The sequence below is a fragment of the Sus scrofa genome, chromosome 5 (genome assembly GCF_054392235.1).
Source record: "Sus scrofa isolate SSC_HxYL_T2T_F1_AM1 chromosome 5, Sscrofa_HxYL_maternal_Yorkshire_Landrace_v2.0, whole genome shotgun sequence".
Classification (NCBI taxonomy): Eukaryota; Metazoa; Chordata; class Mammalia; order Artiodactyla; family Suidae; genus Sus; species Sus scrofa.
The window spans coordinates 39630969-40784401 of record NC_139387.1 but is presented as its reverse complement, the minus strand read 5'-3'; the positions used below and the strand labels follow the sequence as shown (position 1 = coordinate 40784401).

General features: G+C 37.7%; 5 protein-coding genes, 2 long non-coding RNA genes, 1 other non-coding gene and 3 pseudogenes across 30 annotated transcripts; 3 read left to right on the top strand and 8 right to left on the bottom strand.

The window, feature by feature from the left end:
* Positions 1–70836: 70836 nt before the first annotated feature.
* On the bottom strand, positions 70837–70974 carry LOC146403337 (U4 spliceosomal RNA). The gene has a single exon (XR_014804664.1). It is a non-coding gene; the product is annotated as a U4 spliceosomal RNA (small nuclear RNA).
* A 114135-nt stretch (positions 70975–185109) lies between these two features.
* TRHDE (thyrotropin releasing hormone degrading enzyme) lies at positions 185110–769076 on the bottom strand. Of its 8 annotated transcripts, XM_084956344.1 has the most exons (22): positions 769028–769076; positions 767956–768103; positions 692701–692765; positions 689625–689682; positions 556496–556769; positions 455538–455664; positions 373829–373983; positions 370669–370782; positions 349047–349184; positions 304728–304793; positions 285777–285842; positions 284944–285131; positions 279303–279391; positions 272312–272445; positions 271687–271742; positions 238087–238234; positions 236083–236180; positions 235513–235620; positions 216863–217030; positions 215924–216064; positions 196488–196569; positions 185110–187636 (listed from the first exon to the last, which is right to left on the bottom strand). In XM_084956344.1, exons 4-22 carry the CDS (start codon positions 689675–689677, stop codon positions 187493–187495), a joined length of 2349 nt encoding a protein of 782 aa, XP_084812470.1. In that variant the 5' UTR covers positions 689678–689682; positions 692701–692765; positions 767956–768103; positions 769028–769076; the 3' UTR covers positions 185110–187492. The 8 variants fall into 8 exon arrangements, 7 of the variants coding, with proteins under 7 accessions (XP_084812470.1, XP_084812471.1, XP_084812473.1 ...); XM_084956345.1 differs by lacking the exons at positions 767956–768103; positions 769028–769076 and adding an exon at positions 745790–745892; XM_084956347.1 differs by lacking the exons at positions 689625–689682; positions 767956–768103; positions 769028–769076 and adding an exon at positions 733349–733505.
* LOC146403336 (large ribosomal subunit protein eL21 pseudogene) lies at positions 254206–254664 on the top strand (annotated as a pseudogene).
* Positions 588313–608898, top strand: LOC110260707 (uncharacterized). Its single transcript, XR_002344045.2, has 3 exons — positions 588313–588442; positions 605352–605482; positions 607064–608898. It is a non-coding gene; the product is annotated as an uncharacterized LOC110260707 (long non-coding RNA).
* A 58234-nt stretch (positions 769077–827310) lies between the features above and the next one.
* On the bottom strand, positions 827311–932311 carry TPH2 (tryptophan hydroxylase 2). Of its 3 annotated transcripts, XM_084956353.1 has the most exons (12): positions 931302–932205; positions 925064–925158; positions 923105–923257; positions 920119–920302; positions 919908–920008; positions 914680–914747; positions 892815–893011; positions 888742–888877; positions 869059–869185; positions 837450–837545; positions 828823–828956; positions 827311–828692 (listed from the first exon to the last, which is right to left on the bottom strand). In XM_084956353.1, exons 4-12 carry the CDS (start codon positions 920285–920287, stop codon positions 828518–828520), a joined length of 1203 nt encoding a protein of 400 aa, XP_084812479.1. In that variant the 5' UTR covers positions 920288–920302; positions 923105–923257; positions 925064–925158; positions 931302–932205; the 3' UTR covers positions 827311–828517. The 3 variants fall into 3 exon arrangements, with proteins under 3 accessions (XP_084812479.1, XP_084812480.1, XP_020947662.1); XM_084956354.1 differs by lacking the exon at positions 925064–925158 and having other exon boundaries at positions 931555–932311; XM_021092003.2 differs by lacking the exons at positions 925064–925158; positions 931302–932205 and adding an exon at positions 925617–926394.
* LOC100522253 (E3 ubiquitin-protein ligase RNF114 pseudogene) lies at positions 931633–932433 on the bottom strand (annotated as a pseudogene).
* Positions 932434–937161: 4728 nt separating this feature from the next.
* Positions 937162–1016768, bottom strand: TBC1D15 (TBC1 domain family member 15). 5 transcript variants are annotated; one of them, XM_003355517.5, is made up of 18 exons: positions 1016723–1016768; positions 987875–987973; positions 987115–987189; positions 984190–984328; positions 977903–978113; positions 969749–969851; positions 968680–968730; positions 968193–968390; positions 966755–966883; positions 965357–965460; positions 964030–964124; positions 955243–955359; positions 948573–948673; positions 944414–944513; positions 943572–943669; positions 940065–940181; positions 939446–939532; positions 937162–938488 (listed from the first exon to the last, which is right to left on the bottom strand). In XM_003355517.5, exons 1-18 carry the CDS (start codon positions 1016750–1016752, stop codon positions 938267–938269), a joined length of 2076 nt encoding a protein of 691 aa, XP_003355565.2. In that variant the 5' UTR covers positions 1016753–1016768; the 3' UTR covers positions 937162–938266. The 5 variants fall into 5 exon arrangements, with proteins under 5 accessions (XP_003355565.2, XP_001925371.2, XP_084812477.1 ...); XM_001925336.7 differs by lacking the exon at positions 968680–968730; XM_084956351.1 differs by lacking the exon at positions 977903–978113.
* LOC146403335 (uncharacterized) lies at positions 1003326–1007677 on the bottom strand. Its single transcript, XR_014803644.1, has 2 exons — positions 1007343–1007677; positions 1003326–1005587 (listed from the first exon to the last, which is right to left on the bottom strand). It is a non-coding gene; the product is annotated as an uncharacterized LOC146403335 (long non-coding RNA).
* Positions 1010972–1011472, top strand: LOC102159286 (nuclear nucleic acid-binding protein C1D pseudogene; annotated as a pseudogene).
* Positions 1016769–1055492: 38724 nt separating the features above from the next.
* RAB21 (RAB21, member RAS oncogene family) lies at positions 1055493–1086937 on the bottom strand. The gene is made up of 7 exons (XM_003481659.5): positions 1086524–1086937; positions 1074290–1074349; positions 1073012–1073119; positions 1071328–1071391; positions 1064084–1064138; positions 1063484–1063572; positions 1055493–1058827 (listed from the first exon to the last, which is right to left on the bottom strand). Exons 1-7 carry the CDS (start codon positions 1086671–1086673, stop codon positions 1058685–1058687), a joined length of 669 nt encoding a protein of 222 aa, XP_003481707.1. The 5' UTR covers positions 1086674–1086937; the 3' UTR covers positions 1055493–1058684.
* Positions 1086938–1089344: 2407 nt separating this feature from the next.
* On the bottom strand, positions 1089345–1152005 carry TMEM19 (transmembrane protein 19). 10 transcript variants are annotated; one of them, XR_014803637.1, is made up of 10 exons: positions 1151601–1152005; positions 1148682–1148795; positions 1132992–1133129; positions 1132379–1132633; positions 1131063–1131272; positions 1128121–1128167; positions 1126274–1126326; positions 1121171–1121254; positions 1092218–1093360; positions 1089345–1090872 (listed from the first exon to the last, which is right to left on the bottom strand). XR_014803637.1 is itself a non-coding variant. In XM_084956357.1 (9 exons), the coding sequence occupies exons 1-9, from the start codon at positions 1151794–1151796 to the stop codon at positions 1092376–1092378; spliced, it is 1101 nt and encodes a 366-aa protein (XP_084812483.1). In that variant the 5' UTR covers positions 1151797–1152005; the 3' UTR covers positions 1092218–1092375. The 10 variants fall into 10 exon arrangements, 7 of the variants coding, with proteins under 7 accessions (XP_084812484.1, XP_084812485.1, XP_084812483.1 ...); XR_014803636.1 differs by lacking the exons at positions 1089345–1090872; positions 1092218–1093360 and adding exons at positions 1114617–1118609; positions 1120030–1120254; XR_014803638.1 differs by lacking the exon at positions 1121171–1121254 and having other exon boundaries at positions 1092218–1092379.
* Between the last annotated feature and the right edge of the window lie 1428 nt (positions 1152006–1153433).

Below are 1153433 nucleotides of genomic sequence, written 5' to 3'. Positions count from 1 at the left end.
TCTTTATCAAACACTTCAAAGGGTGACCCATCAAAACTGAAATTTGAATAAGTCAGTGTTTCCTTAAATCACTTCTCAACCACTTCTTAACACATTTTTACCCAGAATCTTTTACTCAGAATCTTACTTGCTAATGACCCTAGAAGCCAGCATGCCTTGACCAGGCAGATGGACTTACGTGTGACTGAGAAGAGTTGCTGATTTGATGACAGTCCGATCCCTTCTAAAACAAGTTAGCCCAATGGTAAAACTGAAAAATATGTTCACATTTCTCAAAAACAGTATTGCTGGCCAAATTGCCATAATTCTTACTTCCTAAATCCCATGAATATAATTTTTGACATATTTACCTTAGTGAGTGGGATCTTTCTGCAGAAAAAAAAATATGAAATATGATTCACTGCCCTTCTAGGTAAAGGTGATCAGTGGTAATTTAAGAAATTCAATATGAGAAAGGGTTATGGAAGAGGGACTAGTGGATACAGGTTAAAGTTGTCTTATGTAACACAAAAATGGTATTTATTTTTATTATATTCTCATTCATGGGCAAAGGTAAGAGAAAATCTGGGGAGAGTCCTAAACCTCTGACCACTCTCCTCCCAAATTGCTGTTGGCTCTAACCATAGATTAAAATGCTAAAATGTTTTGAATAAAAATCATAACACAACCAGAATACAAGTACTAAAGAAACTGTAATTTCTGGCTGGTGAGCTAGACCCCCCAACACACCAAGCACTGGCTGCAAATTTCTTAACCCTTTCTTCCTAGAATATTTGCAACCAAGAAAGTTTTTGCAAACCCATTTTCAGATTTTATGCTAAGTTAAATGACAAATTTTCCAGTGTGGATCAAAATTTAGACATGTGACTAATTTAATAAAGGGCCTGAAAACATCACATTTCATCAGCTATTTTGGCTGTTAACAATTTTGTGGAAGGGGGAATAATTAATATCATGCTTAAAATACTAATTCCATAGTTTAGGAATTGTGAGGGAGGGAGGAAAACAGGATTGGTCAGAGGAAAAACGTGGTGCAGCCGCAACATAGTCTTGGCCAATTCCTCAAAGAGCTCAAAGGGAATAGCCCTTCAGAGTACCAAGTTGAAGGGAAAAGCTAGTAAAATCCAAACTTTCATATGAAGAAGTCCCAGGATGTGGTGTCCCTGGGGAAAGGAAAGGACAAGGTATTTTACTCTGATCTCAGGCAATTCCTGGGAAGGATCTCATCTTTAATTTCTTGCCAGGCAACACTCCCAGCAGCCAAATGACTATCTTAGTCTAAAGGAGCATCTACATTTTTCTCCGATATAAATCCAAAAGCATTTATTTGAAATCTCATTTGACAATGAAAACCCATCAAATGCTAGTTTCTAATATTGGCCATGCATTAATGTGTAACCCTATATGGGTTAATAGATTGAGAATATTATTGATTCTATGACCATAACATCTTAAATGCTTGCAAAGGTTTGTGTATGTTTATTATTGACAGGATGGACTGTTTACCATCATTGATTTCTTATTAGAGATCTTTAAACATAGATTTCTGACAGGACACACAGTTACAAATAGACAGAATTTATGTCAGTGTGACTGTCACAGATGAAAAGAAAGAACTTTGCTTTTGTAGTTCTACTTTTCAATCAATATTTGTTTAAGGCTCAGATAAAAGGGGTTGGTTCCGTGAACAGGTTGCAAACATTTGTGCTGACATAAATCCTGTCTATTCGCAACTCTGTGTTGTGCCAAGTCAACACCATCTCTCAGCTGGATTCTTATAATAGCCTGCCAGCAGGTTCCTCAGCATCCCACCTTTATCTCCTGAAATCCATTCTCTATATAGAAGCCAGTAAAATCTGGTTAAAAGGCAAATCAGACCATCACATATTCCCCTGCTTAAACCTCTTCCATGGTTCCCCATTGCACCCTGAATATATTCCAAAGACCTTACCATGGCCTAAAATGGGCTTCGTGATCTAGCTCTTACCTCCTTCTTTCAAATCCACTCATAACATCAGCCACAGAGCCAACTAAGATGAAGGAACTCTGACCTCGGTTCTGTTTATATAAGATAAAAAGCTCTTATGACTCAAGGTATTTGCATCTTTTAATATTTGTACCTGGAATACTCTTTTGAGTCTTGGCAGTTGATGTCCTCTCATTTTTTAACTAGGCTATCCAGGGATGCTTATATATTTCCCTCCCTTCCTTCCTAGGCTTCCACTGTCTCTCTGTGTACTTCTGTACACCTTCTCCAACCTGACCAATATCTTTCCATAACATTATCATCGCAACCATCCAGAGCTAACTTGTTTGTTAATTTGATAACATGCTTATTTTCTACCACTACCATAAGAATGCAAACTGAATGTTTTATTCCTTCTAATTTTAATAATGTATATGATCTCCCCCCAATATTTAGTAGACATAGGACATAGAAGGAAAGTACGTGAAATGAAACTTGATAGCCGAGGACTGGATTAGACTTAGGAAGTCTATTAGGTCCTGTTAAGATTCTGGAGCAATGGAGACCATTGTTAAGATTTTAGGAGTACAGAGATAGAAGACATGAATGTTTCTCTCCATTTGATGCAATAACCCTGGTCACAAGATAGGCATTTTATTTTATTCATATATTTATTTAAATGATGATTATTTGTCTTCTTGTTGATGATCAACACTAACATCACCTAGGTTTTTAAAACAGTTATGTTGAGCCATTTTTTCACAGACCTTCTCCATGTGTAAAGTATATGTAAAAAAATTTATCTTGATTCCAAGAAAAATCATTACATTACCATACTATTTAAAATAGCACCTCTCCAGGCCCTCTCCAAATTTGTAACCCCTTTAATTTTCTTCCAGGTTCTTGTCTTGGGCCTGTCTATTTAGTTATTTACCTGTTAGTCGCATGACTGCAAAGACTGCCTTTTATTCTCCTCTATCTCTGTTCTTAGAATAAAACTTGGCAAATAGGAAGCTCTCCACAAATATTTGTCAAATTAAAATAGATGAATCTGTTAATCTAGGAAATTCACATATATGAAAGCTTCTACTTCCCAATGAAGCTGAATAAATGAGATCTCTTAGTCACCACAGTCCTTTCATTCTGAAAAGGTCATAGAATTAATCTTTTCTTTAATTCTCTGTATTTATGTATGCAAAATGACTGCCTAATCCAAGGGGTTCATCATTTACTAGCAAGTAATAAAACCCTTTTACAGTCTGTTCTATGGCCATGTAAATAATGCATATCTAATTGTTAATTGATAACAGTTGCATTGATATTTATTATTTGCTATATTTCTTCCTTGTTATCAAGTTATCGCACTTAAGTGAGTTTTACTTTTTAATAGAATCTTATTTACTTTTTTAAAGAAAGAAACAAAAAATATATGTATCATATATTAGAGAGAGTGAGAGATTTTTGTCTTTTTCATTCACTGCTCTATTCCCAGTGCCTAGAGTAATACCTAGTAGATACAGCAGCCATTCAATAAGTATTTGTGATTAATAAGTTTACATTTAGCCAAATTGAATGAAGACTCTTCTCTGGGGGAGATACCCACCTATAGTTGTTTAGTTAGATTTTATATTTACCATAAATTTTTACTCATATCCTTTTACCAAGGACATTAGAGAAGAAGAAGCAAGCACTAGGTTTTGAGTCAGTATCATCATATTTCTGGTTCAGACCCTTCTTCATGTAACTGTGTGGAAACCGTTGAAGTTATCTGGTATTCCAATGCCTGAATTATTCAAATAATGAAAGTGATTTTTGACACTCTGAGGTTCCCTTTCAAATCTAAAATTATTTTTTCTTTAACTTTCACCACTAAAGTCCATTTTAATATACATCTATTTTTTTAGAGACCATTTGTAGGCCAATATATATTTTTGTCTCTTTTGAAGTATTTTCAAGGAGAAAACCTCTCAATTATTCAGTCCTTCTCTTAATTCCCCTCCCTTATTTTATTATAGTCAAGACTATATGGCATGTCTCTAATTGCATAATTAAAGGATAATTACTAAAGTTATTAATTCTTAGAATTAATAACTATTTGAGAGGAATATATGACTTGACTAACAACTGAGGAGCCCTACGCATTTGGATGGTGCTGAAGAAAGCAAGAATCAGGTAAAACTGCTGAAACCAGATTCCATTTTATATTGAAGGGCTCACTCCAACAACTACTTTGAAGGCCAGTGATACATGGATATTCTGTTGGGTACAATAGCTCCTATCTAATTTTAGAAGGGAATTTTGAGTCAATTAATGCTCTCCATTAGCCAGTTGGATTGGTGACATTACTTAGCAACATTTTATTCAATATAGAATTACCAACATCTTTGCAAGTGAGATGGAATGTGTTATATATTGCAGCATTTAAACTATTAAAGACTCCATTAAAGAAGAGTTGTCAATAGAAAATTATATTCCTTATTATCAGTTATCTAAGAAAAATCTAATGAAAGAATCAGTACATAAAATAAGAATGGTTTTCTTCTACATCTCAAATAAAAAAATAATTAAGGTTTTAATCTTTTTTTATCTCTATGATATAATCTATGAGATTGGGATAAGAGGCATCTTAACTACATTCTCTACTATAGAGGGCATAGTAAGATCAAATAGTCATATGATTTCTCCTATGAGGCTTTCTCTGATTCGCCTAAATCTTTTTTTGTGGGGGGAGGGGTTCTTTTTTTGCCTTTCCTAGCGCTGCTCCCATGGCATATGGAGGTTCCCAGGCTAGGGGTCTAATCGGAGCTGTAGCCACTGGCCTTCACCAGAGCCACAGCAACGTGGGAGCCTAGCCGCGTCTGCGACCTACACCACAGCTCATGGCAATGCTGGATCCTTAACCCACTGAGCCAGACCAGGGATCGAACCTGCAACCCCAAGGTTCCTAGTCAGATTCGTTAACCACTGAGCCACAACGGGATCTTTGGGAGGAAAGAAACTCTCTCTCTCATCCTTGCATATTATTGTGTTTTGGCACCCTAAAACAGTCTCTGCTTCCTTTGTCTTCCTCCCAAATGTGATTATTAGAATTATTTAAGTGGACTATTACCAGTTGTTTACCTGCAGAATTGTTTTCAGGGACACTTTCTAGCTCCTGTGACAATAAAAAAATGAAATCATCTCCAGCTCCTGGGTACATTTTAGTCTTAAGACAATCACAGTAGTCCAATTCTCTGTACCAATATATTAGCTAATGAGTAGGCATGGGATGAAATGACTCCTTCATTCATTCGTTCATCTATTCAACATTCATTTTTGAGTACCTCCTATGTGCCAGGCACTTTTCAAGGACTTGAGGATATAAGAGAAAATACAAGTCACCACTCTTCCTAGAGCTTATTTTTTAGAGGAAAGAGACAAATAAAACAAACATAAATCAATCAATAAATAACATCTCAGAGAACAAAAGGTTCTATGAAGAAAAACAAAGCCAGGTAAAGTAATATAGAGAAACGTGGGATGGATGCTGTTTTCAATAAATGTAATCAACAAATCTCCACTATGTTTTGTGACATAAAAGTTGTGAATGCAAAAGCTAGAATACAATTGGAGACCATTTTGATGACTATGATTACTTTCTGATCCTAAGAGAAAAGAGTACATGGAAAGAATATAGAATTCTGTCATGAACAATGACCTTTACATTAAGATAACAAGTGTATTTGCATATCTCAAGATACATACAAGAGAGAAAAAAGAGAACTAACTCAAATGATACAACCATCTGGCTAGAGGTTATAGACTCTCATCTCACAAATGAGTGACGATTATTTAAAAATAAGGGAGGCTTATATGATCACATTCTGCTCTGTACCATGAAGTCCTTGCTCTGGATTGTGAACAGATTTCATTCAATTTCAGTCACTTCAGGTTTCAAAGCTAAGAAAGTTACCTCAAAAATTCCTTGGGAAAATATTTCTGAAGAATGTGTGATACATATTTCCTTATTATATAGTTATTTTTAAACCCTCAATAGGTTGCAATTAAGTTTAAGAATGTAACAATAAAATAAACTCATTTTATTAATATTTTATATTAGAAAGAGGTACATATTTGGTAATACAAATATTTGGTTGTACAAATAATATTAAAGAGAATTGAGACTATGAGAGATTAGTCAACCCTCTGACTTATTTAATAGTTAAAACTCATTATAGTTATGACAACCATTTTAGTTTGGAAGTATTTGTTACTTGAGTTAAATAAACATAGTACTTGGGCAAATTAAAGGTATAAAATCTGTAAATTTGGTTTAATATCTAAGGAAACTTCACTAAGGTAGTAAAAGGTGACAAATATTAAACTTTTTTAAAGGAAAGTATTAAAATTAATAATCTTAAAAACAGAATTTTCAAATAGGCAAATTGTATTATTAAAAACAAGATTTTTAGAAAGCAATAGCTTTAATGAATTGAATAGTTTTTAAAAACCTCTGAATAACCTTTGGTATAAAAAGTACCCATGTGGGCATGATAAGACATATTTTTCATGAGATTGATTTTTAAGCAGAGACCTGAATTCACCGAGGGGATTAACCTCAGAGAGGAGTTATCTCTGGCAGAAGGAATATTAAGTGCAAAGGCCCTGAGGCAGGAACATGCCTGCTTGATGTTTGTAGCCAAGTGTGATTCCTAGAATTGCTGTCTTGCTCCCAGACAGAAGGTAAAGCCCTAGAGCTCAGAGCTTGCTCAGAGCCTGAGATTAATGTGAGTGGAGGCAGAATCCTGGCATACTCACCCCATCCTCTTACTTCTTGATGTATAAGATAACAAATGCCCTTATTTTTTAAGCCAGGGTGAATTTGCAGTTATATGTTATTTCAAGGTAAAAATAACAAAACAATTCAAGTTACTGTACACATTTTTTCAACCTTCAAATTGTCGGGCAATCTTTATTAGATGGATATGCTACAGGACTTTATTTTCAAGTTGATTTTCATTTACAGGTTAAGATGTTCTTTATGGAGTTAATTATCGCTTAAGGATTTAAATGTATTTGCCACTTCCATTTTACATACATTGTCTCTCTGAGCTTCATTCAATTTCAGCTTAAAGTTATCCTCAGTTTATAGTGAAGGAAACTGAGACTCCAAGTGGTGAAATCACTTGAACAGAAGGCAGATTTAAAGGGCCAAACCTATTGCTAATTTCATTATAACCAACTCTTAAAAATTGGTCTTTGACATAAAACTACAGGCAAACTAAAATTCTAAAGTCATAAGTTCAGGGTTATTGCTCTCTAATAAGGGAATTAAGGGCAAAACAATTTAAAGAATGATTTGATGGAGCAGCCTTCTATAAATACATTTATTAAAATAAATCTACTTATATTCAAACTGACAAAGTTCAAATAAAGCAAAGAATTTTGTTATATCACATTATCATCCATATTTTTATAGAAAATATCACAATTAATTTTTATTCATTCTTTAAAAAATACTATATATTGGCAATTATAAGGAACACTTTGTTAAGCGTAAGATCAGGTAAATTGATTATCAATTTTAAGCCCTAAGAATCTAATTTTTTTCACAGCTTCCCGTGAAAATTTCCTATCTCTTTTAAGAGATTTTCTTTGTGTTATTTGCCTTCATTAAATTATCTTCTCATGATTAAACTTCCAGTAAAACAGCACCCTTAAAAGCTGATTCTGAGAGTGTAAGATGAGACTGAAAATGTTAAAGAGAAAAGGTGCTAATTAGGTGGCAAATTAGTCAGTAAGGGAAGCACTCATAGCCTAAGGAAGGTCACAGGAGCAGTGTCACTATGGCTGGTCCTTTCTATTGCTAAAGAGTAAGTAAATAACATTAAATGGCCTGGATGTATTCTACACTCAAGTCATCACCTTGGGCAGTGGTTTCATTCAATCATTCAGTTAATGTATATTGAGCATTCACAGAGTCAGGTGGCAGGTTATTTAGAACAGTATTGTGAGAACACTAAAAATCCTCATGGAGCTTATGTTCTAGGAGGAGACAGACAAAATGAAAATTAGTTAAGTATATACTATGTCTGCTACTAAGTGCCTTGAGAAATGAAAAAGTAGGTTTGGGGTATACAAAATGTGGGATGTAGCTGATTGGAAATTTTAGATATGAGCTAGGAAAAAAATTTCAACGAGACAGCGATTTTGAAATTAAAAATCTTGAAAAAGAACAAAAACTAGTCTTAAGGACTTCTAGAAGAAGGGTATTCTTGGCAGAGGGAAGTACTGGTGCAAAGTCTTGGTAGTGAGAGCACACCTGAGGTTTTCCCATGAACTCAGGAATTTTATTTTTCAGTTTGTTGAGGTGGTGTATAACATTGATTGATTTGTGTATACTGATGAAAAATTCTTGCATCACTGGGATAAATTCCACTTGATAATGGTGTATGATACTTTTAATGTATTGTATTCAGTTTGCTAATATTTTGTTGGAAATTTTTGCATCTATGTTCATCAATGATATTGGCCTATAGTTTTCTTTTTTGTGCAGTTTTGATACCAGGGTGATGGTGGCCTCATAGAATATGCTTGGGAATATTGCAATTTTTGAAAGAGTTTCAGAAAGATAGGTATTAATGCTTCTCTAAATGTCTGATCGAATTTACCTGCGAAGCCATCAGGTCCCAGACTTTTGTTTTTTGGAAGTTTTTAAATCACATTTTCAATTTCAGCACTGTGACTTGCCTATTCATGTTTTATATTTCTTCCTGGTTCGATCTTGGAAGGTTGTACCTTTCTAAGAATTAGTTCATTTCCTTCTGGGTTGTTCATTTTATGGAATGAAGTTGCCTGTGGTAGTCTATTGTGATCTTTTGATTTCTGAATGAACTCGTGGAAATGAACATCTAGGACAGGCCCAGGAGATATTCAAGAGGTCACAGGCATACTACCTTCTTAAGTCTTGCTTCCTTTTCTGCAAAATTGGTATAAAAATGATGTTCCATGCCTGGTTGTAAATATTCCTGGAGATAATTCTTACAAAATATTTAGCATAATGTCTGGCCCATAGTAAGTGCTTAATAAATATTAGGTCGTGTTATTTGTTGCCTCACGAAATGGAGCCAAAGTCTTATTTATCCATATCTGATCCACTAAACATTTGCATCATTTAATGGATTCCCTTTACTTCGATTCCATGACCACTTGGAAACTATCAGATTAAAATTTCCTGTGTAGTTCTGCCTCTAGGAAAATATGCCAGTTTTACTAATATAGGTGTTCCAAATTAGTTACTAATAAGAGTTACCTTTCTAAACTGACAAATTTTCATCTTTGCAACCAAGAGCCTAATTAATGGGAGCTTACCCATGAGAAAATGATCTACTCTCAAATATTTTACTTGCAAAATCAGGTTTCTCATTCAAATCATCAGACTTTCCACCACAGAAAATTCCCTAAGATGATTCAGCTCAGTGTTGCAGCCTGGGGGACAGCCAGCAAGTATCTCCTGACAGCATTTATTTCATCTGCTTTTCTGTTTAAATGTTGCAAATACCTCATCGCCATTTACCCTTACTCTATACTGTCACATCTATTCTTTCTCATCATCCTCTACATATTTTTCTGAGTATGCAAAACAGCTGCTACAACTCCTATTTTGTAAGTGCAGAATCTGTGATATAGAAAGGTGAAAGAGAGACCTAGGTCCTGAATCTAGGTGTTGAGACTCCCCAACAGGTTTTTCTTCTATTATTAGAAATAAGAAAACCCGGGTTTTATTTTCAGATTGTCTGCTAACAGATATGTGATCTTGAAAATCCTTCCTTTGGGGAGTCTCAGTTCCCTGAGGGAATTGTAGTAAATGACATATAATATGCTTTTTAGTATAAATATCTTAAAATTCTGAAGCAATCATGAAATGAGCAAATTAATAGAACCTGTAGGGAAAAAATTCAACCAGACAGACCACAAGTTAGCAAAGAATATATTTTAAATATGAACAGAAACACTTCTATTGGGTATAACATAGATAGTAGATAAGGAGGTAGAAGAAACGGAGGAAGGTCCTAAATATTTATATTTGGCAAAGAGAGACCAGGAGCATTGACAGATGCTTATTTTAATATTTTCCCCTTGAAATTATTTCATGGAGAATTAATACAATTTATGAATAATAAATTTGTAAAGTTAATTAAACAAATACTTTCCAAGCAAGCCTGCCTGAACACTGCAAAAGTACCTATTTAAAAAACTTTTTCAGTTCCTTTTTTAAGAATTATGTGTACATAATCATGCATATTTTTGAATGGGTCACCACAACAGTGCTGTCCTCCTAGGACGCTGCCATGCAATCCACAACGGTCTGTCTGTGTTGGAGGCTTCTGTCTATTATCTCCTGGTTCACTGATCTGTGTTTTTATTGGACATGTTGGAGAGGTCTGGAGGGCTTTGGCAGTCCAAGTTCCCTAGTGATTTTCTTCCCTGTCATCTTAAAAGGAAACTGTGCTGCCTCATACAAAATCACCCTCACTAGTGCAGTGAAGTGTCAGGGAAAAGGAGGGCAGTCAACTCACCTCAACATATTTCTCAGAATAGGTTCTGAAAAATTGCCTGTCCGGTTTTCTTAATTTTGCCACTGAACCCACACTGGCCATTTGAATACAACAAAGATTTCAAGAAACTACAATTTTCCTGCACCATACTTTACCAACACTTCAGTTAAATGCATGCATTAGGGGCAAGATAATTGAAATGATAAAAAATTAATTGCACATGTTTGGAGCCACCATAGGATAACTCTTTAGTGTTCTACGGATCAAAATGTCTTTTCTCACAGCAAGTATACTACTGCACTTAAAATCAGGTTAGGACCCTTTTACTGTGGTTGGGAAAGGAAGGAAAGAGGATCATTTATTCCTCAGAGAACATATACTTCTATATCTGCACATAAAGCAACCTTGTCTTTTGGTAGCAGGCTTTTTAGTTACATCCCAGGGAGAGAGTGACTTACATTGAATATTTACGGGAAGAATGCTGAGAGTATAAAAGAATGTGATTCACTCCACTACAAAGACTGACAGCATTAATGCCTGTTTGTGCTGGCATTTGAAGATTTCCTCCCTCCCCTTCCTAGGATGCAAAGTTCATTAAAGATTCATTTAAGGATTCTTGACTTTGGATAATCAAGATAGATTTAAAGCATTCATTTAATAAATGAGCCTATGGAAGCCACAGAGACTAAATTAGTCACTTCGCTGGATTCTACTTCTCTGTCTACTTCCATGGTTTACTGAGGATGTAAGTTTAAATGATGTTATGGCTTGAATTCTTATACATCGCTTTAATATTTTCACTACAACTGAGTATCCGTAGATATTATTATATCTACAATTCTTCATTGCCCTATTTGTTCCTCAAATAAGTGAAAGCTCTTTTCTATCAAATTTCCTTTGAAATGGGTTACTAATAAGTTTTATATATGTGAACAACATAGATACTGCAAAGTAAAATGAGCGAAATATGTTCGAATAGTTTATAGGTTAATTTATTTTTCATAAAAACAAATAAGAGAATAGCAAAACAATAAAACAGAAATGTCATGTGAAGACTAGAAAACATTAGAAAGAAAAGCGAATGGCATTCACAAAGTGTATATGTACTCAGAGAAGATATAAGTGACCTAATCAAACCTCACTTGCCTGAATCCAGGTGAAAGAAAACTGCATAAGAGTTGAATTAAATAAGAGATCAAATATGTGGTGTGGATGATAATTCAGACACATGTATTTACATCTATTGTCAATACTTACTGCAAAAGGAACAGATTCCAGTGTCCAGTGCAATGTCTGTCACAGAAGGAACTCACCTGAAATGAGCATTTGACATCATCTCCTTTTCTAGAGTGATAGCATAAAGTGATATGTCCATTGCAACTGCCAACAGAGAAAAAGGAATAGAATCAGAATTCACAGTATCCCTAAATTTAGAGTTGATGAAATTAATGGGAACACCTTCATAAAGGGGCGAGGTGATTATTTGATTATGCAAACAGAGACAGCTGAAGATCTTATTTCTTTTGGATTTCAATATTTAACTCAATCTCTTTGCATCTGGGGGACAACAATCATGTGTTAAATCAACACTTCCTAAATTTTTTGGAGTTGAGCACTATCATTGTTTGCTTGTTAGATCATCCCCCTCTCCAAAAATAACCATTTGTAGAGCCAATTACAAATTTTCAGGGAATTAAACATATTTGTTTTGAATATTTGCAATTTCTTTTAGGCATTTCAAGAATCACAAAACCAAGATTAAGATTTACTGTTTTATTACTTTGAGGAGGTTAAACATATCTACACTAAAGATGAAAAACTAATTCTCTTCTGCTAGATTATCACTCCAAATATTCTCTTGCTTTCCATTGCAAATACATTTGGAAGCCATTAGGTATTTATTTCTAGACTATATGCTTTCTTTGGGAGATCATTTTTGGAAGACTAAAAAATAATTCCTGGTTTTCCTTTCACTAAAAGCCTTTATTTACAAACCACAAGCGTAAAGGGATTGAAATCAACTAAAGAGAGATATGTGCTACAAAGAGGACTTTACCTCATGTTCTGGTCATTTAAACAAGATTTATTACCACCATTGATTTACACCATGTATTGTAGTTAAGAGTAATTGCTACATTACAGTTTACAGTATCTCTAGTCCCTCTGAAAGATGTTCTTTTTAAAAACAGGATTGTACACTAATAATGCAGTAGGCCATTACTGTTTTGGTTGCATATTATTTTTTACAGAGTGTTTTTTTAACAAAATGCAATAATTTTCCCAGAGTGTTAATAATCTCAATGCTTCTATAGAATCATTTCATAGAGCAACTAACAGCTTATGTTCTAAATATCACTTGGTCCTGGCATGTATGTGCCGCAGGAATATATAAAATATATACAGGAAAGTAAAAAATAAGACATGACTCTCCTGTCCTCAAAGAGCTTAGAGTCTCTTTGACTCTAAGTACAGATAAATAACCCTATAGTTATATTATATTTTGATAAAAACAGTAAGTGAAGTAAGTGTCCTCTAGATGAGTAGGAGTACCAGAAAGAGTTGTAAACTGATGGTGGAAGCCTACTGAAAGTATTTATTGACAGAAGTGAGGAGGAGTGAAGAATATTTCTGAAACAAGGAAGGACATACTCAAAGGTGTGGTCATTTGAGGAATCACAAGTTCAGTCTAGGTGGTGCCTAGAGCATGGTAATAAAATGCTATTAAATGAGGTTGATAGTTAGGAAAGACCCATATTTTAAAGGGTTAAACTTTTATACTGAGAGTAATGAGAACCATTAAAGGAATTCATATCAGACACTTCCTATGCACCACTACAGATCCATTTGGACAGACCTGTCTCTGGAACCCCTAGCTATGTGTTTTTTGGGTTTTTTTTTTTTTTTTTTTCCAACCTAGCTGCTAACCCAGAGACCAACCCTACACTGGTTTAGAACAACAAATTTATGCAGGGATATGAAAATCTATCTAGTTTCAAGCCTTCACTGAGTGCTTCTAGCCTTACACATCAGGACTTCCTTAATGCAATTGAAGCTTGACACTTCACAGGACCTACTTGGTGCCCCTGCATGTGTGACCCAGGAATGTAAGGAAGTTTAGGTCCATCTGTAAAAGACAAGAGTACATACACATGAATGTTTTATTGCATGCATCTAAATATGATAAATATTAAGAATTAAAAATCAGTCTAACAAGCTGTTAATAAAATATGTTCCATCATCTTACCCATGATCAAAATCAAAAAGGCCAATTTGAAATTAAAATTTTCAGAGTCTGTAGTTTCATGTATCAGTTATCTATTGCTTTCAGAACAAATTACCCCCAAATTTTGCAACTTAAAAGAACAAGCATTTATTATATCACAGTATGAATAAGACATTCAGAAGCAGTTTAGCTGTGTGGTACTGACTCTGGGTCTCTCATGAGTAAGTCAAGGTGTCAGCCAAAGCTGCATTATCTGAAATTTTGACTAAGTCTGGAAGATCCATTTCTGAAGTGGCTCACTCTCATAACTGTTAGCAGAAGGCCTCAATTCATTGCTGGTTTTGGAAAGAGGACTCAGTTTCTTGCTATAAAGATATCTCCTTGGGGCTACCTCATTGTTTTCACAACATGGCAACTGGCTTCTCCCAGAACAAATGATCCAAGAAAAGAAATCAGGAGGCAGCTACACTGCATTTTCCATACTGCTCTTAGAACCCACACACCAGCATTTCTACCTGATGGTAGACTGAAAGTTAGTCACTAAATCCAAACCACATTGAAGAAAAGGGGAATTAGGTTCTACTTTTAGTATGGGAAGTATCAAAGAATTTGTGGATTTTTAAATTTTGAACCATCAAAACATAAAAACATGGGAGACTTGTCCATGGTCATGAGCCTACTCCCATTCTCTCTCTACCTTTGGCTTGGTCATTCACTGCGAATGACCTTCTATGTACCTGTAAGAACACCCAAATCACACATTCAACCTTGGTCCACACACTCCACCATCACTGCTTCCTGGCCAATTCTCAAGCTTAGAAGTGAAGACACAATCTTGTGGCCTGGGAAAACCTTAGAAGAATACTGGGCAAGAGTATTCTGGAATCCCAGTACCCAGTGTGTGGTCTAAAAATATAGGCAAAAATTTTGCGAGGACAAGCATTCTGGTTGGGAAAGTGCCTCAGATTCCATGGATTTCTCAACTTACGGGTGGAGGTACAACCTCCAATGAATGAAAATGATATGAAACCCTATAAATTTCAGAGCCCAGAGAAGGCCCTTATGTTATAACTAAGAGTGAGACTAGGACAAACTTTGACCCATGGAATGCAGAGATGGAAGACAAATTCTCCCCCCTCATTTCCCTAGAAGGATAGCCTTGAAATCTATATATCATAAAGCCTCTGAAATCCATGAAGTTAAGTAGACACTAAGATGCTTAATAGTAAGTGGTAGCTAGCTTTTACACTTATATTGGGTCTTTTTCTTCACTTCAGTCTTCTTTTTCCTCACTTGAGCTTGACTATCATGGCATTTCCTAATAATATTATAGCAGATATTTTTGCCTCAGTTTCTGCTTTCTGAGACCCTAAGCTAAATAAGCTTTAGGTAGAGAATAACATATCAAATTTTTTCTTGATGAGTAAATGTAATCATTCAGCACATATCTCCTGAGTAGCATGTAGAATAGAGGTAATATGCAAGGTACTAAAGATAAATAAAAGACACATACGGCCCTGGCTTCCTGAAGTATATAAGGGGGGAACAGAACAGTAAACCTGCAGTCATGATAGAATGTGGTGTGTGCTACCATGGAAAAGAGCAAGGCTTTACTGGAAGGCAAAAGAAGGATTCCTCACCCATTCTTTTAGGTCAGTGGCAAGTTTCCCAGAGGAAATAAGGACTCTTGGTTGTAATCAATGACTGTGTTTGTCCATCACCCAACAAATTCCCTTCTCCTTTGTCCATTCATATTTACATTTTATTATATCTTCCAATGTTTCAACTTCTCTATCTCCCATATTGTTCTGTGATATGAAATATTTGTGCCACCACCAACCCCCCAATACTAATTTCAACTTCTCTGGTCTCTAGAGTGCTGATAAATGATTCTAGAAAAATGCACAGAGGCCATGTATAGAGAAATTTGTGTGCTAATGCAAGGTGTTTGGACCAGAAGTGTGAATGAAATCATAAGATTAGATTTGTACTTCAGAAGGTATTCTGGTTGCAGTACAGTGGAAGGAATGTACTGGGGTAAGCTTGGAGGCAGAGTGAGTAACTGAGAAAGAACAATAAACAAAGTGAGAGATTATGACAGTTTGGAAGAGGATTTGAGTAGTGGGAAAGAGAGAAGTGAAGGCATTTAAAAGTGAGTTTGATGGTACAAATAATAGGAATAAGTGAAATAAAGGAAGAAAAGCAAAGGGCTAAGAAAAGGTGAATAGTCATACTCAGCTTGGGCTTTAGGAATCTGGCTAGTTGGGCAATTTGATGAGGTTTACATTGTCAGATAAAATATTTTTGTTTGATAAATCTGGCAAGTCTAACTAAGTGGGAAACAGGGATCGCAGGAGAGAGAACAAGTTTCTGAGAGGTACTAAAAAGTGTTAATCATCTCCACCACCATTCTAAAATGCAAAGATCCCTAAGGACTGACATCAGATTAGGAAATTTGGGAAGTTTCAGGGTCTTATCACTCATCTCTCTCTGTGTTTTAGCTAACTGAAGACAAAACAGAGTCAACAGAAGGATAAAATATGACCTCTGATTAATCGATTTTATAGTGTAATAAAGTACACAGTAAGTAGCAAAGTATAGGTTCCTAAAGGAAAGCAATGAAGGTCTGAAACCAAAAAATGGGGCTTCTTATTCAATTTTTACTTCCTGGCCATTTTCCCCACCTGCTGTAAGTGTAGACCTTAGAACTAATTTGCATTAAATTAGATCTACAGGGAAAAATACTTGCAATTTCAGTGGCAAGGAAACTGCATTCTACTCCTGGTAAAATCCAACAGATGAAAAGACAGACAGATATATACACTCTCATCCATTATCAGATTTTTCTTTTAAAAGTCACTATAGTTGTGATATAGATAATACTTTGAAGGAGAAAAATGACTGGAAGCAGAGAGAGTTTTGTAGCAGACAAGATGGTGTTCAGACTGAAACTGACAATGGTGACAGTGCTAGATAGATTTGGTAAGAACAGGATAGGCAGGACTCAAGGTCAGGTTTAGAGGGCAGAGAAATGTCAACTATAGTGCCAAGACTGGGTTGCAGATGTGGGTGTCATCCTTTGAGAAAAGTAACACAAGAGAAGAAGTCTGGGATTGAAAGATAGAAGTAAATCGGTTCCCAAGGGACATGATGCATTTAAAGTGTATTGGTGGGAGGCAAATGAAGGCGTTGAGATAACATATAATGAGTGATTGTAGCATGTGTGATTGTGTGTGTGAGTGTATAATCTAGAGGACATGTATATACATACTCTGGAGGATGGATGTCTATATCTATCTATATACATGCATACATACATACATAGACACACAAACGGGAGGGGGGAGTCAAGTGAGTGGGATAGGTCAAGATATATATATATATATATATATATATATAACTAGGAGAGTATCAAACAATTGAAATTAGCATTGAACCAAATATTGAAACCCATTTCGCCATGATTTGCCTCTCCTGCAGAACTATCCAAACTAAAGCTTGATTCATACCAATAAAGGTATGAATGAACATGTTTCACACTCAGACTAGTAAGGCATGAACAAAATTCTAATGTGCCTCCTCTTCCCTTTCTTCCATTATAATGACTCAAACTTAGACACTGGAATGTGGATTTGTGGACAAAACACAGAAAAATAGAAAAAGAAATTGAGAAAGTGGAGCAACCCTGCCTTGTCTCCTTCCTACACTTTTTATGTAATAATAATGATAACACAACAACAACATAATCCTTTTACTTAAACTGCTGTAGCCAAAGAATTTGTAAGGAAATGCATTCCTGACTGATAAAGAGACTTGCTAGAAAGAAATAATGATTGAAGCCCTAGGAATAGATGAGATTTCCCAGAGAGACTTATAAAGTAAGATAAGAAAACTAAGGCAGAATCCTGTGGGAACTAATATTTAAGAAAGAAAACTCTAAAAATGTTAAGTAGGAAGAAGGTGGTAGAAAGTGGCACTACAGAATCCTGGGCAAGAAGGCATTACCCGGAGTGGGGAAGGTTCCAAGGAGACAAATGGTACAGAGAACTCAAGAAAGAAAATTAAAAAAAAAAATCGTTTAAATTTATCAATTAACAGTGTACTGGTAACCTTGGAAAGAGCAATTTCAGTGGAAAATAGGCAGTGAAAGCCATTTCACAATAGTTTAATGAATAAACGGATGGTGAAGAAATGGAGAAAAAGGGTGTTCACACTTCTTTCAAGGGATTTTTCTGTGAAGGAGAGAAAGAAGTCAACATCTGGGCCCTGTTGGTTGCCAAGGACTATCAGATCTGTCATTGCTGCCAGTCCTGGTGCTGCTTACTGTTTATTTGAAGGTGTTTAAAGGCTGAGTATTGATGTTGCTTCCACAGGAAGGCAAAGATCTTTTAAGATATAAGAGATGTGGACATCTGAAGTAATAATGAGAAAGTCAAAGAGATAAATAGTGTAAAAAATGAAGGTTTGAAATAATCTTGGGGAAAAAAAAGCTACTAAGAAAAGGAAGGGGAATTTGTGTGTGTGGTTGAGAAGTTAATCAAAATTAGAGAATGTAAAATTGTAGTAGCAACTCTTCATATGATTATAAAGTTTTCTCACTATCCCATGGAGGAGAGGTGACTAGACTCATCTGAGTTGTGGTTCTGATGGATGGAAAGACACACTGAGGCAGTGATGTTTGGAATATTGTAGGCAAGTAGCAGTTGTTGTGATGGAGTATACTATAGTATCTATATTGGAAAAGAAGGGCTGATAAGAGATGTGAATGATAATAGAGATAATAGAGGATTTGAGAAATGATGCTCTATAATTCACAACGGGTTGAAAGAATAGGTGCAGTGGAATTAAAGTTAGTGAGAAAAGAGGATATATAGAAGTGTGATCATGAAGGAGAATATTTTTATATATGAAAAATGACGTCATCTTTAAAAAAGAAGAAAAGAAGGACCTTCATAGTCATCCTTAAGCAAGGCTGTTGTGCGCCAGGAATTGGGCAAACCTGTGCCCTGCTTTCTATTTATAATTACATAAGATTGTGTTATGTGATTTTTCCTAACTAGCTACAAATGAGATTTGAACTATATCCAGATTGTTCTGCATCTATATACACAAACAATAAGGGAAATGATTTCCCAGAACGTCTTGGTAATCTACTGATTGTATTTCACAGGTTTTGTTTAAGATACCTAATTTTTGATTAAATGATTTTTTTTCTCAACTTGACTTTGGGATATGCATAGGTTCACATTAAGCATTCATGAGCAATCAATTTTTGCCTTTGTATAACCTTGAAATAGCTTATTTGGCACCCTATAGAAAAACTGTCTGTTGGTTTTCGACTTGGATGTTTTATTGTCATAGAAAGACGGCCCCAGAGAACTTTCTCCCCCATCCTTGGTTCCTCCAACACTTTCATCTAATTACTGATAAGCATAGTCAAATAGAAAAGCAATTCGAGCCCAGCAAGACTGTTACTCCTTCTATCAAGCCAAGTTCGCCTAGGAATAATTGCTGTTCTGACAACTGCTATAGCTTTCCTTCACCCCCTGCAGTGACCTCTCTAGCATCTAACTTCTCCAGCATTACCAAAATGTATTATCTTTCAATGAGAAAAATCATTGATTTGTGAACATATAACCAATCTAAGCTTGTTTGAAAGCCAGCCCTTCATTTTCGCCTATTATACACCCAGCATTTTATCAATGCAGCCACATCAAGACCTACAAATTATGTGTCAAGGAGGGAAATCCACAGGATATGACTCTCTGAATTTTTTTTTTTTTTTTTGCTTCTATTGCTTTGGAAATTCACAGATTGAAAATAAACAACATGTGTGCAACCTACATGTAAAAATCAGTCTCTATTTCCATGGAGAAGCTAAGGTATTAGAACCAATGCTTGATTAGTTCTAGTTTTACAAACAATTCTACAAATATTTTTTGGGCACTAAAACCCACTTTTAAAGATTTCATTCACTTTCTAAGTATATTAGATTATGTTTCTGGGAGGATTAAGTTTGAGGCATCAAACATTCCAAATTTCACCACAAGTAGTGTTGAATTGGCAAGTGCTTCAATGTCTTATCAGATGCAAAGAACCTAAAGTGTATAATCTAATTATTAGCTTTAAGTAATTGTATTACACAGAAAATGTCTACACTCTATGAGCAAAGTTTTATCCACAGTGTTGTATATCAAAGAGATTCATCTACATTTCTGCTTTTATCAGAGATGTTTAAATATTCTTAAGTGAGAACACATTTAAAATAGTTTAATTGTATGTCTGATTTGAGGCTTAGAAAATTCTTTAATAGTGATGTACTATTTGGCTTCCCCTTATACTTCTTTGCTCTGGTGCTATTTTCTACTACTTTGCTATATTATTTCCTTCATAGCCACATCAAAGAATTTTTATTTTAATTCCTTTACCTGAAGTTAATCAGAGGAAATCATTTAGTCCATTTATTAAAATTTATTTTAAAAAATGCAACTTGTTTTTATAATAACAACTTTATAAGGAAGACTTTGGACTCTCCATATTTAAGAGCATATTTAAAATCATAGCTGTTCACTGATTTTCACTCTAAATGAGACAGCATTTCTACAGCATCAAAGGACTGCATCAAATAATGGATCAATTCTTCTGTTTGGGGTTAAGGAAGATTTTTTTAAAACACCAAACAAGAATAAGTGTATTATATGTACATCAATTAGTAGGTTGTTTTAAGACCCATAAGAAAAATAATACCCATTTTGTTTAATACCCATAAGAAAATAAACCCATTTTACTTTTATATAGATTGATCAATCTCTAAAATCCTCATTTCTTAAAAATCTAAAAATTAAAATAGTAAAAATTTAAAATCTAAATAAGGGAAACAATAGCGTTATCCCCCCACCACCACCCCCAATCCTTTTGTTTGAGTCACTTTGCAAAACAAATAAATAAAGCCCAAGCTACTTCTCTGTCTTTTCAGTCTCACTGCATCTGGGGAGATATCAGAGCTTTCAATCAATACCCTCCCAAATTCCAGGAACAATTACTTTATTCTCAAGGGTCTGTAAGAGGGGTGAAAGGGCTTTAAGATCTCCAAATCACAAATATGATGTGAATTCATAAAGATTTCATCTGTTGCAGTTGTGACTGAGCTTACTCTTTGTTTACCAATTACCCATTTAAAGATGCAAAATAGAAGACAATGTGAAACAAACAAAATAACATATACAAATTAGACAGTTTCCCTGAAGCTTTTTCCCTGAGAAAATGTGTACTGGTTAAATAACCTACCCAGACTGATTGTTTTTAAACTTACGTCATTATAATACTCTATGTAACCAACGAATATGAATTAAAACTGTCACTGTAGTGCATTAAGAAATGCCTTTATTTATTTATTTTTTGTTGTTGTTTTAGAGCCGCACCCGCGGCATATGGAGGTTACCAGGCTAGGTAGGGGTCCAATCTGAGCTATAGCGGCTGGCCTATGCCACAGCCACAGCAACTCGGGATCCGAGCAGCGGCTGCAACCTACACCACAGCTCACGGCGACGCTGGATCCTTAACCAGATGAGTGAAGCCAGGGATCCAACCCACAACCTCACGGTTCCTAGTTGGATTTGTTTCCACTGCCTCATGATGGGAACTCCAAGAAATGCTTTTAAATTGTGTGTATGTCAGTATTTTGATGTATCTTTAAAAGAAGCACATACCACATGAAACTGTTCTTACTTCTTAGAGAGAAAAGTAGCATATTCCCAATTTTATAATTTGGCAGAAAAATGAAATATTTTTCTTCTCTTGAATATCAAGGAAAAACTAAACAATGGTTTTTGTAAAATCTTGGTTCTGCTATAAGAAAAGAGCTTGCATGAATCAGACATTAGATATTTTAAGTGACTCTACAGTATTATAACATCCATATGAATTTTACATTTTTACCCAGTTATTTTAAAGACATAAATATAATATACTTTGCGCAGGGGGGAGAGCATTTTCTAGTAATGGACTTCATATAAAAGCATGTCCTCTACAATGTTCAATAATCTTGCCATTACAGTGAGATGCAGAATTTAATCTATATTGGAATTTTTGTTTGATCACAATTGCTGTTTATAAATGGCTAGTGAAAGGTTCTATTTTATTATATAAAACCCACTTATTTCAGGAAAACATACAGAAATGTGTTATGTAATATACCCATACTCCAATAGCTAGCTCCTCTTAAACTTGTTGCAATATTTTCCTAAGAAAGTAAACATTTTCCTCTCTACCCTTTCCTCAGTGCAAGAGTTAAGGTTTTCCTTAACCATCTGCACATCCTATTGTCATGTAATAAAACCCTGGGTGACTCAATGAATTCCTTCCTTACTAAAAGCAATTCATGACATCTCTGTTGTCACTATAGAAGCATTAAGAAAGAGTCTTAAAAGGATGGAGCTGCTAAATATTTAATCCTGACTATTAGCTGCACTGAGGTAAAACAATTAGCACATTTATTAGTCAGGGTTCAATCTATAAGTCTATTTAAAAAAAAATCTTTGTGACAGTATAGCTTCTGTGTTCATTACAGAGGTCAGAGTATGTAAGTAGTGATTAAACAAGGTTTCTTCTGTGAAGTGGAAGGCTATGAAATTTTAAAACACCTGCATAGATCAGATAAATTTTCATTTTTACAGCCACTAACAACCTTGATCAAATTGATACATTTTAATGAAAACAAATGGTTTATATCAATAACAAAAGCAAAAATCAAATCATCATTCATGAACATCCTTATTATTATTTCCTAATTTAGACATTAATTAATAATTTGACCTGTAGACTTGATGTTTTATTGTCCTAATATCTTATGACTCAATATTTTTAGCCAAATGAAAGAATCATTTTCTTGTCTTCTAATCTTTAATGTTAAGATTATTTTTGGAAAGGGTGGGGGAAAAATGTAATTGTAATGTATACATGTAAGGATAACCTGACCCCCTCGCTGTACAGTGGGAAAATAAAAAAAATTATTAAAAAAAGATTATTTTTGGTAAATATATCATTGTCATAAACTATTCATTATAAAGATGGAACTATACAGAGAGAATTTCTTCAGTATAGCAGATACAAATAAATTAATCTCACTACATCTGTTTCACAAAAATAGCATCAACTGAAATGACTGTCAACTGAAATGACATCATGCTATTAAGTTCTATAACCTAGACATGGGTATGGACATGGAAATTACATACAGATAGATAACACGTGTATAACAGTAGAGATATTATTTAAACTACATGGGTTTCCAATTCTTTTCTCACAGTTTTTACTGTCCTCAAATCACAGGAATGATAACTATAGGAACCTAAAGATGATGGAATACACAGTTTATTGATCTAAGAAAAATTTTGTTTGGGGTGTCTGTTAGAGGTCCATGGAGATTAGGAGTTTCCTTTTGAAAATAGTTCCCTTAGTGATTAACACTGTACCTGGAATCAAAGAAATTTCCTGTTGTCTCTGCCAAAGAGGATGATGCAAGCTGAATCAAAAAGTAAGGGGAAAGTATGAGGAAACGATGGCAAATATAAAGAAGGCTGCCAGAGCATCAGGAGTCCATGCTCCCTGGAAGACAACATAAATAACAGGTGACTCATGCTTAAGACTCACAGTGGTAGATGTAGGCTGAAGTCTTGGAGTCGGAAGCACACACTATTGAAATAAAATTGTTCTTTCCAAAATAGGGAGATTCACCTTGTGAAAACACATATTAAATTTGAAAAAATAATGTTAAATTATCTAATTTATTTTTCTTTCTCAGTAAAATGAAGCTTTTTGGAAGGCGCATTCTTATGCACCTCTTGACCAATAAATGAATTTGCATTTTACTGAGAAACTCTGAAAAACATAAGGTTTACTCTTCACTGCATCATTTAAATTGCAGAAACAAAATGATTTATTTTCAAGTGTTTGGGACAGATAGCTGAAAGCTCTACTAAACATAAAAAATATATTTGAATTATAGTCACTGTCAAGGGAGTATCGTCTGGAAGTTTCATATGTTAAATATGAGCTTAATTTGAGCATTTCCATTTTTCCAATTTAGGTTGAGATAAGTGTTCTTATGACAACTTATGTTAATGAAGCTAAACCCCAAAGAGTTTATTCAGTGAACCGTGAAGCAGTGAATATCACCAAGAGGAGATGATGTCATAAGTGACATTGATTACTATTGTTTTCTCGGGTGTATGGAATTTTACTGGTTACTTATCTAAGCGAATAATAATTTTTAGCATCACTGAATTATTTATTCTATGAATGTTGACTTCCACAGATATCTCTTTGGAGATACTACATAGAATTTCACAGCAATACTCCAAAATCACATTGGAAATTGATACTTACATGCTGATTTACATGGCTTCTGATACATTACCTCTTGTTGCCTCCAAAAGTTCCATTTATATAAGCAATATACTACACTCAGAGGCCATAAAATGAGTGACAGCTATACACTACAGAGCCCCCTCCTTGAACACTGATTTTACAATCAAGGCTGTATGCCAAAATCAGCCACAGAGACTCTAGATCACAAACCACAGTTCTCTTGATGCTTAGTGCAACTGAGCAGCTTGATAATAAAAGTAAAATACATGATTTTTTCAAGTGAAATATAATCTAAGAATATGTAATATTCTTTATTTTCTATTACTATTTTTAATAGTTATTTCCCCAATACATTTTTTTTCCTACTGTACAGCATGGTGATACAGTTACACATACATGTACACATTCTATTTTCGCACATTATCATGCTCCAACATAAGTGACTAGACAGAGTTCCCGGTGCTACAGAGGAGGATCTCACTGCTAATTCTTTCCAAAGGCAATAGTTTCTATCTATAAACCCAAGCTTCCCAACCACCCCACTGCCTCCCCCTCCCCCTTGGCAACCACAAGCCTATTCTCCAAGTTCATGATTTTCTTTTCTGTGGAAAGGTTCATCTGTGTCTTATATTAGATGCAAGATATAAGTGATATCATATGGTATTTGTCTTTCTGTTTCTACCTGAACCAAACTCAGTAGGAGAGTCTCTAGTTCCATCCATGATGCTGCAATTGGCATTATTTCATTCTTTTTATGGCTGAATACTATTCCATTGTGTATATACCACATCTTCCTAAATCCAATCGTCTGTCCATGGACATTTGCATTGTTTCCATGTCTTTGGTTATTGGGAATAGTGCTGCAATGAACATGAGGGTGCATGGGTCTTTTTGTTGTTGTTGTTGTTGTTTGTCTTTTCTAGGGCAACTCCCACAACATATGGAGGTTTGCAGGCTAGGAGTCTAATTGGAGCTTTATTGCTGGCTTATGCCAGAGTCACAACAAGGCAGGATGCGAGCCATGTCTGCAACTTACACCACAGCTCATGGCAATGCTGGATCCTTAACTCACTGAGCAAGACCATGGATCAAACCTGCAACATCATGTTTCCTAGTCAGATTCGTTATGCATTGCACCACGACAGGAATTCCCGCATGTGTCTTTTTTAAGGAGAGTTTTGTCTGGATATATGCCCAAGAGTGGGATTGCTGGGTCATATGGTAGTTCTATGTATAGATTTCTAAGATACCTCCAGACTGATCTCCATGGTGGCTGTACCAGCTTACACTGCCACCAACGGTGCAGGAGGGTTCCCTTTTCTCCACACCCCCTCCAGCATTTGTTATTTGTGGACTTATTAACGATGGCCATTCTGACTGGTGTGAGGTGGTACCTCATAGGAGCTTTGATTTGCGTTTCTCTAATAATCAGGGATGTTGAGCATTTTTGCATGTGCTTCTTGGCCATCTGTACATCTTCCTTGGAGGAATGTCAATTCAGGTCTTTGGCCCATTTTTCATTGGGGTTGTTGGCTTTTTTGCTGTTGAGTTGTATAAATTGCTTGTATGTTCTAGAGATTAAGCCCTTGTCAGTCGCATCCTTTGAAGCTATTTTCTCCCACTCTCTAAGTGGTTGGTCTTTGTGTTTTCTTTTTGGTTTCCTTTGCTGTGCAAAAGCTTGTCAGTCTGATTAGGTTTCATTGGTTTATCTTTGCTCTTATTTCTGTTGCTTTGGGAGACTGACCTGAGAAAATATTTGTAAGGTTGATGTCAGAGAATGTGTTGCCTAATGTTCTCTTCCAGGAGTTTGAAGGTGTCTTGTCTTATATTTAAGTGTGTAACCCATTTTGAGTTTATTCCTGTGCATGGTGTGAGGGTGTGTTCTAGTTTCCTTGATTTGCATGCAGCTGTCCAGGTTCCCCAGCAATACTTCCTGAATAGACCGTCTTTTTTCCATTTTATGTTCTTGCCTCCTTTGTCAAAGATTAATTGACCATAGGTGTCTGGGTTTATTTCTGGGTTCTCTATTCTGCTCCACTGGTCGGTATGTTGGTTTTGGTACCAGTGCCACACTGCCTTGATGACGGCGGCTTTGTGATATTGCCTGAAGTCTGGGAGAGTTATGCCTCCTGCTTGGTTTTGGTTCTTCAGCATTGCTTAGGCAAATCTGGGTCTTTTGTGGTTCCATATCGTTTTTTTGGACTGTTTGTTCTAGTTCTGTGAAAAATGTCCTGGGTAGTTTGCTAGGGATTGCATTGACTCTGTAGACTGCTTTGGGTAGTGTGGCCATTTTTAAGATATTAATTTTTCCAACCCAGGAGCATGGCATATCTTTCCATTTCTTTACATCTTCTTTAATTTCCTTGATGAATGTTTTATAGTTTTCAGCATGTAAGTCCTTTACCTCCTTGGTCAGGTGTATTCCACGGTATTTGATTTTTTGGCGTACAGTTTTAAAAGGTATTTTATTTTTGTATTCCTTTTCTATCATTTCATCGTTAGTTTAGAGAAATGCGAGTGATTTCTGAATGTTACTCTTACAGCCTGCTACTTTGCTGAATTTGTTGATCAGGTCAAGTAGCTTTTGGGTTGAGTCCTTAGGGTTTTCTCTATACAGTATCAAGTCATCTGCCTACAGTGACAGTTTTACCTCTTCTCTCCCTATTTGGATGCCTCTTATTTCTTTTGTTTGCCTGATTGCTGTGGCTGGGACTTCCAGTACTCTGATGAATAACAGTGGTGAGAGTGGACATCCTTGTCCTGTTCCAGGTTTTGGTGGAAAGACTTTTGGCTTTTCTCCATTGAGTATCATATTTGCTGTGGGTTTGTCATAAATGGCTTTGATTATGTTAAGGTATGTTCCCTCTATACCCACTTTGGGAAGAATTTTTATCATGAATGGATGGTTGTCTTTGTCAAATGCTTTTCCTGCATCCGTTGAGATGATCACGTGGTTTTTGATTTTTCTTTGGTTAATGTGGTGTGTGACGCTGATTGATTTGCATCTGTTGAACCATCCTTGTGCACCTGGGATGAATCCCACCTGGTCATGGTGTATGATGTTTCTGATATGATGTTAGACTCCGATGGCTAAAATTTTGTTGAGAATTTTTGCGTCTATAGTCATCAAAGATATTGGCCTATGGTTTTCTTTTTTGGTGGTGTCTTTGTCTGGTTTTGGAATTAGGGCGATGGTGGCATCACTGAATGTCTTTCGAAGTGTTCCTTCTTCTTAAACTTTTTCCAAAAGTTTAAGGAGGCTGGGTATAAGTTCCTCCTTGTATGTTTGGTGGAATTCCCCTGTGAAGCCATCTGGTCCTGGACTTTTGTTTGTAGGGAGTGTTTTTATGACATATTCAAATTCATTGATCTATTTCTTCTTGATGCAGTTTTGGCAGGCTGTAAGTCTCTGGAAAGTTGTACATCTCTTCCAGGTTGTCAAATTGGTTGGCCTACAGTTGTTCATAGTATTCTCTCATGGTTTATTGTATTTCTGTAGTATGTGTTGTGACTTCTCCTTTTTCATTTCTGATTTTGTTTATTTGGGTTTTTTCTCTCCTCTTCTCGGTGAGTCTAGCCAGAGGTTTGTCCGTTTTGTTTCCCTTTTCAAAGAACCAGCTCTTGGGTTGATTGATTTTGTCTATTGTTTTTTGAATCTCTATTTTATGGATTTCCTCTTTGATCTTTATGAGTTCTTTCCTCCTGCTGGCTTTAGGTTTTTCTTGTTCTTCTTTTTCGAATTCATCCAGGTGGTGGATTAAATTGTCGATTTGAGGTTTTTTTCTTTCTTTTTTTTTTTTTTTTTTTGAGGAAGGCCTGTGCTGCTATGAACTTCCCTCTGAGCACTGCTTTTGCAGCATCCCATAGATTTTGAGTGGATGTGTCTTCATTATCATTTGTTTCGAGGTATTTTCAAATGTCCTTCTTGATTTCCTCATTGACCCATTGGTGTTTTAGTGGCACATTGTTGAGTCTCCATGTAGTCAGTTTTTTTCTCATTTCTTTTCCTGTGGTTGATTTCTAGGTTCATGCCATTGTGGTCAGGGAAGACACTGGAAATAATGTCTATGCTCTTAAATTTGTTGAGGTTAGCTTTGTGCCCCAGGATGCGATCAGTTCTTGAGAATGTTCCATGTGCACTTGAGACGAAAGTACATTCTGACTTTTTTGGATGTAATGTCCTGAAAATGTTGATTGATTAAGTCTAACTTTTCTGTTGTGTCCTTTGGGATCTCTGTTGCCTTATTGATTTTCTTTCTAGAGGGTCTGTCCATTGCTGTGAGTGGGGTGTTAAAGTCTCCTGCTATGATTGTATTCCACTGATTTCTCCTTTTATGTCTGTTGGTATTTGTTGGAGGTATCTGGGTGCTCCTGTATCAGGGGCATATATGGTGGTGATTGTAATATCCTCTTCTTGAACGGATCCTTTAACCATTAAGTAGTGTCCTTCTTTGTCTTTCATTACGGCCTTCATTTTAAAGTCTATTGTGTCTGATATGAGTATTGCAACTCCTGCTTTCCTGTCTTGTCCATTGGCATGAAATATCTTTTCCCATCCCCTCACTTTCAATCTATAAATGTGTCCTTTGCTCTAAGGTGAGTTTCTTGTAGGCAGCAGATGGAAGGTTTTTGCTTTTTTATCCAATCTGCCCCTCTGTGTCTTTTGATTGGAGCATTCAGTCCATTGACATTTAAGGTGATTGTTGATAGATACGTACTTAGTGCCATTTTAAACCTTGTTTTCCAGTTGATTCTATGTTTCTCTTTTCTTCATTTCTTTTTGTGGTTGGACGGTTTCCATTTATTTTATGCTTGGGTACTCTTCTTTTCAGGTTTTGTGAATGCAATGTTCAGTTTTGATTTGTGGTTGCCCTGTTTTTTCAGCACGTTAAGCCCTTCCTATATTTGCCTGCTTGTGCCTGATAGTCATATAGGCTCAGGCACATCATTAAAACTAAAGAAGAATCTATATTTCCTTACTTTCCTTCCCCACATTGTATGATTTTGATGTCTTCTTTTTTTTAACATCTCCATATTTAGATTTGTATGCAGACTTATTTAAGCGACTGCTTTCCAGTTGTGGTTTTGTCCATCCTAATTCTTCTTCTTCTCCTTCTCCTTCTTTTTATTTTAGAGAAGCCCTTTCAGTATTTCTTTTAGAATGGTTTTAGTATTGCTGTACTCTTTTAGCTTTTCTTTATTGGAGAAATTCTCTATTTCCCCTTCTAATTTAAATGATCTTCTTGCTGGATAGAGTATGCTAGGTTGCAAATTTTTTCCTTTCAGCACTTTAAGTATATCTTGCCACTCCCTTCTGGCCTGAAGTGTTTGTGTAGAGACATCTGCTGATAGCCTTATGGGGGTTGCCTTATAATTAATGCTTTGTTTTTCTCTCGGTGCCTTTAGAATCCTCTTTATCTTTAACTTTTGCCATTTGTATTATAATTTGTCTTGGTGTTGCCCCGAAACACACAGATACTCTCTGTGTTTCCTTTATCTTGATATCAGTATGCTTTACTTTTGGAAAGTTTTCAGCCATAATTTCTTCCAATATATTTCATTCCCCTGTTTTTTTCCTTCTCCTCTGGGATTCCTATTATGCATAGGTTGGCCTGCTTTATCTTATCCCATAAGTCTCTTATACGGCTTTCATGTTTTTTTTCATTTGGTTTTCTGTCTGATGTCCCAATTGGGTGATTTCCATTATTTTATCTTCCACGTCACTAATTGGTTCCTCTGCACTATTCATTCTCATCTTTATAGCCTTAAGCTCAGTTTGTATCTCTGCAAATGAAGTTTCTAGTTTTTCTTGGCTCTTACTATTTTTTTCTAGTTCCTTTCTAAAGGAATCTGCCTTACCCTTCATATCCTCTCTTAATTCCTTAGTATTTTCACTATCTCCCTTTTGAATTCAAATTCTGTCAGACTGCAGAGGTCTGTTTCATTGTTGACTGCTTTATGTGAATTCTCCTGTTGTTTTAACTGGAAATGGTTTCTGAGCTTCTTCATCTTGCTTGTGTTTTTTTTTTTTCTTTTTCTGTGAATTTGGGGAAGCTAAGCTGTAGTCTTGTAAGGCTATTTCTATTCAAGAATACCCCGTTGTATTTTTGGGGGTGATTACTGTTTATTTTTGGTGTGGGAGTTTGAATATTTGCTGTCTCTTTCTTTGGTGCGAGCAGGCTGTTTTTCCCAGGATGCTCAGTGTGTTTTCAGGGAGAAGGAGGCAATGAGTAGGGCCAGCAGTCAGTGCATGTTTGTTGGACTCTCAATAGCAGCAAGGACCTGCAGGAAGGTGGCACAGGCCACTCGTAGTTGCCGCACCCTGGGAAGTGGTAATAAGCTTGAGGCAGATCTTCAAGGTGACCAGAGCATTTTGCGGTAGCAACAGCAGGGTACATGTGTTCCCAGGGGAGTGCCAGCAACAGGAGCTTGTGTTTGATTGCAATGCCCTTCTCTGAGGTGATTGGAACCACGGATGTTGCCTGTTCAGTGACCCATATTGGGAGCAGGCCATGACCATCTCTAGAGTCAGGTAATAACTGCAGTCGTTTCCCCCAACAACCTGTAGACTATGCATGAAGCAACCCATCTCACTTATCTCACATATGAGATGTTGTAAAGGGTGCTCCTAGTTGCAGGATCCTGGGAAGTGACAGAGATCAGGCAAGTTGGTATGCCCCAGAATGTTTGGCAGTGGTGGGAGCAGGGTGGGTATGTTCCTAGAGGTGCAAGAGCACCAACAGGTGGTGTTCGGTCACAATGCCCTCCTCTGTGGTGCCCTTTAGGTGAATGGGGCTGCAAGTGATTTTTGTTCAGCTATCTCCAATGGCAGTGGGCCACATCCACCTCTGATATCTGGGATAACTATGGCAGTTTGCCCCTACCACTTGCAGACCACGCAAGAAGCACCCTATCCCACTTAGCCCACAGAGATGGTGCTGTACCAGTTGCTCCTAGCTGTAGGATCTGGGGAGAGGACAGTGACCAAGTGTCTGGGCATCACACAGAGCATTTGGCAGTGGAAGCTGCAGGGTTGGTGTGTTCCCAGGGGCATGAGAGCAACAGCGTACAGTGCTTGGTTGCTATTGTCTCTTTTTCTTTTTGCCAACCCTTGAGGTGACTGAGGTCAGTAGTGAAGCCCACTCACAGGTCCCCAGTGGTGGCAAGCCACACCTCACTCTGGCCTCTGAGATGACTGCCACACTGTCCCTGCCACCTGTAGATCATGGAAGAGGCACCACATCACACTTAGCCCGCTGATGCCCTAAGCCCACACAATAGGTGCCTAGTCGCCGGTAGTTGGCACAAGAAGCACCTAATCTCCCCTAAACAAGCAAGAGGCTTCTCACCACCCATAGCCTCTGCAGAGCTGCCCCATCCCCTAAGTGCACAGGCATGTGCATGCGGCTCTGGCGCAGGGAGTTTTCTATGGTGGTGCACCCCTCCTCCTCTCCCCTCCCCAACAGGGCACCTTGCCTCTCCTGTAGGTCCAGACCTTCTCCTGGGTTCCCTCTACCATGGTGCACTGCTCCTTAGCTTCTAATGCCATCCCCAGTTCTCTCCCAGGGACTGACCTCTGGAGCCTGAGTCTCAGTGTCCAGCCCCCGCCTGAGAATCTCAGGCTGTGTTGTCCAGGCCAGTGGTTCAGATGGTCTCTTTGGCTTTCACTCTGCTTTGTTGTTCTCAGTCCAGCTGCTGCACTTTTCTTGGCAACTCTGAGGTACTGCCAACTCAGCCAATCATTCATCAGTTAGGTGGCTTCCCAGGAGGTGGGTTCCTTTTCTTCTTCATGGTTCCCTCTTGGGAATGCCGGTCCCATCCTTATTCCTTTTCTCTCTTTTTTTTTTTTTCTTTTATTCTACCCAGTTATGTCAAGAGTTTCTTGCCCTTTTTGGAGGTTTAAGTTCTTCTGCCATAATTCATTTGATGTTTTGTGGGGGTAGTTTTACATATAGATGTGTTTTTGGATGTGTTTTTGGGAGAAGGTATGTGAGACCTCTTACTCCTCTGCCATCTTGCTCTGCCTCCAAAATTGTTTATTTAATACCTATATAACAATATCTAGCATACATAATATTACATAAAAGACATTCTGTATATCAATTTCAGATTTTATTGTTGGAAAAAGCCTTAAAGGTCACCTAATCTAACTCTGTAGTAATTCTTTTTGTTATTATTTTTTAACAATAAGAAAACAGTTGTCTTAAGGAAGACGAGGCTTTAATATCTTTTTGCTGTTGTTGTTGTTTTAGGGCTGCACTCACAGCATATGGAGGTTCCCAGGCTAGGGGCTGAATCCAATCTGTAGCTGCTGGCCTATGCCATGGCCACAGCAACGCCAGATCCTTACCCACTGAACAAGGCAAGGGACAGAACCTGGGTCCTCATGGATAATAGTTGGGTCTGTTACTGCTGAGCCATGATGGGAACCTCAAGGCTTTAATATCTTAAGAACGAATTTAGTGCACATATATTTGATATCTTAAACAAGCAAATGATATGCAGAGAGAGACACTTAAATTTATTGGTTTTCATTTCCTTAATTTTATTTTGCATCTATATTTGCTTTCTACCTCCCCCAATCAGATTTGAATTTTTCCTTGAGAAACAAATCTAATAACTCTATTTTGGGTCCAAAAAGAGACCATGATTTCCATTAGGAAAAAAATGGGTTAGAGACAAGGAAACAATTTTCAACACAGTTTCTTCTTTTCTTCTTTAGCTTCTAAAAAATTGTTCCTTTGTTACGTGCTGTTCTTCTACGGGATAGTAATCTTCGGCTACTTACAGATTTAAAGGTTAGGGTAAAACCATGCCTTCTCCCAAGAAAAAAGCCAGCAGGTGATTTTCCTGAAAGCTCAATGCTGGTGATTTTGGCTTCCTGTTTTATAAGAGCACAGTGAACCATGACAGTTCTACAAGCCCCTTGGGTCTCACAGAGCTTTCCTTTCCGCCCTGGGTTCTCTAAGAGCCACTCTTCTTTACTGTTCCTGTCTGCACTGAGAACCTATGCTCAGAGAGTTTGGCCTCCTTGTTTGTTTGGGCAGAACTAACAAAAGGAAGACCATTTTGTAGATCTTGACAATTTTTAGACATCTAGCTGTGGATACTTGAGCTGTAAAACTGAATGTGTGTGCTTGCTTTGCACAGCGCAAATAAAAACTGCTTATCCAAATTGTCATTAAGACACCAAGATTTTCTAGTAAGCTGTATTCTTCTTAAAATATGGATAGTTTATCTTTGAGAGTCAATGGCTGCTTTTATTTAGTAAAAATCATTTCCTCGTTCCATTTCTTTCTGTCACATTATTCAAGGTAATAAATACTCTATGGCAGAAACTGTTCCTAAGGGAAGCCTGTTTATACCCAATTGGGAAAATGCTGAACTTTATATATTCAAAAGCTCTCTATCATCCAATGTTGTACTGTCTTGGCTGATTCTTGTGAATTATATGTTTCCTTATAGCTAAAAAAAGATGCTAGTCAAAAATCTATTTGAGAGCATATCACATTTCACATACTGGGAATTTGAACATTTTGCCAAACTCTGATATATTTTTTAAATATCATACTTAACAAAATATAGATGTACCCAGGCAGGATGAAATGTATGATTTTACACTTTCTAAATTCCCTTAGTTGGCAGCTTTTCTGGTCATTAACCATTTTTTACTGACCTTTATGCTTTTACCCTGAGTGTAACTGAACAGTGAACTGAAAAATCCATGATTCCCATGAAATAAATTAAGTGCATAGATAGGAGTGAAAAATTATGGATTATTAATTCTCCTCCACATCCCATAAGAATTAGTACTTTTGACTAGGAGGTTGTGAATAACATTTTCTAAAAATGAAAGCAAATGTAAGACTTAATACCTGATTGTCATCATTAGATCACCAACCAATTAAACCAATTAAAAGAATAAACATATATTTTTACAGCAATATAAAGATTAAAACTGAAAACAAAGAAATATCATTGAAAGGGACCCTTCTCTCTCCTGAGCTAATTGCCTGCTATCGCCCTCAGCCTTGTTTTCCCAAAGTTTTGAAAATCACAAGGGTGAAATTAAGCATGCAAGAGTGACCAATAACTATTAGGAGCAAAGCCCAGTGTTGGTGATTTTCCAACAACTTGCAAATGTAGAGTGATCTTATTTTCATTTTACAGTTTTACAATGAGAATGTGAAACTGTTGTTTGTGGCAGGAAATACACTTTTAGGATATTATACTTGGAAAGAACCTTAGAGTTGTCTGATCTAACTTGGTGGTAATTCTCCAATTCTATGCAACCATAAAAAATAGGCAGAATATTGTATTCACCAGACTGATAGAATATATCACATTGTTCTTAGATTCATTTCTTATTAAAAAATTAAAGAGTTCCTTTTGTGGCTCAGTGGGTTAAGAACCCAACAAGTATCCATGAGGATGCAGGTTTGATCCCTGGCCTCACTCAGTGGGTTAACGATCCTGCACTGGTGTCACTGTGGTATAGGCCTGTAGCTGCAGCTCTGATTTAACCCCTAGCCTGGGAACTTCTACATGCCATGGGTGAGGCCCTAAAAAAAACCCAAAATAAATAAAAATTTTTAAAAATACATTTTAAATTTTCAACACAATAGCTCTAATCCTTCACTTAAGTAAACAAAATATTTCTGACATTCTGGAAATCAAAATTGTTCTGTCAAAAATGAGATATTTTGTCCAAAAGAATGAATGAGGACAGCTACCAAAGAAAATAGCTAAAAGCAAATAAATAAATAAAGAAGTTGAAGTCTTTTTAGCTTAAAACATATAGTAAATATTAAATAATTTTACCAAATGGTACTTAAATACATGTAGATAGATAGATGATTAATAGAATGGTAAGGAAAATATAGAAATAGATTTTATAGAATATAATATACCTGAAACAGGAATAAAAAAATCAAAATTAATTACAAGAAAATGTTTTCAGTAATTAAGTGATATAGTTACATTCAATAAAAAATATAAATGTAACTATTTCATATGCATAATTAAATTACAAATGGATTGATGAATTTTAAACTAAATTATTGTTCCAGTGACTACTGCTGTGTAACAAACCAAACCTAAATCTAGAAGCATAAAAATCCCCAGAATTCAGGGTCTTATTGGGAAGATTTGACACCTGACAGTGGTTCATCAGATAAGGGGCTGGAATCACCTCAAGGGCTCTCAAGTGGGACTCCAGCTGGTGCTTTTTATTTATCCCTATGTGTGACCTCTCCATATGTCCTGGGTTTAATCACAACATGGCAGCCTCAAGCAGTTGGACTTCTTACATGGAAGCTTAAGGCTAGAAATCAAGTAACCCAGCAAAGAACGTACAATTGCCATTTGCTTCTATGACCTAGTCTCAGAAGTCACATAGTTCCATTTTTGCCATTCTCTATTTTGAAGGAGTCAGAAGCCTACCCAAATTCAACAGAAAGGGTTATAGATTCCACTGTTTGATGGGAGAGTGGCAAAGTCGTATTGTAGAGAGCATATGAGACAGAAAATATTATTCCTACCATCTTTGGAAATTAAAATCTGTAACAATAACAACAATAAAAGAGAAAGTATAAATGGAAACAGACACTTGTCAAAACACTTGCTAAAAGTATTAAGACTAACACTGTGTTTATGTATATTCTAGTTATCAATTAACTCTACTTCCAGAAATATACTCAATAGAACTGAATTTACCAAAATACATGCAAGAGAATTCTGGAAACTTTATCCATAACAGTCCAAATTTGGATATTCCTCCTGAGAACTGGCTTCTAGATTGATATTGGGCCCTTGTGAAGTCTAAACACAGAGTAACATGAAACCTGTGTTACCACCTTGAACTGGGAGTTGTCTGATCCATTAATCCATAATGTTGGCCATGTGTAGATACAATCCAACAAAATAGAAATGACATATATAGGACGAGTGCTGTGCAGACCTTAAAGGCACAAGTAATTGGCATGAGCAAGTAGCTCATATTCCCATGATACATAACCCCATTGCATCACTGCACCTTTCAACCCGTATGTATGGTCTCATGAAAGTTTCCTATGACTAGTGAAAGAAAAATAATGACTTTGTTTATAGATGTCTTTGCAATAAGACCTGGTACTAGCTTAAAGTGATATGCTGCTAACATATCCTAACTCAGGGATGATCCAAAAGACAACAGCGAAGGGAACTCCCTACTTTATCCTTGCTAGGCAGATTTTGAACTATAAATATGGATGTATTTTTTGCCTGGGGAAGAAAATGGTCAATAATGAGTTATTCCTATTCATGGATATTTTGTAACTAAGCAATATCCACTTCTAATTTTTTATAAATATAGAAAAAAAAAACACTCCTAAAATTTATATTGGTAGTGAGACCCTGTGAAGTACCAAGAAAGGCCCTGAATAGCCAAAGAAATCCTGAGAAAGAAGAACAAAACAAGAAGCATCAAACTTCCTAATTTCAAGCTATACTCTAAAGCTATAGTAATTAAAACAGTATAGTACTAGCATAAAAACAAATAGACCAGTGCAAGAGAATAAAAGATCAAAAGTAAACCTTAGCTTTTAGAGCCAACTAGTATTTGACAAGGGAGCCAAGACACCTCAAGAGTGAAAAGACATTCTCTTCAATAAATGGTACTGGGATGATTGTATATTCACATGTAAAAAAAAATGAAATTTGACCCCTGTCACTAGGGGTTAATATCCAAAATATATTAACCCCTAAACATCACATACAACTCAATAATAAAAACAATAAAAATAATTCAATTAAAATTGGCAAAGAACCTTCGCAGATATTTTTCCAAAGAAGATATATGAATGGCCAACAGGTGCATGAAAAGATGCTCAAACTCACTAGTTATTAGGGAAATGCAAATTAGAACTTTATGCCTGTTAGAATGGCCATTATCAAAATGACAAGAGATAACCAACGCTGGCATACATGTAGACTGAAAGGAATACTTGTGTACCATTGGCAGGAATGTAAATTGGTGTAACCACCATGGAAAACAGTATGGTGTTTCCACACACAAAAAAAATTAAAATAGAACTATCATATGATCCAGCAATTCCACTCTGGGAATATATGCAAAAAAGACAAAAACACTGACTAGGAAAGACACATGTATCTCCATGTTCACAGCAGCATTATTTGCAATAGCTAAGATATGGAAGGGGAAATTTTTTTCTTTTCTTTTTATTATATCTGAATGAGATAACATATGTTAACCAAACCTATTGTGGTAATCATTTCACAATACATATAAATCAATGATGTACACCTTAAACTTATGTGGTGATGTATGTCAATTAGTTCTCAATAAAATTGAAAATAAATGTAATGGGAAATAAAAAAACAATATCCACTGCTGAGTAGGCTCTCAATAAGGAACATCCAGTTGGTCAACTTTATCTCCAGTTACCCTAGTGGATACTCAATGGACAATGTACAAAAATAATAATGCAGCAGAAAAGGCACTATGAATGGGCTCCATGGCATGCACTATTCGCTGAAGCTGATTTATTTTCTACCACTGTTAAGTATGCAGGCTGCCAAAAGCAGAGGTAAATATCCCTCCCCCAAAATAACATGATTTCCTAGGAAGACCAACCACTTATTTTCTATAAGTACCTGATAGCAGCTTGTTGACTTTGGAACCTTGTTTCCTGGGGGAAGCGATGATATATTCTAGTGGAAAAACACCTATTCTTAGTACAGATTTTTCTTCACTGCCTTCTGTTTTTCTTCCAGCATCATCCCTCACAGACTTATAGAATGCTTTATTTACCATCATAGTGCACTACACAAATACTGCTTCTGCACAAGAAATGTGACAAAGGGTTTAAGTCCATAACATTTATTTATCTTACCAAATATCTCATTGCCCAGAGACAGGTGGCCTGATAGAATAATGGAATAAATTTCCAAAAACTGTTACAGTGCCAGCAGAGAGGAAATACTGCAAAGCTGGAATGCTGTTCAATTGGATACAATATATACTTTGATTTGTCAAGAAATATATGGTGTGGTTTCTCCTATAGGCAGATCACAAAGGTCTTGGAACCAAGGATTGGAAGCTGGCATGGCTCTTTTTACAACTTGACCTACTAACCCACTTGAAGTGTCCTAGTTCCTCATCCCTATAACCTTGAGCCATTAGTTCTCAAGGAAGAAATCTTTCTCCTAGAGTCTCAATGTTTCCACTGAATTGGAAATTGAGATCACCATTTTGGACTCTCCTTGCTACAGGACCAGCTGGCTAAAAGAAAATAAACTATTGGGTTATAAGGCTAGGGTAATTATTCTTGTGAGTAATTATATTACCAAAGAGAAATAAGGTTACTACAACACAATAGAACAAGAAGGATGATTATGTCTGAAACTTAAGGTATTCATTAGGACACCTCTAGTACTTCCAATCCACTAGGAAAACTTAATGGAAGACTGTGGAATCGCAGTGCTACAAAGACTTGAAACTTTAAGATTCCACTTCCAGGTAAAAAAAACACTGCCTTTCCCATCAAAATTGGCTTACATTCCAAATTGGGAGTTCTAAAGAAAAATGAGTGATAGGATGAAGGAAGAAGCCAGGATACATCTTTCAGACCTCTCTGCTTCTGGTAATTCTGTAGAAGTTGTTGCATCTCCTTCAAGGTGTCCAACTCCCACTAAGCAGTATTTGTTGTGGATGCAGTTTCTCTTTTTGAATCCTAGTGATAAACTTTGTTCCTCTCTCTCAAAAGATTTTGGTGATTTCCTACCATGAATTGTTAATCTCTGAATTGGAATGCTATTTACCATTAAGTTTTTAAGGTCTCTGAACTTTTTTTTTAGGACTGGTTCTCCATATTAAATTTCACCATATTAAACTTTTTTTTTAGGACTAGTTCTCTATACTAAATTTCACCTTCAATTATCTGGCATGCTCTTTGTCTTCCTTTCTGAAATTTGACTGATTATGCACGTTGTAGAATATGGAATGACTGGCCAATTGGGGACCTACTATACAGTACAGGAAACTCTACCCAATATTCTGTGATAATCTATACGGGAAAAGAATCTTAAAAAGAATGAATGTTGTACATGTGTAACTGAATCACCTTGTTGGACAGCAGAAATTATCACAACATTGTAAATCAACTACACTTCAATAAAACTTAAAAAAAAAAAAAATTAGAGGTGAGGAGTTTCTTTGGTGGCCTAGCATTTAAGGATCCAGCATTGTTACTACTGTGGCTCAGGTAATTAGAAGTAAGAATGCTCTCATGTTCCTTAGGCAAAAACTCATTCTTCAGCTTTATCCAGTGCCTTATGGCATACTCTCTTAATATAATCAGTACTTTACTTCACATTTTTAAATTGGTCTTTTTTTGTTTACTAGCTTGGTAGGGGATACCAAAGGAGCAAGTAAATGAATGGTAAGAATCAGAAACAAAACCTAACCACAAACCCAGTCTTTAAAACTGATGGTTGTAAAGACTCTGCAGTTACAAAGAAAAGTGCTTAAGATAAAATGCTCAGGGGTATAAAAAAGAACCCAAAAGAATAACATATAGGTTAATTCAAACTTATGAATTGGAATTACTTAAATAATGCTCCTACTATAAACTTAAATAGAAACAAACAAAAATGACTTAGTAGTAGAATTATGGATATTATTTGGTATTTTGACTACCTTTCGAAATTTTTCTAGTGATCATATTATATTTACAAAATATTCATATCAAAACACAATGATAGAGGCATTCAGCTTTTCAGTGCTTTATTTTTTTCTTTTTTGGGTGGGGGGGTCCACACCTGTGGCACATGGAAGTTCCCACGCTAGGGAGCAAATTGGAGCCACATCTGCAAGCTACACCACAGCTCATGGCAATGCTGGATCCCCCGACCCACTGAATGAGGCCAGGGATCAAACCCTCATTCTCATGTATACTAGTCGGATTTGTTTCCGCTGCACCACAACGGGAACTCCCAGTGTTTTCAAATATTTATCTTACCTGCATTTATTTTTATAAGTATTTTTTACTCTATTATTTTTGTTTCCTTAAAAATATCATAAGTTACAGGTACATTTGTCACATTTGTTAAATATTTATAATATCTTATTTTCACATAATTTGAATAAACTTTATTCAGTGTTTAAAATATCAGTAAATTTGTGTTATTGATAGCATAATTACTAGTAACAGTGATTATACCTGCTGCTTTCTGAAATCTTGAGCCTGCAGTATTTTAGCTATAGAAACTATAGTTTACAAAAAGATTCACAATTTTTCAGCTGTGTTTTGGTAAAAAATATAAACTTACAGATAAGAATTTAGAATATGTTCTATAAAGAAGATATCTTTTATTAGAAAAGATTTTTGAAAAATTCTGTAGCCTTGGGAATTATCCCTTTTCTTGAGCTACTGTTTGGAGCATGTTAAAACTTCAAAATATAAAAATACAGAATATAATTCCTTTTGCTTCAAATAAATTCAATATAAATTTAATAATACAGTTTGAGCAATGCACTATTAATTGGAATAATTATAAATATCTACTATGATATTTTAAAAGTGTTATCTGAATGTGTGTGTATTTGCTATGTATTAAGCACAATGGTTTACTTTGTGGTAGCATTTTTCCTAATACTTAAAGTATAAAAAAGAGTGGATTTTTTTAAGAGTGGATTTTTTTAAAGGTTAAATGCCTACCAAGAAACTAAGATTATAATATATTCTTGTGCTGCTAAATAAAGTGTCCATCCAATACAAATGAACCTCCTTCTAGAGATGGAATTCAGCCAACTTGATATTCAAAATCTAGCTTAACGTTCAGAATAAATATTAATATAGCTAAGAAATGATAAGTGATAGAAACAGAACATGACTGCCTGTTGCTTGTTAGCATTTGATAAGCTACAGAATAAATAACCTGAGTCATTATTATAGTTATTTTCTCCATCTTACATGCACACATGCAATGTGTGTGTGTATGTGTATATATATATATATGTATATATATACCAACACATAAACAAAGCCAGAAGAACATCATTATATTAATTTAGAAATCTCACCATTTTAAAGTTGAAGTTAAATTATACATCTTCTTCCTGAGAACTGATTTGTCTGAAACTATTTTAGTTGACTTGAACAGTTTAAGATTTTGACTTTTTGAACACTTTTTTACTTAATCCAGAATGTTTTATATATATCATATCTAGATTGGAAGTATATTAAGTGCAAATTGTTGGAAAACAAATTATTGAAGAAATATAATGCTAAAATAGAGACAACAGATATCCTTACCAGGTGCATAGTAATTGTAATTGCCAATACCTTGTCATTTGTATAGATACTTTTTTCTTTCCTTTTGGTTCTGTGTGCTTGCTTTTTACATTGCACTTTAAAATTTTTTTGGCTATAAAAATAATATCTTAATTCTGGTACTATAGTCTGAGCTGACTGCTTGAAGATTATTCTGGTATATTTTTATTGTGTTTGTGGCTAGTTGACTATTTTCAAACACAGTTCTCAAAAGAAACAAAATATAATTCACATTGAAAAAATATGCTCAGGGACATATTAGTGAAATAATAATCTGCTATCTATTGCTGAATAGCAAACCATTCCAAAACTTAGTGTGTGAAATGGCACCTGTTGGTCAGAAATCTAGGTAAGACACTGTGGAGATAGTTTGTCTCTCTTCCATGATGTCTAGGACCCAAGCAGAAGGAACAGACACACTGATTTTTAGATAAAGGAAAAAACTTAGAAAGGTGCTATCAGTACTCTGGGAAAGGCATGCTGTGGTTCATAAATCTGCTCAGTTTTGCTCACATGTCATAGTGCAATTCAAATCAGCTGGTCAGTCCACCCTTAGTGGGGAGAGGATGTATGCATCCCCTGCAGAGGCACTGCAAGACACATGGTAATGGGCAAGGATGCACCATTACTCCATCTTCTATTAACATCTGTATCTCAGACTCTCTCTCATTAACATTGTTATTATTTTTTTGTGTATGTGTTTTTGCCTTTTGTAGGGCTGCTCCCAGGGCATATGGAGGTTCCCAGGCTAAGGGTCTAATCAGAGCTGTAGCTGCCAGCCTGCACCAGAGCCACAGCAACACAGGATCCGAGCCATGACTGCAACCTACACCACAGCTCATGGCAATGCCAGATCCTTAACCCACTGAGCGATGCCAGGAATCAAACCCGCAACCTCATGATTCCTAGTCGGATTCGTTAACCACTGAGCCATGATGGGAGCTCCAACATCTGTATTTTTTTAATCTCTCCAGATTATTCTTAAAATCACAGAGTTTTAGAGGCTATTGTTCTAGGCTCAAACTCTAAACAAACTGAAAAAATCACAGATTATGTTTTACAAGGCATTTTTTTAAGCCAACTCCATTTGCTATCTAAATGATACCCATAGATTCATGAGTAAGCCTTTGCCAACAAAAACAATAACATACAAATCATAAATCTTTCAGAATGGAAAGTGATGACTGATGTTGACTGCCACACTCACCTCTCTGGTGAAACAAGCGATTACCACACAGCTGTCTCAGAGCACTGCAAGTTTTCAGAGGGAGAATTTCTATGTGTGTGTTTGTGTGTGTGTGTTTAAGCAAATATTTATTTATGGCTTACTTACTTTAATTGTAGCTCTTTATTCCCAACGAGTGGTTGTTCAGCTGAAATGCTGCTGAAGGGCTGTAGGAATGAAGTGTCCAGCTCTCTGAGAATGTGAGTAACAATGGAAATGCAAAGTATTCTTCACATTGAATGATGACAATCTAATGAAAGATACTAATGATGAGGTTGTCCACAATATTGTTTGGTTTATCATTAACAAATCACATTATCTTCCACTTCCACTGTAGCAATCAGTCTCCTGAAGCAAACTACATAGTAAATTCTTTTGACAGAAGGCAATTCCTTTTCTTCATCTCCTCCTTAACTCTATAATGAAATCCTAATGAATACTAAAGGTTTCTGTGAGTAGTACAATAATCATCTATTGTATTACTGATTGAAAAGAACTTGCTGCATATTCAGAGAGATATAAAGGACCTGATTTTCAAACAAATAGTTTTGATAGGCAGATTCAGGACAAATCTAAATTGTATTTAATTATGCTTCTGTGCAGTGTTCTTATAACAGTTTTTCACATGTCAAATTAATTTCTTTAATATCTTTAAGAACTATTCTAATGTGTAGAGTCTATTTCTTGATTAGCCACATCAATTTTAAAACTATTTCCACATCTTAGCACTCTGGGAATAATGATATAATGGTAGTCTAGGAGGTCAAAATATTGTCCCACATGAAACCTTAAGGGATAACATTTCATTTTGAAACATGTATGCTTATAAGGAAGGAAGGTCTTCTAACATTAATATAATGGCCTTTCTAAAAATGGTTTGTTTTCATGCATGCAATTGCCTACAGGTTTAAACACAGTTGTATAAAGGAAGTACATAGATATTATGAAGAAGGTGCTGTTTTAAGTATATTTGGTATGGCATCCCCAACCTAACAAATAACTTCCTGTAGCTAAGAGCTTGAGGTCCCTAACCTGAGCACGTGTACATGTTATTTCATTATACTCACTGTATGCACTCACTGTACCTTTATAATGTTACAGAGAAAGACATGAATGCTTTCAAAAAGTTTGACCTAGAAGAGAAAATGAAAATGATTTCTTAAATTTAGATTTCAAAATAAACACAGTTGAAAAAATTATTGTTAATAGCATGAAACTAATAGTTTCCTAAAATAATTTTGGCCTAATTGCAGTCTATGTCTTTGCAATTCAGTAACCTCAAAATATAATTTTGTTGACTTTTCTCCTTTTGGTGTTATTTTCATTTCTTCTTAGTTAATTTTTTAATGCATCTTATATGTCTGACTAAATATATGTCTGATTCTTCCTTAGCCTGGCATGGAAAAATACCTTTTTTCCCCAAACAATTAACAAGGTTTGGTGAAAAAGAAAATAGGGCAAGCTGACACAACAAAAGATCTTTGAATTGTGCTATTTGCTATTTCACATTTGTCAGTTTCTTTAAATTGCAAATGAATGACATTGTATTTGAGTTCAGCTACTGATATAGATTATCAATACTTTTTACCTTGATCTTGTAATTAATCTACTATCTTGAAACCACAGGTCATTCAATTAAAGCTTTAAATGGTGTAATTTCTGTGATTACTCTGATTTTATTCCATAACTGAAAAATCCTAAGATCAAGTGATAGGATGGATTGGAAAAAATATATATAACTTTCTTTCCAAAGCCATTTCTCCTAAATTGCCTTTCCAGATTTGCATACTTGTGTAGAACATAAACATAATATACATAGAAAAATTCTATATGGTACACTTTGAAGAAATAATGATCCCCTATATAATTATGAAGTCAATAAAAGCCATCTCAAGTTGGTTTTGGATTTTGAAGGAATAAAACTCACTATACAAATACATGAATTATCAGACACTCAAAAAGAAGAGGTTAATCATCAGTAAAACATCATTTTTAAAGATATGACTGAGAACTACAGAAACACTGAAGTATAATCACAGTGATGAGGGCATAATCTCCCACAGTCAGTACTAGAATATAATTGTAATTAAGAAAGGTGGAACACAATCAACTATATTATGAACTGTCAAAAGAAAGAATGTGTCTAGAGTAAAACACATGAAAAGATAATTTAGAGGTGTGAAAATACAAATGACTAATGAAAAAAGTTTCAAGTTCAGCTACCAACTTAACAATTAAAATAATAGTGAGATGTCATTTTTACCTATCAAGTTGTCAAAGATTATGAATAGAATAATACCAAATGTTTGCAAATGTTAAACAAGAAAATTTATCTTATACATTTCTGGCAGAATGTAAATTATTGCCTATTCTAGAATGCAATTCATAAAAGTGTATTGTTAACTTTTAATATATTTGTAATATTTGTATTAAACCCACTTTTTAAAAGTTATTCAATGAGTACACTGTCCTAAAGATATATAATAATGTTAAAATTTATAAATAATCAGAATATCAAAAATAGGAACTTGATTAAATTTATTTTCTAGTATGATGGATTATTAGCCATCTTTAATTATGTTTTTGGAGATCATAATGACATGTTAAGTAAGAAAAACAGTGTATAAAATGTGCATGTATTATTCAATTATGTTTTTCATTGCATATATCTGTATGCTTGGAAGAAATGCCAGTAGGAAATACTAAAATGTTAAAGATTATCTTTATATTCTGAAATTTCAGTTAATGTTTGCTTATTATTAAAATATATATAATGGTTAGGTAATAATGATTTATATTTGCTTAGTATTGTTTACAAATAGGTTTTCAAACTTTATATCTTGGGGATTTGTTTTTTAAATAATATATCAGTGATATTATCCAATTATTTTTGTATGTAATTGTAGTTCATCTGTTTTTATTGCTCACACCAGTTGGTTTTTCGCTCCATAATAACCATCTCAAAACTTATTGGTTTCAAAGAGCAATCACGTATTACCTCACAGCTCTGTGGGCCAATCATTTAGGCTGAGCTCAAATGGGCAGTACTTATGCTGGTTTCACAGAACACCCACTATGAGCTATGTAGTCACCTCATAGTTTTATATGGAGAGTGACTGTTCGAGGGTGCTATTGCTTTCATGTCTGATGATAGTGCTGGTAGTTAGTAGATGGCCATCAGCTCAGTGTGATAGAGTTAACTGGCATAAAATCTCCAACAGGTTAGCCTGGGCTTAAACACATTGTGGGAGTTGCAAGGTTTCCATGAGAAGCACTTTTTAAGTTTCTGCTTTCATCACATTTACCATCATCTTATTGGCCAAAGCATATGGCCAAGATTCAGTATACAAAGGTACTATACAAGGGTGGTAATTTAAGGAGGAATAAATAAAATCAGGGACCATTACTGCTAAAATGTACCATACTCTTCAATTTTATTCCATATATACCACAGTTTACTTATACATTATCCTGTTGACCGATATTTAGATGGTTTCTAGGACTTGTTATTATGAACACTGTTATTAGGTATGCTTTTATATATGTCTCCTGTTCATAGATGTATAACTAGAAGGGGAATTGCTGGGGGTATATGTGAATGGTCACTTGTATAAGATAATGCCACCTTTTCCCCATTAAGATTGTTCCAATTATACTCTTACTGGCAATGGGCAGGACAGAAAATTGAAATACAGCATTACCAACAATTATTACAGTTTAAAAAAAAATAAGATTATTTTGTCTTTGATATTGAAAATTAGCAATCAAATTACAGTGTAACGAGTATAATTTTAGTTAAATAGGAAATAATAGGCTATGCAAAATTTAGAGACTGTAAATGTTAGAGTATATAATTGTTTGCTCAGTTATTATTTATTTATTCACAAATATCTATTAAGTAACTTACAAGACACTGGGTTAAGGGATAAAGATATATGTGTATTTTAAAAGGAATGATCCTTGCCTTCAAGTATAAAAGGTTAATTTTATGTGTCAATTTGATTGGTTTAGGGGTGCTCAGATTAAATATTATTTCTGGATGTGTCTATGAGGGTGTTTTCAGATGAGATTAGCAGTTGAACTTGCGAACTCAGTAAAGCAGATTTCCCTCCCCAGTGTGAAGTAGGCATCACCCAATCCTTTGAGGGTCCAAATAGAACAAAATCCAGAAGGAGGAAGAATTCACATTTTTTTTGCTTCCTGCTTGCTTAGTTGAGTTGGAACATTTCATCTTGACGTCATCTCCACCTTCAGAATGGGATTTTTTTAGACCCACTTTGATGACTGTTTTATTCATACTGTTTCCATGAGAAGAAATTACACCACCCTTCTTGGGTCTCCAGTTGCCTACCACAGTTAGCAGGACTTCTTCGCCTCCACAGTGGCATGAACCAATTCCTCCTAATAAATCTCCAAACTACTATTTTTTTTCTTTGGAGAACCCTGACTAGTACAAAGGGCTTGTGGACTTAAGCATTTGGGAAAACAGCATTAGCAACAGCTGACACTTACATAGAGCTTTCTAAAAACCAGATGTCATCGACAAAATTAACTCACAGAATCCACACAATATCCCTGTTAAATGGATTCTATTTTCCTTCCTTCCTTCCTTTCTTCCTTCCTTTCTTCCTCCTCATCTTTTTTTTTTTTTTTTTGGCCACACTTGCAGCCTGTGGAAATTTCCTGGCCAGGGATCAAACTCATGCCACAGCAGCAGCCAAGCCTGCTTCAGTGACAACTGCCAGATCCTTAACCCACTGCACCACAAGGGAATTCCTGGATACTATTTTTATTCCTATTTTACAAATAAGAAAATGGAAGCAGAGGTCAAATATTTTGTGTAACATCTACAAGCTAGTATGCAGTGAAACAAGGGTTTAAACTCAGACAGCCTGGTCCCAGAAGCTGCACTGTTCAGTTTCCTTCTACCTTTCAACACTTCCACGAATTCAGGAAGATAGTGATAGCAAATATGGAGGTCAATACATCCACTGGATTAACATATAATAGATGTTTGTTTATTTGGGGTTGAGCATGACTTCTTTAAAAAAATCACAGATGTTTCTATTTTTTTTTTGTCTTTAATTTTTTAATTTCCCCAATACTCAATTGTTTTTTTCTACTGTACAGAATGGTGATGCAGTTACACATACATGTACACATTCTATTTTTGCACGTTATCATGTTCCATCATAGGTGACTAGACATAGTTCCAAGTGCTACACAGCAGGATCTCACTGCTAATTCATTCCAGAAGCAAAAGTCTGCATCCATTAACCCAAAGCTCCCAATCCATCCCACTCCAAACCCCTCCTCTTTGGCAACCACAAGTCTATTCTCCAGGTCCATGAGTTTCTTTTCTGTGGAAAGGTTCATCTGTGTCTTATATTAGATGCCAGATATAAATGATATCATATGGTATTTGTCTTTCTCTTTCTGACTTACTTCACTCAGTATGAGAGTCCCTAGTTCCATCCATGTTGCTACAAATGGCATAATTTTGTTCTTTTTTATGGCTGTGTAGTATTCCATTGTGCGTATATACCACATCTTCCCAATCCAATTGTCTGTTGATGGACATTTGGGTTGTTTCCATGTCTTGTTTATTGGGAATAGTGCTGCAATGAACATGCGGGTGCATGTGTCTTTTTTAAGGAGAGTTTTGTCTGGATATATGCCCAAGAGTGGGATTGCTGGGTCATATGGTAGTTCTATGTATAGATTTCTAAGATACCTCCAGACTGATCTCCATGGTGGCTGTACCAGCTTACACTGCCACCAACGGTGCAGGAGGGTTCCCTTTTCTCCACACCCCCTCCAGCATTTGTTATTTGTGGACTTATTAACGATGGCCATTCTGACTGGTGTGAGGTGGTACCTCATAGGAGCTTTGATTTGCGTTTCTCTAATAATCAGGGATGTTGAGCATTTTTGCATGTGCTTCTTGGCCACCTGTACATCTTCCTTGGAGGAATGTCAATTCAGGTCTTTGGCCCATTTTTCATTGGGGTTGTTGGCTTTTTTGCTGTTGAGTTGTATAAATTGCTTGTATGTTCTAGAGATTAAGCCCTTGTCAGTCGCATCCTTTGAAGCTATTTTCTCCCACTCTCTAAGTGGTTGGTCTTTGTGTTTTCTTTTTGGTTTCCTTTGCTGTGCAAAAGCTTGTCAGTCTGATTAGGTTTCATTGGTTTATCTTTGCTCTTATTTCTGTTGCTTTGGGAGACTGACCTGAGAAAATATTTGTAAGGTTGATGTCAGAGAATGTGTTGCCTAATGTTCTCTTCCAGGAGTTTGAAGGTGTCTTGTCTTATATTTAAGTGTGTAACCCATTTTGAGTTTATTCCTGTGCATGGTGTGAGGGTGTGTTCTAGTTTCCTTGATTTGCATGCAGCTGTCCAGGTTCCCCAGCAATACTTCCTGAATAGACCGTCTTTTTTCCATTTTATGTTCTTGCCTCCTTTGTCAAAGATTAATTGACCATGGGTGTCTGGGTTTATTTCTGGGTTCTCTATTCTGCTCCACTGGTCGGTATGTTGGTTTTGGTACCAGTGCCACACTGCCTTGATGACGGCGGCTTTGTGATATTGCCTGAAGTCTGGGAGAGTTATGCCTCCTGCTTGGTTTTGGTTCTTCAGCATTGCTTAGGCAAATCTGGGTCTTTTGTGGTTCCATATCGTTTTTTTGGACTGTTTGTTCTAGTTCTGTGAAAAATGTCCTGGGTAGTTTGCTAGGGATTGCATTGACTCTGTAGACTGCTTTGGGTAGTGTGGCCATTTTTAAGATATTAATTTTTCCAACCCAGGAGCATGGCATATCTTTCCATTTCTTTACATCTTCTTTAATTTCCTTGATGAATGTTTTATAGTTTTCAGCATGTAAGTCCTTTACCTCCTTGGTCAGGTGTATTCCACGGTATTTGATTTTTTGGCGTACAGTTTTAAAAGGTATTTTATTTTTGTATTCCTTTTCTATCATTTCATCGTTAGTTTAGAGAAATGCGAGTGATTTCTGAATGTTACTCTTACAGCCTGCTACTTTGCTGAATTTGTTGATCAGGTCAAGTAGCTTTTGGGTTGAGTCCTTAGGGTTTTCTCTATACAGTATCAAGTCATCTGCCTACAGTGACAGTTTTACCTCTTCTCTCCCTATTTGGATGCCTCTTATTTCTTTTGTTTGCCTGATTGCTGTGGCTGGGACTTCCAGTACTCTGATGAATAACAGTGGTGAGAGTGGACATCCTTGTCCTGTTCCAGGTTTTGGTGGAAAGACTTTTGGCTTTTCTCCATTGAGTATCATATTTGCTGTGGGTTTGTCATAAATGGCTTTGATTATGTTAAGGTATGTTCCCTCTATACCCACTTTGGGAAGAATTTTTATCATGAATGGATGGTTGTCTTTGTCAAATGCTTTTCCTGCATCCGTTGAGATGATCACGTGGTTTTTGATTTTTCTTTGGTTAATGTGGTGTGTGACGCTGATTGATTTGCATCTGTTGAACCATCCTTGTGCACCTGGGATGAATCCCACCTGGTCATGGTGTATGATGTTTCTGATATGATGTTAGACTCCGATGGCTAAAATTTTGTTGAGAATTTTTGCGTCTATAGTCATCAAAGATATTGGCCTATGGTTTTCTTTTTTGGTGGTGTCTTTGTCTGGTTTTGGAATTAGGGCGATGGTGGCATCACTGAATGTCTTTCGAAGTGTTCCTTCTTCTTAAACTTTTTCCAAAAGTTTAAGGAGGCTGGGTATAAGTTCCTCCTTGTATGTTTGGTGGAATTCCCCTGTGAAGCCATCTGGTCCTGGACTTTTGTTTGTAGGGAGTGTTTTTATGACATATTCAAATTCATTGATCTATTTCTTCTTGATGCAGTTTTGGCAGGCTGTAAGTCTCTGGAAAGTTGTACATCTCTTCCAGGTTGTCAAATTGGTTGGCCTACAGTTGTTCATAGTATTCTCTCATGGTTTATTGTATTTCTGTAGTATGTGTTGTGACTTCTCCTTTTTCATTTCTGATTTTGTTTATTTGGGTTTTTTCTCTCCTCTTCTCGGTGAGTCTAGCCAGAGGTTTGTCCGTTTTGTTTCCCTTTTCAAAGAACCAGCTCTTGGGTTGATTGATTTTGTCTATTGTTTTTTGAATCTCTATTTTATGGATTTCCTCTTTGATCTTTATGAGTTCTTTCCTCCTGCTGGCTTTAGGTTTTTCTTGTTCTTCTTTTTCGAATTCATCCAGGTGGTGGATTAAATTGTCGATTTGAGGTTTTTTTCTTTCTTTTTTTTTTTTTTTTTTTGAGGAAGGCCTGTGCTGCTATGAACTTCCCTCTGAGCACTGCTTTTGCAGCATCCCATAGATTTTGAGTGGATGTGTCTTCATTATCATTTGTTTCGAGGTATTTTCAAATGTCCTTCTTGATTTCCTCATTGACCCATTGGTGTTTTAGTGGCACATTGTTGAGTCTCCATGTAGTCAGTTTTTTTCTCATTTCTTTTCCTGTGGTTGATTTCTAGGTTCATGCCATTGTGGTCAGGGAAGACACTGGAAATAATGTCTATGCTCTTAAATTTGTTGAGGTTAGCTTTGTGCCCCAGGATGCGATCAGTTCTTGAGAATGTTCCATGTGCACTTGAGACGAAAGTACATTCTGACTTTTTTGGATGTAATGTCCTGAAAATGTTGATTGATTAAGTCTAACTTTTCTGTTGTGTCCTTTGGGATCTCTGTTGCCTTATTGATTTTCTTTCTAGAGGGTCTGTCCATTGCTGTGAGTGGGGTGTTAAAGTCTCCTGCTATGATTGTATTCCACTGATTTCTCCTTTTATGTCTGTTGGTATTTGTTGGAGGTATCTGGGTGCTCCTGTATCAGGGGCATATATGGTGGTGATTGTAATATCCTCTTCTTGAACGGATCCTTTAACCATTAAGTAGTGTCCTTCTTTGTCTTTCATTACGGCCTTCATTTTAAAGTCTATTGTGTCTGATATGAGTATTGCAACTCCTGCTTTCCTGTCTTGTCCATTGGCATGAAATATCTTTTCCCATCCCCTCACTTTCAATCTATAAATGTGTCCTTTGCTCTAAGGTGAGTTTCTTGTAGGCAGCAGATGGAAGGTTTTTGCTTTTTTATCCAATCTGCCCCTCTGTGTCTTTTGATTGGAGCATTCAGTCCATTGACATTTAAGGTGATTGTTGATAGATACGTACTTAGTGCCATTTTAAACCTTGTTTTCCAGTTGATTCTATGTTTCTCTTTTCTTCATTTCTTTTTGTGGTTGGACGGTTTCCATTTATTTTATGCTTGGGTACTCTTCTTTTCAGGTTTTGTGAATGCAATGTTCAGTTTTGATTTGTGGTTGCCCTGTTTTTTCAGCACGTTAAGCCCTTCCTATATTTGCCTGCTTGTGCCTGATAGTCATATAGGCTCAGGCACATCATTAAAACTAAAGAAGAATCTATATTTCCTTACTTTCCTTCCCCACATTGTATGATTTTGATGTCTTCTTTTTTTTAACATCTCCATATTTAGATTTGTATGCAGACTTATTTAAGCGACTGCTTTCCAGTTGTGGTTTTGTCCATCCTAATTCTTCTTCTTCTCCTTCTCCTTCTTTTTATTTTAGAGAAGCCCTTTCAGTATTTCTTTTAGAATGGTTTTAGTATTGCTGTACTCTTTTAGCTTTTCTTTATTGGAGAAATTCTCTATTTCCCCTTCTAATTTAAATGATCTTCTTGCTGGATAGAGTATGCTAGGTTGCAAATTTTTTCCTTTCAGCACTTTAAGTATATCTTGCCACTCCCTTCTGGCCTGAAGTGTTTGTGTAGAGACATCTGCTGATAGCCTTATGGGGGTTGCCTTATAATTAATGCTTTGTTTTTCTCTCGGTGCCTTTAGAATCCTCTTTATCTTTAACTTTTGCCATTTGTATTATAATTTGTCTTGGTGTTGCCCCGAAACACACAGATACTCTCTGTGTTTCCTTTATCTTGATATCAGTATGCTTTACTTTTGGAAAGTTTTCAGCCATAATTTCTTCCAATATATTTCATTCCCCTGTTTTTTTCCTTCTCCTCTGGGATTCCTATTATGCATAGGTTGGCCTGCTTTATCTTATCCCATAAGTCTCTTATACGGCTTTCATGTTTTTTTTCATTTGGTTTTCTGTCTGATGTCCCAATTGGGTGATTTCCATTATTTTATCTTCCACGTCACTAATTGGTTCCTCTGCACTATTCATTCTCATCTTTATAGCCTTAAGCTCAGTTTGTATCTCTGCAAATGAAGTTTCTAGTTTTTCTTGGCTCTTACTATTTTTTTCTAGTTCCTTTCTAAAGGAATCTGCCTTACCCTTCATATCCTCTCTTAATTCCTTAGTATTTTCACTATCTCCCTTTTGAATTCAAATTCTGTCAGACTGCAGAGGTCTGTTTCATTGTTGACTGCTTTATGTGAATTCTCCTGTTGTTTTAACTGGAAATGGTTTCTGAGCTTCTTCATCTTGCTTGTGTTTTTTTTTTTTCTTTTTCTGTGAATTTGGGGAAGCTAAGCTGTAGTCTTGTAAGGCTATTTCTATTCAAGAATACCCCGTTGTATTTTTGGGGGTGATTACTGTTTATTTTTGGTGTGGGAGTTTGAATATTTGCTGTCTCTTTCTTTGGTGCGAGCAGGCTGTTTTTCCCAGGATGCTTAGTGTGTTTTCAGGGAGAAGGAGGCAATGGGTATGGCCAGGAGTTAGTGCCTGTTCGTTAGGCTCTCAGCAACAACAAGGACCTGCAGGAAGGTGGTACAGGCTACTCTTTGTTGCAGGATCCTGGGATGTGGTAATGAGCTCTAGGAAGATCTTCAAGGTGACCAGAGCATTTGGCAGTAGCAGCAGTAGGGTGACTGAGCTTCCAGGGGAGTGCGAGCAACAAAAGCCAGTGTTCAATTGCATTGCCCTCCTCTGAGGTGATTGGAACTTCAGTTGGTGTCTGTACAGGGACCCCTAGTGGGAGTGGGCCATGACCATCTCTAGTATCTATGATAACTGGGGGGGGGGGGGTTGCCCCTGCCACCTGTAGGCCATGCAAGAAGCACCTCATCCTCCCTAGCCCCCACAGATGTGCCTAGCCCTTAGTTGTAGGTTCCTGGGAAGGAGCAGTGGTCAAGCATCTGAGCACTGCCCAGAACGTTTGGCAGTGGCAGCTGCAGGGCAAGTGTGCTCCCAGGGGAGCGGGAGCAACATCAGATGGTGTTCCATCATAATATCCTTCTCTGTGGTGCCCTCTGACGTGGTTTTGGCTGCAAGTGATTTTTGTTCAGGTATCCCCAGTGGCAGTGGGCCACGCCCACCTCTGGAGTCAGGGATAACTGCGGTATTTGCTCCTGCTACCTGTAGGCCACACAAAAAGCACCCTCTCCCACTTAGACCATGCAGGGGGTATTGCACCAGCTGCTCCCAGTTGTATAGTCTTGGGAGGGGACAGTTAGCAAGTGTCTGGGTGCTACCCAGAGTGTTTGGCAGTGGCAGCTGCAGGGCGGGTGTGTTCCCGGTGGAGTGAGATCAATAGTGGATGGTACTTGGTAGATACCATGTCACACTTAGCCCCCTGATGCCCTTCCCCACACTAGAGGTGCCTGGCCACTGGCAGTCTGCACAAGAAGAGACCAATCTCCCATATACTAGCAAGTGGCTTCTCTCCACAGGTGGCCTGAACCAGAGATGCCTGGTCTGCCACAGGCTAGCAGGTGGCTTCCGGCCATGGCTCAGATGTTTTCATACCTTAACGGCCAAAGAGCTCAGCAACTGAAAAAGGTGTGATCATGGTAAAGAATTTTTTTCTTTGGTATTTAGTCAACTGTGAGTGCCAGAGAACAAATGTTTTCCTATGTTAAATTAACCCTGGCTAATTTAAATAAGAGTCATTGTTTTTCTTTTCCATTAGGTGAATCAAATATGATATATGTATATTATTCTTACACATATATCATATATTACACACTACTTCTTATATGTATTACACATTACATCTATCATATATTCTTACACATTCTATCATATATTTCACATTCCATCTTAACTTGCTATATATACTATATATTACATATTATATATACATATACACAAAACTATATGTGTTTTATATATATATGTATGTATATATATACATATCCCCACACAGTGAGGATTTGTCATTTTCCATTCTTAATCAACAATTTACCTTTTATTTATTTATTTATTTTGCTTTTTAGGAGCCCACCTTGTGCATATGGAGGTTCCCAGGCTAGGGGTCCAATCAGAGCTGTAGCTGCTGGCCTTCACCGCAGCCACAGAAATGCAGCAGGATCCAAGCTGCATGCAGCCTACACCACAACTCATGAGCAAGGCCAGGGATTAAACCTGCATCCTCATGGATTCTAGTCAGATTTGTTTCCACTGAGCCACAATAGGAACACCTATATTATTTTTAATACTCTGTACACAGAACCAAAGTAATACAAAGAATATTGAAGTGGATAAATGATTATCAGGTATTGTACCTGAATATCAAAAGACTTCATATATAGTAAAGAGACTATGAAAAGTGAAATCCTTACAAATTAAAATTTAAAATCAGAATTATATATTTTTTAGAATAACATAAGTATAAGAAGACATGAGAAAAAAATCCTGCCATTAGAAAATAGATTTAGGATATAAATGGGAAAAAATAACCTGAAAAATGATGGAGAATAATTATAGGAAAGTTCAAAGAAAGACTGGTTCAAACATTCCTTGTAAATTATCTCTATTTTGATTAGCTAGTGATTCTTGTTCTGTCAAATGGATTACAGAGCTCAAAGAAAGGGGAGGGTGAAAAAAAGAAGTACCAGACACTTAAATTATAACCCAGTAAGGAGGTCAAAGAAATGCTAGTTAAAACTTTATTTTTTAGGGTAGACGAAATATAAAAAGAACTACAAGCTCAAAAACAGAAAGAAGAGCCTTTGCTATGTAGGTGCCAAAATCAAGTGGGTGTCCAGAGGAATAATAAAAAATGGCCTTCTGCTGTACAGTGGGAAAAAGAAAAAAGTTGGTCAATAAAAAAAAAAAGCCCTTCTTTTAGCAAGCAAAACATTCAGATATAAAACTTACTAATACAGATAGAAAAAAGCCATCAGTGTGACTTGGTGTCAAGGTTGTGGGCCTGCCTATCAGTTGTTATGTTTCCCAATAAGTTAATAGTGTTAAATATCAGGAAACAGATTAGAATTCAGAACAGTTCCAGCTAATTTGAAATTAGTCCGTGATAATGAGGAGAAAAAGCTTCTGGACAGATCTCAATCTTCATTCACCTGCAAGTTTTGAATTTGTGAATCAAAACATTACAAGGAAATTAAAGAAGATGTAAAGAAATGGAAAGATATGCCATGCTCCTGGGTTGGAAAAATTAATATCTTAAAAATGGCCACACTACCCAAAGCAGTCTACAGAGTCAATGCAATCCCTAGCAAACTACCCAGGACATTTTTCACAGAACTAGAACAAACAGTCCAAAAAAACGATATGGAACCACAAAAGACCCAGATTTGCCTAAGCAATGCTGAAGAACCAAAACCAAGCAGGAGGCATAACTCTCCCAGACTTCAGGCAATATCACAAAGCCGCCGTCATCAAGGCAGTGTGGCACTGGTACCAAAACCAACATACCGACCAGTGGAGCAGAATAGAGAACCCAGAAATAAACCCAGACACCCATGGTCAATTAATCTTTGACAAAGGAGGCAAGAACATAAAATGGAAAAAAGACGGTCTATTCAGGAAGTATTGCTGGGGAACCTGGACAGCTGCATGCAAATCAAGGAAACTAGAACACACCCTCACACCATGCACAGGAATAAACTCAAAATGGGTTACACACTTAAATATAAGACAAGACACCTTCAAACTCCTGGAAGAGAACATTAGGCAACACATTCTCTGACATCAACCTTACAAATATTTTCTCAGGTCAGTCTCCCAAAGCAACAGAAATAAGAGCAAAGATAAACCAATGAAACCTAATCAGACTGACAAGCTTTTGCACAGCAAAGGAAACCAAAAAGAAAACACAAAGACCAACCACTTAGAGAGTGGGAGAAAATAGCTTCAAAGGATGCGACTGACAAGGGCTTAATCTCTAGAACATACAAGCAATTTATACAACTCAACAGCAAAAAAGCCAACAACCCCAATGAAAAATGGGCCAAAGACCTGAATTGACATTCCTCCAAGGAAGATGTACAGGTGGCCAAGAAGCACATGCAAAAATGCTCAACATCCCTGATTATTAGAGAAACGCAAATCAAAGCTCCTATGAGGTACCACCTCACACCAGTCAGAATGGCCATCGTTAATAAGTCCACAAATAACAAATGCTGGAGGGGGTGTGGAGAAAAGGGAACCCTCCTGCACCGTTGGTGGCAGTGTAAGCTGGTACAGCCACCATGGAGATCAGTCTGGAGGTATCTTAGAAATCTATACATAGAACTACCATATGACCCAGCAATCCCACTCTTGGGCATATATCCAGACAAAACTCTCCTTAAAAAAGACACATGCACCCGCATGTTCATTGCAGCACTATTCCCAATAAACAAGACATGGAAACAACCCAAATGTCCATCAACAGACAATTGGATTGGGAAGATGTGGTATATACGCACAATGGAATACTACACAGCCATAAAAAAGAACAAAATTATGCCATTTGTAGCAACATGGATGGAACTAGGGACTCTCATACTGAGTGAAGTAAGTCAGAAAGAGAAAGACAAATACCATATGATATCATTTATATCTGGCATCTAATATAAGACACAGATGAACCTTTCCACAGAAAAGAAACTCATGGACCTGGAGAATAGACTTGTGGTTGCCAAAGAGGAGGGGTTTGGAGTGGGATGGATTGGGAGCTTTGGGTTAATGGATGCAGACTTTTGCTTCTGGAATGAATTAGCAGTGAGATCCTGCTGTGTAGCACTTGGAACTATGTCTAGTCACCTATGATGGAACATGATAACGTGCAAAAATAGAATGTGTACATGTATGTGTAACTGCATCACCATGCTGTACAGTAGAAAAAACATGTACTGGGGAAATTACTATTAAAAATAGTAATAATAAATGTAAACAGACTTAGTGCTCTAAAATAAAACTATAAAGACTAAAAGCATTTTTAAAAAGGATAAATATATAAAATTTAAATAATTTTCACCCTCTTAAAAATTACCCATTTCTTTTATAATATAGATACAGATATGGAAAAAAGCTATATAGTAGGGCTTGGGATGAGAAAACACGGGGAAACATATCTGAATATCTGTGCAATAACCAAATATTGACTTTTTCCATGTAATGCTTGTATCAATCAACGTAAGCCCACTTTACCAATATAATAACTATCACAATCTCAGTGCCTCAAAGCTGTAAATGTTTATTCCCATGTTACATATCTACTAAGGGTTTGCTAAAATTTCTGCTGTGTGTGATCCTCATGATGAAATACCTACTTGAATGAAGCCACAAAGGCAATAATCAAGGCAGAAATAGAAGGTAGTAAATCATGCGGGTAACAGATAACATTTCTGCCTATATTTTATTGGTCAAGTATTTTATTGGCCACACCTCACTTCACAATAAAGGCATACAATCCAACCATGCACTAAGAAAAAAACTAGAAGTATTTGTTGGATAGAAATTGCAAATACTACAATGAGCATAAAAACCCATTTGAATAATGAAACTAAGCCTCAGGGAAGTCTAATAAGTAATCCTTGACACAGGTGGAATAGTCAGTTTTGAAATCCAAGCATTTCTTACTGTGAAAGTGAATGTGAAATTAGTAGAATGGCTTCTTGATTAATCCAATATTACTAAGTCCTCTGTGCTGGAAGTTGTCTTGTCTGTGGAACAGCAGCATTACCTGAGAATTTACTAGAAATGTATAATCTCAGCCCCACCCAAGGTAGTGAATTAGAATCTGTCTTCTAACAAGGTCTCTTGGCAATTCATCTTTATTTAAAGTTTGAGAAGCCCTGTCTTAAAATTATTATTATTATTATTATTTTGCCTTTTGTCCTTTTTAGAGCCACACCCATGGCATATGGAGGTTCCCTGGCTAGGGGTCTAATTGGAGCTGTAGCTGCCGGCTTACACCAGAGCCACAGCAACACGGGATCTGAGCCATGTCTGCGACCTACACCACAGCTCATGGCAATGCCAGATCCTTAACCCACTGAGGGAGGCCAGGGATCAAACCCGCCACCTCATGGTTTCTACTTGGATTCATTTCCACTGCCCCATGACGGGAACTCCCAAAATTGTTCGTTGAGCACACATTGCCTCATTGGAAATAGCCCACAGCTGTCTCCTGCTCCAAGCTTACACCTATCCATTTAGGAATTTTATAATTTCTCCCAAATTTCTCACTGCCACTATCATCACCCAGCCACGTCTGGGATCCGCCTCTCTTTAACCTCTCCACTGTCTAGCTCCAGGCACAGTGACCTCTCTTTCCTGCCTCTATTAGCCCTCAGGATAACAAATTTGTCCTATTATCTATGTCACAGCTGATGGAATGGATGAAGAATTGACCTCTCTGGAAATCACACTACAACTGACTCTCTGGGCCTCTGATCAGCACTGCATATGCCCAGAATCACACACGTTCATATACATACACAGCTTCTACAGCTGTTCCTATGAACAGCACTTTTCAAATAGCTCAAGATCAGTCTATTGACCAAATGGAAGCAATAGTAGTCAGGGTGACAGATAACTTTCTCTCATTTCTATTCTGCTGGTAGCTCTCTTTTATTTTCCTAAGAATATCCACCCCCAAAGAACTATGAACCTCACACCCACTTCAGCCAAAAAAAATGATACTCTCTTGTGCATACTATTAATTCATGTAAATAACACTTGAGGTCAGGGGTAATTCAGCAGAAATTATCTCTTACAATTAACATATCATTTCTAGGCTACTAAATAAGAAATAATCATTTCAAATAAATCTAAAAGCCTTCTTATTTTGACAAGTGGTACGGCTTCATGCCACTTTCTATTCAAATAATTTTCATAGAGAATATTATCCTCGAGTGACCTGGAATCTTTCTGCTGTTAAAAACAAGACAACAGGCTGCAAATGGAGTTGCTTATGCTAAGTCTCCCATCACCAAACCAAACTTAACTTAATTAGTTTTTACTATCCCAGAAATTGACTGGAACCTTAAACCAGTCAGTCAGGACATATCTGATCAGCACTAGTTCAGTAATCTAGCTAACAGACCCCTGCCATCACCTAAAGGAAAAAAAAAATCAATCCACTTCTTTTCCAAGTATAATTTCCTTGTCCTTACTCCCTTCTGCCTATAAAAGAATTTCATTTGCTACAGCTCCTCAGAACTCCTTTCTATCTGCTAGATTCAGTACTATCTGATTGGAATTGATTTTTGACCAAACTCTTAAAAATCTTTAATATGACTCATGAAGTTTATCTTTTAACATTGTTATACATAATAAATTAAACCTTTAAAGAAAATAATCTAGGAGTTCCCATCATGGCTCAGTGGTTAACGAATCCGACTAGGAACCATGGGGTTGAGGGTTTGATCCCTGGCCTTGCTCAGCCCCGGCGTTGCCATGAGCTGTGGTCTAGGTCACAGATGTGGCTCAGATCCCGCGTTGTTGTGGCTCTGGTGTAGGCCGGCGGCTACAGCTCTGATTTGACCCCTAGCCTGGGAACCTCCATGTGTCGCAGGAGCGGCCCAAGAAGTGGCAAAAAGACAAAAAAAGAAAAAAAGGAAAAAAAAAAAAAGAAAATAATCTATAACTAATAATGGCATAATGATAAAGAATGAAAAAAGAGGAGTTCCCGTCGTGGCGCAGTGGTTAACGTATCCGACTAGGAACCATGAAGTTGCAGGTTTGATCCTTGGCCTCACTCAGTGGGTTAAGGATCCAGCATTGCCTTGAGCTGTGGTGTAGGCTGCAGACGCAGCTCGGATCCTGCATTGCTGTAGCTGTGGCATCGGCCAGCGGCTGCAGCTCTGATTAGACCCCTCGCCTGGGAACCTACATATGCTGCAGGAAGTGGCCTTAAAAAAGGCAAAAAAAGACAAATAAAAAATAAAAAGAATGAAAAAAGAAAGTCTGTATCCTATCAGTAGGATAGGGTGTACTATAGGAAATATAAGCAGACGTGGATTTTCTGACATAGGACTATGCTTATTCATTATAATTAGCAATAATTATGCCTTGGATATTGCCTCTGTGCAAAGCTCACCAATTATGTTTGAGTTTCCCACCTAGATATGACATTTCCCAAACCACATGACTAAGTGTTAGCCAATAGGATGTGAGCAACTTTCAGGTCATATTCTTAAAAGGAAGCAACTTGCCTTCCACTTATTCTTTTCGTTTTCCCATGCCTAGGAAGTAGCAACGACTGGAGTAGTCACCTTGAATTCAGAAATGGAATCTATACTGATGATGGAAAAGTAACTCTTCCAAATCCCAGCATCTTAGAATTTTATGTAGAGGAGACATAAATCTTCTGTCATGTTCAAGTCACTACTAATTGGTGTTTCAATGTATTTGTATCAATATTTAACTAATACAGGACTAGTATAAACAATTGAGTTTTTTCAAAAAAATCCAACCTCATATAAGAATACCTGCATAACTGAGGATCCTGCTTTGTCTGATGAATGAGAACTAAAAACCACAGAATTATTACAAAAGAACAGAAGGAAAAGAGCTGTATTTAACTTTATAACAGTAAATAGCTTTTGCTTTAAAAAAAATGAATTTGGAAGAGTTTAAAATTTTCTTAGGTATAATATCAAATGTAGTTGCAAAATATTGTTTTATGAAGTAGGCAAGGATCTTTTAAGTCTACACATTGTATTTATGTTTTTATTTGACTAAATGCACCCTGTGGACCTTTAAGTCCCCTCTTCCTAATTGTCCTATTTTTGTGAATGAGCTCCTCAGTTTCTTTGGCTCCAAACCATCTTGCTAGCCTTCCTCTCTCCTTCTTCTGCCATCTATTAGTCTCTTCTTCCTTTGTTGTAGAGCCTTCCATATGAATTCCTTCTCTTTAACTCCACTGCTCTATCCAAATCCATACTCACTTCTTCCAGGGTTCTTGATACCCTCCAAGTGGCCTTTACTCAGCTTCCTCTAACCCCTTGTCCTTTATCTTCTACCAGTTCAGAATATATGAGGAATTTTTTAAAAACTATCTTTACTGTACATAGCATTCCCTTCATCAAATACTTTCAAAAATTACTGTTTAAATTTCAAGCTTCTTAAATATTTTATTGTTTAAACTCAATCAATCCTTATATCCTGAATACAAATCATGTAATAGACACACCTCCGTTTGCTCAGTTCATACCCTGCCTGAAAAGTACTTTTGATGAAAAATCTCCGGAGGTCTATTCTTCCTTCAAAGTTTACATCATGGCCTGCCTTTTCATAAGTGCTTCAACTGTCCTGGGACTCAGCCTCTCTTCTGAATTCATCCGGTTCTTAATGTTCTAATCATCTTGATCCCCTATTATATCTCTTTCTTCAAGGGCCAGTAGAAGACACCAATAAATCAAAGCATATACTTACTGTGTGGCTGGCCCTGTGCTTGATGGTGAGAATTCAAAGAAGATATATGATAGCCACTGCCTTTGAGACACTTACAGACAGTTTGCAAAGACTCATCATAAAAATTTAAAAACCAAATCATAATACCATATTATACAGAATTATTAAAATTCAGAAGTTGGGCATATTTAAGGTTGTAGCTTTCACCCCAGCTCCTGGGATTTTATCATCTAATTTGCCATCTGTCTCCCCCCAAGTTAATTAATTTCAAAACCACCTCCAAGAACTTTTATTTATTTATTTACTTCGATATTTATTATTTTTATAGCCCCATCCATGGCATACAGAAGTTCCCAGGCAAAGGATTGAATCAACACCAGATTCTTTAACCCACTGCACTAGGCCAGGCTGGGATTTGAATCCACTCCTCTGCAATGACCTGAGCCACTGCAGTCAGATTCTTAACCCATTGTGCCATAGGGGGAACTCCCCAAGAACTTGTACTTAAACCTCTTTGAATCAGTAAACCTAAAAAGACTGATAACACCCATAAATTGAACAAACATGTTTCTCCCACTTTTCCTTGAAATTGTATCTGTTTGGGAAGATTTTTTTCCATGTGTCTGAGTGAAAAGTGTGATGATTCCATGCTTTCCTTTTTATCCTTTAACAACAACAGCAAAATCCCATCATCACTTAAATAACAAAATAGTATTTTTCTTAACAAAATTATCCAATCCCAAATAGGAATTAACATTCTAAACCTGAATACAAGTTGAATATTCTCCCTGGTTACTACCCAGAATCACTGAAAGCAGAATATAGACAAAAAGAGTGGGACAAAACTTTCTTCTCTCCTTCTACACTTCATTATTCCACTTTCCCCTCTTTGATTTTAGCAACCAAAGTTTCTGAACCTGCCTACATCAAAAAAGAGCAGAGATAAGTGGGACAGGACATACCTTACTCACTCTCATGAGGGCGTCTCCCATGCTTTTGGTCAGGTGGGTTTAATGCTAGCTTTCTCCTTGCTAAATTTGCAGATTCTTTGGAAATCTTGTTTATTACCCTATTACCTGAAGTTTTCTTGCCAACACAAATGCACAATATGTTGGTGTTAGCTCACTCACTCTCTTTTTAGCTTTTAAACATTGATGACCTACCTCTGGATTCTCCTCTGCTGAGTCCAGTTTACCCATCTTGGAGCATGTCTGCATAGGACACATGTCAATATTCCTTGCCCACTTCCCGCATCTGGGAAATGGGAGGAAACATTTATTCTTTGATGAGACAAATGATGAGTGCAGGCTAATTCCAGCCTAAGCAGGCCACTGGCCAATCTCTATCCCTCTAGATTTCTCAGACATGTGTGAGACACTGGTCGATTGTGGTGCCTTAATTTGGGACATCAAGCTCTCTGAGTTAGGATTGTCAGATTTAGCAAATTACAGTACAGGCATCCAGCTAATTTGAATTTCAGATCCTCAACAGATATTTTTAGTATAAGTATGTCCTCTGCAATATTTTGGGTATACTTTTTACTAAAAGATGATTTGTCGTTGATCTACAGTAGCAATTTAACTTTAGCTTGGGTGTTCTGTATTTTATCTGGAAACTCTACTCCTAATAGTTCTGTTGATGCCACTCTCTTGACCTGAAGTGAGGACAGGCCTCCCTTAACCCATTACATTGGGTACGGCCACATGAATCTCTCAGTTCAAATTTATACAAAGAATACTTTCTACAAGTCCTCTGCCAATCTCTGTTGTTGGAAACATTTTTAAATAATCTCCTTTAGAGATGATAACCTTTCTTAATATTTGATTTGGAAATTTGCATCTTGATTTGGTGGGGATGTGAGGTTAAAATGACCCTTATCCTTTTATTAATGTATTGCTGGTAAAAATCTTCATCGTTACAACTGTGTTTATCTGCAACCTGACAAATTCCATTAAACTAAAAATTACATACACACTTTGAAGATACTTTTCCTGAGAATCATTATACATATATAAAATGACACCACTATAAAATATTTCATAACAAGAATATCGTAGTAGTATTGGTTCACAGAAGCAAAAAAGAAAAAAAAAAACAGTAAAAGAAGAAATCACCACCAATAGGGGAATAACTGAATAATTTATGGTACAAATCTCACTCTAAAATATTAAAAAGAATAAATTAGAACTATTTTAATTGATTTGGAGAGATGTCCATAAGGTATACTTGAGTGAGGAAAATTTTTAACTTCACAAAACACATATTTCTGAAAATAAATGAATGACCACTAATAGAAGTATCCATTTATAATTTTTCCTATAACTATAGAAAAAGGGAGAAAATGCATAAGACTACATACGATAGTGTTTATGATGAAATGTGGGGAATAAGTATTTTAGGGTTGGGGGTCTGGTGGGAGGGAAGATTATTTGCTAAAAATAAACTCTTTTTCAGTATAAAAATTCTACTTTTGAAAGCTCTTTACAAAGTATTGATCCTTTCCATTAAACCAGACCTAGATCTAGCCTTTATTATTGATTTTAGCATACAACCTTTACCCTAAGGCTTCAGGCTAACTTTGTATAAGTAAATTGTTCAATCATTAAAATAGTTTAAATACCACAGACAGTAGCTTTAGTCATTTATAGGCACACATGGTACCTATAATAACTTTCCCGTAAAATTTAAAAGGCAAAGAAGCTGATTTTCAGGGAAACAATAGTAAATAGAGAAAATGTAAATCATCCAACAGAAACTCCCTCAGTTTTCTCCTACAAAGCACAAAATTTACAAACCTACTCATGCAAACACAGAATGTCTTCTTCCCTCCCGTGACATTAGAAGAGATTCTGTCTCTCTTCTAAGCACAGCTCTTTCATCTGAGCTTCGAGATCTGTTCTTTTGTATTCTAAGGGTGCTTTTACTATTAATTATTACTTTTCATTCCAATTTTTGAAACCAGTCCCTTTCAACTAGTTCTCTCTCTCTTACCTGCAATCACATAAAATCATCCTACAACCCCATATTTGCCTCCAACTTATCACCTTACTTTCCTTTACCTTTAATCTACTTCTAGAAAGAACTGTTCATAGTCTCATCTCCTTTTCTTCAGTTCATCACCCCTCAATCTATTCCAAATTGCCTTCCTTTCTCTTTCCTACAGTGAAAATTACACCAATCTCATCACTGACTTCCCTATCATGGAATTCAATGAATATTTTTCTGTCCTCATCTTATTTGATGTTTCCATAGTACTTGACAATGTAGACAACTGCATTATTTCTATTATTCTTGATATTTCCCTTCTCTTTTCTTTGTTTCTGTGACATCATCCTCTCTTGGTTTCCCAACTATGTTTATGTTCAAGTCTCAATAATATCCATCTGTTCTTCTAGTCCTGGATATTTAATGTTGTAATTTCTCGACTCAGATATTTTTTCTTCTCTCTAACTCTATCTGAAAACTTATATCCATGGCCATAATTACCATCCATGTGCTGATGACTCCCATCTTTTCATGTTTGTAATTCTAGGTAGACCTTTCCTTTGGGTCATCCATCCATCCAACTGCTTTCTCAACATCTTTACTTGGATATCAAAAGCATTTCAAACTCCTCATATCTGTGATTGAGCACATTATCCACCTTCAAAACCTTGGTTCTCTCCAACTGTTTGAATATAGACTCTCCATCCTCCAGAGGCATTAGCCAAAAACCTAGGAGCTATTCTTATTATCTCCCTTCTCTTATCTTCTCATATGTAATGTAATTGATTATTAAATCCTCTAAACCAATCATCCAGTATTTCAAAACTCTACTCTTATGATTATCTTCTGTGCAATCAGCCCTTATCCAAGCTATTATCATGTCTTTCCTGGACAATATTTATAATAAATTAGAATATATAAATTATCATTATTATTATTTAGACAACAAAATTCTTTTTCTTTATCCATACTGCGTCTCTTCCCACCAATCTCCAAACAATGATTTTTCCAATAACAAGTTTGATCAGCTCACTTTTTATTAAAACTCTTCCATGACTTTAATTTCTCTTAGGAACAAGATTAAGGTCCTTAATATTGCATACAATGTTATCCAGTTCTTGTTATCATTTTTAGTCTTACCCTTTTGATCTCCCCTTCCCAGGGAAGTAGTTTGAAATCTCACAATCTAGGTGAAGTTGGTTTACTTTCTCTCTTATGGAATTATACTTCCTTCCTTCTAAGGACTTATCTAAGTTTTTAATTAAATATCTATTAATAACTTGGACCTCTTATTTGTAGCCTCCTTTAAAAGGAAGAGAAGTTAAATTTTTTCATCTGCATTTTCAGTGGCCATACATGGTCTTTGGTCCATAATCAGTACAAAAATATTTATGAAATAAATGAATAAAAATGGACACAGAATAATGTAGTGTTTGAGAATAAGCTCTAAAATCAGACACACGGAATTTCAAATTCTAATTCTTCCACTGCTAATTCTATAACCCTGGGCAATTTATTTCTCTCCCAGTTTCCTCATCCCTTCAAAAGGTGGTTTTTAAAAATATCAGTAGCTAGGAGTTCCTGTCATGGCTCAGGAAAAATGAATCCGACTAGTATCCATGAGGATGCAGGTTCAATCCCTGGCCTTGCTCAGTAGGTTAAGGATCCAGTGTTGCAGTGAGCTGTGGTGTAGGTCACAGATGCGGCTCAGATCCTGCCTTGCTGTGACGGAGGCGTAGGCTGGCAGCTATAGCTCTGATTGGACCCCTGCCTTTAGAATTTCCATAAGCTGTGGGTGCAGCCCTAAAACGCAAAAAAAAAAAAAAAAAAAAAAAGCTAATATTAAGGGCATTAATGGCACTTAGCACTGGGCTAAATGCTTTAATTTGCATTATCTCACTTAAAATTAATACCATGAGGTAGATGTTAATATTATTCTTATTTTAAAGGTGACAAAACAGAAAATTAAGACAATTAAGTAACTTTCCAAGGTCATTAAACGGAGGAATTATGAGTAACACAGGTCTATTTGATACTGAAATACATGTTTTAAGCCTTATTGCTGTGGCCGTCCTTCTCCTCATAGTAATCTAACGTGAGGTTCCACTGAGATTGTGTATACACTGCTTACCACAGTGTCTGGTACATGTTATATCCTCCAGCAATAGTTCCCAGTCTTCGAGTTCTTTCCAGATTCCTTCACATCTAAGAGACCTGCCCAATACCTTCAAAACTCACCTCCTCTAAACTCAATGCACTCTGAACCACAAGCAAGTAATAAGATAATTAATCATAGGCCATCCAGAATAATTTCCTTTTTAATAGTATTTATCTTTTAAGTTTAGAGGATCCGTAGCCCTCCATATGCATTAAAATATTGCTCAACTCCAGCCTCTTACTACTTTGTATTCCCTGGGTACCCAACCTTCATTAGTGAAGGAATAAATATTTGTTAACTGACTGATTGAAAAGGTACAGAAAATATCATAACTGAAAAAAATTCCTTATACCCTCTTGTGAGACCAAAATGTCAGGGTTCAGATGTCAGCAAATCATGCGAAGGATGTTGCAAGCTCAGAGAAAGTTCACTAAGAGCAATAGTTTCTTCAAAGGCTTCTCACTAGATAGGCTAATTTCTCAAAGACTACTGATTTTCACAGAGATGCTATCATAGCTTACAGTGATATTTCTGTATTTTTTAATTCATAAAATTTAATAACGTCTTCATAAAGTTTTAAAGAACTGACTTTCCAAGAGCAACTGACATTATTTATATCTGTTCCAATTGTAATTATAGCCTGTACCCTGACATAATCAAAAAGGTGAATGTAAAATAATGAGTTTTGTGTAGATAAAAATATAGAAGTGATATATCCAACTCTTAGATGCTAAAGATTCTGGGATACTTGCCTTATTAATAAGTAAGCACTAGGTTTTTCTAATTGACATCAGTAAATATATAAACACACAGAGCATGCTCATATTACAATGTCAATAAGATTATTCAATGTACCATTCTTTTTTTGGGGCCACACCTGTGACCCATTGTACCTTTTAAAATTTAATTAAATTATTTATTTATTTATTTAAATTTTTGGCCATGCCTGCGGCATGTGGAAGTTCCCAGGTCAGGAATCAAACGTGCACCACAATTGTGACCTGTGCCACAGCTGAGATAATACTGGATCCCTAAACTTGCTGTGCCATGTGGGAACTTCATTGTATCTTAGACCTACATATATTTCAATTTTTTTTTAGTTGTTATTTGTTCTCATTGACTCTCCTCACTGTAAGAATTGCTATCTTAACAGTTATTGCTGTCAGGTTGATATGTACATATCAATCCTATAAACTGACAAGGTCATTTGCCTCCTTTTGAGACTGATTTAAAATCTTATAATCAATTCTAGGCTCCAAGATTTCCTTATAATAGTGGTTTAAGGATAGAAATCTGTTGAAAAGAAGAAGGTAGGGGAGTATAGACTAGGTCTGGAGAGTGTTTTGAAGCTGCACTTACATGACAAGTATAGTGATTTGCTTAAATGAAATGATTTCTTGGATTGTCTTTTGAGTGAAATGATTGAGAAGTGACTGTGCTCCCCTCCTCAGTCCCTAATACTTTCACCTTATTTTATGGTGGCAAACCAGGATCACATTGGCTAAATAATTGACAACAGGTATTCATGTGTTTTTTTAATCTTGCTCAAATCAGTAAAACAAATACAAATAGCAATGTTAACTTTCTGTTTAGGTAGCATCTAATTTACCAAAGCTTTCCTTGGAGTTTTGTTTATCCTTAAAGAGCAGCCAAAAATATATTTACTTTGAACTACGAACGTGTGTTAAAAAGTTTGGAGTCCTAAATTTTAGATAAAGAGCTTTTTTGCTGACTTTTTTTCCTGATATATCAATATGTTCTCTAGTCATGTTGCCAATAATTACATGACTAAGCCTGAGGGGAGGGGGATAAATATCTCCTTTCTGCAAGGTTATCTTCTAGGAGATTAGCCAAAATAAATTTTTAGAAACTTACAATTTGGCTTATATTTTTCTGTTCTCATGAAAACAAGTTTTCTCCAGAAATATTTTCCACCATATTGTTGAATCAAAAAAACTGTGAAATGAGTAAGTCTGTAGAAACTAACAGAAACTAATAATAATGACTAATAGTTAAAACTCACACAGCTTTTCAAAGGTACAGAAACATTATGTGATAATATGCAGCAGAACCGGCAGTTAGCTCATGATAAAGCTGATCTTTTGAATACATCTGATCACACAAAACACAGACACTTTGATTTGTAAACTATGTTGATGAGTATCTTATTCATATTCATAATTTTTCAAATGAGATAAAAAAGTCAAGTTGCTTCTCCAACATCAGCTAGCCACATACTGAATTATTCACCCCTAATATCAAAATTTCTTAATACACTTCTCACTAATTCCACAAGCATTTTCTGTACAACAACAAAAACTTGTTATTCTTTAATAATATTTTAAAGAAACATTAAATATTCAGGTTTTTAAAAGAAGTCCATGTCTTGCTCATATTAAATATTTTATTTAATGACTAAGCATTAGATAACCTACCAGCAATTCCTTAAGTGTGTGTACATTTTCTTAACTTCTTAACCTTCAAAATACAATCTGTAGAAAACCGTGGGAAATTAACTCAGGCAATAATGCAAAAATGAAATAGAGTCTTATAAAGCATACTCTCTAAGTTATATAATAATAGAACATTAGTCTATACAATTTAGTAGAGTGTAAGTATTTTATTTGGGTTTCTAGCCTGTAGTTGCCTAGAGGTACGATATAACATTCAGAGGAAAAGCAAGGATAATTTTCAGTTTCTGATAGTATGATAGTTCACAACCCTTCCCCAAAGCATTACTCATATTAAAATATCTAAAAATTGTATTTTTAAAAATACACAACTACTTTTGTGAAAAGCTGAGGGAAATCTCCAGGAACCAAACACCAAAGAAGAGGCAGGGAACTAGAGTGACATGAATGTGAAAGGAAATTACAGTAGGCTATTTTGCTAAGAAGGGAAAGGCAAGATAAAAAGAAGAGGAGGAAAGATGGAAGTAAGAAGAAAGAAGAAAGCAAGGAAGACAAAATAGTATACAGAAAATTCAAAGAGTGATATGGCAGAACAGTATACAAAATAGTATACAGAATAGTATATGACAAAATAGTATACAGAAAATTCAAAGAGTGATATGACAGAATGACTAGATTTCTATGTTAATTGGGTGGTTAAAGTCTCAGCATGTTGACATTTGCTGGAAAGTTAATAACATAAAAAGAAATAGTTATGTGAAAAAAACAGGAAAATATAATTTCAGGCAGCACAAATAATAATAATAATATCATTATCCATAATTCAGTAACTAAAGAGATCATAGAAGATTAACCAAAGAAAATGTTCCAAATAAATTAAATTCCAAATAAATCATGTTTCAGAAATCAAAATATGTATGATAGGATGCATTTCTGTGGAGAGAGACATACAGAAAAAAATTAAGAGAATAAACAAACACAGCTTTAAGTGGGACTACATCAAACGAAAAACCTTCTAAACAGTAAAAGAAAAAATTTAATGAAATGAAAAGGGAATCTACTGAATGGGAGAAAATACTTACAAACCATATGTTATGTAGTTAATATCCAATTAGCAATAATTGCACCTCAAATAAACCTCATTGGCTACAATATTGCCACTGCACAAAGCTTAGGAGTTAATATCTAAACTGTATAAGAAACTCATAAAACTCAGTAACAACAACAAAAAACTAATTTAAAAATGGGCAGAGGAACAGAATAGACATTTTTCCAAAGAAGACATCCAAATGACTAAGAGGTACATGGAGAGGTATCAACATCAGTAATCATCAGGGAAATGAAAATCAAAACTGCAATGAGATATCACCTCGCACCTGTTAGAATGGCCATCATGGGGAAGATTATAGATAGCAGATGTCAGTGAGGATGTGGAGAAAAGGGAACACGAGTACACTGTTGGTGGGAATATAAATTTGTTCAGTCACTATGAAAAACAGTCTAGAGGTTCTTCAAAAAATTAAAAAATAGAACTACTCTATGGTCCAGCAATCCTGCTTCTGGGTGTATAACCAAAAGAAATGAAAAGAGGATATCCAAAAGATATTTGCACTTCCATATTTATCGTAGCATTATTCATGTAGCTAACATACGGAAACAACCCAAATTCCCATCAGTGTTTGAATGGATAAAGATGTGTGTGTGAGTGTGTATACACCATGAAATATTATTCAACTGTGAGAAAGAAGGAGATCCTGCCATGTGCAACAACACAGATGAATTTTGAGGGCATTACACTAGTGAGAGAAATGGGAGGAAGACAAATTCCTTATGATATCACTTATATGTGGCCCCTAAAAAAGCCAAACTCACAGAGACACAAAGTAAAATGGTGGTTACCAGGCATTCAGAGGTAGGGAAATTGGGGAGATATTTCTAGGAAACAGGCTTGTAACTAGTGGATAAATGAGTTCTGGAGAGCACAGTGATTACAGTCAATAATACTGTATTATAAACTTCAGAGTTTCTAAGAGACTAGATCTTAACTGTTCTCCCTACAAAAAAGAAATGAAATTAAGTGACATTATAGAGGTGTTCATTAATACTAAAGTGATAACCATATTGTAATATATAAATGTATCAAATCAACATATTGTATATCATAAACTTATACAGTGCTATATGTCAATTACATATCAACTTAAAAAAGTCTAATATCTGGGATGGAATTAGGATGGTGTTTATATCATTTTTGTTTATTTGTATTTCTTAAATTTTTACAAGGAACCTGTATTACTTTAAAATAAGAAAAAAATAATATTAATTAGCATCATCTCCTCTGATATTATCATTGAAAGACCACCATGATCACTACACTCCATTATGTTCATCCATTCACCCAATCAAAACAGTGTGGCCTCCATGTCAAAATGACAAAGTATTCTTTGACAACTCTTAATTTGCTATAAAATGAACTAAATTAAAATCACAGAAATGAGGGGAACGGATATATTCTAGTATCAGTTATCTGTTATTCGTTGTCCACTATCTGTTCCTGACTCCCATCCTCAGCTTTCCAGAAATTGATCTCATGGCAACATTAGCACCAGTGACTCAGAACCAAGTGAAGTGGGAGTTTTCACCACCAGCTGTTTTAAGGCCATGTCCCCAAGTGTGATATGCCATTTCCCACATATCACAAGGCTCACAAATGACAGTCATTAAGGATTTGCTTCAGATGTTCTAATAGATACCTTGTATTTTCAGAATCCAAGCAAATCTGCAATTACCAGGGAAGCATGTGCTCAGGCTGATTGATACTGGAGCACTAGGTAAAGAAATCCAGTCTTTCTTATTCCCCTCGGGTAATGCAGCTGGTTTGCAATCTTTCTTTCTCTCTAGTCTAAAAAAAAAAACACTGACCCAGTCTGTTACCTAATCCTGGCTCTTTCACAGTCCCATAATGTTCTTAGGAGTTATGTCTACAGAGAAGTGACAAAATTGCAGAATGACGTCTACAGCAACATAGAGAACATCATTTTTCTAGATAAAGGAGATTATTTGCTACTGGTGAGATTACTTATTTGGAGCTATAGTTCACTGCTGTTTTCATGGGCTTTACCCAAGCTTAGAAAATGAACAAGACTGTGAAATAGTAAATCTAACCACTGACAGAATCTCGACAAAAAATGTTACTGTTCTTTTCATCATTAACAAAAGTTTTTTTTGTTTGTTTGTTTTTTTCCTCTTGAGGCTTTCCTACAGGCTATATCAAGTCCTGTTTTCATGAATTTATAACATTCCTATTGCCTTAATAGAGGTGTCAGACCAATATATTCTTACTTTCCTAAGGTGGCAAAACCAAGTTAGATCCTCACAATTGTCATTGTCTCATCAGGGTACAAAGATTTTATTTCCTAACCACTTTTGCTGTTAGGTTAGGGTCAAGATGCCAATGAATCATGACCAACATCAGGTGCATATTTTCCTAACTCAGCTCATAAATTTTCCAGTGGCAATTTGACTTCCTTTCTCATCTCAGGAAATGAAGACTGAAACAGCCCAGCCTCACTATGACAGGAGCTTATATCCCAAAGTCTCTTTTTGGAAGAAATCTGCCCAGGACAGACTCCTGAAATACTTCAAACTTAAAGAAACTGGGAAATAAATTCTTATGATTAATGTGTAGGTTACTAAGTTTAGGGGGGTAGTTTGGATTTAGCAGCCTTCAATAATTGTCCAAATACTGAGTGTGTTTTCCCATCTATAACAGATGCAAATGAGAAATCATTGAGCAGCATTAAAAATATCTAGACTGGTATACTATCTTCACTAATGCTGTCCAGTAACCTGTTCTTCGGGAGTTATTATACTGTCTGGCTTGGCACTGGCTCCACTTCTCCAATTTGCATCTCCCGTTAGAACTCCTCTATGGTTCACAACTTTCATATCAACCAAGGCACCCATCTCATCCCTTGGTCTTTTTGCTGAATATATTTCCTTTCAGATATCTGGTCCATTGGAAGCTATTATTTACAAGGAGTTAAAATCAGTTAAAAATATGGTAACCTTACCCATGGTTCATTTGCACATACTAATGAATTGTGCTTACTGATCGAGTGGTCTTTAAGACAGAAAAGATTAAGGTTTTAATTATGTAATTAGAAAGAAGCTAGAAACCTTTGAGTACAAAAGTAACTATAAAATTTATATGTTAAATACTAAATATGCACGGGGCTCTGAACTAAACAGTTTATATTTATTATGGCATTTCATCGTTGTGGTATGCCTATGAGATAGGCACAATTAAAGCCAGCTTTCTAAGTGAAGAAACTAAGGTTGAGTGTGGCTAAGTGGCATCTCCACGGTCATAGAGTAAGTGGAAAAAGTAAAAAGAGAAGCTTGCTTAAACTGACTAGCTGGAGCCCATGCCCTTACTTCTCTTACTATGCTACCTTCTAAGATGTGGAGTTGGTTCACAGTAAGCATCTGATAAATGTCAATTTCCTTAATGTTCTCCCTCAAATCATATCAGATACAAGACCCTCAGTTCTGCCTTGTAATGAGAACAGTCCTGATGCCTGACGAAGTAAATTTAGACCTATTGTTGCTGCCAGGTCCTGAAAGTTATGGGGTTTCATCTATTTCTGTATAAGACACTTGAGCATTGTTTTTGACCAAAGGTGCATAAAAACATGCCTGTCAAGTTTTAAAAAGCAACTGCCTAGACACAATTGTTGGGGAAAAAAAATTAAAAACAAAATTATCTTCCAGCTCAGAAAAGCTCCCCACACACACAGTAGAGAAAGAAAACAAGTTTGTTATTGAATAAGCTTTAAACCAGAATACAGTGGGAATCTCATACAATGTTCTAAAAAATTGCAAAGACAAAAAGAAATATCACCCATTTATAGAGCTGAGCAGAAACAATTCATTACATACCTGTTCTTAAGATAAATAACTAGTTGTCAGGTAGGAGGGCTTGGTAGCAACATTCGTCACACATAGTTCATCATAAATTTACTTGGTAATTGGGGCAACTATCTGTGTAAGTCAATTGGCTTTATACCAAAAAAAAGTCTCTTATGTTTATAACAGGTTGCACTTTGGGACAAGAAGCCCACTGGAGGTGTGTTTCTACCCTCCCACAGAGACGCTATATCCCTGAATGTTTACATTTCAAAGACATGGTTCCAGATCCTGGAGAAAGACATTCCTGGGCTCTAAAACTGGCAAAAGTCTTATTAAGCTATTTAAAACATATACATGTATTTCTAAGAAAGGAAGGAAGGACTTATAATTTTTCTAAAATAAATGCTCTGAGAAAAGGGAGTTGAAGGAAATCTCTTCCCTTATTTGCAACAGGGAGCATTAAGCCTCATCTTTTTAATGTGTGTTTGCCCTCACATCATTCCCTGTGAATTGATTCATTTTTTCTGAGTTGAAACCTGGGACTCTATATCCTCCAGGATGTAGTATCTGAGATCAGAGCTAAAGTATTAGGTTTATCACTGTTTACAGCAATTCCCCAGATATGGATGTGAGTACACCCCACTGATGAAAATAACACATGTTCTGTGGCAGGAATTGGGGAAACTGAGTCACAGAGCAATTTGAAGGAACAGAATGTAAACTCATAATTTAATATTGTTAAACCAAACCATTCTGAGAACCACTGGCACCAGAACAACAGAGTGGAAGAGAGAATCACATGTCTATCAGGCAAGATTTATTTGACTTTGAGAAACAGAGTCTCTAATTCTAATTATTGGTAGAATCCAGGAAGGGCTTGAACAAATAGGAAATTGTAGGGTCTGGGGTGCAGCTGCCAGGATTCATATCCTCTCCTTCTCTTGTCTTTTTCTTTCTCTTTTGTTTCAGACTGTTATTTCCCTGCCCTCTGGAAGAGGCATAACTCTCAAGCACACGAAAGGCAAATGAAGGCCAGGGTGAGTGTCTGACTGATTTGACAGGTAAGGATACAAGGACCTGCTTTTTGATTCAGACAGCTTGTTACTTACATGGACAGTTGAAAGGAAGAGTAAGCCAAATATGCCCACTCCCCAGACTTTTGTACCACCCAGCAAAACTCGGAACATGGAAACAAATGTGGCCAGATGACTGCAATGAGTTTGGGATAACCTGGTGTTAAAGGACTGATTCTAAACTGTAGTTAGATGTCTCCCTGCCCTGCTCCTCTGTCTCGGGGGTGAGGCAGAAAGTACCCAACCTCATCAGAAACCAGGAGAGGATGAGAAACTATTCCAGGACAGCCTCCCAGGCAGAAACCTCCCAGGACAGAGAGCTCAGGAGACTCACAAGGGGTTCTTTATCCCGAGAGGATTACAAAAAATCTTCTAGGCTCAAATTAGCTGCAGGTCAAACATTTATTTGCCTGCAAGGTCTGAACTAATATGTGAAGGTCATCAGGGTACTACTGTGGAGCCACTGGCCAGCAATAACCACTAATGAGCCCTATTTCTATAAAAAACTTACATACTCACTTGAGGGAAACTGACTGAGACCCATTTTCTAATCCATGTTTTAAAGAAAAATGCCAGGAAATGGACTCATTTATCCAACATAAATTAAATGCCCAGGAGTTCCCATTGTGGTTTAGCAGATTAAGAACCCAACTAGTATCCATGAGGATGCAGGTTTGATCTCCGGCTTTACTCAGTGGGTTAAGGGCTCCATCATTGCTGAATGCTGGGCAAAAGTCACAGATTCAATTCAGACCTGGCATTGCTGTGGCTGTGGCATAGACCAGTAGCTGCAGCTCCTATTCTACCCCTAGCCCAAGAATCACCATATGCCACAGAAGTGGCCCAAAAGGTTAAAAAATATATATTATGTCCACATTTGAACCAATCAAGAATCTCACACTATGGGTATATTTTGCTATTATTTAAAGGGATTTAGGGGGAAAGATAGATAGATAGATAGATAGATAGATAGATAGATAGATAGAGATATATATACACTACATCCAGAATCCCAAAGTGCTCAAGGAGAGCATTTTGGTCATTGGCACAGTAGAGGAGTCCTATAAAGAAGATTCAAGGAAAAGACAACTCAGAAATACAATATTAAATGTAATAAAATTGTGAAGGGTACTTTTCTTATTGTCTCACAGTTCCATTGAGGTCCCCAAACTGAGAACCACCAACAATCACTAATTCACTTACCATCTTCCCAGAAGCACTAGATAAGTCGCCATAGAACTTGCAAAGAGGTGCCTACATCCAATCCTGTGATTCCTGCCAATCCCACCTTTCATCCATACAAGAGTTCCTAAAACATTTGTCGAACTTAAATAGACTCAGAAGATCTTCCAAAAGGAATTAGTAGTTTTTTTTAAAAAAACTGCTTTCTTTTATTGCTTCCCCAGCTCAGTAGCCAAATTGGAAAGTCTTCATAGAGATAGGACTTGACAATCAGCAGGAAAGATTGTGACACTACTTTCCAATCAGATAATTACTGAGTTTTTGAACCTCATAAACTCTCTCAGTGCTGGGATACAGTATGACGGAATTCTTCCAAGAGCCTAACCTGAGTCTCTATGTTTGAGCACCAAAGAGACTGGAACATGGCTTTTATCCAGAAAAGTCTGAGAGCGGGAAACTGCATAAGAAAGTTTGCAGTAGAAGCAGCCTGCATGTCTATGCTGGCTGGGAAAGTGCAGATAAGTCCCATTTGCCCAGTGCAACTGGAAAGAACCCTGCTAGAGAGGGATGCCTGTTACATGAAGAAGCCCCAGGTGCACCCCCAGAAGTCAGGAGCCAGGACGTGATAAGGGGTTGACAGGGGAGTGTGTCATCCAAAGAATGAAATGAAGAGTGTCCCATGGGAGGTCTCTGAAGAGACCAAAGTCATCCCATTAGAAAACAAGCTTGATGTTCCAAGAACAGCGGGTGTTACTCCAGCGAATTGAAAACCTTTTTGATCATAACCTATGGTATGAAATACAGTTTACATGGCAGTTACATGCACACACACACACAGTCCTGTCTACCTTGATAGAGAGAGAAGATAGAGGATCAATATTTCACATAATCCTTCTTGCACAAGATGCATTCTGAAATATTCTAGTTTGGTCTGTATTCTACAAAGTTATTATATGTCCATAATCAATTAAGTTCAATATATAAAATATAGCCTTCTAGAAGCCAGAAGGAACAAAACTAGTGGAAAAGAGGTGTATCAGGAGGATGGTAAAGCAAAATTTTTAACCCTGTTGTTAATCTGCAAAGCTTGAATTCAGGCCTTAAAGTAGACAATAGATGTAAGTGATGGTTTTATATTTGATTACAGTTTTCTCTGTCTGTTCTAACATCTTAACATGCTTGGAAAACTATGCTATCTGCCTGACAGAGACAAGCTCCTGACCTAACCCGCTGAAAGAGAGGATTTGGAAAATATTGATTTTTCCTTTATTCCATTGAGTTAACATATGCAATAAACTTGGTTTCATAATAACAGTTACTCTTAGCTGTAGACTGAATGTTTGTGTTCCCTTAAAATTCATATATTGAAGTCCTAACTCTCAGTGTGATAGTGTGTGGAAGTAAGGGCCTTTGGAAATTGATTAGAGCTAGATTACATCATGGGGGTGCTCTCAAGATCACATTAATAGCCTTGTAAGAAGATTTTCTCTCTCTCTCCTCCTCCTCCATCTACTTCTCCTTCTCTTCCCCCTCCCTCTGTATGTGCGCCCTGTAAGAACATAAATGAGAAGGCAGCAGTCTGCAAACCAGATAGTAGACCGTCACTAGTAACTAAATCCACTAGTACTTTGATCTTGAACTTCTCATCTTCTAGAACTGTAAGAAATAAGTTTCTGTTGTATATAAGCCATGCAGTCTATGCCCTCTTGTTATAACAGCAGGAACTATGATGCCTATTCTAAAGACTTTAAGTATTTACCAGATATTTTCAAAGCCATTATCTTGTTTAATCTTTATAATAGCTAGTGATAAGGTAGTTATTGAAAACAGTTTGTTTGCTGTTTTCAGCTTGAGTGCTTCAGTTTTCTGATCTTCTGACCCTTGAAGGACATTACTCAATGTCAGTGGTAGAGATATTTGTCTTACGAACTCAGGAAGAACGGAAAGGGGATGACACTAATGCCTTATATTTAAGGGCTCAAAGAGGATCTTTTTTATGTAGGTGGACAAGGAAGAGTCATTGAGGAAATAGCTTGAGGAGCAGCTCCTGTATGTGAAGACAAGGAACTGGAGGAAAAAATGGTAAGAGTATTGCTGATGGATATGTAATTTCCCTCGTAGAATTCAAGGAACTGATAATGGACTTGAGTGCTATTGATGTTGTTTTTGGTTGCATGGAATACTTCACCAGCTAAAATGAGGTCGAGCTGAGATATGAGTTCAAACTAACTCTCAAGGTCTTTCTATGTCATTTATTTTAGATCATAGATATCACTGAGTATCTTCTTCAGGGTTCTGTGTCTGGAATTTACATATCAAAGAATAAGGCAGCATTGTCAGATTAAGTAGAAAAGAGAATTTGGAATAGATAGGGGCTTAATTTAGAAGGAGATTAGCTATGGATGGGGATAAATAGTGAGATATATTTTTATAGTAATTCCCTCCACCTGTAACAATAACAAGGGAAAACTACAGGAAAAAGCATTCAGTATCTCTCTCAAATCAAAAAGCACAGAGTGATACAAGCAAACATGAATAGAGAGCATTAACAATACCCAAATCGAAATAAGTGTTCTAATTTCTGGAAAGAATGGAGACCTATATTATACGACTATGAGGTTTATAAACTTGTCTTTCCCTATTACTTAAAACTGTATTATGTGAATTCATTTAATACTTTGAAGAATTCTAGAGAGCATTTTTTTTTCTAACAGTTGCTCTCCCCTGGAAATTACTAGTATGTTTTGTAGCATAAACTATAGCAACAGGCAAACTATTCTTGGTAAGAATATCACAGTAGGAGTTCCTGTCATGGCTCAACGGGTTAAGAACACAACATAGTGTCTGTGAGGATTCAATCCATGGCCTCACTCAGTGGGTTAAGGATCCAGCATTGCTGCAAACTTTCATGTTGATTGCAGATGAAGCTCAGATCTGGTGTTGCTGTGGCTGTGGCATAGGCCTGCAGCTGCAGTTCTGATTTGAACCCTAGCCTGGGAACCTGGAACTTCCATATGTTGCAGGTGTCGCCTTAAAAGGAAAGTTACAGTATTGCACTGTTTGTTCAGATCTACTTAAAAGATTATTAGTGGCCCAGAGCACTAATGGTCTTTCTTAAGAGTATTTCATCCTCTGGTATGTTTTTTTAATTGTTCATGTCACTATGATTAAGAAATAGAACTCTTAACAACACCAATATTTAACATATTATGTAACTGGCTTCCCCTTTACTCAGAAAAAACTAAAAGTACTTCCATGTCTGTAGCTCTATACCACCACTATATAACACTGAAATGAGAAACAGGAGACAATCTCTACAGATATTTCTGGGATATTCTGTGAATGCTAACAGAAAGAGAAAGAATATGTTGGAATAACATAAAAATGGGTATTGTTAATCAAAACTCATAGAACCACTTTGATGGCCAGAGGGGCTCTTTCACCATTTTTTTTTTGATAAAATAAAATGATACAAGTGGTTAGTATGACATCTTCAAAACTGCCACTTCACAGGCTTCTATAAAACATTATCTGTGGCCAAGTTGAACTCAGTCACAAAATTAGAATTTTGACCTTTGTCAACCTTAAAATACAGGTTGTGTCAATGTTGACAGCATGTAACAGTCATCACAAAAACCCAAACTTTATAAAATCCCAACAAAAAAGTTGTGATTTTAGGGCTGTAGGCAGATGAAGAATATAAGTCTTTCATGAATTTTGTTACTTCTTGGAAAGAGATCATCTTTTACTTGTCATTTCTTCTTTAATAGGGCCCCTCCCCACCCGCCAACTACAAACAGAAGAGATGAAGCTGTTAATTTCAAATCTTTTTCCAATGAGCTAAACTAAGGCAGCCAAAATTTCCCTATGACAATAAGCAACCTTCAGCTATTTTATATCAAAAGATAGATAGACTAAGGATAAAGATATGGTGTATGTACATAATGAAATATTTCTTGGTTGTAAAAACAAATGAATTCTTGCTGTTTAGGAAAACATAGATGGAGCAGGTAAGTATTATAGTAAGTGAAATAAGGCAAATTGAGAACAATAAACACTGTATCTTTTCACTTATCTATGGACTCTAAAAAAATAAAACAAAAAATAGACTCACAGGTACAGATGATAAGCTAGTACTTGCCAGAGGGGACAGGAGTTGGGGAGATGGGCAAAAGAACGGGATTAGGAGATACAAACTATCAACTATAAAATGAATAGGTCAGAGGTGTAATGTACAGCACAGGGAATACAGTCAATAATATTATAATAACTTTGATGAATTATCTATAAAAATATCAAATCAGGAGTTCCCGTCGTGGCGCAGTGGTTAACAAATCTGACTAGGAACCAGAGGTTGCGGGTTCAGTCCCTGCCCTTGCTCAGTGGGTTAACGATCTGGTTTTGCCATGAGTTGTGGTATAGGTTGCAGACGCGGCTCGGATCCCACGTTGCTGTGGCTCTGGCGTAGGCTGATGGCTACGGTTCCTATTAGACCCCTAGCCTGGGAATCTCCATATGCCGCGGGAGCGGCCCAAGAAATAGCAAAAAAATAAAAAAATAAAAAAAAAATAAAATCACTTTGTCGTATACCTAAAACTAATATAACATCATAATCAACCCTTTATTTAATAAAAAATAAATAAAAGGAGTTCCCATCGTGGCACAGCAGAAACGAATCCGACTAGGAACCATGAGGTTGCAGATTTGATCCCTGGCCTTGCTCAGTGGGTTACGGATCCCGCGTTGCTGTGAGCTGTGGTGTAGGTGGCAGAGGTGGCTTGGATCTGTCCTTGCTATGGTTCTGGCGTAGGCTAGCAGCTGTAGCTCCAATCAGACCCCTAGCCTGGGAACCTCCATATGCTGTGGGTACAGTCCTAAAAAGACAAAAATAAATAAATAAATAAAATTTAAAAATAAACAGTGAAATCCATTATTCTGCCATTAAGCCATGCTGGTTTACTTTGAATTATTTTATATGTTATTCTGTCAATTTTTGAAGAATTCGATTAAGTTTTAGGAAAGGAATTATTTCTTGAACTATCTCGAGATTTTATCAGTATTGTGTTTATTAGGATTCATTGTTTCTCATCATTGTAGAGATGCCTGAGAAACACAGGACATAAAGAATGAAAATATATCTTTTGTGAAATAGTAGCAAAAATGAGTCAGATTGAGAAATTGATGATGTGCAAAGAAATTTAGAGATTATTTGGTTCAATTGCCTCATTTGACAAATTAAAAAGGTGAGGTTCAAAGAATTAAGTTAGCTCACCTCACTCATCCAAGATGGTTAGCAAACTACATGAGTTCAGTCCTTTTTCACTACTCCACATTGTGTTTCTTCAGGGAGAGATCCTTTTTGAAAACATTTTTTCCTTTAGTTATTGAATATATCTTCTGAATAGAGAAGTCTTGGTTGGTTAAATTATAGCAGATAACTGCCCCAGTTGCCTAATGGATAAGGCATAGACCTCCTAAATTATAGCAGATAACTACCTTTTCAATTAGATTGTAAATTAAATAGCTATCCAATTTGAGACCAAACACTATTTTATTAAAGTCGCTTGTCATACCTGACCTTCTATAATGACAGATATTTTTTGTTCCAAATAAAAATTAAATATTCATGAAAGTGTTTTTGTAAGTAGCTTATTACCTATAGAGGTAAAGCCTTTAAGACATCCTTTTGTATAAAATATGTATAACTGCCTTATAGATTATTAATAGGCTCCCAGAATGTTTAGCACACTAGATGTGTTAAGAAAAAATTGGAATTCTGATCCTAAGTTTTTATTCAAATCTATAATTTTAATTGTGGGAGACTTTTTTTAATCATTCATTTTTAAATGAAGACTTCCATATACATTCATACATTCCATTCTTATTTTCAAATTAGATCAGCTAAAATGATTTCATACCAAAGGGGAAAATAAGCACATGTGTAATCAAGAGAACAATCTTACTTAGTTTAGTGATTCAAGTTAGTGATGATATATAAATATGTCATGATTTGTTAGACTATAGTGTAATGCAAATACAATAAACCATTTTTTGTATATGGGTGAGGGTTCTATTTTAGATACAGATGTCCAGAGAAAGACTCTCACATTAGATAGTATTTTGAAGGAATGAACCATGACTGATATCTGGAGAAAAACAATCTAAGTAAAGGGTATATCAAGTGCAAAGGCCCTGAAGGGAAAGAAGCTTGATTCTACTAGCACAATATCAAAAGGACATGTAGTTGGAAAGGGTGAGTAATGGAGAGAATGGCATAGGTGAGGTCAAGGAAATAGCTTGCTCAGATTATGGAGGGCTTGACACCACTCTAAAGACTCATGTTATTCTGAGTTAGTTGGAAAGCACTGGAGGAAGAGTGATTGAATCCAAAAGTAATGTATATCTGACTTCTGTGTTAAGAGATGAACCAGGCTGCTGTGTGGAGAGTAGTCAGTAGAGGGCAAGAATAAAGCTGTGACCCGTTAGAAAGCTAATGCAATAATCCAGACATGAGGTGATGCTTCTGGGCCATGGGTACAGCAGTGGCGAAAGGAGAAGGTGGGTGGGGGGGTTGATATATTTGGAAAGTAAAGAAGTGTTGCTATTAGTAGCAATGTACTGTGTGAAAGACAAAATAATGGTCTCCCTAAGCATCCATATCCTATTAGTATTTTAAGCTACATGGCCAAGAGAAATTAAGTTTGCAAATGGCATTAAGGTTGCTCTTAAAACATGGAGAACATCCTGGACTATCTAGGTGGGCCCAATGTAATCATAAATGTCCTTAAAAGTGAAAGAGGTGTCTCGTCTTATATTTAAATCTTTAAGCAATTTTGAGTTTATTTTCATGCATGGTGTGAGGGTATGTTCTAGACATGTATGTGTAACTGGGACACCATGTTGTATAGTAGAAAATTAACAGAACACTGTAAACCAGCTATAATGGAAAAAAAATTAAAATCATTATACAGAAAAAATAAAATAATTGCTAATAAAAAAAAAATGAATGAGGGAGGTAGAAGAGTGTGTCAGAGGAAGATGTGACTGCTGAGGAAAGGCGCAGAGACAGAGAGAACATTGTTGGCTTTTAAAATAGAAGAACTGAACCGTTTGCCAAGGCGAGGGGCAGCCTCTAGAAGCTGGGAAGGATTAGAAAACAATTTTCCTCTAGAGTCTCCAGAAAGGAATGAAGTCTTGGCTAATCTTGATGAATCTACACCCACTGAGACTAATGTCACACTTCAAACCTACAGAACTGTAAAATAACAGATTTGTGTTGCTTAAACAGTTCTGTAGTGATATGTTGCAATAGCAATTAAATAATGATACAGATTAATATGATGTATTAGAGAAAGAGATGAGTCAAGGGTCACTTGAAGTTTAATGCAATTTGAATTTTATAACTTTGGCTAATAAAGTGTTGATTCATTGTTTTCATAGCAAAATACGTTTTTTTAATAGCTTTTGAAAATATCAGTAAGTACATTTACAAATGAAGCCTTTGATTCAAATGGTGCCTATCAGTGACCTGATCACCGCTACTTCATTTTTCATTTTCAGACTATAAGCACAGTTTTTTATTGAATTTGATCATTTAACACAGGCACTGAAGTGTGATTGTAAAGCACTGAAAATATTTTTTAAATTAACATAGTAATACCTAAAAAATGAACATTGTCCTTCTACGCTGTCAGCTTACAAAGCTAAACCCTAATAGCAATTTGGTACCATGTCAAAACAAGTTTGACTCTTTCTTTAACATTGCCTCCAGAGTCTGGTCACAAATCCTGCAAGCAAAGCGTATTGTGAATTACAAAATTTTTCTGAAAATAAGCTAGCTAAATGTATCACACAGTGGAGTTTGTTTTTTATTTAACTCCCTCCTATCACAGGAAAACCAGTTGAGGCAGGATCATGCACCTTTTTCATCCATTCAACAGATATTTATATGTGGTTCTCTTGACACATTTGTCTGAGAAACCATAACATAAGCTGTGTTATTCCCATAGCAGTAAGTTCCAAGGCAACCAATCAACTCAGAAATCCAGGTATTAGCCCAATATGGGGGACCCCAAAAGACAAAATATGATAGTTGTCACTCCTAGGGATCTGGGCATATATCAGAGAAACTGCTGATACTTGAGAGATGAGGCAGGATTAAGCCCCAAGAAAAACCAATAAGAACAAGATCAAAAATAGGGCATAAGGCTCAAGTGACAGATGTAGTTTACATTGAAGCTTTGATCCTTGAGGCAGGAATTGGTGAAATAGAATGAATCAGTTCACAGTAAGGAAAGCGTCAATTCTCTGGACTTATAATTGGGACTATAGTAGTGCTAAACTTAGTGACCAGTTGAGCATCTGGGGCTTAAATCTGACACACATGGTCCAGTGTTTTGTTGGCAGCTAAAGAACTACAGGGCAATGAGCTACACAGAAAATTGTGGCTCTACAATCTCAAATTCAGGACAATGACTTGATCCAAAGCCAATCAGACTGGGTGGAAAGGGCAGGGGTGTTAAGAAAAAGCCAAGATGGTGTTTCTGGCTGCTTCTGTGGTTGACTCAAAAAGTATGCGTGCCTGCATGGAGCTGTGTAGGAAAATGGGAAGGCATAAAAACATAAAGCGTCGAAATAGAAAAGTGTTGGTTGAGTTAAAATGGTGGAGTTTAAAAGCTTAGTTCTAAAAGATGAAAGAAGTAGAAAGTTTAAAAGGGAAAAAAATGTGAGTTCCCAAAGGCTTCCTGCTTTTTTCCTCCTATGGCAAACTGAAACCTTCACCATTTGTCTCATTCCAGTAGGAGCTTTTTTGATTGTGTACCTCTCTGTCCTATGTCTTCTCCATTGTTTACCATTCTTAGACAAGGATTAACTTTCTAAGATTGTTAAATGAATCTCCTGATACACTTTTAAAGAAATGTACAACCTAGCAACACTTTAAAAGCATCTCTTTTTTTCAGATGTATATCAGGCACTGCCTTGAGGCATACTTTCACTAAACTGGTCTTGTCTGAAAGTAGAGCTTATCCCAAAAAATTAAGGAAATTTCTAAAATATCTTAAGCAGTTCCTCCAATTCTAAGCACAAATAGTTAATATTGCTCCCACCCAAGGTGGGGACCAGGATGAGAAGACAGAGTCACTGGCCTTAGGTCCAAAATTTAAGAGGGCACCAAATAATTCAGTAATGAAGATAAATAATATCAAGTGCAGTGTATTTTAAAATCTAAGTTAATACAAAATTATATTGAGCAAAATACCAAATTCATGAATAAAATATCAAAATTTTAAATTTTACTTTAATTATAAATTTTAATCAGTTCTTTAAACCTTTTTTGCTTCTCTGATGAAAGATTATTTGGTTTAAGAAGTGAGGATGTGCCCTAAATTATGTGTGCACTAATATATTCCCTGCTGGAGTTCCCATTGTGGTTCAGTAGGTTAAGGACCCAACATTGTCTCTGTGAGGATATGGGTTCAATCACTGACCTTGTTCAGTGGGTTAGGGATCCAGTGTCACTGTGGCTGTGGCATAGGCCAACAGCCCAATCGGAGCTGCATCTGACTGCCTACAGCAGAGCCACAGCAACACAGGATCCAAGCTGCATCTGCGACCTACACCATAGCTCACGGCAATGCTGGATCCTTAACCCACCGAGCCAGACCAGGGATTGAACCCTTGTCCTCATGGATACTGGTCAGGTTCATTAACCACTGAGCCATGATGGGAACTCCCCAGCAGCTGCAGTTCTGATTTGACCCTTGGCTCAAGAACTTCCACATGCCACAGGTGTGGCCATAAAAAGGAAAAAAAAAAAAAAAAAGGAAAAAAATATATATATATTCCCTGGCAACGTAAACATGAGATTTAGCTTATTGATCACTCTTTGTATAAATGTGAGAAAGTTTTTTGTTTGTTTGTTTGGTCTTTTTAGGCTGTGCCAATGGCATATGGAGATTCCCAGGCTAGGGGTCAAATAGGAGCTCCGAGTTAAAGAGAATCTTTAACTAAGATGGTTTTCTCTCATGTGCTAAAATTGTCATCGCTCCAGCCCATCTCTCAGTTTCAAACAATTTTTATACCAATAAAAATGCAAAGTCAGAGTTCTCCTGATGGGTGTTCTCTCTCTCTCTTTCTCTCTCTCTCTCTCTCGTTAATCCCACCCTCATTACAACCCTCCTCTTTTCTATTTTACTTGATTTTAACTCCTTTATGTTCTCTGAATCCACCCTCTAATTCAACTTGGGATCCCAAGGTGCTAAGGCCTTGGTAGGTAGATGCAACTGCTCTGTTTGTGCTAATTGTGGGTCAGCTGTGCTAACTTGGGAGCCAGGCCACTGGCAGAGTCTCTAGTGAGATCCTAGGGTATCTTGAGGAACTTCCCTGCCAAGGGTGATGGCCTGCTCACATTCTTTCCGCAAGACTCTGCTTCTCTGTAACTAAACTCAGCATAACCGTGCCAGCGTCAGGGTCAGCTCCCTCAATCTGAACTGTGCCTTCAGTTGCAGAACAAGCCCACTATTCCAGCTTTGTTTCTTTAGGAGTGTTGCCTCTCCATTTCCTCTAGTTTAATTTGCCTAGCAGTGAGAAATTGAAGCATCTTGTGGACTTTCCTGGAGGCTGCAATTCTCTTCATTGTGAATAACTGCAGCAGCAACTTGCACTAACTGGACATAATTGTTCACCCTGAACTCCTTGCCACCTCTATGCAAAAGTCCTTCAAGTCTTGATATATATATATATATATATATATATATATTAAGGTACTTTCAGTGATGTGTGTTCATACACTTGACATGCCTGCATTCTTGAGTAACTTTTTGACTGATGTCAGACATTCTGCTATAGAAAAGGAGGCATTGTGGCTTATCTATGCTTTTGAAAGCATGCGTAATTCTTAGTGCCAGACTCTACACATTTTCTATTAATATCTGTTGCATCTCTGCCTCAGAGATTTTGCACCCCACTAACACTTCAATGGTGTATCTTCCTCTAAATCTCCTGGCATTGGACTCCTCCCCTCCCCACCCCCACCCCACCCCCACCGCTGCCGAAGCCTTTAGACCCTGTGTTGTTAGTATAAGCACCCAACCAAGAGCTGGAACAATGGTCTTGATACAGTGTTCAATAGCAATCCAGTGGCAGCTAATAAAGCTGATCGGATCTCTTAATAGCCCACGCCTGTGTGCAAAATATTCCCTTTCTTCTTCCGTGACACATTCCAGTTTTCTGAAAAATGATGCCAAGTTTCATTGAAACACAAATGTAAAGCTAGATACTTCATGAAGGAGGTTTTTCATTTTTTTTTTTTTGTTTTTTTTTTAATCTCTTCCAATAAGCTCACAAAATACTGGGCATGTGAGATTCACCATGTGAAACATTCAATACCCAATCATACATTGTTCCAGAGGCTTTTCCACAGCACCCCTCTGACTTTTACTTTCTTTACCAGAGACCAGCACTGCTCAGAGTAAATCAATCTCTAGAGCCTGCACCATTAGCCATGGGGAGCAGGCACTAGAGGTCCATTAAGAGTGACGTTTTAATCTGATAGGCTTCGAGATGCCCTCTACAGATAAAGTGTCTCAGAAAATTCTCAAGGCCCAGATGTGAGATACACCTCTTATTGGTACAGGTTATCTATTTCTTCTCCAAACCAACTCTGATTTAAAACATAGCTAGTCCTTTAGTTTGCAGAGAATAATTCAATCACATTGCACTTATTGTAATCCTTTTTTTTTTTTCTTTTTTACAGGACTATTCAAGTTTTGTGGAGACATGTCATTTATCTTAATTTTATTCCTTAGCTTCATTCATTAAGACTCTTCCTTAACCTTAATCTTACCCACATGCTGAGGCTGAGTGGGCGGTTTGCTACATGTGCCTAAAATCCCAAGAGGCCATTTGAACTTGAGATGTACATTTGGAGTTCTGAGAATGTATAGAGTAGGGAAAATTTTGAGGTTTGAGCTCTAGAGAATCCCAAATTTTAGAAGTTAGAGAGGTTAGAAGGAATCAACAAAAGCAATGAGGAAGAAGTGGAAAGAAGAAAGCAGGTACATGTGAAAGCCAAGGAAATGTGTAAATGATGCCAATGGGTCAAATAACCTTTTTACTTAATGATAGGAGAGTATGTCACTGGTCATTTTGACATGAACAACCCTAGTAGAGAGGTACAAAGGCCTGATCGAGGTAAGTTCAAGAAAGAACAAGAAGACAAAAAGAGGGAAGCTGAAGCCTGTGTGTATAGACAATAGTTTTGAAGAGTTTTGTTGCAAAAAGGAGTAGAGATAGAGGGGATAAAAGCCAGCAGAGTAGGCAGGATCAATGTAACCAAAAAAAAAGTATTTTTGATTGAGGAAAAATAGCCGTTTGTATGCTTATAGGGAGAAAGAAAGAAAATACACGAGAAAGATGGAAGATTTTCTAAAATACTGATCTGTAGAAGGCAAGAGGGCCTGGGTAAGTGTACCAATGAAAGAGCTGATCTTTACCAGCAGTGGAGACAGTTCATTTGCAGTAATCACAAAAGAGCCCCAGTATATGGGTGGCTAGATACCTGGAAGTAAATTTGGTGATGGGTTCTGGTGGTCTTTTTCTGATGGCCTCTTTATTGTCAGTAAAATAGGAAACAAGATCATGAGCCGAAAGTGATTATGGTGATAGGAGGTTGGCCATTTAAAAAGAAAAGTAATTATCTAAGACAGTAGGAGGGTTAATGGACTAGGGAAAAAAAAAAAAATATATATGTAGTTTGATAGCCAGACAATATTAAAGGCTCACTTGAGATTAGTAACCATGAATTTAAAGTGAGATAACCATGGAGTCATCTAGCTTTGTGCAGTTGCATAGATTCAGGCATACATTAAAGAGAGGATTCAATTTAATTAAGCTTGTACTTTTGTTAAAAAGAGATGTAACAAAATAAGAAAGGAACCAAAAAGTTGAATCTCTGTGCAAGAGAGTGACAATAATGTTTGACAAGGAAATTTAAGCAGACAAAAGAAAGAAGAAAGGGCAGGTAAGAAAAAGTATAAAGTGGTGTAATCAGTGAATGAAAGGTCCTATTGAGTATTATAGTTTCTCGATTTGAGATAAAAATAAAATGAGATCAATTCCCCAAAAAAGGGTAGGAGGGAGGGTCTTTGAAATTCAGATTAAGAACTAAGTGTGGTGTTCACTAGTTGTAGCTTAGCAGATTAAGAACTAGACGTAGTGTCCCTAAGGATGTGGATTTGATCCCTGGCCTCACTCAAGGATCCAGCTCTGCTGTGAGCCGCCCCATAGATCTTAGATGCAGCTCAGATCCGATCTGTTGTTGCCATGGCCTAAGCCTGTTGGACGCCTTTGCCCAGGGAACTTTCATAAGCTGCAGGGTGGGCCATAAAAAGGAAAAAAAGGAAAGAAAAGAAAGGAACTAAGTGTGGTTTTAGCAATAACAAGGTTTAAAATATAACACTGGGAAAGACGGGCAAGAGAAAAGTCACTTAGTAAAGAAAGATCAAAGTACTAAGTGGCCACATCATTAAAGGACCATCTATATACTGAAATTACCAAGAATTATGAATCGTGTAGGAAAGAAAGTATTTGCCAGGAGCAAAGTCCTTCAAGTAAACATTTACTGGAAAACCTTTATTTCTCTCTGGCATCCACTAACAAAAATGAATGATTTTCATATCATTTTAGATATAAGGACAAAAGCAACAAGTAACCTGATTCAGAGCAAGGTGAACTGAATGTTGTTATTGTTGGTTGCCTATCCAGTATTTGTTTATCCCTTTCTCCTTCCTCTGTGAACCTGATTTTGTTCTGGTTTCCACATCTTCCTATTGAAATTATGTGCCAAAAGGACAGTTGACATTAGCCCTCATCTTCAGATAATGCCTGGTTATATTAAGAATTGTATTGCCCTTACCAGTGATTGATTAAGGAATGACACATGGCTTGATTTGTACCAGTAAAATATAATGATTTTCCCAGAGCTTCTGATTAAGTTCCTCCTAGAATTTGTTCCCCTGAAAGAACTTAAGAAATGATGGTATCTTTCATCTTCAAGTTATCATGTATGGATGTGAAGCCTAGGCTCCCCTTGCTATTAGCCTGAGAATAAAGGAAAACAAGGGGAAGGAAGAAGTCATATAACCACTGCTTAACCTGACCCAGTCCTACCTCAGCACTTCCATTGCATTCCAATGCATTCCAATGCATTCCAATACATTCCATTACATTCCAATGCATTTCCTCACTGGACTAGGATAAACTCATTTGATGGGAGTTTTATTTTTTTCCACTTGGATAAAGTAGGTAATCAATTTATACAAAGATGATTAGAAAATGTTGGTGATTATTTTTCATTAAAGTCATAGAACTATAAATGGAAGCCCTGAGAAAGTTACTACCTTTTTGAAGTAAGATAGATTTTTCATGGATATACTAAATTATTGGTTGTGATAATTCTTCAGACTATCCACAGGTATCATGTATACCTTCCTTTAGGGAAGAAAAGACTCTTTTTATAAATTAAATTGAGCACATTTTATTGCCCACAATATGAAATAATAATAGTGATGAAAAAAATATTTTGGATAGTCTGTAATGAGAAGAGATTGATTGGGGGCATGGAGGTAATTGGAAGCTGGTACAAGTGATCAAAACATGTCAGAGAATATTAAACAGTTTCAAGCATATATAATAATCTCATACAAAAGAAAGTAGTTCCAATAATAAGAAAAATTATTACCATGATATTTAAAAGACTAAAACCTGTTCCTTAAAAATCAAAAATCAGTTGAAAATAGACTTTTGGCCATGCAGTTCTCAAAGTAGCAAGAAAAATTGAAGGCACAGAGTCCTAATAGAAGACTGTAACGGTTATGATTTTTCTACCACACTTAAGCGACCATTAAAATAAAGAAGAAAAACAGCCATACTGATTAGGAAACAAAACATGACAACACACATACTCAATTAAGATGTATAGGAAGGGGAAATAACACTTGGGAAATAAAACAGATTTTTTTGTATAATTAAGAAAGCATATAGATTATTGCTACTGCTCTCAGTTATTTTTTGCAAGTGCAGTGAGATTAATCATCCATACACATCACCATGAGATTGGCAGTATCCCTCCATACAGATACCAGGTAGACCAGTCCAATAATAGCAGGTGAAGTTTAAAAGTTTAGGGATCATTGCTGGGTTTTGCATCATTTTCTTTTGCTTGGCCACAGGGCAGTGCAAATAATAATCCTCAAAAGGGGCTTATTCTTCAGTCTGGATCCTAGAATGAAGACAATGTGTATAATACAGTCAAAGATAACTCAGAGAAGACATATAAATGAAAAATAAGCCTTTTTTACCATAAGCCAAAGAGCTTTGTGGTTGTTCGTTATTGCAGCATAATTTTGTACACACCGACTATTACACAGCATTCAAACAACATGTACACTTATGGGATATAAGTAAGGGATTTTTAACTCATTTAAAGAAAATCCACATAAGGGTCAAATAAGAAACACATGTATGAAAGACTTGGCATTGTGTATATAATCATAGATTAACGCACACTGGAGATCAAACTAGATTCATATTAGTAAAATTTTCTTTCCCTCTGTCCCCACCCTCTCGTATATTCTTGATCTTAATACACAGATTTCTTCCGGACATTTGTAGAAATACGTTTGTGATATATCAAGGGAGATGTAAGATCAATCTTCTTGGTTATCCTGCAGCACTACCATTCTCTTCCTTTCTGGCTCAGCTTGCTGCACAGATGTCTTCTGTATCTGCCAACATGAGAAAGATAATTTTCATAGCTAGCGCACACCAGGGGCACTGTTATATTGCTATTGATCACTCCTGGAGTTTGTGCTCAGGCTTCTGATGCCAGATAGCCAGGGAGCTGACGTCTGCAAAACAGCATGGTCTATGTCCCTGCTAAAGTATCTACTGTGAACTAAACTTCTATCACCAATTCTGTTGAGCACTTATGCCATCAAGTGCCTCAAAAATTTTAGTAAACAGCTCAATTACTTTAACACCCCCTCTTTCCCCTCCCCACCTCTTCCTGTCTATCTCACTCTGTCACTCTCCCTCCCCCTCTTCCGCTTTTGCTTTGATTCATGGTACTGGCCAGATGACTTTTTAATTAATTACATTTCATATTCAAAGTGGTCCCTTCTCTCCCTTGCTAGCCTATTGCCTTTGAATCCAATATATTTAACTTCAGACTGGGGCAAGATCTTTTTGAGGTGGGTCTACAGTCCCCCGTATATCTAGATCCCTGCCCCAACAACCCTCCAGAGAACACACCCTGAAATTTATTCAACAGATGTGTGTTGAAGGCCCACTTTATATCAGGCCTGATGTTAGATACCAGAGATGAAATGATGAATGAGAACACAGTCTTGGTGTTCCATAAGCTTAAAGTCTGTGAGTAAAACTAAGAAGTAAATAGAAAATAGTTATAGAACTGACTCCATTGTACCACAGGAGATGAATGAGGGGAAATAACTGAGTATTAGTGGTCAGAGAAGACTTTACTGAAGAAAATCATGTCTAATCTCAAACCCCAGGCATGAGAGGAATTATACCATCAGGAAGAAAACCAGAAGAGGAAAAGAGAGCAGTGTTTTCCAAGATCTGGAACTGTGAAGGTGTTATCAGTTTGGAAAACTGAGAGTCAGACAACATGGCTGGTTCCATGAAGAACATAATTTCTGTGAGAGCAGAAGAGGGTCACTGCATCCTCCATGCCTGGTAATTACCTAAAGCATAGTAATTACTCAGTGGTAATGAATGACCCCAGATTGTGAGGATCAGAAAGACTAACAAGATATTATGATTGGAAAGGGAACAAGATCATGAGGTTCTTTTTAGGTCTTGTATTTTGGATCAGAGAGCAATTGACAAAAATCAAAAGATTTTAATAGGGCTAAGGAAGGGCAAAATTGCATTTGCACTCTGTTGCAGTGTTAGAATAGTTTAGACTGATGATTGAGGAAAAGAAAAGAGTCCTACTTAGGAGACTGTGGTAATCGTGAGCTAATTGGGGTAATAACTACTTCTTTTCTGTTTATAATGAGCCTAACTCTATTCTAAATGTTTTACTTGCCGTTATCTCACTTAATCTTGTCGAAAATTCAGTGAGGGAGGTAACATCATCTCACGTCTTTTACAAAGTAATAACCTGAGTGGCTAGGCAATAAGCTCAAGGTCACATGCCTAATAAATGGGGAAGAAGCAAAACTGGAATTCAAAACCAATTAGTCTCTTCAAGTCCTATACTCTTAATCTCTTTCTTATCTTCTACATCACAAGAGAAATGATAGTTTGTTTGTTTGTTTGTTTGTTTTGTTTTTTTATTCTAAAATGTGGTATTGGTGGAGGAAAGTGTCCTGGAAAGAGAGATATTAAGGAGGGAAAATTGACAAGATTTGGAAATAGGATGAGGTGGGTGCTGTGTGGATAGGAAAGATAGACTCAAGGATGCTATCCTTAACTTGGGCAAGGGAGGAAGTACACAAGAAGGATTTTGAGAATGGGGATTAATTGTCATATGACATGTTATACTATAAGTGCTCAAAAGATATGTCATAAGATGTCAAATGGAATTGTTGAACAATTTGGTAGCTGTTGTGGATGGCGGTTTAGAATGGAGATTTAGATTTCAGTTTTCAACTTAAGATGGGCATTAAAAGCAGATGCAGGCAGTCATTCAAAGACTATGCATATTGAAAGAAAAGGACAAAGTATGGAATCCTGATACATGTGAAAATTAAAGGACATCGAAAGGAAAACTGTTTCATTTAAAAAAAAAAAAAAAGCCAAAAGTTGAGTTAATAAAAAGATAAGAGTTAATCCAGAAGAGTGTGATGTCACAGAAGCCAGAGGAATCAAGATTAAGGGAGGATAAAGACAGACACAAAGACCTGATTGTCCCAAAGGAGAGTTGTAGGAAATCACAAAATGGTAGAAACAGTTCAATGGCAATTTTGACAAATTGCTGGAGGCTCAGTAAGAAATAGCATGAGGCTGAAAAGCCTCTGGAGCCACAGCCTCAGAGAGTACCAAACTTTTGTGGTCATTCCCTCCAGGAACTCTGACAGGCTCTCATGGTGAGGATGCAAGAGGCTCTGGATAGGGAAAGGCAAGCGTAACCCTAGTGAAGCCTCTTCTTGTTCTCCTCCTCCTCCTCCTTTTTCTTCTTCTTCTCTCCTCCCCCTCCCCTTGCTCCCCCTCTCCCTTCTCCTCCTTCTTCTTTTCCTTCTTCTTCTCCATAGCAAAGGCTAACTCCTCAAGGAAAGAACTTTTCCTGAGCCTGGAAAAGGCTCCAGCCTTCCTGTCTGTTTAGGGTGGAAAAGCACAGAGTGAACAAGGAGCATGGTTTCAAGGAAATAGGCTGGAATCCAAGCTACCTCCCTGGAGGAGAGACAGGAACTCTAGTCAAGTCTACAGGCCCTAACAGTTCCTCTCAGCTTGATCGAATATTAGAGAGGGATCTTCCTGACTTCCAGGCCTCTGACTTCCATTTTCTTATTGGATTTACCTTATAAAATATGTAATTATAAATTATCCCCATGTTTCTTTAAGATGTAAATCTTTTTTCAGTCTCTTGCCAGAACTTTTTCAAAGACCTGGGAGTCATCCCTTTGAAAACATCAAGGAAGAGAGTGCCCTTATTTCCCAGATTTTGTGGGAAGATAGGAGTCTAACTTTGGTACTCCAAGTTGCACAGCAACCTCCTGTCATGGAGATAAGAGGATTTTCTCTTGAGTGAAGCCAATTAAAAATCCGATTGCCTAAGGTCCACCCACCTCAGCTTTTTAAAAACTTCCCTACCTCTTGTTAAAGTGGAGCTTGGGTATCCAGAGTTGGCCTGTGCTCTCTCCCCTATTCCTGGATTAATGGCAGTAGTATCAGAATAAAGAAAGTTCTATGAGGAGTTCCCATTGTGACTCAGTGGTTAATGAACCTGACTAGTATCCATGAGGAAGTGGGTTCGATCTCTGGCCTTGTTCAGTGGGTTAAGGATCCAGCATTGCCATTAAGCTGTGGTGTAGGTCGCAGACATAGCTTGGATCCAGTGTTGCTGTGGCATAGGCCAGCAGCTACAGCTTCGATTTGACCCCTAGCCTGGGCACTTCCACATGCCCTGGGTATGACCCTAAAAAGACAAAAGACCAGAAAAAAAAAAGAAAAGAAAAGAAAAGAAAGAAGAAAGTTCTATTTTGAAAACAAAATGCAGGAATAGCTAATAGTATCAAACATAGTAGTGGTTAACTAAAATAGTCTGAGTCTTTCCAGTGGACTTTAACAGCAAGGAGGTGACTGAGGACTATGGAAAGAAAAAAATGTGGATAGAATCTTCTTGATGTTGAAAAATTTTCAACCTATAAGGGACACTTCAAGAAAGTTTGACTTTAAGAAAAAAATGCAAGGAAGGGATAAGAAATAATCCAGTTTAAAAACAGAGAGGTTGGACTTAAATGACTTCTCTGTTTCAAGTAGCAAAAATGAACTTCAACTTTCTTAAAAGCAAAATGGGAACTATTAAAAAAGCCTCAATATAATTCAGAACAGAAATGCTGCAAGACCTCTAGAAGGATGTGGTAGGCAGCCTTCAAATGGGCCCCCAATGATGCCTGCTTTTCCGTGTTCATACCTTATTAAATCTTCCCCTCTCAAGGGTAGTTTGGACCTAGTGACTCACTTATGATGAATAAAATATGACAAAAGTGATACGGTGTCATTCTCAATATTAGATTACAGAAATACGTGACTTCTGTCTTGATCACTCTCTCTCCCAGCTTTTGCTCTGGGGGATTTAAGTAACTGTAGTGTGGTGTGTGAGGCATAGATAACTTGTCTCTTTAGTTTCACAGATCTCAAGATAAAAGGAACTGTATCCAAGAAGCTATACTTAAGAAACTATATCTGAGGATCCTCATTTGTACCTGAAGCTGGTTTTGTATAAAGTGCTTCTGGGCTTTGAACTGATGTTGTATTAAGATATGACTTTGGAGGACCTTAGGAAAGGCTGAGCATCTTTTGAATATGGTAGGAATATAAATCGTTGGAAGCTCCAGGGTAGACTATAGTAGGCAGCCAGTAAAATAGCCCTCCCTGATCCTTACATCTATATCCTCACATTCATACTCTTCATGAATGTGAGCTGGTGCTAGAAACCCTTTTCTGATGATTAAAATTTAGCAAAAGTGGTGGAATATAAATTTCAAGCATAGATAACAAAAATTCTGTGACTTTGCCCTCTCCTTTTCCCTCCAAGCACTAGCTCTAGACAAGCAGCTTCAAAGAAAGCAAGTGGCCTTTTGGAGAGGTTAATTGCACAAGGAAGTGACAGGCAAGGACTCTAGCTGTGTGAATGACCATATGAGTGACCGTCGAAGTGGATCTTCTGCCAGTCACGTCTTGAGATGGCTATAACCATTGTAAATACCTTTTTTCAAAAAATTTATTTTATTGAAGTAGAATTGATTTACAGTTATGTATTCTTTTCCATTATGGTTTATCACAGGATATTGAATGTAGTTCCCAGTGCTATACAGTAGGATCTTGCTGTTTATCCATCCTACATATAGTAGTTTCCCTGTGCTAGTCCCAAACTCCCAGTCCCTCCCTCCCCTACTTTTCCTCCTCCTTGGCAACCACAAGTCTGTTCTCTATGTCTGTACCACTACCAACATCTTGAGTGCAGATTTGTGACAAACCCTTAGAGGCACTCAGTTAAGTCCTATTTGGATTCAGAATCCACCAAAAACCATATGATGATAAATGTTTATTTTATTAAGCTACTATGTTTGGGGTAATTTATTATACTACAATAGATAACTCATGTAAAGAAATAACTTCCAGGGAGCATAATTAATATAAAGAAATAACTTCCAAACATCTCCATCTCTAATCTCTGTTTTTCTGCACTTCCCTCACTGAGAGCATCATAGCAGAAAACACAGGTTCTCTTGGGGCCCAAATTCCCAGGGAAGTGACCACATTGCAGTCTGTTGTTTCCTAATAATAGCAATTATGGTCAAAGGAGCAAGATCTTGCTGTGCACTCACCACAGCCACCATTTGCTCACGGATGAGGGGTAGGCTAGTTAAGTGAGGTCCTAAAAAGCTAAGCACACACAACTTCAGCATAGATGTTAAAAAAGTTTCTGTTTTGAGTTTCATAAAATCATGTTTTTACAATTGATATGACAAACATCTCCAAATATACATTATGTTGAAATGTCTATATTTCCCCAATCTGATGACTTCTATCATGAATTTTAATCATGTTGGATCATTCAACTATGTGGGGTTTTTTTTTTGTTTTTTTGTTTTTTTGTTTTTGTTTTTTGTTTGTTTGTTTGTTTGTTTGTTTTTTGTCTTTTTGCCTTTTCTAGAGCTGCTTCCTGAGGCATATGGAGGTTCCCAAGCTAGGGGTCCAATCGGAGCTGTAGCCGCCAGCCTACGCCAGAGCCACAACAATACAGGATCTGAACTGTGTCTGCAACCTACACCACAGCTCACAGCAACGCCGGATCCTTAACCCACTGAGCAAGGCCAGGGATCAAACCCGCAACTTCATGGTTCCTAGTTGGATTCGTTAACCACTGCGCCACGACGGGAACTCCTACGTGGGTTTTTTTTTTTTTTTTTTTAATTGCTTTTTGCATGTCCAGGGAAACTCTTGAAGTCAGGAATTATTGTCACTTTCTAAAATATTTAATACAAAGGTATACAAGTCACTCCTGATTAGAGTTTCAGAGCCAAATACTCCTTAGGTAGTTCAGGTGAAAATAATGGTAAAATTAAGGAGGGAGATGTGACATTCTCCATTCCACAAGTGAGCGATCTGAAACCATCTCATTGAATAACTCAGGGCAGTAAATGAGAAGCCAACATACCTATTAAGCCATTTATTTGTAACTATTTTAACAACATAAAGGAAAAATGGAAATGTTGCTAGATAATTAAATCAAAAAGCACATAGGTTTAAAAGGAATTAAAAAATAACCAATAAGCTAATTTTAAACTTGGCCCTATTAAAGTATTAAAAAGTAAAACATACTAAATATACCAAAATAATTATAGTGTAAAAATATGAGTGGAGGCAGAAAAGGGAAAGATGTGATTTGGATATAACCTTGCTTCAAAAAGATTTGTGATATGGTACAATAAAACCCAAAATGTGTGGCTAAAGGAAAAAAATAAAAGTAAGGTGAATTCAAAGGCCAAAAGGTAGATAAGAAAAATGAAAATATTAAGGATAATTTTTTTTTAAATTTAAGCTTGATTTTCATTCATTCACAAGTCACACATTAAGTCATTCATTCATTAGGTATATATCAAGGCTCATTTTATGCCAGACCTTCTGACAAATTCTGAGCACTACAGATGCTATAGTTGTCCTCTTGGAAGTATTGTGAAAATTTTTTTTCTTAAAATAATTATCTAGATTTTTGACAATATGCCAGGCCAGATTGAGAGAAGGAAAATGAAATTTTAGGCAATGAATTTTGCAAATGGTGAAACATGACTGGGCATCAAGAGTGTTTTTCTCATGTTATATCACTGACAGCAAGATTTTTAACACACAGTAGATTAGGGAGTGTGGATACCAGGACTATTATAGAGTTATTTTTAGGAATTAAGTATGCAGGAAATGCTGCAGCTTATACTTGGATACCTTGGGGATGCTCTGGTGTTTGATAACCTCATTAAGCTGACTGTTATTTAAAGAGAGCAGACAAAGCACTACATTCAACTTCACATTCACAGATAAATTTTTACCCAGTCTCTTACTTAAAAGATTTCCCATTTGTTTTTAACATAGAAGTGTGCTAACTTTTTAACATAGAAGCACATACACACAGAGAAAATTAAAAAGGATCAAAGGGGATAGCTTTCTTTATAATAAGTTCCTTCCTATTTGGGACCCAATTTTTAAGACTTTCAAAGACCCATAAAAATAGAGAAGTTGTATGTTTTCCTTGTCTGAAACAAGTAAGCAATGGAAAAGCAAAAATGTAAGCCATGAGTAAGTCTTCCCAGTTACCAACACTAAACCTAAGTGGAGGTTATTAGTATTAGATGCTTCTGCCACTCATTTATATGTTCTTTGTATAGTTACTGCTCACTTAGTATATGTTAGACATTAAAGATATGATGACATGGTGATGCCACGACAAAGCCTTTGTCCTTATAGGCTTTATAGTTTAACAGAAGAAACATACGCTTAATTAGTGCTAACCGCTTTGAAGACAAACAAAACAAGATGAGGGGATGGATAGTAACAGAGGGCAGAGCAAGGTGGCTTTAATAGAGTCATTATAGTGGGAGATCTCTCTGAGGAGATGGTTTTTAAAGAGAATCAGCCTACGATGAGGGGGAATCCATCCAAAGATGGGGAGAAGGAAAATTCTAGGAAGAGCGAGCTGCCTGTGCACACACTATAACAAAAACAGCCTTGGCATAACCATAGAATTGCAAAAAAGACAGAGGTATATAAGAAAGGGAGAGAGAAGGTCAGAGAAGGAACATATAATGCAATATACACAGATAAAACACAGTTAATACAAAATTTTGTAGGCCATTTAGAAGGCTTTAGGTTTTATTGTTAGTGCAATAAAAAGCCATTGAGCATGATATGGTCATCTCCATTACTACCTCGTGGCAACATTTCCAGTTCAAGTTTCCTGAAACTGAACTCATTATCTTTCCCAGCCTTTCTCTCCAAACTATTTATTCCTCCAAATCCCTCTCTGGCATTTAGAAATCAAGGTTCTGTCCTTTATGCACATAAGAATATTCTGGTCAACATTATAGTTCCTTCTTCTATGCCTCCCTTGTCATGTGGAAAGAAAGCTAAGCTAGATAGCTGAGCACCTGAACTCTAGTTATTGCTTTGAATCTACTTTCTGAATGGCATTTAGCAGGTCACCCAACCTCTCTGAGCCTTTTAGTCGAAAACAAAAAAATATATATATATATGGCTTTCAGAATTATTATTTATGTTGTGCTTGTTATATGCCAAGTTCTTCAAAAACAACTGATTTATAGATAAAGAAACAGGAACAGGTGGCAAATTAAGTTGCTCAATATAAGGCATCTACTAAAACAGGTAGATTGAGTATTTGAGGCAATTTTCTCACTGCAGAGGCAAGACGCTTAGTAAAGATGCTATCCTGCCTTTAAAATAAAGTTATGTACGAAAGTGTGCTCTGAAATAAAAATAAAATTGTTCCCTTCTTTACCCACTATTTAATATTTTATAGATCTAACCTCATCAGGACTTGTTCTAACACTTATGGTGATTCATGATCTTTTTTTTTCTTTTTATGGCCACACCTGGAGCATATGGAAGTTACCAGCCTAAGGGCTGAATTGGAGCTGCAGCTGCCGGCCTACACCACAGCCACAGCAACTCTGGATCCTTAACCCACTGAGCAAGGCCAGGGATTGAGCCCACATCCTCATGGATACTAGTGGAGTTCATAACCCGCTGAGCCACAACAGGAACTCCCCATGCTCTGTCTTGAGGATAAAGGTATGGAAGATACCAATCTTGCCCTCAGGTAGTGTGAAATTTGACTAGATCTTTACAGTATCCTTTAAGAGCCTGATTTCAGTGAGGAACAGGAAGTAGAGCAGGAAGGTTATATATGTAAATGGCCATGTAAGTAAGTCCTTCAAGACTTACATGGCCACTTACATATTTACATATCGTGGTATATTTAGCAGGTTGTCCAAGCAGGATAAGTGAGAGACAAGAAATTCTCAAGTTTAAAGGTTAAGGAATTTCCCCTTGCTTTAAAATCTTCAGTTCTGTTTTAAAAAGGGAAAGATTTATGAACCTGCATTTAGAGTCCTATCTTATTTTTCAGTACTTTATTTTGCTCTCATGATCTAAGATGATGGTTGATATACTGGCTATTCACTCTCCCCATTGTCAGTTTTGATCATCATTTATATGTGTGTATGTGTTATTAAGCATGAACATAAGTACCATAAACATAAATTATTATTATTGATCTTATAAAGTATCTGTGCAACCAACGTAATAATTCCAATAGCATAAACTTTAATGGTTCACTGCTTACTAGACATGCTTATGACCAGAATTCCTTCCTGCCCAGTACCTGAACACAGTGGATTTCTCAAACTATTCTACATTCCATAGAATTGGTGTTTTTGTATAATATTGGGGATAATACCACTGGCTGCATATTCTATCACTTTACATGCTAACTTACTGATTTCCTCCAAAATACATGTTCCACCGAACCATCAATGACTATCTCTATCAGAGGAGAGGCATCTAAAAATGACATGACTAAAAACATGTGATCTTACCAAAATATTTCTTTAACATCTAAAATGCTGTATTTCCAAAATATGATCACCACCCTACAGGCATGAATTCTCTAAAGCAATGCAAATGGATGGAAGATTTTTCCAAATGGTCCCCTTGGGACTTGAGATAAAGCCTAGTCTATTCTGATTTAACCTCTTCATTAATGACCTGGAAAAGGGTGGGAGTCAACAGCACATTAATTAAATTCACAGATGTTTCTTAATTGAAAGGTATAGCACATACCAGCAAACAACAGAAGCTCTGAAGTTAAAAACTGGAGTATGAGAAAAAAAATAGGTCCAGGATGCAAAATCATCTAAACACCAGATTTGATTGGTTGAAGATGCTTGAGATGCTGTTCATAGCTCAATGACTCTCAGGCTGAAGATGACAATATAGAATATGACAGTACTATAATCCAGTTTAAATGACCTTCGATCCAGTTTAGAAGAAAAAGACACATAGAGAGATAACATACAGCACACAGAAATGCAATAACCCCTTAAAAGAAGAGTTAATCTCAAGTTAGCATAAATGTAGAGGCATTAATTTTAAAAAGGAGCAAGAACAGATAGCTGGAAGAAATAATGACTTGTGAAAATACGAATTTATGTATGGACCCATAATTAAGTTGAATTTGCATGCATCAGATCACAAGAGCTTTAAAAATGCTCTCAGTGTATAGGTAAAGGATATGACACCAAGAAAGCTTAAGGCACTAGCTCGCATTCCTAAGGCAAATATTTAACACAACCTGAGCTAAAGTTTAAGTCTGATGATTACTGATTTCTCTCCTGGATCCCTGCACTGTTGCCAGATCTGACTTTAATATCAGCATTAGGACTGTGAAAATATCCTGATTGTAATATAGGCAATTCCTTTTTTTTTTTTAAAGCTTTAATAGAAAGTTAAAATTCCACACCAATTTCTTGGAAGAATAAAAGAAATCAAGAAAGGATCAGTACAGGGTTAAGGCAAGAATGGTTGTTTGTAGTGTCATTTTTTCTATGCAGACCATTTAGTGATAGGTTCCAAACTGACTTGTGAAAAGTTGGTAAAGAACACCTATACCAGGAGCTAGAAGAATTTTGCTTGAAACCTAGAACATTTATTTTATTATTGTGATTTTTCAGCTTCAGAATTTATAAATTAAGTCTCAATATAATCCATTAATAAGTTCATTAAATTTAACAATTATTTTTAATAACTATACTAATCACTTGACAAGGCTGTCATAAGAATCAAAATTTAAAAAATATATATATATAGGAAGGATTTTGTAAAAAAAAAAAAAAAAAAGGAAACGTAAATTAATATAAAATTTGCCTGAATCATGACTTGATAACATGCTCTAACATCCTAAGCAGAGTCCATTTTTTGGAGGCCATACAACTGCAGCAATTTGTTTGGAAAATCCATCCAGTAAAGGAACAGATATTCAGGGGACATAGACTAAAACAAAGCTAAAGAGATTGCTTCACTGAGTGAAAGGTTCCTGCACTTAATGTCACCTGCAAGCAGGAGGTTGATGCTCTATATGTGTATAATCTGTAAGAATACTAATGTTTTCCATAGTCATTGATTAATAAGAATGCCCAGGAGATGTCAGCCCAGACTTAGTGCCTAAGATCAAGGGAGATGGTGAGGAAATACCAAAACTGGAATTAGAATGATCTGTGTTTGTAATCTAGCTTCACTGCTCATGGGCATGTAATTTGGGAAAGTCGCCCAGCTTTACTTGTTTCACTTATGCAAGAAATGATAATGCTGTTTAGGTCAAAAAGTTGTTGTAAGGATTAGAGAAGCACATGTAATTTCCACAATAGAGTGCCGTACCTGCAATATAATCATTTTTTTTATTTCCCCAATACATTATTTTTTTTCTACTGTACAGCATGGTGACCCAGTTACACATACATGTATAGTTTCTTTTTTCTCACATTATCATGTTCCATCATAAGTGACTACACATAGTTCCCAGTGCTACACAGCAGGATCTCATTGCTAATCCATTCCAAAGGCAATAGTCTGCATCTATTAACCCCAAGTTCCCAATCCATCCTGCTCCATCCTCCTCCCTCTTGGCAACCACACAAAGGAACCTTTCCACAGAAATGTAATCATTTTTATACCTTCCAAAATAGCAATGGAAATCTTCTCCCAGATCAAGCCCTACTCTATGGACTGCAAGTCAGACAACTTCTGTAAGATTTATTTTTATCACCCCAAGATATCAACAGAGCTGTCAGTGTTAATGAAAATAAAGACACTGGCCACTGAATGCACCTAGCATTCAGTGATTGTGTACACAATCATACTGTGGGAAAATCTTGCCCTCACAAGATAAAATTTTAGATGATGATTTCAAGAGTCTTTTTTATTTTTAATTTCTCTGCCTGTGATTTTTCTAAGTTAAATAAATTAAAGGAACAAGTCAAACCTAGGTTGAGATAACTTGGGGAAAGATTGTTCAACTAACCTCTTGCTGTGCCATTAAAACCAACTTATTAAATATAGGCTGGTCAGGTCCAGGGAACAATGAAAATTAGAAATAATGTGTCAGGTCTTTTAGGTAGTCTGAGCCATGAAATAATCACAGCCATGATTTTCCCAGAGCTAACTATTCACTTGCACCCTAGCACTTATGAATCATTATGTTATTGTTTTCCTCTTAATGTCTGCTCTGCATCAATGGTCATAATGGATGGAGATTGATGGGGAATTGAGACTTAGCAGCAACTTAGCAATTAAAATGCTCAACTGGTCTTTGTTCTAGTGTTCCCCAGTGGATATGGCCCTGTTCATTAATCTGCATGTTGATTACAGCCACTGTGTGCTATCGATCTGTGTTTCCCAACCCTGTGATTGTAGGAGTATTAAGTTGCCATAGGCGTTTATAACACCTCACACATCTGAATTTAATGCTGCTGACAATGATGCAATGAAAAAAATTATAGTCACTTTTTGTGCTGACTTAAGGATACCTAAGGAAATTTTCAAAACCTGCCTACCTTAAATTATTTTAATAAGATAAATTGAAGCCATATTTCACTTTACACCATAGAGGTGGTTCTAAAGTTGTCTAGATAATAAAAACATATTTCCTCATTGACTGACTTTATACACTTCAGGTAAGGTTTGTTTTTGCACCCAATTATTAGTGATTCCATTACATTAGTTCTAAATTTCTCTCTTCTGTTCCCAACCTTTTACTCCCTGTCAAGTAGTTAATGATGTGTAAACCAGCACTTAGGTGTGCTGAGAGAGCATGTGATTCAAAGAATGTGATCATGAATCTTTTTATGAAACAGCTTTTTAAAATTTAAACAACTATCCTGAAATATATGTTTCTGTTAGCTTTCTTAAAGCAGAGTATACTTCAAAATAATTGTAATATGAAGAGTGGAGCTATTTTAATAGATCTGTAATGAAGCCTTGCTATAGATTACAGTGGTTGAAAAGAATGATTCTATGAGATTTATATTTAGTAAATGTTTAATAATAACACAGGTATTAAACATGAATATTTCAAACACTGTGGAACTCATCAGCAGGATCTATAAATTCTTTCACTTAGATGTTAGTTTAATCGCTGATGCATTTTAACAATATAGGGAATTTCCTAGGTCCTGTTTTCATACCAGTAGTAATAACTACTAACTTTTAAGCATTCAAATTTCCTAGGGATATAACATGGCCTTTTTACATGTAACTCTGTTAGAAAGATGAGAGGGATGAAATGATAGGTGATCAGTTTTTCAAAATAAGGATGATTTTAGATTGAAGTTAAAATGCTGAACCCGTATGAATGGGAAACTTGTTATTATATAAGTAAGTGTACTATAAATTTTGAATTTCACCAGAATTTAGGTATTACTGTCAAGTTTTTAAAAAGTGAAAATAAATGATTAACACATTTTTTTTAATCTACCGAAAGCATAGAGGCCAGAGGAACAGAAATAAGTTACCATTCAAGAAGCAGCATGCTCTTCTGAATATTGCCTGTGAACTACTGTTAACCTAACAGCTTATTTCAGTGATTTTAGAAGCCATTCTGCCAAAGTCCAGCCCCTACATCAAAATTCTCTATTAGACGTAAGGTCACTTTATAAAGTTAAGGCAGCACAAGTCATACTTCACATTATTTGATATCATTTCGTGTTTGGGAATGACTGGTCTAATTCATCCCGCTGAATCACTTTATATTTTTAAAACATCCCATATGTTTTCTGTTTAGTCTTGACTATGTCAGAATTATTTTTATTAGGTTTTAAATTACATTGTAGTATATGCTAAATTCTAGGTCGTTATTATGACCTGACATTATCTGAAGTTCAAAGACTTCTGTTGTAGATCTCTGAGATAAACTCACCTGGAGAACTTGCAGAAGCAATGCCATGCTGATTGAGATGCAGCAACTGCTTCAGCGAGGTATAATTGGACAGGCATCTTAAAGCCTCCCTTGTCAACAACAGCAAAATCACTTGCATGACACTGCTTGAAACTCTCCTTTCCTGTCACCAAACTTATCATTTCTTTGGGTTAAGAACTTTTTCTCCTAAGACTCTTGATAAAATTACAACATCTTCCCTGGCAGAGAACTAGATTCACTCTCACACCTGTCAGCCTAGGAAGAGAAGAGGGAATTGACATTGGTCAAGACTGTCCAATCCACTGCAGTGACTCGGTTGCTGTGGAGGCGTGGGTTCAATCCTCAACTCAGTGCAGTGGGTTAAAGAACCCAGCATTGCTACAGCTATGGCAAAGGTCACAGCTAAGGCTCAGATTCAATCCCTGGCCCAGGAACTTCCATATGTCTCGGGTACAGCCATTAAATAAATGAATAAATAAATAAATAAATAAATAAATAAAGTACCCTATTGTCATTGGGAAGAAAGAAGACAAGGGAATTGGAAAGATTAGACTATCAGAGGATAGATGTGAAGAGCTGAACAGAAAAGAGAAAAGATAATGAAGGCATAAGGGGCTTAAAGGTCAAGAGGAGCAATAACTAAAAAACATAAATTTATGCCCTAGTTAGAGCATTTCCATTATTTGTAAAATTTTTTAGGTCCTCCCAAATTTGTGCCACCCCTTACTTCCAATTCTTTTCTTTTTACCAAGTAATCAAAATGCGAAAGCCCTAATTATCACTTAAAGCATAGAACATTTATTCCTAATTTTGTTTACTTAGTCTTAAATTATTCTGATGATGTTGGCTTCATCTTTTAACTACTAGTGGTAAAGCTACATCTTGGCTCCTCTGCTTCGGAGCTATTTTAGTTTGAGAGTTTGGGCCAATGCTATGATTTAAAACGAATGTCTTCTTTTTGTCTATAAAGTAATACAGATTTCAGTAATATTTTCAATTCTGAAGTAAAACAGATAAAAATCTTTATTATTTCCTATCATTACTCTTATCTAGAATTTTCTTTATGTTCATTTTAAGAAAAATAAAACTGTAATTATTTTTAATTTGCCCAAATTCGATTTTATTATTTCTTTGCTATGGAATTTGAACTACCCTGTTTAGTACATTGCTTACTTTTCATTCTTATGTACTAGTAAGAAGCAGGTAAATATAAGTTAAAAATATTGTTCAACTCTATTGCATACTCAATTTTATTTATAGCAATTGAATATACAAAATTAAGTTGTAAGAGCAATTCTTATCTGAGAATCACAAAGTCCATCCAGCAGCATTTACTTGCCTTTACCCCCATCCTTAACTAGCTTTAGAGTGCAACTGAAAACCATCCTTGCAAGGTCTTTTTTGAGATTCCCATCGCTTAACAAGAATCAGACCCTCTATTAGTCATTTTTCATCTGAAATCCCCATAGTGTCTTCCATCATCATGTCCTGGTAATCAGGAGCACATTACCTCTTCCTCGGCCTTTGAGACCCAAAGCTCAAGGACATTATTCCTTCCTTTGAAAAAAATGTTACAATAACAATTATTTCTAGAATCTCCTTGGCAACAGGAGCCACTGTAATTGTCCCCAGTACCTTTTTTCTTTTTAATATTCTTCTATAGGTCCTTATGGCATCCAAACTGTCCTCTTGGGTGCCTAATCTCTTAGCATAACATCACATAAAGAATAACTGATTACACTCTCATTTTTCTGTATACTATAGAGACCATAGCCTATGAGCCCCTTAGTGTTTTTTCATGTTTACTGGCTAATAAATATGATTTGTACTGCATCTAACATTACCTTAAGCAAAGGAGAGATATGAACAAAGTTTAATAGGGAATGACAAATGGATCATTAATGCCCCACACTTTTTTTAACCCCCTACTTTATGTCATACATTATCAATGCAACCAAGCTCTTTAATTCTTATGAACCTGACTCTGCATGTACAAGTTGTAGCTGTGTAATGTAGCTTTTCTTTTTAGTGATTGAGTGTGAGCTTTAAAGCAGAGTCATGAAATGTTGAGAAAATAGAATCTGAGTTATGTAACTGCAAGTACTCAGATAATACAATTCATACAAAATTCACAAGAGGACTAATATAGCTAAAAGATACAAATCAGATCTCAGGTATTCTGTATGGAATAAATTTTTTCATGGAACCCATTTTTCAAAAGACATTAGGAAAAGATTTGGTCTCTTAGCAGAAAAATCCAGAGAGAATGGAATAATGTGTGTTGAGAACATAGGGGAAGGGATCAGGGAAAAGGAAAGATAGAATTGACTTATGATACCGTTTACCATGACATTGGCAAAGGAAAATAAATAGAAATAAGATCTGGGAAGTAGACAAGGTAAGAAATAAATACAAGACAAGAATTTGAACACGTTTTAAAGCTTAGCAAAGCATAAACTGGCCAGGAGAGAAAGTTGATGATAGCTTTTATAACAGAAAAAAGAATGATTAAAATCAGAGGCAAAACATTTTGTTTGTCAGGATGAGAAATTATCCTAATGCTGAACAAATGATTTTAACTGTAGAGGGAAATGAAGAGAGAGTGGATAGGATTCTACCATGATTTGAACAAAAGCAGTAGGTAATATGAACCCAAAAGTTGTATTTTGAGGTGATAGAAAATAATTAGACTTCAGAAGTGGAAAATATTTGTCAAGAAAATATCATAGTGCCTATAGGTAATAATATGTATTATATAGGTGAAATTTTGCTATGAGGATAGGTCTGGTGTTCTTATACAGGGCAATAAGAGTAAATAAAGAGGACAGGAAGAACCTTTTAGAGGTAATGGATTTGTTTATAGCTTAGATTGCGGTGATAGTTTCACCAATGTATATTCATCATTTCCAAACTCATCAAGTTGTATACATTGAATGTGTACAGTTTATTGTACATCAATCTTACCCCAATAAAGTGGTTTTAAAAAAAGAAAATGTCTTTAGTATGCAAAGGTTAAATAAAAGATATTTGTTATATGGGATATAAACTCTTCAATTAGATATTTTTTAGCACCAATGTGAATTTGACATGGTCTGTTAGTTCACTATTCCAGCAAATAAACAACTACAAAATTTAGTGGTTAAAAATATATATTCATGTAGCTCTGTGGATCAGTTGATCCTGCATATTGGTCTGGTCTAGAAACAGCTCATTAAACCTCCATGCAACTCTATTTGGGTGGTAGATCAGCCACCTGGCATCCACTGGGATGTGTTCTGTATTCCAAGCGGCCTCTCACCCTCCAGCAGGCTAGGCCAGATTCATTCACAGGTATCAGCAGAGCTCCTAGAGAAAGAGCTGAAACACATAGTGCTTTGTAGCCTAGGTGTAGAATGAGTAAACCATCACTTCTGTCACATTCTATTGTGAGACACAAGGCCATGATAGATTTAAGGAGAAGGAAATAGACTCCACCACTATATGTGACCAGCTGCAAAATAACTTTGGAAGTGGAAAGGACAGGGTATGATATGTGTTAAATCATGGTGACCTAAAGGAGAGTGGCATTCAGGGACTAAAACATAGATTCTAATGGCTTAAAAATTAGGCTAAGTGGGAAAGAGATACCATGTTAAGATGGTTTGAATATATTTTATAAGAAAGGTGGAGTCTATAAGAAGAGAGGGCCAGGGACATGGCTGAAACAGGGAAATAGAAAGATACTTTCAGGATGCTATTAAAATTGTTGTTGGAAAAGTTAGAGAGTAGATATTATATTTGAGAATTTTCAGAAGTAAATGGTTGATAGATTGGTATTGGCATGTATGCATAAAGGCCAATGAATGAAAATGAGGAATTGAGGGTAATACCAAGGTTTAAGGCTTAGACAATTGGGTTTGTGTAGCATCTTTTGCTCAAGAGCATCACAGGGTAGTTGATTTCTCCTTTTTTGTGGGGAGCAAGTGGGGCTGTTGAGAATTAGTAGAGGTTTGGAAATGTTAAGTTTTTAAACCTCTGACAAAGATGCACTTCAATGATGTATGAGAAATAGAAATCAAACTATAAATTGAAGAAAGAATAGGAAGTTAAGAAGAGATGCTTTTTTTGTGAATAATTCTTTTTATGACGATTTTCTGAAAAAAGATAAAAATTGTAGAATGTAGCCAGAGAAGGATGAAAGACTGAGGGAAGGTCTTGTTTGCTTTGTTAGTGTTTCTTTGCTTTTGTTTTTAGGATGGAGAAAGCTTCAGTGTTTAAAAGGAAGAAATTAAATATATAGGTAGTGATAGGTTTGGGGATAGGATTAGCTTTTGAAAATAGAGGGGAAAACAATTTCAAAGGAGTGTCATTAGATGTTTTTATATGTGTGAAGATGGGGAGAGGAGAGTTAAATGCCTAGGTTTTTTTCTCTGTTCAGATGGTTTTGGTTAGTAGAATGGAATATTTAGGGAAATGAATAAGATATAGAAGAGCTCCCAGGGGAAATTTGGGGAGAGAGCAGGCTGAGGACACATAGGACTGTGAAGGAAGGCTGATGTACTCCTAAGGGAGGGAGCTTATTTGTGTTGCCAGGAATTGTGCTTATAGATGTTACTACATTGAAATATCTCATCAGCTCCTCTGCAGGCAAGGAATCCCGCACTAGACTGGAGAAATGAAGTCTCTGTTACCTGATCATCCTAACACTGAGGGGGAAGGGCCAAGGATTTCAATCCAAGTCTGTTTGGATACAAAGCAGATATTCCCACACCATACTTCCCCCAAATTTCAATTTTATAGGTTGTCTGCTATCACTCACCCACAATTTATGACTACTCAACTCCCAGCAGTGGAAAGAAATAGCTACTCCCTTTTTCACATGTACAAGCTAAGGGTTGGTGCCTCCTGAGGAAGTATTTTTAAAGGTAAAGTCCTTTCTGCTGCAAGGAAAGAAACTTTGTCTCAATCCCAAGGTAGATGCCCATTCAGGCAGCAGACTTGTCCATCTGTTCTCTGATTGTTTATCCCCACTGCACCCCACTGTGGGTACCGCAAATAGAGGGTGTTTCTTTTGTGTTAAGGGGTTTCTATGGAAGGTAGTGGGACTTCTACCATCATTCTAGTAACTGCCCAGGAAAGCTTCCTTTTGTGCAAGAAGATCCTAGCAAAAGAAAACTGAGCAGGAGATTATGGAGAGTGTCAGCCCAGACTATTCCAGAATACTCCTCCCAAATCCAGTGCCTGTGCAGTAGAGAGATCTCATCCAGGGCTTACAAAGGAATCCACCCACTCATACACTCCATGAGAAAGATAGGCATTAGGCAGGTAACAACTAAGGAAAGATGACATATCATCCAGAGTTAGTGCAAAGAGAAAAAGGCCTTAAAATGGATTTGAAATTGAAATAGTAGCCTAGACTGGACTTTTCAGAACCTAACAGAGCAAGAGAACTGAAAGATTTTTTTTTTTTTATAAGATGATATTTAATTGCAGAAACAGGAGAAACAACAAATCCTGGTTAAATACAGTGATTGGAGAAAAAACATAAAACCACTTCTTATTTATACCACACTAAAATCCTCTTGTTGATAAATATGTTATCATGAATCAAGGAGTCATGAAAAATTGGGGTTTATAGGACCCAATACACTTAGCATTTGACATGTTTTAGAAACAGCTTCAGAGTGAGAGGCCTGAGGATTCAAACACATAGAGATGGTGTGCATGGCATGCAAAGTACAAAAATCATGGTAACATTCGTAAGTGACATTTTTACTTGTTCCTTATTTGCATAATTAAAAATATGTTTTTACTGTAAATGTTATCTTCACTTAAGGAAACAATTCCAGCATCTTGTTTACTTTTCATCTTCTCAGTGTTTCATCTCCATAGCCAGGTGCAGCTCCAATTTCTGCCTCACTTAAAAATAAATCTCCATTTCGTTTATAACTTCTGGGTTTTTTCATTAAAAAATAAATTTGATTATCTATTCTCTGTTCACAATAAAATCCTTACTCTGATTTTTATTTTCTGGTCTTAGTCAGTCGAGGTTGAGAGGTTTACGTGGGCTGAGAGAGTCCTTCAGAGGATTCAAGAACACCAGGTATAGGCTCAGGGCCACTGTGTCACTAACTGTGTGATTCTGGTTTACACCCATCTGGATTTATTTCCAAATGCAAGTGCTCTGTAATTTATTCTCTTTTTATAATGTACTATATAAATTAATCCTAGCTGAAGGTCTAAAGATTTTTAAGGAGCATAGTTCTTGACAGGAATTGGACGCCAGTTCTTTTATTGTGTTCATGATGTTTATTACTAGATATCTGGAGTTTACAAAGACAGAGATTCCTCAAAGGAAATACAGGTGCTTCCAAAAAGATGGCAAAATAATAATGTGGGACCATGGAAAACCAGTAGATCTTGGTTCAAATCTGTATCCCAGTGCCTTAATTTTATCAATTATAACACTGAGACAATGATTCTTACTTCAGAAAGATATAAGGACAAATAAGATATCAGTTTAAAGTCCCTGGCACTTAATATGTGTTCACTTTCCTTCTTTAGAATTTACGAAGGGGACTTGTTATATTTATGCATATGCTAAGTAATATGTTATGAACATATAAATTTAGAGCCCATGAACACATTCACTGAGAAGTGAAGTAACTTTGCTCTGTGTTTTTAACCAGGACAAGAATAGGAATTGTCTCAAATGTGTCATTTAAATCTTGCTGGAATGCTTTTTTTCCATATGACTCCCATGCCTTTTCCCACCTTTTGACATTGAGATGCCTTCTGTTTTTCATTTTCCTTCCCCTAATGCAGGTCTGTACTAATATCCTGTATACCTATAAACACAGTCACACCAATAGTGAATTCTCCCATGATTTGTATTGTAAGCTTTTTTTTTTCCTTAGCTATAATTTTGTGGAGGGTCATGTGTTACATAGCAATTTCCTTTAAATTGTTTTTTAATTTAAAAAATAAGAACTACATAGAAGAAAAAATTACCTAAACTTTGAGTACTTACTATGTGTCCAGTCTGTGCTAAGCACCACATAGATTATCTCATTTAAACTAAAAACAAGCCCATGAAGTAATTAAAATTATTATTGCCATTTTATAGAAAAGGTAACTAAAGCACAATGAGATTAAGTAACATCATTCTGTCACATGGGTAGGATGAAGTAGGCATGAGGCTCAAACACAAGCAATCTTGTCCTTGAGCCTATGCTATCATTTTATTAATCACTATTTTCTTTCTCTCCCTTCCCACCCTTTACTTCAAATTCTGTGAGAAGAACACTTCAATAGAAACATTTATAGAGTTAGGTGGCTTTTCACAGGCAAAATACACATTAGAACATAATACATTATAGAACACAAAATCACATCTATGGCCTCACTTAGTTAGTTGCCTATTACTATTATAACAAATACCACACACTTAGAGACTTAAAACAACACAAGTTTATTTCCTACAGGTTAGGAGGTCATACATCTGAAATCATTTTCACTGGACTTAACTCAAGGGATCAAGAGGCCTATATTCCTTCCAGAGTCTATTAGAATTCATTTCCTTGCATTTTCCAGCTTCTAGAAGACACCTACATTCCTTGGCTGTGACCCCTTTCTCTACTCTCAAACCCAGAGGTACAGCACTTTCCATACTGTCTGAAACCTGCTTCTGTTGCTTTGAATAAACTAGTGTTAGAAATTATGGGTGTTGAAGATGCTGCAGGTGAGGGGTCAGAAGAAAAGTGAGAGAGCATTGTAGAGAGAGCCTTTATTTTCTTAGAAAACAAATACATTTTTGTAAAAAGTTGGTATAAACCTGAACATCAAAGGCACTTCTGGTAAGTGCTCACAGGGAAGTAAGGAACAGGTTATTGGAAACTGAAGGAAAAAAAGTCCGTGTTAATGATGGCAGAAAACTTAGTGGAATCGAGGCTTTTAGTTGTATGGAAAGCAGAACTCGGAAACAATGAACATGGATATTCAGCTGAGATTTCTAAAATACCGAAGGTGCGACTTGATTTCTTCTTAATGCTTATTCCAAAATGCCACTAGAAAGAGAGAAATTGAAAGAAGGACTGGTAACCAAAAAAGCAATGAGGACTTGTTTGGGGAAATGAGCTTATCCAGATTGCAAAAGCTAAAATTAGGAAATCTACTTCAATAAAATGTTCTCTGAAGTGAAAGCCAGAGATATGTGTAGCTGGACAATCTTTTCCTAGCACCTCGGAAATATCAAAAGCTCAAATCACACAGAGGCTCTTTGAAGAGATTAGGCATGTGACTCATAGATCCCCTTCGTCTTCAGCAGAAGCCAAAATAAGAAATACGATTATCCAGAAAAGATCTGTGATGGAGCCTCTTGTCTAAGAGAGTGAATTCCTGTGATATATACTTGAGACTCACAAGTTTCTGGCAATGTTATAGCAGCAAAAACACTGACAGTTTGAACCCAAAGGGGACAAATGAAAACCAGATGAAAGAAGGCAGCCGAACCATCGAAATTCTTCAGGCAGGACACTGGTTTATAGACCTACTCATCTGTAAAAATGTGCTACTCTTCATGAAAAAGGAAGGACAACTCCAAAGAACTGTATACCCATAGGGTAGAGCACAAGCAACAGATGATTGTCCCTAGTCTTTGGAAGCTAATGGAATCTGACTGCTGGGATTTTAAAATTATACTTAGGACTAGTAACACCTTTCCTCTTCTTTTTATCCTCCTCCTCTCCTTCTTCTTCTTATTTTTAAGATTATCACTTTAGAGCAGGTTTAGTTCTACAGCAAAATTACAGGAAAAACAGATATTTATGTATTATAGAGATAATCTCTTTTTCTTTTCATTTTCTCTCTTTTCAAATGAAAATGTCTACAACTGTTATCCCTTATTTACCTATGTGCATATGGGAAAAAGATAACTTCTTTTTTTTTTTTTTTTTTGTCTTTTGTCTTTTGAGGACCGCACCCACGGCAAATGGAGGTTCCCAGGCTAGGGGTCTAATTGGAGCTATAGCTGCAGGCCTATGCCAGAGCCACAGAAATGCCAGATCCGAGCTGCATCTGTGGCCCTCACCACAGATCATGGCAACGCCGGATCCTTAACCCACTGAGCAAGGCCAGGGATTGAATCCGCAACCTCATGGTTCCTAGTCGGATTTGTTTCTGCTGAGCCATGATGGGAACTCCAAAGATAACTTCTTTGTATTTTGGAAAAAGATAACTTCTAGTTTTACAGGTCTAAAGATGTAGAGGAATTTAGCCTCAGGATAGATTACACTGAGAATCTGGCACATACCTGATTTAGATGATGAGTTTAGGGACTTTCAGTAGATAAGGCTTAAGCAAAATTTAGGACTTTAGTTGATGCTGACTGGGTTGAGACTTTTGAGACCTTGGGATGGAGTGAATGAATGTATTTTCATGTGGGACATATATGAATCTTCGAGGGCCAGAAAGTGAACTGTGATCGGATAAATAACAGCCTCCCAAGATGTCGCCATCCTACCCAATATAACTGTATACCATGAATATAGTACCTTACAAAATAGAAAGGTCTTGGCTGATTTTCTTAAGTTAGGATCTTGAGATGTGAGGGTTATCCTCGATCGTCTGAGTGGACCCAATATAATTATAAGTCTATTAAAGAGAGAAAGGAGGATAAAGACTCCAAAAGAGGAAATGTAAGGACAGATGTAGATGTCAGAGAGGAGAAAAGATGCTACGCATCTGGCTGGACTTGAAGCTGGAAGAAGGGGTCATAAACCAAGGAATGTAGGCAGCCTCTGGAAGCTGGAAAAAGCAAGAAAACATATTTTTCTAATGGAGCCTCTAGAAAAAATGCAGGCTTGCTAATGCCTTCATTTTAGCCTAGTGAAACTGATTTTGGATTTCCGATCTCTAGAACTATCAGATAATAAATTTAGGTTGTTTTTAGCCACTAAAGTTGTGATACTTTATTAAAGCAACAATAGCAAACTAAACTATGGTTGACAACTTGTCAGTTTAATTTGTTCTGCAGTAATATAACATTGTTTTTTCTCTTAGGACTGAAATTAAAACAAAGATAAAACGTACACTCCCATTAATGAATACATACAAATATATAGAAAACAGTTGGGTTTTTGAAAATACATAAATTTTTCTCCTAGAAACTTGATAAAAATTATGTTTTAGATCTAGTAGACTCTTCATAAATTCCTTAATGATGTCATCTGTGAATAAAGACAGTTTCACTTTGTCCTTCACAACATATGTATTTTTGATCTTGTTTTATTTTATTATTATTTTTGACATTATATAGCTGCCTAGGATATGCAGTACAAAATTGAAAAGAAGTAATGAGAGCGGATAACCATGATTTGTCTCCAATTTTAGGGGAAAAAAATAATTCCATTTATTTTTTGCTACTGAGTTATAATATTTCTTCACTTAATGTCTTTTATAAAGTAAAGTGAGTTCTCTTCTATAGCACAAATATATGTTGAATTTTGTTATATGTTTTTCTTTCATCTACTGAAATTATTTTATAATTTTATTTTTTTTCACTTCTGGCCTGTTTATATGATGAATTGTATTGATTGCTTGTCATTGATTAACCAACAATGCATTCCTACATAAATTACACTTGGTCATGATACATTTTCATTTTTATATATTGGTAAATCAAGTTGCTAATGTTTTTTCAAGAGTTTTTGTATCTATACTCATCAAAGACACATAGATCTGATGTTTTCTCATTAGTAATGTCAGGTTTTAGCTTAGTGGAATGAGTAGGACAGTGTTTCCTCACATTGTATTTTCTGGAAGAGTTTGTGTAAAAGTATTATTTGTTCCTCAAATGTTTAATAGAGTTTACCAATAAATCCATATAGGCCTGAAGTTTCCTTCATTAAAAGAGTTTTAACAGAAGTAGGGCTATTTCTTCCAGAATAAACTTTGGTAGTTTTTTTTTTCCCCCTCCTCCGGAATTTGCTCATTTTATATAACTTGTCAAATGTAGTAATGGAAAATTGTTGATAATATGCCTTTATTATCCTGCTAATTTTATAAGAGCGGTAGTGTTATCACTTCTTTAACTCCTGATATTGATAATTTTTATAACTTCTTTTTCTTCATCAGTCTGGCTAGTTTCATCAAACTAGTAATCTTTTCAAAGACTGAGATTTTTGACTTCATTATTTTTCTCTATTGTGTTATGTGTTCTGTTTCTTCTTTTCTATTCTTATCTTTATGCTTCTGCTTACTCTGGATTTAATTTTCTTTTTTTCTAGCTGGTTAAGCTGTAAACTTACATTATTGATTTATGACCTTTTTTAGTTTCTTATGTAAGCATAAAATGCTATAAATTACTCTCTAAGCATGTCTACATTCCAGATTTGGAAGGCCTTTTTTTTCCTTAAAAACATTTTGCTTATTATGCTCTCTCTCTCTCTTTTTTTTTTTTTTTTGGAACCACAGGTTATTAAGAAGTAAGTTTGTGAATTTCTAAATATTTGCAGTTTCTAGGGGAGTTCCTTGGTACTCCAGTGTTCATTTTCATTGTTGAGGCTCAGACTCAATCCTTGATCTGGGAACTGAAATCTCACATCAAGCCACTGCACTCTGTGGCCATATAAATAAATAAATATTTATGGTCTCTTTCCAATATCTTTCTGCTATTGATTCTAGTTCAATTCTGATGTGGTCAGAAAACATGCTTTTTATTATGGCCCAGTATATGTTATATCTTGGTGAATGTTCTCTGTATACTTGAAACAAATGCTTTCTCTTGTTAGATAGCATGATATTGATGTCAGTTATGTCAATGTTAATTATGTCAATTTCTTTGATAATGTTGTCTTCCATAATGTTGTCTTCTAATATAATGCTTATATTTTTAATCTACTTGTTCTATCAGTTACCATCAACTATTATCAATCTGCTATAATTGTGAATTTTTCCACTTCTTAAGTCCTGACAGTTCTTGCTTCATGTGTTCTGAAACATTATTAGACATTTATATTTAGGATTTTTTTTCCTTAATAAGTTCAATCAAGGTTTGAGACATAAGAAGCAGAAAATGAAATAGGATTTATTTGACAGGAGGTCTTTTTTTTTAAGATTCCTTTAAAATAATACATAGCAATATTCTGTCAAATCATCAAGACAGAAATTTATTTCACTTGTTAGGATGCAATTCATTTTAAAGATTAATTCCCACTAATTCATGAATAGCACAGAGCACTATACAGAGGAAGAAGCAGTGATGTTTACTGAGATATCTCTGGACAGGTTTTCTTCTTAGGCATGCTTCATTTGGGAATTCTCCATGCATAAACTGGCTTTATTATTCACAGCCATGAGTCTGATTTGGTGGGAACGGCTGAAAATATAGCACTTGCTTTTAGAAAAATGGTAAATAAATTATATTCTCAAATCTGAGCCACTAGAAAACACTGAAGAAGGGGATCAATGAGTAAGTTCTCGGTTAATATGGAACACAGGAAGTTTCCCAACCTTTACAAATAATCTTTGTTTGTTTGTTTGTTTGTTTTTCATTATATATAGATACTTCTCTGCCATACAATATTTTTATTTATTGTTTGAAAATCTTCAAAGGCAACCTCGCCTGTTTTACTCCCAGGAGGTTGATTCACCATCTGCTCAAGCAGTAAAACTTCATAGCACTTGGTAAATATCAGTCTCAGGCTATGTCTACACAGCACCAATGAAGGAGAGATTTCATAACACTCATTGTTTTTGGTTACCAAGGAGGATAATTTGGGAATGTCTTCTTGTTTCCATTTCTTAATTGATAATACTCCAGGTAATTTAAACAGTAACTAAAATTTGACTTTTAATGATGTCATCTGATTAAAATAGATTTATGAGAGGCCTTACCCTGAATAAGGTTTATGCAAATAAAATAATCCCATTGTAGAAATTTCATCCTTTCATTTTTTTCATCTAACAAACCTTTGCTGAGCATGTATTTTGTACCAGGCACAATTATAAACACAGATAGTAACAATAAAATAAAATAAAACAGATAAAATGAAATAATAAAATAAATAAAAAGTGCCTTCTCTTACATGTCAATGAACAGATGAACATATAATGTCAGTGATAACTGCTAAGGGGTTAAATGTGATGAAGATAAGCTTTTGAAAGATGGTCAGGAAAAGTTTCTCTGAGGAGGTGACATTTTAACAAAGGCATGAATAAAGTAAGAGCATGAACAAGGCAGTTATCTAGAGGAAAATCACCCTAAGCAAAAAGAAAAGCTGGTTCGAAATCCCTGAGGCAGGAGCAAGCAAAGAGGTAGGTGTGCCTCATGAAAAAAAAGTGGGTCGAGAGAGAGTGGTGGGAGATACACTCTAAGGTGGTGAATGGGGCAGGGGTCAGATCATGTGGTATTTTATTTTATATTTTGCATATTGCATTTTATTCTAAGCGTGATGGAAGATCACTGGAGAATTTAAACAGGGAATTTATTTGATCAGGCAGTTATTTGATGTTTTGAAAGGATCCCTAAGACTGCTGAGTAGAAAAGGAAACAGACTTTATGTGTGTGGACACAAAAGGGGAAGTAAATAGACCAGCCAGGAAGACCCTGCAAAGATCCAAGAGAGGGAGGGAGGTGGCTTAGAATATGGCATACCCAAAATAAATTAGAAGTAGCAGGATTTTTTTTTTTTTAAATCTCTTTTGAAGAGCTTTTGCTAATGGATCAAATGCATGAAAGAAAGAATAGTCCTTGTGTCTCCAGGGTTACCAGGTCACCACAGGGTAAATGGTTGGGCCAATTACTGAAACTGGGAAAGAATCAAAGACTCAATTTTGAATAAATCAAAAGGGATATGGTTATTTACATCTAAATGAAATGTTGATCAGGCAATATGTAGAACTCCAGAATTCAGGAGTAGATGCCAAAGCCATTGAAACAAATTTGGGAGTCACCAGATAGCATTTAAAGCCATGACAATGGGTAGAAACAAGATCTGAGATTGGAGTCTTAGATTAATCTATTTTGGTTCCCTGGAGTACTCTGTCACAGAGATAAGAGTAACTGGTGACCAGAATGAACACAAGAATGTGTGGTCTCCTGGAAGTCTAAGGACAAAAGCGTTCCCCCCAAAAAAGAGGAAGTAACCAGTTCTGTATATTTGCTTCTTAATGCTTTCACTCATTTTATCCCAATCATAGCCAATGCAAGTAGGACAAAATAATCCCTTTTTATCCGTTGGAAAGCTAGAAAATGAAGTTGGAATAAAAAATTCATGAAATTATAGGGTTACAAATTCTATTTTCTGATTGTTACACCAAGGATCCACACTCATACACCCCTTCATCTTGTGTATAAGGTCAGCAGCACTCATAGTGTTCTTGGGTGGCTGGGGGGTGAGAGTGCAGAATCCTAACCACTTGATGTAGGTCCCCAATCCTTGTCCCTCTGGAGAAAAATTTTGGCAAAGAGACAGAGCTAGTGAACCAAATAAAGTGTTTATTAAGAGAGAAGATATGCTGGGGAAAGCATGGGCAGGCTGGTGGGGGCTGTGTAGACAGCCAGACAGAAAGAAAGAGAGAGAGAGAAGACAGAAACATGTGCTTTAGAAGTGGTTTAAATCACTTGTATGAGGGCAGCCCTTCCAGACTTCCTCTGGCCAATCATCTTGCTTCGTTTGGGGCTTGCATCCGCACTTGGATTCAGGGCCCTCCAGTGTGTGGGCACATCTTCTAGCCAGGATGGATTCTAGTGCAAGGGTCTCTGGGAAGTTGACAGGTTGTATTACAGTCTGGCACTCCTCCTTTCTCTGACCCCCGAGGAAACTTTCTGAACTTGTATTGTTCTGGAGGTTTCTGTAACCTCAAGAATGAGAAATATGTGGTCTCTTTATCTTTTATCCAAACAGGATGCAGCTCCTCCTTGCTCTTGCCCTAATCTTAATCTTGAAGTATCTGTCCACAGGGAAGATTCCAGTTGCTCAACCTGGATAGGATAGGATTCCAGTTGCTGCCTCAATAGGACAGCACCAATGAGCAACACACACATGAATATACATCTTCATCCTTGCTATGTTTAGTGGCAATGACAGAATCATTTTCTTTCTTTTTCTTTTTTTTTTTTTTTCCATTTTCAGATTATCAGTGATGTGGGCAACCAATATATTTAGAAATGAATCATTCACCGAGAAACTAAAATAACTATATTGGACTCCATTCCAAATCATCTATTCTTTAGCTGGTTAAAGGGGAGAAAAATCACTGAAATTTTATCTATTACTTTATAATTCTAAGTATTATTTTGGCACTGAAATTATTCCACGACTGTAAGTTTGTAGTGTTTTTGTCTACATAGAGCATAAGTGATATAGTACTTGTTTTTTTTCTGACGTTAAAAGAGCCAAAACTAGTATATTGCCCTGATAAATACACTGTCTATCTATCCCCACAGAAACGAGTATGCACAAGCTAATTGCTTGGACCCAACAGTGCAGAGAGCAACATTAATAAATGGGGTGTACTGGGTTGTAGAAAGAACAGATGTGAGTTTTCTGCTCCACCGTACGATGAATTAATTCTCTGTCCCTCCATTTATATACTGTGGTCACCACTGAAGACCTGTGTTTAAAGACTCTGTGGTAAAGCACTCTTCATATGGTCTCTACTATTTCAAAAGTCTCCAATGGCATCTAAAATTTCTCCTTTAAGATATAGTCCTTTTTTTACAGTGTTGGGAAGGAGGGACTTTTACTTGAAATGCCACTGAAATATGGTTTTGCTTTCTGGTTGCTCTAAAAACCTCTTGCTTACAAACCTACTGCCTGGAGAAACTAGAATTGTGCAATTACCTAGGACTTTGTCCCAGTGGAAAGTGTAGTTGAAATACATTTTGTAATAAATTTTGCCATTTTATTTTTTATCTGACTCAAAGGATGCACATATTTAAGTTCCTAGGAATGTAACAGTAGCTTAGGATTCAGAAGATTGATCCATGAAAAGAAATGCACATATTTAAATATCACGCCTAAAAGTGGTTTTGGTCATAGATTCCATTATTTAAGCCAAATGTCATGCAAACCTCATGTGTATTTATTGCTTCTCTGGGCACTGATCAAACTCTTGTGGATGAAAACATTCTGAGAAGCTATCACTAGATAGAAGTTTGGGATGTGTGACTATGTTTCATGCTCTTGTATTCCAAGTGCTCTGCTAGGGAATTGTGCAACACTAGCTCACTCAGTAGTTAAAATAGTCTAGTGTAATGTTAAGTTCTGCTTCTGAAGGGTTGCTTCTCTTATTAAGATTAAGTTTTCTCATCTGTGAAGAATAGACAACAATTGTACCAGACTCATAAAGACTAAGAGAGTTATGCCTCTAAATTGCTTCCCTCAGTCCTTGCACAGAAAGCTCTCTGTTGGTTACATACATCCTATGAATTTAAAAATTTGGTAGTAAAGAAACAAGTTAGTGTCTATGTAATGTCGCACAGATCATAAAATGAAGAAATAGAATTTAAATCTAAGTCTGTCTCCAAATACCTACAACCCCCACACTTATTAACTGCTTAACTCTATACTCTACTAGGAATTTACATGCAGTATTTCACTCACTTAAAAAACAAATACTTGTGGAAAAGGTAATATTATTTCCATTTTACAGATGAGAAAACTATAGATTGAAGGTATTAAGGAATATGTCTGAAGCTGCCAGAGTTCATAAGAACAGCAATCATAGCCATGCCAGCTCTCTTTGGAGGAAGGACTCAAGATCTGAGTCTGTAACTAGTACCTAAACAGCATCCATTAAATGGCTGTGGAATGGAGGGGCCTGACTCTAAATATGAAGCTTTTTACTGTATCATCACTCTACTACAGCCCAGGATGATATCTGTTAAAAGTCATACATCACAGAGTATGGCTAGATATAGCGCTTCAAACCATTAATCTAGCTGCCAAGCCAAGCTGAGCTTGTTCGAACTGCCACCAGTCCTGCAAGTGTGCCAGATGAATCCTACAATTTCACATTTATAGACTATTAAATAGCTTGTTTAGAGAAAGGAAAAAGCCAACTGACAAGAGTCAGAAAGACAGAGCTATAGAGAGCCCCCTAGTTTCCTCATTTATGCCATGGAAAGGGGCAGGGCATCTGCTGGATATGATGTGGGTTCTGACTCAGGAGTACCAGGTAGACTAAGTGTGAACTTACCAATTTGTACAAATTGTTTAGAAATATCACTTGCCAATCACCTGGAGACTTTGGGACCTGATACATACTGTGAACCTCTATCAGGGAAAGAAAATATCCAGAATGCATAAAATCTACTTGGTTACAGATGATCATGGAGTCATTTCCTGTGTAACATCAGCATATCTAATCATGGAAAATTTTAACTCCAATCCTAATAATCATTGAATGTTCACAAAATATAATTGGCTTCAATAAATTTAGTACACTATATTTGACTCTTTTTTTAGTGATCAATAAATTTAAGATGATATTACAATAGCATGAATATAAATGCATATGTAACACAATTCTACATTATCAGCCTATAATACCAGAAATTTCAAAAAATATTTCATTTTGTTTATTTTCCTGGCATATGTCATTAGTTTTTCCAAAAAAAATTCAGAAAGTTATTTTTAATGTTCTTGAATGCAAACATAAAACGGTCTCTAGAGCCAGATGCACTGTAACTTCCCACATAGCTTTGCCAAGATACCTCAGCTCTTTTATTATTCAACTCAGACTCTTCACTGATAATTTGCCAAATAATACTGAGGCAGAAACAAACGTAAAATAAGACAAAATAAATTAGAGCTATAGAGATAAAATTAGCTCTCCCACACTTATAGGTTAGCCAGGAAAAGGCTTGATACTCTTAAAACTCAAATTGGCTAATTCCAAGAGATAGGGTGGATGAACTAATGTTCCAATAAAATGTTATGTCGATCAAGATATGGGCTTTTTGTTTACACATTGACATTTAATGTAAAAAGGAAGCTAAAATAAAGCAACAAATTCATTAGCATGCCTGACCTAAGGAAAACATGAAACCCTATTTGCTGAGAAAATATCTCTTGAGGAAAACCCAGAGACATTATGGATGTTAAAGAAACAATGAAAGTTTCACGGTATTTATATTTCTAATAATCACAAGAATAAAGTCTTGCATTTGCACATGTCTTTTATTTTCATGTTTTGTTTAAATATGTTTTTATGAAAATTCCATTCTTGTATGTGGCCAGCATCATTGTCGTACAAACATATCACGTTCATCCCTGCTTCCACATTCCACTCTCACTCCCAGTCATAAGAAAAGTTGGGGCATGAGAAGTCAGCTCTAGAATGAGAGAGGAAATAGGACAGGAAATAATGTGATGATTACATGGTTCAGAACAGAGGCTAGACAGTAAGACAGACTTGTAATTGAGACTTAGCTCACCACTGCTGGCAGTACGTTCTTGAACAAATTATTTGATTTCCTCAAACTGTTTCCTCACCAGTAAAATGGGAATGATGGTTTCTGTCTAACAGAGATGTTATAAGTTTTAAATGAGATCACACATATCATTTTTGCAGAATCTCAGGCATAGAGACACTCAGTAATTTTAGCCAAAAATGTGATTGTAGCTATTATAAATTACCAAGTAGTTCTTAGGAGTTACTTCTGTGCTAACGTACATGTTCAAAAAGATGCTATAAACTGTTTCAATTTCTCAGTTCAATCCCCATTGATCTTGCACATAATATTAACCTAAGACTTCCCTCCACTTAAGGATGAGAATTGAGACTACTCTTGCTCCAAGTCAAGGTTGTCATTAGAAGATGTGATGAACTGGTGGTCAATGATTGCCTTTTAGGTTTTAAAAACTCCCAACATATGTGAAAGTTGGTTTAAAAATTTTTTTTTAAAAAATAAAACAACTTTTAAAGTTTATCTGGCACTCTTCCCACCACTTATCACTCCAATTCTGTGCCTCTGAACGGGGCAGAAAAAAAAAGAGAATTGTAGGAGTTCCCTTGTGGCTCAGCAGGTTAAGGATCCAGTATGTCACTGCGGTAGCATGGGTAGCTGTTGTGGCATGGGTTCAACTCCTGGCCAAGCAACTTCCACAGGCCAATGGCATGGCCAAAAATAAAAAAGAGAGAGAGAGAAAAGCGAATTAATTATAAAGAAAGAAACCCAAATTTGAGTGATTAGCATTTGATATGGAAGCATTGAAAGTGAGGTAGGACATGCCTCTTTAAATGTGAAAAAACAAAATTCGAGAACATTTGAGGCCCACTTTCTGGAAGAGCTTTGACAGGCCTGTAGATGTGCCCTGGTCATAGTGATGCCGGTGCCAACTGAATCAGGATGACTGTCTGGGATTTCAGTGGCAGACAACTGATGGGGATTCAGTCTAACTCAGTCTCAGGAAGGTTTAGGAAAACAGTCGAGCCTTACCTGAAGGTAAAAGAATCACAAAAAATTAATCTCTAACTCAATGGAGACATGCATTCACAGATAGGAGCTTGTACTGTGTGCCAAGAGGCCATTGAAACAAATGCCAGTGGATGTGGAAGCCAAACAGTTGTGTCTCCCTGGATACCAGCATTGGGCAGATCAAGATCAAGAAGCGAAGTTCTCTCTCTACCAATAATACAGATTTTTTTTCATAAACCCTGGATTTTAGAAACAATTGTAGGGGTTGGGAGAGTAAGGAGAAATCATTCTATATTTGATTTTAAGCTCAAAATGATTGCAGGATGTCTAAATTTCCTTGGAATGAATCGATTCCAGATTCTAATTCTAGATAGAATCTGCAATCAAGATAGAAATTAAGTTCAGGTAGGAAAAAATCAAAATTTCTTTTCTGAACACTTGACTTTTAGCCTATGAAAATATTGTATGTTCTACATATGCACCTCCACTTGACTGGACAGGATAGGTTTTATTTCCATATAGTAAAAGCATATATTTGAGCGCTTATCTCATTAACTTAACATACACCCAGACACTATGGCTACAGTTAGGGTGACTGCTTCCAGATGGAAGGTGGGCCCTATTTATTCATACAGGTAAGGAGTTCAGCAGTTGTAAAAAATTAAGGTGTATAAGGGGCTTATTAAAACTGCCCTGTACCTCAGAGATTCCAGTTTCCTCTCCTTTGGTGGAGTACAGGAATTGACATTTTTACATGGTGTCTAAGTTTTAATACTGGTTCAGCCATCCAGCAACATTGCTTCCAGGTTAAAAAAAGAGAGAGGGAAAGAAAAAAGGACTGAAGCATATGACCAAATATTAAAATGATTATATTTACACAAAATAGTTATTAGGTAATGCATTATAGTCACCTTTTTAAAGAAAGATTATATTCAGTTGCAATATTAAGGAGAATATAAATTGCTAAGTTTAAACAATTGGATTGCCCTCTAAATTTATCTATTGTTGTTCAGGCAACGATGACCATAAAACAACCATCATGAAAGGAATACAAAACTTATTAGAACAATTGTAAAATGCAAGCATTACTACAATATATAAATCCATATTATTTATTTTACAAGTAAATAACATTAGGAAATAGAGCAATTGTTTTGAAATAAATTTAGGAACATACACTAGCAGTTTATGGGGAAAAAAAAACAAAGCAATTTACTGACTGAATAAAGGATAGAAGGGCATCTCACAACTCGTCAGAAATTAGCCTTTTGGCATTGGCTGGAAGAGGAGTCATTTTAATGTTTACCAATCAGAAGCAAATTAAGTATGGAAAGACCCTACCACCCCCACTTATATCTTCTCTTCTACTCTCTCACTTCTTATAGGAACAGAAAATATTTTGCAAGCCAAGTAAAGCCGCAGAGCCTTTTCCAGCATATTAACACAATAATGTTATGTGCAGTGTTGTTTTATGTCTGCAAGAGGGAGGGTGAACAACCGCTGCAGGTTATCCAAGACTGTCCCAGTTGTGGCACCAAAAGTCTCAAAGCCCTGGAAAACCCTGAGTCTCAGGCAAACCAGGAGAGTTGAGCAAGAATAAAGGTAGCTATATTCTATTCAGAAGAATATGAAGACTTTTGGAATAGGGATCATATTTTGAATTGTATTCATGGGTTGTCTGTATTACATTTTTGAACACAAGACTCAGTTGTTCTGCTCAAAGTATTCATCTACCGGGACATGGCAGATGAGCAGTGCTTTGGAGAGATGGAAAACGTTTGGGATTTGATATAAAAGATTCTTGGTGAAAGAAGAGTGTAATGTTTGGCTTCAGATATGTAACTTGGGGCTATTGAGACAATGATTTTGCCACCATCAATATTGTTCCTTAAATGATCATATTTCCAGACAACCTACATTCTTGAAAGAGGAGTTGCAAGATCACTCTGTTCCCTCTGTACCTCAGTGGAACAGAAACTGGAGAGAGTAGAAGGCATAGAATATAGGGTTCTCCTTTCACTTAAAAATAATCATCCATCCACCTTGAAAAACCTGGTTATTTTTATGACATAAAGACCATATGATATCACTTATAACTGGAATCTAATATCCAGCACAAATGAACATCTCCTCAGAAAAGAAAATCATGGACTTGGAGAAGAGACTTGTGGCTGCCTGATGGGAGGGGGAGGGAGTGGGAGGGATCGGGAGCTTGGGCTTATCAGACACAACTTAGAATAGATTTACAAGGAGATCCTGCTGAATAGCATTGAGAACTTTGTCTAGATACTCATGTTGCAACAGAAGAAAGGGTGGGGGAAAAAATGTAATTGTAATGTATACATGTAAGAATAACCTGACCCCCTTGCTGTACAGTGGGAAAATTAAAAAAAAATTATTATAAAAAATATTTTATAAGACTGGGGATGTAAAATAATTTCTCTTTTTGCTCTGGGGCATTGAAGAGAGAAAAAGGAAAGTGAGAGGTACAAGAGAGACAAAGCATGAGTATTTCCTGTCTATAACAACCACCGAAGTGTCCCCCTTCTCCATTACGGTGGTTCAAGGAGAAGACCATCTTACCAAAAGCCTATGCAGTCTGAGGAATTGAGAAATAGTGCTTATAATAATGACAATTGTGCAATTACATAATTAAAATATAACATTATAATATAATAATAATAACCACCAGAAGTATGCATCAGTGTTTTCTGTATACCAGGCATGGTGGTTGTTGCTTAGCATATATTGTCTCATGTAATCTATTCAATAACTCTCATTACTTGGTATTCATGGAAGTACTTTTTTGATATATTTAATATGTAATATAGGAAGTGTGATATTCAAAATATTTAATGACCAGTATGGCAAGGTTACTGGTCCATCAAAGTGATGAAGAGTGGTTGGCAGATTGAGAATTTCTCAAAAAAATGGAATTTGAGATGAGACCTGAAGACTGAAAACAAAACTTACCATCTGTAAGAGATGAGGTCAAAAAGGTAAACCCCAGACCTTTTTAAGACCATTAATGCCATTGTCAGAAGTAGACTTTTATTTGTAAGCAAAAGGGGAAGGCTTTGAAAGTTTTTGAGCAGAAGAATGACATTATTTAATTTACTTTCTAAAAGGACCATTCTGCTCCCTGCTGCTTTGGCCACTATAATTTAATAGCCATGCCATATTATCAGGGGTGTATATAGCAAGCTCCTTTACAACATTTTCCTCCACCCACCTTACTAGTAGTGTTCCCATATGGCCTCTCAAGTGAAAAATTTAGTTAACTTGCAGCTGCCTATCTCATTCTTGACATCTTATTTTTTAGGAAAGTTTTACGTCAACCCATATGGCTTTAGTGCATACTTCCTAAATATCTGAGTATGTTAATGTGGGGTCTTCTTAGTCCCAACTTCCTGGAGAAGCTGTTTTTGTACAACTACAAAGGAAGAATGTAACCTAGATTGCTATAGAACTAGAAACAAAGTGAACTGTTGCTCTCTTTCCATTATTCTTTCCCATGCCTTCCAATTTAATGTAGTGTTTTTCTGATGCCATGTTTTTGGCTAGTATCTAAATCACACAAGCTTTTCTGACACAGACTGATCAGTACATGACCCCAAAGGGTTTGTATTTAATGCCCACTTTTAGTTAGGTAGTGTGGATGACAGTCTGACAACAGACTGTGTGTGTTCCTCTGATTCATTTTTTGCCTGGAGCAGTACCTTTAAGGAACCATCCTGCTCTGGCAGCACATGCTGAGGTCTGCATGATGGAAACATCTGCTTCATGCCCACAGCTCACCAATTTAGTTCCCTAAACTGCCCTAGTTGTCACTTCTGCATCTCATTCCTCACAAATTCTCTGTTTCCTGGTCTCCTTTTTCATTTTCTGATAATGATCATGATGATGTTTATAATGATATGATCATAGACACTGCCATGGAATGTAAATTGGTACAATCACTATGGAGAATAGTAAGGAAGTTCCTTAAAAAACTAAATATAGAACTACCATATGATCCAGCATTCCCATTCCTGGGCAAATGTCTGGAGAGAAAACCATAATCTGAAAAGATACATGTATCACAAAGTTCATTGCAGACTATTTCCAATAGCCAAGGCATGGAAGCTATATATATATATATATATATATATATATATATATATATATATATATATGTATGTATGTGTATATATATATATATGTATATGTGTATTTATATATATATATATATATATATATGGCACAATGGAATATTACTCAGCCATTAAAAAGTACAAAATAGTTCTTAGTGCTACACAGGTAGAAAAAATTTATGTATACATGTATGTGTAACTGGGTCCCCACGCTGTACAGTGAAAATAAAAATTGTGTTGGGGGAAATAACAATAAAAAATAAATTCAAAAAAGTACAAAATAATGCCATTTGTATAAATATGGATGAACCTAGAGATTATCATACTAAGTGAAGTAAGTCAGAAAGAGAAAGACAAACATTAGGTGATATCACTTATATGTGGATCTAATACACATGATGCAAAAGAATTTATTTAAAAAACAGAAATAGACTCCATGGGATTTGAAATCAGACTTATGGTTACCAAAGAAGAGGGGTATAAATTAGGAGTTTGGGATTAACATATCCACTCTACTATATATAAAATAGATAACCAACAAGGACCTACTGTATAGCATGGAAAATCTGCTCAGTATTCTGTAGGAACAAATATGGGAAAAGAGTCTGAGAAAGAATGGATATATGTAGAACAGTCACTTTGCTGTATACCTGAAACTAACACAGCACTATAAATCAACCATACTCCAATAAAATTAAAAAAAAACCACCACCACAGGTATGCCACCAGTGTTTTCTCTGTGCCATGCATGGTGATAGCTGCTTAACACGTATTATATCACATAATCCATTCAAGAATTCTGAAATGAGTATAATTTTAAGCTCATTTTCAGAGAAGAAAACTGAGGCCTGGAGGCTAGAAGATCACATAGCTTGTGAGAAGTGAACCCATACTTCACATTCAGAATGTTCTGACATTAAAGCCCACAGCCTTGCAGACCCATTCCTGAATGTACTGCTGTGTGTTCTTGCCCTTCCCAGATACAACTGATGGCAACTTGATAAGCCCATAGATTCAGTGGGTAATGATGCTTCTAGCTCTATCTTGTCTTGGGAAAAAGTTCCTATATACTGCCCCTTGGTAATAAAATGTACAAACTGAACTACCACTAAATTACTTTGTAAGGGCCAAAAGAGTTTTTATAAGGGACAAGAAATATATTTTTAAATGATTTATACTCACATTGTTTCCCCAAAAGGTTTTAAGGCCATTAGAAATATGATTTCAACTTGATTTCCTATTCTTTAACACAGCCTTAAAAAATAGTTATGGCATATTAATTGAAGAGAAATTTATGTTTTTAAGTAATACTGTTTGGATTTGCACTTGGTCCTAAGTAAACTGTTTGTATTGCTTAGCCAAAAAACACTTAATAGTTTTGTAAACATCTAATTTATATTTCATTATGTTGTAAATGGTAAGAGTTTTCTGCTTGTAGAATATTCTAGATTTGCCTAGCATTTGGTCTGAATATGAAAAAGTCTTCTCTCCTACTCTTCTAAACTGTGGTAAAACAATATTCACATTAGCTTTCCACAAATAATTTGAATTTCCTTTATCTTATAACCTTCTTTATTCTGTTTTTCATAATAAGTCTACTTTGTCCTTTTTTTTATCTATTTGTCATAGTATAGCATGACAAGGCTATTTATGCTTCTTAAGCAGCAGGTAGTATTTATTTTCTGACTAACCTTCCAACAGATGCAGACATGAATGAACAATTTAGAAATATTTTTAAAAGTACAAATATTCAGACATTTAATATCCCCTGGCTGACCCCAACTGGGTGATTATATTGTTCCAAAAGGGGATAATTCTTTAAATGATATTGCAGCCTCAGAACACTGTAAATTGTTCACTAATATTCAAACTTTTCTTTTTCTTAGAGAAATTACCTCTCCATCCTTATATATGCACATACACAGGAAAAATAATAGATCTAGACATTCTCATCCTTAGAAATTCCTTTGTAAATAAATAGGTGGATGTTTTTCCAGTGATAGCTTTGGATTTACAAATGCATACATTTAAAACATGTTAACTAGTAAAAATAAAAACATTTTTAAAGATTATTTTGTCTCAATTTTAATGGCAATAGTATATTTTGATTGCATTTTTTTTTTTTTTTGACTCTTTAGGGCTACACTTGTGTCATATGGCAATTCCCAGGTCAGGGGTTGAATGGAAGCTGCAGCTTCAGGCCTACACCACAGCCACAGCAACACCAGATCCAAGATGCATCTGTGACCTACACAACAGCTCAGGGCACACCGGATCATTAATTCACTGGGCAAGGCCAGGGATCAAACTCACATCCTCATGGATACTAGTCAGGTTCATTACTGCTGAGCCACAATAGGAACTCCCTTGACTGTATTTCTGATAAATCTATTTAAAGTTTTTTCTTCTCTATTCTGTAAACTGAATTTCTGACTGATTTTGTTCCATTATTTTATATTCTAAGGCATAGAAATTGGTATATGCAAATAATACAATGAATGTATTATACAAAGATTTTTCTTTCCATTTCCTTTTGGATATCCAAGCAATTTTTCAAAGACTGTTTGTAGCTGAATACATACATTAGAATAATAGTGATGGCTTATATTTTTTTAATGGAAGGCATTTTGAAAACACATGTTAAAGTGCAAGACAGAAGGGAAAGGAGGTAGTAAAAGGTACAATTTTTTTTGTTCATATTCATTAATATTGTGATAATCTTATTAATTTATGGACTTTATATAAAATCCAGTGGAATAGACTTCTAGTTCATTCTGTTGCCACAGAAAATGTAACTCAGAATTTTCTAAGTGTGCAATTCAAATATAGCTCAGTTATAATTTTGTATTCAGGGACACAAAATTTAAGTGATTTTTCTTTCCACTAATTCTTGGGTATATAATGACTTGGATATGCTTACTTTTGTTATTTATTTGTGTACATATGTGAAAATATGATATTTACTTTTTATTAAGTACATTATGTTGACATTTTCACATATAACCTTTCAATTATCCAAGAAAACTAATATACATTTAAAAAAATATTCAGTGGAAAAGTATCTGATGCTTGCCTGCCATTCAAGATGATTTTGGTTAAAAAAAAAAAAGCTGGTTAAGCAAATTTATGGTTAAAAGTAAAGAGATAATTTTGTCTATTTCCAGTTCTTTGGTGGGATACTTCTTTTTCTCTCCTAGAATCTTTATAATTAGAGTTCCCGGATGGTTTTGATCAGTTTTCTCAGATTTTATACACTTTATTCTATTTATCTCTCTTGAGGTGTCAAATGCTATTAGACATCATATTTGTTCCAATTATCTAATTACTTTTCGTTTTTAAGAACCAAATTAATAAGGGCATCTGCCCTGTGGTCTCTTGGATATTTTCCAACTCTTAATCATTGGTGCTGGTAGCAAAGCTTTCCTTGTAGACAGTGGAGCACTGCTTAGAGATGATCAGGGTGGCTTCTGGAAACAGAAGAAAATTTCATTGTACCATTTCAAATACCATGAATGCACTTGCATAAATAAAATCAGGCTAAAACAAATGTCACAGTGAGGTGTAACGGTAACAGAAATTATTAAAATGCAATAGGCAGATTCAAAGAGACAGGTAGAAGGTTAGAAGTGTCTGTAATCATTTAACGTACTTAATGAAAGCACAGGCTCTGGACTCAGACTTTCTGGACTTGAGTTCCAGCTCCACTACTTATAAATAGAGCAAGGTCCTTATCCTCTCCAAACCTAGGCAGTAAATGCTTAGCACCCACCTCATAGATACCGTGGACTGTTGTAGGCATCAGTGATATAACAGTAACAAAGTATAATTTCTGTCTTCATGGGGTGCATATGAAGAAGGAGATAATAAAAAAGTAAAGATGAAATTTGTTAAGAGGGTATATGAACAGAAATAATGCAGGATAAAAGAATAGAGTGAAAATACAAGAGGTTGGAGAGGCTGTCAATATTTCATAAGTGGTAAGGGAGGAGCTCACCAAGAAGATGGTAACTAAAGGTAGTCAGAGAGCCAGCCATGTAGATATTCTGGCGGAGGGGCGGGGAGATGCAGAGAAAGTCATCCTAGGCAAAGAAAAGGATTGGAAAGGCCTGAACCAAGGACCTGGGTAATACATACAAATAAGATTAAACAAGCCAGTAAATATTCAGCAAAGTGCAACAGAGGGCAAGTGACAGAAGGTGAATTTCAAGAGGTAGGAGACAACAGGTGGGAAGGTAGCAAATCATCCAGGGCCTTTGAGTGCAGGTAAGGACTTTAACTGTTACCTTCACTGAGATGAGAAGCCATTGGAAGATTTTGCATAGAGCAACAACATAAACTTGTTTATGTTTTTTAAAATAGCAGTGGCTTGTATGTTGAAAAAGATGATAGGATAGAAAGAGTGGAAACAGAAGAGTGACTAAGAAATGAAATAATTGTAGCTCTAATTCAGTCACCCGGTGGACATGGTGAGAAATGATCAGAGTCCATGTATAATTACAAAGTAGACCTAAAGGAAATCACTAATATACTGAATGTTATGGGTAGGAGGGAAAGAGAAGGTATTTTGCCTCACCATCTGCTGAGATGATGAAGATTCAAAGAGGAGCTACCTTGGCTGGGAAGGGAGGTTAAGGACATGATACATTAATGACAGCCATTGGTAGATAGTTGCCTACATGAGTCTGAAGTTTCATGAGAGATGGACATGTAAGTTTGGAATTCATCAGTGTAGAGTTATTATCTGAGCACTTGATACTGAATGACATCCTCTGGGTAGTTAGTGTTGGTGGTTAACAGGTCTAAGAACTGAAATCTAAAGCATTCCAACAACTGAGGTTAGAAAAGATCAGAAATGGCTGGTGAAGGAGTCTCACTTAGAGACCCCCAGGGGATTAGGAAAGAAAATGTTCTAAATGCTGTCTAAAGATGAGCAGTGAAAAGTGATCTTGGAATTTGATAACAAGAATATGACTATTGACTTAAGAGAAGTTTTGGTAAAATGATAGAATTGTTTGGTAGCCACCAGATAAGATGATGATGGCTTCAACTTTAACAGTGAAAAAAAAAGTAGGAAGAGCCAATGCAGGGTTAAGAAAATATAATTCATATTTGAGCATACTGAGAATGAGGCACCTCTGGATATTGAGATTGTTGAGGAAGATAGGAGAAACCAAGAGTGAAGACAGAATCTTGGAAAAAAAATATGTACATGTAGAGAGGAATAAGACAGTTTAGAGAAATGTTCAGTGAGGCAGAAAAAACAGTAACAAGTTGTCATAGAAATCAAGATAGTTGAGAGCTTCATGAAGGAGGAGGTGGTTAACTGTCAAATGCAGCCAAGTTTGAAATATATGGCAAAAATACAGAGTTTGGATTATCTGATAACTCATGTGTTTGAATTATATTTCCTTGTCCCCTACTCAGCTGACTTATTAAATTGCAAGTCAAGGCGATTTCTGAATATTTTTGTGATGCTAGAATTGCTTAGTTATGTAGAGATTGAGAAGGAAAAGAACAGAAATAGTTGACTTTTTGCTGCTATTATGGAAAAAAATCATTTTAGCGTACAGTAGTAATAGGTAATATTTATTGAGCTCTTAAATGGCAGGCTCTATTCTATGTGCCTTATATGTGTTATCCCATTCAATATTCACAACAATCTCTGAGTTAAAAAAATATTCTCGCTCATACACAATACTTTAGATACCTTTTCCCCCTTCTTTCCTTTGTAGCAAAATTTCTTGAAAAGATAAGCTGAGTTACTCTTTTTGTTCCTCCTTTTTCATTCTTTCTTGAACTCACTCCAACTCTACTATCAAATTGTATCCTGAATACATCCTATATCTGTCTACTTCCCACCAGTTCCACTGCCACTATCTTTTCTCTAGATTACTTATATATCCTTTGAGAAAAATATTACTTTTGTTAAGAAATATCAGGTTCTCTCTGACTTGTGGATACAAAGAAGTAACACCCCTCTCTACCTGCTTGACATGTGATTTGCCTTGGCAAGGGAAATATATGCATATGATTTGTTTCTTCTTCAGATGAAGTCCCTTCATTGCCATTGCTGACTCTCTAGATCTTTTTCCCTTTCTCTAGCAATTGTAGAAACACTTGTTGATGTGGAGGTGCCATGAAATTGATGATGCATGAGAGTTGCCTCAACCCACACTACACTTTGCATGTGTCACTTTCCATCCTGACTGACACAAGCTCCAAATCAATCTTCTCTATATGCTCTTTCTTCCACATCCTTACAGAATATTTTTTAACAAAGTTGCCAGTTGCTTCCTTAATGCATAAAACATTGTGTCTGCCTTCTGTACCAAATCTTCTAATGGCTTCCCATCAGATTTTGAATAAAATCCAAAGCCATTACCAACACCCCCATGGCCCCATGTACATGATTTGGTCTCTCTAAATGTAAAGTCTTTTCATAACTCTTCCCCTTCACTCATTCTCTACTCCAGATACCCTGGGGTTCTTTGATTCTTCCAATATGACTACCGTACTTCTGCTGTAGCCAAAAGCAAAATCCTGTCTCTCTTCCTTTCATCACCTACTCTCTAATCAGCGCATCCTTTGGAAGAACTTAATCAAAACTCGGCTGGTGAGGAAATCTGGGAAATGCCCTTTGCAGTCTTCTAGTACTTCATAGTAGAGAACTACCCAGTGCCCCTGGCATAATATAAATTGGACAATAAATATTTATCGAGAAGGCAAAATGAATATGTCCTCAAAATTTTTCCTATTAATTAACACCTGTTCATAAGATTATGAATAATGAGAGATATTACTATTCAGGTATTTCCCCAGGTATTACTCAGGTATTATTACAGGTATTATCTCCTGGAAAAATGAGATAAGTGATAGCTGGAGGCTGGAGTCCTAGGATCCAAATATGGTAGTGATAATGGAGCTACATGGGAGTCAGAGCATGAATGGAGGCAATTCTAAATAATGACAACAAAGGATACAGCAGGAGCAAAACTAAACTGACATTAAAACTGAATCATCAATTTAATGAAATGGCTAGCGAGGCAGAAAACAGGAACCAGGCAACAGGATATGAACTAGCCACCAAGGGTTAGAGAAAAAGCTCAGAACAAAGGCTAAGAGGCAAAGCTACTAAAAAAAAAAATCCTGTGATTCTGGAGCATAAGTCACCATAGCTTTTTGAACAGATGCTGTCTGTGTTTTTACCCTCTGTGTGGGGAAAAGCAGACATATTATAAGATTAGGAAAGAAAGTGGCAGGTGAAATTTAACTTATTGTTATTTTGTTAAGTTCTAGGCACTATGATAAGTATTTCACGTGAATTCATTGTCTAACTTTCAGTTCACCAACAGCCTCAAAGTTGTTCACGGTCTCAATTTTACAGCTGAGAATAATGAAACCCAGAAAGGTTAAATCACTTTCCTCAAGTCATACAATCCAGTAAGGGGTAGAGAAAAAGTCAAATAATGACCTAATTTCATAGCCCATGATATTTCCTAGTAGCTATATCTCCTATAGTTAAAAGCTGCTGGCATCAAATATACTAATTACATAGGACACACACACATATATATACATACATAAGGAAAGAACATTTCATTAGTAATACAAGACACACTTTTAACTGCCTTTAGAAGGCATATGTTGACTGATTTATCTTGTTAATTGTCCCTTATAGTAATATTATAAAAAAATAAAAATTAAAAAAAATGGGAGTTCCCATAATGGTGCAGTAGAAACGAATCTGACTAGGAACCATGAGGTTGTGGGTTGGATCCCTGGCCTCGCTCAGTGAGTTAAGGATCTGGTCTTGCTGTGAGCTGTGGTACAGGTCATAGATCGGCTCAGATCTGGTGTTCCTGTGGCTGTGGCACAGGCTGGCAGCTGTAGCTCTGATTAGACCCCTTGCCTGGGAACCTCCATATGCTGTGGTATGGCCCTAAAAAGCAAAAAAAAAAAAAAACCCCACAAAAACAAAAAACAAAAAACAAATTATAATACTTCTTTCTTTTTTGGCCCAGAAGCACATTCTAAGTGATAAAGGAAGGCAGGCAGAAGGGGGGGACCCAAGGATGTTGACAGGTAGGAATGAACATTTATGACAAAACCCACAAAACAACTAATCTACACAGACTATTGAGAAAAGACTGCAATTTTCTATTTTACCAAATCAGTAGGTCATTTTGCATTTAATCTACACTGATGATAAACTGCCTGCTGGAATTTTCCTCGTGTTCATGACTATTCTTACTAGATAAAAACAAGCAAACCAACAAATAAACAAACAAAAAATTTTGAATTTGAGCTTCTGAATTACTGAGGAGATACTACAATTAAGTGCCATTGAACCAGTCTTTGAAAAAATATGTAGGAAAAGACATGGGTTTACATTTCATTTTTCATTTGCTTTCTCAGTATTTAAAGGATAACAAACAATGGGTTATATTTGACAGAACTGGAAATGTAGCATTTAAATCAGCAGCATCTATTTCCAAGCATATTTCTCTGGCAAAGCCCAAGAAGAGACACAGACAAAAGGCCAGATTCTACACACAATTTAAAGACGTAAAATTTTTTTAAGTAACAGGAAAATAAAGTATCTCTTAGGATCATTACAGGAGGTGACGTTTTGGTTGAAAATTATTTTGTTATAAAAAGCTAATCTATCGTAGCAAAAAGATCTGTCATCATTCCTGCTCAATTTTAATCTCCCCTGGTTGACTCTCACATTCTTTAGTGGAACCATTACCCTTTGCCTTTCCACTATTACAGTGTTAACACCTGGGTGGCACTCTCTGACCTCCCGTTCAACCCACTACAGTTCGAATCTGCCAACAGTGGAAATTGTTCTACCAGAATTTCTAGGTGCTACATATTTAAGGAGTACTTGACAGTTCCTACCGAATTCAATTTCTCTGAAGCATTTGCTGCTTTCGACCACTAACTTCTCTTTGAAATTCCCCTCTTTTTGAGTTCTGAGTCAACATTCTTCTCAGCGTTTCTTCTTACCCCTCTCATCACTCCTTCAGGAAATCTCTTGAGGTTTCTCCCTCTTGCTTTGTTAATGATATAAATGTTGGTATTCAACAAGATCCATTTTCAACCCTCCTCTGAGTAGTTTTTTGTGATCTTATCCATTCTTAATTACTATCTCAAAAAAAATCATATTTCCAGTTCTTTTTTTTTTTTTTTTTTTTTTTTTTTTGTCTTTTTAGCTATTTCTTGGGCTGCTCCTGTGGCATATGGAGGTTCCCAGGCTAGGGGTCGAATCAGAGCTGTAGCCACCGGTCTACGCCAGAGCCACAGCAACGTGGGATCCGAGCCGCGTCTGTGACCTACACCGCAGCTCACGGCAACGCCTGATCGTTAACCCACTGAGCAAGGGCAGGGACCGAACCCGCAACCTCATGGTTCCTAGTCGGATTCGATAACCACTGAGCCACGATGGGAACTCCATATTTCCAGTTCTGATCTTGCTGATGATGTCTAGATCTTTTAATCATACTGCACATTGGATAATTACAGTTGAGCCCCTCATATCAACAAAACTGGAGATGAAACTGTCATGTTGCTGTGGAGCAATCTGCTCTTTCTGCTGTGTTCTGTACTTTATCCAATGCACGGCCATTCAGGTAGCTTTCCTAGTTCAAAATCTGGGACTTTTTCTCACTTCACTCTCACTTCCAGTACCCATGGAAAATGAATTCATAACAATCCTCCAATTTTAATATGTGCAGAAGTTTCAGTTTCCTCTCTCCTTATAACTCTCTTATCTTCTTTCACCAGAATTATTTCAATAGCTTTCTTTCCTCTTTTTTCCCTCAATTTTGGTCTTTCCTACTTCTAATTACAGTCTCTGCCCTGTAGTTATAGTAATCTTTTTAAAGTCAATTCTTATCATGTCACAGTCCTGCTTATAGCCATTCAACTATTCCACCTGGACATTATATCTCCTGCCAAACTCTCAGGCATTGAATGCAAGGTCTTTCATAATCTGACCCCAGATAACTCTTTTTTTTTTTCATTTTTAAAAAAATTTATTGAAGTATAGTTGATTTACAAGGTTGTGATAATTTCTGCCGTACAAAAAAGAGATTCAGTTACACATGTACATACATCCATTCCCTTTCACATTCTTTTCCCACATAGATTATCACAGAATATTTTTTTTTACAGAATAAAATACATATATTTAAACACAGTTCAGACAGATTATTATATCATGGATCTTAAGAAACAGATTAAGTGTCTCCCTCCGGAGAAGTGGAATGGAAAATATGCTGAAACAAATAGGAAATTTATTCTATGCTTTATCCCATTTTGTATGGCTTTCATCTTTGCTATTTAGTATTGTCTATTACATTTCAATTTTTCTTTAAAAATTAGCATTATATTAAAATTGTGTATATTATACAACTAAAATTTATAAGGAAGAAAGCCTTATATACCATTAAATATTTTATACAGCATAATAAAAAGAATAACAACTGGTAAGAATAACAAAAATGATACACCCTCTGAAAATAAGTAAAATATAAAATGCATAAATTGGTTAAAAAACTGTGTAACTATATAAATATGTCCTCACAATTTGTTACATCTTATTGATTCTTAAATATAGGCATTACACCATTCTAGGTGATGTGATAAACAAGACATTATAGACCTTACATTGTACCATGGACAGAAATGGTTATTAATAATTCAATTGTATTATTTAATTGTACAATTGCATTATTTAATTATAATTATCATAAATTCTTTGATGGAGAGGAAATCAGAATCAGATCTAAGAAGACTTCAGCATTCCAAGAATGATGTCAAATGACCCCCTTCATGGTGGATTATGCACTTATTTGCTATGAGATATATTTCTTCTCCAGAGATTCCTTGTTGTGTATCAATTATAGATTTTTGGTCTGATGTAAGAGTCTATATGTATATGAGATTGTTTTAAGTTGTTGTTCTCTTAATTGCAAGTTAATCTCCAGTGTCCTGCATTTGTACCCACCTCTTCTCATGATTTCTTATTTTGGTGGTAAAATTGTGCATGGGTGATTTCATATCTTTACTGTATATACACCTTTACTGGTGAGCCTTGTCATTTGTGGAATTTTTGTTTCCTGTTGCTGTCTTGTCTTTTCTGCCTAGAGAAGTTCCTCTAGTATTTGTTGGAAGGCTGGTTTAGTATTGCTGAATTCTCTCAACTTTTGTTATCTGTGAAGGTTTTTTTTTTTAATTTTTTTTTTTTTTTTAATTTTCCCACTGTACAGCAAGGGGGTCAGGTTATCCTTACATGTATACATTACAATTACATTTTTCCCCCACCCTTTCTTCTGTTGCAACATGAGTATCTAGACATAGTTCTCAATGCTATTCAGCAGGATCTCCTTGTAAATCTATTCTAAGTTGTGTCTGATAAGCCCAAGCTCCCGATCCCTCCCACTCCCTCCCCCTCCCATCAGGCAGGCACAAGTCTGTGAAGGTTTTGATTTCTCCTTCAAATCTGAATGAGGGCCTTGCTGGGCAAAGTAATCTTGGTTGGAGGTTTTTTCTTTTCATCGCGTGAAGTATATCATGCCACTCCCTTCTGGTCTGCAGAGTTTCTGCTGAAAAATCTGCTGATAACCTTATTGGGGTTCCCTTGTATGTTACTTGTTTCTTTTTCCTATCTGCTTTCAAGATTTTCTCTTCGTCTTTAATTTTGGTTAGTTCAATTAATATGTGTCTTGGTGTATTCCTCCTTGGGTTTATTTTATACGGCACTCATTGTGCTTCCTGGATATGAGTGAGTGGTTCCTTTCCCATGTTAGGGAAGTTTTCAGCTATTATCTTTTGGAATATTTTTTCTCCCCCCCCTTCTCCTTCTGGCACCCCTATAATACGGATGTTTGTGTGTTTCACGTTGTCCCAGAGTTCTCTGAGACTCTCTTCATTTGTTTTCAATCCTTTTTCTCTTTTCTGTTCTGCATCCGTAATTTCTTCTACTCTGTCCTCCACCTCGCTTATTCCTTCTTCTGCCTCCTGTATTCTTCTGTTAGCTGCTTCTAGTGAGTTTTTTATTTCAGTTATTGTGTATTGCACCTATTCTTGTTTAAGTTTGATATCTTGTATCTCTTTGGTCAGTGTTTCCTGTAAGTTATGCATCTTTGACTCCAGTTTATTTCCAATGTCTTGCATCATCTTCAGCATCAACAATCTAAAGACTTTTTCCTGGAGGCTGAGAATCTCCTCATTGCCTAGCTGATTTTCTGGGTTTTTTCCTTTCTCCCTCATCTGAGTTATAGTTCTCTGTCTTTTCATTCTTATAGGTTTTTTTGGGGTGGTGACCTTTTTATAGATAATAGAGTTGTAGCCTCTCTTACTTCTGGTGTCTGCCCCCCTTGTGGCTGAAGTTAGCATGGGGGCTTGCTGTAGGCTTCCTGATGGGAGGGGCTGATGCCTGTCCACTGGTAGGTGGAGCTGATTCCAATCCCTCTTGTGGGTGGGGCTTAGTCTCTGGATGGGATTAGAGGCAGCTGTGTGCATGAGGGGTCTTTAGGCAGCCTGTTTACTGAGGGGTGGGGCTGTGATCCCACCTGGATTGTTGTTTGCCCTGGGGCTTCTCAGAGATGACTGATGGATGGGGCCAGATTTTCCCCAAATGGCCACCTCCAGAGAAAAGCAGCTGCTGAATCTTCCCGAGAGCTTTGCCTTCAATGTCCCTCCCTCACAACAAGCCACATTCACCCCTGTTTTCCCGGGATGTCCTCCAAGAACTGCAGTCAGGTTTGACCCAGATTCCTATGGAGACCCCGCTTTGCCCTGGGATCCAGTGCAGGTGAAAGTCCATGTGAGCCTTTTAAGAATGGGGTTTCCATTTCCCTCAGTCCTGTGGAGCTCCTGCATGCATGCCCCACTGGCCTTCAATGCCAGCTGCTCCAGGGGCTCTTTTTCCCAGTGCCGGATCCCAGCATGTGAGGGTTTGATGTGGGACTCAGAAATCTCACTCCTGTAGGTGAGTCTCTGTGAACCAGTTAGTTTTCAGTCTGTGGAGCTTCCCACCTAGGAGATATGGGGTTGTTTATATCACGAAATCACCCCTCCTACCTCTTGATATCGCCTCCTCTTTTTCTTTTGGAGTAGGGTATCTTTTTTAAGGTTTCCAGTCCATTCGGGTGGAGTTTGTCAGCTTTTAGTTGTGAATTTTGTTGTTTTTAGGAGAGAAGTTGAGCTCCAGTCCTTCTATTCCACCATTTTAATCCTCTCTCCTGACTCCTCTTGTCTTCGTCAATATCAATCCCAATCCCCCACCTCAGTCTGACTAAAGAGCTGCTACTCTTCAAATGCACCATTCTATTTTTTCTTAGCTTGGCACATGCCAGCCACAAAAAAAAAAAAAAAAAAAAAAAAAGGGTCTTTCCTCTTTCTCTCTTTACTGGCTTCACCTAACTTTTCCCTACTCATTCTTTTATACTCAACTATTAAGTTTCCTCAATTCACCCTTTCCAATACACACTCACACACCCCTTACACACATCATTTAAAAATAAATGTGAGATAAAAACATCATTAAGAGCAAACACTGAGAGAATTCATTACTACAGATGCACACCAAAGAAAAACTAATCCCACATACTAAGATATCATCATCATGTTTCATAAACAACTTCTGTACACATGCTTTCAAACACTTCTCTACAACTGTTATGGAAGTGCTACCACTTCTGTTCCCTTAATTAACACTAATAAAACATAATGATGTCAGCACTTCTTCAAGTTGGTAACCAGTCAAAATTTATTTAAAAAGGTAGAAAGACTTAAAAAGTGAAAGGCTTAATGGGACCAGCTACTATCCTATGTATTCATTCTCTCCTCCCTCCTTTAGCATTCATTAAAATCTCCCTTCAGCTTTGGACACCCTTCTGTTCTGGATTTCTTTCTTAGTTATCCCACACCATCATGTGATGTCTGAGCCCCTAGTCCCCTTTCTCTTCTCATGCCTTTGTTTTAGCAGTTGCTCATTGGTAATTATCACTGGGCATGCATGGAAACAGCAACAGGCGTCTTGCTGAATCTCCTGAATCCTGAAATACTTAGTCCTCACTACACCACTATGATTATAGCAACACAGTATCTACATAATAACCAGGTCAGTTATTCCCGCCAATATGGTAACTCTTTCATTTGCCTGCTGGTCTGCTGGCGTGAGAAGCCCAAATTGAGCCAATGGAAGCTTTAGCTTTAAATTTAGTTGAGTGTTTACTGTGCCTCTAGTTGTAGGCCCTTCCCCTTCCCACATCCCACTCAAGAACTAAGCTATTAGTTGGTTAGAGACTATATTGCAGGGACAGGAAGCACAAATTCCCTACCCAGCTAAATAGAAGTAATGATTAGTTGAAGACCTGCTGCTGCCACCACTTGTTTTGTAGACCCGTGTATTTTAGCTATTTGTATCACAGTCTTATAGAACGGCCATTGATTTGAAGTATATGCTGCACCTTGAGGGACAAGGCTCTAACTGCAAAAATTCTTCCCAAGATGACACCTCATGTGCACTTTTGAGGGGCCCATCCAAGATTCTGTAAGATCAACTGTTCTCAACATATGGCTCCCATGGCCACATGTCTCTTGTTATGCGTCCTCAATCCTACAGTAATGATGATGGATTAGTCCTAGATGATATTTTCCAATATAATCAGACCCTGACCAAGAAATCAGATATTCTGTGAGTCCTCTGACAATTCTGCTAGCTGAGGCACTGTATACACGGATACAAACCAATCTCAATATGGATGAATTGCTATCCATATATTCAACTAGACACCAAGTGACTGGATTCCTCAAAAGATGAGGGTTTGGTATTAAGTTCTGCGGCTGGCTGGTCAGATATTCAGCAATAGGTTACCCTGGGTGAAAGAGAATCCATTCTATTAGACTATAGATAGTCATTATGTCAGCCAACATAGCTTCTCCATTCATGAACCAAACACACAAACACTAGGGTAGAAAAACAGAGGCTGGCTAGCAATATACTAAATGAGTAATTATGTCTGTCTGATTTTGGTGGCTCCTCTGAAATTGATATCATTTTTTAAAATTTTTTTATCAAAGTATAGTTGATTTACAATGTTGTGCCAATCGGCTATGCAGCAAAGTGACCCAGACATCCATATATCTATATATCCACACACACACACGCACACACACACACACATCCCCTCTCTTATGTTATCTTCCATCATGGTTTATAAAATTGATATTCTATAGTAAGAATTATCATGAAAAAAGATCCACAAACCTCTGTGCCACTCTCATGTGTAACCATCTGCATGCCTCTTCCATATTCCTTGTTTCCAATTTTCTGTTCTTGCACTTTTCCAGATCCCTGAACAATCTGCAAAGCTATTCACCACTTCTCAGAAATTTGTGTACTTTGAACCACTTCTTTCTTCACATAAAATTAATGACAAGTTATACTAAGTGATGTTCAGTCTACTGGGATACTCTTCCCTCATCACTGTCTTTTAGGGCCACTCCAAGTGGTGATAGTATGACAGCAGTCTTTTCTTCATTTGTACCAACATATCAATCAATCCATCCATGATCCAGGTCCAGGTCTTTTTCACTTCCGTCAGCTGGCCTTAGGAACCCTCAAAGAGGATATACCTGTGAACTTAGAAAGAGTTGTCTTAATAACAGTGGTAGATGACAAGGGGTTCTGGTCAGAGACCCAGTGTGATATGTCCATTATCTACTAAGTTTACTCTCTCTCTCTCTCTCTCTGAGGGTATATACATATATATATATATATATATATATATATATATACCCTCAGGAACCAGAGAAATGACTACACTGGAGATCTGTGGAATACATGGACTAGAATTTTATTTATCACGGTCCTCTGTATATCCTCCTCTACAGGTTGGGCAGTTGATGTTTGGATCTTCAAGTATGAGTGTCAGTTCAGAGCCTAATCTAAGTGTGCTCAAAATATCTGTGAATTTCTCCTTTCCCCAGTCTATGCTATTTTATTAAGGGAAAAGAAATGGGTGAATGACTATTGAATGTACATTCTATGCATATTGCTTCTGCAGAATTCTTCCTCCTCTTCAATCAGTAGCCCTGAGTCTGAAAACTGGCTAAAGTCTAGAAAAAAGGATTGTGATTTTCCATTACAGGGGCTGACATCAATCTTCTTCTCACTTGTTCTTGACCTTCTTTGATTGTATGAGTCAGGGGTCAGCAAACTTCTCCTGGAAAGGGCCATGGAGTAAATATTTTATGGCTTTTCCGTTCATACAGTCTCTGTTGAACCTACTTAACTTTGCCACTGTAGCACAAACAGCCATAAACAATAGGTAAACAAGTGGACATGGCTTTTCTGTTCCACAGGCAAATGACTGGCCTTGACCCACATGCTGTAGTTTGCTGACCCTAATACAAGTCAAGTAATACCCTTACTGGCTGCCCATCTATCTTATCCATAGGAGATCTATAATTTCTCAAATAAGATGAATCCCCAAAATTCCATCGCTGCGTGTCATTTTGACTTTGCTGCCCATAAAAATAATTACATCTACTTTGCTGCTAATGGATAAGGGCTGCCACCTGACATCAAATATGCCATGATTTTATTATCCACATTAACCCTAGGGAGACAAGCTCTGTACAAGCATCTTCTATGATCAATGGTAGCCTACAGAGACAGACACCCCTGGTTCTCATCAATGCTGTTGTTTGCCTTAATATTGCATACCTTATTGTTTTAATAAAAGGAGTATTCTCTGGAACCTTCCAGGAAACACAGTCAGTTGGTATTTTTTTCACTTGTATAGCAAATTCATTCTGATTTGTTCATACATCAAGTTGGTGATGGAGTTCTTACTAACCATCTGTCTGGTAAGCTCTCCAATTCCAGTATTTCACATAAAGGACACAACGTCTGGTACTCTCTTAAGTTGAGTTCCTCAACAAGCATACCCCATGAAAAAAATATGAGGACAAGCAGCCTATCTGAGAATTGTATCTAACATGTATTGGCAAGGGAAAGAGGAAGTAAGATAAATAAGGAAAGGAAGCCAAATACAGACTGTTATCAGGCAAGTGACTGATTTGGGCAACTAAAATGCAATCTTGCTGAGGAACCTTTAAAGACAATGTGAAATGTACCTCAAAATTATCCCTCCCAAGGGTCAGGAAAGCTGAAGTATCTATCTTCAACCTCCAATCCATCATTGGCCATGGACTGCTCCTAGAGTGCTAACTTCCTAATACTTCTAGATGGCCTTAATGTAGAGAGAAGCCCTGAGACTGAATTGGCAGGAACTTACAGTAGGAAGATGTGGTATTTTATGGCACCATGAGCACCAAGGAGCTACACAAAGGGCATCAATTACACATGCTATATACATTATAGCATATGGACAGTAAGAAAAGGATGAGCAGAAGAGAGATAAAAAATTTTATATCTTAGAGGAAAAGGTTCAGATATTGCAACATAGACACTCCCCAAATACTATGGTTCAAGAGAGGTAGATGCTTATTTTCTTCTCATATCACATTCAAAGTTCCTTGTCAATACATGGCTCTTCTTCATTCAGAAGCCAAGGCTATGGCAGTTCTGCAATATTCCATACATGGCTTCCAAGGCCACACTGAAAATCATCTTTTCAGCCAGGGAAAGGGGAAAAGAACAGAAGGTAGAGATTTGCTTTCCAGCTTGTATATTGAAGCTTAACAGACATCATTTTCAATCATGTAATATTAGCATGATCACCTTAGCAACAAATCTATCTGGCAGTTGTTCTTAACTTAAGCCACAGATCAAGCTTTTTTTTTTAACCATGGAGGAAAAGGAGAATGGATTTGGGGCTAGTTTCTGCTTTGTAAGGTAAAAGGAGATTCTCATAATATAGGCTACTCTGCCTCCTAATTAAAGTTCATGAAAACAAACAAAAATAGTTATAAATGTACTGCTCAAAATTGCAAAGACAATCAAAATAACTACTAAAAATTAGGGGGGAAAGAGTGTCATCTGGTAGCTCTATTTTAATTTTTGGAGGAACCTCCATAAAGGCTGCATTACTATACTATTTCCACTAACAGTGCATTAGTGTTCTGTTTAAAAGTAATAATAGAAGTTACTTGTATAATTCAGTGGCCTGAAAGTAATCACCAAAGGAGTTTAAATTAAACCAAAAAAGAACCAAAAAAGTGTTTAGAATACTGTAGTTGATTCTAGATATGGGGCAGGGAGCAGGTAGAATTTAATTTTTGCCAGTGTTTTGAATATAACTAAAATGTGTTCTGAAAGTATAAAAATGAAGAAATGAAGTAAGTCTTGATTAGATAATATAAAATTATTTATAAAATATGTTGCTAACTAATAAAAGCATAATACGTAAATTAAATGAATCTCATTAGTGTAAATACAAAAGATACACATATACACATGATACACAGAATATGGTTGTTTATACTTACAAAATTTCAGGAAAGATGCAAAAATTATTCATCATACTTATTATCAAAGAGTGAAATTGCTGGCCAGAAATTTGAATTAGAAGAAGAGAGGTTTCAATTTTTCTGATTTTTTTTTTTTTTTTTTACTATTTCGATTTTTTACTCTTGTTTAGATAAGTTTTTAATAGCATGCTTACAGGGTAAATAAAGAAATCCATTGAGCTAAAAAGTCAAATACTCTGGCCTACATTTTTTTCACTCATGCAACTTAAAATTCCTGTGTTCACTGCAGCTATCTGTCTCCCATCAGTTGGTGGAATCACTGAGTTAAAATAGGACAGAGTTTCATTAACATGGGCAAAGAGAAGCCCTCACATTCCACATCAGTGCCATCTGACTGACTTCCATCCACTCAGAACAAGACAGTTCTAAGTTAGCATGCATCCATTCATCCATTTATCAATTCATTCATCTCCTTAAAATTTTGAGTCAGAAGCAGCAACAAAATCATTAGAAGCAACTGATGAAAATGTCATGACGGTGATGGATAGTGGAAAGAGAATTTCTGGAGATAGCAGTGTTTCAGAACAGACATTTGCATTATTTAAGGACGGTTCTGCCAGCTATGGCCAGAGTCAGAAGAGGTAGTCTTCGTCTTTGTCCAAAATCCTTTATTCTTTGTCATCCCAGTAGCTTTACAAATAATAGCCCTCTGGGAGTAAGTTTTGAAAGGAATTGGTTTTATTAATAATAATTCTTTATCTTGAGCACTTTAATGAATGTGATTATTTAAAATGGCAGATATCCTGATGCATCTGCTCACCTGCACGTAATTTGTACAACTCGTGAAATATAATGACCACTTTTAGAATAATATGCATTCAGGAGTTGTGTTTTGAACATAAGGTAAAGTTTCCATTTCCACATAATAAAACTTTTTATGATGTATCATTTTTACTTTAGAGCTCACACAATGCATTTTCTTTTCTCCAAAAGTGATCAAATTTGCCATATAGTTTACGCAGTTAGGTCCCAGTGACCGTTCAGAGCACATCACACTGATTCTACCATTGCCTGATGCTTCTGATTGTGTGGACTGGACACATTCCAAATTGTTCTTTGAGATATTTATTTAAGTCACTTGGAAGCACTGATGTTAGTTGAATTCCCACTGGTCCCCAATGGCAATAGGATGGGCTTGCTGCTGAGTGGGGTTGTAGATTCTCCTGGGCCAAGACCAGAGTTGAGAATTCCACTCATAAGCATCAGAGTCATGGAGCAAAAAAAAAAAAAAAAAACCAAACAAAAAAAAAAAAACAGAAAACATACCTAAAATTTAAATGGCAGGAGGTGATTCAGAGGACCATACAATCTGAAGCTATCAGAGGCAGACATCAGAGTAGAGTTATAAAGAAACAGGAGTCTAAAGCTAGAAAGTTAGTACAAGAAAAAGAAAATTGCACAAAAAGTCAAGGATGGTCTTAAACAATTGCTTAATATAAGAGGCTGCTGCCTATGACAATGTTTGCCCAGGCAGGGACACTCTGTGTAGCTCTTCAATTTGTACAGTGCATGACAGAGGCAGAAGAGGCAAGCGAGAGCTACTCCTTCAGATCTCATCTGTCTTCCCAAAGGCTCTGTATAGGCTAGTGGGGCCCTGGGCTCAGGTTAAGTAGCCAAGCTACCACATGACTGCATTATGGCTTTTGATCATATTCCCTTCTCCAAATTTAACAGTCTGTCCTCAGTCAAACAGAAAGTGCATGTGTACAACAAAACCACAGATAAACAAACAAAAAGAAATGAGACAAAATTAAAGATGTAATCTAACATTGCATAACAAAGAGAGGATACCAGCTTAACTATGACAGGATTTCTGGTAGCTATTTTCACACACAGACACATACACACACACAAATATTATCAGATAAGTAATGTTCAGAGAAAGACCCAATCCCAACAAAAAAAAAATACAATATTTATTCGTCTATTTTTAATGGTTGAATTTCATCATTTAATTTCTTCTACAAATTTGTCTTGAGTTCCTACTGTGGATATTCGAAGGGCTACTTTAAAAGATTCAACGGCCTTTGCTCTCATAGAGTTTACTACCTCTTGAAAGAAAAGTCGGTGATACCAGTGAAATAGGCTTTAACATCTAAGAGAATTTCAAAGGGTACCGTGGAAGGATGTAATAATGAAAATTGACTACATGGGAGGGGATGTGCCAGTGGAGGCCACTCAGCTTCTTTGCAGTAGTAAATGATATATTATCAAAATCATAAAACCATTTCATTCCGCTTATGATTAGTACATGGCTTTTGAATTATAAACACTTTAATAAAATGACAAATGCCCTGTAGAAATTATGAAAGTGTTCCAATGCTCCAAAGTTTCAATTAACAATAATAAATCTAGTTATAGACACTGGGGAGGGATTGCTTTCTTAGGAAAATGAGAAAACTGTTAAGTAGAAGGACTGTGAGATGTCACACCTGAGCTGAGAGCCAGTGTGCTTCATCTTGACTTTCCAATGCTTTGTAATGAAGCAGCCCATCGCCTTCCCACCATCACTAGAGTCCAAGAGACTTAAATTTGAATCCCACCACACTACTTGTTACTGGCTCTTCTGCAAGTGTCAGATTTGAAAAATAGGAATAAATACTACTGCTCAACACTGAAGGATTAACTGTGAAAACAGGAAAAAAAATGCCTAGTACAAGATGGACCAGGTTGTCTCAAAAATAAAATTACCTCTTTGGTGAAGAATATTTATTTTTATTTAATCCAGGAGAAAAACTGGCCACAGTCATTACCAACACAGAGAGAAAAATGTTGAGTTTCTGTACCTGTTTCTGAGGCTTCTGCCCAGCCACAGAGCAGAGCTCCCCATTTTCCACATGCCTTGTGGAGCCAGCCAAAATTAATTTCATTAACATCAAGTTCCATTCTGAGATGTCATTTTGTAAGACAAAAGGAGTAGAAACTGACTTGTATAGTAGACTTCTAGTACTGCCACAAAAAATTACCAAAAACATGGACGTTTTAAATAACATCCAGGTGTTATCTGAATTTCCTGAGGGGCAGAAGTCCAGGAACATTGTGGCTCAGCTAGTTCTCTGCTCAGCATCTCACAAGGAGGAAATCAAAGTTCTTGCAAGCTTATGTTCCTTTCTGAAGAAGAGTAGCTCTGGGTAAGAGTAGCTCCAAGCTGATCCAGGTTATTGGCAGAATCCAGTTCCTTGTGGTTGCAGGCATGAGCTATCTGATTCCTTGCTGACAATTAGCCAGGAGCCCCTCTCAGTTCCCTAAGGCCACCCACATTCCTCTTGACATCATCTCTTCCAACTTCACACCAGCAATGATTTATCAGCTTTTTCTTAGTTTTGATTGTCTCTGACTTCCCCTTCTGCTTTTTCCAGCCAGAGGTAGTTCTCTGTTCCTAAAGCTTTTGTGTCTAGATTGAGTTCATCCATGTAATTGAGCATAATCTCTCTATTTAAGGCCCCTAATCTTAGTGCATCAGCAAAATAAATAATACATTCACAGTTTCTGAGGGATTAGAGTATGGCTATCCTGAGGATGACATTATTTTGCCTAAGTCAGTTTGGTTTCACTATGAGAGCTGGAGGAAATGGTTTAATTACGGGAAAAGAGGAAGGGACATCAGATAGAAAGGGGCTGACAAACAGTGGTTGACCAGAAATAAAGAAGCTGCATCTGGTTGAAGGTTTTGTCTGGTTAGCAGGGTGTTTGTTTTTTTGGTTTTTATATTGAATTTGAATGCCTTTCAGGTCATCAAGTATATAGTTATTAGTTCTGTATTTCACATCATTCATCATAGTTTTACTCTGCCCTGCTTCGCACAATTATCTTATATCCCTGTCCTCTGGAAACATCTATGTTTACAAAGTCTGCCTTAACATGAGGTCCACAAGAGACAAATGAAGAGGAAAGAAGTGGTGCATATGGGCATCTGGTGTGTTATTGATCAGGAGAAGACAGAGTGTCATAATTCCAGCCACCCCATCTTGTGGGGATCTGAAGGACTCTAGTAGACTAGATGTACCCTCCAGAACAACCAGAAGATTGTTCCTTGAATGATTCTCTCATCAATCCCCCAAATATCTTTATCCTCCAGAAAGGAACTGGGGGCATATCCAAGAGGACAGAAAAGAAAAGGTCTGCAGGCATGGCTATACTCGACATAATAGAGGCTCAATAACTGGTTAATAGTTCACTGACATGTCTCTTTGTGTAAGCTCAGTCCTTTAATTGTTCCTTAAAATGCCCACGAATGAAGGTCTGTGTGCTTGGCATCCATCCCACTGAAAAATTTATAACATGAATACTCACAATAAGCAATACAGTGACCAGAGAGGTAAGAGCACAGGTTCTTGAACCAGGCTGCCAAGATGTAAGCTTTGGCTCTACCATTTACTAACTGCTTCCAACTTGGAAAAGTTATTGAACTCCTCTGGGCTTTACTTTTCTCATCTCTAAAATGGGAAGCATAATGAAGCCTATTATTTAGGGTTTTGTGACGATCAAATAAGTTAATAGATATAAAGGGGCTATCTTATATACAGTACTTTTTCAATAAAGACTGAATATTTTTGTTAAAATTTCTATTTTTATAATATGTGTGCTCCTTTTTAAAAAAAAAAATATATTTAGGAGTTCCCGTCGTGGCGCAGTGGTTAACGAATCCGACTAAGAACCATGAGGTTAAGGGTTCGATCCCTAGCCTTGCTCAGTGGGTTAATGATCCGGCATTGCCCTGAGCTGTGGTGTAGGTTGCAGACGCGGCTCGGATCCCGCGTTGCTATGGCTCTGGCGTAGGCCGGCGGCTACAGCTCCGATTGGAACCCTAGCCTGGAAACCTCCATATGCTGCGGGAGTGGCGCAAGAAATGGCAAAAAAGAAAAAATAAATAAATAAATAAATAATATATTTTAAAAAAGAGTTAAAGGAACATTTTAGTTCTACTCTCTTAGCAAATTTCAATAACAGAACTGTGTTATCAATTATAGTTATCACATTATACATTAGATCCTCAGACCTTATTTATGTTATAACAAAAACCTGTACACCTTTACTAATCTCTCCCTTTTCCTCCCACTCCCTCTCCAGCTTGTGGCAACCACTTTTCTGCTCTGTTTATGAGTTAAGTTTTGTTTTGTTCTTTAAGAGTCCAGATGTACACAATACCACACATTATTATTCTTCCTCTGTTTGGCTTATTTTATTTAGTATGATACTATCCAGACCATTTATCCATGTTTTCACAAGTAGCAGGATTTCCTTCTAAGACTAAATCATATGATATCATTCCATCATGTATATTATTCCGCACATACACATTTTCTTTATCCATTCATCTGTCAATGGGATGTTTAAATTTCCATACCTTGGCTATTGTGACTTAGGCTGCAACAAACATAGGAGTGTAGGTATTTCTTTGAGGTAGTGATTTTATTTCCTTTACAAGGAAAGTGGGATACCAAGAAGTGGGAATGTTGGATCATATGGTAGCTCTACTTTTAATTTCTTGGGGAAACTCCCTACTGTTTTCCACAGTGGTTACACCAGTTTACATTTCCAGGAGTAGTTTTCAAGGTTTCTCTTTATTCTATATCCTTGACATCATTTTTTGTCTCTTGTATTTTTGATCATAGCTATCCTAATAGGTGTGAGGTGATTTTGATTAGAATTTTCCTAAAAATTAATGATATTGAGCACCTTTTTATGTACCTGTTGTCCATTATATGACTTCTCTGGAAAAATGTCAGTTCAGGCCCTTTCCCACTTTTAATTGGGTTATTTATTTATCTATTTATTTACAACCTATAAATTTTGGATATTAACCTCTTATTTGATATTTAATTTATAAATATTCAAATATCCCTTACTGCATATACGATTTGAAAATGTTCTCTCATTTCATATTTGCCATTCATTTTGTTGATGGTTTTCTTTGCTGTGCAAAAACTTTCTATTTTGATGAGGTCCCACCTGTTTATTTTTGCTTTTGCTGACTTTGCTTTTGGTGTCATGTAGTCATTTTCTTAAAGACAGTCCACCAAAATGAAAAAGACATCAGATCTCCTAAAATTAGGATATTAATCTGAAGTGAATATATTTACTCTGTGGGACACTTGAGATCCACATGTAGTTTATTAGTATTCCTAATATTTTTTTCTATCAGTCTCTGTGCCATTGCATCTGCTCTAGGTTTGGCTTATTGACAAACAACATTCTATATTTCAAGCCAGCAACCTATTTATGATTAGAAACTCTTCTCTGTACTGTAGCTGTCACATCTAATGGTGGCTACAATCTGGAATTCTACCTCCTAATGGTTCTCAGGGGTATTATTCCCTCCATTCCACTTCAACTGCAGTGGTCCCATTCAAAAACTCATCAACTCTGTCATGGAGGAATGCAATAGGTTATTTGTTAACTAATATCTGAACCCCCTCCTTTACTCTTTCCGGTTTATCTTTCATATTGCCAATAGAATTATCTTCATAAAACTCAAAGATGGCCATAATAATTCATTTCATAAAAATTTTCAGTTACTTCCAATTTCTTACATTGTAAATGCTAACTCCTTAGTAGGCAATTAAGATCCTTCATAATCTGGCCAATGTCTTTCTCTTGGTGTAGTCCTGTCTTCTATCATTTGCTTTGTTGCTATGTTCCTGTTGCATTGAATCATTACATTCATTTTTTGAATATGCTATTCTGTGTCGTAATTCCATGTTGTCCAGTTACTCTACCTCTGGTAATGATGGCCTTCACTCCGTCAGCTTATTCCCTGGTTGGTCATAATCTGTCTGATGAATTCCAAGATGTCTTTCAAGAGTTGGTTTTAATTTGCTTTTTTTTTAAAAAAAAATGACCTATATTAAGAATTCCATGACAACACCCTGAGGATTGGCATTCTTTCTTTCACATGTCCATCATTTTTGTACATTACTGCTTCATAATCATTGCTGTTCTCTTCAAGGGCAGAAATTTTTTTTTTTAATTATAATTTCTAAACCTACCACATTTTGACGGTATGGCATGTTCTGATAAATTTTGGTAAGGAAATGATTAAAGGAATGGAATAAGTAGAGATTAGAAATAGTTGCCTAGAAGTTGATTCTTATGAATAAATCTTTCCCTCCCAAGAAATATTTCAATATATGTGTCATTGACAAGTGTCATGTCTTTTCCTTCTGTGTTAGTCTCTTGAGTACTTATTACAGTACAGAGCACATTGTAAATACTTCTTAATTGATTAAATATTGTCAGCCAGGGCAATCTAAAGCACACTCCATTTAACTTCTCTGACAGAAAAGCTAGAGAGTGCCTCACAGAAGAAAATAAGGGCAAATAATATATCTAAAAAATGTAATATCTCTAAAACAGTACTGATTACCCAGACTAGGGAAAAATATATCTGTGATAAGAAGACCACAGCTGTTTTCACCTTATAGGACAAGCCAGTGGAAGTCATTAGAGCCTTTCATAGAAGAATCTAACTTAGGCTTTTATGCCCTCATGCCTTACAAATACATGTCATTTGTATCTATACTGATTTCAATATGTGTAGCTATGGGTTCTACATACAATGTAGGTTGATGTAATTTATGTGCTTGTTCTAATTGTCAAAAAATTACAAGCGAAACCTAAAAAATAAAACTATAATCCCAATGTAAGCAGAAAAAGTGTGAATTAGTGTTCTACATTGCTCTTCTAACAACTCCATAATTAATATTTTTCAAAAAGACAAAAATATTTTTTCTTAAGTATGCATATATTACTATCAAAAGTGTGTGCAAAAAGACCAAACTGAGAAAAATTTGATCAAGGTTTAGATATACATGTCAAATATAGTCATTGGAAGAATTTAAGTATGTTCCTATGTAAACATACTCTGAAAGCAATACATTTTGTCATGTATTCCACTAAAATCTGGCACTTAATGTGATCTAATATTACAAGTATAAAATGAGCATATTATTATTGTAAATCAGAATGGCAAAAATATGGGCAGAAGCACATTATGAAATGCCATTAGAGGAAAATGTGTTTCTCCCTCCAGGAAATATGGAGACTCCTCCCTCTGTCCCATACTTAAAGAGGATTCTTTATGTTATTTTTTTTTAAAGAACTTCAAGTATGTTATTTTCAAGCTTCCTTTCCTTCAGATGAATACTGGGAAAATTATTATAACTGAAATCACCTTGAACTGATGTGAGATTACATGCCCCTGATCGGTGGTAGTACTAATATTCATAGCTACCATTTAGCAACTGTTAATTATTTGCCAAGGATTTTATATAAATCATTTCAAAATCCACATTGCAGCTCAAAGAGTTTAGTATTATTATTCCTCCTTTCTACAGTTGATTAAATAGGAAAGTTAATCAGGAAAGTTGTCCAGGGATATAGTCTTGTCTAGGAAGGTGTACAGTCAGGAATCATACTCAGGTTACAGCCTAGCTCTCATCCACTGGGTCATGTTTATTCTGGGGAGAAATCTTAAATCCCCTAGGCTTCTATCAACCTTGTTGTCAGGAAGGTTTCCTTCCTTATAATGTTCTATTTCCTATGTAAGTCTATTTTTTCTGCCCCCTGAGGAGAACAGTTGGTCAGTGCCCTCCTTCTAATAACATTAACTAATTCACTGGTTCAGTAATTTATCTTATGAGAAATTTTAAACCCCTAGAGAATCAAGTATTTACTCACAGGAGGAAAAAAAAATCTACACTGAACAAATACAAAAACATTTTTTTAACATCAAGCTTTCCCCTCTATTTTCGATGTCAGTGGGATAGAAAGAAGTAGACAATGTAAAAGAGCCAGAAGTAAAGATATTTTCTTAATTTTTTTCTCATAACTATGATCTAGAACTTGCTGACTACTGACAGAAAAGTTGATGGAAACTCAAAAAATAATAAGAAAATACAGATGCAAACATTTTCAGTGTTTATATCCCAAGCTGAATTGTCAAAAACTGCATAAAGTATTATAAAAATTTTTTTCACTACAGTGATGTTTGTTTTTGGATAAGGCCCTTCTCAAATTGATCATTCAATAATAACTTTGCAATTATTCTTATTTCATGAATATTTTTGCTGGTTCTTTATGTTAGCTGTCTCATCTGACTCATTTAATGCCTCACTATGTTTTTACTCATTAATCTCTGCCACTCCTTTGAAAAATAATCTGTGTTTAATGGCCACCATATGTAATATGCAACAAGGCAGGACTCTCCCATACATTCCAAAAAGGACAGCACTGAAATATGTCATTAGGCTTATCTTTGCATCAAAATCTCATTCATCCAATTACCAATCTGGAGAATTTTAAGAACCTTATTAGAATTTTTTTTTTCATAATGACCCTAGGGATTAGAATTCTAAATTATTCTGCTATTTCTTAAGGGATTACCAACATCACAGAAAAGATAAAGGCCATTATGTGTTGAAATAAAGTGTAAACTTTAAAATATATTTAAGTCTTTAAATACTTAGAGCAGCAGAGTCCTCTAGTTCTCTTAGTATGTTTAAACACTACTGCAGCTTCTAACATTTCCAACCTGATAATGCATTCAAAAGTTTAGGCATTTTCTCTTGAGAATTAACATACTGCTGAGTCCTATCTAAGCCAGAGTGACTTGGCTGCCTAATACATAACAAATTATGTCTAAAATAAAAGCACTTGAAAAATAATACTGTTTTGTAAAGAGATACAGAAGAACCCAATTGCTTTAGTGAATGAGTGAATGAATAAATTAACATTGAAGTAATTGGGTTGTTTGGTTATTATCCCAATCTATACATCCTTCTTCTGTTCTATCCCTGAAATTTCCAGAATATGATAAGCTCACAAGTCCACTAAGAATATCCTTATAGATGGCAAATCCCTTCCTTTTCTTCTGTTTTTCAATCCAATGTATTGACCTGTTAGGTATCTCTTTGACCAGTCTATTGGACTCCTACCATGTACTAGGTTCTGTGCAAGTCACAAAGAATAAAGATGAATAAGAATAGTCTTATCCTCTGTTGCCATTCCAGTAGGGAAACAAATGACTAAACAGATCACTTTTATGCCATGTGGAAAGTATGGTGATTAAGGTATGATTCAGTGGAATCAAAGCACAGAAATAAAAGGTAACTAACCACTTGTCAGGCCTCCCATCGCATTGCATTTTAAACCTGTGCAGTTCTGTCATTTGCCACTTAAATTTCATCCATGTGTGCTAAACTTTAACCACAAAATTACCAAATTCCTTCATAAGTACTGCCAGCCAGACATGAAAATTAAGTAATAGCTAACTTTTTATTGATATGCCAGGCACTATTGTGAGCTTTCATGTGTATTAGCTCAGTTAATCCTCTCAATTCCCTGTAGCAGATACTATTATGAACTCATTTCCCACGTGAGGAAGCTAAGGCAGGAGAGGCCAAGTTATATTCTCAATGTCATAGAACTAGAAAGTAGAACTAAAATTCACACTCAGCCAATCTGACTCCATACACCCACTTCTCAAACATTCCATTCCACTGCTTTCTGATGATAGAATAACAAATAAGTAAAATTTGGTTTGAATCTCAGTTAAAACAGTAATTAGCTCTGTGACCTTAGGCAAGATCTCTAATTTCTTAGCTTTCCACATTGTTCAGTATAAAATATAAACAATTAAGTTTTTCTTTTTGTGGCAGTTTTCAATGAGATCCTAAAATTCTTTGATTCTAAATTTCCATTGAAGAGTGAGGTCTTGGAGTTCGCTTCCTGGTTCACTGGTAACCAACCCAACTAGTATCCATGAGGATGAGGGTTTGATTCCTGGCCTTGCTCAGTGGGTCAAGGATCCAGTGTTGCCATGAGCTGTGGCGTAGGTTGCAAAGTTGTTTTGGATCCTGCATTGCTGTGGCTATGGTATAGGCCGGCAGCTACAGCTCCATTTGACCCTTAGCTTGGGAACTTCCATTTGCCATGGTGGGGCCCTAAAAAGACAAAAAAAGAAAGAAGAGTAGGCTCTATATTCCCCCCCTTACATCCAGGCTCTGAAGTCACCCAAGAGAGGTGACAATGTGCCAGTTCCCAGGCGTAGACCTTAAGAATCTATTGTCAGTTTCTTTGTCTTGTCTCCTTGGCTGATCTCTTTTATTTTATTATTTTTATTTTTATTTTTATTTTTTGTCTTTTTAGGGCTGCACCGGAGGCATATGGAGTTTCCCAGGCTAGGGGTCCAATCAGAGCTGTAGCCGCCAGCCTACACCATAGCACAGCAATGCAGGATCTGAATCAACTTTGAGACCTACACCACAGCTCCCAACAATGCTGGATCCTTAACCCACTGAGAGAGGCCAGGGATTGAACCTGTGTTTTTATGGCTATTAGTTGGGTTTGCTAACCACTGAGCCACGATGGGAACTCCTGGATGATCTCTTTTAGAACCTAGTCTCCATGGATGAGGAAGCCCAGAAAGGCCATGCATAAGTGTGTAAGCCAATGACCCAGGTAGAGCTCCAGTTAATGCCAACATGAGACATACAAATGAGGAAATCTTTGAGGCGACTCTGGACACAGAGTATGGCTGTGCTGAAAGGAAAGAGCTCGAGCAAGAATCAGCTACACCCAGTTCGCCCCCGGAACCATGAGAGATAAGTAAAAAATCATCAAGTTATTTTAAGCCACTAAATCTTAAGGTGATTTGATATGCAGTGGTTGATAACAGGAACCATTCTATATTTTGTCAGTATTATTGGGACAAGTATGAAAATCTTAGTATATTATAAAGTATTACACAAATGTAAAGAAATATTAGCCTATATTAACTGTTTGTGAGCAAGTGACTGCATCTGAAACAAAATCTCAGAAACCTCAATGTTCAACACCAAGGGCCAGTTAGTAAATTCATTTAAACCCAGTAGGTATTCCTTGAGTGTCTACGCATACCTAGCAGAAAATTAGGTTCCATAAAGATACAAAAGCAACAAGAGTAGGAATATTCCATGCTATATGAGGCTATATAAAAAGCTTCTTACGACTAAGCAGCAAATGAAGAGAACTGTTTTATTTAGCATCTGAATTTCTACGAAACATTATTTTATCCCATAAAGTATTGTTCCCTTCTTGATAGAAAGTTAGTGCTGACATCAGAAAAATCTGGGTTCCAATTTTTCCTTCAGTACTTCCTTGAGTGCATATAAAACATCTCTGGATAAAAGGTTTCTATTTGTAAAATGAGAGTAATAATATCCACTTTGCAGAATTAATTCTTGGGAAGATTAAATGGCATAATGTGTACTAAAAGCCTAGTATGTAGAATGAGATCAATAATGGACAGCTCCCATTATAACCAACCTCTCTAGGTTTGGTCTTCATTGCAAACTTGCAGCAGAGACAATTCTATGTACTTATTATAGTTCAGAAAAATGGCTACCAAGTTTTACTGTGTTCAGTTCTTAAGGAAAATAGGCTATATTTGTTCTTGAATTACTTCTAACTCTTCTCTATTGAACTACGCATGTTTCAGCAAATCCCGCTGATTTTTCCAAGGAAGTACCCCACATCCAATGCCTCCCATGACCTCCTCTGGTACCAGTCCTGCCAAGTCACCATCATCTCTCATATGAGTTATTTGCAATAACTCCCTAAGTCTTCCATTGGGGAAAAAAAAGTGCCATAAACTGGGCAGTTATAACAACAGAAATATATTCTCTCATGTCACAGAGGCTTAAAGTCCAAAACCAATGGGCCATCAGGGCTATGTTCCACCTGAAGTCTCTAGGGGAAGGTCTGGACTCTCACCCGTCCCTAGCTTCTGGTGCTTTCTGAAAATCCCTTGGCATTTCTCAAATTATGCCACATTAACTCCAATCTCTGACCTTCTTCCCAAATATATTTACCTTTCCTTCTCCTTATAAGAACACCAGTCTTTGAGGAAGAGACTGCCCTAATCCAGTACAAATTCTGCAAAGACATTATTTACAAACTAGGTCATATTAGCAGGTATTAGCAGGTTAGAAGTCAACATATCCTTTTGGTGGACACAGTTCAACTCATAACATCCCATCGGCTTTTCCTGATTTATCCTTGACTCCATCAAACTATTCACCCCATCACAGCTGGAATGTTTTCTATGTCTTATCATATTCCACCTTTGTTCAAATCCTCCCCTGATGATCCATTTCCCATGAAATAAAAAAAAGAAAAAGGCAATTCATCCTGATCTTCCCATACCTCCTTGTGTTAGACCCGCTCTAGAGCTACTTCTTAGAACTTCTTCTTCCAGGTTTTCTCTCAGTTCTGGTGCTCCTGCCTCCAGGCATTTGTACTTAGCATTTCCTATATTAAAAAATCTCTCTCCCCTCAACTCCTACAGCCCCATAATTTGATTCCCTTTTTCCTTTAAACTTCTGTTGAAATATTGCCTTAATGGAGAGGCTCTCTTGATGAAAAACTTCATAGAATTAGTACTCTCTTCTACCTTATATTACTTAGGTAGCAACAGTATCCTGGTTTGTACTTCCTCATATATAACACAAGTTTATTTGTTTAATATGTGATTCCACTCCCCTCCCATAAACACACACACACACACACACTCTCTCACACACACACACACTCTCTCACACACACACACACACACACACACACACACTCACACACACACACACTATAGGCAGGAACTTTGTTTTGTTTACTCTTTCATCTCCAGGGATTAGATCTGCATCTGACAAATTGTAGCAATCCAATGGTAATATAAATTGTACTTGTCCATAGAAAGGCAAGTTGGCTTGGTGGAGATTTAGTTGATTACTGCCCAGTGGATATTGATCAGTTTGACAGTTTTTCATCTAAGAAAATTTGCATCAGCATTTCCGATGGCCTTATATATGTGTGGTTCTTTGAGTTCCTTTGAAGAACTTGTAACATCCTGCTAGTTCCCTCATTAATTATCTTTTAACACCATCCACATTAATAAAGTTTTTGGAAAAGGATGAATGTGAATTGAGTTTCAACAGGGTGGGAATATACTGACATGTGGGGACTTACGAGGCAAAGAAGGCAATCAGGATTTATGTATATTATTCCCTGTTACTCATCTTTTCAAAAAGGTAAAATCATGAATCTCATAGGGGGAAAAAGTGAACACAATCGTGAGTCTCATAGGGAAAAAAGTGAACACAAGTCAATAATTTCATTAAGAACATTAATTAAAGGACTAGTAAGATTAAAAAAGTGTAAAGTTAACTCTTCATAAATCCAATTCTTCTTCAAACTGCCATTCTACATTGCTATGGATAGGAAACATTATTGATGCATCATTGGTTGATGGCATTGTCATCAGCCATCTAGATGTTAAGCTTTATCTCTCTAAAGATGCAAAGTACCAATCAAATGTATACACCCCATAAAAATATAATAATCCCTGAGAAGTCCCCTAGATAACATCTATCATTTCTTTGAAAGGGCAACCAATAATCTTTTTCAAAAATCTTTCAGAATTTCCCTAAAAATACGAAATAGGTTATGTAAGATATAGAAACTCACATATTCTTGAGAATGATGACTATTTGTTTAGTTAGATTAAAGGGCAGCCCAGCTGATGAAAGATGTTACTGCAAGGCAAGTTAGGATTTTATATAACAAGTTATGGAAAATCACTCTAAATTATCAGGCAGAGGAGTGACATGATGAAAACTATGTTTGAAAAGAGTCATTTTAGCAGAGGTGTGTAGGATGGAAGCCTAGAGTTGGAGGAGAGGTGGGGAGAATTGGAGGAGAGGTGGGGAGAGGATGGAAAGGCAGAAGATGCACTTAGAAAAGTTCTGTAGAAATTCAACCCATATTTAGATCTGGGACATGCAACCAGACAAGGTTAAACAGAGAGCAAGAGGCTTTAGGAGAACAAAGTAACCATTGAGTTGACCACGAGTGAGTCAACTTCCTTGGAATTGTTCAGATGATACCTGATTTTGGGAGTTTTTATATTTCTAAAATGTGTTCTTACTAACATTCGACAGTTTATTTCTCTGCATTTCCATTACTTTTTGACAGCATGCTAATAAGTGACTTCTCTTTTGAATTCAAAATATTACATTCATCTTTTATTTGAGCCTTGGACTTTTTAAAAGTTTTCCTGCCTAAAATGTTTTCATACCCTGTCACTTGAGAAAGGCATACATCTATAAAGCATTCAAGTGACTCCACTTCCATAAAAGTATTTTGTAATATCATTTTTTGTTTAGATGTCATCAACTGGGCTGCCCTTTCATCTAACTAAATGTAATATAATTTTTTGTTTAGATGTCAACTCTAGAGTAATTTATTAATATAATTTTACTAATATTTACTTAGTGTATTCTTTAAATGCAGTATTGAATGCTAATAATGCTTCTAACAATACTTACAAGAAGCTTAGAGAAACCCATTCTTTTTTTTTCACAGCTTTATTGAGATATAATTTACACAAGATAGTACGTTTATAGTGTGTAAGGTTTACAACGTGATGACTGATATATACACATATACATTGCAAAATGATTACCACCTTGAGGTTCATTATGTAATTTTTTAAATCAGTTCAGTTATATTTTGTATATGGATTTTACCTAGCCTGTAAGAAATAAGAAAGAAATATCGTGTCTATTCAATATTAGAAAGCAAAACAAATCATTCATTCCATTTAAATCTATGTTCGAAATGGTTAGGTTGCATCCTGATTTCAAGAAAACCTCTCTTCATAATTGTAGCTAAATAACTGAAGTTCAAGCCATGTTTCTGATCTTTGATTTGAGTTTGCTTTTTTCATTTGCTTGGATTTTGTAGAAATTAAAGCGTGCTGTTTTAAGAAAATGCCCTTTTTGTAGCTTGACATATTCTAAGAAAACATGTGCACTCTAAAAATGCACATCCAAAGTTAACCTTTTGAAAATTCAAACTACACTGAGGACATCATAAATGATTCACCAGTGACAGACATATAGATAATTTTTATGACCTGAGCCATGAATCGTTCTTTAGTTCTTGATTCAAGTGACTACCTTTCACTATATTGAGCCATGAGTCTCAAAAATAAACCTTCTGCTGATAAGGAGATTTACAGAGAACAAAAAAGCCTGAGTCAACTATTTATCTGGGACTAAATTCTGTGAACTAAGCTTAGTTCAAGCAAGAGGTTTTCTAAGCAGTTCATTTATTTTAATATGGTACAAGCGTTTTGGAGTTACACTGTAGCTTATGTTCACAGTGCATTGACAGAAGAGGAGGGGAAAAGCCTGAAGGTAACATTTCATGCATTCTTAGAGATAAGAATTGAGCACCTGCTAGAAGCAAATCTCCATGCCAGATGCTCCAGAGATACACAGGCCTAGCCTGCAAGGAGCTTATACCTGTTACAGAGGGAATAAAACTAGTGCACAGATCATTATGTTATGACAAATTATAAGACAGAATATGATAAATACTATCAGAAGGGTATAAGAAAACTTTTTCAGAAATTTTAAAGACAGAGAAAGAACCTTGGTTTTCTAGGGGATTGAAAAAGACTTTGTGTTGTTTGATTAGAACAGTGTTTCTCAAACTTCTGCATGCATAAGAAAAAGATGCCTGAGGAGCTTGTTACATTTTAGATTTCTGGACCATCCCTAGTGATTCTGATTTATACAATCAGTCTGCATTTCTAACCGGCACTCTGGGTGATTTAGATGAAAATGGCCCAAGTATCATGCTTTATGAACACATAGTTAGAACCTTAAAAGATAATAGAATTGAGAAGGCTTTGATGAAAGCAGAAGGTATTCAGAGTAAAGGAATGCTAGAATAAATAAGGAGATATAAATGTTTGCTGTATTATGTGACCTCTGTAGGGGGCTTTGGAATCCCTTCTCCCACTCCAATTAGCTATTAAAATAATGGTTTCTGATGAGCAAGTCTAGAAAATGGAGAAACTTGGAATTCAGAAATAGAACACCTTTAGAATCACTACCCCCAAATTATCTCTAAATTGCCTAAGAGCTGATGAGTAGTATATAAAGTGTCAGTAAGAGGTTCTCACATCACTAGGTGAGCTCATTGAAACAGCTACCGAACTCCTGGGAGGAAATCATCACAGGCACTTGTAAGGGAGGTCAGCGAGGTGATGCACTTCTTTTGGAACAGCACACAAATATCCGCTTTCTGTGGGCCAGCTCTGAGTGACTGTCTTATTTTGCTGATGCCAGGCTGGCTCAACTTCTCCCTACAATCAATGGGAAGTTTTCATAAACATGCACCAATGATTGTTGTGGCAGGCAGAGGATAGGGAAGTCTTGCTCCCATGTCCAACAGCAAGTGACTGGGAGTTCCCTATGTCCTATGCCATTGGATATAAGCTCAGATTCCCTTATTTACATTTTACTCTCACTCACATCCCTGTTTTTTGTATTATCTGTTCCCACTCAACATTCTGTTGGAGAAAGCATTGGTTCATACACTAGAAAGTTCCCCAGGTGAAATCTGAAACTGGCCCCCGTATAGGGAGAGCAAGGAAAGACTGAAGAAAGAGACGGTTCACTCCAGAATAAGCCAGAGAACTTATTGACAAAGTTCATCTTGGGCAGCTTCAGGACAAGTAAACCTCCACAACTGCCTGCCAGAATCTTACAACTTTATATACAAGTTTACATAACCTAACTGGATACAGTCACATAGTCAGTCCAGATGGTCTCAACAACACCTTACTCTCTCAAGGCTGCATCCTTAGAATGGCTCCTAGTTTGGGAATGGTAGATTGAATGTACATTTTAAGGAAGAGGAAGGGTTGAGGTGCCTTCCAATTGCCTAGGCTCAAAGGTGGTCACATCCTCTTGATGACCTGTTCCTACAAAAAAAAAAAGGAACCTAACACTATTTATGTGTGTTTACATAAGGCCACAGCAGCAGAGGTGGGGACTGGGACTCAAGGAAAAACACCTGAGTAGTTGGTAAACATCCAGCCTCCATCAGATGAGAACTTTCTAAGTGCCCTTCACAACAAAAACCTTGTAAAAGAATCAAGAATACTAGGGTGAAAATGTGGTATGTGGTAAAGAAGGAGAATCAAGGAATAAGTAATATACCAAAGATAAACTGTGAAAAAATCTTGAATGCTCAGGCAAAGAACTTTTTCATCCAACCAAAGAAAATCATTGCACATAATTCAAATTGGTCTGTGAGAACTCTGAACTGTATGCAAAGCATGGAGAAATTGGCTATTTCTAACCTATTTCAAAACTAACATAGAAAACTCTATACAGATTCACAGTTAGGATTATTCTTAAATAGTCAGCCCCTCAAAATATTTGGTTTTGATTTATGGTAGAAATTCAATTACAGCATTCATTCCAATTTGTTTTTTAAGGAGCTTTCATATAATATCCAAAGCATAATCCCAGAAGCCTTATTATTGGGTCTTCTAGAAGAAAAACACAATTTTAATCACTTTGATTATATAAATAATTTAAAATCATGAAATGGGAACTTAAGGGGTTATACATGCATTTGTTTGTTCTCTTTACTTCTATATTCTGCCATCACCCACAATCTTAAAAAGACATTTTTTTCTATATCTCAGATTCAACTCGTAAGAATTACTTCTTCTGAAAAATAGTCCTCAAAATAAAAATTGTTTGTTTTTATCAGGTCAGTCAGAATTAATTTAACTCTTCTCTAACTTGGGTGGATAAAAACGATGGGTAGGAGAGATCCTAAAGGTCTTATTTAACTTTTACTATGTCACTAAATAGTGCTTTTATCCCCCCCACCCAGTTCTTACTCTTTCTCTCATTGAAACCCAGGAATGATCAGTAATATTCCTCCACCTCCATTTACTCCACAGTTTTTCCTAGAGTTCAGTCTATATCCAAATTTCCCTGTTCTTAAAAGTAACCTAAAATGTGTAGTTTCCTATATTCTCCTATATTCTTTTCCAATATTCTTTTACTTCCTATATTATATATTTTATTCTTTCCTATATTTTTTATGGTATTCTTCTTTATCCATAATTGCCATTTATCCAATCACAAAAATGTCTTCTAGGCAAAGATCCATGTCTTATTATTTCTTTAATATCAGCATAGTGTTTAATAAGGTTTGAATGCACAGTAGGTGTATAAAAACTCACCATTCATTAGCTCCATAGTGATTTTAGTTTAGACTTTTAAAATTTAGTAAGATTATGGTGCTTAGTGGTGACATGTGAGTTGGACGATCGTATAATTCACCTCACCTCCATTTCATATAAAATAGCAAGGAACAAAAGCTTGACACAATTTTCCCAGTCCAATCCATGATCTTTCAAGGAATTTCAAAGCCATAAAGGGAACCATTTTCTGGATACAAGCAAAAACATAAAGAGAGTCACAAAGACCAAAAAGAAAATGACACAAGCATAATACAAAAGAAAATCATCAAGACACAGAAAGGAAAAAGAAAAATAAAAAGAAAGGAACAAAGAATAAATACAAAATCAACTGAGATTCATTTTTTATGGTAATAATTTAGTACAGCAAATCTTTTCTATATAAAGATAATTTGAGAGGGCAGCATGAATGCAAGGTCAAGTGCATGTGAAGTTCATAGCATATTACATGAAAAGTGTGCTTTGTTGTTACAAATTTCCATTAGCAATGAACAAAAATCTCTTTTAAAAATATAGACACTTTTTTTAAAGAAATTATGCTTCTTGGTTATTTCAGCTCTTCAACTAAAATTTCTTTCTCCCTTGTGCATTTTGCAACCTTTTGGCAGCTTTATTGTTGAAAAGCCAAGGTACATTCGTAATTGCACCGCAGTAACATGCATTTATCATTGACAAAGTTCCATACTATAAATGAATTACTCTAATAGATGTGTCATGAAATATCATCTTATTATCCATCTCTTCTTCTATTTTCTCTACCAAGTGGGTCAAAGTTGATAACAAGTGTTCCTCTGAAGTGATATTTTTGAAAAAATTAAAGGAATGGAGTGGGTTTTAAAGCTTTAGCTTTGTAATACTTCAAAATGATCAACACTTTTTATTCTAGTTATGCCTCTAAATCCCCCAAACACTTCTTGCTTTGTGCTGATTTTGCTCACACTGGAAAGCCATTGGTTTCTATACTGGCCTTTAGGTGGTTCTCAATCAAGAAAATGGGATTGAGAATTTATTATATTTGAAGTTGCTGTCAAGAAACGAAAAAAAAAATACCATCTCCACCCTTGAAGAATGTGTTATCTATTGGGGAGATAAAATACATTAATCTAAAATATTAAAGGAGTGTGAAATGGATGGTATTCTCAGTCAGAATAATTACACTAAAAAGAGCATCTGCTCAGAGGAGAGAGATTGCAAATTGATCCAAAAATGTAGCTGTGAACGAATCAATGTCAGATATGGATTATAAGATTTCCAATTGATTTTATTCATGTGTAACTGAAAACATTGAGAGAGAAAAAAAAAATCTACCCTTATACCTCTTCATAGAGTTTAGCATGATATTAGAGTAAAAATATTTATTGGTTATATGGCATGTTGGTAGCTGTCATATAAATGTTTCTGAGGTGGGTAAAGTGAAGTAATCAAAAACATAAAAGCATAGAGATCTGTTACTATTTTATTGTAACTCCTTTAATGAACCCCTGAAGAAGGCAGTGCGTCGTCGTCTCTAAGCAGAGTTCTCTCCAAACAAATCCTACATAAACAAAGATTAACCATGGGATCTACACAGCTAAGTAAGAAAGTGCTGACAAATATCAGATCTGCTGGTGGAACAGTATCTGGCAAAAAAAACACAATCTCTCAAGAACATAAAATGGGAAAAAGAAAGTCTATTCAGCAAGCATTGCTGGGAAACCTGGACAGCAACATGCAAAGCAATGAAACTAGAACACACCCTCACACCATGCACAAAAATAAACTCCAAATGGCTGAAAGACTTAAATATACGACAGGACACCATCAAACTCCTAGAAGAAAACATAGGCAAAACACTCTCGGACATCAACATTATGAATATTTTCTCAGGTCAGTCTCCCAAAGCAATAGAAATGAGAGCAAAAATAAACCCATGGGACCTCATCAAGCTGAAAAGCTTTTGCACAGCAAAGGAAATCAAAAAGAAAACAAAAAGACAATTTACCGAATGGGAGAAAATAGTTTCAAATGATGCAACTGACAAGAGCTTAATCTCTAGAATATATAAACAACTTATACAACCCAACAGCAAAAAAAAAAACAATCAATCAATGGAAAAATGGGCAAAAGACCTGAATAGACTGTTCTCCAAAGAAGATATACAGATGGCCAACAAACACATGAAAAAATGCTCAACATCGCTGATTATAAGAGAAATGCAAATCAAAACTACCATGAGATACCAGTCAGAATGGCCATCATTCATAAGTCCACAAATAACAAGTGCTGGAGGGGCTGTGGAGAAAAGGGAACCCTCCTGCACTGTTGGTGGGAATGTCAACTGGTACAGCCACTATGGAGAACAATTTGGAGATACCTTAGAAATCTATACATAGAACTTCCATATGACCCCGCAATCCCACTCTTGGGCATCTATCCGGACAAAACTCCACTTAAAAGAGACACGTGCACCTGCATATTCATTGCAGCACTATTCACAATAGCCAAGACATGGAAACAACCCAAATGTCCATCGACAGATGATTGGATTCGGAAGATGTGATATATATACACAATGGAATACTACTCAGCCATAAAAAAGAATGACATAATGCCATTTGCAGCAACATGGATGGAACTAGAGAATCTCATCCTGAGTGAAATGAGCCAGAAAGACAAAGACAAATACCATATGGTATCACTTATAACTGGAATCTAATATCTAGCACAAATGAACATCTCCTCAGAAAAGAAAATCATGGACTTGGAGAAGAGACTTGTGGCTGCCTGATGGGAGGGGGAGGGAGTGGGAGAGATCGGGAGCTTGGGCGTATCAGACACAACTTAGAATAGATTTACAAGGAAGATCCTGCTGAATAGCATTGAGAACTATGTCTAGATACTCATGTTGCAACAGAAGAAAGGGTGGGGGAAAAAATGTAATTGTAATGTATACATGTAAGGATAACCTGACCCCCTTGCTGTACAGTGGGAAAATAAAAAAAAAAAAAAAAACACAATCTCATATCAGATCTAAATGAGGACAAAGATGTCACACGCTGTAAATATGCAGAGAGAAGTTATACTGGATAACAAGATCAGAATCCCAAAACTCTCACATGGCACAATTTAAGAATGAAGATATTAATTCCTTCACATGAGTATAAAATATTGCCAGTATTTAATTGATATTTGTCTTAGCAGTATTCAAATTTTGGACCTTTAATAAACTAAGACCTTTTTGGATCAAGTTAATCCTTATAAGGAAACTGCATATTAAGGCATTGCTAGAAGTATAGTACTTACAGCATGACAAGGGATATTTTGTTCTATTCTTGCAATATGGCCAAGCTGTATGAAGTCTATATTACAAAATCAAACCTCTCAAGTGATTATAAATATTATGGAAGAGTAATCATCCAAAGTTAAATCAAATATTTGTACACAAAATTCAGACAAAGCATTCATGTTTTTCTAGTAACCGAGAAGGACTAGAAACTTAGCACATAGGAATTCTTATTTTAAAATGAATTTGTAATAAAATAGGCAGCTGTCCATATATCACCTTCAACATCAGAGTTCCTATGTTTTGTTACCCATCAGAAAGGGCAATTTGGTATTTTCCAGTTTTTCTTATCTAAAGTTAGGTTTTGGTATTTCTCTTTGCACTTAAAAGAACACTTAGTTCTATGTACCCAGATAGATACTGAATCTTATTTGATGGTCCTTGAAACTCACATCACTTTCTGTTGTACCAAAAGTAATAAAATCACACTTCCGTCTAAATCTCTCTTCTATGTCACCTGGTATTTTCTTATATGCAACAAGATGAGATTTTCCAAACTAGAAAATTGAATAAATTTAGTCTAAAAGATTGGAAAATGATTTTAATATATAACATGTGACTATAATTTCATTTTTTTCATGTGGAAATATGCTTGATTAAAAGTTCTGTCATCTGCTCTCAACTTTCCTTATTCTTTTCCTTTATCAAGAACATACAGACACAGACGCGCACGCATGTGCACACACACACACACGCGCGCGGGGGCGCACACACACACACACACACACTTCAGCTATCTCAACACTAGTCAGTTCTTGCTCTTCCTAAGTAGTCTGAGCAGGATTTAAATTAATATTTATTTTGGAACTTTTTATTATATGAAACATTCCATTTATTTTGCTCAATTCTTTTCACTTACTTTTCACTGAAAAATATTAAAGTTATCCACCCACCAAAATAACTTAGTTTTATAATATATTCATTAGGCACTTAACGGTGATCCTTTAGACATCTGTTCCATTTAGCATATTTTCTGTCTTCTGAAGTCCATCCCTATGTTGAATATAGAAAGCCTACTTTCCAATCCCTTTTGGTGCTAAGTTTTGCTGTATGTCTATCTAATAATGTTGTTTTGAATCCATTCCTAGCTTTAGGATTTCCACATAATCTTTGCTCATTAAACAGTGTCCTCTTTGACTTTATGCAGCAGGCAGTTGTTGAAGGTTTTGGGTAGACCAAAATTTGTCATAATGTCTCAGTAAGGTTAGTCTTTGTGCAAATTTAATTCTGTTAACTTAAACAGCTACTAACTTGGAAGGTCTTACTCTATAACAAAATTGCCTTTCTGTATGAAAATGGGTTCAACATGTAATCATATGGAGGCAATTACCTCTAGGATGAAAGATGGAGAATTTAAAAAATGCAAAAGTAGGATAGAGGAGATTCAAGACTTTTTTTTCTTTCTTTTTTTTTTATTTTGATCACATATGGCTCAAGAGTTCTCCAATTAAAATTTTCACTCTCTACCAGCTTGCTAAAATGTTCTGGAGGTGACAGTGTTTCTAGTTCCCTTTTTAGTGAAAAAAGGAATTCGTTTGTATTCTGAAAATCTGAAATTAGCTAGATATTTTAGGAAAGTAAAGCAAATTTCAGCGACCCAAAGGAAGCCAAGAACTAAAGGATTGACGAATGAGCACAATGAATCAAGAGTGCACCCAAGCAGTTTCAATGTACCCAGATGCCCTTTGGGTCTTGTTTGACAATCTCAAGAACACATGTCACTTTCTATTATGCACCCTGATAGAGAAAGAGATCCAAACTTTCACCATTCTTTTTGCAACGTCAAGTGAAAATATACTGTCTGGTGCTGAAAAAAAGCTCAGTGCTCGGCTGGCAGGTCACAATGAGAGAGAAAAAGAAGAGAAAGTAAAAGAAACTGGAAAAGAAGTAGAGAAAAGCAAAACATCTGAGATGATAACAGTTTATAATAATCATTTATGATCTGTTTATCTCTATGATGTAACAATTTTAACCCATGGATTGGTCCTGAGCTCCAATTTTAGGCACTCACAAAATGGGCAGCCAGAACAATTGTTTTATTCAGCAGAATAAAGATGCAGGCACTTGCTGGAATTCCCTGACAATTTCAGAACAAAATAAAAGTTGAAAAATTGTTACTGCTGCATAATAGTAGATGTGGATATAATCACAAGACTCCAGAGACTCATTAAGACTATACACAAATGGATGTAAGACAAAGTGGGTGGCAGGAGAATGTCAGTGTTGGAACATAGGGAAAACAAGACATCCAAGTGGATGGCAGGGAAACAGCTTTCCACACAGCAATAAGGTCAGTCGTTCAAGCCTTCTCTTTGACTTTCCCTATTAAGCTCGTTGAGAACACATTTTACTTCCATATTCAAAGAAGAAAAATAAAGTTATAAGAAATTCTTAAGATTTCTTTAAAAAATAGGTACTTTTGATAATATTCTGTAACTACTGCTTAAGTTACTTAATGCTCATTTTGGTAACTGTTGCCCAGAGTTTCCTAAGCATGATTGTGTTTTAGAATTATCTGGGGGCTTTAAAAGACTGCCAATGCAGATGACTCAGCCAGGGATTCTTCTTTAACTGGAGTGTGGCCCAGGCATAAGTATGTTTAAGAAGGTATTTTAGGCAAGTCGAATGTGATGTCAGGGCAGAGAACCACTGTGCCTACCCATTGTTCCTTGAGGTGTGGTCTAGATGGTTGGCCTCCACCAGAATCACCTATACTCCTTGTTCAAAACACAAATGACTGCATCCCACCTAATACCTACTAAGAAAGAATCTCTACATTTGAGGGAGCAGTTGTTTTCTTTTTTTCTTTATTTTTTAATTTTTTTTGTTATATTTGATTTACAATATTCTGTCAATTTCTGCTGTACAGCAAAATGACCCAGTTATACCTATGTATGTAAAACTGGGTAACTTTATTATATGTATGTATATATATATATATATACACACACACACACATACATACAAATATGTGCATATATGTGTATGTGTGTGTGTGTATATATGTATATACATATTCTTTTTTTCACATTATCCTCCTTCATGTTCCATCGCAAATGATCGAATATAGTTCCCTGTGCTATACAGCATGATTTCATTGCTTATCCACTCCCAATGTAATAGTTTGCATCTACTAACTCCAAACTTCCAGTCCATCCCACTCTCTCCCCTTCCCCTTTGCCAACCACCAATCTGTTCTCCATGTCGATGAGTTTGTTTCTTTTCTGTATGTAGGTTCATTAATGCCATATATGAGATTCTGAAAATAAGCGATATCATATGATATTTGTTTTTCTCCCTTTTGATTCTTGTGAACTTTGTTGAAGATTAATAGGCCATAGGTGTCTGGATTTATTTATGGGTTCTCTATTCTGTTCCATTGGTCTGTTTTTCTGTTTTTGTACCACTGTCTTGATTACTGTAGCTTTGTAATATTGTCTGAAGTCTGGGGCAGTTATGCCTCCTGATGGTTTTTTATTCCTCAGGCTTGCTTTGGAAATTTAGGGTCTTTTATGATTCCATATAAATTTTTGCATTGTTCTAGTACTGTGAAAAATATCATGGGTAATTTGATAGCAATTACATTGCTTTGGGTAATATGGCCACTTTAACAATATTAATTCTTCCAATCCAGGAGAATGAAATATCTTTCCATTTCTTTGAATCCTCTTTAATTTCCTTGATTAATGTTTTATACTTCTCAGCATATAAATCTTTCAACTCCTACCTCTTTGCTAAATTCATTGATCAGTTTCAGTAGTTTTGGGGTTGAGTCCTTAGGGTTTTCTATATATACTATCATATCACCTGCATAGAATGACAGTTTTACCTCTTCTCTTCCAATTTGGATAAAATTTATTTCTTTTGTTTGTCTAATTGCTATGGCTAGGACTTCCAATACTATGCCAAATAAAAGTGGTGAGAGTGGGCATCCTTGTCTTGCTCCAGATTTGAGCAGGAGGGCTTTCAGCTTTTCTCCATTGAGTATTATATTGGCTGTGGGTTTCTCATAAATGGCTTTTATTATGTTAAGGCATGTTCCCTCTATACACACTTTGGTAAGATTTTTTATCATGAATAGATGCTGGATTTTGTCAAATGCTTTTCCTTCATCTATTGAGATGATCATGTGGGTTTTGACTTTTCTTTTGTTAATGTGGTGTATGACATTGATAGATTTGCGTATGTTGAACCATCCTTGTGAACTTGGGATGAATCCCACTTGGTCGTGATGTATGATCTTTTTTACATGTTGTTGGGCTCAGTCGGCTAAAATTTTGTTGAGAATTTTTGTGTCTATGTTCATCAAAGATATTGACCTGTAATTTTCTTTTTTGGTAGTATCTTTGGTGTTAGTATTAGGGTGATGGTGGCTTCATAGAATGTCTTTGGGATTATTCCTTCTTCTTCAAACTTTTGGAAAAGTTTAAAAAAGAAGGGTACAAGTTCTTCTTTCTATGTTTGGTAGAATTTGCCTGTGAAGCTATATGGTACTGGAGTTTTGTTTGTAGGGACTGTTTTTTATGACATTTTCAATTTCATTTCTAGTGATTGGTCTGTTCAATTATTTCCTCTTGATTCAGTTTTGGTGGGCTGTATGCCTCTAGAAAATTATCCATGTTTTCTAGGTTGTCAAATTTGTGAGCATATAATTCTTTATAGTATCCTCTTGCAGTTTTTTTGTATGTTTGCAGTATCCAGTGAGATTTTTCCTTCTTCATTTCTTATTTTGTTTATTTGAGTTATTTTTCTCCTCTTCTTGATGGAAGAATTGTTTGATTTACAATGTTCTGTCAGCTCTTGGTTTTATTGATTTTTTTCAATTGGTTTTTGTCAATTTTGTTTGCATTTTCAAAGAACCAGCTCTTGGTTTTATTAATTTTTTTCTGTTGTGTTTTGAATGTCTATTTTACTGATTTCCTCTCTGATCTTTATGTTTTCCTTCCTTTTGCTGACTAAGTTTTGTTTGTTCTTCTTTTTCTAATTCTTTTAGATGGTAGGTTAAATTGCTGATTTGGGATTTTTCCTCTTTTTTGAGCAAGGCCTGTGAATTTTGCTATGAACTTCCCTCTAAGTAATGCTTTTGTGGAATGCCATAGATTTTGAATAGTTGTGTTTTCATTATCATTTTCTCAAGGTATTTTTAAATTTTGCCTTTGATTTCCTCACTGATCCACTGTTTTTTTTTTTTTTTTTTTAGTAGCATGTTGTTTAGTCTCCATGTAGTCAGTTTTGTTTTTTTAAGTATTTCTTTTCTTTTCTAGTTTCATGGCTTTGTGATGAAGAAGATACTTGAAATAATTCCTGTACTCTTAAATTGGTCAAGGTAGTTCTGTGCCTCAGTACATGGTCAATCTTTGAGAATGTTACATGTGCACTTGAAAAGAATGTACATTCTGATTTTTTTTGGATGCAGTGTCCTGAAAATGTCAATTAAGTCTAACTTTTATATTGTGTCATTTAGGATCTCTGTTGCCTTGTTGATTTTCTGTCTAGAGTATCGGTCTGTTGATGTGAGTGGGGTGTTAAATCCTCCTACTACTATTGTATTCCCATCAATTTCTCCTTTGATGTCTGTTACTAATTGTCATGTGTATATGGATGTTCCTATATTAGGGGTATATATATTGACAAGTGTAATATCTTTTGAATGGATCCCTTTATCATTAAATAGTGTCCTTCTTTGCCTTTTTTATGACCTTTGTTTTAAAATCTATTTTCTCTGATATGAGTATTGCTACTCCTGCTTTCCTGTCTTTTCCTTTTACATGAACTATTTTTTACAATCCCCTCACTTTCAATTTGTATGTGTCCTTGCCCTAGGGTGAATCTCTCGTAGACAGCATATTGTAGACTCTTGTTTTTTTATCTAGTCTGCCACTCTATGTCTTTTAAAAATTTTATGATAATTTTTATTTTTTCCATTATAGCTAATTTACAGTGTTCTGTCAATTTTCTACTGTACAGCAAGGTGATCCAGTCACACATGCATATATACAACCTTTTTTATGACATTATCATGCTCCATCATAAGTGACTAGATAGAGTCCACAGTGCTATACAGCAGGATCTCATTGCTTATACATTCCAAGAGCAATAGTTTGCATCTATTAACCCCAAATTCCCAATCCATCCCCCTCCCTCCCTCTCCCCCTTGGCAACCACAAGCCTGTTCTCTATGTCCATGATTTTCTTTTCTGTGGAAGGGATTATTTGTGACATATATTAGATTCCAGATGTGAGTGATATCATATGGTATTTGTCTATTTCTGACTTACTTCACTCAGTGTGAGAGGCTCTAGTTCCATCCAGGCAGCTGCAAATGGCATTATTTCATTCTTTTTTATGGCTGAATAGTATTCCATTATGTATATTTACCACATCTTCTTAATGCAATCATCTGTCAATGGACATTTAGGTTGTTTCCATGTCTTGGCTGTTATGAAAAGTGCTTCAGTGAATATGTGGGTGCATGTGTCTTTTTCAAGGAAAGTTTTGTCTGGATATATGCCCAATAGTGGGATAGCTGGGTTACATGGTAGTTTATGTATAGTTTTCTAAGGTACCTCCATACTGTTTTCCATAGTTGCCACTCTATGTCTTTTGATTGGAGTATTCAGTTCATTGAAATTTAAGGTAATTATTGATAAATGTGTATTTATCATGATTTTAAAACTTGTTTTCCAGTTGATTCTATGTTTCTCCTTTGTTCCATTCTTTTTTTTTTTTTTTTTTTGGTTGGATGATTTCCTTTTATTTTATGCTTGTGTCCTTTTTAGTTTTTGTGTTTGGTTTTGATTTGTGGTTGCCCTGTTTTTTAAATATGTTAACCCCTTCCTATATCTTCTTACTTTAGCCTGATAATCATATAGGCTCAAACACATTCTTAAAAAAGAGTCAAGATTTTCTTATTGTCCTTCCCCACATTTTATGATTTTGATGTCCTTTTTAAACACCTTCATGTTTATCCTTTTGCTATTCCTTGAGTTTATTGTCACTTTCACAATTTTATTTTTCCTTTTAGATCTGAATATTGGCTTATTTATGTGATTGCTTTCCATTTGTAATTTCCTCCATCCTATATACTCTTACTTTTTTCCTATTTAGAGTGAAACTTCAAGTGTTCTTTTAGAATGGGTTTAGTATTGCTGTATTCTTTTAGTTTTGGGTTTTTTTTTTTTGAGAAATTCTTTATTTCTCCTTCTATTTTAAATTATATTCTTTCTAGGCAGAGTATTCTAGACTGCAATTTTTTCCCTTTTAGAACTTTGAATATTTCTTGCCACTCTCTTCTGGCCTATAGTGTTTCTGTAGAGAAATCAGCTGATAGCCTTATGGGGGTTCCCTTATAATTAATGCTTTGTTTTCCTCTTGCTGCCTTTAGAATCCTCTTTATCTTTAACTTTTGCCATTTTTATTATAGTATGTCTTGGTGTGGGCCTGTTTGGGTTCAACTTGTTTGGGGCCCTCTGTGCTTCCTGTATCTTGATATCTGTTTTCTTTAGAGATAAAAAGTTTTCAGCTGTAATTTCTTCAAATATATTTTCAATCCCCTTTTCTTTCTCTTCTTCTTCTGGACTCCCTGTTAAGCATAGAGTGGCCCATTTTATATTTGCTCAAAAGTCCCTTATATTTATTTCGTGTTTTTTTCATTTGGTTTTCTGTCTGCTGTCCTGATTGGGTGATTTCCATTATTCTATCCAAGTCATAATTTGTCCTTCTCTATTATTCATTCTGCTCTTCATTTTCTTTAACTCTAGTTGTGTCTCTTCAAATGAATTTTCCAATTTTTCTTGGATCCTCCTTATATTTCCTATTTCCTTTCTAAAGTAATTTTTAGTAAATTCATTCTTGTTCATGTCTGCTAATTTCTTCATATTCCCTAGTAATTCCTTCATTAATTTTCACTGTCTCCTTTTTGAACTCAGTGTTTATTAGACTGCAGGGTTCTGTTTCATTGTTGCTCCTCCAGGTGAATTCTCTTGTTCTTTTAACTGGGAATGGTACCTGAGTTTCTTCATTTTGCTTATATTTTTCTTATTCTGTGAGTTTAGGGAAAACTGTTACTGTAGTCTTGGAGGGTACTTATATGTAAGAGTGCCCCTGGGTATATTGCGAGGGATTACTATTTATTTTTGGCATGAGGGCTGCTTTAATTTGGATTCTTACTGTCTGTTTCCTCAGTGTGTGTAGGTTCTTATCCCCTTAATAGGGTGCTGCAGGTGCTTCCAGGGAGATGGAGGCAATGGGCAGGGCTAGTGCCTGGTTGCTGGGCCCTTGACAGTGGCAAGGACATGTGAGAAGGTGGCGCAGGCTGCTCCTTGTTGCAGGGCCCTGGGAAGTGGCAGGGACCCTCAGGTAGGTGTAGACAGGCCTGGAGCCTTTGGCAGTGGCAGTGGCAGGGTGTGTGTATTCTCAGGGGAGTGAGAGCAACAATGGGTGGTGCTTGGTTGCAGTGCCCTCCTCTTTGCCAACCTCTGAGGTGACTAGGGCCACACATGGTGTCTGATCATGTGTCTCTGGAGTCTGAGATGACTATGGTGGTTTACCTCTACTGCCTGTAGACCATGCAAGAGGTTTCCTGTCACTCTTAGCCCATGCCAGAAACACCACCACCTCTAAGTCATGCAAGAGGGGCCTGTCACTCACAGCCCACTCAAGAGGCATCTCACCACCCATAGCCTCACCCTCCAAAAGTCTGCATGTGCACAGAGAAATATATTCCTATGGCAGTCTACCCCTCCTCTTCTCCCTCTCCCCAACGATGGCTTGTTTTTTCTCTTGTGGGCCCAGGCTACCTCCTGGGTTCTCTCAGCTGCAGAGATCCACTCCCCAGCCCCCCATGTTGTGTCCCCACAGCCAACCCTAGTCCTCCTCTCTAGAACTGATCTCCAGATCCTGAGTCTCAGCACCCAGTCCTCTTCTGAGCATCTTAGGCTGTGGCATCCCAGAAGGTGGTATCATTGGTCTGTGCAGCTCTTGCTCTGCTTTTCCCTCTTGAGTCCAGCTGCTGAACTTTTCTCTGAGGCTTTGAGGTTCCTCTGTCTTGGCTGATCTCCCCTCAGTTTTGTGGCTTCCCAGGGTGTGTGTTCCTTTCCTCTTTCACAGCTCTCTCTCAGGCGTTCTAGTCCTGCCTGATTCCTTTCTCTCTCTCCCTCTCTTTTTTTTTTTTTTTTTGTTCTACCCTGTTAGGTGGAGTGTTTCTTCCCCTTTTTGGAGGTTTATGATCTTCCATGAGCATAATTAAATGTTCTGTGCAAATCATTCTACAAAAAGATCGTGTGTGTGTGTGTGTGTGTGTGTGTGTAAGTGAGTGGCACATCTTGCTCCTCCACCATCTTGATCCCATCTCTCAACAATTGTTTTCTTAATAAGCTCCCTCATGATTCTTAGAGAATTCCTATTATCATGCCTATATAATTTAATGTCACTTGACAAGCTCTTTAGGTAAAGATGATACCTTTACTCCAATTCATGTTTTACAGTGACCATTTTCTCATTTATGTGATTGTTTCTATACAGCACAGTAAACATTTGGACAGAGAAATAAATAGATTGCATGCATATGGATGTATGAGATGTATATGTATATATTATGTATAGATATATGCATATGTATGCATCTATATATCTCTAGTATATGTGGACACTGAACATAGTACTAATAGAAGAGTTCTTGATTCTGGTTTGAAAGTTATTCCATTTCTTATCCCTATTCTCATGCAAAGGAGAATATTCTATGGCTGAATAATGTATTATGGGCAAGGCCTACATGGGTGTTAGGCAGAGTCAAGTCTTAATATTCTATGAAAAATCCTTAGAATGAGAAAAACCCAAAGACATTAAAAACTTTACTTTGAATACTACTTATTCACCCTGATTATTTATATTTAACAGTTATGTTGTTATTGAAAACTATTCTTGAAATTCAGGGATCCTAACAGTCTGTGGAGTGCAGAAACCTATTAAAAAGCAATCTGAAAATCCATTTTAGGTGAAATCATTTACCAAAATGTAGATCATTTCATTTATTCTGAAGGCATGGTAATTAGAAAGGAGACTGAATTGATATTTTTTGAATTTTATAATGCAGCACAAATACATACTTCTTTATTCCTGCTTTAGCAAGTATATAGTTTTGAAAAAGTCCATGTCAAAAAAGAAAGTGTTTTTTTTTTTTCATTTTTCACAGACCTCTACAGTGTGTCCACTCAGAATTTTAAAAATTAGTCCTTAATTAAAAACAAAAGCATAATTTTTTAAAAGGGGAAGGTATTATTTATCTTGGCCTTATCTGCAAATGTCAGAAAATTAAGACAGTGGTGATTTACACATTACTGTACAAAATTTTATTATCAGAGGCAAAATTCAAATTTGTTCTGCTTAAAATACAGAAGACATATTTTCTCATTTAGAAAAATCCATTTTTTTAGTGCTTGGTGGAATAAAAATTTCATGTTGAATACATACTGATTCAATTTTTGCTGAATAATTTTAAAGTCATATTGTAAGAAACATTAATCTGCTAAACTAACACAAAGTTATTTGGCAAGTGCTTTAGCAACTCATATTTACTAAAAGAGCAGTTACTTTTTTATTCCTAAATCATAAAATATTAGAAACAGAAAAAGTGCTTCCACTTGGCATATTTTAAATGTCTGTTCATCTGGGGAATGACTTTAGGAAAAATAAAACTTGTTGCTGAGTAAATTCAAGTTCATTAGAAATAGTCCACATAATATTTTTAAAAGATTATCTGACAAATTCAGCGGTATCCAGAAAGCCAATTATGAAGGCTCAAAGGCAGAATTTCTCTACTTGCTTCAAGTAACTGTACAGTGCATAAGCTTCATAGTCATACTGAATTTATTTTATTGTCATGATGTGTTTTCAAAGACTATCAAAATATAAAGGGACTAAAATACAACAAAGAAAAATGTCAAGTATATTCATTTATATGTGGCGATGCAAAGGTAGCATTTAAAAGATAATGTGAGATTACTATTATACAATATTTTAAAGTGTAGAAATACAACCTTTGAGGAGAAATTCACTGGAAAAGTGTTGCATACTTGAGAATTGACAGATAATACACCTATTTTAAATGAAACTGAAGAGCAAAATTGAATAATGAAAGTTTTCACCCAGTAGGTCATAAGTTATGTGAAAGTAGGAACAGCATAGTGCACAGAAGCAAAAGTAATATTATGAACTTGCAAGGGTTTAAAAGGATAGTGACAGATGATTAACTTGGAAAGTAAGTGCACTGCACATTCAAGGCAGATATCCTTAACTCCACTGTAATATTTGCTATAAAATATTTTTTCTCTGTCATTTATTTACATGACATAAGAAGAATGTATGTGATTAGAACCAAGTTGACCTGTGCAGAGCTAGGTCAAAGCAGTTATCTTCAACTGTATCTACACACAGCAGCCCAATGGAAAATGTAACTTCAAGTAAATTAAGGAGCTGCAGTCCATCTATATTGTTCTAAGCAAAAAGAGAGAACTATTTCTCTGACCTCATTGCTAAGCAAAGGTTGAGTTCTGGCAAGACTAATAGGTCTCCACCACATGCAGGATAGAGGTTTAACCTTATCTCTTGGTCCACTGGTGAAGAGCATTGCAGTTCATCCTCTCTTTTCCCTTATTTTTCATGGCTCGTTTGCTGCACTCTCGTAATTATCTGTTATAGCTTCAAACCCACTACACAACACACTAAGGTAAAACATTGTGATAAAGACTTTTATAGGCCATATGAAGTAACCTTGCTAAGAAGTCAATGGTAAACCAGAATGTAATTTTTTTCAAATTAGCCAATGACAATGAAAAGTAAACTTATCTAGTCAAATATTCTACAGAGATGGATAATCATTCACATTTCCAGGCATGTAGGAGGCATATTAATGACTTACTTGAAGTTCCTGTTATGGCTCCATGATAACAATAAGACTGACTGGTATCCATGAGGATGTAGGTTTGAATCCTGGCCTTGCCCAGTGCATAAAGAATCCAGCATTGCTGTGAGCTGTGGTGTAGGTTGCAGATGCAGCTCAGATCCCGCGTTGCTGTGCATGTGGCATAGGCCAGTAGCTACAGCTCCAATTCAACCCCTAGCCTAGGAATTTCCATATGCTGAGTGCATGGCCCTAAAAAGCAAAAAGAATAATTAAGCTATTTTAGGCTTCCAGCTTAGAAAAAAAATTCCTTAAAACTTAATAGGCAATAGATGTGAATATATTGTTCTAACATTTTTAAGAATCCCTTAGTACTGTGTCTACTCCAGTACTACAGTTGCACAAAAATTTTTTTCAAACTTAATTTGCATAGAATTATAAACATTTTACTGAATATTACTTTCACTGATTTCAATGGACATCGTTTTATCTGTGGTCTGACCATCTGTTATTACAATGTTTATCAGGGAAATCTGTATCGAAAAATAAAGTGAATTGTCAGTATTTTAAGGTCGTATTTAAATAACATTCGCCAAAATATTTTTAAAAAGAAAACTATTATCAATGAGCTGTATTTTTTACCCCAATATTTGTCTACTTACACTGACCAAAGTGAATGCTAATTAACAAACACTTCATCCAGTTGTTTAACAGTATGCAAACTAGAAACCCAGAATTTAAAAAGTAATTATTGTAGATATATTTAATCATATATTTTGATGTTGCTTCTGGTATTTGGAAAAGCTCCAATTAATACAATGGATAGAAGCATTTCAAGTATCATTCTATTTTAGTTGTAGGAAGACTTTCTTGAAAGTCTCCCGTTATTGCAACTGATCCCAAAACAACAATTATGTTTTGTTTTGTTTTGTTTTTAAATTTCATGGCCACACCTGCAGTACATGGAAGTTCTCAGGCCAGGGATTGAATCCAAGCTTCAGCCTATGCGGCAACTGTGGAAATGCCACATCTTTGAACCCACTATGCTGGGCCAGGGATCAAACACATGCCTCCTCAGCAATCTGAGCCACTGCAGTAAGATTCTTAATCTACTGTGCCACAGTGGGATCTCTGACAATTATGTAATTTTTAAAGGTTATGAGTTCCTACTGTGGCTCAATGGGTTAAGAACCCAACTAGTATACATGAGGATGTGGGTTTGATCCCTGGCCTTGCTCAGTGGGTTAAGGATCTAGCGTTGCTATGAGCTGTGGTGTAGATTGCAAAGTTGGCTCAGATCCTGCATTGCTGTGGCTGTGGTGTAGGCTGGCAGCTAGAGCTCCGATTTGATCCCTAGCCTGGGAACTTCCACATGCCATAGGTGGCCCTAAAAAAAGTTCGTATTTCTACTCTGAGCTTCTGTTTTCTCATAAGACTATTAGGACTAATATAATTTATTATGTTTTGAAAGGGGTCAAATGGAACAGCATAGGTAAAAGTTCTTGGAAATTGAAATGGAATTTATAAATATATGATATAATCTTAATAACCTTGTAAATATTACTGTTGTAATATTTGTAAATTTCACTATCACAAAATCTCAGTCCTATGATATAATTATCTCAGAAATAATGTAAGTCAAAGTAAGGTTAAATGCCAGGTAAAATCCATGTTATGGACACTTGAGAAAAGCCTAGCATTGTAGATATTAGCCTTAGAGGTTGTGCTTATATATTAAAAAAAATTTCAAAGATTATAAGAAAATTTTAAGGGAAAATATGTAAAAATGGGAAAAACTTTTTATTTACAAGTTACCTAGAGATATTTAGTACTTAGGAAGATGGTAAATATTTAGTCCTTTCTACCTGAAAGTAAATTTTGATCTTATACATATATTGGCATAGTAAAGTTTTAAGTCTAAATGTTGGACACCTTCATATGTAATTTCATGCATATACATGATTTGTAAAACAGACAAAGAAGAGAAAAAAATAAAAACTCTATGTAGAAAATAGAACTTTATAACTACATTTTACAGAATATTCCAAGAGATATCATTGGTCATTTTATTTTGAAAATATTACTTATTTAAACAACTAAAAAACATTATAGCCTGATATAATCTTCAACATTGGAAAGGATAAATTATTGAAAAATATGTAGAACAAAAATTCCATCTCAATGCCATTGATACCACTATACTGTTAAACAAGTATTATATGAGGTATTGAACATTGCACATAATTATACACTTAGGATTTGACACTGTAGCTAAACCAGTTGTTCAAGGCCACTAAAATACTGAAAGAGGATTAAGATTATTAACAGTGCGGAGGAAAAAAGAACTTTAAAAGCCCTTCTAACTCAAAATTGTAAATGGTGGTTTCACTCAAAAGAATATTACCACTATTAAGAGTTTTCAGTGATTTACGACACAAAACAAGACATCCACCTCTAATTTTTTTATCTTCTCTATTACATGAATCCATGATGACACAGTACACATTTTGGACCTGCATGACAGTATGATATTTATTATTGTTCTGTTTCAGAACTTACCCTTTAGGGATTTCATATATGTGACACGTTGATTTCACACTAATTCATTCATTTATTTGAAATTCATCACTTCACATAAGGTGGGATGACTTTTAAATTTCATACTAAGCATTACTATGTCATTAACACCACAGAGAGTATTTAAAATTCATATGTTAACTGAATGAAGTACTGAAAAATTTAGGTATGAGTAACACATATTAATTGCTAAAAAGATAAAATTCAATTTTAGGTGATACTTGTTCTATGGATTAGGAAATTGTTCCTCTTTAAAACAAGCTTATAATAAATCTATGGGTCTCTAAAATAACCTTATTTTTTCCTCCCAGTGTTCAGTGACTTTTAGAGTTAGAATATATTTCTTTCAGTGATTTGCAAGATTTGGAAGGGTGAGAAACCTCAGGAAAATATAAAGTGGTCCACAAACATTTGGCTTATGTACAGTAGTTGCATTGGTATCATAATGGTAAACTTAAAATATGTTCATTTTGGAGCATCTAAGCAATGTTTGGAGAGCTGGCCCATTGGGTGAGAATGGCATTTAAAAACATTTGTGTTACATAATACACAGTGAGGAAAAGCCTATTTAAAATTCCCATGTAGAACAGAGTTGGCAGTGCCAAAGGAAAAGTTTTGCTCAAGAAAAGAAACTTTTAATCTTAATGGATGGCACAACTGGCATCAAAGGTCCATTAAAATCTGCTTGAGGTATGGTTGCTTAATGGGGGATTAGATCCACACAGACACAAAGACCAACACACACAGAGAGTTTTTAACTCTCTGGACCACCCAACATGAGATGGAAAAACAAACAAGATGGAAAATACTTTCTCAGCACTGATAGTCATTAAGTATGCACAACGGTTTTATCAAATAGGAAGTATAACTAAAATGATCAGAGAATCTATATTTATGATGTGAGGCTGCCACTTAAGAAAATTAGCACTGTGTTTATACATAAATTTTGTTTGAATTCACTTTTTTATGTAGAATAGACAATTCAGGAAGTAGATGAAAAAAATCTATAAAGTTGAGAAATTTAGTTAGGAAACGGTCAGGAAGGATAATGTGGAGCTAAATTCTTCTAAGTCTTTTCAAAGTTTGCCTAAATTTATAAAAAGAGATAAATTTTCTTTGATCTGAAGAGATTCTTTGCACAAGTGCAGTGTACAACATACTATATACATATGGGGCTCCCCTATGTACATACACATATGTATACACTATCTATATGCCTTTTTAAATGTATACACAGTTTTAACTCAAAGAAAATGAGTTAGCCACACAGTAATCATTGCAAGACAATCCAAGTGCTGAAATAAGTGACACTGATCACTTAAAGGGCTATTTTACCTCTCATATTGCCCAGGACTAACTCTAGAACTCCTTCTTAAAGTTTTTCTTTCATTGCAACACTGATTGTCATAGATAATCTTTGTGCTTTTGCATAATGCCCATCCTGGATGTAACATATATTCACATACAACATTGGACATTTTAAATAAGCATGCTGGAACACAGGCAGGACCATACGACCATGCACAAAATATTCTGAATATGATTTTCCGTACTGACTGCCACATCAACATGCACCACTATCATATTTGGTCCTGTATAGCGAGGAATGTATGGCTGAAGCAATCATGGCTAGTTTCATTTGCAAGAGTTTCTTTAAAGAAGGCCCAGTAGAGAAACAAAATAGAATGAATGAAACCAAAAAATCCCCCAGAACCAAAAATTAAACGAAAAGTTTCCTCCCGCATGTTAACACTGAAAATCTGGCCATTATCCTCATTCCACACAAAGCAGGTCTTCCCAAAAATTCTGAGTCGAATTGTTTATAAGAGACACATATTAGTGCCTCAGAGCTTTTCCCAACCATTGGAAAAGCTCGTCTTGATAAAGCATTTTCCAGCGTACATTGGCTTCAACAGTTTCCACAGCTCTTGAGAAAGAGGCAGCAGCTACTCCATCATAGCTCTTCATGAAGTTCTTTAGCTGGAAATAGAAAATTTAAAATGGTAAATATACAGCATAAGGACTATAGTCAATAATACTCTAATAACTTTGTATGGGGTGGATGGTTACTAGGCTTATCACAGTGATTATTTCATACTGTATGCAAATCATTATATAGCACACCTGAAACTAACATTGTATTTCAACAACATTTCAATAAAAAGTAAAATTAAAAAATGGTAAGTAGATATGTCTAAAATGAACTCACATCCAACATATATAAATAAGAATCTATTTGAAACAAAGTGCCATAGTCACTATAGAAGGTATATTTAATATATGGAGTGGGCTCAGTAGTGAAATGCAATATAACAGATTGGGTCCATTAAGGTGTGATGCACTTTCTTTTAAAACTGAAAAGGAAAAAGAGTGTATTTTATAGTTTAAATAGCTCCAAATTCAACTTCTTCTATCATAAATAAATATTAAAGCAGATATATTTAATTTGTCTTTTCACAGTAGGTTGATGGAATTGTGGCAAAGACTAATTACAAAGCATATCTAATGTGCTAAACAGACTTGAAAACTGGATGTAAGGATTAAAGTCAATTTTTTGTGTGTAGAAAGAAAACTATTTATCTTTTCCAAATAAATAGTATGAGTGCTTGTCACTTTCTTTGATTGCAAAAGAATACCAAACTATTGGAAGGGAGGGGAAGGAAAAAAAAGTAATGATGCTATGAAGACTGGATGATAAATGACCCTGTAATCACCTAACTCGATTTAGAAAGAATGAAGGAGGAATGTGGAGTCATTTAGCTAAGGAATTGGAACATGTATCTAAAATGTTATAATTTTAAATGTTTTGTCATAATTTTATGCATATAAGATCTTCTCTAGAGCCCATGTACTCTGGGAGTGCTCAGGGATTTTATTTCAAGATTAAATACTTGCAGTTTTTCTCTGTTTGATCTGGCTTAAGAAACTGGCAACTAACCAACCATTGCGATGCTAATAGACGAATGTGAAAAATCAACTTGCAACACAGAAATGTTATATTGTGTAATTAGTGTGGGTGTGATTCATCACATGGTGGGCACCACATAGAGAATATGCCAGGAGAGAAATGTCATCAAGATTGGCTCAGGGACAGGGAGGTATGGGGGGAGGGCATTTAAAATGAAGTTAATTATACTTCTCTGAATTAATCTAGAGATTGGTTCGGGAATAACTTGGCTTGTCTATGACAGTGTTACTTGAATTACATGGTAGTGATTTTTTTTCAAACTTTATCCTCTACAAAAGCTGGTGTCCTGCTGCATTAGCAATGGATAACCATATCTCAGAGTTATAGCCTTTATCACTATGCTTTTGTAACAAACAAGCAAAATATTTAATGTATAGCAAAGATTTATTGGTGCTCTCCTTAAAACTGATTTGTCATCTGACCAAATTTATAGATACAAAAGAAAGAGGATAAAGAGAAGGGAAGAGAATTTATTGAACACCTTCAATACACCAGGCACTGTGCCACACACATATACCTGTGACATGGGCACAAAGACAAAGTCTAATGGAAGCATTTGAATCACATTTTTAAACTCAAATGATTAATCCAATAATTCATTTGTATTTATATACTTATATTCAGATTTATTCAGTCTATACTCCTAAAGCAACAAATAGTACATTTTGATCTATTTTTGAATTTTGTGTTTTAAGTTATTACAAAAATATGTACATTACAGTGTACATATCTAAATTAAATCTGTACATTACAGTGGCATTATGTACATACTATGTCAATCAGAAAAAAATTACATCCACTTCTTTTAAACTGCACTCTGCATTATTACATATTTTCCCAGGCAGTAACTGAATATGCCAGTTACTGATAAATGACCCTTTGGCAACTTGGATCCTAGAGTATGCTCTTGGCCTCTTGACAAGATAGCAAGCCAACCTGGAGACATGAAGTAAAACTCTTAAGTCTTCCACAAAGACAAATTGTGGGATTCAATGTGGATTTTTGTTGTTGTTTTCTTTTGTTTTATTTTTTGTCTTTTTGCCTTTTCTAGGGCCACTCCCCAGGGCATATGGAGGTTCCCAGGCTAGGGGTCTAATTGGAGCTGTAGCTGCCAGCCTATGCCAGAACCACAGCAACGTGGGATCCCAGCCACGTCTGCAACCTACACCACAGCTCACAGCAACGCAGGATCCTTAACCCACTGAGCAAGGGCAGGGATCGAACCCACAACCTCATGGTTCCTAGTTGGATTTGTTAACCACTGCACCACAATAGGAACTCCCGAATGTGGATTTAAAAAAAAAAATTATTATAGTTGATTTACAATGTTCTATCAAATTCTGCTATATAGCAAAGTGACTGAGTTTACACACACACACACACACTTTTACTTACATCATCTGTCACTTTCCATTACAAATGATTAGATATAGTTCCCTGTGCTACACAGCAGGATCTCCCTGCTTATCCACTCTGAATGCAATAGTTTCCCTCTACTAACCCCAAACTCCCACTCCATCCCCCTCCCCCTTGGCAACCACAAGTCTGTTCTCCATGTCCATGAGTTTGTTTCTTTTCTGTAGACATGTTCATTTGTGCCATATATTAGCTTCCAGATATAAGTGATATTATGCGGTATTTGTCTTTCTCTTTCTGACTTAACTTCACTGAGTATGAGAATCTATAGTTCCATGCATGTTGCTGCAAAAGGCACTATTTTGTTTTTATGGCTGATGAGTATTACATTGTGTATATGTACCACATCTTCTTAATCTATTCAGCTGTTTGATGGACATTTAGGTTGTTTCCATGTCTTGGCTATGGTGAATAGTGCTGCAATGAACATAGGGGTGCATGTGTATTTTTCAAGGAAAGTTTTGTCCAGATATATGTGCAGGAGTGGGATTACTGGATCATATGGTAGTTCTATATTTAGTTTTCTTAGGTACCTCCATACTGTTTTCCATAGTGGTTGTACCAATTTACATTCCCACCAACAGTGTAGGAGGCTTGCCTTTTCTCCACACCCTCTCCAGCATTTTTTATTTGTAGACTTACTAATGATGGCCATTCTGACCAGTGTGAAGTGGTACCTCATTGTAGTTTTGATTTGCATCTCTCTAATAATCAGTGATTTTTCACATGCCGGTTGGCCATCTGCATGTCTTCTTGGGAGAAATGTCAACGCTTTTTCTGCATCTATTGAGATGATCATGTGGGATTTGACTTCTTTTGTTAATGTGGTATATAACATATGTTGTGGTAGATTTGTGTATATTGATCCATCCTGTGAACTTAGGATGAGTCCCACTTGTTCGTGGTATATGACCTTTTTTATATGTTGTTGCATAAAATTTTGTTGAGAATTCTGTGTCTATATTCATCAAAAATATTGACCTATAATCTTCTTTTTTGGTGGTATTTTTGTCTGGTTATTGACACAAAGATGATAGGTCAGATTATCTTGCAGGAGAACCCTCAACAGAAAGTATAACTGATGGGCCTCTAGGGATTCATTTTTAAATCACTATTTAAGTGTACGAAATACTTCCCTTGCAAGCCCAGAAAGCCTGAGGTGACTTATATGCATCCGAGGAGAGGCTTATTCAGGACACTTGTGGCCCACTTTCCATGGGTGGCATAAATTAACCTTATGCCTGCTACTCTGCTACAACTCTTCTGGCAAACACCCAATCAGAGTAGCCATCTGACTGGTCCTTAGGCATGATCACTGCACCTAGGACCCCTGAGGTCCAGACCCCTGCCTCACTCCAGAGGTAGAAGGCATTTGGCATTCTGGTTTGCTTATTTGTATTTTATGCTTTTATTTGAAAATGTTTAGACATTTTTATATAGTAACATTTAGTAAGATGTCAGAGTTTTTTGTTCCCCGTTCTTCTTAACATAAAATTTCTAGGCTTGTTAATTTCTTTATTAAAAAATACTTCAGTATTTGAAAAAAAACTCTTAATTTAGGGTACCCTAGGCCCTAAATATCACAAAATAATTTGTAGAGTTAATTGCAGAATATAATCTTAGTAACTATATAAATGAATTGAATTAACTATTGCCCTATTATGAGGTTTTTATTTTCAACATTAAAACTGAAAATGGGATGCCTGTGATGCCCAGGATGTATATTCTTTCACAACAGTGTCGTACATAAGGTTCAAGAGATAAAAAAAACAAAAAACAAGTTCTGGATAGGATTGCTGAGCAGAAATTAGTATGGAAAACTGGAAAGAGCCTCAGAGGTTACCTTCCCAAAGTTACATTAGTTTAAAATTAAGGAAATGATGTACTATTTCATGGAGAAATATTGTTCAAATTTCCAGAGCCATGTAATTAGAAGGAAATTGGCAGTTACAGGTAGTAGAAGGCAGTTTGGGGGAAGGGACTATAGAACAATATAAGTGTCTCTACTGAATGCCCCTAACGCTGATGGGGATCATTAAAACCTTAAATTAGCTTTCAGAATTCATAAAGATGCTGATTCCCTTTTGATCTATAAACTTTTGAAAATAAGAACATGCCATATCCAAAGGGAGCACATTGGTTTTTCTGCTTACAAGCCTCATTGGTTATGGGAAAATGAGACTGGAATTTCCTCAGCCCCGTTATATTTATGAAAAGGAGTTATCAGCAATACAAATTAAACTCTCCTCACCCAACAAGAGTGGCCCACAATCCTGATGATTAGATAATGGAAGTATGGAAAAGCCTCAGGCTGTAGTTGATAAACTAGAAAGTCAGTACAAGCAGCTGTGTCATGAAGGGATTCATCACTCAGGCTGCAGAGAGCCTGTATCAAGAAGTTAGCTGCTTTGTAGATAATGGAATAAAAGCCACAGTTAAGTTCCAGTTTGCAAATGGCACCTTACATTGTAGGAGTATTTTGGAACATTTCAAATGGCAGTTAAATCAAGTGTAAAATATCAAATACGTAAGTGAAACATGTAAAACAAACTGGCCATGATATAATAAAATCAGTTTGAATATCCATTTAAAAGATGTGTTTCCATGGGCTGGGTATTAGCAAAGCAAGTAAAACTGGAAAGACAGAGTTAGAGAATAGAAGGGGGAGGAGAAGATGAGAGAAGGAAGGGAGGCAAAAGAAGGGGAGAGGAGAGAAGGGAAATAGGGATGAGAGAGCTTTCATTTGTGTGTTCACTTCACTGGATGCACAGGTTGTCCATAAATGAGTCTTTCATTCCCAGATTATTGAATGTAAAATCAAAAATTAAAACAACTCTACTTAAATACATAAAATCATTAACTTAATTATTCTTTCATTCTGCTTCCTATGGATATGAAAGAATTCCTTCCCTTTTAGCTTCTTTTATTAAAAAATAGAGTAAAACAAGTGCGGGGGCTTTGAAACCCAAATCCTTCAGTGTTGAAAACACATAGCAGGGATAAAAACTGAATTTCAAATCATTACAATCAGAGACTTAGCTCCTGGTGTTAAAGACTCCAAGTGAGTGCATGGGACATGATCACATAAAATTGGGCAATATTAGGAGATATTAAGGATGGTGCCAGGGTTGATGCTTCTGGAGGAATCCTGCACAATGGGATTAGCTTTTATCACAGCATCAGGCATTTTGTCAGTGAAGACTAAGGAAACTCAGATTCTCAATGCCAAATTTCAGCTGTCCTTACAATGGAAGAGAACAGCAGACTAAGAAGGAACTAATGTTTGAAGCCCAACTCATTTTAATCAGTTAAAAATTTTGCTCCTTCTTTCTACCTATTTACTCCTCCCCCAATTCACACCCCTCTCTATTAGAGATGTGAATTAATGGTCACAAAACTAGCTGGTTTCAATGTCCAGAGACATAAACCAGAGAAAAAGAAAATGTTAGATACCCTGCAAACTGGACACTAGTCCTTAAAAAAGATTCAATTTCATTAACGACATTTATTTGTGATCGTATCCAGTAGAATTTTAAACTATTAATCTCAGTATGTTGTCATATATTTAGTTATCCTTCCAAGTGTATGCATTTGCATATGCAAAATTGTTTGTAGTTGCTGGTCTCTTAATTTCAACTGCATTTTCAACATCCTGCATTTGTACTTTCCTCTTCTCACAGTTGCTGGTATTGATATCATATATGTGTGTGGATGATTTCCTACCTTTACTATATGTTTGTCTTCACTGGTGAGTTTTCCCATTCATAATTTTCTTATTTCTATGTGTGGCCTTTTCTTTTCAACCTAAAGAAGCTCCTTTGGCATTTTTGTAAAGCTGGCTTGGTAGTACTAAATTATTTTAGTTTTCGCTTGTCTGTAAAGCTTTTTTTTTTTTTTTGTCTTTTTAGGGCTGCACACGTGGCATAAGGAAGATGGAAGTTCCCAGGCTAGGGATCAAATCAGAACTGCAGCTGCTGGCCTACACCACAGCTACAGCAACACCAGGTTTGAGCCATATCTGCAACCTACCCCACAGCTCACAGCAAGGCCGGATCCTTAACCCACTGAGCAAGGCCAGGGAATGAACCTGCATCCTCATGGATACTAGTTGGGTTTGACACCGCTAAGCCACAATGGAAACTCCAGCTTTTGATTTCTCCATCTTATCTGAATGAGAGACTCGCTTGGGTAGAGCATTCTTCATTCCAGGTCCCTCCCCTTTACCGCCCTAAATATATACCTTGCCATTCCTTTCTGGTTTACAGAGTTTCTGCTGAGAAATCAGCTGATAACCTTATGGTGGTGGGAGGTGGGGGGTTCCCTTGTATGTTATTTGTTGCTTTTCCCTTGTGGCTTTTAATAGTTTTTCTTTGTATTTAATTTTTGTCAGTTTGATTAGTTTGTGTCTCACTGTGTTTCTCCTTGGGTTTATCTTGTATGGAATTCTCTGTGCTTCCTCAATTTTGAATGAGTGTTTCCTTTCCCATATTAGGGAAGTTTTTGGCTATAATCTCTTCAGGTATTTCCCTCTGGCCTTTTTTTTTTTTCTCTTCTCCTTCTGGAACCCCTATGATACAAATGTTGGTATGTCTGATTTTGATCCAGAGGTCTTTTAGACTGTCCTCAATTCTTTTCATTCCTTTTTCTTTATTCTTTTCCGTAGCAGTGATTTCCACTATTCTCCCTTCCACCTCACTTATTCATTCTTCTGTTTTAGTTATCCTGCTATTAATTCCTTGTGGTATATTTTTCATTTCAAATATTCATCTTAGTTTGCTTGCTCTTAAATCCTATAGCTGTTTGATAAAAATTTCTTGTAACTTCTCAATCTGTGCCTCCATTATTTTTCCAATATCTTGGATCATCGTTATCATAATTGTCAATTGGAATTCTTTTTCAGGTAAATTATCTATTTCCTCTTCATTTAGCTGTTTTGTGTGCTTTTATCTATCTAGTTTCTTTGTCTGAAACATATTTCTTTGTCATCTCATATTGTCTAACTTTCTATGTATATGGTCCCCTTGACTGCAGGTGTGTAGATGTGGCAGCTGGTGCCTGGTCCTGGAGTTCTCGGGGATAGTGAGGGCTCACATGCATGCAGTTTACTGTCTCTCCTGGAGCTGGGTGGTTGCTAGAGATGGGGTTAGTGAGGGAGGTAGGAGCAGTTCACAGGACTGGTCCTAAAGCAGGGGCACTGGCACTAGATCCTATGATCCCTCCTTTTGCCAGGCTGCAGCTACTTGTGCTGTACCTCCTGGAGCTGGTGTAGATGGTGTCCTGCCACCTGCGCGGGCATGCAGGGAACAAAGCTGTAGTAGTGGATCCTGTCCCTTCCTTCCAGTACCCCAAACAATGGCCTCCACGCCCATCTTGGTTTCCTCAGCTCATGCCCTCAAATGTGATCATCCTAGTTTCTAGTCTCTCTAGGCTGTTTGTTTATACATTGAAAATCCCAGTTTATGTCTCTACACAGTCAGCTCCAGTTCTTTTTCTGAGTCTCATCTCCAAGTTTTAGTTTCCAGCCCCTGCTCACACCAGCAGATATCGACTTGGGCTGGGGAGTGCAGAGTGGTAGTACTGACCATTTGTACAGGACTGTATCTGATTTAATTGCTATCAACCCATTGTTGTGTTCTCCTCCAAGACTCTGAAGTTCCTCCTCTGTCCCAGCCAATCACTCTGCCTCTGGGGGTACTTTCCATGTTGCAGGAACTTTTCTTCTTTACCAGCTCCCTCCCAGAGATACAGGTCCCATCCCCCACATCCTTTCTCATTTTATTTTTTCTTTTGTCCTACCCAGCTATGTGGAGATTTTCTTGCTCTATCAGAATGTCGAGGTCTTTTGCCAGCATACAGTAAATTTTCTGTGCAAATTGTTTCAATTATGTGTATTTTTTATGTATTTGTGAAAGTAGGTGAGCTTTGTATCCTACTACTCCAAATGTAGGAATTTTGTTCATTTAATGAATCAGAGAGCATGAAGCATTATCATGATATTCAATTATCATTCTTTGTGTAGGCCTGACCACAAAGCAGTGAGACTCAAATTCTATATTGAAACACCAACTTGGTCCTCTTGGTATCCAAATATGGAGTCATTGTGACAGAATAGTTTTGTTGTTCCAGGGATCCTTAACCAGATTCACATAATCAGCCAAGGAATAGTTGACCGAATCAAAAATTTCTGAAGTGTATTTGGAGTCACCCGGTTGGAGAATCCTTACATTCAAACACCTCGCATGGGCGTTTAATGTTTAATATGCTGGAAATACCTTTGCAAATAATAAATGGACTAAAATATTTTGCATGGATATACGTGTGTGTGTGTGTGTGCACGCATGCATGCTTTAAAGGGATGGGCATGAACTTATTGGAACTAAATGGTTAAGGTAAATGTATAACCTCATATGTTTATAAAAGAAACACATTAGAACTCATAATATTTACCTCTTTCAATTCACCTTCAGTATTAAGAAATTCTGTAACTCCACTGATAAGTTTGGAATTCATAAAGAGTGCTTCTCCATACCTTGAAAGATTACAAAAAAAAGTTATGTTAAAACCAGAAGTAATTTAGGAAATACTACTCCACATATTTTTTTTATAATCCTTTTCAAGGGCTCCATTTAACTTTCATTGTCTTAAGGCCATTCAAGGATAATTTCCCCAGGGAGTCTGGGAGGTGCAAATTGCTGCAGCTAAGGGATGCCATCAAATGCATCCTGATTTGGCTCATGGGGTTTCAAAGAGGTCTAAGTTGTAGTAATTTTTTTAAAAGGGGGTCCTCTAAAATTAAACTTAGGAATTACTGTTATATTTCCAATATAAGGTCTGAGGAAGAAATGTTTCACAACTTGCAATTTGTAGGAAAATTATCTTAACAGGATTGTAGGACAAACTTGGGAATTATCAGTAAGTCACACAGATCCCTTGGTCAGGTCAGTCAAATAGATACTGGCATTATCCTAGAAACTGAGCCAAATTTCTCAAAAATATTCCCAAAATATTAGGGTTTTTTTCACATGAGTATTAAATAAAATATGGAATTCCTCATTTGAATTTCATAATCCTTGAACCACAAGCATAATTACTTGACTCAGGACATAAGGCCAGACTCAGGACATGTCATTGAGTAGAAAGATTTCTCATTTTATTGATTGGTCACTACTGTGTTGAGGATACCTATTACAGGCTGTTATACTCTTTGAAATTAAAAAAAAAAAAAAAAAGTACACTAAACTGGAAGCGAGATCAAGAAGGCAGAGTAGAAATATCCTGAACTCACCTCAAACCAACATGCCCAAAATACAACTACCCAATGATCACAAGCACAACCATTATCCATTCATGATTAAAAACTCTCAACAAAGTTATTATAGAAGGAATATGCATCAACATAATAAAGGTCATATATAACAAGCCTATAGCTAACATCACATTCAATGGTAGAGAACTTAAAGCATTCCCTCTAAGGCCAGGAACAGGACAGGATGCCCACTCTCACTGATTTTATTCAACACAGTACTGGAAGTTCTACCCACAGCAATCAGACCGAAAAAAAAAAAGTAAGAAGAATCCAAATTGGAAAGGAAGAAATAAAACTTTCACTGTTTGTAGATGACATAATACTATATAGAAGAGCCTTAAAGACTCCACAAAAAAAGCTGTTAGCGCTATCAATTTAATTCAGTGATATTGCGGGATACAAAATTAATATAGAGAAATCAGTTGCATTTCTATGTACCAATATGGTGTGTCAGAAATAGAAGAAAACAATCCCTTTTACAGTTGCATCAAAAAGAATGAAACACTTATGAATAAATTTAACTGAGGAACATGAAAGACCTGTACTCTGAAAACAATAAAACATTGATGAAAAAAGATGAATTTAACACAATTAAATGGAAAGATATGACATGCTTATGTATCAAGAGTTAATACTGTTAAAATGCACATACTACCTAAAGCAATGTACAGATTGAATGCAACTCCTATCAAAATCCCAATGGCATTTTTCACAGAGTTAGAACAAATAATCCTAAACCTTGTATGAAACTCCAAAAGACCCTGACTAATCAAAGTGATCCTTAAGAAAGAACAACACTGGTGGAATCACACGCCCTGACCTCAAACTTTAGCACAAAGATTTAGTAATATAAATATATGGTACTGGCACAAAAAAGACACATAGATCTGAGGACAGAAGTAAATCCTTATACTTATGATCAATTAATTTATGACAAAGGCAGCAAGAATACATACAATTGGGAAATATCAGCCTCTTGAATAAGTGGTGTCAGGAAGACTGGACAGCTATATGTAAAAGAATGAAACTGGACTATGTTCTTACATCACATACAAAAATAAACTCTAAATGGATTAAAAACTTAAATGTAAGACCTAAAACCACAAAACTCCTAGAATAAAATACAGGCAGTAAACTTTCACCTAACTGTTAGCAATATTATTTTTTTTGGATCTGTTTCCTCATTGAGTGCAACAACAGCAAAAATAAATAGGACCACATCAAACTAAAAAGCTTTTGCACAGCAAAGGAAATCATCAATAAATGAATAGTAAACCTTCTGAATGGGAGAACGTATCTGGAAATGATGCGTTTCATTATGGGCTAATAGCCATAATCAAACTACATAAAGAATTTATATAACTCAATATTAAAAAATGGGCAGAGGTGTTCCTGTAGTGGCTCAATGGTTAACAAATCCAACTAGGAACCATGAGATTGCAGGTTTGATCCCTGGCCTTCTCAGTGGGTTAAGGATCCAGAATTGCCATGAGCTGTGGTGTAGGTCGCAGATGCAGCTCAGATCCTGTGTTGCTGTGGCTCCGGCCTAGGCCGGCAGCTACAGCTCCAAGTTGACCCCTAGCCTGGGAATCTCCATATGCTGCAAGAGCAATCCTAGAAAAGGCAAAAAGACAACAACAACAACAACAACAAATAGAGGACCTGAATAGGAATTTTTCCACAGAAGGCATAGAGGTGACTAATAGGCACCAGAAAGGATGTTCAATATCACTAATCATCAGGGAGGTGGAAATCAAAACCACCCTGAGATATCACCTTACACCTGTCAAAAACGATTATACAAAAAGTCAAGAAATGACAAGTATTGGTGAACAAGTGGAGAAAAAGTAAACCCTTTTGCACTGTTGGTGGGAATTTAAATTGATACAGCCCCTATGGAAAACAATATGGAGGTTCCCCCAAAAAATGAGAAAAAGAGAACTTCCATGTGATCCAGCAATTCCACTCCTAGGTATTTTTCCCAAAAAAACACTAATTGGAAAAGATATATACATTATTATGTTCAATGCACCATTATTTATAATAGCCAAGAAATGTGAGCAGTGAAGTTTCTATCAACAGATGAATGGATAAAGATGTGGTATTTATATATGTACAATAGAATATTACACAGATACAGAAAAAAATGGAATCTTGCCACTTATAAGGATAGACCTACAGGGTCTTATACAATTTGGAATAAGTCAAAGGAAGACAAATATATGTTTTCAGTTATACGTGAAATCTAAAAAACAAAACAAATGAATAAATATAATAAAACAGAAACAGACTGATAGACACAGAGAACTAGTGATTGTCAAAGGGGAGGCTTGTGGAGTGAAGGGTGAAATAGGCGCAGGGTATTAAGAGGTACAAATGGTAGTTACAAAATAGTCACAGGGATATGATGCATAGCACATAATATTTTAATAACATTATATGGTATGAAACTTATAAAAATATAGAAGCACTATGTTGTACACCTGAAACTGTATTATGTCCTCTGCACTTCAATTTAAAAAAAGAGTATGCTGAAGTTAAGAACATAAGCTTTTGAAAGCAGAGTTCCAGCCATCATTACAAGAGGTTTTCTGATGCTGTCCTTAACTATAGGAACTTAAGTAATTTAGCTTCTGGAGCCTCAGTTTTCTCATCTATAAAATTGGGGGGGGGGACCTAAATTGTTTGACCATTATAATTTGCTGTAATTCTAATACTGAACTATTCCGTGGGAAAATTATTTAAATAAAGTAAAATAAATAGGCACTTAATAATAATATAAGTAATCATTAGTAATCAGTATGTGGCTACAGAAAAGGCCTACTGAACAGGACTGAAAATAATTCTCCATCTAAGTGTGTTTGGCTTATTCTTTGCCTGCAGTCATGTGAAGAAGAAAAAGGCACAATCTTTTCTTTGAAGGTAATACACAGTCTAGTAAAGAGATCTTTTCCAGTTATTGTGGCTAAATATGGTGCAAATAAAATTATACAGTGCTCAGAAAAGGTGTCTTTAGCAGTGGGGTCTTGGGAAAGGCTTCTGGGAGATGATGACATGTAGATTGAGTAGGGGATAATTCCAAATATCAAGGAAGAAAGTAATTTGGCGCAGAAAACAAAGGCAATAGGTGTGAACCAATATAGTGTGTGATAACTAAGACTATGTAAATTGTGAGGTTGGGGATGGTAGAATAAAATGTTGAAGAGTTAGTAAGAGAAGAGCTTATATTTTCAGCATAACACAAAACACTGAAGATTTCACAGTGGGGAAATATCATTTTTGCTTTGCAGAGAGATTCTTGGGATAAAGGGAAGAGGCAAGCACATGCATGTTTATGTGTGCACGTGTGTGTATGGTGGTAGATATAATTATAGAGGCAGGTGACAGAAGACTATTGTTAAAAGAACTTGTAAGAGATGAGAACCTGCACTAAGACAACAGTAGCAGGAAAGAGAGGAAGAATTTAAGAAACATTCAGGAATTGTTAAATTGATATGCCCTCAAGCCTAATTGTTGTTCATTTATTTAGATTTCCAGGTGCCTGGCTTAAGCAATCTGTGGATGGCCATATATTTACTAAGAAAAGGAAGATGAGAGAGGTAGGATCAAGATGGCAGAGGAGTAAGACATGGTGATCACCTTCTGCCACAAGCACACACACACAGAAACATCCACATGTAGAATGACTCGCACAGAACATCTATTGAACACTGGCGGAAGATCTTAAACCTCAAAAAAGGGCAAGAAAACCTCCACATAACTGGGCAGAACAAAAGGGAAAAAGAAAGAGAGGGGAATCAGGGTGGGACTAGGACTCCTGAGAGGGAGGTGTGTAAGAGGAACGGAACCCAAACCCTGAAAGCTACCTAACTGGTGGGGAGATCAAACAAGACAGAGGGACCTCAAAGCCTCAGAGAAAAGTGCAGCAGCTAGACTGAGGAGGGCAAAGCAGAGACAGAGGCACACAGACCATCAGTAGCACCTCCTGAGATACCACAGCCTGAGATGCTCGGAAGGGGGCTGGGCACTGAGACTCAGCATCCTGAGGTCAGGTCCGGGGAAATGACCAGCGTTGGTTCTGGGAAGGCTAGTGAGTGGTGCATCAAAGGCTAGGTAGTAGAGTGCTGCAGTGAGGGAACCCAGAAGGAAGTCTGGGCCCACAGGAGAAGCAACAAACCACTACTGGGGATGGCAAGAGGATGAGGTGCGGACTGCCATAGAAATATCTTTCTCTGAATGATGCATGTACTCTTGGAAGGTGGGGCTTGGGCTGCAAGGCACCTCTTGCAAGGGCTACAGGTGACAGGCCCCTCTTGCTTGGGCTATGGGTGGTGGCATCTCCTGCATGGGCTAAGGACTAAGACGTGCTTCTTGCATGGTCTACAGGTGGCAGGGGCAAACCAGCATAGTCATGTCAGACTCCAGAGCTGGGCATGGCCTGCCATCACTAGGGATCCATGAACAGGCAGCGCCGATTACCTCAGAGGTAGGCCAAGAGAAGTGTACTGCAACTGGGTAAAATTCATTGCTCTCACTCCCCTGGGAACACACACACACCCTGTCCTGGCACTGCCAAATGCTTCAGGCCTGTCTATACCCACCTGAGGGTCAGTGACACTTCCCAGGGCCATGCAACTAGGAGCAGCCTATGCAACCTTCCCATGGTCCCTGCCACAGTCAAGAGCCTAGTAACCAGGCACTGGCTACTAGCCAGGCCCATGGCCTCCATCTCCCTGGAAGCACACATAGCACCCTATCATGGTGATAACAGCCTGCACACACTGAAGAAAGAGACAGCAAGCATCTAAATCAAAGCAGCCCTTATGCTAAAAATAAATACTAAGGCCCTCACAAAACACCCAGGGGCATTCTCACATATAACAAGTCTTCTAAGACTACAGGAGTTGTTGTTTTCTCAAAACTCATAAAAAAGAAAAAATAAAGGCAAAATGAAGGAGCTCAAGAACCATTCCCGGTTAAAAGAACAGGAGACATCCCCTGAAGGAGAAAACAATGAAAGAGACCTCTTCAGTGTAACAGACACTGACTTCAAAAAGGTGATAGTGAAAATTCTGAAGGAATTAAGAGTAGATATGAACACTAGTGAAGATTACTTTAGAAAAGAAATAGAAAATATAAAGAGGAGCCAAGAAAAATTAGAAAATTAATTTGTAGAGATGCATTCTGAATTAAATGCGTTGAAGAACAGAATAAATAATTCAGAGTAACAAATAATTTACTAGGAAGATAGAATAATGGAAATTACCCAATCAGGACAGCAGACAGAAAACCAAATGAAAACACAAAAGCGATATAAGAGATCTATGGGAAAATATAAAGCAGGACATTCTATGTATATAGGGATTCCAGAAGGAGAAGAAAAAGGAAGGGGGATTGAAAATATATTTAAAGAAATTATGGCTGAAAACTTTCAATATCTAAAGGAAACAGATATCAAGATACAGGAAGCACAGAGGGCCCCAAACAAGTTGAACCCAAACAGGCCCACACCAAGACATACTATAATAAAAATGGCAAAAGTTAAAGATAAAGAGGATTCTAAAGGCAGCAAGAGGAAAACAAAGAATTAATTATAAGGGAACCCACATAAGGATATCAGCTGATTTCTCTATAGAAACACTACAGGAAAGAAGAGAGTGGGAAGAAATATTCAAAGTTCTAAAGGGGAAAAATTTGAAGTCTAGAATACTTAACCCATCAAGAATATCATTTAAAATAGGAGAAATAAAGAATTTCTAAAAAAAAAAAAAAAAAAAAAACCCAAAACTAAAAGAATACAGCAATACTAAGCTCATTCTAAAAAAAAAATACTGGAGATGAGATTAAGATGGTGGAATAGGACTGGAGCTCAACTTCTCTCCTAAAAACAGCAAAATTCACAACTAAGGGCTGTGCAATCTTCATGCAAATGGACCAGAAACCTTAAAAAAGATATCCTACACCAGAAGAAAAAGAGGAGGCCACATTAAGAGGTAGGAGGGGTGATTTTGTGATATAAACAACCACATACCTCCCAAGAGGGAAGCCCCACAGGCTGGAAACTAACTGGTTCACAGAGACTCACCTACAGGAGTGAGAGTTCTGAGCTGCACATCAAATTCTCACGTGTGGGGATCTGGCACTGGGAAAAAGAGCCCCTGGAGCAGCTGGCATTGAAGGCCAGTGGGGCTTGTGCACAGGAGCTCCACAGGACTGGGGGAAACGGAGACCCCATTCTTAAAAGGCACACATAGACTTTCATATGCACTGGATCCCAGGGCAAAGCAAAGTCTTCATAGGAATCTGGGTCAAACCTGACTGCAGTTCTTGGAGGACATCCTGGTAAAACAGGGGTAAATGTGGCTTGTTGTGAGGGAAGGACATTGAAAGCAAAGCTCTTGGGAATATTCAGCAGCTGCCTTTCTCTGGAGGTGGCCATTTGGGGAAAATCTGGCCCACCCATCAGTCCCAGCTGAGAAGCCCCAGGGCAAACAACAATCCAGGTGGGATCACAGCCCCACCCCTCAGTAAACAGGCTACCTAAAGACCCCTCATGCACACAGCTGCCTCTAATCCCATCCAGAGACTAAGCCCCACACACAAGAGGAATTAGAATCAGCTCCACCTACCAGTGGGCAGGCATCAGCCCCTCCCATCAGGAAGCCTACAGCAAGCACCCATGCTAACTTCAGCCACAAGGGGGGCAGACACCAGAAGTAAGAGAGGCTACAACTCTAGTATCTGTACAAAGGTCACCACCCCAAAAACCTATAAAAATGAAAAGACAGAGAACTATAACTCAGATGAGGGAGAAAGAAAAAACCCCAGAAAATCAGCTAAGTGATGAGATTCTTAGCCTCCAGGAAAAAGACTTTAGATTGTTGATGCTGAAGATGATGCAAGACATTGGAAACAAACTGGAGGCAAAGATGCATAAGTTACAGGAAACACTGAGCAAAGAGATACAAGATATAAAACTTAAACAGAAAGAGATGCAAAATACAATAACTGAAATAAAAAATTCACTAGAAGCAGCTAACAGAAGAATACAGGAGGCAGAAGAAAGAATAAGTGAGGTGGAGGACAGATTAGTGGAAATTATGGTTGCAGAACAGAAAGAGAAAAAAGATTGAAAACAACTGAAGAGAGTTTCAGAGAACTCTGGAACAATGTTCAACACACCAATATCCGTATTATAGGGGTGCCAGAAGGAGAAGAGCGAGAGAAGGGGACAGAAAAAATATTCCAAGAGATAATAGCCGAACACTTGTCTCACATGTGAAAGGATCCACTCACTCAAATCCAGGAACCACAACGAATACCATATAAAATAAACCCAAGGAGGAATACACCGAGACACATATTAATCAAACTAACCAAAATTAAAGAGAAAGAGAAAATCTTGAAAGCAGCTAGGGAAAAGAAAAAAATAATATACAAGGGAAACCCAATAAGGCTATCAGCAGATTTTTCAGCAGAAACTCTGCAGGCCAGAAGGGAGTGGCATGATATATTTAACGTGATGAAAGGAAAAAACCTCCAACCAAGATTACTTGACCCAGCAAGGCTCTCATTCTGATTTGAAGGAGAAATCAAAACTTTCACAGATAAGCAAAAGCTGAGAGAATTCAGCAACACTAAACCAGCCTTCCAACAAATACTAAAGGAACTTCTCTAGGCAGAAAAGAAAAGTGATCAACAAGTAACAAAAATTCCACAAATGACAAGGCTCACCAGTAAAGGTATACATACAGTAAAGATATGAAATCATTCATGCACAATTATACCACCAAAATCAGAAATCATTAGAAGAGGTGGGTACAAATGCAGGACACTGGAGATGAACTTGCAATTAAGAGAACAACAACTTAAAACAATCTCATATACATATAGACTCTTACATCAAAATTTCAGAATAACTGCAAACCAAAAATCTACAACGGATACACAAACAAAGAAAAAACAGCTCAAATACAACACTAAAGACAGTTATCAAACCAGAAGAGGAGAGAAGAAGAGAAGAAGGGAAGAAAAAAGAGCAACAAAAACAAATCCAAAGCAATGAATAAAATGGCAATAAGAACATACATGTCAATAATTACCTTACATGTTAATGGACTAAACGCCGCAATCAAAAGACATAGACTGGATGAATGGATACAAAAGCAAGACCCATATATATGCTGTCTTCAAGAGACCCACTTCACTTCTAGGGACACATACAAATTGAAAGTGAGAGGATGGAAGAAAATATCTCATGCAAACGGCGATCAAAATCAAGCTGGGGTAGCAATACTCATATCAGACAAAATAGACTTCAAAATGAAGAATATTTGAAGGGACAAAGAAGGTCATTACATAATGATCAAAGGGTCAATCCAAGAAGATGATATAACAATTTTAAATATCTAGACACCCAACATAGGTTCACCACAATATATAAGGCAACTGCTAACAATCTTAAAAGGACAAATCGATGATAACACAATCATAGTGGGGGACATTAACAAAAAACTTCCAGCAATGGACAGATCAACCAGACATAAAATCAATAAGGAAACACAGGCCCTGAATGAAGCATTAAACCAGATGGACTTAATAGATATTTATAGGACATTCCATCCAAAAGCAACAGAGTACACATTCTTCTCAAGTGCACATGGAACATTCTCTAAGATTGATCACATCCTGGGCTAGAAATCCAACCTTGGTAACTTTAGGAAAATTGAAATCATATCAAGCATCTTTTCTGAGCACAAGGCTATACAACTGGAAATCAACAACAAGAAAAAATCTGCAAAAAACACAAACATGTGGAGACTAAACAACATGCTACTAAAAAACCAATGGATCACTGAAGAAATCAAAGAGGAAATTAAAAAACACCTAGAAGAAAATGAGAACAAAGATACAATACTCCAAAAGCTATGGGATGGAACAAAAGCCATTCTAAGAGGAAAGTTTAAAGCAATACTAGGCCACCTCAGGAAAGAAGAAAAAGCCCAAATAAACAAGCTAACATTACATCTAAAGCAGCTCAAGAGAACAGCCAAGACCTAAAGTTAGTAGAAGGAAAGAAATCAGAGGAGAAATCAATGAAATCAAAACGAAGAAAACCATAGAAAAGACCCAATGAAATGAAAAGCTGGTTCTTTGAAAAGAGCAACAAAATCGATAAATCTTTAGCCAGACTTCTCAAGAAAAAAAGAGAGAAGACTCAAATCAATAAAATTAGAAATGAAAAAGGAGAAGTAACAACGGACATCACAGAAATACAAAGGATCATAAGAGACTACTATATGCAACTTTAAGCCAATAAAATGGAAAACCTAGAAGAAATGGACAAATTCTTAGAAAAGTACAATCTTCCAAGACTAAACCAAGATGAAATAGAAAAGATGAATGGACCAATCACAAAAACTGGTATTGAAACTGTGATGTAAAAACTTCCAACAAACCAAAGTCCAGGACCAGATGGCTTCATAGGAGAATTCTATCAAACATTTAGAGAAGAGCTAACACCTATCCTTCTCAAACTATTTCAAAAAATTGCAGAGGAAGGGATACTCCCAAACTCATTCTATGAGGGCACCATCACCCTGATACCAAAAACAGACAAAGATACGACAAAAAAAAGAAAACTACCAGGCCAATTTTACTGATGAACTTCGATGCAAAAATCCTCAACAAAATACTAGCAAACTGCATCCAACAATACATTAAAAGGATTGTATATCACGATCAAGTGGGATTTATCCCAGGGATGCAAGGATTCTTCAATATCCACAAATCCATCAGTGTGATACACCACATTAACAGACTGAAGAATAAAAGTCATATGATCCTCTTAATGGACATGAAAATGCCTTTGACAAAATCCAACACCCATTTCTGATAAAAACCCTTCAGGAAGTGGGCATAGAGGGAAGCTACCTCAACATAATAAAGGCCATATATGACAAACCCACAGCAAACATCATTCTCAATGGCGAAAAGCTGAAAGAATTCTTGCTGAGATCAGGAACAAGACAAGGATGTCCCCTCTCACCACTACTCTTCAACATAGTTTTGGAAGTCCTAGCCATGGCAATCAGAGAAGTAAAAGAAATAAAAGGAATCCAGATTGGAAAGGAAGAAGTAAAACTATCACTATTTGCAGATAACATGATACTATACCTATAGAATCCTAAAGACTCTACCAGAAAAGTGTTAGAGCTCATCCATGAATGTGGCAAAGTCACAGGATACAAAATTAATACACAGAAATCAACAGCATTTCTATATACTAACAATGAATGATCAGAAAGAGAAATTAGGGAAGCAATCCCATTCACCATTGCATCCAAAAGAATAAAATACCTAGGAGTAAACCTACCTAAAGAGACAAAAGACCTGTACTCAGAAGACTATAAGATGCTGATGAAAGAAATCAAAGATGACACAAATAGATGGAAAGGCATACCATGCTCTTGAATTGGAAGAGTCAATATTGTCAAAATGACTATACTACCTAAGGCAATCTACAGATTCAATGCAATCTCTATCGAATTACCAGGGACTTTTTTCACAGAACTCAAACAAAATATTTTAAAGTTTGTTTGGAAGCACAAAAGACCCAGAAGAGCCAAAGACATCCTGAAAAAGAAAAATGGAGCTGGAGAAATCAGGATCGCAGATTTCAGACTCTACTAGAAAGCAACAATCACCAAAACCATATGGTACTGGCACAGAGACAGAAATACATAGATCAGTGGAACAGGATAGAAAGCCCAGAATGAAACCCACACACCTACAGCCAACTAATCTATGGCAAAGGAGGCAAGAATATACAATGGAGAAAAGACCGCTTGTTCAATAAGCAGTGCTGGGAAAACTGGACAGCCACATGGAAAAGAATGAAATTGGAAACTCCCTAACACCATACACAAAAATAAACTCAAAATGAGTTAAAGACCTAGATATAAGACCAGACACTATAAAACTCTTAGTGGAAAACATAGGCCAAACATTCTCTGACATAAACGACATCAACATCTTCTCAGATGCACCTCTTAGAGTATTGACAATAAAAACAAAAATAAACAAATGGGACCTAATCAAACTTAAAAGTTTCTGCACAACAAAGGAAACCCTGAGCAAAACCAAAAGGCAACCCACCGAATGGGAGAAAATCTTTGCAAGTGAATCAACTGACAAGGGATTCATCTCCAAAATTTATAAACACCTTCTGCAGCTCCATACCAAAAAAACAAATGACCCCATCCAAAAATGGGCAGAAGATCTAAACAGACAGTTCTCCAAAGAAGACATACAGATGGCCACAAAACACGGGAAAAGATGTTCAACATCACTCATTCTTAGAGAAATGCAAATCAAAACCACTCTGAGTACCACCTTACACCAGCCAGAATGACCATCATCTAAAAGTCTACAAACAATAAGTGGTGGAGAGGGTGTGGAGAAAAAGGAACCCTAGTACACTGTTGGTGGGAATGTACATTGGTGCAACCACTGTGGAAACCACTGGGGAATGGAGATTCCTCAGAAAACTAAAGATAGAACTACCATTTCACCCAGCAGTCCCACTCCTGGGCATCTATCCAGGGAAAACCATGACTCACAAAGACGCATATACTCTGGTGTTCATTGCAGCACTATTTGCAATAGCCAAGACATGGAAACAACCTCAATGTCCATTGACGGAGGAGTGGATCAAGAAGATATTGTACATATACACAATGGAATATTACTCAGCCATTAAAAGGAATGAAATACCAGAATTTTTAGCAACATGGATGGACCTAGAAATTGCCATGCTAAGTGAAGTCAGCCATACAATGAGACACCAACATCAAATGCTTTCACTGACATGTAGAATCTGAAAAAAGGACAGACCAAACTTCTTTGCAGAGCAGATGCTGACTCACAGACTTTGAAAAACTTATGGTCTCTGGAGGAGACAGTTTGGGGGGTGGGGGGATGTGTTTGGGTTATGGGATGTAAATCCTGTGAAATTGGATTGCTATAATCATTATACAACTACAGATGTGATAAATTCATTTGAGTAATAAAAAAAAATGAAATACTAAAAGGGCTCCCCTAAATAAAAAAGAGATGAGAAAACATAGGATGGAATAAGTCACACTTGGAAAGTAATCACTTAAATAAGGCAGTATACAGATCTAAGAGGAAAAAACAAAACCTGTTGTAAAAGTGACAATAAACCAATGAACAGCAAAAGAATAAAAATGCAGATGTTTAAAAAAGTACATCAAATCATAAAATGTGGGGAAGGAGAGTAATATAATCTAGACTCTTATTTTTCCTTTTTAGGGCCATGCCCATGGCATATGGAAGCTCCCAGGCTAGGGGCCTAATCAGAGCTAAAGCTGCCGGACTATGCACAACCACAGCAATGCAGGATCTGAGCTGCATCTGCAACCTACACCACAGCTTATGGCAATGGTGGATCCCCCACCCTCTAATGGAGGTCAGTGACCAAACCTGCACCCTCATGGATACTAGCTGGATTCATTTCTGCTGTGCCAAAACAACCATTCTTTTTTTTAAAGAATGTTTTTTAGCCTATATGACTGTCAGGCTAAAGTGAGTAGATATAGGAAGGAGTTAACACACTCAAAAAGCAGGGCAACCACACAAATCAAAACCAAATACATTCACAAAAACTAAAAAGAAGAGGACACAAGCATAAAATAAAAGGAAATTACCCAACAGAAGAAAAGAAAGGAACAAAGGAGAAACATAGAATCAACCGGAAAACAAGGTTTAAAATGGCAATAAATACATTTTGATGAATAATTACCTTAAATGTCAATGTACTGAATGTTCCAATCAAAAGATATAGAGTGGAAGACTGGATGAAAAAACAAGAGTCTACAATATGCTGCCTGCAAGAGACTCATGTTTGGGCAAAGCACATTTATAAATTGAAAAGGAACTGAAAAAGATATTTTGTCTGAGATGAGTATTGCAACTCCTGCTTTTCTTTTGCAATACTCATCTCAGACAAAATAGACTTTAAAATGAAGGCTGTAAAGAAAAAGCACACTTTAATAATAAAAGGATCCATTGAAGAAGAAGATATTATACTCATCAATATATATGTCCCTAATATAGCAGCATCCAAATAAATAATACATATTACATAACAGAAATCAAAGGAGAAATTGATGGGAATACAATAATGGTAGGGGACTTTAACACCCCACACACATCAATGGATAGATCCTCTAGACAGAAAATCAGTAAGGCAACAGAGATGTTAAATGACACAACAAAAAATTTACACTTAATTGACATATTCAGGACATTACATCCAAAAAATCAGAATATACATTCTTTTCAAGTACACATGGAACATTCTCAAAGATTGACCACATCCTGGGGCATAAAATTAACCTTGACAAATTTAAGAATACAGTAATTATTTCAAGTATCTTCTCTGACCACAATGGCATGAAACTAGAAATCAATTATGGGAAAAGAAATGATAAAAAACTGACTACATGGAAACTAAACAACATGCTACTAAAAAACCAGTTGTTCAATGAGGAAATCAAAAGTGAAATAAAAAAAATTCCTCTAGACAGATGATAAGGAAAACACAGCCATTCAAAATGTATTGCATGCCACAAAAGCAGTGCTTAGAGTGAAGTTCATAACAGACTTGCTCAAAAAAGAAGAAAAATCCCAAATCAACAATTTAACCTATCATCTAAAAGAATTAGAAAAAGAAGAACAAATAAAACCTAATGTCAGGAGAAGGAAGGAAATCATGAAGATCAGAGAGGAAATCAATAAAATAGAGATCCAAAAAACAACAGAAAAACATCAATAAAACCTAGAGCTGGTTCTTTGAAAGGGTAAATGAAATTGACAAACCTCTAGCCAGACTCACCAAGAAGAGGCAAGAAAAAACCCAAACAAAATAAAAAATGAAAAAAGGAAAAATCGCAACAGATACTGCAGAAATTAACAAAAAAACATAAGAGAATACTATGAACAATTATATGCCAACAAATTTGACAACCTAGAAAAAATGGACAACTTTCCTGAGACATACAGCCCACCAAAACTGAATGAAGAAGAAATAGATCAACTGAACAGACTGATCACTAGAAATGAAATTGAATATGTAATAAAAATACTTTCTACAAACAAAAGTTCAGGACAAGATGGCTTCATAGGCAAATTCTTCCAAACATACAAAGAAGAACTTAAACCCATCCTGCTTAAAATTTTCCAAATGGTTGAAAATGAAGAAATTATCCCAAATGCATTTTATGAAGGTACCATAACCCTAATACCAAAACCAGACAAAGATACTACCAAAAAAGAAAATTACAAGTCAATATCTTTGATGAATATGGACACAAAAATTATCAACAAAATTTTATCCAACCAAATACAACATATAAAAAAGATTATCCACCACAACCTAGTGGGATTCATCCCAAGTTCACAGGGATGGTTCAACATATGCAAATCAATCAACGTCATACACCACATTAACAAAAGAAAAGTCAAAACACACATGATCATTTCAATAGATGCAGGAAAAGCATTTGACAAAATACAGCATCCACTCATGATAAAAAAAAAATCTTACTAAAGTGTGTATAGAGGGAACATACCTTAACATAACAAAAGCCATTCATGACAAATCCACAGCCAATATAATACTCAATGGAGAAAAGCTGAAAGCCTTCCCACTCAATGTAGAATAAGACAAGGATGCCCACTCCCACAACTTTTATTCAACATAGTACTGAAAGTCCTAGGCATAGCAATCAGACAAACAAAAGAAATAAATGGTATCCAAATTGGAAGAGAATAGGTAAAATTATTATTCTATGTAGATGACATGATACTACATATAGAAAACCTTAAAGACTCCATGCAAAAACTACTTGAACTGATCATGAAAGTAAAAAAGTATGAAAGCAAAGTATCAGGATAGAAGAAGATTAACATTCAGAAATCAGTTGCATTTCTATGTATTGAATATTAGAAAAGGAATATAAGAATACAATACCTTTTAAATCGCACCTCCAAAAACTAAATACCTAAGAGTAAACCTGACCAAGGAGGTAAAAGACTTCTCTGCTGAGAAGTACAATACAATAATCAAGGAAATTAAAGATGATTCAAAGAAATGGAAAGATATTCCATGGTCCTGGATTGGAAGAATCAATACTGTTAAAATGGCCATTACCACCCAAAGCAATCTATAGATACAATGCAAGCCCTATCAAATCACCCATGACATTATTCATAGAACTAGAACAATCAAATAAAAGACCCAGAATTGCCAAAGCAATAGTGAGGAACAAAAGCCAAGCAGGAGGTATAACTCTCCCAGACTTCTGACAATATTACAAAGCTATAGTAATCAAGACAGTATGGTACTGGTACAAAAATAGACATACAGACCAATGGAACAGAACAGAGAACCCAGAAATAAACCCAGACACCTGTGGTCAATTTATCTTTGACAAAGGAGGCAAGAATAGAAAATGGGAAAAAGTCTCTTCAGCAAGTGGTACTGGAAACACTGGACAGTTACATATAAATCAACAAAACTAGAAGGCACCCTCACACCATGCACAAAAATAAACTCAAAATGGCTTAAAGACTTAAACATAAGACAAGACACCATCAAACTCCTAAAAGAGAACAAAGGGAAAACATTCTCTGACATCAACTATACAAATGTTTTCTTATGTTTCCCAAAGCAATGGAAATAAAAACTAAAATAAACTAATGGGGCCTAATCAAATGGACAAGCTTTTGCACAGCATGGAAAACCTTAAATAAAAACCAAAAAGACAACCTATGGAATGAGAGAAAGTAGTTTCAAATAATGCAACTGACAAGGGCTTAATCTCCAAGATATACAAATAATTCATATGACACAACAGCAAAAACAAACAACCCAACAGAAAAATGGGCAGAAGACCTAAATTGACATTTCTCCAAAGAAGACATACACATGGCCAACAGGCACATTAAAAAGTGCTCAACATCAATAATTATCAGAGAAATGCAAATCAAAACTAAAATGAGGTACCACTTCACACTGGTCAGAATGGTCATCATTAGTAAGTCTACAAATAAAAAATGCTGGAGAGGGTGTGGAGAAAAGGCAAGTCTCCTACACTGTTGGTGGGAATGTAAATTGGTACAACCACTATGGAAAACAGTATAGAAAGCTAAATATAGAACTACCACATAATCCAGTAATCCCACTCCTGTACATATATCTGGACAAAACTTTCATTGAAAAATATACATGCACCCCTATGTTCATTGCAGCACTATTCGCAATAGCCAAGACATGGAAACAACCTAAATGTCCATAAACAGCTGAATAGATTAAGAAGATGTGGGGTACATATATACACAATGGAATACTCCTTAGCCATAAAAAGAACAAAATAATGCCATTTGTTGCAACATGGATGGAACTAGAGATTCTCATACTAGGTGAAGTAGGTCAGAAAGAGAAAGACATATGCCATATGATATTACTTATATGTGGAATCTAATATATGGCACAATGAACCTATCTATAGAAAAGTAAGAAACTTGTGGACATGAAGAACAGAACTTGTGGTTGCTGAGGGGGAGGGGAAAGGGCAGGGGGAAAAAATGGGACGGACTGGGAGTTTGGGGTTAGTAGATGCAAATTATTGCATTTGGAGTGAATAAGCAGTGAAATGTATAGCACAGGGAACTGTATCTAATCATTTGTGGTGGAACATGATGGGGAATAATGTGAGAAAAAGAAAATATGTGTGTGTGTGTGTGTGTGTGTGTGTGTGTGTGTGTGTGTATACCTGGGCCATTTTGCTAAACAGCAGAAATTGCCATTATAAATCAAATATAATAATAAAATTTTAGAAAAAGGAAGATTAGAGGAAAATGATGATTTAGCTTTGCAGGTACACCCCAGTAGGAAATCTCAACAAGCAGAGGTCTATCATGGGGTGAAGATTAGGTGAAATATATGAGTTAAAGATACAGATTTAAGAGTGATTCAAAGTACAAAAACAGATGGCTACAAAACCAGGGAGAAATGCAAAGCAGGAAGTAAGGACAGTTCCCTTATGAAATTTGATATTCAAAATTTGACAGAAGAGTAGAAAATGAAGAAGACAATCCTTTTTGTCAAGATAAACACTGCCCTATCTTTAGAAATGCTGAAACCTCAACCTTTCTACTTTAAAAAATATATATAACGGACTTTAGTTTTATAGCAGTTTTAGATTTACGGAAAAATTGAGCAGTTAATTGAGTTCCCACATGCCTTTCCTCCCTCAGTTAATGGAACAAAGAGGTCATTGGACTGAAGTGGTTTTAATGCTGTTTCAATCTTTCTATCTTTTGGTTAGAGATCATGAAACAAAACAGGCAAAATAGGAGCCAAACATTTTTTGGTAGGGACTATAAACTACACATGAATTAGACTGAACTCTGATTAACAAAAGCACTGTCTAAAGAAACTCTGGGTATTATTAGATTTGATACTCTTTAGAGTGAAGTGCTTGTACATATATGTTAATTCTGCCTTCTGTCTATTCATCATACTTAGTGCATATCTGCAAAGCACATTCTAATCTTTCAATCACTCCAATTTCTGAGTTTAAAAATACACACACACACACACAAAAAGCCAATGTGCCTTTTAGGAATATCAGTATTTTCTAATAATGAAATACAATAGATATATATTTTAACATGACACATCCATTCAAATTGAACTCTCTCTACAAGGTCAATCAATAAAAGCGTACTTTAAAGAAATTAAGTTTATACAACAGTTTTTATGAGACAGAACAGTAGGTATGCTGTCTGGGGACATTTAAGTTTGAGAACATGCAGCATTTACTTGCTCTATAATAAATTTAATTTTAAAACACCATAGAGATTATCAAGGTAATAAATTAACATTTATTAAAATATATTTAAATACATAATGGAATATTTTCTAAAATTGAGGCTGAAGAAATCTCAACATGAAGTAAGATGTCTCAGGAATAAATTCTACTGCAACTGGAATTATACAGCATTCAAATATTTCTCTTGTATACCATGATTTTATTTTGGGTATTTTATTTTATATATATATATTTAATTTTAAACAATTCTATAGAAGTCATTAAAGTTTTCTTATTATAATACCATTATGTATGATTCATAAATCATTTTTTTCTACAACACACTCAGGATATAGGATTTTAATGACATGATTTTTTTTTTCAACCTCAGACAGTTTGATAGATTTTCCAGGAAAGCTGCAATGCTAAACCTTTTCACTCTGCACATTTCCATATATAATTATGGTTATCAATCTTTAATAAATGAATAATGTTATAGAACTGTTAAATTAATTCTCAGTTTCACAAGAATGGCAACACCCATCTTGGCTGACTACTTCAAAATCTAATTCTATTATCTGAATCTTGGTTCTAACACACCAAGTTGGGCCTTTATCTCTCATTTGTCACCTTTAATTTACTCACTGCAGTATGAATGATTGAACTCTTATTTTTACCTGGTATTTAATATCTTCCATTTATCTCTGAAAAACTTCCAAGCAAGATCTCGGCCATGTGGATTTCGAGCTACATGGATTATCACATCAATTGCATCTTGATCCAGCACCACCTCAGAATTCAGTGATAGATTTAAAAGCCTTTAAAGGATAGAATTGTGGAGGAATTTTAGTCCAATAACAAATAACTTTTATTAATTTACCAAAATTACATGGTTTAATTTATCAAAGTCTTCAAAGAATAGTCCAGTGTAAACTTTAGTAATATAAATTTATCAATAGAACATTTTGTGTTTATAAAAGGAGGAATATCAAATTCATAGTATTTTAATTCATATATGTGTGTGTATAATATATATATGTATATTTTTGGGGACCACACCTGTGGCATATGGAAGTTTCCAGGCTAGGGGCTGAATCAGAACTGCAGCTGCCAGGCTACGCCATAGCCACAGCAACACCATATCAGAGCCACATCTGTGACTTTACACTGTAACTCACAGCAATGCCAGATCCTTAACCCACTGAGTGGGGCCAGGGATCTAACTCGCATCCTAATGAATACTGGTCAGGTTCATTAACAGCTGAGCCACAACAAGAACTCCCTTAATTAATATATTAATTAAAGTCTAAAAAAAATTGTGGGTGGAGAAAACACAATTCTGGTTTGATGATGCCAACTCACTTTAAAAATCTTTTAAATAAATATTTTTATAATGAAATATTATCATATATATGAAAAATATATAAAATACTTTTAAACAAAGGTATATCTTTCAAATCAATAAGATTTAGTCATATTAATATGGCAGTTTTCCTTAGTTCTAGAAAGACATATTTTAGTGTAACTAGCATATATTTAAGGACATAAAAACAAGTTCAGAATGGTTTAACAGAGAATACTCTTATTACACAACTTTTAAAAATTAACTAACCCACCTATTTAATAAATTCCTGTCATCACTGCAAGTTAAAGCTTCCAACAATATCTTCTTTTCAGAAATGGCCGTGGTGGAGTGGAATTTCATCCATATGAATTCCCAGACATCCTCATCTAGTAGTGAAACTCCTGTACAGTAGACGATGTCTCTAACATTTAGTGGTATTCTAAAGAAGCAACCCATGGTGGTTTTCTGTTAATTAAAAGCTTCATAGTATTGAAAATAAAGACAGATGCTGCTTTACTACAGTCAATTTTTAAAAAGATGGTTTTGTTAATTAGATTTACCTGAAAGAGAATAATACTACATAGTAATAATATTCAAAAATGTTGGTGACTAAATGAATTTTAAAAAGTATTTTATTTAAAGACAGTTTTGAATGTAATTTTTCTATTTTCAAACTATATAAACAAAAGTCAGAATATAAAGGTTTAAAAAAATACAGAGTGCAAAAAAAAATATAGAGTGCCTTATATTTCCACCAACATTAATATATTTATCAACCCCCAATTTTTGTCCTATAATTGTTAGGCCCAAGAATGACAAGAAAGTACTGGATTAAGAGACTGACTAATCTGTATTAAATAGAAACATCTCTTAAAATCTCTGACAATTTTTTCTAAAATTATTTTTTTCATATATCTCTCCAAATTTTGGAACCTAGATTATTAATATAGATAATAAACTGATCATAAGTAGTCAATTTTAAGAAAGTACTTTTCCCCTATGTTCATAAAAATATAAATAGACTATAAAAATAGACTAAATTTTGACTTCAACACCACACTAAATGATACAGTGAGAAACGATAGTGGATTTAATTAGTCTTGGCTATTTATAACCTGTAAATTCTCATGTGTACTTTCCTGTAGCAATTTTTTACTAAATATTATTTTTTCAAGTTTTGATATATACCCAACATTAAAAAAAAAGTCAACTCTCTGAAAGACTCCAATACTTTAATTAAAAATACATTTCGGCTGTGCATAATATTTAACAACCTAATGTTCAAATTTCTCATTTATAATTTGATTATGGCTACCAATAATAAGTGTTTTATCTGGATACCAAAACAATCCCTTTTAAATATTTAGGAACTTGAGGGTTAAAATGCCACTTTGGTTAGAGGACTATTTGGAAAATAGGAGGAAGCACCTGAATCACACCCAGTAAGATCATCTTCATGTTCTTTTAAGCACCTAAGTAGTCTGGATACTGAGGATTGTGTATCAGGATAGCAAATGTGTAGAGTTGCTAGTGCTATCATACAAAATTCATGGTTCCCAGAAATGGCTAAAATTATACTTTTCTGTCTCTTCCTACCAATAATTAAAGTGTTTGGAGAAAAGTTATTTTAACCTTGCTGACCGAAGCTTTTTTCCTTTGTGGCATTTGAAGGCAAGAATTTTATCTGTTTGTTTGATTTATTTTGTTTTTGAAGAAACAAAAGGAATATAGACATCAGAGGACAGAAAATAGCTTCACATCTTTCCTCTGTCTTCCCTCTTAGCCCTGGAACCCTTTGAAGAAAGTACCAATAAGAGTCTTCCCACTGTTTGGTGAAACATTCTTCTCCCTGCTCTGTTTATGACTAGCTTGCTCACAGTGCATCTGAAATCACTAAGGAAAACATCCATTTTGAAGAGTGTATAGGTCCCAATAGATACCACATAAGATTACAAAAATGCCTCCATTCTTAATAACTACAAAAAGAGAGTCTACAAATCTAGTCATTCTTTAAATAAACAGCCAGAAAAGAGGAGTCTTTTCCTCCAAATCTTACACAGTACAGAGCACAATGTTATATTATTGTCATGATTTTGGCTAAGAGATCATTATAAAAATTTGCAAGTTACAATAAAATGTCTCTTTAAGTCATGAACTGATAGATCAATGCATATCAGACCTAAGAGTAATGGATTAATTTCTAAAAGAAATTCCTTAGGCAATTAATACACCAAAGAGTTCAGGGATGGAGCCCAGTGAATTAGGTTTGTTACTGTCTATGAAACTAATCTCCAATGTTTAACAGAAAAGGCATACAAAAATAAAGGAAAAGAAAAAAAGAAAAAAGAAAAATCATTTAAACTATGTTCCTTAAAAATCACTTGATTGTCAATAGCCCTTATATTTATAATTCAGTAGTTGCTATTGGCTGATACTGAACTGTGCAAGATGCATATACAAATGAATAAATGGATTGGTCAGTTTGAAGCCTTGGACACTAGCTAAAGGGACATCAGAAGTAGAAAAATTGTTATTTAGTCTATATGATTATATGATGATATTTGTATTATAAACTTCTGTTTTGCAGGAGAAGAAACTTTTCTGAAAGAGAATATTTTGCACTGTAGCAACATTATAGCAAGTCGAGAACCAGGATGACCTATACATGAAAGTTTCCAGTTTTTATTGGTTTCGCAATAGCCAAAGGTGATAAAAGATACATAGATTTCTACTAGTAGTAATAATCAGTTAATAGTCACTCAGAGCTAACTTTTGTTGTTCAATAAAACATGAACTTATAGTAAGTAAAAACAATGAAAAAAATTTTATAAATATATGTGTAAATATATCTCCTTTGAGAGGGTATTATCACCAACCCTGGGCATAACTAGTAGCCTGAATCTAATCTATCATTCCCTTAGTGCTGAACTGGCCACAGACGTCACCTCCACCCCCGTTTTTCATTACTCTTTTTAATCCATAGTTTAATCAGTCACCTTTGAGAAATATCCAACATAGGCAAAAATAGTTTTCCAACAGTAAGCATCCATTCTGCTAACCAGAATTGAATGATACTTGTTAAAACACAGCCTCTGGGTGACTGAAAGGACACAGACAAGGGGTGAATTTAAGAAGCTGCTGTACGACCAGCCAGTCATACACAGACCAAGAGAAGGAATCTTGCAAGGGCACCTAACAATGAAGTGCTGGATGGAAGGACAAAGACCCCATCTTGAAGGAACCTAAAAAAAGCGGTCCTGGGCAATGGAGGCTTTTGAAAGCAAAGCTGTCCAGAATAGCAGCAGATTCTGTTTTTGAAGCTGCAGCCCCAAACCAAGAGAAAAGAGCATAGAATTTGGATGTGCTCTTCAAGAAACTGCAAGTTGCGTTTCAGCTCACGAGTAGTTGTCCCCCTGTGCATAGCAGATATATCAAATTTGATTACTATGAAAATGAGACTCATGTATGTTTACATATATAATCTGAAGCCCGTTGATAGTCCATTGAAAAATAGCCCTCAGTCTCAGCTACAAATCCCCAGGCTCTCAGGAAAGAAATGGCTGTGTTAGCAAATGCTGGGGGGTATACCTCTCTTAAGACTCCTAAGGCTCCTTAGAACAAGGGCAGAGTGGATTAATCTGAAAATACCTCTCTGATTTCTCTATCATCTCTTCCCAACCCATCAGCTCCTCGTCTTCCTTACCCACCCGCCAGATAAAGAATCCATGTATAGTTCACAAGATTCTTTGTACTCATCACTGAAAATAAAACAATATTGGTGAGCAATGAATTTGCCAAGGGCCCTTGATTCCCAATGATTTCCATTGTTAACGAAACCCCCTTTGGTTGCTAAATTTGTAAAGAAGTTCTAATAACATTTTAGCAAAATGATTGCTCTGGGGACAGTTTAAGATCTCTTTGTATAAACCAAAGTCATTAGGAACAAATGAAAAAGCTCATTTGTTTGTAAAGCATGAGCTGAAAAACCCACAGAACCCATAGTTATGAATAGTACAAATGAGTCCTGTGAGATTCTTGATATTAGGATTACAGGGAGACAGGGCCTCTTCTCGTGAACATGGAAATTGTTTATGAAAGTGTGACTATCCCCACGGTCATTTCTCTTTAACTGCTGCCTCAAAAGTAAATCTTTTAGAGGAATTTTACATTGCGGAAAGGAAAGCTGTGCTTGTTTTTCTCTAGGTATGGTATATGATATAGACAGGAGCAATGAGCTAGTCTTTCCTAAGCTGCCATCCTACAGGATGAATGGGATAATGCTTAGCCAAAAGGAAGCACCTTTATCTCTTTAGGATACTAACATTGCAGAAATGATTACCTAACTAGTGTATCTTGGAACTATATTTCATGCTACTCTCATATTAAATAGCATGATGACAGAGCTCATGATAAAAGTATGATAGAGTATGATGACAGAGTAAGATAAAAGTTTTGAAAGCATAAAATTTATTTTTGTATTTTTGGCAATATGTTTAATCTTTTTTACCTTTGCCGAAGCAAATGCCTAAAAACTAAAAGTTTGGGGCTGGAAGTTTAAAAATTAAGTAGGGGGACAATTAAAGACACACATCTTTTAGGAAAAAAATTTTACTGAGTTAAATAATCATGATGATATAGTGGGATTAATAGTTTAAATCACAGTAAATTGGTATTTTAGTTATTAAATGGAAAATTGTGAAGGACATTGGTAAATTAAAATAAATAACTAGGACATTTTCCAAAGATTTTGCTATGAAAGTTTTCATTACTGCGTTGTTTTTTAAGGTGAAAAACGAGGCCTCATCTAACAATGAAGAACTGGTTTAAGATATAAATAGCAACTGAGAACGGTATTGCAGATTTATATTTAATGATATGGAAAAATATACTATTTAATTTGATGAAATATATTATTAGGGACAGAGTATAACATTAATATAATATCACTGTGTTAAATTTAAAGGAAAATATTATTATTTATGTTGGAAGATTTTTGAAAGGATAAACAGGAGAATATTAACATTAGCCTCTAGGTTTGGGGATTATAGGTAACTAGTCTTTCCTTTTTTAAATCGCATATCTCAAATTTAATAACAATAACTTTTACAGTTACTTTAAAAATAAATACATAATTAATTTTTAAAGATAAAATTCTGTTACTATTAGAATAAAATATATCCCAATATAAAAATGCTATTGAAGAATATATAGAAATAATTCTGATATAGTTAAAATATCTCCCAGAGGAAAATTATACTTGCCAAAGGAAAAAAATCACACTATTTTAAAATACAAATTTTGATGCTTACTCATGATACAAGTCTATTTCTAAGCAGGTTCTCAGTAGACCTAATTTGGCCAGTAACTGCCTCTAGGACTGGGCATGTCAAGGTCATTGCTTTGGGCTTCATTTTTTATCTTAATTGGACAAAACTAAAGTACATGTGTTCTCAGGTCCTGTCCCTGTGTCCTGTTCTGTTAGTACAAGTGTCTCTTTATTAGCAAGTATATTAACATTGAAATGTGGATTTTAATTATTTTCAAAGTCAATGAAAAAAGTTTTATCAAATCACGAGACTCTCAAATAACACCTCTTTCTTTCAGTGGGACTACACATGCCATTGATATAGAGTGTGGCCTACCATTTAATTATTTTTAACTAATTTGAAGTTAATTACATCATTTGAAATACCATTTCCCTACTCTAACTAAAAATTAAAAGGCAGCTTTGGTTTCAGCTTCCTTGCCAACACTCTGAATCTTGCTCTGCCTTGTAAGTACAAGCACTTTTACCTCTTTCAAGGCAGACAATCCTTGACTTTAAAATATCACACTGGAAAATAACCTGCATTTACAAAGGCTGACCCTACTCTGTTCCCATCTCTCATTCTGTCTGCTTTCCTTGGTCTCTTGGCTGCTGCTCAGAAAGTCATCTTGAATAAAAGTTAAAGATATTTAGAAGGAATGTGTGACTTTTTACACATACCTGTCTGTCTCCTCATCTGCAAAATGTGAATATTAATTCCTTACAGGGTTCTCACAATGATTAAGTGAAATAACTTTTCATTTGATAGTCACATGATAATGGTGCACATCAAGGGTTCAGCCAAATGCAGGAGATGTAGAAAAGTGTCTCAAAATGTAGTAAAAACATCCCTCCTCATTATTTTTATTACTATTATTATTAGGATGCAGTGGCAACAGATATTTCTATCATTCCCAAATGAGTACTGGGCTAAAAAGAAGGCAGAAATAGTTTTTAGACAACCTTGCTAAAAGTGAATGAGTAATTATAAAAATCACAACTGACAATATTTTACAAGTTTAGGGCATTACAATAAAATACACTTTCATAATTCCACCTAACTATATTGGTATGTTGTCAATCAAATATGCTTCTGAATCCACACAAAAAACCCTGGCAACCAAAGGAAGAGCATTCCTCACGATCTCTTCCAGGCCCCAGGGGAGAATAGACTCCCATGTGAAGTATGCAGAACAGGAGACAGCAATGCTGTCAGCCTGCACCATTCATGCAGCAGCTGGGACTGCTCTGTTCCTTGAGAGTTCTTACTCGTGCCCAATGGCCTGCTCACTTCCTCCCACTGAACCTTGAGTGCAACAAAAAGAAATACACTTTGGACTTAAAAAAAAAAAAATAGAATTAGTGAAACCTGGTGGACAGTACATCAGCTATATTTAAAATGACTGTGTTCTGAAATAATGTTCAAAACCTCTTCATCTTTTAATTTTGCATATTTGCAAAGAGGCACATGCTGCTCTTTCTATAAAAAAGGGAAAAGCCTTGCTGGGAAGGGGTGAGTCATTTTAACTCTTAATATCCTGAAGGTATTAAGAGTGTATTTTAAGATAACTGCACTACTCTTAAATGGCTTTTATAATTGAAATGAATTACTTTAAAAGGGACATTCACTTTGCTTAAACTGAAATAATATATATTTCATTATATCTTAAAACTTTAAGTCTCACATTTAAAGTAGCTATTAGTTCTATGAGGAGAGAGGGGAAAGGGATAGTGAGGGTTAAATTTCTGGGCTGTAAGACCACTTTATAAAATGTAATTGCTAAAGGACAAAAACAAAAGAAACCAAGTGATCCAAATAACATTAAAAAGAAGAGGATAAAAAGGGAGACCTTAAAGAAAACATAGAGGGAGTTCCCTTCCTGGCACACTGGAAACAAATCCAACTAGGAACCGTGAGGTTGCAGGTTCGATACCTGGCCTCACTCAGTGGGTTAAGGATCTGGCGTTGCTGTGAGCTGCGGTGTAGATCGCAGACGAGGTTTGGATCTTGTGTTGCCGTGGCTGTGGTGTAGGCCAGCAGCTATAGCTCTGAATCTACACCTAGCCTGGGAAACTCCATTGCTGCAGGTGCAGCCCTAAAATAAATAAATAAATAAAAGGGAGAAATGAAGGAAGGGAGGGAGGGAAGGAAGAAAAGACAGACATGTACAGAGAGGCCCCAAAATTCAGACTGATGATGACAAAGTCAGGCATGCCAAAGACCTACAAAAAGGTAAAGGAGAAACAGCACAATTAGAGGAGAATTCGTAACCTGATTTGTCTAAAATATTTTTTTGACCTGGACTTTAGACACATGCTACTGAAAATCTTAGAATGCTGTTATTTAACAGTTCACAATTCAGAACTCTTATGACAACCAGAATCAATTATACCCATAAGACCTCAAAAGAAAAATAAAATTGGTTTATAACAAAGGTAGAAACATTAAGATATCTATGATGACTCACTTTAGAACAGTCAGCAGCAGGCTGCCGGCATAAATAGCTCTAAAAGCATAACATAATTTAGAACTTGAGGTATACAATTGTAGGAGAAGTTGTGAAATGGCTGATAAATTGCCCTATGTATAGATGCCTGTGTTAAGGAGACAAATTGTTTCCTGATAATTGCGTGCCTATTATCCGTGGCTTCCCAAAGAATCTCAAATCTGCTCTATCCCCATCCTTGAATATTTAAGCTTCTTCTTCACTTTCGGAATATCTTTCATCAATATTGTCACAATATTGAGTAAATGTTATCACACTATCATTAGAAAGACTAACATGGGTTATTTTAATTTTTAGAAAGAATAAATTATTCGTATACAATCATTCTTAATCACAGGGGGGAAAATAAAAAGGAAATGTTGTTGATGTTGCTAAAAGAATCTTCTGAGACCTAACAGCAATGCTTATATTATTTGGGGGAAAATGTGGAGAAAACGTCTTTCATAAGGGCTGGTAGTAGTTGCCATAAATCTTGTAATCAATGAACCATGAATCCATCAGTATAATCTACTCTCTGTGAGTATGTAAAGATGTTTTGGGATCTGCAAATATTTTTGTTGCTGCTTCAGCTCTGGCTTAGTAAATAATAATGATTATTATTGTGAGTTTAATCACTATTGCTCCCTGTATTGCCTATGTAAATCTATATTCACTTAGCACTTGTAGAGTGATAAATAGAGCTATTCTATAACTAATCAATAGGCATATCTTTTGACAGATGACACAAAAGTTCAATGGTGTTATGCTCGAAATTGGTATAATATTTGGCAAACAATACTAGTCTGATAGGAAAATTACTTTTGGCAGAAATGGAGAAAAAATCAATTATACTGAAAAGAAAAAAAGTTAAATCAAGTCACCTTCAAAATCACACTTATGTAAAAATTAAAATACTTTGAAAAAATACTATTGACTATTTTCCTCTATGCATGGCTAATAATATAATTTTTTTAAGTAAAATGTCAGGAGAAAGCCAAAAAAGTTGGGAAAAGGAAAATAAGTGTATGATTATTTCTGCATTTTAAATTAGAATATAAAATCGTTAATGCATTTTATTACAAACTAAATGTGACTATAAGAAAATGAATAGAATTATGCACTTACTGGAGTTATATTAGCTCTCAAGGCAATTAAAGTCCCTGCTACACCAAAAAGTAAATTAAAAATACATCCAGATTAGTTAGTCCCTCAAGTAGGTGATTCAGTCAAATATTTATCTGATGATGAACTAAACTGAACTAGTATGTATCAAATTCTCCAAATGGCAAGGAAAAGGGGTACCTGAAGCTTCTAGAGAAGCTTTGAGAAAAGACAAAGTCCATATATATATTTGTCTTTTTAGGGCCCCACCATGGCATATGGAGGTTCCCAGGCTAGGGGTCAAATTGGAGCTGTAGCTGCCGGCCTACACCACAGCCACAGCAATGCAGAATCTGAGCAATGCCTGTGACCTACATCACAGCTCAGAGCAATGCTGGATCTGTAGCCCACTGAACAAGGCCTGAACCTGTGTCTCCATGGATTCTAGTCAGATTCGTTTCTGCTGAGCCAGGACAGGAACTCCAAGTTCTCTTCTATATTTAGCTACAGACACTCTTTAAGTAAACTTTTTATTTTTTAAAAACTGAAATCAAGTTGATTTACAATATCGTGTTAGTTTCAGGCATACAGCACAGTGACTCAGTTATATATACACTTTTTCAGAATCTTTTCCATTATCATAGGTTATTACAAAATACTCAGTACAGTTCCCTATGCTATACAGTAGGTCCTAGTTGGTATCTATAATCTCAATACATGACCTCTCCTTATACAAAAGGTAATTCAGGTAGTGATTGATTACTGAATTATTAATCTTTTTATGAAAATGATTTCCAGCTTGATGAAAGAATTCACAATTGGATTAATTCAGATAGCAAGCCCACTTACTATATGTCACAGATTGCTTTTTTTCTACATAAGTTACTGAAACATTTCTATTTGTTAACGTACTCTAATATGAGAATAGATATCTCCTAAAGCTTTGATGAAGGAGCATAATCAATTAACTGGAATTTTTGCTCTTCTCAGCAAATAAAAACAAAACAAACTGATTAACTGAAAAAGAAATTTTAAACTTCCTGAGGTGATTCTTGGTTCAGTACAATTCTGAACCTTTAATCTTGAGAAATGATGCTGAAGAGGAAGGCCATTTTTATACCCTGCTCCTTCAGCCTAACATCTCCTTTCCCTCTTTGTGAATGCGTATCTTTCCTGTAGGCCTCAGGCCAGTTGTCACTCTGCAGGAATGTCAACCTCTCTGACAGTTCAGATTGTTCTTTTCTTATAAAGCTCTCCTCTGGTTCTCAATACAGTAAAACTGTCCAGTATGTGTATGACATCTGATTAGTATTGGTCTATCCCATTAGGACTGTCCACTGTAAGAAGGAAGAAACTGTGTCCTTTTGCTCATCATGGGATCCCACTGCTTTTTAGCCTGATGCCTGGGACACGGCAGAGACTCAGGGAAGATTTGGCCCATGGATTAAGCACTCTAAGAATTTTATTTAATACTTATTAATCAAATTAAGTATATGTTGCTGTGGAAGACATGTGCAATATTACTTTATTTTCGAAATGAAGCTGTTGTGATTTCTCAAATCCTTAGCCTTGAACGCTCTTCTTGTGTTATATGCTCTCCCTAGATAATCTCATCTACCTCTCAGCCTTTCCATTTCTACCTACGCCCTAGTGCTGTGGTCTTCAAAATAAGGTGTTCATACCGCTGGGGGTAAAGATAGACTTTTCAAGGAGTACCTAAGAATATGCATAGTGTTAGAGCAATCAATTTTGACAGTTTCCACTTTTACATAGATACATTTCTACTCATAAAAACCTTTTCTCATTTTTTTCACTTTCCAGAAGAATATTTCTCATTCAACCACCTCGCATCTTCTGAGGGTGCATTGTACTGCAGTACTAAATAAAGAGAAAATTCGAAAATATTTGTGCTGATAGCTAGAAAAGGGCTTAATCAAGTTACCAGGTGATAATTAAATTTTGGTGATAGTTATTACCATGTGATTTTTGGCACAAAACTTGGAAAGAATTGTATACATTCCCATAAAAAACATACCTCCCATTGTGATCTGCTTATTTTTAGGTATAAGGCTTTTCAGCACTCTAACAAAAATATGAGTAGAATTGATGGTAAAACTTTTCTCATTCTAGCAATGGCCAATATTTATCTCTGAATACATAAACTAATAGGAAAGAAAGCCTATCTCAATTTTTACTTTTATATTTAATACTTTTTTAATGTTTAGAAATTATATACCAAAATCTGCAATATATGTATGTTGATTAAGTGTATACAGGCAGCAATCATAATGAAAACCCAATTTAGAAAAAAATGTAACACAGGATTTTATGATGACCTGAAAAAATTTATGTGTGTATGTCTATGTGTGTCCCATTGTGTATTTTTTATTGTAAAGAAATATAATAGGGTGATCCAAAAAAGATTTTCAGGAAAAAATATATCAGAAGATGATTTGAGGGAGGAGAAAAGAATAATATGAAATTATGACTAGTAAATAAGGATATGATCTTTTGTACTGTGCGCCTGTAGCATATTGAAGTTCCCGGGTTAGAGGTTGAATCAGAGCTGCAGCTGCTGACCTACACCACAACTTGTGGCAACACAGGATCCTTAACTCCCTGAGCGAGGCCAGAGATCAAATTTGCATCTGTCCTGGATACTAGTTGGGTTCTTAACCTGCTGAGCCACATTAGGAACTCCAGAATATGATCATATTTTTAAATGGCTAATGACAAGTATAAAACAGCTATAGTGTTTGTTCCATTGGATATGTTTTAAAGGTCCTGAATTTTATTGAAAAAAATGTCTATTTACAATATTCTGGCAGTTAAATCCTTACAATTATTTAAATAGTGTGTGGAGAGTTTTAAATCATTTTAGGCAATTCATATGCACAAAAGTTTGAGCCCTGTAGGATGATTCTAGTGAAGTGTCAGTGATGCCTACCTTTCTCTTACTCTTTGTATCCAAATAATCATTAACTCCTGTCACTCTTCAAAATGTCCACTTTTCATCTCTACCCCCAGCCCTCAGAGCTGGAAGTTTCCCCTGATCTCTCAGATCTTATCAAATGCCTATTTGACGATCTCCCAGCACACCACAGAGCTCTCCTCGGTTGCTGAGCTTCATTTTTAGCTTTCTGTGATTATTTTGAACAATTTTTGTCTCCCTCCTAAACTCTCTCCTTGCCTCTGCATTCATCTTCTGGGTGGATAAGGGCATGGACCACATATATGCCGATCAGGCAGCACGAGCTAGCATTACTTGAACAAAGGAATGCTGCCTTCCAAGTGCCAAGCACAGTGCCTGATGTCTCGTAGCTGCTCGACATGTGCTTAATAAATACATGAATAAATGAACAGATACCGGTTAACTGTATAATCAAAAGAGAACCCATAGTGGACACATTGTGAGGAAACTGTATAATTTATGTTCATACACAGTGAATATGAAATTCTGGACCGTTGGATGTAAGTCCTGGAAATTTGGAGGCAGTGCTCTTGCTTTAGAAAGACAGTTGGATTTCAACTGGAGATGTTAATTGCCTTGTCTAAAGCCACAGCTGCCTAATGACAAACTAGGAGCAAACTTAGCCCCAGCTCACTGGAGGTTTGGGCAGCCCTGTCCTTTCCATTGCTCCATGTGGACTCCGTGCTGTGTTCACTCATCTGCAACATGCCTATGCTGGAAACAGCACTAAAACAGCAGGTCTGGCTGCTCTAACTCTAGCCTGTGAAAATCTACAGCAAGTCATTTTATAGTGAGAAGAATACAAAAAGACACGTAAAGAATAAAGGGAATGGGACCACGATAACTTGGAAACATGGACAATAAGTTAAGATCTATGTTCTAGGGGAAGAAAATATGATGTTTTTGAACCAGACACATACAGAACATAATAGAGCCTTTTGTCCCTCCAACTTGATGTTCTCACCTAAATAAAGCAAATATTGATGGAGAGAGAGCAGACACAAAGAAAAGGACTTACTGTACAGCACAGGGAACAGAACTTAATATTTCATAATATCCTATAAGTGAAAAAAATATGAAAAATAGATAGATGTGTATGTATAGCTGAATCACTTTGCTGTACACCTGAAACTAACACAACACTACAAATCAACTACACTTCAATTTTTTTAAAAAAAGAGAGAGAGAAAGGAGCGTAACTGGAGCTCTTTACATTATGAGATTAAAGAAAAAAGCTATGGCTGATGAAGGGACATGTACCATAAATAGCAACTGATTAAGGGAAGGGAGGAAAATGTAGTATTTACCTAGAGGCCAAGACAGACAGTATTTCTTAAAGCAGGGAGAAAACGGCAAATACCCCCCTGCTCTTAAGTGAGAATCTCTATGATAATATTTTGTTCTATATTTTACGTGACAGGTCACATCTTTATATCATCAAAGCTTATAGAGTTAAATCTAATACTGGAGGCATTATATAAATGCTTTATTCTGTTCTATTCTTTTCTACACTGTACCTACTTTCCCCATGTGAAATTCATACCACTCACTACACAGGAGTGGTCAAAACAAATAGAAGGCGACTTCAAGGATGATTAATGTTTTACAGTTTCCTATAAGGGCCAGATATTGTATAGGTATGTAACTCTCTCTATTGTTTTTTGTTCTTTGTTTTTGTTTGTTTGTTTGTTTTTGTTTGTTTGTTTGTTTTTTCATCTTTTTAGGGCATATGGAGGTTCCCAGGCTAGGGGTCGAACCAAAGCTACAGCTGCTGGCCTACACCACAGCCACAGCCACACGGGATCCAAGCTGCATCTGCAATCTACACTACAGATCATGCAACACCAGATCCTTAACCCACTGAGTGAGACCAGTGACCAAACCTGCATCCTCATGGATGCTAGTCAGATTCATTTCTGCTGAGCCAACATGGGGACTCCAAATTGGTAGTATCATTGCCACTTTTCAGATGATGAAACCCAGTGATTTTCCTAAGTTTATTTAGTGGAACAGCTGCAACTTGATCACAGTGTGTCAGAATCTGAACTGCAACTATTATTTGTACCAATGGTTCCCAAACAGTGGTTCCCAGACTAGCAGCATCAGCATCACCTGGAAATATATAAATATAAATTCCTGGTTCTCATTCCACCTACTAAATCAGAACTCTAGATGTGGAGCCCAGCAAAGACCGTCCAAGCCTCTGTAGTGATTCTTATGTACAATCAGATTAAAGAACCACCATCTTATACAGTGTAGCATAAAACTGTTACTTAAACCCACTGCAAGGAGTACTTGAGTTCTCTTTGGTGTATTTTTTTTTTTTTTTTTTGGTTTTGGGTTTTCATTTTTGAACAAATATATATTTCTGATGTATGGTCATTTGATATACCACTACAGAATTACAGGCAGTAGGGGTAGAAACTGAACAGGCTACAAATGGAAGCTCAGGTCTCCCACCTATTGTTATATAAGCTTGGCAAGTTGCATAACTTATGGATTTGTTTTCTCTAAAAATGAAAAAAAAATGAAATCATCTACCAAAAGCACTTAGCCCAATGCCTGAAATGCAATAAGTAAATAAAAACTCAACATAGTAAATATAATTTTCATTATGATTATCATCATTAAAGACAATACTATTGGTAACATTATAATTAGTGAAGCTTAGGTATTATGTATGCTTTAAAGCTCCAGAGATGCTTCTCTACTTATAATTTTTATTATAAAAGGGCCTTACTTTTTCCAGTTTCAAAATGAATTTCCAATTCATTTCAATTCAATAAACATTTTTTTATTTCCCATAATGTACAAGCTACACTGTTGTTTCAGAGTATTGTCTGAGTATTGATATCAGTTATTAATTTATATGTTAGGAAATAGATATCACTTTTTAAAATTTTATAGTTTAAATCTTTACTCTGTATTGTCTTAAAGCTTTAAATTGCATCTTAGCATTATTTGAAAAGTAATACGTTATCACAAAATTAAGAGACTGTATTACTGGGGACACATATTTAATTTCATATTAAAAATTGTATTCGGAGGAGTTCCCTTCCCAGCACAGTGGTTAAAGAATCCGACTAGGGGAGTTCCTGTCGTGGCGCAGTGCTTAACGAATCCGACTGGGAACCATGAGGTTGCGGGTTCGGTCCCTGCCCTTGCTCAGTGGGTTAACAATCCGGCGTTGCCGTGAGCTGTGGTGTAGGTTGCAGACTCGGCTAGGATCCTGCGTTGCTGTGGCTCTGGCGTAGGCCAGCGGCTACAGCTCTGATTAGACCCCTAGCCTGGGAACCTCCATGTGCCACGGAAGCGGCCCAAAGAAATGGCAAAAAGACAAAAAAAAAGAATCTGACTAGGAACCATGAGGTTGCGGGTTCGGTCCCTGGCCTTGCTCAGTGGGTTAAGGATCCGGCGTTGCCGCGAGCTGTGGTGTAGGTTGCAGACGCAGCTCAGATCCCACATTGCTTGTGGCTCTGGTATAGGCTGGTGGCTCTGGCTCCGATTCGACCCCTAGCCTGGGAACCTCCATATGCCGCGAGAGCTGCCCTAGAAAAGGCAAAAAGACAAAAAAAAAAAAAAAAAATTGTATTCAAAGAAAATTCCACATTACCATATTGATATTTGTAGAGTTAACTGCAATATAAAAAAATTTTAATACAGACATTTTCAAATAATAATTCACTTGGAGTAATAATATATCCCCTATATTTAACGCAGTGATGCTTAGACCAGTTATTTTTGTTTATCTGTGCCAACCAGTGAAAGAAACCAGTTTCTTCCTTCTTATTATGCTTTTTATACATACACGGGTACTATCATCTTTTCTATGTCTTTTTTTTTTTAAGAGAAAAATTCTCAGGTCTCACAACCTCCTCTCCTGGCTGATATTTTCAAGATCTTTTATCATTCATATTGTTTTCTACAAAACGCTTGGCAATTTGTCTCTTTTCTGAAATATGGCTTCTACTGCACTTAGTCCCCAAATTGCAGCCTACCAACACCTGATCATAGCTCAATCTGTTTGTATGCATGACATCACCATCACAATTCAACACACTGTAGCCTTTGCATAGTTTAACAGGAAGCAGATTGTCCACTCATTCAATGTATCATCCATGGCAATTTTTGAATTTTCCTCACTGCTGCAACCATTTCTAGCTTTTCATTGCACTCTTTGGTTCCATTACCCAGCCTGCACCAATTTTCCATTCCATTTTTCTGAATCCAATGCCACTGATTCGACCTATCTCCCCAGCATATCAAGGTTAGGCTGTATACTAAGCACCCCAAAGGTCTGCAGTCCCTACTACTGCAAGCCTCCTTGTCCTTTAGATTTATTAGCGTAAATACATAGCATCTCCACCACCAACATTTTTTAGTATACTATTACATTACCTTTGGAGGTCTTTTTCTAGATGATTTTTAAGCTTCCAGTTAAACAAAAACAAGCAAACAAACAAAGCTTACTGGCCTGTTACTTCGGACACATTTAAAAAGAAACCGAGCCCTCCCCGTTCGTTGACTAAATTTAAGAAACTTAAACCCAAGATTGCATTATTTTTTTATTATTAAGCTGTCACTCAATATACAGATTAAACCTCTGACCTTCACACATAGATAGCTCAGTGAGCATCATGTACCTCCCTTCAGGAGGTCACTTGCAGGTGCTGGGGCATGTCATGTGGTTGGCTTAGCTGAGCAAATCCTAGTAAACACAGAGTTAGTTCCATTTAGCATCTTTATTCGCCCAGTTACAAAAGAAAGCCAAGCAGGAGAATATTAAAATGATGGAGGAAATAACAAAAGAAAGTATCAGGTTCCAATTTAATTATTTTACCACAAATATATGTCAGAGTTATCAAAACCGGAATGAGCTGACACTTTCATTTATAATGGAATTGTAGAAGGGATGGATGGTTCAAACTCACAAGTCAAAAATCCCCGCAGCCTTTAAACTAAATATCAATCCATGTGCCTTCCTTCAGCCTAGAATTCCCAGCCACCCTCCTCACATACTTCTACAAACCTACCCCTTGCCTCAGTTGGCCCTGTCATCTGACAAAGTCCTACTCATCCTTCATGAAGAAGAATATAACTTCTCCAAGGCAGTAATCCCTCCTTTCTGTGTATTCACACCCTATCTTGTGCTTAGTTCTTGCTTCAAATACAACTATTTTTTTTTTTAATAGAGCTGTATCTCCTGTTAATTTTGAGCTCTTCCTCCTCTTTGCTTTCTGGTTACCAGGCAGTATTGAGAATCACTCAATAAAATTTTGTTAAAAACATGAATTATCTTAAAAACAGAATTATCCCAATAGCTATATTTTTAAATGTAGAAAGTGATATCAGGCTTGAATACTCTCTAGAGAAATTATAATAATGCAATGGTATAAGTTTAGTTTTACTAAAATGGCAAGAATATAGGTGAATATGGGTAAGTTCATGAAAGAGTTCAAAAACAACTATCAGCTCTGAGAAAAGGCTGTGTCTGCAGCAAAATAAAACGAGCAAAGGATAAAACAAAAAACAGAGGGAAGGGAACATGACACAGTAATTTTCAAATAGTTTATTTCACCTTTTTCCCTCAAATGTATATATGATTATACATCTTCATAAAATTTTGGTTACATTGATTTTGGGTAAATGTTTATGTTTTCACAGCTTAATTACATGTAGTAGAATTGATGGAGGTGATTTTTTAAAATAGGAAAAAAGCCTTTTTAATATTTTAAAGTCTAATAGAAGAGTTTTTTGAAGACTTAGAAAAAAGGATAATCATTAACCATTAGTCTGAATTTTAAAAAAAATGAAGATGCTTTAGTTCTAGAGAAGAGTGATGAGGAATTTAACCACTGTCTTCAAGTATATGGTGGATCTATTGAAAGAGGATAGTGCTAAAAATTTTTCCTTCTTAGCTCAGTGTAAGGCTGGAAAAAATTAACTTAAAGGAAAAACAGGAAAATTCTAGAGAAGTTGAGATGGGATGACTAATGACTAAGTAATGCAGTGAAAGATTTCTTTCACGGACTTTTAAAACAGGGGAGCTACCTTTTGACCTGGAGTTGAAACTAAATTTAAACCTAGGTAACTCTCTACAAGACAAAAATTTATTCCATAAACAGGTTACACTCTCTGCAGTTCTCAATGTTCTTCTAAAACATCCTTTTCTCTGTGGGATCATCTCAGCCACACAGAGCAGGGACAAGCCCACTGTCACACATAAAATGGAATTATATGAACAAACTGCCCCCTAGCTCCTCACCCTTCTGATCAGACTCTCCTTAACCTGGTACCCAAAGCCTGGAGACGAGTGATTGATTATAAATTGCCCAAAGCATAAAAAGAAATGGAACATAAAAATACTTGGAAATATAGACACCTAAGAAGGTTTAAAAAAACTATACTAAAAAGATCACTGATCTTTGATTTATTTACATCTAATATTTATTTCATTAACATTAATAAGTGACATTTAGTATCATATTCTAATACAAAATAATTCTATTAAATTATAAGTTCAGTTTTAACCTAGCCTTATGTATTAAAATATTGTATTGTGAAATTCCAAGATAAGATGCAAGTTTAAGATTTGCGTCAAGGGTCACTGAAAGAGTAAAGGTTTTTTTTATAACCTTTTTGTTTTTAGTTTTTAATGTTAATATTTGCTATGCTACTTTATTTATATCAAATGCTCACAGTTGTTTTATGAATAAATACCACAACCTTTCTAAAGAACCTTAGCATTTGACCTAAATTTAATTATTTTGCTCTCATGGGATAGCAAAGCTATCAAAATTCAAAAGAGGGTGACACTCTATATATGAATAATAAGAGCCTGGATAAAGAAAGGTAATTTAAAACAAGATAGAACATTTCAAAGATAAGTGTATTGTGGCTGTCACACTGTTGCTTTGTAATCTGTGAACCTGAAACGAAGTTTTACAGTGTTTTTTTCCGTGTCTTATTTTTCTCCAGTTGATAAATGGAATGCATCCACTGAGAATCTGAAACCAGGATGAATCATTATCAGAAATACAGAATTTTGCTCAACTTACCTGTTCCTGTTGCTGGAAATCCAATCTGAAATAAGTGTTGATGCCTGTTGGTGGCAGTGCTTGTTGCCAAAGCTGCATGCCAGCATGATAACCTCTCTACGTAGTTCTCTAGGTGTCATAAAAAAGAAAAGAAAAATTAACAAGCAGTAGTAATATCTGGAGAGAAAGAGTGACTTATTATAGTACATGACAGTAGATAAATTAATTAGCACAGAAATAATTTTCAGATTTTGAATTTCTGTTATGCTGAGTAAGAGACAATTAAACGGGGTGGAAGTTGTACATAAAAAAGTCTTCTCTGGAAACAGTACTATAGTAAGAAGTATGGGTTCAGACTTCAACTTTCCCAAGTAGAGATAGGTCTTAAATTAAAACACGGCAAGGAAAATCCTTTGTTATCAGTACCAGATGGTGGAAACTGTGCTGCCCATCAGCTGTGCCCCCAAGAAAGGGAAATGAAACATGCAGAATGAAAGATCATTTCATGCTGGTAAAGTCACAATGAGTCTGGTGGTGTGGCATTGTACAGTTCTGGGGGAGGGAAAGGGAAATCAGAAAATGAAACTGTACTCATGTTGGTAAGATGCTTGAACAAGAGATCCATTAAAATTGTTTTTTGGCCATCCAAGCTTGATGTATGTTGTTGCAACTTGCTTTAAAATATACTCCTAAAAGGAGGATAGGAGAAATAAAGATAATGTCACTTTCACATCACTCCATGCTGACAATTAAAATTAAATAGTAAAATTAAAATATTTTCTAAATAAGCCTATTTTAAAATATCAGTAAAATTATGGGTATGGTAATGCTCTACTACAATTTTATTTAAAAACAAACATAATAAAATTATTTTATAACTTCAGTATTTCAAATATAGGAAATAAGTATCCAATACAATTGCAATGGTGGAAGTTTACTTCCTATCGAGCAATTAAGTAATTTCCACTATTAAATATTTGAGATGACAATTTCTGTAGCAAAACAAGGAAAGTGAAGAATATTGATAATGACTCCATGCATACATGTATACAGTTATATGTAAATATAGTTATGAAAATGAGCACCTAATATTTAAGTTTTTATATCAATAGAGCATAGTTAATACAAAACTGTTACTTAAGCCCAGTCAATAGCTTGGCCTTGTCGGACCTGACATCCACAGGACACTCTTCAGTAAAATGATATGGTATTTCAAAGGCAAAATCCATTCAGTTAATGACACATATAAATATGAGTAGCAATATAAGATATGTTCTCCTCACTTTAATGTGGTCCTTGAATTTTGCCAAAGAAACGAAAGCACTGAAATTACAGTAAAAGCAATTCTTAACTTTTACTGAAATTGAGGTGTCTGACATAATATACTATTTCTGAAGTACAAATATATACAAAAATGTATTTTACTTTTACAGAACTTTAATATTGCAGTGTCTCTGTGTTAAGGAGAAAAGAGAAGAATAGTAAGTCTTTCTCCAGCAGATAAAAATTATACCATAACTGTAATGACACATTTCCATGCATGTCTGTTGTAAGGGTTTAGATAAAACTAACAACGATGAACAGTCAAGCCAGGATTATTCCTATTAAAAAAATATTAAAACAGAGGTGCTTTCATGTAGGCTTAGGATAAGATAAAAGCAGCAAATCTTACAGCCATCACACAATTTAGATGGCTGGAAAAAAAACCGATTTCACCTCATGGCAATCTAGTCTCAAGTTATTCCAAATGCATAGGTCAATTAGCAGGGCCAGTGTGTCATAAGAAATAGGATGATTTTACAAGACACAGGGCAGAGTCTTAAAATTACCAGAAGGAAAATAAATTGTGCTCAAAGGTGACAGAAGTTGCGGAGGCATTCTGTCACATGCAGAGCTTCACTGGTGATAAGAAATTTTGGAATCAAAGGCTCATTAGCAGTACTTAATCCTAATCTTACTCAAAATTATTATTACATTAGATTAGGTGGTGTCAGTGAGTGCAGTTTTGGTTTTTCTGGCTCTACGCTTAGGAAATCTGGTCAGGTAACATTTTGGAATGTTTGTCATGTCTTTAGGTCTATTTGGATTATCCATTGTTTGCTCTCCTATATCCCCTTGGACCCAATTATGAATGGGCTTTTGACTCAATGTTGATCTTATCCTTGTTAATTAAGGAAGTGAATTGAATTTACTATGCCCTTTTGGATAAAAATAATGACTAAGAATCTTTACTGAAACTGTCTATATTCTGGGAAAATCTTTGGGATCCCTCTCCCCAGGTTAAGTCCTTTGTGAACACAGAGCCCTTTAACTCTTGGGAAGTAGGTTGAAACTTTAAGGATTTGCCATGTATATTTGTTCTTAAATTCTGAGGCATTTAAGCTTAATTGACACTTTTAGGCCAGAACAAAAAGGAGTGTGTATTAAATTTTCTTCCTCAAGAATGTGTCATTAGTATTGCACAGAAAATCAGGACAAAAATGATAGCACAAATTAGAAGGAACTAAAAATAACTCAGGATCAGATGAATATAGTAGATAATGAGAAAACAGTTTATCTTCTGAAAATAAGAAAAAGAAAAATATATCTTTTTACATTGAAGACATTGTATTTCTCCATGCGGTCCAGTAATTTATCTAGAGGATAAAGAGCTCGGCTGGCAGCGTGCCAAGGAAGAAAATCCTTCTCCTCAGACAGGTATCTGATAATCTCCAGGGGAATGTTTTGAGGCAAATAGCCAGCTCTGCACAGTCAAAAAAGTTAATGTTAATTATATGCAGAAAAGATACATGATGATGCAAAAATGAAGATTTTACTTATGCAAATAAAAGGCAGAATGCAAGATTCATCACAGTATAAAGAAGCCATACTCAGTCCTATAAAAATAAAATTACTCACTTTTTAAATATAGTCCTACTTAGGATGCCAATGCCCCTTAATATATACAGAGTTGGAGAGTTAAAATTTACACGAATACAAAAATATCAGGATACATATTTTTAAAAAGGAAAGAATTGTGGAATTGGAATAAAATCAACTCTGGCTATTTTCCTTCACAGAAACTCTTCAGAGGTCACAAGTAATTGAAAATAATTGATTACTGAAAAGAAATTCTGGTTTCTCAATGCACTTCTTTACTTTTCATGTAGCTCTGTGTAATGATATTTAATCCAGGTTGTTTTAAAAAAAAATTATCAAATCAAAGTAGCAATTTAGTTTTGACTCTATCTGTATTATATTACCATACAAGCATTTTTCAAATCTGCTTTCTATAACACCTATAAAAATCAGTTAGATTTTAATAGAGTCAAAATTCTAAAACGTTAAAAAAAATTGACTCTTCCCATTTATTATTTTCCTTTCAAAATAGATGCTGTGTCACCTTGGGGACCAATATTAGATTCTTCAGAAAATATGAAACTGTAGCTTTTTAAAACTATCTGAACACAAGAGGCTCACAATGAAAGAAGGTATATCCAAAAAAGAACCCCCAAAGAAGTGTCGTCTCTATACTCCAGTAGACTGCATGTAAAAATCCTTGAAATCAAAGCAATATAAATGACAATACCCAGCACTTTAAAATATGGCCTTAGCCTGATGTCCCTGATATATACATGGAGTGACACTATGTATTTTGTTGGATTTTTTTTACATTAATAATTAACTGAATGCAGACTTTTAACACAGAAGACAGGGAAATATAAAAGCAGCCAAAGCCAGGTTATCTCCTTTAACCTTTTTTTTTTTTTCGGCATCATAAAATCAGATGGACCTTCTTATCTGTGTTTGGTAGAAGGTGGATAGAGAAGGAGCAGGGCCTTTTCTCATTTTTGTTTCAAACAATTTGTCAAATTATTTAGTCTTCATTCCACATGATAACCAAAAACTACAGAAAAATAATTTGCAGCTGTGTTTATAATGTTCACAAAAAAAAGCAATTCTGAAGATTGTGCTTCTTTGAATTTAATAAATAGACATGCATTACTCTAATGGTTTTGGTTCACCCCTGGCATAAGATCAACCACAGTTAATGTCAGACATAAATAAGAAAGGTGAAAATAACCCCAAATTTCCACATATGATTTCCATTTATATGATTTAGATTCCATCTAGATTTGTGCCATTTTCCTTGTAGAGTTTCCATTTTATACATCCTAGAATGTATAAAATAGCATGAAATAGGATAGGGGAATAACAAATAATAAGAAACTTTATTTTTTTGCTAGTGTAGCATCATAATAAAACAGTTAAATTTTGCTTATAAAGGTTCGTCACTCACTAAAAAAGCAATATAACTTTTTAAAAAAATAATGGTTTTTCCTCCTTAAAAGTAATATAGCCTCCAATATTTCAGATTTCATAATTTGTTTCCCCTGAACTTTTAATTCTAAATTAGCATGGTGATCATAAATTTGCCTCCTCTAAATTATGCAGTCTGCATGCCATAGGTTATAACATTTCAGAGATGAAGATTTATCTAGAAGCCATTATTCTTTTGTTGAGGAAATTAGAAAAATAATGTATTAAAAAAGAACCTGTAGTAGCTAATTTATTGTGGCCCTTCAGATAAGTTTAGAAAAATCAGGAAAGGTGTTTGCATTTACTTTTTCATAGATTTAAACATATTACCTTATGTCAGTTATAATTTATCATGTTTTACTTCATCACTGCCAATGAATGGACATCTTTCAATGATTTAGGTTTTGTGAGCAATATGACTACAAATAAAAATATGACAAAAAATGTTATGAAAAGAGTCTCAGGCCTGAGAAAGAGCCTGAAACTGAGAAAGATCCTGGAACCATGACTGCTCTCTGCACAATTAGACATTCATCTTTCCAATGAATGTCTGTGAAATAAAGGTTGAAATAGGAGATATCTTTTTTAGCTCAAAACCCTTTTATTCTAACTTACTTATCTAGAATTTAGCCTGCTGAAAAATTATTACCACAATATGGGCATAAGACAGGTAATTGTTTTAACATCTGAAAGAAAATACTTTGTAAATTTTATATTCCCTATTATTATTTATTTATTTATTTATTTATTTTTGGATAGGCACAAGTCTTCTAAGAATCAGAACTTAGATTTAGGTTGTATAAGACATCTTACATAGTGTAAGATAATAAAAGCAAAGCAAGCCTAATAGAAATTCCAAATAATTAAAAGTAAACTATCCATTAAATAGAGAAATGGAGCAAGTTCTGTTTTGAGACTTTATGGAAAAAACTGCCAACTGCTCACCAAAATCCATTTTCTCCTCTACTTCATGGGATCGAGTATAATTACCATTTCCTTGGTAGTCATGTAACCAAGCTCTAGCCTGTAGAATATGAACAGTTCTCACTGTCAAGGTTAGCCCATAGCCATTTTTATTAGTTCCTCCATGTTCTTATCCCTTGAAATGAATCTTCTAGAGTGACCTTGTATTGAACTCTTGCACTGAACATGTCAGAAGCCTATCTGGGTCTCTGGATGACATTATACACAAGTACCAGTTCTCAAACCCCATTCTGTTACGTGATCAGGAAATATGCTTCTATTGTGTTTGATCCAAAGACATGTTTGGCTCTATTTTTTAAAGCAGTTAACCTTTTCTAATGCAGTCCTCGGATGGAATAAGAAACAGATTACACTCAAATTGCCCTCATTTTGCGTTGTCACAAACATATGTAAGTAATTATCTACTACATAATTCAATATACTTGCATTTAGCCTTCTATATCAAAATATGTAGCTATACTCAATTGGATAAGAGGATAATCAGCTTCATCACAAAATTAAGACTTGTAAGAGATAATGTTGGTGAATAAGTTACCTAGTTTAGATATGTGTTTGTGTAATTGGCTGGTAATGATATCTGTGATTACTACTACTGATAATACAATCAATATAGGGGAAGTGTGTGGAATCCAGTGAATGGAACACTACATTAGCTCAAAGTAATCAGCTCGGTAGGGAGCACATTTATGGTCCTGATGCTGAAATGCATTTTCCCTAAATTTGTATCATCACACGGAAGTGTTGCTTAAAAATGGAGGGAGGGGGTAGAATTAGCAAATTTAAAGACAATTTCATGTATAATTACATGTGTTTTATTAATTTTTTAAGAAGAAGTTGTATTGATATTTATCTTCTCTACGGTTGGGGTGGGGGTTGGTATAAGAAATGAGTTAGAAATCAAGAAAAAACAATGGGGAAGAAAGGTAAATGAGAAAAGTTTAAGAAATGGATACAGGATTGCCCTTATGCAGCTATACAGTTCTTCTTCCCATCCCTGCACACCCAACACACACATACTCTCGCTCCTCCTCCTCTAATTTACTGGAGCTTGCAGTGAAATATAGCTTTGGTAATTCATGAGAATATTTTTTCTAAAAAGGAGATTAAAACCAGACTGTATTAACTGATGTTTAAATGCACTGATCTTAGCTGGCTTTGTTTCTAACTAAGATTCAAAAACTACTTTTCAAAGCCATTCTGAATTCTGAATTTCTGTGAATATTAACTCTTAAATCGACTATGCTGGGTGGCTTGTACACAAATAACCTATTTTACCATGAATTTTCTTTAAAATCCATTGGTTTTGGGGTATTTGAAATTTAAGAAAAAAATTAAAATCACAATCCTCAGACTTCTTAGAGCACAATACTCAAGTTTTCATTAATTGAATATTCATTTAAAACAAATAAATAGCCTGTTACACACTTCATCATACATACATAAGACTGTCCCTTAGGGCGTAGATTTTTAAAGCAATTACTGAAATGCTTAGTTTAAAAGTTGACTGTTTTATCTATTATTCTCTGTTATTCACCATTAAAAGACTTAAGTGCTTTTTGTGGAATGATCCTATCGTGGAGATTGAAAACTCTACAAGCCCTTAGAGTACCCCAGAATAAAGAGGGAGCTGCACAGGAGAGGTAACTGTGTCAAGCAAGGGTCCATTTGGCTAGTTCCTAGAGAAAATGAAGACATGATTCAGCCATTGCCAAACTGTTGTCTGCAGGGATAAAAAGGAAGTAACAATCAGCCCTCCATATCTACTGGTTCTGCATCCATGGATACAACCAACCCTGGATCAAAAATATTAAGAAAAAAATTCCAGAAAGTTCCAGAAAGCAAGACTTGAATTTACTGCACAATGGCAAACATTTACATAGCATTTACATTATATTTACTACTACTTACACAGCAATTACATTGTATATGGTATTAAAAGTAACCTAGAGATGATGTAAGTATACAGCATAATATTGGTAGGCTATATGCAAATACTACACCATTTTGTATAAGACAGTTGAGCATCTAAGGCACATTTGATAGATCTGGGGTTCTTGTAGCCAATCCCCTTGGGCCCCAAGGAAAGACTATACTTATTTATAGCTTGATAACATTAGAAATGTGAAAAAATGCACAAAAAATAGTTATCATAGCCCTTCTTCTTCCTGTTCTCTTCCAGAAGGCTTCCCAAAACTGACTTATACACCTTATTTTCTGGGCTCACATAACACCTTGACAACACTCCTACCTGTAATAATAATCATGATATTAATCATAATTTTATCATAATATTATCTTACTGGACTTAGATCTTAAGGAAAAGCATGCTTTATCCATCCTTGCATCCCCATAGCCTAATGCAGAAACTAGCACAAAACATACACTCAATAAATGTTCCCTAAACTAAATTAAATTATGGCAATAATGTCAATAGTTCTTAAAAATGAGAACACTTTACAAGTATATTAAAACTTAGACATAATCAGATTTTTTAAATTAGAATTTTCTAAGGTTAAACAATACCAGCAAGATGGGAAAATTCTTTTGGGATGATCTTTGTATACCTTTGTTCACCTTATTATTAATGAAACACGTGATAGACAAACAGGTCACTGCTTTCTAGCCAATAGCTTTTAATAAGCTAGTCTATAATAAAGTAAAATAGCTTTACAGTCTGTGAGAAAGCAGAGGCATTATATAAACATTTTTGGTCTTTTTTCTCTGACTAGCAAATGACACTCCTACTCTCCAAGAAGGGTTATTTTATACCAGGCTTTTAAATAAACTGAAGGAGGGCTTGGAAAACTCTTTTTCCTGGTCAGTATATTGACAAGGGTGGAACCATGTGATCTCTGAGATCCCTTCTTCAGCAAACACTTAATAATTTAAAATAAAACATCCAGAAATAATGCTTGAAACTTATAAAGTCCAATTACCACCCCCACAACAATTCTTTCTTCTCCACATGCACTTGTTTCTTCATTTCCAAACATAAAGTATCAAGAAATCAGCCATCATCTAATTATAGAGTCCCCTAGGCACTCCAGAACGTTAAGAAGCAAAGTCAATGTCTGGCCATTAATTGGAAAAGTCAACAAATGTTAGCTATTTTCCCTAAAATGAATAAATTCTTAGCTTTATGGCCAAAATCAACTAATGAATCTTCTTTTATTTTTTAGAAAACTATTAACTTAATTAGTTTAAGCTGTCCTATATTGAGGAATTACTGTATTCCACCTGTAGTGTTATGGAAAGATGGTCTAAGTTCAGTTTTGCATACTTCAAAGCTTCAAGATCTGTACTAATATGACTTTTTCTTAGATAAAGAAACTAAAGTTTACAGCTGAGAAGCCCCTCCCTTGGCTAGTAAGTGACAGTTAGAATTCAAAGCCAGGAATGACAAGAAAGCTCCCACCAATTCTCCCACATAAGGCTGCCTCCCCAAATACTACTTAAAATTAAGGGTTTTCTTTTTCCCTTTCTTTAACATCTGTTTACATGTCATAATCATAGCACTCATCGCCTTGGACCAAATTCACACATTAATACCTAATGTAATCTCAGGGACCATGAAGGGAAAGTAAGCAACATCAGAGAAAGGAAAATTATGGGGGAAGACTTTAAATAGGGTGATTAATGGATATAGAGAAGAGACTCATGGTTGCAAGGAGGAGGAGAGGTGGGGGAGGAATGGATTGGGAGTTTAAGATTAGCAGATACAAACTATTATACACAAAATGGACAAACAAGAAGGTCCTATTATATAGCACAGGAAACTATGGTCAATATTCTGCAATAAACCACCATGAAAAAAATATGAAAATAAATATATATACATATATATATGACACACACATATATATATATGTATATATATACTGTACAGCAGAAGTTAACACAGTACTGTAAATCAACTACACTTCAATTTTTTTTTAAATAATTAAAAAATAAATAGGGTACTTAGGGGAAGGCCTCCCTGAAGACACATTCATGAAGGGAAATAACAGGTTGAGTGAATCTGGCAGGAGGGGAATTCTGACTGAGGAAACAGCAAGTCAAGTTCAAAGGTCCTGAGACAGGAACACATTTGGGATCTTGGAAGAATAACAAAAAGAACTGTGTGGCTGGAGGGGAATAAGCCCTGAGACAGAGAGTGGGGTATAAAGTTGCAGAAGTTGGAGGCGCTAAAACATGAAGGATCTAATAGTAAGGGCTTCCATTGGTTTTTCTATGGGTGATGGGAAGCCACCACAATTTTTTGAGCAGGAAAATGACATGATCTGATTTATGCTCTAAAAGGGTGACTCTGGCTGGAATAGAGAGCAAACTCAAATATACCAAGTGGTCTTTCAAAATGACAATGAAGTGAAATAGTTTCTAGGTGATCCTATCTCTCACTAAAAGGACTATGCGTATGAGAAATATACTTACTTCATGAGTAAGTGAAATCGATGACATAAAAACAGACATAATGTCTGGTTTTTCTTAAGATGGGCTCTGCATGACATTTGTTTTAAAAACAGTTTCCTATACAGGTATTATGAAAAAAATTCCAAAAGCTTATCCATGTATTATTTATCATTGTGCAACTGCTAAAAACAGCATCAGATGATATGGGAAAGTCACTTAGAAATCATTTAAACAATGAACACATAAAGAATATAGACTGTATATTCGGGAAGCATTATATTCCACTTTGATTTCATTAGAAGAGATATTCCAGAATTGAAATACAGAAAATAGCCAAAAATACACACAAAAAATTATCTATGTAGCTTATAATTTCCATGGAAAATACAATGCGTAAAGTTGCTATGGAATTCTGCTTTCTGGACATTGAAATTTTCCAGTGCTCCACAGAGCCACATCAGAGTAAAAAGAATAAAAAAAATTGCAGCATAATTCTGCAGAGTTTGAATTTACTGACATCGGGATATCAAATCATTAACCTAAAGGATCATAAATCAGTGGAGCTTCCAACTTCATACTTGGCACTTTTTAAAGAAATGTGTGAATAACAGGAAACTAGGAAAAAGAAAAAAACAACTCAAAGCAAACCACTTAAAAATAACTGGGTATGTCTCCTCTTGTCTAATTTTGTGTCAAAAAAGTTTTGATTTTTATATACATTTTTATACTGTATGTAAGTTTATACATTTAACTTAAAATAATTTTTCCATGCTATTAGGAATTCCTACTTCTGGATTAGCTCTAACAATATTCCACTGGGAAGGTAAGTATAGTTCACTATTATTATTTTATATACATATATGTGTACATTTTTCATATCATAAGTAAAAGAGCTTTGAACATCTTTGTGCACAGTACTTTTACATGTTCAGAATGATTTTCTTTGGATGGAACAACCAAATTAGAATTAACATACTACTAGTTCCAACATACTGTGGTTCTTGGAAAGTCTGAGTTCATGTTTTCGGGTTTTATCAATCAGCAGCTGGTCTCAGACAAAGGAAAAGAGGCAGACAGTCACCACAGTGGCCAACACTGAGTCAGTACTCCCTATGTGCCAGTCCCTGAGCCAAGAACTACACATGCCCCATGTTATTAATGCCTCATGACAATCTTCTGGGGTTAACAACAGTACCACCTTCATTATACAGATCAAACTGAGGCTCAAAAGGTTACTTAACCTCTCCAAGGTCATATTGCGAATAAGGGTGGTACTATTATTTGAACCCAATCTTCCTTCTCCAAGCCCATGATAATTGTACCAGGCATTCTAAAATGCCTGGCAAGTGATTTAGCATTCCTTTTTCCAGTTAAAAAAAAAAAAATGAGGATACGAATGTGGGACATATCAAGTGGAAGTAATCTCTAGGGGCCTTATGAGGAAAACATAATATAACAGCACATGTGTGGAAGGACAGACTGCTCTGATCCATCATGGTGACTTTGAAATGAGGAGATTAGTGGATTTATTGTAGATACGGATTTTTGACTTTGGCCATTTTTGGCCTCTTCTGCCAAAACAGTTTTCTTCACCTCTATCCCTTCTCCCTGAGTTCCTTCATTATCAAGTCTAATCTCCATAAATCAAGGAATATACCCACAGCCCAGACTCTACCCTGGAGAGACTGACTCCAGTTAGCAGCAATATAGCTACCATAAAGAGCATGCATTACAACAACATTTGGCTTTCAGAAATATTGTTTACACCAGTAAACACAACAGAGTACTAGAATGTGTTCTAAAAAGAAAGGGCGAGGTAATCACATAAAATTATAATCTTTTAAATAAGAGGAAATGCTTCAAAGGAAATTTTCCATCTCAAGGTTTGATATGAAGGGGAGAATTAAGGCTATGGAAAATGATTTGAAGTCCTGTACTTGGGCTTAGAAGGAAGAATTAAGGACTCGAATAATAGCAGAGAAAGCATGGGAGAAATTGCTTCCTGGACAAAACCGTAGAGAAGGCCCCTGAGCCTTGGATAGTCCACTTCATTCAAAAAATCTCAATAATAAATCTCAAAATCCTGCTGTATAGCACTGGGAACTATCTAGTCACTTATGGTGGAGCATGATAATGTAAGAAAAAAGAATGTATACATATATGTAACTGGGTCACCTTGCTGTAGAGTAGAAAACTGACAGAACACTGTAAACCAGCTTTAATGGAAAAAATAAAAATCAATATTTACATGAAAAAAAAAAGAAATCTCAAAATCAAGGCAATCCAACCCCTAGTTTATCCACAGAGGTATTGCTACAAATAGGAGGCCACTATCATTGTCTATGTAATTTTCTAAACATACAGCTAAAGCCCAAATTTTAGACTGACTTTACAAAAGTTAATAATTAAGCCGGAAGACACAGTCCAAAATGTAGATGCATCTTTGAAAAACAAAAACAAAATACTTTTGAGAGTATACTCTAGACATGCAAAAGAGAGCAATGACGCAGTTGGAAAGATTTTTAGAAGAGCACTGAAGAAAATCTAAAATGAGCGGAGTGATAGCATTCCACTTAATCTGGGCTCTGCAGCCAACCTGAAGCTGCTCCTGGCCAAAGTTTGAACATTATGAGTATCAGTAAGAATAAAAACTTCAGTGGATTTAAACTTATCAAATATACTTAAATTCATAGGTCAAAATGATACTTAACTAAAAACAAAACAAAATAATTGGTCACATTGGAGAGAACCAACTCATTATGCTAGAGAATTGGCCTGTTATTTTTGATGCTGAAAAAGTGCAGGGAAACACATCAAGTGTTTCTCCCTCCTCTCCTTAAGAACTCTTATCACTGGGTCACCAAAAAGTAAATGAGAGCAAGTTTCTCTTTGAAGAGCTATTTATTTTTCAAACAGAAAAGGAATGAATGGATCACCATTTTACAAGCTCTAGTGACTTAACAGATTTAAGTCTCTGAACAGCAATAGCTCCAAACATCATAAGAGAGATTACTTTTTATCTTCTGTGTTCTCATAGAGTCAACTCTGAAGTTAACATGCTAAGAAGCCTTAAATTAAGTCTCTAGATTTGATGAGCAATTTACAGGTGATAGAGAAGACTGAGGAACATATAAAAGGGCAGATTGGGGAGGTAACCAACAAAATCCAAACTGTGGGAAATCGCAAAGGACAACCAACTTTCTCTTCACCAAATAATTTGGAAAGAAATTCTTTAAAAGGTGAAGAAAATCAGCAGTTTAAAGGAGACTGAAAAAAATCTCCCACTACAGAGCAGTAATGTTATTTGGGTACCAGTTCAAACACACTGTAAAAAAAAAAAAAAAATACACAGCATTTATGAGACAACTGGATATTTGAACACTTTCTGGATATTGATATTATTGAGGAGATACTAATGTGGGGTCATCATGTTTAATAATGTCATTTTTTAGATATAAAATGGTAAAAATTATTTTGAGGAAATGATTTCCCATGTAGAATTTACCTCAAAATAGCATGAAAGGTTGGATGCGGACATGGATGAAACGAGACTGGCCATTAGTTAATAATTGCTGATGCAGAGCAATAGATACAGGAGCTTTGGTACATAGTTCTAGCAGTTACTAAGTATATTTGAAATTCTTCATAACAAACAGTTTAAAAAAATGGAGCAGGGACTAAGTTTTATTTATCTGTGTATCCCCAGTGTGCATCATAAAGCCTTCATGTTGCAAATGCTTAAAAATACTTGCTGAATAATGAACTTCAAGAAAGGCAACATTTTCAGTCTCATTTTCCTTCTTTATAAATGGGAGCAATGGTATTTACCTCCCAGGGTCATTGTAAGGGTTAAAAAAGAAGAAACAGATGGATATTTTGTAAACCCTAAAGTGTCACACAAATGTAGAGAGCCTTAAGGCTGAAGAACTAGAACTAGAATTCAGCAACCACGTGTTCTGCATGTGTATTCTGACCTTGATTTGTTCCTTACACTGAGCTACTAAACTCATGGATAGATCCCAGCACATTCATTTTCCCCTTAGGGACAAAGTACCAAATGGTAGTGTAATTGCCAAGGGAAAATTATTACTCTGTTCTGAATTATTTCTATCATAAATCCAAAACCAGTCAAACAGGCTCTGTCACAAAAACGACAGGGTTGCTGTACAGTGATGAGAATCCCACATACAAGTGCCCCATAAATCCGAGAGTATCACAACCCTCCAAAGTCATTCTGAATCATGTGTTTAAATCAGAAGTGGGAAGCCAGGCTGGAGGTATGTTGGTCAACACTGTGGAAATAATGAAAATGAGGTGATTTACTCATCCGTCAGCTGGAGAAATATCCTGTCATCTATCTTATGTAAATTGTACAACATGTGACAAGCATTTTGTTTTTCTTTACAACATTTCCATGGCATTAAAGGAAAAAAAAGTCTTCTCATTTAGTAATGATAACAATCATCCACATTCCTCTTAAATTCAATCATAGCTGCTACTAGCATGTCAAAGAAACAATTTCAAGCAATAATAGTGAATAAGAGAAAAGGGAGAGAGAAGGACGCACCTTCTGTTCATGCCATGCATTTCCTCCTTCTCTAATATTAGTAAAAGATATTCATCTTTACTTATGGAGAAATTGAATATCTAATCTAATTCTTTATGATTTAAAATGATATTTTCCTGCCTCCCATAACATTATACCCTATTTGTAAATGGGTTAAAAGCCACTCAAAGCCATTGCAGATGAAACATTGAAAGTAAAAAAAAATGCTTTTTATTACCAGTGAGATAGAAAAAGGACTTCTACTATATAATTCATTATATAGAAGAATGATTAATATCTTGAAAGATATAGTTGTGCCCACTTGAAAACACCTTCTGGGGAAGCAAGTGAGTTGGCAAGATTTTTGATACTATGTTCTTTACCAAAACAATGCTAAATGATAACCTAAAGGACAAAGCTAAACAAACCGGCTGAGCCACAAAGAGTACAGTCAGTGGGTATAAAGGGTATATAAACTGTATACAGAAACAATGCTATCAACTTACTTGAGAACTGGTACCAAAATGAGTTTTAGATTTGGGAACATTTTCAATTCTTAGAATTAAAACACACTGAGATACTTTTGAAATCAGCTAACAACTACATATTATAATAATAGGTAATTTTTGTCCTTTGGGACACTAGCTTGTAGACTATTTATAAAACCTCCAGAGACAGAAGTGAGGAAGGCAATAGCTTCTTCTAATGGCTACATAGCTTATCACTCAATTTTAGCTCCAACTTCCAGTGCGACAAATTTCAGAAGATATACTATTTACATAGAAATATTTAATTAATCTGGATCCCCAACTCAAAAATATATGACCTTAACCTTTCCTTGATTTTCTTTAATGTGGATGGTGTTAAAAAAAAAAAAAAACCTTAGGAAAAGTAATGATAATGATGTTCTCACTCCTTAATGATGATTAGCAATTAGAGGACATTAATGGTATAGATTTACTGTGTTCTAACAATGACACTCATTAATTTTAATAATAGTCTTATAGTTAAGTCCTTGCTTACTGTCTGAAAACTTATCCCTCATTATCACCTGAAGGAAGTAATTTTTAAAAGTTGAAGCATCAGTGAAAATACAAACAATGCAAAAAGTGCTAGCTAATTCAGAACAAATATATATGTATATTATTAAAATATTAGCATAAAGATAAGATATATAATTTTTACAAGAATAATAGGTTTAAAATGTTTTATATTTTTGCTAAAGTGATCACATGTAGTTCAACATTATGAAGCTGAAAATGATATATTTTGTAAAAATTAGAAATTTCTCTCTAGTAAGAGAACATCTTGTATGAGTAGAAAATTCTAGAATCTTAATTTAAGGAAAATCATTACCATTATTATTTTATGTACAATTATAGTACAACAATAATTTTCATAAGATTTGCAAATTTAATATTAAAAGTAAAAGCATATGAGAAAGTAGCAAAGTGATTAAAATCTTTTAAAGAATTTATAGAGTTTTAGAAAAATGACAAGACTACTGGGATACTCCATGTGACTAAAATGCCTTCTAAAAACTTATACTTGACACACGTTTCTTTCAAAAGGAAATTTATCTTAGTTAAACTGTCTTAAAATATTTTTCCTATGCATTTATCCATAGTTAAATCTGTATCCACTGAGTCTCTAATAAGAAAAAATGAGAAAACCATCAGATGTATACTTTCTACTAATTCTTGTTTCCCTATGGATTTTTACTTGTTGAATTATTTCTAAATTTTCTTGGTTTAAACATTTGCCTTCTATTTTGCAGCCTTAATTTCCTTGTTTCCTTTGTTCCACATACAGTGGATTCAAGACTTACCATCATTCCTTTGCAATCAAAGGATAACTTGACTACATTAAAAACTTTGCATTCTATCCACTGGAATATTCTTTGCTTATAGAAATCTGAGCCAGTCTGAATTTTCCACTTGCTAGGGAATTTGTTTTGTGTAATTTTTAAAGCACAAGGTATTCAAAAAATATGTCTTAATATTAATCTGTGTTTCTTCCTTAAACACAGGGTACCCTTTCAACATACATGTTGACATCTTTATTATAAGAAAGTTACTCCAGCTACAGCTTTAATCTTTTTCATTACATAATATTAAGTGCTCACGCGCGCACACACACACACAGCCCAACACACAAAGACACTGGATGTCTCTTGCTTACAATATAATTTTCACTGTTTTTTTCCATTTCATTTATCTCAGTTATTTCAAGCTTATTCTCCACATCCCTGACTCTGTTTTCCTCTGTGTATATATATATAATTTTTACTGCTTCTAGCATGCCTTTCTTCCTTATGGGGCCAGATCAATTTTATTCTTTTTGTTGCCTTATCTCTTTTTTTAAGTTATTTTGCATGTCTTTAAATTCTTGTCTCAAAAAAAAACTACATTTTTTTCATTCTTGGAAATCACACAGATGAGCATAATTCAATTTTTGGCTTGATGTTGTAGTCCTTCTGCTGTTGTTATGATTCTTAACTCTTATGGTATCTTTCCATAGTTCTATGGCTTTCAGACTGGTATATGCTAAATGTCACTCTTATTTGAAAGGGTAATCCTATACAGTAGAAGTAATTGCTAATAGGGTGTGGTGTGAGAGTAATCATGGTGAACAGGCTGGATGGTAGTGGTTTACATTTAGTGTAATTGTTATTTTAGATCTGGTTCTAATCAAATCAGTGGGTCCATCTGTTTAAGGGCATATTTCTGCTCCATAGACCTATTTCAGAATATGCTGGAGAGCTGTGTGATTCATAGTTCAACCTTGCATATTGAAGGTTCTTGTTAAGGAGATTTAGCATTTAATTGTTTCTCTCCAGCTGTCTCAATTAATGGTTGCCACGCCAACTGCCACATATATTTCTTCCCCACCCCACCACATCTGCCCCCTGCTTCCTGCAGAAAGTTGAAGTTTGCACATCTTCTCTTTCAGGCCTGAATCGGTGTCCTGTTCTTCCACGTAGAGAAAGATTTAGAAATGTAACCCATAAGGAGTTCCCGTCGTGGCGCAGTGGTTAGCGAATCCGACTAGGAACCATGAGGTTGCGGGTTCGGTCCCTGCCCTTGCTCAGTGGGTTAACGATCCGGCGTTGCCGTGAGCTGTGGTGTAGGTTGCAAACGCGGCTCGGATCCCGCGTTGCTGTGGCTCTGGCGTAGGCCAGAGGCTACAGCTCTGATTAGACCTCTAGCCTGGGAACCTCCATATGCCGCAGGAGCGGCCCAAAGAAATAGCAAAAAGACAAAAAAAAAAAAAAAAAAAAAAAAGAAAAAAAAAGAAATGTAACCCATTACACCTCCAGATTTCATTATTCTCAATAAGGCAGCCCTTTCATGGATACACCTTCCATTTTTGTAGATTTCTGTGTCCCATAGTAGCTCTGTAAATACTTTCATCCATTTTCAGAATCCTTCCATATATTGGTCCATAATTCATTTTATTTGTCAGTATTTCTTTTTTCTTTCTTTTTTGGTTATTGGCAGTTGGTGCTAGGGAAGCTGAGAAGTAGTAACACATATATTACTTTCCCCTCAACTGAACATCTTAAAAAACAGAAAGAAATCAGAATAAACTGGTCCTGCTAATCTGGATCTTGAGAATGCTGTCCTTAAATCAGTGCTCTCATGTATTTCTGGTGGCATAATCATTTTTTTTTTTAGATTTTTATTTTCTCCAAGAAACTTTGTCCATCCCCCAGTCCTTCACAATGGCATTTATTTTTCCTTTTTTTTTCCTCTTTTAAATGGCAGGTTTTATGCTATCCCTGCCCCACCACTGGGAATCAGTTGTGTGAGGACAACCAACTTATTTATTCCCCAGATTTTTTTTTTAACTTGGTAGATATTTGTGTTTCACTTGCAGATATTGGACTTAGAGCTAGGGCCTTGGTTGGTATTGGAAAGATAAAATTTTAGAAAGTATCACTTCAATTTCTCATATGCTGACCAAGAGTATAAAGCAAACAAATGAATCAGCATTTCACTTATTAGAAAGAAAAAAATAGATGTCAATCCCATCTATCAGAGTTTTGTTTTTGTTTATGTTTTTGTTTTTTTGGTATCAAGCAAAGTTTTCTTTAAGACTTTTCAGTGTGAAAAAGCAGTGTGGGAATTTAATTGAAACATTTGGAAATCAATAGTGGGTGAATACCATGTTGATTCTAACTTGATATAGAGATATGATCACTGATATTGTGCTCTAGTAATTAATAATTGTAAATCAACAATTTTTTTCCTGCCACAAACTAGGTTATGTTATACAATCCATTTGTGGAGGAAAAATTTGGTCAAGTATATTTAATTTCACTTGTACACTTAGATAAGTATACTTGGTTATTTTCTGATAAATAGTGTTTTTAAGACTACTGTATTTCAAGAAAAAGAAGAGATTAAAATGGTGCTTTTAAGAACACTGTATTTCACCTTATGGACGGCACCACCATCTTCCAGTCATTCACCAAAATGACCAATACAAAGGGAGAGAGGAGGGCATCCGCTCTATGTTCTCTAAGCCCTTTAGAAAACATGGAGTTGTTCCTTTGGCCACATACATGAGAAATTCCAAGACATAAAGGGAATGGACACTGTTCAAAAAGGAATGCCTCACAAATGTTACCATGGCAAAACTGTAAGAGTCCACAATGTAACCCATCATGCTGTAGGCATTGTAAACAAACAAGTTAAGGGTAAGATTGTTGCCAAGAGAATTCATGTGCATATTGAGCATATTAAGCACTCTAAGACAGCTTCCTGAAATGTGTAAAGGAAACCCATCAGAAAAAGAAGGAAGCCAAAGAGAAAGTTACCTGGGTTCAGCTGAAGTGACAGCCTGCTCCATCCAGAGAAGCTCACTTCGTGAGAAGCAATGAAAAGGAGCCTGACGTGTTAGAACACATTCCCTATAAATTCATGGCATGATAAGTGTAAAGAAAATAAAAGACCTAGACTGTTAAAAAAAAAAAGTTGGGGGGGGAGTTCCCTCATTGCCCAATGGTTAAAGACCCAGACTAGCACCCATGAGGCTGAGGGTTTGATCCCTGGCCTCACTGAGTGGGTTAAGAATCTGGTGTTGCTGTGAGCTGTGGTGTAGGTCACAGAGGTGGCTCAGATCCCACATTGCTGTGGCTGTGGCATAGGCCAATGGCTGCAGCTCCGATTAGACCCCTAGCCTGGGAACTTCCATATGCCACTGGTGCGGCTGTAAAAAAAAAAAAAAAAAAAAGCAAGAAAGAAACAGAAAAAAACTTTTTCTCTCATTTTTACATCAGCTCTTCAGTTGAGGCATGAAGACTAGGAAAACCAGCAATTAGTTGTTTTAAATAAGCTTGAAATATAATTTCTATTTTAAAATATAGAATATTTTAAATATTAAAAGTCCCATGAAATTTATATTTTAGAATATACACAGACACACACACACCCAAACCTTCTCTTCCTAATCAAAATACAAATTGCTATCAACTCAGAAATAAAACATAAGAAGGACCACAAAAAATTGTTAATAGTTAACAAGGAAATTTATGCATTGTAATATTCTAAAGACAAACCCAACAATAATAAGATCCAGAAAAATCTCCAATTCAATAAGGCTTAATGGAGAGAAAGAAACATCTGTATTTCTACATATCAATACATTCCTATATAGTTGTGCATAACTAGAGACACATTATATTCTCCAGAGTGACAGATTTTTACTTTCTGATAGTGTTGTCTCATTAGTGATTTCAATCAAATAAACATGGTTTAAAGGGGATCACTTAAAAAGTGAAGTTGGTTGGCAAAGGAAAGATTTTAAAATGGCTTCTCTGTATTAGCAGGTCACTCTAAGTCAAAATCTGAACATTCTCTATCTAGAGATTTGAAATCAGAGAATACTTAACCCAAAATTAGGAAACAGATTTTCATAATGGCAAAGGATTATTTTTTTGAATTTAAATTTCACAAAGATGCTATCATTTTAACTTTTCCATTTTGATTTCTTCATGTGTGTCTTCCTCTACTATGTGCACTTGTTGTAGTCATCTTATTTGAGACTTCTTTGAAGATTACCCCAAAATACTGTCTACTGCTAACACGTTTGAGATCTATGACCAGATAACTGTGCACGCAGGTATCATTAGAGTATATGTGTGATGTTACTTGTTTCCTTCTTCCAGATGTTTTGCAAAGCTCACCCTAAATTTTCAACATCTTCCATGAAACATTAGGAGATTGTGAGGATATTACCCCAAAGTGATCATTCATTCCTTAAAGCACTGTATTCCTAAACTACTCTTTAACATTTATATTAAATAAACATGAAATCCTTTAGATCAATGTATTGCATTGGATAAAATCTTCCATTAGATAATTGTGAGATTATAACTCTCTAAATTTTAAGGCATCTGAGAATATTTTGCTAGAAGTTGTAGTTCATTCATATTTTTAATATATGTAGTTCATTATGTTTAATATAATAACTATTACAGTAGATTGCTCATGAGCATTTACTTAGTGAAAAAATGAAATACATGTATTTTTAACAACTGTTGTTTGAGAAAAAATTAATTTTGTTGTGAATGTTGTTTTTAAGAAATTCCTTGCTCTTAAGATCATGAAGCAGCATTTATCCAGATATATTTTCACCTCCTTTATCTATGTAATTATCAAAACTAATGAATCTAATATTAATGTTCAACCTTCATATTTAAAATTACACACTGTGTATTAGAAAAAAAATCTAGATTACAATGATATTTGTTAACAAAAGAATGCTATGAAACAGAGTTATAGAGAAAAATAAATTAAGGTGAAAACTGAGTCAACAACTTCATCAAAATTGATTCAGATTAAAACTTGAGTATACATTTTGTACTTCAGTACATTGGTATACATTTCAATGAAAACCAATTCTGAATAATTTGATTTAAATTGAGGAAAAGTTAGGTAAAAAGGACGTATTCTGGATTAACTACTTTTCTAGCCCTAAATGTCTCAATTTAATATCATATGTCTCTTGAACATCATGCAGATCCTGGTCTATCATGGACTGTCATATAACAACAGAAAGAAAAAAAAAAAAACACTTTCATGGCTGCACCTGTGGCATATGGAAGTTCCCAGGGTAGGGGCTGCATCAGAGCTTCAGCTGTCATTCTATACCACAGGCACAGCAACACCGGATCCACACTGCATCTATGATCTATGCCACAACTTGTGGCAATGCCAGATCCTAAACCCACTGAGCAAGACCAGGGATTGAACCTGCATCCTCATGGACACTATGTTGGGTTCTTAACCTGAGTTCACTCAGGAACTCCAGAAAATATTAATATATCATTTATCCAGCCCAGGGCTACATAGAATGTTTTAATTTAATTTGATCTCATTTAATATTCAAAATAAAACTCTGATGTGGATTCTCTTTTACCCACATTTTGTAATTGGAAAAATTAGAAGGAAACTAAGGATAAAAATAAGTAACTTGCTCAAGGTTAGATTTTTAGTAGAAGCTAGGATTTATTCATATTTAATTCTGAAGTCAATGATTTTAACCACTATAGTTTTCTAAACTAAAAGTTAGATGAGAGAGAAATTATTTTAAATATTTATTTCTTAAATGTATTTGGATCTAGGAGTTCCTGTTGTGGATCAGCAGTAATGAACCCAACTAGTACCCATAAGGACATGGGTTCAATTCTTGGCCTTGCTCAGTGGGTTAAGGATCTGGCGACGAGCTGTGGTTTAGGTCACAGATGTGGCTTGGATTCCGAGTAGCTGAGGCTGTGGCATAGGCCAGCAGCTGCAGCTCCAATTTGAACCCTAGCCTGTGAAATTCCATATGTTGCAGGTGCGGCCCTAAAAAGAAAAAAAAAATGTTTTGATCTAGATAGTAGAATAATATAAAAACTGAAATTAATAATATCAGTTTTAAAAATCAGCTATGCTAAAAAACACTCTCATATTATTCTGTGGAGAAATTTGCCCATCTCTAATGGCAACTTGACAATCTGTTTCAATGATTTTAACCATGGACTCAATAAACAAAGTTCCAAAAATATATCTTAGTAAACAACAAATAAATAATAAAAAATTCATGTACAAATATATTCTTCAGAATTATTCTTAAGTGAGAATTTTAAGACATTCTGAATTTCCAATAATATGAATATTTTAAGATATAGTATATATACCCATATAATAGAATATTAGAGAGTACTTCAAAATTATTAAGATAGAGAAATAAAATGCATAAAGATTGAAAAGGAAGAAGTAAAACTATTGTCATTTCCAGATGACATTACAACATTTGTAGAAAACCCTAAGAAAAATATTAAAAGACCATAAAAAATAATAAACTCTGTAAGGTTGCAGAATATAAGGTCAATATACACAATTCCTATACCTTAATAAAAACACAATTTACTTTTTTAAATGGACAAAGGATTTGAACAGATATTACATAAAAGAAGACACAGAAATGATAAATAAGTACAAGAAGATTCTCAATATTCTTGATCATCAGAGAAGTGCAATTAAATCAGCCATAATAAGATACATTCTATACACAATATAATGACTAATGTTAAAAAGACAGACAATTGGAGTTCCCGTCGTGGCACAGTGGAAACTAATCTGACTAGAACCCATGAGGATGCAGGTTCAAACCCTGGCCTCGCTCAGTGGGTTAAGGATCCAGTGTTGCCGTGAGCTGTGGGGTAGGTAGCAGAAAGGGCTGGGATCTGGCATTGCTGTGGCTGTGGTGTAGGCTAGCAGCTGTAGCTCCGATTAGACCGCTAGCCTGGGAACCTTCATATGCCACAGGTGTGGCCCTAAAAAGTAAAAAAAAAAAAAAAAAAAAAGACAGACAATCTAGGTGTTGGTGGGAATGCAAAGCAAATGGCACTGTCATGTACTGCCTGTTGGAATGCAAAGTAGTCCAGGCACTTTGGAAGACAATAGGGTAGAATCTAATAAACCATCTTACCAGACAACTCAGCAATTCCACTCCAAGGTATTTATAAGAGAAAGGAAAACATACATACACATGAAGATACTTATCCAACTATCCAGAGCAACATTATTCATAATAGACTAAAAACAGAAGCAATCCAAATGTTTAAAAAATATAGAAATCTATTTTTATTTTCTTGCTATTACTGCTTAATAAGTATTTCCCAGGAAAACATTTGTATGGGTCTGTAACCTCTTACACTCAGGAGGCTACCAAGTTACCCTGGGGTATCTCCTGTAATTATTTACCTGGTGAAGAACAACAGCTCTCTAAATAGAGTTTGTCTTGATTGCCCTCCTACCTGGGATTTTTGCTTCCACCCTGGCTCCCTCATAGTATATCTTCAATAGAGCAGCTGGAGTGATCCTATAAAAACATGCCTGATCACATCACTCTTTTGTTCAAAACCCTCACAACAGCTTTCCCTCTCACTCAGAATAAAACCCCAAATTCTTACAAAAGTCTATAAACCCTTACATAACTAGGGTTCAGTAAGCTCCTTAAACCCATCTCATCTTACTATGACCCATTCTCACTCCAGTAGAGCCACATTTACCTGTTTACTTTCCCTTGAACATACCAAGCACATTCTACCTCAGGGCTTTTGCACATGCTGCTCCTCTGTCTGGAATGCTCTATTCCCAGATGACTCCTTTATTTACCTTTTTAACATAAATAACCACTCAAATATCAACTGAAAAATGAGTTTCCCTGGCCACCATATTTAAAATAAATGCTCTGTGTCCCTTCTCCAAACTCTCTCATTCTTTTTGTTTTATTTATATACTTTAAAAGTATGTCAATCTGAAATATTTTTTTTGCATGACAAATGGACTATAATCCAATTCACTGTAACATAAACAGAGATTTTGACTATTTTATTCACTACTATTTACTATGGTGTCCATAACAGTACCTCATATACAGCAGGTGTTTATTAAATATTTGTTGAAGTAATGAACTGTCACATTGTGGATAGACCATTTGGGATTACCATTTTTATATGTGTCTATGTCTATTTTTAACTCTGATGTATTTTTAAATGTACAAAACTGTTACTATACAACTGGAAGATATTGCTAACTTTGTATTATAGAACTTTCCATATGGAAATTATTCTTACTAATAAGCATCAAAAATGGAAATAAAAAAGGCTAACCCACTAAAAGCATTTTGAAGTGCTTGCTTCTCATGCTTTTCATTATTTTCATTTTGCCTGTTTATGAAAGATGTTCTCATATCATTTATCTGTTAAGAATAAGAATACACAATTCATTTTAAAATCATGTACATACTCTTTAGAAACTGATTAACTCATCTGGAAATGAAAAGTAGATATTGAATTATGACATAAGAGGCAGGCAAATAGCTATTGAAAGATTTTCCTACTAGTTTCTATGCATTCTTATAATGATAAAATATAGATGAAGAAATAAAGAACATATGTTTCTACCTTTGAATTTGTCGTATATTTGAAAATATCTTCACCAACATTTACAACTTTCTATTGTTACATGTGATAAGTATTTAGTATATAATTCATGTTTATATTTCATCTCAGTAATAGCTCCTTTCACTAAGAAAATCACTTGATTTTAACTAAACATCAGCTATGATTCTCCAATTTAAAAAGTCTCCATTACTTTCCCCATATGAAAAGCAAGTGTGACAAAATAATCTTTCTGAGACCAAATATAATGATTTCAGCATGGCATGAAATAAGTATTATGTCTCTGTCTCTGTCATCCACCTACCTTTCAATCCATGTATCCATCATCTGTCCATCAACAAACTCATTAATGTTCACACTGTATATATAATTTAGTGAAATACCCTACATATTACAGTTTCTTTATTGAAATACAAATTTTCATATGGATTTCTCAACTCTTCACACTCTATGAAATAGCTGATAGTCTATCAATGTCAAAATTCAACAGACTGCAGTAGCATTTTTAAAATGGAAATAGGAAACCTGAGAAACTTTACAAAGCTGGAAATTAAAAAGTATGGTAAACTAGGAGGCAAGGGGCCTAGTTGCTCTGCACAGTAACTATATTTCTTTAATAATTTTAGTCTCATTATCAGTTGAAAAAGGGGAAGTAACATTTCCCCTGATAGAGCCCGGATAAAGCCCATGATCTGCCCTCAGCTTATGCAATTAATTTCCAAGGCATTTGCACACTGGGCATGCAAAAGTTATTTTCACTTGAAGTTCTTTCTATGTTGGCATTTCTGACAGCATTCCCAAGAACCCTCCACTAATTGAGAGTGTAAGTTAGCATCCACATAAAACTCTCTGATAGCCAATCATTATTCTCCTCAGGGCCTATTAGCCTTACTTGAATTTGTCACATATGGACTGCTAGACTAACATTGTCTTTCTTATTAAAACCCTCTTTATCCCTCCTTTGGTTAGCACTACCACCTGGTAACCTGGAGAATGGATACTGAACTTCTGTTTGATTCACATCCTAATTAGGTGAAGCAGCTAAGCAACTGGAAACCCCCGGCTCCCTACCTTTAGAGGCTCAAATCCACTGCACTCCAGGCCTTGACCAGTTTAGCAAGGAAGAACTCAATCTGTGATTTAAATGTAGTATGATTCCGTAGGGCCCCTTGCTACCTCTTAGCTTCTGAGTTGGCCTGTATTCATGTCTTTAAAATACTTTAAATAGGTTTTGGCATAGTTGCTGCAAGTCAAGTTTCCCTAATCTGATGTTTTCTTACATCCGAAGTAGTGAAGGCCTCTTCACTAGTACTCCATTCCACATAAGGACATTTGAAGCATTCCACACAGAAGAGTTCAAATTGCAAGCAATTAAGGGAGAACATCATGTATTTCAAATCATCTCCCAAGACTTTAAGATTTGCCACACATGCAAAAGTGCATGTTATTTTGAATTAATCACTCACCTTCATTGCACAAAATGTTGGAAATAAATTTCCTTCCCTTTAAGCTCTTCCCCAAATTATTATCTCTTCAAATATAAAAATGGAATCTTACATTTCCATGGCAAGGAGAAACTAATGTAAAATATCTATTTTTCATTACCTTTATTTGAGTTTCCTTATCAAGACAGCATTGCTATCTTAGGTAAATAACTCTTGAAGCCTAAAATAGATTTTATAAGTTCTAGGAGAAAAATATGAGTGTTTCTTTACATCATCATTGGCTGATTAGCATATTTGTTAAGAAAGACTGCTATCAGAAAAAGCCCTATGAATCTCTGTTTTTGAGAGCAAGATTTTACATATATGTAGGTCTTTATGAAAATGAGACTTTTACATAAGCAGGGTAAATGCCAGAGGATTCATTTAATTTTTCCACAGACTAAGTCGACCACAAAACACTGGTTTTCTTCTTTCTTATCGATGATTTATTGCTGAAAGAACTACTTACTTTTCCTTCCTTTTCTTTTCTTGCCTTCATCTTTCTAAGTTCCTGAGTTCCTCAAAGAATTATCACAGAATAACCACAAAAGCAAAAGAAGCCTTCTTCTCACAGTTAACGCTTGCCCCGGTAGCTCTACTATTCCTGCGTACTTACGTTGTCAGTAGATGTACAAATTATTCTAGGTTTAGCTGACAGACTAGCCTACAAGAAAATTCTGCCTTGTCACTCATGATGGAAAAGTACTGAACACCTTAGGACTCAGCATGTGTATGTATGGTTGATGTGTCCCAGAATATTCATTTAAACATAAAGGTGGGAGTTCCCATTGTGGCTCAGTGGTAGTGAACTCGACTAGCATCCATGAGGATACAGGCTCAATCCCTGGCCTTGCTCAGTGTGTTGTGAGCTGTGGTGTAGGTTACAGATATGGCTGGGATCCAGCATTGCTGTGGCTGTTGTGTAAGTCAGCAGCTGAAGCTCTAATTCAACCCCTGGCCTGGGAACTTTCACATGCCACATGTATGGCCCTAAAAAGCAAATAAAATAAAATAAAACAAAACAAAAGGTCCCTTAATTATATAAAAATCCTCCAGTAGCTTTCCAGGCTTGGGAAAATTTCTGACACTGAGATTTTGAATTTTGTTTAAAGCTATCAGACAGCATATCTGAAACGGTAACATACTTAATAACAGGATTTTTTTAAAGTGTTTTTGAACACTTACAACTGAATCCCTGATGTCCCGATTGTGGAATGATCAGCTCATGATACTAGGACCCTAAGAAACTCACCCTCACTGCTGTGAGGATGCTACTCTAAGGACTTTCAGCTTCATAGGAGCACCTGCCTGCCTAAACTGACGCCATAAATTCCTTCTGGGCCTCAAAAGCAGTGGTTTTCACATTGCTGTGCATATCAGAATCACATGGTATGCTTCATAGAATGTAAATCCTTAGGTAGTAGTGGGAAGATGCAATTTTTAATAAAATATCTCAGATGGGGTGGTCCTGATGAAGACGGTCTCTCAGCTGATACTCAAAAAGAAGCAGTGAACCCGAATACGCAAAAGATTTCCTGCAAGCAGCAAATTCATGAAAAGAGAAACACTAAGATAATGCTATCACAGTGCAGGAATCCAATATAAGAGGAATGTTCAGATTTTCATGCTAAAATCATGTTACAAATATTTATTCAAGTAAAGTTGGTGTTATAAATGACCATTCTGGAGAAAGCTCTGACTAAATAATTTAAATTATCTGTGAACAGGAAAATACTTCAAACTCTCAGGAAGTTCAGAGGGATCCTAGAGAAATTCTCATGAAATCTCAGGCTTAGGTTTCAAAAAAATTAGAAAATCCAAAAAAATCACAATTTTGTGGCAAGTATGACAAAGCAGTACTAACTACAATGTGAATTACATATTTGTTTTAATTTATGAGACGTTAAAGAGCATGTATATATATATTCATTCAAACAAATTTGCATTTGGAAATCTATATTATTTATTCTTTAAAAAAATGGCTTATGCAAATCCATGTAAGCCACAAACATCACCCACACTTTTATAACTCAAGAGTGCAGGCTGTTTGCTATGAAAATGGATCAAACCTACAGAATGATGTCAAAATATCTCTCTTCTACTTTCTACTCAGCAGTCTCAGACATTAGATATTAATATTAAAACATTTTTACCTACAGAGCTGAAACACAAATTTGGCACCAGAAGGTCATAAGTTTGCTTTTGATGTAATGCAGTACAATTTATACATCTCCAAGAAAGTTTGCCTCAAGAGTCACAGGCCTGCCCTTAATGCTCCAGGAGCTTTGTACTTCTCAGAAGTACTTGGTAATTATGGTGGCTCCCCCTAAACCCTTATGCCAGGAACAACATCTGTGACTCCATCTTCAAAAGTTTTCTAAATATAGCTCAAAGGAACATGTTACCTAGCTCTCTAACCTTGAGCAAACCAACCCACGCCAGTAGGAACAGCGTGGGTTAAAAATTCAGGAATACACTTTAGCCTTTTACTGGGTTATCATAGAAAGAAAGCTGAAGACTCCCAGCTCATTACAGTAAATGTGCCAAAAATGCTTTCCAACTCTTTTTTAACATTTACTGTGACAAAGTGTTGCAAAAATTAAGACCAATGTAGAGGCCTCTTGGATATGAATTTTTAAGTAATTGCATGCAGAAAGATATAAAATGAGAGGGCTTCAAGGTGACTTTTTTGTATATCTCAAGAGAAGCTTTAGCTGATAATGACAAGTAGATAATTAAATCCCCAGCCTCGCAGATGTGAGAAATAGTGTGATCTTTTGGAAATGGCCACAAAGCTCCTGAATGGACTTGCTATGAGTCACTGCTCAGAGCACAGAAAGATCTGCCCTGGTCAGAAAGGCCAAAAGGATAAATATGAGCTAATTTTAATAACCTCTGGCCAGTGGCAGAAGATTGGAAGCCTATAGCCAACAGTAAATCTTATTTTGCAATAAACAATTTTATCACTTGCAGGATTTCATAAATATTTAATTGTAATCCTTTGCACACACATTCTAGTGGCTTAACAAAAGATAAATAAGAACACAATCATACATGGATACTTCTCCCAAATGAGTCTCATATAAACAGCTAAGAAATCACTCCTGTCTCCCTGCCCACTGAATACAATATTAAAATCCATTTTAATCAGTATTCCCAGGATTCTATTATTAATAATTCTCATGATTTCATTACAAAACACAACTAAGGAAGAAAAATATTTATGCTTCAGATAATGTATTACTTTCAAAAAAGAAAAAGGCAGGTATTGAAAAAATTCCAAAACTAAATATCCTTCGTGAAATCAGAATTTATAAAGCAGTAGACAGTGTCGGAGGGATCCAGGATTTTTAATCAGGTATTGCATAGCAGTATTCAGGTGAAGTGAGATAGCCCTGTTATCTCCTTAACAGAGTGGGAAAATGAGAACAAAAAGTCCAGTCTGCCAAGGTCTTTCTCATGACAGGTTTTGAAGTCACTCCTTCTCAATTTTCCCTACAAAAGGTTAGCACATTGCAAACATCCAGGATCCACACAGAAAAAGCTACTTGTCATCTAGCCTGGGTCAGGATGCAGTTGCTTTTTAGGCACATGATGCTCCCATTTTCTGCAGTGAGTGAAGAAATACTGAACATATGATTGTCAATAGGAACTTTAAACAAAGACTAGGAGAGCCATCCAGCAAACGTAGAACTTTTAATAAAAACTATGATGGATGAAGTCTCACAAGGAGTAGATTACTACCACTCAGTTTGCAAACAGTGTGAAGGCAGTTTTAACAAGCAAGTCCTGAAATTCAGACTTAGAAACAGAAGACATGTGTAAGGGTAGTTTTGGGGTATACTCATAATTTGCTTCTTTAAGCCATATTTTCACTGGCTCATGAACTGAATTTCCAGTTCTCCTAACCTATCTCATATTTATAAGCTCTGAAGCAAGTTGATAACAATGTATTTATTATTATACAGTCATCAGACATGTTTTAAACACTAATGATGGCTCACTAAGTACTTAGAGCACTGCTAAGTGTGACATTCATAATTTCCAGATACAATTCCTTATGCTTGTTAACAAGACACTATTTTTTTTTTTTTTTGCATTTTTAGGGCCACACCCGTGGAAGTTAACAGGATAGGTGTCAGATCAGAATTGTAGCTGCTGACAGCCACAGCCACAGCTATGAAGGATCCAAGCCGCATCTGTGAACTCAGCCCACAGCAACACTGGATCCTTAACCCACTGAGCAAGGCCCATGATTTAACCCACGTCCTCTTGATACTAGTTGGAGTCATTACTGCTGAACCACAACATGAACACCAAAGATACTAATATTTTAAAAGAGATTAAGTGCTATCTTATTTCTTAACAAAATTTGCAAACCAAGTTGTTAAGACTCTTACCCTTGTTAAGGGTTTTTAGGTGATCAGATTCTTAATGGGATAGCCTATATAACAGAATGTCTTAAAATATGCTATGCAGGCTAAAAAATATGTTATGACATTAATAATGCAATAATTTGGCATATGTTCTGCATAATTGAATTTTCTAGGAAACTGGTGACTTAATAAATAAATCAGTGCAGTAACTGCCCAAGGCAAGGGAGGTGGTGGTGATGATTATGATAATGATGGTGATTTATCTCTAGAACTCTTTTGGATACGAACAAATGTTCCAAATAATTTTCATTTATTTTGACTATTTTCAAACAAACTAACCACATAGGTCCAGAATCCAGTGATACACACCTTTATAGCTTTTTAAATTCATACTCAGAGCATGTTAATAGCTTTAAATACCAAATCCAGAGGTTATTATTTTTCCTATGGCAAATCTACCAAATTTCCAGTTTCTGCCACATATTAAGCTAATAACTTCAATATGAGTTCTTACCTTATTTAGATGCCAATTCCACTCCTTCTCGAATCTAAGTTTTAATTAATTTGTTGCATGAGCACTATTGTGGTAACTGTTCTCTTGTCCTAAGTCCATCTTTTAATTTATACCTTTTCCTGCTTTCACTTTCTCACTTGTAATGAATTTCATAGCAAATTTAGATCCTTCTAATGTTACTTCCTATATGACGAGTTCTGTAAGCTTTCTAGACCACATTCATTCTTTAGTTCCTAATGCTTTCATAATATTTTATTCATAGAACTTACAGAGTGAATACAGTTAATTGTCTGCACTGTATTGTCCCTACTAGACTATAACTCACTATAAATAAGAGATGCATCTTGTTTATTTTTATATCTCCCAATCTAGCAAAGCTTCATCAAAACAAAACTTGAAACAAAACATAAACACTCAACAGAAAAAAAAAATCTAGGCATTTTAGTCACTAATTTCAAAGTTTGAGTCATAACACAGTGACATTTGCAAGGCAATTGGTTAATTTATTCCTTATACACAAGTAATGAAAACTATAACATGTAAGTGCAGAAGCTGTACCATTTTCTGTATAAGTATATACCATAAAAAATGAGGAAATAATATGACATTACCAAAACCCATGTACATAAAATTATATCCAGAAACATCCAACATACTTAGAGCGTGATTTGGGAACTTGAATCAGTGGGAAGAAATAACATGTTTTGGTATTGGAAAGCCCACATTTGAAAAGATATTAATTCTTTTAAGAAAATAACTTATAAATCCAGTGCATATCCAGTCATAATTGCAGCAGGATTTTTAATGTGTTTTGTCAAACTGATTCTAAAATCTACATTAAAAAATCTACATTAAAAATTAAGATTTTGAACAAGAATAAGAGAAAAAGTTATCAACCACAACATACTATAAAACTAAATTAATTAGGTAATATGTTACTAGTGCCGAAAAAGAACAGAGACCAATTAAACAGAATTGAATCAATTTCCTAAAATATAAGCATTTGCATTTATATAAAGATATCATTTCAAATTTGTGAATAAGAAAGCCCTTTTCAGCAAATAGGATTAAATAAGTGATTATGAATGTATAAATGTTAACTATACCACTCTTCCATTCTAGACATAGAAGCTATTAGAGAAGGAAGAGATGAGGTAACAGATGTAAAAAGAACATAGAATTTTAAACAAAAAATTTTAAATATCTTCAAAATGTTCAGATAGAGAAGGTCTCCTATAGAAGTCAGAATGAGAGACTAGAAAGTTACAAAAAGAATGACTTGACAAATAAATTAAGAGCCTTTGGGATGATGAAAGACACCACAAAGTAAAAAAAAAAAAAAAAAAAAAAAAAGACATAATAATAAGAGAAAATACTGTAAAGCTGTACACTACAAAACAGATTTATATCCAAAAACATCCAAAATACACAGGAATACAGAGTAGGAAAAATATCTCACCATCTTCTATTAGGTTTTTCTTTTTTTTTTTTTTTTCTTAACCAGGAAATAATTCACGGAAGAAAATAAAATACAAATAGCAAATTTACATGAAAAGATGCACAAGTTAATTTAACTAGTTCTGTAACAACTTCAAAAATTATTTTTGTTGGAGTTCCCATTGTGGCACAGTGGTTAATAAATCTGACTAGGAACCATGAGGTTGTGGGTTCAATCCCTGCCCTTGTTCAGTGGGTTAATGACCCAGTGTTGCTGTGAGCTGTGGGTAGGTTGCAGACGCGGCTCAGATCCCACGTTGCTGGTGGCTCTAGCGTAGGCTGGCAGCTACAGCTCCGATTAGACCCCTAGCCTGGGAACCTCCATATGCCACAGGAGCGGCCCAAGAAATGGCAAAAAGACAAAAAAAAAAAAAAAAGTTATTTTTGCTGCTAGACTGTCTAAAAAAATGTGCACACTATTAAAAGGTCTGAGGGAATCTAGGATTTCTGTGTGGTTAATGGAGAGAGGGTTCAACTGGGAAACTTTTTGGAACACAAATTGTATTAGTTATCAAAAATTTTATACTCTTTAAACCAAAATTTCACTTGCAGGAGTCAATCCTCTAAAAATGCATATGTGTATGACAAAAAATTTTTCAAGGGCACTTAGTGCAGTCTTGATGATAATAATGAAAAATTAGAAACAATAGAATAAATCTCCTTGGACTCATTTTTATAAATGAGTCAGAGAACAGAGTATATTTCTGTTCATGTAAAAAAGCTTAAACTTTATGGAAATGTAAAGAAAAAAGTCTGGAAAATAATATATCAAATATTAATAATTTTACCTGTGAAGAGAGTAAAAGTTATGGGAGGTCATGGAAGGAGTAAAAAAAGAATTTCTTACATTGTTATGTCTCTTTTGTTTTAATCAGTACAACTAGAATGCATTCAGGTGGTTTTTCAATATTTAACAAACAACCAGAAAAGGATACCTAGAATATGTATACTTAATTGCACAAAAAATAGTGGGCATGAAAGTTTATAGTCTGAGCAATTCATTCAACAAATATATGTTAGCAAAATCCTGTACCAAAGATCAAGATAGGCAGTAGTAATACAAGGATGAGATAAAAGCCCTCCTCTAAACATCATCCAAAAATCACAGGGACCCAGAAAAGTAGTTGAGCTACAAGGTGACAATTGCTAAAATACAGGTTCACAGGATGTCACCTTATTCTTGGTGGGGAGGACAGAGAAATGTTGGGTCAAACAGTGAAATGAAATTTTTTTTATGTGAGTAGTAATATTCACAGCAGACAAGGGCAGTGGGAAGGAATTTCACAAAATGGGCAAAGTCACCCTGACCTCAGGTCATGGATTCTTCAGTGTCACTGTTTGGAGTCGAATGTCACTCTCCACCACTCTCTTAAAAGCTGTTCACCCTGAACTGACACAACCCCTATTCAGCTTCCATGTCTCAGCTATGACTAGCTGCAGAAACCACACCCACTCCATATGAATGATTGAACAAAATCATTCATAAAAGCCTCAGTAAAGTACCCAGAACATTCATTTTGATTAAGTATTTGCTATTCTTCATCTGTTATCTTTAAGAAGCCAAAAACGAGAAATGTTCAGGAGATTGAACTATGGTTGATACAGGTTGGTGCCAAAACTCTGAAATATTTACTAGAATACAATGAAATATGAATAACCCTTAACTCTGTAGAGTGCAAGGTGTTTTCCAGTAAATGCAGAATAAATCTAATTTTGTGTTTATTTACTTCACTGCTAATAGGAAAATTATCTCACCATCAGTAGAACAAATTTCAATATATATTCAAGGGGATTTGCATATTTTCCTGGTAAATTTGTATAAATGATAATGAAATTGTTTACTTCAAACGTTTAAGGCTTCCAAAAACTTTGATTGAAAGCAATGTTCTATCTTAGTCAACAAGGAATTTAATTTTTGAAAAAAATTCACCCACTAAAATTAAATACAATAATTCATTAAAAAATAACTTCTATCACTTAATGCAGATGAGTCAAACATCCTGTCCTATCAATTCCCATCTGCCCTCCATCTTTTTGCTTTCTTACTATCATTTCAAACTCATAAGGATTCACATGAGCTACTGCTTCAAATCCCTTCAATCTTCTTATTACTGGATCCTTTATTATATATATAATAACATAACAGCATGTCTCTGCAGCCAGACCATCTGGACAAAGCTTTGGCCCTATCAGTTACTAGCTGTGTGACTTTAGGCAAGTTACTTGACCTCTCTGAGCCTCAGTTTCCTCACCTACCAAATAGGAATAATAATAATACATACATACATATTTATCTCATAAGGTTGCTATAACACTGAAACAAATTACTATATATAGACTAGAACAGTGTCTGAAGCCTTGTAAGTGTTTAATTAGCTACTGACAGTAGTTCTTTTCTAGTTTGCTTAACCTTTCCTTGTGGAACTCAACATAACTCTTCTTCCTGCTTCTCTCTCAGTGCAATGTTACATTAAGTACACTCTCTTCCTGACTTTCTGCCATCTCTAAATGTCTATGTAAAAATAATGTCTATGTCATACCTAATACTTTCTTCAAAGTCTTCATATCTTACTTAGTCATCATCTCCTCATATTACTATCATGGTAGGCTTTCTTTCACCTCTATTATTTCTAAAAGTTTACCCAATAGGAGTTCCCATTGTGGCTTGGCAGTAATTAACCTGATTAGGATCCATGAGGATGCAGGTTTGAGCCCCGGCCTTGCTCAGAGGGTTAGGATCTGATGTTGCCATGAGCTGAGTATAGGTCATAGAGCCCATGTTGCTGTGGCTGTGGGACAGCAGCTGTGGCTCTGATTCAACCTCTAGCCTGGGAACTTCGATATGCCACAGGTGCAGCCTTAAAAAGACAAAAAACAAAACAAAACAAAACAAAAAAAACCCAATAATATCAGATTATTAAAATCAAAACTGTACATGGATGTGAAACAATACACAATATTAAAATGACTGAGTTTTACTATTTAGTCTCAAAATTGACTAAAATAACTCAGATTTACAATGAACATTATTTTAATGGAATAGCTACTTAATGACTATTCAAAGGAAGAACTGATTTTAACATTATATATCTAACTATGAAAATAACACAAACATTACCATAACTAGTACCATAGCTTCTGCTGCAAGATTGATATGTATTTTGTCCAGAACAGCTTCACTCAGTGGAATATTTATTTCTGTCTTGCAGCACAAGCTTTTCATAATGAATCACATTCAAAAATACATTAAAAAAAGATATACTAGTATATGTCAGAGGGAAAAAAACTGCTGATGCTTGAAGGTATTTTCCATCAAAAGTTAAATATGGCACAATGGTCATTCCATAGAGTTCATTAATGAAATTGGAAAGAGATTATTAATCTCAAGTGTTAAATTGAACTTACAGCAAAAATTGATCAAGCTTCTCCTGACTCAGAAATACCCCACGGCTACTATTGATTAAGGGTTTGCGGCACTGATTATAATTCATATACAAACACAAAGAATGTAAGATAGAAATTATTTTCAAAAGATTTCTTATTCAAAACATACATACTATGTAGCTTAATAGAGGAAGTCTTGTAGGCATGCGTTTCATTGTGAAGATCCACAGGAAAAAACTTACCTGGCTAGGCTGAAGGCATCGTCGATCAAACCTGCTCGGTTACTGACAGAGAGAACCTGTGAGGTCAACAAGAGGGAAAATGGAACCACTTAGAATTAAAATGAGCCAGTGTAGGAGCATGGGCTTTGACGCATTCTTTGATATGGCTATTGATTAACATTTGTGACTTAACGGGCTCCAGGGAGTAAGATTCCCCACAGGCCTTATTTACCATAGGGAGTATACCTACACTCAGGTGGACATTAATCTCTAACCCCCTGTGACTCAGTTTACAGGAAGAAAGGACAAAGCAACCATGAGATTTACAGGACATTTTCACCCCTAAAACCCCTACTGGACAAGGACTGATATAGGTAATTGTGCAGGCCAATGGGAGAAACCCACATCTTTCTGGACCCCATGTTGGTACCCTCTCCCATCTTTAAGGGATAGAAGCCCTATAAGACAATAGAGTAGGGGGCTCTTCCACCCCCTCCCAGTGGTCCTGGGAGCTGTTTGCCTCCCTGTAATAAAGACTTTGCTTGCTTGCAAAAAAAAAAAAAAAAAAAAAAAAAAAAAAAAAAAGAATTAAAATGGCAGGTGTGCACATGTCAAAACAGATCTTTGATGAGTCAATCCAGTTTACCTCATGGTTCCTGATTAATTGATCGATTAATAATCTCCAATTCCTTAAATCATAGTTGACTCTAAAATAGCCAGTTTGGTTGATATTCCCCAGCAACCAGCTTCCTTTGTTCAAAGAAGTTATTCTGTGGTGTTCTGAAAACAGCATTTTGGGGGATAAGAGTGATTTTAAATTTTAAGAGTTAAAATGATATGAAGTATGTCTTCTTAATCCCAGATATCATAGTACCAATAACTAACAGCAAACATCATCCTAAATACCTAAGTGAAACCTACTCTTCAATCAATTAATCACTAAAGCTAGAATTTGCCAGAAAACCTTTAGCAGGTTACTCATTATTACTCAATTAGTTGGTTTCTTATAATTAACATTTTTGTTCTCGATAAAACCCTATTACCTATACATAATTTTCTTTCTCAAGGTAAATGTTACCAAGAAATCTAATACTGTACTCATACGGCTTCCAGTTAGATTGTATATATATATATCTGTGGCTAGAATAAAAGAAAAGGCTTTAGGTGCATATTCTACTTATTTCACTCAGAAAGAAAGTGATTAAAACAATAGCACTCATTTATATGAAAGTCACTGTTGTTGCTTACCTTTTTCCTTGCGCTTTCCTGGACAGGCTAATAAATAACAGACTCCAGCATCATCAATAATGGTGGGAAAGGAACCTCATTTGTTTACAACTCTAATATTTCTACATATAATTAGAACAAAGATAATAAATTCTGCTTATTGGAATCACTTTGGAAAATAGGTAACATGATTATGTTCACTGTCTAATTCAATTAAAGGAAGCCCATAAAAGCAATCTTATAACTTACATATTTAACCCCTTCAAATATGATACAGATAGAGAACTCATTCACTGTTAATGGCAGCATTTATTAACTGCCCAGAACCATAGTTTGCAATTTTAATCATTTTGTTGCTGATGCCCTCAGGACCCATGCTTCAGAGAAGTTGCATAATGGATGAAGTTTACTTAAAATTTTTATTTTACATACACACTTCTATCTAACTTCCACAGTGACTCAAGACCGGAAAATGCATCACAGAAACCATTTGTGTCAGTTCTGAGTAAGAGGCACAGCCTCTAATTCTCACTCTATTATCAAGATTTCTACATATCAAACTACAGAACAAGTCTAGTTTTATTTTTTAACATTAAATTTACAGAGTACTCTCTCTCAAGTAGAAGCCATACAGGAAGAGGTTATACCACAAAAATTAATTGTAATGACCATGAATTGCTCAGAGCTAGAATGGAGTGGGATCATGTAGCCAATGCATGTTACATATGATCAAGTTTTGAAAAAACTGTTAAAAAAAAAACCACTTAAACATACATGTACACTAAGCATAAAAATCCAATCTTTAATGTTTCAAATAGCACTTCAACTTCTTGACATCTTTATAAATAGTATCAGTAATAACAGATAAAGAAATGAGGCTGAGATGGGTTAGTGGAATTGTCTGTGGAAGTTCCCGGGGCCAGGAATTGAACCCAGCCATTTCAGGGACAACACTGGAAACCTAACGCCCTGCACCACCAGAGAACTCTGTTCCCTGTCCTTTTTACCCCCTCTACTCTACTGATAGAAGATGGTATGGCATTTTTACGTAATATGATACTGTATATATTGTTCATATTCTTATATTGATTTGAAAAAAAATAACATGGTAAACAAGAATTATAACAGGAGTAGGAAAATTGTGTCCTTGTAACAATTCTCCTATGTATAACTGTTTGAACTTAGGCCATTGAACCTCTGGCTCTCAATTTCCTTACCTATTACCTAAAGGCCAAGTAATGGCATCTATGGTCTCTTCCAATTCTATGATTCAGTGGCAGAAAGGGAAGTTTTTCTTCATTTGAAATTTTACCCAGCTTAACCTGTACTTAGGAAAATAAAGCTGTCAGATATTGATCTAATATTAATAGCTCTCCAAAGTCCTGATTCTTTGTATTTGCATATTTTTCAAAAAGTTAATGTATTTATCCACACAATACAAGTTAATGTATTTATCCTTCACAATTCTGTGAAGCTTTAGAATATCACTCCATTTTACAGATATAAAAAGAAAAGCAATCTTAAAAATGGCATTTTTTAAAACTAATTCTCATAAAGAGATTTAATTAATCATGTCTGAATTCACTGAAGAAAAATTGTTTGAAATACTAAGGATATTGTTTTTCTTGAGTAAACCTAACTCTGTTTTCAGGAGTGATAAGATTGTCATAACAAAACATATTTAAAGTGTTATTGAATTTGCTTGGGATAAGAGCAAATTTAATCATTCTCATCTGGGAAGTGGTTAGTCTTTGAAGAAATTGCAATATTAAAGCATATGTATGATCTATCTTTTTATAATTTTGAAAGTCAGATTTCTATGATAATAATAATTCATTTTTTTAAAGTAACTTCACCTTATATTTTAGTTTCCTTTTTTTTTTTTTTTTTTTTTTTTTTTGGCCATGCTCATAGCATGTGGAAGTTCACAGGCCAAGGATCAAGCCTGTGCCACAGCAGTGACCCAAGCCAATGAGTGATGGTGCCAGATCCTTAACCCTCTGAGCCACAAGAGAACTTCCTCCTGACATTTCAGATGGCTGGCATAACTTAACTTCATGTGATGCACTTGGCTCTAGTTTTTTGAACTTCAAATTCAACAACTTATAGGTGGAACAGAGACCAATTAAAATAGGAAAACAATCCCTATACCTTCTATATCGTCTAAGAAGAAGAAAGGCAGGCATCTGTTGCTTTTAAGAATGCAGTTACTAAATTGATAACTAAAACCTGAAGGGTACTACTGTTCATGAATATTACTGTTCATGCCTTTGAAAATTAAATCTTTGGAGAAACAATTCCCCAAAAGGTTTTGTAATAGATTTTTTAAATATCCTTTTTGTTCTTCTTAATTATAGCTCTAAAATATTCTTCAAATTAACTAATAGCAAGCAGTGAATTTTAAAGAGGTCTTTTCCAATGGTCTAATGAGATACAGTATGTAATGAGTACCATAATAAAAAGTATAGAAGCTATATTTCAAGTGTTAGTAATAACAATTCAAATTTATGTTTAGAATATATCCAAAATGGCTCAAAACTTAGACTATATCAAGGCACAGAGCTGTTGGCATTTTATAGCATTTTATATTTTTACATTCTACATTTCCAATTGGAATAAAAGAGAAAGGAGATCTGATCTTTCAACTCAACTATTGGCTGGTTGCAGAAAAATCAGAATTTAAAATAATCAAAAAAGTCACCCAGGGTAACAAGTGTAACAATGTGAAACAAACTCAGGTATAATAACACATACTTGTTTTCTCACTAGACTCTTGTGAGAATCAAATTAGACAACGCTCTGTAGAGATTATAGAGAACTAAATGTGAATATCTAATAGCAAAATGTTGAGTAACTGACAGATCTACAAAGTAACCTACTATAGCATTAAAACGTGTGTGTGTGTGTGTGTGTGTGTGTGTGTGTGTGTGTGTGTCTGTATTACAGAGAAAATAAACTTAGAAGAGAAAATCAAGAAGTTCCCGTTGTGGTGCAGCAGAAACAAATCTTACTAGCATCCATGAGGACTCGGGTTGGATCCCTGGCCTTGCTCAGTGAGTTAGGCATCTGGCGTTGCTGTGAGCTGTGGTGTAGGTCACAGATGCAGCTCAAATCCTGTATTGCTATGGCTGTGGCATAGGCAGCAGCTGCAGCTCTGATTCAACCTCCAGCCTGGGAACTTCCAAATGCTGTGCGTGTGGCCCTGAAAAGAAAAAAGAAAAAAAAATCAAGCTCCTAAGAAATTTTGGACAAGTTATTTCTAAAGTCTTAATTTTCTAATTTGTAAAGTAAAGATTTAAAAAAATACCCATTTTAAGAATTCCCTTTGTGGTACAGCAGGTTGAGAATTTGACATTGCCACCGCAGTGGCTTGGGTCCCTGTTGTGGTACAGGTTCTATCCCTGACCTGGGAATTTACACATGTTCTGGGTGCAGCCAGAAAAAAAAAAAAAAAAGAATCCTCAATTTAAAGGCTTGTAAGTTTCATATGAGCCAATGTTTAAGGAAAACATTATAGTATTAGGCCAGTTTTAATGTTTACTTCTGTCAGCATCAATTTCTCTTTTATCTTGACTCTTTTCTAACATTTGGCCTTAAATGTACTCCCTCCCATTGCACATTAAAATAGCCAGTCAACATGCAGGCTACCACATTTATAAATGTCTGCATTCTCAGCATTTTGAGAGTAAAAACAAAAGATACAAATCCTTTTTCCTGCTTTCAACAACTTAAAACTTTGTTTTAAAACTCTTTTTAGCCTAAAATGATCTGTTCCTTAACTTTGGAATTAATAGATAATCATCTAACAACAAAAAAATGAAGTGCCAAGAATATTTAATGATTCATATCAAATTCATACTTTATAGTGTTCACCAATGACTTGACCTTAGTATCATGTGACATCAAATCGATATTACTGATAATGAAAAATTACAAAACATTGATCTGACTGCTATAATTAAAAGGTAGAATTTTCTTTACAAATATGGATAAGGATTGACCAGAATATTATTCCTTGATATTAGTGATTATATTTTGAAAAAAAAAAGAGAGAGACATTACAACAACTAAAAGGAGACAAATTTATCGATCTTTTTTTTTTTAATCTTTGCCTGGCATCAGTTTTTTATTTGTCATCAGAATGAAGGAGTTCAAGACAGAACTAAATATATTTAGAATGAAAATAAACAGGAGAAAGAGAAAAGTTGCCTTTCTTTTAGATTGTTTTTTGGGAAATCTTCCAGATTTATGTATTTATAAAGTTTTCAAGAAACATTTATTGGTATGGGTGTTTACAAAAGCCTCAACATTTCAACTGGGACAATGTTTTATCAACCAGAAGACTCTGCTGTGATTTAATGGATTATGACACATTGTACTCTGTAGGTTGCACACTGCACAATTTTGGGATGAGGCAGTGTGCAATTAATATCACAGTCCATATAAACATCATCTCCTAGAGTTATGCACTGCACAAACTATGCAGCTGTGTATGACAACCAAATATATTACCAAAGGGGACATTTTAGGCAAACATATTGTTTGAAATGCCATGTTTTTATTATTCCTGATTAATAATAAAAGACTATAAATAAAAACAACTTCTTGAATACAACATCCTGAGACTATTGGTCAAGAAAAGCTGTGAAAGCAATAACATAGAATATGATCTTCCAAAATACTGAATCCTTAGGCCATACACCTGAAACTAATATTGTAAATCAACTATACTTCGATGAAAAAAAAAGAAAATCCATGATACTATTTCAGATACTCCTGTGTGGAGTAAGTGGATATCATAAATAATAGCATAGAAATAACCAGGGAGTTAGAGGAAATGGACCCGGGAAAATTATTCAAAGAGAATCAGACTTGTCCTGAATCCTGCACTGTCTAAAAGTAAAAGTTGAGGTTGATCCTGACATTTGATCAATATCTTTGCACTCTTCTAATTTCCCATTTCCAATCTACCTTCCAATGAGAAATGTTTTACTTTATTTCTGCAAACTGTTCTCTTTCCTGTTCCTAGCAATACTATAGAGCAATGACTTTATTCTAATACCTGGATCATTATAATAGCAACTTAATGCTTTCAATCTTCATTTCATAATAAATTATGTAGATAAATAAAACAACCACCTGAACACCAAAGAGAAGTATAAAGACAATACAGTAAGTGTGAACTGGGAATCACAGTATAAGTACTAACTCAAAGAAATGAAAAAAATAGATTGTATTAAGTGATTTAAAGGAAGAAACACTAATACATTTTAAAGTAAGCATTTTAATGCCTCACTACACCACATATAAATGTTTTATACTACATATATAAATGAAAGTGTATGTTTTCATAATATGTGATTATGTGTTAAAAATACAATAACATGAAAATTTGAATGAAAATTCAACTGGAAAAACAAGTATTTAAATTTTTGGTAAGCAGATTAGATTCCACTGTAAGACCTTTTTTTTTTTTTTTTTTGTATGCATGTGTGTATGCATTTTGAGTATTTAACTTCTCCCTAATAATAGCAAAACAACTGAGGGGAAGAAACCATATTTTTGTTATTTTTTTATGCCTCATCTTATTTCAAGAAAATATTTGTGGCTGTTTTAAAGTGATGCTTACAAAATGGAAATGTGAGAAAAGAGAATGTGAGAAAAGAGTAAGAAAAACAAAATGTGGACATACTTGATCATTTAAATCTAAATGATATGTTACATAAAAGATGATAATTGGCTTTTTCTTCAATTCAATGGAAAACAGAAATAAAAGAGACCTGTTTCACACTCTACAGTGAGGGATTTAGATTGGATTCAAGAAATAGCTTTCTGACAGTGAGTTGAAATAGGTCACTATCCTATTGAAAGATATTTAGAAGTAGAATAGAATTTCATCTTTCTCTGCTCCTTGAGAGTTGACCCTACCTAAGGGACGGTTTGATGACCTATCAAGCCTCTCCTTTCTGGCCCTATAATTATCTAATTCTATGGAGAACGCTGCTTTACCCATTCTTTAAAAAGCCAGTCTGGTAAAGAGAAGATTGCAGGAAAATCACATTGAAAATGAGACTTGTATTTCAGTATTTGGCATACTATTCTATTGGAAGTCATGTTTATAATTTAATTATATTTGGGATTATAAAATGATACAGTTTAAAACAGTTAAAATTAGTACTACACATGCTTAGTTTAAATTTTTCTCTTTGCCATCAGGCACAAATTTAATAAATATATTAGCAGGCTGAAATTAGACAAACTATACTATATTAACTCTATAGAGGTTATTCCTTTATATACACTTTCCAATTTATCTTATTCACATTTTTATAACAGCTAAAACTAGAGGTTAAGTTGCTTGACAATAATTTAAAACCAAATAGTTCCTTAGCAGAGAATATATTTCTTACCTGTTTTGTTAGACACCCAGATAATTGCTTCTGAAGACACATGACTTCTATTTCCTACCACAATAGTTAGTGGAATCTGCCACAGGTAACTGCAAAATAAAAAAAAATTAAAAAAACTTTAAGAATAAAAATGGTTATAACAAATAACATTTCCTATGCACTATTTTGTGATTTTTAACATTCTCCAGTCATAAATACAAGGAATAAGTCAAAAAGATGAATTTATTCTTTCAATATCACAAGCAGACTTGGCCTCTATGAGTTTTAATTTCAATACAAAAGGAAGACTACCAAAAACATAATTAATCTTGGGAAAAATATCTGCATTTTACATTAGGAGTAAAAAGTAGCTAAAATCTATAAATCTGAGCCAACTGCATATTGATTAAAGTCTTAAAATAACTCCTTCCTACTTGATTCTATATTAGATTAATGCACATTTCAGTAGCTTCATGCATTTACATTTCAACATTCTTTTTGTCTTAACTATTCTTAAAAAAATACTTCCATCATATCTTATAGAGAAGTTAATATAGTCCATATAAAGTTATGCAGCAAAGTAGGAACAAAAAACAAAACTAATTAGATCCCCCTAAAAATCCAGATCAATACAAAGAACACCATGGGGCACATGTACTGCTTTGTTTTCTGAAATGGAATTTCCAAACTGATGTGTGAAATCATCCACCAATGTGCCGGAATTGATCATGAGTCTTAGCTATTAAAGAGAGGCATTTTCTAGAATACAGCTTTTTATAGAATAAAAATTGAGGCCTAAACTTGTACATGAAGTGATATCAATTCAATCTCAAATGAGGAGCCAGAGATAAGCTGGACAGTCTAACAACAAAATCCAGTGACTACATTTTGCTTACCCTAAATGTAGCCAGATTATGTTGAGCAGTTATTGCACCATTAGAAACAGGGGGAGCCAAAAATATGGAGATGTGAAAAATATTTTTGATTTGAAAAGTATAAGAAGAGATAGCATATAAACTCAGTAACTGTGGGAGTGAATAGAGAAGGTGAGTTTTTCAGGCAACATGTCTGGGGTTATAGAGCTAAAAACAGAGTGAGTATTATCTTTTCATGGGGGAAGACAGCTCCTCCAAATCTGTTATCTGGAATTCAATTATTACTTTATCATTTCATGTTTCCCATTCATAATAAATGAAATTTAGTAATGGCAAAAAATCCAAACGGAACACTGGAAGAAATTCCTAGTTAAAAACCAACCGTTATCCTCAATATGGAAAGTTAATATGTTTAAGATTCTAAATTTTAAATTATATGATGCATTTAATCAGATAAACATTTTTAAGTGCTATGTGGAGACATGATGCTATATTGTAGTGGATGATACACAACTGGCCAGGAAATAAACAACTATAGTAGAGAAACAGGTATTGTTTGTATGGTGGACACAACCCATGTAAGCTCTTTAAGAAATACCTTCAAGCTTGTAACAGGAAGAATATGCCACAAACATTTAATAATGGATTTACTGTGAGGAAGATACAGAGAACTGACAAATATACATATATCAATTGATACACATATATATATATGTTTTAACAGCCATTCTCTAAAAATAATGATACATTTTGATTAATTTAAATAATCAGTTGAGATAACAATATCTGACTCTCCTTCTGACTCTCAAATTAAACTACAAAAACATTTTTGTGTACCTAAGATCTTTTTTCTTTTTTTAAACTTTTTAGGGTTACGCCCGTGGCATATGAAGGTTCCCAGGCTAGGGGTTGAATCAGAGCTGTAGCTGCTGGCCTATCCCACAGCCACAGCAATGCCGTATCCGAGCCGTGTCTGCAACCTACACCACAGTTCCTAGCAATGCCAGATCCTTAACCTACTGAGCAAAGCCAGGAATCAAACCTGCAAGCTCATGGATACTAGTCAGATTCATTTCCGCTGAGCCACAAAGGGAACTCCTGTACCTAAGATCTTATAAAATCCTAGAAATGAAATCATTCCACGAATTGCTGTTGAAGCAGACTGAATGGGATTGGGTTGAAGTTAAATAAAAGGAACCAAATAAATCTACAGTAAGACAGAGATTAACCTGATGAACTTAATTTTTTAGTACATATCTTCCATATTGAGTTTGGCCAACTAATTGTAAAGTCAAATAAATATCATTTAAAGGGCAAAGAATACATAAAATTGAAGATGCTTAAAATCCTTCGAAGATAAATGTATCTTTTTGTAGAATGATCATAAAATGTCTATGTGAAATATTATTTGCCCCATACAAACTTATAATTTTATATTTATTTAAACTACATTCTTCTAAATAATGACTAGATATTATAATACCAACAGATATATTTTTATATTTGAGTTTTTCAAAAATCTCCAAAGTCTAGAAAAAAAGAGATTCATATCAGTACCTACATGTTGCTTATAGTCAATTCCACATATATACAGGAAACTTCTTAATAGGTAGACAATGCACTTTATAGCAATGTTCAGAAGCAAAAAAAAAGTTAACTTTAAAGCATTGAGATACAAATGTCAGGGCATTCTATAAAACATTTTTAAAAGCCTTCTCTGTTTTTCCTAAGAATGCTCTTTCAGTCTATTCTTTGTGTGTATGTGTGTGTGTCTGTCAAAAATCTATACATTGTCATAGCGACAAAATAAAAATTGCAAATTACCAAACATATCTGAAGTTTGTATTCATCTTTGAATAGCTACACTATCAATGTGATGTAAGTTATTTTTTGTAACTTTCCAAAAGTATATATTTGATCTTTTCACCAATTTCACTTTAAAATCAAATAAAACATGGCAATTATAATGCTTTATGATTAAAAAGTTAAAAGACCCTAAACGTTGTGGGTGAAAAGCTCTGTGTAGCATGCTGTAAAAAAAAAATCTGAGACTGCAGTAAGTTATGTTTAAAAAGAGACTAGAAAAAGAACTTGTGAAATTAGACTGTGCCCCAGTCCCTTAAATTTAATTTGAATTTTAATCATTTCATTTTAAGCAGAAAAAACAATAACAAGAACAATGCATTTCAAAAGACCCTCAAGATATCTTTATTCTATTAGTACCTGGAACTACCACTCTTCATTGAAGGTCACATTTTTACAATAAAACAATGTTTACTCTAATGATTATGTTAAGGTAGAAAAGAACAGGTACTTATTTTATCTAAAGTGAAAAATCTTTTTTTAAAAATGGTACCAATATTAGTGAAGCATTAATTTAAGTGCCATGAAAAATGGTTCAGAGGTTACTGTTATCAGGCCAGAAATAAAAGGAGATAAATATAATTTTCTGAAGTACTGGACTCCACGAAGTTCCATACATGTAGGAGACATTACTGAAGATTATAATGCACTAACTTTAAAAAGAAAAAAAGCCACACAAATTCATAACTTCCCAAATACCAAAATTCTAGCAAATGTTTTACTTACTTTCACATATCAGCTAACTTTATGCAATTACTATAGAGATCTTTCCTTTCTATGCTATAATATAGCTACTACATAGGAAAATATAATTACTATACACATTAAAAATGTTCTAGGCATTGTAGTGATAGTCTAGTGTTCTCTACAAAATTAAAAACAAAGAACTGATTATACTCTCTCAGAAAATACCCACAATTCATAGGATTTCAGGCATAAATGGGCACTATGTCTTACTACATTAACGGTTTACATTATACAATAAAGATCTAAGAAGGTTACAGACAATGGGCAGATAGATTTGGTACTGAAAATTTGACCACCATATTATAGCGAATTAAATGATCAATAACATAAAATTGAATACTAAAGTCTCAACTTCAAGCTCCATTATTTCAAAATAGATTGAAAACACATTTTGAGATTGATGAGATGTCATGCATTACCTCACTCTTAATATTTTTCTATGCCAAGTTCTCAGGGTTCAAAAATTATCCATATGATTTTATAACCTCAGCAAAAGCAAAGCTCTGTAGATGTTACCTATACCCATAAAGCCTGGCAAAAATTCTTCCTTTAAAGAGCCAGTCTTGTGGCTGATACCTCTGGTGCATGTTACAGGTTGACAGAGTATTTTGTTCAAAATTTGTCCTGTCATCTGCATGTCCTTTATGTTTTTCTGCACCAGTGATGCTTGTGTCAGATTGATCATTCTCAAAGGCATGGCCTGTGTCTCGCTAACCTTGCCACAGTCAAGTAATTTTTATGTACTTCCTGGCAAGGCCAGGACTGATGTCTAAGCAGGTTTCGTCTGGGGCTGGACAGTGGTCGATCAGAAGGGGTGTCTGGCAGCTGAGGAGAAGCCAGGGTGGATGAAGAAGGCTTGACAGAGTCAGACCCTATTATTTAGTCTGGTTAGACCCTGGCAGTGTGGCAGTATAATACTGTATTCCACAGATTCAAACAGTTGATTGCAAGGACAGTTTGTTGAAGGACAATATTTGTGATGATCGGTAAATTTAAGATGCTTTCTTAAAATTTTGGGTTCCAAATTTAGTCATCAGAAAACACACATGAATTTCTCAATCACTTCTACCTACAGTCTTGGAACTCCCATACTTGGGAATGATTTCCACACTTCTTAGAGATAATAAAGAAAGCTTAGGAGTGTTTCCCACCTCCTAGATACTGGTGGATGATAAAATCAGTTTCCTAATATTCCCAAATAATAGACACGGCATGACAAGCCTAATCCCAACATTTTCTTTTATGTATTAATTTTAACCTCCATCCCTCTCTGTCCCCTCCTCAACCTCTTATCAGGATACTTTTTTTTTTTTTTCCTTTTTGGCCACACCTTTTTGGCCTGGCATGTGGATGGTCCAGGCCGGGGATCAAACCAATGCCACAGCAGCAACCTGAACCACAGCAGTGACAACACAGGACCCTTAATCTGCTAAGCCACAAGGGAACCCCTCAGGACACTTTTGAGAAAATAAAATGGAATAGTATAAGCTCTACTATGTTTTTTTTGCCTCAGTTTTAATAAAACATAAAACTATGGGAAAACATGAAATAGAAAAGATACACTACATGCTGAATTTTCAGCAATTAAATAAGAGTTTCAAATGAAAGCTAACGTAACAAATCAAATTCTATGTATGTTGTGTCTGGTGGTTTTTAAACACTAAAAGTGAGGGAATAGAATATATTTTGATAATAAATGGCATTGATACTTAGACCATTTTAAACAGATCTAGTTTGAGTTCCTTCAGCTCAGATATTATTTAGTCTGGTTAACTAGTCTTTCTGGATTGTTAGTTTCTGTTCTTATCTATTGTATAAATCTTGATTTTCTCAGTATCATTCGCTTCAAAGTATTTCAACTTTCCTGTATTTAATTCAACAAACATTTATAGAGAAAAGTAAATAAAAAAAAATTAATTTTTAAATGGTCATGATAATTTAAATTCTGTTTTCTTAAACAAAATAACTTTGGTGTGCTGTCACCTTGATAGTTAAAATATCTGGAAATGGAAGCAGAAGAGTATTCAAAATGAAAATACTATATATAAATAAAGAAATGAATGAAAACTATATTTCACATACATTTCATAATTCTGTTATTGATTCTTTTTAAAATGCTAACATGCAAAGTAAAAGTAAAAATAAAAACAACGTTTTCACGTAAATAAGAGTTGTACCTGCTATTTTGAAGTTCATGTGGTTTAGCTTTAGCACTGATGTCATAAATAAAATGTTGCTGAGTAATTATTATTCTATTTTCTGCTGTTGTATTTCCGAAGATGGTGATAACAGGATAACCCATCTGGAGCGTCCACTGATCCATTACTTCTTGTATATTTACATATTTTCCATTCCTTTTTAATGCCTTTATAATCAAAATTGTGTAAATTAATTTTATAAATATGAATTATCAACATAATTAACATTAAACTATTTTCATGTTCACCTTTATGGTTTACTTAAGTATGAAAACATTTAAAATCAGTGAAACTAATATAAGTATTAGTAAAATTAATCTTCTTGCCTTAAGCTTCATGCATATATATGTGTATATATATATAGAAATGAAATCTTTATTAGCATTAAAGTTTTCACCTAATTGAAGACAAAACATATTTTATTGTTAAAATTAAGTAATTGTAACATAATGAAGCATTTCCAGTATGTCTAATATTAAACTTAAATATGTTACTCACATATAGAGAAAAAAATTATTTACCACAATATTTTACCCAAACATGAATATCTGACAGCATATTAAAATGGTATTTCAGAAGTATTAACCTGCTTGAAAGTTGGCAAGGTGTCTTTTACAACCATTTGCATTTGAAGTAATTTTAAACTCCATTATCCTTATAATACATCAAATATAAAACAAAAAAACAGTATGAAGAAAAAAGAACTATAAAAAAGTAAAAAACTGTCAGTGTCAATAAAAGTCATGAATATTTTATAATTCAATTCAAATACTCAAGAAGAGGTTTGGGTTTTCGACTTTCCTATTCTTTACCTCTGATAGTGTATTCCAGAGATCATTTCTGGCTGCATTGCCATACTTATGAATGGTTAAGTAATCCTACAAAGAATATAACATTGTAATTACAATTCAAAGGTTAAACAAATTCCAGTAAACACACTTATTTCTCAATTCTGTTAACCATTTCCATTTGTTGGAATTACATTAATACAAAGACATGCAAAAAGAGATGAGGAATCACATTTTAAAATACTCCACAGAGATTTAACTACAGTGTATTTCTGAAATTAAGTCACCAAACAACACTAACCTCTTAAAAATTATTTTCATAGTCATAATCACTTCTTATGGATTTCCAGGGTGAAAGATCTTCCTCTAATTTAACAAGTCAAACTCATGTTGAAAAAACTACTGCTGCAAGTGAAATATTTGGGGGGAAATTCCCCATCATGCCTTCATGTTGAAGGGTTGAAAAAAAATATTTTGTTTTGAGGAAAAAGAAAAAAAAAAAAAACACCTTTACTGATGTATACTGATGTGAAGAGGGACTGATTTACCAAAAAGGCAATGCCTGTCTCCACAGCCCTTCCCGTCCCCCCACATCTCTGTAAAGGGCAGATTGCCTAATATAACATGATTCAGATTTATTTCCATGAGTTTCAAACGCATATTAGTAGTTAATTTTAAAAAGTCAATTTCAAGTTTATTTAATATTTTTAAGTTTAGGACTTCACAGTTTCCATTTTCAATCAGTAGTAGTTAAATGTATGCACTTTTGAATTCATGTTACTCTGAATGTTATTTAGTTATGGCTAAATAACTAATGTTATTTAATTATGGCCATTTGGCATTATTTTTTTTTCTGAATCCAAAGTGGAAAAGTCAATAGAAAGCAGTGTTTTATATTATAAAACAGAGCATCCCCTCCTTCATCTGAAATTCCATCACCTCTACAACACATAAGTAGTAGACAAAATTCTAATTTACATCACGGTACTAAAACTGGGGAAAAAAAAACAAAAACACTGACTCCTTTCAGTACTTTATGTAGAGAGGCATACTTTGGGGATAATTAAAATTGGGGAAGCAAATTTTCTGAAACACAAATTGTAGCACCTGTGACAGATTCAGCATTCTTGGCAACTTACAGCTCAGCAAATGACAACTCCCACTTAATCAGCCTCTTTGAGATGTGATACTTAACACTAACCTAGCAACCACAAATTCATCATCATCATCAGGTGTTACAATAAGTTTATTGTAAAAATACAAACCTGAATGGCCAATCTGAATGCTAATTTTGGCTTTCAACATGCCATGTGAGGCATTTCCAGTTAGAACCCAGGGACAAGGATTTAAACCAATATTTCAGATTTAGTTATCAGAATTGTATTTTATGCTTGTTTGGTACTTAAATGAGGAATTTGGAACAATAGGAATTATTAAACATAAGTTTAAATTTTATTTTAGTGATGTTATAATAAAAAAGTATTTAAAAATAGAACCATTAATTACTGGATTCTGCTTATGGATAGAACTGCTAGGATAATCCAAAAGAGTGAACAAAGGAATTCTACATAGAGCTTGAAAGGACTAATACATAACCACAGGCATCTCTTCATAAAAAGATCATAAAAATTCAACAGTTCATGATATGAGTTGACCTTGGCTCAATACTGATCATCAACTTGAGTTCTTGGTTCTCTCCCCAATTCAGAAGAAAGTTCAAATTTACACTTGAAGCAGGAAGAAATGGCAATTCTCCAAGTTTAGGAAGCAGCTCCATCTTGCCTGCTATTCAGGGCATATAGCATGTCTTCTTGCCATCCTAGTTTTGGGGTGTTATTGGAACTCTACATATGTCACCTCTTTTTTTTTTCCATAATAAAACTCCAATGTTTTCCTTAGTTATTTTAGATGTCTTCTTTTACAAAATAGTCATATTTTGAATTGAGGAAATTTTGCATTGTCTTTGTAGAACTATTTAAAAAACATAAATAGCAAATGTGGTCTTTTGATGATTATTTATTTATTTATGCATTCCACAAAATACATGGTGCACTTTGCATGTGCCAGGTAGCTTACCAGGTGTTGGGGCAACAGTGATGGAGAAAAGTTTACTGAGAACAACTGCAAATACTGAGATGTGCTTTGTGTAGGAAGGTTTCTGTGATTGAAACCAGGGAGGTCTTGGTACAAAAACCAGTTGACAGGATGAATCAAACATTTGATATGAGAGTAAATAAGAAGATTTTAAGTTCCTTGCAAACCTAGAAGTCAATGAATATGGAAATGGCTGGAGTTACAAACCTCAAATAGAAATTAATATTTATGTGTAAGAAAGTCAATCAGCAGTAGATTTGACACTATAATGTAAAGAAGAGGAATGTATTAATATTAACTCTCTAAAGAGAATTAAGTTATTTATATAAAGTGTTTCTTATTTATTTATTTATTTATTGTCTTTTTAGGGCCACACCAATAGCGTATGGATTTTCCCAGGCTAGGGGTGGAATCAGTGCTACAGCTGCCAGCCTATGCCACAGCCACAGACACAGCAACAGGAGCCAAGCCGAATCTTTGACCTACACCACAGCTCACTGCAACGCTGGATCCTTAACCCACTGAGTGAGGCCAGGGATCGAACCCATGTCTCATGGATGCTAGTCGGGTTCTTTAACCACTGAGCCATGATTGGTACTCCTATAAAACACTTAATGAATCCAACTAGCATCCATGAGGGTATGGGTTTGATCCCTGGCCTTGCTCAGTGGGTTAAGGATCTGGTGCTGCCTTGAGCTGTGGTGTAGGTCACAGATGCGGCTTGGATCCTGTTGCTGTGGCTATGGCTGTGCCGTAGGCCGGTGGCTACAGCTGTGATTTTCCCCCTAGCCTGGGAGCCACCATATGTCATGTGTGGCCCTGAAAAGACAAAAAACAAAAAAAAGTATTTCAGAAACACTAGAGTTGTTGAAAAGAATAAAACAAGAATGACCACTAGAATATTAAGAAACATCACGAATGATATAAACTGATTAAAAGTTAAAAGCACGTTAAGCAAAAGTATATTTTGATACATAAAGTACAGGAATGATAGTCTGACTGTCTTTATTCAAATCCATGCTCCAGCACTCCCTGGCTATGCTACTGTTAGCAAGTTACTTAACCTCTTTGTGCCTGTCTTCACATCTATAAAATATGGGTAATAAATGTACCTGCTGCACAGAGTTTTTCTGAGAAATAAATGATTTCATATCTGTACAGTGTTAAACAGTGAGAAGTGCCTAACACAATAGTGTTTGTTCAGTAGACACTAGCTGCAATAACCTTTTTAATCATTTCAGGTTACAGGCTGGAAAGCTGAGTAACAAAAGGAAAAGGATTATTAACAATAATAATTAAAGAACATAGTCTATGAAAGCATTAATATTTGCCTTCCTTTTAGCACTGTATTAGTTGCTGAATATTTTATCTCATTCAATCCCATGACAACATTTATGAGTTAGATGTTATCATCATCACTTAATAAATCAAAACACTAGCACTCAGAGACTCCAGCCCAAGTCCAAACCCCATATCTGCTCACACAACTGCTGACCCAAGTCCAACATCTATGACACATAGATAACTGTCATGCTCAGAGCTGAACTCATTGTTCTTCCTCATATCATCTTCTTCTAGCAGCCCTTCCCCAGCGATGACCCTTACCTCCGATTAAACTGAGTCATCCTTGATGCCTCTCTCTCCCTTTCCATCACATTCAGGTAATGATCCACACCCTAAATAATCCCCCAATACTTCCCTTTCCTTTTACCTGTTTGACAGTCACTCTACAATATTTTTCCCAGATGACTACCACTGATGCTAATTTTGTTTTGTCTCTTTCAAATTTAATCTCTATCATGTAGCCACACATGAACACTTTTCATCAAATATACATATGAATCCAGGCTGCATTCAAAATGCAGTCTAAACACCCTAATGTAACATAAAAGTCTCTCTCATGGTCTGGTCCCTCTGAACCTCTGCAATCCCATCTGTATTTTTCTGCCTCCCTGCCTCAACTTAGCCATTTTCAGCTTTCTTACAGATGCCTATTGCATATTTTCTCTCTTTTCTAGTTCTCTGCACATGCAGTTCTCTATACTTCTCTCCTCCTTTGCCCATTTAAGTTCAACTCAATCTCCAGGACTCAAGTTTGATGCATTTTCTCCAAGAGTTAGTTTGACTGCTATCATGGTTTGTAAATTTCATGCCAGAAAGGACCTTGTTATTCCCGTTCACCACTATTTAACCAGCATCTCTGTGGCCAGCCCAGTACATAGCAGGTGCTCAATATTTTTGTGCAATTTCCAACTTTGCTTATTCAAGATGCCTTTCTGTTGACAACTAACAATACAGTAAAGGGAGATTTCTTGCACCCATCAGGTTTCCCCAAAATGTCGTCTTTAAACTTTATATAGGACTTAATTTACTATTTCAGTGCATATATGTCAGATATACAACTTGCATTGATATACGCAGCTGGCCATGATGTCATCAAAAGCCTGTAAACTGTTGAGTGTGAGACCATTTTTTGTTTTACTTTCTTTGCTTAACTTGTGACACGGTTCATAAAATTTTATGTATAAAGGCCAATGGAACGAATAACAAAGGGAAAAGTTAAAAATGAGCTGAGAAAGTAAAGCACTATTACCTTTTAAGATTTACATGGAAATAAGTATGGAATATTTGCTCTCCTATTTATGAACGCTTCAGCATATTAAAACAAAGGATCAACTTTATAACTGGTTTATTTCCCAGGACATGGAGGGACAGTTTGATAAAAATCAAAGATATATGGACTGGCTTGTATATGTTTAGCTGCAAGAAACAAAAATATCCATCCTGGAATAATCTTCTTAATAAGTTTATTCTTTCCTACTGTAAAAAGGTAAGACAGAGCTTCAGCTCTTTTCCCCTGGATTCTTTTGGTCCCACCTTTATCTGTGTTGCAGCTTTAGTCTTAGATTTGGGGCTACATGGCTGCAGCAGCCCTAAACCCCACATTCAGCTGTTAACACTGCACAGAGGAAAAGGAATTTATTTCTGATCATTTCTTTTTAGGAATCAGGAAAACTTCCTGTCAAATTCTACATCAATCTTCTCCTGTTTCCCATTTACCAGAATTGCATCCTTGCTCTAGCCAAAGCTGGTAACAAAGATTCAGGGAGTATTGGTTTGAGATTGCATAAATCAGTACCCAATTCTGTGATGTATATGATTACATCGATTACATATAAAAGAGTGAGAATCTGAAGAAAATCAGAATCTGGTTAATGAGAAGGAAGAGGAGACTAGCTTATGGGGAGACAGTCAACCATTTTCTCCAGTGAGACAAGGGATGCAAGCCCAGGCCTCAGGCACAGCAGGAAGGATGATATCTTCTATTTGTAAGACTAGTCTGGGAAATACCAGGTAAATCGGGCATTGATTTTTCTGACTATGTGACAAGAAGTTTGAAGCAAGGGTTTGAAATATTGTTCCTTTCTATTAAGAATAATTGTACCTCAAAATATTTGTAGTGGGCATTTGTCATTCTTTTGGCTTTCCAGCATTTAAACACCACTTTCATATGAGGGCAATAACTCATCATGGAATCTTAGAGAAAACTGAGGGCTCTCTCACTTGCAATATAAGGGACAAAAATACTAAATCCTCCCTCCCCCTTCTCCCTGGCAGCTAAAGCATGGACACAAGCGGATACTTCATCCCAGGAAGGGATGTAATGCAAGGAGCAGGAATCCCACAGGCTCAATGCAAGGCGCAGGAATGGCTGAAGTCACATTCCCTGAGATGGTGACCCTGAGGTTCCAGATACAGCCATGCTAAAGGCAGCTATTGCACCAGACAATCCTATGGCATGACTTTGGCTAGGTTTCTTAATTTATGAGTCTCCCTTAGTTCCTATTATCTGTTTTGTAAACCTGATTCTCCAGCCTTCCCAGTGATTCCAAGGGCTAACTGACATCCTTCTAATAAATTTCTTTTTGTTTAATTTAGTCAGAGTTTGTTTCTGTTGCTTGCAACACAAAACCCTGACTGACACAAGACTAATGGGTAATACACACAACACAAAGACATCTGACATTTTCTTGGTTACCTCAGCAAGAAAAATAGAAACAATCTCCCACAACTTATGCATAATGAAAAAAAAAAAAGAACACCTTGTTCTGTTTAGTAAATCAACTAGGCTTCCATTGCTATTAGGTATGGGGAAAAGAGGTGAAAACTTTACAAAAAGAGGCAGACAAGAAAAAAATAAAAAGATATGAAATTTCCACAGGGAAGAGTGCAAGGTGGATGACAAAAATAAAAAATAAAACTATGCAAAACCTGTGTCTTAAAGCAAGGGCTTTTAAACTAGGAACCATAAGGTCTAAAATTAAATATTTTTAAGTGTATGTAATATTAGATGATTAGGCGATTATTATGTGATCTTAAAGGAAACCATGGACAACAACAAAAGCAGAGTAAAATCTGCCAGATCACAGCAATGTCACACAAGTGTTGGACAAAACCCATTTGAAGCCTGGCCATGTACTTCAGAGGACGTTTCTACATTTCCTGACCTTGAGAAACAGAAGCAGTGACAGATGACCAACTAAAACACTAGAAAGCTGGACTACAGATCAAAACATTATTTTTGCTAATGCAGAAGACTGGTTGGAGATTAATAAATTAAGTAAAAATGTGTAGCAAAGCACTGACAAAGCATTATGAAAAATAATGTTTACATTTTAATTCTATTAGATAAGAACCAAGGATAAAAAAGTATAAATAATTATTAAATTTTTATTATTAAATTACACTAGTTTCCAAGAAGGAAATCCAGTAAAATAAATACCATTACCAAACACTGAGGTACAGCAGCTTCTAATCACCAGATACAGTAAAAAGGAGGTGGAATTTAGGAAGGGAATTTGTTCAAACAGCTAGAACAATAATAACTGAAAAGTCAGTGATGTCGTTGCGTACCGTTTTGATTTTGATTTTTTAAATGTGTGTTTAACCTAAATTTACTTTCAGAAGTTAGTTTACTTAGATATATAGGAGTATCCAGATATTTTTGTAGGAACAAAGGGCATTTTACATGTTTTGAAAATCCATTACTCCACCTAAGGAGTGTAAATTTTGTAAAATCAGTGTACTATCTTGAAGGGCTGTATACCAGAAAAATTAGAAAATTTTAAATCAGAACAACCTGTTGGCACATGAAAGATTTTTTATTTGTTTGTCTTAAATTACAGACAACAGGATATTCTCACTTCAGTTCTGTTTTTGCCTGTCTCTGATTTAGCAATTATAGATCATGCCACCAATGCCATAACATGCAGGAGCATCGCCAGAGGTGCAATACTGCCACTGTTGAATTTGTACTCCATTCCAGAACAACCTGACAGGGTCCTACACCTGTCAGTGAAGTGCTGTGAATGTAAGTCCAAAGGGGTGTTCTGGGTACTAAAATATCCCCACCTCTCACTTCTGCCACTAGCTTGAAATATGACTGAGACATAAAATGAATCTATTGGTAAAACTGAAGTTTGTGAATTGCTTTTTCTGAATGCCCTGGTAAAGGGTTTTGACCATGGTGAGCTACAAAACAGATAAATTATATCCTGGCTGGTAAAACTACACTGCCTTTTGTAAATCAAGATGCCTATTGGCGGCAGGCCTTGTACATGGAGTTTTCTCACTCAGCCCCTGGTTCTGGTGACTAGTTGAGAAAAAATGAAACTTAACTGAGAAAGAAGTGGTGTGTGTATTCAGAAAAACTAAGAATTCAGGTTACTCCTTACCAGCCATGTGATCTTGGGTAAGAGATCTATTTTCTCTAAACCTTAATTTCTTCAACTGGAAAAAACAGATAATATAGTACTTACTTGAGAAGAGAGTGCATAAAAAAATGACACAAGCACTTAGAAAAACAAAAAGCGTGCCACACAAAGAACCAAGGAAACTTTAGTTATTTTAAGATTAAGTCCAAAGTCTACATCTTCTTCTTCAACCTTGGGAAGTCAAAATGTTCTAGGTGTCCCAGGAAGGGAAATTAAATGGACCAACTTGTAGGAGGAAAGTTCTTCAAGGAATTTTTTTTTTTTAATTTTAAAAAGTAAAATTGCAAGAAAAAAAAATGCAGACCAAAGATTCAGAAAAGTTTAGAAACCTTCCCCCACCCAAGTGTGGAAAAAGAAAGAGACCCTGAGTGCTCTGCAAGCTATGGGGTCCAGCAACCTGTTTTTCACAAAGGTCTACAGAGGCAACAAGATCACTGATTGGCGGCAGAGGGGTTGGGGGCAGTGCCTCATGAAATGGGAGTATCAGTTAGGCTCCCCAACACAAAATAGCCATACCTAAAGGAGCTCTAAAGCAGCTAAGACACTAACCTTCAGGTGACCAGAAAGGCAAGGCTTAGACAAGATATATACCAAACACCAAGCAATGTGTACTAACATGCACTATATCTCACTTCTTTCCCATTCACCCATCATTTCTCTCCATGAAACCAATATGCCTGTCAGTGTGGATGAGAATGGAGGGCTCTTCTCCATATGTTCCGGACTGATAAAATTCCTTGGAACATTCTCCTATAACTGGGCATGACATAAGAGGAATTCAATAAGGGCAGATTAAATTTCCCATATGCTCAAAAGCATGGGGTATTTCTTTCATTTGATATCATATGCACTAGCTAATATATTATTTACTACTAGCATTATTTCTTTTTGTTTCCCTTATAATCGAGCTTCTATTTCATAGTTTATCTTAATTCCTAGCTAATAGCCTCATCTCCTTAGCAGCTCTGTCTTTCAATTATTCTAGATGGCAAGAACAATAACAACAACAACAAAAATTCTGGATGAATTCAAGTACTTGCCTTCTCTAAACCTGCAGCCATGCAGCTGGGCACCACAAGAGGAAATAATGCAATTGAATGGTTGAGTTTTAATATAAAATTGTAATTACCAAATTCAAATAGGCACTCATAACTGACAGGCAGCCATTCCTGACTTCTCTTCCCAACCCTCAATCTTCAGATCTCTCTACTGCCCAGCATTACTTCACTTTCAGCCATTGATCTTGCCTCAAGTAACAGTAAAAAGATAGAATTCATCAGGGACTCCTTTATTTTCCTGTTTCCAAATCTCCAAATATACAGGAAGTATCTCTCTTATCAAAGACCAGTCTTTTTAATATCTCAAGAACCAAGGTCCATCCCCATTATCTCTTCCTTCCCCAGCATCTCTGTCCTGCTTCCTTCTCAACCAGCCTAATCTGGTTGATTAGGCTGCTCTCTCATCTTCAAAAACCAAACCAAACAAAATACCTTCTTTAGCCCTTATCCTTCTCTAACTATCTACCCTGTTTTTCTGGCCTCCTGCTTTGGCAGATTTTTTTTAATGTTATTCTACATGCACTGTCTGCATTTAGGTATTTCCCATTCACTAACCCATTCCACAGAAATCATTAAATCGGCAAGCTGCCAACAGCCACATTCTTCAGACTTTATTCTACTCCACCTCTCGTTAGCATTTTACCTCCTTGATTACTTTCTTAGCTACAACACACCCTTGGTGTTCCGCCTCCCTCTCCAACTATTCCAGCTCAGTCTCTCTTCTAGCCCCTCCTCTGCCTCCAGCTCCATCTGTCCCGGCCTTCAGGCTTGGTCTCAGGCCTCCAATCCAGAAACTTCAAAATGATACTTAGGTGCCTTTTCTTCCTCATCTCTCATGCCCTAATTTCACCTGATCTATCCCTAGGTCCATTTCATTCTACCTTCAAAAAACATTTTGAATCCATCCATGTCTCTATATATCTACTATTTAAGGTCTCCATTACTCTCCCCTGAATATTAAAATATCTTCCTAATTTTATTCCCTGATTCCACTCTTGGTATGCTGACTGCCCCAATCCTGATATATTATCACAATCAGCCAGATAATTATTTTAAATATAAACAGAACTACACATTATGTCCCAGTTTAAAACTGTTGAATAGCCTCCCACTGCACTCAGAATATAGCCCAACCTTCTTAGGCACAGTATGCTTTGGCCTTGCATGATCAGTTCCTGCCCTCCTCTCCTACCTCATCTCTTATCCTTACTAACTCCGCTCATCTACACCAGTTTCCTCTCTTTGAACATGCTCGGTCCTTTCTCTCAGCCCTTTGTACAAGCCCTTCCTTCTTCCTGGGATCACATCCCCCCACCTCCAGCTCTTTCTCATCCTTCAGAACTCAGTACACATGTCTTCTTCTCAAGAAGGATTTTCTAAACACCCAACCTAAAGTTGTCGTCCCCACCCACCCACATATTCTCTCACCTCATCCCATTTTTTCCTTCCCAGTGTTTATCACATTTAATAAATACATATGTATTTGTTTTTCTCCTATTTAGTATCAATTTATCCAATTGTGTGATTCATGAGATCAAAGGGCATACCTGCTGAATACAGCATGTCCTGAATACTTGGTACTTATCATGGTGTCTGACACTGAGGAGCTATGCAATAAATACGTGTGAAATAAGTGAGTAATTGAACATATCTGATGGGTAAACAACAGGGATATATAAAACTAAGGAGAGTTGATACAGGAAGAGAAGTCATAATTTTGGTTTATTAACACAAAGCACTAATAAAAAGATTTTAACGCTAAAATGAGTTATTGCTCTTGAGGAGGAAAAAATGGTCTCTAACAGAATCACAGGGAGAGACCTTGAACAGAAGAGAAAAGGTGAATATAAGAGATTGATTGCAAAAGGGAATGAGATGCCGGATGACTAATGAGTATCCTAATTTCTTTGTGTGTCACACTAACACAGAGACTTCTCTTCCATAGACAGAAACATAGAGGTAGATCAACACTGAACTTTGAATGCATTTGAACTTTTGTAAAACAGGTTCCAAATATATAACTTAGAATAGGTCTTTACAGCACTCCTCTTAAGCCACTAATTTATAACATGTTGTTTTTCATAGTAATAATTTTGATATTTAGATACCATAAGTGAAAATAAATTTGTATGAATATATTATGGTTCATTATTTTTATTTTATAAGTATTTGCAAAGAATTATGTTATGGAAAAGTAAAGATTCAATTTTTAAAACAAGTAAAACACATGGATACATATGTCATTGAAAAAGTAAGTGATAAAAGTGAAAAGCGAGAGAATATATGAAAACTCACTTGTGATTAAAAAATACTCTGAAATAGCAACTGGGTAATTTTTTACTCATTAAATTAGCAAGAAATTTATTTTGAGAATAAGGCCCAATGTTGTTTGCTTAGTGTATTATTAAAAGAAAACTTTCAAACTTTAACCATTATATAAAGGCTTAATATTTTAGATGAAAAATTGATAATGTACTGCCACGAATGTAGATGAAAGACAATGGGAAAATCTATAATTTAAGGATTATTAGGGCATTGTTTAGTTAACAAAAATTAGAAAGCAATCTAAATGTTCACCAACATTGAAAAAATTAAATATATTATGTACACCTATTCCATATTACTAGTATTAAGCTATGTAATAGAATCATCAAGCAATTATGAAAATATGAGTAACTAGGAAAAAAATCTTTCTAACCTAGAAGAGTTTTTTGTTTTGTTTTTTAGCATCAAAGCTATCGGCACTGCCAAATATGTAGTTCTAGGCTATTACATGAATATTCTGAGAACATAAAATTAGAGAAAAAATAAATTTAAAATGGAAACAAAAGAAAACTGCTGATGCGAGAACTAAGTAGGTTAGAGAAAAATGCCTCTAAGGCAAGTTTTTACCTCTGAATTAGCAATCTAACCAAATGGTAACGTTTAGTAGGAGTGAGAGAGTCTTTGCAGATAGGTACATATACATCAGTGTATGCATATTTAAAGATCATTATGCATTTACATACATATCAACATATAAATACATTGCCCATCAACCAAATGTGTCTAATCATTTCACAAATACATTTTCAATAAAGTTATCAAAAACCTCATTTTGTAGTATCAACCCTATTAGTTAAAATGTGTAATATGTCTTGAGCTCTTAACTAGCAGGTAAAAGAAAATCAGTAAGTATAAATTTCTAAAGGCTCCCATTAAGCTGGAAAATGCCTGTAGGATGACCAAATAGAGAGAGATGTCATTAATATTGAAGGCTTTTTAGTTAATGCTATATAGTCATTAACAACACTTAATTCCAAGGTAAAATGATAAGTAGTCAATCAGTAGCTGTATATAAACAAATTAATTGAAACTGAGAAGTTATTTTTCTTCAATTGAGAAATATGAATAGCTAATTTTTTAATGTACTTTTTTTTATTAGAGATGGTATTCTTGATTCTCAAATCCATGGAATCTTTCCTTAAAATCAATACTTTTTTTCTCTATAGTCTAATCATTATTTTTAGCTTTGTAGTTAAGCCTTTAATAAGTTAAATGCTAATTAGGTCACAACCAATGACTATACATCAGCAATGATAGCATTATTATCATGGTATTGAGTGATCACAAAAAATTATTTTGATGTGTTAACCTTTCTACCTATAGCATACCTAAAACTGCACAGTGATTTAAGTGAAACATGGAAAAATGTGAACAAAACCAGTCTATGGTCATTCAATTTTAGATTAAGCATGATTCAGCTACCATCTGGAAAAAAATACAACACTATCTCTTCAGAAAGGAAATTAACTTTGACACACTGTCTTTGCTCCTCTATTATTTTCTGACTTTTCATTTATCTAAAAACCTTCATGTAAGGGAGCAAACACTCTCTCACAACCATAAGCTTGTGGTTTCCAAATAAAAATGCTGTGTACACATGTTAACATATAGCTTCTCACTGGAATACAAGTTACTGAGTATGTTGTTGCTACTAATAATCCCTACAGCTTTGTGCTGTCATTACCTTCAGGCTATCAGAAGTTTATGAGCATAAACCAATAATAATGATATTTCCCTTTTGCTTTTTATCTACACCTCATTGCCTTACATTGATTTGCATAAGCAATTTCCACCCTGATAATTGAAGCCAAACATCTTCTTGTAGGTTACCTTATGGAAAAGAGCAGTTAAACACTAATCAAGAGAAATCTTTCTTTATTCAAACATGTTTTAAATGATATTGAATTATCCTCATTGGATGAGCAAGAAGGTGACTCATTTTCTGACATGGGTTTCAGAGTTTGAGTTTTATATCAAGCTTAACAATGATCTTTCTTCATAATTCAGTCCCCTGGTGTTGCCTCATAACAACACAAAGAACAGTACTGCCAGGCTCAAAATCATTAAAACAGTACTGTTTTGTTTGAAAAGAAAAAGCAGTAGCACTAGGTACTAATTATTTTTTTAATAGCTACTGAGCCAATCAATGTTATTTGAGGATTTTAAAATTATAGCTTTATTCTTTTATTTCCAGCAAACTCAGAGACAAAGAAAAAATGTAACTAGAGAGATTAAAACAAGTAAAAATGAAATAAGATAGGTCAAAGTCATGTGAAACAATTATATCTAAATGAATCCTTATCTGAATTATTTATTTTAAAAATAAGACTTTCTTATGTAAGAATGGACATAAGACATTCTTATGTAATGACATTCTTATGTAAAGACATTCTTATGTAAGAATGGGGATTAGAGCCGTGGAGGCTTAAATAATAAAAAAAAAAAAAAGTAAAAGAAGTAGATCCTAATTTATTGATCATATGCATAAGCATTGCTACAAATGGGTGAAAACTGATATATATCTATGTGAATAATAAGAAGCCTAGGAAACTAAAATGTGAGAACTTAGGAAAGATTCAGCAATTCTTACAGTATTAGAGGTTGAGCATGAGGTGCGTTAAGATGATACTCAAAATACAGTATCACTGAAGTCAACTGAAGAAAGGATACAAAGGACCTCTGGGTAAAACGGGTAAACTGAACAAACCCATCTAATTTTATTCCCTCCCAAAACCTGACTAAAACTACATCTAAAGTTGTGGGTATCGTTTCTTTGTAATACCAAAATGTCTTGATTTTCTGAAATTCAGGAGTGGTTTTCCTGATGTTCAGTCCTCTAATCCTCTCAACAGTTTTAGAAAATTCATATATCCTATGTCAAATCCCTTTCTGTTAAAAATACCTAGAATGATTTTGATTTTGCTACTGCATTATGTACCAAGAGTGGCAGGTACCAAAAAACAGACCCTCAAAGCTGAGAATCTACAATTTCCTGACTTGAATAGACTTAAATGAGGTAATAACATTGATCTTGAGAAATAAAATCCTGGTAATTCATTGCTTTCGAAGTCAAAATGATTCCTTAAATTGTCATCAATACTTGTCTAAATAGAAAACTAGGCTTTGGGAAAACAAGTGACTGTTTCAGTAGAACATTATGGTAAAATAGAGAATTACAAAGTCTTTGAGAAAAATGGGTATTTCTGACTAGACTGGAGAGATTACAAAAAGACATGTATAACCTCTGTGCTTTAAATTCTCAGCTGAAGATATGGGCAGGGAACCAGACATCTTCTAAGTCTGTGCTACAAGACTCTTGTATCTCTTGTTGCCTTAAAATCGATACAACTGAAAGGCAGGCCATGGCTTGAAATTCTGAGTGGTAAAATTACAATTCAAGTAAATTTCATGGCTTTATTGGGTCTTTTGTGTGAAAATTAGGGTACTGATTGAGAAATTATGAGACACCCTGAATGAGAATGGGGACCTTAAAAGTCTAAACTCCACTGAGATTTCCTTGGCATCAAAAGCAGCTTTTCTTTTTGTCTCTGAAAAAGTTAGCTATCCTTTTTTGAATCTCTTATAATGACACTCACTAAGGGGTGTGTTGATTCTCCTCAACACCAACCTTCAAAATTGAATCACAAACATGTAAAGTATCCAAAACAAAATCTGAAAGTATCACAAAATAGGAAAGATAACTAAAAGTAAAGGAAATATAAGTTGGCAAAAATATACATATTACCAGAAAAAAATTATCTGTAACAACAAATCCTTGTCTGATTTGATTATAGTTACAGTCTTACAGACATTGAAAGCCATGGAGTCTGAACATTCAGATGGTTAAGAACATTTTTGCATATCTAGTCTATGAATTTTCTCATCAACTTGAAAAAGCAGTACCAAATTAAAGTACCAAACCCAAATTGTCTAACAAATAAAATGCACTAAATAAATCTTTGAGAATCTAAAATATGAAAAAAAAATCTTAGAAAGTATTTAGTTCAACTCTTGCATTTTATAACTATAAAGTCAGAGTCCAGGAAAGATTTAGTGACTATTAGAAAGCCCATCATTAATTATAAACAGGAATAAGAATCATTTCTTCCTACTTATCCCATTGCCTCACGTGTCCCCAAATATGCCAGCTATTTTTTGGGGAAATTAATTATGGCAGAACAGTAAATATAGAGTTTTCTAAAATAAAAACATTCCTTTGTTTTTAAAAATTTATTATTTAAAAGTGGCATACTTGTAATCCAACAAGCGTTCAAGTTTGATTTGTTCTAAGTTTCACTTTCACCTTTTTTTTTTTTTAAATGGTTGTACTTGTGACATAAAGAGGTTCCTGGGCCAGGGGTCAAATCAGAGCTACAGCTACAGCCTACACCACAGCCAAGGTAACACTGGATCCTTAACCCACTGAGTAAGGCCAGGGATCAAACCCACATCCTCACAGAAACAATGTCAGGTCCTTAACCCACTGAACCACAAGAGGAACGCCAGTCTCACCTTCAATTTAAACATCAGAATAGAAGCTGACTTGTTAACGGCAGCCAAGGCTTTTTATGAATGTATATACTGTCTATTTTTGAAAAGATGTTTTACAGAAATTTATTTTTAAAACTATGCAAGATTGGAGTTCCCGTCGTGGCGCAGTGGTTAACGAATCCGACTAGGAACCATGAGGTTGCGGGTTCGGTCCCTGCCCTTGCTCAGTGGGTTAACGATCCGGCGTTGCCATGAGCTGTGGTGTAGGTCGCAGACGCGGCTCGGATCCTGAGTTGCTGTGGCTCTGGCGTAGGCTGGCAGCTACAGCTCCTATTCGACCCCTAGCCTGGGAACCTCCATATGCTGCAGGAGCAGCCCAAAGAAAGAGCAAAAAGACAAAAAAAAAAAAAAAAAACTATGCAAGATTGAAGAATTTAAGCATCAGAAAGTATTTAAGAAATAGGGGATTTGACCACAAACTCAAGAAGACCAGACCTTGGAAAGTTGTGATTATTCAGTATGAAACTGTTTACTCATCTTCCTAACAGTCGATTGAATGGATTTCATGGGTATTAGGAGCAAACTTTTTGTCAAAAAGCCTCTGTAGTCCCTTCCTACTGAGGGGTATATGTGTAAGATGAAACCTGAATATATTGTCTAATACAAAATATTACAACAGTTAGAAAAATGTAGTTGAATCGACACTCACATATTTGCTAAATTAAACGTGAACTAATCTGCCTTTTATTATTTTTATTATATTTATTATATAAATATTACATTTATAATTTATTTTATATCTATGTATATTTATTATAATCATATATGTTTATATTATACTTTAAATTTATATTGTGTAAGTACCCATTATGTTTTATATATTTTTGGTCATATTCATAAAAAATGTTTGCCTTGTTTCAAAAAGAGCCTAAGATGGGTCATAAGGATATTAAAAAAATAAGAGAACACAAATTTTAGAAGAAAACACCATTATAATATTGTTCCTGTGTGAACATGAGGACTAAGGTCTAAGTGCTAAAACAAAAAGAAAGAGGAAAGGAAAGATAGAGGGAAGAAGGAAGAAAGAGAGGGAGAGAAAAATATATGAAACATATACTTTTTGTAATTCGGGATGTCTACACCTGTAAATCTAACCCTGAGTCTGTCTGCAAATATAAACTTTGATTTGTCAACAAAGAAATAGCCACGGTTAATGTAAAAAGAGTTAATAGATTTTCCAGCAGAGGTATGCACTGACAGTCCAGATTAGCTCTTTCAACATGTAAACCAAAACTCCCCAGAGCCCTGTAGATGGGAAATATATTAATATCAACTCTGTGACCACTCAGCACCATGACATGAAGTGTATGTCCAGGAGGTCATTTCCAAAATGTATCCCATACATCTTCATGCACAAGAGATGATAATTTGTCACCTAGATGTAGGGATCTACTGTAAACTAATCCAAACTGCTGATGATACACTAAATCAGTTTGAGTGATGAGTATAAATAAAGCTGCAAGGGAAGTACTGAAGGATAAAGATCTATCTGATCAATGAGATGTCACAAGGCAAATGAAATGCAATGTTGACATAGAGTCCCTCAGTTGAAAATTAACCAAATCAGGTATTAGAGCATAAAGGCATGCATTAACACAAGATTCAAATGAAAGTTTAATATCATGGGAGTCAGAGGGTATATTCTAACTGTTTCAGATAAAACTGAACAGACCAGGTGAGTAGAAAAGGGTGTATTAAAAATGGATGTATTTTGCATATCATAGAAAGTACAAGATAAAGAAAAATGTTAACAAAACAATAATCATTTCCAGATAACATAACTATAGTTATTCAATCTGCCAAGCAAATCTATACACACAAATGAGAAAAAAAAAAAACAATAAAGATTGTATACAGAAAATGATTTCACATCAACTTGCTCCCAGGAAATCAAATTCAATTTGTGTAGCCCTTATGAAAGCTTAGATATTTTCTGGAACTGTCGCACTACAACTTGGATGGGGAAAAACAAAGGAGTGGGGATAAAGAAGGACATACCTCCAGACAGTTGGTATTCATGGAGAGCACTCCCAGAGAAAAAAAGATTTTCCTAAATATGTGATCAGAATAGAGACTTAAGCACCTGGCAAACTGGCTCAATGGATTCAGCTACTCTGAAGGGGTCCCTATTGGGAAGAGCTGATTAAAGTAAATTTCAACCCCTGCTGGAACAATTCTGTAAAAATATTTTCTAAGGAAACTTACTCTTCAAAAAATTTATATTTTTTCTCTGTTAAGTATTTATAGCTTTGTCATAGCATATTTAACTCCTGCTTTTTTTTTATCTTTTAGTTTATTTGGGGTAAAGATAGAATTATACTACTAAAAAATGACCTGATCCTATAGGTAGTTTATTTAAATTTCAAAATGAAAAGCTTACTAAGAACAGATAAGATTGATTGCTCTCTCTGTTTTAGCATAATTGTATTTCAGGTGAACATCAATTTACTTTAAAGGACACTTCTAAGTAGCAGAATGCATCATAAATAATTCATCAATCACAGCTGCTCGGAACATGATTGAGTCCAACAGGTTCAATGGAATGAAAGTTCTATTTTTCTATATTTGTATTTGCTTTCAAGAATTCAAGAATCCTCCTTTTCTAAGAAACTGCCCCTAGATTCCATATTTCATACTCTAAATTCAGTGTGATAAAACTGTTTCTCCCCTTTATTTAAAATAGCGTATTTTCTAATTTAAAAATATGTAAATATCTTTGAGACAAATAATCTATATATTTCAACATTAAAACAGCAAATAATATAAAAGACACATATCTGAAACAAAGCATTAAGAATTTCTTAAATACATAATTCTCAGGATAACAACTTTTAACTTTATATAAACTTTTAAATGGAAGAAAAGGGAAATAGACTTTCACAAAATCTTACATAGATTATTTAGAATACAGTATATTTGAAAAGTACTTCAATTTAAAAGTGCATACTAAAGAGATTCTAAATGGTATAAAGTTCGAGTTTTATGGGTTGTTACAGTATCTGATTTATCCACATTCATTTGTTATACAGAAAGACACTGCTTACCTTAGTCATCTTAAAGTTTTCCATTGAATTCAGCAATTTGGTACTAACAATTTCCCAAGATGTGAAAAGTCTTTAAAACAAACAAAGGGGCAAGGGAAAATGTAAGAGGAAAAAAAGGATTTTACTTACTTGCAAACCCCTCTGAAATACTGAATGGCCCATAAAATTAGCCAGCATTCTAATTAGAGCAGCACCCTGTAGGAAAGAGTATTTTTTAAAAAGAAAAGAAAAAAAGTTCAACCAAGTAACGTGATTCTAAAATTATTCTATTTCACTCGATAATAGTCTACTTCATTCATGCTATTTATTCTTAAAAATAGTTAAGAGAATTATGAGTACAATACTTATAGGTAACAACTGCATTTTTTGTTTTGTGGATGTAAAACCTATAACTTTAAATAGAAGTCTCTTGGACAAATTCTCTCAGGGCAATAACAAACTTTAACTCATGAATTATAAAAATTTTACTGAGCACTGTATATAACAAAGTTAATAAAACACGGTTCTTGTACTCACAAGTTCATAATCTAGTAAAGGAGGGATACCCATGTTAACAAATAATCATAATAAAATACAGCTGTGAAGTAACATAGCTATGTACTCTACCCCTTACTCAACCAAGAATGATTTAGCCACAGAAGTGGAAAGTAGGAAGCATCAAGCAGCCAGACTGCTAGGGTTCAAATCCTGGCTCTGGCTTTACCCATTATGCTTACTCAGGAAAATTATTTAACCTCTCTGCTCCTCACTCTTCTCACTTGTTAAGTGTAGGCAATAATAATCTCAACTTAATATGTTTTTTTTGTTGTATTTGTTGTTTTTTGCCGTAATCAATTAAAGACTTTTTTTTTGTTTTTAGGGCCACACCCATGGCACATGGAGGTTCCCAGGCTAGGGGCCTAATTGGAGCTATAGCTGCCAGCCTACACCGTAGCCACAACAATGCCATACCTGAGTCACATCTGTGACCTACACCACAGCTCATGGCAATGCTGAATCCTTAACCCACTGAGCAAGGCCAGGGATCAAACCCACAACCTCACAGCTCCTAGTCATATTCATTTCCACTTTGCCATAATGGGAAGTCCCAAATATCTTGATTTATAGAGATTTTTCCTTAGGGCTTTCAGTTTGTTTTGTGTTCTCTTTTCTAAGCAACTACTTTTGACATTCCTAATGAGCATCTGAAAGTCACTTTTCTGAAGAAACAGATAGTCTTTTTTAAAGATATATACATTTATTTACCCATTTTATTTACACACACACACACACACACACACACACACACACACACCCTACTTCCTATATCCTGTCTTTTTAAAACATAAAAATTTTACTAGAGTATAGTTGACTTACAATTTTGGTTATTCTGAAATTTAAATAAATTACTACATGTAAGGCAGATCAAACTGGGTTTGAAAAATTGTAATCATGATAGAAATGTTAGCTGTCAGTATTACATCAAACTAATTGTTTTTATTTCCTGTTTTCTTCCACTTAAAGACTTGTCTAAATCCACATACAAATAGAGCACATATGTGCTGATATAAATATTTTAGAGTAAAGGAAGAAAATACTAATTCAAGAGCCTATCTCACTTTGAGAATGATTACTATATTGTAGAACAATATCAGTGCAAAAAGGCTGACATGTAATCAATATGAAACATTCCAAGAAATGATGGTTAAGCCTGGATGATCACAAAGCTGTATGTAAAATATAAATAAGCCTTCAAGGAGATATTTCAATTTGCACCAAATTGTTTTAACTATGAAGCAGTGAATTATAAGCAGCAAAAGTTTACATATAAATGATAGTCTGGTTTTAACGGGAATAAATTCCTTTATGACTACATATCCAACTTCATACTCATTAAAAATTCATACCCATCAATAACTAATTTATTACCAGGTGTCTCTCTTTTAGAAGAGAATCAAAAGAACCACATACAGACTCATTCTGCCTGAGGCTGGACTACAGCAGTCAGTACAGAGATGCAAGGATGAATTTCCACTGTTTGTTACCAAAACTGGTTCCTGTAATTCTAGAATTTTAATGCGATACAGTACTCAGGTTTCATGCATCACCATTAAAGAAATGTCTCAAAAATTTTAATCATCACCACAGTTGCTCCCCCAATTGGTATTTTATTCACAACTCAACAAACAATGAGCATAACAAGCCAAAGTGTTGTATGCCTCTTCTGGTATATTTTCCTTCCATGCCTTCTATGCTTTGCTCTTTCTTTTGCTTCTTACTCTTCGTCTTCTGCACACTTGTATAAATCCATAAGATATAAGCATTGATGATTCAATCTGGGGACCAGGTTAGAATTCCCTTTAGAACTTATCAACTCTGCTCCTCGAATTTCCTTGACAAGCTCCCCTCCTATATATTTCCCAATCTAATCTACCCACTCAGAGTGTAGAAACTGTCAGTTCTGCAGAAAAACTAACCCTTGCTGCTTGGAGAGTGAGAAAGAATCTTGAGCAGTCAACTCAAACTTTCCTTCAGAACAGAATAGCCATGTTCAGATGATTCAAATGTTTCCCTCCTGTATTGAAGACTTCTTCTCTTGTCTGGCTGTAAAAATTATCAATTCAGCATGGGCAAATGGTAAGAGTCCTTATTAATCATAAAGAATGTACCCATTTTCCTGTCCGGTTGAGCTGGAGCAGAGGATTAATGGGAAATAAAACTGAGAAATATAATCAATATTTAAAAGCTATAGAAGATCACTGAATTCCTTATTATATTATATTGTATAATTTAATTAACTTTTGGAAAATATGTCTGTCTTTCCATCTTGAATGTTTTAAGTTCTCCAGAGTAGCATGCATTCTTCTATATATAACTAGCCTTTACTTTCCAAAGATAAATTTTTAAAATCCCTGTTCATAGAATCCCTGCTTCATAGAGAGGCAGATGGGCTCTCCAACTGTCATCATGCAGCCAACATATACTAAGCACCTACTATATATGGGTTATAACAAATATAACACCTCTTAAGGCAGTCAAAAGTCACTGTAAACCCTTTTTCAAAAAGAAAACAAGGAAGCCCCTTTCTGCATGTCTTTAAAACATTTTTTTTACCAAGGAAAATATCATTTACAATATTGTAATTTATATGCACTTGTGCTTCAGAATCCCACCCTCAAACAAACAAACTGGATATTAGGCAGCCTAAGTAGCTTTGTGGGAAATAAATACACAATTTCTGCAGAATTTGTATAATGATGAAACTTCAGAAAATGCATCACTATATTTGCTCTACTAAGGTTAAGGGAGATATTAGGGTGGAAACTACTAATTGATTTTTTAAAGTTTACATAAAGAATATTCTACAGGAGTTCCCATCGTGGCGCAGTGGTTAACGAATCTGGCTGGGAACCATGAGGTTGCGGGTTCGGTCGCTGCCCCTGCTCAGTGGGTTAACGATCCGGCATTGCCGTGAGCTGTGGTGTAGCTTGCAGACGCGGCTCGGATCCTGGGTTGCTGTGGCTCTGGCTTTGGCCAGCGGCTACAGCTCCAATTAGACCCCTAGCCTGGGAATCTCCATATGCCGCGGGAGCGGCCCAAAGAAATAGCAAAAAGACAAAAAAAAAAAAAAAAAAAAAAAAAAAAAAAAAAGGAATATTCTACAAAAGTATGTTTATATATCCACAAGTCATTTAGCAATTTTTCTATCTGGAGTATCTTTTACATATAAGTTGCCAGCTAGAATTTCTTTTATTTTACATGCAGTCATTTGCATGCATGTCAGTCTCAAAGATAGTAAACATCTCCAGAGAAAGGCCTGTGTCTTCTTGACTTGGTACCCCTGTTCCCTGGGCCTGGCTCAGAAAGGTGCTCCCTTAACATAATAACTGGATGAAAAAGAAAGAGAAATTAGGTGCACACATAGCAATTACTTTGTATTCTAGAAGAGTATTCAGCCAGGATAGACAGTTTATTACTTTATCATATTGGTGTACTTCAATGATAAGTACTCACTCTTGAAGACAGGAGGATCTTCCCAACTAATGTATTGTTTTAACATATGCTTATAGAGTAAGACAGTGTGCTCAGCATCCTGTAAAACATCAACAGCAGTGCCACAAATCTATCCTCGAGGATCTCAAAACCTCCTCAGTGAGATGAGAAGATATAAGGTAGCATAAGATGAATAACAAAAGAAATAAAATATTCTACTGTATTTCAGAAGACAGGAAGTTTATTTTATCTGGCAGGATGAAGGGGAACGATCTAAAGAAGTGTCACTTGTGTTGGACTTTGAAGGACGTGTGGGATTCCAAGAGCAAAGGTAAGAAGAGGGCATGTGCAGATATGGCAGGAATAGACTTCATGTGATGTCATTCAGGTGTGAAAGTGAAAAGTACAAGTGGGAAAGGTGATAATGAAAGGCAAAGGGCTTATAACTAGGCAACAGAAGATTCAATGGAATGTAAGATTGAAACAGTTGTTACAGAAGACTGAATATTGGGACTAAGAAGTTTGAACTTTATTAGAGAATCAGGAGTGATTGGAAAGATGGTTCAAATGTCAGGACTTATCTATGATACTCCAAGAGGAAGTAAAATAACCAGAAGCAAATGAGCAATGAAGAAGAAAACCAGAGCAAGGTCTAAGGAAGAGAATAAACATCATCTTAAATCTTAAAGCCTCAGTGGTTAGAAGATGAATGAGCAGATAGGAAGAACTTAAAAGTAAGTGCTAGTTGAATATGAAGGTATCCATATGAAACAGGTTGCATTTGAGGAACAAGCAGGAAACCTGAGAAACAGAGGCAAATGTGACAGAGGAATGAAATTCAACAGAAGATTATGATTGAATACATAAATTTGGATTTACAGGGGCTGAGATTGACAAGAGAAAAGTGCTGAGGTTTTAGTGAAGGAGATAGAAAACAGAATTTAGAATCTCTCTACAGATTCTGTATGATCTGTACTTGAGTGCCTATAATAGGCACTCAATAAATATCTGTGGAGAAAATCAATGAAAAAAATGAAATTAAGAGCAAAGGATGGCAGACACACTGTGGAAAAAAAAATAGGAGACCTGGATATGAGTAGTGTCAAAGAAAACATGTTTTAAGAGTAAGTGCTTCAGTTTTCAACGGGAAAAAAATAGCTAAGAGAAGGCCAAAGTAGGTCATGTTTAAGAGAGGGCTATTTAAACATACCTGGTATGAAAGCTAGGTTGAAAAACAATGGAAACATAGAAAGAAAAGAGAAAGCCATAAGCATGTTCACAAGAGGTTTATTATTTATGATATAGAGGAGAAACTTTTATTCATAGAAAAAGATAATCTGGTGGAGATAGGTACTGAAGACATAGAAAATCAAGAGATAGTTGTTGAAGAAAAATTCTACGATAGCTAAATAAGAAGAGAATTAAGGTTAGTTTTAGGAAAGACTAAGGCAGACTTTGTCTGAGACAGGCCTAAGGCAGAATAGGGAAGTAAAAATAAATTAAAATTTTGAGGTATAAAACACTGAAGTTGAGGAGACAGACTGTAAGCTTCACCAAGGTAGAGACCTGGTCTGTCAGACTCACCACTATAGACTCATTGCAAAAAAACAGTTCCTGGCACACAGTAGGTCCTCAATAAATACTTAATGATAAGTGACCTGTCACTTCTCAGTAATGTGGTTATGTGGTCCCAAGATTATGTGATTGGGAAGAGTAGAATTAGTTTGAAATAACTCCAGTGAGAAGGTAAGAGAGAGTTTAAAAAGGTGGAAATGTGCAGAAAAGTTGTAAATCCTAGCTTAAATTATTAACATATCTGTCATTCACTAAGCTACTACTGCATGCCATATCCACAACGTTATATGGAAAATGCTACTATCTGGAGACAGGATTAAGATGGTGGAGTAGAAGGACTAGAGCTCACTTTCTCTCATAAACACAACAAAATTACAACAAACTGCTGAACAACCTTCAACCAAATAGACTACAAGCTATGAAAAAAAGATATTCTACTCCAGAAGACAAAGAAAAGGCCACATCAAGAAGGTAGGAAAGGCGATTACATGATATAAGCAACCTCAAACCTGCTGGGTGGGTGGCCCATAGACTGGAAAGTAACTGTATCACAGAGACTCACCTATGGGAATGAGAGTTCAGAGCCCCACGTCAGGTTTCCACACTTGGGGATCTGACATTGGGAGAAGGAGCTCCTGGAGCATCTGGCATGGAAGGTCAGCAGGGCTTGTGCACAGGAGTTCCATGGGACTGGGGGAAATACAGACTCCATTATTGAAAGGTACACACAGGCTTTCGTGTGCACTGGATCCCAGAGAAGAGACTTCATAGGAATCTGGGTCAGACCTTACTGCATTCTTAGAGGATCTCCTGGGAAAATGCGGTGACTGTGGCTCATTATGAAGGAAGGACAATGGAGGGAAAGTTCTCAGGAATAATCATCAGTGTGTGTGCTCCTCTGGATGAGGTCATTTTGGAAAAATCTAGCCCCACCCATGAGGGATGAGAGGCCCCAGGCCAAACAATAATCCAGGTGGGAACACAGTCGCACCCATCATCAAACAGGCTGCCCAAAGAGCCCTCAGGCACACAGCCATCTCTAATGTCACCCAGAGACAAAGTCCCACCCATAGAGAGATAAGAATCAGCTCCAACTACCAGTGGGTAGGCACCAGTCCCTCCCATTAGGAAGCCTACAGCAATCCCCCATACCAATTTCAGCCACAAGGGGGTCAGACATCAGAATAATAGAAGCTATGACTCTATTGTCTACAAAAAAGACACCACATCAAAAATCTATACAAAATGAAAAGGCAAAGAATTATAACACAGATAAGGGAGCAAGGAAGAAAACCCAGAAAAAGAGGTAAGTGATCTAGTGATTATCAACCTCCATGAAAAAGACTTTAGACTAATGATAGTAAAGATGATTCAGGATCTTGAAAAAAAATAGAGGCAAAGATTGATAAATTACAAGAAACACTGAACTAAGAAATACATTTAAGGATAAAGCAAGTGGAGATGCAAAATATAATAACTGAAATAGAAAATTCACTAGAAGCAACACATAGCAGAATACAGGAGGCAGAAGAAAGAATAAGAGAGATGGAGGACAGTCTAGTATCTGTCTGTCTGTTCACTGATGTAGAACAGAAAAGAGAAAAAAGATTGAAAAGAAATGAAGATAGTCTAAGAGAACTCTGGGACGACATTAAACACACCACCATCCATATTATAGGGATGCTAGAAGGAGAAGAAGGAGAGAAAGGGTCAGAGGAGATATTTGAAGAGATAATAGCTGCAAACTTCCCTAACATGAGAAAGGAATCACTCACTCAAATCCAAGAAGCACAATGAATACCATGTAAAATAAACCCAATGAAGAATACCCCAAGACACATATTAATCAAACTGGCCAAAATTAAAGACAAAGAGAAAATATTGAAAGCACCTAGGGAAAAGAAACAAGTAACATACAAGGGAACCCTGATAAGGTTATTGGCAGATTTTTCAGCAGAAACTCTGCATGCCAGAAGGGGGTGGTATGATATACTTAAAGTGATGAAAGGAGAAAATCTCCAACCAAGGTTACTCTATGCAGCAAGACTCTCATTCAGATTTGGAGAAATCAAATGCTTTAAAGATGAGCAAAAGCTAAGAGAATTCAGCATCACTAAACCAGCTTTACAACAAAAACTAAAGGAACTTCTCTAGGTGGAAAAGAGAAGGCCACAACTAGAAACAAAAAATATTACAAATGACAAGGCCCACCAGAAAATGCATACATATAGTAAAGGTAGAAAATCATCCACTCATGAATATGCCACCAAAATCAGAAATCATGACAAGAGAAGGGTACAAAGTCAAGACACTGGAGATGCACTTGCAATTAAGAGACCAACCACTTAAAACAATCTTGTGTGTGTATATATATGTGTGTGTGTAGATAGATAGATAGATAGATTCCTATATCTAAACTTCAGGGTAACTGCAAACCGAAAATAGATACACACAAATAAGAAAAAGCAATCCAAATATAACAATAAAGATAGTCATCAAACCACAAGAGAATAGAAGAGAAGAAAAAACAGTCTCAAAAACAAATCTAAAACAGTTAATAAAATGGCAATAAGAACATACATATCAATAATTACCTTAAATGTAAATGGACTAAATGCCCCAATCAAAATACACAGACTGGATGAATAGATGCAAAAACAAGACCAATATATACGCTGTCTTCAAGACACCCATTTCAATTCCAGGGACACATACAAATTGAAAGTGAGAACATGGAAGAAAATATTCCACGCAAATGGGAATCAAAAGAAAGCTGGAGTAGCAATATTCATTTCAGACAAAACAGACCTTAATATTATAAATGACAAAGAAGGACATTCCATAATGATCAAAGGATCAATCCAAGAAGATATAAAAATTGTAAATCTATATGCAACCAACATAGGATCACCTCAATATATAAGGCAACTGCTAACACCTTAAAAGAAGAAATTGAAAATAACGCAATAATAGCAGAGGACTATAGCACCCCATTTTCAGGAATGAAGAGATAATCCAGACAGAAAATCAACAAGGCAACACAGGCCTTAAATGATGCATTGGACCATAGATATTTATAGAACATTTCATCCAAAAGCAACAGAATACACATTCTTCTCAAGTGCACATGGAACATTCTCTAGGAGAGATCATATTCTGTGTGACAAATCAAGCTTTGGTAAATTTAAGAAAATTGAAATCATAACAAGCATCTTTTCTGACCACAATATTATATAACTGGAAATCAAAAACAAGAAAAAAACTGCAAAAAACAAACATGTGGAGACTAAATAACACATTCCTAAACAACCAATGGATCACTGAAGAAATCAAAGAGGAAATTTAAAAATACCTGGAAGCAAATTAAAACAAAGACAACAATCCAAAACCTATGGGATGCAGCAAAAGCAGTTCTAAGAGGGAAGTTTATAGCAATACAAGCCTACCTCAGGAAACAAGAAAAAGCTCAAATAAACAACATAACTTTACACCTAAAGCAACTAGAGAGAGAACAGATAAGACCCAAAGTTATCAGAAGGAAAGAAATCATAAAGATCAGAGCAGAAATAAATAAAATTGAAACAAAGAAAACCATAGAAAAGACCAATGAAACTAAAAGCAGGTTCTTTGAATAGATCAACAAAATTGATAAACCCTTAGAAACACTCATCAAGAAAAGAAGAGAGAATTAAAATTAGAAATGAAAAAGGAGAAGTTACAACAGATATCATAGAAATACAAAGGATCATAAGAGACTACTACAAGCAACTATAGGCCAACAAAACAGACAACCTAGAAGAAATGGACAAATTCTTAGAAAGGTACAATCTTCCAAGACTAAACCAAGATGAAATAGAAAAGATGAATGGACCAATTACAAGTACTGAAATTGAAACTGTGATTTAAAAAATTCCAACAAACAAAAGTCCAGGTCCTGAGGGTTTCACAGGTAAATTCTATAAAACATTTTGAAAAGAGCTAATTTCCTTCTGAAACTATTCCAAAAAATTGCAGAGGAAGGAACCCTCCCAAACATGTTCAATGAGGCCATCATCACCCTGACACCAAAACCAGAAAAGATACCACAAAAGAAAATTACAGAAAAATATCACTGATGAACATAGATGCAAAAATCCTCAACAAAATACTAGCAAACCAAATTCAACAATACATTGAAAGGACTGTACACCGTGATCAAGTGGGATTTATTCCAGGGGTGCAAGGATTCATCAATAGCTGCAAATCAATCAATGTGATATATCACATTAACAAACTGAAGAATAAAAACCACACGATCCTCTATTTAAGATGCAGAAAAAGTTTTTGACAAAATCCAACACCCATTTCTGATAAAACCCTTCAGAAAGTGGGCATAGAGGTAACCTACCTCATCATAATAAAGGCCATATATGACAAACCCAGAGCTAACATAATTCCCAATGGGGAAAAGCTAAAAGAATTCCCGCTGAGATCAGGAACAAAACAAGGATGTCAAATCTCGCCACTACTATTCCACATAATTTTGGAACTCCTAGCCATGGCAATCAGAGAATAAAAAGAAATAAAAGGTATCCAATTTGGAAAGAAAGAAGTAAAACTATCACTGTTTGCAGATAACATGATACTATACCTAGAAAATCCTAAAGACACTACCTGAAAACTGTTAGAGCTCAACAATGAATTTGGCAAAGTCGCAAGATAAAAATTAATACACAGAAATCAATGACATTTCTAAATACTAACAACAAGTGATCAGAAAGAGAAATTAGGGAAAACATCCCATTTACCATCACCTCAAAAATAATTAAAAAAAAAAAAACCTAGGAATAAACCTACCTAAAGAGACAAAAGACCTGTACTCTGAAAACTATTAAGCCACTGATGAAAGAAATCAAAGATGACACAAATAGATGGAAAGATATACTATGCTCTTGGATTGGAAGAATCAATATGGTCAAAATGACTATACTACCCAAGGCAACCTACAGATTCAATGCAATCCCTATCAAATTACCAAGGACATTTTTCACAGAACTCGAACAAAATATTTTCAAGTTTGTTTGTAAGCACAGAAGACCCAGAATACCTAAAGACATCTTGATAAAGGAAAATTGAGCTGGAGGAATCAGGCTCCTGGACTTCAGACTATACTACAAAGCAACAATCATCAAAACCATATGGTACTGGCACAAAGACAGAAATATAGATCAGTGGAACAGGGTAGAAAGCCCAGAATTAAACCCACGCACTTACAGCCAACTAATCTATGACAAAGGAGGCAAGAACATACAATGGAGAAAGGACAGCTTGTTCAATAAGTGGTGCTGGGGAAACTGGACAGCTACATGCAAAAGAATTAAATTAGAATGCTTCCTAACACCATGCACAAAAGTAAACTAAAAATGGATTAAAGACCTAAATATAAGACCAGATCCTATAAAACTCTTAGAGGAAAACATGGCTGAACACTCTCTGACATAAACCACAGCAATATCTTCTTAGATCCACCTCCTAGAGTAAAGACAAGATAAATAACAAATGGGACTTAATTAAACTGAAAATATTTTGCACAGTAAAGGAAGCCCTAAACAAAGTGAAAAGACAACCCACAGAATGGGAGGAAATACTTGCAAATGAAGTGACTGACAAGAGATTAATCTTCAAAATTTATAAACATCTCCTGCAGCTCAACACCAAAAAAAAAAAAAAAAAAAATCAACAACCCCATAAAATAATGGGCAGAAGGTCTAAACAGACAATTCTCCAAAGAAGACATACAGATGGCCAAAAAACACATGAAAAGACATTCAACATCACTAATTATTAGACAAATGCAAATCAAAACTATTATGAGGTTCCACCTTACACCAGCCAGAAAGGCCATCATTAAAAAAATCTATAAACAATAAATGCTGGAGAGGGTGTGGAGAAAAGGCAACCCTCTTACACCGTTGGTGGGAATGTAAATTGGTGCAACCTCTATGTTAAACAGTATGGATATTCCTCAAAAAACTAAAAATAGAATTACCATTTGATCCAGCAATCCCACTCCTGAGCATCTATCCAGAGAAAACCATGACTCAAAAAGAATGAACTCTAATGTTCATTTCAGCACTATATACAATAGCCAAGACATGGAAGCAACCTAAATGTCCATCAACAGAGAAGAGGATAAAGAATATGTGGTACATATACACAATGGAATATTATTCAGCCATTAAAAGGAAATAAATAATGGCATTTGCAGCAACACGGATGGACTTAGAAATTATCATGCTAAGTGAAGTCTGTCAGACAGACAGTGAGACACCAACATGGTATGCTATCACTTATGTGTGGAATATTAAAAAAAAAAGTACATAGTGAACTTCTTAGCAGAACAGATACTAACTCACAGACTTTGAAAAACTTATGGTTTCCAAAGGAGACAGGTTGGGGTAAGGACGGATGGGCTGGGGGTTTGGGATGGAAATGCTGTAAAATTGGGTTGTGATGATCATTGTACAGGTATAAATATAATAAAATTTATTCAGTTTAAAAAAAGAAAATGCTACTATCTTTGTCAGTTCATAAAATTGAGGCTTAAAAGGATGTGTGACCTGTCCAAATTAATGCAGGCAGTAAGTAATGGAGCCAAGACTAGAAACCTACTCATATCCAACTCCAAAATCAGTAATATCAACTGATTTGGATGACGATCTTGTGATCCCAACCAAAACAGTTACATGATACTCTTCAGTAACAATGGGTATTGCAAGATCTTAGAAAAACAGAGGAAATTCTTAGAGTTATTCAGAACTTGGAATCAATAGGTATTCCCAGGAAAGGATGAAGGAAACCTAATTCAAGATACATAGTTGAAATAACTGACCAATATGCCCAGGATTAGAGTTAGAACAGAAAAATACATTATTTGGCTAGCAGAATAAAACATATTAATGGACTAGGAGACATAAAGCCAGTTTCAGCCAGGTTCAGTAAGAATAAAGTTGAAAATAATGGTATTTTGTTTTTATCAGATGCTGTGTGTGGATGCAGCAGCTGTGAAAATGCACTGCTTAGATTTCCTACTGTTGCCCCTCTGCTTTTGCCACCACCAAAGTGCTTTTGGCAGCACTTTCCTCAGTTCATCCCAAGCCGATGACTGAGCACAACAGTGGAACTAAGTTGGAAGCATTTCAGAGAGACAAGAAACTCCTGCAATGGAAAACTCTGGTTCAAAGACTCCCCATTGGCCTGGATGAATATTTCTTGCAACTTGGCTGCAGTCTGAAACTCTTCCAAACCAATGTTTCTCCCTTCCCTCTCTCCTTGCACAAGTTTTGACCTACAGTGTGGTCTCAAGGCAGCTTTTGTTATATTCTCTGGTTCTTTTCCCAAGTAAATATATGAGATACCATGGTGTTTTCTTCTCAGATCTAACCCAATGGGGTGATTTTAAATGCTAAAGTACAAACAAGTATAAATTGTTGGACAATAGGTCACTGGAATAACTTGGTACTGAGTATATTCTAATGCTAAGTAACACACACAAGAAGTCTCTTAATGGGTATATTCTAATATTCCACATAACAGACATATTTGTTATTCTCCAGGATAGGAACGGGTAAGAAATAAGGTATCACTATATTTGGTTTACATATGAGAGAAACTGAGGCAAAGAAGTAGTTAATATGTTCATAACATATAATATTAGAATATTACATGTTCAAAGTGACACAGGTATAGTAGTTCCTGGAACTTGTCTCCACCCATTCATTCCTTGAATTCTTTGATTAGCATAAAAACCTATAAGACTAGACTTTCTTGTTACTTTCTAAGCTACTGAAAGGATTAGTCTATTGATTCTAAATCAAAGTACTTTTATAATGTAAATTTCTAAATGATGTCTTTGCACTATATCCGGACCTGTCTGGAGATTATACAATGTTCTAACATGATTTGTTAGTGAAGAATTATCTTTGGTCAGGAGTAAAAGCATGATGCTAAATCTTCCACGGTTTTTCAAAAACATGTTATATTCTTTCTTTCTTTATTTTTTTGAAGAGTAGGATAGCTATATTTAGGACCCAAGGAAAAGGAAAAATAAATTTAAAAAAAAAACATCAAATCTTGAATATCTCTCCCTCTCAAACTGACTACCCAAGAGAAAGAAAGAGAGAAAGAGTGGGAGAGGGAGAGAGGAGAGGAAGGGGGTAAAAAAGGACAGAAAGGTAAGGAAAGTTAATTTGACAAAGAAGGCAGAATTAACACCCATTGCCCCAGTGACTCATGCTTGAAACCTTGGAGTCCTCTTTGATTTATTTATTAGGCCAAGCCTCTATCACTGCACAGCTGAATTATTTCACAGCCTCCCAATGACAACCTCAGCTGTGCTTTCACAACACAAGTCCAGCCTAGGGAACACATCAAATAATACTTACTTCTGAAGAAGCATAATGTTTGCTAAAAGTCCTGGCTCTGAATCTACCAGATGTGGGAGCTTAGGCATGTGAGACAAGCTACCTAAGTATCTACAATTAGAACAGAACAACAACAAAGACTATTACTGATGATGATGATGACAATGATGATAGTAATACTTAAGATTTCACTGAAGATTCTTTTAAATCATTTATATAAAGTACTTGGAACAATGTTTGGCATATAATATGTTTGAACAAAGGTTTGTAGCTATTGACACCATCTTCATCATTACTATCATTTTTATGTTAGCATGTTAGCATCCTGCCATCCAAGCTCTTTACTTAAAAAAAAAAAAAAAAAAAAAACTCAGAATTCCCATCATGCCTAGGCAGAAATGAATCTGACTAGCATCCATGAGGACGCAGGTTTGACATCTGGCTTCACTCAGTGGGTTAAGTATCCAACATTGCCATAAGCTGTGGTGTAGGTTGCAGACGTGGTTTGGATCTAGAATTGCTGTGGCTGTGGTATAGACTGGTGGCTACAGTTCCAATTTGACCCATAGTCTGGGAACCTATAAATGTCATGAGCAAAAAAAAAAGACAAAAAAAATCTCTATGGTAGTAAATTGAGACCATGTACAGTGAAATTCAACATACCTACTTTTTCCCATATGGACAAATGATCAGCCTCTAGTTAAGCTGATCATCTCATATCCCATGAGCATACCTTATACACTCATGCTCTAATCATGCTATTTATTTCAACTGCAATGACATTCTTTTGCAATCTATATGCTAAGCCCTATAAATTCTTAAAAAGCACAAGGAAAGTCAATACTATAATACGAAATTTCCCATAAATATGTTAGTCCTCAGTGCTTTTCTTTCTTCTGTGGTCATAAATCCTTTAAGTCTAAACTACATAATTTATCAAATTATTTTATATTACTCACTAATTGTTTCATATGACTATTTCTTCTTTTCACAACTAGATGAAGGCCATAACATTTAGAACTACTATTGATACAACTGTTAGTTGTCAATGCCATAACTTTTCCATTGCCAGTAAAAGACGGTCCTAGCTAAGAAAAGTATCCACCAACTACTTGCTAGTTTCAAATCAGCAACCCAAATCATGATCTTATAGCCAATACACAAGTCACTAGGAAACCAAAAAAGAGGACCACAGATCTGGGACTAGAAAACAGGGAGATTTCAACAGTGCCAGAAATAGTACTTACATGAAAGCACTCAAATAAATAAATTGGAGACATAAAAATACTGTAAACTCAATGAATGTTCAGGAAGGATAACATCTTAAAAGCAGAAATTAACACAATAGGGAGTTCCCACTGAAGTACAGTAGGTTAAGAATTCAACTGCAGTGGTTTTGGCTGCAGTGGAGGTACAGTTTTAATCCCCAGCTCAGTTCAGTAGGTTAGGGATCTGGCATCACCATAACTGTGGTGTAGATCACAGGTGTGGCTCAGATTCAGTCCCTGGCTTGGGAACTTCCATATGCCATGGATGCTGCCCCGAAATAATAAAATAAAATAAAATAAAATAAAATAAACAAAATAGAAAATAAATAAATTATTGGGAAGATGAAAAAACATTTGCTATGACTTATCATTCATTCAAAATAATGTTTAGTAAACTAGAAAGAGAGGGAATTCAATAACATATTAAAGATCATCTTCCAAAAATATGCTCAGTGGTGAAACATTGTAACTATTCTCCTTAACCAACTAAAATAAGTCAAGAATGCTTCCTAGTAATACTTATATTTAAAAGCACAATAAAAATGAACAAATAACAGAATTATAAAGCAAAAGATAAAAATGATGAAATAAATTAATATTAGAGATGATGTGAAAGTCCTTGCAGATTCCAAGAAAATCTATAGAACTAATCTATAAAAGCAATAAAAGAGTACAGCAAGGTTGCCAATACAAAACCAATATATAGTTTATATTGGTTCCTGTTGTGGTGCAGAGGAAATGAATCTGATTAGGAACCATGAGGTTGAGGGTTCCATCCCTGGCCTCGCTCAGTGGGTTAAGGATCTGGCATTGTGATGAGCTGTAGTGTAGGTTGCAGACTTGGCTCAGATCTGGCATTGCTGTGGCTGTGGCATAGGCTGGCAGCAACAGCCCCAAGCAGACCCCTAGCCTGGGAATCTGCATATGCCGGGGGTGCAGCCCTATAAAGACAAAAGATAAAAAAAAATTTCTTTTAAAGTTGATATAAATCAGTAAAAATTAATTTAAAGAATCAATTTAGAAAACACCCTGTTCTCAAGAGCAAATATATAAATAAACATGAGAAAAACATAAATTATAGGGTGAAGTTAAAAGTTGTTCAGAGTTTTCATGGAAAAAATTTCAGAAGTTATCCTAAGGCCCAGGAACCTAAAAACCAAGCACTATATATATTCCTTATAAAGCTAAAAAGAATTAGTACTGTAAAATTTCAATTATTCCAAAATTAATCTATAAAACCTTCAAAAAAAAGGTTTTATACATGAGTGGGAGCAGGGCACGAAATTCAATAAATGGCACTGAAAAGACTGATTATCCAAATAAAAATGGCATTACATTATACATCATAAAATTTTAGAAAACAACAGAAAATATCCAAATGGATTAAAAAAAAACGACATAAAATGTAAAACTTTAAAAATGTTAGAAAAAACATCTCAAAGCATATTTTTAAGAATTTGAGATAAAGAGTAATTCCCTAGTGGGTTAGGGATCCAGCACATCAGAGGTTATGTGGTGCTAGTTTGATCCTTGGCCCAAGAGCTTCCACAAGCCACAGTCATAGCCAAAGGGGAAAAAAAAAAATAGAATTTGGGATAAAGAAAAAATTTAAACAAAACAAAAAGCATGAAGCATAAAAGAAACAATGGACAATTAGACTACATTTGAGTTAAAAATATCTGTATGATAAAAGACATCATAAATTAAAAGATAAATTACAGTCTTATCAGCAACCACAGATTAGCAGCCACGATACAAAAGAAAAATCCTCTCATTTATCAATTATTAAACAAATAAGCAAACAAATTTTAAAACAATAGCCCCAGAGTTACCATCGTGGCTCAGTGGAAACAAATCTGACTAGTATCCATGAGGACGCAGGTTCAATCCCTGGCCTCATTCAGTGGGTTAAGGATCCGGCATTGCCGTGAGCTGCGGTGTAGATCTCTGATGTGGCTGAGATCTGGAGTGGCTGTGGCTATGGTCTAGGCCAGAGGCTACAGCTCTGATTAGACCCCTAGCCTGGGAACCTCCGTATGCCACACGTGCAGCCCCAAAAAGTCAGAAAAGAAAAAAAAGGCCCACTGGAAAATGGGAAAAGGAAACACACAGAAAAATCAAAAAGTAAGAAACCCAAAGGGCAAAAAATACATAAAAGTCTCTTAATCTCACTTAAAAAAAAAAAAGAAATGCAAATTAATAAAACAGTGAGATAACATTTCACATCCATCAACTAAGCAAAATCTTTGGGATTTTAGTAATATCAAATACAGACAAAGATGTAAGGAAACAGGATTTCTCAAACATTCTGGTGGGAGTATGAATACAGTCATACACACTTTGGGGGGGGGCATCACGCTAAGGTAAATTGAAAGACTGATTTATTTGCAAATTACCCAACAATTATTGAATGCCTTCTGTGTCAGGCATTGCTGTAGGAACTGAAAACGATGCAGAGAACAAGCCAAATAAAGATTTCATGGAGTTTATATTCCAGGCAGAAGAGGCATTTAACAAAGAAACAGCTTCATACTATCATGCCAACTACTATCAGTATGAGGAAAAATAAAGCAGGGTAAGGGGAAAAAAATGCTGAGGGAGATGGACTCTCAAATTTTACATAAGATAATCAGGAAGATTGCTTTAATACACTGACATTTCAGCAGAGATACTGAATTCATAAAGAAGCAAGCTGTATTTGTAACTGAGGAAGAACATTCCAGGCAGAGAGAAGACACAGAGTGAAATTTGGAAACCTGGAATTCAGAAGAGAGATGTGGATTAGAAGCCTAGAAGCCCCAGGCTCTCACAATTATTTTATTATTAAAATATTAATTATATATCAAATTATTAACATATAAATATATCTGAAGAATGGGTTCTGAAATGTTTCCACATTTAGCGGTTGATAAAAATAACTGAGTTCATCAGAAAAGATGAGGGGAAAATGGCCAGTGAGCAGGTAAATAAACAAAAGAAAAAAAGGGGAAAAAAAAAAAGAATGCAACATCTAAGAAACAAAATGAAGAAAATGTTTCAAGGGAAGAATGACCATTGCCATAAAATGGGCTGGAGAAAACAAATCAACTAAGTCAGAAACTAGTTGGATTTTGCAATGTGGAGTTAATATTCAACCTCACTAGAAAGATTTGGTCAATGGTAAAACTGAAGGTATAATTACAGTGGTTTTAAAAGAGGAGGGAAAAAGGAATTGGGGTTTTGCCTTAAAAGGATACAAAGACATAAGGCCAGAGTCTCAGGAGAGGCCAGTCAAGGGATTTTTTTATTAAGAATAAAATATAACATTCTATGCAGATAAAGGAAATAGAGTAGGGAAGGAAAATTGGATGATTTAGGAGAGAAGAGACGGCTCTGAGTCAGCAATCACCCCAAGTAGGGAGGAGAGGAGGAGACTCCTACATAGCACAGGGATTGGCTTAGACGGACGTACAGACATTTATCTGCTGTAACAAACAGCGAAGGAAGCAGAGTATTTAGGAATCAACAGGCAAGATGTTTATAGAGTTTTAGAGGTAAGAGAACACTATTATTTCTCAGTGAAATATATGCACAGTACACAGTCATCAGATGTTGTACTCCTCCTTGTATTCGACCTTTTTTTTTTTTTTTTTTTAGGGTGGCACCTGCGGCATATGGAAATCCCAGCTTGTGGCAATGCTGGATCCTTAACTCACTAGCATTACTAGTCAGGTTCTTAACCTACTGAGCCACCACGGGAACTCCCCTTGTCGTCCTCTTGCTGGCGGAAAAATCTCTTATTCCATAATGTACCTGTAGAGCATTCTAGGAGTATTTTGATGCTACCATTTTTTTAAAAAAGAATCTTATCTGACAGAAGAAAAAGGAAATAAGTTGAATTTCATTAGCCAGACATTTAGAGTATACCTTAAACAATCAAGATCTTATGAACTATAATTTTCTTTTCCATTAAAGTGTAATAGTATTAACAGAGTGACGGTTTAAGAATATGTGATAAAAAATATTTACTTTTTAAAATTTCTGAACCAAGTGGAAGGCTAAAATGTCCCAAACCTGTAATAAGTAAAACAAGTTTAATTTTGTTTTAAGAATTCAGAAACACCACTTGTAGAAATCTAAATACATTTTAATTCCAAATTCATTTTACAATTTAAGAACAGCAGGCTTTTATGACTATTAGCCAACAAATGGTACCCTTCTCACTTATCATAGAACAATTGTTCCTTGTCGGAGTTAAACATCACAGCTGGAAATCCATGTGAATTTAGCTTAGTAAGAAAAATACAACATGGATTAATGTTAGTGAACAAGGCATATCAAACATGCTACATAAATAAGATTTTTTAAAAGACGCTAGCAAACGTCACAAATTACTTAGATTCATTACAAATTAGGTTTCTGATATGTTTTGAATATAAAATATTTCCCCAATTTCTGTCTAATATAAAAGATTACATGGTACTTCTTAAAGAGGCACTGCTGGATTAAGTTGAAGGCTAACAACTTAAGTAAATATGGTTTATTACGTGAACAATACGTTAGTGCAATAAAACTTTAGTTGGACATTTTGTCTGAGAATTAAGAGTATGGCACTAACCTCTAATAAATGACTAAATTGCCTATTTTCTGAATAATCTAAACATTTGTTTTTTCAACTAATAATCAAAATGCCAAATATTTAAATATTTGACGGTTATCTATAAAAGAGTTCATACACACAACATATAGTTGTGTGGTTAAATTCATTCTTTCCAATTTTTCCTTTCTAAATTTTACTTTTTATTATGCATATTGATGTATAGAATAGTGAGGCTTATAAAATACATATAATATATGTTAGTTCTTTTATATTTTTTATTTGACTCATTGACAGACAGGAGGAAAAAATAAATGGGCATGTGACTCATGGGAAAAGTATTTTCTTAATATCTGTCTCTTTCTTCTTTATAATCCCTCTCCCAGATTCTGGCCTATAGAGTCTTTTGAGAGACTATGTAAAAAGCTGCTGGAGTTCCCTGGTGGCCTCATGGTTAAAGACTCAGTGTTGTCACTGCTGTGGCTCGGGTTCAGTCTTTGGCCTGGGAATTTCTGCATGCCACAGGTACAGCCAAAAAAAGCGGGGGTTGGGGGCCCTCCCTTTGGCCTCACTGCATTTCCCATTATCCTTGCCTTTGAACAAGTCTTTGTGCATGAAAAATTCCCCAACTACCCAAAGTCAAGTCTTAACTCTAATATGACTGAAGTCTTCAGTTAACCCTAATGTCACTTTTTAAAAGAAATATTCCCTAACTCAAGCCAGAATTAAAATTGTTCTTACAATTCTCCTAGAGCACTTGTTTTTTTATATATCTATTTTTTCTTATACCTATTCTTCTTTTTTTTTTTTTTTTTTTTTTGGCTGTAGAGGGACATGTGCAAGTCCCCAGGTTGGGGATGGAATCCACAGCACAGCAACAGCCTGAGCCACTACAGTGACAATGACGAATCCTTAACCTATGTTCCACAAGGGAATTCTCTTCTTATATCTACACTGACACAGAGCACAGTTTTTCTTATTTGGGAATTTACATATTACAAATATTTGCAACTACTACCAGGAGTCAGAAGAGGAGGGGTCATATTTTACAAAACCCAGCATCTTGCTGTGTGACTAGACATTTAATATATGGCTATTAAATAAGGTAACTAAGTAAATATATTAATGTGTGAAATAGGTAAACAACAGGTAAACAAAAAAATAGTAAATAAGTATAATAGCAGCCATATTTGGGACAAAGACTATCCTAGGTGCTGATGTCAAGAAGAAAATGACTGCATAACATAAAACTAGATACAGAGTTTATTTACCTACATTTATTTCTTTTTGGGGGGTTCACAAATTCATGATTCCCTTTTATAGATTTACTTTAGTACTCTTGGTATTTCTTGATACTTAATCTTAAGTAATCTCATTCATCCAAACATTAAATTATACCCTTTGGTTATAAAAGGCCCTTTTGGCATTTACATTAAAGTCACAGAGACATGCCTCCAAATCTCAGCTATCCATGTGCAGACACTTTGCTGACTGTAGTCAAGCCAGAGGACTGTCAAGTGTAGTTCTACTGAAAGTGACACTTGGAGAAGTATAAAATTTGTAGGGGACAAGCCCTTCTATGCCATCTTCATGTTGCCAGAGAAAATCTATTTGCGGGTTATAAAGAACTGATTTTATAGTAATGGGAAACTGTCTCTGCATGTTCTTTTTTAAAGGATAACTTTGAACTATTACCTGTCATCAATAGAATATTTACAAAGTACAGTAATTTCAGCAACATAAAATATCAATTACAAGCTTAATAACAAAGCCAAAAGGAGCTGGCATCTTGAGGTAATAAATTGTCTACTAATAACTGACAAAAAGCAAGCAATTGCTATTGTCTGAAATGCTTAAAAAGAGGATTTTATCAATATGTTACCTGAAAAAAAAGTATAAAGAAATCAATCCAGTGGAAGCATAACAGTAAAATGCATGACCCTTTGCTCCTAAGTATCCTGAGTATCTGGAAAGGCTGTTAAGAATGAGCACAATGGGATGTAAAATATAAAGTAGAAAAAAAACCCTTTATACTGAACAAGATTTAAAAAAACCATGTGCTGAAAAAAAGGTTATAGGTAAAAATGCCAGAGATAGGATTAAAAGTTTTTAAAAAGTAGATATAAAGATTTTTTTCTTGAAAAAAGTCAGTCAAACATGTAATAATAATGTTCAAATATAGGAAATTTTCACATAGTGTAGACGCACTTGGTTGATATTTAGCTCCACTGGGAGTTAAATAGAAACCATACTTAAAAATAAAGAAATGACTGAAAGAAAGAAAATATTTCTTAACAATTAAATACTTACTATTTGATATTAACCATCAATGGAACACATTGATTGTCTTCAAAATGTAGTCTGAATAACCATATTTTCTTTTTGTACCTAGGGTTTAAGCATTAAACTCCCAGAAAGTATAAGAATATTCTCTAGTAAGACCTGCCATAATCAAACAGCTGTGTATGGACTCTTGTTTAGCCCATTCCCAAACTGGCACATTCTTTGATTCATTTATTTATATATCAATATAAGCCAGCCTCCTACTAATGTAGTCATTGCTCCAAAATCTTTCTCTGCCATAGCTCACTGGTATTCCTTTTGTGAAGAAGACAACAGCCAAAAACTTGCCAACTACACACACACACGCACTAAGAAACAGAAGCAGCCTCGTGCAATATCTTAAGACTCTATATGATTATATAAAGGCAAACAAATCCAAGCTTAAATTTCAATAATATAATCTCAAAATATACTGAACTGAATCTTCTTGTTTTGTAATTCATCAGGCTAATTAATATTTAAATATTTCATTATATTTAGATTTGAAAGAGTTGACATTTTTAAAAGTAAATAATCTTAGGAAATAATAAAAATGAGTTATTATCTAAGGATATAACACCTTTCAATTTAAAATAATATACATATCTAAAGTTATTTTATTATTATTTTAAAAGGGGGATTTTGGATTTTCAAAACTTGCTTTTCCTAAAACATGGACACGGTCAAGTGACCTTTTTCTGAAATGACTTTAAAATGAAATACATGGGGGCAAAGAGTGTACACACAAGATATTTTATGTAAGCTTCACAGGGTATTTTATATAACAGAGCTTGTTAGTCTCATGCAGAAACCCTAGATGCAAATATATCTTAGTATAAGTTTTGTCTTGAGTAGTATAAATCCACTTTAGGGACAGATGTTAAAAGAAGCCGCCATGGAAAAATTAAAGAAATTCAAGTCAAGCAGACTCAAGACTTGGAGGTCAGTTCTTTGAACTTTTAGGCATACTTTCCACATGAGCAGAATTCACTAGACACGACCATAAATAACTATGTCCTTCATGTGGGCTTAGGATGGTCTTTTTTCTGTGAAACCCAGGATGCTGCTTACTCATCCAGACAAAATGTTGCTGGGCCTCCTCTTATAGCAGAAACTTTATTTAGCAGTTGTGCTGAACATCTCATATGTTCTGACACCACTGACAAGGACAAAAGCATAGTATATTTTTTCATTAAGCCTCCATATGAGGAACTCTTCAAGGATGGGCTCACACAAGAGGTTGATGAGATTATTTATACAGATGGGCCATCACGGAGTTCAAGAACAATATTGAATAAAGCCACGCTTCTCAAACCACTGGGCTATAAAACTGAATTTACCATCCTACAAAATTCATAATAAGTAAAATATGTATTATCAGTGAATACCAGCAGAGCTAATGTTTCTTTGATCATCACAATTAATCCACAAAGGAAATGGATCAACTGAGATTTGCACATTGTTTTATCATTCAGATATACGTGGAAAAGCAAAGAAAACCATCTCGTCTAGATAACTGAATGACACTTTCTAATCTTCACTGTCAAATTCATTCATACATGATATGACAAACTTTCTGGGAGCTAAGAAAATTATTTTACTATGAAATATTTGCAGGATAAGGGAAATAACTGCTTGAGTAAGGCTTACTTTATCTCACATTCTGGTGTTCTGACTTCAGGGCCAGTTTACAGAGAGCAGGAAATGACCAGATTAAAGTTTCATCAAACCACCTTTGGCAGTTCTCAAGAAAATAAATTAGCCTCTGCACCCATTTCATTGAGGGACGGATTATTTCTTTCCTTGTTTCTCCTCTAGGAAGTCAGAAGTCATAACTTCAGTTTGGATGCTTGTGGGAAGCAGAGTATGATGGGGAGCAGGTTAGTATTTGAGGACCTGATAATATCGAGAAGCCGGTCAACAAGGTAAATGTTCATCATCCACTCTTGTAAAAAATGACAGATTTTCCCTCCAGCTTGTGACTTTCGTTTTCAATGTGGCAAAGCACAAATGTATGTTGGCCCTAGAGAGTTTCAAAACTCAAAAACATACCATCTAGGAAACCAAAGCAGCAAGCCATTTATCTCAAAACTATCCCTTCTGACAGTGGTAGATCATGAACACAAAGAACAAGCCTGCTTTTATATATATACAAAGCAAACGGAATCTTGCCGGATTATATTTGGCTAACCACATAAGAAATTCATTGTTTAGAAGTTCCCATGGTGGTTCAGTGATTAACGAACCCGACTAGCATCCATGAAGACATGGGTTCAATCCCTGGCCCTGCTCAGTGGGTTAAGGATCCAGCATTGCCATGAGCTGTGCTGTAGTCACAGATGAGGCTTGGAGCCTGCCTTGCTATGGCTGTGGTGTAGGCCAGCAGCTATAGCTCTGATTCCTAAAAAGACAAAAAGAAAAAAAAAAAAAAAAGAAATTCATTGTTTAAACATTTTTTTGCTTTTTAGGTTCGCACCCGCAGCATGGAATTTTCCAGGCTAGGGGTTGAATTGGAGCAGTAGCTGCCTGCCTATACCACAACCACAGCAATGGAGATCTGAGCTGCATCTGCAAACTACACTGCAGCTCACGGCAACACCAGATCCTTTAGCCCACTGAGCGAGGCCAGGGATCAAACCCTCATCCTCTGGGATACTAGTCAGATTTGTTTCTACTAGGCCATAACAGGAACTCCTAAACTTTTCATTTAAGGTAGAGCTTTGTGTAATGCCATTAAGCCAAATCAATAAAATCTGGTTTCAATATCTGAATGAAGGAAAAGAAAATAATTTTGAGAATATGTGATATTCCGTAGATCACACTTTGGGAAGAACTACTTTTTATGATAAAACTTCCCACGACACATACCTAAAAATGCACAGTGCCCCTTCTCCTAGGAATCTATAAAGAAGCATTTAACACTCTAAGCAAACAACTACCTCACCGGTTCTCTTCTTACCTTCCCAAACTTTAGCTTCTTACATGTGGCAAATTTCTACCTCTAGCTTTCCTCCATTCTCTTCATCATCAACCAAAACAAAAAATAGTGATCGCTGACACTACCAGAATTTTAGAATAAATAAACCATCCCAATACCTAGTGATCTAGCACCCTTTTTAAAGGCAATTAAAGTGTCAACTCAACTCTCTTATGGTTTAACATAAAGAAAATGTAAAAGGGGAAAAATAACTGACTCTTATTTCCTTATTTCTTGGAGAAAAGAAAAAGTGTTCTGCTTTGGTCATAGCAAATTTCTCTTGTAGTCCACCAGCAGCATCATGGCTTCCACTGAAAAGAGACATTAAAATGAACTGATGAAAAAGATTTGGTCCCAAAGCTATAAAAATGTTTTCTGAAGCAGAAGTGAAAAATAGTGAAAGATTTAGCTCTTAAAGTGAACAAGAGTGGAATTAGGAACAAAACTGCCATAAAGGGGTAGATGAATGGTCCGTCAGGCAGTAGGCTGTCTCTGACAGAGGCACCAAGGGATGCTGAGAAGCAGGTATGCTCTTCATTTTCCATGACCTTCGTCTTGGAGGTGAGGGATATGTTCTGAACCTTCCTAACTTCTCCATCAGGCTTGTTGAGGGAATCGAAAGCTATCAGAACAAGGGAGGACCACTTAATGCTTGAGGAAAGTGATTTAGGACAAGCCAAAGTTTTATTCTGCGTTATTGTTCAGGATAAGTTGACTAGTTCAAAGTAAGGAACGCTTAAAAAGGTAGTATTAGCATTTCAGAAAGCATGACTTTGCTTAATAGTACGGAATCAAATTTACTTCTCTCTTGTATGCTAAATGTTTAAAATAAAAAGCAAAAATATAGGAGTTCCGTCATGGCACAGCGGAAACAAAGCCAACTAGGAACCGTGAGACTGCAGGTTCCATCCCTGGACTCACTCAGTGGGTTAAGGATCCAGCGTTGCCGTGCGCTGTGGTGTAGGTCGCAGACATGGCTCGGATATGGCATTGCTGTGGCTCTGGTGTAGGCTGGCAGCAACAGCTCTGATTGGACCCCTAGCCTGGGAACCTTCATGTGCCTCAGGTGTGGCCCTAAAAGGACAAAAGAAAAAAAAAAAAAAAAGCAAAAATATATCAAAAGTCACTGCAGTTAGGAATAGGAACCACCTAGAAATTAAATGTGCCTCACTACCTTAAACCCTCTGAGGGTTTGGAAGGCAGAATTAATCTGTTAAAATTCATTCAAACTGCCAGTGTTGTTGCATCCTCACTTGTCTGTAAGGCAGTGAACTAGGTAATAACAAAGATATTGAAAAAGCTTTGATTCTAAGAGAACTAACTAAACAGACATATACGAATAATTAGAAAGTCTGAGATCTACTAGAAAATAGAAGACCGTCTCTTCATTTTGTATGTGCAATGTGTTCTCAAAACATAAAAACAAATATAAGGATGCCCAATCTAACAGAGCTGACTAAGAGCACAGACAGAACTGTCTGTATATGAATCCTGATCCCACCATTTACTAGCTTTGTGATTTGGATAAGTTACTCCCTAAGCTTCCTCATCCATAAATTGGGGGTGGAAAGGGTTACCTGTGTCATGGAATTACTGTAAGGATTATATGACAATGTATCAAAAGAACTTGTATAAAAGTAATTGGTAAGCAATGTTATAGAAGTGCTAATTGAAGTTATATCATTTCCAACATACATATCTTTAACATGCTAAGTTTTCCCCAATATTACCAGCACACTCATTTCAAACAGGAAAAAAACATTTGATAGCACTGAAAATTCTTGCTTTTACTCTTAATGATGTGACTACTAAAACAGTTTCAACTGCTCCAATTTAGTTACAAAGTTCCTGCTGCGACTGATGCCCTTCCAGAAGGAAAATGGTATGGCAATAAATGTTTGCACATTTCATCTTAAAATTGTGGGGCTGGAAAACAGTTCTGGGAATATGTAAGCAAAACATAGATATTCATCTGCTTGATCATTGCTCTGCTTTGGCTTATAGTACTTACCAGGGGATACACACCCCAAATTCTCTACTTGAGGCCATATATTTTTATGACACTAAACTAATTGCATCCTCCGGTAAAATTACAACAGAAAGTCTGTGCACAACTGAACGGCACTAGTCTGTTTGCTTGTGGATATACTCCACTCTGTAGAAGCCTGACTATGCCTCTGCGTCTTCCAGACCCACATAGCTCCCTTCCAGCCCTTATACACTTCTACGTAGGGTCTCTTGGCTCCAAGACAGTCTTGGCCTAGAATTTTTTCAAAGATCCTTAGGTTATTGGCTCAAGTGCAAAGGAATGAAAACTAGGAAGAGATAAGTAGTGTAAAATAAGGATGGGTGAAAATGGAGGACAAAGAACATGAAAGTATCTGTTTGATCAAGACAGACTCTTCAGGAACTATAAAATAATGACACTGATTTTCTTAGACAAGAAATTGTATCCAAAGGACCTTTCAAAAGAGAGATGAAATAAATGGTCAGCTGAGAGGCAGAATTAAAGAAATGTATAACCTCTACTGTGAAAGTCAATACTTATTTGATGAGGCGATCAGGCAATGAGAGAATAGAATGGGGGGCCAGGTAGGCTGGGTTGAAATCTTGGTTCTTCTACTTATGAGCGACGTGAACTTGGGTCATAAAACATAACTATCATGGGTGGCAGCTTGATATAATGTTTAAATAGAATGATGTACAGTAAAACAAGAACATATTGAACATTTAGTGAAAAACAAAAACAAAAACAAAAACATTAATATAAAAATATTTCAAGGTTTTGGAGACTGACCAGGCTTGCCTGGCTCAGGTCCTCTTTATTTTCCCTCAGACCTTGCCTCTCTGTAAATTAGTACAGGGTTGGTACCGCCCACCTCCTACACTCCCTCAGAGCCTTGCTTTTCCAAAGTCTTTTACCAAAGACTTGTGTAGCTTTCCTTGAGAAGGCAGAAGAGCAGCCACTGTACCCAGGCTTATCACTTGGTTAACTAGCAGCACATGGCTTCTTGTTTACTTACCTGGGGCTGTTTTTCTAAGGAATTATCACAGAGCAGAGAAGTTTAAACAGGACCTGTGACTTCTCTAAATATCAGGGAGGTCAGATTCTACTGAACATTGGGATTAGCAGCAACCTGGCTGTGTTTTCCTTTTGGTACTTACTATATTCTCGGCACCTTTATTTTGTGTGGTCCTCGTTGTTCCTTAATGTCTCTTTAAGTTAAGCTGTTGTTTAGGAATTAGAAGACTGTGACATCAGATGCTGCATTATTCACTGTTTGGTGACTAGACTTCATATCTGTGGTAAAAATAAACATGATGCCTCTCTGCTTACTTCAATCCATTCCGTACTCCTATGAATGAATGCCTGTAACTGTGTGATTCCCTCTGCACAATGTATGAAAGAGGAGGTGGGGGAAGGGGGAGAGTTGGTCTCAACCATAAACTACAAGACATAATTTAAAAGCAGGCTGGAACAGCAACTTCAATTTAAAAAAAAAGGACACTGTGCTTACTTTTTAAATTAATATCTTGTTCAAGCTCTTAAGATGGTAAAAGAGAATAAAGATAATTAAAACAGTGCTTTGTTGATGGGATAAAATTTATTAATTTAAAATAAAGAAAATCTTAGCTCAAATTCAGAACTCTGTTCCTAAGAATGATGCGCCGTTGAAAGCAAAAATCTTTAGTCCTTGAAGCTAAAGGCAATCATTTGATGAAAAACAAAGGATGGAAAAAAATAAGTGAAGCTAAGCTTTGAAATTATGTATGGCCCATTTGTTAGTCCTTCTCATTCCCTCTCCTATATCTCTTAATGTTTCTTGAATATTCCCCGCGTGCTTGTCCCTCTGTGCAGCACTCTGGATCATTTCTTCAGTTCTTTCTCCCCATTTAAAATTCTCTCTTCAGCTTATTCTTATTTGTGTCAAACCATCTACTATACATGCTATATATATATATATTTATATATTGTCTTTTTGCGTTTTCCAGGGCCGCTCCCACAGCATATGGAGGTTCCCAGGCTAGGGGTCTCATCAGAGCTGTAGCCGCTGGCCTTCACCAGGGCCACAGCAACGAAGGTCCTGAGCCACATCTGCGACCTACACCACAGCTCACGGCAACACTGGATCCTTAACCCACTGAGCAAGGCCAGGGATTGAACCTGCAATCACATGGTTCCTAGTCGAATTTGTTAACCACTGAGCCCCGACGGGAACTCTAATATGTGCTATATTTTTAAATGTAATTATTACATTTTCATTTCTAGAAATTCTCATTAGTTATTCTTTTATCTGCTGGCATTTTTTTTATATTTTCAAGCTTATTTCCTCAAATGTATTAATATATGGTTTTATACCCTGTATCTAACATATCCAATGTTTTAATCATCTGCATGTGTGATTCTGCTCTCAATTGTTTCAGCAGTCTCACGTTTGTGGAACCCTCTTTCCTTTTGTAACTGGTGATTTCTGACTGTGAGATGCTGCTCTTTTTCCTTGGGATTTATCTGTGGAAACCTTTTGAGAGGTGATATGAAAGCATACATTTTTGGAAGGGATTGTTTTAGCTCTGTCTGTCATCTGGGGATACCTTTAGTCCAGGACCAAGTATTTTAAATTAAAATCTTAGCTTGTTGTTCACAGTGCACCAAGGTAGTTTTCATGGGAGCTGCAATGCCATGCAAGAGTTGCTCGTGATTGCAAATTTTCCAGAGAAATTTTCTTTCCCTCTCCACTTGCTGTCATAGTTTGGAATGGACAATTTCTTCATAGTCTTCTGAGGAAAGGGACAGGTTTATTTCTAGTTCATCTGTGTGCTAAAGGTGCAGCTCTTCAAGGTCTTGGCTTTATGGGAGGCCTCCCATTAAACTTCTCACCTTCAGCTTTGTCTTCTTTTCCTAGCTCTGTGAAACCTTGAAAATTGTGCTCAAACACTGCTGGTTGAAAAAAATGCCCTCAAGGTAAAAGCCAGCTTCAGTATTTCTTTTTAATCTCTCTGTTTTTTCAAAGGTAAGAATATGTTGTATGAAATCACAGTCAGGCCTTCTAATACTGATCCAAAGGCAACTCCAAAAAATAAAATAAAAAGCTGAAGGATATTCTACTTTTAAAAAGCAGAAAAGCTAAAAAGTTGATTCAGTGCTACCAGGAAATATGCAATAGCATGAATGATAAAGGATGTATAAAACATGTGGTCTCTAGATAATTTTCTCAGTAGGTAATCAAATGGCCCTTAGCCTCCCTGAAAGATTCCATGAAAATATCTGTGAAAGTGTATGCAAAGAAATATTCTCATTATTTCATATGAAATGCCATATTTACCTTCAAAAGGCTAAAGGGGCCATATAGAAAGGCTTTTTTGGTTTGTTTGCTTGTCTAGAATTGTATTTTCCTTGCAAAGTACTACAGTTTGTCCTGTTTAAATCAAATACTCCGATTAAGACTTATATATGTGTTTGATTAATATAGAGGTAAGTTGTTTAATACTTGGTTAATGCCAAAATAATTGAGAACAAGTCTTTTGCACTTTATATGTAACATTGGTGACCATATAGATCTTAAGATATTTATATTATATTCATATTATGTGGGTGTTTGATTAAAAATGGGAGGTGGTTATGTTAAGCAAAAAGGTGAATCCATCAGAAGTTAAACACAACCCATTCATAATTATTCTACTAGAAAATTCCTTCAATCCAACCTATTCCATTGTTATAAGTATACAGACCACCTATATCATGAATACATTTTTATTCTTCATTTTCTCCAAATATTCTTTTTGTAAAAAAGGAAATTTTATCTCTGTTCTCCTTTTCCTTCTACTCCTCATTTGTCAAAATGTCAACCTTTAATTCCAGTTGTCTTTTCTTATTTATCCTTTAAATCTTAATTTATTCCTAACTTTACTTGTCCTTTTTCTAACTACCACAGAATCCCATTTTCCATAACATCTATTTATAGCATTGCATTCTCTATGTGCTAGGGGAATATACATTGGCTGATTCCCAATACTTTTAATACTTTTAATTTTTTTTTGAATTTTTATCTTCAATTGCTATTTCTCTCTGAAAATACTGTACAAAACAATTTGAGATTCACAGGTCCCCTGACTGAACTGACTTTGTAATGTTAACAGAAGCCCCCATTCCTTTTTGAGAGGCTGCCTCCTAGACTAATGGAATTAAAGTCACATACAGCTGCAGGGTGAGGAAGTTATAGGAATGGAGTACTCTTTGTATATTGCCATTTATACTTAAGGAAATGGTACTTTTTTATTTTTAATTATAGCCATTGATAAAGTCTGGCATGAGTGAGCCATTGCAAAAGTCATTAGAATTAGGCATTTTGCATAAGCAAAACACTAAGAACAACTCTAGCTGTGAAAGTATTTCATAAAGCTACTGAAGGAGGATTTCACTACAGCCAAGTTCTGCAAGCTAAGACTTACACAGCTTTGGCTCTTAAGCTTCTTATATTGTGTGATCACCACTTTGGCTTTCACAAAAAGAGCAGAATAATAAAGTCAAAACCAACACTACACCTTCTTAAGCATCTCAGCAAAGTAAAAAAGAACTGTGTGCAAGAGAGGAATTCAAAACTAGCATACTAAACCATTAGTTGACAATAATAAATCAATGAGACACAAGCAGGGCAAGGGAGGATAAGAATCCTTTGAACGAGATTAATCCATTCCTTACACTACCAAATAACCTGCTACCTATTTTCATTAAATACATGGTTTTCTTTCAATTTCATCAAGTGAATTAAAGAACAGCTAATAGGGAGAAGTATAAATGACTTAAAAGAAAAAAGCAAGCTGTTTCACATGTTAAAATTTGAGCAAGAAAAAAAAAGAAACCATTAAAATGGTCATGAATCAGTCAAACACATGTGCAAAAGGAAGCTTGCCTCCGTCAGCAAAATGCACAAATTAATAATTTACCAGTAAGTGGTAAAGGCATTTATCACAGAAATGTCAATAAAATCATCTCCTCCCACCATGTACATTTTTTTTACAAGGGCAAAAAAGTATTTCCTTTACATGATGTCTTGAAATCACCTCTGGCCTAGAATAATGGTAATTTCAAGGCCAAAAGCAAAGACAAGACTCACTGGTAATAAAGAGAGCCACTAAAGCAAGTTCTATCTTAGATATTCTTTTCATAATTATTTTACAGATGTCAACAGATGATCCACAGATGGATGGGAATCATCTCTAAATTTTCCCATTTAACCTAAGAATCAAGTATTCTGCTTCTTTATTCATTCGTACTTCTACATTTATTTAAAAGGGAAAAATTGAATGATACAAACAAATAATATGTATACAAAATTAATTTCTAATAAATTATGTATTTAATCTTACACTCTTTGACTATGATATACCATGGAGTCAAGATTCAGGAGAGAACTTCTTTAGTAGTCCTACAAATTAGTTTGCTAGTTTTGGAACAGATTTTTAATTTTATTTTTGAAGACTATCAAAGAATGAAGACTTTATAATCTTTGGTGGTTCATGTTAATATGTTTAATTGCCTTTTATGTCAAAAGATTCTTCTTAGATGAACAGAAATTCCTTCCTATATTTAAGGCCATTTATCTTACTCTGACCTTGATGTTGACAGAGACATGATAAACAGCCTTCCTACAATGACCATTTATATATTAGAGTCAATTGTTAAGTCACTTCTGAACCCTGTATCCTCCAGGGTGGATATATGTAAGTTCTTGAGTTTTTTCTCATAGAATTTATCTCTAGTTGTCTCTAAATCAATCTCGCTTCCTTTCTCCCTCTGTATCTCTATTTCTTTGTTCTTTGTTTAATTTTCCCCAATCTCGTAAGCTTGTTAACATTAACCTAATGAGATGATCATAACTAGGGATTGTTACTTCTCACATTTGAAACTTTTATTTTTATTTGCATGCCAGTACATTACTTATTTTAAAACATTGCACTTTTTCAGTCAAGGAACATCTCTAACTTTAGTATATGTCAAAAGACTGGAACCCAAATCATATTTCCTAATGAAACAGTGGCATAATAGGCAATTAGTTAAAGAAAGTATCCTGGTAGAGTGGAAAGAGCAGGAGTTAGAAACAACAAGATGTGAATTTCAGCTCTGACACCTAGAAGCCTGAAAACACCATTAAACTCCTGGATCTCTGTTTACTCTTATGTAAATTGAAGATAATAATATCTACCTTACAGGAATGGAAGATTTAATGAGATAATTATGTGGATGCCTAGGGGCAAAATAAACCCTCAAAAAACAATTGGTATTATTTTTCCTACTACTAGTATTATTGCCATTATATACCTGACCAAAAGCCCGTTGTCCAGCTATTCTACAAAAACGACCTAAAGTGCTAGTTAATCAACATACATCATATACCAGAAAGTGTATAGTAAAGTATGTACAAATGTGTCACAGAGGACAAAATAGTAATCAGTTACATTCATTTGAGAGCCTGTCTATAGTAGGCTGTAAATGAGAAAGCCAAAGCTGAAAAGAAGGACTGTGTTTCCAAGAATAAGAGCTGGAAAGACTTGCAGAACAGGAGGCTGATTGTGCCTGAGGCAAGAGACAGCAGGAGAAGAGCTGAGCTGACAGGAAAGGGTCCCAGGTGGTCCAGGGCTGAGGGGTCAGGCCACATGTGACAAAACCCATTAGAAAGCAGAATGATTGGGCAACACAATCTTCCTTTCTCCTCTAGAATTCATATGGAATTACATTTGAAACTCTAATCCTATTTCAAGTGCCAAGTCTTTCCCCTAATTCCTATAAACAGATGGGATCTTTCCCTCTGAAACACCATAATGTTTTGCTTATATTGCTTTTCTGACATTTACTTTCATTTAACTCAACAAATACTTATTGAGAGCCTACTATATGCAGGCAGTATAATGAGCACAGGAAAACAGTGAAAAACCCAAACATAGATCCTTCCCTTTATGAAGCTCATACTCAATGGGGGAAATCAAGAAACTGGATCATAGAGTAAACATAATAATGAATATCTTGTGTTACACATTTTAAGGCTCTCAAACAGTGGATCTGAAAGGAGGGTGTCAGCTGACATTTTTTTTTTTTTTTTTTTTTTTTTTTTTTTTTTTTTTTTGCTATTTCTTGGGCCGCTCCTGCGGCATATGGAGGTTCCCAGGCTAGGGGTCGAGTCAGAGCTGTAGCCGCCGGCTTACGCCAGAGCCACAGCAACGCGGGATCCGAGCCGCGTCTGCAACCTACACCACAGCTCAGGGCAACGCCGGATCATTAACCCAGTGAGCAAGGGCAGGGACCGAACCCGCAACCTCATGGTTCCTAGTCGGATTCGTTAACCACTGCGCCACAACGGGAACTCCTCAGCTGACATTTTAAATGGGCAGCTTCTTTGAGAGGGTGACATTTAAATAAAGATTTCAAGGAGAACAAGTTAGAACTATGATGATAGCCAGAATAACACCATTCCCAATTTAAAAGATCCTAGTGTGAGAGGGAGTTTAGTTGGATTTCAGAGAATGCCAGAAAGTTGGTGGAGTAGAATTACCATGAGTGAAGGGACAGTAGTAAGAGCAAAGTCAGAAGGATGAGAGATAGAATAAGGGTCAGGGATCTGTGGATGCTTGCGGAGAGTAAGACTGAGTGGAGATCAGGCAGAACCTCATGGGTCATTGCAAAGACTGTCTTTTACTCTCACTTGTGTGGGGTGTCATTGCAGGGTTCTGGCAAAGAAGTGGCATTATCTAACTTAGACTTTTAAAAAGATTACTTTGAGTGTTTGGTTAAAAACAGACTGTAGGGCTACAGGATTAGAGGCAGAGAGCCTTTAAGAAACTATTGTGTCCATATGGTTGTGATTCAGACCATTGTGGGACCAGTAATGATTGGGAGAAGTCAAACTGTGGAAATATTTCACAGAAGACACAAGATTTCCTGACACATATGATGAGAAAAAGAGAAAGTCAAAGGTAGCCTGAGAACTTGGAGTTGCCATCCACTGAGATGGCTCATATAATAACTTGTGGTGAAGTATCTTTATTTGTGAAAAGTTTTATATCTATGAGCCCAGAATTTGGAGTTACACAGATTTGACTTCAAATCCTGTTTTTCACTTGCTAGCTGTCTGACCTTGTGGAAATGACTTAACTTCTTTTAAGTCTTAGTCTAATCAGTAAAATGGGATAAAAATCCAAATCCCAAGTTTTCTGTATAGAGTAAATGGGGTGATGCATGCAAAGCATTTCACAAAATGCCTCATAGATGGCAAATGTGTGTTAAATGAAAGATGTGCTTCACTGTGATTCTTAGTACAATTATTTTTATTTAATGTTTTATGCCTACTATTGGGTTATCTTCTTGAAAGAAGGCACTATCTTATTATTATCAATATTAAATTTTTCTGCAGAAATTTTCTGTCCTGTGTACAGAGTTACTCTCTCACTGTACTAATTGTGCCCTGGCTGACACTATGCTGTGGAACCTGGGTTCATAGGGACAAAAGATACAGATGGCTGATGGGGTCTTTCACATTCACTTCAAAAAATGACATAAGTTATATATATTTCCCTCTTTATCCATGCAAGGATTTTAAATTTTCAATCTGGAATATGTCAGTAGAATAACTAAAGTTGAATTTCCACCCCCATCTTTTTATTTGTATTCACTCTGACTCCTTGTAGATTTTCTTCTTCTTGCCAATTCTTTCATTTTACTCTATGTAATTTCTTTTGGTCTCTAAAGTATATCAGCCTTGATATAAGAATCTCTGAAAAGAGTTCTTGTTTTTAAAGAACCTCTTTAAATTTGCTTAAGTCATTTTGCAATCTGTTCCTCTCTCCCAAGCTTGTAGCAATCCTCTCCAACCTGGCACCATATGTAAATTTAATGAGCAGTCGCTCACTTCCATCATCCAGGTCACTGGGTCATTGATTCTTATTTCCCTTTGTGCTTTTAAAGAGACTATCTCAATCCATCCTTTCTAGTCCTCCTATATATGAAAAGTATTTTCCTATTTCCATTGTACTTTTAGGATAAAAGCATCATCATTTTCCATCTACTATTAAAACGGAAAATTTGTTATTTCCCAGGATGTAAGTCTCTCTCTTTAAAGACTAGCCTTTTTCTCTTTCCATTCTAAAAATAGATTATGTGTAATTTTAAGAATTTTATTTTTCTTTTAATATTAGTCTTGAAACTATCCATATTGAACATCACTCAGTATTTCTTCAAAAGCACTCAGTTCTTAAATTCAAATCCACAGAAGCAAATTTCTGGTTTGTTTGTTCCTAACCTATATTTCTCTGTAATCTTCTCTACCCCTATAATACAGTTCTATATAAAAATTTATTTAAAGGGTAACAAAATTACTATGCAGGAAGAATAACAGAAAATAGAAGTGGGAATAATTAGAATAATTATTAAGGGAATAATTACAAGAGATGATAAGCCAGCAGAGCACTGATGCAGAGAGGGGTTGACTGTTGGCAGAGGTTAACAGTCTAGTAACAGGGATCTTCAGGGAGAAGAGCACAGAAGAGCCATGGCAAGAAGGTTTTATTAAGTGCTACACAGTAAAAAAAAAAAAAAAAAAGTGCTTCCTGCTACAATTCTAGCAGCTCTGCTGCAACTCATGCTATAGCTCTAGCTATAATTTTTTTCTGAAATGTCCAGACCTTTCATATTATTTCCATCTTTACCACACCTATAAGAATATTCTTTCTAGAATACAATTTTAATTATGTTACTCCTCTGCTTGAAATTCTTCACTGGTTCCTCTTGGTCTGCTGGATAAAGTTCAGACTTCTTAGTATTGCATAAGAGGTCCTCCAAGTTCTTACCAGCTTACCTCCCAGCCTGTCTACTACGCTAAATACTCATTGTTCTATGGCCATGTTGAACTCTTTGACGTTTCACTCAATTACCGTTGTGTTCCTTTTCTGAGCTAATTCTATAGAATGACCCTTTTTGCCTTTTGGTCAATTCCCTTCCCCCCATGACTATATATCTTGTACATATAACTATATCTTGTACATATTTCTATCCTAACTCCTAAGATTCTGAGCTTGGCATCCATTACTTTTACCTAAACATCATATTCTTTCAGAAACCCTACTTCAGGTGATCCCAGTAGACCTACCAAATGCATGACCTATCTCTCCAACCAGAGGATGAGCTTGTGATCCATGCTAGCCAGTCCACAAAGATAGTCCATATCATGGAAATAGGGATTGGCAAATGATGCTGTATTACCTAAATAAAATGAATCATAGCTTTTGGGAGAAACTCATACAGGTTCTGCCATGAGCAAGGCAGTTTACTCTTTCCTCTGAGCTCATTAGGATCACATGCTTGAGGACTCTATCAGCTTAAACTTGTTTGAGGCCACTTATCCAAGAATCATCTAGAAATTGTCAGAAGCAAAGAGCCAAGAATCTAATGAAAGGTAGATTTCTGCTGGCATTGCTAAAATGCCTGAGTCAGTCATTCCTCAAGATAATACTATGTCTCAGACTTATCAGTTATTCAGTCAACAGATTTCTTTTACTGCTTAAGATAGTCCGAATTATTAGGTTTATACATTTAAAATAGAAACATTGCTATTATTACTCAAATGTTTCTGCACTGACTTATTTACATGCTGTTGGTCCTTTCCGGATTGTTATATCCCTAGCACTCAGCACACAGTGACTGGAAAATAAGTTGGGCTTATAAATGACTTTGGAATAAATGTTCCAGCCAAGTTTACTGTTCAAATACAATAGTGGTTAAGAACGTTGGCTCTGGAACCTGATTGCCTGGGAATCATCTCCTTAGATTGACCATGATTCAATATCCTTATCTTTAACATGAGGATCATGAAAATGGCAACCCCAGGAGAGGATTATGAGAATTAAATGAGTTAATGAATGTGTAGAGTTTAACACAGTCCTAGCACAGGTAAGCATTCAATAAATGTTAGCAGTGGATATTGTCTATGGTTGCACAATTATTTAAATTACCTGTCATATAAACCCAGAATAACAGAGTTTACACACTCCATCCACAAAGTTAAAGTGGTTATTTCATATTAACATATACCAACTTGCTGAGAGAAAGAGGCTGAGAGAAGCCAAATTGGAGAACTAAATTAAACTACTAAATATACATTAAGATCTAATACAGAGATTATATAAATGAAGCCCTTGAGATAATGGCCAAATTTCTCTGATCTTTATTTTTCCACATTCACACCAAAGATTATTTTTCAGATATGCCAGCAGGCACCAGGCCACTATTTTTTACTACACTTGTAGAAATTTGATTTGGCACCCTATGGGTGAATCCAAACAATGAAGGCCCATCAAGAAAGCATGATGAACAAGTAGACAGAAAATCAATGAGGACAAAGAAGACTTGAACAATTTTATCAACTAACTTGACCTAATTGGCATTTATAAAACACTCCAGCCAACAGTGGAATATACATTCTTTTGAAGTGCATACAGTACATTTACCAACAGAGATTAAATTCTGGGCCATAAAATAAGCCTCAGTAACTCTTAAGAAGATTCAAATCATAAAGAGTATATTTCACTGACAATAACGGAATTAAATAAGAAATGAATAACAGAAAAATTTCTGGAAAATCATCAAATATTTATCAACTAAGCAATACACTTTGAATAACCTATTGATAAATTAACAAATCAAATGGTAAATGAGTATCTGAAAGTGAATAAAAATGAAACCTCCATGTATAAAAATCTAGAACATACCCTAGGCAGTACACTTAGAGGATGAAATTTACAGAACAAACACCTGAATTAGAACAGATGAAAGGTGTCCAATTAATGACCTTAGCTTGAACCTTAAGTAACTAGAAAAAAGAAGAAGTTAAATCCAAAGTATATCAAAGAAGGAAATAATAATGATTAGAGAGGAAATCTATGAAAAAGAGAGTGAGAGCAAAAATCAATTAAACCAAAAGCTAATTTTTGAAAAATTAAATATATAAACTTCTAGCTAGACTAATCAGGAGCAAGGCATAAACAAAAATTAACAAGATCTGGAATAAAAGAGGTGACATTATTGTAGATTTTATGATTATTAAAAGAATAAGAGAATATAACATGCACAACTTTATGCCAGTAAGTTATATATCTTAGATAAAATGAGCCAAATCCTTGATAATATATAAGCGATGAAGGTCCACTCAAGAAGATATAACCTGAATGACTCACTATCTTTTAATGAAATTAACTTATTAGTTAAATATCTTCCCATGAAGGAAATTCTAGGTCCAGAGACGTACTGGTAAATTCTAAATATTTAACAAAGAAAGAACACAAATTCTACATAAATGAACCCAGAAAATGGAAAAGGAGGTAAGAGCCTCCAAACTATGAGGTTAGCATTATAGATATCAAAACCTAAAGATATTACAAGAACAGAAAACTATAGACCAATACTTCTCATTAGCATAGATGCAAAATTTCTACACATTCTTTAGCAAACTGAATCCAATAATATATAAAACAAATTTATAACCAAATGGTATTTGTCCCAGGAATATAAAGATAGCCTAACATTAAAAAGTCCATCATGTAATTCACCATATTAACAAACTAAAAAAAAAAATACTGATAGACGGGAGAAAAACATTTGATGGAATCAGCATCTATGTTGGATTAAAACTCTCAACAATATAGGAATGGAATGTAATCTCTTCAACCTGATAAAGAGTAGATATAAAAATTTAAAGGCAGTATCATACCCAGTGATGAAAGACTAAATGTCTTGCTCTTAAAATCCAAAACAATGCAAATTTTTCTGCTCTCACCACTTCTATTTAACACTGTATAATATAGATACACAAAAATCAATTGTATTTCCATACAGAACAACAAAAAGTCAGAAGCGGGAAATAGAACCAATACTATTACAGTAGCCCAAAAATGTGAAATACCTATGGGTAAATCTGAAAATACATATGAAGGATTGATTCATTGAAAAGTGCATTGCTGAGAAAAAATAAAGAGGCCCTAAATTAATGGAGACATATAGAGTATTCATAGGTCACTCAATATTGCTAAGGCGTCTATTTCTCCCAAATTGTTTTACAAATGCAATGAAATCCTGGTAATAACAACAGAATATTATAGAAATTTAAAAATTCACTCTAGGAGTTCCCTGATGGTTGAGCAGGTTAAGGATCCACTGTTCTTACTGAAGTGGCATGGATTGTATCCCTGGCCTGGGAACTTCCATATGCCACAGAAGCAGCCAAAAAAAAATTCATTCTAAAATTAAATAGAAATTCAAAGAATCAAGAATAAGCAAAAGAACTTTAAAAAAGAACAAAGTTGGATGACTAACAACCTTATTTTACAGCTTATTAAAATTTACAGTAATCAAGACTGTGTGGTATTGGTGCCATGATAAAAAATATATCTATAGAATGAAATACATAATCCAGAAATAGACTCACACGTAGATATTTCACGGATTTTTCAACAAATGTGCAAAGGTAATTCAATGGGATTTAAAAAACAGGCTTTTTAAGAAAAAATTCTTGAAAAATTGGATATCCATATTTAAAAAAAGAAAAATATTCAATTTAAACTTCACACCATACCCAAATATTAACTCAAAATAGAACATAGATCTAAATATAAACCTAAAACCATAACACTTCTATTAAGTTTTTATTAAAATATAGTTGATTTACACTGCTGTGCCAGAACTATAAAAATTCTAGAAGAAAAAAACTAAGAATAACTTTTATAACCTTGAATTGTCAAAGGTTTCTTAACTATGATATCAATAGCATTATCAATTAAAGAAAAATATAAAACATACTTAAAATTAAAATTATTTGCTTTTAAAAGATGTTTTTATGATAATAAGAAGTCACAAATTGAGAAAAACATTATTTGCATATCATATATACAATAACCTATATTCACAGTGTATAAAGAATCCTCAAAATTCAATAATAAGAAAATCACTCATGGACAGCTGCATGCAAAGCAATGAAACTAGAACACACCCTCACACCATGCACAAAAATAAACTCCAAATGGCTGAAAGACTTAAATATATGACAGGACACCATCAAACTCCTAGAAGAAAACATAGGCAAAACACTCTCTGACATCAGCATCATGAATATTTTCTCAGGTCAGTCTCCCAAAGCAATAGAAATTAGAGCAAAAATAAACCCATGGGACCTCATCAAACTGAAAAGCTTTTGCACAGCAAAGGAAACCAAAAAGAAAACAAAAAGACAACTTACAGAATGGGAGAAAATAGTTTCAAATGATGCAACTGACAAGGGCTTAATCTCTAGAATATATAAACAACTTATACAACCCAACAGCAAAAAAGCCAATCAAACAATGGGAAAATGGGCAAAAGACCTGAATAGACAGTTCTCCAAAGAAGATATACAGATGGCCAACAAACACATGAAAAAATGCTCAACATCGCTGATTATTAGAGAAATGCAAATCAAAACAACCATGAGATACCACCTCACACCAGTCAGAATGGCCATCATGAATAAATCCACAAATAACAAGTGCTGGAGGGGCTGTGGAGAAAAGGGAACCCTCCTGCACTGTTGGTGGGAATGTCAACTGGTACAGCCACTATGGAGAACAATTTGGAGATACCTTAGAAATCTATACATAGAACTTCCATATGACCCCGCAATCCCACTCTTGGGCATCTATCCGGACAAAACTCCACTTAAAAGAGACACGTGCACCCGCATGTTCATTGCGGCACTATTCACAATAGCCAAGACATGGAAACAACCCAAATGTCCATCGACAGATGATTGGATTCGGAAGAGGTGGTATATATACACAGTGGAATACTACTCAGCCATAAAAAAGAATGACATCATGCCATCTGCAGCAACATGGATGGAGCTAGAGAATCTCATACTGAGTGAAATGAGCCAGAAAGACAAAGACAAATACCATATGTTATCACTTATAACTGGAATCTAATATCCAGCGCAAATGAACATCTCCTCAGAAAAGAAAATCATGGACTTGGAGAAGAGACTTGTGGCTGCCTGATGGGAGAGGGAGGAAGTGGGAGGGATCGGAGCTTGGGCTTATCAGACACAACTTAGAATAGATTTAGGAGGAGATCCTGCTGAGTAGCATTGAGAACTTTTTCTAGATACTTAACGTTGCAACAGAACAAAGGGTGGGGGAAAAAATGTAACTGTAATGTATACATGTAAGGATAACTTGATCCCCTTGCTGTACAGTGGGAAAAGAAAAGAAAAGAAAAGAACTCAAATTTTTAAAAATGGGCAAAGATTTGAACTGACCCTTCACCAAGAAAGATACATAAGGGAAAATATACAAATAAAAAATGGTCAATATCGTTGGTCATTAGGGGAATGTAATTTATATCCACAATGAGACACCATCTCAATATCTAAAATTAAATAAACTAACTACACCAGGTTTGTGTTGGTGAAGATGTGAAACAACTAAAACTTTAGTATACTTTCGGTGAGAATGTACCACAGTACAATGGTTTAACTAGCTTGGAAAATAATTCAGTCATGTCATAAAAGGTACAAGCACCTGCAGTTTATTGTATTTTAATTATTCCTCATAGAGTTGTTTAAAAAAAAGAAAAACATTTTTTAGAAGTTTTCATTGAAAACAGATAGCTCCTATCATCAGTTGAAAACACACCATAAGGACATTTCCTGCGGTACTTAAGCATGACGATATATGGCTGGAATGAAGACAAGCCCACAGCTAATATCACACCCAATGGTGAAGTTAAAAGCCTTTCCTCTAAGATCAGGGATAAGACAGTGATGCCCACTCTTGCTATTTCTATTCAATACGGTACTAGGACTGAGAGGCCTAGACAAGAAAAAATAAATAAAAGGCATTCAAATCAGAAAGGAAGTTTATCTCTTTTTATAGATGGCATGGTCTTATAAACAGAAAACCCTATAAAGACCTCACCAAAAATGTTACAACTAATAAACTAATTCAGAAAATTTGCAGAATACAAAATCAACATACAGAAACCAGTTGTTTTCCTATAAACTGACAATGAACGGTCTGAAAGAGAAATTAAGAAAGCAATCCCATTTACAATAGTATCAAAAGCAATAAAATACTTATACATTTAACCAAGGAGGTGAAAGACATACACTGAAAACTGTTAAGACACTGATTAAAGAGATTGAAGAAGACAAAAAAAAATGGAAAGATATCTCGTGATCTTGGACTGGAAAAATTAATATCATGAAAATCTCCATGCTACTTAAAATGATCTACAGATTCAATACTATTCCTATCACAATTCCAATGCCACTTTTTATAGAAATAGGTAAAAATTATTCTAAAATTTAATATTTTCTAACATACCTTTATTTGTATGTTATAGCACACAATATTAACTAATAATCATTGAAATAGTCATTTCCTGGGCACAAATATCCAAATTACTGCATCAAGGAATTCTGATAAATCATTATTTGGCTTTTATTTATAAAAAGGAATATTGTTTTACTAAAAGAATATTAACAATTTTTTTAATGTAAAACATTATTGTCAATAAAATATCCAGATATCCTAATAAATTCAATTTGATCTACATCAAAGTAGATTTTAATACTATTCTAACAATAATTAAGTGGCTGCTATGTGTTAAATACTGATATGTATATCTCTATATTAAAATTAGAATAAGTAAGGGATAGAGATATAAGGAAAAATCCTAATCCAAGTAACAGTGGAAAAAAATCATAATATATCTTATAATTCATAATACACTTTATTTTCACAGGCGTCTAGTCATTCATCCAAAATCTTTGCCATTCAAAGTCTGGTCTTCAAGATTTCATTTATCATGTTTATTATCCAGGCAACAGGTTTTATTCCTAAATTTCTCTTGAATAATATTTATAAAATACGTATGTCATGTCACTGCCTATACCCTTTACATCAGCCAGTCAAAATAAGTATTTAAGAGGCATTGGTAGAAAATAATTTGTCACTATATAGGTCAGCTCTCTTATTAATAATAATAAAAATTGACGTTTACATAGACCATTTGTAGAGTAATTTCATACCATCTCCAAACATTTATTCATTAATACTTCCAATATTTCTACGCATTATCTGACAAACATTCATCTCCATTTTACTGATTTATAAAGGAAAGCCCTAACTCATAAAACGACATGAACCTACTGACTCTATGTTTTCTAACTCACAGATCATTTCTATCCACCAGGGAAAAGAGAAAAATACATCCAGAATGAAATAGTTTGGCTACCCCAAGATAGTGAAATATCCAATTGACACTTAGGTCTTATCTGTTCCCACCTTTTTATATGCGATCCAGTCAAACACCCTGTCGATATCTGTTGCCCGTAGCACTTCCTGTGATACTGGATGGGAACTGGCCAAGCCATCAAGCAGCATCACTTCGTGGAGAACATCCGTCAGAAACCGCTGTTTTTCCTGCAATACAGTAGATGGGGCAACATCATAGGTGATTCATGGTTATGACAGAGTATGTGTGACAATGTGAACAGAGTGTGTGTTACTTAATTGATGATGCAAGTCAGCCTACACAGCGAGACAGCTCTAAAGAGAATCCAGTAAATAAAATGCCCCTTAAGTTACTCTAAAATGAAAGTTGTTGATTCAAGCACAAGAAACAAAATCAATGGGCTAGAATGGGCCCCAAATAGATCAAAACAATGGACTCTGTTTTAACAGAGGTTAAAGCAAATTTGGAGAGTGGGCACATAAATGAAATTGACTGAGCTTGACTGCAGGATCAAGACTAAAATTCCAGTCTTTTTAGTTAATTCAATACAAAAATAATAACTAAATTTCAGAGTGCTAGTGCAATTCATTTTTTATAGTGCCATTTAAACAACTTATTCTCTCTCTCCCTGTCCTTTCCTCCTTTCTCTCCCTTGTTCTCTAACACACACACAGACACACACACACACAGACACACACACACACACATACTTATTTTCTAAAAGAATTTCAGGAGACCACAACGAATAATGAAAAGCATTATTGACATCAAACTATAACATCTGTGGATGTGGTTGTAATATATGAATTCAGAAAATGGAGAGCAATAGGTATCAAAAATCCATTACCATAAAGTTGTGAAATCAGACAAAATCACGAGACTTCCATGCTGTGCATTGCAGAGACATTACTATTTGCTCTAATAAAAGCTGGCTTGTTATGTTAGAAATAAACTGTAAAGAAAAAGTACATCTCTTTTGTTTTTGTTTTAAGATGCCTGCTTTAAAGAAACAGCTTGGGTTTTGTTAACAAAAATGCTGGCAGCTATTCGTCTTCCCTGCCTCCTGCTTTCATTGAGGGAGGAGGAAAGGAAAAAGTTGCAAGAGATAACAAGGGCTAAATAGCCCCTAGATAGTTGGGACCTGAGGAGTATCGTTACAGAGACTAAAGACTGAAATACTTAAATTGCTCTAGCTAATTCTGAACTCATTCCTGGAGCCTCCTAGTTTCAGCCAGCAGATAAACTGCACATTATTTCTGAGTGAGTTGTAATTTCAAGGTGAGAATACACCAATCTTAGATTTTAAAAATTGGAAATGGAGAATAAATATACTAAGAAAAGAACAGTTAACTAGGCATATATGTGTGTGTTAAATTAAACCTGGCTTTAAAGACATACTTTTGTTCATCATCATTTACTCAATAATTTAGCATATTTAATCAATAATTTAATTAATCAGCCACCCAACTATATACTGTAAGACTTGTTGTTTTCTAATAGCTTATTTTTATAATCTGTGGCCTACATACATAATTTTTTGGTCCTTTTTATTTATTTATTTATTTATTTATTTATTTTTTTTTTTTTTTTTGGTCTAAGAGTTTCACATCAATAGTCTATGCTCTATCAAAGAGGAATTTGTTACACTAACTGAACCAGAGGGGTCATGCTAAGTCCCAGAAGTATGCTCTAGATGGTAAGAGGCCACAATAAAAAGCAACATGGATGCAACTAGAGAGTATCATACTAAGTCAGTCAGAAAGAGAAAGACAAATACCATATGATATCACTTACATGTGGAATCTAAAATATGGCACAAATGAATCTATCTACAAAATAGAAGCAGACTCACAGATATGGAGGACAGACTTGTGGTTGCCAAGGGGGAGGGAGGAGGGAATGGGTTGGACTGGGAGCTTGGGTTTAGTAGATGCAAACTATTACATTTAGAATAGATAAACAATGAGGTCCTACTGTATAGCACAAGGAACCACATCCAATCTCTTGGGATAGACTATGATGGAAAATAAAGTGACTGGGTCACTTTGCTGTAGCAGAAATTGACACAACATTGTAATTAAATTATACTTTAATAAAAAAATAAAATGTAATTAAAGTAGTATTAATATTTAGTAATGAATTAAGATTAGTAACATTTACAATAAATTACATGACAATTATTACATAAACTAATACTATATTTCTTCTCAAATCAAGTCCCTAATTCAAGATGAATTAAGGAGTGCAAAATTGGACATTGTGATTTAAAATTTTTAAGAATAAAAGACTGGTATTTATGTGACTCATTTTAAGTCCACTAAAAAGCAAAAATAAGATCTCAGAAAAATGGCCTACATTTTGAGAATAAGTGAAAATCACATATTTCCAAAAAAAAATTTTAAGTAGGATTGCAATTGTACTCATTTAATTTTGAAGTGCATATTAAAGCTATTTGATACTGGAATTAATGAGAGGAATCATGAAATGTATAATGATACGAGTGAACATTTTTATTTACGAAAGGTACCAACTGAAAATGTGATGTCCATTCTGAAGATCAAATGATAGTCAACTATTCAAACAGTAATTTCTCACTTCATTATGTCACTCAAACATCTAATCAAAAATCACAGATAGGAGTTCTCACTGTGATGCAGTGGGTTAAGAATCCAACTGCAGCAGCTTGGGTCACTGTAGAAGTGTGGGTTCAATCCCTGGCCTGATGCAGTGGGTTAAAGGATCTGGCATTGCTGCAAATGTGGTGGAGGTCGTAGTTGTGGCTTGGATTCAGTCCCTAGCCTAGGAACTTCCATATACTGCAGGTGTGACCATAAAGTTTTTAAAAAAAATCATAGTATAAAGTGAACTTATAACAATGCTTTTGGAGTTCCCATTGTGGCTTACTGAAAATGAATCTGACTGGTATCTATGAGGATGCAGGTTCGATCCCTAGGCTTGCTGAGTGGGTTAGGGATCTGGCATTATCATGAGCTGTGGTATAGGTCACAGACGTGACTCAGATCTGGTGTTGCTGTGGCTGTGTCATAGGCAGGCAGCTACAGCTCCGATTCAACCCCTCATCTGAGTGATTCGAGCCCTAGTCTGAAAACCTCCATATGCCACAGGTTTGACCCAAAAAAAAAAAGACAAAAAAATGATGCTTTCACTTTTCTAAATTTTTTAATTTTACTTTTATTAGAATGTAGTTGCTTTCTAATGTGTCATTTTCTGTCATACAGCATAGTGACCCAGTCATACATATATTTATATACATTCTTTTTCTTATACTATCTTCCATCATATTCTACTCCAAGAGATTAGATATAGTTCCCTGTGCTATGCAGTAAGACCTCACTGCTTATCCATCCTAAATGTACCAGTTTGCATCTACCAACCTCAAACTCCCTGTTCTATCCTACTTCCATCCTATCCCCCTTGGCAATCACAAGTCTGTTCTCTCTATCTGCAAATCTGTTTCCATTTTGTAGGTAGGTTCATTTGTGCCATATTTTAGATTCCACATGTAAGTGATATAATATGGTGTCTTTCTAACTTACTTAGAATGAGAATTCTAATTTTTAATATTTAGCAGCAATAAATATATTTTGATCAATATTAACATTTATTAAACATAGCTTGGTTTGCTAGAGATGTCACTTTTTAAGTGGTATAAAGTAAATGGCTATGTAGTTATAAAAATGAAATTAAGGTATATTTAAAAAAATGAAACTTTGTTGTTTAAAAAAATAAGTTATATTACTTCATGCTTCTGGAAAAAAATAAAAATAAACCTTTGCCTGGTCAGTCGAATTTCAAAAATGAGTAGTATTAAGTCATTTATAAAAGACTCATCTTCTACAGTTTTGGAGAGAATGAAACTGTCTACTTGAGAAAAAGGGGAATTAAAAGATTTTATAAGAGAGAGAGGAGGGGAATTAAAAGAAGGGAAAAGCCTGGCAGAAGACACTCACAGAGGGAATACTTTAAATTGAGGGGGGGAGAAGAAAATTCTAGCCAGAGGCAAACCTGATATAGCAAAACTACAAAGAGTTTCCCAGAGAGAAGGTGGTAAATTTTTATAAAAGAGCTGTATCACTATAAAATAAGAAATAATCTCAGCTTGTCAGTCACTCCTCCTCCTCCTTTTCATCATCAACAACAATAACAGCAAAAATTACTAAGTATTGGTTGATTGCCTATTGTTGACCTGAGACTATATAAGTTCAGAAATAACATAAAATTAGAAATCCTGGCTCTTAGGGGATATAAAAGATCAAACAAAATAGTTAGCCACAGTGAACAAAATAATCGTTTTCTCTTACAGACTAGAAATGCTAAAGAATTCTGAGACAAAAACATGGCAAAATAGAATTATTGAAGGAGAGTTTAATGGAAGAGATAGAACTTGATTTGATCCTTGAAATAACTTTAAAATCGTGTTCATGTTGTATGTGTGTGTGTGCTTGTGCGTGTGAAGAGAATAGTATATTTATGATGCATAGTCAACAGTTTTTATTCTATTCCATATCTTAAGGATACCATGATAGGCCATTCTGCCACTTTCAAAATGCAGAATAGGTAAAATGGCAAACTTTAAAATCTGTTTACAAGAAATTTATCATTAACAGTAACAATAAATTCTACCACTCTAAACAGACACCTCCTGGAGATGCTGCATACATGCCTACATTAAAACAGTTCCAACAATACTGAATATGCATGTCATTATGTATTGAACTATCTTAGAAAATACATTGTGTCTGAATTTTTGGAGAATAGCATAAAGGCTTTTTGGAAAAGTATAGTGTGAGTAAATGCACAGAGTTGAGAATAATATGTGGAAAACAACAAAGCCACTATTATTTTATTCATTTCTTTCAACAAATATGTATTAAGTTCCTATTCAATGTCAGATTTTGCACTGTGTTTTGGGAATAAATTATATGACTAAAACCTAGTCCTCAACTGTAAAGAACTTAAAAGTAGAAGAGAAAGTATAAGAGAAAGACAGATAAACAGCTAGCTGTATTATAATATGATGGATGTTATAAAACACAGAGGATGAAATGACTAATTAGTTCTGAAAAGGCTTCACAGAGAAAGTGACATTAAAGTGAGTTGTTGAAGGATGAAAGGTTACTCAGATGAATGGGGGAAGTAGCTAAAAAGGGCACATCCAGGCAGAGGAAACATGAAAAAAAGCTAGTTTGTTTTAATCCTCAGTTATCAGGTTGAAGAGTTTGGTCTTAATAAATAGGCAGTAGCAGGCATAATGACACAATGAAAGTAGTGTCTTAGGAAAATTAACTTATCTGTGGTATACAGGGTAGCTTGATGTATGCAGAGACGGGAGACAGGAAGTGGCTATTGTACCAAGAGGGCATATGGTGATGATGTATTAGAGCAGGTGCTGCTGAAAGGTTGTTGAATCTGAGAGATATTTTGAATGAAAAATCAACTGACATCGATGTCTTGGTCCTTTTAGTGGCTGACGGAGAGGAAGTACTAACAAATAACTATATGGAATGACTTGACAGAATTTTAAAAGAATTTAGTCTTGTAAATGTCCATTTTAGACATTTGCAAGGAAATGTGATAGTGAATATTTAAAAACCAACACACCAGAGGCAATTGAAAGTAAAAGCCTAGGTCTAAGATGAAGGGCAATCGCTATACCCAACTTTTGACAATAAATAGTAATTCGTGGAGTTACCATTGTGGCTCAGTGTTAACAAACCCAACTAATATCCATGAGGATCAGGGTTCCATCCCCGGCCTCCCTCAGTGGGATAAGGATCTGGTGTTTCCGTGAGCTATGGTGTAGGTCACAGATGCGGCTCAGATCTGGCATTGCTGCAGCTGTCACATAGGCTAGAAGCTGCATCTACAATTCAATCTTTAGCCTGGGAACTTCCATAGGCCGTGGTTGTGGCCCTAAATAAAGAAAAAGAAATAGTAATTTGTATAAAACTGTAAATGAAGTCTCTAAAAGAATCAACTATTTTAAAAAATTATTTCTTATAATATTAGTATTTAATATATTGGTATTTAGCAATATATGTGAAGGGAGTTATTAATGATTTTTATCATACCATTAGATACATATGAAAATATAAATTCCCTGATGTCTCCAAATTGCTTCAGCCTGAACATGTCAAGATCTGAATATGCCTGATTTAGTCTAAGTCACAGAAATGAGTGGGAAAAGGAAGGACTATTGGAAGGCAGGGCTGTTGGCAGGTTCTTATAGAAGGGATGACTGATTTTACTGAAGAGCAATACCAGGCATTCACTCTGACTCTTGTCATCAGAAAAGAGAGAAAAAAGTCAAATAATCTGAATCTAGATTGAAGAAAGTCAGATATATCAAACCAGATGAAGAAGATGAGAGCTAAACCCAAGCCAGTTCAAGGAGTAGTAAGGTGCTCACAGGCATGAAAAGAATGGGAAAAACTTCTCAGGGCAGATGTGGGTTATATCAGAGCAGCCACAAGGACTCAATTTTCTGGGAGGATGGATCTGAACATAAATAGCTCTTCTGTTAATCCTGGGATAAAAGACAGGCACACTGCTGCAAAATTGATGAAAGAGTCCTAAACTGGAAGAAAAATATCTGCCATTCGTTAGCTGTCTCACCTTGAGCAAGACATTCAATCTCTTCATCCTCATTTGTAAATACATGTGGTTGTAAAGATTAAACAAGATAACTGTTCTACAAATATTTATTGAGCACCTGCTATATCCCAGATGGTCCATTTGGTTCTGGGGATAAAAAGATAGAAAAGTGTGGATCCAAGTTTCAAAGATTTTGTACTAGTAGAAAGAGGTACAAAGATGAAAACAAATATTAAAACAGCACCTGCTATATGTAAAAATGGAAAGAAGTTCAGGATATATTGTGACTACACAGAGAAGGCTGTGATTTGTTCTGCCTGAAGGAAGGAAAGAATGGTTCTGAACTAATAGTCTGAGTTGAGTCTTTAAGGATGATTTGAGTTTTCTAGGAGGACTCAGAAGGCCAGTTTGGACAGAAAGGACTATCTGGGGGAAGTCATGTAGATTTGAAACAGCCTGGCCTGTTTGGGAGATTCCAGAGTTTTGTGTGGTAGAAGGCAGGGCATATAATGGGGCAAATGAGGAATAATTGATGCACAGAGACAGACAAGAACAAAATCATCAAGGTCCTCTATGCCAAGTTAGGAAGCTAGAATTAAGAAGTGACGTCACCAGATCTACATTTAGAGAGGTGACAGTGTATCCTAGAAAGTGAACTAGAGAAGCAACTCAAAACAAAATAGGACAATACTGCACAATTATGCACAAAGAGCACACAACATGGGCTTTATCTTTGTGATCGCAAAATACTATACCAATCATTTTTCTAAAATTTAATTCAATTTTGTGATGTCCAATGGTGATCAAACAAGGTATTTACTTTGGAATTCCAAAATGTATGAATTAAATGTAGATTTTGATGTAAATATAGCACAGATGTAAATATATATGTAGATATACATATAGATAACCAAATAGACACAAAACGTTCCTTTTTAGGTATCTTTATTTGTTTATTTAAAGCAGTATCTTATTCTAATTTTTAATACTGACAATATCCTCTTGGATATAGAAAAACACACATTTCTAATCCACAGAGTCAAGTCCCTAAGAATGGCTGATGAAGATTATTTGAACAATGCAATCTAATTCCATACATGTTTACTTGTTGCTTTGTATATGCAACCTCCATGTGCTACAGGCTGGGGAAACAAACACACATGGGACACAATTCCTGCCGCCAAGCAACTCCCATTATGATAGGCAGGATAGAGATGTGTACAACTCATTAGTGCTACTTGATGTGTAAAATATTAGTAGCCAAACAAAGAACTATGGGAGTAGAGAATAGAAGGAAAGTTATGGGTAATAGGCTTTCAGTGCTTATGACTATGTTGGTCTATCATAAAGAGAAGAAGAAGAAGACATGTCCTTCATATTTTATATCTTTGGAAATCTATACTACCATGAGATTAAGACTTTTGAGATTTCCTGGGTTAAACAAAATGACACATAAATCATGACTAACATAAAACCCTTGCTTTTACAAGACAAGAAGAAGGCGTATTGGTATACCTCGCATTGCATGTTTTGGTTTTCTCACTCTGGTTCTTCATGACTTATTCATATCATGACAAGGCAAAGGAGAGGAATACAATCAAAATTTCAAAAAAGAAAAGCAAATCTACAGGGGAAAAAGTGTCATCAGATTTTATGTATGTGATATGGTATCTTTGTGACTTTGCACTTATCTTCTGTAAACACAAAATGTAATGCCATATCTGTAAAAATCAGAAATTATTTGGATTCCAAGTGTCCTAAAATATTAAAAGAAACTTACTCTGTAATTTTATATACCATCCTCCTTTTATAAGGTTCTAAAATGTCCAAAGGTATTTAAGCTTTACTCAATTGAAAGTTAGCTAGATATACTTATGAAATATTTTGTCATTATTTAGCTGATTAGCTAACATTTTATAGATAACATTTTATACATGTTTATTCTATAACATTTCATAGATAGCCAAATCACTAAGATGTAGTGAAAATCAGGGTTGCTTCTATATATAGCAATGTTCTTAAAAGTTAACATTTCAAAATCTCATGTTTAAATACACATGCCTAGGATTAAATAATCATTTTCATGTGCAGCTTGTTAAAGTAGTCCATTCATATTAAACTTATGTAAACACACACATATATAGTAGACATATATAATTTTAGAAATAATCACCATTAATGCTTATAATTAAACACTGTTTTGAGATTTTTACCTCTGTATTTGTTCACATTTTATAGAAAGTGGTACATGAACACAATAATCTCTACTGATATAACATTATTCTGTGATTTCACACAAGTTCTACAATAAGTAACCAAAATGTGTTCCATATGTTCTTATTTGAGCTATCAATCACATTTAATCCACTGCCAAGCCACAACTGCTTTTAAAAGCCTTAGTCAACATAGTAACTAAAAAAGCAATTGTATTTCTATAAGACTATCTTGGATGACTTTATAAGGCTCTCATAACCCCAAACAACTTCCTGCACAGGTTTTTACGAACTGATATACTCTCAAACATGACTAACACAGAGAAGGTAGGTTAAATTGTGAGTCTTTTCAATGACTACATCCTTCAGCTGCCTTATGTTTTGTTTGTAACATCCAGGCTGAATGTGTCATGCCTCATATTATCCAAGATGTGACACAGCTGAAGGAAATTGCTAAGATGAAACACAAAATGTACCGCATTGTGTTCAACCAAATTCTGAGCTTTCTGCATACTTATACCAGAACCTTTAAGATACAGCAAAATTGATATGGCAAAAGTCACCACCAATAAATCATCTATGCATTCATTAATTATGATAATCCTGGGTTTTACAATCTTGAATATGCTCCACATAATGTCAATCACAGTAATAATTATGAACAGGTTGTCTAATTACCTAGCTCTTTCTGATTCTAGTAGCCCAAAAAAATCGCTGTGAACAATCACCATCTGCCATGTGCTTTTACATAACCCTCTTAAAATGTTCATATCCTTTAGCATCCCTTTATGTTTTAGGATTTCTTGATACTTTTTTCCTTCTGTTTTCCTTCAAACACTTATCCAATGTGGTTTTAAATTTTTTTTAACTCAATATCCTTTTATATAGAGATAGAAACTCTTTTAATATTTCATAAATGATCTGCTGACCTTCCTTCCATAATTTTTTGTTGGCTTTTGGCCAGACTTTTATTATTGAATATCTCATTGATGCTATACTTTGGGTTATGCTGAGATATGATGATGAAATAAACAGTGCTTAACCTGGTGAAGCATATTGTTTAGTGGAGCAGATTCACCTCCTGTCCTTTGCTAGTTAACATGAACTCATACCCCCTCATCTATGTCACTTCTGGACCCTCTCCATAGAGAGGTAGTAGCTTCTTCATCTTTTCAATAATCCTCTCTCAACTTTGTGGCAGTAAGAATCTTTTCATCTATCTCAATGCCAAATTGCTGGAGAAGCTGATAAGACACTTCAATATAATCAAATTTGCCAATCTTTTTGATACTTATATGCTTTTTTTTCACATCACAAGAAGTTGCTGGTATTTCTCAGACACATTAATAATAAGCTAATCAAGGTTTATTTGATTGATAAAATATAACAGTATTTTTAAATATACACAGATTAATCATCTTATATACATTCAATTTCTGTTCAAATTCTAATGAAAACTTTCTTATAGCATTCAGGTCTGGAATCATTCCAGAAATAAGCTAATCAACTCCCAGAAGTTATTAACGTGATTACCAAGTGACTAGTTTATTTTGCTAATTTGTGAAATAAAAATTCAAATGATCTTAACTCTGTAACAAAAGTCCTTTTCGTTTTTTTTTTTTTTTTTTTTTTTTTTGCCTTTTTGTCTTTTTAGGGCTGTACCCACAGCATATGGATTTTTTTAGGACCTCACCTGTGGCATATGAAACAAAATTCTTATTAACTTGATAGTGAAATGTAGTAAATAATACATTTTTGTACTTTAATTTCAATATTTACTGAAATAAATGGTCAGTTCATCAAATGACCTAGCCTAATAAAACTTTACACTTGGGAGTTCCCATTGTGGCTCAGTAGTAAAGAAACTTGACTAGTATCCATGAGGACACGAGTTCGATCCCTGGCCTCACTCAGTGGGTTAAAGATCCAGCATTGCCTGAGCTGTGGTGCAGGTCACAGACATGGCTCGGATCCTGTGTTGCTGTGGCTGTGGTGTAGGCCAGCAGCTGCAGCACCAATTCGGCCCCTAGCCTGTGGACTTCCATATGCCATGGGTGCGGCCTGAAAAAGACAACAAACAAACAAACCTTTAACTTGTTGCCAGATCAGAGAGGTCTGTATCTTTCCAATGAAAATACAAAGCATTTTTTTTCAAATTTAAAAGATTTAATAATCCATCACAAACAACTCCAGAATATATAGAATGCTGTGGCCCCCAAATTTAACCAATTCAGAAAGGAAGGTCCACATTTATTCCTAGACTCTCTATATATTGTATCTCAGAGTAAGCTACTATAATATTTATAAATTGATTGTGAAATTAGCAAAGAAAAATCTTCACTATTCAGAATGCAAAATCTGGACTTGCATTCCATTTTTAAAGTGCATAAATATTAGCATTCCAAAGTTATTCAGAAATAAAATAGGTATACTGAAAAGTATTATGTGAAGGCAGTGCTCTTACAAATTTTTAACATGTGATTCACAAGATACGTAACTGGAAAACAAATTTCTGGACACTAAAGGTAATGCAATTATACTAAGTACCCAATAGCAATAATGCTATTAGTAACAAGAATAAAAATTCTTAGATTCTTAAAGCTATCCTGTGACAAAAACAGAACAGGTATTTCATACATACTTTGAAGATGGAGAAATAAGATCAAACAACTAAGTATCAAGAATCACGGAATATTACTCAGCCATAAAAAGGACAAGGTAATGCCATTTGTGGCAACATGGATGGAACAAGAGACTCTCAAACTGAGTGAAGAAAGTCCAAAAGAGAAAGAGATATCACTTATGTGTGGAGTCTAAAATATGGCACAAATGATCTAGCTACAAAACAGAAACAGATTGTGGACATGGAGAACAGACTTGTGTTTGCCAGGGGGGAAGAAGAAGGGAGTGGGATGGATTGGAAGTCTGGAGTTAGTAGATGAAGACTGTTATATGAGGAGTGGATGGGCTGTGGAATCCTGCTGTATAGCACAGGGAACTATATCCAATCACTTTGGATAGAACAGGATAGAGAATAATGTGAGAAGAAAGTATATATAATGTATAAATGGATCACTTTGCTATACAGCAGAAATTGGAAAAACACTGTAAATCAACTATAATGGAAAAACTTTAAAAATCATTATGGGGAAAGATAACTAAAATAACAAAACAAAACAAGAATTAAAAAAAGAATCAAAAATTTAACCCATGGGATAAGTAGAAAAAAGGAAAAGAATCAAACTTCATTCTAGGAAACTATAATGTAACATTACTCTGACAAAAATAATTTCAATTGGTAAAATATGTCTATGAGACTTTTTTCATTTTTTAAAGTTTTTTTGAAGCATAGTTGATTTACAATGTTGTGATAATTTCTGATGTACAAAAATGGATCTCTGAGACTTTGAGGACACACATTTCATACTCATCTGTGTTCTCTGTCTCCAACTGAGATACGAGCAAAGACATTCAATGTGTTTGTTACATAATGAAAAATGCACCAGTCAATACAGATTAATCACTGGAAATATTTTGTCAACTAGGGGCCAAAAATCCCAACAAAATGCTTAGCAACTAATAGAGTAATATCATTTGTTGTGAGAAGTAAAATTATTTGTAGGCCTAGAAAGTGATATAACCCATCAGCTCTCAAAAGAAGCCAAAGATACCAAGAAAATCTCCTTATTTTCTTAAAAAGTAAAGCAAAGAAGTTTTGAGAGTTTTTATCTTTAATTAGTCATTTTCAATAATGTATTGTGTTTAATGTTCTCCAAATGGAACTGATCATGTGGCTAGTTAGGAAGATAATGTAATTAATTAATGCCAAGTTTTTCTCTGTAGGAGCAATCAAACTAACATTCTCCTTAATCAGAAAACTTGGGAAATAAATAATATTTAAATAATAACAACAATAATATTTAAATATTCCACCGTACCACCACCACCACTATAACCAAAATAACAGAAGTCTTTTTTATAAAAAGTATGTTCTTCTATGTAAAGCTGTGCAGCTTAAGAACAGAACTTAACTAAGCAGAAAAATACTCAAAATCTAAATAAAAATAAATAGCTACTGTAACTAGATAAATCTGAGCAAATATTAGAGAATGTGTTTGAACCATGTAGTATAAAAACAATAATAGGTAGCTAAGTGTTCTTCCTGATCCTACCATTTGGCTAATCTTCTGAAACTTAACTGTACTAAATTTTAGTTTCCAAACATACCTATGAATATCAACAGTCTAATTGAGGTCATGGATCTGTTTCTGAGCTACATCACAAACAAAACAACTTCTGACAGAGTCACGGTTCATCAGTGAAGAGCCCAAATAAAAAAAAAATCCTAAATTTAACCATAACTTCTAACTTAAACCAACACACTAAAGATAAAATACAGCGTGTAGAAGAAACTAATGCATAGCAGGTCTATGCTAATAATACCCTGAGGCTTATTCCATAGAAATTAGAAAATGAATGCCTCATTTTGGGTACTTGATAATTCTTTGATGAACTAATAAACAGGATGAATTAAATGTATAACTGAATGGAATGGCCAAAAAGTGGCAGCAATCCATCAGACTAGTTTATATAAAATTAATCCTAACGGCACTCAGGAAAGGCATCATTGAACTATAAATAAAATCTGGAGAAGAGAAAATAAAATGATTAAAAGAATTAATTGGACACAAGTGGATTTGAAGTAGGTTCTTAGAGAAAAGAAAGCATCCCCACATATCTTAATTTTAAAGACAAAGATGACACTCTAATCATTAGAAAGAATTTTATTTCATCGGTCCCAAGGAGAATTAAAAAGATATAAATGGTTTCAAAAAGGGCTTACTTAAACCACAAATGTGTAAATTTGTGAACCACAGATGTGTAGATCCACAGATGTTATTTAGCACAGATATGAAAAACTTATTATTACCAACGGGAACAGGTGGCAGCGGGAGGGATGGACTGGGGGTTTAGGATTGGCATATGCACACTGAGGTATATAGAATGATTGGTCATTGGGGACCTGCTGTATAGTACAGAGAACTCTACCCTATATTCTGCAATAACCTATGAGGGAAAAGAATCTGAAAGAGAATGGATGTGTGTATAACCGAATCACTTTGTTGTACAGCAGAAATTGTCACAACCTTGTAAATCAACTACACTTCAATAAAACTTGAAAAATGAAAACAAACACACAAACAGTGCTTTACCCCAAATTGTCTTTTGGTTTCATGGCTGAGAAGAGCTACCTAAGCAGTGGCCTACATGGTAGTCTAGCCATTACTATGTCCTCAGATTCTTCAGAAAAAGAACAAAGATGTGTAGCTCATGACTTACTCCATTTCACAGTGAATTAACATACACAAAGTGTTTAAAGGTACAAAGTAAATCCTACATAAGTCTTTATTATTGCAAGTGTTACTGGAGTAATTGAGGTAAAATCTTCATTAACCTCAAATATCTTACTGCTCTTTGTTTTCTCTTGACAGAAAGCTCTTTTACACTTTTTGACTCATAATCCTTGAACTCACTACTTTCATTTGTCATATCCTTGTCTGGTAACATCTGAAGAGTGTTAGAGTAACCTTGATGAAAAGGAAAAAAAAAAAAAGTCCCATAAAGTGTTATGGACTGAAACAGTCACTCCTTACTTAGAAATGAGTTGTGTTCTAATGTCTTTTAAAACATATAGCTGCCTGGTTAAGGATGATTAATAATTAGAATAGTAAAGAATTTTTCTCGGGTTGCCCTCTTAGTCGCCAGCTTTCCTTTTTGGTTGTGTTCATGCTACAGATTTTGCAGAACAAAATTTTTAACATAGCTAGGGAAATACTGAATAATACCAGGTGTTGAACAATTCCTATATCATAGGAAGATAAATGTTTTTACCAGATGTGGTAAAAGGGACACATGAAACTGATATCATCTGCTATTGCAAATAATAAGTATTTGAGAACAATGCTAACAGAACATTTCATCATTTTGGTATAAATTTTTGGCATCACTAATATCTTTGTTTATTAAGTGCCATCTGACCATTTTTAGCAAATTTGATTATTTTGCTTACAAAGCACTCTTACCTAAAAGGGGAATGAATGGGTTAATTTTTTTCTTGCATTATTTCTAGGTATTTCCCTGCATTATTGTTTGGCTCCATGTTCAGTAAAAGTTTCCTTCTTAGAAAGTGTCTAATCTTGTCCATTTATTGTTTTTGCTTTGTTTTTGAAATTCCTGAAGAAATGTAGAAAGACCTTGATACCATGCAAACCTGAATACAGTCTGTGGAAGAAATAGTTTATTCCAAAGGGAATGCTCATTTATATTTTATCTCTAAGTTTAAAATATACAAAACCTGAAACACTTAGCATCTTTCTGAACATAAATGGCTTTTTTTAAAAAATCATCCCTTAAGAACATACATGAAATTTCAATTTGCAGCTTTGTTTTAAATTTTAAAAATTCATAGAATAAAAAAAAAATTAGGTAATGTGACTAAGAAAACTTCCAGATATCTACCTGAACATATAGACATATATGTGAATACATGTGAATACAAATGAATTATGTTCACTTTTTCGTCCCTTTCTAAATATGTCTTAGTTAATAAAAAGCTGGTTTTCCACGTGAAGCAATAAGTGAAGCAGATTTACATTTTCTGAGACTTAATACACCTTGATCACATATCTTGATAACAAGCTTTTCAAATTTTTCATTTCTCAATCAACTGTAAAGCCAAAGTCTTGATTCTTATAAAGAATTAAAAGTGTAAACAAAAGTATGAATGCATTATCTATACCACATATTGTCCTTAAAAATGTATTTGTGCCACAAAATTTTTTAAGTCAGTTAATGTATGTCAACAATGAGCAACTGGTTGGCCTTATTCTTTCTGATACATGTCCTTAACAGGGCAAGCAGCACATCAGTAAAATCGTTTGTAAAAAGCACAGAATTTAGTCCCAATGTAAGAAAATGTTAACACAATTAGTTATTGTATTAGCCTTAGTGAGAGTTATTTTAACATGTTAGTATCACAGATACAGTTCCTGTTTTCGTTGTTTTTCTTTGCTAGAAATTCTTGGTCTCTCTCCAGTCACCCATTAGTTGGCACCCAAGTCCCTGGCCTGCTTTTTAACATTGACATCCTTTGGGGATATCCCTATTTGTATATTCTGAGGGTTACTCTCATTCGCAGTGCATTGGGACTATGCACCACAGAACTCCTTCTACATTTACTCAGAACTCAGACATGAATTCTACGAGCCCCTCTCCTCTGATGGCACCAGCTACTGTTCTCTTTGCAGATCTTACTTCTTCTGGGGCCTTTCTTTGTGTTTGTTATAGACCTGTTGTCCACCAATGCCCAAAGCAACCCATGACATAAAGGGCTATAGCTCCCTGGATCCTCTCAAATGAAAAAAAAAAAAAAAAAAAAAAAAAAGAAAGAAGGAAAGAAAGAAAGAAAGAAAAAAAGCTTTTCTCTTATTTGAGAAATGAAAGTTGATGTTTTCAGCACAAAGAGAAATTACTTGCAGAGGGAAGAGTAAAGAGAAAGCACAAAGAAGACTGACCCCTCAAGAGACCCAAGCGGGCACTCCTACTTTTCTTCTAGTCTTTCACCATAAATGTCACTTTTAAGCTCCTGAGAAGAATCAAAAATACCACAGACCCTTGAGACTACCCATAAGAAGCCTTTACATTCTTCATATTCAATGTGTGTCAGTCATTTAAGAATAAAATATCATTGACCAGTCAAAAAACAATTGGATCACCTTCTAATTTACTGACTTCTCAGGAGTAGACTATCATATGTTGATTTTTTTTATTATCATAGACAAAATACAAGTCTATGGAAAAATCATGTATTTAATTATTTATTTATTTGATATTCAATATTTAGAAGGTAAGATTCTAAAATAAATATTTAATGCCCAAATGGCCTATCTCTGACACCATAGTTCTCCAGGACAAATATATTTTGATATTGATGAATCATAGGCAATAGCACCAAAGTACAAGGTACCAACAACTATTGCTGAAATGTATTTTAACTAACTTTGTTCTTTTTAATTACTCAACGAATTTTATTACATTTATAGTTGTACAATGATCATCACAACCCAATTTTATATCATTTCTATCCCAAATTCCCAGCCCATCCCTCTACTCCCCAACCTGTCTCCTTTGGAAACCATACGTTTTTGAAGTCTGTGAGTATCTGTTATGCAAAGAAGTTCATTGTGCCTTTTTTTTTTTTTATAACTTTGTTTTTTTGTTTGTTTTTGCTTTTTAGGGCTTCACCCAGAGCATATGGAAGTTCTCAGGCTAGGGCTGAATCAGCTGTCAGCCTATGCCACAGCCACCGCAACATAGGATCCAAGCCACATCTGCGATGTACACCACAGCTCAAGGCAACACCAGAAACCCAACCCACGGAGTGAGACCAGGGATTGAACCTGCATCCTCATGGATACTAGCTGGATTTGTTTCCACTGCTCCACAACGGCTAACTAACTTTGAAGAGCAGATGAAAGCACGTTTCCCTACAGACATTAAATCAAGGATAGACTTAAGAAATGGACAGCTAAACAAGTAAAATATTAACCAAGACAAATTTTTTTCTAATTTTCCATTTTCCCCTCTCAGAATAGTAGAGTGTTTATTACTGCTTAGAAAAATTAAGCAGTACATCTTTACATTTAAACTGGAAAAAAAAAGAACTTAATAAACAATAGATCTAATTCAGTTCACCAATGATTTTCTCAACTTCTTTTCTGAATAAAAGTAATCTAAGAAGTGAAGATAATTTTATTCCAATGCCTATTAAGTTTAGTAGGCAATTTTCATTGGAGCACATTAAAATGATACTGAGTCTAATGGCAGAATTCATTTTAACTATTTTAGTCCTGTCCATGACAAAAACAATTGAGAACATTTATTAAGGTTTTGGGCAATACACTTTGAGATATCCTAAGTATTTAGCGTAATGAACTTTAGTTGCATGATTCTCTATTAATAGTTATCTTTGTCCCCAGGTATGTGTCCTCATAAAAATTTAGGAAGAATTTCCAGTCCACAGACTTTATCAGTGTATAAAGTTATTGCTGTATGAAGCTCCTTAGCATCCCAAATTATTTAATAAAAGAACATGCACTCGTGTTTAATAATTCTCATTACAGCAAGCACATACTTACAAGGCTACATTCAGGAAACTAAAGGATATACCTACCATATAAACACAAATTATAGAGGAAAACCTGTGCAATGTTCACAAAGGATATGATTTTGCCTGCTTCAGGCTAGGTTTGTAACATAAGGAGGTCTTCATGGTAGCATTTTACTATTCATCCTTTTCCAGTTTTAAAACTCTCTTAGACTTTTTCAAACTAAAATAATGTAGAATAGTTGAATAGTAACCATGCTGCAAGAGTCTTTTTTTGTTCTCCCTTTGGAAGAGACACAGTAAGATTTAATATGACTGCCATCAGGCTTAGAGGGTTAAGGATCACTGCTGCGGCTCAGTTTGCTGCTATGGCATAGGTTCAATCCCTAGGCCATGAACTTCCACAAGCTGAGGGCACAGCCAAAAAGGAAAATAAATTATATGACCACCATTAATAGCATACTGTAACCTAATTCATCCAATAATGTTGTCATTAACAACCAATACTGATAAAATAATGTCAAGCAAGAGAACGACTCTACTCACCCAATGAAATCTAACCTCAGGCCTGAGCTAAAGAAGCTGCTTCTAGTAATTTTGACACTTTTGTTTAATGAATGAAAGATGGTTTAAGACTTATGTTCCTAGAGAAGAGTTCACATTGCCAATATAGATAAGCACTGATTCGATGAGACTGAATCTAGATACAAAGATTACAAAGGGAGTTCCTGTTGTGGCTCAGTGGTAACAAACCCAACTAGTATCCATGAGGATGCAGGCCTCGCTTAGTGGGTTAAGTATCTCAGTTGCAGTGAGTTGTGGTGTAGGTCACAGATGCAGCTTGGGTCCTGCATTGTTGTGGCTGTGGCACTGGCCAGCAGCTGCAGCTCTGATTCAACCCCTAGCCTGGGAACCTCCAAATGTCACAAGTACAGCCCTAAAAAGAAAAAAAAAAAATTACAGAGAGTTTTTGGTAATCAATACATAATTGTTATAAATATAGGGTGTCAAACAGATTCCTAGGGTTGGAAATATGAGGGTATCTGTACATAAATCACTACCCCTTTCTAATAGAGCATTTGCTATTTTCTGCTTGTGTAGTGATTCCTACATTTCAAAGACCTCCCAAGTTATTTTATCTTCATAAAAATTATGTGTGCTTCCTATGTCTGTACAATTGCCCTATTTCTCAAAAGATGAGAATGAGTTACAGAAGTGATATGCTTTTCTTGGAATCTGAATTTCTTCTTTCCAATCCATTGCCCTGATGGTATATCATACTACCTGTAAGGGCCCATATCTGTAAAATGTAAACTTGATGAGTTTGTTGGGTAACAAAACTTCATCGCAGTGTTTATTCCGTGTAGTGTTCTTTATGTAAAAACTGATTATTTCATTATCAGAAACTGGCTGTAAACACATACACACACATACAAACACCCCAAGATTTTACTAGCAGTTAAGCAGGCTACATAATGCTAGCCTAGATTAGAACAAGAGCTTCCTTTACAACACAGCATAAATTCTGGGCTTCTTTATTGCTGTTCCATCTACAGTAGAGGCTAGTAATCTCCCTAGCAAACCAAAATTGTATTTCAAAACTTGAGCCTTGGTGTCTAAAAATAATAAAAGCGCCGTTTTTGAGATTAGAGACAAAAGAGGTCAGCTTCCTGAATTTCTTTACTTCTGACACAAGCCTGACTTCTGGTTTTTCTAATTTAGGCTAAATTGTAGTGAAGCCCAAGCCGTGAGCTCCTAGGTAAGCTTTTGTGCATATCACAGGAGTATGAGTTACTGCTGACACAGCCATCACTCTTATTCTTTCTAGTATTTCTTCCACTCTTTTGCTGATGCCATTATGAAAAATAGTGCTGACATAGCCTTAAAGTCATTTAATATCCTTTCTTATTTATGTGTGGCTAACCTAGTCTGAAAATTTTGTTTGCAAAAAAAGATATTAATGACTCATGGAGGAGCATTTGTTTAGAGTTTCTTCTTATAGATTTAATAAATTTAGTACATTGAGACACTCTACAGACTAAATTGAAAAAGTTATTAAAAAGCAAAAGCGGCCAATGATCAAAAAGTATTTATAATCCTTAAAATCTGAACATAAAGAGACATAACGATAAAGCCTGTTTTCACTATTGCCTGATTAATTGTGATGGAGTTTAGTCTTTCATTTCTTATTTAATCCATCATTAATTCCCTTTTTTATCACAAAATATGGATTTATATCTTACCATCCCCAAGGTTTTTCTATTTTCAGGGCATGGTCTATATTCTATTAAGAATACAGTATTAAAGTCTCAGATGTGTAATCTAAGATGTATTTTTATAATGACGAATGAAAAGAATTTTGTCCTAGATAGCTGAATGAACAACAAAAAAAGCTTACCTATATGAATAACATGTCATTTGTAATACTAACATTTTTAACAATAAAATATAATAGAATTATAAATCAGTAATAATACATAGCATAATGAAAATTAAATGAAAATGTTACACAAATATTACTTTAAAGTAAACTAAAAATCAAAATATATTTTATATATGTTTCAATATCCTCAAACATTTCATTTTAAAAATCTATTTGTTTAAAAATACCGTAAATAATTAATATTGCATGGTTCTGATTTTTTTTCACATTCTTTAAAGGCATTTTAATTAATTTTAATGCCATAATAAACAGGTCAAGTAAGATTTTAAAAATTATATTATATATAATACCTACCTAGATACCTAAGGCTAAATAAAATTTATTCATACATTTGTGCAAATGAACCATGTTGCCTTTATAAAATATAAACAAAACTGGACAATTCAGACATAACAACATGATATTAAAATTGTAGCATTTCCTCCAAGATATGTAAGATCACAGCAGGAGTTGGCTGAATTTATGGTAGATAAGTTGTATCATGACTTAACAGACATCATCAAATTACACCATGGTTTAAATACTTTTTCAAATCATGCTTGCAATCATGATGGATGATTAGATAATCCCATATTATGAATAATTTAAATATCAAAAAAGAGTGGTGTAAAATAAATATACATTATCACCCATGCTATATCACAAGTGAAATTTGAGCTTCTAGAAGTTGATAAATGTTAGTACTTTGCAACTTTTACATAATGCCACTTAAAATAAATTTAAAATTCAAGTTCTAAAACAACATATACCTTGGGTTCTATTTAATAATAACATAGTCACTTACTGATTAGTGGAAGCTTCTATAAAATGAAAAACCTGCATTTAATGACATAGAAATCACATCCTCCCTCCCACTTTTTCTGCTAGGATGTTCTAGGACATCAGTACTAAAGGTACACAAATTCTACTTCAGGTTTGGATGCACAGGTATGGGTGTAACATGCACAAGTCCTTATAAAGTTAGTGAAATTTTACTAAGTCCTTTAATCCTAAAGGAAAAAAAAAACAATAATGCATCAAAATTTTTAGCTTATTTTTGAGGTCATCACAATGAAAAGTATTGTTCTCAAAAATATTGTTCAATAAAAATATTGTTCTCTCTATACTGAACTACCCTATACACTTAAAATATTACTTATTATTTTCAATCATGTCCGATGATAATACAAGCCCAGTGTAACACATGATCAACCTTTCACTGAAAGTGCCAAGCAATCCAAGAGAAGTGCACTTACCATGTTCCAGCCAGGGTAGAGGTAGTCTGTACCAACAAACTCAAAGTAGTGAGCAAAACCCTCCTTCAGCCACACATCTTCCCACCACACAGGAGTCACGAGGTCACCAAACCACTGCCATAAGAAAATGAATGGGCATCAGATAAAGTCAAAACTATCCTAGAACTATTTTCTCTAAAATTACATGTATTCATCTAGAATCGTCATAACTGGAATTCACTCAACTGATTTCATGAATTTATAATATATAAATCAAGACTATTGATTTATTCAACTACTTGGGTAACACTACTTTTTTATAATTGCCTTCAGGGAAGAACAAAAGTGAAATGATCAAGGAACATAAGAAGAGTATTTAACCTGAAGAAGAAAGGATCAGGAAGAAACAAAAAACAAAAAACAAACTGAGGACAGCTTTCTACAAGTATTTGAAGACCTAATAGGTAGAAGAGGAAAAGGCTTGAGTTTTGGGGCCTACGGAGGGACAGATCAGGACTAAGGGATGGAAATTAAGGTTGATAGATAGATCTGCTAAAAATGCAGGAGACCCTAAAACAGACCGAAATGGGCAATGACGGGAATGACTGCTTCGAAAGGTAGTGAGGGCATCACAGGAAGTACTGAGGCATTGCCTTCTAGGGGCAGCTGCAATTCCAGAAGACATCTGCTGACTGAAGGAACAAAGGGTCTTTAAGATGCTCCACACGTGATTCTCCATGATTCCATAATAATGAGGGATGAACAAAAAAAATCTCTCAGATCCCGTCAGGAAAAATAATATTGTAACTTTAAATTGGTGTTTCGATTAGATCATAATGTATGACTCTGAAATCCTTGCTTAGTTCAGCAAAAGCTTAAAGGAATTCTTTTTTTTCCCATTGAAAAACAAACAAACAAACATTACATGCTAGGAACAATCCTAAAGATTTGGGATTCAATAAGGAAAAGTCAGGCAATGTTCCTTCTCAGGCAGCTGACATTTTATTGTGGGGGCAGGAATGATGAGGTGAGATAGAAAATAAAAAATAAATAAGCAAATGAACAATACAAGTTCAGATCCTATTAAAGTGTGATAGGAATCGAGAAGGGGTTGCTTTAGACTGCAAAACGGTAAAGGTTCTCTCTAAGCAGGTGACATTTGAGCTCAGACTTTAATGATAAGAAGGAGCCAGGAAAAAGCCTTAGGCAAGAGGATTCCAGGCATATGTAAGTAACCCTTAGTGCAAAGACTCTAAGTGGGAGTGAGTTATTTAAGAAACAAAGAAAAGGCGGACAAGGATTAGATTATGAACAGCTTTGGAAGCCAGAGTGAAGCACTTGGTGGCTGAGGATTTCAATATTAATAACAAAGTATCACTCATGCAATAGGATTTCTAATTGAAATACAAATAAGTGATAACTCTGAATGTGCTGATGATGACAAAATAAACAATACTGAAAATATTTTTAAATTCTTGATCAGAAAGGAGCATTTCTTTCCCCTTAAATTGAAAGCCTATCTTAAGAATTGTGACAATAGGCAGTTCCCACTGTGGCTCAGACCATTAAGAAAAGGGGGCATTATTGCCTGTCGTGGCCCAGCAAAAAAGAATCTGACTAGTATTCATGAGGATGTGGGTTCAATCCCTGGCCCCACTCAGTAGGTTAAGGACCTGGCATTGCTGCGGCTGTGATATAGGTCAGCAGCTACAGCTCAGATCTGACCCCCTAGCCCAGGAACTTCCATATGCCATGGGTGTGGCACTAAAAAGACCCCCCCCCAAAAAAAAGTGACAATAAATAAATGAGGGGAGGCAGTAATGTAGACAATAATGGAGCAATGACAGTGGAAATGATTATGTGCTGCTCCCAGCTTCTGGTTCATTTTCTCATAGTAAGTAACCTAGTACCACAAAGCTAGAACAAGAAAGTAACTGGGAGTCTGAAAATGAATGAAATCAAGTTCAGGGAACAATGATTATCAGTGTGCTCTTGTTTCAACAGAACTTTACATGTAACTCGTTTCCAGGAACATTCAAAAAGGAAACTGCTTTTGTGTCAAAGAACTGTATGCTTAGCTAAAAACCATTTTTGGCACAACAGAGCAGCCCTGGTTATCTCTGCAGTGGATTCCCCTTAAGTCTCTGAAGCCAGAAACACATGCCCAACCCGGCCAGCATGACAGATACAAACATTTTACAGGTTCACTGCAAAAGGCTGACATTTAGGTAAATGGTTCCATGGCCTGGAACAATTCATCATTAAGTCCCTATTCATGTATTAGCATTTAGCTGTTCAGCTTTCTTCACTGACGGTTTCCATCTCACTCTTTCCTAAGGTTTTCTACCTTTTTAAAAAGATTTTGGGTTTATAACAAATTGAAGGCATGTAGTATCAGACAGAGATTTCCGGTGTCATCACTTAAAAACACCAGAAATTCATAGTTTCCGGTAACCAGGACAAGGACTGCTTGTTATTAGCGTGAACATTTATTTTCAGTAACTTTTTTCACTAGAGTCAAGGTTCAAATAAGCATTGTGAAATCTCTGTGATACCTTCCCCTCTGTGTAAAGAAGTGCATAAAATCAAGATGAAATTAATTTTATCTTCACTTCGTGACAAAGCTGGCTAATTTACATATGAATTTCTAAACATGCCAAGACAAAAAACTATCAATCATTTGAGAACAAAGAGTTTGTGGCTGAGTTAGTGAAAGACTTCCTAAATATCTATGTGATGGGAGAAGGGGAATAACAAATTGATTTCAGCAAAAGCAAATTTTGACATGTACACAAAACTCAGCTGCATCTTACAGCAATGCAATAAATCATTGCCATCACTGCACTTACCATATATACACACCAATAATCACAAGAAAATAAAGCAAGGCTGACAAAGAATAGTGAGTGGGTAGGGTCTCCAAAGAGGCTGCTGGGTGGCAGTGCCATCTCACTCCTCAACTAAACTGAATGACAGTTGCTTATTCAATAGGATCCGTGTGTTTGCTTTCGTTTGTGCTGTCATCTGAGAAAAATGACGTATCTTCCAGACAGAACTACATGGTCCTCTGTATAGAATTAAACTTAACTGGGAGGATAATAACTTCACTCCTAAGTATCTGAAATCATTCTACAGTCTTGATAATTTGCAATTATACTTACACCTGATCTTTTTCTCATACCTGGTGACATATCTCATGAACAATGACCATGGTGACATCCAGCAAATAAGAAATAGATGAAACACTGGGATCCAGGAGTATTCTTTGTTCCACAAAAATACTTAGTCCCCAGTTCTCCATAGCAGCATACGGATGCTTAGGCACAGCTAAAAGATCTAGAAATAGAATAAAACAATTCCAAAGGCTTTAACAAACATATCAGACTCTAAATTCATATCCTACAAAAAGTCCAGAAATCCTAATTAGAAGGAATACTTGCTCTTTCTTTATAATTTTTTTTGAAATTAAACTACCTGCCATTTGTACATGACAGCAGATATATAGGCTATCACCATAAAGGCTGGCCATATCCATCCATCACAGTTCATTTTCAGACCCAGTGCTGTAGGAGGTTGGAAGTACCAGCACCATTATTGATGGACCTACCCTAATAAGTTGCAGAAAGTCAAGGAAACCAAATGCAGCAAGAATCTACAGGGTCAAAAGGCATTGTGCCTTAAATGAAAATATATTCAGCTCAATGCTGTGAATACTCTACTCTTGTTTTTACCTCTATATTGCTCAAAAAGAAAACATTGCACATCTAGTTTAAAAATGTAACATATTTTTAATTGCTTAATTCTAATTTATTTTTTGAGTGCTGTTAAAAATAGAATGTTACATGTATATACAGGTCATATAGAGAAAAGTATAATCGTAGATGTAGTGGCAAAAGGACTCTCAGGGGAACCTGCAGACTTTGGTTCTGGTCCTGCCTCCACCATTAACTAGACATATGGGGGCTTGGGATTGGCACATGCACACTGTGGTGTATGGAATGGCTGGTCAACAGGGACTAGCTGTGTAGCACAGGGAACTCAATATCCTGTGCTGATCTATATGGGAAAAGAATCAGGAAAAAAAAAATATGTGTGTACATGTATAACTGAATCACTTTGTTACACAGCAGAAATCATCACAACATTATAAATTAACTATACTCTATACTTCAGTAAAACTTTTTTAAAAACTAGATATATGACATCAGTAAATCACTTAATTTCTGAAAAAACACAATTCCCTCACCTATAAAATATGGTTATTGGACTTCATTATTTATAAAATCCTTTCAAGCTCCAAAAATCTATGATTAGATGATTCTAAGATTTGTTCTTATTTTCAAAGTTTGTGGAGGTATTATCAACTCTTGTTTAAGGTGACACAATAAATTCATGCTTTGATGTATTCCCTCCGCTTGAAACACAGAGCAATGATAAATAAAATATTAAAAGAAAAAAACTAAAAGTCATCTTCAGGCTTGGAAATAAACTCTCCAGGGACCAGAAGTGGTGCATACATGCAAAGTAGTGATTGCACAAGCAGTCACAAGCCTGCTGGGGTCTGGCTCCAGGAACAGGCAATGGCATCTGGGAACTGGCTCCCAAAGGATCCCCCGGAGCCAAAGGGACCTAAGCCAAGCCGATGGCATGTAGCCAGGAGCTGAGGTAGGGCATGTGTGCTCATAAGAAGGGCTGAAAATAGCTGGTGCTCAATACTTCTTGGGAAAGCTAGCAAGCAGCAATGTAAAAATTCGAACCCAGGCAACGTGGCTCCACTTCCACATATAACCCTTGGAGTAACTCCCTAGGATGCTAAGAAAAAAAGGTATAAGAATGGTTGCTGTAGTATTGTTTGTAAGAGTGAGCAGAGAAAACTACATGCCTTTTACTAAGATAGAGAACAAACTGTGACATAGTTCTAAAAAGGTAATTTTATTATGTTATGTAATTGAAACACCTAACAAATAGACATACTTCTACTTAAGATTTTACCTGGAGACCTTCCCTAAATATGAAGAAACTAGGCAACAGAACAACAATGTGGATACTCTGTCAACTCAGCAGATGGCAGTAGCAGGTCTGGTGTCACTTACTTGTAGGAACATGTGAATTTAGGAATACTTTTTCAGAACCAAACCTGTCCAAAACTTCTGTTTGCTGGAGTTCTCCAAGAGCCAAGAGTAGTTAGGTTCCCAAGATTAAGTGAGCAAATCAGGCCGTACACTGGGATATGGATTGACTCAAATAGCCCAGTGAGAAGACTCTAGACCTGGGCCAGACACAGAGTCTAGGATTTTGGAACAAAGAGGAAGGTATACTATAGGCAGTCATCAGACAGCAAAGGCCTGAGTAGCAGCGTAAGCAGGTGTGGTAAGGGGGCAGCTAAAGCTTGGTGCCAAAGATCTCAGACAGTGGTGCCCTAAGCAGGCAGCTGGTGACAGGATGGTTTTGAGGTCTGAGGGCAGAGAAGTCAGAACCTGAGTAAGAAAGCTGTACTTCAACCAGACAGGGGCTCTAGCAAATGAAGCCATATTCAGATAAAGGGACTGAGAACATTAAAATACAGAGGGATGAGTAACAGGAGGCAGCTTCTCAGACACTCACAGGCTTTATAATAGACACAGAGAATCATGTCTAGGCCTGGGAAAAGGGAAAAAAAGAGAAAATTTAAGAAATTAGATTATGTCACTACACACATAATAACCTTCTATCAAAGTACTAAAGAAACTTGGACTTTGTTCTAACAACTCTGGAGAGATATTTTAACTGTGCCTCTCTGCTCTGCACCTTCATCTCATAGATAGTTTAACATTTTAAGAGTGCCTGCAAGAAGCATATATCCACATAAAGACTTGTACACAAATGTTCATAAAAGGTTTATTTCCAATACCCCCAAACTGGACATCAATCTAATGTCCACTAATACATGAATGGCTAGCGTGATGTACAGCCATACAACATTATTTAGCAGTAAAAAGAAATACATGCAACAAACATGGGTGGACCCCAGAATAGTTATCATTAGTAAAAAGGAAGAAAAAAATACATATGCTGTATGATTCATGCCGTTTATATAAAAATCTTAGAAAATGCATACTAGTCTATAGAGTCAAAAAGCAAATCAGTAGTCACTTAGGGACACGGAGAGAAGGGATTAAAAATAGCCAACAGGAAACTTTTGAGGGTGATGAATAGGCTCATTATGGTGATGATTTCATGGGTGTGTACATATCTTAAAACATCAAATTGTACACTTTAAATATGTGCAGCATACTGCATGTCACTGTATCTCAATGAAGCTGTTAAAAATATATCTCTTTGGTAAGTGAAATATTCTTTTGCTTAACTTTGAAAATAATAAAATTTATTCACATTGAGTTAAATTATTTTAATTTTTTCAAAATAATTTCTCATGAGGCTATGTCCATTAAAATGTGCAACCACAACTCTTCGATGTGCCGAAAATAAAAGTAAGAAAACTCAAATGCTTCAGAATCCAATTTACTCAGAAATTCAAAGAAAATCCTGGATAAAATTATGCATAGGAATCTGCTTCCAATTAATGACTATGGTCCTAAAAACCATAGGCAGATAGCAAATATTCATACAAGACTAGTGAATGTGATTATATAAATTACCATTAAAAATCTTTCTCTACTTGTTCCCTTCAATGCATTATAGTTTGCCTTCTACCTTTAACACTATGTTCATACAGCTCTTGCTAAGTAAGATCACAAAATCTCATGGAGACCTCTCAGGTCTTATTTTTTTGATATTGCTGAGAGTTATCATACCATTAATTGGACTCTGTAATCATCACATTCATATTTCTCCTCTCCTTCTCAGATTAGCCTCTCTTCCTGTTGTTTTTGTTGTGTTTTGTGTTTTTAGTTCCTTTTCACCCTCTGACTTGTGAAAACCAAAGTTCTAGGATTTCCATCTGTGTGTGTGTGATTTTTTAACTGATTCTACAGGTTTTCTTTGAGTGTTCTCACCCACTCCAATGTCATCTGTCACTACCCACATGCCCAGATAGCTACAGAAGAAAATATCTAAGCACCTTAGTAGTAGACTCTGTAACTGATGGCTGGCCCCCCCTCCAACAATGTGCTATTCCTTCTAGAATAATCCCCTCCCCTTTAATCTAGCTTAAACCTTAAGAAAGCTTGGCAGCTTCCTCTTTTGGACCCTGGGGAGAATCAGTCACCATGAAAAATGTCCCACTACCCTGACAACACCATGCTAAGAAATTTTCAAAGAACCACCAAATGGGGTCTAATAATAACTCCAGTCTCCAGCATTAGTGACTGTGTTCTGATGCATAACTTTATGGAGGTTAATGTATTCTGCATTATTAAACAACCACTAGTAAAACCAGTGTGCAATATCAATCCTCTCTTTTCTGCCACAGTCAGATTCTGAGCCCACAGATCATCAGAGTTGTCATCCAGAATAAGATGCATTGGCCCTAGCTCTGGGCTTATCCAAATCCTGGCATCCTCCAGCTCAGATACGTTCTGCCACAATATCAAGCTCACACACCATGCTCTAAGAGTGACAGGTATAGAGGAAATACCATTTGAAGCACGACCGCAGAGACTTGTCAACTGTCCTGCCCTCTCCTGACACTTTCCCTTTTGCCTAAACCAGACTCCCTAGAGGCCTGGCATTCAGCAATATTTCTTCAACTGCCAATCCCTGCCTTCCATTGTCCACACCTAAACCTGTCAGTTCATTTTGAATTTGCCATCCCTTTGTTTATCTAAATAATTTGAAGCTAGTAAGAGAGTCCCTTCTAAGATCAGAATCCTCAAAGCCCCAGACTTCAGTCTTGAGCCTGGAAAAGCATAGGAAGTCCTGGAAGACAAGAAGGTGAACTACAAGGAAAGAAATATTACCCCAGACAACTTAAGAGCACCACCTCTGCAGCCAACCCCTCCAAACCTAAGCAGAAAACAGACCTGCTGCCAATCCCCAACTATGATCACTGGGGTGTTTCCCTCACACACTGGTCCCCAGTTGGTGTGAGATTTTCTCCTCAGAAAATCTAAAGAGCCATACATTAATCCTAGAAGTTTTGGTCTCACAACAGGAAAAAAATCTGTAAGTTTGTTTTTTTTTTTTTTTTCATGGGATAACTAATCTTTCTTGTTTTCCCTCCACATGTGGTATATTTCATTCATTCATTCACAAAGTTTGTTGAGTCCTTAAGTCACTTAGTGTAAATTTTTAATTCCCAAAGTAAGACTCTTCCATTTTTGGAATTATTGATTACATAACCCATTTATATTGTGTGCTAAATTGCTTTGCTGTGTGCTATTTTATTGTTTTAGGAAAATAAAAAATAAAACCTGTTCTTTTTGTTTGTCTTATTTTAAAACAAACAAACCAGCAAACAGAAAAACGACCTATGCTATTACGACACATATCAGTCAAAAAAGACACTGACAATGACCTGGCTCTCAAGAAACTCACATTCCAGCTTCAGATGTTGGGGAGGGCAAGTGGATGGGGTAGGAAGTAAAAAAAAAAAATACTTAACTAAATAAATAATATGAGATTGCTATTGTGACTATGATGAAAATAATAGAGGAAATATTAAAGAATACTAGGATTAGGGGAGATACTTTAGATTGAGTGGCCAAGAAAAGTCTTTAGGGAAATAGCACCTAAGCTGAAACACCAACCCCTTTGAACTTTTCACTCTAGGAAGGTCGGATATTTTTTATTTCAGTTGCTGCATTTCCGGTACCCAGTGCAGTGCCAAGCAGATGGTTGAGGTGTCAATAATTTATTACAAAATAAGTGAGCAGTTTCCCTTCTGATAACAAGTCATGCTGATAACAGCTTACGACTAGTTTTCACCTGATGTTACAAACCAAATATACACATAACCATCACCAATTCCCATCCAAGAAAGAGCATTAAGTGTGGAAGTTCCGGTCGTCACTTCCATGGGTTTACTCTTTGCCGTGAGAAGTGCTCTTCCATGACTTTTAACTTCTCCACAAAGTATCACCCAGATGCACTACCTCCAGGATAACAGACACAGTCTGAACTTTGTTCTGGTTCTTCCACCCCAAATACATTCTGCCCTCAAATCCCCAGGCTTCTGACCTAACTCTTCTTCTGCATGCTTCACCCTTTAAATTTCACCCTCATACTGTCTTCCATGATGTATCCCAGCAGCATCTCAGTCACAATCCAAGCTATCGTTGCAGCTTTGCTGCCCAGACCTTCTTGGCAGAGGGGAATAGACATAACAGTTAAAACTTGGCACTTCAGTGTCCACTCTGTTTAGGATCCAAACCCAGGTCCAACACTTACTGGCTGTAGAACATCAAATAAATCGTTCAAGTTCTCTCTGTTTCCATCTTCTCATTGATAAAGGAGGAATATTAATAGCATCCTCCTTGCAGGTTGTTGTGAAGATTAAATGAGATGGTCCATGCAGAGCACTTAGTGCCAAACATAAAACATGATAAAATCAGTGTCATCCCTGGTATCTTTCCAGTTCATCTCCATCTTCAGGAATTGGATGTGTGACAGGACTTAGCTTAAGGGAGAAAGAATCTTCCTTGTCTTTGAACAAACATAAAGTTTTGGCTAATGTGTTACATTACACATTCTGATGTTTGAATTGAAAATTCTGTTTATGATGTAAAGCGATATAGGACCTACCTAAAAATAAACCAAGAAAAAGTCATAAGATATTCCCATTTTATTATTTAAGGGCTCTAAATAAGTATAGCAGGTTAAAAAAAAAAAAGTTGTACTTTGATTATGCCATGACTGGCACTTGAAGATACTTATTTACATACGCATTTCATGCTAAAGTATAAAAATAAAACTCTGTGCTCTGACAACCATATGTGACTAGTATAAATATTAACTTAATTTGAAATAGTAAAGTTAATAAAATAAAATTCATAAAAGTTATCAATTACTCTTATTTATAAAATAAGAATCAACTTTTTCCTTCCTTTCTAGGGCATATTCAGAGTTTTGGGGGTGCTTTTTTTTTTTTTTTAAACTCACAAACAGATTAGGTTCTGAATGGCTGTTTTTAAAATTCATTTGACAAAGAGGAGTTTAAGATTTTCTATCCCTGGATATATTTCTGCCAAATTTAAGAATGAATCAGTCCTTCAAAGCTTTAAAACAAAACACACTTTCTCCTGATAGACTTTCTATGTGGGCATTTTTCCATCAAAAAAGACTAGTTTCAGCTACAGGTTTTAGCCCACAACAGAATTTTTCATCAGTATCACTTGTATTCACTAGCTTAGCATCTGAGTTCTCAGACTCCTAGCATTCTCCTGAATTAGCATTAGGCCATTATACACAATGTTTTCGCTGATCCTCCTGCCACACACTCAAAAGATTTTTTCTTTTCATTTCTGCAATCACTTTTCCTCGACACTTACTGATTACTGTCAACTGCAAAGAGGAACACTTTTCATGTTTTGTCTAATTCCCTTTTTCTCTGAAAAAGAGTTTTTATGCCAAAGGACTTATCCCACATTCACAAGGAACGTTTGCCATGTTCTCACCCATTTAATTTTTAAAATTAGCTCTACTTTCATTTTGCATCTTCTTTCAACACTTTCAAAACTCATGGTCTTTAATGGACATGTTTAGGCCTAAACATCAAAAACACACTAAATGATTCCTAGTCTCATCATCTAGGGACAGGCCAAATTGACTAATGCCTGTCATATAACAAAGATTTGCTGCTATCTAAGAGGATGCAGGTTGTAAGTAAAGGTTCTATTCTATGAAGGTTTCATTTATTATGTAATTTGTTCCTAAAATACTTATTTATTACACAGGCCAGACTGATCTGGACAATGGATATATAAACCTTGAGCAATAAAGACACAGTCCTGTTAAACACTCATGGGACTTAAAAACCAATGGGAATACAAACAATTTTAAAAGTATATATACTATAGATGCAGTGAAGGAAACTGCAGTGTAGTGTGTAGCCAGTGTGAGGACATGATGTAAAGGAGGCAGCACAGAACAGATTAAGAATATGGGCTAGGAAGCCATGAAGCCTCCATTCAAAACTCAATCCCATTACTTAGCGGGCTTGTTACTTAATGTTTCTGCCCCTCACTTTCTTTACTTGTAAAACAAGGATGATCATAATTGGAATGATCTCACAGGGTTACTGCAAGGGTTATTGTTGGACCACAACTCTTGAGCATCTTTCACATTTCTGTATGTCTACGAGCACAGATACTGTTTCATGTTCTAGACTATCTTTTTAAGGATATTTTTACAGCAAAAAGAGAGATCGTTTCCTCTCCAAAGCAAAAGACAGGAGAACATATAATAATTTATTTTTAAAAATTAGATTCCCTGGGCCCAGCGTTCCTCACCAATTAAATAATCCATTGCATACACAGGTATCACCTGGACTTCTTTGCATTGCTCTTGGGAATGGGGCCCAGGGAGCAAGCAAAAAAAAAAAAAAAAAAAAAAAGTTGCTGATAGTCTGGCTATTGTTATAGCTAGTGCAGCAAAGTTTTATTGCCTCTAATTCCGGAGTTTCATGTCTTCTTCCAACCTTTATGAAATAATGGCAGGCTGACTTGTCAAGCTTGCAAACGTGGTAAGATAAAAATCTCAGAGTCTTCATGGTTCTTGACAACTATGTGAGTTTAATACCCGTGAGGTGCTTAGAACAGTACCTAGCAAGTGGTAGGTTCTCAACAGCTGTTAGCTTTTGTGGTAGACAGAAAAAATGTCCTCCAAGGATGTCCCTGTCCTCATTCCCAGAACCTATGAATATATTAGATTACTCAGCAAAAAAGAATTAAGGACACAAATGGAATTAAGGTTGCTAATCAGCTGACCTTAGAATGGGAGCATATCCTAGATGATCTAGTGAATGCAACAGAATCACAAAGGTCCTGAAAAGGCAGAAGGGCTGGGGTCAGAATGAGGGACTGTAAGAAAGGCTCTGGAGGCCATCACTGGCCTTGAAATAGAAGGAGGTCACAAGCCAAGGAATGGGGGGGAGGGAGGACTTCTGGAAATTAGAATCGAAAAGAAAATTCACAGAGATTCTCCCCTAAATAAAAGTCTTTAGTGAGAACAGTATCAAACTGCCAACCTACAGAATTGTAAGATAACAAATTGGTGCTGCTGTAAGCCACTAAGTCTGTGGTAATTTGTTACAGTCTCCATAAGAAACTAATAGACTCTCATCATCATATTACCTCTATCACTATTACTATATTGATAAATGTATTATTCTGCTATAATATTACTATATTATATTAGGGTAATATATTACTATAACAAAGTTACTATGTTATTATCACTATTACCATATAAAAGAGGTCCCAAATCTTAACATAAGAAATGGGAAAGGCTTCCTGGAGAAAGTCCATTATGAGATCTGTTGAGTGAACATGAGTCAGCTGGAGGGAAAGTATATTTCAGGCTATGGGTACGTGTGAACAAGTGAGAGAGACCACAGGACTTTCAGTTAACAAAAACTGCATCAACTGAAGCATATAGTGACAAATCTTGTTTGGGACATGCTGAACCTCTGGAACATCCAAATAGAGATATTTAGGAAGAGGCTGAATATAGAGGCCTGATGTGTTGGGGGAGGTTTGGGCTGCAGAGGCAGATTTAAGAAGTAATAGAACAGATGATGACATGCTGAGCACAGAAAAGGGGCAAGATGCCGGAGCAGTACTGAGATTTAAGAAACAGGCTGGGGCGGGGGGGGATGGAGAAAAGAACACTAGCAGGCACTGTCCTCAGAGGTGGAGGGTTGCCAGGAAATGTGACATCATATCATTCTAGAGTAGTGACCCACCCAACAGGGAGACAAGAGTGGACAGCATCTCTGAGTATCTTAGGCATATTTATAAAACACAGATATTATACACTCAAATTGTTAAAAAAAAATTAATGCTTTCAGGAGTTCCCGTCATGGCTCAGTGGTTAACAAACCTGACTAGCATCCACGAAGATATGGGTTCGATCTCTGGCCTTGCTCAGTGGCTTAAGGATCCAGCATTGCCATGAGCTGTGGTGCAGATTGCAGACACAGCTCGGATCCCGAGTTGCTGTGGCTGTGGTATGGGCCAGCAGCTGTAGCTCTGATTTGACACCTAGGCTGGGAACCTCCGTATGACATGGTTGTGGCCCTAAAAAGAAAAAAGCCCCCCCAGCCAAAAAAAAAATTAATGTTTTTAAAGAATACTAACTTAGCTTCCAATATCATTTTCAACAGATTTTCAAAATGAATTATGAAACCTTTTACACAGACATAACACAAAATCTGTATGTGTTGGCATCATCACCTGAAGGGGGAAAGAAACAGTACTCTCTTAGGGCTCTCAGTAACCAGCCAATTAGTGAGTGAGTTGCTGAAGTGGGCCCATCCCACAGCCTAGAACTCAGAAGTCTTTTTTGTTTCAAAAGTCTGAGGTAGCTTGGAATCATTTTCCAGGTTTGGATAGCTCTTTGCCACTCTTTAATTGACAGATTCTGATTTCCAGCAGAAGAGAGTATAAAAATAGTACTATTTATAAATGAGCATTCTTAACTCTTGAAATTTGGAGTTGTCAGTAAAATGCATTCTCAAATTCATATGTACTTTAGACAGTCTAAGTACAGTGTGCTTAATCCTAAAAGAAATTATATATGTAAGTTTGGGACAGTGGAAACAAAGATTCATTGTGCCTTAAGGCCTATTTCTCTTAGCATACACTGTACTAGTAATACACACATTACTCAATAAAAAAAAAAAGTTGCATACATAGAATTCAAAGGAACCAATGTTGGATGCTTAACTTAAAACTGTCTAGGCATTATTTTCAAGCAAAAATTCAGGTACTTGTCAAAGCCCCTGAGTTGCCAGGAGGTTGGGGTGCAGGGAAATCACTGAAGCCCAATAGTTGATTTTTTAAAATCACTTCTTATTGTACAAGGTATTATCTGATATTAACTGGCATCTATACAATGGATGAATTTTCAGAGAGCTAGTAGTATAAACAGGAGATTCCAAAATTTACTCTGAATTTTAAAGGTTCCTAAGGGAAAACTCTGATGGTATTTAGGGTAATGAAGGCAGGGAGAAAAAGGAAGAAAACAGAGTTTAAAAATAGCACTATTATAGAAACAGAAAACACAGTGACACTGTTACTTGACTAAATTTTATATTAATTCAAAGCTAATTTGTCTTTAAGGGAACTAAAATAAAACCATATCAATTTAGCCCTTGGCATATTACTAAAAGACTTTACCTTTGTATAATCTGAGCCCATAGATTTACCATTTGAAAGAGCATCAAGTCACTCAATGCCATGAAGAAAAATGAACGTCATGTCCCATTCAGGCTGAATTATGTATCAGATGGGAGGTACTGATCAAAATATGAACCATGTCTTTCATTACTGAAAGTACCTGATGCTTTGTTATAAATATCTTCTGAGAGTATAAAGAAATCACCTTTCCAAATTTTTCTACAGAAGAGTTTCTGAGAGCTTCTATTTAATGGGTCTTTAAAAAAAAAAAAAAACCCATTAGTAGAGCTCCAAATATTCCCTAGTTCAATTTACATTAGATCGAGAAATGAAATACAGGAAGAACTCATAATGAGCCAGAGATTGAACTGAGTCCTTTACTTCTCCAAGCTCCACGATCTAGTGTGTATCACTAAGTTATGCTCCTAAAGTATATTTTATAGGAAGGAAAATATTTTGTACTCCTGGTGGGGAAATGCTGAGAAGAGGGTTTTTTGGTTTTTGCACCCATCATAAAAATGTTGCTCCTAATGTAAATATACAGGGAACTGACTTGATGGAAAATTGCCAGAAGCCATTTTCCTAACACTACAGTTAACAGAGCATGAGGACTCTGTGGCTCAACACAACATGTAACTGATCACCATACACTTGAAGCAGGGAGGTAAGGAAGAAAATGGTAACCCTTCTCTTTATTTCTGTTTCTTCCTACCCTCCTAAAACACTATGCACATTTTGTACTTACGTCTTGGGACCTGCCTGCATCAGTATTAAAATGGAAGCCAGCATTCTGCAGAGTGCTGCACGAAAATGTACAGGTCTAAGGCTCCTCAGTGCAATTATGTAGGTATATGTATGTGTAACAGATATGTGTGCTCATGTGTGTATATGTATATATGTGCAATTATTTATTATATGTGTATATTATATAAATATACATACCAAGTGTACAGAAGTGTATACACCATGTAATATTATACATGTGTACACACTATATATAAATATAAATATATATGCACACACACCTATTTGAATGAATGGGTAATAAGTAGGATCATGGTTTCCATTAACCATGATTATAAATACAGAGAACCAGAAGAGGGAGAATGAAGAAGGGGAAGGGTAGAGAGTAAAAGGAAGAGAAAAAGGAAAATATTTTTAAATCGCAAATAGAACACACTATTTTCATAATGCTAACCTCAAAAAGTCCATATTTGCTAGCAATGGAAAATGATACAAAAGTTCCTTTCCATTGATAGCATACACTTCTTTAAATCCTTCCAGCAGCTAAAACTCAGACTGCCTAGCTTCAGAGTCCAGGTTCTTAATCTCTACTCTATGCTGTTCTATTCTTATACTGATGGAAATAGGACTCAATTAAAGGCCAAACAATAAATCAAAAATAATAGGGATTAGCACCCAAAGCTTTGAAATGCTAAAAAGACTATGCCTACTCTAGTCATGTGCTTTCATTGCTGATGGTGCAGTCTGAACAAAAGTCTATTGTTTTAAAAAGCTTTTTGAAGAAAAACAAAACAAAACAAAAAAAACAATAGAGGCAGCATGTCTGCAGTGCTGGGGGAAAAAAATGTTGACATTTCCAATCCCATGAACTTTTGCTAATATCTAGAAAGACATAAACATTTCTTTACAGATTACATTATGGACTACCAGTGATGCTTTCCAGAAATGTTTAATCCCCTCTTACAGAAGTATGTAGGCAAGACTCTGAGTAAACTTGCTCTCAATTCCTTTGCTTAATTGCCAATATAGTTAAAATATACTTAGATCTCTATTTTAAACATAATTTATTGTCAGCTGAGAGCCAGCATCCCTTAGTATGGCATATTATCTGGTGTTAATGAAAAACATCAAAACCTGCTCTCCCATACGCAAACACCCTATAACAGGAACAAATGAATTTTAAGCCTTTGAGAAAAGGGGAAACTTGGGATTAGATACAGACTATGCTCTGCTGACATTCTCAAATTAAGAAAATATATATATGGCAAGGTACTGACTGATACAATATACAAATGTTTTATTTCTACTCTGGCTGAACATACCAGCAGGTGGTAAAGCGGCATTTCAAGACAGTCACTTTCCCTTAAGCCCAAAGGCAAAGGATCCACTCTATTTGCAGAGTTAGCTTAAATCATTCTGGTGCTTCTTTTATACATATATATACTCTCAAAAACTAAAAATAAAAAAAAGTTCCTTCATCTCCAAAGGCAAACAAAACGACTAGCTGATAATATGCCTCTTTTTCTCTGTCTTTTTTTTTTTTCTTTTCTAAGTTGTGTTCTATAAGGCAGTGGTTCAAATTATTAGGCTAAACTGCAATAATGCCAGAATTCAGAACACAGTACGTAATGGGCACAACTTTTAAAAATAGTTCTAAAATAGTCAAATGAATTAGGTATTAGTATCTGGTTTTTCAGATAAATTTTAACTGGAACACTACCACCCTAAGTTTATAGAATCTAATGAAAACATGTTAGCTGCTACACTAACATCAGATACTAAACTGAACCAATGCTTATTTGACAAATGATTGATTACTCAGTAGGTTTTGCATTTGAGGGAAATCTGTTTCATCACGAATTTCTAGTGGACTTAATTGTTAGACTAAATAGAGCCCCAGTGCTAACCCAAATGACATCACTTACACAAATTATAAAAAAGTCACCTCTTCCTTAAGGCACTGTTCTGCCTTCTTCCAGAAAACATTCGTAATAAATCTACAAATCTATGATGGCTACAAACATGAACAGTGCCCTTCTAGAGTTGTGTAATGCAAAACCTAATCTATTAAATTGTGTCAACAGAATTAACAAGAAATGTTTCCTGATCCATAGAGCTTAGACATCTAATGCACTCTGCAAGGAGAGTGAGACAGGCTTTCAAAATAACAAGTCCACTTGAGAAGAGATGATTTATGAAACACTGTGGTTGGGGGGAAAAAAAAAAAACTTTGCTCTACCCTTCTTGGTTCTTCTGGATTATCTAAGAATTAAATTGTGAGACACATTAATAGGAGAAAATCAAATTTAACTTCTTACATACATACAGGGGTTCCATAAGAATATGGGGCCAAAGACAAGTTAGGCCAAAAGAGAAATGAAGGTTATATATCACCTGGGAGAAGGAGAAGAGGGTGGGAGTTTGGGAACTTCAAAGGGAAAGAAGGCAATTTACACAAAAATAAAAAAGAGCAAATGTTTGATAAATAAATGTTTGCTGGGACACATAGAGGCAATGGGACCCAGGGAGGACTTCGATCAAACAAGCCTTGCTAAGTTTCCTCCAGTCTACCACACCCAGTTCATATTATACTTTAGCTACCTATGGTGATGGTTCTTCTTCTGGACCAGGCCTTTTATCTAAATTCTTCTAGGCAGTTAAGAGGAGGAGGCAAAAGCTCTTCCTGAGCCTTTTGTTTCTTAAAAACAAACAGCCCCAAATAATCCTCAAGCTAAAGAGACCCATTTTGGGGTGACAAAGTTTTGTTCCCCTGCAACACCACATTGATTAAAAGACTCAGTGGTCATTAAGAAATGATGGGAAATAGCTGTTTTGCTTTACAGAGAGTATAGCAAAAAAACAAACGGACTTAAGTTAAAAGCGTTGGTTATGTATTCTTTTTTCTGACAAGAGAGCTTTTGAACATCCAGGTACTGTGCCGAGAAAGTCTCTCTACTTAGCCTAGTTCTCAGCTCTGTTGTACGTTAGAATCCTTTCAGGAGCTCTGGAATACTGTGCCTCAACCCAGACCAAGTCAGCACAAATCTCTAGGGGTTGTGCTCAAGCATCAATCTTTTTGGAAGGTTCCCCAAATTACCTCTCATGTCCAGCCAGGTTTTAAAACCTCCAACACAGATGATTTTACCCTGTTCCTGCCTAAGATAAACTGGAATGGTGGTTCTCAAATTTGAGTGTACATTAGAATCACGAGGAGGGCTTCAATAAACAGACTGCTAGGCACAATTTCCAGAGTTCATGATGTGGTTGCTGAAAACAATGTTCAGTATACCAAAAATATTTAAGTAATATAGAGATATTAGATAATTATTATTTCAAAGAAAAAGTAAGTAGCGCCTCAAACAATATTTGGCATCTTAAATGACATACAAAAACAGATGAAAGACAGAATTTTGGCGTTCCCATCATGGTGCAGAGGAAACAAATCTGAGTGGGAACCTTGAGGTTGTGGGTTTGATCCCTGGCCTCACTCAGTGGGGTAAGGATCTGGCGTTTACATGAGCTGTGGTGTAGGCTGCAGACGTGGCTCAGATCCCACATTGCTGTGGCTGTGGCATAGGCCAGTGTCTACAGCTCCGATTAGACCCCTAGCCTGGGAACCTCCATATGCAGCGGGTGTGACCCTAAAAAGACAAAAAAGAAAAGAAAGAAAACCAGAATTTTACAGCCCTATCAAAATAAGGGAATCTGTAGTTGAAGCTGCCAAAACTGCATTTTAAGGACCATTTGCCTAGAACCTTACTACTCAAAATGCTGTCCTGGGATGGCAACTTTGACATAACTGGGAGCCTGTTAGAAATGCAGAATCTCAGCTTCCGCCTACTATTAAATTGATATCTGAATTTTAGTAAGATTCCCAAGTGATTCATATAGAAATTAAAATTTGAGATGCACTGGTCTAGAGCACAGACCAATTAAAAACTTTACTGGGATAAGAAGGAATTTGGGGATGACATAGGGTAGGGACATGTGACTTATGAGAGAGCTCATATTCTAAAAATTTCAGCTCTAACCAATCAGTGCTCACGTGGGCATGCAGACTCACTGTTAGTAGATATTCTAATTTTGTAAAAAGGTTAGTAATCTGGGGTTTTATGTGAAATTCTCTCAACTGTAAAATATTAGCGATTCCCTCAAAGGTTTTATAACACCTTTAAGACCAAATAAAATATGTCTGTGGGCCACATTTGGCCCATAGCTTGCCCATATGTGACCTCTGATCTAGAATGAGTCAATCATAAATTGAATTAGAGTTTGAAATAAATCACTGGAAATCCCCTAAGAACTCTTCCTTTAAAAGCTTAAGATAAATGATATATTTGGCAACAGTTAATTATTTTCCATAGGGCATACTTCTGCCTGACACAGACCTGGTAAAGCAACAGAAATAAATGTTAGACAGGGCAGCTTTGAAATATGGTATGGAAGAAAAAAATATGCACCTGTAAGGTAGGAAGCAAGAAGACACAGAAGTGCCTCAGGAGTACCTCTGAAGAACATAAGATGTACAACCAATTTATCTCAAAATGAGAACGGTGAGGCATTTGATTGTGTTTACTGATAAATACACCTATGGACACAGCAAAATTTCTAATCATAAGCCTTTGACAGTGGAAGAAAAATAGCAGCATTATACAGGTAGAATTTATTTTCACTTGTAAAAGAGGATACAGTAAAACAACCTCAGTCCCATACTTTCTCTCCATCTTTATTTAATAGCATTGCATTGTATCATTTCCTTTAACTATGAAGCAGTTTGAAAAAAATTTTCCAATGGAGGTACACAATATTCTCAATGTATGATATTTTAAAAGTCATTGCGTATTTTTCTTTAAATCTTGCACAATCACTTATTAAAGCCATGTAGATGCTATCTAGAGAATAACAAGAAGGTACCTTATGGAAGGGTCACAGAGGACTAAAAAAACACAAAAGGAGTAGTTAGGCAGGCTGAAAAGAACCATGAAAGTCAAATTATATAACTGAGTGGGAGAAGAGAGAATAGGAAAGTTATGAAATCTGCTTATTACTCTGCTTGAGTACCAGTAAACAAGCAAAGTTTCATAAAGGAGTTGAGAACAGCATAGAACAAAGGGCTAAGGTAATATTCAATCTCTCCTAACCAGGCTGTCCTTCCTAAGCCATTTCTTTTCACTCTGTGATCTTTAACTCCATAACCTCAAAAGGCTCTCTCAAGGATGACTACCACATTTCTTAGCCCATGATGAAAGGTATTTATAATACAATTTAGCTTTAATCCTATTAAATTATTAAATACCATCTTACACTTCTCTCTAAATCCCCTCAATTAGGCCAACAATTAAAGAATAGATACTTTCCGGACTCTTAAATACATCCTTATAAACTTTTCAAGCTTTTGCTGTTAAAATAATGAAACAAAGGTTAGCTGGATGCCTTTTTGGTTCAATATTTGTGAGAATCACCATCATCACTCACTCTATCCTCTCATTAGCCAATTTAAAAAAAATGTTCAGTATGCCAAGGATAGATAAGTAACACAGATATATTAATTATTATTTCAAAGAAAAAGTAAGAAGCACCTCAAACAACATTTGCCATCTTAAATGATATATATGAACAGACGAAAGACAGACTTTTACAGCCCTATCGAAATAAGGGAATTTGTAGTTGAAGTGGCCATGATTAGAGATTACATATGCTAGCATCTATATTTATAAGAACTTTCCATCTTTGGGATTTTTTTTTTTTTTTTTTTTTTTTTTGTCTTTTTAGAGCCATACCCACAGCATATGGAAGTTCCTAGGCTAGGGGTCGAATCAGAGCTGCAGCTTTCAGCTTATACCACAGCCACAGCAACACGGGATTCAAGCTCACAGGATCCACAGCTCAAGGCAATGCTGGATCCTTAACTCACTCAGCGAGGCCAGGGATCGAACCCATGTCCTCATGGAAACTAGTCAGGTTCATCACCACTGAGCCACTATGGAAACTGACAGGATTTTTTTAAATTTGAAATTAGAACATGATATAAAAGAGGAGAGCACTGAAAATCAAAAGCACTTTGCTTTTTACCTTTGCCTGCAAGAAACCATGTGACTCAAGACCAAAGCATTTCAGCTTCCTTATTTTAAATTGGTGTCACCATTTCATTTTCATTATACACAAAAGGAGGAAGGAAAGAAATTGCCATTTAATCAGCACCTAATAACTGCCAAACTCTGGTAAAAACACTGGTCAGATGACAGGGTGAACTAGACAATCTTTATTGCAATTTTAATTGAAAACTCATCTCATTTCTATGCAATATTTGAGTAAATTGTTATGTAAATTCCATGTAAATCCTGATCACAGTAAGCCACACAAGGATCACTGTTCTCTTGGAATCTATTCCCTTCTTATCACAGCCTCACCCAACTAGAATGAATATAACTCCATTACCAACTTGTTAGTAAGAAATCCAGAACTATAGAGAAGACCTGCATAGGAACCAAACAAGATGCCTTTCTTCCTGGCAGTGTTGCCACAGTACATTATGTTAGAGAGAGGGATTTAAATATATATATATATATATATATATATACACATACACACACACATATACATGCAAAATATTCCAATGAATGTATTCTCCATTTTTCCTAAATTGTTGCTTTTTTCTATTCTTTTTAGCAGTTCACTGCATTAACATACTATGTCTATACTAAGCTACTATGCTAAATCCTAGGGAAACAAAAATGAATAGTACTCAATCCAACTCCCTGTATCATAGAACTCAAAGAGGTCCTAAAACAAATAGGTTAGGTACATAACAAGTGCAATATGCCTAGGACCCTAAGAAAACACAAAAAGAGGGTCTCTAATTCAGAGTCAAAAGAAGATTTCCTAGAGTAAATGATATTCAAGCTGATCCCTTGAAGACAAAACAAGGGTAGAATGAAAAAAGAAAAAGAAAGCATAAGGCATCCCAAGGAGAAGGAATAGTGAAAAGAAAGACACACGGGGTGAAGTTGTGTAGCACACATGGAAAACAAGCTATAACGTATTATTGTAGTAGAGTAGACATAAGAGCGCATGGGAAAATGAAGCTGTAGTGCAGTCAGGGATTAATCATGGAGGACATTATATGCCAGGCTAAGAATCTAGAATTTATCCTAGAGGCAATGGGAAACCAATGGAAGGTACAGGAGAACAACATCACCAGATTTGCCTACATTGCATATGAAAGATGGATCTGAGGGAAAATGACAGAAGGCAAGAAAATCAGTGACAATTGAGTCCCTATGCTGTGCAAAGTTAACAGGACTCTAGAAGAATGGATTTAATTAGGAAAGATTTAAAATTTAAAATCAAAGGAATAGTACAGAGACAGTAAGATGAAGAAATCTAAGAATCCTCCTTACATTTCAGGTTTAAGAACCAATTTCCCACACAGGAGAGCACACAATAGAGATAAGAAATACATGAGCAGAGCAGAACTGGTGAGGGTGCAAAATGGGGAGCAGGGAAGCTGAATTCTGTTTGCATCTACTACAAAAATATGAGTCATAATCCATCAGGAGAGGTTCAGCAAGCATTAATCAAAGTGATAGAAGGAGAAATCAGACACAGCGCCAGAGAAAATAAAGTTCCAAGAATGTAAGAGGGATCAATAATGCCAAATGCAGCAAGAAGATGCAGTGAGATAAGTACCAAAAAAGTGTTTCCTGTATTTGGTGATTATGACTTTGCCAGCCTGTTTCACTGAACTACTGGGAATAAGAGCCAGCCTGAGAAGGAAAGCTGAGGAGAGACCAAGCTGTAAAGAAATAACAGCATCAAATCTTCCAGAGATGGCAAACCCATATCCATGGATGAGACTTACCCAAGTAGTTTGCTTCCTCTGCATGGAGCAGAAATCTCCTGTGTATGTTACCACATATCAGTGAAGACCTCCATCAAGATGGCTTGAAAATAGAATTCTTTTCCTCAGACTGAGTGTTTTCTTAATTACACCTCAAAGCCGTTGCAAATAATAGTTATCACACACCTTAATAAATATCCTGTAGAGGGGTAAGATGAGGCAGGATGCCAACTCATAAATTTCTAATAATCCCAGCATCATTTAAGAACTACACCCTCTTTGCCAAGTAAAATCCTGTCCTAAATACACCTAAAATATTATAAAGAATATAAAGAGACATGCAGCTTCAGTTAAGCCACTCCATCTTTTGCTTAGTGTTTACAGGAATGTTCTAGAGACTTCTACTCTACTTCTCCCAGGCTTATTCAAGGAAAACAAGTGGCAGAAATGGACTCCCATGCAAGTTAACTTATTTCTTTTTAAAAAATATATTTCAAGCATCAAGCACCACCTCTGAATTATTATTGTTCTTTTCTATTTCTTGCAAGCATTGGCTTTATTATCTTGTTTATTGCTGTAATCTGGTGATTAGATTCAACACGTATGTGATGAATTTGGTCTAACAGCATCGACAGGAATGAAATAGCTTCTAGTTCTTTGGAAATGAGAATGCACCTATAACAGCTCTCTTCATTAAACTCAAACCTGGTATAACTTATATTTTACGATGCTTCCTGTAACAGCAAACCACTTAAAGAGATTTTAAGAGATTCTTCTTCTCCAGGAGGATGAATAGAAAGCTGCATTTCTCATCAGATTTTTCCCACACCTCCTGTCACTTTCCCTTCCCTGCCCGTCTAGCTCCATGTCAACCACCTGTGTGCAGCAATGATAGACTGCCTTATTCACAGACACTCGTCACTGGTGGAGTCTGCAGAGAGAACGTCAGTCATAGTGTGGGCAAGAGGAAGAGAAGCAAAGGGAGTAAAGGGAAAATTGAAAAGTTATCATCAGGGAATTTTTTTTCTGCTTCAACCAAACCACAAATTATTTTTCCTTGCAAACGACTCCGTAACTTCAATGATGAAAAAGAGAAAACTTTTCATCTGAAAGGAGGAACAAGTGTCAATTAAGAGAGAAACAACAACAATAACCAAAATAAAGCAAGAGGAACCTTCCATAGCATAAACAATCTGATCTGCAAGAAGGTTACATTTACTACCGCTTGATACTTTTCCTGTAACACTTTATCACCCTACATCGTACTAAAATCTTAAGCAAGATCATGGAACTGAATAAAACAGTATTTTGATCCTCCCTAATTCATCTTTATTTTCCTCATTTCAAAAACTTGTAACAGACATGAATATTCCTCACCCCAAAACATCACCAAGTATGTATTGTTTATTTTTATTGATTGATTGATTGATTTTTGTCTTTTCTAGGGCCACACCCGTGGCATATGGAAGTTCCCAGGCTAGGAGTTGAATTGGAGCTGCAGCTGCCAGCCTACACCAGAGCCACAGCAACGTGGGATCCAAGCCACGTCTGTAACCTACACCACAGCTCATTGCAACACAGGATCCTTAACCCACTGAGCAAGGCCAGGGATCAAACCTGCATCCTCATGGATCCTAGTCGGTTCATTAACCACTGAGACATGAAGGGAACTCCCCCAAGTATGTATTGTTTATTAATTGAGTCACTTGTCACTAGCTCCTTGGTTAAAGTTTATTTTGCATGTGTATATGTCACAGTAAAGATGTAATGTTACCTGAGTTCCAATAATTGAGGTCCTGAGTGCCATTAATAACAAATACTTACCAAGCATCTACCTGTGACAGACACTGCGCTGAGTGGGATCTACTCTTAATGTTCTAGGCACGCTGTAGTTCCACTAAGCGACTAAAAGAGGGGTCTAGACCTCAGATGTTAGAGGAAGGCTGTCTAGAATTGAATCCTGAATCTGCCACTTACGGCCACTGCTTAATCTCTTTGAGCTTCAGTTCCTGTTTTCATCAAAATAGGGTAAGATGAATATATATAAGACTGTTGTAAAAATTAAATAAGTCAGTACAGGTGCTAGCATATAATACATGCTTAATATGTCCTATCCAGCATTATTAACATGAATTTAAAGAGGTAAATATATGTGGAGTTCCCATCTTGGCTTAACAGTAACAAACACGACTAGCACCCATGAGGACATGGGTTCAATCCCTGGCCTTGCTCAGTGGGTTAAGGATCCGGTGTTGCCATGAGCTGTGGTGTAGGTTGCAGCTGAAGCTCCAATTCAACCCCTAGCCTGGGAGCTTCCATATGCCATGGGTGCAACCCTAAAAATACAAAAAAAAAAAAAAAAAAAAAAAAAAAGAGGTAAATTTATTTTTGATCCCTCTACAAAACAAAAGCAATTTGTCAAAAACTCAAATCATGTCAGATATCAGCTTTTCTCAAAACATACATGTAAAAATTAAATAGAATCAATTTTGCATATGTAAAGATATGAATTAAAAATGGATTTCTGGGAGCTTCCTGGTGGTGCAATGGTTTAAGAATCCTGTGTCATCATTGCTGTGTCTCAAAACACTGCTATGCCTGGCCCAGGAACTCCTGCATGCCATGGGCATGGCTCAAAAAATGGACTTCTGAATATTCTTACCATTCTCTATTCCATAAAAATTATGAAAAACTATATAATAAGCAGAAAGTGACAACAGTAGTTCAAAACTTGCCTGACTCTGACTTCTAACATTTTTTATTTGATGTTTTTGGACAAAAATTATAGCGTTCCTGAGGACAAAAGAGCAGACTAAGGGGCCTGTTTTAACAGCCTGAAATATTACATGGACAAATGTTGGATTACAATCAACTACACTTCAATTAAAAAATAAAAACTAAATTTAAAAAAACCTTTAAAGTTGGATTACCATGGGAGGTAAGCTGAGAGATGGGAGACAGGAGGCCAGAAGGGGATGAATTTGAATTATTTTAGAGTGAAGGGGAGGTGAGAAAAAAACACACAAGAAGACACAATCATAATTACATCCATAGTGTGTTCATTCTCCATCAGGCAATATTCTAAGTACTTTACTCATGTTAACTTGTTTAACTTTCACAACAGCCCAAAATAATAGGAAGGTATATTACCATTCTCAGTTTATATGCAGAGAAACTGGGAGAGGTGTTAATTCACCTGCCCAAGATCATACGATAGCTGATAAGTGGTATATTAAAACCTGTGCCCAGTTTAGCTTTTATTCATGATACTATACTGCCTCTCTCAAATACAAGGTGATATGTTTAGCTTAATTAGGTCATGTTTATGCTGAAATTGTAAATATCAGAAAAATAGATAATGGAGAGCATGTTTCATGGCATGTTCATTCAATCAGATAGTAACATAAAGTTAACATGGAGATGATGGGGGTAATGTTAAAATGTTGCTTTAATATAATAGACACTGTGAGCTTGGCAGGAAAGTTTGATTATGATACTTAAGAAGGGAGTTCATACTGCATTACACCTGCCCAGATTCTTCTTCACAGTGTTTAACAGACTAGGATTCTAGAAGCAAGAGAGAGTTTAGAGAAATAGCTTTCTATTCTTCAATACCTCAACTCTGTTGAACTTCCAAGCATGCTAATTCTGGAGGGCATGTCAGACTGATTCTCTTGGAATATTACTAAAGGAAGCATTAATACTTGTACCCAGGGCCATGTCTTATTACTGGGCCTGACCTCATAGGAACCCTGTGAAGCCTGGCAGATGGCGTATGCCTGAGTAAACAAGACAAAACAAAACATCATTATTTGGTAGTAACACCTAAGAAATAATCCCAGTGAAGTAATTAGGATAATGTCTTTATATATAGAACATTTTAAAATTTTAATGGGTTTGAATTATGATCATAAGCTAGACTAAAAACCAACATGACAGAAAAGAAGAGTGGAAGATTAAATTAAACAAGCTGGTGAATTATCAGGATTGGAAATAAGTCTGGTCATACCCCATATCTTTATTAATGACCTGAGAAAAGCTCACACCATGTTAATTAAATCTATAAAGGCAACTAAACTGACATGGTATTTCCAAAGGTTAGGCTAGGACAAAAGTTAAAAAGGAGTATCTTTACCTTAAGGAAAATATTTTTTAAAAGTAGAAGTCCTGTCATAAACTCTCACTCAAAGCTCTATCAATTATCATCGAACAGAGATGCTCTTTAAATAAAGGTCAAACTCCTCACAATAAAACACTTGAGGATAGACACATGGCCCTGGCTTGAAGAGATGCTTCATCGTTTATATTTTCATTTAGTGTAAAAAACCTCCCTCTTGTTTTTATTGGTCAGAAGGGACAATATGTGAACAAGTAAAAAAATTAAATTTTCACCTTGTATCATTTATACTCATATTGTGCCTTTCCTATTTAATGAACCAGAAACTCTCTGTTTGCTAGTTATAACATAATTTTGTCCTTGGGAACTGGTTTTTATATTGCAGCTATTTATTCCTTTACCTATCAGGTCATTAGTTCAAAATTATATGTTTCTCTTATAACAGCTGATAATAATAAATTCTTACATTGCATCCCAAAAGAACTATGAAAAAATCCCTAACATCACTTCATTCAGAGCAAACACAGTACAACAATGGATTGGGGAAATTTTAACCAAAAAAGTATGCCCGGCTTTGGCTCTATTTTCAGTCAACTATGAGAGTCACAAAATGAAATCAAGTGCATTCTGAGTGAGAGTGCAAAAAGAGCCGGACAATGTGTTTAATATAATAAAGTTGGAAGAAACATACATTAACCTGATTAGGAGGGGCTGAGGTGAGAATCATTCAGTACTGAATAGCTTCTGATCTCAGTTTAGGGGAATCTGGCCTAATTCCCCAAGACAAGGAGCTCTCAACCTAAAAGACCACAAATACTCAAGAGCTCATATTCTAAAGACCCATTATATAAGATTAGTGAAATAAGCTGTTACACTTGGAGGGAATATTTCCCAATTTTTGAGAAGACAGATTATCAGAGGGTTTCTAATTTCATCTGATTGCCCGATACAGATGACAGTCATATTTTGCTGATCTACAAATTTGGGAATTTTTTGTTTGTTTGTTTTTTGCTTTTTAGAGCCATGCCTGCAGCATATGGGAGTTCCCAGGCTAAGGGTGGAATCGGAGCTGCAGCTGCCAGCGTGTACCACAGCCACAGCAATGTAGGATCTGAGCCACGTGTACGCTTTATGCCGCAGCTTGAGATAATGCCAGATTCTTAACCCACCAAGCAAGGCCAGGGGCTGAATCCTCATCCTCATGGATACTAGTCAGGTTCATTAACGGTTGAACCACAATGGGAACTCCTGACCTACGGGTTTGTTTTTATTTGGTTTTTTACTTAGTTGTCAGTGGCTAAGAGGTTTGGGGGCTTTCATATAAAAAATAAATCTGGATTTCTGGCTCCTCTTAAAGAGTGACAAGATCTCTGGAAGGATAAAAATGAATGGCCCTCATCTGGAAACAATCCCTGCTGATGAGGAAGAACTCCTTTGTAAAGGAGGTACAATGCCCCCGGTTTACTGCAGTCCCAAGTTCTCCAATTCCCATTACACCCTTGACCTATGAAGGCATATTTAAGCTACTTCAATGTGCAGTCCTTGTCTGATTAGTCCAAAAACCCTCCTATCATTCTTCTGCTCTGGACTGGCTTCTACCTCACGGAGAGAGAAGGGTGAGGGACAAGAGAAGAACTAAAAGTGGAGTCATTCACACAAAAGTAGAACTTTTGGTGGGGGCGGGGGGGAAGAGACTGATTTGGTAGACAGAGTTTTTTGTTGACGTTTTTTTACTAGTCTTTGATTCTTCCCATGACTGATGACGTCTGGATGTTAAAAGGTACAGAAGTATACATTAAAATACGGGACCTTAATACTAGAAGGAACCTATAAAGTCATTTTACCCCAACCTGGACCATCATGAGAATCACTGAAAAACATTTATTTTTTGACAGAAATTTCAGTAGTAACCGGAAATTTAATCTAGAGATTCCAAATATTTCCAGAACGGTGGCATAAGGACTCCCAGATCCACTCCTCAACAAAACAACCAATTCTGGTCAGAATTATGGTAACAACAAATATCAAATCTTTGGAAATGCCCTAAGGATATATAGCAAATAAGGAACATTTATTTTTAAAAATCTACCAAGTTCTCAGTAAGAAGAGTGTAAGTCTGCGGCACTTGAACCACAAACCATCCCCTCACGCAGCAGGATCCCATCTGGTCAGCACAATGGGAGCTCCTCTACCATCAGGTGGCTACCAAGATGGAATTCAAGAAAGTCTCTCCACCAGCTGCCAATCAATATACAGCCTCTTTCCTGGAGGGAAGGGCTGCCAGCATTTCTCCTCACCCCCAGCTCTAAGCTGCAGAGACCAAATTCAGTGCATGTGCAGAAAGAGATCAGAATCTTCCTTTCTATACTCCATCCCTGCTTGTTTGATAGAGGCTCTACCCCAGGTGTGGCAAGTTGAGAACACTGTGACACCAACTACCTTTGCTTCAGTTTTCTCAAAGGGCAGAGGTTTGATGCTGGGAGAGGCAGGCCAAGAAGACTCAGAGGTACTGCTCCTGCCTGAAACCACTCTCATAAAGCAGGGGTTTTACTCCAAGAGAGGCAGATCATGTCCCCAGGCCCAATTCCAAAGCAGTGACTCAGAGATTTTATCTATGGAGAAGACAGACTATAAGAACAAACTGCTCAAAAGTCAGCCCCATAGATTTCTTCATTTGGTACAGGATGGGGAAAAATCAAAACCTAAAGACTCCTAGAAGAAAACATAGGAAAAACACTCTCTGACATCAACATCATGAATATTTTTTCAGGTCAGTCTCCCAAAGCAATAGAAATTAGAGCAAAAATAAACCCATGGGACCTCATCAAACTGAAAAGCTTTTGCACAGCAAAGGAAACCCAAAAGAAAACAAAAAGACAACTTTCAGAATGGGAGAAAATAGTTTCAAATGATGCAACCGACAAGGCCTTAATCTCTAGAATATATAAGCAACTTATATAACCCAACAGCAAAAAAGCCAATCAATCAATGGGAAAATGGGCAAAAGACCTGAATAGACAGTTCTCCAAAGAAGATATACAGATGGCCAACAAACACATGAAAAAACGCTCAACATCACTGGTTATAAGAGAAATGCAAATCAAAACTGCCATGAGATACCACCTCACACCAGTCAGAATGGCCATCATGAATAAATCCACAAATAACAAGTGCTGGAGGGGCTGTGGAGAAAAGGGAACCCTCCTGCACTGTTGGTGGGAATGTAAACTGGTACAGCCACTATGGAGAACAGTTTGGAGATACCTTAGAAATCTATACATAGAACTTCCATATGACCCCGCCATCCCACTCTTGGGCATCTATCCGTACAAAACTCTACTTAAAAGAGACACGTGCACCCGCATGTTCATTGCAGCACTATTCACAATAGCCAGGACATGGAAACAACCCAAATGTCCATCGACAGATGATTGGATTCGGAAGAGGTGGTATATATACACAATGGAATACCGCTCAGCCATAAAAAAGAATGACATAATGCCATTTGCAGCAACATGGATGGAACTAGAGAATCTCATCCTGAGTGAAATGAGCCAGAAAGACAAAGACAAATACCATATGATATCTCTTATAACTGAAATCTAATATCCAGCACAAATGAACATCTCCTCAGAAAAGAAAATCATGGACTTGGAGAAGAGACTTGTGGCTGCCTGATGGGAAGGGGAGGGAGTGGGAGGGATCGGGAGCTTGGGCTTATCAGACACAACTTAGAATAGATTTACAAGGAGATCCTGCTGAGTAGCATTGAGAACTTTGTCTAGATACTCATGTTGCAACAGAAGAAAGGGTGGGGGAAAAAATGTAATTGTAATGTATACATGTAAGGATAACCTGACCCCCTTGCTGTACAGTGGGAAAAAAAAAAAAAAAGAAAAGAAAAGAAAAACAAACCAAAAAAAAAAAAAAAACTTAAAGAAACCATGGATATTTTGGTAGTAAGCAGTGAAAAGGAGACTCATAGCTCCACGGGAGCAACAGGTTAAACATTGGCCAATTTGTTTACCAGAGAAAAATCAGAGAAAGAAATAGCTGAGCAGAGCCCTCCTAGAGTCAAAACAAACCTCAAAGACTGGCCTCTAAATTACTTCCACAAAGGAGCCTGACTTTAATTGGATCAAAGTTTAAAGAAGAATTCATACTAATTAATCACAAACTCTTTCCAAAAAAATAGAAGAGGAGAGAACACTTCCCAATTCATTTTATAAAGCCAGTGTTACTCTGTAATCAAAACCAGGCAAGAGAACAAAATTAAAGGAATATATAGACCATATCTCTTGTGAATACAGACACAAAAATCATCATCAAAATACTAGTTAACCAAATCCATAAATATATAAAAAATATTATATACCATGACCAAGTGAGATTTATCCTAGGAATGCAAGGTTGGTATAATATCCAAAAATTAGAATGTAGTATACTACATCAATAAAATAAAGGACAAAAACCATACATCTTAATAGAAGCATTAAAAGCACTTTTAAAAGTCTAACATCACTTCATAATTAAAAATAAAGAACAACTTCGTCAATCTAATAAATGTCATCTATGAAAACCCTACACCTAACATCATACTTAATGGTAAAATACTGAATGCTTTCCCTCTAAGATCAAGAACAAGATAAAGATCTTGACTCTCTTCATGTCTATTCATTATTGTACTAGGTGTTCTAGCCAAAGCAATTAGGCAAAAAGTAAAATAAAAAGCAGGTATATTAAAAATGAAAAAGTAAAACTGAGTCTATTTGAAGATGACATGATCTTTTATATCGAAAATTCTAAGTAATCCACTAAAAAACAATTAGGACTAATACATGAGTTCAGCAAGCTTACCAGATCTAAGCTCAATATGCAAAAAATCAATTGTATTTCTATATATTGGTAAGAAAAAAATAAAAAATGAATTTGAGAAAATAATTCTATATACAACAGCATTAAAAAATGAATAAAATACTTGGGAATAAATTTAACAAAATAAGGACAAAATGTATACACAGAAAACTACAAAACACTGCTGAGAGAAATTAAAGACAATTTTAAGATGACAATACTCCTTATATTGAACTGGAGATTCAAAGCATTCTCTATCAAAATCTCAACTGACTTTTTTGCAGAAATTGACAATCTGATCCTAAAACCCATATGTTAATCCAAGGAACCCAAAATAGCAAAAACAATTTTGAAAAAGAAAAATAAAGTTAGAGTACTAACATGTCAAAGCTGTAGAAATCATAACACTAGTGGTACTGACATAAGGATACACAAAGAGATGAATGGGATAGAATGAAGAGTTGAGAAACAAACTCTAAAATGTATGGTCAATTAGTTTTTGACAAAGGTGTCAAGACAATTCAATGGAGAATTAGTCTTTTCAACAACTGATGCTGGAATAACTGGACATTCATAGGCAGAAGAATGAAGCCGGACCCCTTTCTCACTCCATGCACCAAAACTAACTCAAAATGGATCATAGGCCAAAATGTAAGCTAAAACTGCAAAACTCTTGGAAGAAAATACAGTGACCTTGTATTAAGTAAAACTTTCCTAAATATGACACCAAAAGCAAAAGTGACAAAAGAAAAAACAGTCTAATTTAAGAATTAATCAAAGCTAAAAACAGTTATGCTTCAAAACATACCATGAAGAAAGTAAAACGACAACCCACAGGATGGAAGGAAATATCTGTAAATCTTATATGTGATAATGGACTTGTATCCAGAATATATTAAATATTCTTACAACTCAATAATAAAAAGACAACTCAATTTGAAAATGATCAAAGATCTGAATAGATGTTTCTCCAAAGAAGATATACAACTGGCCAATAAGTATATGAAAAGATACTCAACAGCCATAGTCACCAGAGAAATGCAAGTCAAAACCACAACCAGATCCTACCTCACACCCACTAGGATGGCTATAACTGAAATAAGAGATTAGCAAGTGTTTACAAGAACATAGAAAAACTGGAACTCTCACACACTGCTGGCAGGAATGTAAAATGGTTTATCTCTTTGAAAAACAGTCTAGCAATCCCTCACAACATTAAATATAGAGTTACCATACAACCCAGTAATTCTACCCCTAATTATATACTCAAGATAAAAATATATGCCTGCAGAAAAACGTGCACATGGATATTCATAGTAGCATTATTCACAGCAGCTTAAAAAAGTGGAAGCAACCCACATGTTCATCACCTAATGAACTGATAAACAAATGTGGTACATCCATACAATGGAATATAATTCAGCAGCAAAAACAAACAAGATACTGATTCATACAACACATGGATAAACTTTGCCAAGAAGTTTATCCATATGCTAAAAGAAGCCAGCCACAAAAACCACACATTGTATGATTCTATTTCTATGAAAAGTCCATATTACGTAAATCTATGCAGGCAGAAAGTAGACTAGTAGTTACCCAGATTTAGGGATAAAGGAGTCATAAAATGTTTCTTTTGGAATCAATGAATATGTTCTGAAATTGACTGAGCTGGTAATGGCTGCACAATGCTGTGAATATACTAAAAAACAGTTAACTGTACACTTCAAATAGGTGAATTGTATGATATATGAATTGTACAGATATTTTTCAATTGTCTCTACTGCATGTATTCCCTCCTCTTAACAACAAAATAAGTGAATAAAAACTGTTATTGGAGTGCACATCATGGATCAGTGGTTAACAAACCCAACTAGTATCCAAGAGGATGCAGGTTCCATCCCTGGCCTTGCTCAGTGGGTTAAGGATCCAGCTTTGCTGTGAGCTGTGGTATAGATTGTAGACACAGCTCAGATCCCGCATTGCTATGGCTGTGGCATAGGCCCCTGCAGCTGCAGCTCTGATTCAACCCCTAGCTTGTGAACCTCCATATGCCACAGGTGTGGCCCTAAAAAGATAAAATATATAAATAAATAAAACTTTTATATTTAAAAAAAAAGCTCAATAAAGTTATTATATTTTTAAAATTCCAACCTAGGCTTTGCCAATTAAAGACAGGATGCTCGATCATTTTTAATATTTTATTTATTTATTTATTTTTTTGCTATTTCTTGGGCCGCTCCCGCGGCATATGAAGGTTCCCAGGCTAGGGGTCTAATCGGAGCTGTAGCCTCCGGCCTATGCCAGAGCCACAGCAACGCGGGATCCGAGCCATGTCTGCAACCTACACCACAGCTCACAGCAACGCTGGATCGTTAACCCACTGAGCAAGGGCAGGGACCGAACCCACAACCTCATGGTTCCTAGTCGGATTCGTTAACCACTGAGCCACGACGGGAACTCCATTTTTAATATTTTATACACAGGCATTTCAGTAAATTCATATACACAGATATATATACCTGTATATATTTCTGTCTCTCTCTCTCTCTCTATATATATATATCTCTATATGTAGATACATATATATCATATACACATATTTGAATGATGTTCACCAGCATACTCATCACATTCTTTATAACAGCAATTTATAAAATTAGTTAAATAACTTAATGCATCCAATCTTACAATATCTTGTGGCTGTCGTCAAAAACCACCACATATATACATTTGCTCTTATGTATTGACCCATAAATATGTCCTTGATATATTTGTTAAGACAAATTTTATATATATAAGTTGCAACTTAATAAAGATTGATTCAATAATATGTGGAATAAATATAACCCAAAATGTTAACAGCAGTATTATCCAGCTGTTGAGGTTACTGTTAACATTCATTTTTCTTTTCTTTTTTTCTTTAAACTTCTGTATTGTTAGAATGTTAAGAATAATGTTGAACTTTACAAACAGACAGATCACTTGACCCACTCTAAACCTATTGTACCTCTGGAGGTATGACCTAAGGGATATGAGTTTTCCCAAGTTCTCCAGGTCATTTGGACATTGCCAATATGGCACAACTATGGGGTTTAGATAGCAATAGGTAATTCTGACCTAATAAAAGAATGGCCTCCTCAACATCTCAAACATATGGCCATCCAGCTACACATAAATACATAAAGGGAAAGGGAGCTCGCCACCTCAGGTGGCAGACCATTCTATCATCAGAGAGCTCTGTTTGTTAGTATGTCCCCTTTACATTGACTCAACATACTAAAAGCCACTCATTGGTGCTAGACTTATCTGCATTGTAATAATAGACATAAAGTCATGTAGGAGAGTGAAACATCCCATGGAGGGATGTTTTTCCCTAATCCTTCCCAACCCTCTACATACAAAACCCAGGGCTACAGAAGGAGCAAACTGGCATTGTGATTGAAAGAGTGAAAGAAAATAAGTCTTCTTGCATGACGTCATCCATAAGCTTTCCTCTTAGTACAGGAAATCATCCTACCAGTATGAAGTATGGCAGAGTGAAATGACTTACAGCTCTACCCAGAAGCTGACAAGGAGAGCCTGGGCCCTGAGGAAAGGATGTAGAGAGGTTAAACGGCATGTAAATTGGTGCAGCCATTATGGAAAACATTATGGGGCTTTCGTTAAAAACAAAAAATAGAACAACCATAAATAAGATCGAGCAATTCCACTCCTGGGTATATATCCAGGAAAAAAAAAAATGTAAATTTAAATTTGAGAAGATACAAGCACCGTAAACATGGCTGTGTTCATAGAAGCACTATTCACAATAGCCAAAACATGGAAGCAATTAAGTGCCCACCAACAGATGATTGGCTTAAGATGTGAGATGGTAGAATATCACTCAGCCATAAAAAAGAACGAAATACTGCCATTTTGCAGCAACAAGGATGGACCCAGAGAATATTATGCTTAGTGAAATAAGTCAGACAAAGACAAATACTACATGGTATCATTTATACTTGGAGTCTAAAAAACAATAAAAATGAATCTATACGCAAAACAGACTCAAAGAAAACAAATTTATGGTTACCAAATGAGGAAAGGGAAGGGGAAAGGAACAAATTAGGAGTATGGAATTAACAGATACAAACTACTATACATAAAATAGCAAGGATTTACTGTATAGAGCAGGGAAATATATCGAATATCTTTTAGTAACCTATAATGGAATATAACTTGCAAAATAAGACAAAACAAAATTACTCTGCCATATACCTGAAACTAACACAATATTATAAATCAACTTTGCTTCAACTTAAAAAAAGGAAAAATATTTGCAATTTATAAACCTGAAAAGAAGGAAAGTCCAATATACATATTATACATTTCTATAAAGACATTTTGCCCACTAAAACACATTTAAAATCTCAGTGTTATATTCAACAATGAGAAAATAGTATATGCCAATGTAATTTTCTTCAGTCCATCAAACATGTACTTAAATAGGATATCCCCAATAACACATCACTACGTACTTTAAAACCATATGTGTCTTGAATTATCAAGAATATACACACTATATTCACTTGCCATTTAACTGCATTTAGTGCATACAGTTGCTTGATAATTTAGTTTCATCCTTACCACTAGCTCAATTTCTTGATTCATCATCAGTTCTTATTGGCATGAATATTTGATGTCTTACTTTTCCTTTCTAGATCCTCTGACTTTTTATCTACAAGTTCTGGCAGCTCCAATGGTTCCTGGGCTTCTTAAATTTTTTAGCAAAAAAAATGTTGTTGTTATCCATAGCACTGAGTATCGTTTTTCTGTCAAAGATCCATAGTAAAAAGCAAACAGTCATATAGATTTAAAAATAAAAATAAATAAAAATTTTTCCACCAATAATATGAGGCAGTGTCAATGTTTTCCTCTTGGCATGGTTTCTTTTAACTTGGGATGGAAACAGAAAACTGGCACAGAAACGTCTCATGTTGCTGTGAATTGAGACAAGAAAAATCTTGCTTTTCCATTTATTTTCAATCTTGCTTGTAATGAAAATTTCTTTCAAGAGCCTTCCATCAGCTGTCATGAAGTAAGGGTCTTAACTGAAATTATAGAAACTCAATTGATTTGATAATAGTACAATTGCTAAACTAAACAGAGCCAACTTGCATATGCACAGACAATCTGGTTAAAAACTTTCTCAAATGCTTGGCCGAGAAACACATGAAAAGATGTTCAACTTCACTCATTATTAGAGAGATGCAAATCAAAACCACTCTGAGGTACCACCTTACACCAGCCAGAATGGCCATCATCAAAAAGTTTGCAAACAATAAGTGCTGGAGAGGGTGTGGAGAAAAAGGAACACTAGTACACTGTTGGTGGGATTGTAAATTGGTGCAACCACTGTGGAAAGCAGTATGGAGATTCCTCAGAAAACTAAACATAGAACTACCATTTGATCCAGCAATCCCACTCCTGGGCATCTATCCAAAATCATGACTTGCAAAGACACATGTACTCTGATGTTCACTGCAGCACTATTTACAATAGCCAAGATATGGAAACAACCTAAAGTCCATCGACAGAGGAGTGGATCAAGAAGATGTGGTACATATACACAATGTACTATTACTCAGCCATTAAAATGAATGAAATACCAGCATTGTTTGCAACATGGATGGACCTAGAAACTATCATGCTAAGTGAAGTCAGTCATACAATGAGACACCAACATCAAATGCTTTCACTGACATGTGGAATCTGAAAAAAGGACAGACTGAACTTCTTTGCAGAACAGATGCTGACTCACAGACATTGAAAAACTTATGGTCTCCGGAGCAGACATTTTGGGGGGTGGGGGATGTGCTTGGGCTGAGGGATGGAAATCCTGTGAAATCAGATTGTGATGATCATTATACAACTATAGATGTGATAAATTCATTTGAGTAATTAAAAAAAAACTTTCTCAAGTGCTTCTATAAGTAAGAATTTTAAAACATCAAATGTACTATGAAATAGTTGAGGACTAAAAAACAAAGTTAGATATTAATTCTATATGGTAGGCATGTTTAAACAGGTTACACAAGTTGTATTAGCTGCATAAAGTGAACCAAAAAGAGAAGCAAAACAGACCCAATATAACTTTTCAAAACTATACTGGTTTTGCTGGCCCACTGAAAGCCAACACTTCCTATGCTACACTTGAAAAGTGCTCATGGAGTCTAAGCCATACTAACCACCACAACAAAATGATCAATATTCAATTGCTCTTTTTGATCAAGAATATTCCAAACCCACAATAAAATTTAATGTAAAACACAAGGCCAATATTGCTTTCATTTCTCTTATAGGAGCAAAGATTTTATAGTGACTTTAAAAGTTACTATAAAATGGTTCTATAGTAAATTTTTAAAGGATGTTTTTCTCCTTTCTTAGGTTACTTCTCTCTCATTTTAGTTTTAAAAGAGTTATGTTGGAAGAATTCTTTAACAATATGACAATGGGGATTACGTTCTGGAAAAGAATTTAACATTCTTTCATTAAATAGTTATTGAAAGGCTACTAGGGGCTAGTCACTCAAGGAGTGACAGAGATGAAACATAAATTGCCTCTTTCCCCAAAAACTTTAGAATTAGAGGGATACAAATAAAAAGGGGATGTTTAGTGGTTGATATTTAATTAGAAAGTTAAACAAGTTAGTAAGGGAAGGAGAGATGGAAGTTAGCAAGGGTACACAAGGGACTTCACAGATGAGATAGCATTTAAGTTAGTCCAGAGGTTAGTTTTCTATGGCTGCAGTAACAAATTACCACCAATTTAGTAGCTTAAAACAAATTGATTATCTTGGGTCTCTTAGATGAAAAGCAAGGCACTGGTAGAGCTGGGTTCTTTTCTGGAGGCGCTAAGGATGTTACGGGTTGAACTGCATTCCCCTCAAAAAATGTATGGTGGAAATTCCAATTCACGGTACCTACAAATGAAATCCCATCTGGAAATAGGGTCCTTGCAGATATAATCAGGTTAAGAAGAGGGCATTAGCATGGGCCCTAATCTAATATAACTGGTAGTTTTAGAAAAGGAAAATCCCACGTTAAGACAGAGACACATAGAGGAAATGCCATGTGATGACAGAGATGGGCGTGGGAGTGATGCAGCTGCAAACCAAGGATCAGTGGCCACCACCAGAAGGTAGGAAGAGGCAAGGAAAGATTCTACCCAGAGTCTCAGAGTGAGGATGGTCCTACCATTACCTTAATTTTGGACTGTTGACTTCTGGATCTGTGAGGCCTCCACATTTTTGTTGATTCAAACTACCCAGTTCTCAGCGCTTTGTTACAGCAGCCCTAGGAAACTAGTACAAGGGGCTAATCAGTTTCCTTGCCTTTTTTGGCCTCTGGGGGCCACCAGCATTTCTCAGTTCATGGCTCTTCTCCTTCAAAGCCAGCAGGTGTAGCCCTTTCCACACCACCCCACCCTGAGCATTGTTTCCGTTGTGACATCTCCTTCTCTGAGTGATGCCTCTGCTCTCCTCTTCCACTTTTTAGGACCCTGATGATTTCATATGACTTACCCATTTAATCCAGGGTGATTCCCCTTTTTAAAGGTCCACTGATTAGTAACCAAGATTCTATCTTCAGTCTTAATTTCCCATTTAGCATAGCATAGGCATAGATTCCTGAGATAAGGATAAGGATGTCTTTAGGGACCTTTATTTTCCTACCACAGCCCATAAAGCAGAGTTCCTCAAAGTGCAGTGGACAGATCATCTCTCTGAGTCACTTTGATGTCAGTTAAAAAGGCAGATTCTGAGGCCTTGTTTGTCACCTTGTATGTGGGGACCAGCAACTTTAAAAGCTGAGCAGGATGTGTGATTAGTGGTCTTAGAATAAAGTATCTCAAATGGAAGAGTAGTTTGAGTCTATGTAAAAAAAAAAAAAAAGAAAAATAAGGATTGCAATCATGGAAGTACAGTGTAGTTTTACCAAAGTAAAGGATAATCTAACAGAGATAGATAAAAGCAAGTTGGAAATGAGAATGAGGCCAGAGCGTCAAGAACTTCCAAGGCCAACTTAAGTGAGTTTAACCTCACTGAGGAGGTCAAGAAACTGAAGATATTACAGAGATAGAATTACTCTCCAGAAAGTAATTTATACCAGGAAGAACAAAGTAAAAACAATCTTTGAAGATATAATATTTAAATAATACCATGATGTATTATTCAGTTATGAGGTTATAATTTTTTTAACTATTCCTATCTTAATCCATTTTTTTCACAAGAATTAATCACTAGCAAAAACTGAAAAGGCAGACTGTTAATCAAAACGTTTCAGTCACTTGGCACTGTATATACCCAGACTGCAGTATCTTGCCTTCCATTGCTAATGAATATAAGCTCCAAAAACTGTAAGATAGTATAGGGGAATGCAAAGATTAAATGGTAGAAGTTGTAATAAATGTTAACCTTTTCAATTCAACATGGTGCTAACTGCTAGTTAACCAATTTTCTAACTCTTGCCATTGTTTTAAAGTACACTATAAAATTGGTAAGATTTTCATACTCTTGTCACTATTTCTAGGAACTATAAAATCCCAACTGAAAAAGAAACTATTTCTGGAGATAAAAATTTAATATAAGAGATGAACAGTAGCAGCCCCAGAACACTTTAAAACAATTGTTTCAAGATGAGAGATAATGAATCACTGTAGCTATGAAAAAGACACAAAACTTTATAACAATAAATCTATGTCAATACGAAGGAATAAAGGTGAACATATACATCTGTTGTCTCTGTATCATAAAATATTAGGCATTCTGGTTTATACAACATTTCTATTTAATAGGGTATTGAAATATATACCATCATAGCTTTTACAAAAATATTCTGAGGCAATGGAGCTTTTAGAAGTCATAATTGAACTGCCATTACCACCACAGATGAGTCTTAAAAAGCTTACATACCTAGCAAGAAATAGCATAAAGTTCTCTCTATATTTTTCAACAAGAAAATCAAAATTCAATCAAACTAATTAATCAAAACAGCACAAGGTGGCAGATTGCCTTTTTCCAAAAAGCCCGCAATAATATCTTCCATCCCATAGGATTTTGCACAATGTGATGTTGTAAATTTCTCAGTGCCTTGAATCTGGGCTGGCTTTAGAGACTCTCTTATAACCAATAGAATGTAGCAATAAAAAAGGCTTCATGACTTCAGAGACCAGGTGAGAGAAAGCACTACAGCTTCAGCCTTGGTCTCTGGAAATGTTCTTTCCATGTGCTCCTTTTCAATCCATTGCCTCTTAGAACCAATTATCATGCTATAATATTGGTGTTCCCATTGTGGCTCAGTGGGTTGAGGACTGAACGTTGTCTCTGTGAGGATGTGAGTTTGATCTCTGGCCTCACTCAGTGGGTTAAGGATCCAGGGTTGCCGTGGCTGTGGTATAGGCTAGAAGCTGCACATCCAATTCGACCCCTGGCTTGGACACTTCCATGTGCTGCAGGTGCAGCCATAAAAAGAATTTTTTAAAAAAGACCAAACTACACAGAGGAGTTATCTGTAGGTACAATTGTCATCAGTCATTGATAAATCCAGCCTTCAATTCCCCCAGGCCAGTTATCGGACAGGTGAATAAAAAGCTTCCAAATGATGATTCAAGAGTCACCCCAACCTCAAAATTTCCCAACTGAAGCAAGATATTGTAGAGCAGATATAAGCCACATAATCCATGATCCTAGCAAAATGGTTGTAGTGTGATACCACTAAGTTTATTTGTTATGTGGTATAATAACTTGAACTTTTCTTCCAGTTCATGTTTTGTATAAAAACTATACAAACCCTGAAGCTAGTCTATTAAAAAAAATAATCCAATACATAAGGTATTGTTTTGAGATTCAGAAGTCATGCTACATGTACTAAAAGTCTACCACCTACAGGCTAGGACCCATGCCCACTCCTCAGACCAAGTTGAGAACCTAGCCTGAGAGTATATAGAGAGTTGTTTCCCTACTCAGGATTGGGATCTACTTCCCCACACATGATATCCCAAAGCTGGAGACAATCTCAGTACATGTGAAGTTGATCTAGTCTCCCTACCTATCTTCCATGTGGTCAGTTTGCATGACTGGCTCTATGCAATAATCTCTGGTGTAATTGAACAGTGTCTATTTAAATGATACCTTAATCCCCTTAACTTTTTTCAAGACCTTTCTCCAGAGCTGAACTGTGCTTCCAGGAAGTTACTCAGGTTCCCCTTTCTATGAATCAGAACCTATCTAATGCAAAGAAATATGAATATTATTATGTATCCTATCATGCAGACAGGACATTGAACATGATGCTGGCTTGGATCAGAAAGGCCTAAAATCCCTTTAACTTGCTTATGTAAACAGTTTGTACCCTCCAACATGAGTCCCAATCTTGTCCCAAGATTGTTCCCTCAGCTCCTGACCTTCATCCTATGAAAACTATGATATTAGGAATGGCCTCCCAGATAAAGAATCAAGAACATTAAACAAGGCAAGGCTACAGTTTCCAAAATTTGGGATGGACTGCCTGCACCTTGACTTCCAGAGTTCTAAGCTAGAGTTCCTTAATTACGTTCAACCTCATGTCAGACCTGACCTTAGTATATGAGATTAGCCTGAATCTATAGATAGGTTCAAATAAATGTAAGATGTAACAGAATGTAGAGGCCAGGAAAGGGCACTTCTTAATAGAGATGACTGCTCCTCTGGAGCTCAAGGTAGAAATCTTTGAAATAATGCATTCTAGAACTGTACCTATTTTTAGTTTGTTGATTTGTTGCCTGTTGTTTCACTAATTTGCCTTTTTGCTTCTTTGTAAAATGGGGCATTTCTCCATTTCCACTCTTATCTTCCATGATTTCTCAAAGATTTATCCACAGTAGTTTAGCAGATGCCTCTATAATTCACAGGACAGATTCATCAGGGTCTGGGAAGGAAGTGTTAGGTATCTATTCATTAAGTGGCTACAATTTACCAGAGCTTTGTCAATATCAGTTATTGCCTTTAATCTCCTAACTTCCAGGAGCTAGGTATGTTTTTTTGAATCACCATGCAAGGAAACAGACTCAGGTTAAGTATGTTTCCTAAGTTCTAAAGTGAGAAAGTGGCAGACGTCAAGATTCGAACTTACATCTGGCTGACTCCAGTGCCCATGCACCTTCCCCCATAAAGGTTAAACTTGTTTGAGGGAAGATACTTGCCTCTTATCTCCTCAATCCAGGATTTTCTAATTTTTCTTTATAAATGTTTCTCTCATTGGTCTGAAGATTATTTTCCTTCAAAGAGAAAAGGAAGGAAGAACTGAAGTTGAAAAACTTCTCTTCTTCCTGCCATCTGTTTTAAGGTGTACCATCCACTCCCTTTCTTTTCTTGCTCCAAACATCATTTCGCCTTTTGATTACTACTAACATTTTTTTTTTTCCTTTTAAAGAGCCTCCTCTAAATCTGTGTTATACCTTTCAGGCCTGGTTCACTTAAGTCCATGTGACTTTTCTATATTCCTGTGTGACCTGAGGCAAACTGCTTAATCTCTCCGAAGCTCTTTGTGTTATCACCTCCAAAATGAAATAGCAATAGCAGCCACCTTCCACTATGATGTGAGATTTAAAACAGTGTGGTTGTAGAAAGTGCTCAGAAAACATTAACCATCATTTCTCTTGTCATCTTTGGTCATCTACCTCTCTTTCATTTTTTTGTGCACATCCTTTTGCATCTTACTCTGACAAATTCATAACAGAGCTTCCTGGATAGACCCATTCATTTCTTTAAACACTGATTATAGTGAGGGTATAATCAGTATTTAAAGAAATTAAATATTCTTTGAGAATAATTTGGAGTTATTTTCCATTCCTCTTGGTCCATCTACTCATTCTTAAATCTCCATCAAAAGAATTCGACACAGATTTTCCTCTATTAATTTTGCATTGTGATGTGTCCAGATACCTCTTCTCTGACTACTTTTCGGATGACAGAGCTGCTTTTTCCTAGAAGTACTTCCTATCCTTTCCTTTAGTGCCCCTTTGGCCAGATTTAAGTCAAAGTAGCAGTACTTCTACTTAGTCTATCTCAAGAAAATAAAGTAACTTTTGCTTATCATCATTATCCTTCTGTTTCCTTGATAAGTTAAAAAAAAATAGAGTGTTCTGAAGCATTTTTTTCTTTAACAACAAAATGCACAGGTGACAGCAATGCTCCTTGGAAGCCAAAGCAAAAGATAAAATTCTATTATAGACTTGATCTCTGACTCAGCACCTGATTTGAAACAAGAAGACCTCTTGATACTTTCTTTTTCTCATCTGAAATGCTGGGACAATAATGTTTTCACATTATTGGTGTGAGGATTAATGAAACAATGAAAAGACCTTTGAGTGCCTCCCAGGAAAGTTGCTCTACTATCACTGTGGTTTCCCCCAAAAGAAAGAAATCAATTTGCTAGTCTCTATGGAAAATTTTTTAAAATACATTTTGCTTGCTTTTTTTTTTTTTTTTTTTTTTTAATTTTATGGCCACACCTATGGCATATGGAAGGTCTCAGGCCAAGGACTGAAATCAAGCCTCAGCTGCAACCTATGCCACAGCTGTGGCAACGTCAGATCCTTTTAAGCCACTGCACCAGGCCAGAGATTGAACTCACACTTCCAAAGAGACCCCAGCCACTGCAGTCAGGTTCTTAACCTACTGCTCCATGGCAGGAACTCTATTTGCTGACTTTTTGTAACAGAGCTGGAAGAGAAAGAAGATGTTACATAGAAAAAGATATAAATTCAATAATGTTGTATTACATTTTGTCATCAGAACTGTAAAGAATATTAGACTTAAGAAATTTTGTACGCAACCAACAGCTTTTAAATATTTAAAATATGCATTTACCTAAAAAAGTAAATAAGCATTTTTCAAGTAAGTATCACATATTTTTCAATCATCCATGAAAGTATTTATCTTACATTCCGCTACTATAATGGAATACAAAAAGAGAAACAGTCAAATAAAAACTTTGAATCATGCTTGAATAAATGTCAGAATTAAAAGTCACTTTTGATAACCACTCTTTATTCACATATTTATGCTTCAAAGAAATTGAGCAACACACTCTCCCTGTCAGTTATTCAAAAATATAACAAGAGTTAATAAAGGAGGAATTATAAAGAGATTTAAACTTTAGCATAAGTTCTGAAATACATTTAAAAACAATACCTAGGACATTTGAAACACAAGATACCCAAGATGAGTTCATAGTTAAGTTCCAGACAGTTGCCATAAATGAAACTGTCATTTTCTACTGCACTTGGTAAGCAATTAATATACACAATGAATGTTCCTATGTAACTGAAAAGACAATGAAACTTTTGAAGAAAACTAATGAAAATTGGTCCACAGAGTTATAAGGATAAAATATATTATTAACATTTGTGAGGAGAAAATTACATTTATTTAGATCTAAGGGTTATTTAGATAATTAGTTTCAGAAGTCATATCCTCTAGGAAATGGAGGAATCAAACCAGGAAAAAAGTCAATAACAATATAAATAGAACCTCACAACCTAGAGATTTTGGAAAACAAAGTATAAAAATCTATCACAGAGCAGTAATGCAAATAAAATCCAGTAAAGAATATTACTAAAGCCCCACCTCTCCGATTTTCTTTCTTTCCTTGGAAAATAACTTCAATACAAAATCATCAAGGTTATGTTTGAAACAGACAGTATCAGTGCTCACAGCAACTACAACATGCAAAACACAATCAGTTTTAGAAAGACTCAGTAATGTCTTGCTCTGCCCCAGACTTTTCTTGCACAGGGCAGAAAAGAAAACCAGAACGATCAAACAAGCCAGAGCTGATGTGAAATTGTAAGAATAAGAGTCTAATTCTATAATCGTCACCAAGGCTAAACTCCTACTCATTCCAGTTATACATCTATTAAGAAAACACAATTAGGAGTTCCCATTGTGGCTCAGTGGTTAATGAACCCAACTAGGAAACATGAGGTTTCAGGTTCGACTCCTGGCCTCACTCAGTGGGTTAAGGATACAGCGTTGCCATGAGCTGTGGTGTAGATCACAGACGCAGCTCGGATCCCGAATTGCTGTGGCCCTGGCATAGGCTGGTGGCTACAGCTCTGATGAGACCCCTAGCCTGGGAATCTGCATGTGCCACAAGTGTGACCCTAGAAAAAGATAAATAAATAAATAAATAAAACACAATTGAAATTTAAGACTGTTGGAGTTCCTGTCATGGCTCAGTGATCAATGAACCCAACTAGCATCCATGAGGATGTGGGTTCCATCCCTGGCCTCACTCAGTGGGTTAAAGGATCTGGCGTTGCCATGAGCTGTGATGTAGGTCGCAGACGTGGCTTGGATCCCGTGTTGCTGTGGCTGTGGTGTAGGACAGCAGCTACAGCTCCGATTCAACCTCTAGCCTGGAAACTTCCATATGCGTTGGATGTGGCCTTAGAAAGACAAAAGACAAAATAAAGGAAAGAAAGAAATTTAAGACTTTTAAAGTAATATTCCAGTCTCCTTATGGTTACTACATTTGCCTTTTATGGATTAGTGGAAGAACCAAAAGAATTAAGAACTCAATAAAAAAGGAATGAACTATAGCAACAGTTTTCCAAGTGAGGTGTCGAGAGCAATGTGAGGCAGCATTATATCGCATACATAGATCTCATTTGTGGAAAGGATTCCATGGTTAGAACGCTGAAATACAGACTCACGAATGAATAGATAGTGGGGAAACCTGCCATAGAGGCAGTTGCACAGGGCTCAGAATCAGACAAATATAACTAAATTCAAATCCTTGTTCATAACCTCACTAATTGTGTGACTTTAGACAATTTTCTGAATCTCAATTTCTTCATTAAAAATAAAAGCGTATTAACACAGGCTTCACGGGACTATTGCAATGATTAAACGTTGTAATGTATGTAAAGAGGTCAGTGGAGAGTAGTAAATGAATAAATTATGTTCTTCCCCTCCTCATTCCAGAAGATACTAAGCAGGGATCAATTAATACATCCCCATGTCTCTACCAAAACTAAACACTATTAAAGACTTAAAGGGAAAGCAGTTTTACATCTAGCCATCTCTTACAGGTTATCACAGTGATTTATAGCCTTTCTGGCAAGATGCTGGTTCCTACAGCCTACCTAACTACAAATTAAGTCACTTTCTTCATGACCTTATTCAATTGCCAAACTCCATTCTTAATTCTAGGCTTCTAGACAGAGGGTAGTTACTGAGAAACTCTTTGCCTTTTTAAATTCATTGTCTAAAACTAAAATCTATTAATGCCATTTTAACCTTTCTTTGTTCTTTCTTCTAATTCTGTGCAAATGAATAATTGCATCGAGTAGCTAGCAATGAATATTGGGTTCGTACTCCTACAGCCCATGAAATTCATTGTCTATTTTTACCAGTCTTGAAAATTTATCCAAAGTTATCCACTGATTTCCCTCATATGTGATATTTTTATTTCCCCTGATCCTAATTTATAAAGCACCCAGCTTCAGTACTTCCCTTAAAAATTTGAAGTCTTAGAGTTCCTGTTGTGGCTGTGGCTCAGTGGAATTGAATTTGACCAGCACCCATGAGGATGCAGGTTGGATCCCTGGCCTTGCCTAGTGGGTTAAGGATCCAGAACTGCCGTGAGCTGTGGTATAAGTCCAAGACATGGCTCAGATCCTGAGTTGCTGTGGCTGTGGTATAGGTCAGCAGCTATTGCTCCAATTTGACCTCTAGCCTGGGAACTTCCGCATGCCATGGGTATGGCCCTAAAAAGACAAAAGAAAAAATTCTAAGTCTTAATTTGAGCTTTGCTTCATCAACAATTTGTTATAATCCCAGTCAAAATCAGGCAATTATTTATTTCCCTTTGTATAAAATATCACACCAACCAACCGAATCATATAAATAAATGACAATTGCATCCCACATAGAATGAGTAAGCACAGCAGAATCTGCTCCCAAAAAAGGCTGCTGGAGGTAGTCTGGCGACTACCAAAATGAGTGTCTTCTATGTTTATAAAAGCACATATTTTATATGTTGACCCTGGACACTTAAATAATTTTTCATATTTTGAATCTTGTCTTCAGTGTGTATCCCCCAGACATGTCCACACGACTTAGACTATATCTGTAGAAAGGACTAAAATAAAGATATAAAAAAAAAAAAAATAGGCCTCAACCACAAGGTAATACAAAAGCAAATAGGAAAGACTATGAAAGGGGCAGTTCTCTTTAATTAATTAAAGGGAATTAACTTTCAAAAGATTTATTCTAAAGCAGTCACTTTGCTAAGAACTGATATGTGGCTTATCTCATTTTATTATCATAATTGCCCAGTGAATTAAGTAACATCATATGATTTTATAGACCCAAAAAAGGCCTGACTAAATTAAGTAACTTTATAAATAATTACTAAGTTGGAGTTCCCGTTGTGGCACAGTGGTTAACGAATCCGACTAGGAATCATGAGGTTGCGGGTTGGATCCCTGGCCTTGATCAGTGGGTTAAGGATCCTGCGTTGCAGTGAGCTGTGGTGTAGGTTACAGACGTGGCTTGGATCCCATGTTGCTGTGGCTCTGGTGTAGGCTGGCAACTGCAGATCCGATTGGACCCCGAGCCTGGGAACCTCCATATGCCATGGGAGTGGCCCAAGAAATGGCAAAAAAGACAGAAAAAAAAAATTACTAAGTTGTGCTACTGAGATATGAACCCAAGTCTGTATGACAACAAGACCAATATTCTCTGTATTTTATCATGGCCGTGTGACACTATGAAGAGCTCTGGAGGACTGTGATGTTGAGGATATTTTCCTGACTTCGGCCCTCAGAGAGATTTTAGGTTTTGCATATGAATTGATTATGGTAGACAAATTTGGGGCAAGTGAGTTACTATACATGGGATGCATATTCCTTTTTGGGGGGAGAGGGGATCACACTCATGGCACATGGAGGTTCCCAGGCCAAAGGTCGAATGGGAGCTGTAGTGGCTGGCCTATACCACAGCCACTGCAACGCAGGATCCTTAACCCACTGAGCTAGGCCAGGGATTAAACCTGCATCCTCATGGATGCTAGTCAGACTCGTTAACTACTGACCCACGAAGGGAACTCCTGGGGATGCACATTCTTATTGGTAAAATTATCTTTATCAGCACTGCCCATGAGAAATGTAAGCCAAATTTTTCTAGGAGCCAAGTTTCAAAAAGTAATTGGTAAAATTAGTTTTAATAATATTTAACCCAATAGATCCCAAACATCTTCCCTACAGGTAATTTATATAAAAATTATTAGTGAAGTATTTATTATTTTTTTCTAAATCTTATAAATTCAGTGTGTATTTTAGACTTACAGCACATTTGAACTAGTCATATTTCAATAATATCCTGTGTCTACGGACTACTGTATTGGGTAATACAGCTCTAGACAACTTTCCAGTTCTCTTTCATCCCAAAATCTAGAGATATATCATTCTATAGTTGCAAAAAAAATACACATATGCTGAAAGGAGTCAAAGTTTTATGCTGAAAACTACCTTGAACCAAAGTAGCACTAATAACTACATGGATTTTATTGCCTAACTAGTCTTTTATTATTATCATGAGACAACATATGTAGAAAAAGTGATAAAATGCAAATATCTTAAAAATAATAATATATTGAAAACCTTCATATAACCACCATCCAGGACAGGGAATACAACTTAGCCAACCAGTTCCTAACCAATGACTTTCAATATATGCCCTGATCACCTCACATTCCTTTCCTCCTTAGAGGTAAAAACACCCCTGACATTTATAATAATCATTTCCTTACTTTTCTTCAGTTTTATCACCTGAAAGTAGACATCCTCCAAACAATATACAATAGTTTTCCTGTTTGTTAATTTAATATAAATTGAATCATGTAGTGTGTATTATTTTGAGAACTGCAACATTTTGAACAAACATAGCTCAAATCTATCTTTGTAGGCTTCATATATATTTTTAGATAAAGTTTATTCATTTTCAGGAGTGCATCAGTTCATTGTGTGACTATTACCATTCCACATTCAAGCACTGACTGCAGGTTGACATCACACAATTCTGCTCTGAATATTCTTATCCATGTGTTTTGAAGAAGCACAAGTCCAAGAAGATTTCAAGAGTACTCTTAAGAGGGAACTTACTGTCATAGGCCAATCTTCAACTTTATTAGATAATGTCTAAGCTTTCTGAATTGGTAAATAAATTTACATTTCCACCAGGAGTGAGTTCTGCCACATCTTTACCAATAATTGGTATTGTCAGAATTTACTTTAATTTTTTGGGGTAAACAAATGGGAATATAATGGTATTTTACTATAGTTTCATTTTATATTTCTCTAATTATTAATAAAATTGGTCATTTTTCATATATTTTTTGACCATTTTGATTTTCCCTTTTGTGATGTACCTTAGAAGCCTTTTATCCATATTACTACTAAGTTATTTTTTTCTTATTGATTTATTCTTCTTAATATGTCCTGGATATTTGTCCTCTTTGTTTTCTGGTTTTTTTTTTGGGTTTTTGTTTTTTTTGCTCATATGAACTGTTAATAACTTCAACTCTGCATTTTGTCTTACCATGCTTTTAAAAATGAAATCTTTTAATGAATATACATTGCTAATTTTAATGCAAACAATGTATTAGTCTTCTCCTGGTTAGCTTTCCCTACCTTGAAGTTATGAAGAAATCCTTCTATATTAAATTATAGACCTTTGCATTTTGCCTTTGGCATTTAATTATATAATCTGCATGGCGTCAGTTTCTATATGCTGGGATAGAGGAGTCAAGTTTAATTTTTTTTCTACTTGAACATCTAAATGGTCCAATATTTTTTATTAAAAAGTCCATTGGAGTTCCTACTGTGGTGCAGTGCATTAAGTGACTGCAGTGGCTCGGGTTGCTGCAAAGGTACAAATTCAATCCTCAGCCCACTTTACCACAGCTGCAGCTGTTGCTCAGATTCAATCCCTGGCCTGGGAACTTCCACAATGCCATGGGTGTGGCCATTAAAAAAAAAAAAAAAAAAAAGTCCATCTTTTGCAAACTAATCTACAGAGCAATCTCTTTCACAAATCAAATGTTCATAAACAAGTGGGTTTCTGCTTGGGCTCTCCATTCTGTTTCTTTGGTCTATTTGTCCATCCTATGCCATTGTCATATTATATAACCTTAACATATACTTGATACATGTTTTATAACAGATATTTTATAACAAATATAAAATATCTTGGTAGTTGACAATGCAATTTTCCCTTACCTGATATTGCTCTTCCAAGAGTTTTCTGACTCTCTTCTTGACCCTTTAAACTTCCATATAATTTCAAAACCAGCTCATTGAGTTGAACAAAACAGTCTGGTAGGATTTGGTTTAGAATTCATTGACTATACAGATCAACTGAGACTTTCATACTATTAATATTTTTGTTCTAAATTCATTTTGGTCATTTTTAATATAAACTTTTATATTTTTTCCACAGAATTCATAAATCTGGTTAGATTTATTCCCATGGACTTCATAATTTTTAAAATAGAGTAAAATGTTATTTTGTTTTACTTGATATGCAACTGGTATATAAAAATACAATTCCTAATTGTATATGAATATGAATAATTAAATTTCTTAGTTGTTCTTTATAAAATTATGTCATCTATAAACAATAGCAACTTTATATTTTACATATACTCCTCACAACTTTTGATTTTTTTTCTGCCTTACTTTACTGGCTAAGGCTTCTAGTGTGATATTAAATAGAAGTGGTGGATAGCCAGCCAGCATCATTGCCTGTTTCCTGATCCAAAAGAGAAAATGTTCAGTGTTTGATCATTAAGTTCTATTCTACTATCCAATGTTTGCAAATGACCTTTCATCAGATATATATTTTCTCTTTTGTATTCTTTTATTGTCCTTGATCACATTGATTGATCTTCTAATGTTCAACCAAGTTCACATTTCCGGAATAAACTCAACTTCGCAATGCTATATTTTATAATTGCTACTTATTTTGTTTAGGATTTTTGGATTTATGCTCATGGATGAGAAATATTTGTAACTTTCCCTTTTATAATGCCCATGTCAGGTTCTGATTTTAAAGTTATGCTGACCTTATAAAATGATTTGGGGAGCACTCCCACTTTTCTATTGAATTTAAGAACTTTTGTAAAATTGGTGCTATTCCCTTTTCTTACTATTCGTTAGAATATGACAGAATTCAACAGCAAAGTCAGCTAGATCCAGGGTTTTCTTTGTAGGAATTTTTAGCACATTTGATTTATTTAATAGAGAAAGAACTATTAATATATTTCTATTCTTTTGTCAACCCTAGTAAGTTTATTTTTTCTAGGAATTTGTCCATTTTACTAAACTGTCAAAACTAGTAGCATAAAATATTAATAAAAAAACCTCACATTACTTTTAATATATACAGTATCTGTGATAACACTCTTATTTAGTCTGGACATTGATTATCTGTACATTCCCATTTTTATCCCTTGATTAATCTCAACATATATTTGTAAATTTTATTATTCTTTTCAGGTATCAACTTGTGATTACTGTTTTGGGATTGGCTTACAGTTCTTTAATTTCTGCTTTCTTCCTGGATAAGGCAAAGACTTTAGAGCAATTTAACTACACTTATTCTTCGCCCAAGAGATATGTTATCATTAGCAGGTACTTTATTTCTATTTTAAATTTCATGATATATTTTTATTATTATTTTAAATAAATAATGTTGCTTTATGTTTGCCTAGAGATTTACCATTTTTTTCTTGTCATTTCTCTTGCCTTCCAGACCTTCCATCTGGTATTATTATCCTTCAGCCTGAATGACATCTGTATCAAAATTTAGTCCAAATTATGCTGCTGTAACAGATGATTCCAAAATCTCACTGGCTTGCAACAACAAAGCTTTATTTTTCTCTCATATTTATGCCTGTGGCAAATCAATTACAACTATGCTCAATATACTTTTCATCCCAGGATCAAAGCTAAAGGAGAAACTCCTATCCAGGACAAAAGTTATAAAATTTCTGCTCAGAAGTGTTACATGCCACTTCCACTCACACTGAATCAGCTAATAAAGCAATATGATCAAGTCTTATAACACTGGGGCATATAATCCATATTAGAAAGAGCAGGAAAATCTTTTGACACTAATAGGATCTACACAAGTTTTTTGTTTTTGTTTTTGTTTTTTGGCATTTTCAGTAATCAGTATGTATTAATGACAAACTCAGTATTTGTCTGCCTGAAAAATGTTTTTCATTTACTGACATTAGAAATGACATTTTCTAAATCATATATTTGTTTCCTATTCATATAGGCTAGGGTATGTTTAGAATGCTCTGGGTAAGCAATTCTTTGGGTATTTTTCCTTTCAGAACAATAATGACACCATTCCACTTTCTTCTGAATTCATTGTTACTATTAAGAAATTAGCTGTCAGTCTAATGGGTACCATTTTGAAGATAATCTTTTTTTTAAATCTCTGGCTGAACTTTAAGATCTGAACTTTATTTGGTACACTGAACATGAAATATTCAGGTATGTATTCCTTTCTACTTATCATACTTGGGATTTGTTAAGCATTTTGAATCCATAGATTCTGTTCTGAAAAATCACAGCAATGTCTCCTCAGATATTTTCTCTTTCTCATTCTTCCTCTTCTTTTCTTCTAGAACTCCAATTAGATATATATGTATACCTCATATGCTAGACTTTCTCTCCTCTAAGAATTGTAATGTCTCTTTCATATATATATAATGTATATTACATGTATATATATTACATATATGTATTGTGTATATTACATATATGTATATTATATATGTATGTATATTATAATATATATGTATATTACATATATATTTCTTTGATTCCTCATGCTAAATTCTGGAACGCTATTCTAACTGATTTTTCTGGATAATTATTCTGACTGATTAACTGAGTTTTTCAATTATTAGAGTTCTCATTTCTAAAACATGTTCATTTCATTTTCACATATGCTAGAGTATGTTTAGAATGCTCTAACTTCAAATATATTTTTAAACATAGTTAGCATGATTTTTTATAATTTGTGAACATAATTATAATATCTAAAATATTTGCACATTTGTTTTTGTTTTGTATTTTGTTATCTGATTCTTGCTATTTCCTAGTGTGATTGGTTTGTATTGCTATTACATGACATTGAGTCATTTTCCTTAGAAAGATATTTATAGACACTCTTTGAGGCTAAAGTGAAGATAACTTTCTACAGAAGAGCTTTTATTTTACTTCTATCAGGTCCCTAGTTACCCCCAGGTCAGAAGCAATTTAATAGAATTGAAATTAGGAGGGGAACCATCAACCTATGTAAATTTGGGTTTCAAATACACATGAAAAACAGATTGTGATTATAACTTCTCTGAGAGCTACCTCTTCTGCTCTGGTCGGCATCAAGATATGATTTTCCTTACAGATTTATGGTACTGGAAGAATGAGGCCAGTTTAACCTCTAATCCTCCAATTTCCTTGGGGTTCCCAGCTCTGGAAGAGGCATGCAATCTATTAGACTCTCCACTAAAGTGGACCCTGGGTTTATTTTCTATTCAATCTATCTTATTTTTACCTGCATGTAACTCATTTGGCAAACATCCTCAAATAAAAGTGGGATTCAATGATTCTCTTAACATTCAAGTTTCAGCTTTTATTTACATTTTAATGTGTTTGATCTTTACTCTCTTTTTAGATCTTTAGTGCTTTACTTTTTTTTTCTATTTTATAGAGCATTTTTAGTTGTTCTTATTCCACTGTAAAGATTGTCTAAATACTCTATATCATCATGTTTCCAAAAAGAGAAGTTCCAGAATTTATCTTCATTTAAAATTATTCATACACTTCATTGATGTTTTTGTAACAGGCACATATTCATTGCAAACAAAACACAAGTTACATTTTTCTCTCACCATCACTTTATACTTTATTCAGTGGAATGAATCGTCCTCGCCCTGGATTAAAACTGCAATAGGTCTCATCCTTTGAATATCCAACAATAAGTTTTAAACCTCAATTAGCATTAAATTGTTTCACTTCCTTCTACACACCCTCATTAGCTTTAGCCTGCTTTGGTCTGAAGTCTGCCTATTGAAAGGTTCCTCTTTGCTATTCTACCCTACTCTCTACTCAATTTCTTTCCCATTTGATCCCTTTGCAATTCTACTCTATTGTACTCCTCTCTATGCAATTTCTTCCCCTTTCACTAACTGATAATTAGCCTATCTCCAGGATTAAAGTTGTGTGTGGCAATCAAGAGAATGAGTCAAGGGACTGAGGTACAAGAGTTAAGGGAACAAAAATATACTTACTTAGATGGGTGACTTTGTGCTCTCTGAACCTGGCAAATAATGAGAGCTATCTTTTATGAGGTACTTTGTGGGCTTAGAGGATGATTCCTGCAGGGCACATGTGATTCTATTCATGATAAGATGCCTTCCTTAAGCCCTGGCTATCAATGGTACATTTCCAAACATTTTTGGAGGATAACCATTGCATAAATCCTCAGGCAATTCCATACAGTTTTCTCCTGTGTAGTCCAAATTTAGTCTATGGGAAACGTGCCTGACAAACTCTGGAAATACAAGTCAATCAAAACACATCAGCACTTTCTTAGTTTTGTTAAAAAGCAACCTGTCAACTTTTATCACTTCCAAATTTTGCCGGCAAGAGTCAGACCTTAGTCTTATATCTGCCTTAGTTTTTCTCACATGTAAGAAGACATAAGGTCCTCTATGACTTTCAACTGTAGGAAACACATTTAGAGTTAAAAGTTGTCTCACTAAAGTCTTCCCCAACTAGCTTTGAAGGGGAGGGTACAGAAAATCATTCTCCTGAAGGCAGTAGAATAGAGATTCACAACAGGGCCAGAGGTCTCTAAAAAGAAATTTCTTTATTACTTCATCCCCCCAGTCCTTTCTGACTCTTTAAGCTCTCCGTCTTGATGAGGGATCCAAGAGTCATGGGGTAGCTTATCATTCATTTTCTATAAATTCTGCATGGAAAATGAACTGCCTTTCTCTGACTTGATGTCCTTCTATATATGGTTTTAATGACACCTCAATCAAAAATGATGCATTCTGTACATGTTGAAATCACTGTTTCATAATCAAAACCAAATTATCAAAATTTGTTTTTGAAATTATTAACCCCACATTTAATCAGGATCTATCTGTGTGATGCTTCTAGTGCGAAGTCTAATGCCTATTCACATCATTTCTTTAATATTTTTTAACAACAAGTAAAATTACAAGATATAGTCAAGTGAATGGATTATGGGAATTTCAAAATTTCTAAAGGACAAAAAAAAAAATCCAAACTCTGGTAGAAGAAAAAAATGGAAGCAATAAATATGTATCTCACGAAGAAACAGGAGGGAGAGCTTTAAAGCTTCTAAAACAGCAAAATCTATTTTAATAATACTTAGAAGAAATAGATACTTTAAAGTTTCCTTCAGGAGGAGAAAAATTCACCCACACCAAAAATACTCAGGTATACCTCCACTCATTTCTTATTAGGGCAACCAACACCTACCAGTAAAAATCTTATTTCCTTTAAATGCTGTGTGCCTCTCACATGAGAAGCCTGAATATCCTGACCCCAGCTCAGAAGCAATGACATCGCAAGCCAAGAAGTCTTTGCTGGACTTCTGCTGGGAGTCTCAGTGGAAACAATAATCTGTTGTCATTACATAGAGCACTATACAATGCCCTAGGAAGACCTAATTCTCATAAATCAAAAGTTCTACTTGAATGCAACTGATCTATTTTGGGGAAGGTAATCCTACTCAGAATCAGATTTGTCACAGCACATTCCTTTAATCTTTAGCAGTATGAGCTCTGTAAACACAGTATGTGAAATAATATTACACATTATTTTATACAGAAGCCGTCAGAATCCTGTATACCTGAATGCTTTCTAGTAAAGCAGCCAAGTCACTTACTTAAGCCTTTTTTTTTTTTTTTTTTTTTTTTTTTTAAAGCAAGAGAGAAGTAAAAGTCCTATGGGCCAGTGAGCAAAGAAATGTTTGAATATTGAGAAGCGTTAATGAGACCGAGAAAGAGCTATTGTTGCAGTTGGCAAGTCTTAGAAAGCAAAGGTTCATACATAGGTAATAGTGATATGACAGGAGCTCTGACCATCTCTTTGATGTTTATACTCCAAAAATGTTGGCCTCAGTAACTGCTCCCTGAATGCAAGACTGCCAACTTGCTTGCAAATATAATCCTCATAAAATGTTATGTTTTCCTTTACACTGACCAAGCATTCACCCTTTTAGCAACATCACAAAGGACTTTGTGTGAGGCTTTGAATGAATCTGCATAAAACCTCTGTAAATTAGCCAAGTGAGTTTTTTGTTTGGTTGGTTTGTTTTTTTATTTTCCCTGCTGTGGTTCAAGTGCACAGAAAAGAGATGCAATAGAGAAAAAGAAAAATAACAGCAGACTTCAATGAGTTATGCTTAAGATGAAAGATGACTTTGGGGGAAAGTATAATTAGGAATTTACCAAGTATTAGAGACGAGTTTTACCAATGCACAATTAGAGAACCAAATCAAACCGTGGAAGAGATATCTCTAACACAGCAATTAGAGTTGTGATCTCCATAGAGGTCAATTTAAATGAATAAAACAGATAAGTTATATGCAATATTTTAGAAGTCAATAGATAAAAAATTAAACATTATTTCCTCCATGAGGCATACCATGACCTTCCCCCATACCCAGCACTAAATAGACTCTTTCCAGCGTCCTGGGATAGTGTTCTACAATCTATATTCATGAATTGTTCTCTTTGTCTCAATATTGTCTTCTGTAAAAAGAATTAATCATACACTAAGGATTAAATGGAGCAACTTCTAAAAGCTCCAAGTACATGCCTTAAACATAGTGGGCACTCAGCAAATGACCATTAAGATTCTACTGTGAACATCTTTACTTAGATCTGTCTCCCTCGTTACAATCTCCTTGCTACTCAGAACTAATATAGGTAATCAAAACTAATAGTTACTATTAATTGAGAAGTTGTTATATACAAGGCACTGATCTATGTGTTTTTCATGTAGGTGCTATTGTTATTCTTATTTTACAGACGAGAAAACAGAGGCAGTGAGAGAATAACTAACCTCTCCATGGTCTAAGAAATTGCAGAGCCAAGACTTAACCCAGGTAGTATGACATATAAATAGCAAAACACACTGAGTTCAGATACTACAGAAGCACACACATGTTTGTGTGCCCCATACTTAGCTATAAATAGCACAGTGTGAGTCAATTTCTCCTTAATGTCTTCCTTTGGGTAGCTACGGTCGAAATCAGAAATGCCTGCTGAAGCCACCTTCACTAGGACCTCCCCACCTCCTTCACTTTACTCTAAGCCCCAGGATCAGATCTGTTCCCATACCCTTGGTTTCTGTTCTCTTGGGTTCTGCTTTTCTGACTCTCTTCTGCAGATGCAAGTCTGACTTGGACTTCCTAGCTGAATTTCAGTGTTGGCTTCTTTCCAGAACCTGGATTACCTTCAGCTTGAAACTCTGCCATCTTTGGATGTGGTCTATCTTACTCCTGTGTCCAATCCAGGAATCCACTCTAGGCCCTTGTTTTAAAATCCATTTTTCCTTGAAGGCAAGTATGAATATTTAGGTTCTGAAGCTTGGGATTGAACTCCAGTGACTGTGGGCAAGTTTTTAATCTCTCTGAGCTTCAGTTTAGGATTTGTCTCACCAGGCTGCTGTCAGAATGAAATGAAAGAAATCTATGTTAAGCATTTAGGATGGAGCTTGCTACCTAGCAAACAATGAAAAGGTGCACTGTATGAAAAGAAGGCTGAGAACAGGCTCATTCAGTCTGCTTTTATTATTTTGCCTACCTGAAAGTCCTTCCTATACTTCATTTCCCCTTCATTCTTCAAGATTTAGCTCAATCATCATCACTTCAGGGAAGTGCCCTCCCCTTCTGTGCTCTCATAAACAATCTAAACAAATTTTTAATCATAGTTGTGAAAGTTTATGCCATGAACAAAATAGCCATATTTTTTAAAAGACTTGGCACTGTGATTCTGTTTTTTTAATTAAAGTATAGTTGTACAATATTACACATATTAAATGTGTACAATATAGTGATTCAGTTTTTAGAGGTTATACTTCAGTTAACATTATTATAAAATACTGTCTATAAAACAAACTTTTCTCTTAGTCTTTGCCACATAGTGTATCATGTGTTTTTGTCTATATCACTAGATTTTCAGCTTCCTGAGAGAGGTTGGTGTGTATGGGTCTGTGTGTGTGCATGTCTGAGCGTGATTTGAAGTGATGATATATTACTTACCTTTGTTCGCTCATCATAGGCACCAGCTTTTTCTGGACTTAAGTGAACTGAGTGTATGCTCTTATACCAGAACCGCCAAATGAGAAGGTGAAAACTGGTAAAATAATGAGGTTGGATAAAGCAGAGGGAGATGAGTGAGGAAGCAATCATCTGCTTACAAATGTTGCTCAGCTCCAAGGCAGAGTGTAGGCATCTTGAAGTTTACCCTGACACTGAGTCAGTCTCCTCAGGTGGACTAACCAGCTTTCACCTTAGGAAGGAAAGAAGGAAAGTGTGTCCTGCTAAATAGAAGTCAGTGGGAATCCTTTAGAGGAAACATAGCATCATCAGAACTAGAATGGGAGAGTGTTATAAGATGCATAGTGTCCCCTAAAACACATGGAAGTCCTAGCCCCCAGTAGCTATGAATGTGAACTTATTTGGAAATGGGTTCTTTGCTGATGATAAACTCAAGATGAAGCTATTAAGGAAGCCCTACCTAATCCAAAAGAATTGATGTCCTAAATAAGAGGAAATTTGTACAGAGACAGACCAATGCAAAAGGGAGACATGCTCATGTGGGAAATGTCATGTGAACACAAAGGCAGTGATCAGGATGATGCTTCTACAAATCAAGGAACATCATGGACTGTCAGCAAACCAGCATAAGCTGGGAGTGAGGCGAAGATTCTCCCTCACAGCCCTCAGAAGGAACCACCCCTGCCTACACCTTGATCTTGAACATCTAGCCTCCAGAGCTGCGAGACAAGACAATGTCTTTTGTTTAAACTACCCAGTTTGTGATATGGTTACCATAGCCCTCGCAAATTAACACAGATTTATTTGGGAAACAAGAGGGAAATCTCAGTAAAATATAAGTATAATGGTATTCAGTCAAGAAAATAAGTAAATGTAACCATTTTAACCAAATTACTGAAACAACGAGAAAAAATTTTACTCATCTCAGGTCAACAATTCCACTTAGCAGCTTTTCATCTACATCTAGAAAGGCAAGTACTTCTCAGCCCCTGCCATTTCTACTCTCTTTCCCAATGTTTGTGGTCCATTCTTGCTCATCTACTTTTAGTCTTCTAACTGAACTTTAAGGGCATTTGTCAACTTTATTTTTGTTTGTTTGTTTTGTGTCTTTTGAGGGCCACACGCACGGCATATGGAGGTTCCCAGGCTAGGGGTTTAATTGGAGCTGTAGCCGCCAGCCTACGCTAGAGCCACAGCAATGCCAGGTCTGAGACACATCTGCAAACTACACCACAGCTCATGGCAATGCCGGATCCTTAACCCACTGAGCAGGGCCAGGGATCGAACCTGTAACCCCATGGTTCCTAGTCAGATTTGTTTCCGCTGCACCACGACAAGAACTCCAAGTCAACTTTATTCTAAGATAACATATACAATGGTTCAAGTAGATTTTTAAATGACACTGAATACAGATTCAAAAATTTCTTACTAAAGATATTCCTATTGATTTCATAAAATCTGTTGTTAATATGATGTTGATCACTTTCCTTATATTCAAACTGTCATTTGCCAGTTGAAAGGATAACACCAATTTCTAAGTGTGATAGGCAGCTGCAGTCTCTGGAGCACCCTGTTGGGGGGGCAAATCCTTAATTTTCCACTTGCTTTGAATGTGACTAAATGAGTTCTGCCACCAATTCCAGAGAGGTTCCTACGCCAAGATGCAATTCTCTAGGGTACTAGCTGGGTGTCCTTCAATTCAACTTAATTCTGCTGCCCCCAGAGAGAGCAGCAGATTCTACAGGTGAAGGGTTCAGACTTACAAGATTGCCCCCGCCACCAGACATGTCAATCCCAAATGCAGGCTGTTGTCTCCACCTCAGGCCAGCTGGCTAGGTTCCAAAAACACCCTCCTCAACTTTGAGTAATTTGCTAGAGTGGCTCACAGAACTCAGAGAATTATGGGTTTATTATAAAAGAATATAACTCAGAAACAGCCAGATGGAAGAGATGCAGAGGGAAAGGCATGGGTGAAGGGCGCATGGGCCAGTCTCCCACATCTCCATGTGCTCACCAATCCAGAAGTCTCCAAACTGTGTCCTTGGTGGGTTTTACGGAAGCTTTATTACATAGGCATGACTGATTAAATTATCGACCATGGGGTAATTGATTCAACCTCCAGGCCCTCTCCCTTCCCCTCAAAGGTCAGGGGGTAGGAATGAAAATGCTAACCTTCTAATCACTCCCTTGGTTGTTTTAGCAACCAGCCCCCATCCAAAGGTTCCAACTAGCTGTCATCTCATTAACATAACAAAAGACACTTCAATGCTGCTCTCAACACTCAGGGAATTCCCAAGGGTTTTAGAATCTTTGTGCCAGAAGGAGACAAAGGACCAAATATGTATTTCTTATTATAAATCACAACATTACAGTGACTCTAGCCGCTAATCTTTTCAAGGCTCAGTTTTCCCTTTTGTAAAATAAAGATAATGATAATACTAACATCATAAGGATATCAGAATTCAATGAGAAAATGGATGTAAAAATGCTTAGCCAATCCCATGTATATATACAGCAAGTATCAGCTATCACTGCTGTTGTCCTTAGTATTAGGTATGTAATTAATTATGAATTAATTTCATAATGATACACTGGAAAATTGATATCTGTCAGGGAGGTCAGCCTTTTAAAACAGATAAATCTGGAGTTCCCATCATGGCTCAGCAGTTAACGAACCCCATGAGTATCCATGAGTACGCAGGTTCAATCCCTGGTCTTGCTCAGTCAGTTAAGGATCAGGCGTTGCCATGGGCTGTGTGTAGGTCAAAGATGAGGCTCAGATACCAAGGTGCTGTGGCTGTAGCATAGGTCAGCAGCTATAGCTCCAACTGGACCCTTAGCCTGGGAACCTCTGTATGCCATGGGTGCAGCCCTAAAAAGACAAAAAACAAGAAAAAAAACAAGAAAAAGAAAAGAAAAATCACCCCCAAAGCCAAAAAAAAAAATCCCTTAAAAATAAAAATTTAAAAAACGCTAAGATGTTCTCTCTGAATGTTTTTTCTTCCTAGGATATATGTCATTTTTAATGAAATTAAGCTGAATAAGTGTTATACATTTTAAAAAAGGAGAAAATGACTGAGTGGGACCTTCCTAAAACATTTTATATTTTAAAAAATGCCTAAATATTCTTGGCAGATTATCTTAACTGTACACTAAACATAATAATTCAAGATAGAAATATTTTTAGTTCATTAATGTTCTCCTTTAATTGAAAATTACTTTCTTCAAGCAAAGACATAAAATGCTCTAGGTAGGATTCAAGAGAGCATTCCTCAACATGCAAAAGGTTTCAGTAATCATTGCTTCCTTAATTAAGATGGTTTTTCCCTCAAACCTTAATAGCATACAATATGCATAAATCAAACATGTGACTTGACAAAATATATGTAATCTATAATCCAGTCCTGATACTGCTTATTCAAAATTGTCTCCATAAACTAGGGTTGTGGTTTACTTTTAAGTCACTTTATAGATATATGGTAATAACTGGGAAGACTTTTTTTTTTTACAAGTATCTCTGCCAAATCCTCAATATTTGTTAAGCGGAAGCTCCTCCTCTGGTGCATAGCTACTAATGTATAATAAACCCGAGAATTTTTGTTCTTCAGTATGTGAAATCTGATTTTGCTTATACCTCCGTATTAAATAAATATATGTGCAGTCTATGATATATCTCTCCTTTGAAAAAAAAGAATTACTCATACCAATAGCAGTTAATTCCAATGCCTAGTTTTCTACATTGCCATGGAAAAAACTCTCAAAAATCAGAAAATGACTTTAACACCAACAAACTTGAACACCTCTCAGAATACTTTCTGTTACAGGGTCCTCAAAGACAGTTTTCATTATTTAAAATGACTCATTTTACTAATACACAGGAAGACACACTTGGTTAATTGAATGGCAGAATTTAACATACTTCCATTGGCATCTAACCTATATTCACCAAATAAGTCACTTTCTGACTAAAAGGCTTGATATTCATCTGTCAATATGCTAACAACAATAACAACAAAAAAATGAAATTGACAAACAGTAAGATTCACATTTATTAGAGAGATTTTTGCCCAAGATTAATGAGTTAGTGGTAGAGAGAAACTAAAACTGAAATCATTGCACTCCATTTTCTCCCTTGATAGCTTGCTTACTTATCTACATTTTAAAATAGACCTCAGATGATTAAGATACAGAGGCAATAAAGAACCTAGAAATTTTTCAGACATTTATCATTGAAAGTTTACGTTTTCTAAGAAAAAAAGTAGTTTGTTTTTTAAAGTCATAATAACAACTTACTTTAACAGAGAATAAAAAGAAAAGAATATGTTTTAAAGTTAAACTTGTGCAGGAGTCATCTAAAATCCAGCGAAAGAAAGCTATTTTTGCAGTTTATACGTCTTGTCAATGACAAACTGTGTTTAATTTGAACTTCCTACAGGCAAATTTTAGCTTTTGCCAAGAACTATAGTAGTTTCTGTGATAAAAATCTGTTAGTTGGTGAGAAATGTGACTCACAGATTTGGCATTTATATTCTTATGTGAATGATAAATCATTCCCATTTCCTATATTTTATTAAGCAGCAATGGAATGGTTTATTATTGCTGTTGCTGTTATTATTATTAAGTAAGCAAAAAAATTATCAAGTTCTACAGAGAATTATTCCAGAAATTGGAACTTGACCCCTTTGCTGGATAAAATGGTTTCTTAATAAGAATTAGATGTTCTTCTCTTGAAAACTCAATTTCATGATCTAATATATAGGAGATTCTCCTCAGCCACTCTGTGAAGATTTTTCCAATATTGCCCTTCAGGTAATACTTGGCGTTTAATTTTTCTATTAAGTTTGAAACAGCTCAAGCCTGGACTAGTAAAAAATGTTTCTATTAACATTAAGTATGCAATACTTCAATTTGTACCCTCTTAAAAAAAAGGAAGAATGAAAAATAACCACCCCACCCCATTAGCAAGAGAAGCTATATTTGCATTTTTTGTTTATATTGGTACCCAAAATAAGATGAAACTTTTTTAAAATCAGGTTCTGCTGACTTGAAATAATTGAGAAGTTGTCCAGACTTAAAGAAAAAAAAAAAAGTGAACTATGGGTAATTTATAATAAAACACTGATATTTCAATAATACATATCCAATACATATTGATTGAGCATCTGTTGTATGTCAGGGTGAGGGATAAAATAAAATTTCATCTACCCTTCTAGGTTCCTCCAGCTGGTCTAAGATATAAAGTAGCATGAGACAGATTAATAGGAGAAAATCAAATTTAATTTCATTCATCCAAGGATTCCATAAGAATATGGGGCTCAAGGACAATTTAGACAATTGAAACTTACATGCCATCTGAGAGAAGAAACATAGAGGTTCAGGACTTCAAAAGAAAGAAAGGCAGCTTAAAGGAAGATGAAAAAGAGTGTATGTTTGGTAAATGAATGTTTCCTGGGCCACAGAGAGGCAATGGGAAACAGAGGACTTTGATCAAACAAACCTTGATAAGTTTCCCCCAGTCTATTACACCCAGTTCATATTATACTTTCATTATCTGTGGTGACAGTTCTTCTTCCTGGAATAGGCCCTTTATCTAAATTCTTTTAGGCAGTTAAGGGGAAGAGGCAAAAACTCTTTCCGGATCTTTTGTTTCTTAAAAAAAAATCCCCAAAAAGGGAACCCTCTTACACTGTTGCTAGGAATGTAAATTTGTATAAACAACATGAAAAGTAGTATGGAGGTTCCTCAAAAAACTAAATATAGAACTACCATATGATTCAGCAATCCCACTCTTGGGCATCTATCCAGAGAAAATCATAACTTGAAAAGATATATGCACCCCAATGTTCACTGCAGCACTAAGACATGGAAGCAACCTAAATGTCCATCAACAGAGGAGTGGATAAAGAAGATGTGGTACATATCTAGAATGGAATATTACTCAGCCATTAAAAAGAATGAAATAATGCTATTTGCAACAACACGGATGGACCTAGAAACTATCATATTAAGTGAAGTTAGACAATGAAAGACATCGCATCATATCACTTATATGTAGAGTCAAAAAAAAAAAAAAGGATATAATTGAACTTTTTTGCAGAACAGAAGCAGACTCACAAACTTAAAAACGCATGATTACCAAAGGGGAGAGGTGGTGGGGTGAGAGGGATGGACTGAGGAGCTGGGATTGGCATTTGCACACTGAGATAGATTGAATGACAGGCCAACTGGGACCTGCTGTATGGTACAGTGAACTCTACCCAATGTTCTGTGATAATCTATGTGGGAAAAGAATCTGAAAGAGAGTGAATATGTGTATATGTATGACTGAATCACTTTGTTGTTCAGCAGAAATTACCACAACCTGGTAAATCACCTATACTTCAATGAAACTTAAAATAAAAAACATTAATTAAAAACAAAACAAACAAACAAAAATCCTCAAGTCCCAGCCCCAAATAATCCTCAAAACAAAAAGAAATATTCTGGGGTGGCAAGTTTTGTTCCCCATACATCAGGCACTGAGAAACCATACATGGTTAATAAGATAAAGTCCCTGCCCTTATGAAATTTCCAATTGAATAAATAGACATTGTTATATAAAAGGCAAAATATATAATACAATGGCATGTACATGCTAGAAAGAAAAATAAAGAGGAACAAAGAGAGGGTCTAATGAGTAGTTAATTTTGATAAGTTCTTAGGAGGTGGCATTTGAATATATTCCCAAAATATGTCTCTAGTGAAAAGCATTTCAAACTGAAGGAGCAATAATTTAACGTTTCTTTGGGGAAAATGAGAGTAGTTTATTCAAGTAAGAATAAAAAATCATATTAGTAGAGAGGAATAAACACAAAGGCAATGATGGGTTCTGTCAGAAAGGTAACTAGGAGTCAGATCAAGGAAGGCGCCCCCAGGCTGATATAAGGACTTCTTCTAAACTTGATGGAAGCAGCAAAGGGAGTGTTGCCTGCACCCCACAGGCCTGTTAAGACTGCACTTGTCCAGCCTCAAAATAAAAAAAAAAAAGAAAAGAACCAAGGGTCAGCAACAGAGACATCAATGGTTTAACAGGCCGGGGGATCTTACATGTCTGAACCAAAAAGGTCCTGGAACATCCCACCATGGATGGCAGACTGCAGACAGGACATGGCAACAGCCTTCACTATGGGGTGGGAGATGGGGTGGTGCTATCAGGTTGGACCATCAGTCATCAGGAAACAAGCACAGGGGCAGATCCCTCACTGCCCCTCAGGCTAATGACCTTCACTGGGCGGATATCTTCCCTTTGATTACCTGTCATAGTGGAACCCTTTTGATCTAAAGATCAGAACAATCACAAGTTAGAGCCCAGGTCAGGTACATCGGCTTTTACTGCTTAGGCTCTATGACTTAAGCGGGAAGGTCAGTCCTATGAATAGGGTGTAAGTGAAACCAGGACTAGTCAAGCAGGGGGTGTTCAGAGGGGGCAAGAGGACTGCCATCTTAAGGATCCTGATCACACAGGGAGAGACTGAGGTAGACGTGATTCATAATTTTAAAAGCTCACTCTTGGTTATTGTTTAGACAATAGAATTGGGCAGTAAGGAAGGATGTGGAAAAACTGCAAGACAGAGAGTAATTTAGAGGCTGGTTCAATAATCCAAGAGAAAGAAGACGGTGACATGGACCAGGGAGTAACAGTGGGAATAGGGAGAATTAGTAAAACATAGGACATATGTTGACAGTAGAAGCCTACAAGATATGCTGATGAACTGCATAAAGGCTACAAGAAGACAGAATCAAGACTGGCTCCTCAATATTTCACCTGAGTATCCCAGTACCTGGGGTTGCCATTTGTTAAAATGAAGAAGACAGAAGAAGGAGCAGGTTTGGTGGGGGAATAAAGAATTCTATGGTGGGGATGTCCACATTTGCGCATCTGACATCACAAACCTTGTAAATCACCTATACTTCAATAAAACTTAAAAATAAAATAAAAATAATTAAAAACAAAACAAACAAAAATTCTCAAGCCTCAGGCCCAAATAATCCCCAAGACAAAGAGAAATATTTCACACAAATGTCAGATAAGTTAGACCTCATAGAAGGTCAGAGGTGAAGATATAAACAGGTGAGTCATCAGCAAACATATGGCCCCAGAGCCATGAGACTGAATAAGATCAACAGGGAGACATTCAACTGAGAATAAAAGAGAGTGAAGTTTCCATTCTTAGAATATTAGATATATGGACATTGAGAAAAGGAGAATCCAGGAAAGGAGTCTGACAAAAAAAAAAAAAAAAAAAAGCCAGAGAAGAAGGATGAAGCTAGTGTAACATTGTAACATTCCAGGAGCTAAGGGAAGAACATTTGGAAAGAAAATAAGGACCCTCACTGACCATGAGACACTAGAGTCACTGGTGACACTCGAAGCCTGATTAAAACTGGTTCAAAGGATAAGGGAGGCAAGGAATAGAAACTACACAGAAAACACTCTGGAGAGTTTAGTAATAAACAGGAACAGAAAAATCATAGCTAGAGGGGAAATCAAGGTCAAGGACTATTGTTTGTTTGTTTAAAATGGGGTATATTAAACTCTGTTTCAATATAATTCAGCTGGGGTGGGGGAGGGGAGAACCTGATGATGCAAGACAGAGATGATAATTTCAAGAGCAAAGATGTAAAAGCAGACAGAAGGTATAGGATCAAGACCATGGGAGAGCAGGATGGGAGGGTAGGAAAGCAAAATAACAGAAATACAGTACGAGTGCTGCACAACATATAGGCACACATAACTATACGGTCATAAATTCAAAGCAAATACCTTGATTGAGTTAATGCAGGTGCAGAATAGGCACAGAGTAGTGTTTCACCAGGGTGGGGGTTTTGCTGCCTGAGAATGATGGAGAAAAGGCCAAAGGAGTTGAAGATAACAGGTAGGGAATGATTAAATGATTACCATGGTGGGTCATATCATCTAACCTAGGTAAAATGGATCCTACGATACGAGATGAAGAATGGCAGTGAACATGTGCACAATTAATGAGTTGGGGATCTCAGGGAGGAGAGTAAAGTATTGTTGGAGCCAAAGAAGAGGCAGAACAAGGCTGCAAAGATAGGGAGACTGCAAGCAAGGAGTGGAATGCTTGACAGAAAGACATTTCCATGAGGTAGAGATATTGGAAACGACAATGTCCAGGCTATGCCTATGACCTGGATGGGGACCACGACAAAGACTTTGGAATTGGACAACTGGATTTAAACCTCAGATCTATGTACATAATAATAACAGATATTATTTTTATTGATACCATGCCTCTTCTCAAAGTACTCAGTTCACCAAGCCTCATGCCTATGCAGTTCTTATTTTTAGAACTTGAGCTGCAGGAAGGTGGCCCTCATATTGAGATGCAATTATTCTTGAGAAAGGAAGGGGGAACAAGGAAAAGGTGTGGAAGGAGAGTGCTTAACCAAAAAGTCAATCTCAGGGAACACATCACATGTTTCAGAATCTGTCACATTTTTAAACCTAGCAAATAGCAAAATTGAGGATCTGCTCTGACAGTGTCAGATTTTGTATATCTGTTGTCAAACATATCAGTCACGGAAGATAAGAGATGGAAAAAAAAAAACTACAAATAAATGATCACAAAAAAGGAAATGCACTGATCCTCTTTCTCAGACAGCAGTTGATTTATTTTGAACAATATAATAGTTGTGTTATAGTTGACAGGTTTTTTTTGTACTGAGCCTAGACACTGAATCTCAGATCATTGAGCTCAGATGTGCAGTGTGTCACAAGTACTGCAAAGATGCTACTACAAACTTCATGAAAATATTAAAGCTTACTATTAATAAGTCCTTTCTTTCTTTAAAAATACAGTGGAACCAAGGTTAATATATCAATACAATTTCCTTACATTTGCTTTCTGCAATGCTTCACTGGGAGAGAATGAAGGGGTTGGAATGACAATTAGTAATTCACCTGGCTCATATAAGAGCTTAGCTTCACACTACCCATTTGTGCACTGAAGGGGACAAAGTATAAAAAATACTAGCTTGGGCAATTAATTGCATAGACTTAGAAATGTTAAGATGAACTATTTTCAGTCCTCCCTTAATGTGCTTTATTTAAATATGTTAATAAGCACCAGTGTCTAACAAATGGGATAAGACAATACTTCCTGAGCTCTCAAATTCTAAACACTTAGAAATTTGACTCCTAGCCGAGGTCAGATAGATTCTAAACATGCCACTTTCAACAGGATTTAAAGGAGATCCACATAGCAGCATGCATTTGTGACATGACTCTTACCCTTTTCATCTCCCATCACAACCCTTCCTTTTCTTAGCCATAACACACTGCCTAGGGGGGGAAAAAAAAAAAAACTGTACAAAGAAGAAAGTCGTAATTAGATTTGATTATTGGCCTTTCTTAATAGATGATCAAATCTATTCATCTCTATACCATCATAATCCCAAGTATTCAGGGTATCTCTTATCATTTTGAGTCTTTACCACATTTATATGTGTATATTCCCTAATCCAAGTCAAATTCACATCTTCTCCAAGCTCTTTCATTCTATACTTTGGAACTCTCTGTGTGTCATTAGCAAATTCTCCTATCTCCTTAATTTCTTTTCTGAATGTTCCATTTCCTTTTTAGCTCTAATTGAAACTTGGCTATTTCTTGAAGGACACACTCTCAAATGGGGATGATTTTTCTTTCATACCCCACAACACACAAGCCCAGAAGTGTGATACTTACTGTTTATCATCCTGCTCTCCTATCCTCTAAGACAGTTATCTCACATCTCTCTTCAATCTCAGCTGTACTAGCTCCCATCTTAGTTTGAAATAATATTAGAGATTGCAGATTAAAATAGATAACTTAATCCCAACAAAACCAAGGTTTTCAGACATTATTCATTTTTGGTGACAATATAAAATAAATTATACAAAGGTATGTGATATAATATCCTTCATGTAAATATGTAATATATGATATATAATATATATAATGTGAATATGTAATCAGCATATATAAATAAATTGCATACAAGTGTATATTTCAATTTTAAATGTGTATATTAATAAACTGATAACTAGTATATAAATAATATGATATATAACTATTATTCATTAATACAAATGTAAATTCCATCGATGTACATATTTCCTATATATTATTTTAAATGTACCAATTCAATTTGATTAAATTTTTTTTGTATTTTCATCTTTTTTAGGGCTGCACCCTTGGCATATGAAGGTTCCCAGGCCAAGGATTGAATAGGAGCTGTAGCTATACCACAGCCACAGCCATGCGGGATCCAAGCCAAGTCTGTGCCCTACATCACAGATCAGCAACAACAGATCCTTAACCCAATGAGCAAGGCCAGGGATTGAACATGAGTCCTCATGAATACTAGTCAGGTTCATTAACCATTGAGCCACCACCAGAACTTCCCAATTTGATTCTTAAGCATTTATAAAAAATGTAGGGGGAAAAAAATCTCTAATAAGAGTATGTAGGTTTGAGGGATTTGTAATTTTTTTATTGTTGAACAAAGAGGTTATCAAGTAATGCAGAATTCAGCAAACTATAGACTATGGGCCAAATCTGGACAGCCATCTGTTTTTGTAAGTAAAATTTTATTGGAACATATCCATGTTGATTCCGGTATATGTTGTCTATGGTTGCTGCTTTCTTGCTATAATGGCAAAGTTGAAAATCTGCAACCAAGATGGCATGGTTCACAAAGCTGAAAATATTTTCTATCTGACCCTTTACAGAGAGAGTTTGCTGACCACTATTATATTGATTATAGAGACTTCTTTACATGATTAAACTTCTTTCTAATCATAGATTTTTTTCACTACAGATGAGAGGGAGAGGTGTACCAAAGTAACAGACCTTTTAAAAGGTAAAGCAATGATTTCTTCTTCAGTAATCAAATGAATTCAAGCAAAACAAAATGGTAATGGGAAGGCCTGAATAATTCAAATGGTTGCTATCCATCTTTATTTTGCCCTCCTCTTCCTCACTGTCAACTCCATCACAAATCTAAGCCAATGGCACTGAAAATGACTCAAGCCCATGCATGGAAGTCTTAGTCAGCTTGGGATGCCATAATGAAACACCACAGACTGGGTGACTTGACAAAATCTGTTCTCTCATGGTTCTAGAAGCTAGAACTCTGGGCTCAGATTGCCAGTACGGTTAGGTTCCGGCGATAGCTCTCTCCTTCTCTTCTCAGTTTGTAGTTAGTCATCTTCTCATCATGTCCTCACATGGAAGGTAGAGATTTTGCTCACTTCCTCTTTTTATAAAATCACCAACCTAATGGATTAGGACTCAATCCTTATGACTTCATTTAACCTCAGTTATCTCTTAATTACTGCTTATCTTCAAATGCAGTCACAAAGAATATTAAATATTCAACCCAAATGAATTTGAGGGAGATATAATTCAGTCCATAGCAATAAGTGTTAAGAAAATATGATTTGGGGAGTTCCCATCATGGCTCATCAGTTACGAACCCAATTAGTATCTGTGAGGACACAGGTTCAACCCCTAGCCTCACTCAACGCATTAAGGACTTGGCATTGCCATTAACTGTGGTGTAGGTCACAGACATGGCTTGGATCTCTATTGCTGTGGCTGTGGTTAGGCCAGTAGCTGCAGCTCCGATTCAGCCCCTAGCCTGGGAACTTCCGCAGGTGTGGCCCTAAAAAAGCAAAAAAAAAAAAAAAAAAAAGAAAGAAAGAAAGAAATTATGATTTGGGGTATGCCCAAATTTCTGCTGAAGACATGGCGTATTGGTTCTGTCAACTAGAGAAATTTAGCTCATCAAGTTTCATACCATTTACCAGCTGACTTTATTAACATTAATAAAAATTGACAGGATATATCTCAATGTACTTAAGAAGCTAAATGATCCTAAACATTATCAACCTACCAATTATTTTACAGCTTAGTGAATATTTTTCAGTCGGTAAAATAAAAGGAGTTGCTAAACAATTTAAAAGCTAAAAACCATCCTATTTTATACTATTGAAGATACACGCTAGGTCATTCATGAATTATTTCCCATATGAAGATAGAATCCACAAGGAAAAAAAAATAAAGCCAATAAAGAATAAATCTAAGTTATAAACCACTAAAATTCTTCCAAGTGAAAAATGGCATTTGAGACTCACCCTCTCTTTCAAAATGACCCTTTAAAAAGCTTAAGAAATGCCCTAAAGGCTTCATTTACAACTACCATATTGGATTTGCTCTGCTTGTATACTGCAACCTCCCTTACAGGCTAAGGTTTGTTTTACACTTTAGTCTGTTTTACATTTCAAAGTCCATAAGCATCAGTATCAAAATTCTCAAAGAAGGGAATGAAAAATTTTAAGACCAAAAGATGGACCAAGAGTCCATTTTCCATTTGAAATCTTGCAAAAAATTTTAGTCTCAATCTTAGATTCCCTAGTGTCATGGTAAATAAAGTCATGATTGTAAAACTTTTTTTTTTTTTTTTGTCTTTTTTTTGTTATTTCTTAGGGCCGCTCCTGTGGCATATGGAGGTTCCCAGGCTAGGGGTCCAATCAGAGCTGCAGCCACCGGCCCACACCTGAGCCACAGCAACGCGGGATCCGAGCCGCGTCTGCAACCTACACCACAGCTCACAGCAACGCCGGATCGTTAACCCACTGAGCAAGGGCAGGGACCGAACCCGCAACCTCATGGTTCCTAGTCGGATTCGTTAACCACTGCGCCATGACAGGAACTCCATAATTGTAAAACTTTAAAATAGGTGATTTTATGATAATACTTCATTCTCAAATGATTACTTCACTTTTAGAATAGATAGCAATTTTTCTAACATTCTTTTTACTTGTAATAATTTTCCAATATCCATCCAAGTTGAATCTTATATGGTTTGCTAAGGATCTATCTCCTATATTTGATAAAAGAGTGAACAAAACACATACACCTCGCTTAGTTTACAACACATCTTCTGGAGTTCCCGTCGTGGCGCAGTGGCTAACGAATCCGACTAGGAACCATGAGGTTGCAGGTTCGGTCCCTGCCCTTGCTCAGTGGGTTAACAATCCGGCGTTGCCTTGAGCTGTGATGTAGGTTGCAGACGCGGCTCGGATCCCGCGTTGCTGTGGCTCTGGCGTAGGCCGGTGGCTACAGCTCCGACGGGACCCCTAGCCTGGGAACCTCCATATGCCGCGGGAGCGGCCCAAGAAATAGCAATAACAACAACAACAACAACAAAAAGACAAAACGACAAAAAGAAAAAAAAAAAGAAAAAAAAGAAAAAAAAAAAAAAGAAAGAAAGAAATAGGCACAATAATTTAAAAAAAAAAAAAACCACATCTTCTCACAGACAGAAGCATAAGTAGATAGTTATGGTTTACAGCAAGGATGTTTATTACACTTTATTATCTGAAAAGATCAAAAGACCTTAATGCCAAAGGCAAAGGAATGCCCTGATTGTGATTATCACTTAGAACGCCTAAACCTTAGAAATGATAAACAATCAATATGTAATCACTGCAAATCTTTACAGCAGAAACATCTGAAAGGTTCTGAATTGGATAAGGAACGCTGTCACAATTACACTGGAACAAAGCAAAGGAAAAAAATATATTTCAACTCTGTCTCTCCTCCAAGCATTTTACCTTAGTTGACTTTTAGATGTATAACCTTAATTTTCATAACTATCCCTCAGTCTCAGTTTCTTGAAATGAAGCTATTTGGAAAAACCTTCTGATCTCAATACAAGCTATTTTAGCTCTCAAGTTTATGGCAACAGTCACCTTTCTTTTAAAACTGCCTGATTGGAGTGCTTCTATCAGCAGTAATCCCCAGACTAGACTTTAATGAAATGTTCCTCCTTTTCTCTAGGGCTTTGGATTGCTATTTGGCTATAATTAATTCCAGACTGACCAATGGCCAGTGAAGGAAGCAACTCACTTTCCGAAGAGGACTATTGCAAGCATTATTTTATTCTAAATATACTTGCTCTATCTAGAAAATACAGAAAATACAAATTATTTTGCTATGTTAATCTCAAATGACCAAGAAAGAGAGAAAGAGGCATAAAACGATTTTTCCCTCCCAATGTAGCATCACAGAAAAAGTATGCCACAGTAAGGGAGTGGGGGAAGCAAGCTCCAAGCTTTTCAAGCATGTTACAATTTTCAGTTGAGAATAACTGACATCAAACTTTCATTTGAAGTCCCATTGTAAAGGAATAAATTTTGTTGATCCTCCTTTCAAAAATATTCAGAATCTGCCCACTTCTCACCACCTCCACTGCTACGACTCTGGTCCATTGTAGCATCATTTCTGGGATTAATGTAATAGCTGCTCTCTCTTTGGACTTGGCTCCCCTCCCCCAATAATCTGTTCTTAAATCAGCCAATGTGATCCTTTAAAAATATGTCATGCCATATCATGGGCTGAATAATATCCCCCAAAATTCATGCATTGAAGCCCTCCCAATGTGATGATATTTGGAGACAGAGCCTTTAGGAAGGAGGTAATCAGGTTTAGAAGAGGTCAACAGAATATGACCCCCATGATGGGATTAGTATTCTCCTAAGAAAAAGCACCAGAGAGCTCATCTTGTCTCTCTCTGCTGTGTGAAAACACAAGAAGGTGGATATCTGCAAAGCAGGAAGCTCTCACCAGAACTCAACCATACTGGCACCCTGATCACAGACTTCCAGCCTCCAGAACGGTGAGAATATTAATTTCCAGTGTTCCAGACACCCAGTCTATGGTATTTTGCTATGGCAGCCCAAGACACTAAAGCAATGCCTTTGCTCAAAATAAAAGTGCACGTCGTTCAGTGGTTAACCCACAAGACCCTTCATCGCTTGGCAGTTACCTCTCAGACTTCATCTCATCCTCCTCTCAGTCTCACTCACTCTGCTTCAGGCACACTTGTTCTTCAACAAGTCATATACCCTCTTCTTTAGGGTTCCCAACCCCTTTCCCCTACCAACATTTCCAACACTTGCTTCTCTGCTTTATTTTCTCTAGAATAGTTCTCACTTTTTAACATTACACATTTATTTTACTGCTTGCCTCTCTCCTCTATTAAAAAATAATCCCAATGAGGATGGGGATTGTTGTCTCTTACTTAGGTTGCCTGTTGATTCTTCAGTGCCTAATAGAACAGCATCTAGTATATAGTACATATTCAACAATGTTGTCAAATCCATGAATAAACGTTGTTTTCATTTCAAAGAAGAGGAAAAAGAGCTGGTAGAAAACAAGATACTTCATTTTCACATTGCAAAATCAACCCAAGTGCAAAGTATAGATAGCCTCCTAAGAGCCTCATTCTAGAGATGCCAAGATAATAAACAAAGCTCAATACTTCTAAGTATCAATTTACCCATTTTTTCAGCAACAACCTGACATAAATCCAAGTGGAAAAGTGGCTGAAACTATAGCTAATTCATCTTTCCCTTCTTTCACTTGTATTTACCAAAAAAGATTTTCCTAGTTTTAATGTATGTCATTATTTTTTTGTTTATTCTGTTAGAAAGAAATCATTTTTATTTCATTCATGAAGGAAACAAAGCATTGCCTTTTTCCCCTCTCTGATGTGGTGAAGATGGTTAAAACAGGAAGAAGTTGGAAATTATTAATTCATTCAACAATAATTTATTAATTACTTACCTCAGGCCAAGCACAGTTCTAGGCAGAGTGAATAGCAGTCAACAAACAGACAAAAAAGTCTGTTCCCATAGAACATTTACATTTGGTGAAGGAGGAGAGGTAGCTAGGAGATAATAAATAAAATAAAGCATAAATAAAATGCATGTTAGGGAAGATCATAAAAAGTGCTATGAAGAAAAGTAAAATCAGGAAAGAGAGATGAGATATGGTTAGTAAGGCTGCAATTTAGTAGGAGGATCCAAGAAAACTTCACTGGGAAAGGTGGTATTTCAGCCATCCACACATCTGAAGGAAAAGTGTTCTGGGCTGAGGGAAGAACAACTGCAAATGCCCAAGAGCATGCTTGATATGTTGGAGAATAAACAAGGAAGTCACCACAGCTGAAACAAAGAGAATGAGTAGAAGAAACATGTCAGACAAGGTTAGAGTAGCAGCAAGCAGACAGATCCTCAAGAGTCTTGAAAGCCAAAGGAAGAATTCCGGATTCTACTCTATTACTAATATGAAGCCAACAGAATGAGCAGGAGAACAACATCACCAGACAAGTCCAATATCCTTCCCAAGAACTCAGTAAGTTCAAATATCTCATATTCTCATTCCACTTTAACTTCACATTTCACTGAAGTTGACCCAGGCAAGAAACCATGGTAGCGGGAATGAGAGTAGTAGCTTTGGAAATGGTGAGAAGTGATCTGACTCCAAATATATTTAGAATATGGAATCAAAGGAATTTTTTGATGGTTTAAATGTGTAAAATGAGAGAAAAAAAGTCTGTAAGTCCAAGGATTTTTTTTACCTGATCAACTTTTAAAGGGACTAAACTCCCCTTTACTGAGATGGGGAAGACCATGGAAGGAGCAAGGCAGTGGTTTAAGATCTGAAGCTAATTTGAATGAGTTAATTTGAGATATTCATTAGACATCCAAGTGTACATGTCAAATAGTAGAATGTAGAAGTTTGGAGTTGAGCAAGAATCAGACTGGAGATAGAAAGTTAGGAATCCAGCATCAGCAGATGGGCATTTAAAGAAAAGAGCTAGATGAGGTCATCACCAATGTAAACAGCAGAGAAGAGATTCAAAACTGGAGTCCTGGAGCACTCCAGTATTAAGAAGCTAGAGAGGAAAACAGGAGGAAAAATAGACTTAGAAAGAATGGTCAGTGGTGAGTTGGAAGAAAACAAACCCCCCAAACAGGAAAAGGTATTAGTCTGAAAAGCAATTGAAAAATGGGTTTCAAGGAGTTGGAGAGACCACTGTGTCAGATGCTGTTGACAGTTCAAGATGAAGACAGAGAATTGGCCATTGGATTTAGCAATGTGGATGCATTATTGAACTTGATAAGAGCAGTTTCAGTATAGTGTTGGGGGCAAAAGCCTGATGTAGAATGCACTCAGGAGACAAGGGAAAGTGAGAAATTGGAGTCATTGGAGATAGACAACCCTTTCAAGCAGTTCAGCTGTGACATAAAGGAGAGAAATGGTGTAGGAGTTGGAGTGAGTGTGCATGTGTGTGGTTAGGTTGAGAAAAACAGCACCATATGTTTAATGCTGATGGAGAAAGACCTAATGAAGAAGGAGAATTGAAGATCCAGAAAAGAGAAGAGAGAATTGCTGACAGGATGTTCTTGACAGAGGATGAGGTCAGGTGCACCAAAGGAGGAGGTATCTGTTACTGGACCAACTTGACCCATAATAACAGGAACGAAAACAGAGCCTACAGCACAAGGCTTGAGCAATGACTACGAAGGAAAATATTGAAAGTAGTTATTTCTTAGCTTAATGGCAAAGCTGTAAGGGCCAAATGCCTCTGTTGGAATATGTAAAACAACGCCTTGGAGGCCTCTATAAATAGAAGTTAAGCACTTTCTAAAATTGCATTTATTTTCAGGATAAACAATCTTTCACAAAACCCTGATTTAATTAGTAAAAATATACATAAGAGTAAATCTAACATCTTGGTCTTGGCCTTGAAGCTCTGCACATCTTAAAAACAGAGGAGGGAGGAGGGTGGCGAACAAATTGAACATGTAACAATATTGACAAGCTAGCTAAATAATAAAAAACTTTTCTTCAAGTAGACTGTAAGCTTCTAGTGGAAGAGGCCATTTAATATCCATTGTTGAGTACAATATACATAGTAACTACTCAATAAATGCTTGTTGAATTAATTAGATAATTCAGTTCTATAGTTCATTTGTGTTGCATTAAGTTCTCTACCGGGTGTACTTATGGTTTGCTAGTTTATAGCAGTAATAATCTCATGCATCATTCCCATTAAATGCACTGTTTTCATTGATTTCTTTCTCCTTTACTATTCTGTCTATTTCTTTTTTGCATTAGTAATTAAATATAATAAACATTGAGCATCATATATATATTTTTGTTTGTTAGTACAATCTTGGAAGTGTACAGCATGTAATAGCTGCAAAACAGCTTAACAAGAACAATTAAATGGCCACATTATTGAGTAATTAATGAAGGGGGAAAATGCCTTGTTAAATTGTGTTAAAATAACTGTTAAATATTGAAGTAACTGTGTCCATTTTAATAGGATTTGGTGTTGTTTCAGCACAAATGGTTGTCAGAGTGGAGGTTAGGAACATGTAAAAAATATTTTCCATTAAAATACATGATAACAGCTCTTTGGGTTGATGAGAAAATCACCACGCAAACAGTTTTTCAGAAATAAATTACCTTCATAAAATTGGGAGACTATATTCATTTGATTCCAAAGAGGGGGAATGGATAGTCATTAGGAGAAATTTATTTATCCATAATACCTGGTAAACAAGAAGACAAAGAATGGCCTCATCTGATTCCTGAAAAATGTTACTAGTAACATTAACCCACAGACAGATCTTTATGTTAGCCTCCATCAAAAAACCATGTCATTAAATAGCTCCATACATTCAATATTTTTAGGAATTCTGGCTCAAGGAAGCATCTTGAGAGTGAACAGACATTATACACAATTAGACCAAACTCTATAAAGAGCTTCTAGAGATGTTATTTTAAAAAGTAGTATTACTTTATGGTCTTCATTTTAAAAGTCCGCAGAAAAGAAATGCATGAACTTAAGAGAACAGACTTGTGGTTGCCAAGGGGGAGGAGGAGGGAGTGGGATGGGCTGGGAGCTTGGGATTAATAGATGCAAACTATTGCATCTGGAGTGGATAAGCAATGAGATCCTGCTGTACACCACAGGGAACTTGTGATGGAACATGATGGAGAATGATATGAGAAAAAGAATGTGTGTGTGTGTGTGTGCGTGTGTGTGAGAGGGAGAGAGAGAGAGAGACTAGGTCACTTTGCTGAACAGTAGAAAACTAACATGACACTGTAAACCAACTATAATGAAAAGAATAAAAATCATTTTAAGGAGTTCCCATTGTGGCGCAGTGGTTAACGAATCCGACTAGGAACCATGAGGTTGCGGGTTCGGTCCCTGGCCTTGCTCAGTGGGTTAACGATCTGGCGTTGCCGTGAGCTGTGGTGTAGGTTGCAAACACGGCTCGGATCCCGTGTTGCTGTGGCTCTGGTGTAGGCCGGTGGCTATGGCTCCGATTGGACCCCTAGCCTGGGAACCTCCATATGCCACAGGGGCGGCCCAAGAAATAGCAAAAAGACAAAAAAAAAAAAAATCATTTTAAAAAAGCAGTATTACTTGAGGCTATCAACAAAATATATATATATATAGTACTCAATATTTACCTAATCCATAGGAGGTTAAGAAAAATCATAATTTCAAAAAATTAAGTCTCAATAATTCAAGTATGAGATGTATAATTAAAATGAGAATAGTATTACATGATCATCACCTCAAATAAAAAACAAATATACCCACTACTTAAAGAAAAAAGATCCAGAACCAGATAGTGAAATATATAAAAGTCAATGCAAATATTTTAAGAAGGAAATAACTATAAAGCTTTACTACTTGCATATAGCAAATCATCACCATCACCTCCCTTATCATTGTCACAATGAAGAAATGAATGCATCTTGTTACAGCTTAAACAAAACCCAACCATTAAAGGTAGCCTCTCTTATTCATGAACTTCAATAGGGAAATTTATGCCAGAGTTTATCTTTTCCATCATAGAAAAATAAGTAGACTCCACCAACATGAGAGAGAACCCAAAGCATCCTTGGCTTCCTTCACTACACAGTTCTCAAAATGACCTCTCTCTTTCTTCTCCATCTCAGATTACATTTGTTTCTTTTTTCGGGACTCAAGTAAAGATAAGGCTTCTTTTTATGTGCATTTCATGCCTACAGCACTGTGTGATGATCTGACATCCTGAACATGGTACTAAGTTTTTGCCCTATGAAATTTTGGGGTTTGATTATATTCCATATGGTGTGAGTCTCTAATTCATTCACTCCTGTAAATATCATACTCTCTCTTTAACAAAATCACAACCACCTGGAAGCCAGAAATTCTTGTTACAAAATACCTGTGCTCCCTCTACAATCAGAGTACTCTTCCAGGGAAGTAATACATTCTTCACAAAAGCATGGTGTCCTAAAAAGGAAGCAATCAAGCCACTCCTTTACAAAACATATTGATTTACACATTACAAAGTAGTAGCAAAAGAACTGAAAACTACTGCCATAATTAACTGAAATCTAAACAGGATGAAGAACACAATACTTCAATACGAAATCTAAGTCACTTTATCTGCCACCTAATTGACTTAAAAAAAAATCTATCCTGGAGTTTCTGTCGTGGCACAGTGGTTAACGAATCTGACTAGGAACCATGAGGTTTTGGGTTCGGTTCCTGGCCTTGCTCAGTGGGTTAAGGATCCAGTGTTGCCCTGAGCTGTGGTGTAGGTTGCAGACGTGGCTCAGATCCCGCGTTGCTGTGGCTCTGGCATAGGCCAGCGACTACAGCTCCAATTAGACCCCTAGCCTGGGAACCTCCATATGCCGCAGGAGCGGCCCAAGAAAATGTCAAAAAGACAAAAAAAAAAAAAATTTAAAATACCCTAATATATCTTCTGCTCGATGAAATTATGAGTTGTAAGGCATGTGCTTCTTTATTTTTTAACAAATTTTCTATAAAGACCATATATTTCATCCATGTGAAATTAACCAAAAATAACTATTTTATTCCTCTAGCAAACAGATGACCTAGTTTAGTAAGGTGACCCATATTTTATTCTCTGAATTCTCAAAATTTCTGGAAACTATTTTACCAAAATCTCAAGACTCTGGAGTCAGAGCCTGAGTTGGAATTATAAATCTACTAATCCTGCTGTGTGATCTGAGTACATTACTTAGTCACTTAGTGCCTAAATTTCCTCACCTGGGAAACGGGAAAATAACAGCCACTACTTCAAAAAGCTGTAATAAAGACTAAATGGGCTAGAATGTCCAAAGTCCTTAAGAGTGGTCCATGTATAATAAACACAAACCCACTTGTTTTTGTAGTTGTGGTCAAAATGTTTTGAGGATAAGAGGAAAGATTATATGTCTACAATCTTCTTTTTAAATGTGAACCTCCATGTCTCAAATTCTCATGAAAATAGGGCACATAGCTACAGAAAGTGTCGCTGGATTGTATCAAGTAGACTCTATACCTCACATTGCAACTTAACAGCAAGGAAGAGGAAATCTCTACAAACCTCATACTAATAGTTCTAATTACCTAATAGAAAGATTTTAGAAACAAATCTTTACACAGCATCCATGCCTGCCTATCTGGGTTTTAAAATGTTAAAGGGATATCCTTGTGCAACAAGGAGAATCAATTATCATCCCAACAGCAAGAATCAGAATTCCTCATAAGGAACAACTCGGATAAACTATTTGGAGTGGAAACTCGAATTGTTAGCGGTGAGCTAGCACGAGATGATAAAAGGGCAGAGAAAGTTAAACTATTCAGCATTAGAAATGAACTTGGGAAGAAAGAAGATATGGCTGAGTTTAATCACAGGACAGCAAAGTGATTTTTAAGAAAAGAAGGATTCAGTATCACATTTTTAGAGCTGGCTGGAGGCGGGGTTTGGAATGTAATGCCCTGACGTTCACACATGGGCACATCCCCTGCAAAGATGCAGCAGAGGCCCGCCAATTGGTGGAGAGTTGTCTTTTCTATCTGCTCACACAGCCTTGGTGGTCCCATCCAGTCCCATGGCTTTATACATCATAGTGTGCCAGCAAATACGTATCTCTAGCTGGATTTCTCAACCAAGCTCCATATTTATAAATTCAACTGTCTACTTGAATTTCTTACATACATCAAGCTGCCACCTGAATGTTTAATAGACACATCAGTCTTTAAAATTATCTCTTTCCACAATCCTTCTGTCTCAGTCAATGGCAGTTCCATCCTTCTAGTTCTTAGGCTTAAAACCTTGGAATCACTCATGGTACCTCTTTTTCCCACATCCAATTCATCAGCAAATTTGTCATCTCTGCTTTCAACATATATCTAGAATTGGACCACTCCTGACTACCTCACTCTTAACATCCCAGTCCAGGCAACTGTCAAATGCTGCCTGCATTTTGCCATAGCCTCTTAACTGTTTTTATGCCTCTGTTCTTTTCCCCTACAACAGGGTCTCTCCATCTCAGCATTATTAACATTTCGAGCTAGATAACTCTTTGTTGTGGGAGGCTATCCTGTGCATTGTAGGATATTTAGCAGTGTCCCTGGCCTCTCTCTATCCACTAAATGCCAGTGGTACATACTCTACCAGTGCTCCTTGAGTTAGGAGAAACAAAAATGTTTCCAGATGTTGCTAAGTGCCTCTGAGGGGCAAAATCACCCCACCATGGAGCACCACTGCCCTACAGTGTATTCAACCTAATCGCAAAAAATAAATAAATAAATAAATAAGGGAAAGAAGGAGGAAAGGGAGGGAGGGAGAGGGAAGGACAGGGAAGGAAGGAGGAAGGGAGAGGTAGAATAGTATCTTAGAAACCACCTAAATAGATCTGAAAAGGCAAGGCAGATGCAGCTGATACCTAAGAAATCTACATTCATCATCTACAAAGACTGAGTTTCCACAGAATTCATTTAAAATATAATTTGTAACATACAAAAAAAAATTTAAGGATTTGTAAAAATGTTTCTGTGCTTTGGAATTTTTATGTAAGGAGTATTTAGAAAGCATACTTATAAATCCATTAGCATGTAGATCAAAGTATCTATATGTATATTAAATAATAAGAGCTTTGAGAGATATTTTACAAAGTGCAGGGCCTGTGGTAACTGCCCTAGATACATAAAAAGGAGTGTGCTGGGGTAAGTCAAATCATTCAATTATATACACCATAAGGTAGCTTAACAAGTAATAATAACAGTGAACAAAGCTCTTTTCTACAGATGAAAGTCCGTATGGTTCAATTGTGAGTGAAAGAGAGGAACAGAAATGCTTCCTGCTGCAAGCTGACAGTTACATGGAACCCCCTGAAGTTATAAATTGAGTTCTTCTACTAATTACTGGTCTGAAGGGGACAAAGATCCACATTTTATTTCTCTTGCTGAACCTGCAACACAAGCACTCGTGAATTTTACATTAGGGTCAAGCTGGGAAGTTCCAGACTGTTTTACCTGGAATAGAGAACAGTGTCACCCCCACCCACACAAATGAGGTCAGGTCTTCCTTTCTGCCTTGGGTGCCTACCAGGGAGATTTCAGTGTAACAGATTCTAATAGAGAGGTTGATATAGAGAAGAAAAGAAAGAAGGCAGGACAAAACAAAACAAAACATAGACCCTATTTGACATAAAAATTTTTTTTTTTAATTTGGAATAAAATCTTAGGGACTCCAAGAGCATATGTTTCAAGAGACCTCAGGATTTTATAATATCACTCATCAAAACTGTATGCTATATCCATTGATAACAATATCAACTATTCCATCTACTTTCTGAATCACTGCCTCTAAGACCAAAAAAGCTGCACAGCAGGCAGGTACTTCAGTGAAATAGGCCCATCTCCAGAGAAGGGAACCTGTGGTTCAAATGCTAATACTTTTGATCGGGTAAGCACTTTATTTTTGTAAATGAGCAATAATTTTTATGTGGATGATGATCAAAAATGCTCTTGGAAAGGAAAATGGATAAAGGAGGAGGGGGAGGGGACCAAAAAATTGTTGTGATGTAATATCTCAAAACAGGCTTTCTGAGAAGAAAAAAATAACTTCAGCATTTTTAAGGCTAATATATACCCTTTCTAATATCCTGGAAAGTCATAGTTTGCTCCTTGCAAAAGCAGCAGCTTCATTCAAATTAGGATAACAAAACTCACTCATTTATTCATTCAACAAATAATTCTTGAAACTACTCTCTTTGTAAAAGGAAGAAAGGTACACATATTTATGGTGAACATAACCTCCATCATTGCAGTTTCCCTTCTCTTGTTTTTATCCTATTTATGATATCTGTGTATTCAAAATATGACTGAACAAAAATAATCTGAGGGAGAATTAACATGTTAAGGTCTGACATCTGAGAATTAAGAAACAGAAACTAAACAATGAGAGCCAAAATACTGAATAGTTCTGGGAGTCACCAAGACCTAGCTTGAAATCCCACTCAACTTCTTTTATTGACTGTCTGAGTAAATGGAAGACTCCCAGGTCTCAACTCCCTTTTGCGGAAGATGTTCTGACAGTACCTACCCACAGGGCAGTTGTGAGGATTAAACAAGATGTTGGGAAGCACACCCTCCACAGGACTTATTCAACAAATATGAGCTATTTGGGTTATTTTTTGGAATCTCAAACTTACATAACACCTTTTTTAATTCCTATGAGGGCTTTTTGGCAAGTCTTCGGAAACTGAATTGTATTTTTTACCTCTTCAGAAGAAACTATTTTCCATGCTCATCTTCTCTAAAAACATAACCCTAGGAATTTTCATGCTTCTGGATGCCTCAAAGAAATGCATGAAGAAGAAATTCCACCTTCAAGGAGCCCTTCCAACAAAATAATCAAGAAAATTCTTACCTAGTTTTGGCAAGGAATAGGGCACTTTAAAGTAGTCTTCGTAAAACTCTATTAATCTCTTTGTTATATGGAGAGCGTAGTCCCCAGATCCTCTTCTGATCGCATCAGGTCTTGCATATAATCGTACCTAATTAAAAATATATATAAAAGTCGCTTTAGCCTTTTGATACTCAAGTTTTATCTTCCCTGCATAGATGAATCTACACAAATCACTTTGAATACTACAAAAATTAAACAGCCTTCTTGTTCATATATCAAAGCATGCTGTGGCTGAAAGAAGCAAACTTGAACAATTAAAGTAACCGACTTGAGCAAGTAACAATTTCCCAGCTTTATAAGATGATATAGAGATTTATACACCTTGTATCAAAATAAATATTCAAAGTTATCACTTACATGTGCTTGCTAGAGATATGAAGGTACGGTGGATTAGTATAATGGTTCCCTGACTATGTTGAAAGCAAGCAGGATACGGTGGCTCAGCGGGAGAGAAAATTCATGGTTTGTTAAAGATATATTGCATCAAGCTTTGGAAGTATTACTAGGCTAAACAAAAATATAATTTATGCTTCTTCTTTTTTTTGGAACCAACTATCCAACTACTCCCAATATGCAAAGTAAAAACTTCATGTACTGAAACAACTGCCATCCTGGAAGTCTGTCTACAACTGTTCCCTGCTTCAAAACCAGCTGAAGGAATGCATATTTCTAACATAATCGGTATACTTAATATTGTATCAAGCATTGTATATTATCTAGTCCTTGGCCAAAAAGGAGCCTGAGGCAAATAACATAAAACTGAACAAAACTAACACTTGTACAGAAAAGGTTAAAATGAGATTAGTTTTCTCTTAAAGCTTTCATAAAGCTATCCAGCATCTTTCTTTCCAAAGGCTAAATCTATTTTTCACAGATGTGGTCTCTAATCCTCATATCAATTCTGTGAATAAGAAATATATATTTTATGGAGTAGTGGAGAATGCCATAGCCTGGGAGTTGCATTTTAGTCCTGCTTTGTCACTAACCAAGCTGGGGGATACTGAACAAATTACTTAACCTCTTTGGGTCTCAAATGTTCTCATTTATAAAATGAAGGTGTTGGCCACCAGCTGGTTGCTAAAGTGCTTTTAAGTTCTAAAACACATTACTTCCAATCCCATTTTACAGATAAAGGAGTTTGTGTTCTTTGAAAATCCCTAAAAAAGAGTAAATGGTTTATTTGGTATGTGGAAATGGATATTTATATCAGCAGGAAGACAAAAGGAGGCTATGCTCAATCATATAGAAATTAATTATACAATTAACTCTTTATTATCCTTGCTGAAAGGGAAGAGAGATGATATATAATCAAAAAGGATATAAAGTCAAAGAAACTACATTCTGAGGCTGTTAGCAAGGCCTGTAATTCAATAAGACATTTACTAAATTCAATAACAATTATCAAATTGTGAAATGATTTCCCACCTGACAATCAAATGAAATATCAAATGTAGCTCACAGTCACCTACGGTTCTGGTTGGCAGGAGTATAAAACCAAAAACTATCAGGAGACATCACCCACAGTAACAGAACCTAACACTCTCAGAGAGACAGTAGTTAGGATCCCCTACCCCTGATATCAACTGCTTATAAACATGCACACACAGTCTTAAGTTCCCAAAAAGCAGACCCTAAGGAAAGTATGAGTGTACATGTGGTTTATGCAGGAAGTGTTCTCAAGGAGAAACCTACAAGGGAGCAGGGAAAGCAATATAAAGGAGCATAAAAAGCCAAGCAAAAGTGTAATTTCAAGGTGAAGTCTTGGCCTCAGCCTAATCCTACAGGGAGCTCTAAAGTGTAAATTGCACTGGTGAGTTTGTGCTGCCTTAAGGCAAGACAGCTTCCATATTCTTGCACCTCACTCATTGGATCCTGGTTACCAAGGGGAAGACATTAAATCCCAGGCACTTCCTGTTCTTGGTGCATCTGGATGATGTAACTCCAGTGGCCCAAGGAAAGGCCTTTGGAGAAGAGCTCAGGTGTGAGCTATTAGAAGCAAAACAGTGAAAGCTGGGTAATAAACACACCAAACAGGAAGGAAGATCTGGTCTGTGACCAGACAGCATACACCACAGACAAGAATCATTCATTCTTGCACTCACTCATTCAATAAATCTTTATTTGGCATCAGCTTTGCACAAGGGCCTGAACTAAGCATTGTTACCTTAGCGATGAAGAAGACATGTTCTCATGTACCAAAGATGGTACAAACCATTATTAGGAACAAAGAGCAATAAAGATAGTAACTCCCATTCTCAAAGAGCTTCCCATTTATTAGGTAGTGATACATGCCATATGAATGGTACACTATGAATGTCAAATTAATTCTGAGGAGAATGTATAGCTTTCAGAAGGTTCAAGGTGAGTGAACAGTAAACAAGTTAAAAGCATAACCAGGAACACTGCAAAATAATGTAGCAAAAGGTCACTGATTTTACTCTTAGGAAGCATCAGAGATTTTCATAGAAACAGCTCTCCTAACAATCAGCTCTACCAGTTAGTCAAGCTATCTGTGGGCCTAGATAAGAGAAGAACAATTAAATCAATCTGGTTGTCAAGATTTGATGGAAATGAGCCAATCTGAGTGAGAAGATAAAACATCCACATGCTTAGTACAGTGTCTTCATTTGTTCATTCAAACATTTATTGCATGTCTGCTGAGTGCCAGGCATTATAGAGAACAGAACAATAAAAACTTCTGCCACAAAATAAACAAAACATTTACTCTTACTGCTCTTAAGAGGTTCACAATATGTGGGGAAACAAGCAAATAAATCAACAGCCAAATACAACATGAGAAATGTAACTGCATTCTGCCTTCCCTCCCATTACGAAGGATGAAGTCCTGGAATATTATGGGAAGAACTCCCATTACAAAGGCCTGCACTCCTATCCAAGGCCAAACCCTCCACATTCTATCCCTTCCTGCCTTTTCAGACATAATTCTCTATATTCTCCCCTTTGTTTCCTATATCATCAATATATGCCTCCAGATTGGATCATTTCCCTCAGCAAATACTCTGTATTGTTTCCTAGGTTTAAAATAAAATCTTTGTTGACCAAGGTTCCTCCAGCTTTAGTTTCCAGCAATGGTCCTTGAAAGAGTTAGGATTAACATATAAATTAACATGCAAACTACAACAGTTTGAGAATGAAAAGGAGCATTAACATCCTAAAACCAAAAGTATGAATAGAGTGGTTGCCCATTTATACTCCCAGTCTCCCTTGATGGAACACTGCCTTTCCACTACTCTACTAAAATTTCTCTCCTGCAACACTGCCTTTCCACTACTCTACTAAAATTTCTCTCCTCATCATTTTAAATGGCCCCAGGATGCCAAATCCAATCATTAGTTCCCAGGCTTCAACACAGCAGTTAACACAGTTGGTCATTCCCCCTCTATCAAACACTTTCTTCACTTGGTTTCTATCTCACTTTCCTTCTACCTGGTTGACCACACCTCCTCCTTCTTCTGACTAATTCATCCTCATTCTCTCCCTCTTCCCCCTCACTTCTTAATGGTGGAGGGTCCCAGGTCCCCATCCACAGACATCTTCATTTTTCTGTCTACACTCAATCCCTTGGTGATAACATCGTCTCGCGGTTACAAATATTAGATGCTGAAAACCTACCCCATAATTCCAGACTTCCAACTGCCCACTGGCTATCTCTACTTGGAGATCTAACAAGCATCTCAAACTTAATATGCCTGAAATCCAAGCACCTGATGCCTCTCTCCCTTCCTTCCTTTCTTTTCTTTCTCTTTCTCTCTCAAACACACACATGCCCCTCCTGAAGTCTTTCCATCCAGGTGCCCAAGCCCAATACTTCAACACCATCCTTTTTTTCCCTCTTTCTCTCACACTCCCTTGTTCAAGTGGTCTTCAAATCCTTTTGGACCTACCTTAAACATATGCCACCTATTACATAAGCAATGAGGCCCTACTGTACAGCAGAGGAAACTATATATCCAGTGTCATGAGATAGAACATGACGGAAGACAGTATGAGAGAAAGAATGAATATGTATATATGATTGTGTCACTATGCTGTACAGAAATTGACACAATACTGTGAATCAATTATACTCTAATTAAAATAATTGTTTTTGTTTGTTTGTTTAGGACCACACCCACAGTATACAGAAGTTTCCAGGCCACAGGTTGAATTGGAGCTATAGCTGCTGGCCTACACCATAGCCATATGGGAATTCCCTAAAATAAAATTTTTTTAAAGAGAAATATTTGTTTTGTTTCCTATATCATACCAATTATTAGTTGAACTCACTATTGAATAAAGAATTAAATGTTTTACCATTTTAAAAATTTGGGAAGAGTTTCCATCCGACTCAGTGGTTATGAACTCGACTAGAATGGATAAGGATGTGGGTTCAACCCCTGGCCTCATTCACTGGGTTAAGGATCCAGCATTGACGTGAGCTGCGGTGTAGGTCGCAACACGGCTCAGATCTTGCATTGCTATAACTATGGTGTAGGCCAGCAACTGTAGCTCCATAGCTCTGATTCAAAATATATATATATATATATATATATATACATAATATATATGGATATAAATATACAAGGACATAAATATAAATAAATATGGGTATAAATATAAATGGATACATATAAACATATATATCCAGAATCCAAATGCTCATATTTCCGACTGATATCTTGTCCCTTACTCCACTCAGCCTATTCTCTACATAGCAACCAAAATGCTCCTATTAAAATGAATGTCAAATCATATCACTCTTCCTCCTCCAATGTCTTCCCATCTCAGAATAAAAGCCCACATTTTTACAGGAACTCCCAAATCCCTATAAATATCTAGTCAAAGCTTTTGAGTTTTTCCCTAGATATCTCCCCAGCTCATTCTCTTTCTTCCTTTAAATATTTTTTCAAATATCTTTCTGCTCTGAAACATCATCCCTCCCACCTCAGGACTCTCTTCTCCATCCTTGCTTTATTGTTTCCCATACATTTATTACCATTTAACAAAAGGTATGCTTTACTTATTCATTTTGCTTCTTGCTGTCTTTTTTTCCAAGAACATAAGTTGCATGAGGGCAAAGATTTTTTTTTATTTTTTTGTCTTTTTTTTTGCTATTTCTTGGGCCCCTCCCGCAGCATGTGGAGATTCCCAGGCTAGGGGTTGAATCGGAGCCATAGCCACCGGCCTACACCAGAGCCACAGCAACACGGGATCCGAGCCGTGTCTGCAACCTACACCACAGCTCACGGCAACGCCAGATCGTTAACCCACTGAGCAAGGGCAGGGACCGAACCCACAACCTCATGGTTCCTAGTCGGATTCGTTAACTACTGCGCCATGACGGGAACTCCTTTTTTTTTTTTTTTTTGCAAAGATTTTTATCTATTAGTTCCAACTATACAAAAGTACCATTTTTTTTGTTTTGTTTTGTTGGTTTTTTTTTTTTTTTTTTTTTTTTTTGGTCTTTTTGCCTTTTCTAGGGCCACTCCCATGGCATATGGAGGTTCCCAGGCTAGGGGTCCAATCGGAGCTGTAGCCGCCAGTCTACGCCAGAGCCACAACAATGCGGGATTCGAGCCTCGTCTGCAACCTGCACCACAGCTCACGGCAACGCCAGATCCTTAACCCACTAAATAAGGCCAGGAACCAAACCCGCAACCTCATGGTTCCTAGTCGAATTCGTTAACCACTGAGCCACGACATGAACTCCCAAAAGTACCATTTTTGTAGGTCAAAATATCCTGTTCAATTTGCCTCGCCTGTGCCTGGTACAGAGTGGGCAGTCAATAAAGCTTTGATGAATGAATGAAAAGAATGAATGAATTCTACAGGTATGTAAATATAATAATGGCTTTTGGTTAAAACTGTGGAATTCTCAGGCAAGGAGATGTTTTGGCTAAGTTAAGGATAAGCTAGATAAGAAAGAAAAGCTGGATGTAGTAAACTACCAAGTGGAGGAGGCTATCCCAGATCAAAGGAAAACAATGTGCTGAGGCAACAGTGTTAACTAAATGATAAGTGATTTTAAAGGCAATGTTAAATGATAGGACTTAATTATAATACTGGTGGTAATTCATTGGGGATGTTAAGCCAGAAAGTGATAAAATTGTTTTTGCCTTTTAGAAAGATTACATCAGTGACCTCTACCAGGTGAACGGAGATAGAGGAGCCATTTGTTAAGACATCCAGGAGAGACAAAATTAGAAAAGTGAAGAGATCTATAGTGACAGGTAAGACCAGAGAAGTAAAGAGAAACTTTAAACCAAATTAAAGAAGGGCCTGTAAACCAAATGGTAGAATATGAATTTACTGCTATAGGCATAGGCAAGTCAAAGATTTAAGCCACAGGATGACATAATCAGAATTAAATTTTAATCAATGACACAAGCTGCAATGTAGATGATAGATTAGGAGGGACAAGGAACGAATAACAGGAAATGAGACCATTGTAGTGAAAGATGCTCGTGGTTTGGACTGAGATATGGCAGCAGGGATGCAGAGAATTGGATAGATTTATTCAATTGGTCCTAACAATCTATAGAACAAGTCCTTTAGTTACCAAGCAAAGCCAGTTGCAGTCACATTCTTACCTATGAACCATCATTCACCTTATCTGTACCTGCCTCACCCCAGGGCCCAGTTAGAACAAGTGAGACCAACTGAAGGACAGGAAGAAAGTCCAAAATATTTCACAACCTGGTTAATTCTTGTATGGTTAATCAAGGGTTGGCTGTGCAGTAATTCACTTTCATATTATGAAAAAAAAAAATCACTTTGTTTTCTTCCTTTAGAGTAACTACGTCCTACTTAATCATAACATAGAAACTAAATCTTCAAAAACACAGTTATCACTCAAGAGCAATGAAATATAATTTTATTACACCTACTCATTTGCTTTTCTGACATTCCATGATAAGAGTCCAGCTCTGAGAATGTAAATTGCTAACTAGGCTTTATCTCTCCCTCTGCATAGCTTCTTCCTACAACAAATGTAAACCAAACTGCCCACTGAGCCCTGTGGAAAGGACATTACACTAGAAACCTGCACACAGGGATGAGAGACTCAGCTTTCTCACTGGCTGCTGTCAACTTGTGAAACTTTGTTAACTTCTCTGGATCTCAGCTCAAACCTCCATGGAGGGATAATATGTATCATTATCTATATATCATATTAACCCTGAGAGATCAGTGCATTATACTAATTTGCCTAAATTGTTCTCATCTTGTCATGACTTACTTTGAGAAGAAAATAACAAAAAGGTTCTGTTTTTATCTTCACATAGTTTTCCCTGACATTTTTCACTTCCCTTGAAGATATATACAAACTGCTCAGCTGTCATTTTCCATCCTTTCCCCCTGAGTGTTCTTCTCCCCCCACCCCGCCCCGAACTGCTCATGAACCTGGTACTGATTAAACAGACACAACTACAGTAACCAGCCAAAATGAAATAGAAGCTGACTTTGGAAAAATATTCTTATGGCCCCACTGCTATGGTAATACACAGTAGCAATGAGCGAAGATTTAATATCTACAAATTTTTGATCCCATAGAAAAGTTAAATGCCCAAAATAAGTATTCCTGGGGAGGGTTTGTTTGACCCAGGGGCCTTTACTCTGTAGTTTCATGGACCCTCTATATTTAAAGTATGTTTATTTCATCTTAGGACTTTAAGTACAGTTGACCCTTGAACAACATGGGTTTGAGTTCATGGGCACACCTATATGTGGATTTTTTTCAATAAAAACATTGGAAAATTTTTCGGAGATTTGCAAATTTTGAAAAAAGCTAGGAAATGAACCACAGTCTAGAAATATTAAAAAAATAAACAAAAGTTATGTCATGAATGCATAAAATGTATGTTGATCTACATATAACATACAAAGTATATGGTTAACTGACTGTTTATATTATCATTAAGGCTTCAATAGGAGGCAGTTAGTAGCTAAGCTGTGGGGAGTCCAAAGTTACATATGGATTCTAGACTATGCAAGGGGTCAGCACCCATCACCCCCTTATTGTTCAAGGGTCAACTGTATTTTAATCACAGAAGTGGGAAAATATTAAAGGCAAATATTATCAATCCTGTTAGTCATCTCACTTTGTCACAATAACAGGGAAGGCAATTACGTTTCAACTATTCTGACAATCCAAAGTGGCTTCTTAGAGGACATGAAGAGGAATTCTGGGACTTCATCTGCACTTGTCAGGAGAAAGTGCCATAACCTATGAAAAGCCATCTGTGCTCACAGGGGTGGAGAGATGGCACTGATGTCAGATATTTGCAATTATTAGGAGAGACTATTCTTTGGAAAGGGATCATAATGGAAGGAAATTTTAGATAAATTCAAATTGACTTTGTCTCTGATAGCTGTGCAATTTAGAACAAGAACATCAAAGACCATTTAATCACCTCACCAATGGGATATTTATTTAGTCAGTTACTATTTAATGAGCATCTATTATTGGTCATGTGGTGAATGTCCAAAGGTAAGCAAGAGACATAGTCTCTTCTTTCGAGAAGCTTACAGTCCAGTGGGAAGATACAGCAACCACGTCTGATCATTGCAAAATCGATGTGGACCTAACTTACAGCAGCTCTTCCAAGTCCTCTCTGTAGAGATGAGGATTCATGGGAGCAGAGATAGTCGCCACAGAAGTATAGGGACACAAACAGCTATTCAAATTCTCAAATATAATATTCTACCTCTCATCATATTTAGGATTTCAAAGGAAAGGTAAAAACATATACACAATTGTAATATAATGCAAATAAGTAGACATGTGCAAATTGGCAAGAATACCATAACATTTTATACTGAATAATTTTGGATACCTTCTTCTCATAATTTAAAATACATCACAGATATTCTTATTTATCTTTACAAAATACCTGCAGAGTCAATATGGAGTTAGCAGTGAATTCTGATTTTGCAGATGAAGAATTTGAAAAGAAGGTCTTCTATAGTCACTGAGTCATTTTTAAGGACAGTGAAACTAAATCTCTCTAGTGCCTTTCTTCTAGACTGTTTTAATTATTTGTTGTGTTAAAAATGAATTGTGGTAGTTGCTATATAATTATGTAAAACGCTGTGTAGTTACACCATACAGCAAAGGACAAAAAAGCCCATTTACAACAGTAGCACACCTGTTAGACAAAGACTTGAATAACATTTCCTCTGATTTGACGTTTGCAGTTTGGTACGTTAAGTTAAATAAACCTTCTGGCTTGCCAGAGTTATTCTCTGGGAAAATTTCACACTGCAAGAGTACATTAAGCACTCTGGAAGATACGGAAATTATTTCATCGCTTTAAAATTTCACTCTAATAAAATAACAAATTTACTTTTCCTTTTGCCTAACTGAAAAATCAGTCACTTTCTTTAATAACTGCAAAACAATGATGTGCTGTCACTAAACTCTGTCGTTAAAACTGAATTAATTCACCTCTGTGAAAATAATTTGATTTGGGGGTTCATACAAATCATGAAAACAGAACAAGCCAGGCAGAAGGGAGCAGGTGCTTTGGGCACAAAGTAGAGGACAAATATATTGATATGAAGAGGGAAGGATGTGTCAACGAGAAGCTAAAAGCCCAAGAGTATTAGTCTTATTTTAAATTGGGGAGATAACTTTTGTGTGTGTGTGGATAAAAAAATAAATAAATACACACAAACTCTGACAGAAACAAGGAACCAGGCCCCAGAAGCAGGAGCCAATAAACACAAAGAGGAGGCTGCTGGGGAACTGGGGAAGGAGCTGACTGGGGCAGGTGGAACAGTCCCAGGAAGCAGAACCTGTGAAGCATCTTGACATCATCAGGGAAGAGCCTGGGTGTGCAGCTTTGAGGAACTGAGAGCCACTTCTGAGTCTGAAGCAGAACAACATGACCCAAAATGACATGGGGAGAGTATTCCGGATTTAAGGCATATGGAGACAGGGTAGGTAAGGGGCAGAAAAGCCTAATACCACAAGTTAAAAAATTAGTTCTGTAGCTTTTATAAGGAGAACAGCCGGGAATAAGCAGTCTCCACTGCCAGAGTCAAAGAACTCATTCTGAGGAGGAGCATTTAGAATTGGGAATGGATAGGTAGTAAAATCCCAGGACGAAGATGAAGCACATGGTGATAGCGATTCCACAACTATCTCAAAACCTACCATTCTTTTTCCCCCCGGGCCAAGGATCGAACCCGCACCAGAGCGGCAAGTGACAATGCCAAATCCTTAACCACTAGGCCACTTGGGATCTCCAGACACCTACCATTTTAACAAGCACATCCTGCAGAAACCAATATCAGAGCCCCTTCACTTTGGAATACATTCCACAGATCCATGTGATAGCTATTGTGAGACCAGTTACTTAAATGTCTTTAATGGGGTCTAAATTCTACTTTATATCAGAAAATCCAAGTACCCTCACTGGTAAAGTTGCTCTTACAGCCCATCCCTGCTTGTATTTGCCCCTTCCCACTTCACAGAATTTTACTAAGGATTTATGAAAACGCACTTCAAAGCCTTCTGAGACAACTGGCTACATTCTGTGGGGTTTCTTTGGGACCAGTGGCCTTTAGTCTATGGGTTCATAGGCTCTCTGCATGTAAAGTGTTTCTGTCTCATCTTTCCCTGAGACTGTAAATTCTTGGGTTCATCTTTTTAATCTCTCTTTTGACTCCTAACTGTGTCTAATACAGTGCCTTTCACCCAATAGAGACTGACAATGTGTTGCTGACTGTCATAAAATGGCAATAAACTTTGAAGGTCCTTGTCCACTTGAGTACTAAAATGCTGTTATAATAGATTGATTACATCTTCCAACTGCATTTTGCTGCAGGCAAGGAAATTAGCACTGTGGCAACCTGTACGGTCTCTTCTTGTAAATCTTTTCACATTTATTTTCTAAGCACAGAATTTATTAGTTCACTGTGGAGCTTACAAGTTCAACTTATTTCAAGGAAAGGGCAGGGTTCTGCCATATTCACATAGTTGCTTCCCATTTTTCTAATATACACGAGGTAGGCTGAATAACAGCCTCCAAAGATATTATGTCCTTATCCTTAGAACCTGTGAAAGTTACCAAAAGGGTCTCTGTGATTAAATTAAGAATTTTGACATAGGCGATTACCCTGGATTATTCAGGTGGGCCTTAAATGTTATCACAAATGTCCTACTAAGAGAGAAGCAGTTTTGACTACAGAAAAGGAGAATGTGCAATAGGATGACAGAAGCAGAGGGAAATTTAAAAGAGGCAAAGAAGGAGAAAGAGGCCATAAACCACTGAAGGCGAGAAATGCATCTCTTGGAGTTCCCTGGTAGCACAGTCGGTTAAGGATCTGGCATTGTCACTGCTGTGGTACAGGTCTGATCCCTGACCCGGGAATTTCTGCATGCCATGGGTGCAGCTAAAAAAGAAAAAGAAAACAAACAAAAAAAGAAACCTGGAAGCTATCTCTAGGAGCTGGAAAGACAAAGATCACATCACCCCATTCCCTGAAGGCTCCAGAGGAAATCAGCTTTGCCAACACCTTGATTTTAACCCTGTAAAACTCATTTCAGATTTCTAACCTCTGAAACAGTAAGAGAATAAACTTGTGTGGCATTAAGTGACTAAGCTTCCGGTAATTTATTACAGCAGCAATAGGCACTCATACAACTTGGTAATCTTCATGCCAACTAACATCATTTTGTGTTAGATTTTCAGCTTTTTGTAGGAGCATATTTTGTATTTTTCTGTGTGCCCCTATTTCTGTTGTAGATATAATTATTTACAGTTTTCAAACAGCTAATGTTGGCACATCTGTTTTACTTATACATATTACTTCCAAGCACACAACACACTGCTGCATATAATTGGCACACACACAAAAAGGTGAAATAATTGGGTAAAGGAATCATTCACAGCATTTTTTTTCCAAGTGTTGTTTCACTGTGTTTTGCATCAGAATCACCTGGAGTAACTGCTTAAAATTCAGATTCCTGGGTCTACGCAGTGCAGAAATTCTGAATCATTTCTCTCAGCGGGGCCTGAAAATCTTCATTTGAACAAACTTACCAATTGAATTATATATACACTAAAGTTGAAGAACTACTGGCCTAGAGTCACTAAGGACATTTTGTTCATTCAGCCCCACAGCAAGCAAACCCTCAAGTCTGGAAAGAAATATTTAGCAAAAGCCTAACACATCGGAAAACACATATATCCTTATTCCTTAAATCTCTTTCAACATCAGAGTCTTCAATGAAGATACATTCAACACGACTGTTATTATTTTTAACTCTAACAACTAATCTTTCTTTCCCCTGAACAGTAAACGATAAACAACAGATGAGTCAGATCCAATGTTTGGAAACCAGTAAAAGTTGTTTAATACTGTCACAGCCCATAGATAAAACAGTAGCATTTAATCCCTCTCTGAGATAGAGTACATCTTTTGTAGTAAACTGAATTGCAGTTGTTTTCTTTCTTTCTTTCTTTATAAGTGAGATAGAATAAATGTAGAGAATTTCCTCATTAAGCTATTCGTTTTATGCCTGGTCAAATTTCTTCAGCAAGACTGACGGCCAAGTACACCTATCTGTAAATACAGGAGCTCAGGGCTCATTTGGATTCAGTTCCAACTTGGTTTGTCCCATCTGTCCTTTTATTTCCTGATTTCCAGCAACCTGCTGACCTCCCTTTTATGTGCGCCACCTTCCCCTTCAACTCTCATCATCCAGTTCAAACAGCATCCCGCCTACCCCAATCCTCTCTCCTGGATCTTTCAATGATGCAGGCAGCCTTCCACTACGTAGGGGTCAGGACTCCAAATTCCTTGTCCATTCATTCATTTAACAAATATTTATTGAGAGTCTACTCCACGCCAGGCACTCTTCTAGGTGATGGAGATACAGAAGTAAACCAAACAGATAGAAATCCCTACATGGAGAGCTTATATTCTGGTGGGAAAGATCTATAAGTACAAACAATACAAATAAACACTGCAAACTCACAAATAATATAAATAACACAATTAGTACAATTTAAGTAGTAAATATAAATAAATACAAATAAAATATAGCATGTTCAACGGTAACAAGTGTTCAACATTAAAATAAACCAAAGGCCAGGAAAAGCCTCACTGAGAAGGTGTTATTTGAGTAAAGATATAAAATAAGCAAGGATGTGAGCCATGTGGATATAGATTTCTGGGAAGAATGCATTCCAAGAAGTGCTACTTATCTGTGACCTAAAAAACCATCATTTCAGTCCTCAAGTCTCTCCATTCAATTCTTTCTGTAAAGAAATTTCAAAATATCCCAATCATATGGAAATCACATAGAACAGTATAAAAGTGCATTATTCTTTCACTCCCAACAGATTTAAATAACATTTTGTGTTTGTTTTTTTTACAGCTACACCTGCAGCATATGTAAGTTCCCAGGCTACGGGTTGAATAGGAGCTGCAGCTTCAGGCCTACACCACAGCCACAGCAACCCAGATCCGAGCTGCCTCTGTGACCTACACAACAGCTAAGGCAACACCAAATCCTTTAACCCGCTGAGAGAGCCAAGAATCAAACCCACATCCTCATAGATATTAACTGGGTTCTTAACCCACTAAGCCACAACAGGAACTCCCAGATTTAAATAATGTTGATATTTAAATTTTCTTCAATTGCTTCTGGTATTTTTTAACTATGTAAAACATTGCAATTCCATTGAGGCAATACACTCACTTCTTTTCACACCCCTCCCTCCCACTCTAGAATTAACAGGGCCATGAAGTGGAGCCTTCAATATATTTCCAATTTGTGTTATCACCGTCCTTCATTTTAATGGACCTTATCAATTCTCTTCAAAAGGAGTTGTACCAGTTTACATCCCATCAGCAATGTATGTTGGTCCCTGCTTCCCCACATCCTCACCAATGCTAGTTCATCAATGGCTATGAAATGGTGTCTCGTTGTGAGTTGTCATTTGCATCATCCTGATAACGGTGAAGCTGAGCACTATTTCACATGCCATTGGCTTATATTTTCTTCTTCTGTAAACTGCCCTGGTCCTTTGCCTATTCTTCCATTGGATCAGTTATCTTTTTTCTCAGGATTTTTAGTAGTCCTTACTATATTCTGGACAGTGGTCATTGCCAGTGCATGACTGCGAAAATCTTCTCCTAGTCTGTGCTAGTCTTGTACATTATGTCCCTGATCAAACGGAATGTTTTACTTTGAATGTAGTCAAATATTCAATGTTCCCTTTAGGGCTTGGGTCTTTCTGGGTCTCTTTAAAGAACTCTTTCATTGCCTCAAGGTCAAAAAGATATTTTTCCTATATTTTCTTCTAAAAATTTTAAACTTTTGCTTTTCAAAGTCAGAACTTTAACCCATGAAGAATGTATATACATGAATAATATGAAATAGTGATCTCATTTTGGTTTTATTTTTCCTGTGGATGATCAATTGTTTCAGTACCATTTGTTGAAGAATCTTGCCTTTTCACTTTTTTTTTTTTTTTTTTTTTTTCCCATACCAGCGGCATGTGGAAGTTCCCAGCCCAGGGATCAAATCAATGCCACAGCAGTGACAACACCAGATCCATAACCCATTGAGCCACCAGGGAACTCCCCTCCACTGATTTATAATGCCCCCCTCCACATACCTAGTTCTTGTACATACTTAAGCTCTCCATCATTTTCTATTGGTCAGTAGGTCTATCACAATGCCAATAACACATTCTGGAATCAATAAAACTATATAATAAACTGTGAGGTCTAATATAACCAGTACTTCTCCTTTTTTCAAAACCTCCTTATTATTCTATATGAATTTTAGGATCATTTTCCACGCTTACACACAAAATCCTGTTGGAGATTTTACTAAAATTGTACTCAATTTGCATGTCATTTTGACACCTTCAAATGTTAGATCTTAAAATCCATGCCCATGGAATATTTCTTGATTAGTTCAGTCTTTACTCCACTTTTAAGTTTAACAATTTCCTTAATTAAGCCTTGCATGTCCTGTATTAGAATTACTTTTAGATACCTATGGCTTGTGTTACTGTGAATGGGATGTGAAAAATCATGTTTCTAATCTATTATTTCTGATATTAGCCATGTATTTGATTTTAATAAAATGACTTTGAAACTAGCCAACTGTCTGAAATAATTCTAATAGTTTTTCTGGGTTGTTTTGTGTTGGCTGGTCTCAGGATTTCTAGAACAATGCCCATTTCTTTAAAAAGCAGTGAAAGGGAGTTCCTGTCATGGCGCAGTGGTTAACGAATCCGACTAGGAACCATGAGGTTGCAGGTTCGGTCCCTGGCCTTGCTCAGTGGGTTGCCGTGAGCTGTGGTGTAGGTTGCAGATGCGGCTGGGATCCCACATTGCTGTGGCTCTGGCGTAGGCCGGAGGCTACAGCTCCGATTGGACCCCTCGCCTGGGAACCTCCATATGCCGAGGGAGCGGCCCTAGAAATGGCAAAAAAAAAAAAAAAAAGCAGTGGAAGGAGGCATCCTCATCTTATTTTTTACTTTATTTGGAATGCCTCTACTGTTTCACTACCAACTGTAATTCTTGCTACCAGATAAGGAAATTTCTTCTATTCATTGTCTGCCAGGAGTTATGTCATGAATAGTGCTGGATTTTTCTAATGCTTGCATCACAATTCTTCAGATAATGTTTTTCTTTCTTTTTTCCTCCGTGTTCTGTTCTGTTCTTGTTAGAGAATTGTGGTAATAAGTTGTCCAGCGTTAACTGTTTGCTTTCTTGAAGTTTCCTGGAGCATTATGGGGTTGTGGGGGGGGTGGAGAATTCTACTCAGATGCATTGGGAAGCTTTTTGTTTTTTTAAGAGAAGATTTAACCATTCCTAGAATAGTTTTTTAAACTAAAATATACCTGTAAAACTGTGCAAACCTGGTGGTTCGTGTGGGAGACAACAGACTTTTGACTAGTGATTCACTATCTCTATGGTTATTGGTAATTTCTATTTTCCTTAAAATTATGCATTTCACCTAAGCTTTAAAAGCATGAGAAAGAAATTCTTCGTAATATTCCCTATTTTTAAAATCTGTCCATCTAAAGTTATTTCAATTCCAATAATATTTGTACTCTTTTTTTTGCTCTTAAGATTATCAGAGGTATGTCTAACAGTCTTTTCAAAGAAATGTCTTATGGACTTACTAAGCCTTCTATTATTTCTTCATTTTTTTATTTCATTGATTTCTAATCTTATCCTTATTATTTTCTTACTTCTTTCATTATGCTCTGTTATTTCTCCGAACACTTTGGTAAAATAATCAGCTAGTGAATTTTAAATCATGTTTTAAATATCATATTTTATATGACATTCTTTAAGGCTCTAAATTCCTTCAAAGCATAGTTTAGTTGCATCCATTGATTTCATTGTCCATCTGTGGTTCTGCCAATTTCTGCCTCATATAGTTTGAGTCAATATTATTAGGTGCATACAGGTTCATGTCTTCCAGGTGAAATCTTTTTGTAATTTCAGCCTCAATAATGTGAATGTCTTAAAATGTACTTCACCAAATAACATCGGCTTTATCCTTCCTTTTATATTCAGAATTGTGGGCTTTATATTTAAGATGCATCTCCTGTTAAGCACAGAAGCACATCTTACTTCTTTATCAATTTCCTTTTTTTTTTTTTTTTTTTTTGTCTTTCAGGGCCACACCCATGGCATATAGAGGTTCCCAGGCTAGGGATCAAATAAGAACTGTAGCCACAGCCACAGCAACACAGGATCCGAGCCTCGCCTCTGACCTACACCACAGCTCACCGAGCGAGGTCAGGGATCCAACCTGTGTCCTCATGGATACTAGTCAGATTTGTTTCCACTCAGCCACAACAGGAACTCAATTTTATTCAATTTATTTAAAACAAAACTAAAACTTTACTCATTCTACATTTTAATAGGAAATTTTAGTGTCAACACAGATATAGATTTAGCTCTAGATAGATTCTGATTCTGTTCTATTTTTCAGTGTCTTTCATCCATCTTGCTTTTATTTTGCTTCTTTTTTCTCCTTTCCTGGTTGTATTAGATCTGTAACTTTTTCTCTGTTCTATTTTATCCTTCTTGTCAATTCAAAATTGTAGATTCTATTTGTACTCCTTCAGTGATGCAATTAAGTGTCAATGCATAATGACTTTATACATTCTAATGATAGTCCATATCTCTACATGCCTCAAGAACAGAGACCTGAATATACTACACATTCAGTATAGTGTGCTGTCAAGTGACCAGGTCTGGAGCTAGACTACCTGGATCTGGATCCTAGCTCTACCTCTTACTAACATTTAATAGATAAGTTACTAACCATTACTCCACATCAGCCCCTGCATCAGAAAAATAAAGTTATTAATAAAAATGTTCATCATCATTACTTGAAAATTGTGAGAATTAAATTAGTCACTACATGGAAAGGACCTAGGGAAGTGGCTAGCATATATGTTAGCTGTTACGAAACTTCACTTTCATATTATACTATTGTTATTGATCATTTTTTACATCATCAAAGTTAGTCATTATTATAATTTAACAGGTGATGTTTATTTAAACTTACCAACAAGTTTACCAATCCTTGCTTCACTATTGCTTCTTTCTTTCTAGGTTAAATTTTCTTCTTTCTAGGGTACATCCTACAATCATTCTTTTCACAATGGTCTTAAACAGAAAACTCTTCCAGTTCTTCTTTGTCTGAAAATGTCTATATTTTGCCTTCACTTATAATTAATAATTTATCAGAATTTGGAAGACCAGTTAGGTCATAACTTTAACTTTCAACATTTTGAAAGTGTGTTTCACATTATCTAGGGGACTCTTTCACTGATGAGAAATCTATTTGTCTTTCTTTCTCTCTGGTTGCTTTTTTGAAACATGAATAGTTTTAAATATTCAGAAAGAAGGAGAGCTAAGAGTATAACGAACCTCTGTATTACCATCCCCTAGATTCAACAATAATTAAGAATTTGCTTCATCTAGATATGTTTTCTGTCTTCACTAAAGTATTTTAAAGGAAATCACAGACATTATTTCATTTCACCCATAATACATACAACTCCAAAACTATATTTTGTTTTTAACGTAACCATGATTTCATTATACATCTTACAGCATAATCTCTAGCTTCCTTCAAGACTTTTTTCCTTGAGTTTGGTGCTTCGCAGTTTTAGCTCAATGTTTCTAATGTGGCTTTGTTTTTCCTTATCCTACTCAGATCACTTGTGATTTCCTTTCTACCTCACCATACGATCCTAAATCCAATCCATGGTCAAGCCCTTTTAATTTACCTTTTTAATAGATTTTTAATCCATCACTTCTCTCCATATCTACTACCATCCAAGTCAAGTGATCCCATCTCTCTCCTGAACCACTGTAATAACTTCAAAACTTCTCACATCCTGTCCTTCCCCTTTATATCTGGTTACATTCACAATGTACCAGAAAATTCTTTTTAGAATGAAAATTTGCTGATGTAACCTCCATCTTCAAATCGTCATTTTCTCTAAGGAAAAAGGTCTAGGAGCTCTACGTGATTAGGTTCTAAGCAGCTATGCATAAACTATTCATTTAATCTTGACATTGTCCCCAACCTCTACTCTCCACCACACCCCTGACCACTATCTAATTAACTTTCAATAATCTTTCAATTTTCCCAGCTCTTCTCCAGGGAAACCATCCTTGGAGTCCAAAGCTAGATGAAAGTTTTGTTTCATTCCTTTTTTTTTTTTAATATAAGTTCCCAGAACACTTGGCACAATAGCAATTCTGAACCTTCAATTTTTTGATGCAGCTATTTGATAAATGTCAGTCTCCACGGGAGAATAAGAGTTTCATGAAAGCTCATCACTGTAGCCCCACATCTAAAAGAGGAATTGGCACAAAGCAGGAACTCAAATCAGTAGTGGCCAAATGAATGAATGAATGAATGAAGGGATGGGGCATTCCTCCTCTGTGCTTCCACTCTAATCTGTAAATTGCTATTACACACTACTTATCACACTTGATTTTATATTAATAATTTCCCACTCAGTCTCCCCAAGTATATTATGAGACCCTAGAGGGAGGAAAATGTGTTCGATTCACTTTTATATCTCCAGCAACTGACTTAGGGCTTTTATATAATATGTATTTAATTATAAAATAAGAAATTAGCAGAGGGATGCTACTTTTGATTGGCTCCCAGGCACATGGAAGTAAGCTAATCATTCTTCTTAATTTAGACATTCATTTGTCATTCCCATTTTACTTACCTGAGCACCTGTTATACTTCAGGTACTGACTGCAACTCAAGGTATGGACCAATGAAGCAGATGAGATTTTTGGCCCACACTGAGCTTATGTCATGTCATGCTTTCATCAGTGATATGAGAAGGTTCTCTTTTTCTGTTCTAGATTTGATTTTTCATTATATTTCCCCTTTAGTCTGTATTTCCAAGACCATTCCACTCTCATTGGTAGCTATTCCTATGCACTTTCTATTCACCCCCAAACCTGTTTTTACATGTAAGTATATCCAGGAAAATACACAGGATTATATATATGTTTATTTTTTTATAAAGGGTATTGTTATAATCCCACTCAATTTTTTTAACTTTTACTGTTGGTTCATTTTATTTTATTTTATTTTATTTTTGTCTTTTTGCCTTTTCTAGGGCCCCTCCCGCAGCATATGGAGGTTCCCAGGTTAGGGGTCTAATTGGAGCCATAGCCGCCAGCCTACACCAGAGCCACAGCAATGCAGGATCCCAGCCACGTCTGCAACCTACACCACAGCTCACGGCAACGCCAGATCTTCAACCCACTGAGCAAGGGCAGGGACCGAACCCGCAAACTCCTGGTTCCTAGTCAGATTCGTTAACCATGACGGGAAATCCTGTTGGTTCATTTTAACTAATTTTGAAATCTATCCATGTTTTAAATATAAAATCTAATTAATATCTCCCAAGCATTCCATACTATGCCATCCTATAAACCTACTAAGGAATCCGTTTCCCTAGAAAAGGACTCCCATGGTACTTTCAGCCCCCCCACATCTTCCACATCAATGCAATAAGCATCCTAGTGCATGTCTCCATGTGCAGAGACTTGATAGTTTCTCTCTGGCCCATGCCCAGGAGTAGAACTGCCAGGACATCAGGGTTAGCACACAGAGTTTCCCTACGAACTACTGCTGCTCCCTGAAATAGCCACACCAGCCTGGACTCCCACAAACAATGGAAGAGGGCTCCCCTCATCTTCCAATCCTCACCAGCACTTTATATTATCTGATCTTCACATCTCTGGATATCTGGTTGTGTTAAGGTATCATTTTGTTATTACTTTAATACATATTTTTCTGATACCTAGTAAGACCAAGTAGCTGTATAAATATGAGAGATCAGAAGCCAGATTTTCACTTAGCTTTCAAGTAGTTATAAATATGAGCCTCAGTTGCTTCCTATGTAAAGGAGGGAAGATGATAATACTTCTATTATGTGGATTTAAATTGTTAAAAAATTAAACACCAAGAAAAAAAATCTGGTACAAATAAGTGCTTAATAAATGTTGGCTATTTTTATAATTATTTACTAAAATATTTTCACTGCGGTGTCCTCTTCTGTACATTGCCCATTTATATATTTTTTTAACCAGTTTTTCTTCTATATTTCCTATCTATTCCTTTCTGGTTTTCATGAGCTTCTTGTATATACTGGATATCAATCCCCTGAAAATGTTTTTAAATGAATAAGTGAATGAGTAATCAGAGATTAAACATGGCAGTTTGGTCTTACGGAACTCCAACTGTTTGCTCTTTCTGCTCACTGCTTTGCTGGGTCATTTTTGTGAACAAAATGTTGAATTTCAATGTACTTTTAATATGGTCAATAAATTTTAAATAAAATTTAATTTATATTCATTTTTCTAAGTCAACAACACACAAACCCACAATTGTGGGAGGAAACATCCTAGATCCTCAGTGAAAAAATTAATTCTATTTGTGGTTTTCATTGCACAATTTTTTAGAAAAGTAGAAAAATAGTATTAAGAGCTATAGATTCTTTCTAGTCCTCTCAGAGACAAGTACTTTGTCTCAATTTCAAACCCAGTATTCAACTAGAATAATCCTTAAAATGGACTTGCAAAATAATTTTCTGTAAGATTACCAAAGAAACAGGAGCTCCCACTGTGGCTCAGCAGGTTACAAAACAGACTAGTATCCATGAGAGTGCAGGTTTGATCCCTGACTCTGATCAGTGGATTAAGGATCCAGTGTTGTGAGCTGTAGACATGGCTCAGATACCACACTGCTGTGGCTGTGGCATAGGATGGAAGCTGTAGCTCTAACTGGACCCCTAGCCTGGAAACTTCCACATGCAGCAGGTGTGGCCCTCAAATACAAAAGAAAAAAATTACCAAGGAATAATTTATCACCTTAAAGGGCCACTTTTTATAAAATTCTTAGTAATTGTTTATAAAAACACACAAAAAAATCTTAGGAAATGTTACAGCAGCAGTAAACATTTGATGAGAAATACTGTTTAACAAAACCGTACATGGAGAACTCTGAAGTTTGTGACCATTTTCATAGCAACTCAAACAACACGCAAATTGATAACAAACTGATTAGCTCAGATCTACATAGGCAGTCTATAATTACTATACCTTATTTTTAAACAGAGAGGCAAAAATATCAGTAACGAAAAAGGAATTATCTCCATCTTGAAAGAGTGCAATTTATATAAAAATGAGAGAGTGGGGAAGAGATCACAGCTAAATAAGAAATGGAATAAAGACTAGTCACCACCACTTCCACATGCCACCTAATGATGCCGTAGGTTTTCTGTTTCGTTTTGTTCGCTTTTTAGGGCTGTACCTGCAGTATATGGAAGTTCCCAGGCTAGGGGTCCAATTGGAGCTACAGCTGCAGGCCTATACCACAGCCATAGCAAGGTGGGATCTGAGCTGCATCTGCAATCTACACAACAGCTCATGTCAATGCTGGATCCTTAACCCACTGAGCAAGGCCAGAGATGGATACTACTCAGGTTCATCACTGCTGAACAACAATGGGAACTCCGTTTTTTTTTTTTTTTTTTTTAATGAAAAGTTTAGGTGATATAGATAAGAATTCAGTCATTAACAGAAAAGATATCCCAGTGAACACTAACTGGTTCCAATATGAATTAGTAACATACTAAGTAGGTAAAATAGATACAATTAAGAAAGAGTTGGCTAAATCTCTTTTTCTCTAACAAATTCCTCGGTGGATATGAGGGCTGCACCTGCGGCATATGGAAGTTCCCAGACTAGGGGTCAAATTGGAGCTACAGGCTGCTGGCCTATACCACAGCCACAACGTAAGTTATTTTCATTGCTGTTAACATTGCTTTGTTTGTTTCATGAACATCATTAGATTCTGGGAGTTACAAATATGAGCAAAAACTCTCAACGTCCCTAGTGGTTATCATACAGCAGGGGAAACAAATGTTAACTTTGAAATCACACAACAGTGGAATTATTCTGAAGGAGAGGATCATGGTTAATGTTAGTATGAAAGTCCATAATTAAAGAATCTGACCTAGTTTGAAAGATCAGAGGAAGTTTGCCTGAGCCAACACCTTCAGGGAGAGGATGAGTTAAACTGGTGAAAGGAACAGCATGTTCAAAACTCTGTGGTGTAGGAGGATGCAGTTAAGTCCACACCAACAGCTGAGCTGGAGAGTATAAAGAAGATGCAAGATAAAGGCAGGATAAAAGACGGGTTTCCAGAAAGGGCCTGGCTATTTGGCTATCTTAGGTGTTGAATCTTTAAGTAAAATGGAAAGCTATTGATGGGCTTTAAGAAGGGAGGTTCCAATGTAGAGAATGAATTCAGGGAACAATAAGAATGGAAACCGATTATAAAAAATGTTTCTATAGTCCAAGTGAGAGACAGTTGTAACTTGAAATGAGGTGGTAGTGATGGAGATGAAAAGAGATGCCAGGACTCTAGAGATATTGAAGAGGCAAAATCAATAAGATGAGATAGGAAAGGGCAGGTGCAACAAAAGCCTCTTTCATAATTTCTCCAAGAATCTTTCTAGGCATTGTACCGCTTTCTCTGTTTATGGTTGCCAAGTTGGTCACATTTCTGCAAGTTAAACAGGATCTATGCTCTTGCAACTATTTGGACACCCAGGCAGAATTTTTCAGGCATCCGTTAAAGAAATAGTTTGGGCGTCATTTATAATAAAGAACAGTTTTAGCTGTAGACATTCTGTAATCCATACTTCTGTAACATGGCAGAACTAATTTTCCAGACCAATGTATGATCCTTTTTAACCCCGTGGGACATAAGTTATTTTCACTGCTGTTAACATTACTCGCTTCCTCGGCATGTCTGATTATCACACACAGGACGCCTACTTCCCAGGGCTTCATTCCTTTCTAAGGATTTGTTCCAGTTTATGAAATATTTTATCTGAAAAACCAGTTGAAATTTAGAAAAAAATTCTGACCTTTTCCTCTGGCTTTTCTATTAGTTGAACAAGGTATGTATGACAGAAATACAAACATATTTAAAGGCTTTGCAACAATTTTTTCTTCAAGTTCACAGTGAATTGTATGCAAACAATTCTAGTTCTACTTGGCTAGGTTCTGCTTCTTTTATTACACACTCTCATAGTGACATTGACCATGATCCTGCCCTTCAGAGTAATATTACTTTTGTGTGATTCTAAATTTGTTTGTCTCCCTTGCTAAGCCATAACCCCTAAGGATGCCGTGAGGTTTTGTCATGTTCTTTCCTAACTGGACTATCAGATTTATGTGTTCACATCCATTCCCCTATTCTAAATACACACACACCTTGAATTTTTAGAATATATCTGTCCTTCCTTTTTCATATCAAACCTCAATTCTCATAAGCAATTTCAATAAGAGAATTTTGTACCTGGAAGTTCCAAACCTAGCCAAGCATTACTAGCCTTATCAACCACCTATTGGAATTCTGGACCCACATATCGGCACAGGCCAGCACTGGTTAAAACCACGGACTTTGGTATCAGTATGATACCCTGCCACTTAATAGCTATATGGCCTCGGACAAGTTATTTAACCTATGTAAGCCTCTTTTTACTATTAAAAAAAATACAATCAAATACACTGTGTTCTGAAGTTCCTGTCGTGGCACAGGGGAAATGAATCCGACTAGGAACCATGACACTGTGGGTTCGATCCCTGGCCTTGCTCAGAGGATTAAGGATCTGGCGCTACCATGAGCTGTGGTAGGTCACAGACATGGCTCAGAACTGTCAATGCTGTGGTTGTGATGTAGGCCGGCGGCTACAGCTCTATCTGACCCCTAGCCTGGGAACCTCAATATGCCACAGGTGTAGCCCTAAAAAGACAAAAAAAAAATTGTGTCCCATGTTATATGATGTAGTATATGATATGTTGGGATATATATATAGTGCTTGGCACAGAGATTTGTATGGGAGCTATTCTCACTATCACTGCTGTCATCACTGTTATATTTCCTGCTTTTTTCCAGCCATGACCAAAGGAGGGAAGTTTAAGAGGTAAAGGTTTTGCCAATGATCTTCTGTCTCCTAAGATGCAAGATTAAGAAATTCATACAGCAAATTAATAATAAATTCAAAGAACTAGGTAAATTCAGCAAGAATACATGAGGAAAAAAGGTGTAAAGTGATACTTACATGTGTCTGTTGAGTAGATTTAATGAAGGAATAAGCTTTGGTTCCAAAGAACAAAGTACATGATGTATGGAAAATGGGATATACTACCAGCTGAAAGGATGGCCACATGGACTTGAATCTATTACCCCTGTTTTCTATTACCTTTTAGATTTGTGTAAGAATAAACATATTCTAGTTTATAACTAACTCCCTGCATGAGAAATGCATGATAGCTATTCCCATTTTACAGATGAGGCAACTAAGGCTCAAAGAAATGACTCATTTATAATCATATATCAGGAAACAACAGACCCAGTTTTCCTCAGTTCAAGGTCTGCTTCAAAGTACCCTTTTTTACTACAGCAAAGTCAATCCCCAGGCCACATAGTTTGGCCTGCTTTGACCCAAACTGCATATGCAATTAGTTATAGTCACAAATTACCACCTTCAACAATAACCAGATATTGCTAGACATCTGTTAAAGGATAAGCAGGGTCTACTACTCAGAATCCTGTAAGGCTATATAGTTGTTTAGACGCCAAAAAGAGCTGAAGGGGCCAAAGGCATGCCAATTACATTTTAAGGAAATTCTCTTACTAAAAGCAAAACAGAGAAAAGAAACAATGAACCAGATTTGCATTCATTGTTCCCAGTCATCAAATAAAGTCATTCTAGTAACAGCATTTCTGGTGCTATTCCTTTCAAGATTGTCATATAATGCTTAGAAATTTCAGAAACACAAAGAACACCTATTTGTCTAATAAGGCCAATAAAGTAAAATAAAAGGCAGGCAGATTAGAAATAAAACTATGTAGCTCCATGATGATTGCAGAATATTTGTATGAGCAAATGAATTTCTGATATATATGGTTAGCATTTTTAGGAATGTAAAGATATTCATAGGAAAAAAAGGTAAAAATGCATGCTTAGCTAAACTCAACTTTATGTATGAGGAATCATAACTTCAGTACAAAAACCATAGTGGAAATGAAACAGGATTACATCATTGATGATTGCTAATATTAATGGACCAGAGGGGACTACATTCCCTGAAGCTAAACATGTCAGAGGGGAAAGACATACAATTCAGCTTGAAAAAGCAAAATCCATTAACCATGAAATAGGGAAACAAAAATCAAACTTCCCATATACCATATCCTACTGAAAAAAAATATATATTATCAAAAAAGACCTCTACTAAACAAAATGTTTTCAATTCAAAACAAATATAAAAATAAATGATTTAAAGTCAAGAAAAATTCCAGAAAGTTTATATGATTGATATTATATTTTGACTATACAAATCCATCAAAGTACAATATATTTCTCTGGGTGTATAGACCCCGAAAGAAATCATGTTGATTGGAATGCACTTAAATGCTTTTTTTTTTTTTAGTTTAAAAAAGTATCACGTTAGCTACCCCAAATTTAATGTCAAGTGTTCCAAGTTTTTGTTCCATTGTGTAATTACTCCAAACAATGTCTAATCTGGAAAAGAAGTCCTAGCCTCTTTAATAGGAAGAGGAGGACAAAATAGACAGATTTGACCCTCTACGTATACTTAAATTTGCTAGGATGTATAGTGGGTTCTAGAATAATCTTTTAAAAATATTACACAGCAAAAAAGGAAAAGAAGTGCATCCATTAAAGAGTTATTCCCATAGCAGGACTCCCAGTTGGGAAAGATCAATGCCAGTGTCAAGGATCAGAGTAATTATTCCACCAGCAGTCCAAGATGATACAGAAGAGAGGTGGCATAGCATACACACATGAAGAATTAAACCAGCAAACAGAGACTCTGCTGCTTTAAAGGCATTAATGAAATATACTGCAAGATGACTGACACATAGCAACGTTTAAAAAAGCTTCTCAACTCCTTAAATCTTTAGTCACACCAACAATAAACATATGCATAGGCAACATCTCGTAAGATGTTCTCCAGTGGTCCCTGCCCATTGATATGCATACTTTTGTGTAATCACTTCCTCTTGGGTTTTAGCTAGACCTGGCCACAGGCTGCGACTGGCAGCATATAGGGCAAATACGGCAGATATGGCAAAAATAATGGGATGTCAATTCCAAGACTAGGTTACAAAAGACTGTGATTTCTGACTTGCACTCTACCTGGTTCTTCCAGCTTGCTCACTTTCATGAAGCCAGCTCTCATGTTGTGAGCTGCCTGATGGAGAGGCTCAAATGAGGAGGACTGAGAGCATCCTCCAGTCAACACCAGCAGGAAATTGAAGACTTTAGTCCAATAACCCACCCACCCCAACAACTGTGGCAGTAACTTAAAATAGGTTCTCCCTAATCAAGCTTTGTGATGACGATAATCTCTGCCAGCACCTTGATGGCAGCCTCATGAGAAATCCTAAGCCAGAGGACCCCGTTAAACTGTGTCCAGTTGTTAACCCATAGAAACTGTGAGATAACAAGTACTTCTGTTTTATGCCACCAAGTTTTTGAGATAATTTGTGATACAGCAAAAAAATAACATACCATGTTCAACAAAAATAATGCCCAATGACTTCATCTTTGAATAAACACATTACTGATTTGTGAATGGAAAGATCCTTTGTTTCCACTCCAACCTTATGACTCAATTTCATAACTTTAGTACCTCTCACTTAGACTTGATTCCTTGCTTCAAGTTTTGTTCCTCTGAATCCTTGCATTATGGGTTCATAGCCTTCAAAAATTCATATGTTTATGTCTTAAGCCCACAATGTGACCTTATTTGGAAATAAGACCATTGAAGAAATAATTAACTAAGATGAGGTTACACTGGAATAGATGGGCCCCCAATCCAATATGACTGGTGTTCCCACAAAAAGAGGAAGTTTGGACACAGACACGCACACATAGAGAATGCCATGTGAGACCAGAGATAAGCTGCCACACACCTGGGAACTACTAGAAGCTAAGGGAGAGGCTTAATACTGATTCTTCCCTAGCACCTCAGGGGTGCCTACTGATACCTTAAACTCAGACTTCTAGCCTTCACAATAGTGAGACAATATATTTCTGTTGTTCAAGATATTCAGTTTCTGGTATTTTGTTACAATATCCCTGGCAAACAAATACATCATCTTCTACACAGCTTGCCAAGAGAGATGTATTTGAAATATGAATTTCACCATCACACTGCAGCTACTCATTCATTTATTTGATAATTATTTACTCAGTACCTTTTACATGCCAGGCTCTAAGTTAGGTACTAGACATTCATCAGTAAACCTCAGCCACAGGAGTGTCTCACAGGAGTTCCCCTGTGGCTTGGTGGGTTAAGGACACAATGCTGCCTTTGCAAGGATGTAGGTTTGATCCCTGGCCTCACTCAGTAGGTTAGGGATCTGCCGTTGCTGCAAGGTGCAGCATAGGTCACAGATGAGGCTCAGCTCTGGTGTTGCCATGGCTGTGACACAGGCCACAGCTGCAGCTCTGATTCAGCCCCTGGCCCAGAAACTTCCACATGCCACAGGTACGGCCATAAAAAGAAAAAAAAAAAAAAGAAAAGAAACACACACTAGCACATTCGGCACTGCTGTGCTTGAGAAAAGAGAGGCCATCTCCAGGCAGACATATTGCAAAATACCACTCTCTCCTCAAGGATGCATTAACATAAACATATTCTTCTTAGAGGAAAAATGAGACAAAAGTATAACACAGGGGCAGACACACCCATTGGTTTTATCTGGGCAGAGCTATTGCACTTGGTAAGGATGTGCCAGCTAGATTTCAGCCTGCATTGCCACCCTCTTGGCAGGATGCTTTTATGAAGGGTCAACTTGCTCATCCATTAAAGGCAGACTTAAGCAAAGATCTCTACTTCTCAACCCTCACAGATCTTTCAAAACTTAGATCCCTTTATGCTTCTCCATCAATTCTTTTTTGGGAAATACAAAAAACCCAGATTCTCATGTGCGAACAACCCAGATACAGGTTTTTTGGGGGGCAGTTCAGGTCTCAAAGTCCACTGAATGACCTATAACAGAGAGGAGAATGATAGACTCATCTAGAGGTATCCAGAGAAACAGACTCCCTCAAGCATGAAATTTCTCTTCTGTGTGGCATTTTCTTTTAAAACTAAATTCAAATTTTACATTACTACACAGTGATATAGTCACTCTTATTTTAATAGAAAAATAATGGATTTTCCTCTCATACATCTGAGTAAAAGCAATGCTGTACCAAGATGTTATGCTAATTCTATAACTTCAACTGAAGAACACTCATCACTATTTGAAAAGCAGAAGAAGCATGATGAGGAGGCATCCTGCGATCTGGCCTCAATTGTCTTTCAATGTGAAGCACCTGGGCTCCTACACTGGCCCCAGGCTTGAGATTACCTCTTTCTTCCTCTTCTTCAGCTGACTCTCTTCCAAAGGGAAGAAGAATTCTTGGAGACCAGGGGGTGTGACAAGGTGGAGCTCACATATTCCCCCACCCCACAGACAACAGACATTACTCCTAATACCCAAGAATCCAGAATTCCATGTCCAAACAGCTCAGACAGTGGAGTTCTGGAACTGGCTCCTAGTAGTTCACAGAAGTCCACAGCTAAAGTTTCAGAAATTTTGCAAGCTGGATGTTAAACATAGCCACTATTTAAAATGAATTACATAAACTTCAGTAGTTATATTGAAAACAAAGTAAACATTTATTATTTATATTTATTATTATTATTTAGTAAGCATTTAAAAATCCTCACTTCCTAATTATTTTGCTATTATTTATGAACTTGAAATTATTTGTCTATTGTATCTGCATAATAGAAATATGATAAAACTGTAGGTCCCTGTGCATCTCAATCTGCATTCAGTGACATTATGTTAGTAGCCTGAAATTGGCCATGGTAACGATATTTACATCACAAAAAATCAGTAACTATTAATCAAGACTTGATTTATAGATCTAGGAATAAGGAAGTAGTGAAGAAAATGTTAATAATACAGATTAAACTTAGAAATGTGTTGCGTCTCTAGGCATTACACACAGGCATAAAAAAGTACAGAAACATTTGTCTAGTATTCAAAAACTACTATATCATTTAGCAAAGAAGTCACCCATGTCATTGAGGAGAGAGTGAAGTTCTGCTTCATTGTTTCACCTTCAGCTTACTCATTAATATAAATAAAAATGTCAACCACCATGCATGTAGGAACTACACTCAGAAAGGTAGTTGTTACACATTTACACACCACTAGGCCCAAAATCCATTTCCAAGGCCAACAATGGACTACCCTTTGATCCTTTCTCCCAAGAGTGGACCATGCTACCTGGGATGTACACTTGTAGGGACCACACGAAGCCAGGGGTTTTCACTTATTGGCACAGTGCCCTTCTTGTTGCTTGATCAAGCCAGGGGTGTGAAGATAGAAGGACCACAGCCGGCCAGAGGTCTGCACAGGGACCTGGGCATGGCTTCCACCTGCACTCTGACCCAGTTCTGCACGTATTGGAGGCAGTCCAGAATCCACACCACTCTCTGATTGTCTTGCCTTTTGGTCACCAACTGCCTGCTATTCTTCACACCCCCACACCATGTTCTCCCCAGCAAGCCCTTGCTCGTGTCACCCTCTTGCATGGGAGGTCCCTTTATTTCCATGATCCCATCACCAGAACCCAACCAAGGGGCTGGCACAAGAATGAGGAAATGCTATGGGCACCAGTGCTTGGTCCATTACCTATTAGCTAAGTGGCACTAATTAATCTCTTCAGGCTTCAGTCTTCTCAGTAGAGAGGATAAATAATCTCACCTTGTTGTAAAGATTAAACACAGAATTCATGTGGTAATCATAGTAGCAACATTTATTAAGCACTTACTTAATGAGATAGACTATCTCATTTTTCCTCTCACATTTTAGCTCCAGGAGAGAGGTACTATTATTATGTCCATTTGAGAAAGGCAGAAAACTGAGGTTTAAGAAGCTTATGTTCACATAATAGGACTCAAATAATAGTGTTGTTTTTTTTTTTTTGGCTTTTTGCCATTTCTTGGGCTGCTCCGGTGGCATATGAAGGTTCCCAGGCTAGGGGTCGAATTGGAGCTGTTGCCGCCAGCCTACACCAGAGCCACAGCAACATGGGATCTGAGCCGCATCTGCAACCTACACCACAGCTCACGGCAATGCCGGATCGTTAACCCACTGAGCAAGGCCAGGGACCGAACCTTCAACCTCATGGTTCCTAGTCGGATTCGTTAACCACTGAGCCACGATGGGAACTCCTCAAATAATAGTTCTTTAGCTACTTCTACTGAAGCAATAATATATTTGGGTTAGGATTTAACTTACAATAAATTCAAATAAAAAGATTATTAAGATATTAATAATAACAAGGTAGCCCATATAATCTGGCCACATGTTTAGTAAATCTTGTACTGAAAAACAAATATTAGCAAGTCCAATGGTAACAAATTATACAAAAAGTAATCAATACAGTCAAAGGAGATTAATATGATCCTATTGCAAATTTGGCTTAGACAGACAAAAATAACAATCATAATTTATGTTTTCAGTGAAAACAACACAATATAAATGATTTATTACAAGTGATATACTAGCCAGTGATACTCCAGTCCTGAAAAGGGTTTTCACCTTTTAGAATCAATGACCAAGAAGATACTTTAGGAAGTTTAACCCTTTCTTTAGATCATTTAATTCTTCCTACATCATATCCCTAATTATACTAGTCATAGTACTTTTTTTTTTTTTTGCTTCAAAAAAACCTATGAGAAAGAAGTATATTAATGTCACTGCTGCGGCATGGGTTCAGTTCCCAGGCCAGGAACTTCCCCAGAAGTGGCAAGGAAAAAAAAATTAAAAGAAAAAAGGAGTACCAATCATCAAATGTGAATCACCTTAAACAACAAACACTGAAAAGATAAGCTCTTGGAACCGTAAGCAGGAGGTTATATAAAAGTAAAATAACAGGTACCAATGTTGACAGATATACCTGACTTGAGACAAGAAAACTTGCACTGCTGTGGACCATAGTCAGAATAATGTAAATCTTAATATTTAAATTTGTAAATCAATACTTATATGGAGAAGTGACTTCTGTTGATTGCTTCCTTAGCCTACTCTTGTTGACATCCCCAGTACATGTTATTTAAATAGCATAGTGATTAAGAGCATAAACTTTAGAGATTGTATGGATTAGAATCCTGATTCTGACAGTTATTAGCTGTGTTATAAAACCTCATTGTTCCTCAGTTTTCTCCTCTATAAAATGGGGACAGTAATAAAACCCACCTCATGAGATGTTAGTAGCAGTATGAGTATGTGCAAAGCACCTGGAGTATGGCCTGGCACATAATTAGTGCTGTGGCTGTGATTTCTAGCATTATCACAGAACTTAAATAATATCTAGTTCTGAACTGCATGTTTATGTCCCACTTAAAATTCATGTTAAAATCCTAACCCCTGGGAGTTCCCGTCGTGGCACAGTGGTTAACGAATCCGACTAGGAACCGTGAGGTTGAGGGTTCAATCCCTGCCCTTGCTCAGTGGGTTAACGAATCCGACTAGGAACCATGAGGTTGAGGGTTCAATCCCTGCCCTTGCTCAGTGGGTTAACAATCCGGCGTTGCCGTGAGCTATAGTGTAGGTCACAGAGGCGGCTCGGATCCCACGTTGCGGTGGCTCTGGCGTAGGCTGGCAGCTACAGCTCCGATTCGACCCCTAGCCTGGGAACCTCCAATATGCAGCGGGAGAGGCCAAAGAAATGGCAAAAAGACAAAAAAATAAAATAAAATACAATAAAATTCTAACCCCTGACATGATGATAATCGGTTGTGGAGGCTTTGAGAGGTAATTAGGCTTAGATAAGGTCATGAGGGTGGCATCCCCATGATGGGATTAGAAAGCCCAGAGAGCCAGAGCTTGCTCTCCTCCATGTGAGGACACAGCAGAAGGCTGCCATCTGCAAATGAAAAAGAAGGCCCTCACCCACCAGATACCAAATTTGCCAGTGCCTTCATCTCTGACATTCAAGCCTCCAAAACTATGGGAAATAAATGTTGGTATTTAAGCCACCCAGTCTATGATGTTCTGTTATAGCTGCCCAAACTAAGAGATCTCTCAAAGCCTAGTTGCCTACAATGGCTGAGTTCCAAAAAATGAAACAAACAAACAAACAAACAAAAAACCCTCTATCTGCAAATCATGTCTTTACAACTTATTACATGCCACTATATTGAAGGCAGAAAATCAATGAATGTGTTCTACTCCCTATATTTCCAATTCCATCTTCTTCTAGTATTAAGAAAGACAATAGAACTAATTCTTCCTCAAAGGTATTAGCTAAATCTACTTAAAAATACATAAATTATGCTTCAACAGTGTTCTCCTTATTAATTGCTTACTTCAACAGTTAGTGAAAATAAAAAAGATATATTCTTCCAATTCCACATCTCAATCACCTACACGAACCATATTATATTCATTATTACATTCCTTAGAAAACAGAGTGCACTCAAAGATGTTATTTTGAATACACTTTTTCAGTAGACACAGGGAACTTCTCTCCTCCTGAAAATCTATTCTGTCTTCTAGGAGATCAAAATACTGAAAATGAGCTTGGCGTATACATCTAAAAATAACTGATTAGTTCCGAACTAAAACAAGTCTTCAGTTCTGGTAGATTTAACTTGTTTCACTTATACTAGAATTCTCAAGTATCTGTCAATCAAATAAAAAGGTTATACCCCCAAGTTTTCCTTAAATCTGGTTATTGTATAATGATACAAATAAGTGAACAGAATCAAAATATAACAAGACACTAAAAAATTCAGGAAGACAAATACCAATTATTGGCAAGTCTTTCTCTAAATGAGCTCCAATTTTATTTCAAATAGCTCCATAACCACAGAAATTTGTGAATTGTTAAGGTCTTTTCTTATTTAAATCTTGAAAACTGATTTTGAATTGTTTCAATCCTTTCTACTATGATTTCCTGTTGTTTTATAGCTTCCTTAGATAAGTTCTTCCAAAACAGTTTTCAAATATTTTCTCCTTCTGAATATATACCCATAACTTACCAGCCCAGGATTTTCTTTTTTATTTTTGTTAAAGTATAGGTGATTTTGATTTACAGTGTGGTGTCAATTTCTGCTGTACAGCACAGTAACCCAGTCATACATACATATAAACAATCTTTTTCTCATACTATCTTCCATCATGTTCTACCCCAAGAGACTGGATATAGTTCCTATACTGTACAGTAGGACCTCATTGCTTATCCATTCTAAAGAAGTACAGTATCGTGGGTTTTTTTTTTTTAATAAAAGCTTCTTTTAGAACTGTTTTTGCAAACTTCAGATTCATCTTTTACTAATGGATATTACTTGTCCATAATGGGTTCTGTGTGTGGTGGGGGGGGGTGCGGGCAGAATGGGGGACTGTGCCCACAGCAGTGGAAGTTCCCATGCCAAGGATCAAACCTATATCACAGTAGAGACCCCGGCTGCTGCAGTGACAACACCAGATCCTTAATCCACTGTGCCACAAGGGAACTCCTGTCCATAGTTTTTAAATCCTGTTACCTCTACCTTCCAAATGGCTTTTGAATACTGCCTCTTAGTCCATCCTTATTGGTATCTCTAAATCCAGCCCCTTACCCTTTCTCATCTAGATCGATGAACTAATTTTAAAACTCTGTCTCTGCTTCCAATCTTAACTTCTTCTATTCATCTAATGCCAAAGGCTTAAAAAAAAAAAAAAAAAAAAAAAAACTTGCCCATCCCTATCCTGCTTACAACTCACCAGTATACCTTTTCATCTACAGAATAACATTTAAATCCTTTAATGTGGTTAATATGTTAGGAAAATTTTTTACAAGTTAACAGAAAAAAACTTTGAAATTAAAGAAAGAAGCAGAGTGGCTCACAAATCAAAGGAAATACCGATTCAACAGGTTTAGAAAAGGAGGTTCCAGCTTGTAGGAACATAAGGATGGTCTCTCCGAACATTGGTCTTTGGGTCGCTCAGGTCATATTCAAATACCATGAACAGAGCATATGTTTAGCTGGGTTTAAGGCATCTGCCCATCCCTTGGTATCTAATAAGATTGGTATCCAATGGGAGGTGATAGTTTCTATTGTAGAAAAGGCTAATATTTTCAACATTCTGTCTCTTCATCATATTTTTAATTATGCATAGCCTCTTATAATACATATTACATTACCCTCCCAAATATCGTGTGACCATGTGACTAAGTTCTGGCCAATGGAGCATAAAGTGGAAGTTGTTGTAGGGGACTTCTGGGAAGTAGCCTTAAAGACAGGAGGCATAGCTTTTTATTCCCTTCCTACTTCCTGCTGGCTGGAATGCTGAAAGAATCGATGGTCCAGATGCCATCTTGGACATCAAGTGGCTTTGGGAATGGAAGCCATCCCTGGCAAACTAATATTAGCTGGGTCCCTGGCAAATGAAGCTTCATAGCAGCAATACACTGGCTATCTCCACACTCTTTTTATATGAGAGAGAAACAGATATATTTCTAGTTTAAGACACTATTATTTGTGGAATTTCTATTACTCACAGCTAAATCTAAACTGAACTAAAACAGTTGCTCAGAGCAACTCAATGTGTTAACATTGGAAGAAAGAAAAATGGATGCTGGACAAAGTATAAAACAATAGATGCCCACTACACCCAACCATTCATGACTTTCACTCCATTTACCTTTCCCCTCATTTTACTTAGAGTTCATTTCTATTTAGAATTGTCCAAATATATCAAGCTCTCTTAGCAAAAACATTTCGCTGCTTGGATTGTTTTTATCCCTTTCATCAGACAGGCTCACTTCCATACACACAGTGTCAGGTCATCGATTCTCACTTTTTTTTAGTGTTCTGTGTTCCCATATTCTTTTTTTTTTTGTGTGTGTGTGTGTGTGTCTTTTTATAGGGCCATACCCATGGCATATGGAGGCTCCCAGGCTAGGGCTCGAATTGGAGCTGTAGCTGCCAGCCTATGCCACAGCCACAGCAATGCCAGATCCAAGCCTCATCTGCAACCTACATCTCACAGCATCACAGGATCCTTAACCCACTGAGCAAGGCCGGGGGTTGAATCTGTGTACTCATGTGTACTAGTGGGGTTTGTTAAACACTGAGCCATGATGGGAACTCCCTGTGTTTCAATATTCTTTTATCCTTCCTTCAAGTTCTCATATGCCTCAGTGACTTCATCATTTGACTTACCATTGTCTGCCTTTAATGACTGGTTTCCTTGTTAATCTCATACTAACTAAAGTGTGACTTCCCAAAAGGCAGCATCTTAGATGGGTTTCTCTGGAAACCAGCTCTCAGAGGGAAAGTTGTATACAGAAAGCCTTTGGGGAGGTACTCCCAGAAGACATATCTGTAAGAAAGCAGGGAAAACAGAACTGGACAGTTGAACCTGAGGCCTCAGCCCATCCTATGGAGAGCTCTGGGGCTGGGGTGGCTCTTTAGAGTTGTCACAAACTGAGGCAAGGGGCAGACCTTGCTAACTTTACATGAACCAATTATTTAATTTGTCCCTACCCCTCCTGTCACCCTGCCTCACCTACCAAGGAAGATAAGCCTTAAATGAGAAGAAAGAAGCCTGTGGCCAAGGTCAATTCCCAGTGGAGGACTCAACTATGATCCTTCAGCAGGAAGTATCCTCAGCAGCTGGTGGATGGGTAGGTACCACATGATCTGCTACAGTCAGAGACCATGTGTTTTCATTTGCAAATATGCAATGTCTAAAAACAAAGAAACAATTATTTCATTTTGGATGTATGAATTGATGGACAAACAAACCAATAAATAATGATGTTTATTTTTAGGCAGAGGGAATAAAATCAATAAAGCAGAAATAGAAGATGCTCACAAAATTGATAATTATGGAAGTAAATGCCTGGAGAAAACTGAGTTGGAATATCCTATCAGCTCTAGACCAATATTCTTGAGAGATAAGGTAGGACCCCAAAAAGGTTAAATGGCCCCATCAAGGAACACCCCCCCATGAAATAACATATATAGTAGGAGTGAGAGTTTAAGCATATGTAGAGAAAGATAGTCTTAAAAGTAAGGAATAACACCTCATTTGTTAAGATAACAATACAAGAAGCTAATATCTATTCAAAGAAGAAAAAATTGTTGAGGTGAAAGGGAGAATTTGAAAGTATGGCTTTAATATTTTCAACAAAATAGGAGATAAAAATAATTCACAGGTTGAGAATATAAGTATATAAGATCAGAACAAGGGTGAAAATTTCTAAAAATGTTATAGAAGTGTCACCAAAAATGAAGAGATATGAAGTAGGTGGGCTTTTAAACAGGGAATCATCCAACCATGCTGGACGTTCAAATAAAGTGAGATGATAATAATTTGTCATAAACTAGGACACAATATTCAATGCTTAAAGAAGAAAAGTTATCTCTTGAATTTTCATTTTAAAAATACTCTACTGAGGAGTTCTCTTTGGTGCAGTGGGTTAAGGATCTGGCCTTGTCACTGCAGGAGGTTGGGTGGCTGCTGACACAGATTCTATCCCTGGCCTGGGAATTTCCACATGCCGTGGGTGTGGCCAAAAAATAGTCCACTGAAAACATGGATAGATTAAATTTAATTTAATATGATCCTTTTCTCCTATGTCAGGTCAATTTATTTTTTACCCAATGCCATAGATTACCTTAGTTAGCGTTCACTCCCCATATTGTACATACTGGATTTTGACAAATGTGGATTTTGACATGTATTACATAGCCATCATTACATATCATAGAGAGTATTTCCACTTCCCTAAAAATCCTCTGTGCTCTTCCAGTTCATCCTCACAGCCAGCCCTCAATACCTAGCAACCATTGATCTTTCATTGCCTAGTTTTTTTTCTTTTCTAGAATGTCATATAGTTGAAATCATACAGAATGCTGCAGCCTTTTAAGATTGACTTCTTTCACTTGGTAATATAAATTTCAATCCTTCCATGTCTTTTTATGGCCAGATAGCTCACTTCTTTTTAACACTGAATAATATTCCATTGTCTGGAGATACTACAATTTATTTATCCATTCATCTTAGTTGCTTCCAAGTTTGGCCCATTACGCCTAAGTGTAACGCTAATATTAAAAAATTTGAAGGCTTTTTCCTCTTTGAAGAACTCAAACTATGTTGACTATTAAATTTTGGCCACTCTGGAGTTGCTGCTGTGGCTCAGTGGTAATGAACCTGACTAGTATCCATGAGGACGCAGGTTCAATTTCTGGCCTTGCTCAGTGGGTTAAGGATCCGGCACTGTCCTGAGCTGTGGTGTAGGTTGCAGATTCAGTTCACGTTCCTCATTACTGTGGCTGTGGTATAGGCTGGCAGCTGCAGCTCTGATTGGACCCCTAGCCTGGGAAATTCCATATGTTGCAGGCAGTGGAGGGGGGGGACTCGGGGGCTAAAAGCAAAAACAAACAAAGACTTGGCATTCTTAGAGGAAAAAAATTGAATATTACTATTCTCCATTCATTAGTATCCCTGTCTAAAGAGATGCTGTAGATTCACAAAATTCATTTAGAATATGTCTTCCTCAAAGGAAATGTTATATCACCATAAGAAGCAGCATCTTCAACATCATCTGCTGCTTGATACATTTGCAGCACATCCTTGTTTGCCCAGGGCTTCACATATTATCAACCATTCAACTCTCCTTAGAGATCTGCAAAGCAGAAGATAGCCATCCAACAAACTGGTGAGTGGGGCAAAGTCATATAACTAGAACAGGGTAGATCCAAAGCTAGAACCTGCACCCTTCAACTCCCCCTGATTCAGTACTTCTATCGTCTTCACACATTGATATTCAAATATAGTCTTTGCTTTGCTTTCAATGATTCCAAATTCTAAAGTTCAGTGTAGCTATTAAGCATCTATTTCTTCATTGTTCTTTAATTATTGAAAATTTAACAGATAAGTGCTACAAGTAGGAAATACCCAATTGAAGAAGTCACAATCCATGTACAAAATTAATCAGGATTTGGGGCATAACTGCCAAGAAGAAAAGCAATCATCACTGCCATCCTTCATTAGAAAACAACAGGATTTTTGCCAGAGTTAGGGTGGGGGAATAAAGCCCCAAACTGACAATAAAAAGCTTCAGAGGAAAGAGTTGGCATCAATCTAATAAATAAGTCTAGCCAAGAAAAAGAAAATGCATTCCTTTCCAGCACTCTATGTGAAAACACAAGTAGGCACTGTGACTCTTGTTCAAAAAGTCATCTGAGTCATATTTTTAAGTTCCAATTAGCACAAAATTCCTGCAAACCCAAAACTTCTACAGGTTAAAATTTTTTCTGGGATCTGTTTGAGGATTTATTCAACTTTGTTGAGATGTTTCACAGGTCTCAAGTTCCTACCTAAAAGAGTTGTTAGGATCACGCTTAACTATGACCAAGTGCATGCAACAGGAAAACTGTATATTTGTCCACGCTACTACATTTAAATGTTTGCCCTGGGCTGACAATAAAAAAAAAATGATATTAATCCCAGTGCAATTCTTAGATATGCATATTAGGGACAGCATGTAAAACCAGGGAAGCAGCAGTGAATCTAAACCAGCCAGAGACCCTAAGCAGGAACTCTTCTGACTCAGGCAGTTTAGGAATAATGCAGATAAATCACAGAGCAAGCAAAGGGGAAGAGAATGCATTTCAGGCTTGGCTCAGAGGAAAAGACATATGAGACACACTCAGGGAAACTAAATTTATACAGTCTAGAGAATGAGCTTCAAGGAGGGAACCTGATCATAATCTATAAATACCACCAAGGTAACACCATAAATAATTAAGGAAAAGAACTATTCACTGTTTCTGAAGGAGGTCTAAAAATGAAGTTCTGGATTTACGTCTCCCTTCCTTTCTTCTTGGCATCAAAACATGTTTGTATTTAGAGTCCTTTGCTCTGGCCTGGGATATACTGGGGCAGAGCGCTAGACAGGCGGGTGCCTGCAGCTAGTCTGCCCTGCTTGAGAAGCATGGTTAACTCTTTCCCTGCAACCAGGCAGCTCAGACCTGCCTCAGAAGAGCAACAGCAGGAGCAGAATTATAGGATCTCCCTCAGCACACTGTTACTCCAGGAACTCAGAGCATCCACACTCTTTTAAAACCCCAGCAGGGAACTGGGCTACGATGTATTCTAAAAATTTACTGGTGTATCTACTTCCTCAAATGAGTGTTTAGAAGGTGCTAGGACAGTACTTCACAACTTAAGTGCATATGTTTATGTATGCAAGCATACATAAGGCTTTCCTTAAATGTAGATTCTAACTTAGTAGGTCCAGGGTGGAGCCAGAGGGTCTGCATTTCTAACATGCTTAAAGGCAATGCTGATGCTGCTGGTCCACAAACCACACTTTTGAGTAGTAAAGAGCTCAGAGTCCCTTGGTGTAGACAGACAGAGAGTAGACAGACACAGAGAGATAATTAACAACAACATGCAATAGGCACCTCACCCAACCTGAGAGGCACAGAAAAAGCAGGCTTCCTAGAGAGGGCAACCCTTGAGATGAGTCTAGAAGATATTAGTGCAATTAACTATCAGGAAAGAGCACCCAGGAAACTCTCATGATATATTCATTCAGAGATAATTAACATGGATAATTTAAGGATCAGGAGAAATTCTATTAGCTACTAATTCTCTTGGGTTGGTCTATAAGATTTTTACAGTGTTTTTTAACCTAAGACAGTGTGGAGTAGAAACAGCGCAGAATTTTCAGTCAAATAGCCTCTCCAAACTTCAGTTTCCCAACATGAGAGTATAATAAAACCTGCCTCTGAGTTTTAGAAAACATAACAAATGTAAGTTCTTAACAAATGTTAAAACTCCTACTTTTCCTGACACCTAAAAAATACTGCATTTGTAGAGTCCCTCCAAATGCTTTTTCCCCCATTTTGCATGACAATTTCCATTCTTGACTACTCTCAATGTGCTTATATCTAAGGAAAATCACAGTGAATTTACAAATTTAACTCCCTTTTTAACGTGTTAAATGTATTATCCCACTTGCTTACTCGGCATTTTAAAAATAATTGCCCACAAATCTATTCTTTAACAGACATAAGAGTATGGCATTTGTACATCCTGGGTTTTTCAAGGCAGCTCTGATTTCAAATATTCTGCCCACTCATCAAACAATTGTCTCCAATTTTTGGCTTAAAAATATGGTCACCAGAGATGTAAAACAAAATATTCTGAATTGCTGCCACAGTTTCTTGGAAATGTTTTACTACATTTTCTATTCCATAGGCTCAATTCGATAAAAGTCTATTTTTAAATGCCTACCTGTTAGACTCCATGGGGCCAGCCTACATGGTTATGACACCCTCCCTGCCCTCTGGTTGTTCATACTCTAGTGGCTGACTGTGCGTGTGCCAGGCAGGTTGGCCGGAGGAGGGTGAAGATCTACAGAATGGAAGCACCCAAGGGCAGTCTGGTGCTTGGTGCCAAGTCACGTGCTTGTTTTAATGCCTATCTTCTTTATCTCTCTGGCCCATAAAAGAAGACTGAAATAATACATGCCTAAATGCCAAAGTAGTTTCTAATATCATATGTGTGTGCTTAGCGAGTCATTGAACTTAATGTCTGTGGCTCAAAGGCTGTCTTCTAAGAATAGATACAAAATGGCATAGAAGAGCTATATAGGAGCGAGAGTCTACTCCCTGAAATTTCTTTTCTTTTTTTTTTTTTTTTTTGTCTTTTTGCCATTTCTTGGGCTGCTCCCACAGCATATGGAGGTTCCCAGGTTAGGGGTCTAATCAGAGCCGTAGCCACCAGCCTACACCAGAGCCACAGCAACACAGGATCCGAACTGCATCTGCAACCTACACCACAGCTCATGGCAATGCTGGATCCTCAACCCACTGAGCAAGGCCAGGGACCGAACCCTCAACCTCATGGTTCCTACTCGGATTTGTTAACCACTGTGGCACGACGGGAACTCCTCCCTGAAATTTCTTGACAGAGTATGGAATTTGTCCCCAAGAGAACATAAAGAAAATGCTCTGTGATTGGCAAGCTCCTAAAGAATGTGTAATCACAATAAACTAGAATTCAGGTGGGAGTGGATTTGGAAAATACACTGTTCTTGTCCCTGTTCTATTGTGAAGAATAGGATTGAACCCTATAGCTACTCTTTAAATCATTTTTACTGAAGAAGTTTTCTGGCAAGAAAGGAAAAACATCTACAAATGAGCAAAGTGTCGACTATGGCAATTATGATGATGAACGATGTGCTGAACAATATATTACACAGAGATTTTTGCTTTCTGTGAGCACTCTAATGTTATTATTTCATACCATGCCCCTTGAAACACCGTTCTAGCAGTAGAAGCCACTGCTGCTCTTCTCTTAATACCTTAAAAGAATTAAAAGAAGAGGATAATAAGGAAAGTCATTCAGAATAAGCCTAAAATTATACCCACTCCACTAACTAGAAAATCGAGGGTTGATTTTTTGTGTGTATCTTTATTTTAGGGACACACCTGTGGCATATGGAGGTTCCGAGGCCAGGGGTCCAATCAGAGCTATAACTGCTGGCCTACACCACAGCCACAGCAATGCAGGATCCAAGCCACTTCTGTGACCTACATCACAGCTCACGGCAACACCGGATCCTTAACCCACTGAGTGAGGTTAGGGATCGAACCTACGTCCTCATGGATGCCTTCTGGGTTCTCTAACCACTAAGCCATAACAGGAACTCCAAGGGGTGATTTTAATCCCCAAATAGCTGGACCATAAAGCATCACTTCTTTCCTTGTGCTGTTGCTTAAATTTGAATTATCTATCCAGTGTAATAATACTTAAAAAAAAAAAAAAAACTAAAACAGGAGTTCCCATTGTGACTCAGCGGAAACAAATTGCACTGATATCCATGAGGATGCAGGTTCGATCTTTGCTCAGTGGGTCGGGGATCCGGTGTTGCCATGAGCTGTGGCATAGGCCAGCAGCTGTAGCTCCAACTCAACCCCTAGACTGAGAAATTCCCAATGCTGTGGATGCAGCCCTAAAAAGCAAAAACAAAAAAAAATTAATTTAATTTTTAAAAACCCTAAGTTTCCTGACTCATAAAACTTCCAGTAGAAAGTCTACTGACCCCTAGGAAAAATATGGGCAGATGGCCAAGGTTCAAGGTAACACTTCACCTCAATCCCAAACCTAAATCACTGACTCAGTCTGGTGGTGGTGATATTTTTGTCCCCATTTCCATCCTCAGAAGTATATTTCCATCTTCAGACTACATAAGCAAGAGGATCAAACAAAGATTTACTTATGGCAGAGGCATGCATTACGGACCTAATATATACCTAATCACTGAGGTTTGTGAATTCCCACCCACTGGGTCCCTTCTTCCCATGTCCTTGCACTTTTAACACATAGAATAAGAAATCCTCAGTAGTGCAGGGATATTATTTTAATCCCATGACTGTCACAAATTCTTCACAATATCTCCCCAATCTGCCTTATTTTCTAAAACTAGACTTTACTTATCTTCAGCTAGATTACCACTCTCTCCAATTTCATATTCCTAATTTTTAACATTTTCATATTCAGCCAACCTCAAATCAGCTAAAAGCAGCTTCCCTGACAGTTTTCATCATGGCTTTAGATCTCATAGTAAGACATGAATACATATTGGTAAATACTCAGGAATAATCTATACTTTCTGATTTAATTTGGATTCGTTTTTACACCATTTGAACAATTCATCAGTCCTCCACAGGGCATCACCAAAGAGCTTGGCCCTCTGAGTTAGGAGCTAAAGAAGAGATAAAAAGGTAATGAGCATCCTCTCCATTACTAGAGACTTTAATCAAGCACCTAATGACCATTAGTCAGGGCTTTAATTTCCTTCACATTTTTGAATGTTCTTATTTACTTTGATCATTCCAGGAAATGTATCTTCTAAATCAGACCACCCTTCACAGACAGTAATTTCAGTGAATGAAAAGAACAGGGCAAAGTATTACAAACTGAACTCCCTAGTGCTTCTCAAAGGTTACTGTTTGCGTCTGTTGCCTGAAAGTCTTGTTTAAATATAGATTCTGACTCAGTGGGTCTATGCTGGGCCTGAGACTATACATTTCCAACAAGCTCCCAGATTTTCCCTGATGCTAATACTGCTATAGCCTTGCACAGCAAGTGTGCAGTGTCTGGTCTTTCATGCTTAATTCTAGACCAGTGCCTGGCCCACTGCATAGAGTAACTGCTCAGTAACTACCTTGGCAATGAATAATCAGTTGTGAAAGAGATATAATTTAAAACGAAGAAAACAAAATAGAAAACAAAATAGCAAAGGAGTGCATTCATCTTAATTTACTCTTTCTCATGTATACAGTTGGTCAAATCCTTTGTAAAGCCCACCTAAGATCCTAGCCATCAAACCGATTCATATTTGACTCATTATCCCTCTCCCTCTGCTTTTCCCTGCACACCCTTCCCTCAGATGGGGCCATTCTCCCCAATGCCTGTACATAACCTGTGCCCCATAACCTGTTTGTAGGAGCATGAACCTAGGGCCACCATCCTCTTCAGCTCAAGATCCATCTCTTCTACGAAGTTCTGCCCAGGTTCTTCAGCCACCTTCCAGGAAGTTTGTGCCTCACAGTTCTTTTTGGACATTGGATATTTGGAAAATGACATATGAGCACCTCCACAGCACAGATAGTCATTTTGATGACAGAGTAGTGAAATGTCCTTTTGTCAGAGTAAAATTCACTGAGAGAGATGTCTTGTATTTCCATGGTCCTCGCTAAGTAAATAAAGAATATTAATTGTCTTCAGAGGCATTTTCCCATTCTTTACTTGGGACACAAGGACAAGTGAAAATTTTGCATCAAGCTATATATAAAGACAAGATACCAGGACATGCTGTGGTATAGTGGTCAGAGCATGGGGTTGTAGAGACCAATATCTGGGTTTGAATCCTGGCTCCATCACTGTTAGATTTACGACTTTGGCCAAGTCCTCTGGCTTGTGGGAGCCCAAGGGTTTGTATTTAAATGAGAGAAATGATAACCAATACAATGTTTAAAAAGATAGAATGAGATAATAAATATGAACTGGTTAACCAAGTGCCTGGCACATAGTGACTGCCCAAAGCTTGCTACTGTGACTGCTACTAGAGAGGATTTTACATAGGCTGTGGTTCTCAAAATGTAGTTTTCAGAGCCAGAAGTGATATCATCCAGGATTTGCTAGAAATGCAAATTATCGGGCTCCATCCCGGACTTCCTGAACAGAAACTCTGGGAGCGGGGTCTATGAATCTGTGTTTAAACAAGCTCACCCTCCTGATGAATCATATTCTCACTAAGTTTGAGAAGCACTCTTCCAATGATTAAAGAAACTGTAGGTGTGTAAGCCTACACCTGCTAGGCACAAGAGATACTGGAGTTCCCGTCTTGGCTCAGTGGTTGACGAATCTGACGAGGAACCATGAGGTTGCGGGTTCGGTCCCTGCCTTGCTCAGTGGGTTAAGGATCTGGCATTGCCATGAGCTGGGGTGTAGGTCACAGACATGCTCGGATCCCACGTTGCTGTGGCTCTGGCGTAGGCCAGCAGCTAGAGCTCTGATTAGACCCCTAGCCTGGGAACCTCCATATGCCACAGGTACAACCCTAGAAAAAGACAAAAAGACAAAAAAAAAAAAAAAGAGAGAGAGAGAGACTAAATGATTCCTATCATTTTTAACAGGGTATGATTTTTGCTCAGAAAAAAAAGTCTGCTTTTACTCTACTTCCTAACATTAACATGTCTTGCCCCAGTGTATTGAACTATCTAGTCACTGAAATAACGGTGCTGCCTAATTACCAACCATTGAGAGTGCCCCAAACTGCTGCTCACAAACTATTTAATTGCTTTTCCAATTGCCTACCTAGAAACCCTCATGGGTTTAATTATGAGTGGCTGACCCCTAGCTGCAGGAGCAGGACCAAGAGCTCTCCCATCGCTGGGAAAGCAGCCTTGGAGGCTGAGCACTGCACACACATGCCAGTTCTGACACTACTCCCACCGTTAAATACCACTGTGGCTGCATCAACCAGCCATGTGCGCAATTCTGAGTGGCTTTGACTTTTTTCAGCTTTGATGCTGTTTTCCTATTTTTCTTCACTTTTATATTTTGAGAATTGGGGGCGGGGGTTGGAAAGAGTTGCTTTCGTTTCTTTAACGGCAGAACAGTAAAAGTTTTCCATAAAACCTGTGTATTGCTCAAGGCCAGACCGTTAAGCAGCTGGGGCATTTTGGACACTGCCTGTTACTGATTTTATTTCCTTTTCACTGCACTTGCAAGCAAGTCATTTATCTTTAAGTTAGCAAGCAAGAAATGGGAAATAAAAGAAATATGTTTTATTTAAAGCAGAGTTTGGGGCTAGTCATGATGAAGGAAACTGGCACTGCCTACACTGAGTTCATTTTCATTACACTATACTGACAACCAAGCCATTTATCTTTTTTGGAGGGCCACTTTCATCTCTTTGCTTCCCATATGTTTCTCATGGTCCCCTCATTCCCACCCCTACTGTCATACCAGTGTTCTTGAATTTTGAAGATAAGAGACTGGTGGAATCCAAGACAAGTGATTCCTTTGGGTACCAAGTACCTTCTCCTCTCTGAGGGAGTTAGCTTGGGATAAGTAAGCTACCATTCCATGGTGTAAACCAGAAAAGAATTCTCCCCTTCCAAATGGGATAAACAAAAATCAAAGAAAATACCCTACTTCCACCACATATACTGCTTTAAAATGAAGATACATGATTCTACCACCTATCAATGCCGCATTTAATATAACAGGAAAACAAAACTGGAACAAACTAGAAACTTCCTCAAAAAACCAAAGATATCAATGTTCCATTTGCTTGCTTTTGAAACGTGGCACACCACCCATTTCAAAGATTCAATAGTATCAACATGGAGGAGAAAAATGGGTTCAATACATTTGCTATCACTATAGTAATTCTCTAATTTCCCATGATTTGTACTAGATATACCTAATTTCCGTTTCCAAATAAAATTGGATTTTTCTGTAGCCTAAATCAGATTTTAACCCACTGAGCTGGATTTACTGTCAACTATTTCAACTTTTAAGGATTGCTTTGGAGTTAACTGGTGACCTAGTGGTTAAGGATCTGGCATTATCCCTGCTATGGCTCAATTTGACCCCTGGAATTTCCACATGCCAAAAAAAAAAGACTGGTTTATCTGAAGTGGATGAACTCTATCAAGACTATTTTTTATTTAATATCCAAAAGTAAGACTATAACTTTAATGCTCCCACAACACCCTCTGCTTGGTTTATCACAGTAGATGATGTATGATAAGCACTGATTTTCTTTTCTTTTTTTTTTTTTTTTTGTCTTTTTGTCTTTTAGGGCCACACCTGCAGCATATGGAGGTTCCCAGGCCAGGGGCTGAATCGGAGCAGTAGCTGCTGCCCTGTGCCAAAGCCACAGCACCTTGGGATCTGAGCAGCGTCTGTGACCTATACCACAGCTCACAGCAACGCCAGATTTTAACCCACTGAGCAAGACCAGGGATCGAACCCGTGTCATTGTGGATGCTAGTCGGGTTCGTTAACCACTGAGCCACGATGGGAACTCCAACACTGATTTTCTAATCTGTCTCCTAATCAGGTGATGTTGAACTGGGAAGTATGAACTATAACCTGAAGTCCAGCAAAAGTTAAGAGTATGGCAAACTCTCCATAAGTATGGAATGAATGGATAAGAACTTTACAAAACTTTGCAACTATTTTTGTATATTTATACAGACCTATTTTCAGTGACGTCAAGAGAAATGAGACAAGACAAAAATGGGGATAACAGAAGAAGTCATTATACAGAAGCTTATGTGACTTAGCTGTTAAAATAAACTAGACAGTATAGTAGGAGCTAATACAAATAATAAACTACTTACTCAAATAGGATTATGTCCATTAGGAAAATCCCTTGAAATTATGCCACCTGAAAACTAACAGTATAATGGGCTCAGGAAGTTAGCAACAAAGAAACTTTTCCTCGATGTAAAATTACTTCACTCCATGTAAAGTTGAATCTTGCCATGTTAAACTATTTCAGCAAAATTTTTGCTGGCTCAGTCTATTTTTGAGGCATGTGTAGTGTAATTTCTCTCTAAAATGTAACATGGTAGAAATGTACTAAAGTCTCAGAAGTATCTAGAATAAAGATAATTTTTATTTGCATGCTCCCCACCCAAACCCTCCCATTGTAAAAAAAAATCACTCCCTTATTTTATCTTCCTAAAACAATGATGAATTAAATCATCAATAATTCAAAGGTAAATACTAGAATATCTCTTTAGATTTATGCAAAGTTTTTAAAAAGAAAACTAACACACAATGCAGATGTTGTTTATGAAAAGAATGTCAAACCATTAAACTGTAGTAAGGTTTCCTACCACAAAAAAATAAATAAATAAATTCCAAATTAGGCAATTACTATTAATGTCTTCATAACACTCGCTTCTGTCTTAACTATCCCTGAACACTTTATCTACCCTATTGATGCCAGTCTTTGTAGAAATCTAATCTTAGTATGTCAATACACAGCAAAACCAAAGTACACCAAGCTAGCATCAAACTCAGAATGTACCTTTGGAGCCGCACACTTAAATATTTTGGCTTTGGTGGATATAATTCATAACCTGACATTGTTTAAACCTGGGAAGCCAAGTTTTTCTCTCTGATACCCGTGGGCCATTTACAATGCATGTCAGTATGCAAAAACCAGAGTGACTGGTGTTGATTAGGTAAAAGCCAACAAGGAAAATTACTGAAACTGGGCTGCCTGCCCTGCACACACTCCTAGTGAGAAAATTGAGGAGCAAATGTGTAAGTGAGAGACAAGTGGCAAAAAGAAGTCTTAGCAGAACAAATTCCCAAAACAATCTTTTGAAAGTCAAAGCAAATTCTTTTATATTTCCATTCTGATATGTAATCAAATAGCTTAGGTGTTAATTTTGTTACATCTCTTTTTTGCTTTTAAAATTAATCCCATAAAAGAGAACAACTGCTAAGAGCTAGTTTCATCTGGGATTTAAGGAGCTTCAAACAAACAAACAAAAAAAATGTTCAGGTCTGCAAACAGAAAAAAATTAAATAAATCATCCCTAAAATGATACAGAACATCTCTTAATTGTGGTCTAAGAGTAATTGCCTCTATTGACAATGTCACTATGAATATTGTGTTGAATGATGAAAAGAAATCTCTATGGTCAGTTTGGTGCTTCAGTGTTTTCTACTAAATGATCCATTAAATTGTAATGATTTCCCAAATATGAGTAATTTTAGACCATTATGAACCTAACCTAAGTATATTAATCAGAAAGAAGACTTAATGATGTGGGAAAGAACATTCATTCATTTATTTATTCATTCATTCACCCACCCAATAGTTACTAATGTGGGAAATCTGCACCAGACTCTATGACTGCACAACTCCCAGGTCTCACTGCTACACCCCATTTCCGCTGTAAAAGTCCTGATATTAATTAAAGGGGTATAAGGAAGGGATCTCCCCACTCAGATTCATTCTCATTAATTAGAGCTCCTGCTCCATATCTCTACCCTCTGAGCCATTCCTTCTCATTGGACAGGTCAGCTCAAGCTATTTTCTGAAATAGCCTTCAGTTTGTAGAAATCATGAGTAAGATAAAAGTCCTAACAAAGAGTCCCCCCCCCCACAAAATAAAAATCTGTTAATAGAACTTTTTCCCCCTAGTCTGTAAATATATGCTTAATGGAACAAAACTTAGAATCATAAAATCAAAGAACTTTAGAGCTTATCAGGATAGGTATAGAGATAGGCATATACAGTGATCTAACCAGGAGTTTCCAAATAAGGGTCCCCAGGTTGCTGCCACTCTTTTCCAATGCATTCATTATTTAGGTCAAAATTAGAAAAGCAAAGGCAATGTGCCAAGTTTTCACAAAGCTTAATTTGTCCAATGTGAAAAATTTTGTTATTTCAAGAGTGTAGTTTCTACTTTTTTGTGTTAAAAATAGTGTCTTTGATGAGATGATGGCAATAATGATGATGGTTTGCAGGGGAGGAATCCCTTGGGCTCACTTGGCAGACTAAACACTGGAAAACCTGTGTTGGTCCACACTATTTGTTTCTTTATTCTCTGTTGTATGAATTCCCTAAGCTTAAATTTGATTTAATCCAAACATGATTTTATAGGTGAAGCCTGGCAAGATAAAGAAACCAGAACACAGTCACATAAAGTGCAAGGATGAGACATAGGATTAGTGTCCTGACAAGCCAGTGTCCTTTGTTTTGCAACTATAATAGGAGTCCTTTAAAAATAATAATCCCATGGAGTTCCCATTGTATCTCAGCAGGTTAAGAAGCCAACATAGTGTCTGTGAGGATGAGGGTTCGATCCCTGGCCTCACTCACTGGGTTAAGGATCCAGAACTGCTGCAAGCTGCAGTGAAAGTCGAAGATGTGGCTTGGATCCAGTGTTGCCGTGGCTGCAGTGTAGACTGCAGCTGCAGCTCTAATTTGACCCTGAGCCCAGCAACTTCCATATGCCACATGTGTGGCCGTAAAAAGAAAGAATAATAACATCAAAGACTATTTGCCTCATAATGTGAAATGGCTGGTGGTTAAGAAAGTAGAGACCGAGACCCATTGTAAATGTCCCATTTGTTCTCATTGTTTGTTAACTACATCAACTAGAGAACTGGATTGAGACTTGTTTTGAGTGGTCTATAAGAATAAGCTTCCCACTTCCAACAAATTGGCAAGTTACCTGATTGAATATACTGTATCAAATGCTTGGTTTATAGTCCCCCACACCAAGAATCAAATTTTGTGTAGAAGCAAAGTGAATTGCACAACAGGTAGTTATCCAGTTAATTGAAGCAAAAAGCCCCAAACCTACTATTAAAAAAAGAATTGGCTGGCTGTATTGTCAATTTCACTAAATAATTCCTCATTTTAAAGTAATTAAACTCATCTTTACAATAAAAAGGTTTCACTGTGGTGCTTCACACAGACAGAAACTTGGCTTCATAACCATTGATTAAGATATCTGAAAGTCTGAAAACAACGGAGATCTACAGGTATAGGAAATGATAAAACATATGTAAAATACTTTTTTATTATTTTATTTAACATAATTATTTTTATTTTTTTCATTATCGTTGGCTTACAGCGTTCTGTCAATTTTCTACCGTACAGCATGGTGACTCAGTTACCATCAATACTGTCTTTTTTCCTAATTTTTTGGTTACTAGGAGAAAAAAAAAATCCTTATTTTGTTGTTTTTTTTATTTGTTATATTTGCATAGTTTCTTTGCTCTTGAAGTATCAAATTCTGGTTACAGCAATAATAAAATTGCTATTGTAGTTTTTCTTTACAAAATGCTATTTGGTAAACAGAAAAGTTCATTTTTTTTAACTGGTTTTCTTTCTCTAGGTTTTTCCTTTTTGGGATTTAAATAAACATGTAAAATACATAAATCTTTGAAGATTAAATCTCTTTAGTGTGCAGTGCTTTAAAGTATATGAAAAATCATTAATAGAAGAATGGTGCCTACGTGAGAATAAAACTGGAGGGTGAGGGCTTACACTGAAGAAAATAGAATTTAATTTAGAATTAAGCCTTTTTAAAAATGACAATGTTATGTCTGTAAAACCAATAACAAGGATTTTTTTCAGGTTAAGAATATGGAGAAAATGGCTATGAGCAATGTTTTATGCCAAGTGAGTGCCACTGAGTTTTTTATTTTTCTCTTTTAATTCATTTTTCATTTTGTTTCAAAGAATTTGCTGCTTTTCTGTGCTCTTCCTGAGAGGACTATTTCAGCTCAAGAGTTCCCAATTGATGATCAACACTTTTAGAAGCACAGCTTATGTACACTTATTATTACCTGTGTTTTCTGAAATGTCAAGTCCTACCCAAGGTCTAGAAAGATGTCGATGACAGAAAGATGAAAAACTATCACTTAAGTAGCAACACCCATTAAGGAGTTTTATAAAATAATACTGAAGATCGCGTAAGAAGCCTCCTTCAGATACAAAAATCTCGAGACGTAAATGAAGGTCTACAGAGATTCAGCAGGGAAAAATAATTGTACTCTTTCAAGAGGAAGTTATCCTCAATAGAAAATTGTTTATGCAGCAACATTCTATCTCTCTCTCAGACAGATTTTCTTGGCAGATCTTCCTCACCTTTAACCTTATCACAAATGGGGCCTGGCTCTCTGTATCCACTGCACTTACCTGCCTAACTCTGAGGCCTTTATATAATGATGAGTCTGGACCATATTTAACAATAGGAATATTCAGCTCACACCTCACTTTTTAAGCAATTTTCCCCACACTTATTATTTCAATTTCATACCCTCTGTGATGTCTTTACTTTCCATGTGTTGAGAAAGGCAGCCTTAGGCAAACAGTCTTTAGACCTCTACTCACCTGCATAGGAATGGGCCTTGAGCCTGGAACACTCTTTACATAAGTGAAAGAGCCCTCACAGCTCATGCTGGACTTAGCATCTTATGTGGCAACATCCTTCCCTATTTCACATTCAATGTGTGCTCCTTTGTTCTCCTTAAGCAAATGTGTCATACAGCACCTGGCCAACCCCACTGCAACCAGCATCCCTGGGGGAAGGAGCTGGGGTCCTTCCGCTGCAGCACAAAAGAGCTCAACTGCCCTGTGCTAGCTGCTGGGAAGGACTTGCTGGCCAATACTGGCATCTGAATTCTTTACAGATGCCAGTATTGGAGCTGACCTTGCTCTGTCTCTTCCTATGTGAGTAAAAGCCTTGATCCATTCAAGGCTTGACTGTGCTGTTTTCCTTGGCCACTCCCACACTAAGTGCTCAGACTTCTACTTCTGGTAACAGGCAACAGATACCATTTACTGGACAATGTAAGAGGCCCATCTCTCCTTCACCGTACATCCTCCCCATGCACCAGCACCCATGCCTCCTTCAGGAAGCCTATTCTACATCCATGGAGGCAGTTTTTAACAATCAAGGACTGTCACATCAGGGAAATGCAGTTTCTATCCTGGCTTTGACACATTTACTTATGTGACTGTCATTTATCCCCTCTGAACCTCAGATGTCTCTCAGATTCTTGCCAATTATAACCGATGTAATGAATGAAAAGTATCCAATATCTACTAATGTTCATTAAACATTCTGATTACTCCATGTTCACTACTCACTTTTGTTAGACATTTTGGTTCCAAGAAAGAGCAAGTCAGTCAAGGGGGTGATATGACCAGAGAGGTTACCATAAGGATAAACATGCACTTTCTGATAGCAGGAAGGGCAGGAATTGCATTATATTTTGGTCTTAGAACACACAAAATTATGTGGTAGACTAACCTTGGGATTTCAATGAATATTTTTTCCAATAACATGACTCAGTTATTCTGTGTCTACTTCTCTGTCTGAATTTTTTTTTATGGCTAGGCCTGTGGCAAATGGAAGTTCCCAGGCTAGGGGTCAAATCAGATCTGCAGCTGCCAACCTACACGACAGCCATGGCAACACCAGATCCTTAAACCACTGAGTGAGGCCAGGGATGGAACCCACATCCTCACTGAGCCACAATGGGAACTTGTCTGAATTCTTTATCAACCAGATTTCTTTCCTACCCATATCCCTTCTCTCCTCTCTTTTCTCCTTCTCTCCTCCTCCTCCCTCCTCTGTCTGTCTCTGTCTCTGTCTCTCTCTCCCTGTTCCTATGTTTATCCCTATGCCTATCCCTGTCCCTATCTCTCTCAATTCTCTCTCCCCTCTCTCAAAACTTCATCTTGCAAGAGATCATCCATCACGACCAAACCAACTTCTCTTTACATCATGACTTCAGCCTCAGTTCCCACAGCTGCCTCCATCTGCAGCCATTTCCTCATTCAAATTTGCTAAGGGGAAGTTGGATTGGCCCAGTTTATCTTTTTGCACCAACACATCCCACTGAATAGGCTTCTTTTCAGGGCAAGGGGCCCTCATACAATTCAAATACTTGTGGATTTGGCAGGAGAAGGCAAAGCCAGGAGCACTTGGAAAAAAACATGGGTGCAAAAGAACAGCCATTTGAGGGTGTGGCCATCTATGTAAACTGTGGGAGGGACAAACCCTGAGAACAACAGCACGTAGACTGCTCACCTTTTCTAGCAATACACACAACACTAATTATCATGGGTTCTAAGTCTTTCTGTGGTAGAACACATTCTGAGGGACAGCACAAACTGGAGAGAAGCTATGTGTAGCGAATCTGAAAATGTTCCACTCCCCACCAGTTAATTCTAATAAACCACACTCTACTGTCCACAGCCAGGTTGAAAACCACTACTCAGTGGGATCTAATTTCTCTCTTAATTATACTTCATTTCATGTTGTTCACTGTTTCAATTTATTTATTGAGTTATCCCAAGTTGATTGTGACCTTCTTAATTATAGGTACTGAACCTTATAGTCACGTCTTTGTAATCTTTCTCTTACCCCTACCTTGAAAATCATGGGTAACCACATGAGTGCTAAATTAATAATCTCACAGACATATATAATTTTAAAACTGGAGAAAATGGAAATCTGCACTCTCCTCATTGTCTCAGAGATTAAAAAATCTAAATCAGTGAAAACAGTTTGTCTAAGATCACACAGCTAATCAGTAACAAGGCTAAGACAAGAACGCAGGTGGGCTAAGGTCCTACCCACTGCTCATGCACCCCCTATGTCTATTACTGATATGATATATGAACATGCATATAGAAAATACTAAATCTCATTTATAATTTATGGAGCTATTATGGAATTTTTCAGATATTTCTTTCAATACTAAAGTCATAACTACAAGTTTGTATACATATTGAACAAATAGTCATGTCAGTATTTTCATATGTAGTCCATTCTCATTATTCTCAGTAGTTATGTTCTATAAATTTGCTATAAACACTGAATCAATGAATACTGACCCATTGTTCCTAGGGAAAATATAGGATTAGGTTCCTACAAGCCTTTGGTCACATTTTCATCAATCGATCAATGTATATCTTTGTCTTATGTCTGCTTCTGTTTAAGACAATTTTTTACTGTATATTGTTTATTAATTAACACTGGACTCAAGGTCAATAGCACTATAATTCATGCCCAAACACAGCTAACCTAACATGCATATTTTCTCCACAAGGCGAAAATCACAGTTTTCCTGTGTTAAGGAACACTAGCAGCACTTCAGCACTTTGCTTAGGGGCCATGTTAAACAGTGAAATCTCCAACAAGAAGCTCGGAAATGTAGGGGAGACAATAACTGATACTAAACAGATCATGAAGAGGACACTCATCTACAGAATGAGAGCTGAAACAGGTAGGCAAAACATCACCTTGTTGGACCTCAGCTGGAAACATTTACACCAGGTAACTCATATTTTTCACTATTCTGAACATGTCTGAGAATAATCATGAAAGTATCATGAGTATTGATTTTGAGGTTACAAATACATTTCAGCAAGTAAACAAATTTGCAAATACAGAATCTGTGAACAATGAGGATTGATTCTATTTATATATACTCTAGATGATTAAATTGCATTCCATTTTCTTCCCGATATTTTGTGATCGTCTATCCATAGAGACTACTATAATAAAATGAGTAGTCAACAGTTCTTCACTGTTAGGGGAATAGAGCCTCCAGGACTACCTCTTTTTTTTTTTTTTTTTTTAATGTTATTGCATTATCCACAACTAGGCAAAAAGCAACAACACTAAGCAAAAGTGTACATTATTCACATCTAATTGTTGATAAAATACTGCTACTTTTGTACTTTACAATTATATTAGCCTTGCATTTTAATAAATGTCTCTATAATGCATTCACTGTAAAGGGTGCTTTTAGAAACAAAACTGAATATATTTAGAACACAAAGTATAGGTTTTAATGAATATTCACTAGAGAGAGGGCTTTAAACACTTGGTAAAATAGATGCACATTTACTTTTTAAGAATACAACTTACATAAATATTCTTCCTTGGGTCTACACAGCCCCAAACACAAGATGACTTTTGAAAACTTTCCAGAGCAGAGTTCATGATAGCCCAAAGGCTGCCTCTCAAGTTCAATTTTCCCTCAACAGTGTAACCCACTCAGTGTATTTTAAAATTTTTGAACTAACTGAAGAAATTTACCTACACAAAATCTAATTTTCTGAACTCTCTTGGAAAAAAAAATCATTTGTGAATACTGTCCCCCATTCTTGTCTGGAAACCATCAGCAAGCACTGAATAGTAGCTGCCTCCAGGGCAGAGCATCCACCCTCTCCTCTTGGCCTTGGGTTTTAGAAATTCCTCTATTTCCTCATACTCTGGCTACATATCAGTTGCATTTCCAAATTATAAAGTTAAGAGATAGATTAAAGTATTTGTCTTACTAACTTATCCAAATTGAGACCAAGAAACTGCCAAGAATCCCAGTTTTCACTTTCTCAAAACTTGTTTATTCACATGGGCATTGGAGTTGGTAACTCCTATTCAAAACTAAGGTAGACACTCTTCTGACAAAGAAGTTAAAAATACCATTAATGTGGAATCAAAGCTTGGATAATGATCTTACCTATAGCTTTTTACACTTCACAGAAGCTTATGCATTATCTAATGTAATCTTTTCAATAATGGTAAGGTGGGAACAGCAGATCATTTCATCCTCACTCTACCAAGAAACCCAAAGCCCACAGAGATGACACAGCTTGTCTAAGGTCACACAACTAGCAATAGACTAAGGAAGGTGAGATCCAAATTTCTGACTCCAAATCCAGAGATTTTCCTACTATAGCCTGCATATGAGCAAAGGGCTGATCTATACTTTACTGCAGATTTCACTTTTTAAACATATTCTTGCCATCGAAGTAAAACACCAAAGTGTTTTTAAATTCCACACAGAAGAGCCAACTTCACTTGAATAAGGGTACCTGTGTCCACATCACACCATTAATGCCACTAAAATATATGAATCTCTGTGTGTATGCTTCAGTGCACATACCCTCTCCTCACTGCAAACAAGAACTGAAGACAATTTACCACTACAGTAAGACTAGAACAATTGAGAAGACTGTGTTTAAGAAAAAACAAAAATAGGAGAAAGAAAATAAAACTGGAGATAGGATTCACACATGGGTACATGCCATAATAATCAGATGCTTCATTCAAGACCATATATTTTACTCAGAGTTTCCCAGTGATCAGGGCACAGAGGGAAACATCATCAGCTACCCAACTCACCATATCAAGGAAAAAAATATGTTATTGATGTCTGAGAGATATTTTTCCCCTGAGAGTCCTCATAAACTCCCTTTGATGCAATATAAAGACTCTGATTCTCCACAATATTAAAACAGTGAATAAAACAATAAACCATGGTTCCCTCAGCTATTTCTTATATTTCCCAAAGCAGGCGGATGGCATAATGCCAAATCACAATTCAGTAAAAGCAATCCTACTAAGAGCCAAGATAAAATAGTCTAATTACTTAGCAAATCTGATTGCTGGATTAATAAGATAGATAGATGATAGATAGATAGATAGATAGATAGATAGATAGATAGATAGATAGATAGATGATAGATAGATAAAATATTTAAGAAAGTATCTATAAGCAGCATACCTCTCAAGCATTCACTATTTTTCCCATTCAAGCTTTTGATTAAGTATTGTGCAGAAAAGAGTTCAAGGTTAAACGTCTCTGACAAGATCTTGGCACTGAAAAATTTCATGTTGCTGATTAAAGACAAATCCATAACTTTTGACAGTGTACAAGGTGGGTCTAGGTTTGACATCACATACAAAATAATTGAAGCCCTTTCCCACAGTCCTACGGAGGGGTGCCAAGGGAGGTACTGAGGGCAAGGTCAGCAACACTTCTTTTCGCACCTAGACAGCCAGCCCCTCCATGAGAGAACGGAGAATGTCACAGGCTGTGGCACTTGACCTCTCCCCTGCGTTTCAAACCTGTATCATCAGCAGCCTGCTGAACACTTCCATCTGGCCAAATTGTCTGTCCTTCAATGTGCTTTTCTATTGTATTCCCAATCTTTCATGATGACCTGACTTACTACTCATTCCTCCAAGGCAGAACCACAGGGAAACTGTCTGCCTCCCCTCCTTCCCTTGGCGCCACTGTGGATCACCCAGTCTTAGCTCTCATCCACTGTCCCTCTCTCCATGCCTACTTCGGATACCCTGGTTCAGAGAACCACCTCTCACGGATGTCCCTGAATTGTGCTCCTAATCATTCCCCTATCTTTCCTTCTCCATACCTATCCTCCCTCACTCTGATGAAGTATCTTTCCAAAATAATAATAAAAATTTTAATGATAACAATAGTAGCATTTATGGAGACTTTGTCACATGTCAGGCACTGTTCCAAGTGCTTTACGTATATGATCTCGTACATCTTTTTTAAAGTTCAGCTTTATTGAGGAATGATTGATATATAAAACTATAAACCATTTAAAGTGTACATCATGATGAACTGATATACATATACATTGTGAAAGAATTCTCCCCATCTAGTTAATTAACACATTTATCTCCTCACATATTTATCTTTCTTTTAGTGAGAATATTTAAATTCTACTTTAACAAGTTCCAATTTTACACCATCGTGTTATCAACTAAGTTACCATATTTTTACATTAGATCCTCAGACCTTATTCATCATAGAATTAAAATCTTGTATACTTTTATAAAACCTCTCCCTACTTCCCCCACCCCAACTCCCAGCCCATGGCAACCACTTTCTACTCTCTGTTTCTATGAGTTTTTCTTTTCTTTTTTTTTTTTTTAAGATTTCATATGTAAGTGGTACTGTGTGGTATTTACATTCTCTGGCTTATTTCACTCAGCATAATTCCCTTAAGGTCCATCTGTGTTGTTTCAAATGGCAGAATTTTCTTCTCATGGCCGAATAATGTTTCATTGTGTATATATACATATATACACATACACTATACACACACACACACACACACATGCACACACAGCATATCTTCTTTATCCATTCATCTGTTAATGGCATTTGTTTCCATATTTTGGCCATTGTAAAAAAAATAATGCTGCAACAAATGTGGCAGTACAGATATCTCTTTTATATCTTATTTTTACTTCCTTTGTATATATACCCAAAAGTGGGACTGCTAGATGTGGTAGTCATATTTTTAGGTTTTTGAAGAACTTCGATATTGTTTTCCATAGTAGTTGTGCCAATTTACACTCCCACCTAGAGTGTTCCCTTTCTTCGCATCCTTGCCAGCACTTATTATTTGTGGTCTTTTGGATGACAAGCATTCTAGAAGATGTGAAATGATATCTCACTGTGGGTTGGATATGCATTTTCCCACTGATGAGTGATGGTGAACATTTTCCCATCGGTCTGTTGGCCATCTGTATGTCTTCTTTGGAAAATGTCTACTCAGTTCCTCTGCCCATTTTTTAATCAGGTTGTTTAATTTTTGCTATTGAGTTATATGAATTCTTGCATATTTTGGATATTAATCCCTTTAGATACAAAAGTTTTCTCCCATTCAGTAGGTTGCCTTTTTATTTTGTTGGTGATTTCCTTTGTTGTGCAGAAGCTTAGTTTGATGTAGTCCCACTTGTTTATTTTTGCTTTTGTTCCCTTTGCTTTTGGTATTAATTCTAAACAAAAAACATCTGTAAAACCAATATGAAGGATCTTACTTCCTATGTCTTCTTCTAGGAATTTTATGATTTCAGGTTTTACACTCAAATCTTTAATCTATTTTGAACTGATTTTTGTTTACAGCATAAGACGGTTTTATTCTTTTTGCATAGGGCTGTCCAGTATTCCCAGCATCACTTATTGAAAATGCTAACATTTCTTCATTGTATAGTCTTGGCTACTTTGTCATACAATAACTGACAATATATGTATATGTTTATTTCTGGGCTTTCTCTTCTGTTCCATTGATCTTTGTGTCTGTTTTCAGGCCAATATTTTAATGTCTTGATTAGTATAGCTTTGTGGTATTATTTAAAATAAGGAAGTGTGGAGTTCTCGTCGTGGCGCAGTGGTTAACGAATCTGACTAGGAACCATGAGGTTGCGGGTTCGGTCCCTGCCCTTGCTCAGTGGGTTAACGATCCGGCGTTGCCGTGAGCTGTGGTGTAGCTTGCAGATGCGGCTCGGATCCTGCGTTGCTGTGGCTCTGGCGTAGGCCGGTGGCTACGGCTCCGATTAGACCCCTAGCCTGGGAACCTCCATATGCCGCGGGAGCAGCCCAAGAAATAGCAAAAAGACAAAAAAATAAAATAAAATAAAATAAGGAAGTGTGATGCCACAAGTTCTGTTCTTTCTCAACCTTGTGTTGGCTATTCATAGTCTTTCACGGTTCTACACAAATGTTTAGGATTTTTTTTTTTTTCTATTCCTATGAAAAACACTATTGGAATTTTGACAGGGATTACACTGAATCTGTTCATTGCTTTGGGAAGTATGGCTATTTTAATAGTATTAATTCTTTCAATCCCTGACCAGGGAATATCATTTCAATTATTTATGTCATTCAATTTCTTTCATTACTGTCTTATAGTCTTCAATGCATAGATACTTCACCACCTAGTTTTACCTAGTTTAACATCTACTTTCATACCATTGTGGTCGGAAAAGATGCTTGATACAACCTTTAAACTTATTAAGACTTGTTTTGTGATATAACATATAATCTGTCCTAGAAAATGATCCATGTGCACTTGCGAAAAATGTGTATCCCACCACAGTTGAATGAAATATTCTCTAAATGTTCAATTTTTTTTTTGTCAAATGTGTAGTTTAACTTCAGTGTTTCCTTATTGATTTTCTTCTGTCTGGATGATCCATTGTTGAAAATGGGGTACTGGGTCCTGAAACCCCCTGCTATTATTGCTTTGCTGTCTCTTTATTGCTTCAAATATGTCAATATTTCCTTTATGCATTTAGGTGCTCCTATGTTGGGTGCATACCTCATGTATTCTTCATAACTCTTTGAAATCATTCCATTTCTAGATAAGGAAATTGAGTCACAAAGAAAATAAATATCTTTTCAAAGTTCGCTCAGCTCAGATATAATGAAGCCAGGATATGAGAAAGGCCAGTCTGAATTCATACACTGCACTCCTCTCCACTGAGAAACAGAAAAGCAGCCCCTGAGATCTGGAAATTGGCCTGAAACTCACAACTAGGCAGGTGTGTTCTGCACTTGGTATAAATAATCTAAAGTCAGTCAAGGTAACTATGTCTATGATAAAATGAGACCAAAGCCAAGACCATTTCAAAATCTGGTCTAAGCACACTCACAAATAAAGTCATTGAGCAAATGACAGAAATACAAAACATCCCCCTCTTTGGTTAAAGTGAGTGACTGCTGCCCTGCTACCAATTACAGCTTTAAACCCCTTTTGTCTACCCTTCTATGGATAAGACTGATTAAATTACCAAATCATAGAATTACCCCTGTTTCCTGATAGACCCCAATATAGAATAAATTCCCACTCTTTTGGACACTCCCTCAAATCACCAAGATCTAGGAAGTCCTTTCTATTACCTTTTTACTGAGATGCCCCCCCCCCATATTATAGCATTTATTGTAATGAGGAGTAAATTCAACTTTTCCAAATACAGATGTAACTTTGGCTAAAGGACATGGACTCCGCAATGCTCCACTATTTCTCATCATGATTTTTTTTTTCCATGATGGAAAAAAAATCTTTTGAAGGCTACACATTCCCTATGGAAAAATCTCACAAAATGTTCCCAAACATTACATACTTTCCTACTTTCCACTGTTCTGCCTTGAATACTTTCTGCCCATTCAATGCTACAACTCCCTCCCCTTCTACAGCTTCTTCCTCATTCTGTATTTTGCCACTGGCATTTCCCCTCCAAGTACCTACAGCTCCCATACCTCTATTATAACTTTTCTCCATTATATTAAAATTTTCATTTAATTTGTCTGCTTTGGCCACTTGAAGCTCCAGCCTTCACCAGAATATAAGTTCCAGGCATGCAAGTATCATGCGTAAGTAATCCATCAAGAGGATTCAGTAGAGAAAGCAGGATTAATTGGGTTAAATTCACAGTCCCATCACTTTGAACCTGCATAAAAACAGACAACTAACTTAAATTTTCTGACACTCAGTCTCCCCATCTATTTTTTAAAAAGGAATGATAATACCTTATAGAGTTGTTGTAAAAATTGACTTTGTAAAGTTGCTGTAAAAATTGAAAGTACCTACTGTAGTGTGAATACAGGCTTCCCCTGCCATCTCAATGTAAAGCATTCCTCTGAAACCTTTCATAAGCCAAAATAGCATAAAGTGAAGAAACAACCACCTTAGGACACATCATGCTAATGAATGCACAAAATAACTATTTCCAGCTATATATTCATATGATGGAATTTTGCTACATGTATGGTATGGACATGAATGAACTTTACAGATATACTAGTAAGTGAAAAGTCAGAAACAAAGAGTGTGTGTGAATGATTCTATTCACAAAAGGCTAAGAAACACATAAAAATTAATGAATGGTATTAGAAGTCAGAAGAGCACTTTCCCTTAGGAAAGAGAGTTAGTGACTGCAAGGAAGCCTGAAAGGGGACTTCATGGGTGTTGGTAATTCCACTTCTTGATCTGGATCTGGGTGGTGGTTAAGTGGCTGTTTTCACCTTGTAAAAATTCACTGAGACATAAGCATATGATTTAGCCACTTTTCTTGACACCCGTTATACCTTAATGAAAATCTTTATTATGAAAAGAATGATAGCACTAAGTATTAGCTATATCCTTGGTAATTGTCAGGCTCCCAGTGATACCTGTTCTCTAGGGAACATGCTCATTTTTAAAATAAGAAGGGTGCTGGAGTTCCTATCGTGGCGCAGTGGTTAACGAATCTGACTAGGAACCATGGGGTTGCAGGTTCCATCCCTGGCCTTGCTCAGTGGGTTAAAGGATCGGGCATTGCCATGGGCTGTGGTATAGGTTGCAGACACGGCTCAGATCCTACGTTGCTGTGGCTCTGGCATAGGCCGGTGACTGCAGCTCCGATTCGACCCCTAGCCTGGGAACCTCCACATGCCATGGGAGCGGCCCTAGATAAAGCAAAACAAAAAAAAAACCAAAATAAAATAAGAAGGGTGCAGCAGCATAAGTGACTAACCCAAAGTCATATAACAAATCCATGACTCAGAACTAAAACCTGCAAGTACTGATTTTCTTGCCAGGGCTCTTGATTTATGTGTGTATAATGCTATTCCAGGTAAATATATCAGTGTCTTCTCAAGGAAAAAGTTCCTTGGATCTGTGCATTCAGAAGCTGGAATAGAATATATTCGATGAAAAGCTGCTCTTTGGCCGCATCCCAGCTATTACACTGGCTACTGGCAGAACATCCTCTGAAAATTTGCAAATCAAGGCCAGGCCACAACCCGCAGCTGGTGCAACACATTTCTGTTTGAAATGAAATTTAGTTGCATTCTTTTTCCCCAGCTAAATTACACATAAAGGAGGGGAAAAAATCATTACACATCCATCTAAAGTAACCATAATTCCAAGGCCACACAATGCAATTAAAATGTTGCAGAAAGTCAGGCTACATAGCAGTAATACTGCATTGCTAGCTCTTTTCTTCCATCAGTATTGAGAGGCTGGTTAGCCTAAGCCAGGGGTGAGAGTACACCAGGCCATCCTGCTTCATGGGAGGACCCAAGGCTAAACCACAAGAAGGCCAGGCCCCTGGCAGCCTCACATGAGCCATGGGATTCTGCTGCCAGCCACACTCTTTGGCAGCTCAGCAGATGGTCTTCAGAGAGGCCTTGATTTGCAGATCATCTGCTCAGGTATGGAGAAAAAATGCACACCATAATTTTACAGCAATGAGTTCTAATATTCTGCAGCACTTTATTGTTTTTAAGCATTTAGACAGCAATAATGCTGGAGCCATGCATAACTAGATGCTGATTAAAAATGAACAAGAAATCATGAGTTATGGCACAGATCACTACTTGAAAATAATCTAAAGTATATATGGACTTTACAAAACTAAACTACTTGTTTCATAAAATATTGTCACCTTGAGGAACTTGTGTAAGACTTATCAGTTTGTTCATTTTTTTTCTTACAAAATTAGTAGAAAGCAACCCAAATATATCACTTTGAAATACTTTCTAATTTCACTAAAGACTGAGGTAAAAGTTTCTCGTCCTCACCAAGATTATGCAAATGAAAGATCTGGAGGGAATTAGCTGAGAAAACACCCAAACAAGTCAACTTTTCAAAAAAAAACAAAAATTTAAAAGACACAATTTCCCTTTAAATGGAACGTTCCCCCCCCCCCCAAAAAAAACCCTTTAAGAAAGCAAAGGGCTGGAGTTTTCTGGTGGCTCAGCAGGTTAAAGAACCAGTGTTGTCATTGCTGTGGCACTGGTTCAATCCTTGGCCTAGGAACTTCTGCATGGTAAAAAAAAAGTAAAGGACAGAGGTGACCAACTTGATAAGGTAGGAAGACCCTGAACTTCTTCTTCCCACAGACACACCAAAATTACAGCTACTTCAAAACAAATGTCTATGAGAATGACCTGAAGATGCAGAAAAGATCTTCCACAACTCAAGACAAAGAAGGAATAACAGAGAAACAGGTAAGAAGAGTAGAGATGCCATATGATTAGGACCCACACCCCAGGTCAGCAGCCCACAAACTAAGAATATCACAATTTTGGAGCTCCTCCCCAAGGAATGAGGGGTCTGAGCCACATTGAGCTCCTCAGCCGAGGGTTCCTACACCAAGGTGTGTCACCAGAACATCTGGCTTTGAAAGCAAGCAGAGTTTATATACAGGAGACCCAGAGGGCTGTAGGAAACAGTGTGCAAAATCTCACTTGTTCAGAGTCCCATTGCAGAGGTAACAATTTGAAAGAAGACTGGGTAAGAGAGGCTGGGAGCCTCCTAGAGAGGCAGGAGGCAAATGGGACTTCTCCTGATGATAGAAACCCTGGAAGCATCCATTTGGGGGAGCTCTTTCTACCCTAATAACACCAGTGCTGACAAGTACCATTTTGGAATCCTTACTTTAGTCTGCTAGCTCCAGAGAACTGGCCCCAGCCACCAGCAAGACAGCACCAGCCCTGAGCCTCCCAAGGTCACATAAACAGCCACATGGAGACTGTGCCTAACCTTTCAGCAGACTTTCAGCCACTGCAAGAGGCACAGCCTCACAGCCAAAAGGGCCAGAGACCAGTCCCACCTCCAGTACATCCATAGTAGTCAGATCTGCTACAATATGCAGTCCACATAGGGTGCACCCTCAGAGCATATAGATCTGGTGACCAGAGAGGATTCTACTGCTGAGCTCTACCATACATCCTTTACATTAAGGCCACTTCTCTAAGATCAGGAAATGTAACTGACTGACTAATACATAGAAATAAACACAAAGAATTAGGCAAAATGAAGAGATAGAGGAATACATTATAAATGAAGGAACAAGACAAAGCCTCAGAGAAGGAACAAAATGAAGTGGAGATAAGTAACCTACCTGATAAAGAGTTTGAAATAATGATCATAAATCTGTTCACCCAGAAGAATGAAAGAATACAGTGAGAATTTCAGCAAAGGCAGTAAATATAAAGAAAAACAAAATGGACCTGGAGAACACAATAATTAAACAAAAACATACTAAAAGGAATCAACAGTAGATTGGATAATATAAAGGAACAAAACCTGGAATTGAGTTTAGTGGCACTCACCCAAGCTGAACAGAAAAAAGAAAAAAATTGTAAATAATGATACTTTAAGAGACCTCTTGGACAACACCAAGCATACCAGCATTCTCATTAGAGAAGAAGAAAAGAGAAAGGTAAAATAACTTATTTGACAAAATAATAGCTGGAAACTTCCCTAATTTGAGTATGGAAATAAATATTCAGGTCCAAGGATCAAAGAAAGTACCAAAGAAGATGAATCCAAAGAGGTTCACACCAAGACATATTATAATTTAAATGGAAAAAATTAAAGCTAAAGAAGAATTTTAAAAGCAGCAAGAGAAAAGCAACTACTTATATACAAGAGATCTTCCATAAAACTATGAGCTGACTTTTTACAGACACTTTGCAGTCCATAACAGAGTGACATGATTTATTCAAAGTGTTAAAAGAAAAAAATCTACAAGTAATACTCTACCTGATATTCTACCTGACAAGTTTATCATTCACAGTTGAAGGAATAATAAAGATCATTATAAATAGTCAAAAACTTAAAAAGTTCAGCACTATTAAACTGGCTTTACAGGAAATGTTAAAAAGAGATTGCTCATCCTGAGAAAAAAAAACCAAGCAGGGGGCATAACTCTCCCAGACTTCAAGAAATACTACAAAGCCACAGTCATCAAAACAGTGTGGTACTGGTATCAAAACAGACAGACCGACCAATGGAACAGAATAGAGAACCCGGAAATAAACCCTGACACCTATGGTCAATTAATCTTTGACAAGGGAGGCAAGAACATCAAATGGGAAAAGGAAAGTCTATTCAGCAAGCATTGCTGGGAAACCTGGACAGCTGCATGCAAAGCAATGAAACTAGAACACACCCTCACACCATGCACAAAAATAAACTCCAAATGGCTGAAAGACTTAAATATACGACAGGACACCATCAAACTCCTAGAAGAAAACATAGGCAAAACACTCTCTGACATCAGCATCATGAATATTTTCTCAGGTCAGTCTCCCAAAGCAATAGAAATTAGAGCAAAAATAAACCCATGGGACCTCATCAAACTGAAAAGCTTTTGCACAGCAAAGGAAACCCAAAAGAAAACAAAAAGACAACTTACAGAATGGGAGAAAATAGTTTCAAATGATGCAACTGACAAGGGCTTAATCTCTAGAATATATAAGCAACTTATACAACCCAACAGCAAAAAAGCCAATCAATCAATGGGAAAATGGGCAAAAGACCTGAATAGACTGTTCTCCAAAGAAGATGTACAGATGGTCAACAAACACATGAAAAAATGCTCAACATCGCTGATTATAAGAGAAATGCAAATCAAAACTACCATGAGATACCACCTCACACCAGTCAGAATGGCCATCATTCATAAGTCCACAAATAACAAGTGCTGGAGGGGCTGTGGAGAAAAGGGAACCCTCCTGCACTGTTGGTGGGAATGTAAACTGGTACAGCCACTATGGAGAACAGTTTGGAGATACCTTAGAAATCTATACATAGAACTTCCATATGACCCCGCAATCCCACTCTTGGGCATCTATCCGGACAAAACTCTTCTTAAAAGAGACACATGCACCCGCATGTTCATTGCAGCACTATTCACAATAGCCAGGACATGGAAACAACCCAAATGTCCATCGACAGATGATTGGATTCGGAAGAGGTGGTATATATACACAATGGAATACCACTCAGCCATAAAAAAGAATGACATCATGCCATTTGCAGCAACATGGATGGAACTAGAGAATCTCATCCTGAGTGAAATGAGCCAGAAAGACAAAGACAAATACCATATGATATCACTTATAACTGGAATCTAATATCCAGCACAAATGAACATCTCCTCAGAAAAGAAAATCTTGGACTTGGAGAAAAGACTTGCGGCTGCCTGACGGGAAGGTGAGGGAGTGGGAGGGATCGGGAGCTTGGACTTATCAGACACAACTTAGAATAGATATACAAGGAGATCCTGCTGAATAGCATTGAGAACTTTGTCTAGATACTCATGTTACAACAGAAGAAAGGGTGGGGGAAAAAATGTAATTGTAATATATACATGTAAGGATAACCCGACCCCCTCGCTGTACAGTGGGAAAATAAAAAAAATTAAAAAAAAATAAAAAAAATAAAAAATAAAATAAAATAAAATTGCACACACAAAAAAAAGAGATTGCTCTAAGCAGAAAAGAAAAAGGAAAACCAGAATTATAAAAATTATGAAAGGAAATATCTTACTGGTAAAGGCAAATATATAATAAAGGGAGGAAACCAACTAATTATAAAACTGCTAGGAAGGTTAAAAGACAAAACAAGTAAAAATCATCTATATCACTATAAGTAGTTAAGAGATACAAACAGCAAAATGATATAAAATATGTCAAACACATATTTGAGGGGAGAGTAAAAATGCATGGTGGTTAGAATGCATTTGAATTTAACAAATCATTAACTTAAAACAATCAACTTACAAATATCATGCAGCTTTACATGAACCTAATGATAACCAAAAACCGCACACACACCACAAAAGAAAAAGAAATCCAAACATAAGAGTAAAGATAGTCACCAAACTGCAAGGGAAGAGAACAAAAGAAGAAAAAAGGAACACAAAATAAGTACAAAAACAACCAGGAAACAATTTTAAAAAGACAATACATACCTATATATCAATAGTTACTTTAAATATAAATGGACTAATGTTCCAATAAAAATATATAGAGCTGCTGCTTTTGTATCAAAAACAAGACCCATGTATATGCTGCCTACGGAAGACATAATTTCAAATCTGCAGACACATGCAGATTGAAAGTGAGAAGATATCAAGGTACTCCATGCAAATGCAAACAAAAAGTAGGTAGAAATATTTACATCACAAAAAATACTTATAACAGAAGCTGTAATAAGAGATGAAGGACATTACATAATGATAAAAGGATCAATTCAACAAGAAGACAACAATTGTAAAAATATATACACACTCAACATAGGAGCACTTAAATACATAAAGCAAATGTTAGCAAACACAAAGGGAAAGGCTGACAATAACACAATAATAGGAAGGGACTTTAACAGCCCCACCTACATCAATGGATATATCATCCGGACATAAAATTAATGAGGATATACAGGCCTTAAATGATACAGTAGATCAGACTGAATTAACAGATATATACGGGACATTTTATTCCAAAACAGCAAAATACACATTCTTTCCAAGTGTACATGGACTATTTTCAAGAACAGATCACTTTCTAGGAGATAAAGCTTCAGTAAATTTAAAAAGATTGAAATCATATCAAGTATCTTTTCCAACCACAATAGTATGAAACTAGAAGTCAACTACAAGAAGAAAACTTAAAAAAAAAATTAATTAATTAATTAAGCCTAAACAACATGCTACTAAAAAGCAATGGGTCAAAAAATAAATCAAAGAGGAAATCAAAAAATACCTGGACACAGTGAAAACAGAATTTACGAGAACCCAAAACCTGTGGGATGCAGCAAAAGCAGTTTTAAAGGGGGCTTCATAACTATGTAAGCCTACTTCAGAAAACAAGAAAAATCTCAAATAAACAATACAACCTTACACTTAAAGGAACTAGAAAAAGAAGAACAAACACAATCCAAAATCAATGGAAGGAAAGAAATAATAAAGATCAGAGCAGAAATAAATGAAATAGAGACTTAAAAAAAAAAAAGCATCAGTGAAGCTAAGAGCTGGTGCTTAGAAAACATTAAAAATAATTGATAAAACTTTGCCAGACTCGTAGAGAAAAAAAGTGTTTAAATAAATTAAAACAGAACTGAAAGATAAAACATTACAACTGACATCACAGAATACAAAGGATCACAAGATTACTACAAAAAATTATATACCAACAAAATGTAAAACCTAATAAATGTCTAAAAAAGTACAATCTTCCAAGACTGAATCAGAAACAAGTACAAAATAACAATAAAAGAAAGAAAGAGAGAGAGAAAGAAAGAAAGAAAGAAAGAAAGAAAGAAAGAAAGAAAGGGAAAAAGAAAGAAAGAAAAGGAAGGAAGGAAGAAAGGAAATATCTGGGGGAAAAAAAGAATTACAAAATAAAGATGCTGATATGGAATTCAAAAAAAAAAGAAATATAAAATATGAATGGGCCAATTACCAATAATGAAATTAAATAAATAATTTTAAAACTGTCAATAAACAAAAGTTCAGGACCAAACAGCTTCACAGGTCAATTCTACTAAACATTTAAAGAGGGGGTTAACATCTACCCTTCTCAAACTATTCCAAAAAATTGAAGAGGAAGGAATTCTTCTTCCAAACTCAGATATGAGGCCAGCATTACCGTGATACCAAAACCAGACAAAGACACCACAAATCTCTAAGAACAATATTACTATGAACACAGAAGCAGAAATCCTCAACAAAACGTTAGCAAATCAAATACAACAATACATTAAAAGGATCATTCACTATGATCAAGTAGATTTATCCTAGGGAAGCAAGGGTAGTTTAATATCTGCAAATCAATGTGATATACCACACTAACAAATTAAAGAACAGAAATCATATAATCATCTCAATACATGACAAAAAAGCTCCTGACAAAATTCAACAACTATCTATTATCAAAAATATCTCTAAAAATGAGTAGAGAGGGAATACACATCAATATAATAAAGGTCATGTATGACAAGACCACAGCTAACAGCATACTCAGTGGTGAAAGCTGAAAGCATCCTCCCTAAGATCAGGACCAAAAGAAGGATGCCCACTCTCATAACTCTTATCCAACACAGTATTGGAAGTTCTAGCCATAGCAATCAGACAAAAAATAAATCAAAGAAACCCAAATTGGAAAGGAAGAAATAAAATACTCACTGCTTACAATATCAGATGACATGATATTACATATAGAAAATCCTAAATATGTTACAAAAACACAGCAGAACTAATGTACATGAATAAATGAATTCAGGAGTTCCCGTCGTGGCGCAGTGGTTAACGAATCCGACTAGGAACCATGAGGTTGCGGGTTCGGTCCCTGCCCTTGCTCAGTGGGTTAACGATCCGGCGTTGCCGTGAGCTGTGGTGTAGGTTGCAGACGCGGCTCGGATCCCGCGTTGCTGTGGCTCTGGCGTAGGCCGGTGGCTACAGCTCCGATTCAACCCCTAGCCTGGGAACCTCCATATGCCGCGGGAGCGGCCCAAGAAATAGCAACAACAACAACAACAAAAAAAAAAGACATAAGACAAAAAAAAAAAAAAATGAATTCAGCAAAGTTGCAGGGCACAAAATTAATATACAGAAATCTGATGCTTTTCTATACACTAGTAATAAACTATCAAAAAGAGAAATTAAGAAAGCAATGCAATGTATAATTATACCAAAAACAATAAAACACCTAGGAATAAATCCACCCAAAGAGGTAAAATACTATAGTTTGAAAACTACAAGACAAAAATGAAAGAAACTGAAAATGACACAAAACATTGTAAAAATATACCATGCTCATAGATTATTAAGAATTAATATTTTTAAAATGTCCACATGACCCAAAGCAATCTGTAGATTCAATGCAACTGCTATCAAAATACCAAAGGCATTTTTCACAGAACTAGAACAAATAATTCTAAAATTTGTATAGAAACACAAAAGACCTTGAATGGCCAGAACAACTTGGGAAAGAACAAAGATGGAGGTAACACACTCCCTGATTTTAAATTATACTATAAAGCTACAGTAATCAAAACAGTATAGGTTAGCACAAAAACAGACACCTAGGTCAATGCAACAGAATATAGAGCCCAGAAATAAACACATGTTTATATGGTCAATTAATCTAGGATAAAAGAGGTAAGAATATACCATAAGGACAAGACAGCTTCTTCAATACATTATGTTGGAAAACCTGGACATGCAATAGAGTCAAATTGGACTACACTTTCTCAAAGCATGTACAAAAATAAAATCAAAATAGATTAAAGACTTAAAGGTAAGACCTGAAATCATAAAACTTCTATGAGAAAACATAGGCAGTATGCTCTTTAGCATCAATCTTAGCAATTGGGGGGGAGCTATATCTTCTCAGGCAAGGGAAACAAAAGCAGAAATTAAAAAATAGTTGACTATATCAAACTAAAAGGTCTTTACAGAGTAAAGGAAACCTAACAAAAGAAAAGGGGGCTTACTGAGTGGAAGGAAATATTCGCAAGCAATATATCAGATAAGGGATTAATATCTAAAATATACAAATAACTCACACAACTCAACTACTTTAAAAAATTTGGCTCAATTTAATAATGGGCAGAGGACCTGAATAAGCCTTTTCCAAAGAAGACATACAGATAGCAATGGACACATGAGAAGATGCTCAGCAAGACTAATCATCAGGGAAATGCAAATCAAAACCATAGTGACATACCACCTCACACCTGTCAGAATGGCTATCATCAAAAGGACAACAAATAACAAGGGTTGGTAAGGATGTGAAGAAAAGGGAATCCTCATGCACTCCTGGTAGGATCGTAAACTAGTAGAGCCACTATGGAAAACATTACGGAGGTTCTGCAAAAAATTAAAAACAGAACTACCATGCAATCCAGCAATCTCATTTCTGGGTATTTACCCAGAGAAAATAGAAACACTAATTAGAAAAGATAAATGCATATCAATATTCATTACAGCATTATTTATAATAGCTAAAATATGGAAGAAACTTAAACATCCCTCAATAAAGGAATGAATAAAGACGATGTGGTATATATAAATGATGGAATATTATTCATCCATAAAAAAGAAATTTTGCCATTTGTAACTTTGGTGGATCTAGAAGGTAAGTGAAATGAGTCATACAAAGAAAAACAAATAGTGTGTTATACCACTTTTATGTAGAATTTAAAAAATAAAACAAACTCACCAAACAAAATCAGATGCACAGACACAGAGAACAACCAAGTGGTTGCCAGAAGGGAAAATTCAGTTGGGGGATGGGGAATGAACTAAGTGAAAGGTATTAAAAGGTACAAACCTCCAGTCATAAACAGCCATGGGAAGTAATATACAGTATAAAGAACATGGTCAATAATACTGTAGTACCTTTGTATGCATACAGATGCTTACTAGACTTATCACGGTGAGCATTTCATAATGTATGTAAATTTCAAATCATTATGTTGTACACCTGAAACTAACATACTAGTGTATGTCCACTATATTTCAATTTTAAAAGCTTAAAAGTAAGAGTTCACATTGTTCAATCCCTGGCCTTTCTCAGTGGGTTAAGGAACTAGCATTGCTGTGAGCTGTGGTGCAGGTCACATACGCAGCTCGAATCTGGCATTGCCGTGGCTGTGGCTGTGTAGCTTTGATTCAACCCCTAGCCTGGGAACTTCCATATACCATGGGTGCAGCCCTAAAAAATAAGAGTAAAAATAATAAATTAATTAATTTAAAGCTAAAGTAAAAATACTCCACATAAATAAACTTTAAGATTTAAGGAGTTCCCATCGTGACGCAGCAGAAACGAATCCAACTAGGAACCATGAGGTTGCAGGTTCAATCCCTGGCCTCAATCAATGGGTTAAGGATCCGGCGTTGCCATGAGCTGTGGTGTAGGTCGCAAACTCGGCTCAGATCTGGCGTTGCTGTGGCTCTGGTGTAGGCCGGCAGCTACAGCTCCAATTAGACCCCTAGCCTGGGAACCTCCATATGCCGCTGGTATGGCCGTCAAAGGACAAAAAGACAAAAAAAAAAAAAAAAAAAAAAGATTTAAGATACCATTCTAATATAAATTTGATAGATAAATGTGCTCAACTATTTTTAAGTAGGTAGCATCAAGTTAATCTGCCAATCTGCAATGAAAACATGTTATATTAACAGGTATTTGTGGTTCAGTGAGTAAAGACTTACTGCTTAATTTCTGAACACTGGTCCCAAATGTCATGTTTAAAAAAAAATTTTTATATAATGATTATTTTTTTCCATTATAGCTGGTTTACAGTGTTCTGTCAATTTTCTGCTGTACAGCATGGTGACCCAGTTACACATACATGTATACATTCTTTTTTCTCACATCATCATGCTCCATCATGAGTGGCCAGACATAGTTCCCAGTACTACACAGCAGGATCTCATTGCTAACCCATCCCAAGGCAATAGTCTGCATCTATTAACCCCAAGCACCCCATCCATCCCACTCCCTCACCCATTTTTTAAGCATAACCACATCTCAAATCCAAATGCTCAATTCTTGCATTTAATCAGTGAAGCTGATTAAAAAATACTAGAAGCCAAACAAGATCATAGTCACCAAGTATCTTTACTTTTTAAAATTCTGGAGTGTTTTTATGCTGTTGCTACAATTCTGATATAAATTTAACCTACAACTCTTAGTTGGGCCAAAAGGTTGAAATCCACAGAACTACCGTTTTTCCTTCAGTGACATTTATTTGAAACAGTAGCAATTTTATGCAAATAAAATTAATTTCACATTCATGTACTGTGTCTACAATAAATGCTGCCATAGTGGATTATGCTTTATGAGGCAAATATTATACAGGAACAATTCATTCCCAGTGCATTTAATTTACAAAATCAACCAGAAATCAGGAGTAACAGATTGCAAGTTTGCAATTTATAATTTCTTTTTTTAAAAAAAAGATATACCTGATACTCCTTCTTTCACATTCAGATCACACGTGATTAAAAAGTTTTTTGTCGAGAAGTGAGAAGGGTCAGAAATTTTATTTTGCTTGCAAGCTAACAGTTTAGTCTGCCACAGCTTCATAGATTTTGGCAGAGACATGAGCTCCCTGGATCAACAGCAAAGGAGTTTATTACCCAGAGAAGAGCCGGCAGCATGAGTTTCATGTTCATATGGGTTCCCCTTGGCCCCAAGTCCAACGTGGATGATGCAGTATGGCCAAGAGGGATGTGGTACACACACAGTGGGGTCTGTGCCACAGCTCAGGAATCCTAAGCTTGAGAAACCACCAATCTTCCAAAGAGAACTGCAAACAAAGCTGTCTAACTTCTGTCCCTGAGGGAGTTTATCCTGGTCAAGAAATAAATCTGCCTTCTTCCCTAGAGACACCATCTCAAGCTTCTAAAGCTGTTTGCTATGCCAACATCCTTGAAAAGATAGTCCAGAACAAAAACTGTTACAGACTTATAGAAATACCACGGATAATTGTTCCCCAACAGTTTTGTGCTCTACTCTTCATACTTCATTAAAACTATTTTTTGGCCATACCATCATGTATGTGCAAGTTCCCAGGCCAAGACTTGAAACCCACACCATAGCTGTCACCCAAGCCACAGAAGTGACATCAGGTCCTTAACCCACTGAGCCACCAGGGAAATCCTAAAATTATTTCTTCTAAAAAGGTCCACATTTTATCTAAAAATAAAATGATAAAAAGTTTGCATTAGTTCCCTGAGAACATTTTTCCAATGATAAAACTATATCAAGTTTGATGTTGATAAACAGAAAGAAAAAAATATATGCCTTTTTTGATGGTAGGATTCATTTCGGTACAATAAATATATTTTGAGCTATATCTTACACTATCAGTTTTATTTTAACAAAAGAACCTTTTACAAACACTTATTAGAACATTTAACAGGTATGACAAATATTTTTTAAGTCTTACATCAATTTAATTGAAATAAATTTAATTTAAAATGAATTTAAATAAAGTTAAAAGCTAAGGGAAAAATATAATTCCAAAAACTGTGCTAATACTTGGTCTATCAGGTGCTCTGCAACATCAACAAAATCTGTTGATCAAGAAAATCAAGAAAATTTTAAAAATTAGTTACTATTCTGAAAGTAGCCAAAGAGCTTGGGTTTTAGAAAAGAGTAACAAAAAATTATCTACCTACCTGACCTAGTTGTTTGAAACTATAAACACTGCCCAAAATAATGAAATCATAAAATTTGATAGCTCGGAAGAATTTCAATGTTTCTAGTCCAATGAAAGATATTTTAAGCCTTGCATTACAAGAGCAAAAAACATTTCAAATGGTGAAAATGAAGGAAGGAAACAAGAGAGAGGGAAAGGGAGGAAGGAAGGGAGGGAGGTGGGAACAGGTGAAGGTGGGGGAGAGACAAGCCTCCTTTAAAAGAAAACAAAATCTAAGGAAAGCGTTGCTTCAAGACCCTCAAAACCTAGATACAAATTTCTTCATGTATATCCATCCACAGTGATGGAGAAAGAAAAGGATGAGAAAGAGAAATTACAGTCGATGTATGGGTGCCTATCACTTATTAAAACTGCTAAACAAATATTTTCTCATGAACCTAAGAAATTGATGTTTATCTCAGTTTTTTAAGTGGTATAACCTTAAAAAGTTCACAGAATTATAGGCTTCATGAAATTTTATTAAGGTTTGAGAGGAAAACACAGCTTAATGAAATCTAATAAATCCGTGGCCTACCGGAAAACGTGTTCATCTGTGCTGTAAGTGGAGTAACGGGAAATGGTCACAGGCTACCAATATTACCTTTTTAACACCCACCACATTGTTACATAATAACCAGAGCATCATTTGTCGTTTTTTTTTTTATTATTTTTAAAACAATGGCTGAGTGCTGTTAGATCATAATTAATAGCAAGCTGGAGAAGAGCTGGTCATTACTTTACAGGAAATGTCTGACCTTAGGTCATTATTTTTATTATAAGTCATTCGAAAGTCCTAAATATAGAAAATAAAAAGCAATTCCTGTTATTTGTTGAACACTTGTACATAGTCATAAAGTTGATGTGCTGCGAACAGTATGAATACATTTGGCCAGCAGATAAATAGAGCCTAAGGGATGACACTGAAAAGTCATCACACAGCATAATAAGCACTAATGTGGGGAATCAGCAAGGTGAGGTGCTTTGACCTTGGCCTTTGAGGGCAGACCTGGTTTTACTAGCTGTGTGACCTTGGACAAGCTCCCTTTGGATTTACTCACTTGTAAAATGGTGATAACAATACCTATTTCTAGGTTTGTGTGAGGACTCAGTGAGAGGTATTTAAAGTATCTACCACACTTAATGAAATGTCGGTTCACTTTGCTTCCGTATCTATCTACACCTATACTAATGCTACAATCCAGACACTGACATCTATATAATAGTCCTAATGAAGAAAATAGGAGGAAAAAAAAAGAATCACAAAAAGAATCCTTTCTCCAAGAAAGGTACTAAATGACTTAAATCTATCACAGCAGACTGTTCAGCAATGAGTGTCACTCTCCCCATATGTTACGGGAAGAATTGACAGAGCCTCTCAGTTGAATGTTCTGCAGTCAATTTAGTTTTTTTCCAGTTGTGTTACTGGACAACTACCAAAATGTACTGACTCAAGCATGGCACTTCAGATTGGTCAGTGTAATGGACAAAACAGAATTAATTCTGTTATCATTGTATTATTATACAGATTAACTGAGTTTCTCCACGGCAGTCGTCAGTGTTAGCGATTTTGTTAGCGTTCCATGAAAGTATCAATCATTGGATGAATAGGCAATCATATTTATTAAGTGGCAACTGAGAAAGATACCTTCTCCTTTCCCTGCATTTTTAGCAATGTTAATGCAGTGAGCCCATCTCACTACCGATGCACTGCCAACCCTAGGTGCCATGAGTTACAATGAAGGCTGCATCTGTGGATTCATTAATTCTATCTTCATTCAACTACCCGCAGCCAGATACATAGACACATACATTCATATGCTCATGCATGCATAGATGATGAATAAATTAGTGTGTAATTAGTAATGAAGTCCAGTAAGAGGTTTCCAGAAACTGTTTTAAAATAGCTAATTGATAGAAATGGCATTCTGGAAAAGACAAAACATTTGGAAAAGAAAAAATATCAGTGGTTGCCAGGGACTGGAGCTCAGGAGGAGGGACTGACCACAGAATCATAAAAGAATTTTGGGGAGTGATGGAAATGTTCTATGTCTTGATCGTGATGGTGGTTACATGACTGCATGCATTTGTCAAAATCCATAGACTCATATGCTTCAAAAGGGTGAATAGTACTGATTATAACTTTATAGACCAATAATATATAAACTCAACTTTAATAAAAACCAGCTAATTGAAAAGGGGCAAAGAAAGTAGAGGGACCCTTAGTGACAACAACTGCTATAATTTATCCTCCAATAATGCTCCATGAAGCTAAAATGAAGAGTTGTCGCAAATCTTTAAAAGAACCTGCAACATTCTGTACATGACTAAATTCTTGGGCCCAATACCATTAGAGGTCAGAATCAACTGAAATTGGTATTGATTAAGTACTGTCAAATTTCAGCTCCACATGGTAAGGCAAAGGAAGGAAATGAGATCCATGAGGAAAGCAAAAACTTCCATTTTAATTAGGAATTTAAATGGCTGCCTTTTCTCAAATAAATTTTGTCTTCGAGCTAAGCATTAAAATATAATCAAATATATAATTTAAATTATTACAGTTAAAACCTAAAAAACACTTCCAATTACCAATGTTGCTCTACATTTATACAAACATTTTGTATTTTGAAGCATTTTCAACACTCATTACTTTATATAAGCCAGACACACAATTAATATAGTATGGGAATAATGGGCATAATAAGAATTCTCTATTTTGTACAGTACTTCAGAACAACAGAGGACTTTCACGTATATCATCTCCTTTAACTGTCACTAAAGCACATGCAGGAAAAACTATTAAACTGATTTTACAAATGAGGTAAGTAAAAACTAACCAGCAATGGTTGGATAATTTGCCCACAGTCTCAGACCTCAGGCTCTGAATTTTGACATGGAACTTGAACTCAGGTTTCCTGACTCCTAATAATAACTAGACATACCTGTTGACACATATTAAAGCACTTGATTTGGACAACACTACAATTTGAGTGCTATTATTATCCCCCTTTAACAAATGTGGAAACTTTTTAAATTTCCCTAGGGGTTAAGTAACTTGGCCAAGGTCACACAGAAAATTGAGGAACCAGCATTTTAATTCAGGCGACAAAGCTCCAGAATACTGTGTGTCACAGCATCTTCTATTATCCCTGCACCGGGTACAAGGCTCGGTCTAACCAGTGTACACTCTACTCAAGTTTGTGTTAATGGAAATGGAATTAAATTAACAAGCAACATATTAGAATGTTCAGTGTTTCACTCCTTTTCTACCGGGCTTCAGCTCTGACAGAAACTGAAATGTTTTTCACCCTATCCTGACTGCTAATCCTGCAAGGTTCCTAATCCATTTAAATTCTATGGTGTATAGCAGTCAACTACTCTGTTACATACTTTTTCTGATTTTCCTATCTTTCCTCTCCATCCTCTTTGCAACTTATCCCCAACTTTGTAAAAGCATCTTCTACAATGAACAACCAAAAAAAAAAAAAAAATCACCATGAGATTGGCTCCACCATGAAGTGTTGACCTCCAATGTCAACTGGACCTGAGGACCAGTCAGTAATCTTCGTCACACAGGACAACTCCTGCACAGTTGCTCTCCAAAGCCTCATTATTTTGAAAGTGAGGTACTTTCTCACTTATCTTCACTGTGTCTGTCAACACATGAACATTTCTGGAACTTGATTAATGATCCTTTAATCCTGAAGATAAAAGATATGGTATAAAATCTTCAACCTGCTGTCTCTAAGTATAATAATATTCCTGCTTGCTTCATCTCATATCGCTTCACCTCCACTTTTTGAAGAAAAGCTGTTTTTTTCCTCCTGTTTTGTTATTTCCCCCAATTATGCTTTTCATCATGGCCCCTCTTATCTCCTTTGGGATTTCTTTCATCATTGATCTCCAGTCTCTCCAGCAGCTTTAAAATCTCCTCCTCTACTGTTTTTCCATTCAGCACATAAACATACAAAAATAGTTTTTGTTTTTAAAAATTCCTCCCTTAGGTGGTATCTGATTACCCCTTTTAGACTTTCTCTTCACAAACATCTTGAAAGAGAAGATGTTCCTTGTGTCCTCTTCCTCACCTCTTTGTTTCTCTAACCAGTGTCCTACGTCTTTTACCTCAAAAATGACTTGCAAGGGCTTTTAAAATTAAACTCAGTATATAGTAGTTGTCTGGGGCTGGAGATGAAGGGGGCGTATCAGGAAACTTTTGGGGGGAGATGGAAACAATCTGTGTCTTCACTGTGTCAGCGGTGTCACATCTGGCAAAGTCCAATGAAATGTACACTTTAAATGGGTGCCATTTATCATGGATAAATTATCCTTTGATAAAGTCGATTTAAAAATAAACTCAGTTGCAAGAGTTTTAATGTTAAAAAAAAAAAGAAATGAACTAAAAGGAAGTAGACTGGCACTATCAACAGGTAATATAAAATGGGAGTTCCCACTGTGGCACAACAGGATCAGCAACATCTCTGGAATCTGTCTGGCACAGTGGGTTAAGGATCCAGCATTGCCACAGCGGTGGTGTAGGTCAAAACTATAGCTCCAATCTGATCCCTGGCCTGGGGACTTCATATTCTATAGGGTGGCCAAAAAAGCAAAATAAAAAATGAAAAGTAAATAAGATGAATTATGCAATTTAATGCTAAATTGAGATGTATTTCCTCTCAACCAAATAAGAACTCTTCATGATACTAGAATTCAACAAGGAATGTATCACCTAGTCTTCACAGCTGAGATTTTAAGTAACAAAAGAGTTTTTAAAATATAGAAATAATATTTAATTTTATGTATCACCTTCTATTTTGAAATAATGAGCACATAGCACTAAATTATATTCAATGAAAGAATTTCTACAGCTACTGATAAAAAACCTGGACTGGGCTTGTTACTGTCTGACAATACAATACACTGCAGGAACAGATAAGGACTGAAGAAAAATCATCTTCTGCATGCCAGGTACTTTATATATATATAAAATCTCATTTCATCTAACATGCATAATGAAAGCTTGTTAGATGAAATGAAATCACTTATTTCAAGTGGTTAAATAACACAGCTAATATGTAGTAGAACCAGAATCAGTTCCAGAATCTGTCAAGCTTTAAAATCCTTCTTCTATGCCATACACATCCAGTCACCTAAAGGAGTAGGTTGTCAACACACCCAGGAAGTGATCTCTCTCAGATATCAATTATCTGACGAAGTCATTGGCAAATACTGGGTCACAGGCAATTTGTCCTCACGTTCATTGATGTGTGCACAGACTATGGAACAAGAGGAGAAATGAAATGCCAAAGTCAGACTTGCCCTACTCTGAGAGCTCAACTGTATTCTAAGTCCTCCCAAATGATTGTAACCAGAAGAGGATCTTCAAGAAAGCAAAAAAATACATGATCAACCTTAATGCCACTGATGCCTTCAGGCAGTTATTGGTTGAATCCCAAGAGGTCTCCACCATATAATAAGGAAGAAATAGGCATGATCATAAAAAGTACCTTGGCCATAAAGCATTTGTTCTTTAATAAAAACTACACTTTTATAGGTGCACATAAAATGTGTGCACAGCAACATGCATTTTCAAAAGCTCAATTAATTACTTTGTGGGGTGTATTTAGTATTATCCATTCAGAGAATGGAAAAAATTTGCTCTTAGTTTTAGTGGAACAAATTCAGAACTGTTCTCTTTGATGACAATGAACAACTAACTCAGCCGTTCCATGTATAACAGAGAAATTGTAGGTACTGTTTCAGCATAAAATAAACTGAGAGTATTCCTCGAATTCTCTCATTGTCTCACAACTCATAACTAACATGAATCCTGGCAATTCTACCTTTAAAATATAGCCGAAATTTCACTACTTTTTTTTTTCTTTCTTCTTTTTAAGACTGTACTTGCAGCATATGGAAATTCCCAGGCTAGGAGTCGAATCAGAGCTTCAGCTGCCAGCCTACACCAACAGCCACAGTAACAGCTGGCTGCATCTGCAATCTACACCACAGCTGCCGTGATGCCATATCCTTAACTCTCAGAGTGAGGCCAAGAATTGAACCCTTGTCCTCCCAGAGACTATGTGGGAGGCCACTGACCCACAATAGAAACTCCGCAAAATCTGACTACTTTTCTACACTCTACTGGCTGCACACTGTCACTACTTAGATGGTCTGTCTGCATTCATCCTTACCCAACTATAGCATATTCCCACACTGCAGCCAGAAGGGCCCTTTTGAAATAGAAGTCTGATATGTCATTCTTCTGCTTGAAACCTTCCAAAGGCTTTTCACTGTACTCAGATTGCAAGCAAAAGTCTCTATAATCACCCATCAGACCCTCCCTAAACAACACACACACACATACACACACACTCACGCGTGCACACACACACATCTGAGCTCATCATCTACTATTCTCCTCTTCACCCCAGGGCTCTTCTTGCAGCACCTGGAACATGGAAGGCATTATCCTGCCTCAATGCCTTTGCACTGTCTGTTGCCTCTGCCTGGAATCCTCTTTCCCCAGATACCTTAACACTCACTCCTGCAGTTAAATCTTCGTTCAAATGTTCATCTTCAGAGGGCTTTTCCTAACCACCCTATTATAAAACTGCATCATTCTTTTCACTGATTTTCTCCTTAGCATATATCGGCATCTCATATATTATGTATTTTATTTCCTTGTCAATCTCCCCCAATGAAATAGAATGTAAGCTTTATGAAGTTTTATCTGCTTTATTCATTGCTTTGTCCTCAGTGCCTGGAACATATGAAAATTCAAGTAAATATTTGGTGAGTGAACATTATTCCATGACTGAATAAATGAAATCATAACATCTACACAGAGAAGAATGTTTTTTTGTTTGCTACAGCTGAAGTACATATGTCTACTCCCTCTAGTACTGCTGTCAAGTCATTTAATGTAGATTTAAAATAAATGAGAAATTAGAGCAAAAGTCTTCTTTACATGGCTGAGTACTGAAATTGTATATATCATAAAATGATTCCTACCCTCCCTGATTTAACAATGTTAGCATTATGCAGATTTTCAAAAAGCATTTACCAGGCTATGATTTACAGAAATATTATGCTTAGTCCATAATTACTTTCTGACATGGAATCAAAAACTGACGGGGGAATTGATGAATACTGTCCTTTCATGTGCTTTCAGCAGATATTGTGAACATGGAAAACATTCATAAGAAACAAAGAGATACAAAGCCTACATGATTCTCCCACAAAATATTAGATTAAGACATCTGATCTCATGAAATTTTTTAAAAGGAAACCAAAAGAGAGTTTCATTTGGATGTCTACCAAGAGAGTAAACTGTAGGCCATGAGCTGGGAAAAAGGTGATGACAGACCAACCCAAATTGCACGGGATCTTGGGACTAGTGTCTCTCATTAAGTAGTAACCCAGCAAAATGGAGTGATTGTTAAGAGGGAGGTGTCACATCCAAATGATAAAGTAATAACAGCCATGGCAGAGAGGGGAAAACAAAGAAGGAAATCTAAGAATGTCTTCCAAGATTTGGAATGCATGGAGCAGGGAATGTAGCCATGTTTGAGAAGAAAGGCATTTTAGGCACAGAGTCAGTGGAAACTTATTTACTCCTGCAGATTACATCCACACATTTAGACATGCCCTGTGCCTTCAACAATAAAATCTCATCTCTTTCGTGGGTTTTTGTGCCTGTCTTAAGAATGTCCTGATCCCATTTATTAAACCAGAGAAATTCCCTTTCTTGAGTTGCAGAGACATCTTCATACAACTGTTGTCATATGGTTGGAGTGTATCCTACTGAAAATATTAGGACCTGTTACTGAGGACGCAAATGATTCTGGTAGCCAAAAGGCTCCAGGATTCTTAGTCATCATTTGGTGATTAATAATCCAGCCTGTCATCAATGGCAATTTATGTCTCTATGATTTCATTTGCAAACATCACACCATGAGCACCAACAATGTCCCAATATCTGCCCCAGTAATTATCTGGAATGACTGAGCCTGGAGCCTTTCAGTGGGATTTAGTAATCTTTTTTTTTTTTTTCAGAAAAGAAAAACTGTTGAAAATGACTTAGCCTAATTTGAGGAATAAAATTTATTATTTTCTAATGCGTATGTCCCATACCACATTTAAACCTTTGTCAGAATTTTGTTATTATTGTTGGGGTTTGGATACTTTTGAATGAGAAATGCAAAAAAAGAATGCTGATTTTATTTTTATCAGAATCTTGACTTGGTTTAATTTTGGTAGGGTATGCTAACAAAAACGTCAATCTCATTCTCTCTCTCTTTCTCGTTCTTAGAATACTTATCTATCCACAGGATAAGATGACAGGCACATGGGACTGTAAGACTGATTTCTGCTTATCTACAAACCTATAACTGCTTACAGAGGAAATCCCTCCCTAAAGAAACCAGCACGCTAGGAATGACTATTTAAAAGGTGAGTCATAGACATAGAAAAATATATTCCCTATGTTAACAATTTCCTAAAACATTCCTGGTTCAGTTGTGTGTATAATCTGGCTCAGTGACACTGGATGTCAAAAGACATCTAAGGAAAGACTCTAGATGAGAACAAGCATCTCAGGTGTGAACTCAGTTATGAAGAGCTCTCTATTTACTGGCCTTTTGACTACAGACAGGCAGTTCTAAGGCTTCTCAGAGGCTGCGCTTTGACTGTCATTTCAAGAGGATAAATAAGCTTACCAAGTACCTTTCTATATGATTCATGACCTCACTATCATGGAGAGAGGCCTATATGTTTAAATAAATCCAAGCCAGATTTTCTATGAATCATACTCTGGTGGGATCACTGCCACTCCAAAATTTCCTAATATTTATCAATGATCCCTTGGAATACTGGGCACTAGAAACTGAAAATGTTGCCAAATTTACTAAATAACATCAGGCTCTCTCTCCAGCTACCCCATTTTATGGTGCTGGTTTCTTTTCCCATTTAGAACTATGAAAAGAAAATAGATACTAAATTAAATATGCATAGTAGTAAAATTCTAATAAAATCTGAAAGATATAGGACTATTGACATGCTTATTACCAATAAAAGCCAACTTTGTTTTATATCTAAAACTAAAGAATCTAAAAGATATAACTAACAGGTTCACTGGTACAATTAGACTGTCTCATGGAAAATGCTTGTAGACAGAACCTGTTTTAATATTTCAGCCCTAACATTGACTATGTGACAATGATCAAGTTGTTATGCCCTTTGAGATTTCATTTTCTCATCTATATAATAAGGATGATGATAGCAGCAACATCACATGGTTGCTTTTCACTGCTCCTGACACGCATTTAGTGTTCAATAAATGTCCAATGCCGTTACTGTATTTTAATGATAATGATCTGTGTCAGGGACTGTTCATTGTCCACTGATGCCCAATCCTCTTGTTCTTCAGTTTTAGAACCCTTCATTTTTAGTTCAACACATGGCCTTATGGATTAAAGACTACATTTCACAATATCCTTTGCATTTAAGTATAGCATGTAAGAAAATTATGGCCAATGGGAATTTTTTTAATGTTTTTACGTGTGGCTTTCAGGATATGTCTTTAAAAGGAAGCAGCAGAGTCACAAAAGATCGTCCCACAGAAAGAAGGGTGAGAAGAAAAACTTGAGTCCATGCTTCTTCTTTAGGAGTGTATATCAGAGTATTTTAATACCTTCTTAAATCCAAGGCCCCATGTCTAAAGATTCAGATTCAGTAAGTCTACACTGTAGGGCCCATAAATGTGAATCTGAAAATAGTTCCTAGGTGATTCTGATATTAACATAGAGTTTAAAAATCACTTTATAGGGCCTCCACCAAGTCTCATACATGTAGAGTAAAAAGACCAAGTAAACATCAATCAAATAGTACACTGAAAACTCTGAAGACTGAGCAACACTCAGGCCATCTCTAAAATAGCCATGCAATGCCTGACAATTGAACACAGCATAAAAAGCTCCATCTCATTCGTTCATTCTTTCTTTTCGTCTTTTTAGGGCCACACCTGCAGCATATGGAGGTTCCCAGACTAGGGGTCAAATTGGAGCTGTAGCTGCCAGCCACAGCAATGCAGGATCTGAGCTGAGTCTGCAACCTACACCACAGCTTATGGCAACACCGGATCCCTGACCCACTGAGCGAGGCCCAGGATCGAACCTGCATCCTCATGGATGCTAGTCAGATTCGTTTCCACTGAGACACGACGGGAACACCTCATTTGTTCTTTCTACATGATGAACTATATTCTTTAATTAGGAAAAACTTCATCTCTTGATCCTATTTCCCATCCAGAACCTCAAAATCTCTGATACATTCTAGATTTCCTTTAATTGCACCTGTGTGCAAATTTTTCTGAAGAAGTAAGCAGATATCAGTGGAAGAGCCCTATGTCACCTACCAAAGACATGCTCCAGGTTGGCTGCACACCTTCAGATGGATTTACCTCTATAGCTCTCATACAGTGTCATCAACCACCAAGTCATTGCTCTACATCAATGGTTCTCAGTCAGGGGTGATTTTGCCAGGGCACATCTGACAAGGTCTAGAGACATGTGCAGTTATCATGATTGGAAGGGCTACTGGCAACAAGTGGGGAAAGTCCAAAGATGCTGCTACACATCATGCAATCCACAGGACAGACCTCCACAAAAAAAGAATTAACCAAGCCAAAGTCATCAGTGCCAAGGTTGAGAAACTGTTCCAGAGGGTGCTAAAAGGACTCCTTCCCCTATAGGCCAGTGGTTAGAACATCCCGATATGCATTCTCTGAGAAGCATCTCACGTCTTGCTAAAAAGTACGCTCTGTGAAGAGAGAGACAATGTTTATCATGCACACCCTGAGTCTGCCCTGTAGACACCTGTGAGATAGTACAGCAGAGAAGTGAGGAGCATCGGCTCTGCACTAAGACCACCTGAGCTCCAGCTCTAGCCCAGCTTTTAATAGTTTGTGATGACGGGCAAGTTATGTCGTCTTCCTGAGTCTCTGTTTCCTCACCTGTAGAATATAAAAAAATATTATGAAAGAGAAATTTTCTAACATAACTGCTGAAAATATTAAATGAGATATCCATGTAAAGTTCTTAGAACAGTACCTGACACATAATAAATTATTAATAAAATAATTCTACATTAAAACTAAATAATTTGATGAATGAATGAACAATTTCATGATGCTCCAATAGTGCAGAAAAGTATCTTCCAACTTTCAACCTCTATATCCTTTTCCTTTACCCCACCTTAAATCATAGTCTGATAACTAGTAGGAAATAATTTTATCTTTTCACATATGAACATAGATAACAGATATAGACTCTCCATGTCTTCAAATACCTTTCTCTCCCTGGCATTTTTTCCCCTGGGAGTAGTTCTTCTGTAAATATAAGAAGATCCCATCTTCCCACATATGACAGAACCCACAAAGAACATCCCTCATACCCTTCTTTCTTCCTCTAATAATGAGCTTATAAGTCACTTGCACAATGTTGGAAATTCAGGAAATATAAACACTACAAATTTTTGCAACACTTTTCACAGTAGCATTACATGGGGTGTCAAGGTGAAATAGCACTATTTCTCGTCTGCACTTAAACAACCCTCCTTGGCCTTTGAAAACTTTTTCGAGCTGCTGCCAAAAAAGCTCCTATATTACCCTTCTGTACTCCTTCTCCATCCAGTACCACCTAGCCTGCTTACTAGCAAGACAGAAACTTAACCTTGTCTGTGTAGCCTGCCATGCATTGAGCACCCTTATGTGTCCAACATTGTGATGGAAATTTCACTTCTGGAGTTCATTTCAGAAGTGGTGCAGCAGAAACGAATCCAACTAGGAACCATGAGGTTGCAGGTTTGATCCCTGGCCTCACTCAGTGGGTTCAGGATCTGGAATTGCCGTGATCTGTGGTGTAGGTCGCAGACTCGGCTTGGATCTGGCGTTGCTGTGGCTCTGGCGTAGGCTGGTGGCTACAGCTCCGATTAGACCCCTAGCCTGGGAACCTCCATGTGCTGTGGGTGTGGCCCTAAAAAGGACAAAAAAAGAAAAGAAAAAGAAACTTCACTTCCAATGTCTCTTTTAAGTTTCTCAACAGCATTACCAGGCATGCACTGTTATCTCCATTCTCTATCAGAGAATGTGCCGCTAGTTAAGAATCTGCCCCTAGGAATCCAAAATCCAACCCTGATCTGCCAAATACCAATGATGTTTGCACCAGCCTTCTCTGCCCAGCCTGGGCTTGACTCCTCCATGGCTTCCTAAAAAAACACATCCTTTAATAGAATCCTTCCACTCTCAGTTTATTCTTTTACAAAGGACTATTCCACTCACTTGCTCTTCATGTTGCCTCTCCCTAGGGGAAAGAGAGGTAAAAGAACTGCCTCCACCATGAGCATCTCTTGACATTCTCCACGAAGCCCCTCTGATGGAATTTCTCATTGTCTAATGAGTTACTGAAAAAATAAATAAGAACACTCCTCCATTCAGGAAAGGGGTTCCTGGTTCAAATGACTGTGCTTTCCTCTCTGAAATACTGAGAGTCATATCTGTATTAATTCTAGGCATGTGTGGAGATAACCTAACTTTCAGCCTGATTTGCCATTTAAAAGATTTACATTTGCCAGAGAGACATATATAATAAATATACCATATTTTTTAAAAGGACACTGTATTTCTTCATTTTCTTTCACGAGCATGACAGGCGTGTGTAGTGTAGTCAGGGGGGAAGAAAGAACAAGAAATGCCTCACTCAGGCCAAACTTCCACCTGAACCTAGAATTCCATGGAGAAGAGGGAGAGAAAATAAGAGAGGAAGGGAAAGAAAGCAAAGAGAAAAACTACCAGAAGTTCAGTACTAAAGCAGCATCCTCTCAGTCAAGCAACCTGAAACTCTGAGGTTTTGTTTGATTCACTTTTATTCCCTTGTCATCCAGATCAACACACTCATCAAGACCTATTGATTTTTCCTTCAAGTGCATCTTATAACATCCATGCTTTGAATATATACTGAGTGACTGCTATGGACAAGGAAATGTGCTGTATACCATGGAGTAAATAGTACAGGCCATACATATCATTTCTGTGAGCCCCCCCAGGATAAATATACATATATACATACACACACACGTATAAATGTGTGTGTGTGTGTGTGTGTGTGTGTGTGTGTGTGTGTATACATACATATATATGTAAAATAAAGATTTGGGCAAAACAGTTCTTTAAAGTCTTAAAGAACTAGAAGTAAAAGAAAAGGAAGAATTATATATGTATAATTATATACAAAATAAAGAATTATACATATATAAAATGCAGTGTACATGTGTGCTTGACAGTTTATGAGTCTGTTTTACACTTGCAGTAGTTCTTATCCTCACAGATCTTGCAATCTCATAAGTGAAAAAATGTGCAGAAAACAACATAATAAATTCATTAGGACAATGATCCAAAGACATTTATACTTAAAGGGCTATTACAGTTCCAAGAAGGGAAAAAATCTAGCTAGGGCAAGGCTTCATGGAGGAAATGAAACCTAAAACTGCCCAGAAGAACAGTTAAGCTCTTGCGCTGGGATAATTCTTCCTTGTTAAACCAGTTTTCTTTAAACACTCAATTCAGTTATCAAGGCACAGCATTTCATGGAGTTATGTTTAAAACATAAAAAAGTTTCATTGCCATGTGTAAAAGACATATGAACATTGCATTTGCCTTTACCAGGTCTAAATCCCCATTATCCATGTTCCACCATGACCTTCTGGTGAGTTTTCAATACTTCAGGCTTTCTTCCCTTCCAATTTATTTGGCATGCTTCTTAAAGATGAGTATTTCTTAAACCTCACTTTTATCATGTGTGTTCCTTTATCCTATGGGGATCCTGACTTCCTTCCATTTCCAGCCTAAACTTGTCTTTCTGACCCCATTCCACCTACCACTTTCAATTTGCTATGACTCCACCTTCCATCTTCCTTAGGATCCATTCTAGCTGAATATAAGCCTGGGAGTTCAGCTCCCTGGGTGTGAATGCTGGCTCTGCCACCATAAACCAGGTAGCCATGGGCAAGCTAGGTATTCACTCTCTCAGCTCCTCATTATCCTCTCCTAGAAAATGGGGATAACTTTTCTTGCCTCAAAACATTAAATGAAGTACTGAACAGAATAGGAGTTCCCATTGTGGCTCAGCAGCAACAAACTCAACTAGTATCCATGAGTACTCGGGTTCAATCCCTGGCCTTGCTCATGGGTTAAGGATCTGGTATTGCTGTGAGCTGTGGCGTAGGTCGCAGATGTGACTTAGATCCCATTTTGTTGTGGCTGTGGTGTAGGCCAGCAGCTACAGCTCTTATTCAACCCCCAGCCTGGGAACTTCCATATGTCAAGGGTGTGTCCATAAAAAGACAATAAATAAATTAATTAATTAAACAGAACAATGTCCAGCAGTTACTAAGTACTCAATAAATGAGATCTACATTTATCTGATGTTTGCTGACAGGATATACCTCTCCCTCTTCTTGACAATGTCATACTGTTTTTCCTTTGAAAAACTACCCCTCTCCAGATTCCATCTGCCCCCATGAAGGAATCCTAGAATCTACATCAGCCCTAGAGACTCAGGCAAAACAAATCACTCATTCTCTCCTGAGAATTGGAGGACTGCAGCTAAAACATTTCAATGACAGTGTCCCAAGAAGATTGTTAATTGGTAACTGTTGTGTAGATGCTCAAGGCTGTCCTTCCCAAGATATAATTATTTAATTCTTCACTTCCATAAGCTGGCCAGGATCCCATCATTGATTTGCTCTTTTGCTTAAGTTCTCCTAAGTTACTCAGATACTTGCAACCACCTAACTGACGTATCAATCTTCTCACTCTGAAGAAAATCCCATGATCACCCTTTCCTTAGATGGCCTCTTCATCTCAAAAGAAGGCTCTCTAATTTGCCTTTCACCTACCCATATCCACCCATCCCTTAAGATCCAATACTTTTCAATAAGTATCTGTCCACATTGATCTCCTTCTCTGTTCTTCTTCAACGTCTCACATACGGTGAATTTACCTCTCCTTTATAAAATGGTGCCTTGTACCATCCAGTATGTGGTAATGTGTTCATGCTGTCTAATCAACTGGCTCCTAAACCCCCTGGAAATAACCTATACCGTACACATTGATTTATGTGCAGCATTTAACCTAGTGCTAAGCCCAGAAGAGACTGGATAACTATTAGCTTGCTGATTGATTAATCACAAAAAGTTGAGAATTCTTCCCCTCTCCATCACTCAAAGTCCTACATCTTTGTGAACTTCTTAAGAATTCTGCCGTCTGTTCTCTCTGCAGTCGTCCTAATTATGTAAGAATTTTTCAGTTATCTCAGTTTATTATTGAACACAGTTGCCTAATACATATTTGTGAATGGATAAAGCAATAGTTTTCTAGGGTTTTAAGAACTAAATGAGTTTCAGTGCCATGTGAACAGTATACTTGGATTGTGATTGGTTTTAGGCATTCACCAGTTCCTCCCCAAATTAAACCTAATCAGAAAACAGCAACATCTCACACAAGTTTCCTTCCTGCCATCTGGTCTGAAAAGGAAGTCAAGAAATATTAGTTGGTGGCTGTAGCTAAAGACAGACAGTACAATTAGTACTTGTGATGTCTTCTACTCTGAGTATTCAGTTTTATATATCCAACTGTACGCCAAGTCCTTCAAGGAACAGTGTTTGATTCTTCAGCAAATAATTTTCCTCTTCATTTCATGCAAGTTCCCTATCCAGAAACATTAATATATCTCAACTGAATACCCTCATTAGTCTTTCTGAAATCTGACATCAAATCCTATAAGAATCATTTGAATCTTAGTAACATCAACCTTTAAAATATGATTTTGTTTCATCACTTGTTTTATATCATGGTTACCCAGAGATTTTTCTCTGGACTAAAGCACATTTTATGTCCAAGACCAGATGCAAAAGTTTGGCTATTTTTTTTTTCATGTCAGCCAGGATCTAAGACCCTCCATTTGTTGGCCACACATGCACTGACTGCCTGTTCCTTGATCTTCAGGAAAGCTGAGCGAGACCATTGTGACAGCCTTAATCAAACAGGAAAACAGATCTTGGTCAGGTAAATAATGGACAAAGGGAACTGAGAGTCTTCTGACAAAGGTGATAAGACATGTGTATTATCCCATTATCCCCATCCTTCTACAGAAATCTCCTGATATGATCTGAAGCTCTCCCAAACTCAAATACTTTAATGGTTCCCTCTTTTTAAAGGATAAAATCAAAACCCCTTAATATGACATACAAATCCCTTCATGATCTGACCCCTGTATAAAATCTCTAACCTCATCTCTTACCACTTTCCTTCTCAATATTGCAAAATACTATACCTCCCTTAGATTATAAAGGTTTGGGCAAAACAGTTCTTTAAAGTAAAAGTCCTAAAGAACTAGAAGTAAAAAGGAAAAGGAAGATAAAGAATAACAATCATAAATCTGAAGTCATAAGGAAAGTACACAGCAAAGAAAGGAAGAGCAAACTCTTAGATTATCAGATTATATGCTATTATGTTACTTTAGATATGGGGGACCATACCTCCGAGGCAGCTGAACTGGTGGCCTCCACTACAACCACCCAAAATTTTAGCAGGAAGACTGAGGGAAGAAGGATCACAGCCAGAATCATCTCCTTCCTCTCCACCAAGAGAGAATGGACCTGGCTACATATCTTGCAATCCACTGCGCAATCCATCCTCAAGATTAAACATATGACAATCATGTATACACTGACTACCCCATCCTGTTTCACAGGTTTGTTTTCACAAAAATCCTTTTCCCTTTGTTTCTATTAACTCCTTCAACATGCAGACTCTTAAACCTCAGGGTGATTGATAAATGGTGGATTATGCAACGAAACCCATTATCATTCATCACTTAATCCACCACCAACTCAGGCCAGCCCCCAGGGGGATGCAGATTTGCTGAGTACACACCATAACATCAACACCCAATGGAAATCTTGGAGCTGGACAGATCTCTACTAACTAAATTCTGCCCACTCAGACCCCTCTCTCTTCTGCTGGGAACATGTCCCTCCAGTCTACCATACCACCCTCCATGGGAGTAATCCTTATTATCAATTGCTCTCTCCCTTTACACAAACCCAAATCCCCTTCACGCATCCAACTTTGCAATCATGTTCCTCCAACTCAAACTGCAGCTAAAGTTGCAATTACACTGCAATTAAACTTCCTCCAAATCACCCCGAAATCTGAAACCTCCTTTCTAGGATAGACTAGTTTTCCACCTCATCCACTTCATCACACCACTCTGACGTTTTATTCTCAGGTTGACTTCTATTCTTCAACTGTCCCAATTCATTTTCCATGAATATTACTCCCAGGATGAGTTCTCTTGCCTCTCTGCCTCTCTGGAAACCATGGCCTGTGCTTTCAACACTGCGTTTTCATTGTCACTCTAGATGTCGTACCCTCTCGATTACTGGCCATGTGTTGGTCTTATCAGTCTCCCGGGCTGAATCCCCCACATTTGCTTTCTCTATTCCTATCCCTGGGTTCTTAAAATTTGTAGAAAGGTACAAAGGCGTGTTGGATATTTTCACCACAAACTATTAAATATCTAGGAGTTCCCTGGTGGCCTAGCAGTTAAGGATCTGGCATCGTCACTGCTATGGTGTGGGTCACTGCTGTGGCACAGGTTCAGTCCTGGCCCAGGAACTTCCACACACCACAGGTGCAACCAAAAAAGACAGAATAAATAAAGTAAAGTAAAGCTACTAAACAACTGGTATCTATTTGGGTACTGTCTGGAAACGTTTCTGTTCTCTTCTGTATATTCAGCACCCCTATATTTAAAAAATCACTTGCACCAGGCTCTGCATACATGTATTTTCTTTTTCTTTCCCTGAACTAGCACCCTTAGAGACACAGTCCATAATTACTGCATCCTTTTCTCCACCTGACACTCACTCCTTAACCAAACCTACTGGCTCTATTTCTACCACACTAATGAAATATAAGGAGGTTCATCCGTTATACTTTTTCCCTTTAATTTCTCAAACACTTTGACTCCAAAAACTACTAACCTGACCACAAAGCCTACTGACCAGAGTATCGACCTGACTGAATGACCCAAGTCTGGCTCAGGAATATCTCTCATACAGCAGGGGTGAGTTGGGTTAGGGACCAAAATTCCAAGATACGCAGCCAGCCCAGGCCCACCTAGCCCACAAGCCCAGCTATCACCAGCCAATCAATAGCACTCAGAGACTTTCCTGATGGAGGACAGAGATAATCCCTAGTCTTTTAGTCTATAAGAAACACCCTATTTCACCTCCCCTGTACTAGACCCTCCAGAGCCTATATTCTGTGAATTCAGTCCCTGTTTGGCAGTAAAACTCTACCTCTCAGTACACAACTCTCCCTAACATCTCACAACCGTGATGAATCTGTATTGCAACATCTACTATTTCCATTTCAATATGGGTTAAAATGATTTCTCATGATTTTTCACACCCTGTATATTAACCTAAGCAAAAGGTTTGGGAAACTCCTGGCCTTGTCACCTCTCTGAAGGGAACTCATTTATTTAGATGCCCAATGGACTTCCACTGAGTATCTCCCTTCTATACACAATAGGAACTGATGATCTTACAAAAATGAATAAGACATGGGACCTGACTTCAAAGAGTTCACAGTCTAGAGGAGTGGAGGCCAGCAAGGATGATAAACAGAGAGAGAATGACTATGAGAGATCAATGTGTAAGATCTTCTAAGAGTAGGGAGGAGGGGAAGGATTATCTCTTCTTAGGAGAGTCAAGAAGCCTCCACTTATATTCCTAAATAAACTGTAACCCAACCCTCTTTGTCATGATTTCCTTTTCCTTCTCTATGGACCATTACTATATCTGCAATACGATTAAACAGAATGTCTATGACAAAAGGACTCCCATTATCAACATGGATTTTTTTTTTAAAACTAGAATATATGCTTAGAGTACGTTAACCCATATGCCTCTACTTCTGTTAAAATGAGACCTAAGTTGCATTTTCAGTAGGAAACTATACAGAATAATCACATTTTAAGTGTATATACACAGTATCACTAGAACCCTAGCCTCAGAAATGTGCATTATACATGGATGTGTAGATATACTTCCCCAGGTATATGTACACAAGCACCACCACTGTAAATTTTGTGTATCCTCCCTGTTGTAGTTAGTCCACACAAAAAACCCTGAAAAAAATATATTTGGGGTACTTGTAGTTGCATCTCTTCTCTGGAAACTCCTCTTTTTTGCAACACACACTGCCATTCACGAGGTGAAGCAGAAGACGTCATGTTCCTATGATGTGCATTCTTGAGACACAGTGACCAGAGATGATCACATGACTCAAACAAGGACAGGCAATACACTCCCTAGGAGTTTGGAAACTTACACAGGTCAGTTGCCCTCTTGGGGTCTGTATGGCAACACGTAGAACTTGGGAACTTTTGGTAGCAACATTCTACCAAGTGAATCAAAGGACAGAGGAAGCCTGTGCACAGTGAGAGAGTAAAGCAAAGCAGAAGAAGCACTGGCAAGGACCTAAAATAGGATTCCCAAGTTTCTGGCAGTGCTCAAAGCTTCAGGTCCATTCCTGACCCAGGATTATTTGAGATTCTCTAATAGTTTTCTTATAAATTTCCCTTTTTGTTTAAGCTCAAATTGAGTTTCTGTCAATGCTAATAAAAAATACTAATAAAATTCTATACAACCTGTTATAACTGGAGGAACAGAGCACTCAGGCAGTGTAGGTTGCAGGTCCAACAGACTGGCCAACAAAAATGAAAACTCTTATCGGTTGTGATAACCAATTCAGAATAGAGAGTGAATCTGGAGCATAAACTTACAGGGTACTTATTACCTTCAACCTTAAAGTCATTCTTGATTCTTTGCTCTTCTTCTTCCTCAGTGTTTATTTTTTCCCTCTTTCATCCCTCACCAAATCCTACCAATTCTTTCTTTAAAATGCTTTTCATGGCTATACTATTTTATCCAGAGTTTCTTAGCTAAATGGACCCCCATTTCCAATCTCTTCATGTCTACATATTTTGTATGCTTTTCTCAGGGAGATTATAAAAAGTATACATATCATGCATCCAGCTCTTAAATTTCCAGTGGCTCTTATTGTTAACTGAATTATAACTTTAAAATATAGCCAGGAATCAAGTCCTTTCACAATCTATATTCCCTCTACCTCTCAAACTTACCTATTCCTATTCCTGAATATATCATCGATTTAACTGTCTTCATCAGAGTGAATACAATGTGTCAGGTACTGTGCTTGTGATTTTAGAATCCCTATAATACTCATAACAACTGTGGTGGTTTTCTGACGAACCTTCCAATTCTTTGATAACACTCCCACTGAAAGATAGGGACTACATTCCCCTTCCCTAGAATCTGGACCAACTAAGTTTGTAAGTACAGAATGAACCAACATTGACACTGTTTAACTTTTTAAGCTAGGTCAGAAAGGATAATACAGCCTCTGACTTCGTAAAAGGAGGAGGGTGGAAAAAATGATGGTGACTAATACATCGATACACAATTTATAATGGAACGAATGTGCAGTGCAAATCTCTTGGTGCACTCACTTACCTTTGGAAGCCTGAATCACCAGTGGCAAAGTCTGACAACGTCAGGCCTCTATGCTGCAAGGAAGCTCAGGCCACATGGGGAGACTACTCAGAAATGCTCCAGATAAGAGCCAGCAATAAGTAAAGAAAGTAAAGATTGCTGCTAGATGATGCTGGCCTCAAGCTGTCCAATCACTCCCAGTCGTCAAGCTTTCCCAGCCGAGACATCAAAGGGCAGAGATGAGTCAGTCCCATCTCTGTGCTGTCCATACTCCTGACCCATAGAATTCATCAGGCATTTTTTAAAAAAGCTCTTTTTTTTTTTTTTTTTTTTTTTAGGGCCACACCTGAAACATATGGAAGTTCCTGAGCTAAGGGTCGAATCAGAGCTGCAGATGCCGGCCTACACCACAGCCACACCAGATCTGAGCCATGTCTGTAACCTACACTGCAGCTCACAGCAATACCAGATCCTTAACCCACTGAGCAAGGCCAGGGATTGAACCTGCACCCTCATGAATCCTGGTGAGGTTCTTAATCCACTGAACCACAATGGGAGCTCTGGAATCTATTTTAGTACCCAAGACTAGGGCACTGCCACAACAAAAGCCTTAAAACTCATGACATTAGCTTTGGGACTGGACAGTTGGCAAAAGCTAGAAGATCCTAGAGGGGATTCTTTAGCAGAAGCGTAATGGTCCTCAAGAAAGCTGTTGGTGAGAGCTTGAAGGCTATTAAGCTGAGTGGTATTGGAAGCTGAAGGAAAGAGGACCTTTTTTATTAAGTGGAAGAAAGTCTGGTAACACTGTTACCTGCAGCACTATGGAAAATAAGAAATATAACTATTGAACTATACTTTCTAGCTAAGAATATTTCCAGGCAGAACACTGAAAGTGCCACCTGGCTTCCTCTCACTGGTCATGAAAAATGCAAAACAGGAGAGATGAGCTTAAGGACAAACCGTCCAGTTTCCAAACAAAATTTAGAAGAAATAGAAAGGAGCCAGGACTTACTGAGCTTGAAATTAAACTTGTTCTCCTTCCCAGCCTCTCCTGGTGGCAAAAGATTCTTAAAGTAAGAAAGGGCCTTGAGGAGGTGGGCAGAAGTCTCTGTCAGAAGCACATGATTTAAAGATGAAGCCAAGGATGTTCAGAAACTTCATAAGACTTCAGACACTATTTCTATTTCTTTTTATGACACCATCTGCAGCACATGAAAGTTCCTGGGCTGGGGGTTGAATCAGAGCTTGAGCTGTCAGCCTACACCACAGTCCCAGCAACACCAGATCCAAGTCACATCAGTGACCTACACTGCAGCTTGTGGCAATGCTGGATCCTTAGCCCACAGAGTGAAGACAGGGATCAAACCCAACCCACACAGCCACAGAGACTATGTCAGGTTGTTAAGGGCTGAGCCACAATGGGAACTGCACTCCAGACACTCTTAAATGATGCCCCTTAGATCTTTTTTTAAAATAGAAAACACTTTCTAAGTTTCTTAAGGGTGTGCCTCATAAACCCTCTCTGTTGAATAATACAGCATCTAAAAATGTTATGGGCATTATTCTGCAAAGCCTCAAGGTAAACAAATGCTCATCCTAATGAGACCTGTATGTACAGTTTTGGCTAATGGAATGGATATAACCTGATATATAAAAAGCTAACAGTTCTTTACATAATTATACCTGTTTGGACTTAAAACAGAACCAGTACGAAAACAAAAATAGGCCTTTAGACCCCCAACTATTTACTGGCAGGAAGCAAACTGAGAAGGTTATTTAATTGCAAACACAAATCACTTTTTAATTGGTAAAGAAAAGATGCCCTAGAAAGAAAAACTCTCATATCCCAAAGGAAACTGCTTCAGCATCTGACCCAAAATGATCACCTGGATTTCATATGCCCATCCCACACCCAAGATTCTAAAGCTAAATTTCCACCCCTTGCAGCTGTTGAGTTCAGAAACATCATTCCCATGTGTTCCCAGGAATAACAAGGAATGGTAATAAAAAGAAAATAGATTGGCTTTCCAAAGGGTGACAAAAAGGAACTAGGTTTTAAACTTGAGCTCCACAGTTGATAAATAAGGGCTCCCAGTAGCAATTCTGTTTTCCCTTTTACTATTCTTACTATTTTAGATTATACAACAAAAATTTTATTTCAGTTAACCTTCCAGTGTTCTCTGGTAATACGTTTTATCTTTTCTACATAAAAATTATTAAGTAGGAACTTTAAACATATTTATTAATTACTTGAATTCTTAACTCTAATGAAAGTCACATCTAAATAATTAGAGTGTGTCTGGTTTTAAATATGGATCACTTAGCAACAAGCATAATTGTGAAGAACTGAGAACACTTTTAAGATACTTTAGAGAAAACATACTAGGAGAAAACATTTCCTGTGTACCCTGTGCTGCTCATGGACCCACAGCAAGTCAGTTATCAACTTCTGAAGATGTAAAAGGAAAGGAGATGTCTTAGTATTCCTTTTCTGTGTATGGCCCAACATACATAGCCTTAAGGTATCCATAGGAGACATCAACAAACATGAGATGAATTGAACATATCAAATGAGTATAAGTCCAAGAGAGTAAAATGTCTCCTAGCCTTCTTCAGAAAACATTTAGGGCATTATTTTCATGATTATGTATTATTTTCATTATTATGTTCTTTAATAATGGTATTAATTTTATAAGCACCAGATTTTATTTTATAAATAGGTTCTACAGTGATTTAGATTGAAAGTAACAGTGAGAAAAGTTTATTTAGCCAAACCAAATATTCAAAACCTAAGCTATGAGGGGAGGGAGAGGGAGTGGGGTGGATTGGGAGCTTGGGGTTAATAGATGCAGACTATTGCCTTTGGGATGGATTAGCAATAAGATCCTGCTGTGTAGCACTGGGAACTATGTCCAGTCAGTTATGATGGGGCATGATAATGTGAGAAAAATGAATGTATACATGTACGTATAACTGGGTCACCATGCTGTACAGTAGGAAAAAAAAATGTACTGGGGAAATAACGATTTAAAAAAAAAGTGAAATTGTTAAATTTTTAAAAAAGAAAAAACATAGGGTGGGGATTATTAGGATATTTTTCCTTTAAAGACCTTTTAACCACATTTTTATGTTGTCAAAATAAAAATAAAATGACTCATAAAAAATTAAAAAATTAAAAAATACAAAGCTATTTACTCCCTATAGAATAAGAATATAGATTTCTATTCACTTCTTCTGTTATGTTTGAGCAACAATGAATATGATGGCCACTGGACAAGGAGAATCATTATCTGAATTTGTGTATAGACGCACAGGTGAAATGGTGAAACAGAGCTCCTAGGGCACGGGGAGGGCAGCCCAAAACTTGTGATCAAACTGATAGGAGTTTGTCTTGCTGCTCTACCATTTACTTACTTTTGACTCTGGCAAAGTTACTTTATTTCTTTAAACTTAAATTTACTCTTTGGGAGTAAAATTTGGGAAAATGATTGACATGAAAATTCAAATAAATGCATATTTATTGTGTAGGTCACTGAAATGAAGAGAAAGTTGTTAAGTTGGCAAGGCCTAACCTAGCCTGACTAATGCAACACAACAGCATGTAAAAAGTGCTCAGAACACCATGGTGTCACAAGAGGTAACTACCATAAAGAAACCAACCAGTTCTTGTTACAAATGTATTTATTTTTCTTTTTTTGGCTGCACCGGTGGCATGGGGAAGTTCCCAGGTCAGGGATCGAATTCACATCACAGCAGCAACCTGAGTTGCTGCAGTGACAATGCCAGAACCCTCAGAACCACACAGGAACTCCCCTCATTATAAATTTAATACAGAGAGTGAATTCTCTGCCTATCTTCTTTTATCACCCTTCTCTAAGTACCCATTTCCATACATTTGGGTGCTATGGGCTAAAATAAGCTTTGTACATTATAGGAATTCTAGCATAATGGCAGAACTTATGTATAAGAAAGTTCACTGAGCATTGTTAATCACTGAAAATCAGAAAAATTAAAATGTTCATCTGCAGAAGGACAACAAATTTTGATATATTCAACCATTCCATTCAGATAAACCACAAAAACATAATTTAAAGTAAAAAATAAAATGAAATAAACATGTTTCAGGATGCTATCCACAATATAAAATCACATATGAAATTTTAAAGCATGGACTATACTGTAAATAGATTGATACTTAATAACATTCTTAATAAGTGTATGATAATATGCTTGGAAATGACAAACTCCAAATTCAAGGCAATAGTTAATCTCAAAGGGAACAGGTGAGGCTTTCAGATGAGGCAGGTGTACACAGAGAGCTTAACTCTATCCAAAATGTTTTAATTCCTCAAAAATTAAGTAAGACTGAGCAAAGATGGTAAAATGTTTAGATTCTATAGAGCTAGGCCAGTAGGTATGTGAAGTTTATCACATTCTTCTTCACATTTTCTGTATATCTGAAATATGTCACAGAAGTTCCCTTGTGGCACAGCGGGTTAAGGATCCAGTGTTGCCACAGCTGTGGCTGCAGGTTGCAAGTGCAGCTCAGGTTCAATCCCTGGTCTGAGAACTTCCACATGCCACAGATGCAGCCAAAAAAGACTAAAACAAAGTCTTTTTTAAAAAAAATTCACAATAAAAAGAAACAGCTTTCCCAGTCATATAAATAAAAACAAGCAATTTCCCATAACAGACAACAGCTGTTCCCAGTGATAATCAGGAGATGATGAGAATGCAGGGGTGGGGAGTGATTAAAGTAATAAGAGGGCTGGAAAAGAGGGTATAGAAGAGAAGTTCCTGTCTGAATCTTTGAAACCAGGAGGATAATTTTCCTTCCAAGGATTAAGGAAAGAATTCAGCTATATAACATGTGAAGAGAACAGAAATGATTCATTGTTATTTTGGAAATAAGTGTAGTCTATCCAAAGACAACATTAAGCTTAAAATACTTACTACAACCCCACTCTTTGTGGTAGTTTCTCTGTAGGTGAAGTTGCAGATTGCCCAGGCTAAGTAATACGTGGACATGAGAGGGGTCTGTGAAAAGTGATCCGTAACCCATCCATCTTCCTCAAACACAGACGTTTCCACTGGCATATTGGATAAAGATAGATAGGTTGCTTGATGCTTGATGCTGATTTTGAAAGTAGCCTTGTAGATTGGCTCATCAAAACAAGGAAATGCCTTTCTGGCATGTGTAGGTGAAAACTGAGTAACACCAAGGAATCTAGAAAAAAGAAAATGACATTCTCAATTACATTTATGGCATGAGTTAAGTTATAAACACTTTCCATGCTTCTACTGATAAAAATCATATATTTCTGCCCACTTATAAGATTTTTTTTCTGAACCAAAGTGCATAAATAGCATGAAAACATAATTCATATGTATTTCCTCAACAATAAAAATTCTTCAGGGAAGTTTTTGTCCCAATTAAAGTAAATTCTCTAAACCCTGAGCCATGCTTCTTCAACAAAACATTACATTCACAGAAAAACAACTCATCATATATATTGGCAAGTGCTGGAAGATAGTGGTTCTCCTTCACTCTTTTCTGAAGCTTATAACCAGTAAAGACAGAGAAACCAAAATCCAAAACTTGCCATCAGATATAAGTAGGACATAGATCATCACTGAGAAACATTCGTGTCCTCAAGTTTCAGGAAGACACGGCCTAATTTTGTGATGGAAAAGGACTTTGAAACCCCACCAAACTCAGTCTGCATTCTGGCTCCATGACATTTCTTAGCCGTATCATCTTGGATGATTACTAAATTTCCCTAAGGTGTAGAGTTCATTGCTTAAAAGGAAATAATCAAGCCTAACCTAAAAAGCATTGCAAAGCTTAATAGAATAAAAAAGGGGGCTGTAAAGCACCCATCACTGTGAATGGATGAATAGCGTCCAACAGGCAGCTAATAAAGGGTAGCCATGGATTCACATTACCTTCGACCTTTTTTGGAGCGCTGAAACACATTTACACAGAATAATCCAGAGATTACACAGTGGAAAATCCTTTTGGTTCTTACTACTCATAAAATATCTTTACTATATAAATGATATTATATGTGAACATAATAAATTAACATAAATATCTATACAATAAGCATGTCAATGTGTGTGCATATATATATTATAATATTTAATGCTCTCAAGTTTTCAGATCAAGCTGCAAAGTTGCATCTCATTAAAACTCAAACTAGAGGCACCCTCTACATTCTTTCCCTGTTAGGGTTACAAATGAAAACACTCAAATTAAGTACTTTAAGAAGGACATTCTTTTAACGTAGAAGAGCCATTATTTATGAAAACATTCATGACATAAGTTAATTAAACTTTTTAAAAAATACCAGTGAAAACAATGTAAGGCAAGTCAATATCAGACCCTTCATAAAACATTACTTAGTGCTGCAGCCATTCCCTTAAAAGGCCTTTTCCCCCCACAAGTGGTTCTGCCACCACTCCCCTCTCCTTCATCCACAGTGTCTGTGGTTAATCTAACATGGCACACTTTCCCACTGAGCCCAAACTTGGCCTCAAAATTATTCTCAGCACAGCACTTCAGGCAGTTACTACAATCAATAGGGGTTGACATGTGTATTGAATCTTATTGGCTATCCTTGGCTCAAACCATGAAATGTAAATGTTTATACCTTTTTAAAATTATGAAGCTTACATGTATCCCTGAGGGCCTACTTTTAAAAGCTTAGTTCTAAAATAGAGAAAAATAAGATATTTTTAAGATTAATTATATTCTTACTCGCAGAGAGACGGGTCTTGAGAATTATCTAGGAAACAGAACTGAGCTGCTGTGTACCAGGCCTGGGTAAATCACTTAACTGCCTGAGTCTATTTTTTCATTAGCAGAAGGAAAATAATAACATTTTCCAGGCCTCCCTTACAAAACTGTCGAGATGATAAAATGAGATAATATATAGGAAAGAAGTTTTAACTATAAATCTTCAGAAAAATATAAGGTTAAAGTTGGAAGCAATCTTAGAAACAAATTGTCCAGCCCTCGTAAATTTCTAAAGTGAAAAAGCAGTTCCAGTAGAGTTAAGTGATTTATCCAAAGTTACACGGGCAATTAGTACAAAGCTGGGTCTAGAATTCATATTTCTGTGTCTAAGTAAAAGGTAATTGTATTTCAAAAACAGTAAAATTAATCTTTAGCCATAATTTATAAACAATGTTTTAACTTGACTACTGATAATAAAGCTTCTTCTTTCCAAATTTGCCAGCATATTGGTAATTTTTCCTTATTTTTCTACTGATAGTAATGTAGTTTTTGCTTAATGAAATGTTGGTAACTTTTAAATGCACCCATTTACAGTTTTCTTCAGTTTTCTCTCCACATGCTTTTTTCTTATGTTCATGAATTTTAAGTTTCAATTTTATTAATTAAAATGTCCACTGAGCTTCATATTTCTCTACTTAAGCTATTTTTAAAATACCTATGGAATTTAATACATGAGGAAAAGTGTTCCCTTTTAACTTTCAGGTATCTGAGAGCTCCAGTTCCAGCTATTAAAAAACAAATATTGTCTGCTATGCGTGAGATTTTCACTATATCAGGTACATGGCAGGATTTTTAAAAAAAAAATAATAATAATCATTTTTGTCCTAAGGTCTTTGCAATCTACCTAGAAAGAGAAATATATATATGATACATAACAAACAACTAATAATACTAGGGAAAAGTTCTAGAAGAGTTTGACAGAGAGGTTGCAATTAGAATGTATTAGTCATTAAGTAAAAATCAAAGGTGTCTTTGATATTAAGCAATTAAAGGGTAGGAATTTATTAGATGTAGAAAATCTAAATACCTCTGAGCTAATGAGAAATTAATAAACCAAATATTTATGCAGAAGAATCATATTGTGTTCAAGTCCCTTTCTGCCTCTCATAGTAAGTAAATATGTGAGTAAGGCTAGTAATTTAAATCTCTGATTCTCAGGGTTGAAAGGGACTATAAAGATCGAGTGACTTTTTCTGCAATTAATGCTCTTAATGAATTCATACACACAGTATATATCTATGCACCAAGGGCTAGCATATATTCTGATAATGTCTAAATGAGGAAATACCAATTTCACAGTCTGTCACCTGAGGATGATTGCAACTGAATTTCAATTCAGTATTTAGCAAATCAAAACAAGCCCCTTGGAAACGAAGAGCAGTTGGACTAGATTACATTTAGGGTCTTTTCCAAGCTCGAGATCCTAGAACTTGGAACAAATATTAGCTATAAAATATTCCCTGAATTTGATGAGATGTTGTTAAAATATTACATTACTGCTAAATAGCTTTTTTACTACAAGATCTATAATGCATTTGCTTCTCTTAGTCATCATTTTTGAGTGTTCGATACTGTGGAAAAAAAAGATAAATAAATATGCTTCCCTCCCTCAAGGAGTTTATACTCTTATAAAATAAGTAAAACATATGCCTAAACAGGAATCTTACAAAAAGCCATGGCAATGAGGGAAAATGTATGAAGAAATTACATCCCCCAAAGTAGGATTTCTCAACCTTGGCACTAATGACTTTTTTTTTTTTTTTTTTTTTTTTTTTTTAATGTAAGCATTTGGTCGTTCAGTGGCAGACTTCTCAACAATACTGACATTTTAGGTTGGGTCATTTGTCTTTGTCCTGCCATCTTGGGCACCGTAGGGTGTTTGGCAGCATCCCTGGGCTTCTACCACTAGATGCCAGTAGCAGCCCCTCCCCAGCTGTGACAACCTAAATGTCTCCAGACACTGCAATCATTCCCTGGGAGGCAGAACTAATCCAGGCAAGAATTGGTGCTCTTAAGAACTACAGGAAGGCTTTATGGAGGAGGAAGCCTAAGAAGTGGTATTGAAGCTTAGGTGGTTACTTTAAGGGTCGGAGACAGACGGAAGCAAGTTGAATACAGGTAGCACAGAAACAAGGCTTTAAAAAAGCTTTGATTGTGAGAAAAAAGAATGTATATATGCATGTGTGACTGGGTCACTTTGCTGTACAGTAGTAAATTGACAGAACACTGTAAAAATAAAAATCATTTAAAAATAAAACTGAATAAAAAAATGCTTTGATTTAGGGAGTTCCCTGGTGGCTCAGTGGGTTAAAGGTCAGGTGTTGTCATTGCCATGGCTCAGGTTACTGCTGGGGCACGGGTTCGATCCCCAGCCTAGCCTGGGAACTCCTGCAAACTCCTGCAAGCCCAGAGCGTGACCAAAAAAGAAAGCTTCGGCTCACATACTGAGTTAGCACCTTGTCTGCTCTTTACTGGTTCCAGTTTTGTCAGAGCACAGTATTGCCCGCCTATCTCCAACAACTCTCTCACCCTTGAGAGCCTCCCTTCTAACAAAGAGAGCCAGCTTCAGGCTCAGTTCCCTCAACAGGCAACAGTGTCTGTTCCGCTTCAAAAATATAATCTTGTCTTCACTGCATATATTTTATGGTTGCCTTCTATTGGTGGAAGTGAGACTTCTTTTCTGCTTACTGTCATTACAAATATATCAGAGACCTCCAGAGAAGGTGATTTGGAGGAGAAAATAATGAGTTTGATTTCTGAGTAAATTTGATTTTGAGGTGACAGCTGTACACCAGGTAGAAAAAAATACAAAAAATTCATTAAAAATAGAAAACACTTTAATATATAGTAAGGCTATGAAATACACATGTAAATAGAACAAGATGTAAAATAAAACAGCAGGCAGCAGAAGGTAATGGGGAAAAGTCTTTTGCTGTCTATTTTTCTCCTGCTTTCTGAAACAAAATCATTTTTATCTTTTAATGAATCCTTCTATTATTGTAAAAAAAAAATATTCTCCTTCCAGAAGTGACATCCTGGAAGTGTTATTCCAAGAATGTCACTTTAGCATAACTAGAAAAATATGAACAATATACATGTATTTTCATTCTCTTCTATCTAAAATAAATTACTTGATTTCTTAACAACTTGTCCATTTGACATTTTGGTTGAGCTAAGAAGGAGAACTTAAAGCTCTATGTTGCCTCTGAAGGATATAGAGAATTGATTTCTGCTTATTTCTGCGGAAGTTCACTAGGCAAGCTACTTGTGTCAAGTCATTATGATAAGATTCAGCATAAGTAATGCATTAACGTTGGTTGATATTGCCAACAAATTACAGTATGCAATACAAACAATTTCTGTTCCATCATTTTCAGTTTGCCTTTTCATAAAGTTAAAACATGCAGAGGAAACAAACATTTGCATAACGCTGTTAGTATTCAGATTGATTCATGACATTTCATTGTGGAACCCACCAAAACCAAGTGAACCTCACGAAACGGCAGGGCATATCTGAGAGATTTCCGTTTTGGCCACATCTATACAGACCACACATACGCTCAGTGGAAAATGATCTTTGAACTTGCTTCTACTGCAACTGCAATTTGCCCAGTGTTGCAAGAGTTTAAGGTTGGTAATAAAAACTCCCAAGATCTAAAGAAATGATCCAGTGGATCAACATCTATTTACTATTCAACTGTTTGCAGTAACTGAGCAAAGTTACAAGGTCATGGAAGTTACACATGTTCCATTTAAAGTTAAGGCTGTTAATCAAAATGCAAATTATTACTCAATGACAAAACATTTTAAGCCAAAATGGGTCGTTGTTTAGACTGTGTGTTTTTATGTACTTCAATGAGTCATTAAAACTCTGCCATTTCACAAGAGAAGTGTTCCTGCTGAATATTCAGTGATATAAGCAAGCGTGTAGACTTTTTTTTTTAAATAACCATTCTAGTAAACTAAAAGCATAATGCAATAATTCCAGCAATATGTATGTAGGAAGTGGTGCATATGTGAATAATCGTGTTATAAAAACAGAGCATAATATTCATAATTGTTTTCATTTTTATGCACTAAATACTCATCAAAAATGAGTACTTAGTACTTGATCACCACTGATGAAGAGTATTATGAAAGCACAAAAATTACTTTCCTGAGCCGTAGTATTAGGTATTCATTAGAATAAACTAGTATCTGAGATTCATTTGTTTAATATTGGAAAGAGAAAAGGTATTATGTAAGTATTATAGAGTACCACTACTGGTAGAACTCAAAGAAAGTCGTGTAAATTGTATCCCCTGGTACTTGGGGTTTTGCTATTTCCTGTTCTGGCTTCCAGTGACAAAAAAGGCACCCTCCTGCCCCTTCGGTCGCTGGCTTCTTTTCTCGTGGCTGACAGAAAGCAGTGCCATAACCAGAGTTGTGCGTTCCCTCTGTTCCACACACTCTACTGCTTCCTCAACCCTTCTCCATCTCACAGAGTCTGGACCAAGCGTGGGGTTTCTCTGGCTATGAAACAGCACACAGCCTTTCTCGTCACTGTTTTATTCATCGTCAAAAGAAGCAGAAGCTCTGCTTCTTTTGCTCCCTGTTTATTGAACTCTGTGCTTAGGGGGCAAAACAAACAGCCGTGGAAGGAACGACCATTTCCCCACCGTCTTGCTAGTAAGGGGACACCTAAGGCAACAACATTGAGCCTGAATGACCTTGTACCAGCTCAAAGAATAGATGTCCAGCCTTGTAACAATATAATCATAGAATCATATTTCATATGAAATTTGACAGTTGGTAAGCACATATCCCACAAATTACTTCACTCATGTAATCCTATGGAAGAGGATATCATTATGCCCATTTTCCAAATAAAGAATCCAGACACAGAACAATTAGGAAACTTAGCCAAGGTCATAAGGCTAATGAGTGGCAGAATCAAGGCATAAATCGAGGCAGTCTGGTCCCAGAATGTCCCTGTGCACACTGTACACACACACATGCACACACACACACATACATTTCCATCAGCAACACAACCAAAAGCGGCTTGAACCTATTCTTAAAAGAAATAAAAAGTAACCAACGGCACAAATTTTAAAACTTCATTCTTTTTCCATACTCTGGTTGTTTGGTTTTTGGTTTTGGTTTGAGTGTAGTCCTGGGGAAAGATCTAAATAATTAAGCTAAAACATTACCCTGCATATCAACACAGGTCTGCACTGGGAAGAATCAACTCACCTGAGCCCCTCTGTCCCTGCATAAGTGCCAGATTTCCTTAAACCCTAGGGCCACTCTTCATGCAGAGACTGAGAAGGCACACCTGGAGGCAGGGAAGGCAAGAGTGGGGGCCTGGGACCCTTCACCCCAGTTCAGGCCCACTAATAAAATGTTGCCAGTCTAACTCCACCCTCACAGTACCCTCATCACCATCCAGCTGTGCCTGTCTGTGAATCGATTCCAGCTGTCCAAAACACTGGAAAGGGGCAGAAGTAGTTTGCATCTTTATAGTCTCTCAAATTCTATGTCGCAAAATCCCCTCTGTTGGAGAGAACATCTACTCTCTAGTGGCAAAAAGCAGGATTGCATGGGTCTCTGAAAAACTCTGGAGGAACCCAGCCATCACTGTAAATCTCAAAGGATGTAAACGACACACAAAGATAAGGCCCATGCGGTGATGATCACACTGGTGGGTAGGAGGATGAGCCTGGGGCTACAGAGCGATGCCCTTCTGTACAGACTGTACAATGCGTATTAAAGGTAGGCTATTTCTTCTTCACTCTTTTTCTATCATTCTTTGAAGTTATGCTTAAAGAAGTGAGTCCTATCTTGTAATCACATCATCCAAATGTCATCATCATCCTCAAGCAAAACCTAAACTATTGCCCTGTACTATTCTCTCAAGCCCATCCATCTACACAGTGGCAAAAAGTGGTCTGACGAAATGAACATGTTATGCAAACCAAACACAGAAAATCAGTCGCGGGTCTATCTTTGCCTGAGAGAGATCCAGAGCAGACAGGCTCTGTTTAGACTTGTTCTGAATAAATAAAAACACAAGCAAATTAATTTAACTCTTTCATAAATAAGGTATACTTTATTACTATCCAGGGCTATAAAAAAAAAAAACACAGCAAGACAAACACCACCTGTATAGATTTTCCTCCCTGAATGAGTCAGTATTAAATGGTCAAAACTTTTTTCCCAGGGTTCACGCCATGGCTCAGCAGAAACAAATCTGACTAGCATCCATGAGCATGCAGGTGTGATCCCTGGCCTTGCTCAGAGGGTTAAGGATCTGGTGTTGCCATGAGCTGTGCCGTAGGTTGCAGATGAGGCTTGGATCTGGCATTGCTATGGCTGTGGTGTAAGCCAGCAGCTACAGCTCTGATTCAACGCCTAGCCTGGGAATCTCCATATGCCATGGGTGCGGCCCTAAAAAGACAAAAAAAAAAAAAAAAAAAAAAAAAAACCTTTTTTCCCCAATATTTTCTAGATTTAGTTTACTGGTGGCATTTTCAATTGTGACCAAAATCCAGCAGTGGACTCAGCTTAGCCATATGTGCCTGACAGGAAAACAGTGAGTTAAGTCCATTAAAGAATCATAAAAAAAGTTTTCACAGAAATAAATGGTTCTCCTGGATTTTTCAGTTCAGAGCCTTCTATAGAAGGGTAAAAAACCATATATTCCAACTCACTCACATTAAGATATCTCCTCTGCAGAGCAAATGGGAGAAATGAGGCTGCTTTCAACATAAAAACAACATGGTAGTTTTCCTGTTTTTATTAAATATCATGATTATGAATTCATTCCAGAAAAAGCATAAGGCAGCAAATCATGTATGCTAATACCACAAATGATCAACTGCCTACCCATAAAATCCTCTATGCGCTCCACAAGATTTTTGCAAAGGACTTTATTGCTATTCTCTTTGAGAACCACAATATTATCTTCCCATTTAACTTGGAGATCATGGTTTCCCTCTCACTAACCCTTAAGAGAAAAAGACCTCCTCTTCTCATTCTGTCTTCTGCCACTGTGGTAAGTCACAGACCCAAAGTTTGTCAAAGAAAAACAGTCTCCCTTTTGAAAGTGAAGAAAACATTCATTTACTTTGGGTAAATTTCTTCTTTCAATCCAACCATCTGGATCTAAATGAAGGTACCCTACTTTGAACACGGGTATGCTCACCATCTGGCTACCTCAAAACAGCAATAACTTCAGGTAAATGAGGATTTTACCCTATTTTAAGCAAGCACATTCCACTGTAGGATCTTATGGCATGAGTACAGCAACCCTCTGTACTTGCCTGCTGCCCACCTACTTGAGGGAAGAGTGAGTATGCATTCTGCCTACTGGAGACAATTTACTGATGTGTGTAAACATTTCAAATGTAAGCGAATCCATTTATTTGCAGTATTCAACAAGTGGCGAATTTCCCTTCAGCCAAATGATCAACCAAGAGTAAATGATCTACCTCAAGTGGAAGAGCCTTGGTCTCTAATGGGGAGCTTGTCCTATAACCTTTCTCTGCTGTAATATGGGAACCAAGAGAGGTAAGTTTTCCCTGTAGAACAAAACCAGGCTCCCTGCAATAGTTTATAGGGGATGAAACCTTTCAGGGGCCAAAGGTAGACAGCACATAGTGAAGTCTAATTGTCCTGCCCTGACCCAAATTATTTCTCTCAGACCTCTGAGGAGTGAGTCAAAGAATCAGATTGACTGGGTATTAACGAGGTGTTTCCACATAGATTGAGTAATGTAGACTGGATGGCAGGGCAGTACTGCTCTTTTTAAATATTTCAAGTTGCTCAGTGTGACTCCCCATTGGCAGATTAAATATTTATTTTCATTACAGAAATTATCTGGCTACTTAAATTGGCAAAAATTATGACTAACTAAAGACCAAGATATTTAATCATTAATCAAATGAAAATGTAGACTTTGCATCGATGTCCTTTTGGAAAGTATGTTTTTAAAATGTCAATTTACTTTGTGCTTGGGGGACAGATCATCACCAATAAAAGTCTAACTCTAGCTGAGTCCGTGATATCAGTGTGTTTAAAAATTCTCCAAATAGCCACAGAACAGCCAAAAAAAAAATTTAATATATGTAATGTTGACATAAATGTGAAATGTTGGATTAGATTTCCCTTGCCTTACCAACTCCAATAGAAACATCTAAGAAATTATCGTATTCACTCTGTTATTAAAGGAAAAACTAGGAACAAGGACTCTAAGAGGCTATTTAGAAATAAAAACTATCCTGGAATCTCCAGAAACACCAAATCCTATGCTGCTATTGGCATACAGAGTTTAGCCATATGTGCACCAGGTTAAACTCTTGCATCTTCGGGGGAAACTGAAGGAGAGAGTGTGAATACAAATAGGCACTAAGGTACAAGAAATCAGTTATGGGTCAAGCAGGAACATCTGGTCTTTTTAAGAGCCCTGTTAATTTGAAAGCTCTGACCAAAACAAGCTCAATTCACCAAATATATTTAGGCATGGCTCAAAAAACAGGATGTGTTAGAAGTATTTATTTCACCACAGCAAGATTTATCAGTAATGATATGCAACTCCCACTATTGACATTTTGACATAAAATACAAACTTGCCTTCAATGCCTTTTCCCTCCAAATTTGATATGACCATGAGTTTAAAAAAAAAAAATCTGTTTAAACTGTATTCTTTAGAATATGTCAAAAAAAGAGATAGAAAGGGGATTAAATTATCCACATCTGATCTTGGGAGTTTGAAACTGAATAATTTATATATTCATTTCCAGGAGCCTTTAATTATCATACAATTACTAAAGCACTGGACAATTTATTTATATGAGGTTCCTCCATAACACTCTATGTGTTTCCCCATAACACACTGAGGTTTCCCCAGCCTCTTAAGCCATATCGACTTCTTCTGAGACTTTCCAGAGACCAGGGATCAGAAAAGCAAAGTTTGAGTCCCAGCTCTCCACTGATAAACCTGCTGACCTTAGGAGCCCTGGACTGCTCTGATTCCAAGTTTTCTGCTGTTATGAGAATCACTTGAGAACAGGGGAGTCTCTGCCAGTGGCCTCATTACTAAGCTCCAACCTGCCTCTATGTCTAAGGTTGTTGATTTCATTTTTAAGTTCATTTTGGTTGTCCCTGACCCTATAGTTTTTAAGTAATCAAAGTTATTTTAAATGCAATAGGCTTGAGCAAAAAAGCAATAATCACTTGTTTATTCATTCAACAATAAGCTTGAGGGCTTACTACCATGAGACACTCATATATGCCAAGTATAGGGCTAAGTGCTTTTTAGTGCATTTACTCATGAACACTTGCAACAATCCTATGAGGATGTTATTATTATTTCCCCAAGTTAAAACTAAAAATATGGGTTCTGGAGCCAAAGGCTCTAAACCCTGCTTTGTTGGCTCACTATATGACAAGTTACTTGATTTCCTGATGCCTCCATTTCTTCATCTGTAAAATAGGGAGTGTTGATAGCACCAATCCCATAGGATTCTCGAAAGACTGAGTTTAATACAAAATGCTCATTAAGCACTAGAGGTAGTCATTGTCAGGAACTGGTGACCTAGATTAATCAGATTACTCAAGACTTCACCACAGGTAGAGTTGCAGCTGGGATTTGAACCCAGTTCTGTTGGACTCTGAAGCCTGAACTCTAAACAAGTGATGAAAGTCACAGCCTCTCAAAAAAAAAAAAAAAAAAGAAGAAGAAAAAGAAACAGAATCCTGCCCAAATCTAAAAAAGCATCCAAGACACTCACTAACAAGACATTTGAGACTGTTAGCTTTCCCCCCTCTCACCACTGGAGTTATTTCCAGAGGTAGTAACTCATGAACAAACTAGAATCACTCAGTGTTAGGAGAGAGCTGGCAGCACCAGCAGGAGCACTTCTCCCTGGCACTGGCCATATTGGCACTGGCCATATCAGCCACCACCCTTACTTTGCCACTGGGACTGGCTCTTGCTGCTCAGAATCTCAACGTCCAGTTTGGTAAAACTTCATGAGGCCAAAGCCTAGCCTCTGCTGGCCCGGGGCGGGTGGGGTTAGATTTTTGCCCTACTTACCCTATCCTGACATCTTCCTGGGATATGCTACTGCCCTAGCCTCTGGTACTCACATATTTTTCCTGGACGGTAACCTGACAGGCTTTTGATGTCACCCTGACCTGGCATCGCTCAGATTATGAATTACCCTTAAAAAAAAAAAGCTGGCTAAGGAACTTTGACGGGGCTGGGGTCCCAGACTAGAGGAGAAGTGGCATTTGGCACAGGTGAGTTTGTGGAGTTGGCTGCAGTAGGAACCAGGTGTCTGGGAGACCGTGAGAGTTCTGAGGGATGGTCCTATCCCACTTTCCCTTCCTTCCCCCATCCCTTGCTTCCAGTATCGGAAGCTAGCGGGTCCCAGAGGTCGGTGGCTGCCCAGCGGTTTAGAGCAGCCTGGTTGGGTGGGGCGCAGCCGGGCACCGCCTCCCTCCATACCTTCTCTCCCCGTGGAGCACGTAGGAGCTGCGGAAGAAGCCCAAGAGCTCGTTCTCGATCAGGGCGTTGTAAATGATCTTCAGATTGTAATTCCTCTGCGCGTCCAGGGTCCTATTCAGCACCACCACCAAGACCTGGGTTTGCGGGTAGAGGAAAAAGCCGGCCACCGGGACTGCCCCAGCCACCCGGTCCTCGGCCACCTGCACCTTCTCGACAGCGACCCGGGAGGCATGCAGCACGACGTAGCGAGTAGCGTTCCGGCATGCGATCTCCACGTTGACCTCCCCGGAGAAGGTGAAGTTCTCCATGAAGGCGGTGAGCATCAGATTGTAGTGCAGCGGCTTGAGGTGGCCCGACAGGCGCAGCTGAGTCCATGGCTGCCACTGTTCTTGCTCCTCCTCCGACGGCGGCTGGGCAGACGGGGTCTCAGGAGTGTCCTCCCTGCCTGCTCCGGGCTGTGAGGAATCTCCGCCAGCGTGGTGGTCGCGCCGTGAAGAACCCGGAAGGCTCTCGTTGCCACCGCGTGCTGGGAAGCCCGCGGGGCCGCCGTCGGCGCCGGGCGGTATGCTTGCCCCACACTCGTCGAAGCGCAAGCTGAGCAGCACCGCGAGCATAGTAACCGCAAGCAGCGCCACGATGGACACGGCGAAGGCCAGCACTAGCCGCTTGTGCACCGTGATGTGGCGCTCGGTGGTGCGGGGTCGTACCCCCACGGAGTCCGCCCACGGGTCCGAGAGCCCCCTGCCGCTGGCCCGGAGCGCGGCGTCGTTCTCCCCCATCGTGGCCACGAAGGGTGAGCTGCTCTTCTTAGCCCCCTCCTCCTCCTTCTTCTTCTTCCTCTTCTTTTTCTTCTTCTTCTTTTTCTTCTCCTCCTCTTGTTCCCCCCGCTCGCCGTCCAGGGCCATCACACCGCCTCCTCCTCCTCCTCCCCCGCCCCCTCCGGCACCCCCCGCGGGCGGGCCACTCGGGCCACAGCCAGAGCAGGCATCAGAGAGCGCACGCGGGCCGAGGGCGCAACGCCAGCTGGGACCCTGGGGAGACTGGCCCGTGTTCTTTTAAGACGGGCTCTGGCCGTAGGCGACTGCAACCTCGGCGCCCCCCATCAGCCCCGCCTCTCTCCGGATACCAGCGGCCGAGGTGCGGGGCGGCGAGCTCTGGGACGCGCCCAACTTGGAAAGCGTCTCACTCTCCCAACGCGCGCTACTTCTCCAGCGGGCGCAGGGCTCAGGGGCACATGCCGCCCCCGCCCTTGTGCGCTTGCGGCTCCCAGCTAGCAGTCCCCTGCACCGAGCTTTCGCCTGGCTTTCCGCGGGAGCCTTCCAGCGGATTCTTGGCTGGCAAGGACGGGGGAGCGAGGGAGAGGGAAGTTAGGGCTGCCGATTTCTCTCCCCACTCCAGCGGCGGCGGCGTTCAGTCCTCTGGGTGGGATGTACTCCCAGCAGCTGCGGCAGCGGCAGCAGCGGAGGTGCCCGAGCCATGCACCCCGTAGCCGGGGACAAGGGAATGGCCAGGAAAAAAAGACCGGGGTGAACCAGCCGGGTGAAGTCCCAGGGCCGCAGAGCTGCACGGGGAATCTGTCCTGGAGAAGCCTTCTCCGCCTGCCTGGACACTTTAAGCAGTGGTGGCGGCAAACAGCGTGAGATTGCAAACCGGACAGCGAGCCTCCCTGGTTCCGACGTTGCACTGACCTCTGGAGATGACAAGTGAGCAAGAAGTGTCCGGCCGGGCCATCCCCCTCAGGTAGACGAAGCTCCGGGTTTGCTCTGTATCCCCGTGGGGAGAGCCGGAGTGCGTGTGTGCGAGTGAGTGTGCATGTGTGTGCGTGAGCATATATACACAGGCTCCAGGTCTAGATTGCCAAAGCTACTCTGGCTGCATTCAGGGACTGAAACTCCCCAGAAAGGCAAAGGAGAGAGCGAGAGAGCGCGAGGAGGCAGGGAAGGCGGGAGGGAGGGGAGCGACTGAGCGGCAGAGGCAGGCACTGGGAGATTAGAGAGCTTTTCTCCGCTCTGTCACACCAGACACCCACAGCCACAGAGGGGGTTGCTGAGCCGCCTGCAAGAAGTACATTGTAAATCTTCAGCGCAACAAGCCCCGCAGTCACCCCTCTTCCCGACTCTTTAGCCCCACTGCGCCTCCCGGGAGGAGCAGTTAGAGCCTTTGGCTATTAATGCCAAGAGGCAAAGGAAGATCCTGCTGGGGAGATGTAGCTGTCTCAGATTTCACATCAAGCTCGCCAGAGGATTGGAAGGACTGTATGTAAATTGAAATAAATTCTCCAGAGCCTGACTACATATATTATACTGTGTGATGTGTCCAGGTATGCAGTATTAAAATAAGGGTTAGCAAGGAAATATTAGAATCGCCGGAAGTAAAGACTAAAGATGTTTTTTCCTATTGAATAATTTCTATTTTTAGATTGAGGAAATGATTAAAATATAATACCTAAAGTGTAATATTCAGGACTAAAAACTTGAGACTGAGAAAAGCTGGGGACATGAGCCCCATTACTTGAGATTCTGTGATTGGTCAGTTTTTCACTTCACCCAGCCACAATGACTTTTTTGCAGTTTTCAGTGTTACCATGAAAATTGTTTCAACTGCTTTAGATTATCAATAGGAATTTTGCTGACAGCAGGATCATCAAAACAGGTTCATAGACCATTGGCTGGTTATGGATTCTTGTCTAAGTTTGTAGAAGTTTGAAATTATAACGCAGAGTAGGTATGAGTATATGGGATATCCAACCTATAGAATCTGTGTGAAAAACTCTATTTGGAAAAATATTCAGAAAACAGCCACCCCAAAAGTAACAGTTCAGAGGCACAGTCTCTAGTTTTTAATGAAACAAAGTGTGATAGACTTGACTCAGTTTTTTTAGGGGCAGAATAAAAAGAGAATGAAGTAATTCCTTTTTACACATTTCTTTCATATCTTCAATTCTTGAAGGCATTAAAAAATCATGTCCATAATTGTTTTTCTTACAAAAAGGAATATTTAATGTCACTGGCTTTGGAGTCCTGAAAATAGACTTAAAAATATTATCTTTTGCTTTAACAGCATGACCAAAGCGAAGAGCCCAAATATGCATCAACTTCAGCCTGAAAACCACAGCCCTGAACATTGAAGCTCTTTGCCATTTATCCCCACATGGGATACATTCCCAATGCCGTACATTCTAAATGTCCATTTGAATCATTTATAAATGATGATAAAAAGATGAACCTGGGTTTTTTTTTTTTTTTTTTTTAAAGCATGTTGTATGTGGGCCGTTAGCAACAGACCAAGGGAAATGCCACATTCTGTTCAAGTTACTTTTTTCTGCTCTGTTTTTAAATCTCTGTGCTCTTGCTGTCCATATGTATCTGCCTGTAAGCATTTTAGGAGTGGAGAGTTTGTTTTCACCAAATCAGGAAACCTGTAGTATAGGCAGGCAAAAAGAGCTGTGTGACTATTAGCAGCTCTCTAAGCTTCTCTGACTTTAGGATACTAATCTGGCAGTTTGAGATTTTTGATCTAAAGTCCATGGATTCAACTCATTTGGATTAGAAGAGGGATTGGAACCACCTTCACCCCCAGAAGTTAGGGAACCACTCCATAATCTCCATGAAGAGGTTACCCACTTTCTCTAAAATGATAGTAGTCAAGAAAAGATTCAAAGAAGGCTTGTTCAGATCTTTGTGTGTTATCCATGTAGTTTTGAAGATTACAAGGCAACTCTCAAGAATATCGGAATTAAAGAATGTATTTACCAATTAGTAAAGCCTCTATTGGCTGTGATTCAGTTAGTGGATGGTTATTTTTGAGACCGTAGAGTGGACACAGGCTTATCAACCTGGAGTGAACACAACTCATTAAAACACTGATTCCCCTAAAATGTAACTTTACCCAATTAATTCAATATCAGGGTCAAGTGGGTATTTCTTCTTTTCATATCAGTGTTATAAAAGGTCCCTCCTTTTTTAATTTATGAAAGTATATAACCTACCCCTGAGAAGCAAACACTCTGGTATAATACCATTTTAATGTTACTTTTTAGAGAGTGTCTATCCTACCCTCCTCAAACCAAAACAAAAAAGGCAAAATATCAAATGGCGTACCTAACAAAAAAAATCTTAAAGAGATGACTCACTAATATTCCTATGAAGAAGTTTCCTTCAGTATTGTAGATGACTAAATTGTAGTTTTACTTTGCCAATGCTAAAACCATGCAGGGGAATAAGACTTCCCAAAGTGCCTGTTGCTGCTTGCAGAAATACATTTATTGTTGGGAGAATCTATGATTATTTTCCTTAGCTAATAAATGTCTTTAAAGCCATTTTTTGCCATATTTGATTTAGGGGCTTGTAAAAGTGAAAACAATCTGAGTATTTAATATACGTAAGGTCAAAAAGAAGTTAGTAATTAAATCTACACCTAGGTCCTATGAATAATCAAACTGAACTACTTTCAGTGAATGTGCACAGTCTTTACTCTTTGATTGTTTACACTTGAAGTGCTGTTTTTCTTTTCCCACTGGTTTGTATGTAGAGGCACAGCTCAAGTGTCCTTTTATTCTCCGCCCCTTCAAATGTGATTAGCACTTCACATCCAGAAGCATCCTAGCTCTGAAGAAAGAACTAGAGACTAATCTGCCTTCACCTCCCTACGTTAGCCTGACCTGCTTAACTGACTCAGTTTCTTGCTTTGTTAATGTGCAGGGGTGAGATGGACTAGATAACCTCATATCTCTTCCAGTTCTCAAAATCTGTGAAAGAAATTCCAATGCTAATACCCAGTCTCTATGCGCTCAGGGATTTTTAATTAATCATCTCCATTGAGAAGGAACAAATAATCAATTAAAAACTAAAAGTTGAATGGGTAAAGAGACTTTATAAAAAAAAATACACTACACTAGTAAAAGAATATGAAGGAAAGAAAATAATGCCTGCTTACTTGGCAGGAAAAATAGGACTGATGTATTTTGTGAGAAGGATGTGTTCCTGAAGACCCCACCTAATGGGAGACCAATGCTGACAGTGAATGATGGAAGTCTGTGTTCACCAGCTAAAGTGGTGCTGCCAGCTGACACTAAAAGCATTTTGATATTTGAGATTGTGATAACTTGAAATTTTTAATTGAGGAGAACTCACAATATTACAAACTATATTTTTATAATAGATAATTTCAAACTTTCATACCATTTGACCACTGCATCTGTTGACATTGTTAATGGATTTCATATAAGAAATACCGTCCTGGAGAGAACATTCCTCAACATCTTAAAGATGGAAAGAGGAGGACTCTTGAAAAGTAGCCATAATTGGGACAGTGCAATTTAATAATGTCTGTAGTTTGCCAGCTACAGTTAACACCTTGATTTAACTTTAGTTATCTGACTTCTGTTTATTTTAAAAGATTAATCTAAATTGTTCTATATCTAAATTTGATTATGTCTTCTTTTCTCACATAAGAATCTGTGAAATTATAAAGTTATTTTGAAAGGAAAGCATCCTCTAATCTGTTAATATATTCTGCCTGATATTAGGCCTAGAAAAGTCTCATAAGTATACTTAAAAACAAAATAAGCAAGTGTTACAGCATTAAAAGGGCCTCTCCAGATGGCAAATATAAGAAAAAGCATAACCAGATATCCATAATGTCATTCCCAATTCTAGATTTAACTGTTCTCTCCAGAGAGGAGAGGACTGGGATCTCAAAAAAGTTGTATTGTTATTTGAGGGTTCTAATGCTAGGTTAGTTAAAACTCCTCAGTGTTCACTGTGAGCTCTTTGGTTTATGATCTCAGTAAGAAAGCTTCATAAAAAGGCAAAGAATGCATCGTGGAAATGTTTACAGTTTCTTCATGAGACCTGCAGACATGACATAAACCAAATTCTGAAAGCAGAACAGAAACTGGGTAACTTTCTGAAGATGTTTCCATAGAACTAGTCGATTTGCCTAGTAGCTCAGAAAATAGAAATAGTATCCTGGTATAATTTTTTACCATGAATTTAAGTTGTTTAAATCCATGTTTCTAGATAAATATGGCAGGAAGAAAATAATAATAATAGCTAAGATTTTTCAAGGGCTTACCTCACCACCAAGTGTTTGTCTAAGCACTCGATGGTATCTTATTTAATCATGAAAATAACCCCATCACGTCAATGCTGTTATTTCTCCCATTTGACACATGCGGAGACTGAGGCTTAGTGTGATAAAGTACCTTGCCCAAAGTCATTTAATTAGTAGAGCCACAATTCCAAACTCCGTCATCTGTACACTGAACCATTATGCTATAGTACTTCCTGCAGGGTAAGCAGATGTAAGCTATCTACTCAAATAATTGATATTTGCTGCATAAATTAAGTCAGTGCCAGGCAAAGTGCTGGAGGTCTAGCACTGAGCCCAACAGTTGTGATTCCCCCCATCATTGGAGGCTACAGTGCCTGCCCCAGAAGTACTATGTGAGTGTTTATTAAATGAAATGAGTGAGTAGAGAAAATGTAGTATGACCCTGAACAGAATAATAATTACAATTTTATAATGATAGGAAGAAAAAAGGAGAACATGATTTATCCCTGATTGAGAACTAAGTAGTTGAAGAGTTGACTGTAGCTTATTTTATTCTGCAAATCAAGCAGTTTATATGCCTTAGAAATCTTACCTCCTGAATGCATTAAGCAATGTATCTTTGACCCAGGGTTATGTGACAATTCAGATTTACATGATTTGAATACTGCCACACCTCCTTCAAACCATGAAAAGTATCTGCTTCAAATGTACACTTATACAGATATTAATGTATACCCTCATAAAGACATAAAATACCCTGTTATATTTTTTCCATAAAACTCCTGTTGTAGCTTCTAATGCAAATTTTTCCCTTTTCTGCCCAATTATTCACTCTTCTATATAATAATAAAACATATTATCTTTTAAAACCTACACTTACTAGACATACACAGATAGACATTTGTTTGATATATAAATCTGTATCACTATAGCTTTTGAAATGAGGTAATTACATAGTATATTGTATACCTCAAAGTTGCTAAGAGACTAGATCTTAAATGTTCTCACCACAAAAGTGAAATGATAATTATGTGACATGACAGAGATGTTAGTGAATGCTACAGTGGTAATTGTGTTACAATATATAAATTATCAAATCAACACATTTTACACCAACTTATATGATGTTATGTCAGTTAAATCTCAATTTAAAAAATAAAGGATAAAATTAATTCATTAAATGGGGTAATTACAATATCTTCTTAAATTTGAGTAGCAAATGATCATTGTAAATGGGTTGATAAAGACAGTTCGGTAAATAGGGTGGTTTTTCTCTTTTAGATAATGAATTGTTGCTAATCTTGAGTTTTTGAAAGCTGATTTTGATCTATGGTGTTTTTTATTTTTAACAATATAAAATATATAATATAGTTTTACTGAGTCAGTATTCTAGTCAAAGACATAGTCATTTCTGAGTGAAAAACATATTTTCTGTTAGAAAATATTTCACTATATAGTATATACATATTGCACAGTAACAGTAAAAATTAAAATGGACTTTTTTTTTCAACTTATTGAATTCCTACTTTGAAACCAAGGGAAAAAAAAAAACAAATTATAGTATTTCCCGTGTGAATTTTAGACCTGTGTGTGAATAATAGCATCTCTTAATCATGAACTGAAGAATAGCTCCTTTGAGGGGTTCTGTACCTTCTTCTTGCTTATTCCCAGAGATGTTTGCCAGGAAAGACCCAGTTCCTTCCACCATATGGCATTGTAAGTAAGGATCCTCCCTGTCTCTTTACTTTCAGGGTTATAATAAGGCTATGCCAATGTGATAGCAGGTATTTTTTCCTTCCCTATACACAGTTTTCTGAGACCATCTCCCCATTCATATCTAGGAAGTACTCTCCAGGTGCCTTGAAAATTAGGTGAAATAGGTATTTGGGATCCTGGAGTTAGTTTTGGAATTCAAGCAATTAGACTTTGGCTAAAATGACTTATTCCTGGTGGTTTTAAAAAAGTTATGCATGTGTTATTATTACAAAGACAAGCATATGTCAGAGATATTGGAGGTCTAGTTCCAGATTTAAAAAAAAAAAAAAAAGAGAGAGAGAGAGAGAGAGAATATCGCAATATAGCAAATCACAGAAGCATACAAAAGTTATGTTTAGGAGTTCCCATCATGGGGCAGCAGAAACGAGCCCGACTAGGAACCATGAGGTTGCAGGTTCGATTCCTGGCCTCACTCAGTGGATTCAGGATCCAGCGTTGCCATGAGCTGTGGTATAGGCCGCAGTGGCTTGGATCTGGCATTGCTGTGGCTGTGGTGTAGGCCAGCAGCTATAACTCCAATTGAACCCCTAGCCTGGGAACCTCCGTAAGCCATGGGTGTGGCCCTAAAAAGCAAAAAAAAAAAAAAAAAAAAAAAAAAAAAAAGGTGTTTACATTATACTATAATCTATTAACTGTGCAATAGCATTATGTCTACAAAAATACATACTCTAATTAAAAAATACCTTATTGCTCAAAATTGCTAGCCATCATCTGAGCCTTCAGCAAGTCGTAATCCTTTTGCAACAGTAACACCAAATATCACTGATCACCGGTCATCGTAACAAATATAATAATAAGGGAAAAGTTTGAAATATTCTGACTGGTGTGGTTTCAAATGTGACACAGAGGCACAAAGTGAGCAAATGCTGTTGGAAAAATGGTGCCAACATACACGGGGTTGCCACAAACCTTCAATTTGTAAAAAAAACATAGTATCTGTAACAAAGTGAAGCATAATAAAACAAGATATGCCTGTATTAAAAGTCTAAGTATATCATTTTGCTATAAATATTATGTTAAAGTCTTTTTAAACATTTATATTAAGAACATTAAGAGCCAGGCACTATATAAAACATAAAAAGAAACGGTCACAATTTATAATCATACAATGATTGTAGAATCTACACATGGAATAAAAAACTTTCCTACAAAATAACTACACAAAAATAGCCAAACTGCTACCTCTTTTGAGAATATAATCAGCTGCTTGATTAAAACCTTTTTTTTTAACTCCAAAATAGTCTGTAGGAAGAAAGCAACAAATGTGAATATGTATATTTTGAATTACTAGTGTGTTAAAACTTGGATGATCATTTCATGAAATCGGTTTCTCATAATAGGATTGATTTAGTATAAAAGTTGCCTGTGATCTTCACTTTTGTCACTTTTCTCTTTAGTGCCACCTTGTGGGTTAGCCAGTAACAATAAATATAGAGGGGTTTGAGTTTGGGTTTTTTTTCTTTTCTTCTGCTGTATTAAAGCTAGTCGTAGGAAGTAGTGTAGTAAAACTCAGATGTGAAGCAGTTTTTTTGCTTTCTCAGAGAAGCAACCACTTCACTAGAAAATATTTGCCATAATACTGCAGTTGGCCATTCCAGACAACAGAACCGTTTCTCAGAGATTGGAAATATTGGAATCTACACAAAAATCGATGTTCATTTACAGGATAATCACCAAACTTATCTTGGATAACACAAGTGGCAAGCTCTGACTTGTGATTTTTTTCCATAAGAAAAATGTTTTCTTAACTCAGTATTATCATTTCTACAATAGTGTCCCTTGAGAATTGATTCTGGATGATTCAAAATGCTGCTGAATTCTGTTTAGAAAAAAAAAAAAAAAAAAAAAAAAAAAAAAACAGCTCCTATATCTGATTTAGTCTTGTTTGCAGCTCACTTCTAACAACAGATTGAATTTGCATTGCGTTCCCTTACTCAGCTTATTTTTTAATTATGATGCTGCAGTAATAAGGAAGTAAGTACAGTATGTTGAAAGCTTTCTTTTATTGGGAACACACAGGAAGTGTGTTATATATTCCCTAACAACCTCTATATATTAGAGATGCTATAATAACCTTTTGAATAGCTAGGAGTTCCCTTGTGGCACAGTAGGCTAAGGATCTGGCATTGCCACTGCAGTGGCTTGGGTCACTACTGTGGTGTGGTTTCAATCCCTGGCTCAGGAACTTCCATATGCCCTGGGCATGGCCAAAAATAAATAAGTAAATAACTTTTGAAGAGCTAAACAAAAAAAGAATAGTTTCTCCTCTTTAAAACACCTAAACATGTTAGAATTTATAGCTAAGGTTTTTTTGGTATGATGAAGAAATAAATTTTTAAATTGCATTTATGGAATCATTTCAGAGCAAGTGAAAATCATGTGTAATGTGGTCACTTTGCAGGTGTAAATGTCCATATCTGAACTCCTCCTTCCCTATTAGGAGTTGAAGGTTGTACCATGTGTTATTCAAAAAGTAATTTTCCCTGGATGTGCAATAAGGCCTCAGATTTGACCTATAACCTGAGTGTTATAAACAATCAGTTATCTATGCTGGAAGCACACTACCGCCAACAAAAAATTTAAGTGTTATTAAAGGCTTGCTAAAATCTTGGTATGGAACCAAAAGAGCCAAACGTTATCAGTATGTAAGGCTGCAAAAACCTAGGAATTTAACTCCCCCATCATTTTTAACCTGAATAAGCTTTATGCTTTGTCTCTAAACCTAGTAAATTGTGTTTTCCAATTCAGGAAATGCATTTTAATTATCTATTTTTACACCCTTCGATATTTGAATTTCTCCATGATATTCTGACACAGAGCCAGTTCCCATGGATCTGGTACAGGAGCAAATTAAAAGGTGCCTTAGAATAGCAACAACAACAACAACAACAACAAAAAAGGTGCCTTAGAATAACATTCAATCTGTAGTCCTCCACTTAACCTTTGCATGGCTACCATCAAACAAGACAGTGCTCTTGGACCAGGGCTTTCTAATCTGGGGATCGGCAAAAGTTGTGACTATTTTTCCACTTATGCTTCGACTTCAGCTAATTAATAATAAAAGTGTGGCTTTCTTCAGTTTAAGCTGAATAAACCGCTGTGTGGTACCATCCACAGCATTCCTTGGACACCTGAGCTATTGCAGGGGCTGCACTATATCCAAATAAGTGGTACCTCCATTCACCACAGTTTAACCCCAGGGATGAATTTTAGCCTCGCTTCGTTTTTATCATATTCATGTTAAATATATGGAATTTTAAAAACAAGTTACAAAGCAGCAAAACACATTTCATATCTACTCTTTCAGATTCCAAACTAAGCAGATCCTAATTAATTGGGTTACATTATATAACAACAGACTTTCACTTTAATGTCAAAAGGCGTTTCTGATCTCTATTCAGTTCCTCTTAAAATGAGACTGAGCAAAATATTTTCTTGACATTTCTGAGAATTTCATTTTCAGTTTCAAAGGATCATTTATTCCTTTAATCTTCCAACGTGAAAAAAGTATGAATATTTACTTTTTTTAAGACTCATTTTTAGAAGTGCAAACATTCAACTAGGTAAACTTAGTAAGGGATAGCTATTAATGTTCTCTTTTGTCTTCTAGACAGAAAATCAAAGCGATTTAAAGTAAAAGGTGTGTTTAAAATCAATGTATGTCCACCAGTTAACATTAATGTGTGCAAATACCCTCTGTGATCACTATGTCTTATTTGCATGTACAGTCTTTATTTATCTATACTACCTAAAAAGGATAGAGATAGATATAAACAGACGAGAGAGGTATACTGTGTATCTTTATGGGCTGAACTAAACTGTATGATTTGTCACTATGCTAAACTGCAGTGTTCGAAAGTGCATGAATTGTTCTCTGTGTCACTCTGTCATTTTCAAGACTTGCCACCATAGCCAGATTAAACTGTGATGTGGTGCTCATCCAAATATATAATTCTAAAACCGGAATTATAGGACCATTTCTTTCTTTCTATGAGGTTTACCTATAGTAATTCTCAGTTTAATGTTCAGAGTTCTATAGTGGTTCTCTTTGAAATGTTCAGAGCAGGAGCTATACCTTCTAGAACGTGCAAATAATCAAGTCCTAGCAACATTGCAAAATATGATCCGCGTTATGAATTGAACAGAATGAGCCCTCAGATCTGATTGCCCAAGGTTCAAAATGATAATCCTCCCGACACACCCCACACGAACTGGCGAGTTGAAATTGCATTAACAACAACAACAAAAAAAAACAGGAGGAATTGCGGTCCCCACCTCAGCACCACTTCATCAGCCTTCCTATCCCTGCCCACCTAGGAGGCGAGCTTCCACTCTGCAGACAGAGGTAGAGGGCTGCAGACCTTTACTTCCTGTCAATTTCTAAAGTTCCAAAAAGGATTGGGCCTGAGGAGTTTTATCTTCTAGTGTTCCATTGTGAACTGACTTAATTAAATTTTTCCCAAAGTGCCACATTCTCCAGTTCTTTCTCAGGAGGGCAAATTGAGGAGACACAGAAACAGGTCCAAATGAAGTGAAATTTTTTTAATTAATTTAAACAATAACACCATGAAAAAGCACTTTGAATTTTTCAATTCCCCGGCAATTGGCTCTAAAAAGAGAAACATTCTAAATTATCCACATGCCCTCATTTATTAGTCTAGAGCTCTTGCCTAAGCAATTATTTGTGATGGTAATATATAAGACATCACAATGGTTTACTTGCTTTCCTAATACCTTTTTGCCCATAAACTCTAGAGAATGGGAAATGTGTCAGTGAAGAGAAGTGACCATAAGAGAAGGCTCACTAGTATAAAATAAACTCTGTAAAAGTAAAGGAAAAAGATCCAAATCCCATCTTAAAAAATCAAATTCCGCGGAAGGTAAATGTCACAGATATCACCGTTTACTTGTTGATAACCACTTAAGAGTAATCTACAATTTCTTCCTAACCTTCCAGAAAGTCTCCTGCCAGTCGCATAATCTCCTGGGGAGAAGTGTCTTATGAAATTATCACCTGCTTTTATAAAGTCCAGAAAATTTTAAACAAAACTGAACGCCCTTTATTTACCCATAGCCATTTCAAAAATGTTATAGATAATGAACAGTAAACAAAATAACAATTAACGGTGCTTTAACTGAAAGATAATTTTCATATCCTTTGGAACTAGGACCATTAAGATCTAGAAAAATACAGCTACTAGGCACTGTTGGTTTTTTCCTTAGAAAACCATTATCCACTTCACTGGTACCTCTTTAACAACTCAAAGTGTGTGGTGGGGAGAAATACCAAGAAAAGTCAAAATTCTTATCTAATCTTTCTTATATTGTGCCTTTCAACATAACATTTTGTGTGACATGGTTTTAAAAGTAGTATTTAGAAGTTACTTTCCAACTTTATATATTGGCATTGACTTCATGGAAAGTAATGCAGCAACAGCTATCAAAATTCACAAATTAAAAACTGTAACAAGTCTTCTGAGCTATCCTGTACTGCACTGTTAGCATGACTCTTCTATTAGAATAAAAGCTTCTTCAGGGTAGGAGACATGTATATTCATTTATATCTCTGGAATATACCGAGTTCTTAAGTATATACTGAATGAATGCATGCTCCATTCAGGATTTGTCAGCAGCTTCTTGGCCCCTATTACTTCTCTCTCTGATTTAAGGCTTCTCTCCTCCCCCCATGCCCAGGGCTCTTTGGCCTCCATGCCTGGTGAGAGTGCTCTTCCACTTGGCCTCCTATTGAACCATCCTATTGAAGTTGGTCCTATAGCCAAGACGGTGCTCTTCCATATTGGTGGTGTTCCCCAGCTCTGGCATAGAAATGTGGCATCAGAGCATTTGTTGAAATCATCTTATCTGCATTTTAGAGGGAACGAACTAACAAACAAAAATGTTATCATTTTCCCTGAATAAGCCAGTAATAAGTAAGTGAGATATAGAATCAGCATCTGATCCTCTCAGCTTCAGTTTTGGAGACCAAAGTGATGTGTTCTCCCAGGGGGAGAATTTGACCAGATGTTGAAATCATTTAGGCCATACGATGGCATCATACTTCATGCAGGAGTTAGATTCTGAGGTTGGCTTACAAAGTCAGAAGCACCTATGATCAAATTTCCCCTTGAAAAATTCCCTAAACTTTCCACAAAAGGCAGTAAATCTTGTTTTTATGTACCTGTTCCTATGTATAGCAATATGTACACACAGTAAGTATAAAAGGTGTACAGCATATACAATATTTAATTAAATCGAGTAAATAAATTATCCATATGCTGTTTTAATAACACTGCTACAAATTCACTACAGTGTTTCTATGATGCCAAAATAACCAGCCAATGCAGAAAGTTCAGTTAAAAATGACAGTAATGCCTGCCTTCCTTTCTTTGCAGCAGGAAGGCAGTATGGTGGGTATCAGGGCCCACACAAAGGGGATGTTGGAGTAGGCAGCATGATAGAAGCCCAGTGGAATTAGGCAATTGGCTATATATAGGGAGTTAAGATTTTTAGTGCTGGAGAAGGAAGGTGCAAATATGGAAAGGAGAAAAATCCAAATGAATCCTCTGGTATTGGGTCATTGAATTAGAATTGAAAGAATGGATATCAACATGGTTTTACATATATGGATACAGATATATAGACATAGATATTTAAATGCGTGTGGGTGTGTGTGTGTGTGTGTGTGTGTTCCATTAGGAGGACCTGAGCAGCAATGAGAAACTTAATGCCCAAGTCCGGGTTTCTAAATACATCTTTTCAGGGCTCAGTGAAGATTTTGAAGGTGGCTCAGGGAAGAATGAAATGAGCTTTGAACATGTTCATGTGCCAGAAAATAACGAAGTTTCCAAAGGAATGATGGGAACATAACCAAAGAACACAGGGGCCATCTTGAAGGAGCTCCCACTGACCAAATCTGGAACAATTTGAGCATCAGAATAAGTAATAAAGTAATGTATTATAACCTACTGAATAAAATGGAATCCATGAATGTACATTGATATAATAAGTAGGTAAACGGCAGGAGGGGAACGTCTTTTTTACATTAGAATTCCAGCTATGAATATAGGAAGAATCCAGGCAAGATATATCAATGAATGCCAGCATGAGTAGGTGAAAGTAAGATGAGTGAAAATTTTACAGTCTCAGAGTCTCTCTCTATAAAATATTTATTAATTACAAAGGAAAAAATATTCACTTTACAGTGGAGAAACCAAACAGACACCATCTGAACCCATTGTTCAGAGTTTGCAGTACCAGTAATGGGACAAATCAGTATCATGTGCCCCCTGATGGGAAGCAATGAACAGAACACAATATCACTTGTCCAGTATTTCGGCAAAAACATCATAGCCTGGTTATAATCAAGAGGAAATATCCAACAAATTTAGAAAGCTTCTACAAAATAACGGTCGCTTAAAAATGTCAAGGTCATGAAAGTCAAGTAGATCGAGGAATTCTTCTAGATTGAAGGAAGCCAGGGAGATATGACAACTGAGTTCACATGTGGTCCTGAACTGGACCTTTTGTTATGAGGACGTTGTCAGAACAATTGGCAAAACTTGAATTTGGGAGAAGGGTATTTAGGAATTTGTCATGCTATTCATGCAGCTTTTCTGAGAGGTGGAAATTGTTTGAAGTTAAAAATGTCTTTGTATAAAAATCTTCATCCTCATTGGTACTCTTTTTAAACTTCCAATGCACAGCTCTAAAGTTACACAAGCCAGAAAAGGAATGCTGATTGAAAAATAATTATAAGAGCATCAGGAAAGTGGCAAAGAAGATGAAGTAATCATATGATGTCAACCAACCAATTTTTTTTCACAACTTTTTTGGGTTTTTGTCTCATACTCTGGCATCTTGCAGGCATCAGCTTTCCTTAATCACACTTTTCCCTTCATATAATCCATGCACAAATTTTAAACACAGCAAAAGACCATCTGGGAATACCACCTACTAGCGACCTTTCTCCTTTTCATGGATTTCATTTTCTTCCTCCCTTTCTTCCTTAATTTATTTATTTTGGAAGCAGCATTCACTCTATTGGAAGAACTGATTGTAAACATAAAATCCCTTTCCTCACCCTGCCCACTCCTGTGACAAACTTGCATTTGATGAGACAGAGGAGAAAAGGATCACTACACATTTACCCCAGCATATCCCCCTAGCAGTCTTCATGCTCCTTCTTTTTCACTATTTTCCTCCTTTCTTCTCTGAACCAGGGATATAAAACTGTTCTTGAAATTAATTAAACAGAAGTGGACCTCCAGCAATTGTTCTCACCCCGTAATCTAAAGGACTCAAACCTTTCACTTAAAATGTAGAAAGAAAGGAAATCAGGGCTGTAAAACTGATTGGGTTTTTTTTAACCCATCTTCCCCTGCATTAAGTCAGGACTGTGAAATAGTCTGCCAGTCTAAATAGCACCTGTCAGAAAGGTGGGAAATTGTTGAAAGAGAAAAGTTTTAGAAGATCTAAATTCAAATTATCTTGACTGCAATTAAAATAGCCACCATTCTTGAGTAATGACAGATGAGGTAGAAAGAAGGCAACAACAAAGAGACTAAGATCTCAAGCAACATTTGTCTATCAGAATCATCTGAGAAACAGTGGCCTCAAGTTATATTTGGGGAGATATTTTAGTTCTATTGCCAGAACCTGCCTCATAGAAACTTTGGAAATACACTATTAGGTGACCTGGTGCCTTCCTCCTTATAATCACTCTGATTTGATGATGGTGGTGGTGGCGATGATGATGGTTAAAAAAAAAAAAAAGGCAGCACTATTGGTGGCATCATGAAAACCACCGCCAATATCTTCATTCCCTTCAATACCTCTAAAGTCAAAGAAGTATTGCAGCTGGGGCTTGGGGGTATGGAATGGAAAGAGTGGGAGTTTCAGATTAGCAGATGCAAACTAGTATATATATAGGATGGATAAAAATGAGGTCCTATTGTGTAGCACAGAGAACTATATTCAATATCCTATAATAAACCATAGTGGAAAAGAAAAGAAAAAAGAAAAAAATTTGTATAACTGAGTCACTTGACAGCAGAAGTTAATGCAACATTGTAAATCAACTGTACTTACAATATTTTCTTTAAAAAAGTATTGCAACTTGAACTGCATGCCACACTTTTGATCCTTTCCCTTGATGCAGTGTTCACACACAGCTGGTGTGAACACTCTTATTTTATTTCATCCAGAGGAGCCACTCTTAGGATTTCACAGCTCTGTGCTGATGAGGATATTGAGACCCTGCTCTTCCATCCCAGGATCTTCCCTGCAGCTCTCAAATATTCTGGGTATCACAAAGAAGGGGCTGGAATGTGTTCCCTGAACTACAGTGATCTCTCCTTAGCATAGCCACTGATACATTCATTAGATCATGAGATTAATTTTCTGAAACTTGTCCCCAGATTATGTCTTTTTTTTATGTGTTTATTCATTCACTTATTTAGCAAAAAAAAAAAAAAAATATATATATATATATATATATATATATATATATTAAGAAACAGCTACGTGCAAGGTACTGTTCTTGGCATAGTTATCAGGACTAATTAAAAGTCCTGATCTCACAGAGTTCACATTCTTTTTTTTTTTTTTTTTTTTTTTTTGTCTTTTTTGCCATTTCTTGGGCCGCTCCCGCGGCATATGGAGGTTCCCAGGCTAGGGGTTGAATCGGAGCTGCAGCTGCCGGCCTACGCCAGAACCACAGCAACAGCAACGTGGGATCCGAGCCTCGTCTTCAACCTACACCACAGCTCACGGCAATGCCGGATCCTTAATCCACTGAGCAAGGCCAGGGATCGAACCCACAACCTCATGGTTCCTAGTCGGATTCGTTAACCACTGAGCCACGACAGAAACTCCAGAGTTCACATTCTAATAGACTGACAGTGAAAAAGATTTTAAGTAAAATAAAAGATGAGAGAAGGGATCGAGAGAGTGCAGAACCCAGGAAGGTAGGTTGCAGTATTAAATATGACAGGGAAGTCCTCACATTTGAACAAAGACTAGAGGAAGTAAGGTGTGTAAATAACCAAGGGAGAGGGAACATCATGAGCAAAGGTATGTGGCTGATGTGTTTGAGATAAAACAAGAAGCCCTGTGTGCCTAGAGTCCTGTAAACTGGAGATTGGCACCTGCCATCTGCCTCTGTGTGGATTGACTCAGGAGCTGCCGAAGCCGCAGATCCTCAACATCCCTTGAAAGGAGTTCAAGGTGGAAATCAGGAGTGAGGCATCTTGTGCTCTGGGAAAACTGGCGGAACATGTCCTCAGATAGATATTTTCGTGAGAAGCTTTTATGAGCCTAATTCTTGCATTTCCTCATTAGCTAGAAAAGCACTAAAATCCTTCGTGATGATGTCTGCTCCTCATGACTAGCAGTAGCCTTCTGTAAAATGTGTGCCTGGTTGCATGCGCCTCTCCCTTCTCCAAAATCACATACATCCTGACATCCCCTTCGACCTCTTGGGAGTGGTATTTCAGAGCTATCTGAAATATTGCCTCCCAGGCTATAGTTCTTATTTGCCCCAAATAAAACTTAACTCTCAACTTTTAAGTTGTGAATATTCTTAAGTTGACAGTGGAATAAGTTAGAGAAAGGAAAATGAGGTGGGATCAGAAAATGGGGATGCAAGATTTTGTAAGGTTTTGGAGGCTATTGCAACAACTTGAGCTTTTAGTCTCAGAGTGCTAGGAAACCATTGGTAATTTTATTTGTTTCATGGCCACACCCATGACATACAGAAGTTCTCAGGCCAAGGAATGAATTCAAGCCTCAGCTGTGGCAACACCAGATCCTTTAACCCACTGCTCTGGGCTGAGGATCCAACCTGCACCTCTTCAGTGACTTGAGCTGCTGCCAAAAATTCTTAACCCACTGCATCACAGTGGGAACTCCCCATTGGAACGTTTTGAGCTAAGGAATCAAAACTAGAAGGGAGGAAAATGAGGGCATGAAAGTTAAAGACAGTAAAAAATGAAGTAGAATGAACGCTTTTGTGAAAGAGACAACTGTGGCTTAGAACAGGGTGGTAGCAACAGAGGTGGTGAGAAGTGATTGGGTGTTACTAAAGAACAATACTTTGGGTATGTGTGAGGGACTTCAAGGTTGATGCTACGATATTTTATCTTAGAAACTAGAAAGTTGGAGTTGACATTTATTGATACTGCAAAGTCTTGGGGAATGGCAGGATCAAGATTTTTGTGTCTGCATTGCTGCTCATCAAAAATATGTAGTCCAAGAATTGGTCAATGTGGAGACCACTAATGACATTCGTGTGAGCAGACTCAGGATTCAAAAGCCTAATTGGAGGGGGTTCAAGCGCAAATGGGAAGAGAGCAGTGGTAAGTGGTGAGAACAAGCAAATATTTCCAGGGGTTTTTCTGTAAAGGGTGGTAGAGAATTGGGGGCACCATCCAGAAGAGGATATAGGACTAAGAGATGGGGGAGGTTGGGGAGGGAGGACTCAAAGTTCATTATAACATATGCACATGCTAATGGGAAATAATACAGTCAGGGAGAAAATCTTAATGTAAGAGAGAATGGGAAGAGTTGCTGGCGTTATGTCCTAAAATGGGTAGGATGGGATGGGTTCCAGAAGTAAAGGTGTGGGCCTTGGTTTGAGGACAGTTTATCTGTAGGAACCAGTAGAAAGATGTTCAAGAGTGTACGTTGTGAAAATGCATGGGCACTTATGAAATTTCTCTCTCCATTGTTTCCGTTTTCTCAGTGAGAAGAGGAAGCAAGTTCATCAGCTGAGTAAAGCCAGGTGAAATGTGTCAAAGTTTTCAGGAAATAAATTAAAATATGCTACCATAATCTGAGAGAATGAGTAAATAGAAAGCAGAATATGGAAATGTTGGGCTTTGGGATTATTGGACCTAAGTGCCCACATGATATTAATGGACACAAATTTAAAGTTTTTTGAAGCTACCCTCTAGGTGCAGGCCTGGAGTAGTTGGAGAGCTTGATTTAAGAGGATTCAGAGACAAGTAACCGTAATGGAGGGAGAGTGGGGCAAGGGAGATAAAGGGTATTTGTAAGGGAGTGATTTTAAATATAGACCATGGAATCAAAGCTAGTAGGGATTAAAATGAGGACATGAAAGTTAAAGACAGTAAAAAGGAGGTATAATGAACATATTGTATGTCCCTGGAAGTTGAAGAACTATTATTGCTTACTATTAATTATTGAAGTAAAGGTACCACACTTAAGGCATGGCAAATCCCAGAAAATACATCCCTTTGCTCCAGAACTCAAACATATATGTACCTTATTTTATTAAGAATTCATACTTATTTATTTATTAAGAATTCATACTTTACTCAACTTTAATGTACAGTAGGAAATTCCTGTACTATTATGAATCCAATCTTTGTACTATATTTTCTTCCAATACTGCTTCTAATTTTTCCTAGGCTTGACTGATACCTGGCTTTCCACCAAGACTTGATTTTCATAGCAAGCCTCATCTTACTATGAGGCTTATGGAATGAGGAGGAATTGGCAGACTAAAGAAGTTGATTATATCAATTGACATAGAAAAAGCATTCGAGGAGTTCCCATTCCGGCTCAATGGGTTAAAAACTGGACATAGTGTCCGTGAGGATGTGGGTGTGATCCCTGGCCTCAATCAGAGGGTTGAGGATCCAGTGTTGCTCTGGTGTAGGCCTGCAGCTGCAGCTCTGATTTGACCTTTAACCTGGGAAATTCTGTATGCCACAGGTGGGTCAAAGAAAGAGAGGAGAGAGAAAGGAAGGAAGAGCATTTGACAAAATCTATTACTCACTCATAATTTAAAATTCTCACCAAGTTAGAAATAGGTCGGAACTATCTCAAGTTGATAAGAGCATCTAAAAATAACCTATAGCTATCATGCTTAATAGTGAATGACAGAATGTTTTCCTCTAAAATAGGGAATAAAGCAAGGATTCTGTTCTCACCATTCTTCAACACAGTATTAGAAGTTCTAACCACTGCATTCAGGGAATAAAACGAAATAAAAGATATACAAAATTCGAAATGAAGAAATGAAACTGTCCTTATTTACAGATGACATCATCTTTTTAGAAAATCTCAAGGATTCTACCCCAATAAAACTCCTAGAACCTAAAATGTTATTTTTACAAGGACACAGGATTAATATCGACACAGAAAAATTAATGTCATTTCAACATAGTAGCAATAAATATATGATATGAACACGAAATTAGAACACATTTACAATCATTCCAAAGAAAATGAAATACTTAGGTATAAACTTTACAATACATGCCCACCATCTGCTTGCTGAACATTTCAAATGCTAAGGAAAGATATTAATGATGACCTAAGTAAACAAGGAGACACCATGTTCACAGATTGGAAAGCTCAACATAGTAAAGATGTCAGTTCTCCCCAAATTGATCTTAGTCTTAATGCAATTCCATTAGGGAAATACGAATTAAACCACAGTTAGTTCTCACTACATACCTATTAGAATGGCTAATTTTTTTTTTTAAGTGACAACACCAAGTTCTGGCAAGGATGTAGAGGAAACTGAATGACTCCTAACATTGCCCATGAGAATGTAAGATGATACACCAGAAACTCGTTTGGCAGGGTTTTTTAACCAAACATTCAGTTCCCATACAACACAGCAGTTCTACTCTCCAGCATTAACCCCAGAGAACTGGAAATTTATGTTGACGCAAAAACCTATATATAAGTATTCAAAACAGTGTTATTCATAGTAGCCAAAAACTAGAAACAATCAAAATGCCCTACAGTGGGTGAAAACTTAAACTGTGGTATATCCAGCCCATGGACTAGAACTGGGTAATTTTTAAAAATGAACTATTGCAACATGTAACAGCTAGGATAATTCCCCAGGGAATTATGCTGTGTGAAAAAGTTAATCCCAAGAGACTGCATACTAGATGATTTTATTTCTGCCACATACATTAAATGATGAAATTATATAAATGCAGACTTGATTCATGGTTTCCCGGAGTTACTTACAAGGGTTAGGAAGGAACGGGCACAATTATATCAGGGCAACATAAGAGGAATTCCCATTGTGGCTAGTAACCATGAGGTTTCAGGTTCCATCCCTGACCTAGCTCAGTGGGTTAAGGGTCTGGCATTGCCGTGAGCTGTGGTGTAGGTCCCAGACATGGCTCAGATCTGGCATTCGGTATGACGGTGGTATAGACCAGCAGCTGTAGCTCCTATTCGACCCCTAGCTTGGAAACCTCCATATGCCACAGGTGTAGCCCTAAAAAGCAAAAAATAAAATAAGGGCAACACAAGAGATCTTTGTGGTAATGGACTATTTTGGGTCTTGATGGGCAATGGTCACATGAACTAACATGTAACAAAATCATATAGAATTGCACACATACACACCCAAATGGGTTATGTAAAACTGTGAAATCAATGTCAATTTTCCAATTTTAATATCGTACTATGTTTATCTAAAATGTTAATGTTGGGGGGAAACTGGGTGATGGATATACAGGATCTCTGTGCATTGTTTCTGTAGAACTGCATGTGAGTATCAATGATCTCAAAATTAAAAGTTAAATAAATTATATGGGGGCGGTTTCCTATGAAGAACAAATCATTTGAGAAATCTTATGCTTTAGAAAAGGAAAGTATGCAATACAAATCAAACAATTTTAAATCTGTAATTAATATTAAAGTCACAGATTATGTTGGGCAAAAGAGAAATAAAACAGCAGCAAACTTTTTTTAGCTTTAGCATTAATCTTTTAGACTATCTCTGGCCTTTTCTCTGACTAAAAGGAAAGAACTCTTCAGATCCACTCTGAAGCCTTTCGTAGACTCAGAAGCCTCTGATACCTTTTCAAAGCAGCTTAGTGTCACACATTGAGTATCCTCTAAGCGCCTGTTTGCAACTTATTAGAAAAAAAAGTTTAAGTTGCCTTCTGACCATGCACAATGGGTTCTCATTTTATCCAGCTCCCAATTACTCTCTGACCTTAGCATAACAGAGAAACATCTTTCCGCCCCTTACAATCCATAAAAACAAAATTTAGATGAGAGGAAGCAAATTCAAAGCTGGATTATCTGACTCCCAGACCAGTGTGATCTTCTACCATCTTCAGCTGCCTTTCATGGAGTTTAGCCAGACCTGACATTTCTACGTTCTAAACTGCCAGCCCCTAATGATCTCTCTCATCTCTATAAACTTCTACAATATTTATTACATATACTAATGTTTTTTTTTAAATTGGGGCATACTTACATGCAATAAGAAGTACTCATTTTACGTGTAAGTTTGATGCATGTGGAAAAATGAATTCACTCTTGTAGAATCATCAATAAAATCATAAAACATTTCCAAAAACCCAAGAAGTTCCCTTGGCCTCTTTCTGCAGTCCTCAGCCTCAGACAACTATTATTTTGCTTTCCATACCTATACATTAGTTTTGTCTCTTCTAAAATTTTGCTTAAATAGAAGCATAAAGTGGGTATTCTTTTGTGTCTGGCTTCTTTAACTCAGCATACTGGTTTTGATTTGTATCTATGAAGTTGTGTGTCTTACTAGTTATTTTTATTCCATTACGTATAGATAATTCATCCACTCACTTGTGGATGACCATTTGGATGGTTTTTAGTTTTGGATTATTAATAAATAAAACTGCTGTGGTTATTCACATATAAGTCTTTATGTGGTTATGCGCTTTTGTTTCTCTTGAGTAAAGACCTAGGCATAGAAGGGCTCCTAGGGTCACACAGGAGGTTTATATTTAACTTTTTAAGGAACTGCCAGACTATTTCACATTCCCACCAGCAACATATGAGAGTTCCAGCTGTTCCACGTTCTTACTAACTAATTTGCTTAGTCTTTTTAATTTTAGTCATTCCAGTGGGTATGTTGTGGTATGTCATGTGGTACTAAGTTACATTTCCCTGATAACATATAATTTTGAAATCTTCTTATGTACTTATTAACCTTCGTATATCTTCTTCTACAAAGCCTGCTTAAATCTTCTGCTCCTTTTTTAATTGGACTGTTTCTTATTGAGCTTATGTATTCTGGATAAAGCCTTTGTCACCAACACATATTGTAAATCTTACTTCCCAATCCATGGCTTACTTTTTCATTTCACTTAAAAATGTCTTTTGAAAATGAGAAGTTTCAATTTCATAAAATTCAGTTTATCATTTTAAAAATCTCATGATTAGTACTTTTAGTGTCTTGCCTGTGGAATTTTTGCCTAGTCCAAAGCTATGAATATAGTCTTTTTTTTTTTTTTTTTTTTTTGTCTAGAGGTTTATAGTTTTATCTTTTATGTCTAGGTCTCTAATACATTCTAATTCTCTTTTGATTTAAAAATAATAATAAAAGCCAGAACTCAACTCCCTCTGTCTCCATTAATATTAAACTTATTTAAACTGACTTATTAGCAATAGAGTTTTATGTTAAACCCAAAGAATTACCATCAGTGTAATAAGTAAGAATAATACCTATTAACGAGAGCTCTAGATATATAAACTGCTTAGTTTCTTAACAAAACGCCCACATTTCACATGTACCAAGGTAAAAGCGTTACCTATAGGAATTTCCACCTGAATCATGCTCTTATCAAGAACTCCCTTCCTGGTTCTCTTTTTACTCTTGAAATGCCCACAGCGCATTGGATTTTACAAGGAGAAGTGACCAAAGGAGAGCCCAGTAAAAATTCCACCCCCTCTTCAAGCTTAAAGAGTTGGGAAAAAAACTATACAATTAGTAAATTCTAAAGCTGCTATTCCCCTCCTTCTTCCCCTATACATATTTCCAGTGATTTATCCTCTGAAATGAATGGTCTCAGAGGATGTCAGAGGGAGTTTCACAATGACTGAGGAAAAGTATCTTGTAATGTTGATTCATCTTTTAATGTAAACAGTGTGAAAATACATGTGAATAAGCATTTCACTCTTTAAGTATTCAATTCCATTAGATTTACATGTATAAACATGCATAGGTAGTTAAGTGAGTAGAGACAGATAAATACCAGTGGGCTATATCTAACAAAAAATGAGGTTCCCAAATACCATTCTGGTATCTGCAATTCTGAGAAAGAGGTTCTTGAAATTGCTGTAGCTCATTGTCTACACAAAATAACCCTGGTCTACACAATATGCCCTAATAAATATTCTATTATAAAATTTAAATGTCTTTTAAATGTTTTTGTATTTGCAGGTTTCTCAGTATAATCCCCAAATAAATTTTGAGTGTCTACAAAGCAAAGTACAACATGCTGTGTTTTGCAGCACTGATCTTGAACTCTTGACTGTATGTTAAAATAACCTGGGAAGTTTTGATAAAATACCAATGACTAGGTCTACCTCAAACTAATTGAATCAAAATCTTAGACTGAGATTCAGGGTAACCAAATGATTCTCACGTTCAGTGAGATGAAGAGCCATTGTTCTAGATTAATGATTCTCAAAATGTGGTCCATGAACCACTGGAGGTCCCTGCAACCCTTTCAGGGAATCTACTAGTCAAAAGTCAAACTTTCACCTTGGTCCTATATAACTACAGAATAAAACATTAGGATGTAATTTAGACATTTTTGTAAAATTGGATTGAATTGAATTAATCATGATTTTGATAATCCAACATAATAACACTGCTTGTGAACCAAGATATTTTTGTCAGAGAGTGAAAGAACTGATAATAAAACAGCAAACTTTCCTGTACCTTCAATTTTACTCAGAGCTTTGGAATAAGAAAACAAATCATTATTTCCAAGTTCACTCTTCTCTGCTTATAAAAGCAATTTGGTGGAAAAGTTTCAAAAATACCACCTTCATGTAAAGAAGAAAATAACTTTTCTAACACTTAATAACACAAGTGTTAGAAACTAACCAAAAGCAGGAGGAATGAAAATGGAAAGTGAGGTGATTATTCCTTTGGCCCTTCAGGGAGTGGCCTAGGTTTGTGTTTTTGCCAGAAGCAATATCCAACTATTTCTGTTAAGCAAGTCACCTGCTCGAGGTGAAAGCTAACAGGCTTGAGGAAGACCTCTCTATACAGTTTATTGAGAAAGATGAAGACAAAAATAGAAAAGAGGAACTGATCCAAAAAAAGAAACTGAAAAATATGTTTTTTAGGAGTCAGAGGGGAATCAAAAGCCATAGCCAAATAATACTGAGCAGATAAATATGGCCTGAGAGAGAAAGAATAGTAAGTTAGCATTGCTGGAACTCAAATTAAATGCATGCCATTTCTCAGAGTAATGCACCAGAAGTCAGAGAAACGCAGATTAAAATTTCCACAAGAAATCATTCTTTGCCTATTTCTTTGAAAAAATTATAAAGGTTGATTACATGCATTTTTATGAAAGTATAAGGAAGCACATATATCTAACATTTTTATCTGAATGTAAAATGGCAGTTTTTGGAGTGTAACATCCAGTAAAAATTAAAATGTATAGTCTTTGAGAAAGTAATTCCACTTATAGGAATCTATAACTCAGAAATAATTAAATATGAGCAAGAAGATACATTCATAAGAATGTTCTTTGTAACACTGTGACTGAGACTAAACACTGCAAATCTCTTGCATGACCATCGACATGGACATGGTTAAATATAGTGTGGTGCTTTGTACTGTGTTGTAGTTAATGTGATGGATCTACAGTTTATATCATATGCCCCCGATTGTATTAAAATACCTCAGTATACCTAAATATATGTATGCATGTGAGCATAAGCTTAAACAGAAAAATTTTAAAATAATTTCCAGTGAAGGAGCATGAAATGTGGGGAAGATATATTTACTATGAACAAATGTGTAGATATATGTATATATGGCTGTATAGATACATGTATGGATATGTAAATGCACACATATGACTAAAGGTGAACCTTTTGGAAAGCAATATCCTGCTGCTTCTTGTAGGGATCAGAGAATGGAAAATTCCCACAAAAGAGATGAGAGACTTCTAGAGCGACGATAAACTCTTGAGGAAAAAAACTTACAGATTTGTAGCCTTGTAGGACTGTGGGATGGGATGCTTCCATTGTTTTTCCTCCATAATGGTTGGGATTTGGGAGGGAAAAAAAGTAGTATGTGGAGAGCGAATAGCTAAATAGAAAGACATAGGTACAGGTATAGATACCAAATCAAAGAATGAAATTTGGATTTCTAAACTACAGACATGATGAGTTAGGAATGTATTTGTCAAACCATTGGAGAGATTTTGGCCCACACACTATCTGACTTCTCAAAGAAAGCCCAGGTGAAACTTGACAACTTTGACTCTAGAGCACCCTTTTTCCTGCACCCCACAAAAGTATTTTTTTAAATTACTGACATTCCCTTCACATTGTTGGGTTAATGTCTGAAAACTGTACTATATACACAAATGGTTTCAAAAGATAAAACTTCTTGTGAATTTCAAATAATGACATTTTCTTTGGCGGCACCTGTGGCATATGAAAATTCCTGTGCTAGGGACCAAATCTGAGGCAATCTAGGGCACAGCTGCAGTAACGCCAGATCCTTAACCCCCTGTGCCCCAGTGGGAATTCCAATAATGATATTTTAAAAATAGAACTGTTCCATTATGTTTAATTTGAGTCAAGTTAATTTGAAGGCTACATGAACAAGCTTTCCTTAGTCAGAAATCTTACATATTCCTTTTTCTCTCTGAACTTAATTTTCATTGTCTATCGCCCAAAATTTGCTTTTAATGCAATAAATTGTTATGCTTGAAAGTATGTTATTGATCAACCTGTTATATTCATTTCAATAAAAAATATATATTTTTAATTTTCAAAAGTTTTATGGGGCCATTAGTATGATAATCTCTTCTGGAATGAATTATCATTAAAGTAAATTTTAGTACATTATCAATTGAAACAAATATATTTAAAAGTATTATAATTAGTAAAAAAGTAAAATTTTATTGAAAATTCATCTTTTTTTATTACTCAAATGAATTTATCACATCTGTAGTTGTATAATGATCATAACAATTCAATTCACAGGATTTCCATCCCATAACCAAAGCACATCCCCCCAACCCCCAAACTGTCTCCTCTGGAGACCATAAGGTTTTTAATGTCTGTGAGTCAGCATCTGTTCTGCAAAGAAGTTCAGTCTGTCCTTTTCTCAGATTCCACATGTCAGTGAAAGCATTTGATGTTGGTGCCTCATTGTATGGCTGACTTCACTTAGCATGATAATTTCTAGGTCCATCCATGTTGCAAACAATGCTAGTATTTTGTTCATTTTAATGGCTGAGTAATATTCCATTGTATATATGTAAAACATTTCTTCATCCACTCCTCTGTCGATGGACATTCAGGTTGTTTCCATGTCTTGGCTATTGCAAATAGTGCTGCAATGAACAATGCAGTACATGTGTCTTTGCAAGTCATGGTTTTCTCTGGATAGATGCCCAGAAGTGAGATTGCTGGATCAAATGGTAGTTCTATTTTTAGTTTTCTGAGGACTCTCCATACTGTTTTCCACAGTGGTTGCACCAAGTTATAATTCCATCAACAGTGGAATAGGGTTCCTTTTTCTCCACACCCTCTCCACCACTTACTGTTTGTAGACTTTTGGATGATGGCCATTCTGGCTGGTGTAAGGTGGTACCTCAGAGTGGTTTTGATTTGCATTTCTCTAAGAATGAGTGATGTTGAACATCTTACGTGTTTTTTGGCCATCTGTATGTCTTCTTTGGAGAACTGTCTGTTTAGATCTTCTGCCCATTTTTTGATGGGGTTTTTTGTTTTTTTGGTATGGAGCTGCAGAGGGTGTTCATAAATTTTGGAGATGAATCCCTTGTCAGTTGATTCACTTGCAAAGATTTTCTCCCATTCTGTGGTTGTCTTTTTGTTTTGTTTAGGGTTTTCTTTGCTGTGCAGAAACTCTGAAGTTTGATTAGGTCCCATTTGTTTATTTTTGTTTTTATTGTCAATACTCTAAGAGGTGGATCTGAGAAGATGTTGCTATTGTTTATGTCAGAGAGGGTTTGGCCTATGTTTTCCTATAAGAGTTTTATACTGTCTGGTCTTATATCTAGGTCTTTCATTGATTTTGAGTTTATTTTTGTGTATGGTGTTAGGGAGTGTTCTAATTTCATTCTTTTCCATGTGGCTGACCAGTTTTCCCAGCACTGCTTATTGAACAAGCTGTCCTTTCTCCATTGTATAGTCTTGCCTCCTTCGTCATAGATTACTTGGCTGTAGGTGTGTGGGTTTAATTCTGGGCTTTATATCCTGTTCCACTGATCTATATTTCTGTCTTTGTGCCAGTACCATACTGTTTTGATGACTGTGGCTTTGGAGCATAGTCTGAAGTCTGGGAGCCTGATTCCTCCAGCTCCATTTTTCTTTCTCAAGATGTCTTTGGCTATTCTGGGTCTTTTGTGCTTCCAAACAAACTTTAAAATATTTTGTTCGAGTTCTGTGAAAAAAGTCCTTGGTAATTTGATAGGGATTGCATTGAATCTGTAGATTGCCTTAGGTAGTATAGTCATTTTGATAATATTAACTCTTCCAATCCAAGGGCATGGTATGTCTCTCCATCTATTTGTGTCATCTTTGATTTCTTTCATCAGTGTCTTATAGTTTTCAGAGTACAGGTCTTTTGTCTCTTTAGGTAGGTTTACTCCCAGGTATTTTATTCTTTTGGATGCGATGGTAAACGGGATTGCTTCCCTAATTTCTCCTTATGATCTTTCATTGTTTGTGTATAGAAATGCCATCAATTTCTGTGTATTAATTTTGTATCCTACAACTTTGCCAAATTCATGGATGAGCTCTAAAAGTTTTCTGGTAGAGTCTTTAGGATTCTCTAGGTATAATATCATGTCATCAGCCAATAGTGATAGTTTTACTTCTTCCTTCCCAATTTGGATTCCTTTTATTTCTTTTACTTCTCTGATTGCTGTGGCTAGGACTTCCAAGACTATGTTGAAGAGTAGTGGCGAGAGGGGACATCCGTGTCTTGTTCCTGATCTCAGCAGGAATTCTTTCAGATTTTCACCATTGAGAATGATGTTCGCTGTGGGTTTTCATATATGGCCTTCATTATGTTGAGGTAGGTTCCCACTATGCCCGCTTTCTGAAGGGTTTTTATCAGAAATGGGTGTTGGATTTTGTCAAAGGGATTTTCCCACGTCTATTGAGAGGATCATATGGTTTTTATTCTTCAGTTTGTTAATGTGGTGTATCACCTGTGGATTTGTGGATATTGAAGAACTCTTGCATCCCTGGGATAAATCCCACTTGATCATGATGTACAATCCTTTTAATGTATGTTGGATGTGGTTTGCTAGTATTTTGTTGAGGATTTTTGCATCGAAGTTCATCAGTGAAATTGGCCTGTAACTTCGTTTTTTGTGGTATCTTTGGTTTTGCTATCAGAGTGATGGTGGCCTCATAGAATGAGTTTGGGAGTGTCCCTTCCTCTGTGATTTTTTGAAATAGTTTCAGAAGGAGAGGTGTTAGCTCTTCTCTAAATGTTTGATAGAATTCTCCTGTGAAGCCATCTGGTCCTAGACTTTTGTTTGTTGGAAGTTTTTTAATCGCAGTTTCAATTTCAGTTCGTGTGATTGGTTCATTCATATTTTCTATTTCATCTTGGTTTAGTCATGGAAAATTGTACCTTTCTAAGAATTTGTCCATTTCTTCTAGGTTTTCCATTTTATTGGCATATAGTTGCATATAGTAGTCTCTTATGATCCTTTGTATTTCTGTGATGTCCATTGTTACTTCTCCTTTTTCATTTCTAATTTTATTGATTTGAGTCCTCTTTTTTTCTTAAGAAGTCTGGCTAAGGGTTTATCAATTTTGTTGATCTTTTCAAAGAACCAGCTTTTTGTTTCATTGGTCTTTTCTATGGTTTTCTTTGCTTTGATTTCATTGATTTCTGCTCTGATCTTTATGATTGCTTTCCTTCTACTAACTTTAGGTCTCGTCTGTTCTTCTCTCTCAAGCTGCTTTAGATGTAAATTTAGCTTGTTTATCTGAGCTTTTTCTTGATTCCTGAGATGGGCTTGTATTGCTATCAACTTTCCTCTTAGAACAGCTTTTGCTGCATCCCATAGGTTTTGGAGTGTCGTATCTTCATTGTCACTTGCTTCTAGGTATTTTTTAATTTCCTTTTTAAATTCTTCAGTGATCCATTGGTTGTTTAGTAGCATGTTGTTGAGTCTCCACGTGTTTGTGTTTTTTGCAATTTTTTTCTTGTTGTTGATTTCCAGTCATATAGCATTGTGGTCAGAAAAGATGCTTGATATGATTTCAATTTTCTTAAAGATACTGAGGTTGGATTTGCAGCCCAGGATGTGATCAATCTTAGAGAATGTTCCATGTGCCCTTGAGAAGAATGTGTATTCCATTGCTTTTAGATGGAATTTCCTATAAATATCTATTAAGTCCATCTGGTTTAATGCTTCATTCAGGGCCTGTGTTTCCTTACTGATTTTATGTCTGGTGGATTTGTCCATTGCTGGAAGTGGGGTGTTAAAGTCCCCCACTATGATTGTGTTATCATCGATTTGTCCTTTTAAGGTTGTTAGCAGTTGCCTTATATATTGTGGTGAACCTATGTTGGGTGTCTAGATATTTAAAATTGTTATATCTTCTTCTTCGATTGATCCTTTGATCATTATGTAATGACCCTCTTTGTCCCTTCAAATATTCTTCATTTTGAAGTCTTTTTTGTCTGATATGAGTATTGCTACCCCAGCTTGATTTTGATCCCCATTTGCATGAGATATTTTCTTCCATCCTCACACTTTCAATTTGTATATGTCCATAGAAGTGAAGTGGGTCTCTTAAAGACAGCATATATATGGGTCTTGTTTTTGTATCCATTCAGCCAGTCTATGTCTTTTGGTTGGTGCATTTAGTCCATTAACATGTAAGGTAATTATTGATATGTATGTTCATATTACCATGTTATTAATTGCTTTGGATTTGTTTTTGTTGCTCTTTTTTCTTCCCTTCTCTGTTCTCTCCTCTTCTGGTTTGATGACTATCTTTAGTGTTGTATTTGAGTTGATTTTTCTTTGCTTGTGTATCTGTTGTCGATTTTTGGTTTGCAGTTATTCTGAAGTTTTGATATGAGTCTATATGTATATGAGATTCTTTTAAGTTGTTGTTCTCTTAATGGAAAGTTCATCTCCAGTGTCCTACATTTGTACTCACCTCTTCTCATGATTTCTGATTTTGGTGGCATAATTGTGCATGGATGAGTTCATATCTTTACTGTATATAAACCTTTACTGGTGAGCCTTGTCATTTGTGGAATTTTTGTTTCCTGTTGCTGTCTTTTCTTTTCTGCCTAGAGAAGTTCCTTTAGTGTTTGCTGTAAGGCTGGTTCAGTGTTGCTGAATTCTCTCAACTTTTTCTTATCTGTGAAGGTTTTGATTTCTCCTTCAAATCTGAATGAGAGCCTTGCTGGGTAGAGTAGTCTTGGTTGGAGGTTTTTTCCTTTCATCACATGAAGTATATCATGCCACTCCCTTCTGGCCTGCAGAGTTTCTCCTGAAAAATCTGCCGATAGCCTTATCGGGGTTCCCTTGTATGTTATCTGTTTCTTTTCCCTAGCTGCTTTCAACATTTTCTGTCTTTAAATTTTGGTCAGTTTGATTATTATGTGTCACGGAGTATTCCTCCTTGCATTTATTTTATGTGGTACTCGTTTGTGCTTCCTGGATTTGAGTGAATGGTTCCTTTCTCATGTTAGGGAAGTGTTTGGCTATTATCTCTTGGAATATTTTTTCTGTCCCCTTCTCTCTCTCTTCTCCTTCTGGCACCCCTATAACATGGATGTTGGTGAGTTTAATGTTGTCCCAGAGTTCTCTGAGACTCTCTTCATTTGTTTTCAATCTTTTTTCTTGTTTCTGTTCAGCATCCGTTATTTCCATTGATATGTCCTCCAGCTCACTAATTCATTCTTCTGCCTCCTGTATTCTGCTGTTGGCTGCTTCTAGTGAAGTTTTTCAGTTATTGTATTTTGCATCTCTTGTTTAAGTTTTATATCTTGTATCTCTTTGGTCAGTGTTTCCTGTAAGTTATCCATCTTTGCCTCCAGGTTATTTCCAATGTCTTGCATCATCCTCAGCATCAACAGTCTAAAGTCTTTTTCCTGGAGACTGAGAATCTCCTCATTGCTTAGCTGATTTTCTGGGGTTTTTCCTTTCTCCCTCAACTGAGTTATAGTTCTCTGTCTTTTCATTTTTATAGGTTTTTGGGGTGGTGACCTTTGTACAGATACTAGAGTTGTAGCCTCTCTTACTTCTGGTGTCTGCCCCACTTGTGGCTGAGGTTGGTACAGGGGCTTGCTGTAGGCTTCCTGATGGGAGGGACTGATGCCTGCCCCCTAGTAGGTGGAAGTGATTCTAATCCCTCTCTTGGGTGGGGCATAGTCTCTGGATGGGATTAGTAGCAGCTGTGTGCCTGAGGGGTCTTTAGGTAGCCTGTTTACTGAGGGGCGGGGCTGTAATCCACCTGGATTGTTGTTTGCCCTGGGGCTTCTCAGCTGGGACTGATGGGTGTGGCCAGACTTTCCCAAAATGGCCACCTCCATAGAAAGGCATGCTGCTGAATATTCCAGAGAGCTTTGCTTTCAGTGTCCTTCCCTCACAAGAATTGCAGTCAGGTTTGACCCAGATTCCTATGGAGATGTTGCTCTGCCCTGGGATCCAGTGCACGTGAAAGTCCGTGTGCGCCTTTTAAGAATGGGGTCTCCATTTCCCCCAGTCCCGTGGAGCTCCTGCGCACAAGCCCCACTGGCCTTCAATGCCAGATGCTCTGGGGGCTCTTTCTCTCAGTGCCAGATCCCCACACGTGAGAGTTTGAAGTGGGGCTCAGAACTCTCACTCCTGTAGGTGAGTCTCTGTGAACCAGTTAGTTTCCAGTTTGTGGGGCTTCCCACCCCGGAGGTGTGGGGTTGTTTATGTCACGAAATCACCCCTCCTACCTCGTGATGTGGCCTCCTCTTTGTCTTCTGGAGTAGGGTATCTTTTTTAAGGTTTCCAGTCCATTTGGTTGAAGATTGCTCAGGCTTTAGTTGTGAATTTTGTTGTTTTTAGTAGAGAAGTTGAGCTCCAGTCCTTCTATTCCACCATCTTAATCCCATCTCCTCAAAAATTCATCTTTTATTGAAACGAAAGTACTCTTTTTTTTTTTTTTTTTTTTTTTTTGCTTTTTTTAGTGCTGCACCAAGCATATGAGGTTTCCAGGCTAGCAGTGAAATTGGACCTACAGCTGCCGGCCTACGACACAGCCATGCATGATCTGATCAGCGTCTGCAACCTACACCACAGCTCACCATAACACCAGATCCTTAACCCACTGAGTGATGCAAGGAATTGAACCCAAAACCTTATGGTTTCTAGTCATATTCGTTTCCACTGTGCCACAGCAGGAACTCCAAAAGTGCTCTTTATTTTTCAATTAGTTCATGTATCCATGGATATTTATTACTTTTATCTATAATGAGAGTCCAAGGGAAATTAACAGTCAAAAGATGATCTATATTAGGCCACTATTAAGAGCTGGGCTTGGAAACAGGGTTGTCAAATGCAATATTTAAAATAGAATCCATAATGCATTTCTATTGAATTACCTACCTCTAGTACCATATCCTTTGGAAAAGCTTATTTACCTCCAGAATTATATGTGCCCTAGTTTGAAAATCATTATTATGGAGTATGTCAATATGACATAAAATAATGATGAAGTTCCAATAGGTCATATGAGAAAGTCATGAGCAAATGGATCAGTAACATCATAATCTCAGATATCTATATACCAAAGTGCAAGCAATGGATTATAAAATAAATCTAATTACATAAAGTGATAAATAGAACCTCATCCTAAATAATAAGGCTTAGAAAATGATGTGAAATAATAATGGAAACTATAATGTATTCTAAATGCACAAAGGTAATTGAAGGAAGGCAGGATAGGACTCTATGCCATACATACCCTATACATGGACTGGGAGCATACTGAGAAACAGAAAAATATTCTACAAATCATGACTTGATAGTATTATTATTACTATTTTGTCTTTTGTCTTTATGGGTCCACACCTGCAGCATACGGAGTTTCCCAGGCTAGGGGTCGAATCAGAGCTGTTGATGCCGCCCTACACCAGAGCCACAGCAACTCAGGATCAGAGCTGCGTCTGCAACCTACACCACAGCTCATGGCAATGCCAGATCCTTAACCCACTGATCGAGGCCAGGGATGGAACCTTCAAACTCATGGTTCCTAGTTGGGTTTCGTTTCTGCTGCACCATGATGGGACCTCCTATCATCATCATCATCATCATCATCATCTACAAGAGAAGCAAGATGAGTTAGAAGGATCTGGTGCTTTTTGACATAGATTTGAATCTTAAAGAAATCCCAATAGGGAGTTTCCTTATGACTCAGTGGTAACGAACCCTACTAGCATCCATGAGGATGCAGGTTTGATCCCTGGCCTAACTCAGTGAGTTAAGGATCCCACATTGCTGTGGCTATGGTGTAGGCCGGCAGCTATAGCTCCAATGGGACCCCTAGCCTGGGAACTTCCATGTGCCACAGGTGCAGCTTTAAAAAGCAAAAAGCAAGGAAGGAAGCCCAATAAATTGCATTTCTCAAGTGGGAAGATGAGGCCAGGTACTCACAGGCAAGGATGGTTTTAAGGTTTATATCTGCTTACAGCAAGGATGAGCAAAAGAAAATTTAAACTCTCTGTGGGCAGGCTCACTCTTAAGTGAAGTAAGGGCAGACATGAGACAAACATGCCAGTTTGCTTTGGCTAATTTACCAGCCCCCTAACCCCCCAGGGGCCAAGTGAGTAAATAGGGAAGAAAAAAGCCCACAGTTCACTTCAGCTCTCTACAGGAAAGAAAGGAGGAGGAAGTAAAATAATCCCCATTGATACAGATTGTAAAATTGGCAAAGAGTCAGGAGAAAATACTAGTGATAAGATTAACTACCCAGACCCTCTTCTGGAAGTCTTACTTTCTTCATAAGTAAATTATTGGCAAGGTACTTAATTGTATTTGATAAAATGTTCAAGTCCAAGAAAGGAAATGAAATAGGATAAACTACACCAACATTAATTGCTTCTGTTTCTTCTTTTAATTTAAAAATTGAGTATGGAATAAAAGTAGAATTTAGAATTCATAAGATAAAAATGAACTGCAAAAAGTAAACCTAGATAATGCTTAATAAGAGAGGGAGAGGCAATTTACTCACAGATATGGAGCACCTTCCATGTGCCAACCTCTGTTCTAGATGCTGAGATTCAGCAATAAATACAACAGCCAAAATTCCTGCTCTTATGGTGCTTATATTCGGAGGAAAGTAGAAAATAAACAATGTATGATGGCAATGAGTACTATGGAGAAAAATAAAGACAGATAAGGGAGACAGGGTGTGCTGGAGATGGATGGTAAAAATCTCATGGACTTTTGGGTAGAGAGCCAAAGGAAATAAAGAGAGCAAGCTTTATGACAATTGGAAGAAAGGCATTCCAGATAGATGGATCATGAAGTGCAGAGACCCTACAGAGCTTACAGGACAAGTTAAAATATCATGAAGTCCACATGACTGGCATGAAATATATGAGGGAGAGAGATGGAGAAAATGAGGTCAATGATGTGGCAGAGCTCAGAAATTAACTTTTTTTTTTTCTTCTTGGCTGTGGTGTACAGTGGCTTGATGCAGGATCTCAGTTACCAAATAAGGGACTGAACTCGTGCCACAGCAGTAAGAGTGCCTGATCCTAACCATCAAACCACCGTGGAACTCCCTCAGATTTTAACTTTTACTCTCGAATGAGAAGGTAAGCCATTGGAGGATTGTGAACAGAGGAGTGACATAATCTTACCTCTTAAGAAGGCCATTCTGGTTTCTGTTTAAATCAGAGACAATTGCAATAATACAGACAATAGGTGATAGTATCATGAATTCAAGAGGAAATAATAGAAGACAGTGGAATGGGTGTGTCTGGATGAAGAATAGTTTTTGAATGTCAAACCAAGAGATATGAGATGTGAGAGAAAGAAAGAACCAAGGGTAAATTTAAAGTTTTAACCCCTGCAACTTGAGGGATTGAGTTACTATTTACTAAGATGAGAAAGACTACAGAAAAAAAAAAAAAGCACATTTGAAGAAAAAAATATGAATTTGATTTTGGACATACTAAGTTTGCAATGTTCATTACTTCCAAGTAGAACTGTTGAATAGGCAGTTGGGTTTTAGTGCTATTCAGTATAAATCTAAGGCAGGTCAAGTATTTAATTTTAAACTTTATTTTTTTTAATTTTTAATGTTTTTTTTTCCAGTATAGTTGGTTTACAGTGTTCTGTCAATTTCTATTGTACAAAATAGTGACCCAGTCACACATATATATACATTCTTTTTCTCACATTATCCTCCATCATGGTCCATCATAAATGACTAGATAAATTTTAAACTTTCTAGTAGCCACATTTTTAAAAGTTAGAAGAAATAAGTAAAATTCATTTTAGTATCATATTCATAATTGGAATACCTCCAAAGTGTTGTCATTTCAACATGTAATAAATGTAAAAACTAACAGGAACTTTTACCTTCTTTCTTTTTAAACTAAACTTTCGAAATCTGGTATATATTTTGCACATCTCAATTCAGAAAAGCCACATGTTACGTGTTCAACAGCCACATGTGGATGGTAGCTATCTTGTTGAACCACACAAGTTAAAAAAAAAGTTAGCCACAGAGGTAACTCTCTGAAAAGTTTATATCCAAAAAAAAAAAACCCTTGAACAATTTATAAAAAGAATAATGCTATATTTTAAGATACTTTTGGCCACAAGGAAAAGTCTCAAACCAAACCTCAAACAAGCTTAAAGTTTGAATCAGCCACTAGAGGAAGTCCAGAAGTGGAGCCGACTCAATCAAGTCATCAAAGACCCAGGTTCTTTTCATGTTTTTACACTGTTATCTGTCTGTTGCCTTTATCCCAAGGCTGGTAGCAAAACAGCAGTAGTAGTCCCAGATGTCACATCTTGATACAACAGCATTCAGAAGTAAAATAAACACAGTATCTCTTTTTGTGTGTTTCTCTTGGTAGTGACAAAACCCCACCCCTGCAACAGGATTCATTTTGTTTTATATCTCAATGGCCAGAATTGAGTTAAATGCTATTTCTTTAACCAATCACCACCAAGAAATGAGTATGAAAATTCCAGCTCTGCATAAAATGAAATAGGCATTCTCCAACTTGTCTCTCCCCCTGAATGCAGTATTAAAACCAGGACAATATAAATGAAACAAATATTTAAGGATGCTTAAAGGGAAGATAGCAGGCAGATTTGGGAAGAAAATAGGGATTCAAATCACCCTTAAATCAACAGTAAGTTTATCTCTTTTTTCCCTTCAGTATCCCAAAGTCTGGTTTCAAGACAGACCAAGAACCAGATGTATACATTGGTGTGGATAGGGAGATCTCAAGAAGAAGCCCTCTAGTTCAAGCTGAATGAGCAAGAAAGTCTACTGGCAGCAACAGTCATGGCAGCCGGAATCCACAAGCATCTAATGCACTAAGGAAGAGGAACTCTATTCTCTGACCAGAGGAACTGTGGTCACAAGAAGGCGACAAGAACCCCTGTTGCTTTTTTTTCTCTGTGGCCCGTAGATGAAAATAGATGGCCATAGGGGGAAATCTCTGAAAAGCTGGTACAAGTTTCGTTTTGGTCCTGAAGTTGGTTATAGTTGCAGGAACTGTGTGACAGAGCAGGGTAAATAAAATCCCAGCTTTCCAGCACCATGAAAGGGAGCCACAGGGAGCAGATACTGAGAAAAGAGTGTAGAAGAGTGTATAGAGGGAGGAGCTCGAGAAAGCAACATCATAAGCTTATTTATAAATTCCTGGGCTCATCCTGGAGTTGCACATACATGGATCTGTTCCTTAATAGCAAATCAAAGACTTTGATAACTGAACTGAGAGATCCAGGTCCCAGACTGGCCATTAGATGTGGGACAAATTTGCATAGCTTGGCAAATGTTTTGAAACAAGACTGCCACTGAAACCACAACTCATAGAAAGCTGTCTGAAACTGATGAATCCAATAAGTCACCTGGTTGCTATACAAAAATATAGTGTCCATAAGATTTAAACAAGAAATATGTATTTCTATTTAATAGCAATAGCCAGTTAGAATCAAAATTTTTAAAGTAATATTTATGATATCTCAAAAAGAAATATACATTAATTTAATAAAACAGGTACTGGATTTGTATTCTGAAAACTATAAAACACGAATTAAAGAAATCAAAGAAAACCTAAATTAATGGCAACATGGCAACATTCAATGTTTTTTGGATTGGAAGACACAAAATAGTAATGATGTCAATTTTCCTCAAATCAATCTACAGATTCGAAGCAAGACTACAATAAAAAATCTCAGCAGAATGTTTACTGGACATGGACAATCTATATTCTAAAATTCAATCAAGACTATGATATTAAGCAAAAAAAAAAAGACATATAAGTCAGTGAAACGGAATAGAGAGAACAGAAACAGAACTACACAAATAAGGCCAACTGATTTTTTATAAAGATGGAAAGCCAATTCAATAGAGAAAGAATAGGCTTCAAAAAATGGAACAATCAGATATCCATTTAAAAAAGAACTTTGATCTAAATTTCACGCTTATTACAAAAGTTAACAAAATGGATCAAAGATGTAAAAATAAAGTTCAGAACTATATAACTTAGAAGTAAACATAAGAGAAATTCTTCATGACTTGAGATTAGACAAGGAGGTCTTAGATATGACATATGATTATACATCCACTAAAAATGATAAATTGGACTTTATGTTAAATTTTAATTGCTCTTCGAAAGACACCATTACAATAATGAAAAGATAAGCTATACACTCAGAGAAAATGTTTTTAAATTTATATCTGATAAAGGACTTATGTCCACAATACATAGAGAATTGTCAGAAGTAAAACAACCCAGTTAAGAAATGGGCATTGGCACATCGTTGTAAATCAACCATACTTTAATTAAAAAGTAATAAATATTTTTTTCAAAAATAAATGGGCAAAGGACTTGAACAGACACTTCACCAAAGAGGATATTTGTAACTATAAGTATACAATAAAGGACAAATTAATGTAAGAGAGTAGCTTAGATCTATTAGAAATTGTGGCAATGGATAAATTCTAGACAGAATTAAGATACATGAAAAATAATGCAAAAATAAATTTGATTTTCTTAATCATTTGGAGCAAAAAATAAAGAAGCAATAAGCCCTCTGCTAAGGGCAGATGGTGTAAGGTTAACAGATTATAGAACATGGAACTATTATGCCTCCATTTTATCTTTTACTTTATATGAGTGAAAATGGTGAGTTACAAAAACAGAATGTACATATAATTTAATTTTAGATGACAGAAACACATATGTATGTGCATAGAAAGAATATGAGAAGGACAACTATATCTGATCACTTGTGATGAAACATGATGGAGGATAATATGAAAAAAAGAATGCATATGGATGTATGGCTGGGTTATTTTTCTGTGCATCAGAAATTGACGGAACATTGTAAATCAACTATAATAAAAAATTTTTAAAAAAAGAATATGAGGAGTTCCTATAATGGCTCAGTGGATGAATCTGACTAGCATCCAGGAAGATGCCTTGCTCACTGAGTTAAGGCTCTGGCGTTGCCATGAGCTGTGGTGTAGGTTACAGACTCGGCTCGGATCTGACGTTGCCATGAGCTGTGGTGTACGTTAAAGACTCGGCTCGGATCTGACGTTGCTGTGGCTGTGGAATAGGCTGGAAGCTGAAGACATCTCTGATTTGACCCCTGGCCTGGGAACTTCCATATGCCGTGGGTACAGCCCTAAAAAAAGACAAAAGAAAAAGAATATGAGAAGGACATACACTGAAATGTTAACAGTTGTTTCTAGGTGTAAGATTTTCTTTTTTCTTTTTTCTGCTGTACATATGTATTTCATGAATATTTCATTACACACACTTCTTTTAAAATAAAACAGAACAAATAAGTGATTTTAAAATGGAAAAGATAAAGTAAAAGGAACTTTAAGGAAGCAAAAGCTCCAGGTGAGGAGGTCCTAAAAGGACATACCAATTTCATAAGAGTTACAATTAAATACATCCCAGAGCACTGCAAGAACTTTTGGAGAAGACAACATACGCAAAAGCAGTTCCAATCTTCAAAAAAAATGTCAGCTTCTGAAAACTACAGCAAGATTCTACACCTAATTACTAGAAGAACAGATCTGGAGTATTTAGAAAAGAAACACTCCTAAGATCCCAGCTTAGGCTCACTAAAAATAAATCATAACAAACAAACCTCTCTTCCTTCTCTAGACAGTTACTACTAGAAATAATGCCCTCAAACTTGACCTGTTCAACACTTTTTTCTCTCTTTCTGATGTATCTTGGTTTTATTTGGGGAAACTATTTTGGCTTCTTAATAGACTTTTAAAAGTTGCCATGTCTGATGGTTAATTCATCTTCTCCCCTAAAACCTGGTCCTTCTACTGTCTTTCCCATCTGAACTGCAACTTTCACTTACTTAGGCCAACCATCCTGGAGTCATCTCCGATTCCTCTCTCTTTCTCACACTCCATCAGCAGATGCTGTTGGTTTTACCTTTAAAATACAGCTAAGATCTGACGACTTTCTCAGAACTGTCGCTACTGACATCCACACCCAGTCCCACTCACCTTCTTTCTTCACCTGGGTTTTTATTTGTTTGTTTGTTTTGCTTTTTAGGGCTGCACCCACAGTATATGGAAATTCCCAAGCTAGGGGTCAAATTGGAGGTACAGCTGCCGGCCTATAGCACAGCCACAGCAATGAAGGATCTGAGCCAGGTCTGCGAGCTACACCACAGCTCAGGGCAATTCCAGATCCCTGACCCACTGAGCAAGGCCAGCGATCGAACCTGTATCCTCATGGATACTAGTCGGATTCATTACCGCTGAGCCACAATGGGAACTCCCATCACCTGGATTTTTACAACTGCTGATAAGTGAAATCCCTACTTCTATTCTTAACAACATACATGCTACTATATTTTTAAAACACAAGTCAGGTCATGGTCCTCCTATGAGAAAACCCTCAGATGATTCTCCATTTCCCTCAGAGCAAGTGCCAAGGTCCTTACGTGGCCCTCCGGCCCCTTCATTTTCGTTTCCTCCTGCTCTCTCCCTTGCTCACCTGGCTCTCGCCACAGTGGCCCCCCTGCTAGAGCTTGAATCAGCCATGTGTTCTCTGGCCTCAGGGACTTTGTACTTGCTATCTCCTCTAGCCGACACTCTCTGCTTCCAGACCCTTACATAGTCAAGATGGCCATACATCCTGGTTTGCCTAAGAGAGTCCCCATTTGTGCCTGGTATCCCAGCATAATGAGCACCATCTTACAGTATCCCCATTTGGATAAGTTATATGGTCACCCTACACATGGCTCAGAGCCTCATCTCTTTCAGGTCTGCTCAACCTCGGGCTCTCACTGAGAATGCTGACACCTGATTTAAAATTGTTTCCTTATTTTGTGTTCCCCCCTTATGGCTATTTTCATCTTCTGATATACTATAGTACCTTCTTATCGATCATGTTTATTGTTTGTATTCTGCCATTATGTATGTAATCTCCATGCAGGCAGATGTCTTGCCTCTTGTATTTTCTATACTGTATCCCCAGCACCTAGAACAGTACCTAGTACAAAGCAGTTCTCAATAAATGTTTATTGATAAATGAAGGCATAGATGAGTGCCTAGAAACTTGCTTTTTCACTAGATATTAAAACAAAACAAAATAAAATATAAGTTTATATTTAGGGACCTTGAGGAAAAATACTCTAAAAAACATTCCTTGACATTATATAATCCAACATGCCTTATTATCTAGTTAAACATTATTATCCTAGTCTTAAAAGATGTTGGAGGAGTTTTTTTAATTTTATTGGAGTATAGTTGACTTACAGTATTGTATTAGTTTCAGGTGTGCAGCAAAGTGAGTTAGTGATTCATATACATATATCTATTCTTTTTTCCCATATAGGTTATTACAGAACATGGAATAGAAATCCCTGTGCCATACAGTAGGTCCTTATTAGTTATCTATTTTAGATACAGTAGTGTGTATATGTCCATTTCATTCTTTTTTAAATTATTTTATTATAGTTGGTTTACAATGTTGTGCCAATTTCTGCTGTATAATAAAGTGACCCAGTCATACATATGTATACATTCCCTTTCTTATATTATCTTCCATCATAGTTTATTCCAAGAGACTGGATATAGTTCCCTGTGCTATACAGTAGGACCTCATTACTTATCCACTCTAAATGTAATAGTTTGCATCTACTAAGCCCAACCTCTCAGTCCATCCCACCCTCTCCCCCCTCCACAAGTCTGTTCTGTATGTCTGTGAATCTGTTTCTGTTTTGTAGATAGGTTCACCTGTGCCATATTTTAGATTCTGCATATAAGTGATGTCATATGGTATTTGTCTGACATTTCACTTAGAATGATAATTTCCAGTTTCATCCATCTTGCTGCAAATGGCATTATTTCCTGTTTTTTATGGTTGAGTAGTATTCCATTGTATATGTGTAGCACAAAAGATGTTGGAGTTTTTAAGTTAAAAATTTTCCTGATTCAAATAAACATATATAATTCTATTGAGTGAATGAAAAAATATATATATAATCAGGGTTTCTTTATTTCTTTGGTTGAAAGTGACAGAAATTTAACCTAGACTTCCAGAAATTAAGGGGGAGAAAAGGAGATACTATTGAGTCTCACAGAAGTGAAAGACCAAACCTTAGCATAGCAGCTTTTGGGATTTTAGAGTATGGATACAAGAGAACAGATACAAACAAGATTCTTTCCCCTCTTTTCTCTGCTCTTCATATATCTTGGCCTTATTCTCTCCTTTCGTAAACGGACCAGAGAAGTACTTCTTCTCTCAGCTCCCAGCTGTAGTTTAAAAAAAAAAAAATTCCCAGAGACAGACTAAGTCCTATTGGCCCCAGCATGAATCACATCTGCCATAGAAGGAGGATGAAATACCACGATGGATCCCCCTACCCCTAGAGCAGTCACTATGGTCAGAAATGTAAGTTCCTGTCCCAAAATGACAACTCTCCCCATATGAATGGGAGAAATACTTCCTCAAAAGAAATCAAGTCCTTTTTCCAAAGGAAATGAGAGATGCAGAAAACAAAAAAGGAAAATCTAATATTTTTTTACATTTTTCAAATGCTACACAATGCTATAACCTATTCTGGAGATTAATAAACACCAACATGTTGTTCATTTAAATGTGTAATATTTCTTTCTATATATTGAGTCTCTGATTCAGCACTTTGATTAACTCCAGTATCCAATTTACTTTGCTTTAATAAGACACATTACCAAAATACTGCATATCCCATAGTCACAGATATTCTCTTTTTTTCACCGTGTTAAATAATGATATACATTTTCAATTTATCTATGGTGAATGTTAGAATATGACAGCTGTATTTGTTTTTCACAATGTAAAGTGAATGATAATATCTCACAAGCTGATTTATTTCCTTCTTTTCTATCCACAATGATCTTACTGTGCTATTTCAGCTTAAAAATATGGATATTGAGTCACCAGCTGCTTCAACTCTAGAGAATAGTTATTTCCTACGAACCAACAATTTTACTTAAAAGAGGAGAGAGACAGAAAATGAAGGAACTCGTCTTAGAGCCATTTAAACCAAATAAACAAATGACAATGCAAAAAAAAAAAAAAAAAAACCGAACAAACAAAAACACCTAAGTTTTGGCAACATTGCGAGATTTCTTTTAAGGCATAAGATACAGAATTTCACAGGGGAACAACAAAATCAATTAAAGCCTGAATTCTCATAGAGTTTGTCATTGTTATTATCATGTTATCAACACAAAAATGCCTCATCCACATTCCCAATTAAATTTGCTATATAACTTGTGCAAAACAAATGTTATAAATTGAACTAAAATGTTGTGGATGATACGTAGCAGAATTTTTTTTCACTTTATTTTGTTTTATGGGTTTTTCACTTTAAAGGAATCTAACAGATTTTATTTCCTTTAGAAAATCATGCATGCAGGGGCTGAAGCAGTGATTTATGCTGTGACATAATGTGTTTTTGACACAAAAAGCACTTGTCAAAAATACAAGATACAAAAGCAACTATTCTAAGTGTTTTAAGGGGAGCAAGGAAAATCTGGCTTTCATCAGTCAATAATACATCTGACATAAATAATGATTGAAAACTGACAGCTACAAGATGTGATTTAGATGCTCAGAATTCCTCAAAATGAAAAGGTAAGAAATATCAATTTTGTATTTCATAGTAATTTTGCTGTAATGTAATTGAACTTCTCATGGCAACAGTGTTATAATAATTGTATTAGTAATTGATGAGTCATATGATGAATAACATCTTTAATTGAATACTTGTTTTCTAGTATAGCCACAGCTCTGCCTCAAAATTGAGTTCGATTTGGCACTATAGAAGAATAAATTTAATCTTTCATCTTCCACCTGTCTTACATGAGTAATTTTATTTTTAAAGACACAAAAAGAGGAAAAGAGAAAAAAAAAAAAAACATGAGGTTAAGTAATGATGTAGAGTTTTAACTGTCCATGGTGCTGAGAAACAGTGAAGATTAATTTGGGGAGGTGTGACTTATCTCAAACCCCTGTAGAAAACAGTACACTTTCATAAGACTCTTCTGAATGGCTCCTGTAAAATCATGCCATCACAAAATATTTTCTTCTGCAGACCCACACTGTTCTTGGGGGGGGTTCCAAAACGTCCCATTTTTATATGCTGCCTGCTTCATTCTGATGCAAACTCTGGCTTTCAGACTCCAAGCTCAATTTTCACAGGTCATGATAGAGGTAGGAATAAGTAGAGATGGCTTCCTCCTTTCACATGACCATTCTTGCCCACCCAGTCCCCCCCAAAAGCCAATACTTATTGATTCCATTATCAAAAAGCTATGTTTTTATACTAAAATCTTATTCTGATTTTAGAAGGAGACTAAATATGTCCAAGCCTTTGTGGCTTGGGCTATACTGTGGTAACATGAAGCACAAATGCAATACCCATATTTTGTTGGAAACTCACACGGATGTCTTTGATTTTTCAAAAGTACTTTTCTATCCATAACAACGACTGGCTAGATGATCTCATCAAATCGATGTATCCTTCTTTCTGAGCTCATGACTCTATTCATGGAGTTAGGAGTGACCTTGTGACTAAGTTTTAGCCAACAGAATGTAGAGAGGCAATGGATGTGACTTCCAGATTTCATCGTGAACGAGCTTCAAGTCAGCTCTTCTGCACCTGCTGGCTGAATGGAGAGGTCTCTGAGAACGCAGAGGAAGGTAGATGCAGGATCAGGACCTAGCTAAGTTCATAAACAAACATGTGGAACACTGCTCAAATGCCACGCACGTGAGAAAAAGACTAATATTTTGTTATACAATTGAGATTTGGGCATTTATCTAATTTAGTAGCTAGAGTAAGCTTAACTAATACACACTCCCACTCCTGAATCTGGTTGAGTGGTGACCAGGGTAGAGAGTGATCACTGAGTTTGCTATTCAGGAAACATTCACGACCTTCTCCCTTGGTGAAAATACTATATTTCCTCCATTCCTGATGTTGTGCATGGGCCCAACTTGCTTTGGCCAATGGCATGTTAGTATATGTGATGTGAATAGGCCTTCAATATGTTCACACAGTTTGGGCTTGGCTGCAGTGCTCTGCCACCTGCATGAGTGAAGCATGCACCGGGTAGCCGCTTCCCTTAAGCCTCAGCCCCTCAAAAAGACACATATATAGCAGACCTGAACCCAAACCACTCCTAGAAGGAAGATCACCTAGTCCACAGTAGGAAGCAGAGCCATTCAGCTGAGCCCTTCACAGATCAGCCAAACCACAATTAACCTGATGACCTGTGACCAAGAAAAGTGTATGCCTATTATAAAAGCTGAGCTTGAGGGTGGTTTGTTAAAGCAATACCTGATGACACCAATAGGCAGACTTAGGGTAGTGTGGTTAAGAGTGCAGACTATAAGGCTTAACTCTTTAGGTCAAATCTGTACCATTTATTAGCTACATATCCTTGTGCAAGTTATTTAAACCACAACTGGTTTTCCCATTCATAAAATGGGATAATAATACATATCTTATAATAGTACCTAATGGTAATAATAATAGTACCTAAATGGGATAATAATGCATATCTTATAATAGTGCCTAATGGTCATAATAATAGTACCTAATGGTAATAATAGCAGTGCCTATAAATACTTAATATTTATAAAGTGCTTGGTACAGTGCCTGGCACATAGGAGCTCCTGTAATAGTGTATATGGGATGTATATATATATACAAACATTATCAACCCATAAATGTGTCAACAAAGTACCCACATCAAGAACATTATACTTTCTATACTGGTTGCTGCTGCAAGAGGATGCTTGAATCTCTGGAGACATTCTTCCCGTAATTAGGAGTCTCTGCTGAGGCTTCCTTCTGATGAGTCGAATGACCTGGATTTGAATTCTTATTCCACCATCTAAGACCCAGGACACTGTGCCAGACACCAGGTCATAATTCCCTCCTCGGGAAATGGGGACTCTAACAGTTCTTAGCTCTGTTATATAAAACATTTCAATACAACCATGCTTATACATACTTCATAAATGTTAACTCTTCTTAATTTGGGCAAATAAGTTTAAGAACAACCATATCTCCTTTAGCTTGTTAAGAAGCGGATTGTAACTTCAAAGTGTTGTTTGCCTAAATTCACCAAAAGATAACCTTCTCTGACCTACCTAAGGCAGACTATATTTTTTAAAAGAGCACTTAAAACCAACAAAAATAAGCCTGAAGCAATTTCTCTCCTTTACTATCACAAATTTTTTTTAGCTTTTATTTTCATTTTGTTCTGATATATCAGTATAATACAAATCATGGAAATCATAAAATGATTCCCGTTATTATGTCTGTGTTATCATCCCTTTATTTTTATGTAAATAATGTTGTCTCCACTTTCTATTTACTAACAATATTTCTAGCATTAATCAAAAAGAGCCCTCAGATCACATTCAACTCAATAGCAATTTAATTTAAAAGGTAAGAGATGTGGATTATATGCAATACTAAGCCACAATGTGTGTATCTTTTACATGAAAATAACCTTAATTTCCCTGCTTGACTGAGAAAAGAAATAAAAAGAATGATTGCTATAAATCAGGAAAAATTCATAACTTGCTGGAGGTGTAACAGCTGTTGATTTAAGGTTTGCATCTTTGATAATATGATGCTGCTGGGAAGATAACATCTTTTTGACAAAGCTGTGAACATAAAAATTACAAGGCTTTACACAATATTTAAATATTTCCTGTGTATCACAGAAAAAAAAATTATTTACTTATACTAAAATGTGTTTGAAGTATACTGTACCTCATCAGCAAGCTTTATAATAAAATTCAGTGTTTCTCTGTTTCATAGGTGTACAGTAGACTTGTCACATCAAAAATTAAAAGTACTTAAATTAGCCTCAGTTTACAGAAATGGTCTGCTATTATTATGTATAGATAGTTCCTGCCATTGGTAACACAAGCACAAAATTGAGCGAACGCTTGGGATATTACTCATTTCTTTTATTATCAGCTAGAGGTAGGTGATTGAAAAACTAGGTGACAAAACAAAGCAAGTATTGCATTGACTAGGAAAAAATATCTGCAAAGTGGAATCTTGAAAATGAGTAAAAGAGAATAACTTTGCCATGCAGTTAGAAACAATAGCAGTGTTTTTACTTATCTAAAGGTTGCTGTGTTATTGCATGCGTTCTTGCACTGTTGACTCACAAACTATGAAATTTTATGCTGAGCTTTTGTGTTTCTCATGTATCAGAACTGAGAACATCATCAGGGAAGTGCCAAGAATGACACGAGTAATGGCCTTGTCTCCTTACTCTTCAACAAACCTCAATGTGCTTCCTTTCTTCTGTGAATTGTACTTAGAGAGTCATATGGGATTCTTATTTTTTTTTTCTTTAAATGCTTCTCTTACTTAAGACTACCTTGCATTGTCATAGAAACTCATGTATAACCCAGCCTGCAGTCATCAAAGTCACTTTTTTGTTTGAATATTCCGTAAACTGATTTGATTGCCCATGCCATATGTTTGGAGAAATCCAAATCCTTCCTTTTCCCCTGGAGAATTGGGGTAGAGTTGCTTACCATTCTTGTGCACACATCTCCCTTTCAATTTTACTCTGAATTCCTGCTCTTGCTTAATTCTTGGTCCCTGCCAGTTGTTTCTCCCCTGGAGCTACCGTCTTCTCTCTGTACTGATTTATCCCAAGTTGGACTCTATTCCTGACTCCTTGTACAAAGCACCATTACCTGAGGTTGTGTATACAATAGTGTTATTGGAGGCTTCAGGAGAACATAAAACAGCTTAGAGTTGAATGTTGAACATCACTGTTCACTTATTTATTCATTTGACTAATATTTTTTAAATATCTACCATGGGCAGGTACTCGTCAAGATCATGGAGACACACCCATGAACAAAATATTTTTTAAACCTTGGTTTTATAGACCTTGTATGCCAGTTATGGAAGAAAGTTAAAATAAGTAAAATGTATGTCACAGAATGGTTTTGTCACCAAAAAAAAAAAAAAAAAAAAAAATGAAGCAGGGAAGGTAGAGGGATTTTAAGTTGAGTGATAGAGCATTTACTGTAACAGTATTATTTAGGTTAAAAACATGAAAGAAATAAGGGAAGAATCCATGGAGATAAGTTTGGAAAGACTGCTTTCAGTAATGAGAATAGCAAATGCAAAGGCCCTGAGGTGGGAGCATCCCTGGAACGTCAGTTTTATAGGAAAGAGAAGGCTGGAGCAAAGTTCTTAGATTTCTCACTACCTAGACACTTCTCCTCCTTCCAGAGTCCTATATTACTTATATTTCTTCAGTCCTTGTATTCTTTTTCTTTTCTTTTTTTTTTTTTTTTTTTTTTTTTTGTCTTTTGTCTTTTCAAGGCCAGACCCACAGCATATGGGGGTTCCCAGGCTAGGGGTCAAATCGGAGCTACCGCTGCTGGCCTGCTCAGCCACAGCCACACAGGATCCAAGCTGTGTCTGTGACCTATACCACAGCTCATGGCAATGCTGGATCCTTAACCCACTGATAGAATCCAAGTCCTCATGGATACTAGTTGGGCTCGTTAACCACTGAGCCATGACGGGCAACTCTAGTCTTTGTATTCTTAAAGCTCTGGCATCTGGAGCTTCCCTTAGCCAATTCTGAGAGAGAACAAATTACTCTCCTGGAAGTGTACCTTTCATATGCAAATTAACCAACCCCGCCCAAACTCAGGGCCATCTCCTCTAACAGACGTTTTCACTCCAGGAGGGAATATTCCTCTGCCCTAATCACCCCTTGGCGAGGTACTAAACAACTAGGGACTGACTACCCCCAGACCTCAGAGCCCACCCACTTATTCAAACTATTCAACCCAAAACCTCTCAGCTGCTATCCCTTCTCATCCACTCGCTCCTTCAAAAACCACAGTTGAGGTTTTTACCCCTGCTTTCCCCTTGTTTCTCCTGCTCCTGACTGGCTCTGGTGCTTGCTCAGGTGGCCCTGCACAAGATGGCTTTCCTTCTTCCCTTGGGAACTGAATCTGTCTTGTCAATGGCAATCATCTCTGGGTCTGCTGGCCACCCTAGCCCTGAATAAAACCAAAAAACAGGTACATTTTAAAATAAATCCCTACCAGCCAGCCAGGGGACAACTCACAAATTCTTTGTATTTCTTAGTAGAGAAATAGTGGTAGTCTTCTTTCCAGTAATGGCTCCTGTTCAGATTAGGTCTTGGGATCTACCTTGGCCTAACAGGGACATTATTTGGCTTTCCTACACAAAAACAAGTTTTGCTACAGCACAAAAATTCTACTCTATTTACAATTATGTGATCATAACCTCCTGCCATCACTCCATAGCCTCCTTCCAATTGTCCACACATCTAACAATAGAATTGTTCCTTCCTGAGTCAGATATAATTCACCACCTTAACTGTGAGCAGTGTGTTCACTAAGGAAGTGACCAAATGCAAGCCACATATATCCTGTCCAGAAGATTTTGTAGCCCAGGAAAACTTGTAGTTTTTGCAGAGGTAACTCTTTAGACCATAACAAGTTGGTTTCCCTGGAGACTCTAGGTCCTACATTGGCTGGCCTCTAAGAAAACCCCCTGTCTGGTTTGCTAAGACAAAGTAATCTAAAGCAGAAATGGCCTCATGGGCTACCCTTACCTCCGGTTAGAAACATAATCACGAGTTGGTTTTCCCAGCTGTTGAAAGAACTCTCATCAAACTTGATATTCCTCCCAAAGGAGATGGGTGGGATGCGGGGTGGGGGGGGAATTACTTGGACAAATTTTGTAAATACTACATAATATCCCACCTCTGTAACCATTCACATGAGACTATGATAAATGTGTAATTTTGAGTAAAATAAATAAATAAATAAATAAATAAATAAATAAATGCTATAGCCAGTAAAAATCTGATCTCAAACATTGTGGGCCTCTCAATGCCTAGCAAAACATGCAATGTTTTGTTTTGTGTTTTGATGTTTTGTTTTTAATTGGTTGTCAAATAGACATGTTTTTATGTACTTCTAATTTTTTCTCAAAAAACAGCTAAAACTCTTAATCAGTTAAAATTCTGTCTACTATGTGACTTAACTCTATGGCAACAACAGATTTCTGACTTCCAAATGTTGAGAAATGTCCTGTTATCCATTTTCTTCTCACATTTTATGTTAATTCTTGGTCTAAAATAACCCCAGTGTGTTATTTTTCAATTACATATCTGTAGAGTGATAAAAACAGAATCATGATTCATAGTAACAATATGTTTGCCTTAAAAAGAGTTTTGTGCTACTGGAGAGAAAAGACTACATATCTGTTTAATACATTACCATATTTTCTGGTTTATAAGCTTTGGCAGTTTATAAGGCAGAGCTAACTTTTATAAGCATGTGTTGGAGTTTGGGGAGAATTTTATAAGAAAAGTAGAAGGAAAACACATCTCCCTGCCCTGACAAGGTCAGTGGGTCCTTCTGCTAGGGTTCTCTAAGAGTTTTTGCAGTCAGCCACCCTGGGGAAACCAGGCTCTGTGTAGGTCGCTCTGGAATTTGCTACAGTATCACTATACTATAGCATCATAGGGTTTCACCATCTAGTGGCAACTACTGAAAATTATAGCCAGTTACCCTGAATGAGATGCATTTTGGGTGTGTTTCTAAACACCTTACTATTACATACATATTTTGACAGTGTGAATTTTCATATTCTAAATTGGATATGATGCAATTGATAAACTGGAAAACGTGTTTTGCAAAACACAGATTATCAGTTATATCAGGATCATGCCTGGATTGCCAACACATTCATGTAAGAAAAAGCATTGTGGAGTTCCCGTCGTGGCGCAGTGGTTAACGAATCTGACTAGGAACCATGAGGTTGCGGGGTTCGGTCCCTGCCCCTTGCTCAGTGGGTTAACGATCCGGCGTTGCCGTGAGCTGTGGTGTAGGTCGCAGACGCGGGATCCGATTCAACCCCTAGCCTGGGAACCTCCATATGCCGTGGGAGCGGCCCAAGAAATAGCAACAACAACAACAAAAAGACAAAAGACAAAAAAAAAAAAAAAAAGAAAAAGAAAAAGCATTGTAACAACTGTTACAACAGCTGCTTTCTTTCTCATAATAGGGGTAATAAGGATGATAAGAATGTATGGAAGCACTGTGCTAATGGTAGGGTTAATGGTAATGAGAACACCATGACTAAAATTAATGACCAAAACCTAGATGGGATCTGGGGCAATATTTATTCAACTTTCTAGAGGAAATATTTCATTATTGCAATTTCAAAGTCTTGAAAGTAGGACCTGAGGCCCTTCTCACTGACACAATGGGTTTTACAACTTTTGACTCTAAAATTTTTCTAAGAACAAAATTATCATGTGGTGGCAGACCAGAGATCCTCTTGCAAGCATGTCTACAAACTGACAATATTTACACTGTTTCTAAAAATATCCATTTCTTTCCAGATCCCTTAAAATGAATATTGAGAAGTACATTTCATTCTGAAACTCAGTATTAGCATCTCACCTTACTACTCGTTTAATAGTTCTCATGGTCTTTAGGGACCAATTGTTTCTCCAGTGCCTATTTTGGAGCTTTCCATCTCCCTCTTCTTCAACTCATATATTGTTGCTAAATCTCATCTCCCTTTTTTTAATTTATGAGTTCATTTCAGGCTAGGTGTTAGTGTAAATAGTTAAGCTAATTTTAATTAAAATTTTGAGTAAACTTTCATAAGGCATAAATCAAATGATTTAGTAAAGTCCAGATATATTACATCTACTGAATTCCTTTCATCCACTTTGTAATTTGATCAAAGGAATGCAATTGAATATGTCTGGCATGATCTGTTCTATATAAGCCCATGCTGTTTATTACCCAGGCTTTCACCGCTCTCTTGATGTACTTATAATACTTTTTTTCCTTAGTATCTGCTCTCTTATTTTACTAAGAATCTAAGATAATAATGGCTAGGAGGGCTTTTTTCTTTCTTTCTTTCTGAAATATTTTTAACTTGATTATTCTCCCCATTGTTTTTAAAATACTTTGGTTGCCCCAATCCCAAGAAATATTTCCCAGTGGAAACATAAACGCAGTGGGTAATTTTCCTGGCAAGTAAGAGTACTTTATTTAAATCAAATGTCCTTAATTGCTGTGTTCCATGTGTTCATTTTTAGCCTATTGAGTTCAAATAGCTTATTGATGTTATCATTAATCTTAGGTACCATTCTCATCTTTTCAGCTAATTATTTCTTGATAGAATTATAAGAAAATTCTGTAGTTTCTGAATCATGTGCCAGTTCAATCAGAGGTTATGTTTGTCGTCCATTCGAGAGTACTTTTAAATAGTTTATACCAACTCCATGACAAATTCAATTACGCCAGCCTCAGCATATTTAAATGATGATTCTATTTGTCACTTGGGTATGTTCTCTGTAACGGTAAGTCAGTCAATTACCAGTTGGTCTCTGGAAATTCACAACTCAGCAATGAGGTTTACAGTCTATTTATTTTACATGATAAGTTGTGGACTGCAACTTGAGTTTCTACTAATTAGAAGGAATTTCTATTAAATTTATATATTTGTTAATGTAACTGTCACCTCAAGTACACTACAGTTAAAATCAACTGCCCCACCCCCTTTTTGGCTGCTCCCACAGCATGTGGAAATTCCAAGACCAGGATCAAGCCCACACCACAGCAGCTACCTAAGGCCTTGCCATGACAATGCTGGATCCTTAACCCACCGTGTCACAAGAGAACTCCATAAATTGGCCCTTTTAAAAAGAGTTTTCACAAAATAACAGGACCCCTTTCATTTTTGTACATATTGGAGTTACAATAAGGATGTGCACAGCAAGGAAGGACACTAATTCCTTTAGAAACTCTCAGGAGTGAACAAGATAAGGTGTGCATGCGAATGTAATCCTTTCCCCTCATACTCAAAGGGCTAGGAAATGTCACCTTTCCATATTATACCAGAACAAATCTACCTCCAGACCCCACTTGCTATGGTCAGAAAGGTCAGTCATTTTAAATAGCTCCCATTTCTCTCTTAGGAAGAAAAAGCCTGCGGAAATAAAAGAAAAATCTTGGTCACCGTTGAGGTGCTCAGCATGCCCACTCACATGCCAGGGTGGACCACTCTGCAAGTAGCATCCATATCATCAGCACACATGGGACAACCCCTAGCACAGCTTCCCTGTGAGTTCTGACACCTCCTAGACTATTTTCCCGAGATTCTGATCTCTGCCACCCAGGAAGAAGTCAGCCTCTGGTCCCTTCTTCTCTGAGGAACTCTCTCACCCTCTCAAAAGCTTTCATTTCTCCAGCTCCTAGGGAAAGGATAGCCATTTTCTCCAGTCCTTTTTTTTGGTGGGGGGGGCCACATCAGGAAGCACTGGACAATCAGACAGCCAAGGACCAAACTTCAAGACCACAAAAGAAACTGTTCATGTTCCCAGTTTCCTTAGGAATATAGTAACAGATTTCCAACCTGCCAGGGAGGGATGCCAAGGCAATGCTTCTGATAAACAGAAAGAAACAATGCAGTTGAGTTCTCATCTATTACTTCATTAAGTGCTTAATAACTCACCTATTACATAAGGAAACCAACCCAACCTCTTTTTTTCCAAACCAGGACAAAAAAAAAAACCTTTTGAATGAATTTCAGTACCTGTGTTTGAAGCTTATACTTTATCCTGTTACCCATTCCTATTTCCTAGCTTTCTTTTGTCTTTCCACAGGCTTTTTCTCCACCTCCCAAGACAGTTGGAGACAAATTAACACTATGCAGAAAGCAGTTGGCATCAGGCTTCCTACAAACAATATATTATTTTATGTAATAGTAATAAATATTATATGAGCAATTTGCTTGGTTAAAAGGTGTGATGCTTATGGAACTAAAGTTGCACATTCATTCCTTACCTGAGCCAATTAACTTCACAGGGAGAAAATTCTTTCTACCACAAGACTGCATCCCTAACTACAGCCAGCAGAGTAATTCAGATTTCAGAGAACATTTCCTGACAGTTGGTCAATTGTATCATTTTACTGTGTGACAGACAGCCTGCTATTATATTATTATTCACTAGGAAGAGGTGTATTTCTCTGCAAAGCTTCTTGCAGAAATCAGGAATTACCAATAGGAGTAGGAAAGCTGGCTTAAATTCAGTGCTAATTATTAACATCCAAGTAAACTTAAAATTACTTATACCTGGTGTTAATAAAATAAAATAAACATTAGCGTTAAATGCTGAAATGCTGAGTGAGCTAATAGGATTTCTAAAAAGAAGATTAATGAAAATGATTAAAATGTAACCATTACATGTAGTTGCACCAGTGGAGAGAGATGATTACTAATGACACCATTAAGATTGTTCAGAATCCACCTTAATATTTTAAGGGGGTTTATAAGGTACATATGCTGCAAAATACTCATGAATATGAAACTATATCCTATCAGTCAATTTTGTTGTTGCTAAAGTAAAGCTTATAGATTGCTATCTTTGTCTGAGCAGCTCATAAAGGCAATCCAGGGGAGCCATCGGTGTGATGAAAATCTATAGAGAACCCCACTCTTTCCTAAGGAGACTGAACATACTTCTACACCAAAAAAAGTAATCTCTCTCCACAACCTTCCACTGGGGAACCATGTAGCCTTCATGCTATGACACCAAATTCTAAGCAAAAATAATACTTCTGCATTCACCAAAGTCTAGTTGTTGATATGTAGCAACTGGTGTGGAATATAAGATGACATTGAAAGATCAGTCTGACCAGCTGGCCTTCCCATAGCACCTGCCCATTATCCCTGGGCTCCATATTCTATGGTCCTTTCTTGAGTAAACATCAACCTACAAAAGTCCCAAGCTTTTTAGTGGTTGCCATTCTCACTGCTTCTGGTCCACTGAAGGTAACTTTCTTATTTGTAACCACAGTTATGAATACATACAGTACTAGGGATTATAGAATGGGGAGATTATAGTATGTGTTCAGTCTGCTATCTTAGAACTGATAGTCTGCTATCTTAGAACTGATAGTCTTAAGTTATTTTGTCTCATCATGTACATTCATGAAGTGATAAAAGCAAATGAGGAAAGAGGATAGAAAATAAGTTAAAAAATAAGATTGGGAATTCTCATTATAGCTCAGTGGATTAAGAGCCCAACATAGCGTCCGTAAAGATACGAGATCATTCCCTGGCCTTGCTTGGTGGGTTAATATCTGGGGCTGTCACAAGCTGCAGCTTAGGCCACAGAAGCAGCTTGGACCTGGCATTGGTGTGGCTGTGGCACTGGCCTGCGGCTACAGCTGATTAAACTCCTAGCCTGGTAACTTCCATATGCCATGAGAACGGCCATAAAAAGAAAAAAACAATAAAAATGAAAATAGTACATACAAGGTGTTCTATGCCATCCCATCAATTCATGAACATGGGTCAAAAATTTTATGACAAGCTTTCATTTGCCCAACACAAAGAGGAAAACATGATTAGATGCATGACTCAAAGTGAGTAGTACTCAGGAGAAGTGAAATACCCCAGTATTGAGTCACAAATAAATATATTTCATTAGTCAGCCTAGAAGACCCCCTATGATGTGAATAGCATCCTCAGTACTACATTCGTTGAAAACGCAGAGTCAAGTTTCAGGGTAGACCAGTGACACCATACTAAAGCTTAATTTGGCAAAAGAAGTTCTTACTAGGATGCATCCATGAGAGAGTCTGCCTTAATTTAAAACAAACAAGGAGTTCCGTTCATGGCTTAGGAGTTTGCTTCGCGGCTCAGTGGTTAATGAACCTGACTAGGATCCATGAGGATGTGGGTTTAATCCCTGGCCTCGCTCAATGGGTTAAGGATCTGGCATTGCCGTGAGCTGTGGTGTAGGCCACAGATGCAGCTCAGATCCCTAGTTGCTGTGGCTGTGGCATAGGCTGGCAGCTCCAGCTCCAATTAGACCCCTAGCCTGGGAACTTTCATATGCTCCGGTTGTGGCTCTAAAAAGCAAAGAAAAAAAAATATTAAATTTTTTTTTAAATTTTTAAAAAATAAAACAAAGATTTTAAGGTATGTTTCCCACAAGGGAGGAATCCTCCTAGGGAGCATTTTGGAAATTTTTAGAGGTTTTTTGTTTTGTTTGTTTTTTGTTTTTGCTTTTGGTTGTTCTTGCTATATTTGTGGTACACTTTAGGCAGCTGGTGAGAAAAAGCCAGGGATCAGATGGGATTAAGATGGTGCAATAGAAGGACTGGAGCTCAACTTCTCTACTAAAAACAACAAAATTCACAACTAAAGCCTGAGCAATCTTCAACCAAATGGATTGGAAACCTTAAAAAAGATACCCTACTCCAGAAGACAAAGAGGAGGCCACATCACGAGGTAGGAGGGGCAATTTTGTGATATAAATGACCCCATACCTCCCGGGTGGGAAGCTCCACAAACTGAAAACTGGTTCACAGAGACTCACCTACAGGAGTGAGAGTTCTGAGCCCCACTTCAAACTCTCACGTGTGGGGATCTGGCACTGAGAGAAAGAGCCCCCAGAGCATCTGGCATTGAAGGCCAGTGGGGCTTATGCACAGGAGCTCCACAGGACTGGGGGAAATGGAGACCCCATTCTTAAAAGGCGCACACGGACTTTCACGTGCACTGGATCCCAGGGCAGAGCAACGTCTCCATAGGAATCTGGGTCAAACCTGACTGCAGTTCTTGGAGGTCATCCTGGGAAAACAGGGGTGAATGTGGCTTGTTGTGAGGGAAGAACATTGAAAGCAAAGCTCTCTGGAATATTCAGCAGCATGCCTTTCTCTGGAGGTGGCCATTTGGGAAAATCTGGCCCCACCCATCAGTCCCAGCTGAGAAGCCCCAGGGCAAACAACAATCCAGGTGGGATCACAGCCCCGCCCCTCAGTAAACAGGCTGCCTAAAGACCCCTCAGGCACACAGCTGCCTCTAATCCCATCCAGAGACTAAGCCCCACCCAACAGAGGGATTAGAATCAGTTCCACCTACCAGGGGGCAGGCATCAGTCCCTCCCATCAGGAAGCCTACAGCAAGCCCCTGTACCAACCTCAGCCACAAGTGGGGCAGACACCAGAAGTAAGAGAGGCTACAACTCTAGTATCTGTAAAAAGGTCACCACCCCAAAAACCTATAAAAATGAAAAGACAGAGAACTATAACTCAGATGAGGGAGAAAGGAAAAACCCCAGAAAAACAGCTAAGTGATGAGGAGATTCTCAGCCTCCAGGAAAAAGACTTTAGACTGTTGATGCTGAGGATGATGCAAGACATTGGAAATAACCTGGAGGCAAAGATGGATAACTTACAGAGAAAAAGCCAGGGATGTCAGACATCCTCAAAGCATGGGAGAGTCCCATCCAATGAAGACGTGCTTCGGACTTCCCGTGTGGCTCACAATGAACATCTGCTTCACACCTTCATGCTTTTAACATGTCTTGCCAGACATTCAACTACTGAATACATGCTTGGAAACGCAGTGACATTGTAAGATGGAAAATACGTTTTCTGTGTTATTTCATCACTGACTCAACCCATGCTACATGAAAGAAATGACTTTTACATTACATTTATAACTAAGGCTAGCTCCTCTGCTAATTCTTCATTTTCTCCATTTTGACAGTTTGTAATTTGCCATGGCATTCTTATCTGTACCTTGTTAATGGCTCTTTCCTTTTTTTTATCATTTACATGTAAGTCAGGTTATTATTACCTATCATTCCACTAGTTTTAATTAGGGTTCCCTTACTTTTCTGCCCTTTAATTTTCCTTCCTATATACAGAATGGCTTCTGACTTTTTTATCTTAAATCCAAGTATTCACCATGAGTAGCTGCAAGCATCTGACTACTTCATTATGTTTTCAAGTATAATCATGCTTGAACATTTACATATTAATATGTATTACATGTTATTATAATCACATTCTTTTTTCTTCTTCCTTTATTGTATAAAGCATTATATTGTTTTTTTAATCATGTTCCTTTTTAAATTAAAATATGTTCTTTTATGATATTTTATTACCTCTGAATTTCATTCCATGGTAAAAGAAAAAGAGGGAAATACAAAGTATTTGCTATGGAAAGGGATGGTTGAGTATGACAGAAGTAAAAGACACTTGTAGGGATGGGAAATGCTTGCAAAAAAGATTGACTAGCATCACAATTCCTGATTGGATATCTACTTAAATAGTGTATGAGTTGATCAGCACCCATGCCTTAGGTGGACAGGGGCAAAGGAAATAGAGTGAAATGAGGGATGGGAGCCAGTGGACTGGATGCACCTTTACCATTTGAAGTGGCAAGGAATTGAGGGCTTGGGTTTCCACCGGGAGGGAACACCATCAAAGATAACCAAAGGGGCTGTCTGATGGACAAGAGAGACCCAGCAGTGAGAGGCTCTAGGCTGCACCACTGGGGTCCAAGGCTGATGGGACTAGGGAGAGGTCTTGCAGAAGCCCATTTCCCAAGGCAGGGATGATGCAGTGGAGACTGTCCCATGGAGCCCTTGAAGATCAAACACACACATCATATAGGGAAGCCTGGCTTTGCATGCCTGTTATACAGAAGCCATTGACTATAAAGGGAGGAACGTAGAAGTACTATTTAATTTCTCCTTTCCCCATCTGTCTTGCTAGATGTGAATACCCCAAGGAATACACAGTAGCCTAGAAAAGAGGGGAAGCCAGAAGAAAGGGCAGACTCCTCCCCCTTCCCTAGCAAGGCTCACTCCTAAGTGTGAATTAGAGAATAGGTAGTGCTTTGAACTGGTTGTAAGACAGAAGTTTTAAATTGAACTCTGTATACCTGGAAGAGAGTAGGAAATAGTAGAATCTGTCCAATTGTAGATATGGGATGAAAAAAGGCAATTCAAATGAATATGTTTCAAGTCAATTATTGGAGAAAAATGAAGATATTTTATACCCATATCTTACTGAGTGCATATTGCTGAATATATTGACAAAGACAGATACATACCTACAAATAGAGATGATAAATAGACAAATAGGTAGGAGGTATATTCCTCTTAAGTTAACAGTGCTATCTATAACTTGAGGTTAAAAATTATATATCCTTTTTAAAAAGGCCGAATGACTTTTTATTGAGTCCAACTAGATATGACTATAATCCTAGATGAATACAGGCCAAGAGGAGGGCCCAACATCCAAAGCTGTCTTTGGACAAGATGCTCCTCTTTCTCTGTTTTATTTGGTTTCAATGTTTAAGTCAACTGTGCTTTATGGATTAGAGAATCCCAGTTTCTACAAAATTCTGAGTAGTTAACCTTGGGTTGCAAAACCAGGGAAAATACATCTCCATATGTCCTCAGTATGCTGAGCCCCCATGAAATCATCACCAAATTCAGGAGACCATATTGTACAATCTGGCCTCTTTTTCTGATTTTACAGCTACACTCAGGTTCCCCCACATGGATAAATTTATACTTGGAATTTTTAAGCCATGAAAGGAGATTATAAGATATTTCAATTTGATGAGATCCTAGATTTCCTCTTCTAATTTGTTTCTCAGGTCACTATCCTGACTTGGTAAGGAGTTTAGGACAATATAGAAACCCGTCAGTCAGGACCCTATGAAGATACTACCCATCACTATAAGAACAGAACTTGTCTTGGGTTCTCACTGGACCTGGATTAAGAAGAAGTGTCACCATTGGCACCAGAGGCAGAAATTTTTTTAAGTTGTCAGAAAACAATAAACTATCTTCTGTGATATTCCCTTCCACCAAAAAGTCAAATATCCTTGCCTCCCCAAAGGGCAAGAGTGCAGACTAGTCCACTGAAACTCACAAAGACTGAAAATCCCTCTGATTTTTGCCAGCCCTCTACATTCTCTAGGCTATCCATGAATGCAAATGGGGTAAAATAACTATGAAGAGTGATTCAATACATGGAAAAAGTTACTTTAATGTGACCCACCTAAAGGGGAGTAGTAAGGAAAGAACAAATACTCTGATCTAGAACAGTGGTTCTCAAAATGTCCTCAGACCAGAGGCATCAGCATAAATCTTGGAGTTCATGAGAAATTTAAATTCTCACCCTCCCACACCTGGACATAATAAATCAGAAGCTCTGGGGTAGGGTCCAGAAATACGTGTTTTACAAAGACCTCCAGGTGATTCTGACACATGTTAAATTTTGAAAAGCATGAATCTATGATGCTGGCTATCAGAGCAGAGAGATGAGATTTTCCCTCAGATTATTCCATGTGGTTCCAAGCAGCAACATGTGATAGAATGGCTGGAACAGTATCTCCCACTCTACGTGCTCTTCTTATGATGACATTGACAATCTTCCCATCAGGAAAGGGGGTCCATGGCCTCTAGCCTTGAATCTGGATGGGTTTGTCTGTCAGTGTTAACCAATAGAATGTGGCAGAAGTGATACTGAGTAACTTCCACAGCTGTCACAAAAGGCAATTCGACTTCTCTGTTACATGTTGTAATACTTTCTATTAAAGACTTCAGCCAATGTGTTAGCAGTCTGAATATAATCTAATAACTTTTACAGATCTGGAAAACTGAAAATAGAAATGCCTTCACACCTAGAGCCTTCCAAATATTTTTTTCTTTGCTCCACAAGTAGAAGTTAATTTCTTTTAAAGTAATTATTGGGGTAATATTTTTTTTAGACTGACACTACATATTTTTATATTAAAAAAATTGATGTTCATCTTTTTAACCTAAAAGCACAACCCTAAATATTTTTAAGGAATCCAATGTAATGAACTATTAATCTTAATAAATAAGAGATATTTAAAAAAAACTCCAAGTCATTAACTTATATGTCAGCATGGTTTGAATAGCAGGGTAGGGAGTAAGCATTGTTTGTCAATATTTAAAGGTTAAAGTATGCTCCCAGACATGCAAAAATCTATGTCACCTGTCACTACAACAGTACACAATTCTATAATTACTTGAAATGTCAGTTTAACCTCAACAATGTGAAAAGACAATTATAATACACTGATATATAATATTTTAATGTCAATAAAAAATTCTCTATACCAAAAAAGTAAGCAGTCTTATGTGGAAGCAACCTAAGAGTCCATCAACCAATGAATGTATGCAAAAGACGTGGTATACATGTATGCATGTGTGTGAAATGAAATACTACTCAACCATAAAAAGAATGAAATTTGCTATTTGCCACAACATGGGTGATCTTGGATGGTATTATGCTAAGCGAAATAAGTCAGAGAAAGACAAATACTGTATGATATCACTTATATGTGTAATGTAAAAAATGCAACTAGTGAATATTACAAAAAAGAATCAGACTCACAAATATAGAGAACAAATTAGGGGTTACCAGTGGGAATATAGAAGGGAGGAGGGGCTACATAGGAGTGGGAAGCTAAGAGGTACAAACTATTAGATATTTTTAAAAATTAGGTTATATTGTACAACACAGAAAAATAGCCAATATTTCATAATAACTACAAATGGAGTTATTTAACATTTAAAAACTGTGAATCACTATATTGTACACCTATTAAAATACATAATATTGTACATAAACTGTACTTCAATTTAAAAATAAGTAAGAAAAAGCTGAAGGGACCCCAAATTAGCCCATAAGAAGAAATCATATGGAGCAGCCAAGGCTGGAGATGCTAGGCCAGTTGTTTTGATATCCAGCTGTTCTAGCTCTAAGAACTACCATTTGGCTGCAATTGCATGAGAGACCAGACTCACTCATCTGCATCCTTCCCAAATTTCTGACCCCACATAAACTGTGAGAGATGATAAAATGGTTGTCACTGCTTTAATCGACTAATATTTGGAAGATAACTGAATTATAGTGTTCTGGTGCTCTAACCTCATTTTTTTTTTCAAAGTTAGCCAGTTGTCCTAATGTCATTTATGAAATAATTCACCTTTTCTTTGTTCACTGTAAAAGCCACCATTACTATATTAAATGCTTTCATCTTCTTGGGTCTATTTCTGGACTTTCTTCCTCTAAACGATTAACCTGTGTCCCTCTTCTTGCACCTTTTCTATGCTATTTTAAATCTAGCTGTGTAATACGTTTTAACAGTGAGTAAGGCTAGTCTCATCCTGTTCAAAAGTCTCTAGTCTGCTAAAAGTATTTTAGAATCATTTTCAAGTTATAATAATAAATAATGAAAGACGGCTGAAATTTTGAGTTTGTCTTAAATTTATAGATTAGCTTGATTTACAGTATGAAGATATACCAAAGAACTTGGAACCTGACATATTTTTCCACTTAAGTTTTGTTCCACATTATTCAGTAATTTGGATGGCTGTTTCTTCATATATTCCTAAACATTGTGGTAAATTTATTCTAAAGCATTTTCTATTTCTGTTGCTAGTGCTATTAGCTTTCGTTTTCCTCTCCCCAAACTCACACACATGCTCATTTTCTAAAAGGAGTATTGTAAAAGTCTTGTCTGTTCATGAATACCTTACTAAAGTTTCTAAATAATTCCAACAGTTTTTCAGTTTATTCTCACAGATAAACTGGACTGGTGATTTCCAATTAGATAATCCTATCTCCTGCAAATAATTATAATTTTTCTGCCCCTTTTCCACTGCTCCTTACTCCTCATTTTATTGTCTTGGTGCATTTTGTTAAAGATTTCAGGAAAAAAATAATAACCATACTTTTTAAAATAAAAAAACAGAAGTCGTTCAGATTTCTGTATGATTCTTTTAGAGATGATCCTATGTGAAACAGGCTTTCACAATAAGGAAAAACCAACAAGAAGACCCCCATCAAAAATATCCAGTAACTGGAGTTCCCTTCATGGCTCAGCAGTAACCAATCCAACCAGTATCCATGAGGATGCAGGGTTGATACCTGGCCTTGCCATGAGCTGTGATGTAGGTCACAGATGCAGCTCAGATCCAGCGTTGCTGTGGCTGTGGCATAGGCTAGCAGCTACAGCTCTGATTTGACCCTGGCCTGGGAACTTCAACATGCCATGAGTACAGCCCTAAAAAGAGAAATATATATATCCGGTAACATTCCTTGGCAGAAGAGGAAGCAGATGAAAAAATCTACCAATTAGAGCCAAGCTGATGTAGAATATGCCATGTGCATAAATAACCACAGTACAGGACTCCATGTTAAGTGTCACCAAAGAAGTTCAAGCAAAATTCTCTGAGAAGATAGGAGAAATAATTTTTGACTAAGGGAAATGGGAATGACCTTTGAGTGCAAGTTTGAGGTATGGCTAAGATTCTAACCCATGAAGATAATACAGAAAGTTGAACAAAAGTAGAAAGAAACAAGGCATGTTTGAGACAATGAGTAGCCTGGTTTGGACAGAGTGGGAAACAATAGAAAAAACTGGAATTGCTGACAGAGTGCAGGAATGTACAAGAGTAACATGAAATGGACTCTTCTCATGTGCCAAACACTGTCTCAAGTGCTTCACTTGTATTAAATAAAAACACAGCTACAAACTTAGACTATATGTTTTAGGTCACAGGCGTCCATGTGTTAGCTTTTCAACAGGAAAATGACATGAGCAAAGCAAACTTTAAGAAGAGTAATTTAGTAACAGCTTTCAGGATTGAAAAGGGAGAATCTGGAGGCTGCAAAGACATTTAAGAAGCTTGCTAAAGATGCAATACAATCATATAAAGCTTCCACTCTGTAGCCTCTAGCTTCATTTTGCACTCTCCCCACCACACATCCTTTTTCTAAACTACCCTAAAGGGCAAATATGTGGTGCCCTTTTAAACACCCAGGGCTTTTTACATCTCATTTATTATCCATGCCTGGGAGGCCCCCTTCCCAGTTATCCTTTCCTTTGTAAATCTTAACCTGTTCCAAGCTTACTTAGTTAGTTCTTTGTCTCTGCAAATGGTACTTTTCCCATACCCCAATGAGGGTAGTTACCATGTTATATTTTAATTAAATGTTTAAAATCATTCTTACCCACAAGTTATTCATGGGAAGAGCTTATGTTCTATTTATTGTTATATACCCAGCATCAAGCACAACATCTTAGCAGGTCCCCAGTGAGTAAATGCACGAAATCAATACTACAATGGACAAAAGGACTGTGTGCTACCAGTGAAGACCTAGGACCAAACCCCATGAATTTGTAGTGCACAAAAACAAAGCGGTTCCATAATGCCTTTAGCAATGCTTAGTGTCCCAGTAGCAGAGGATTACCAGTGTCTTCTATTTTTGTCTATACCTCCTACTAGGTCTATCATGTGAACCTCAGTGTTGGCCACATGATCCAAGCCGGCTCTATCATAGTACCTCACTCAGAGTTCACAGTGATTGATTCAAGCATGGACAAGGAACATAATCCAGGCTGAGCCCATTGCAAACCTTCCCTGAAAATGAGGAATCCGTTTTGGAAATTTATTAGTAGTCTTTACTAAAATGTGACTCCCTCTAAAAAATATGACCATCTATTATTATCACCGCATTTTAACAAGAAGAAAACTAGGACGGAGTCATCGCAGAACAAAAGGCCACTATCCCTATTCATTTGACTTTATGGAGAATGCACTTCATTTGCCACTAATTCTCTTATTTCTCTGCTAGCTGGTAAAACTTAGGTTAGACTTGAACCAATTCATGGAGTTAGGGCATTAGAGATTGAAGTGGGTTGACTAGTGGTTCCCAAAAGCTATGTTTAGGGGTTCCCATGTGGCTCAGTGGGTTAAGGATCCAACATTGTCACTGCAGCTTGGGTTTGGTGTGGGTTCAATCCCTGGCCCGTGAACTTCCCCATGGAGTTGGCATGGCAAATTAAAAAAAAAAAAAAAAAAAAGAGGGAGAGAGAGCAAGAGAGAGATTGGGAGAAAAGATATGTTCAAGTTCTGGCCCATGGTACATGCGACTGTGACCTTTGCAGACATAATTATGTTAAGGGTCTCAAAATGAGGCCATCCTAGACCCTAAATCCAACAATGAGAATCCTTATTAAAAAATAAAAAGTAAAAAAAAAAGGCAGGAGTTCCCGTCGTGGCGCAGTGGTTGACGAATCTGACTAGGAACCATGAGGTTGTGGGTTCCGTCCCTGCCCTTGCTCAGTGGGTTAACGATCCGGCATTGCCATGAGCTGTGGTGTAGGTTGCAGATGCGGCTCGGATTCCAAGTTGCTGTGGCTCTGGCATAGGCTGGTGGCTACAGCTCTGATTAGACTCCTAGCCTGGGAACCTCCATATGCAGCGGGAGCGGCCCAAGAAATGGCAAAAAGACAAAATAAATAAATAAATAAATAAATAAATAAATAAAAGGCAGAAGGAGACTTGAGACACAGAGGGAAAGGCCACATGAAAACAGAGCTAGAGATTGGAGTTACAAAGCACTGTGAAACACCAAGGATTACCAGCAGACACCTGAAGCCAGGACCAAGGCATGGAATGGATTCTCCCTTAGGGCCTCGGGAAGGAACAAATCCCAAACATTGATTTCAGACTTCTGGCCTCCAGAACTGTGAGAGAATAAATCTCTTGTTATCTTGAACTACCCAGTTAGTGGTAATTTGTCACCGCCACTCTAGTAAACTAACACAGGAAGTTATTCAAATTGGAGAGTGATGACAAAACAGCATTATGAAAATGTCAGAAAGTGGAAGAATCTGTAGTCAGAGAAAGGCCATCATATTTGGTATTTTATTCTAGAAGAGTATCAAAGGGATAGCACTCGTAACTCCTTTAGTTGAGAGCTGATACTTACATGTAGCTATAAAAGCTGTATGTTAATCAAACTTGTTTGACCAAATTTATACCTGATCCAGAAAACAGCGATAAAATGTTTCACCATTTGCTTTTAAAATCTCACTAACATAAAACCACAACAATACAGAAAGTAGCTTCACATTTTTTTCTGTACCTATATTGCCTATAGCTCACACTGATGTCTTCATTTGAATATATAGGTGATATTTCATTACTGATCTATGAATGAAAGAAAAATTACTGATATTAATAAGCTACTTGTTTGCCATTACTAAATCCTAAACTTGGCTATATCCCAGTTCACAATCATATACACATTCTTTGTTGTAGACAAAGGAAATTAATATTTTATACTCATTTTAAAGTTTATTTTAATACTATGCAGACAAATAAGTAATGAATATATTTGACACTATGTTTCTGCAAGTTAAGTCCAATATTTGGTTCTACCATTTTCCCATCAAACATAGTTTAAAAAAAAAAAAAAAAGGTTGAGTTGTTGTTCTGCAGTCTGATGTTTAGGCTTATGTTTTTTGAATTTTTATGTTTCTCATGTATCTGATTCATTATATTATGCAATGAAAGCATCTCTGTTTCACTTAGCATTCTGTTGAATCTGCAGAGATCTTGCTACTTTAAATGTATAGGCACTGTTCTTCCAGCATAAAAATCACCCATTAAATTGCTATGATGGAGGAGAAATTTCTGGCTTTTACGAAGATTAACAAGGCTTACTTCCTCCTACAGAGACCGTCTAACTGACATGGTGTACACTGGTGACCAAATAAGTGATTGACAGATGCAAGGAATCCTCACGTCCTCTCAGACAGCTACAGCAAATGGTCTTTGGCTTTTTAAGAATCTATTGAAGAATGCTACCATCCATTAATTAGTAAAGGCGCTAGGGAAAGTCCTTATCCAAGATGTGGATGGATAGTTATTTAGAAAACGAAAGGCTAGAGAGAGAGCTATTTAGCATTAATGAGGTTATAGAGTAATTTGATTCATCACAGCTACAGGCCGAAATTGAATGGAACAATCAAAGTTCATTACTAGGTCTGATTTCCTGAGTGGGGAATAATAGAGATACTGTGTATATGACTACCTTCCCTATACCTTCATTTGAGTGCTTTTTTTTTTTTCCAATTTTTTTTCTTATCAGCAAACATTATCCTTTTCCTATTTTCTTTCCTTAAGGTAGCAATACACACCAACAGACATTCCAAAAGAAATTATTTATGGTATGTGTAATGAAATCAGAAAACAATAATTGTTCATCCTTTAATGCAATCTTACTCTAAAATAAAAAATACTGACATTACCTTAAAACCTTTTCAATAAAAAAATGCAAAAGTCCCATCAAGTTAGGTTGCTATTTATTTTACATAGCTAATGCCATTAAAGTAAAATCCAAAATTCAATTTATGTAAATTTTTTTCAGTTAAATTATTTATAATAGAAAATTCTTTACCTTCCTGAAATGAAATACATGCAAATTTAATTCATTAGATGACTAAACTGGTATTATAACCTTAGAGGAAATGTAAATGGTAATTCAAAATATAGAAATTATATTTGTTTTGGTGACAAAACAAATCAATTGGCGTAAATTGTCAAGCTTACAAAAATATCACTAAAAGTATTCTGCATTGTTCATTAAAAGGCATGCTTTTTATATTTAAGATATGTATTTCACAAGTGGATGAGAGAAGTAGGAATTGTGGGTTCAAGTTGATCTGAATACCGTGAACCTTACAGTACCACCGTGTTCCCACCTCTCAGGAGAGATCTCTAATGAAGATGGAAGATCTGGCCTTTCTCCTGGCTTTTCTACCTGATGATTCTATGGCTTTAAGTTATGTGACCTTTCTGAGCATCAGTCCCCTCATCTGCATTAAATGGGGTTTAAACAGTGGACATATAAGGTGCCAATCATGACCCTACCACAAGGATTTTACAAGAGTCAAATGAAATAACAGGTTGCAAATGCTTAGTAAGTTATAAGACTCTACAATGCTTGCATGCCTCTGAAGCTACGCAGGAGTCCCAGGCTGCCAGCCTAGAGTCTCATAGAAGTACACAGTCTACCCAAGCAGTCTTTCCTTGACTGTCCTTATTCACCGAATTTCTGGAAAGTATGAAGCCTGCTGATATTTGTTGAACCCCTACTACTAGATTAGTCCCTTATATAGCCTAAGTTAGCCCCGATGATAATTCAGAGAAACAATACTTGTTATTCACATTTTACAAAGGAGCAGAGACTCCTATTGACTGACTTGCCTAATTGCGTTTATTAATAACAAGATAAAATTAAAACCCAGCTATGTCTTATGCCAATGCCCAAACTTTCTTCCACCTAAATCAGTAGCCCATCCAAATTTCTCCTTCTGGCTAAAGTGCAGTTGGAGTGGAAGAAATTCAGAAGTGAAACATAAGCATAATTGCAATCCTTTTCCGTGTTCAAAGGTTGCAGTTTAGTTTCCAGATTGTCAGTCTCCAATCATTCCTGGGGTCCCCAGGGAATTCTGTGTCATTGCCACCATCCAAATGAATTCCAGGGCACTGAAATATGCCATGTGCATATTTCCACCTGTCCCTTTAATCTCTTGCTAAAGATGCAAAACAAAGCTGCCTCATGACCCAAATTATCTAAATCTTCATAGGCCCTGAGAATCTAGCTGAGGAATCTCAGACTACACAACTGTCATAACAATTTGTTAAGGGCTGTTAAAGATAGGCAAACAGTTGCCGAAAAGGATGGCAGAAAGTGCACAATGAATTCAGAAAACAGAGCTCTAACCCTTGTGCTTCCCATAACTAGCTCTGTGACCTTAGGCAGTTACAAGACCCCTGTGAGCCCCATTTTTCTCATATAAGGATTAAAATAGCTCCTCAAAGTTCTAAGAGATAGTGAGGTTATGTCCTAGAAGCACCAAACACAAGGACGATGCTCAACAAATGAGAGTTTGGTGGGATTAGAAGGTCAAAAGACACAGCAACTCTTCCTCCCTAATCTACCTCCATAGATTTTAAAGATTCAGGACCTTTGGCACTTGGAATGAACAGCACAGGAGAAGATGTATGTCGAAAGAACAAAAATAATTTGTGTCTTTGGCCAGGGCAAAGATGAAGATAAATTAGCTGAGAGAAGGAAAAATGTAGTTGTACGATTTCAATCACAACTGAAATTTTTGTCTCACAGGGTCTATTTTTCTTTTCTTCAAGAAAACACCAGTACATTCAGCATTAGGTAAACATTATGGGCCACTGACGTGTATGTTTTTATTGCTTTATATTGTAGTCATGGGCGAATTTTGTTTAAAATGCCTTGTGAAAACCCAGTTCAAATGTAAAACACTGAACCTTTTATTACCAAGTCACTGGAACCTTATCATTACCTTTGCTTGTTGCTCAGCCATTGAGTGAGGCAGCACTTGAAAATATCTAAAGCATCTAGAAAACCAAATTCATGACCTCAGAAAAAGCAATAATCGTTTAGCAAATTAAAATCCTTTTCCCCACTCCTGCCAGTAACTTAATCTTCGGATGTAAATGTGGTGTGCCGTGTGAGTAACCCGAAGGAGGAATCACGCATCATTTTGCCTTACTGCCAGCAAAATATCTCCAGTTGACAGTTATTAATTTCTAGTCAAATTATCCTGGAATAGGGTCAAAGAGAACTAATGGTTTTCTTTTTCATTGCGGTAAGTGTTGTGTTTCAGTATTCAGAATGCTGTGCTCTGTAAAGAGAGCTGCAGCAGAGATCAGGAGACCAGCCCACCCTCTCCCCAAAATATTGGATTATTAAGTGCATTTACCCTTCATCCCTTCTCAGGCACTTTTCCACAAATTGTATTAAAATTACCAAAGCTGTTCATTTATTCCTCATTTGCACTGAAGGCTATGTATAAAGGTCGCACTTATTTAAAAATACATATGTTGGATTACATACATGAGCAACCAAGGATTGAAAGAACTATTATTGTTTTCATTTGCTTTTCAATTTGTCTTTGATTTTGGAAGTTTAGCATAGTAAACGTGCATATAGAGGTAAAGAAGATCTAAGGAGTCTTCGTTATGTAAAGTTTCTTTTCCCCTCAGTTTCTAGTTAGGTGGTCCATATTATGTGGGTTATATCGTGATAAAACTAGTTGTTTTATTCAAATTATATGCAATCTTTTCAATTGGCTCTCAAGAATTTAAACAAATCAATTATATGGTGACAACCTCCAGCCTTCTCAGCCCACCACTCCTGGTGTGGAACCTCTACTATATGAGAGAATGGGGTGGGGGGGATGGTTAAGGCCCTGGTATTCAACGCTTGCCACACCTGAAATAAAGTTTCCATACTATGAATGGGAGCCTGATGGGATAAGGGAAATCTGGTCTTCTTGAAGGTTGTCTGCCTGGAATAGAGCTGGGGCTGGTAGGGAAGGAAGGAAGAGTGAGAAATGCTGGCAGCCTGCCCCTCTGAGGACAACACTGCAGCCCCACACTGGAAGCTGGGGACAAAGGGAGCTCCCATCTACTTGGCCACACCTGCTCAGATTACAGCACACCAGGTAGAGTTTCATAAAACCGGGGTGGCGATGGAACAGGTTATGGTTGAAATACCACAGACTCTAGCTGTTCTTACCAAGGTTTAGTATTTTTTTCTTAAATGTATGGTTTTCCACCTGCTATAGACAGACCCTCAGGATAATTTACAGAGACTTTATTTATTTATTTATTTATTTATTTATTTATTGTCTTTTTCTAGGGCCGCAGCTGCAGCATATGGAGGCTCCCAGGCTAGAGGTCCAACCAGAGCTATAGCTGTTGGCCTACGCCAGAGCTACAGCAACACCACATCTGAGCCGCCTGTGACCCACACCACAGCTCACAGCAATGCCAGATCCCCAACCCACTGAGCAAGGCCAGGGATCAAACCCACAACCTTATGGCTCCTAGTCGGATTCATTAACCACTGAACCATAACAGGAACTCTGACAGAGACTTTAGATGACTGCTTTTTATAATTTTCACCCGTTAAATTGTTGTTTAGGATCCACTGATCTTACTCTGCCATTCCCATGATGATGGGTTTTTTTAAGTGTTACTGAAATTTCTATCAGTAGAAACTTTAGTGCAAAAGCATTATAAGCTCAAAAAAATCCCCTTAGAAGATTTCAAAAATTCTTAGTTTAGAAGGAAGGAGTGGAAGAAGGGGAAAAAAAGAGCCCAGAGGCAAAGGCCTAAGGATGCTGATGCCTGCAGGCAGGTACCAAAAGAAGACTTGAAGAATAACAATAAGAGTTTCAGATTGTGCTGATAGCATTTTCTGGACAGTTATGACTGGAAGTTACCCAGAGGTTGGGCTTTGCTCAGAACTGTTTCTGAGGTGGACTTTCAAGGTTCATTGAATGGTGAATAGTAGCCAATAAAATTGTTTGCTTTCTTACTTTTTTTTTTTAAATAGAAACCAAATTAAAATAAAATCCAAGACAACTCAGTTTTGTAACATATCACCCATAGACCTTGGTGCTTATCCTCAGCCTACCCCATAGGGAAAGGAAGTTGGGAGGTGAGGAGGGAAAAACAGAGCAAGAGGTGAGGGTGCTGGACTGGCATGAGGCAAAGCTGTCACTGGAAGCAGTGAGGAGACAGAGGAACCTGTTTCCATAATATTCCCTTAAGTGGAAGGAGACAAATGCCAGAGGAAAGGAGGGGGCGCCACTGCATAAGTATTAATCTGGGCAGCCAGATTCTAAATTTTCATGATTTCATTAATTTTGGAATAAAGCAGTACCCCCTTTGAAATGTTTTGCCCTACTTATAGTGAGATTTAGGTATTTTATTCATTGTCTATGGCTGCCATAACAAAATACCAGGCTGTGTGGCTTAAAGAGCAGATATATATTTTCTCACAGTTCCAGAAGCCAAAAGTCCAAGATCAAAGGGTCGGTAGGTTTAGCTTCTCCTGAAGTTCCTTTCCTTGGCTTGTAGCTGACCACTTTCTTGCTGTATCTTCACTTGGCCTTTTTTTGTGTGCAAGAAAACCTGGAAATCCTCTTCTGTAAGGATACTGATTATATTGGATTAGGGCCCTAATCAAATTACAACTTCATGGAACCTTAAATGCCTCTTCAAAGGCCTTATCTCAAACTATAGTCACTCTGAGGGTTAGGGCTTCAACATATTAATTTGGGGAGACACAATTCAGTTTATAATGGGTATTATGTATACAAATGTCAGGAACAATTATGAATGATTTCAAAATAATTTTAAGAACGAAGGAAAGAAAGAAAAGAAAAGAAAGAAAGAAGGAAAGGAGGGAGGGAGAAACAAAATTGGTACTAGGCCTTTTTTTTTTTTTTTTTTCGGTCTTTTTATGGCCACTCCCGCAGCATATGGAGGTTCCCAGGCTAGGGGTCGAATTGGAGCTGTAGCTGCTGGCCTACATAACCACAGCAATGCCAGATCCAAGCCACGTCTGTGACCTACACCACAGCTCACAGCAACGCTGGATCCTTGACCCACTGAGTGAGGCCAGGGATCAAACTTATGTCCTCATGGATACTAGGCAGATTCAGTTCTGCTGAGCCACAACGGGAACTCTCAAGGTATCTCCACCTTTGGTTATCTTTGACTAGCCTATTTAGAAAACTGATCAGAATGAAAAAGTGCTCATAGTTAATGAGAATGAATCCTCTTCACACCAAGGCAAAGAGAAAATGAAAGTCTCTTTGTAAGTTAAACTCTTTTTTTTTTTTCAGTAGTTATAACATCTTACTGGTTCCTTCATTAGTTTTTTTTCAGTAGTTGTAACATCTTACTGGTTCCTTCATTAGTTAGTGGGTTTAACAAAATCTTTGACATGTTTGTCTTATATTTGTATTAAAATATATGATCCCCTTTTAATATGATCCCTTTTAAAAAATATGATCCCCTAAAATACTGAAGATCATTTGGACAATATTATTGCTACCTCCCTAATTTTTCTGTCCTCCATTGGTTTTCCTACCTTTCCTAACTTTTTTCTTCACTGAATTTAATCTCTAGGGTTAGAAATGGGAACTGGGGAATTTCTACTGTGGCTCAGGGATAATGAACTTGACTGGTATCCATGAGGATGGGGGTTCAGTTTCTGACCCTGCTCAGTAGGTTAAGGATCTGGTGTTGTTTTGAGCTGTGGAGTAGGTTGCAGACTCAGCTTGGATCCTGTGTTGCTGTGGCTGTGGCATAGGCTGGCAGCTGCAGCTGCAGCTCTATATTAGACCCCTAGCCTGGGAACTTTCATATGCCATGGGTGTGGCCCTAAAGAGACAAAAAAAAAAAAGGAAAGAAAGAAAAAAGAAAAGAAAAGAAAGGAAAATAGGAGGCACAACAAACACTGGTGATGAACAAAAAACATTGGAGGCCACCATCAGAATTCCAACCTGTTTCAACAAGGAGCCATGTCACTGAGAAGAATGTTACTGAAGCTTTTAATGCCACAGTTAATAGTACACACACCAATAAATATGCTACTCTATCATAAAAAAAAATATGTATATGTATATCCAAATTTATCTTCTAGAACTTAGAATCTCTGTGGTTCTAGATATTCCAAAGTTTATATTTAAATATTAAGATCAAAAATTTAAATATTAGGGGTAGAGGGGAGGAAATGGGATAGACTAGGAGTTTGGAGTTAATAGGAGCAAACTATTACTCTTAGAATGGTAGCCAATAAGGTCCTACTGTACAGCACAGGGGACTACCTCCAATCTCCTGGGATAGAACATGATGGAAAATAATATTTTAAAAAAGAATTGCTGTGCAGCAGAAATTGGCACAACATTGTAAATCAACTACAATAAAAAATAATTTCAAAAAATTTTAAATGGGTAAGATGTTTTAATTAACTGGGAAAAGTCCCTAAGTCATTTTCTTTGTGGTTATTATAAATTTCTTAACCAGATTTAATAATGTCATATTATTTTTAAGTTAAATCTCAAAAATACCTATGCCTTGGTCTTGGAACACTTTTCCTTGATTTCCTCAACCAACAACTCAATGATCATAAGCATTCAAGCAACATGAAAGGTTTAATCAACACTTGCATAAATGCATCAGAAAATACTGTATAAGCAGAGATAACTTTAAGCAAATATGTACTTTCTTATAAGTCATAATTTGTTTGGAAGTAGGTTAGTTCCAGAATATAGTATAAAGTAGGTTTAACATTAGGCGACAGCACTTGCTAACATCTCTGACCAAGGTCAACCTGTATGCAGTATATCTTAACATAGCAAATATGTTTGCCAGTATTTTAATGCAGTAGGAATCTTTACAAAGGGAAATGAGATGGGCAGAGTAAATAACCTCATTATGTTAGATTACCCAAAGTCAACTTTATTCTTTTCCAATGGTAAAAACAAATTAATTTGCTTTCTTGCCTTGGCATTTATGAATGCTGATTTAATCACATAAATTTAGACTTCCTGTGAGACAATTTGAAACCACATTGTGAACATGACTTTTACATAAGGTTTGTTCCTTTTTCCTGAATTAGAAAGTAAAATTTTAAAACTCTAATGCTTGTACTGACCAAAGGCAAAATGAGTATAACCCTGCCATCTCCTGTTAACTTGATTCAGGACTCTGGGGAACCATGTCACCATCTGGACTGGAGTGCATATGGTCAGAAGAAGGCCTGGGAGAATGTCCTCAAAAAGACCCAGCTGGCTGAGCAGCCACCTGTTACTAAGATGAGCAAGGGCACAATATATTGTATTCGTCATAATCTGTCTGTTTCTAGTCTCTGAATATCTGATCCTGTCATGGCAAAATACAAGTGACAAAAAGGAGAAGACTGATTCAGAGAAACCAAGACAACATGTCCAGCTGAGGAGAAGATGCCTAGAAGTTATTTATGATGAGAGACAAACAAGGAGGCTGGTTAGGAAAGGTCAAGGAAGGCAGAGGGAGCAGGCTTGGAGAAGCAGGAAGGCAGGAATTCTCTAGAGCCCAGGAGCTCAGAGAAGCCATTAGGTCAGCCTTGGTGGGCTGGGTTGGAGATTTAGATCCTAGGCAGAATGAGTTGTTTGGATGGCCTGCTGAATACAACTGTTTCAGAGAGACATCGATTATGGCCCCAAAACAGAGAGATACACACAGATTAATTTAACTACTGATCAAGGCAAAGATACAGAACCTAGAATTAAATTACAGCCTCAATAGAAAAATATCATAATTAATAATAGCCAACACTAAAAAAATAATATTAATAGTCAACACTTGTGACACTTAAGTACTTTGCATATATTAACTATATATTGTATCAACATAACCCTATGAAGTAGATATTATGATTATTCTCACTTCTGAGATGAGAAAAATTAGGTGCAGAGGATTTTGGTGACTTGCTCCAAGTCACATAAGTGGTAGAGCTGGACTTGAAACGCAACCTCTGTTCTCTCTACCACTGCCCTATAGCCCTTTCATTTCCTTTCATCCTCCCAGAAGCTGCAGTGGCTGAGCTCTGCTCTTGTTTCTTTCTTATTCCATACCCCACCCTCCCTATTCCACCCCTGTCACTCTGATTTTGCCTTTCCTTAACAGCATGAATATCAGGTTGGATACTCACGGTGGAACAGAGCAAACGACTGCAAATATAAAGAACATGCCCTCTTCCTCCTAAACTGAAATGAGGAAAGGAGAGGATTGTTTTTTCAGCTGGAGAGGACTGGCCTTTGAGTGCCTGAACTGTGCGAAGGATGTGAGGTGTGTGTGTGTGTGTGTGTGTGTGTGTGTGTGTGTGTGTGTGTGTGCGTGCGTGCGTGTGTGTGTGTCAGTAAAGGGCAAGAAGTAGAATTTAGAAGGTGGAGATTGGAGAATCTCTGAAGGTTGAAGGTAGAGCTAGAGAGGGCTGCATTTTGAGGAACTCCTTGAGATGTGTGATTTATACAGGCTGAGCGGAGCCCAAGTGATAAAATGTGGAACAGTTGGGGAAAGGGCAACTGAAGTGACTGAGACACTCATCACAGCACTGCAAGTGACAGGAGTGAGAAGTTTCCCCTGGTGACTCACAGGCAGCAGACAGCAGAGACAAAAGCAGATTAATGGCCTCGTTCTCCAGATCTCCTGAGAACTTTCCCAAAGATGCCTAGAAATCAACAAGGGAGGTTTTGAATGGGAAGAAGTGGTGGCTGCACAGTCATCTAGGTGGGTATCACTAAGGAGCAAAATGTAGGTATTTATGTCAATATGACCTCATTGCTCACGGAGACTGGGAGGCCTGGGGGGACATCTTAGCTGGCTGGATATTCAGGACTAGAGAAGAGCAAGAGCAATGAGATATAAACCAGCCTCTTCAATCATGTTGCATACAGCTACTGACCTGTACTAAAAAATGCAACGCAAACACTGTGCCAGAATAGCTTATATTCTATCAAGGCCTTTTCTGTTGAGGTTTTGTTTTTGTAATTATTTTTATAAATACTGACTTTTAACCATATATTAAGGTGGTTGTCCTTCTTGTCATGGAATTCTGTCTCACCACACGCATATCTTTGGGCATGTCTCCCACTAGTTCTGACGCTTGGTACTCAAACATGTCCAGATGTGGTTCAATCCAAGCCCTAAGAAATTTAACTGTGACCTTTCAACTATCTCACTGAGCTTTTGCTTAGTTTGCCTAAAGTCAGATTCCAAGGATAAGGTGACATAAGTGGGGGAAAAAAAAACAACAGAAAAAAACAACAGAATAAGCACTCTTGATCTAAACCAATGTGACTGGACCATATGTAATGGCCCTGCTGCCCTTCTATTTTGTAGTACATATCTGTTTTGGTCATCAGCTATAGCAGGCAATCTTGGTGGGAGAGGGGAATAGCCTTTGAAAAATTCTCAAAAGGATAAAGTATGAGCAGATGTCCAAGAGGAAGATAAAATAACATTGCAAGTAAAATGTAAAGATTTATTGACGCACTTTAGCAAGCTGTAATAGAAAATGTTGAGGACCTTAGAGTACAACACTAAAAGAGAAAAGGTAAAAAGTCTTATTTTCATCCCAACGTGTTCAATAAATCATGTAGTTCCAGTTGCTTTCAAGAAGGTTATTCACTTACTATGAGTTGCCATTACTTATTAGGTCCAACTTATGCAAAATACTTTCATATATATATATATATATATAAAATATATGAGTAAATATTTAGGCATTAATTTATAACATGAAATTATTTTAAAATAAAGCTATTACTTTATTATTATATAATTATATACTGTTCTTTATCTTGGAACAGTGATAGAATAACTACACCAAGTCAATCAATTTACATGGGAAAAGGAATAAATTGAAACACAGTTCATGTTCTTCAATTTAAAAAAAAGAGGATATGGCTGGTTTTAGAAAGATCAACTCTATAAATGCTGCCAGTGGTATAATCAATAAGATGTAGAATATTATTTGCCTGTTAATTAAGTTAGTAAGCATGCATTGAGCATCTGCTATGAACAAGGCACTCTGAGGTTCATTAGAAAATAGTGTTTTTTGTATGGATAGTGAAGCAACAGACATGTAAACAACTAACTAATGCACAAGACAGAATTAAATGGTGGTCAGTGCTTTGGCACAATGAAACATCACCTCATACCCAGTAGGATGACCACCATAAAAAAACCCGAAAATAATAAATATTGGCAAAGATGTGGAAAATTAGAACCTTAATACACTTGGTAAAAATGTAAAATGGTGCAGCCACTATGGAAAAAATAGTATGAAGTCTCCTCAAAAAATTAAAAATAGAACTACCATATGATCCAGCAGTCCCACTCCTGGGTAGTTGTCCAAAAGAATTAAAAACAGAATTTCAAAGAGATATTTGCACATCCATGTTCCTTGCAGCATTATGCACATTTGCCAAGGTATGGAAGCAACATAAATGTCCATCATAGGACATATACACATAAAAATGTGGTATATAGCATATATTACCCACACCTAAAAAAGAAAGAAATTCTGCTATATGCTACAAGATGAATGAATTTTGAGGACAATAACCTAAGTGAAATAAGCCAATCACGTAAAGAAAATTATTCCATGATTCTACTTACATGTGGTATCTAAAGAAATCAAACTTATAGAAACAGAAGATGGAAAGGTGGTTGCGAGGGATGGGGGAAGGGGAAATGGGAAGTACTTAGGTGGGTATAGAAATTCAATCATGCAAGATAAATTTCTAGAGATCTTTGCACAACAATGTGCATATACTTAACAATGCTATAATGTACACTTAAAATTGTTAAGGGAGTAAATGTATGCTATGCATTTTACCACAGTAAAAAAAAAAAAAAAGTTCTACAAAAAAAAATTCAGTGCTTTGGTAGCATAAAGAAAAGAGTAATTTAATTCAGAGGATCACAGGTTCAGAGTGGGGGCAGCCAGCATCTGACCTGAGTTTTGAAGAGTGAGTAAAATTTTGATGTACAGGAAGGTAAGGAAAAATATTAACAAAGACCCAGATAGGGGAAAGTTACTTAAAAAGATGATCAGCATCACTATCACCATGGAGATGCCAGTCAAAATACACAATGAGATATCATCACCTCACACCTGTTAGTATGGCTATTTTCAAAAGAAAAAAAAAAGATAATAAATGTTGGCAAAGATGGGAAGAAAAGGAAAGAGAAACACTGGGTGGAGAGGTTATTTGGGTGCAGCCATTATAGTATGGTCCTTCCTCAAAAGATTAAAAATTCAACTACCATATGATCTAGCAATCTCACTTTTGAGTATATATCTGGAAAGAATTAAAATCAGCCTCACAAAGAAATACCTGCACCCCCATGTTGATTTCAGCTTCATTCATAATAGCCAAGATATAGAAACTCCCAAGTGTCTTTCAAGGGATGAATGGATAAAGAAAATAAAGCATATACCTATTATATATAATAATAATATTCTATTAATGTAATAATATTCCATCACAATGATTATTATATATATATATATCCATAAAAAGAAATATTTTATGTATATATCTCCATAAAAAAGAAAGAGGTCCTGCCATTTGCAACAATATATATGAACCCGGAGTGCATTATATGTTAAGTAAAATGAACCAAAGACAGACAAATACAGTATGGTATCAATTATACATGAAATCTAAAATAAATAAATAAAGCCAATTTCAGAGAAACATAAAATAGAATGGTGGTGTCCAGCAGCGAGGGGGAAGGGAAATGGAGTGATATAGGTCAAAGGGTAGAAATTTTCAGTTTTAAGAAGAATAAATTCTGAGGATCTAATGTATAGCATGATGACCATAATTAAAATTTTTTTAATTAAAAAAAACTGTTGATGAAAGTTCTCCAAAGATAAAAAAGGAACAATTATTACAACAGAAAACAATTATGGTTGAAATATCTGTGGTTCCTTGGAAATGCTGCATTTTTTTGTATCATTAGTGCAGTTTGAATAAATGTGTATAGTTCAGAGATCTTTGTGTTCACGTTTTAAGATTAGGTAAACTACCTCATCTTTCAAACTTGAATTCATTTTAAATTTTATTTTATACAATGTATAGACAGTTCCCTTTTCTCTGTACGTAGAAATATAAATAAGCGAGTTCCCTAGTGGCTCAATGGGTTAAGGATCCCATAGTGTATTGATGTGGCTTGGGTCGCTGCTGTGATGCAGATTTGATCCATGGCGTAGGAACTTCCGCATGCTGCTGGGCAGGGCCCCCCAAAAGTATAAACAATATAAATCTGTTAATTCTGTAATTAATTTTTATCCCATCCTTAAAACATTAAAAATAAAATTCTATGTGCAAAAAATTTAAAAACACAGTATCATATACTTAAAAGTTGCTGAGAGTAGATCTTAAGCATTCTCACCACACACACACAAAAAGAGTTAACTATATCAAACAAGAGATGTATTAGTTATCTTGATGTTGGTTATCTTTTCACAACGAATATGTATGTATGTCAAATTTTACACTGTACTCTTTAAACATATATTTGTCAAAAGTTGAATAAAGTATATTTTTTAAAACAGTAAAAAATTAAAAAATAAAAATCTTACTAAACTAGTTCAGAATATAGCTCACAAGCAAGGAAAAAAGAATGCACCTTGCCTGTGTGCTGTGGGGAGTTGCTACTGAGATACTCTTGTAAACCCAGGGCCCTGAAAGTGTTGTTAAGCTTAACCAAAGGATAGTCTGGAAAAAATACACCCATCAGCACATGGAGATAGTGACAGAGTTTTTTTGACTCTTAGTAAGCTCTAAAAAGTTCTTTTGAGAAGTCAAAACAACAGGTCTGCATAAGTTAGTGGTGTCCTGAACCCTAAAGTCAAGAAATTAACATGAAATGAATTTCAGACATTTGTTATTTCTGGGGCTTCTGGCAGAATCAGATGCTTTACAGGTACTCTCCCACAATTTCACCACAAAGTTATTCTCTCTCTCTTTAAGCAGACATCAAATGCTAATAAAAATTTACCATGCACTAGGTCACAAAGTAAATCTTAACACAAAATAAAGATCAGATATCATAGAGACCACCTTCTCTAACTAAAATTCAATAAAATTAGAAATGAATAACAAAAATGCAATTCCAAAATACTTGAATATTTGAAATATTCCAAACAGACTTCTACACAATTCAAGGATCAAATAATATTCACACGTGTTATTAGAAAATATTTAGAAGAGAAAATAATGAATCAATACTTAGCACTTATGAATTTCCCTATAGTAGAAGTTATAGGGAAAAAAACAGACTTAAATGTATATAATGAAAAAGGAGAAAGATTCAAATAAAATTAGGAGTAACAAATAAACAGCTCTATTTTGAACTTAAGTTTGAGATAAGTAGGCAATGTCTAGGTAGAGATGCCAAATAGCAAATTAAGAAGAGAAGTCTAGAGGTTACAGAAAGGTCCACGTCTCTGTAGATAAATGTGGCAATCTTCTCCAAATAGATGCTGTTTGTTTAGAGTCAAAGCAATGGATGTGATTAGCCAGAGGTAGAGTCTATATAAAAAAGATAGGCAAGGACAGAGCCTTGGAGCCCTTCAATAGTAAGAAGAAAAGATAGGAAGCCATCAAAGGAGACTGAAAAGAAACCGACAATGAAGGAGAAAGAGAGCCAATAAAGGGTACTGAAAAGGAAGGTAAGGAAAAAAGTGTTTCAAGGATGAGGAATTAATCAACTGACTCAAATGCTCCTGAGACGAGAAGTGAGATGGCTGAGGAGAATTAACCATGGAATTTCGTAAGACAGAAGTTGTCTCAAAGAACTGGGGGAGGTAGGTGGGAGAGGCCTGAATTAAACCACTCTGGTCAGGAGATTAGCTTCACTCAGGAGTAGTGTTCTAGCTCCACCTGTGACTGGAGAAAGACATGGACAGGTAAAGATAGAGGTACAGTCATAATTGAAAAAGAGTTAAATGAATCTAAGTTGAAGGTAGGAGATATTTAGAAGGGAAGTGATATATTCAGAATTGCATGTTATTTTGGCGCTGCCTGAAACAGTACTGGAGACAGAGCAGGAGTCCCACCCAGAGATGGCAATGGCTTAACATACTGAATAGTCAGGGTTCCAATAGGAGATGGATGGTACGCTCCCATTAAGGTAATTCTAGGAAGGTTTATTTAAAAAGAAATTCATTTTCACAATCTGAGTGGGGATAGGAAGCCACAAGATATGGCATAAATCTGAAACCAGAAGCAGTGAAGCTCAAAACCAACCTCTCCATCAGACTCAAAGGAAGATGGGATACTAGAGCACTAATTTCCCCAAAAGAGAGATGGGGCAAGCAGATTGCCTTCAAAGATCCATTTCCTACAGGAGAAAGGGAAACATTTGATTTGTTAAACTATATCAATTATTCTTATAAAAATAAAAAACAATTGAAAGGAGTTTTATTGAGAGCTTACATGTGCCAGGGGCTGTACTAAGTTTACATCATTTGCCTCAACAACTCTATGATGTAGATACTCCCTGAGGAAGCCAAAGAAATAAATACCTTGACCCCACTCTTCCTCCCTGTGAACTGTCAACTCCCCATTGGTCAGAATCAACAGTCAGAGGATAAGTCATCACACTGATAGAAAAAGAAGAGTTTTAGCAGAACCTGGGCAAATCCGAGTCCTAGGTCTACCACAGAGATGGATGCAAATTAAATTCCAAATCTGGTTCAGCAACCATCATAATTAATTGGCTTCCCATAGAGGTTGCTTGCTGAAAGAGGCACCACTGTTGAGGCCAATGGAAATACCTGCTCCACTTAGCATTTTATATTCTCACTCAAAATTAATAAGACAGTATTCTGGAGTTATTAAAAATGGAAACTTTATGAACTGTTAGTTATTTCTTAGTGAAAATTCATAGTAGCTTGCACAGTTTATGACTAACAATACAAATGATAGGAGGTAGCTGTGATACAAGCAAAGGCAAGAACCAAAGGAAATTTTAATTAGTTGTCAATATTTTACAAAACAGAAGATGTAGCAACACTGGGGCTGGGTTGCCAAGTGACAACGATCAGCCAGAGCAGCATAGCTGCTTCTCCCTTTAATGGGGGTTACTTATCCCGGTTTGCTGCAGCCCAGCACAATGCATTCCACCAGGCTACTACTCCATTCCTACAGGTCCTTTAGGGTGGTCCCTCTGTACACCATGTGAAAATCATCTCAGAGGGTCTAGAGGAGCACCGGAATCATCCCCTGTGTTTCCAAACCCTGTACTGCTAGAGTTTATCTGTGGAATTAACTGTGAATTTAATAGTCAGGCTTCATGGGGTGGGGGAGAGTGGGGGGACTAACATCAAAAACTTAGCCCCAAATACATTTCTCTTTATTCCACTTTTTTTACTTCGTTGTTTCCATTTTTCTCTGCTCCTAAAATTTGTTTTCTAAAAATATTTGTTATTAAGTATCAAGCTCCTGGATCTGGATTTTATGACTCTTTTTGTTGTTGTTTGTAGCTGTAGCATTTTCTCTTTCTCTTTTAATTATTTCCATTTCACTGAGTAAGATCCCTTAACCTTTATGAGACCTTTATGAGACCTTTATGATCTGACCTGGACCCTGCTTACTACTGCAACTGCATCTCTTTTTATTGTTCTGTAGTTCTGCTCTAACATTGACCTGCTTCACAGTAAGAGAGGGAGAGAGAGAGAATGAATTTCCAGGAATACTAAACTAAAGTAGCTAATGGCATATAGATAAGAAATTTTCCTTTATCACTATCCTACTCCAATCTCCCTACTAATACTCAGTTTAGCTCACAGACACTCCCAGTGCTTCTCACACCCACAAAGTTAGGTTAGATGCCCTGCCTTTGTGTGCCCAAAAATAGCCTATACAATGAGCCTCTACCTGCATTATAGGCATTCCTTTATTTTTCTGACTTCTCCACTAGACAAGCAGACCCTTGCAAGCATGATAAGCCGCATGGTAAGTGAATTAATCAATACCTAAGGCTTAATCTAGACTGCCAATTTGAACAACCTCTTTGCTAGGTGTTAATAAAACAACCTGGACCCTAAAAGTGATTCCTCCATTTTATCTCCCTTTTATTCCTTGCAGTTCCCAATCCGACCTCCAATGCAAACTTTTCTAATTCTCATTTTAATTTTTTCCCCAGTAGTCAATACCCTCCACTTAGGCTCAGGGAACACATATTTGATTTCATAATAAATGACATGAACCATATCACAAATGGTACTTCTGTAGGAAATGTAACTCAAGATGAGATGCCAGTTTTTTCTCAGGCAGCAGCTTCTGTTCTAAGATGCATCTGTGGGACTGCACACTAAGTGGAGCCCCCTTCTGACAGAATTCAAGTTCCCTTAAATACACTGGGGTTTCGATAACTGCTTTCCAGTCTTCCCTCCTCACTTTTTCTTCTACCTCACTTTCCCTCTCCTCAACATATACACAAACCCACAGCAATCTTTCCTACACAAACCTGTTTAGCTTTCAATTACAAGGGATGTCAGCCTAATGGATCAGGGGTGACATTGTTCCTATTCCATTCAAGGAGCACAGTCAATAGGAGATAAATCTTCATCCATCAGTATGTGAGAGATCAAAGGGCTTTTCGGATCACTCTGATATTCCCCAGGAATACCTTGGATTTCAGTCAAACTACTTGGTAGTACCTTCTACTCAGATGAGAGACATGCAATTGCTCCTTACTAGAACAGATATGTGCAGACAACCCCAGCAGGGGCTGTAAAGTCCCTTAGTTTCACCACAACTGACCACAACACAAAAAAAGAAGGAATCTCACAGATTAGCTCTTTAGAATTTAAATTCATACTAGGATATCAACACCCAAATTCTCTGAGCTCCATCATCATAATGCACTAGTATACAGAGACTGGGTTAGGGATAGGGTTAGGGTTAGGGTTAGGGCAAGTATTAAATCCAAGTATTAAAGGGCAAGCCCTCAAACCACTAAATGAACCATAAACGAAGAAAGCGAGTCAGGTTATCTGCCTCTTGAAGGCTTATTTCAGTTCCCAGAGTAGCCTGCTAGTGTTCTGTCTTATCTTTCTAAAGACCCATTTTTATCAAGTCACCTGTTCAAATCACCACAGTGGCTTCTTAATATTTGCAGAAGTGTGTGGGCACAAATATCACTCAACATCCAAGACCTTGCACAATAAGGCCCCAATGCATGTCATATTCTTATCCCCCAGATGATATGTTCCCTGTCCCTGCAACATGGCACACATGGTTTACACACAGTTTTGCCAGCCCAACAGGTGCACCTGTCTGAGAGCTCTCCTCCTAGCTACTGGCCCTCAATGCTTCCCCTTTCATTTGATTTCCAAATACACTTAATATCACAATAAGTCAAAGCAACTTGACCTTCCTCTGCAGTTCCACTGGGTGTTCTTTTTTGGGTTTTTGTTTTGTTTTGTTTTTTGTTTTCTTTGTTTGTTTGTTTTTACTATTTTTTAAGCATTGGCATACCTCCCCATGACCATTTTTACATGAAATAATATGTGGGAAACTATTATAATAAAAAGCACATAGGACTTGAATCCTTTAGGTCAAAGGCAGGGAACAGGGTCTGAGGCAACCCCACACATACACATGTCTACAGAACATATTTGGAAAATACCTGATCTAGTCCAATCTCTTCATTTTATAGAAGTAAGGCTCATGGATATTAAGAACTTGCCCAAAAGCCATATATCTAATTCAGGCAAAGACACAGCTTTCTAGCCAGGTATCCTAGCTCAGATTCCAATAGCCCTGCAATACTGAAGTTCACGGTCAGATGCTACAATTGAAATTCAGTGTGGATGGGTGATTTCCACCCCAAATTATGAACTGAAAGGGCAGGCTGTCTCTGATTACACAACCCCTTACATGCAAGCCTTTGTTATGCCACATATATAGTAAATACTTTCTGTGTGCCAAGAACTAGGGGTTTAAAGGTGGTTTAACACAGTATAATCCCTGACTGCCAAGGTCATGAGAAAGAACACAGGAAGTTAGCTAGAGACAAAGGAATGGGCAGACCACACAGGATTTGTAGAACACAGTAAACATTTTGGATTTTATCATAAACATAGTAATAATCCATTGAAAAGTTTTAAGCAAGGGGGTGACACCCGTTCACTCATTCAATAAATGTAATGTTCATCTATTCTGTGTCAAACACTGCTGTGGAACAAGAGAAAGAGTCATAAACAATCATGTGATACTTTGCCCTCATGGAACTACCCATGGAGGGAATATTAACCCAATCAGTAAATAAGTGAAACATAGCAATGTGGATGGTGATGGGTGCTTTGGAAACAGTAGGGAAAGGGATTGTATGTGCCAGAGTTTGCTGCCATTTTAAATACGGTTGTATAATGGTTAATTTTATGTGTCAACTTAACCGGGGCATGTGATGTCCAGACATTGGGTTAAACATTATTCTGAGTATGTCTGTTTCTGGATGAGATTAATATTGGAATCTATAGACTGAATTAAGCAGATTTCCCTCCCTGATATAAGTGGGCCTCATTCAATCAGCTGAATACCTGAATGGAAAAAGAAAGGCTCAGGAAGAGAAAACTTCACCTGCCTGAAATCCAGCTAAGCTTGACATGGGACATAGGTCTTCTCCTGCCATTGGGTTGGAGCAGACTGTCTCCTGTTTCTCATGTCTTCTGACTCAGATGGAAACTGGACAACCAGCTCTCCTGTGTCTCTAGCTTATCAGGTACAGATCTTAGGACTCCTCAGCCTCCATGTCATGTGACCCAATTCTTTATACTAATTATTTCTCTCCCCAAGCATTATATAGGAAGGGGTTAACGTACTTGAAAAACAGGGCAACCACAAATCAAAAAAAATAATACATTCACAAAAATTAAAAAGATGACACAAGCATAAAATAAAAGGAAATCATTCAACCAAAAAACGAAAGGAATGAAAAATATGTAATCAACTGGAAAACAAAGTTTAAAATCACAATATATACATATTTATCAATAATCACTTTAGATGTCAGTGGACTTAATGCTTCAATCAAAAGACATAGAGTGGCAAACTGTATAAAAAAGCAAGAGCCTACAATATGCTGCTTACAAGAGCTTCACCTTAGGGCAAAGGACACATATAAACTAAAAGTGAAGGGATTGGAAAAGATAATTCATGTGAATGGAAAAGACAGGAAAGCAGGAGTTGCAATATTCATATCAGACAAAATAGACTTTAAAACAAAGGCCATAAAGAAAGACAAAGAAGGACACTACTTAATGATAAAAGGGTCAATTCAAGAAGAGGATATTACAGTAGTCAATACATATGCCCCAATACAGTAAAACCCAAATACATACAGCAAATACTAACAGACATAAAGGGAGAAATTGATGGGAATATAATAATAGCTGGAGATTTTAATGCCCCACTCACATCAATGGACAGATCCTCCAGAGAGAAAATCAGTAAGGCAAATACTGACACAATAGAACAGTTAGGCTTAATTGATATTTCATGGGATTACATCCAGAAAAATCAGAATACGCATTCTTTTCAAGCACACATGGAACATTCTCAATGACTGACCACATACTTGGGCACAAAATTAACTTTAACAAATTTAAGAGTATAGAAGCTATTTTAAGCACCTTCTTTTACCACAAAGGCATAAACTAGAAATCAACAAGAGAAAAAGAAATGAGAAAAAACTGACTATGTGGAAAATAAAAAACATGCTACTAAAAAAACCAATGGGTCAACAAGGAAATCAAAAGAGAAATTAAAAAAATACCTTGATGGACAGACTTTCCATGTGGCTCACAACATAACTACTCGGCGTTGCTTCTACAGTGGCTGTGGCTTAACCCCTAGCTCGGGAACTTCTATATGCTGCAGGTGCGGCCACTTGTTTAAAAAAAAAAAAAATTACCTCGATGGAGTTCCCATCATGGCTCAGTGGTTAATAAATCTGACTAACATCCATGAGGATTCAGGTTCAATCCCTGGTCTTGCTCAGTGGGTTAAGGATCCTGAGTTGCCATGAGCTGTGGTATAGGTCACAGATGTGGCTCAGATGCTATGTTGCTGTGGCTGTGGTGTAGGCTGCCCTGGGAACCTCCATATGCTAAGGGTGTGGCCCTAAAAAGCAAAACAAAAAACAGAAAACCTCAAGACAAATAATAATGATAACACAACCATTCAAAATCTATGGGATGCCACAAAAGCAGTTCTTAGAGGGAAGTTCATAGCAATACAGGCCTTCCTCATAAAAGAAGAAAAGTCTCAAATCAACAACTTAAACTACCATCTATAAGAAGTAGAAAAAGAATAAACAAAACCTAGAGTCAGCATAAGGAAGGAAATCATAAAGATCAGAGAGGAAATTAATAAAATAGAGATTAAAAAAAATAGGAAAAAAATCAATAAAACCAAGAGCTGATTCTTTGAATGGGTAAATAAAACTGACAAACTCTGACCAGACTCACCAACAAGAAGAGAGAAAGAATCCAAATAAACAAAAAACAAAATGAAAAATGAGAAACCTCAATGGTTACTGCAGACATATAAAAAAAGAGAGAGAGAATATTAAGAACACTTATATGCCAACAAATTTGAAAAACTAGAAGAAATGGACAACTTTCTAGAGACATAACACCAAAACTGAATCAAAAAGAAATAAATCAACCAAACAGACTGATCAAATTGAATATGTAATAAAAAAAAAAACACTCCCTACAAATAAAAGTCCGGGACCAGATGGCTTCACAGGCAAATTCTACCAAACATGCAAAGAAGAAATTATACCTACCCTTCTTAAAATTTTCCAAAAGGTTGAAGAAGGAATAATCCCAAATACATTCTATGAAGCCAACATCACCCTAATAGATACTACAAAAAAAGAAACTACAAAAACAAAGATACTACAAAAAAAGAAAATTATAGGCCAATATCTTTGATGAATATAGACACAAAAATGCTCAACAAAATTTTAGCCAACTTAATCCAACTACACATAAAAAAGATCATACACCACAACCAAGTGGGATTCATTCCAAGTTCACAAGGATGGTTCAACATATACAAATTAATGAACGTCTTATACCATATTAACAAAAGAAAAGTAAAAAACCATATGATCACCTCAATAGACAAAGAAAAAGCATTTGACAAAATTCTACATCCGTTCATGATTAAAAACTCTCACGAAAGTGGGTATAGAGGGAACATGTCTTAACATAATAAAAGCCATTTATGACAAACCCACAGCCAATGCTAATACTCAGCAGACAAAAGTGAAAGACTTCCTGCTCAAATCTGGAAGATGACAAGGATGCCTACTCTCACCACTTTTATTCAACATAGTACTGGAAGTCCTAGCCACAGCAATCAGACAAACGAAGGAAATAAAAGATATCCAAATTTTAAGAGAAGAAGTAAAACTGTTATTCTATGCAGATGACATGATACTCTATATAGAAAACCCTAAAGACTCCACACAAAAACTACCCAATCTGATTAATGAATTCAGAAGAGTAGCAAGATATAAGTTTAATATTCAGAAATCAGTTGTGGAATTCCCATCATGGGTCAGTGGTTAACAAACCCAAATAGCATCCATGAGGATGTGCGTTCGATCCCTGGCCTCGCTCAGTGGGTTAAGGATCTGGCATTGCCATGAGCTGTAGTGTAGGTTACAGATGCAGCTCAGATACCACTGGGGCTCTGGCATAGGCTACAGCTCAGATTAAGCCCCTAGCCTGGGAACATTTATATGCTGTTGGTGCAGCCCTAAAGGACAAAAAGACCAAAAAAAAGAAAAGAAAAGAAATCAGTTGCATTTCTGTATACTAATGATGAAATATTAGAAAAGGAATATAAAAATAAAATACCTTTTAAAATCACACCAAAAAAATTAAATACCGAGGAATAAACCTAAATAAAGATATAAAAGACTTACTTGCAGAGAACTATAAAACATTAATCAAGGAAATTAAAGAGGATTCAAAGAAGTGGAAAGCTATTCCTCATTCCTGGATTGGAAGAAATAACAAGATTAAAATGGTCATACTACCCAGAGCAATCTATAGATTCAATGTAATCCCTATCAAATTACTTGTGAGATTTTTCAGAGAACTAGAACAATCCAAAAATTTATATGGAACCATAAAATACCCAAAATTGCCAATCCTGGTGGGGGGAGGGAATAAATAAATAAAAACAAATCAGGAGGCATAACTCTCACAGACTTCAGACAATATTACAAAGATACAGTAATCAAGACAGTGTGGTACTGGTACAAAAACAGAGATACAGACCAATAAAACAGAATAGAGAACTCAGAAATAAACCCAGACAGCTATGGTCAATTAATCTTCAACAAAGAAGGCAGGAATATAAAATGGGAAAAAGACTTCAGCAAGTGGTGCTGGGAAAACTGGACAGCTGCATGTAAATCGATGAAACTAGAACACACCCTCACACCATGCACAAAAATAAACTCAAATGGCTCAGATTTAAAAGGAAGACAAGACACCATCAAACTCCTAGAAGGGAACATAGGCAAAACATTCTCTGACGTCCACTTACCAATGTTTTCTTAGGTCAGTCTCCCAAGGCAACAGAAATAAAAGCAAAAATAAACCAATGGGACCTAATCAAACTAACAAGTTTTTGCACAGCAAAGGAAACCATAAAAAAAATTTTTTTAATTAAAAAAAACATGAAAGACAATCTACAGAATAGGAGAAAAGAGTTGCAAATGATGCAACTGACAAGGGCTTAATCTCCAAAATACACAAAGGGCTCATACAACTCAACTGCAAAAAAACAAACAACCCAATTTAAAAATGGGCAGAAAACCTAAATAGACATTTCTCCAAGGACATACAAATGGCCAATAAGCACATGAAAAATGCTCAACATCACTGATTATTAGAGAAATGCAAATCAAAACTACTGAGGTACCACCTAACACCTGTCAGAATAGCTATCATTAATAAGTCAACAAATAACAAAAGCTGGAAAGGGTATGGAGAAAAGGTACCCTCCTACAATGTTGGTGGGAATGTAAAAGGGTACAACCACTATGGAACTATGAGTTACAGAGGTAACTCAGAAAAACAAATATAGAACTACCATAGGATCCAGCAAACCCACTCTTGGGCATATATCCTTACAAAACTTTCCTTGAAAAACATACATGTTCCCCTATGTTCATCTCAGCACTATTAACAATAGCCAAGACATGGAAACAATCTAAATGTCCATCAACAGATGAATGGATTAAGAAGATGTGCTAAATATACGTGATAGAATACTACTCAGCCATAAAAAAGAACAAAATACTATTTGTAGCAACATGGATGGAACTAGAGAGTCTCATACTAAGTGAAGTAAGTCAGAAAGAGAAAGATAAATACCATATGATATTACTTATATCTGGAATCTAATATATGGCACAAATGAACCTTTCCACAGAAAAGAAACTCATGGACTTGGAGAACAGACTTGTGGTTGCCAAGGGGCAGGAAGAGAGTGGGATGGACTGGAAGTGTGGTGTTAATAGATACAAACTATTGCTTTCGGAATGGATAAGCAATGAGGTCCTACAGTATAGCACAGGGAACTATATCCAATCACTTGTGATGGAACATGATGGAAAATAATGTATATGTATATGTATAACTGGGTCACTTTGTTGTATAGCAGAAATTGACAGAATATTGTAAATCAACTATAATAAAAATAAATATCCCTCTCTGTCTCTCTGTCTCTTGTGGTTAAATATCTCTATAACCATATAACCTACTGGTTCTGTTTCTCAGGAGAATGCTGACCAATAGGATGGTGATGAATTTTTATATTATAATTGAACAAGCATATATGTGATCTCATTTCTATGTATAGTCATCAATAATTCTTCTACAAAATATTTATATGTTTTTTGCAAATAAATTCAAACTTCTAAATTATATCTAAGAATGATTAAAGACAGAAAAAATGTTCTTATCACAAATATAGCTACAAAATAACTTTCCCATATGTTTTAATGTTCTATTGGATGTTTATCAATCTTTAGTCTTTATTTCAACACTACATTCTGTAATCAAAAAGAAACATTCAAATAACAGCTGACAATATTTTGGTTAATCTTGTCTCCCCATCCTTTCACTGATTCCCACAATAATAGATATGTGACAGAATAGTTTCTTTGTTTTCCAAGAGATGCTACTACATGTAACTGAAAATAAGAGCTAGCTGATAGGAAGGAACTATGGTTCTTTATGAACAAGTGTGAATCTGTTCATAAACTTTGAAAGAATCATTAGCCAAGGCAGAAATTTTCCCTAGACTTAAAACTGAAAAAATATGCCTATTTTTATTTTCTACATATGCTTTATCATATTTAACCCCACTATAATATGCCTTTATTCTTTCTGTCTCTTTTAAAACTTCAACAAGAAATGTATTTGTAACCATTTTGCTTTTTTATTTAGTCACCTGATGTGAAACCAACTAACAGGCACAAAATGTAAGAGTCAACCCCCCACTTCCCAGTGAGATTTGAAACACGCCTAGACTCTCCGGTGGAAAATAGGTAATTCCCAGTGAGGGAAATGTTATGCTGTAAATAGCTGCCTCTTGCATTAATCCACAGTCTTTACTATTTGCTCCATTTTCTTTCGTAAGATTAACATTTAAAAGCCTCTTTGTCACAGACTGAAATTGAATTGTGAAATGTTCTCCTGAATAAATAATTTCTTCCTGAATGTTAATTACATAGGCAATTATCCTGAAGTGTAATTTTACATAAATACAGTGTTAGAAGTTCTACAGATATGAACAATTGCACAAAAGCCTCCTCGATGGGAGGAAAAAAAAAAGTTTCTGAGGTTGAAATGAAAGTGTCTGACATGCTGGATAAATAAGGAATGTTTGATGTATTGAATATTAATCTGTATGTTTATAGAACTCATTACACAGCTTTAGGGCAACTACACCAGCTAAATATTCATAAAGACAAATGCACATACTTTATTTTCCTTATGTACTCATAACAATGACAAAAATAAGTATATTGACAATTAAAGATTTAAGCCAAAAGTTATAAATGAGATGACTGGCAATTACAAGTAATCTGGAAAATGAAATTTATCCAATTTTAGTATCCACAAATTTTCTTCCAAATAAAGTACTTTATACACAATTATTAGCTTATTTAATAATAAGATGATGATATGCTGATGATGGTGATAGACTAGTTTTCACAAAGCAAACTTGTTAACTGTTAGCAACCTTGTTAACTGTCATAGCTAATAAATTCTTAGTCAAGAATTCTTTTTTTTTTTTTTTTTTTTTTTTTGGTCTTTTTGCTATTTCTTGGGCCGCTCCCGCGGCATATGGAGATTCCCAGGCTAGGGGTTGAATCGGAGCTGTAGCCGCCGGCCTACGCCAGAGCCACAGCAACGCGGGATCCGAGCCGCGTCTGCAACCTACACCACAGCTCACGGCAACGCCGGATCGTTAACCCACTGAGCAAGGGCAGGGACCGAACCCGCAACCTCATGGTTCCTAGTCGGATTCGTTAACCACTGCGCCACGACGGGAACTCCTAGTCAAGAATTCTTAGTCAAGGATTCCTAAACCAATAACCAATCCTTAGTCAAGGATTCCTAAACCAATAACCAATCCTTAGTCAAGGATTCCCAAACCATCAAATAGGATCCAGCTTCATTCGCTCATTGAAGGTGATAACTAATAAGGCAGGTACTATTATTGAGCACTTTACACGTGCAGGCACCCTATTAAACATTGTGCCTATGTCATCCCTTTAACCTCGCTCAACTCTGTGACACTATGACAACTACATAGGAGGACCAAGCTTAATAATTTATTAAATTTGCCAAATCTGGAGTTCCTGTCATGGCTCAATGGTTACCGAACCCGAATGGCATCCATGAGGATGCAGGTTCAATCCCTGGCCTCTCTCAGTGCGTTAAGGATCTGGTATTGCTGTGAGATGTGGTGTAGGTTTCAGATGCATCTTGGATCTGGCACTACTGTGGCTGTGGTATAGGCCAGTAGCTACAGCTCGGATTGGACCCCTAGCCTGGGAACCTCCATATGTCACAGGTGTGACCCTAAAAAGACAAAATTAATTGTTTGCCAAATTTATACAACACTAAAGATAGATCCAAAATCCAAATCCACATCTCTTTTTCTTTTTAGGGCCACACATGCAGCATATGGAAGTTCCCAGGCTAGGGGTCTAACCAGGCGATGCCAGATCCTAGACTTGTCTTCTACCTACGCTGCAATTTGCAGCAACGCTGGACCCTTAACCCACTGAGTGAGGCCAGTGGACACTAATCAGGTTCTTAACCTGCTGAGCTGCAAAGAGAACTCTGTTTTTCTTTCTTTTTTTTCCAAATCCAGGTGTTGCTTAACTCCAAGTACACACCATTAAGTAGATGGCAGAAGAATTTTGTAACGGAGAAAGAAAAGTCTTAGAGTTAACTCAGAGTTGAAAATCTGCCAGTATTTTAAATCACTACATTAACTGCTCTGCCTTTTTTCTTCCTTTATATTTCCCCTTAGTTGATACTGAGACTGAATTAAGTGTAATAGCCAAATGATCTGTCTGAATTAGAAGAAGGAGTCAATCCAGTTGTTTGCTGTTAATTTAAAAAAACAAGTTGCTTGAGATTTTAAATTTTAGCTTAAAAGTACTTCTTACTCAGGGTGGATCTGCAGAGCAAAATCATCACCTGGGAAGTTGTTAGAAATGCAGAAATTCAGGCCCCTCCCTACCCTGCCAAAGAAGCTCCCAGTTTGAGAAGCACTTCTGCTAATAATAGATCATTTAGGTTCCCAAGGACCCAACACTAATCTCCTTTAAAATTCTAAAAAAGTGCAGTGAAGTTTCAGAAGCATCATTTTCAAGCAGACACTGTAAACTTCTAGTTCTTGATGATAATGACAAGAAAAGGAGGTCAGCAAATGCACCAGGTGAGTTTCAGGAAATGCTTTCATTGGGTTTTGAAATCTCCCCAAATTTTCCCATCTATAAACTAACCCAGAAAAGCTTCTATTTAGAGACTTATAGGCAGACAGCTTTTACTACTGCTGAATTTCAGTGGGAGGCTTCTGTTTTCAGAAAGTATTTCAGTCACTGATTTTAAAAATAATGAATAGATATGATTTTCATATTAAGGCTTGTTTATATTTCTATTCTGTAGCACACTGTTATGAGTCACAAAATACCACATTAACATCTCCAATAGTTTTATGACATGTTTAAGAGAACAAACTGCTATTCTGAATTTACAAAATATTCAATGACTTGTCCAGATGGTTACATAATGAGTAAACACATTATTACTAGTTTAACTTTACATCTCTTGCTTAAACCCCCAAAGAATTCACACCAATACTCTTCTTCACCATTCCCAAATTTGCCTGGTATTAAGACAACAATGAAATATTTGCAGGGCCCATTATAATCAGCTGCTATTGAAACTTTTTCAAAATGCCACATGTTGAAAGGCACTGGTTAAAATGATCTGTACGTGTGCATGGAGTCAGTGGTCCACACAGTTTTAGGGTTTGGGGAGAGACTTTCCTGCCTGTATCAGACAGGATTCAGATACAAAAAAGAGAATCCATTCTAGTTAACTGAATATTACCAGAATATTCAGAAATTATTACAAAATATGAAATGACTTAGTTTTTTTTTTTTTTTTTGGCTGCACCCACAGCATGCAGAAGTTCCCAAGCCAGGAATCGAACCCACGCCTTACCAGTAACCAGAGCCACAGCAGTGACGACAATGCCAGGTCTTTAACCTGCTGAGTCACCAGGGAACTCCATGCCTTAGTCTTTAGGAGGGCTATAGAATTGTAGGCTGAGATTCATGGAGGGACTCCCAAAGTCACATCAGAGAACTTGGACACTAAGGAAGCTGCTTCCCTAACAAAAGTGAAGAAGCAGTTTATTGAATCAGAAAGCCACTCTAATAGCTACTAGCCCCAGAATCACACCACTTCTGCATGATCCACACTAGCCTCTCTTCAATAGAGCCTGTTAAGCATCCTACAAAGCTACTGTCAAACAGATGAAGAAAAATGGTGTATACAATGGAAGACTATTCAGCCTTTAAAAAAAAAAAAAAAAAGAAGAAGAAAACAGAGTTCCAGTTGTGGCACAGCAGAAACGAAACTAGGAACCATGAGGTTTCGGGTTTGATCCCTGGCCTTGCTTAGTGGGTTCAGGATCCAGCGTTGCCTTGAGCTGTGGTGTAGGTCGCAGATGCAGCTTGGATCTGGTGTTGCTGTGGCTGTGGCATAGGCCGGCGGCTACAGCTCTGATTAGACCCCTAGCCTGGGAACCTCCATATGCTGCGGGTGTGGCCCTAAAAGGACAAAAAGACAAAAAAAAAAGTTTCCTTAAAAAAATAAAAAAGAAGAAAACCCTATTATTTGCAACACCATAGAAGAACCTAGAGGGCATATGTTAAGTTAGATAAGCCAGACAGACAAAGAGAGATACTGCATAGTATCACTTATATGTAGAATCTTAAAAAAAAAAAAAAAAAGTAAAACTCATAAACACAGAGCACAAATACAAATAGAAAAGTGGTTGCCAGGGGCTGCAGAGTGAGGGAAATAGGGAGAGGTTGGTTAAAGGGTACAAATTTTCACTTAAAAAACAAATAAGGTCTGAAAATATAATGTACAACACACTGACTACGGTTAATAGTTCTGTATTCCATAATTGAAATTTGCTAAGAGAAAATTTAAATGTTCACACCAAAAAAAAAAAAAAAAAAAAAAGAAGGTAACTATGGAGGTGATAGATGTGTTAATTAACTCAGGGGGAATCCTTTCACAGTGTATAAGTGTATCAAATCAATACATTATACACTTTAAATATGTTACAATCAGTAAAGCTGAAAAAAAGCCACCTGTCTATGAGTAATGGAGTACATGTTAAGATGGATATAATCCATGAAATTCCATCCACTGTCTTAATTTCTTAATTTTTTTATGTAAAAATAGTCAAATTCAATATTCTATGGGAAACTATGACAGAAGTTAAGGCATTTATAAAGTCCATAGATTATAGTGCTGGCAGAAAAATGGCAATGGGGAAGGCAAAATAAAATCCAGAATATTTCCAGAATATATCCAGAACCATTCCAATGAGAACAAGTGGTGGTCTGCTCTATAACAGAAAGAGTCTGATCTAATTGACCTGCCACTGGATGGCTTCCAGGTTCCCATTAAGCATTGGTGCAGACTGGACTTGGTACTATGGGGTACCCTGATTAGCCAGATCAGTCTTGGGGAAGGGAATTCCATGTCTAAGCATCATTTCCATCCTTGTCACCATAGTCACTTGTTCATTAGCCCACTGTTCAAGCACTGGGGTGGCTAGTAACTTAGTAAAATCTATGAAGAAAATTACCTTGTCCACATGGTTATTGAAAAAAAATTTTACAGAAAGGACACTAATGTGAATATTCATATAATATAAAAAATATTATAGTCTGAGCCCCTTCCTAGAGGTCAATCCACAAATATCTTCCCCAAACCTACTTATCACCAGTCCTCTAATCATGATCTTTCTAAATCCCTAAATATCCAGCCAAACCATTAGCCTCTACTCATGAACTGGTATAGACTCATGATTCTGACCATCTCTTCCTCCACACAAAGTGGAAAACCAGTTATATCTCCCCATTTCTGCCACTGGAAGGATTTTATTTCCTTGTCATCCTTCAGGTCCAGACTCTCTATGGGATTATATTGCTGTAGCAAGTCATTATGCAATGTATTATAAGGCAGGGCCATCTACAAACCAGAGTGAACTTTTTCTTCCTCAGTTAGCTAGTTACAGAAAGCTCTACTTGAGGGCACGGGTGAGTAGATAGAGAAGTGACACTGCCGCAGGAGTAAGTACATTGGGAATGTGAGCCACCAGCTCTTAACAATTAATTAGTGCTATAGAATTAGTGAGTAGGTCTGATCTCATCTAGGCCATTTTCACCTGATGATGAAATAGACTTAACATTAGTGCCTAGTGGAGCAGAAAACACCTAAGTGGTTCCTGGAGACTAGTTCACATGGTCAGACTTTCAATGCCTAACAGGGCACATTAGCAAGCCAAGAGCAGTTTCTCAACATTAGAAAATTTATTTACCTCCAGGCTTGCTTTGAATATGATGCTCCTATAAGGGCTTGCTAGAGGACGTACAAAGCATCCCACATTGTAACAGATATTTAAGTGCCATCTGAGCTGCTGGCTCATAAGGACAAAATGAGCTTCACACTGAAGCTTGGTCTTACTCTTGGCCTCATTAGAGGGAACCAATGAGGTTCCCCAAGTAAATATATTCCAAATGTGGGCCACATTGCCTCCAAAATTCAAGGTGACCCACAGTGCATTATACTTCCTTTCTAGAAGCACCTTGGAGGGAATATGCCTTCACGTGCCAGATCAGTAGTCTCCAAGAAACTACACCAAAGTGACTAGACTTGAAATCTCTTTGGATTTTTCTTGTACTCTCAAATCACATTATTTTTCTACCAGGGTATCTAAAGCACCTGCTACCACCTGCTCCCCAGGTCCTGCAACCATGAGGTCATCAATGAATTAGGCCAAAACATCAAAACATTTTCCTATGAGAGAGTGAGATAATAAAGACCCTGCGTAATAGAAGTAGCTACAGTGAAAATAAGTGTGTTTTCCCCCTTTTTTTTTTTTTTTGGTTGCACCTGCAGCATGCAAAAGCTCCCAGGCCAGGCCAGGGATCAAACTCACACCACTGCAATAACCCAAACCACAGCAGTGGCAATTCCTGATCCTTAACCACTAAGCCACCAGGAAACTCCAAGTTTTATAATCCCCATTTTAGGAGAAAAAAAATGAGTGAATAGGAATATAAGTTCCTTGAATGGTAGTCTGTCTCTCTTCAAGGGCTTTTTTCTTGACCTTTATGGGATGAGATTTACAGCTTGAACCACAAAGGAATGTGAGTCTGGGCAAGATCCATGGGATTGATACCAAGATCACAGGCAGTGCCCAACAGTCTCTGTTTACACCTGGCCCATCTCCCTCATTTAAGTAGACTAGAGTGCTCTTATAAGCACTTAAATTTACTACTACTACCCGAGCTTTACTAGGTGCAGAGTTGGGGGGGTGGGGCATAAATATTCAAAGACAGACCCTGATAGGCAAGACGGAGAAACACTATTTTCTGATTGGATGCCAATTCTTTTAGAGATCCATTTTCAGAGTGGCTTTAATTGTTTAAACAAACTGAAACTAGCCTAGTTTGATTCCAAATGTCAGCAGAATTGAATGAATTTACTTACAACTCTAATGAATTCCATTTTGCTCAAGACCGTTAATTTCCTTAGTCTCCACATTTGTTTTAGCAGTTCCTCTGAATCATAGACTCAAATATATGTCGTTATTACATAAACTCTGCATATCTTTGCTTTGTGGAAGAGTAATATCAGGAGCCATAACTGTCAATTAAATTTATCAAAGATCAGGAGTTCCTACTGTGGCTCAGTGGAAATGAATCTAACCAGGATCCATGAGGACACAGGTTCGATCCCTGGCCTTACTCAGTGGGCTAAGGATCGGGTGTTTCCATGACCTGTGATGCAGGTCAAATCCTACGTTGCTGTGGCTGTGGTGTAGGTCAGCAGCTACAGGTCCAATTTGACCCCTAGCCTAGTCTGGGAACCTCCATATGTCACAGGTGTGGGCCCCCCCCCCAAAAAAGATAAATGTTATCAAAAATCAAAACGTCTGTTCTTTTGGCCAGAGTTTCCTGTTTTCCTATTTCTTTTTTTTTTTTTTTTTTTTTTTTTTTTTTTTGTCTTTTGCCGTTGCTATTTCTTGGGCCACTCCCGTGGCATATGGAGATTCCCAGGCTAGGGGCTGAATCGGAGCTGTAGCCACTAGCCTACGCCAGGGCCACAGCAACGCGGGATCCAAGCCGCGTCTGCAACCTACACCACAGCTCACGGCAACGCCGGATCGTTAACCCACTGAGCAAGGGCAGGGACTGAACCTGCAACCTCATGGTTCCTAGTCGGATTCGTTAACCACTGCGCCACGATGGGAACTCCCCTATTTCTTGTATTGATTATTTTCAATCACTTCCTTGGTTTTATGTGTATAATACAGCTCTAAACTTCTTACTAGCTTAAATTTGAGAACTAACTGTTAACATGCATTCTTAGCTACCTTTAGTCCAGTAATATAGTCCACAGGAATCAAAGGCAGTATGTATCTTAATTACAATGTGAATCCCAGTTCTGCTTCTCAGAAGCTGGGTGACCTTGACCACGTGACTTCAGCTTTCTGAACTCTAATTATCTGTAAAATGGAATGACAACATCCATCTCACAACACAATCACAAGGGTGAAATTAAATAATAAAAGTGAAAATATTTTGCAAACCACTGCATGCATACTTCATTTTATTGCACTTCACAGATACTGCATTTTTTTTATACAAATTGAAGGTTTGTTACAACCCTGCATAGAACAAGTCATACTTATTGTATGCGTATTTGTATACTAGTAATACTGTTGTTTTGCAATAGGCAAGGTCACATCATGCTAATGAACTAATAGAAGCCATATACATTACTCATTTAAAATAATACTGTATTATCTATGAAAAAATTCTTACCTTGCTTCTTGGGTAAAATTACCAAGGAAATCAACCACAACACCTACTGAAAAGCAGAATGAACTAAACTTACTTTTTCCCATTCATGGGAAAAAAGGACATCCCTCTACCTCCAGACTGGACATAGGCAACCCTGAAGCCCTTAAGACTCAAGAAGGAGTGAAGGGAGTTCCTGCTGTGGGGCAGCAGAAACGAATCCAACTGGTAACCATGAGGTTGCAGGTTTGATCCCTGGCCTCGTACAATGGGTTAAGGATCCAGTGTTGCCAAGAACTGTGGGGTAGGTCGCAGACACAGCTCAGATCCTGCATTGCTGTGGCTGTGGTGTAGGCCAGCAGCTGAGGCTCTGATTCGACCCCTAATCTGGGAACCTCCATATGACATGGGTACAGACCTAAAAAAAAAAAAAAAAAGGGAGTGAGGGATGGAGATGAAAACTCCATCCCAAAAGGGAGGGAGTAGAGAAAAAGTTGGGGAGTTAGAAAAATTCACAGCAAACTAACACAGAAAGAAAAGTCAGTGGAGAGAGAAGGAGGTTTTCTGAAAGCTTGATTAGAGCAGATTCTTCCTTTCTGTAGCACAAGAGGAAAAAGATGTCAAGATAAAGTCTTTATCTCTTTTGAGACCTGTAAGACTCTTTATTAGAGAACATGAGAAACCTCCACAGTAATGCTGGGAAAGAAGGGAGGGTGGGAGGTACCAAGGAGAGAATGGTAACTTCTCTGGAATCATCCTTCTCAGGCTTCAAGGGAGAAAGAGCAAGAGAGGCATTGCCCCTGACAGTGGGTTACAAGGTGGACTATGCCTGTTTATCAAGCAAAGGAGAGATACAGGATACATCAGCAGAGAAGACCCCAAGCACCAAAGACCTTCCTTCCCCAAAAGCAACAAGAAATAACCCTTGGCGCTCTGCAGGTCCTCACCTGAATAAATGAAAGAATAAAGAATTCACAATGAATGATGGCCTGCGGGGCTTCGATTTTCCCTACTTGCCTACATTTGTGTCATGCTGCTTCCATTTACTTTGTGTGCCCTGGGGTGGTTCCTGAACACTTGGATTTATACAGAATAATAAATTACGAAACAATTTTGAAGGCTGATATGTACTTGCCCTTATTTTTTCCAAGTAAATTTTTAAAATATCATCTACTATAGTATTTTACAAAAGAAAAAATAGTCTAACCCTCCAAAATCCTATCATTTCAAGAGTTTTAAATTGAAGAAATTTAACTTAGAAAAAAAATCTTCACACTATTATTATTCCATTCATTTTACACAGGCAATTTTCAAATTAGTTACGAACTGGGGTTTGTGAACTTCCCTAGACTTTAGTCTAGACTAGTACCTAGACAATTCTCTGAATGAAGAAATCCTTCCTCACTCAAATACACAAAACCTTTAACACTATTATCATATACAAAGAGGTTGACTCATAAAAAAAATTGCCTACACTTAACCAGTTCAAAAAGAAAAAAAGAAAATTTTATATGGTTCAACCTAAGATCATGACCTTTGTCTGCCCTTGACCATTTTATAATGTCAAATAAATTTTAGAACTATTACAAATATATTCACAGCCATTCTGTGGAAGTACATCTTTTCTGAAGAAAGTGTTTAATAATTCTGCACACATGAACATGGCATTTTTATTGAGGGGGGTAAGTTTTTCTTAAGGGCTACTTACCATATTCTGTACAGTTGCTAGAAGTCTATATTGGGACAAGTGGAGCTATTATAATGCGAAATCTTTAAAATATTAAACCTTTAGTTACCTAATCTTTATATACATCCATTATAACAAATCAGCCTTTCACAAATTAGAGATTATCAGGTACATACCACAGTGTTTAGCACATAACAAACTTTCTAAACCACTGAAGATTTGTTAGTGTCTTAGGAATGATTTGGTTAAAATGAGAGGCAAGCTCTTAAACCGAGTAATAGAGGTTTGTTATGTGGAGTCAGGGGGCCCTCATAGAACACATAGCAGGAAGAGGCTGGCTTCACGAGAACAAAGATGCTAGACAGCCACTTCCTTCTCTTTTTCTCCTGCCCTTACTTTTCTGCTCTCTGCAGACTCCTAATTCCTGCTCACCAGGACACAAACTTACAACACGGTCCCAAAGTCATCGAGGGTATGTCATCCCTGCTCCCCAGACTTCCATCTGAGCCTATAAAACTGGAAATTTTTCCTCTTTAAAAAGTATTGCAAAGGAAATACACCCTCTCTTACTCCCTTGTTTCATTTCTTTTCTGGGAGTGACTTGTTTGATTGAGGAGGCAGAGAAGAGGGTTCTTGAATATATAGAACCTAGGATCTTCTTAATGATTTTCCTTTGGGGGCTTGTCCTATTCACAAGTCCTGGGTGCTCACTCTCCTCCAAAGATGTGTCATCTCTGTTCAGAGCACTCATCCAAGCAGCTCCTGCCTCCTGGCCTGGGATGCTACAGAATTCTAGCTGATTTCCTATAACTGGAAGGAAACTTCAGCCCTAGGGAGCAAGGAGTAGGAAGCCAGCCCATGTTGGTCCTGGGTGCAGATGACATTTTCCAGCTCAGATTTACTAATAACAAAGCTAACATTTTGGTACCTATTTAAGTCTCTTTGTTTAATAAATTGACCCATTTATTCCCCAACAACAAACAACTTTGGAGCCTCCAACTGTCTGCCTTAGTCTCTAGAGCTCTTACTTCAAGCAAAAAAAGATTGAGATAAATTGACTGCTTCAATTGAAATCAACTGCCTGACTCTGTTATGGACAGTTACTCCAGTTATGGCCAAAGGGGTAGGTAGGTAGAACCTAGTTCTACAGCTTCAGCAGAAACCGTGGGGAAATTCCTAAGAAGGGTGGTAAGTTGGGTAGCCCAGCTAAAGGTCAAAGTTTTCTTTGGGTTCTAACAGCCCAGGACTCTAAAAGAGCATTCACCTCTGAAGCTATTATTATCTAATGGGCCTCACACAATGAATTCAGGAACGGGATGGCTCTCAATTTGGCAGATATAAGATCTTTCCATCCAAACTCCACATTTAAAGGATTTCAGGTATTCCCTAGTTTTATTGCCATGTGTTCCTGAAAATTATGTCATAAAGTGGCCTGGCATTAAGCAAACTATAAAAACAATAGTGCAAGTGGGGGTTGTATGCCATCAAGCACATTATGGCCACGTACAATGCAACAGAGCTCAAACGGATTGGCTTCCTTGTCCTTGTCCCCCACGTCCAAGGTGCCTGCACGGTAGCAGGCACAGCAGCTAGAAATTCCCACGTCTCTCCTCACAGAAAGCTGCTCTGACAAATACTTCAAAGACATTGGTTACAGAAACTAGTCTCTGGTCAATTAAAATCATGCTTCCAATCTTATAAATGGGTATGATATTCTCTACACAATGATTATGCTAAGACCAATATATTATTAGCAAATAAATATATAATTCTAAGCTATGCTATATGTAAATAATTTTATAGCATCAAAATTTGACTAAAACTAATTTGCAAACCATAATAAACATCGAATACTTCATTTAAATTAATTTTGCTTACAACCTAGTAATTCAGACAGACATAGTGAAATGATTTGGCTAGCCCATGGTTCTCAAAGAAGCTGCACATGTAAGTCAAATCGAGGTTTGTTTTTTTTTCTCCTCAAAAATTTCAATAAATTTAGCAGAGAAATTCAAAATCAATCTACTGACCCTGGAGATGAACTGAAAGCACTAAAGCAGGTGCTCGGTAAAGGCTTATAACGGTGTAAATGATAGGGCTTCTCTGAATAGGAAGCATTTCAAAAGTCAGGAATAACCCACCGTTTCTCTCCCTCACGCCTTTCTACTACCAAATTTCATCTACCAGGCACAGTACACCAGGCACTCAGAACCAAAAGCACCACAAGAAAAGACGAGTCACTCATTCTCACTCTTCCTCTTCCTACTGACTTTTGCTACCAAGGATCCACTGCCATGAACAATTACCAGGTCATTAGGGTGCTGGATTATCTAGGTTGGGCTAACCACCATCACAGAGACCTAAATAAATCAGGTTTTACCTGAGAAATGTATTTCTTCTTCTGTTCTACTTCAAACCATAAACCTTCAAATAGGACTCCAACGACTGTGAAATAAAAGACTAGAATTTGCAGTATAATTCTAGAAAAAGTCATCATGTTTTTCAATCTCTCATATTTAACTAAAATTTAAAAAGTAAAAAACAAAACAAAGACACGTGTTTCTTGCTCACATAACATAGTCCAGTAGTTTGGCTCTCCCACAGACAGAGTCATTGAAGAACCCAGGTTCCTCTAATTCTGTGGCTCTGCCAATGCCTAGGACTTCGTGTTCACCTGCATCCACCTTCAGAAGGAAAAAGACATTGGAGATGTCTGCATGGAAAAGGCTAGAAAGTGGTGCGTTTTTCCTTCTACTTCACTCTTGGCTAAACTCAATCTCATGACCACACTTAACTGCAAAGGAAGCTAGGAAAAGCAGTCTAGCTCCATGACCAGGACAAAGAAACCAACTTTAATGAATAGCTACTAGTCTCTGCCACACCTTATCTTTTCAAAAGAAGTTTAAAATAGGAATAATGATTTCAGAGGCCTAAAATGGCCAACTAAAGAACATAAGTGACAGAAACTGTCCAAAATTGAAATGAATTCCATGCCCCCATATTCAAATTTAAGAGATTGTTGCTCTGAAAAAAAAATAAAATAGGGACAGAGTATTGTCAGATTTAACTTTTCAAGAAAAGCCAGAACTCTAGTGCAGTTTTTTAAGTGTGCATTCTTCCAATAGTAAAATCTTGAAAACTATTCAATACTTTAAAAAATAATATGCAGGTCACCAAAATGTTTTTGCATGATCTACTGGAACCAGATGTTTATAAACTGCTTTAAAAATTTAACTGGGCACTGAAAACAAGCTAACTTTAAAAAAAAAACAAAAAAAAAAAAATAAAAGATAGAACTTAGTACCCTGATGCATGTTCACATAGGCTGAAGCTATCAAACTTCAGAATGGAGGCATGAGTATTAATTAGGTATATTAATGTCCTACCATGGACTATGTGGGTGGTACAACCTAATGCAAAAAAAACAAATGACAGGGACCTTTATAAATCCTAGAAGTAACTAGAAGAACCATGAGTAGATTTAATTGTATTACTTTTTTTGAGGGGGGAGGGGAGGCACACCTGTGGCATATGGAAGTTCCCAGGCTAGGAGGTGAATCAGAGCGGCAGCTGCCGGCCTACACCACAGCCACCGCAATGTGGGATCCAAGCCACATCTGTGACCTGCACTGCAGCTTACAGCAACGCCAGATCCTTAATACTGTGAGCGAGACCAGGTATTGAACTATCATCCTCATGGATACTAGTCAGGTTCTTATCCTGCTGAGCCGCAATGGGAACTCCAAGTTGTATCTCTTAGTTTATTAACTATTTGGAAATTAGACTATGATTTGTTTAATCATTTAACATGCTTACTACATGTCCAAGATACCATTAGCTGCTGCAGAGAAAACAGGAATGATTCAGATTAAACCCTTCCTATAGGAATTTGTATTTTAATAAGGAAATAGTATCACTACCTACAAGCTATCATCCTAGTTCAAAACCAAAGGAACCATAAGTGAGTTATGACGTAAAGTCCAGACAAGGAAGGGTAGATCTGACTAGGGATGGTAAGCAATGGCTCCATAGAGAAAGTGGCACGCAAAGGCATGATGGCAAGATTTGGAAATGTAGAAATGGGGAATTAAAGGTCCCATCAAAAGCAGAGCGCATTAGCCAAGACACAGAACTGGAAAAAGCAAAGTTGTGAGAGAAGGTGGTGGGTTGTATGGAAAATGAGGGACCTAAAGGCAAATAAACTACATAATAGTTTATTTATTCCTTAGTTATTATTAACATCCTTGAAGCTTATCAGTGCAAATATTTCTCTCTCAATAAAGACAGATCTTTTAAAACAAAACGGATGTCCAGGGATTATGGAAAATATGAAAATTATTGATCTGAATTTAATTTTATCGTTGATCTAACTTTAATACCTGTGTTATTTACACTTACCTTGTTTTCAAGTTTTTTTTAAATCCAGTTTGTCTGATTGACTCATAACATATCCTGTACCAGCTCCCAAGTATAGCCGTGAACTTCCTGTACCAGAAATCTGCAATAAGTCTGGACCTGAGCTTTCTGGTTACAAGCTGCTTTTATTACATCAGTCACCTCCTGTTCAGATTTTTCAATAGGTGACATTTGCATGTTCCATCTGTCTAATTTATCTCTTCTGAGGGCCATATTGTTTCAGTGACATTTGGGAACCTTCCAAATGGTGGCCTCTATATATCTTCAGTTGGTAGAAATTATGTCCATCATCAATTTCTCGTGATGAGTAGTCTCAAAGATATTTCTTTTGTTTGTTTTAAGGAAAACACTTTTATATTTCTTGCACTGGATTTATAATTTATATTTGTTTTTTCAGTTCAGCTAAATCTGTTCTTAATTTAACAGTAATGGCCAAATACATTATAATGTCTTCTATCAAAGTTAGAAATATCCTGATATGTGACAGGCAGCCAAAAGTAGTAACTTTTCAAACTGATGGAGAAGTAGGATCTATTTTCCAGGTGTGTAAGATTTCTCATTAGCTATCTGAAACTACCCTACTCAGCCAGATACCTACCTTTATTTTAATATTCTTCAATTTCCATCTCTCATCAAATCTTGTGTCAAATCCACAGGCTAAGCTAATTTTGTTCCTGTTTCTGAGATGTTTCTATTTAGAACAGTTATAAGAGGAAGCTCTTTATATTATTAGTTTTATTTGCCTGGTCTATTGGGCAAGATTTTTTTAAAGTTAGTGTTTATAGTTCTAAACTAGTACATTAATTGTCATTATCTACTTTAAATTTGGGGCTTGATATTATCAATACTTCTGTTGTCACTGTTATCATAATTATTTATGATGGCAGTATATTATCTGATGATTTGATATCTAAGCTTGAATTTCCTGATACACAGTACAGTATTCTACTTATAGCACCATTCTGCTTAACTAAGTATTTGCTTGTATTAGTTTATTTCTCTTTCACAGGCCTAGAAGTAATGACTGCTGATTGATGCGAATATATAGACTCTAATGATTGTTAACATTTTACACATTTGGGAAAGAGTTCCATAACTATCTGAAGTTTAGGGAAGCTATGCAGTATAAAATATTCATTGTTTAAAAGAGAAAAAAAGTTTTCTTTGTCTAAGCCCATATCTCATCATGGCATCCTATAAACCCAGTTTTGTAGAAAACATTTTAGCATTTAGTCTTTATCACACACATGTAGAATTTATAATGTATCTTTAACCTATGACAATATTTATAGACTTTCATAATTGTATTCCTATTGGTCATGGCTTTTTTAGACTGTGGTTTGGAATATTTTTATCATAGCTATTTTATTTCCTCTTCTAAATGCCTGTGTTTTGTATACACTCCTAGATAAATACCACTGAATGACCTGAATTGATTAGGCTTCTTGGTATCAGGTTCCCAAGCACAATGTATATTTGCCAAAGCGTATTTATAAAATCAAGTCTCAAAAGCACCTCATCTCATATTTTTTAAGCTAACATACAATATTGTAGAATTGTTGCAAGTGGAAACCTTCTGTGTTTGGTACTTTTGAAAGAACTATAAATATAAGCAATCCAATTTAGCAATGATAAATGCTGCCTTCCAAATTCCAATCATATCTGTCCTTAGTTATAGCAATTTCCAATAAAAAAAAAAACTTGGGTGATGCTCAGACACATATCATTTTTAAGACCTAGAAATAAAGACCTGGACTAAGGCCAGTCACTTGAATTGTGGGAATATCCATTCCAAGAATATCTTTTATTGTTATCACCGCTCACTTGTCGCCATGATGTATTAGACTGTCCAAGCTTCCTTACCACTGGAAAAAAAAAAGTTTTTATTTTCCATTATTTATCTTGTTCTTCTTGCATGCTTTCTGCCTTTCTGTAAGGTATTATTCAACTTGCTCTTTTAAATAAATCTGCAAGAACCTTGGTATCAAAATATCAAAATGACCATTTTGGTTTTGCTACTATCATTTCCTTTAAATGAGAAGTAACTCAAAAGTCAAGTTTTCAAAGTTCTCTTATATTCTACAAGATCAGTGAAATAGGACAGGAAATTTTCAAACAAGCTAATGATTACTTTTCCTTTTGTAATGACTCAATTTCAATTGCTGTATTTTTTCCATTCTAAGATGACATTGGCTATGCACGCATCATAAAGTTAATAATAGCTCTTAAGGAAAAAAATATACCGCTACATTAATGCACACAATTGGTTTTAACCAACTGAGGACAGCTTATGTTTACTCAGAGAAACACACATCCCTTGCTTTTTGATTATCTTGTGTGGTAGAGGCAGAGATGAATCATCCAGAAGGACTTTCTGCCCAGGTTCAGGGAGGGTCGTCAGCAGACAGCCTCCAACCACCAGCCTCTCTAGGGTCTTCCTCATCTGCAAAGAGCCACTCAGCCTGAAGTCATACATATCTAGACTACACAGGGTGAGCTTATAGAGGGCCAGCCGTTTGAGGCAGACCCACCACACCCTGATAGGAAATATTCTGTTGGTTCACAGCCTCAGGAGCCTCCTGGGTGAAATCTGAAACTGGCCTCTGTGCACCAAGGGCAAGGAGAGACTGAAGAAAGAGGCAGATAACTCTAGACAAGTAGATGACAGGTGTAACCAACAAGGGAACTTACATACAAGACTTGAGCAGCCACAAGATGAGTAGATCCCTGTAACTGTCTGCCAGAATCTAAAAAGTTGATACAGAGGCCTCAACTGGATTCATTCACACGTACTGTCTATTCTAGATGGTCTCAACAACATGTTGCTCCCTCAAGGCTACATCCTTGAAAATGGCTCCCACTGGGGACTGGTGAGCAGAATATCCATTCCAAGGACAGGGGAGGAATTAGGAGCTTCCAGGCACCTGGGTCAAGTTTGTATAGGTCAGCCAGCAGTCACATTGTCTCCATGAGCTTCCCTGACACTCCATCCCTTGGGACCACCTCTTACAGTTTTCTAAGCCCCCTCCTCCGGTGTGCCCTGAGCAGTTAGTCAGCAAGGGAGTTCACTAGCATAGAAGGGGCTCATTTGGCAGCTCTCTAGCTGCACTGGAGGCAGAGGTCACAGTAACCATATAGACACATGGAAGAGAAAACACAGATTAAGACAGGGATTCTCAATAAGAAATAATTTTTTCCACCAAGAGCTCCATGATCTGAACAATGGATTTATTAAGTCCCTTAGATTGGGGGTGAGACAATTTCTGGTGTTCACTTGTGTCCTCATGCAATTTAACAAAGATGATACATCAAGAGACTCATCAGATCTGACCACACAACATTCTGTTTGGATAATGGCACGCATGCCTCCCTGCAAGGCAGTAATAGTATCCACGGCCCCTCCATTTCCCATCCCACGGGGCAGCTTTTCTCAACAGAGACATCTCAGTGCTCAGTAAAGACAGACTTTCCTGGCTATCATTTGAGGTTTGCTAGACGCACTTAGGAAGGGCTTCTATGTGTGCTATCATGTCCTCCAGGCCAATTGAGGGAACAAAGGCAGTTGTCAAATGATTATACCAGTGGAAATCAGAATGTGCCCGTCTGGCCTTGAGAAAAGGGAGGTTGGCAAATTTTATTACTTTGAGGCCAATTCTCCCTTGTGCTCAGGAAAACCCAAGGTGCAGCAGCCCAACCACCCAGGTGGAAGATTTGTGCTACATCACCACAGGGTCCCATTCAGGGCTACCCAATAAATACCTGGGTGGTGAATCAGTCAGTGCCAAACCTGGTGCTATCCTTTAATGTGACAGAATGACGAGTTCCAGTGATATCCATCCCATACTCCTGTTACAACTTTTTCTACTGATTTTTTTTGTTCCCAACAGAGGGGAACCTGGGTTCTCAAATGTCCATAACCTGGTGGGAGCCATGTGAACCCACTCCTCATCTGAGCATAGCCACCCATAGCTCTAATGAGGGAGGTATTTTTAGCACCCTTCTGGTCAACAGTTTGATGGGCCACCTGTATAGTTTGACTGACAGAAAAAAAAATACTCATGCCCAGGGTACTGAGGGTGTGTGCCATAGCCAGGTTTCTAGATCACTACTAGTAATATCAGATGAATTGAGAGGACTAGTCCCAACTGTTTCTTCCTTCATATACTACTTTAGGACCTCCCCATCCCCTCCTGAAGTGGCGATGCCTAGCACCAGCAAAGGGAAATACGGTAATATTGGAGAAACCTAGTGAACACCGTCTTAATGAAACATCAAAGTAAACATAAATAATGAGACAGAATAACACCCTGTACCTTCTGATATGAAGCATTGAGATGGATACAAGACCATGATATATTATTCTTGCAAAAAGAAAGCACAACTTTAATTATAAAGAAATATTACAAAACTGATACTGAAAGGCATTCTTTAAAAGAACTGCTCCATATTCTTTGGGGGGTGAGGGGGTGGGCAGGGTGCCTGCAGCATGTGGAAGTTCCCAGGCCAGGGATCGAACCCATGCCACAGCAATGACAATGGTAAATCCATAACCACTAGGCCATCAGGAAACTCCTTGCTCTATACTCTTCAAAAAGTCATCCATGAAAAAATATATATATATGGCTAGGGAAGAGTTCCAGATTTAAAAAAATTAAAGAGACATGGCATTGAGTGTGTAAGTTCCTTGTACATTTTAGATATTAATTTTTAACCAGACATATGGTTTACAAATATTTTCTCCAATGTTGTATGTTGCCTTTTCATTTTGTTGATTATTTCCTATGCTGTGCAGAAGCTTTTTTTATTTGCATAATCCCATTTGTCTATATTTGCTTTTGTTGCCTGTGATTTTGGTGTCCATAGCCAAGAAATCATTGCCAAGATGAATATTCGGGAGATTTTCTAGGAGTTTTACAGTTTAAGTCTTACATTTAAATATTTAATCCATTTTGATTTGATTTTTGTGGATGGGGTAAGATAAGGACCCAGTTCCATTTATCTGTATGTTGATATCCGGATTTCTTAACGTCATTTATTTAAAAGACTCTTCTTTCCCCATGGTATATTCTTGGCACATTTGTCAAAGGTCAGTTAACCTTATATGAGAGGCTTATTCGGGGGCTGTGATATTCTGTTCCAATGGTTTATATTCTTGTTTTTATGTCAGTACCATACTATTTTAATTACCATATCTTTATAATATATTTTGAGGTCAGGAAATATTTTTAAAAAACCAATTTAAAAATGGCCAAAGGAAGTAAATAGGTATATTCTCCAAAGAAGCCATACAAATAGTCACCGAGTACATGAGAAGGAGTTTAACATCACTAATGATTAGGAAAACGTAAATCAAAACCACAATAAGATATCAGTCCACACTTTTTAGGATAGCTCTTATCGAAAACAGTATGTATGTTCCTCAAAAAAACTTTTTACCTGTCAACTTTTTACATGTCAAAAAAAGAAACTAAAAATAGTACTACCATATGATCCACCAGTCCCACTTCTGGGTATATATCCAAAAGAATTGAAATCAGGAATTCAAAGAGATACCTGTACTCTCATGTTGACTACAACTTTATTTACCACAGCAAAGACAGGGAAGCAACCTAAATGTCCACCAATTGATGACCAATTAAAGGAAATGTGGCATATCCATACAATAGAATGTTATCCACCTTGAAAAAGAAGCAAATCCTGCAATTTGCAACAACATGAATGAACCTGGAGGACATTATACTAAGTGAAATAAGCCAGACACAGGAGGACAAATATTACATGGTATCATTTATATGATGAACCTAAAATCATCAAATATATGTAAGGAGAGTGGAATGGTAGTTGCCAGGAGCTGAGGGGAGGAGAAAATGCAAGTATTTGAGTGTACAAAGTTTTGGTTACACAAGATAGATAAATCCTAAAGATCTACTCTACAACATAGTGCCTATAATTAGCAGTATTGTATTGTATATGTTAAAATGTCCTAACAGCATAGATCTTACGTGTTGTTATAATAATAATAGTAAATGAAAAGGTGGAAGGAAACTTTTGGAGGCAATGGACAGTTTTATGATACAGATTGTGGTGATGACCTCACAGGTATATGCTTATCTCCAAACCCATCAAATTATATACATTAATTATGTACAACTTTTTACATGTCAAAAAATAATAACAAAATATTGTGAAGGTTATGAGAGAGAGGGAGAGATGACAGCTAATTGCAGTGCATGATCCTGGATTGGAATATGGGTTGGGGAAGGAAAATTTTCCATAAAAAACATTTTTAGGACAAATAGAGGAATTCGAATATGGATCAGTTACTAATATTGTATTGCGCTGAAATTTTCTGGTTTTGATCATTTTACTCTGTTGCTGTGCAACAAATCACCCTAAAACTTTATGGCTTAAAACTATAAACATTTATTCCTTCTGAAGTTCCTATGGGTTAGCTCGGTAATTCTTATAGTTTGAGTTGGTCTGGAAGGATCTGCATTGTCTAAATAGTCTTACTCACATTAATGTCACGTGGCTTGATATCAACCAAGATGGTAACTGCATATCCCTCATCCTCCCACAGCTTAGCCCAGTCATCGAGCCCTACAACACAAGCACTTTTCAAGCATCTGCTGGCGTTAATGTTTAATATCCTGTGTCCAAGTCAAGTTACATGACTAAGCCCAAATTTAAGGAGTGAAAAAAATAGACTCTCCCTCTTGATGGGAGGATAATTAAAGTCAAATGGTCATTTATGTAAGTATAGGAGAAATATTTGGCCATTTTGCAAGGCATCATATTATTACTAAGAATGTCCTGGTTCTTTAGAAAATACATACTGAAGTATTTAAGGATAAATACTACATAAAGTCTACAACTGACAAGCAGTTCAGGAAAAAGTAAGAGCTAGGCATGAACATAGAGAAGAAAATGTTGCCAAAAGTGAACAAATGTTGAATCTGCATGGCAGATATAAAGGACTTATGAGAGATTTTTGTACTATTCTTGTAAGTCTTTAAATTTACAATTACTTTATAGCAAAAAGTTATTTTAATTTCATTAAAGTATTGGATCACCTCAGTTTGACCTTCTTCTGCTACACTGTGGCACAAGAATGATGACAAATGGCATCAGAATCCTTTAATATGTATTTCTTTTTCTCAATACCTGAAGATATTATTTAAGTATTGTAGAAAGAAGCAGCTAAAGTAACTTATTTTTAGAAGGAACTATTTATGGTTTGCTAGTCAGGAGCCTAAAGTTAAAAATAAGAACTTTAAATGCAACACAATAACAAAAACTCATACTCTGGTATAACCTGAGTGTGTTGCTGCAGCTGACAGCTAAACTCATTTCACTAGGCCACGAAGACTGTTTTGGGGAATTTGTTGTTACACATAAAAGAGATCTGCAGCCAAATATGTTTGGAAAATGTTGAGAAAAATCAACATTAAACAGGCTCTGGTAATAAGCTAATTTACACTGTGCCTCTTTAAGAAGCAGCTAGCCTTGGCAGCATCCAGTAAGTGTGTTTGACAATGGAAACCTTTTCTAATGAAGCATCTTTTGGGACTGGTATTATTAGGATAGTGATGAAAACTTCAGCTGTGTGCAGTCACAGTATGATGTCAGGTTCGGTTCTTTTCCATGTCACTCTGCCTTTTCATTCTGGAATTAGAACCTCCTTTACCCTACTCCCACGCTTGCTGTGTCCCTATCTCATGAACAGTGTCACATTGGTCATACCCTTGAATCCACTGAAAGACAAGAATGTCATAACTCTACGCAGCCAAGTCACTGTAATGCTATCTCTGGAGTGAAGCGGACCGGAAGCCTGGCCCTACCAGTCCCCAGCTGTGTGATCTTAAGTAGGTTACATAGCTTAAAACTCAGTTCCTCCATATTTAAGATGAGAAAATTAAAATATATACCTTAGGAGGTTGGTGGAAAATTCAATGAAGATGATATTGTAAAAGGCTTAGCATTGAATCTGTCGTAATAAATATGTTCAATAAATATTCCCCCTCATAAAATATCATCAGTTTTTTTTTTTTCCATTTGTTTGTCTTTTTAGGGCCACACCTGCAGCATATGGAGGTTCCCAGGTTAGGGGTCAAATCGGAGCTGTAGCCACTGGCCTATACCATAGCCACAGCCACACCAGATCTGAGCCGCATCTGTGACCTACATCACAGCTCACAGCAACACCAGATCTTTAACCCACTGAGTGAGACCAGGGATCAAACCTGGGTCCTCAAGGATCCTAGTCAGATTTGTTTCTGCTGAGCCACGACAGGAAGGCGTATCATCAGTTTTTACATCTGCAATCACTCTAGTGGCAGTTCATTGCCTGTACCTCAACTGAGCCAGATATTTCTATCCTCCTTGCCACTGAAAAACAGATGAATGAAATGCTAAGATGCAGGCAATGTGGCTCTCTGTGAATAACAGAAATAACCCCGCCTCTCTCTGTGCCTTTCTTGGAAAAGACTGATGTGCCCTGGCCCTGCCAAGTGGTGGAGATACGGTGTGTCCTTCCCACCCCCTTACTCTACCACATGGCTGGGGCCCTCTTGTGGCTTAAGAATGTTCATGGGTGTTGCATCCTCACAGGGTAGCTGAACGGTAGCTATGAGAAGACTGAAGATTCACACAGGGTATCTTCCCACTCATTGATGACTCTGAATATGGGCAGCCTGAGGTCTCACATTTTCAACAATTAGAAAACTGGTAAATAAGTTGTCAGACATGAACAGGTGATAGTATGACACATACTCAAGCCCATCAGTAGGCGAGATCTTGGAAGACATAAGCCATGTAACTCTTACTCACTCTGAATGCTCTTTTCCGGCAAACTGTCCCAAGACAGTGAACTTGTCTTGGTTCTATGGTCCTGCTCAGCTCTGGAGCATGAGAGATGTCCCTCTCATTAGCCCTTCTCTTAGACTGTTCACTTGGAAACTTCTGAGCAGCAAAACTAGGATGAGCGCACGCCCAGTGATGGGGCCTGGGCACCTAGCCTGTCATACCACATGTTAATTTTTTCTGTTTTTGTCTGTTTTCCCTGACCTGAGATTCTGTTGGGGACCTTCTAGCTCAAATGGAGACTTTATGAAAGCTGGGGAAAGCCCCTTCCCTCATGATACTTTCCTGTCCTCATCAGAAAACTATGCAGGAATGTTTTAAACCCAAGCTATGTTAGGAGAGCAGCCCCCGCATTTGTGCAGAACAGATTGGCTCAGCTCACTTGTAAGCAGAGAGGCCCTGGGTCTCATCTCTTCTTCTTTAATCTCTTAGACTAAAAAACTAATACCATTCTTTTCTGCTTGGACATTTGGATAAGGCCTTTTTTACCAAAGGCAACTTCCTTAAATCCCTAACCTAACCTTCCCTTTGAAGAAAAGCTGTCTTTGGTGGTTTAGAGGTGAAAGGGGGGACTGGGGGCAAAGTAAACACAATTTATATAGAATAATTTTGATAATATTGAGTCTGAACAGTATCTGCAAACCCTGTTAAAATGTGCTGCCACTGTTGAGATGGAAGAGTTTCTACTGACCTCCCTAGGTTTAGGGAGCAATAAGTTCTTAGTTGAGTGTTATCTGGAAGACCCTTTCCCATTACTCAGAAGCTCTTAGGATGGATTTAGCCTCTTGAGCATCTATAGCATCCTGTTTCCCATTATCAAAAGTTACTCTCCTGCCTTCTCTGAGTTTTGCTATTTAGCTATTTATTCAAAGAAAGAGAAAGAATTAGACAAGCATGCATATGTGATGCAGATTTACATTTTAGAGTGTTCACATATAAAATATCTACTCCAGCAGTTCCCGTCATGGTGCAGTGGTTAACGAATCCGACTAGAAACCATGAGGTTGCAGGTTCGATCCCTGCCCTTGCTCAGTGGGTTAAGGATCCAGCGTTGCCACGAGCTGTGGTGTAGGTCACAGACGCAGCTTGGATCCTGCGTTGCTGTGGCTCTGGCATAGGCTGGCAGCTACAGCTCCGATTCGACCCCTAGCCTGGAAACCTCCATGTGCTGTGGGAGCGGCCCAAGAAATGGCAAAAAGACAAAAAAATAAAATAAAATAAATAAAATATCTACTCCATGCAAATAAGATCAGTGATTCTCAATGTGGTCTCCAAAAGAGTAGCACCCGTATCACCTGGAAACATGCTAAAAGTGCAATTCTTGGGTTCTACTCCAGAACTATTGCATCAGAAACTGGGAGTGAGGCCAAGTAATCCACTTGAACAACAACATCAAGTGATCCTGATGTCTGCTCAAGTTTGAGAACCACTGCTCTAGACAGCAGACCATTGAAAGCCATACCAAAGATTAAAAAGAATTCTTCACTCCACCAATAAATGAGATCTAACAATAGTCAGCTGTGCCTGCATCAGTTGTCCATGGGGAGTGATTTCCTCTTCAAGCTCTCTTGAACCTCCCGATGTGAGCCCTGGCTGGCTCTTGAGGACTTACTTTACGATTTTCACTCAAGGTTAAGAAGTTTGTCCTGAAAGCCAGTTCACAGGACCACACATCCATTTCCTACTGCTCCTGTCACTGAAGTTGGACCCTGATTCTCAAATTCTTGTTATTTAGTTCAGGATTCATGGTTTTAAGAACTCCAGCGCTTAGACAAGGTTCAGTATTATAACCCACTCTGGGATATAAAGCTTTAAACACCTTAAGCCAGTTTGCACTGGAGTTGAGCCTATCATCCTACTCAGACTAAATGTTTTGATTGGCTAGCTTCTGCCCCCATCCAATACCTTTCCCTATTTAGTGCAATTTCTGTCCATTTACCCAACAGAAGTTGCAGGATTGCTGCAGAGACTTCTTTTTCTTATGTCCTAAGATCCATCCCCCATGACCAAATGATCCCACTAAACCAGTGGTTGTCAGTCATCACTGTTATAGATGGCAGTGTGTCCCCTCAAAATATATATGCTATTTTAACTCTAATCCCCAATGTGGTTATATCTGGAGACAGGCTTTTAAAGAAGTAGTTAAGGTTAAGGGAGGTCATAAGGGTGGGACCCTAAGCTGACTGGACTGATTATAAGAGGAAGACATACCAGAGATTCTTTTTCTCCTTAGGTGCACAGAAGAAGATTGAGGGAAGATATATATAGTGAGAAGATGGCCATCAACAAGCCAGGAGAGGGAGGCCTCCCTGGAAACCAACCCTGATGGCACCTTGATCTTGGACTTCCAGCCTCCAGAATTATGAGAAAATAAATTCCTGTTGTATAAGCCAGCTGGTATGTGGTATTTTGTTATGGTATCCTGAGCAAACTAATACAATCACCTGGGACAGGGAGTGGTTAAAAAATACATATCCCTAAAAGAATGATTTAGTTTGTCTGAGGTATGGTCCTTACATTAACACTTTTTAGAATCATCCCAGATTATTCTGTGTGCAGCCGAAGGCTGAGAAAAACTGAGACTGTCCCTGATTTGTAAAACTGAACCTGTAGTCTTTTTTTTTAAGTCTGCCCATTGCCATAATTTGAGATGATGCCTTTAGATTTAGACATATCTGTCCTCCTATTCAAGGAATCCCCAAACAGATAAGGAAGATGGGTTTGCCAGCCTGAACAACCGAATGTAAACTGAGCTTGACATTAAAATAACTTTAGAATAAATCAGTCCAAGATTTGTAATATAATAAATTATTAAATATTTCTTATTTTTCTTTTGGAAATAACTTTCAAAGAAAGAAACAAAATCAATAAACTTTAACGAGCCTGTAAACAAGACCAGGTCCTAACCTGAGAGCCCAACATTTCAGAAACATTATCTGAATTTGTACTAAATTAGAAGAAGTCACCAGTAATCTACATAACTCCCCTTCTCAAGAGTATAGTACAGCATGGTTGCAGGTAAGGGGAAATTTTTCTGAAAAAAAAAAAAAATCTACTAGTATCTCCAAACTGGAAAGAATTATATTCTACAGGGTTCAACTGCAGAAAATAAAATCCACTCTAGTCACTTGAAGCAGAACAGGATTTGATGAAGGAAATTAAGTGCTTACAAAATTGGAAGATCAGGAGAAATGGGGTTGAATCTGAACAGCTCCCAAAGCCATACAACTTCTGCTATGAATCAGGAAAGCTGCTTCTGCAAGAATCTGCTGAATCATGGAGCCACATTCCGAATTAGGAAGCTTTAACAGATGCCCCCACAGCCATGCAACCTCTGTCATTCTCCATCCACATAAGCAAAATGGACACCCTATATCTTGCCTCTCTACTCATATGACTCAATTACTAATCAATAGATCATAAAAAATGCTTCTGATTAATGTAATCTAAATCATGTCTAGAACCCTACCTACAAGGGAGGCTAGAAAAATGTGGTTTTCAAGTTTTTCAGCCTTTGATTATAAGAAAATGGTAATTTTTTAAATAAAGCTGCTTTCTATATACTTAGCATCCATATAAAACCTACTTTCCATACTTGTATTTCAAAACAACTAAACAACCTCCACAACATAGCTGTCAGGCATAATTATCTAGCTATAGATGAATAGTCATGGGAGGCATTCAAGAGGATTACTAGTGTTCCAAGCATATTAATCTATTTACTCCTTGATAATTAGGATCAGTTATGGCAGCTAACCCAAGATTGACCTCCTTTCCCTAAATGTCAGGTTAATAATCTCATCTTCCAATTACGTTACTGGATCTGCTAGAAATGCAAGCCTCTCAGAGACTAAAAGCTCTGACTTAAGCATAGCCCCAAATTTTGACAAGAAGCAAAATTTCCTAAGTAGGTCATTTGGTACTACACTGGTGTAATAGTAGGTAAGAGATATAATTTCCTTGTCTCTTACTTTGTTTTCAGACCCTACATCTTCCAGCTATTGCAGAAATATGTTGGTCAGTGGTTCAGAGTAAATACTGCATCTGTAATGCAGCATTCCATTCCCCCAAGGTGTTATTTCTTAGATGCCATAACTCAGTCTTCAGTGGTCCATGCCACCATTTCATAAAGGTAACTGCTTCTAAATGGATATTCCCAGTTTATCTTCTAAGTATGAACCCAATGACTTATTTTGCTATAAAATTAGTTATTTAATCAGTGTAATTTTTTAATAAAGCTACTTTCTATATACTTAGCATCCATATACAATAAGCTACTTGGTAAGTCCTCAGACGTTTGCTGGCAGAAACATAGTAAGCAGAGAAAGCAAATTCAAACCCATATTGAATAATCCATTTTCATGAGGAAAAATCACTGATCTCTCCATGATGGAAGTAAATTAATATAATCTATTACCTGGACATTACTCTGTGTCTGGTAGTGTGGACACTTCGTGGATATGTAGCCATATCAGCTGTAGTGGAAGAAAACTCATGTTATTGAGCTGATATAGAACCTCCACCTATGGCCATCAAAACCACTTTCTTCTTTAACCTAGTAAGCAACACTGGAGTGGCTGGAGAAAGACTGTCTTTCTCCAAATACCATGTTATATCACTTATACATGTAATCTAAAACACGGCATAAATGAACTTATCTATGAAACATACTCACAGACATAGATAACAGACTTGGGGTTGCCGAGGGGGTGGAGCATAGGGGAAAGAAGAATGGGGAGCTGGGGTTAGCAGATGCAAACCATTACAAATAGAATGGATAAAAATAAGGCTGTGCTGTATTAGCTCAAGGAACTATACTCAATATCCTGTGACAAACCATAACAGAAAAGAATATTAAAGAGGATGTAGATATGTAGAACAATTACTTTCCTCTACAGCAGACATTAACACAACATTGTATATCAACTATACTTCATAAAAAAAATTTTTAAATGTCTTTCTCATCTACTGAGTGACCATCACATCCACTTAATGTTGAGAACTTCATCTCCAAAGTAGGACCTTTAGAAAAGCAGTCATAAAGAACACATGACTCAGTCTCTGGGTCAATCTACTTACCTCTTCTTCAAACTTCCTTGTCAAAAATCCTCTATATACTGTATTTCCCAACCCATTAGCTGTTGCCCATGAACCAAAATGTTTATATACATGCAGACAAGGTATACCTCTAGACCTATCACCGTATGGTCTAGAGGTGTACCTTGTCTGCATCTCTCATCCCAGACAAGGTATACCTCTAGATCTACCACTGTATGGTCTGCCCATTGGGGGAATTTCCTTCATCCCCTGTCCTTCGATAATACCCTTGTGCAAAGCTGTAATGTTTCAGCAGTCAGCCTACTTCTAGATCAGGCCACATATCATTAGGAACCATCTATCAATGGATTTGAATGCTTTTTTTTCCTCGAGTTATATGGAACCTCCCCTGGGGTTCTGGGGCTGGGGTTGAGGGAAGAATGGAGTAGAAAGAACTGCACAAGATTAATAGCATATTTTGTTTCCATGTGATAACGGAGTGCTGCTGGACATACCCTAATTTATGACTTAGCAAATCAGATGCCACTCAGTTCATGAAAAGCAGCTCAGTCTGTGTGTATATCTGAGTCCTGAAGTTACATATCCAGTTTCTGCTAGAGTCTAATAACACACTAAGAGCAGCTGTTTCTCAAAAGGAGAATAGCTACTTGCCAGGGAGCGGCACATGTGGATTTAGCTAGTTTTTGAGTACACTGAATGTATGTTGAATATACATGTAGTTATATATATATTATATATGTATATATTATATATTCTAACATTACTAATTCCCTAAGACTTGAATTTCTTCTTTTTCATGATGTGGAGGAATTTATGGCGTATCAATTTTATTAGCTTAAGCCACCATTAAGTCTAAGAGTCATACTTTATTTATATATATATATTTATTTTATATAAATTATATACTTAGGAATTGGAAAAATAATGTATATATAAATATTATATATCCATATATATACATGGATCCACCAAAAATACTCTGCAGTGAACATTGACCAAAACTCCATTTATCACTCAAACCCATAAGTCCCCATTCTGACCAGCAAACCATCACAGTGACTGAGTCTCCATAGACTCCATGCTATCTCAGAACCAATATCAATCATCACTGAAAAGTCTAGTATGTTTCTTTACCACATAAAATGTTACTTTGTTATCGGCAATGAGAGGAAGATTTACAGTTTGTATTTGCGATGTTTTGGTGGTCGTCTTTCTTCAAGGATATCAGTCATAGGTTGACTGCAAATTTGCATTGAATGGCAGCCAGGGATGAATAAAGTGGATGCCAGAAATTTCTTGTAATAAAGAAGGAGGAAACCAAAGTTGCAGGGAGAGCAAACAATGAAGCCTTTCACTCAAAAGGCTTTGTGTCTATGTACTGACAGGTCTGGGAATTGGTAGGGCATGATTATTATAAGGTGTCAGGTCAGCCCTCTGTTCCCAGACCTTTGAGTTTTTAGTGAGTTCACCCATCTATTTCTTTCACTCCTAGAGCCCCAAGATCGGTAAGTCACCACTAAAAATTCCTGCTGTCAAACAACTTGTGTCTACTGAGATAACTATGCTTGGCCTTCTGGCATAATTACTGCCACACATGGCCTCTGCTACCTAAAATTCTATCATTCCCACTAAAGCTGGAATGCTGGTTGAATGGCGGCGTGTTCTCTCTTTACTTTCAGTTTATGGAGAACAGCCATGGCTGTCCCTCATCAGTGTGTTTATCAATGATCTGAACGATCTTGAGAGACGTGGGGTGGTTGAGTTGATCATACATTTTAAATACGTTCTAACATGCCTAATTCCCTAAGACTTGAATTTCTTCTTTTTTATGGTACTAAGAAATTTCTGGCGTTTTGATTTTATTAGCTTAAACCACCATGAAGTCTAAGAGTCAATCAGCCATCAGACTATACATTCAATTCTAAATTTTTGGTAACTGTATCCATATCAATAATCATCACATCAAAGCATTGGTCTAGTACCTAGTATCTTCAAAATCCATTTCTCACACATACTCTCCGGTTTTTGGCTATTATAAGTATTTGCATAAAATCATTTAACTCCTTTTGTTTGTAAGCCTTTTCCTCTGAGACTTGACATTGCAATTGTTCCCTAGGACATGCAGAGATCTGATTTGGCTATAAATGTGGAAGCAATAATAGCAAGGGTGCTACAAGAGAAGAACTGACATTTCTTTGAAAGGAAATTGCCTCAGAAAATGCTTATATGGTCTTCAAAGAAATCAAGGTCAACGTCATCAGGCAAGAGAGGAGCTGCTTCTGCTGGCAAAGAGACTTGGTGAGGTTTGAGGTTCATGGTATACAGATTTATCCCAGTCCTCTTAAATGACTTCATTTCAATGATGGGGGTCTTTTTCTCAGTCGATGTTTTCAATTTTGTGAAAAATAAATGGAAAAACTGTAAATTCAACCTACCTTATAATACAGCAACCTGCAGCATCAGATTTTCCATCTGATTTCCATCTAAATTAGTCTTGAGGCTACAAAAGATGAGAGATTCTTTAAGGACAGCTACAAAAATTCCATGATTCTCAGATGGCTTCTAGAGCTAAGAATTTAAAATATTGAACCTGTCTCTCTCTCTTTTCTTCCTCATCTATAGCATATGGAAGTTCCAGGGATAGAATCTGAGCCATAGCTATGACCTACACTAAGCTGCAGCAAGACCAGATCCTTAACTCACTCCAAACACGTGGTGCCACAGAGACAACACCTCATCCTTAACCCACTATACCTAGCAGGAACTCCGAGCCTTTCTTTCTTTTAGTTTACCTGCCATCCCACTCCCAAGTCCTTTTCTTCCTCATGTCCCCCACAGTGATCTATCACAGCATTGACCAGAGACCACAACTTAAGTAATTGCTCATTCTGGGATGCAATTGCCTTTAAACAAAATTAAGTCCATTTCTTTGATGTTTTATTGGTGAGAACCACTTCTGGTACTAATTACTTTATGGGTCAGATTTCAGTTGCACACAACAGAATCCACTTGAACTGTTTAAGCGAAATGTTTTTATATAGGGAACTATGTGCTTTCATAAATTTTAAAAATCTAGAGAAGCAGCTTCCAGGCTAATCTCCCAGGACTAAATCCTAGCTCTTAGAATAACTCTGCCTCTGCCATGGATAGAGAAATTGATCATCACCACTGCAGAAGGTAACAAATCAGGAATCCATTTTGTACTAGTAATCACTACAAAGCCATACTAACTCTGACCTGACTAGGGGCATTGCTGCCACACTGTGAAAGAAAACAGCTGTTTATCAGGAAACTACCTGTCATGTTAGAAGTTCACTGTTTCATATGCTGGTCCAGAACCATGTCACCTCTCCTACAACTTGTGCCTCCACACTCTACCACTCTGGCCTATGTTAACTTTTTAATCAAAGTCTCATGAAGCAGCATCTGACTGATAAAACATGAATCATATCTAAAATTTTGACTTCTGGAGATCTGGGGACATAGCGTACTAGGAGGGACTTAAGGTGGATGTTAAGTTAGCCGTTATCACTTACAGTTTCTCTTTTCACTGTATATCAGAGAAACTCCAAAATCACTCTGATAGGCCTAGAAAAGTCACCACATTTTGCCTTATTTTTTTCTGCCCCATGAATAGTGAGAAGACCAAATTTACAAAGAGCCGTAGTTAGAATCAATGATCCACATTCACAAACTATAATACAATGCAAACTATAATGACATGTCAACAAAAATTCAAGGGCCTATTTCAACAGCTTAATAGAGACATAATTGATGTGCCACATGTTTGTGTCTGTGTGTGTATAAATATATGTGAGATATATATGTAACATATATATATTTAAATATACAAAAAAGCCAAATATTTCTTCAAAGAAGACATACAGATAGCCAACAGATATGAGAAGAAGCTCAACATTGCTAATTATTAGTAAAGTGCAAGTCAAAACTATAATGAGGTATCATCTCATGCTGGTCAGAATGGCTATCATCAAAAAGCTTACAAATATATTCTAGAGAAGATATAGAGAAGGGAACTTTCCTACGTTATTAGTGTAGCCACTATGGAAAGCAGTATAGAGGTTCCTTTAAAAAACCAAAAATTGAGGTACCATATGATTGAACCATTCCACTCCTGGGCATATATCCAGGAAAGATGAAAACTCTAATCCAAAAAGATTCATGCACCACAATGTTCATAGCAGCACTATTTACAACAGCCAAGATACAGAAGCAAAGTGTCCATCCATAGATGAATGTGTAAAGAAAATGTGGTATATACATATATAAAATAATATACACTATAATATTACTAGGCCATAAAAAATAATGAAATCTTGCCATTTGCAGTAACATGGATAGACCTAGACATCATACTAAGTGAAATACATCTGACAAACTCTGATATCACTTACATGTGGAATCTAAAAAATGCTACAAATGAACTTATTTACAAAAGAGAAATAGACCCACAGACATAGAAAACAAATTTATGGTTAAAAAGGGGAAAGGGGTGAGTGAGGGATAAAATTAGGATGCCGGTAGCCTTTGATACCCTAATGGGTCCATCTTTGTGGACTTCTCCACTGTTATTTTCTTCCTCTTCTTCTGACACTCTCTTTGCAGGTCACTGCACTGGAGCCATACTAACTATACTACTATACTTCTGTTCTTCAAATACTCAAGTTCATCCCAAATTAGGACTGGGACAGTGGCCTGGAAAACTCTCTCTTCTTGGCTTCTTCTGTTCAGTTTTTTTTTTTATAAATAAAATTCCACTCCTTAGAAAAGCCTTTCTTGACTACACTAGCTAAAGATACACCTCTCTCTCCTTTAGGTATTACCATATCTACCTACTTTGTTTCCTTCAAGCACATGTTACTGTGTAATTACAAACCTGGTTACTTATTTGTTGGACCTCCTCTTGAGAATGTTAGTTCCATAAAAGCAGATGCCTTAAATGTTTTATTCACTACTATATCCCAGGACTTAGAATTATATATTATACATAGAAAACACCCAATAAAAAGGTATTGAATGAATTGTACAATGATATATGTATGTTTGTGTCTGTGAGCCAGTGTTATCTATAAAGCTGAAAATAATTTAAAATCCATCAATGGAGAATTAAAGTATTTTTGAAGTAGCCATACTCTGGAACACTTAGCAACCACTAGTAATGATAACACAAATCTATATTTATTGATACAAAATAACAACTACAATATATTAATGAATGAAAAAAGATTATTTTGTTTGATCTAATTTCAGTTAATATGCTTGTGTTTGTGACTGTATAGTTAGATGCCTGGTAAGATTATTCTCCAAAATATTAGCAATTGTTGTCACATACCATTGACCTTTCATACATATATGCGGGGAGCCGAGGAGATGCAGGAGGCCGAGGAAGGGAACTAGCCTTACGGCAGAGTTTGGGCGTGCACTCCCTGGCTGCTGGAGCTGAACTCCGGCACATACATATTTTTTGTATAGTCTGAATTTGTGTGTGTGTTTACAATGAATATGTATTATCTATAACCAGCTTTTATTTATTTATTCATTTATTTTTTGCCTTTTTGTCTTATCTAGGGATGTACTCATGGCATATGGAGGTTCCTAGGCTAGGGGTCCAATTGGAGCTGTAGCTGCAGGCCTATGCCAGAGCCACAGCAACATGGGATCTGAGCTGCATCTGCAACCTACACCACAGCTCATGGCAATGCCAGATCCTTAACCCACTGAGCGAGGCCAGGGATCAAACCCGAAACCTCATGGTTTCTAGTTGGATTTGTTAACCACTGAGCCCTGATGGGAACTCCAGCTTTTATTTTGAAATGGGCAAGCACAGGTGTTGTTCTCCATGAATATATAACACAACTTTAATTTTCTTGCTTTATATTACACATGAAGGGAATAATCAACAAGATCCTACTTAGAGCACAGAGAGCTATATTCAGTAACTTATAATAAACCATAATGGAAAAGAATATAAAAAGAGTATGTATATCTGTATAACTGAATGACTTTGCTGTATACCAGAAATTAATACAACATTGTAAATCAACTATAATTCAAGAAAAAATAAAATTAAATAATAATCTTCTTGCTTTAAAACAACATACAAATGTGAAGCTGAGTCACTTAGTTTTTGGAAATAGAGAAACAGCAGTGGAGATTTCTTAAACAGATACCATTTTACATTTGAAACTATATTAGCTTCCACATTAAACAATTACTGGATGGCACATATATAGAGCCCTCTACACTGACTGAAGAATTGAATAAAATATTTCATAATAGCAACATCTTTTTTTCCCTCTCGGTCTTGCCAGATGAAAGAATGGATTATGAGGACTTATCACCAATTTTGAGTTTTCTTTCTTAGTACACATCCCACATCTTACCCCATACCGTGTACCTAATACACTCCAAATCACATGTGAGAGAAAATTACGTTTAGTCACTGGACTGTTTTCAGTCATGTCTGTAGTCTAGTCTGAACTCAGAGAGAGGTTTTTTTTTTTTTTAACTTATTTATTTCCTGCAATTGTCAAGCCAGAAAAACTCATGTCAGCATTTGCCAAAAAGAAGGCACAAAGTAATCAAAGACTGCTTTTATTCAAACATTCAATAATAACCATGTAATTATGGAAGCATTTAAAATAATCTCAGGAAATTCAAGCAAAACCATTCTTGTAAAAAGGCATTTGTGCATATACACTGTCATATACGGAGTTGTCTGCTCATCGAAGCAGAATCACAGCCATTCCAATAAATCATACTGACACACTTTGTTCTAGTCCAGCTTGCAAGATAGCTGCTTTCACGACATCCCCAAATCACAGAACGAGTAGCAGGATATAGTCAAATTACTTTTCTGACAAACAAAACAGGAAAAAAAAAAAAAAGAAAACTTGCAAGGGTGAATTCATATGAGATTGAAACGTGCTTGGAAGACCAAGAACTGAGAGATACTGTGATTCCTGAGGGCGCCATGATGTGCCAAAATTGTTTTATGACACTTAGCCATAATTGCAGCTAACCACACTGCTGGGGCTCTTTTCTTGGCAGGATCAGAGCCCATGAATATGCGTGTGTATTTGTATGTGTGTATAAATTAATCTCCTTGTGAAGATGTGATTGCTCCACCTGTTATCGCCTGTCTCTATCTTAAATTTTCATCAAGTGTTGCCAATTAGTTCACAAAACAGAACTGAAGAGTGAAAATTGAGGTGCAGCATGTCTGACTTATGGATGGAATTGGCTATGCCCTGTGATTTTTTTTGTGGCTGCTTTAAATATTCTGTCATTGAATTGATTAAATAATTAAAGCTATGCAAACATGTCAGATGGAATTTCACATCAAATTTCAACTGGGACCTTGGAAGTGTCATATATTTTCTAATGCTGTGGAATTCTTTACATTTCTGGAAAGTCACCTGAGGTTTTCACCATCATATAAAAGACAGTTGGGGCAGGATGGAAGACTTTTCTCCTAAGAATTAGAATTACTGGATTTTGTAATTTATAATCACCATAATCCTGAGCACATGACTTACCTCTCTGAGATCTTTCTGTCATATCTAGGAAGTGGAAATAGGATTTGTTCCGCCAATCTCATAAGATTCTTTAAAGATTAAATAAAGTAAGCCCGTGTCATGTAAAATGCAGTTTGAAAGTTATAAAGTACAAAACAAATTCAGTAACGTTATTATTTAAGAGAAGTCACTGTACCAGGAAGAGCATGAAGTGATCATAAAAGAGCTATTCAACACAACTGCTATCATTCAACATCCATTGAGCACCTACTCTTTGGGAAGCACTTCACATGGTCAAAGATGACAGAAACACTCTCTTCCTAAGTGAAGACTGCTTAACAACTAAAGCTATAAAAACACATGGCAATAGATAAATGCCAAGTGACAGTTATCAGTGGATAGTTTGGTGATGGAAAATGAAAGATTTCACCATCATCTTCCAGAGTGAGGGAAGGATCGAGCCTTGATGGACAGTTTTGTTGTTGTTTTTCTTCTTTTTTTTTTTTTTAATATGGCTTTTGGGGTTTAGATACTGAGATTTGAACCTGATAAATAAGCATATTCCTTTCCTACTCCAAGTTCAAAGACACTACATGCATTTATCACAGAGAAGCATTTTTTAAAAATTAGCTTTATTGCAGATTAAGATTAAATGACAAAATGCCCTTTGGCCTCTTGCCACCAGACATTCCCTTAGGTACACTGAGCACTCAGCTCTGGCAGATTTGGACACCTGCAGGCCTCCTTGGCAGCAGCAAGGTGGAACAGGACTTGGCCATCCCAACAACAGAACACTCCACAAAAAGAAAGGAGCCTGCTTTGTATCTTTGCCCAAATTCCTCAATCTGCTACGTCACACCTTCTTCCACATGGAGGAGTGAATGAGGCAAACCAAAAAAGGCCAGAAGGATTACAATGTAAAAATAAATTTCATGGAAATGGGAATCCTCACCTGTAGGGGTTCCTTGCTAGCACAAGGGTGAGTAAAACTAGAGCTTTCCTTTGTTCCAAAAGAGTAACGATGTAAATAACCCGATATTTTCCATTTAAGTTGAAAGCCACGTCTTCAGACATCAAGCTTTCTATGTATTTACTGCTATTCCTTACCTGTCTCCTCTGTACCACTGATTGTTTTTGTTTGTTTGTTTTGTTTTGTTTTTTGTCTTTTTGCCATTTCTTGGGCCACTCCCATGGCATATGGAGGTTCCCAGGCTAGAGGTCGAATCAGAGCTGTAGCCGCCGGCCTACGCCAGAGCCACAGCAACTCGGGTTCCAAGCCGTGTCTGCAACCTACACTGCAGCTCATGGCAATGCCGGATCCTTAACCCACTGAGCAAGGCCAGGGATCGAACCCACAACCTCATGGTTCCTAGTTGGATTCGTTAACCACTGAGCCACAATGGGAACTCCAATGTACCACTGATTTAGGTCTAGTTTTGTTTTTTGTTTGTTTTTGGTTTTTTTGTTTGTTCGTGATTTTTTTAGGGATGCGCTTGCAGCATATGGAAGTTCCCAGGCTAGGAGTCAAATCCAAGTTGTAGCTGCCAGTCTATACCACAGCAATGCCAGATCCTTAACCCACTGAGCAAGGCCAGGGACTGAACCATGGACAGGAACTCCCTACTCCATTTTAAATATATTCATATCTGGAAAGGTGAACTTCCCTACGTTATTATGTTATGCCTTGAAAGACAATTAGTAATAACAGATGGAAATAGATTAGGGAGGCAATCCAGGTGGGGGAGGTGGCAAAGCAGGAACAGGAAGTGAGCCTGGACATTACATCTTCAGGGAAGATGAATGGACCACAAGCTTGAGAAGAGAGTTTCTACAAGGGTGTTGGAAACAATCAACTTAGAGCAGTGTCTGAAGTGTGACACGACAGAATCAGTAATGTCACCCTATTGACACTGAAGGTTTTTGAATAGGGTGCCAAACATGACAAAACGGTCTTTGTGAAGGTTATTGGTATATTATTATTTCCTCAATCACTCGGAAATCAAAAAAGAATGCAGCTTATTAAATAATCCAAGAGTAAGCAATAGGAACAAAGATTGCAGCTGAATGCCTATGTTTTCTGAATGTTTAAACAAGGAATACAGTTTCCTAATTTAGTCTAGCCATTTATATAACTAAGACACAAATACACCTCACTCCTAAATACATAGCACACAGTCTTACTATAAATCATTTCCTTATTATTATAGTATACCTCTAGTAGTGATAAATACCTGACTATAGAGATAAGAATTTTAAAATATTGATTAGTACCAGGAATGTCCTAAAGGAAATTTTAAAGTAGGAAGAGTTTACTTTCAGGAGTTCCCACTTCATCTCCCAAAACCTATGAAGAAAAATAATTCTTACTTTTGATGAAGAAAAATAATTCTTACTTTTGATGGAAGTCATGTATTTTAAGTTTTTTGTGTAAGATATTTGGGTACTATTTGCCTGGGGGAACAACTGAAAAAAAAAAAAAGAAAGAAAGATATGTCAAAGAGAAATTCTAGAACTGGAAGGAATTAGTTATTAGAGCTAGAAAAAAATCACTGACTTCAAAATTCACCTTTGCTACCCAAATGAGCCACAGACTGAAAGAGACTTTCATAAAGGAAAGGAATGAAATAAATCACACAGAAGGGACAGTCTTTGAAACAGGAGAAGCCAAGGGGTCTTCTTTCAGGTGTTACATAAATCTAATGTTGTAAACAGAGAATTTAAGGAAAAATGGTATTTACTGTCAAGCCCTGTGGATCATCCTTAAGAATCAAACCAGGTGCTAGCTTAGAACCATCTATGAAACTTCAAAGAACTAATTCTAAGAAAATAATTCCAAATTTATGCGCAGATCAAGCTATACTGATGACCATGCACAATATTTTTATAAATGTTCTAACTTTAATGCCCCAAACAAAAAGAGAGCTTGAATAAATTATGGGTCTTCCTCAAGACAGAAACCATGCATTTTTTTTAATTATATAAAAGAGAAACACTTCTGAATGGTCGTATGAGAATCTCTGCGGACCTTCTCCCCAGAGAAACAACTATAACTGGAGAAAATTGTATTTAAAAACAACAGCAATTTTAAGTCTGTGGAAATTGTCCTAAGGGCATATAGCAAGTACAGAAACATTTATTCAAGAAAATCCAATAAATCTGACTATGAACAGCCCAGTGTGATGGCAGCCCTACTCTAAGCCGATGCAGCCAAGATGACAGGGCTCCTTTTCCCCTGCTTCCAGGAAAGGGAGTAGCACTTATCGTATCCATTCCCCACCCCCAGATCTGTACTGCAGAAACTATTCCAAGAAAGATGCCACGGAGGTCTGAGGCTCTCTTCCTCCACCAGTACCCACCAGCAAGGCAGAAACTCCACTGCAGGCAGGGCAGGTGGAAAATCCCTGGACCCTGACCACCCCCACTGTGCCTCTCTCACAAGAGGAGGCATTCCACACCAGGAGGGGCAAGCTGAGAACACCAGGCATAACACACATCCTGCTACTCCCAGATCAAGATTGTCCCTCTGAGAGAAGTTGCCGCTGTCCCTGACCCAGCTCCAGCCAAAGCAGCCATTGGGACATTCTTCCCAGAGAGAGGCAGGTCATTAGAACTGAGAGCTCTGTAGCTCTCTCTAAGGATACTGGCTTTATCTGCAACAGAGAGGTGAATTCCAGCCTAGGGGCACTATGGAAAACAGTGGAAATCTTGGTGGTGAGCAATTAAGAGGCTGGTAGCTCCTTGACAGCTACAGGTAAAAACACTAGACTGGCTAAAAGTTTAACAAAGAACCAGAGAGAGAAAACGCTAAGGAGAGTCCTCCTGGGGCTAGAGAAGGCCTGAAAGACTACTAGGCAGAAAGGTCTGACTTTAATTGGATTAGACTATGGAGCAAGTTGTACCCAGGGCCTTGTCAAAAACAATAGAGCAATCAGCTAGCAATTAATAGAAGCTAATAGCTGCATGTGATACCAATAGAGACAGACTCTTCAGAACCTTAACAGGGAGATCTGAGAAAGAGACAGAGCATCAAAGAGAGCCTGACAAAAAACACTGTCATCCCATTGAGTCCTGCCATGGCCTTCAGAAAGGAATCTCCGCTCTCCTTGCTGTTTCTCACCTCGCTGCTCCAGACAGAGCTCTGGGGCATGACAAGATGTCAGAAGTCAAGAATTTTCTAGGAAAATAAGAAACTTAGAATTGAGTCAAGGAAACTGGCTACAGGCTTGTTCCTTAAAACAGTGATAATCTGTCCAATCTCTAGTTCCAAAAGTGGGTGATCAATTTACATCTCAGTAAATTCATCAGCAGTAACAAAGACCTTTCAGTCTAGTGATTCGACAAAGTGGAAGCAGCAAACCAGTGAAAACACTTGGAAGGTATTTGGGATGCAGTGTTGGCTTTCTCAGTCCTAGGTTGGCATGAAGACACAATCCAGTAATTAAAGATAGAATCCTAGCTCACTCCTAATCCTCTCCCCATGCACACAAACACACCATCATGACCACTGCCGTCACAACCAAGGAGGGCCTAGGAAGAACCAAGCAGGAGGATACAACTCCTACCATACGACTTAGGACAGCACTCTAGCCCCCCTGAAAACAGCAAGAATGTTAAAGGAGAAAGTGACGAAGCCCAGTCAGTCACTTTAACATGGGAATGGTGGTGACGAATTCTCAGCACCACAAAAACATCCTCATGACTATCACCGGCTAGTCCAGAGTTACCTCTCAATACCCTGTACCCCAAACCTAATGGACACCCTAGATCTCAGAAGCCACTACTTGTTACTCTCTGAACAAGTGGTAGTCTCTACTTTTTATTTTCCTGCATGTGCTAGTCCCTGCTTACAAGGCCCTTCCCTCATGTCCCAAGTTCCCCAACCTGGCCAAGTCTTAATTATCATTTGAACTCTATTAAAAGATCACTTTCTCCTTAAGTCTCCCAACCTGGTTTGGGGGTTCATGTCACATACTCCTACGTGATCCAGTAGCATAGCCCCTATATTATAGCATAACCTCTAGCATATCCCCTATATTATAGCAGAGTTATCAAAAGTTATTGACACTTTTGATTAGAAACTCACCAAAGACTAGAACCATTACCCATTAGTCCTCTTACCCATAATACTGGGCACAGTGTCAGGCATAGAGGGACTCAACAAATGTGTGGTGAGTTGGTGAGTGCAGATTCTGTTACTCAAAACTGCTGAAAAGAGGCCAAGGCACCCCAAAAGCCAAGACCATGACCACAAAAATAATTCCAGAAGCTGTGGCTGGTCATTCTAAGACTTCAAATAAATTATCTGCTTTCATCAGGACTAGTTAACAAATGGACAAAGCTAAGCCTACAGGTCACAAGAGATTTTCCATGTAGCTACTGGAGGGAGGCTGTGGAACAGACGGGACACACAACATGAGTCCCTCGTAAACCGAGATAATATGATAGTGTGTGACACATCTGCTTTTAAACAAAGACATCTTGGGTATTATGCCTTAACTCATAGAAATGATTTAATAGCGGCATTTTACACAGTAGAGCAGAAACTAGGAGAAAACATTTTACACATAGAAACTTTCTTCAGGGCCATGCTCAAGTCTCACTTCATTAGTGACCACTATTCAGTGTCACCAGATACAATACCAATGTCCCATATTTAAGTGTAAGTATGCCCCAGATATATAAATATGCGAGTATATCTCAATTATTACATAGGCTATACTTACACTTTTAAAAATTGTTGTTTATCTGAAATGCACACTTGTAGGCATCCTACATGTTCATTCGGTTAAAAAAAAAAAAAAAACTTGAAAAAGCATACTATAACATCATAGGAGTGTTCTAATCCATTTAAGCTTAGCCCCTTACATCGAGAGTTAATTTTTCCTTCCTCATCCTCTTCCCAATTTAAGTTTAAAAACACTTTATATTCTGCACCATGTTTGCTGACTATTTCTGCCATCACTCCATATCCACTGAAATGACTGTCCTAGAGTGTAGCCAAGAAAATCAAGGCTTGTGGGGAATGGGCAGCAAAGAACTCCCAGGATGATTACCCAGTCAGCCAGCTCCTTCGCATACTCTGTCACTCGTATTTCACTTGCTACTAGTCACAATAAAAATAATTATATTTTCATTAAATGAGACTATTTCTCATAATAGCCTAATTTGATCTCCAATAAGGACTTGATCCAGCAGAGCTTTGGAAAGCATAGTGCTGTTGATCTCAATGGCAGCCTACTTGGCACAAGGAACAGAGAATTACGTTTTCCTGTTCAGCCTCACAGCAGCCATGAAATTCCTAAGGCTCCTTCTTCATGAAAATTAAATCCCCTGCTCAGGCTGAAAACTATTCTATATATAATGGTTATACATGGACACTGAGGACGATTCAATAATCCCCAACTTCCCCTGGTGAGGTTTTCATGTCTTTCTTTAGATGTATTTTGTATAAAACACACATCTTGATATTTTAATCACCCTATTAAGATTAAAGTCATGCAGCCTTGACTATTATCATCTTTATGAACTTTTTATCACTATAAATTTTTCAAAACCCTAAATGTCTGCAAAAAAAAAAAAAGTCTTTTGAATTTATCCTTAAAAGCCATTTTGCCACATTAAAAATAAAAAGTCAGTTCTGCCATTTAAAATTTGAGGGTGGAAGTGGAAGTGTTGCCAGCATCTTCATTTGTGTTTCTTGCTTTCACACTCAATTCTGTAAAATTTATGATTTTAAATAGTTCTTTTAAAAAGAACACCCCAACTCCACTCAACTGAAGAGCCAAGTCCTAATATACGTTCAAGTGATCAAACATTGTTTCAAAATCACCATGGCAACCAGTAATTAGAGGAAAGAATTGTGTGTCAAAGGCTGTACTCATATAGTCATTCTTTCTAAAGTATACTTAGTGCTGGTCATTTTTGTTGAGATATATTTTCTATATAAAACAAGATTGAGTTTCAACATGGTCTAGCCCTGCCTGCTCCAGCTTCAGATGCTGTCCTTTGCATAACCTCACTGAACCCCCAGGTTTTCCTCCAGGTTTCCTTCCTTCTGTTTCAGGGCTCCTGAGAATGGGAAGGTCCATCAGTGAAGTTCAGATGGGACTCAGCAATGTCTAGACACAAGTGATCGTCACGTCTGCTGTTCAACCCAGGAAGAACCACATGCATTGGATTATGAAATGTCCTCCCCAAAGAGTGAGGGATACAGCTAATGTGTCCTCTCAGAGGGTCACATACACAAATGGCAGTGTCATTGGTCTATGGATGTTGCCTCAATTCCCACACAGTTCTCTGACATTAGCAGAAGATGGGCTTGGACAGTTTTCAGATGAACCTCATCCTCTCCAAGAAGTCTCCTGATCTCAGTCCCTAAACACCCCATCCACATACACATTTTACCCGCTCCCAGAACAGAAGGTTCTTGGATTTTCCCATTTTTACTTGTTCTCAAACCTTGCTGTATATTGGAAAAATCCAGAGTTGTGTTGGGTTGGTTAGTGGGTGGGTTGATTGGTTGGTTGGTTGGCTGGTTGGTTTTGTTTAGGTACCAATGTCCAGTGATGACCTTGAGAGATTCTGACTCAGCTGGCCTGGGGCAATGCCTAGGAACAATCATTTTTATAGTTTCCCCAGATGGTTCTAAGATTCAGTCAGATTCAGAGCAGGACTTTTTTCTCTTTCTCATCTGCTGTTCTGGTATAAACTATATGCCAATCTTCCTTCAGGATCTTCCCTTTGGATTCTCAAGAGGTGTTCTTTTGCAGAAGTTGGATCTTGAAAATAGAGAGCTTTGGTTTTTCAAACTACTGTTTCTCAGGTGGACTTCAAGGTCTGTTTTGGAAGTTAAAATCAGAACCATGGCCATTTCTTTGTCTGCCTTTCTACTACCCCAGTTCTAATTCCCCCGAAGGAGGACAGCTCTGACACTAATCAAGAAAAGGTGATATACTGTGAAGAGCAGAAAAGAAAGCATAACGATGAATATTTCCAGATACAATCCCACCGCTTTTCACTCCCTTCATTTCCCTTTCCCTTAAGCACCCTTGTGTTGAGGGAAGACTCCTTTATTGATATTCCTCCCAACAATATTTATAAGGTTAGGAAGGCACTAGTGGTTTTCTCCCAAGGAAAAGTAAAATGACCAGAGCCATAGGGATTACTTAGGAACCTTAAGGTTCTCAGCCTCAGCTGGTACCATAAGGATCCCTGAGAAAGAAAATGGAAACATTTTTTTCTAGCATATAAGCCACTGGACCTAACTCATCATCCATCTTATTTATCTAGGCAGTGACCCAGCACGGTTACTACTGGGAGCCTGCCCCATATATGGATCTATCCAAACCATGCTGCCTCACGAGCCTGGAGTTCCAATCAAGCCACTTCTCCCAGGATATGCAACGTGAATGACTATATCCCCAGCTTGCTACCTTGAGGACATCTTCTTGCAATAAGCTCAGAACCCTAGAGACTTACCCTTCCCAAAGACTGAGGCCCCAGAGAGGAAATGGAAAATCTGTTTTCCATCTCACTCACTGTTGTTGCCCCCTAGTGATGTTACAGTGAATAGGTGGTCCAGAAACCTGTGGCAAGGACTAAGGTACACACTGCTGTCATGGGAATGGTAGAGTCTGTTCAGGCTGCAGTAACAGGAAGCTTCTCCCCACAAACGTTACCATCAGTCACCATGACTGAGAAGCCTGGGTTTGGCACCATCAAGTGCCATCCAGGTGCATCTCCTCCATGCAACTACTGCCCCTCCCACCACCACCCCCCACCAGGCTATCAAAGAACCATGAGGGGCTAGACAACATGACAAACTGCTGGTGACACAGTGCTCTCAACTGAGACACATGGCAAGCCATTTTCCTTGGAGCACACTCACAGGGCAAGATACCAGGTGGAAGGGGATTTTGAGCTTCAGTCATATCCATGTCCAGACCAGCTTTCCCAGACCTCCAAGAGGGAACACTGTTACCCTCGGACATAGAGGCCCAGTCCTGGTTTCTCTCTGAACCATCTCCTTAGGCTGCATCCAACTCTGCTTCTTTGACATTGAGGCTCAAATAGAGAAGTTGCTCCTTCCACGACTGGTCTCCCAGGGAGGAAAAATTAAGAACCTGGAGCCTCAGTGAAGGCTGCTCTCCAAATCTGTCTCCACAGACCCTGCCTCCCCCAGGCCACACCTCAAGTCTGTACCTGGCCAATGATTCCAGCCCCAGGCCCCAGACCCAAAAGAGGCCTCCCCCTGCCCTCCTCCAGTGTCACCCTCACCTCAGAATGAGGAGTTCCCATCATGGCACAGTGGAAACAAATCTGACTAGGAACCATGAGGTTGTGGGTTCAATCCCTGGCCTCGCTCATTGGGTTAAGGATCTGGCGTTACCATGAGATGTGGTGTAGGTTGTAGATGCAGCTTGGATCCTGCATTGCTGTGGCTGTGGCATAGGCCGGCGGCTACATCTCTGATTTGACCCCTCGCCTGGGAACCTCCATATGCCTCAAGTGTGGTCCTAAAAAGCCAAAAAAAAAAAAAAAGGAATGACAAAAATTGTCACACTGCTTTTTTCCCTAGCACTCAACAGATAATCACATAATAGTCTGAGGTCAACCATTTTGCCAAAACCCAGACTAGTAAGTCCTACCCATTAAAACCCCATTACTTGACACAGGAGTGATAGAATAAAAAAAAATAGGTAAAAATATTCATTTAGGTCAACTCCATTAAGGTATAGGTGAGGAAAAGAAGCCCTAGTGATTCTGTGAGAGTGAGCACAATTCACTAGGCTGAACCAATCATTCCTCAGGCAAAAATACAGCCGCCTGTCTTTGAGAAAACTCCCCTTCAATGGCACATTCCCTCGCTATATAATCCACGTGTGCCTACAAAATGCCTTATTGCTGTAAGCAAATTTCACTGAGGTGTACAGAATATTTACCATTGGAAACTTTATGCACACCCAAAGCAAGATTAACAAACATCACGTGAACTATTATCAACCACATACTCACCAGACAATCCACTACGTTCATTTTCTTTCTACTTTTACCCTCCTATAGGTCAGTGGGAAAGTAACAAGCCTTAATTTTAAATTCCCCATTATTTTGGACATACATGCCTCTACTTTGTGTCATTTCAATGTAGCCTATTTAATTGTAAATTACAGGTCCTATGAAGAGAACTTTATTGCATTTCCCATTTGCAGTTGTATCAATATTTTCCCACCAATACGCAATTCAGAGGCTGTTACACTGACACTAATGCTAATGGGTTATATTATGCTTCTGTTCCACTACAGTGCACGTTTTTTAAAAAACATAAAGAGCCCATTTTGCAGATGTTCATATAGTCTCACAGCACAGACTTACATTCCACACTGAAAATAAGCCTAGGCATCCTCCCTTCCCCCAGCCAGCCACAATTCGAAAATTTCAGAAATATCTAAATTGAGTCCTGAGACTTGCATCACATATTCCTGGTCCAAATGAAGGACAGGCATTGGGAGCCCTGTCGAAGTAAATGAACGATGTGCTTACAGCAACATCAAACCAAGCAGCAAAAGCAGAAGAGCAGATGTCTCCAGAAAGAACGAGCCCCAAGATCATCATTACTGAACTGTCCAGTGCTGTGATGTCAGGACAGATCACAAAAAGGAGCCATAAAGAGCCAAAGCCACGGGGGCCGCACATCTGTCCCAGCAGCATAACTCAGCCTGAGACCTGCATGGAAGCACAACAGCTGGCTTCCAAAGGGAGAGGAATCCTCAGTGAAGGTAGAGCAAACTTAATCTCACCGGAGTTCTGCAGGAAGTCGAGAGAACACTACATATCGATCTCATCCCACAACTGAGGCACTTGCATTTTATCACCAGTAAATAGCCCTTGTGAGTCTTTTCAGGGACTTGAGGCAGTGAAGATAAGAACACATTTTCCCCTGGTTCTTTCATTTAAAAATAACGTGTAAGTTACAAAAACACACACTATAGAAAAACCATGAAAGCAAGATGTCCCAGTAGCCAGGTATAAGGCTAGCCAGTCTACCTACCACAGCTGAGCTTTGTTCTGGGTATTGATCGAATGTGAAACCTAAGGCAAGCTTTTTCATCTTGCCCTGTCACCATGTCACCATTGGGAAGACCAGGCTGGTAAAGCAGCCAAGGTACCCCATGAGGGTTCTGCAGAACTCCGTAATGAGCGCAAATACACTTGCAAGGAGAAGACTGTGCTGAAACGGCTGAAAACTACAAGACAAATTCATAATAAACGGAAGAGAATTGACAAAACTGAAGAGGCTATGGAGACTTGGTCACTCTGATTATGCCTCTGGAAAATGACACTTCAGTGCCAATTTGAGTGGCTAAGCTCAAGTCCAAGACCCCATGAGCACTAGGCTTATTGCCAGTTTTCATCTGCTTTTATGTTGGAGCTTGATGCATTTTTACATTCATGCTCACAGCCTTTCTTTTTTGCCCTTTTTTTCTTTCTTTTCTTTCTTTTAACACTGTTTTACATGTTGTGGTGAATAATTTTAACACTCACATGTATATCCAAACCACAGCAAGCATTTTAAGTTAGTCTGGGATCAAATGATAGATCATCATTTTGTTGGCTTGAAATAATTAAAGCAGGATCACAGTAACTATTCGTCATTGCTTTCATTATTTGTTTATCTTGAAGTATGCAAATGACAGAACCTAACCAGCCAGTTGAAATCTGTCTCCCACTCCCTCCTCTACACCCAACCCCCACACTTTCCAGCTTCCAAAAGAGCTGCCTTTAGAACTATAGGATGACAGGGAACCCAAAAAAATTAACATGTAACATAGAAGGAACACAAAAAACACCAGCATATTAGGATTTTTCCTTTCTCTTCCTTCTCTTGGGCCATAAATTAAGTCGATCCAGGTTTTTATGGCACCTATAGATTGTACAGTTTAGGGGGTCCCTTTTGAGAATGAGAATACACAAAGTTTTCCAGAAATATTTAACCATGTCAATACATTGCCAAGGCCCCTCTCAGGAACTTGGAAGGGGCCCCTATACATGAGAGGCCCTGAAGCTTAAAATGAATCAGCCCTATGGAACAGGGTTGGCATAGATATTTCCATGACTCCCACTTTTCCCTATACAGATGTTTTGCCCACTTGTCATGATCCCTTCCCATGTTTTTCCCATGATCCTTTCCCACCTACTACATTTTTTTTCCTGGAACCTGGGTAATAGATGGATTCTGCAGATATTTTAGTACACACCCTATTTGTAGGAAGAAATCTGATAGACACCAGCCCTCTTCCCAGAAACTTCCAAATAATGATCTTAAGGAAAAAAACGACCAAGGACAATGAAATTATTTTTTGATCTGAATTTTCAAACTATGCTCACTTTTCTGACCCAAATCCTAGAGGGGAGAAAATCAGAGCCCAGCCTGTGCCAGCAACAATTAAAGAAATCCATCAGCTAGAGATTATCATATTAAGTGAAGTCAGACAGAGAAAGACAAATATCACATGATATCATTTATATGTGGAATCCAAAAAAAAATGATACTTATTTTAAAAACAGAAATAGAGCCAGACATAGGAAGCAAACTTATGGTTACCAAAGGGGATAATAGGGAGGGGGTGGGGGTAGAATTAGGAGTTTGGATTAACATATACACATTACAATATAAAAAATAAACAACAAGGACCAACTCTATAGCACAGGGGAACTATATTCAATATCTTGTAATAACCTATAGTGGAAGAGAATATGAAAAAATATATATGTATGTGTAGTTGAATCACTTTGCTGTACAACGAAACTAATACAACATTGTAAATTAACTCTACTTCAATTTCAAATAGGTAATTTCAAAAAAGAAAGAAACCCATCAGCTCCATCACAAGCTATTCATGTTGATTCCTAAGAAAAAATTTGGCCAAGGCCTGGCACATCCTAATTTTAATTAGAGCAAGGAGTGAATTAACAGCTTTAGCTGCCAGCACAAACAAAAGCCTGGAGAAGCTAGTTTGCTCCCCTTGCAGTCAGCATCATCACCTACCTCCAGTTTCTGCTATCTCTCTGCATATAGAACAGCCACCCAGGGAAAAGCTGAGGAGGAGGTGAAAGGAGATGCAGCTGTTGTCAAAAAGGGAGCCTGCACCTTCTGCAGTCCCAGTAGGGTACCTAGCCCAGGACCAACCAGGAGGGTAAGTCACTTAAATGCTCCACAGAGAACCCCTCCCTCACTGTAGCAGATGTCCAAACATGGGCCACCTTTTGAGGCAATCAGAGACACGGGTTGCAGTCATTAGCCTCTTACCGGTTTCCCAATTTTCAAACTCTTATTTCTCTAATTTATCCTCAGATTGTCAATAGCTATTTTCTGAAGCACAGATTTATGTGCTTTGCTCTGTATGTGTATTTACTAGAGGTTTCAGTGGTTCCTCGCAACCTAAAAAATAAAAAAATCCGCTGTTTGTGATGACTGCCATCTACCTCTTAGACCCTTCTCTCCTTTGGCCACAGGAGGCTCTTTCTGTTTTTTTTCATCTCCATGCTTCTGCTCATCTTTCTCCTTTTTGAGGAAGAGAAAAACCTCTCCTCTTCCTCAAAATCCAGCTTAAATGTAGTTTTCCCTCTGAGTCTCCATCTGACCCCCCCCTTTCCTCCTTGTGTTAATATGCCCTTTTTCTGGTCTCCCTTGTAGTATCTCTCAGTCTACCTTAAAAGATAATTATCTGTGTTCACGTCCATGGCCGACAGGTTCTATGCATCTCTGTGTCCCCCGCACCCAGTGCAGAGCTGGCATGCAAAAGCACTCCATAAATACTTGCTGAAATAATCTCCCCAAACACCCGGGATTGATGTGTGGAGCAGATTTAGAGGAAGACTGTGCTAATTTTTTGTGACACTGCTTTTGTAGTGTTGGAGTGCGAGTACAAGGGTGGTGGATGGAGGTCAGAGTCACTCACATCAAAAGAACTTTATTAATCAGAAGAGGTTTGGGAACTGGAAAACAGAAACTGCTTCTGTCTTGAATCTATGCTCTTTTTTTCTTTTTTTTAAATCCTGTACCCAAGTGTGTCTGACTTGACCTTCTGGTCTGGTTCCTGTTGGGCACCAGAGTTCTCCAAAAGCAATGCCCCCTGAAAGACTAAGAATGCCAGTGTCTCTCAAAATTGATTTATACCCTTTAAGCCCCCAAAGCTCTTCTTGGCTAAGAACCCCCAACTCCTTTCTTCAGTTGCTATTAATTGCCAGCAGTACCACAGTCATCTATCGAGTCTTGCCAGTCTCCAGCAGGCAAACCAGCAAGCTTACCACATCTCCTCCCTCAATTAAACAACTCAAGTTAGCTGCAGGCTGCCACATCCAAACAACAGGATACTTTCCCAGGGATAATCCTTATTGTTAAAATATCTTTCTCCAAGACAGTCCTAACCCATTGTTACATCAATACAAACTAGGAATTAAAAGACTTCAATTTTTTCAAATTAATCATCTGCAAGTAAGCTTTATGGTAGGTGTATTCTTGTTCCCTATCACTCATTACTCTATTTTGGTGAAAGCATTATCCATTCCCTCCCACTCCCACTTCCTGTGCATCCCTAAGGTGAAGTATATTGCCCTGCCTTGCTTTGGCTAGTGATATAAGGGTGCACATGCCAGATGCCAGGTTAGAGCAGAAGCATTAAGAACCAGTATGCCTCTCCACCAGTTCTTCTGATTTTTGACCCTCTACCACACACACACACACACACAACACAGGCATGTCACAGAGTGAGACTGCTCCCTGAGCTGGGATCCCAGATGATGCTCACATGTGCAAGAGAGCTAGAAGAGCTGTCACCAACCAGCAGCCAATGTATACCCGATATTTTTGGGTCATTTATAACTGTAGCACAGTTGATAGATACAATAGATCAAAACATTTTTATGCACGTATATGAAAATAAAAATACTTTTTATGTGAAAGCTCATATAAATCAATAAGAAGAAAATACCAAGTCCCAAAAGATAAATGGGTAAAGGAGACAGAAAATTCTAAAAAGGGAAAAACTGTTAATTAATAGATAAGAAAAACTCAACTTTGCTATTCATTTAAAAATTAAATGAAAGGAATAATGTGATTTTTTTAATAAAATTAAAATATATATTAAAACAGTACAAGGGACACAGTAACAGACATCATAATGCACTGCTTTGGGAGAAAACAATTGCAAATGTGTAAAAAAAAACCCTAAGTTTTTATTTCTGCCACATTGCTTTCCAAAATGGCATCTCCGATTTATAAGCCCACCAAGAGTACATAAAGATTATAGTTTTCCTTTTTCTTCACCAATTAACTGATGTTACCTAGCTTTTTTACTTTTGCTCAGTAGTATTAAATTGTTTGCAATCACACATTAATTTGCATTTTTCTGGTGAACAGTGAAACAGAATCTTTCATATACTTTCCAGCCATTTTCTTTGCCAATTTTTCTATTGCATTTCTTCAGCTTTTCTTGTTACCTTACAAATATTTTTCTGTCACCCAATTGTTAGTTTGGTAGTATTCTTTAATTGACAGAAATCTTTTGAGTCCATGTAGGCAAATCCATCAATATTACCCATAATGGTTTTTGTTTGGTCTCAAATAGCAAATCCTTCCATATTCCATAGCCATGAAGATATGCTTCAACATTTTCTTCTACTTGGCTTTTCATCTGTTTGGAGACTTTAATCTATCTTTCCCCTTCTTGTACTATAACATATAACAAGTTACTATTGGTTTATCTGTGGGGTCATGACCAGTACCATACTGTAGTTTTAATATGGCTTTGTATTATGTCTTGATATCTAGCAAGGCAAACTCATATATCTATTCTTCATTTCCAATATTATCTTTTTTTTGGTTTTTTGTTTGTTTTTAGGGCCCCACCCACAGCATAAGGAGGTTCCCAGGCTTGAGATGGAATCAGAGCTGCAGCTGCCAGCCTACAACATAGCCAATGCAGGATACGAGCTGCATCTCCAACCTACATCACAGCTCACAGCAATGCTGGGTCCTTAACCCACTGAGGAAGGCCGGGGTTCAAACCCGCAACCTCGTGGTTACTAGTTGGATTTGATTCCACTGAACCACAATGGGACTCCTCCAATATTATCTTAACTCTGAATTTATAATCTGAAGTGAGGTAAAACTTGAATCTTCAAAATGATGATTTGTTCCAACTAAGAGTATGATACATCTTTTATTATTTATGTCCCTTAATAGAAATCTTTGATATTTTTCTACTATGGTCTTATGCACACTTTATCAGGTGATTTGCTAAGAACTTTATAGTTTTTGATCTATTGAAAATTGTATCAATTGCACTTTTGATCTTTACTGATACAGGGAAATACCTAATAAATTTTGCCTCCAGCAATCTTACTGACCTCTATTGTGCTGCCTATGAAGTAACTATTTTACCTGGCTATTCAAATAAATGTGTTAAGTTAATTTTTCTTTACTTATTACAGTATCCAGGACCTGTAGATATTTGCAGTCAAACTGGTCATCCATGTCTTTTTCCTAATATTAAAAGCACTGTACTCAAAGTTTCTCTGTTAAATATATAAGCTCTTGTTCTTTTATCCTCTAGAAGCTTCCTTCTAATTCTAGTATTCCAAGAAGTATATATCCTAGGAATATCCTGCATGGACACACAAGAGAATGTGAAGTTTATCACAGTTGTCTGAGTCTTAGGAAAGGGTTAGAGGTGATCTAGGGATCCATCACTATAGGAATGGATAAGCAAATATGGCTATTTAAATAAAAATAGAAACTCATACATCTACCCAAGTTAGAATTTCCAGTGCTCTTTATTTCTTTGTGTATATCCATATTTCAAATTGGAATCATTTTCCTTTTGCCTGAAAAACTTGCTTTACATTTCACTTAGTTTATGCCAACCCATAACAATTTTTTTCAGCTTTTGTATGTCTAAAATAGTTTTACTTTTTATTTTTAAAAGACATGTTTGCTGAGTATAGAGTTCTAAGTGGACTTTTGTTGCTTTCAGTATTTTAAAGATATTAACACCCTTTTTAAAGAGCAATCTTCTGTCATCCTTATCTCTGTTACAATGTACATATATGATATTTTCTCTGACTGCTCTTAATATTTCCTGTTTAACACTGATTTTGAGCAATTTCACCATGATGGGTTTCCACTTTCTTTTGTCCAGTTTCTTTGAGCTTCTTATATCTGTAAAGTTTATATTCTGCCTCAGATTTGGGAATTTTTTAGCCATTATTTCTTCAAATATTTCTTCTGTTCCCCTTCTCCCCTTAGAGACACATTCACAACAATGTTCAAAGAAACGTTATATATAGCAGTGAAATTTAGGACAAATCTAAATGTTCAATGATAGCTCTAATTAAGCAAATTATGAAAAAAAATCACTTAAATGAATGTATATAGCTATATAATGTTTAAAAAGAATTACATAGAAAATCCTATATAGAAGGAGGGTGGACATCAGTAGCAAGAGAGGCTACAACTCTATTGTCTGCAAAAAAAAGGAAACCAAAAATCTATACAAAATGAAAAGGCAGAGAATTATGACCCAGATAAGGAAGCAAGAAAAAAAACAAACAGAAAAACAGCTAAGTGATCTGGAATTTATCAACCACCATGAAAAAGACTTTAGACTGATGATAGTGAGGATGATTCAAGATTTTGGATATAAACTGGAGGCAAAGATTGAAAAATTACAAGAAACACTGACCAAAGAAATACAAGATTTAAGGACTAAGCAAGTAGAGATGCAAAATAAAACAAATTAAATAAAAAATTCATTAGAAGCAACCAACAGCAAAATACAAGAGGTGGAAGAAAGAATAAGCAAGGTGGCGGACAGACTAAGGAAATCACTGATGTGGAACAGAAAATTGAAAAAAGATTTAAAAGAAATGACGATAGTCTAGGAAAACTCTGGGGCAATATTAAACTCACCAACATCCATATTATAGGGGTTCCAGAAGGAGAAGAGAGAGAGAAAGAGACAGAAAAAATATTTGAAATAGCCAAAAACTTCCCTGACATGGGAAAGGAATCATTCACTCAAATCCAGGAAGCACAATGAGTACCATTTAAAATAAACCCAAGGAAGAACACCCCGAGACACATATTAATCAAACTGACCAAAATTAAAGACAAATAAAAAAATATTGAAAGCACCTAGGGAAAAGAAACAAATAACATACAAGGGAACTCTGATAAGGTTATTGGCAGATTTTTCAGCAGAAACTCTGCATGCCAGAAGGGGTGGTATGATATACTTAAAGTGATGAAAGGAGAAAACCTCCAACCAATGTTACACTATGCAGCAAGACTCTCATTCAGATTTGGAGAAATCAAATGCTTTAAAGATAACCAAAAGCTAAGAGAATTCAGCACTACTAAACCAGCTTTACAACAAAAACTAAAGGAATTTCTCTAGGTGGAAAAGAGAAGGCCACAACTAGAAACCAAAATATTACAAATGACAAGGTCCACCAGAAAAGACATACATATAGTAAAGGCAGGAAACCATCCACACACAAATATGCCACCAAAATCAGAAATCATGAGAAGAGGAGGGTACAAATGCAGGACAATGGAGATGCACTTGCAATTAGAACAGCTTAAGACAATCTCGTGTGTGTGTGTGTGTGTGTGTGTGTGTGTGTGTGTACAGATTCTTATATCTAAACTTCAGGGTAACTGCAAACCAAAAATCTACAATAGATACACACATGAATAAGAAAAAGCAATCCAAATATAACAGTAAAGATAGTCATCAAACCACAAGAGGCGAGAATAAGAAGGGAAGAAAAAAGAACAACGAAAACAAATCTAAAACAGTTAATAAAATGGCAATAAGAACATACATATCAATAATTACCTTAAATGTAAATGGACTAAATGTCCCAATCAAAAGACACAGACTGGCTGAATGGATACAAAAAGAAGACCCATATATATGCTGTCTTCAAGAGACCCATTTCAATTCTAGGGACACATACAAGTTGAAAGTGAGAGGATGGAAGAAAATATTCCATGCAAATGGGAATCAAAAGAAATCTGGAGTAGCAATACTCACATCAGACAAAACAGACCTTAAAATAAAGATTATAAGAGACAAAGAAGGACATTACATAGTGATCAAAGATCAATCTGAGAAGATATAATTGTAAATCTATATGCACCCAACATAGGATCACCACAATATATAAGGCAACTGCTCACAACTTTAAAAGGAGAAATTGACAATAACGCTATAATAGCAGGGGACTTTAACAACCCCACATACAAGAGTGGAAAGATCATCCAGACAGAAAATCAACAAGGAAACACAGGCCTTAAATAATGCATTAGACCAGATGGACTTAATAGCTATTTATAGAACATTCTATACAAAAGCAGCAGAATACACATTCTTCTCAAGTGTACACAGATCATTCTCCTGGATTGACCACATTCTGGGCCACAAATAGAGCCTTGGTATATTTAAGAAAATTGAAATAATATCAAGCATTTTTTCCTACCACAATGCTATATGACTGGAAGTCAATAAGAAAAAAACTGCAAAAACACAAACATGTGGAGGCTAAACAACATGCTACTAAACAAACAATGGATCAATGAGGAAACTGAAAAATACCTAGAAGTAAATGACAACAAAAACACAACACTCCAAAAACCTATAGGATGCAAAAGCAGTTCTAAAAGGGAAGTTTATAGCAATACAAGCCTACCTCAGGATCAAGAAAAAGCTCAGATAAACAACCTAACTTTACACCTAAAGCAACTAGAGAGAAAACAGGCAAGACCTAAAGTTAGCAGAAGGAAAGAAATATTAAGGATCAGAGAAGAAATAAATGAATAGAAAGGAAGAAAACCATAGAAAAGATCAACGAAACCAAAAGATGGTTCTTTTCATGGAAACAACATAAATGTCCATTGACAGATGAGTGGATTAAGATGTGGTATATATACACGATGGAATAACACTCAGACATAAAAAAGAACAAAATAATGCCATCTGCAGCAACATGGATGAAACTAGAGATCCTCAAACTAAGTGAAGTAAGTCAGAAAGAGAAAGTGATATCACAGATACCATGTGATATCACTTATATCTGGAATCTAATATGCAGCACAAATGAAGCTTCCCACAAAAATCATGGACATGGAGAACAGATTTGTGGCTGCCAAGGGGGATGGGGAGGGAGTGGAATGGATTGGGAATTTGAGGTTAATAGATGCAAACTATTGCCTTTGCAATGGATAAACAATGAGATCCTGCTGTATAGCACTGGGAACTAAATCTAGTCACTTATGACAGAGCATTAGAATGTGAGAAAAAAGAATGTATACATGTATGTGTGACTGGGTCACTTTACTGTACAGTAGAAAATTGACAGAACACTGTAAACCAGCTATAATGGAAAAAATAAAAATCATTATTAAAAAAATAATAAAACAAAAGCTGGTTCTTTGAAAAGATCAACAAAATCGATAAACCCTTAGCCAGACTCATCAAGAAAAAAAAGAGGACTCAAATCAATAAAATTAGAAATGGAAAAGGAGAAGTAACAACAGACATCACAGAAATACAAAGGATCATAAGAGACTACTATATGCAACTATATGCCAATAAAATGGACAACCTAGAAGAAATAGACAAATTTTTATAAAAGTATAATCTTCTAAGACTAAACCAATATGAAATAGAAAGATGAATGGACCAATCACAAGTACTGAAATTGCAACTGATTTAAAAACTTCCAACAACAAAAGTCCGAGACCAGATGGCTTCACAGGTGAATTCTATCAAACACTTAGAGAAGAGCTAACACTAATCCTTATGAAACTATTCCAAAAAATTGCAGAGGAAGGGACACTCCCAAACTCATTCCATGAGGCCACCATCACCCTCATACCAAAACCAGACAAAGATACCACAAAAAAGAAAACTACAGGCCAATATCACTGATAAACATAGATGCAAAAATCCTCAACAAAATACCAGCAAACCAAATCCAACAATACGTTAAAAGGATTGTACACCATGATCAAGTGGGACTTATCCCAGGGATGCAAGGATTCTTCAGTAGCTGCAAATCAATCAGTATGATATACCACATTGATAAACTGAATAATAAAAACCATATGATCCTCTCAACAGATGCAGAAAAAGACTTTGACAAAATCCAACACCCATTTCTTATAAAAATCCTTCAGAAAGTGGGCATAAGGGGAACATACTTCAATATAATAAAGGCCATATTTAACAAACCCACAGCTAACATCATTCTCAATGGTGAAAACCTGAAAGAAAACAAGACAAGGATATCCACTCTCACCACTACTCTTCAACATAGTTTGGAAGTCCTAGCCACAGTAACCAGAGAAGAAAAAGAAATAAAAAGAATACAAATTGGAAAGGAAGAAGTAAAACTATCACTGTTTGCAGATAACATGATACTATACCTAGAAAATCCTAAAGACACTACTAGAAAACTGTTAGAGCTCATCAATGAATTTGGTAAAGTTGCAGGATACAAAATTAATACACAGGGAGTTTCCATCTTGGCTCAGTGGTTAAAGAACCCGACTAGGAACCATGAGGTTGTAGGTTCTATCCCTGGCCTTGCTCAGTGGGTTAAGGATCCAGCATTGCTGTGAGCTATGGTGTAGGTCACAGATGCAGCTCAGATCTGCTGTTTCTGTGACATAGGCCAGTGGCTATAGCTCCAATTAGACCCCTAGCCTGGGACCTCCATATGTTGTGGGTGCGGCCCTAGAAAAGATTAAAACAAAAATTAATACACAGAAATCAACTGCATTTCCAAACGCTAACAACAAAAGATCAGAAAGATAAATTAGGGAAACAATCCCATTTACCATCACATCAGAAAGAATAAAATACCTAGGAATAAACCTACCTAAAGAGGCAAAAGACCTGTACTCTGAAAACTATAAGATGCTGATAAAAGAAATCAAAGATGACACAACAGATGGAAAGACATACCATGCTCTTGGATTGGAAGAATCAATATTATCAAAATAACTACACTGTGCAAGGCAAATTACAGATTGATTCAGTGCAATCCCTATCAAATTACCAAGGACATTTTGCACATAACTAGAACAAAATATTTTAAAGTTTGTCTGGAATCACAAAAGACACAGAATAGCCAAAGCCGTCCTGAGAAAGAAAAATTGAGCTGGAGAAATCGGGCTCCCTGACTTCAGAATATACTACAAAGTTACAGCCATCAAAATAGTATGGTACTGGCACAAAAACAGAAATATTTCAGTGGAACAGGATAGAAAGCCCAGAATTCAACTCATGCACCTACAGTCACCCAATCTGTGACAAAGGAGGCAAGAATATACAATGGAGAAAAGACAGTCCCTTCAATAAGTGGTGCTGGGAAAACTGGACAGCTACATGTAAAAAAAAATATGAAATTAGAACACTTCCTAACAAGAGTTCCCATCATGGCACAGTGGAAACAAACCCGACTAGTATCCCTGAGGATATAGGTTTGATAGCTGGCCTTGTTCAGTGGGTCAGGTATCTGGCATTGCCGTGAGCTGTGGTGTAGGTCGCAGACTCGGCTCAGATCCTGAGTTGCTGTGGCCATGGCGTAGGCCAGCAGCTGTAGCTCAAATTCAACCCTTATCCTAGGAACTTCCATATGCCATGGGTATGGCCCTAAATAGCAAACAAACAAAAAAAGAACAACTTTTTTTTTTTTTTTTTGCCATTTCTTGGGCCACTCCTGTGGCATATGGAGATTCCCAGGCTAGGGGTCTAATGGGAGCTGTAGCCACCGGCCTATGCCAGAGCCACAGCAATGCAGGGTCCAAGCCGCATCTGCAACCTACACCACAGCTCACGGCAATGCCAGATCCTTAACCCACTGAGCAAGGCCAGGGATCGAACCCGCAACCTCATGGTTCCTAGTCGGATTCATTAACCACTGAGCCACGACGGGAACTCCAAAGAACACTTCTTAACACCGTACACAAAAATTAACCAAACTGGATTAAAAACCTAAGCATAAGACTGAATACTATAAAATACTATAAAATTCATCCTATGTTTTCTTAGAGGAAAACATAGGATGAATAAACCACAGCAAAATCTTCTCAGATCCACCTCCTAGATTAATGACAATAAAAACAAAAATAAACAAATGGGACTTAATTAAACTTAAAAGGTTTTGCACAGCAAAGGAAACCCTAAACAAAATGAATAGACAACCCACAGAATGGGAGAAAATACCTGCAAATGAAGCGACTGACAAGGGATTAATCTCCAAAATTTATAAACACTTCCTGCAGCTCAATACCAAAAAAAAAAAAAAACCATCAAAAAATGGGCAGAAGATCTAAATAGACAATTCTCCAAAGATGACATACAGATGGCCAAAAAACACATGAAAAAATGCTCAACATCACTAACTATTAGAGAAAGGCAAATCAAGATTACTATGAGGTACCACCTTACACCAGCCAGAATAGCCATCATCGAAAAATCTACATGGAGTTCCCATCATGGCGCAGTGGTTAACGAATCCGAATAGGAACCATGAGGTTGAGGGTTCGATCCCTGCCCTTGCTCAGTGGGTTAAGGATCTGGCATTGCCGTGAGCTATGGTGTAGGTTGCAGACGCTGCTCAGATCCCGTTTGCTGCTCCTTTGGCGTAGGCCGGCAGCTACAGCTCCAGTTGGACCCCTAGCCTGGAAACCTCCATATGCCACAGGAGCAGCCCTAGAAAAGGCAAAAAAAAAAAAAGACAAAAAAATCTACAGACAATGAGTGTTTGAGAGGGTGTGGGGGAAAAAGGAACCCTATTATACTGTTGGTGGGAATGTAAATTGGTGCAACTGCTGTGGAATACAGTGTGGAGATTCCTCAAAAATTAAAAATGAAATTACCATTTGATCCAACAATCCCACTTCTGGGCATCTATTCAGAGAAAACCATGGCTCGAAAAGACACATGTACCCTGACATTCATTGCAGCACTGTGTACAATAGCCAAGACATGGAAGCAACCTAAATGTCCATCGACAGAGGAGTGGATAAAGAAGATGTAGTACATATACACAGTGGAATATTACTCAGCTGTTAAAAGGAAATAAATAATGGCGTTTGCAGCAATATGGATGGACCTAGAAATTATCATGCTAAGTGACGTTAGTTCTTTGCAGAAAACAGACACTGACTCAAGAGTTTGAAAAACTATGGCAGTTCCTGTCATGGCTCAGCTGAAGCAAATCTGACTAGTATCCATGAGGACATAGGTTCAATCCCTGGCCTTACTCAGTAGGTTAAGGATCCGGCATTACTGTGAGCTGTGGTGTAGGTCACAGAAACAGCTTGGATCCCGAGTTGCTAGGGCTGTGGCATAGGCCAGGGGCTACAGCTCCAATTCTACTCCTGGCCTGGGAAGTTTCATATGCTGCTGGTGCGGCCCTAAAAAAAGAAAAAAGAAAAACTTACAGTTTTCAAAGGAGACAGGTTCAGGGATGGGGAGGATGCGCTGAGGGTTTGGGATGGAAATGCTATCAAACTGGGTTGTGATGATCATTGTAAACTATAAATGTAATAAAATTCATTGAGTTTTTTAAAAAATCTTATATAAATAGATCTCAGACCTCACTAAGCCTTACTCTGATCACTCTAATCTTACAACCTACTTCTATCCCCGAACACTCTCCTGGTACTCCCTGGTGCCAGTAATCTCAGCTCTATTTTTTTCTTTTCATGTAAAACTTATCAACTTCTAACAATCTCTATTATTTTTATATTTACCAATTATTATAAATATAATCTCATCTTTTCTCATACAATATGATCTCAACAAGGAAAAGTTCTTTGGTTTGTTGATGTAGCTCAAGTACCTAGAAGTACCTAATGAATTTAGATATCTTAAATGAATGAACAGATGAGTGGATGAATTTAATGTTAAGGACTTTGATTATTTGTAAGTGACCTCAAATTCTATGACCTATGAAAAATATATAATTGTGTTGAGAGGCAAATTTAATTCACTGGCACTATGAATCAAATGTGTATAGGAAGTGGCTAGCATATGAATTTCAGTGTGGTTTTTTTGTTCTCTGCACATTTTATGGGGAAAAAAAATCACATGCTATACAACAGCATTTCACTCAGTGATAAAAAAAAAAAAAAGAACAAACTATTGGTACATGTTAACAACACTGATGAGTTTCAAATGCATTAGGCTGAATGACATAAGCCAGACAGAACAATGGTATATCCTGAGGATTCCTTTCATTTAAAAGTGTAGAAAATGCACACAATGGTAAAAAAATAGACCAGTATTCGCCTGGGGAGGGATCATTGTAATGGGGCGTGATAAAAACCTTTGTTGAGGGATGGAAATGTTCCCTATTTTGATAGGGATGGTAGTTTCATGTGTGCATGTATCTGTCATATCTCACCAAATTGCCTACTTTATGGATGAGAAATTTACTGTAAGAAATTCTACCCTGATAAACATGTAAAAAAGGTAAAAAAAAAAATGCTCAAATGGTATTAATGAAATTTAAATATTATCAAAACTTTCAGTATGACTCTGATAATTTTAAGGATATTCAACAATGTTAAATGAAAAAAAATCAGGATAAAGATCATATGCACATTATGATTACAACTATGTAACCATAAATAGGAAAAAATTAGAAAAAGAATATGCCAAGATACTAACATTGGGCTTCAAAAATGATGATTTTTGGTGCTTTATTTCCTTGTTTTTATTTATGAGCTTCCCCTTTTTAGGGCTGTACCCATGGCATATGGAGGTTCCCAGGCTAGGGGTCTAACTGGAGTCAGGGCTGCCAGCCTCTGCCACAGCCACAACCATGCCGGATCCGAGTCGCATTTGCAACCTACACCACAGCTCATGGCAATGCTGGATCTTTAACCCACTGAGCAAGGCCAGGGATCAAACCCATAACTCATGGTTCCTAGTCAGATTTGTTTCTGCTGTGCCACGAGGGGAACTCCAATATTTGAGCTTTTAAATTTCCTCTAATAAAAGTATTATTACTTTTGCAATAGGAAAAAAAGTTTTTTTTAATCTATTTAATTACTCTTGTACTCAAGCATCATTTCTAACCTATCTTTCATGTTTCCATGGGATTAATCATCGAGCAATACTGCTTTCGTTTTCCTGCTCAAGAACCTACAGTGTTGATAAGTGTATAGATCTTAAAATGTTCTCACCATAATTTAAAAAGGTAATTATGTGAGGTGATGGGTACGTTAAATAACCTTATTGTGGTCATCGTTTTGCAACATATGCATGTATCAAATCAACACATTGTACACATTAAACTTACACAATGTTATATGTCAATTATATCTCAATACATCTTGAGAGGAAAAGAAATTTCAGTGGCTTCCCATTGCCCAACATATTATATCCAAATCATGCTGGTGTATGCAGCCCTATTATAACTTGTTTCCATTAGGTTTGAAGTAAATAGAATCATATACTATATATTAAACTTAATTTTTAAAAATGGAGTTCCTGTCATGGTTCAGTGTTTAACAAACCCAACTAGTATCCATGAGGATGTGGGTTCGATTCCTGGCCTGGCTCAGTGGGTTAAGGATCCAGCATTGCAGTGAGCTGTGGTATAAGTCACAGACATGGCTGGCACCTGGTGTTGCTGTGGCTGTGATGAAGGCTGGCAGCTACAGCTCCGATTTGACCCCTAGCCTGGGAACCTCCTTATGATGCAGGCATGGCCCTAAAAAGACAAAAACAAAAAAAAAAAAAATTTTAAATAAATAAATAAATAAGTCATGTTTAAAACCTCAGATACATAAATATTGGGTTGTCTACCAGCATAACAGTGGCAGCCAGGCATTAGGACTGAATAATTTCCTCTTTTAGAAGAATAATCCAGAACAGGATTTCAAGGTAAGAAATATTGGGCAGTCATATTTTAAAAGGTTGTTTAGAAAAATATTTAAATATATAATAAACAATACTTAGGTTGGAAATTCCTTGTGAACAAAAGGATAAAGATATATTTAGGGTCAGAAATTTCCACTTTCAATAAAAGACCTATTTTGGGATTAGATAGTGATATCAGAACTTCTAAAGTCTTATTTACATGGAGCTCTCAGCTATCCAAAGAACTGACTTCCTTTCAAATGTCACCACATGATCCACCAACTAGGTGTTTTCAGTTTGGTTAACAGTGAAAAATCCCCATCTTTAATAAAGCAACTAAAATATCAACATGGTCATTATAGAAAAAGAACTCCCTGAAAATTCTTTTTCACATAGTCACTTTCTTAAACATGATGTTCCACTACAAGAAAACATTTCTTAAAATATGGAAATTTTTTCATCAAAGAAATTACTGCTACAGGCTTGCTAAAACTGGCCAGTCTGTTTATCCCTGTATAAAATTCCTCTGTGGTGCAAAAATTTAATGTCATAACTAATCAATGAATAAATTAAATCAACGGATGAGCACTGATTTAATAAGAAGCTGTATCAGGGTTTAATCAGAAAAGCAGAGCCACGATGAATGGTACAGAATAAGGAACTGATTATAGAGATCAAAACCTAAGCAATTCTGTGAGCTGCTGCGTCTTCCTCTGGTGTTGGGTCTGAAGTCGACTAGGAGGGTGGGTAGTGCAGAAGGAAACATGGGTGTGAAGTGGGGGAGATCGAAAACATGCTGGAAGCTGTGAGAACAAAATGAAACTTACAAGAACAATCTGGAACCCTCATTTCTCTCATCATCACCATCCCAGATGCTATGAAAGACATGGAGGATAACAGGCACTCTTCACCACAGAGCCTGGGACAGGAGTTAAGAGAATCTGAAGGAGGGTGGGGGAGGGGAAGGAGGGAGGAAGCACAGAGCTGACCTGCTGCTGCCCCAGGCCAATCAGGTAGCCAACCAAGTAAGCTGATCAAGTCACAGCATCCGGCTCTACGCCCTGACAAGTGGCTACTGCTGCACATCCACCTTCCAAATCTCAGTCACAGTCACATTGCTCTTGTGGTTAACCCTAAAACTGCCAGAACTATATCAGGAGAATATAATTCTGGGGAACTAGTTAGACTTCATTAGGTTGACAAGGAACAAGTCACCACAATGGAGTATCAATGAGATCCTGCTGTGTAGCACTGAAGAACTATGTCTAGTCACTTATGATGGAGCATGATAATTGGAGAAAAAGGAATGTATACATGTATGTGTAACTGGGTCACCATGCTGTACAGTAGAAAAAAATAATTGTGTTGGGGAAATAACAGTAAAAAAAATAAATGTAAAAAAAGAAAAAAAAAAGTTCTGAGCTCCCTTGCTCCTTGGTTGCTTTTTTCTTTTCCAATTTTTTCTGTTTGTTTTTATTGAAGTATAGTTGATTTACAATGTGTTAGTTTCTGGTACACTTATATATCTTTATCTTTTCCATTATGGTTTATCACAGGATATTGAATATAGTTCCCTGTGTTATAAAGTAAGACCATGTCGTTTATGTCTTTTAGGATATACTACACCTAATACCAAACTCCTAATTTTTCCCTTCCCCATCCCCTTTTCCCTTTGGTAACCATAAGTTTGTTTTCTATATCTGTGAATCTGTTTCTCCTTTATAAATACCTTCATTGTATCATATTTCAGATTTCACATGTAAGTGATACCATATGATTTTGTTTTTCTGTCTGATTTAGTTCACGTAATATGGTAATCTTTCCAGGTCAAACCATGTTGCTGGAAAGGGCATCACTTCATCATTTTTTATGGTTGAGTAATATTCCATGTACAACATCTTCTTTCTCCATTCATCTGTTGATAGACACTTAGGTTTCTTCCTTGTCTTGGCTATTGTAAATAGTGCTCCTTGTCTTGGCTATTGTAAATAGTGCTCCTTACAATTCTTTACTCTCTTCCCATCCTGCTATTGCAGTATTCTTGTGGATCCCTAGATTGGATTAACAAGCCATCTTCCCTCTCAACTCCAAGCCACTGCACATATTTTGGCAGGCTCTTGAGGTGTCTATGAAATATTTAGAGAGAAAGCCTTGACAGGGAGTTTGAGACTTCAGTAAAGCAGTGAAAAAAAAGTAACTTTGAGGTGAACATTTTGGAGTTAATAAGTATAGACATCCTCCATGAACATAAATGATAAGCCACCCAGGAAGAGTAGGTGCCCAAGGAAAGAGCAATGAAGTCTTCAAGTATAGCAACATACAGGCACACAGAGGGAGCAGAAAGGAGAAAGAGTTCTGTCACATTAGGACAACCTGGTATGTCCATAGTTGGGAGCTCAGTAAGTAAATTTTCATAAATGTATTCTGCCATTTGAACTGTATCACTCCTCTGAGTCAGACCAAGACTAGTTCCCACATTTTGCAGACATGATTGAATGACATTAAGCTACCTGCAACTCTGACAACTTTCTTGGTTCCTTGCCCCAGTAATTTTAAGGTTATGGAGTCAGTAGAGGCCATTCTGGGAAAGGGAAGATGAGACTGGCTGACTGAGTTAGCTCCCCAGCAGACTCTTCTTTTTTGCTTTATCTTCCAAAATGATAGTTCCATGAGCCCATGGCATAAAACAAAGCTTCTCAGAGAAGCAGAAAGACATCTCTCTTGGCCCCTAATTTCCCTGAATTTACAAGACCTGCAGTCACACCTGATCTCAAAAATCAACCACACAGAGACTGGAAGAGCTGATAAAAGATTCTAGTCAAAAAATCCTGAGCTAAGATCTTAAATAACCATCTAACTTAGAATATAAGCTCCCAGAGGGCAAGGAACATACTGTCAAACCTATGCTGAGCAGCACCTAAGCACACAAATGGATAAAAAAAAGAGGATTCACACCCCATAGAAAGTCGATGATGCCATTTTCAAGGCAGTTGCTAATTTATTCCTCCCAAAGCTATGATGTCAATTGCTATAACATCCCACCCAGGAAGAGAAGTTCAAAACCATCATCACCTTTCCTACGGGTTACTCTATTTTCATCAGCAAATATCTATCATGCCAACATCTCTTTTCATTGTAAAGACAAAGAACACACTTAAGTCACATCATGAAATAAAAGGGTGCATGTGAAAGATACACACAGATAGAAGAAAAGGTTGTCGCAATGACTCTCCATCTCTTAGGGACCCTCAAGAAAGGTTATATCTCAGATTCTCCGTATATTTGTTCCCTTAGCATGCCCACCCAGCAGCTATCTCGCTTGACTGTGTCAAAGTCATCCACGGCTTTGGTTTGCTCCAGCCAACTCTTAACTCATGCCTTCATTCCATTTTCAGCTTCCCTAGTAGCTGTAAAATTTTCCCCATGTTTCTAGTTTCCAGTTCTTAAGAGAGAATCACCTAATTCAGCTCTTCTTTGGAAACAGAGACACAGGTCAAACATCACTGGCAGACTCTGCAACGGCTTTCCCTTAGGTGTTATACCCCTTCCTGAGCTCCATGCAAGCCCAGGAAGTTAATTTGAGAGGCCACAAGATGGAAAAGGATTAAATCATTTAAGACAAGACTTCACAGGTAAGAGAGTCTCTGAACCAGGCAATTTCCCATAAAATGGGGTGTGAGCAGGGCTGACTTTCAATGTTTAATCCATCTAGGAGTGTCAGTAATGACTTGCCAAAGAGAAATGGCAGTGATCTCAATATGATGAATTTCTTAACATTAAATTCTTCTGACACTTACAATATCAAATTAAGTCCAGTATAATATCATTGAGATAAAAAAAAAAAGTTATCTGTGAAAGTGCAGTGAAAAGTACTTAACACCACATAAATATGAGAGCTGTTATCATCAGGAATTCAAAGCTTGTATTCATTCCTTTAATAGATGGTGCCTACTATGTGTCAGGCATTGCTCTGTTTACTGGGGAAAATCAGTCATCACTTTTCAAATTCCAAGTACACCAGTGCTGTGGATGTACATGTCTTTTTAAAGTAATTAAATGATTTTATTTCTTTTCAGACAAAATCTGAATAGCTAATCACAGTTACTTATCAGCTCCTAAAACCTAAATAGCGGAAATAGCCAGTCCTTGAGTGAGACCTCCAAGGAAAACACAGCATGCTACAGGAAGTATATTGCTAAATCAATGAAGTGGCAGCCATTGCTTTGTGTTAGTGCTGAATGGCTGCCCCAGTCCAGCATTGAGAAATCCTCCTGCTGACAGCACCATATTTCAAAGGAACTTTAAAACCGACTTCAGAGTCCCCTCCTGGTACCCAGCTAGCTCATGGTTCATATATTAGAAATAGGAATAATATATTCTGAGCAAATCATTTTGTGTATATACACATTTCTGCCTTGCAGGTACTTCCTAGAGTACTAGCATTAGGTTTTTTTGGGGGAGTTTTATTTTGGGGTTTTGTTTTTTGGTTTTTGTTTTGTTTTTTGAGGGCCACAACTTTGGCATATGGAAGTTCCCAGGATAGGGGTTGAACTAGGGCTGCAATTACCAGCCTACACCACAGCCACAGCCACACTGGATAAGAGCTGCACCTGTGACCTACACCACAGCTCACAGCAACAGCAGATCCTTAACCCACTGAGCAGAGCCAGGGATCGAACCTGCATCCTCATGGATACTAGTTCATTACCGCTGAGCCACAACTAGAACTCCCAACACTGGATTTTCACTTTGGGATTTTTTTCTTTTCTTTTTTTCCCCCACTTTATTCCCCTCAAACACTATGTAGCTTTACTGGATAATACTGAACAGCTGCAACATGCTACCCAGTGGGATTGCTGAAATTTTTGGCAATTGCTGAAATGACTCTGGGTAGACACATATTCACACATGTAGAAATAGAAAAATTGTTTAAGAACCAGGGGACCCATTGGAATGAAAGATGCCAGCTAAGTGCTAAACATTATTATTTCATCTGAAAGAAGAACAAGGCAGAGAAAAATAATTTTTGGTAAGGCTAAAAAAAAATGCCTCAGAAGTATTGTGTTAATTATTATTACAAAAGTTCATCAGGAAGCCTCCAAGCTCAGCAAACTTGACCAGAAATCCATTTCCCTTCTGACTATCTTTCAGCCAGTTCTAGCATTCTTGTTCCTAATTACTTCAATTAAAAGTGCTTTATAATAAAATATTGTCATTTCTCTTTCCTAGACCTTAGAACTATGGAGATAATTTCCAAATTGTTCTTTCACACTCCCAAATGAGATTTTTCTTCTCAGTGCAGTGAAGTTTCATCCTGCTTTCTACTTATAAGCACTCAAGAAAAACAAGTGGCCTTCCTGAAAAACTGAGAGAAGGTTTTTCTGTTTTGTATGTTTGCTTGTTAAACAGTTTGAGCAGAAATAGTTAAGACAGGGATAGCTTCTTCTTTGGCAAATGGCCCTTTTACTGACAGGGGCTGTCGAACACATGCAAACTCATCTATCTGGCATTAAGTCATCAGGATGCAGAAATCAGGTCATCAAAGACCCCATTCTTGGGCTCTCTGAGATGCTGAGAGCCACTACAGTTTCAATCACATCTGTAATATGGGCTAATGTTCAGCAGCAAGAAAACATTTGTCCTTTTGAGGAGGGACTCCCATAACTGAACTGCGCCTCAGATTTCTTGCAGGAAACGTGGGATTGCTGGTAATGACAAGCATGGACTGTGGTGAAGTGGACTTGGTCAATTACCCTCTGCTGAACTGAAGTCTATATGAAGCATTCCATAAACAGAGATTGCTTGGGAATGATGGGAAAAGAGACAAACTTGTATTTGCTGATGTAATAGGACATAGTTTCTCATTTGAGTAAACTGGGATTTCACCCAATTTTCCATCATTTCCTCCCATTAAAACAGTAGCACAAAACAACCATTTCTACTGGATGTATAGGTCACTCTTTCTTCCCTTTTTCTTTATTGAAACAGCTCTACTCAATGTAAACGCTCCTACCCATGGTTCACATGAGATAAATCACTGTTGGGACAGCAATAATGACATTGCCTAGAGTCAGAATAGTAACTGCCTGTGTCTTACCACAAGAATCTCGTGGTATTTAGTCTCAGATATTTAAGAGGTGACGTTTCAAATTTTTCTCCCAAAGTGTTTGTAATCATGCTGGTCCAGAGAGGTATGTTATGCAGAAATTAGCATTGAATAACAAGGAAATTCACAACAGACCAAAAACCCTAGTGAATCACATCCTCAGATTCAAATGACTTTACCTCTCTCCTGGGCTTTGAGAGGAAATGTGGTGTGAGGGATAAAAAGGGGACTTTGGTTCAGGCCTGGGTGGGTTTGAATCCCCCAAGCTTATTCATCTCTCCGTACCTATCTTCCTTACTCATAAAGACAGTCTTACCTCATCTGATTATTATAGGCATTAAATGCCCATAGGATATGGTGTTCTACAGATGTTCAATAGAATGACTTTTTTTTTTTTAACAAGGCCATCAAGTTCTAAAGAGAAGGTTGGTAAAATTATTACAAAGGGAAAATGTATCCTCAGCATTCCCAATCTTAAATTTCTATGTAATTTCCACCTTAAATTTGTAGATACCCATAATTGCTGGTATCCCACTCTCTCTTTGAAGTTTATCTAACAGACAGAGGTATTAGGGACTTGGTGTGGTGCTATTCCCAGAAGCAATTGCACTTCTACAGAAAGATTTGAGAGACCATTTGACCCAGAGGGGAAAAAAAGAGATGTACAGGAAAAGTATCTGCAGGCTTTTCCATCATCTCTGTTTCCACAGAGATGCCTGTGCAACCAGAGATTTGTTTCCTCCTCCTTGCCGACTAGACCTGGAGTTTGGTAGACGGAGATGTACCCAGCCAAGCACAAGGATTAACTGTCTGTCTAAACTGTCATGCCAATACTATTCCTATTTGCCAATTCAAGTTTTAAGAGTAGACATGCAACCCAGTTTTGGCCAATGAGACCTAAGTGGCAATCGCCTAGTGGTTTGGAGAGGGAAAAAAATTTCCCCTGGAAGTGATTTCTCCCCTTAAAGAGAAAAGTATTTTTTGTTCTTGTTCCCTTTCTTCTTTCTCAGAACATTACCATGTAAAAATGTTAGCTTAGAGCTTTGTTAGCTATTGTGTTACTGTTAGGGAGAAATCATCAATGAAGAGACAAAAGTGGATCAGGAAAAGCAGAAGTTGGTGATACCATTGACCTACTACACTAACTCTAGAAGTTTCCCACGTACTATGTGAGATTAGTAAACTAGATATACATACTATCAGTCTGGTATTCTCTTCTTTGCAGCCAAGCATATACTAATTCATAGATCCTCTTATTTTGCTATCCTTAGAGACTTGAAGAGAAATCATAAGAATAGAAACAAAGTCTAAGGGATTAAGAACTAAAACAATATTTTTAATCCTTCTAAGATGAAGGAAGCCAGGAGCATAGCTCTGGATCTAACAGAATGCTTCCCTGCCTTAAAGGTGAAAGCAAATAGACTCAATTTTTTTTTTACAAATTACTGGAAAATCTCTGTGAGGGCAGGAATCTTGTCTTATTTACATCTTTAGCACCCGGCACATAGCTGGCACATAGTAGGCAACTGATAAACATTGGTTGATTGGCTGCATGAACATCATGGAGTGATTCAGGTCATTCGTCATAGCTTTCTAATCTTCTGGATTACAGGGGCCTATGTCAAGGTCTGCAACAATTTGATTTGGAAACAAAGCCAGAAAACAAGAATGGCTGCCTATGCTCCATTTTCTGTTGCAAACGACCCTATACTGCAGACCTGCAATATAAATGCTTAGCCTCCCCAGTGCCCCAAACAAAGCTGGGCTTTTCTTCTGCTTCTCTATTTCTAAAAAGCCCAGGACCATCAGTGTGTTTGTGTTTCTTTGTGTTGACTGTAGGTTCTGATGTTGTTGCCAGTTCCCTCCTCACACTGTCAAATTTTGTTTTATGTTCCCCTATTCTTTCAGCCATTTCAGGGGGGAAATGCTAATTACCATGGGCTTAATAGCAGTTCTGAACTGCACCAGAACACAGGGGTCTCACAAATACCTGTCACTGCAGAAGTTTTCAATTACCATAATTCCATTCCTAATTCAAATTACCATAATTGCTTTCCATTAATGCAACTTTCTTAAAACTGAAACATCAAAGAAGCTGGCACTCACATTAGCTCAGTTGACTACTTGCAAAAATAAGCAGTGTCTGTCCATTTTGCAAATAGGATGATATTAGCCTGAAAAAAAATATATATATGTATGTCTTGGTTCTTGGAGTTCATAAGACCCATCACATTATATTTTGACTATTCTGCCAACATTTGTGAAACCCGAAAATCATTCATATCTTCTTTCCTCTCTCTTCTATTATGGATGAGGGATAAGGGCTGCTCTTCTGATTGGAAAACAAAAGAAAATTCAGCCTATCAGCTCCTTAACTTATTTGCTCTTACAAATCCAGTTCTTCAGATAAAAAGTAATTTTACAACCTTAAGTCATCAGTTCCACTGTTAATGATTCTTGTTTCCTTGAATGAAATCATGCTTGTTTTTCTTACCTACTGGGATGTGGCTAGACTACTTCCCAGAGTTCATTTGATTGAGTATCAGTGCTGTGTGCCATCACTGGACTGTCTCTGGCATTTTACCAGGAAGCTGTAATTTTGTCATTTGAAGTATAGGCAGTTCTTCATACTCAAACTCTTGAGAAACCACCTGAGGGGGTAGGCAGAGCAAAAGGTCATGGTATAAGTTGGACTATCAAAGTATTTGGTTCCAAGAAAGCAAGTATAACAATCCTTTAATTCAGCAAATGAAAAGTGTAGCATTCTTCAATAAGTTTACCTAAATCAATTCGTTAAATGATACGTTTCCCAAAAAAATGTCTAAAGAAGCACCATAACAAGTTCATTTAACATTCTCAGCAAATGATCAAAGCCATCAATACTCCTCAGTCCTACAGTCTCTCTGTAGTTTCCAGCAGTTCAATTAGATATTCAAGAATCACAGTATCTTTGAAGGTTGAAAATTCTGCATCTTCAAATGTCACAGGAACCTTTAGGATTAGCTCCAGGCTGCGCCAATGTAGGGCTTTCCACTGAAGTTAGGAAACGGCATAGTTCCACTGGAAACTCGGAAGGGCTCAGAAAAAGTAAGTTCATCTAATATTCCTACATCAAACCAGCAAAATGATCCAGGGGTGGAGACACAGAGTCACAACTACAAACTAGAGGCTCCTCTCATATCCTGTGCTCCCAGGTATTTTGACATGTTCTTAGGTTATTGTAGCATTTTGCGCCTCAAAATTATGTAGAAAATAAACTCCATTTGTACCAAAGACTTGTATAATATCAGACAGAGTTCTATCAACAAGGCACAGTCTTGAGATAATTGGAGACCAAAAAAAAAAAAACTAAAAATCATGTAAAAGAAAATTTGTAAGAATAGGATAAAGTTAGACCATCATATTTTTGAAGGATGATATCGAAATTTACTGTTGCTCTTGCTTAAGTCAGCATTTTTTTCTGGCTAAAAAGCAACCCAGTTCATGGGTGCCTTGGGCCATGACAGAATGAATTACAATGGATATGACATTACTATCCTTTTAGGCAAACCTTGGCACGTGAGTAGAGAATATGCAGACAAGAGCTCCATTCCAGCTACTGGCTTGATTCTATACAAAATCAGAGTATATTTCTCTCATCAGATCTTTAGAAGTTCAAGTCCCAAATTTTAGGTCTGAATCTCAGATTCCTTATCCATCATTTGGAAAAGATGGTAGCCTATGGGTTGTTGATGACATAACAGATCAGGAAGTATTGTGTATAGGGCTACACCCTTCAAGTTTTCTCTGAGACTGATAATTTTATAAGCACAAGGACAACCAATGTTAGTATGTGGCAAATGGGAGATGTTTGCGGAATTAATGAGTGAGTAAGTGAGTGAATAGAGTGAATAATCAATGCTTAAAATGTGGAGATGTCTACCCTATTGGCTCCTTCTGTCTATAATATTAAGAGTTGGATTCATAAATATTCAAAGATGCAAACAAGATCTCTGAGGAATCAACACCATAAAAATCATTTACTTTTAACTTTGCAGGCCAAGATTAATCAAAAAATATACTGAATAGGGTTCCCTTCAAGGCTCAGGGGTAACGAACCCAGCTAGTAACTGTGAGGATGTGGATTCTATCCCTGGCCTTGCTCAGTGGGTTAAGAATCAGGTGTTGCCATGAGCTATAGTGTAGATCACAGATGAGTCTCAGATCTGGCATTGCTGTGGCTATGGCACAGGCCTGTAGCTGCAGCTCCAATTCAAGCCCTAGCCTGGGAACTTCCATATGCTGTGAGTGTGGCCCTAAAAGATGAAAAAAAATACACTGAATACATATATATATATATATGTATATATATATATATATGTGTGTGTGTGTGTGTGTGTGTGTATATGTATGCAAGCGTATGTGAATGAGAGTGTGTGTTAGACTGTGCTAGATTTTTTCACATATATAACCTCATTTATTCTTTTTTCCTCCCTCCTGTCATTTCCTCTATGTTATTCTCTCCACGTATGTTTCCTTTTGACTCACCTCTTGCTACTCATTTTTCTTCTTAGATCATCTTTTTTCTTTAGTTAAAAACAAGACTAGAAAGGGTAAACAAAATTGACAAAACTCTGGCCAGACTCACCAAGAAGAGGAGAGAAATAACTCAAACAAAATAATAAATGAAAAAGGAGAAAACTCAAAGGATACTACAGAAATACCAAAAAAGTAAGAGAATACTACTATGCCAACAAATTTGATAATCTAGAAGAAATGGACAACTTGAGACATACAACCTAACAAAACTGCATAAAGAAGAAATAGATCAACTGAACAGACCAATCACCAGAAATGAAATTGAATATGTCATAAAAACACTCCCTACAAACAAAAGTCCAGGACCAGATGGCTTCACAGGTGAATTCTACCAAACATACAAATAAGAACTTATGCCCATCCTTCTTAAAATTTTCCAAAAGGTTAAAGGAATAGTCCCAAATACATTCTATGAAGCCAACATCAACCTAATACCAAAAACCAGACAAAGACACTACCAAAAACGAAAATTAAGGCTAGTATCTTTGATGAATATAGACGCAAAAATTCTCAACAAAATTTTAGCCAACTGAATCCAGCAACACATAAAAAAGATCATACACCATGACCAAGTGAGATTCATCCCAAGTTCACAAGGATGGTTCGACATATGCAAATCAATCAATGTCATACACCACATTAACAAAAGAAAAGTCAAAAACTACACAATCATCTCAACAGATGCAGAAAAAGCATTTGACAAAGTCCAACATCCATTCATGATAAAAACTCTTACCAAAGTGGGTATAGAAGGAACATTTCTTACCATAATAAAAGCCATTTATGACAAACCCACAGTCAATATAATACAATGGAGAATAGCTGAAATCTTTCCCACTAAAATCTAGAACAAGACAAGGATGCCCACTCTCATCACTTTTATACAATATAGTACTGAAAGTCCAGCAATGAGACAAACAAAAAAAATAAAAGGTATCCAAATTGGAAGAGGTAAAATTGTCACTCTACGCAGATGACATGATACTATATACAGAAAATCCTAAGGAGTCCACATAAAAACTACCTGATCTAATCAATGAATTCAGAAAAGTAGCAGTACACAAGATTAACATTCACAAATCAGTTGCATTTCTGTATACTAAAAATGAAATATTAGGAAAGGAATATAAAACATAATACCCTTGAAAATCAAAATACCTAGGAATAAACCTGACTAAAGAGATGAAAGGCTTATATGCTGAGAACTATAAAACATTATTCAAGGAAATTAAAGAGGATTCAAAGAAATGGAAAGATAGTCCATGTTCCTGCGTTGGAAGAATTAATATTGTTAAAATGGCTATACTACCCAAAGCAATCTATGGATTCAATGAAATCCTTATGAAATTACCACGACATTTTTCACACAACTAGAACAATCAAAAAATTTATATAGAACAATAAAAGACCCAGAATAGCCAAAGCAAACCTGGTAACAAAAACCAAGTAGGGGGAATAACTCCCAGACTTCAGACAATATTACAAAGCTACAGTAATCAAGACAGTATGGTACTGGTACAAAAACAGACATACAGACTAATGGAACAGAATAGAGAACCCAGAAATAAACCCAGACACCTATGGTCAATATACCTTCAACAGAGGGAGGAATAGAAAATGTGGGGGGGGGGGAGACAGTTTCTTCAGCAAGTGGTGCTGGGAAAAACACATAGCTGCATGTAAATCAATGAAACCAGAAGATACCCTCATACCATGCACAAAAATAAACTCAAAATGGCTTAAAGACTTAAATGTAAGACAAGACACCATCAAACTCCTAGAAGAGAACACAGGCAAAATATTCTTTGACATCAACTCTACAAATGTTTCTTTGGGCAGTCTCCCAAGACAACGGAAATAAAAACTATTTTTTTAAATGAATGGGTCCCAATCAAACGTACAAGCTTTTGCACAGCAAAGGAAACCATAAAATAGCCTGCATAATGGGAAAAAATAGTTGTAAATGAGGCAACAAACAAGGCTTAATCTCTAAAATATACAAACAATTCATACAACTCAACAGTAAAAAAAAACAAACAACCCAATTAAAAAATGGGCAGAAAACCTTAACAGACATTTCTCCAAAGAAGACATACAGATGGCCAACAGGCACAAGAAAAAATGCTCAACATCACTAATTATTAGAGAAATGAAAATCAAAACTACAATGAGATACCACTTCACATCAGTCAGAATGGCCATCATTTGTCTGCAAATAACAAATTCTCACGAAGATGTGGAGAAAAGGGAACCCTCCTACACTGTTGGTGGGAGTGTAAATTGGTACAACCACTGTGGAAAACAGTATGGAGATACTTCAGAAAACTAAATATAGAACTACCATATGATCCAGCAATCCCACTCTTGGGCATATATCCTGACAAAACTTTCATTGAGAAAAATACATTACTTGCACCCCTATGTTCATTTCAGCTCTATTCACAATAGCCAAGACATGGAAACAACTCAAATGTCCATCAACAGATGAATTGATTAAGATGATGTGGATTATGACATATACGCAATGGAATACTACTCAGCCACAAAACACAACAAAATAATGCCATTTGCAACAAAGTGGATGGAATTAGAGATTCTCATACTGAGTGAAGTAAGTCAGAAAGAAAGACAAATACCATATGATATCACTTCTATCTGGAATCTCATATATGGCACAAATGAACCTATCCACAGAAAAGAAAGAAACCCGTGCACATGGAGAACAGACTTATGGTTGCCAAGGGAGTAGGGGAGGGAGTGGCATGGACTGGGAGCTTGGGATTAGTAGATGCAAACTATTGCATTTAGAGTGGGTAAACAATGAGATCCTGCTGTATAACACAGGGAACTATATCTAATCACTTGTGATGGAGCACGATGGAGGATAATGTGAGAAAAGTAATGTATACATACATATAACTGGGTTGCTTTATACTGTACAGCATAAATTGACAGAACATTGTAAATCAACTATAATAAAATTTTTTTAAAAACAAGAATACTTTTCATATTTTTCACAGTTATGGAATTTAAATGTAGGTTTACAATGCTTAATTATTTAAGTAGGCAATCTCAATATTTAAATGATTTTTCCTTAGTAAAAATCTGCATATGATTAGTTTTGCTTTTTCAGGAAATAAGACAATGAGTTTAATTTTTCCCATAATTTTTTAATTGAGGTATAAACACTGCATTTCATCAAATGACAAAATGCCCTCTTTCTGATTTGGAAAGTACACGGAATTACTGCAACTCAGAATCTTACCCCCCTCCCTTCAATGTCCACAACAGCCTCCTGAATCATTTGTACACCTTTGGTTCCTTCCCAAGCCTGCATGACAAAGTCATCCACCAGCAATACACTAACATTCAGGCAATGAGGCAAAAAAAAAAAAAATACAATCAGACTCAGAAGCTCTGAACTCTGGTCTGAGTCCAACCACTATCCAGCCCTGTAAATTTTGGGAGTGGTTGGAATGTGAGAGATGTGATTTAATGGTCTCAAAAATAAAATAGGATAGAAATAAACACCTGTTCTACTGAATTCACAGGACTATTATGAAACTCAAATGAATTCACGTAAACAAAAGTGTTTTGCAGTGTGCCAAACTCTATTCAAATATCAGGTGTTATTAAGCTTTAGGTTAAGGTGTATTACCTTTATTTTATTTATTTTTTTTTTTTTTAGTCTTTTTTTGCCTTTCCTAGGGCTGTTCCTGCGGCATACGGAGGTTCCCAGGCTAGGGGTCTAATCGGAGCTGTAGCTGTCGGTCTACACCACAGCCACAGCAACATGGGATCCAAGCCACGTCTGCGACCTACACCACACCTCACAGTAACGCCAGATTCTCAACCCACTGAGCAAGGACAGGGATCAAACCCGCAACCTCATGGTTCCCAGTCAGATTCATTAACCACTGCGCCACAACGGGAATTCCACTAAAGGTGTATTGCCTTTAAATGCCAAGCTTTGGAGCGAGGCTACCCCTCAGTATCTATAAGACCTTGATCACAGAAGACCTGTGCCTCAGTTTCCTCCTCTGCCAAAAGAAAACAATTGTACTTACAGGGTTCTTGTGAGGACTAAATAACTTATTATATAAAGCACTTAATATAGTCCCTGACCCAGAGTAAGTGCTATTTAAGAATTTGCCAAGATTATCATATTGCTATCTCACTCAGTATTCTATTGTGATTTTCCTGCCTGATATTCATAGCTGTCCTTCTCTCCCTTCTACATTTTCTTCTCCCAACCAGACCAGCTTTGCTCCTGCTAGACAAGTCTCCCCAGGGCCCTGCATTCAATCCTAAACCATGCCCTATTCATTTAGCATCACTTAGGGAAAAATGCCCTTTTCTATCCTAACTGCCCATTAATCAGATTCCAGCTCAATCCCACCACCTCAACTACCTGAACCATTCTCTTCCCCTTCTCTGAGTTACAATGGTAGTTTTGATCTAGACTATTCACCTGGACTTTCAATCACATATCTCTGTGTGCTGCTGTTTATAGTTTACAATCTTTTGTCTTGTTCACCCACAAGGACACTACTCCCTTCAGCTGACAAGGCTCTTAAGACTGAAGTCCACTGCCTTGGCCACTCTATTCTCATGGCCTGTTAATCTTGCCTTGAAGTATTTCAAGCTTGTGTAAGGAAGAAGGGCCCTCTCCTTTCTGGCACAGAGATGTTAGTTATGAGGCCAAAGCCACCCAACAGACATGGCCCCAAATCCCTGTAAAAGCTGGTGTGAGTGAATGAGGGAAACAGAGGCAGAGATGTGAGCTGGCAAATGGGAATCTGTCTGGTGTTTTACTTCCCAATTCTGAATGTCCCTGAAGCTAACACTACTTGTCCTCTGTCCCTTGGTTATTGGGTTACATATGTCAATAAAGTTCCCTCTTAATGCTTTAACTAGTTTAACTTTTAAAAGCCTGGTATGGACCCAAGCAAATATAATATCTTTTCCCATTGACAGGCCTCTGTCCCCTGGCTGGGCTATTTTCAGCTTTCATTATATGACTTGTCCTTGTTCATTATCCATATACCATTGAAGAGCAACGAAAGTAAGTGATTCATTGCTGACACACGGCATTTCTAGAGCAGCCATTAATTAGTAAAATAGCACTCAAACATAAATTGTTAAGGAGTGTCAGCAAATAAAACTGTAATCAGAATTTTTTTTTCTCCCTTCTAGGGTATGCACCTTTGTGAATTGCACCAGGCAATTTCCAACTTTAATTTAAAGCTTATCAGGGAAACCAAGTATTACATTAATCTCTAAGAACCGGGTCTGAGTATGCTTGGCCCTCTCCAGCCTCTCTTCCAGAAGCAAGAGATGACCAGAGCCACAGCACAGTCATTTTCCCCAGCCTGCTGGGAGTCTCAGACCCCAGGACCCAAGGACCACAAAGCTAGGCCTGGTCTCATGTTTAAGAAATATAAAGAACAACAACTGACCACATACTGTGTACCAGGCACAGGGCATGTCAGGGGAAATATAAGAATGAATAATGTAACTCACGCCTCAACAACAATTGTCAGCTTCATCCCCCATAGCCATAGAGTCTGAATTTCACTAGTATGTACTCCTCTGAGCCTGAGAAAATCTTCTAGAAAGATACTCTACAGGGCACAGCAAGCCAGAAATGCCAAAAAATAAACATCTCCCTATGCCTCTTTCACTTTCCCATGCCTCTAGCCACCACCGTCCCCTCCACCAGCAGCCCTCAACCGCTGAGTAACAGAAGGGTTATAAATACTCAGCTCCCTTGACACTGGAGGAGCATAAGACTGAGACATGTGAGTAGCCAACTATAACTCAATAATAGACATTATATTGGCTTCCTCCCTTTTCTGCTACTACTTTTCTTTCTTCTCAGTGTTCCCTGCACCTCCCCCCAGGGGGAAGAAGGGGAGGAAAAACAACTATCTGCATTCAAATCTTTCCTACTGGGCTTCCAGGGCAATCCAAACTAAGACAGTGACCTTAAAGAACTTATGTTCTCGAAGAAAAGATGAGCCTGCAAACAATGTTCCTTTAATAAAGGAGTAAGGACTGTGAAAACAGAAAAGATGCTTTTATTCCTGGCGACTATAAGGGCTTCTTTTCCAATGACGGGGTTCACAGCAAATGACAATCATGTAACAGGTGTTTAGGCAGGGGATGCAGCAGACCTTGTCTTTCATCACTCCTATTATTAATGCCTGGCTCCCTTCTGCTGTTCTGATCTCTTCCTTGTGACCAGGTTGCAAGCTTAAGTCTATCCCCTAAAAGTGGGATTTCCCTAAATGGTAGACTTTCCCGTGGATTCACTGATAAAGAATATTTAGTAATATTCTACAATACTCGCCTAAGATAAAATACTTTAAAAATTAGACCTAACATAGGTAATGTGACAAAGGATCTCTGAGCAAAGAACTTCAATCTCTGCCTTCTTTACCTTGCAAATCAGAGCACTTTCATTCTTCTTCACTAAACCAAAGTTGCATTTTCAATTGGACCCAAATGTCCACATGGTACCTCAGGTTGGACTCTCTGGGAAGCTGACGTTGAGATGGAACTCTGAATACAGAGAGTACTTTTTGGGGAGGAGGGGAAAAAAGCAGGTCAATGCCAGAGGGAAGTCTGAAGCTAAGACAAGCCCTCAGAACTGTCCTGTATTGAGCCAAATGTCCAGGTCTCCATAGCCCTGCCTAGCTCTGTTATTCAACCAAGAAGGTGGCATGGGGTGAGAAGGTTGGCTCTCTACTGCTCAGGCCACCATGGCCCACAGACTGTCTACTGAGAGTGCTCCCAGACCTAAGCCAACAGGCCTTTCCCTGAAAGGAGATCCAGACAGCACATCCCGCTATTCATCATACATTAGGATCTGCCTTATTTCCCAGCCTGATGGCCACCTCCATAGAAGCATCTTCTAAAAGTTATAGGTTGGAAAATTCCACAGAGTCAGTAAATCTCCATTGTCTCCACTTTCCTTCCCCTCAGACTCCCAAGGCTCTAGCCAATACATTCAATTCCCAGATAGATTTGCTGGAATCTTATGAGCTTCCAATTATCAGTTGAACTAGATAAAAATTTAAGAATGAAATTAATAGCATAAATAATCAAAGTTAGGTTAGGGTTACTGTTAGGTGGGACATAGACCTTAGTCTGCTGGGTCATCTGAATCTAACAACCAGGTTCAGTTAATCTAAGATAGACAGATTACTTAAGTATTCAAAAGACCCATCAAATTCTTGGCATTTCTCTATGTTCTGGGAGCCAAACCCTCCTTCCACACTTGGGAAGGTAGATGACTGAACCAGTCTGGCCCTAGAAAAATACTCCTTGGAGATGACTCAGAGTTCAGGTGTCACTCCACCCCTCTCCTAATGCCTTAATCAAAGCCCTGCTATCATCTGAAAGAAAGGGGAAACCCAAACTGCCTAGCATCCCAGATGTGAGTTAAGCATGTTCAGATACCTAAATATACCTGGAGGCTAGAAAAACAATGTGCCTCAAGTCTTTGAGCTCCCTATTGTGTTTATTATGCTTAATTAGTGCTTTTTAAAAGATTTCTTCTGTTCTATCATGGAGGTTCTTGCTTTAAGCAAAGATTGACATAAGAGAAGGGATGAAAAGAAACAATCTGTGCATTTAGCAACACGCTCAGAAATTTAAAGCGATCTAAACAAAGTAGGCTGTCATTATAACTAATTATGTTTTTAGTTTGGAAATGAACTTTGACTCTAATTCAAAGTTTAAAAAATTACATGTGCATTTATCATTTCCTAGGGTGTTCACCCTGTACCATTTCAAATTCCACATTTTTCTCAGTCTATTTCTCTCTTCACCAAAACAGACAAAACAAACAAAGATAATAGCACAATAACAAAGGGACATGAATAATTGGAATGTCTCTTCAGTCAAAAGTATTTTTGCTTCTACTAAAGGATTACACTATGATAAATATCATTACCCTCAGGATCAATAGAATGAAGGATCTGCCAAATCTAACTCAATGTCAGTAAAATCTATATCGTATTTACAGATTTCAGATGGAAAGATCCAGCATTCGTAGCACAAAGCATTTGTATTCTTTTTCCTCCCTTCTCTTCTCCATTTCCTTCGAGAGCCAAAACCATTTGCAAGACTTATTGGCAAAAGTCTCCTTGTTCATAAAGATGATGCTGTAATCACCAAACAGAAGACTTGTACATTAAACCATCTTTAAAACCCAGACTCAAAGCAGACCTGTCCTCTGTCGCTTCGTTTGCTTTGTGCTATTCTCCCTGAAAGAGCTGAGTTATTATTGAAATATAATCACCCCACCTACATTATGAGCAGGCAAACTGAGTAGATCAAATGGATTTGTAAACATTTATTGGCTGTTTCAGTAAAGCTGTGCAAAATAATCATGGACACTGAACTCTGCCTTCATTAGCCATGCAAAATTCCCCAGGTCAGTATTTACATTTTACCAGCTTATTAAGCTTCTAGAGGCTGTGATTCAATCAGCTTCACAGAATCCACTTTGGTATGGCTATGCTGACACAGAAATGATGGAGGGCAAATAGATTCAAATTAGTCCGGCTGCCGTCACATCAGCATACCACTTTACCCTTCATTTAATTCTGAATCTTGATACATCCCATGCAGCTTTATTTGCATCCAGAAGGCCCAGAATGTATGTACCTTGTGATGGATTTAGCAGCCAAAATGAATCAGAGGAAAGAATGAGAAATCTTGTTATGGCCTGGGCTGTCATCAATTCCCAGAGTGATCCCACCTCACCATGTATGTGAGGGGGTCAAAGACCCAGCTAATGATTCAATAAATGGAAACATGACTTGCACTTGCGGTAGAATGACTGGGTCATGATTGCAATATGTCTTGGAGAGGTAAGTACAGCCAGGAGAGAGAGAGGTCATCTCCGTTGTAAGGAAACTATTCTTCACCTGATCCCAAAGGAACTAGAAGGCAGCAATTTTCAGAAATCTTGATTTGTCTACTCACCCAGGGAATGTGTAGGGCTATCCAGGGAAGATAAGTAACTATGACAACGAGAACACACCATGGAAATCCAGTTGAACCCATAGAGTTTCTCCCATGCTACACATTGCTGACCTCATCATAAACATCTACTAACTGTAACATTCTAAAGCTTAAATCAGACAGCAAAGAATTAGCTTTTTGTTAAATATTCAGGGTCCTATGAGAAGGAGCTAGGAATAAGACAGTTCATATGAGTGGTCAACCAAAAAGAGAAAGAAGGCTAATGATGGAAGCAATCAGAGGAGGAGTAAAAGGAGATGTAGTATTATTAAGTAACATTTGAGTGATTACTATGTGATAGGGATTGTGCATTTTCTCAATCTTCACCACAACCTGAGATAGGTATTATTAACATCCCTTTTTTATAAATGTAAGAATTGAGGCATGAGGAGATTAAGCAATCTGCTGAAAATCCTACAGTCTTCAAGTAATAAAATTAGATTTTAAACCTGGGAGTCTAACTCCAAAAACTGATGTAAAGATCTTAACTTCTCTTTATGCTTAATCACTATGTAAAGACATATCTACTTACTGGTTTATATGATTAATCTTTAATGTACCTAAAAGAGAACTAATGTAAAGAGCCAGCAAATATAAACTCATTCATATTTTTACTATCCATAGAAATAGCTTCATGTCCAGATACTTTCTTGGGATTTTGGAAATGATGTATCCTTTCAGACTACATCTAAAAATTTATCGTGACTATTAATATTAGGATCAACTAAAAAATAAAAATAGTAGGAGCCAAATATTTTTCAGAAAACACGAGGAGCCTTTATTCTTGAGTCTGAACTTTAGGCTTCAATGCATATAATATGTAATGTAGATTTTTCTACTAAAACATTTATTTGGCTAGATTTGAGTCTACATAAATATTAACTTAAGAAACCAGGTTTGGGTCTATTATCTACATTAAACTATTAAATTGCTTTGTCAAATGCCACTAAAAATGCTGCATGCTAATAAAAGAGAGACAAAGTAAGGCTGGTAGAAATCAGATTTGCCTGATATGTAACCGAGTAGAAATATGACAATATATAGGTAATGTACTTAAGGGAAAAAAAGTCAAATGACACATAGTTGATCCTCATCTGCTAATTACGATATCATAATCCAAGAACAAAATCAGAGTCTTTATACCTAAAGATTCTCAATGTGATATGCCGCTCTCAGTTACCCTCTGCTATGTAACAAACATGCCAAAAAATAAAGAACAATGATTTGACTGGGTAGGTCCTTGGCCAGTTTCACCTAGACTTACTCATGCATTTATCAAGGCCATCAGCTGGACTGCAAAGTCCAAGATAGACTCACTCACATGTCTGGAACCTGTCCTAGCTATTGGCTAGTCCCCTTGATTTGGCTCCTCCTGGTCTCCCATCCCCCAGTAGACTAGACTGTATTCTTCAAATGAGGGGAATCTAAGGAAAAATTATCAAGAGAGAAGGTGAAAAGTACAAGGTCTTTTGAGGCCATGATCCTAAGACTCATACAACATAACTCTTGCTATATTCTATTGATCAAAGCAAAACAAGTCTGACCCAAATTCAACAGGGTGGAAAAAGACTTTACTTCTGGAGTATGGGTATAGCAAAGTCACATTGCTAAAGAGCATGTATATTGGATTGGAAGAATTTACGGCCATGGAACAATTTACCACAAACACGCACACACAGAGCAAAGTTCAGCCAAATTGACTGCGTCAGTGTCAACATCTCAATATCCCAGTAATGATATAGTATAGTTTTGCAAAATGTTGCCATTGGGAGAAATGGGATAAAGAGTAAATGAGGGGAGTTCCCATCGTGGATCAGTGGTTAATGAATCCAACTAGGAATCATGAGGTTGCAGGTTTGATTCCTGGCCTCACTCAGTGGGTTAAGATCTCGCGTTGCCATGAGCTGCGGTGTAGGTCATAGATGAGGCTCGAATCTGGTGTTGCTGTGACTCTGGCGAAAGGCTGGCAGCAACAGCTCCGATTAGACCCCTAGCCTGGGCACCTCCATATGTCGTGAGTGCAGCCCTAAAAGGACAAAAGACCAAAAAAAAAAGAAAAAAGAAAAAGTAAATGAGGGGTTCCCTTCGTAGCTCAGTAGTTAACAAACCCAACTAGTATCCATGAGGATGCAGGTTCTTTCCCTGGTCTCGCTAAGTGGGTTAAGTATCTGGTGTTGCCGTGAGCTGTGATGTAGGTTGCAGATGCAGCTCAGATTTCGAGTGGCTGTGGCATAGGCTGGTGGCTATTTGACCCCTAGCCTGGGAACCTCCATATGTTGCAGATAAGGCCCTAAAAAGACAAAAAGACAAAAAAAAAAAAAAAAAAAAAAAAAAAAAAAAAAAAAAAGAGAGCGAGAGAAGCAGAATTTGACAGAATGTTGTAAATCAACTGTAATTTTTAAAAAAAATTTTTAATCAATGAGTATTTTATTAAAATGAGTGTTTTATTAAAATAACATTTTAAAAAGAGTATATGAGAGCTATTATTTCTTATTTTGAGATAATCCATGTCATTCTCAGAAGTTTAATTGTAAAAAAGTCAACTGGGAAGAATCTCATATAAAAAGCATAGGAAACAAATTACCGTGAATTCATTACTGATACTTACAATTCATGGAGAAGCCATATATAACATAACATATGCAACTTATCAAACCATTTATTCAACAGATATTCTTTGAGTGCCTGTCATGAGCCTGATATCTTCTAGGCATTGGATATGGAACAATGAGCAAAGGACAAAACCCCTTTCCTCAAGGAGCATACCTCTTAATACCTCATTCTGAATACTATGGCAAACTACATAAAAGAAAAAAAGAGAAGGCCCAAGAGCTGACAGTAAAACAGTCAATGAGAATGGCACCATAACATATGGAGATACAAAATACACTCAAAATCTCTATTCTGGAACTTTTGAAGGAAGTATAATTTGTTTCTAAAACACTTTTAGGATGCTCTCCTAAAAGACTAGCTCTAGCTTAGTCTTCTTTCACTGTTTCCAGACCTTAGTAACCCAGAACCAGAGGATATTTCATAAGCACTTGTACATGTATGTTGAATGTCTATATGTATAAATACACATACATAATGCATACATTCATCAAATCATCACATTCTATACTTTAAACATATTTCAATTTTACTTTTCCATTATTTTTTAATAAGGCCAAAAATAAGTTTAGTTGATGACCTGGAGAAATTTGCTAAAACTTGTTGTTCTTATATTTGGTGTGATAGTTAATTGTATATGCTAACTTGGTTAGGCATGGTGCTAGATAATGGGGTCAAACATTATTTTGATGTTTGTGTGAGGGTTATGGCGATTAATATTTAAATCAATGGACTTTGAGTAAAGCAGATTGCCCTCCTCGATGTGGGTGGGCATTATCTATTTTCTGGCTGACAAAATCTGTACCTATAGAAAAATAACCTGCCAGTGTACTATCATTGACTTCTAAGTCTGAAATACAGAAAGAGCATAGTTAAATATGATGGGAAAGGCATTTCCCAGGAGTAAGAAGGTCTGAGTTCTAGTCACAAGTCTAGTGCTCATTTAACCAAGCCATTTCACCAAGTTGGATTTCTGTTTCTTTATCTCTAGGGTGAGGACGGCAAAAGCAGTGATCTCCCGAAGACCTTATAACATTCTTTTATGCCACACTTCTAAACTCTTCTCTAATCTAGGACCACCAACCTCACTCCTTCGTAGAATCTCTACAGTCTATGTTTATAATACTTAACTTCAAATGCTAAACTAAATATTGTTCTTTTTTCTAGCTCCAATTTTTATGCTATTTAAATAAAAGTGGGACATGTGCTGCCGAGAATAGCAATGACGGGGGTCCGTGGGTGTTGGCAGCAGCCTAGCTAAGGTGATGCTGAGCTGCGAGAGGCAGCCCACACTGAAAGGTTTTCTCAGCTACATCAGGTGAAAAGTTTTGCTTTTTCAATGGAAAACAAGTGGGATCCAAAAAGATAGGAATGATGACAAAAGCCAGCCCTTCTCTTAGTGCTGGGTGCTCCTGAGAAATTTCTGTTCAGAGGGAAGAGATACTTGAAGATGATCAAGAAAATTCTGAAAGCCTATATGAGGAAAGAGGATTTCAGTTAAAGCCAAGAGGTAACTCCACTTCAAATAGCATTTTCACTATTCCTGGCAATACAGAAATACTCTTTTATCCTCTTTAATTCCTGTAACAGCACATTTATGTTTAGCACCTAAGATGTGATAAAAAAAAATCAAATAGAAGAGTTACACTATTGATGAGAATGCAAAATGGTGCAGCTGCCATGCAAGATAGAATGAAGATTCCTTAATATAGTAAAAATAGAACTACCAGTTGACCTAGTAAGCTTACATCTGGGTCTTTATTCAAAAGAATTAAAATCAGGTTCTTGAAGAGATATTAACACCCCCATGTTCATTGCACCACTGTTCATAATAGCCAAGATATGGAAACAACCTGAGTGTCTACCAATAGATGAATGGACACTGAAAATGTGGTGTATACATACAATGGAGTATTATTCAGCCTTAAAAAAGAAGGAAATCTTGCAATATGCAACAGCATAGGTGAACCTTGAAAATATCATGGTAAGCAAAATAAGTCAGTACTATATTATTCTTGTATAAGTTATCTAAACTCTACAATCAGTGCATAGAATGGTGGTTACCAGAGGCTTGGCAGAGGAGAAAATAGAAAATTGCTAACCAATGGGAAAAACGGTTCATTTATATAAGATGCATAAATTCTAGAAATCTTCTGTATAAAGTACTACAGTTAACAATGCTCTTTTGTATACTTAAAAATTATTAAGAAAATAGATCTCATGGTACATGTCCTTACTACAAAAAAAAAAAAAAAAGAAAGAAAAAGGAAAAGAAAAGAAAAAAAGAGTTAGGAGTATCTGGTGACCTTGAGGTTAAGGATCCAACATTGGCACTGCTGTGGTGCAGGTTTGATCCCTGGCCTGTAAACTTCCACATGCCACAGGCACAGGCAAACAAAAAATCAAAGAGTTACAAGAGACAAATTCTAAAGGACATATATTCTTTTTTAACTGAATGAATTTTATTACATTTATAGTCATACAATGATCATCACACCCAATTTTACAACATTTCCATCTGAAATCGCCAGCCCATTCTTCCCCCACAAACTGCCTCCTTTGGAAACCAAAGTGTTTCAAAGTCTGTGAGTCAGTATCTCTTCTGCTGAGAAGATCATTGTATCCTTTTTTTAGATGCCACATATAAATGACAGCATATGATGTTGGTATCTTACTAAATTCACTTAGCATGAAAATTTCTAAACCCATGCATGTTGCTGCAAATGCCATTATTTCATTCCTTTTTATGGCTGAGTAATATTCTATTGTGTATATGTACCACATCTTCTTTATCCACTCCTGTCAATGGACATTTATGTTGCTTCCATGTCTTGGTTGTTGCATATAGTGCTGCAATGAATATTGGAGTACATGTATCTTTTCAATTCATGGTTTCTCTGGATAGATGTCCAGAAGTCGGACATATATTCTTTTTCTATGGCCACATCTGCAGCATATGGAAGTTCCTGAGCTAGCAGTCAAATTGGAGCTGTAGCTGCAGGGCTAAGCCACAGCTGAGCCACATCTACAACCTATGTCACAGCTTGCAGCAATGGCAGATCCTTAACCCACTGAGTGAGGTCAGGGATCAAACCCACATCCTCAAGAGACTACATTGGGTTCTTAACCCACAGAGCTACAATGGGAACTCCTGAGACATTCTAAGAGGGGAAAAAAAGAAAATGAAAAAGAGGCAAAAAGGCATTTCAAAGAAGATATGATGATAGATTACAATGTAAATTTATCATAAACTGCTCTGAATTATCTTATAGCTGTTCTAGTGCTTTTACTTGACTCCAAGTTCCCTGAGGGCAAGGATCATACCTTTGGCATTTGTCATTTTACTGAGTACAGTGCCTCACACATGATAGGTATTTGACATGTTTGTTGGGAGAATGAAGAAATGGCTGAATGCTACTCCAAGTCACACCCATCTCCATGACTTAAAGTTTGTATCAGTCAACACAAAGTCTTTCTAATATTCAGACAAAGTCTTACAGAAATTTGGTAATTAATGACTAAGTTTTAAGTACATAACCTTCCAAACCCTCCCCCCCCTTTTATTTTTTGCTTTTTAAGGCCACACCCGTGGCCTATGAAAGTTCAAATCAGAGCCACAACCACCAGCCTACACCACAGCCACAGCAATGCTGTATCCAAGCCACATCTGTAACCTAGACCACAGCTCAAGGTAACACTGGATCCCCTACCCACTGAGTAGGGCGAGGCATCAAATCCAAATCCTCATGGATACCAGTCAGATTCATTTCCACTGTGCCATGATGGGAACTCCCCACCTTCCAACTACTGATGAAGATTCTTAACTGAATATTGAGAGACATATTGAGAGAAAAAGATATTCAAAACATGTTATTGCCATGGTGTGTTTCATTGTACTATTATGCCTTTGCTATTCTCTGCAATGTGAGAAATAAATGTAGCAACAATGCAGAACAGGAATGATTTCCAGTTTTCAACAAAGTAGCAAGAAGTTCAGGACAAGAAATTACTCCAAGTTATGTGCTGATGGCTCCCACTGCCAAGACCTAATCTCCTCTCAGGGAATGTGGGGAGATTGACAAAGTTCAGCACCATGCTGACATATAAACTGCCTGAAAGCTTTGGGGAGTCAGACAGAAGTTAGTTCCCATGGTAAGGAAGAATAATGTGTGATGGAGAAGGTTTGAGGCCACAGACTAAAATCGGTTAGTAGATTTTTCTATTAAAATTCTAAAAAAGGCAAGATGGCAGAAGAGTAGGGGGACACGCTCACCCTCTCCCACAAACACACACACACACACACACACACACACACACACACAACACGTCTACAGGTTAAACGATTCGCACAGAACAGCAATTAATAGCTGGCAGAAGAACCTAAACTCCAATAATGGCAAGAATCTCGTGACATAACTGGGTAAAACAAGAAAAAAGAGGAGAGTGAGAGAAGGGGAATTGGAGCTGGACCTGCGCTCCCGAAAGGGAACTGTGGAGGAGAAAGGGATCCCACACCCTGGAAAGTCACCTACTCGACGGAAAGATCAACTGAATCGGAGGGATCTCCAGATGCAGAGAAGAGCGCAGCAGTAAGTCTGAAGAGCAGAGTGAGAACCAAACAGATCATCTGAACTACTGGCGCAGTCACCAAAAACCAAGATGCTTGGGTGGGGGCTGGGCACCGAGACCTCGGCTATGGAGGTTAGTCCCCAGGAACAGGCTGGGGTGGGGGGTGCTGAGACTGCTTGGGGGACCAGGAACCGGTCTGTCCAGTTCTCAGGGCAGAGACTGCCTGGGAAGCTGAGCATTGCCTTGCGGGTGCAGGGTGCAGTATGCTAAGGGCTGGGGGGTGGAAAGCCACATCAGAGGAAACCTGGGAGAAGAGCTGGATCTGCAGGAGAGACAAGGCGCCAGTGTTGGGGAGGGGAGAGGAGGAGAGGTGGGCCACCATAGAATACTCCCCACACCACAGTGAGCTCACTTGCCCACCGCTATCAGAAAGCTGTGCTTCCCAGTTCGTCCCCCACCCCCTACTCTGTGGGCGCTCGCCGGACCTGAGGCTGCCTGCCATCCCGGAGGGCTGGCCTCACCATTTGCAGGAAACCGACCACTGCAGGGGCTATCCTTGCCTTGGCCTGCCTGCCCTCTGGAGGTGCTACACCCCCGCAGAGCAGCACCCAGCACCATCAGCCCCCGGGAAAAGGCCCACAGACCAGAAAAGCAGTACAACCTCTGCCTGGCTGTGAAAATCTGCCTCCATTGCCCTGTGACCCTGCCAATCCCTGCTGCCTTGGGGAAGAGTCCCTTGGGTTCTCAGCAGCCCAGCTGGCTGCTCCCACCCTTGGAGGGTGCTGCACTCCCATGGAACAGCTGACCAGCACTGCCAGCCCCCTAGAAGAGCCCCACAGCCCAGTAACACCAGAGCAAGCTCTGCCCAGCCACGTGAAATCTGCTTCCATCACAGCACAGACCTCCCAGTCCTGTCTTCCCTCAGGAAGTCCTCCTTTACTTCAAAGACACCCTGTCAGCCCTGCCCACCTCCAAGAAAACCCATGCTGCCTCAAAGTAGACAACCAACAGCGCCAGCCCCCAGGAAACAGCAGCAGTGCCAAGGCAAACCCTGTCCGGCCACAGGGAGTACAACTCCAGCAAGAAAAAGAAAACAACAAGCCAGATGAATAAGCTGAGAAACCACCCCCAGTTAAACCAACAGGAGATCTCACCTAAAGCAGTCGACAATGAAACAGACCTCTGCAGTCTGACAGATTTGGAGTTCAAAAGGGAAATAGTGAAAATACTGAAGGAATTAAGAGAAGATATGAATGGTAATGCAGATGCCCTCAGAAAAGGGACTAGAAAATATAAGGAGGAGCCAAGAAAAACTAGAAAATTCATTTGCAGAGATACAAACTGAGCTAAGGGCAGTAAAAACCCAAATGAATAATACAGAAGAACGAATTGGTGATGTGGAAGATAGAATAATGGAAATCACCCAAAAAGGACAGCAGACAGAAAACCAAATGAAAAAACATGAAAGCAATATAAGAGATCTATGGGATAATATAAAGCAGGCCAATCTACACATAATAGGAATTCCAGAATGAGCAGAAAAACATAAGGGGATGGACAATATATTTGAAGAAATTATCACTGGAAACTTCCCAAATCTAAAGGATACTGATTTCAAGATACAGGAAGCACAGAGGGCCCCAAACAAGTTGAACCCAAATAGACCCACACCAAGACACATTATAAAAAAAATGGCAAAAGTTAATGATAAAGAGAGGATCCTAAAGGCAGAAAGAGAAAAGCAAAATGTTACCTATAAGGGAACCCCCATAAGGTTATCAGCTGATTTCTCTTCAGAAACTCTACAGGCCAGGAGGGAATGGCAAGAGATACTTAAAGTGCTAAAAGGAAAAAATATGCAACCTAGGATACTCTATCCAGCAAGAATATCATTTAAAATAGAAGGGGAAATAAAAATTTTTTCCAACACTCAAAAGCTAAAAGAATACAGCAATACAAAACCGAGGCTAAAAGAAATAATGAAAGGGCTTCTCTAAACCAAAAAGAAAGGAATGAGGAAGCCACAAACAGGGAGCAGTCACTCAGATAAGCCAGCATACAGATTTAATCATGAACATGTTTCAAACAAAATAAAAGCAAAAAGAAAAAAAAGAGTCATCAAAATCATAAAATGTGGGCAAGGGATGTGAGGAAATAAATTCTCTTTTTTAAAATTTTTTTTATTTCTTTCTTTTTTTTTTTTGTCTGTTTCTCTTCTTAATTTTAGTATGGTAATGAAGTGTTTGAACCTATAGGATCATCAGGCTAAAACACATAATTATAAGAAGGGGTTAGCATTCTTTTAAAAAAGGGCAACCACAAATCAAAACCAAACATTGCATTTACAAAAAATGAAAAGAAAAACACTCAAGCAGAAAAGACCAACCAACCAAAAAAAGAAAGGAAGAATGGAGAATCATAGAATCACCTGGAATACGAGGTTTAAAATGGCAATAAATAACCATCTATCAATTATCACCTTAAATGTCAATGGACTGAATGCTCCAATCAAAAGACACAGAGTGGCTGAGTGGATAAAAAAGCAAAAACCGAGTGGATAAAAAAGTAAAAATATTCAATCTGCTGCCTACAAGAAACCCACCTTAGGACAAAGGACACATAGATTGAAAGTGAAGGGGTGGGAAAATATATTTCATGCCAATAGACATGACAGGAAAGCAGGAGTTCCAATACTCATATCAGACAAAATTGACTTTAAAACAAAAGACATAAAGAAAGACAAAGAAGGACACTATTTAATGATTAAGGGATCCATCCAAGGAGAGGATGTTACTATCGTCAACATATATGCCCAAAATACAGGAGCACCCAGATACATACAACAAATATTAACAGACACAAAGGGAGAAATTGATGGGAATACAATCACAGTAGGAGACTTTAATACCCCGCTCACATCAATGGACAGATCCTCTAGACAGAAAATCGATAAAGCAACAGAGATCCTAAAGGAAACAATAGAAAAGTTAGACTTAATTAACATCTTCAGGACACTACATCCAAAAAAATCAGAATACACATTCTTCTCAAGTGCACATGGAACATTCTCAAGAATCGACCACATGTTGGGACACAAAGCTAACCTCAACAAATTTAGAAGCATAGAAGTTATTTCAAGTATCTTCTCTGACCACAATGGTGTGAAACTAGAAATCAACCACAGGAAACAAAAAAAAGAGAACAAACTTACTACATGGAGACTAAACAACATGCTACTAAAAAACCAATGGGTCAATGAGGAAATCAAGAAGGTAATTTAAAAAACTACCTGGAGACAAATGAAAATGAAGACACAACCTCTCAAAATCTATGGGACACTGCAAAAGCAGTGCTCAGAGGGAAATTGATAGTGATGCAGGCCTTTATCAAAAAAGAAGAAAGATCTCAGATTGACAACTTAACCCTCCACCTAAACAAATTAGAAAAAGAAGAACAAAAAAGACCTAAAGTCAGCAGAAGGAAGGAAATTATAAAGATCAAAGAGGAAATCAATAAAATACAGATTCAAAAAACAATAGAGAAAACTAATAAAACCAAGAGCTGGTTCTTTGAAAAGGTAAACGAAATTGACAAACCCCTGGCTAGACTCACTAAGAGGAAAGAAAGAACCCAAATAAACAAAATTAGAAATGAAAAAGGAGAAATCACAATGGATTCTGCAGAAATACAAAATACCATAAGAGAACACTATGAATAACTATACGCCAACAAATTTGACAATCTGGAAGAAATGGACAGTTTTCTAGAATCTTACAGCCTGCCAAAACTGAATCAAGAAGAAACAGACCAACTGAACAGACTGATCACTAGAAATGAAATTGAAGAAGTCAGAAAAACACTCCATACAAATTAAAGTCCAGGACCAGATGGCTTCACAGGCGAATTCTACCAAACATATAAAGAGGATCTGGTGCCCATCCTCAAACTTTTTCAAAAGGTTGAAAAAGAAGGAACACTCCCAAAGACATTCTATGAGGCCACCATCACCCTAATTCCAAAACCAGGCAAAGATAACACCAAAAAAGAAAACTATTGGCCAAAATCTTTGATGAATATAGACGCAAAAATTCTCAACAAAATTTTAGCCAACTGAATCCAACAACATATCAAAAAGATCATACACCATGACCAAGTAAGGTTCATCCCAGGTTCACAAGAATTGTTAAACATACGCAAATCAATCAACATCATATACCACATTAACAAAACAAAAGTCAAAAACCATATGATCATCTCAATAGATGCAGAAAAAGCATTTGACAAAGTCCAACATCCATTCATGATCAAGACTCTTGCCAAAGTGGGTATAGAGGGAACATTCCTGAACATAATCAAAGCCATTTATGATAAACCCACAGCAAATATAATACTCAATGAAGAAAAACTGAAAGCCTTCTCACTCAAATCTGGAACAAGACAGGGATGCCCACTCTCACCACTGTTATTCAACAGAGTCCTAGCCACAGTGATCAGACAAACAAAAGAAATAAAAGACATCCAAATACGAAGAGAAGAGATCAAACTGTCACTGTATGCAGATGACATGATACCATACATAGAAAACCGTAAGGACTCAACCCAAAAACTACTTGAACTGATTAATAAATTCAGCAAAGTAGCAGGATATAAGATTAACATTCAGAAATCAGTCACATTTCTATATACCAACAATGAAATATTAGAAAAGGAATACAAAAATACAATACCTTTTAAAATTACACCTCACAAAATCAAATACCTCAGAATACACCTGACCAAGGAGGTTATATGCCGAGAACTATAAAACTTCAATCAAAGAAATTAAAGAAGATGTAAAGAAATGGAAAGATATTCCATGTTCATGGATTGGAAAAATCAATATTGTAAAAATGGCCACACTACCCAAAGCAATCTATAGATTCAATGCAATCCCTATCAATTTACCCATGACATTTTTCACAGAACTAGAACACACGATCCAAAAATTTATATGGGACCACAAAAGACCCAGAATTGGCAAAGCAATCCTGAGGAACAAAAACCAAGCAGGGGGCATAACTCTCCCAGACTTCAAGAAATACTACAAAGCCACAGTCATCAAAACAGTGTTGTACTGGTATCAAAACAGACAGACAGACCAATAAAACAGAATAGAGAACCCAGAAATAAACCCTGACACCTATGGTCAATTAATCTTTGACAAGGGAGGCAAGAACATAAAATGGAAAAAAGAAAGTCTGTTTAGCAAGCATTGCTGGGAAACCTGGACAGCTGCATGCAAAGCAATGAAATTAAAACGCATCCTCACACCATGCACAAAAAATAAACTCCAAATGGCTGAAAGACTTAAATATAAGACAGGACACCATCAAACTCCTAGAAGACAACATAGGCAAAACACTCTCTGACATCAACCTCATGAATATTTTCTCAGATCAGTCTCCCAAAGAAACAGAAATAAGAGCAAAAATAAACCAGTGGGACCTAATCAAACTGAAAAGCTTTTGCACAGCAAAGGAAACCAAAAAGAAAACAAAAAGACAACTTATAGAATGGGAGAAAATAGTTTCAAAGATGCAACGGACAAGGGCTTAATCTCTAGAATATACAAGCAACTTATACAACTCAACAGCAAAAAAGCCAATCAACCAATGGAAAAATGGGCAAAAAGACCTGAATAGACTCTTCTCCAAGGAAGATATACAGATGGCCAACAAACATGAAAAAATGCTCAACATTGCTGATTATAAGAGAAATGCAAATCAAAACTACCCTGAGATACCACCTCACACCAATCAGAATGGCCATTATTAAGTCCACAAATAACAAGTGCTGGAGGGGTTGTGCAGAAAAGGGAACCCTCCTGCACTGCTGGTGGGAATGTAAACTGGTACAGCCGCTATGGAGAACAGTTTGGAGATACCTTAGAAATCTATGCATAGAACTTCCATGAGACACCTCAATCCTATTCTTGGGCATACATCTGGACAAAACTCTACTTAAAAGAGACACATGTGCCCTCATATTCATTGCAGCACTATTCACAATAGCCAAGACATGTAAACAATCTAAATGTCCACCGACAGATGATTGGTTAGGAAGATGTGGTATATATACACAATGGAATACTACTCAGCCATAAAAAAGGATGACATAATACCATTTATAGCAACATGGGTAGAACTAGAGACTCTCATACTGAGTGAAATAAGTCAGAAAAACAAACACCATATGATTTCACTTATAACTGGAATCTAATATACAGCACAAATGAACCTTTCCACAGAAAAGAAAATCATGGGCCTGGAGAATAGACTTGTGGCCACCCGGTGGGGGGGAGAAGGAGGGAGTGGGAGGGATCGGTAGCTTGGGGTTATCAGATACAACTTGGAATGGATTTACAATGAGATCCTGCTGAGTAGCATTGAGAACTATGTCTAGATACTTATATTGTAACAGAAAGAAGGGTGGGAAAAAAATGTATATATATAAGTGTATCTTGGCCCCCATGCTATACAGCGGAAAAATAAATAAATAAATTTAAAAAAAATTTCTTTCTCTCTCTTCCACATTGCCTGGGAGAATACAGATCACAGTTTCGCTACAGCAGGGGGAGATACAGATGTTGAAGAAATACTATCAGGGTTGCACTGGAATACAGGTAGGATAAAAAAATCTATAGTGAGGAGACCTAGCAGAACATCTGGACACTGAATAGTCCTGCTTCTCCTTCCCCTCCCCACCCCTTGGGCAAGGCAATTACATAAAACGTTGCTGGGCTCCTGGGATGGAGCAAGGTATGCTGACACCTGGACAGAGGGAATTGGGACAGGTAAGATTAAAACAGCAGGGTCCCTCCCCAGGCACTGAAATCTTTTTTGTGGGGGGAGGGCCATACCCACAGCAATTGGAAGTTCCCAGGCTAGAGGTCAAATCAGAGCTATAGCTGCAGGTCTATCGCACAGCCATGTGCCATCTGAGCTGTATCTTCGACCTACACCACAGCTCAGACAATGCCAGATCCCTGACCCCACTGAGTGAGGCCAGGGATCAAACCTGCATCATCTCGGACTATCCAGATTCGTTTCTGCTGTGCCACAGCGGGAACTGCTGAAATCTTAAAAGTACCTGAATGAGTACAAACTAGGCCCTGCATTTATCCCCAACCCCATGTCAACATTACAAGTCAAAGCAGTTGATACCTATAAAGGGGAAAAAGATATATCTGGAAAAATATTAGAATACTCTGAGGATGATACACATTCTGAAGGAAAGATAACAAATAGAACACCCTACACAAAAACTAAAGTAAGCTAGTAAGCTACACTGTAAACCAACTAAAATAGAAAAAATAAAAATCATTTAAGAAAACAAAAACTAAGAGTTCCCATCATGGCACAGTGGAAACAAATCCAACTAGGAGCCATGAGGTTATGAGTTTGATCCCCAGCCTCGCTCAGCGGGTTAAGGATCCAGCATTAGGGTGAGCTGTGGTATAGGTCCCAGCTGCAGCTTAGATCTGACATTGCTGTGGCTGTGGTGTAAGCCATCAGCTGTAGCTCCAATTTTTTTTTTTCATCTTTTTGCCATTTTTTGGGCTGCTCCTGCGGCATATGGAGGTTCCCAGGCTAGGGGTCGAATCGGAGCTGTAGCACCTGGCCTACACCAGAGCCACAGCAACTTGGGATCCCAGCCGTGTCTGCAACCTACACCACAGCTCACAGCAACGCCGGATCGTTAACCCACTGAGCAAAGGCAGGGATCAAACCCACAACCTCATGGTTCCTAGAGGGATTCGTTAACCACTGCGCCACAATGGGAACTCCTGTAGCTCCAATTTGACCCCTAGCCTAGGAAGCTCCATATGCCAAGGTGGGACCCTAAAAAGAAAAAAAGAAAAAAAAAAAAAAACACTAAAGTAAGCTGATACTTTTTTTAAATAAATAAAACTGACAGGAAAAGAAAAGATAAAGTGTCAAACAGATAAGTTTTAAAAATCCATACTTGATGAATTTATACTGAAAATTTTCTAAAACTTTTAAATCTTTTAGAGTGAAAAGGCAGATAACTTACAATGTAAGAAGAATCAAATGGATATGGAATTTCTCAACAGTAATGTTGATACATGAAAATATTATAATAATGTGATAAATTCATTGAGTAATAAAAAAATAATTAAAAAAGAAAATATTGTAATAAAAATCTTCAGAATGTTGGAGAAAAAGAGTTTTGAATCTGTGACTTTACATCCAGATAAACTGTTACCTAAATGTAATCATGAGATAAATTTATTCACAAGCTTAAGAGGTCACAAAATTTATTATACAAAGACTTTGAAAGAACTCTTGAAAAACATACTCTAACATAAAAAAGTAATGAATCCAGAAGGAAACAATAAGACGTAAGAAGGATGAGGCAAATTTTAATTTACTTTTAACAAACAATAACCAGAAATATATATGCATAAAGACCTAAAACTAAAATTCTAAATAACAGTATGATGAAGTTTAAGGGAAGCTGTCAGAGGAATATCAATGATAATAGAATGGAAAACATACCAGGAAAATAAAAAGTAAAGCAGGTTATAAAACTTTGGGTAAAAAAAACATAAGGAAAAGAAGAACATCATATATTTGTAAAAAGAACATAACATCAAGAATATTATTAATCATGAATACATATAGGTATGTAGCCCTGAAATTTTTTTCTTTTTAGGGTCACAGCCACGGCATGTGGAAGTTGCCAGGCTAGGGGTCGAATCGGAGCTGCAGTTGCTGGCCTATACCACAGTCACAGCAACGCAGGACCCGAGCCACATTTGTGACCTACACCACAGCTCATAGCAATACTGGATCTTTAACCCACTGAGCAAGACCAGGGATCGAACCCACATCCTCACAGATACTAGTCAGATTTGTTACTGCTGAGCTACACCAGGAACTCCGGTATATATTTTTTAAATCACTGAATGGAGAGATAAATAAGCTACAATCACCACCATTGTAGGTAAAGATTTTAACATATTCATCTCAGAAATGAATAAGCCAAGCAGAAAACGTACAATTCCCACAATAAGCTTGATAACATAGAACATTATAACCAGTAACACAGATTGCATATAATTTTTTAAGCCCACAGGAACAGTCATAAGAATTCATATTTTAGCATACTTTTCAAAACATAATACATTTACTGGATTGGCATTTTATCTATAATTCAATGTTGCAGACACCCCTTGAGAATTTCATAATCTCTTTTTAAGAGCTAGCCATAAGAATGTAGGCTAAAAGTCAACACTTGCTTACCTGCTATTTTACAATTTATTTGTCTTACATCTCATGCCTTCTGTTTTACTTCATTTAGTAGATAACTCCTATGAATAAACTGTATTTTCCCAGTTATGACCTCTGTCTCCCATAATGAATATCACAGTCAGAAACAGTCTTTTGAAAACCTCTGATAATAGACGTTATTATCTTTATTATTAACAGTTATTTAGTATCATGTCTGGAGAGGAAGGTAAATGTGTATTTTGTTTTTTGCCTTTTTTTTTGCTTTTTGCTTTTTTACAGCCACACCTGCAGTGTATGGAAGTTCCCAGGCTAGAGGTAGAATTGGAGCTACAGGAGTTCCCGTCATGGCGCAGTGGTTAACGAATCCGACTAGGAACCATGAGGTTGCGGGTTCAGTCCCTGCCCTTGCTCAGTGGGTTAACGATCCGGCGTTGCCATGAGCTGTGGTGTAGGTTGCAGACGCGGCTCGGATCCCGCGTTGCTGAGGCTCTGGTGTAGGCCGGTGGCTACAGCTCCGATTCAACCCCTAGCCTGGGATCCTCCATATGTCGCGGGAGCGGCCCAAGAAATAGCAACAATAACAACAACAACACAAAAAAGACAAAAAAAAAAAAAAAAAAAAAATGTCTCTCATATGGAGTTCCCACCAGGGCACAGTGGGTTAAGAGTCCCACTGCAGTGGCTTGGGTCACTGTGGAGGTGGAGGTTCGATCCCTGGCCCTGTGCAGTAGGTTAAAGTATCTAGCATTGCTGCAGCTGTGGTATAGGTTGCAGCTGTGGCTTGGATTCAGTCCCTGGCCCAGAGAACTTCCATATGCTGCTGGTGTGGCCATAAAAAAAAAAAAAAAAAAAAAAAAAAAGAATTGGAGCTACAGCTGCCGGCCTACACCACAGTCACAGCAACGTGGGATCCGAGCATGGGATCCCACCCACATCTGTGATCTACACCACAGCTCACGGCAACGCCAGATCCCTGGCTCACTGAGCGAGGCCAGAGATTGAACCCGCATCCTCGTGGATAGCAGTCAGATTCCTCTCTGCTGCCCCAGTGGGAACTCCGAAGGTGGATGTTTTGAACCACAAATAAATTGGAATTTCAAAGAGTCACATAGACTGTGGAATGAGAATTTGCAGTATTCTTTTGCCCTTCTTCCAACAATAGCCCCCTATTTTTTTTTTCTTGTCTTTTTAGGGCTGCACCTGGGGCATATGGAGGTTCCCAGGCTAGGGGTCGAATCGGAGCTGTAGTCAAGGCCTATGCCAGAGGCACAGCAATGCTGGATCCAAGCCATGTCTGCAATCTACATCATAGCTAATGGCAACGCTTGATCCTTAACCCACTGAGCAAGGCCAGGGATCAAACCTGAAACCTCGTTTCCCCTGTGCCATGACAGGAACTCCAATAGCCCCTTATTTTGATTCTTAATCTCCTCTCTTACTCTTAGTCCATGCATATTATATAAAACTAAGATCCTATGGGGACGAATACACCCTAGAACTAAACCAAAATCCACACTGCATTCCATTGGCCTCAGAGATAGTTTCACTGCTGGCTTGCAGTCTGTCTCAGGACTGACCTAGGAGCTACCAGAAATGGCGTCCTCTGCTTCTGATGAATTTTAGCCTGAAAGGATGCAGCAGTATTTTTGCCACCACACAGAAAAAGCCTGCCTGAGAACCGAGCCAACACAGAGGAAGAAAGGCCCAAGAGACAGGGAGACAAACAAGATTCTGATGACATTGGAGTTTCTTTGTCCATCTGTGTTTAAAAACTGAGCTCTGCACTGAAGCTTCCAGGTACATGGACCGTAAGTACATTCCTTTTGTTACTGAATTCATTTGGGTGGGGTTTTCCATAACTTTCAAATAAAAGTTTTGATGATATGATTTGCTCACATTGTTCAAAAATTCACTCTAGGAGTTCCCGTAGTAGCGCAGTGGTTAACGAATCCGACTAGGAACCATGAGGTTGCGGGTTCGGTCCCTGCCCTTGCTCAGTGGGTTAACAATCCGACGTTGCTGTGAGCTGTGGTGTAGGTTGCAGACGCGGCTCGGATCCCGCGTTGCTGTGGCTCTGGTGTAGGCCAGTGGCTACAGGTCCGATTCGACCCCTAACCTGGGAACCTCCATATGCCGCAGGAGCGGCCCAAAGAAATAGCAAAAAGACAAAAAAAAAAAAAAATTCACTCTAAAGGTAATTTCAGAAGATAAAACTCAAAAATATTTTGAACTATGACAATATAATTGAAACGGAATCTCCCAAATTACAGTGGAAAAGAAACATTTAGACGCATAGATTCTTACATTTTTAGTAAAATGTCAGTCTGTTCAATTTTAATTCAAATTTTAGCTCTTCTAAAGGCAGATATTCTTCTCACTGCAACCTGGGTCACATGCTCATCCTTGTAACTAGGTGGTTGAGCAGTGTACCAGAAGAGAGGGATAAAATGGGTAGGAGGCAGATGAAAGCAACAGATATTCACTACGGTTATGTGTGAACAAGTATGAGCATTACAGGAAAGTGTAGGAAAGCATTTTAATTTTTTATCTCATTTATCAGATTTTAAAATTTGTTAAAGGAGCTTATGCCTTATTTCAAGAGTTTTAACTTAAAAGATTTAGATTGTCCATAAAACCTAATAATATGCAAATCTGTATGCATGACCAGATGGAGATTCAAGGGAAGGGAATCAATAGCTTTCATTAGATTCTCAGAAGAGTCCATGATGCAAGAAATGGTTAGGAAACATTACCTTGCAGAGAGTAAGGTGGTTCTGATGCCTAATGAACATTTTTTCTAAGGGAAACATATCCACCTTTTGCGGTGACACAAGAGAGCCTATTGGTTTATCTTACATGTTCTAACAGTGGTTATAACTGGTGATGGGATAAGGGCTGGATTTTCTTCTTTGAACCTTTTCTGTACTTTCTACATTGTCTATGATGAATATGAATTATGTCAGTCATATGAAAAGTTAATTTTTTAAAAATGTGTACTTATATCCCTCAGTGTATCATAAAACTTGCAGGTCCAACATAGCAAGAAGCCACTTCAATATGTAAATCAATGGGCAGTATAAGAATGAAGTATCAAAATTCAAAAGGCATAAAAACTCAAAGTAATCAAACATCCCAGATTCTCTGAACTAAAATTGTGCAATTCTCATAAGATCACTAATTACCCAAACATTCAAGATGTTAAAAAAAAAGGAAGAAAAATGTGAACAACCACTCCTAAATCAATCCTGCTATCAAATTCTATTCTCATTCAAATGCTCCCCCAAGAGCTTTAAAACCTCATTGGTGAAGAGTGTCCTCCAATAAAATGTACCGTCATACTCTGTGCCAAAAGAATAATAAAACTTAGCCAAGATAATGACCTAAAAGTCGTCTCCACTGGGTGAGTCAAGGTGGGAAAAGACTCATTCCTGCTAGTGATAATTATCCCTGAGTAAATTATTTCCTAACTAGGATCTCCCAAAGGTGACTTCTTCCAGAGAGCTCCTACAGAGAAACCAATAGTCTATTAGGGTTTATTTTAAGGTCATAATCCACTTCCTCTTTACGCTTCTCCCTTTCTTTTTAAAATTTCTGGAATATATTCTTCAATCCTCTCCAACTGAAAAATAACAATAATAATATCAGGTAGTATTAAATGGAGTAGTGAGCAAAATGTCCAATATGTAGAAAAGGCTTTATCATCATACATTTATTCATTGCTTTCTTCATTGAACACATATTTATTGAGTACCCACCACTTGCCAAGCATCATGTTAGGTTTTTAATATCCATTAGCGATGAAAGCTGATAAAGACCAGGCTCGTATGCAGTTTTTCATTGCACAGGGAGATGAGCAATAAAGAATAAACATAATAAGCAAACTAATAGTCTGTAAGGACATGATAATAAAAAAGTAAAGCAGAGTTAGGAGATTAGGAGTGTCATAGGGGGGCTGGTACATGGTGAATTGATCTCTAAGTAGGGTGATCAGTGCAAGCTTTGTTAAGAAGGTAAGATTTGAACAAAGATTTGAATCTTAGGAAGTGATCCCAAAAAAGCACCTGACAGAAGAACATTCTAGGCAGGGAAAAATTAGCACAAGGGCTGTTGAGTGAAGAGCATAAGTGACCTGTTTAAGGAACAGGCAAGGCAAGAAAGGACCAAGAAGAGGGGAGGGCACATCAGGAACAGCCTTGGAGGTTTTTGTTAAGGACATGGATTTTCTGAGAGAAATGGAATCCACTAACCATCGCTGTGACCAGACTTATATTTTTAAAGATCTGTCCAGCAAGAACAAGCTATTGCAAAAAGACAATAGAAGACAAAGCTAGAAATAAGAGGTAGACGCTGATAAAGGCGGTAGCAGCTGAAGAGGTGAGAACCAGCTGGATTCAGGATAGTTTTTGGAGGCAGAGACAAGTGAATGCGGGGTTTGAGAGAGAGAAACGAGGATGACTTCAAAGGTTTTGGCCCTAGCAGCTGAGGAGAGTTGCCATCAGTGACCTGGAAAAGGCTGTAGGTGCAGCAGGTTTAAAGGGGAAGTTGAGGATTTCAGTTTGGGATATGTCATGGTTGTTGGAGATGTACATTAGCCATCCAGGGGATATAGCTAAAAAGCAAGGGGTCTGGAATTCGGGAGAAAGGTCTGAGGCAGAGATTAAAATGTAGATAGGAGTCATCAGCAGATGGGTGGTGTTTAAAATCATTAAGCTGGCTGAGGAGAGGGAAGAAAACAAATCAGATTAAGTTCTAAACCCAATGACACGCCCATATTAAATAGCCCAAGCCCAGGGAAACGACAAAATTAAAAAACACAAAAACCCAGAAAGGAACTGAGGATGAGAGACCTGTAAAGTAGGAGAGAAACACCATAGTATTTGGTCTATGCAGTAACCGGTTACTATTATTATTCCCATTTTACAGATGAGAACACAGAGGTTTAGCAGTTATGCTGCCCCCTCTCCCCTGGGTTACACAGCTCTATCATCTGGATTTGACTCAGGTTTATCTGATTCCACTATCTGGAATGCTAAACTGCTACCCACCTGATCTTCAAGGCAAGTCTCTCCCAATGGCTTTCTTTACATACCTCTCAGATGCTCATTCTCCTACAGTGCATTATATTAAGGCTAAAATATTTTGATATCACTCTCCATTCTCCCACTGCTTCTGGCAGATCATCTTAGATCCTTCTACCTTCAGTTCTTTTTTTAATGTGTCTTTGTTTCTTCAAGGCATGTTTGATTCCCCTACAACTCCTTGCAGCCTTTCTTGTTATCATCTAATGACCTCAACACTTCTCAAGATCCGTTAATGACTCTGAAGTTGAGATAATTCAATATGAGTGTGGGTGATTACCCAACAGCTCCTTTTCCAGTGCTGAGACCTGACTCAGCCTAAGCAGCCAATATTCTGATACTCTGTTCTGCAAACAGAGCCTCCTAGACTTGCCTACAGCCCACATCCTCACACCCATTGATGCTAATGATCAACTTCTTTAAGCCCTATAATTCCTGACCGCTCAATTTCCTTCTTGTTGGACACCCTTGACTTCACTTCCTTCCCTGTTGAGCTTTCAAGACAACTCAACCTTGTAGCTACCCTGCAACCGTATCTCTCTTCTGCTCCCTCACCTCAGCAGCTAAGAATGGCTGAGGGAATCACAGCACAGCACAGCTTGCTACTGTGTTATGGTTTCCAATCTTCCATGGACCCTCAGTGTTGCTGGGCAATACTTTTGTATGCTTGTTTTGGTTCTCTTCTCTCTCCCATTCCCCAAGCAGCTATTCCAAGCCTTCATCACTCTAATCAATCCTCACCCACTCCACCCCTACTACACACGCCATCCCCTTCCAAATCAGAAAACCTTATCTCCTTCCTATTTCAGAAAGAAAATAGAAGCCATCAGCCACAAACACCCTCTACTTCCAAATTCTGTACTCCCAAAATTAAATCATTTAATTTACCTGCCTCTCCTTCCTTACTTTTTACCTTATAGGAATTAATGTCTGTTATTTAAAACTAACCCCTTTGCCCACTCTCTGGATCTCATCACCGCTTACTTCTTCCCCTCTGCCTCCTGTGTCTTCAGCCTTTCTCTCTCCCATGGTTCCTACGTGCAGCAAATAAACCTGCTCTAGTGTAATAAGAAAAAAACAGTGTATGTGGACTTTTATTCTCACACACTTTGAATCAGGGGTGCTTTCTTTTCTCTCTCCCCACTGGAATCCCACTGTTCTTTACAAGCTTGGCTCAAAAATTTCCTTGGTTCTACAATCATCCCTAACTGGAATGTATCTACTTGAATTTCCATAGCATCTTTGAGTACCATTCTTATCCCATACTGTAGTTTATGCTTCCTCTCTTTGTGTATGTCTTTCTTTCAACACTTTCATGTAGTGCTTACAATGTCCTATACACCCTTCTAAACACATTTTAAAATATTAACTCATTTCAACAACTATTAAAAATATTTACTCAAATATCTGTACATACTTCACTGTAATTATATCATATCACATCATATACATGAGTGCTTGAAGGAAAATTCATAGTGATGTATCTTGGCCTCTCTCTCTCTTTTTTTTTTTTTAATTTTTAGGGCCACACCCACAGCATATGGAAGTTCCCAGGTTGGGGGTCGAATCAGAGCTACAGCTACCAGCCTACACCACAGCCACAGCAACACGGGATTCAAGCCAATTCGGTGACCTACATCACAGCTCACAGCAACACCGGACCTTAACCCACTGAGTGAGGCCAGGGATCAAACCCACATCCTCAATGATCCTAGTCGGGTTCATTACTGCTGGGCCACAATGGGAACTCTTTGGCCTCTATTACACTCTTGCCTAATACAAGTATTGAACACGCACAAATGCATTGAAATAACTTGGATATCATATAATCTTCCTACCGATGCCAAAAACACCACATCCTGTCTTGTAGAAAATGAAGACACATCTTACATGGTCTTTTAGTTATGTTGGAAAAAATTGTACATAGTCAGATTTACCTTTGAAAATCTCTTTAGAAAGTTGCCACATGATTGAAGTCCTTCATGTTATCCTTCAGTAACTCTAGAAAACCTGGTGTTCCTTCCAGTGTTGCAAGAGATATCTGTTTACTGTGCTGAGTGCCAAATGAGGTCATTGGTTTGCATCCTATAAGACAATGATGTAGCTTTAAATCCTAGAATCACTTTCAGCTGTTGATATGTCACACAATGAGAGGCAGGTGAAAACTGGAAACTGAAATCAACTGACAGAACTACAAATTCTTATTTCCTAGCCCACAGTCATACACAGCATATGCTTATCAAGTGTAACAGCAGGTAAACTTGCCCAGATTTCTTGTGCTAACCGTATCTCATTGAATCTGAATATATCTATAGTAATTCTGTTTACCATTAGGAAATGATTAATGCTGCCAATTCATTATAACATACCATCAACTATAAGAAGAATCCCCATATTAGAAACGTTAAAATATGTATCTTAGAATCAGTAAGTATAGTATTAACATTTTTAAACCAAACTGTAAGATCCTTAGGAACAACAACAACAAAAAAAAAAATCATTTTTTATACCCTACAGAGCCTTGTAATATAGAAAACAATCTTTTTTTTCTTTATGTTTGCACTCATGGCATATCAAAATTCCCAGGCCAGGGAGTGAATCCACAGCTGCAACAATGCTGGATCCTTTAACCCACTTCACTGAGCTGGGAATCAAACCCGTACCTCCATAGTGACCCAAGTTTTGCAGTCAGATTCTTAATCCACTGAGCCATAGCAGGAACTCCTATAGTAGATAATCTTTTATTAACTTTACTCAAATATATGTAAAAACCAGCTGAAATTTTTTAAGTGTGTTAGGGACCATCTCTTAACATATGAAGAGTCATAATGAATCAGGATCTTATAATGTCACTAGAATAAAATAAGTCCAGAGGAAATTTCAATTAAGCACTGTTAGGCTACACCCTGCAGGCCTACAAATCTTCTAATTTTTCCCAGACACAAGAATGAAGAAAGAGCCAAAGACAGCAAGAGAGACATCAAAGGTTTATTGGATATGGGCACTTACAAGTTAGAAGAAAAGTCCTGGAGTGACGTTCCACAGTGGATGGCAGACTGCAGGCAGGACACGGCAACAGTCTATTCACTGGGAGGAGGCTACCCTTTACGGGGAAATTGACATCAGATTGGCTCATCAGTTACCAGGGAAACCAGCAGCTGGGGCAGGGGGCAAGCAGGTAGGCAGTTACTGATTAAGCCCTATGATTAGGAGGATTGACTGGTCATGTGAGTGAGGCAAGGCCTGGTTGAGCAGGGGATGGACCGGGAGCAAGAGAACAGCCATCTTGAGTGAACTGACCATACAAACACATAATCAGATTTCTCTTTATTAGAAGTATAAAACCCAAAGCATAAAGCATTTTGATCCCCAGTATCCATTTGTAAACAAGTATAATCTCATTAAGACAAATCCTAAAAACAGTATGGAAAATAGGCAACAGGTTCCCTGTGAGTTGTAGGTAGAACCAAGAAACTGAGCAACCAATGAAATTTGCCATCTTTACTCTTTATATATTATTGGCTCGGGTTGGGGGGCCTTTTATCATTGTGCTTATGCCCTGCCCACAGGGGTAACTTCTGCCTGTGCTTCCACCACTGTCCACTCCTTTACTAGCTAAATTCCACCCCCTCACACCATTCTCCAGAGCTCAACTAAGGAACAAAATGTTACAGATGAGTCAGAGCCTGAGACTGACCCTGGATCCATTGCACAAGTGAACAGCAGCACCAAAGCGAAATTAGAGACATTAATTCCCAGTTCGTGGCTGGGTGAGTCAGACTGGTGTGCCCTGTAGGTCAACTATCATGTGAGAGAGAATTGGGAATCTGTGTTTAGGTTTCCTGACCTAAGTCTTATACTACAGCATTTGCTAGACAGGACCATCAGGCAACTACTCAGATATTATTTTCTATTTAAATATCGTTCTTAGTGTCCATGCTCTTAGTTTCCTAGGACTCTTTTGGAAGCCATAATAAAAAGAATGATAAATTATAGATTCCAGCAGCAAAACACCCCACACCCCACCCAAGACCCTTAGAGTGAATCTCCTCTCCCCATTCCCACAGCCATTCCTACTGCTTTGGTGTTGCCAATAGTTCTAACCATCTGGGTCCACAGCCATTCAGTCTTGGTCCCTAACTCAATTCTTTTCCCCTCACACCTAATTGCCATCCAAGGGAAGACGGGCAACAATACCTGAGCTTATTATAGCATGGGAACAGCCTTGACCTTCATACACAGAACATAAATGAGGAACAAGCACCTAAGCCATTGAATGACTTCAAAAGAAATTGGATATATAGATAGACATGAAATTTTGGTAAAACATAGACTCTTAAAAATTTTTAAAAGAAGAAAAATTAGAGAATTGCTCAGGAAGTACTTACTCATCTTCAGTGGATAAAAATTTATGTCAAACATTATTGTTCTAGGTATCTTATGTTTTGTTGGCCATTTTGCTACCTACCATTAACACTATATTGCCTACTAAGATAAAATTCAAACAGGGCATGTTATTATCACTTTATAGATATATGCATGATTTCACTGTTCTTAGGATCCTGGGCTTCTAGAGATGAAAAAGACATGAATGATCATTAAATCTACTCCAAATATTTATAGATGAAGAAACTAAGATGTAAGGGCCTTTTTTGATGCATTTAGCTACTGATTAGGAGTTCCAGTTGTAGCCCAGCGGAAACGAATCTGACCAGTAACCATGAGGTTGCAGGATCAATCCCTGGCCTTACTCGGTGGGTTAAGGATCTGGCATTGCCATGAGTTGTGGTGTAGGTCACAGACATAGCTCGGATCCTGCATTGCTGTAGCTCTGGTGTAGGCCTGCAGCCGTAGCTCAGATTCGACCCCTAGCCTGGTAACCTCCATGTGCCTTTGCGGTCCTAAAAAGCAAAAAAAAAAAAAAAAGAACTAATGCATTAGGCAACTACACTTTCACTAAAGAACCGCAGCCACAGTGCCTGATTAGAGGTAAGAAGTAGAATAAGAAAGAGAATTTTTTTTTTGTCTTTTTTGCCATTTCTAGGGCCGCTTCCATGACATATGGAGGTTCCCAGGCTAGGGGTCTAATTGGAGCTGTAGCTGCCGGCCTATGCCGCAGCCACAGCAATGTGGGATCCCAGCCACATCTGCAACCTACACCCCAACTCACGGCAATACCGGATCCTAACCCACTGAGCAAGGCCAGGGATAGAACCCGCAACCTCATGGTTCCTAGTTGAATTCGTTAACCACTGCACCATGACGGGAACTCTGAGAAAGAGAATTTTTATTCTTTCATCATTTGTATGAGAGAAGGGTGTACTGAGGGAGAATTTAAAAAGTGTAGAATACAGACAAATGGAATGCTAGCAGGGACACTTGAAATACTGCCCAAAGAAACATTCCAGGAGACAGGGAGGCCCACATAGTTACTGTTTAATAAAAGTAGCTTGATGTTTCAGTATAAAAGCAAGAATGGCTGAAAAGTGAGCAAGCATCTCATTAAAATCACTCAAATTCCACTTTCAGGCCTCATCAGAGTATCAAAGGAAACAGCATATTTTTTTCATTTATAAACTATCAGATATTCTTTTCCCACCATCCTTGATCTATTCTGAAAACCTCCAAGCCTTCACAGTGCAGCTTTATAAGATATGTATCCATATTCTGCATCTTTACATGCATACATTCAAATATGTATCTAAATACGTGAGCCACCGTTGCAGTTTTGTGTTACAAAAACTGAATAGTGTAATGACGCAAGTTTAAGGTTTTTCTAAGGCTGTTATATTTGTATGGACAGCTACACAAGTAACATGAGCTTATCTTTCTGAAAAAAAAAAAAGTTTTAATCCCTCAGGTACTCTCCTCTTAAAAGAATCAACTTAATTTCATTTGACATTGTCCTTTCCAGAACTGCAAATTCAATGAACACAGCAGGTCCTGATCTTGGGTTTTAACAGATGGCCTCAACAATATGATAGTAATAGCATCTGACATGTGTTATTTCAATGATCTCTTTTACTCTTGGAAAAGTATGGAAGCATTAGATCCCGTGTGTTCCTTCAGATTGTTATTTCTGGCACGCTCTTCTTGGCATATGTTATGATGAACCATTCATAACAAATTAAATTTTCATTAAGGTAAAAAAAATCTTTATAATCCATAAGCCTACAATTTGTCTTGGTTCCCAAGGTAACATCTTCTGTGCAACCAGACCAGTTCTACAAATAATTGAGTGTGGGGCTGGCTTAGATTTTTTTTTTTTTTTTTTTTTTAAGAATTAGCTGTTTTGTTAAGGGGGAGAGGGAGAGAGGGCAGATGGGAAAAGCCTAGAATCCCAGGAATGGAAAAGAAAGATGTCTGAAAGATTCATGGCCTTACTTACAATGCATTTTTGCAGGGACACAAAAATCACAGGTTCCCAGGAAACATATCAAAAGAGCCTAAGCCACATGAAACCACATGAATGGCACCACATGGGCTGGATATAAAGACCAGCTGGAGCAGGCAGAACCCCTGTACCTTTAAGGTAGAGCTTTAGAGCTGACTGTAGCAGTAATTAAGAGCTTCTCCTAACTGTGCAGTAGAATTTTCCTGAAGGACTCAGTGGTTTTACTCACTGGCAGGTTTAGTAAAATGGGATTTCAGGCAGTGTAGTGCTTTCAACTCAAAGTAGCTAAATCTAGTTAAAGCAGAAACATCAATGATTTTCAGTGAGCGTGCATCATAGAAATGTCTGAGCATCATAAACCACTGCTGATTGCTTCTTTCAGAAGCAAGCTGCAACTAAATGGGGACCAGAGGAGGCGAGAAAGCTAGGCCTCTCTCTTCCTGAGCTGGCATTTAAATCCTATATAATTTTTTCCCCATAATAATATATTCAAGCCTACTTAGTAACTGGTAGGCTACTTTATTTTTAATATATACTAGAAATATTGGCTACCATTTGGGAAAGAATTTGAATTTAATTCTTTACCTCATCTCACCTCTAGAACAACCTTTACTTTGGTGATATTTCAGAAAATGCCTGACAGATTCTCTTCCTAAATGAACTTTTGGCTGTAATGTACTTCATTAGACTCTTCTCAATATTTTCTTTTTACTGAAAAGAGAAATATTCAGAAAGAGAATATACAAATGTGTAAACTGAAGTCCATGATAGTGTAGAATAAGCAAGTCTACTGTCAAATATCTTATTATAATGAGCATAAAAATATTAACCATGCTGATGAAATAAACACTTTATTTCCAAGTAGTTCCAAGTAGAAACCTAAGGAGAAAAGAAAACTGAAAAGAAAAAAAAAATCAGGTGAACACAATAAGAAATAGAAATTGGGCAAGAGTTTTCTTTGCTCATCTGCTGATTAAAAAGAAAAGAGGCTAAAAGTGGCAGGAACAAGACTGTTACTCTATTGCAGAGCAGCTGAAAAATATTCCCATGGAAAGGGAAGTTTCAAGGTGTGTATGTGCATGAGACTCAGTACTTCATGGATGCCATCAAAGAACTCCCAGAAATGAGGGTTCGTGCAAGGAAGAGGAGATTGGAGCATCTCAGTGAATCACAGTTAAGTACACGCTTGAGAAGGAAGCATCTGTGATGTAAAAAGCAGCAGTCCTAGAACCAGCAGGTGGCCCAAGGCTGGGGGCAGAGCTGTAGTGAGAGGGTATCCTGAAGACCCCTGTAAAACTCTGGCCTTCAGCTGCTTCAGGCCCTTGGAAGAGGTCTAACTTCTTTGGACAAGACCCAAAATAAAGCCACCTTTGTCAAAGCTGAGGCTAAAGTAAATGGCTCAGTAGCAAATGTTCACAGTATTCATTTCAAAACTCACATGTGGAAAATGGTATGACATGACCTCACGAGATTAATTTTATATTAGGTATTTTCACTGCCAAAGTAATCAAACATTAGTTTCAATAGGACAATATTGTTGAATAGAGGTAGATCTGGATAGGAAACTCTAATTGGCCTTCTGAGATGTTAAAGACTTGGTAAAATAAAGTTGAGATAAAATATGTACTCTTTTCCAAAAGAATGGGTTTTTTAACTAGATACCAAAAAAATCACAATTAATTTATAAAAGCAGATTTTTGAACAGATTTTTAAACCCTAACGCAATAAAAGAAGGCAAGAACAAAGCCAGAACCAAATATTCTCCTAAACAGGTTTGGATCAAAAAGAAATTAAAAATATGATAGACCATTTACAGAAAACCACCAAAAAATTAAAAATGACAATCTTGATAGGGTCAAACAGACATGCTATCAATTATAAGAGAAATGATAAGTGAACTAAGCATTCAGTGTAAGAAATTAGAGAAAGAACTTATCCAAAATTGAGTTCTGGGTCTACCTGGAACTTAATCCTTTCACCTCTTCTTCATCTCAGTGGAAGGCACCACCATCTACCCTGCTTCAGCCCCAAACGTATGTGACCTCTTTGGTTCTGCTTTTTCCTTATTGAATGTAACTCAAATTCTTCTATTTCACTGCCACCTCCACATACCAAAGCCCATCATATCTCCTTTGGACAAAGGCCATGACCTTCTTTTACTCTTGCCCTCCTAGAAGCCACTCTCCACACAACAGCCAGGAGGTTCTTCTGGAAATGTAAGTGAGGTTATATCAGTGCTATTAAGACTAGTAATTTCCCATTGCATGCTATTAAAACCCAAATTTCTTGGAGTTCCCACTGTGGCTCAGTGGGTTAAGAACCCAACTAGTACCCATGAGGATGTGGGTTCTATTCCTGGCCTCCCTTGCTGGGTTAAGGATCCAGCCTTGCCATAAGCTATGCTGCAGTTTGCAGATGAGGCTCAGATCCCACTTTGCTGTGACTGTGGCCTAGACTGGCAGCTTCAGCTCCAATTCAACCTCTAGCCTGTGAACCTCCTTATGCCATGGGTGCAGGCTAATATAAATAAATATATATTTACTTATTTAAATATTCAAATTGCTCACCAAGATCTTAGCTCAAAGACTGTAGGCAGAGATCTGTGAACAGAATTTGATGCACAGACATGTTTTGTTGGCCCTAAAGAGTGTTTCAAAAGATGCTTAATTCCTTGCTAACATTTGCAAGAGAGAGTACTGCCCATTACAAACAGAAGTTCTGGAAGTTCCCTTGTGGCAGAGCAGGATGAGGATCCAGCATTGTCACTGCAGCAGCTCAAGTCACTGCTGTGATGCAGGTTCAATCCCTGGTTCAAGAACTTCCATGTGCCATGGGTGTGGAAAGAAAAAAAAAGGAAATTCTGAATTTTCTTGAAAAATTGAAAAACATATCTAACCTGGAACCTTGTTTTCCATATAGTGAGTAATAAGTTTAGTTCTTACCACCCTACCTTGTCTCCAGACCCTGGTCTGGGTATCAGTAGTTTCATCTTCAAGCATGCACAGTCTCTTTTTCAGGTCATAGTCATGAATATTTTTCTCTATGTAAGTATCTTTCACCACATGAGAAAATGAAATCTGGACTGAGAGAACCACATGTTTCTTACCCCTGGGGCATTTTGTTTGTTTATGACACCTGTTCCAAAGCTGGATTGAAATGGAATGTCTGCATGTTTTTCAATAATACACCAAACAGACTCTTCCAAATCTCCAGATGTTTAAGAGCATTCAGATAGCTGGCATCAGATAGAAAAAGAAAATTTCTATGGTAAAAAATTTTACTTGTCATCTCAGTCAATAAATTCCTAAAATGAAGGAAGGAACGATACTTGGAAGGGAGGGAGAGAGGAGGGGAGGAAGGAAGGGAAAAAGGAAGGAATGGAAGGAAGGAAGGAGCATAGGCAGGAAGGGGAAAAGGTGGAAAGCATAGAGCATGTCATAGAGAATAAGAAAACTCTTGTGACTAATGCAAGGGTTTTAACACAATATAACAAAGCAGTGACATCACCAGATGTTAAATGCATATTAATATGTGTTCATTTGCACTTATACATGTAATTGCTGAGGGAGAAAATTGTCTGCAATCTGCAGACTTCAAGCTCCTGAAGGATGGGTTGTTTTATCCCTGACCCACCCAATCCATTGATAGCATCTTTCAAAATCTCCCTAGACACAAAGCAGAAAGAAATAGTAATAACAATACATTGTCATTAGATAGGACTATCTGTGAAATAGTTAGAAGAATCTTACAACAAAAATTACATGTATTCTTATGTCTCCATAAGGTAGGTAGACAAAGAGGCTTTATCTACAATTCAGACAAGATGAATAAAGGTGTTAAGCGACTGGTCCATGCTATGTTTCTGGCTAAATTTCAGGTGCCTCTCTGTAATTATTTCGCTTTTTAGGTAGCTTTGGAAATTTCTCTTCCTCCATCCCAGAAGAGTGCTTCCATTGTCTTCCCCACTCCTGCTGCAGGGCTAATAGGTCTGTAATCGTTGTCGGCTGCAAGGGTATCATTAGCCTCTCCCCAGTCCATCAGCTCACCTCTCATCCAAAAAGAGCTTCAGAATAGTTGGCTAGAAGTTTCCTATTTGATTTTTTTCCTTTTTGGCTTTACATGCTCTGACTTTCCTGACCTAAGGCTTAACATGGAAAATTCAGCTGGAACCCAAAAATACAATGTGATGTATTCAAGCGTCCCTTTGTATTTGAGGCCATTTGGGGCACAAATCAGATTTTCAACAACCCTCGAATACAGGAAACCAATTCTTCCCATGTAAATTATCAGTCAACCCATGTTTTCAGCTCAAATAAGATAGGAACGGTATTGAAATTTTAATACTCTCCTTTTCAGTCAATCCATGTAAATAAAATTACAGTCATTTCTGTCATATTGGAAATAGAATAACCCCTCAAGTCAAGAGGGCTGAATTTTAGACCCCACTCGGCCATAATTTGCTATTTGATGTTGCGGAAATAGCACTGACAGTGCTGTCTGACACAGAGGAAGTTACTTAACTTCTCTGACCCATGTGTAAAATAAAGATAATACTATTTAATGCACATGGTGGTTACAGAGATCAGATGAATTCACTTATAAAAAAGGAATTATGAGAAAAAGAATGTATATATATGTGTGCATGTGTATAACTGGGTCACTTGGCTATACAGCAGAAATTGACGGAATGAACAAAAAAATTTTTTTAAAAGAAAAAAATAAAGTTTGTTCTGGCTCTAGAAAAAAAGGAATTAATGGGTGGTATTCAATAATATTAGTCTCCTTTCCTATAAAATGAAGGAGTTGAATTTGAGCTGGGAAAGTCCCTTCTGGTGCTAACATTTTATGTTTCTATAATTTTTTCCTAGGTACTATAAATCGCATATCAGCCAAACTCCCTCTCCTAGCCTCAAGCTGCCCAGCCTCCCACGTCCTTAAAATAGCTCCAGGCTCTGAGACTTACGACCAAACCTCCAAATTGAACCCAATTTTCAAGAACTGAATTGCCTCCTGATTTCCTGCCTTGTCCTGTATTCCTCTGGGACTTTCATTGCATCTTTTCCCTCCCATTCCTCTCATGATATGGAGGTCATTCCTGAGCACTATTACCACTGTGTGGTCAGTCCTACCTGCTCTAAGTCCTCCCTGCATCGACCACCTGCCAGTTTGGATACTCACTGCCTGCCAGCTGCCAGTTTGCAAGCCCTAAGCCACCAGCCAGGACATCTGTCCGCAGACCACTGCCAGGTCTCCCAGATTCCAGCTACGCACCTGCTGGCCTGCCTCACAGTGCTCGCTGTGTGGAAGCCAGCCCTGTTCTCTCCTGTCCAGCTGAACTAGCCCAACTGTGGGTCCTGCACCATCAGCTAAGACCTGGACCTAACATGGACACAGACACTGATATTAACATGGGAATATCATATTACTTATTATTTCTGTAAAGAGTGTATGCTCTTTATACGTTGAGATGAGCTGTCTTAATAGCTACAGTCTATTTTGTAGCCTACTTTTTATTATCGAATTTGTTCATGAATTTGCATTTTTATGGAGGTAAAGCATGTATTCAGAAAAACATGCAAAACATAAGTGTGTAGTTCAACGTATTATCACAAAGCCGACATATCCATGTAACCAGTTACCAAGTCAAGAAATAAAACACCAGCCCCCAGAAGGTTCCATCAGTCCCATTTCAATTACTGCACTTCACGCCTCAACCAAGACAGCTAGTATCCCAACTTCTAAACCCACAGTTCAGTTTTGCCTGTTTTTGAATTTGATATAAGTGGAATAAGATATTATATATTCTCTTTGGCCTGTCTTCTTTTGCTCAACTTTATAATATTAATCCACGTTTGCTTGCATGGGTATAGTTCATTCATTTTTATTATTACAAACAGTTGCATCATATGAACCCATCATAATTCATACATGCTTTCTACTCATGATGGTTATTTAGGATTTTTTCTTGGCTTGGGTTATAACTAGTACTGTTTTGACTCTCCTTAGGCATGTCATTTAATGCACATGTGCTTGTGTTGCTGTTGGGAAAATACTGAATGAGTTATAGGGTGTGCATATCTTCCACTTTAAGAGACAGATTGTAACATGCTCTTCAAAGTGGCTGGATGAACTTGCACACCTACCAGCAGTGTGTGAGGATTCCTGTTGCTCACATCATTGCCAACCCTTGGCATTATTTTAAATGTATTTTATTGAAGTTTAGTTGATTCACAATGTTGTGTTGATTTCTGCTGTATGGCAAAGTGTATATAACTGAATATATACATATATACATATTCTTTTTCATATTCTTTTCCATTATAGTTTATCACAGGATATTGAATATGGTTCCTTGTGCTATACAGTAGGACCTTATTGTTCATCCATTCAGTATCTGATAGTTTGAATCTGCTAATCCCAAACTCCCATTCCATTTTTAAGTGTTTTGAATTTTAATGTCCTGATAAGAGAGTGCTATTATCTCATGGTTTAATTTGCATTTCTCTGATCACTGATCATGTTGAACATCTTTCCATATGTTCATTGGTCATTTATATGTCCTCCTTTTAATGGGCCTGTGCAAGTTTCTTACACATATTTTTAATATTATCTCCCTTTTTCTTATCTTCTTCTTCTTTATAGGAATTCCTTATATACTCTGAACAAAACTTAATTTTCTATACTGAAAACACATTCTCCCAAACAGTGCCTTAACTTTTCTCTTTTTTTTAACTATGTAATTAATAGTGCATTGCTGCTAAGTGCTAAATAGATTAGCTCTTGAATAAAGTTTTGTCACATGAAAAACATTCATAAATAAGTCCATTATTCTCAGATTTTCTATAAACACCAACAATTTATATAATGTGACACTATAAAGACTGCATAGCACATTTTTAAAATATTTAAGTAATCATTTTCTACATCCCTTATGATTGTTCAATGGTAGTAAGGTATGAAAGTTCCTAAAATGGAAAGAAAAAAATAGCGAAGAAAGCAGAAAACAATGAATCCAATAACCCAGTTCAAACCACCATCCATGGCTATCATCCTCAAAGTGCAGATGATCCATCCTATGGACAAAATGTGCAAACTGCCACCTTCTAACTGGAGCTGCATGTCTGTGGAAACCATGAGGCAGACACCAGAAGCAAGAAGAACTACAGTTCTGTGGCCTCCAAAAAGATGGTATGCTTTTCAGCAACTTGGAAGGGGCCACTTTGCAGAGCTGGATTTCTGAAATCTTTGTTTTCTTTTCAAATATTCTTTAGTAAAGAATGTTTCTGTGGCATTGATCAGTTCTGTCTGGAAAAAGACTATGGAAATAATTGTCCAACACAATGGGCAGGGAGTGCTTGCAAGATTGTCTTTGGCAAGAGTCCGTAAGCAGGGCTCACAGAAGATGGGGTGGCAAGGGTAACACGGTGCCTTAACGTTTCATCTTTTTAATGATGTCTTTTGATGAACAAAAATTATTGATGTTAATTTAGTCCAATTTATTAAATTTCTCTTTTAGTTCTTAATTTTCCTGTCTGTTTAAGAAATTGTTCCTCATCTCAAGGTCATAAAGATAGTCTCCTATAAGATGCTTAAGAACTGCACTATGCATTACTATGGCCACTAGCTACATGTGACTATTTAAATTTATATGAACTAAAATTTTTATGAAATGAAAATTCAGTTTCTCATTCACACTAGCAACATTTCAAGGGCTCAATAGGCACATGGGTCTCATGGCTACTGTAAAGGACAACACAGTTACAGGATATTTCTGCCATCACAGAAAGTTCTATTGAATAGCCCTCTTCTAGAAGCTTTATTGCTTATTGTTCTACTTTTTCCTATTTATGCTTATAACTCATCTGGAATGATTTCTGTGATATTCAGGATATTATTTTCCATATGGATAAACAATTGACTCAATACATTCATTGAGACAACTATTTTTTCCCTGCTGCACTGTAATGAAACCGTTGTCATAAATAAAAATATATACACATACACATATATGCAAAAATATATTTACATAAAAATATTTTACATTTATTTTTATTTACAACAACTATTGAATAAAATGAGTCATCCTAGCTTGCTCTTCAAAGACTCTTGGCTATTTTCAGCCCTTGACATTTCCATGTGAATTTTAAAATCAGCTTGCCACTTCCCACTAAAAATAACTGAATTTTAATTGATATTCCATTGAATCTATAAATCAATTTGGAAAGAGTTTTCATATTGTATTGACTCTTCTAATCCATGAATATGGCACATTCATCAAGATATTTAGGTCTTCTTTTATTTCTCTCAATAATAGTTTATATTTTTCCATGAAGAGCTTTACACATCTATTAGATTTATTCTAGGGTCCTTGATACTTTTGATGCTACTGGATTTTCCTACACAAGGAAGCTCATTAGAGACTCAGTGTCCAGGGTTTTTATCCAGGGCTGGTCACGAGGTAACTCTGCCTAGCACATACTAAAATTCAGATTTCTAGAGGGAAAGTGTAAGCCATGCTGTTTGTACAAACAGTTTAGGTCCAACGAGTCACGCTTATCAGCCAGAGATGGTAGGACTCCTCCTGAAATCCAAGTTTCCAGACGCCAGCTGGGGATGAGCCTTGCTAACTTTTCTGAGGATAGCATCTCAAGCCTCCTATGTTAACTCACTCGTACATGACTGAGAGTGACCAATAATATCTTTTTTTTTTTTGTAATATGCTTCTCAGGATTTATTACTGTCTTGCTATCTTCATAAAACAAATGGAAAGTAGTCTCTCCTTTTATCCGAAAGAGTTTGGGTAAGACTGCTATTATTTCTTCTTATTTTCTGGAATAAACTAGTGAAGTCACCTGAGTTGGAGTTTAATTTGTGGGAAAGTTTTAAATTGTGGATTCAATATATTTAATAGTTATAGGACTATTCAGATTTTATATTTCTTCTTATGTCGGTTTTAATAAGATTCGTTCTAGGATTTGGGGCATTATTATCACCATCCCATTTACAGATGAATAAAATGAGGAAAATAATTGGCCCCAAATTGTGCAGCTAGTAAGTAGTGTCACTGCAATTTCAGTCTATAAATTCTACATCCGGAGGACATGTACAAAACCATTATACTGTATAGCTTCTTTTTCTCTGGGGCAGGAGGTGGTGAAGGAAAAAAAAAATAGCTTTATTGCTTTGCCAAGCAAAGGAGGCCACAGAAGGCTAATGCCCTAAAGACCATGGCTTCCTTTTGGAGAGAATAGAAATGCATAGCTTCTGGAGTTCCCATCGTGGCACAGTGGTTAATGAATCCGACTAGGAACCATGAGGTTGCGGGTTCGGTCCCTGCCCTTGCTCAGTGGGTTAACGATCCGGCATTGCTGTGAGCTGTGGTGTAGGTTGCAGACATGGCTCGGATCCCGCGTTGCTGTGGCTCTGGCATAGGCTGGCGGCTACAGCTCTGATCAGACCCCTAGCCTGGGAACCTCCATATGCCACAGGAGCGGCCCAAGAAATAGCAAAAAGACAAAAAAAAAAAAAGTAATGCATATCTTCTTAAAAGCATGTTTTATACATTGGGGAGAGGGATAAATTAGTAGCTTGGGATTAATATTTACATACTACCAGACTCATAGAGAACATATGTTCAGTTGTTAAGAGGAAGGGGAGTGGGGTGGACTAGGAATTTGGGGTTGGTAGATGCAAAATATTTATAATGGATAAACAATGAGGTCCTACTGTATAGCACAGGGAACAATATCCAGGCTCTAGGGATAGACCATGATGGAAGAAAACATAAGAAAGGGAATCTATACATTTCATATGCACTTACATGGGTCACTTTGCTGTACAACAGAATTGGCACAACATTTTAAATCATCTATACTCTAATTTAAAAAATGCATTTACACACTACTATATATAAAATAAATAACCAACAAGGACCTACTGTATAGCACATGGGAACTCTACTCAAAACACTGTAATAACCTGTATGGGAAAAGAACCTGAAAAAGAATGGATATATGTATATATATAACTGTTTCATTTTGCTATACACCTGAAGCTAACACAACATTGTAAGTCAACCCTACTCCAGTAAAACTTTTTGAAAAAAAACCTATAGCATAGTTTCATAAAAGCCCCATAAACTAAGTTAAATAACCAGAATCTCCTGAGCCTGGTGTTCTCTAAACAAAAGTCTGATGTGTTTGAGCACACGTTATGACATCATTTTAGGTCACTTGGAAATACATTCCAAACTTGACAGAGTGTTTGTGATACTGGGTCGAAAATTCATATTACAGGGCTCCACCACTGAACTACTAAATCAAAGTCTCTGGAGGTAAAATTCAGAATCTGTGATTTTAAAAACTCTTCCAGTCATTATTATATGCAGCCAGCCTTACATTGCTCCAGAGTTAACAAACCTGGAAGTCATGGCTGCTTCTTTCACCTGCTCAAAGTATTAGCTAAAGTTAACTTTGTTCCTGTTTCATACGCATGGACGATACCTCTATCCCCTGCCAGCCTGTCTCCACAGATGCTTGCTGCTCCTCACATAGAAAACCAAGTAAGGGTAGAGATCTCATCATCCAAACTCATCACCAGTAAAGGTCTGTGTCTCTTCCTCATCTTATTAAAAGCACCAGCCTATCAGATAAGGGCTCTATCCTTCCAACCTCCTTTAACCTCAATTACATCCTAAAGGCTGTATCTCAAATACAGTCACACTGGGGTTAGCACTTCAACATATGAATGGTGGGGCAGGGGGTGGGGGAGACACAATTTCATCCAAAGCAACTATGAGGAAAACAATATCAATTACACAAAAATAACAATGGTGAACTTTTATTTTGTGGTTACATGCCAATGCCAGGCACTTTGTTTGCACTGTTCTTTTCATCTTCTGGCATCCTACCAGGTAATTAACACGATTGTCCATCTTTTACATGTAAGCAAATGATCCCCCAAAAGAGTAAATAAAAATCAAAACACACTCTTCTCCTGATGAAAATTGTCCAGTAACTTCCTCTTATTCTTAAAATTATATCCAAACCCTTTACCATGACTTGCAAGTCCTTTCTTAATAGTTCTCCATAGAATGTTCTTCTCACAGATCCCAGAATGTTTTGTTGTCTTGTGATGTAAGTCTTAAATGAAATACATCTTCTCAGACCTGGCTGCTCCATCTAGTGCTGCCCCTCCCTATCACCTACCAACACAATAGCCTGATTTTACTTTCTTTATAATACCATTTCAAAGTATTTTATTGTTTTGCTTTTTTATTTTGTTATATTTTTGTGTAACATGGCTTATTAAAATGTAATCATCATTTGGATAAAGGCCTTGTTTTTCTTCTTCACCTCTTTATCCTCAATATCTAAAACCTGGTGCATAATATTATCAAATTACACTAATAAATGCACAAGTAGATGAAAGCAGAAATGAATGGATGACTTTTCCATGATCACACAGTTAAGTAAATGACAGAACTTGAATTCTCAACTATTCATTCTCATTTCAAACCCCACAAAGTAATGTCTAAAAGAATTTATTCTGAAGTTCCCAGTGTGGCACAGAAGAAACAAATCTGACTAGGAACCATGAGGTTGCGGGTTCAATCCCTGGCCTCACTCAGTGGGTTAAGGATCCAAGGTGTATGTCACAGACATGGCTCAGATCTGGTGTCGCTGTAGCTCTGGTGTAGGCTGGCAGCCACAGCTCTGATTAGACCCCTAGCCTGGGAACCTCCATATGCCCTGGGTGCGGCCCTAAAAAAGGACAAAAAGACAAAAAAAAAAAATGTATTCCAAAATTATATATCAACCTTAAAAACAAGGTATAGACTAATTCCTAGAAGAATGCAATTGAATAATAATTATAACTATCATGTATTAAGGACCTAACCTATACCATGCACTCTGCTAAAGGCTTTCCAAATACTGTATATTTAACATCAAAAACATAGAATCACCCAAGGCAACAGAAATAAAAGCAAAAATAAACCAGTGGACCTAATCAAACTGACAAGCTTTTGCACAGCAAAGGAAATCATAAAAAAAAAAAAAGACAACTTCCAGAATGGGAGAAAATAGTTTCACATGTTGCAACTGACGAGGACTTAATCTCTACAACATACAAACAATTTATACAACTCAAAGCAAAAAAGCCAACAACCCAATGGCAAAATAGGCAAAAGACCTGATAGACATTTCTCCAAAGAAGATATACAGATGGCCAACAAGCACATGAAAAATGCTCAACAGAGATGGAATTAAGATGGCAGAATAGGCAGACTGGAACTCAACTTCTCTCATAAAAACAACAAAATTTACAACCAAATGCTGAGCAATCTTCAACTAAATGGGCCAGAAACTTTCAAAAAGATATCCTGCTCCAAAAGACAAACAGGAGGCCACATCAAAAGGTAGGAAGGGCAATTATGTGATATAAGCAACCCCATATCTCATGGGTTGGAAGCCCCACAGATTGGAAACTAACTGGTTCAGAGACTCACCTATAGGAGTGAGAGTTCTGAGCCCAACATCAAACTCCCATGAGTGGGGATCTGGCACTGGAAGGAAGCGCCCCAGAGCATCTGGCATTCAAGGCCAATGGGGTTTGTGCACAGGAGCTACACAGGACTGAGGAAAATGGAGATCCCATTCTCAAAAGGCACAAACAGACTTTCACATGAACTGGGTCCCAGGGCAGAGCAACATCTCCATAGGAATCTGGGTCAAACCTGACTGCAGTTCTTGGAGGACATCCTGGGAAAACAGGGGTTAATGTGGCTTGGTGTGGGGGAAGGACATTGAAAGCAAAGCTCTCCGGAATATTCATCAGCATGCCTTTCTCTGGAGGTGGCCATTTTGGGAAAATCTGGTCCCACCCATCAGCACTGAGAAGCCCCAGGCCAAACGACAATCCAGGTGGGAACACAGCCCTGCCCCTTGGTAAACAGACTGCCTGAAGACCCTCCAGGCACACAGGCTTGGCTCTAATCTCACCCAGAGACAAAGCCCCACCCACTAGAGGGATTAGAATCAGCACAACTTACCAGTGGGCAGGCATCAATCCCACCCATCAGGAAGCCTACAGCAAACACCTGTACCAACTTCAGCCACAAGAGAGGCAGACACCAGAAGTAAGAGAGGCTACAACCCTTTTATCTGTAAAAAGGTCACCACACCAAAAACCTATAAAAATGAAAAGACAGAGAACTATAACTCAGATGAGAGAGAAAGGAAAAACCCCAGAAAATCAGCTAAGTGAGGAGGAGATTCTCAGCCTCCAGGAAAAGGACTTTAGACTGTTGATGCTGAAGATGATGTAAGACATTGGAAATAAATTGGAGGCAAAGATGGATAACTTACAGGAAACACTGACCAAAGAGATACAAGATATAAAACTTAAACAAGAAGAGATGCAAAATACAATAACTGAAATAAAAAATTCACTAGAAGCAGCAAACAGCAGAATATGGGAGGCAGAAGAATGAATAAGCAAGGTGGAGGACAGATTAGTGGAAATTAGGGATACAGAACAGAAAAGAGTAAAAAGATTGAAAACAAATGAAGAGAGTCTCAGAGGACTCTGGGACAACGTTAAATGCACGAACATTAATATTATAGGGGTGCCAGAAGGAGAAGAGAGAGAGAAGGGGAAAGAAAAAATATTCCAAGAGATAACAGCCAAAAACTTCCCTAAAATGGGAAAGGAACCACTCACTCAAATCCAGGAAGCACAACGAGTACCATATAAAATAAACCCAAGAAGGAATACCCCGTGACACATAATAATCAAACTGACCAAAATTAAAGACAAAGAGAAAATCTTGAAAGCAGCTAGGGAAAAGAAACAAATAACATACAAAGGAACCCCAATAAGGTTATCAGCAGATTTTTCAGCAGAAACTCTGCAGGCCAGAAGGGAGTGGCATGATATACTTCATGTGATGAAAGGAAAAAACCTCCAACCAAGATTTCTTTACCCAGCAAGGCTCTCATTCAGATTTGAAGGAGAAATCAAAACCTTCACAGATAAGCAAAAGTTGAGAGAATTCAGCAACACTAAACCAGCTTTACAGCAAATACTAAAGGAACTTCTCTATACAGAAAAGAAGAGGCCACAACCAGAAACAAAAATACCACAAATGACAAGGCTCACCAGTGAAGGTATATATACAGTAAAGATATGAAATCATCCATGCACAACTATGCCACCAGAATCAGAAATTGTGAGAAGAGGAGGGTACAAATGCAGGACAATGGAGATGCACTTGCAATTAAGAGAACAACAACTTAAAACAAACTTGTATATATATAGATTCATATCAAAATGTCAGAATAACTGCAAACCAAAAATCTGCAATTGATACACAAACAAATAAGAAAAATCAATTCAAATACAACACTGAAGATAGTCATCAAACCACAAGAGGAGAGAATAAGAGAAGGAAAGAAAAAGAGCAACGAAAACAAATCCAAAGCAATTAATAACATGGTAATAAGAACATATATATCAATAATTACCTTAAATGTTAATAGGCTAAACGGACCAACCAAAAGACATAGACTGGCTGAATGGATACAAAAACAAGATCCATATATATGCTGTCTTCAAGAGACCTGCTTCACTTCTACACACATGCAAATTGAAAGTGAGAGGATGAAAGAAAATATTCCATGCAAACGGGAATCAAAAGAAAGCTGGAGTGGCCACACTCATATCAGATATAAAATGTTTTAAAATGAATAATATTTTAAGGGACAAGGAAGATCATTACATAATGATCAAAGGATCAATTCAAGAAGAAGATATAGCAATTTTAAATATCTACACACCCAAGATAGGTTCACCACAATATATAAGGCAACTGCTAACAACTTTAAAAGGACGAATCAACAATAACACAATCATAGTGGGGGATTTTAACACCCAACTTCCAGCAATGGACAGATCATCCAGACAGAAAATCAATAAGGAAACACAAGCCCTGAATGAAGCTTTAAACCAGATGGACTTAATAGATATTTATAGGACATTCCATCCAAAAGCAATGGAATACACATTCTTCTCAAGTGCACATGGAACATTCTCTAAGATTGATCACATCCTGGATACAAATCCAATCTCAGTAACTTTAGGAAAATTGAAATTATACCAAGCATCCTTTCTGACCACAATGCTATATGACTGGAAATCAACAACAAGAAAAAAACTGCAAAAAACACAAACACATGAAGACTCAACAACATGCTACTAAACAACCAATGGATCACTGAAGAAATCAAAGAGGAAATTAAAAAATACCTATCAGCAAATGACAACGAATATACAACACTCCAAAACACATGGGATGGAGCATAAGCCGTTCTAAGAGGAAAGTTGATAGCAATACAAGCCCATCTCAGGAATCAAGAAAAAGCTCAAATAAACAAGCTAAATTTACATCTAAAGCAGCTCAAGAAGAAGAACAGATAAGACCTAAAGTTAGTAGAAGGAAAGAAATCATAAAGATCAGAGCAGAAATCAATGAAATAGAAACAAAGAAAAGCATAGAAAAGACCAATGAAACAAAAAGCTGGTTCTTTGAAAAGATCAACAAAATTGATAAACCCTTAGTCATACTTATCAAGAAAAAGAGACAGAAGACTCAAATCAATGAGATTAGAAATGAAAAAGAAGTAACAACAGACATCACAGAAATACAAAGGATCATAAGAGACTACTATATACAACTATATGCCAATAAAATGGAAAACCTAGAAGAAATGGACAAATTCTTAGAAAAGTACAATCTTCCAAGACTAAACCAAGATGAAATAGAAAAGATGGATGGACCCATCACACGAACTGAAATTGAAAATGCGATTAAAAAACTTCCAACAAACAAAAGTCCAGGACCAGATGGCTTCACAGGCGAATTCTATCAAACATTTATAGAAGAGCTAACACCTATCCTTCTAAAACTATTCCAAAAAATCACAGAGGAAGGGACACTTCCAAACTCATTCTATGAGGCTACCATCACCCTCATACCAACACCAAAGATACCACAAAAAAAGAAAGTTACAGGCCAATTTCACTGATGAACATCGATGCAAAAAAATCCTCAACAAAGTACTAGCAAAACACATCCAACAATGCATTAAAAGGATTGTACATCATGATTAAGTGGGATTTATCCCAGGGATGCAAGTGTTCTTCACAATCCACAAATCCATCAGTGAGATACACCACATTAACAAACTGAAGAATAAAAACCATATGATCTTCTCAATAGATGCAGAAAAAGCCTTTGACAAAATCCAACACCCATTTCTGATAAAAACCCTTCAGAAAGTGGGCATAACGGGAACCTACCTCAACATGATAAAGGCCATTTACAACAAACCCACAGCTAAAATCATTCTCAATGGTGAAAAGCTGAAAGAATTCCCACTGAGATCAGGAACAATACAAGGATGTCCCCTCTCACCACTACTCTTCAACATAGTTTTGGAAGTCCTAGCCACAGCAATCAGAGAATTAAAGAAATAAAAGGAATCCAAATTGGAAAGGAAGAAGTAAAACTATCACTATTGACTGATGACATGATATTATACCTAGAGAATCCTAAAGACTCTACCAGAAAACTTTTAGAGCTCATCTATGAATTTGGCAAAGTCATAGGAAACAAAATTAATACACAGAAATTGATGGCATTTCTATATACTAACAATGAAATATCAGAAAGACAAATTAGGGAAGCAAGCTCGTTTACTATCACATCCAAAAGAATAAAATACCTGGGAGTAAACCTCCTTAAAGAGAAAAAAGACCTGTATTCTGAAAACTATAAGACACTGATGAAAGAAATCAAAGATGACACAAACAAAGGGAAAGACACACCATGCTCTTGGATTAGAAGAGTCAATATTTTCAAAATGACTATACTACCTAAGGCAATCTACAGATTCTATGCAATCCCTATCAAATTACCAAGGACATTTTTCACACCACTTGAACAATATATTTTAAAGTTTGTTTGGAAGCATACAAGACCCAGAATAGCCAAAGACATCCTGAAAAAGAAAAATGGAGCGGGAGGAATCAGGCTCCCTGACTTCAGACTATACTACAAAGCAACAATCATCAAAACCATATGGTACGGGCACAAAGACAGAAATATAGATCAGTGGAACAGGATAGAGAGCCCAGATTTAAACCCACGCACCTATGACAAAGGAGGCAAGAAGATACAATGGATAAAAGACAGCCCCTTCAATAAGTGGTGCTGAGAAAGCTGGACAGCCACATGGAAAAGAATGAAATTAGAACACTCCCTAACACCATACACAAAAATAAACTCAAAATGGATTAAAGACCTAGATATAAGACCAAATACTATAAAACTCTCAGAGGAAAACACAGGCCAAACACTCTCCAACATAAATGACAGCAACATCTTTTCAGATCCACCTCTTAGTGTAATGACAGTAAAAACAAAAATAAATAAATGGGACTTAATTAAACTTAAAAGTTTTTGCACAGCAAAGGAAACCCTAAACAAAACAAAAAGACAACCCACAGAATTGGAGACAATCTTTGCAAGTGAATCGACTGACAACGGATTCATCTCCAAAATTTATAAACACCTTCTACAGCTCAATAAAAAAAAAAATCAAAAAATGGGCAGAAGGTCTAAACAGACAATTCTCCAAAGAAGACATATGGATGGCCAAAAAACGCATGAAAAGATGTTCAACATCACTCATTATTAGAGAAATGCAAATCAAAACCACTCTAAGGTATCACCTTACACCAGCCAGAATGGCCATCATCCAAAAGTCTACAAACAATAAGTGCTGGAGAGGGTGTGGGGAAAAAGGAACCCTAGTACACTGTTGGTGGGATTGTAAATTGGTGCAACCACTGTGGAAAGCAGTATGGAGATGCCTCAGGAAACTAAAAATAGAACTACCATTTGATCCAGCAATCCCACTCCTGGGCATCTACCCAGAGAAAATCATGATTTGAAAAGACACATGTTCTCCAATGTTCATTGCAGCACTATTTTCAATAGCCAAGACATGGAAACAACCTAAATGTCCACTGACAGAGGAGTGGATCAAGAAGGTGTGGTACATAAACACAATGGAATATTACTCAGCCATAAAAAGGAATGAAATACTGGCATTTTTAGTATAGTAACATAGATGGACCTAGAAATTATCATGCTAAGCGAGGTCAGTCAGACAAGGAGACACTAACATCATATGCTTTCACTGACATGTGGAATCTGAAAAAAGGACACAATGAACTTTGCAGAGCAGATACTGACTCACAGACTTTCAAAAATTTATGGTTTCCAAAGGAGACAGTTCAGGGGGTGGAGGGGACGCACTGGAGTTGTGGGATGGAAATGCTATAAAATTGGATTGTGATGATCATTGTACAACTATAAAAAATGTGAGAAAAAAAGAAAAATGCTCAACACCACTGATTATTAGAGAAATGCAAATCAAAACTACTATGAGGTACCATCTCACACCAGTCAGAATGGCCATCATAATAAGTCTACATATAACAAATGCTGGAGAGGATATGGAGAAAAGAGAACCTTCCTACACTATTGGTGGGAATGTAAGCTGGTACATCCACTATGGAAAACTGTATGGAGTGTCTGTTTATTTGGTTATTCAGAAAACCAAATATATAACTACCACATGACCCAGCAATCCCACTTTTCGGCATCTATCTAGACAAAACTTTCCTTGAAAAAGACACATGCACTCGCATGTTCATTGCAGCACTATTCACAAAGCCAAGACATGGAAACTACTCAAATGTCCATCAACAGATGAATGGATTAAGAAGATGTGGTGTATATACACAATGGAATACTACTTGGCAATAAAAAAAGAAAATAATCCCATTTGCAGCAACATGGATGGAACTAGAGACTCTCATACTAAGTGACGTAAGTCAGAAAAAGGAAGACAAATACCATATGATATCACACATCTGGAATCTAATATATGGCATAAATGAAACTTTCCACAGAAAAGAAACTCATGGGCATGGAGAACAGACTTGTGGTTGCCAAGAGGGAGAGGGAGGGAGTGGGATGGACTGAGGGTCTGGGGTTAATAGATGCAAACTCTTGCCTCTGAAATGGATAAGCAATGAGATCCTGCTGTGTAGCACTAGGAACTATATCTAGTCACTTATGATGGAGCATGATGGAGGATAATGTGAGAAAAAGAATGTGTATATGTATTTGTGAATGGGTCACTTTGCTGTACAGTAGAAAATTGACAGAACACTATAAACCAACTACAATGGAAAACATAAAAATCACTTTAAAAAAATTTTTTAAATAAAAACCATTGTTGAGAAAAAAAAAAAAAAAGAATCAGTTACTAGCCTCTTTTTGCACTGAGGAAATTGGAGCTCATAGAAACTGAGTAATTCACCCAAGTCACATGTAACGGGTGATTGAGATCAAATAGAACCCTGTTCTATATATCTAGAATCTGAACTCTCACACTTCAAACTATAAAATTTGAGTTGTTTTAAAATAATATGTCATACTATATATATTTTCTGATCTAAATATGTATTTACTTGATATTTTAAAAGTAAATTTAGAACAATCTGCGTCAAAAAATAACATGTAAATTTAATCATCACTCCTGACATTGTTCTTGTCTTCAAATCTTTCCTCCTCTAGAGAAACAAGATGTTACTTAATGGTAAAATTTTCCCAGCACTAAAGTCTAATATGCTATAGAAGCACAGTTTCACTAGATAGAAATCGTAGATGGCAGATGTCCAGAGCTAATTCATTGCCTTTTAAATGAAATAGCAAGAATGTCTTTGAAGGGACATTTTATACCACCTAATAAGTAATCTCCCAAAGTGCAATGTGTTAGTGATTATTAACTAGCAAAAACTGCTGAGGTTAATGAATAATGCTAATCTGAATCCATCTGCATAAACTTCCACTCAGGATTTTTTTTCCCCTAGTTTTCTCTTGAGAAGGCTATTTACAAACTAAAGTAGAAATCTGAGATTTGAAAAGAGTTATTAGACATCTACATTTTAAACATCTACGGGTGCAGCATGCTGACCAAAACATAGAAATAACAGATCATAGAGACAGTCTTTTGACTGTTTTTTTTTTTTTTTTTTTAATCCAAAAGCCTTTCTCTAGCAGGCCTGGAAAACCAACTTTCAACAGAAGCAGAAAAGTTTTGATCTGCTAGATGAAAGTATTCTACGTGGGAAAGAAAACATTAAAGAAACTCTCAATTAAACAACCTAAGCAACTTAAGAAACAATGGCAAGAAAATATATAAATATAAATTTGATAAATGGATAATATTCTGAAGCAAGTGAAAAAAACAAAGACTAGTTATTGCCACTAAAAAAAAAAAAAAGTTGGGGGGGAGTTCTCACTGTAGTGCAGGGGGTTAAGAATAAGGTTCCAGCATTGCCACAGCTATAGCATAAGTCACAGCTGCAGCTCAGATTCCATCCCTGGCCTGGGGACTTCCATATGCCATGGATGTGTCTAAAAAAAAAGTGGGAGAGGAAAGTTTAAGATCTTCCCACAGACAGCTTAGACTATCATGACATGCAGACTGAGCCAGCATGTAAATCTAAAGCAAGAACATAAGAACATCAAATGGTACGTACCATCAATATGGATTTTTCTTCACTGAACTTTCCTGAACAAAAACTAATGTTTACTACTTTTTCCAGAGCTTTCACTTTTCTCCTCTTAATGGCAGGTGACCAAAGGATGAAATTCACTAACATGAAAGTCCTTCAGGTTTTCCAAAAGAAATCTACAGCCTAGATGCAAATGCTGCATTATTCTTATTGAATGTGAAAGTAACATAAAAATCCACCTTTACCACAGACAAGTGAAAGATTATGAAAAACTTTTCCCAATCTCACCCTCCATTTGCACTTACTGAGTCACTTCCCATATGGGCAAACTGGCTTTCCAGCCTCTGGCCAATTCCCCAGAGCTAGCCATCATGTGTGTCACTGTTAAAGATTATTCCTCCTTAAACTCAAATATGAGCATATCTCATGGCCTGCCAAAAACCTCTAATGATGCCTATTTCCTAGAGAATAAAGCTCAGATTCTCCAGCCTGGCCCTTCAGACCCTCTCCAACGTGGCAATTTCCTACCTCTTCAAACATGTGTCCAGGACACCCAGTCACATAATTACACTCAGTTCCCTAAATGGGCTACAAATATCTAGGCCAGCATTTCTCAAACATCAATGCTCCAAAGGGCTTCCCAGAAACACTTTAGGAAATAACACTCTGGCCTTGGCCCAGGCAGTTCCTCTGCCTGAAATGTCCTCTTTCTCCACACCTCCAAAGGTCCAGCTTTCTGGGAAGGGCCACATCTAAGTCTGTCTCTGACAAGAAAACTAGTGATTATGTCTTTCCTCAACTCTTCCAGAGATTATGGAAGCTCTTTTTATCGCTTTATGAATAAACATCAATACCACATGTTACCAAAAGTTTTTGCAAGTGTTTTCTCTAAATTTTTACACAATTCCTCAGATGTTTCCAGTACTATTTTCTTGGGGAAAGAGGAACAGAGTTTCATAATCTCAGACAAATTACTTCTATCTGGACCTCATTTCTAATCTGTAAATCAGGAATGATAATAACATAATTAAGGAATCATTGAGAAGATGGTTAGAATTATTAAAACAAGGTACTTATTCCCAAGGACCTTACACAGTTCTCACAGAGAGAACACAAACTGATGAACTACAGGGAGTTCCTGCTGTGATTCAGCAGTAATGAACCGGACTAGTATCCATGACGACATGGGTTCAATCCCTGGCTTCACTCAGTCAGTTAAGGGTGCAGCATTGCCATAGGCTGTAGTGTACGTCACAGATGCAGCTCAGATCTGGCATTGCTGTGGCTGTGGTGTAGGCCTGCAGCTACAGCTCCGTTTCAAGCCCTAGCCTGGAAACTTCCATATGTCATGGGTGCAGCCCTACCAAAAAAAAAAAAAAAAGCTGATGAACTACAAAACAATTTATTTGATCAACATATATATTGTGTTTGGCCAGCATGGTACTTTTTCAGTTGAGCCAACATTTAAAGATTGGGGGATCACATGAAATCCAGATCAGCCATCCAACTTATTCTCTCTCCTAAAAAGAACAAAAGTAGGAAGAGGAGGAAACTGAACATTCCTATATGGCAGTAATTCCTTGGAGTTGAGAAGCTGGTGTTTCCTGTAAAGAAGGTATTCCTTGTCATAGTGTCAGTCCCCACCAGACCCTATGGTGTCTTTGCCACTGAAGCCAAGTGTTAGTCCCCATTCACTATCATACACTGTTGTTTTTCTCATAGGAGAGAAGTAGATCTCAAATGTGTCCCTATCAAAATTGGAAAAGGGAAGGATAATCCAAGAGGAGCGCATGTTTCAGGAAAATGGGAAACAGCACAAATTCTATGGAAATGAAAACTATTTTTAAACATTTAATAGTCAAAGAAAGTGAATGTGTGTCTTATACCTGGTACTATGTTTGTATCCCCCCTAAAATTCATATGTTGAAATTCTAACCTTCCAGGCGATAATACTAGGAGTTCAGACCCCTGGGAGGTGCTTAGGTCATGAGGATGTATCCCTCATGAATGGGATTAGTGACCCAGGGAGCTTGACAGCTTGCTTGCCCCTGCAGCCCTGTGAGATTTCAGTGAGAAGATGACTGTCAATGCGAAGCTGGCCCTCATCAGACACTGAATCTGCTGACCCCATGATCTTGGACTTCCTAACCTCCAGAACTGTGAGAAGTAAATATTCATTGTTTATAAGCCAAACAGTCTATGGAATCTTGTTCTAGCCGCTCAAACAGACTACGACACCTGGGAGGATTCACTTGTTTACATTAGCCTCCTGGTCTCTCAAGCCAATTGGATTTGCAACTCCAGATCTAGACTGTGAACTCCATGGAGAAAGAGAGAGATAATTTTTTGCTGCTGTTGTAGTTACTTATTGCCATATCTGACACACCTAGAACAATGCCTGGCACAAAGTAGATCCTCAATTAATGTGTTGGAAAAATAGCATCTTATAGTAAGACAGAAAGCTGTTTTAAACAGTAACTGCAATAACAGAGTAACAAGTGCTATATACTAGATACAATGGAAATACAGCCATTGAAGTACTTTGCCTCTTCATGCAGAATGACATAACACAGGTGAACAAAAAGGAGTCTGTGTCTCCTCGCCCACTCTCCACATCACTCCCAAAAGACCAGATAATAAATATTTCAAGTTTTTGAACCATGATGTCTCTGTCACAGCTATTCCACCCTTCCACTATATCACCAAAAGCAGCCATAGCCAACATGGAAAAAAATGGGGTTGGCTGTGTCCCAATAAAACTTTATTTATAGGCAAGGAGCCAAACTTAGCCCATGGGTCATAGCTTGCTGAATCTTGTTCCAGAGGATGGAAACTATTTGTATCATCTTTATAGTTTATTGAATTGAATTGAACTATTTGGACTCTGATCTTTGCTGATACATATTTTTTATTCATTTGAAGCAATGTTAACTTACAATAACCACCTCCAGAAAAATCTAGTTGCAGAAATAACAGCTTTTGTGTGTGTGACTTCCTAACGGAAACCAAAAATCTTTGGACTTTCACAGTTTAAGTTCTGACCTCAATACAACTGCTTGATCTTAAAAAGATCTAAGGGCATATCAGATACTTAAATATTCGTTCTGGGGTAGCGAAAATTGACCTTATTTTCTCTGATAAGAACTCGAGGAATGGTATTTGCTGAGATTATGTTGGCTCCCTAAATTATAGTTTAGATATTCGGGATAGAAAAAGGATACCATATTATACATACATGAAATTCTCTTAATGAGAAAATAAAGCAGTTCTTCAGATAAAAGGAAAGAAAACATCTCCATGTAGAAATTAAGAATCTCTTAAGTCCTGATTGTCCCCAGTGGAGCTGAGAAATAACTATCCTATAATGGAAAAATTAGGGAATGTACAAAGAAAGGAGACAGAGAACATAGAAAGACAGAGTAAATAATAAGGAAAAGGATAGAGCAGGAAGCGGCGGGGGGGAAATAGTAAGGAAAAAAGAGGAAAAGATCAAGGAGCCTGTGATGGGAAGTGGCAGGTTGTCAGGGATTCAAGTCCACATGAATATTCCAGGGTCACGGATAATAAAATTTCAGAGTTTTGTTTTGTCTTTTTAAATCTGGTAGATGGTATTTTACAGAAGTGAAGGTAATTGGCTTATTTCAATTCTATGTGCTGGCTTGCAAATCCTTCTCTTACACTGAGGGCAAGGAGAGGCGGAAGAAAGAGGGAGGCCACTGGGGACTGGTGAGTGGCAGGTTTTATAAGCAAGAGAACTTTACTTATGAGGTTTGATAAGCAAGGGAACTTACTTCCAAGGCTTGTCTTGGCCCGAGGCTGGATTGCCGACCCACTGAGTGAGGCCAGGGATCGAACCTGCATCCTCATGGATACTAGTCGAATTTGTTTCCACTGCACCACAATGGGAACGCCCACAAAGAAAACTCTGTGTAGTGATGGATGTTAACTAGAATTATTGTAGTGATCATTTCATAATATCTATAAAGTATTGAACCATTATGTTGTACACTTAAAATTAATGTAATGTTATACATCAATTATGTCTCATTTTGTAAAAAAAATTCTACATTGTATACCTGAAATTTACTGAGATTAGATATTAAGCCTTCTTACCACCCAAAAAAAAAAAAAAAAGGTATGTGAGGTGATGACTGTGTTAATTTATTTGATAGGGGTAATAATTTCACTATATATTATATATATCAACTAATCACATTGTACACTTTAAATATATACAAATTTATTTGTCAATTATACCTCAACAGTGTGAGTAGAGGGGGGAAGCAGGAGAACCTCTCCCCATCAAGGAGAGATGAGCACCTAGGCAAAGATCTATTTGAACCAAAAACGTGAGACTCATTCCCCAGATGGTCTCACTGTAGATTCACCTCCCACCCATTCCCGCCTCACCAGCATCTGCCAATCTGGAGAAACAGAAAATTCCAGTAACTAGTGAGCCATTATTTCCAGCCAACATAATAAGATACAGGCTCAGATCAGATTAAATTTGATTTAGAGAAGTAAAAAAAAAAAAAAGAAAAAGAAAAAAAATTACACCTAAATTTTGGAGTAGAATAAAATTCATCGCTGTTGTAGCACTTTTTAATGAGTCACTTTAATTTTGTACAGTTCAGTCACATCTCACATTAAATGCAAAGTAGTCTCATTCTTATTCTCAGCCTCCTCCACTTCCAGTTCATGAGCTACAATGTGTCAGACACTGTTCTCAACACTTTACCAAAACTGTGAGGGAGCTACCATGACTGCCCCAATATCACAGATAAGGACACTGAGGCACAGAAAGGTTGGATAACATGCCAAGGTCCCACAGCCTGTGAGCAAGAGAACTGGATTCAAAGGCAGGCAATTTGACTACAGAGGCCATGGTCTCCATCAGCCAGGTGCTATTCAGCCTGGTCAGGCTGCTCCCCCCACCCCACCTTCAGACAACAGCAATTTCAGTCACATAGAACAAGTTCCATGTGCCATCAACGTCGTGCTGTAGCCATATGATAGCAGATGTGAAAACTCTGAACATTAAAACAAAATAAGCCTCAGTGAATAGCTGTTGATGAACTGAATGTTTTCCTTGACTATCTCCAATAGCAGAAACGTAAAGCCTTTTTTGACAATCCCAATTCTAGTGCTTTTAAATTTTAAAAACTGTGTCCTAGAGTCCAACCCGTCTCTTTTTTTAGATTTCTAGAGAAATAGGGAAAGCCTTATCAGCACGTCTCTCCTCAAAGCCCTGTGTGCCTTCCCAGGAGGGAAAAACCATTCCTTCTCAGCGCATGTGGGCGTGGCTCCAGCGCATGTGGGCGTTGCTCCAGCAAGGAGTAAACTGGGCGGGTAGACTGCCACCTGGTTGGGAATGAGAGGGGGAACTGTGTTCCCTACCTTGTCTCCGAAGTGTCACCCTCCCTCCACTCTAGACTCAAGAGGAAGACCACAGTTTGTCTGATACTAGGGGGAGGCAAGTTGAGGGGCATGTATAAAAAAACATCAAAAATCTGATTGAAACCCAACAGCAATATTCTCAGTCTCATCTTTTTTTTTTTTTTTTTTCCTTTCCAAGATGATTTCAGCAATTATGTTTATCACTTAAATGCCTCCTCTTGTTCATAACTTTGATGATTCTCACGTGGGCCGTAGACTATTTACTCTGCATTCTTATTAACATTCCCATTTTAAATGGCTAAAAATAAGACTTTGACCTTCCAAAGTGAATGCTGGATTACTGTCCTTCCTCCAGGAGAAATTGACTTTGGAAATCTCTGCAAAGTATGTTCAGGGTGATATGTCCATTTATTTTTTATTTTTTTTTCCTATTTGTTTTTTTAAGGTGAGGTCTCCTATTTCCTTATCAGGAAGTGTCACAGGAATAAAGGATCCCTTGGACCACAAAGAAAATATCACAAGATACTAGTGACCAATAGGAAAGGTTTTCATAGGAGAAATCTAAAGTGACTAGTCTTTCTATACATTCACTGATCTAATGTTTTGGGTTTTAGGAACAAGACCAAATAATGAATGCGAAGTGTTTTTCTTAATATATGCTGGCAGCTAAAAATGGTTCAGCCATTACATTAAACCACATAAGGTCAAGTTTTCCATGTAAACAAAAACTATCATTTGATTTTTTTCAGAGGGAATAAAATAAGACTATGTCTCTCTCCTTCATTCCCCCCCCCCCAGAAAAAAAACCTTAAGAATGTAGAACATGAAGAAATAGGATAGTGAGGATTTTTTTCCTGCACAAAATTGAAGATTAAAAAATATGACTTAATCTTGAGTGGTGCAGCAGAAATGAATCCAACTAGGAACCATGAGGTTGCAGGTTCCACCCTTGGCCTCACTCAGTGGGTTAAGGATCAGGTGTTGCCGTGAGCTGTGGTGTACGTCACAGACACGGCTCGATCTGGCATTGCTGTGGCTCTGGCGTAGGCCGGTGGCTACAGCTCCAATTAGACCCCTAGCCTGGGAACCTCCATATGCTGTGGATGCAGACCTAAAAAAATAAAAAGACCAAAAAAAAAAAAAGAGTTAAAAATCATTTTAAAATGAATTAAAACAATCAAAGATCAAAAGGGTGGTTTGTAAAGACTCGGAAAACCTAATCCAACATATCCCCTGTGCCTTTATAAATGTGTGTGATAAGTGGTAAGTGTCAGTGCCAGATAATAATTCTATACATTTTATTGATAATTGTCTTCAGCCTGACATATGGAAGGAAACATAATAGTTGCAGGGAATTGCAGCAATATATTTAGTTTCTTTAAACCTCTACTTCAATCACCTTTCATAAAGTAAAAGAAATGAAAGGAACTTTGTAAGATATACAAAGGAAACTAAACTTATTGATATATGCCAGGAGACCCAAACCAATTCCTTTCATCCAGACACACATAATTCTCACCGTAGACCAGGCTCTATTTTTTGGATGAGCAGTTACTCCCTCCCATTAGAGCTGTAGAAGAATGACTCCCTCTGATCATGTGTCACTATCATTAAAATGAAGGAAATATGCCCACCAACCCCTTGCATATGAAAGGGAAGAAAAGTAAAAAATCATCATCAGCTTCCAAGCACTGACTTTTTATATCTTTTACAGGTTTCCATGAATCTTCCAAAATTAATGACAATGGATAAGCTTCCTCTAAGATTTTGCACAATGCTGCTAGCACATTTCTGCAAGGTAAAGCGATTTACTTTGCCCTCAGAGGAAGAAAAAGAAAAGGGAGGACTTAGAAAAATAAACTAGCTTGAACATAAAATTATAAAGCTGGAGAAATAACATGTGAAAGAAACATCCCCCCATTCTCAATTTTAATCATCTCAAAACCAAAAGGAGAATTAAACGTATTTCCTCAACTGAGGCCATTTTTGCTGAAATTGCAAAAACAGTCATTTTGCAAAAGAAAAGGAACAAATAATATAGATTTTGTGCTGTCCAGAGTAAATGCTATGGATTAAAGAAGGAAGAGGAAAGATAAAAATGGATTTAGTTGAAAAGCAATTTCAAGGAACTATCTACTATATACTTTAATAATAATTAATCACCATCTAAATTATAAAGTTTTTCTGACAAAATAATGTCTAAGTCCATAGCTTATTTCAGGATACTATATATAATGAACGATATTTTGAAAGTTAAATATCCCTAAGATATTTAGTGGTAACTATTCACAACTGAGCAAAGAAATGGTCATTCTACCCATTATGAACTGAATGCTGATGAAAAGTAAAATTCATTCAATTATTCCTTCAATCAAAAAATGCTTATTGAAGGTTTACTACATGCCAAGTATTCTTCTAGACATTGAAGGAACAGTGAAAAAGAGGCGGGGGTGTAAAAATCTCAACTAGAAGGATATAAGAGCTTTCATTCCAGAAAATTAACAAAAAATAAACAAAATATATGTATATGTGATGTTGATAAATACTGTGGAGAAATAAAGCAAGAAAGGATGATGGGAGAGTACTAGAGGTGGCAAGATTTGGAGAGAGGTTGAGGGGTAGAAAATTGAATAATTAAGGCTTCTCTAGGAAGGCAGATTGTGTGCAAAGACCTGAAGGAAGTAAGAGTGCAAATCATGTCGCTATCTGAAGCAAAAGCATTTCAGGCAGAGGGGACAGCAAGTACAAAGGCCCTGAGGCAGGGGTGTGGTTGACCTTTTTAAGAAACATCAAGGAGTGCATTATTTCTGGAGCTACATGAGGCAGGAGTAAGTAAAGATGATAATCATAGAGCTAAGAGAATAAGATCAAGATTGTGTACATTCTTTTAAATCACTGAAAGAATTTTGGCTTTTTCTTTAAGCCGGGAAGCTTTGGGAAGGATTTGAAAAGAATGACAGGATCTGACATATTTTAACAGGATCACTCTGGTTTTCATATTAAAGAGGACCATTAAGAAAAGGGGGCAGGAGTGCCTGTTGTGGCCCAGCAGAAAAGAATCTGACTAGTATCCATGAGAATGAAGGCGTGATCCCTGCCTCAGTAGGTTAAGGATCCAGCATTGCTGTGGCTGTGGTGCAGGCCAGCAGCTACAGCTCCGATTGGACTCCTAGCCTGGGAACCTCCATATGCCATGGGTGCAGCCCTAAAAAGCAAAAGACACACACAAAAAAGGAAAGAAAAAAAAAAAAAAAAGAGAGAGAGAGAGAAAAGGAGGCAGGAATTCCCGTTGTAGTTCAGCAGGTTAAGAACCCAACCAGTATCCATGAGGACTCAGGTTCCATCCCTTGCCTCACTCAATGAGTTAGGATCCAGTTTTGCTGTGAGCTCTGGTATAGGTTAAAGACTCAGCTCGGATCTGACTTTGCTGTGGCTATGGTGTAGGCTGGCAGCTGCAGCTCTGAATCGACCCCTAGCCTGGAAACTATGCTGCATGTGCAGCCCTAGAAAAGAAAGGGGCGGGGGGGCAGCAGCATCAGAGAGTCTAAATAGAAGCCTATATGTTTCCCCGAGTGAGACCCAATGGTGGCTGGGACCTGAGTGGTAGCAGTGACAATGGTGAGAAATGATCAGATTTGACATGTATTTTGAAGGTAGAATCAACAGGATTCACTGATTAGATGTTATGGGCTAGTCTGAGGAAGGAGTCCATTATGACAGTGAGGATTGTGGCTGAGTATTAAAGTACTGACACTAACTCTTTTTTTTTTTTCTCTTTTTAGGGCCACAACCAGGGAATATGGAACTTCCCAGGCTAGGGTGGAATCAGAGCTGCAGCTGCCAGCCTGTGCCAAGCCACAGCAACCCAGATCCAAGTCACATCTGTGACCTACAGCACAACTCACAACAAAACCAGATCCTAACCCACTGAGCAAAGCCATGGATCAAATCCAAGTCCTCATGGATACTACTTGAGTTCATTACCACAGAGCCACAATGAGAACTCCTGACCCTAACTCTTTATGTCTCCCAGAATCTGTGTCCTTCTCAAGACCTCAGTGTGGGCCGTATCTGTTTTCCCACCACCTGGAGCTCAGCCACAGACTTATCTTTAGCCAATGACATGTGTGCAGAGGTGACTCCAAGCTGGTTCTGAGGCTAGGCCTTCAGGGTCTTACACATTGTTCCTTACCCCTGCCACCTCTGCCATTAGCATAAGGAGAATACATGCCTCCCAGGCTGCTTGTTCAAGGGAAGTAAAAAACAAGTTGAGGAGTTCCCGTCATGGCTCAGTGGTACACACCCAAATAGTATCCATGAAGACTCGGGTTCAATCCCTGGCCTTGCTCAATAGGTTAAGGATCCAGTGTTGCCACAAGCTATGGTGTAGGTCACAGACTCGGCTTGGATCTGGCGTTGCTGTGGCCGTGGCATAGGCCAGTGGCTACAGCTCCGATTCAGCCTCTCACCTGGGAATTGCCATATGCTACCAGTATGGCCCTGGGTAAAAACAAAGAAAGAAAGAAACAAGTTGAGTAGAGCTGCTCAGGTGACCAAGAAATCCTCAGTGGGAAGCACAGATGCCTTAGCCTGGGAAGCCTGAAGCAGAGATGCCTTGCCAAGGCCATTCTGGATAAACCAACTCCAAGTCTACTTTTAGACATATGAAAAATAATAAATGATTCTTGTTTTAAGCCTTTGAGGGTAGGATTGCTTGTTACAAAGCAATAGCTAACTGCTACACTGAATGACTTAATGAAAAGAGTTGTATTTCCTAAAATAAGGAAGCCTGCAGAAGAAACAAGTTTTGGGAAGAAAATCAGGATCTTCATCTTGGACACATTAAGTTTGAGTTTCCCATTAGACTTTAAAGTGGAAATTGAATACAAGTTGCACATAGCAGGGAAGAGGTCTAGGCTGAAATAGAAACAGAGTCATAGGTGTTGAGATGGTATTTAAAACCATAAGATTAGTTAAGATCTCCGAGGAAGGGAGTGTCGGTAAAGAATGAAACTGAAGCCTGGGACGTTTCAGTGTGAAGAAGTTAAGGAAATGGGAAGACGAAGCAAGGAGACTGAGGAGCAGCGAGTGGTAGAGGACAATGCATGGAAGGCTGGTGAATAAAGTGATGTACACGGGAAGTGATCCATTGCATGACATGCTGTGCTGACAGGTGACAGAAGGCGAAGGCTGAACCATTACCATTAGATACTGCAGTGTGAAGGTCCAGTGCCTTGACTAAATTTTGGTAGAGTGGCAGGGGAAGAGTCTTGACTGGCATGAGTTCAAGAGAATGGGAGGAGGAGTTCCCGTTGTGGCACCGCGGTTAATGAATCCGACTAGGAACCATGAGGTTGCGGGTTTGATCCCTGCCCTTGCTCAGTGGGTTAAGGATCTGGCATTGCCATGAGCTGTGGTGTAGGTTGCAGACGCGGCTGGGATCCCAAGTTGCTGTGGCTCTGGCGTAGGCTGGCAGCTACAGCTCCAATTAGACCCCTAGCCTGGGAACCTCCATATGCCGCAGGAGTGGCCCAAGAAATGGCAGAAAGACAAAAAAAAAAAAAGAGAGAGAGAGAGAGAGTGGGAGGAAAAGTAAAGGGTTGGTGTGTACAGATGGCTCTTTAACAAATTTTGATACAAGAGAGAAATGAGACTCAAAGAGGAAAGTCTTTTTAATGGGAGGGAAAATGGCTTTCCTTTTTTTCATATACTGATGACAATGATCCAGCAGAAGAGGAAAACTGAGAGAAGGAAAGAGGCAGACACTTGATAAACAGGAGAGAAGACAGTGCCTATGGAAGCTAAAGCCAGAAGGTGAATAGGTTTGGACAGGAGCTGGTGGAAAGTCTTTTTTGATTGCTTATATTTACTCAGTGGAAGAGGAAGCAAGGTCAAATAAGACAGAAGATAGAGCAGGGGATATGAGAGTTTAAAGAGAAGGGAGAAAATATGAAATAAAACACCTGGGAGAGAGGAAAAAATAAAATGGACTACAGAAGGCCCAGCTGTATAAAGCCCACTTGAGATGAGTAATTTCAAATTTAAAGTGAGACCAATCACACAGCTGTGTGGCTGTCTACAGCCACTTTCTGTTACATGGGTGTAGGCTTAGGCAGGAAGAATATTAGATTTATCCAGGATTGGGATGTTCCCAAACAAAACTTAAAAAACAGGAGAGTCTATTAAGGGGAACTGAGGATGTATGCAAGGGAGTGATAATGACTGAACATGGAATTTAAGCTGGAGAAGTGATGCATGCCAGAAGATGAGACAAAGTGGGAAAACTGAGTTGAAGGACTGCAAAGCAAGGGTGGTGGCGATGATAAGAAATAGCTGTTTGGAACAGGGCTGATGGAGAGGTTGAGGCTACGGACAACATCAAATTGGGAGGTGATTTTGAGAAGGAAGTGTTGCAAGAGGGTGGAGGACAAGCTATTGAGGGAGGGGAGGTGAAGGAAATGAAAAGGTGTAGATTCATCTGGGCTCCAAAACTGCCAAGACTTCCATCAAGATGGGTGATAAAGTGTCAGTGAACTAAAAGGTAAAGTCTTCCAAAAACTCAAAAGATTTTGGGTTTCTGCAAAATATTTCACACTTTAACTGAAATCAAGTAAGTAGCATTTAAATTTTGCTGAGGTTAACATATACACACTACTATATATAAAATAGATAACCAACAAGGACCTACTCTACACACAGGGAACTCTATTAAATATTCTGTAATATCCTATAAGGGAAAAGACTCTGAAAAAAATATATATATATATGTATAACTGAATTGCTTTGCTACACACCTGAAACTAACATATTGCCAATGAACTATACTTCAATTTTAAAATTTGTCATCAATTAATTAAAATTAAACATTAAACAAATTTTAAATCCATTTCATAGGCATGTGTAGTAGAACTCTTCGCCCACCTCCACCAACTTACCATATTACCCCATGCTCCCCATCTCCCTAGAAAGCTTTTTAAACTGTTGAAGCCCAGAGCAGAGACAGCTCGCTCCCCAATCTGTTCCCTCAGTTCTCTTACCATCAGCTGAGCTGGGTGCTTGCCGAGACTCAGTTGTTTGTTTCCCACCCTTGTTTATGCTTCTTACACTTGTTCTGTAATTGTATAATTGCGTGATTTAATGAAATATCACGTAAGGCAATGATATGTGATTGCAAAGAGACAGTTGTAGCTCCTTAGAAAGCCATTTTGAAGGCTTGGTGTGACCCTGTCAGATTAGATGCTAGTGAGACAATCATAAAATATTTTTAAAGAATCATAAAAGCATAGAGAGTGTTCGCACTTGGGTGGCTGTGCCCATCTCCCCAGGTTATTGCTCCACTAGAAGAAGTCAAACCAGAACTCACCATGAATTACAGGTTTGGTTGGTGCAAGAAAGAAGACACAGAACTCCAACCAGGAAACCCATACTCAAAATGAAGCCATTTCAATACTACACTCACATACTGGTGAAGGAGTATAGGTTTATATGTTCTTCAGGTAAGTAAAAATTTTAAGGCATCTTTTCAAAATAATTCCCTGCTGGAACCAACTTCTTCAATTAACTGTTTTAACTACTGCCCTGATTTCATTAGATTAAAGGGCTTCTGATGTTACTTTAAACTAGACCAGAATTTAGACAAGCAAACCATGGAGATCAAATGATTCATTCCTAAAGTCAGTCCTTTATAAACATAGGGAAAAAAAAAACATTACCCAGTGGTCAAACTGGGTAGGGACTTTGATTTTCATTGTTATTTTTGTAGTCTTATGGTTACTGGAAAGGGAACAATGTTACAAAAAGCATAGAGGCCACACACTTGCCTTTAAGGCAGGCTGCTCCTGAATTCCTAAATAAATGAGAATCTCTGCATTGAAGTTTCTCTTTGATTCCTTTTATATCAGAATAAAAGTTTTGATGTAATAAATTATGTTGTAACTTTACATCCATCATTCACTAGTGTGGGCTTCATGGTTATAAAGCAGGTAAATAAATAATTAAGCTGACCTGCTCTTGTCCAGAGGATACATAACAGCGTGACAGGGGAAACAGACAGTGATTAGGCTGCTGTACAATTTGACCTAGTATTTCTGCTGAAATCCAGAACATTAGATGAAAACACCATAACCAAGCAATTCGCCAGAGAGAGATTCTGCCAAGGACCCTAAAAACAGGGTCAGCAGGAGCAGAAGTGCTCAGCACGGTAGAAGGGAGATGCAGTCTCTTTGAAGACTAAGATGGACTCTGTGTTTTAAGAAGGAAACTAAAAATTTGCAGCAAACAGTAAGAAACGTCCTGTTCAAAGGAAATAGCCTTCTGACGTGGAGCAAGAACATCGTGAGATACGCAGAAAAGGATCCCCAAAACTTGGGTGGTACAGGAGAGAAAACCAGAACCAGAGCTGTTCCTCTCAGCCACATTTAGGTAAGGTTGTCCTTTTTCCTTCATGAGGATGAATCGAAATTTTAGTCTCATTATCCTCATTTAAAGTTTGTCATACATATATGATTATACTTGGGTTAGATGAACGGAAGGAACGCAGGCAACTTCTAGACAGTCTCCCACTTCAATGATAAGCTCCTCCTCCTGAACTAGCACTCCCCTCACCCCCTCCCATGAATTGGAACTTGGATATGGCCATGAACCAGCTTCAACCAGGCAGGCAAGGGCATGGCAGAGCAAAGACGGAGGAAACGTGGATTCCACCATGACTGCATGGAGCAGACCTGCCCCCATTAACTGGAGTGGGACAGAAATACATTTCTTTTAAGCCACTGTATTTGGGGGCTCTGTGACACAGCAGCTCAGCCTTTAATGAAATTTTACAAAGCCAGTGAGCTGGAGTAGGCACACACATGTCCAAAGCTGGGGAAGCTGGTCTTCAGGAAACAACAAAAGGAAGCAGTGACAAAACGTTGTGCCCTGGAGAAATGAAGAGACTAAATGCTATTGCTGTCTTTTCAGTTATGAATACCATTCTTCTGTAATATGCTTGAATTTCATGGATGTCTTTTCAATAAATGTCCATTTTTGCTTGAGCTAGTTTGAGTTTCTGTTGCTTATAGCTATAAACCTCCAACTAAGACTATGAGATGGCAGGAGTAAGAGGAAGAAATACACCAACATGTCAAGAGTGACTGTGTCTCTGAGGTAAGTATCCATGTCATTTTATTTATTTTTTTTTTAATTTTCCAAACTTCATATAGTGAAAAGACATTACTTTTCTCGTATAAAATTTTCTAAACTTTCTAAAAGTTTCTACTGAAAAAATTTCCAGTGCAGGAAAAAGCAAATCAGAAAGATAATCTTTCTGGAGTGCTCATTGTGACTCGGCAGGTTAAGAACCCAACTAGTATCTGTGATCCCTGGCCTTACTCAGTGGCTTAAGGATCCAGTGTTGCCACAAGCTGAAGCATAGGTCACAGATGCAGCTCAGATCTGGCATTGCTGTGGTTGTGGCAGAGGCCAGTGGCCACAGCTCCAATTCAGGCGATCCCCTAGCCTGGGAACTTCCTTATGCCACCAGTGCGGCCCTAAAAAGACAAAAAAAAAAAAAAAAAAAAATAGAATTCTCTGTTAGCCATACTTGACTTGTCTGGGTGTGCCAGATAGTATATTAATAATAATGCTCCTTACAGAGGAATGGACAAAGCATGTGGAAGATGATAGATTAGATAGATAGATAGATAGATAGATAGATAGATAGATAGATAGATAGATAGATAGATGACAGATAATTACTCAGCCATTAAAAGGAATGAAATCATGCCTTTTGCAGTAATGTGGATGGACCTAGAGCTTATTATCATAATCAGGTAAAGTAAGTCAGAGAAAAGACAAATATCATATGAATCATTCATATGTGGAATCTAAACTATGATACAAATGAACTTATTTACAAAACTAAAACATACTCACAGACATAGAAAACAAACTTATGGTTATCAAAGGGGAGGGGAAAGGGATAAATTAGGAGTTTGAGATCAAAATATACACACTTCTATATATAAAATAGATAACCCACAAGGACCTACTTTATAGCACAGGGAATTCTACTCAATATCTTGAAATAACCTATAATGGAGAAGAATGTAAACAATGAGTATATATATGTATATACACACATATATCTGAGTCAATTTGCTGTACACCTGAAACTAACACATTGTAAACACTTCACTAAAAATTTTTGAATAATAATAATAATGCTCTTTATCAAACATCTACCATGTGCAAGACTCTGTACTAGGAACTTTTAGTATGTTATTTCATTGAACCTTTGTACCAAACACATGAGAAAAATATTATTATCCCTCAAGGGTAAGGAAATGAGGCTCTGATAGATTAAGTAACTTTCCCAAGGTCCCAAGGCTCTTCATACAGATAAAATTCAGACTTGAGTTTGTCTAACTCCAAACCCCATCTCTTGTCATTGGGCAATGAATAAACAATATTTGAAAGAAGGGAAGAATATTACACGCTAGGGAAGGAAAGAAAATTACACCCTCAGTTATTTTTCAGCCAAGAACTACTTTGCTCCTATTGGAAGCTTTGTCATTGACAACAACACTAAGGATTTGATTTGCCTGTAATCCTTCCAGTAGCATCTGGCTCTTGGAAAGCGGGGAGCTATCTGACCTTCCTCTGTAACATCAGGCCTGGAGAAGGCACCTGATCAAGAAGGAATGACTTTAGGAAGTGATGTAGTGATATTTTTCCATTATCCATGTTAGTTCTGTAGTTCATGATTTGGGAGCATGCGTATTTAGTACTCTTCTACTCAGCTTTAGGGAGGAAGAAATTGAACATCAACCTGAATAAGCCCAAAGATACTCAAATAAAGATTATTTTAAATTACTTAATGAGGACACTGCAATCTCTGAGGTCATTAAAAAAGGGAAACGGCTGCTCCAATGAATTTTGTATTCTAAGAGGGATGAGTGATCAGAAAGCAAGGAGTTTCCTTTCACTGGACATCTGTTCAACTTGTAAATTATAGAAGATACTGGGAAGGCTTTCCCCTATGTCCAAACCTAATAGCACCGACCTGGAATCCTTAGCAACTCTTAGCCAGTGCCACTGCTGATTTCTTCAACCTCCTCACTTCTTGATCTTGTGAGGAAGGACAGGATGTGGAAGAAGTTATCTAGAAAGTCTGGGTGGTGGAGCTATAGTTTTAAAAGATGTACATTGTGGTAAGCAAAATAAGACCCCCTAAAGTATGCCCTTAGTTTGTTTTTTGTTTTTGCTTTTTGGCTGTACCTGTGGCATGCAGATCAAATTGGGCCAGGAATCATACCCACCCGACGGCAGTTTCAACACCGAATCCTTAACCTCTAGGCCACCAGGGAACACCATGTCCTTGTTCTAATCTGTAGAATCTGTGACTATTTTAGATTATATAATAGAAAAGAAATAAGGCTGCAGATGGGATGAAGCTGGCCTCCAAATAGAGGGATCACCTTGGCTTATGTTGGTGGACCCAATGTGTTCATGAGTCCTTAAAAGTGGAAAATGAGGGAGTTCCCATCGTGGCTCAGTGGTTAACGAATCTGACTGGCATCCATGAAGACACAGGTTCAATCCCTGGCCTTGCTCAGCGAGTTAAGGATCACTGAGTTAAGTTGCCGTGAGCTGTGGTATAGGTTGCAGACGTGGCTTGGATCCCGTATTACTGTGGCCCTGGCGTAGGCTAGCGGCTACAGCTCCAATTGGAGCCCTAGCCTGGGAATCTCCATATGCCACAGGTGCGGCCCTAAAAAATAGACAAAGACAAAAAAAAAGTGTAAAATGAGAGCAGAAGGGTCAGAGAAGCAAATTCGGTCATAGAAGTGTGATCAGAGTGATGTAAGGATTCAACCTGCCATAGTTGACCTTGAAGATAGAAGAAGGAACCACGAACCAAAAACGCCACCGTTTCTAGAAGCTGGAAAAGGCAGAGAAGCAGCCTCTCCCCCAGAGCCTCCCAAAAAGATGCAGCCCTTTTGGCACCTTAATTTTAGCTCAGCGAAAGTGGTGTCAGACTTCTAACCTAGAGAACTTAATAAGATTGTGTTGTTTTAGCCACTAAGTTTGTGATGACATGTTACAACAGCAATCAAAAAAGTGTCCTATTAACGTGAGAGAGCTGCTTGTGGACATGGGTAGAGGAGAAAGAAAAAATTTTATAGAGACTGAAGTGAAAGAAAACCCGTCTGCGTCTGGCACCTTAGAACTCTCAGCCATCCTGACACCTTGACAAGCACTTGCAACAATGCTCAACATCACTGATAATTGGAGAAATGCAAATCAAAACTACCATGAGATACCACTTTATACCAGTCAAAATGGCTATCATTAATAAGTCCACAAATAACAAATGCTGGAGAGGGTGTAGAGAAAAAGGAACCCTCCTGCACTGTTGGTGGGAATGTAAGCTGGTACAACCACTGTGGAGAACAGTATGGACGTACCTTAGAAAACTATACATAGAACTACCATATGACCCAGCAATCCCACTCTTGGGCATATATCCGGACAAAACTTTCCTTAAAAAAAGACACATGCACCCAAGTGTTCATTGCAGCGCTATTCACAATAGCCAAGACATGGAATCAACCCAAATGTCCACTGACAGATGATTGGATTAGGAAGATGTGGTGTATATATACACAATGGAATACTACTCAGCCATAAAAAAGAACAAAATAATGCCATTTGCAGCAGCATGGATGGAACTAAAGGCTCTCATACTGAGTGAAGTAAGTCAGAAAGAGGAATATAAATACCATATGATATCACATATCTAGAATATAATATAGAGCACAAAGGAAACTTTTCACAGAAAAGAAAATCATGGACTTGGAGAATAGACTTGCAGTTGCCAAGGAGGAAAGGGAGGGAGTGGGATGGACTGGGAGCTTGGAGTTAACAGATACAGACTGTTGCCTTTGGGATGGATTAGCAATGGGATCCTGCTGAGTAGCACAGGGAACTCTGTCTAGTCACTTATGATGGAACATGTAATGTGAGAAAAAAGAATGTATACTTAGATGTGTAACTGGGTCTCGGTAGAAAAAAATAGTAATAATAAAAGGTTAAAAAAAAGAAAAAAACAAGAAAACCCATCTGCCTCTGTGACTCAAATTGGCCTCTGGAAGAGCCTCCTGAAAGTGATGAGAGGGAACTGCAATTAGTGCTTGAGATGTAAAAGGGAAGGACTGCTATGATATGGTGGGAAGGGTTCAGTACACTTTCTGGTAGATCAGTTCTGAAAACACCTAAGAATCTTTAATAACCATATGACAGTGGGGTAGAAAGGTTTTGTGGAATCTGGAGAAAAACTACCCTATAGCTATTGGCCCATAAACAGACTCAGAGAATCATATGTTCAATGAATTGTGGAAATGGAAGTAGTTTTAGAAATTATATAATCCAATCCCCCTTTATTTCTATTTTTTAAATTTTTTAGCAAAGTTATTGAAGTATAATTGATACACAAGAAAACCACACATATTTAATATATACAAGTTGTTGAGTCTGTACATATGCAAACACCTGTGAAACCATCACCATGATCAAGGTAATAAAGATACCTGTCACCCCCAAAAGTCTTGTCATGACCCTTTGTATGGGGGGGGAGCTCTGGTAGGAAAACCTAATATGAAATCTACCCTTTTAAATTTCTATGTGCATGATACAGCATTGTTAATTATAGGCAGTATGTTGTACAGCGGATCTTTAGAAGTTGCCTTATACCTATTGACAAACTCCTCTTTCTCCTTTTCCCCATCCCCTGGCAACCATCATTCTACTCACTGCTTGCATGAATTTGATTACTTTAGATACCTTATGTAAGTAGAATCATATTAATATTTGTCTTTCTGTGACTGGCTTATTTCACTTCACATAAAATCCTCCTGGTTCAACCCTGTTGTTGCATATAGAAAGATATCCTTCTTTTTTAATGCTGAATAAAATTCCATTGTATGTCTACACCACATTTTTTTAATCCATTCATCCATCAGTGAACATGCAGGTTGTTTCCGTACCTTGGCTATTGTGAATAATGGTGCAAAAAGCATAGAAGTGTAAATATCTCTTTGATATCCTGATTCCTATTTTTTTGAATATATACCCAGAAGTAGGATGGCTAGATCATATGGTAGTTCCATTTTTAATTTTTTGAGGAAGCTCATACTGTTTTCCATATGTATGGAAATGTTTCAATAAACATTTCAATAAATATGTTAAATGAACAAATTCAACAAACTTTATCCCGGAATCTTAAAGAAATGGTCCACAGTGGCTGCATCATTCTACATTCCCAATTTCTCCACATCCTCGCCAACTACTTCAATCCTCTTTTTACACTTAGAAAGAAACTGTGGCTCAGTGAGATGAAAGGGCTTGCCCAAAGTAGTTAGTATCACAGCTAGTACAAGAAGGCAGCCCTCCAAATCAGTAGCTTTGCCTAAAAATCATAAGATCTGGCTACAACTTCAGAGTTAGTGTATTTCTTGATAAGCTCTAAATGTAAACTGTAGGAGCAAAAGAGTTGTCTTTGGATAGTGAGAAATTATACATTACTCTAAATTCCAGCCAAAATGGAATATTAATATTGGCCAAGAAGAAGATACTCTAAGCTTGAGAAGCACCATGTCCTTAGGAGAAAAGCAACTTTTCAGAATCTTGGTTGCCAAGCACCATGAAAACACCAAGTAACACTCCTAAACAAAGCCCCTTCACCTACCTACATTTTGGGAAGGAGCCTCTTTGAGACCCTGGAACTAATCTTGCTCCTTTAGTGGGTGTTACAGCCCAGTCTCAACCAATCTCATTATTGGTAAAGCAAATAATAATAGCAGCTCACATCACTGAGCACCTAGTATATGCCATGTGTTGTTCCAGTGCTTTGTGTGTATTATCTCATTTAATTCTCACAGTAACAAAATATTCTTTTTTTTTTTTTTTTTTGTCTTTTTGCCATTTCTCGGGCCACTCTTGAGGCATAGGGAAGTTCCCAGGCTAGGATTTGAATCGGAGCTGTAGCTGCCAGCCTATTCCAGAGCCACAGCAACGCGGGATCCGAGCCGCGTCTGCAACCTACACCACAGCTCAAGGCAACACCAGATCTTTAACCCACTGAGCAAGGGCAGGGATCATACCCTCAACCTCATGGTTCCTAGTCGGATTCATTAACCACTGAGCCACGACGGGAACTCCAGTAACAAAATATTCTTATCCTCACTTTATGCACAAGAAAACTGAGCACAGGAAGGTTGAGTAACTTGGTAAAAGCCATTTCTGCAACTAAGTGGTAGAGCTAGACTTTGAACCAAGAATTTCTGATTCTGGAGCTAGCCTGTGACCAGGTTTTGATTTAGCTCTTGTGCAGCACAGGGGAAAGAATCAGAACTTATTCTATGCATTTCCAGTGCCTGGCATAGTTTCAGCACAAACAAGGCAGAATAGCACTGAAGTTCAAAGGCTAGGCTATGGGGTTGGATATTCCAGGTTTTAAAAAATGACACCAGTGTTCAAAAAGAAAAAAATGACATCAGCACTCAGTATGACCTTGGGTAAGTTATTTACCTTCTCTGAATTTCAGATTATTTATCTAAAAAAAAAAAAAAAAAAAAAAAAAAAAAAAAAAAAAAGACTACAATAAACATATCTAGTTCTTGAGGTTATTATGAAGATTAATGAGACAACACATTTCAAGGGCTTAGCCTAGCACTTGTACCTGATAAATAATAAGCAAAACTGCATAACCGGGAGTTTATTTTTGTTATCTTTTTTTGCCTTTCAAAATTATTTTTTAACTCTTCCAAAAACCTGAATGTTTCCCAAATCCTCTCCCATGTATGGTGAGAAGTCCATTCAAAGAAGAATTTTAAAAAACTTTTTGCTACTTACAAGTCAAAAAGAAATCATTCAAAAGAGGTTTAACTCTCTTAAAGCTCAAAAGGGAAGCCAGGCTATAATTTGGTAAAACTAGCAGTGGCAGTAGAAAAGAACTCACAAAATACAGAGTTTCTCTGAATGTACATAGGAGTATTTTAAGATCAGCAATCCACAGAAGTCACTCAGATGGCTGAAGACAGTTCTACCCACCGGCAGACTTTCTATGGGGTAGGTCTCCCTGTCTCTTCAGGTACTGCCCCTGTGTCACCAGTTTCCAAACCTACTTTATCCTGACCTTCTATCAAAAAGTATTATTGAGCTCCAAGTTATGTTTGCTTGGAACTTGCATAAACTGAAAAACTAGATCATAATAAAGTGTCATTGATAATAAAGTATCATTATCAAAGTATGGTGAGAGAGAATTGACAGAGATTCTGAGAAGACCAAATCCTCTTAAATAAAAGGTTGAAAGTTGAGTTGGTGGGGGCCAGGATCAGGGTTGGGAGCAAAGACGTGTGTCTGTTCGCAGCTCTTTGGATTCTAGGCTCCTAACCAATAGTTTTAATTGTGCTGATGTATTCATTGTATAATAAAAGTTATGAAGATAGAACCAGATAGTTAAAAAAGAACAATGTGGGAGTTCCCGTTGTGGCTCAGTGGTTAACGAATCCAACTAGGAACCATGAGGTTGAGGGTTCGATCCCTGGCCTCACTCAGTGGGTTAAGGATCCAGGGTTGCCGTGAGCTGTGGTGTAGGGCGGTGGCTACAGCTCTGATTAGACCCCTAGCCTAGGAACCTCCATATGCCGTGGGAGCAGCCCTAGAAAAAGCAAAAAGACAAAAAAAAATAAAAATAAAAATAAAGAACAATGTGTAGGGAGTTCCCACTGTGGAGCAGGAGATTAAGGATGTGGCACAGGTTGCAGATTCAATCCCTGGCCCAGGAACTTCCATATGCTGCAAGAGCAGCCAAAGAAAAAAAAAAAAAAAAACAGTAATGTGTAAAATAATGATAGCTCACGTTTATTGTGCGTTTACAAACGTCATGTGGCAGGCATTGAGCCAAATACTTTGCATGTATTTTTCAATTCAGTAGAAGACCAATGAGATGAGTAAAAGATGCTATTCTGTGGGCTTTAAACGTATCATCTCATGTTATGTCCACCGCCATTCTATGAGATCTGTACCATTATTAGTTCCCATTTCACAGATACAACAGAGTAATTAAGCCAATTATCCTTAGTAGCAGCAAGACTGGGTACTCAGCTGGATTAACTGACCCCAACCCCTGCACTCTGAGCTGCTACATCAAAGAGGAAAGAAAATCTCCACATCTGCTAGGTCAAAGCAAACCAGTTTCCTCACCTGCATTCAAAGAAATCTGACTATTTTACAAACTTTCAACCCAACTCAGGAAAAAGAACCAGGAGAGTGAGTCTATAAAATAAAATAGAGATATCTTTATTTGTCTATGTGTGTGTGTGTGTGCATGCGTGTGCATGTGGGCTTCTTAAAAAAATAGGACAATGTGATATTGTGTTCAGATAATCCTACCACTATGTTCTCTTTGATTTTGTTTCATGTACAGCAATTATACTAAAAATAATGGATATTAAACTAATCCTGACAAAACAAGCTAATTAATAATAGTGCACATTTTCTCATTTTCCCTGAATTGTGATGTTATTCTAAATGATAAACTATGATTAGCTAGTGAAACACTACTTCATTTAAAAACTCTATTACGCATCTCAAAAAAAAAGAGAGTGAAGCTATAAATACTAAAAACTGAGTGCGGTCATTCAAAGGCAATTTTTTTTTTTTTTTTTTTTTTTTTTTTGTCTTTTTAGGGTCCCGCCCATGGCATATGGAGCTTCCCAGGCTAGGGGTTGAATCAGAGCTACAGCTGCTGGCCTACACCACAGCCACAGCAATGCCAGATCCAAGCCATGTCTGCAACCTACACCACAGCTCACAGCAATGCCAGATCCTTAACCCACTGAATGAGGCCAGGGGTCGAACCCACAACCTCATGGTTCCTAGTCAGATTCGTTTCCACTTCGCCACAATGGGAACTCCAAATGCAACATTTTTAGTAAAGGTAAATCATGAGTGAAGCAAACAGTCAACTTCTTTCTATGGTTAAAGGAGGCATTTGACACTGTGTATTCCTCTGAGGCTTGGCCCTCTGTGCTTATTTTCCTAGGTTATGTTTCTCAAATCATCACAGGTCACAGTACAACAAGAAAAAAAAATCCTGGAAAAGTTTAAGACAGAAAAAAGGAGTCAGGACCAAATTTTCCCATAGTAGGGAAATTTCCCACAACCTCTCACAGGAGTCAAACAGAATTCTATCCGCTTTGTCAGCCTACCTTGCAGGTAGTATCTTGATCGAAACTGGACCACAGTAAAATGTACCTCTCTTTCCAAAGAAAGAAAAATACCACTCTCTTGGAGTTCCAGTCATGGCTCAGTGGAAACGAATCTGACTAGCATCCATGAGGACACAGGTTGGATCCCTGGCCTTGCTCAGTGGGTTAAGGAACTAGCGTTGCCATGAGCTGCAGCATGGGCCAGCAGCTACAGCTCCAATTTGACCCCTAGCCTGGGAACCTCTATATGCCTTGGGTGCGGCCGTAAACAGACAAAAAAGAAAAATACCACCCTCACAATGAGGTGGGGACCCCAGTAGGAACACAGTCCCATGGAACATGTCCTTCAGCACACAGGTGCTCCATCCATGTGGCGGGGGAGAGGGGAGGGTGTGAGGCGCAGCCCTTTGGAGTCCACAGCTCCTTAACCCTGAAAGCTCTTCTCCTTCAGCATCTGAAACCACGCATTCCTGACTCCCCTATCCTCTCTTCCCATCACTTCACTGTCAGAGACCCCCAAGGGGCTTCCCTATCCTGCATGTGACACGATGTCAGGGAGCAGTGGGGGCTGAGGGGAGAATGGACTGACCAAAGGTGGCGTTTACCACTAGCATGAGTTCACTTCATGCACTCTGAAAACTGGGACATTTTGATGAGAAGCTAACAAGCCCAGAAAAGAGCGATAAAAATGAAACCAAGGGAGTTCCCGTCATGGCTCAGTGGAAGTGAATCTGACTAGTATCCATGAGGATGTGGGTTCAATCCCTGGCCTCGCTCAGTGGGTTAAAGATTCAGTGTTGCCGTGAGCTGTGGTGTAGGTCACAGATGTGGCTCAGATCTGGGGTAGCTGTGACTGTGGTGTAGGCTGGAAGCTACAGCTCTGATTTGACCCCTAACCTGGGAACCTCCATATGCTGCAGGTGCAGTCCTAAAAAGAAAAAAAAAAAAAAATGAAACATAGGGGATAAAATCCCACCCCAAGTCTGACCATTTAGGATCCAAGGACAAGCTCCATTAGGCAAGATTTTTTAAATCGGACAACAGCTGTAGTCTAGACTAGAATTTAGATTTCTGCCCGGCCCACCTTTTCCCAGAACTGCCTCCCCACCCACAGAACAGAGTGTCTGCAGCATATTTACCCTCCCACTCTGACCTCAGTTGATTGGACGAAGAGTGAATAGCTGACCCATACTGGAACAATCAGATTCTCTTTCTCAAGAATTTGAAATTGGAATTCACAGACCGTGAGTCTATCTTTGGCTAAAACTAGAACACGTAAAACTCAGGAGTCACCATATTCTACCATGCAGATGGGTAAGTAGAAAAATCCCATCTGCAGAGAAAAGGGAAGAATAAAACAGAGTCCCAGAGAGCAGAATGAACAGATGTGCAGAGAAGGCAGAGGCAAAGGCAGAAACTTGTGACATCCCTCAGGTTACCACCTCAGGTCTCTTTATGCAAACTATTGCATTTGGAGTGGATAAGGAATGAGATCCTGCTGCATAGCACAGGGAACTATATCTAGTCACTCGTGATGGAATATGAATGTGAGAAAAAGAATATATATATATATGTATACATACATACATATGTATTTAAAACTGGGTCTCTTTGCTATACAGCAGAAATTGACAGAACATTGTAAATCAACTATAATTTAAAAAAAAGGATGAGTTCCCATTGTGGTTCAGTGGAAGCAAATCTGACTAGTATCCATGAGGACGCTGGCCTTGCTCAGTGGGTTAAAGATGCAGCATTGCTGTGAGCTTTGGTGCAGGTCGCAGACGTGGCTCAGATCTGGCATTGCTGTGGCCGTGGCATAGGCCAGCAGCTAGCTACAGCTCTGATTCAACCCCTAGCCTGGAACTTCCATACACCGAGGTGCGACCCTTAAAGAAAAAAAAAAAGAAAGAAAGCCCATGACGCCCCTCCTCTTGGGTTCCAGGAGTCCTTTGTAATGAAGCTTCAAAGTGAACCCAAATGATACAATACAAAAATAAAAGTTAACAAAGCAATATTTAGGAATAGAAAATAAAGCTAATAGTTGATCCATCTTGGATTACAACCCTTGCTAAAATGAGCATGTGAGTTCTCTTCATGCCTAACCCAGGTCCCCAGGTAAAGGCATGACACAAGAGTAACTGCTCGGTATCTAGGCTACTGGTTAGGACTGGTACTCCATTCTAGGTTGTTTAATTTACCCCAAAGATGAAAAGGAGGGAGGAATAGAGCTCAAAGTGAAATTGAATCCAGCTATTATGCCCCTTCCTATATTAGAATATTTCTCTAAAAGTGAATTCTCCAAAGAAGAAGAAGAGGACATCACAAAGGAAACAGATGGTTATTTTAAGGCAAGTAGGAGACATTCCATATTGCCTGTCCCTCTCTTCTTCCTTTAATAGGAAGGATTTAAACAGTCATGGTTATTCCTCACATAAATTTCAGCCGTCCTGTTTATGCAGTGCAATGGGTAGGCAGCTAAGTGCACTACTGCACTGCCAAACAAGCAGCTGCCTGTGGAAGGGAACCCAGAAATGGAAACCTTGTCAGTTAGTTAGTGAATTATCACATGAAACAAATCCTTCACTTTTTGTTCAGTCCATTAGCTACAGGGATGAAAGGAACTGCTCTCCCAACACATAATATTCCAATTGCCTCTTTTCACTTAGCATTTTCCTTTCCTGCTCTGCAAATAAAGTGCATTTATATTCTGGATGTAATTTGTTCCCTGTGACCAGGACTTTATTTTCATCAGAGACAACCCTAAGCTCAATTGCTCTCTGAAATGGATCCTTGGGAGTGCAGCACCTCTGACATAGAGGGGGTTGGTTGGGCCTGCCTTTTGGCAGCTGGACTTGTGACTGGAACCTATACCCACTAACCACTCTTCTCTATTTCAGTGTTTCTAAGACAGACAGTTGCAGAATGTCTCAGAGTCAACTTGCCACAATCCAGTGAACTCTGAATAATAGTTCAATTTGTTCAGTGTCATTCTTCCAGAAAATTCCAACCTTTATGTTGTTTCATTCATTTCAACAGGTTTTTATATTTTTATTCCCATTTCATAGATATAAATTTTGATGTCCACAGAGAAATGCAAAACATCTCTGAGGTCACTGAATCAGTTAGTATCCACTGCTTTGAATTTTGAGGGAATGATTTAAGGCCGTCATGCAAATGACCACAAGCCTACAGACTCACATCTCAATGAGATTCAGTCAGGTCTACTAAAATCTGGTCAAAAGAAAGTATGAAAAGTCATAGAAATAAAAACAATGGCCCATAACACTGGTATGGTATTTCTTTGGGCCATTAAGGCACAATGATTTTATCATTTTAAAGTGTGGGAAGGAGTTCCCTTCGTGGCTCAGCAGTTAACAAACCAGATTAGGATCCATGAGGATTCTGGGTTTGATCCCTGTCCTCGCTAAGAGGGTTAAGGATCTGGCTTTGCCATGAGCTGTGGTGTAGGTCACAGACAAGGCTCAGATCCCAAGTTGCTGTGGCTGTGGTGTAGGCCAGCAGCTGTAGTTCTTATTCAACCCCTAGCCTGAGAACCTCCATATGCTGGGGCGGGGGGGTGCAGCCCTAAAAAGCAAAAAAAAAAATATGGGAAATGCTGGAGACATTTAAGAGCATTTAGGTTTAAAAACAAAAAGTGGGGAAAATTAACATGTGTTAAATAATTTTTATGGTTAGTTTTATGTATGTAGTATTGAATTTTCATGATAATTATGTAAACGAGGGACGTTCACTCCCATTTTACAGAAAACAAATCTAAAGCTCAGGAAATGTCAGTTAAGTCTGTAGCGATCACCCAGTTTGTAAGCAGAAAAATGAGAATTTGTACCTCTGCTTACCTGATTTCAAAGCCCATGTTCTCTGTACTCTGAGAATTTTTGTTTAAAATGCTCTATTCTAATGAAAACCAGATCCTCCTAATGCTAGTTACAGTAAAAAGCTGGAACAGAAAAAGTTTTATCCAGTTATCGTTAAGTTTAATTCGCCTTGGTATTCTTTTCCAATGGACCAAATTAGTGGCCTATAGACTGAATCTCAAATAGTCACCCAATTAAACATTTCTATTGAGCAATTTTGCTGGTCACGTCTCACTGGCAGAAGTCACAGTGTTACCAGCATTAGAGGAGGATAAAGAGGCCAGATATTCCATATTTCTATGGCACAGACTAAGCCAAAAGGACATGAAGAGCATTTCTTCAAGAAGTTGCGATTTCCAAAATCAAGAGGAAAAATACAGGGGCCGAGGGTGAGGGGAGAGCAAATGTAAATATAAAATCTCCTGCATCTCCTCTTATGCTTTTATCCTGAGTATTAGCAGTTTTTCGGTGCCAGTGACAGTAAAAGAAAATGACAGCAGAAGGAGGAGGGGCCATTTAGTAGCTCACAGACTTGTAAAGTCCAAAGATCCATCGAGCTTCCGGCACAGCTAAATCCATGAGCTTGACAATGACCTTAAAACATTGTCCCGCATCTTACTCTTGGTTCTATATTCCCTATACGTCAGCCCCTAGAAGTTCTAGACTCACTTACCACCACCCTCCAATCACTTAAGAAAGCACACCTGTTTCCCAAAGGTTCCAGAAAAGTCCTGGCTTTGCCCTTAAGTGGCCCACCTCAGGGCATGGCAATCACCAACACAGCCCTGCAGCAATCATTCAAGCCAGGGGGATATGCTATCTCACTGAAGCCTTGGTCAGAAGCCCAACCCCTGGAACTGGGAGGTGAAGTCAGCCTCAGCCCACATATAGTGGAGGGTGCTCACAAAAGAAAAAAAGGGGATGCAGGTCCAGGACAAAAAAGGTAGAGATGCTGAGCAAACAGCAGCTGGCAGTGTAAGCTGACTGACAACCACCCACAAGGGCATATTTACAACATAGAAAAAATATCTCTGTCCAGGCTAGGTAGGAGTCGTGGTGATTTTCCCCTCTGTTCACAGGCAGAAGCTCAAGAGGCAGACTCAGTCTGGCAATTAGCTGTCAGCTGATCACCAATTCAAATATGCTGGAGTGGGCCGTGCTGATGATCTGTACTTGCAGTAATCATTTGGCTGGGTGAATCAAATTATACTTTCCAATGCCACTTCAAATCAGGATTGCTATGTCTGCACCCGTTTTCAGCAGTAAGTTATCACCCTGCAAAGTTATTTTCTTTGATACTGACTCTACGTGGGCAAGGGAGGAATTTAGGCTTCTTTTAAGTTCTGCTCAACAGGAAAGACCAAAAAGTTTTAGAGATTTGTAAGGAGGCTAATTAGGATCTATTCCAACTTAATGGCTAGGCTTTCACACTGAAATGGATAGGGGGACATGCTCTGCCCTTGCAAGGTAGAGATTTTTCTTCCAAGTAACTATCTAATTTGAGAACCTTATTCTTTCATAATGCCACATGCAACAATCAATCAGATGTAATGATCAAAAGGAAGTTTGCCTCAATCAATCCCAATAAACAAATAACTGCTATCGTGGCAAACCTCATGTGCTCTTCACTTCAAATTCACTTGCCAATAATTGGCCTCATTAACGTCTGTGAAGTTAGCTGTTCACTAAAATTGGGCAAGCTGTACATTAGATGTGTTCAGTGGTTTGCAAACCTTTGGGAATAACAGACCTACTGAATCAGCATCTTCTAGTTCCATGAAAATTAACAAGCTAAAAAGTAAGGAGACTGCAAGGGATCTGGAAAGATTGAAAGAGACACCAGGAAATTCCTACCACCTTCCTAATAATTAATAATATCTTTCCCAACCTATAAAATGAGAGAGCTTGCATGTTCGGTAAAGATTTGATTTTGACAGAAAATGAACCTGATTTCTTTGTGCCACTAGCTTTCGAATTACCCTGCCCACATCTGTCAGATGTTTTTGTTGTTCAATTATAAAAACTGTATCCAGACTGGATTATGAGAATGCTGTTTGCAGGCACCATAACCACAGATGCCCTTGGGTTGAACATCAGGCTCACTATGATCCTCCCAAAGAGGGAAATATACTTCCAGCTGCTGCACCAGACCCATCCTTCTTAGAGAGAGGAAGAAATCGCAGCAAGTGAACCTTTCTGGGGTATCTGAAATATACATCTGGGGAGACAGAAGGCAGTGAGAAGAGTGGAAATAGACTTAACTAATTCACTTACATTTATATGGCCTATTCCTATAGAAAGGGACGCAAGGACAGTGATCACAGCTCTTCAGTTTGCTTGGAGGTGAGGGAGGTTTTTTGTCCTGAACTCCCCTATATGACAGCACCACCAAATTCACCAATAATGCCTTATTCTCTACTTCATTTTTGCTTATGTACTGAATATCTGTGAGTCTCTAGAGGAAAAAAAAAATGCATTTGCTTTCCAGTCTGGCTTTTTATCCTTAAAAGCTGTCCAGGGGAAGTTCAGCATGATGTTTTTTGCCAAAGAAATCTTTAAGTATTTGCAAAAGACACAGGCTATCATTGGATGTCTGCTTCTCCAGCCAAACGATCATCAACCCAGGTACTGGTTATTCCACTTCCCCCCAGTGTTTCATCTAACAATTCTAACCCACCTACCTAACTTTGTAATTTATTTAATTACAACTATTTTTAATAATGTCCACCATTGGAGTTCCCATCGTGGTGCAGCAGAAACGAATCCAACTAGGAACCAAGAAGTTTTGGGTTAAATCCCTGGCCTCGCTCAGTGGGTTCAGAACCTGGCGTTGCCATGAGCTGTGGTGTAGGTTGGACCTGGCATTGCTGTGGCTCAAGTGTAGGCTGATGGCTACAGCTCCAATTAGACCCCTAGCCTGAGAACCTCCATATGGTGCAGGTATGGCCCTAAAAGGACAAAAAGACAAATAATAATAATAATGTCCACCATGATCCAGTAAGATATTCACTGTGTAGATTCCAATATTACAAGCCTCCTAATTAGTTTTTCCCCACTTTCCAATCCCCCTACAATTGGGATTGTAGCAGCCTAAGTGACCTTTAAAAGGTAGATCAGATCCTGTTTACAGCCCTCTAGTAACTCCACTGCATTTAGGGTCCACCTGACCCCATCTGGAACCCTGTATGGTCTCATCCTTCCCTTCCAGGCTGCTGTCTTATCCCTCCTCCCTAACCCACAGGCAATCTGCCCTTGTCCTACTCAAGCACATCAATGTCCACCTTAGGGCATTTGATCTTGCTGTCCCCTCTTCCAGAAATACTCTTCCCATGGCTCTCTTCACGTCTGCTTTCTGCTCATCCCATGCTTCTTAGTCAAATGCCATCTACTCAGAAAGAGCATCCTGACCACCTTTCTCCCTCTGCTCTCCATGGCTCTTTACCACATCACCCCAATGGTTTTCTCCATAAAGTCTGCCATGACCTCAAATAATCGGGGGGGGGGGGGTGCCTGTATCTCTCTACTAGAATGTAAGCTGGAAGTGAACATAAATTTTCTCTGCCTTATTCACCACTCTATCCTCAGTGTCTAGAGCAGTGCCTGATACCGTCTCTGGTATGGTCTAAGCCATTGAACGAATATTTTGAGACCGCAATTCACATTATAAAGACTCACCATTCCATGTTTCAGAATTGGTTTATTTTGAACACATGCAAATCTAATATTAGAAGAAGCAGTATGTCACTATCAATTCCCTTGCCTTTCCCAGAAAATGGTAATCTGCATGAGAATTATTTCTCCAAATAAGAGAATGTCTTTGAAAGTTGAAGAAAAAGAGAAAAAAAAAAAAAAAAAAACTCAGACACACTTGAAAACTCTGGGCTGCTTTCTTTTTCATTATAAGTAAGACAAGGTTCATGAGAGTAAGCATCAGCGCTTGATTCTTTAGAAGTTGAAAATTAGATCAAATGAATTGGAGGACAACTACATCTTGTGTTAATGTTTTCCTCCTCAAATGAAGAAAATGAGATGATGTGAGCCATGACTCCATTTGAAAATGAAACTTCGTATTTCTATTTGCTTCCACGTTAAAGCACACTGTTTTTCATTTTAGAACTTTTCATGTTGGTAAATGTTGCAATACATTACATTCATTAGGCTCAGGCCCATTTACCATGTGCAAGCAACACGAGCACAGATACATCATCCCCATAAAGCATCATTTCTAAATTACACAGTAAATAAATGAGACTAAGCCATATACCCAAGTTTCACAACCCTTCCCACTAATGTAAAAAAAAAAAAAAAAAAAATTAAACCATCTTAGGTCAGTTCCCTACTCAAAAGATTCAATTTATGAACAACCTATTATGCCAAATAAACTGATCATCCAAGAAGACACTGGCTACCTGACCCTAACTCAGACAAAAAAGCTTCAAGAAAAAAATTGGACTTATCAGATTCTGGGTGTTTTGTGCAAAGTGTGATACATAAGAAACCTGGTCTTGCTAGGAACCTTGGTTTGATTTCTGATTAGCTGATTACAGAAGACAGCAGCAAAGGCAAAATAAAGTAGCAACGTACAGTGAGATGACAGTGAGCAAGTGTCTTTAAATTTATAATTGCCCTTGGATCTATCTAATTTAGCTTTAAGTCAGGAGGTATAATTGAGACAAATGGTTACACTGAGCAGGTATCAGATATGACATGAAGCTGGCTGTGATTATTTTGTTGTACTAGCTCCATTTGGGGAGTTCTTCTGCCAACCTTTTTCCTATGATAGCTATTAAATTTTATCAGACTTTTCCCACTATTAATTGTAACGGCATTCATATGTTAAATGCTCACAACAAAGGAAAACCGTGATGCCATTGTTTCACATGGTGAAAACCATGGTTACTGCTATTCCAAATGGAGAACAAATCTAAAAAGAATCAAGTAATTCCTCCTCCTTGTATGATACCTATATAAGCTCTGTGGGAAAACCTATTAAGTTTGCAACTCCTCTATTTTTGAAACAACAGATTTTGCACATGTAAGAAAATTGAAGATACCACTATAATCATCAGAAGTCAGTTCAAATGTTATTTTTGTTGAGGGAATTCGTCTTCAATTAAATATAATTCTTCCTTCAGTACATTTGACTAAGAAGCTCCCCTTTCACTGGGGCAAAGGGAAAAAAAAGCTCGATGGCTACTTCTGAGGTTTTCTCTTTTTATATTGAATGATAGTTACTATAATATTAAGTTATGAGTATATGGTATATTTGTTCACAATTTTAAAGGTTATACTCCATTTATAGTTATTATAAAACATTGGCTATATTCTCTATGTTGTGCAATATAATCCATAGAGCTTATTTTATACCTAATAGTTTGTACCTCTTAACTTTATACCCTTTTTTTTACCCCTCCCCCCTTCCCTCTCTCCACTGGTAACCACTAGTTTGCTCCCTATATCTGTGAGTTTGCTTCTTTTTTGTTATACTTACTATTTTTTTGATTCCACATATAAGTGATATCATATTCTATTTGTCTTTATCTGGCTTATTTCACTTAACATAATGCCCTCCACCTCCATCCACGTTGCTACAAATGGCCAGATATTGTCTAAAGCAACACCAAATTATGGAAACAACAGGGAAAGCAGACATTAAGAGTTTTTTCCTTTGAGAAAATTCAGCAACTGGTTTTGGAAAAGTCTAAATTATTGCTCTTAGTCTCATTTTTTTTTTTTTTTTGTCTTTTGTTGTTGTTGTTGTTGTTGTTGCTATTTCTTGGGCCGCTCCCGCGGCATATGGAGGTTCCCAGGCTAGGGGTTGAATCAGAGCTGTAGCCACCAGCCCACGCCAGAGCCACAGCAACGCGGGATCCGAGCTGCGTCTGCAACCTACACCACAGCTCACGGCAACGCTGGATCCTCAACCCACTGAGCAAGGGCAGGGACCGAACCCGCAACCTCATGGTTCCCAGCCGGATTCGTTAACCACTGTGCCACAACGGGAACTCCCTCATTTATTGTTTATTGGAAATTTCTGGATTCATTGTTCTGAGTTATTATCCTAGATTAGTATTTTTAAATAACTAATTACTCAGGAGGATCTCGATGTAGCAAAACAAGATATAAGAAATTATGTATTTATGGACTTATAAAATGATTAGAATTTATAACTACTTGATCATTTTAGATTCTTTTATTTGGGTTCAGCTTGCTCATCATTTCTCTACCACCAATACATTTTTCAAGACACTATCTCTTTGACGTAAAATAGCATTTAAACCATTTGACTCTCACATATTATTCACTAAATCCCTTCTCAAAACTCTGTTCTGAGAACGCTTCAGAAATGAAAGAGCTTCAATCGTGATGATAACCAACATTCAAACTTCTGATTTTTCATGTAACTGTATCTCTCCCTGATATATGTTTTAACTCTTTCTCATATTCTTCCTGAATATATTTAGTCCAAAAATTTCTGATTTGTAATGGGTCATACAAGAGTATGAATTAGTTTGAAATTATATGTAACTTCTTATTTAAAGAACTCTTGGAAATTGCTCAAGTGAATATTTTAGAATTGTTAAAGTCATTCTGTCATCTTATTCTTCTCTACTTTTCTTGTCCTCTCTTTCCTCCATGCAGTATTCTGTACTTGCAAAGACGATTTAGAGCAAAAGTGGTTGCATTTGCTGAGGGAATCAAAAGAAGCTAAAATTCATTCACTCGTTCAGCAACTTTTTATTTGATCACTTAATTACTTGATAATACCTCTTCTGGCAAAGATGACTGGAAATTTACGGTGGATCACTATTGTTTACCCACATTTGCCTAAACTTTGGGCAAGTGGACAGACTCCCAGAGATCTAGCTGTGCAAGGAAACATCTGTACTATTGTCAACCCTTTATCACAAACCAGGTCCTATTTAGAGATAAATATTAGTTTTGATAAGCATCAGTTTCCCTTTTATGATGACACATCATAAATACATACATACACCAAGTTGAAGGACTTAGCAACCCAAAAGTGAGATGTGATGGGCTATAAGTGTTGCTGTATAACTAAATGAGCTACTTGGGGCAAATCACAACCTTTCTGAGACTCAGCTTCTACATCATTGAAATCAAAGCTCTATTATATTATTGTTCTCCAAGAGAAAAGGGTTAAACACCTGAGCATGATAAATCACCTCATTCCAGCATAAAATTCATAGTCCCAAGATTTATTCCCCACTGCTTAATCTTTCCTAATGTCCTCTCAGGAAGTGTTTTCTTCCAAAATACCTTGGGAAGCATGCCACAACTCAGCTTCTACAAGGTCAATATATATAGTATATATATATATATACTATTTGTAAAAAATTCTTTTTTCTTACAAATAGATAATCAACCTAAAAACCACTCTAACTAGTGTGTTCACCGCTTTTAATTTTTGAAGCAGAATACTGAATCTTTTGTTAACGTGCTGGGAAGTTTCATACAATTCTAGGTTTATCTCAAATAAGAGCTGTGAAAACACTGATACTAGAGTAAATAGGAACAGTTTCACTGCTATTTTCATTTTATCTAATGAACACAGAGGAAAGGCTCAGATCTGAGAAAGTAAAGGTCACAAGCTAGAATCATAAGAGGGCTATTTGCTACCAAATTTAAATAGCTTGGTTAAGGACATTAAGCAAGAATGTCAAATCTATTTAAGACATTTAAAGGTATTACGATCTTTCACATAATGAGTGGTTATGTCATTGGATTTTTTATAGTGTTTCACATATGATCACAATAAGCTACAAGTAGGTAGAAATATACAGAGTTACATGCTCACTAGCCAAGCCATGACACAGAAAGCCATTGGTGTTATAGGTCATTGACTGAACTGACGCTAAGCCCCCCAAAATCATGCTGGCAACGACACTGGTCCCAGGCATCAAATCCCCAGATATTGGTTCATCTTGTTCAAGGCATCACACACTGTGTTCAAATCACTGCGGAGGTCCTGCACCACGTTTTCAATACTCCTGGTATCTTTCAGAATTTCAATACTCTGTGTGTAAGGATTGAAGTAGACAGAGAAGGGACGGGTAATTGACTTTGCAAAGTCCCTGCAAAATAAACAGAAAAGAAAAGGATATGTGATCAGCCCTCGTTGGTTCAAGAGATAGATAGAAGGAAGGAATGGAGCCAAAAAAAATAAAAAGTTATTTTCTCTAGATGGAAGAAAAATACATTTACCTCATCTTTTCTTTGGCTTCTTCAAAACTTTCTGAAACAAAGTAGGCTTCCTGGAAAGTTGTGATAAGGCATTCCTGTAAGCAAGTTGTCTTTGGGTCAAAGGCTTTCACACATGCCTTGTCAGAAAGAGCATGCTGCAAAACACACCGCAAAACCTGTTAAACTCCAGAATGAGACTTCCAAAAGTGCCATGATGTCATATTTCTGCAGCAGAGCTCAGTCATTTTACAGAACTTCTCAGCTGCTAGTCTACCATGAAATATGGAACTCTCCCATATGCAAGGTAAATTGAGTGTTGAGGGTTTTTTTTTTTTTTTTTTTTTTTGGTTTGTTTGTTTTTAGAGTCTGTTAGGTGCTGAGAGGGAAAAAAATGAGATTATGGTATTATTTTATTTATTATCAGCCAAATTCATACTGAAGGACAGTTCAGAGCTGTATCCCCACAGAAATGGAATTTTAAATCTATGCTATGAATAGATGCAGGAGAGCATAAATATGGTCCTAAATTTATTGCTATAAGCAATGCACTGAAATCTCCCTTAAATGGCAGAAGTAATAATTACCTGCATGGAGAGGTAATTGGGACGCTGACTGAACTATTTGTGGGCTCAATATGTGAGACATTTTGAGGCCAGCTACTGTGTATCAACAGAGGCTGGAGTGGGCCTGTATATTTGAGGATGTGTGCACAGCATTCACTTACTTTCCAAGTACAGCAAAGCAATATACAGCATACAAATATTACCAGGTGGGAAAAAAGAGCTAATATTAATAGTTATAGTTCTGCCCAGAGCAGGTATTAGGGAAACAGGAAAGCCAATGTAATTACTCTTTGAACCATCATTATCCCTGTTCAGCTCACCACATGACTGGCACTAAGAACAGCAAGGGACAATGAATGATTGTAGTCTCAAGATAAATTCAGTGATGCTAAAAGTTAGTGCTCATTTACTGCCACGTGCCACCTGCCTATTTATAGCCCCTGGAACAATGGTTCTCACATGGAATATGCCTAAGAATCACTGAGGAGCTTGCGAAAAATGCAGGTACTCGGGCCTCAATTTTACTTGGGTACATCTGGATGAATCCCAGAAATCTGCATTTTAAAGGCATCCAAGGTGACTCAGACACAGGTGGTTATGATTATACTTTGAGAAATACTCCCCTAGATTCTCTCTTTCTTAATTTAAAGGATAAATTAGTTGGAGGAGAGAATCAGAGAGAGAAAGGGGTAGCAGAATCACCCCTGAACTGAGAGTGAGGGCTCTTGTCCAGGCACTGCTGCTTTCTGGATAACCTTGGCAAATGATTTCACCTCTCTGGGCCTCTGTTTCCTCCAGTGTAAATGAGAGGTTTGGGCTGGATGATTTCTGAAGACACTCTATTCCATCTCTGGATTCCACCCCAAACACTTTTCAATCTGTAACTGCTAAGGTTTCCAGGAGAAATGCTGAAAAACCTTTCATGTTCAATATTCTCTATGCATTTCCCTAACAACCTCAAAATTCATGGGATGATTTGCAGCCTTCCATGAAGAAGGCTGTGGTTCCCTAAATTTGAAAATATAATTGTGAACCCAAGGACTGACAGGCCCGAGAAAGGGCACATGGTCCTACCCTGTGTGTGATTTGCTTTCCCGCAAAGTTCCATTGTCTAGATCAATGCATATGTGAGACAAGCGATGCAGAGGGAACTCTTTTTTTTTTTTTTTTTTTTGGTCCACAGGACAACTTCATTACATGTGGAAGGTCACCACACCAGCAAATGCATTTGTATTAGTGTCATGAACATCAGGGACCAGAGGTTCCAAATGACTAACAATTCTGTCCACATTTTTAAAACAACTTCACTTCAAAGTTTCAACAAACAAAAGGTGCTTTGATGACAGCTGTTGCTCTCTGTAAAGAACAGGCTTCCTATTGGCTCGCTTTGGTTTTCAGAACTAGACATTGCTTTCTCTGCAGCCATACACTCTGGGTGCACATTTTATTTAACACGTTGCTCCCATTGTCCATTTATCCATCAATATATATGAAAATGAGAACAGTGACTGCATCAGGATCTTGATGTTTCCATGCTCTCACTTCTACGTTCAGGGGTTTGGGCAGAGTGGTATGAATGTTTAAGCCATGGCTCCCTCGCGGGTCTTCCTTGCTGAGTGAGACTTTTCACTGAGTCAAGGACAAGTGCAGGAAGAGGGTGAAACTCTCTTTAGTCTGGGATGCTGTGATAGGACATTAGCACCCTCAGCTGTCACCATATGCAGAGGATGCCTCCAGAAGGGGTGTGTGCAATAACAGTCTGAATCAGTGTAGTTTTAGAAAATTTATCATGTGACGATTCTACTAGATACTCAGATGAGCCCGTTTCATCATTTTAATGGTAAATGGGATGAGGATAGTTCAAGAAAATGCCCAGAGGGCAGAGTGCTCCACCCTAGACTTCAAGAAAAGTCAGTGGATTCACAGCATATGATTTGATGCAAAGACCATTAGGCAAAATATCTCACACTTGCCTAGTGTAAAAAAATCACAGAGAAAACTGGGAGCTGACTTTTCTAAGCTCTCAAAAATGCAGTCTCTCCTCAGGATCCTGCTACATTTGACATGCTGGTTATCTGCTGAGGACCTCTCCATCCACGGAGTATGGGACCGATTCTATTTTTTGGCTATTGTAAACAAGGGGATGATACTGGTACCTAAGGATTAGCCTAGAAAATGAAAAGAGCCCAGAGCTGGGGGAGCAGCCGTTGAGTGAGGCCAGCGAATGAGGTGGTGATCACACTATAAGTGGGAGCTCTCTTGTGCCAGATGACTGCCAGGGACATCCATGCAGCCCTGAGGGCCCCCGTTTCTGAACACTAAAGCATACATAGCTCAAGGGCTATAAAATAGCATTCGAGTCTCCATTGACTCCACAGCCTGATGGAGCAAAGCCCTAATGAGTTTACTTCTCAACTCCTATCCGTATCTCTTTCTAAACCACCCTGGTTTCAAGAAGCAGCTATCATGCCCTCTCCTCCATGTCCACAGTAGATTCTCTGTAAACACAGAGCCAACTGTTTGATGTCCCCAGGGGACTCTGTAGTGAATCCTTCCCAAAGTGTTAACAGTCTGATATCCTGAAGTCTGCAAGAATTAATCCAATTTCCTGCAGAGAGAGGCTTTATAATGCTGAGAAAATCTGGCTGACCGTCTTTTACTCTCAAGCCATTTTTAAAGTGCAGGAACGCTTGAGAATCACCTCCTCTTATCTACATGCTCTCTAAAGGGACTATTTTGGATTTACCCACAGTGTGAAAGACAAAGACCCCAGACTAGAAGCCAGGAGACCTGGATTCTAAATATAGCTGTCTCAGTGGTTTATCAAATGAGTGAAAATTCCCCAGGTTAGGATGCAGTTTCCTCTTTGATAAACTGAAAAGATTATATCAACATGAATTCTAAAGCTCATCCTGCAATACAACAGTAACAGGGCATGCACACACACAGCACTCATACCCCCATCCCCTCCCACCATTCTCGGCCACCATAAATTGACCAGGGCAGTCTTTCCCACTGGGCCTGGGCATGGCCTTCCCACCCTTCCTGGCAGAGATGGCCATTACCAATTAGTTGGCTATCGTGCACAAAATAAGACTTATTTGTAAGGAAAGATTCTCTTTTCAACATCAAAAATTCCCCAGAGCCCAAATAGCTCCTACATGATTTGGGGCAAGTTATTTCACCTTTGTAGGCCCATTCCAGTGCTCATCTGAAAAATAAGAATACTTATAGTATCTCTAATACCCAGGAATGTGGTAAGAATTAAATGAGGTAATGCATGCAAAGTGCCTGGCATGTGGGAAGTGCTCCATAAATTTTGTTATCATTGCTACCTCAGTCTCCAGATGATTCTTGGTGTACATGTGCATCCAGGCACACCTTCCACCATTCATGCAGCTCTTCTGGAACCCATCGGGAAAGAAACATGGCCCTGGCTCTGAGGCTGCCAAGTCCTAGACGGCAACAGTACCTTTCCTGAGTTCATCAGTTTAAAATCTTCCTTCCTCCCAGCCACCTGCCTTTGCAATGACACAGAGTTATCATCTCAACTATTCTAGATGTAAACCTGTGATCCTCACCCTCTATATTAGGACTGGTTAAAGTTGGGAAAAATCTAAAGTGTGAAGTCTAGGTAGTTTGGGCCCTAGATTCTGAATAAAAATTTGCAAACACCACTACACTCACACTACAATCATCTTTTGCCACATCAGAATGACAAACACATACATTTGTATACGTATCTATGTGTGCATGTCTATAGTAGTTTTGAACCTCCCTCAAATGATCAAATGTCCTAGCCAGGCACAGAATGATAGCAATATCTCTATTGCCAAGCTGGGTGATGATGGCATCACACTTTTTTTATCAGTGATGTTGAAAGTTGCAGCAGTGGAATAAGCTTCAGGGGGTAGAGGACCAGCTCCCTCTTCAAGAAATCCTTACGTAAAAGCCAAAGAACCTTCTCCAGCTCCCAATGTCCAGAATTTGCTCTCTAATTGCTAACAGTGCTGCTTCAGGAAAGGAAGGGGCAGGAGGAAGGGAGTTGTGAGCCATTTGAACATGGTAAAGGTGTGAGAGCTCAGATGCTCTCAGAGTCCTAACTCCAGCCACCCTGCAGACACACTGGATGACCTCAAGAAACCCACGAGTGCCTCTTCTCCTCAGCCCGGCAGTAATTCCAACCACTTCAAAGAGCTGCTACAACCGTAGTAAATACAAATGACTGCAATAAATATGAAGCTGTTCTATGAATGCTGATGAATAGCTATATAAAAGCAGTGCAATAAAGTTACCATGCAAGGATATCCTAAAATGAAAGCCAAAAAATAATAATAATTAAATTTTTAAAAACCATCAGCTTTATCAAAACCTGAAAAGCAGAACAGATGCATTTATATGTGATATTCCAGTGATTCCTATGGGGTAGGTGCTAAGCCATTTACCAACATCAACAACAACAAAATCTAATCTCTGTGCTTAAAGCAACAAAGAACTAGACTTTACCCTTACCCATGAAAAAGGAGAAACTGTCTTTTGCTTTTGAGATGGATTAACTTTTTGCGATAAGACTCAGCCAGTTCATCAATTAGCAATCATTTCTATACCACCTAAAGTGAAAAACCGTCACTGTTGCTTCTCCAAGAGAACTGGATTCAGCAAAGACCCATATCCATCACTGTCTTAGACCTTCCCTTCTAAAGACCCCAAGTTTCTTGAAATCTGAGGCTTTCAATTTTGGGTTTGTTGAATAAAATAAATGAATGAATGAGTAAATAATAAAATTTTTAATAAGAGAATTACATAGTTAAGTCAACTCTGAGACAGAGAGAAAAAGAATGAAAAAGAAAAGACACAGGCTAGCTTTTGGGTGAACAGCAAGCAATTATCATATTTTCAACCTTTTCTTAAAGTCAGTTTTCCAGATGATCTAGCTCTTTATTAACTTCTCCCCACAGGGATGAAGGTATGGAAAGGCCCTTCCCAAATACATTTTTGAAATTCCTGAAAGTACATCACTGAAAAAGTAATTAGAATGAAAGAGAACAATCATTCTTTTTTTAAAATTTATCTTTACATTTATCAGATTTATGTTAGCTTTTATAAGCATTTCTGTATCTATTTTCTCTCTTAAAAATAAAAAAGCATTGTCAGAAAATAAGAGGGAAAAATGAAAATTATTCTCCAACCTACAGATATACCACTTGGAAGTGGCTGGAGAGCTCTGAAGTACAACGTTTACACCCTAGAAAACTTAGCCTCTTAAAGCACACATTTTAAAATGTGTTTAGTTCAAGGACAGAAGATGAATTGTGGATAAAAGTTATAGGGACCACATGAAAACCTCCAACAACTTACCCAAGACCTATGTATGAGCTGCAACTGGAACAGCAAAAACATGCTTACCACAAAAGGTGACTGCATTCAAAATCATAAGTATGCTTACACAGGAGTTATTATAATGCATGTAATAAAGCTATCCCCACCTAGGCCCGGGACTGCCCTTTGGTCACTCAAGTAAAAGTTGGACGGATACACTCACAAGCACTGGGGGAGGGCTCTGGACACCACCCCTATCCCCCAGAGCAGGCCAGGGATGGGGTGAAGGCAGGGAAAAGTTAAGACAGTAAGGAAAAGTTTCATGTTATGTATTCTCTGTGAGCAAACAGAAGACATTTCTTATAGAAAGAATTTCTGAGTTGTAAAAATGGTCCAAAGTAGCAATCATAGGGATATTGGAGTGTTGAAATTTGGGAATGGAAGAATGCTAATGACCAGAGGTGATGGACCAGAACAAGAAGATTCACAGCAGACAATGCCCTTCAGTGTACATGTTTCTGGCTGATTTCCATTTCCAGACGATTCGGTCCACACCAACAGGAACAAAAACAACAGATTCACCCCAATGCTGCCTACACACGCCTCATTAACCAGAGCAGAGGACCCTGTCGAAAGTTGGGGCAATAAGAGAGATTTGTTTCTTTTGTTTCTGGTGTCATTTATAAGCCCTCTGAGGAGAATGTAAATAGCTGTAGCTCAAGAGCTACATCATTTTCTATCTAATTCTTTTTTCAGGGAAATGAAAAAGCAGTCTACAGAAGGCATGGATCTTACAGGGATATGACAGACATTATGCTTTTGTTGTGGGCTTTGGCCACTGCACTGAGATTAACCCCAAACAGACTTATGTTGTTCTTGAGAACATAGTAAAAAAAAAAAATTACCACGTTACATCAGGCTTTTGTTATATTAAATATAATCATGATACCAGACAGCTCAGGCCTCAGGCAGCTCCCTTAATGGGCCAGACTTTGAGTGGAGCACACACACTGCTGACTACTGATTGATCCAGCATCTCATTCTCCCCCTTTGCACCTTCTCACTCTAGAATCAGCGTGGGCAGCAGGACCCTGGTGAGGAGGCCTTCCCAGGTATTGCCTAAAATGTGCCAGGCATATTTGTCCCACTGTTTGTATAATCTATATTATCATCCCACTGTTTGCATAATCTATACTATCTTGGTCATTTATCTTCCGCACTAGAGTGTAACCTCCTTGATAACAGGGATCCTAGGCAATAGTCTAATGGTCAAGATCTTGGATCCTGGAGCCTAGACTGCCTGGACTTGGGACCACTTCCAACACTTACTAGGTAAGGGACTTTGAACAAATGCCTTAATGTTTTTATGCCTCAATATTCCCATCGTTGATAATGATGTTACTTATCTCATTGTGTTGTTATGAGAATTAAGTGGGTTAAGTGCCTAAAATACTAAAGTCTAGGAGTTCTCACAGTGGTTGCAATAGAATCTGCAGCATGTCTGCAGTGCCAGGACACAGGTTCAACTTCCAGCCTGGCACAGTGGGTTAAAGGACACAGCACTGCCACAGCTGCAGTATAGGGCACAACTGCGGCTCAGGTCTGATCCCTGGCCTGGGAACTCTATATGCTGTGGGGTAGTTAAAAAAAAAAAGAAAGAAAAGAAAAGAAAAAACTAAGGTCTAAGTATCTATTGAGGGCACTGTTATCTTCTTCATATTCATATTTTTCTTCATATTCTTATTATTTACCTCTGCATCCTCAGTGCCTGGCACAATATATGATGCACAGTAGGTGCTCGAACAAATATTTGTAGAATGAATGAATGAAGCCAAAAACTGGGTGGACTTGATGAAACTACTTTTAAATTGCATCTTTCAAAAGTATAAACATCTGTGAAGAATTCCAATAATCATATATATCCCAATTATATTATTTTAGGACAATCAATACTCAAAGACCCAAAGATAGTCCAAAATCCTTATCTTAGTCTGGATAATCAAAGATAAAATTATTTTCAGTATTATTTCCAGATTAGATATCACCCTGCATTCTAAATTCATAAAAACTCGCTATCTTCCAGTGGCACAGACAGAAATTCTTAAGTAACCAGAATATTTAAATGATCAGAATGTTCCAGCCCCAACATTTCTGAATAAATGATCATTTTAATGTATTTTCAGGCAAAAAAAATAGTATCCCTTCAGCATCACTATACATATTAGATACCTCTCTGACTACATGTTTACGTAAGTAGTTTTTTTTTTTTTTTGGAATTGTATGTGCCCACAAATGTTTTAATTTACATTAATTTTGAAGAAGCAAAAGTAACCTCAAATTTCCCTTTCGGAAGCAAATGCTGGGGAATCCATGAGCACCATGGGGATGACAGACATAAGAGCAGCCAAGCCATACTTACAATGGAAATTCCATCAGTAGAATCACTGCTAGCTCAATGCCCACTTTTCAGCACTGAATTTAGGCCAGTCATTTGTTACCCAACGTTTGAGCATACATTTGTCATTCCTGTTGATTTGTGCACATGGCTGCTCATCCATTTGAGTCACACCACAAACCCAGAAAGGCATGACCCATTTTCAGAAGTGCAAAAAGTTAGGTCAGCACCCACATATGAGGTGCCAAATCCTCTGTACTAAATATTCATGGGGTATCTGTGAGTAGAAAGGCTCAGACAGACAAATCAATATTTTCCATGACCTTGAACCAGTTTGCTTGGGAAGGATATTTTCGTTCACAGCTTCATACCTTTAATTCTCCAATGGAGGAAAGCAGTCCAGCTCCATATGCCCGCAGTTGCCCTTCTTGCTTGCAAAGGCCAAACTCAATCGTGAAGAAATAGCACTGAAAAAAAAAAATGGACACACCTACAGTGAACTGGGCAACAAGTTCTTCTGTAGAATAAAATGGTCCAAAACAAAATGATGCACTGTGCATAATTTCTTCAGCTCTGTCAATATAAATACATTTAAATCAAGAAAGTTTATTAACATTATTTTCTTGCTTAATAACCTCTACCTAGGTTAAGGGTATATGGAAAAAGTATTAACTCCAAGAGTCTTATGCTTCCTGGGTTCAGAAACCCTATGAGTCAAATCATATTTACTGCAATGATTTAAAAGATAAAAAACAACACAGATTTAGTAATTAATGAAATACTAAGTTGTGGTTCAGTAACATAAATTAATCCATGGAAATGTGGAAAAGTAACTTGGAATTCAATAATCCCAAACTGATTTTTGCAGTTTATTTATTCATTCAACAAACATCTGTTGAGTACATACTATGTGCCAATGCTTGGTAAAGAACCATGGTGAAGGAGAGACCAAGAAAAGCAAATATATACTGACCAAATTACCATTTTCTTAGTGAAATCTTAAATGGATACCTATGTATGCACTTACATGTGTATATGTATATATACATATAATAAAGTAAGAACCCAAGTTTTACCAGCATCAACTATTACACCTTCCCCAAGATATTAAAATCTACAGTTGCTTCTGTTGATTGTTAAGAATCAATCTAGACAGACAGAAATCTCTGCAGAACCAAAAAATGCACAAAGCTCTTAAGGGCTGAAATCACCCTATGTGTGCTCTGAGAGAAAAATGAGACGCTGACAGCAAGCAATAAAAACTGCATCAAAGTAACACTGTCCTGCATTAATGATGATAGAGTAATGAAAGTGTTGGGAAAGAGAATTTAAACACTCTTGAAAAAGGGTAGAAAGTAATAATTAGTTCTGGCCCATGGTGGTTTGCTCTGCTTTTATTTGGCGGTTAAGCTGTCTCTTGACTTTGGAGGGGGTGTTTTTATTATTATTATTATTATTATTATTAGTGGATGATATCTGAGGTTGAGTGGCCAATGCTCTGCAGCCCTGGGCTGGACCCAAAGGACTGGTCATTCCAAGTCATGGAGCTGAACCTCTAGAGGCAAAATTTCCTTTCCTCATTCATCTCCCAAAGAAGCTAAAATTATAGCCCTTCCTCATCACCACCCACAGCACCCATCAGCAAACCTCCTTACTCTGTTTTGATTTGTCTTTCTCTTCTATCGCACCACTTTTTTGACATAGTATTTAATTTATGTATGATACGTACTATTTGTCATCTGAGTCTACCCCCTCACCACTACCACCAACTAAACTATCAACTCCATGAAGGCCAGATCCCTGTCCGCTCATCTAGAGCAATTTCCCAATCTCGACAGCACTAACATGTTAGGCTGGATAACTCTTAGCTGTGACGGGCTATCCTATGTACTATAGGATGTTTAGCAATATTCCTGGCCTCTGTCCACTACATGTCCGTAGCACCCCCCCCACCCCAAACAATAATGCCTCCAGACATCAAAAAACGCCCAGAGGGGCAACATCATGCCTGGTTGTAAACAGTTGATACAGAATAATATTAAAAACATAGTAAGAGCTCAGTAAATATCAGGTGAATATCACACCAGTCAGAATGGCCATCATTAATAAATCCACAAATAACAAGTGCTGGAGGCGCTGTGGAGAAAAGGGAACCCTCCTGCACTGTTGGTGGGAATGTAAACTGGTACAGCCACTATGGAGAACAGTTTGGAGATACCTTAGAAATCTATACATAGAACTTCCATATGACCCCGCCATCCCACCCTTGGGCATCTATCCGGACAAAACTCTACTTAAAAGAGACACGTGCACCCGCATGTTCATTGCAGCACTATTCACAATAGCCAGGACATGGAAACAACCCAAATGTCCATCGACAGATGATTGGATTCGGAAGAGGTGATATATATACACAATGGAATACTACTCAGCCATAAAAAAGAATGACATCATGCCATTTGCAGCAACATGGATGGAACTAGAGAATCTCATCCTGAGTGAAATGAGCCAGAAAGACAAAGACAAATACCATATGATATCACATAACTGGAATCTAATATCCAGCACAAATGAACATCTCCTCAGAAAATAAAATCATGGACTTGGAGAAGAGACTTGTGGCTGCCTGATGGGAAGGGGAGGGAGTGGGAGGGATCGGGAGCTTGGGCTTATCAGACACAACTTAGGATAGATTTACAAGGAGATCCTGCTGAATAGCATTGAGAACTTTGTCTAGACACTCATGTTGCAACAGAAGAAAGGGTGGGGGGAAAATGTAATTGTAATGTATACATGTAAGGATAACCTGACCCCCTTGCTGTACAGTGGGAAAATAACAAAAAATTATAAAAAATAAATAAATAAATAAATAAATATCAGGTGAATAAATAGTGAATGAACTATTCCTTTTTTTTTTTTTTTTGGGTCTTTTTGTCTTTTTAGGACTGTGCCCATGGCATGTGGAGGTTGCCAGGCTAGTTACAGCTCCAATCAGAGCTGTAACTACCAGCCTACGCAAGAGCCACAGCAACACTGGATCTGAGCCGCGTCTGCGACCTACACCACAGCTTACGGCAACACCGGATCCTTAACCTCACTGAGTGAGGTCAAGGATCGAACCCTCATCCTCATGAATGCTAGTCGGGTTCGTTAACAGCTGAGCCACAACGGGAACTCTGGATGAACGAAGTTGGGCTTGTTGCATGGCAGCAGAACCTGGAGGTAAGAAACACATGAGGAGGCCTAAGTTCTAGTCTCACCCCTGCTTGTAATTACCTATGTGACCACAACATCTCTAGGCTGTAGTTTTCCTGCCTGTGACATCCATTCATCCAACTATTTAGCCTATAAATACTCCTACAAATCATCTATATTATCCAGACTTTGCTCTGTCCATTAAGGAGCAAAAGGCAAGGCAACAAAATGCCAGTCCTATGAAGCACACACGCTACTGGGATGGGACAGGTAACAACAATAACAATAAAAATCAATACACAGGATAATGTCAGATGAAGTCTGTCATGTAAATAATAAAGTCACATAATATATTAGATATTAAGCAGAGTATGTGGCTGTTTTAGATGGAGGGGTCAAGGAAGTTCTCTGAAGGAGTGATATTTAACCCACAACCTGCTTGAAAATCAGCTTTTCATTAAAAAATGAAAAAGCCAGTTGTGCAAAGATCTAGGGAAAAGAGTGTTCCCAGCAAAGAAAATAGCAAATGCAAATGCTCCAAGGCAAGGACAGAGATGTATTCAGAATTCATTTTCAAAAGACCATGCTGGTGCTGGGTAAAGAATAGACTGGGGTGGGGGGTGGCAAGAGTGAAAGCAGAGACCAGTTCGAAGGCAGTGGCAGCCAAGAGACAAGAGTGGTGAGCGACTGAGAATATGACCTGGGCCAAGGTAGCAGGGAATTGGGAGAAGTCAGTACCACAGAGACCTTGTAAGAAGAACCAAAACAAGAGATGTCAGTATGTGCTGAAAAGTTAAAATAACAGAGGATGTAATGTACAGCATAGGGAATATAGTCAATAATATCATAATAACCCCGTGACGGTAACTAGACTTGTCGTGGTGATCATTTGTAGTGTATACAAACAGCAAAATATTACGTTGTACACCTGAAACTAAAATAACAGTGTAAGTCAAATATGCTTCAACTGCAAAAAAGAAAGTTAAAATAGAGCCCTCTAGTCTTTCCTCCAAAAATTTTTGCACAGTCTTGGGCACAATGGAGAGAAGTGATCATACAGTCATTAAACAAGAGGCTGGGGGTTAAGCCTCTAAATTAACCAAAGGGAAAACTCAGATTTAAGGAGAGGAAGTGATTCATCCAGGACCAAGCTAGATGGTGATATTTAAGAGAGCTAGAGCGTCCTGTTTTATGAGTTCAATGTCTTTCCTATTTTAAAGTTTCTAAGGTAAAGGATTAATAGATGCACGATTTCACCTTATAAACAAAAACAGGGAAAATAAAAGCCTAAATCAGGAAAATTAGAATCTCATGGCATCTTCTTGGTGTGTCTTTGGCTAATTTCTCTCATTTATGTCCCATTTATAGCACATGATGTGAAATCCTTGGAGCCTTAGCATTGAATACAGAAGAGTTTGTGGGAAAAAAATATGCTGTCATGTTCAAAAGCCTCCAGAATAATACACATATGGAGCCAGATACAGGAGCATTTAGGTCAGCCTGTTATGTGCATTTTTAATTTTCCTTTTGCTACATCAGTGCATACATAATGCATGGTCATAGTTATGATCCAAATCAAAGCAGGCTGAGAGAGCCCCTGAGAAAATCTGGTGCACTATTCAAATGGGCTTCTCATAGATCTGGCATCCTGTCCCAGTTTAAGGCAAGAATTAAAAGGTCTGCGTCAAGATTCCAAGCTAAATCTATCAGTGTGTCTTTGGTCTTTGTGCTTCTAGAATCAGGGCAACCTCAGAGGAAAGAGCCACTGGGTGTCTTCTTTCCTGTTGCTTAGAATGCTCTCTGGCCCCATCCCTCGACTAGGAATCCTTCCAGAAACTCTGACCTTACACAGCTCCATCTGCTCATTCCCTATCTGCGTTTCACTGCTTCCCTGCTGTCCTCGACCAAGGAATGAGCCTAGATGCTGCTTTCACAACCTCCTCTCCCCAGAGAATTAGACCTTTCGCCTTGGGACAGCTTTCCATTTTTGGTTCCATGTGTGGTTAACAGATAAAGAGGAATGGGAAAATGAACAGAACCTCGGCATTGGCAAAATTTGAATTATGGACTTGCTCAGGATAACATTTCTCTTTCTGTTTCTAATGCCAGTGGAGACCTCAAAATGCAGAGGGCCCTGGGTGTGATCACTGGTAGGGAGTAGGAACCAATCTTCTGCCTGGTTTTAAATGCAAAGCCTGCTTAGAGTTGGACTGGATGACCCCTGGAGACCCTTCAGAATTCAAGGGTAACTAATTGCTTCTTAAAATTTTAAGAACATATAATTTGTTTTCCTCAGAGCACTCGCCAGATGTGGATCTGTAATACGTTCCCTAGAGAATTACCAAATAAATATCCTACCTATTATCAAAAAACAAAACAGCAAACAAAAAACCTGAGCCCTGTAAGAATTCCTATAAAAGAGAATTGCAGAGTCTTGGTCACTAATGTCTTTTAAAAAGAAATAAATAATAATTCTAAAACTAAAACCTCCCAAATTGAAGGGTACCTTTCATCAAAGCTGATGTTCATGAATTCTACATTTTACATACCACTAATTATATGAAATTATTTATAAATATTTTATTTGAATATAATTACATATAATCATTAACTGAAAACCAAAACAGGAATGATGGATCAGACCTCTTCCCTAGAAGAAAAGCAGACTCATTTACATACATACAGTCATTAAGCAGAAGAAGGTCTGAGTGACAATCTGAAATCCAAACACGGCTGTGCAACACAGCTCCAGGATGAGCTAGTAACAGGGCGTGTGCTTAGGAAAATGAGATAGGTCGCCCAATGCTGCCATCTTCAGATCATTACTGGTAGTACACCGCTCTCACAACAGTTCTGGCCTTGCCAAGTTGGCAGCTACGAGAGCGCAGGAAGGAACAAAGACCAGAGACACTAAACACATCAACAAAATCCACCTGATCCCACATGGTGATTTACAAAAGAACACAATGAAGCATCCTTGTCGTGCTTGGTGTTAGGTACCTGAAGCTCTTGGAAAGGTACAAACTCCAATTAAAGAGATGTACATCTTTTTCAAACTCTTAATGGAGAAGTAATTTATTGTTCCCATTTCCCTCTGGAAGGATCCTTTTGCCTCCCACTTCCCCAACTCCCTGCATCCCTTGAAATAATTATATAACCTCTTGGAGTTTCTTTGTGGTACAGCAGGTTAAGGATCCAGTGTTGTCACTGCAGTAGCTTGGGCCACTGCTGTGGCGCAGGTTTGATCCTTGGCCCAAGAACTTCCATATGCCATGGGTGTGGCCAAAAAAAATCATATAACCTCTATTGAGAGTCATTCCATATTCTTAAATTGGATGAAAATGATACACAAACTCCTAGGAGGAAGCCCAGGTGTCCTACTTCTTTTACTTCATCGAGGAAAGTGACCTATATTTATTGTTTAATAAAAGCCTGAATGAGACAGGAAGTGATGTATATTCTCTACCACCTTCATGACAAATGTGATCTTTTCATACTGGTAGTATATATTTCTAAATAATTGCATGTATCTTTCCACAACTAGAATTCCATCATCCATATATGCAGGACAGACAGGAAACAAGAAGTTAGCAAAGGACATTTGAAACTGCCCTAGCTGAGAATGTGCTAAACAGAACAAAAAGTGCTAAACAAACCAAAAGTTATGGCGTGTTAAATTTGATTTGCTTTACATACAAAGGAAGCCCTCAGGTCCTCAGTCAGATCCTATTTAGCCTTATCTAGTACAAAGATCAAATAAACTTCAGTTCTGTAGTTTCTAAGCCCACACCCTAAGATAAAAGGGGAACAAGAAAAATATACAAAAAGAAGATCCAACAACTCAAAAAGCACAGAAACATAATATCTGGTGTTTAAGCAAACAACTTTAAACACTTACAAACTTGAAATTTTCTCTAAACAGCAGAATTCAATCATGACACTAAGACACCGAAATAACAGGGAAATTTAGCCCATAGACTTCCAGTGTAACAAAGTGTTCGCACATATGTCATCTTACCATAGATCTGTTACCTTACCACCAATTTGAGATAAAGGAGTCATTCTTACTTCCACTGTATAAATGGAAAAGCTGAGGCCAAATTTGCCTTTTGTGTTCAAAAGGCAATGTTCAAGTTATCTGCCCAGACTCTATGACTCATGGTTGGTAGAGCTAAGAGTCAAGCTTTAGCTTCCTAACTTCAGATCCAGCACTTTCCTCATCAGCAAGTGCACTTATAGATACAGACCCACAACCAGCCAATCACCCTGGCACAGAGGGCTTCGCAGCTGAAATACTGAAATAGTTCCAGAGTGGGTACGAATAGCTCCCCAAGTGCCCCTAGCCAACCATGCTGCCCAAGTGCCCTTCTGGGTTCCATCCCCCTACTTCCCCACCACCATCACTTCACGATCTAGAAAACAAGGTCTCAATAGCTATGAATCTGGGGCTTTTGGGACCCTGCTCCCATACATATAAAGTAGCTGGTCTATTTGGTAGCCATGTCATAACAAAAGGATCAGTCCCAGAAAGGAAGAATGCCATGCAAAGATGCTCTTACACCAGGGGTCTATGCCTCTGGTTAGTGCCAATAAAAACACAGGATAAGGGCCCTATGTCTCACAGGCACTCTTCCTCAAACATCTTTCCATCAAACAACTAGCATGTCAAAGAAAATACCTGAAATTTGTTGAAAACATAGAGCGGGTCCAAGATCCCCATCCACTCACGCCTCTACCACTCATCCCCAGACTCTAGAGTTTGAATCTTAGCTACATCAAATTTCAGTTTACAAGCAGCAACTACCTTCCCACCTTTGGCCCAAATTCCCTTAATCTTGATTAAATTACAAATGACAATAGGCTTGGAATGAAAAAATGAGGTCCTACTGTACAGCTCAGGGAACTATATTCAATATCCTTTATATTGAATAATTTATTATTACGGCAATAAACCATAATGGAAAAGAATATTAAAAAGAATATATACGTGTGTTAGTTATATAATTACTTTGCTATACAGAAGAAATTAATACAACATTGTAAATAAACTATACTTGAATAAAAAGTTTTTAAAAATAGGATTGGAATAGGAATGAGGCTCCAAGGAAGCTTTGGGATAGAAACATTAAGGCAATACAAATCCACACTGGGGAAATGAAAGGGAAAATGGAGGCTCTCTTGCTTAAGCCATCAAATTCTTATTGCACCTGAAAACCTACCCATCACCACTCAGCTGTCACAAGGTAGAAAACTTCCCACCATGTATCAATTTTTATTGTTGTTGTTGTTGACCATTTAAACTGCCAATACTCCCAAGGGGCACACATAAAGCCAAATCACAGTAGGGTGCAATGATTACCCCCAGGTTTTGTTTGCAGAGCAAGTATTCCTGACTGGGGACACTCTCTAGGACTGGGCTTCAGAAGATAACAGAAAGGGAGATTCTGCAGGCTTCATTAATTTACCCTGGGCTGGTCCTGTGTAAAACAAAAGTGTAGAAAGGCTAGAAACTTGGAGCTGGAAGACATTGGTCTTCGGCAGTCCAGAGCTACAGCCACTCTGGAACCACAGGCCCCTCCCATCACCTCTAGAAGCTCCCCCTGGCAAAAGTAAGCCACCCCTCATGTGTTCACAGATGTGGGGGCCAGTCACTGTCTAGATTCTAAGCATCACTGTCCAGATGCTTTGCAGGGTTGTAGCTGCACTTATCAATGTTCATATTCTACCACGAGCCTCTCAATGAAAACCAGTGTAGCTCTCAGCAGATCATAAATTCATCAGTACATTTTAAAAATTTATATTTGTTCAATTCTACTGAGCGAGCTCTGGTGGAGATTATAAAAGTAGCTGAAGATAGAGTCTCTACGCACCAGAAAGGTACACTAGGGATAGGGAGACAAGACTGATGCGATAATAATAACACTCTGCTGTTTTTATCCCACTGCCATCTTCTGTCTTGAAATTTCAGTGTGCTTTTCTGTCTCAGAAGATGAGGAATATGAAGTTTGTTTGGACTTGGAAGAATAAATGGGATCTTTGATGGGCTTCATGAAGACAGGAAGTTGTTGGAAAGAGTAACATCAAGGGACTGATAGAGGGGGATGATTTATAGGGGTCCCAGTGTGAATTGTAAGAAGATAAAGGGAAGCCAAATTATGGACTACACCACATCGTAGGCTCCACTAAAACTGGCAGAAACTGTCTCTTTCACCAGTGGTTCTCCTCAAACCAAGACAGACAAACAAAGAGAAGAGGTGAGTTAGAATTTAAGCAATGTCTTGTCAGCTAGAAAATGATAATAACCCTGAATTGTGAAAACAGCATCCATTGTCTTAGGTTAAGAACAGCCATCAAATGAATTAAAATGTAAAAACCTAAACTCTGAGGAAACATTATGGCAAACCTTGTGGAAAATTGATCATCAAATACAAGAGGCACATTTGTAGGGGAGAAAAAAAAGTGTCAGCAGAAAACAACTTTTACTGAAGAATACATCCACACAGGCAATTTTCAGCAACATTGTTTCTGTGTGTTTCTTAACTACCCTTTCCTATATCTTTTGGTTGCTTTTAAGAACAAATGGATGATTTGTTTAAGTGCCCTCTGGCCATTTCAGTTTTACTGCCTCTTCTTCAGCTTATCTGAGAGCATTTTCAACTTCAAAAGAGGTCACTTGATTTAGTATCATTTAACATTACTGGTTTTACATCAGGCCTTAACAGCATTTTTTAATTGAAAAAAGAAACACCTCTCATCCTCTTTCCCCTGCTCGTGGACTAACAGGAATGATAACCATTCACTAAATATCAGTGCCACCCAAGCCATTGGTCCAGCCCTCAAACTCCAACAATAATCCACCCAAAGAAGCTCCACCCCCAGACTTGACATCAGGTCACAATGGCCATGTGGTGGCCCAGTTATAAATCTTCACTGTCCCCACCACTCTAGGATACAAGTCTATATTTCATAGGGCAGAAAAGACTTTTCAGATCTTGCCGCTGCCTCCTCCAGCCTCACCTTTCAGTCCCTTTCCTCCCTATGGCCAGCTCCTCAGGGAACCATTTGCAATTGTGCAGACAGACATGCTCTCTTCAGCTTCCAAACCAGGCTTTCACTCACCACCTTCCTGCTTAGAATGTTCTTGTCATTGCTCAGCCCCTTTGCAGAATTTCTGCTGATCTGCAGGAGACATGGGCCTCCCCACTCTCAGTCTAAAACTTATGGATCTGACAAAAATTTCCAGTCTTGTTGCCTGTCCCTCCATCAGGCTCTGAGATCAAGGACAGGGTCTGACTTGTTTCTGTTGTTCTTGTTTTGTGGCTCGTCTCTAGCTCTCTGCCTGACATAGCAGGAGCTCAGCAAATACTGAAGGAAGAGGGGAAATAGTTTAAGCAAGAAGAATTTCCCAGTAGGCCAAGCCAACAGGGTCTGTGCCAATCTTCCAGATCAGTAACTACCGTCATCAGCACATTTCCCAATATTATGGACTTTTTGAAAAGATGAAAACCTCACTACTATAACCATCAAATCATTTTTCACTTATAGCTTCAAAAATAGACTGGTCCCTTGACCTCTCTCTACGTCCCATTCGACAACAGCCAATGGGCCTTGGAGCCAGTGAGGAAGGGAGGAGCCAGCCTCCTCATAGGCCTTCAGGAGCCAAGACAAAGGTTGACTGGCAGGTATCTCCTGCAGAAGCTCAGCAGTCTTTCGGTTAAGTGGTTTCTGGCTTCCTTCATGACAAGCAGCAACTCTGAAAATCCACTGCTTCTGACTTCCTGATCTTCATCCCAAAATGTCAGGGTAAAGTTTTTCAGTTTGTCATTTTTGGAGACTGTAGCCAACTGGAAATAAGCCAACAAAAATGCTAACTGTGCTTGATCAGGGTGTGGAGGAGTTTGACTGTGCTCGATCAAGCCCCTGAAGTGCCTCATGGCCCAGGCTGTTCAGAATTAGCATCCAGGAGGGATTTCTATCAGCATCCCTGCCTGGACCTTCATTTAGCAGATGATGACGCACAAGAGCAGACAGATGCTATTTTCTCCTGAAGATGAATTTCTGAGATGACCACCCATCCAATTCTTTTTTCCACAAAATTCAGTTGCTCTTTTAAAAGGATATTAGGAATGCAAACAGGCTTCTTTTTAATGCCTTCTGATCTGCAGGTATTTGGGTTTGCAAATCAAAAGCTGGTCTTATATTCAGTATTGCTCCTCGGACCCTAAATGTAGTTCCTGAGCCTCAGTGTTACCACCTCCGTAACAAAGTGATTCACAGGGTTTTGCTTTCCATTTAGAGCAATTCCAGCTTTTTTCAAAAGACCCTTTGCTGAACTTACTATATAGCTACCCTGAAATGGCTAAACTTCACTCTGAGGACATGGACACAACACACACACACACAGAGACTCATTATTTTTATACCAGGTATATAGATCAGCATTCCATATGAGCATATATATATATATATGCTTCATCTCCTTTGCACAGAAGACCTACTTAAGCAAATGCTATAGGTTTGGAAGTGCCTAGGAACTGACTTTTATAACCTAAGCAATTCTGAGCTCCTTGAAGGAGAAGAAAACTGATGAGCACATTCTCAGCCATTCGCGTCCTTTGGCATGCCCTAAAATGTTCCGCATCAAATCACGCATTCTCCCCAGATGTGGTGATTTTAAAGGTCAGCTCTTGAATGCTCGTATAAAAAAATGAGGTTTTTACTGACTCCCAAGTAAGCCATGGGTAGTCACCACCAGCTTTAGAGGGTCGTTTCATTTTTATCCCTGCATTACGAAAAGCAACACCCTCCCAGACATTAGAATTAAAAAGCTGGCACTTTCTCACCTATTTCTTTCCAGGCATGACCAAGAATCTTGGAAAATCATTTTATGTCTGAAAACTGGAGAGAAAGCTACGTTTAGAGGGGAGAGCCATTCTCACCGCTCTGTTGCACTGAGCTATCCTCTCTATTAAGTTTTTATTAATGAAGTCGTGTTTCTTTTCCAGTCACTAACCATCACCACCTACCATCATCATCTCTCACACTCAAGAGTCGACACTAACCATCCATATGTGTAAATGGAGTTGAAAAAATTTACCTGTGAATTGGGTCCCTGTCACAATGAGGGTCTATATATAATTGAACCTTTAGATAGAATTTCAGCTCAGTTGAACTCCACTATTGCTAATAATAATCACTGCCAGTTAGTGAAACCACCATCCTAAACACCTTACGGAGGTGCTCACCGCAGCCCCCAGAGGCAGGCACTATGACAGTAACATAACATGGTGGTTTGAGAGCACTGACTTTGGAGTGAAAGACCAAGGCTCAAGAGCAGACTCTGCCATTTTCTTGCCCTCATGAAAGTTACACAGCCTTTCTGAGTTGTAGGTTCCTTGTCTGTACAATGGAGAAAATGAAACAAATAACTAATATTTACTGAATTCTTAGTATGTGCAAGTGCTAACTCCCCCCCCCCATTTTACAGATGGGAAAGTTGAGGCTTAGGCTGAATAACATGGGCAACTTTAGAGGGGACAGAATTGGACTGGAATAGGCTGTGCCTGACCCCCAGTGTCCATGCTGTTTGTACCATACCATACTGTTCTCTTCTGTTCTCGGTGACTGAATACTGCAGGCCCTAGAATTAATGTTTATGCCACCTTTGTGACAGCTGAGCTTGGTGTCTGCTAGGAAAGATGGGGGCCTGTCTGTCTTGCCTACAGTCATCCTTCTCTGGCTTACACTGAGGTGGGTGCCTTCAATCTCCTGTTCGGCTCCTGGATCAGGCAAGTAGCACATCACAGGCCTATCAGGAGCCAGTGAGGAGCACACATTAGAAACCAACCATAACAGGGAGCCAAGTTTTCTGAGTCTTGCCAGTGAGAAACAGCACTGCAACTAACCCAGCTCTGGAGAGCTGAGACTATGATAAATGAGGATAGGTTAGAAATAAAACACATAATATTTATGTTAAAAAATCCTATTACAAAACACAAAATCAAATACTACATAGTACTGCTTTAAACTGCAGCAATATTTCTACACTGGAGACAGATGTATTATTTGAGAGACACAACATAGATTTGGTAAAGGAGAATGAGAATTCATGAGACATTAAAAAATGGTATGACCTGAAATATTTTGGTCTCTCAAGACAAGCTGCTTAACCAAACTTATCCCCTGGCTCTGGCTACCAAGAGAACTGGTATGTTTTCTGCCACCTAGAAGGCCAATCCTTAGGTTCTCTCCCCTTGCCCTAATCAGTAAAGGGGGGACAGGCAGGTGATTGGAGACGAACTTTCACTTCCCAATTCAGTATCACATACCCCATCTATTGGGACAGCAACTTGGCTCTGGCTAAGTATGTCCTCGGATAACGGCAATCTGACTGCCAGAGGCACTGGTCTTTTTAAGAGAAGCTGGGAATCTGGATGTTCACATGCTAGCCTCTGAGGTGTAAATGCAGGCCATTTTTTGAGTTTAATCAAGGAATAGACTATATATTTTTTTCTCACAAACATTAGCTAGAACAGAGGACTCTAATATGCAATCCCTTTGGAGGGTGGCATGATTTAAAGAGCCTGAACCCCACTTCTATAACAATAACTTGAAAAAAAAAGGCAATAACTTGCCTCTAGGACACCAAGCACATGTCTTTGCTGCCTCACCTGATCACACCTTGCCCTGACATCCTAAACTCCTGAGAGGTGGTTTGGTGCCCAGATCAGGACTCAGAAAATCTAGCAACTCAGTCTCTGCCATTATTTTACTGTACAATCTTAGACAAGTCATTTCACTTGTCTGAGCCACCCTGTATTCATTTATAAAATGGGGATTCTTTTCCTTCCCAAATTTTTACTGGGCACCAATTGTGTGTACAGCACCATGTGGATAATAGGGAGCATGCTAGGGCATGATAATGTGAGCCCTGCCTATCTCAAAGTGCCATCACGAGACTCAAATGAGTAAACACATGTCAACTGCTAAATCAAGGTAAGAGCTATAACTCAGGTGAAGGCCCTCTGCTCTGACATGATGAAGACCACAGTGATGGTCCTGGCTGACACACCCTCTGTCTCAGAACCCTGATTCTACAGAGAATTCCCTTCTGGATAGGCCATCGCAGACCTAATTACAGGTCAACAGTTCCTGAAGCTCAATCTAAGGAACTTTGCAATATGAGGACAGCCTGGTAAGATGCAAAAGTTTCCTGAAGTATGAATATCTATTCTATCAGTAAGCATATAAAATAGCAAGTGAAAAAAATAACAGCTTGACTGCTGAGAAAGTCTTCTCCCAGGAAAGCACTTTTGATCATCCATTCCTCTCCCTGAACCTGACCCAAGTGCCCTCCTTTCCCTATCTTTTTTTTTGGTCATTTTAGGGCTGCACCCATGACATATGGAGGTTCCCAGGCTAGGGGTTGAATTGTAGCTGCAGCTGCTGGCCTATGCCACAGCCACAGCAACACCAGATCTGAGCTATGTCTGCGGCCTACACCACAGTTCACAGCAACACCAGAGCCTTAACCTGCTGAGCAAGGCCAGGGATCAAACCCACATCCTCATGGATACTAGTTGGGTTCTTAATCCACTGAGCCACAGAAGGAACTCCCTTTCCCTATTTGTGCACTTAAGTTATATTTAAATCCTTACTGTACCCCTCACTAGATTCTAAGTCCCCAAGAAGCAGGAACAAGTCTCCCTGTTTTACAGTTGAAATCCTCATGCCTGACACGTAGTAGTTGTTCAGTAAATATTTACTGAATGAATAAATGGTCAGGCTGTAATTGATTATATCAGAGCTATGGAAAAGACATGTAGTAGGAATCCAGCAAGGTCATGCCTTTGCTAAACATCTTTGCAATGAAGCAGAGTCCAATACCCCTTTTCTAGACAATTACAGCCTTGACTTTTATCTTGGAAGAACTCTTCTTAATTAGATTTGAGAGATGAAAAGGTAAACAAAAAAGCATTTGCGAGAGCTAAATACTTAAACATTTCTGAAGTATGCTATTTTAAGCTATCTGCCCTTGTTTTATTACAGAGAACTTTTAAGCCTTGCTAGTTAGACACCAATGTAGGACTCCTGCATATAAATAGAGACACAGCCAAAATGCATCAAAACTAGAGCAAACAACATCTTTTGGAATTCTTCCAATAGTTTGCTTGCATACTTTTATGTTAATGTAACTATCTTACAGCAAACTGCAAACACCTGGCTTAAATTCTCAGGAACTTGAACTCATAAGCAGGAGCAGCCAAGATGTGAAACCCCAAATTTATTGCTTTCTTGAGTTATTAAGGGAGTGCTGCATATACCAATGAACAGCATCACTCCTAACCTGCTTGAAAAGTTTAGTCAGGAATTCATATTTCCTCTGCTCTCACTGACACAAACAGCATTTATTCATTTGTTCTTCCCATCTGCTTCCCACAAGTTGCCTTTCTCTACGTTCACTCAGGGGAGGTGTGCTATTAACTCAGGGGAGGCCTCCTTCATCTCCTGAGAGAAGCTCGACATCACATAGGCCTTACCTTTGTTATTTATGGCTAAACACTTTACATTGCAAAGCAGCATGCCCTCTCCATCTAAAACCTCTTTGTAATATAAACTGCAGAGTCTGCATTTCAGAATGGAAAACCTGAATTGTTGAAAGTTAGAGAATTAACCAAGGTCACAAGAAGAGTAGAAAATCTCTCCAGGGGGCTTTCCTGAACTTGAGCCTTACTGATGTGGCCACCTAGATTTCTAAGGGTACAATCATGTCAAACACACTAGCCAGCATTTACTGAACACTCAGCTCTGTGCTAAGCAGCTTTACAATGCATTATCTCATTAATCCTCAATAGTTCTACAAGACTCGATAGTATTATTATTGTCATTTTAAAATGAAGAAACTTAGGGCACAGAGAGGTTAACTAACTCATCTAAGGTTGCCCAGCCAGTAAGTCATAGAGCTGGATGTGAAAGCGGGTAATTTGACCCTAAAAGCCTGCACTTTGGATACCTACTATGCTGCGCTATGCTATGCTGCCCCACTAGCAAGTCCCAGGTGCACAGGTTCAAGGAAAGCCACAAGGTGGCATATATAGTAGGGTTCACTCTATTTCATTCCAGTTTTCCCCTTTCCTCTCTATAGGTATGATTAGCTGAGATCAAGTGCTATGGGGAAGGATGTTTATGATTGGGGTTTCCGTTATGTGTCAGTGGCTACGCATCTGACTGGTATTCAGGAGGAGGCAGGTTTGACCCCTGGCCTCGCTCAGTGGGTTAAGGATCCGGCATTGCTGTGAGCTGTGGTGTAGGCTGGCAGCTACAGCTCGATTTGACCCCTAGCCTGGGAACTTTCATATGCTGCAAGTGTGGTCCTAAAAAGCCAAAAAAAAAAAAAAAAGAAGAAGAATAGGAGGGGTAAATATTGATTAGATAAAAGTAGCACTCATTAATGGGGACAAAAATAAGGCAAACTTTGAAGACTTAAGATTAAAATGAAAACCAACGTTTTTATTTTAAAAAATGCAATGTGCTAATGTTTTTCACACACACACACAAAAAGCAAGCAAGAAAAAGCAAACAAAACTCATTAGGTACATCTGATATTCACTAAAACACTTTGCAACTTAACTTGAGTGAAAAGTCATCAACCCCATATTTCTAGAGTACTTCCAATTTATTCTTTTCTCCGTTGATGTAAAAGATAAAGTCTCTCCTGACAGCACAAGTGTTTGATAAATGTCTTGCTGCTCCTTTTTCCAAAGCCAGGACTCCCCTTTACTAGCTCTTATTTGACATGGCAAAATGACTTTTCAGAAAAACTAGGAGGCTATTTACTAAAATGTTAACGCTGGTTATCACTGCTGTGATGTTACAAATGATCTTTACATTCTTTTCCTTGCTTAACCATTTTTTAAAATTTTCTACAATGAATATGTGTCACTTTTGTAATAAGGAAGAGAAATGAAGGTTTTTGTAAAAACTTCTCAGTAAAGGAGTCCCTAATTCACCCTGCCTTCTCTTCATTGCTGAGTGAATGGGTTTTTTCCCCAGTTTTACTGAAATATAATCAACATACTTCAGTATAAGTTTAAGGTGTACAACATAATGGTTTGACTTACATATACTGTGAAATGATTACTGCAAGAAGTTTAGTTAGCATCTATCATCGCATATGATGCAATAAAAAGAAAAAGCAAAAAAAAAAAAAAAAAAAAAAAAGAAGTTTTTCCCTGTGATGAGAACTCTTAAGATTTACTCTTTTAACAACTTTCGTGATTTTTTATGGACACCATAAAGGACAGAATTTCAAACTCTGAAAAGAATGATGAGGCCCCCAGGTGATTTATTCTTCCCAAACCTCCCAGCATTTCTTACTTAAACCTACTCTGCACTGAAGTCCTCAAATGATAACATTTCCATTTTCTGGGAAACCTTTCCCTAGTATGAAATCCACCTATCAGAAATGCTCTATAAAGGCCCATCCTTACAGTGAGAAGCATATAAAATTCTAAGCAAATTACAATATTTCCACAAAGGGAACAAAGAGATTTTTAATCACTGTGTGTTCAATCTCATGTCGCATTTCTTATTATGCTTTCATTCATTGTGGCTCGTAATGTACAGTAATACATTTTACACCTCCTAAATGTGTTCTGGGGTTTTATATCACAATTCAGAAGAATAGCTCTGGAAATCCTTTTGACTCCTTTATTTGAAAACTACATTTGTAGAATGAGGTAATTAAATTCCTATAGTTCAATGTAACATTACCTCTGCCATTCTTCTTCGTTAAAAAAAAAAAAAAAAAAAAAAAAAAAAAAAAAAAAACAACCATCTTCTCTCTGCTTTTGCTAGAAATGGAATTATACCACAGAAATATCTGTTACCATAAGTCTATAATTTTGAAAGCCTACTTTATTGTAGTTAAACCAGAAAATTTCTTCTTTTGTACGTCTTTATGGAAATTAAGATAACTGCACAAATCTGTGCTTCAAGAATGCATTCCAGCTTACTTTGAAAAGAGAAAGTAAGAAGGACTCAATGTCAGGGCTTTTGAGTCCCAGGAAGACGTTACTTCCAGAAGAGGAACTAGGGAATTTAGGAGCTTAAAATGACTTTGAACTAATTTAATTAACAGTATAACTCCCTGGGTACAGTTAGGATTTGGGGGATAACAGTGAGATCTGGTAGATTCAGATATGGGGATGTTGTAGATAATACCACAGTATACATGCTCCTCATTCAGCATCAAGTGGTAGTAAAACATCTCCATTTTAAAGGAGATATCTGAGGGAGTTCCCATCGTGCCGCAGATGTTAACGAATCTGACTAGGAACCATGAGGTTTCCGGTTCGAACCCTGGCCTCGCTCAGTGGGTTAAGGATCCGGCGTTGCCATGAGCTGTGTGTGTAGGTCACAGACGCGGCTCGGATCTTGTGTTGCTGTGGCTCTGGCATAGGCCAGTGGCTACAGCTCTGATTAGATCCCTAGCCTGGGAACCTCCATATGCCGTGGGAGTGGCCTTAGAAAAGACAAAAAATTAAAAAATATAAAAATAAAGAAGATATCTGAGGCACAAATAGGGAATGTAATTTGTCTCTGAGTACAGGGTTAAGAAGTAACAAAGCTGGCACTCAAATCATCAAAAAGAGACAAGATGACAAGGGTTCACAAGGATGTGTAGGAATGAGATCTCTTGTGCACTGCTGGTGAGAATGTAAATTGGTAGAGCCACTATGGAAAACAGTATGGAGGCACCTCAAAAATTAAAAATAGAACTACCAGGAGTTCCTGCTGTGGCACAATAGGATCTGTGGTATCTCTGCAGCCCTAGGACACAGCTTTGATTCCTGGCCTAGAACAGCAGGTTAAGGATCCAGCATTGCAGCAGCTCCAGCATAGGTCGTAACTGCCACTCGGATCTGATCCCTGGCCTGGAAACTTCATGTGCTATAGGGTGGCCATAGAAAAGAGGGAAGGAGGGAGGGATGGAGAGAGGGAGGGAGGGAAGGAGGAAGGAAATAGAACTACCATATGATCCAGCTTGTTTACTTCTAGGCATATAACCAAAGGAAATGAAAACAAGATTTCCATGAGCTATCTGCACTCCCATGTTTATTGCAGCCTTATTCAAAATAGCTAAACTATGAAAACAGCCTAAGTGTCCATCAGTGTATGAATGGATAAAAATGTGTGTGTGTGTATGTATGTACACACACATACATACACACAATGGAAAGTTATTCAGCCATGAAAAAGAAAGAAATCCTGTCATTTGTGACCACGTGGATGGACCTTCAGGGTATTACACTAAGTAAAGTATGTCAGACAGAGATAAATACTATGATATCACTTAAATGAGCAATCTAAAAAAATCTGAACTTGGAAAGAGGATTAAGATGGCGGAATAGAAGGACTGGAGCTCAACTTCTCTACTAAAAACAACAAAATTCACAACTAAAAGCTGAGCAATCCCCACCCAAATGGACTGGAAACCTTAAAAAAGATACCCTACTCCAGAAGAAAAAGAGGAGGCCACATCAAGAGATAGGAGGGGCGATTTTGCAATATAAACAACCCCATACCTCCTGGGTGGGAAGCTCCACAAACTGAAAACTAACTGGTTCACAGAGAGAGACTCACCTACAGGAGTGAGAGTTCTGAGCCTCACATCAAACCCTCATGTATGGGGATCCGGCACTGGGAGAAAGAGCCCCTGGAGCATCTGGCATTGAAGGCCAGTGGGGCTTGTGTGCAGGAGCTCCACGGGACTGGGGGAAACAGAGACCCCATTCTTAAAAGGCACACACGGACTTTCACGTGCACTGGATCCCAGGGCAAAGCAAAGTCTCCATGGGAATCTGGGTCAAACCTGACCACAGTTCTTGGAGGACATCCTGGGAAAACAGGGGTGAATGTGGCTGATGTGAGGGAGGGACATTGAAGGCAAAACTCTCAGGAATATTCAGCAGCTGCCTTTCTCTGGAGGTGGCCATTTTGGGAAAATCTGGCCCCACCTGTCTGTCAGTGCTGAGAAGCCCCAGGGCAAACAACAATCCAGGTGGGAACACAGCCCCATCCCTCAGTAAACAGGCTGCCTAAAGACCGCTCAGGCACACAGATGCCACAGAGGAATTAGAATCAGCTCCACCTACCAGGGGGCAGGCATCAGCCCCTCCCATCAGGAAGCCTACACCAAGCCCCCATACAGACTTCAGCCACAAGGGGGGCAGACACCAGAAGTAAGAGAGGCTACAACCCTTTTATCTGTAAAAAGGTCACCACACCAAAAACCTATAAAAATGAAAAGACAGAGAACTATAACTCAGATGAAGGAGAAAGGAAAAACCCAGAAAATCATCTAAGCGATGAGGAGATTCTTAGCCTCCAGGAAAAAGACTTTAGATTGTTGATGCTGAAAATGATGCAAGACATTGGACATAAACTGGAGGCAAAGATGGATAACTTACAGGAAACACTGACCAAAGAGATACAAGATATAAAACTTAAACAAGAAGAGATGCAAAATACAATAACTGAAATAAAAAATTCACTAGAAGCAACCAACAGCAGAATACAGGAGGCAGAAGAACGAATAAGCGAGGTGGAGGACAGATTAGTGGAAATTACGGATGCAGAACAGAAAAGAGAAAAAAGACTGAAAACAAATGAAGAGAGTCTCAGAGAACTCTGGGACAATGTTAAATGCACCAACATCCATATCATAGGGGTGCCAGAAGGAGAAGAGAGAGAGAGAAGGGGACAGGAAAAATATTCCAAGAGATAATAACCCAAAACATCCCTAACATGGGAAAGGAACCACTCACTCAAATCCAGGAAGCACAACGAGTACCATACAAAATAAACCCAAGGAGGAATACCCCGTGACACATAATAATCAAACTGACCAAAATTAAAGACAAAGAGAAAATTTTGAAAGCAGATAGGGAAAAGAAACAAATAACATACAAAGGAACCCCAAGAAGGTTATCAGCAGATTTTTCAGCAGAAGCTCTGCAGGCCAGAAGGGAGTGGCATGATATACTTCATGTGATGAAAGGAAAAAACCTCCAACCAAGATTACTTTACCCAGCAAGGCTTTCATTCAAATTTGAAGGAGAAATCAAAACCTTCACAGATAAGCAAAAGTTGAGAGAATTCAGCAACACTAAACCAGCCTTACAACAAATAATAAAGGAACTTCTCTATACAGAAAAGAAAAGGCCACAACCAGAAACAAAAATACCACAAATGACAAGGCTCACCAGTAAAGGTATATATACAGTAAAGATACGAAATCATCCATGCACGATTATACCACCAAAATCAGAAATTGTGAGAAGAGGTGGGTACAAATGCAGGACACTGGAGATGAACTTGCAATTAAGAAAACAACAACTTAAAACAATCTCATATACATATAGACTCTTATATCAAAACTTCAGAATAACTGCAAGCCAAAAATCTACAATTGATACACAAACAAGGAATCTCTGAAGAAGAAAAATATCTCATAGTAAATAAGTGCATAATCCACTATGAAGGGGGTCATCTGACATCATTCTTGGAATGCTGAAGTCTTACATCTGATTCTGATTTTCTCTCCATCAAAGAATTTATGATAATTATAATTAAATAATACAACTGTACAATTAAATAAAATAAGTCTACAATTGTATTATTAATAACCATTTCTCTCCATGGTACAATGTAAAGTCTATAATGTCTTGTTTATCACATTACCTAGAATGGTGTAATGCCTTTACTGAAGAATCAATGAGATGTAACAAATTGTGAGGACATATTTATATAGTTACACTGTTTTTTAACCAACTTATGAATTTTATATTTTTCTTATTTTCAGAGAGTGTATTATTTTTGTTATTCTTACCAGTTAAGTTATTCTTTTTATTGTGCTAAATAAAATATTTAATGGTATATAAGGCTTTCTTCTTTATAAATTTTAGTTGCATAATACACACAATTTTAATATAATGCTAATTTTTAAAGAAAAATTGAAATGTAATAGATAATACTAAATAGTAAAGATGAAAGCCATACAAAATGGGATAAAGTATAGAATAAATTTCCTATTTGTCTCAGCATATTTTCCATTCCACTTCTCCAAAGGGAGTTGCTTAATATGTTTCTTAAGATCCATGATATAATAATCTGTGTGAATGTAATTGTGTTTAAATATACGTATTTTATTTTGTAAAAAAAAAAAAAAAATTTAAAGAACAGGCATTCTTCCTAAACCATGCAAACCAATCACTAGATATTACTGAACATAAAAAGAAAATTGTATACAGTGATGAATATATTTGCTTTGGAATTAGTTAACTAGCTAGTTACCTACAATTATAAAAGAGCTATGAAGATACAGCTGAAGGGTAAGATTTAAAATGCTCTTTAATAACTGTATGATAGATGGTTTCTTACCACTATGCACTCAGAATTGTCAATTCAAACTGTTTCCAACTTGAATTCTACCAAGTTTTCTTAATTAGTTTCTAACAAGATTTGCTTCATTAATGGAGTTTTTATTATTGTTGTAATTAAAAATAATTATGGAATATAGACACACTCCTCAAATTAAAAAAAATAAAATAAAGGTTATTTCTTCATGTTTTTTTTTAATTTTTAATTAAAGTTTGGTTGACTTACAAAAAAAAAAAAAATCTGAACTCATAGAAACACAAATTAGAATGGTGGTTACCAGAAGATGGGGGTTAGGGGAGGAAAGGAGATATTGGTCAAAGGATAGAAACCTCTAGTTGGAGATAAATAAGTTCTGGGGATCAACTGCATAGCTAATAACACTGTATTGTGTACTTGAAAGTTGCTGAGAGACTAGATCTTAAATGTCCTCCCCACAAAAAAGAAAATGGTAATTATATGAGGTGATAGAGGTGTTAGCTAACACTACAGTGGGAATCATTTTGCAATAGATACGTGAATCAAATCAACACATTATACACCTTAAACTTATACAATGGTGTACGCCAATTATACTTCAATAAAGCTAGGAAAAAATAAAGCTGGCAGTCAAACCCTACTGGGCTCACTTCGGGTTCAGTCCCTCCCACCACGTCACACCACACCACACACTGCCCATCAGAACATCTGACTAGACCTGTGGTGCTACTATGAAAACCAAGTGGGTCCACAGCTTAGCACACAAACAGAGAGTTAACAATTACCAAAGCAGCTCTATTTTTATGAGTTTCCAAATATGTAAAGTAGGTTGCTGGGGTTTTTTTCCTCATCCGCAGTTATATGACGGTTCTCTGAGGCCCCTAGGATACAGTTATAAATGATGAAAAAAGATTTGAGTTGCAAAAATGCACGACTATTCCAGACTGCAAATAGACTGGTTTCTAAACATAGTGAGCAAGGCAGAGCTCTCTTTTTAATTCCAAATAACAGTGGTGTTCTCATCATAATATAAATAGATGACAAACACCTATAATTGCAATGATGTATATTATAAGTAAAACAGGTAAAGATAGAGCAAAATAGCTTTAGTTGCAATATCAAAGATCTCAGAAAAGAATATAGTCAGAAGGAAGGGTGGCCTTGGAGCACACAGGAAGAAAAAGACCAAGGGTGATGAAAACAATGAAAACAATGACAACAAAAGTAAAGCTCTCTGGGACTAAAGAAATATAATGTTCTCTGCAAGGGGAGACCACTTTTCTACATGCAGAGAAGATATAAAAGTGAATGTAATGAATTGGAATAGATGTTATTAACTTTTAATTAAATTACTCTTAGAAATAACACACAAACTGATCAACCACCCAAACATCTCAATTAAGAGTATATAAAAGCACATTCCTTCCAGCCTTTTGTCAGCTTGGTATCAAATGATCCAAATAGCTGAACTAGCTCAAAGACTCTACATGGAATAAATAAGCCTGGGGCTTATTTTGAGCTCTGTGTAGAGATACTAAAATGGTCATTTTTAATGTCATCCATCTTCAAAAAGAAGAAGAGTTGGGCGTAAGTCTTTTAAAAGCTGAACGTTCTCAGCCAGGTAGGCAAAGTCATGAGAGGCTGGGAAATAAGCTAATGTCCTCCACAGGCAGGAAAATATTAATTAGCAATTCATAAACTAAGGTTACCTTTACGATTACACTTCTATGTGAATCACAGTCAATTATTAGTTCAAGGCTGACTATACATTTCATTACTGCTATCAGCATGAGACTGTCCCATTTATACATAGAAATTCAAACACAATTCATGGTCATCAAAAACCTTGAACAATGCCAACTTTTTCCTTGGAGCAAATAATTTGTTTTGACAAAGTACAAACAGAAGCCTATATTATTAATTTTTTGACAATCCTTTCCTATTTAAAAAAAAATTAGCTGGTGATCAGGTCTGCTCACAGTAAATTTCACCCTTTCAAAAAACATTCTAGACTTGTATCTCTTAAACGATGCTCCTTGGAATATTAATAGCTTGAAATGCTAAAATTTGTTCCATTAAAAAAAAAAAAAGCCTTCTGCAACCATATAATGTACTTTCTTAATTTCCAATTTCACTTTTTCACATTTTAACATTTCCAAAATGGAGCTTCTTACACTGTCAAACAATTTTGCTAGCTGGGAGTTCCTATCGTGGCTCAGCAGTTAGCAAACCCGACTAGTATCCATGAGGACGCAAGTTCGATCCCAGGCCTTGCTCAGTGGGTTAAGGATCCGGCATTGCCATGAGCTGTGGTGTAGATCACAGACACGGCTCAGATCCCACATTGCTGTTGCTGTGGCGTAGGTCGGCAGCTATAGCTCTGATTCGACTCCTAGCCTGGGAACCTCCATATGCTCCAGATTCGGCTCTGAAAAGACAAAAGATTAAAAAAAAAAAAAAATTGCTAGCTGAATCTTTCTTCCCCTTAAAAAAAAAAAAAAAAGAAGCTATTAAATTAATTTAATGGTCTATCTTACAACCAATGGCATCTTAAAATGGAGGAAACATGATCAGTTTGTAAAAATAAGTTTTTTATCACTTATAGGATTCACTCTACACAGTATCTTATTAAAGGTCCTGAAAAGTCCTACACTTTAAAAACAAAGGTATTTACTTCATTTAACCCAGTGTTTCCCAAATATATTTGCCCATGGATCTCCTGTGTCACAGAACTCTTAATAACATTCCATGAGACTAATGTTCTGGGAACACATTCTGGGAAAAACTGGTTATTCTTTCATTAACCTTGGCCAAGACTCTTCTCTCATCAGCTTTACTAACACCCAGTGACAGAATCCCTTCATCAGGAAGTGAAGGTAAATATGTTTTGGGGTTGACAGAACTGAATGGATGACCTAAAACTCTCTGTGGAGGGAAAATTCCAGCTGGGCCAGAGGCCGATTTATTCTGCTTGGAAAACATCTGTGGTGTACTCCTACTGATTGCTTTCTCCAACAAATGATGCACAGCTTTGTCTGCTTCAAATGCCTTTATGATGTGAGAAAGGAATAGACTGAATTGAAGCCATCTGCATCATAGGATGGAATGCACCATTTGGTGAAAGGCATCCCTTTACATTTCTTAACATTTGGGGAAAGAAATCAATAATTTTCTAGGACTACTTCCTAAATTTACCTGATCAGCAAGTTTCTGTGCATTCCTATAAAATTGAATGATATGTCATATGGCTAAAGAGCAGGCAGCAGGGGAGTGTGAGAGTAGGCACATAAAACAGAACCAGTGACATGGCATTCAGAGATGCAAGGGTCCATATGCAGGCCCAGAAAAAGTCTTAAATAAACTCAGGTCACACTGCACAATATTTATCTGGCAAAGCCCTATCAGCCCAGTTTTGAGAAAAAAAATATTTAATACGAAAATAAGGCTAAAAGATTACCATATGCCATTTGAAAGACATACTCAAGCATTGACCAACACACCCACCTAACAGGTTACCTGCTTCTCCTGGACCAGCAGCATCTGGGATCTTGCCAGAAATGCCACATCTCAGGCCCATTCTGGCCTCCTTGACCAGAATCTACCTATAACAAGATCCCTAGGTTATTTTAGACACATCTCCATTTGAAAAAGCACTGATCTGGGGAATATATCTGACTCCCTGTGTACATTGATTGAGGCCCAGATGCTGTGAAGTCAGGTGTTAATTTTTTGAAGATTGAATAATTATAAGATATTTTTGTCCACTAGGCATGCAAGTTATTTCTGCCTCATAGAAAAAAATAGTCAAGGTTACAGTTTTTTGCCCTATAGAACGTAAAATACTTCACACCTTGTTCCAGGATTCTTTCTTTCAGTAACTCAAATTCTTCTTTGAGCTAGATTTACCATCCTGCTTTTCCCTCATGAATGAGTTAAATAAATCTTTGACACATGCTCAGCACATATGTCTGACAGTCATGATTGTACCTGTTTAAAGTTATAATTCAAAACCAGTCACCTCTCAATAGCAATAAGATACTTATTTCTAGTGTACACGGTAATAGCTATCTTTTCTTGGAAAAAACAGTCAGTTGTCTAGCAAGCAGTAATTGAGAACATCCAATATCATATAAAAATGAAGCTAGCATGGGCTGGTCCCTCAGCATGGTATAGTATAATGTATAATCTACCTTTAAATACAAGGGCAGGCAGCTGAGAGCCTGTAATTCTGCTTCAGCTTGCAGACATGATTTGTAGCCAAAGAATATTTTGTTGTGTTTTCCTTTTTGAATTTGAATGCCTTTAGATGAATGAATATTCTCCAGTTCCCCACAGGCTCCAATACCCCTTATTATCTTACATCAGGCTATTTCACACATGTTTGCTACCTATCTGGCCCCTGAAGGCATTTAAGTTTATAGTCCTTAAAGAAGACACTAACCTGTGAAATTCACATAAGCCAGCACTACCGTGGGAAATGGCTGGTCTGAAAATTATAGCACATGCTAAGCAGCCCTTATTGGGAATATTTTTGCATATCTATCATGCACAGACCCTGGACAGCTCTGATGAGTATGAAAAGAGTGCAGCTGCCAAATCCGGTGGCCTTATTCATTATCCACCAGAGGGCAAATTATTTACATGTATAACAATGCATTTCAAATACAGTTACCAAGCATCATCATTAATTTCTTCTGATACAAAAGAGTTTCATTTAAGTGGTTCTCTGGGAGTAGAAACCATTGCCCACATAAAACAGTGAAGATAGCTTCATTCTCAAAAATGAGCATTATTAAAATGTCAAAGTAAATATCATGCAGAAATATAGCAAGAAGAGGCAGTGTCTATAGGCAAGAGCCTAGTCCCTCTGAAATCAGACCCAGAGGTTCAAAAGCAGCTTTGGACAAAACAGGAGTTTGGCAGTACCCATTAGACTTAGCAGAGGTTGTTTTTGTCCTTAGATGGATTCCTTGACAGCACATCACAGAAAGTTATTAAGTGTCTACTTTCACTAGGAGTGACTCTCTTTTTCATAAGTGCTTAAATTCACTAAAGAAGGAAAAGCAGGCACTATATAAACAGAGTCATTAATAATCTAAATCTCACCTAGAGTAAAAGAATAATATGGGCTGTCTCATTGTTCTGCATAAATAGTGATTTCCGTGGTTTCCCATTTGTTCTCTCTATGGATTTTTCTCCTTTGGTACATCTCATCTCTCATTTTATTCTCGTACTTTTTCAGGGGACTTAATGGAAACAACTTGAAGGAAATCAGCTAATAATACCTCCATTTCTCATCTGGACAGCTAAAAGCCCTCACTAGCCACCACTCTCCCCCCATATTTGGACTTTTTATCCCTCCCAGTGAGGCCTTCCCTCTTAATCTCTTAATCCTTGCAAGAGAGTCATTAAATTGGGCTTCTAGCTTCAGTATATGGCTTGAGGGTCATTAACATGCATAGCATCCAACAGGTTATTTATTCCAGATTTACTGTGAAATTGCCTGGCTGGAATCTGTGTTTTCTTTCCAGACCATCTTCCAGCTATTTTCCATTCACTTTGTTTTTAACTGAGAGATGGGATGTGGAGCTAGAGGTCAAGGGAAGTTATAGTACCATTTCGGGGAAAAAAAAAAAAAAAAAAAAAAAAGGAAAAACAAACCTCTCTAGCCTCTTCACACTGTGAATCTATCTTCCTCCATATTCTCCCTATCACACGGGAAAAGCTTTCCAAATGTCTCCATGGTCTGGCAAAGCACTCTTGAGAGTAAGTGGGCTGTCTATAAAATTGGAAGGAATTGAAACTCAAGGCTTATGAGAGACAGAAAATCAAGGAGAGTTGAGGTGGGTGGAAAGAGATAAGATAAATGAGTAAATTTAGCAAAACCAAGGTGAGGCACCACACCCCTCAACTCTCTACTACATTTAGAAGAGACTCAAAATCTTCTGTGTTAGAGTCTTTGCAAGTTTACATTCTCCTTGTCAAGGCCACTGTGAGGTTTCTTGGGAGCTTCCTGATCCTACCTAATGTGTCATCAGTCATTCCCATGCAGAGAAGAGCCCCGTTGTTGGCCCCTGCTCGATTCTGAGTCCCAGTCTCCAACACAGAACTCAGAATTCACACACACTGAGAAGGTTCACCTTAAATCCACTTCTCCTACATATCTGCCTCTGTACATGAATAAAAGCTAATGCCGACTCTGGGTTTTCTGTATTTTTGTGTACTGGATCACGAGTTCCTTGAAGTAAATACTACCTCTGCCTTTTCCCTATTCCTACCTCATGGTACCTAAGATTCTTTAGCCACTTAGAGACTATCTACAGACTTGAATTAAATTTTACAGAAAAGCAGGTACATTCTAGAGAAAGAACAATGAAAAAGAGGGAGAGGGAGAGAGAAACATGGTTAATGACCTCTAAAAGATGAAAATGGCTTTGGTTGTTGGAGTTACGACAACACATTTGCCAAGGATGTTATAATCACGCTAAGGAATATAAATTCTAACAGAAAGCTTCCTCATCCCACAAATTCACTGGTCTTAGTGATAAAGATTTCAAGGTTCAAGTGTAAAAATAGAAATAGAATAATGCTCTCCCCCAGAAATATCCACACCCTAATCTCTAGAACCTGTGAATATGTTACCTTGGCAGACATGATTAAGGGTATGGACCTTGAATGGAAAGATTATTGTGAATTATCCAGGTGGAAACCACCTAAGTCCTTAAAAGCAAAAGATCTTTCCCAGCTCAGTCAGTGAGAGAGATGTGACAGCAGAAGGAAGGTCAGAGAGATGCAACCTTGCTGGCTTTGAAGATGGAGGAGAGCCATGAGTGAGGAAAGCAGACAGCCTTTAGCAGCTGGAAAAAGCAAGGAAATAGATCGCCCCCCAGAACCTCCAGAAAGGAACACAGCCCTGTTGACACCTTAATTTCAGACCAGTGAGAACTGTGTCAGACTTCCAACTTTATGAAGCAGTAAAGGAATACATTTGTATTGTTTTAAGCCATGCATAATTTGTTAATGGTAATGATAGGAAATGAATACAAAAGGCAATCCTTGGCTTCAGCACGGCCCTCTAAATTGATGAGCTGGCATTCCTTGTGGAGCCCCAAACCAGAGGTTTCTTATTCTAGCTTTAACTGGCTGTCTAACTCTTCTGTCCACCCTTCACCACTTGGCTGACTTTTTCTCACCTTTCAAGACTTGGCACAAAGTTTCTCTCCTCTGAAAATCTTAGTTTAATCTATATAAACAATGGATTTCTGAAAAGTGAGGACCCTGTCATATTCTTTGTAATTGTTGGTTTGAATGATGGGGATTAATTAATCATTAACATAATGTAAAAACAGGGGACAATAAAACTGCTTTCTTATTACTGCTATTAAGAAAACAATAAGATCACTCACTAGGACCCACCTACATTCACATCCACAAAGACTACCCCATTCCTCCTCTCTTTGGACAACACACACACACACACACACACACACACACGCAGCCTGACAGAGCTGAATCCCAGTTTGCAGCTGCTCAGAGTAAGACAAGTAAGCAGTACATTCAACCCTGGTCAAGAGTACAAACTGAGAGCTCCCGTCACGGCTCAGCAGAAACGAATTTGACTAGCATCCACGGCCTTGCTCTGTGGGTTAAGGATCCGTGTTGCTGTGAGCTGTGGTATAGGTCACAGATGCGGCTGGGATCTGGCATTGCTGTGACATAGGCCAGCAGCTACAGCTCTGATTCAACCCCTAGCCTGGGAACCTCCATATGCTATGGGTGTGGCCCAAAATAAAAAGACAAAAAAAAAGAGTATATTAGAGGGTCAAAAGCTGAAGCCAGAAAATTTAAAGAAAAATTTGAAAGGCACAAAAAGTTCCAAAATGTAAACTTTAAAGCCAGAGATAAGATTTGAAAATTAAATAACAGGATTTACAGTGTGGTGGTTTCAAAATATATCTACAAACACTTTGGTACTCCAAATAGTGGAGACTAATTCTCCTCCCCTTGAATATGGGCTGGAGTGAGTCCTTTCTAATGAATAGAATAGGCTGATGATCAGCCTACAAAAGTCACTGCAACTTCCTCGCTCAATGTTTACGTCTCTCTATCACCCCCCTGCCCTTCCCTCCCCCGCCTCTCTTCCTCTCCCTCCCTCCCTCTTCCCCTCATCTCCCTCTCCCTTCCTCTCTCTTTCTCTCTCTCTCCCCCATCTTCCTCTCCCTCTCTTCCTCCCTCTCTCCCTCTTTCTTTTTCTCTCCCCTTCTACTTCTCCCTCCCTCTCCTCACTCTAGAAGAATCCAGTTGCCAATAGCCACACGAGTGAGCCATCTTGGGAGAAGATTCCCAAATTTGCAGCCATCTACAGGCCCAGCCCACATCGTAAGGGCAACCATGTAGAGTCCCAGAGCCAGAACCCCTGGACTAAGCTGCTTCCAAATCTCCAAAAACAGATAATAAATGTTCATTGTTCTCAGCCACTAAATTTTAGAGTTATTTGTTATACAGTAATAGATAGCTAATATACGTGAGATACAATCCCTAGAGTGCTGTTATAAGTTGGCATCAAGACCCTAATTCAGTGTACATATATGTGTACATATATATTTTTTTCCTTAGCTCATATCGGATTTGTTTAATGAACCAAAAATTTTAAATCATTAAATTTCATTAGAAATCTAGATTTCCAGCCTCCTCTCAAAATTTTGGAGAACCAGCAACCCAAAGGCCTGCATTCCCCCTTGGCAGCCTTCTGCTATAGAAGAGGACAGCTCTCCTAAGTTCTTTTTCTGGTTTTGTACTTCCAACAGCTGTTTAGCATGAGCTTCTTATTGCTGCCTCAAACTGCCTCTGACCACACCCATATTGACTAGCCAGAGATAACCTTAAGTACCACCCCTACTTTACCACAAATACATCCTTTTATTAGCACTAGCGTTTACAAGGAAATCTACATGGAACTAGAACAAGAGTCAGCAAATAGCAGCACACAGGCCAGAGGTGGCCTACCTCCAGCTTCATAAACAGCGTTTTATAAGAACATGGCCACACGTTCATTTACACATTGTCTGTGCCTACATTTGCACCACAGTGGCTGAGCCAAGTAGTTATGACAGAGACCTCATGACCTGAAAACCTAAAATATTTACTATCGAGCCAACCCTGAACGAGAAGAACAAAATACAAAGATTTTGACATTTAATAAACCAGAATACACTGTGCGTCAAAGGAACACACATGGAGAAAAGTCAAGTCACCATGTCCTCTTCAGAATGTTTGCCTTATTATTCATAGTCAATAACGCTGAAGCTTTCTTTACCCTACAAATCAACATAAACAGAATGTTTTTTTAGTTGAAAATGAACTCACTGTGGCTAGTTTCTGAACATCTTCATCTGATGCTCCCAGAGATGCCAGGCCTATTTCTTGTGAAAATTGAGCAAACTTAGGATCCGCAAGTAGAGGTACATGTCCCAGGAGTTCATGACATGTGTCTCTGGCAAGAAAAACATCACAGAGAAATGTTATCTCTAGATAATTTATCCAGTTAAACTATCACTAGTAGAACAAGACAAAATTCTACATATGACCCTGTTATTATCATTAATTATTGTTGCCAAATTTCACCAATTCTAAGACCTTTCATCACATTTAAACATCTCTGAGATTCAGATGCATCTTATAATCAATCACATCTTAAATTACATGGTATGTAATATTTTAAACCAAATAATAGCGACTACTATTTTCAACGCCTTATCATATGCCAAGCACGTGGTAAGTGTTTTATTACATGCATTACCTCTTTTAACACTCAAGAGAAACTTGAATTAAAGTAACTTATCAATGTAACTTTCTATGGATCAGGGGTGGGCAATCTGGCCTACTGCCTATTTCTGTAAATAAAGTTTTACTGGAATACAGCCATGCCCATTCATTAATTTAAAATTAAGGGAGCTTGGGGTTAATAGATGCTGACTATTGCCTTTGGAATGAATTAGCAAGGAGACCCTGCTGTGGAGCACTGGAAATTATGTCTAGTCACTTATGATGGAGCATGATAATGTGAGAAAAAAGAATGTATACATGTATGTGTAACTGGGTCACCATGCTACACACTAGGAAAAAAAAAATAATGTATTGGGGAAATAAAAAATAAATAAATAAAATTCATGATTGTCTATCCATAGTGTTGTCTATGGATCCTTTTGACTAAGACGGCAGAGTTGAGTAGCTGTGACCAAGATTACATGGCCTGCAAAACCTAAAATACTTACTAGTTGGCCCTTTACTGAAAAAGTCTTTTGACTCTTGCTACAGGTGGTAATAAAGCCAAATTTTGAATCCAGCTTACCATGATTTCTTTTTTTTTTTTAATTTTTTTTTTGTCTTTTTGCTATTTCTTGGGCTGCTCCCGCGGCATATGGAGGTTCCCAGGCTAGGGGTCGAATCAGAGCGGTAGCCACTAGTCTATGCCAGAGCCACAGCAACTCGGGATCCAAACCGAGTCTGCAACCTACACCACAGGTCATGGCAACGCCGGATCCTTAACCCACTGAACAAGGGCAGGAACCGAACCCGCAACCTCATGGTTCCTAGTCAGATTTGTTAACCACTGCGCCATGACAGGAACTCCGATTTCTAAACTCTTGTTTTTAACCCTTTAGTTGCACTGTATCCCATGTTAAAATTTGCAGGCACTGGGAAACACAAAGGATCATACTGTCATCATGGAACAGCTCTTTCCACAGACAATTTATCTGCTCTAAGACAGGCAACTCCCTTGAGCCGGTACCATGGAAGACTCTTCCAGCCTAAACTGTGATTTTTGGTTAGCCTGGACTAATAATAGAATAATAGACGTTTAGATCCTCTCTCATTTGCCTGAGCTTCCATTTGGAGCCAGATGACCAGGCAAAGGCAGGTGTGTGTCACAATGCAGCAAGGCAGATGCCTTCCTGAGTCGTTGCCGTGAATCACAGACTGTTTCCTGATACCACGCTATATTGGAATGAGGTCCCCATGACTCTCTGGAAATGAATCAAGAGGCAGCAATATTTTATTTTCTTGACAAAAATTAATGAGCCAGGTAGTAATTGAAAGATATTTCCTGATTTCACCTGGGCTCCTCTAAACTGCACTGCTTCAAATAGACACTGTAACATAAATGCCAGGTACTACTACCATTATTACAAGTATCAAGGGAGCGGGATGGCTCTGTAGTTGAAGCGAGGCAGTGGTGGTCAAGGGCAGAAGATGGATGCAAACATGAAACAGATGGCATTACTCAGTCAAAAAAAATCTTGTTCCCACAACACAAACCACATGACCAACCTTGGCTGGCCACTTCACAGATACATCAGGTTGAAAGGGCAGCCAAGTGATAATATGTGGACATGATACTAAAAGAAACTCCAAATTAATTTCCCATCAACTGCATGCCAATAATCTCTTTTTTGCACAGAAACTGAATCTGTGGGAAAGAATATGTAGTGGTTACTCCAATCACATTGCTTAAAGTGGAGAATCAGACTCATTGGATTTTAGGGCATAAGGGGAATTTAAATGTTATCAGAGGCCCTCATTCCACCTATAAAGAAATTAAAGACAGAAGGAGAAAAAAAAAAAAAGGAAGCTAACATGTACTGAGCACTGAGCTCCTATTATGTGCTGGGTACTGTGCTAAATGTCTTCATATTCCATTAGCAATTTCATCTTCATTTACAAGGAGTCTTATTATTCCTGTTTGATAAATGGGGAAACTAAAATTCAGTAAATGCAAGCATCTTTTCCAAGGACACACTGTTCATAAGAGACAGAGACAAGATTTGAAATCAAATGCCTCTGACTCAAAGCTATGCTCTTTCTGCTCTGTTGTTTTAATTTACAAAGTGGAGTAAATGAGAAGGGTGTGGGTGGGGCACAGTTTTGGCTGCAGAGAGAGAGTTTAACCAAGCTGCTTAGCACAAGTAAAAATGTAGTCAGTATGTCCTAAGTCTCTTTTCCTACCACTCACTCCTCAACCTTCCAGATCACTTGAGGAGTCTTTTTAAAAATACCAGTGACTGGGCGCTACATAAGCCCAATTTAATTAGACTCTCTGGGATAGACCTGAGCATCTGTATTGTTTTAAAAGCCTACAGGGTGATAATAAGACAGGGCGCAGACCCACTATTGTAACAGATGATGCTTGGAACACTAGCAGGCTTCAAGCAATTAGTACTTAAAACTAAAGTTAAGTGTGATTATGTAATTTTGAGCTGCCCAAGTTTAATGCCATAAAATTACATCATACATATATACTGAGGAATAAGGAAAGGTGGTAAACACAGTTAACTAGGTAACTAATTACCCTTCCCCCTGCCTTTGATTCAGTTAAAGGTCTAATTACTTCTGTGCTAAGAGTAGGCACTGTAGACTCACTCCTGTGATTGATTTTTTTTAAAAAGTCTTGCAATCTGGACCAATGTTGGGGTCGAGTGGCCCACCATGGATAAATCTGAATACCCCCACTGTAGTCTCTGATGTAAATACTAAAACACCTCTACCGGTCCAGGAAGAAAATATGACAGCAACAATTTCAAAATTAGACCAGATGTCAAACTCCAGGGAAAAACTAAAGATGGTGAGTATTAGCACATGGTCTGAATAAATAAACAGACACTAAAACAGTTATTGCAGCCAACATGTGACTGAATGCTTACTATGGGCCAGGCACTGTGCTGGGTGCTTCATAATGTAAGAATGGAGTAGGGCGTGGTTACCATGATGGTGGAAATTTTTTTTTTTTTTTTTTTTTTTTTTGCTTTTTAGGGCCGCACCTGCAGCATATGGAGGTTCCCAGGCTAGGGGTCCAATTGGAGCTATTGCCACCAGGTTACACCATAGCCATAGCAACACAGGATCTGAGCCACATCACCACCTACACCACAGCTCATGGCAACGCCATATCCTTAACCCACTGAGCGAAGCCAGGGATTGAACCTGTGTCCTCATGGATGCTAGTCAGATTTGCTAACCTCTGAGCCACGACAGGAACTCCCATGGTGGTGGATTCTTGAAGCAAAACTGGATTTACTTTTTGAGCTTGCTAAATACTTGAAAAGACAGTCTTCTACCTGCCTAGGTACCAATGGAGCCCAAATGCTTATATATAGAAGTGAACGTTTTCACTTTGGACAGCTAAAAAGGCAAGAAGGAAAATATTAGAGATCCAAAGACATTAAGGAGTCAGTTCTTTGTGGCAGAAAAGGAGCTATGACCCGGGTTTTAAGTTAAGGTGTCATTATCAGAAACCTATAACCCACAGCCAACTTAAGTACCTTTAATAGCATTTATCGACAAGATAATCCAATCATACATAGAAGAAAAGAAATTATAAATTTGAAAATCATAATTACAACAGAATAAGTTATATGGTTTCATTAAGAATGAAAGCCTGAAGCAAGAAGTATAACAGAATAACTAAAGGCCAGAGAAGCCTTTGCCCAGTTCTAAGTAGAAATAATTGTACTGTGTTTCACTAGCTTATACCCTCTCTGCTGCTGGGTTTCCATGCAGAGACCCTGAGAAGGAACTGCCGTTCAGATTTCTGAGCAAGCGGAGATGCAGTACATAGGTCACCCCACTTCTCACTAAGCAAAGGCTCTAAGCACCTATATTTCAAGACTAGAAAAGGGGTTATTATCTTTTATGACTTTGGTGGGACATTCTCAGAAATAAACACCAGATTGTTCTCATCCCAGTGTCTTTAGCTAAGACGTGAGGTAAAGACAAGGAAACTGAAGTGTCTGGAAATTCTTCAACCAGCATAGATATTTTAATGCTGTTAGTTAAAGCAATTAATTAACTAAGTTGACATTTTCTTTAGTTCCTTTGAGATCAAAGGACTTAGAAGCTGGGTTGACCACGACTCAGGGGCAGAAAGAGGTTCCAGACTATTACAGGGAATCTGAGGGAGAAGGCTGAGCCTTCCTTCCAAACTTTGTATCAATTAAGTTCTGTTGGGCTGAAATCATGCTATTTCACAAAGTGCAATAGCTATTATGTCCTGCATGTGAAGTACTTCATGATCCCTACTCTGGTTGTGTCATCCACAGCTGGACCCCTGAGTGTCTAATTATGAACAGAGTTCCAATGTGAGTCCACAACTATTGCTTTATCTCACCCGATCTCTCTTAAAAGATTCAATTATTTGGCTATAATTGCACCTGTCAGCACATGCCGCCTCCAATCTCCACATCGGCAAAGTTTTCTCTTTTTTAACTCACATCCTTTGATGCATTTTTGCCTGAATAATGCTTTTCATAGCCTTTTTCACAAAAGTGCTCTGTTCACTGGAAATGTAGGACCTTTCAAAACTGTTAACACTGTAAAACATCATGTCGCCTTTTGAAAAAAAAAAAAAAAAGAAGAAGAAGAAAAAAAAAAGAAAAGCTAGAGCTGATATCAGACACTAAACTTTTGCTGCTCTAAATTGGAATCTTCTCTGATAAGCCCTGTTAGGAGGATTCTAAAGCTTACAAAGGGACCTGGGCAAAATGCCTCCAGGGAATTCTTAAATCATTCTAAGAAAGTTGTGATCACTTTGCTGCTGGGAAAAGAAGGGTCTTAGCTGTTAAGTTCAAATTCAAAATGAGTCTGGCATTCTTCTCCTCTTATCAGTTTTCAAAGCTGACTCCTTGTTGTGTTGAACAACTTTTTATTCTTGCAGTAAATTAAAGCTTTTAAGAAGCAGTGAGTGGGCATGCAGCGTTTGCTTCCCATCCCAAATCAGCACTTGTGTCTTTCAAACCCTATTTCAATAGGTTCTGTTTGTTCTAAATGACACAGAAGCCAACACTTTAGCTAAATCATGAAGAGAAGGAAAGGAAGATGTGGGGGGAGGGCGTACATTGTATGAAAATAAGGAGGTGGAACTGGGAGCCAAAATAGGGTATTTTTTCCAGCTTTCACACAACATTTGGTGGGTAAGTGCAAGTAATATGGGATAACATACCAGGACATATTGAAAAGGGGGCAGCTTTGCACCGCATGGAGAAAATAATGGGAATTAATTTGGCATTGAGGTAATTTTTTTCAGTGCTCTTTTTGGAGCTATATACAGAGTTTTTTTAGATTTAAAATAGCATACTGTAAAATCTGGCCCAGATAAGATTTTAGGCAGCTCTTAAGATCACTCCCTCTTATGTGCCTGTCAGAGTATAGATAAATGCATTTGTGGCCCTCTTTTTATGAAGCCGAGCACCTGGATATTGCTCTGGTGGAAATCTTCCTTCCCTTTGCCCCCTAGGAATTATAAGGAAAGCCACCAATGTTACTCCTCTTCACAACAATTCTTTTGAGACCGGCAGAAGATATTGCAGTTTTAGGGTTTTTTGAAATTCAGTTCAAGTATTTATTGTGTACCTACTATATACCAAGTACTATGTAGGAACTGGGGCTTAAAAGTAAGTAAGACATAATCCTAGAACAACTCTCAGCAAAAGTCACGTCATGGTTCCATAAAAGAGAAAACAGCAAGTACTAATTTTCATGATCCAGTGAAAGAAATAGTTTCCAATTCTTAAAACAACCACAAAAAGGCTGCAAGGGAAACTGTCCCATTAGTCTCTAGTTCCCCTATCATCGCAGGTATTTCTTTTTTCTTTCTTTTCTTTTTTTTTTTTTTGGTCTTTTTTTGCCATTTCTTGGGCTGCTCTCGCAGCACGTGGAGGTTCCCAGGCTAGGGGTCTAATCAGAGCTATAGCCACCGGCCTACACCAGAGCCACAGCAACACAGGATCCAAGCCACATCTGCAACCTACACCACAGCTCACGGCAACACTGGATCCTTAACCCACTGAGCAAGGCCAAGGATCAAACCCGCAACCCCATGGTTCCTAGTTGGATTTGTTAACCACTGAGCCACGACGGGAACTCCATCCCAGGTATTTCTAATTGCTTAAATAAATAAAAGATTTTTAACTCCTTCCCTGTCTGCCTTTCCCTCAAATTTTCGCTAGATATTAAGGAGGCAATATATCATAATGGTAGTAAGTATTGTGCCTGGAGTCAGACCTACGTCCATGTCCCACCCTCCTGCGTGGGCAAGTTATTTAGATCAGTGCTATGCAATAGGGCTTCCTGCAGTGATGGAAATATTCTGAATCTGTATCATCCAAAATGGTAGCCACTTGGTACAGGAGACTATTGAATAACTTAAAAGTAACCAGCCCTATTAAGGAACTAAGTTTATAGTTTTATTTCATCTTAATAAATTTAAATAGTCATATCTCTACCACATTGGACAACACAGATTATTGTTTTTTATTTATAAATTGGAGATTATAAGGTTCCCAATTTTAGGGGGTTCTTAACAGTATAGTAAGATAATGGATTAGAAACATAAGTTCCCAACAAGTTAGATATTACTACACATTAAATTATACTTAAACCTGGGGTTCCCATCGTGGCTCAGCAGAAACTAATCTGACTAGCATCCAAGAAGACACAGGTTCAATCCCTGGCCTCGCTCAGTGGGTTAAGGATCCGGCGTTGCTGTGAGCTGTGGTGTAGGTCAGGGCCTATAGCTCCAATTTGACCCCTAGCCTGGGAACCTCCATATGCCTCAGGTGTGGCCCTAAAAAAAAAAAAAAAAAAAAAAAAAAAAAAAAAGACGAAAAAAGAATTATACTTAAACCTAAGTCTATTGTACTACAGTAGGTTTCATCCTTTTGGAAGACATTTTACCACTTAAACAAGAAGCACTAAGTTTCTCCAAGACTGAGGTCAAGCTATCTATGTTCATCTTTGGGTTCCCGGTGCTTAGAAAGGCCTGGCACATAATAGATGTTTATTAACTGCTTTCTGAACCCAACACAATAAAGCAGAGATGGTAGGGCTCTATTATACCACATAAAGGTAAATCCAAATGGATCCAAAGCATAATTTTCCTAATTTCCAACGTAACAGAAGGACTTGGACTAGATCTTGGTTTTGCTCTTTTCTAATTATATGACCTGAGGGAAATGACCCAACTTCAATGAATTCTGGAACTACCATCTGTAAGATGGTGACAATCCTGCCTACCTCATAGACGTGAGTGGAATAATGCCAGCTGAACAGAACACGCGTGGGAAACATCAGATCTCTTTTTCCTTTTCTTTTATAGTGGCTCCTGTACCTATCAATCGATATAATTCTCCACACAGTAATGAAGAGATATAACCAGTGGTTACTTCTTCCTTTCCTAAGATTCAGTCACTTTGAATTTCTTCTGAACTTGCAATTCAAAAATGCAAATATTTCTAAGAAAACATTTTTTCCCAGGTCGTCTCTGTCTTCCGCACCTGAGGGTCCATAAATGAGCTTCTCTCTGACCATGTGGGACTGAGAATATGAACTGTGACTCGGGTGTGGATGTTTAGGAATGCTAATTTGGGATTACAGGTACTGCATAAGGAAGGCAAACCTTGGTGAATGTGGAAGTGGGAATAAAAAAGGAATCCTACTTTGACTCTGCTAAAATATATCTAATTTTATATATAGACATACATATATACACACAGCTGAAAGCTTTATCCCAAGTCACTACCATTAACAGCCTAACAGAACAACAACAGCGCTCTAGCAGGCACTTAGGCACAAATTTGGTTTTACAATGCACAATGGAATACTACTCAGCCATAAAAAAAGAATGATCTAATGTCATTTGCAGCAACATGGATAGAAATAGAGACTCTCATACTGAGTGAAATAAGTCAGAAAGACAAAGACAAATACGATATGATATCACTTATAACTGGAATCTAATATACAGCGCAAATGAACATTTCCACAGAAAAGAAAATCATGGACTTGGAGAATAGACTTGTGCTTCCCGGGGGGAGAAGGAGGGAGTTGGAGGGATCAGGAGCGTGGGATTATTGGACACAAACTATTGCTCTTGGAATGGATTTACAATGAGATCCTGCTGTGTAGCATCGAGAACTATGTCTAGATATTTATATCGCAATAGAACAAAGGAGGAAAAAAATATATGCATGTAAGTGTAACTTGGTCCCCATGCTGTACAGTGGAAAAAATAAAATATATTTTTAAAAACACACAGATTTTAAATAATGTATAGGGTTGTGGTTTTTTTGTTTTTTTCTCTTTTTTTTAATAGAATGTCTATTGTTAGAGTGCTTGGAGCTTTTGAGACAAAAGACTCAGCAAAAAGTCCTGGGGGATATTTTTGCTTAGAGCCACTTCACAAAACTACACGCAATAGTGAAAACTTGGGCGTCCCAGTTTTGGGAATGTGGTCGAGTAACCAAGGACACACTGGAACGCTACCAGGCACAGCAGCCTCCACAAAGTTAAGAGGTGCCTAGAAAGAGTGAACCTATTCAGTATTTATATAAAGCCTTTTTCTCTGTGAAGATCAAAGCGTTACTTCATCATGCTTCATACAGGGAGGTTAAATGGTTTGCCAACAGGCACACTGAGAGCTGATAGTGGGGCCTGGATTTCAGGCATGCGGTCCATAGGGCCTTCTGCCTGAGGATGAGGACACAGCAGCCTCCCATCTGCATCACTGCTCTGTAGTGAGATATTTCTCCCTTCTTTTTCCTGGGGAAATAAAAGATGCCTCCTCTGATAAAGGGGGCAGGGCTAGCCATGGGCCTGTCAGGATCAAAGGAGAGAGTGGGCTTCTAACAAAGCCTAGTAGTTGGACCAAACACTGGATAGGACAGCACAGCACTAGTATTCAGGGTCCTGGCAAAGTAAGGGCACCAAATTAAAGCAAGAAAGTATCACTCTCAACTATCTTATACAAAACTTGTAATTGGAAAACCAAGAAAGAAGCTATTCAACTTTAGCACACACACAAGTTTTGAGTTTTCCTGTGTAGCACTACTGTTTAATATAGAAGAGTGGTTAACCCCACAGGTGCTGGCACTAATCCCTGAGTTCAAATCCTGACTTTGTGTGACCTTGAGCAAGTTATTTAACCTAACCTTCTGATGCCTCAATTTCTTCATCTATAAATTCAGAATAATAATAGTAACTCACAACTCAGAGGGTTGTTATGAGTATTAAATGAATTCAGCCACATACAACACTTAAAATAGTGCCTGGCACATAATAGTTGGAATATACATGTTTGTTATTAATAGTAAGTCTGTAGTATTATCAATTCTGTTGTTTCAATAATATTGAAATTATCTATGTTGGAGGACAGAAGGCAGGAAAATATTCTCAGGTCTTAGGGCCTCTAACAACTTAATTGACCATGGGTATAGCCCAAACCAAATTTCTCCCAAGGGAGAAGAAGGCTGCTATGCTAAGAGAATGAGCTCTGGGTTAAAACATGGGAAAAGGAGGCCAGATGGGACTGGCTTTCTGAGAACATGCCATTTTCTGAGAATTGCTGGTATGATGCTTCTCTGCTAACCTGAACAAAAATGATGATAGAAATGTGGAGGAAGCCAGTTGGCTGGGCAGGAGGTTTGGCACCACGCTTGGCAGGGATGAGGATGATCTGTGGGAAAGAGCAAGTGTAAGCTAAACAAGAGCTCCTCGAATGAAGGTTAAACTCTATAAAGCTCTGGCTTATCTTCCCAGCTCTCCAGTAAGACCTTGCCCAGACTTGACTTCAGCTAGACCCCATATTTAAAAACACCCATGACGGTCAGGGCTTAAATCAGACAAGTTCACAGACCCAGAATCTCAGATGGCATCAAGGAGGGAAAGCTGGGAAACGAAAGGTCCTAACTTCTCTCTCATTACAGACCTAGTGAAAGGCATCTGTTCAATTAAGAGAGGGGCAGCCAACTTTGCTTATAAATTTGAAAGTCTGTGTCTTCACCTGCTGATTTTGTGACTTGAAAAAATGAGGATTAATGTCTGAGCCACAAGAAAAGGAAATGAGTGACATCTGCCTGTTTTAGAGAAGGTTCTGTTCTAATAAGCAAGGGCTAAGCACAAAATTCACTTGCTTAGCTTAGAAACAGATGAAAACTAATGTCAAAAATAATTCACTTTTATTTTTCTTGTAAAATTGAAACACAGCGGCAATTATAAGAAAAATCACCTGGCTGCAAAACCTTTTTTAAACTTTAAAATAGTTATATTTAAAAATAACATTAATTGCCCCTAAAGTGTTCAACTGTGACAAGAAAAATTTTCCTTAGCGCAAATGCATTTAGTTGTATTATGGCAATAAACGCTGCAATATGAGTCAATGGTGTCATGAATTACTTCCTAGTGGTGAAACTTTGCTCTTTGATTTGAAAAGTGACACACTAGGAAAGAGCAGAAGATAGGCCCACATCAGTATGTGCTGAATTATCAATCATCCCAATGCAGCCCTGAATCTGGAACTCCCTGACTGAATAAGCTTTATATTATGTTGTGCCAAGGATATTTTCGTTACCAGTATATTAAGCACAACATCTGAAAAAAGAAGGAACATTTTTAAATGTTTTCATTAAAACACTTTTAAAAGGGATTTCTGCTACAAAATCACACTCATACTTTGGCAATAGCTCCTTGGGAAAGATAGATATTGAACTGGCTTGACCTCCAAGAACAGATGTGGAAGAATGTATGTTTGTATTGAAAACTCCTGGTCACTTCTCCCTGAGCAATGGACAAGGGGTAAGAGGGTTGTGCTATGGATGTGTACTTCAACACTGCTATGGGCAGTGTTCTGTGTTTCAAAGGTACAGAACCATGAGGCATCTGGCTACCTCTGCTCGTCCCCAGAAATCTAAAGAGTGGGTTTGGGCCTATACTGGAGAGAACAAGACTGGATTAAAAAACCTCAGAAAATAGGATCTTCTTGCCTTATTTGCCTGCATTTCCAAGACCTTACTGAGCCCACACATCTTCGGAAGAAAAGCATGAGATTTGGCCTCAGAAGAATATGGTTCTATTAAATTATATTTCTTATTAAAGAGCTTCACATTTCTAAGATACCACTGGCCATTGGAACTGCAGATAAAATTGAAAGTCATAACCATAAGTATACATGCCCATGCAAATTCAGTTCACAAGTATTCAACATCCACCTTGCACAAAGCACATTCAAGAAGTCTGTTGGGGAGTTCCTGTCGTGGCTGAGTAATTAATGAACCCGACGAGTATCCATGAAGATGTGGGTTTGATCCCTGTCCTTGCTCAGTGTGTTAAGGATCCACAGACACGGCTCAGATCCCACATTGCTATGGCTGTGGGATCAACCCCTTGCCTGGGAACCTCCATATGCTGCAGGTGCGGCCCTAGAAAAGATTTAAAAAACCCCAAATACAAAAAACAAAGTCTGTTGGAACTATGAAGAACAGAGAGCACAGATCCCCTAGAAGGAAGTGCTCGGGAAGAAAAGCCAAATGAACAGAAGCAGAACTAGGGGGAGGGTTATGCATATGATAGCTGGAAATCCAAAGCCCTCTCTAAAAACCAGAAGCTGACATCAGGACCAGACCAGGCCAAACGAGACCAGGGAGTGAGAGAAAGATCCTGCCCTCCAACTTCTTCTTTCTCCAATATGCCCAGGACTTTCTTAAACTCAATCTCCACCATCCCTCTCCAGCAAGAGTCTTCCAGAGACAAATCCAGAGATGGTCCTACCTCTCTGATCCACTGTCTGCCCTGGGAAAGGAGGATCCACTCAACTTTAGACATGGGCAACACATCCAGGCACAGGACTGTCCCACAGGGACCTGCACCAGTTTCAACCTCATAGGTTGTAAGTCACATTTCTTAAAGTCACATTTAAGAAGCTCAAACATTTAACTTAGAACACATCACAGACTGACACTGTTTTTTAAGCAAGGACAATGAGTTCTCTGGCCCTTATGGTGTTTGTTACCCAAAGAGAGGGAAACCTTTTTTTTTAGCACCATGAAAAGTGTAGTTGGGTCTCTCTTTTTCTTTCCTTCCCTCCCTCTCTCTTTTTCTCTTATTTTCATAAGAGGGAGGTAGGGACAACCTTCACATTTCCTTTCCCTCCTCTCCTTCAGCTTCACAGTGAACAGCCACTTTTTTCTTTTGAAATGATCATCCCCAGAGCAAAACAGATGAGCAGAACAGGTTGCCCCTCCTGGGTGTGATTTGGAAAGAAAACTATCCTGGTCCAGTGACCTTTCCTCACGGCTTCATCTGATGTCTAAAATTCCACTGTTAATGGTTCCTGATTTTGCCTAAATACACTGAACACATTAAGATGACTTACTGATAGAGGGGTGTCCAGCAGCAGTTCCTGAAATCAGAGTAAAGGCCCAGGAGGGAGTGGAGCACATGCACCCTTACGGGACTGCAGCCTTGCAGAAGGTGCTACCACCACACAGGGTACAGCCAGGACTTCTGCTGTGCCCCCTCACTCCAGAGATCTCAGACTGAGTCCAGGACTCTTAAGTATGTCTCAAATATGGCACCTCCTGGTGGCAGTGGTGTTCAAGGCTTCAGCCCATTTTGGACTCAGTTTTCACTTTATGTGCCAGGCTTGGGGATCAACTCCAACCTCAGTCTGGATCTTCTCATTCCTACATTGCCTTTGCCAGCTGGCCTTCCATTAATTATGGTCTGATGAAGGAGACTGACGCATGAACAAGTAATTACCATGCAATGTTGTAAGTACTAAAATAGAAGTAAATAGAAGTAAGGCCAAGGGCTATAAGAAAAGTCTTCACATAAAGGATCGCAACTGAGCTTAAATCCTGAGAATTAAAATGATTTCACAAGAGTCATTCTAGGCCAAAGGAACCACATGTGCAAAGGGATGGAAGCATGAATCAACGAGCTCCACAGCATGGCTGGAGCGTTATGTTTTGGAGGGGGCAGAAAGAGAGACAGGGAGTTCCCGTCGTGGCGCAGTGGTTAACGAATCTGACTAGGAACCATGAGGTTGCGGGTTCGGTCCCTGCCCTTGCTTGTGGGTTAACGATCCGGCGTTGCCGTGAGCTGTGGTGTAGGTTGCAGATGCGGCTCGGATCCCGCGTTGCTGTGGCTCTGGCGTAGGCCGGTGGCTACAGCTCCGATTCGACCCCTAGCCTGGGAACCTCCATATGCCGCGGGAGCGGCCCAAAGAAATAGCAAAAAGACAAAAAAAAAAAAAAGAAAGAGAGACAGAAGATGTGATCTTATGAGATCAGACATTTCTTCCCTGTGTGTAACAGGGAACCAAGAGAAGTTAAACAAGGGAATGCTACACTCGGATTGGTGTTTTAAAAGGAAACAAAACAGATTGATTCCAAGAGTATGATTGGCAGATAGAACAGCAACATTAACACGACCTGTCAAATTTCTTCTTCTCAAACAGTGGCTCTCATTGGAGAGATGTAGCCCTTGGGGACATTTAGCAATGTCTGGAGATATCTTTGGATGTCACATCTGGCAGTGGTGGAAGCATCCTCTTGACATCTAGCAGGTAGAGGCCAGGGATGCTGCTAAACATCTTATAATACAAAGGCCAGACTCCCATAACAAAGAATTATCTAGCTCAAAATATCAATAGTGCAGAATGGGAAAAAATAGTTGCAAATGATACAACTGACAAGGGCTTAATCTTTTTTGGAGGTGCAGGGGCCCATCCACAGCATACGGAAATTCCCAGGCTAGGAGTTGAATCATAGCTATAGTTGCCAGCCTATGCCACAGCCCCAGCAATGCAGGATCCGAGCCAAATCTGTTACCTACACCATAGCTTACTGCAACGCTGGATCCTTTAACCCACTGAGCAAGGCCAGGGATCGAACCTGCATCCTCATGGATACTAGTTGGATTCGTTATTGGAGCCACAACAGGAACTCCATTAATCTTTAAGATATACATACAACTCACACAGCTCAACAACAAAAAACAAACAACCCAATTGAAAATGGGCATAAAACCTAAATAGACATTTCTCCAAGGGAACCCTCCTGCACTGTTGGTGGGAATGTAAACTGGTACAGCCACTATGGAGAACAGTTTGGAGATACCTTAGAAATCTATACATAGAACTTCCATATGACCCCACAATCCCACTCTTGGGCATCTATCCGGACAAAACTCTCCTTAAAAGAGACACATGCACCCGCATGTTCATTGCAGCACTATTCACAATAGCCAGGACATGGAAACAACCCAAATGTCCATCGACAGATGATTGGATTCGGAAGAGGTGGTATATATACACAATGGAATACTACTCAGCCATAAAAAAGAATGACATCATGCCATTTGCAGCAACATGGATGGAACTAGAGAATCTCATGCTGAGTGAAATGAGCCAGAAAGACAAAGACAAATACCATATGATATCACTTATAACTGGAATCTAATATCCAGCACAAATGAACATCTCCTCAGAAAAGAAAATCATGGACTTGGAGAAGAGACTTGTGGCTGCCTGATGGGAAGGGGAGGGAGTGGGAGGGATCGGGAGCTTGGGCTTATCAGACACAACTTAGAATAGATTTACAAGGAGATCCTGCTGAATAGCATTGAGAACTTTGTCTAGACACTCATGTTGCAATAGAACAAAGGGTGGGGAAAAAAATGTAATTGTAATGTATACATGTAAGGATAACTTGATCCCCTTGCTGTACAGTGGGAAAATAAATAAATAAATAAATAAATAGACATTTCTCCAAAGAAGACATAAGAATGGCCAACAGGCACATGAAAAAATGCTCAACATCACTAATTATTAGAGAAATGTAAGCCAAAACTACTATGAGGTACCACTTCACACCAGTCAAAATGGCCATCATTAGTAAGTCTACAAATAACAAATGCTGGAGAGGGTGTGGAGAAAAGGGATCCCTCCTACACTGCTGGTGGGAATGTAAGCTGGTAAAACCAATATGGAATGAGGTTTCGGGTTTGGTCCCTGCCCTTGCTCAGTGGGTTAAGGATCCGGCGTTGCCATGAGCTGTGGTGTAGGTTGCAGACACGGCTCGGACCCTGCGTTGCTGTAGCTCTAACGTAGGCCGGTGGCTACAGCTCCGATTAGACCCCTAGCCTAAAAAAAAAACCAATATGGAAAACTGTATGGAGGTACCTCAGAAAACCAAATATAGAACTATCATATAATCCAGCAATCCCACTTCTGGAGATATATCTGGACAAAACTTTCACTGACAAAGATCCATGCACCCGTATGTTCATTGCAGCACTATTCACAATAGCCAAGGCATGGAAACAATCTAAATGTCCATCAACAGATGAATGGATTAAAAAGATGTGGTATATACACAATGGAATATTACTCAGCCAGGATAAGGAACAAAATAATGCCACGCAGCAACATGGATGGAACTAGAGACTCTCATACTAACTGAAGTAAATCAGAAAGAGAAAGACAAATACAAATACTATGTGATATCAGTTATATCTAGGATCTAATATGTGGCACAAGTGAACTTTTCCACAGAAAAGAAATTCATGGACTTGGAGAACAAACTTGTGGTTGCCAAGGAGGAGGGGGAGGAAGTGGGATGGACTGGGAGTTGGAGGTTAGTAGATGCAAACTATAGCATTTGGAGTGGATAAGTGGTGAGATCCTGCTGTATAGCAAAGGGAACTATATCTAATCACTTGTAATGGAACATGATAGAGGATAATGTGAGAAAAAGAATATGTGTGTGTGTGTGTGTGTGTGTGTGTGTGTGTATAAAACTGGGTCGCTTTGCAGTAAGCAGAAATTGACAGAACATTATAAATCATCTATAATTTAAAAGTTTTTTTAAAAACATCTATATTTCCAAGATTGAGAAACCCTGCTTTAAAAGATGAGGTGGGAATTCTCTTGTGGTGCAACAGATTACACCATTACTGTGGCTTGAGTCACTGTTGTGGTGTGGGTTAGATCCCTAACCCAGGAACTTCCACATGCCATGAGCACGGTCAAACCTAGCTAAAAATTTTAAAAATGAAAAATGAAAGATGAGTTGACCAGAGAATGTGATATGACACAGCCCACAATGGACTTCCCAGAGAGGCAAAGAGGAGAGCAGGAGATGGTGGGGCTTCTCAAATTTTTGTTCTGCTGCTATCTGCTTGCTGGGTGATGCTCACACACCCATGTAACTTAGAGCTCTGCCTCTCTCCCTCTCATTCCGCTGAGTAGGAGGGATGCTATTACTGGAATAACCTTGAATTTGACCCAAATGATTTTTTTAAAGGAAATCATTTGTAAACTTCAATACTAGATTAGTGACAAAGCTACCTGCAATCACAGCTGATCAAGGTATGCAGCTGTGCGACAATGACGTGCAGAATCCCTGCCTCGGGCAGCGCTCAAAGGAGGGAAGGGCAAGAATACTGCCTCACTTAGAAGCAGTAGAAGCAGTGACCTTCCAATCCAGGTAGAAACACTTGGAAAAGCAACTCTTCCTACCAAGAAAACCAGGACTCACGGATTCTCCAGGACTTTCCCTACTGTCTTCCAGGCCAAATAACACCCCAGGGAACCAACTGCCATTGCTTTTTAAATTCAAGTCCCATTACTGGTTGTTTAGAGAAGCTAGAGTTTAAAATGTAAAATGGTAGAACAAGTCATGTTTAAAACGCAGTATGTGTTGAAAACTGAGATATCAAAATACATTCTACCCAAACTGAAAAGGAAAATAAAATTCTTTTTTCAGATAATGTGTTTTTCCTGCTTTCACTCTCATTTCTACCCGTGTCTTCAGAGCTCACCTTTGTCTCATTAGCGCTGCCTCCACTATAACAGTTGAGCAATAGGAGGCAGTTACGTGGAAGCAGAGAACAAGCACCAAACACAGGAGCCAAGGTGAACACAAATTGGAGAAGCTGCCCCCTAGTTGGTTCTCAACTGAGGAAATAAAATTTCATTTCAAAGACAATGCCTGTGAAAGTGCTTGGGCAGGAAATGGCCCTCCTCGACTAGTCTGGTGTTTCATAGATTCAAACTACTGCATGTGGCTGGGAAGAGACTTAGGACTTTGCAATACACAAGGATTAAAGGGAGCTTTGCAGAGAATTGTGTCAGCACAGTGTATTTCTGGAAGAATACAGTGGAAACTAGTAACTGTGGATGCCCCTGGATAGTAAGTGTGAAGGAAGCAGAGGAGGGAAAAAAGTTATCATTCATGGTGTGCCCTTTTATAAGCATTGAATGTTGAATTGTATATATGTTGTTCATAAAACTGTAATAATAATTTAAGAAACAGATGAATGAACTTTGCTGTACATCAGAAATTAACACAACAGTGTAAATTGACTATACTTCAATAAAATTTTTCAAGAAAACAAAAACAAATGATATAAAACATACCAAAAAGAACCTGTAAAAACAACCCCAAGTTAGCAAATCCCAAGTTTCCATGCTCTGACGTCCTCTTGTCTGTGTGGTCAGCAGAGTTGTGAAAGAAGAAGGTACTCAAATCTACACGGGGAGCTATAATTCACTTCTGAACTCTCAGCCCTTATTTCCAACTACCAGGGCCGTCTCCATCTGGAGGTCCCACCCATAGGCACCTCAAAGAAGGAGGCTCCAAACCTAAATCCTCCTCTTTTCTCCCTCTTGCCTTCCCTCTTCCTTCCAAGCCTAATCTCCTTCCAGTATTTTCAATTATTACTAGAAAAAACTCCCCATTCAGCCTCCCAAACCAAAAGCCTTACTATGGCCTTAGGGACCCTCTCATCTCCTACCCTTATTACCATCACTGAATATTGTTAATTCCATCTTGATGATGTTTGTCACAGGGGTCACCTCTTGCTCTATTCCACTGATGCTTTATAAACTATTCCTTCACTGGAATGGGAGTTCCTACTGGTTTTCCATATAGTTCATCCTCCATACTTCTCCAGCCCCAACCTCCATCATCTTTCTCAAACACAATTATCAGATCATGCTCAAGACCTTGGCTAGTTCCCTGCTGCTTAGAGAATTAAGCTCAAATGTCCTGTTTTGACAAATGACTATTTATACTACAGACAGAAGAACCATTTCATCCCTAACACACACTTGTGCTCTGGCTCCTCTAAAGGTAAAAAAGTCTTGGTCATTTATGCCTTTTTCGTGCCTCCGCATCTTTGCACTGGTTGTTTCCTTCACTCAAAGCTTTCCCTTCTCTCCCACCATGCTTCATCCAAAAAAGAAATTCCTACCCACCCTTCTAGACCCCTACTCTTTTTACACTTTCTCTGAAAAGCCTTTCGGGACTGCTCTCTCTCGTCTTTGCTCTACTAACACTCTGCACAAGCCCCCATTACAGCCCTAACCACGCTCTTTCATAATTATTTATGTTTCTGTCTCCCCTGCCAGAATGTGAGAGGCTTTAAAGAAAAAACAGCTGCTATATTTTATTCATCTTTGAATGCGCTGCACCTCCCAGCTAGCATTGCACATAAATGTTTGCTGAATGAATTGGCTGAAAGTACTTTGGTAAAAATGTAACACATTATCCCCCCAATTTTATAGACCTCTGTGGCTAAAATCTCATTTCTTTGCCCTCTCTCTGCATACCTATTGGCACGCTACCACCAGGTCTCAGGAGGGCCGGTTATTCAAAGGGAACTAACAAAGTGCCCACTATTTGTAAACAGGGTCATTTGTAAACCCTTTAGGCTAGATTTAGAGATTGCCTTGCTAACGCTGACTCTCCTTTGAGCACTCATCCACTCTAAAAAGCATTTCCCTCCCAAATGTCTGGAGTCCTATAAGAAACCTTTGTTTACCCTGAAAACACTTTCAGGGAAGCTGAAAGGAGCTAAAAAACAATGCAGTGACCCTACAGGGACCTACCTGGTCAGTGAGCCTCATGCCCACCTAGGAAGAGGAGGGGGCTTCAGAGACTCAGCTCTAATCCCTGCCCACTTCTGCTGCCATCAGCTACTTTACTGCTTGAACCTCCGAGGGCTCTCCGAGAGCTCTCCACTCCCCAGTGATGACCTGGGCAGCCCATTAATCATGAGACTATTCAGGTGAAACAGCCTCATAAGCAAAGTGATAACCTCAGTGGAACTCAGAGGAACAGTGGTTTCCTGGACCCCATTTCCTTTCAAGTAAAGTTTGCACTGACTACTTCCCATTGTGGTCTCTGTCCAGCCTAGGTGTCCAGTGTGGGTACTCACGGTTCTGGGGTGTAGAGGGGATCCGAGCCATGGCGGACGTACTGAGTACAGTGGAACACTCTGTAGGCCAGTCCTGCCAGAAAGTCTCGTGGACTCAGGTATCCAGCCACTGGCCTCACTGTGAAGCCAGACCTTTCTAAAGGGGCAACAGAAAAAGCCAGCTAAACATTAATGTGACAGGATTTGACGGCCCAATCAGGGCTTCCTATTATTTAGAAGGATGTTCTAGAAACAAAGTAATCAAGGTTCTAAAACGCTCTGACAATTGAATGACATACCGTTAACAGCTATTGCATTTGTGGCTTCTGATGACTAAAATACACTTGATAATGATGGTTTCCAGGGGAACAAGACATTCATTAATGTGGAAAGAAAGGTGAAAAAAAATGTAAGGATTTAAATTTAGAAGCCAAGTTCAGATAGGAAAGCTCAAAGACACAGAAGATTACAATCTAAAGTGAGGCTAACTAAATTTTGGGGGGTGAGCCCAATGTAATGAGCACAGAAGTAGAAATATGAGGTTATTACCATGAAACTTATGTAATGTTCTAAAGCAATGCGACCTCAATAAGAAAATAAAATTTTTGAAAGACATGAGATGCAAAAGATTACATAGTTTTGTGATTCTTTTTATATGAAGTGTCCAGAGAAGGAAAACCTATACACAAAAAGCAGATGAGGGACTGCTCAGAGCTAGGGGCAGGAGCAAGGATTGTTTGTAAAGAGGCAAAAGTAAACTTTCTGTAGTGATGAAAAAGCTGTAAAACTGAATTGTGTGATGGTCACACAACTCTAAGTTTACTAGCATCACTGAATTGCACAATTACAGTGGGTAAATTTTATGTTGTATAAACTATACCTCAATAAAGCTGCTAAAATACATAAATAAACAAATAAAGTGGTGCTTACCATGTATTACCTGGTATCTTTCTAAAAACACATCTACATGGGGATCCTTTCTGCAAGTGTGTGGTCAATGGACACACAGCTAATTAACCCCCCCTGACTAGCATCATGCAATCAATACCACCTAACCCCTTCATCCCACATTGTTGTTTTCTGTGATATTATGAAAACAATTACATTAATTACTGCATTTGCAGAGGTACACTAAAGTTCTACATATTCTAGTGATTTATGGTAAAAGGAAAAAACAAAATAAGTAGAATACAACAAAATCTATGAAATCGTCTATACTGCTAACCCACTTAAGGGCTGCCTAATGCTTCCTGCTCATGAAGGCCCAGAAAATTTACAACAGGAGGGCTCTTCTATCTGATACCAGCATTGTAAAGCAGTAACTTTCGGGCTTTAAGGTATATCAACCACCTTGTAAGGTAGATAAAATTATCTCTGTGTGCAGAGAGGAAACTGAAGCACAGAGAAGTTAACTCATCTATCTAAAGTCACACAGCCAGGAACTAGCAGAACCAGGACTCAACCCCAGGCATTCCGCATCCACAATCTGTGCTGTACTATACTTACCCTAATAAAAATATTAAGTTGGGTGACAGGGCAAAAATTATGAGATAGTAATCTAATTACTAGGGTTGAGAAACAAAGCAGTAAAAAAGCAATCCCCATATAGAAGTAATCAAGCCTATGGTAAATAAATAATACACACATAACTGTGGGCAACAAAGCAGGACATGCCAGAGGCAGAGCCATTAGGGAGAATATAATCTAGTTAAATAATAGCATAAGGTATCACGTAATTAGGTGCTAATTAAATGATACTGATCAATGGTTCTCAATCTTTTCCTCTCAATAACAAATATCATGGCTGACTCCACTCATGCAGCCCTCCTGATACAGGATCTAGGATGAAATTGGAGAAGGGGGAGGTCATGGTAGCTGTTGTGATCTGGATTAACAGAAGAAACAGGGCTTGCTCTGAGTCTTGAAGAACTGGTGGAATTTGAGTGGGTGGAGGAGGGATGACTCTTCCAGCAAGGCACAGAGCCTAAGCAAATGTATGAAGATGCACAGCCAGAAGAGAGGGTTTGTACAGCACAAAGGGAAGGAGTGTCAAGGAGTGCAGTGCAAGGAGACAAACTTGGGAAGCTGGGTCACGGCTGTGACTGGAGGCTGAGCAGTTTGGAACTTGCTCGTATAAGCCAGAGGCCAGCAAGCCATGACCTATAATCCAAGTCCTGCTTGCTGCCTGTTGGTGTACACCTGTGAGAATAGTTTTTACATTTTTTAATGGTCACAACTAACGGTTCTATATGTACCTACATAATAACCTCGATTTTGCCTTTTGGCCCACAAAGCTTAAAATATTTACTATCTACCTGGCCTTTAAAAAAATTTCAAAGTTTGCCAACTCCAGTAAAATCAAAAGAACCATTCAGAGCTTCTGAACAGAGATGCCAGAAAGAAAGAAGTGCTTCAGGAGGCTTCATCTGGAAGAAATAAGCAGAAGAGTAGAGGGGAGAAGAGAGAGGTTTCAAGGATATAATGATGGGGACCTCAGTGTGGGTGATGGCAGTAAAATGGAAAGAAAAGAACTGGTTCACGATGGGTCACAAAGCTAGAAGTGGTAATACTTGGAGATGAGTAAGTTGAACAGCGGCCCTCCTAATGTCCTAGACAGACCTGGGAATATGCTCCTTCAGGTGGCAAAATGGACTTTGCAGATGTGATTCAGTTAAGGATCTTGAGATAGGGAGTATCCAAGATTATACAGATGGGGCCAATATGATCACAAGATTCTTATAAGAGGGAGGGAGGAAGGTGAGAGTCAGAGGAAATGTGGCAATGCAAGCAGAGGATGGGCACTGATGGAAGGAAGGGGCCACCAGGCAAGGAATGGGGACAGACTCTAGAAGCTGAAAGGCAGGGAAACAGACGTCTCCAGAAGGAATCCAGCCCTGCCAAGACCTTGATTTTAGACTTCTAATCTCCAGAACTGTGAGGTAATACATTCATGTTAAGTCACTATGTTTATGGTAATGGTTACAGCTGAATAGGAAGTGAATAGAAAATCTGGCTAAGTACAGTGGGCAGGGGAGTAGGATTTCAGATGAGGGGTCCTTAGAGCCTGATGAGTCTAGAGAATCTACCATCACCGATAGAAAGAGGGAAGACAGCTGAGGAAGGGGGTTCCAGGAAAGGAGGCAGGCAGCAAGGTTTTAGCTTTGAGAACTGCTGTGCTTGAAATGGGGAAGAGAGACAAAAGCAGAGAACCTGAGGATTTACCCACAGAGAAGGACAGAGGAGAAGGGGACCCCTGCCTCACCCCCTACAAGTTTTCCCAGTTGCTGTCCCAGAAGGGTCATTGAGGAGAGTGACCACAGAGAACAAGAACACCAGGTGACTCTGCTCACCTCGCAACATCAACGTCCCTGGCAGGCCATTTATATCTTAAAGTACTGGTTGGATTCATTGATTTCCCCCTCCCCCCTCCCACCCCAGGAAAATCACTAGTGTTAACATCATCCATATTTTTTCATTCAGTACGTAATTTTTTTTTTTTTATCTTTTTAGGGCCACACCTGCGGCATGTGGAGGTCCCCAGGCTAGGGGTCAAATTGGAGCTACAGTTGCAGGGCTACAGCACAGCCACAGCCACAGCCACTCCAGAACCAAGCTGCATCTGTGACCTATACCACAGCTCACAGCAACACCAGATCCTTAACCCACTGAGCAAGGCCAGGGATCAAACCCGCATCCTCATGGATACTAGTTGGGTTTGTTAATCACTGAACCATGATGGGAACTTTGAGTACCTAATTTTTAACAAAGCAAATAAAAAGCCACCTGTAAGGTCATTCCATGCCTATATAGCCCAACAGAGTCATTCCTACAAAAGAAAAAGCTCAAACCCAAACTTGCAAATATCCGTCAGGGTTTGCCATGTAAAGAGCCCAAGGCTCTAAGCTGAGTGAACAGCTAAGTCTGTCTCCCCACCCAGAGGCTCTGCTCTGCCTCCCAGGCAACTGTGCAATGCTCCTCTTTTTAAATCAGAGGAAGTTCTTCCTTATTTAGAGAAAGGGCAGTTGCTGTCACGTGTGTCCTTGGAAGGCCCATGAGGATGCTGACTAGGAAGAGACAACCCACGCAATGCTCACCTTTCAGAAAAACCGAGACATCTTCAAGTTGAGGCACGTTGTCCTCCCTGTAGCCACAGTATTTAGTCAGCAGAGGGAAGTTTTTCAAATACTCCCGGCAAGCATGAGTGGGATAGAGTTTGGAGAGCTCTCGGAATACAATGCCCCAAGTTTTAGTTTCTTCCTCCGTGTACTCCACCCTGGGGATGGGCTGACCACTAGGCAGAAGAGAAGAGAAATGAATAAATCTAGCTCTGGGTCACGGAGTTAAGCATATTCTCACCTTCATGCCTATGCAAGTCAGATTCATATAAAGTGGGACACATGAGTATCCAAAAGGATCCCACTAAGTATTACTTTTTTAAGTAAATGCTAACCTTCTAATTGTGTGTATATGTGTGTTTAAACTTTCATATACATGGGAGTTTCCATCATGGCGCAGTGGAAATAAATCCGACTACGAACCACGTGGTTGCGGCTTCAATCCCGGGCCTTGCTCAGTGGGTTAAGGATCTAGCATTGCTGTGAGCTGTGGTGTAGGTCACAGATGCAGCTGAGGTCCTGCGTTGCTGTGACTGTGGTGTAGGCCTGCAGCTACAGCTCTGATTAGACCCCTAGCCTGGGAACCTCCATATGCTGCAGGTGCAGCCCTAAAAAGCAAAAATAATATAAAATAAAATAAAATAAAATAAATTTTCATATAAATGATGTGATTAAGTTATGTCTTCACACATCCTTATGGACATTTGATTTTTGTTCTGACAATGAGATCAGTAACAAGTTAAAAATTCTGGGTTGGAAGGAACTTGTTTAGGTACAAAGCTGTGCTCTTTTTCTGCAAAAACCTGACAACAGTAATAAATGGATGTTGTCTCTTGAAAATAAAATTGCCTATGGGTCCTCTTCATCCCTTGTGGGGAACTCACCCCAATCTCCTAGTATAATTTTGAGGTTATTTGTTCAGTGAGTAAAATGTCTGGGAAATACTAAAAGACCATGATAAATTTAAAAAAGAGTTTTGCAAACCACAAAATAGGAGCATCTATTACAGATCATGCTGAGAGATGCAAACATTAAGCCCTCCAAATTAGGAGAGAGGTTAGCAGACTTTTTCTGCAAAGGGCCAAAAAGTAAATATTTTATTTTGGGTTTGTGTGCCATACAGTATCCATCAAAACTGCTCAATTTACTTCCATTATATCTTGAAGACAGGCAATATGTAAACACATGAATGTAGCCATGTTCTAATAAAACATGAATTACAAAAACAGGCAACGGGCCAGATTCAGCCCATGAGCCGCAGCAAGCTGACACATAGTTCCAAATATTGAGAGATGACCCTGGCCTGGAGAAGTCAGGGAGAGCTTCCTGGAAGAGGCACAACTTCAGCTGAGCCTTTTTGGCTAGGAAGCATCTTCGAGTCCCCTGATAGAAAGAAAGGTGAGTTTAAAAATGCTCTTCTAACAGTAGTCAGCAGCAATGAAGAGGGACCAAGCTCCTGATGCCACGTGAGGCCAGGAGAAGTGGAGAATACAGACATGTTCTTTCACAAACTATCACTTGAGAAGCCAGAAACTGGATTGAGCCTCTGATGAAGACACCTATCCTGAAAGTGAAATTGGGGTTTGAGAAAACTTCTCATAACAAGCTCAACAGTTACCTGCAGCAGTCCCCCACTGCCCTCCCTGGCCACTTGTCACAAGTTCTGACCACAGGGGCATAAACACACAAAATATGGAAGTCCAATAGACACACATGAAGCTAGGAATTCTGCCCCTGTGGTCTAAGTAACCAGTCTGCACAGCAGCACCCCAGGAGCCCATGCACAGGCAGCAGCTGTGCCTCAGGTCTGCTGCAGCTATGGCATCGGCATCGTCAGCAGGCCAAGGTTTTCTGGAAGCACCCCCTGAGGTAGTAAAAAGGAGGCGGAGGATAGTAACAGAAGTCTCATAAGCAGATCCCGCACCTAACCCTCCAAATACTTCAGAGTGCTCTTACCAAAATGCTTTCTGTTCAAGGTTCAGGCCCATATGTGGTTCACACTGCCCCAAGTAATTTTTTTATTTGTTTGTTTTTTTGGTTGTTTGTTGTTGTTTTGCTTTTTAGGGCTGCACCCAAGGCATATGGAAGTTCCCAAGCTAGGGGTTGAATCAGAGCTACAGCTACTAGCCTACACCACAGCCACAGCAACATGGGATCCGAGCCACACCTGCAACCTACACCAGCAACACTGATCCTTAACCCACTGGGCAAGGCCAGGGATTGAAACCGTGTCCTCATGGATACTAGTCAGGTTCCTTAACCAGTGAGCCATGATTGGAATTCCTGCCCCAAATTATTTCTATTTAAAAAAGTTAACTGCAGTACACAAGGGATGAGGGAATAACACACACTGAAGAAAAAAAGAGAAATTAACACTTATTTTCTCTAAGTACCAAAACTAGGGCTTATGACAAATCCAATTAGAACAAGATTAGCCTAATTTAAATTTGACTGTTGATAACAAATAAAAAATTACAACTTGGCAAATATTTGCTAAGAAGATCAAGACTGCTGACACTTGGCATCTGTGATGAATTCAGGTGAAATTTTGAAATGAAAAGATAAAAATAGAAAGGACATAAGGAAATAAAAATATAAACGGTCTGCCTCTAGTTCCAAAAACTTCAATGAAATCAATCTGAGTCAGGGAAGCCAATAACGCTAATAAGGGCTATGCACAATCAGAAGATAGAAAGCAATGAGGCTGAAACAATAAATGAAATATTGAGAAGCCACTTGAAAAAAATCATTAGGTCAAACTTTTCCCCTCAATATCAATCTACAAAAATGCAGCATTTTAAAGGGGAGCTGACTATAGCTAACAGGCAGCAGCAGAAGAAAGACAAGTGTGAGTTCAGGCAGGAAGGAGGAGTTATACAGATCTTCATCCACTTACAGTGGGGTTACCTCCCTAAAAACCCGCTGTAAATTGAAAATACTCTACGTTGAAAATGTATTTAATACACTCAACCTACCAAACATCATGGCTCAACCTAGCCTACCTTAAACGTGCTCAGAACACTTACAGTAACAAGCAGTCGAGAAAAATCTTCCAATGCAAAGTCTATTTTACAATAAAATGTTGAATATCTCATGTAATTTATGAAATACTATACTGAAAGTAATCAATAGAATGGTTGTTTGGCCACAGAACGATTGTAAGTGTATCAGTTGCTCACCCCAGTGACTGAGTAGCTGACTGGGAAATGTGGCTCCCAGCTGCTGCCCAGCATCAGAGAGAATTACACTGCATATTGTGCTGAAAAAAGATCAAAATTCAAGTTGTGAAATACAGTTTCCATTGAATGCATTTCACTGTCACACCATCATAAAGTCGAATCATCCTAAGTCAGGGACTGATTGTGTGCATCTATTACTTAATAATGAATTTCCAGCATCATGATCTTGGGAATACAAATGGTCATGTATAGTCCCATCTGTTTCCACTTGTCTGTCCTGCATGGGTAATAAATTAGCCTGCTCTCTGAGTAAGCAGCTGGTGCGGTGCATTGCTGCTGGCCTGAACAGGTTAAGTCTGGCTGATCACATCAAGAGATTTCTCATATCGCTCTATTCCCCACATCCCAGGCAGCTATTTAAGATAAATATTTAAAGATCAACTTCGGAGTTCCCAGTGGTGCAGGGGATTAGGATCTGGCATTGTCACTGCTGTGGCTCAAGCTGCTGCTATGGCAAGGGTTTGACCCCAGGCCCAGGAACTTCCATGTGCTGTGGGTGTGACCAAATAATAATAACAATAATAGTAATTTAAAAAATAAAAATAAACTTTACACAAAGTAAAGGCTAGTTTTATCCATTTAATTACTATTAAAAATATCCCAAATACAGAAAAAATAAATGTCCCATTTTTCTATGTAGTTTTTACAGGTATATAATAATAGCTCATCTTTGAGAATTTACTATGTGCCAGATACTTTTTAAAAGTTAAATGTTTTTAACTTAGCCCACTTGATTCTCTCAAAAACTCCATGAGGTAGACCCCCATTTTACAGATGAGGGCATTAAGGCTCAGAGAAATTAAGCTATTTGCCTAAAATCATGGTGTCAAGCTTAAAATCCAGTCAGCCTGGCTCAAGACTGGATGTAGTCTTAATTGATTAGCATACACCAAAGAAATAAAAAATTTATGCCAGACAGCAGCTTATTTTCACATACCAAATTAAAATAAGGCTTATAGGTATGTGTACTTACATATAGAAAACTCACACACAATCATACGTAATCATGCGACTAGCATGTATTTGTAGATCACATAAAGTACTTTCATATTTATTCACTCATTAACCTTAGTGAGACTGGGAGATAGTCCTGGGGGCAACAGGAATGTAGGGGAACCCACATTTTTTTTTTTGGTCTTTTTGCTATTTCTGGGCTGCCCCTGCAGCATATGGAGGTTCCCAGGCTAGGGGTCGAATCGGAGCCATAGCCACCGGCCTACGCCAGAGCCACAGCAACGCGGGATCCGAGCCGCGTCTGCAACCTACACCACAGCTCACGGCAACGCCGGATCGTTAACCCATTGAGCAAGGGCAGGGACCGAACCCACAACCTCATGGTTCCTAGTCGGATTCGTTAACCACTGCGCCACGACGGGAACTCCCCCACATATTTTTTAAAAACTTTGAAATTTGACATTTGGAAAAATAAACATTGTAGTCATTGGAGAAATCAAAGTGTGTTACACTTCTCTGCACTTGTTATGGGTTAGTGGACTTTTTGTGAACTGTATATGAGGACAGAGGGGAGTCCTGGTCTTTTTAGGGTCTAGAACATATACCCCCATATCATTAAGCATCTATCTGTGGGTACATATTATAACATGTATGTAATAGGCATCATATTCCAGCATCCAAAAACTCTGCTCTGGCCCATATCGGAAGTCAGCTAAGTACTCCCCATTTTAGAGAAAGCTCCCAGCAGTTTGAGCCAACCATCTCCCTGCAGAGTTTGGTAAGAGGCGGCAGAGATGGCTCTACCACCAACAAACCCCTCTTATACCACCCTTCCCACCCACCCCTAAACCTCGCCCACCAGTATAACAGGGAATCAGATGTGCAGGATTGTGGGGACAGGTATGTTCTTCCTCCTCCCCTAAGAGAAGAGGGCAGGCTGTGCCACAAGAATCATTTATAAGGACTGAAGATGCCCTCAAGAAGTAGGGTCTGGCCTCTCCTTGCCCGTCTGGACACTTGCTGAGTGGCAGGACCACCTGCCCTCTCTGGTACTCTGTCACCAGAGTACAGCAGTAGAGATGGTCCTGGGAAAAGCATGAAAGCCCAGGAGTATGATGTGCTACAAAGGAGACAGGGGATCCTTGACAAGTATCCTCTGAAACCTGAGGTTCATGTGAACATGGAGCCTGATACCCAATGAAACCTAACCATTTCCATTGGACCCAATGTGGTGTGCATGGTAGGAAGATGGGGAAGCCCCTCTGAATCCAGTTCTGCTCAGTTCTCAGGAGACAGAAATGCCCCAGGAGCTCCCTTCGATGAGGAAGCACTAAAGCACAGGTGTGTAAGGGGTGCCCAAGCTATGATGTGCCCAACCTAGAGAAAAAGATGATCTGTGAGCAGTGACAAGGACAGAGGAAGGCAAGAAGCATATTTGCAGGGGTGGAGGTAGACAAGATGGTCCTGCCCCTAAGACAACTACACATAACACTATGCAGAGACCATGTGAACAGAGACCACCCAGGTCTCTGAACCAGGGTGAGAGTGGCCTGAGGCCTGCCAACCCTTGACAGTCTAACAATCCTGCAAAGAGCCCTCAGCCTTCTCTTTCCCTACTCCCAGCCCCCAACTCCAAAGAAACTAGGTCCTAAAAGAGAGAAGGAAAGGTATTTCAGAACATGAGCATGTGCACACCTGTGCACACACACACACAGAGGCACAAGCACACTTACTTCAAAGAGGGAGAATACACTTTGAATCAAGTTGGAGATTAATCTGTTTTTAAATGAATGAGACTAGGCCTTAAATACCCCAGTGAGACTATACTAATAATTGAAAATGACAGGAAATTAGATGTTGCTAAGGAACTTATTTCCCAGCAGGAAAGTAGGATTCAACACAATATAGCTGAAAGCAGTGAATGGGGAAAAAATAAAACCATGTTACATTGGTATAAACCCCAACAAGATGAGATTCCTCAACAAACTAATTACAAATGAATATTATAATTAGATCTCTAAGGAGTCTCCTCTGCTTTTATGGATTTAGGATTCTGGAATTCTTGACAATGGCTAAAATTATTATTCACAGATTCCTAACTTACTGGAGAAAAACAGATGTGACTTTCAGCAGTTTCCACTCACTGCAGTTTCTACCCTCTTGCCAAAGAATGGCAAACGAAGATCTTATAAACACAATAGGGAACCATTGCTCAGTGAAGACAATACAAGGAAAAGGATTAAAGCTACATCCTTCACTGTCAGGATGTAGCTTGACAATAGGAAAAACCTACTGGTGCAGTATGTGACTCAGAGATGACTAAGAATTTTCTTTGGAAATACGGAAGGCTGTGGGAGGCAACTTTCTGCCTGCGAGGTTAAATCCCACTCTTCCTTGAGGCAGGGTGATAATTCCCTGCAAGAAGCGGAAGGTACAGACAAACCTAACTGGGGGCACGTACAGATAGAGTTATTCTATGTAAGCCCTGAGCTTTTTAGAGCAAACCTTTTTAACAAACACATTTTTACACTGAAATCCAGGGACATGTACCCCACTGAGGCTGAAATTATGGGGGTTCTTTCTATAGCCAGACAAATAAGCAATAATGCTTTTGTTTTATTTAACTATTTGATCTTCTCCTCCAGGAGGTCCAACAGCAAGCTCGTTTTCTTATACATGTTTCTTATTCGAGGAATTGGAAAGCATTTGACTATGGTGGTACATCCTGGCTACCACCTGGATTCCTTGCTGCTAGAATTCCTAATGTGAGATATAGTTTCTCGGCTTGTGTTATCTTCAGAGCAACTCCATTGTCCAGAAGCAATTCCCCTATTCAGTGGAGGAAGATGTGACAGGCTGCAATTGATAGTATTTACATCAAGATGGCAAGACTGGCTAAATCACAAGGCAGACTGTGTTCTTTGGAAACAGTTGGATTTCCTCAGTGGCAAGGACAAAACAAAGCAGAAGGGAAACAGAGAATTGGTTAAGGGGATGGGTGAATCTGATAGGAACAGGAATGAACTCATTTTCTATCTTATTTCATTACATGTTCCTCGGGGCAAGAGATGCCTCACTTATTCAAGAGCTGTTTATCTGCCTGGAATAAACTGTCTCTCTCCTCTCTGCCTCATCTTTTCTCTCCCTCCCCACCTTGGGCATTTCTCTCTTGATTGACACTTCCACCTCGGGGTGCAGAAGGGAAATGAGAAGAGGTGATATGTAAAAATCCATCAACTTTGCAACTCATTAGCAATTAGAAGCTCCTTGAAGGGTTTGGACAAAGCCTTTGGAGAAAAATTATTGGCACATGAAGGCAGGAGGTCTCTGTCCTCCTCAAATTATGAGACATGTGTGCTGCACTCCTCCATGGACATACCCTGAATTCTGCATCATTTCCAGGGACCTATCTGTAATTCATCCTCTCTCCTTCCCATCCAAGAAAGCCGCAAGAATATGGAAAGATAAGACTGATGTTATTCCAATATTATTCTAAAAATAAATAATCCTGGAGTTCCCATCATGGCTCAGCGGTTAATGAACTCAACTAGTACCCATGAGGAGGAGGGTTCAATCCCTTGCCTTGCTCAGTGGGTTACACAATCAGCGTTGCCTTGAGCTGTGGTATAGGTTGCAGATGCAGCTCAGATCCTGTGTTGCTGTGGCTGTGGTGTAGGCCAGCAGCTGTAGCTCTGATTTGACCCCTAGCCTGGGAACCTCCAAATGCCGTGGGTGCAGACCTAAAAAGACTAAATAAATAAATAAATATTAAAAGAATCCCAATTTTGATCCAACGTAATTTTTAAAAAGAAACAGTCATCATTCATAAAATTTACTATTAATTATTACCCAACATTTGCTATACTTCTCACAACTGAGGTGAAACCCCATATGAGTAGAAACTTCAATTTACTACATGAAATTACTAGTTGACTCGCACCCGTAGCCAGTGACCTACTACTATGCTGGTTGGTACCATCTTCATGAGTAAGGATCACCTGCAGCCAGGTGTCTCCAGAGTAGAGCCACACAGTCAGTAAGTGTTCTGCAAGAAGATGGCTTATGCCTTTGAGACTGGAAAAAAATGTTCCCACAAGCCAAAATCCTTAGTAAAGTGGATGAATTCCATTAAAGTTTAACCAGAAAGATAACACCAATTTTCCTCCATTGTTTTTTGCTTGTTTGTTTTTGTTTTGTTTTTTCTTTTTTCAGCCCACACCCATGGCATGTGGAAGTTCCCAGGCCAGGGGTAGGATCTGAGCCTCAGCTGCAACCTGTACCAGAGTTGCATCAATGCCAGATCCTTAACAACTTGCACCACAGCGGGAACCTCAATGTCATTTTTATATACTGACTTTCAAGAGTCAAGGAGGAAAGTCTAAGGGTCTCAAATTTAATAATATTACACTTCAGAATTCAGACCATAAAAGGTGCTCAATAAATTTATGATAAAATACTATCAGTAATACTCAGGGAGGAAAAACAAGTTAAATATCCAAAATCATTTCTCTGCTAAATTGAGCCCCCCATGACCACGTACACTCCATTAAGACAAGGATTTTTGTTTGCTTTGTTCATTTTTATATCTTTGCCACTCAGAATGAAGGCTGGAACAAATAGGTTTTCAATAAATAATATTTGTCAAATAAGTAAATCAACCAATCAGACCAAAACAAGCCACCCATTTAAAGGTTAAGAAAAAGTGTAGTTATTTATCAGAAAGTCTGGCAGGTAGGTATTTGTCTTACCTCATCCCTGCCTCACGTATTTTAATTGCTAAGGAAAAAGCAACTCTAAAAACTCTAAGACTTTAATAAGTTTTCTGATAACTTCCAATTAAACCTGTATCCTGCTTACCTTACAGGTTTGGGTTTCTCTTTTCTAATTTTCTTACTCAGGTTTTCTAGGCATTGTCACCCATCACACTTGCAGCCAAAATACTCACCAGGAAAGAAAGCAGCTTGTGCAAATCCAAAGCAACATAAAAGCCAAACTTAACTAAACACAGAGCTGTTTCCTTGGCTAGCTACCTTAATGAATGGGTTTTCAAAGGTGTTTTCAAAGCCACAGGCACAATGGGATTAAATGCTATCTTTCAGAGTTCCCGTTGTGGGTCAGCAGTTACGAACCCCACTAGTATCTAAGAGGACGTAGGTCTGATCCCCGGCCCTCCTCAGTGGGTTAAGAATCCGGTGTTGCTGTGAGCTGCAGTGTAGGTCAAAGACTCAGCTTGGATCTGGTGTGGCTATGACTGTGGCACAGGCTGGCAGCTGCAGCTCCAATTCGCCCCCTAGCCTGGGAACTTTCATATGCCACAGGTGCAACCCTAAAAAGACCCCCAAAAATGCAATTTTTCAAAAAGGAAACTCACAAATCAGTTCAGTGACTTAACAACCAAATCTTGAGTTATATCAATACTTGAAACCATTCAAGTCATCTGACGTTAAGTGGTTCAACGAGGGGTTCATTTGATGAGGAGCCTGGGCAGCCTGGGACTGCTAAACTATACCAGAGAGAAAACTGTAGAGGCACAAACTCATTTTCAGCTAGTCCCCTAGGCCAGTCAGGTAAAGAGCATTTGTGATCACATATTTTATTTGCTTTTTGCAAATGAGTTTTGTGCACATGAATTTTCGCAAATGAGTCTATGGGCCCTAAGGAACTTTCAGATGGTAGCAAACAAAAAACGTTAGTTTGTTTTGTTCACATTGTTAATATCGGTGCTGCCTTTACAAGAGACATAATGAAAATAAACTACTGCACCTAGGGAGCCTCAGGGAGAGGGAAGATTTAACTCCTGGAATTGTTCGTTTTTATTTGTCCTGTGCATTCCAGGATAGGGCTTCCCACCATTTTCTCACCTTGCAGAAAGCCCTTATCACATTCCAGAGGGGTGATTTTCTTTTGCCAAAACTACCATGAAATTAAATATCAACAGCAACAACAGCAGATCTAACATCCATCGGAATATGCATGCTCAACATACACAGGAAGGAAAACTCAGGGGACAAAATCCAGAAAAGAGCTTAGAAGTCAATGCAGCCAGTGATCTCAGGCCATCGGGATAAAGAGACCCAGGCTAGGGTCTCCAAGAACTCCAAGTTCAATTCCATATATCTTGCCTTAATCAATAGGGACTAAACGTTGCTGACTACTGGGCCCTAACCTCTTTCAGTGGTGGATGAGAGAGAACACAGCTACTCCATAGTTCATGGGCCTAACAACAGCATCATTCATCCACCCATCTATTTAACTGTAACAATAGTAACACAACATAATAGCAAATGGCATGGATCATGTCATATAATGCTCACTTTATATGGTGTAAATGACTATCAGTACCCCCACTTTATGGTTGAGGAAACTGAGGATAACAGACATAGTGATCTGCCCAAGAGCAAACAGCTAGTATGTGGCAGAGCAGGTACTCAGATTCAGGAAGCCTGGTCCTAGAGACCCCACTCTTTTTTTTTTTTTTTTTTTTTTTGTCTTGTCTTTTTGTCTTTTGTTGTTGTTGTTGTTGTTGCTATTTTTTGGGCCGCTCCCGCGGCATATGGAGGTTCGCAGGCTAGGGGTCGAATCGGAGCTGTAGCCACCGGCCTACGCCAGAGCCACAGCAACGCGGGATCCGAGCCGCGTCTGCAACCTACACCACAGCTCACGGCAACACCGGATCGTTAACCCATTGAGCAAGGGCAGAGACCGAACCCGCAACCTCATGGTTCCTAGTCGGATTCGTTAACCACTGCGCCACGACGGGAACTCCGAGACCCCACTCTTCACCAACACACCTCAGTGCAAAGTCTGAGTACCTAATAAATATGCTGCATTGACTTTGGCTTCTGTTTTCTCGTGAGGGGAATAAGACAACCACACAACACACAGGATCAACGAGACATCATCTGCAAAGCACCAAGGTCAATGCCTAGTACCTCATAGGTACCCAATATAGTCAGTTCCCTTCCTCCAGGTGTACGCAAATGAAAAAAAAAATCTCATCATTTCCCTGCAGGGTTGGGAATAGGTCTGGAGATGAAAAACTGCCCTCTTCCATATAAATCCATTCACTTCTCAGGTAGTAGTTGTGGAAGTAATTTTAATCCTTCATGTTCATGAAAATCACTTCAAAGGAAAAATACTCATACCTCATTCGCCATTATAGACGTTAGAATTTGGTGCAACTTCTGTCCTTTTCAATAAGTGATCCTGGCCGAACAGTGTTAATGTTTTCCACAGCTGTGGGAGCCGTGCTATAATCAGACAACATCCTACCGAGGCATTCACGCCCATCTAAAACACCCACCAAGCCCCGAAAATAAAATGGAGAAATCTTTTCCAAATCAATTTTCCCTTTTGTCTTTCTTTGCAACTCTCAGGCTCCCTTCCTTTCAGCCATTGAGTTGAACTTCAGGTAGAGAGAAACATTTGGTGTGAAAATGCTTCTCCCATAAAGCCTGACTTATTTTAAATACTTACAAGAACTGTGCATTTCAAATACGCTAAGAATTCTGTACAGAGGAGAATAACTTTTTTAAAACCCATGTCATTTAATGTTATTACTCTTGTTTTCAACTTGTGTATACCACCTCTGTCAAATACAAATGGCTCTGCAGATTTTTTCTTCAAAAAAGAAAACAAAAAGTGTTTAAATTCTACAAGAGAAGGACTGTTGAAATGCCTAATGTGACCTTCCTCACAAACCATCCAAGTCATCCAAGAAATGACCCCCGTACGACAAATATTTGGTTTTGTTCTACTTTTCAATTTACCGCTCCATTTCAAAGAAATTAAAGCATCAACAACTGGTGTTTATGCAGGAGTCACAAAGTACCCAAACAGCCACATACATCTCGGTTTCATTCAAAACTTGGGAAAGCAAATCAATAGAGGATAATGGAATGGGATAAAATTAGCTCAGTCAGGGAGAAGACTTATTTGCCTTCTTAGGTGCATCTTCTCAAAAGGCCAGAGCAGGGAAAAAATTAAAGCTCAGTCCCCCATCACAATAGAGGCCACAATTCATCAAGGTGACCATCTGCCAATGAAAGTGATGAGGAAAATGTTATCGAGGATAAAAATTTGCAACTTCCAGTTAAGTTTTTTTCCTCATTAAGAAAGCATAACTTTTCCCTTTCATTCTTTCTCCACCTTCTACTTGTTATGTTTCCAATTAAGATTTGCCCATCTTAAAATAGGTAATGTGGCACTCACAACTCCTGCTAGTAATGTATTCCTTTAAGCTACGTTCTGAAACCAAGCAGGATCCATAAATCATGCCTCTTCTCGCATGAAATGAGAAATGCTAAGGTCAACTGAAATTTCTGGAAAGGTGGAGAGGTGGAGCCACCCCAGTTATTTTTCTGCAACTTGCAATAATTGCAAATGCCTCGTAGGAAAAAACTCAACATCAGTAATCCTCCAGTTGAAACATAAGCTAAATCGTCACAGCTCCCTGTAAGCAGGGAAATCCCAATAGGCTCAGTGGCGGGCCTCAGGAGGTGAGGCAGGGCAGCACACAGCTCTACCCTGTATCTGTCCAGAGCCTTTGTCTCTGATTGTCCATCTCTTTCTTTTTCTTTATAGACCTATGGCTGACTTCCACTGAGTCACCTAGTGAAAAGGAAAACTGAGGAGGCCTTCTGAGAAGTGAGATGTTGGCTTGGAAGCCCAATGTGTTTATTCCAAGGCAAATCCATGCCATGATTATGTATCTAGTCAACATCTTAGAATGCACAGCATATCACTGAATCTTGGTTCTGGAGGCTTTCATTTTGACAATACGTGGTAGCTAGAGCTGTGGGTGGGAGGAAGGAAGGTGGCAAAAAAAAAAAAAAAAGCCCTCCTCTGCTTTGATGGGGAGAGGTGGTTAAAATCATCACCACTCCATGTGGAATGAGTGAATTTTCCTCTCTCTTTCTGTGGCGCTGAGTAGAATATTCACAAGCTCACCCAAACTGAATAAGCCTGTTGTCTGGGTGATTGCACTTTTCAAATATGCTAGTCCCCATTTGGGGCTATTTTGTTTTAGAGTCTCTGTTTAGTATGTACTTACACTAGGAGCAAATGAATCACAAAGGGTGCAATTTTGTAAATCAAAAAAATCAAGAAATAAATAGGCTCGCAACTAGAAAAGGCCAGAGAGGAGAAATCCCTGGCAATTGTTTTTTAAGCCTCAGCCCAGCTGTGTTTCTTTCCAGCCATTTATGTATCCCACGAGGGCCACGGCTTCAAGTCGGAGGAGAAAAGCACAGGGCCTGAGAGAACAAAGTCGCTGCACAGGGCGAGCTCCTGGCTTTGCCACACCAGGGCCAGGCAGACATCCTGAGTGCCTCAGGAAAGACAGCGAAGCCTTGAAGTCAGAGAGGGGCTGTTTTGAGTCCCGGCTTCATAAGGTCATAAGTGTACTAAGTACACACAAGAACTGTACATTTCAAATATGCTGAGAATTCTGTGAAGAATGACTTTTTAAAATATCAAGTCCCTTAGTTCTGTCACTTTTATTTTCATCTTGTGTATGATGCTACCTATGTTAAGTCAAGTGCTATAGCCACCTCCAGACCAAAAAAAAAAAAAAAAAAAAAAAAAGAGAAGCAGAAAAAAGAAAAGGTGTGCCTTCTTGAACAAAGAAAGATGTTTAGATTCTGTATGAGAGGAATACTTGAAAGTGACCTTATTTAGAAACTATTCTGGTCACCTGGGAAATCAACCTAAGATTATAAATTTTTGCTTTCATTCTCTTCTTCAATTTACTGCCCAATTTCAGAGAAATGACAGCATCAACAGCTACTGTTTATGCAGGTGACACAATCTGCTGTGTCACCTTTAGTTTCTTAATGTCTCTGAACCTCAGTTTCCTGATCTTCAAAATGAGTACAGTAATGGCACCTACCTCAAAGGCTTAGTGTGAGATTGAGAGACCATAAGCAACATGTTTAACATATTGCCCAGCGCATGGCAGGAATTTAACAAAACGAAGCTAAAACTACCTGAACATGACAACTCAGAGGTCCGGCTTCAGTGAGCATTTTCTACCACCATCAACCACTCAGGGATGAGTCCAACATAGTCTAGCCCCAACCTGCCCCCTCTAAACTTAGCTGAGACTCACCGGCCTGGGAAGGTGCTAGAGATGGTCAATTTTTCAGACTGAAGGAGCAAGCTGTGTGCATAAGTTACACGAAACTGCAGTGTGCACATACACACACACACACACACACACACAAACATACATACATATTTTTCAAGCTCCTTTAACCCAGTCCATCTTGGAGCCTGAAACTCCCTAATTCATTCACACTTCAAGGTCCTTTGTTCACTTTAAATGAGCTTAACAGATGATTACATGAACTCGAGAAACATGTGACATGTGCTAATAATAATCACATCAATCATAGATTTGACACCACTTTGTACCAATTAGCATCTGGGCTCTGTAATCACCAAATAATCCTCCCAACCACAGACATTGTAATACAATGTCAGATGTAGACACTGTGCCCATTTGAAGATGGAAGCACAGGGACTCAGAGACTAGGTCAGTGCTCATGGCCACAGAGCTTGTAAGTGGTGTAGCAGGAATTCAAACCCAGTTTTGTCTAGTTCCAGAGCCTACACACACAGCTACATGTTCTGGTACACCATGGTACCTCTACTTTCATGAGCATTAGTTCTGCAGATAAGGTACTAGCACCCACTGTGGCAGATAAGTTAGGAAGGGTCTTAAAGAAATAACACTGAACACAAGTTAAGTGTATGTGGTACACAGCCTCCACAACAGTCCCCAGTGAATCCTATCTCCTGGTATTCATGCCTGTGTGTAGTCCCCTCCCACAGTGTGTCAGAGTTGGGTCATGAAACCAACAGACTATATCAGGAGTGATGGTAAGTCACTTCTGAAACAAGGTTATAAAAAGCATGACAGATTCTGCCTTGTTCTCTTTTGGACCACTTGACTTGGAGGAAGCCAGATGCCTTATCTTGAGCACACTCAGCAGCCCAGTGGAGAGGCCGATGTTGCAAGAAACTGTGGCCTCCTGCCACCAGTCATGTGAGTGACCATGCTGGAAGCATATCTTCCAGCCCCAGTCAAGCCTTCAGATAAACTGCTTCCCTGGTCAACACTTTGACTCCAGCCTTGTGAAAGAAAGACCCTCATCCCAAACCACCCACCTAAGCTGCTCCTTAATTCCTGACCCTCAGAAACATTGCAAGGTAATAACGGTTTGTTGTTTTAAGCTGCCCAATTTTGGGATTATTTGTTACACAGCAATGAATAACTAATACAGTGTAAAAATCAGACAGAAGTTAGGGCTTAAAGATAGTACTGGCCAAGGGGAATGAAGGGGGTGTTCACCAAAAGATAACAACAAAAAAAATTTGGTTCATAAGGGTAGACAAAAAGGAAAGGTCAGTTGAAGTGAGAAAAATATTATAACAATATTAGCAAATACTTAAATAGCAGTTCTTGTGTAATCTTCAAAATGCTGTTAATATATTAGGTCACTTAATCCTTACGACAACACTATAAAGCACTGTTAGAGTTATCCCCAATTTACAGATAAGGAAACTGAGGCACATAAGACAAATAATTTTCAGAGGTCACTCAGCTGGTAAGTGGCGAAGCTGGAGTTCACCCAGGTGATCCAGCTCCAATTTCTGTGCTCTTAACCACTCTACACACATATCAAAAGAGAAACGGGATAAAACAACCACGGTCTTCTAAGTGGGTCAGGAGTCTGAATAAACCCCAGCCTTTTGATCTAGATTCTTTCATTATTCTTTTTTCTGTCTTTCTGTCTTTTTAGGGCATATGGATGTTCCCAGGCTAGGGTCGAATCAGCGCTGTAGCCACTGGCCTACACCACAGCCACAGCAACTCAGGATCTGAGCCGTGTTTGTGCCCTACACCACAGCTCATGGCAACGCCGGATCCTTAACCCACTGAGCAAGGCCAGGTATCAAACCCACAACATCATGGTTCCTAGTCAGATCGTTTCCACTGTGCCACAACAGGAACTCCCCATTATTATTTTGATAAAGATTATAATAAAGTACATTGATTTCATTCAATCCTTAAAACACTCACAGGAGAGAGAGGCAGAGAGATACTATTATCCCCATTCTATGGAGGAGAAAACTGAGGCTGAGAGATATTAAGGAGTTACTAGGGTCCTTGAATTTGAAATCAAATGAGTTTTCTTCAAAAATTAGAGAATTTTTCAACTTTAAGCAAATTTTGATATGTTGAAACTCCCTTGTTTACCTTACCCATTGATATTTGCTTTACCTGTTTACATTTCAGATTCCAAGGGCTAAAAAATAAAGAGAAAGTGCTCCAAAAGAAAAATATGAGATTCATATACCTCTGCCTTTCAACCAGCAGAAAGTACATTTATAACAAACACAATCATAGTAATATTCAAAATCAATTTAAGCAAACAAGAGTGGCATAATTAAAGTCAGAGCTTGGGGCCCTTTTCCCAGAGAGTGAGACAGACTGAAATAACTACGGCTACCCCCACCAAAAATATAATTAAATTAAATATGCATGCCTATTGTTGAGGAATAATCATTATAATATCCCCCAAAGAAAAATGTGTTTATTTCCAGTCCATTGAAAAAATATATTACTGATTTTTCTTCCCCAACAATATAGCAATTGTGAAACCCACAGAAATGTAACAAAGCTAATGCCAGGGTTAAAATATGAAGGTGCCAGTGACAGAAAACTGGATTGTTTCAGACAAACCTAACAGCTACAGCATCACAGTCATAATTTTCTCTTCCTCCACATGCCATCTGCCCCCTACGCACTTCCATTTCCTCTGAACGGCACGTCTTACACACTTCATGTTATCTAATCACGGGGTGCTTCTTTTTCTGTTTATACTAGGAGTTCTTTGATTTGGGTGGAGGAGGACGAAGTGTGATCTGCACATCGTCTTACAGGAGACTTTAGAAACAATGCCCTCCCCATCCATTGCATTCAGTTCCTTCTCAGGTCGTGTGTGGAGAATGATATTTGCACTACTGAATGTTTCCTCTGCTGTTACTGGCGAGGCAATTAGGCCTTCCAGACCCTCGTGGCCCCGCCGCGCCCCGCCGCGCAGGCATGTCTGCAGGCGGTGGCGGCGGCCTCTGGGTAATCAATCCTGTTTCTTGGCAGCGCTGTCAATCAGAAACTCCCCTGAGTGGCACCTATCGACAGTTCTCAGTGTGCTGAGATGTCCCCACACCCTCTCCCCTTTCGGCTTCACAGTAACACAGACTTTGAGCCTGCTGTTTTTCCATTGTTGAGTGGAGTTTTTTCATTTTTCTCTGCTTGTGTTCTTTCCCCCTGCTTTATCATTTCAAGACGATCATAGAAAATACAGATTCAACACGAATTCCCCAGAGGGCTTCTGGGCATTGGTTTCAATATATATTATTCTGGATTTCACTTCTTTTCCTTCCCCTTACTTTTGACACCTCAAATTCCGTCCTGCCATGCACTACGACACCATCAAAATACCTGTACTTCACCTCCATCTATATTTCTGACCGTATATTTGACTTTTCCTTAGTGCCCATTAAGCCTGAACAAATTATCACCAGGGAACTAAATTATTCTCCCCATGTCCAAAGAGTCCTTAATTTTATTATTACCAAACTATATTTGCAGAGACCTCACATGCTGGATTTTTCAGAACCTCTCCAATTTCAAATAATCTGCCCTTCAGACCAGTGGTTACAAGCTTTGGTTTGGAAAATCAGATTGCAGCATGCTGCCAGAAGCCCCTCAAATGAACTTATTTTCAGTAAATTATTGTATTGACATCTTTTTCCTTTGCTCATGCAGAAAACCATCAACACTAGAAAAATGCGTATCGCAATTAGAAATTGCATCTTTATTTTCTGTTAAACCAAAAGGAAACCTTCCTTACTGTTCGGCACACTGCAAACCATGGTCCAGACCCACTTGGGATTTGTAAGTACCTGTGCCCCACCCCACGAGCACCACTGCACAAGCCTACCCCAGCCCTCAGTGTGCTTGCCCATATACACATAAGTGTACACACACACACAGTGGCTAGCCCTTATCCATCCTCAAAGTCATACTTAGAGAAGCGCCAGCAGTGATGGCCTGAGGCAGGATTAACCACTTTCCTCATACTGTCCATTTACAAGAAGCACCCAAAGCAACTGGCAATCTGCTATCAGTATCTCAGTATCTTGGCAGCTCCCCAGATATACCCAAATGGGAATAGGATTCATTTCTATGAAATCTCTCCATAAAGAGGGAGTTGGTCGGCATGAAAAGTGTCAGTGTATGAGTAGCCTTTAAATGAGAAACTGGAAGAGTTTCCGACGATTACGTTTAGGGACATTTGAGCTACAACATTTGCTAAAATGTTGAATAAACAATAGCATTAACACAGCTAAAAAATGAAAAAATAGATCAACTAGAAACTGAAGACAGCCTGAAGAAAAGGGGGCATAATAAGAACAACTGACACTTATGATCACAAGTCATGAGCCATCTCCATGTTCAGCACCGGACATACATTCTCTTTCGTAATCCTGACAATGGCCCTGAGAGGGATCCTCTTGTCAGACACACTTCCCAGATGAAGAAGCTGGGAAGCACAGTGAGGTTGTTCACCCAGCCAAGAAGTAGTGGAGCCAGGACTCAACCCCACATCATGTGACTCCAGAGCCCCAGTTTTCAATCACTTTGTTATTCTCTGTGGTCAGCGCTGCCCAGAGGAGAGGGTTATAATGCCCCTGGATTCCAAACTCTCTTAAACGCTCTTTGCTCTGACTCTGTAGCCACCAAATAACATAATTCAACCCCTCTAACATCATAACAACAGGGAGAGTTTTGTGAGTCCTATGAGAGTAGTTTTTCCTTGTATAACAATGAATTGGCAGCACGCTGCCTACCTCCTGAACATTCAGTTACTAAGAGCCAGGCCCCTCGAATACCAGGACCAGATAGAGGAATGCTCCAGCTGCATGTAGCCCTCCTTGGTACAAAATCTCCACCATTTCAAACCTCCATCTCTTACTTTTTGTTTTCCATAGACACCACTCCTCAATCTGTCTTTATCTTTGGGGAAATGGCAAATGCAAACTCTCGTTAACACTTTGAGAGCTTCATCCTCCATCATTTTAATTATATGGGCTCATTTTCTCTCCTCTCCATATAAATGTTTTCTTTAAAACTTTTAAGACTCCCCATTATCAATCCTCCTTGAAACTAGTTGATAAATATATACCATTTCTATTAGTGTCACCACACTCTCAGCCTCTCTTTGTCTAATTTCTGGGGTATAGCAAGAAGAAATAAATTATATTTGAGGCAGTCCCTTTATCACCATTTTAACAAAATCCTTCGTGTGTGTATATACACACACACACACACATATATATGTTGTTCTTATATATATTATATATAGCATCTACATATAAAATACATTTTTATCTATCTGTTCTTTTCTTCTTCATTCTCATTCTAATGTTTTGTTTTGTTTTGTTTTTAGGGCTGCACCCAAGGCATAAGGAAGTTCCCAGGGTAGGGGTCAAATCAGGGCCACAGCCACAGCCACAGCCACAGCAACACGAGATCTGAGTCTCATCTGCAACCTACACCACAGCTTGCCGGCAACAGTGGACCCTTAACCTACTGAGCAGGGCCAGGTATCAAACCCACACTTCATGGACACTAGTCAGGTTCTTAACCCACTGAGCCACAATCAATGAGAACTCCTTTTCTTTCTTTCTCTCTCTCTCTCTCTCTCTCTCTCTCTCTTTTTTTTTTTTTTTTTGGCTGCTCCATGACATATGCAGTTCCTAGGCCAGAGATCAGACCTAAGCCGCTCTGTGACATAAGTTGCAGCTGTGGGCAATGCCGGATCCCTAGCCCACTGTGCTGAGTCAGGGATTCAACCTGTGTCCCAGCACTCCCAAGATGTCACCAATCCTATTGCCCCACAGTGGGAATTTATCTGTCTTATCTAAGGAAAAAATTCTGCCAAGCACTGAGCTTTTATCATGTCCTGGGAAGGTCATGCCCCAGAGGTCTGTCCTGTCCATACCCCTTCTAAGGACCCATCTATGCACACATGACCTGATTCCAAAGGGATGGTCTGTGAACCAAGGGGCACCAACCTTAAGGCTTGCAAACACTTATCAGAGCCTGATGTGAAAAAGTAAATTTGGCTGATTAGAGTCCTCTCTTGGTAATTTGACTCAGAAACACTCGGAGATGGAGTTAGCCAGCTGGTGCTGAGGGTAAAAGGGAGGGCATGAGGTAGGCATGAGGTTCGGCTCTGGCCAGGACAGGCTGTGAATACACCGACATGGTGAAGGGGCAGAAAGTCACAGTTGTCTAAAGAGGGTCAAGAAACTGCTTGGAATGGAGAATACAGGACTGGAGTAAACACCTGTGGAAAAGCATGTGCCAAAGAGTGCTGATTTTTATGATTATAAACATAGTGGAGAAAGAATGAGGGATGCCTGGGGCTTAAGAGGAGGAAGGAAAGCGCACCGAAGCATCTAGGGAGGTTAGAAATGAGCAAATGACTGTCCCAATCAGAAGTGCAATGTGGACTCCTCTCACTTTGCTTTATGCACCTGTGTGTCAGGCTTCTTAAAAAAAAAAAAAAAGGCAAAGAATGGTGCCCTCTCTAACACACATAATGCCCTAAATTCTTACTTAGGACACACTTGCCCCACAGGACAGTCAAGCTCTCACCAGTCAACTAAAGTAAGAAAGACTCTTTCCTTTCAGGTACAGACACAGATTTTGTTCTGATGACAAGATTCACGTAGCTGATCACATACCAAAGGAAAGACAGTGACAGTGCTGTAATGGTCTGTAAGGCTTTTTTGTTTGTCTGCTTTGGTTTCTTTGGCTGCACCCATGGTGTGTGGAAGTTCCCAGACAGGGATCAGACCCATGGCACAGCAGTGACAGTGCTGGATCCATAACCTGCTGGACCACTGAGGAACTCCTATAACTTTTATTAGTGTGAGCAGAAGAAACAGAAGCCTACCATCCACCCCATTTTTCCAGACATGGCCTGCAGTTACCACACTACAATTACTGCCAGTCACAAACCTCCTGTCAATGTCCACGCATTGTGCACAGTGCTCAGCCCACTCCTGAGGCTCTCCAATTTCATAACAACCCAGATCCCAGAGTAGGTATGAAACTCTTCCATAGACTCTCCAGCTTACAAAAAGCTTCCCTTTTCCTGAAAAGCAAACACTTTCCTATTATGGGTGCTTACACTAGCCTTTTCACCATTTTTTCCTGAATCCTCAAGTTTCCCTGGGGAAACTGGACATGGAAGGGGGTTACTGAAAAACCAAGTCAGAATTTAAATTAAAGCTCATTTTCCAGGCCCTGCAGAGTATACAAAAATGTTTCCTTGCCTTAGCTGAGCTAAGAGTACAATGGTGAAAATGTTACTTGGCATGTGCCCAGCAGCTCTCATTATTTTACAGTTATACCCAAAGTCAAAGATCCATGTTGGCATTTAAAGCCTTCAGAGTTGGTGAGTCTTTAAAATGGTTTGTGTCTGCTTTCTGCAAAAGTTAAAGTGTGGAGAAGACAGGTCTGTTTAACACAGCAACAAGTCACAGGAAAGAGTTACATAGGTACTTACTATTTATAACCCATGGCCAAATCCACAAAATACTTTCTTCTCTGTCGATAGACATTGTCTTTAAATCCCTTAAACAGAAAAGAGATTAAGATATTTAACAGAGTGCCCAAAAAATTAGCTGCAGAAGACCTAAAAGAAAATCACTGTGATATTTATTGAGTGTCCAATTCAAATGTAAATTTTTTCCTTGGATGACGACCTTGATGACACAGGCAGAAGCAAACTGTTCTTACAGTAAAACTCATTAAATTGGACCATCCCAATTTGGGATGTATAGGAATTCAGACTAAAGTTAACCTTTCCATGAAGCAGGCAGAATGGCTAATTAAGCAAACTGATATTGTGTACAGTATCCTTTGGTTTTCTCTATCATTTACACAATTGATCTTACAAATTAATCTTATCTGTTCATTAAAACAGGTCTCTTTAACATGGTTATTCAGTAGTTAACACAAACTTAATTTCTTCATGTAAGTGAATAATAAATATACATGTATTAAATTTCTATCATTCAGGGGAGTTCCTGTTGTGGCTCAGTGGTAACAAACCCAACTAGTATTCATGAGAATGAGGGTTCAATCCCTGGCCCTACTCAGCGGGTTAATGATCTGGTGTTGCCATGACCTATGGTACAGGCCAGCAGCTGCAGCTCTGATTCAACCCCTAGCATGAGAATTTCCATATGCCGTGTATGCGCAGCCTTAAAAAAAAAAAAAAAGGCAAAAAATTCTAGGATTCAGAATAATCATCAAATCTCCAAATTAGGATGAATTAAGGAGGTTTTGCTGTATGTTATGAATACAAGAGGCACACAGGCACAGGATAACAGGCTAGTTCCCTTCCCCTCTGAGTTCCTATGGTTCTGACTAGTCTTCATCCAACTTCAAGATTTTACCCATCTCAAGCATTTGGGAAATTAAACATCCTATCTGTCATTCTTCAATCAAGTGGATTCCTTCTGAAAGGACTTTCTGGTTTACTCAAAAACTTCTACTGCTGTCAACAGAATTTCCATTTTCCTTTCCTTCAGGCACTTTCAGAAGATCATTTCCTTCCAGGGTAGTTTCTTCAAATGGCTGGAAGCCCAGCAGGAATTGTTTCAATTTAACTTCTTACCTCTACAACCCCTGCAGCCCCAAAGGGAAACCAGGATGCTCGGGCCACTCTAAGAAGAAAGGCCAGGCAAAGAAACAGGCTACTGGGGTTGTGGGCTCTAGGAGGAGAACTGGGACAGGCCCACAAAGGCTGGTCACTCTGTGTCAACTCACTTATGCAAGGGGGGCTGTTGAAGAGGAACCTCAACTCAGAGTATAGCATTCCGTTCTTTCCTCTGGCTGAAGGAGAACTGGCCTTCAGGTCAGAAATCTGCACAGGACCAGATGCTGAATGGAAATGAGGAACTTCCACTGGCAACAGCTTTTCTCTTAGGAATGACATGAGGGTCACTAACAGAGGGAGAGCACTAGTGCCCTGAGGTCACCCAAATGCCCTGCAGAAATGAAGTGCCCCCCCCCACCTCCTGAAGCTAGCACTCTCTTTCTTCTGTTGGGCATTGAGAGTTTTTAAACTGGAGTTCATAGGCAGGCTTGTGGAAACTTCAAATGTGTATACAAAATTTTATGACCATAGTTACCACCTTCACAAATGGGTCTATGACCCAAGAAAAGGTCCTGTGCCATAGAGGGTAGACATGGTCATGCTAGAAAACATGGGTTTCAATACTCACTATCACACCAAGCAACCTGGGATGGTAAGAATGAAGAGTTCCAAACACTTTTATTACTCAAAAAGAAAGAAGGTCATGACAAAAGGAAGAGTGAAAAGCATAGCATCTGTCCCCTGGTTCCCGCCAAAGTGGTAATGGCATGGTAACATCCCCCATGGTAACGGCATCATAATTTGCTGGGCTTCCCAAAGAATCTTGACTGTCTCTTCTTGGCAAGTATCCAGTCATTTTCCAGGCATGCAAGAGAGTGATTTACTCATCCTGCCTCACTAGCCTAGTGCTATGGTGATTACACAAGTGTTATGGGACATTCAGAGCCTCCAGGACTGAACCGTGCACCAGCAAAACAGAACACCAGCGATTACAGAGACACAGCATTTCTTGGTCATCCATTCTGAACTGAAACCAGGGATAAGGGTACTAGATAAAATACAGGACACCCATGAAACATTTGGGGCATACTTACATTTTTTAAAATGTATTGTGTATATGAAAAGCAAATTTAACTGGGCATCTGATATTTTTATTTGCCAAATCTGGAAATCCTAGCACTCAGAGAGTATCTTCTGCACATCACTCTTGCTCTCTCAATTTAAATCAAGAGGAATTGAAGACCCAGCCAGCAACCAAAAGTGCACAGCTGAATGTACACGGGCACACATAGCTATCCCCAATAGGTCAACCCTGGTGGGATATGGGAATCATTTGCAGAGCTTTAAATAATACTCCAAACCTGGACGCACTCCCAGAGGTTCTGATTTAAGCACTCTGAGGTGAGACCCTGGCATGAGTATATTTTTTAATTCCCCACAGATTATTTGGATGGAAAGCTAGGTCTGAGAATCTCTGAGCTAGGACATTACTTCTCAAACTTTATAGAGATCATCAGAATTTCCAGCAAATCCTTTTAAATGCAAATTCCAAGGTCCATCCCTGGAAGTTCTGACTTGGAACACTTCAAATGAGTCTCCAGGTACTGCATTTTTAACAAGCACTGTATTAAGGGGGGGGGGTGAAGCCACACTTTGAAAGACCCTCCCAGTCTAGGTCCTTGCTACTAATACTGTGGCCTCCAGATCTACAGGATAAGCCTCAACTGGGAGATTGCTAGAAATGCAGACTCTCAGGCCTCTCAAGTGCATTTTGAAAAGATCCTCCTTTGAAAAGAGCTTCCAAGTGATTTATTTGTCCATTTAAATTTGAGATGGATTGACCTACACATTTAACCCTTTCTAGGGAGCCTCAGCAGCCTGACTCATATGCTAAGTCCCTTCTGTGGGGCTCAGCACAAGAGCACCCTCCTAACATAATAACCCCTGCCTTGGGACCAGGATTATTCCCAGGCACAGCAATTCCTTATACAACTTTTTTCATCTTCATCACATAATAATCTTTTTAAAAAAATACCAATTTACCAATATCAAATTTTATGTAATGAATATTTGGTGTACTTATGAAAGAAATGTATGTGGCAAAAAAGTATGATGAGTGAGATAGAAGATTGTTAAGTACTTGCAATTATTTCAAGTGGCTGCACAGAAAATAAGAGAAGGTATCATAAAGTGGGTATAACTGGGAGTACTGGAACAAATTTAAGCACAGGAAAATCTATGCTGGGTATTAGAATAAATTTTTTCACAGCAAGGTCAGTAGTTCCTGTGGTTGTTCTGACCCCCTTTTCTCCAGGATGAGTAATTTCCAAACTAGACTAAGGGGAGCATTTGGAAAGAGGAGGTTAGCAAGAAATCCTTTACTGTCCAGGCATTGATCTGGATGATTTAATACAGCATTTCCTTTCCTGGAATTAAGCACTCACTCTTGCCAAAATGCTTTCCCGTTGTTCTATTAACTAGGCTTTGCAAACACCCCTTTGAGGTCAATAAGAATTTTATTTCCACTTTTTGCATAAAGAATTTGAGTTGCAGAAGTAGAGGGACTTGCCCAAGGTCATCCTGCAAATTAACAGCTGGTATCTAGACCATCTGGTTACTTGATAATCTCTTAAATCAGGAACCTGTGCTAATTCTCTCTTCTGAGGTAGAAAGGGGAAAATAAATAGATGAATATTAAGTCACTTTTGACTATTTTTCTAAATTTCAGGAGCCTTACATGTGAACTACTGTGAATTATTCTAAAATTTTAGGCTATGTTGGCACTCTCTTTGAGTGAATTCAGCTTTTTGGAGTTTCTGCTGTGGCTCACGGGGATCAATGGCATCTCTGCAGTGCCAGGACACAGGTTTGATCCCTCATCCAGTACAGTGGGTTAAAGGATCTGGCATTGGTAGGTCACACCTGTGTCTTGGATTTGATCCCTGGCCCAGGAACTCCAAGTGCCAGGGGGAGGCCAAAAAAAAGAGGATTCAGCTTTTTAAGTCATGCAACTGAATCAGGTTTGTTTGATCATTTGTTTGAATGGTCTGCTGCAACTTGGTCTGAATTTATATATTATGCCAATTGACTGGTTTGACTGAAAAATTCCCTTTTGTTGAAGCTGCTGTTGTTTCCGTTAAAGCAGTGGTTTTCAAACTGAAGTCTGGGCTTGTTAAAACAACCCCTAGGGGATGCTCATGCAGCTGGTCCTGGGGACCACACTTAAGAGAACCACTCCATACAGTCTCACTATCAGATTTCCATATTTCCTCCATCTAAATAAAATGAATATTTAAAAACCACTGCCCTCAGACCACAAAAGGCTCCTAGAAGCATGACCCATCTGCTTGGGTTTCACCCTTTAATCTGCCCATTTTTAGACAAGAGGCACCAGGGGGAAAAGCTGCTTGTAGCAAATGAGTACATTGTTTGCTTCTCCCAGACTATAAACTGTACTTAATTCTGAGCATAAAGAAGTTCCAGACCTCTTGCATTAAATAAAAACTGATGTAAACAGGGAAAAAGCGAATAATGGGAAATGCTTACTATATATTGTATTTCTTTAAAGGTGGTCGTTTTTACTGGAGTAGAGGAGAGATGGTGGTAAATAGATTCAGTGTAGATGTGGAAAGAGATGCATCTTCCATTACAGTCTTATTCATTCCGCCTGCCTTTCCATCAAGACTGAAGTCCACCACATCCCTCTACTCCCAACTACCTCCAGCTTTCAAGGAAAATATCAAGGAGATTTTCACTTTCTCGCTGAGCTCCAAAAATGCCTAGTCCTCCCTAGTTTCCAAAGGAGGGTCAATTTTAGTGCATCATTTTTCCAAGGGTCACCATCTGCAAGTATATTTCGAGCTATCTAATTCTATGGAAATATTCTCCAAGGTTTATACTCTCCTCCTCTATCCAACTCTTTTAAAAACTGAAGGCTAGATGGATATGCCATCCTTCTAACCTTCCTCCAGCCAAACCATGTGGACAGGGAAGCTTTATCATTTAAAAGCTGCTCTCAGTCATGGGGAAGAAATAATAAACTGCTCCACAATAAAGCACTACAGCACAGAAAGTGGCACACTGGTGGAGCTGGCAGAGCACGAGTAGAATAGATTTTACTAGACACTTACTGGGTGATCAGCGTCCAGCTCAGAGCCATACATGAGAACTCTGTGAGAACACTTGTCTAACTCGGAGATCTTCCGGGGGAACCAGGGCACATCCTCCAGCTCTGCTGAAAACACAGTGCAGGTTCAAAAATATTAGCTCACAGATTGTGTTTTCCCCCTTGCAGCATTTGTCAGATTGCAAAATTACTCGACAAGCAAAAACTGGCCTTGCCTTCTTCCTCTGTCCAAATGTTCTCTGGTGGATTCAGCGTCACAATTGTGGTTTGAAATTTCAGTGACTGAATGAGCTCATTAAATTCCGTTTTGCCACACTCACAGTCCACGAAGATTTCAACCTCCGAACTTCTTCGCCGGGATTTCCTGGACTCAATGTGAACCATATTGACATGTTTTTCCTGTGAAAATATAACATCTCTAAATCACCTTCGGGGCACAATAGAAGGGATGCCATGGCATGTTGTTCATGTTCTTGTTCAACTCATAACCAAGTGCCCACAATAGAGTAAAAATAGGCAATCTCCTCACTGTTTAGTTGACTCAAATATGGAAATGTTGGAGTTCCCGCTGTGGCTCAAGTGGTAGTGAACAGACTGGTATCCATTGGACGTGGGTTTGATCCCTGGCCCTGCTCAGCAGGTTAAGGATCCAGCATTACCATGAGCTGTGGTGTAGATCTCAAATGAGGCTCGCATCTGGTGTTGCTGTGGCTGTGACTTAAGCTGGCTGCTGCAGTTCCAATTTGACCCCTAGCCTGGGAACTTGCATATGATGCAGGTGTGGCCCTAAAAAAAAAGAAGAAGAAAAGAAAAGAAAGAAAAATTTCCACTGTTTCTATTAATAAGAAAAGTGACGATGTGTAGGTTTTCCTGTCTCATTTTTAATGGGGGGGGCATTAAGGTACATAAAGGGACCTATAAAATGTATGATAATTATGAACATTATCATTTTTCAGAGCAGTCCACATCCCACTGGTGATATGCATGAGTTCTTGGGGTGTGTGTGTGTGTGGGGGGGGGTTCATCATCATATAATCCACAGATTGATTGATTGATTTACTTTTGTATGTTTTAAAAAAAAATACAATTCAAACCCCAGACTTTATAGTAGTGTAACATTCCTTTCTGAAATAAAGTTTTAAAATAATAAGATAATCTTAGAAAAAGTAATTAATTGTATGAATAGCAGACATATAAGACAGAAACTAGGAAGGTAATATGAAAATGACTGAAGTTTAGGAAACACTGGCCAAAGTATGGCCCACAGGGGGGGCAGGGGGAGGCAAGAAAAGTAGCCAGGTGAAAAAAAAAAAAAAAAAAAAAAAAAAAACCAAGAAGAAGAAAACAAATTCCTAAATGGAACCACTTAGCAACTGGTATCTTTCAGCAACTTCTGGCCTAGCTTCACCCAAGGATGTGTTGCTGCAACTATCATGATGGATTTCGGGGGTAAAAGTCTCCTTACAAGGTTTTCGAAGGAGGGCAGCAATTTAATACTTAAACCTCAGGTTTAAATTTCCCCAGTGATGTAGTTTTCCTTTGCCCTGAGTTAACTGAAGACTAAGTTCTCCTCTCCACCCTAACCCACTCCCCAAAAGCAGATCCCTCCCCATTACTCCATGGTATACTCTGGTTACCAGCACAATTATTAATACAATCCTGGATGGCTTCAGAATTTTTAGCATAGCAGGAGGATGTGAACTTACTGGTGTCAGACAGATAAAATTGGACAGCATCATCCTCTATATAAAGAAACTAGTCCCATGATCAGGACACTAAATTCTCTATCTCTGTTTTTATTAATATTTAAATAATGCCATATTTTCTAAATTGGCAGATAATAAAAGACTAACATTGAGCTCAAAGTTCAAGAGTCTTCACACAAATTGTGTTATTTTGGGCTTGTAACGTCCTTTGGTTGAAGCACAGTAGATATTTTTGGACAAGGAAATTGAGGTCCAGATGGGTTAAGTGATGTAACTAAGACCCCATGACTAGCTCATGGCCAAGTGAAAACTCAGGGCCCCTAACTCCTTCTCCCGGGACTTTTCCAGTGTACCCAGCTGTCTAATTGAATTGGCCTGCCTTTGGGCACTGTATGAAATGCTGGATGATATAATTATGTATAAAATATTTCCCCAGATTTCCATTACCATTGTTTATGATGCCTGATCCTTTCTTCAAGGTCAAAAACTAACAAGAAAATATTTGCCAAATCAGGCTGCTAATTCCCCCTCTACAGTCATCAAAGAGGCATCACAATAATCTGTATGCTTTACAAATCACTTTCACTCATATTATTTCAACACAACATCCTTATTAGGTAGGAATTATTATTTCTACTTTACAAATAAAGAAATTGAACCTAGGAAGCAGCTAGTGATTAGCCAAGCCAGGAGTACAAAAGTCTGAATCCTCTGACTGCAATTCCAATCATCTTTCCACTGCACCAGCAGCCCAAGGCACCATGCGAGCTGGGCTCCCTATCTTAGAGCTGTAATCACAGCCAGTGCCCCCAAACAAACTGCACCGGTAGAGATGCTTGCTGAAGGGTCAGGTCACCATCACGTGTACTCTGGCAAGAAGGCAACACTTATTCTGGGCTTTCCTCACCTCCCCCTCAACCAGGCTCTTTCTTGAGGTTTCAAACTACCCATTTGGCCTAGGAAAGGGCTAAAGGTAAAGAGAGAGCTAGGCCTAGCCCAAGTTTAAGGAGAGTCATCTTTATAAAAGACACATTAAGTTCATGAAACAATGAGGCTTAAGGGAATGCTGAATGTCTATATGAATATATCTCATTTTATGAAATAAATGTGCTCTAGGACATGTGCACAATTCAAATGCTAACAAATCAAATCAGGCTGCAGTTTCTTGATATTTAAAGATATCTTCCGTGACTTCTTTGGCATTTGCATCTCCAGGTATGGGGCTCATACTTTTGATTCCTGACTTCCTCACCTGGTAGCAGTCTGTGGCATTACTAATAGACTGACTCTGAATTCATAAAACACGGTTCCCAAAAATCTGCTTATTTCATTGTTTGACAGAACAACTCCTCTTGTAAAGCCTCACAAAGTTTGGCTTCTTTGAAACTTCAACACATTATCCAGAAATGGATTCAGTAATATTTCACAACAGATGATAGGTTTGTAACCCAGCATGAGGCATTTTTAAAATTAGGTAGTGATATTTTACATTCACCTGAAAGAGCTTCAGTGCTTTGACCAATCCACCAACTTCATTTTTGAGGGAGAATACAACTGCAGTCTTGCCGCTCTCGGTAGCAGTGTCACTTTTTCCGCTTCCCTTGTTGCCTTTTTTATCATCATTTTTGCCAGAGTTACTTTTATTTAGCTTCAAGAAGGTAGAAACACACACACAAATATTAGGATTTCAGAGTTCTCTAAAACTAGCTTTTTCCCCCCAGAGTCTATTCATACACTGGAAGCCCCAGCAATCATATAAACTCTAGGAGAAGTTGCCAAAGTCACTCATATCTTCGTATCATAAGTATTGGTCTAATTTGCTCAGGAACACTGTTTACAATGCTCTAAACTATCAGCCAGAGGTTGAAATTAAAAGGGAATCATATTTGCTTCACTTTAATAGCAACAAAAATCTGCCCACCATAAAGTAAAAAGTCTCAAGGATGAGTAAGTCCCACCTTTCTTTCTAGGTTTATTTTACAGTATGAAATGTGATCTATTAGCCTAGTTAAACCACATGGATTCCTAAACATAACAAAAGTAAGACCAAACATATTTTTCACAATAATAATTTTTGTTTTGATTAAATATTAAAAACAATATATTCATTTTGTTTTGAAATATGTCAGGACATGTACTGAAATTGATAATCTTACTTTCTGCAATTAGATCCACACTGTCAATGTGAATCTATCTGCAGAAGTTCAGCACAAAGAAGTGTGTTCAATTAGGGTCATCTGTGTCAGCAGGTGATCTCTAAAAAGCGGCTATCAAAATACAGCAATTAAAAAAAGTAAAGGAAGGAAGGAAGGGAGAGAGGGAAGAAGGAAGGAAAGGAGGATTAGCTCATCGTTTGAGGAGCTAAGCTAGAATCTGAAGAACTGAAAAAGATTAACACTTCATTGACCATTCAAGACACTATAATACCTAAGTAATGACTCTTAGTCCTACTGGTTAAAGAAAAAAATGATAGATTTCGGAAACTCAGATCACATTGTCAGAAATACACACTAAAAAAGCTGGAAACTTTTGACAGACAGCAAATTTAGGGGATGTACTTCTTCGTGTTCTTTATATGCAAATGAAGAATTGAGCAAACAGAACTTTCTCCCTGGCAGATAGTGATACAGTGCAGTCACACCAATCTATTATTTCCTCATGAAACTGAGATACGTACATTTGACATGGAACTTAGTGATTGGTGTTTTGCCATGTGTTCCTCTCATTTCTCTACTGGCTCTATTTTCACATATTAATATTGCCGAATTCACTAGATTCATATATCATAAAAATAAATATTTTATAATTTATGACGAGAGAAAGAAGAGGTTTATACAGGCATTGGCATTTGACAGTATATTTACTCATTAAAAGCTCAGAGGTCCTAATACTCTTAACATCTGCCAAAGATCATATATTTCAACAGCATTTTTTACGTGAAAGGGTTATTGTACATTAATCATAACCCTTTAGTTTTCTTCATTTTCCTTCTAGCAGTTCATTACAGTTTCAGAATTCTTCATTGTCATATCTCATTCAAATATTCATGATATTTAAATGCTAGAAAATCTATTTATGTTTTTAAACTCATTTTCGTAAATTGATTTAAATAGTTCTCCAAAACTTGCCCTGATTACTTTTCAACACTTTTTAGCAGTAATAAGATATCAGTACAATACAACCCTCTGGCACATATTTGGAGCTACAATATTAAAACAGATTTTTCTATAGTACAGATTGAATTGTAATTGGTTGATAAACTCTGGTACTACAGTAATGAATTAACATTTAATATTTTTAATAACTAGAAATATGAATATGTTTATTTCACTGTCTTTTTTATTCAATCCTATGACTATACCCCAAATGAGGATCTAAAATCCTGCAAAATATTACTTGTTCTTTGTTATTATTTAAACAAAAACTGCTTTAAATATTGTATTGCTTTCATTACCCCATCAATTAAGCTGAAAAAAAAATGGAGTAATGAGGAACACAGGAAAACTTTTCAAAGGAATCTGATCTTTCTTTTACTGCAATAACCAGCACCTGTAGACAGAAATAGAAAATATTACTTTGTGGTTAAATACCAGTCTTTGCAGATGGAAGGGGGCATAGAAAACACAAAAATCCTGCAGGAACCATTGAAATATATTTAATTTTTCTCCTTGCTCCTACTCATAACAAATAGCCTTTCAAAATTCTACACATTTTTTTTGGTTCTTGATATAAGACGCTAGGCCATACAACATTCTTAATGTTCGGAAACTACATTCAACTTATAAACTTTGAGGAAAGAAAGTTTAGCAAGCAGGGATCAGTACACCCGCTTTACTTTATGGAGAGAGAAGGAAGAGTTAAGGCATACAGGAGGGAGGCAGGACAGACAGAAAAAGGAAGGAGTTGAAGGGTGTGTGTATTTACAGCAGGTGTTCATATGGCAAGGGTAAGACTACTGCTACCCTAGTAAACTCTCCTCTGGAGAGTGCCAGCTACTCAATACTCACTGTTAAGCTGCCAAGCAGCTGATGCTCTTCAGGCACTGCTGAATCCAGAGAAAGCCCTCTCCTTGCCCAGTATTTACTAGAAAACATCATCATTGCCGGCTGCATGGATCCCGATGTAATTTTCTTTCTCTGCAGCAGGGGGGACTAGAGGGGCAATATCAGCACGGCAGAGATAGAGAGAGCAGAGGATTGCAAGCAGCGGACCTCTTGGGGCGCTGTCCAGGACCCTGGTGCTGAAGAAAAAGCAATGCAAATCCTCCTCTCTCCAGGCTCCTTTATATGAATGACTGGGAACTGATGCAGGACTGATTAGAAAGAAACTCATTTCTGGCTGCTGATGGCCACAGTCAGATTACAGACCTGAAGCCTGGGGTTATCTGTGTTCGTGGTGCGAATTGTTTCATAGGTCGAGTAGCAGCTTAGGCGTGGGTGGTGGAGAACAATACATAACAGGGTGTTATTTGTAAAAGAAAATATCTATCCCCTGACGTTAGTTCTCATCTCTCAAACCTGCTCCTGGCAAGTTAACCTCAGCCTGGGGTTGACTATAAATGCAAAGTTTTCCAAAAGGAGGAAAATAACTTAAGAAAGATCAACACTGCAGAATCCCTAAGCCATTTTACTTTCATAAACTTTTTCTGATCTGATGTGTTAGGACTGTGTGCATGTACTTGTGTGTCTGTAATGGCGTTCATAAAAGGCACTCCTTCCCAACCATGTGATGCCACTGTGCAATGATGTGCAGCCCTCGTATTGTACAGGAGACATGGGGCTGTGATTTATCCACATGTAGATATGGTTGAGACACTAATGCTAGAATCTTCCTCACTAAGCAGGAAAGAAAAGGAAACTAAATACCTATATATCAGTCATTCCTTTGATAACTTGAAACTAGAATAAGTCAAAAAAGTCAAACAACACTTACACTGCAGTAACAATTATTTTCACTTAACATATTAAGAAACGGAGGCACAAAGAATTTAGACAACTTGCCAAAGGTTTACACAATTAAAGAGTGGCTGAGGCAGGATTTAAGCTCAGGCAGGCTGGCTCCAATATCCATGCTCTCAACTATTACATTTTAAAGCCCCTTGAGTATTCCAAACAAGGAAACAAAAGTAGGCTCAACAAACCACACACAGATTATTTCAGCTAGAACAGGGTTTAAGATGTGTAATTCAACAAATATTTGTTAAGCACTCACTTTATGTTATATATTGAGCCTGAGTCCTGGGGATGCAAAGATAAATGAGATATAATGCCTAGCCTCAAGCAAATCATAGACTAGCCAAAAGAAATACACATGCAAATAAACAAGTGAAACAAAATACACTGACTTTTCTACAGAAGACATTAGAAGCACAAGGGACAAAGTGCTCAATATTACCTTAGGGTAGTCAAGAGAGGCTTCTAGGGGGTATTGCCTGAGCTGAATATTTAAAAGTGAATTTGTATGGAGCTCCTGTTGTGGTTCAGCAGGTTAAGAACCCAACAAGTATCCATGAGGATGTGGGTTCAATCCCTGGCCTTGCTCACTGGGTTAAGGACTGGGTGTTGCTGTGGCTATGGCATAGGCCAGCAGCTGCAGCCCTGATTCGACCCGTAGCCTGGGAACTTCCATATGCTGTGGGTGCGGCCCTTCAAAACAAAACAAAAAAGAAAAAAAAAGTGAATTTGGGTTTAATTGTAATGGAATGGGAGATAATTCCTGGGAGAAAGAACAATATAAGAAAATATACAGAGGAAGCTCCCTTGTGGCACAGCATAAGGATATGGTATTGCTGCAGCTGTGGTACAGGCCACAACTGTGGCATGGGTTTGATCCCTGGCCCGGGAACCTCCACATATTGCAGGTGCAGCCAAAAAAGAAAAAAAAAAGGAAATATATAGAGAACTGTTGTTGCTCAACAAGGATGGAGTATGAATTTGCGGTAAGGGCACCAGTGAAAGATAAGGCTGAAAGCAAAAGCAAGGTCCAAATCTTGATAAACCTTGAATGGCATTCAGTGGGCTTTTCCCTTTATCACTTTATCCTGTAGAGGAAAGAGATCAATTGGAAGGGCTTTATGCAAGGCGATAGCATAAACATATTGGTATTTTAGAAAGGTAGCAGCTTGGAGGGGGACTTTAAGACTGAAGGCATAAACCACTTAGGACTTGAAATAGTCTCACCAGGAGGTGAGGAGTTGGATTATGGCAAAAGATCAGGCAGGTAATAAAAAGAACAAAAGATGTTAAGGGGTGAAATCCATAGGACAACATCTCTACTTGGATGTGGAAGCAGATAAAAAGGTGCCAGAATTAACTCCCAAGTTTCTCACTTAGGGGACTGGGTAAATTAGCGTCATTCATTGAACTAGACCACACATAAATAAATATTAGCAATTTTTAAAAACTCTTAAAAGTTAGATCTTATACATATTGCATGTGAATGTCAAGTGAAGCTCTCCAATAAGGATTTGAGTATATAGATTTTAAACCTGAAATGAGACCTAAGCTGGATATAGAAATTTAGGAATCATCAAATAACTGAATCTATGTGAATATAGCTTCATTCACAAAGAATATGGTGTTTGAGAAGACAGTCAAAAATGGAACCCTGGGGGAGTTCCCACTCTGGTGCGACAGGATCAGCAGCATCTCTGGAGGACTGGGACGTAGGTTTGATCCCTGGCCCAGCCCAGAGGGTTGAGCATTCAGCATCACCACAGCTGCAGCATAGGTCTCAAAATGCAGCTTAGATCCTAGGAAGACCATATGCTATGGAACAAAAACAAAAACAAACAAACAAACAGAACAGAACACTGAGGAACACCAAACTTAAACAGTTTAAAATAAAAGGAAAAACAAAAACAAAAAGGAAAAGGAAAATAAGAAAGAAAAAAATTCAGATAGGTAGGTAAAGGAAAGCCAAGTGAAGGTAAGTTTTTCAAAGACAATAATTAAACTTGAAAAATAAAATGAAGGACTGATTATTTGGAAATTTGAATGCCAGGATAAAAAATCTGTATTTAAAAAGGAAGCATTTATTATTTTGTATTGAGACTATAGCCTAATGAAAATGTCTCAGTAGGATCTAGTCTAGGCAGGACAACCTGTTAGAGGGAAGAAAATTAACAAAAAGTTTGAACTACAGTGGTGGCAGTTATAAACAGAAAAAGGAATGTCAACATAAGAATCAACAAGGAGTTGGGGAGTTTCCATCTTGTCTCAGCTGACTAGTATCCATGAGGCTGCAGGTTCGATCCCTGGCCTTGTTCAGTGGGTTAAGGATCTGGCATTGCCATGAGCTGTGGTGTAGGTCTCAGCATAGCTGTGGCTGTGGTATAGGCCGGCAACTAAAGCTCCAATTAGACCCCTAGCCAAGGAACTTCCACATGCTGTAGGTATGGCCCTAAAAAGAAAAAGAAAAAAAAAAAAGAATCAACAGGAGTTGATGGAACTGAATATTACTTCCTTTTTGGATAAATTATGAAATCTATTTATATTTCACCTTTCAAAAGCCAGAACATAATAAATGTCACTTTCTGGAAAGTCATCTTATTAGAAATACAGGAAGTGCACTTAACACAAGGAAATCAGTTTCGTGGTACTACCAGTGAGATCACTATCTTCAGTTCCCTCAAACGAAGGTCTCATCAAATTTCCCTCTAAACTTAGACCAAGATGATCTCAATTCAGGGATTTCTGAGCAAACTTTTCCCAGAAATTACAGTGAAGAAACTGACCATAACATATGGTCCCTTCCATGTAACAGCATATTAGAAGAAATTACTTTTCCTTCAAAGGACCCTGTCTTTGCTGGTTCCTAGGCACCTGCACTCTCAGTAGCAGGTAGGAAGAGGCCCACGGCAACAGTGCACAGGTCTAAACCGCGTCCTGTCATCTGAAACCTCAGCCAATGACCAGGAAAAAAATGTCCATATTTAAACAAGAGGTTTGATGGGAAAATGAACCTAAAAACAGATGACTTTGGGTCAATCTGAGGCTCTGCTCTTATAGATTATAAATCCCTTAGCCTTGTATTTATTAATATTCATAAAACCTGTTGAACTTCAAGCTTCCCAAGCAGTTACCAAAGCAAATTTCCAGGAGACAGTTTGCATTACCAACTGCTCACAAGAGTTGCACTGTGCCTTTTGAATAGCGTGTCTTGTCAGAGAGACAGCAGGCGGTGATGTCAGCTTTCTCATAACATCTCTGCTTTAGAAGGCAGGACTTCACACACTGATTTACATGTTGAAGCCAGTTTTATAAGGAAACCATTGTGACAGAAAAGCAACACTCAATTTAATTTACTAAATAAGAGATGAAAGAACTAGTATCCAGTGGAGCCCCCAAGCTTCTTTTTTTTTTTTTTTTTTTTCCTTTTTACAGTCCCACCTGTGGCATATGGAGGTTCCTAGGCTTGAGGCTGAATCAGAGCTGCAGCTGTAGGCCTACACCACAGTCACAGCAATCCAGAGTCTGAGCTGTGTCTGTGACCTTTAACCCACTGAGCAAGGCCAAGAACCCACATCCTCATGGTTACTAGTCAGCTTCTTAACCCGCTGAGCCACAGTGGAAACTCCCCCAAGCCTCTTATTCTTTTGAGGATTTCTTTTGGGTGTTTCAAGGACAAGAATATAAGCAGGCTCCCAAAGAGCAAGGTAAACATGACCGAGTCATTTGAAAATACTTCATTAGTTTGAAAATCACACCCAAAAGCTATGACCCTTCCACCTCACTTAGCCGACACTTCTCCCCTCTTACAGATAAATGAAGTTTAACTTTTCTAACCTAGAAACACTTATTTTTACTAAAAATATGTTATTATGCCTGATCCTTAAAAGGTACCATTCAGGAGTTCCCCTTGAGGCTCAGCGGGTTAGGGACCCAATGTTGTCTCTGTGAGGGTGCAGGTTTCCATCCGTGGCCTGGCTCAGTGGGTTAAGCATCTGCATTGCTGCAAGCTGTGCTGTAGGTCACAAATGCAGCTCAGACCTGGTGCTGCCAGAGCAGTGGCACAGGCAGAAGGTGCAGCTCCAATTAGACCCCTGAACTGGGGTCTTCCACATGCTGCAGGTGAGGATGTAAAAAGAAGAAGAAAAAAAAAAAAAAGTACCACGCAGGCATTTAAGACTGAACCAGTTAATCCTAAAGGTGTGAAAGAATGGTAGGAAAATGTCACTCACCAAAACTTCCAGACCATGTTAAACCCAGGACATTCACCCCCAACAGGACTCATAAAACATGAGGTAACTCCGACTTCTGGCAGCTGCTGCCAAAGACCAACTAATAGGAACTTAGATATCACTTATATCTGGAATCTAATATATGGCACAAAGGAACCTTTCCACAGAAAAGACAATAATGGACTTGGAGAATAGATTTGTGGTTGCCAAGGGGGAAGGGAGGGAGTGGGAGGGACTGGGAGCTTGCGGTAAACAGATGCAGAATGTTGCCTTCGGGATGGATTAGCAATGGGATCCTGCTGTGTGGCACTGGGAACTCTTGTCTAGTCAATTATGATGGAACACGTAATGTGAGAAAAAAAGAATGAAAAAAAAATAGGAACTTAGCACAGAAGGGGCTCCTCACTAATCAGATACATTGTTGCCAAAGTTCACACACCTCGGGGACAATAAGGCTTGTCTCATTTGTGCTATTCATGACCCAGAAAAAGTCCTGGCTGGCTCAGAATACCTCAGAGATCAACACTGTTCAGGAGGAGCAAACATGAAGCAAGAAGGACAGGTGGCGGGGCTGGGTTCCCTTCTAAAGAGGAGGCAGAAGTTCCAGAAAATGGCTGAAGAGCAGTAAAAGACCAGATATGTGACAAACAAGATGAACAGTAAGGGAAGAGCCCAAAGGAAAGAGGGCTTTGACCGGTGGATCTGTTTCCCTGTCACAAGTGACCCTGTCCTAATACCATGGCTCACTTCCAGGTGTGTCGTACATTTTAGGTGGATAAGTCACATGTTTCATGCTTAACACGAAACGGAAGCTCAGGAACATGAGCCTACAGGGGAGCCCTTCACCACTGGCGGACGGAGCGCTCCACCACCTGGTTCATCGTGTCCTCTTCATCAGTCATAATTCAAGAAAGTGTCCTGTAAAAACTGGTGCCGCGCTGGATATGCTCTATGAAGTTGGTGCTGCAGGTAGCTGGGGTCTCCCCAGGGCGTTCAGGCACGCACGTACTGGACAGACTGCAGATCTCGTGTTCATGCTAAGGGATAGCTGGCAGTGTTCAAGACCTTCTTGATCAAAATTCTTCTCAGGACACTTAAGGACAAGGAAACGCATAACGGTTTGGGACATTCCTTGGCTGAAGGGACCCATCCTTGGTGGTGGCCTTCACACCTTCCACGATGTAATTCAGCTATCTGGAACACGTGCACCCAGATCTTAGATAGGAGATTTTTACAGCAGTCACGGCAAGAAGTCGCTGTGCCCTCAACCTGCCGCTGGAGCTCCACGGCTCTGACGCCAGGTGCCAGAGCCACACATCCCACAGAAAGGCTTCTTCAGCTTCAGAGATTTCTGCAGGCGCGCAGAGGAAAAGACATGTCCACAGGGCACCTGCACTGACTTCTCATACACCTCTAGGCTCACCAGACCGGTGAAGCAAGTCAAGGAATTGGCCTCTGCGGCTAGGTGCTGCCAGGGGCGCATCACGCTCGGGGTCCTGAGCTTATGCCGCCATCTTGCCTGGGCGGAGCCCTGCGCAAGCGCAGCTGAGCAGGAGGAGGAGTCAGAGCTCAAAGGTGCAGAGCTCACGGATAGCCCGGGTAGGGCAAGAGCCGAAATATTACTTAAAACAGAAGGTGGCGTGCGATGTAAGAAAAAGACTCAACTATCAAGCTTCAGTAGGTGCAAATAGTGCTATTTCCACTACTTCCAAAGGAGAAATACATTTTGGGGAAAAAGAGTTTTAGAGAAGTAGATTTGAGTTGACCGCAGTACCATATATTGACTTTAAATAGCATGCAATTATAAATGAGATTGAAATTTGGGAAATAGACCTGGGAATAGAAATTTGAGAGTAATTCAGTAGTTACCTGATGCAGGACATGAACTCTCCAAATAAAATATATAAAAACCCTCCCTAGGAGTTCCCATCGTGGCGCAGTGGTTAACGAATCCGACTAGGAACCATGAGGTTGCGGGTTCGGTCCCTGCCCTTGCTCAGTGGGTTAACGATCCGGCGTTGCCGTGAGCTGTGGTGGAGGTTGCAGACGCGGCTCGGATCCCGAGTTGCTGTGGCTCTGGCATAGGCCGGTGGCTACAGCTCCGATTCGACGCCTAGCCTGGGAACCTCCATATGCCGCGGGAGCGGCCCAAGAAATAGCAAAAAAAAAAAAAAAAAAAAAAAAACCAACAACAAACAAACCCTCCCTAGAGAGATTGGAACCCTTTTGCACTCTCGAGGGAAATGTAAAATGGTACAGCTGTGGAAAAAAGTAAAAGCAGAATTACAGTATGATCTAGCAATCCCACTTCTGGATACATACAGGATAGAGGGAGGTCCAAAAAAAGTTATATTATTTACAAATATCTTTGAGTCCCCTGATAGCAGGGACTCCAGAGATATTTTTGCACCCATGTTAAGAGCAGTGCTATTTTCACAATAGCCAGAAGGTTGAAGCAACACATCTCTCAGTGAATGGAGGGATAAACAAAACATGGTCTGTGTGTGATATACATAGTATATATATACATGGTATATAAATTCAGCTATAAAAAGGAAGGAAATTTTGACAAATGCTGTACAGGGATAGTGGCATGCAACGTAAATACTAAGCACTCAGAAATACCTTGATGGTTTCTCAATTGAAAAACAGTTTGCTTTGCAAAGTGAGCCTGTGACATCCATGGAAAAGAAAATGTACAATCAGGGGAGTTCCTGTTGTGGCACAGTGGAAACAAATCTGACTAGGATCCATAAGGATGCAGGTTCCATCCCTGGCCTTGCAGTGAGCTGTGGTGTAGGTTGCAGACTCGACTTGGATCTGACATTGCTGTGGTTGTAGTGTAGGCCAGCAGCTGCAGCGCCGATTTAACCCCTAGCTTGGAAACCTCCATATGCCATGGGTGCAGCCCTAAAAAGGAAAAAAAAGAAAATGTACAATCGGGCCATGTAACATCTAAAGCAACTTTAAAAGAGCTCTAGTTGTGTGTGTGTGTGTGTGTGTGTGTGTGTGTGGTTATTTTAGTAACTTTTATGTCTATCACTTTTTTTTGTTGTTTCTTAGTGCTCCGCCTGCACCTGGAATTTGTTCTTTTCATTCTACTTTTGCATGTAAGGAACAATACACCCTACAGATATTTGTGAATATCTGTACCAATTATTCAAACGTTCCAATTCTAACTGAAGAACCTGTACTACATTAGGAAAATGTATTTCTGATTCCTGACAGTTCTTAGAAAAAGACAATTCATTTGATTACAATCAGTTTTTCTTTAGTTTGTAACAATGTAGTTTCCATGGGCTAAACGGATGCTTTGGATATCCAAACAGTCCCATCTCACTGCCCTCTCCTGCCCACCCTTGGTGTAAGGACAACACACTTGTTTTCCCTAAGTCAAGGTAGATAGCATGAAAAACAGGAGTCTATTTATAAAACAGTGAGAAAAATACTTGTAATCAGAACAATCCTCAAAAATCTACAACTTAAAACTCCCATATTATAAGGTCCCAAAGGGAGAACAGACCAAATATAGGGCATCATTCAATGTCAGTATTTACATTGAAAGTATAAGTAAGTACAGATGTCCACTACTGGATAATGACATTAAATACTGATGGAAACCTTTCAGATTTATTTCAAATTTAATACTGCTCCATGTCCAGAAATAAAGTGACACTGAAAGTTTGTCTTCAAAATATAAGAACAGAGGGGGAAGAGTTCCCACTGTGGCACAGTGGAAACAAATCCCACTAGCAACCATGAGGTTGCAGGTTCGATCCCTGGCCTCACTCAGTGGGTTAAGGATCCGGCGTTGCCGTGAGCGGTGGCATAGGCCAGCAGGTCATGGATACGGCTCGGATCTGGCGTTGCTATGATCGTGGCATAGGCCAGCAGCTCCAGCTTGGATTCGACCCCTAGTCTGGGAACCTCCATGTGCCGCAGATCCGGCCCTAAAAAGACCAAGAAGAAAAAAAAAAACAAACAGAGGGAGAACCTACCTAAAATAGGCTAGGATGACTGTTATCACTTTTTACTAAAAATGGTGACCAGAACAAGGGAAAATCCACCTTGGAAAATCTACTACTTTTTAAAAACTACTTTTTAAAAACTTAGGGACTTGTTTACCTGACCATAAAGCAAAATGTTGAACTATGAAATACAATATACAATAGCAGTTATCTAACTTGAGGGAGGCTCAGGAACCATCTGGATGCTTATTAAGATGCAGATTCCTTGACCTCACTTCCAAAGATTCTGATTCTGTAGATCTGAAGTAGAGCCTGGACATGTACTTTGACAATATAGATGGAAGATTTGGAAATGAGCCCTCTGAAGTTATTTTAATTAATGGAGGTTCAGCACATAAAATCACTAGCATGGGTCAGATCACATTACTGTTCTCACATTATATAATTTATAACAATGGTTCCCAATATGGGGGGGAATCAGAAAAATTTTTGAGAAAATATATTACCTCTCCACCAAAATATGCATGTATGCACATAAGACTTCAAATACAATAAAAAGTTCATGCATCTTCTGAAACCTCAAGTAAAGAAATGCAAGCTGTAACAACATTACCTTATTACATAGTTGCACACAAAGTCAGGTGAAGTTCTAGGTTCTTCAATAAACATTCTGGTTACTTTTTGCAGACTATCTTTAATAATGGGCATAACTATATCAATTTCTCATAAGAATCAGTTGGCATCCATAAGAACCTTTGGAAACACCAGGTTCAACAAGAATCATTATCCCAAAGACTGTTCTACTTACTCAAAAAAGCTAGTTATCACCAAGACTAAAGTTTCCAACATCATAGATGAAGAATACTAAATATATGAAACAATCAAAACAGGAATGATCTTCACTGCAAAAAGGTTTCCCACAACTCCTATAAGAACTGAAAATATTTCTGTAGCTAAATTACTTGAATTTTAACTTTAAATATCACATCATACAGCACAAAATATTTTACATTTACTGGTATGGACAGAGCATCTTGTGAAAAATGAATTAAAATCTTTAAAAAGTTAGACTATTTACCTGATTTTTTTTTTTTTTTTTTTTTTTTTTTGCCTTTTTGCCTTTTCTTGGGCCACTCTCTCGGCATGTGGAGGTTCCCAGGCTGGGGGTCTCATCGGAGCTGTAGCCGTCGGCCTACACCACAGCCACAGCAATGCCAGATCCAAGCCACGTCTTCGACCTACACCACAGCTCACAGCAACACCGGATCCTTAACTCACTGAGCAAGGCCAGGGATTGAACCCACAACCTCAGTGTTCCTAGTCGGATTTGTTAACCACTGAGCTATGAGGGGAACTCCCTGAACTATTTTAGCAACATCAACAGCTCAAGTTTCCATAGTATTTGCTAATTGGATTTTGAGGACTCTGATTAAAACTTAGTACCATATTATTATCACTTCCATATAAAAAATGGGCTAAACAGAAGTTCTTGTTGAGCCCGGTGGGCTACGAACCTGACTAGTATCCATGAGGATGTGGGTTCAATCCCTGGCCTTGCTCAGTGGGTTAAGGGTCTGGCACTGCTGTGGCGCAGGCCAGCAGCTCTAGCTCCAATTCAACCCCTAGTCCGGGAACTTAATGCCACACGTGCAGCCCTAAAAAGCAAAAAAGGGGCGGGGGGCTAAATAGAAATTCAGACTGTTTAGTAAAAATGTTTTTAACAAGTAGCTTTAATAATAAAACTTGACAGAAGTTCAACTTCCTAAATGTATTTAGATATTTTAAAACTCTGAAGTAGTATTATATTATGTAGTAGAAAACTCCCCCAAAGCCTCTGACCAGGAAGAACAAGAAGGACATCAAGATGTTCTCAGCAATTTCCTGAACAGCAGGAAATGAAAGACTGGAGATGCCGGCTTTTTGATCAGTTTACTTTTTTTTTCTGAATAGTCTTACTCATTATTAACTGATGAAAGATAAAACACATATGTTATTAAAAACTAAAATCTAATGGTTCTACTGTTATGATTGTCAGTTAATACTCAAGGTAGGAAAAAAGTTCATTTGGTTCCCTAGCTTTCTGGCAAAAAAAAAATCTATCTACTGGGCCATTTTATAACTACATTAACCTTTATTTTACATTATTAATGTCAATTGTAGAAAGTTGCTTTACTGCTTCAGGTAATTATGTCCTTCAAAGTAACACTATGCCCAATTTTAAGCTAATGAAAATTTTTTCAGTTATATAAAGGGTCATGTTTCTTGCTCATTTCCACAATTCATTCAAATGATTATTTCAATCATATAAAAACATAATAGGATGTACTGGGGTCCTTTGGATTTTTTTCTTCTCATGAAGAACTAGCCGATTATTTCTAAGTGTAATTTAACTGAAAACACTACTTTAACTTCAAATTTATTTTAATGATATGTACAGAAGTTAACAAATTACAATTAAAACGGAATCAGTTATGTTAATTACACATAACTTAAAATCATGCAACACTGCATGGTAAAAACAACAGCTTCATTCATATACAAAAAGGTATTACTTTGAGAATCATGATAGTATACTGAGGTTTTTAACATAAGCTTTTTGTAAAGTGTATTTCATAAAAATTTAAAGACCTGATTAATCAGTTAATACATTATTAGGAAAGATAATAAACATTATTAGTAAAGTGAGGCTACAAGCAATTAACTTGAAAATTACACCAGGTATAGGGCTGAATGTAGTCTCATGAAAGAAACGTTTGCTTAAGAAAATAGTTTTGAAAAAGATCTCATATTGAAGCTATGTATTAACTTTGTGAAATCAGGTTATACAAATCAATAGTCAAGTTACTCAGTTAAAGAAAATATGCCTATCCTTTCTTATACTCATAAATAAGTACTTATACAGTCTTTATATACAAGTGAAGAAAAGTTCAATGTAAAAAATATACTGCCAATCCACTTATTATGGTTGAAATAGCTCTTTATCTACACATTAAATTGCATCGATGAAAATGTCCAATTTAAATCACATTCAACCAGCACAAATATTTAAGCTGAGTATTGTTGTAAACAGTAGAGAAAAACAAATTCTTTCATTTCATCACTGGGTAACAACTGACTTCTCAGCTTAGAATGCTATAGAAAGGCTCAACATTTAATGGAATCCAAACCTACTAAACTTGGAGTAAACAAAGTGAATGTTTTCAAAGTGCATAATTTCCAACTCATCCACTTGTAATATTTATCCAATTCCAGTTCATCAGCAAGAAAATAAAATGTACTTAGCTATAAAAATACTAAGGAATGTTATTGAAAAGGAAAGGCTATTTGGTAGAAGTAACTACAAAAATAATTAGTTTAAATCTTTGTAAAGCTTTAATGCAAGAACATCAGTACACTTTCTTTCCATAAACCTTGAAGCATGATCAATACCAAGAATTTAAATTTCCACCTTTCAAGTACTTGAAAAAAAGCTGCGACAAAGTATCTGTTCCTTAAGCAAGAAGAATGATCATGCAGGTGTTAATCTGCTGACATTTGGGGACACTGATATCTCTGGTGGGTTGTCATCTCTGGCTTCACTGGCAGCAAGTACAGGCAAGGAGTTACTGTAAAATGAAGATGTAGGACAACTAGTCATGCCAACATTTTCGTCTTCACCAATGTCTGAATCTGGTGTTGTAACTTCACTGTCCTGAAGCCCCAGGATCTCACAAACTGCTTGTGGCAGCTCCTGAATAAGAAAAACCAAACGCAAACCACTGTTCACCACGGAAGAAAAGTAATCACAAATTAACACTTCTACATTTGAGCATGTGTTCTAACAGTGAAATTGTTATGCACCCTCTCAAATTTCCTTCTTCAGGCCAAATGAAATCCTAACCACTCTTTTTATTAAGTGGTTTTCTGATCTATTCTGCATTAGTTACTCTCTACCCCACCCCACCACTCCCACTACAACAAGCATATTGCTTTCTAACATTTTGCATTTATTTTCTTCTCCTTTTTAATACCATCTTTCTCTCTCAATACATGGAAGTTCCTTAAACATAAGTATCTCATTGGCAGGTTTTAAACAAAATATGTATTTGCAGGACTGAACCAAAATATGTATTTGAAACCATGAACAAATGACACAAAGATCAAATAAGAATTCTTATTAAAAATACAAAAACCAAAATACATCAAAAGTATAATACTCTAGTTTAAATTCAGAATATAATATATCAAATTTGTTTTGTTTTTAGAGATAGTTAAGAGCTTGACTGAAGCAAATGTAATGACATCAACCAATAATGTTCATTAAATTATCTCTGATTGACACCTATCTTTACATAGAGACACTACATATTTCATATGCGGTCCTATTCTGTATTCACTAATTCAACTGGGTAAAATATCTATGTCACTTAAATCCTACAGCCTTCTCAGTTGTTGCAAAAGTGTTTTCATTACTTTTGTCATTTTCTCTAATTATATGTTTCCTGTCTTAGCATAACTAATCAATTGTTTTCAACTAAGTGCTATAAATCTACAATGGTACGCAAAAGCTAGCCAATGCTTTGTGTCTGCCTTCAACTTGCTGCTATCTATTTTACTTCTAAAGCGAAAAATGTTATTCTTTCTGGACCTCAATCCACCCAAAAACATACAAACAAAAAATTCTGCAATTACTTAAAACACTGTATACCTTGCATTTGACCATCTGTAGAGAAATTGCTTCTGCCTTGCATAGTACATCTTCCACATCAATTTTCATGGACAATTCATTGATATGCTAAAATAAATCAATAAAATAAAGTGATAACTGAAGCTGAAACATCATTATATTCTACTATATAATTTATTACCAGTTGTATTACACTGTAGACAAAATGCTGCAGATAAAATAAAAATACTCCTATACTACAAGTAAACAGGAAATTTAATGTATCTTTCCTTAGATCATTTCAAGTTTTAAAGCTAAAGAATAGCTAATAAGCTTATGGAACATTAAATCCAGCAGCTGTCCCAAGTCTACTATCTCAAAGTCACAAGGAAAAGACAATTATTTTTTTTAGAAAACCAAATTATATAGAAGAGCATTTGCTGAATTTTCTTTTCTTCCTAATTAACTAGGAAAAATAACTGGCCAATGTGTACTTGTTGAACTGTCATTCTCAGAGTCAGCCCTAGTACTAATTGTTATTGATAAAACTTAAGTTACACAAAGGATTTGATAATGCTTCAAGGAAATGTTTTGTACATGAGCAGCACCAAAAAGAAAAAAGAACCAAAATATTAAAATCTAAAATTAAAGGAATAACTACCTTAAGTATTTCATTAAAGCCATAGTGCTTTTCCATTATTTGCTGCTTTTCTGATTCCAGAATAGCACAACAGAGAAGAAGATGGAAATTTTTACATGGTAGTTCAGTCCACATTACCTATAAAAAAATAGAACACCTATTTAATCAACAATATAAATTCTAAAAATATTTTACTCATAGATACAATGCTGAACTCTGAATGACTTCTATGAAAAGCAGACGTTACCTACATAGGATAGTCCACTTTTTTTTTTTTTTTTTTTTTTCTTTTTAGGGCTGCATTTGCAGCACATGAAGGTTCCTAGGCTAGGGATCGAATCAAAGCTGTAGCCGCCGGCCTACACCACAGCCACAGCAACACAAGATCTGAGCCTAGTCTGTGACCTATACCACAGCTCATAGCAACACCAGATCCTTAACCCACTGAGCGAGGCCAGGGATCGAACCAGCAACCTCATGGTTCCTAATCAGATTCATTTCTGCTGAGCCACAACAGGAACTCTGATACCTTTTTATTTATTTATTTATTTGGCTGTACCTGTGGTACAGGGAAGTTCTCAGGCCAGGGATCCAACCCATGCCACAGCAGAGACAATGCCAGGTCCTTAACCTGCTGAGCCACCGGGGAACTCCCACACTCAAATAAGCTTTGGGGAAGGCAAGTCTTACCTTTACCTACAATGTAACTAACATCAAGTTTAACATTATGTGAAAATGAAGAATTCCAAATGTGGCTTTTTAGGTAACTACAATAACACTGAACCTAACTAATATGATAAATGGTATTAACAAAGGAGCCACAGCTATGAGGTTAAGGTGTAAGGGTTAGAGGTATTTTCAATATTTTTCTGAACCTTCAATTTTTCACTTCTAAATTCTCTTCAGTCTCTGATTGGCGGCGGGCGGGGGCAGAACTAAATCCTGGAAATAAAGACTCAATTACACACTGAATGGAATCAAAAGCACCAGAAGTAGTTCTACCTTCTAAGCACTATATTACATTATATAACTCAGTATTCCAGATTGTGACAAAAACTGAATCAAGCATTCAAAATTTACACCCAAATGTATAAAACATTTGATTAATAGCTGCACTTCTCCCTAAGTGTAAGTAATGCCCTAAAATTTAAGGTCTTAATTATCCCTGGTTAATTTACCTAATAATATCTTTTCTAGAAAGAGCAAAAGACCCAAGTAAACAATACTATTAAGGCAAATCTGAAATATTTTTTCTTTCACCAAAAGTAAATCAAGTTGAATCATTTTCAGACTAAAAGCAGCTTTTGAAAGTTGAATTACAATGCAATTAACCTCAAAGATGTCATTAAAAATTCCAATTTATTTGGAAAACACAAATTAAGGAGTTATTTCAGCTCTGCAATAATTTGTTTAAAAAGTTGCAATACTAATTTAACACAACTGAGAAACTCTAAACCATGATTCTAGGTCAAGAATATGTGAGTTTCTAATTTCAAACAAAGGAACTGATCCTCTCTAAAGCAGTGATCCTTCAATCAGTACATTACCTTCTCTAATGGTAGCACAGTCACCAAAAGTGTAAACACCTCAGAGGGCACAGGGGTTCCATTAAATATAAGTCTATTTATCATCCAAAGATATTATTTACCCCTTTCTTTCTTTGGGAAATTTTCTGTCATCTTTATAAAGATAAGGTAGGAGTTCTCATTGTGGCTCAGTGGGTGAAGAATCCAACTAGTCTCTGTGAGCATGAGGGTTCGATCCCTGGCCTCACTCAGTGGGTTAAGGATCTGGTGTTGCTATGGCTGTGGCATAGGCCAGCAGGTGCAGCTGATTCAACCCCTAGCTCAGGAACTTCCATATGCTGCAAGTGTGGCCCTAAAAAGGAAATCAATCAACCAACGAAAAGATAAGGTAGCAATCAGTCATTTAACCAATATTCTACTTCAAAAGCACATCCATCTGCTAACTATTCTGTTAATTTAACAATTAACAGGAATTCCCATCATGGGGCAGCGGAAACAAATCCAACTAGGAACCATGAGGTTGCGGGTTCGATCCCTGGCCTTGCTCAGTGGGTTAAGGATCCAGCATTGCCATGAGCTGTGGTGTAGGTTGAAGACGCAGCTCAGGAGTTCCCGTCGTGGCGCAGTGGTTAACGAATCCGACTGGGAACCATGAGGTTGCGGGTTCGGTCCCTGCCCCTGCTCAGTGGGTTAACGATCCGGCGTTGCCGTGAGCTGTGGTGTAGGTTGCAGACGCGGCTCGGATCCCGCGATCCCGCGTTGCTGTGGCCCTGGCGGAGGCCAGTGGCTACAGCTCCGATTCGACCCCTAGCCTGGGAACCTCCATATGCCGCAGGAGCGGCCCAAAGAAATAGCAAAAAAAAAAAAAAAGACGCAGCTCAGATCTGGCATTGCTGTGTCTCTGGTGAAGGCTGGAAGCTGTAGCTCCAATTAGACCCCTAGCCTGGAAACCTCCATATGCCATGGGTATGGCCCTGAAAAGACAAAAATAAATAAATAAATAACAGATATGTGAGAAGAAAACAGTAATTTTCTGTTTCTCATCAAGAGTTGCCCTGCGTGCAAAATGGAATAAAAGGATATACACTAAAATTATGATCATGAATATCCTATAGAGTGGGGAAGAGAGAAATGGAGCTTGGGGGATGATTAAAGATGTGAGCTACAGCTTAAAAAAATTTTTGGAAGGAAAATACTATAAGTAAATACAGCAAAATGTTTAAATATGTTAAACATAGCGGGATCTCTCTGTTATATTATTCTTAGTATTTTGTTCTAACTTAAATTGCTTTCAAAAAAAAAAAAAAAGCGAAACACAAGTTCGTTCCTTCCCAATATTTAAGACTACAAATACAGTACTATCTCAATTGATCAGCCTGTCAAAACTCCCTTAACTCTATACAAATCTATATAAGAATGTGACAGAGCCTTATATAAAGTCAAATCTCCCAAGGCACAGAACACAGGCACAAATGATCTAGAGAACAGGTTCTGGGAAACCTACTGGCCCCAAATATCGCAAAAATTTATTTATAGAAAAAAAAGCTCCAAAGACTAGACATTCAGTTCAAGATATTTTTTTTTTTTTTTTTTTTTGCTTTTTAGGGCTGCACCTGTGGTACATAGAAGTTCCCAGGCTAGGGGCTGAATCAGAATCAGAACTGTAGCTGTCAGCCGACACCACAGCCACAGCAAAGCCAGATCTGAGCTTCATCTGCAACCTACACCACAGCTCCCAGCAATGCCAGATCCTTAACCCACCGAGTGAGGCCAGGGATTGAACCAGCATCCTCATGGACACTAGTTGGGTTCATAACCTGCTGAGCCACAATGGGAACTCCCAAAATCAATTTTTAAGAAGAGACCACAGACCATCAAAACTTTGGAACATAACTGCTTTAGAAATTTCAGTCAGGATATCGCAATCACATTTATACTCTATAGATAAAAAATATTTTTTTCATAATAAATATTATATTTTTATAATAATTTAAGAACTTACCTCCCATAATCGAAGAATATCTAGAAAACTAAATTCCCTTTTAAATCTGATTAAAAGCCATCTGAAGCAAAAATAAAGGTATCCAGAATCCTGGGATTCTATATAGAAAGAAATATATATATATATGGCTTACTATTATGCTAATTATCTCAGAATACAGTGACCTATTTCAAACTCAGAATTCTCTATCTTAGGCCATTAAAAATCCTATAAATGTAATTGTCTTCTACTAATTTAAGGAAACAATTCAAATTTGCAGGCTAACTTCTTTAAAAGAAAACCACAAATAGAGTCAACCCTCTACATGCGCAGGTTTTACAACTGCAGATTCAACTAACTGTGGATGGAAAGTATTGGGGGGTGGGGGGTATTCCAGAAAGTTCCAAAAAACAAAGCTTGAATTTGCCAAGCCCAGCAACTATTCACATAGCATTTACATAGTAAAAAGTTGTTAACACAGCAATTATATTATTAGGTGTAATAAGTAATCTAGGGATGACCTTAAGTATACAGGAGGATGTGCACAGGTTATATGCAAATATGCCATTTTATGTAAGGGACTTGAGTATTCCTTTAATAAATATGGGGATGGCGGAGGAGTGGGGTGTCCTGGAATCAATCCCCTGTAAACACTGAGGATTGACTGTAATTCATTTTATGAGTAAACTATTTTAAGGCAGAATTAAATAAGGATAGTTTGGTCCCACACCCATATTCCTCAGAGGAATTCTCAACACTGGCAGAGTATATATGTCTTTAAAAGAGTTCTTCATTTTTTTTTTTTTTTCCAGAGTATTACACCCTACAACTTGCTGGGTACAGTTTTGGTTCATGAAACTTACCTAAGTAGCTGCAAAATCCACTATCCAACAATCGAAGTAAGGTACTTAGCTGAATTAGCTGAGTCTTCATGCCTTGCATTTGTTCTTCAAAATTTTGATGCTTTAAAAGGAAGTAAATGTTGTCACACAATTAACATTTAACAAATACTTTAGAGTATATAATCACTGATGACTATGCCATGAATATAAGGACAAATGCTGGACTTACACCACATGGCTATGTTTAAAAATCACAACTAATTAAAATGCCAAAGCAACATTAAAAGAGGGAAAGAGAATCTCTGGTCTCAAACTAAGGATTATTTTTTTCCCTCCCTTTACTTAGGCAAAGAACAATGCAGAGACAGCAGCTATAGACTGACTGATATACTTATTTCTTATGTCAAATAAGAATCCTGGTGAAAGGCAGACACATTTGGGAAATAAATTTTTATCAAATCACTTCCATCGTTAAATATTTCTTCAAATTAATATATGAAATAAAATTTATTTTTTTAGATTTGATGATTATTTTTTTAGATTAGATGACATTTTAGGGAATCTATGAAGTTAAAACCATTTTAATGTCAATGCTGAAACAATCTATGCATTTTGTACTTTAATTTCTCCTCTAAGTGTAAAAGTTTTATGATGTGTGATACAGCAATAGAGTGCGTACAGGAGCAGAAAAGAAAGTCAGCTGTCTTCTGTTAAACTACACAACTAAACCAAGCATAAAGGAAAATACAAAATGTAAAATAATCCCTGGGCGTTCCCATCGTGGCGCAGCGGAAATGAATCCAACCAGGAAACATGAGGTTGTGGATTCAATTCCTGGCCTCGCTCAGTGGGTAAAGGATCCAGCGTTGCCAGAGCTGTGGTGTAGATCACAGACACGGCTCAGATCTGGCACTGCTGTGGCTGTGGCGTAGGCTGGTGGCTACAGCTCCAATTAGACCCCTCGCCTTGGAACCTCCATATGCTGCAAGTGCAGCCCTAAAAAGACAAAAATAAAGTAAAATAAAATAAGATAATTCCTCTTCTCAGTAAATTTTATTTTGGAAAAGTTACTTTTCATTAAAAAATGTATGTACGTTAATGTGTAATACATTTATTTTTATTTTTTAATGAATTAGTAAATATTTGTAAATTTCTCAGTATTAATTTTTCAAAAATATCAATACAAAATAACCCACATAATCTTGGAATTCTCAGTAATATTTAAGAGTGTTAAGGTGTCCTTAGATCATTAAGTTTGAGAACTGTCATGGTTTGTTATGTATTAAATAAACCTTGAAGTTGAGTACAATCCCACCTAATACTTCAGTCAAAGTTTGGGGAATGGAAGGTACACCAAAATAAATGAAAGCCTTTAAATGACTCTGATCCCTTTAATCCAGATGTCCGAACCCCTCGAGGGTGATCTACTACTCTAATCTTTGTGAAAAGCCTAAGAACAACATCCCCTCCCTCACACTTCTTTTTTAGAGACAACAGTGGCACTTTATGAGAAGTATCTATCAGATTAGAAACCATTCATTCTTGGTAGCGGAAAAAAAAGGAAGGGCTACTGATTCTCCATAAACTGGTTTCTCCTTAATGATTTAAAGAACTACTTCAACAGACTGACACAAGCCCAGGAATACAGTTTCTTCACATTTCCCACATGGAACTGGTAAGTGAAAGGCAGAATTAACTCTAGAGCATAATTTTTCTTGTGACACAGCCAAAAGATATATCTAGTCTGGAAGTACTAATATGGCATAACCACTGCTATCCACCATAGCGTTATAAAAAGAAGCAATCCAAAATGACAGAAGCCAACTCAAGAAAAGTAACTATTCCTGGGAAAAGAGAAATGAGATCAACAAGGGATATACAAAGGGCTTCAAGTGTAACTAAATAAATACATGTGTGCATACACATATACATGTACATATTTATGCATGGATACATATATGTATAGGTACATATACATAGGTCTGTGTGTGTGTGCATATGGAAGGGGGTGAGAGGGACAGGAAGCACTAAACTGTATGGCAAAATGAACAGTGGCTATAAGAAAGTTCATTAGATCATTTTGCAAATATTTCCGTAATATGCAGAGACCTACACTAGATATGTGTAAATATCAACAGAAGTAAATAGACACTGGATTCAGCCTGACAACAATAGTAAAAACATACATGAAATAAAGTTGTAAAACAAAAAGGAGTCAAACAGCAGCACAGACTTAAGGACACCAAAACAATAGCAATGCAGTGAAAAATAACCATGCAGATTATTTTGACTGTAACATATTGCCCTTTTGTTCAAATATTATGAAACAAAAGAAGTTAGTAGACTATATTAAGAGATCTTTTTAGAATAAAGACTAGAAAAATCCCCAGACCATTCTCAATGGAAAATGCAAATAGAGAACATTCACTGTGAAAAAGACAGAACAAAGACCGTGAACCTTCATACACAAAAATGACAGACTGTGAAGTATATATTACAGATATTCAAAAAGTAGACTTTACTTTTGAGACCTAACTACATGCACACATATGCATGTATGTATTTGGAATCATAAGCCAATATATTTGAACATGCTGATAATAGCTCAGTTTTTATGAAAACTATTATTGTTTAAAAAAATGCAGTACGTTAGTGCTAGTACTTGCAATAACTATAAGTAGAGATCTAAACTAAGCACTGGGGAAATATCCATGTGTTTATTCTACAAAAATCTGTTGAACAAAAACTCCTGCTCAGGCATCAGGAAAATACTGGAAGCATATCAGAGAACTAGTTAAACAAAGACATGATCCCTTTTATCAAGGAACACACTAGCTCTAGTGAAAAAGGGTAAACAACAAAAACACAAGGAAAGCAGACAATAGTTTTGATACAATTAGTATCAATTGTACAGACCTTTATAACAAATGCCTCAGGTTTCTAGAGCACTTGGGAGTAATTGGAACTAAGAAGGCAGGTAAAATCAATGAATCAAAAAGGTAAGGATGACAAACTATGATATTACCAAATAACTGTAATTAATAATCTTTCCAAATATTCCAAAAATATTAATTCATGGTAAAGGACTATATAATTTGAATATTTATTACTTTAATAGTAAAGAAAGGGGTTTTTTTTAATATTAACTCTTATCAAGTACAGAAAAGAACTAAGAGAAGTGAGGATGAGTTGGAACCATGGATAAGAGATTTGAGGAAATAAGATAAAATTGAGACAAATTGGAAGGGTAAAGAAAAACAGGCAAGCAAGAAGGGAAGAATGGAAGTAATCAAAAAAAGAGAAGGCTACCACTTCCAAATTTCACATCTGCATCCCAGACTCTATATTATCAGGAGACATTTTATATGATTTTATATTCAAAATCTTTATCCCCTTGCAATCAAGCCATTTCAATATCTGACCATCAAGGCCCAGTATCAAGTATATTAATTTTATTTTGGAAAAGTACAGTGACCTATGTAGTCAGGTCTTTGGATTTCATATGCCTTTATCTGCTTATAGCCCCTCTCCTTTTTTTCCCTCTTTCTAATATATTACTTCAGAAGACTGTTCTATTTTATTTCCCTGTTAATACTCTCTCTGTACTACTGTCTGATTTATCAATGATAACAGATAAAATGTTCTTTGTAATAATATGTATATATAGACACAGTTCAACTCTAATAATCCCATGCTTCTGAAAAAACTAAGAAGGTGTCAGCGTTACAAATAGTTCAAACAGATCTGGAGAAAAATCAGTCACTATAATGACAAAATCCAAAATGTTCACAAAAGGTAAGGATATTACTTGGCATGACTAAGCTTTATCTCTGAAACACATGATATGAAAGTTCAACTACTTCACAAGAACTGAATTTTTCCATTTCATCAATATTCTTTAATGACTCATGGCTCTTCTGCAGACCATAAGCATTTACTGATATTAAATTCTGATTATTCCTTTCTACAGGCACTTACTATCTACTTTTTGTATAAAAACAGTACCGGTATTTCCAAGCCTCTTCAAAAGGCTATTTTAAAAAAGAAAAGAATGAACAAATAAGATAGAGCAATTTTTTAAGTTCTACCATATATTAGCTAAATATCAATCTTGTATAATAAGATTATACAACTAAAATTCAAAATTAGTTTGATTAAAGGAAGAAACCTCTGTTCTTACCATTTGGTCCATGTAGGAAGCAAAGCACCAAAAGGCATCCACTTCATTTTCCATCACATATAAAACAGGGGAAAGTAAGTCACTCATTCCTTGCACATATCCTATGAAGAACAGAGAAAAACTAATCATGTCTCTAAAAACCCAAGCTTCATGTATCCTTCTGTGTATATCGCTACCATTCTACTTAAAATTACCTCTTTCTGTTGGTTCCAAAAACTGGTAGATACTGATGTTTGTAAACAAGAAAGAAGAAATCAGGTGAGAAAGATGAGCTGTTTCAGACTGAGATGACAATCAGATATATAACTGCTAGTATGTGTCTTAGTGTAGATATCACTATCAAGAGTGGGTAATATTATTAAGAAATAATATGCAAAAGCATTATGAGAAAGAAAGGGGCAAAGAGAAAATCCAGGGGAACATTAAATGTAAGAGTACTTGCTCAAAGAAGATTTGTGAAGGAACAGTCAAGAGATAAGGGGAAAAAAGCAAGGGAGAAGAGTATTGTATGTCAACGGGAAGAAAGTTGCAAGACCAGAGTGGTCAACAATGCCATACTGCCATGAAGAAGTCAAATAAATAACAACTAAAAAGGGTCCAACTGGCTTGAACAATCAGACCACTCATTGGTAATCTACACAAAAGGAGTCACAACAAAATTACCTCTTTTAAATGGTCATATTTATGTTCTTTTTTTTTCTTTTGCTATTACTCTATACCCAGCCAATGCTAGCAGATGGATTTAATCCAATCAGTTTAACCACCTGACCATGTCAAGCTTGTTTTTTTTAGTTCCATCTTATAAATTCCTGAATTTTCTTAACTGTTTTACAATTAGATTTCAGACTTCAGATACAAATTACTGAACCAACAAAGGGACAAGAGCACATACTAAGCATTTTCATATCCATATTATCATTCAACTTTGTTAACTTTTGTACATTTGTTAGTTATATAGAGATTTCTTCCCAACAGTAGCTTGGGAAAACACGATCTTTCATCTGCAGAACCAAAGCTTACATTCAATCATTCACCAAAATCTATGTTAACCACTGGGCCACATTAACCACTGAGCCATGACAGGAACTCCTAAATGGTATATATTTTTAAAGAGGAGGAGATTTCCTGCTAGAAATTATATGCGATTTTAAATCACTCTTATTTTGGAAGAAAATTTTTAAAATGATCCAAGGAAGGCATGTAAGCCAAAGTCTCCTAAGAAAACTCAGATTTGGAGTGCCTGTCACGGTGCAGCAGAAATGAATCCACCTAGGAACTGTGAGGTTGCAGATCCAATCCCTGGCCTCACTCAGTGGTTTAAGGATCTGGCATTCCTGGGAGCTGTGCTGTAGGTCACAGACATGGCTCGGTTCTCATGTCGCTGTGGCTGTGGTGTAGGCCAGCAGCTGCAGCTTTGATTCGACTCCTAGCCTGGGAAGCTCCATATGCCAAGGGTACAGCCCTAAAAAGCCAAAAGAAACAAAATGGAAGGAAGGAAAGGAAGGACAAACTCAAAAGTATAAGAAAGACACCCAGTTCACCTCAGGATCTCCTTACATATAAAAGTTTAGCTCTACCTGCTCTTAGCCTCTGCTCTATCATCTACCACCGTGCCTAATCCTTACTGACCTCTCTATGCCTACACTCGGAAAAGTATGTCCCTACTCACATCAGCACAAAAATACATTCGGGTTCCCAGGGCAGGCATCCAATTGTTAAGAGTACCAAACAACAGAATTACCAAGACATTTGGAGAAAAGGGCCAGGAAAAAAAATAGCATGCAATACATCTAAATGTAAGCATTTATACAAGTACATTGCGCGTGCTTTTTTTAAAGTAATACACTCGTGATGATTAATTTTGTGTGTCAACCTGAATGGGCCACAAGATGTCCAGATATCTGGTTAAACATTATCTCTGGGAGTATCTGTGAAGGTGTTTATAGAAGACATTAGCATTTGAATTGGTGAACTGATTAAAGCAGATGGCCCTCAACAACATAAGTGGGCATCATCCAATCCACTGAAGGCCTGAATAGAATTAAAAAGATGGAAGAAGACTGAATTTGCTCTCTGCGTGGTTGGCTGAGCTGAGACACCAATCTATTGCCCTCAATGTTCCTCTTTCCCAGGCCTTAAAACTCAGGAAGGAGTAGCATCAACATCAAAAGCTCTCCTGCTATCAGGCCTTTAAACTACACCACCAGGAGTTCCCATCACGGCTCAGTGGAAACAAATCTGACTAGCATCCATGAGGATGCAGGTTCGATCCCTGGCCTCGCTCAGCGGGTTAAAGATCCGGCATTGCCATGAGCTGTGGTGTAGGTCACAGAGGCATCTCAGATCCCATGTTGCTGTGGCTGTGGTGCAGGCTGGCAGCTGTAGGTAGCTCTGATTTGACCCCTAGCCTGGGAACCTCCATATGCAGCAGTATGGCCCTGGAAAAAAAAAAAAAATAAACTACACCACCAGCTTTCTTGAGTCTCCAGCTTCTAGATGGAGACTGTGAGCCTTCTCAGTCTTCATATTCATGTAAGCCAATGTCTTATAAGAAATCTCCTTTTCTTTCTTTACTTCCTTCCCTAATAAAAACACTTTTCAGAAAAGAATAAGTTAGAAGGAAGACTAAATTGTTATTGTCAGAACTTTCCTACATGACAATGACAGTGAAAGCAATGACAAATATAAAGGCTAAGCCAATTAAAGCATGAAGGAAATTTGATGTAAATGCAACAAAGTGGGAGTTCCCGTCGTGGCGCAGTGGTTAACGAATCCAACTAGGAACCATGAGGTTGCGGGTTCGATCCCTGCCCTTGCTCAGTGGGTTAACAATCCAGCGTTGCCGTGAGCTGTGGTGTAGGTTGCAGACGTGGCTCGGATCCCGAGTTGCTGTGGCTCTGGCGTAGGCCGGAGGCTACAGCTCCGATTAGACCCCTAGCCTGGGAACCTCCATATGCCACGGGAGCGGCCCAAGAAACAGCAAAGAGACAAAAAAAAAAAAAAGAAAAAAAACAAAGTGCAAAAGAGTACCACTTTATTGGGTCTGACTACATATGGCCTATAACAGAAATATTTCAAAAAGACTATTCAAGATCTACAAAGTATCTTTCCTCTGGGGGAGGAGTAGGAGAAGTGCTTTATCATAAAGGTATAATGAATAAAAATTTATAAGAAGCTAAGTTAATCCTTTAAGTCTTTAGCTTTCATTTGGGATCACTACCATATTTCTTCTGTAAGTTTTAGCTGAAGCAAGTAATCAAATTAATCTTCATATTCTGGTTGCTTTCAATCTATTTTATTTTATACATGATGTTCTTTGGGGTATATCATGAGTTGGCCTGGAATTAATGTACAAATTCCTTTTGATTAAAGAAAGATTAAAGGTGAATAAATTAGCATTCAGTGACACCCAGATTCTGCAGCAGTGCTGACTAATGTACATCTTAATCAGGACTACTACAATTTCTGAAGTAGTTCCCCCAAATTACTTACATAGCAAATCTGCTTCAGTGGGGAGGTGTGAGAAATGAACTCCTTATCATCCTACTTAGTGTACACATTCTTACAGGGAAATGAAAATTTTAATCTCTATATAGGTCAACTTTCCAGGTTAACTGAAGCTTATACAGTTATTAGTGTTATTAAAGTATCGAATTTCAAAAAAATTAAGAGTTTGAAATCAATTTTTTAACTAAACACTCTCCTGCCATCCTGCCTTCTTACATACAGTATCGTGAGTATAATTTAACCCTTTATTGTTTATTCAGAATCATGATTATGAACATACACTGTTAAAAAAAAAAAAACACTGAAACATCTTAGGTATCATGTATTATTAGCACTATCTAAAAATTATTCTTCCTCGGAGTTCCCGTCGTGGCGCAGTGGTTAACGAATCTGACTTGGAACCATGAGGTTGCGGGTTCAGTCCCTGCCCTTGCTCAGTGGGTTAACGATCCGGTGTTGCCCTGAGCTGTGGTGTAGGTTGCAGACGCGCTCGGATCCCGAGTTGCTGTGGCTCTGGCGTAGGCCGGAGGCTACAGCTCCGATTCGACCCCTAGCCTGGGAACCTCCATATGCCGCGGGAGCGGCCCTAGAAATGGCAAAAAGACCAAAAAAAAAAAAAAAAAAAATTCTTCCTTGAGTTGCTCTGTCTGCTTTCAGTAATTTTTGTCTTCTGTCTGCTTTTGATCTTCTTCCTCACTATTGAGACTATACTCACTGCAAATATACCTATCCCTCATCTATGGGCTAAGCCAAAACCTCAGTATGATAGGCTCACCTATAACAGTAAAATTACAGCTCAGGTTACTTTGCTATTAGTAAAAAGCAAAAAATTTGGTCCACTGCTTTATGAAAACTACCTTGACTTCTCACAAGGACAGAGTTCTTAATAAAAACCTTGGGTATGTTTCAAATAACTTAAGTATTTGACCAGAAAGAATGTGGGATTAATACAGACAAATGAAATTAGCAATTTATCCAATTAGCTGACCTGGGACTATGCCCTGAAAAAAAACTGAGCATTCAGGAACTCCTGAGAATATGCATTAACTCCTATCTCAAAATTACCACCTAAGAGCACAGGACCCTAGGACAACAGTCCTATTCCCTACAGTGGTAACAGAAACTAAAACGGCAGTGGGCAGGGTGCTAAATGTGTAGAGTTAAGAATGCCAACCTGAAATAAAGACTTGAATCTCTACCCCCAGTGCAATATTCACTACTGTGCAACTCTGAGTCACCTTCTAAATCAGTATAACCTTACTACTCATAAAGTAGGGATTACTTCCCCAACTTCTTCAAAAGGCAGCTAAAAGAATAAAATTGAAATCATGGAGTTCCTGTCGTGGCGCAGTGGTTAACGAATCTGACTAGGAACCATGAGGTTGCGGGTTCGATCCCTGCCCTTGCTCAGTGGGTTAACGATCCGGTGTTGCCGTGAGCTGTGGTGTAGGTTGCAGACGCGGCTCGGATCCTGAGTTGCTGTGGCTCTGGAATAGGCTGGCAGCTACAGCTCCGATTCAACCCCTAGCCTGGGAAACTCCATATGCCGCAGGAGCAGCCCAAGAAATAGCAAAAAGACAAAAAAAAAAAAAAAGAATAAAACTGAAATCAAAATCAAGGATGACAGCACTCTGTAACCTGAGAAGCAATGTTTCCAATGATCCAATTTGAGGTTCACTATGGATGTGATAGACAAGACTGGCTACATTTCACCTTTTAGAGAGAAATCTGTAATATTCAACCACCAGCACCAAAGAGGCTGGTGCCTCAGGACCCACAGAAGAGTTTATATCTTCCCTAACTTACACATAAAAGCCAAGAGGGGGAGCTCCCGTCATGGTTCATGGGTTAAGAACCCAACATAGTGTCCATGAGGATGCAGGTTCACTCGCCTCTTTCAGCAGGTTAAGGATCCAGTGTTGCCTTAAGCTATGGCATGGGTCACAGATGTGGCTGAGATCTGTAGCTGAGATTGAAGCTGCAGCTCCAATTCAACCCTTAGCCTAGGAACTTCCATATGCCACAGGTGCAGCTGAAAAAAAAAAAAAAGAAGCCAAGAAAAATTCACATAGATACAATAAAGAAAATGCACACATATTCAAGGTTCATTTGAGTTTAATATCACAAATACCCAATTACCTTCTTCAAAAGGTGTCTCAAGCTCTATTAAGGTAATCTGGAAAACATGTACTTTCACTATCCTCTAGTTGGGAGTCACTAACATCAGTAGAAACTTTTCCATTTTTTTTTTCCCATTCTTTATCTTTATTTAAAAGTTGAAGATTAGGGAATTTATTGATCCTTTAAAGAAACAACTCAAGTTCTCTAGTCCCTTAAAAATATCAGTTCCTTAGGTTTTCCATCTCTTAGCATAACGTCCCCATGCAATTCCCCACTCCCACCTCCAGCTCCAATCTTTCCAATTCATTCTTGGAAGAAAATAGATTAACCAAGAAAAAAGAGTAAAGTTCTATATGCCTTAGATAGTGTACTGGTTGTCTATGATATAAAATCAGTATTTTTCTTCACAAGGGAGAAAGCATATATCAAAAAAAAAGGTTCCCAACCTTTCTCAGTTCACAGTATTCTTAATGGGTCAGTAATTTTTTTCCAAAGTGCTCCTAAGCTCGAAAAAATTACTACCATTCTCATTTATTAAACAGATCCAAACAACTTAATAAATATTTATGTCCTATGAACTTAGCACCTGTTGGGCACAACACTACTTTTCAAACTGGTATTATCTCAAATCCAGCTGGATACCACCTCCTCATCTATTTTCACACAGTATTTGCTTATCACCACAAGGCCAAACACTCTGCTTTGCAAAGATATAATTTCATCAGAAGGAATTTGGTAATCTAATGTTGAAACCCTGAATTACTTCAGGGCAGTTAGAGCAGGATGCTACAGATGTCTCTCTCTTTCCCTCAAATATTTTAAATATCCCACAGTGTCTCCATGAGTTGGCTGCAACAACCCACTGTCCTTGGTGCACAATTTGAGAACAAGAGAGCCTTTTAAGTTTCCATTCCCTGTGGAAAAACCCCTATAAAAACTAAGCCACAGAGCTATCACGTATGTCTAACAGGTTAATAAATTTAAATAAATACATATACACATATATAATATCTTTAAATTAGGATATTAGAAGAGAACTCACCTAAATCAAAATCATACATACAGTATGTCATCAAAATGTCATGAAGCAAAATCAATCCTGGATTATCTTGGCCTTCATAAAACTTGTTTGTTCGATCTGTTCTGTTAACATCTTTTTCTAAGGAAGAAAATCATCGCATATTTGAAAACCTCAGATTTTTATAAAGTTCATATTTCACAAGTAAAAAATTATTTTTCTTGCTATTAATTTTATACTCTTGCCAAACTTTTACTTAATGAAAATATTCACCAAATTTCACTTTCAGATATGTAATAGAGCAGCATTTTAGAATATTTTTCCAAAGTCAGTCCACCTCCTCTTGGATGTATTTTTAAATATTTTTTTCAATTTTTACCTAAACATAGAAATACTTTAATAGTAGGAAATACTTTTTTCTTTTTAGGGCCGCACCTGCAGCATATGGAGGTTCCCAGGCTAGGGGTCGAATCGGAGCTACAGCTACCAGCCTACACTACAGCCACAGCTATGCTAGATCCAAGCCGCGTCCACGACCTAAACCACAGCTCATGACAATGCTGGATCCTTAACCCACTGAGTGAGGCCAGGGATCGGACTGGCAACCTCATGGTTCCTAATCCTATTCGTTTCCGCTGCTCCATGACGGGAACTCCAGGAATACTTTTCATTAATTAAAACCAAGAGTAAGCAATAAAATGCTAGTCATGAATGCATATGATGGGCAGTAATATTTGAAAACAGTAATGAAAAAGCTACTATGCAATCAACCACAATCAGAGAGATTTGTTTTGTTCATAAGTGCTTCATTCACTATGAGAAGTATTATCAACTTCTTTGTCATGTTCCATAATCATCTCTAGGACAAATTACTTCCATATTCTCATACATACATTATTCAGTTTCCATATAATTATAAGCAATTTATTTTAATTTTGAAAACATAAAAAAACACATTTTCCTGGAAATTTTATGACATTAGAAACAGATTTGAAAACATCACAGAAGTGTATCCCAAGTTGTACTGAAAATTCAGTTCACAAACACTGATACCCACTAGATGCATCTTGTGGTGAAAGACTTTACAACTAAAAAGGCATTCCCCAAACTTGAAACCCTCAGTAAATTAGGAAGAAATAATTTAAAGAAATTCAAAGCAATTAACTTACTCTGTAACAATTTTCTTTAAAAGTTATAACTGAACTCTCCCCCTACCCCTGCCCCATTAAATTGAATAACTTGAAAACATTCTCAATAATTGTTGTGAAGGAATGAGGATACTTTATAACAAGACAGAATCTAACAAAGGATGACACAAATTTAGATTCTGTAAGGGCATTTAAAAAACCGTAAGGACAATATCCCAGCTTTCTGTTAAAATATACTACATTTGACCCTATAAATATAAGCATATATCTATAGAACTGTGGATACATTTTTCGAATATGGAAAAGCAATACCCCCCAAAAATCATGCCATAAGTATCAAATTTCATTTAAAAAAATCAAAATGTTTCATTCTCACATCACAGTTGATAAAGAGGTACATTTATTAACTCAAGCACAATTTACACTGCCCTAACACTAATACAGAATATCTGCTTTAACAGGTGTTTTAAACAGAGTGAAAAGTTATTTGTATCCTTGAACTTTCCTCTTGTATAGATATTTGGTTATGGCATGCTAGGTAGAAAACAAAGAGATCAAAAATTATATAAGAGGAGCTTCCATTGTGACTCAGTGGTAATAAACCCGACTAGTATTAATGAGGACTTGGGTTTGATCCCCAGCCCCACTCAGTGGGTTAAGGATCTGGCGTTGCTATGAGCTGTGGTTTAGGTCGCAGACACAGCTCGGATCTGGCGTTGCTGTGGCTGTGGTGTAAGCCAGCAGCTGCAGCTCCAATTCAACACCTAGCCTAGGGACTTTCATGTACTATGGGCTGCACCCCCCCCAAAAGATACGAAAGTATTTCTAGAAACTTTTTCTAGAAAGAAAATAACTCTATATACTAACAATGAAAAAGCAGAAAAGGAAATCAGGGAAGCAATCCCGTTTACCATTGCATCCAAAAGAATAAAATACCTAGGAGTAAACCTACCTAAAGAAACAAAAGACCTATACTCTGAAAACTACAAGCCACTGATGAAAGAAATCAAAGATGACACAGATAGATGGAAAGACATACCATGCTCGTGGATTGGAAGAGTTAATATTATCAAAATGACTATACTACCTAAGGCAATCTACAGATTCAATGCAATCCCTATCAAATTACCAAGGACATTTTTCACAGAACTCGAACAAAATATTTTAAAGTTTGTTTAGAAGCACAAAAGACCCAGAAGAGCCAAAGACATCCTGAAAAAGAAAAATAGAGATGGAGGAATCAGGCTCCCAGACTTCAGACTATGCTCCAAAGCCACAGTCATCAAAACAGTATGGTACTGGCACAAAGACAGAAATATAGATCAGTGGAACAGGGTAGAAAGCCCAGAATTAAACCCACACACCTATAGCCAACTAATCTATGACAAAGGAGGCAAGAAGATACAATGGAGAAAGGACAGCTTGTTCAATAAGTGGTGCTGGGAAAACTGGACAGCCACATGGAAAAGAATGAAATTAGAACACTCCCTAACACCATACACAAAAATAAACTCCAAATGGATTTAAGACCTAGATATAAGACCAGACACTATCAAACTCCTAGAGGAAAACATAGGCCAAATACTCTCTGACATAAATGACAGCAACATCTTCTTAGATCCACCTATCAGAGTATTGACAATAAAAAGAAAAATAAACAAATGGGATCTAACCAAACTTCAAAGTTTCTGCACAGCAAAGGAAACCCTAAACAACACAAAAAGACAACCCACAGAATGGGAGAAAATCTTTGCAAGTGAATCGACTGACAACAGATTCATCTCCAAAATTTATAAACAATTTCTACAGCTCCATACCAAAAAAACAAACAACCCCATGCAAAAATGGGCAGAAGATCTAAACAGACAATTCTCCAAAGAAGACATACAGATGGCCAAGAAACACATGAAAAGATGCTCAACATCACTCATTATTAGAGAGAAGCAAATCAAAACCACTATGAGGTACCACCTCACACCAGCCAGAACGGCCATCATCAAAAAGTCTACAAACAATAAGTGCTGGAGAGGGTGTGGAGAAAAAGAAACCCTAGTACACTGTTGGTGGGATTGTAAATTGGTGCAACCACTGTGGAAAGCAGTATGGAGAGTCCTCAGAAAACTAAACATAGAACTACCATTTGATCCAGCAATTCCACTCCTGGGCATCTATCCAGAGAAAACCATGACTTGCAAAGACACATGTACTCCGATGTTCACTGCAGCACTATTTACAATAGCCAAGACATGGAAACAACCTAAATGTCCGTCGACAGAGGAGTGGATCCAGAAGATGTGGTACATACACACGATAGAATATTACTCAGCCATTAAAAAGAACGAAATACCAGCATTTTTTGCAACATGGATGGACCTAGAAACTATCATGCTAAGTGAAGTCAGCCATACAATGAGACACCAACATCAAATACTTTCACTGACATGTGGAATCTGAAAAAAGGACAGAATGAACTTCTTTGCAGAACAGATGCTGACTCACAGACATTGAAAAACTTATGGTCTCCGGAGGAGACAGTTTGGGGGGTGGGGGATGTGCTTGGGCTATGGGATGGAAATCCTGTGAAATCAGATTGTTATGATCATTATACAACTACAGATGTGATAAATTCATTTGAGTAATAAAAAAAATGGAAAAAGAAAAAAAGAAAGAAAGAAAATAAGCACTGAATTTTTTTTAAAGGCCGTCATTAAATCCAACTCTAACTTGAAGTAGTTAAAAACAAAGGAAGAAAAGCAGAACCATGCTGACTGATTCATTTTACATTCACCATCACTAACCTCAAGTTAATGCAGTCTGACAACTGTGATTTAACTGCCCCATGCATTCCCTATCTCTTTTCATATAATTTTTCACATCTCAGCCCCCGTCCTAAAGCCTCCAACATGTCGTCTTCTCCCACAACTTAGCTCTGAGGATCATGCTTACTATTTCTGAGAAAATGGAAATCATCCAAAGAGAACTTACACAGGTCCCCACTATTTTAACCACATTACTTCATTTGGACACTTACAGTCTCCCTTCTCTCCTTCACTATTCATGAGCTTCCATGACTGTGGCTACAACCAAATCTCTCTTGCGCATGAAATCCATGTCCTACCAGCTGGCTACTCAAGGACAGTGCTCTAGCAATTCTTATCTCCCTCTCTAGTCTTGTAAGCTTTTCTTCCTCCTGGACCATTCCTACCAAGCATTCAACCATACTACTGTTTCTCTCATCATCATAAAAACCTTTCTTAACCTCACTCTTCTAATGACTGCCCCATTTCCTCTCCAGCTGTTTAGAGCAAAACTACTTACAGAGCTGTATACATTATCTCCATGTTCTCTCCTCCTATTTCCCTCTTGAACTCACTCCAATCAGACTGCCACATCCTCCACTCGACCAAAACTCCTTTTTAATCACAATCTTCAGGAGTTCCCTTGGCTCAAGGATAATGAACCCGACTAGTATCCATCAAGACATGGGTTCGATCCCTGGCCTTGCTCAGTGGGTTAAGGAACCTGCCTTGCTGTGAGCTGTGGTGTAGGTCACAGACGCCACTGAGATCCCATGTTGCTGTGACTGTGGTGTATGCCAGAAGCAACAGCTCCGATTCGACTCCTAGCCTGGAAACTTCCAAATGCCTTAGGTGCAGCCCTAAAAAGACAAAAACAAAAATAAAATAAAACAAAATTTTCAGTGACCTCCTTGTTATTCTGTTCATGGTCAATCCAAGTCTTCATCTTACTTGACATCTCAGTCACTCGTTCTTGAAAAACTTTCTTCACTTGACTTCAGGGCAAACTGTCATGTTTTCTCTTTTTTCTCTGGTTCTTTTCTCAGTCTCTTTTGCAAATTTTCCTAATTGTTTCTACTTGTAAGAGTCAGTTATCAGACCTCTGCCTTTCTAAATGCATTAGCTCCCTTAGCAATTTCATCTAATTTCCTACCATCTATATGTTGATCTCTAAATTTCTACTCCCAGGTCTAACTCTTCCCTGAATTCCAGCCCTATATATCCACCTCTTACTCAACATATTAATTTATGGACACCCAACAGACATTCTCAAACTTAACATGTTCAAAACTAAATTCCAAATATTCCCTTCCAAACTTGCTTCTCTCATAGTTTTCCCTGTCTTAAAAAAGCAACACTGGAGTTCCCGTCGTGGCGCAGTGGTTAACAAATCCGACTAGGAACCATGAGGTTGCAGGTTCCGTCCCTGCCCTTGCTCAGTGGGTTAACAATCTGGCGTTGCCGTGAGCTGTGGTGTAGGTTGCAGACGCGGCTCGGATCCCACGTTGCTGTGGCTCTGGCGTAGGCCAGTGGCTACAGCTCCGATTCGACCCCTAGCCTGGGAACCTCCATATGCCGCAGGAGCGGCCCAAAGAAATAGCAGAAAGACAAAAAAAAAAAAAAAAGCAACACTATTCCTCCAGTTGCTCATCTTAAAACCCTTGTTGTCACTTTTGAGTCTTTGTTTCTCTTGTCTGACACTGACACATCTGTTAAACCTCCAAAATACAGGTAGAAACCAACACTGAGATCTCCCACCCATTCACTCCAACCCCCACCCTGTCTCACTCCACTCTAGTCACAATGGTCTCCTTGCTCTTCTTCAAACACGTGGAGGTCTTGAGGCACTCTCTTGTCCAGAGTACCCTTCACCCAGACGGTTGTACAGCACACACCCTCTGCTTCTTTAGGTCTGTATTCAAATCTCATTCAAGTGCTAACAAGAAATCCTCATCTCTCAACTAAAGTATAGCAACAGCCTCAGTCTTTCTACTTCCACCTTGCCTTCCATAGCTATTCTCCAGATGGTAGCCAGAGTGATTTGTTAAAAAAAGTCAAATCAGGTTATTCTTCTGTTCAAAATCCTTCAGTGGCTTCCTATCTCAGAGTAAAAGCTGGGTTTTTTTTGTTGGGGGGGGGGGTATCTTTTTATGGCCGCACCTGCTGCATATGGAAGTTCCCAGGCTAGGGGTCAAATCAGAGCTGTTGCTGCTGGCCTACGCCACAGTCACGGCAATGTAGGATCCAAGCGGCGTCTGCAACCTGCACCACAGTTCATGGCAAGGCCAGATCCTTAACCCACTGAGCAAGGCCAAGGATTAAATCTGCACACTCATGGATACTAGTCGGGTTCATTATCACTGAGCCACCATGGGAACTCCTGCCCATTTTTTAATTAGTTGTTTAATATTCTGAGCTGTTTATTTTGGAATATTAACCACTTATTGGTCACGTCCCTTACAAATATTGTCTCCTATTCACTAGGCTGTCTTTTCATTTGTCAATGATTTCTTTTGCTATGCAAAAGATTTTAAGTTTAATTAGGTCCCATTTTTTGTTTATTTTTGCCTTTGTTTCCTTTGCCTTAGGAGGCAGATCCAAAAAAATACTGCTACGATTTATGTCAAAGAGTATTCTTATTCTGCCTATGTTCTCTTCTAGGAGTTTTACGGTTTCAGATCTTCAATCCATTTTGAGTACATTTTTTTATATGGTGGGAGGAAACTGTCTAATTTCAATGTTTTTACACATAGCTCTCTAGTTTTTCCAGAATCATTTATTAAAGAGATTGTCTTTTCTCCATTGCATATTCTTGTCTCCTTTCTTGCAGATTAATTGACCATAAGCGTGTGAGTGTATTTCTGGGCTCTCTGTTCTGTTCCACTGATCTATGTGCCTCTTCTTGTGCAAGTATTATGCTGTTTAGATTACTGCAGCTTTGTAGTATAGTCTGAAGCCAGGGAGCTTAATACTTTCAGATTTGTTCTTTTTTTTTTTTAATCCAAGATTGCTTTGACAATTTGGGGTCTTCTCTGGCTCCATATAAAGTTTAGAATTATTTATTCCAGTTCTGTGAAAATGTCGCACACTTTCAACCCCCTTTCTCTCTCTTCTCCTTCTGGGATCCCCATAATACAAATGTTGGTACACTTCAAGTTATCCCAGTGACCCTTAAACTGTTCTCATTTTTAAATTTTTTCTTTTTGCTCTTCTGATTAGATGATTGCCATTATTCTCTGTCTTCCAGGTCACTTATGTGTTCTTCTGTATCACCCAATTTGCTATTAATTCCTTCTAGTGTGTTTTCATTTTGGTCACTGTATTCTTCAGTTCTGACTGATTCCTTTTTTTTATATTTTCTAGTTTCGTATTAAAATTCTGCATTCACCTATTATTTCCTCTAATTCAGCTGTATCCTTATTACTTATGCTTTGAATTCTTTATCTGGTAAATTGCTTACTTCTGGTTCATTAGTTTTTTCAGGAGTTTTCTCTTACTCTTTCAATTGAGACAAGTTCCTCTGCCTTCTCATTTTGCTTAACTTTCTCCTAACTTCATAGAAACAATTTAAGGGTGTCATTATCTTGGAGTATCCCTATACCGTCAGTCTGTGCCAGCGGCTTTGGTACAAGAGCTGGATTTAACTTGAGCACAGGTCACACCTTTCCTCAGGGCATACTGGAAGCTATAACTAGGTGTGAGTTGGGGCTTCCTCTATGCTTGGTGGCTATCACTGCACTTTCAGGGGCAGGGGCAGGTCCCAAGTTTCTGAAGCATAAGTCCTAAGGGTCAGGTTCTAGCTAGCTCTATTTCCTCTAAGTGTGCACTTCTCCCACTCCCCACCCCCGGCAGGGAATAGTACTGGAACAAGAGGAGTTGGTGTGGGCACTTTACATTTGTGGGAACATGGGCTACGGTGGGCCAGGAAGGGTCAGAGATCTGGACTGCTTCTGATGTGCTGCCTGTCGTAGGTGCCAGTAATGGCTGCCCCCACTCTGCTCACACGTTGCTCCAAGTCTGAGCTACTTCCATGTCTCACAGCCAATCTCCCAAGTGGGGCTGAAGTGTTTCCTAGATTTAGGCTGGGGTGTGAGCTGGGACAGTCAAGGAAACCAACCAGACACTCATGCAGTTTTCAATCCACCTCCTCTGCCGTGCCTCAGCAGCAAGCAAGCAAGCATGCCCACACCTCTCAAAAGCAGAGTCTAGGCTTCCCAAGCCCTCCTGTTAATCCCACAGCCCTCCAAAGACGCAAAAGGGCTCATCTTCCTTGTATCAGACCCGAGGACTGGGGTGCCCAATGGGTGGCTCAAACCACTGACTGCCCAAGGAGGATTTCCACCCATGTAATCTCTCTTTTCCTCTGAGTCCTCTCGCAGAGGAAAAGAGGCATTCTCAGACCTGAATACTTCTCTTCCCTTCCTACCCAATATCATGTGGATCCTTCTCAGAGCCTTGGCTGTACAAGAGTCTTTTTGCCAGTCTCCAGTTAGTTTTCAGTGAGAACTGTTCTACACATAGATGTATTTTTGATGAGTTCTTCAGGGAAGGTGAATTCTGAATGCTCTGCCATCTTGACCTTCTCTTCTCTGAGAGAAATTTTTATGACCTTGATTAGCTGGCTCAAGTTCACAGCAACATCAAGTTTTCTTAGAGGGCTAGAGTCAGACAGAGGTTTTACAGCTAGAAAGAGTACCTAAATCACACTCCAAAGAGGTTCTAGGTATTTTCACAGTAAGAATCTTTGCCACAAGACTCTGATTTCTCTTTGGGCCCTAACTCTGTAGCATAAGAATCTTCAATTCTTAAATCTTATCAAAACTTCCACGCCCTCTCATGCATTTCTAAAATTAAGAAAAACTTACCGATAAGACTTCTATAATCTCTTAACCTTGAATTTCTCTTCTCTTGTTCCTCGCTGACAGATTTCCACTGTAGTTTCATCCTGAAGTATTCATCACTGCAGAAAACAATTTTACACCAAAAAGTTATTTGAACACTTAAAAAAAATTAATGCATCAAAGCATTTATGATGCTAGTGATATGTAAGTTTATGATAGTGAGATGTTTAAAGTTATGATAAACTAGTGAAAACAAAAGAAAAATAAATAACCTTATACATGCCATAAACTTGTTTAAACGACTAGAATAATTTAGGTAGGATTTACTTCTATCATTTACTTCACTTATTTCAATCCTTGGTATCAGACCTAAAATTATTCTAGTCATTAAATATTTTAACCACTAACGTTTCTGAATAACAAATACAAATCTACAAGATTTTTTTTTTTTTTTGTCTTTTTGCCTTTTTCTAAGGTCACTCCCGCAGCATATGGAGGTTCCCAGGCTAGGGAACGCCAGAGCCACAGCAATGCCAGATCCAAGCCGAGTCTGCGACCTACACCACAACTCACAGCAACACTGGATCCTTACCCTACTGAGCAAGGCCGGGGATCAAACCCGGAACCTCATGGTTCCTAGTCAGATTTATTAACCACTGAGCCACAATGGGAAGTCTTACAAGATTTTTTTTTTTTTTTTAATGAGACCTAAGAGCTCCATTTTCCAAGCAGTTTACTTGATGTGAAGATGCTGATGTGAAGAAACTTGTTGATGTGAAGATGTCTTTGAAGGACTAGCAAACGTGTTGAAAAGATAAAGGACTGTCTGAAAGTTTGAATATTTTCAATCAAGAATGCTTTAAATCAAAGGTTAGAGCAAAGAACTGAGAATAGGTATACCTGGAAGGTTGGTCTGTCTTTGTTTTCAAGTCTGATAAATTACTTAAAAATAAAAACACATTTCCAAAAACAAAAACCAGTTCGTGTGATAAGAGCACCAAGAAAAATAATTTAAAGGTAATTAACCTAAACAGAATATACCCTTTGAGCCATTTTCATAATTTCATTATTGTAAAAAATGAATCAAGACGAATGAAATATATTTAAAAATCTGTAAGTACATGCTTAAAATGTTTACACAAGGGGACTAGAATTTTTTTTACCATCTTTCTACATTCACCAACGTAACTACAATAAGATCTCTCTAAGTACTTCTGGTTTGAAATTAACTGTAGTGCTCATAACATGAAAAACATGCAAAAAACTATCTTCCCATATCCTAGTCTATTCCAATTTATAAGGATGAGTCACTTGGATTTCTTTGATAAGCACACAGAAGACCATTACTTACGTCTTCTGTTTTTGCAATTCAGTTCTTTCCTCTTTGGTACTGTCCCACGGAAAATAACCCAGAAGAAATTTCCACGCTTGTTTTCTCAATGCATGACTAAGTCCCTGAAGAAAACATGCACATTAATCACATTCATGAACAAGAATGCAATACTTTTAAGTTCACAAAACTTGCACAAAAAACAAAAAAAAAACGATATTTAAGAAAGTTTTATACAGGCATACCTGGTATTAACTGCAATTCTCTTTACTGAGGTTCTCAGATATTGCAATTTTTATTAAATTGAAGGTTTGTGACAACCCTGTATCAAGCCTATAGGTGCCATGTTTCCAATAGTATTTATTTGTTCATGTCTCTGTGCCACATTTTGGTAATTCTCACAGTATTTCAAGTTTTTCCATTAGTACTATATTTGTTATGGTGATCTGTGATCAGTGATCTTTGATGTTACTATTTTAATTGGTGGTTTCTGGTGGGGTTTTGTTTGTTTTATTGCTTTGTTTTTTGAGCAGAGAAAGGTTTATTTCAGGGCCACGCAGGAAAACAGGTGCCTCATGCCCCTCAAAACAGTTTTGTACTTTTTCAAATTAAAATATGCACAGTTTCCTGGACATGTACACTTAATCAACTTAATAGAGTGCAAACAATTTTTATATGCACTAGCAAATCAAAAAATTTGTGTGACTCGCCCATTTGGTTTTTGGTTTTTTTCTTTTCTTTTTTGGCTGCCCAACAGCATATGGAGTTCCCAAGCCAGGGATTAGATCCTAGCCACAGCTGTGATGCATGCTGTAGCTGTGGCAATGCTGGATCCTTAACTCACTGTGCTTGACCTGGGACTGAACCTGCGTCCCAGTGCTCCAGAGATACCACCTCTCCCATTGTGCTACAGGGGAACTCCTGACTCATTTATCTGGAATATTCATTTTACTGTAGTAGTCTGGAATCAAACACACAATATCTCCAAAGTACACCTGTGCATAAAAATAGCTCAATTCAGTGACTACTACCTCTTGTTTTTGACTTCTCGATTGTGAAGATGTAAGCAGTGACCAGCAAGCATTAACAACAAAGATTATATACAGTAGACTACAGAGCTGACAGTGGAACTGATTAGTCTTTCCAAATATGGCAACTACTACTAGGGTACACAAATGCCTCCTTCAAATAACCCCTAGAACTTCGAGAAAGTAAGAATATCTTTCCATAGGCTTAATGGTACACCACCCCCACCACAACCCAACCTTCAAGGACATCACAAGAACCTCATTCTCTCCTATAGAGATTTTAAGGCATCATTCATTGAAAAGAAGTTCATCTCTCTCACCTCCAAAAGAAAAAGAACAAGGAGAGAAAACCTGAATGAATAGCAACAGTTTAAAATACTAAAGTAATTACCCCTCTAAATATCATCTGCTTCATATTATCTACATTTAAAATTCTTCCTTCAGAATCGATGTTCTTAGTCCATTCTTCCAGTGATACTGGCTCTCTCCTTTGAACAACAGGTCGTTCTCCCAAATCAATCTAAAATAAGGAGATAAGCAATGAGGAGTATACTGTTAACAAGCGAAATGAAATTAAGGTATATAGAAACTAAAACAAAAATACTACTACTCAGATGTAAGTTCTAACATTTCTAATATTCTCCCTTAGTTTCCAATGTTTGGTTTACAAACTACAATAGTATTCCATACATTTTTCCCCTCCTACTAATTATACAAATAACTTGGTTATAAATTCAGAAACAGAAAAACACTTGCCATTTTGGGTTTCAATTACATAGGTACAAAACATTCAACATGTAAATTCTAAAAGAGACCCTTCTAACTAAATGGTACGCTATATTAAAAAAGAGAGTATTATCTCATTAATCATATTCTAAAATTAGCTTTTCTTCCAAAATAAAATTTGTGGCTTTCAGAATTGATTCATGATTCATTAGCCCCACTCGGCATTTTCTGAAGTTTTTTATTCAATTAACAGATGTTGGTAATTTTAAAATGTCATTTGCAAGATAAGCCCTTTAATTAAGTACTACAATTTAGATACTTACAGTGTTTCAACTATGTGCAGCCTAGAACTGTAACAAAATTCAAAAGTCTTGTTGAGCATATATAAAGATTTGCCATAATTCAAGGCCAAAATCCATCTTACTTAAAAAAGAAAAGATTCACTTAAGAAAGCCCAGAATTCCTGCTGTGGTACAATAGGATCAGCAGCATTTCTACACTGCCACAACACAGGTTCGATCCCCGGCCCAGCAAAGTGGGTTAAAGGATCTGGTGTTGCCAAAGCTGCGGTGTAGGTGGCAACTGCGGCTCGGATCTGATCCCTGGCTGGGGAACTCCAGATGCCACAGGGCAGCCAAAGAAGAAAAAGAAAAACAAACATTTATTTTTTTTTTAAACATTAAAAAAAAAAAAACAAAACTAAAAGCCCAAGTGTACTGTCCTAACTAGCTGCCTCAGAAAAGTGTCTGAGAAAACGCTACAATTAGGAACAGAACCAGGGGCAATATGCAAGGCTCACTATTCACTCACTGCTATGCACTCAATGAAACAACCTGTTCATTATTAACAAAAGGTAATCAAAGAAAAGAGATCCAACACTGATGAAGAAAAAAGTATAAGTAGTAGCTGACAAAGAGGAAACCAAGCACTTGGTAGCAGGACATGCATCAGTTGTTAGATATATTAGCAAAAAGTTATAAAAAGGATTATGAGAAAGAGGCAGATAATGTCAAACTAAATTTGTTTCTATAGCGTTCAGTATACATTTAAAAAGTATTTCTCCTGCTTAAATACAAGAGCTATGTTAATTGAACTCTACTCACTCTGGTGATGACTTCAAATCCTGGTTCTTCTTGTTGATTTATCTTTAAACCTGGAACAGCATCACTAAGAAAGTCTGCCATCTCTGAAGGTGGTCGTTGATGTGCAGAAGGATCACTGCCTCTCAAACTATCAAAAATGTAGTTTGTGACTTTGGAAAATCCTACCATAGTTGCTGTATAAGGATCCTTTTTAATTTTCTATATAGTAGAGAGAAAAATATTGGCATCATTAATTCAAATAAAAAATAAAACTACCTCATAACAGGCAAAAGGGGGAAAATCAGAACTAAAACAGAGTATTCTACGATTATTTTTTACAAAATTTTTTTTTCTAGAAAGAAAAATTTTAATTTTCTAAGCCAATCTTTCATTTGGTTAAAACAGTACATTAAATGGCAAGCTAATGCTACTGATTGAATTGCACATAAACAAATGATTTGCAGGCTTCATTCAATCTGCATACGCCAGAAATATATGCAGTGCTTACTTTCCATTGGTGAATGGCCCACAACAGCTTTCTTCTGTCTAGCAGTCCTGCCTTCGCAAAAAAAATATTTCTTAAAGTGTGCAATACCACACTATTCTAACACAAAATATCTGATAGTTAAGTCTAAATGCTCACAATATTTAAAAATTAGCTGACTTTTTTTTTTTTTTTGCTTTTTAGGGCCACGCCTGCAGCATATAGAAGTTCGTAGGCTAGGGGTCAAACTGGAGTTGTAGCTGCTGGCCTACGCCATAGCCACAGCTACACAGAATCCGAGCCACATTTGTGTCATTGCTCATGGCAATGACAGATACTTAATCCACTGAGTGAGGGCAGGGATCAAACCGGCACCCTTATAGATACTAGTCAGGTTTGTTATCACTGGGCCACAAGGGGAACTCCCTGTTATTTTAATCTAATTATATAACTGGTGAATCATGACAACAAGAGTAATTTCTTCTGGATAGTGCTATAAAACAATTATTTTCACAACAAGAAAAACTGTTCCCTCACTTTTTATTTTAATCAGTGTTTAGCTCTCTTGTCTTCCTTCCTAAAAAGTTCCCGCTTTATCTTCTTTATCTTCAGAACCAAGAAGAGAGCATCTGGGACAAAGTAAGCATTCAAATATTTGTTGAATGAAAAAGTGAATAAATGAATTGAATAAACAAGCATTTCATTAGCTTACATAGAAATCTGAGTGAAAAATAAATTATCTTTATTTCTTCCTATGTTAAGGGCACATGTTTTAGCCAAATACCAGAACATACTCAAATACTTCAAGAGGAATTATACTATCATGACCCCAAATGAACTTACTTAAATGGAAAATTAAAATTCAAACCAGATGATAAAGGAAAAATTGCCTTAAGAGTAACTATGAACAAAGGAAGTTTCTAAGTCTTACAAATAATATGATATGTTATTCCTATAAAGTACAGAGAATAGTTCCATAAAGTTTACAACACACAAGACATTCTGTATAACCTCTGAGAAAACAAGAAATAGGAGATATACAAAATAGGGAGTAGATTAACAGATTAATATAAGACAGACTTAAGAAACATACTTGTATTAAACCATATGCTGGTTCATCAAGAAGATTTTCAAAAGACTGTGAAAGACTCTTATTCTGACAATTCACAAGAAGTGTTCTTTTGTCCTGTGCAGATCTGTAATAAAAAAAAAAGGATCTGTAGAAAATACAAGCACACTGCATCAATTACTACATGAATAATTACTAATGCATAGTTATTTTTCCTAACAACAACAAAGAAAACCTTAAATGTCCAGTTCTAGAACTGTTTCCCATTAGTACAATATGGGCAAGTACTTAGTCCTAACTATCTCAAGTGAGTTTCAAAACTACATGAAACATTAAATTCTCAATTAACAAACTCTTATTTAAAACTGTAATAGAAAAACTTTACAAATATATCTTTTCTTATTATTATGAGTGTATTTTCTATCATAAAGAAAATCAAAACATACTTCAGGATACATCAGTATACATGACATGTACACTATAGGAAAATGTCCTATTTTGAAAAGGCTTCCAACTCCATTCCATAGCTTGGTGGTATTGCAATATAAAATGTTAAAAATACAAGATACAATAGATTAATTATTTGTTAAAGATCATTAATTCTGCTAACCACTATTATAAACACATATGAATCTATTCAACAAGGTTGTATGTACTGTTCAAGTAACAGTATGTTTTTAGTTCTTACTTATTTGGCTCTGAACACAAGTTTTTCTCCACATTTCCTAACAAATACAGAATAAATAAAATGTTTTCCAAATAGACATCTAATTCGAAGTAATCAAATGAATTATCCAGTCTTTTTTCTATTCAACAAGTTTTATAACTTAGTAAGCCAGCCGTAATAAATCCACAACTTTTGTGTTTAAAAATAAAAATTAAATGCATTATTTTACTGCTACCTATTTCTAGTTTATTGTAAATGCTTGAGATAACAACTTTTAATAACACTTATCTCTTCTCAATTCTAACAAAACAGGATGTAATAGCAATGCAGAAGGGATATGAAATCCAAAACAGGATCTTGTTCTTTCTTAGTCAGAAACAGCACTCAATCTTCAGAGACAACTGTAGCTTAATAAGCCCCTTGACTTTTTTCCCCCCTGGTAGTTGATTAACTTACAATGTCATGTTAGTTTCAGGTACAGTAAAGTGATTCAATTTATATATATATATATTCTTTTTTCAGATTCTTTTCCCTTGTAGGTTATTACAAAACCTTGAGTATATAGTTTTCTGTGCTATACAGTAGGTCCTTTCTGGTTATCTATTTTATATATAGTATTATATAAATGTCAATCCCATCCTTCTAATTTACCTCCCCCACTTCCCCTTTGGTAACCATGAGTTTGTTTTCTGTGTCTGTGAGTCTATTTCTCTTTTGCAGATAAATTCATTTGTGTCATATTTTAGATTCCACATATAAATGATACGATACTTGTCTTTCTCTGGCTTACTTCACTTAGTATGATACTGTCTAGGTCTATCAATGCTGCTGCAAATGGCACTGTTTCATTCTTTTTTATGGCTGAGTAATACTGTGTGCGTGTTTGTGTGTGAGTGTGTGTGTGTGTGTGTGATCCACTCATCTATCAATGGACATTTAGGTTGCTTCCATGTCTCATCTATTGTAAATAAGTCTCCAATGATCACTGGGGTCATGGTATCTTCTCAAATAAATGGTTTTGTGTGGACATATGCCCAGGAGTGGGACTACAGGATCATATGATAATTCTATTTTTAGTTTTTTAAGGAATCTCCATACTATTCTCCATAGTACCAATTTACATTCCTAGCCCCTTGGCTTTTTTAAAGAGTTGAGCTCATCTGAAGCAGGAATAACTTTCTAAATGTTCAATTTTTACTAATCACCATTTTTCTGAACATTTTTTGGGGTCATCCTTAATATGACAACCTACAGGTTCTCATAAGGCATTTCTTAATGACAGGTCAACTTCTAAACATAGTACCAGAAAAAGAGAAGTAACTAATATAGGAATATATGTTTTTCTAACACAGTGCTGCTGGCACACTGATTATTATTTTTTGTTCCTAATAATAAATGAAGTCAAATTTTTTTTCTTTAAACTACAAATAAAAAAGGTCATGAAAATCAAAACACTGGCTGTGTTGAAGGGGAAACACACCAGCAACCTTCAGTAATCTATGCTCAGCCAATTATTATGACTCCAGATCTAACACTAAGGTCACAAAACTGCAGATGGGAAGAAATGACTGCTCAATGAACAAGCAACCACAGATACTTTTTTAAAAGGAAGGATAACATTTTTTATACCTAATGCCTGGTAATGAGGGGCTGAGGGAAGTCACCTTAGACTTGGTCTTGGTTGCCCCTAAAGTAATCAACAAATCATTTTTTAAAGTATACCAGTAAGAGGACAAATAATATGTCACAGAGTTCACCAAAAGGAAGACTGAAATTCCAATATATTGTTACATTCCCACCTGGTGGTTACCACATTGATATAATCTGGATAGATTAAATATTATAATATATATTCTGGAAGTTGACCACTTATGAAAATGTTATTCAAAACTTTCATTCACTGCAGCAGTACCACAGAACTTTTAATGATTAGATCCTACTAAAGGGCTTAAAGGAAACCATAGTCTAACATCACAACTACAGACACATAACCACTGAAAATTAAAGTACTTTGGAGTGAGGCTCTGCCAAAGACTTCAGAATAAACCCAGGAATTGTAACAGTTGAAGAATGTTTGTGCACTGAGATGTAGCAGTAACTTTTATATTGCTACTGAGAAGACCAACATGGAAAGCTAAAGAAATAAAAATATTTAAAAAGATGTAAAACAGAAATGGTCAATAGCAAAAAAGTATGGAATATTTACAACAAAACTATATGGTTACTCTTCCCTATATAATTTATACATATGCACACATATACATGTGTGTAAGTATATGTGTGTTTGTGTGTATGTGTGTATCTCACAAAGGGAATAAATGAGGGTCTGGAACTTAATCTCATAAATGGTTGGTGTTATATGACGACACAATCGATTTGGCTTTTTAAGGAAATATCTTACTACTTGGATATTTGTTTTAATTTTCAAATCGCGCAATATACAAAATAATTTTAATGGAACCAGTAACTTTCATTCACATCCTAGCATCCAACTCGGTTCTAGAAACATAACAAAAAAATGCACTTGTGGCTCATTCTTTTATCCAACTGAGTATCACACTTTGAATGGTGGTAAGTCAAAGAACACTAATATCAATGAATAGGACAATTTGTTTTCCCTGGTAGATAAGAAAGCCATTTGAGAAATAATAAGCCTCAAGAAGTTGGCCTGTTTTGCACTGACTGATCCAGCTGGTGAGACTGAAAGAAGGAACTATGCATAGTTGGCTCAGCCTTTTCCTTGCTCTTTCAACTGCTCTTTCAACGCTGCATACCCCACATTTGCAATTTCTTTTCATCTGTATGTTAAGACCCTTAATTCGTTATGGGGAGTATTAGGACAACACAGCTACATTTAGAAGCCACATTCTTCAATGTAGGTTAATCAGAGGGGAAAAAAAAAAAAAAAGATTAACACCGTCTGATTGCCTCTATTGATGTTAAGACAAGAAGGATGACCCTGGCACAAACTGGCCAGCACCCCAGTGAGCTGCTGAAACCAATGTTTTCCTGGACTGCTCTTTTTCCTTCTGGGCTCTACAATGATCTGTGACAAGAACATGACTCTAGAAATGTCATTTTGCTTAAGATAACTGCTCCGGAGACAAGAAATGACACCTACTAGAGTAAAAAATTGGGGATATTTGAAAATTTTCATTCTTTAGACTTTAACTTAATTGGAAATTCCACTTATTTGGATTCTAAGTAATGAACATAAAAAACAAGAACCTTTAAGATCTCCTTAAGAATCTGATAACGGAAGATGGCTTATACAAATTTGGGTCTTGTTTTTATTGGCAACTGTTTATTTGGAATATCTGTATTCTACCACTTGGACTCAGAACATAATCTCTGGTGAGCTACACAGCACAATGCAATTACACATAATTTATGATAGGAAAGAGAAGATAGAGTGTCTATTTTCTGCCTAGGCTACAGAGGGGGCTTGGAGATAAGTTATGTGAGGTACATCTCAGACTTCTCAGAGGGAAAATAAACTGGCCCCCCCTGGCCACAGGAGAATACACAATGGAGAAGTAGCTGGTATTAGAGATGTAACTTTTGAAGGACTCACTTTACACAGCTATCTCCTCCCCCAGAAACAGCTACATCCTTGGTTGACCATAAATTTGATAAAGCCTAGTAAGAAGAGGAAAAAAAACAACGTATGTGGAGTCAGACTCCTCTGCTAGGTTTTTCTCTTTGACCAGGTCATTAAAGGCAGTAAGTAATCATTTATGCTCACATTCTGTCCCATTTTATCCTCTCTTTAGTTAATCTCATCCTCTCTCAGAGTTTCAATTACTACTAACCCACACACACACCTTACATATTATCCTGTTGTATGCACTCCTCATCTCTATCTCTCTTATTCATAGCACCATTAGAGCTGAAAACTTATTTTTATTTATATAATCGATCCTTGTCTCTCCCACCACAGTACAAAATTCATGATGACAGAGGCCATATCTTTTTTGACAAAATGCTCCTTTCCAGCAGCACTTAGTATAGTGTCTAAGACATAGTGAGTCCTAAAGAAAAAACAAAAAAAACAAAAAAACAAAAAAAAAAACCTCATTGAATGAAAAAACAGAGAAAGCGGGACACCATTTCCATAGTTTCATGTTCCCAGGTAGAAATATGATCTTCTAATAAAATCTCCACAGGGACATATCTAACTGCTGAGATAAGGTACATGCTTGGCATAACCCTTTCCGGACTCTGATTTTCTCCTGGATCAGCATGCCAACAGAGACACTGGTTTATAGCCTGCTCTCATTTATGTCATAAGTGGTCCAGCCTCACTAAGGAGACCTGTGGTTGTGCAGTGATAACTGAATGTCTTCAATATTAATTTGGGGTAAATTATTATGATGCTACATATCTAAGCCTCGACAATAATATTTTTATCACCATCTGTCTGATTCTTATACTTCTCATTTGTTTACAAATATAGAAAAGGAAACATAGTTTCACTTACAATCTTCATTAAAACATCACCAACACATATTTAAATTACACATTCCCTTCTGTGCACCTAAGTGATTGTTTAGTTCAATCTTTGAACCCATCCAGGATAGAAAGCTCTCTACCTCTCGAACTATTTCCTTCTAATTTGTCTTTGGAGTCATACAAAACAAATCTACAGTTTAATCCTTTTAACAACCCTTTTGAAATTATTTGTAGAACTAATAAATACCATGCCATTTATTCATTCAACCAAGATTTACTGAACAAATACTATGTGCCAGGCACTGTAGCTAGGAATTGAGGAGAAAATGTAAATTAGATGCAGGGGAGTTCCCATCATGGCTAAGTGGTTAATGAATCCGACTAGGAACCATGAAGTTGCGAGTTCAATCCCTGGCATCGCTCAGTGGGTTAAGGATCTGGCGTTGCCATGAGCTATGGTATATGTCGCTGACACGGCTTGGATCTGGTGTTGCTGTGGCTCTGGCATTGCTGTGGCTCTGGTGTAGGCCGGCGGCTATAGCTCCAATTCAACCCGAGCCTGGGAACCTCCATATGCCTTGGGTGCAGCCCTGAAGAGAAAGAAAGAAAGAAAAGAAAGAAAAAAAAAAGAAAGAGAAAGAAAGAGAAAGAGAAAGAAAGAAAGAAAGAAAGAAAGGAAGGAAGGAAGGAAGGAAGGAAGGAAGGAAGGAAGGAAGGAAGGAAGGAAGGGAAAGAAAGAAAGAAAGAAAGAAAGAAAGAAAGAAAGAAAGAGAGAAAGAAGTGATATTAAACTGAGAACTCAGAGATACGAGAAGAATATCTAGGCAAAAGAAACATACATACAGGCCCCTAAGACAAGAAAGAATTTAGGGTGTTTCAGGAACTGAAAGTAAACCATGTGGCTGGAATACAGAAGAGAATGGCATGAGATGAAGTTTAAGGAATGAACAGAGCTAAGATAGGGCAGGCCCTTATTGACCATAGTAAGAAGTTTAGATTTTATTTAATGTTGCACCAAAACTCCTCTTCTTTAAGTTAAATTCCCTTCTAATGTTAAACTCTTCTAATGTTTTTCATGACACTATTTTGATCCCTCTCATTACACTGGCCATATTTTCCATGTCGTATAGTTTAGTCTAACACTTCTAAAATTCAGCATGTAAAACCAAGCCTAGTTCTCCAAAATATGATCCCTATCAGTAAAGAGTAGAGACGGACTACCACCTCAATCGATACTATGCTTTTTTTCTTTTTACAGCCATACCATGGCATATAGACGTTCCTGGGATAGGAGTCAAATTGGAGCTGCAGCTGCAGGCCTATACCACAGCCACAGCAACAGCAGATCTCAGCTGCATCTGAGACCTACACTGCAGCTTGTGGCAATGGCAAATCAAGGCCCGGGATCAAACTCACAGAGATTACACTGAGTCCTTCATTCTCTGAGTTACGATGGGAACTCCTAGATAGTATGCTTTAATCAAGAGTCTCAAGTGAATGAGCTCTTTTGTAACAGTTACATTGCAACACGAATTAATACTGAGCTTGCTATGATGCTAAAAGCACTAAGTCTTTAATAGCAGCTATTCAACAGCCAAGCCTTCTGCCCCAATCACGACAAAGCTCCTCCAGAAATACCACGCTGTGAGTGGCAGTCTATTCACAGTTTCTCACTTCAAGATCCAAGACCTAAACAGGAAAAAAAAAAAAATCCACGACCTACATATTACCAACCAGATCTTACTTTCTTACAGTTATTGGTATTAAGCAGCATGCCTAGTGCCAACCAGAAGTGGTCAGCATGGTAAGGGGAAAGAACTTCATGCCAAAAAACACACAGTCAGTATCTTCCAACTTCTGGATCACTCCCAACTTTATATAATCTACATTTATGCACTTTGTTAAAGTGAGGACATTATTAATGAAGTTTAGCATTCCTACAGTTCCCCAAACTAAAAACCCAACTTCTCCCTTCTTTTTACCTCCACGTATTCAATCAATCACAAACTCTAACCCTAAATATTCATCCAATACTTCCGTCTTTCCTGTCACTCTCCTAGTTCATGCCACTATAATCTCATCTAGTTGACTCAAACACCTGCTAACATGATTTACAAGATCCTTCATGCTCTGGCCTTTACTCAGCTCTTTGGTTCATTCTTAAATTTGGTGCCCTCCCTTCCCCCAATACGCAGACCTGTGCTACCACGTTCTGTGATAACACCATGGTTTATATTCTAAAACACCTCTCCCTCTAAATATTTCCTTCTCCCTTTCATGCTAATGTTCAATCATTCGTCAACCCAGATGTCACCTCCTCCAGAAAGTCTTCCCTGACCCCTACCCAAACCCTAGTCTGAATGAAGTACCCCGTTCCTCCCTTCCTGGAAGGTTCTAAAGCACCCTGTACTTCCATCTTTGTTCTTGAGTTTTAATGCCATTTACTGTTTCAGCATCCCCCACAAGACCATAAACTCTCAGATATCCAAGAACACGCCTGTCTTGTTCATTACTAAATACTGAACACCAGCATAGTGCTCAGAATATAAGATACCAAAAATCTATTTGATAAAAAACAAAAAACAAAAGCAAGAAGAGAGTATGTGTATACATGTACAACACAAGATTTTTGGAAAGTGAGAAAGCTACTGACTTCCACACTTCTAATAATTTTAAAGGCCCAGATTTGCCCGACTTAAATTTGCAACATTACAAATAAAACTCTATGTTTAACAGAAACTACATAATAAAAGGTAAATGTGGCAAATATATAATTCACAAATTACTCAAGTGTCATCATTCATTTAAATATGTATTAAAAATACTGGACCACCCTTATCTTTAAGACAGTAATAAGGTGATAAGCTGCAGATCCAAATTAATAAAACAGGCAAAATTTTGCTATTCATCCAAAGTAGTCAACATTCCAAAAAAACCAAAGCTGCTTGCGCCCTGATATGCACATAGGTCACTGATACCCAATGACAAGTAAAAATCATTTGCCTTGGGACCAAAACAACAATCCAGTTTCAGTAAGTAGAAAATAATTTGATACTTACTCACACAATACCACATATTTTTCAAGAGAGTCAATCAGTAGTTTGCTATCTCCTTGATGAAAGTGCAGAGCAGGAAGAATGACGTCATCCTTTAGACAGAATACCAAATACGACCAGCCCATACCCTCCTTGTTTTGCTTGATTGATTTCAGGTCTGTCAAACTGAACAGGAATGACCATTTGCTTTTCCCATTTCTATGACTTGGAGCATCTTAAAAACAAGAAAGTGGGGCAAAATATTTTTGTTCACCTTTTAAAAAGGTACTGACAGCAATCTTTATGACTGCCTAACAGAAATTTGTTGAACCTAGGGAATGAATAGCACTCATATTACCATGACTTCTACCTGTATTAGAAATGGCAACATATATTTTCTTAATAGTTTTAAAAATAATTATCTTACTGCATACAAACTGAAAAAATGTTACCCCTGTTTAAAACATCAGCTTTGGGGAGTTCTCTTGTGGTGCAGCAGGTTAAGGATCCAGCATCACTGCTGCAGCTTGGATCGCTGCTGTGGCAGAGGTTTAATCCCTGACCCAGGAACTTCCATATGGCACAGGCACGGCCCCCCAAAAATTAATAAATAAAATAAAATATCACCTTTGCCCAAACAGATCACAGCTTTGGAAGCAGAAAGGCTGGATTCAAACTACAGCACTGCCATCTTACTAACTGTATGATCTGGAGCAAATACCTGAATCTCTCTGAGCCTCAATTTCTTCATCTGTAAAACTGAGATCATTATACTTACCACTCAATGTTATCCTAAAAATTAAAAGAGAGAATACTTGTCAACTAACTAGTACAGTGCTAAGTAAACAATAAATAATAAATATTCATCTTTTCCACTTCCCTCAAATATGAATGGCATGATGTGCTTAAAGATTCATTTAAAACAAAAACAACCTTTATTTCCTCACCTCCCTTTGAAATTATTTTTACTGGACTACACTGAGGTGAAAGTAAAAGTATACTGGCATAAAAAAAATAACAGCAATTCCCATCACGGTGTAGCAGAAACAAACCCGACTAGGAACCATGAGGTTGCAGGTTCAATTCCTGGCCTCGCTCAGTGGGTTAAGGATCCAGCACTGCTCTGAGCTATGCTTGTGGCCAGCAGCTATAGTTCCAATTAGATCCCTAGCCTGGGAATTTCCATATGCTGTTGAATGCAGCCCTGAAAATAAATAAATAAATAAATAAATACCATTGGAGTATAAAGACAGACATTTGCAAAAACCCAAAGAAAATGAGGAGTTGAAGATGAAAAGGTAACTAAGTTGTGAATGCTTCAAAAAGAATGAATACACTCAATCTTCCTAACAAATCAACCTTCTATTAAGACCTCAGTTCAAACCAAATTACAGCCATGTAAAATAAAACATTTCCTAGTGTATGGGCTGTTTATAGAATCTTAAAATCCTAGGTTTGTGAGTAGTATCATAATTGATAATAAGCAACTTAAAGATTATCTTTTAAAATAAAAATTAAAGAACAAGGGGGAAAATGTTCACTTTCGTCTCACTAATACTTATAATTAACTTTCTAATCTAAAAATGCCATTTTAGGAGTTCCCATGTGGCACAGCAGGTTATAGATCTGACATTGTCTCTGCAGCTCCTCAGGTCACCATTGAGATATGGGTTCAATTCCTGGTCCGGCACAGTGGGTTAAGGATCTGGCATTGCCGCAGCTGTGGTATAGGTTGCAATCACAACTTGGATTCAATCTCTGGCCCAGGAACTTCCACGTGCCATGAATGCAGCCAAATAAATTAATCAATTAATTAATATGTCATTTTAACATTTTAAACTCAGACTCAAGCATGTCATGACTCTGAAATTTAAAAAAAAAAACTTTTCTCTAGTGTTTGTTCCTAAAAAGTGTCATACTATCCTGTTATTGAAAATCTTCATTAATTCCGTGCCAACAATATCAATTCCACAAAGATAAACTCCATAAATATTCGCTTAGGGAACTTCAAGAGTAAACCAATCAGTACTGACCGACATGTACATCACCTTCCACCACTTTCCTACATAATACTACAAAACACTACAGCTTCCAGGAGTTCCTGTCATGGTGCAGTGGTTAACAAATCCGACTAGGAGCCATGAGGTTGCGGGTTCCATCCCTGGCCTTGCTCTGTGGGTTAAGGATCTGGCGTTGCCATGAGCTGTGATATATGTCACAGACACGGCTCAGATCCTGCGTTGCTGTGGCTCTGGCTTAGGCCAGTGGCTACAGCTCCAATTAGACCCCTAGCCTGGGAACCTCTATATGCCGTGAGAGCGGCCCAAGAAATGGCAAAAAGACAAAAAAAAAAAAAAAAAAAAAAACTACAGCTTCCATTACCTTCCTACATACACTACAAAACACTTCAGCTTTGTCACCTCCAATAAGATCTCCTAAACTGACACAGAAAAACCTGCAGCTTACAAAAACCTCTACCTTCAAGGAATGCAGATACCACCACTTTCTCATGGATACTTTAAGAAGTATTATTTCAAACAAAGTCCAGAAAGACTAAAGTAGCTTAACTATGCAGTGCTCTAACTTCCATAATAGTTCAGATGTGTGAATTTCTATCTAAGGCTGGTACCAAATTAAGTACCATGTGCCCACTTGACTACTACACATCATGTTTCAATGGAATGTATACTATAGAGCTTATGACACCTTTACAAACTAATATCGAAGTGAAAACAATTTTAGAATTACAGTGTCCTTATGATTCACTTAAATATGAGTGTACCTGGACTAGGTAGAAAGAATGCATAACTACTAGATTATCTGCAAAGACTAAAAATATTTCCACAGCAAAACAGCCATGAAAAAAACAATTTTTTAATTAAACTCTAAAGTTATACAATAAGTATTTAATCCAAAGTAATACAAGAAAATCATATGAAAAATATTATACACACACAGCCTATGTGAACTATCAGGAGTCTGCACATATTCAAAAGTAAAAATTTTACATAAATTTTGCCTTGTTAATGGAAAAGACATACATTACATATTAAATACAATAAAAAATGCCTCACACATTTCTTCACTTGAAGCTTAAGCTTCACTTAAAGAAACATTATAAGTCAATCCCAGAAGTCCCTTTACTAGAGTATAAGCTTCATGAGAATAAGAACTTAATTCTGTTCACAACTGTATCTGCAGCGCCTAGAAGAGTGACTAGCACATAGTAGGTATTCAAAGATGTGTTAAATAAATGCATAACCTAGTACTAAATCAACAGAAAAGTAATTTGCAATTTAGTGTACCACCAATAGCTAACCAGAAATAGAAATGGTTACCAAGGAAAACAGAATCCAAGAGTTAACTCAAAACTTCCTTTTCTCTTTAGTGAAAGGTTTTAAATAATACTAATTAGTTCTGATAAACTTAATATGTTACCAAATACATATAAAAAATATCTCCAACAAACTGGCCATAACAGCAGAAAATTAAAAAAAAAAAAAAATAGTTCAATAAGTCTCCATATGTCTTGAACTGAATTAACATCAAGGACACAACATTTTATTTGGATGGGTTTCCAGAACATCTCGGTAGTCTGTTGTTCTGGGAAGTTAAATTTTCAAAACATATGATCTAGTATATACAAAGAAAGACTTAAGAAAAAAAATTTTTTCATTTTATGGCTGGACCCATGGCACATAGAAATCCAAGCCACAGGTATGGCAACACCAGATCTTTTTAACCCACTGCACCAGGCCAGGGATCAAATCAGCACCGCCACAGCAATGTGAGCTGCTGCGATCAGATTCTTAACCCACCGCACCATAGTGGGAACACCACAGAAATACATTTCTTCAGAAATATCAAGTTAAAAAGGTCTTCAATAGTCAATTTTTTAAAGGTTTGTCCCAATTTCCCCCTGTGAATCACAAAAAAAAGTTTTTTAAACAGTGAAAGTTGTAACATACAAAAATTTTATTTGAAAAAATTATTTTCAAAAATGTAAAAATGTAATAATGGCACAATTTTGAATACCGAAACATCAAGCTTAGAAAATATCTTCTTTAGGAAGGCATTTTGATGAACTATAACTGAATGAGGTAGACAGTCTAGGACACGATGAGATGGAACAGAATAAATGTACTTCATTAACTCCCCATTTTGTTAAATATACACAGGTGTATGTACACTGGGCCATAATGTTCAATTTATTTCTTGCTGCTATGCACAATCATAAAATTTTTTAAATAGTGGAGAAAAAAAGAAAAATATCTCTTTAACTTTTAATAATTACTAAATAAAGGTTCTTTACAAGTCACAATGCATTTCCAAGACACATTAAGACATATTTATGTCAGCGGTTTTTTGCTAAGCTATACAGCTACGCAGAAATTCTCAACTCCGCACACCAAAATCACCAGGAGAACTTTTGAAAAATACAGGTCCCCAGGCTCCATCTCCAGTGTATCATTTAACTTGCTAGATGAAATCTTGGCATTGGTACTTTTTTAAAAGCCTAATAACTTCCCCATGTGATTTCAAAGTGCAGGAAAAGTTAAAAACCATTAATATAAAAAGATCTCTGTCAGATTATGCTTTTCTCAAATATGGTACGCTTCAAATATAAAATTCTGAAAATTAACTCCTTTTGCTCATTTCTGTAACCTTTTTCATTTTCAAGGGCAACAATATACTATGAGGCAACAACAAACCAAAAACAGCAATTCACCTAAACCAATCCTGAAGATCCAGTCTAGAGAAGTTCAAAATCCCTCACATGCTAAATATACTAAAATCCTGTGGTTTTATCTTTCTTTAACATTTTGGCATTGTTCTAGTAGAAAAGAACATTCCCTATAGAAAGCGAATGCCAAAAAAAAAAAAAAAAAAAGTTTATGCATAAACTGTTAATGGAAAACTTGTGATTTACTATTTACTTAACTGCCATTGTTCCCAAAAAAATGATATAGTACAAAGTATATTACTATACATGAGAATGACTCCAGAGGCCATAAATGAAAATCAATTTTAAGGAATTCCTGTCATGGCTCAGTGGTAAGTTACCTGACTAGTATCTATGAGGATTCAAGTTCGACCCCTGGCCTCGCTCAATGGATTAAGGATTCCACTGAACTGAAGCTGCAGCTTCAATTCAACCCCTAGCCTGGGAACTTCCATGTGCCACGGTGTGGCCCTAAAAAGCAAAAAAATAAATAAATAAAAAATAATAAAAATCAATTTTATTTAGTAACAATAGCATATAAATGTAGCACTATATAGTCTAGTAAAAAGTTTTGGTTAGCCTTTTCGAATCCAGTAAATGTGGATAAATCCTAAATTCAGGCCAAAATTATTAAAAGATAAAATATCCTAGGAGTTCCCATTGTGGCTCAGTGGTTAATGAATCCAACTAGGAACCACGAGGTTGCGGGTTCGATCCCTGGCCTTGCTCAGTGGGTTAAGGATCTGGCGTTGCCAAGAGCTGTGGTGTAGGTTGCAGACGCAGCTAGGATCCTGCATTGCTGTGGCTCTGGTGTAGGTCAGCAGCTACAGCTCCAATTAGACCCCTAGCCTGGGAACCTCCATATACTGTGGGAGTAGCCCTAGAAAAGGCCAAAAGACAAAAAAGCCAAAAAAAAAAAAAAAAAAATCCTTAGTTATAAAACACAAAGGAATCAATACAAAAAAAAAATGTTAACTCTATGCAGTGTTTTATATATTTTAAGAGATCACAAATGGGCTAGTTAGATCATATCTGAAGTAGTACATGTGTTCTATCAGGTCGCCAGCTTGGGTCTTTTTTGTTACCTACATGTAGACAGTCTCCATGCAGCAAACACAAATTTTACATATATTATATTCTTTATATATATATATATATAATAGTGACTGAACATTTATAAAGAGGAGACTGCCATGAAGAGCCCAATAAACAGTGAAATTAGAACAGTATGGTTTAGGGTATACTTCATCTCCCCCTGGTGCTTTAAGATGAAATAACATTTTTTTTTTTAATTCTATTGGATTAAGAAAAATGCACATAAGAGATAGCCAAAGCAATTTTTTCAAGTGTTTCTTTTATCTGCCATTCATAGCTACAAAACAAGTACTTTTAAAGCCTTATATATGAAGTCACGACCAACAAAGCAATAAAAATATGAAAAGGGAATATAAACAAAATGAGTTATACGTATTAATCAAAGGACCAAATCATCCTTCTGAATGAGGAACATTAAAGCATTTTTGCTGCACTTGTGTTCATATTACATTGTAGCAAATCAGTTAAAGATTTCAAAAGATTTAATTCATACCTCCATTGGTATGTGGTTTCTTTTTAAACGAAACTGTATTAACCATGTCCCACTCTGCTTCATAACTGTTCAGACGTTCTGATCCTCGATGCGCTCTTTCTTTGGGGGCCTGAGTCCACTCTACAACTGAACTGGAGTCCTAAAATAATTATAACATATAAAATATTTAGGGACTAAATCCTGAATTTCATTTCAATCAATAATGTCTTCTCAGCATCTATATAAAGTGAGTTTGTAGGTTGCAGCAGATATCACTGGCAGGAAAACTGAACAGTATATCTTACCCTTTTCTCCCTTGCTCAATTTACCAAAAGACAAGAAAAGTTTGTCCAGATTCTCTAGCCATTAGGGTTGTCAATGAAATATAAGCTAAGTGATTCCCACAACTCAATTCCCAGAACACTGGAATCCAACCCCAACCCCAGCCTCGGCTGGAATATGTAGATTCATCTCTGACAAATGACTAGCCCAAGGAAAAAGACCTAGGTTTCAAAAAGCAGGGATTCCCCAAGGTCACCCTGAGTCACAACTATTAACACACCTACCCATACACAGAGAGAATATAATCATTATTTTGTGTCTGCTGTTAAGTATGAGCACCACAATACAAAAATCTCCAAATGGCAAAGGCAAGTGTTTACATGAGTCAAAGTCCAAGAGAAATAAGTGGGAAAAAAAGTCAATTAGAGGAAGTGAACTACACAGAGAGATGAAAACATCTAAAAAGTGATCCTTAAACTCAGAAATAAAGAAGAATATTACATCCATGATGCTACTTTTTTAAAGGGGGGAGGGAGGGATACTCTTAACAAAATTCCTTAGAAATTTTTCATTTTTTCAGCAAAAATGAAAAAGGTAGGCAATAGAAGAACTGGGAGATAAAACTAAAGAAATTTCCTATAAAATCACACACTCATAGACAAAGAATTAGAAAATTGAAAAGTTAAGTGTAAAAATATTACAGGATCGGTCCAGAAGGTCTAGAGAAAGAAAGAAAGAGAAAAGGTCTCCAGAAAGAAAGAAAACAGAAAACAGAGAGGAAGAAGAAATAACCACTAAAATAATTCAAGAACACTGCTAAAAACTAAAAGACACAAGTTTTTCACACTAAAAGAGCTTACTGAGCACTGAACACAATTGATAAAAGACTACAAAGGCATTCTTTCAAGACATCTAGAACACTAGGGAACAAAAAGGCAATCTAAAAAGCTCCTGAAGAAGAAAAAAACAAAAAGAATCAGGAAATCTAAATGCAGTAGCCTTAACATTGGTAAAGGAAATTAGTCAAACCTGAGACAATAACTTGAAAAATATGGGGGAAAATTTATTTTCGAACTGTAATTCTATACCAGCGAAGCTATCAATTCAGAATAGGATAGAAAAGTCTGAAAAAAGAAATGTTTTTGCCCTCATTCACCCTTTTACTGAGGAAGCCCAGGAGCTGCACTGAATCGAGAGAGTAAAACAAAACAGAAAACAGCACAGGATCCAGGAAATGGGGATCAAAACAAGGGAAAGAGGTAAAAAGAATCCCCAGGATAATGGCTGCATGCACAGCCAACCTAGAAAGCAACCATTTCAAAAGGAACTTGCAAGAAGGCTCTGGAAGAAATGTTTCTAAGATGAAATCAGAAGGTCATCTATGTGATTAAAGAGTTTGAGAAGAAATATGGACAAGTGAGCCAGAGTTTCAAGGTGAATTAGCAATAAGATAGAGATAAATGTCTACCTTCCATAGTGAGGCATCAATACCTTTTAGAAATGTAAAACACAAGTTAGCCCAATTATTCCATTCCTATATTTTCGAGGAAAAATATCTACACAAAAACTTACATACGAACGTTCACAGCAGCATTATTTATAGTAGCTTAAAAGTGAAACAAGTGTTCCTGTCGTTGAACAGTGGAAATGAATCCAACTAGGAACCATGAGGTTGTGGGTTTGATCCATCGCCTTGCTCAGTGGGTCAAGGATCTGGCGTTGCGTGAGCTGTGGTGTAGATCACAGACATGGTTCAGACCCTGTGTTGCTGTTGTGGTGGTGTGGGCCAGCAGCTGTAGCTCAGATTCGACCCCTAGCCTGGGGACCTCCCTATGCCACCAGGGTGGCCCTCAAAAGCAATAAATAAAAGAAAAAAAAATAAATAATAAAGTGAAAACAACCCAAATGTCCCTCTACTGATGAATAACAAAATGTGGTACAGGAGTTCCCGTCGTGGCGCAGTAGTTAACAAATCCGACTAGGAACCATGAGGTTGCAGGTTCGGTCCCTGCCCTTGCTCAGTGGCTTAAGGATCCGGCGTTGCTGTGAGCTGTGGTGTAGGTTGCAGATACGGCTCGGATCCCAAATTGCTGTGGCTCTGGCGTAGGCCAGTGGCTACAGCTCCGATTGGACCCCTAGCCTGGGAACCTCCATATGCCGCGGGAGCGGCCCAAGAAATAGCAAAAAGACAAAAGACCAAAAAAAAAAAAAAAAAAAAAGTGGTACATAGCCATAAACATAATATTATTTAGCAAAAGAAGGGGGGAAAAAAGTAAAGATACAAATCACTGATAGGTGCCATAACATGGATGAACTTGAAAATATTATGCTAAATGAAAGAAGCCAGCCACAAAAGACTACATAAATTATGATTCCATTTAGATGAAAATCCTCTGAGACACAAAGAAAATTAATGGATGCAGGAGGCTGGCGTTAAGTGGGAATGAGGGGTGAATGCTAAAAGGTACAGTTTCTTTTTTGGAAATAACAGAAATGTTCTAAAAGTTAATATTGGTGATGGCTGCACAACTCTATAAATACACTAAGAATACTGAATTATATACTTTTAAAAGAGCGAATTTTCTGCTATATGAATTATATGTCAGTAAATTTTTATTTAACAAATAGCATTCCCTTAGTCATACTTTTTTTTTTCTTAAATACCTTTCCAGCATGGAGGATACTAGAAGAATCTAATGCATCATCCAGTGGTCTCCAGTCTACTATTACTTCAGCATCCTAGAGAAAGAAATTATTAACTGTATTTACTATTCAGCAATATCTTATATTTTAGTCACCTATATTTAATTCCCTGAAACAAAATGGAATTTAACACCTAAAATTCCAATACCTTAAATTTATTAGCACATTAAACATGCAATATCATATATAAACCACTATTTGACAAATGACTGTAGATTTCTAAATTCCGCTTTCCATTATAAAAATTATATTATTACAACTTTTTTAAAATACTGGAGTTCCCATTGTGGCTCAGTGGTAAGGAATCTGACTAGTATCCATGAGGATGACGGTTTGATCCCTGGCCTCACTCAGTGGGTTAAGGATCCCGTGCTGCGGTGAGCTGGGGTGTGGGTCGCAGATAAGGTTCAGATCCTACATTGCTGTGGCTGTGGTGTAGGCTGGCAGCTGCAGCTCCGATTCAACCCCTAGCCTGAGAACTTCCATATGCTGCAGGTGCGGCCCTAAAAAGCAAAATAAAATAAAATATTTCATGCCATTTTACTGGCTTATCTAAAGCATTTTATTTCTAGTATCACTTCCATGTTAAATTTACAACCACAGCTTGATTACAAAATTTTATATTGCATGTGAAATTCAAACTTGATGATAATGCCCCAATTATTAACTTAAAATTATTTTTATTTAAACATTTAAATAAAGTCATTTACTAGAAACATACCTTTTCTAAAACACGTAATGTTCCTGAAATCAAGCTGTCCTGGTCATTGGCCTTTCCAAAAGATGAGTGAATATAGACCCCTTCCTGTTCATATATAATCTAAAACAGCAAAAATAAGATTAATCACATCATTTTTATCCAACACTATTCATTTGTTTTTTAAAAAAATTAAGAGATGTTTTCCTATAATGCCTGAACCAAGTTTCTGCTTATTTCATATAAAAATATATTATCTTAGGAGTTCTCGTCGTGGCTCAGTGGTTAACAAACCCAACTAGGAACCATGAGGTTGCGGGTTCAATCCCTGGCCTTGCTCAGTGTGTTAAGGATCTGGTGTTGCCATGAGCTGTGGTGTAGGTCACAGATGCGGCTCGGATCCCATGTTACTGTGGCTCTGATGTAGGCTGGAGGCAACAGCTCCAATTTGACACCTAGCCTGGGAACCTCCATATGCCACAGGGGCAGCCCTAGAAGAGGCAAAAAGACAAAAAAAAATAATAATAATAATAATAAAAACATATTATTTTAGGAGTTCCCATTGTGGCTTAGTGGGTTAAGAACCTGTGAGGACTCAGGTTCGATCCCTGGTCTTGCTCAGTGGATTAAGGGTCTAGCATTGCTGCAAGCTGCGGTGCAGGTCACAGATAAAGCTCAGATCTAGCATTGCTGAGGCTATGGTGTAGGCCAGCAGCTACAGATTCAATCTGACCCCAGCCCAGGAACTTCCATATCCCACAGTAGTAGCCCTTAAAAAAAAAACTTAGAAATACCACTCAGGGAGTTCCTGTCATGGCTCAGTCGTAATGAACCTGACTAGAATGCATGAGGATGCAGGTTTGATCCCTGAGCTCACTCAGTGGGTTAAGGATCTAGTGTTGCCAGGAGCTGTGGCGTAGGTCACAGACCGACTTAGATCCCATGTTGCTGTGGCTGTGGCATAGGCCAGTGGCCACAGCTCAGCTTCAACCCCTAGCCTGGGAACCTCCATATGCTGCGGGTACGGCCCTAAAAAGACCAAAAAAAAATTAATAATAATAATAATAATTTCATTATGAAAGTTTAGTAAAAGGAAAATAGTCACTTGGAAACCTAAGTAATTTTGACCGAAGTTTAGAATACAGTGTACTTTATATTTATGTAGTCCTTTATTATTATAATCACATCACTATTCAGAATAGCATGGGGACCAAGAATGTAAGACAAACACCACCAGAACCCCATCACCTAACTGGCACTTAGGCACCAAGAATTCCATATGTTATAACTTATTCCTTACAATAACCCTAGACCATAGATTCTATATCATTATAAAGAGTACATCATTAAGATGAGGAGTCCATTTGTGTGAACGAGAAAACAAAGAAAAGTTAAAACAACCTGCCTAAAGCTGACGATACAAATGAATAGTAAGGGGTGGTTAAGGAGTGGTGTGGAGTTTGAAACCCAAGCAGCCTGATATCAGAGAACTGATCTCTTAGCCACCACACTACAAAGCTCCCATATTACTTTTATTGCCTCTCCTGTATTATATCCATCACTTGGGATATAGCCTTATATTAAGTCAAGAAATAGTCTTTCCAGTAATCAAGATCACCAGAGCAGTTCTGATCTTAAAATCCCAAGATGGCCTTCACTGAAATATCGTTAAACACCAGACTAGCACTAAGCAGAAGACAAAGACTGGGGACAGGATGAGTTGGGGAGTGGTGAGAGACAATGCTCTGTTGTTTGTATAGAAATGAAAAATTTTAGGAGTTCCTGTTGTGGCACAGCGGAAACGAATCCGACTACGAACCATGAGGTTGAAAGAAAGAAAAAAAAAAAAGAAAAGCAAAATTTTAAAGCATAGAGAATTATTCACAGATACGCACAAAGGTATGCATATCTATTTATAATATGGTGGGTGGTAGAGTAGGAAAGAAGGAAAGAGAAGGTATAAATCTAAATGACAGCAAAGAAGGAAATTATAAAGTATGGCCTGGGATATTCACTGTATGGGATTAAAGATGAGGTAGATTTAAACAGGAAAACATACATGGAAAAAACTTCCAAATGTACGTAATACGATAACATTCATACTTTTAAAAGTTTCTCTATATCTGTATAAAATACAGAGATCAAGCTGCAGAAGGACACACGTTAATGTTAACAAAGGTTACCTATGACAGACAGAATGGGATTGGAAAAGATTGAAAGAGGAATTCTAACTTTCTATGATAATGCCAAACTTACCTGAATATTTCAAAGTGAATATAGTTATATATAGCCTCAGTAATCAAAAAATTAATTTGAGTAAGTAAAGTAAAAAGAGGGAATTCCATAAGTATAAACTATAACCTCTCTGGACTTAGTTTTAGCAATCGACAAAACTGGACTAGATAATTACACGTGGGGCCAAAAAACAAAAGTATGGTAAGGTTAAAAAAAAAATCCCTTAAAATCTCAACGTTTTGTGACAAATAGAGACATAGCCAGAAACCACACTTCAGCATATTTTCACCTAAGACTTAGCTATAAGAATAACTGAGAATTCCATAGTCCTCTTAATTGAAAAAGGGACACTCATTTGCCAAGAAAAGCTTCATATCATTAACAGCACAATCTAAGATTCTGTGGTACTATTAATACTAAAGAGATTCTGGAATCAATGAAATAAATGAACCCTAAAGAATCAAATGAAACACTTCATGTAACTGAAACACATTAAGCAGATCTTTCTTTCCCAAACATGTTGGTGAACTGCTGCCTTATTCTCTTTTTTTCATTTAAAAAAAAGTTGAGTTTCCTATGTAATTTACCTGGGAAAACACCTAAAAACTATTATAGTACCAAGCACTTTCTGAAAAAGTCAAACCCACACTCATGTTCTGTGTTCTTAACTTTTTAGTACTTTTTGAGGGAAACATTACATATCTAAATTTCAAACCCAGACTTGCACTGTCTTTATTTATTTATGGTCTTTTTTTTTTTTTTTTTTCGTTTTCTAGGGCCACTTCCCTCAGCATATGGAGGTTCCCAGGCTAGGGGTCTAATCGGAGCTGTAGCGACCGGCCTATGCCAGAGCCACAGCAATGAGGGATCCAAACCCGAGTCTGCAACTTACACCACAGCTCATGGCAATGCCGGATCCTCGCACTGTCTTTAAAGTAGCCACGTTCAGCTTTCTGATTTGAAAGGTGAGACATTAACCAACACAAATTACTTCTGCAGAAAGTATAAAATTAATAAATTTACCTTCATTAGCTACTAACCTCATGAAGTCTTATAAGACTTAAAAGCACACACACAAAAAAATACTAGTCAGGAGTTCCCGTCATGGCTCAGCAGTAACGAACCTGACCAGTACCCATGAGGACAAAGGTTCGATCCCTGGCCTCACTCAGTAGTTAAGGATACACCATTGCCGTGAGCTATGGTGTAGGTACGAGGCTCAGATCTGGTGTGGCTGTGGCTATGGTGTAGTCCGGCAGCTGTAGCTCCGATTTGACCCCCAGCCCAGGAACTTCCATATGCTGCAGGTGCGGCCCTAAGAAGACAGAAAAAAAAAAAAAAAACAAAAACAAACCCACATTCATGTTAGTATATTACTTACTTCAAATATGAGGCAACTTTATGATAACAGTTTCAACTGAATAGCACTTTGTTTTCAAAGCATCTTGATCTCATTTAGTCTTCAAAACCAGACTGAATGAGTCAGAAGACATCTTATTATCTCCATCTCCATTTTACAGAAGAATAAACTGAGACAGAGCTGCTGAATGACTTTACTCAAGACCACAAATATATCAAAGGAAGAAGTGAGTTTCAGATTTCCTGGTACCTTCACCATTAAATGAAATTGTTATTGCCTCAAGAAACTACCAGAAAAATTCTATATGGCTTTCATAGAGGAAAGCAGGTTTTTTTTTAAGATTTTTATTTTTTCTATTATAGTTGATTTACAATGTTCTGTCAATTTCTGTTATACAGCAAAGTGACCCAGTCATACGTACATAAATACATATATACACACCCACACAGACATATACATTCTTTTTCTCACATTATCCTCCATCATGCTCCATCACAAGTGACTAGTTATAGTTCCTTGTGCTATACAGCAGGATCTCATTGCTTATCCACTCCAAATGCTATAGTTTGCATCTAACCCCATACTCCCAGTTGGAAAGTAGTTTCTGAAATTACTTAGATTTATAAAATAATGCTGCTTCAAGGACTAAAAAGAATTTTTATATGTGTTTATAAATCAACATAGTAGCTAACTATTTAACAATTCGTCCTTTAAACGAAGCCCCTTAAAATTCTCCTGCATCTGAATTCCCAAACCTTCAACCCAAGAAGCTCAGTCCCTTTCAAAAGGCATCTTGGGGAGTTCCCATCGTGGTTCAGCAGAAACGAACCTAACTAGTACCCATGAGAATGCAGGTTCGATCCCTGGCCTCGCCCAGTGGGTTAAGGATCTGGTGTTGCTGTGAGCTGTGGTGTAGGCCACAGACGCAGCTTGGACCTGGCATTGCTGTGGCTGTGGCATAGGCCGGCAGCTGCAGCTCCCATTCGACCCCTAGCCTGGAAAATTCCATATTCCGCATCTGCAGCAGAGCAGAATGGAGTGGAATAAAATAAAATCATATCCATCTTGGTTTGAATTTGTGAGGATTACAATTTATTACAATACATAATTACAGTCCTGAAATAAATGGAAATTATGACTTCTACACTGAATATTCACTATGATATCTTAAGTCTTTAGTGTAAAACAATAGAGGTATTACACCTTTTTTTTTTGTCTTTTTTAGGGCCGCACCCGCAGTATATGGCATTTCCCAGCTTAGGAGTCAAATAGGAACTCCAAGGCTTCACGTCTTTAAATGGTTTATTTCTAATACAATATTTTAACCAATAAGCAGTATGTAATATACCTATGTTAAAAAAGGACTATTAATTTCTTAAAATGTTTTGTCTTTTAGTGCATGTTTCAATTAATGTGACAGAAGTTGCCATTTTAATTTTATAGCTCTTCACTCAACTTGTTTTGAGGGAATGATTTTACTTATTTTTTATTTATAACATATATCTGTTCATTATCCCAGTTTGTGGGTACATGTATATAATAAAATATGGTTGAATCAACTACTTCAAACAGCTTAAAATACAAAAGCCTAAGTCCCATTAGAACTTGATCTTATAACAAAAGAATGATGATGCTATTTCTTCATTAAACTCTACAATTAACTGATCCCTGAGGAGTACCATTATGCCAAAGGACAATCTGCCTCCTATGTCTATCTGTGTTAATGACTAATATCTGAAAGTCTATCTCCAAGCCTGTTTGATATGAAACATGATTTTGCTATAGGGAACAATTATGATATCAGGGATTTCATCTAAGATAATACTTTTAGTAAAATAGACTTCCAATTTCCTTACTCTGGTTTTATTCATGATCTCTATTGCAAAATAAAAAAGATTCAAATGGTATTATCGACGATATAATATTTCTATTATGTACTACTTTACAAAACATTTCTACACTATCACATTTGATCCTCACAACTCAGTTTAGAGGTGTCATCATTCCCACTCTATAATTGCAAAAAATATGCAAGGAAATTAAGTGATTTAATCAAGGTTCTTTCCTTACTCTAAGGTTGAGACTCAGGTCTGCTCTGACAAGTGCTATTTGTCCAAAGAGCACATAATGAAAAAGGTAATCAACTTAAGGTTCAGCATGCAGGGATACTGACAACACTGTTCCAGTATCCTATGTGCTCATATTCCAATCTAAAGCAGTCACCAATTACCTGATCTGTGAACATGAGTAGGTCCTCTGTGCTACAGGAAGCAAAGAAAGGACATCAGCATTGCCTGGTTTTTTTCTACTACTTAAGATTTGAGGGGGGAGTTCCCATTGTGGCACAGCAGAAACAAATCCGACCAGGAACCATGAGGTTGCAGGTTCGATCCCTGGCCTTGCACAGTGCGTTGAGGATCCCATGTTGCTGCGAGCTGTGGGGTAGGTTGCAGAGGCAGCTCAGATCTGGCGTTGCTGTGGCGTGGGCTGGCAGCTACAGCTCCGATAAGACCCCTAACCTGGGGACCTCCATATGCCACAGGAATGGACCTAAAAAGACAAAAAAAAAAAAGATTTGAGGGGAGAGGAAGAGTTTATAGGCACAAGAGGAAAAAATATATAAGTCATAAAGAACGATACGAAAAAAATTATATTCTAAGGAGGTGAAGGTCAATGAAAATTAATGTCACGAAGCTGGCAAAGAGAAAGCTAAGTGAGGGAATTCCCACTGTGGCTCAGTGGTAATGAATCCAGGACTAGTATCCATGAGAAGAAGGGTTCGATCCCTGGCCTTGCCCAGTGGGTTAAAGTATCTGGCATTGCCGTGAGCTGTGGTGTAGGCTGCAGACATGGCTTGGATACTACGTGGCTGTGGCTGTGGTGTAGGCTGGCAGCTGCAGCTCCAATTCCACTCCTAGCCTAGGAACTTCTATGTGCTGCACCTATGGAGAAAGGGAAAAAGGGGGAGGAAAGAAGGAAGGAAGGAAGAGAGAGGGAGAGAGAAAGAGATAGAAAAAGAGGAAGGGAGAGAGAGAAGAAAGAAAGAAAGAAAGAAAGAAAGAAAGAAAGAAAGAAAGAAAGAAAGAAAGAAAGAAAGAAAGAAAGAAAGGAGGGAGGAAGGAAGGGAGAAAGAGAAAGGAAGAAAGAAGGGGGGGAGGGAGCGAAGAAGGGAGGGAAGAAGGAAGGGAGAAAGAAAGAGAGAAAGAGAAAGAGAGAGAGAAAGGAAGAAAGGAAAGAAAACTAAAAGAAAAAAACAATGAAACAAAAGTTTGCACTACTAGATACACGTCTGAAACTCCTTCTGCATAAAAGTCCATACCGGCATGCCACATAGCAAGACAATGAATAGGCAGTAAAGACTTCCCATGAATGCTACCTTAAGGATAGAGAGGCACCAAATGTAAAAACAAAACAGCCTATCATTTTTCCAGCACATATATCTGAGATATTACAAAAATCTACTTCAGATTCTCTAACCTTAACAACTTATTAACTTGTGACACTTTACAAGGGAATAAATTACATGGCAAAGCATGTTTGGAGTGCATCTCTAACGGAAATTAAAATGGTGTGTTTCCATTTTATTTTTCTGAACATTTTGCAGAGAAAGTTGAATATGAAAACTATAACAACAGTATATACAGCTGCCCTCAAAAATCAGGATTTGGGGAGTTCCCGTCGTGGTTCAGTGGTTAATGAAATGTAATGAACCTGACTAGCATTCACGAGGACCCACGTTTGATCCCTGGCCTTGCTCACTGGGTTAAGGATCTGGCATTTCCGTGAGCTGTGGTGTAGGCCGAAGACGCAGCTCAGATCCCATGCTGCTGTGGCTGTGGTGCAGGCCAGCAGCAACAGCTCCAATTGGACCCCTAGCCTGGGAACCTCCATATGCTGCATGGCAGCCCTAAAAAGACCAACAAAAAAAAAAAAAAAAATCAGGATTTGGGTGGTTTGGGGTATTACCGTTTGGGTTTTTTTGTTTTGTTTTTTTTAAGTCATGTATGTCCAATCTTTCAAAATCAAGAAATACTGTGTTTGATAAAAGGAATTTTTTTTTTTTAGTCTTTTTTGTCTTTTCTAAGGCCGCACCCACAGCATATGGAGGTTCCCAGGATAGGGGTCTAATCAGAGCTGTAGCTGTCAGCCTACACCAGAGCCATAGCAACTCGGGATCTGAGCCAAGTCTGCCACCTACACCACAGTTTACGGCAACGCTGGATCCCTAACCCACTGAGCGAGGCCAGGGATCAAACCTGCAACCTCATGGATACTAGTCAGATTCGTTAACCTCTGAGCCACGACGGGAACCCCGATAAAAGGAATTTAAGTTGAAATGTAAAGAGAATGAACTATCTAAAGAAAAACAAGGAGAGTTCCCATCATGGCACAGCAGAAACAAATCTAACTAGTATCCGTGAGGATGCGGATTTGATCCCTGGCCTCACTCAGTGTGTTGGGGATCTGGCATTGCAGTGAGCTGTGGTGCAGGTTGCAGACGTGGCTTGGATTCTGTGTTGCTGTGGCTGTGATGAGGCTGGCAGCTGTAGCTCCACTTCGACCTCTAGCCTGGGAACTTCCATAAGCCATGGGTGCAGTCCTAAAAAGCAAATACCATGAAAGACAAAGGTACAATGAGAAAAATAAAACTGAAAGAAGTACCCAGTAATACTAACTAGAGGATAGAGAAGGACTTAAAAAAAAAAAAAAAAAAGGTTGGCAGTGTTTTAAAAATGCTAGTAATAACAAAGAAATATAAGAATGTAAGTACTATAACAGGACAGCAGTTACTTAGGGGGAGAAGGGTACATGGAAAGCTTTCCTCCGGAGTGGCTGCAAAGGTCTATTTCTTGACCACAGTGGTGGTTATGAGGATGTCTGCCTAGTGACTCATTAAGTTATATAAGTGTGATTTTCTGTATGTATGTTTTGTTTCACAACTAAAATGCTAAAAACTACTAATGATAAACACAAAATGAGAAGTCTTAAACAGAATTTAAACCAAATCTCAAGTATAACAGAGGGATACTGCCAGATGAAAATTATGACATAAATTCAACAATGGGAGGACAGGTCTTGAGAAAAAGAAAAAGGACAGATCAAGCACAAGATTGAGGAACTGACACTATTTATAACTAAGTGTCTCTGTCCCCCCCCCACAAAAAAAATGGGGACAGAGGTGGCAGGGACAAGGGGAGTAATGCTATTGTTATAGAGGGTATATATACAAACCACCAATGAAATAAGGAAAAAGATACCTTAATATAAATTACAAACTGGTATAATGCCGCTCCACGGATGTGTGGATTACCCTCAGTAACCCAAATATCTACTGGCATTCTCTAAATACTTGGCACTTGATAAAATTCTTGAATATCTTGCTAACTCTCTCGGCTCTCAGAAAGTACAAGACAGAAGAGGACACAGACCAGCAAGAAAGAAACGGTTATTTACAAAAACTATGTAAGAAAAAAAGACCATCTCAAAAGTTTATAATAAACAAATTTAGAACAAAGTAAAACAGCCTGAGCTTGAGGAGGAAAAAAAATGTATAAAGAGATAGGTATTAATCCTACCACAAACAGGAAGAAAAAAAAAAAAATCCTAACAGCTTACACTTCCAACCCAAATGGAGTAACAAGAGACTGGATTTACCCTCCATGGTGGGGGGGTAGGTCAAATCTATGAAACAATGGTATTACAAAGGTACTAAAGGACAGTGACTACAGAATAAGAAGAAAATGAGGTGAGTCAGACAACTCCCCTAGATTACCATCTCCAGAAAGTTCCCAGCTGTGGCAAAGGGACAGAAAGCACAGAAGGTGTCCTAACAGGACAGAGAGCCGGAAACTGGGCAAAGCCAAAATAGAAAACCATAGAAGAAAGAAGTGCACAGGGAGAAATCAAGAGATCTGCAGAGGTCACTGAGTATTCAGCAGAGTACTGCTGAATGCAGGCATATCAGCTGGATGAGGGGGAAAAGCCACATCAAATTACTAGAAGAAATAATCTGCAGCTCACACAAAGATATTCTCATCAGTGCAGGGGAAAACACTATAATTCACAAGGCACTGAGCAGAATACTCAAAATAGTCTTGCCTCAGTAGTGGGGCAAAAATCTGTCTCACATTAAATGCTGTGCTAATACCTACAAGGTCTTACTCTACAGCACAGCAAACTATAACAATATCTTGTAATAAGCCATAATGGAAAATAATATGAAAAAGAGTACATATATGTTTATAACTGAATCACTTTGCTGTACACTGAAAACTAATACAACATTGTATATCAACTGTACTTCAATATAAATAAAAATAAAACCCTAAATAAGTAAATAAATGCTGTGCTAAAAGCATCTAACAAAGTTTAAAAGCCAGACCCAAATCTATCAAGTTGTATCCACCAAAGTGCCTGCTAAGACAAAGCTTGAGAACATTTTATAGAAATACAAAAATATCTAGCACCCAAAAAGATAAAATTCAGTCTGTGACATCTGGTTAAAAAAAAAAAAACTACCGGACGTGCCAACAATCAGAAAAATACTCCTGAGAGTTCCCATCGTGGCTCAGTGGTTAACGAGTCCAACCTGGGAACCATGAGGTTGCGGGTTTGTTCCCTGGCCTTGCTCATTGGGTAAGGATCCAGCGTTGCTGTGAGCTGTGGTGTAGGTTGCAGACGTCGCTCAGAACCCGCATTGCTGTGGCTCTGGCACAGGCCAGCAGCCATGGCTCTGATTCGATCCCTAGCCTGGGAACCTCCATATGCCGAGGGAGCCGCCCAAGAAATGGCAAAAAGACAAAAAAAAAAAAAAAAAAAAGAAAAGAAAAGAAAAGAAAAGAAAAATATGACTGATAATGAGGAGGAAGAATCAACCATTTAAATATGATCCAAGGAGTTCCCTGATGGCTCAGTGGGTTATGGGTCATAGATCTGGTGTTGTCACTGCTGTGGCTTAGGTTTGATCCCTGGCCCAGGAACATTCACATGCTGTTATATATTTATGACCCAAGATGACACAAATAATAAAAGCAGTAGAGAAAGATATTAACACATTATTATAACTGAATTCCATATGTTCAGGACACTACAGAAACATTAGAACTTGCAAAGAGAAGACATCAAAAATATTATAAAGATCAAACTGAATTTCTAGAGATGAAAACTACAATGTCTGAGATCAAAAACAAACTGAATTGGATAATGGCAGATTAGATATTGCAGAAAAATAATGAACAGCAACAAAAACTATATAAAACAAAACACAAGGCGGGGGGGTGGAGGGAGACTGAGAAAAAAGTTAACGGAGCTATCAATGAGCTGCAGGGAAACTTTAAGCGGTCTAGTATATGTATAACTGAAGTATCTGAAAGAATTGATGGAGGGGAGAAACAGAAAAAAAAATTTTTTTTGAAAAAATAACTGCAGAAGGTTTTTCCAAATTTGATGAAATCAGGCATTAACCCACTGATAAAAATACCAATAAACTTGAAAAAAGGAAAACTTGAAAAAAGGAAAAGCAAGAATCACAAAGAAAACTATATAAAAGCACATTGTAATCAAATTATACAAAATCAGTAATACACAGAAAATTTTAAAATAAGTCAGGACAAAACATTAAGTATAATAATTATAGCAGATTTCTTTTTAGAAACATTGGAGACTAGAAAATAATGGAGCAATATTTTTTTTAAAAAATCACTTCAGTTAAGATTATTAACATATAGAAGATATATATATAATATATACAACTTGTTAAAAAGTCTAGGATAAGTATACACTATTGAGCCACAAATACATCCATAACCTCCCAAAGTTTCCTCCCTTCTCTGGAGCAACATCTTTAAAGTTTTGGAAAAAAAAAAAAAATATATATATATATATATATATACTGTTAAACTACAATTCTATAGCCAGAGAAAATACCATTCAAAAAAGAAGGTGAAATACTTTTTCAGACATATAAAAGCTAAAAAAATTCATCACCATCAAATTGACACTACAAAAAATGGTTTTTTTTGTCTTTTTTTGTTGTTGTTGTTGTTGTTGTTGCTATTTCTTGGGCCGCTCCTGCGGCATATGGAGGTTCCCAGGCTAGGGGTTGAATCGGAGCTGTAGCCACCGGCCTACGCCAGAGCCACAGCAACGCGGGATCCAAGCCGCGTCTGCAACCTACACCACAGCTCACGGCAACGCCGGATCGTTAACCCACTGAGCAAGGGCAGGGACCGAACCCGCAACCTCATGGTTCCTAGTCGGATTCGTTAACCACTGCGCCACGACGGGAACTCCCAAAAAATGTTAAAATAAGTCTTTCAGGCAGAATAAGTTACACTATGATGAAATATGGATACACAGAGAAATCAAAGTCACCCAAAATAGTAACTACATGAATAAATATACTTTTTTCTTATTAACCAAATCCCTCTGTTTAAAGCATAAAAAGAATAGACAAATAAATGTATACATGTTTGTGCAATTTGTAACATATGCAAAAGTAAAATGACAAAAATAGCACAATAGCAGGAAAAGAGAAATGAAAGTATACTGTTCCAGGTTCTTATACCTTGTTTGAAGTAGTACAATAACTCTTGAAGGTAAATTTTGTAAGTTAAAGATGTATACTATCAGCCCTAAAGCAATTACTAAAATAACAGTTATAGTTAATTAGTCATCAAAGGACTAAACATGGAATGATGAAATTACTTGATAAATCATAAAAAAGGCAGAAAAAGAAAACGAACAGTCAACTAATCTATGACAAGAATATACAATGGAGAAAAGACAGCCCCTTCAGTAAGTGGTGCTGGGAAAACTGGACAGCCACATGGAAAAGAATGAAATTAGAACATTCCCTAACACCATACACAAAAATAACCTCAAAATGGATTAAAGACCTAGATATAAGACCAGATACTATAAAACTCTCAGAGGAAAACACAGGCCAAACACTCTCCAACATAAACAACAGCAACATCTTCTCAGATCCACCTCTTAGTTAGAGTAATGACAGTAAAAATAAACAAAAGGGGCTTAATTAAACTTAAAAGTTTCTGCACAGCAAAGGAAACCCTAAACAAAATGAAAAGACAACCCACAGAATGAGAGAAAATCTTTACAAATGAATCGACTGACGAGGGATTAATCTCCAAAATTTATAAACACCTTCTACAGCTCAATACCAAAAAACAAACAACCCCATCCAAAAATGGACAGAAGATCCAAACAGACGATTCTCCAAAGAAGACATATGGATGGCCAAAAAACACTTGAAAAGATGTTCAAAATTATTCATCGTTAGAGAAATGCAAATCCAAACCACTATAAGGTACCACCACACACCAGCCAGAATGGCCATCATCAAAAAGTCTACAAACAATAAGTGCTGGAGAGGGTGTGGAGAAAAAGAAACCCTGTTACACTGTTGGTGGGATTGTAAATTGGTGCAACCACTGTGGAAAACAGTATGGAGATTCCTCAGAAAACTGAAAATAGAACTACCATTTGATCCAGCAATCCCACTCCTGGGCATCTCTCCAGTGAAAAGCAGGACTCAAAAAGACACGTGTTCTCCAGTGTTCACTGCAGCACTATTTTCAATAGCCAAGACATGGAAACAACCTAAATGTCCATCCTCAGAGGAGTGGATCAAGAAGATGCAGTACATATACACAACGGAATATTACTCAGCCATTAAAAGGAACGAAATACCGACATTTTCAGCTACATGGATGGACCTAGAAATTATCATGCTAAGTGAAGTCAGTCGGACAAGGAGAAACCAACATCAAATGCTATCACTTACATGTGGAATATGAAAAGGACACAATGAACTTCTTTGCAGAACAGACACTGACTCACAGACTTTGAAAAACTTATGGTTTCCGAAGGAGACAGGTTGGGGGATGGGGGGATGCGCTGGGGGTTTTGGATGGAAATGCTATAAAATTGGGTTGTGATGATCACTGTACAACTATAAATGTAATAAACTAATTGAGCAATATAAAAAAATAAATTGTTCACACACAAAAAAAAAGAAAACAGAACAGAAATGGGACAAATAAAACAGCAAGATGACTTAACCACATCAATAATCATATTAAATGTAAATCATCTAAGGACTCCAACTAAAAACAGATTATCAGATTGAATAGAATAGTAAACCCAACATCATAAATCAACTACAATAATTTTTTTAAATAAAGTAAACAATAAAGTCAAAAAGACAATTTAAAAAAAAGAAAAAAAGCAGGAGTTCCTGTCGTGGCTCAGTGGTTAACGAATCTGACTAGGAACCATGAGGTTGAGGGTTCAATCCCTGGCCTTGCTCAGCGGGTTAAGGATCCAGCGTTGCCGTGAGCTGTGGTGTAGGCTGCAGATGCAGCTCGGATCCCTTGTTGTTGTGGCTCTGGTGTAGGCCAGTGGCTACAGCTCCAATTAGACTCCTAGCCTGGGAACCTCCATATGCCATGGGAATAGCCCTAAAAAGGCAAAAAAAAAAAAAAAAGCAAATAGAAAAGTAAGTCCAAACTCTATGCTACCTATAGAAAAGCTCTTTTTTTTTCCTTGTCTTTTTAGGGCCACACCCACAGCAAATGGAGGTTCCCAAGCTAGGGGTCGAATCAGAGCTACAGCTGCCAGCCTACATCACAGCCACAGCAATATGGGATCCAAGCTGCCTCTGGGACCTATACCACAGCTCGAGGCAACACCAGATCCCTAATCCACTGAGTGAGGCCAGGGATCAAACCTGCATGCTCATGGATACTATCTGGGTTCATTAACCTCTGAGCCATGATGGAAACTCCCCAAAAAAGCATTCTAAATGTAAGGATACCAACAGGTCAAAAATAAAAACATGAAAACATATGCTAACACTAATCAGAAGGAAGCCAGAATGGCTATATTAATATCAGCAAAGGTAAATTCCAGAAAAGAATTCCAGGTAGAAAGATAATTTCATAATGATAAAATGGTCAGTGCTCCCAGATGACCTAAAAATGCACCTAAAAACAGACCTTCAAAAAAATATGATGCAGGGAGTTTTGTGGTTCAGTGGGTTAAGAATCCAACACAGTGTCTGGGAGGATAAGGGTTCAGTCCCCGGCCTGGCTCAGAGTGTTAAGGATCCAGTGTTGCCTCAAGCTGAAGCACGGGTCACAGATGCGACTTGGATCTGGCCGGTATTGCTGTGGCTGTAGTACAGGCTGGCAGCTGCAGCTCTGATTCGACCCCTAGCCCAGGAACTTCTGTATGCCACAGGTACAGCTCCCCACCCCAAAAAAGGAGTTCCCGTCGTGCTGCAGCGGAAACGAATCTGACTAGGAACCATGAGGCTGCCAGTTCGATCCCTGGCCTCATTCAGTGGGTTAAGGTTCTGGCATTGCAGTGAGCTGTGGTGTAGGTGGCAGACGTGGCTCGGATCTGGTGTTGCTGTGGGTCTGGCTATGGCTCTGAGTAGGCCCCTAGCCTGGGAACCTCCATATGCTGCAAGTGCGGCCCTAAAAGACCAAAAAAAAAGAAACATAAAGGTGACAGAACCGCAAGAATAGGCAAATCCACAATTAGAATCAGAGATTGCAAACCCCTCTCTTAATAACCGATTAAACAGTAACAGAAAATCCGTAATATAAAAGACTTCATAACACTACCAACTTCATCCAATTTACACTTATAAAGTACCCCACTCAACAAGAGCAGAATAGACATTCTTCCAAATGTACCATTTACCAAGACAAATCAAAATCTGGGCCATAAAACAAATCTGAGTAAACTTAAAAGAACTGAACTAAGTTCTGTGACCACAATGGAATTAAATTATAAATCAGTAATAGAAATACCTTCAGAACACTCCCATATACCTGGAAATTAATAACATACTTTTTCTTTTTTTTTTTTGGCTGCACCAAATTCCCGGGCCAGGGATTGAACCTGAACCACAACAGTGACCTGAGCCACAGCAGTGACAATGCCAGATCCTTAACCTACTAGGCCACCAGGGAACTCCAATAACATACTTTTAAATAACCCAAGGATCAAGAAAAAAAATCAAAGGGAAATTAGAGAAAGTATTTAAACTGAATGAAAATGCAAACACATCATATTAAAAAAAAATCTGTGCAGTGCCACTAAAATAGTGCCTAGTCAGAAACATACAGCATTACATGTCTTTACTAGAAAAGAAAAAGGACCTCAAATAAGGCCTCTACCTTAAGAAACTAGAAAAAGGAAATGCAAATTATACCCAAAGTGAGCAAAAAGAAATAAAAATCAAAGTCAAAAATCAATAAAAATAGGGTGAAAATGGGTGGGGTGGAGGAGATCAATGAAACTAAAAGCTAGTTCTTTGAGAAGAATAAAACTGGTAAAACTCTAAACCAGACAGTTGAGGAAAAAACAAGAGATACACATTATCAATATTATCAATATTTGGAATTAGAACTTTAACATCACTACAGCTCTTCACAAATAAATAAGATACTAAGGATATATGAACAAATTTAGACTAATAAATTTGACAACTTAGACAAAACAAATAAATTCCTCAAGAGACACAGCTACCAAAATTCGCAAGATGAAAAAGTTAACCTGATAGCCCAATATAAATTAAGGAAAGTGAATTTGCAGTTAACCTTCCCACAAAGAAAATTTCAGACCCACATGATTTTACTAGTGAGTTTTGCCAAATATTAAACTCTTTCAGAAAACTGAAGGAATAATCCCCAATTGATTCTATGAAGCCAGCATTACCATGACACTAAAAATCAGACAAAAACAAGAAAATAAAACTATAGACCAATATCTCTCATGAACTTAGGTACAAAATTTTTAAACAAAAATTGAACCCAACAATATGGAAAAAAGAAAATACTTCATGATCAAGTGGGGGTTGATTTAATATTTTAAAATCAATCACTGTAATTTACCACGGTGAAAAACTTAAAAAAGAAAAACCATTTCATCATCTTTAAAAAGAAAAACCATATAATCATCTCAGAGGATGCAGAAAAAGCATTCAACAAAATCCAACATCAATTTCTGACACACTCAGCAAATCAGGAATAGAAGGGAAACTTCCTCAGTCTGATAAAGGCTAACTATGAAATAGTACAGCTGACATCATATACTTAAAAGCCTGAATGATTTCTCCTAAGATCAGGAATATGCTAAGGCTGTTCCTCTTACCACTTCTATTCAACCCTGTACTTGAGGTTTTAGACACTACAATAAAGAAAAAATAAATGGCACCTAGATTAAAAAAGAAGTAAAACTTTTTTTGCAGATAACATGAGCATCTATGTAGAAAATCCAATGGAATCTACATAAAATCTACTAATATTAAGTGAATTTATCTAGCGAGGATCAGGACTCAAGATTTGATATACAAAAATCAACTATACTTCTCCACATGTCAATAAACATTAATTTCCTTTTAATCTAAAGGAAATTAAAATATAACATTTACAAGAAACAACTATCAAATACTCAGGTATAAATCTGGCAGAAAATAAAGAAGGCTTCTAAATTGAAAATTATAAAACATTTCTGAGAGAGATGAAAGAAGACCTAAATTAGATATACACCACACTGATGGATCCAAAAAATCAATACTGTTGGGATGTCCACTTTCCCCAAAATGATCTCTAGACTAACTGCAATCCCATCAAAATCCCAGCAGCCTCTTTTGGAGATATTAACAAGCTGATTCCAAAATGTGTTTGGAAATTCGAATGACCTCCAAATCATCCTTTAAAAGAGTAACAATAGAGCACTAACATATCTGACTATAAAATTGAGTATAAATCCACATTAATCAAGAAAATGTGGGCGTTCCCATCATGGCTGAGCGGTAACAAACCCGACTAGTATCCATGACCATGACAATGCAAGTTCAATCCCTGGCTTCACTCAGTGGGTTAAAGATCCGGCACTGCCATGAGCTATGGTTTAGGTCTCAGAAGCAGCTCCGATCTGGTCTTGCTGTGGTATAGGCAAGCAGCTACAGCTTTGATCTGGACCCCTAGCCTGCGATCTGGTCTTGCTGTGGTATAGGCGAGCAGCTACAGCTTTGATCTGGACCCCTAGCCTGCGATCTGGTCTTGCTGTGGTATAGGCGAGAAGCTACAGCTTTGATCTGGACCCCTAGCCTGGGAACTTCCATATGCCGTGGGTGCAGCCCTAAAAAGACAAAAAAGAAAAAGAAAATGTGATACTGATGTAAAGAAAAACAAATAGATTGACAGCCCAGAATAAAGGGTTTAGAAACAAATATAGAAATACATGGTTGGGCAGGAGCCAGCTGGCAGAGGAGTAAGATGTGGCGCTCACCTTCTCCCACAAATACATCAAAAAAACCATCTAAGAGTTCCTGTCATGGCTCCGTGAAAACAAATCTAATTAGTATTCATGAGGACATAGGTTTGATCCCTGGCCCTGCTTAGTGTGTTAAGTATCCAGCATTACCGTGAGCTGCAGTGTAGGTCACAGACAGGGCTTGGATCCCACATTGCTGTAGCTGTGGTGTAGGCTGGAGGCTACAGCTATGATTGGACCTCTAGCCTGGGAACCTCCATATGCTGTGGGTACGGCCCTAAAAAGACCAAAAAAAAAAAAACTATATGTATAATGATTCACACAGAATTATCTAATGAATGCTGGCAAAAGACCTTAAATCTCTAAATCTCTAAAAAGAAACCCTCCACATAACTGGATAAACAAAAGGAAAAAGAGAGCAAGAGAAAGGCATCAGGATAGGACTAGCATCCTGAGAGGGGGCTGTGAAAGAAGAAAGGAAGCCACCTAACTGACAAGGCAATCAGCAGAAACGGAGGGACCTCAAAACCTCAGAGAAAAGTGCAGCAGCTGGACTGAGGAGGGCAAAGCAGAGAGAGAGCCTCAGAGACCAATGGTACCACCTACCAGCACACCACAGTCTGGGACACTCGGAAGGGGGCTGGGTGCTGAGACTCAGGCTCCAGAGGTCAATTCCAGGGAGAGGACTAGGGTTGGTGGTGTGGAGACAGCCTGAGGGATCAAGGGAGCAGAGCACCACAGGCGAGGGAACTTAGGAGGAGGTCTGGGTCCGCAAGAGAAGCAAGGCGCCATTGTTGGGGAAGGCAAGAGGTAGAGGGGTAGACTGGACAAACATAGCAATCAGACAACCAAAATAAAGGGTGTCCAAATTGAAAGAGAAGAAGTGAAACTGCCAGTCTATGCAGACATGATACCATATATAGAAAACCCTAAGGATGCCACACAAAAGCTACACTAACTCATCAATGAATTCAATACAGTAGCAGGATACAAGTTTAACATTCACTAATTGGTTGCATTTCTGTATACTAACAATGAAATATTAGGAAAGGGATATAAAAATACAATACCTTTTAAAATCTCCCCCCCAAAAATTAAATACCTAGTAATAAACCTGACCAAGCAGATGAAAGACTTATATGCTGAGAACCATAAACATTAATCAAGGAAATTAAAGAGGGTTCAAAGAAATGGAAAGATATTCCATGTTCCTGGATTAGAAGAATTAATACTATTAAAATGGCCATACTATCCAAAGCAATCTACAGATTCAATGCAATCCCTATCAAATTACCATGACATTTTTCATGGTACAAACAATCCATAAATTTACATGTAAACATAAAAGACTCAGAATTGCCAAAGCAATCCTGAGGAACAAAAACTAAGTAGGACACATAATTCTCTCAGACTTCAGGCAATATTACAAAGCTACAGTAATCAAGACAGTGTGGTACTGGTACAAAAACAGACACAAAGACCAATGGAACAGAACAGAGAATGCAGAAATGTGGTGTAGTTCACAGATGTGGCTCGGACCTGGAGTTGCTATGGTATGCGCCCTCAGATGCAGCTCCAATCCACCCCTAGCCTGGTAACTTCCATATGCCACAGGTGTAGCCATAAAAAGGGGGAAAAAAGTATAAGGATGACATAAAATTACATAAAAAGATGCTCAACATTAAAAGTCACTAGGGAACTGCAAACTGAAACCTTAACGAAATACTACACATCTATTAAAATGGCTATAATTAAAACGACTAACACGCCAAATGCTGATAAAGATGTGGAGCAACTGGAACTTTAATATACCACCAATGGGAATGTAAAATAGTATGCCTACTTTGGAAAATAGTTTGGCAGTTTTTTTTCTTTTTTTTTGCCTTTTCTATGGCCGCACCTGCGGCACATGGAGGTTCCCAGGCTAGGGGTCTAATCAGAGCTGTAGCCACAGGCCTAGGCCAGAGCCACAGCAATGCCAGATCCGAGCCACGTCTAAGACCTACACCATAGCTTATGGCAATGCCGGATCCTTAACCTGCTGAGCCCTTAACCCACTGAGCAATGCCAGGGATCGAAACTGCAACCTCACGGTTCCTAGTCAGATTCATTAACCGCTGAGCCACGATGGGAACTCCTGGCAGTTTCTTAAAAATGCTAAAAAACCATGCACCTAACATTATGATCCAGGTAAATACCATTATACTGCTAGGTATTTGCACAAGAAAAAAGAAAACATACATTCATACAAAAAATTGTTCATCAATGTTCAGAGCATCTATATTTGTAAAGGCGAATGGTGGAAAAAACCCAAACGTCTATCAGAGCTCCCACTGTGGCTCAGCAGGTTACAAACCCAACTAGTATCCATGAGGATGCAGGTTCAATAGGTCTATAAGTATTATCAGCATATGGAAGTTCCCAGGTTAGAGGTCGAATTGGAGCTGTAGCTGCCGGCCTACACAACAGCCACAGCAACTCAGGATCAGAGCCACGTCTGCAACCTACACCACAGCTCATGGCAACTCCGGGTCCTTAACCCACTGAGCAAGGCCAGGAATCAAACCCACATCCTCATGCTTCCTAGTCAGGTTCGTTGAGCCATGAAAGGAACTCCCATAAAGGGTTTTTAAGCCATGCTCAGGAATTTGGGAATTTGGAATTTACCCTGAAGACAATTCTTGCCACTGGAAAGCCATTAGAAATTTCTTGCAAGGGAATGCCATGTCAGTCTTGCCTATTCTAAGCCAACACCCTGGCTGCAGAGCCAAGAATGAAGAGCAGCAATAATCCAGGGAAAAGATTCATGGTGGCTTGAACCAAGGCAGTGGCAGTGAGATGAAGAAAGGCAGATGGCTTAGAAAGATATTTAAAAGGTCAAAATGATAGGACTCCATGACTAATTGGATGTGCATGGGAGGTGCAGAGAGTAGGACAAAACTGAGTGTATGAGGTTATTTTACTAAGAGAGAGAATACAGAAGGAAGAGAGTAAACAATAAGTTTTATTTGGGACAAGTTAATCAGTAAAGACTAAGGAATTCAAAGAAATGTAGAACATAGGTGGTTTTAAGGGTAATAAACCACAGAAATTCTGAGATACTGAGAATGGTACAATTCTCAATAAAGGCCAGGCAGCAGAACTATTATTTCTTCTTAAAGGCATTCATATATAAAACAATGTCAGGCAAGAGGGCAGTATGGGGAGGTACAACAAGGATTAAATGAATGACTTCTTCTACATCAACTACAGACACACTGTAGATTACACAAGAAACAGTAAATGGATTTTATACGGATTTCCCTCCACCAAGAAGTGAAAATTAAAAGGCTGGTTTACAATTTTTCATTTAGTCTCAGAAGCTATTTCCCATCAAAGCAAACACTTAATATTTGAAATCTCCCCCCAAAAGTCATGTTTTTATTAAATCACAAATTGAAATGACTGGTTAAAATTGCAAACTACTGTGCTAGGTCAAGAATAAAAGAACTCAGGAGTTCCCACTGTAGCTCAGCGGTTAATGAACCCAAGTAGGATCCACGAGGATGCGGGTTCGATCCCTGGCCTCCCTCAGTGGGCCAGGGATCCAGCATTGCCGTGAGCTGCAGTGGAGGTTGCAGATGCGGCTCGGATCCCACATTGCTATTGCTGTGGTGTAGGCTGGCAGCTGCAGCTCTGATTAGACCCCTAGCCTGGAAACTTCCATATGCCACGGGTGCAGCCCTAAAAGGAGTAAAGAACTCAGAGTTCCCATTGCAGCTCAGGGGGTTAAGAACCCAACTAGTATCCATGAGGATTCTAGTTCAATCCCTGGCCTCACTCAAGTAAGTTAAAGGATCCAGCATTGCCACATTCAACCACAACCCCTAGCCTGGGAATCTCCATATGTCACAGGTGCGGCTGTTGAAAGAAAGAAAGAAAAGAAAGAGAGAAAGAAAGAGAAAAGAGAGAAAGAGAGAGAGAGAAGAAAGGAAGGAAGGAAGGAAGGAAGGAAGGAAGGAAGGAAGGAAGGAAGGAAGGAAGGAAAGAAAGAAAGAAAGAAAGAAAGAAAGAAAGAAAGAAAGAAAGAAAGAAAGAAAGAACGAACTCAGAAGAACTCAGTACAAAGCAAGTACTCAAATGTTTGTTAGAGTGCCAGAAAAATACAGAAGACAATACACTGTATCTTACACGGGGGGAGGCATGGGGAAGATTACTACCATGTTATAAGATCTAGTTTAAGTAAACTCTCCAGGAATTTCCAGGTGGCTCAGCAGGTTAAGAACCCATCCTTGTTATTGCTGTGGCTCGAGACTGATCCCTGACCTAGGAACTTCCACAGCCATGGGCATGGCAGAGGGACAGAGGGAGAAAACTCTCCAGGAGAAACTATTACACACTAAGAATATTAATCTTCCTCAAGCACAGGGTTTCATGAAACCATAAGCATATCTAAAGGAAACTGGAAAGGGCCAAATTCAAGCTACAAAATAAATTCTTACTAAGAATGCCTTCGAAAAAACTCAAAGGAGTTCCCTTACAGCTCAGTGCGTAAAGGATCCAACGTTATCATTGTAGCAGCTCAAGTCACTGCTGTGACACAGATTCAAGCCCTGGCCCAGGATCTTTCACATGCCATGGGCATGGCCATCCAAAAAAACACAAAACAAAACCTCAAAGAAAAAATAACAAGGGATTCCCCAGTTATTTCAAGTTATTTTCAATAGAACCAAATTCTAACACAATCACAATAAAAACACGTAACTACAATAAAATACAAGTATACTAAAATAGGACTTTTTAACTCCAAAACATCACAATTAGAGAACTCATCTTCCTCACTCTAGACCTCCCCCCATTTTTTTTCTTTCTTTCTTTTTTTTTTTTTTTTTTTTTTCCTGTTTTTTTAGGGCTGTAGCCACAGCATATGGAGGTTTCCAGGCTAGGGATTGAATCTGGGCTGCAGGTACCTGCCTACAATACAGCTACAGCAACACCAGATCCAAGCCACATCCTCGACCTATGCCACACCTTGTGGCAATGCCGGATCGTTGACCCACTGAGTGAGGCCAGAGATCAAACTCGTATTCTCACGGACACTAATCAGGTTCTTAACCTGATGAGCCATTACAGGAACTCCTTTTATACTTTCTTGCTCTTTCCTCTTTGTTGAAGACCTACTATGTGCCAGACTCTATGCCAGATACAGAAGAAACATTTCAGGCCCTGTTCTCATGAGGATTAGCCCATCTACAAGTCTATATTCACTAACAGCACCATTTTCCTGGAGGCAGGAGTGGAAGGCCTGGGAGTTGGTCATAACGGCAGGTGAAGAAATCAATGAAGACTATCCAGTACTTATCAACATCTGAGAATTCCACTGGGGTTGTGGATAAGATGCTGAAGACCATAATGTCTGTTTCTAGAAATGAGTTGTTGAAGAAGTGGGGCCCTCTTGAATAAGGGAAAGTGTAATTAGTTTCTGCTTATACATTATTAAATTCAATGTTTTGGGTTTATGTGGCAATTCAGGGAGTTAATCATAAGGAACATCCAGTAAACAGGAATTGGAAGGATGAGAGTATACATGAACAGAGTCGAGAAAATAACAGAAAAGAAAAAGGCTGGCAAACTGCACAGAAGTGTGGCTTCAAGATTTGTAAAAAAATGCCCTCTGGGAGCCAAAACCTAAAAATGCATACAAAGTTGCCAACACAGGATAAAGTAAAAATTAACCTCTTGGTTTTGATGTACACATTCAAAAAGTACATCATTTTCATTGTTTTCCACAAAACAGATGATGATTAAGTGGCAATGTAAGGTTTAAAGATACTGAATTCATATATAAAATTTGCATTTTAAATTTGTAATCCTGTGGCTCAACAGGATCTGCAGCAACTCTGCAGTGCCAGGACACAGGTTAGATCCCTGGCCAAGCACAGTGGGTTAAGGGTCCAGGTGTTGCCATGGCGGCAGTGTGCGTCCCAACTACAGCTCAGATCTGATCCCTGGCCAGGGAACTCCATAGACTGCAGGGTGGCATGAATGAATGAATGAATGAATGAATACACTAAATACCTCTCCCCAAAAAAGATTATCTTTATCGACTACCCTAAAGAACAATATGAAGTTTTTAACATAGTGGTATACACATACATATATAAACACACACACACACACATATATATATACATACACATATATATATACACATATATATACACATATATACACACACACACACACACATATATATATATATATACATTTTTTTTTTTTTTTTTTTTTTTTTGCTTTTTAGGGCCATACCCACATCATATAGAGGTTCTAATCCAAGCTACAGCTGCCAGCCTACACCACAGCCACAGCAATGCCAGATCCGAGCTACATCTGCGACCTACACCATAGCTCACGGCAATGCCAGACCCTTAGCCCACTGGAGCAAGGGCAGGGATTGAACTTGCAACCTCATGGTTCCTAGTCTGATTCTTTTCCAATGAGCCATGACTGGAACTCCCAACATAGTGGTATATTTTATATGTACAGTTTACCATCTCTCTTGGCAAGACTCGTATTTCCTTATATAGGTCTATCTTTCAAGTGCCATTTTATGAGAAACTACAACATCTAAGTTAAATGTTCTTTGTAAATATCTGTCTATTTTTGATGAATAACGATTTTATGGACTATGCTGAAGTTATAAATACATTTGTTTTTCACTACATAATAAAGAGTGAGGCGACTTTAATGTTCATTTTTCTGTGTAGTTATTTTGTTATGCTTTTATTTAGGGAATTATTTTTTTATATATTTAAAGTATAAAATTAATATATTTGAAATATAAAATTAAGACTTTAAGGTTATTCTTGAATTCTTGGCACTTTGCCACTAAATTCCATTTAAAGTTAAATATAATTTTAGGAGTTCCCATCGTGGCTCAGTGGTTAATGAATTTGACTAGGAACCATGAGGTTGCCTGTTTGATCCCTGGCCTTGCTCAGCGGGTTAAGGATCCCCAGTGTTGCCGTGACCTATGGTGTAGGTTGCAGACACGGCTCGCATCCCGCGTTGCTGTGGCTGTGGCGTAGGCCGGCGGCTACAGCTCCGATTCGACCCCTAGCCTGGGAATCTCCATATGCCTGGGGAGCAGCCCAAGACATGGCAAAAAGACAAAAATAAATAAATAAATAAATATAATTTTAGATGGGAAATGACATATATCGATGGCTGGATTCTGGCATAATGGCTATACCCTATCAATAAAGCTATGAATGTTGTGTAGCTGACATGTTTATCTTTCTCTTGAGTAAATTTGCCCTTGAAATTGGGAAGGTAGGTTTTAGAAATCCTTAGGAATAGAGAAATTCATAAGTTTTTGTTCCTTATGCATAGTACCATAGTTCTCTTAGCCTCATTTATTTAGATTTTTTTCATTATATCTTCCTGAGGCTATCAAGTACATACAAGTGTTTTGGAATTAACTGTCTATGTTATATAATGCTGCTTAGGCAGAGGAGAAATCCAAAGGAGATTTTACATTGTATTTATATTCCAATTTATTTTTCTGGAATATCTGTTAGACAAGTCTAAATATTAAAAATTATGTTTATGTCTAAGCCCATGAATTTTAATTATATACCTTTAATGCTTTCAGTCTCTGAATCCACATCATTATGTGTAGAAATGCCAAGTACAATAAAATACTTAAATTCCAGAAAAAGAAATAAATAAAAATAGCACCAGAAATTAAAAATTAAAAATAAATAAAGTAAAAAAAATAAGTAAATAAAAATCGCACCACTGCAAGGACTTGAAACTTTCTTATTTCAACAAGGTAAAGGAGTAGGTTTTAGTGAGTGTGTTCCTTCTGAAGAACTAAAGTCTGTAATTTCCAAGGTAAGGGGCTATATGATGCATCCCCAATGCCTAAAACAGTACCTGGAAGAAAGCAGGTGCTTAATAAATATTTGTTGAATAAATGAATAAAAGTACGCTGCAACCATCAGAGATACTGGGTGTAAGGGTGAAACCTATTTCAGACTATCCCTTTTCTTCTGCCTTCTCTGTGATTAATCATTCCATTAATTATCCTAAAGCAGGATAGCCTTTACAGGCAGTGTCGCTATATCTCACCTCAATATTCACAAGAGGATCTATGACAAGAAGACTGATGTTAACTGAATCTATTGTGGTAATCATTTCACAATATATATAAATCAAACCATCACGCTGTACACCTTAAACTTACACAGTGATGTATGTCAATCATTTCTCAATAAAACTGGGGGAAAAAAGATTACAGCCAAGAAAAAAAAAATCACGTAAGAATGTCACTCATTCCCCTCATTTGGTTGACTATTAAAACATATGGTTCTAGGAAGTTCTCCTGTGGGTTAAGGATCTGGCATTGGCACTGCTTCTGCACTGCACAGAGATTAACGTCCTCCCTGCATCACTTCCTACACTAAAAGTTCGAAGCAAGCAAAGTAGACTTAGTAGAAGAGTTACTCTACATCTTAGATCTCAACAGCAAGAGGTTCTAATTCAACAGAGCAGAACTGTATATGGCTATATATATTTTAAAGTACCACATATGATTCTTGGGAGCCTTGGTGAACGTTCACCGCCCTAGGTTGCTAAGTTACACTAGGTCTTAGCTGAACCTTTGGAATGGAATAGGGGAGATAAATAAATACAAAGAAACACATACACATTCCCTCTCATAAATACGTGTGTGTTCTTTGCTATTCCCTTTTCCCAAAAAAAAAACCAGACTGGGAAATAGGGAAGCATAAGATAAAGCCAGAAAGGCAACATGGCTTTTCATGCTGTGTTAACTATTGCCTTAAGTATTATTTTAATGGTGACATAACAAAACCAAGCTTTGTTTTTTTAAGCAAGAGACAATCAGACTTGTGAATAGAAAATAATTCCAGTGGTTGTGTAGAGAGGGGACTGTGGACAAAGAGACTATAGACAAGGAGAAAAATCAGCCAAGGACTCAAGACTAAATGTCTGCCTGCATGATCTAAGCACTGAGAATGAAGAGGATGCAGCAAATTTAAGAAACCTCTTTAAGGGAAAACGGGCAGGACTTGGTATTGATTAGATATTGTTATAGAAATGTACGTCTTCAAGTTTGTTTTACATGAAACCAGGTGAATGATGATGCCATTAAACTAGATCTGAACTTGCTGAGGGAAGAATAAGTTGGTTTCGCTGGTTATCATAGAACTACTTGGAAGAGGAGCAGCTTTGGGTAATAGAAAAATAGTTTAGGTGGAGTGATGGGAATGGGTGTAAATTTGCAATGAGAATAGATGAGGTGATGAAGTAGAGTTAAGAAATAAAAGACTAAGAAGTCAGATCATGAAAGGCAGTGGATGGAAGCAAAGGGTGAAAAAAGTCTTATATTTCACAATTCTACTTCATCATCTCAAGAGACCTATCAAAATCAATTCACACCATGCAGCAGGTTAAGGATCCTGCACTGTCACTGAAGCAGCAACTCGGGTATGATCCCTGGCCCAGGAACTTCCACATGCTGTGGGTGGGACCAAAAAAAAAAAAAAAAAAAATCAATCCACACCTGAAAAAGAGAAGTGTAGTTCAAACAGAAAGGATCCCTCCTTGGAAAGTCCTAGATTGGATCAGTCCAGACAGAAAATCAAACAGTATAACCTCGAAATATGCAGTGAGCCAAGAAGATCAGCATCCATCCTGAAGAGTAAAACTGACAAGACAACCAAAGATCTCAAAACGATGACCAGCCCATCATTTAAAACACTCAGTATGTAGAAATATGTAATCTTCATGTTAATGCTTTTATTATTTCATATAATCCTAACAACTCCAATACAAGAAATAATGACTGGCATGACATCCATTCTGGAGACAAAGAATATGAAGGACAGAGAAGTCATGCTTGCTCAATTTCCCAAGGTCACACTTAAGAGTAACTGTGATGTGTTATTCTGCCGCCTAGTCTAGCAGTCCAGACACTAAACTACACATGCTGTCAAATAATTCAAAATGGGATGAGGAGAGGGCAAAAATAAAGAAAATGAGTGCAACTCAAGGAACAGAGGAAGCTATTAGTGTTAGATGAGTCATTACCCGATTCAACTGTTTACAAATTACTCCCGCAATGGGAAATGCTGTCAGTGGCATGCCCTGATAGTGCTAACTAGCAGGAATTAAGATGTGCCCTCGGAACATGACAGGCACTGTGCGATAAAATATCCTCCGCACCTAATCCTAATTCCAAACAAACTACCTGGAGGTCAAAGACCACCTCCATAAAACCGCACCACAAATCCTCCCACGGAAGCATCACAGAGATATCTAGGAAAGAAATATCTTAACTAATGCCTTCCAAAGACAAGCGTGGGATGGTGTAAATCTACAGCTCCCTGAACGTGGAAATGTGTGCTGCTGCTCACAACGACCAACCAACTCCGCAATCCGGTAAAATGGATCCAATACAGTCTCCTAAGTGCACAGCTGCAAAGCACCTATTTTCAGCTCTTCCTGAAGGGGACAAAGATGCCTTCACCAGAGTAAGGCAGAGGAAGACAGAGGCAAGTCTGAGTAAAGCCTCAAAGGAAGAGAGAAAAAACGCTGGAGTAGACACATAAGGAACCAATCAGGAAAAAACCGAGACAGTCGAAAAAAACGAAAAAGTAAGAGGACAACCACCCGTCCCTTAGGAAAAGTACTACAAATAAAAGCCCCCTCATCCTTGGGCAGAACAGACATGAACAGCGCCAAGGCCTAGCTGGCCTTGGAGCAGGAGCTGGGTCTCTAATTCCCGGGCTGAGCGAGTACTCTGGAGAAAACATCTGACACCACCTAGCCCTCTTCTACATCCTCCACAGTCTGATCTGATACAGAGAAGCCCTCGCGACCCTCCCCGCCAGCCTCCAAGCAGCAATACGGCCCCATCCGGGAGAAAAACACGACTGTTCCCCGGGGCCGTTACTTACCTTCCCGCTCACAACACCCGCCGCCGCCATGTTTCCTGCGCGTGTCTGTGATGACGTAGCAGCGCCTCACGTGTCTCTCAGACTCACAACAACATCCGGCAAAACTAGGCTGATATCCGGGCGGGAAAGGGGCGGGGAGTGGCGGGAACTGCGGTGAGTGAAGGGGCGGGGTGGGAGGAGAGACCCGAGGCGAGCGTACAGAGTAGGGCTCGGAGGCTTCGGGTGGAGTCTCTGGTGTATACTGCGCATGTGCCAATTTATTTTCCGAGCGGGGAACGTAAGTTGAAGTATTTTTGCTTTGGGGTTTGCTTGGGGGCAAGGCTCTGAGCCGTTGGTATGAAGAAAGTACAGACTATTCGGATTCAGGAAATTTGGTCTTTGTGGACACTTTTCACTTCTGTCTTTTTTTTTTTTTTTTTTTGCCTTTTCTAGGGCTGCTCCCGTGGCATATGGAGGTTCCCAGGCTAGGGGTCGAATTGGACCGGCCTACGCCAGAACCACAGCAATGCGGGATCCGAGCCGCGTCTGCAACCTACACCACAGCTCACAGCAGTGCAGGATCCTTAACCCACTGAGCAAGGCCAGGAATTGAACCGGAAACCTCATGGTTCCTAGTCGGATTCGTTAATCGCTGAGCCACGACGGGAACTCCTGGCTTTTCACTTCTACCTTCAGTCTCTGGCAGCTCATCTGTAAACTTGAGATAGGGCTGTGGTGGAGATTAAAGGGACCCCAGCCAGGTCTCCGACGCACACACGCAGGAATTTTTCGCCTCTGTGTGAAGTTTCTGAAGTTGAGTCTGATAACTGCCACTCACGCACAACCATGGGCAAGGTATTTTGATAGGAACTGCGATAATACCATGCCCTCGTTGTCCCAGAGTCCAACACATATAGCTCATGGCTCCTACACGATTGCTTAATAGCTGTGTGACTTGCAACAAGTTTATAAATTCATCCAAGCTTCAGGAATTAGAGCGAGAATTACCCATGGAGTGGTTGTAAAGATTTCTTGGGACGATGTATATGTGGTAAATTGATTTGTTGAGATAGTAAGATAATTTATTTTTGTTCTCAGGGCAGTAAAAGAATGTCAGGAAATTATTGGATACTACCCATGATGGCTCTGACAGAAGCTCTGGGGCTTCCTTTGCCTCAGGGAGTAATAAAAGGTCCCTTTGTAGCAAAACACCGTGTCCTTTGAGGTACTTCTCTTTTCACAGGGCGGCATGAGTATAGAGGCTTTTGAGGTTCGTTAAGTGGCAACCTAAGGAAATAGCAGAAGAGGAGGTTTGCTGGTTCTGTGAATCTTGGGAACCTGATGGGAGAAGGAGGTGGCAAGATCTTTGATGGAAATGGATGTGTAGTCCTATTAGGGAGGCTGCATCAGAGATTCTAACGACAGCCAAGCCCCCATGCCCAAGCTTGGTATTCAACTGGTAAAGCAGCTCACCTGCAAAGGATAAATGAGCTGGGGAAATTAGTATATTAGCAGTAACTAACATTGAGTGAAGACTTGAGGGCCTTCCCTGCATACACAGGACTAGGTAAGATCCCCTAGAACCTTCACGCAATTCTAGGCGTGGTGTGTAGAGCCCTAATAATGACCCAGATTAAATTTCCCACCAGCTCAGAGTAATAGGGTGTGGTTAGAGAAAAAATTGCCACAAGCTGCGGCATAGGTCGCAGATGTAGCTGGGATCCTGCGCTGCTGTGTCTGTGTCTGTGGTGTCTGTGGTATAGGCCTGCAGCTGCAGCTCCCATTTGACCCCTAGTCTGGGAACTTCCATACGCCACAGGTGTGGCTCTGAAAAGAAAAAAAAAAAAAAAAAAAAAGTCATAAGGTGGAAAAGAATCATAAGAAGTCCTTTAAAGAAACTTTGGATCTAGGTGGGGCTTCGGTGACAGAAAAATTCTTTTAGGGATATGCTACAGTCATAAGCTGCTTTATGGCTGAATAGAGACCTCATTAGAGATATGTGCCTTAGTCAGCTGTGCTACCTGTACAGTCATCTGAAAGTGATCACTTCTCTCGTTAAACTACAGCATTTAATTACCTGTTCAGTTTGATTCTCTCTCACTTCAGTTTCTGACTGACCTCTCAGTGTTTCAGGGCTTATCCCATGTCACACATCATTTATTAAGATTCTCCCAATTTTGCCACCACTCATTGATACTTACCTTGCCTAAACTCTTATAAAAGTCAGACTAAAAACTTTTAATGCGTAACTGTGCAAGGCAGTGCCATGAAGAAAACATAGCTGACAACCAAGAGATTGCAGGAGTTCTCATGGGATAAATTAACCAGCTGAAGAAATAAGACCTGTAAGTACTGATAGTTGGGACACCATTGAAAAAGACCCAACCATATCATTCTACCGCAAACAATAAAAAGCAGCAACCCCCTCATATATCTAAAACTTCCAATCAGCTTTTAGTTCCAGTCTCTTAAATATGAACATAATCATGGATCACTTCACATTTGAAGAAAACCTTTAACCTGAAAGGCAGAGACCAAAATGAACAAACCAGCAAATAAGCAATTTAAGACAAACAATGCAGAGAACAAAAAAAAAAGTTTTAATTACCTTTAAAGAGATGAGAGAAGACTTTACATCTATGAAACAGGAATAAAAGGCCATGTAAGAGAGCTATTTAGGGAACCAAAATGAGCTCCTATAAATTAAAAATATAACATAAATGAAAAAAATCCAGAAATGGATTGAAAGATAAACTAAGGAAATGTTCCAGAAAGTAAAACAAAAGGACAAAGCTATGGAAATAAGAGAGAAAAGTTAAGACAATTAGTAGATTACAACAGGATATCTAAATCCAAATAAAGGAGAGAAAGCAGAGAATATGGGGAGAGGAAATTACTAAATAAATAATTCACAATTTTTCCCAGAAATGTCAGATGTGCATTTTCAAACCAAATCAGCCTACCAAGTGCCAAGCATAATGGAAGAGAAAGACCAACAGCAAGGGACATAATTGTGACATTTCAGAACAATAGGAATCAAAAGATTGTAAAAACTTGCACAGAGCAAAAGGAAAAAAAAAATATGTTACATGAAAGGGTAAAGAATAAATATATCTTTGAACTTGCCAGTGAAAGCACTGGATGCTCTAGGGCAATGGAGTATAAACATTGAAAATATTTTTAACCTAGAATGTTATACTCAATCAAATAATCGAGTGTAAGATCAAAACAATACATTTTCAGATACTCAAGTTCAAAAAAATTGTATCTCTTACACACCCTTTCTTAGGAAGCAAGTGGAGGCTGTGTGGCAGGATAAGAAAGCTGTTAATTACAGGAGAGCAACATATGGAATCTAAAAAAACAGGAAACAAACACGGGGGTACAATACAAAAGAGAATCTTGAGGGCATTTCTGTTAGGAATATAAAATGATGCAGCCACTGTGGAAAACAGTATGGCAGTTCCTCAAAAAAGCACGCAGAATTGCCATAAAATCCAGCAATTTCACTTCTGGATTTTAGAGACAGGTATTTGTATACCAGTGTATTGTCTACAAGCATTATTCACAATAGCCAAAATTTGAAACAACCCCCAAAGCCATCAGCAGGTAAATGGATAAATAGAATATCGTATATACATGCAATGGAATACCATTCAGTCTTAGAAATTAAATTAAATACTACAACATGGATAAGCCCTAAAAAAGCATTATGCTAAGTGAAATGAGCCAGCCACGAAATGGCAAACAGTGTATGACTCTACTTACATGAGGTACCAAGAATAGTCAAAGCATAAGAAGGTAGACTAGTGGTCTAGGGGTTGGAGGCTGGTGAGGGAAAATAGGAGTCATTGTTTAATTGGTGTGGAGTTTCAGTTTGGGATGGTGAGATGAATGGTAGTGATGGCTACACAAAATGTAAATGCACTTAAGGCCACTAAATTGTACATTTTAAAATGGCCGAAATGACCAATATTATGTTACGTATTTTTACCACAGTTTTTTAAATAATTAGAAAAACAAGAGAGAAAATTCAGGATCTAGGATTAAGAAGAGTTCTTAGACTTGACATCAAAATCACAATCCATAAAGAAAAAATCAATAAACTGGACTTCATCAAAATTTTTAAAATTTGCTCTCTTTGTAAAGGATTTGGGATGGAAATGCTATAAATTTTGGTTGTGATGATTGTTGTACAACTATAAATGTAATAAAATTCATTAAGAGAAAAAGAAAAAACAAATCAAATGCTCTGAAAGCAAAATGAATGCAGATAGAGGTCTGAAGAAACTGTCAGCATCTAAGCATTATATTTTGCTTTCTTCTCCCCTTTAAATTAAACTAACACCAAGCTCAGATGTGAATCACAGTCCCTTCTGGAATGAATGATTATGGCTGTGGCCTGACTTAAGCAGATGACCCTGCATAAGCAGGGGAGAGGGGCTCTCCTCCATGAGGTAGGGGGTGCTGAGGACACAGCCTCTCCAGGGCAGACCACCAGATGTTGAATTTTCCAGGTGAGAATGTCTGGAGTCAGAGGACTGTAAACAGACACATGCAGAGTCTATTCTTCCTTTTGATGAGCCCATTATTGTATTTTTCTAAGCTGTGTTATCGTTCTGTATTAAAATTCTTAAATGGTTAAAAAAAAAAAAAAACACCTTGTAAAGGATGAAAAAAACAAGCTGCAAATCAGGGTAAAATATTTGCAAACGTGTATCCTAAAGGACAAATACCTAGAGTATATGGAGAACTCCCAAAACTCAACATTAAAGAAAAAATAATCCAATTAGAAAATGGGCAAAAGAGATTGCATTTCCTTCCTTTTTTTCCTTCCTTCCTTTTTTTCTTTTTATGGCCACACCTGCAGCATATGAAAGTTCCCAGGCCAGAGATCAAATGGGAGTTGCAGCTGCTGGCTTACGCCACAGCCATGGCAACACTGGGATCTAAGCCACACCTTCGACCTATGCTGCAGTTTGCGGCAACACCAGATTTTTAACCCACTGAGCAAGGTCAGGGATGGAACCCACATCCTTATGGACACTATATTGGTTCTTAACCTGCTATGCCACAACTGGAACTCCTATTTTTCTATTGCTGTTGTAGCAAATTACCACAAACTTAGTTGCTGAAAAAACGTACTTTTTCTTACAGTTAGACATCACAGGTCTCATTGGCCTAAGATGAAGGAGTCAGCAGGGCTGACCACAGCCCTTTCTGGAGGCTCTTAGAGGAAAATCTGTTTTCTTGCCTTTCCAGCTTCTAGATGTCATGGGCATTTCTTGGCTCCTGGACTTCTCTCTCCATCTTCAGAACTAGCAACATTCTACCTCTGTGTAATCTCTGCATCTCTGATCTTTCTTCCTTAGTCACATCTCCCTCTGAAAGGTTCTCCTCTTAAGGACTCATGAAATTAGATGAAGCCCATCTGGATAATTCTTGACAGTCTCCCCATCTCAAGGTCTATACCTTTAATCATATCAGCAAACAATCGTTGCTGTGTAAAGTAACATGTTCTTGAAGTTCTGGGGATTTGGCACAATATCTTTGGAAGGCCATGTTCTTCCTATCACGGATATAAACAGACATTTCACTAAAGAGGATATAAAGGTGGCAAAAAATAAGCATCTAAAAATGTTCAACTTCATTAATCATTAGGGAAATGCAGACTAAAGCTACAATGAAATATCACTACATACTTAATAGAATGACTAAAATTAAAAATAACTGTAACACCAAATCCTTGTAAGAATGTGGAGAAGCTAGATCACTAACACATTGCTGGTGGGAATATAAAATGGTACAGCCACTCTGGAAAATAGTTTGGCAGTTTCTTATAACACTAAACATACGCTTACCACATGACCAAGTATATGTACACTTGGGCATTTATCCTAAGGAAATATAAACTATGTACATACCCAAACCTGTACATTAATGTTTATTTTTAATAGTAAAAGCTGGAAACACCCCATGTCCTTTAAGAGATAAATGATTTTTTTTTTTTTTTTTTTGTCTTTTTGTCTTTTCGGAGCTACACTCACAGCATATGGAGGTTCCCAGGCTAGGAGTTTAATCAGAGCTGTAGCCGCAGGCCTACGCCAGAGCCACAGCAAGGCCAGATCCGAGCCACGTCTGCGACCTACACCACAGCTCACGGCAACATGGGATCCTTAACCCACTGAGCGAGGACAGGGATTGAACCCGAAACTTCACAGTTCCTAGTTGGATTTGTTTCTGCCGCGCCATGACGGGAACTCCAACAGATAAATGATTAAACAAACTATGGCATATCCATACCATGAGATACAGCACAGCAATAAAAAGGAATGAGCTCATGATACAGGCAGCAGCTTGAATGGATCAAGAAAATTATGCTGAGTGGGGAAAATATCACAAATGGTTACATGGTACATGATTCCAATTTTATAGTATTTTTGAAATAGCAAAATTATGGACATGGAGAACAGACTCGTATTTCCAGGGGTCAGGGATTGGGGAGGAAGGAAAAAGGAGGAGGAGTGGCTTTTATAAAGGGATAGCACAAGGAAACTTCTTGGTGATGGAACAGCTCTGTATCTTGATCATAGTGATAGTTATATGAATCAACACACGTGGTAAAATGGTAATACTATACTCACTATTCACACACGTACAACGGATGAAATGTAAGTGCATGTAAAACCGCTGAAATCTGAGTAAATTCTATGGGTTGTACCAAAGTCAATTTCCTGGTTTTAATATTGTACTATATTTATATAAAATGTTATCACTGGGGAGTTCCCACTGTGGTGCAGCGAAAACAAATCTGACTAGTAACCATGAAGTTGCAGTTTCAATCCCTGGCCTCGTTCAGTGGGTATGGATCCAGCATTGCCAAGAGCTGTGGTGTAGGTTGCAGACACAGCTCGGATCCTGTGTTGCTGTGGCTGTGGTGTAGGCTGGCAGCTGTCACTCTGATTCTCCCTCTAGCCTGGGAACCTCCATATGCCACAGGTGAGGCCCTAAAAAGCCAAAAAAAAAAAGTTATCATTGGAAAAAAACTGGGTGAAAGTGTATGGAAACTCCCTGTACATTTTTTTTTGAAATTTTCCAAAGTTTGTATGTATATTAGATATTTTTAATTGTTATATATTTTCATGTGTATATCAGGAATCCTTTGGCTGCAAGTAGCAAACAATCCAAATAAAAATATATTAAATTAGCTGCTTCTGTTTTGTCTCACATAGCAAAAATTAAAAAGATAGGGCAGTTTCAAGAGTTCCTGTTGTGGCACAGCAGAAACAAATCCGATTAGGAACCATGAGGTTGCGGGTTCGATCCCTAGCCTCACTCAGTGGGTTAATGATCTGGAGTTGCTGTGAGCTGTGGTGTAGTTCACAGATGCAGCTTGGATCCAGCGTTGCTGTGGCTGTGGTGTAGGCCGGCAGCTGTAGCTCCAATTCGACCCCTAGCATGGGAACTTACACATGCCACAGGTGTGGCCCTAAAAAGCAAAAAAAAAGAAAACCAAAAAACCCCAAAATACAGGGCAGTTTCAGGGTTGATTAACTAACCTCAACATAGTCATCAAAGATCCATTCTCTTGCCATATTTCTGCTCCTTCATTTTCAGAATGCTGGCTTTTATTCAAAACTGTCCACTCAGTTTCAAAATGGCTGCAGCAGCCCCATTAATCATATCCTTCTTTGAAAGCATGCAATGGCCCAGAAGAAAGTTTCTTTCATGGGATCCTTTTTTAAGGCTAATGAAAAGATCTCAGGAGTTATTCTTTCAAATCTTATTGGCTAGAATTGCATCTCATCCTCATTCCTAAATTAGTATAGGACAGGCAATGTGGTAGGGTCCCAAAGTATATGGCTCTCCATACCAGAATACACTTAGCAAAGAAAAAGAGGGAAATGGCTATTGGGTAGATAGTCTGTACATCTGCAATACTATATGTACAGTTGAGATGGAAGATTTTGTTCAACCCTCAGTGTAATCGAAAAGCAATAGCTCTCTTGAAGTTCCCGTTGTGGCTCAGTAAAGAACCGGACATAATGTCCATGAAGAGGCAGGTTTGATCCCTGGCCTCACTCAGTGTATTGAGGATCTGGTGTTGCCGTGACTGTGGCATAGACCAGCAGCTGTAGGTCCAATTTGACCCCTAGACCAGGAACTTCCATATGCCACAGGTGTGGCCGTAAAAATAAAGAAAAGTAATAGCTCTCTGGTTGCCTGTTATATGGAAGGTCACTGTCATCTCCCTCATGAATGATTGCAGCAACTTCCTTGTACTCTCTGCCTAAAATATTCCCTGCTACTCTTTCTCCCACAATGAAGCACAGTGACCTTCTTAATCTTTCCTTTTTCTTTTCTAAACCACAGTGTCATTAACCCCATAAACCGTCTGCTAATTTTTCATCAACATTGAGGGGATGAAATCCAGAATCCTTCCTTAAGTTCACCATTCTCTGCAGAACTTTATACTCTAATGACCCCAAACTGCTTGTGGTTCTCCAAACACTATGCTATTTCTTCCTTTGCTGATGAGGTCCCTTCAGCCTGGCATGCCCTTGCTTTCCATTCGCAAACATACCCATTTCAACTAGGAAATGGCTTCTCATCCTTTAAGCATCAACTAGGATATCAATCTTTCTCCTGGAAGGCTTCTCCACAATTCTTCATCATAGTGGTGATAGGCAAAAGAGTCTCTACTAATAGAATTGTAAAATTGAGCTACAAAAGCAATAAAGAGCTATTGAAAAACTAATAAAAACTTCAAACCTGAGGCATGTTTATATATAGGGAGTTTTTGAGCGTCAGTTGTTTCTATCTCAGTGACAGCCTGTACATACCATATTTTTTTTCTCTGACGCTATGATGCTTTGGAATTGAAAGACCTGTTAGGCAAATAGTAAAAAAATAGCTTCCCAAACAGCTGATTATTCATAAAATGTTTCCATCTATCTCAGAATCATAACAAAGCTAACCGTTGAGAAATGGAATTATTGTTGAAGCCCGAGGAGGTATTCTTATTTTCTCCTATCAAGGCACATACTACCCAGCATCAAATGTTTCCTTCTCAGCTTCATTGCTTACCCACTCACGTTTTTCTCTCCATTAATGTGTTTTGAAGCTTTATGTTGTTAAATGCTTTTTAAAAACTATTTATAAAATGAAGAACGAACACAGGAAATTTATAAGCTATTGGGGGAGAAAAAAGGAGTATCAGTGTAATAATCATTTAAATTATATTGGTGTGAATCTACAGCATTTCTCTTTTATACTCTGATGAAGCTAATGGAAAACAAAACTAGCAAATTCAAATATCTGCATAAATTGAACCCTTGAAAATAACAGTTGTTGCAGTCTACCACTCCATCCACAGTTTGAGGGGGTATGTTTCTCTACAAAAGCGTCTGCTAAAGTATTATATGCAAATATTCCCCTACAAACAGCATATACATGCGTAATTAGTATACTCTCCCTGTTTCATGGCCCCAACCTTGAGTCAATATTAAACGTTAAGAAGGACATACAGTATACATGGAACTTGATTTAATTAAACTAATAGATTCAGGAATCATGCCTTCTAATTCTGTTATTGGGATTTAAGAATGCTTTGGAGCCAGCTACTTAACTGAACTTTTTGATTTCCTTACCTGCTAAAGCATAAAGGTAAGAGAGGAAAAACAAAAAGTCCTAAGAATCTGCAGTGTAGATTCAAACACCAAACTCCTGTGACTATAAGAGGAAGTCTACTTGCTACATTAAGCAATTTGTGTTGTCCACAATTTTATTTTTTTCACTGTTAGAAATATATATATATATAAAATCTTTTTTTTTCTTTTCTTTCTTTCTTTCTTTCTTTTTTTTTTTTTTTTTGCTTTTAAGGGACACACCTGCGGCATATGGAAGTTCCCAGGCTAGGGGTCAAATCGGAGCTAAGGCTGCCCGTTTATGCCATGGCCACAGCAACTCAGGATCCAAGCTTCATCTGTGACCTACACCACAGCTCACAGCAATGCTGGATCCTTAACCCACTGAGCAAGGCCAGGGATCAATTGCACATCCTCATGGATCCTAGTTGGGTTCGTTAACCACTGAACCATGAAGGGAACTCCAGGAAGTTTTTATATTGAAATTGGATTCTCTGTTGGCAGTAGAGGGTGGTAAAGGGTGTGGTATCTGGACAGTCTTGGATAAATCCTTACCAGCATTATAACTCTGGGCAAGTGATTTAATCTTCTGAAATTTGTTCCCTCAGCCTGTCAGTACCTTAATCTTACAATGTAGTGGTATATAAACTCCTGAATTTGTGTTCCTGAGTCAGAAACCTTACAGCTTAACTGGGACAGAGCCACCAGATTCCATAGAAACCAGTAGGAAATCCAAACTAGAAATTTAGATGAATTGCTCAAGGCCAAGCATGGACCAACTCCAGAGTGTGAAGCTTCTGAAGGCTGTAGCCATAGAGTGGAGGTTCCCATCTTCCTGCTGATTTCCTCTAAGAACCCCACCAGGCTCACATAGAGTTGGAACATGGGGAAAACCCAGAGTGAGCCCCCCCCTCCACCCCTGTCTCCATGACGCTGGCTGTATATTACTTTTGAAACTATCAAATAATTAGGATATTTTTAAGACGTATGTCTGATGATTCTGTCTGTATCTTTTTTTTTTTTTAAGTGCCACAACCTCAGCATATGGAGGTTCTCAGGCTAGGGGTTGAATCGGAGCTACGGCTGCTGGCCTACACCACAGCCACAGCAACGCTAGATCCAAGCTACATCTACAACCTATACTGCAGCTCATGGCAATGCCAGATCCTTAACCCACTGAGCGAGGCCAGGGATCAAACCTGCAACCTCATGGTTCCTAGTCGGATTCGTTTCCACGGCGCCACGACAGGAACTCCTGTCTGTATCTTCTCTTACAAGGAGAATCAAGAAATCCAAGCCCCCAAACACTCACTCCCTTAGTCTATACAAAAAAAAAAAAAAAAAAAAGAATATTTTACTTGAAGAGTCAGATATCATAGTAAATATTTCCAAATCATTGATTTAGTTCTCCAGATAGTCAATACTCTATATTATCTTAGTGCCTGCTATGTCAATACACTGAGCTAGGAATGATGGGAATCAAGTACACCTGGGAGAAACCTTGAAGAAGATCATTTAGGAACCAATTCACGAGAAGTGCTACCACTTAACTATTCTGGAAACTTTGACAAATCAACTAGTCTCTAAATTAGGGGTTACAGTACAATGCAGGAACCGAGTTAGATGATTTCTCCATTCCAGTGGTAGATTGCAAAAATAGCTATATTTATCTATCTCTTCCTGTATGCATGCATCTTTGCAAGGTGTCGTTACAGCTCCTTGAATCAAGAGGCAGAATAATATTTCCTAACCCTCTGAATATGAGCTATCCTTGTGACTTGCTTTGGTGAAGAACAAAGAACACTAGGAATTTATCTTTTTTTTAATCTTTTTTTTTCTAGGGCTGCACCTGCAGCATACGGAAGCCCCCAGGCTAGGGGTCAAATAAGAGCTGCAGCTGCCGGCCTACACCACAGCCACAGCACCACCAGATCCAAGCCACATCTTTGACCTACACTGCAGCTCAGGGCACCTCAAATCCTTAGCCCACTGAGTGGAGGCCAGGGATCAAACCCACCTCTTCAAGGATACTAGTCGGGTTTGTTACCACTGAGATGGGAACTCCAGAATTTGTCTTTGTATATACAGTTTCAAAAAAGAGGAAATCTATCCTTTTGAACTCCCCGAAACATCACCAGACTTGTTACTAAAGCAAAGCTGTAACTAGCAGTTACTTCAGTAAGGGCGATCCCTACCTACCTGACAGAGTCTTAGCAGTGTGTCAGAAGGGGGAAGTCGTAAACTGAATATTTATAGGACTTTGTATTCTGAGTTCAAGTGATTTAAAATGAGTCTTTCAAGGCCAGGAGCTGATTGGGATCAGGCAAATTTGTGATATAATTGTTCAAAATTTAGTAGACAGGAGTTCCTGTCGTGGCTCAGCAGTTAACGAATCTGATTAGGAACCACGAGGTTGTGGGTTCAATCCCTGGCCTCACTCAGTGGGTTAAGGATCTGGCATTGCCCTGAGCTGTGGTGTAGGTTGCAGACGCAGCTTGGATCCTGCATTGCTGTGGCTCTGGCATAGGCCAGCGGCTACAGCTTCGATTAGATCCCTAGCCTGGGAACCTCCATATGCCACAGGAGTGGCCCTGGAAAAAACAAAAAGACAAAAAAAAAATTTAGTGGACAAAGAAAACTACAGGCTAATATCTCTAATGAATATAGACACAAAAATAAATCCTCAACAAAGCACTCTCCAGCAGAACCCAATCTCACATAAAAGGATCATACACCATGATCAAACATTGGCTCAATATATGAAAATCAATTAATGTTATACACTAAAATAACATAATAAAGGATAAAAATCACATGATTGTCTCAATGAATAAAAAGCACTTAACAAAATTCAGTACCTTTTCATAATAAAAACGCTCAACAAACTAGAAATAAGGAAATTATTTCAACATAATAAAAGCTTTCAAAATAGTATATACGAAAAGCCCACAAGCTACTATTACACTCAATGGCAAAAAATTGAAAGCTTTCCCTCTAATATTAGAAACAAAGCAAGGATGCCCACTTTTATTCAGCATAGTACTGGAAGTTCTAGTCAAAACAGTAGGCAAGAAAATGCATGCAAATTGGAAAAGAAAAAGTAAAATTGTCCCTGTTCACAATATAATCTTATATTTAGAAAACCCTAAAATTGGCACAACGTTGTAAATCAACTGTACTTTGAAAAATGAAGACCAAAGATGAAAAAAAGAAAAAAGAAAACCCTAAGCACGCCATTAAAAAACTGAGAACTTTTCAATGAATTCAGTAATGTTACAGGATACAAAATGAACCCACGAAAATCAGCTTTCTATAAACAACAAACTATCTGAAAAAAATTAAGAACAATCTCATTTACAATAGCATCAAAATTAATAAAATACCTAGGAATAACCTAAGGATGTGAAAGACTTGCAGACTGAAAGCCACAAAACATTAAAGAAAATAAACAAGTCACAAAAGGAAAAATGTGCCATGTTCATGAATTAAAATACTTAGTATTGTTAAAATGCCCATATTGCCCAAAGCTATCTGTAGAAACAGCGCAATCCTTATCAAAATTCCAATGGCATTTTTTAACAGAAATAGAATACAATTCTAAAATTCACATGGAGAGTTCCCTTTGTGTATCAGCACTGACGAATCTAAATAGCATCCATGAGGATTCAGGTTCAATCCCTGCCTCACTAAGTGGGTTAAAGGATCTGGTGTTGCCATGAGCCATGGTATAGGTCACAGATGAAGCTCGGATCTTGTGTTGCTATGGCTGTGGTGTTGGCCATCAGCTGCAGCTCTGATTCAACTAGGAACTTCCATATGCCATGAGTGCAGCCCAAAATAGACAAAAAAATAAAAAATAAATAAAATTCATGTGGAACCACAAAAGACCTCAAATAGCCAGATCAATATTAAGAAAGAAAAACAAAGCTGGAGGCCTCATACTTTCCAATTTCAAAATATATATTACAAAGTTACAGTAACCAAAACAATGTGATACTGGCATAAAAATAGGCATATATTGGAGTTCCCTGGAGCCTAGCAGGTTAAGGAACCAGCATTGCCACTGTTTTGACTCAGGTCACTGTTATGGTTTGGGTTTGATCCTTGGCCTGGGAACTTCCACATGCCATGGGTGCAGCCAAAATAACAATAATAATAACAATAAAAGATAAGCATATAGACAAATGAAACAGTATAGAGAGCTCAGAAATAAATCTATACATATAAGGTCAGCTCATTTTCAACAAGGTCCCAAAAATACACAACTGGGGAGGCCATAGTTTCTTAAACAAATGATGATGGAAAAGCTGGATATCCACACGCAAAAGAATGAAACTGAGTCTTTCTTATACCATATACAAAAATTCAACTCAAGATGGATTAAAGACTTTACACATTAAAGACCAGAAACTAAATTTTTAAAGAACACATAGGGGGAAGAGCTTCATGACACTGGTCCTGGCAATGCTCTCATAGACGACATCAAAAGCACAGGCAACAAGGAATTCCCGCAGTGGCTCAGTGGTTAACGAATCCAACTAGGAACCGTGGGGTTGCAGATTCAATCCCTGGCATGCTCAGTGGGTTAAGGATCTGACATTGTCGTGAGCTGTGGTGTAGGTTGCAGACTCGGCTTGGATCCTGCATTGCTGTGGCTGTGGCGCAGCTGGCAGCTACAGCTCCAATTAGACACCTAGCCTGGGAACTTCCATATGCTGTGGGAGCGGCCCTAGAAAAGGCAAAAAGACAAAAAAAAAAAAAAAAAAAAAAAAAAAAAAAAAAAAAAACAGGCAACAAAACCAAAAACAAACAAGGGTAACTACATCAAAAAAAATTCTTCCAAACAGCAATGCAAACAACAGAGTGAAAGACAGCCTATGTGACGGGAGAAAATATTTGTAAATCATATATCTGAAAAGGAGTTAATTTCTAAAATATGTAAGTACTAGACCTCAATAGTTTAAAAAATAACAAACTATTAACCTGATTAAAAAGTAGACTACAGATGTGAATAGACAGTTATCTAAAGACATACAAAAGACCAATGAGTATATGAAAAAATTCTCATTGTTACTATTCATTAGGGAAATGCAAATCAAAACCACAACGAGATACCACTTCCTACTTGTCAGGATGGGTATTATAAAAATAAAAAGAAGCAAAAGACAGCAAATATTGGCAAGGATGTGGACAAATTGGAACTCCTGCACACTGTTGGTAGGAATGCAAATGGTGCAGCTGGTATCGGAAACTGTATGGAGAGTAATCAAAAAATTTGAAATTAGAATCATCATATGATCCAACAATCCCCCTACTGGGTATTTATCCAAAGAATTTTGATCAGGATCTTGAATAGATTTTGGACCCCTATGTTCTTTGCAGCACTAGTCACAACAGCCAAGATATAGAAACACCTAAATATCTATCAATAGATAAGTCAATAAAGAAAATGTGGCAAATTCATACAAATACCATTCAGCCTTTAAAAAGAAAGAAATCTGAAATATGTGACAACATGGTTGAACCTTGAGAACATTTTGCTTAGTGAAATAAGTCAATCACAGAGAAACAAATACCGCACGAGTTCTACTTACATGAGTATCTAAAATACATTCACAGACTCAAAGAGTGAAATGGTGATTGTCAAGGACTGGAGGGAGGGGTGTATAGGGAGTTCTTAATCAATGGGCAAAAAGTTTCAGTCAAGCAAGAGAAACTAGATCTCTGGCTACACAACACTGTACTTACAGTCAAGAATAATGTATACTGTAAATTTTTTCAAGAGGGTAAATCGCATGTTACATGTTGTTACTACACAGACACACACAGACACACACACACACACACACACATGTAAAATAGTAAAACAGAAGGTGTGTATACTCTGCAACCCAGAAATTCCACTTCTCAAAATATTCCCTAGCGACTCCTCCTTGTGTATGAAGAGACATGTACATGAATGTTCACTGCAGCATTATTTGTAGTAGTAAAAAATGATATAAACAACCTGAATGATCACTAGGGCAAGACTATCTATAGAATGCTATATGGCAATTCAAATGAATAAAACTAGAGCAATTCATATCAGCATGACTAGATTTCAAAAATAATGTTAATTTTAAAGATATTTTTGTAATATTTTTGTTTCAAAATGTTTTCCAAAAATCCACAGCACATTCATTTTTATGCACAGCTGGAAAACTGAAGTCGTTTTTGTCTTTTTCATCCTTAAATGAATCCTCTTTACTTCTTGCCATATCCTTTTCTTTTTCATTTGTCAAGAAATAATTTTCTCGCTGTTATAATAGGAAGAACAATACTTGTTTCCCGCCTTGTTATAAGATTGTATTTCCATTCACAAATTCGTCATGGTATATTAAAACACAAATGAGGTAGCTATAACCAATGGCAGTGGAACACTAAAATAGAATTACAGTGCTTCACAATTTGACTGGAAGTGACAGATTGTAATTTGGATTACAGCATATTACAATTAATGCTAAATTGCCAACAGCGAATACATTTAGCCCCCCTTCATACTGGTAATCACCCAAGCATGAGATAAAGCGGATCAAGGAACACAAATCATTACAAAGTAAAAAGTACAGGCACTCATGGTAGAAATAATACAATATCCATTTCTGTTAAAGTCAACTTTCATTTAATGCTTTTGTTTGGAGATTTAAAAGTCAATTCTTGTGGTAAACCATGTCATCAAATTTACACACAAGAACCAGCTAATCGGAAGGGAAAAAAACTCTTCCAATACATCTTATGAAAATAGCTTACTCTTTAGAAAGGACTGCATTTTAACATCCTTCTTTATATGGAGAGTTTTTCTATCATTGAAACGTATTTTTATAAGCAGAATAATACAAAAACAAGCACATTATATAAGCTTTGGTTAACCATACTTATCTGCTAGTAAGTCAAATATGGTTTCATTGTTAACATGTCTCAGGTAATGCCTATAACACACATGCATACATTTTGGCCACGCCCTCGGCATGAGGAAGTTCCCTGGGCAGGAACTGAACCCGAGCCACTGCAGTGATAACACCAGATCCTCAGCCCACTAAGCCACCAGAGAACTCTCCTGTAGCATATTTTGAGTCTACATTGAATCACAGAATATTGGAAATTTCCCCTAGGAATAATAACACTACACCAGGAAACTCATATACTCCCTTTTTTCAAGATACTGTTTCATTTTACGAATTTGAAATTGCATTCCAGGAACAAATTTTCCTCTGTATTGAGTTGTGCCTGTTTTAAAGGTTATCATTCTACACGCAATTATCCAGAATTGCTCAATATGCAAGCTTGAAACAAGGATTAAGTTGGCCTCTTTGTGGTGAAAAATGAACAACAAGGTACTGTTTAATAAGAAGAATTAATCTACAGTAAGTATCACAATCTCCTAATAGATTCATGCTCCTCTTAATTCATTCTCTGGAAGTAATTTAAAGGTTGAAAGAACTGGCTGATAATTAACCTTTTAGAAAGCTTCAAGGAAGAAGGTTTTTTTTAAAATATATTTTTGTTGCTATTCATGGCCCATCAAGTAACCATTAAGTATTTGGTCTTCCTCTTATGTCCCCTCAAATGTCTGGGTCCAATTATTAGTCATAGCCACAAGAAAAACAGGGACAATATATGGCCCAGTATCTTTTTTTTTTTTTTTTTTTTGTCTTTTTGCCATTTCTTCGGCTACTCCCGCGGCATATGGAGGTTCCCAGGCTAGGGGCTGAATTGGAGCTGTAGTCACCGGCCTACACCAGAGCCATAGCAACGTGGGATCCGAGCTGCATCTGCAACCTACACCACAGCTCATGACAACGCTGGATCCTTAACCCATTGAGCAAGGCCAGGGATTGATCCGCAACCTCATGGTTCCTAGTCAGAATCTCTAATCACTGAGCCACAATGGGAACTCCTACATGGCCCATTATTACTAAAGAAAACATTAAGCAACCATTGGCATTTTGCCTCTCACTTTTGTTTTGTTTTGTTTTGTCTTGTCTTGTCTTTTCTAGGGCCGCACCCATGGCATATGGAGGTTCCCAGGCTAGGGGTCTAATCGGCGCTGTAGCTACTGGCCTACACCAGAGCCACAGCAACACAGGATCCTTAACCCACTGAAGGTCGTGTCTGCACCCTACACCACAGCTCACAGCAACGCCTGATCCTTAACCCACTGAGTGAGGCCAGGGATGGAACCCACAACCTCATGGCTCCTAGTCAGATTCGTTAACCACTGAGCCACAATGGGAACTCCTTGCCTCTCCTAACAGACCTTCTTCTTCCCTTGTAGCCTTGTCCCATTTCTCGAGGATTACCTATCCCAGTGGTTCTCAGCCCTGACTGTACATTAAAGTCATCTGGAGAATTCAAAATATGTCTGTGCTCGGTCCCTAGCCCTACCCAGTATTTTTGGGCGTGGAGTCCAGGTATCAGTATAAAAATTCCCCAAGTGGTTTGAATGTGGACTTAGGCTTGAGAACTATGTCCTTGGACTTCTTTCCTTCCTCTATCTTTGGTTTAGTGTACCATCTTTGAACTTCCTTTAGCAATGAGGAAGCTGGGGCACAGAAAGCTAAGTAAACTTCCCAAATCACACAGAGAAATGCAAAGTGAAATTTCAAACCCAGGCATCTGGCCTCAGAGTGTTCAGTCTCAATCCCTACCCTAGACTGGTAAGTGTGAAAGGAGAGGAAGACTGGAAGTCAAGGGGTTTCAGCAATGATTTGAACTTTTATAGAGATAGAGGTGTCTAAGGGTGGGCAAAGCGTTATGAGTTTTCAGAGCGTCAGACCGGATCTGAAGCCAGAATTTTGAAGCAAAAAGGGACACGGGGAGTTCCCATCGTGGCGCAGTGGTTAACGAATCCGACTAGGAACCATGAGGTTGCGGGTTCGGTCCCTGCCCTTGCTCAGTGGGTTAACGATCCGGCATTGCCGCGAGCTGTGGTGTAGGTTGCAGACGCGGCTCGGATCCCACGTTGCTGCGGCTCTGGTGTAGGCCGGCAGCTACAGCTCCGATTCGACCCCTAGCCTGGGAACCTCCATATGCCGCGGGAGCAGCCCAAGAAATAGCAAAAAGACAAAAAAAAAAAAAAAAAAAAAAAAGGGACGCGGAAGCTGCTCATTTTGTTGAAGCCCAGAGGTGCCCACTAGACTAAAAGCTCTATCAACACAGTAATCATGTCCATTTGGTTCACTGCTGGGTACACCTGCAACACATAGCACTGGATCTGGTGCAGAGTAGTCACTCACTAAAAATATCTGTCAGCTGAGTGTGATAACTGAACATAAATATGTGTCTTGGAATGGATGGGTATTTGGTTGAACCATATGAAACTGCATTTGTTAGTTTTAATTCTTCAGCAAAGCCCTCCCTCGTCTTACTTTTCCTTATTTCCCTTTCTTGCTAAAGCTTGCCATTTACCATTTTCATGTCTTTCTATACACCTTCTTAAAATATCTACTTCACCATAAATTTTTTTTCCTCTTTCAAAGTCTACTGCAAATATTACCTACACTCAAGTATTCTTAAATGATTATTCTTTGCTAATTTTTAACATTGCAATCTTTTATGTCCCATCCTTGTTAAGGTCCTTCTTGGCAAAAATACTCAGTTTTTTTAGTAAATGCTCTGTTTATATACCTAAGTTTTAAGTTTCATTAATTCACTTTCTGGAATAGGTGATATACAGACAGTCCCCAATTTAGGATAATTCAACTTACAATTTTTCAACCTTATGATGACGCAAAAATAATAGACATCAGTAGAAACCACACTTTGAATTTTGAACTGTGATCTTCTCGCAGGCTAGCCATATGCCATACTCTCGTGATGCTGGGCAGAGGCAGAGAGCTACAGCTCCCAGTCAGCACGCAATCACACAATGAGGGGAAACAACTGATACACCTACAAAAACCATTCTGTACCCAAACAAGCATTGCTTTTCACTTTCAGTACAGTATTCAACAAATTACATGAGATATTCAACACTATTATAAAATAGGCTTTATGTTAAATGATTTTGCCCAACTGTAGGCTAATGTAAGTGTTTGAAAACATTTAAGGTAGGCCAGGCTAAGCTATGATGCTCAGTAGGTTAAAAAATTAAATGCATCTTTTACATAAGTAAAATATGGGCAAAAGATTTGAACAGACATATCACCAAGAAGATATACAGAAGTCAAATAAACATACAAAAAACACTCAACATTATTTGTCACTAGAGAAATACAAATTAAAACCACAGTACTATACACACCTATTAGAATGGTTATATTTAAAAAGACTGACCATATCAAGAATTGGTAAGGATGTGGAGGAACTGAAATTCTCATACTGAATGTGGAGGAATGTAAAATGGTACAACTACCCTGGAAAACACTTTGGTAGTTTCTTACAAAGTTAAGCATACACCAACCAAATAATCCAGCCATTTTACCCGTAGGTAGTTCCCCAAGAGAAATGAAAACATCAGTATTTACAAAGATTATGCACAAATGTTTACAAAAGCTTTATTTGTAATAGCCCCAAGTGGAAAACAACCCAAATGTCCAGCCACCAGTGAATAAAGAAAGAAAAAGTAGTATGTGCATACAAAGGAGTATTACTCAGCAAAAAAAAAAAAAGAATAAACACGACAACATGGATGAGACTTAACATAATTATATACAGTGAAACAAGCCAGACTCAAAAGAATACATACTGTATGATTCCATTTATATAAAATTCTAGAAATTTCAAACTAATCTACTGGAAAGGAAAGCATAGATGTAGGGAAAAGAATTACAGAGAACTTTGGGTGGGGATGCCGGATATGTTCATTATTTTTGTGATGACTGTTTCATGGATTAAATGTGTCAAATTGCACACTTCAAATGTATACTTCATGTCTATACTACAACGGAGATAATTTTTTAAAAACAGTATACACAGTTCTGCACCTTGGCTTTTTTTCCCAAGTAATATGTCCTACCGATTGTTTCTTTTAAATACACAAAGCTTTCTCATTCTTTTTTACAGCTACCTAGAATTCTACTATATACACGCACTATAATTGATTTTACAGTTCCCCTACTGATGAAAGCTTACCAACACTCCATTTAAAAACCTGTACAAACTCATATCCTTCATATACAAACATATCTATGGGATATATTCCTAGACTAGGTCAAAAGCAAAAACACTTAATTCTCATTGCTACTACCAGAGTGATCAGCCAGCTTTCAATGCAGCAAACAGAAATCATTCTAGATATTTTATACAGGAACACATTTTTTATAGGGAATTTGGTGCCTACAAAGTCAATGGAAGGGATGAAGGAGGGTCTAGGTCTCTCGGTTGAGCCTCTCTGAAAGAATGTCACCAATTCACTAGGGCAGCTACCCCTGGGGTTATACTGGAGCCATACTGGAAGCCAGAGGCCATCCCACAACCTCTCACTCCTGGGAAACTGGAGCAAAAAGATCGAATACCACAGTCCAGGGATTAAAGTGTTAGATGAAGAAGCTGCTGCCACCATCACTACTTCTCCACATCCAGGAAGTTGGAGAAGGTACACTTAGTCACTAATGCATAGAAACATGTTTCCCACAACTTTGCAACATTCAAGAACCCCAAGAAGATGGCCTTTGCCTCTCTTTTATTTTCAAATCATGTAGAGAACATTTAATTGGGAAAACCTAATTAGCTTCCAGAACCCTAGCTGCACAAAAAAATCTGGGAAATGTCTTTATTTCCCAACTTCTCTGACTAAGAAGGTAAATTGTTTGAGTGAGAAAATCCAGGATACACAGCACACCATCCTCAGTGGCTGTTCCAATTTACATCCATACCAGCATAAATACTTCTCAATTCTGACCAATAATATCTAGGATATAAAAGTGTCTTATAACATTTAAAAATACTTTTGCCAAGACATGGAAACAACCTAAATGTCCATCGACTAGATGATTGGGTTAAGAAGATATGGTATATATACACAATGGAATACTACTCAGCCATAAAAAAGAACAAAAATGCCATTTGCAGCAACATGATGGAACTAGAGACCCGCATACTAAGTGAAATAAGTCAAAAAGATAAAAACAAATACCATATGATATCATTTACATCTGGAATCTAATATACAGCACAAATGAATCTTTCCACGGAAAAGAAAATCATGGACATGGAGAACAGACTTGTGGTTGCCAAGGGGGATGGGGAGGGAGTGGGATGGATTGGGTATCTGGGGTTAATAGATCCAAACTATTGCCTTTGGAATGGATAAGCAAAGAGATTCTGCTGTATAGCACTGGGAACTATATCTAGTCACTTATGATGGAGAATGATAATGTGAGGAAAAAGAATGTATATATGTATGTGTGACTTGGTCACCTTGCTGTACAGTAGGAAATTGACAGAACACTGTAAACCAGCTATAATGAAAAAATAAACATCATTATAAACTTAAGAAAGAAAAGCAGTTCCCGTCTTGGCGCGCAGTGGTTAACGAATCTGACTAGGAACCATGAGGTCGCTGGTTGGATACCAGACCTCGCTCAGCAGGTTAAGGATCTGGTGTTGCTGCGAGCTGTGGTGTAGGTTGTAGACTCGGCTCAGACCCCGCATTGCTGTAGCTGTGGCCAAAAAGCCAAAAAAAAAAAAAAAAAAAAAAAAAAGAAAGAAAGAAAGAAAAAAAAGAAAGATAAAAAGAAAGAAAGAAAAATATTTTTGATCAAATAGGCTAAAAATCTACTATCTTAGTATACTCTTCTTTTGCAGTTCTCTTAATAGTCAAGCTGAACCTTTTTTTTTCCCAGCTTGAGTCATTTATATCCTTATCTTTGAAAATTCTGTTTATGGTTTTGGACCTTTTTCCCTTTGGACTGTTGGAGCTTTTTCTAATTAAATCATAGTTTTTTATATATTAAGCAATGTGTGACATGATTAATAGTTTTTCTCTATTTGTCACCTTTCTTTCCTTTCTTTCTTCCTTCCTCCCTTCCTCCCTCTGTCCCTTCCTTTTTTGGCTTTATAGGGCCGCACCCGCAGCATGTGGAAGTTCCCAGGCTAGGGGTTAAATAGGAGCTACAGCTGCCACAGCAACATGAGATCCGAGCTGCGTCTGCGACCTACGCCACAGCTCATGGCAATGCCAATCCTTAACCCACTGAGCGAGGCCAGGGATCGAACCCACATCGTCATGGATCCTAGTCAGGTTCATTATCCAGGAGCCACGGTTGAGCCACGCAGGGAACTCCCTTGTCATTTTTCATTACTTATAGTGGTTTTTGCCATGAATAATTTATTTTATGTAGTGTATAATTTATCATTATTATAAATTTATAATGAAAATCTTTTTTATTGTTTCTGGATTTTATATCAAATTAGAAAAGTCTTCACCACACTAAAACCTTCTAAGATGGTTTCTTCACGTGCTGTAAACATTTCAATTTTCACATTTAAAACTAGATTTTATTTTGATATAAGGAATGAATCTCCCTTTTTTCCCTGCAAATAGCTACAAGGTGTCCTAAAACCTTTTAACCAGTTAAGCCATGTTCTTCCCCACTGAAATGAAAAGAGCTCTTTGTCCTGTGCTAAATTCCCATATCTGGGTCTATTTTGACATTTGTATTCTGTTCTAATGATCTATCCAGTCATGTGCCAGTACTAAATTCCTTTTATTATTGGTGTTTTCTATTTTAATATTTCATAAGACTAGTCTGCCCTTATTGCTTTTCAGAGCTTTCTTGGCTAGTCTTGCTTCTTTTTCCATAGCAGCTTTGAAATCAGCTTTCTAGTTTTAGAAAGTTCTGATATTTTTATTGGGATTGCATTAAGTTTACAGAATAACTTACAAAGAACTGGCATGTATGACGTCAAGGGTTCCTATCCAAGGAAATGATAGGCCTTTCCATATGTTTGAGCTTTCTTTTCAGGAAAGACATAAAGTTTTCTTTTTGTAGTCTTGCATATTGTTTATTCCTAAGCATTTTCTTTGTTCTTACTTTAAAAGGGGACTTTTATTCAGTTATATCTTTGAACTTCCTGTTGTTTTATATAGAGAATGCTTTTAATTTCTGTGACTAATTTTATAGCTGTTGACTTTACTAATTTTAGGATACTTTCAGTTAACTCTCTTAAGCTTCTACAATACTAATTTTACATCTTCCTCAATTTTTAACATCTAAATTCTCTCACACCTGTTATATAATTCTCCCCTAGGTTTTTAAGTTCCTTGAGGATATGAATTATAGTAGTACACTATGTACACCTTTCAGAGTACCAATAAAATGCTCTGCATAAAACAGTTTATGACTGACCCTTATTATGAAAATAAAAACAAAGTGCCTGCTAAATTCTAATCTGTCTGACTCAATTATTCATACTACTTTTTTCAGGTCTCACAAATGAAACCTGAACTGATTTTCTTCTAAAAATAAATTTATCAATTCTGTCAATTCACAACATCTAATTCTTTTATCCTACCATAATAACTTTTTTTTTTAAATTTTATTTTCCCACTGTACAGCAAGGGGGTCAGGTTATCCTTAGAGGTATACATTGCAGTTACAGTTTTTTCCCCCACTCTTTCTTCTGTTGCGACATGAGTATCTAGACATAGTTCTCAATGCTATTCAGCAGGATCTCCTTGTAAATCTATTCTAAGTTGTGTCTGATAAGCCCAAGCTCCCGATCCCTCCCACTCCCTCCCCCTCCCATCAGGCAACCACAAGTCTCTTCTCCAAGTCCATGATTTTCTTTTCTGAGGAGATGTTCATTTGTGCTGGATATTAGATTCCAGTTATAAGTGATATCATATGGTATTTGTCTTTGTCTTTCTGGCTCATTTCACTCAGTATGAGATTCTCTAGTTCCATCCATGTTGCTGCAAATGGCATGATGTCATCCTTTTTTATGGCTGAGTAGTATTCCATTATGTATATATACCACATCTTCCGAATCCAATCATCTGTCGATGGACATTTGGGTTGTTTCCATGTCCTGGCTATTGTGAATAGTGCTGCAATGAACATGCGGGTGCATGTGTCTCTTTTAAGTAGAGCTTTGTCTGGATAGATGCCCAAGAGTGGGATTGCAGGGTCATATGGAAGTTCTATGTATAGATTTCTAAGGTATCTCCAGACTGTTCTCCATAGTGGCTGTACCAGTTTACATTCCCACCAGCAGTGCGGGAGGGTTCCCTTTTCTCCACAGCCCCTCCAGCACTTGTTATTTGTGGATTTATGAATGATGGCCATTCTGACTGGTGTGAGGTGGTATCTCATGGTCGTTTTGATTTGCATTTCTCTTATAATCAGGGATGTTGAGCATTTTTTCATGTGTTTGTTGGCCATCTGTATGTCTTCTTTGGAGAAATGTCTATTCAAGTCTTTTGCCCATTTTTCCATTGATTGATTGGTTTTTTTGCTGTTGAGTTGTGTAAGTTGCTTATATATTCTAGAGATTAAGCCCTTGTCAGTTGCATCATTTGAAACTGTTTTCTCCCATTCTGTAAGTTGTCTTTTTGTTTTCTTTTGGGTTTCCTTTGCTGTGCAAAAGCTTTTCAGTTTGATGAGGTCCCATGGGTTTATTTTTGCTCTAATTTCTATTGCTTTGGGAGACTGACCTGAGAAAATATTCATGATGTTGATGTCAGAGAGTGTTTTGCCTATGTTTTCTTCTAGGAGTTTGATGGTGTCCTGTCATATATTTAAGTCTTTCAGCCATTTTGAGTTTATTTTTGTGCATGGTGTGAGGGTGTGTTCTAGTTTCATTGCTTTGCATGCAGCTGTCCAGGTTTCCCAGCAATGCTTGCTGAATAGACTTTCCTTTTCCCATTTGATGTTCTTGCCTCCCTTGTCAAAGATTAATTGACCATAGGTGTCAGGGTTTATTTCCGGATTCTCTATTCTGTTCCATTGGTCTGTCTGTCTGTTTTGATACCAGTACCACACTGTTTTGATGACTGTGGCTTTGTAGTATTTCTTGAAGTCTGGGAGAGTTATGCCTCCTGCTTGGTTTTTGTTTCTCAGGATTGCTTTGGAGATTCTGGGTCTTTTGTGGTTCCATATAAATGTTTGGATTGTTTGTTCTAGTTCTGTGAACAATGTCATGGGTAATTTGATAGGGATTGCATTGAATCTGTAGATTGCTTTGGGTAGGATGGCCATTTTCACAATATTGATTTTTCCAATCCAGGAACATGGAATATCTTTCCATTTCTTTACATCTTCTTTGATTTCTTTGATTAAGGTTTTATAGTTCTCGGCATATAGGTCCTTTACCTCTTTGGTCAGGTGTATTCTGAGGTATTTGATTTTGTGAGGTACAATTTTAAAAGGTATCATTTTTTTGTATTCCTTTTCTAATGTTTCATTGCTGGTATACAGAAATGCAACTGACTTCTGAATGTTAATCTTATATCCTGCCACTTTGCTGAATTTATTAATCAGTTCAAGGAGTTTTGGGGTTGAGTCCTTAGGGTTTTCTAGGTATAGTATCATATCATCTGCATACAGTGACAGTTTGATCTCTTCTCTTCCTATATGGATGCCTTTGATTTCTTTTGTTTGTCTAATTGCTGTGGCTAGGACTTCCAAAACTATGTTGAAGAGCAGTGGTGAGAGTGGGCATCCCTGTCTTGTTCCAGATTTGAGTGAGAAGGCTTTCAGTTTTTCCCCATTGAGGATTATATTTGCTGTGGGTTTATCATAAATGGCTTTGATTATATTCAGGAATGTTCCTTCTATACCCACTTTGGTGAGGATCTTGATCATGAATGGATGTTGAACTTTGTCAAATGCTTTTTCTGCGTCTATTGAGATGATCATATGATTTTTGACCTTTTTTTTGTTAATGTGGTGTATGATGCTGATTGATTTGCGTATGTTGAACCATCCTTGTGAACCTGGGATGAACCCAACCTGGTCATGGTGTATAATTTTTTTGATATGTTGTTGGATTCGGTTGGCTAAGATTTTGTTGAGAATTTTTGCATCTATATTCATCAATGATATTGGGCGATAGTTTTCTTTTTTGGTGGTATCTCTGTCTGGTTTTGGAATGAGGGTGATGGTGGCCTCATAGAATGTCTTTGGGAGTATTCCTTCTTCTTCAACCTTTTGAAAGAGTTTAAGGAGGATGGGCACCAATTCCTCTTTATATGTTTGATAAAATTCACCTGTGAAGCCATCTGGTCCTGGACTTTTATTTGTAGGGAGTGATTTTATGACCTCTTCAATTTCATTTCTAGTGATTGGTCTGTTCAGTTGGTCTGTTTCTGCTTGATTCAGTTTTGGCAAGCTGTAAGATTCTAGAAAATTGTCCATTTCTTCCAGATTGTCAAACTTGTTGCCATACAGTTGTTCATAGTATTCTCTTATGGTTTTTCATAATAACTTTTTAAAGTGTCACATATGTATTTTGCAGCAAAGTAGGCCTTTCAGCTTATAAATTTTTTTCTTGTATTTACGTATGAAATTGAAGGCAAAAACTAAAATTTTTACTCTCAGGTTTGCTTAAACGATTTTTTTTTTTTTTTTCATTTTTGGAGCTCCCAGGCCAGGGACCATCTGAGCCACAATTGTGCCCTAAACTGCAACTGCAGCAACACTGGATCTTTAACCTACTGTGCCCCACTGGGGATGGAACCATTGTCCCAGTGCTCCCAAGATGCTGCTGATCCCATTGCACCACAGCAGAAGCTCCTAAACATTGCTCTTCCTTTTTTTTTTTTTTTTTTTTTTTTTTGGTTGTCTTTTAGGGCTGTACCCACAGCATATAGCTGAGGGTCAAATCGGATCTGTAGCCACTGGCCTACACCACAGCCACAGTAATGCCAGATTCGAGCTGAGTTTGCCTACACCACAGCTCGCAGCAAGCTGGATCCTTAACCCACTGAGCTAGGGATCAAACCCGCATCCTCACTGATACCAGTCAGATTCATTTCCACTGAGCCATGACAGGAAATCTGACATTCTTGACAATGTTCATTCATTGTTCCTAACAGTTTTCCTAAAGCTATGTAAGATTTCAAGTAAAAATTACACACATTAGGTATAACATGAGGGGGGAATGGCAATTAAAGCTTAAAATTAAATAGATCCAAACCAAAGATGTTTACAGGCATGAAATAGAAGATTAAATTCTATGTACAAGGAAGTCAGTCTTCTTACTTCACAGTTAGAGATCTTGTTAAAATATTTCCAAACTATACCAGTCACCTAGATATCAGAAGGATAAATTAGACGTGTGTCCATCTTAAAAATATCTGATAAAGCAAATGTTTCTTCCAGCCATTTTCAAATATGGTTAAAATTCTAGGTTATAAATTAAACTTTTATAAGGTGAAGTAAAGCTAGCAACAACTGTACAATACAGTGGAATAAGACAAAAATTCAGGAAAGTACAGACAAAAAGCAGCTCTTAAAACTTCCCAGCAAAATGGATAAATATTTGCAGATTTTCCCCACAGGGCTATAGAACACTATCCCCCAGTCTAACTCTGATGCTCTTTTCAAACCCCATGATGAGGTTCTTTCACTGCTTTAATAACTAATTCTTCCTGTACCTTATATTGGACCTATATTCTTTGGATCTTATATTGACTGTGTACATATCACACTCCCAACTCTCAAAAAATAAGGCATAAATTTTCATATATGCTAGTTTTTCTTTTTTTCTTTTTTGGCCATACCCACAGCATATAGAGGTTCCCAGGCCTAGCCACAGCACCAGATCCTTAACTCACTGCACTGGGTGGGGACTGAACCTGTGCATCATGGAGCCACTGCAGTCAGATTCTTTTTTTTTTTTTTTTTTTTAGGGCTGCATCCGAGGCATATGGAGGTTCCCAGGCTGGGGGTCAAACTGGAGCTACAGCTGCTGGCCTATGCCACAGCCACAACAACATGAGATCCAAGCCGAGCCTGTGACCTACACCACAGCTCAAGGCAACGCCGGATCCTTAACCCACTGAGCGAAGCCAGGGATTGAACCCACAACCTCATGGTTCTTAGTTGGATTTGTTTCTGCTGCACCACAATGGGAACTCCTGCAGTCAGATCCTTAACCCACTGTACCACAGTGGGAACTCCTCAAATGTGCTAGTATTTTAAGGTTACCATCAAAGACCATTAAAGGCAGATAATGATAGAGATTATCATACTGAATGAAGTAAGTCAGACAGAGAAAGACAAATATCACATGATAACACTTTTATGTGGAAACAAATAAAAATGATACAAAAGAACCTATTTATAAAAGGGAAATAAACCCACAGATTTCAAAACCAATCTTATGATTACCATAGGTGATACCATTGTGGGGAAGGAAGATTTGGGAGTGTGGGAATAACATATACACACTACTGTGTAAAACAGATGATTAACAAGAAACTATTATATAGCACAGGAAAATATTCAATAGTTTGTAATAACCTATATGGGGAAAAAGAATGAATATAATTATACGCATGACTGATTCACTTGCTGTACACCTGAAACTAATACAACATTGTAAGTCAACTATACTCCAAAAAATTAATTTTTTAAAAAAGGCATGTAACTGAGATTTGGAGGTCTAACCAATTTCATAAGACAAGTATATGAATCCTGACCACAATACTCAAATAAAATAAGTGAAAATAATTAGTTTTAATTATCTCTTATTTGGATAAATACAGCATACCTTGGAGACATTGCAGGCTCTGTTTCACATCACCGAAAGAAAGCAAACATGGCAATAAAGTCAGTCGCACAAGTTTTTTGGTTTCCTAGTACATATAAAAATTATTTTTAACCGTATTATAGTCTACTATATAAGAAATAGCACTATGTCTTTAAAAAAACAACATACATATCTTAATTTAAAAATAGTGGCGTTCCTTGCCAAGGGGGACGGGGAGGGCTTAGATGGATTGGGAATTTGGTGTTAATAGATGCAAACTATTGCCTTTGGAATGGATAAGCAATGAGATCCTGCTGTATAACACTGGAAACTATATCTAGTCGCTTTTTTTTTTTTTTTTTTTTGTCTTTTTGCCATTTCTTGGGCCACCCCTGCGGCGTATGGAGGTTCCCAGGCTAGGGGTCTAATCGGAGCTGTAGCCGTCGGCCTATGCCAGAGCCACAGCAAAGCAGGATCCCAGCTGCATCTGCGACCTACACCACAGCTCATGGCAACGCCGGATCCTTAACCCACTGAGCGAGGCCAGTGATCGAACACTCAACCTCATGGTTCCTAGTCAGATTCATTAACCACTGAGCCATGATGGGAACTCCTATCTAGTCACTTATGATGGACATAATAATGTGAGAAAAAAGAATGTATACTTGTATGTATGACTGGGTCACCTTGCCTTACAGTAGAAAATTGACAGAAGACTGTAAACCAGCTATAATGGAAAAAATAAGTCATCATAAAATAAAAAATAAATAAATAATTTTAAAAAATGAAAATACTGGAGTTCCAATTGTGGCTCAATGGGTTAAGAATGCAACATAGTGTCCCTGAGGATGTGAGTTCAATCCCTGACCTTGTTCAGTGGGATAAGTATCTGGTGTTGCCACAAGCTGTGGTGTAGGTCACAGATGCAGTTCGGATCTGGTGTTGCCATGGCTGTGGTGCAGGCCGGCGGCTGCAGCTCCAGTTTTGACCCCTGGCCTGGGAACTTCCATATGCCGCAGGTAGGCCTGTAAATTAAAAAAAAAATTTCTCCCACTCTTGGGCATCTATCCGGACAAAACTCTACTTAAAAGAGACACATGCACCCGCATGTTCATTGCAGCACTATTCACAATAGCCAGGACATGGAAACAACCCAAATGTCCATCGACAGATGATTGGATTCGGAAGATGTGGTATATATACACAATGGAATACTACTCAGCCATAAAAAAGGATGACATCATGCCATTTGCAGCAACATGGATGGAACTAGAGAATCTCATACTGAGTGAAATGAGCCAGAAAGACAAAGACAAATACCATATGATATCACTTATAACTGGAATCTAATATCCAGCACAAATGAACATCTCCTCAGAAAAAAAATCATGGACTTGGAGAAAAGACTTGTGGTTGCCTGATGGGAGGGGGAGGGAGTGGGAGGGATCGGGAGCTTGGACTTATCAGACACAACTTAGAATAGATTTACAAGGAGATCCTGTTAAATAGCATTGAGAACTTTGTCTAGATACTCATGTTGCAATAGAACAAAGGGTGTGGGGGGGGGAAATGTAATTGTAATGTGTACATGTAAGGATAACCTGACCCCCTTGCTGTACAGTGGGAAAATAAAAAAATTAAAAAAAAAATTTCTCTTGTGGTGCAGCAGGTTAAGGATCTGATGTTGTCATTGCAGCAGCTTGGGTCACTGCTTGGCATTTATTGGTATGTACATTAAAATAGCATAAAAATTCATTTAATATGGTAAGTGTAATGATTTGCTTTAAATATCCTACTAAATGTATTGAATTAATTTTAAGTAGCTGGCACACTCAATTTTCTTTTCTTTTTTTTGGCCTTTTTGGGGCCGCACCTGTGGCATATGGAGGTTCCCAGTCTAGGTGTCGAATCAGAGCTTTAGCTGCCGGCCTACGCCACAGCAACTGGGATCTGAGCTGTGTCTGTGACCTACACCACAGCTCATGGCAAGGCCAGATCCTTAACCCACTGACTGAGGCCAGGGATCAAACCTGCATCCTCACAGATATTAGTCAGATTCATTTCAGCTGAGCCACAATGGGAACTCCAGTATGTGCAATTTTCAATTGCAAAGTAACCAGAAAACAAAAACCACTAAATTACCTTGAAAAGGTGAAGAAGATAAAAAACTTAATATACATCAAGAATATTTTCTATCAGAGATTAAGAATTTGGGGGCACTATTACCCAATTTTCACCGTTAGGGCAGAAATGGTGCAACATAGCTCAAGTTCTCTTGTTTCCAAAAGGTAAACAAGCAATATCATAATCAGCTTCACACACACACACACACACACACACACACACACACACACACACACACACACACGAAGAGCAAACATGGTAAGGAAATTCAAGGACAGCACTAGCAAAAATTGTGATATATGAAGAATTTAGAATTCATCATAGAAATACCAAGTAGCAGGATGCTGCTGTGTAACTTAATGATCACAGAGAAAGGCAGCATTTGGTAGGCAGGGTATGGCTGATTCTGAAAAAGATAATCTTAGTAACTAAAGGTCATAGAACCTCTCTCAATCTTCCCTAATGAGGAGCTCCCTAGTGGCCTAGCAGGTAAGGATTCAGTGTTGTCACCGCTATGGCTTGGGTTCTATCCCTGACCTGGGAACTTCATACCACGGGTGTGGCCAAGAAAAAGAATCTTCCCCTAATGATGCTAAAACTAGTATTTTAAACAATGTCAGCATGAGTCATTATTAGACTAGGGACATCCCCAAATGTCTTATTATTAAATATAAGCTTAAAAAAAAAAAAACAGTGCTTGGCTTAGAGCTGCTTTTTCTTTCTGGCACCACCACAAATAATGTGATTCTTTGATAGTAGGTTTTTAAATAGCTATTTTTGCATTCTTGGCTTTTAATATTCTGAATCACAAATCTTGTCAAATTTTATTTCTCTAATTAAACCCACCCATGTTCCTGGCATTCACTATCTATAGGAAAGGACAAATGAAAGTCACTTCCCACACTGCATGAAGCTTTTCAACAATACCACACACTTGAACTTCAGCTTAGTTCCTCATTTAAGGAAATCTACCCCCCTTCCATACATATATATATATATTTTTTTTTTTTTGTCTTTTTGCCATGTCTTGGGCCGCTCTCGCGGCATATGGAGGTTCCCAGGCTAGGGGTCTAATTGGAGCTGTAGCCACCGGCCTACGCCAGATCCACAGCAACGCGGGATCCGAGTCGCGTCTGCGACCCGCACCACAGCTCACGGCAACGCCGGATCTTTAACCCACTGAGCAAGGGCAGGGATCGAACCCGCAACCTCATGGTTCCTAGTCGGATTCGTTAACCACTGCGCCACCAGGGGAACTCCCCCCTCCTATATTTTAGAATCATAACCCTGTTAAACATTCCATAGATGAGAACTGCTTATACATGGTGATTACTACGTAAAAAATTCTACATCCAGTCAGTAATTTTTAAAAATTTTGATTGGAAGAGGCAGCAGCATCACTGTAATTCTGGCAAAGCAGTGAACCAAATTTTGAGGAATTAGAACTGTCAAATGTCAACCACAAGGCAACATACCAAAGTAAGTTCTCAGTAAATTAATAATGTCATATCTGACGATCTCCAATAAAGTTCATTCAGGATTATGTCCTTCATAAATTAATTTCTCGTGCCACTATTGCTGACCTTAAAGTCTTCAACAGGGAGGAATTACTCAATGCCATTTCTTCAGTTAAAGAATATTTTCAGGTTTAAAAATATCAGTATGGGGAGTTCCCATCGTGGCACAGTGGTTAACGAATCTGACTAGGAACCATGAGGTTGTGGGTTCGTTCCCTGGCCTTGCTCAGTGGGTTAAGGATCGGGTGTGGCCGTGAGCTTGGTGTAGGTCGCAGACGCGGCTCGGATCCTGCGTTGCTGTGGCTCTGGCATAGGCCGGCGGCTACAGCTCCAATTCGACCCCTAGCCTGGGAACCTCCATATGCCACGGGAGCGGCCCAAGAAATGGCAAAAAAAGACAAGAAAAAAAAATATATATCAATATGGGATTCATTGTGGGGATGCAGGGAGCTTATACTGCATAGTTTTTTTGGACAAGAGGAGTAATTTTGCCAACCAAGAGACAGCCAAAGCCCTCAACACATCTCATTCTTGCTATATAGGTTTTCCTTTACAGGGCTTTTTACCCTTTGAAAACTGTAACTAGATTATTAAAAGCATTTACCTTTTATGAATTAGTGCAGATAAATTTGTTACTTCTTGATAACTGTTTCATGGAATAGTTTAAAAAAAAATCATTTCACTCTTTTCTTCCTAAAAGGCCAAGAAAGGACCTAGGTGTAATTTGAGTTTAATTATATACTATAATAGCTAAAATATTCTTAAAAGGTGCTGGCGAGATTGTTAGAAAATCTTCACTAAGCTATCTTTCTAGCCTATGTCTTCAATTTCAGGTAGGAAAATGGGGGCCCATCCTCCCAAATTGGAAAGTGCATTTAGGAATACATATAATACATGTATCATACTATGTTACACTCCCCAGATGGGACTACTATGACTCAGAAATGGACTATGTCCTAGGTTACTATCTGGCAACAAGGCAACATCTCTCAAAGGCAAAGAAAATAATACAACTGCTTATTAAAATACACTTTTTAGATTAAAAAAAAGTGCATCTGGAGTTCCCGTTGTGGTGCAGTGGTTAATGAATCTGACTAGGAACCGTGAAGTTGCGGGTTCGATCCCTGGCCTTGCTCAGTGGGTTAAGGATCCGGCGTTGCCACGAGCTGTGGTGTAGGTCGCAGATGTGGCTCGGATCCCGCGTTGCTGTGGCTATAGTGTAGGCTGGCAGCTACAGCTCCGATTCGACCCCTTGCCTGGGAACCTCCATATGCCGCGGGAGCGGCCCAAGAAATGGTAAAAAGACAAAAAAAAAAAAAAAAAAAAAAAAAAGTGCATCTGTGTAAACAAGAAAAAGGCGTCTGTTTCTTCATTGCTACCACAAAATTTGGAAGCAATTTGGACTTGAGGACCATTTAATTTCCACTTGAAGCTAGAAAACAAGTTATTCTATTTTAATCTGGTTTGAAAATGTATTATTTGCAAGACTCAAAAATCATTCTGTCCAGCTTTACCTCAAATTCACTATCAACTTCAACTACTATCATTCTAATTACTGCACCTCAAAAGTTTGACTGGTATGTATCTGTGTGATCAAATACAGAATGTGAATATGTGTGTTTGGTCGTCCTCATATCCACAAACTACTTACATCTGAGGCTACAGGCAGTGGTCATCAGTTTCCCAGCTTGAAGCTCTACCTGTAAAGAAAGGCTGGTTCTCCTGCTGTTGTGATCCCAGTAAAATTGATAGAAGTCATGATAAGCAGAATGTGTTGTAATTTTTGTTTCAAGTCCATACTGAAGCAATTAACAATATCATGTAAACTTGCACTTAACCTGCTTTCTGAATTTTTTTTTTTTGTCTTTTGTCTTTTTTTGTTGTTGTTGTTGTTGTTGTTGTTGCTATTTCTTGGGCCGCTCCCGCAGCATACAGAGGTTCCCAGGCTAGGGGTCCAATCGGAGCTGCAGCCACCGGCCTACGCCAGAGCCACAGCAACACGGGATCCGAGCCGCGTCTGCAACCTACACCACAGCTCACGGCAACGCCGGATTGTTAACCCACTGAGCAAGGGCAGGGACCGAACCCGCAACCTCATGGTTCCTAGTCGGATTCGTTAACCACTGCGCCACAACGGGAACTCCCTGAATTTTTTTCATTGAGAGACAAATGTGAATAAATTTGTTGTTGTGGAGCACACCCATTTAACTGTTTCACAGCACTCACGTGCTAAGCGCTAGGCTTGACAGTGCAGAGAAGTACTCATAAAGTAATTGTTGGGGAAATTCCAACGCTCCCCAAGCAGGAAAACATGCCAAGAGAATGAACCCAATCCAGAATTACAGGATTATCAAGGACCTTGGACTTGCTCAGCCCTCTTTCCCAGCCCTATTTCCACAGTGGACAGAAACCGATCATTTGGTATGACTATCTCAGAATGCTATGGTTATTCCTTAAGCTAAAGTACAATGAACATAAAACATCTTGAGAGTCAGGTCGTTAATTTCCAATTCAAGAGCTACCACCACTGATTTTACTTTCTTTAAAAACATATGATTCTGGGAGTTCCTGACTAGGAACCGTGAAGTTGCAGGTTCGATCCCTGGCCTTGCTCAGTGGGTTAAGGATCCGGCATTGCCACGAGCTGTGGTGTAGGTCGCAGATGTGGCTCGGATCCCGCGTTGCTGTGGCTATAGTGTAGGCTGGCAGCTACAGCTCCGATTCGACCCCTTGCCTGGGAACCTCCATATGCCGCGGAAGCAGTAGGAAAATGGGGGCCCATCCTCCCAAATTGGAAAGTGCATTTAGGAATACATATAATACATGGCTCAGCAGTAACAAATCTGACTAGCATCCATGAGGAGGCGGGTTCCATCCCTAGACCCACTCAGTGGGTTAAGGATCTGTTGCTGTGAGGTGTGGTACAGGTCACAGACATGGCTTGAATCCCACATTGCTGTGGCTGTGATACAGGTTGGCAGCTACAGTTCCAATTTGACCTCAGCCTGGAAACTTTCATATGCTATGGGTACAGCCCTTAAAAAAAAAAAAAAAATTATGATTCTGATTTGCTCTTGCAAAGTTAATTGATTGAGGAAAGAAGGTGACATAGGGTAGGAATTGCTTTCAGGGAACTGATATAAAGGCCAAATATAAAGTAAAACATTTATATATGAGACATAATGACACATACCAAATTGTGAACAGTGGTTATCTCTCAAGGGCAATGTGTGGTGGTGCTGGTGGTGTGTGCCAGGGGTGATCTGAAAAGGGACTTTCATTTTTTAACTCCATTTTTTTTTTTTTTTTCTTCACTGCAACCATGGCACGTGCGAGTTCCTGGAGCAGAGACAGAACTCATGCCACAGAAACGATCCAAGCCACTGCACTGACAATGACAGATCTTTATTAACCTGATGTGCCACAAGGAAGCTCCCTTAACTTCATATTAATGGCACAGAGCAAGTAAGTTCTAATTTTTGGTAGCATTAAGTCTTGTGTAATGTAATTGCTCATACTTGTGTAAAGACTCATTTTAGTTTACTCTGTCCTCTTCCCTAACAGCTATACCTTTCCTTTCTTTCTTCCCTCAAATAAAAACCTACTCTGAAGAAAGAAAAATCGCTAAACTCCTGAATTTTATATATTAACCAGTGAAGAGTAGACCAAAAGTAAAATACTTCAAATGAATTGTAGGCAGATGCCTTTCTAATTTCATTTATTTTATTTTTTTGTCTTTCTAAGAGCTACACTCGCAGCATATGGAGGTTCCCAGACCAGGGGTCGAATTGGGGGTGTAGCAGCAGGCCTACACCACAGCCACGGCAACTCAGGATCAGAGCAGCATCTGCAACCTACACCACAGCTCGTGGCAACGCCAGATCCTTAACCCACTGAGCAAAGCCAGGGATCGAACCTGCGTCCTCATGGATACCACTCAGATTCGTTTCCACTAAGCGACAACGGAAACTCCCCTAATTTCCTAACTCACATGTTTAAAAGAGACCCTGGTTCTAAGGTAAGAACTGGCTTGCATTTAAATTCTATGATTCCAATGAAATCTATCTAATTGACCAGATTCCTTTGGCAAAAGTTTTATGAATAGTCAGAGGTTACTTAAAAAGGCAAAACACACCCAAAGAGATTTGGGAGAAAATAAAAGTCTGTATATATTGACATAGTAAGAGATTAAGAGCTCCTAGACATGTTGGTAAGAAAAAAAGCAAGTTGCAAAAAACACATGCATAGTAAGACACAATTTATGTAAAAATTTTAAATGCACAAAATTATGTATTTTTATAGGTAAATATATATGTATATAAATGCACAGAGAAAAGGTGATTGAAGAGTATATACTACAGAGTTATAGTTACCATTTGGGAGGAGGTACCCAAATACCACCATTGTCTGTTTATCAATGTTATCACACTTTATCCCTGCTATCTCTCACCTTTCTCTCATTGCTCTACACAAGTTCAAATTTAAGGAAATCATATTATTTTCTTCTTGAGTATGTAATAATGAAGAGATGATACAGCTGCCAGAAGTATCAAAATCAAAATAAGAACTCGTACAGTGGGGAGAAAGAAGACCATTTTAGTTAGCAGGCCTATCTTTTGGCTTTAATGTAATGCATTTGGAAATATGTGCAGTCTCCTGAAGACCAGATGCTTTAAGGATACGATTCTTTCTGGGTGTGGCAGGTAATAACTCCATGTTCATTATCTACTGTAGAGAAAATGTTGCAGTAGAAAAGTTAACACTCAAAAGCACACTCAGCTTCCTCAGAAAAGAGATTATATATAAATCCCAAGTAGCACAAGCAATACTAAAGGTCCACCAAATGTAAGTGATATTTGTTTAAAAGCAAAGCATTTTTTTTTTTTTGGTCTTTTCTAGGGATGCCCCCACGGCACATGGAGATTCCCAGGCTAGGGGCTGAATTGGAGCTGTAGCCGCCGGCCTACGCCACAGCCACAGCAACGCCAGATCTGAGACACATCTGCAACCTACACCACAGCTCACGGCAATGCTGGATCCTTAACCCACTGATCGAGGCCAGGGATTGAACCCACAACCTCATGGTTCCTAGTTGGATTGGTTAACCACTGAGCCACGACAGGAACTCCCGCAGAGCATTTCTGCTTAAAATTGGAAACTCCTAAGAATATTTCTTAGTTTTTTTCATTATATATGATTAATACTAAAATACTTATATTTAGGAAAGTTTGCTCAGAATTGTGATTAGTTTGTTTTCTTGGGAAACAAGAAAAGCCATCAAAGTTGGACGTATGTGTAGCATTAATTCTAGTCCACGACACCAAATATATTAATCTGTTTTAGTCAATTAAAAATTACAGAACAGCAGCTTACTAGAATCAATGTCTATTATGAAACCAAGTAAATGTATACATTCAATGAATCCCAACTTTTAATTATTCAAATCTAGGTAAAATGTATTTTGTAATTTAGAAAAGAATACTTTCTATTCAGTCTTTACAGCTTTAAAAATTATTAAGGCCCTTGCTGATCACTACTAGCTATACCCTTTTCTAGAAGATCTTAACATTTTAAATGGTCACAAATTAAGTAACCCCCTCCTTGCTATGCTATCTATAAAGAAAACTGTGCAAACTATAATGGCAAACAAGTAGCAAAATAAAGTTCAAAAGTCAAAGGCACTGATCAAACGCTTTTAGAGTAGTAAGCAGTAAATATAAAGATAAGTTATATTATCTGAAGATAGTATAAGATCAATGATAGACTCCTGGTACCATTTATAATATAGAAAATTGCAAATTATGTATTAAAAGAAATAAACAGTACAACAATTCATTTTTTTTAATGTTCTAAATATTTGGCACAATGCGTAACTTGCCTCATTTAGAAACTATGTGATAAAAGTAATGTGGTTTTCAAAATGATTTTAAACTGTCAACTGTCAGGTTGTAGAATTTCATATCTATCTGACTTTCATTCTACTCCTTACTACCCTCCTTCCCTAGACCCCAAATCTTATTTTTTCTTACTAAAAAATCTAAAAATGAAACATCGTTCTAATGTTAACTAATCACTAATAATACATAGCTAATGTATTTTTTAAAATATTTCAATTTAGCTGTAACAGCCATAGCTTAAGGCTACTTTCAAGAGATAACCCAAAACAAAGCAAATTCAAACAATCTTACTTCATACAATAACATGATGCTTGTTTCTTGTCAGATTACTGTTTACCCCAAAATTGTTGCAATACACATTTTTAAAAACAATGACCTTCCTCTATAATCACAATGCAAAAGAAGCAGAATACTCATCATCATTACAGAAACAATGATTGCATACTTTAAATATTCAGAGACCTTTATAATGACTATTCTAAACCAATTTTTAATTATATATACTGAGTACACACTTACTAGATAAAAAATATACTGGTTCTACCTACCCACTATTTTTAATACACAACACAGTAACTTGTGTCTTCTTCCTAACAGCACAATCATAAGGACAGGAACACAAAAAAACATATTAGAGAAGTAAACAAAGTATCAGAAAAACGTCCTCAGCCTTGGTTTATCATCTCTTTATCTTTCCTTTGTACACATGCTGCAACTGGTTGGTCCTCTTTCATTACCCTTTCACTCTATTCCTCCCTAAGGACTTTTTGGGCTTCAGAGCAAGGACAGATATATACTGTATTATCTACTGTTGCTACTGAATTAGCTTAAATTACAGGTTAAAAAAAAGAAGACTGAAATGCTAGAGGTTAAAGATACACAGAAACCAAGGGAGAGTAAAGGAGAAAAAAATATGGAGAGTGGCTATACCCCACCAATAATTATCTGGCACTTCTGAAGCAGGAGTTTCTATCTGGACTTTATATCACTAATATAGGGTCAAAAATTCAGCGTACAACTCTCCGATTATCAGGCTTTATGACTTTATTTTTTTGGAATAAAGCTCAATTTCATCGCATTAGTTTTATAAACATACTTCATTCCAGTGGAGAAGGGCTTATTTTCCATCTACAAATGTCAAGCCTTTCATTACCATCACCGAAAGAATCAAGAGGGCAAAAACAATTTTTCCTATATGTGTACTCATGATTCCCTCTGCCTCCCTCTACCCCCTGCATAAATAGTAATTTCAAAGGAAACCAAGAAACTACATAGAGTACAGTCATCTCATAGAAGAAGACAGTTTTAGCTTATCTTCCTGAGGACTTGTCCCACCCTACCCTCCCTTACCACACACAACAGAGAAGCAGTGTGTTGAGTTTGGCAAGGACGATAACTGAAGAAGGCAAAATGAGGAAGTATGGAATACTTAATACTAAGTTAAAATTCTAGCATCACATCAAGGTGTTGATCTATTCAACTTTAACCCATCTGGGAAAGTTTCTTCTTTATTAACTATGACCTCTTCATATCCTCTTAATTGCTCATGCTAGTAACTTTATTGCATACTTCTGCTTCTTACAAAAAGGAAACCCAGGGACATTCCATTTTATCTTAGACATAACATTTACTGGTTTTCCAAGCATGACAGAAATGGAAAAATATATGTATTAGAACAAGAACAATTTATGTTAATTTCCACAATTTGTGTTCCTTCAGTGAGCAGTGCCTGATTCTATTAAAATTAACAAATTTAAGTTCAGTCCTATGCTTACTTAGGAAAAAAAAAAAAAAAAAAAAAACCTAGTGAGAAACTAATTTACAAAGTATACAAGAATATAATTTTATAATAAATCTTTCCAGTGTTCGCTATAACTGCATTACATGAAATGTGTCCCTTCAAAGAAACTTAGAAGGATAGCTCTTATAAAATGAAACAAAAATTTCTGTGTTCATCTCTGGCAAGCAATGAACAAAAACAGCTTGCTCACAAAAGATCTACAAGTGCTTCCTCGGGAGCAGAAACTACCACCAACATGCTGTATGAATGAGTCTTGGTGAGTGGCTACTACCTGGGACTTCTTCTAACTTTCTTCTCACACCAGTGAATCCATCTCATATAAAGCCTAAGAGAAAACTAAAGCCGTTGCAGAAGTGAAACTCAGCATGCTCCGCTCAAATACTTCTAAGGTAACCATTCTAAAGCAAAATCAGAAGTCATCTCTTATCCCAAAAAACAAAAACAAAAAAACAAAAGAACAAAAACCCCAACAAAAGAACAACAAAAAAAATCCAAACCAAAAGGCAAATGCTGTTGTTCAATCATCAGATGGATTTACAGAGGCAAAAAATGTGACAACAGCAATAATTCAAGTAAAGTATATGAGAAAATTTAAACACGCCACTTTTAAGTTAAGACAAAAGTGAAGGGGAACTATAATTTTTATATCAGAGTCAAAAAGCTTAGGCATTATCACCAAATGTTAATTCACTTTACAGTCATCAATGAGACTACCGTATATATTTTTGCACCTTGCGCTTGTAAAAGCAGATAAAATATTTAATATGTAGTTTACAATGTATTTTACCAGCTCAGCATACAGGATGTATATAGATTATATCAAAGTAGTAGACAGTTAAGGGCCTGTGCAAACCCTGCAAAAATAGTACTTCAGGTATCTGCTAATTAAAAAAAAAATGAAAACAAAAAGTTTGCTGTTTAGAAGTGATACAATTCAAACTACCACAAAATACAAAGGGCTGCAAAAATGTATACCATTCCAACAACATATATAAGTTATTAAATAAAGATCTGATTTAAAAGAATATAAATGAAGACTTTAAGTAGGTCTTTTCTACATGCATATTATTCCTTATTAAAGAAAAAAAATATGTAAAAAGGCCATTGGTAATTGCTTTGTTAACATTTGTAGAAAATGCCAATTCTCTGGTCACAAACTCCACTAAGTTTAGCACTTAAGGTCTCTGCAGTGTTATAAACATAATTTAAAATACTGTTAATCCTATAATTCCATTGGTAAAATAATGTGACTTGGAATATGGCAGTCTTCATGTTGAGGGCAATGATCCACAGTTTGTTTAATTTCTTAGGGGTCAACAGTTATCCAGAAGAACAGCACCCTCCGCCACCGCTCTGGGCTTGAGGTTCATCATCAATAATCTGCACACCTCGCCTTGTAGCTCCTGGTTGACTGGAGCCATTGCCTTTTGCCCTCTCATCCACTTGTGCTGTTTCTATCATCCCTAAGAGAGGGAGAAAGCAGAAATTATTTAGGATCACAATCTGAGTTTTCCCTTTCTACAATTTCAGTATACCACCATGATAGCTACTGATGACTTTCAACCAACAAGGAAACTAAATAAAAATAATAGCAATGGTGTTTGTCCAGTTGTAAAATGGCCACCGTGACATCAATAGAGAAAAGAAGTTTTTGATTTGAACCAATGAATGTACAGAAGTATCATCCTGAAGCTTTTCCCATCCTGAAGCTTTTCCAAGTACACTTAGAAATTTGTCAAAGAAGTTAAAATTGTTCCAAATACAAACGATATTTAGGGTACTTGCATCACGTTATCCTTCAACAAATAATGTGAAAGTTTTAAGCAAATAATATCTGAAAGAATGAAACAGTTTAAGAGGAAGAAACAAAGCTGAAGGACTCACACTATCTGATTTAAAGATACAGCAGAAAGTTGCTCTAATGATGACAGTGAGATACTGGTAAAAGGAGAAATACAGAGACATTGGAACAAAGTCCAAAAATAAACCCCCAGATATATGGTTACTTGATTATTAACATATGTGCCAAGTTTATTCAATGAAAACAAAGTATTCTTTTCAAGAAATAGTACTGGAGGAGTTCCCATCATGGCTCAGTGGAAAAGAATCTGATTAGGATCCATGAGCATGCAGGTTCAATCCATAGCCTCAATCAGTGGGTTAAAGTTCCGTGTTGCCATGAGCTTCGGTGTAGGTCGCAGACGTGGCTTGGATCTGGCATGGCTGTGGCAAGGCCAGCAGCTATAGCTCCAATTCAACCCCTAGCCCGGGAACCTCCATATGCCACAGGTGCGGCCCTAAAAAGACAGGAAAAAAGAAAAAGAAAAAGAGAGAATAGTACTGGTACTGGACATTTACATGTAAAAGACAGAAGTTCAAGCTGTACCTTCCACTATATGTGAAAATTAACAAAAAATTATAGACTTAAATATAAAACAAAATTTTTAGAAGAAAACATACGAGGAATAAAATCTTTGTGACTCTGAGTTAGCAAAGATTTCTAATGTAAGACACAAGAAACACGACTCAGGGAGTTCCCTGGTAGTGCAGCAAGTTAAGGATCTGATGTTGTGAGTGCTGCAGTTCAGGTCATTGCTATGGCTTGGGTCACTCTTGTGGTGCATGTTCAATCCCTAGCCCAGGAACTTCTGCATGACACAGGCATGCCTCCTGGCCCCCTGCCCCGAAAAAAAAAGAAAATAAAAAAACACAATGCATAAAGAAAAACTGATAAATCAGACCTCACTAAAATTTACAACTTCTGCTCTTTGCAAGACAGTTAAGAAAAATAAAAATATAAGATACAGACTGGAAGTAAATAGTTGCAAAATACAAATCAGAGAAGATGAAGAAAAAAACCAGGTCCTGGAGTTCCCGTCGTGGCGCAGTGGTTACCGAATCCGACTAGGAACCATGAGGTTGCGGGTTCCGTCCCTGCCCTTGTTCAGTGGGTTAATGATCCGGCGTTGCCGTGAGCTGTCGTGTAGGTTGCAGACGCGGCTCGGATCCTGCGTTGCTGTGGCTCTGGCGTAGGCCGGTGGCTACAGCTCCGATTTGACCCCTAGTCTGGGAACCTCCATATGCCGCGGGAGCGGCCCAAGAAATAGCAACAACGACAAAAAGACAAAAAAAAAAAAAAAAACCAGGTCCTTAAAACAAAATCAGAGTTCTTAAACTTGGGTCCAGAAACTGCTCTGAAATACAATGATTTCCAAGTTGAGTTATAAGGGACAATTCACTGAGATGAATTAGAAAACATTACAAATTCTAATTTCTATTTATTTTTCCTCAACCTTTCAAAATTTCTATTTCATGTATGTTTTATAATATGTGAAATACATAAGTACTTGTACATGTCCTGTAACTTTAAAATATATTTATGGAGAATACTCAAATTTTTTATATAAAGATATGAGACATAAAACATTTATAATCCTCATTGTACAACTACAGGTGTGATAAATTCATTGAGTAATTTAAAAAAATACAAAAAAAAAAAACAGCTTTACTAAAGCATATCTGACCTGCAATAAACTACATATTGCTCTCAAAAAAAAAAAAATTTATAATCCACTAATCTAAAACCTTGGTATTCAAAGTATGGTTTGAAGACTAGTATTATTACCACTTGGGTGTCTGTTAGAAAAGACAAGCTCAGGCCCACACCATACCCACTTTATCAAAATATACATTTTAACAAGGTCCTGTGATTGATATGTACAGCAATGGTTCTCAAATTTCAGTATGCATTAGAATCTAAGAAGGGATTGCTAAAAACACAGCTTCTGGGCACACCCCAGATATTCTGATTTAGCAGATTTGGGGCAGACCTAAGGATCTGCATTTTTAACACATTCTCAAGTGATGCAAATACTGTTAATCAGGGGACCTCATTTAAAGAATAACTACCCTACCGACAAACGCTGGCGGCTACAGCTTCGATTGGACCCCTAGCCTGGGAACCTCCACATGCCTCGGGTACGGCCCTAAAAAGACAAAAAAAGGCAAAAAAATAAATAAATGAATAAAGAATTACTACTCTAACAGAATTATGAATAATCTTCTGATTTACATATAACTGAAATCTACTCCAAAGTTTGTGTACATGTACATTAGAGAGACAAACCATTGTTTTATCAAGTTCTCAAGAGTCTAGGGTCTATAATTTCAAGGAATATAAATTTTTTCTTTCATTGTTGGCTGTATCTGCAGCATGCAGAAGTTCCTAGGCCAGGGATCAAACCCGTGCCACAGCAGTGACTTGAGCCACAGCAGTGATAATGCTGGATCCTCAACCCATTAAGCCACCGGAGAGTGCCCAGGAATATAATTTGACAAAATATTTCAATCCATTATTCTGTAGACTAGAGTTCTCCTAATTATAGTATGTGCTCTACTGATGATATGAGAAATGACTTTCAGGTTGTATATGACATTTTCCTTTCTCTCTTTTCACAAATTTTTTTTTTTTTTTTTGCCTTTTCTGGGGCCACTCCCACGGCATATGGAGGTTCCCAGGCTAGGGGTCCAATCGGAGCTGTAGCCACTGGCCTACGCCAGAGCCACAGCAATGCAGGATCCGAGCCGTGTCTGCAACCTACACCACAGCTCACAGCAATGCCAGATCCTTAACTCACTGAGCAAGGACAGGGATTGAACCCGCAACCTCATGGTTCCTAGTCGGATTCATTAACCACTGAGCCACGACGGGAACTCCTACAAATTTTTAATATGGAAAAATTCAAACACATATAAAAGTAGAAAGAAGAGCATAATGAAAATCCGTACGTCCATGATACAATTTTATCTACACTTACAAGCATCCCTACCATTATTATTATTGATATTATTTTTTTAGGGCTGCATGTGTGGCATATGGAAGTTCTCAGGCTAACCTTGAATTGGAGCCACATCTGCCAGATTCAAGCTGCATCTGTAATGTACACCACAGCTCATAGCAATGCCAGATCCTTAACCCACTAAGCGAGGCCAGGCATCATATCCACATCCTCACCAATACTAGTCAGGTTCGTTTCTGCTGAGCCACAATGGGAACTCACCTACCATTATTTTAAATCAAATTCCAGACATGTAATTTAGAAATTACTTTACTATGATCTGTAAAAGATAACAACTTTTTTTAAAAAATAAGAACTCTTTTTTAAAGTGAAACATACAGAAGTTCCCAGGCCAGAGATTGAACCTATGCCATAGCATCAACTCAAGCCACAGCAGTGACAACACTGGATACTTAACCCACTGAGCAACTTGGGAACTCCTAAAATAATTTTTAATATCTTCAATATCCAGTGAGTATTCATAGTCCTGTTCCACAAACGTTCTTTTTTAGTAATTGTCAAATTAGGATCCAGATAAAGTCCATCCACCACAACTGGGTGTTACATCTCTTAAATATGTTTTATTCTGCATATTCCCCTTGCATTTTTACTTTTAATAGTAATGCATTTATTTTAATATATATTTAGCAATACTACACATACAATTTCAAAGCCATTGAGTACTACTTGAAATAGGGCTAAATTAGGTTTTTAAGCTTTAAAAAATGAGTTAAGACTATGGAAAAAAAGTGTGTGTGTATATATGTGTACATGATATACATGTATAACTGAATCACCCTGTTACATAGCATTAATTAACACAACACTGTAAATCAACTATACTTCAATAAATAAATTTTTTAAATGAGTTAAAAATATTAAGTAAATAGGAGTTTTCCATTACGGAGCAGCTGAAAAGTATTCATCTAGGAACCATGAGGTTGCACGTCTGATCCCTGGCCTCGATCAGAGGGTTAAGGATCCAGTGTTGCTGTGAGCTGTGGTGAGGGTCACAGACACGGCTTGGATCCTGCATTGCTGTGGCTGTGGGGCAAGCTGGAGGCTGTAGCTCTGATTCGACCCCTAGCCTGGGAATCTACATATGCCGTGAGTGCAGCCCTAAAAAGAAAAAAAAATAAATAAATAAGTAAATAATGATACTGGTCAATGTGATAAATCATTACTGTGGTCAAAATGGAGACTATAAAACATCACTTCAGAAATATAACTAATATTTTAAAAAGAGCCATATGTAACCATACTAAATCTAAATATACTTACTTTTACAAAGGTCAAGAAAGAGTTCCTCAATTCCTTTGTTCTGTTTGGCTGAAGTATGATAATGTTTTGCTCCCACAGATTCTGCATACCTTAAAAACAAAAAAAAGTAACATTGGAAATTGATGTAAAAAAATGATTCATGTTTTTGTCATGACTGTTATTTGAATTTTTTCACATTAGCAACTTTAGTGACTTATTACTAATCAACTCAGGTTTAGTGAAATTAAGATTATGTACCACTTAACATCCCACTATACTGAACCAACTTTTAAAAAAGAATATAACAAGATTTGAAATTTTTATAAGTTAATTTGGAACCCAAATACTTTAATTTTTGTGACTCACTGATTATTTGGCTATGATAACTTTCTTTTGCCTCACTCTTATATTTTTTACTGCAGCCAGAAAGAAAAGTTAAGAGTGAAATATCTTTAAATGTCACCAGAAGTCCAGAAATTACCAATGTAAGTATGCTTCACTGAATCCAACAGCTCACTCTATATTAAGAGGTTTGAGTAATAACTAAATGGTAAAGAACACTGTGCAAAGATAAAGACTTTTTACAGGAGGTGACGGGGGAAGGAAGAAGGGAACACTTACGATTCTGCTTCTTGAATGGAAACATGTCTCTCCTTCTCCAAGTCTATCTTATTACCTGATTTGGAAAAGTAAACGCCAGTCTTTATATTTATTCATTTTTATAATGAAATTAAGCCAATTAAAAACATATGACTGCCATTTTACTCACTTAGAAAAATAATACAAATCCCTGTCAGGCTTCTAAATGTCCTGAAACTATAAAGTTACATAACTTCTATGACATGAAGGTTGATCATGACTGTCAAGACAAACATGTTAACCTCCCTCAATGGTTCAATGCATATCCTTCCAGAAGATGCAGCCTCTGCCAGAGAAAATAACTTTTCCAAAGAAACGAGTACTATTTTTGATTTAGGGTATAATAGCCATAATTGATTTCACTAGGGAACCCTAAGGATAAACTTATGATTCTCAGTCAAGAGTAAACGAATGTCAAGCTGGTCAATAATTAAGCAAGGCCACCTTATTGTTCATGAAAATATATTAGGCTAGCTTCATGGATCCTAAGAGCATTTTGGTTTTCTAGGTGACACGTACTGGTTAAAGAAAGCATTAAAATGTAAGGCTTTTGAAGCACTTCACCACTGAAGGGGAAGAAACTGTACTGTTTGTTCTGCAAACATGAAATAACTTAGTATATGAACATTGTGCAGATTTTAAATTACTAAAAATAAGTTTAGCTCTCTTTAAACAACAGAACCAAACTGAGATTATGCTAAAAAGCCACCAGAACAAAAGTGAAGAAACTGCAAAATGCAGATTCCTTATTTGTTTGTTTTGATATTTTCTGACCTCGCCTGCGGCATGTGAAAATTCCTGGGCCAGGGATCAAGTTGAGCCACAGCAGTAACCCAAGCCACAGCAATGAAATGACAAGATTGGCTAAGCCACCAAGGAACTCTGCAGATTCCTCATTAATTAATTCCTCCACAGAGTAGAGATTAAAATAGGTAGGGTGGACAGAGTGCTAAAGGCAATGAAAATGACAAACTGGAAAGGGGAAAAATACCCTATGAAAGGACACTTCAAAAAATATTTTAATTTCTCCTACTATGACCTGCAGGGGTTAGACAGGAAACCTTGTAAATAAGGTCATTTTTTCTTGTAACCTTACAAAGCCCAGAAGACAACTTCAGATAAAGCACTGAAGCAAGCACCCAATGAAAGACATAATGCTTAGAACTGAGAGGTACAAGTCCAGAGATGCTGTATATGGATGATCTCAAATAATCTGAGCACCTAATTAAGGCACAGCTTCAAAGCATGATGTGACACCATCGCCTAAGGTTGAGAGGAAGGGAAGCAGACATAATAAAGCTCAGTGTATACTAAAAATTCAGTAATGAACTCTTCCTTATTTTTTATTTATTTAATTACTCAAATGAAGAACTCTTCCTTCTTTAAACAGTTATCAGTATACCTCAGCAAGAAGTCAGTGATTTCCCGCATTATACTGTCAGTAAAATTCTTAATTTGCTAAATATTACAACCAATATATCCAAGTCACCAGTGGAATAAGTGTTTTATGATACAAAGAATGCAAAAAGCACCATCTAGTGGCAAGTAGCTCCAACAGAGGCACAAGATTCTGCCACTGTGAAAAGGTAAAATAGGAGCCCCCCATAGATATTAAGGACACTTTTGTTGTAATTAACTAAAACCCTATGAGTTGTTTTTTTAGATCTTTAATGACTCTTCAAAATCCATCAGAATTATCAACTTTTTTTTTTTTGCTTTTTAGGGCCACACCCACGGCATATGGAGATTCCCAGGCTAGGGGTCAAATTAGAGCTACAGCTGCCAGTCACAGCCACAGCCACACGGGATCTGAGCCACGTCTGTGACATACATCACAGCTCATGGTAATGTCGGATACCTGACCTACTGAGTGAGGCTATGATTCAAACCTGCATCCTCATAGATTCATTTTGTTTGTGCCACAACAGGAACTCCTCAACATCTATTTTTTTTAAAAATGAGGATGGGAAAAGTAGGTAATCACTTGCTGGGTCATATGAGTATTTTGGGAAATTTATTCAGATATTACCTTATTATTTAATAACATTTAAACTTAACTAACTTTAATAAATCTTATTAAAAGTTAACTATTTTAATAACATAATTATTTTAAACCAAAGTAATCCCTCTACTTAACTATTTGAACAGTTCAAAATGGATTGATGGTACAGACTAAGTCACAAAACTGCCTTTTAGTGACTGACACCTATCGAAAGTTCAAGACCTTTCTAGCTCCCCCCCCCCTTTTTTTTTTCAAAAGCAAGAGAGCTAAAGTATTATGGCTTTGAGGCTTTACCTATTTCAATAGTGCTGTGCAGCTACACTGGGAACTTTCTAAAAGCTTAAAATACCTGAAAAGAAAAAGCACCAAAATAAGCACCTCTTGAAAGGAGGTACTGTACAGGTTGCGGGGGGGGGGGGGGCCTGAAGCTGTTGAAGAGGAAAAGGCCACCCTGCTAAGAATACTAAACACTTTATCTTCTTTAAAAATATCTGAATTAAGAACATGGAAGGGATATACCCACTATTAAGGGAAGAGGCCTAATAGCAATAATGAGCTAGATTTTGCTTAGATTGGATGTGTGGCTTAGTGGAAATAATCTCTTAAATTTTATAAAAATTGTTTTTAAGTCCTGGCTTACTTCACAACTATAAAATTTTGGGCAAATTACTTAACTACTTAGTCTCACTTTGTACAAAAGTAGCTAATAAACCTTGCAGGGTTGATGTGAAAATGAGGTATATTGAAAAGGTCTAGGAGTTCCCTGGTGGCTCAGCAGGTTAAGGATCCAGCGTTGTCACTGCTGTGGCTTGAGTCACTGCTGTGGCATGGGTTTGAACCCTAGCTCAAGAATTTCTGCATGCCATGGGTGCAGCCCCCCCCCCCAAAATGTGGGTATTAAAATCAACCATATTCATCACAGTGAATAATCAAATAGAAAAATCAATACTGTTATGAAGAAATTAAAGCATGTGATAATTAACACATTTTCTACCACAACCCTGGTTGGCTTCATCTAGCTAACTTAGTTAAATCAACACTCTAGGAAATCCTTTACTATCTATCCCCAATTTAGTTAGGTTTGCTTTTGTGCTATTACAGCATTCTCACCTTCCCCCTTCATAGCAATTATCATAATATACAATAACAGCTTGTTTTTCTCTTACCCTATATAAGCTCTGGGAAGACAAGGACCATGTCTATTTTTTTAACTTATTCAACACTATTCCTAAAGCCTGGTACATAATAAGCAATACCTAGTGTTGCTTAAGGATACGGCCTTGAAGTAGCAGACAAATCTGAACTAAAATCCCAGGTCTACTTCCAAATACTTTGTAGTTTGGGAAATATCAAGCTCTCTAAGCCCATTTTCTTACGTGTAAAGTGGAAATAGCCACAATACCTTCTTGCAGTGTTATCAGGAGGCTCAAATGAAATAAGAAGTGTGTACTTCTTAGAACAGTACTGGCACTCAATAAATGGTAACTACTATTAATAGTAAATATCTGTTTAACAAATACACAAATGTTAAGGACAGACTAGAAACAAAATATTCTATTAAATAGAGGAACCAAAGCTAAGAGTGCTGATCAATGGATTAACTAAATCTAGAGAAGAAAGTCTCTGCTGGCAAAGTATGGGGTTCTCTCTCTATTCCTGGTTTACATATTACCAATGGCTTAGATAAGGATCTAGAAGGTTCAGTATCTAATTTACACATGAAAAAAGGATAGTATATTATATATCAAAAATAAAAATACAGAAACACGACAAGTTGAAATTCCTACACTTAGGTTTAAATAACTTAGGTAGGAAGATGGGAAAGGCCTGATAGAAGAGTAAATACTTACAAAAAAGGAACTCAGATTTTTGTTAATTACAATCTATAAAAAAAGAGACTGAGTTAACATGCCTGCTAAAAAGTTTAAGTAATCTTGGGCTAGGTTGGCAGAGGACAGAATGAGGATTTTAAAAAAAGAGACCAAGAGTTCTCTTTTGGTGCAGCAGGTTAAGGATCCAGTGTTGTTAATGCAGTGGCTCAGGTTGTGGCTGTGGTATGGGTTTGATCTCTCACCCAGGAACCCCCACATGCTGCAGGCACAGCCAAAAAAAAAAAATTTTATAATTAAAAAAAAAAAATAGGAGAGAGCCATGATATACGGTGACTCAATAATGTTTGGATTCTAGAGTTCATTTCAACTGTAGGAGACACACTGATACAGATGTTCTAGGTTTATTATAGGTTCAGTAATAAACCTAAGAAAAAATAATCAGGATGAGGATGTCTGAAGTTAGGCCAATCAGTTGAAGACCTAGAGAAGATTCAAATATCAGCTTCAAATGTCTGAAGGGTTGTCTTACGTGAATAGTAAGGAACAAGTATTTGTCAAATGCCTTCTCTATGCCAAGTGTTTTCCAAATCATTATTTAATCTTCACCACAATCCTGTGAAGCATTATAATAATAATAATAATTGTTATTATTTTTAGGGCTGCATCCACAGCATATGAAAGTTCCCAGGCTAGGGGTCAAATTGGAGCTGTAACCACCAGCCTACACCACAGCCATAGCAACACAAGATCAGGGCCACGTCTGCGATCTCCACCACAGCTCACAGCAATGCTGAATCCTTAACCCACTAAGCGAGGCCAGGAATTGAACCCGATTCCTCATGGATGCTAGTCAGATTCATTTCTGCTGAGCTACAATGGGAACTCCTATTTTTATTATTATTATTATTTTGAAGCTAGCAATAAAACAGAAGAGAAAATAAACACTGAACATAACAAGAATGAAAATCAAGACATGGAAAAAATAATGCAAATGTCTGTCAATAGCAAAAGGATAAACTGTGGAATATTCATAGAATAAAGCATTAACTAGCAAAGAGAGTAAAATGAACTACTCTACATACAAGAACATAGAGGAATCTTGCAAAGATAAAGCCAAAAGCCAGACAAAAAAGCATTCGTACCATATGGTTCCATTAATGTGAAATTCAAAACAAAACTAATCGATACAGTAGAAAGTCAAGATCATGTTTGGAGGTAGAGGATGGTGAGGGAAGGCAACTGGGTAGCAGATGGGATGAAAAAGAAGCACAGGAAGGGCTTTTGATGTACTGGTTACACAGACATGGTGACTTTGTGAAATATTCCTTTTGTGGTAAATGGGCTCTCAAAATTCTTCCAACTCTGAATTACAAATAAAATTCCATGTCACATTTACTAATGAAAAAGAAGGGACAGTTAGAGCTTTCTATACTTTTATACCAATCATTAATAAATATTACATAACTTTAAATGAGAAGTATCGAACCCTATGTAATAGATCCAATATTACTAAACCTTCTTAGAATATGAACATAAAGAACACAAATTTTAATTATTCTAAGCTTATTTACCTCTCTAATTTTTTAAATGTTACTTTGTGACCCTGGCCAAGTAACAAGCTCTTGAGGCTTCTTTGACTTTTTTAAGACTACATTAGTCATTATTCGTTTCTTCCTCTCTTCTGAGAAATACCCAGAATCCCAAATGATCAAATCTTCAATTATTTACCTATCATGGCCACTTCTACTCCCAGTAAGTCCTTTATACGAGACAAAGGCAGGCCAAACTCACACTAGCTGCTGTTTTGGCCCCAACCTCCTATGTAGTCTACTGCTACTACTCCAGTGTTCTTGTTTGAAATACAACCACCATCTAGTCTAACATCTAGCATCTAGATGTTAAAAAGCAGGCTTGGAGTTCCCAGGTAGTTCAGCAGGTTAAGGATCTGGTATTATCACTGTTGTGACACAGGTTTACTGATGAGGCATGGGTTTGATCCCACTTCCATATGCCTTGGGTGTGGCAAAAAAAAAAAAAAAAAAAAAAAAAAAAAAAAAAAAAAAGACCTCCAAAGCACACACCAAAAAGCAGCCTATACCCTCCCAAAAAAGCAAGCCAAATCATCTCCTGCTCTTCTCCCAAAATGTAAGAAATGTAAACTCACGTTAAAAAAAAAAAAAATTCTTAAGGTTAAATACATTCTCTAATACTAATATATTCTCTGTCTTCCACTAAAACCACCCTGGTTTCTCCCAAGCCATTTATCAGTTACATAGAAAGGAAGAGAGAAAACAGCCTGAGGCTATTCATCATAAGTATTAATAACATAAGCACAGGAGTATGAATGACTTCGATTTAAATCTCATCTCTGACAGCTACATGGTATTGAGCAAGTTATCAAGTATCTTTAGGGCTCAGCTTTCTCAACAAAGCCCTCATAGTGTGGTGAGGATTACATGAGATAATGTCCACTAAGTATACAGCACAATGTCTAGAAGATTTTACTGATCAATAATTAGCTGTTATATCGTAAAAATAATAACCTAAAGAAAAAGGGAACCAAAAAGAAATCCAACAAGTCCAACAGTGAGTTCTAGAGTTCTTTTACTTTACTCTCAATATTACCATTGAAAATACTCCCTAACTCCAGTATATCATGGTCAACTTATATCCTTGGAGTGAAATATGTCCTTAACTCAAAAATGCATAAAGTTAAATGTACAGAATAAGAACATAGCTTAAGTCATTGATTTTAATTATACTGCAAAGTGGTTGCCGAAACCCTTTTTTGGTTCTAAAACAATGTTACGGTGAAAAACTAAATGTCAAATTAAAACAAGGCTGGGGGGCTGGAAGCCCTACATGTTTAGAGCTTCCCAAAGGCATTCCTTGAAACATAGATGCTTGAATCTCCAGAAAGATCACTTCTGAATCCTAAATTATTCTGGAGTATTAAATACTAAAATACCATTCTTCTTTTCTAATTTATAATGAGACTTGTTTACTATTCTTTAATAAAGTGTAAGGAAACAAAGGATATTTTTAAAAAGTAATGATGCTTACTTCAGGTGTGCCCATTAAAAAAAAAAAAAAAAAAAAAAGTAATGGAGTTCCCATCGTGGCGCAATGGAAATGAATCCAACTAAGAACCATGAGGTTTCAGGTTCAATCCTTGGCCTCGCTCAGTCGGTTAAGGATCCGGCATTGCTGTGAGCTGTGGTATAGATTGCAGACATGGTTTGGATCTGGTGTTGCTGTGGCTGTGGCATAGGCCGGCAGCTACAGCTCTGATTAGACCCCTAGCCTGGGAACCTCCATATGCTGTGGGTGTGGCCCTATAAAGACAAAAAAAAAGACAAAAAAAAAAAAAGTAATGATATAATGATACTTACCAACTATACATAAACAGATTTCATTTCCCAACATTTTCCGTAATTCTTTGACCCAGTTTTTAACCTGTATATGCAAAAGAGTACATATTGAAACAAATCTTATTTCAGTAACTACCATTATAACACCTAAAACTCACCAATGTCAAAAATTTTGTCTAACAGCCCATATATTTAGTTGTTACTAGGAATGATTCACTACAGGATCCTTTATTTATTGCCAAATTATACTGCAAACCACACACATATAAACATCCAATGGAAAGATATCTCTCTATATCTATATAAAAGTATAAACAAAAGTATTTCTAATTACAAATTTTCATAAACCATCCATAAGTCCAGGCAAAGCTGTTAACCACAGCAAAAGTATGTCAATTCCAGCCTCTGACTATATGGTTGTATAGAGTCACTTTGGACTCAAAAACACATAGGCATAATTAAAAGTCTTATATCCCAGTTGGTTCTGAAATAGAGGACACAGGAGTTTCTGTGTCACACACTTAAAGGAAAAACAAAAGTACACACAGGTACCAAAAAAGAGTAAGATAAAACTTTATCTCTAGAGTATGATAGGTTCCTTCAACCTTAGCACTAATGATATTTTGGCTCAAAACCATGAGAAATAATAAACTGTTGTTCTAAGCCACCAAATTTGGAAGGTATTCATATATAGAAAGAGGTTACTTTTCAACCTAAAAGACTCAACCTTCTTTTAATCAATAAAATACTTAAATCATTTATTTTTATGAGAGGCATGAAGGGATAATAAATAATACCCAAAGTAACATAAAAATACCATTAAATCTGAAAGCTACCTATTGCTTCATTTTTCTGCTCTTTGGACTAAGTTTTTCCATGTGTCATTAATAATCCAAGGACTAAGTTGTATATCTGTTTCATCAGTTAAATACTGGGAAATAAGTAAAAATTAAAATTAAAAAACTAAAAAAGCCAAGTAATCTCAACAATTACAAATCTGGCAACTCAAGGCAAGGGAAGTTTCTGCCTTGGAAATTACCCCCTTTAATTACACACTCTTGACAAAGTTATTCCAAGAAGGGCTTTCAAAGTAAAGGTCAAATAAGTAATTAGTCACTATTCTAACTGTGAAGAGAAATCAGAGGTAAGTTTAATAGTAACTCATTTTTGGCTCCAAATAACTTTAAAAATCCTATATTTGTGGTGAATGTTTAAAGAAGGATAAGAAAAAAATGGAGGAGCTTTAAGATAAACACTACCTAGATTGTCCTTTTAAAATTTATATTACATCCTCCAGAATATTTAGTGAGGAGAAAGAGCTTAAAACTTGATTTAGTTCTTCGTTGTTTCTCTTGACAATTTGGGAAGAGAATGCAGCCATACCAAGTTTTCGAGTGCCCAGTGTGTATGGAATCAAAAAATATATGTGACTTTTCTTTAATAGAGAGAAAAAAACTCTCTATGATCATTTCCCTTTCCTAATATCTGAGAAAGCCATGTAATAAACTACTAATAAATGATATCCATATTGTTAACATGAATTAAATATATTCCATTAAAAAATATGAGCGGCCATCATTTATGTACAAACTATATTTTACCTTTAAAGCCAAGGCTAATCATTTTAGTAAACAAAGGTATATTAATGCAGACTTGGAAAATCAGTTTTTCTATTAAGTCTTCTACCCATAAGTAAACAGAATACCTTCTGAAAAGAGTCTTCATCTGTTATATCATAAACTAAAATAGCTCCATTTGAATCTCTGTAGTAAATTGGCCCCAATGCATGGAATCTCTCTTGACCTGCTGTATCCTAAATAAAGCAACAAACCCTTATTAGATTAGAAAAAAAACTTAGCTGTTATTGTAGCTACAGTGAACTTTTGGTTAATTGGAAAGTAGGATGTAAAGTTACAGATAACCCCCAAACAGTGTTAAAAAAATAAAACAGGTTACGAAAAATTTTTTAAGTGAAATTATAAACAATATTTAATGTTTTATTGTTTTACAAAGGTTACTTCTACCCTCCCCAGCCTTCCTACTCCTCAGCAATCTTCCCACCCTCACTAAAAAACCAATTCAGGTGTCAAAGGATTGGAAAGGCTACAAATGGTGTTTTAAGCCAGGGAAAGACCTTGCACTAAATTTAGATTCTCTAAAGAGAGGAGATGAGGAGAAAAAGCATGCACCAGGACCACCTGCTAACAGGAACCCTATGGTATTATCTTTACCCTGCTCTCCACTAGCCACTCCCTTGGAGGACTGGGACAGGGAGACAGAGGGTTAAAAAAAAAAAAGGGTCAGAGAGGCTGTTCACCTCCGTGTTCTTTCTCTGACATGGAATTCCTCTGAATTAACCCTTCTCCAGCTGAGAAGTTATGAGAGCACTGTTCATGTATACAACTGTATTCAAGAGAATATTCTTAGAGATTTTTAGAATGTTTATTTTGGAAAAAACGTTCTGGGGAGTTCCCGTTGTGGTGCAGTGGAAACGATTCCAACTAGTATCCATGTTGATCAGGATTTAATCCCTGGCCTCGCTCAGTGGGTCAGGGATCCAGCATTGCCATGAGCTGTGGTGTAGGTCACAGGTCGCAGACGTGGCTCAGATCTCACATTGCCCCTGTGGCTGAGGCCAGCAGCTGTAGCTCTGATTTGATCCCTAGCCTGGGAGCTTTCATATGCCGTGGGTGCGGTCCTAAAAAGAAAACAAACAAAAAAAAAGGTTCTGGAAGTTCCCTTGTGGTTCAGCATATTAAGGACCCAGCAGTGCCGCAGGTGTGTGGCATAGGTTGCAGATGTGGCTCAGAATCAATCCCTGAACAGGAACTTAGATATGCTGTGGATGTGGCTGAAAAATTAAAAAAAAAAAAAAAAAATCCAGAAATTCAAATTCCTATCCCTATTCCTTGAGCCAATCAGTTACTAGAGTACCAAAAACATTTAGAGGCCTTCATTCATAAAGCTGAAAAGGTTAACTTACCCATATAGCAAGATTTACTCGTTTCCCACCAATATTTAACTTCTTTGTTAAAAATGATGCCTAAAAAAAGAGAGACATATATTAAACAATGCTTCACATAACGTAACATTTCTTATTGTAAAAACTGTAGATGAATAAATCATGTCAACATGAAACTCAAGTTATCTGGGAGAAAAAGTAATCATTGAGTTTTTATTAATGACCGAACACTAGTTCCATGGAAGACAGAACATTATTTACATTCTAATGGAAGAAAAAGATACTTTATTTCATGAGCACAAGTTATGAAAAGCGGTAAACTGGCAGTTAAATATGTTTTCTCATTTTTTCTTCATAAAACTCTTCCTTAGCATTTAATTTTATGCCACTTTACCTATTCATTGGAAAGAGTCTAAGAGTTTTCTAAGATGAGATACAATAAATGTCGTTCATTTTATAAATTTCAAAATGTTTCTGAAATTATTATATAATTCAATTACTTAAACTATATCTAATGACTGTCCTAGGTACTAATGTCATAGAAATGAAAAAAGTGGTTCCAGCTTTCAAGAAGCTTATAATTCACTGCAGAAGTTAAAATGTAAAGAGAATTAAAACACCATGTGACAACTGTTAAAATGGAGGGTCTTGCCAGGTATACTAAAAGGAAAGTGCTGAGCCTGCCTGGATGAGTCAGAGAAGGCTTCAGAAAGAAGGTAATTTCCTAACAGATAGATGAAGTCACTGATGCCTTAAACCCCTAATTCCCTATTCCATGGGAAACACTAAATTGGTTTGTTGGATGCCAAAGATGATATTACAAAGATAGGCAAAGAGTGAATGAATCAAAAGAAAAAAGTCCTAGAACTCCCTATCTAGACATATGAGCTTTACCTTGTAGGTCTTAACACAACCTGTTCCTGTTCAAGACACTAGACAAGTTTTTTTGCTTTTTCCTTTTGGCCACACTCACAGCATGTGGAAGTTCCCAGGCCAGGGATCAAATCCACATCACAGCAGTGACAACACTGGATCCTTAACCTGCTGAGCCACTACAGAACTCCCAAACAAGTTTGTTTTTTTTTTTGTTTGTTTTTTTTTGTCTTTTTGCCTTTTCTAGGGCCGCACCCCACAGCATATGGAGGTTCCCACGCTAGGGGTCTAATGGGCGCTGTAGCTGCCAGCCTACGCCAGAGCCACAGCAACACGGGATCCAAGCCGTGTCTGCGACCTACACCACAGCTCATGGCAATGCCAGATCCTTAACGCACTGAGCAAGGCCAGGGATCGAACCTGTATCCTCATGGATCCTAGGTAGGTTGTTACCACTGAACCACAACAGGAACTCTTTTTTTTTTTTAAAATGTTGCACCTGCAGCATATGGAAGTTTCAGACTAGGGACTGAATCTTACCCACAGCCGAAACCTATGCTGCGGCTGTGGCAAAGCTGGATCCTTTAACCCACTGCGCCAGGTCAGAGACAGAATCCGAGCCTCGGCAGCAATCCAAGCCACTGCAGTTGGATTCTTAACCCACTGTATCACACTGGGAACTCCCTGACTTCTTTTTCCCTAAAGAAACAACTAAGTCATCCAAAGGAATAAACGTTAGGAAATAATACTGTTGACAATAGAGAATCAATGAAGAGTTTTCAAGCAGTGAGGAAGTATAAGATCTTTACTTTAAAGGTATGACTCTGCAATAAGAAAGGACAGGACTAGACCTGGGAGAAAGGAGGCTATTTTATGGTTGGAAAGAAAAATATAAAGGGCCTGAACATGAAGAGAGAAAAGAGAACAGAATCAGAAGTAAATGAAGAGGAAATATAATCAGATACCAGAAATATAATCAGAAACCAAAGTCAGTTGACATGTTTAAAAAAAGGAAGAGAGAGCCAAGTTCAAAGCTATGCAGAGACTGTCACATTAAATGTTTCTTTTTTTTACTTTTTTTTTTTTTTTTTTTTGGTCTTTTAGGGCCACACCCGCAGCACATGGAGGTTCCCAGGCTAGGGGTTGAATCGGAGCTACAGTGCCAGCTACACAGGCACAGCAATGCGAGATCCAAGCCACATCTGTGACCTACACCACAGCTCACTGCAACACCAGATCCTTAGCCCACTGAGCGAGGCCAGAGATCGAACCTGCAGCTTCATGGATACTATGAAGTATCAAGTCAGATTTGTTTCCACTGAGCCATGATGGGAACTCCTCTTTTCTTTACTTTTTTGGCTGTATCCATGGCAAACGGAATTTGATCCCAGGCTAGGGATCAAATCCAAGCAGCAGCACCTACATCACAACTGCATCAACACCAGATCCTTAGTCCATTGCACTGGACTGGGAATCAAACCTGGAGATGCCCAGAGACACTACCAGATACTTAATCTGCTAAGCCACAGCAGGAACCCCCTTTTAAGTGTATTTATATAGAAGAAAGTGCAGAGGTAGAAGGTAAAACAGACAAAAGGCTAGGATGGTGAATTACTACTGAAAGAGAAAGAAGCCAGATTTCAGAAAGGACTTGCTACTGTATGCACACTAATGAAAATTAAAACTAAGAAAAGACCACTAGATTAAGTGATTTACTAAGGAATCCACAGAGATACAAATGTCAGAGTTGAGATCAAATCCAGGAATGTCTGCTTCAAAGCCCAAGCTATACTCAAGATATTTTATTAAATAAAACAAAGTTATACAGAAGAAGGTGTAAAATAAATTCAATGGCAAGATAACAAAAGAAGTAACTTGGAAAATGAGAAGACTAAATACATGACAATAAACATGAATATAAAACTATTTCCCACTCATAGAATAAGGGCTAAGAAAAATCAACACTGAAGCAGAACCCTAGTTTGAATCTCAGTTTTGCCATTTATTAGTTACATATTTGAACTCAGCCATTCCCACTGTTTCAAAATCCATGTTACAGAAGAAACTCAAAATCTGTATCCTATCCAAATTATTTGATAAGTAAACTTAAATATCTCTTCTTTTAAACGTCTTTATAAAGTTTAAACTGATCTTCCTTCCAAATTTGGCTTTCCATTCCAATATTAGTAATATTATTATTATTATTATTATTTTTTGGCCATGCACCCACAGCATACATAAGTTCCCCAGCCTGGGGCTGAACTCACACCACGGCTGCAACCTGAACCACTGCAGTGACAACACCAGATACTTAACCCACTGAGCCACATGGGAACTCCCCAACATTAGTATTTTGATCACATTCCCCAAGTCACTAAGGTTTAGAATCTTAGGACTATTATTATTGAATATTCTTCCTCTTCTGTCACCCATATCCCTCCAAAAACCTACCAAGCCTTATCTTCATATTTCCTCTGGAGTTCTATGACCACCAGTCTCATATTACTATAGTTTCATACTATAAATACCTTTAGTCTCACCTCACACTCTGGTCCTCTGGTCTAGATGAGGACCAGAGTGTGATTATCTTACCAAAGCCTTCATGATTAGAAACAAAACCAAAACCAAAAACTTATCATAGCCATATCTAAGTCGTGTAATGTTATCATTTTAAATAAGTATGCTTGGACTACATCCCTGCTGGCAGCTAATACCATAAAAGCCTTTTGTCATGAGTTTTGTGGGGATTTCTCAGCAGAGGGAAAGGAATTAGAGCTGATAAAACTCCATCATTTCCTTTCTTGCATTTCCTCTGAAACTCATCACCACTTTGCCATGGTGAGATCAGAGACAGTGTTAAGGAACCACAGATGTACATAACAATTTTATGGAAAGAGTGCTCATCATACCACTGTTGAAAGAAAAAAAAAAGAAAAAATAACCTAAATGTCCATCAATAGGCAATTTTTTAAAAATACACAAATGTAGTCCACCCATACAGTGAGACACCATGCAGTCACTTCTACTACTAGTGCCAAGACTCACTAACAGTTATTCAATGCTTACCTTCTGCAAGTACTATGCTATACACTTTCCACAAAATCATTCAAAAGTTTCTCCTTTATAAAAGTTGGCAGGGTGGCAGAGGTCCCATTGTGGTGCAGCGGAAACAAATCCGACTAGTAGCCATGAGGTTGTAGGTTTGATGCCTGGCCTCGCTCAGTGGGATAAAGAAAAAAATCAGGGGCCCTGATCTACAAATAAAAATTTCAATGCCTTATCTTTGTATCCAAGGACCATGTATCTTACTAAGACAGCTTCTAGTATTTCTTAGTCTCAAATTTATATACATTCCCTACAATTCTGTTTGTTCATAAAATTCCCCTCTAATCTGGGTATACTCATTTTTTTTTTCCCCCCTTTGGTCTTCTAAGGGCCACACCTATGGTATATGGAAATTCCCAGCCTAGGGGTCAAATTGAGGCTACAGGGACCGGCCTACGCCATAGCCACAGCCACGCCAGATCCAAGCTGTGTCTCTGACAGCTCATAGCAATGCCAGATCCTTAACCCACTGAGTGAGGCCAGGTACCAAACCTGTGTCCTCATGAATACTAGTCAGGCTTATTATCACTGAGCCACAAGAGGAACTCCTGGGTCTACTCTTTATTCTCTATCTGAAGCTCACCTATCCAAGACCAACGCATGACCTATACTCTTCTGCCTTGAATTTTTTTTCCTTTTTAGGGCTGCACCTGCAGCATAGGGAAGTTCCTGGGCTAGGGGTCAAATTGGATCTGCAGTTGTGAGCCTACGCCAAAGCCATGGCCACAATGGATCTGAGCCATGTCTGCAACATGTGCCACAGATTGCAGTAATATCAGATCCTTAATCCACTGAGCCACAATGGGAACTCCTGCCTTGATTTTTTTTTTTTTTTTGCCTTTTAGGGCTGCATTTGCGGCACATGGAGGTTCCCAGGCTAGGGGTCTAATCAGAGCTACAGCTGCCGGCCTACACCACAGCCACAGCAACACCAGATCATTAACCTACTGAGCGAGGCCAGGGATTGAAACTGCAACCTCATGGTTCCTAGTCGGATTCATTAACTGCTGCATCACGATGGGAACTCCATTGCCTTGAATTTTTAAGCTTTCTCATACCACCCATACAACCCACACTGAATTTCTCCTGAATTAACCTTAAGAACTTTAGGAAATCTAAACTTGTAACATACAGCATATACCACCTTGTACTGTAGGTTATCTTTTCATGGGTATATGTCTTCTGTTAACTAGAGTACATGATTTTAATTTAACACTTTCACAGTTTTTACAGTAAAACAGGCAATGTTCTAAGAGCTTTTCAATATTACCTCACTTTCCGTAACTCTGGAGTTAGATACATTATCCAAATATCATAGATGTGGAAACAGAGAAAAGGAATGGTCAGTATCTTGCTCACAGTCACACAATAAGTGAGAGACGTGGATGTGAAATCCAGGAGGTCTGGCTCCAGACATGACTCATAACCACTATGCTGTGGTACCGCCCGGACTAAGATATGAGCTAAAACTTCTTCTGTAAGAGGGGGTAGGAGGAACCATACATAGTGCTGCCCATACCCTCAAATATTGTTACTATAGATAACCACATTTTCAGTGTGCTGGTATAACTCAATTTACATAAAATGTGTATTCCTAAAGGTTTCCTTATAAACCAAATTATTTTAACTCAAATATTTGATGCACTAGTAAAGCACATTATCATAGGGTCCCCTCTAAATCTTTTTTCCCCTTCATTATGAAAAACTGAAGTCCTACTCTATAGGAAGATTCCTTCTGTAATATAAATCATCTCATTTTATATACATCATAAGCTTTTAATATTTTATAGATATTTTCTTAAAGAACACCTTGTTTTAAAAACAAATGTAATTACATTTGAGAATAAAACTGAAAGAACAGCAGGTGAACAGCAAACAACCAAACACTGAAATCTGTCCTTTTGTTAAAACTATCTCTATGATGATATGTAATGTAGCTAGGCTACTGAGATACCATTCAAAGGTTCTTACTACTGTTGCAAGGTAATAAGAGTGGGAGGGAGGCATGATCATGGATTTCTTTGAGAACCTGATGAAAGCTATGAACCTACTCACTCCCAAGAAAACTGTTCATGTGCACATATCAGAAACAATTTTCACTCACTTTCCCAAGGGATTTATAAATCCCTGGCAACATCTCAGTGAAGAACCCCATGTGCAAAGAGCAGGTGAGTGTGGCGTTAAACAATATCAATTCAAAAGTTCTAGGAATATGGGAAGAAAAATAATTGTACATCTAAAGTGCTACTCTGCTTGGGCTTTCTCATTTAATCTTTTAAATAACCCTGTAAAGTAGGTAATCAGCCCTACTGTACAGTTGTGAAACTGAGATTTAAAGAAATATAGTGACTCACTCAAGGTCAGACAACTCAGTGAGGTACTGCAGTGGGTGGAAGCCTGTCTGACTCCACAGTACTTTTTCCATTGCACAAAGGCGCCTATTCTAGAACACACATTCTTAACCTGGCACTCCTCCACTCAGACACTAAGTGTTTCTGGATACCAACTCATCCCCCAAAATATTCTCAGGGTAGGCACAAAGTAAGGAGGGTCATAGTAATGGTACATTTCCCACCTTCTCCTTCAAATTCTGAGTTATAGCACCACTATTTCTTCTAATTCTAATGATTTCATCTTCCAAATTTTAGGGGTAGTAACAGACTTCACAATCTTATTAGACATCTGTCACTTGCACCTGATGCTTATTTACCCAACATCTTATCTGAAAGCATAGTGGATATATATTTAAAAAGACAAAATAGGATTATAGGAAAGATAATAAGAACAAAAGACATTTGCCAAATGAAAGTCTTTTTGTAACTTGTTTAATCAATGTTCTAATGACATTTTTTGCTTTTAGGTTTTTTTGTTTGTTTGTTTTGGGGGGAGTTTTTTGGCTACACCCACGGCACGTGGATATGAGTTACCAGGCCTGGGACTGAATCCGAGCCACTGTAGTGGCAATGCCAAATCATTAACCATTAAGCCACCAGGGGAACTCCTGGTTTTTTGTCTTTGTTAGCCAGATCACTTGTTGTGCTTGCTAACCACTGACAAAGCAAAATATCTAAAGCAGCATAGTACCCAAACTGTGGGTATGTTCCTGTCTTTAAGTTCAACTGACTTTCACTAATAATATGTGTATGTATAACTAAACAGTTATGTTATTTTTGCTACAGTTACTAACATTGTTTCAGGCTTAAGTATTTAAAATACCTATTTACTGTCAGACTTAAAACACAGACATGAAAGGATTGAGGCAGATAATTTATAAAATTAGTCCTCTGTAGCAAGGCAATAAAAATTAGCTATCAAAGTGGTGCAGCAGAAACAAATCCAACTAGTATCCATAAGGATGCAGGTTCGATCCCTGGTCTCGCTCAGGGGGTCGGGGATGTGTCATTGCCGTGAGCTGTGCTATAGGTTGAAGACGCAGCACAGATCCTGAGTTGCTGTGGCTGTGGCATAAGCCAGCAGCTGCAGCTCTGATTAGACCCTACCCTGGGAACCTCCATGTGCCAAGGGTACAGCCCTGAAAAAAAAAATTTACCTATCAGAAAACTAAGCTGAATTGCTACAATGGCAAAGCCGTATTACAACATATAAATATAATAGTTGTACACCTTAAATTTATACGTTACATGTCAAATATATTTTAATTAAAAAAAGAAAGAAAGAGTTCCCATCATGGCACAGTGGTTAACGAATCTGACTAGGAACCATGAGGTTGCAGGTTCAATCCCTGACCTTGCTCAGTGGGTTAAGGATCTGTGCCAGGAGGTTTACATACTATAGCTCTCTAATCCATGTAAAAATCCTACCAGTGAGATTCTCCCATTTCATGAATAAAGAACCATCTTAAAAACATTAGGAGTTCCCATTGTGGCTCAGGGGTAATGAACCTGACTAGTGTCCATGAGGATGAGGGTTTGATCCCTGGCCTCACCCATTGGGTTAAGGACCTGGCATTGCTGTGAACTAAGGGGTAGGTCCCAGATGTGGCTCATACCTGGTATTGCTGTGGCCATGGCGTAAGCTAGCAGTTGCAATTCCAATTCGACTCCTAGCCTGGGAACTTCCATATGCTGCAGGTGTGGCCCTAAAAAGAAAAAAAAATTGGAATAACCTGCCAAGATCATGATGACTAAAATGCAGGAGTCAAAATTCAAACTAACTTCAAAGTCCTGTCTCTTTTTACTTCATCACATGGCCTCCTAAGGCAGAAACAGAATATCCTGTCTTCTCCAAGCACCTGACAGAGCATCTCATTACATACCTTATGGGTAAGACTGATGTAGCAAGAAAGTCAGGAGACCTGTAATGCTGAAATAGCTATTTTCATTAAAGGCTTCATGTCCACTAGGTAGTAGCTCACAGCAGTCAGTCTTGTTTTCTACTTCCATTATCACTAATATGTATAACACTCCATTAATTAAATAAAGAGGAAAGAGGATTGCTGCCCATGAAAGGTCTGAAAAAGCCCCACCCTAAGATTCTGGATGTCTGAAGAGAAGTACATCTCTGGTCATGTGTCAGTGAACTACAGTGAGACTTCTGCAGAGTTTTGTACTTAGCCCTCTCTCTCACTCCTTTCTTTCAGAGTCTATTAATGACTGATGAGAACACTGAAGACATTGTTACCAAATCTTCAGGTGACGAAGGCAAAATGAGTAGCTAATTCAGGTAGTAGGGACCATGTCTTATTTTTCTTTGCATGCCCAGGACCCAACTTAGTGCCTGGCCTATAGGAGTTCCCACATAGTTCATGAATTCTGGTATCAAAATTCAAAAGGATTTAATTTTACAGGCATCGACCACTGGAGCAAATCTATCAAAACCAACTTTAATGGGTCAAATACATTAAAGACAAAAAAACTTAACTACAGAATCAAAGAAAAAGGAATGTGAGGAATAGAAAGTCTTCCTTTCTCTTCCTTATTTCTTTCCTTCTTTCCTTCCTATCTTTCAAGGCACAGAAGGCCCAATATTAATCAATGTGACAGCTGCCCCAAAAGCTCACAGAACCTTATCTACTTCAGTATTAAAAAAGGATTCTCTACAGGGGAAATAAGAGCCTGCACTTCTTTGCAAAGTTCAAACCACACTTGGAATCATTTCTATAGTTCAAGCTATTATATTTTAAGGAAAAAGGACAATTATTAAATAGTGTCTAGAAGAGATGTCAACGTAGTTGACGTGACTTAGAATGTTAATCTCCAAATGTTACAGAAGATTCAGTTAAAGGAACCAGAGCTGTTTACCCAAGAGAAGACAAAGACTGAAGTGGATGTGACAGCTTTCTTCACCTATCAAAAGGAATGTCACGTGTGACTAAGATTCAGAGGGCAGAACTAGGACCGGAAACTAGAGGTTAATAGATTTTGTCTCTAGTTAGAGAAAAATGATTTGAAAATTAGACCCGGGAGTTCCCGTCGTGACTCAGCGGTAACTTCCAACTAGTATTCATGAAGACTTGGGTTCAACCCCTGGCCTAAATCAGTGGGTTAAGGATCCAGCGTTGCCTTGAGCTGTGGTATAGGTTGCAGACACAGCTTGGATCCTGTGTTGCTGTGGCTATGGCACAGGCCGGCAGCTACAGCTCCAATTTGACCCCTAGCCTGGGCCACAGATGCAGCCCTAAAATGGCAAAAAAGGAAAAGAAAATTAGACCCATCCAAAAATGAACCACCTCAGGACATAGTCTTCCACATTCTATATCAGTTCATCTCACCTTCAAGATGTTCGGACTAAGGTATACAACCATGTTATATATAATATAATAAATAAAACACTGAAACAGTGAACCATAAACTCTCTTTTGTTTGTTTTTGGACTGTGCCTGTGGCATATGAAAATTTCCAGGCCAGGGAATGAACCTGCACCACAGCAGCAATCCGGGATCCCGCAGCAACAAAGCTGGATCCTTAACCCACTCCACCACAAAGAAAATCCACCATAAACTATCTTAGGTTCCACTCAGTCTTTAAAATAGGAATGCCAATGTACTTTACAAAGTTTTTTAAAAAGATAGGTAGTAGTTTTATTAACAAGAAAAAAGGGAAACTTTTCCCCTCGTATCTTATGAAGGATTATCTCCCCTCCATTTAGAAATGAAAAGCATACAAGATTGTGTCCTACGGGTCTCAACAAAGTCGAATTTCTCTGAAAAGCTGTTAAGAAAGAAAAGATGAACTGATAGCTAAGACAAAGAGAAAGGCTGTAATGATGTTTTCATACATTGGTATGCAGCAAAATCCTCAAACCTAGAACATTATCCAGGTACTGTTTGTGACGAGAGTTATATAAATATTAAAATCAGGAGTTCTATGTTTTTGATACTAGAGATCCACCATAACTTCATTCTCTCTGTGTAGAATGCAGTGGTTTCTCTTAGATAATTAAAAATCTTTAGCCTGCTTTTAGCTTCAAGGATGTTTTTAGAATGTATAATGTCATGTAATTTTTAGATTGAAGGGCTAAATTACCTTTAAAAAAAAAATAAAGAGCTCAGTTACAATGGTTTTCTATTTTCTCTAAGATGTGTAGCTCAAAAAAAAACCCCACTAAGGGGTTGTTCACCAATATCCAGAGAGTGTGACTTACTGCTCAAAGTAAGTCAGAACTGGATTCAAATTTCAGCTTGGGAACCATGACTTGTGGCAATATGATGGCCAGCAAATTACTCAATTTTGCCACACTTGTTTCATCACCTGTAGAATGAGGCTAATAAAACTATCCACCTCATAAAGCTGTTATAAGAATTAAAAGACAGAAGTAAAATACCTAGCACAGTAAGAACTAAATGTTAGATATTATTATACTTTACCTAAATAAACTTCTAAACTTCCAACTGACCATAGGTATTTATCCTATGAATTTCCCTGATCTCACTAATAACTCAACTACAACTAAAATTGCATTAAGTGACCCTATACAAAGACATGAGAAAAAAAAAATGCAGTTTCCTGACATTCACTATTTCAGATATTATGCTTTACAGAGGAGTAAAAATAGAACATGGAATCAGAACCAGAGCATCTTTGTAAATTCTAGACTTGGTAGTTTAAAAATAGCATCAAACATCAAATGTCACAATAATTAGGAGATTGTGCATTCTATTAAATAATGTCCATGTACTTATGAACGACACAATCACTAATTAGGATGTATTGTGCAATTGGGGGTAGTAATAATAAAGATAGAGAGCTTACACTGGACCAGGTCCTAAGTGTTTTTATGTGTATTTGCTCTGACAACCCCAAGAGCTAGATATTACTATCAGGGCCATTTTAACAGATGAAGAAACTTAGGCACAGAGAGGTTAATTAACTTGCCCAAGATCAAACAGCTAGTTAAAGGGATGGAACTGCGATATGAACCTAAACATCAGGCTCAAAAGTCCATTAGATTTTACTGCCTCTGACTAAATTGATCAGGGCAGATTCGTTGGAAACTTTTCTTCTAACACGTGCAAACTGATTTCTTTGGAAGAGGGAGACTCCAACCACCTCAAAAGCCTGAATTCACTCCCAATTAATGACTACATTTTAACACTTTTCTGACTAACCATGATGTATCTGCTGATGAAAGGCGGCCCTAAATTACAACCAAAGAAATAGTATTTGTAGCTAAACTGTTAGTTTGAGGACCATGACGTTTCCATGTGAATATGGATCGACCCACATCGCTGAATACAAGTGACCCACAAGTCAGACCTACGCAGGCAGCAATGGAACTGCGTAACCCACACCGGCAAGCGGTCATTTCAAAAACCCTCTGGAGATGAATGTTTTGCCAATCACCATATTACTCGAAGACAGGACAAAATGGAACATGCATAAACACTTAGTCATCAGTAAGAGCTGAAGTTATAAATCACCTAATTCGAAAAATCAAATCCTCAGCTAAATTCCTAATTCCGAAAGAAAGAAAAAGGACCGACACTGGTGGACCGCAGGGTGAAGACACCTAGGGCCTAAGCGGAAGCGAATCAAAGGGGAAAAACTAGTCCACCGATGGGGATTCCACGACATGCGCGGCCACACTGGGGACTTTTCAGGGCCCTTCCACTCCCCTCCCAACAGCCCGTCCTTGTGTCTCCAGGCTGCCCGGACAAACGCCGTCCCCAGGGCGAATTCGGAAAGTGAATCCGAAGGCGGAGGTGACAGGCCTGAGATATGAGAGCCCCGCGACACAGAGAACCGTGGCAACAAAGTCCTCTGAGCCCCGGAGGGGTAGGGGCCCCAAGGCGCCACTCCCGCTCCCCGGGGCCCGCACCTGCAGAGTGGTGATGTGCTTGTCGTTGAACTTGTTCTCGCAGTAGCGCAGCACCAACGACGTCTTTCCCACGCAGCCTTCCCCCAGCAGCACCACCTTGAACGAGTAGGCTCGGGCTGCCGCCGCCCCGCCGCCGCCGGCCGCAGCCATCCCGTCGCGTCCCTAACGCCCGAGCCCTAGAGCCGTGCCGAGCGCCCCACGGCCACCGCAGCTCCTTCACAGCCTCGGCCGACACAGGCCCCTCCGCATCGGCGCCGCCAATCCCGGGCGCCGTCTCCACTCCCTCCTCTGGGCAAGGCCTGGAAGGACCGAGGTAAAGTCCGAGAATGACGGGCCCCAGCCACCACGTCAGGTATCCGAGGAAAGGCAGAGCTGTCCCTCTCCGCCTCCCTCTAATGGCGTCTCCTTCCTCCTACGTCACACTTCGGGTCACATGATCGCCGCGGCCGCGTGCGGCCCCTGGGACGCGGCGTAGATTAACGTGTCTGGATGTGGGCGGGGCTTCTGGGGCCTCTTCCCCACTCCCGCCCCCACCCGCAGTGAGTTGGACGAGAGTGGAGTTAACTCCTGCCGGTCTCGCCTGCAGACCTAGGGTGTCTGCGGGGCACACCACTCTGCAGTTGCTGGGAGCAGGAATAAGGAATGAATAATTTCAAGCAACCCCAGCTCAGGTGGAATGTTGAAGTGCAGAATGTTGTTCATGCCTAGAGAATATTCGCAATGCTAATGACCTCTCCCATCCAGTGTCCCCATAAGCCGAATCTGCCAAGGTGCCGTCAGTATCTTGATAGTATTTCTCTGTGGGGTCCCAAATCCTAGCTATTGAACTTCAAGTTCCCCCAGACCACCTGGACTCTTCCTCATCTTTCAGGTGTCAGCTTAAACTCAAAGGCTTCCCTGACTACCCATCCTTCTCCTTCTATCCTTCCATCCCTTTCTTACCCACCTGAGTTAGGTAATTCATAACATTGGCAGAACCTCTCTAGCAGCGCTTACTTGGAAATTACTTTGCTGAATATTTTTACTAGGCTGTAAATTTGTTAAAGACAAAAACTACGTGAGAACTTGCTCCACCTTTGAGCTTCTGAATCCCAATGCCAGGCACATAATAGTCATTATATAAATATTTGGGAATGAATGATACATTTTAAACCATTATGCCTTGGTTTCCCAGTTTTTCTGTCTTCCATGAAGATCTTTTTTTTCCCTATGAAGGTTTTTTTTGGGGGGGGGAGGGAGAAGGGCTGTGTCTGCATCATGCAGAAGTTCCCCTAACAGAGATCAAACCCCAGCCACCCCAGTGACCCAAACCACAGCAGTGGAAACTTGGGATCCTTAACAACTAGGCCACTAGGAAACTCTGCCCCATGAAGTTTTTGACATACTGTATTGATACCACCTTGATAGGCCTGGCTTCTTTGATGATTGCTTATATTTCCTCATCTGCATCCTCTTTCTTTCATGAAACATACTCTTCCAAGAAACCATACTAGTGCTAAAAGTTTGCAACTAGAAATTTGATGTCATTTAGGCAAATATTTTTTATGAGACTCCTTTTCCACTTCAAACCAGATAGTCCATTCATTCATTCAACAAATATTTGAAGGTGCCCACATATGCCAGGCACTGTATGAACAAGATACAATGCCTATGTCATAGAGCTTACATTTTAGCAGGGAAGACAGACACATTCATTATATAAGGAATGCTTTCATCCTGATAAAGCAGTTCAGCTATGTTGCAAATGTATATGGGGATCCAAATGGTTCAGCATATAGGGGAGGCTTCTGGGAAAATGTTACTTTTGAGTAGGAGTAACCTAGGCAAAAAGGAAGGAGAGCTTTGCAAGCAGAGAGTAGGGTGTACTATTTTTTTTTTTTTTTTTTTTTTTTTTTGTCTTTTTGCTATTTCTTGGGCCGCTCCCACGGCATATGGAGGTTCCCAGGCTAGGGGTCGAATCGGAGTTGTAGCCACCGGCCTACGCCAGAGCCACAGCAACGTGGGATCCGAGCCGCGTCTGCAACCTACACCACAGCTCACGGCAACGCCGGATCGTTAACCCACTGAGCAAGGGCAGGGACCGAACCCGCAACCTCATGGTTCCTAGTCGGATTCGTTAGCCACTGCGCCACGACGGGAACTCCAAGGGTGTACTATTGCTTTCAGATAGGAATGAGTACATGAGGATGAGAAGTGTGGTAAGAATGCAGAGAGCTTCAGATGAAACCGGCATTGGTATGGAAGCCAGGAATCAATACTGAAAGGTCCTTTCAGCAAATGAAGGGTTTTAATAAGGAGATGATATAATCAGATTTGACTTTTAAAAAATCACTCTGGCTGTAATTTGAAAAATGGATGGGAGGGAGTTCCCATTGTGGCTAAGCGGGTTACAAACCTGACTAGTATCCATGAGAATGTGGGTTTGATCCCTGCCCTTACTCAGTGGGTTAAGGATCCAGTATTGCCACTGTGAGCTGTGGTGTAGGTCACAGATGCAGCTGAGATCCTGTGGTACTGTGGCTGGGGCGTAGGCCGGCAGCTGCAGCTCCGATTTGACCCCTAGCCTGGGAACTCCCATATGCCTTGGGTGTGGCCCTAAAAAGGAAAAACAAAACAAAACAAAACAAAACAAAATGAAGAATGGATTGGAGAAGGATGATATTACTTCAATTTACTTAGAATCAGCCATTAAAGAGAACTTATTTTTTTATAAAATATCTTCATGATTGCATCTGAGGATGTATTCTCTATTTCTCTCTGTATTCCTCTCTCAGAGTCTTTGCATGTTCGTGGATTCTTCCAGAATCAGGAAGAGACTTCATTTTTTAAAAATTTTGTTAATTTTAATGATTTTTATTTTTTCCGCTATAGTTGGTTTACAGTGTTCTGTCAATTTTCTACTGTACAGCAAAATGACCCAGTCACACATATATATATGCATTCTTTTTCTCACATTATCTTCCATCATGTTCCATCACAAGTGACTAGATAGAGTTCCCTGTGCTATACAGCAGGATCTCATTGTTTATCCACTCAAATGCAATAGTTTGCTTCTATTAACCCCAGACTCCCAGTCCATACCACTCCCTCCCTCTCCCCCTTGGCAACCACAAGTCTGTTCTCCAGAGACTTCATTTCTTTTTTTGGCCATGCCCCATGGCATATGAAAGTTCCCAGGCCAGGAATCAAACCTGCGCCACAGCAGAGACCCAAGCCACTTCAATGACCACGCCAGACCTTTAATCTGCTTGTGTCACCAGAGAACTCCAGAAAGAGACTTAATTTTGAAGTCTCTTCTGAATTCTTCTTCATATTGGATTGAAAGTTGCCTCTCTGCCTACAATTAATTGTTCCTCATTCAACCTACGCAGCATTTATCTAACCTCTATTCTTTGTGAAACATCTTTATACATATGAAGAAAACTACAGGACCTTCCTTTAAGCCTTCTCTTCTCTTCCCGTTTTAGTATAGCCAGTCCTTTCAACCACCATTCAAATGATATGGATCCCAGATCATTTAACAGCTTGATCATCTTACAACCTACATGCAGTACTTTGAATTTATCATTGAAAAACAATTTTTCTTTGTCTTTTTAGGGCTGCACCTTTGGCATATTTCAGCTAGGGGATGAATTTAAGCTTAGGCTGTTGTCCTATGCCACAGCCACAGCAACACAGGATCTCAGCTTCATGGTAATGCCAGAAACTTAACCCACTGAGCAAGGCCAGGGATCAAACCCACATCCTCATGGATACTAGTCAGATTCCTTTTTTTTTTTTTTTTTTTTTTTTGTCTTTTTGCCATTTCTTGGGCCGCTCCCATGGCATATGGATGTTCCCAGGCTAGGGGTCTAATCAGAGCTGTAGCTGCCAGCCTAAGCCAGAGCCACAGCAACTCGGGATCTGAGCCGCATCTGCAACCTACACCACAGCTCACAGCAATGCCAGATCCTTAACCCACTGAGCAAGGCCAGGGATTGAACCTGCAACCTCATGGATCCTAGTTGGATTCATTAACCACTGCGCCACGACAGGAACTCTAGTCAGATTCTTAACCCACTGAGCCACAATAGGAACTCCTGAAAAACTTTTTTTTTTTTTTTTTTTTGCTTTTTATGGCTACTCCTGTGGCATATGGAAGTTCCCAGGCTAGGGGTCGAATTGGAGCTACAGCTGCTGGCCTATGCCACCGCCACACCAGCAACTCAGGATCCAAGCTGTGTCTGTGACCTACACCACAGTTCACAGCAACACCAGATCCCTGACACACTTATCGAGGCCAAGGATTGAACCTGTATCTTCATGGATACTAGTCAGATTCTTTTCCACTGCGCCACAACAGGAACTCCCTGAAAAACACATTTTTTAATTGTGAAATAAGTTTAAAGTTAAAATAACTTTCCAGGTTTATCTTACATTGGGATTTAAGGAATGTGTTGCAAATGTTCACAGATCGCAGTAAGTCAGTTTGGCATGATTTTGAGCACAAAATGGGTAAATACATACATGTAAACTGTGGCAGGTTGATAATGGCTCCTCAAAGATATCAGGTTTGGGAAGTTTCTATTGTGGCTTAGCAAGTTAAGACCCCAACATAGTGTTGGTGAGGATGCGGATTTGATCCCTGGGCTCCCTCAATAGGTTAAAGCTGTGGTGTAGGTTGCAGTCATGGTTGTGATCTGGCATTGCTGTGGCTGTGGCACATGCCAGCAGCTCCAATTTGATCCCTAGCCTGGGAACTTCCATATGCCATGAGTGTGCCCCTCCCCCAAAAAAGAACTTAGATCAGTCTTGGCATCAATGATGATTGGTCTGTATAAACTTGATAGAGAATGCCACATAAAATAGGAACTCCAGTTCCTTCATTAGTAGGAGCTGCACAAATGTGAGGATTCCTCAGTGAATAGGTAACTCAAAATAGATTCCTGATTGATGAGGGTTGAGGTATGATAGGGTGCAAATTCCAAAGCATACAGCTTCTTTGAACCAAAAACAAGCTTCTTGCCTCCTCCTCCCTGCCCCAACCCCCAAATCCCAACATAATTATACAAGTGAAATCAACTTAACCATAAATGTGTAGCAGAATATTAAATGGTAAAAGTTGCTACAGAAAGGTAATGTGTAGCTCTAATGGCTTCTTTAAGAGGGAAAGGATAATCCCACCAGTTTTGTGGTGGTTATGAGGTTGGGTTTATGGACTACTTTTAATGTAAGTCCTAGTTTTTTAAATGGCCTCTCCTTTCTGTCCTTGTTCTTACACCATTTTTGTGGATTAAGACCAACCTTATAGTATCTGGTGTGACTATCTGGGCACTCAATTGCTGAATTTTGATGAACTCTCTATCATTGAGGAGTCAGGTAATTTTTCATTCATTTGGGAGGGAAAGTGATTGTCCATGCTTTTGTACATCTTTGTTTCATTCATTCATTCTTGAACAAGTATTTATTGTTTAGGTGATCAAGTATTCATTTATTTACTATGTGTCATATATTGTGTTACAAATGTAATCCAGTCAGTCATGGCTTCTGCTCTCATGGAGTTTACAGTCTAATGGGAGCCACAATAATGAACACGATTATAATAAAATATGGTAAATGGTCTAGTGGACACGTACATAGAGCTATAGAACCACACAGGAATCTCAAGCAACCCTGTTGTTCCAGAAGATGAAGTCAGATCAAATGGACACATACCTTTATCTTCAATTTTGTCGATATTTCAACAGATTTGACTCAGCCAGCTGCTTTCTCTTTCAAGCCGTATGTGCCTCCCTTGGCTTCCAGGTCATCACAATCTTCCAGTTTTCTCCTACTTTATTGGTTGCTTCTTTTCCATCTCTTTGCTGTCTTCTCTACCTGTTCCCAACCTCCAAATGTTAGTGGGCTTCCAGACTCAGTTCTCTCCAATACAACTTTGTCTCTGGGTAGTCCTACTCAGCCCTTTGGCTTGAGTAGCTGCTATATATATCTCTGCTAAATCTATATCTCTGACTCCTGATCTGTCCCATTGCACTGGATATGAATAGGCAACTTCCCTTCAACATCTTCACTCAAATGTCAAGTAGACATTTCACAGTATTGTTTAAATGGATACCTCATTTTTCTCCAAAATCTGTTCCTCCCTCCTTTTTCTCACCTTGTTAAATAGTTCTAGTATACATCTATTTGCTAATGCTAAAAGCTAGCTGATATCTTTTTGTTTTCTCTTACTCTTCACATCCAATCCACTACCACGTCCAGTCACTGTGCCTCTTAAACAGATCTTGAATCCATCAAGTTTCCATCTCTACCACTCTAGTCCAATCCACAGTCAACTTTTTCAGACGCCACTGCAATAGCCTTCTAACATGTCTCCCTGCCTCTACTTTTGCCCTATTACCCACTGCAATCTATTCTTCAAATAGATTTAAATTTAAATTTAAAAATAAACTCAAATTCTGTACCAAGACCTATAAAGTCCCCACATGCTCTGAATGTTGCCTGACTCTCCAACTTCATCTACTACCACCCTCTCCTCCTGTCATTATTCTTCCATCTTACATGTTTCAATTGTGCATCTCTCATAGGTCTATTCCTTACTTGACTCTAGGCTCTTATTTGGAACAAGAAAGGTTTATTGCAGGGCCAAGCAAGGAGAACAAGTGGCTCATGCTCAAAAAACCCTGAATTCCTTGATGGTTCTTGGGGAAAAGTTTTTATAGGCAAAATTTGGGGTGAGGGCTGCAGAGTGTGTGACTCTTTTCTGATTGGTTGGTGATGATGTAACAGGGCAGTGTTCTAGGAATCTTGCATTCAGCCTGAAGTTACCATCCTCCATCTGGCTGCCAGCCTTTGTTTCTGCAGAAGAACTCAAAGATACGTTATGTATATCCCTTGAAGAGGAAACATAACCCTGCCCTATCCTGCTATATTTTTTCTTGACTGCTCCTCCTTTGTTTCTGCATTCCCTCACCTTCCTGATTAGGAACTGTTTGAATCTGCTCTTTGGAATTCAGGGAAGGTCTAGAAGGCTCAAGTCTTTTTTTCTGCAAAGATGAAACAGGGGACAGGAAAAGTATTTGTAATTGGGAGGGCCCCACAGGGTCCTGCTTGGTTTCAATACTTTTTTCATACTCCTAACATTTATCTGTTTTCATATGTATAAGCTCCATGAGCACAGATACCTTGATGACTGGCATATCACTGAGTTACCAGGGCCTAGCGCTGTGCCCAACACTTAATAGTCACTCACTAAAGATTTGAGTGACTATTATATATATATATGTGTGTGTGTGTGTGTATATATGTGTATGTATATATATATATATATATGTGTGTGTGTGTGTGTGTGTGTATATATATATATATTGCTTTTTGGCTGTGCCTGCAGCATGTGGAAGTTCCTGGGCCAGGGACTGAACTTGCACCACAGCAGTGACCCGAGCCACAGCAGTGGCAATACCAGATCCTTAACCACTAGGCCACAAGGGAACTCCTTGATATTTTAACTTACGGGAATTTTCCCCTAGTATTTCCATGAGCCACGAAGCATCCTATGTACCAAGAAATGATAGAGATAGCAGAGCACAGTACAAGAGAAATTCCAATTTTTCAGATTTTGATTTTCAGAAGCCCCAGCCACTAGTATTTCAAGCTCTTTAAAAAACAGAGGGAGTTCCTTTGTGGTACAGTGAGTTAAGGATCCAGTGTTGTCACTGCAGTGGGTCAGGTTTGATTCCTGACCAGGATCTTCCCCATGCTGCAGGTGTGGCTAAAAGAAGAAGGAGGAGGAGAAGATATAAGCAATCAGAGTCACTGCTTGAGTAATAAGTATTAGTCAAGGAGAATTAGAGGAATAGCAAGGGAGTTTGACATCAGTGAGTATTGCTGTGGCAGATACTATATGTTTCTCAGACATTTCAGTTCCTTCTGCCTTGCCTTCCTCTTCTATAGAGATAAAAAAAGAAACACTTGAATTCATAGTCTTTAAGTTACAATTGTTATATTGTGACTATGAGGATCAAAATCCTGTACTAAAAGTGGCAGAGCAGTAATTATTTAGAAGTAGTCTTGACTAGACATCCTAATACTGAATTGCCTATCTCTAGAATTCTTATTGAGAAGACAAATACCTAATTAATATAATCCACTGTAGTATGGTTATCTATTATTTGCAGCCCAATATATTCATAACAATAGCATTTCAGACAGTTTTGGGGAATCCAGGACCAAGAGAAACAACTTTCTCCTTCTTCAACAAAGCCAAGACGATAACTAGCTTTGTAAAGTTCACCTGTGTGGACGACAACCAGGAATGAGATGAGCATGGTGAGAAATAAATCTAAAGAAGTAAATAAAATCACATAGAACCTGGAAAGTCATGCTAAAAAATTTTTTAGGATTTATCATAAAACAATGAGAAGTCCTTTAGGACAGTGACCAAAAGTATGGTCTACAGACAATCAGCATCAGCTTGTTAGAAATGCAGATTCTCAGATTTTCAGTCCTTATTCCCATCCACAACTCCCATTAAATCAGAATTTCTGGGGACAGGACCTAGGAATCTGTGTCTTAACAAACCCTCCTTGTGGGGAGTTCCCGTTGTGGCTCAGTGGAAACAAACCTAACTAGTATCCATGAGGACAAAGGTTCAATCCCTGGCCTTGCTCAGTGGGTTAAGAATTCAGTGTTGCTGTGAGCTGTGGTGTAGGTCACAGACGTGGCTCAGATCCCATGTCACTGTGGCTATAGTGTAGGCTGGCAGCCGTAGCTCCATTCATCCCCTAGCCTGGGGACTTCCATATGCCTTGGGTCTGGCCCTAAAAAGCAAACAAACAAACAAAAACCCTCTTTGTGATTCTTACTCATGCAAAATTTGAACAGCACTGATTTAGGAGATGGGCTTAAACAAAATGAGAGACAAGGAGGGATCAGAGTCCTGCATTTCTGGTTTAGGCAACTGACAAATGGTGATGCCTTTCACTGAAATAAGAAACAGAATAGAGGGGGGAAAATGGTTATATTCTCTTGTTTTGAGATATTTTTATTTTGAGGGCCTGAGAAATTCCCAAGTAGCAGATTCCCAAGTAGAAATTCCCAATACCTAGTAGGCAGTGGCTTTATGGGCTGATAATGAGAGAGATCTGGGTTTGAGGCAAGGATAAGAATCATCCACATAGGTAGGAAAGTAGATGAGAGCACACAGGGAGAGTATGTAAAAGTGAGAGGGCCCAGAGCCTAGAATAGAACCCTAAAGAGCACTGACTTTCAAGGGTTAGGCAAAAGGAGAGGAGCTGCAAAGGATACCCTAGGAAATAAAAGGAACATCAGGAGAAGTCAATGTTTTGTTTGTTGCCTTTCTAGGGCCGCACCCATGGCATTTGGAGGTTCCCAGGCTAGGGGTCCAATCGGAGCTGTAGCCATTGGCCTATGCCAGAGCCACAGGAATGTGGGATCCGAGCCGCGTCTGCAACCTACACCACAGCTCATGGCAACGCCAGATCCTTAACCCACTGAGCAAGGCCAGGGATCGAACCCACAACCTCGTGGTTCCTAGTCGGATTTGTTAACCACTGAGCCACAATGGGAACTCAAGAAGAGAATATCTTTAAAAAGAAGGAATCATGAAATGGTTTGGAGAAACCAAGTTAGATGAGGAACTGTGAGTATCTACTGGTTTAGGTACAATGTAGTAATTAGAGATCTGGATTTAACAGTTTCAGTGGAAAGGTAGGTAAACTTGCAATGCTCAGGAATTAGCTAAAAATGGTTGATTTTGGAAATGTCTATCACATTTTTCATCTCCAGATCCTAGAATGTAGTGCTCAATTCACCTATTAGTTAAAATAAATACAGGGGGAGTTCAGTGGTTAACAATCCGACTAGTAACCATGAGGTTGCAGGTTCGATCCCTGGCCTCGCTCAGTGTGTTAAGGATCCAGCGCTGCTGTGAGCTGTGGTGTAGGTTCAGATCACGAGTTGCTACGGCTGTGGCGAAGGCCAGTGGCTACAGCTCTGATTCAACCCCTAGCCTGGGAAACTCCATACGCCGTGGGTGCAGCCCTAGAAAAAAAAAAAAAAAAAAGACAAAAATAAATAAATTAATTAAATAAATGTGTAAGTAAAGCTAAGCCTATAAAACACAGGTTTGTGAAATGCTCTTAGACATATGGGGCTTTGTCAAATAAAATTGTCAAAGCATTTTCCACTTTAAGCATGTAATAAGAATAATTAACAATAGAAAGAAGAATGGTTATCATCTACTGTGAACTTTCTATGAACTAAACTCCTTTTTTTCCTTTACTTGCGCCTTCAACAACCTTTGCTGAATGCCAGACAGATGTTTCTCCCTTCATGGAGCTCATGGAGGCAACAGAGAAACGATTACGATAAGGTGTAGTGGCCATATTTGATGCCAATGCAGCATCCACAGCTCCTTCTCCTTTCAATTAGAACCTAGTCCTTGCTCAGGTATCCACTCTCTCCTGTGCAGCCCATGTGCCCTAGTTTCTAGTTGGCCCTGATCTCTTCTTCCAGTGGCTCTTTCTAGCTTTTTAGAGGCCACTGTTCATGCACGTGAAGCAGTAGTTCAAATGCTTCTCCCTGGCAAACAAAACTGAGCTGTAATTGCAAGCATTGGCCACAAAGGGGCACAAGCAGCTCAATGAAATTTACCAGGTTGGCTGGCATACATTCAAGACTGTGACTCAGAAGACCCTCAACGTGAGACAAAAAAGGAAACCATTGGGAGATTTCCTTCTGAGTTGTAGAAAACAAGACTGTTCCAAGGGTCATATGGGCTAGGGGAAGGGAGAAGAGACCATTCCGAGCCATTTATCCCTAAGGTGCCCATGCTAAGTAAAAGTGTCTCAAGAAACTCTCAAGAAATTTAAGCCAAAGTTGCAGATTCTCAAAACTTACTAATTTATACTAAAAACAGACAATCTCAAGAGTTAAAAAGGAGGGCAAATAAGCCAAACACTTCAATTGTAACGTGCATATTATATTTCCATTTACAAATTGTACTTGTATTTTGAAATAACCAGAACATGAGATTGTATCAGATGGAAGTATGTTTGACATAATTGGCAACAGAATTATGTACCAGCAGTGTGTACCAAGGTACCTCACTAAAAATGTTCAGTGCAGAAGAGTAACAGTCTGTGTCAGTCTTGATTTTTAAAACTAGATGTCAGTAGTTAAATGGAACTGGAAGTTCTAGAGATTTGTCCCGTTAAACTAGGCCTGAATGACTCTACTTTTTTCATCTTCCTGAGAAACAAATCAGTGTAGAGATGGAAAGGCCTCTTAACAGAGAAATTGTTTTGGCCTGGCGAAATAATTTGGCTGAGGGTTCTTATGAGAGATTTGTGATGTTAAAATTGGAGAGCTTTTTGATAGCTGTGGATGGCCTAAATGGGAAATTTACAAGTAGTACACATATAAACCAAAGATTATAGCATTCAGTACCACTTACTTGAGTGCTTTCTCCTCTTGGCTATTCATTCATGCCTGCTAAGTTCTCATTTAAAGAGACTATTGGATTTCCTGTTGTAGCTCAGTGGTATTGAACCCAATTATTATGCAAAGGACAAGGGTTCCATCCCTGGCCTCGCTCAGTGGGTTAAAGGATCCGGCAGTGCCATGAGCTGTGGTGTAGGTCACAGACAGGCTTGGATCTGGCTTGCTGGGGCTGCAGTGTAGGCCGGTAGCTATAGCTCCAGTTCGACCCCTAGCCTGGGAATTTCCATATGCCGCAGGTGCGGCCCTAAAAAGACAAAAAAAGTAAATAAATAAAAAGAGACTATTACTCCATTCTTTCATACCACTTTCTCAATACTTCCTAGTATGTACCATTGAATATTATAATTACTTATTTATCTGTACTAAAACCGTAAGTTCTATGGTAGTAATGATCTGTCTGCCTTCCTCTTCATTATATCCTGTGTCCAGAATGCCTGGAACATGGGAGATGCAAAAAAATGGACCAAACCTCCCCAAAAGCAGCTCTCTTATGACTTTATTTTCAATAATCTTTTTTTTTTTTTTTTGGTCTTTGTACCAAAAACGTCCAATTCCTTGAACCTCAATCTTCTGCCACCACCTCTCACTTCCATCTGCATAGATATCTCTTTCTTGAATTTTTGAGATTAAATTCCAATCTTGTATGTGAAGGGTGGAATTCCGTGAGGTGGGGCCAAGAACAACTGCTAAAGAAGGAACACTGACAGAGGGGCTGTAATGCAGGAAATTCTCCCTGTCCCCAGTCCATCTGTCAGCCTTCTCTTGGTCTCTCCATCCACCCTCCTTCTAGCTCCCTCATACCTCCACCCTCCTCCATCACTAGGTTTGCATTTCATATTGAGCATTTAAACTATCTCTTAACAGCCTCCTTAATTCTTTTATATCTTTATATTTCCACTGCATCATCACAGAACACTAATCTTCAACTAAACTTCTGGAAAAAATTTCCAAGCCAGCTATATTTTGTGCATCAACACAAAATCATGGTCATCAATTTCATTCTTGGGCTACCTATTAATGCCCTTACTTTCCTGGTTTCAGCTTCCTCCCCTCTCATTTAGCAAGAATTACAAACTTTCCTCAGTCTACCTTCAGTCTTAATTTGAATTGTTCTGTCTACCCTTGTTATCCTTTTAGTGTCTATGGATGTGTTGTGATCTTCCCTCTTTTATTCCTGGTATTAGTTATTATGTATTTTCTCTGCTTTTTTCTTTACCAATTTTATTTATTTTTCCAAGAATCAGCTTTGATTTCATGGATTTTCTCAATTATTTTTCAGTTCTTAATTTTATTGAATTTTAATCTTTGTTATTTCCTGCCTTGTACTTGCTTGAGTTTAACTTGCTCTTTTTTTCCTTCCACTTTCTTAAGGTAGAAACGTAGACTATTGATTTTTATTCTTTATTCTTTTCTTTTTTGTCTTTTGTCTTTTTAGGGCTGCACCTGTGGCACATGGACGTTCTCAGGCTAGGGGTCCAATCAGAGCAGTTGCGGTTTCCTCTGAGAATTCCCTTTTTTTTTTTTTTGTGATCTTTATTTTCTATTAAAAATATTTATAATGGCTGCATTCAAAATTTTAACTATATTTTCATTTTAATTCTGTTAAAAAATTGTGTATTTTTTTCATTTCCCTTGAGATTTCCTCTCTGACCCATAGGTTGCTATGGAAGGCAGAATAATGTCCCTCATCTCCCGCCCCTCAACCCCCAGATGTTAATTCTTGGAACTTCTAAATATGTTAGGTTACATGACAAAGGGGGATTACAGTTGCAGATAGAATTAAGGTGTCTTATCATCTGACCTTAAAATAGTGAGATTATCCTGGATTACCCATGGTGGGGTGGGGGGTGGGGGTGATGTAACTACAACAATCCTTAAAAGTAGAACCAGATGCAGAAAAGGAGATGTGATGACAAAAACAAGGTCAGAGTGATGTGATCCACTATTACTGGCTTTGAAGATATAGGAAGGGAATCATGAACTAAGGAATACAGGTGGCTTCTGGAAGCTGGAAAACCAAAGAAACACACTCTTCTCTAGATCCTCTAGCAGGGATATAGCCCTTCCAACAGCTTGGTTTTAGCCCATTGAGACCCATGTTGGATGTCTTAAGCTATAGTAAACTGTAAGGTAATAAATTTGTTTTGTATTAAGCCACTAAAAAAGTGGTAATTTGTTACAGCACCAATAGAAAACTGATACAATAATTTATAAATGTGCCATTAAATTTCCATGTATTTGAGGATTTGCCATGTATCCTTCTTTCTGCTACAGATTTATAATTTGTTATGGTTTGAGAACATACTTTGTATGATTTTTTTTTTTACCTTTGTTCAAATTTGTCTCATGACCAAGAATCTGGTCTATGGTGAACACTCTTGTGTGTATTTGAAAGGAATGTGTATTCTGCTATTTTAGGTCAAGATTTTAATTAATGTCATTTGGTTCAAGGGTATTGATAGGGTTATTTTGGTCTTTTGTCTATTCTATACTGAAATCTCTAGGAGTTTCCCTGTGGCACAGCAGGTTAAGGATTTGGAGTTGTCACTGCAGCAGCTCAGGTTGCTAATGTGGTGCAAAGTCAGTCCCTGGCCTGGGAATTTCCACATGCCATGGGTGTGGCAAAAAAAAAAAGAAAGAAAGAAATCTCCAATTCCAATTGTAGATTTGTCTATTTCTCCTTTCAGTTCTATTAGTTTTGTTTCATATGTTTTGAAGCTCTGCTCTTAGGTGCCTACACATTCAGGGATATGTCTTCTTAAAGAATTAACGTCTCTCTTTTTTTTTTAAAGCTTAAACAACAGACATTTACTTCTCACAATTTGGTAAAAAGTCTAAGATAAGGGTGCCATCATGGTCAGGTTCTTGGTGAGGGCCCTCTTCCTGGTTACATCCTCACATGACCTCTGACCTCTCTATTATTATGTAATATCCCTTTTTATTCTTTTTGTTTGTTTTTGGCTGTGTACTTGGCATGTACTGTGGCAGGGATGGAACCAATGCCACAGCAGTGACCTGAACTACAACATTGACAATGCTGGATACTTAACTTGCTGAGCCAGCAGGGAAATCCACTTTATTCTTGAAATTATGCCTGTTTTGAAGTCTACTGTGTCTGATATTAATATAGCCCTTATAAAATTCTTTTGATTAGGGTCTGCATGGTGTATCTTTTTCCATCCTTCTACTTTTTTTTTTTTTTTTTTTTTTTTGCTTTTTAGGGCTGCACCCATAGCATATGGAGGTTCCCAGGCTAGGGGTGGAATTGGAACTGTACCTGCTGGTCTACACTACAGCCATAGCAACACGGGATCTGAGCCGCATCTTCGGCCTACACCAGAGCTCATGGCAACACTGGATCCTTAACCCACTGAGTGAGGCCAGGGATGGAACCCACAACTTCATGGTTCCTAGTCGGATTCGTTTCCCACTGCGCCATGACGGAGACTCGGATTCCATCCTTTTAATCTATGTCTGTGTTTCTTGTAGAGTGTATTGTTAAGTCTTGCTTTAAAAGAAAAACTAATCTGGAGTCCCTGTTGTGGTTTAGTGGTAATGAACTAGTATCCATGAGGATGTGGGTTCCATCCCTGGCCTTACTCAGTGGGGTTAGGATCTGGCAGTGCTGTGAGCTGTGGTATAGGTTGCAGACATGGCTCAGATCCTGCGTTGCTGTGCCTGGGAACTTCCATCTGCCATGGGTGTGGCCCTAAAAAGACACACACACACAAAAAATCTAATCTGACAATCTCTGTCTTTTAAATGGCATTCCTGGTTCTAATTAACCCACAACAGGTACTCTCCGTAAATAACTTTAACTTCTAGATCACTAAAAACTAGATTAACAGGTATTTTCTCCCTCAACTTCAAACTCTTCTACTCAATAACAATGGGGATGGCTACAATTATTCAGTGCTTTCTATGCACTAGACTTTTATGTCATGTATTAACTAATTTAATCCCACTAACAATGCCAGGAGAGGAGTACTATTAGCATCATCCTCAATTTCTAGATAAAAAAAGCAAGGTACAGAGAGATCAGGTAACTTGACCAAGATTACACTAACAAAACTAGAATCGGCTTCCAAATGCTAGCAGTATGACTCCAGATATTAATTTCATAGTACACTGCCTTTCTATCTTTTGGGTTTTTTTGTCTTTTTGCCATTTTTCTTGGGCCGCTTCCGCAGCACATGGAGGTTCCCAGGCTAGGGGTCAAATCGGAGCTGTAGCCAGGGGTCGAATCGGAGCTGTAGCCGCTGGCCTACGCCAGAGCCACAGCATACACGGGATCCAAGCTGCGTCTGCGACCTACACCACAGCTCACGACAACGCCAGATCCTTAACCCACTGAGCAAGGCCAGGGGTCGAACCCGCAACCTCATGGTTCCTAGTCGGATTCGTTAACCACTGAGCCACCACGGGAACTCCTGCCTTTCTATCTTTAAAGGAGTCTTCTATTTCAAATCCCATTTTAAGATATCTTCATGTGTTTTATCTACTTTTTCAGTACTCAAACCACTCCATCTGCTTCCAGAGCACTCCTTAGATATAATTAACAATGATCTTCATATTGCAAAATCCAGTAGGCATTTCTCAATTAACTGTCTGGCCTTCTCTGCAGTGTTTGGCTTTATTAACCACTCATCTCTAAACTGGATTAGTATCTCTTTTTTGTGCTCTCTTAAGGCCTATATACATTCTTATTTTTGCAATTATATAATGCACCATAATTAAATGTTTCAGAACTTGTCTACTCACTATCTCATAAATCATCTTACATCAGACAGGTTCTTATTTATCTTTCTATGCCCGGGGCCTATCGTAGTGCCTGGTGTATTGTAGGCACTTAAACATATTTTGTTAAGTCAATGAATAATTGAAAATAATTTACTGATAATGAGTATATTATTTGTTGTCACCTCTACACAGGCAAACAAAAAACTCTCAAAGGCCCAGATTTTATGAGCTACATTAGTTATTATGATTGAATAAAAAGGAGGCAAAGCTTGGCAGAAAGTCAACTATTCTTCTCTTTCCTAGTGGGATCCTTTAGGATCCTCTGTGGAAAAAAGAAATTAACAAGATTTGTCTTCTTTATATACCTATTATAGCTCCCAGTATGGTTTTCATTAGAAAAATAACTTGCAGTGAACTATGGATTTGACAGCATTAATAGCATATTTACTGCTTCCACCCTTGTGTGATGTGCTTTCTCCATGTTTAGGAGCAAAGGAACTTTCAGCAATCATATTCAGATTCCGTATCTGATAAGTTTTAAGAACATCAGGGACTGTTACAAAGAGTCTGTTTGATTATTAAGTCAAGACTAGCTTTCTGTTGCTCTGGGATTCCCCTTTCCCTAACTATAAACAACTAGCAAAGTGGTGGTGGGGGGAGATAAAAAGAAAAGTAGAGGGAGATAGGGAACAGTTGGACGACAGAAGGACGTGATCTTTCAGCAAAGGGAAACAAAATAGGTGAGCACTAGGAATGCCCACCTAGGCATGCTCTGGCTTTCTGCCTAGAGACAATTTTCAGCCACGGTGTAAGAAAATCTGATTAAGATGAGGCGACAGGAATTCCCACCGTGGCGCAGCAGAAACGAATCCGATTAGGATCTATGAGGTTGCGGGTTTGATCCCTGGCCTTGCTCAGTGGGTTCAGGATCTGGTGTTGACACAAGCTGTGGTGTAGGTCACAGACGAGGCTCAGATCCTGAGTTGCTGTGACTGTGGTATAGGCCAGCAGCAACAGCTCTGATTCGACCCCTAGCCTGGGAATCTCCATATGCTGCGGGTGCGGCCCTAAAATAAATAAATAAATAAATAAATAAAAGGATGAGAAGATAGAGACTGAAGTTCAGGGATGCCAAGAGAGCTTAAATTTGTGGGACAGTGAATAGGAGAGACAGATACTAGAAAAAGAACTCCAGAAATTTGCATAGGTGTCCCTCCCTTGATTCTTTTGGACTAAATTCCAATCTTGTGTGTGAAGGATGAAATGCCTTGAGGCGGGGTGAAGAACAACTGCTGAGGAAGAAACTTTACAGAGGAGCTGCAGGAAATTCCTAGAGCTCACACAAACCTTGGAGTCATTCTAGGGCCCACAGAAAGAGTAAAGGGGCCTCACTGAATAAATGGGTCATTCTGTAGAGATCTCACAAGTTCCATGTTAGCAGGGGGAGCTAAACTGATGCTACAGTAAAGTCAGGTATTATACTACTGAAAAACACTTCAAATTGCAAAAGGATGAAGTTGACCCCAAAGTAACTAAACTTCCGGCCAAAACAAAGTTGTAACGCTCTTTAAAGAAATACTGTAGGTGTTCCCATTGTGGCTCAGCTGTAATGAACCTGACTAGTATCCAAGAGGACGCGTGTTCGATCCCTGGTCTCGCTCAGTTGGTTAAGGATCATTGCCATGAGCTGTGGTGAACACAGCAGATGCGCTTAGATCCTGTGTTGCTATGGCTGTGGTGTAGGTGGGAGGCTGCAGCTCTGATTTGATGCCTAGCCTGGGAACTTCCATATATGGCAGGTACAGATCTAAAAACAAACAAACAAAACAAACAAAAAACACACAAAAAAGAAATACTGTAAAACTTCTAAAGGGATATTATTTAAACAGTTGGGGAGGCAAAATCAGATTTCAGGGAAGTGGAAGGTGCTAGAATTTCGGAGACAGAACTGTAAAGAGAGAGAATTTTGGAAAACTGTAGAGGAGCCCCCTCAGATGCACTGAGTACTGCTATGTGCATGAGTGAGAGGAATCTTGGAAATAGCCACTGAAAAGGAATAAGCTGAATTTCCTGGAGTTCACATAGGGCCGAGAACAGTTTGTGTTCACATCAGTCACCACAGAGACCTTGTCATATACAGGGCTTTGGGTACAGCCCTCAGAAAAGTCAGGCCTAAGTAGTAAGAATAAAAACAGAGTAAAGTGTTCCCTGAATCTGCTATAACAAAGCTTAATAAGTCTCAAATAGATGAAGCTAATCCTCAAATAGATTTTAACAAAATCATCATGGTAAAAGAATAACACTTGTGTGTTGTTGGTGGGAATGTAAAATGGTGCAGCCATGCTGGAAAGCAGTATGCAGTTTCCTCAAAACATTTTAAATGAGAACTATGTCTAGATACTCATGTCGAAACAGAAGAAAGGGTGGGGGAAAAAACTGTAACTGCAATGTATACATCTAAGGATGACCTGACCCCCTTGCTGTACAGTGGGAAAATAAAAAAAAATAAAAAAAAAAACATTTTAAAAATTATCGTATGACTCAGCAACTCCACTTCTAGGTATAGAAGAATTCTAGAAGAATTCAAAGCAGGATCTCAAAAGAGGTATCTACATACCCATATTCATTGGGCATTATTCACAATAGTCAAGAGACAAAAGTAACCCAAGTGTCCATTGCCTGATTAATAGATAAAGAAAATGTAATATATATACACAATGGAATATTATGCAGCCTGAAAGAAAGAACGAAATCCTGTCACATGCTACTACATGGATGCCCTTCAAGGATATTATGCTAGGCTAAATAGGCCAGTCACAAAACGACAAATACCTTATAATTCCACCGCTTTGAAGTATCTAAAGTAGTCAAAATCATAGTGACAGAGAGTAGAAAGGTGGTTGGCTGCTATAGGGCAGGGGGACAGGGAGGGAGAAGAGGACAATAGTGTGTATTGTGTGTACAGAGTTTCAGTTTTTGTTTTCAGCCTCACCTGTGGCATGGAGAAGTTTCTGGGCCAGGGATTGAACTCACACCACAGCAGTGACAACGCTGCATCCTTAACCTGCTAGGCCTCCAGGGAAATCTCTGCAAGATGCAAATTTTCTAGAGATCTGTTGCCCAACAATGTGGATATATTTAACACTACTGAACTCTACACTTAAAAATTAAGGCAGTAGGAGTTCCCGTCGTGGCTCAGTGGTTAACAAATCCGACTAGGAACCATGAGGTTGCGGGTTTGATCCCTGGCCTTGCTCAGTGGGTTAAGGATCTGGCGTTGCTGTGAGCTGTGGTGTAGGTCGCAGACGCAGCTCGGATCCTGCGTTGCTGTGGCTCTGGTGTAGGCCAGCGACTACAGCTCGGATTGGACCCCTAGCCTGGGAACCTCCATATGCTGCGGAAGCGGCCCAAGAAAAATGGCAAAAAGACAAAAAAAAAAAAAATTAAGACAGTAAATTTAATGTTATATACTTTTTACCATAATAAAAAAAAATTGATTCTCTCTTTGCAGGTAATCTGTCACCCTGGTAATATCTTAAATTCAAATATATAAAAGTTTTTTCTCTAATCTAGCTCACTGACATTTTGTTTTTTTCCCGTTATGTCATATTTGCATTAAATATTCAAAAGTTATTAGGACAAATCCCACTTCAGTATTCTTATTTCTCATAATTTTTTTTTTAGCTCTCCTATAGCACTTACTCTTCCATATAAATGCTAGGAGTATTTCATCCAATTCCATACTAAACATAGTTGGAATAACAACAAATTAATGTATTAATTTAGGGAGAAATTCTATTTTTATTCTCGTTTTTCCATCCAAGAATATTGTGTATTTTCCAATTTCTTCAGATCTAGTGTTTTTATATTATGTCTACCAATAAAATTTTATAAATTTCCTTTCATATTTTTGATCAAATTATTCCTAAGCATTTTATGGTTTTTCCCCTATTATTAATAAAATATGGAATATTTTTTTCACTTTTTACTTGTAGATGCTCGTTACCAGAAAATTGAAAAACGTACTGAATTTAGTATATTGCTCTGCTATATAGCCACCTTAATAATTTCTCTTATTAATTCTACTAGTATTTTAGTGGATCTCTTAGGTTTTCTAGATACTCATTGTTTGTAATAATGGATTATGCTAGCAGATTTCCTGATGTTGCTGTGTCTCTGGCGTAGGCCAGTGGCTATAGCTCTGATTAGACCCCTAGCCTGGGAACCTCCATATGCCCTGGGAGCGGCCCTAGAAAAGGCAAAAATAAAATAAAATAAAATAAACAAATAATAAAATAAAGTAAACAAAATTTATTCTGGCTTCCTAATTGAGACACGACTGCAGCCTATACTACAGCCCACGGCAACACCTGATCCTTAACCCACTGAGCAAGGCCAGGGATCAAACCCGTGTCCTCATGGATACTAGCCAGGTTCATTACTGCTGAGCCACAACAGAAACACCTAGTATATTTCTTAATTTCTATTAAGTTGTGCTTTTCTTTACCTTTATACATTTTTCCCTAATTTGTATCAGGTTAAGATTAGAAATATCTCTGTTTTTTAAATTTCTTAAAGTTTTCTTTGTGGGCAAGTACATGATAAATGTAAATGTTCCAAGGATAAACTATATTTAGAGGAATATAAGATTCTATCTATAGCTATTTAATTAAGTTAATTGATTTACTTAGTTTCCCTAGAATTGTTTGATTCTAAGAGGGATAAGATTAAGTCCTTCACTAAATATCATATTTTTTATCATGCATTTCTAGCGGTTTTGATTTACATATTTGACCACTATGGTGCTGGGTGCATAAAAATTTTAATTGTCTTTTTCATAAAGTGCCTTTAAACATTATATAATGTCGATCTTTATCTAGTTTGTGCTTTTTTTTTTTTTGTCTTTTTTTTTTGTCTTTTTTTGCCATTTCTTGGGCCGCTCCCTTGGCATATGGAGGTTCCCAGGCTAGGGGTCTAATCGGAGCTGTAGCCACTGGCCTACGCCAGAGCCACAGCAACTCGGGATCCGAGCCGCGTCTGTAACCTACACCGCAGCTCACGGCAACGCCGGATCGTTAACCCACTGAGCAAGGGCAGGGATCGAACCCGCAACCTCATGGTTCCTAGTCGGATTCGTTAACCACTGCGCCACGACGGGAACTCCTAGTTTGTGTTTTAACTTCAGTTGCTCTTAGGTTTTTTTTTTTTTTGCTGTTGTTGTTTTTTCTTTTTAGTGCTACACCCATGGCATATGGAAGTTCCCGGGCTATGGGTCAAATCAGAGCTACAGCTGTGGGCCTATGCCACAGACACACCAGATCTGAGCTGCATCTGTGACCTATGTTGCAGCTTGTGGCAACTCCAGATCCTTAACCTACTGAGCAGGGCCAAGGATCAAACCTGCATCCTCAGGGATCCTAGTCAGGTTCCTTATCACCGAGCCACAAAGGGAACTCCAAGTTACTCTTAGTTTTGTTTTGTCTTTTTTAGGGCCTCACCTGCGGCATATGGAGGTTCCCCGGCTAGAGGTCCAATCTGAGCTGTGGCCTCCGGCCTACGCCAGAGCCACAGCAACGGGGGATCCAAGCTGCGTTTTCCACCTATATCACAGCTCATGGCGGCACTGAATCCTTAACCCACTGGGCGAGGCCAGGGATTGAACCCTTAACCTCATGGTTACTAGTTGGGTTTGTTAACCACTGAGCCCCGACAGGAAGAGTTAAAGTTTCTTTTTAGTCTTAGTTACTTAGTAAAGTTACTAAGTTACTCTTAGTTTTAATAGTGCCATTTGTTTTCTTTTTGTTTGCATTTGCTTGGTATCTTTTGCCTATATCCTTAATTTTTAATTCTATCAATTTGACCATGCCTCTGTAAAACAGCCTTTATCTTTTAAAATATGGATACTATCTTTTTTTTTTTTTTTTTCTTTTTAGAGCCACACCCGCAGCATATGGAGCTTCCCAGGCAAGGGGTGGAATCGGAGCTGTAGCTGATGGCCTATGCCACAGCCATAGCCATAGCCATAGTCATAGCAACAAGGGATCCAAGCCTCGCCTGCAACCTACACCACAGCTCATGGCAACGCTGGATCCTTAACCCACTGAGGGAGGCCAGGAGTTGAACCAAGTCCTTATGGATGCTAATCAGATTTGTTTCCACTGAACATGACAGGAACTCCCAAATTTAGATACTGTCTTTTTAAAGTTAGTATAATAACTTTTATGTTACTTTTTATTCCTCCCTTCATACTTTATATGTATTACTTACATTTTACTTTTCTACATACCCTTGTCCATATTTTAGTTGTTTTGAACATATTGTTACATTTCCACCTCTCTTTGACAGTTCTATTAAAACCTTCTATTACATTTCTTAATCAGCCACACTTTTTTTTTACAATTATTTGAAAATAAAATACCAAATATTGCCCCTATCTAGACATACTATTTCCTCCACTGAGATACTCTTTATCTCTTCTACTTCTCTTCACCAGTATCTTAAGATCTTTAGAATAATGCTACTCTCCTTCTTCCCTCTATCCTTGAGGTCTTAGGAGCTTTTTAGGAGCTCTTCTCCCACTATCCCTCTTAGATTTTGATAGCTTCATACTTTGAATTCTAGGTTCTTAGAGGTTCTTTTCAAATCTTATTTATATCACATATTTATTCCACATATGCCCAATCTATCCTTATCTATTTACATTAACTGTGCATAGACATAGGAATATGTATGCTCATTCTGTTTCTTCTCTGTTTCTCACTATTTTGAAGTATTTCTACACATTATTTTGCTGTATTTTTAAAATATTTTTCTAGATAAGGCATGGAATTGATCTACTTTCTGAGTCATTGCACATTCCCAAAGACTGCTGTTTTACTTAACAGATTAATTATATCATAGCCGGGTAAAGAATCTTGCTTTTTCTCTCTGAAGATGCTAATCTACTGCCTTCAAGCTACAGTGTTACAGATAAGAAGTCCAATGCAAAAGTGATTTTTTTTTTTTTTGGCAGCTTGTTCTTTCTGAATGGTAGCAAATAATATCAGGAATCTTACTATGTTGTGTGTGTCTTTTCTCATCAATTCAGTTTGTCCTGGAGTTCTGGGCACCCTTTTACGTATAGAATGTGGTCCTTCTGCTCTCTTGAATGTGTTTCCTTTATCTACAATGCCTGTAGTTTATGGTAGGTCTCCAGTCCTTCTCCTCTAGTTGCTTATTTTTTCCTTCTTAACTTCCATCTCTGGTTTTTGTTTTGTTTGGTTTCTGTTTTGGGGTTTTTTTTTCTTTTTTTTTTTTAAACAAGTGGCCGCACCTGCGGCATATGGAAGTTCCCAGGCCAGGGGTCGAGCCACAGCCACTGTAGAAGCAACGCCGAGTAGTTATGTTGTGAGCCACACGGGAAGTCCTCTTTTTTTTTTTTTTTAAGGCTGCACTGCAGCATGTGGAAGTTCCCTGACTGTGGATCGCACCTATGTCACAGCAGTGATGATGCCAAATCTTTAATCAGCTAGGCCACCAGGGAACTGCACTATGTCTTTACCCTGCACTTTGAGAGTTTGTACACTTTACCTTATTATCATCATCATCATTATTATTATTATTTTGGCCATACCTACAGCATGTGGAAGTACCCAGGCCAGGGCCTGAACCCAGCAGCAGTGACCTAAGCCGCTGCAGTGACGATAGCAGATTCTCTATCTACTGTACCACAAGAGAACTCCCACTTTACCTTCTAAGAAACTACAATGACCAACCTCTTTTTCAATTTATCTAACAACATATTTAGTTGGGGATTCCTACTTTTTTGTATTTCTAGTAATTTTTCTTTACTGTATTTAAATTTCATTTTTTTTTTTAAAAAAAATCGTGTAATTTGTTCTCTTGGTGTCTTCCTTCCTTCCTTCCTCCCTTCCCTCCCTCCTTCCTTCCTTCCTCTGGTTCAGATCTGTATTTTAAAGGACCTGATGTCCAATAAGCGGTTTCCTACCCCTTACCCTGGTATAAACAAAAAGAACAAAGAGTGTTGCTCATCATCCTGTTATAAAAGTATTAAGTTGCAACCTGCCACAGTCACCCACAAACATTGCTCCCAGAGAGGAGTTCAGGATAGAAAAAACAGTAAGTAGTATTCTGTGCTTTGAACAAATGAAATGCCCTAAGATATATATCTAAGGAAGAATTTCAGAGTTCCCATCGTGGCTCAGTGGTTAACAAATCCGACTAGGAACCAGGAGGTTGTGAGTTTGATCCCTGGCCTTGCTCAGTGGGTTAAGGATCTGGCGTTGCCATGAGCTGTGGTGTAGGCTGCAGATGCAGCTCGGATCCCAAGTTGCTATGGCTGTGGCATAGGCTGGCGGCTACAGCTCCAATTCAACCCCTAGCCTGGGAACCTCCATGTGCTGTGGGAGCGGCCCTTGAAAAGACAAAAAGACAAAAAAAAAAAAAAAAAAAGGAATTTCAATGACCCCAGATTCTTGCATTTTCCTATACGAGGAAAAGCACTAAAATCATTAACTTTTAAGTTTTTGTTTGTTTTATTTTATTTTGCTGTGCCCATGGCATATGGAAGTTCCTGGGCCAGGGATTAAATTGACAGCACAGCAGCCACAATGTCAGATCCTTAACCTGCTGTGCCACAAGAGAACTTCAGAGTTCTTTGTGTTTAGCAGTAATCATTTTATGTGTAACCACATGTATTTCCAGCCAAAATAATTTGTATATATACTAGCTCCTCTTCCACATCTTTGGACCAATTCATCAGAGTTACTGAGGGACTATTTCCCAGGCTATAATCCTCAGTAAGGCCCTGAATAAAATTTAACCCACAACTTTTAAGAAGTGCATTTTTCTTTTAGTCGGCACTGGCAATGGAGAAAGTAGGCAAGTTGTCGCCTCTGTTCTGATTCTGTAGAGATCTTAAAACAAAGCAGGTAAGAATGTGTACTTTGGAGCCAGACTGCCTCAGTTCAAATACCAGCTCTGCTCTTACTAGTCATGTGGCCTTGGGCAGTTTATTCGCACTCAATGTTTCAGTTTCCTTATTTATCCAGTAGATAATTAAATAGTTCTGAGATTTATTTTATGGATTTATATCATGGGTTCTCCTGAGAATTATGAGTCTACTTTTGTGAAGTACTGAGAACAGTTCCTGGCAAGCATATGGGCTGTTCTTAAAAATTCCTCCTGAATATAGATGCATATAAACTTGGAGTTTTCTAGCTTTCTCTCTCTCAATTGTTCTCAATTTTGCCTGCACATTTAAATCACAGAGAATCTTTTTAGAAATTCTCTTGCTGTACTCCAGACTATTTAGATCAAATTGCTCAAAAGGGGAAACATGGCAAAAAGCATTTTCAAAACTTTCCAGGTGATTCCACTCTGCAAACAACACTGAAAACACTGTCCTCACTCCAACACCAAAGAAAATTCAGTGTTTGCTTACTGATCCCCTCTCGCATTAGTCATTGTAGACTAATTCCAACAGATTCTTTTGCTCTATGGAATGCAGACCTTAAAGAGAGGACTACAGAGGGAGACTAAATCTCAGATTCAAGGGAATTTGGAAAAACTTTGCTGTCATTTTCTATGGTATTGAGATAGAACCCAAAGTCTAATAAGACAAGGTTTTATGGGCCCCAGTCCCTGTCTGTCTAGGGCTCCATCCGTCCTCCTTGAATCATTCTCCTCCCCACTGCTCACTATACTCAACTTAACCAGCCACTTTTTTTTTTTTTTTTCCCTGTCTTTTCTAGGGCAGCACCCGTGGCACATGGAGGTTCCCAGGTTAGGGGTTGAATTGGAGCTATAGCCGCCAGCCTATGCCACAGCCACAGCAACTTGGGATCCAAGCCTTGTCTGTGACCTACACCACAGCTCAGGGCAACGCCAGATCCTTAAACCACTGATCGTGGCCAGGGATTGAACCCACAACCTCATGGTTCCTAGTCGGATTTGTTAACTACTGAGCCACAATGGGAACTCCCAGACACTTTTACCTTCCTTTAATTTGCCAAGCTGTCTCCTGCCTCGGGGCTTCTCTGCTGGCTGTTTCATGTTTCAGGAATGCTCTCTACTCCCCACCCTTTCTTTACTTGGCCATTGCCTAACATCACTTCCTCAGAAAAATATTTCTTCACTGTCCAGTATAATCAGTCCTTCTGGGTCCCACTACTGTAATCATTCCCTAACACTATAGCTCACAGCACTTATCACAATGTGTCATTATGTACTTGTGGGATTACTGGCCTAACGCCTAATTCCTAGCTAGACTATAAACGTTGTATTTTGTCCTGCTTCCTTAACCAAATGACTTATGTCTAATATTGTAATAATACAGACAGTCCCCAACTTACAGTGGTTCGACTTAAGACTTTTTGACTTTCTTTTTTTCTTTTTTGCCTTTTCTAGGGCCACTTCCCGCAGCACATGGAGGTTCCCAGGCTAGGGGTCGAATCAGAGCTGTAGCTGCTGGCCTGCACCTGAGCCACAGCAATATGGGATCCGAGCCGCGTCTGCAACCTACACCACACTGAGCAAGGCCAGGGATCAAACCCACAACCTCATGGTTCCTAGTCAGATTCGTTAACCACTGCGCCATGACGGGAACTCCATGACTTTTTGACTTTATGATGGTGCGAAAGAGATACACATTCCATAGAAATCACACTTCAAATTTTGAATTTTGATCTTTCCCAGGCTAGCGGTATGCAGTAGGATACTCTCTTGTGTTGCTGGGCAGCGGCAGTGAGTTGAGGCTCGCAGTCAGCCAGCCACACAACCGACCATGAGAGTAAACAACTGATACACTCAAAACCATTCTGTACCCAGATAACCATTCTATTTTTCACTTTCAATATAGTATTCAATAAACTACATGATATATTCAACACTTTATTATAAAATAGGTTTTGTGTTAGATGATTTTGCCTAATGTAGACTAATGTTAAGTGTTCACATTTAGAGTAGGCTAGGCTAAGACATGATGTCTGGAAAGTTAGGTATATTAAATGCATTTCAACTTAAGATATTTTCAGTTTGCAATGGGTTTATCAGGATGTATCCTCATCATAAGGTGAGAAAGATCTATATACCCAAGAGCTCATGAGTAACTATTTAATAAAGAGATGAAATTCAGTCCTGAAAGGGGGCTTTGATCATCTACTTCAAATAGGTTGTGGTTTGAATAAAGAAATTGACACTCAGTATTTAAGCGACTTGCCCCAAATCATTCAGCCAATTAGTGCCTGAATTAGGACTCAGTCTCATTCTTCCACTTCTCAGTCCGGTGAACTTTCTAGTATTAAGTGATTCACTGCTGCAGATATAAAACAAGAGGATCAAGAAAGTAATTTAGAAATATGGATTGAATGAAAGTTTAATACAATCCATTCAGAAAAACAACTTTTACCGTATAATAATGTAAAATGAGTACTAGAAGATACTGAAAACTAAACCCAGTTTCTGTTTTCAAGTGAAAGCAGAAGTAAACAAATAAAAGCTTAGTTTAAATGTTTTGAAAGTTTGTAAATTCTTAGTTCAGACTGGATTACTATTTGGAACATTCCCAGTTTCTCAGAAAAGTGTCATCAACCAATAATAAAGCTACTTCTCAGAGTTCCCGTCATGGTGCAGCAGAAACAAATCCAAGCATGAGGTTGTGGGTTCGATCCCTGGCCTTGCTCAGTGGTTTGGGGATCTGGCATTGCCAAGAGCTGTGGTGTAGGTCATAGACGCGGCTCGGATCTGGTATTGCTATGTCTCTGGCGTAGGCCAGTGGCTGCAGCTCCGATTAGACCCCTAGCCTGGAAACCTCCATATGCCGCGGGTGCGGCCCTAAAAAAAAGCAAAAAAATTTTTTTTTTAATAAATAAATAAAGCTACCCCTCATTAAATTCCTATACCATGCCAAGTGGTGTGCATACATGAACTGCAAATCTCTTTGCAACTTTGCAAAGTAACTATTACTATTCACAGATAAGAAAACTAGGCCTTGGAGTTCCCGTTGTGGTGCAGCGGAAACAAGTCTGACTAGGAATCATGAGGTTGCAGGTTCAATCTCTGGCCTCGCTCAGAGGGTTAGGGATCCAGCATTGCCGTGAGGTGTGGTGTAGGTCACAGACGCGGCTCGGATCTGGTATTGCTATGGCTCTGGCATAGGCCAGTGGCTGCAGCTCCGATTAGACCCCTAGCCTGGGAACCTCCATATGCCGCAGGTGCAACCCTAAAATGGACAAAAGACAAAAAAAGAAAAAAAAAAAAAAAGAAAGAAAGAAAGAAAAAAGAAAACTAGGCCTCTTAAGAGTCTTGTTGTGGCTCAGTGGTAACAAACCTAACTAGGATCCATGAGGATTTGGGTTCAATCCCTGGCCTCACTCAGTGGATTAAGGACCCGGTGTTGCCATAAACTGTGTGGTGCAGGTAGCAGACGTGCCACCTTGGATTCTGTGTTGCTGTGGCTGTGGTGTAGGCTGGAAGCTACAGCTCAGATTCAACCCCTAGCCCGGGAACTTCCATATGCTGCGGGTGTGGCCCTAGGGGGGAAAAAAAGACCTCTTATCACAGTTTATAAATGGTTGGAATAAGGATTAAAAGCCACATTGGTGAATTCCAGCTTCTCACCCAACAAGAAAAAAGCAAAACAAACAAAATCAACAACTCTTAGGTTTATCAGAGAACTAAGGTCACAAGACCAACTGCTTCCTCATAATGGGAGAGACAGGTAGATAGAGAGAATCACAGCTAACAGGGAGCAAAAGCCAGCAGCTGGAGCCAAGATATCAGAAGAAAAACTTGCAACTGTAATTAACAAATTGTTGGAAGCTTAGTGTAGACTGCCTTGAGAGTTAACAACTCCCAGAGGGTCCAGGATTAAGGAGGCCCTATACTTTCCTGAATTTCACCTCCAAGAACCATACCAAATTCTTACTGCAAAGATCAAAGTCCCTCAGCAGGAGAAAAAAAGTAACCATTTAAAATATGTCCAGAGCTTTCAGTTCTCCTTGCTAAGGTTGTCCCTCAAGGAAAATTATTTTACCAGTGCCTGACTGGGATTTTACCAAGCCTAACCCACCTAGGGACAGGAAAATACCCAACTCCAGCCGCCTCTAACCTTTGACATGGGGAAAGACTTTTACTAATATCAGAAAGGCAAGAGGTACCATCATTATAAATCTCATAAACATTAAAAGAATAACAGGGGACTATTACAACCAACGCTGTTTCTACCAACTTGACAACTTAGATGAAATGGACCAATTTCATCTTGTAAAACATAATCTACTAAAACTCACACAAGGAGGAATAATCTGAATAGGTCTTATCTATTTAGGAAATTGAATCAATAACTATTAACCTTCCAAAATAGAAAGCACAAGCCCCAAATGGTTTCACTGGTGAACTTTACCAAGCATTTAATGAACAAAAGACACCAGTTCTCTATAATCTGTTTTTTTTTTTTAAAAAAAAGAGGCAGAAGGCATACTTCTTAGCTTACTAGATGAGGGCATTACCCTAATACCAAACCAGACAAAGACAACACAAGAAAGGAAAATTACAGACAAATATCTCTCATGAGCATAATCTCTGTGGGTAAGGAATTCAGGAGCATCTTAGCTGAATAGCACTCCATGAATTTGCAGTCAAGATTCTGGCCAGGCTAAAGGCTTGGCAAGTACTGAAGGACTGACTTCGCATGGTCCTGCTTGTCGACAAGAGGTCTCAGTTTCTCCCCATGCAGGTTTATCCATGGCTTGCTTGTGTTTTCATGACATGGAGGCTGGTTTTCCCCAAAATAATTGATTCAAAAGAAAGTATGGTAAAAGCTATAATGTCTTTTATGAACTAGCTGCAGAAGTCACATGTCCTATCGATAGCATAGACCAGTTCTATTCAATGGGGAAGGGAGCTAAACGAGGGGCCATCTTGGAGGTTGCTTGACATCATACAGTGCAATATATGTTTAGCAATGAGAAGAAATTACATATGTGTGTAACCATAAATATATAAACCTCAGATATTATAATTAAAAAGAAGCCAGACACAAAAGAGTACATAATGTATTCCATTTATATGATGTTCTAGAACAGACAAAACTAATTCATGGTTATTATTCCTGGGAGGGGGAAGGACTGATAGGAAACTATATATGGGAATTTCTAGGGTGATGGAGATGTTCTATATCTTGAAAGGGTGTGCTTCACATGGGTGTGTAATTTGTCAGTTGTACAATTAAAAATATTTGGGTTCCAATGTACACTTACTTCAAAAATAGAACCATAACCAAAATAAACAGGTGACAATTAGAAGTAGCAGCATAGATGAAAAGAGAACAGTAGAATGTCAGTAACTGTTGAAGGTGGGAGATGGATACACCAGGGCTCATTATATTATTCTATTTACTTGGTATGTGTTTGAAAATTCTAAACTTGGAAGTTAAAAAATTAAAACCAAACTGCCTAGAGTTCTCTGATGACCTAGCAGTTAAGGATCCTTGGCCTGGAATTCAGAAAATAAAGAATCTATACATGTAAGTGTAACTGGGTCACCATGCTATACGGTAGAAAATTGACAGAACACTGTAAACCAGCTATAATGAAAAAAATAAGAATCATTATATAAGAAAAAAGAATCTCAGAAAATGTTTACCAAAAAATAAAAAATAAAAATGAACCCAAACCATTTTGTGTAAGTTTCCAATTCCTTTGTGTAAAAGGGTGCTAATTATAAAAGCATTTGTATCATGTGAAGACTGCATTATGAATTGCACACTAACAAGGACAAGTCATTTTAGCAACCCGATTATAGCTGTGGACACAAAAATCTGGTGGTGGGAGGTGGATAATGAGAACATCTTTCAGGAGCACATTTTAACCTGTTACTATGTAAAAATTGGTGAGACCTACACATCTCTTAGAGCAAGTGGGACAGTAAGCACGACGCAAAGATGGCTCAAAGACTATGTTTCCTCTCAAGCCAATTGACTTTTCCCTTTTTCCACCAGACAGAAGCTGAGCAGGGACCATGGTGATCTGGATATTTAAGTAACACTTTTCACTCTTTGTAATATCTTTTTTTCCCCCATCATGGGATCTAAAGGTGGGAATTTGTGGGAGGGAGAAATAATAGAGTAAAGGAATTTGGAAAGTGGACACAGAGGTCATTTTACCATAGTCCTATTACTCAAGGATCTAATTTATCATGTGGAAGTACCTATGTCTTCTCACAGATGCCAGTGAACTTTCTGGCAGAAGAGAAGTAAGGGTCCTCTAATAAAAGTGTGTGGAGTAAGAGAAGATGTTGGAAAGCACAGGATATATTCTGGGACTATTAATAGTCTAGAGGGCCTGGATACATGAAGCAAGAGTAGGGAATTAACTAAGTCTAAAGAGCATAAGTTGATAAATCTAAAGAGCATAGGGAGCCTTGGCCTTACTATTAGGCACCCATTATCTTATTAGGAGAAAAATTATCCCAAAAGTTTAATAATGAGGTTTTGTGGGAGTTCCCATTGTGGCCAAGCAATAATGACCCTGACTAGTATCCATGAGGATGTGGGTTCAATCACTGGCCTCGCTCAGTGGGTTAAGGATCTGGTATTGCCGTGAGCTGTGGCATAGGTCGCAGACGTGGCTTGGATCTGGCATTCCTGTGGTGGAGGGTCAGCAGCTGCAGCTCCGATTCGACCCCTAGCCTGGGAACTTCCATATACTGCAGTTGCAGCCCTAAAAAGCAAAAAAATAAAAAATAAAAAATAAAAATAAAAAAGAATGAGGTTTTTCTTAATAAAGTTTGATGTAAAAAAATATACCTTTGTGGAGTTCCTGTCGTGGTTCAATGGTTAACGAATCTGACTAGGAACCATGAGGTTGCGGGTTTGATCCCTGGCCTTGCTCAGTGAGTTAAGGATCAGGCATTGCCAAGAGCTGTGGTGTAGGTTGCAGACGCGGCTCGGATCCAGAGTTGCTGTGGCTCTGGTGTAGGCCGGCAGCTACGGCTCCGATTCGACCCCTAGCCTGGGAACCTCCATATGCCGTGGGAGCGGCCCAAGAAAAATGGCAAAAAGACAAAAAAAAAAAAAAAAAAAAAAAAAAAAAAAAACCCTTTGTAAAATGAATTACATGAACACAATTCATTCATATAATGGTGTGATCTTTTTCCTGGAATAACAACAATGTATAAGAGAGTAGAAGCAACTTTGCATTTGCATGGCACTTATTCCCGCCCCCCGCCCCCCCCCCCCCCCGCCTTTTTTTTGGCTGTGTCCACAGCTTGTGAAAGTTCCCAGGTGAGGGATCAAACCCGTGTCCCCAGCTGATGCAGTGACACTATCTCCTTATTCTAGAGGCTGTGCTAGGTGTGTTAGAAGACAACTCATTTGATCCTCACAATGACTCTATGAGCTAGATGCTATTAAAATTTCCCCTGCCTTTTGTTTTTGGCTGCACCTGGGGCACATGGACCTTCCTGGGCCAGGGGTCAAATCCAAGCCACAGCTGTGACCTATGCCGTGGCTGTGACAACGCCAGATCCTTAACCCACTGTGCCATAGCAGGAACTCCTATAGCCCCATTTTATGGATGAGGAATCTGAGACACAGAGATGTTAAGTAAACAGGGTCATGGGGCTTGCGAGTGGCAGAGCTAGGATTTGGACCCAGGCAGTCTAGCTCCAGAGCCTGTGCTGCATTTTGCTTCCTTTCAAACCTGACATAGTCTATTAATTTTCTGTGACTGCTGAAAAAATTATTACAAGCTCAATGACTTGAAATAACACAGATTTATGACCTTACAGTTCGGCAGGTCAGAAGTCCTAAAATCAGAGCATCAGCAGGGCAGCATTCCCTTCTGGGGGCTCTAGGGAAGAACACAATTCCCTACCTTTTCCAGCTTCTAGAGGCTGCCCACATTCCTTGGCTCATGGCGCCCTTCACCCTCCTTCAAAACCTGTATTTCTCTGGCTTTTCTTCTGTTGTCACATCTCTTTCTTTGATCCCATCCAGGAAAGGCTTTCTATTTTTTTGGTCTTTTTTCCATTTCTTGGGCTGCTCCTGTAGCATATGGAGGTTCCCAAACTAGGGGTCGAATTGAGAGCCGTAGCTGCCGGCCTACACCAGAGCCACAGCAACAGGGGATCTGAGCCGTGTCTGCAACCTACACCACAGCTCACGGCAACGCCGGTTCCTTAATCCACTAAGCAAGGCCAGGGATCAAACCTGCAACCTCATGGTTCCTAGTCGGATTCGTTAACCACTGAACCACAACGGGAACTCCAAGGCTTTCTACTTTTAAGGACAAGTGATGAGACTGAATCCACCTGAATAATCCAGGCTAATCTCCCACCTCAAGTTTCTTAACCTCGATCACAACTGCAAGTCCCTTTTGCCATGCATGGTAGTCAGAGGCTCCAAAGACTGGGACATGGACATCTTCTGGGGACGATTCTTCTGCCTACAACACATGGTTTCTCCAGAGGCTTTTCACTTATGTTGACTCCTTTAATATCAACAATACAGTGAAATTGAAATATGCACATTAACCCCATTTTCCACACAGAAAATCTATGTTTTGCCCCAAGGTCATATAGCTAGTATAAGGGCCCATTACAAATGGATTTTAAGCTACCTCTCTAGTTTCATACCACTTCTCTCTGCATAATCTTGAGTCACAGTTAACTTTTGTTTCCCCTCAAAAATGTCATACCCTTCACAACTCAGGATTTGGATGTCTTGTCAGCCCCCTGAGAGGGAGTCCCAATTGCCTTGATTTGGCAAATTTTACTCATAATGTCCCACTTCATGTTCTCTGCCAGGTGTTCCCAGATCACCCAAGCAGCCAGTGGCAAAGTTCTCCCTGCCTTTGTGTCATACCCTGCTATACACTAGTCACATATCATGACATACGTGAACACAAGGTTTTAGGATGCGAATGACTATAATTGCCTAGTTTTGATGCAGATGCTAGTATGATGAACATCAGGTGACTGAAGTGAGGGTGACACATACACTCTTCCATGAAGAATGTGACAACCTGTTGTGTAACTCCTGGACTCCTCAGTCAGACCAGAGTGATAAAAGGGGCCAGAGAGGAGAAAGCTCCTGCGAGGAGAGTAGTAAACAATTTCTTTAGAGGAAGTAGTAGCTGGGCGCGTCTCCAACTTGGGGAGGAAACTTTAAGTGTACCTTTGGAGAGTGTTTCCTTTAGAGAGAGAGAGAGAGATGGCTAGTGCCTGACCAAGCCTGGAAGCTGACTCCTGCCTGAGATTCCAGAGGGCAAGAAAGTACCTGACCCCCTCTTTGATGGTAAAGCCAGAGAGATGCTGCTGCACTGAGATTGGCTAGTGTTTCTAGGGGTTGTCAAAGCAAGGGATTTTACCCACGGAATACATGTAGATCACCTGGTGAGACCTTACCATGAGGTTGTCTGGAATCCTGTCCAATAGGGGTTACCAGAGAGGTAAGAACACCTCAGCAGAAAGAGCTTAGATGCCCCGGATCTGAGAAGTAACAGAGTGGTAGATTGTTAGAATAATGTTTTACACCTGTCACCTCTCTCCTTTAAAATGTAATTTGATTACTCCTTCCATGAAGAGGTGGAGTACACTTCTCCATCCCTTGAGTCGAAGTAGCCTTTCAACTTTTTGGACCAATAATTGCAGCAGAAATGAGAATATAAGACATTTAAGGCTAGGTCTTAAGAGAACTCGCAGCTCCTACTTTTGCTTTCTTGGGACACTTGTGTCATCAGGTGAAGAAGCCTATAGGAGCATGACAAGTCATGTAGAGAAGCCCAGCCAAGAGTCAGCATCAAGTGCCAGTCATACAAATAAGGCTGTCACAAGAGCCCTAAAGCTATCAACTGACTGCAAATATGGGCAAGTGAGCCCAGCAGACATCACTTAAAAGAGAACTGCCCTGCTTGAGTCCAACCCAAATAGCCAGCCACAAACTGTGAGCAAATAAATGGCTTTTGCTTTAAGCCACTAAGTTCTGGCATGGTCTGCATAAATAGATAAATTAGGCAAGCAACCACTTGAACTAGAGATGCCTCTGCTGGTGTAAGAACTGTAAAAGAGGGGCTCAGAAGGAAACTTCCAAACAGCCCACAGAAGGACCCTATAAGCTAACACCAATTTTAACCTTCTATACTAGACTCATCCAATAACACCACCTTTTGCCATCTACCATGACTAGAAAACCAAAACTATCATTACATACTTCTCTTCTTCCTGCCTCTATCTCCCTTCCCTCTTCTACATCAGGGTCTTAGTCTGTTCCAACAGCTACAACAAAATATCAGAGACTGGGTGATTTACAAGCAACAGAAATTTATTTCTCACAGTTCTGGAGGCCAGACATCCAAGATCAGGGTGCCAGCGTGGTCGGATTCTGTGAAGGCCCTCTTCTGGGTTGCAAGGCTATTTTCTCAAGTGTCTCCACATGGCAGAGAAGATAAGCATGCTCTCTGGGGTCTCTCTCTCTCTCTCACTCTTTTTTTTTTTTTTTTTTTTTTTTGTCTTTCTGTCTTTTTGCTTTTTCTAGAGCCGCTCCGGTGGCATATTGAGGTTCCCAGGGTAGGGATCCAAATCGGAGCTGTAGCCACTGGCCTATGCCACAGCCACAGCAACGCAGGATCTGAGCTGCGTCTGTGACCTACACCACAGCTCACAGCAACGCCGGATCCTTAACCCACTGAGCAAGGCCAGGGATCGAACCCGCAACCTCATGGTTCCTAGTCAGATTCATTAACCACTGAGCCATGGGAACTCCTTTTTTTTTGTTTGTTTGCTTTTTTTGAGGGCTGCACCCTTGGCATATGGAAGTTCCCAGGCTAGAGGTCAAATAAAAGATGCAGCTGCTGGCCTACATCACAGCCACAGCAACAACGCCAGATCCAAGCCTCATCTGCAACACACACCGTAGTCCATGGCAACTGAACCAGATCCTAGACCCACTGAGTGAGGCAAACCCGCATCCTCATGGATACTAGTCAGACTCATTTCCACTGAGCCACAGTGGGAACTCCTGGGTTCTTTTTTAGAAGGGCATGAATCCCATTCATGAGGGCTCCACCTCATGACCTAATCACCTCCCAAAGGCTCCATCTCCTAACACCATCACACTGGGGGTTTGGATTTCAACATATGAATTTTAGGGGCATACAGACATTCAATCCATAGCAACCAGCATTGGCAAAACTTTATCAATAGAGTCTCAATGCAGCATTTAGAATAATCAAACCTGGATTAAAAAACAAAAGCCGAAAAAAAGTCAAATCTGACTTAGTCTTCTCCCCACCCTCAGCTTGGATCTGCTTCAGCTTTACAGCTTACAGTGGGGAAGGGGAACATGGTTTTCTACTCTCTCACAGTTCACCTATTCTCCCACCTGTTTCTAAGACGACGAAGAAATATCCAGGCTTGCTGGTGTTTTTATATAAAGTTATGAGAAGTTTAAGGGGCCAGTAGAAAACAAAAATAAAGTCACTTTGAAAAATAACAAGCCACATGTCCTATTGTTCAATATGCCAGTTGTACACATTTGTCCTTCCCACTCTTATCAGACCTGGAGGGCAAGGTCTTTGTCCCATCGATCTTTGATTCACCAGCACCAGAACACAGTCCCTAAAGCATAGACACACCAAATGAATGCTGGGTGACTGGATTTGTGTTGCATTAAATCACATTTTCCTTTTAAAATTCATTGCTAATAAGGTTGCTTATAAAGAGAAGGAAGACCATTAAAAAATACCAATGGGGAAGAGGGACCGTTCCCAGAGACTATATTATTTTGTTTTCTTTGAATATTTTTTGATTTTTAGAAGAGAGGTTTTTTTTTTTTTTTTTTTTTTTTTAGAACCGAAACCGAGGCATATGGAGGTTACCCAGGCTAGGGGTCGAATTGGAGCTATAACTGTCAGCCTACACCACAGCCGCAGCCACACCAAATCCGAGCCATGTCTGCGACCTACACAACAGCTCATGGCAATACCAGACCCTTAACCCACTGATTGAGGCCAGGGATGATATCCCCAACCTCATGGATACTTGTCGGGTTTGTTACCACTGAGCCACGATGGGAACTCCCAGAAGAAACATCTGATTGCAGACTCTTTAAATTTTTTTGGCATACAGAAGTTCCCAGGCCAGAGACTGAACCTGCACCACACCTACAGCCTGAGCCAAAGCAATGACAATGTTGGATCCTTAACCCACTGGGCCACCAGGGAGGTCCTCTAATATATTTTTTTACAAAGGATAGATTCTACGTGTTACTTAAGTAATTAAAAATTAATAAAAAGGAAAAAATCCAAACATTAGACAAGATTCCATGTATGTAAAATAATTTTTGAAGGGGGAGGAGTTCCCGTCGTGGCTCAGTGGTTAACGAATCCGACTAGGAACCATGAGGTGTTGCGGGTTGGATCCCTGGCCTTGCTCAGTGGGTTAAGGATCCAGCATTGCCGTGAGCTGTGGTGTAGACTGCAGACTCGGCTCAGATCCCACGTTGCTATGGCTCTGGTGTAGGCCAGCAGCTACAGCTCCGATTTGATCCTTAGCCTGGGAACCTCCATATGCTGTGGGGAGCAGCCCAAGAAATGGCAAAAAGACAAAAAAAAAAAAAATGTTGTGAAGGGGGGTAGTTATGATAAATGAGAATTAACATGTCTAGTCTTGCCAGGGAAAATAACTTCAGGAGCCTTTCCCTGCCAATCTGGCCTCACCCTTACTCCTTATACAATCACTTACTGACTCATTAGATCCAAAACCATTAAAATTGCATTACAGAATCGAGAAATGCTGGAGTCATCACAGTCCTCCAAAATTCAGGTAGCCAAACTGTTCTTTAATTTTTTTTTTTTTTGTCTTTTTAGAGCCGCACCTGCAGCATATGGAGGTTCCTACACTAGAGGTCTAATCAGAGCTGTAGCCACTGGCCTACACCATAGCCACAGCAACACCAGATCTGAGCCACATCTGCGACCGAGACCTACACCACAGCTCACGGCAATGCTGGATCCTGAACCCGCTAAGCAAGGCCAGGGATCAAACCCGCAACCTCATGGATTCGTTTCTACTATGCCATGACAGGAATTCCTGTTCTTTAAATTTTTAATTTTCTTCCAGGAATATGTTCCTGATTATCAACTTTCAGTGATTCTTAAAGGAAAAACTGATTAGTATCAAACAACTTAACAAATATATATTGAACACCTACATATTTTAAAAATGTTCAGGACCATTTGGAGTTACGGCAACAATACTCCATTTGGAGATTAAATATAATTAAGCTGCATAACTGCGTTTTCATGTTTCAGGCACGTGCAAATCACCTGGGATTTAATGGCTAAGTACATAAGTAAATCTTTTCTCACTGCGATAGCATCAGGAAGCTCAGACGAGGCGGCTCCCGTAGACCACTGTGCCAACAGGCAGCATCTGTTCATACTGCAGACACATAGCAGGAGTTTATAATATGTCACCTCCCATGATTTTTCTCCACACTAGGCCTACACTTAATTGGGATAAGGTTGGCATTTCTGAAGCCAGCATACCTACGTATAAAGCAGCGATTAATAAGAAAGTGATATATGCACCTAGGATGAGGCATGGCTAACTCAAAAAATGAGAAAAGCTAAGAATGGAATGACCTGTTCTATCAGTTCACGGTTCTTTCTGGTGGCTCCACTTGACAAATCTTCAAATAACACTCCTTGAAGTCTTCACGTCTCCTTTGGGAGCTGCCCTGAGCCCCATACACCTTGCTCTTTTCTACTGTGCAACAGTATGGTAAGAAATTGCATGTGTGCCTTTCAGCTGCCTAAGAAGGCAGCTGTACCTATTAAATGGCTACATGAAGCTCTTTCATGAAAAGTATTTTTTGCATAAACTGCTCGCTCAGTAAAGAGGAAGAATAGGCTGAACTAGTTAAATATCCAAGTTAAAAATAATATTACAGTAAAATACATGTTAAGATTTTCTTTAAAGACTCTCATCTAAAAAAACTACAATTATCATATCCAAAAAATGCTCTGAAAACAGAACATTTCTTTCTAAATTTGGTGACAAAAACCGATCTGATCCAAGGCTTTTCGCAGTCTTTAGTTAGCACATTTGTTGGTGCTACTCATATATTCACCATAGAAATATTACTGTATTTGATAATGGGTGCCACACTAGATTCTTTTGGGCATTTTAGGTTAAAACATTTTATAAGTACCCTATCACTTTTCTAAAATCTGAAAATTTCTGATTCCAAAACACAACTAGCCCTAGGTTTTCAAATAAAGGACTGTGAGGCACTATGTCCCCAAACTGTGACAGATATAGTAATTCTACCCAATCCCAAAATGATTTCAAAGAGTATTTTTGGCCCCTAGTGTGTCATGAGGATGAGTCGCCAGGAAAAGAGAGAAAAGGCAGGTTAGAACAGCTGTAGGAATAAACAGACTGCATAGAAAACTGACGCAGGGATGATCTGGTAAGCGAGGTAGCTATAAGACGCTGTATAATTACCGGAAGCTCTCCATCCACGAAGACAGCAATACGGCACAGCTGCTAATAGTTATCTGCATAAAAATGAAAAGCCCCACTCTTTTGAGACTTCTTTTAGGTATAGGATAATCTTTTATTTTTTTACTTTTATTGGGGTATAATGGTCATACAACATTAATTTCAGGTGTACAACATAATGATTTGACATTTGTCTGAAGATATTCTTATTTAGTAGTTCTCAACCTATTTAACTATTAGACTCTCACAGAGCTTTCTAAAAATAACCCATGCATGGGCCTCACTTTCCCACATTCTAATTTACTTGGTCTAAAGAGAGGCCTTGGCAACACTGCTTTTAAAAACTCCCTACATGATTCTAACGGGCATGAAAAACTTTAAAAAGTCCCAGTACCCAGGCTGTACCCCGGACCAGTTAAATGTGAATTTCTGGGTGAAGCCCAGACACAAGTATTGTTTTATAGGATGCCCAGGTGATGTCAATGTATACACCAAGTTGAAAACCAATGGTTGAGACCCACTGAGCAGTGGCTTAAGGCTTAAGTGTGTCAACTCTTTGTTTTTTTTTTTTAATTCTTCCTGAACCAAGTCACTTCTACATAATCACTACAGTAGGGTCACTAATTAAGAATTCTAAGCTTTATCCACTCTGATAGTGGCTTATTCATGACATCTCGCCTCAATTTTTTCTATGAATGCAAAAAGGTCTGAAGAAAGGTATGGAAATATTTCAAAATACTTTTAGCACAGTAATCCTATATTTAATACTATATTAAACTCCTTTAGCACATAAATCATAGTGAAGAACAACGGAGAAGTAGATTTCACTTTGGTTGAGGCTATAATGTTGAAGAGAGCACAACTTAGAAGGTACATAATAGGAAATCATAGCATCTTCCAGGGAATTCTAGGACAGCACATGAAGTAATAATTACAATAATTTTCAAGTGGCTTTTTAACTATTCACCATGCCAATGTAAACCAGATTCCTACACAAATTTCAAGAAAGCTAGAAAATACCTTTAAAAATACTACGTTTTAGATAACTTCTGCTCAGAGATCAAATGAAATATATAGTAAGGTGCACATTTTTTAGACTGAAAAATAATTTGTTTCACGCACTCTAAAGGTCACATGAAAAAGACATTTGCCTTTTTTCACCACTAACCCTGAGGAAGGAAGAATAAACGTGGAGTAGACCTCACAGCTTACCAGGGGAAAAAACTCCACTCTTTTCACAATTATAAATGGCAAGTAATGAGAAGTCCAGGAAACGACACTTATTCAGGCTTCCACACAATCTGTTTAAATACTTAAAGCAGATACAACATTTGGATAACTGGCATGGTGGCATTTCTCTGCCACATTTTAAAATTTTTGTCATTTTTAGTCCTTTTACTGATTTAAACAAAAAACAAAATTTATATCTACCACATAGAAACTTTCAGTTCAATATAGAGGGACATTATAGTTTCGCTGCTCAGCAAGTTACCATTCAGCTGAAAAGAATATATATAGGAGATAAATTCTATGACTCTAACCTTCCACCAGAAAGATGTTAGTTGTTACAAGGTTGTTAATGAGAGGAAAAATGTGGAATTCCATCATAACAGAATTTGGAAGGAGCTGGCATTTCTGCATTGTCATTACAATTACTCTTCTTGGGATGAAACTTGGAATTACAAATTTAGCTGAATTTACCACAGTTTTAACTTTTGTAAATGAAATAAAGCTCACTGTCTGGGCCAAAAACCCCAAGCAGCTGTTGGGAGCAAGAGGGCAACAAGGACAGAAGAAAACAGATTCACTGCATTGTTATCAAGAATGGGTTTCCCTGCTATGTACTTCACCTCATTTGATGGGCTGTTGACCACCATGCCAGTGCTTTCATCCAAACCTGGAATGAAAAAGAAGAAAGTGAGCTGGAAAGGAGTTCCCGTTGTGGCTCAGCAGTAATGAATGGGACTAGTATCCAAAAGGACTCAGGTTCAATCCCTGTCCTCACTCAGTGGGTTAAGGATCCAGCGTTGCCATGGCTGTAGTGTAGCTCAGCAGCTGCAGCTCTGACTGGACCCCTAGCCTGGGATCTTCCATATGCTGCAGGTGTGGCCCTAAAAAAAGACCAAAAAAAAAAGAAGAAGAAAGTGAGCTAAAAAATCCAAGTGACTTGATTAAAACAACAACAACAACAACAAATTAGCTTTCTCCTCCAAAGGTTCTCAGCCATTTGTAAAATGACTTCAGCAGATAACCTATCTGGCAAGTGATACAGAACCACTGACTACAAGAGGCCTCTTTGAATGGGTTTCAGTACACCTTAATATTGTTCTTTTAACAATGCTGGAATGTTTTCAGAAGCAGAAGGGAGAACTTGAAGAGCAGACATGGCATGAAACTGGCATACTGGGCTTCCCTGGGGTTTCCACCAAGAGTGACCTGAGAGGTTTGTGAAAGCAGGGATCACACCTGCAGTCTCTAAAATGGACACTCAGGACCTAGCAGGGCGCTAGCACAAAGGAGGCACACAAAGATCAGTCTGCTCCTTAGCCCATATTTTTTTCCCCAACCCACTCAATATGTTCAGAAACTTCCCCAGTAATAGCCCAATTTAGAAAAAAACCTGTATGTTCTTTAAGAAAATGTGTAGATGGAGTTCCCGTTGTGGCTTGGCAGTAACGAACCCAACTAGTACCCATGAAGACTCAGGTTTGATCCCTGGCCCTGATCAATGGGTTAAGGATCTGGCACTACCCTGAACTGTGGTGTAGGCTGAAGATGCAGCTCGGATCCCGTGTTGCTGTGGCTGTGGAACAGGCCAGCAACTGCAACTCTAATTCGACCACTAGTCTGGGAACTTCCATATGCTGAGGGTGTGGCCCCCCTCAAAAAGGAAGGAAGGGAGGGAGGGAAGAAGGAAGGAGTTTAAAAAACCTTGTAGGGGAGTTCCCATCGTGGCTCAGTGGTTAATGAATCCAACTAGGAACTATGAGGTTGTGGGTTCAATCCCTGGCCTTGCTCAGTGGGTTAAGGATCCAGCATTGCCATGAGCTGTGGTGTAGATTGCAGATTTGGCTCGGATCCTGCGTTGCTATGGCTCTGGCAATAGGCCGGCAGCTACAGCTACAGCTCCGATTAGACCCCTAGCCTGGGAACTTCCATATGTCGTGGGAGTGGCCCTAGAAAAGGCAAAAAGACAAAAACCAAACAAAAAAAAAAACCTTGTAGAATGTGTGTGTGTGTGTAAAGGGTTATGACCCTTTTGTATAAATTAAAATTATGCAACATTGTAAATGAGCTATACTTTAATTAAAAAAATCAGATTACTTTCTTCTCTGCATTTATATTAAGACTAATGAAGCTGAGAGAAAAAATGTCCTAACAGTGGAAGGGGGGAGCAGGAGGACAAGTAGATTATTTTGGGGGCATGAAGAGAATTGAGAGGACTCTATTCAGGGAACCGTTTTCCAGACTTCTAGCCTCTTCGCTATCTGAATCAAAGGAGAAAACATTGTTGGTTAGAGGGTGGAACAAATACATATCTAGCAGAATATGTCAGTACACTGACATGACAGGCGAGCCTCATATGCAAAGCACAGAAAGTTTTGGAGAAAACTCACTCTCCTTTATATCTTGAGTAGGACCAAAAACTCAGTGGGGAGGAGCATGAACACGATGTCACAGTAGAAAAGTGTATCATTTGTGTATAGTCATATTAGCAGAATAATTATTTCGCAAATAGACTTGGAAAACAAATGGAAAGAGGGACATTACAATGATTTGATTCCAAATGTTCTGTTTTCCTGGGATTAGGTAAATTCCATAAGCAAAAGCATCAGTCTCCTGCACTAACACATCCTTCCTAAGTAGCTTCTATTCTGCTCTACAGGGCTAATTCTCTTTCAATTTAACACAAAAGAATAAGAAATTCAAAACTGTAGAAGAGATCTTGCCCGATCATTCTTAGTCCCTCAGCAACCTGGGTCTTTAGGATTGTTTTTATTATCACATCTCTCTCTTTTTTTTTTCCTTTTCTAAATTTCTTTCCCAATTCTCTTTTTCTTTCTTTCCTTCCTTCTTTCTTTTTCTTTCTTGCTTTCTTTCTTTCTCTTTCTTTTTCTCTTTCTTTCTTTTCTTTTCTTTCTTTCTTTCTTTTCTTTCTTTTTCTTCCTTCCTTCCTTTCTTTCTTTCTTTTCTTCCTTCCTTCCTTCCTTTCTTTTTCTTTCTTTCTTTCTAACACATTTATTCAGTGTCATGATCAGACTATTACATTTAAAAATCAACAGCATGGGTGAAAAAAAAACCACATTAAAAACTTTATTGGAATGCTTTACACTTTCCACAGAAGAGAAACTAAAATAACCTGTTTTACAATTAGTCAAAAATACAGTCCTTGGAGTTCCTGTTGTGGCTCACAGGTTAAGAACCTGACATAGTGTCCATGCGGATATGCATTTGGTCCCTGACCTCTCAGTAGGTTGAGAATCCAGCACTGCTTCAAGCTGCGGCACAGGTCACAGATGCAGCTCAGATGTGGGAATTGCTGTCGGTGCAGGGTAGGCCTGCAGCTGTGTGGCTCCAATTCAACCTGTAGCCTGGGAACTTCCATATGCCGCAGGTACGGGGCCTTAAAAAGGAAAAAAAAAAAAAAAATACAATCCTTGAGTTTTTTGGCCCACAAACAAGAGTAAAACACCTCTTCTCTGTAGTAGCCAGGCCCTGCCACCACTGTGTGTGGCTGAGTTCCCATTACTTTAATACACTGATAAGTTGCAATAATAAGTAATGTTCTCACCAGAAAATTGCATGGTAGCTCCCAAATATGAGTCCACAATCGATCCTAGTAATCCAGCCAGACCCCCAAATGCAATAATTGGCCACTGGGGAGCAGAAATGTCTAAATCGTTAACAAAAACCAACTGCGAGAGGAAGTACGCGATGCCCACAAAGGTCCCACCAAGGAGACTGAAGGCAAGTCCCACCATCGTAACCCCTCCGTTGGTCCCTGAAGAAGAACACAGATAAAACCATCTGGTTAACAATGAGCAAACACATAAAGCCAAAAAAAGCAAAAAATTTTAGTACCTATCTAATCAAGACTTACTCAAAGAAAGTGTTCTCTTTGATGTAAACCAAAGACTGTCCTACTTAGAAAAGTATTCTCTCCTCAGTAACTCCTGACATTCTAAGCAGTGAAGCGGGATAGGTTAGTAGAGCCAGACCGCCTGGTTTCAATCTTAGTTCTGTCACTTTCAAGCTTGGTGAGTGTGGTGAAGTCACCTACCTTCTCTAATACCTTACTTTTCTTGATGTAAACAACAAAACGATCAATTCACATCATTGTTAAGAGTAAATAGTGGAGTTCCCGTTGTGGCTCAGCAGAAACGAATCTGACGAGTATCCGCGAGGATGTGGGTTTGATCCTTTGCCTTGATCAGTGGGTTAAAGGATCCAGTGCTGCTGTGAGCTATGGTGTAGGTCACAGACATTGCTCGTACCTAGTGTTGCTGTGGCTGTAGTGTGGGCCTGCGTCTACAGCTCCAATTCAACCCCTAGCCTGGTAACCTCCATATGCCATGGGTGTGGCCCTAAAAAGACCAAAAAAAAAAAAAAAAAAAAAAAAAAGAGTAAACAGTAATTCATGTCAGAGAGTGCTTTGCACATAGTAGGTACTCAAATATGTTAGCTGTTATGATGATGGTGATGGTGATGATGAAGGGGAGAAAAGATGGAAAAGAAGAGGAAGGAGAAGGAGACGATAAAAAAAAAAAAAAAAAGAAGTACCACTAGTAGTACTAGCAGTCAATTATGGTAATGGAGAATTGAGATATATATTGGAACACTAACTACATTCCAGGTTCTCAAGAAATACTCTATCTTTTCCTTTCCCACTGATAAGCCTGTGGGTCAATCTCTGTTTCTCTATTGTTTCTCTAGGAATTGTTGGCACTTCCTGCAAATAGTATTTATCACCAGTTTAAGAGCCTATAGTGATTTTCCAATTAAGTAGACCAAGAGAAATTCTTAAAAGGCTCTTCACAAAGAAACATAATAAATCAGGAGGCTTTATGTTCATTTTTGCTTTTTAATGAAACCTAAATAAAAACTCACCAACTGGAACTTTCTCCCAGGTTGTTATCAGTCTTGGCGGGCTTTTACTCAGAACAGTGCCAACTTCTGAAGCCCATGTGTCTCCAGCAGAGCTTGCCAGAGCCGCTAAGAGAGACAAACACATCCAGGAAGCAGTGTGCTGCTTGGAAAAATCTATTGGGATTTCCCCAGGGCCATTTTCTATCATGTACAGCAGGGCCAGCTCTGTGGGCACAGCTCCATTACAGAATACCTGAATCCAATTCCTCTGCCCACCTAGAAACAAACAAGAGGATGAAAGGACAAAAAAAATGTTTTCTCTTCAGGAGGAAAATCATGCAATCATAGGAACTTATATTTTAAAGTTTAAGAAAAGAAAAATGACTAAAATTTTTAAAATGACTAAAAGTGGGATGGTACCTTTGATCACATTCTGTAATGTCTTAGAATAATTAATGATAGGCTTTATGATAGTACTTCTAAAATTCTGCTGTTACTTGCTATTGTGGCAAAGTAATGATAAACTAATGATAAAGTAATGATAAACTAAATCATATAAGATAAACGTCTTATAACATGTTAAGATGAAATAAAGGTTACTATTTTAAGTAACATCAAATATAATTCATTTTACCTTCCTTGTATTCTGAATCTAGACGCTTCTTTGCTTCTCCCTTCCATTTAGTCAGTTTTGAAGAAGAAAGGAAAAACATCAGCAAAGAGGTGAAAAAGCTAAAATTTGCAATGGTTAGGATAAACCCAACCACGAGCCCTGAAAGAAATACATACACACACAAAATTACACTTAGTCCATGCATTACATTAATGTTGTGAGAAAAAGAATGATTTTTTAAAGTTATTTTCATATAATAATTAGAAATGTTCATTTCCAACAGATTTATATTTTTATCTAAGATATTACCAAACAGCAAAACAGTAAACTGAAAGCCTGCTTGAATGAATTGAGGTTTTTTTGTTTTGTTTTGTTGTATTCTGTTTTTTTGCCACTCTTTTTTTTTTCCCTTTTTTTTAATTTTTTTAAATTTTTTTTATTTTTTCCCCCGCTGTACAGCATGGGGACCAAGTTACTCTTGCATGTATACATTTTTCCCCCACCCTTTGTTCTGTTGCAATATAAGTATCTAGACATAGCTCTCGATGCTACTCAGCAGGATCTCCATGTAAATCCTTTGCCACACTCTTGGCATTTGGAAGTTCTTGGGCCAGGGATCAAACCCATGCCACAATTGTAAACAGGTCCACAGCAGTGACAATGCCAATTCCTTAACCTGCTGAGCCATGAGGGAACTCCTTGAATTTTGTTACTTTTTTTTTTTTACCATAATTTGACCCCCTTTAAAATAAACTACTGCATGAATCTAAGACACTATTTTAGACACACTGCTTATAATCAAATTGTAGAACACAATAGCAGTGGTTTTATTGTTAAAAAAATATGTATTGCATATATATTATACATAACTGAGTAGATAGCTAGTCTGAAGACATTCTAAATTAATTGTGGTTCTTTTAGGTGAGGTAAGATTATAAAGTATTTCAAGTTTCTATTTTTCACATTTTCCCTCCACAGCCTTTTTTCTACTTAAAGACAAACTTTTTATGCTTTTTAAAGAACTTTCACATGCTCTCTTGCTGACCCTCACAAACTTGTGAGGAGACAGAGACAGGTTTCTTAGCTAAGGTTTCCTATGCATATCTGGGGAAACAATCACGGATCTTATGTGGAACTAAAAATGAAATATGTTCTCTAAATATGATTTTAGATTTTTAGACTTTCTGTTCCTTTTGTTTGAACAAAGGAGAAAGGGGACATCCTTCAATTTTCCATGAGTGACTAATTTCTAGTAAGGCTTATAGTATCTATAGTTCAATCAGGAAAACAAACAAGAGAGTAGTTTACATTTCATGACCAAGAAGAGGGGAAAAAAGGAACGAAAGATGCACTCTTCACATCACAGAAATACGGCAAGAGGCCACTGTCAACTGCAAAATGTCAAATATGCTTGAGACTTAAAGAACTTGCTGTGTTATTTAAGTTATAAAGCCCCTGTCTAGGTAATTCTACAGGGAAAGTGCAAACATATGTTAGAACTGGATTTTTAAATCACAATCTCTGAAGGCCCGTTTGCACAAAATCTGAAAACGTTCTTGTGAGCAAAACTTGGTAGCTAGGTAACAAAGTATTCTCATTTCTATTATCACAATGGTTAGTTAATCCTACAAAAATGAATTAGAGAGTGGATTCTGAGAAGATGGAGGAATAGGAAGCCCCAGAAATCTGTCTTCCTACCTAGAAAACAATTACACTGGCAGAATCTGTCTGATAAAACACTTTGGGAGAGTTCCTTAGCGGCATAGTGGGTTAAGGATCTGGCATTTTCAGTGCTGTGGCACAGGTTCGATTCCTGGCCCAGGAGCTTCCACACACCACGGGTTAGGCCAAACAAAAAACAAACAGAAAAACCCCAACTATTTTGGAACTCTGGAGTCTACTGAAGGCTTGTAACTTCCAGGAGAAGCTTTAGAAGGAAACTGCAGTTAATTTTGGCTACTTTCAGCTCTTAGGTGGGTAGTAGCTAGCCATCCACTACCCCCAGTCCCATGGTAGACATTGCAGGAGTTGTAGGAATAGGTTGCACAAAGCTCATGGGAAACTGAGTGGCCAAAATACTTTGTCTTCCAAGTATCAGAATTTGTGTTTTTTGTTTTTTGTCTATCTGTCTTTTCTAGGGCTGCACCTGCTGCACGTGGAGGTTTCTAGGCTATGGGTCTAATCGGAGCTGTAGCCACCAGCCTATGCCAGAGCCACAGCAATGCCCAGATCTGAGCCGAGACTGCAACCTACACCACAGTTCATGGCAAGGCTGGATCCTTAACACACTGAGTAAGGCCAGGGATCAAACCCGAAACCTCATGGTTCCTAGTCAGATTCATTAACCACTGAGCCATCTTGAGAACTCCAGGATTTGTGTTCTAATCACTGATTGCTGCTTCCGATCATGGAGGTACAGGCATTATTGAACTTCTCAACATTGCAAGCCCGTATCTATCTAGCTAAAGCAACTTCCAGAGAATTTAAAGGGTTGGTGCCAATATCCCTTCCTCCCTTCATTTTGCCACACCCATACCATGAAGTTCCTGGGCCAGGGATCAAACCCATGCCATAGCTGTAACCAGAGCCACAGCAGTGACAGCACTGGGTCCTTAACCCACTGAGCCATGAGGGAACTCCAAAAACAACTGCGTTTATAAGGGAAGTAGTCAGAAAAAGGCACAGGCTTGAAAACAGACTGAGAAGACTTAAGTTTACATCTCAGGTTGATCCTTGGCACAGACGCATCATATAACTATCCAAAACAAAACAAACAAAAAAGAGAAAACCTTGGAGTGCAGAAGATTCTGAGTTCCAGTCGCCATATATTAGATTTAAATGTCCTGTTTCCAACAAAAATATCACAAAGTATACACAGAAACAGGAAAGTACGATCCACTCAAAGGAAAAAAAATAAAGCAACAGAGTCTATCACTGAGAAAGGCTAGATGTTGGACCTACTTTAAAAAGTCTTTAAACAAGCACCTTGAAGAGTCTCAAATAACTAGAGGAAAATGTGGAGAAAGCCAAGAAAACAATGTATGGACAATATGGAAATATCAGTAAAGAGATATAAACCTAAAAGAAACCAAAAAAGAAATCCTGGAGTTGACAAATACAATAATTAAAATAAAACATTCACTAGAGAGTCACAGGTACATTTCAGCAGTGAGAAGGAATCAATGAATTTGAAGACAGGGCAATGGAAATTAACAAGTCTGAAGAACAGAAGGAAAAAGACTAAAGAAAAGTGAACAGAGCCTGAAGGACCTGTGTGACATTATCAAGTGAACCAACATATAGTAGTGGGAATCCCAGAAGGAGAAGAGAAGGAGAAGAGAACAGAGAAATTATTTAAAGGAATAATGGCTGAAAATTTCCCAGGTTTGATAAAGGACATAAATATAAAAAATGTGCAAGATCAGAGTTCCCTTGGTGACTCAGTGGTTAACAAACCCAACTAGGAACCATGGGGTTGTGGGTTCAATCCCTGGCCTTGCTCAGTGGGTTAAGGATCTGGCGTTGCCATGAGCTGTGGTGTAGGTTGCAGACTCGGCTTGGATCTGGGCATTGCTGTGGCTGTGGCGTAGGCCAGCGGCTACAGTTCTGATTCGACCCCTAGCCTGAGAACCTCCATATGCCGCAGTGTGGTCCTAGAAAAGGCAAAACGACGACTCAACAAACTCTAAGTAGAATGAACTCAAAGAGACCCACATTGAGACATATTTTAATCAAACTATTCAAGGAGAATCTTAAAAGGAGCAAGAAGTAAGCAACTAGTCACGTACAAGGGGTCCTCAATTAGATTATCAGGGAGTTCCTGCTGTGGTGCAGTGGAAACAAATCCGACTAGAAACCATGAGGTTGCTGGCCTTGCTCAGTGGGTTGAGGATCTGACATTGTCAGGAGCTGTGGTGTAGGTTACAGACACGGCTCAGATCCTGAGTTGCTATGGCTGTGGCATAGGCCTGCAGCTGTAGCTCCAATTCGACCCCTAGACTGGGAACCTCCATATGCCATGGGTACGGCACTTAAAAAAAAAAGACGAAAGACAAACAAACAAACAAACAAAAAAACAAAAAAAAACTCAATAAGACTATCAGCACATTTTTTTATCAGAAACTTTGGGGCCAGAAGGCGCTGTTCTCAAAGTGCTTAAAAAAAATAAATAAATAAAAATCCAACCAAGAATCCTCTATATAGCCAAACTATTTTTCAAAAGTGAGAGAGAAATTAAGACAGTTTTTATATGTTATTGATGTTACACTGGCAAAAATTCACATTTGAGTGTTATAACTTTAGGATATTAAATGTAAGTCTTGTAGAAAACACAAAGCAAAGTTGTAGATTACCAAAGGAAATGAGTAGGGAATGAAAACATTTCACTACAAATGCTTTCTTTGTAGCATGATTTCTTTCTTTGTGTTGAAACTTTCTTTCCAACATAAGACAGTAAGGGGAGTTCCCACTGTAGTTCAGCAGGTTAAGAATCTGACTAGTATCTATGAGGATGCGGGTTTGATCCCTGGCTTTGATCAGTGGGTTAAAGGATCTGACATTGCCATGAGCTGCAGTGTAGGTCACAGATACAGCTCAGATCTGGGGTGGCTGCGGACAGCAGCTGCAGCTTCAATTTGACCCCTAGCCTGGGGACTTCCATGTGCTGCATGTGTGGCCATTTAAAACAAACAAACAAAAAACAGTAAGGAAGAAAAGAGAAAAAACTATAAGGCATACAGAAAACAAACTGCTACAGGACAGAAGTAAGTCTCTCCTTATTAGTAATTATTACCTTATTTATGTATTTAATTTATTGGCAGCTCCCAAGCCATGCAGAAGTTCCTGGGCCAGGGATAGAACCCAGGCCACAACAGTGACAATGCTGAATGCTTAAATGTTAGGCTACCAGGGAACTCCATATTCTAAATGTAAATGGATTAAATGTTCCAATCAAAAGACAGAGATTGGCAAAATGGATAGAAATATATGATCCGACTGTATGCTGTCCACAAGAGAATCATTTTAAATCCAAAGACAAATGGGTTGAAAGTAAAAGGATTGAAAAAGAGAGCAGAGTGGCTATACTAATATCAGACAAAATAGACAAGCTCAGTACTGCATTCATTTGACATGATTTATTCTTTCTCTCTCTTTTTTTTTTTTCTTGTCTTTTTAGGGCCGCACCCACGGCATATGGAGATTGCCAAGGTAGGGGTCCAATTGGAGCTGTAGCCGCCAGCCTCTGCCACAGCCACAGCAATGCTGGATCCAAGCCACGTCTGTGACCCACACCACAGCTCTTGGCAACACAAGATCCTTAACACACTGAGCAAGGTCAGGAGTTGAATCCGCCACCTCATGGTTCCTAGTCGGATTTGTTTCCTCTGCGCCACAACAGGGACTCCTCTCTTTTTTCTTTCTATGGCCGCACCCACGGCACATGGAGTTTCCTGGCCAGGGATAAAATCCAAGCCGGAGTTGCAACCTACACCACAGTTGCAGTAACACTGGATCCTTGACCCACTGTGCCAGACTTTGGATCAAACCCATGTTCCTGCTGCTGCAGAGACACTGTTTATCTTGCTGCACCACAGCAGGAACTCCAACACTGGATTCTTTTAATCCACTGAGCTGTGCCGGGAATCAAACCCACACCTCCACACAGCCAAAGGTGCTGCAGCTGGATTCTTAACCCACTGCACCACAGCAGGAACTACTCTTCCTCTCTTTTTAACGGCTCCCTTCTTTCTAGTATAACAAGATCCTCAAGGCTCATCTCATATCTACTTTGCTCCAGTCTTGGAAGCAGTCATTTCTCTGAGGAGCTCTGGTTCATTACAGTAGAGAATGGACGTTAGAAGTCAAGATCTATATTCTGTGTGCTCATTTTCACTGGGGTATATATTTGCTTTTTGTGAACACAGCAAGAAAATATGAAGACATACAAATATACATACAAGCATATATATATATATGCATATATATACTGGGCACATATACCTGTATATATAGATACACATAAGTATTTTGGAAATCACAAGAGCACACAGATTAACTTCAATTCTAATCTGTCTCCATAGGTTCTCTTTTGCTTTTCCCCATTCCATAGCTGTAAGCCTATTTTTCCTTAGTTAGAACCCTGGCCTCAAACAATGACAATTTCACTCATTTGCTCAATCCTCTATTACATCTAAAACTGTTTTACAAAGCTTCACCCATACTACAACAAAAATGAATCTACTGAAAATAGTTGAGGATTCGTCTGCAAGTCTCCCCTTTCAATAACCCAAGCCTAAAGGAATAAAGCATATATTTAAATATCGTGTTCATAAGTTACTGTTTTTTTTTTCCCCCTTTCAGTGTGCTTATAGAATTCATTTAAAATACAACTGGACTCATCTGTTTTAGTCTGCTTTCAGTTTCAGATTTCCCACTTCCCATCTTTCCTGATTTTCTTAATAAGGGAACACCAACATGTTTTCAAAAGTCATACTTGCACAAAAAAGTATACCTAAAGAAGTGTCACTTCCTCCCATGTTCCTTCTGCCCCTCCCTCTATATTTTACTCTCTTTCCATTCTTTGTAGGTAACCAACATCACTGGTCTCTGGTTTTTCATTCCTGTTTCCTTTTATAAACAGATATATGCATGCTTTCTTATTTTTCCTTCTTCCTTCCATAAAAGGTAGCATTCTTTATATGTGATTCTGAATTTTCAAGCACTTTTGATAATTTTAGAGTCCTTCTTTCACAGAGAGAATGTGCTAGTCTGCCACTGAGTACTCAGATCAGCAGCACCCAAGAAATTTACATTCGGCTTTGTAAAGTGGTCTCTCACAAGTTTGGTTACTTCGACTCTAAACTTCCAGTTTAGGGGTGTGACAAAAATCCATCTTCTGGCCTGGCAGTTTCACAGAATGTGATAAGCACACTAAGGTACTGCTATCTTGTGTGGCCCTATCCAGGCAGCCTGTTTGTATTTCTAACTACAACCTTTTCTACCCCTAACTCCATGGTTGACAATTTCTGCTCTCTGTAACTTTTAAGATAAATACATTCACTTTTGCTATATAAAGATTTCTATTAAATAACACAACAAAATTCTACTAAGTAACAGAATAGATATTAAATAATTACTAAATAAGTATATATATATGCATATATATATATATATACACACCTTACTTTAAAAAAAAAATTTTTTTATTTTATGGCCGCATTGCAGCACATGAAAGTTCCCAGGCCAGAGACTGAATCTGAGCCACAGCTGCAGCAATGTCAGATCCTTTAACCCACTGTGCTGAGCTGGGGATCAAACCCACACCTCTGCAGCAACCAGAGCCACTGCAGTCAGATTCTTAACCGACAGTGCCACTTGGGAACTCCTATATATATTTCTTTTTGGCTATACCTATGGCACACAGAAGTTCCCAAGTCAAGGATCAAACCTGGGCCACAGCAATGACCTGTGCCACAGCAGTGACAATGCTGGATCCTTAAACTGGTAAGCCACAAGGGAATTCTAAGTTAATATATATTTAATAAGTAAGTACTAAATACTAGAACAGGGACCAGGTTCATGTTTCTGTAGTGACTCTTTCTATTGGTTAGCTCTATCCAGACTGACTGACCCATCTAGAGATACTTCATTATTGGCATTTTATTTAAGTTTAGTACATTATAAATAAGAATGTAAGAAATATGGTAATGCAGAGTTCCCATGTGGTTCAGTGGTTAACGAACCCAACTAGTATCCATAAGGACTTGGGTTTGATCCCCGGCCTCACTCAGTGGGTTAAGGATCCAGTGTTGCCATGAGCTATGGTGTAGGTCACAGACATGGCTCAGATCCCGAGTTGCTGTGGCTGTGGCATAGACCAGCGACTACAGTTCTTATTGGACCCCTAGCCTGGGAACCTCCACATGCTGCAGGTGCAACCCTAAAAAGACAAAAAGACAAAAAAAAGAAAAAAGAAAAATAAATAGGGTAATGCTGGAGTTTCCACTGTGGTTCAGTGGTTAATTAATTCAACTAGGAACCATGATGTTACAGGTTCGATCCCTGGCCTTGCTCAGTGGGTTAAGGATCCAGTGTTGCCACGAACTGTGGTGTAGTCATAGATGTGGCTCGGATCCCAAGTTACTGTGGCTCTGGCATAGGCCGGCGGCTACAGCTCCAATGACACCCCTAGCCTGGGAACCTCCATGTGCCACAGGGTGCGGCTCTAAAAAAAGACAAAAAAAAAAAAGAGTAATACTGTATAAAGTGCTAGTAAAGTGCTTCAACTCTGGAGTTGAGCAGCCTGGAGTTAAAACCTCGACTCCTCCACTTCTACATGACTAGATGTTACCTAACCTTAAGCCTCAATTTAATTAATAGTAATAGTTGACTAATGTAATTGATTTTAATAATAATAATAATTAATATAATTAATTTTAATAATAATATTCCTACCTCACTGGCTTGCTGTGAAAAGTTAAATGAGATCATTTTTATAATATGCTTATTATATAACCCAGCACGTAGGAGGCCCTTAATAAATGTTTACTAATATTATTGACAATAACAGCAGTTACAATGACAAAATCTCAACAATAACATCATTACTGTTGTAATGATAATAACGATGAATATTATTATTATGTTATCCAGATTTTAAGTTTTTTAAATTGTCTTTTAATATATCACAAAAGTAATACACAAGTATTGGAGAGGAAAACCAAAATATATTAAAGTATATGAGGTAAAAGTCAAAGTGTCTCTCCCCTTCACCACCACCACTCCCTTCCCTTCTCCAGGGACAGTCACAGTTAACAACTTGTCCCACTGTCTTTTTTTTTTTTTTTTTTTAAGGTCTGAATCTGCAGTACATGGAAGTTCCCAGGCTAGGGGTTGAATCAGAGCTGCAGCTGCTGGCCTACGCCACAGCCACAGCAATGCTGCATCCGAGCAACATCTGCAACCTGTGCCACAGCTCACAGCCACACCAGATCCTTAACCCAGTGAGTGAGGCCAGGCATCAAACTCACATCCTTATGGGAGTTCCTGTCATGGCTCAGTGGTTAATGAATCCAACTAGGAACCAACTAGGTTGCCGGTTCGATCCCTGGCCTTGCTCAGTGGGTTAATGATCTGGCGTTGCCATGTGCCATGGTGTAGGTCGCAGATGCGGCTTGGATCTGGCGTTGCTGTGGTTGTGGTATAGGCCTGCGGCTACAGCTCTGATTAGACCCCTGCCTGGGAACCTCCATATGCTGCGGGAGTGGCCCTAGGAAAGGCAAAAAGACAAAAAAACAAAAACAAAAACAACTCACATCCTTATGGATACTAGTCAGTTCTTAACCCACTGAGCCATGATGGGAACTCCTGTTCCACTGTCTTTAAACACATCCAGAGTAAGATGGCCCTAAAACAGCCTACACTGAAATGCTACAAAAAGGCATCATTTACATCCCTTTTACTTCAACCATCTCAAAATACCACGTGAAGTGATCAATGTTCAAGTTGATGACAAGTTCAGGATGAGGAAATAAACTGAAGGCAACATCCTGTGAAGAAAAGATTACTTTCATTCAGTCTAAAAATATTTTAGAATTTTTTGCATCTCCCAGTTATGTCTGAACTTTTAGATTTGCAGCTGCTATCTTCAGTTGGTGTCTATTCTACCTCTTCAACCCATCTCCAGAACCTCTAATTGTCAGTGATAAGGAGTTAATATGTATAACAACGGGATACTCCCAAAGAATACGAAGACTTAAGGATCACGACTGCCTTCTGAGTTTAAAACAGGCAAATTCTATAACTGACAGATGCCATCTGGGAAGCAAAACAACACTGTCTACAAATGGCTCTGATAGTGGGAGAAGAGTGCACCAAAATTCCAACCAAGGGGAGTTACTCCAAGGTAACTGGGAGTAATTTCTGGGAGGCAGAAAAGGACTGGAATTTTATAATTTAATAAACTCAATATAATCTACTATATCATACAGACTTTGCCTAAAGAAAGACTATGAAAATCAAAAGAAAAACTAGGTAGCCCAAAATATAAACTATGAAAGCCAAGGGAACCAGAGGCTGGGAGGACTTGTATACTGTAAAAGGGGACACTCTGTCCTGTGGATTTGCATTATTGACTGTGTCTCAGACTCTGTATTCACCAAAGCAACCTTCTAATTAAAGTCTGACTTCTCAAGTGGCCTGGCTGCAGGAATAGGGCATGTCTTAACAGTGACATGTGTGTTGCAGTCAGCCCAGTAGTTTTAGATTTTATCAGATTAATAAAGCAGCAGTCTGGCACATACATTAGTCCCTTGTGAGAACTGGCAACATAAACCAGTTTTCTTGGCTCTAACTCTCGGTACCTGATAGGATGAGTTTTCTATTTCAAAAGACTGAATGCCAGCCCTGAACTATGACAACCAGAGGTAAGGCTGTGTTAAGACCACATGAAGCACAACTACAGGCCTTTCCTGACAACACCCTGTTGGCCGTGCACTCCCATTACACCTACGGCATCTCCTTCTGGGATTAAGTATCTCAAACCTATCTTACTTAACTAGAAATGTAAGATCTCTTTGCTCTCTACTGCGTCTTAAGTGCCCAGAATAGTATCTAGCTTTCAGGGGACCCTTACTAAATATCTGTTGAAGGACTGAATAAAAAAATGGGAACCAGTGTAAACCAACTATAATAGAAAAAATAAAAATCATTATTTAAAAAACTGAGAACCCACTAAGAGTCTTGGCAAGTGAAATTAAATTTAAACTTGTCAAGGGACTAATGCAAACTGTCCATACAGACATGTTCAAAGGAACATACTGAATAACTAAATAATAGTTCCTTCAAGGAAATCACCTGCAGGAGTTCCCGTCATGGCTCAGTGGAAACAAATCTAACTAGTATTCATGAAGACACAGGTTCGATCCCTGGCCTTGTTGGTGGGTTAAGGATCCGGTGTTGCTGTGAGCTGTGGTGTAGGTTGTAGACTCAGTGCAGATCCTACATCACTGTGGCTGTGGTACAGGCCAGCAGCTATAGCTCCAATTCGACCACCTCCCTGGGAACTTCCATATGCCACAGCTGTGGCCCTAAAAAGCCAAAAGAAAAGAAAAGAAAATCACCTGTACAGTGCTGCACAGTTTTCAAGCACTTTCTCACATAACCCCTCATGTGATGATCCTCACTTTATTCTAGAGGTACTCTTTTTCTCAGGGAAATCAGAATCCTTGACTTCAATGTTCGCCCTGAGCACTGCCTCAATCTCTCCCCTCTTCTTTCAACCCTGAGGTATATGTTCCTGTGTCGTGGAGGACTCAAAATACTCAGATCCTGAGGAAATTCTGACCTTCTCAATCCCAATCACTCTAAAGATATGATATGGCAAACCTCAGTGAAATACCTATGACTGTGAATAGTAGTTGTAGAAGGAAAACAAAAATAACTTACATTTATAAAATACTTATTATGTGTGACAGGTCCTATGCTAAGCACTTTACATAAATGACTCCTCCTGATAAGTCAACACTATAGATACTATTCTTCCTTCTCATTTTACAAGTGGGAAAATTACAACAGTAAAAGTTTAAGTGATTTGCAGTCATACTCCAGGACAGCATTCTCAAATACCATGACATACTTTGAATCAACATTATAATTCTTCGTACTTAAGGAAAAAAAAAACCCTCCAAACAAAAGAGATTCCAACATTACATAGAATGAAATAATTAGGAAAATAGTAGAGGTTTTAAAATCAATCTACAGGAGTTCCTGTCGTGGCTCAGCAGAAACAAATCTGACTAGTAGCCATGAGGATGCAGGTTAGATCCCTGACCTAGCTCAGCGGGTTAAAGGATCCGGCATTGCTGTGAGATGTGGTGCAGGTTACAGAAACATCTCAGATCTGACATTGCTGTGACTGTGGTGTAGGCCAGCAGCTACAGCTCCAATTAGACCTCTAGCCTGGGAAAGTCCATATGCTGAGGTTGTGGCCCTAAAAAGACAAACACAAAAAAATCAAAATCAAAATCAATCTACATATAATTCCTAAGCAATATTATAACAGTGTGTAGCAGAATTCAAAAGAGCATGGGCTACAAAAGCATGTGACACACTTTCTATGTCTGGGGAGTTTAAATGTTCACTAACAGTTATAATAGTTTTATAGTTGAAAAGATATGTTGTCCTACATGTTATCTTGTTTGGGCCTCACCAATAAGGGCATAAGGACCTATTTGATAGGAGATGAAGAAAGTGAGGCTCTGAGGAGATAGGTGATGTGGCCAAGTTCACAGAGACAGCAGGTGGCAATGCTAGGATTCAAATATATATCTTCTAATTCTAAATCAAGCCAAGGAGGAGAGAAGTGGAGGCCCAAGGGCTAGAAGGCAGAAAAGGAAATGCAACGGGTAAGAAACAAAAGTAGAGATCAGAAAAGTAAAAGGAAAAACAGGATAACATACAGCATGAAAGCCAAAGGAAGACAGTATTTCAAGAAGGATTCCACACTTCTTCCTATGGGTGAAGAACAATGAAAAGCAGGGCAAGGCTACCTGAGGTCATTTTTAGCAAAGTGTATCTCTATACCATTACATGCAAGCAGAGACTGTTCAAATTATTTGCTATAAATGAGTTAATACTTTCAAAGTGCTAACAAAAAAATTCCTCAATTGCTCAATAGAACTTAAAACAGTGTATCTCCACTAGGAAGAAAGAGAATTAGCATGATTCTGAATAACTATTTCTAATAATAAGTGCCCAACAAATGTTGGCTATGTGTCCAGGCACTGAACTAAAAACTTTACAGTAATTATCTCATTTAATTCTTACTGCAACCCTAAGAATGAAATCAGGGGTAGATCAAGATTTTATGGGTCCTAAAGCTTATAAATTGGGGGTACTCTAAAAAAAAAAGGACAAAAATATCTTTTACCTCTGTAAAATTTATACAACAATAGGACCATGACAATACATTGCTAGGGCTCCTCCCAGGGCCTTGAAAGGTACCATTGCAAATGAGAATCCATGAAGTTTAAGCTTTATTACTCTCATGGTGTGTCCTTCTCTAGGTTTAATATTCAAAGCTCCATTTCTCTGAAGAGAAAACAGATATAGAGAGGTTAAGTAACTCTCTCAAAGCCATATCCATCATTCAGACTTATCCTGCCTGATTCTAGTCCTTGTTCTATTTTGCCTCCATAGCCTGCTCTAGTCTATAAAAACTTCATGAAATACCTGCTCTATGTCAATATAGAGGGAACAGAGTGGTTTACAGTGCATTTAGGAGTAATGATGATCAGCATTTTGAAGGCTGGGTAGGTGGCTTCAAGACATGCCAATTCCAAATAACCCTCATCCTGCAGTGATCTCATCCCATGAGAAGTATTTGGGGAGGTGGGTGGAATCCTCATGTCTTGGGGCTTATAACCGTGGTAAAATACGAAAATCCTAAAGTCAAATCACTTCATGTAACACCCCTGATTTGAGGCGGGGGGAGTCTAGTTTGGAAGAGAATCTTTACTGAGTCCTGCAGCCCCATATTACCTGCCCTTGTCTATTTTTCTTACCATTTTCTAGTCAAATGAGCCTTATGCTCACTCCTGAACAAGCCAGGCCTGTATATGTCAGGGCTTCTGTACTTGAATCTTTGTACTTGGAGTCCCCACTGTGGCACAAAGGGATTGGTGGCATCTCTGCTGCACCGGGATGCAGGTTCAACCCCGAGACTGGAGCAGTGGGTTATAGGATCCAACATTGCTGCAGCTGCAGCATAGGTTACAAATGTGACTTGGATATGACCCCTGGTCTGGGAACTCCATATGCCATTAAGTGGCCAAAAAAGAAAAAGAAAAACAACACCAAATTTTAAACTGAAAAGTTTTACTTTTTTTTTATTTGCTTTTTCAGGCTGCATCTGAAGCATATGGAAGTTCCCAAGCCAGGGGAATTGGAGATGCAACTGCAGGCCTACGCCACAGCCACAGTAACACGGGATCTAAGCTGCATCTGCGACCTACACTACAGCTCACAGCAATGTCAGGTCCTTAATCCACTGGGCAAGGCCGGGGATCAAGCCTGCATCATTATGGATACTAGTTGGGTTCTTAACCCACTGAGCCACAACAGGAACTCCCTTATGTATTGTATTTGTTATCTATCTAAACTAAAGAATGAAAGTTCCAAAAAAACTCAACAGCAAAAAAACAAACAACTCAATTGAAATATGGGCAAAGACTTGAACAGATATTTCTCAAAAGAAGTTATACAGATGGCCAACAGGCACATGAAAAAATTCTCAACATCACTATTACAGAAATGCAAATCAAAGATACAATGAGGTACCATCTCATACTAGTCAGAATGGTCATCATTACTTACTAACATACAGCTACAAATAACAAATGCTGAAGAGGGTGTGGAGAAAAGGGAACCCTCCTACACTGTCAGTGGGAATGTAAATTGGTACAAACACTATAGAAAACAGTATGGAGATACCTCAGAAAACTAAATATAGAACTACCATATGACCAGCAATTCCACTACTGGGCATATATCCACGCAAAACTTTCACTGAACAAGATACATGTATCCTTACATTCACTGCAGAACTATTCACAATAGCTGAGACATGGAAACAACTTAAATGTCCAACTATATATGAATGGATTAAGATGTGGTACATATACACAATGGAATACTACTCAGCCATAAAAAAAGAACAAAATAAAGGTATTTGAAGCAACATGGATGGAACCAGAAAGTCTCATACTAAGTGAAGTAAGTCAGAAAGAGAAAGACAAATACCATATGATATGACCTATATCTGGAATCTAACATACGGCACAAATGAACCTATCTACAGAAAAGAAATAAACTCATGGACATGGAGAACAGACTTGAGGTTGCCAAGGGGGAGGGGGAAAGAACAGGATGGACTGGGAGCTTGGGATTAGTAGATGCAAAATATTGCTTTTGGAGTGGACAAGTAATGAGGTTCTGCTGTATAGCACAGAGAACTGTATCTAATCACTTGTGATGGAACATGATGGAAGATAATATGAGAAAAAGAATGTATACATACATACAACTGGGTCACTTTGCTGTACACCAGAAATTGACAGAACACTGTAAATCAACTATATACATTTTTAAAAAAACCTTTTAAAAAGTTCCAAAAAACTGGAACCTGTTCTCGTTCACAGCTATAGCCTCAATTTCTAACATAGTGGCACACAGTGAGTGCCCAGTAAATATCTGGTAAAAGAATAAATAAATGGCCTTTCCCCAAATCAATTCTGAAAAATGAATCTCAAAGACTCAGTTGGGACTACCCTGCTTGAGGCTACTAATAACAATTTCCAAAAGCTATTCTTTCAAACAGCTTCTCTATTTTACATCTAGAAGGAATGCTCCAACGTTTCTGCTAGTAGAAAATTTAATCCAACTGAGAAGCAGAATAATTGAGGTCCTCAAAAGTCTATCCTATTAACCGACTTGATATCAATTACAAAGCTTAATTTGTATGTCACACTAAAAGGGTATGCTAGTATCTGAAATTTTGACAGAATTGGAATGCTGAGCAATTCATAACTTTATCATTGTCTAAAATACATAATATTGTGATTTACAGTTTCATATACTTATAATTTATAAAACATGAATTCAGATTATATAAGCAAGCACTTATTTGGTTAAACATTCGAAATAAAAACATACCTCCTATAGCGCCACTGTGATCTAGACTTTTCTTTTTAAAGCCATTAGAGATGATCAAAACAGGAACAACAACAGAAAACAGCCAACGCCAAGGAGAAATAGGCTGTAAGTTGCCTGAAAAATTATAAAGGTAGAGCACAAATTGGGTGAAGCTGGCACAAGTTAGTCTTGGCTACAAGTATTGACCACTGCATTCTGGATAAATATACTGTGGTAAGCAGAGAAAATGAGATGAAGCCGCCAAAGCAAAATATTTCTGTTGAGATCTGTATATTTTCAGAGAAACAATCCTACTGGGGAACAAGCAAGTCTGTTTAAGTTTTGAGATCCATTTACAACTATTTATAACAATGGGAATTTAATATATATTTGAAAGAAATCTCTGGTTCCTCATGTTTTTACAAAGGAGATACGTATTAGATCTCAAGAGCTGCACAGAACAAACCCCTCTCTAAACAGGATCCAATTACTCCTCACTCTGCCTTTCATTTTTTAAAAAGTGAACATTCCCACAGGCTACACACCTCAGGATTCAAAGGTTAGCAACTGATTTTTCCAAAGGCTTAATAAATGCGCAGATGTTTTGTTTGGCTAGCATAATTTTTTTTTCAGAAAATTTGAGTCACTATTTAAAGATTAGTAAATTTCATATAAAAATCCAGATTCTTGTTTTCTGTTTTTAAAATGTGGCAGAATTGGCTGAAGGTGAAGAGAGCCTGCCTCCCCCTTTTATTTTCTTTTTGCTTTTTAGGGCTGCATCTGTGGCATATCGAAGTTCCCAGGCTAGGGGTTGCATCGGAGCTGCAGCTGCTGGCCTATGCCACAGCCACAGCAATGTGGGATCCAAGCTGAACCTACACCCCAGCTTTTGACCATGCCAGATCCTTAACCCCACTGAGTGAGGCCAGGGATCAAACCCACGTCCTCATGGATACTACTGGGGATTCGCTTCTGCTGAGCCACAACAGGAACTGAGGCTGCCTCCTTTAGAGAGGTCATGGCTTTCCCATTTAAAATCCCCACTGGAGGAGCTCCCTGGTGGCCTAGCAGTTATGGACTCAGCATTATCACTGCTGTGGGTCGGGTTCAACCCCTGGCCTGGGAATTTCTGGGTGCTGTAGGGGCAGCCAAAAAAAAAAAAAAAGCTCCTACCAGAGTTCCCTGGTAGTCTACTGGTTAGGATTCAGCACTTTCACTGCTGTGAACTGAGTTCAATTCCTAGTCTAGGAATTAAGATCCTACACTAAGCTGCTGCATGCCGTTAAATTACCCACATTCCTGACAGACTCCTAAACACCAAGGTTGAGTGATCATGGTTAAAAAAAAAAATGTGAACCCTTGCTTGTGCCTATGTTTCTATCAAACACTGGAAAATGCAAGACAAAGAACATCAAATGTTAAAAAAAAAAATTTTTGAAAAATCCTATTTCTGGAGTTCCCATTGGGGCTCAGTAATTAACGAATCCAACTAGGAACCATGAGGTTGCGAGTTCGATCCCTGGCCTTGCTCAGTGGGTTAAGGATCCGGACGTGCCATGAGCTGTGGTGTAGGTTGCAGACACAGCTCAGATCCCACGTTGCTGTGGCTCTGGCGTAGGCCAGCAGCTACAGCTCCGATTAAACCCCTAGCCTGGGAACCTCCATATGCCGAGGGAGCGGCCCCAGAGAAAGGCAAAAAGACAAAAGAAAGAAAAAAAGAAAAATCCTATTTCTGGAAGTGTAAACTGTTCCCGTGTTTAATATGCAAAGAAAAGACTTGGACAGCTTCACTTGTCTGCATCAAGTGCCTGGCCCCAAGGGGTCATTTCAATGAACAAATCCTGGTATATTTAGTTCAAGTCATGGTTAATACTAGCATCAAGAAGAATCTTTTCCCATAACTCTCATTTCCTACCGGGAATCATTATTAATGAACAGCCTGAAAGCTCCTGTACCTTGGAGAACACGCACTCTATTATCCACATGTCTCTTTGCAAAAGGACTAAGGTCTAAAACAGCAATCACTTATGATACAACCACTTATAAAAGTTCACTTTCTTGATTTTTCACTTTTCCTTTGAACTGAACAGTATTCTGTGGGTTTTGTTTTTGTTTTTTTTGGTTATTGTTCGTGTTTTGGCCTCAGTCCTGGCATGTGGAAGTTCCTGGGCCAGGGATGGAACCCACGCCACAGGAGCGACCCAAGCTGCTTCAGTGACAACGCTGGAACTTTAACCTATGCTGTGCAACTAGGGAACTCCTATTTTTTGTAAAGGGGTACCAAGGAAGTTTGTACAAAGGCTTGGATCCGGCATTGCTGTGGCTGTGGTATAGGCTGGCAGCTGTAGTTCCAATCTGACCTCTAACTTCAAACTGGGCACTTTCATATGCCGTGGGTTGGCCCTAAAAAGACAAAAAATAAAAACCCTAAAGATTTGAGTCTAGAGTATTTATGCAAATTGGTTTCAGGCTTTAAAACAGGTCTGTTCTTCTGAAGGGACCAAAGTGCAGACAAAAAAAATCCAAATCTCCAAGTGTAAATATTGTGTCATCTTTTATTTTTACTTTTTATTTTGTACAAGACACATGGAACTGGTAAACCACCTCACTAATATTCTTAGTAAAGGCATCACTGCAAGTGCTTTACAAAATTATATTTCACCTCACTTACTCTCCACCAAACTAGATGCAATAATTACATAAAACATAAAAACATATTTTTCAAACTGCTGTAACTAGTATTATGACAAACGGCAATGCTCAAAGGCTTTAAAAGGTTCAAGGCACTGTATATTTCCAGGTTAGTTAAGGTAATTCAGGCCCCGGAAGTTAACTAAACACAACAGTTTACAACTATTCAGAAGACAAGAGTTTTGTCTTTCACAACGGTACCTTTTAAATCCCACAAATTAAAAAGACAATCAAAACATTCATACTCACCATAATAGGTGCTTGCAGTCATAGACATAATCCAGAAAGCTAAAGAAATGCAAATGATCAGGCTCAGTATAACTATATTAGTTATCATCTTTATATATTTTTTGCATGAATTGTTATCAAGATCTGTCATGAAAAATGAGGATAGGAACACCTGGGGGAGAAAATGTTTCGCGTTTCTGAGGAAAAAAAAAGTCATTTAAGTGGCCAGCAAAACATTCGTGTAGAAGCCGACATCTTCCACCGACAGCAAAGTAATATAAACCCAAATATTTCCAAAAATTGGTCTGGCTGAGCGCTGCCAGAGGAGTCTGGGTGAGGTTAAAACCTCGCTGCAAGAGCGTAGCGTAACTCCTCAGGGCGCCGGCTCGCGGACAGCAGTCACTTCACACCTGAACTCTCGGGAAGGGGAAGCGGAGGCAGCCAATCAGCGGCCGGGGGTGGCTAGCTCCGCCCCCGCCGCCTGCCACGCGCTGACGCCCGGGGTCGGTGGCGCAAAGGGGCGGAGTCAGAGCTTAAATGTGGGGTGTCCCGCTGGCAAGTCCAGCGCAAGGGAGCGCGGTCACGTCCGGATGGACGCCTGCACCGCCGGGTCCAGCGGGCCAGGGCCAAGGACCCTAGCGCTCAGCCCGCGACTTGCTGTGCGCCCGTCTCCCCTGGCTCGCCTCTTAGGCGCATGCGCCGTGGCCACCTGTGGGCGGTACCTCGATCACGCGAGCATTTAAAGGGCGGCTCCAAGGGCAGCTGGAGCGGGAGGACGGAGCAAGGAGGTTCCGTGTTCAGTCCGGTGTGTGTTTGTAATGCGTTGTAATGTAGTGCGTTGTAAAGCTTCCTAGAATCTAGACACTTGGAACACCTGAAAGGCCCTCCGTTTCCAGAATAACCCCAAAAGTGAAACCACCACCTCGGTAGTAATAGTATAGATGATCATTCATGCAAGTGAATTTAGACCAAGTCCATGTTGAGAATACAATTCGAATGTTTTTCCATCTATGAACAGCTCATTCCGTACAATATCATGTACTTTTCAGGGGGAGAGTATTGGGCTGTAGAAAGGGAATTTTATGACTGAGGAAATCATTTTAAAACAACACAGTTTAGCGCTTATAAACTGCTGGCTGCTGGAGGTGTAAAGATAGCTTTGCATAGTTCCTGCTATTGAACTCTCAAATAATTATTATTTGTTCTCACATCTTTCATAAATTCTGTGCAGGAGTTCCCCATTGTGGCTCAGAGGTAACAAACCTGACTAGTATTCCTGAGGAGGAGGGTTTGATCAATGGCCTTGCCCAGTGGGTTAAGGATCCGGAGTTACCTGTTGTCCTGAGCTACTGTGTAGGTTGCAGACATGGCTTGGATCACGTGTTGCTGTAGCTGTGTTGTAAGCGGGCAGCTGCAGCTCCAATTCGACTGCTGGCCTGGGACCTTCCATGTGCTGTGGGTTCGGCCTTAAAAAAAATAAAAACTAAAGTCTGTGCATTCAGTCAATTTATTTACAAAGCAGACCACTCCTTACTATTAAAAGTCTGCCTCGGTGTTCCTGTGGTTGCTCAGCAGAAACGAATCCAACTGAGGAACCATGAGGTTTCGGGTTCAATCCCTGGCCTCACTCAGTGGGTTGAGGATCCTGTGTTGTCATGAGCTGTGGTGTCCGTTGCAGACGCCGCTGGGATTTGGCGGTTGCGGTTGCTGTAGCTGTGGAGTAGGACTGCGACAAGAGCTTCTATTAGACCCCTAGCCTGGGAACCTACATATGCTGCGGGTACTACCCTGTAGAGACAAAAAAAAAGTTAAAAAAAATAAATAAAAGTCTGACTCTAGCGATTGATTTCACGT

Bases quoted from the DNA above. Each gene is read 5' to 3' on its own strand.
- TPH2 (XM_021092003.2), bottom strand. From the start codon at position 925,721: ATGCAGCCGGCAATGATGATGTTTTCTAGTAAATACTGGGCAAGGAGA. The intron at 893,012-914,679 runs GTAAGTACCTAT...TCTTCTGCCTAG, and splicing joins TTGGCCATGGGTTATAAATA to TGGTCAGCCCATCCCCAGGG. The intron at 869,186-888,741 runs GTGAGTACCCAC...TTTTCTTGCCAG, and splicing joins CCCCTCTACACCCCAGAACC to AGACACATGTCATGAACTCC.
- TRHDE (XM_021092004.2), bottom strand. From the start codon at position 569,738: ATGGCCCTGGACGGCGAGCGGGGGGAACAAGAGGAGGAGAAGAAAAAG. The intron at 279,392-284,943 runs GTACAACTCTTA...TTTATTTTGCAG, and splicing joins CATGAACTTCAAAATAGCAG to TTACCTGTGGCAGATTCCAC. The intron at 235,621-236,082 runs GTACAGTTTCAT...TATGACACCTAG, and splicing joins CAAGCATCTTACCAACATGA to AGAACTACGTAGAGAGGTTA.
- TMEM19 (XM_084956355.1), bottom strand. From the start codon at position 1,151,796: ATGACTTTTTTTTTCCTCAGAAACGCGAAACATTTTCTCCCCCAGGTG. The intron at 1,132,634-1,132,991 runs GTAAAATGAATT...GTTTGTTTCTAG, and splicing joins AGATTCAGAATACAAGGAAG to GTGGGCAGAGGAATTGGATT. The intron at 1,126,327-1,128,120 runs GTGAAGTACATA...ATTTTTATGCAG, and splicing joins TCAACAGCCCATCAAATGAG to ATAACTATTAGCAGCTGTGC.
- TBC1D15 (XM_003355517.5), bottom strand. From the start codon at position 1,016,752: ATGGCGGCGGCGGGTGTTGTGAGCGGGAAG. The intron at 984,329-987,114 runs GTATTTAAGAAA...TAATTATTTTAG, and splicing joins GTATCCTCCATGCTGGAAAG to GACTCCAGTTCAGTTGTAGA. The intron at 969,852-977,902 runs GTAAGTATCAAA...TTTTTATTACAG, and splicing joins AAATATGTGGTATTGTGTGA to ATCTGCACAGGACAAAAGAA.
- RAB21 (XM_003481659.5), bottom strand. From the start codon at position 1,086,673: ATGGCTGCGGCCGGCGGCGGCGGGGCGGCGGCAGCCCGAGCCTACTCG. The intron at 1,071,392-1,073,011 runs GTATTCTGTTTA...TTGCATATACAG, and splicing joins ATGAAGACTCTTTTCAGAAG to GTTAAAAACTGGGTCAAAGA. The intron at 1,058,828-1,063,483 runs GTAAGTATATTT...TCCCTCTCTTAG, and splicing joins CTTTCTTGACCTTTGTAAAA to GGATGATAGAAACAGCACAA.